We start from the raw sequence: 961,508 nt of genomic DNA, 5'->3' as shown, positions 1-961,508 counted from the left end.
TCTATTCTTATTCTTTTCCTGCTTGTGCATATTGAAAACTAACATGATCTGGGCAGGTGGGTAGAGTGGTCAAACAAGTGACTGTCAATCATGCTATCAAAACATTGTGTGGTCTGCAAAATTGTAAAAGACATAAGAAGCTCATGGTGCCTCCTTGACAAGGTGTAAAAACAATAGAAGAGACTCCAGGGTCATCCATGCTCTTCCTTTTGATACCTTGGCATGTAGTCAGGTGTAGGCTTAATGACCTACAAAACTCTTCGGTATCTGTCAAACTCTGGGAGTTCCAGATCCATTACTGCATGTAACTATGTAACCACCGAACAATAAAACGACCAAAGGCAGGGTTCTGCTGGAGAGAAGTCTACAGTAATAGTATTTCATTTGCCTGAAGTTAGTCAGGAAGTCGCCACTCTTCTGAGAGTTCTAACTCCCCCATGGCTAGGTGCCATGGGGCTATGACCCACCTAAAAGTAGTTTGTCCTGATTAGTGTGCCCCTCAAAGTTTCGAGCTAACTTTGAATCTCAGTGCCTAGTTGAGTTCAGGCCAGCTGCCACAGTACTGGGAGTATGCTGAACCTTTTCCAATATATATCTTCTGGTCACCTTTTACTCAGAGGTCTGCACAACTGTGTAAAGGAAAGTGAGGATCAGTATTCTTGGCTTTCTACCTTTTGAGAATTAACGGCTGTATCCCAGAACCAAGGAAAAAACTTTGCTTCTACATCTGAAGAAGACCAGTTCTGCCTTCCATGTAGAGGAACCTCCTTATTTAACCCCTTCGATGCTGATGACGAGCTCAGCTCGTCATCAGCCACGGGTGACGTGTGCGGATGACTAGCTGAGCTCGTCATGTAACGCGGTAATTAGAAAACAGCCGCACAGCGCAAAAATAACCGCAGCAGCGATGCGGTTAAGCGAGAACCCAAGTCCAGCAATTCAGAGTGCTGCTGTGAGGCCGGAATAATGACCTGAGTGGAATCCTGCAACCCACTGCATGTGGTCTCCCTTGCTTGTGGCACCTCTGAATTTTGCAGCTTATTTTGATAACTATCAATTTGCAGTAGAAGCACTGCCCTTTACATTTCATCTGGGTCACTTATATACCATTTGGTAGTTGATTATATTCTTAGATTTTTGCCTCCTAAGCCAGTGCTGTGCCAGTTTAAATATTTAGAGTCGTGATACAATGTTATAGAAGGGGACAAGCAAGATCTCTGGATTAGTGCTGATAAAAGGCTAATTTCAGAAGGTGAAGACCAATATTGTAGGAGATGTAAAAATTAAACCTGCCGTAGAAATTATAACACACAAGAATATAACGCAACAAACCAAAGGAGAAAATACACAGCTGTTCATGGTTAAAGTTTAGGCCCAAATCTTGCACTAGCATGAGTAAGCTGAAAAGTTCACTTGTGGATATAATGGAATAGGGAACTTGAAAGGGTTTCAGTTAGAGGCCAACTAGTGTTTATTAAGGTTGAAAGCATTTATGAGTTCGAGGCATGTGGGCTGCTGAATTCATATCTGTGCATAGATCGCCGCCTAGTGTTGGGTCCGGATGATTGCACATTGTTGTCCTGGAAGAGTCTTCGAAGTATCACGACATAGGTGGCTCCTCCCCTGGACTACAGTGCGCATGGGCATCGCCTCCATCCCCAGATTGTTTTTTTCCGCCATTGGGTTCGGATGTGTTTCGGTTCCCTCTGTCGGAATCGATAGTTGTTTAACTTTCCTTACGTGAGACCAAAAGGTCTTTAGGTCTCGCGTCGGTATTGTTTATCGTTCGGGTTGGTTTATCCATCGGCTCCGAACACTTGCTGCCCTTCCGCGTGCTGTCGGCGCGAACGGGCCTACACGACGCTCCAGACTACTTCAACATGGAACGAACTCCGTTTAAGAGGTGCCCAGTGTGTGCCTCAAAGTACTCTCCCCTCGACGTGCACCCAGTGTGCAACAGATGCTTCTCGCCGGACCACGACGAGGCCAGGTGTATGGCCTGCTCCAAGTTCCGGTCGAAGAAGACTCTCAAGCTACGTCGGGCCGCAAGACTGCAGGCCCAGTTATCGGCACCCCCTCCAGCCAACATCTTTGAGGAAGATGCTGAAGACGACACCATCCTACATGTTTCGGACTCTAACCCGGCGTCGGAGGACGAGGACTACGACGCGGGAGATGAAGAGTTCGAGGAAGTCGTCGAGGAGGTAGGGGACGACGACGGGGCCATTGCCACCGTGGAGGATAGCTCGGAAGAAGAGCATCCTCATACTGACTCCGGGGCAGAACCCCAGCATAAGGCCCAGGTCGAGGGATCGCCTTCGGGCCTTACCCAAGACCTCAATACTCGTCCCACAGCCCCGCCTCCGGGCCAGGCCACGGACATTGGTGATGCGCCACTCCCGGTACAAAAACCGAAAGTGAAGCCATCGGGGTCAACACCATCGGTATCGAAACCGAAAGTGCAAGTCGCACTGGTGGGATCAAAGGCTACAGAGGCCTCGGCGCCGAAGAAATCCAAAATGGCCACCGAGATCAAAAGCCACGCCAAAATGGTCGACCCGAAGACCCCCATGTCGAAGCCGAAGGCGAAAACGCCCGACGCGGCTGCGTCGGCGACGAAGCTGGTCGATGCTCTGAAGTGCCGCGTCGACGCCAAGAAGGTCGATGACCCTAAGAAAGCCTCCAAGAAGCGTCAGGACGACCCCAAGTCTCTGCCTGCACCGCTCCCGGTCGACAAAGCCAAGGGTGGTGCTGTGTCGGCTCTGAAGACTACGCCTTTAGTCGCCCTCCGGACTCGGAGGACTCACTCGAGCCGGTCCAGCCCTCCCCCTCCTTTACCAAGAAGGTCACGGAGTCCCTTCAGCGTATTCGGAAGGAAGCAGGGGCTCTCGAGCCAAAGGATGTGCCGCCGAAGCCTCCACAGAAACCGGCGAAGGCGCAAACGCCGATTCACTACACGCTGCCGCCCAAGACGGCGCCGAAGGCTTTTGCACCAAAACATGGGGCCGGGGAGCCCTTGAAGCAAGTTTCGACGCCGAAGGCATCCTTGGTAGTGCCGAAGCCACGGCACCAGCCACTGGCAGAGGAGGAGCGTCGAGAAGTTGTCATCGACGCCAACACAGGCAAGCTCTCTCTCCTTAAAAGGAAGATCACCCCGGAGCCTGTGTTGGAGCATTTTCATATTCCACTTAAAAAGAAGTTGGACTCTGCGGGCACTTCTGCCCCTATGGAGCCTACATCTCCACAAGGTTTGGAGCTCTCGCCCGCTCACTCTAACGCTGGGGAGGGTGACGGGGATGAGGAGGAGGAGTACAATTATCCAGCGTACTCGGATCCAGAGGAGGTCAATGAGCCATGGTCTGCTGGAGGCGACCCTGAGGACCCTCAGTCAGGAGACGAGCCGCAGCTTTTTGCTGCAAAAACTTCCCCAACAGAGGACTCTGCAGCCTTCAACGCTCTAATTGAGAGAGCTGCGGCCAATCATGATGTCGACCTCCATGCGGACCCTGTGGATGTCGACTTTCTCGGTGGCTGAAAAGACTGTCAAGACATTGCCAATGCTCAAGGGAGTGATAAAGCATGCTCCTGAGGTTTTCAGGGAGCCCACCCGGGCAAGAGTCATCAATCCTCGTATTGACAAAAAATACAAAGCAGCGCCCACTGATCCAACGTACATCAAGGGACAGTTGCCACTGGACTCTCTGGTTGTCTCCAACGCACGTAAGCGGGCGAACTCACAGACCACGGGTGATGCTCCTCCCCCAGACAAAGAATCGAAGGTCTTTGAAGCCTCAGGGAAGCGTATTGCTGTGCAGGCAGCTAATATTTGGCACATTTCAAACACGCAAGCCCTACTTGCACGCTACGATAGGGCACACTATGACACCCTAGAAACCCTTCTACAGCACTTACCTGATCAGTACAAGGAGGGAGCTGAGATGTTGATTCAGGAGGGGAAGCTTATCACCAATGCTTCCATTAAGTGCGCACTGGACGTGGCTGATACCGCCTCCAGAGCTATAAACACTAGCGTGCTACTGCGGAGGCATGCATGGCTTAGAATATCAGGCTTTAAACCAGACATACAGACTACCATCCTTAACCAAATAGTTAATCCAAACCACCTGTTTGGCCCAGAAGTGGATGCAACCCTTGAAAAGATGAAAAAAGACACTGACACTGCTAAGTCTATGGGTGCCCTACAGTCCCAGCAGTTTCGGAGTGGTTCCTTTCGCCGCTCCAATAACAGAGGCACCTTAAGGGGTCAGGCATCGCAATCCACGCAATACTATAACAGCAACACCCAATCCTCATACACCAACAAGGGTAGAGGTGGTTACCGGGGCAACAACATCAAAGGCAGAGGACGTGGAAATAACAACTCCAGGTCCTCTACCGCCAACAAACAGTGACGCCTTGTCGCTGCCCCCCGACCACTCAACACCGGTCGGGGGGAGACTCCAGCAGTTCCTGCCCGCGTGGAAATCCATCACCACGGACAGGTGGGTCAAATCTCTTATCCAGTACGGTTATTGTCTGGAACTCACTTCCACTCCTCCAAACATACCTCCAAGAAACCGTCCTATGTCCGGCGAGCACTAGCACTTGTTGCAGCAAGAAGTCCAAGTCATGCTGCAAAAAGGGGCAATAGAGCTCGTTCCACTGCAGGAAAGGGGAACAGGGGTTTACTCTCTGTACTTTCTAATCCCCAAAAAAGGACGGATCCCTCAGGCCCATCTTGGACCTTAGGCCCCTCAACTGGTAAATTCTTTCAGAACATTTCCATATGCTCACTTTGCAGCAGGTTCTCCCTCTGCTTCGGCAGGGGGACTTCCTGGCTACTCTGGATCTCAAGGATGCATACTTTCACATTCCCCTGCATCCTTCACACAGGAAGTACCTAAGGTTCACCATCCAAGACCAGCACTACCAGTTCAGGGTTCTGCCTTTCGGTGTCACCACAGCGCCCAGGGTCTTTACGAAGTGCCTGGCGACCGTGGCGGCGCATCTAAGATGTAAAAACATCCACGTCTACCCCTATCTGGACGACTGGCTCATTCAGGCAAAGTCAGAACAACAGTGCGCCGACCACGTGTCCCGCACCATTCATCTCCTGCACGATCTGGGATTCTCACTGAATTACCCAAAATCCCATCTCCAGCCCGCCCACATACGGCAGTATCTGGGCGCGACAATAAACACTCTGGCGGCCACTGCGCAGCCGAATTCAGTGAGAGTCGCCAGTATTCAGACGCTGATCCAACGATTCAGACCTCAGCACTCGCTTCCAGCGAAGGTGTTCATGCAGTTGATAGGCATGATGGCCTCCTGCATCTCCATTGTCCCGCACGCGAGGTTACATATGCGTCCGCTTCAGGAGTGCCTAGCACGTCAGTGGACTCAGGCTCACGGGCAACTAACAGACCTAGTGTTGGTGAGCGGTCGGGCGTACAACTCTCTGCATTGGTGGAATCCACAAAACCTTTGCAAGGGCCGACCGTTCCAAGAGCCTGTGCCACAAATTATCCTGACGACGGACGCTTCTCTCCAGGGATGGGGAGCGCTTATACTCCATTACACAGTGCAGGGACTATGGACACTACAGCAAAGGAAGATGCACATCAATGTATTGGAACTGATGGCAATCTTCATGGCCTTAAAGGCGTTCAAAGTACATCTGTGCAACAAGGTCGTGTTGATCCGGACGGACAACATGACGGCCATGTACTACATTCAGAAACAGGGGGGCACACACTCTCCGCAGCTGTCTCATCTGGCTCAGAGCATGTGGAAGTGGGCCATTCAGAGGAACATTTTCCTAATGGCAGAACATCTCCCAGGCAAGGACAATCAGATGGCGGACCTGCTCAGCAGGCACAGCCACCAAATGCACGAGTGGGAGATACATCCATCAGTACTCCAACCATACTTCCTAAGGTGGGGTCATCCAGAGATAGACCTGTTCGCCACAAGGGAGAACGCAAAATGCCAAAGCTTCGTCGCCAGGTTAAACACAGCAATGCCCCTGCGCTATACAAGTATATAAAACATTTAGAGAAATGACATAAATATAGAAAGCACTTTCATTTGGTATGTATCCACACTTTAGGAATCGTTTTTTTGAGAATCAGTTACTCCAGGTTCAGGTACAAAAGTTCCGAAAAAGAAAGAGAATTGTTCTGTCCTTGAAGTTAAATCATTGGTTTATTGTTCCTTTGTTAATGCCAACACGTGTTTCATCGCAGGGAACATGCTGCGAATCTTCAGGGCTTTGGTGAGGAAAGTATGACTACCAATAACAGAGTATGAAGGAAAGTCCGTATTAGGACCGAAATCATGTAAGTAGGTTCGGGGTATGTTGCACGCTGCCTGCGTGATAGGGAAATCTTTTTTAGTATAGAGAGAATCGAAACCCGGGAGGAGTTATTGTGCGTATCCGAGGTGTCTCGTGTGAGACCAGCAATCCTTTGACAGGCGGGTACACCTTGTCAGTGTCGAACTCCCTCTTGAGGTTCCCGGTGCCGTTCTACGAGTGACGGTCGCCAGGTTCCCACACCCGCAATCGCAGGGCAATGCGATATGGATGAACTGGTCAGGCAGATTTGCGTACGCTTTTCCCCCAGCACCTCGGATACCGCTGGTGGCGCGCAAGCTCAGGCAGCACTCGATGACTCTCATCCTGGTTGCTCCAACGTGGGCTCGCCAACCATGGTACACCACGTTTCTGGAACTTTCCGTGGTACCGCATCAAAGGCTTCATCTCACGCCCAGCCTTCTGACGCAGAGCCATGGCGACATTCAGCACCCAGATCCGCAACAGCTCAACCTGGCGATCTGGCTCCTGAAGTCCTAGAGTTTGGCTACCTCAATCTTCCCCCGGACTGCATGAACATCATTCGGGAGGCAAGAAAGCCCACTACTAGAGCATGTTATGCGGCTAAATGGAAGCGGTTTGTCATTTATTGTGCGAACCACGACATTAACCCGCTGGATGCTTCCATTCAGAACATCATTTGTTACCTGTTCCATCTGTACCAATGCAATTTGGCGTATACTTCCATCCGCATTCACCTGTCTGCAATGGCAGCATACCTCCAGAATAGGCAACACCTTTCACTTTTCAAGGTGCCTGCTATCAAGGCATTTCTGGAAGGACTCAAAAGGGTCATTCCACCACGGACACCACTAGCTCCGGAATGGAACCTCAATGTGGTTCTTACAAGGCTGATGGGTCCTCCTTTCGAGCCACTGCACTCTTGTGAGCTTCAGTTTCTGACTTGGAAAGTGGCTTTCTTAGTAGCAATTACATCGCTACGGAGGGTTAGCGAGTTGCAGGCCCTCACCATCCAAGAGCCTTTTTTTTAAGTCCATGCTAACAGGGTGGTGCTCCGCACTAACCCTAAATTTCTACCCAAGGTTGTGTCTCAATTCCACATAAACCAAACAATCGAGTTGCCGGTGTTCTTTCAAAATCCTGAGTCACTGGCGGAGCGTCTGCTCCACACCCTTGATGTTAAAAGGGCCCTAATGTATTACATTGACAGGACCAAGGATTTCAGAAAGACTAAGCAGCTTTTCGTTGCCTTTGCATCACACCACAAGGGTAACGCTATTTCCAAGGCTGGTATTGCTAGATGGATTGTGAAATGTATCCAGATCTGTTACGCTAAGGCTAAACGCACTCTTACAATTCCACCAAGAGCCCACTCCACCAGAAAGTTGGGGGCCTCTATGGCTTTCCTTGGGAACATTCCCTTAGAGGATATATGTAGAGCAGCCACATGGTCTACCACACATACTTTTACTAAACATTACTGTGTAGACGTGCACTCTAAACAGCAGGCAGCTGTAGGTCAGGCTGTTCTCAAGACACTTTTCCAAACTGCTGCAGCTGGCACGGGCGGCCGCCGATAAGAGGGGGACTGCTATGTATTCTATGCACAGATATGAATTCAGCAGCCCACATGCCTCGAACTGCAAATGCTACTTACCAGTATGCATCTGTTCTTGGCATGTAGGGCTGCTGACATTCATATCGCCCGCCCTCCTCCCCGGCGCCTGTAGCAGCTGCAGTATTCAGGTATATGCTCATAGCATGGTCATCACTCACATAGTTCACTCCATCTCGGCCACAATGGCTAAAAACAATCTGGGGATGGAGGCGATGCCCATGCGCACTGTAGTCCAGGGGAGGAGCCACCTATCTCGTGATACTTCGAAGACTTCCAGGATAACAATGTGCAATCATCCGGACCCAACACTAGGCGGCGATCTATGCACGGAGCCACCTATCTCGTGATACTTCGAAGACTCTTCCAGGATAACAATGTGCAATCATCCGGACCCAACACTAGGCGGCGATCTATGCACAGATATGAATGTCAGCAGCCCTACATGCCAAGAACAGATGCATACTGGTAAGTAGCATTTGCATTGTGACACACAAGCCCACCGGCACGCACTTCATGCCTCCAGATTGTGTCCTGATTAGACAGTGGGTTCAGGAAAATGAATTAGCCCAGAGCACATGGAGGTCTAAGGTGCCTGATTACACAAAGGGTGCAGTAAATAGCGGCCTTTGCATTGCCAAGAAGAGGCGTGTCCATTTATTTTTGAGGTTTGTGTCACCCTACAACCAGCGTTTTTGTTTGTTTTTTATCTAATCACTTAACCTGCTTTGCTGTAGTAGGTTTTCTCACTTCACCTGTGAAAACTAAAAATGCAAATCCCAGACCAAGGGAATTTATTGATAATATACACTTTTCTAAATATTTTGTGAGTACAAGTATTTAATGATTTTGTGTTTTGAGATTCTTTGAGCTTATGTATTGGCGGATTTCAGATGATCAATCTGCAACCTTCAAAATGTCCTCAAGACGAGACCCCATAAGAATGGCCTCAGATGCCATAGCACCTCTTGCAGAATGCGCCCCATAAACAGTAATATCTATGCCCGCTTCAGCCATCACCCATTTGACCCAACGCGCTAGAGTGGCCGCTGAGACTGGGTGAAATTGTTTATAGATAGCTAAGAGTAATGGTCCTAGAGGATCAGACCTGTGAGACAAAGTACGTTCCTCATGAACTTTTAAACATTTTAACACACACAACTTTTCGTTATGAGGAAAAGCAGGATACTAAACCGAATGAGACATCGTTTTTGTCCTTCTAGAGATGATACAAGACACGCCTTGGGGAGAAAAAACTCTTTGACAAATCTAAAGCATGCATATCAGACACTCTGCGACAGGAAATAAGACACAACAACGTAGTGAGTTTTGCTGATAATTGTTTTAACGGCAAACCTTTATTGTCTGGCCAGGCTTGTAACAAAGAAAGAACTTTAGAGACATCCCATAAAGTAGTATATCTGGGTCGTGGAGGCCGCGCTACTCTGATACCTTTTAACAACTTACACACCAACGGGTGTACTCCCACTGGCTTTCCATCAATGTAGTTATGTCATGCCAATAAGGCCGACCTGAAATTATTGACCGATCTGTAAGACAGACCTGACTCAGCACATTCAGACAAAAAAATTTAGAATCTCCTTCAAATCAGATCTCATGGGATCCACCTGTCGTTGAAGGCACCAACCCAACCATCGCTTCCATGATGCAGAATATCGCTTGCGGGTGGATGAAGCCCAAGCTTGCTGTATAAACTCGGCAGGCAGCAATGAAAGGCCCTCAATTCGTTTGTGTTTCAGGAGAGCGTCCAAACCATGAGGGATAACTGATTCTGAAGGACAAGAGGATGCATGGATCTCACTGGTCCTGGAGTAGCATCGGAAACACTGGCAGGTGAAACGACAAGTCCATTGACAATTCCAATAGTGTTGGAAACCATGATTGTGTCTTCCATAACGGTGTGACTACCACTAATGATGTCTCCTGCCGACGGACTTGAGCCGGCACCCTCTGAATTAAGGCGAAGGGGGGGGAACCCATAATTCCTCTGAGACCCCCAATGCTGGAGAAACGCATGTGTTCCCACAGCTATCGGATCCGGTCTCCAGCTGTAAAAGCGGGAAATCTGAGTACTGAGCCGAGAGGCAAAGAGATCTATCATGCAAGGGCCTTGAATACCCATGATCTCTAGAAAAAGCGAGGGATGGAGCCTCCAGTAGCTGAAATCTTTCAGAAACCTGGAATTCCAGTCCGCTATCTGATTGTGCTTGCAGGGAATGTATTCTGCTATTATGCTGATCTTCTGCGCCAGGCAAAAATGCAAAAACTCCCTCGCAATATTTGCCAATAGCCGGGATTTCGTCCTTCCGAGGCGATTTATGTATCGAACCGCCGATACATTGTCCATCCCGAGGAGGATGCAACAATTGCTCTTCAGAGGGGAGATCGACTTTATGGCAAACGAGCCGGCTAACAACTCTAGACAGTTGATGTGTAACTATAGTTCTTCTGCGGACCAACGCCCGCCTGTGGCAAAGTTTCCACATCTTGCTCCCCAACCCCATTGGCTGGCGTCAGACTCTATGATAACATCAGGAGATGTTCCGAAAATGGCCATGCCATTCCATGCTTCCATTTGATCTAACTACCAATGAAGCTTCTCTTGAGCATCTGAAGACTGAGGAATCATACGATTGTACAAATACCTCTTCTGAAGATACTGAATCTTGAGGCGTGGCAACGCCCTGTAATGTAGAGGTCTCGGGAAGATAGCATGAATCGAGGAAGCCAGAAGGCCCACAATCATCACCAAGAACCTCAGAGACCCTCTGGTTTCGACAGGGTCGAACGTATCTTTTTATAGATATGATCTTGGTCATCGGAAGAAGTAACTGAGCGTTCACTGAATCTATTTGGAACCCCAGAAAGTCCACCTGTTGCGACGGAATAATCATAGATTTTTTTAGATTTATCCCAAACCCCAACTCTTGCAACAGAAAGGTTGTCCAACGTAAAAAAGTGAGCAGAAGTTTTTGATCTTGGGCGAGAAGCAGCATGTCGTCGATATGCGATCATGTGAACGCCCATCTCTCGCAGGCGAGTGACAACAGGTTTCAGCAGTTTGGTAAACACCCAAGGGGCCGAGGACAAGCCAAAGGGAAGGGACAAGTATAATTACCATTGCCCTTTCCATGAGAACTGGAGAAACGTCTGATGGGAAGGGCAAATCGGAACTGTTAGGGAAGCGTCCTTTAGATCCAATCGGACCCTCCAATCCTTTTCCTATAATAGATTTCTAAGAAGATGGATGCCTTCCATCTTGAAGTGTCTGTACTCGACAAAAGGACTGAACTCCCTGAGATTTAGGACTAATCTCTGCCCTTCACCCTTCTTTTGCACCAAGAAGACATTGCTGCAAAACCCACCAGGAATGATGGGTCCTACAGCAATAGCTTGCTATGCCAAAAGCTCTCGAAGTTCTGAGTCGATAAAAACTTGCACTTGTGGAGAATAAAGGAGAGGGAAGAAGGGGACTGGCTGAAAAGTGGTCTCCAATAACTATTCGATAACCCTGGACCATGTGTATTATCCACACATCCGTGGTGATCTTTGCCCAATTGTCCACAAAATGCAATGGTCTGCCCCCTAGAGGAATCATCAGAAAGATCGGAGAAATTAACTGAGGATTGGGCATCATAGTTCCTGAAGCCTCTGTTGATGCCCCCGTTATATCGGCCATGGAAGCCTCAGGATCTCGAGGGGTAAAAGCCTGCTTGATCCGGTTCCTGGGTATAGCTTCTACGTTGAGGGGCGAAGCCCCGGTGAGGACTTGGATTGTTGTAGCTGCTGGCCGAGCGTCCCCTGCCACCACCGACCCTGCCAGAGAGGGGATGGGACACCCTCTTGAGTGATGATTGCGACTTGTCCAAAGATGCAAACGTGTTGACAAATTTTGCAGGTCGGTCGGGAGCAAAAGACTGGTGCAGTGGGGCCACAAAAAGGTACCAAAAGCCCTTGAAAAATAGGACTAATGGAGGGTGTTTAAACCCTGCCTGCATAGTCAAGCAAGAGGTTCCAAAAATTAGCTCCTGCTAATGCAGGTTATTAAGGGGTTAAAGGTCTGCCAAAACGCAGAGAAAACTCAATGAAAAGCTTAGCTGAGGCCTGGTACGAGCTCCAAGTACTGCCTGCTGCTTATTCCCACAGTTGTGCTAGCCCGGGGTGAGGCGTCTTCCAGCGTGGTCGAGGAAGGACTGAAGCACGTGCACAGACGCGTGCAGGCGCCTGAGACACATGCAAACAGCCCGATGGAGCTTCAGCTTGCGCCTCGCTCCCTGAGGGGGTGCCAGTCCCAGCCAGAGACGCGCACCTACACGGGCAGAACTCGCAATGCGAGTATAAGGAAACAATGTAATAGCCACAATTTGAAAACAAGAAAACCAACAATAAAAGGCACAATTGGCAACGCAACAACCGCTGAGGGGAAAACGGCAGAAAAAACGTGCGCGGTAAACACGGCGCGGCAATTGTATGCAGATAAATACCTTCATAAACATAAAATACAGATTAATTAATGTACCATAAGTAAATATTCGACAAACATAGGTCAAGCATGAGCAAAATAATGAGGCACTTATCTTGACTGTGGAGCAGTAAAGAAAGAGGTTGTCAAGATGGTGCCTCGTTATTTTGTATGTTAACCTCATGTGCACTCGGTGTTGGAATAACCTCCCGGTTGCATTACGAGCCTGTCAAACCGAATTAGCATTCCGAAAGTCCCTGAAAACACATCTCTTCCCCATATAATGCCCCATTGGTGCCTAGCCTCTAAGTTCCATGATTTATCAGCGCCGGGACGCCCCGTTGGGGCAGCTGTTGCGCTTTACAAAATACACAAATAAATAAAATAAATGTGCGATTGGTTAATGAAGGAGGCGTGGTACAAAGCCTCATGGGATATGTAGTATTTTCCAATGTTTACGGTTTTCTCATTGGCTGCTGTTTGAGTTGTAAAGAAATTGAGAAGCCTAATCTGAACGTCTGGTCCTGCCATAGAATATGCACTTTTCCCCACAGCGCAGCATGCGCGCCGGATGAAGACTGGGCCCGTCTTAGCTTATCATAGACCGGAAAGGGCCAGGCTGGCTACACCCCCCCCCCCTTTCATCTACACCCTGAACATTTGGAGTATTTATAGTTTTTGTTCAAAGGCTATCATCGGGAAGAGAAAAGCCACATCAAATAGGCTGGGTAAGGTATGCACTGGGACTCCAAATATTGTGTAATTTCTAACAGATGCCATGGGGGACATAAAAAAACATTAATGCGGAGGTAAGATTGAAGAAGGCTAAACGACTCACCAGAAAGACTACTTTAAGGGCCTCAAGCCCCAATTTATGTGTGCTGAAGGGCTTCCTTATAATGGAGGAGGGTCTGTTCCCAGATAACAAAAGTCTTCCTCCGGCCAAAAGGCCCTACTCAGAGATCAGACGTTAACCTAAAGTGGTCAAGTATTATGAGCCTAGTGTTTTTACCCAAGAAATCTCCCAGAGAGTTGAAGCATCACTCTCTGGCCCGAGAAGTGTGGGACATAGGTAACCACACACAGGTTACATGTCCTATACCCACTGGAGCACAGGATAAGGGAGGATGCCTGTAGTAGACCGAAGCCCCCAATATTTACATTTACCCCCCCCCCCCCAAGACCCCCCCGCACACCCTATTTGATAATCTTGAAAAGGGTTCCCCGTTTAAACAAAGGGTCAAGATGAAGGATGGGTTGAGTTATTAAATCAGGTGAGATATTGGCTGAGCTCCAGGGTTGTCGGGTGTCAGTATATAATAAGAGGCATCAACATGGTCAGTTGCATCCAATGGGTAGGGAAGGGTCCAAAAATAAATTGCATTGTCAACTTTTGCTCAGCCTTCCTAACAGGGAAGGTGCACAACCTACTCACATCTTCACATTAGCAAAGGGGGTACAATCTCTGTAGTTCCATTGGTGTTCTTTTGTAGTCTCACTGCCTGTGGCATTGCAAGAGAATGGTAATTGTATTGCCTCACAACTCATTTACTTTGCTAGCCCCGGCTTCTACCCAAACACATATAGAGAGAAGAGTACTTATGTCACAACATGTCAGATTCTTTGTCAGCCCCTGCCTTTGCTCAAGCACAAGGTGTGAATGGTAATACCACCAACGATTTTTCTCCCGAGTACATTAGACGGCCAGGAGTGACCGCACCCGCCCAGGGGTTAACCCGGCTTGGGTGAACCTGATTTGAAGACTGTCAGAACACACTTTTAGGGGAGAGGAAAACGCTAAATAATAAAAGTGCAAGAGGAAGGTACTATATTATTGTGTGTTCCCTAGCTTAGGCATCTAAGAAGGGGAGGGCAAAGGGGGATCTGGCTATCCTAGTTTCTTCCAGTATAAAGGGAAATGTAAAATATAAGTCCCGAAAGGCAACTCACTATCAACTATATAGTTATGAACCCAGATTGGGTGATTTGTTTTTATTCTTTCATTTTTTTAACAACATTTACGATTTGTCTTGTATTTAAATCTTTTTAGAATTAGAAAGTGACCTTGACTACTATTTACATTTCTGCAGAAAGGCCCCTTTGTAGGTCTCGTGCCTAGCGTTGCAGTGCGCAGTAGGTGAATAACGGGGTGTACGGGATCGGGACCAGGAGAGGTGGAAGGGAGCGACTCTGACACGTTGAATAAAGTTTTCAAAGAGGGTTTTATTTTTAAGTTTACTCTTCTCCTACTACTAGTTTGTTTAACATGAGCAAACTCGTCGGGATCCGTCCTGACTCCTTTAGGAAACGTTGAGAGTTCTAGGGCATTTCTTCCACGCAGATGCCGATAGTTCTCCAGACCGGAAGTGATTAGGGGTCGTCGGGGCCAAGGTCCTCAACTCAACCATGCAACGGAAGAAAAGAAACAACAAGGAATCAGGCTGACGTCCTCGCAGGATTATAGGGGACCAAGGGGTGAGGGACACCGAGAGAAGGAGTGCAACTAAACGTAAACTCTAGTGCCTATTAGTGCTCGTGAAGGGAGGGGACAATGAGGCTACGCTTTTAGCAGTTTCACTCGTTTACTATACTACTACGATTCACCCAGCCCGCCACTTTGCCCCGTACCTTAGCAAGCCACACTCCTCCCGCGGGAGTGTGGTGGGGCGATTCGCAGGTCCGTTGGCCTCCTGGCTTGTTATCCACTGCTGGGCTCGTCACGGCTTCTTCTCTGCAGGGCTCCGGTTCCGTACTCCGTCTCCAGCCTCGTCCGTCTTCTCCTGGGAGAACGCTGTCCGCCGCTTCTACGATTCCGCCTTCTTTTGAGCGTGTGATGTTGCAGGTGGGTGGAGCCTCGTTGGTAGAGTTAAAGGGGCCGTATTCGATTCCAGCTTCGTGTCCCCAGGTGGCTTCTGCGCCTGCCCGAGTCCACTCGTCCAACCAGGCTGAGTCCGGCTGTTTGTCAGAAACAGAAAGGGGAACAGCTGACCATCAATCTTTTAGGTTATCGGGACTGCATTTTCCGGACACGAGTCCCACCCCGTCACACGGGGTTTTGAAGCTGACCTAGGAATCGCACACGCTCATGCATGTGCTTTTCCTTTTGTGGCCCGCAATTGGCCTTTGCGTGTCTTTTTTAGAAAAGACAGCATGCAATTGGTCAAAAGCGGGCGCAATGCTCCGTCCACGGCCTATTAGTGTCTGTTACGAGCACTGGCCGTCACGTGCTTTCAATTATCATGCCCAGACACGGGCGAGATAATTGAAAGCACATGTCTCGCTGTGACGCACGCGCGCACCACTCGCTGACGTATTTGTTTTACAATAGCGACCGCTTTCACTGCCGTTTGTTGTGTTGTTAATTATTTGGGCTGGAATGGCGTTCTAGATGCCTAGTTCCCCTAGAGTAAGTGTTAAGTAACAACACAAGCCCCAAATCCTCAGGGGGAAAAACTGACTAGTCTAAGGAGTCACGCATGCTCTTTGGAAACCTGGCAGCCATGACTTTCTGCACTCGTAATTACTTTTGCGAATCTACTCGTGCGTGTTTATGGGGTACTAGGAGGTTTGCACTGAGTGACCGTACTGAGGAATAAATGTGCTGGGTGTCTGTTCTAGGATTGATACCCAGCTATGAGTGCTAGGAGGCGCTTCACCCTTGGGATGTCGTCAGCCAGCCCAGTGTGTTCTGGAAATTGTAGTCATACAGGCTGCCATTTAACTAAATAACTAACACACCTGCTGACTGCATAATACTAGTGGAGTGAGCTAATGATGCGTGTCAAAAAAGCCCAGGGCTGGAGAAAGGAAGACTATTCCGTAGCACAGTGAGTGGGGGTCTGGGGCACACAGGGGCATGCTGGGTTTGGAGACAGAAAATACGAGTACTGGCTACGGTGTGGAGACAGAAGTACTTTGGGGACAGACTGGGTGCCATAAAAAACGTATAGGAGCGGGTACACCTTGTTTGGCACCAACTTCAAACCGAGCCCTACTCCCTTGTAAGTGGTTCGATAAAATTCCGATTCGTGTGGTGCGGATGGGTGAGTCCTGCCCCGAGCAAACACCCCACCCTGTCCTCTGCAGCCGGCGCATGCCACTGCCCACCTCACACAGAGGTTGCCACTGTCCCCCTTAGCCGACGTCTGCCACTGCCCACCTCATACAGAGGTTGCCACTGTCCTCCATAGCTGGCGCTTGACATTGTCGCACTAGCGCGTGATTCTGCCAACCACTGTCAAAGACCGTCCTCAAACTTCCGCATGCAGCACTGCCCTCTAGCGCCAACCGCTAACTCTGCCCATCGACATGAGCACCCAACAGCACCAACCAGTGCATCTAACTGCCCACCGAATAGAGTGGCTCGCACTCCCCTGAAGAGCTGGTCCTCGATACTGCCCACCAGTGCCTGACTCTGTCCTACCAGCCAGCACCTGATACTGCCCCCCAGCGCTTGACTGCCCTGCTATGCGAGTGCCTCCCTCTGCCTGGGGTGTAAAATGCAGGGGCTTCAGATAAGACGTAATCATAAATTGGTGACGCAGCTGCGCTGGAGCTAAACCGCTTGGGAGAACCACTCATGCGCTATTCGCATATTCCGCTCCAGGTATGGGCCGAGTAATGCTGCTTGTGACGTGGGTTAAAGTCAACATGGCAAGCACCAGAAATCACTGGCTCAAATAAGCACTGCCTAAACTACATATACATATGTGAGGAGAGTAACGCCTTTTGCACTGTGATAATGTGAGAATGTGCTCTACATAAAGTACTATTGAGCTTCCGTTATTCTCAATGGTGGTGGGCCAGCTGTGCGAGTTTGGGGCACAGGGCCTTGCCGCAGAGCAACCACTGCTGCACCCAGGTGGTTGGCATGGTTAGGTATCATAATAAAATCTCAGTTTATGTTAGAAAATCCTTAGAAATTAATTGAAAAAGAAACAAAGGTTAATGGGATGTTATGGCTGGGTATGTTAATATTATCTTACTTTATATAAAAAGCTGAAAAAAATGAAAGCAATATTATAGTTAGGGGAAAATGTCAGTTAAAACATAACATTTTAAACTTTAAAAAAAACTGAAATTCAACAGTTATAGTGAAGTTAAGTAATTGTGATGTACTCTCTAAGCATGCAGTGATGTCATCATTGAGGTCACTTTAGTTGCCATCGGTGATGTTATCAATAATGTCATAGAACATGTCAAGAGTGTTTAAATATACATGGTTATAAAAAGACTATGATGCACCCAATTGCATGTGATAAAGAAATGATGTAGCCGTCCCACTGTAGTAGCCTTTTACAGTTGAGCTCTGATGTCACAAGTTCTGCTGCCAAAGCCAGCAACCAAGGGGAAAGGCATTGCAGGGACCTTAATTTCAAAAAAGAAACTTACTTTTTACTTCTGCTCTGTTTTTCTAGATAAATAATGTTAAGCAGAAAGGGGGTATTTTTGGCAACATCTTTACTTTTTTATGCCTAAGGTAATTATAAGGAAGGATAAAATCACTGCATCTTTCTACACACTTTGAGCCACAGTGTTTCATTTCTTCAAATTTGACATATTAAAGTGATTCTAATATTTTTTTCAACAAATATCTAACTGCTTTTGGTGTGTTTCATTTTTCCCTAGAGGTTCTAATTGTAGTCTTCCTGTTTACACGTATCCTATCAAGGTCAAGTTCACATGAAAGAGCAACACACCAAGGAATTAAGTGTTTGATGGGAAGAGATACAGGTCTCGCATTACTGAATGTTTGAGCTATTGGTGTTGCATCATTATTAGCAATGCCAATAGCTCAAACTTTAATAATGTGAGACCTATTGCATTGCAAATGCTTGTTTTGTTTGGATTTGTGATTTCAATTTCCAATGTTGTAACTTGAAGGATAGTGTAGTGTGGGGAGCGTTTAATTTTACAGGTGAGGATTTGTCACACTTTTCCCATGCAGAGTATGGTGAGGCCCTTAACATTTTTAAATATGATTTCCTTTTTGCTTCAGACTATATGACAACCCCAGGGGCACTGTGTCCCACTTATGTTAGGACTGGATGCTGTAGTACTATTTATTTCAGTTTGATTTCACATAACCTGGCTCCTTTTATAAGGGATCTTGAAATTCTTTCATCTTGCTTGAGTTATCACAACTCCCTCATAGTAGACCTTGTTTTACCTTTTGAGAAGGATGGGCCAACGTTGTTGGACCACGGGTTAAACTTAGGAAAAAAGAATGGAACCATTGTTGAATAGTATTAATTGTAAGATACATAAATGCATGGTTTCCCCGTTTGTGTAACACGGCGCACCGTTAAATAGGTACGCAGTGCGTAAACAGGGAACGTGCACCCTATTGCAGTGAATGCACTGCCCCCAGAGTAGCTCTGAATTTCTGCTGCCCTGGGGCCAGTGCATTCAAGTGAAATACAGAGTGGGTGCTTCAAAGCAGCTCAGTTATCACTGTGTAGGTAGCAACCCACTTGCACCTCAAACAAAGATTAGAGATCCCTTTGCAGGTGGGTGCAGTGAGTGTCTACACCTGCCTGCAAAGGAACGTCTTTGCACCTGTGTCCATAATATGGCACAGGCGCAGAGGCAAAGAGATTCCCTCATTTGGATGGGGTCACGCCCCCATGAAAATGAGGGAACACCCACTTAATATAGCACTGGTGCTACATGTGCGCCAGCCTCATCTGTATTACAGAAGGTGCTATACAAGCGCCTGCAGCCCCTTCAGCAATACCAAAGTGCCCCAGAGGCGCACAAAACAGGGGGCAAACACATGCCTGTTACACTCCTAGGGCACTTTCTGTAATACAGCCCCCGTTGTCTTGAGCAAACAGAAACCTCAAGTAGATATTTGCTTAGATGAATATGCTCCTGGAAATATAGCTCTACAGCTATTTACTACTCTGTCCTCTTCAATACAGGTAGGTTTAAAGATCCATCTAAGGCCTTCCAATAGCTTTGGATAGTTTGACAGAGCCTGTAGTGAAGTTCTCACGTTTGCTCTCAAATCCCGTCCAAATCGGGAAGGAAGTGTGGGAGGCAATATTAGCAGTTAGTAAACTATCTGATAAGGCTGCATTTTGGAAAGTTGTCAATGCTTCTTACTATTACACACAAGGCTGACAATAGAGACGGTGGTCCCCACTGAAGAATAGACCACACACTTTGCTGCAATTTTCTCTTCGGACAGGGGTATTGGGCTACAGTATGAGGACTAAAATATGTCAAAGTCTAAAGGTTCTGAAGAGGGTGTTTTTACATTCGAGCTAAGGGAAGTCATTATGCGCTCGATAGCAGCCATAAAAGTAAAGCCCCAGGATCGGATGGAGTCCCACTGGACCTCTTTTTAGATAATATTGATTCATGGGCCACATTGCTCTCTAACGTACTAAATGCTGTAGCAAGGGTAAGCCCTCCCAGTTCCTGGAAAAAGTCTATCATTGTGCCCATTTTTAAGAAGGGCAACAAATCTGACCCCTCTTGTTACAGGCCAATCTCTTTATTGGACTCTACTCTCAAGGTGGCTGGTAAGGTTCTTTTAACGTGACTGAAAGAGTGAGCAGAGACCAATCAGATTGTGGGTGATGCCCAGTATGGTTTCAGGAGAGAGCATGGCACAGTTGAACATTGCTTAAATCTTGCCCTTCTCATTAGTAAGTATACCCAGGCAAACTAGCAGTCCCTTCACATGTCACTCATGGACCTCTCTTACGCATTTGACTGAGTCAGTCACTCTGCCCTATGGGATCTCGTAACTGATCTAGGAGTTGACATGTATATTATCAAGTTTTTAGGACTATTTTACACTAATACTGTGGTGTCAGTACGTTATGGACGACTTGGAGAGTATTTTAATGTAGATAGAGGTGTAAGGCAGGCTGAATATTTGTGTCCTTCCTTTTTACTCTTTATGTGAACACCATAGATAATTTTGTGGTCGACAAGGGAATCGATTTGCCCGATATAGGGACATGACCTGTTCTAATCTGATTATACGTAGATGATGCGTGCAAATGACCCGGGCAGGAACCACGTTGCAATGTCTTCTTGGTAATTTTATTTAATTCATGGAAAAAATGGGGCTAAAAGTCAATAAAGGGAAATCTTTTCTAATGGTTGTGGGCCAGGCCAAATTAAAGGCACAACCTTTTTTTAGGTCTTGTCAGAACTTGACCGGTCTCTTTGAGACATGCTGTATTGAGGATATGGGCTTTAAGTGCCGCCCATGTTTTTAATTGGCTCCATTGACTTTTTTGGAAATGCTTTTTCGTAATGACTTCTTCCTCGTAGCTCAAGTTGCAGACACAACAGCCCCTTCCCTCCCCCCAACCGCGCTTCCCCTCATGCCCTTTCTTCGGACTGCGGCTGTTTTCTCCTCCCTCCTGTTCTTTATTTATTTCATAAGGCCGCTGTCTTTATTTTGCTATTTATTTGCTTTTGCAGCATTCGCGGCAAGCCACGCTTTAGCTTCACATGTTTAAAGATGAAACGCACTGTGCCGCGAATGATAGAAAAAAAATATAGAAAACAGAGGTGGGCGGCCGCCATGGTTAAAGGTAAAGTCGGCAAAGTTGTAAAAGTGCCCGCCTGCCTTTTTTTCTGTTTACTTGTCTATCATTTACAGCACGCTTTATTTTTAAATGTGTGAAGCTAAAGTGTGGCGTGCCGCGAATGCTACAAAAGTAAATCAATAGAAAAAGGCACAGCCCATCTGCATTTGTGGCGTGCGGTGCTTTATCATTAAATGTGTGAAGCTAAAACATGGGGTGATGCAAATGCTGATTAAATAAGACTAGTGCTGGATCTTCCCCAAAACTAAAGTTGTTAAAGAACAAGTTACTTACCTTCGGTAACGATATATCTGTAAGAAACAGTAGTTAGTATTAGATTCCTTACCTTAGAATATCCCCAGGCGTCAGACTGGATCTGGAAATTTTTGCGTAGCAGTACCCTTGCTCGTCGGTAGGCGTCGTCTGCGGCTACGCATCCGTCTTCGACGTTGTGGGCGCCGTGATGACGTCGTCTGAGTACTTAGACGCCGCCTCAGTGTGCTGATGTCAGTTCTTATGCAATTAGAAAACAATGTCCTGAAAGGTAAAAGTCAATAGCCAATTATTCATAGCATGCACATAGCATTACTTGGGTGGACAAGAAGGAGATAACTCATAATTTTTGTCAAAAGGTACTTATTCAGCTTTATGTGGAAACATTCATTTCAAGGTTGGATACATACAGTTAGAAAACAGCACTGCATAGAATGTATTGACAACCACATGGGACTTGGTGCAACAAACGTGAATAAATAGTGCAGGTGGCGACGCAAGTGAAAGAAAACAGCGTAGTCGGCGCACTGTGCAAATGGTGCAAGTTATTTACAGTGGGTGGCTAGAACGGCGCATGTGACACTGTGATATTTCACTTGCGTCGCCACCTGCACTATTTATTCACGTTTGTTGCACCAAGTCCCATGTGGTTGTCAATACATTTTATGCAGTGCTGTTTTCTAACTGTATGTATCCGACCTTGAAATTAATGTTTCCACATGAAGCTGAATAAGTACCTTTTGACAAAAATTAGGAGTTATCTCCTTCTGGTCCACCCAAGTAATGCTATGTGCATGCTATGAATAATTGGCTATTGACTTTTACCTTTCAGGACATTGTTTTCTAATTGCACCTTATCGACCCGGTCCTGACTTGGTCTATGGGTTATACTCCTGTCTTGTTTGAAAGATGTCAGTTCTTAGACACCGCTTTTCCGCGCCAGAAACGCAGAGCCATGTTCAAAACCAACACTGATGCCATTGAAACTAGGGCCCTGAAAGGGGATGACCTTAATCCTAGATATCGGTTTGCAGAACGGGGAGGATGGGTGGGGCGGTAAGGAATCTAATACTAACTACTGTTTCTTACAGATATATCGTTACCGCAGGTAAGTAACTTGTTTATCTGAAAGAAACAGGTAAGTATTAAATTCCTTGCCTTAGAATAGATACCCCAGGAATACCAACTCCGGTGGTGGGTCTGCGAACCAATATTCACACCAGAAAGTCCTGGAGGACGGAACGGCCAAAGAAGCCATCCCTCCGGACTTGGCTGTCCAGGCAGTAGTGTCTTGCAAACGTGTGCAGCGATGCCCACGTAGCTGCCTGACAGATGTCCTGCAATGGGACTCCCTGGCCTGGGCAGTGGTAGCCGCCGTGGCCTGAGTGTAATGGGCCCTCAGCCCAACAGGAGGCTCCTTCTTCGCCAAGGAGTAACAAGCTTTGATACACAAGACGACCCACAAGAGATGGTCCGGTGGTGCACTGCCCGTCCCTTCTTAGCGCCCACGTAACCAACAAAGAGTTGGTCATCCACCCAGAACTGGCGAGTGCGATCCAGATAAAACGAGAGCGCACGTTTTGGGTCCAGACGGTGGAGCCGCTCTTCCCCCTTTGAGGGATGCGGAGGCGGAAAGAAGGTGGGCAAGGTGATAGACTGCCCGATGTGGAAGGCCGTGACAACCTTGGGCTGGAAAGAGGGTCTAGTCCGCAACATAACCTTGTCCGGATGGACAGAAAGGAAAGGAGGTTTGGATGAAAGAGCCTTGAGCTCACTCACTCTCCTGGCAGAGGTGATGGCAACCAGGAAAGCAGTCTTCAGAGTAAGAAGGCGGAGAGGACAGTTGTGAAGTGGCTCAAAGGGAGCACACATCAGATAGGTAAGAACCAGGTTTAAGTCCCACTGAGGCATCACAAATGGAACAGGGGGAAACGTGTGTGTGTGTGTGTGTGTGTGTGATGCCTTTCAGAAAACGAGTTACAATAGGGGACTTGAACAAAGATGGTTTATCAGGCAGCCTTAGAAAGGGTGAAAGGTAGCCCTTGATAGTGCCCAGAGAAGAGCCCTGCTGGGCAAGAGAAAGAAGGAAGAGAAGAACCTCAGAAAGAGGGGCAGAGAGGGGAGCCACAGCCTTTGCTGTGCACCATGCCACAAATCTGTTCCACCTGCAGGTGTATACCGACTTTGTGGAGGGATGCCTGGCTGCCAGAATGACATTACAGACTTCAGGAGGCAAGTCAAATGGCCTCAACTTTTGCCGCTCAATCTCCAAGCATGGAGGTGGAGACTGGACAGGTTCGGGTGGAGGCAGACAAACCGGGGGATCGACTGACATACTGAGTAGCTCGGGATACCAGTACCTTCGTGCCCAGTACGGAGCCACAAGGATGACTGGGGCGCGGTCGCGTTTGATCTTCTTCAGCACTCTGGGCAGAAGTGGTATAGGCGGAAAGGCGTACAACAGACCGCAACTCCACTCGCTACGAAAAGTGTCTCCGAGCGAGTGCCGCCTTTGAAATTCCAGCGCTCAGAACTGATGACATTGCGCGTTCTCTTCTGTGGCGAATATATCTAACCAAGGCTCTCCCCACTGTAGAAAGAGACCTTGCGCCACGTCGAAATTCAGACGCCATTCGTGATCCATCATGCACCGGCGGCTGAGTTCGTCCGCCCTGGTGTTCACAGAACCTGCCTGGTGTTGAACCACCAGGGTCATGCCCTGATGCTCCAACCACTGCCAGAGGTGCAGAGCCTCCTGGCAGAGGGTCCACGACCCCACCCCGCCCTGTTTGTTGCAGTACCATATGGCGGTGGTGTTGTCCATGAACACCTGCACTACACTACCCCTGACAGAGGGGAGGAATGACTTCAGTGCTAGACTAATCACCCGCAGCTCCAAAAGATTGATATGGAGCCGGGACTCTGCCGGAGACCAGAGGCCTCTGATCTCCGCCTCTCCCATGTGGCTCCCCCAGCCCTGGAGGGACGCGTCGTCACAACTACGTGCTCCGGTTGGGGAAGGGAGAGGGATCTGCCGCTGACCCAATCGCGGTCCGTGAGCCACCACTGCAGCTGTCTCGCAGTGCCCTCCGAGATCAGGACATGGTCTGACAGGTTGCCCTGATGCTGGGCTACTGAAACTTCAGGTCCCACTGCAGAGCCCGCATCTGCCATCGGGTGTGATGCACCAGAAGGATGCAGGAGGCTATCAGCCCCAGAAGCCGCAACGTCAACCTGACCGAGATTCGGGATAAAGGCTGAAAGATCGGAATCAGAACCTGAATATCCCGAACCCGCTGTTCGGGAGGATAAACCAGAAACTGCGCCGAGTCGAGAACCGCTCGGATGAAGAGGAGCTTCTTGGAGGGGCACAGGTGTGACTTCAGCACATTGATGGAGAACCCCAGCAGGCGCTGGTGGTCTGCCTTCTTCTGGAGGTGGCTGACAACTGTCTGGGGCGAGCCCGCCTTCAACAACCAGTCGTCGAGGTAGGGGAATACTGAAACGTCTAACCTGCGCAGATGAGCTGCAACCACCGCCATCATCTTCGTGAACACCCGTGGGGCGCTGGTAAAGCCGAAGGGGAGCATGGTAAACTGAAAGTGCTCGTGGCCTACCGTGAACCGCAGGTAGCGCCAGTGGGCCGGCAGGACAGGGATGTGGAAATAAGCGTCCTGCAAGTCCAACGCTACCATCCAGTCTCAAGGGTCCAGGGCAGCTAAGACCTGAGCCAAAGTCAGCATTTTGAACTTCTCCTTCAGGAGGAAGCCGTTGACGTTCCGATCCAAGAAAGGGCGTAGGCCCCTTTTGCCCTTCTTGGGTATCAGAAAGTAGTGGGAGTAGCAACCACACCCTACTTCTGGCCCAGGAACGAGCTTGATGGCCCCCTTGGCCAAGAGGGCCGTAACTTCCTCCTGCAGAAGTCGCAAGTGATCCCCCGACACACGGTGGTATTGCGGTGGCATGGCTGGAGGGGTCGCCTCGAAGGGAAGGGAAGGGAGTAGCCCCTTCGGACGATTTGCAGCACCCACGTGTCCGATGTGACAGTGTGCCAGTGGAGGAGGTGATGGCGAACCCTGCCCCCCACTGGCGTCACATGGGCCTGAAAGCACGGACTAGGAGGGTTTTGAGGCGGATGCAGCAGGGGTAGGTATGGACTGGCCTCGCCGTTGTCCCAGACTGCCGCCACTGCGGTTTCCAAGGCCGCCACCGCGTTGGAAATTAGTCTGCGGTGCATGGCTGGCAGCACTTGTGGGGGCACCCCTTCCTTGGCCACGAAAGGAGCGAAAGGCACCCGTTTGCTGGCGTGGGGCCGAGAGGCCCAAGGACTTGGCCGTAGCCCTGGAGTCCTTAAAGTGCTCAAGCGTATGGTCTGCCTTGTCGCCAAAAAGGCGACGGCCATCAAACGGCATGTCCATGAGAGTATTCTGGACATCGGCCGAAAAGTTGTCGGACCTCAACCAGGTGTGGCGAGGAATTGCCACCGTCGTTGCTATCGCTCTGCCAGTGAGTCGGTGGTATCCAGCCCACACCGGATGGAAAAGCGAGCTGCATCTCGACCCTCCGCAAGGGCTTGGGTGAGTTTAACCTTGACTTCCGCCGGGCATTGTGGCAGCACGTCCGCTACCGTGTCCCACAGAGAGTGGGTGTAGCGGCCCAAGAGGCATGCAGTGTTGGAAGACCGCTGTCCCAAACTCAGGGAGGAGAATACCTTCTTGCCGTATTGCTCATACCTCTTGGATTCCCGATCGGGTGGAGCCGACGGGAATGCGGTCTGGGAGTTGGAGGCCTAGATGACCAGGCTCTCGGGGTGGGATGGGTGGACAGGAAACAAGGGTCGCCCGGGGCCTGGCGGTGGCGTCTGGCCACGTTCCTATCTACAGGCGGACCTGTAGCGGGCCTGGACCAAGTGCCCAAAAGAACGTCAGACAAGGCCTCATTAAACAGCAGCAGAGGCTCGGCCGAGCCTGACTGCGGTTTAAGGACCTCAGTGAGGTGTTTAGTCCTCACAGCCGCAACAGGGAGCTCAAGGCCCAAGGCCCTGGCCGCCCGCGTCATCACCACACTGTAGGTTGCCCCCTCCTACGTAGCCACGGTAGGGGGTGAGACAAAACCAGTGTCTGGCGAAGTGTCCAGACCACTGGCATCCCCAAGTTCACCTGTCCAGTCCTGCTGGGACTGACACTCACATGTCAGAGGGTCCTCAGACCCCTCCCAATACTCCTCATCACCCATGTCCTGAAAATCAGGGTTGTCAAAGGATGGGGCCGGTTCATTGAAGTAAAACTCTCCAAGCGGCGCCCAGCGGCGCCGTTCTGACGTCTGAACCGGATCGAGGGAGGCATCGGGGACGGCATCGCCCGAAGGCGGCGCTGGAGGTGACACCCTAGGGACCGGCGCCGGTGACGTCGTTAGGTCAACCAGCGACGACCCGGAAGCGGATCCAGCGGGGCCCTGTGGCACCGGGCCTGACGGTGTCGGCGGCAAAGCACCCGACCCGCTAGGGCCCCAGACGGGTCCGCTGGGCCCGAAGGCGCCGCGGAGCCTGTCGGAGGAGAGAGGGACCTCATAGCTATGAGGAAGCGCTCGATCTCCTCCGGCTTCGCTTGCTGCCCAGGGACCGGAGGTTATGGGGCAGGCCGCGACTCCGATGGAGCCGCGTCGGCGGTGTCACCCGAACCCCCGGCCGCGTCAGACGAGCGTCGGGGGGAGTCGGAAGAGCGATGACGTCTCTTCGACTTCTTGTGCTTACCTGACTACTTCGAGCCTGAAGAGTGGTGTCGACTCCCGGAGCTATGATGGCTCCGACCCCGCGACCGGTCCTTCGACCTCCGTCCGGACCGGGACCTCTCGCGGCGGGGGGCCAACTGCCGGAGCTCGAGCCTCTTGCGGGACCGCTCTTGCCTAGCTTTCGAAGTCAGGGCTCGGCAGTCAGGGCAGGCCTTGTCGTCGTGGTCAACGCTGAGACAGTGAAGGCACCGGCAGCGAGGGTCGGTTACCGACATCAGTCAGTCGCAGTCCTCACAGGGCTTAAAACCTAGCATCCTTACCGGCACCGTTCGGAGTCGAAGACTCGAAAATGATCAAAAGGGATCGTAAAAAAGTTTCGTCAAAAAGTGACTAAGGAACCTCTTTTTCCGGATCTGCGCTGCTGGTGCGGAAAAAAGAAGAACTGACGTCAGCACGCGGAGGCGGCGTCTAAGTACTCCGATGACGTCATCACGGCGCCGACGACTGACGCGGAGCCGCAGACGACGCCTACCGACGCGCAAGGGTACTGCTACGCAAACATTTCCGGATCCAGTCTGACGCCTGGGGATATTCTAAGGTAAGGAATCTAATGCTAACCTTCTTTCAGATAAAACAATTTTCCCTTTCTGTGATTACTGCCTGCATGTGGTTATTACAGTTTAAAATTGTAGTTTTAGCCTGCCTTTGATTGCATATTTTATAACCTGTTGGTGCTTTAAACTTGTGGTTTTCCCTGCCCATGATTGCTTCCATTTAACGTGTTGAATTGTGGGTTTTGCAGACCAAACTCTGAAGTTTATCCCTCTCATTCCTGGTGACAATTCAGTTTTCCTTCCAAATTTCTCCTTTGCTCTGTGCGAAGACCTGTATGTTAAAACAGTGCACCCCCAGTCACCATTTTGTGTTCACAAGCCAGTGAAACCAGCCCCCCCCCCCCCGGCCCACCTCCCCCCCCCACCCCCCCCCAGCAACAGGGATATTCTACATCAGAGGGTGCTTCTGTGTGTACTAGGGACGGTGCACTTCGTTTTTTGGCCAGGAGAGGGAGTAAAGTTTTATTCTAACAGTATTGTTAGATTTCAAGTTAGTGAGGCCTTTACCTGCATAAGTCCAAAGTGCGGATTGAGCCTGTCTGTCTCCTAGGAGATTCAGAACAGGAGAAGCAGCTTCCAACTCCCTGGCCAGCAAACCTTGTCTGAGGTCGCTAGGACCTTATATGGTCTGCTAGTGGTTGGTACATGTGTACACTGATTGGTGGTTGTATCTGGTGTTTCTATTGGATTGGAGTTAGTGTCCTCATTGGTCAGGTATTTGAGGGTTCTGATTGGTTTCTCTGTCTGTGATTCAATCAATGTAGGGTTGCGACTAGGGCTAGGGTTAGGATGTCTATTGGAAGTAGGGACTAGGGGCCTCCTGTGCAATTGGTTGCTTGGACTTGAGTTGGGACTGCTGGTAGGGCTAGGGCCTCTATTGGACGTAGAGATCAGGGGTTTTTAACTGATTGGGTGCTTGGACTAGAGCTAAGATTGGCTGTAATGTCCTGGTCTCCTATTGGTTCTAAATTTTAGGGCTAGTGTTGTGATTGGATAGTGTTAGAGCTAGGGTTCCCATAGGCTGAAGGGGGTCACCTGATTACTAGGGCTATAAAAGGTCAGGGTTAGGGCGTCTCAGCCCGGGCGGAGAGGACAAGGGCTGTTGCCTGTTTGAGCCTGTTAAGGGCGGAGAGGACAAGGGCTGTTCCCTGTTAGAGACTGGCTAGGGCCAGAAATAATGCCCATTAACCCATTCAGCAATACCCAGCCCACACCATCCACAAACTTATGGTACTTATGGATCTATATATTTATCACTTTCTTCTAATTTAGCATTTCCAATGCACTACCCTATTCCTCATCCTATACTTAGCTCAATATATCTTCTAGCCCAACATCCTGACTCATCTCAAACATCTTTCTACTACTCTTTCCAATGCACTACCCTATCTCTCATCCTATATATCTATCAATATATCCTCTACATCCACTCTCATTCATCCCAAACCCCATACCACTACTATGATCCACAAAAGAACCCTTTCTAGACACTCTACTCTACCCCTCCTTGCATCATCTGACACCTCTTTACTATACCGATCCCCTATAACAAACCTTTCTAAACTCTTCCCTCTGACTCCTCCCCTCCAAAACTCCTTTTTACTCCTCCAAAAGCCTCCTCCACTGCAAAAGAAACAAACCTCTTTCACTCTTTTATCCCTCCACTATCCTTTTCAATCAAAATTAACAGACTAACATGTTCACTTCTCAAATTCCATATTGAACTATAATAATTCACCAATAATCCTTTATGGGTTCCGGAGTGGCGTGTTACTAGCCAGAAAAGCACTTCAACACCCATCAAGGGTAACAAGTGCTAGATGAATGCAAACCTTTCGTCCCCTTTTATACCTCCGCTATCCTTCTCACTCCAAATAACTGACTAATATCCACCACTGAAATTACTTCATATTTCACCATATTAATTCACCACTAATCTTTTATGGACGTCCTGAATAGTGTGCGTCAACACCACATCAGGGGTAACCAGCACTATATAAATACAAACCTTTTTTCGTCTTCTATCTTTCTGCTATCATTCCAAATCCAAATAACGGACTAACCTATCCACCACTTAAAATGAACTTGCATGTTTCACTATACTAATTCAACACTAATCCTCTATGGGTCCCGGAGTAGCGTTCTACTCGCAGAAAAAGTGCTTTGACGCCTCATCAGGGGTAGTAAGCGCTATATAAATGCAATTACAATACAATACAATTCAATTTGTGGCACGCTGCACTATAGCTTCAGACGTTTAAAGCTTAAGTCCGGTGTGCCGCAAATGCTACAAAAATAAATAAATAGACCATAAATGCGGGCAGGTGCTGCTTTTCTTTTCGATTATTTTTTACTTTTGTTAAATTTACGGCACGCTGAGCTTTAACTTTGTATGTTTAAAGCTAAAGCATGCCATGCTGCGAAAGCTAGAAAAGTAAATAGAAAACAAATCCAGGTGGCCGCCATGTTTGACCACAGCACCTGCTATGCTTGTTAAACTACAGCACACTGTACAATGCACACGGCCATAGCATCTAGCATCTGTGTTAAACTACAGCATTCTGCACAACGAATACAGCCACAGCACCAGGTATGTGTGTAAAACGACAGCATGAGTTAAGCTCAGTCTCCTTTTAAATAACTTCCGCTTCTTGGACTTCTATGATAAGGTGTCCAAGGTCTCAATGATGAGTGTAGTACCACAGGCTGTTACTAGGTGTCCCTGTGGAGTTGCAAAGGGACCTTTATTAGCCACATAAGGTACTGGACGCTTAATGCAATCATAAAGAGAAAAATTGCAGTTGAGCATATTTTTCCATTTGTATTTATTGGAAGTGAGATTTGTGTTAGCTTATGTTTTAACAAGCATTTGCAATGCAATAGGTCTCGCATTAGGAAAGTTTGAGCTATTGGTATTGTAAATGACACATTTTTGTGTTCGTTTTGAAAACAGCGAAATTAATTGCTTTGTAATTTACAATGCCAATAGTTTTAACTTTCGCAAATGTGACACCTATAGCATTTGTAATGCAATATGTTGTATTTAAGTGACTTGGATGCATTGATATTACAAAGCAATGGTTTTTTAAAAATAATTAATACTTAAATAAAAGTTATCGTAATTTCTAATGGCAATAGCTTAAACGTTTGTAAGTAACTTTTGTGAAGATTATGTTCAGTGTATTTTATTGTGACGATAATCCAAGAACAGAAGTGAAATATTAACATCTTTTTGTGACATTTGTAATAAAGCTTGAAACATTGAGAGAACATATTTGAACCAGTTGTTGTTGAATGTTTGCACAGATTGATGCTGTGGTGGTGACGAGTGATACTGTGGTGAGGCCGATAGAGTGAGTAAGGGCGATAGATAGATAGTGGGGACACGGCCAGTCAGAGGATGAAGTGTGAAGGGGTTGTGAGGGAAAGGGGGACACGTCAGGGGAAAGGGAAATGGAAAAATAGGAATGACCAGCAGGATAGAGGAGGGATGGTGAAGAGGCAAAAATGGATGAGACAGCCTGAAAGGAGAAGGAAACCAGCCTGACCTAGAAAGGGCCAGATTAAAGAAAATGTCCAACAGCGTTCCATATTCTACAGATCCCTTCAGCATTTTGAGCCCCAGTTTAGCATCATATGAATACTGCAACACATTTCACAGATGTACCCGTTTCCAGAAGAAACCGGACCTCTAGAGGTGAGTTCTCTGTACCATGCATGCTACAGATCAGGGCTAAACACCCAGCGCATGTGTACAAATTGACGGTTACATACTCACTTTCAACATATTTATTCTTGTATTTTATTCATGACTATCAAAAAACACCCTGTCACCTCGAACGGTAGCAGGGGTTCTGTGCACTAAAACTCCAGCAGTTGTACGAAAAAGCGTTACATTTGACCACAAATTAAAGTGCAATAAAATTATAATCAAAAGATTAGAAGCAAAATGCAATACAAAAGCCCTAAAAATATCGCTTCGAAAATGTTTGACAAATAGTTGTTACCGGTTAACAAAATTTGAGATGTTCTAGGTCAGAGATTAACAGAATAGGAGAAATACACTGCTAGAAGCCTAGGTCTGGGGATTTCTAATTTAGGCAGCGTCTGACTGCGAGCCAACCTAGACGGATCGTTTGGACAGGTAGTTTTGGGGATAAACAAGCAAGTTGTTTTTTTTTTGTGGGTAAGCACCTTTATGTTATCCATGTACATTTAAATTGGGAAAGGAAGTGCAAAGGCAATGGCGAACAATAATTAAAAAAGAGTGTTGAGATTAAATCTGTGGAGAGCAACAGGGTGAAAAAAGGTTTCTGAGGCTAGAAGGGGGACACAAAAGGGCCTACAAAAAGTGCATTGGCATTTTTCTAGCTAAGAAATAACTGCAGCTGAGACAGCATAAAGTTATTTGTGAAAAGAAAAGGCGCAATACTTGCAGTGTTCTGCAGTTCCCAAGTTCAGATCCCGCCAAGGGGGCCGCAGGCCTCCATCCTTCCAGGGTCTGTAAATTGAATACCATCGTAGCGAGTAAAAGTAGCACCTGTCTTAAACAGCGCATCGAAACGACCGAAGTGTCTAACAAAGCACTATCTAACAAAACAAGGATGGGATTGTTTTTACTACAGAAAAATGTGCAAGTGAAGAGGCAGGAATGTGAGAGTAGAAGCATGGGAAGAGGGGTGAGAGAACAGAGGCAGCAGTAAAAAAGAACTAGCCATGTCTTCATCTTCTTGTTCTACATGAAATTAAAACTACAATCTCAGTACAAGGGAAGGGGGGGGGGGGGGAGAGGGAGGGCGGGGGCATGGCCAGGATGGCTAACATGGCAGACGCCATTTGAACGAGCTCCGACTGAGCCTTATAAAGCCATAAATATTCTGCTGTGAACTCAAGCCTAAAATGACTGCCTCACCATACTGTGTTTGAGGCAAAGCTGCGGCGGCTCCCTGGGGTTCGAGGGTGGCTAGGAGTACGAAAAGTGGCAAAAGACGGAGACTATGAAATGTGGGCCTACCTGTGTTCCTGTGCTCGAACGGCTGCCTTTCCTGAGGCGACCTGGCCAGGGAAGCGACAACAGCGACTGCTGGCGGACATGCTAGGCGCCTCCTGGAGTTGCTGACGCAGAGGTATGTGGCCCCTGCCCGAGAATCCTGAAGGTGAGACATGGCGATTCCTCCTGACCCATGGCAAGACGAAGGATGACTGAGGTGGCGCTGACCGGAGACTGTGCGGCGGATCCCCCTGGCGGGGGTTGTGCCTCTGTTAGAACCCCCACCCCCCCTGGCGGGTGCACGACAGAGAGCTGCAGACGCCGGCTCTGCAACGCTGCTGGCCTGCGGAAAGACTCAGCAGCTGCCCTCCGGCAATAGAAGGTGGTGTACCTGGCCCAGGAGACATGAGGTGAGCAGGGAAGACCGCGAGTGCTGGACTTTACACTGGACCCGACCGGTGTGGGTGCACAGGGGTCACCACACTCGGAGGCACGCCGGAGAGCTAGAAAAAAAATGTGCTTTACAAAGAAGGACTGACTTTCAGGGATTTTAATCATTGATATCAATTATGAAGCTATCTTGCAATTAAGTTACAGATGGTCCGTGCCGACTCCGTCCTTCTTTAAACGAGCAAGCGCTGAAGGGTGCTCAGCCAATGGCGCGCTAGCAGGGCAGAGCCCTGGAGGCTGCAGAAGGGCAGGGGCTACGAATTCTGCGCAGCCGCCGTCCTGCCCTGCCCGTGCACCGCAGCTGCCGTTCCCGCAGAAAGTTACCAGGCTGCAAGTTGTCAGCCTGTCCCTGGTCTGGAGCCCCTGGCCGTGTCGCCCCCCATCCATCGGGAGCCGAGGACCCGGAGCTCCATGAATCATTGTCCCCAACAGCAGCGGTGAGGAGCGTGTGTGTGCCTGCACGCGTGAGTGTGTGTGCATGCGGAGTGTGCCTGCATGCGTGATTGTGCCTGTTGCGCCCATGCATGTGTGCGTGCGTGTGTGTGTATGCGTGAGTGTGGCTGTGTGTGTCCATTTACTTGCCGATTAGTACAAAAAGACAAGGGTAAGCATTTCATTTCTAATTCAGCGCGTTGAGCGAAAGCGAAAGCACGCCCACACAGCAACCAGCCAGCGCACTCCCGAGGACAAATCCGAGTCGGAAAAAGCGCACGTCCGACTCGTGTCCACATTCCCAAAACAGGGCGACTATAGTTGTCGAGCTAGAAGAACAAGTTACTTACCTTCGGTAACGATATATCTGTAAGAGACATTAGTTAGTGTTAGATTCCTTACCTTAGAATATCCCCAGGCGTCAGTCTGGATCCGGAAACTTTTGGTGTAGCAGTACCCCTGCGCGTCGGTAGGAGTCGTCTGCAGGCGTCCCCTGCGGCTCCGCGTCCGTCATCGGCGTCGTGCGCCGTGATGACGTCGCTGGAGTATATAGACGCCGCCTCCGCGCGCTGACGTCAGTTCTTTGTACACAGCTTTTCCGCGCCAGAACACGCAGAGCCATGTGAGAACCAACACTGGTGCCATTTAAAACTAGGGCCCTGAAAGGGATGTCCTTAACCCTAGGTATCAGTTCGCAGAACGGGGAGGATGGGTGGGTTCGGTAAGGAATCTAACACTAACTAATGTCTCTTACAGATATATCGTTACCGAAGGTAAGTAACTTGTTCATCTGAAAGAAACACGTTAGTGTTAGATTCCTTACCTTAGAATAGATACCCCAGCAATACCAACCCCGGTGGTGGGTCTGCGAACCAATACATTCCTACACCAGAAAGTCCTGGAGGACAGAACGGCCAAAGAAGCCATCCCTCCGGACTTGGCTGTCCAGGCACTAGTGCCTTGCAAAGGTGTGCAGCGAGGCCCACGTAGCCGCCTGGCAAATGTCCTGCAAGGGGACTCCCCGGCCCAGGGCAGTAGTAGCCGCCGTGGCCCGAGTGGAATGGGCCCTCAGCCCAACAGGAGGCTCCTTCCGAGCCAAAGAGTAGCACGCTTTGATGCACAGAACGACCCATCGAGAGATGGTCCGTTTATGTACCGCCCGTCCCTTCTTCGCACCCACGTAGCCAACAAACAGTTGGTCATCCACCCGGAACTGGCGTGTGCGATCCACATAAAATGAAAGCGCACGTTTTGGGTCCAGACGATGGAGCCGCTCTTCATCCTTTGAAGGATGCGGAGGCGGGAAGAAGGAAGGGAGGGTGATGGACTGCCCGATGTGAAAATCAGAAACTACTTTGGGCAGGAAAGAAGGTCTAGTCCTTAGAACCACCTTGTCAGGATGAATGGACAGGAAAGGGGGTTGGACAGAAAGAGCCTGGAGCTCACTCACTCTCCTGGCAGAGGTGATGGCAACCAGGAAAGCCGTCTTTAAAGTGAGGAGACTGAGAGGACAAGAATGAAGGGGCTCAAAGGGAGCACACATCAAAAAGGTTAGAACCAGGTTCAAGTCCCACTGAGGCATCACAAACGGAACAGGTGGATACATGTGTGTGATGCCCTTCAAGAATCTCGTTACAATTGGGGACTTGAACAAAGAAGGCTGATCAGGAAGCCTTAGAAAGGCTGAAAGGGCCGAAAAGTAGCCCTTGATAGTGCCCAGAGCAGAGCCCTGCTGGGCAAGAGAGAGAAGAAAAAGAAGAACCTCGGAAAGAGGGGCAGAAAGAGGATCCACAGCCTTTGCTGTGCACCATGCCACAAATCTGTTCCACCGACAGGCGTATACCGACTTTGTGGAGGGACGCCTGGCTGCCAGAATTACATCACAGACTTCAGGAGGCAAGTCAAATGGCCTCAACTGCCGCCGCTCAATCTCCAAGCATGGAGGTGGAGACTGGACAGGTTCGGGTGGAGGACCGTCCCCTGCTGCTGCGACAGAAGGTCCTCCTGAAGGGGCAGGCGGATCGGGGGACCGACTGACATGCTGAGTAGCTCGGGATACCAGTACCTTCGAGCCCAGTCCGGAGCCACAAGGATAACTTGGGCCCGGTCGCGCCTGATCTTCTCCAGCACTCTGGGCAGAAGTGGTATAGGCGGAAAGGCGTATAACAGACCGCAACTCCACTCGCGCCGAAAGGCGTCGCCGTGCGAGTGCCGTCTTGGAAACTCCAACGCGCAGAACTGATGACATTGCGCGTTCTCTTCTGTGGCGAATAGATCTAACCAAGGCTCTCCCCATTGCAGAAAGAGGCCTTGCGCCACGTCCGAGTTCAGACGCCATTCGTGATCCATCGAGCACCGACGGCTGAGTTCGTCCGCCCTGGCGTTCAGAGAACCTGCCAGGTGTTGAACCGTCAAAGTCACACCCTGACGTTCCAGCCACTGCCAGAGACGCAGAGCCTCCTGGCAAAGGGTCCACGACCCCACCCCGCCCTGTTTGTTGCAGTACCACATGGCGGTGGTGTTGTCCGTGAACACCTGCACTACACTCCCGTTGACAAAGGGGAGGAATGCCTTCAGCGCTAGACGAATCGCCCGCAGCTCCAACAGGTTGATATGGAGCCGGGACTCCGCCGGAGACCAGATGCCTCTGATCTCCGCCTCTCCCAAGTGGCCTCCCCAGCCCTGGAGGGACGCGTCCGTCACGACAACGTGCTCCGGTTGGGGAAGGGAGAGGGATCTGCCTCTGACCCAATCGCGGTCCGTAAGCCACCACTGCAGTTGTCTCGCAGTGCCCTCCGAGATCAAGACATGGTCGGACAAGTTGCCCTGATGCTGGGCCCACTGAAACTTCAGGTCCCACTGCAGAGCCCGCATCCGCCACCGGGCGTGAGGCACCAGAAGGATGCAGGAAGCCATCAGCCCCAGCAGCCGCAGCGTCAACCTGACCGAAACCCGGGATAGCGGCTGAAAGATGGGAATCAAAGCCTGTATATCCCGGACCCGCCGTTCCGGAGGATAAACCCGAAACTGCGCCGAGTCCAGAACCGCTCCGATGAAAAGGAGCTTTTGAGAGGGACACAGGTGTGATTTCGGCACATTGATGGAGAACCCCAGGTCGTGCAAGAGGTCTGCCGTCATCTGAAGGTGGTGGACGACTGTCTGGGGCGAGCCCGCCTTCAACAACCAGTCGTCTAGGTAGGGGAAGACCGAAACCCCTAACCTGCGCAGATGGGCTGCGACCACCGCCATCACCTTTGTGAACACCCGTGGGGCGCTGGTAAGGCCGAAGGGGAGCACGATAAACTGAAAGTGCTCCTGGCCTACCGGGAACCGCAGGTAACGCCGGTGGGCCGGCAGGACGGGGATGTGAAAATACGCATCCTGCAAGTCCAACGCTACCATCCAGTCTTGCGGGTCGAGAGCAGCCAAGACCTGAGCCAATGTCAACATCTTGAACTTCTCCGTCCGGAGGAAGCCGTTGACGTTCCGAAGATCCAAGATAGGACGTAGGCCCCCTTTGTCCTTCTTGGGCACCAGAAAGTAGTGGGAATAGCAACCATGCCCTACTTCTGGCCCAGGAACGCGCTCGATGGCCCCCTTGGCCAAGAGGGCCGTAACTTCCTCCTGCAGAAGTGTCAAGTGGTCCCCCGACACACGGTGGTTCTGCGGTGGCATGGCTGGAGGAGTGGTCTCGAAGGGGAGGGAGTAGCCCCTTCGGACGAGTTGCAGCACCCACCTGTCCGATGTGACTGTGCGCCAGCGGGCGTGGTGATGGCGAACCCTGCCACCCACTGGCGTCACATGGGCCTGAAAGCACGGACTAGGAGGATTTGGAGGCAGATGCTGCGGGGGGAGGTGTGGACTGACCCCGCCGTTGACCCCGACCGCCTCCACGGCAGTTTCCACGGCCGCCACCGCGTTGGATGGATTGTTGCGGCGCGTGGCTGGCAGCACGTGTGGGGACGCCCCTTCCTTGGCCACGAAAGGAGCGAAACGAACCCGTTTGCTGGCGCTGGGTCGAGAGACCCAAGGACTTGGCCGTGACCCTGGAGTCCTTGAAGCGTTCCAGCGCGTGGTCCGCCTTGTCACCAAAGAGGCGACAGCCATCAAACGGCATGTCCATCAAGGCATTTTGGACATCTGCCGAAAAGTTGGCGGATCTCAGCCAGGCGTGGCGACGAATCGCCACCGTCGTTGACATAGCTCTGCCCAGCGAGTCGGTCGTATCAAGACCACACCGTATGGAATATTTAGCTGCGTCTCGGCCTTCAGCCACAGCCTTGCCGAGCTTTGCCCGCACCTCCATGGGGCATTCTGGCAGCAGTTCCGCGACCGTGTCCCACACAGAGTGGGTGTAGCGGCCCAAGAGGCATGCGGTGTTGCAAGACCGCAGTCCCAGACTCGGGGACGAGAAGACCTTCTTACCATACTGGTCATACCTCTTAGATTCCCGGTCGGGCGGGGCAGACGGGAATGCGGTCTGGGAAGTTGAGGCCTGGATCACCAGACTCTCAGGGGTGGGATGGGTGGACAGGAACTTGGGGTCCTCCGGACACGGACGGTGGCATCTGGCCACGTTCCGATCAACAGGCGAACCTGAAGAGGGCCTGGACCACGTGCCCAACAGAACGTCTGACAAGGCTTCGTTAAACGGCAGCAGTGGCTCCTGTGGGCATGACTGCGGTTTGAAGACCTCAGTGAGGATGTTAGGCCCCACGGCCGCGACGGGGAGCTCAAGGTGTAAGGCCTTGGCAGCCCTCATCAGCACCACTGAATATGCAGCTCCCTCCTCCGATGCCACGGAAGGAGGAGAGACAAAACCAGGGTTAGGAGAGTTGTCCAGACCACTGGCATCCCCCAAATCACCTGTCCAGTCCACGTCATACTGACACTCACGTGACAGAGGGTCCTCAGACCCCTCCCAACCTTCCCCGCACTCTTCATCATCTCCATATTCGGAGTCAACAATGTAGACCGGCTCCTCGGGGTTCACAGGCCCCATCGGCGTCGAGCGACGTCGGTTCGACTCCGCGTCCGGAGTCGGGGAGGGTATGGGGACGAAGCCGGCCGGAGCCGGCACAGGAGAACCGGCGCCGCGCGAAGGTGGAGTCGGGGGCAACACCGATGGAATCGGCGCCGGAGCGGCCGGCAGACCACCCGGCGTCGACCCCAAAGGCCCTTGCGGCGCCGGGGTCAGAGCCGTCGGCGGCACCGGGGCCGGAGCACCCGATGGCGTCGAGTCAGGGACACCCGAGCCGCCAAGGCCCCCAGACGGGTTCACTGGGCCCGAAGGCGCCGGAAGCCCCGTCGGAGAAGTGAGCGCCCTCATGGCCATGAGGAACGCCTCAATCTCCTCAGGCGTCGCACCTTGCCCAGGGACCGGAGGGTATGGAGCAGGCCGCGCCGGCGACTCTCGCGGAGCCGTGGGGTTGGGGTCACCCGAACCCCCGGCCGCGTCGTGCGAGCGTCGGGGGGAGTCGGGGGTACGATGACGACGCCCCGACTTCTTGTGTTTCTTAACTGAAGAGCCCGACGAATGGTGGCGACTTCCGGCGCGGCTCCGCGACCGCTCCCTCGAACGCTCCCTGGACCTCCGGCCGGACCGGGACCGCTCCCGACGCGGGGCCGACACCCGGAGCTCGAGTAGCTTGCGGGACCGCTCCCGCCTAGCCTTATTAGTCAGAGCCCGGCAATCGACGCAGGCGTCCACGTCGTGGTCGGGGCCCAGGCACCGGAGGCAGAGTCGGTGATGGTCCGTGACCGACATCGTGCGGTCACAACCGTCACAATTCTTGAAACCGGGCATCCTACCAGGCACCAAAAAGAGATATAGAAAGTTAACAAATTAGGTCAAAAGACCGGAGTACTGCTCTTCGGATCTGCGCTAACTGGCGCGGAAAAAAGAAGAACTGACGTCAGCGCGCGGAGGCGGCGTCTATATACTCCAGCGACGTCATCACGGCGCACGACGCCGACGACGGACGCGGAGCCGCAGGGGACGCCTGCAGGCGACGCCTACCGACGCACAGGGGTACTGCTACGCAAAAGTTTCCGGATCCAGACTGACGCCTGGGGATATTCTAAGGTAAGGAATCTAACACTAACGTGTTTCTTTCAGATAGCAGTGCTTCGCACTGCTTTTGTCTAGGCTCGACCTAAAAATGTACCATTATTGTTTATTTAGCTTTATTTCACAAACAAAAATGTATAAACAACAATGGTGCAATTTTAAAATGCAAGCTAACAAAAATCTCCCTTTCAATAAATACAAATGCAAACGTATGCTCAGTCGCAATCTTTCTCTTTATGATTGGATTATGGGGGAAGTACCTTATGTGACTAATATAGGCCCCTTTACAACTTCACAGAGACACCTAGTAACAGCCTGTAGTACTGCACCCTTTCCTTGCTTTGTCAAATTTCTTTTATTACTTATGCTACTGCTGGGATATTTTTTAACACAGAAAAATATAACAAACATTAGCATTTGCAACACCAATAACTAAGTTTCACTAATGTGAGACCTATTGCAATGCAAATGGTTCTCTTAGAGAATGTGAAATTCAACAGGACAAATATTTTTTCCTACCAAGGTGTTTTATTTAACTCCTCCAACAATTGGATTAGCCAGGCTACTAACAAGGCTCTATGTTTTGAAAAATCTTTGGCAGCGAAATTTAGATTCGTGACCAAATTAGGCAGCAAGCCCGTCGGAGAAATGCTTGACATCTACAGGAGCAAGCACTGGTCAGGTGTGTGGGAATTGGACTGCTTCAGAGAGTTGAAAATATGTTTCTGAAAAACGTGCTAGCAGTCCTGAAGAGTTGTGCTAATTATGTATGCCATATTGAGTTGGGGTTGCCCTTTATCGAGGTTCTGATTTCTATTGCTCATTTAGCATGCAGTGTGGACTAAGCCAGCAGCCAAGTTAAATAGAGAATTAATTCGGGAATGTTTAAAGCTGGATGGGGTGAAGTATATTTCATGGTTGACCCACATCAAGGATATTCGTATCAAGCGAGGCAGGGGGCAATTCTTTCATGACCCATCAACATTGTATAGTATATGCAGAAAGGATTTTTAAAAAGTTATTTTTGGAGTCATGAGTGGCTGACCGTGCCACTGCTGAATCTAAGAAACAGTGTTAAGAGTACAATTGTATTTTGACCTAACAAGGTTGGCAGCCATATTGAAGCCAAGTAACCAACACATACCATCACTTTCTCGTGACCAGATTTCGATTCAATACAGTTCACTTGTTGGGGCCTTTAGGGCCCATGACGGTAAAATGTTACATACACCAACATGCCCACGTGCTGATTTTTCTGAGCACTGTACCCTACACCTGTTGTTTTTCTGCAGATTTGATATGCCCCCAGAAGACATTTTATAGTTCCCCTATAAAAAGATTTGAACTTTAAACTATACTATATCCCATACAACTGCACTCACATTGTATAGCCAACTTTTTAATTCAGGTGTTAAAGTTGAGGAAATGTTTGTCCGAGGAGATTCTCAATATATAAAAATTTCCCATCTTTAAATGGCTCACATTTATATAAAGTTGTGTAATCGGCTCATTCTGTTTCTTAACCAGATACATCACATTTCTGCACAAACAGCTGTGAAGGGGTACACATGTTTAAATAGATGGTTTATAAGTACTCCGACTTCAACGTATAACCAAAGTTTAATTATATAGATCTGAGTAGGGGGTCTCCAGTTTCGGCATAGAGTGTAGAGGACCCATTTTTAAGTTTTTGCTCTAGACAGAGACTGAGGTGGTACCTATCTCTAGTCACTTGAATATGGCCTTTCTATGTGCCCCAGTGATACAGGATTGCGTTTCCTCCTTACTAACAATCGAGACTAACCTTCTGTATTATGCACTTTATATAGGCAGTCACATTTAGTCTCCTATTGCTATACGAAATTGTGTCTACATGATTATCGTTTTTAGATTTAATTCTGTGTTAACTTGCATTTTCAAAATGTTTTTGAACATTTTTAATTGTAGTAAGGCACTTGTTTGTGACTTTTGGGCTTGGATGTTTGTTTTATTTATGTGCTTTTACAACCTGCCATTACAACCATACATTAACATAGTTCAGTCCTTTTGCCTGTGTTTCATATCTAAGAATTAGTAATTACAGATTACAGAGTATTCATACATTTCAGTGATATATAACACCTAGTTGTATCGCCACTGTCTAGTCTACCTCTGTGTAGGCATTACTCCCCCCCCCCCCCCTCCCAACGTGCATCCAACAACCTCCCCTCCCCCACGCTGCTGCTGCCTATAATATCACATTACATCTTTCTGGCTTGCACTGTGGTCCCGTATCATCAAACTAGCCTAATGACATCTCAAAAATGAACCGAAGTATCTGACTCAATCTGGAACAGAATCCAGGCAATATAATTCACTTGATGTTCACTCCACTCCAATCCCATCTCATTCCTCCAGTTTTACACCTTCCCTGTCAGGCTGTCGACATGCCTCACTACTCTGGGCCACATGCACTCCCCAGAGTGTACACAACCCCTTAATGTATTCATTACACACCCACTCATTTGAAACAAAGACATTGGACACAGGTACTCTCTGATGCAAAAAAGTGCATTCAATTATAGGAGTGGCACACACCAACATTAAAAAAATCTCCGGTCTGTTCACTGCCAACATGAATTTATACACACATAAATAAAAGGACATTTTGTGCCAGAGAGCATGTGCAAAGTAGATATCAAATGAATAAATTACAATTTTTAAAAATACAATATTTCTCACACACACACATATTCACTGAAGAAAAACAGTTTAAAGTAAAGTTATAGTTAGGTGTAATAAAAAGAAGTTTATAAAAAAAAACAATATATAGAGATTTTCTGAAAAAAAAGGTTAAAGTAACGTTATAATTAGGTGAAATGTCTCTTCTCTCTTGTTCTAGATAAAGAGAAATCCACCTCTGGCCCATTCTTCTGCCTGGTGTTCTCCTGAGTTTGGGGTCACCTCCCGTGTGTTAGCAGAGGTCAGCTGGGTTAACGTCTATTGAGCGGTCGCCACCGACAGGGCCCAGTCCTCATAAGTCCCTGGAGGACCCTTTCTCTTCCATGGTTCCTCCCAGCACCACTAGTCCTCAAGAGGTGAATCAACTATCAAGTACCCCAGACAGGGTTTGGGTCTTTGTCAGGATTTTTAAGTGAACTGGAAGGTTCGTTCCAGAAGGCAGGCACCTCTGTCCAATCTGAAGATACAACATCATCAATCCACCTCTGTCTCAACCCTCCTGTACAGAACATTGGGAAATTCCAAAATGCCGACTTGAAGCGGTCTCTTGAAAGAACTCTCTGACAGCCCCAACCATGCCCCTCACTGCCACAGCTCTCTGGGCCCTCCCCTCCAAAATGTCATAGGAGAGCTCCTAGGAGATCTGGCTACCGTACTCAGGATGAGCCCTCCAAGGCCTAGCGCAGTAGGAAACGTTCATCAGCATTCTGCCATTACCCCTGTCTTTACCATGCCTTCTACCAGGCCCAGGCCTTAGCCTTATCCTAACAAATCACCCTTCTGTGTGGAGCAGAGTCATTAACTTGGACCAGCAGGGGAATTACAAATCAGAACTCTAATTAGGGAGTTGGCTTAGAGAGTTATGAAAAACCTATAGTTCCAGATATGATGGAAACAATATCATATTTACATTTCTGATGCTTGTTCACCCAAATATTGGTCCATTGCACTATCTCCAGGAATTCGAGGGGAAAGCGTACTTTGGTGCAATTCCACCCATAATGTATAATGCAGTAAGCACTCAGTATTTGTAGTTAAGCACCTCAGCCTTACACTATGAATACCCATTCAAATTTTAAGGCCAACACCAGGTCAGCACCAATCCTTGAAGGCTCCCCCCGCCTCAGGCTACTTGTGTGCAGATACCAGGGTGAGCTAGTCAGTAGTCCCACTTGCTGACATGCAGTCATCCCAGTGTCTCATTCTCCTGCTAAGCAGCAGCCTTGTTTTAAAAGGCATACCGTGTCGGCTAGCACTCTCAGTCCATTTCAAGAGAGTTTACAGAGTCTTGATTTCCAGTATTTGGACTCTTAGTAAAGGTCCAAATACTGGATAGTTTACATGCAAAAGTACTCCGGTTTTTAAATAGGTCAGAACCCCTTTTCCTACAGCACCCATGTGTTATTCAGACTCCTGATGACATTTTAGTTTACAGACACACATATGAACTCTCTACTTACTCTGGGCAACAATGTGCCATACATACTTACACGCACTGTATGCAATTATTTACCTGCCTGTCACTCTAGTTCTCCAACATTGGTATCTTTTATATAGTCACACGCTTGAATCATTCAGTCATTAAGCTGGGAAGACCCAGTACCTTAAAATAGCGTTAAACAGTGTGAAAACATATATAGCATACAGCAGTGCTGCCCAAACTGCGGGCAGTGACCCACAGGTGGCCTGTGAGTCAATTTTTGGTGGGTCACGAAAGTCCATACAATAAATAAAGAGGCTGTTCAATTTTGCATTTATCATGTCCCTTTTGCTGCGCTTCAAAGACAGAGGTCAAATGTAGACTATGACTCCTGCTGCTAATTTTTTAACACAGAGACTAGTGTTTACGCACCCCCCATCACTTCGCAGTCGGAGAAACGAAAATAAAGTGAATTATGGGACAATCCTGATGGCGTATGTGAACAGTGAAAGAAAAAATGAAGGATGTCCATATTTCCTAACACAACAAAGTGTAAAAAAAAAACTGTAACTGAACTGTACACACATAGCAGTTACGAAAGCAAAATGAAGCACGTGTTGTAATTCTGAAGTGTGATGGATTTAAGCAGGATCAGAACAAATCAACACACTTTACATGATGATGTAAATACATATTCACCAAAAAAAGGATTTCTCCAGATTATCATTTGTGTGCAATATAGTTTTACCTATAAAACTGTATGTCTGTGCAAATTTAGAGAATATTTCAATGGAAAATATGCAGTCTGCAAATACCAATGTGCTACCACACAATTCCACATAGCCTGCCTCATGATCAATAAAGCTAGGTGGGTCGCGAAAGTTTGTCGTACTAAAAAGTAGGTTGTAGTTTTAAAATGTCTGGGAACCATTGGTATACAGTGTGAAATGGCCATAGGTCTGGGAAAAAAACAGTCCGTTTAAAAGCACCCCCCCCCACCCCCCTCATTTGAAATAATCTAAACTTCTGTTGTGCTAAGGCAAAGCGTCCACTACAAAGAAGACTGAGGACTCATTCTACTGCGAGCATGGCATCTAATGCGGCACTCTACTCTAGGGCATTTGTGTAACCTACATGAATTCTAATTACCCATGTACCATCCACACACCTCTGTACTCACAGTTTGTAGAGAAAACAGCCTTTACAATGAGATTTTTACCACATTGTGCCTTTACCACACATGTATTTACCATGTATATCAATGTAAATAGTTAAGGCATCAATGTTGATAATCAACAAAAGGATACATGACAATCAACTAGGACCAAAAAATTAATTGAAAGCAAAAAACTATTATGTTTTATTAATAGTCAATTCAATAATAAAGAAATTCAATCATACAGTTCCAGTCATGTATATGCCTTTTCCAAGCATTTAAAGTAAATTGGGAATCTCACACCACAAAAATGTTTTAATAGGTGTATATATATATATATATATATATATATATATATATATATATATATATATATATATATATATATATAAATATTACCTACTGGCTATCGCCAGTAGGTATATATAGTTAGGATTTTTTCTCTATGGGACTTTTGAAAATTCTATGTCTAATAACTTTGGCGTTTGCGGACGGAATCGGATGAAATTTTCAGGAAAATGGCACATTTTGTTTCTGAGCAGCCCCTGAAAATTTGGTGGGGTTTCGTCAAGGGGGGGCTGAGAAAAAAGGGGGGTCCCAAAACGCGTTTTTTGCATTGAGTTTTCCATAGGGCGGTTGGACTCACTTTTAGCTCGAACGGCTGAATGGATTTGCACGAAACTTGGCAAAATTGTAGGGACTGTTAGCCCGATGTGCCTTTGCTAGGTCTCAGTATATGTGCTCCAGTAGTTTTTGAGAAATTAACGTTCAAACCAAGATATATATCTGTAACAGCGCTCCGGGCAGCGATCCGGTCCGCTTACTTTTCGCTTATCGGAACTTTGCGCGCAGAAAGCTGATTGGCTCTCCGGTGTCTGTCAACATTCTAAACAGTCCGGAGCGGCCGCCATCTTATCTCTCGGTAGGATCGAGAGAGAAGAAGAGGTGAAAAACTAAGGGGGAATTTAATGAAAGGGGGCAAGGTATCCCCCTCTTGACCCCCTAGGAATGTTGTTGGGGTTATTAAAGGGTCCCGTGGGGAAAAAAAAAAAAAAATGATTTTTCACGGTAGAAGCGCTTCACGGGCCGCGAACTGGGCCGCAAACTGGTAGCGAAACGGGAATTCGCCATTTTGTGCTTCGTTAATTAAAGTACTAGGTATAAGGGGGTGCGGGAGACGTATCCTAATCCCCTATGTTTCCTGAGGGTGGCTGAGGAGGCTGATATATGTTGATACATCTCTTCCAGCGGCTGCGCCATCTTGCCTTTTTTCGAATGCCACAATTTTGTCGTGCACGGCAGCCATTTTAGATGCCAGGCTGGTTCCAGGCTATCACCTAACCCTGCGGATGTAGTTTATGGCCCCAGCTGTAGAGAATTCAGACATGCCAATCCTCTTGATTCAGGCGTGTGAGTACTGATTTCAGTGCTAGTCTCCCGCCTCCCGATTTCTGCAAGCAAAAACCCGGGGGCATATTACGAACAACTAGCGATAATTTTTGTCTCTAACTTGTTTAGAGACAAAAATTATCGCCGCACATCGGCGATTTTTATCGCAGATAAACCTTGCTATTATCGCAGAAAAGTCAGCGATATTCATGTATTATCGACCTAATGCTCTTAGCCATGTTATCCACCTCCCATTGGATAACATGGCTAAGAACTGCTCAGGGCAGGTGTTAGATTTTGGAGATAATCGCGCTTAGCGCGAATATCTCCAAAAGTTGGTAATAGAAGGTAGCGATGTTAGGGACTGTTTCCAGTCGCTAACATCTTGGCACGCCACTTTGCATGTCATTAGTGATAAGTATCACTGACATGCAAAGCGGGGCCCAAGATGGTCGCTATCTCCTTTTAGCTGTCACTAACTGGTGTTAGCGACAGCTTGATAATAGGGAAATAATTTTATCTCCGCTTTCATGGTTTTTAAAGCCAAAAAAGCGGAGATAAACCCCCTTGATAATATGCCCCACGATTCCTTGGGGGTTTCAGCTGACAGGGCTTGGTATTGTGTTACATGGTAATTTTTCCAGGAAACGTCAGAGGGTCGATGCAGGGGTTCTAGAAGAGGTGATAAACCATTTAAGCCTCATGAACAAGCGCATGGTCTTTTAAAGATTTGTGAAGTACTCGGGGCGGCGGTGTGTGTGTGCCCTCTTTCAGGAGCGGGCGGGGGGGCACTGCCAGCAACTTGCCAGGTCAGGTAGTGTTCAACACGTGCATCACCCTTTCTCTGCCTGCTATTGCGCTCCATGCTTCGGAAAGGTAAGAAAAAGAACGTGCATTTGAGTTTGAAATGTCCGATCCTGCAGCAGCACACTTCCAAAGCCCACACATGACAATAACCCGATTCAAGGCCCCATTCACCCGTTTTTAAAAAAATAGATAACACTCCAACAAAGTAAGGTTATAAAACTTTATTAACTACTAACTTTAACAAACGGAACAAAAACTAAAAACATTTAAACATTTCTCAACACAAAAAGCAACAATGGTTAGAAGCTGTCTTTTGTGCGAATAGTCCCAAGGCAGCACAACGTGCAGAGTTCTGGACGGCACCCAGGTGATGTCGCCTGGGTGCCGCACTGGTTTAGGGATCCTACAATGCTGCTCCGAAAATTGGCGTGGGGCGTCCCGGGTGGGGCGGGGGGAGGCCTCGTCAGTGGCGGTCTGTTGTGCGAATAGTCCCAAGGCAGCACAACGTGCAGAGTTCTGGACGGCACCCAGGTGATGTCGCCTGGGTGCCGCACTGGTTTAGGGATCCTACAATGCAGCACAGAAAAACAGCGTGGGGCGTCCCGGGTGGTGCGGGGGGAGGCCTCGTCAGTAGCGGTCTGTGTCCAGTGTCACATGGCTGACACAACATGTACGACAGGCACCCAGGTGATGTCCAGTAAACTGCCGCACTGGTTTTGGTATCCTACAATGCTGCTCCGAAAATTGGCGTGCGGCGGCCCGGGGGGGGGGCGTGGGGGAGCCGGCGTGAACGGGCCTCCCCAGGTGGCGGCCATCTAGCTGAGTTGCGCTCGCTCTTGCGGCCACAGCGTCTCGCTCACCATGTTGTTGAGTTGCTCCCACTCTTGCAGTGCAGCGATAGGCGGCTGCCACATGGCTCTTAAAATGGCGGACAGCTCCTCGGTTTTAGGCCTGGTCCACTGAAATGGTCCTGGGACACTTTGGAACTCGGACGCTTGCCTGCTAGGGCTTGGGTTCCATTCTCGAAAAGCGTCCCCTCAGCCGTGAAGATTGTATAAAAGTCTTGGGGGCCCCCGACTCCCGCAGGCTTCCGGTGGGGAGCGGCTGCCATGATTGCTCGCGGAATGACCACGACGGAGCCACGAGATGGTGGTGCTCTCATGCTGACGCCAGCTTCAGTCTGAATGATCCAGAAACAAGGTGGGGCTTTCATCGTTTGGGAAAAAAAAATGTTCTAAACCAATGAAAAGTGTTATTTTTAGGTCATATGACCAAGCCTTCCATCTTTAGGAAACCAAAAGTAAAATGAACCAATGAAAAGTTTTATAAACAAGTCACATGACCTGTTATGCGACATAGGGCTACAAAAAGCGTAGAAAATCCGTTGGCACGTGAGGCGGCGTCAGTAGCGGACCGATGTGCGAATAGGCCGAAGGCAGCACAACGCGCCGAGATCTGGATGGCACCGAGGTGGTGTCCAGCAAATTGCCGCACTGGTGTGGCCATCCTACAATGCTGCGCCGAAAGACGGCGTGTCCAGCTGAGTTGCGGTCACTGTTGCGGTACAGTGACTCGAACGCGCCGAGATCCAGATGGCACCGAGGTGGTGTCCAGCAAATTGCCGCACTGGTGTGGACATCCTACAATGCTGCGCCGAAAGACGGCGTGTCCAGCTGAGTTGCGGTCACTCTTGCGGTACAGTGACTCGAACGCGCCGAGATCCGGATGGCGCCGAGGTGGTGTCCAGCAAATTGCCGTACTGGTGTGGCCATCCTACAATGCTGCGCCGAAAGACGGCGTGTTCAGCTGAGTTCTGGTCACTCTTCCGGCACAGTGACTCGAACGCGCTGAGATCCGGATGGCACCGAGGTGGTGTCCAGCAAGTGGCTGCACTGGTGTGGCCATCCTACAATGCTGCGCCGAAAGTCGGCGTGGGGTGCCCCGTTGGCTTATGAGGTGATGTCAGTAGTGGACTGATGTGTGAATAGGTCGGAACCAGCACAAGGCGCCAAGATCCGAATGGCAAGTCCTGGATGTTGAGTGCCTCAGTTGAGATTTCTGAGCAGTGCTTGTAGGACTGTCTGAAGCTTATTTGCACCTGTTGCAGCTTCACTAGGTCCGGCGGAACTTTTTGCCTTTTCCTTTCTGCTTCTTTTCCTACAATGCGTTTCATCTGAAGACACGACCAGGTCCCTGAATGTGTGCAGGGGGACGCTATTGATTGAATGAACGCGCCGAGATCTGGATGGCACCGAGGTGGTGTCCAGCAAATTGCCGCACTGGTGTGGCCATCCTACAATGCTGCGCCGAAAGTCGGCGTGGGGTGCCCCGTTGGTTTATGAGGTGATGTCAGTAGTGGACCGATGTGTGAATAGGTCGGAACCAGCACAAGGCGCCCTGCACTGTTGAGCCTTTTTCAATGTCTGTTTTTTGTTGTTTCCCCTCCATCAAAAACAAAACAAAAATACAAGGCGCCAAGATCCGAATGGCAAGTCCTGGATGTTGAGTGCCTCAGTTGAGAGTTCTGAGCAGTGCTTGTAAGACTGTCTGAAGCTTATTTGCACCTGCTGCAGCTTCACTAGGTCCGGCGGAACTTTTTTCCTTTTCCTTTCTGCTTCTTTTCCTACAATGCGTTTCATCTGAAGACACGACCAGGTCCCTGAATGTGTGCAGGGGGACGCTATTGATTGAATGAAAATGGCGGCTTGACACAAAGCTGACTCAAGCGTTACTGTTGGTGCTATACAGACAAAAATTGGTTTTCAGTTTGTACATTCTTCAGGTTTTTTTTTTCCATCCAAGTCTGATTGAGAGTTTGTAGAAAAATGGCTTCAGATTTTCCACATACTACTCTTCAACATTCTTCCTAAATGTAACAATGTGAAACTCACTAGGAGAACGGCTGTTTCTGTTTCCTTTCAAAATGCTGCCACCAATATTTTCTGAATGGAAGACACCATCTTGTAGCATAAAGGGCCGAAAGGGGTTCTGGTCTGGCCGATGGTTGGTGGAGACATTTTGACTATATCTTGGACCTGCCCGGCCTCGCCCAAAATGGCGCCGGTATAAATGGGACTCGTAACTCTTTGCCCGCAAATGTATATCTAGAAAATGTTATTGTAAGTGGCCCTGTCGTATTTTAATTACAAAATGTACGTCCACCGATTCCGCAACTGTTAGACACCTTTGTTCTTGTCACCTAATGGCCCGCTCGTTACGTTCTTCTACAGTGTAAATGTCTCCTCATCATATACGATTTCAGTTTGCTCCGTGGCCGGCCCACGTGGTTATAGGCCCGTATTTGTATACTGACATTTTCACAATAAAGGTTTTTAAAACAGAACACGGTAGTAGTATTTTCATTTGTAAAGTTTTTACTTTTAGTGACTGTTTTCGAATCAGTAAAGGCAAGTGAAATAAAGCAGTCCAATTACATGACGGATAAAAGGTATAATATGTAGGAACGCAGTAAAGATAAATGGTTAAGGGCAGATTTGTTTTTCATGTCTGCAACATAAAGTGATCGATAAGAATCTGATAATCAGGCGTATCGGCGACTAAGACAGCAGGCCGAATCTCTTTTACTCAACGGCTCCGTCATGGAAGGAAGAAACGCCCTCTTTCTCGAAAAAGGAATATATTTTACTTGCAAGACAGTTGTAAATTTTCCGGGAAAGTACATTAGCCTGGAATATTATAACATATGTTTGAAAAAAAAATATTGTTCGAAAATAATAAAAAGCGTAATTTTTAGGTCATATGACCAAGCTTTTCATCATTAAATTAACAAAAGTAAAATGAACCAATGAAAAGTTTTATTAACAAGTCACATGACCTGTTATGCTTACGTTACGCGCTGCGCGCCGCGCCTCGGATCACTTTCGGGTGCGCTAACGCGGCGTGTCATAAAACGCATTACGCGACAACGTAGGTCAAGAATATAGTCTAAATGTCTCCACCAACCAGCGTTCAGAACACAACCCCTTTCAGCAGTCCAAAAAGTTCTGTTAAATGACAACAGAGGGGACAGGCAACAAGAACCATCAGTCAAAGAGGGGAGGGCAAGTTCTTCTCTTCCGGGTCATGTTGGGGCGCTACCGGAACTGATCGAATTGGTAGTCTACAGTGTTTCTGGATGTTTCAGACTAAAGCTGGCGTCAGCATGAGACCACTACCATCTCGTAGCTCCGTCGTGGCCATTCCACGAGCAATCATGGCAGCCGCTCCCCACCGGAAGCCTGCGGGAGTTGGGGGCCCCCAAGACTTTTGTAGAATCTTCACGGCTGAGGGGACGCTTTTCGAGAATGGAGCTCAAGCCCTAGCAGGCAAGCGTCCGAGTTCCAAGGTGTCCCAGGGCCATTTCAGTGGACCAGGCCCAAAACCGAGGAGCCGTCCGCCATTTTAAGAGCCATGTGGCAGCCGCCTATCGCTGCACCGCAAGAGCGGGCGCATCTCAACTACATGGTGAGCGAGACGCTGTAGTCGCAAGAGCGGGCGGAAAACAGCTGAATGGCGGAAGAGGCACAGTGTAGCAAAAGCGGGCGGAATGGCAACTAAAACGATAAAGGGGCGCCCCACTACAGCTTGTCTTCAGGTCAAACGGATTGTGGGACAAGGTCCAGAATTGAAGAGTCATCAAAAGGCAAAAAGTTCCGCCGGACCCCGGGAGCCGGCCGCCTATGTCGGGGGCGATCTCAGGCTACACCAGTGCTATAAGACTTGGGGAGGGTGTCGGAGCCAAGCGTCTTCTCCGAGTCCATGGCCATCACACCGCCCCTCAGGGGCCTCCGTCAAGCTGTTTAGGAAGGTAACATATCACATTGTTTTCTAATGCAGTCAGGTCCACAAACGACACTCACTTACTTTGAGAATAGTGAAGCTGCAGTAGGTGGAAATAAGCTTCAGACAGTGTTACAAGCACTGCTCAGAACTCTTAACTATGGCACCCAACATCCAGAACTTATGCTATTTGAGAATGGTAGTGACATCGAAGCATCTCAGGGACCAAAACCATTAACGTACTTTCACGTATGAAAATCTTACTTGGGGAGGGGGCAGGAGCGAAGCGCCCCCTCCCAGTCAGCGCCACCACACCGTATGTTGAAAATCTGAAGCCATCGTTCTACAAAGTCAACCAAACTTGGATTGAAAAATCTAGAAAAATGTACAAACTGAAAACCAGTTTTGGTCTGCATAGCATCAGTAACAACGTTTGAGTCAGCTTTGTGTCAAGCCGCCATTTTGATTCAACAAAGCACAGGCATTGAAAAAGGCTGAAATTCAGAACTCTAAACTATGGCACCCAACATCCAGGAGCTTGCTATCCGGATCTTGGAGCCTTGTGCTGTTTTCGATCTATTCACACATCGGTCCACTACTGACATCATCTTATAGACCAACGTTATGTAAATAGTTTTTTAATAAAATGTTTTACCCTGTTTCTTTGCTGGTGTGTTGTCTATATTTTTAATATTTGCATAGGGTTTGTCGTTATTTTGTGCGGGATGGGTGATGGAGCCGAGCTGTCTTGCAGCCCTCATGGTGTGGAGCTCAGTTCATCTCACTATTTTCGTATTTCTCAAGAAGGGTTGTTCCTAATATTTCTATTTTAGCGAGGTCAAAAAGAGATCCAATTAGTGGCCTACTGATTTTGTTCGATTACTTTTATTTTTTTACACGATTTTTCACTATCTGCAAAGACTAAACAGAGTATTGCGACTTTGTGCTTGTTTGTAAATAGAGAATGATCCAAAGAGAACCAATTCTAAAACAGTAAATGCTTGGACAACAATCAATCAAATGGAGAGACAAGGAGGCACGACGGATTACAACGGGGGTAAAGGCCTGCGTTAACTACCCTTCAGTATCTGCAAAGAGAGAGTACTACTAAGGCAAAAGAGGGGGGGGGGGCAGCGTTCAAAGCACATCAGCGTGCATAAATACGAAAATGTTTTTATCTATCACGTACTTGACATTTTAAAGCTTTTCATATTTGCTATTAAAAAACCAATGAAATTCACAGAAAAAACCATAGGTTATAGTGGATATATAGTTAGGAATTTGCATTTACAAAACCTTGAAAATTCAATGAAAAAACCATAGGTTATAGGCCATATATAGTTAGGAATTAGCATTTACAAAACCTTATTTTACTCGCATAAAACCATTGAAATTCCATATATAGTTAGCTAACTATAAGCGCTAACTATATATCGCGCACCCGCAATCCACTGCTGATGATGTCACATATTACATCATTCATGACATGGTCAGTGACATCACTGATGACATCTCAAATGACATCACTGATGACAACTCAAATGATATCAATGATGACATCTCAAATGACATCACTGATGACATCACTGATGACAACTCAAATGACATCACTGATGACATCTCATTTGTCATCACTGATCACATCACTCATGTGATAATACAATGAACCTCTTCAGACTCTAATATAACCTTACATACACTCAGTATAAACAGACACTCACAGACTGTCACTCATCCATGGAGTTACTCACACACCTAGTCAGTCATGCAAAGAATCAATCACACCTCCATTTCCTCAACTATACAGTTATACACATCTTACTTATTCAAACATATAATAACACATATTTACTCTCTTATATAATCCCTGATACAAGCTCACAGTGATCGATACAGCCACTCACACATTCACTGGCTCTTATGTTCAGTTATTTATATATCTCAACTCTCACATGTATTGTGTTTTACATACGTACTTACTTGCACATGTAGCAATGAGAAATCCATTCACTCACCAACACACCCATGCACAGTCAACCGCCCATATAGCTGTTTCCACATGCACTCTTGAACTCATACTCCTAGTGAATCAACTGCTTACACATCTATGCACAGAGTCACGCACCTCCCAGCCACCCACACACACACTCAGCCTCCCATTCAAATACTTGGGCAACCAATCAATAACCCATATGGCCACTCTTATAGCTACTGATCAACACATGCAGCAGCTTACACAACAACAAACATACTGATGCACGAATTAAGACAGTTTAGTCACTAACCCATGTACTCAGTGAGACACATTTAATCACTCACTCATACAGTCAGTCATGCACCTACTAAATTCTTCATCCAGACACTTATACATCCACTCATTCTTCAATATGTGAAACATATTTAAACTTTACAGACACATACAATCACTGGATGTTGTGATCAGTGATGTCATCAGTGATGTCATTTGAGATGTCATCAGTGATGTCATCAGTGATGTCACTGACCATGTCATGAATGATGTAATATGTGACATCATCAGCAGTGGATTGCGGGTGCGCGATATATAGTTAGCGCTTATAGTTAGCTAACTATATATGGAATTTCAATGGTTTTATGCGAGTAAAATAAGGTTTTGTAAATGCTAATTCCTAACTATATATGGCCTATAACCTATGTTTTTTTCATTGAATATATATATATATAAAATGCACAGTAATGGCATTCATTGTAAAAGCATAAGCATTCTAAAAAAATGCGGGGTAAAATGTGTTGTAAAGGCTTGTAAAGTATTTCCCTGCGTTGTTCCATCATATAACCGTTTGTAGATGCCTTTCATAAAAATTCCCAGTATCCCCGTCTCCTGCATGCGTATTAAAGCACACACTTCGCCACTGCTTTCCAGACGCAATCCTTGATGAGCTGTCTGTCACATGCAAAGGGCCGTTTTCTGCACCGGTCAGTGGAGGATGCTTCTTTCAAATAACTCAATGACCAATGTTTTAATAAAAACGATTTATTCATTTTCCAGTTACACAATGACGTTGATGTACACAAAGAATATTGCTGGTCTGTAAAAATGTCACAGTCCTAAAATAAATAACCCACCTGAATAAACTGGGAGGGAAAAGCATCATTGTTTTAGTCATATTTAAAATGCGTTCCCTTCCGTATCAATGTTTTTTACAACATTTTTCCCATCACAGTCCCACCTGACCCCCAATAAGCAAACTTAAACAGGGACGCAGAAATATTAGCATATGCCCCTATCGAGAAGAAATGATCCCTCGAACATGATAGCAAATATTGTACACACACAAACATTCAGACACCTAACGAAAATGTTCAGTGTTCCTTCTGCAAACCATGGGTAGCGGGTACCCTTCAACTGCCATATCACAGGGTTCATCAGCTGGGTGATTTAATATAAAGGAACCATCTGATAAAATACCTCTTCAGCGGGCACACGGCTTTGTCCTTACAGAACAAAGGACACCTTTCCAGAGGAATAAAACATTTAAAGCCTGAAGGCCTTATCTTCAGAAGTTAAAATGCAGGGTTTTCTAAGGATGTAAGGCTTCGTATGCAAAGCGCAGAAGAGCTACCGGTCACAGTCTAAAACCCCTATCTTGCCAGGTAAAAGGCCAGTTCATTCGGAGGGCAGAAAGCCTGGTCTTCAGAAGCTAAATGGTTTAGCCTACAAGGACAGAAGGCCTTGCCATCAGGGGACAAAAGATCTCATCATCAAAAGACTCTTCTTTTTAGAGGACAGCAAATTTGGTCTTCAGAAGAAAGAAAGCCTGTTCTTTAAAATGCATCAGGATTTCAAGACCAATGTTCAGATCAATGCCTCACTTTCAGAAAACCAGTTAGGCAAAAAATCTAAATGTGGTACTTGCATTGCATAATGCCTTACATACAGCAGAGAGAATGCCGGTGAAAAGAGATAGTCTTCAAGAGCTCATGACCTTGTCACCGGGTGGCATGGTCAACAGTGGATGAAAGCCTAGAAAGCAGAAGGTCCTTTTCTTTAAAGGAGAAAATACATGATCTTCAGAGGAGACTACATACTGCCTTCAGAGGGCACGCGGTATATTGTTTAGAGGACAGAGGTCCTAGAAAATACAGAATATACCCATCAATTTTACAAGGTTAGGGCTGACTAAAAAGAACTACAAAAAAAGTGTACTGAATGGGACAACTACAAAGGTCACAACCCCCACTGTTAAGTTACATAAAAACAACAATTGTTTTTATAAAATTTTTTCATTGACATCTAGTTTGATGAAATTGCTCTAAAAGTATATTACAATTGTTCAAAAGAACATTACAGGGCAATATTAAAAGAAGTTCAGAGCATTTGGTTTGAGCATGGTCTTTGTTTACAAAGGGCTTATTTAAGGCAGGTAGTGGGAAAAGGAGAAAGGACCTGGGTGGTGTTTCCTTTTTAATTTTCCCCATGCATCTGTGCAAATGAGGAAGATCCTAAAGGGAGGCACCACAGTGTGAAATTAGATGAGAGAGCCTAAGCACCTTGAAGTGTGAAAGTAAGAATCCAAAGTAAATAAATCATTTTGAAAGTAGCAGAAATGTTAAGAAAGTAAATGAGGCATTAATTTAGCATAGATGTACAGGAAAATAAACACTAACAGAGACTAAGGAATTGAAAGGAACTTGGAAAGTATGAGAAGTAAAATAAGAAATGACTGATGTGCAAAATTAAAAATTACAGAAAGAAATAAAATGTGAAATAATTTAACAAAGAAAAATCAAATCCAATTGAAAGCTACAAGTTAAAAATTAGCCAAGTGATTCCAAAGTGAAGGAATAAAATATAAGACAAATAAGAATCTCATAGGAACAGACACATACTTGACTTTGAACTCACTGATAAGTTTTAAAATCTCTTGGCTTAATTTTCTTTCACTAAGAAATATGTTGGTATTCATAGTTTCCTATAATTCTTAGGTGACACTAAATAGAGGAATTGAATTTCTTTTCCAGTCAGATGAACTTCAGTTCACACTCACTCTGAAGCACAATGAATCAACTTGGATAGTCGGAGCAAGATCTTGTACTGATATCCTCTGTGCTCCATAATGGACATTAGCTCACAGTAACACAGTGTCAAAGAAATCTAGAACATCTGCCCCTGTAGAATATCCATTAGCCTGATGGCTACCTCTTACAAGGGGGATGCACATCTTGGTCTTGACCCCTAGTATGCCTCATGGAATGGATATGCTAATCATCTGCCATCTTGAGCCATGGCATTGAAATTTTTCAAGGATCTCTGTTCGCCTATGGACTGGACATCAACCTACACACCTGTTGACTACAAATAACAGAGACTTCCTAGACAAATCTCCCATGACTCTCTGGAATGAGCAGCGGGTCATGGTTCTTGCCCTGTGGTTATGAGGGATACATTCTAAGCATCTTACATGCATATACATACATACATATAAACATACATCTCACATTCGACTATAGGATCCTAAAGTGGTAGATGGTGGAAAGCCAGACTAATCCTCACAGTTTTCAGCAAGTCATTAACAATGAACACCAGCTGAGGTCCAGTCTACGATGCACAACCATGATGGAATTTCACTGCAGATATAGAGGCACAGCAAAACACTTAATTGGTTATTTCATAATAAGATCGCCAGATCCATTTGATGGTGTCCTCCAAGAATAGAGTTAGTGGTCTCACATCAGTACAAAGTTGGCATATCCTACCACATCATTACAAAGTTGGCATATCCTACCACATCATTACAAAGTTGGCAGATCCTACAGGCAATCAAAAACTAAGGTTCTATTTTTACAGACTCTAGATAATGCCTGATAGGGGTTTCCCACAAGACGGTAGTGCTGATAGAATGAATTGCTCTCCCAGTATACACTTCCTCAGACAGGTAAAGGAAACCAAATATCGCACTTCTAAACACTGAAATGGCAAAATGGTTTAGGAATGTTCTTCATCTTCAGTGCCCTTATTGCACCTTTATCATACTATGTTTCTGGTGCCAGGCAGCTTTAGGGATGAGGAAAAAGTCCATCATCAGAGGGGAAACACATATGTTTATCAAACTGTGCAAATTAAAATATATATGTATATATTTGTTAAGGGACTGTAAGGTAACCTTCAGGGAGATAATCTGGTACTTTGTTTCAATTATTATAATCCTCTTGAGAAAACACCCTACCTACTTCAGCAGCATGTTGGGCTCAAAGCTCCACACTCACCTTTCAAAGACATGCCTTTTAAACTACAAACGTTGGCAGCTAAAAGATAGCGGTATAGGGCATGTAGATTTCTTTATCAAACTATCCAGAAATAAATACATTTTTATTGAATAGTGATACTTGTGCAGCAAAGAACAATGGCCACAAGTGTTGCTATTAGGCTCTTCCTAAACACCCTCAGCCACCGTGTCTTCAGTCAATTCAGCAAAGGCCATTGAACTTTATTACTCTTAAGTTCTCAGGTTGAAGATTACTGATCTTAAGGTGCAGTTTTCCACAACGTCCATGTTTTGTTTTCTTCTCCCCCAAGCAGTTCCCTCCCATTGCTAGTAGAAAAGTCAAAGAACCTGCCATCCCCCAACAAACAGGTAGCATTCAAATAAAAATGTAAAATTACAAATTTATACCCAGGAGAATCATAACCAATGTTCACAAGACTTTGAATTCAAGTTTGGGAGGTATCAATGACCCCAATCAGCTGAATGTCTTTCCCTTTGTAACAATGACCTCAACTGCTCTCTTATAGGTGTGCTGATCAATGGGTCTGGGTAACCCAGCAGTGCATCCGGAGGAAGTACAGCTTCCATTGTGGAAACAAATAGCCACTCATCAGCAAAAAAAGGTAAAAAATAAAAATGATAAAGGCGATACTGTCCTTCATCAGCAAAACGGTCCTAAAACTATGTTTTCCATTGGTGATGAGGGCTATTCTCCAGAACATAAAATTGTCTCTATGGCCCCAATTCAGTCGCACCACAGAAGTTTGATGTAACTGGTAATAGCTGGTATTTCATTTGATGAAAGTAGAGAAACATCAAAGGGGAGACGCGCCTGTTGGCTGGTGTGCAGTGACCAACATGCAGGTCCCCAGAAAATGTATTCCTGGAAGTGAACATCTTTCTTATTAGCAGTTTGTAAGGCGTTTGCACTGAGAGCGCACATAAGTCTAACAGCAGCAGAGAATGGCCTCTGTAATCCTCCTGGCATTTTGATGTCCAGTTATGGGGATCTTTGATGATAAACAACTGAAATAGGAAATACTAGATTATGAGTAAATAGTTATGACCTCTGTGCCACCCCCGCGGACCAAAAGGACTCTCTCCAGACCTTCCGTAAGAACTTCCAAGAACTCCATATCTGACAAAGTAGGTGGTTAAGGATAAAAAGTAGATGCAGTAAGTACATTTGTGCCTAATGTAACATTTGCAAGTGCTGTTTATAATGGAACTAACATTCTCAATTACTCACCCTTCCACCACTCCAAACCCCACATTATCAGGCAGCGCAGCTTACAAAAGAAAAAAGAAAAAAAGTACTGTAGTGATGACAGCGCATATCCAAAATTGAAGGTCTCCTCCAATACAACACATACAACTTAAGTCTTTATACTCCAAGATGTAAATGGAAAGTCACCCATGAGGCTTCAGTAGTGAAAAATATCATTTCCTTACCTCTTAGTCTTCACTCTCCAGTTTTGTGTTACAGGTAGGTTTGACATATAAAATAAGCATTGCGAACAGGGGTGGAAGCCATGGAGTAATGAATGCTGACATGCAATGTTATCACTGACGTTGACGTCATGATGTCTCCGTTCCGTCCATTCCCCTGCCAATAACCGCCATAACAAAACTTCAACCCAATAGCCATCGGAGAACCACTCATGTGCGTGCCTTGCCTTCAAGTCGAGATATTGATGTTTGGAAAACGTGTATTGGCCTCCAAGACCCGATTACCTCCTAAAGCCTGGTTGTTGGCCCTTACTTGGCAATACATTTGCCCCAAAAGATACAGACATCTTTTATGTCGGTTTGCAACTGAGTGTAATCACAAGATATCTGATGTAATTTGGGTTCTGAGTGTTTTTCTTTCTCCACCCTTCAAGAAACCAACAAAAAGAGGTATGTTAGCCTTTGGATTTCTCTACCAGGTAGCAGAGAGCCTGCCTCTGGTCAAATCTGTGACACTTCTCCTCCTCCATCACAGTGTGAGGTGGAGTAAAAAGGCTGCCAACAACCTCAATACGTGAAAGTGAGAAACAGCTTTAGGCAAGAACTTAGATCAGACGTATTACATCATCTTATATGGTAGAACCAGATTAAAGGGTTGATTTTAAGACATCACCTGCAACTCACATATTCTCCAGGAAAATGCAATAATCCACCAGAGTTCAAAGGAATACAATTCTACAGAGATCTCCCTTTTACACAGAATAAACAAAGGAGACTGATGCGAGCAGGAACCGGAGCGACGCCAAGCCCCAATAAAATTCCAGAAGAAAATGTGAACCTAAATGAAGGTCTAACGGAAGCCGTCTAAATTTGAAATAGGAATCTTTGCAAAAGCACAATGAATGTCCTTTAATTTAAAAAAGAACAAGAATTATAACCAGTCAGGGTCCTGAGGAGACTCCAAAAGGAAAAAGAGTCTCGAAACGCATCGAAGGACAAACTTGGGGATTGTCTTCATTGTGTTTAAGTCGTACAGTAGACATGCAAAAAAGACTAAGTCTACTGTAACACAACTGGCTTAGAACACCCAAGGAACACTAGTAGCAAGAGGGTTTTCATAATAATCATAGCAACTACTACCTCTGCATTTTGTTCATTATCAAACTGGTCACATGAGTATGTGTCAATACATGTCACTATGGTATAAGTAATGTCAGAGTTTTGTAAAGTGTTGTATAATGTAAAAAAGTGTATTTTTGAAAATCTCAATGTGGTTTAACAGATATGTTTAGATGTAAAGAAAATTGCATAAAGGATCACAAAATAAGTTGTGAATAAACACACAGGTCAAGAAATGCATTTACTTGTCTGGGAGCAAAGTGTTCTTTGAATAATTACATCTAGGGTAACCTTTTTACTATGTGTTTTAAGGAGGCCCAATCCAGATGTTCCATTGGGCCCAATCCCCAAATATGTAACATGAATAAAGAAAAAACAATATATTACAGACAATGTACGGAACTCATAACAGGTTGATGGGAAGAAAGAGGTAGCTCACTTTTACCGATAAAGATGTCTTAGAACCACTTGGCCTACTGCTACATCGCCTTGAGGAATTGAATCCAGGCAGTAGTGTTGCGTAAAGGTATGCATATTCTTCCAGGTAGCTGTTCTGCAAATATCCTGGTTCCCTATATAATAATTGCTGAACAGCCTTTGACAGCGGAGTCCAAGCACTATGTCTGACGCCCGGGGGAGCTGCTTAATTCTGCTATTGAGGAGCTCGGCCATGGTTCTTCCTTGACCGTCACCTACCCAGCTGGACTTTCTCGCCCCGTTTCCTTGTCTCGCCCCGCCCCCATCATATTTCTGTAATTCTGCTTTTTCCTTGCCTCATCATATTTCTGTAATTTCTGCTTTTTCCTAGTCTCCTTTCGATCCATCTGTTCCCACTTAGCCCTCTTTCTTTCTTTTGTCTTACTTCCTTGGCTCCTATCCCCTCTCACCTAAATCATTCCCCTTGCCCGCTAGACCGCCTAGCCCCTATTCCCTTTGTGCCCTTTGACTAAGCACTCATTCTCCCCTTGTTGGGGAGAGATCCAATATTTACACTCTGGAGTCTCAGCGAACCCGCTGAGAGAGTACATAGCACCTTGGGAGCCACTCACAGTTGAGGTATGGTATTGCATCCCTTGCCAAAGCACTCCCTCTCCCCTTTTTGCGGAAAGATCCAGTATGTAGGCCTTGGAGTCTCAGAGACCCCTCAGAGAGACCACTGCATTTAGGGAGCCTCTCGCTACAGAGATGGGGAAATGATACCACTTCCCCTAGGATCACAGCTTCCTGGACTTTGGACGCAGCTCTGAATGGTGTGTGTCCACGTCACCCTCCCCCTCCTCTTTCCATGCTATGTCTCTCACCCTCCCCTCCTCCATTCTCTGTCTACTTCCCCTGCTCTCACCTCCCCCCTCCCCCAAATCTCTTCCCTGACCTGTTATGTCCTTTTAGTCGGTTGCGACTTTATTTGTCACTATGTTGCCAGGCTCAAATAACTGAATAATGTTTGTAACGATGTAACCTGCAATTATGATCTGTTACTCATGTAACCTCAAAGAAGAACAAGGAGAACCCTACTCACATAGGAACCAGGGCATTAAATTATATCATGAAACAACGGCTCCTGTGTTATGGTACTATATAATATATTATTCAATGTATGGCTTAATAGCAGATTCTAAAGACACAAGAGGGCTGGCAGGGATGTCAAAAAGAAATACACCAACAATTTGAGACAATTCTCAATACTCAATAATATTAATAATCAATTATTTTAAGAGACCCGTATTCTTGAGGGTCGAAACGCCGTCAACGCCACAAGGAATTGAACCAACAATTAGTGCCTAGGATTATATATAGACACTAAAATAATTGATTATTAATATTTTGGTCATTTTCCTTCTTATTTGTTATTCTATCCGAAACCATTGTGCTTGTATTTAATGTATGTTGTTTGTATAGTTATTTTTTGGTTTCACATGTACACTTGGGACACTGTGCACCTCCTTTTTCTTGTGTTCGCATGATTATGTGACAAACTGAATACATTTGCATAATTTTGAAACTAATGTTTTGAAGTATATAAACAGTATTGAGAATTATCTTAAATTGTTGGTGTATTTCTTTTGACATCCCTGCCAGCCCTCTTGTGTCTTTAGAATCTGCTATTAAGCTATACATTGAATAATATATTATATAGTACCATACCACAGTAGCCGTTGTTTCATGATATAACTGTTACTCATGTAAAGCGCTCTGATACCTCCGGGTGTGGCCAGCACTATATAAAACCTTTTAGATAAATAAATACAATCCTGGAGAGGCAGACCAGTAAACAGCGCCGTTGAGGTTGAAATACTCCTTGTAGAGTGAGCATGCACAGAAGTATGTAACAGTTGTCCTGCTGCTTGGTGACAGAAGAGAAATGCATCAGATATCCATCTAGCTATGCACTGTTTGGAAAAGGGTTGCCCCTTTCCTGGTGCACTGTAAGCGACAATTGGTTAGACTTAAAAAAGCTCTGGTTCCTGTCTATGTAGAACTTGATGAACCTCTTGATGTCCAAGAGTGAAAAGCCCTTTCAATCGGTGTTAAAGGGTTTGGAAAGAAAGTCTTCAAAATCAGCGGCTCATTGAGGAAGTCCGAAGGGACTTTAGGTATAAACAATGGGGTTGTACGTAGGATTATCCTGTCCGCTCTAAATTGTAGAAAGGGTTCTTGAATAGTGAGGGCTTGGATCTCACTGTGTTGTATGGCGTTTTAGGATCCGAGCAAATTTTCCCCGATTTATGCCCTTATATAGGCACAATTCACATTGCCCTAATATAGGCATATAAATTATACCCATATTTAGACATAGCCCATGCAGTCCAAATACAGGCATGGCTACTTCTACCCGTACCAAAACGTCACAACAATTTCTTGGAAAATCGGTCTAAGCAGTCAGGGACCTCCCCTTGCTTGAATATTGATTTGTCCAAGAACTCATGGAGTTTACAAAGAACTACCATTCCCTTGGGGTTCTTTACTGACGTTATTATACCCAACTTTACGTCAAACTAGGCACCTTCAAGGTATAAATATGCCTTCACTTGCTCTAGCAAGACACGGTGGTTCAGAGCAGTTCGACTATCTACTTGCCCGACGCAGCTCGCTACAGCAAGTGCCGAAGGAAGCCGACCCTCCAGCTGACGCACTGATCGAGAAGCTTTCTCTCGCTGAGAATCCAGCTCCAGTGTTTCTAAGCACTCCTCACGGGGGTTTGGGAAATTGAGTTCTGAGACAGAGATACCAGACCTCCTTCATTCTAAACTAAGGTATGGAGCTGATTAGACCCCAAGAGAAATCTTGGATAGATTCTTGGCAAAGAAACTAAACCTATGCTACACCACACTTGCTTCTTCCCTAGTTTTAAGACTTAGGTTAGGTATGTTGGGGTAGGCGTATTTTAGAAGCACCAGTTGAGTACTTTTAGCCTTCGTTATTTATGTATTTATTTATCTATGGTTTAGAAACCATACAATGCTTTTACAGTATTATTTTATAATACTCTTCTCGCTGTACGCATTATACTTTGCAGCCTGCATTACGATTGTAGAAGTTCACTTTACCTGTATGAGAAAGAAGACTGTTCAATAAATATTTTTAATGAAAACCCCTGCCTCTCTATTTTCTCTGCACCTCTGATGAAATGAAGCATGCACGATTGACTGAGTAAAATATCTATCTATTGTTTCCACGACTCTGAAGATACGTTTATTCTGGGGGAAACAAAGTTGTCATGTTTATGTGGTTGTCAGAAACTAATCCCTTCTTGTGTATTCGAGAAAGTTTCTAGTGACCTCTGAGCTAGCTGGCCCCCACAATTAGGTTTAATATATTCGATAGAGACCTAGTCGACATAAGTCCTACGTCACATCTATAGGATATATTATTCCAATGCGCAGAGCCTATTGGGAATATAGGAACTACACTACAACTGACCCGTCGCAGACATCCGGGCCTTAAGGAGGGCAACCTTCCAGGACAGATAGTTTAAACTCGCTCTGTGAATGGGCTCATGAGCTGTGATAACACCGTGTTTAGATGCCAAGATGACTGGAGGCAAGATCCTAAATAAGCCTTTGAGGAACTGTTTGATTATTCTGGAGGATAATAATAAAGGTGACCTGGGTGATCGTTTGAATCGAGAAATGGCCGCGCGGTGAACTCTGGTGGATGCATGAGCTAAACCTGAATGTGCCAATTGCAATAGGTATGGTTACATCTGTTCAGGTGACTAGGACAGTGGGTGTATCCTCTCCTGTTGACACCATAAACAAAATCGCTTCCACTTGTGAAAATAGGTTTTGTTAATACTGTCCGCTCTGGCCGTGGAAAGTATCTCAATACATTCTGGATGGATGGTCAGATGGGCGAATTCATTGTGCTCCGGAGCCATGCCGATAAGTGAAGAGACTCCGGATCTGGTTGCAGGACTTGACCCTCGCTTATTGATGGGAGATACGGTGAGACTCTCAATCGGATGTGAGATTTCTCCAACAGCAGGAGGAGTTCTGCAGCTCCAATGTGGCGAGGCCACATTGGGGCTATCAGTATCAACATGCAAGGTTCGATCTTCATCTTTGTGAGAAACTTTGGAATCAGGGGAATGGGCGGAAAGGTGCAAGCAAAGATTCTAGACCATGCCATAGAAAATGCATTACCCCACAATTCCGGATGGTGAAGCCAGCTTGCAAAGAATCAGCATTTGGTGTTCTGTGGGTCGGCGCAGCGGTTGAGACTGGGTTATCCCCACTGTGAGAATATGTGGTTGACTTCTTCTTGATCTAGTTCCCACTCATGGCAAGATGAGCTCAATCTGCTGAGAGTGTCTGCTATCTCATTTGCTTTCCTGGGATATGCTCTGCTCTTTCAGATGGCCCAATTCCAGATGACTTGTGACTTTTGAGAGAGGAGAAGTGATCTCACACCCCCTTGTTTGTTTATGTAGTGTATTGTATTGTTGCTGTATTGTCCGTTCTTATGAGAACCTATGTTTTCTTTATCTTGGGGAGGAAAGCTTGCAAGGCCAGATGTACTGCCTTGAGCTCGAGCAGGCTGATGTGAAAACGCAGATGAGGCTTCTGCCACTTGCTGCTGACCTGTAGGTCTTGAAAGTATTCTCCGGTCCCTTCAAGGAAGTACCAGTGCAAATGACCAACAGAGAGGGTTGAGCTAGGAATGAAAGGCCTTCTGAGAGTTGTCTGCAGTGCCCACCAAGCTAGGGCTTTGGCCATGGCTTGAATGACTTTGATGAGATTGTCTAACAAACCTGTCGCTTGTACCCATTGGAGGTCTAGTTTTTCCAGGAGGGGTTGCATCCTTAGCCGGCAGAACGGAACTAGAGGAATGCCTGATGACATCATCCCTAATATTGACTTGTAGACGAGTACTGAAAGAGACTCTTTTTTCTGAATGGACTTTGCTAATGTTGTTAGCTTTACATTTGTTTCTTATGTGGGGCAGGCTTTTTTGGTTACAGCCCTAATGTTGCTCCCAATAAGGTTATAGTTCTTGATGGTTGTGGGCTTGACTTTGTCCAATTCAGAGTGAGACTTAGCTCGATGAACAGACCTATGCAAGCATTTGTTGATTTGTGTGCTGCTTGACTGGAATGCGCATTGAAGAGCCAGTCATCCAAATATGGGAACACCTGGTGTTTTTGTTTCCTTAGAAAAGCTGCTACCGGAGTGAGCCACTGTAAATATACTGGGGGCTGATTTCAGACCTTAAACTGGTAGTGGCTGACAGCTACTGTGAACCTTCGGAATCTACTGTGGGAAAGAAGGATGGAGATGAGAAAATATGCATAATGAAGGTCGAGAGTTGTTTAGAGGTAAAAGAATGTTTTGTTATGTTACCATGCAGAATGATTGTTTTTTGAGATATTCTTAACACGTTTTGCAAATCAGGAAGAAACAGGAATAGAATCCCTTACCTAGTTGGGAAAGAGACCCCCTCTATTGCTCCCTTCCGAAACTTGGTCTTGACCTCCAATTTAAGCAGTTGTAGATGTTTGGGAATGGAAGAGTGCAGTGGGTTTATTAGTGGGTTCTGAACGAATTCTATGGTTTGGCCGAATTGTACAAGGTCTAGGATCCATTGGTCCGATGTTACCTCTTGCCAATGTTGGATGACCTAGGATATTCTTCTAGTCTGAATACTGAGGAGATAGGAATTGCCGGAGCCTGTGACAGGTCATTGGGGGAGGCCAGCGTCCTTTACCTGACTAGTTGCTATTCCTCTAGGTGCAGGTCTGCTGTAGGACGCTTGAGGCGGTTGTCTGTGGGAATAAAGCAGTGGAAACTGCTGGGAGGTAGATGTGTAGGAGGAATATCAGTATTGGTGATAACCTACGCTATATGATGGCATACCTCTTCCTCTGGCCCCACGAAAGAGCATCTTGAACTCAAGAGTCCTCTGCAATTTAGCTGTCTCTGTGTCAGTCTTTATTGCGTGGAGGGGGAAACAACCTTTACAATGCTGTCATTACATCGCACTACCTTTACATAGCAGTCATTACATCGCAACATCCTTTACATCGCATGTCATTACAACGCAGTCATTACATTGCATGTCACTACAACGCATGTCATTACAATGCATGTTACAACACAGGCATTACATCGCAAGTCATTACAAAGCATACCATTACAACGCATAGTACCCTTACACTAACCAACACTTATCCTACTGTTGCAGTCTGCCCTCCTTGTCCAGAGGCGCTGAGATCGGAATTGAGGAGTTCTTTGATCTTCGTTGGGCTGCCTGTGTAATTACTGAGCCTGGCTTTGGATGGCCAGTTAGACAAGCCAGGGCATCCTCTTGGGCTTTATATTTCTAGTCAATGTGTGAAAGAACCGCCATGACTGTGGCTGGATTTTTCATATTTCTAAGCCCTCTTCCCAAATATAGCTGGCAATAGAAAGGCTCCTTAAAATCATAAAAAATTGGCCATCTGCTTGTTGGGAATAGGGAGTGCGAATCTTTTAGCTGCCCCTTTTTTTTGGTTTAAATCTTTTTATTGAAGGTTTAACACAATAGACATAGGATACATCAACATCATGGGCGAGCATGCGGTCGCCCTGCCAAGAGCTGCTACCCCTCTTCTCCCATCGGCTGGGTCCGTGGAGGCTAAATAGTACATGTCAGAGTCGGGAAGGCCCTGCATTCGAAAGCGAGTGGTAATCCAGTCTATCAAACATCCAACTTCCCAACCCCCCCCCCTTACCCTCCCTATTCCCACCCACATTTCCCCCTCTCCGGTGTGATAAGTGCGATGGCATCAGTTTGTCGTTGCTGGCATGACCAGCGGCGCTTAGGTAGGTGAGCAAGGTCCCCCCTGAAAGTCTCTTAGAAGTCTAAGTACTCTAAGGTATTTTGGGCAAGTGATTTCGTGGAACTCCTCCGAGAGGAGGGAGACGAAGGGCTGCCATATGTCCAGAAATGTGTCCCGTGTTTGGGTGAGAGAGGCCTGTATTTTCTCCATACCCATAACGTACCATAGGCGATGAAGCCACCCCGTGTGCGTAGGTTTCCTGGAGGTGCCCCAAAGTGACAGGATATGTTGGGTGGCCGCCCCCATCGCCAGCCCCATCTGCTTGCCCCTGACCGATTTCAGAGGGAACGTGATGGCGTTGGGGAGGCCGAGGAGCGTGTATGCCGGGAATCGGGGAATTTCGGTGTTGAAGTGTTTTTCAAAGCTGTGGAGCACCTCCTCCCAGTACCCTTGAACCTCTGGGCATCCCCATAGGATGTGAGTGAGTGTCCCTTGTTGCCCGCAGCCCCTCCAGCACCCGGGGTCTCTGCGTGGGTTACCCTGATGAAGCCGGGCCGGCGTGAGGTGCCAGTAGTACGCTATTTTCACCGCTGCTTCCTTACTGGCTACATGTGGGCGGTGTGGTGGGCCCTGAAATAGATGTCCTGCCACTCCATATCTGTGAAGGCGCGCCCTAGTTCGTGTTCCCATCTGTTCTGTCCCGCCGAACGAGCAGCAGGGGAAGGTGGGCCGAGCATCGTGTACAAGTCTGTGATTGCGTGTCTGTCATTTTGTTTTGTGTGAAGCCAGCGTTCATAGACTGTCAGGGGTCTGCCTACGTGAGGTTGCACATCTTTCTCCAGAAGCCAGTGTCTAATCTGGAAGTATTGGAATCGTGGTATCTTCGGGAGTGTGTAATAGTCTTGCAGAGTGCAGATTGGCATAAAGCCCTCGGGGTTGAAGAAATCACCAGCCGCTTTGCATTCCGAGTCTCGCCACTGCGGAATGACCGTGGGGCCATACCCGGAGGGAACGCAGGGTTTTCGAACAGGGGGGACATCGGGGATGGGAAAGTGGTAAGGCCTTTTGGTACCGCTACTTTGTCCCAAACCTGCATCACCGTTCTCGTGATGGGGGATTTCTTGAGGTATGAGGGCCTGTCCTTGCGTCTCAGGAATTGGATTTTCCATGGGGACATCTGGCCCATGGCGCGATCCTGAAATAACCACTGTTTTTCGGACTCCGGCCTACTCCACTCTAGGAGGTAGCGGAGCTGCGTCGCTTTGAAAATAGCGAAGGAGGTCAGGCACCCCGAGACCGCCGTCCGCCGTGGCTCTTGTATTGAGGTCTCTGCAGAGGCGAGGACGCTTACCCGCCCACACAAAGTGTGTGATGGAGTCCTGCAGTTGTTTGAGTACTTCGATCGGGGGCGTAACTGGGATCGTCTGAAAGAGGTATAAGATCTTGGGGAGCAGGGTCATTTTTACCGCTGCTACTCGTCCCAGCCAGGAGAGCGGCTGACGACGCCATCTCGCAAGGTCTCCGTTGAGGGCAGTTATTAACGTCGTATAGTTCTCCTCAACCGTCTGGGTGGTGCTCGGGGTCAGAGAGATGCCCAAGTAGGGTATGGACATCTGAACTGTTAAGTCCCCATATGTTTGGTGGTCATGTCGTGCCGCTTTCGCGTTCCGACCCAAGGGCAAGACTAGGGATTTCTCTAAGTTCATCCTGAACCCCGACACCTCCCCGAAGCGCTCCACCTCTGAAAGGAAAGCCGGTACCGACGTCGAGGGGTCCTCAAGGGCCGCTAAGATGTCGTCAGCATACAGGCTTATGGTCTGTTGTTCGCCGCCAAAGTGGACGCCTTTTATGGACCCGTTGTCTCGGATCCGCTGGGCCAAGGGCTCGATGTACAGAGCAAAAAGCAGGGGCGAGAGAGGACACCCCTGCCTGGTTCCCCTTTTAATGTCTAGGAGTTCTGAACGTACCCCGTTAACCGAGATCCTGGCCTGTGGGGTGGCATAACAGCTAGCCACCCACGTGCGGAATCGGTCTCCGAATCCGTAGCGCATCAGGACGACGTCCAAATAACCCCAGTCCACCCTGTCGAACGCCTTCTCGGCATCCACCGACAGGAGGACCGCGTCGGAGTCATTGTAATGAGTTTTATCAATGACATGGAGCAGTCGTTTAGTGTTGTCCGCGCATTGTCTATTGGGAACAAATCCCGCTTTGTCTGGCTCAATAATCCCCGGTAGGCACGGGCCCAATCTAGCAGCCAGCACGCTTGTGAACAATTTTTAGATCGAGGTTGAGAAGGGAGATGGGCCTGTATGCTTTGCACTGGGACGGGTCCTTACCCGGCTTAGGGATAACCACGATGTCCGCGTCCAGCATGTCTTGGGGGATGGAACCTCTACCCTGGAAGGAATTGAACAGTCTGGTCAGCAACGGAGCGATTTGGGGGCAGAAAGCCTTGGAGAAGCTGGCCGAAAAGCCATCCGGGCCTGGGGCTTTCAGAGGCTTGAGACGCGCGATCGCGGAGATGACCTCCTCGGTTCTGATGGGAGCGTCAAGGGAGACCTTGGTGTGTTCGTTCAGGGGCGTTATCTCCGCGTCGGGGAGGTGTCAGTGAGTGCCTGCTCAGGCGGCGGTTCCGCCGTATACAACGAGGCATAGAACCCGCGGAAGGCTTCTGCTATTTGGACATCGTCTTGGGCGATCATCCCATCTTGAGCGTGGACGGGGGTACCTTCGCCTTCAGGGTCTTAGCCTTGAGGCAACTCCCTAGTAGGCGTCCCGTTTTGTTCCTCCCCACATAGTACGTGTGGCGCAGCCTCAGGGCTGCGTACTCTGCTCTGTCCAGGTCTAAACTGGCAAGCTGAGCCCTAACCGCCTTGAGCTGTCTCCATATCCTGGGTGCTCCGGTCCGGCTATGGGCTTGCTCGAGATCGAGCACCTGTGCTGACAAGGAAAGCCTCTTTTCCTTCCGAGTCTTTGCTTCCACCGCGGCCACCGAAATCAGCTCGCCCCTCACCACCGCCTTAAGTGTCCCCCATACCGCGGTCAGGGAAACCTCCGGGGTGTCGTTAGTCTGTAGATAGCCTATGATGCGGTCTTGGAGTCTCTGTGTCACCCCCTCGTGTTGCAGGAGGGCGTCGTTGAGTCGCCATCTACCTCTGTGTCGGTTAAGCGCAGGGGCCTGCATGTGCAGTAGAAGTGCGTCGTGGTCCGATAGCGCCGCTGGGAGCCCCTCTACATCTTCTGTCAAGGAAGACGCGTCTGCGCTGCCAAAAAATGATCAATGCGTGCGTAAGTGCGATGTACGTGGGAATAGAAGGTGTACCCCGGGGAGGTGGGGTGGCGCTTGCGCCACAGATCTGTGAACCCCTCCTCCGACAGCCACCGGCTCCCCTCTCGTGTGATCGCCCCGGCAAACCCTTGTCGGTGGCCAGACCTGTCCATGTCGGGATTCATTACCAGGTTTGCATCTCCTCCCACCAGTACCGCCTTAACATTGGGTTGCAGTGCGTCTGCTAGTGCCCCCTTTAGAAATGGTTCCTGCTTGGAATTTGGAGCGTACAGAGATCCAACAACCATGTCCAGCCCTCCTATGTGAAGTGTGTAAGCCAGGAATCTCCCTTTAATTTCAGCCACCTTGTCTCCCATTGTCCCCTTGAAGTGACGTGCCACCAGAAGAGCCACCCCCGCTTTCTTCTCAAGGGTCGAGGAATAATGTTGAGTCGGGAATGCCCTGGAGCGCATCCTGTGCCAGTCTTTGGAGAGTAAGTGAGTTTCTTGGAGCAGACAGATTTCGGCCCCCGAGTTTTCTAAAAAGGACAGGACGGCTCTGCGCTTTATGGGGTTGTTGAGCCCCTTCACATTTAAGGTGAGGATCTTCAGCGGAGGATTAGCCATTTACAGGAAGATTGTAGGCATGGCAGTGTGTGCAGTGTGCCCAAGGTGCGCCAGGTCCCCGTGCCAACTTGCGTCGATGTAAATGAACCACACCGGGAGGGATCCAGTACCGTTCGCCCCACCCACACCAGACACCGGCCCCCCCCTCCCCCGATCCCCCTCTCCCCCCAACTCCCCCATGTCCCCGTGCCCAACTCCCTGTCCCGCCCCTGCCCACCCTAACCCCAACTTGTGGTACCCGACCCAAAGTCATAGTCCCAGGCCTAACCCAAGTCAAATCAGGCCTGTAGGTAAAAAAGGTGAAGTGGATTGTGGCAGTGGCAGCCATTGCGGCCCCCCGCCCCTCTCCCCCCACCCTACTTCGGAGTAGCAATGTGAGTGTGGCCCCCCACCAGTGCACAGTTCAGGGTTTAGCGGTGGTGTCCTTAACTACCTCCTCAATGGCCGCAGCTTTGTCCTTCGCGATCGTTTCTGGGTCTGGGCGGTGGGTATGTTTAGGGCCTCGACGTCTCCTCACTTGCTGCCATGCTCCCTCAGTTGAGTGGGTTCAGGTTGCCTGCGATAACCCCGGAGAGGAAGCCCCGTCCGAGTTGTCGTCGGGGAGCTCAATACCCAACAGGGCGCAGGTGTCCTGGAGTGAACGGAGTTGGTGCAAGGTGCCTTCCCATTTGAAGACCAGACGGAATGGGTGACCCCAGGAGTAGGGCACCCCCTTGTCTCTCAGGAACGTGGTGACCACTCTGAAATCTTTGCGTTTCTGCAGAGTAATTGCCGAGAGATCTTGATATAGTTCAATGGGATGGCCTCAGAAGCGGATGGGTTGTGCTTTCCGCGCATCTCGTAGGATCCTCTCTTTCAGGGGAAAGTCCGGGAGGAACGCTAAAATGTCTGGTGGGGGGGCGGGAGCTCGGCGAGGCAACCCCACCCGGTGAGCGCGGTCAATGCGAATGGGGAAGTCGGCTGCTTCATTGAGAACCTCTCGGAAGAGGGCTTGGAGATACTCCGTGACGCTGTTCCCCTCCGCTTTCAATGGCACTCCCCGAACCTGTATATTGTTCCGCCGAGAGCGGTTTTCAAGGTCCTCCGCGTGGGCCTGGAGGCCTACCTGTTGCTCTTGAAGACGGATGACTTCTTGCTGGAAGAGCACCAGGTCGTCACAGCGGGTCTGATTCGATTCTTCCACCGCCATCACTCTTTCCCCTAGACCCTCCAGGTCCGGCGCAGCTCCCTCTGCTCACTCACCATGTCCTGCTTCAGAGTCTGGAAGTCCTCACGTAGCGTGCTGAAGAGGGACTCTAGGAACGATTTCGTGATGGGGGCCTCTGCAGGCTCCTTGATCGAGGTGACATTCTGAGCCGCCGGCATTGTGGGCGATTGGGATTTCCCCTGTTTAGAGGAGGATTTCATGAAGAGTTCATTGATCGGACGGCCCCCTCTGCGTGTAGTGCTCGACATAGGTGGGCGAGAAATCGGGCCGTCCACGTCCCAGCGTAGTGGAGGTGCTGTGTCAGGGAGACCCACTGATCCCGGCACCCGCGTGTCCCGTTGGTGTGGCCTGGAACGCTGGGGAGTATGGCGTGCGGCTCACCTCCCCCGGGGGCCCGGCCTCCACCCCTTGGGCAGGAGCCGGCCGTGCAGATGGAGGGTAGCCGGTCCGCTGGGCTCCTAGTGCGGTTTCAGGGTACAGTTCAGGCACAACTCACAACCCTTGTCTTACACCATTGCCAGCTCGGTTTTAGAAGCCATGTGGGCACTGTTGAACAATGCTTGAATTTGAACCTGTTAATGGCAAAGTACACTATTGTAAAAAAATCTCCTCTGTACCTTGGCTTTATGGATTTAAGTTCAGCCTTTGATTTCGTTAATCGTTCTAGTTTGTGGTCACTTTTGCCTATTTATGGTTTGGATGATTCTTTGGTGTATTTTCTTTCTTATTTGCATAGGGACATAAAGGCCAGAGTGTGCATTAACACTGAGGGAGAAGTCTCGAATGATATTTTAATTGGCAGGGGTGTTAGACAGGGCTGCGTACCCGCCCCACTGCTTTTTATCTTGTATATTAATGGGCTGAGCAGCAACTTGTGTGCGATAACTAATGATGTCCCAATTATAAATGGCAACCCCATCCCCGCTTTGCTGTACGCGGATGACGCAGTGCTAATGGGCCGCACACCCAATGCCCTGCGTATTTTAATCTCTGGTTTTGTTGCTTTTATGTCAGATTTGGGCCTCAACACCAATTTTAAAAAATCCTTCATCATGAACTGTGGGCCCAAAAAATACAACATAACCTCAATTAAATCAGGCGAAAACACCTTAAAATGCACAAGCACTTTTCTATACTTGGGATTGCTATTTTCTAATACGGGTTCCTGGCAACCTCACGTTGCCTATGGGAGAAACAAAATTGGCAAATCCATCAACTCGATTCTCTCCCTACGGCAACCTAAACAGGCTGACGCTATCACTTCCTTGTTAAAGATTTACCGTACTCAATGCCAACCTACGGGAACTTACGGCGCAGAAGTGTGGGGATACTCTAATTGTGTGCCCATTCAGACGGAGGAAAACAGATTTTGCAGAAAAGTCTTGGGGGGAGTTTTCTGTGCTCCAACATTCATCTGTCACAATGAGCTTAAGTTATTGTATATTGAGGACTTTATCAGATCAAGGCCCGCTCTCTTCTGGTTAAAAATGTGGCTAAATCCTGCGGCCCACTTAACTCGCAGCATAATATCTGACTGCTTACAAAGTGAAAGGTCTCACCTTGTACCATGGTTGAAAGCAGTCGAGAAAAGCCTGTCCAGTGTGGGCCAGGGCCTTTTATTTAGCTTCCCAAACACTATTGTCCACCTACATAAGAACATAGTTAAAAGGGCACTGTATGCTTTATAAGGGGACACTCCAACCCCTCAGTTACCAAATACATTTCCTATGCTGAGCCCGATAATGGCACTTTAGCTTCACCACAGAGGTATCTGCTCACTACATTAGGAAGATGGAACAGGAGCCTTCTGTTCCGATTTCGGGATGGAAGCGTTGTAAATCTATTCAGCTCTCCCCTTGGTTATAATAAACATCTGGAACAGTTGGATTGTCCTTGTTCCGAGGGCGGTAAACAAAGTTTGACACTATTTTTTCTTCTGTGTTTTTATAAATGTTATACTTCCCAATATCTAATGCCGTATTGTCTTAAACATGATTTAAGGGACTTTACTCAGGCAATGAGAAATGATGACTTCAGATGAAGTGATATTTATTGTGAGCTGTTTCCTTAAAGCCAGTGTGCGTTCACGGGCAACCATGGAACTTGCCTGATGAACATTAGTACTCTGTTTTTCTGCACATTTGCTTTTTGCACATCTGAGTATTGTATATTGGTGTATAGATATGTAGATGTTTGGGTTTACTGGAAACGATTTCTTTGGAACCCCATTTGTAAAACATCCAAACACTGAACTCTTGTATTACTGCCTTTTGCACATCCGATGTTTTTGACATATAGCTGTTCCCTTGTATTTGGAAAAGACCATATTTATGTATATTTTTAACAATATCCTGATGTTTTGCTCAACAGTATAATGAGTTTGTTTTTATCAAAATTTGTATTGTATTTTTTTTACCTGTGTGTACTTTTATGGATGTATTAATTCAGAATAAAGATGAAAAAAAAAAAAACAAAACAACTCACAACCCCTCGTGCACTATAAGCAAGTGTCTCAGGGCCCTGCGCAGGGCGGGTCCCGGGCTCACAGCAACTTTCCTCCCGCCGGGGGCGCGACCACAGGCCCCCCGAGTTCCCCCAACTCCTCACCTTGAGTAGCGTCGGACCGCCCGTGGCCTCCTCAGCTGCTTGTGGGGGTCGGTGGTCCGGCCCGGGCAGGCGGCAGCCGGCGTGCAGGGTCTCAGATAGGGCGTTGTGCGGCGCTAGGGGGGGGCCGGGCAGGCCACCAGGTCTTGCGCGCCCACGGTCTCTCACCGCTGTGAAGGCCCAAGCCGGGGCCCAGCGTGCAGCGTCACCTAGGCACAGTCCGCCTCGGACGTCAGCCGCCCCGCCGTCCGTGACCAAGCAGAGATCCAGGGGCCTCTGATACGGTGTGCTGAAGCCCCCTCCGGCCCGTCGTCAGCTTCACCGCCGGGGCACCTCGGGATGCACACACTTCCGCTGGCAGGTCCGGGGTCCGCACAGGCCCAAGCCGGGGACTAAATTAGAGGCACTCCCGGGCAGCGCCGCGGGCCAGTCCCGGGGCCGCTCGAGCACGCCAGTGACAGCAGCGCAGGTCTTCTGTGCTCCGGGGGGGTCGCGTCACCAGGCAGCAGTCCCTGTCACACCCGCACCGCTCCGCAGCAGCTTCCAGCCACCTCGAGGCCGAGGTAGAGCCGTTGAGCGCGGGGCCTGGATCTCGTCACCTTCCCGCCCTGTGGTGCGACGGCGGCCAAGGCGTGCAGCGGTCGCCCTCCGGGGTTAGTTTCGGGGGTTTCGGGTGCACCCCACAGCGTGCCACGTGGGTAGCGGTGTGTGGGGGGCCAGATGCGCTGGATATCAGGGCTTTAGTGGGGGTTACAAGGGACCCGGGTGAGGAGCTCCGCGGCTACACGTCCGTCCTGGCCGCCATCTTAACCACGCCCCCCTAGCTGCCCCTTTTTAACAAATTATGAAAACTCCCAATATTTTCAGCTGGCGAGCCCATTCAGGTGGGTGATGGAGATGATGGCATAGGGATAAGGTACTCATCCCATTCTGTGTGAGCGTTGCAAAGCTCTACTTCCTTTCGCTCATCTTCAGCGGTATCTAGATCATGGAGTATGGCCGTCTGTGCTGTATGCTTTACTGAGATAGGCAATGTTGTAGTTCTTTGTACTGGAGTGGATGGTTGAGCAGCGCGTGATCTGGTAGGGGTGGATGCCAGTGGCATATTAGCTGTTGTAGTTGGAAATAGCTTCCTATAGTCTGAAAGTAAGAACTTCAAGTCAGAAACCAGAGAGCCAGGTAGAAAAACCATGTCTTCCTGGAATGGCTGCTGATACTGGTCATGGGAAGAAAAATAGTGCTGTTTATATCCTTCACCGCAGGCCTCCTGTTCTTCTTGGCATTTTACATGCAACTCAGAGGGACTGCTTGTGACCCCATATGGCCAGTCATCATCCGAGTTTCCAGCCTCCAAGAGATGAGCTTTAATTAGAATTGTGACTTTCCTTGGAGAGATGTTTTCTGGGGTTAAAACCTGGTTCTTTGATGTTTTGCCATTTTTTCTATTGTTGTGGTGTCGCTAACATCTTATTTGCTGTTGCCGGTGAAGTCGTCGCTGGTATCACAGTCATCGGCAGGGTTATCATAGTTGACAGAGGATCTGTGTACAGTGTCGTCGACAATGAGATCAGGAAAATCTTCAGCATTGACAGTCTAATCATACATAGATGCAGTCGACAACAATGTCGTCATCAAGAAGGAGAAGGTGGTGGACAACGTAGTGATTGTAGTTGTCGCCGTCAATGATGATGCTGCCGTATATGGTTTAGTCGTCAGCGTTTAATCCGCGTGCCCCAATTCTGCGATGCTATCATAGACACAGTGTACCCTAGTTCTAAAGAGTTCGGATTGTTGTTGGCAAGGATAGCTACAAGTCACCCACAGGTCTAACGTTGAGAGCTCACGCCCGATCTTCAGTACAGACCACAGACCATCTCTCATGGACACATGCTTTATACCCATATATCTCCCCACATCAGCGATGTAGCCTACTGAACTGACAGATAGGATGTACACTGGGATGTGGCTATAACTGTCACAATGACATGCCACCAGCATGATGTTTAATTCCTGTGATTGCTGATATATGTGTACTGTATTTTACAATCAAATGCTAATAAAAAAGGTTTTTCAAAAAAATATGTTTTAGTCGTCAGCGCTTGCTGATGATCTGCCGGCAGGCAGAGCTGAAAAAGGCTTTTTGAATGAGTGACTGGTCTTAGGAAGTGGACTAGGCGGCTCGGAGGATGACCTTTTGACCTTTTCCGAAGAGGCAGAAGGTTCTTTTCTCTCCTTTTTGAAGACAACAACTTAGATTTGTGAGGAGATTTTGAAGGACTGTGGACTTTGCAAGACCCATGAGCAGTCTTTTTTGAGGAGGGTCGGGAATGGGGTGATCTCGCCTTCAATCTTCAAGAGGACGAAGAGGAGTCCTCACTATCAGATTCCGAAACTGCCTCTTTTCTAGTTTTGAGATTTTGAAGCCAGATAAGCAACCTTCCTTCTCTATCCTTCAAAGTTTTGGTTGAAAAGGTCCTGGGGAGAATGATTTTGGTAGAGGCAATAAATGCAGTCTTGGAACGGGTCTTCAGAGTCTAATCTCTTTTTACAGCAGGTACTGCAGGCTCTGAAGAGACTTTTCTTCTTCTTGTCTGACATGCTGGTTAAATTAAGTCAGATTTCTATGAAGGAAAACACTGTGGGTAGAAGGTGAATACTTCCATTGTACCAAAATATTGGAAATATTCTCTTGAAAGTATTCAAGTAGGAAATAACTGAGCATAGCTCAGTGGAGACTCCCTAGCACAATGTGTGGTAGAAAATCTGTGGGACTGGAGCTCCTCCAGGAGTGTTCTAGAGAGCAAAGAAGCATGATAGGTTGAAAAATTGAAGGGCATAGGGCCTTCGTGCTCTTTCCTTAACATTGTATTACTATTATATGGTACCAGGGACTCCCTGCTCAATGACGGGGAATGATTCAAGCATGTGAATCAATAAAAGTTCCAGTACTGGACTAACAGTATAATACCTGGCTGCTTCGTCAAGGATCCTGTAGACGGTGTACTTGACAATAGTATTTTTATGCTTTAAAGTACAGCCAAGGTGCCATTTGACATCTGTCGGCAATGGTGCGGTCTGCATCGATGGTATTGCAGTCGATGACGTCATCAAAATCTTTGAAGAACTAAGCTATAGTAGTTGTTGATGTTGAAGATGTCACCTTCTTTGATGGTGGCCCATACAACGGTTTATTTCATGATGTGTCTTGTCGATGAGGAGTCTGTCATGCTTTTTTGAGTCTGATTTAGAAGGTACCTGAAATGAAAGAATGGGAGGCTCGGACATGTAGTTTTGTTGTAGAAGATGACTTTTTCTGCAGAATCTTCTTCGAAGGCAGGAAATCTACCAGAGCGCATTTTCTCCTGGCCCTTAAGGACTTTCCTAACGGGATCACCATAAGAGTCGCTTTCTGAGGGACCATCTCTTTATGGGTTTTTTGAGAGATCTAGATATTCCCTCACATGTATCTCCAGAGGATGGATCCTCTCTAACCTTCATATTTTGGAGACAAATCAGTAATCTGTCCTTTCTGTCTGACATTTTTTGAAGAAAAAGTACAGCGGTGCTTAAGTTCTTGGCCTTCCGCTTTTAATGAAAACTGTACAGGCTCTCCTTATGAGGGTCATTAGAGTGGGTCCTAAGCTTACCACAGCAACAGTAAGACCAAAAACCAAACTTTTGAGAGACTTCAGTCATATTTCTGTCAGAATTAACACTGAATTGATATTAGACTAAAGGTGTTGTCAGTTGAGGTTGAAGTCAAAAGTTGATAAAATCTACTTCAGAGAAAGTTAAAATCAGCAGAGCTCAGGGAAGCACCCGTTCACATGACCTGCAGTAGGAATGGTGGCTCTAGAGGGGACATGTGCATTCTAAGCTGGTTCCTGATTGGCTGGAGTATGGTTGTTTTCAAAGGATGTGAACTGGTTTACAATAGCACTATTTTGAACTGAATGAAGTTATGCTTTTCCATTATACGGCTTGCTAAAACTACAGTGGGACTCCCTCCTCGATGACTGGGAATATTCAAGCATGAGAATCTATGAATGATTAAATACTGGAGAAAAGTACCTTCCCACTAGCATTTTGTAGGTCTGTTAGATAGGATGTACTGGAATGGGGGGGGGGGGGGGGGGGGGGGGGGGAAGGCGGTCACCTTCAAATTTCACTCCCTTCCTTGTATCACCATAGACGTCAACGATCAACGTACCCTCCAGAAGTCAGCTTGGCTGTGGAAAGTACCAGGAGTTGTGTGAGTTGTGGGCTTGTGTCACTGTTAAGCATCTATTTGTTGCATGTAGTGCTTTGGATTCACATGGTGTGCAAAATCTAGCCCTGGGCTTGGATGTTGTAAGTTGTTTTTCTTCAAAGAGGTCTTTCGATTCTCAAGGTATCTGTGACTCCTCCTCTAGGAGTAAATGTGCATGGTCACTGACTCCACTGTTAGATTGTTTTTTTCCGAAAGAGTGAGTTGTAAATAAGGAGTAATATGCATATAACAGAACAATGACCATGCAAGCAGAAGGAAACATATTAGAGACGTAAAATCAAAACTTCTGCGCCAACCACTGGCTACTGGGAGGAGGGTGGGCGCATGTGAATTGACAGCACTACATGCAACTAACATACGCTTGCAGGGTAACATATTCCATTGACGTAATGTGTGGCTGTAGCTACACATTCTGTGCAAAGACTGAAAAACAGTCTTCCTGTAAATGGTGGCTAGCCATTGGATGGGGCAGAGGTTTGAAACATTGTTCTGAGGACAGCTTGACCAACTCTGGTTTGTTCTGTTGATAGCACGTCTACACAATAATGTTTTGTAAAACTGCGGAGTGGGTCAAGTGTAGCTTCACAAATGTCTGCCATGCGAATATTTTCAAGGAAAGCCATAGTATCACCCTGTTTGTGGGTGCAAAGGGGGAGGGAGGGTAGGGTTCTTTTTGCTTGATTAGAACAGGTTTGGATGCACTTGATCATCCACTTGGATATCCCTGCCTTTGAAATGGCATGTCCTTTAAGGGGTTTTAAGAAGGCTACAAATATCTTCTGTGCATTACGAAAAATGTTGGCATTATCAATGTAAAACACAAGAGCACATTTATGGCTTGAGTGTAGAGTGCTCTTTTAGCTACTGAGTCAGGTGTGGGAAGAAGACTGGGAGCTCAATAGACTGGTTGAGGTGGAAGGCAAAGGGCACCTTGGGCACAAAACTTAGCATTGGTTGTAAGAATCACTTTATCCTTATGGACGAAGGGATCTTAAAATGTAAGGACTTGCAACTCACTTATGCGTCTAAGTGAAATAATTGAAAAAGGAAGGCCACCTTCCAGGAGAGAAATTGAAGAGGGCATGGGCTCAAAGGGTGGATCCATCAGTCTTGTAAGGACAATGTTAAAGTTCCAAGAAGGGGCGGGGAGTTCCATGTGTTTAAGGCTTTCCATGAAGGCTTTGATAACTGGGATTTTGAAGAGAGACAAATGTCTCTGGTTTGCATGTATGCTGCAATATGGGCTAGTTGGAATCTGACTGAGGTATAGAGGCTCTTTAAAAATATCAGGAGAAGATTTGACCAACCCTTTTAGCATGGGGAGATATTGTAAAGAGTGCTCTGTCTTGGGTGGATCTTGAAGATGAAATCCTCTTTCTCTGAGGTGGTGTAGAGGTCTACCTAGTGACAGGCGAAGGCACACTACTGAATGACGCTATGTTATGCTGTAGTATCATTGGGGAGTGAGGCCCTGGATAGGGATGTATTCTACATCTGGGTCCACATCGTAGTCCTCCCAAGGGTGACTGCAAGAACCATGGTACATAGGTGTGAAACCTTCGGATGATGAAGAGGGGGGTTTAGCTGCTGGTGTTGGAATAAGACTGGGTGTCATGTGGTGGAGCAGGAGGTGGAGGCTACGATGGAAGAGGTTGAGGTGGTGAGGGAAGAAAAGGAGGAGGAGGAGATGGTGGAGAAGGAATATGAGGAAGCAATTTGTCCTTGGGCCTTTTGTGAAGGCCATGAACCTTCAGTGGTTGAGTGTCCTCAGGAGCAACTTTGCCCTTTGGGGTAGAAGCTTCTCAGAGAATGCAATCTTTCCAGTGAGCTGGTGAAGGATGATTTTGCACTGTCTGACGTAAACTCTTCTTGAAACCTTTTGAGGATGGTATGTTCCTCGACACCAAGGGCATGTGACTTCGATGCTGGAGGTGCCTTAGACACCAAGGATGGTTTCAGTGCGAGGGTGTCTTTGGCATTGAGGAAAGCTTCAACGTTAGTTGAGGCTGGCACCGGGAAGTCTGCGTCTTCGGTGCTGCCTGTGTATGGGTGCAGATGGGTAGTGGCAGATTGAGGCTTGAGTGCTTTGGCATGGTCAGTCCTCGGCTCTGTGGCCTTATTTCAGTGTCGACCAGTGCTGTGGGGCAGTGGTGTTCCTGAAGATAAGGCAGTTTTTGCACTGGGCTTGATGCCCGATCCCCTGAGGGGCGGTGTTCAGCTTGGATTTGCGGCCATTTATGAGGGGTGACTGGAACGGGACATCTATACCACTCACTCGTGCTGTTGTCTTGAGACGTGGACCAGAGCCTACTGAGGTGGATGGTGAATCCTCAGTGTCATCTTCTTCCTCTTTTTGGAGGAGCTTTTCACTAAGCTCTGAGTTGTCGGAGTGGATGTACTCGAGGCTCTGTCTCAGCAGACATGAGTAGGCTTCCCTGAAGATATCGGGCACTTCCGATATAGACCAGGCCACGCTGGTGTGTGCCAACCATCAACTTTGGCTTGGGAAGAGAGTATTTTTGCTTCAGAACGTTGAACAGCAGTCACAGTGGTTTTTGTCATGGTCCGGCGATAGGCATAAGTTTCACACAGCATGCAGGTCGGCCTGGGGATATATAGTGTGACCCTTGGGTCATCTCTTGAAAGGCGTCCGTTCCATAAACTTGAGAGAGTCGTCATTTTCTGAAGGGAGGCTGGAGCATGCAGTGGCCCAAAGTGCCCAGAGGGCCCTGAGGCCTGAACACTGGTGGACGAAGGAACGGCAGATGGAATAGATGTGCAAGTAGAGAATGAGCGTCAAATATTGTTTGTGCGACAGAATGGAAGTCAGCAGACTTAAGGCAATGACAGGAACCAACAAACTCGTTGAGACCGGCAGCTCACTGGACCACGTTCGAATCAGATGGCGGACAAAATCAATCTAACAATGGAGTAGGCGACTGATATAAAAAGTGCACGTGGCCCTATTTGTTTGCTCCAATGATACCCTGACAGCAAGGCATCTGGATTTACTTTGGCACTACTTTGTGCCCACTGCATGGAGAAAGGTTTGCAGGCACATTTTGATATTTCAGTAAGCAGAGAATCTGTGTGAAGGGTACTAATCAAAACCGGCCATTTCAGTTTGGGTGGTGGAATTCTGGAAATTTTCCTGCGTGTCTAGCACTCCAATTTGTTTTCTTATGAGTTTACTTTGTTCTAGAAAGTAAAACAAACCATTATGGGTTTTACTGGGGCGACTGGCAGACAGAATCCAAAAGAAATAAAGTGAATGAAAGAAATAACTAATCTGAAAACTGGAATAAAGACCTGAAAAAGGATACAATTCTCATCACCGTCGGGGTTCTTGGGAGGCCCAGGCATATTCAACAGGACCAGTTTGGCGTCGTGCGACTTATTGACAATAACTTCATTTAATTTGACCGCAGTGTGCATGCGCCTCACATTTGACTGGTCTCTGAACATGAGAGGGAGAAATAAAGGACAGGTTATACAACTTGAAATATACATTGAAATTACCACATCTGTGCAAATTCACTTGTACAATGAATTTGATGAATGTCATTCTTTGCTACTGCATCAAGACTCTACTGTAACAGAATCATTTTTTGTGGGGCACAAAGCCTGCTCTAACTCTCCATTTTAGCTTCACCTTATAGCATGACATCTTTTTCTGATGGTGACTTTTTACATGTTTTACACTTATACTATAATGTACTGAGAAGCTATTCTACATTTAGTTTGTGGTGTAGTAAGCATTATTATCATGTTGTTCGTACACTCTGCCAAGCCTAGGCACATGGAACGTGATGCCCTTGTATTTGTTTGGCGGGTTGGAGACAGCTCTAACGAACAAGTTACTTACCTTCGGTAACGCTTTTTCTGGTAGATACAGTATTTACCTGTGGATTCCTCCCCTTGTGAATATCCCCCTGCGTCAGCAAACGTTCGGAAAACTATTTTGTAGCACGCCGGCGTGGATGACGTCACAGGAGCACGACATCGCGCGCGACTCCGGCTGACGACACAGACTCCTTATTAGACCTACGTCGGCGTGATGACATCAGTTCCGCCCTTTTTTCCGTGCCTTCGAGGCACCCGGACGGACCAATGACAGCAGATATACATACATACAGTGTACATAGTACATACAATTCAAAACTGCACACACGGTGCGTAGCAAAGGTATTAAAAACCCAATATATACATCAAAATACATAAACTCAGGTATAACAGAGTGGACAACGGGGAGGCGGGTGGGTCAGTGAGGAATCCACAGGCAGATACTGTATCTACCAGAAAAAGCGTTACCGAAGGTAAGTAACTTGTTCTTCTGATAGATACATCTGCCAGTGGATTCCTCACCTTGTGAATTGAGTCCTACAGCAGTCCCCACGCCCGGAGGAGGGTGTCCACTCTCTTATACCAAGAAATCTTGAAGGACAGAGCGCGCAAAGTGGCCGTCCCTCCTCACCTCTGTATCCAAGCAGTAATGCTTTGCGAAAGTGTGGAGGGAGCCCCAAGTCGCAACTCTGCAAATATCCTCAACAGGTACACCCCTAGATAATGCAGAAGTAGCAGACTTTGCTCTAGTAGAGTGAGCTCCTATACCCTCAGGAGGGTCCTTACACGCCAGGGAGTAGCAGATATTGATGCATAATATTATCCATCTTGATAGAGTGCGCTTGTGCACAGATCTTCCTTTCCTGCAGCCAGCAAATCCAACGAACAGCTGGTCATCCAAACTGAACTCCCTTGTCCTGTCCAGGTAGAAGCTCACTGCCCTCTTAGGGTCCAAGCGATGAAGCCTCTCCTCCTCCTTGGAACGGTGAGGGAGAGGATAAATGGTAGGGAGGGTAATGGACTGTCCTAAATGGAACAGAGTAATCACCTTAGGCAGAAAAGCAGCCCTGGTCCTAAGAACCATTCTATCAGCATGAATGGTCAAGAACGGGGGCTTTGAGCTAAGAGCTTGAAGCTCACTTACCCTCCTTGCCGAGGTAATTGCGACTAGGAAGACCGTTTTAAAAGATACCAGTCTCAAGGGACATGAGTGTAAAGGTTAAAAAGGAGAACCCATCAAGAATTTAAGAACAAGATTCAAGTCCCATTGAGGTACAATAAAAGGTGTAGGAGGAAATTTATTGGTAAGGCCCTTAATGAAACGTAATACAATTGAAGATTTAAACAAAGAGGGCTGGTCCGGCAAATAAAGGAAAGCCGATAAGGCTGACAAATAACCTTTAATAGTTGCCACTGCAAAACCCTGCTGGGCCAAGAAAAGTGCAAATTGGAGAATACTGGACAAACGAGCCCTTAAAGGGTCAACGGACTTCTCCCCACACCAAGCAACAAATTTAGACCACTTATAAGAATAGATGGACTTGGTGGAATCAAGCCTGGCTGATAAGATGACATCCACCACATCGTGAGGAAGAGAAAATTAACTCCGGTTGCCCCGTTCAATCTCCAGGCATGAAGGTGTAAGGTCTGGAGGTGGGGGTGTAGAACCTGCCCCTCCATCTGGGAGAGGAGGTCTGCCCTGTGAGGGAGACGGAGCGGTGAGCACGAGGAGAGGTGGAGAAGATCTGTGTACCACACCCTTCTTGGCTTATCCGGGGCGATCAATATAACTTGGGCCCGGTCTTGGCGAATTTTCCTCAGAACCCGAGGAATCAAGGGTATGGGATGAAACGCGTAAAGGAGTTGTGAGTCCCAACTCAACTGAAACGCGTCTCCCAGAGCTACTTGCATCGGAAACTGGAGGCTGCAGAATGACGGGCAGTGAGCATTCTCGTGAGTGGCAAACAGGTCCATTTGAGGAGTTCCCCATGTCCGGAAGATGAGACGGACCACCTCACCTCTGGGTGAAGCCTCCACTCGTGGTCGGCCGAGAACTGCCGACTGAGACTGTCTGCAAGTACGTTCAGAACCCCGGCCAGATGACTTGCCATCAAACAAATCTGATGATCCTGAACCCAGGACCAGAGATGCAGAGCCTCTCTACAGAGACACCACGACCCTACTCCTCCTTGCTTGTTGACATACCACATCGCGGTGGTGTTGTCCGTCAGGACTTGAACCGACCAACCGCGAAGGGAAGGGAGGAAGGGCTTGAGTGCCAAACGTATGGCCCGCAATTCCTGAAGGTTGATGTGAAGCAACCTTTCCTTTGGAGACCAAAGACCCTTGACCTCCAGGTCCCCCAGATGAGCTCCCCACCCTAGAGTGGATGCATCCGTTATCACTGTGGCCACCGCTGGAGGAAGTTGGAAAGGCTTTCCTTGAGACAGATTGCCTTCCACGCCCCACCAGGACAGATCCGCCGCAGTCTCTCTGGAGATCCTCACTGACTCCCTGAGATCTCCGTTGTGCTGATACCACTGCCTGCGGAGGCACCACTGGAGTGCCCTCATGTGCCAGCGTGCATGGTTGACCAACAGAATGCAAGAAGCCATCAGACCGAGCAGACGAAGGACCTTCAGACCTGGAACAACCGCTCCATGGTGAAATAAAGGTATCATTTCCTGTATGTCGCGAATCCTTTGAGGAGGAGGGAATGCACAACACACAGTAGTGTCCAGAACCGCACCTATGAACAGGTTGCACTGGGAGGGCAACAGGTGAGATTTGGGTACATTTATCGAAAAACCCAACCTGTGCAACAACTGAGTTGTCTCTTGCAAATGATGGAGCACCTTCTCCGGCGAGTCTGCTTTGATCAGCCAGTCGTCCAGATAGTGTAACACTGGGATCCCCGACCTTCTGAGATGCGCTGCCACCACAGCCATCACCTTGGTGAAGACTCGAGGAGTAGTAGTAAGTCCAAACGGAAGGACCGCAAACTGGTAATGCTGCGATCCCACCGTAAAACGGAGATACTTCCTGTGCGACTTCAGGATCGGAATGTGAAAATACGCATCCTGCAAGTCGATCGACACCATCCAGTCTTCTTCCATCAGCGCCTGAAGAACCTGCGCAAGAGTGAGCATCTTGAACCTCTCCTGTTTGAGATAGTGGTTCAAAACCCTGAGGTCCAGGATCGGACGAAGTCTACCATCCTTATTGGGGATCAGGAAATACCGGGAGTAGCATCCCTGACCCCTTTCCTGCTACGGAACCACCTCTATCGCACCCTTTCTGAAAAGTGCCAGGACTTCTTACTGCAAGAGAAGCAGGTGGTCCTCCGAACAATAACCCTGGCAAGGAGGGTAATTGGGGGGAAATTCCCGAAAGGGAAGAGCAAACCCATTCTCTACGAGATTGAGAACCCAAAGATCTGATGTAACCGATTCCCAATCTCGTAGAAAATAGGTACGCCGACCCCCTACAGGACCCGCATGATCCAGAGTGGTGGATCTAGGGCTGCTTTGCTGTTGTAGGTGGGGGGTGGGTATTAGAGGAGGAAGTTGAGGAAGAGGAGGTTTGACGACCACGGGCACGACCCCTTTGTCTACCTCTATAGGACTTGTACAAAAGATTCTGCTGCTGTTGGCTCTGCTTATAGGCACGAAAAGTGGACCTTCCAAAACCTCTGCATTTATTGGTGGAAGAGCCTCTAATCTGTAAGCCCAAAGACCTTGCAGTCGCCCTGCTATCTTTGAACCTTTCTAAGGCAGCGTCGGCCTTCTTTCCAAAAAGGCCAGTGCCATCAAAAGGCAAATCCAAAAGAGCAGCCTGGACATCAGCTGAGAATTCGGATGATTTTAACCAACGGCCCTTCTAGTGGTGACTGAAGAACCCATTATCCTAGCCACATAGTCCGCCATATCCATGCCACTTTGAATCACATGCCGAGCCGCAGCCTGAGTGTCAGAAACCACCTCATTGAAGTTCTTTCTATCCTCCTCCGGAAGCTTAGATGATAACTGCTTAACTGTGTCCATTAAAGCATGTACATATCTGCCCAGTAGACAAGTAGCATTTGTCGATTTCAGGGCCATGGTACTTGATGAGAACATCTTTGCATTCTGATCCAACCTCTTTGAGTCCTTATCCCCTGGAACCTGGGGAAAGGCACCTGGCGACCTCTTTGAACAAGCCGCCGGAACAACCAGACTCTCTGGCGAAAGATGAGATGTCAAGAACTCAGTTTCACCAGGTGCCACCCTATAATGTCTCCCCACTGTTCTAGACACCGCAGGAGCAGTCAGAGGCTTTTTCAAAACTTCCAATATTGGCTCAGTAAGTTCAAGTTCAATAATTTGTATAGCGCACTACTCACCCAGAGGGTCTCAAGGCGCTTGAGGGAGGGGAGGGTGCTTTACTTATCAAATATCCAAGTTTTTAGTTGCTTTCTGAAGGAGAGGTGGTTCTGTGTAAGGCGGAGGTGGGTGGGGAGAGAGTTCCAGGTTCTGGCCGCTAAGTAGGAGAAGGATCTTCCCCCCATGGTGGATCTATGGAAGCGCGGAATTGCGGCGAGGGCTTGATTGGACGATCGTAGTTGGCAGGTGGGGGTGTAAAAGGACAGGCGCGTGTTGAGGCATTCGGGTCCTAGATCGTAGAGGGCTTTGTGTGCGTGGGTGAGGAGACGGAACATTATTCTCTTGTTGATGGGGAGCCAGTGGAGGTCTTTCAGGTGGTCGGAAATGTGAGCTTGGCGGGGGATGCGCTGGAGTTTTTTCTGTAGTTTGGCTGTAGTTCCGGTGTACAGGGTGTTTCCGTAATCCAGTCGGCTTGTGACCAGTGCGTGGTTGACCGTCTTTCTTGTATCGAAGTCTTTATGATGCTTACTAGATGAAGACCTCTTCTACGAATCCAACTCCTTTCCGGGAAAGATGTCTCGAGCTATGCTTCTTCCTCTTATGTTTTTTCTTTGAGGAACGCGAAGCATGACCCGAAGCCGACTTTGACGCCGACTCCGATCGGGACCTCGACTTCGACCTTGAGCATCTGGATCTTGACCTCGAAGACCTCTTGGCATCCTTTCCCTTTACCTTGACCAGAAGAAGTTTAGCCTCTCGTTCACGCAGAGCCTTCGGGTTCATTTTGGAACAGGATCGACAGCCTCCGACATCATGGTCCGAGCCCAGACACCACAAGCAAACACTATGAGGATCGGTTATAGACATCATATGGCACACGATCCGCACTGCTTAAAGCCTGTCTTCTTCGACGACATCTTCAGCGAAGAACAACAGCTCGAAAAGGATAGGGAAACACACAAATAGCAACAAAGTTACTATCCGCAACTCAAGAGATCCCAAGAAACCGTTAGCGCGACGACGCGGAAAAAAGGGAACTGATGTCATCACGCCGACGTAGGTCTAATAAAGAGTTGGTGATGTCAGCTGGAGTCGCGCACGATGCCGTGCTCCTGTGACGTCGTTCACGCCGGCGTGCTACAAAAGAGTTTTCCGAACGTTTGCTGACGCAGGGGGATATTCCCAAGGTGAGGAATCCACTGGCAGATGTATCTATCAGAAACTCCATACACACAATCGTATCAGCTCTGCCCCTTTGACACAGTGAAATTCGAACAGTGACTATAATATGTAAAACAGCTTCTGTAGCACATTTTGCAGAGCAGCACATCTGCTAAGATTGTCCTGGAAAGCGACGCACTGTGGCTGAGATGCAGTCCTGCTGGCCCTGGCCTCTATTCTGCAAAGGACAAAATGATGTTCTACATAGGCTTAGTTGGCTACCTGATGCATCACACTAGAGAATGGGGGCTAGGCTATCCCAAGTGATCTGGCTGCGGGCACTCTCACTATGCTCCAGTTAGTATAGGCAGTGTTAGGTAGGAGTATAATCTTATAATCATATCATCACATGATAATGTTATCATGGTTGAACTGTTGATTTTTTTCACTATTCTTGTATTGCTGCTTACAATGCTTTGCTTCTCCTGCCTAATAATTGTAGCACACTCTTTTTATACAAGAATAGGATATTTCAATAAATGGTTGAAAAGCCAATTCGTATCGTTTTAAAAAAAATATCTTTGTTTTTTTCTTAAATTGCATAACAGTCCAGGATTATATGAGACATTATACAGACGTATACAAATCGACTAAGAATACTGTGCGTATCTGCGATGTGTTACAGGAGTATAATTACAATACACGGTAATGCATACATGCGCCAATTCGTATCTTTCTTGTGTTTACCTTGGGCATGCAAAAGTAAACAACAAAAAGGTATAACTGTTTTGACGATTTCCCTGGGGAATAAGGAGTAGTCATGCTTGAGGTTGCGGATACCATCTGGTACCCTAGTACGGTTAGGTGTTCAGATAGCTAAGAATTAATCAAACATTTCCTATGTGTGAAGCGAATATCCATATTCTAATGTTCAGGTTGTTCAGATACACTATCTTATTTAATTAGAAGGAACTGTACAACAAATTGCACTGTTGTGTACTATGTGTAGCTCGCTGTGTCCACACATCACCCCAAGTCTCTCTACTTTGTATACACAAACTATGCTTCTTCTATCTCTTCCCTATGTCTCAAAGAGTAGTATACCTGGCAGGGGCTATTAGTTTTCGGTTAACACAGCAATACAGGAAATTGTCTACCTCGAAATGGATTGGTCCATAATTGACAAAGCTGTTTGGACTTTCTATAGTTTGTGTTCTTGAATTAAAGAACAAGTTACTTACTGTCAGTAATGCCTTAGCTGCAGATTCCTCACCTTTGCATTTTTCCCATGCGTCAAACTGGACCTTGAAAATGTTCTTACACAGTACTCCTATGCGCTCATTAGCAGCGCACGGTGTCCGCACGAAAAGTCACTTGTGCAATACCCATATAGGTGCCCACCCCAGCACGCTAAAATCAGTTCCTTTTTGCGACTTTTAACTCCAGGAACGCAAAGCCACGAAGAACACTGACCAATGGTGTGGAAAACAAGGGATTTGAAAGGGGAATAATCCTGACCCTAGAATCAGCTCACAGACTGGGGAGGATGGGTGGGGCTACAAAGAAAGTGTGGCTAGATATAGAGTCTACCAGATAAGGCGTTACCGAAGTTAAGTAACTTGTTCATCTGATCGAGACGTCTAGCAGCAGATTCCTCACTTGGAATAGATGCCCAAGCAATACCACCCCAGAGGTGGGTCTGTGAAATAGATTTTAGATTTAAAAGTTTTGATGACTGAACGGGCAAGGTGCCCATCCGGACGGACCCGATTGTCCAGGCAGTAGTGTTTGATGGACATGTACAACGAGGTCCACGTTGCTGCCTGGCAGATGTACAGGACTGGAACTCCACATGTTAACTTAGTGGTTGTAGCTTTTGCTCTAGTGCAATGAGCTTGCAAACCCTCAGGGGGTTGAGTTTTAGCCAATTTGTTGCAGAGCTTAATGCCGAACATGACTCAACGAGATATGGTCCATTTCTGCATGTCCATTTCCTTCTTCGCTCTGACATATCCCAACAAAGAGTTGGTCATCCACCTGGACATCTTTTGTGCGATCAAGATAGAAAAACAACGCTCTTTTTGGGTCCAGACGGTGAAGTGGCTCCTCTTCTTTGGAGGGATGTGGAGAGGGTAAAAAAGTAGGCAAGGTGATGGGTTGGTTTAAATGAAATAGAGTAACTACTTCAGTAGAATAAAGGCCCTAGTGCGCAGAACCAGTTTGTTTGGATAGATGCTCAGATATGGAGGCTTTGATGGTAAAGCCTGAAATTCACTGACCCTCCGGGCTGATGTTATTGCCACAAGGAAGGTCATTTTGATGGTAAGAAGTGTGACTGTGAGGGGACAATTATTTAGCGCGCACATGAGAAAAGTGAGCACAAGGTTACGGTCAGACTGAGGAATGATGAAGGGTGAAGGAGGAAACATGTGTTGTAACCCTTTCAAGAATCTGTTAACAACAGGGAATTTGAAGAGGGTTGGCTGATCAGGCAGCAACGGGAAGGCTGAAATAGCAGAGAGATAGCCCTTAAGAGTGCCCAGAGTAGAGCCTTGATGGGCGAGAGAGAGAATAAAAAGTAGGACCTGCACGAGGGGAGCAGAAAGGGGATCAATCTGTTTCTCTGCACACCATGCCACAAAATGTTCCAACTGCAGGTGTATACAGTCTTGGCAGAGGGACACCTGGCTTCCAAGATAAAGTTACAGACTTCAGGTGTAAGGTCCAAAGCTGTCAAATGTTGCCACTCAATCTTCACGCATTCAGGTGGAGCGATGGCAGGTTCAGGTGGAGAACACTCCCCTGCTGATACGACACAAGATCCTCCCAATGGGGCAGCCTGATCGGAGGACTGATGGCCATGCACCACAGCTAAGGATACTGCACTCTCCTAGCCCAGTCCGAAGCTACAAGGATGACATGGGCGGTGTTGTTTCCATCTTCTAGAGAACTCTGCAGTGGTATGTGCGGAAAAAGAGTACAGGAGGCCTGAGCTTCACTCGAGACAAAAAAGCATCTCCGAGCAAGAGACGCCTTGGAAACTCGAGTGCGCCGAACTGCAGACATTGCACGTTATCTGCGGTGGCAAACTGATCTAACTAAGGCTCTCCCCACTGCTGAAACAGACCTTGCACCACCTCTGAATGGAGACACCATTCGTGATCCACTAGGCATCTTTGGCTAAATTTATCTGCGTTCAGAGAACCCCGCAGGTGTTGAATCACCAGGGCCTCTTGATAAAGGGTCCACGCCCCACCGCTTTTATTGTTGCAGTACCACATGGAGGTGGTGTTGTCCGTGAACACCTGTACTAGCCTTCCCATGATGGAGGGTAAAAAGGCTTTCAATGCCAGCCGGATTGCTTGACGCTCCAGAAGGTTGATGTGGAGCTCAGATTCCACTGGGGACCAGAGGCATATGATCTCCACCTCTTCCAGATGGCTGCCCCATCCTAGGACTTTCACTACAGTTAGATCTGGTTCGGGAAGGGAGACCCAATCATTGTTTGTTACTCACCACTGAAGGTCTTTTGCAGTTCCCTTCGAGATCTGGACCATTTTGGTTATATTCCCCTGCTGCTGCTCCCACTGGGACTTCAGGTTCCACTGTAGAGCTGGCATGTGCCAGCAGGCATGCGTCACAAGCAGGATACAGTAGGCCATGAGGTCCAGCAGCCTCAAAGTCCGTCTCACCAAAATCCAGCATAGGGATTGAAACATTGGTATCATTGCCTGAATATCCTCTACTTGTCATTTGGGAGGATAAGCCCAAACTGCTCTGTGTCTAGAACATCTCTGATGAAAGGGAGCGTCTGAGAGGGAGCCAGGTGTGACTTCAGCATGTTGATAGTGAACTCCAGCAAGTGCAGGAGGTCAGCTGTAGCCTGGAGGTGGGAGACAACAGGCTGGGGCGAGCCTGCCTTCAACAGCCAGTCGTCGAGCTAGGAGAAGACTGGGATGAGCTGCAACCACCACCATCACCTTGGTGATCATCAGAGGGGGGCTGGTAAGGCCATAGGGAAGCACCGTAAACTGGAAGTGCGCATGGCCTACAGTGAACCGATGGTAACATCTGTTGGCAGACAGGATGGGAATGTGGAAGTAAGCATCCTGCAGGTCCAATGCTACCATGCAGTCTCCTGGGTTCAGGGCAGACTGGACTTGAACGAGCGTGAGCATTTTGAATTTCTCCTTCTTGAGGAAGAGGGTGAGAGGGCGCAGATCTAGTAAATTTAAGGAAAACAAAGGTCCTAAGCATAAAGGAAATTTTGCAATAATATTATATAGACCACAATAGGCTACTATATATTTCTCTCCCTTGTCCAGCCGGACAGGGAATTTATTAATCAAATGAATTATTAAAGGTTAAGATACAATTAGCAACAAGGCGTTTCATTACAGTAAGGAACAGTCCTGTACCGTACAGAAAAAGAATAGGAAAGAAGGTAGTAGAGGGAAAAGTGTTTCAGGCAAGGGAAGTGAGCAATTAGGGCACTGTTTCAAATCAAAATTATCAGTGTTTCCTGGAGTAACACATACATACAGTAATGTACCTTGGTTAAACGTATGTCTACTCAAAGGAGTCGACGTTTCGATCCTGTGGTCAAGTTATATATGGCTCATCTTCAGGACTTTAAGAATTATTTTGCCTGATTTAAAAATTATATACGCCTGTTGGGAAGGAAACAGGGGAGAAGAAAAAGATAACAGCATTTAGGTCAATTTCAGAAAAAGTAATGAGGGACATCAGCTTAGCCGTCTTTAGGATTGTATGACAACCTTTCGGAACCGCATTGGTGAAGTGTTGCTTGCTGGCGTGGTCATTAAATAAAATAAAAACATTTAAATAGCACCTTTCGGAACCGCAGTGGTGAAGTGTTGCCTGCTGGCGTGGACATTAAATAAAATGAAATAAAAACATTTAAATAGCATTGGTGTTCGGTGCACTGGTGGTAATGAAGTGACTAGATGGCTCCTCTGTGAATGTGGCGAGGAGACCAGTGTGCACGTATACCGGGAGTGGGACAAGATTCAATGAGAGGTAAACCGTGCAGCCATGGTGTAAAATTTTCCTTCGAATTACAGGCTTAAGGAGCACGGGATGGAGTAGGGTTGCGCGTTTGGGAGTGGGAATTGCCAAGTGCATACTGTCGGTGGCTTACCTCCGCTGAGGGTGATAAGGCGTAACTGAAGAGAGGATATGCGCTAATTGATGAATTCTAGTAGGAACTTGTGGGCACAGACCTTAGGGCGCGGATGCTGTGGATGAAAAATGGGGTTGTAATACTTGTGCAGGGAAGCTATTAAGAGGGTGATTTGTAGAAGCGAAACATACCGTGGGCTTAGCGAGGTGAAAGCCTTTCAGCGATTTATAGGCTCAGGTGTCAGGACAACCAGGAGCTATGCATCTGTTGGTGTGTCCATTGTGAGTTGCAGACTCGGTTGAGTCTAGGCGCGCGGGATTTGTGGATGCTGTGAGGGAGGAAGCAAGGGTAAATTACAGTGCGGGGACGCTTATGTGGTGGAGGCTAATAAGGCGCGGGAAATTACCGTGGGCTCAATAGATGGGAGGCGCATTCAGGTTGTCCGTTGTGGCTTAGAACGGGATCAATGTGGGCTGGATGACCATCGTTGCAACGCGGTCGGTTCAATCACGGATCTGCTGAGGAAAGGGTTGAACGGTGATTAAAATAGAACATAGGGGAACGCCCATCCGGCAAACCAGTGAATTGGGAACTTACCGGAGGTTTGAGAGATGTCTGGATGCGGGCAGGCAGCTGTGCCTGTCTGATTGCGAGCATCAATGGGAATGGCAGACATCTTGATAAGGAAACCAAGAGGTCACATGACATGAGCCTCGGTGGGGCCCAGTGTGACTTCAGTCTAGTATAGCCGCCATCTTAGATCGGTCCGCAGATAATCTTGCCGTGCAGATACAGAAGTGACACAATAGTGATTTTAAAAAAACATTTGGCGCAAGTGTTAGTGATATTAACATTACTGGCATTTGGGTGCAGATGCTTTTTAGGTCGAGCAGACCTACTCTCAATGCGTGAGCATTGATAGTGTCTGCTTCAGACCTAATGTTACCCGTATTTAGAAATGAAGACACGACTCAGACGCGCGCTTTTGCAGTCAGTTTTGACCGCGGGAGCGCGCTTCTGAGCCGCGCTTGCGCAGACTAACTCGCTTCCCTCGCATGCATTAACGGCACAGACACAGCCAGCCCCCACCCCTCTGCACGCGCACACACACACACACACACAGGGGTGCGCACACATACACACGCTGGCGCCCCCCCCATCCCCCCCTCCACCTGCACACACACAGACATGCACGCATACACACGCCGCCGCAACCCTCTACTTTGCCGATCCTTACCGGGGGCTCTTCTGACGCGCACACATACACACGCCCCCCCCTCCACGCACGCATACACACGCGGCCGCAGCCCTCTACTTTGCCGATCCTTACCGGGGCTCTTCTGACGCGCACACATACACACGCTCCCCCCCCCCCTGACACGCACGCATACACACGCCGCCGCAGCCCTCTACTTAGCCGATCCTTACCGGGGCTCTTCTGATTGTAGCGGGCTTCCATGGCTCCTGGTGCTGCTGCTCTCACGGATGCTCATTACGGCGCGGACATCAGTACGCCCAGGGCGCGTGCACGGGCGCGGCCTAGTATGTTTGTCAATGGCTATAGGCCAGCGTCCTCAGGTCTCTGTAGTCGCAGCTTGTGTCGTCCCTCTTCTATGTCTCCTCTCGTCCTGCCCAGCGCGCGCAGCCCTGGCTCCCTCTTGTCTAGTTTAGCGACTGGCATCACATTGGAACATAATAGAAACTCAGCAGTTCAGACATGTGCTTCCTATTCTCTCGACAGCTACAGCTTTTTCTAGCCAGGCCTAAAAAGGTATTGCAGAAACCTCCCCAAAAGATGAAAAGGAGCAAAGGCGTTGCGTGTTGTTGGCTTACTTCCATCAGTGGTTTAAGTTGCCCATGAGCTAACACTCAACTGAGCATTTGCGGCTGGTGTCTTGTGTGATGGACATGTCTTGCATCCAAATCAATTCAGGGCCGATTCTGAGCATCTTACTTACCAGGTAAATGATTTAAGAACAATGTAATTGGTACATTACGTAGAGCTGCATCGCAAGGAAGCAGCAAGTATTATACGATAAAAATGGCCATTTATTAACTTTCTGTAAAAAAGTAATCGGCCCTTTCCACTTTACTATTTACCTAGTTTTACAGCTTGAGACATTTTTTCTTCTTCTATCTTTACAGTTCATATTGAAAACCATCATTATCCCCTAAAGTTCCTTGACTTTTTCCACATCTTTGTAATAGCCGACCACTTCATCTTTCTTGAGTTGTTTTTATTTTGGTTACGGGACAGCGATTACTTTCATATTAGAAAGCGCTATACATAAAGTTATTAAAATAAGCATGGTCGGTACTTTGAAACATTTTTTAGGATGTTTATTTGCACTGTCAGATCCCAGTCGGGGAGGGGCACAGGACAGGCCGTAGCTACTCGACCCCAAATGTGGTGGTTAAGGTCATTTGCCACTGGGGCCATCTCACTATGCCTCTCTACAAACTGGGCCAAGTACAACCGTTTCTGCAGAAAACTCACACCCTCCTCACCCTCACTCACCCTTACACCCTCACTCACCCTCACACCTCCTCACCCTCACACCCCCTCACACGCCCTCACACACCCTCGCCCTCACACACCCTCACCCCCACACTCTCACCCCCACACCCTCACCCCCACACCCTCACACACCATCACACCCTCACCTCCCCTCACACACCCTCTCTCCCACCCTCACCCACCCTTACCCTCACTCACCCTCGCACACCCTCACACCTCCTCACCTTCACACCCTCACTCAGCCTCACACTCCCTCACCCACCCTCACACCCTCACCCCCTCATCCTCACTCACCCTCACAACCCCCTCACCCCCTCACCCTCACAACCCTCTCACCCTCACATCCCCCCACCCTCTCACATCCTCGCACCCTCACTCCATCACACACTCACCCTCACACCATCAAACCCTCACTCACCCTCACACCATCACACACTCGCCCTCACACAATCAAAGCCTCACTCATCCTCACACACCCTCACACCTCCCCGCCCACACATCCTCACTCACCCCCTACCCTCCCTCACTCACCCTCACACACCCCCTCACCCTCACACACACCCTCACCCTCACACACCCCCTCACCCCCACACACCCCCTCACCCTCACACACACCCTCACCCTCACACACACACACACCCTCACTCACTCTCACCCCCTCTCAACACCTCTCACCCACCCTCACCCTCACACCCCCTCACCCTCACACCCCCTCACCCTCACACATCCTCTCACCCAAACACATCCTCACCCCGCATCACTCATTCGCCACCACAACATCAATCTGTGCAACCATTCAACGACTAATTCAAATATGTTCTCTCAATGTTTCAAGCTTTATTACAAATGTAACAAAAAGATGTTAATATTTCACTTTTGTGTTAGGACTTTTGTAACAATAAAACACACAAAACATAATCTTCACAAGTTATTTACAAAAGTTTAAGCTATTGCCATTATAAATTACAATACCTTTTATTTAAGTATTAATTATGTAAAAAAAATTAAAAGCCAATGTTATTTGTAATATCAATACATGTAAGTCACGTAAATACAACACATATTGCATTACAAGTGCTATATGTGTCACATTTCCGAAAATTATAACTATTGGCATTGTAAATGACAAAACTAGTAATTTTGCTATTTTCAAAAACAAAACCTAACTAAAAAATTTGTCATTTACAATTCCAATAGCTCAAACTTTCCTAATGCGAGACCTATTGCATTGCTAATGCTTGTTGGTTTTTGAACCTAATTAATTGGATTGGAAAGGTGTGGTTCCCTGTTGGTGTAAGCGGCAACCGTAGTCACATAACTTGTGAGGGGGTGCTCAGGGCATCGCAGGTGACAAGGAAAAACGTGTGAGATTACATTAGAGACATTTCAGATGTTATAATGACTCTGAGTCCATTTGTTCGTTGTACTGTTCAGGGGAGCTTTAGTTCAGATTAACCAGTGTCTTTCAGAGGTATCCTGCTACAGAAGTGTTGCCCAGTCCTCACTTCTGTTCAGTCCTGTGTGGATGGTATTAAATTGAATTATGGTCTTCAATTCCTCTCGATTCAGGAGTTGGCCCAGGTTGCCTCCTCTTTGTGGCAGCTTGACCACTTTTAGGATTGTCCATTTGATGTCATCAGCGGTATGGTTCAGTTCTGAGAAATGTTCAACAAGGGGAGCATTTGGCGTCCCGCATCTGATGCGACTCCTGTGTTGGCATATGCAGGTCTTTGCTTTTTGAGTGGTTTGGCCCACATACATTTTAGGGCAAGGGCAAAGTATTGCGTAAATGACATTACTCCTGTTACAGTTGGTAAAGCTTTTCATTTCAACAGTGACACCATTGTGACAAAAATTACGAGCCCCAATCGTGAAATCACATACATTACAGCAGCCACACTTAACGTGCCCCAAGATTGGTGGTAGTCCCCAGTTGGATTCGATGGTTGCATTTGCAGAGGGGACAGGTAGGGCTGGTCTGACCAAGTGGTCGTTTAGGTTCTTGCTTTTCCTGAAAGCAAAAAGCGGTCTTTCTAAGTTTATTGGACCTGCGTTTATCGTTGGCCAATGCTTGAGGATAGATTTTCGAATTTTATTCGACACAGGTGAGAAGGTGGTTACACAGGCTATCCTCTCTGTCTTGTCACGTGTCTTTGGTGTAAGGAGAACCTCGCGTGGGCAGTACCAGGCTCTTTTGGATGCATTTTTTACTAGTCTTCTAGGGTAGCCGCGTGTTTTTAGTTTATTAGCCAGGGTGTTAGCTTCCCTGAAGTAGTCTGCCTTGGATGAGCAATTACGCCTTATCCTCAGAAATTGGGAGTATGGCAGTGAGTCTATCAAAGCCCTGGGGTGGTTGCTATCATAGCTTAGAAGAGTGTTTCGTTCTCTGGGCTTCCTATATGGGCATGTTAGCAGTTCACCTTCATTATGAAAGATCATCAAGTCCAGGAAGGCTATTTGTATTTAATCATGGGCAAGGGTGAAGTTGAGGTCTGCGCAGTTGTTATTTAACCAGTGGAGAAACAAATGCAGAGTAGCAATATCGAGGTTCCAGATCAGGAAAATGTTGTCTATATAGCGACGCCAAAGTGCTATCCCTGGAAGGAATAAATTGCCATCCGACAGGATAGAGCCAGTTTCAAGTGCATCCATGAACAGGATAGCCAGGTTGGGAGCAAAAATTGCCCCCATGGAAGTGCCCTTTATTTGTCGGTAATATACATTATCAAAAATGAAGTAGTTTCTAGAGAGACATAGCTCAAGCAACTGGAGGATGAAGAGTGTTGGGACCCTATGAGGACGGGGACGTGAGTCAAGGGTTTTCTGGATAACCAGAAGAGCCGCTGTCTGGGGGATGTTTGTGTAGAGCGACTCTACGTCCATGGTGCAGAGTGTGTTAACTGCAGGGTCATAGGGATAGTGTTCTACCAAGTTAATCATTGCCATGCTATCCCTTACGTAGCAGGCTGTAGATGGTACGAAGTCTTTTATGAAGAAATCCACATAGGCTCGAAGTGGTTCTAGAATTGAGCCACAGGCGGAGACTATAGGTCTCCCCGGGGGTTTGTCAATATTCTTATGAACCTTCGGGAGGGTGTATATGACTGGAAGGCGGGGACTTTTTACATTGAGGAAGCAATGTTCCTTTTTGCTCAAGTAGCCCTCGGCGCGAGCATCTGTTAGTTTAAGTATGATATCTTGGATATCTTTAGTAGGATTGCCGGGTAATCTTTGGTAATGATCCGTATTACCAAGTTGGCGTTGAATTTCACTTTTATAGGAATTGATGTCCTGGAGGACAATCCCACTGCCCTTGTCTGCACTCTTTATTACAAGTGAAGGGTTAGTTTTTAACGTGCTTATGGCATCTTTCTCATCACGTGAGATGTTGTAAGGAATGTATAGTTTCTTCTTCTTCTTTTAGTCGAATAGATCTTTTTGGACTAGTTTTTCAAATGTTATGATTTCAGATGGAATCATGCTGGCAGTTGGGAGAAATGTGGACGGGGGCGAAATGGTGTGTTGGAATTAATTGAGGTGGATGGGTGCAGTTGAAAGAAGGCCTTGAGGCGGATTAGTCTGAAGAATCTTAATAGTTCAGTCTGCAACTCCATGTAGTTAGGACGGACGGTGGGTACAAAGGATAAGCCTTTTTTGAGGAGTTCTACTTCTGAGTCCTGCAGTATGTGCTTGGATAAGTTGAAAATTGGAATTATTTCAGATGGGGCGGTCCACTGCCAGCCAGGACCGCCCTGTCTCCCACCAACATCTTGGGGCTTCGCACTGGCTCGGCTCCTCAGGGAGCCCTTGAGGCTCTGAAAGTACCTCCTGAGCCCTTCGTGGGCTAAACATAGCCAAATGCCCCCACGAGCCTCAGAGACTCGTCAACGCGGTGGGGCAGACCACTACCATCCGGGGCCGCCCTGACTCAGTGCCTCCAAGCCGGCACCAAAACAATCCACAGGCTCCCTCGTGAAGCCGAACAGCACTGCCCCCCGCACTACCCGGCCCAGCCCTAACTTACCGGGCCTCGGGCGGGGCTTCTCCCCATCGCGGGACTCCTGGGGGGCAGCAGGCGGGGCTCCTCTTCCTTCACAGGAGCCTCGCTGGGACATCGCTGCACTGCCTCTTCTGCCAGCGGCGGTAGCGCATGGCGGGGCTCTCCCTCCTCATGGGAGCCCCGCCTTCACAAAAGCGCCTGCGTCGCCGTTCACCCGGTCCCCCATCTCGGGACCGGGACTCAAGGTGGAGCCTTCGTGGCGCCGAGGCAGCTTGTCTCCTCTCTCGCTGCTGGGCTCCCTCGGCACACGGGAGCCCTGTTCACCGGCCGCCATGCTTCTTCTTCCCCCGGGCTGCGGGGCGGGACTTCCGGCCGGTCGCGCCAGGATTGGCCGGCCGGCCAAGCACTTCCGGGTCACTGCGGGCGGCGCAGCGGCCCCGCTTAGGCAGGCAGGCGGGGAATCACTTCACCGAGGGTTGGGCTCCCTCGAGGTGAATTTAGAAAGTTAAGACTAGCGGCATAGCCGCGGGGCAAATGCCGGGTGGGCACCGGCTTCAACAAATAAAAGCGCTCCCCAAGCGCTTAAAGGAAATTTAAAGCGCTCCATGCGCTAAAATAGCAAGTCAAGCGCTTCTGCAGGAAAATGCAGCTTCTCCATGCTGCAAAGGTCCCAGAGATTCCCAGGGGACAAAGCAAAGTCCCCCCCCCATCAGCCCAGGCAAGGCAGAGGGGTCCCCCAGGAGTCCTACAGGCATCCAGGAGCTGGACAGGGCCCAGGGATTCCCCTGGGCCCAAGCAGCAGCACGCCCCTGGTAGGATTCAAGTCCCAAAAACAAGAACAAATTGGAAGGGGACACAGCCCCTTCTTATACAGAGAAAAGTCTTTGAAGTCTTTGTGCAGGCAGTGTGAGAACCAGCTAGAACTGGTTATAGGGAACTCTCTTCAGTGTCAGGGACAGAGGTGACAGTCGCCCAGCGGGAGGTGGAGCCAGCATTGTGGTCAGGCAGGCACAGCCCTGGTCACTCCCAGGTGCCATCTCCTCCCACTTGCCTGGCAGCAGATGCAGCTTTTCATCCCCGGGCTGACTCGGACAACCTCCTGGGGCTCCCCAGCCCCTGTCACCCTCAAACCAGACAGTTAATCCACAAGCAGGCCCAGGCACTCCTGGACCAGGCTCACCAGCCAATCACACGCCAGACACAAATTACACAAATATGCCAACTTCTAAAAGTGGCACTTCTAGACTAGACACAATCATGCCGCATATACCATTACGCAGCATTCAATCTCACGAGTTCGCACATATCAAACTCGCCCCTGCACTCCCCACACATCAGGAACTACCATGGGCATACATATTCCCCATTCATTCCTATGGAAGGGCAGGTCACTCACCACACATACACAGAGAGCTCAAGCACTTTACACAGTACCACAATGAAAAAGTGCGCAGAGGCCTAAAATCACCAACACCAGGTCACAGAAACAGGCTAGGAAAAAGCAAAAAGTCTCGGGGTGAACCTGCCTAAAGGGCTGGGTCCAACACTGTTGAATTGAAAAGCTTTACCAACTGTAACAGCAGTAATGTCATTTACGCAATACTTTGCCCTTGCCCTAAAATGTATGTGGGCCAAACCACTCAAAAAGCAAAGACCCGCATTTTCCAAAACAGGAGTCGCATCAGATGCGGGACGCTAAATGCTCCCCTTGTTGAACATTTCTCAGAACTGAACCATACAGCTGATGATATCAAATGGACAATCCTAAAAGCGGTCAAGCTGCCACAAAGAGGAGGCAACCAGGGCCAACTCCTGAATCGAAAGGAATTGAAGACCATAATTCAGTTTAATACCATCCACACAGGACTGAACAGAAGTGAGGACTGGACAACACTTCTGTAGCAGGATACCTCTGAAAGACACTGGTTAATCTGAACTAAAGCGCTCCTGAACAGTTCAACGAACAAATGGACTCAGAGTCATTATAACATCTGAAATGTCTCTAATGTAATCTCACATGTTTTTCCTTGTCACCTGCGACGCCCTGAGCACCCCCTCACAAGTTATGTGACTACGGTTGCCGCTTACACCAACAGGGAACCACACCTTCTCAATCCAATTCATTAGGTTCAAAAACCAAAAAGGACATGCACCCAAATGCCAGTAATGTTAATATCACCAACACTTGCGCCGAATGTGTCACTTCTGTATCTGCACGGCAAGATTATCTGCGCACCGTTCTAAGATGGCGGCTATACTAGACTGAAGTCACACTGGGCCCCACCGCGGCTCATGTCATGTGACCTCTTAGTTTCCTTATCAAGATGTCTGCCATTCCCATCGATGCTCGCAATCGGACAGGCACAGCCGCCCGCCCGCATCCAGACATCTCTCAAACCTTCGGTAAGTTCCCAATTCACTGGAATGCCGGATGGACGTTCCCCTGTGCTCTATTTTAATCACCGTTCAACCCTTTCCTCAGCGGATCCGTGATTGAACCGACCGCGTTGCAACGACGGCCATCCAGCCCACGTTGATCCCATTCTAAGCCACAATGGACATCCTGAATGCGCCTCAATATTTTGAGCCCACGGTAATTTCCCACGCCTTATTAGCCTCCACCACAAAAGCGTCCCCGTACTGTAATTAACCCTTGCTTCCTCCCACACAGCATCCGCAAATCCAGCGCGCCAAGACTCAACCGAGTCTGCAACTCACAATGGACACACCAACAGATGCATAGCTCCTGGTTGTCCTGACACCCAAGCCTATAAATCGCCGAAAGGCTTTCACCTCGCTAAGCCTCCGGTATGTTTCGCTTCTCCAAATCACCCTCTTAATAGCTTCCCTGCACAAGTATTACAACCCCATTTTTCATCCACAGCATCCACACCCTAAGGTCTGTGCCCACAAGTTCGAACTGGAATTCATCAATTAACGCATATCCTCTCTTCAGTTACGCCTTATCACCCTCAGCGGAGGTAAGCCACCAACAGTATGCACTTGGCAATTCCCACTCCCAAACGCGCAACTCTACGCCATCGCGTGTTCCTTAAGCCGGTAATTAGAAGGAAAATGTTACACCATGGCTGCACGGTTTAACTTTCATTGAATCTTGTCCCACTCCCGGTACACGTGCACACTGGTCTCCTCGCCACATTCACAGAGGAGCCAGCTAGTCACTTCATTACCACCAGTGCACCGAACACCAATGCTATTTAAATGTTTTTATTTTACTTTATTTAATGTCCACGCCAGCAGGCAACACTTCACCACTGGGGTTCCGAAAGATGCTATTTAAATGTTTTTATTTTATTTAATGTCGACGCCAGCAGGCAACACTTCACCACTGTGGGTCCGAAAGATTGTTTATACAATGCTAAAGACGGCTAAGCTGATGTCCCTCATTACTTTTTCGGAAATTGACCTAAATGCTGTTATCTTTTTCTTCTCCCCTGTTTCCTTCCCAACAGGCGTATATAATTTTTAAATCAGGCAAAATAATTCTTAAAGTCCTGAAGATGATCCCTATATAACTTGAGCACAGGATCGAAACGTCGACTCCTTTGAGTAGACATATGTTTAACCAATGTACATTACTGTATGTATGTGTTACTCCAGGAAACACTGATCATTTTGATTTGAAACAGTGCCCTGATTGCTCACTTCCCTTGCCTGAAACACTTTTCCCTCTACTACCTTCTTTCCGATTCTTTTTCTGTACAGTACAGGACTGTGCTTTACTGTAATGAAATGCCTTGTTGCTAATTGTATCTTAACCTTTAATAATTCATTTGATTAATAAATTCCCTGTCCGGCTGGACAAGGGAGAGAAATATATAGTAGCCTATTGTGGTCTATATAATATTATTGCAAAATGTCCTTTATGCTTAGGACCTTTGTTTTCCTTAAATTTAGTTGATACCCATGGTCCTTAGCTACCTACTGGGTTCCCCTTGTTTTTCTAATACATAGGGCGCAGATCTAGGGCAAGACTTAGGGTTCGGTCTTTCTTGGGTACCAGAAAATAGCAGGAATAGCAACTAAGACCTAATTCTGGCATCAGCACCCTCTCTATGGCTCCCTTGGCCAAGAGAGCCATTACTTCCTTGTGTAGAAAGGAGATGTGGTCCTCTGTCAGTATTGAGCAAGTAGGTGGCATGGGAGGCGTAGAAGTCACAAAGTGAAGGGTGTAGCCCCTTTGGACAATTTGAAGAAACCCCATGTCTGATGTTATAGACCGCCAGTGTGGCATGTGATGCATATCCTGCCTCCCACCAGTTGCCCATGATAGATTAAAGTCAAACTAAAGGGGTTTAGAGGCTGCAGTTGCCAAGGGAGTGGTGGACTGGCCCGACCTCTGGCTACCCGATCCTCGGGTTCTGTGGACCCAATGGGTCTGTGGGTACCCCGTCCTCGGCCACACAGAGGCTGGGAAGCTTGTACATCGTGGTAGCAGGGCCTTAATGATGTGGCTTGAAGCCCCTTCTGCGGTCATGAAAGGAGCGAAAGGCGGACTGGGGTTGGCGAGGGGCCTTAGATAGAACCCAAGGATCTAGTCGTAGCCCTGCTACCCATGAAGCACTCTATTGTGGAGTCTGCCTTTTCTCTGAAGAGATGGGTGCCATCAAAGGGCACATCCATTAGGAATGCCTGGAAATCCCCTGAAAAGCCAGTCATCTTCAGCCAGGTTTGGCGCCGTAAGGTCACCATTGAGGAAACCGCTTTGCCCAGCAAGTCGGTGGTATCTAGTCCACATTGGATGGTGTACAACCCTCCCGTCAGCAACAGCTTGGGAGAATCCGGAACCATTCGCAGCAGGCAGTGTGTGGGAGTAGCAGCCCAAAAGGCACACGGTGTTCACGGACCGCAGTGCCAGGCTGTTGGAAGAAAACATTTTCTTTCCCAAGGTATCCAGCCTCTTGGATTCCCTATCCAGTGGGGTGATAGGAAAGAATCACCCCACTGTCAGTTCTTTTGGAACATACATGTGGGAAGTACCTGAGGTAAAGCAAAAATGTTACATTTACAAATGGCCTGAGCAGGTGCGGCGTGACATGGAAAGGAAAGGGGTTTGAAGGAACACATGGCATTCACAGGTGAAAAGAAAAGAAAAGACACAGGTATAGGTAAAACGCATAGGCATGTGCCAGGTGACCATCTCAAGTACCTTGTGGTCATGAATAATACGTTACACTGTACATCGTAAAAGACTGATGAAGACAAGGCAAGAAACAATGTAACATTTTCGCTTTACCTCCAGGTATTTCCCACATGTATGTTCCAAACGGACTGACAGTATTCTAAATGATATACCAATGTCACTAACATACATAATTGTCACATCACCAATCGGTTTTTAACTTTCCTTTTACACCTACCTCCTTTATTTTAATTTTTTTAAATTTTCTTTCTTAAAAAATTTTCTTTTCTGCTTTTCATTATCGCTTTCTTTTAAAAAAATGACGTGTTCTTTACGTAGTTGCCCTATATGCTTACACCATCTGATATAGGGTCTCCACTGGTACTTGATGTTTCTTTTTACACTACAGTCACATTTATCTTACCTACCGCTCCTAACACCCCCTTTCTTCCTCCATCCCCTTTCCTTCCCAGCCCTGATGAGTCACCACCCGCACACGGTGTGACGAAACACGTGTCGGCTTTTGTGCTCTTGTTTGTACTGATTGTTCACACAGATGAATTAAAAACTTTTCTTCAAAAGACCACTCTATCAAAGTACATTACTTCTTTTTAAGAACCTTTCTCATTTTGTTTCTCACCTGAGAACGACACACCTTTTCGTGTGCACAGGACACTTGTTACACTGGACTTACCCGAGTGGCCTGACTATTTCAAATGCAACAAAGATCTTGGACTCTGTGGCCAAATGCAGAACTTTCCTCTCAAGCGGGATCGAGACAGTCGCGGCATTACAGGTCAAACTTCCCTGAGCTTGAGGGAGCCGCTCCCTCAAGGCCTTCAGGTTCATGGTGCGGCGGTCGACACAGGTCTGTACGCCATGGTTGTGTTTGAGGCACCAAAGGCAAACAGGATGCAGGTACGTCACCGATATCAGTCGGTGACAGGCGCTGCAGGGCTTGAAGTCAGCCTTCCTGGATGACACCTGCCACACCCGGAGACAGAAGTTGCAAAAAGCTTTGTCAAAAAGTGACTGAAGGGCTTGCTCTCTACAGATCTACACTGACTGGCGTGGACGTTCATGGAGTGTTGGTGCCTACATAGGCAACGCGCATGTCATTTTCGGTGTGGATAACTCAACTTTGAGCCGATCACCGCCACCTACTGGCTGACACATGGGGGAAATTCAAAGATGAGAAATCTGGGGCTAGAAGTCCCCATCAGCTAGTCATATGATTCATCTATCATCGCTTGTGTGCAGTGACCCCTCTGTTGCAGTGAAAAGGTTGTGGAAAAATACAGACAAGGGTAAGTTTGCTCAATATAGAATACAAGAACACTTTTGATAAGAAAGCCAGATGTGTTTATCATTAGAAGGCTGTCTTTAATGTTGCCTACTTAATGGAGGAGGAGTTGGGACGAAGGCAGCGTATGTTGAATAATACACTCTTTTCATTCAGATGAAACAGCAACATCACTTCTGAGACAAAGGGGTAAGTCCTGAGATCCACTGTGGAAAACTCAAACGTTCAAAGGAGAAGATTTAGGTGGAATTCCTCAGTTTCAATATAGACAGACATCTTCATCGAAAATGCCTTTCTGCCACAGGACGCCATTGGTGTGCTAACATGCCCAGGACCAGATTTAGCTAACAAAAGTCAGTCTTGTCTGTGAAAAAGATCTCCCTAACCCTGTACTGGTAAGCGCAAAATGAAAGTGGGGTAATCTTCCTAGTTTCCACTTGCACCCACCTCTCATTTAAGTGATCCAACTGAGTGGGTAAATATTTAGGGTCAGCGGCAGAATCGCTGTGATTTTATTTTATTCAAACGTCAACGCAACTATAACTCATTGCATTAGTGGGGAACTATGGATGGAGACTCAGTAAGAGAAAAGAGTTTTTATGATCTTACCAATTAAAAACTAATTGATGCTGGTATTGGATTTCACTGGCGTGGTTCAGAAAACTTGATACTAAAGGCTGGGCAATGATATAAAACAAACAGATATAATTAATGTTAACATGTACCCTTGCACATGATGGTCGATTTACATATGGAAGAGATACAGACATGTCTGTATTATACAGACTGCAAATTATACTGCAATGGATACTTAGTAATGTATATTCACGTTGCCGTTGATGTATAGTATCGGCAAACATCCCTGCCTCCTAGAGGCTATGAAACACGAGCTACAAAGCATCATATCTGCTGGAAATGGAAAATCGTCCACTCAGCCACATAACCTAAATAGTAAGTAGAAAAACGGGAGGGAACGATCACGACGTGTTACGTGACTTTATTAGTTCAGACAAGCATATCTCGTGCAGCCAGCATCATCGTGGAGCTTTGGGTGGAAGGCGGATTGCGTCTCCCAGAGAATACGGAGATGGAAATAATAGAGAGCAAAAAAGTTTGTGGGCATTCATGGAATAGGAGAAAAGATCTACCCAAGGAGTGCACCCCTGGGTGTACACACATTGAGCTCTGTACAGTTGGGGGAACCAACATCTATATAAATAGATTTTTAGATCCAAAAATCCTCATTGCACACATTAATGTATTTAATGCATACAAAACATACCTGCATGTTACAATTCGTTCTCATGTGGCAGGATCAAATAATCTTACTGAGTTTCAAGTTAAAAGTGCAGTTCATAATGTTTTCCTTTTAGTCCATGTAACTTTCCTTTTGTATAGGCACTTTGCTTCTGTGTTCCTTATTAAAACATGAACATCCATAATGGGTGTTCTCTTTTGAATTCTCTTTCACCTATTACAAAAGGTTAATGGTAGAAAGTCACATGCACTTGATTACAACCAATATGTGTTTGTCAGTATGATACTGCTTCTTCAGGGCTGTAAAATACCATTAAAAATATAAAGGTCTAACACCGCGAAACCCAACTGGATTAGAATCACAACCGATAGCTAGTTGAACGGCTAATATCCTAAAAATGACTAACATTTGTAATTATAATTGTATTCATTATATCGTTCTTTCATGACAACAGATAAGATAAAAATGTTAGTTTATTGGCTTATTCATCAACGGTTGCCAATCAATATGGGGGAAATTATTCTGTCACAATTAGCAGATAGTCCTTTAAATGTAATTTGACATATTTTCCTAATTATTATTCCTGCATATTGCTGCCAAAACTCATGGTAATATGAAACCTCAACAATAGGTAGAAACTCGGTTGAGCACATCAGAAAGTGGAAATTGTGCATCATTTAGATCACACCAATATTCCTATGGTCATATACAAATAACCGTGAGTTCCTTATATTCAGCCCACACTGATTCTGTATGAAATGCGTTACTTACCTGTAACAGCAGTTATCCAGTATTGGTGTCTTTCATAGATTCACATGCCTGAATCATTCCCCGTCGTCGAGACGGGAGCCTCCGGTACATAAAAAAGTAATGTCCTATAGACATACATAGAGAAAATAGGCCTAAGGGTCTCCCCTTAGTAGCCTTTCCCTGTCCTTATGCAAAAAGGACCAAACTCTCAGAGTCAGCCAATCAGCTCCGACCTCCCTCTAGAACCTTCCTGGGAGGAGCCTCAGTCCCTCAGATTTTCGTACGCACCCAGCTAGGTAGACGTAATATTGTTAGAGAGGGATGTGAGTCCTTCCAGGGGAGGCGGGAGGGTTGCATGTGAATCTATGAAAGACACCAATACTGGATAACTGCTGTTACAGGTAAGTAACGCATTTCTTATCCAGTATTAGGGGTGTCTTTCATAGATTCACATGCCTGAATCAGAGTAGTTAGCAATAAGATATGCACATTTGTGACGCAAAGTTGCTCTGCAGACAGTATACCTATTCTCATATAACATGGGAATAACAGCATAAGCAGAATATCACAAGAACAAAGAATGTGCATACCTGGATGGCGGGATGTAGGAAGTCTCACCTCACTGAAAGAGATGGCGAAGCACCGCCTGGCCCACTGCTGCATCCTTCTGGAGTTCGAGATCCAGGCAGTAGTTTTTGGAGAAAGTGTGCGGTGACTTCCAGGTCGCCGCCCTGCATATGTCCAAGATCGGCACTCCAGCGAACAGTGCTGCTGATGTTGACGTTGCCCTGGTGGAATGTGCAGTAACATGATCGCTCAACGGCCGTCCGGCCTTGTCATGGCAGAATGCAATCGCTGAGGAGATCCACCTCGAGATGCTTTGTTTTGTGAGAGGCAGACCCATTCTCGGTCTGCTGTATGCCACAAACAGTTGTGAAGATTTTCTGAAAGTCTTAGTTTTATCTAGGTAGAACTTCAGACATCTTTTGAGATCTAAAGAATGTAGCGCTCTTTCTGCTGCGGTGGAAGGGTTCGCAAAGAAAGACCGAAGGACTATCGGTTCATTGAGATGAAAGTCCGATGGCACTTTTGGTATGAATTTAGGGTTCGGTCTCAGCACCACCCTGTCCTGTCTGAACTGCATAAATGGTTCCTGAATGGCCAGAGCTTGCAGCTCGCTCACTCTCCTTGCAGATGTTAAAGCGAGCAAGAGCGCCGTTTTCCATGAAATGTACTTGATGGATGCTCGATGAATGGGCTCAAAAGGATGCCTCATGAGTTGGTTGAGGACTAGATTGAGTTGCCATGTTGGAGGAACCTTCCGAGGCCTCGGGAAGGATCTGTAAAGTCCCTTTAAGAATTGTTTGACTAGTCTACTGGACCACAGAGAGGGTCCTGAGAAAGTTCTGGTGAACCGTGAGATAGCTGCCAGGTGAACCTTTATGGATGCATGTGCCAGTCCTGATTGTGCCAAATGTAGGAGGTATGGTAATATCTGCTCAGGTGTGACTTGCAGTGGTTGCAGGCCTTGTGCTTAACACCAAATGCAGAATCTTTTCCATTTGAGAAGGTAGGTTTTGTTGGTACTGTCTGCTCTCGCTTTTGCCAATACCTCTCTGCATTCCTGCGGGATATTTAGGCTATAGAACTCTCTGTGCTCAGGAGCCAGACGGATAACCTGAGCGATTGTAGGTTCGGGTGTTGGACCTGCCCGTTGGACATCGTCAGGAGGTTCGGATGTTGTCGTAGACGAATCGGTGTCCTGATGGAGTCGAAGCAGATCCGAGAACCAGTGTTGTCTCGGCCAGAACGGGGCAATCAGGATCAGGGTACAGGGCTCCGCCTTCATCTTCCTAAGGAGCCTCGGGATCATCGGAAACGGAGGAAAAGCGTACGCAAACACGCTGAACCACCCGATGGAAAAAGCATTTCCCAGTGACCCTTGTTGGGGATGCCAGCTTGCGTAGTTTGGGCATTTGGCGTTCCCCTTTGTGGCAAACAGGTCGATTCTTGGGGCTCCCCATTGAGAGATGATGTGGGTCAGTGCGTTGTCGCTTAGTTCCCACTCGTGAGAGAGGGATCTTTGCCTGCTCAGGGTGTCCGCGATGGTATTGTCTCTGCCTGGTACATAGTCCGCTTTGAGCGTGATTCCGTGTTGCACTAGCCAGTTCCAGATCTTTTGCGATTCGCGTGATAGTGTGAGCGAACGCGTTCCTCCCTGTTTGTTGAGATAGTGCATCGTCGTGGTGTTGTCCGTTTTGACGAGCACCGGGGAGTTCTGGATGCGTGGTAGAAAAGCCTGCAGTGCCAGATACACGGCTCTCAGCTCCAAAAGGTTTATATGGAGCTGTTTTTCCTGAGTGTCCCACTTGCCGCTGATCCGAAGGTCCTGGAGGACAGCGCCCCATCCTTCCAGGGAGGCGTCCGTGGTGATCACCAGAGGTGTCGCCGGAAGGAGAAATGGCAGCCCTACGGTCATATTTCTTCGATGCCTCCACCAATCTAGACTCCTGGATATTTTCGGAGTTATCCGTACCATGTCCTCGAAAGAGCCAGTACTTTGTGTCCATTGGCTCGCGAGAGCTTCCTGCAACGGGCGCATCCTGAGTCTGCAGTGAGGGATGAGGAGAATACAGGAAGACATCATGCCAAGGAGTGATGTGTAGGTCCTGACTTTTAGGTTTTTCTTTGCTGCCACAGCCGTGGCCAGAGATAATATCTTGTCTGTCCTTTCCTTGGAGGGGAAGGCCGCTGCGCACTCCGTGTCCAAGGTCGCCCCGAGGAAGGTAATCTTTGTCGAAGGGATAATGCAGGATTTCTTGATATTGAGAGTCAATCCTAGCCTCTGAAAAAGATTGGTGCAGGCGCTGGAGGATTCGGCTGCGCCTTTTGCCGAGGGTGCTTTCATCAGCCAGTCGTCCAGGTAGGGGAAGACTTGGTGACCCATTTGACGCAGGAAAGCCGCCACTGGTGCCAGGCACTTCGTGAAAATCCGCGGCGCGGATTTGAGGCCGAACGGCAGGACCTTGAATTGATAATGTTGACCTGCAACCTCGAACCTTAGGAATTTTCTGTGACACTTGAGGATGGGGATGTGGTAGTAGGCATCCTGGAGATCCAAGGATGTCATGAAATCTCCTTTTTCTAGAATGCCCAGTATTTCTTGAATCGTCACCATCCTGAACGATTGGCTCCGTAGGAAAGCGTTGAGTGCTCGGAGATCCAGAATGGGACGCCACTTGTTCTCCTTTTGGCGTACAAGAAAGAAGTGGGAATAAAAGCCCTTCCCTTTCAGGGGCGTTGGAACTCGCTCGATTGCTCCCTTCTTCAGCATTACAGAAATTTCCTGGAGAAGCAGGTGTAGGTGTTTGTGTGTCCGTCTGCGTGGAGGTGTTTTGGAGGGAATGGTGGTGAATTCCAGGGAATGGCCGAATCTTATAATTTGGAGAACCCACCGGTCCGTGGTGATGCGTTGCCAATTGGTGAGGAAATGGGTCATTTTTCCTCCAATTTGTAATGAGGGATAGGGTGGCTGGACTGGCTGGAGTAATGGGTCACTGGCGGCCGCCAGTGCCCCTTTTTTGATTCTTGCCTCTGAAGTTTGATCTTCCGTAAGAAGATTAACACCCTTGTTGTTGTTTGTGTTGGTATTGATTTTTGGTATTGTAGGAATACGAGGACCTGTTCTGATAGGAACCTCGATAAGAGGACTGACCTCTGGATCTGTTGCCTCGAAAGGACTGGTTCCGCGTTTGCAGAGTACCCAGTGCTCTGGCCGTATCGGTGTCCTTCTTTATGGTTTGCAGTGCCTCATCGATCTTGTCCCCAAAAAGGTGCTGGCCGTCGAAGGGCATGTCCAGTACTTTTGATTGTACCTCTTGTCGGAACGACGTCGCTTTAAGCCATCCTTGACGGCGCAGGACTGCTGCTCCCGCAAGTTGACGAAAGCCGGTCATGGCAGCATCAATAGCACAGTCAATTATTTCTGCTGCTGAGATTTGACCCTCCACAAGCAGAGCCTTGACTTCACCTTGGACAGCGTCAGGCAGTTCTGCCAAATATGAGGCTATGTCCTCCCAGAGTTGGCGATTGTAACGCCCCAACAGGGCAATAGAGTTGGACACCTTGATGGTCATGGCCGATGTTGTCGTGAATCGTTTTCCGATTGTGTCCAACTTCCTGCCCTCTTTGTCTGGAGGAGCCGACAGAGGGGAGGAAGGGTTGCGGGAGTTTTTCTGGGCCGCCTGTGTGACCACCGAATCAGGTTTAGGGTGGCCATTGAGCCAAGCTGCCGCCGTAGGCGGGGCTTTGTATTTCTTGTCCAGGCGTGGAACCACCGCAGGTACAGAAGCGGGTGTCAGAATGAGTTTCTTGCCTTGCTCCCATAGGAATTCTATTATCGGAATAGATTTCGTGGACTTCTGCGTCTGCTCCTTGAAATCGTGGAGGAAGCATTCAGTTTCCGTCGATTCCATAACCATATGGAATCGTTTAGCCGCCCTTTCCACAATTTAATGGAGGCCGCCAATGTCCACAGGCGGCGAATCTGCTTGGCGTGGTTGAGGTGAGGCTGGGGAAGATGCGACATATTCATCCTCCTCATCATGGGCAGAGTGTATTTCTTGTACCTCTCCTTCTTCCAATTCATCCTCGTCTTCATCTTCGTCTGACGATACTACCACCTGAGGTTGGATTCTCTCACGGTGGGTTTGAGGAGGAGATCGAGACTGTTTTGGGAGTGACGCTGACGCTGGGTTATTTACTGCAGGCGTCTGATTCCCACCTTCCGTTGCTGGAGGTTCTGGGAAGCGTTGCTTGTAATCCTGTACAAGGTGTTTTAGGTCATTGACAAGAGAAGCCGGCAGGCATATCATTGGGGTGACCTCCGTGCGGACACTAGTGTGGACGGAGTGTTCTTGGTAAGTGAACTCCTCCTGTTCTTCATCAGTGCTTTGGCATTTGACGTGAAGGTCCGATATGGATGTAGCAGGATCCATGTGGTCTTCCTCTTCAGATTCTTCACTTTGAAAGATTTCTGGAGGTGGCTGCATTTCCACTTTGCTCGGAGACGTGGTTTCCGGTGTAATTTTTTGTTTGGCAATATTGCCAGACGCAGAACTGGATGTGGAAGTTCCTGCCGTCGTCGATGGTGTCGTCGACGGTGGTGGCGTGAGGGACGACACCTCTACTAGCTTGGACTTTTTCCATGGTTCAGTAAGGGCCATCGTCGTCGACAAGTCCTCCGTCGATGGTGTCTTCGTCGACGGTAAGGCCTTCGTCGACGGTATCTCCGTAGACGGCACCTTGGTTGTCGACGATGACCTCGACGTCGATGTCGTCGTCGCCGGTGCATTCGTTGACGGCGAGCCCGCCGTCGAGGTCTTCGTCGTCGATGTCTTCGTAGTTGACGTCTTCGCCGTCGACGCCTTCGACGTCGGGATCGTCGACGGTGGGCTTGTCATAGACGTCGTCGTCGACAATGGGCTCTTCAATGACGACGTCGTCGTCGACGGTGTAGTCTTCGTTGTCGACGAGGTCTTCGTCGTCGACGACGATTTCAGCAGTATAACAGAGGAAATAGGTCTACCTGCTGACGACGACGATGGTGTTGTCGTCGTCGACGGTGAAGGCGACGACGCTGTGGTCGTTGACACAGTGGTTGTCATTGAGGTAGTCCTCTGGGCATGTCTGGTAGATGACTGAGCAGGCTTCTTAAAGGTCTGGGAATCTTTGACAGACACTGAAGATGTCGTAGATCTTGCCTCTGAAGACTTCTTGTGTGCCTTCCTAGGAGGAGTGTCTGAGGGGCCCGGGGAAACTACCCTTGGCCTCTTCTGAGAGACTTCTGAGGTTTTAGAGACGCTGCCCTCTGAAGATTCCAGGTTGTCTCTATCCTTAAGCGTGTCAAGCCAGATGAGAAGGCGACCTTCCCTGTCCCTTACGGTCTTTTTAGGGAAAGACCTACATATTCTGCAGTCTGCAGGGACGTGGTCTGGATAAAGGCAGTATAAGCACAGGGCATGCTTATCTTCCACATGGAGCCTTTTCTTCCCACATGAAGCGCAGGCCCTGAAAAGGGCTTTCTTCTGGGAGTCAGACATTGTTGAAAGCAGTGGAAAGAAAACACTTACTGCAGACAAAGTGGATTGAAGTAATCCCTGATGAGATTGTAGAGTAAAGAAATCACTTCCAAAAGTAATTTGATGGTTTTGAAGGAATCCTGAGAAGAGCTCAGGCTGGAGACTCCCTAGCACAACGTGTGGTAGAAAATCTGAGGGACTGAGGCTCCTCCCAGGAAGGTTCTAGAGGGAGGTCGGAGCTGATTGGCTGACTCAGAGTTTGGTCCTTTTTGCATAAGGACAGGGAAAGGCTACTGAGGGGAGACCCTTAGGCCTATTTTCTCTATGTATGTCTATAGGACATTACTTTTTTATGTACCGGAGGCTCCCGTCTCGACGACGGGGAATGATTCAGGCATGTGAATCTATGAAAGACACCCCTAATACTGGATAAATATAATTACCAACTAAAATTCTATTTCTCAACCAATAATATAGTTATCTAAATTCATACTTAAAACGAACAGGTAATAGTCATGCACACCTACAGCAGTTTTGAAAGAGAATAAAGTTATATATGATAGGCAGCAGTGATAAATTTTGTAGAAAATCTGTTATGGCAGATTAGAATTATTCAAAAGTTCCATTGATATACATAATAAAATACATTAAATTATTTAGAGTCTTCATCTGGATGCTGAATTTGTCTGTCACATGTCCTAGCTGCGCTTACCAATTACATCTTCATTCTTCATCTGATTTCATAGTATCTAGGCACACGAGTAATGTGGTTCCAACGTCTACTTGCACACCAGCTACATGTTAGCAACTATACCCAATTGTCCTTGGAAAAATTGATACCATTTCATCTAGAATATGTAAATAAATAATTTTCACCTAAATAAAACTAAGACTTCACTGTGACCTATGATCGAGTTAATAGTCTGCTAACTTTGACACCATCAAACTGCAAACATAAAACAGCAGCAGATGTGAAAAACCCATAATTAATAAAACAATTCAAATAGTGAGGCTGATGAAAACTAGGATACAGTTGTAAAGACCCAGCACTAGTGTATACAATAAAGAGAATTCACAAATCTGGCAACCACTGTGACCGCTGCAACCTGAATTCTTTCCAAACCCTTAGAAGGATATCCCCGTTTGGCTGTTAGTAGCATATGCTCCATGAAACACTCGTAATAAACCATTCTTATCTGTTTATTCTATCTGTATATACACCATAAGAAATCCTAATTAGCAAGTCAAAATCTTATCAAATGTTTTATTAATCCCTTTCTCATTCTTAGCACAACCAATGTTTGATTTATTCCGAGCCAATATTTACTACCACGAGCAATCTATGATGTTCGCCTTCCGCATCAAGCAAACCTGTATTATTGAAAAAAGGTTCCTAAATAAGCCAGGATCAAGTTTGGCAACCAACATCACAAGCAAGACAATAAACCACCAAAGTTTAATTGAATAGTTAGTTAAAAATGGGTTGTTTCAACACAAAGAAGACGTATAAGCACCAGACTTAAGGCTGATTGCCTACATTCTTCTCTATTTCTTGAGGAGAATTATAAAAAAACAAAAAAAAAACAGACGTAACCACCTAAATTAATCCAAGAAAAAGAAAAATCCACAGAACTTTTAGTTAATCTTGAACACTGATCTAACAGCGCCTTGATACCCTCACTGGTGATAACCCTTGATTGCCGCACGCACGCCACATCTGCACCGGGGACGCCATCCCCAAACTCGCGCCAGGAGACACCAACATGGTTTTCCCACACCTGGAGGCGCATCAAGACAGCTCGGGGCTCCCGCTGCAAGGGACGCGCGCCGGCATGCCTGGGCCGTGCCGACAGAGCCCAGAGGAGGCTGGGTTGGGCCACCCCCCTGATATTTGCACTACTGCTCACGCCCTTACAATTGTTTGGCTGTTCTCCAGAGGACTATGGTACTGTTCGATCATTCTTCTTGTTTATATAGTGGTAACCTTGTTATACCATCTGGTTGGGCCTTTCCACAAGCAACATCCCCGAACACTGTGTACTAGTCCCACAATGGGAAAGCGCAAGGCTAATGAGGAGGGCCCGAAGGCTGCAAAAGAAAAGATGGTGCAGAATAGCAAAACGGCCACGAACATTATTGAGGGTGATTAAAATGGGGGACGAGGGTACTGGACCGCATCAATAAGTCTCCTGTCTGAATGCGAAGGCCTCCTTGAACCCAATACATCTTGCACCCCAACACACAGTATACAGACCTCTGAAAGTCCTATATAAAGTATTTTTAATGGCTGCAACTCATTATCTTCCAACAGAGCGAAAGATAGGAAACCTCGAACTGCCGACCCAATCACGGTTGGGTTTGAAAAAATAGTTCCCGAGGGACATCGCCTGTAGTCGACCTTTCTGTCTTCCAGTGCAGTAATAGCTACGCCCCACTCTCGGAAAACCTCTCAGACAATGCAGACAACGCAGATGCATTAGATAAGCCTTCTGAAGTAAGAAGTGAAGTACTAAAAGGGGGTAAAAAGGCGAAAAGACGACAAAAGAAAGGGATATCCACTTACAAGCCCTGTCCCTCGCACTAGGAAAAACAGCAGACTATCTCAGTGAAGCACAAACCCCACATGTAGTGAGAAGCCAGCTCCGAGATCGTTAATAGCTTAAATCATGAATTTAACAGAATAAATCAAAGCACTCAAGGCAGTAGTGGGTCGTCTCTCTTAATCCTTTGTAAGGTACATAACAATGTCCAATTACTAAAGGATAATTTAGGATCGAAGTCCATTTCCATGGTATATGACTTGGGTGGGTCAGATAAAAAGCAACCATTGTCAGTGGGACCTCAGGCCCCAGTGGCAGTTGTGGCAGCAGTACAAACCAAGGGAGTCCATCATGATCCAAGTAGTTTGAGGGGGCACAAACCTAATAGGGCAGTCAATCACAATTTTCCAGTCCCAAAACAGGTGCAGGTCCCCCAAAAATGCATCATATTCCCTCTATTCAATAGGCATTTTCCTCTTCAAGGCTGTGGCACCACCTCAGCGCAGAAGCAGGCAATATACCTGACCAAAGTACCCAAGTCTGAACCCAGACTATACATTGAAGATGAGGCGTCCCTGATTAACAAATCTATTCACTGGATCCGGCAGGTGAGGGGAAGTCGATCCTTAATAAGGGATGATATAGTCAGGGCTAGAAGGCACTCTACCTTGGGGATTGACACAGATGCTATTGCCTTTACCCTAACACACCAAGACTTGGTCGAGAATCTGGTAGCTTATGACCTAAGGACTCAACATCTTTTTAAAACCAATATTTGCCTCAAATATAGTCCCCCTGGCGGGACCAGAGGTTTACTTTTAAAAGTCCTGCTGCTTCTCAACTGTGTCCACACATAGTGAGATAGATTGATGGTCCCCCCCTTCAAAGGTATAGCATGCTGGCAGCTCCGATAGATCATACCAGTGAGCATTACACCCCAATTACAACAGGGAATCCTTTAATAAAGATAAGATCCCCGCTAGCGCCTGGAGCCAGCCAGATCAGGCATCAGGACCTACATCCCGTAGTGTGGCGCCGAATACAAACATTCGTAAAACGTCACACACTATTTCAATACTATCTTGGAGTATTGCGGTGCTGAGGAACAGGGGTGATGTTCCTGACTGAAATTATTTTAAAGGAACATTTGATATATGTGCCTTTCAGGATACATGGTCCATAGAGCCGCTTTTCCCCCTTGGTTACCTAAATTATCACAACCCAGCAACCCAGGGTGCTAAGGGCCGCCCGCTGGGGGGCTCATAATCTGGGTAAGACTGGATATAGGTCTCAAGATCAGGGCACTACCCTCAGTGTGCAGCGACATCCTTGCAATTCAGGCAGCACTTGGCCATATGGAACTAGTGTCATCCTAAATGTATACGCCAGAGGCCTGACTGAGGGGCAGAGATTTGAAACTATTGATGCCTTAGGAGGGCTTTTAGACACCCTCTCAGGGGTAGCCGGAAAATTAAAAGAGTAGCGTTTTGAGTTTCTTTCTGAAAACCTAAGTAATTAGTAGTGAGACGAATCTCAAGGGGCAGTTGGTTTCACAGTTTAGGAGCCAGGTGAGAGAAGGATTTTCCTCCCAACCTGGCTTGCCTTATGCGCGGGACCACGAGCAGGCCCTTCCCTTCGGAACGAAGGGGACGAGGTGGTATGTATTTAGTTAGTTAATCTGCCAGATATGCAGGGGCCATCTGGTTTATGACTTTAAAAACAATACAACAGATTTTAAAATGTATTCTTTTGCTAATAGGCAGCCAGTGAAGCTTGTGCAGTAGGGGAAGTGAAGGGGCCTGGTAGGGAGCACTAGTTACCAGGCATGCGGCTGTATTCTGAACCACCTGAAGGCCTTGCAATGCTGATTCCTTGGCGGCAATCAGCAGAGCGCTGCTGAAATCCAGGCGGCTGAGCACCAGAGCATTAACTAAGGTTTTGCGTGTGGGTGCGGGTAGGAAATGAAAAACCTTGCGAAGGAGGCTAAGTGCATAGAAGCAGGCTCTTTTTGTTGCAGCTCTGTTTTCATCCATGTTAAGATCTTTGTCAATTAGCACCCCCAAGTTTTTGACAACTATCTTTGGCAGAGGCGAAACCTATCACTAGTGATCTTTTGGTCTCAAACAATATGCGCTGAGTTAAATGGCCCATGATTCTAGCATGTCCAGAAACACCATCTACCATTAATAGTAAGTTGGACACCACAGTTAGAGTGATGTAGACATGCACCTTAGCACTTGCATACCCCTCTTGTCACGAATTTAGTCCTGAAGAAAGCCTAGCATTGTCGTTAAAAGGCTGAAACATGTAGACCGTGTCTTCTCTCACAATTTTCACAGTCCAGATGCCCTAGGTCAATCTAACCTACCCATGTGTCTCATCTTGTCTTTTAAACTTGTCTTATTGTTCCAAATTTAAATGTAGGGAACAATAAAGACAATTTTAACTCACTTTTCTATTCAAGCATTTGCACTTTTGTCACCAAATAACCTGCTCTAATGTAATCAGGCGTCAAAGCACACCCTAGTGGCATTCGGCTGGTGGGGTGGGAACCCGATGATGAAGCATGTCACCAACCAGGTTGGTGAGTGAGAGTTCTTCTACAAAAGGAATACCTTTTTACTCTTTTTTCTCCTTTCTTTTGTATCTCGTTTATCCCTTGCTTTGGGGTAACTCCCTAATTTAATTATTGATTAATCTCGCAGGGGACTGTGAGTATTCCCCTAATAAAAACCCTTGCACTCTTGTTGATGATTGACATGCCTCCTTAACTATGAACCGGTCAAAGAATTTACAGTTACACAACGTACTTTTTTTTTTTAAATGCGTGGGTACTTCCAAAAATCGAGTAAGGCTAGGGCGAAAGATATATGCCAAAACATCACTGGTACAACCATGAATGTAGATGTGCCCGTAAAGCCCTTGGTGAAGCAATTAAGTCGGTGTTGTGGCTAGAGTGCGATCTGCCAGGTCTACCTATAAGAATGTTATCCACTGTGCCAAAAAAGCCTGGGATGAGGATAGATGGCAGGAATTAAAATGTGCTTGTGACAGTAACAACTCCAAGTGGTTCTGGATCATGGTTAAATGGGGCAGTGGAGTAGTACCATAGTCCCCAGAAAATCACGTTGACTCTGATGTGTGGGTTACCAACTTTGCCACCCAATATGCTGATGACTAATCAGAAGATAGTTTACCATTTCCGCTCTATTCCTACCGTGCTGGCAGGGTATTTGATGAGGCAGACGTTAGTGATGTGCTCAGCGCACTAGCAGGAGGTAGATCCCAGGGGATAGACTGTATCCCTGCTGATATTTTCCTGCATGATATACCGAAATGGACCAACTATATACTATTACTCGCTAATGCCATAGCCCAAGGAGCACCTATCCCGGCCACTTGACTTGGGGGTGGAGATAATTCCTATATACAAAAAAGGAGATAAAGCCATACCTGTAACTATAGGCCAATAAGCCTTATAGATTCGATACAGAAAGTCATAGCCAGGCTTGTTTTGGCCAAGGTCAAGGCCTGGATTGGTGCGAATACCATTCTTCTGCTCCTCCAGGCAAGCTTCAGGGCTCATGTTAGCACAATCGACCAGGTCTTTCGGTTTGTTCTTATATACTGGTGGATAATCATTCTCAGCAAGGGTAGCATGTATGCTACCTTTGCCGAACTCAAATCCGCTTTCGACGTGGTCGAACAAATTGTGGGCGGTCTTGAAGGAGATGGGGATGCCACTAAACTTACTTTCCTTGATTGCCCGCCTCCTTGAGGAAAACTATGCACAAATACGTTGGGGGCAGTAGGAAATAAGACAGATCCCTTCCCCGTGCAAATGGGTGTCCGTCAAGGATGTGTGCTGGCTCCCACATTGTTCTCTCTCTTCATGAATGGAGTCACAACCTTCCTTGATGCCTCCCACACTGATGGTCCTGTTTTAGCTGGAAGAACAATGCCCATCCTAATGTTTGCAGGTTACAAGCTGATAATCTCCAAATCTCCGAGAGGATTGCAGCGTGCACTCCATCGTTACAAAGAGTTCTGTCTCTTGCGAGGTCTTAAAATTAATGCCTCCATTATTGTGAAATGAGGACTTTTGGATATACAAAAATTGACATAGAATTTTCTCCCCAACACTAAGTATTTTATAAGAAATCAACCATGGTTTGCTGGCATAGAAGGTAGGAGCAGCACATGAGCTTTATTACTGGGGAATCCAATATACGTTGACACTCCAAACTATCTCTCGGAGCAGAAATCACTCGTGGTCGACCAAATTGCATCTGCTGAGCTTATCCGCCCTGCATTTAGGGATCCTATGAGGTGGTAAACAGTCAAAGATATAGCCCAAAGGTACAGACAGTGCCACAACCTAGGCACATCACTTGACCCTACACAACCCTGTTAGCTGTAGTACCACATGAAGGCGGTGTTGTCAGTTAGAACTAGTACAGGGCTGTTCCTGATGGAAGGCAGAAAAGCCTTGAGATCTAGCCAGATGGAGCATAGCTCCATAAGACTGCTGGACCAGAGGCATCACACCAGAGACCAGGGGCCTCTAATCTTCACCATTGCCAGGTAGCCTTCTCATCCCTGAGCTGAACCATTTGTCACCACTACAAGCTCTGGATGAAATAGAGAAAGTGGTATTCATCCACCACTGAAGGCCTTGAATCGCCTTTTCCAACACCTGGATACTGTCTGAGAGGCATCCCCACTGCTGAGCACATTGAAGGCTGAGGGTCCATGGCAGAACCCAACAGGATACACAATGCAGCAGACCATGAAGCCTCACAACTATCTGGGCTGGAACATAGGATTGAGTCCAAAATATCAGGATCATATCCTGAAAGTTACAGACTCGCTGCAGGAGTAGAAATCTTTGAATGCCACTGTTTTCAGAACATGTCCTATAAAGGGATTCCCCTGCCTTAGTGGAAGGTGGGATTTTGGCTAGTTGATAGAGCACTCCAGGAAGGACAGTAGCCAGATGGTCATCCCCATGGGGTCCATGGCAGACTGTGATGAATCTACCTTCAATGGCCAGTTGTCAAGGTACGGGAATACATGCAACCCAAAACCTGAGAAAATGGCCAGCAACCACCACCATCACGTTTGTAAATACTCGGAAACTGATGTGCTGTTGAGGGCAAGGGTGTTTAACGGGAGATGCTCCTTTGCCACAACAGAGCTTAGAAAACCCCTTCAGGACTGCAGAATAGCTACATGAAAGTATGCGACCTGTAGTCCTAAGGATACCATCCACTCCTCAGGAGCTAGGGGTGGAAGGACAGAGGCTAAAGTGAGTATCTTGAACTTTATTTCTGCAGGAAGGTGATTAAGAACCAAAGATCTTAACCGCTTAACTCCGGCGGCATTCCCACCGCGGTGCGGCGATCTGATTAGGTGGGCGGAGCCGCGTCTGCCAACAGATGTGCGCAGCACTCGGGACGGCCGTTGACCGACAGGCGCATGGGAGGGGTTAAATCGGCAAGGGTCCCCTGAATTTTGTGGGTACCAAGGTGTAACAGGAGTAGCACCCTTTATTTCACTCCATCTCTGGGACTCTTTCTCTTCACTATTTGGCAAGCAATGACTAAACTGCTTTGGTAATTATTGATACATGTTCTGCTGAAGTCTGAGTGAAAATAGGAGGAACTGGGCGCATGATGGAGGGTTTGTCAATAAGGAAACAGTGTAACCTGCAAGACTCACTGGTCTTCTTGATAGCCTTGTCCTCATGACGCCCCCTGGCACCACAAAAGAAGGGGAACCGGCTTGCTGAATAGGATGTTAAATCGGCCGTCTCTGACGGTAAGCCAGGCTCTGGGAGTGACCCTTGCGTTTACGGTATTGTTTATGGAACTGGCAGTCTGGGACAGTGAGCCAAAAGAGTAAGCCATAGCAGGACAATCCTTTAAATGGTCTAAATTAGAATCCGCACTGTTGCCACACAGCCTGGAACCATCACAATTCATATCTATAATTTAAGCTTGCATATACACAGAGAAACATACAGTGTTCATCCAGGTGTGATTACGAATCACCACACTAGTGTCGTGTAGTGTCCAGACCGGCCCATAAAATGTACTTAACTGCATCCTGTCCGTTATGGATGCCCTAGGGAAAAGGCACTTTGCAACTCCTCGTGGTGGGCAGGCAATACTTCACTCACATATTCCAGAGGGCATGAGTGTGTCTCCTAAGAAGCAGACAGCTTTGAGAGGCTGCAGAGACGGACTAGTAGACCATATCTCGCTCTTGTTAAGCATATTTGTGCTCCTTGATTCTTTGTCATGTGACACATATGGTAGGCATTTGGGTTGACACTTTTCTGGCTGAAGCCTGTACTATGAGTCTTTCTGGTGTGTGGGGAGCTATGTTAAAAAGGCCTGATCAGTCAGAGCTGGCATATGGCACCTACCAAAGGGGCAACTTACTGGCATGGTTGTCACTATGCTTCCTTCTTTCGGGGCTTCTATGAAAGGTAGCAAAGGCTCTGAAGTTGAACTGCAAGGTTTCTATACATTTTAGTTTCCACTTGGCAACTGTAGTTCCAACACCTCTATACCACTATAAACCACCAACACAAAGGTGGTGCTTTGCTATGTGAGGGACCCCAATAGGGAGTCCATCAGTCACTCGGGTAAGGTATCAAGGCCACTAGCAATCTGACGGTCTACAAACAGGCCAGCTTCAGTACAGCCTCCTCATCATGTGGAAAATTCTGAAGGTGCTGAATTGCATCCAAGTTCGAACTGAACAAGGCCTCAAGATAACTAAAATATTGGTGCCTTGCCAGAGACACAGCTTGAGAATCTTCTAACAATAATAGGCTGTGCTTTAATAATCTTATGAGACACTGGCTGAAATTTAGCTGAACTCAGCTCTGGATCAGAGACTGGCCTTTGGGTAGGATCACGATTTACGGAGCCAGGGCGGGTGCCAAACCTTCTGGAATGAACATGGCCTTGGGCAAAAGAGTAGAAGCGTGGCCTGGAACTGGCAAGGGCTGGGAAGAGACCTAACAATGCCAATCTGCACCAAGGAAGGCACTGATGCAGAAGTCTGTCAGAGTCCTGGTGCTCCAGGGGGACCTGGAATCATTTGAAAAAGCTGCAGCATTGCCTTTTGAAGGTGTTTGCCTGCTGCAGACAAACATGGCCCAGAGAATTTGTAGCGCATCAGCTCCATCTCTGGAATGAGGCTGGATCTGCATGACTGGTGCAGAGTAAGCCCTTTTGCTTGATGACTGCGCAATGTCCCCATAAAGTGGAAGCAGTGAAGGGTAAGCAGCCTCTTGTGTAGACTTCTTGTGCTTGCAATGAGATTTGTCCTTCCACTTTGTAATGGTCTTACACAAAAATGGAGAAAGAGATTTGGAGTTGGGGCAGTCCCACTCCCCGAAGGCTTTTGAATGAATCAGGAAGAATTTGATCCATGACTTCGAATCATGCGTGAATCTGAGAAACCAAAAACAGACACCATGCAGGTCCATAACTGATATTTAGCTCATCCAGCCTGTAGTCTTTAGAAGAGATCTATTCCTACCACATTGTCACTTGAAACAAACAAACAAAAGTTCAGGAGTGTAGCTTTGGATATATATCATATGCTGTGGAAAAAAGGAACTATGCCAGCGCCTAGGTGGTGGCGCCAATAAACATCCCTGCATTGTCAATTTTGAGGCAAGATGATGCATAGGAGCACTTGCTGTAGACGTGTCTGGATCCAGTCTGGCACCTGGGGGTATTCAAATAGTGAGGAATATGTAGTTGGAAGTAGCCAACAGACATATACCTCTATATACTCCTAACATTTCATTGCTTTACCCACACATGCCCTTACTTTATGTACTCCCACCATCAATCTGCAATACCCACACATTTCCATTTGCTATAGGTGCCCACAAACTCTCCTGCAACACATAAAATCACCTTCATGCTAAATGAAAACCTTCATTTCTTTGCCAACCCATACTTCTTTGCAGAGTCAATGCCTTCATTGTGCTATGTACATCTTTTCTTCTTTATATGCTCACTACTCCCACTCTATCTATACCCACATCCAATACCGGAAGTAATCACAGGCCCATTTACAATCCTGATACTCCCATTCAAAGCACACACCTTCAACCTGTTTTCCAAACATCTCCTTCCAACTATGCTTACTGTGTCACTACCATTTACAATCCTGCTGAGTCTACACTCTGCTCTTAAGTGTTAATAAACAACAATGATTTTAAATTCATACGCATGCTCACTCACGGTCGTATGTTAAGTAGATCCTGGAAGCCTTCCAGTGTCTTTGCCCGGCTCTGTGCACGTGCAGCCAGGTACTTTTCCTTTGTCCAGGTCATGTGTACTTTTTCTTGGGTAGTTTCTGTCTCATCTTCCTCATCTGAGCCGATGCTCGTCAAGCGCAACATTGAATTTCTGTCCTTCACAAGCTGAGCCTGAATAGTAGAAAAAAGAACTTCAGTTATCATGAATATCATTTACTGTAATGCAGTCATTACTCATAGTTGAGAACCTTTAAGGGTCTCATTCTGGAAACCTCCACATTTGACAATACCTCATATGTTTGACTGCAAAAACGACTTTAAGTAACCAGCTGTAAAGCAGTACAGTTCGCATTTAATATTCACCCTTTAGATGGAAGAGTTTTGAATCTGCTCCGTTAAGGAATCAGTGTGCTTCAGGGTCTCAGCAAATACAGTGATGTGAGGTCGTTCATTTTTCCAGTCTGCAAAGCAGATATTTCTTAAGTGTATGCTAGTTTTCACGATTTTTCAGGTGATGTCTTCTGATTTATTCAATATTAATTATCAAATTCCGTCTTCTGCGGCGACAGGAGCTCTATTGTTGTATTCCCCGCCTCTCCAGGTGTAGTCACTGCCCTACTCTTCTTCCAGACATAATGAGGTCTCCTCTACATAATTATCTCACGAGTGGAGAAAATAAATCTTGTAAGGACAACTCAGCAGTTGTGCACCCCTCCAGACTTTCACACCACTGAAGTGAGTGACATACGTCAAGTGATGCCTAAAGGCCAAAGTAAGCCTTATGGGGAAGATAAAAGAACAGTCTACCTAAAGGTTTAACTTCAGGAAGGGGCTAAGGAAGGCCTGCACTTGGGATGTGCAAACACATCCTGAAATGATCCCACAGACAAATGGTAGAAAAGCGGTCATTTCTGCTTCTGGACATCTCCAAGTGTTTGATGTCAAGTTATTTAACATCTAGAACACTATCTGCAACACATTCAATGAGGCAATACTTTTCACCTTTGGAGTTTCCCTTGACATTGAGAAATGAATGTGGATTTAGACTTGTCTAGCAAGTGCCTTAACATTCAGACATCCTTGATCATCAGGATCTCGCTCTCCATCAGCTGCCTCGACATCCAGACCGTTTAAGTCAGAATGCGCAGAAAAGGAATAAAGAATAACACTAGCTCATCATCATCTCAGCATGATGACCTACATGCAGAGGTCTCGGATGCAAAAACCACTGCCCGATCAGAAGGATGACACACCTGCACATCAGAATAAGGTGCCTTGCCAAAGCAACACCCCATAGAGGCTATCTTCCAAAAATGTCATCCTAGTGCAGTGTCCCAAATTCCTTAATATATTTTCTTTAATTGGCAGTTCTCCAGCATTGCTGCATTTCAAGGATTACATTGTTGGAATATTCACAGTTGGTAAACATGGTAACAACCTTGGGGCAGGAATATCACACTGAAGCTACTCTGGATTTATGCCTTGCTTTTTTCAGACAGAAATTCCTCAATTTTCATGCAGAGGAGATCCGAAAACATGTAAACTAAAGTGGAGATCCTGAAATGTGGCTGGACTGGAGAAGGGGGAGAAGTCTTCTACAGCTTAATTCTAATAAAAGTCTACCATAGGATTCCACATAAACAATCATAAATCAACAACTAGACCATGTCATTCAGTACTTTAGAGAAGTTCTGAGAGATGACTTCAGCTTGTCTAAATCAGACAGTAATCAGTCAAAGTTTATTTTGGAAAATAAATTCAATAAAACTTACAATCGATAAAACAATCATTAATATACAGTTTTTCAGAATTATTATGGCCAGGTAAAAATCTCTTCCAGCCTATTCCACTGCATCGTAAAATCACTTTAAAAAGAATAAAAACAATTTATGTAGCACAGCAAGAAGTAAAAATGCATTCATGTGCCAAATAGCAACGAGTGGCATCCAACTAATTTCTTCTGGTCTAAAATGTAAGACAATTAATTTTCTTTATAAGCCCTACTATCGATAAGAAATTGCTTACAGCAAAAATAGTAGAATTGGATGTGTCGCCCTTCAAGATTCTCAATGCCTCCAAATACCTCCGAAATGCCATGATACTTGCACAGTGGACATATCCATTTCCCATTACCTAGGCCTTGCATATGATGGACAGAAAAATAGCACAAAATAGCTCTGTTTGCTACCAGAGACCACAGAGTACATACAGACAAGTGGGCAGTGCTCCTGTCAGGGCTGTCAATTACCCCAATTCGAGTGTATCATAACGAAATTTCAGGTGTAAAGAGTTTGCTAATTGCTGCAGCAGGAGATAAAGAAAGGTTTCATAACAGATGATCCTTAGTAATCAAGAATTGGCTATTTCCACGCATCTCCAGCTGGTCTAGCTCACTTATCTACACATTACGCACATGACGCAGCGCCCCCCCACCCACTGTGGCTCCATCGAGCTGGCAGGACCACCTAAGCCAACTGCACCAGACGTTCTCTGCCAGATGCAGATTTCTTTCACAAAGTTTGTTCCTGCCCGGGGCTTGTTCCCTTCTGGGACGGAGGTTTATGCAGTTTTGGAACACATGCTTGTCCTTACCCTTTGTTGTGGTTACTGGGGGACGTGGGTGGGTAGAGGATGGAGCACATTTTATTGGGGTGGCAACGTTGGTTGTCAAGTGAGATAGTACCAATAAATAGGTCTCCCACTCAGCTACGTTGGCACAGTGGGAGAGCAGGGTGGACTAGTGTGCTCAGCAGTAACATCCTATATACGAAGCCCAGGGATGACCCATAAGCATGAGAAGATCTGGAGCAGGTGGAGGGCATACCACGGACTGGATGCGAGAAATGACTGTCATTAGTGCTTTGAATAATATTGTGCAGGCTTAATGGGCGGTGGTCTTGTTTTGTTGTGTGGTATGCAAATCAAAGTTGGTTATACATGTTTTTTGAATAAAACAAAACCCACCTAACCGTTCATGGATCAATTCAATGTTGATATGCCTGGATGAATTACTTCGAGAATATATACAACAATACTGAAATGTGCACAGTCTTCTGTCCTAATGAGGAATATTGAAGCGTTCATTTGATATACATGTTATATAGATGTTCATGTGCTGGAGAAGATAAATCAAAAATGATAGTGTATAAGTAGTGAACATGATAAAGCAATTGAAGTTGAGGGAAAAAGGAAGAGGAAAATCATGAAATCCATTATTCTCGCCTAGAAAAGTATATAATTCACATTAACATAGAACTTTTATGTCATTGTCCTTAGGGTCAACACCGAGACCGCTAAAGACATTTTCCAAGCATAAACAAAACAAATCAGATCAGAATTATCTGTTACCAATGGGGGAACTCATTAGGTGACACACAACTATATGTATTTTAAAATAAGGGAATAATTAACCATTTATAAAAACATACCTTTATTTCAGTAGATAGCTAAATCCTCATAGGCTGGAAAACCCTCCTTTGATTCCTACAAAAAACTGTTTTTATCCAGAAAAATATCATTTTAAGCCCTAACAGAGGCTATGTTAGGAAAGAAACACAAAGAATAGTCTGGACTGGTTGGGGTAATAAGCCAACCCGGTCTCTGCGAAAAAATATTCTTGTGAGGAAATCTATTGTCCAAACATGCTAAGTAGAATCCCTTTTTATTTAGCACCACAAAAACTTTGTAAACAGGCCTATGTTCATCACGAAAATGCCATTCAATCTAAAAGATGGCACGGGAGAAATTAGCTAAGCACAATACACTTGTTCAGAAATTATGTAATAAAATAGCAGCATGCGATATTTAAAATATTCTAATATTTACATTGAAAGAAAAAAATGTTTGAATACCAAAGTGGGTTTATTCAGTTTTTCAAATTATTAATGAAGGCCGTAATAACAACTGTTGTGGTTATTATTTTTGGTGAAATGAAGAATGTTTTGTTTAAATTTTTTAAAAACTATAACAAAGGTTGAAAAGTTCATGTTTTTACTTTACTATGTATCACCACTTGATAGGTATCACAATTTTGAATCCTGGATGACAGAATAATTCAAAGAGAACTGCTGTTGACTTAACCCTAGATAAGGCACATCAAATGAAGAAATGGCATTCTTACCTCTCTTTCCCGGTCGGACTTGGACAGGCGCATCTGTCTCAGCATCTGAGACCTCTGCTCCATCATTAAAGTACGCTCATAGGTGTACGCTGAGATGTCACTGTCGTGCTGTAGGAAATACACAGATGGGTGGGGAGGAGTTTAGTAAACTGACAAATAACAGAAATGTCACAGGACAGTCATATCCAACCTAACATAAAATCAGATTAGGAAGTGCCTACTTACCTGTGGCACTAATTGTCTAGTCCGATTTTTGGTAGATTATATCATCATTTAGAACCTGGATCATCAGGCTGTTGAACCTCACATTCCTTTCTTTATAAACTACTGCATTCTAGAGCACCACTTCTATGTATTCAAAAACCCACATTCGAACATCTTTGTAAAGGAAATGGCTACATATGCTAGTTTTCATTTTTTTTTTTTCAGGATTGGGAGAAAACAAAGGAACTAGTTCCATCCTACAGGATGGAAAATGGTGTGCAACTATAAATCTATCGAATATGTACATGCGTGTTTATTTTTTTATTGATTTTTGTCCTCATTTCACCTCAAAAGAGCACAATCTCATGAGTGTATCTGTTCCAGGTGCTCCATCATCAGTTCAGCGGCAGTCAGTAATATAAATTACAGTTCTGTGTGGTACCTCCAGGCAACAGAACTACAGAGAAAATGTACATCATCCAATGAGAGTGCTCTGTGGAGACATTTAAGAAGCTATCAAAGGATTATAAGGCAAATCACCTTTAACATGGGCTTTTGAAAAGGACCATGGTCAAGCGGAGAGCACAATCTGGAACAATCTATTTGCATAGTTGGGGCTTTATCATGGTAGCCGGTACACAGTCCCGCATTGCACAGGTGCAAGTACAAAGGGGACTGCTGGATCATGCATGTACACAATGCCCAAAGTATGCACAGGGTCATCCACTGCTGTGTGAGCATGTTTGGAATAAATTATTCTTCACCCTTTTCACATGCACGTATTCAGGAGAATTTCTAGGACCCTACCCCTCATCATGGGTAGGGGACATTCAGCATGTCTATCACAGGCCAATTAGCTCCTGCCTTTGCTATCAAAATAGGCAGATACACGAGGAGGCAGGGAATTCCCTCATTAATATTGGGTATACTTTTAACGGTGCCACTGCAAGTCCTTACTGGGCCTATGAAAGAACAAATGGCAAGGAACCTGCAACAGATCCGTATTTCGGAAGTCACACGCTTGTCCCAGCTTCCGGCATGAACAAACTTTATCCAAGGACACCTGGCTGCTAGGACGATATCCAAAACGTTGGAAGGAAAATCAAATACAGTCACCTGCCACCGCTGAATCTCCACTCACAGATGTGTAGAATGTACAGGCCCAGATGAACGACCCTACACTGCTGCTGTGACAGATGAGCCTCCTGAAGCTGCAGCCTGATCGGAGGAGAGATGTTCAAGTCCAGAAGTTCAGGGTACCACAATTTCTCAGCCCAATCAGGGGCCACTAGAATGACTTGGGCCATGTCGTTCTTGAACTTCTTTAGAACTATGGGCAGGTGAGGTAGCGGAAGGCAGAGGGAAGTCCTATCCTCCACTGTAAATGGAATGAGTCTCCTAGCAAGAGCGTTCCTGGGAACTCTGGTGTAACAAAGTGTTGACATGGTACATTCTTGGCAGTGGCAAAGAGATTGGGTAGGGCTCTCCCGATTGCAGGAAGATGTCCTGTGGCACCTTTGGTGCACCTGCCACTCAAGATCAGATAGGCAGTGCCAACTGTGTTCGTTCACCCTGATGTTTAAAAATACCACAAGGTGGTGTGTGATCAAGGAAATGTCTTGACAATTCATCCAGTTCCAGAGGTGCAGCGCCTCCTGGCACAGGGCCCAGGACCCACTTTGCCCTGTTTGTTGTAATGCCACATGGCAGTGGTATTTTTTATGAGAAACTGCACCAGTGTTCCCTTTATGGATGGCAGGAAGGCCTTCAAAACCAAGCGAATTGCTGCGGTGCAGTTAGCTTAGGTGGTGAAGCGTGAGCCTGAAACTCCAACAGGTTGATGTGGAGAAGGGTCTCCACAAGATACGAGAGTCATCTGATCTCCACCTTTCCCAGATGACCCCCTTAACCTAGCAGCAATGGATTTGTCACCACATCAGTTCTGGGTGAGGTAGTAAAAGGGGCCTGCTGATGGTCCAACTACGATCAAGCAGCCACTACTGCAGATTTTAAGCAGTTTCCAAATCTGGAAGGAATCTAATAGGTTCTCTTTGTGCTGGGCACAATGAGACCTTAGATCCCACTGAAGACCCACATATGACATCTGGTCTGGTCGACAAGCAGGATGCAGGAGGCCAAGAGTCCAATAAACCTCAAAACCACCTTCACTGAGACCCAGAACTGAGGCCGAAACACCAGGAACGTAGGGCGAATGCCCTGGACGCTCAGATCCAGAGGAAAGGCCCAGTAGCACATCATATCCAGAATGTCTTCGATTAAAGGGAGCTTCTGTAAAGGAGTCAGGTGTCACTTCAGCACATTGATAGTAAACCCCAACAATGGGAGGAGGTTCGCAGTCATCTGGAGATGATCTACGACTGACTGTGGCAAACCCACCTTCAACAGCCAGTCGTCTGTGTAAGCAAAGCCAGGCACACCAAACCTTTTATGGTAGGCTGGAACCATCAACATCACCTCCGTTAACACCCGAGGGGCACTGGAGATGCTGATTGAGATAGCTCACCTTGAACCACATGTAGCGCGTCTGTGGTCCTGCAGGACAGAAACATAGAATTAGGCCTCCTGCAGGTCCAAAGCTACCATCAAGTCTCCTGGATCCAGGACAAATGCAACCTGTCCCACGGTGAGCATTACAATCTGTCCCTCTGCAGCAAGAAAGTGAGAAATCAGAGATCTAAAATAGTTCAATTTACCAAGACTGGGACTTCCTAGGGCTCCAAAATGCTTGAACGTCCTGGAGCAAAATGGGCAAGCCCTCCTGCAAAAAACGTTCTAATGTGGGCGGAAGATACGGTGTGTCAGAAAGAAATTACAGGACGTAATTGTTTTTGAAATTATATGTGGGGCCCAGTTGTTGGATGCTATGGCCTGCAACCCACTGTGAAAATTGCAGATTCTGCCCCCCTTAGGGTGGGTGTGCGCCCTTATGGACAAACTAAATCAGCTTGGCGGCTGTTGCCATGTAGGTAGGTAACTGAGGTTCACTGTTCTTGTAGGCCTAGACTATGTCTGCTGAATCCCGTACCCTAACTCTGAAAGGACTGAGGTACCTGCTGATGGCATAAAGGACCTTAATGTTGCCTATATGCGGAGCCACTGACAATGCCTCGAAAGGCGAGGAATTGTCGAGAATACGGTCTTGAGGGTGTTGAGAGGCTGAGGGAGCACACTGTGGTTCTGCTTTCTTTAAAGCGCTCTAGGGTGGAACTGGCCATCTTCCCAAACAGGCTAAAATCATAAAAAGAAATTTCCATGAGTGACACCTGGATGTCACCCAAGAAGCGCGTGGAATCCAGACCACCACACCAATCCTGATTGGTCTGCCTAAACAGTTGGTCATATACAGATCTGACCATATGACATATTTTGCTGCATCCTGCGATCCTTAATGGTCTGTGCCAAGCTGGTGTGGAATTCCGCTGGACCTGACGGCAAGATTTCTACAACCATGACTCGTAAAGCATGGGAGTACCTACCTAACAAGCAGCTGGCGTTGACTGACAGAAGGGCACAGCTAGCTGAGGAGAACACATGTTTCCCTAAAGCCTCAAATCTCTTTGACTCTCTATCTTGCAGGTGATAGGTGTCTGAGGAGGGGACATAGGAAACAAATTTGGATTAATCCTGTAAGTGGAAACCTGAACTGACAGGCTTTTTGGAGTAGGATGTTACATAAAAAAAAAAAGAAAAAGGTTGTGGGGGAATAGGTAATGAGTTTGAATAAATTCCCCAAGCCAGAATTACCAGGCTTTCCAGAGTAGGGTGTTGCTTCAAAAAAAGCAAGGTTACTCGGAGCAGGTCTGTGGGGTTGTGCAACCTATCTAATTAAAGGTGGGCAGGACCAAGTTTTAGCCCAAGTGCCTATGAGATTGTCGGTCATGGCTTTGTTGAATGACTGCCAGGGATAGGACGAGGTCTCGGAAACGTCAGTGAGGACATTGGTTTTTACCTCTGCAGACAGTTACTCTTAAGTCCAAGGCTTCAGATGCCTATCTGATGACCACGGAAAATAAAGCGGTCTCTGCCGTCGAACGACCTAGAGGAGAATCCAGACCCATGTCTTAGCACGTGTCCAATCCACTAGCCCCTTGTAGGTCCAAGTAGAAAGTATCATCATTATCTTGGAGGAAGCAATTCATCCCCATCATCGGGGGAGGGGAATTCATCACCAAAGGCTGGTTGGCTCTAGTCCAAATCTGATCCTAAGAATTGTTTTAGTGGTGAAGGAGTGACGCAAAGGTGTCGTTTTGTGTGAAGCAGAGTGAACTAAAGGTGGTTGTGTTGGGCATGTTGCAGGTCCGACCTCTGTTGAAGTTGTGACTGATTTGGATCACAGTCAGACACAATGGGGTCAACGACCTCTGGCTTTGTTTTGGCAGGAACTGATGTGAATTGTGGTGCAGGATATCTAGTCGAATTTGGAGTCAGCTCCGAAGTCTAAGCTGGACCCGAAATGGGTTTGAGAGGTGCAGAGGATGAATCTGTCGGTAGTAACCCAACTGGATGCCTCCGCAAATTCATGGGCCGGAACGTGTGCCAGAGGTAGCTAGAATGGTGGCATAGATGCGCAAACTGGTTTCCATGAAAGCCTTAATCTGTTGTGACATCGCCAATGGAGCTTTGAAATTCAAGGTCAACTGGAATCAGCTGCAGGATTGGCTTCTTGGCGAGGGAGCAGAACTAGGGGCACCTTGGCATCCTCGCAACTTCTCAGCGGGAGAGTGGGAAAAGACCTGGTTGGCCTTCTTATTTTTCTATTTGTAGTTTGACTTACCCACAGACTTGGACAGCAGTTGGTCCGCACTCTTGACTTAGAGCGGGAACATGGCGTGCAAGATTTCCTGAGGGGTTTAGTGATATACAGCTTGGCTTTGCGATAACTTACCTTTGGGTGCATTACGGCACACTCCTCGCACAACTTGAAGTCATGGCCCAACCAAAACATCAAAGACAGACCTCATAGTGATCGGTCACAGACATCTGTTTGTGACAGTTCCTATGATGCTTAAACCCTATAATTTTAGGAAAGGACACTTTCCCTTGCATACCGAAAATGTATTTGAGAAAAAACGTGTCCATTAAAAAGTTAGGAGCAAGCTCCATATCTGCGTACAGAAAGAAAGGAACTGAAGTCTGAGCATTTAGGTGGCACTTATATACGGCTCAAGCCATCTCTTCTGTTGTGGAATGGGATTCATACAGAGCCTCACAACACTACCTCCTTGCACTCAGGTGAATACCTGGGGATATTCTAAAAGTGAGGAATTTGCAGTTAGATGTATCCATCAGAAAATACACACAGTAATGGAGTTCAGCCGTAGGGTTCTACAACAATGGAGGCTAAAACCATTCTTATGGTTCTCCACCACCACCATAGTGTCTTAGCTCATTTGTGGCAGTTCCCACCCCAACTCAGCAGGCTAGCACAGCCACTGAAGTGCGAAACTACTACAGGGACCTCGTAGTTTAGGAAAATATCGGGCAAGAATTGACTTAGGTGCAAGTTGACTATTTGTTTTATGTAAGCAATTGCTAAATGCGGGAGCCTGTGGGTCAGTTTATATTTTGCTATAGCACTCATTACTCCTTTCAAGATGCAGTTCTAGTGCAAGATACAGTCTCTCAACACTGCCTTGTGTTTTACCTTTCTGTGTGAACATATGTTTGTCCTGCGGTGGTTGCAGTGCATGCTTTGCGATCAAACTAGGAAGTCAGCATTGAAGAAAGCACCATAGCAAGCCTGGGTAAGTGGTCATCTGTCCTTGGAAGCTGCAGTTTCCAAGGTCTCTGGCAGGTGTGGGGCTCACTCCAGTATGTCGATGATGACATCTCTGTCCCAGCATGTCAGCATTGACCTCTCCTCCTGTAGGCCAAGCACTCTTCTCCTCTGTGCGAGCAGGAATGCAGGCTTCTAGGTGCTAGTCCGATCCACTGCTTCTCCAGAATATTGCGCTAACATCAATTTGATGTCCCCCTCATCTGTGGGAGACTGGCTGTCATACACTCCCCATCTTGGATCACAGCAGCTCTTTTGAGTATTCGACAAAGAACTACCTCTTTTGGTCAAGAAGAACTTGTAAACTGGAAAAAGTGCAATGGTTTAGATTCCATTTTGATACTTTTTTTTATCCAGCAGGGGGTTGTTAAGCCACAGTTTACAATTCTGAAACTGGTTTCAGGTGGTTCCTTTTCAAATGTACTTTCTGGCTGCAGAATATTGTGCAAGGTGATGCTCTCACAAAAGGCAGCGATCATACTGACTTCAAGCAGGGGTATCCAAAACATAGGTACAATGAAGTGTGAAGACTCACCCTCTCTCCCCTATCCCCCCACCAAATGGCTGTCTTCAAGAAGGACCAATCAGCAATCACTTGTAAAAAGGTCCTCATAGAATTTCTAAGGGTAGCCTTGTCTCTATTCCCCGCCACCTTACTGTCTGGATCTCCTCCCTTCAGCTCCAGAAATGCAGGCAATACACTTCCATTGTCAGTGGAAGATATAAGTCAAACAAGGGGCATCAAAAATGGATCTTGCTGATCCTAGCAACCATACTCTCACCACAACACAGTTGTGTCAACTTCCATACTTTACACACTCGCACTCGGCATGCACACGGGATGTCACATCCAAGCTGAAATTTACATGAGAGGGGATGGTAGGCTGCACACTTGAAACTGAAAAGAGGTCTGCTCTGTACTATCAATCCACCCCTCTAAACCTCATTATGGTCATCCTTGAAAGCCTGGTCTGTGGCAGACTTTGGCAATGCCCTCCACTTCCTTGAAGCCACTTCTTATGAAGATGCGGTCTTACCATTGACTTTCTTCAAAGACTTCTTCAGAGAAGCTCTTTCACCCCTAGCCTTGGCGAGATTCTTCCCTTCCTGAAGAAGCCCACACAAGAAACCGATGACCTGGCCAATTACTGGCCTATCGCTCACCTAACCATCATCAGCAAGATCACTGAAAAGCAGTCTAAAAACAAATCCAAGATCTTGAACTAAGGGGGGCTAGATGAATGGTCCAGAGAGGAGCCACAGGAGGTGGTCTGAAACCTTGGAGTGCGGCCTTTAGGTGGTTCTTTGGCTGCTGGAGGAACCTTGGGCTTTATTAGTCCAAATGAATACAAAGTTCTTGCAGTGGAAGAACCAGACACTTGCATAGAGCAACAGCAAGGAGTAGTTTCTTACCTGTAACTCCAGTTCTGTAGTAGGGGTATCTCTGTTATAGTCATAATCTAGTGAATAGTCCCGCCTATGTGCGTGGACCCCGGAGCAATCAAAAATAATCTCTTAAACTGTCTTCAGTGCAGTCCTGCATAGACACTTTAGAGAAAATTCAAGCCAATAATGCAGCCTATATTCACAAGGCTACACTGTCCAGTACTTCAACTAGAAATGCAAAGGATATTCCACCAATATCACATTTAACACAGTCTGCTAAGTTTCACCAATAGAGAAACTTCCCCTTCACAAAATCCTTGGAATGATAGAGAGGAAGGGATGGACAGACAAGCCCCATAGGCTGCCATTATGTGTCTGGAAAAGGGATACCGTGCCTTTAAGGACCTCTCCAGAGACCCTCGGTATCACAGGATGCACAGCAATAGTCCTTTCACTTTCAGTTCTTTTTTCCAGCTACTGCTAGCAGGACCCTGGAGCATTGAGCTCTCCCTTTTTGGGTTTAATTCGAATTTTGTGACACTTTTCAAGTTTTTAGGGTGTTCACGCGACGTCTACCTACTCCTTCTTCCATTTGCTGGGGTTTTTTGCCAGTTTAGTGCCATTTTTCTGTCGAAAATGCCTGCATTGTTCGACAGGTGCCCTGAATGTGCCTGTAAGAAGGCCAAATCGGACGTCCACAGAGTGTGTATCCTCTGTCTCCCTTCATCCCATGTCCCTGAAGATTGCGAGATCTGTCAGTCCTTTTCCAAGAGGACCCTGAGGGACAGAGAGAGGATCCGGCTCCAAGGCCTGGAGCTGAGGAAACTTCAGGATCAAGGTGGGTCTGGGCATGGGAGGACTGGATCTGAGTCCTCTGCCCGTGCTGTGGCCTCTGGGGGGCTCCCCAGTCAGGAGAAGGCCAGAAAACAGTACAGATCTCCGTCGACGGCCTCGAGATTGTTGACCACCATGTGCTCCCTGTCGACCCAGGGCTAAGCAGTGGGAATTGGGGAATAGGATAGATTCATTAAAGAAGTTGGGGGCCACAGCTCAGTTGAAATTTACTGCCACTCTTAGAGTGATGTATAATAATATGCACAGCTTTAGGTGCTATAAAGAAGTTTATGGTTATATAAAAACTATTACGGGTAACAGTAGTAGTTTGGTCTAGAAGTAATGGTTATAAGTAGCTGAATTTGAGGGCATCCTTTAACTTCCGACCCTTCTCTTTACTCTACTTTTTCTTTTTTCATGTTAGCTGGTTATTCTATATTTTCCTTTGTTTTTTTCCGTCACTAGAGTGCATTTCTGTGGTTGAGCTTCCCAAGGCTATAGGTCATGAGGAAGAATGGGTTGGCTCTCCAGGGGTGGAGGGAGGGGGTTAGAAGTAGGGTCATTGGGTGGGGACCATTTAGGGGAAAAATAAAAAAAATAACCTTAGACGCTTTTTTTAGACACTTTTACTGCTTTACATCTTTCCCATGGGCATTCCCTTTTCTAGTCAAGCGAGGATTGCTGGGGATATGATAGTCCATATACATTTTTTAATCCTCGAACATGAATGGTCTGCGGGTGAAAGGGAGAAGAGAAAAACTATTGATATATTTAAAAGACACCCATGTACACATCATTATTTTGCAAGAGACCCACTTAACTGAGAGAGAGTAGATTTATTTAGATCACGTAAATGGGTACAGCAATTGGTGTGCACAAGTCATTACATCAACATGAAGGGGGTAGCTAGCAAGAAATGTTATCAAATAAATAAAATGCAATAACACTGGGATACCGTTAGGAGATAATTAGGATATAGAGAAGGCAAAATTTCTTTGAAGAGCTATATTATGAAGATTTAATGGGGGTGAAGACCTGGCTGAAACACGAAGATCTAGTCATTTTAAGGATAATAATGTATACCTTAATAGTTATATAAGCCCCCTGAAGATTAGGTAAGCAATTAAATCTGGTAAACTAGGTAAGGCAACAGACCCCAATAGCTTACCACATGAGATATATAGAGCTTTGTCTGATACTTTGTTGCCAATTTTGACAAATTTATTCGGGGAGATATTTGAAAAAGGGTCTGCAATACCTTCATCATTTACATTATTTTTAAACCTGGGAAATGCCCAAGGAGCTGCGATTCATACAGGCCAATATTACTCCTAAACTGCGATTATAAGATTCTCACTAAGATATTAGAGGAGAGGCTTGATTGATTTGGGGGGCTCCTACATGAGGTTGTCAAGGGCTTTCTAAAGAGGGGGGGCACTGCATGAGTTGACTAATAGATTAATTGGTGCAATAGATCTTGCCACCGTATATAAGGTACCCCTAGGTACCTCTAGGTGCAATAACTTTAGATGCCACCTGGTAAATTGGGTTTACCAGGTAAATTGGGTTTGCTTGCAATCCACTCTAATGTTCTATAACTTAGGCAAAACTTTTGCAGGATGCTGGCATTGATCTATCAAAACACTTGTGCCAAAGTTTTAGTAAATGGAAATCTTACTTCCCTGTTTAAAATACCTAGAGGGACGAGACCAGGGTGTCCGTTGTCTCGGCTACTGTTTAATTTATATACTGAACCATTAGCAAGCAAAATTAGAAAGGAAAAAGATATATCCCCCTTTAGGTGTAAAGGTTGGGAAAAAAAGGTTGCCCTCAATGTGGATGATCTTATGGTCTTCACATCCGAGCTTCAGGCTGCATTGCCAATAATCGGGAGACTGACTTGTAAATTTGGTCAGGTGGCTTAATATTCCATCAACAATCTTAAGACAGAAATTATAGCCTGGAATATGATGGGGAATAGTAACTTAGTTAAGAAAGAAATTAGATATTTAGGGGTAGGAATTTCACAGGATATTAAGAAACTCCCTAGGTGTAATGCAAGAGGCATGCAACTTGATGATGAGCTGGGCTCATCTACCTCTATCCATATATGGAAGAGTAAATTTAATCAAGATAATGAAATACAATGATCCAGCACTCCCCACAAAAAATTCAATGGCAAACAAGTATAACAACATTTGGAATCTGTTCAGCACGTCTTTTTTAAATGTTCTTTATTCTTATTCTTCAAAAGATCATTTGAAGAATAAGAATAAAGAACATTTAAAAAAGACCTGCTGAACGGATTCCAAATGTTGTTATACTTGTTTGCCATTGACTTTTTTGTGGGGAGTGCTGGATCATTATATTTCATTGTAAATTTTGGGTATATTCCCTTGGAAGCTTAGAGGTATTGGGCTTCAGGTCCTTAGCACCCAGACTCTATGATTGCATAGACTACATCATTGATAGGTGCAGTCATTATTGCCCTATACCCTGTATTTTCTGTTGTTGTTGTTGTTCTGTAAATTTAATCAAGATGTCTATTTTGCCAAATTGTTCTTTTTTGCAAGACAATCCCTTTATCTTTTAAGACTGAATGGTTAGCTAGACCGCAAGTTAGGACAAACAGCTTCATATGGGCCTCAAAAGGGACATGGATAGCCTGGAAGAAATTCTCCCCCAGTCAAAAGATCTGGGTTAAATTCATCTTTCTTTTGCCCACTACGCCACCCCAGTTTGGACCTAGCCATATGCAAATCAGTCTCGACCCTATGCCCACGGCACCAGTCCAGACCGAACAATGGATTTAACCCTGTTCCCATGGGGCACAGGGTCAAGACGGATTTGCATATGGCTGGGTCCAAACTGTGGTGGTGTAGTGGGCAAAAGAAAAATGGATTTAACCTAGATCTTTTGACGGGGAGAATGTTTGCATTGTCAGCATTCCGTCCATCATTTGTTTGCTGTAACACTTTCGCCCTAAGTGGGAAGGGTATACCCAGACTGGGGTCCCTTGCTCACTGTGCTAGCCTGGCTGATGAAGAGTGACATACCCTGAAAAAGGTCCCAGGATTCTTGTTTGTGGTCCAGGGAGGACCTGGCCTGATAGTTCGGTCTGGACTGTTGCCATGGGGCACAGGGTCAAGACTGATTTGCATACTGCTGGATCCAACTGGGGGGGGGGGGGCTAGTGAGCAAAAGCAAAATGGATTTAACCTAGATCTTTTGACTGGGGGAGAATGTTTGCATTGTCAGCATTCTGTCCATCATTTGTTTGCTGTAACAATATTGAATTTAGGGGCATTAAGGGTAGTAGCAAATGGGCTACTTACCCTTGGGGTCACTACACCACCTATATGACCACTTACTGTGCAGAGGCTTTTTAAGGCATGGGCAAAGTGGGCTTTGGCCCAAGGCCCTCTACTTTCAGGAGGCCCCCTGATAGAGCCAGCTTTGCTTTGCAGAAAGTCTGGTCTTTGTGACCTTGAATACTTTTTAAACTGATTGTTATAAATAATATTTTCCTTTATTTATTTTTAATGTGGGCGTTGTGTGAGTCTGTTACAAACATTTTGCAGAGCAATCTTGTGTTTAGGTTTAATACAACATCCTTAAAAAAGGAAAAAAGGTTTATTTTATATCAAAATAGGACCTCACAAATGAGAAATAGGAGAGTGTCACAGAGATTATTTACAGCAATATTACACGTCACAATCCCTGAATAATAGATGTAAACACATTTAAAATTTGGATGAGTGTGTGCCTGTGCACAGCCAGTGACCTGGCCAAAGAGTGCATGAAAGAGCTGAAATTAGATCATAAATTCAAAGCTATTCCGAGCAGGGGCCCCCAAAATACGTTTGGCCCAGGGCCAAAAAAATCCTTAAGATGTTCCTGTTACTGTGGTGAGTGGGCATAACCCTGTACCAGAGTTCCTAATTCCATCAAAAATAAGATGGTGGAATCCATCATTCGTGGAGCATATCAGGTAGCCCACCTTATGGGTGTGACTAGCCTGGTGGTGCAAACCGTCTACTGCATTGCTAATTTCGCATCTGTCCTGGTGCCAAACAAGCCTCAGGGAAGGGGGTGAAATCTCATAGGTCTGTGGGAAGCCAGGGTTGCATATCAAAGGTGGCAGGGGCTTTGAAGCCCCTCTCCTTGATATGCTAAATCACTAGCCATTCTGATTGAGGAGTTGTTAACACATTCCTCGGGAACAGGCATTGTTTTTGGCCTCAGAGAGCATTGGCTCTCACATGAAGGGGGTCAGACACTTGTCTGTGATGGCAGTCTGAACAATATCAGTCAGCCAGCACATAGAGGACTAGTAAGTTTCTGGGGGCATCGCTAAGGTGCCCTCTAGGTGTAGGTCATAATAAATCCCTACTGATATCAGTATTGGATTTATTAGGACATGATGTTTGATACCAAACACATATGCTTTAGTGAGGCCATCTGTAGCTGGGGAACTTGTAATGACTAGTGCCAAGTAAATATACTTCGGATGGGTTCCCTGTTCACTTGTACCACCAAGAAATTGAAGTAGGCAGCACAGGGGGATATCTGCGCATGCAGATATGTCCTCACATGTAAGATATTGCACCCTGCCTTAGGGCTACAAGGCCTGCTGTAGGGGTGACTTACATATATCACGTGCAGTGACTTTGGCATGGCACAAAGTGAATGTGCCACATTGTGTTTTCACTCATGGTTTGCACTATGACACGGATTCTGCAATGGCAGGCTGCTGGCATAATACAAGCTGCAGCCCTTATGGACTGTCTTTAGTGCCCATGCTCTTATAATACAATAGAATACAATAAAACAGTGGCAGCTGCCCCCTTGCAAATTTGTATTGATAAAAATAATTCTGGATCCAGTTTGAAGAGTAGTAAAATATCCAAGTTGAGTAATCTAAAATATCTAAATTGAGAAATCTCAAAGGATTTAGTATCTATTCGAAATTAAGTATACAATTAAATGTCTTGAGGCACTCAATCATGCAAGGTGATATTCAAATGCCATGATAAAGGTGGCAGCATGAGTATGTAATAGAATAGTGAAACTATACACTAGCAACAACAAACAATCAATGAAAGGAGACATCAGAAAGTGGAGGAGGCGACAAGGAAGACAAGAAAGTAGAATTCCATGAAAAATTATAACCAAGATAAAGAAGCTGGTATATAATGGATAAGTGAGAAGGTAAAAGAAGGACAACTATATACCATGTCTGTTACATTGTGTAAGCATATAAAGACTTCTCAAAGCGTCCTCACCATTTCTACTACTTCGACATCCGCCTCGATACGTAAATGATATAGAAAAGTGGCCAGGTCCTTTTTCATCTGGATGCTGTTATCTTCCATCTGAGCCACAGTGAAGATTCGAATTTTGCACTTACGCCAAACCTTAGACATTTGGGGAGAGGATATTACTTCAAATAAAAGACAGATTATTCCACAGTTCTAGTGAACCAGTCTTTGAAAAGAGCAATACATCACTGTTTATTAGTAAAAGCACATCTCTGGGAAGCTCCGTAACCAAGAGGCATAGAGACAGCAAAAGTAAGTGACAATGTTAAAAAGGAGCACATGAAAAAAATGTGTATTTCTTAGATTTAAACCTTCATCCTCACTAAGTCCTAGGTATAGTGACAGCAAACTATCATTACACAACAAAGAGGATGTGGATCTCATAGTACTCAGCCTAGAGAATGGCTCAAAAAACACTGCTAATGTAGTTACAATGTTGTTGCTGTTGTCATCATGCTCCTCCTTGAATATCATAAGTAAATTGACAAAACAGTAAATCTTTAGAAACTCGTAGTGCTATCAGGTTATTATAGAGCCTGATCTTCCAAGGGAGAAGAGAAGGGCAATGTCACTCATTTTCACCACAAACTGATTCTTTCTCCACGCAACCCTCAATGCATTGGGTAGAACAGCAACATTAAACAGTGACTCGAGTAGTCCAAAAGCATGTGTGCTCACCTTGTGCTGCTTAATCAAGAAGGGAAGCAGCATCAACATGCCACCATCATGCACAATCCACCATACATCTATGTTTCCTTCAGCGAATGGATCTGAATTACAAGGGAAGAAGGAGGTATTCTTGGCCACCAGTAGGGCAAGACGTGCTGCTGTTGTCACTCGCACAGTACCTGTAAAGCACAACAAGGTTACAATCTGCACACAAAAGAAAGAGATGAAAATGTTACCTTTGGTAATACTCTTTCCTGTGGACACTATCTGCCTGCAGATTCCTCACCTTTTGAATTCCTCCCAGATGCCAAAGAATATCTGGAACTTTCAAAGAAAATGTCCCCAGACACAGATGGGTGGCACCACTGGCTCCATGGTAAGCCTCTGGCATTCAATGAAAAGATGACAATAGCCATATAATTTTGCCACCTTTGTGCACGCTTCCATGTCCTTAGACACATGTCAACTGTTCAAGACTGCAGTGTGACAGTGTGTAAAATCTAGGTTGTGACTTTTATAGAGCCTTAAAAGTCCATTCTTCAGAACGTGGAGGAGAAAGGGCAGGGAGGAATCTGCAGCTAAAATAACCACCAGAAAAAATATCACCAAAGGCAACTAACTTGTTATCCTGATGGATATTTCTAACTGAACAATTGTCATCTTTTGAACAGGTACCAAAATAATACTTTCCTAAGGTGAGAAAGGCGATCTGAGGAATGGAATTATACCAGGACGTCCTGCACGACTGAGATGTACTGGGCCACTCCATGGACTTGGTTGTCGACACAGTCATGCCTGATGAAAGTGAGAATGGATGCCAATTTCGCAGCCTGCTAGATGCCCAATCCCGGAAAACCGCTTGCTAATGGAAGAGTGGCGGCCCTGGTGCTGGTGGAATGAACCCGAAGGCCTTAGAGGCTCCATTTCAGCCTGAATGTAGCATGTTTTTAAAAAAATGCACAAGAGACTCCCCTCTACCAATACAACTTTCAAAGTCAGGCTTAGGACCGGGGGGGAAACAACAAAATGAATAGAAGAGTGGTCCTACAATCCTCATTTACTTGTCACACAGGGAAAAATCACACAGTGAACATATCCAGATCAATTTTGAAAATGTATTTCATAAAATTCTAATTTAAAAAAAATGTTTTACCAAACATTTATATCATCATTTTTTCATAACATTATTTGTATACATAATGTAAACAACATTCATTTGTTTAAAAACAAAGATCATATCAATACACAATTCAACAACATGCCCCCATGAGCTCGCCTGTACCATACTCCTGTCTCACATACCATGCATTCCACATTCCATCATACATCAGTCCAGAAAGATTGCCTTCACCATACACCGGTAGGATTTAATTTCTTTTCTCCTTCTGGTGTATAGGCCCAGACTGGACATATCAGCAGTTTTATTTTTCCTGTGACAAGTAATTCAGGGTAGTTGGACAGCTCTTCTATTCATTTATTCATTTTGTAGCATCTTTTAATACACAGGATGATCCACCTGATTTAAGTCTGCTTCTGGACAATCTTCCCTTTCTTAGCCCTGGCAAAGCCAATAAACACGGGAGCATCTATCGGGTGCTCCTTTATGCACTTGATGTAAAAGCTAATAGCTTTTCTATGGTCCAGCCTGTGAAGCCTTTCCTCCTCAGAGGTGTGAGGTAGGTGTAGGAAAAAAGGGAGAAAATGGTGGACTCTCCTATGTGGAAGGTTGATACCACATATCGCAGATAAGAGGTGCGAGTTCACAGAATCAATTTATCCAGAAAGAAGGTGTCATGAGTTTCAAATTAACAGCACCTGCAGCTCATTGACAAGGTGTGCAGAAGTAAGCAATGAGTAATACCAGCATAATGGTCAGCAATCTTAGTGAGCAATTGTGCATAGGCTCGAGGGTGTGCACCTCATCAACACAAGGACCAAGTTAATATCTCATTGTGCCATAATACTGGGTGCAGGAGGAAACATGTGTGTAAGCCCCTTTAAAAATTGCATCACAACTGTTGACTTGAATAATGAAGGTTGGTTAGGCAAACGTACATAGGTCTGATAAGAATCATTTAACGCTGGCCACAAAACCTTGCTGGGCCAAAGACAAAACAAACCTCAAACATCAGCCAGTTTTGCCTGTAGACGGTCAACATAATGGTCTCTGTATCAGGCCACGAAATTTGCCCAACAACCAGTGGATGGCTGCCTAGACACGAGAATACCATCTACTACTTCAGCGGGCAGACCAAACCCATTTAGTTGGTTCCGCTCAAGCTCCACTCATGGAATTTCAAGGTGTGGGGATTTACATGGAGGACCCTGCCCTGTTGCTGAGATGTGGCATTCTCCAGAAGAAGTAGAAGAAACAGAGGGCAGATACTCAGGCTCTCAAGATCAGAGTACAACTCTCTTCTAGGTCAGTCTGGGGCAGAATAGCAGAATCTGCTGATCCAAGTCTATTCTAACCCACCTCACAACGTTGGGAAAGAGAGGTAGGGGTGAAAAGGCGTAAAGTAGACTGGAGTTCCACTTCAGACGGAAAGTGTTTCCTAGGCATTCTCCTGGTGGGAACTCCAACGCACAGTAGTTGTGACACTGTGTTCCCATGGTAGTGAAAATATTCAGCCAGGGTATGCCCCATCGGGTGAAGTCTTGAACCATCTGCATATGAGATCCCATTCGCGACTCACCATATGAGATTGTCCGCCCTGTCATTCAGAGAACTTTCCAAATGGTTGACCTCCTGAGAGCTCCCCTAGTACTTCAACCATTTATTAAGCAGCAGTGCCTCCTGCAACCCTATAATGCCCTACATGGGGGTCGTGTTGTCCATCGACCCCTGAATTGGCTTTCCTCTTGTGGAGGAAAGAAAGGCCTTCAGAGCCAATCAAAAGTCATAAAGCTCCAGAAGTTTGATGTGTGTCTTTGCTCTACTAGGGACCAGAAACCCTCAATCTCTATCTCTCCCAGATGAATGCCCTAAAACCAGGGACAATGCATCCATCACTACTGTGAGCTCTAGGTGAGGTCGGTAGGAAAGTTTGCCGCAAGTCAGGTCGGTCTGCGACAACCACCATTGAAGGTCCCATTACTACCTCTTCTGAAATATGGATGTTGTCCAACAGGCAGCCCTAGCTTTTAGCTTACTCCACACATAGGTTCTACTGCAGGGTCAGCATGTGACACACCAGGCTACATGAAGCCAAGAAGGGACAGCTCCACAGCTTCTTGGCTTCATGTACTCCCAACCCAGTTGCGAGCCTGAAACATAGGATTGCCGGGCATGTTGCAGGGTCAGAAAAGCTTTGCATGACTATGTTCAGGGTGGCCCCTGCAAAAGGGATCTTCGTGTATACTGCAGGTGGAATTTTGGCACATTGCTGGAGAAGGTGGTCCACAAATGACTTGGGCAAGTCCATTTCCAGCAGCTAATCCTCGATGTACAAGAATAGATGCATCCCAGACCTGAAAACTTAGACCACAACCACCATCTTCACCTTCGTAAACACCACAGAGCCTGAGGTGAGGTCAAAGGGCAGGACGGTGAACAATTTTAGCTGAACAATTTTAGCTGAACTAGCTTGAACAAAAACATTATTGAAATACATGAAAGTGAAAGTATGCCTATTGCAAGTTCAAATACACCATACAGTCTCCTGGATCCAGGGTAAAAATAAAAACTGAACCAGAATCAACATTTTGAACATGTCTTACAGAATGAATGTTGAGAAGTCAAAGTCGTGAAATTTGACTGCGATCTCAGTCTTTCTTAAGAACATGTTTCTTACCTTCGGTAAAGCATTATCTGGTAGAGTCAATATAGAACTGCAGATTCCTTACCTTTGAATTTCCCAGGCATTAGATTGGATCCGGAATATTTTGAGTGAGCAATACCCCAGCGCGCCGTTGAGCGGCTTAGTTTGGCTTCAGTTGGACATACGTTGGATTTGATGTTGCGATCACCTATATAGGTGCCACTTCAGCATGCAGACGTCAGTTACTTTTCACACATTTTGCTTGCCAGAAGTGCAGAGCCATGAAGTGAACTGACTAGTAAGTGTCCAAACTAGGACCCTGAGAAGGGAGCAACCATTGCCCTATAAATGTGTCCGCAGAGAGGGGAGGCATGGGTGGGTTTGTAAGGAATCTGCAACTAGATATTGTCTCTACCACATAATGATTTACAGAAGGTAAGCAACTTGTCCTTCTGATAGACACTTCTAGCTGCAGATTTTTTACCATTGAATAGATACCCAAGCCATAGCATCCAGGCAGGGGGGCTGCGGACAGATTGATTAAACTAAGAAGTCATGCTGGACCGAACAGGTGAAATGAATATCCCTGCAGACCTGACTGTCCAGGCAGTAGTATTGGACAAACGTGTGCAGAGATGCCCACGTTGCTGCCTGGAAGATGTACGGGACTGGAACACCATGCGCCAACGCCATGGTTGCATATTTTCCCCTGGTAGAATGGGCACGTACGCCCTCAGCAGGCTGCTTTTTAGCCAAGACGTAGCAGATCTTGATACAGTGAACAACCCCTGCTCCAAATAGTTAGTTTCTGACTGCACCACGTTTTGTAGCCCCTACATAGCCCACAAAAAGTTGGTCATCCACTCTTTTGTGCTGTCAAGGTAGAATGACAACTCTCATTTCGGGTCCAGACGGTCAAGTTGTTTCTCCTCTTTAGAATAGTGTGGAGGAGCATAAAAGGTGGGTAGGATAAAAGATTGTCCCAAATGGAATGGGGTCACCACCTTAGGTAGGAAAGAGGCCCGAGGGCGAAGCACCACCTTGTCCGGGAATATCATCAAATAGGGAGGCTTGGATGATAAAGCCTGCAGCTCACTGACCCTCCAGGCAGATGTTAGCACCACTAGAAAGCCTGTCTTGATGGTAAGCAGCCGGAGGGGACAACTGTGTAACGGCTCAAAGGGAGCACACATAAGGAAAGTGGGAACCAGGTTCAGATCCCACGAGGCATGATGAAGGGTGAAGGGGGAAGCATATGTACAAGGCCTTTCAGAAACCTATTTACAATAGGGAACGTAAATAAAGAGGGTTGGTCAGGCAACTGCAGGAAAGCAGACAGAGCAGAATGAGAACTCCTAAGAGTATCAAGAGCTGAGCCCTGCTGGGCAAGGATTTAGAAGGATTTAGAACGGAGTAGAATATCTGAAAAATAGGCAGAGAGAGGGTCCATTGACTTTTCTGTATAATATTTTAATGCTAGTCAGATCACCTGGAGCTCCGACAGGTTGAGTCCGGATTCCGCTGGAGACCAGAGTCCTCTGATCTCCACCTTTCCCAGATGGCCACCCATCCCAGGAGTGACAGGTCTGTCACTACTGTGAAATTTGGTTGGGGAAGGAATAGGGGTCTGCCTTTGACCCAATTATGGTTCGTTAGCCTACACTACAGGTCCTTTACAGTTGATATCTGGCATGATTTTACTAACAGGATGCAGGAGGCCATGAGGCCCAGCAGCTTCAGAGTCATTCTCACCAAAATCCAGGATAGTGGCTGAAACATCGGTATCATAACCTCAATATCCTGGACTCACTGCTGGGAGGATCAGCCGGAAACTGGATTGTGTCCAGAACATCTCTGATGAAAGGGAGCATCCAAGAAGGAATCAGGTGTGACTTCAGCCCATTTATAGTGAACCCCAGCGAATGAAGAAGGTCCGCCATAGTCAGGAAGTGGAAAACGACAGTCCTCGGTGAGGCCCCCTGCAACAGTCAGTCGTCGAGGTAGAGGAAGACTGACACTCCTCACCTTCTCAGATGAGCTGCCGCCACTGCCATTACCTGGTGAACACCCAAAGGGCACTGGTAAGGTCAAAGGTGAGCACCGTGAACTGAAAGTGCTTGTGGCCTACCTTGAACCACAGTTAATACCTGTGGGCTGGCAAGATGGCGATGTAAATAGACATCTCAAAGTCCAATGCTACCAGCAAGTCTTCTTGGTCTAGGGCAGACAGCACCCCAGCCAATGTGAGCATCTTGAGTTTGGCCTTTTTGAGGAAGAAATTGACAGTTTAGAGGTCTAGAATAGGATGAAGACAGTTGTCCTTCTTGGGTATCAGAAAGTAGCAGGAACAACCACCACCGCCTACTTCTGATATCGGAACCCCTTCTATAGCACCATTGTCCAGAAGAGCTGTAACTTCCTCTTGAAGCAAGAAAAGAAGATCTATCAGCCATTCATGAAATGAAAGTACAGAGAGAGGGAAAGGTTGGAAAGGGAGTGCGTAACCCTGCCAAATGATCTGCACGACCCATTTGTCTAATGCAATGGACTGCCAGTGGAGGAGATGAAGTTGGATTCTCCCTCCAACTGGACTCCCATGGTCTTCCATAACCAAACTAGGAAGAGCGTTAAGGCTGCAGTGGAGTTGGTGGCGGATGACTTCTGGCTACCATTCCCACGTCATTGGATTGCACCGCATCTACGTTCTCGCACAACTTGGGAAGCCTGAGTAGGACGGTGGATTGAGTATGGCTGGCGCAGTTGAAAGCACCTTCCATAGCCTCGAAAGGGGCAAAAGGCAGACTAGAAGAGTGATGTCACTGAGAGGTCCAAGGACATGGCCGTAGCCCGCGAGTCCTTGAAGAAATCCAGCACTGAGTCTACCTTCTCTCTGAAGAGATGAGCCTCATTGAAGCACATGTCCATGAGGTTGGCCTGGACATCCCCCGAAAAGCTAGATGTTCTCAGACAGACATGGTGCCGCAAGGCCACCATCAACAAAACCGCTCTGCCCAGTGAGTCAGTCGTATCCAGACCACACCGAATGGTGAACTTTGCTGCATTTCTACCGTCTTTCACTACTTGGGAGAGGATGACCGCGGGGTCATCCGGGACCTGTGGCAGCAATTCCACAACCGTCTCCCATAGTGTATGGAGGAAATGGCCCAAAAGGTATGCTGTATTCACCGACCGCAATGCCAGGCTGGTGGAAGAAAACATCTTCTTCTTAAGTGTGTCCAGCCTCTTGGAGTCCCTGTCCGGAGGAGCGGCAGGGAACGTGCCATGAGATGTTGAGGTTTGGACCGCCAAGCTCTCAGGGGTGGGGTGCTGGCTGAATAAACTAGGATCATCCAAAGTTGGGTGATGGCGGCGTGCTATTGTCCGATTTACAGGAGCCCCTGTGCTAGGCTTGGACCATGTGCCTAGAAGGACATCCTACAGTGCTTCACTGACGGGCAAAAGGGGTTCAGATGAGGAAGCACCAGGCTGTAGCACTTCGGTCAAGAGGGTAGTCTTGACCTGCACTGAGGACAGCTCCAGGACCTCTGCTGCCCTCTTCGCGACCTTTGCATAAGATGCTCCCTCCTCCATGGCCACAGTAGGTGTAGAGAGCATACTAGTTTATGGAGAGGTATCCAGCCCATTGGCCTCGGCTTGTCCCTTATACCAGTCCAAATTCTCACCAGGGATGTATAAATAGTGTTCTAACGGGTCCAGTGACCCTCTCAGTCCTTCCCCCATGCCTGATTGATGGAGTTCTGACTCCAAGTCGCATTCAATTCTGCCTTCCTCACTGGGGCGCACAGCAGTGGTGTGTCAGCAGTGGTGTGCCAGCAGCGAAGTGCACAGCAGGAGTGTGTCAGCAGCAGTGGTGTGTCAGCAGCAGTGGTGTGTCAGCAGTGAAATGCACAGCAGTGGTTTATCAGCAGTGAAGTGCACAGCAGAGGCGTGTCAGCAGTGAGGTGCAGAATAGTGGCATGTTAGCAGTGGGGTGCACAGAATGGGTCAGCAGTGGTGTGCCAGCAGCGGCGTGCCAGCAGCGGCGTGTCAGCAGCAGCCTGTCGGCAGCAGCGGCCTGTCGGCAGCAGCGGCCTGTCGGCAGCAGCGGCCTGTCGGCTGCAGCGGCCTGTCGGCAGCAGCGGCCTGTCGGCAGCAGCGGCCTGTCGGCAGCAGCGGCCTGTCGGCAGCAGCGGCCTGTCGGCAGCAGCGGTCTGTCAGCAGCGGTCTGTCAGCAGCGGCCTGTCAGCAGCGGTCTGTCAGCAGCGGTCTGTCAGCAGCGGTCTGTCAGCAGCGGTCTGTCAGCAGCGGCATGTCAGCAGCGGCATGTCAGCAGCGGCCTGTCAGCAGCGGCATGTCAGCAGCGGCATGTCAGCAGCGGCATGTCAGCAGCGGCATGTCAGCAGCGGCATGTCAGCAGCGGCATGTCAGCAGCGGCATGTCAGCAGCGGCTTGTCAGGAGTAGCGGCATGTCAGCAGCGGCGATTCAGCAGCGGCATGTCAGCAGTGGGTTGTCAGAAGCTGTATGCCAGCAGCGGTGCATCAGCAGCGCCGGGTCAGCAGCTGTGTGTCAGCAGTGGTGTGTCAGCAGCGGCGTGTCAGCAGCGGCGTGTCAGCAGTGGCGTGTCAGCAGCGGCGTGTCAGCAGCGGCGTGTCAGCAGCGGCGTGTCAGCAGCGGCGTGTCAGCAGCGGCGTGTCAGCAGTGGCGTGTCAGCAGTGGCGTGTCAGCAGTGGCGTGTCAGCAGCGGCGTGAAGCAGTGGCATGTCAGCAGCAGAGTGTCAGCAGCTGCATCGTCAGTGATGCATCAGCATTAGGGCGTCAGCAGCGATTCCAAGAAGCCCTCGCATGGCGAGAGTAGAGCATGCGCCCTGCTAACGCCAGGCGAGACCTATAAAAGAAACATTGGCCCTGTGCGCGCCGCTGCTCAGATGGCCCGGCGGGGTGTATGTGATGGACAAGGTCGGACTGATGGCCACAGCCTGTACAGTAGCGGGGACCAGGGCACTGACGCTGGCAGCAAGCTTGAGCTGCTTTGCATTTAGAGCCCAGACTCGCCAGTCACACTGCCTCCTTGCTCTCAGATCAGAACACAGTGAGACAGTAGGTGTAATAAGCACTCAGCCACTAGGGTTACTTCCCATCATCGCATAACGATGATCAAATTGCATTTGGGAGAGCGCATGATCTCGTAATTTATGGAAGACGATCCAGGGCCACACAGAACTTAAGTCGTCAGCCATACCACAGAGACTTGTGATGGGTTTCCTACAGAGAAAGCATGGTGTGTGTCAGAATGGTTAAATGGAGAGCAGCTTGTCACATAGACACAGCGAGTGAGTTTTCATCCGGCTGGTGAGCAGTGCATGATGAGGAACTGTCCTGCACGCGTGCAGCGCTTTGTCTCATTCCCCCGGCAGTGCCTGCTAGCATGTCCAGCCCATGTCGATTGTAGTGTCCGGGAGTCTGCAGTGCACAGATGCAGGCTTGTAGAGGAGTCTTTCTGCACATGTGCAGCGCATGACGAGAAGCTGCCATGCACGTGTGTAGTGCCTGTTAATGAGCTGAGCATACATAGACAGCGAGTGAAAAAGCACACACAAAAAAGTAAGTTAAAGCACGTTAAGAACACTGATAGAAAAAAAGAATAAAAGTGACAGCTCATTTAAAAAAAAAAAGCACAGAGGGCGTGGCCAAGCAGCATGGCCGACAGGACGTGAGCTTCACCAGCTCCGTCCGAGGACCCACTAATCCTGCCTAAAAGATCCTTGCTGGACCCTCCAAAGGGGAGCTGACGGTCTGGATCCTCTCCTGCCACGTTGGGGACCCCCACATTGCCGAGAGAGCCTCCGGTGCCCCGGCAAACACCGCCGGAGATCGAAGCGGCGCTCTGAGGGCTCCGCCTGGTTCTACGCGAGACCGCGGACTGGGCCTGCGCGTGAGACTAGCGGTGCGTGCGGCCCGCTCGGGGAAGGCGTTTCCCTGCTCCGGGGCTGATCGCGTCCGCTGCTGACCCCCCGATTGTTGGAGATGGTGGCGAGTGTCCAGGGCGACTAGTGGAGGGCTGACCTGGGGTCCGGTGATCCCCGCTGACCCGTGTGAGGGGTTGCAGCACCCGCCCCTCCCCCCTCCGATCCTCTACTGCGCCGGAGCTCCCGGCTGTGGAGCGCAGCCCCGGGTGAGTGCTTCCCTGGTCCCTGGGGCTCTGCAGGACTGTTGGAGGGCTGAGGCGGTGCGGCCACCAAGGGCTCATCACTGATCTTGCCGGAACTGTTGGCCTTTGGAGCCAGTCCCCGCACTGAGTGCCGGTGCGGCCTGCACAGGCTGCCCCTCTTGGTTTCTCTGTAGCTGTGGGGATTGCGGCCTCCGTCCCTTCCCCGGGACAGTGAACTACGGCGGCCCTTCCACGTGGAGCCTGCGGTGGCGCTGGGGCCTGCGGCGGCCTGAGGGGTTGGGCTCCGGGGGACGTGGGCGGCTTGGAGCCCCCCTGGTATACACGGCATTGCCTGGGTGCCGGGGCGGCCTCCTTCCTACGCAGCAGCGGGATACAGACTGTGATACCCCCGGCCCACGTTGCGCCTTGCCCCTGGAGGCTTGAGGATTGTTCTGTTGCTCCTGGATGGTGAGGGGGCTCGTCCCGGGTGCACTGGTTGGCGGGGGAACTGATTGGTTGGCTGCTCTCGATCTGATCACCGGAGACCCTCCCCCGGATTGCCTGGTGCGCCCTGCTGAATTGTCCTCTCCACCGGTCCTCCCGCCTTCGCCCTGCTGTTGGGATCTGTGCCTACCCGGTGGGACTGGGTGAATCCTAGCTGAGGCGCCCCGTGGGGGCTCCCGATCTGCCCCCCAGGATGACGACCCGCAAGGATAGGAATGCGAAATCCTCCCAGCCCAACACCATCGTGCAGTATACCACCCCAAGACTGCCATCGCAGAGGATCACACGGCAGACGGGACCGGACGATGGGGGCGATGGACCGCATGAACCATCCCGGGCAGAGATCCTGAAGGCGATCCAGGGATCCCATTCTGCCTTGGAGAAGCAGATCGAGACGGTGTCGATCGACGTAAATCTCCTCCGGACGGACCTCCGTAAGGTGGCGGACAAGGTCTCAGACGCAGAGGGCAATATTGCCCAATTGCTAACTGAAGTGGCCTCCCTGCAGAAATCGGTCGCGCACCTGACGTCCACTACCCGTGCACTGGAGAGGAGAGCGGAAGATGCGGAAGGCAGGGCCCGTCGGAGCAACATCAGGGTCCTAGGCGTGCCGGAGCGCCTTGAGGCGAGAAACGCTGAACGCTTCTTGGAGACGTGGATCCGTACCCAGCTATGCCCGACCGGACTGTCCAGTGTCTTTGTTATTGAGAGGGCACACAGGGCCCTGGTTCCCCCTCCACGCCCAGGCGAGTCACCTAGAGCCATCATTGCAAAGATTCTAAATTATAAAGATCGTGATTGTATTCTACGGGCCGCGAGAGAAATGGAGTCCATCACCATTGAAAATAGTCGTGTTTCCATCTACCCCGACTATACTCAACAGGTGCAGGAGCAACGGAAGTCCTACCTGGGCGTCAAGCAGAAACTTCTGGACATGAAGCTACAATACATGCTCCTGTACCCGGCCAAACTCAAGGTGCTCTCCCAAGGGCGCGCTCACTTCTTTGAGTCCCCGGCGGAAGTGTGGGAGTGGCTCGAGATACGGGGAGACGACCTACCTCCTGGTGAACGGGGTGGCCCACGCGAGACCTGGGGGACCCGGCCCCAGAGGCGTCGACGAGGCAGAGGGAGACGCAGGTCTGGATCCCGGGGTTCTCCCGAGCCCCGGATTACCGTAGGCGAGGATGGGGCGCTCCACGTGAGACCATCAACGGCGGGGGCCGATCCGGAGTCACCTGAGGCCCCTGCACCTGGTGAGATCCTGGTCCCAGATACCTTGCAGGAAACCTTGCTGGAGGTACACTCTGCTCCCCCGGTGATACCGGAAACCGCCCTCTCCGAAACACGGCCTGAGTGAACTCTGATATGAGGTACTGTCTTGTTAAAATGTTGTTGCCCTGGGAGGTTGGGTGGGTCGCCTCTCCTGGTTTTTGCCTGCCCAGTGCTGTCTCTGCCTGGCGCTGGGAACCCTGGTTGGTGGGCTGAACAGAGGATGGACACCATGTTGGCCGAGGCGTTGTGGTGCGAGGTCCCAGAGTTTATGGCGTACCGTCGCCCAGCATTGGAATTGACTTTCATGAACGTTCCCAGAGACTGTCCTGGAACATTGGGTCCTCGGGGAGTTGGGGGGGAGGGTGGGTGGTTTTGGTTGGTTGTGTGTGAGTGTGGGGTGCGTGTGGTGTATGGGGGGGCTGTGCACGTCTTGGCACTGGCAGGGGAAGGGCAGGGTAGCGTTCTTGGTTGTTGCTGTCCTTTTGCTCGCGGGTGGGGTGGGGGGGGACTGGTTCTGATGGGGTGTTGGGTCCCATTGTTTTTGAATGGCGCTGGTGTGGGATAACCGGGATGGTGTGTTTTCCGGTTGAGTCATTCCTCCTTATGAGCGGGGGGGGGTTGTTTCTGGGGTTGGGTGGTTGCGGGTACTGTGGGGTTGGGGGGAGTTGTGGGGGGTATTTGTTTTTGGCATGGTGTGTACTACTGTTCGTGCCCCTAGGAGGCTGTTTGCAGAAGTTAAACTTGGGTGCCCGGATGGGCAAGACCAACGCTTATGGGATTCAAATTTTTAACTTGGAACGTGCGTGGCCTGGGTACTTGCTCCAAGCGGCATAGGGTGCTATCCTTCCTTCGTCGGCATGGAGTGTCAGTGGCGTGCCTACAGGAGACGCATTTGAATGAGGAGGGTGCTCTTAAATTGGCAAGGAAATGGAGGGGTCAGGTGTTCCATTCCTCCTTCTCTACCTATGCTCGGGGGTCCTGATCTGGGTGGCTCCGGGGGTACCCCTAGCAGTCCAGTATGTTGAGGCTGATGTAGAGGGCAGATATGTTCTTATACGTGTGAAACTGGATGGGAGGGACTTCCTGCTGGTGAACTCTTATGCACCTAACATAGATGACCCGAGTTTCTTTACTGGCCTGCAGGAGCTTATAGCGACGGACCTGGATGCCCCCCTCCTCTGGTTTGGAGATTTTAATTGTGTACTGGATCCACTGCTGGACAGGCATCCCCCCCGGGCGGGTACAAAACCTCGGATGACGGCACGGCTCCGGGAGGTAATGGAGAATCTGGGTGCTGTGGATGTCTGGCGACTCGGCAATCCGGGCCTGAAGCTTTACACTTGCTATACCCCCACACACAACACACATAGCAGGCTCGACAGGGTCCTCGCGGCCAACATTGGCGCATCCCTTGTTTTATCGGTCACACATCAGGCCCGGTTCTTATCCGACCATTCGCCCGTGACGTGCACGGTACAGTGGGTGGACCGCTCCTCCCGCCCACGGACCTGGCGGATGCCAGGGGATCTTCTGCAGGATCCGGTGGGACGGGAACATGTGGAGACGTCCCTGCGTACTTATCTGGACCTGAACTGGGAAGTGGGTGATATCCCTTTTGCGACCAAATGGGATGCCCTTAAGGCAGTCGTGCGGGGCGCTTGCATGGGGCTGACATATGGAGTTCGCAAACAGCTGCTCCGTGACCTCGCGAGTGCTGAGGAGCGCCTCAGCCACTATCAGTCCTTACCGGACCCGGATGGGTCGAACGGGGACTCTGAGCGGACAGCCCGAGTAGGCGTCCATGATATCCTAGACCGGCTAGATAGATTCACTCTCGGTCGATATCGCCAACGCCTTCACCGTGAGGGGGACAAGTCGGGCCGATTGCTGGGCTGGATTCTCCGAAGGGAATCGGCCCGTGCGCGGATTGTTGCGTTGAGAAATCCCGCTGGGGTCCTAGTACACTCGGAACGGGACCTTCTTGCGGTGCTCCGCACACATCTGCAGAAGGTCTATACTGCTGACCCCCTGGTGACAGAGGCGTCCTATCAGTCATACCTCCGGGATTTGCCCCTTCAGACCCTCTCTAAAGAGGATGCTGAGGACATGGATACTCCAGTGACGCTCCAAGAGGTCAGGGTGGCGGTGGCCGCCCTGCCGAAGGCTAAGTCGCCGGGTGGAGACGGTTTTCCCCCCAGAGTTTTACCAAGCGTTTGTTGATACCCTCGCACCCCATCTCTTGCAGGTTTACCATGAAGCGATGGTGCGAGCCGCGCTCCCGCCCACCATGCAGCAGGGTGAGGTCTGCATGCTCCTGAAACCGGGTGGGGATGACTGTGATCCTGCGGCCTACCGGCCGATCACTTTAATCAATACCGACGCCAAAATTCTTACTAAGATTTTGGCCACCCGGCTGGCCCCACATATGACGCACCTGGTTCACCATGATCAGTGCGGGTTCATTCCGGGCCGCAACACCGCCATGAATCTTCGGCGTCTGAACCACGTTCTACATGAGGTGCGTGATAGGGAGGGTCCTCAGGTCCTGGTCTCGATAGACCTGGCTAAAGCCTTCGATACAGTTAGCTGGGGGTACCTATTGGAGGTGCTTCGGTTAGCGGGGATGGGGCCCCTTTTCTGCAATTGGATTCGTATCCTTTACAGTGCGCCTACGGCCAGGGTCAGGCTCGGAGCGGCCCGCTCGGAGGAGTGGCGGTTGGGCAGGGGCACCCGCCAGGGGTGCCCCCTGTCACCGCTCCTGTTCGCTCTGGCGATTGAGCCCCTTGCAGTGACACTACGCACGGAGATGGCACCCTGGGGAATACGAGTGGGGGATGTGGTACACCTGGTTTCGCTTTATGCGGACGATGCGTTGTTCTACCTGACCTCCCCGCGGGAGTCGCTGCCGATCCTGTTACACCACTTGGAACGCTTTGGTGCAGCTTCTGGGCTGCGTCTTAATCCTGAGAAATCCCTGATCTTTCCCCTTGCGGGATGCGGTGAAGACCCTCGTGTGGGTTTCCCGCCCCTGGGGCTGCGGTGGGAGATGGAGGCCTTCCGCTATTTGGGCATTCAGGTGGCTGTCTCTGATGAACAATTGCTGGCCCGCAACGCCGACCGTGTGCTCAGTTCAATACAACAATCTGTATCCTTTTGGAATACGCTGCCACTCTCACTCATGGGACGATTGGCTGTCTCAAAGATGGTGATGCTGCCTAGAATATTGTATATCCTACAGAATACCCTCTGTCCTCTTCCTCCTCGAATTTTCAACAAGCTCAATACGATGCTTACCTCCCTGCTCTGGGCAGGCAGACGCAGCAGAGTTGCGCTGCGTACGATGGTCAGACGATGGGAGGAGGGGGGCTTGGAGGCCCCACGCTTTGATCTCTACTATTACGCGGCCCAACTTATACCGGCTGCGCGCTGGTTCGCGGGCGCAGACAATTGGGAATTGCGACTCTTGGCTGGTAGCGCAGATGAGAGGGCGTTGCAATTGGCTCTGATGCGTGGCAGAGGAGCGGATGGCAACCTGCCGTACATTGTTCGGCATACTGCGGGGATCTGGCAGCGAGTGGTGGAGAGAGTGCTGAGACGGGCCCCTTTTCATAGGGAGCTGCCGATATGGATATTGGCACCGGTCACTCTAATGGAGGAGCACATGTCGTTTCGGGAATGGCGTGAGGGCGGCTGCGACACATTGGCAGACTTATACCCGGACGAGTCCTTTGTGACCCTGGAGAGAGCCATTGAGGCCTTCAGTCTTACTGGGGGCCAATACCTTCACTATGGAGGCCTGCGGGACATGGCGAGAGCGACGTGGCCACAGTTCCCTGAGGCGCCCCAGGTGTCCCATACTTTGAATATCGTGCTATCGTGCGGCGCGGGACGGCGATTGATAACGCTTTTATATACAGCGATGAGATGCGACTCGGCGCCTCCGGTGTCTCCGTCCTGGGCGGCGTGGGAGGCAGACTTAGGGGTTGCCTTGGACCCGGGACAGCGGGGGCGGATAGGGACGCTCACCAAGAAGGTATCGTGTAACGCACGTTTCAAATTAATCCATTTTAATTTCATGCACCGCACTTACGTAACCCCAGTTGCTCTGCGCCGCATTGCGCCGGATAAATCGGATGCTTGTCCTCGGTGTGGTTCAGTAGGAGCCGGATTTCTCCATTTAGCTTGGGAGTGCCCACTAGTCGGGGACTTCTGGAGGGTTGTGGTAGCCTACATCCGGAGAGTCACGGGACTGCGTCTTGACCTGTCCCCGATCCATTGCTTGTTAGCCCTAGTCCCCAAACCTAAGAAGAGGAACCTGTCCTTTAAAATGCTGCAGCTGCTCTTAGTGCTGGCTAGACGGCGGGTGGCTATAACCTGGATGGGACAAAGGGCGCCAGATATGACATTATGGCTTCGGGATGTGGGGGAATGGACATTGGCTGAAGAAACGCACATGCAACATACGCGTAGGGATGAGCGGCTACAGGAGGACTTGCTTGCATGGCGCATGATGTGTGCGGGGGGGTCGACTGCCAGCGACTCTGATGCTACTAGTGCTGCATTGTTCTCGTCCGAGGAATCGGAACCTGAGGAAGGGGTGGCGGGGGATGGGGAGGGTGAGTAGGGGCTGGGGTACTACCCTGATGACTACGCACATGTTCCTTATGTCAGTTTTTCTGTACTTGCACTGTATCCCGTGGATCTGATTCTTGCATCTCCTGTTTTATCTGCAACTGTTGAAGCCGTGCTGGGGGTGTGAACTGTGTACACATGTTTTTTCTATACCTTGATGCCAATGTTGGGGGGGGGGGGGGGGGAAGTATTGTTTATTCTGCTGAAAAAATAAAGTTTTTTATTTTTTTCACCCTTAAAAAAAAAAAAAAGCACAAACAATAAAGTTAGTTAAAGCGCACAACCGTGAAATCTCATTAAAAAAACAAAAAAAACAGATGGCCCAAGTTAGTTAAAGCACATGACAGGGAAAGCTCTTTGAAAAACAAGACGCGCCAAAGAAATGAAAGTCACATCAGCCTTTGTTGAAGATAAACGCGGTAATACCAAAAAAAAGTGCTTATGGCTAATTAAGAGACACTTTCTCCCATTGCAAGTAAAATATCCAATGCTGGTGGGCGGGACCAAAAGCGGACAGGGTGGCAACCCTCAGTGAAATGATTGCCTCCGGTGCAATCATTACACTGTGTTGTGCATAATCCATGACCGAAAAAACGACGCGCATGAATCAAAATTGCTGGCGAAGCGGAGACAGAACTTCTGGAACCGTATGGATTCCAAGAAGTCCTCGCATGGCAAGAGCAGCGCATGCGCTGCTAATGCCAGGGGAGACCTAATAACAAACTGGAGCAACTGGCACAGTTCGTGAAAGTACCAAAAAGTTAGCACCAAATATTTATCTTAAGATTTGGTGCATCAAATTTCATACTGCACAAGTGTGTACATGTGTGTACATGTGTGAACCCATGCTAACAGGTAAACGTCCGAATCAATATTGAAAATAATAGTCATTAGTAAAAACATAACCATGTGCAGTAGTTTCATTTCTCACAAAAACACAAATTGTTCATACAGTACTGAAAAACGTGTGTGCTCGATTAGCCTCACGCTAGGAAAGACAACAAGTAAGTGCTTATCGAGAGAAAAACAAGCCTCCTCAATTCCAAAACATGTTGTGTTCCATTCATTACCTAAATACCTAGATTTCTCTTCTAAAAAGACATGTGTTAAAACTGTGCTCCAAAATCAGCGCCACATCGGAAACGTTTTTTTTACCGCTATCCCATGACCGGTTTTGAAAAATGCTTTCATAAACGTGTTATGTAGAACCAAAGAAATATATGATTACTCCAAGAATCAGAATACCCTCAAACTAACAGCTACCCTTCACTACTAAAAAGCTTTTCGGTTCTCTTTTCACAACAACTCAAACAAGACACCGTTAAGATTGGTCATCAAAATCGGTGACATCTTAAAAAGGTCCATTTCACCCGTCTCCTATGAATTTTGATATTTGAAAGACTTCTTGGAAGTGTTATGAGAAATAAAATCAATGTCTATGTAGTTACTGGGTGATCAGTGTATGCAAAACTACGCATCCGGCAGCTAATATTCTACACATACCTAAACTAATGAATAGACCTAAACAAACAAGGAGAAAAAAGTATGGTAAAATAAAACAATGCCCACACCTTCATTGTGATGATAAATAAATGTAACCCCACCCTCTGGCCAATATCACAAATAACAAAACATTTTCGGCCTTTCATATAGTCCCAAGGGCTGTAAGTGTTCAATAATTTGATCCATACTATCTCCCTTTTGAGAAGTCTTTTGTTATTGTCAACTTCCAACAACAAAGTGACCAATTCCGAAACCTGGAACTTTAGTTGAGAAATACTATGCTTCCATTCTTGCCAATGAGTAGCCACACTTGATTTTTTGTTGAGATTTTGAATATTACTGTTGTATTCTGTAATTTGAGTTTTTATTTTCCGCTCAGTTTTTCCGAAGCAAAGTAAACCATAGGGACATTTCAAGCAATAAATGAAGTTCATGCTATCAGAGGTGGCTGAATGTTGTAAGACAATCTTATGACCTTTTTGAGGGTGTACTACTGTACTTCCTGTAATTACATTATAGCAATGTATGCGACAGTTGCATCTGACTGTTCCACTGTGTTTGGTAATTTCTTATTACAATCCGAGAGAGTATCCTTGATATTTTTAAACTCTTTGGTAAGCAAACATCAGTTTCTCACTGAATAATTTAACAAAATCTTGTTCTGAATGCAAAATTTCCCATTGTTTATAATTCTTTTAATGTCAAAATTAATTGTAGGGAATTTAGACAGGAATGAGAATCTGGTTTTAGCAGTGTTGCTTGTTCTTTTTTAACAAGTAAATTCAATATTCGGAGCCCTTTCCGCTGATTTATTTACAATGCTTTCTCGGGGTACTCCGGCTCTGAATCTGACCTTGTATTCCTCCTGTATATTCAGATATTGTTCAGACGCTGAAGAAATCCTCTTCAGACATATAAACTGAGAGTGAAGGGGATGTATTTTTAAGGAGTCTGGGTGGAAAGTTGAGTAGTGCAAGCCCTTATTTCTACCAGTTGATTTTCTGAAGACACTGGTTGAAAATGTTGCCTCATTAATGCTTACTAAAACATCTAGAAATGCAATTTGGCGATTGTCAAGATCTACAGAATTTCTGTAATAAAACTATGGCATAAGGAAGATGTTGAGTGAGGGCAAACACTTAGGTTTAAAAATTGGTGCGTTGCAGAATCATTCTTTTAGAAGCTGGAAAAATAAGTGGTGCTTTAAGCCTCCTGCCAGTACATGGCATGATGTAACTGGTAAACTCCTTAAGGGAGCATTGCCTTAATTGTTACCCAGAGCACAGAGTTCAGTCCATCGGTCTGTTTTTGGCTTGAATCAGATATTTTATTTTTCCGGGCTCACAGGGCAGTAAGGCTGTAGTTACTCTGCAAGTTCATGTTATGCATTAATGTTTTCAATTAGACCTCATTATAAAATGTTAGAACATTGGAATGTTGGGAGCTCCATTGAAAACAATGGAGTGCTCCGGGCTTATAATGGCTGGTATAAGCCTGGAGCTCCAACATTCCAATGTTTCTTTGTTCACAGCTCTGGCTGTGAACAAAGGCTTCAGGGAGCCTGAGGGCATTCCAATCCCCTCACACTCCCAAAAGGCTTTGGTTTTTTTGTTAGAACATTCTGTCCTCTAGTGACAGAATGTTCTAATAGCCTTATAGCCCTTGGTAGATGGGCTATACCGCTATTAAAGTCCCTCTCCCTTGTTAAAGGCCCTCACCTTCGGCTCGGGGCCTTTAACGCTGGAGAGGGCCTTTAATAGCTGGTATAGCCCTCTACGGCGTGCTATAAGGCTATAATAAAACACCAGAATTGGGTAAAAACATCTTGGATAGGCAGCAGTACATGGTTATGCGCTTACATTTATACAGTTTTTACCATTTATTTTGATTCTTATATTTTTGGTAGAAAGTGTTCTAGTATTAGACAGGTGGGTGGGATAATTCTTTTGTTTATAGCTATCAAACAAGATCCTACAATGCAGAATATCAGCTTGTTCTGCCATGGACCACAGTTCTTGATTGGGTCTAGCTGCTCAAGATCAGCAGGAGAGCTCACAAGAGTCGTGATATAGGTCAAAAGTCATTCAGTGTTATACACACCAATGTCAATATGGAAGAATACCTACTGATAAAGGTTTTGTAGGCTCTGGCATCCTCGCTCTGTCTCCATGCATTGGGCCAGCCCATGAGCACTGTATTGTGCTTCATACCGCCCAGACCGCAGGACTGGATGAGATGCGAAAGGCCTTCTCGCAACTTCTGTGCAACTACCAGCTGGCAGAAGCCCTTTGTTTTTTCCTTCTCCATAACATGCTTGATTGTCTGAAACAAATCATAAAGGATAAAAACACGTTAGGGAAGCCTGAAAGGAATTGGCTACTTGTAACTCCAGTTTTCCTGCATTGCTTGAATCATTCCTCGTTGTCAGCCTGGGAATCCCTAGTAACTTTAAATAGCGACAGTGTTAAAATGGCCATAGGCCTCAACATAGTGTTTTAGTACTGCATCCACTTTATTTAAAACAACCTGAACTGCAGCCAAAGAGCTGAAACTGTGGAGCTCTCCTGCTTCCTCCAGAGACCACTATGGCTCAGATTTTGTGAGGAGTACATACCATAATATTGAGCCTCAAACTAAGTAGGAGGGACGGTTGCATTTGAAGATATAATATGAGCAGCACGCCCCAGTGTTGCCTGGGGGCAATGAGGCTTCAGGGCCAACCGCCCGCCCAGGCCCCCGTCCGCCCCGACATTGTCCGTGCATGCCCATGCACGGACACGGACCAGGCCTCCCTCCCGCCCCGACTCACTCCCGCCCCCCTCCCGCCCCGACTCACTCGCGCTCCTACATTTTCCTTTACTGCTGCCTCTTCCAGCTAATAGCACTGCGAAGGTCCTTCTTGCCTCCCCCTGCATCACACAGTCTCTCACTGAACTTTCCCTTTCCTTACCTGTGCCGCTGCTCACCACTGCTCCTCCTTCGTCATCACGCACGTCGCGGTCATCACGCACGTCGCGTCGCGGCCAGCGCTAGGTCCCGGCCGGCGCTACTTTCAGGGGACTACTTTGTTTTCAAACTTAATTTTTTTTATTTACTTTTTTTTTTAAATTTATATAGCCTATGTCCATCTACACACCCTGACATTTTCATAGATGTATCGGGTGTGTAGATTGGCGCTGTAGTTCCCGAGTTTACCTTGCCAAAAGGTGCAAGTTCTCTCTTTATAATAGTAGTATAGAAGATATAGATATCAACGCTGGAAAACTGTAGTTACAGGTGAGCATTGGATCTTTCATATATTCATATGCTTTGTCAGGATGCACAGACAGGAAGGGAGGTTTGCAAGATAGAGCCTGGAGCTCACTCACCCTTCTGGCAGAGGTGATGGCAACTAGGAAAGCTGTCTTCAAGGTGAGAAGACGGAGAGGACAAGAGTGAAGAGGCTCAAAGGGAGCGCACATCAGGAAAGTAAGAACTAGGTTCAAGTCCCACTGAGGCATCACAAAAGGGACAGGTGGAAACATGTGCGTGATGCCCTTCAGAAAACGAGTTACTATAGGGGACTTAAACAAAGAAGGTTGATCAGGGAGCCTTAGGAAGGTCGAAAGGGCAGAAAGGTAGCCCTTGAGAGTGCCCAGAGCAGAGCCCTGCTGGGCAAGAGAAAGAAGGAAGAGAAGAACTTCAGAAAGAGGGGCAGAAAGGGGATCCACAGACTTTGCTGTGCACCATGCCACAAATTTGTTCCACCGGCAGGCGTATACCGACTTAGTGGAGGGACGCCTGGCTGCCAGAATAACATTACAAACTTCAGGAGGCAAGTCAAATGGCCTCAACTGCCGCCGCTCAATCTCCAAGCATGGAGGTGGAGACTGGACAGGTTCGGGTGGAGGACCGACCCCTGCTGCTGCGACAGAAGGTCCTCCTGAAGAGGCAGACGGATCGGGGGACCGACTGACATGTTGAGTGGCTCGGGATACCAGAACCTTCGAGCCCAGTCCGGAGCCACAAGGATGACCTGGGCCCAGTCGCGCCTGATCTTCTTCAGCACTCTGGGCAGAAGTGGTATAGGCGGAAAGGCGTATAACAGACCGCAACTCCACTCGCGACGAAATGCGTCGCCGAGCGAGTGCCGCCTTGGAAATTCCAACGCGCAGAACTGATGACATTGCACGTTCTCTTTGGTGGCGAATAGATCTAACCAAGGCTCTCCCCACTGCAGAAAGATGCCTTGCGCCACGTCCGAGTTCAGACGCCATCTGTGATCCATCGAGCACCGTCGGCTGAGTTCGTCTGCCCTGGCGTTCAGAGAACCCGCCAGGTGGTGAACCACCAGGGTCACGTTCTGATGTTCCAGCCACTGCCAGAGCCGCAGAGCCTCTTGACAGAGGGTCCAAGACCCCATACCGCCCTGTTTGTTGCAGTACCACATGGCGGTAGTGTTGTCCGTGAACACCTGCACCACACGAATGCTAGACGAATCGCCCTCAGCTCCAGAAGGTTGATATGGAGCTGGGACTCCGCCGGAGACCAGAGGCCTCTGATCTCCGCCTCTCCCATGTGGCCTCCCCAGCCCTGGAGGGACGCGTCCGTCACAACTACGTGCTCCGTTTGGGGAAGGGAGAGGGATCTGCCGTTGACCCAATCGCAGTCCGTGAGCCACCACTGCAACTGTCTCGCAGCGTCCTCCGAGATCAGGACATGGTCGGACAGGTTGCCCTGATGCTGGGCCCACTGAAACTTCAGGTCCCACTGCAGAGCCCGCATCCGCCACCGGGCGTGATGCACCAGAAGGATGCAGGAAGCCATCAGCCCCAGGAGCCGCAGTGTCAACCTGACCGAAACCCGGGATAACGGCTGGAAGATGGGAATAAAAGCCTGAATATCCCGGACTCGCTGCTCGGGAGGATAAACCCGAAACTGCGCCGAGTCCAGAACAGCTCCGATGAAGAGGAGCTTTTGGGAGGGGCACAGGTGTGATTTCGGCACGTTGATGGAAAAACCCCAGCAGGTGCAGGAGATCCGCCGTAATCTGGAGGTGGTTGACGACTGTTTGGGGCGAGCCCGCCTTCAACAACCAGTCGTCGAGGTAGGGAGAAGACTGAAAACCCTAACCTGCGCAGATGAGCTGCGACCACCGCCATCACTTTCGTGAACACCCGTGGGGCGCTGGTAAGGCCAAAGGGGAGCACGGTGAACTGAAAATGCTCGAGGCCTACCGTGAACCGCAGGTAACGTCGGTGGGCCGGCAGGACGGGGATGTTAAAGTAGGCGTCATGCAAGTCCAACGCCACCATCCAGTCTTGCGGGTCTAGGGCAGCCAAGACTTGAGCTAAAGTCAACATTTTGAACTTCTCCTTCCAGAGGAAGCCGTTGACGCTCCGTAGGTCCAAGATAGGGCGGAGGCCCCCTTTGCCCTTCTTGGGTACCAGAAAGTAGTGGGAGTAGCAACCACACCCTACTTCTGGCCCAGGAACGCGCTCGAGGGCCCCCTTGGCCAAGAGGGCCGTAACTTCCTCCTGCAGAAGTTGCAAGTGGTCCCCCCGACACGCGGTGGTACTGCGGTGGCATGGCTGGAGGGGTCGACTCGAAGAGGAGGGAGTAGCCACTTTGGGCGATTTGCAGCACCCACCTGTCCGATGTGACTGTGCGCCAGTGGAAGAGGTGATGGCGGACCCTGCCCCCCACTGGCGTCACATGGGCCTGAAAACTCGGACTAGGAAGGTTTTGAGGCGGGTGCTGCGGGAGCGGGTGCGGACTGGCCTCGCCTTGGACCCCGACCGCCTCCCCGGCGGTTCCCACGGCCGCCACCGTGCTGGACACTCTGCTGCGGCGTGTGGCTGAAGGTCCGTATGGGGGCGCCCCTTCCTTGGCCACGAAAGGAGCAAAAGGCACCCATTTGCTGGCGCGGGGCCGAGAGGCCCAAGGACTTGGCCATAGCCCTGGAGTCCTTAAAGCGCTCAAGCGCATGGTCTGTCTGGTCGCCAAACAGGCGACGGCCATCAAACGGCATGTCCAGAAGCGTGGCCTGGACATCGGCCGAAAAATTGGCGCACCGTAGCCAGGCGTGGCGTCTGACCGCCACTGTCGTGGCCATCGCTCTGCCTAGCGTATCGGTGGTATCCAGTCCGCACCGGATAGAGTACTGTGCCGCATCTCGACCCTCCGCTAGGGTTTGGGCAAGTTTAGTCCTGACCTCCTCAGGGCATTGTGGCAGCACGTCCGCAACCGTGTCCCACAGGGTGTGGGTGTAGCGGCCCAAGAGGCATGCGGTGTTGACTGACCGCAGTCCCAGACTAAGGGACGAGAACACTTTCTTGCCAAAGTGTTCAAACCTCTTGGATTCCCTGTCGGGAGGGGCCGACGGGAAAGCGGTCTGGGAGTTAGAGGCCTGGATAACCAGGCTCTCAGGGGTTGGATGGGTCGACAGGAAGCTTGGGTCACCCGGAGCCGGGCGGTAGCGTCTGGCCACGTTCCTGTCCACAGGCTGTCCTGAGGCGGGCTTGGACCAGGTGCCCAGCAGAACGTCACATAAGGCCTCATTGAACGGCAGCAGAGGCTCGACTGAGCTTGACTGCGGTTTGAGGACCTCGGTGAGGAGATTAGTCCTCATGGCCGCTGAGGGGAGCGTAAGGTTTAAGGCCTTAGCCGCCCGCATCAGAACTACGCTATAGGCTGCCCCCTCCTCCGTAGCCACGGTTGGAGGGGAGACAAAACCAGTGTCCGGAGAGAGATCCAGGCCGCTGGCTTCTCCAAGCTCCTCTGTCCAGTCCGCTTGGTCCTGACACTCCTGTGTCAGAGGGTCCTCAGACCCCTCCCAGTCCTCTTCGTCACCCAATGCCTGGTAGCCAGGATCAACAATTGGGGCCGGTTCATTAAAGTAGAATGTACCCAAAGCCGTCTCGTACGGCGCCCAACGGGGCCGTGTCGACGGCTGAACAGGATTGACAGAAGAACTGGGGCCGGCGTCTGCCGAAGTCGGCGCCGGTGGTGACACCTTTGGGGGCGGTGCCGGTGAGGTCGTAAGGTCGACCGGCGTCGACCCGGATCCGGTCGGGGCCTGCGGCGCCGGGACCGAAGTCGCCGGCGGCGCCGAGGCCGAATCCGTCTGCGGCATCAGTGCCGAAACACGCGACCCACCAGGCCCCGGAGCCGGACCCACTGGGCCCGAAGGTGCCGTGGGGTCCGGTGGAGAAGAGAGCGACCTCATGGCCATGAGGTACCGCTCTTTCTCCTCCGGCGTCGCACCCTGTTCAGGGACCCGAAGGTGTGGGGTAGGATGCGGCGCTAGCGACTGCTGTGGAGCCGCGTGGGTGGTGCCACCCAAAACCCCGGCCACGTCGGGCGAGCGTCGGGGGCGGTTGGAGGAGCGATGACGCCGCTCCGACCTCTCGTGCCTCTTACCTGAGGAGGAACCAGAAGACCGATGCCGACTTCCGGAGCTGCGAGGGCTCCGTCCCTGCGACCGATCCCTCGACCTCCCATGGCACCGGGACCTCGAATGGCGCGGGCCGACTGCCGGAGCTCGAGCCGCTTGCGGGACCGCTCCCGCCTAGCCTTCGACGTCAGAGCTCGACAGAGCCGGAACGATTGTCGTGGTCGAGGGCTAGGCACTGCAGACATCGGCGATGGGGGTCGGTACTCGACATAAGTCGACTACACTTCGAGCAGGGTTTGAACCCGGGCATCCCTACCGGCACCTGAAGAGTCGAGAGCGACTCGAAGAAGATAAAAAATGATCAAAAAAGTTTTAGTCAAAAAGTGACTAAGGGGTAGAGATTCTCCGGATCTGCGCTAGCTGGCGCGGAAAAAAGAAGAACTGACGTCAGCGCGCATGGGCGGCGTCTAAGTACTCCGACGACGTCATTCCGACGCCGACGACGGACGCGGAGCCAGAGACGACGCCTAACGACGCGCAGGGGTATTGCTACGCAAAAAAAATTCGGATCCAGTCTGACGCCTGGGGATATTCTAAGGTAAGGAATCTAATACTAACGTGTTTCTTTCAGAATTCATTAGCATGTCCATCATCATCCAGAACAGATCTCACATGCAATAAGAGACAGATGTGTTTTGTTCCCCTATGTCCCTAGGTTTCGGTGGAATGGGACCTAGAAATGGATCTGGCCCCATGGGAAGAGGCAGGGGCAATGAGAGAGAGTTTACTGGCTGCAGAGAAGATGGGGGTGTTGGCATTCAGGGAGGAGGGGTGGTGGCACAGAGTTATTAAGTAATGATGCTGTCTGTGGTTGAGAATAAGGCTGCGGTGGTGGTAACCTCTGGACTAGGCCAATCGTCTGTAGCAACATAGCCATGAATGGCAAAGGTACCTGTGTATTAATTGCGTTAACTCAGCTACGTCATTTGTAAAGCTGATCATAACCGCTTGAGTGGCCTGCAAAGATCTGAGGGTGATAGTGATACTCCTGTTGGCATTATTCCTCATATGGTTTCTACTAAAAGTCAGGTATGTAGATACAGATAACAGCCCAACAATGTAGGCTAAGTCTGATGTCAGTTAATGATTTCCAGGCTCTGAGTGCAATGGAGGGTGTGTAGAAATCTTCAAAAGCAAGAAAGTTAAGGGCTGAAAGGGAATGGCAGTCGTTTACGGGGTTGCTGTCAACTAAGTGGTTACTTCCATCAACAGTAGATACATAGTCTATGTAGAAGGGGTCACCGATGGTGGTGTTGACAATATCATCGTCAATGAGGGGCCTGTCATTGATGGCAGCTACTTGCTCAGTGTTAACCTGTTATACGGTTCCTACTAATTTGTGAGGCCTGTGTATTTAGAACAATACTTCATAATACAGAAACTGAGTCTTTTTATATAATAAGTAAATGTATGACTACATATTCCCATGATGCTGAGCCCACTGGAACCTTAGGTACCATTGCAGAGCCTGCATATGCCAGCGGGTATGTGTCATGAGCAGGATGCAGGAGGCCATGAGGTCCAGCAGCCTCACAGTCAGTGTCACCGAAATTCAGTATAGAGGCTGAAACATCAGTCTCATAGCCTGGATATATTGGACTCACCGTTCAGGAAGATAAGTTCGGAACTGCACCATGTCCCGAACAGCTCAAATGAAAGGGGGCATCTGAGAGGTAGTCAGGTGAGACTTCTGCATGTTGATAGTGAGCCCCAGTGAATGCAGGAGGTCCGAGACGAAAGCCTGGGGCAAGCTCGCCTTCATCAGCCACTCGCCAAAGACAGGGGAAGACTGGCACCCCTGATCTCCGCAGAGGAGTTGCAACCACCTCCATCCCCTGGGTGAACATCCAAGGGGGGTAAGGCCATAAGGAAGCACAGCGAGCTGAAAGTGCTTGTGGCCCACCGTGAACATCAAGCAAGGCCTATGGGCAGACAGAGCAGGAATGTGGAAATATGCATCCTGGAAGTCCAACGCTACCATCCAGTCTCCTAGTTCCAGGGAAGATGGGACTTGAGCGAGTATGTGCATTGTGAACTTCTCCTTCTTGAGGAAGAAATTGAGAGGGTGCAGGTCTAGGATAGGACAAAGGCCTCAATCCTTCCGGGGCACCAGAAAGTAGCAGGAATAGCAACCAAGACCTACTTCTGGCGTCTGCACCCTTTTGATGGTTCCATTGAACAAGAGAGCCATCTCTTCCTAGTGAAGCAAGGAGAGATGGTCCTTCGTCAGCCTGTCGTAAGCAGCTGGCATTAGTGGAGGGGTAGAGATGAAGGGGAGGGAGTATCCTCGCTCTTAAATTTGGCGAACCCCTTGGTCTGATATTATAGACCTCCAGTGGAGCAGGTGATGGCATATTCTGCAACCCACTGCATGCCCATAATGGTAAGAGGGCAGACTATAAGGGTTTGGAGGCACCTGAGGGGGGTGACTGAATGACCCAACCTCTGGCTGCCCGACCCATGGGAGTCTGTAGGTATCACGTCCTCGGCCACACAGATGCTGGGAAAGCTAACGCGCCATGGTGGGTAGACGCGGCTGGAAGTTCCTTCCATGGGCACAAAAGGAGCGAAAGGTGAATTGGGGGTGGCAAGAGGCCATGGATAGGTCCAAGGACCCTACTGTAGCCCTGCTGTCCTTACAGCGTTCCAGCGCTGAATCCAGCTTGTCTCCGAAGAGGCAGGAGCCAACAAAGGGCATGTTTATAAGTGATGGTTGGGCATCCGGTGAAAAGCCAGGGGTAGTGCTGTAAGGCCAACATTGATGAAACCGCTCTGCCCAGCGAGTCAGTGGTATCCAATTAACATCTGAGCAACAACTTAGCTGCGTTTCTCGCATCAGCAACAGCCTGGAAGAATATGGCCTGGGCCTCTTCCGGGATCATGGGCAATGCCTGCGCAACCGAATCCCATAGAGCATGGGAGGAACGGTCCAAAAGGCACACAGTGTTCACGGACCGCAGTACAAGGCTGGCGGAAGAAAACTTCTTCTCTAAGGTGTTCAACCTCTTGGATTCCTTATCTGGTGGGGTGGTAGGGAATCAACAAGGATTTACATGGAAAGTACAGGTTTGGACCACCAACCTCTCCGAGGTAGGGTGTTGAGTGAGGAAATTGGCATCCCCTAGGGTGGGGCGGTAGTGCCCGGCAATTGGCCTGTTCACAGGAGGCCCTTAGCTGGGTTTGAACCAAGCTGGTTGTCTGTAAGATGTCTAAGGTATTAATTGAATGGGAGAAGCAGTTCTAATGGGGTCACTTCCAGCTTAAGAACCACTGTCAAGACGTTAGTCTTGGCTGTCACAGAGGGCAGGCTAAGGCCCAGGACCTCTGTTGCCCTTCTCCCCTTCATTGGTAAGGATGCTCCTTACTCTGTAGCCAATGTGGGGGGGGGGGGCATGCCAGTATCTGGAGAAGTAGCCAGTCCACTGGCTTCCACCAAGTCCACTGGTGTCCACCAAGTCCTCAAACCATTCCATGTTTGGGTCAAAAAGCTGGTATTCTTCAGGGTCCAGAGATCCCCCCTCCAATACTCCCTGTGTCCCAGGCCATAGAGTAGAGCACAGGCTCTGGCCTGGAAGGCATGGCTCCAGTCGGCACCAGAGTCTGCATTGGAGGACGTCCCTCTGTCTCTGTTTCGGAGTTGGGTATCAGAATGGCGGCAGTGCCGCAGGTGAACATCTGCATCGGCAAAGGGGAAGGTACGATTGGCATCAGTCCAGATCCATCTGTGGATCCAAAGGGCTCAAACAGTGAAGGGGGCGAGCTGCCGGCATTGATCCTGCAAGGACTCCTCCCAAACCAGCGGGCCCAAAGGCGCTCCAGCAGTAGTGGGCCACTCAACCGTGGCCTTATAAAACTCCTGAATGTGAGCGGGGGTAGCTACGGCTTCCAGAAACTCGAGGACGGGCGTAGCCAGCTCAGCACTGGCTCAACCGCAGAGCTAGACCGCGAATGTCGACTCTCCTTCATCTCGTCGGACAAGATGAAGTCGAAGATCTCTTCGACTTCTTACTCTTTTTCTTGCAGTGGGACTTACCAGAGTGACCAGATGACTGAGTGCAATGAAGATATTGGGCTCTGCAACCAAACCAGAGACCTTGCTCTCAGCCGGGATCAAGACTATAGGGCATCACACGATGAACCACCAGGAGATTAAGGGACTTGTCCATCAGGACCTCGGATTAATTGTGCAACAGTCAAAGTAGGTCTTCATGTCATGGTTGAGTTTGCGGAACCTGCAGCAAACAAGGTGGAGTTCCATCACAGACATGATCAGTGACAGGCGCTGCAGTACTTGAAGTCGGAATTCCAAGTTGACATCCATGTCACACCAGGAGAAGATTCTTTCAAAAGAGTTAGACAAAAGTTAAAAAAAGGCTAGTCAAAAAGTGACTGAGGGGGTAGATCTATTTGTAACTGCGCTGACTAGGGCAGAAAGAAAAGAACTGACATCAGCGCGCTGGGGTGTCGCTTATATAAGCACCGCCCATGTCCCTTTCGGTGCACACGACGCCGATGATGCCACACGGAGCCGATCACTGCCACCTACCAGCAGACAGGGGGATTGTGCACCAAAATTTTCCAGAACCAGACTGAGGCCCTGGGATAATTCCAAGGTGAGGAATCTGAGGCTAGAAGTCTCTCTCTATCAGATAACATCTAACAGTCTGATGACAGCATAAATGACAGAAGAAATCTGATTATGGTGGCCTCTAGTGAGAGAGTGAAACCTCAGCACTTCCAACTCATTGGCCAAGTTCAGGTGGGTCAAATGATGTGGATAAGCTACTAAAAACACTGTTGATGAGGCTGAAGGCTGTTTTAACACTGTTTGCTGCTATTTAATATCACTGGGGATTCCCATCCTGACGATGGGGAATGATTCAAGCATGTCAAAATGCATGAAAGATCCAGTACTGGAGAAATATAAGGTATTTATATTAAGAACAACACACCCACAGGTGAACATAGTAAAGCTATTAAGTGTCAGTGAAGTAGTGTTGCACTGTACTAGTAAGGAGAAACAATGCCCCGTATCAAACCATTAACTAGCGGTTGAGGGAGTGATTTTCCACTCACATGTATAGATGGGGAATAAAACTCTATTCTGTGCACTTCCCTCCTGGATGTAACCAAGAAATCCTCTAAACTGACCCTGTCACAAACTAAAACCCATCACATATTTTTCAAAACACTTTTTACATGTTCACTTCTCTTCCGCTATGGTAATTTCTTTCACCTCTCCCTAAAGATCCCTCCTTCTTTACTATTAGTCTACAATCCGTTTAATGAACTTGCTGTTTCCACCCTCCAAGTTACACCATGCTCTTTTCCAGTACCTCTGCCCTTAAACACAGAATGCTGGTTCTGTTGTTGGAAGCTAACTCACGAGGCAAATGTGTGCCCCTCTCAACACATCTTCCCTGTTGATGAGGAGCCAAGCGCTGCATATCTTATCCAATTATTGTAGCAATTCACTAGTATGATCTCAACCGTTGCCTCTTTCTATCCTTATTGACCATCATAGAAGTCAGCGAGACAAAGTTGGTGCCTAACAAGATGTCACATCCACTCAATTTTAAAAGAACTTTAAGTACCACTAATATTGTTGCTTCTTTTGTATATCGCACCCCTATACAAAATAACTTCATAGGAGACATGGGGTCCCCTTGACAACTGACCTGCTCAGCTGCCAGGAACTCTCCATAGTTCTCCAGGAAGTTGCCTACAAGTACAGAGGCGACAATAGTGAGCCCTTTTCCAGCCTTGAGCTGAGAGGCAAAAGTCAGCAGACGAGGATGCTTCACGTGGAGGTCCTCATCCAGCTTCAGCATCACCAGGAGCTGCGGCCTGCAGAGGTAAAGCAGAGTTAGGCAAAGCAGAGATGGGTTGATACAGAACTGATGTAGATAGCTCCTGAAGGTATAAACACATTAAGGAAATGTTGATATGTTGTGCAGATAAATAAACCCCACTAATCACCCGTTTTTCATTGAAAGGTTCACAGCAATAGGAAGGATCTTTAGATCTAAAGCAAGCACCACAAATAAAGCTACTCAAACAGATTATATAGTTCTTGCAATTGACCTGCAAGTGGTCACAAGTGATGATATAATTGTGAGCATGTACATTCAGAGTTTTCTGTCGGCTCCCATCACCCGCCCACTTCAAGGCCAGCTGCATCATAATAGTCAATGATGGTACACCATCTTACCTGGAATCCGAATTCAAGACATCTAGAGAACACCACAAAACATGCAGCACCAGCATCAGTCGATTAAGTAGCAGCAAATGCAGTAAAAAGTAGTATGTCATGCCTCCTTGCACCACACTCAAGGGGTACAAAATGACCTCCTAGTTAAGTATGCCGAGACCCATCCATTCTCTGCTGCAGAAAACAGCTGAAGATCCTTCTCTTTCTAGCATTCCTGAACAATAAGTTCTTGATGGCCAAAGTTTCTGAAGAACTGCCCATCCTGGCCCCTCCCCTATGCCTGCCCACTACTCAACGGACCCCTGCTAATGAAGGTTCTCACCGACCACACCACAGCTATAGTTAGCTTTATGCTCACTAAATTCCCATACATATACAAAGTGCATTTAACTTTACTGAATATTCTCTGCACATATGTGGGGGGAAAGGGGCTACCCATGTGAACAATTCTTTGATACCTGCAGTGACCCTCATTCTATAAAGTTATAATTTGTAATGGTACCTCTAGATCAAACCATTGCAATTCTATGTGAGATCTCTTTCCCTACTATCAATATATCATTTTTTCCTGTAGCAATGCAGGCTGCCCACTGCAAACAGAAGTAAAGGAGGGGCATATAATTGCCCCACGACCCAAAACAATTTATAAAAAGAACATTATATTTCTCTGCTTCAATATGCATTCATAGGCATGATCTTAACATGTGAAATGGATGTTCTCAGAATAGGAATATGTCCAAGGTCAAATTTGATATGATGTCAACTTTCCTTTTGTGGATGTACACCTAGCTGGCCCAACCCACCAGGTTTACACGCACTTGTTCTAATGTATTCTCCTCATACCATTTCCCAATCATCCTCATTCATCATCTAGTATGCGCTTTTTTTTCTCAGTTTTTTTTAGTCTTACTTGTTCATGCTCAACATACAGCTGGCACAAACACAGACGGCTGTCTAGGATCCACTAATGGATGCGGATTATAAAGTAATGCATCCAAAGCGACAATACCCTGCCCTTGGGTCACTGCTTCTCTTCCTCACCCTCTGAAGGGTTTGAAGAACACGTTATTTGCCTTCAGTAAAACCCTTTCTGGTGGATAAATATTTATATGTATTACTTTTCAGGCATTTACCTCACCAGTAGTTCTAACCACATATACCTGATGATGCCACCTAACGGTATACAAAGGCACTGCTGAAAAGTCACCAGATCCCTCTGATGCCTGGGAAATATTCACAAGATAAGTAATCTGTGGTTAGAAGTAACCACCAGAAGTTATATTTATACCCTCTTCTTGTGCAGATCCCGTTGTCAATGACGACCCTCCTGCCACTCTGTGTGTGTAGTCTCATTCCTCTCCCCAGTTGCGGCGCCTGTTTCCCATCTTAACTGCATATATGCTTTATTATTATCCTATTGGCTACGAACACTTTTACCTCCCGGCAGAGCTGCCAGTAACTGTATCCAGGCCTTCCAGCTGTCATCTCAGTGTCTGTGCTTCAGTCTCACTCTCCTAAAAAGGGTGAAAGTGTGTGGCTGGTTCTCAGTTTGGGCTTACATGCTGCATGCCTGATTGGATAGAAAGTAGAATGAGTTCTGTAGCAACTGCTTGTGTTTTTGTGTCTCTTGGCACCAGCACACACCAGGGCGGCTGATGGATATTGGACCATATTTCCGTGACCAAGTCTGCTGGGAGTTTGTTTTTCTGAACCATGCCTGAAGTACATGGCTTACCAAAGGTGCAAGTAAGGTGGAAAAAAAATACTCCTTGGTCACTTCCGACTTGGGGGAACTAGGGTAGGGGCAGAGCACCACCATGCAGGGCAAACAGCTCAGTCACTTCTGGAATGACACACAGCCAGAGGTGCAGCCTGTAACTGCCCATAGTAAGACAAGATGTAGTTCACAGGAAAGCAGTTTAGTGGCGTGACTGGCTGTGCTTAATTTGTGCCAGTGACTGTGGTTGGTAGGTACTGATACACCTTGAGGCTGCTTGATTTGTCACTGTACGTACCATTTGTTATGGGGTGTTCTATCAGATGTATTGGTCTACTGTTTTGGGCAACAGGATGACTTATTGAACTGTCCTAATCCAGGGAAATTAAACACAAAGAATCGTTCCTGCTCTACTGAAGTGCGTACAAATTCAGAAACAAGAATAATTTCTGCTCCACTGAAGTGTATATGAATCCAGAAACAGGGAACAAATCTAGCATACACTGGCTGGCACAGTGACTGTAGAAGAGCAGCAAGGCAGACATGCAAGAAAAGGGAGACAGTAGATTTTGATCATTAACGTTAAGCACCACCATAAAAACTTCTCTCAGGGTGGGATTCAAACTGTTCCTGTGTTTGAGACCTTGGACTACTATTTGGACTTGTGTCGACTTTGGCAACAGGTCTTTGGATCTGACCTTTGTGAATAGCCCTTTTGGGTATGATCTTGGGTCACAGACTTCTAGGGTCAGAGCTTGGTAAAATAACTGATGAAATGCTTTTGAGCACTGGCACTCTCATCTTCAATGGTTCTGTCGCTGCTGCGCATGTGCTCCACGCGCCTACCATCTTACAGCCTGTGAGAATTACTTATGTTCCGGGTAATGTCCATGAACAGTGGGTAGGCTAAATATTACAATATTAAAACTCCCTAATAAGTCTGCCAATAAGTAACTAATTGTATGTAAATTAGAAGCATGGAAACACAATAGAACTGACTGCCAAACAACTGTAGGGAGGAATACGACTGGTAAAGGTCCTTCCAAGTTTCACAACGAACGCCCTCATTCACCTAAAAGGTGGCATGCTTCATCCTCGGGCCCCTCCTAGCACCAGTTCAACGAATCAAGGTGCAAGCTACTATCCACCAAGTAATTGGGAAGCTTACGTGGGTGTACTATTTAAATGATTTTACTGCTATGAAACTTTGATCAGTATAAGTGTGAAGGTAATGTGCAGAGAGGAAGCTTGTGTGTATGTTATATCCACCTCCTAGGTGGACTATCTGTATTCATTGTGTCCTGCAGTGGTAGGATAAATCAAAAGTGGGGGTTAATTCTACCCACTAGCGGAGGTCGATATGTTTCTGCCTAATCAACCATCTAATGAGGTGTCAGTCACATTCTTCAGGATGGAGTGACCCTCTCTGCTTAAATGTGTAGTAAGTTACAATCCACGTCTGATGGATTGCAATGGCAAGGGTGCCACAATGAAAGACTTCTGCAAAGGATTTCGGTCTCTCACCTCCAGTTCTTGGTGTGCGGTGGTCCTTCCTCAAGCCGCAGTAAAGCAAAGCGGGCAGCACTGAGAGACAAGCCCCTTATCCCATCTCCCCACTCTTTCTCGGCTCTGTAGGGTTATGACAAAAGAAACAGTAATGAGAATGAAAATCATTAAACAGTAAGACCATGATTTAAAAAATGTGAGTTTTTCATATACCTTTAAAGGCGTGCAAATAATACCTTAAACACTTTTTTCAGTACTTTCACAGAACAAATATCTTGAGAACTTACTCTAGTATCTTCAGAAGGAAATTATATAATGACTGACCACACAAAGCAACTGAGTATCTGCTGCCATGTGTCAACAAACAAAACAAAGCCCATAAAAAGGAAATTAGATAGCATTCTTTGGTCACATTCAGACTTGTCAGAATTCTTTATTTACTCATAAGTATGTGCTTTCAGTACGTCGGAGCTTAAGTAGTTAATGTTTGAATCAAAATTGCAACATGATTGAGGTCTTAAACAACCATCTCATTCGCTTGTCCAATATATAGACCAGTATATGTGACTCGTGGTTCTAGAAAGTTTTTTGAGTGCGCTCTATCAATGATAATTCTCAATGTTTCAGCTTGCTCTGCTTCTTCTACCTTGAAAATATACGCTCAGAATCACAAATTATAGATACAAAATTCATGCCACTTGGTCAAATGTTATTATGCATGATTTGTCAAAAGTTGCCTCTTGGCCAACATGTGATTAGTAATCTAATTGCTATTTCATGACAAAAATATTTTATCAGTTTAATCAGCAAGTCGTTAATGTAAATGTATGCCTCTCAAATGAATATCCAATGAATGTGCACCATCTTTATAATTTAAATGGCAAAAGGTACGGATTTCTTCAAATAGTGCATTCTCAACATGATTTCTCCCTGTGAGGATAAACACATGTTTTGCAATTCAATATTTCCTGAGGGCACAACTATTTCATTAAAACTTTATAAACAAACAGAAATAAAAGAAAGTTTAGGAACCTCATTATGAAATTAAATCAAACAAAACATCTATCAGTAAAATGCAATTTTGGGATACCATAATTAGTTTATTCTGTCATTTCTGAATACTCTTACTCTTCTCACCGTATTTGTGCTGTGCCAACACCTACACATTTGACAGATATTGATATTTCATATACACGTCACTGTATTGCAATATTCCCTTCGCAATCACAATAGCAGATAAGATGTAGGTGCTGCACTGTCGTCTATTAACTCAATAGCAAATTTAATCAAACAGTAAATGACAGGTCTATTAAATGTATCTTTGTTTATGAATAAGTGAACCTTTATTCATACTTCCTATAGCAGTATGCTGCTCCAACTGATTTCCTGTTACTGTGTACCATCTTCAAAACTATGTGTCAAAAGAAATTACTTTCTCCGGATTTCCTGTTAATGTGTACCATCTTCAAAACTATGTGACAAAAGAAATTACTTTCTCCAATTATTGCAATTTTAATAGTATTCATCCTTGTAGATACTTAAAGTGTTATCATACAGGCAAAAGTAATCTAAAAGATTGACCTCCATGATTTTAGTATAGATGTCTATAAACGTCCAGTAAATATATGTTTGCTGTGGTAGCTCAGTCTCAAGTATCCACATAAACTTACAACAAGGAAGACCACCATATGTTACTTTGGCAGTTTAAAATGGCTTTTCCTGCATGAAAATGGTGCCTTCATATAAACTCTATGGTCCATCCTGACAGAACGGTACTCTCAACACGGTATTTAGTCTGCATATTTCAAAAGAAATTTAGCTCTGGTCTTCCATAGAAACAATCATGATGGAGGAAAATCGATTTCATTACAAGTTATGATAACTTATAAGGGAGTATTGCGAGACCAGTATAATGTATAACAAGCATGATTGTGTTGGAATAAACTCTGCCAACAACTTCAGGGCAGTATTTATGTTAACTAAACTTGGGTCAGACTCAGCATCTCCCAGTGGTATCATAGTTGTTATCCTGGGTTATTTCTATAAATCAGTGTCCCTAGGGTTGTCTTGTCAGGGGTCTCCCCAGGAGACTTATTCAGGGGTCCAACTAGAAGGGACCTTGCGCCCGTTAGGCCATCCATCCGGGAGGTTTCTTCTAGAGACGTCTACAGGGCTCTCCTATTAGAAATGATGTTGCAAACTTTGTAACTCATACTTTACCTAGCCCAATCGTTATGGACCCCTGGCCGGTCTGAATGACCAAGACTGACTGGGGATGGAGCACTCTATAACTGTTATTCATAAGAGTACACCAGGCTATGTCGTAGAATGTAGTGGGCTTGTGGGAGAAGCTTCAAGAACCTAACTGGACCAAGTCCCTTGCCCCATTTGATCTTATAGCCTTTCAAGAGGCATGGGGTGGGATTTGTTATGTAGCATTTTCAATAATTGCCTCCCCCTCACCCAGTGGGGGCCTTGTTTCTTTTGTTAAAGTAGATTTAATTTATAAAGTGGAGGAGATAGAGGGTATCTTTTACCATATTCTTTCTTTTATGAACACCACTAGGATTTTGTGGCTAAATGTTAATGCAATACAGGGGAGGGTATCCGAGAATGTGATGGTCTCTTGGTATTATTTTACATTCTTTCTGCCATGGTCGACTAAGTGTTCATACTGTTATGATAATACTAGGGGATTTTAATGTATACCCCTGTAGTGATTGCTACCTATATGAGGGAGGGGGCTTTGAGGAAGGTGATCATCAGGATTAAAGCAGGGGCGGCTCCTCCATGTGGGTGGAGGAGTGTCGCCCCACTGCTTTCTCGCAGTGAGAGTAGCAGTGCCATAAAATGGTATGTCACTGCTTCTCGCACTGCGAGAAAGCAGAAGGGTTTGAATGGGGAAGGGTGGGTAGGTTGTCCTGAAACAGGGCAGGGGAGGAGTGGCTAGCCCAATGTTGCGGGTCCTGACAGTTTGATCGGTCCTTTGGGGTCGACCAAACCAGTCATGCGCACACTGCCTATTTTCTCCATGTAGGCTGCATGCAGCCTACATGGAGAAAATTTCCTTGCCATAGGCGCCTGGCTGGGCGCCAGTCCCACCACTCACAACGCTGCCATTGCAACATTGTGATTGGCTTAGGGGAGGGGAGGGAGGCGGCTTGCTTCCTGCGGCTGTGAGAACCAGAGAGACAGAGACAACGTGGGACTTGTTTGGGCTGGCTAAGGTACGTTTTCTTTTCATAATTAAAATTAAACCTCCCCATGCCGGCTACGACTGGATTAAAGTCCATCTTAAGCACACCCCTGGGGAATTTAATTAATGAGTTGTCAGCTGAATATAATTTGGTGAATATCTTTGGTTTGTAGAGTTTGCTTTTAAGGGTTCAGGAAACGATTCTCACATTGATCACAACTATGTAACCACTAGTTTCTCATAACTCTTTCTCAGTGAACTGGCAAACTATTCCTTTAAGTCACCAGAAATCTGTTTAAGACAGTCTTTCAGGGGCAGAGACAGAAGTGGTGCGAAGTTAATCCGAAGCATTTGGTTACATCTTGTTTTCGGAAATCAAGACCTGCTTGAACACAGAGTCCTCCTCACAGAGGCCTCCTTTCAGAGTATCACAGAAGCGTCTGACAAGTTTGGCTCTTACATTAACACTGCTCTTTCAAGATTGGTCAGGCCACCAGCCCCCAGCACCTTGCAGCTGGTTTGATAATAATTATACTAGTTCACGAAAGTCACTTCTAGCCTAGTTAAATAAAAAAAACTTGGGATACTAGAAAAGTAAGAGAATGTAAGGCCACTTATGGTGCTGCAGTCAATAGCAGAAGAAGGTACTAACATAGAGATGTGGGAGGATCTTCTGACACATAGTACATCGAAAGTTAGCACCTTTTTTTGGAAGGTGGTCTACCACCCTTTTTTGAAGGAGGACAGAGTGGTAGATCTGGCCGCCTTGGTTCCTGTTAAAATCTGGAAGGGCCATTTCTCTGCTCCATATTAGGGGGGAAAACGTATCTTGTCCACCCGTCCCCCCAGTTCAGGATGCCAAATTGATGTTGCGATGGGGGGAGATCAGAGGTGAAATGATGTCACTTCCACTGGGCTAATGCGATCCCTAGTGACCAGTTAAAGTCTTGTGTTGATTTCTGGGCACCTCTCCTTACAATCTACCTTGGTGCCGCTATTAGCTATTCCCTTCCAGAGTAATGGCGGCATTCAATTATCATACTCGTTTAAGAAGGGGAACAGGAGTGACACCGCTTGTTACAGACCCATTTCTTTAATTGAGATTGAGGTAAAGATTGTTGGTAGGGCCATATTGAAAAGACTAACTTAAACTTTGTTTGGGTTTCGTACAGGGAGTTGTTCGGTAGAGCAGAATCTCAATCTGCACCTTATAATTACTAAATATGTCTGGGCAAAAAAGGCTCGCTCTATCTAGCTTCATGGGCCTCAGCTCTGCATTTGGTCTGGATATCAGAGAGAAGCTTTGGACTGAGATGGGGCCCATGGGTGTGGAAGAGGGATTGGTAAGTTTTCTTAGGGGCCTTCATTTTGAGTTGATGGCTTCTGTCTACTATGTTGCACAAAGTACTTCAGTCTAAGTAAGGGGGTCTGGCAAGGTTGTATTTTGGCCAACTTCCTTTTTATTATGTATATCAATCACCTTGAGAAAGCACTCCTCGTACAGGGTATAGATGTACCAAGGGCCGGGGCAGGTCATTCTTATATGCTGATGATGCTTTCTGAATAGCCCATACTGCTAGAAGTCTACAGCGGCTTTTAGACCTTTTTGTAGGCTTTATTAGCAGCTTGGACCTGCATACCAACTTTAACAAGTCATATGTGATAGTCGTGCGCCCATAAAATGTGAAAAGTGTGACTTTCTGTCAGGAATCAGGCCAAGTGTTCCATGCTGTGGAACATAATCTAGTTCCTCAGTGCATGTCTGGTATAAGGTGTATCTCTTTTTATAGAGATTCCATAACTTATACTCCTGGATACTGGAAGAGGTATTTGTACGCGCTCCCTTAGACTATATCTCTGCGTCATGGGTGAGAGACTTTGCGTGGCTTCCTGTCCTTACTGGTTACCACTCCCGCCGCCCCCCTCACCCCCCTTGAGATAACGTCCTGACTGCTGTGAGTTTCAACTTCGCCCTGTCTCTACAGATTCTGGCCAAGCTTCCTAAATATTTGCGTTAACTTGCTTTGACTCCAGAATCCCCACCCTTTTTTCCTCCATTCTGCCCGGGGCTGACTTAAACCTAACCTTCCCCTTTAGACTCTGTGTCCTTGCTAATTAGTTACCTGCTGGAGCGAGTTAGACTTGAGATACTGGCAACATTGTATCTTGTTGCTTCATTACTAGCAGATGCGGGAAAACAGCTATATTGTTTTTTGCTTTGCGCGAGAAACTTTGCCCCATTGCTTTCTTCCGGGATAATTGATACATTGCATCCAGCCAATTGCAGAACAGGAGACTGCTCCTGGACGTGCACTACCGGCATTCCCTTTCACCACAGTCAGCCCTGCAATTGATCAGAGCAGTTCCCATTCCCGCTACCTTCTAGCTTGTTCCTGATATTGTCTTAGTTCCTGTGGAACCCACCTGTTACCAGGTTAGTGGATCATGTGCGTTACAGAAAGCCAAGCCCACAAACTATTATTCCACCCGAACGAAGATGAATTCCGAAGGGACGAGTTCTCCCAGCAGCCTTTGTAGATTTGCAGTCCGAAGTAGGAAGGCTAAGAACCGAGAACCAATGCCTTCATACGGAGCTGGTTCAGGTTAGAAATTTAGCCTCAGTAGACACCAGAGCATCAGGGCCCATTCATAAGAATAAGAAGAGCTATATTCAGCCTGCACACTTTACGGTTCCATCCCCTACAACTAGCTCTATTACCAAAGATGAAGGGACCCTTCCCCCTGTCCATTTCACAGTTCACACACCTAGCCCAGCCCGCTAGCCATGCCTGAAAGGTTCATTGGTGACCGTGCTAAATACAGTACCTTTATGAATCAATGTAGGAAAGAATTTCTTTGTGAGGCCGCCTCGTTTCCTGATGATGTTGCTAAAGTGGCATTTGTCATTTCGTATTTAACTGGTAATGCAGCAAACTGGGCGGTACCCCTGGTAGAAAGCAATGATCTGTTGCTTTATGACTTTATCCTGTTTCAGGAGAAAATACAAAGGCAAACCTTTAAGCAGGCAAGTGACAATGAGTTGCTGAACTTAAAAACAAGGTTCTAAGGGCTTGCACATGTATATTACGTGTTTCAAAAGAATGGTCACGGAAACACACTGGCCGGAAGAAAAGAGGACCTCTCTATTTTATAGAGGACTTTGTGACTAATTGAAAGACGTCCTTTCTCAGATAGTGGATCCACCAGAGAACTGCCCCGCTTTCATGGATCTGGTGGTAAAATTGGATCATAAGTTGAGTGAAAGGAGAGGGTAGACATCATACCAAACTCCCTCTTGCTTCCTAGTAGTTAAGAGTTACGGTAAGGAGAGCAAAGACACCAAGGATAGTGGTGAACCCATGCAAATGGGGAGTGTGAGAGGTCCCGGGTCAGCGGAGAAGAAAGAGAAAAGACGCAAGCTCAATTTCTGTTTATACTGCGGGAAATGCGGACACTTTGCAAGAAAGTGTCCTGTAAAACCTTGTGCTCCTCTTCAGGCTGTAGCGGGAATAGACTACAGTTTGACACCATCGGAAAACTAAAAAACCTGAAGGTACATGAGACCGACTTTTCAAGTTATTTACTTCCTCAGGTCTCTCAGTTTCTTTCTAATACAGTGGCCACTGTATGAAAACATTTCACCTCATCAGTAACTTTAATAATTGCTTCACAGAGCAGAATGGTTCAGTCTATTTTGTTGGATTCTGGGGCCATATGGAACTTTTCGGACATTAAATTGGCCCAAGAATTGAGGATACCCTTTGTACCTAAACCCCGCTCTGAACCGGTGAAAGTGGTGGAAGCAACAGAATTGTTTTCAGTATTGATTAAATATCATACACCCGATCTCACTATGGTATGTGACAATGGACACTCAAACTCTTTAATTTGATCTAATCGACACGCCTAGATTCGGAGCCATTCTTGGGGTACCATGGCTGCAAACCCACAACCGCCATATAGATTGGGCGTTTATAAAAATAATTCCCTAAAATCAAAACACTGTATGATCCACTGCTACCAAGAAGCCAGTGATTGGAAAAACACACTTTGTTGTGTCCTTGATACGTCTGTGAAAAGTCTCAGTGTACCATCAATATATGAGGAATATAAAGAAGTGTTTGATGAGGTTAAGGCAACTGCCTTACCACAGCCTTGTAGTTACGATTGCCGGATAGATCTGATACTAGGAGCCGAGCTCCCAGTGAGTAGAGTTCATGCTCTAACCGATCCTGAGACTGAATACCTAAAGACATATCTCGCTGAAATTTGGAAAAAGATCAGATATTCCACATCTCTGGTTTCGTCGCCCTTATTTTTTATACCTAAACGCAAAGGGGGATTACGCGCCTGCCTGGACTATCGTGTGTTGAATCGTGTGACAATCAAGAATAAATACCCCCTCCCCCTTATTTCGGTCTTATTAGATGAGATATGTGGAGAGTAAATATTCACAAAACTAGATCTTCGAGGATAATCCGTCTAAAAGAAGGAGACAAATGGAAAACCGCGTTCAGAACCAAATACGCTCTCTACTAGTACTGTGTAATGCCATTCGGTCTCTGTAACGCCCGAGCAGCCTTTCAATTTTTTGTTAATGAGATCTTGAGAAAATACTTGGACATCTTTGTCATCGTCTACATTGACGATGTATTGATCTTCTCCCAATCTGAGCAAAAACATGCGAGTCATGTTAAAAAGATCCTAAAGAAGTTGAAAGAAATTCGGTTGTTCACTGAACTAGATAAAAGTACTAAGCATGGGCGAATTTTTCGAATCTGGCGTTCGCGAATTTGAGTATTTGCGAACTCGCAATCCGTAAAATCCGCGAATTCTCGCGGATTTGGTTTTTTTTGTGTTCGCAAGGGTTTCTGCCAGTTCGCGAGGGTTTTGTACCAGTTCGCAACTGCGAACTTACTTGTCGGCTCGTAACGGTCGCGACTATGTTGTTTCTACGTCTGGTTCATCATCACAGGTTCCCAGCACTCTCTGTTTCACCACTGCCACCCTCTGTTTCACCCATGCCACCCTCTGGTACATCAATGTCACCCTCTGGTTCATCACTGTAGATTATGGGGGGGAAAAGCAAGCACACCTGCCCTGCTTCAACTGACATGAATTAATTTGGGGTTGATTTATTAATGTGTCACTGTTTTAAAATTCCAGTCTGGCACCTGCTTCCTTATCTGTAATTTGCTTTCTGTTGCAGTGCAATTTTTTTTTCCAGGACTTTTGTGGCCTACTTGTAGCTATTCTATGAGCCTGCTGTGAGGGTCAGAGCAGGGTCATAGAATTGTTGCAACTAGCAACTGAACTCTGGAGGGGCCCCAGTCAGGAAGCACTACAGGGAATGGTTACTAATGATGAGTCTGAACTTTTGCACCTGCTAAGTGCTTTCAGTTTTGCAAAACTCGGTTTTCTGCAGAACAGCAACTGTAATGCCCCAATCAAACATAGGCAACTGAACTCTGGAGGGGCCCCTCAGGAAGTACTACAGGGAATGGTTACTATTGATGAGTGAACTTTTGCACCTGCCGAGTGCTTTCAGTTTTGCAAAACTCGTTTTTCTGCCTGCAGAACAGCAACTGTAATGCCCCAAACAGACTTACTTGTGAAAGTTGATTTCTAATCCAAAAGTGATCCAAAGAAAGTCATAAGGCCTCAAATCCAAAAAAGTGCAGGCAAATGTCAACCTGAGGAGTTATTCTGATAAAAATCCTCATTTTCAGAAGGTCTATGCTGCTTGCTAGTGGAATTATTGTACAGAATTGCAAATTTTGTAATTTCGCGAGTGCGAGATTGTTGCTGCCCGCCACACCTACATGTTCGCAATTGCGAACTCTCGCGATGCGTCGCCAAACTCCCGCGGGATCCCGCAGCAAGATCCAAAATGGTGCAGCACTCGCAAAATATCGAGAAAAACAACTTGGCAAACGCTGAATGACGGTAAGTGAACGCCGCACGCCGCAATATTGTATCACCAAGAAAGAAAATCCGCTGGGTGCGAATTTGCGGATTTTCGGTACATTTACCGAAAATCCGCAAAATCCGCGAGCGGAACGGATTTTCCGCCCATGCTTAAAAAGTACTTTTCACCCACCTAGGTAGACTTTCTGGGTTTTATGATCTCTTCAGAAGGCATTCATATGGATCCCATGAAAGTAGACACCTTGTTGCAATGGCCGAGTCCTTGTTCTGTAAAAGAATTACAGTCCTTTATTGGCTTTTCAATTTTTTATAGGAGGTTTATTGATCACTTCTCCGAGATCATCACTCCTATTACAAGTCTGCTCCGCAAGGCGGTTAAATTTGCATAGTCACCAGCCACAGCAGCTTTTGTCAAACTGAAAGAAAGGTTTGCAACCGCCCCCAAAGTAAAACACACAGATATCACGCAGCCCTACTATATTGAGGCAGATGCATCTTAATATGCAGTGGGATGGATATTGTTTCAGATAGACCAAAAGACCGGCTGTTTACATCCAGTTGCTTATTTTTCCAAGACTCTTCTCCCTGCAGAGCAGAACTATACCATTGGGGAACGTGAGTTACTGGCCATTAAACTCTCCTTCCAAGAATGGAGACATTACTTATTGGGCACAGCACACACAATCACTATCTATTCAGATCACAGGAATCTGCAATTCTTCAGATCTGCTAGAGCCCTTACCCCGCGGCAAATGAGATGGATGATTTTTGTGATCACATACTGTCCTGGCACTCAACATGGTAAAGCAGACGCTCTGTCTAGCATATGCATAGAGAAGAAAATACATACTGACAATAGTCCGCCCATCATACCCGGTCACACGATCATTAGAGTAGGCGATAAGGAGATCCCTTCATTCGTAGACTGTTTATTAGAGTCCTGTGCTGCAATACCTCCTCCTGAATGGTTAAAGAAGCCATTAAATACCATTACTAATGGACTTTATTATCATGAAGAGAAACTGTGAGTACCCACTAGGTAGCTGCAATTGCAGATCATTCAGTGGTATCACAGTAGTTTATTGGCAGTGCATCCAGGAGGAGAAAAAACCCTGCAAACTTGTCACAGGTGGTTCTGGTGGGCTGGAATGACTAAAGATATCTTAGCGTTTGTAAATTCATGTCCTGTTTACGCTAGACAAAAAAATTCTCACGCGGCACCTACTAGTTTGTTAAGACCTACCCCGATTCCCTCAATACCTTGGCACTTCATTAGTATGTTTTTTATAACCGACCTTCCCAGATCACAAGGGTACAACACTTGATTCCGGTCCAGGGAAGACATGGCTTGGCAGTTCGGGCTGGACTGTTCCCATGAGTCACAGGGTCAAGGCTGATTTGCATATGGCCAGGTCTGAACTGGGGTGGTGTGGTGAGCAAAAACATGATGGATTTAGGCCCAGATCTCTGTACTGGGGTGAAGGTATGACATTGTTATGCATTCTGACCATCAACTGTTATTTTTGCACTGCAGTGCCTGCAGCAGGCATGTGACAAACAGGAAAGAGCAGCCTCAGAGTCAGTCTCAACAAAACCCTTCGGTATGATAGCTCGAATATCCTGGACTCAACGTTTGGGAGAATAAGTACGAAACTACAATGTATCCAGAAAAAACTCTGATGAAGGGGGAGCATGTGAGAAGTGATCAGGTGTGACTTCAGCACGTTGATAGTGAACTCCAGCAAGTGCAGGAGGTCTGTCGTAGTCTGGAGTTGGGAGACGACAGCCTGGGATGAGCCCACCTTCAATAGCCAGTTGTAGAGCTACGGGAAGACTGCATCCCTGAGCTCCATAGATGAATTGCCAAAACTGCCATCACCTTGGAGAACACTTGAAGGGTGCTGGTAAAGCCAAAGGGTAGCACTGCAAATTGAAAGTGCTCGTGGTCTCCCAGGAACCAAAGCTAACGTCTGTGGGCAGGCTGTTCAGGGATGTGAAAATAATCATCCTGCAAGAGCATCATCCAGTCTCCCGGGTCCAGTGCAGACAAGACCTATGCAAGTGCAAGCATTTTAAATTTCTCCTTTTTCAGGAAGGAATTGTGTGGCCTCCGTGTTTTTTGGACACTATAAAGTAGCGGGAATAGCAACCATGAACCATCAACTACTTCTGATGCAGATTCCCTTGGACAAGAGAGCTACTACTTCCTGGTGGAGCAAGTATAGATGATCCTCTGGTCGTCTGTGATAAATGGGTTGCAAGGGTGGTTGGGTAGACATGAAGGAAGGGGAGTAGCTCTTGTGGACAATCTGGAGAACCAGACTGATTTTATTGACCTCCAGTGGTGCAGGTGATAGCGTATCCCGCTGCCCACTGATGGTACAGCATCTTCAGGCATGCAGGGTCTGGTGGCTGGGTTAGAAACTGCATAATTTTTATGTTCACGTTTCTTAAGTTGCTCTCATTCTGCAAAACGGTGACTTTTGACATACATTTGTGTGCGTGTCAGTGTGTGATAGTATTCCCTGAACCTGCATTTGCTTACATTTCAACTGCGTAGGCACACTATTATTAACTACTTGAACATTCAGTACGATGTAGAGAGTTCACTGCACAAATTTCATGGAATGTTATTGACTGGTAGGTGACAACGCTATCTGACTAATACAAACAGTTACGGCTTGACTGAGACCTTGGCATGACAGCATGGGGCTGTTAATTACATATACAAATCTACTTCCTCTTTTAAATCAGAGGAGCACTCTGCTGACGCTTCAAGGTCACTGCACTCTAAAATCCCACCTCAGTGGATTCCGGTCACTTCCACGAGGGATGCCTTCCTCTACACCAAGACAGCCTGATGACACTTGCAGCAAGTAATGGGGAGTTAGGTCACCAGGCAGGGATTTCTTCAGCAGATGAACCATCCTAGGTCATGCTGGGTAGAAACACAATATTTTACACTACATACATGCCAGCATATATTCATTGTTTTAGCACAATGGTGGAATTATTCATTCTCTCCACTGCACTGCTCCTGTACCACTATTCCTGTATTGCTAATTATGCTAATATGTTTCCTTCTATCTGTAATTCCAGCGCATGCATTTTACTCAAGAATATTGAAACTGCAGTTCGTGTATTTCTTGTGCATTCTCTTTGCATATGCCTGGGAGTATAAACGAAAAAGTTTTAGATCTGTTACCATGATTTCCTTCGGGAATCAGGGTTGTCATGTTCTATAGTTCTGCACAATCCCACTAAATAAGAAGTTAAAGTGAAGTCATTGCTTTAGGGTTAACAATCCCTGGAAAGAAATCATGGGCATCGTGGTAACAGTAAACCTATTTCACTTTTTAACAGTATATCACACACAGCACAAATAAGAGCAGACACATTTCACAAAAAGTGTATTTATTACAACAGGGCAAACCTGTCTCTTTGTACATCTAAAATAATTACAAAGGATATCATAAAAACAGCAAGAAGGCACGCTATAAACAACGAGAATAAAATGAACATTTCTAATACGGTTAAAATGTAATTAAAAAGCCTAACACCCTGAAACCTACATCTATGTGCTACCCTGGGAGAGCATGTAGTAAAGCAACTTGCAATCTTGAGTTGCTTAGGGAGAAGCGGTGCACTGCATACATTATTGGCAGCTCAAGCTGTCATTACTGGAAGAGCTGTGAACTACGGTAGCAGCCTCCCTCTGGAACTTGGCTCTTATCAGTGTAACTTGGCTCTTATCAGTGTAAGGCAAGATGCATCCTCTTCTCGGAGTGCAGGCAATAATCAAGATAGTCTTCAGATGGTATATTGTAGGATAATCTGGGGCGAAGGACCTCTCTACTCAAGTGATCGGGTGGAGGTTCTTAAATACTAACAATCATCAGGGATGAAAACCTTCAACATAATTTCAGGAAGGTAGTAAATAGATTATGGGCACGAAAGAAAGGATCCTAGACATATCGTTAGGAAGATGGGAGCCGAGGGGATGTCATTTTGAACTACACCTCTTTGATGAATTAGCTAAAGATGCCTCTTGATGGCCTGAAATATTGATAAGGGTACACTTGACCCAGACTGGGTATCTGGGCCATTATGGAAAGACTTGACACTCTTGCAGTTCCACGAATGATAGGGGTCCACGAAATTCATGTTAATATTGTTCATAACAGGTGCGACAGAATTCAGGTGGTCCGGGATGGAGTTGGGGGCCAGACCGGAATGGAGTTGGGGGCTTGACCTTAGGGGCTTTAGGTCCGAAATATGCATTAGTACCCTCTTGTAACTACTAGTCTTTTATGATACAATGCAGAGTTTATATGAAGGTGCAGTTTTTAGGCCATTTTAAAAAGGCAATATAAATGTAGTGGTCATATATGTAGTATTTTACATGGACACTGAAGAGATTCTTACCATTCTCAAAGTACATTCAGCGGTACATTAATAGGCATTGATTAAAAGCAATCAAATCAATATTTCAGGTATAATTAAAAAATGCATTATCTCTGGGGTTGAATACTGTTATGATTGTACTAATTAAAGAAATGTTTCATAAATTATGAAGATTCTAGTTTTAAATTAGAAATCAATTTGAGCTGCATGCTCCAATACTGGCAATAATGACAGTCAATGCTACTTATTCATAAACAAATTAGAGTAACTTTTGTGTTAACAGGTTACAGTTCAGCATCTAAATCTAACCCGTCATTGTGAATTTACACTGAGCATTATGCTAATGTAGACTTCATATAAACCATAAATATTGTCAGGATTCAGAAAGGGCTTGTAAAGTTGGATAATGGTGCAAAGGAGACTGAATGCAAAAGTACACAGATTTTACACAAAGTGCACACTAGTTATTGGCAGTTGTTCACTCACTTTGTTACTGTAGCATTTACAGGACAGAGTTGGTTATTTAAAGCCAATTCAACATGAAGCAGATGACAGGGAACATTTGGTTGGTTGCTGTGGCTGTACGCTCTATAGTAGTTCACCCCTGGAGTTTTGTTTGCCACGTTTGTTGTTTTCTCCCTTTTTTCTTCCCCCATGGCTACAGTTCTTCTTTACTTCCTCACATTGATGTTTATGCATATTTTCAGATATCCCATCTACCATTTCCCCATCTCTGGTTCTGTATGTCTTTGTGGCATCTGGGGATACTGGTTGCTACAGTGGCATGTTAGTTGCTCACATTAGCGCCACCTGCAGCAACGCCCAGCAAACCTAATTAAAGCTTACACAGTGCCGTTCTGCTCGCAACAGTATTATATGATCGGTTGTGGCTTACTCCTTACAACTGGTCAAGTGGTTCTGGGTAATCTGCTCCCTCCCTGTTGCAGAGAAGAACACATTACAGCTTTGCAACTGAGATCAATCCATCAAAGGGAACAATGTAGCCCTAAGTTTATCTCATCCTTTCCCAGACTCTACTCCAGTCCTACCAAAGGGATATTGCTGCCATGGAACATCTACATAGGGATTCTGGAGTGGCAGGGCCTTGCAATGGCTCCGCTTTCTGTGAACCTGCCCAAAAATATTTATAATAAATAGGAGGTGGTGTAGCATATAAACAGTGAAAAGAGTAAGAGAATATTCAGAAATACGAGAAAGACTTTACCAAAATTTTGAAATATAATATAGTGGATAAAAATATAACTAATGGAGATATAAAGTACCAGGAAACACATGATCTACAAAAACGGGATGCAATAATTAAATGTTTTTCATAATGCAAATCATGAGATATGTAAATGGACTGTTTTTGTTTGTTTATAGCATTTTATTGAACAAACAAATGAAATGTTTTTGTCTTGAGGAAACAAACTTGTTGAATCAGGATGTAATTGGAACGAACTGTGAGGCACATGCCGATATCAACAGAGAATAATACTGTTGCAATAATTAGAGATATTCTTATTGGTTAGTTATGAGATTGTAAACATTAATTGGAAATCAATTTAGTGCAGCATACTAATAGACTACTGCTGTACTGAACGAAAAAGTAACATGTTTTTGACCGAGGAAGCAATGTTATGTTATGTTATATTTGTCTTTTATAGCGCACGGCTACTCCAAAGAGTGTCCCGGCGCTTTATTGCAAACCTGTAACAGAAAAACATAACAAGGAAAAATAACAGGAAATAAAAGGACCAAGAAACAGAAAGCCAAGACTCATATCTAAAGAGTAAAAAGCCAGGTTTTCAGGCCCTTCCTGAAAGCCAAAAAATTGGAGGTACTGCGCAATGCTACTGGCAGAGTATTCCAAAGCTGTGGTGCCAGCAACCTGAAGGACCGGTCCCCAGTACGTGCTCTTTTTACTCGGGGGACCACGGCGAGGAACAGAGATTCGGATCTCAGGGAACGGGCAGGACGATAGAAAGCTAGCCTCTTTTGGAGATATTTCGCTCCAGAAGCGTGAAGAGCCTTATGGGCCAAGGTGAAGGCCTTAAAAACTATCCGCTTCCGGATGGGCAGCCAATGAAGTGACTGCAGGAGGCCAGAAGTTCTAGCTCGCCCAGGCAGGCCAAAAATGGCCTGTGCTGCCGAATTCTGGACCACCTGCAGCCGTTGCAAAAGATACTCCGGCAAGCCGAGATAAAGGAAGTTAGAGTAGTCCATTCTCGAGCCAATTATGACCTGGACCGTGATATTCCTATGATCCTCCGGGAGCAGAGGAAGAAACTTGCGGAGCATCCTGAGGAGGCCAAAGCAAGTACCAGTTAGGCCCAGGATCTGTGATCTCAACGTTAGGCCATTATCGATCTTGATCCCCAGATTCTTGGCTAACTGGGAAGAGCCTGCTGGAGGAAACATATTGACAGGCCACCATTCCTGCCAATCTGGGTCCGATCGGCAGCCGAAGAAGAGTACCTCAGATTTATCCGAGTTGCACTTGAGGCTGTTAAGCTGGAACTAGTTAAAAACAGCCCCAAGGCACCCACGGATACTCTCTCCGTCAAAATCTGCTCCTTTCCCACACGTAAAGAGGAGCAGGTTTTCATCGGCATAGGAAACGATCGGGTCCCCGAAGGACTCCCCCAGTGCGGCCAGAGGGGTCATGAAGATGTTAAAAAGTGTCGGGCTCAACACTGAGCCCTGCGGAACTCCGAGTCCCAATGGCGGCATCTCGGCAGAGCAAGGAGAGGCCCAGACCGTTTGTCGGCGGCCAGCCAAAAAAGATCTAAACCAGCTGAACACCGTCCCCCTCAGACCGATCTAAAAGTCTGGCGAGGAGACCCTCATGGGGGACGGTGTCGAAAGCCGCCGACAGAGCAAGCATCACAAGCATAGCTTTGCCTCCTGAATCCAGTACCTCCTTAATTGCCTCCGAAACTACCAAGAGCGCCGTTTCTGTGCTCAAGTTGGTACGGAAGCCGGATTGGGTGGAATGTAGCAAATTATGGGATCTAACTGTATTGTAAAACATGTTTTCAAGGAGGCATATTATGACAAATAACAAAGAATAAAAATTGATTTGACCAAGTGGCTTGATTTTGGAACTACAGATTGTGTTTCTGGATTAACATTTTCAAAAAAGAATGGAAGAGAATACAGATACTGTCAATTATCGGTAATGGAATGAATCCCAAAACTGTCTTCAGTTGCAATGCAATGTGAGGCATAGCAGCACTTTCCATACTAAGTAGCACCAAGAGACGAGCTGTGTCACAATTGATAGTTAGAAGTCTAGTGGATCAGGGCTCCTCATATGTATATATAAATACATGAAGATATATATATCAGCAGGATTACGAGCTAGGTCAAATCTACACCTTTGCTCGTGAATAAGATCACCTACGTAAGCAAAGAGGCGCCACAGCAAGTGAACCTCAAACTGTGGCACGGACATTGGAAGTTGCGACGAGTGATTCAAATCACTCAGGATCTGATACTAGCCTGGTCCCCAGTGAAGAAGAATCAGGTGACAGCACCCCAGGTTCAAAGAGCGGGGATTTGGGTCAATTGACATTGGCAGAAGAAATCGAATATGTCCGGTCGCAGAGAAAACAAACACTGCACTCACGGAATCAAAACTCCGCACAAAACAGAGGAGGAACACAAGACGACGGCAACGCCGCAAGTGCACCCAAGCCAAAAGGCAGACAACAAAAGAAGAAGTTCTGGCAGAACAAAAATCAATGAATGAGAATACCATTATTAACTTGACTAATACCCAACTGGATCAAGAAGAGAAACAATTACTTTCGTTGGGCTTGTCATACTGCCCTGAGAGTAATTTCAATTATTGTAACACCAGAATTGACATTTTCAAATTCATCCGCAAAATAGAATTGAAGAAATAGTATGCGATTAAGTCAAGTTTAGCTGCTAAAAAAACTGCTGAAACCAATCAACGTTCCAAAAAAAGCGTTCTACAAGCTGAAGATGCGGGGTTAATGGTGACGATGCATCAATTACGTATGGAGGAAGACAACCCTACCAACTCTCAATCAATAGCTGACATAGAAGGAATTGACCTTGACGGTTCATGCAAGAGTCCCTTTAAATCACCATCCACATTTAATCCTAGCATGCCTCGGGATGCCATAGACATTTATGCGGACAAACTAACAGAAGAATTAAAAAAATTCCACATTTCAACCAATAAAAAGCTTAAACACCCAATGCAAAAATGCGATCTTACAACAATCTGATGAGGAAATTAAAGAATGACCATACCATCGTCATAAACCAATCAGACAAGGGTGGAAACATAGTTTTATGGGGGAAAAATGACTCCTTGGAAGAGGCTAATCGCCACATCAATGACGAACAATACCATGCTAAAATTGATATGAAGATCGCTAAATCAATACAGCAGTCCTATCAAAAAGACCTTTATCAGTGGAAGCGCGACGGACTAATTTCTAAAGATGAACTTAAATTTCTGCACAAAGAGCATCCGACACTACCCAACATATATTTCATTCCGAAAGTGCACAAACAACAGATGCCGGTGCCAGGTCGGCCGATAGTATCGGCAATCAACAGCATTTTCGAGAGTACATCGAAATACATTGACTTTTATCTGCAGGAATTTGTAGTCTCCCTACCAGCCTATATTAAAGACACTACAGAATTTCTATACCTGCTCAATCAATGCACTTGGTCAAATGACTTTTTGCTTATGACAATGGACATAGCCACACTGTATACCAGCATTTCCCAAGCAGATGGAATTAGAGCTATTAAACACTATCTGGGAGAACGCCCCATTGAATTTTACCAACATAACAAAATGCTTGTTACAATGATTGAAAAATGTTTGAATAATAATGTTTTCTTATTCAATAATTCTGTCTACAAGCAGTTGAGGGGGGTAGCCATGGGGGCATGTTTCTCCCCCAGCTACGCGGGGCTCCACGTAGGCTGGTGGGAGGAATATGTCCTCAAGGGGCAACATGCCACCAGCTGGGACAAGAACATCATAAGATACTGGCGATACATCGATGATGTATTTATCATCTGGCGAGGCACTATACAACAGGCTAAAGACTTTGTTAATAACATCAATGCCAATGTACTTAACTTAACATTCACAGCCAGCATTAGTTCTCAGGAGGCAAGCTTTCTCGATGTGCAGATTAATATAGTGGAGAATAGAATAACCACCAGCCTGTTCAGAAAAAAGACTGCAGGCAACACCATTCTGCACGCGAAATGTTTCCATCCGCGACACACTATTGCTGCCATCCCCTATGGGGAATTTCTCAGGATCCACAGGTCATGCAGTACCCCAGAACTTAGAGACAAACACCAACAAGAATCTAAAATGAGACTCATTGCCAGGGGTTATAACGCTGCCAAACTAGATGCCAGCATGGCAAAAGCAAACCGTTTAAATCGTGCAGACCTGTTAGACCCTAGTACAACCAACAAAGCGACAATTAAAGAATAAGGGGAAAAAAATACTATTTGCCTCATTACTGTATATAGTCACCAAGCCAGCCAAATGACCAAGCTGGTTAAACGGCAGTGGCCCATTGTCCTTACAGACCATGTGTTGAAAGAGATAGTGCCCGAAACCCCCACCGTTACATACAGACGCGCCTTTGCAATGCGTAATGACTTGGTGTCCAGTAGCCCTGAAACATCTAAAGAAGACAATTGGTTGTCTCCCCGTAAAGGGTTTTTTAGCTGCAGCTCATGTAGGGCATGTAAATTTGGGGAAAATACAACGACATTTGTAACCCCATTTGATACAAAGGCCATTAAATTAAGAGCTCATTTTACGTTCCGCACAGAACCAGCGGTTTACGTATTGAAATGTAGCTGCGACCTTGTTTATGTAGGCAGCACCAAGTTACCAGTACATCAACGCATATTGCAGCATCTGAGGGCAATAGTAAATGCCGACCAAAGCTACCCTATAGCGAGGCATTTTCAAAATAGCCATGAGAAGAATTTAAATCATCTCAAATATTTTGTAATTGATGCCATTATGCCCAGTAAAAAAGGAGGAGACAATGAGAAACTACTCAGACAACTCGAATCGAGGAATATTGTTCTTCTCAACAGCAAGACCCCGGGGGGGTTAAATATGGGAGAGGACCTTCACAACTTTTTGTAATCTCTAGTAACCATGAAATATTGGAGGGTTCTTTTTCAGGTGAACACTTCTGTAACTAAGAACAGTAGAACGTGAATACGCTTTCACGCACCTGTATTGTACCTACGGCAGGTTATGAAGATTATCCTTTGAGAATTTATACCAATAATTAATTGTTTAAATTATTTTATTATTTTTTCCTTTTATTTTTGTCATCATCTTAGCAGATCACACACACTTACACACTCTCAGGATCTACATGAATCTTAGTTCATCCTGCCTACGCACTAGTCACTTTAGAGTACCACGTTAGGAGCACTATAGATACACACACCCCGCTTAGGCTATTTATTTAGGGTTTCTGGGTAACGGGCTTACAATAACCATTACAGTTTGAATATGGTTATATGTATGATGACAATTCATTCTTTAAGACTAATGTTATTAAATGTCAGTAACGAACAGAGCAGATGTTGATATCTCAGGCGCAATGTATTTGAATTGGGATCGATATACATTAGACAGTTGTATCGTAGTTGAAGGGACGTAGTAACAGCAGGTATGTGAATGTGGTATTTGCACTGTAATAATCTCAACATTCTTTTAACAGTAACAGCATACTTGTGAAAATGGCATTTGCACGGTAATAATTTAAGTATTTTGCATTTATAAATCAGCATCATATTTTGCTTTCCTTAAAATGTAAATAATCCCGAAAGTATTTACAATTGAGTGTGATTATGTGTACAAATGCATTTTTTAATCAGCTGTATATTTTGCTTCCCTTAAAATGTAAATAATACCGATAGTATTTGTAATTGAATGAGATCATGTGAACAATTATATTTAATACTGTTCCTTGAGATTTGCATGTTCCAAAATGACGCCTGTATTGGTATTCCCGTTGTGATCCCTTGTTTAAAGATAGTCCTGTGTCGATGTTAATGACCAGGAAATGGCGCGCCTTTTGCGGGGAGTTGCCCTATATCACAGTGGTAGCTCTTCCACTCTCTATCAGTGAGCAAGGACTTCACGTCCGAAAAGCGTCTGAGGGCTTGAACCACGAATGAAATAAACAACTTTATGGAAATTTGAAAAAGACTGACTTTGGCTACATTTTTTGCAGTTTGCGTACCTGTCAGTGCTACGAGGCACTTCCAAGGCAAGTTTGGAGATCTATATATATATGCGGTATGTGGGTAGCACCAAGCTGCAGGTGCACAAGAGGATACTCCAGCACATAAGGGCCATAAATACCAGCGACCCGGCATATCCGGTGGCCCGCCACTTTAAAGAGTGCCACAATAATGACAGCACCCTTCTGAAATATTATGCTATAGACAGTGTGGGCCCATTGAGAAGAGGAGGAGATAGGGAGGGTGCTCTAAGAAGGTTGGAGACCAGATACATATTGGAAATGGATAGCAGAGCCCCGGGGGGGTTGAACTCAACGGAAGACTTTTACACCTGTCTCTGAATTATTTTACTGTTCTGGGTCTCCCACCATTCCAATGAGCCACTTGTGGTAATTCTGTAGGACTTTTCATTTAGGCCTGCCCATGAATATAACTAGCTTGGTTGTCCAGTTGATCACTTGGACAGGGGAATACGACACTCTCAAAATATCCCATGTCCCGAGCATGTCTAGGGTTGCAATTGACCCAGTTGTGAAGTGTAGCCTAGGCTTAGGCCGCATGGTTGTGCAATGAACACAATTGGTGGACAGTATTCAAAATGAGAAAACTGATAATGAAAAAAACTAAAAAATTAAAATACAAAAAAAGTAAAAAGTTAACTTGTATAATATTATTCACTTTCAATATAATGCCATTTCTGAATGATAAATGACATATGCATATCTCAATATAGGTGTATAGGAGGCGAGGCTGCGATATTGTTGGATATTTCAGAATTTATCTCCTCTCCTCTTTTTTCATGTTATGACTTAGACATACTGTTGGCTTGTGCAATAGAAATATTTAAGTAAGGATGCTGCGATTTCAGGGACTGGTAAATGCATTTATGCATCCATGTTTATAAATTACCCGAAATCTCATCCTGTGTATATAGTGTAAATTATAGGTCATTGTATATATATTAACTATTAATGTATATATATTTTACACTCTGATTTTAACATTGTGTTTTATATGATACAAGGGTTGTTATTTATTGGATACTTCAATTGTATATATGACACTATTTGCACTTTGCACATTGCTTTGTTGCACATTACAAACTCCATAAGGGATTATCCCGGGATGTGAGTTTTCCAAGCTGAAAATATGTTGTCTACATCTATTGTTGATGGCATTTTACATCTGACCATATTCAACCAATGGCGTTACATTTTGAATGGCATTAGCACTTTAAATATTGCCTCCTCCCTTGCATGCGTCATGTGACCAAGGCCTCTGTGAAGGCCGAAACGTTACGCTGAGGTGCGCCTTTTCCACTATTGAATAAAACACTGCTCACCTGCACTTTGGGTCTCCTCTCTTCTTCTGCGCCGATGGTATCCAGGACTGGGCTCCAGGCGAGAGAAAGCTGAGATTGTGTATATATAGATATATATATATTCAACTACGCCGACTATACGCAGTTGATTCTTTCCCTGGAGGGAGATAACTCGACCTCCTTGGAGGAATTTCATAACTGCCTGCGAGACGCGGCCGGGTGGTTGAAAGCCAATTCACTGTAATTTAATGCAGAAAAAACGGAAGTGCTGTACTGGCCTAGGGTGCAGACTTCTTTACCCTGTAACTTCTGGCCTGGGGATTTCTCCTCAGAGGTACAGCCAGTGAAGGTAGTGCGCAACTTAGGTGTCATGTTCAATACGGAGCTTTCTCTGGAGGCGCAGGTATTAAAACTAGTAGCTGGCTGTCTAGCGGTCATCAGACTTCTGAGAAAAATTCTTCCCCTACTTCCTCCCCAGCCCGGGTTGAGGTGGTACGTTTCACTGTGCTCAGCAGGCTAGATTATTGCAACTTCCTGCTGCTGAACTTTCCAAGCTTTCTTATGGATAGACTTCAGAGAGTCCAGTCTGCTGCAGCTAAACTAGCCCTGGGGTGGGCGACGAGAGCCTCCTCCTCTACGGCTTTGGCCCAGTTACACTGGCTCCCGGTCAGACAGAGGGTACAATTTAAGTCTCTCTGTCTGACCTTTAAGGCCCTGCATGATCTTGGTCCTGTGGGCCTACAAAGAAATTTAGATGGTATGTTCCAGCCTGCAGCCTACGCTCTTCCTCTGCCAGGTTGGTGATAATACCTCGGTTTAAGAAAAACAAAGCAGGAGGAAGAGCGTTTGGCGTAGCCGCAGCGAAACTGTGGAATGCTCTCCCGGCTGAGCTCAGACACATGTCCGATCTCCTTCTGTTTTGGAGGAGATTGAAAACATTTCTCTTCCCTAAACTTTAGTCCGCTACCACCCTCCTCTTACTGCTGTCTTGAGTCTGCTAGCGCCAGGATGCCTTTTAGGTGACAGACGCGCTTTATAAATGAAATAAATGAATAAATAAATATGTGCCCAGGCTGCATTGTGGGCGGTTTCAACTTAGGGCCTGATTTAAATCTTGCCAGACGGGTTACTCCGTCACAATGGTGACAAATATCCCGTCCGCCAAAATAGAAATCCCATTATCCATTATATCCTTTGGGATTTATATTTCGGAAGGCGAGACATCCGTCACCGATGTGACGGAGTAACCTATCTGCCAAAATCTAAATCAGGCCCTTGGTGTTCATTCATTCATAAATATTCATCATCATGAATATACTTTTAAAAAACTCAATCATTCTCTATACTATTTCTAATTGATGTGCTTCCTAGGTGTGAGCAGATGCACCGAAAGAGGAGAAATCCACAACAGAGATACTTTGGCACACTGAAAAGCTCAAACACATTCCTGGAAGTGGTTTGGAGACACTAGTCCATACTAATTCCATGTTTGCCTGAAATCTTTGTTTTCTGTGCCAGATACCTTCTCCAATGTTTGCACAAACCTTGTAGGGACATTTCCATTAACAGTTCGGACTCCTGCCCATAACATATATAAAGGTCAGAAAGCAGTCAAAGGGATAGAAGACTCTGCTACTAAAGCTTTTGTAGGCACGTATATGAAAACCTTTACTTGCTGAACTATGATAAATCTTATGAAATTAATGAACAAAACATCGGGACTACAAAGAACATAATCCAATGCATGTCATGAAGAGAAAAGCGACTACTAAGTCCAGTCTCTCAACTTGTTACTTCAAAGTTCATATTCTATTCCTCATAATCAACATGTGGTTGACCTAACACTTAAAAGGCAGTGATGGAAGCTTTTAAATGAGAACTTTGAAAACAAGTCAGTTTGTGTAAGCATCCATGTGTCATATCATACATGGCAAGCACCTCTTCCATGAAAGCATGTGCCTTTGCCACCCTTCTTAAACAAACAAAAAAAGCAAGTGAACAGGTACGTTTTTTGTCACTGACTCGGTTATTGATGTCAGAAAGATGTCGTAGAGTAGAAATAATGAAGTTTACAGGAAGGCAACTGTATCCCAACTACTATATCCTAGCTGTAGTCAATAGACACTTTGAATAATTTCCCTACAAAAAATTCTGTTAAAATGAATGTGGTCTCACAGCAGTAAATGCTCAAAGTGTTATGTCCATCACGTTTTATCTTCAACCAGGAAATTTTAAATACAGCAGATGGCCAAAATACTGAAACAAGGCTAGTCTCTAAATCTTAACGATATACCATCTGGATTACACATGTTAACTTGCCTGGCACTCTAAAATGAACACAATGCCCAATTTACTGATCCCAGCACTCATGTATATACACAGTGCTGAATTCAAAAACTCCACTTTATCCTTGAAAGTGCTTTGCACCTGCGAAAGCCTATCTAGATATGATATTGTGGGAAGTGATGCTCACTCCCCGGAGTATGCATAAAGGAATCATTTCACTCACCCCTGATATTCAATGTATTTGTAGATCATGCCGGCGATCACCATGGCAACAATGGCATAGTACCAAGAGGAGATGAACATCAGTGCCAGGCATATACTCATGCCTAAGAATGAAAGCGTCCTGGAAAAGTGAGAGGTGAGGGCATGAGGAAAAGTAGAAACCCCATATTTTACATACACATTTGCAAACATCTTCTGTTATCTAGAAACAGGTAATGAAAAAGCAACAAAACCCTTTCAACCCAGGGAAGAAAAAAATGACTTACAATAACAGTTCTCCAGTGTTGCAAGTATTTCAACTAAAGATATCAATGCTTGAGAGCTGTAGTTAGTGGTTACGTATTTCCTCTCTAGGACTGGATAGTTCATACATTCACATACATGTATTTAAATAGCATGCATTACGGTAACAGCAAACTGTAAATTGTAAATGCATTTATATAGCACTTACTACCCTACCCCTGACGAGGCGTCAAAGCACTGTTTGGCAAGTCGCAGGCTACCCCGAAACCCAAAAAGGATTACTGGTGAATTAGCATAGGGAAATATGAAATGTATTTGAGCGGTGGACATGTGGGTCTGTTAATTAGTCAAGTTGTTACCAATTTAAACATAATATTCAGCACAAGTGAGAAAGTGGGCTACCTTACTAAAATAAGTTGCAAAGTAAAACTTTCTAAACTGCTGACTGTTCTCAACTTCTGCTTCCAAACAGTAATACCTCAAAGGCATCTCCACTCTTCCATGTGCCCGCTATGCCAATGTCCACAAGAGTAAGCTCTGCATAAAGGATAGGTGTTGTAGCCATGCCTCTAGTTAACCTCAATGCTTCCCTTACCTGATTAGCTCTAGAATGACAGAAAGTGATGGCCACTGGGATATACTTTGCGATCCAATACTATCTGACCTGTGACTCCATGCTTCTGCGATCAACAACAGAAGATGGAACTTTTCTTGCCAGTCGAACAAAAATAAAGAAATAGCTGATCTGTGCCCTTGCTGGTCTATTGTTCTTGCCACACAGAACTTCATATATTGTCTACTGAATGCAGCTGAACTACTTGCAGCAGAAAAAGGATTTAGAAAGAATGCCATCAAAACATCCAGTTCATTCAGATGAAATTCTGAAGTACATTTGTAATTGGGAGTTGGTCAATGTTGGACTTGGCCCGTTTTACAGGGTCATCCCTGAACTTTTTGCCTTCCTGTTGTATTTTGTCCAACCTGTTTTTGTTGGTTTTATTACTCTGGGCACTTTACCACTGCTGATCAGTGCTAAAGTGCATGTGCTCTCCCTATTGTAAATTGATGTATGGATTAGTGATTCCATGATTGGCTGATTTGGTTTACTGGTCAGACCCTAGTACAGTGCACTGAGTGTGCCCAGGGCTTGTAAACCAAGTGCTGCTAATGGGCTTGCAACATGGGTTGTGCCACTCACAAAAGCAACCTGTAAAAGTGTTTCTCAGGTCTGCCATTGCAGAGCCTGTGTGCAGTCTGGTACTGCCATGTTGACTGGGCACATGCACCAACTTGCCAGTCCCTAATCCTTCCCCTTTCATCATGTCAGACACCCCAGGGTGCATTGTAAGTATAAGGTAGGACAAGCCCTGACGTGTGTGGCATGTCCTAATAGTGAATTACTGCCATTTTTGTTTTTCACTATTGCAAGGCTACCTATTCACCATAGGCCAGAATGGGCAGTTAGATTATTACATCTTATAATCCTAACTGACTCAGGGAACTAGGTAGAAATTCGAGTTTAGTATGCGTGAACTCAGAATGATAATATACATCTTTTCGTGAAGTTGGTTTTAACATTCTGTGTTTTAAAATACCACTTTTAGAAAGTAGGTATTTTCTTGCCTAACTATCCAATCCTGTCTCTGCTAGGTTGTGTATTCCTTGTCTGGAGTTTGAGTGACAGGGGCTGGGGGATTCCAGGAGAACGGGTGAGTCAGCCCAGTGGTGAATAGAGAGATATGTATCTAGATGGGAGGAAGGAGTTACACCTGAGACCTGAATAGGGCTATGCTTTCCCTCCACAATGCCGGCTCCACCCCCTGTGGTGCGTCCGATGTCTCTGCCCTGCACTGTGAAAGGAAAGAAAGAGTCATGTAAACAAAGTGCTCCAGGACTAACCAGAACTGGTTTGGACTAGGCAAAGGCCTCTCTGCCTTCAGAGAAGAAAGAGAAAAGTAGTATAACTATTGGGACAGTGATCCCAAGAAATTAGATCACTTTTGGACAACCAGAAAAAGCCTTTGCTGAGGAGAGGAACCTGAAGAAACTGAGGAGAGACTATCCCTAAGCTGAAGTGCTGCTTGGGGGAATGGCCTGCAGTGGTTGCCTGACTGTCAAAGAAAGGAGAAAGGACTTTGTGTGCTTTATTCAACTTATAAGGATCTCCAAGGGCTTGAGAGAAGAGCTTACCTCCTGCTGAAGTCTCAGGGACAACAGACCTCAACCCCCAGCTCCCCAAGAGTTATTTGGAAGTGCCGGCTTCTGTTTCGAGTGGTGTGGCTCACTGGTTAGAGGCAGCATGCCCGGAAGCAGAGGTCGACCCGGGACCAGGGTTCGATTCCCGACGCGGCAGGGTCTTGGGCCATGGTCAGCGGACTCGATAATTCTCGCTTCGGTGCCTACCCCAACCATGGGTCCCACTCAGCAACTCTGGGCAATAGCTTGCTTAATCTCTACTAACGGCCCCCTCAGCGGCGGGGATGCTTGTCTTCACCTTGGAGATTCCCAGGAGGGACCATCTCACAGGGAAAGCCAGGATGGGTTCCCCAGCGGTATACAGCGCCGGGACGCCCCTTTGCTGGGGCAGCTGTGAGCTTTACAAGTATACTGCATTTAACATTTAACATTTTGGGCCTTCTGAGGGACTGTGTCGCAAGGAGCTGGAAGAGCGACTCCAGAGGGAGAAGTGTGTCGCCGTCGCAGCCGCTGCCGTCGCATTGTGGATGTCGCCGCTGTAGTTGTCGCATTGCACGCATGAAGAGAAGCGCCTCGCAACGAAGAAAATTCGTGTCGCCGTCGCAACCGCTACGTCGCATCGTGGATGTCGCCGCTGTAGCGGTCGCATTGCACTGCATCAAGAAAACCACCTTGCATCCACAGAGAAGCGTGCCGCCATCGGAGCTGCTGTCGTCGCATCACGTAACAAGGGTGCTGCAGTTGTCGCATCGAGCGGACCGACTCAGTGTCAGAATTGGTTCAAAATGACTCTGGTTCAATGAGTCAGACCAACCGACTACGATGTTTCTGAACACCGTTGAGACGGACTCCCATTGACTTCGATGGGAGCCTGTATTCTGACCGACAACACAGGCTCTCATCGAAAAAAGGGGTGGTAGCAGAAAACCTTGCACACTGTGGCGGGCACCCCAGGGTGTATACACAAAAGAATCTACCCTGAATGAAATAGGACAGGGGTTTACAAGGTACTCGGTAGAGTAACAGGCATCTCACAAAAAGTGAAGGATGGTCCTCACACACCACCAGGTGTCATGTTTCATCATTGGCAGTCCTAACTCTCTTGAAACTTTGTTTGGTAGAGAAACAATGTATATGCCAAAATACATTTATTTAGACAGACAACTACTTGGTATTAAAAATGAAAAATGGGGAATGGGAGAATTAGTACCCCATCACCACAGTGATTGAAGTCGTCGGCATGTTTCTCCCTAAATGGCCCAAAGGGTCCGCGGCATTCATCGGGACGGGAAAAAATTACCACAGGGTAGGATGACCTGTGTCAGACTCTACCTGAAAGAGTTTCCTTAAACCCTAATGGAGGTTCCATGGTGCCTGCCACACTGTGCATGGTTGTTAAGAGGGGTCCAATGAGTACCCCCACGGGTCCCAACCGGAGGCAAACGGTTGAAGGGTGGGCCTGCCATGGGCACCCAAAGTCAGTTTCCGATAGCCTTTTCGTGTCGAACAGACCGATTCAGAAAGGCTGTCCCAATCAGACATCGTAATACGTCTCCGAATGCCGGTCGGAACAGAGTCAGCAACACAGAACACTTACCTTTCCATCGTAATCCGTTGGTCGGAAATGTTTACAAGTAGGTCGGAAACATGGGTTCCAACACAGGTTAGGAAAATCTGAATGCCAATCGGAGCCTTTCCGACCAACATCGCTATGATACCCTAAGTTGTAAAGAAAGCAGCTTGGTTCATTAAAAAATGACCAGCAAGTTGTATCTCTTAGGGGCAATATCTTTGTTGTATAATCAGAGGGGAGGGGAGGGGGTTGTTGAGGGAGAGTGACCGGCAGTAGTGGTGCGTACTGTGTCAGTACAAGGGCCAGCTGCTACACTGATGGACCACGTTGCTGTGCCAGATTAGGTTTTTTGGGACTAGGTCATAGGTGAGGTCTTCCTGTATCTTTAACATCAGTGCAATTTCGTACCAAAGTCTAACGTGATAATAAGGATCAGAACCTTCCAAATACCTTTGTCTGTCTTAAAATTCAGTGCTGGGTACCCTTTTCCTGTAAGTAGGTGTGATGTGTATGCTTTGGATCGACCTTTCTATGTCCTTGGTACTAGCCAGAATCTCCTTTTAGTCATCATGTATTTGATACACAACACTCCCAGGCTGCAAGCTAGTCCATCGTGACCTCCTTATATCTATCACACTTCGCCTCATCCTCATTCTTGTTATGCAAGATCTTTGCTGGAGGTTCGGCAGTGGCTTTATTGATAATGTTTAACTGTCTAGTAATAGAGAGCACCACTTCCATAGCTTTCAGATGGGAAGAAACTCTGAATTGAAGCTGATGTCTGTGAAGACTATGGCCGTCCTGGAATGCTCATGCAAGGCTCCAAGTCGAATGCCTCCAATGAGAGCTAACAGACTACCAAACAAACATGCTTGCCCTTTTGGTACTGTTTTCTACTGCTAATGACATCTTAAAGCAGACATATAGAAAACGACACCAAACAAAGCCAGAGAAATAGGTTTAAATAGATTATAAACATCAAAGGAATAACATCCTCTAAATATGTTCACTGGGCACAAGCATAATTATGCTCCAAAAGTAGTAAAACAAAGATTTTTTTTTTCTTACACTTGTTTTTATTAAATCACTACTTCCAGCTTATCCATATCAAGGACATGCATGTACATGTTCAACATCTATAGTCATCATACATCCAAAGCTTTGAAAATGACATCCCACTGTTTCACTCAATCTCACTGCCCGTGAGCCGAGTTACTCTCGTTTTGAGCAGCACAAGAAAATTCTTGAAGTAAGCAGGGTCCTGTCTTTAGAGATCCTGTCAGGCAGAAGAATAATTGAACAGAGAATGAAGGACACTGAACAACTTTCTGGGATACTGAAGTGGTCCCGCTATTTGGATTTTAGTCAAAATTATGACTTTGGAGTTACAAGGAATTTATTCATCCTCTTCATTGCTCATTGCTTTCACTTTTTTCTTATGGAATATATCTGGTCATGTATTTTTAGCCTGCTCTGGTGGTTTGTTAATGTGGTTTTATAAATAAGGACAAATGAAAAAGTATATTTGGATGAGAGACAATTATTTCATTGGTCTCCTTTGGGGGTGGAGGTGCAATAAACCTGTTTGTAGACCTTTAGAGTTAGTGATAATATTAAAAAATTCACGATAAAGCAACATTTCGTTAAATTACCTGGCTAGACATGTTTTTTTTAAAAACCTCCTTGATTCAACTATTATGCAGAACAGTAACAGCATAGGGGCATTCCAATTCTACAACTGCCATAAAACAATTCAGATTTTGCACAGCCACCAAACAAAGTTGTTCATTGTCTCCAATACATTTTGACCTAGTGATAGAGGTTATCTGAAGAAATTGCATGTAAATAGTGTGAATGACATAGAAACCGTTATGCTACATAATATCTAGGTTTTTCTACTTTTAATTTCTATTTTTCATGTTATTTCAGGGCTTCAAAACTTGGGAATAAAAAGTGATTAACAGTGTTAATATCTTTGTGTCATACAAATGCATGTGGCAGGGTTTTTCCAGTGTGTGCTTAAATACCCCTGCTTTTATTTCCTTCCTTCCCTCGTTCATGCCTATTGTCAATAATTTGTTCCTGTTTTTCAACCTTTCCTTCTACCTTTTCCTTCAACTTGCTCTTGCATGTACATTTACTTTATTTATCCCACCTCCCTGCCATCTTGTTTTCCAGCACCCAAACTCCTCTTCCGAGCAGGGCAATGCCACCCTATTTAAAAGATGGCACGGCTGGAAAAACGCTCAGTCTCTGATTCTATTCTTCATGCAACCTCAAACCACCCTAGAAAAATAACCGACAACTTGCCCTATGAAGAATTCTAAGGATGAGAAGAAATGGTATGGTTCAGTTACTTTTTTTAAAAATTAAAATGACAGAGATTCATAAAACATGGTTAGAAACCACGATAATGTCGAGCCACGCTATATAAAGTAAAACCTCAGAAAAGGGAAATATTGATGTTTGAAGCTTCATCTAGTCCAAGGGATTAAGATCAATGTATAACTTACTTCATTATAAAGTATAATAGAGATCATGGGGAAATAAGCATAGTGATTAACAAACATTGAAACCTACTGACTCAAGATAAAATATGGAGTGTCCCAAAATATCCATTCATAACATATAAATAAAATGACAAACCTTTAAGTCAAACCTTTTTAACAGTTCTAGGAGAAAAGACATGGCCCAAGGTTCATGGGTACTGCAAAGTATGCAACTATGCACAACGTTTTACCAAGAGTTTTGGAAACAAGAAAATAAGTCTAAGAAATATGAAATGTGTTTATTTATAGATTGTTTAACAACTTGATGCCTAGTGGCCAACAATATATAAGAAGAACAATTGGAAGTTTGAAATTAGGAATTGCATAACATGTTAGACCCATAGAAAATATGGACTTAAGGTATGCTACAGTTGAACACTTTATTGTACTTTTCTTATACAAAAACATGACGGCAAAGCTGACAGAATGTAATTATTTTGTATTTCTAGGGTAGCACAAAATGTTAGGAGAGGTGACACAGAATTGTCCTGACAACAAAAATAAGGCAAGGTGGATGTTTACCCATGAACACGAATGAAATCTCAAACAAGGATTTTGTCCTCTCTCAATTTTAGTTATTAATAATGCTAAAAAAAGATCTGTCATTGTTGCTATTTTAAACATTGTGTGAAATGTTTTGATTGCCTATATCGTTATTAATATGTATAAAAAGATGGGTGTTACTTAATTGTAAAGTATAAAAGTATATTTATCTTTAACCATTTGATGGTGTTAGGAACGGTCATATATTTAGTGAGTCATATAATGCTCCAGAAAGTTTGGGTTGCTCTTTCAAACCAGTTTGTTTTTATATGATGTGACATAATGTGAATGTTTAGGGGAAGGAACAAGACAGGACTGGCAAAAGACACCAGATCGATTGAAAGTTGAGTATTTACTGGATGAGTAATTACTTGACGAGTTCACATGTGATTTGAAGATAATAAATAACTATCCTGTCCTGAAATGATTTAGGATGTGCAGAAATGCAAAGTCCTCATTTAGTATTTGCATTGCCTCGTGAGACCCTGAGGAGGGCCAAGGCAAATCCGAAACACACGTTGATTGTGGAATGATGAGCAAGATTTTGACATGATCCATGTGTTGCTGGAAAAAGTTTTATGGAACAGGAGTCTGGAATAATGTATGTGCCAAGCCTCATTTTGGAATACAATTTATGCAGCAGCCATCTGGGATCCACCTGTGCACCATTATATATGAGAATGAAACTTTTTACAATGCGAATCACGTGGAGGAGTAATAGTTTTTTATTCACGGATGTGTGAATGAACAGAGCGACTTAAGGTAAAAGTCGATTGAGTGAGGGAGTGCAGCTACAGTGCACAGTTCTTTCCCCAACTTACAAAGGTACTGTGCTCAACACCTGGGTTTTTCTGCAATTTATACAACTAGTATTCAGATGCTGGAGATTGTTGGTGTTTGGTCAGCGTCTTATTACTTGAATGCTCACCATCAGATGCCAATTTGAAGCGCAACAATTTTGTAACGAGTATTATTTGACATTTTTGTTTCTCTTTATTCTCACCATCCTGCAATTTTGTTGTGGTGAATTAAGGACTTTGAACTTGTCCAGCTCTCTAGTGAAGTGCAGACACTGAACAATTCTACAACAAAAGTAAACTTGAGCCATTAAACTTTGTCATGGAGTCCTCAAAAGGCATTCAGGTCTCTAGATTCAGAACCGCCAATGCATTTGAGTGAATGAAGGAATATTTCCTGAATTATATAGGTACTGTTGACATAGAAGAGAATATGTCTCCAGAACATAAGAAACATATTCAGCTACATTCGTTGAGCCCACTGGATCTTAAAAATGTTTTGCAGATTTCAAAAAAATCTTAGGCTGTGGGGGATATTTATGTATTTCAGTGGCTCACTGGTTAGAGGCGGCAGACCCGAGAGCAGAGGACGGCCCGGGACCAGGGTTCGATTCCCGGCGCGGCAGGTTTCTGGACCAGGGTCAGCGGACTCGATAATTCTCTCGCCTCGGTGCCCACTCTGATCAGCGATCACACTCGGCAACTCTGGGCATTAGCTTGCCTCATCTTCACTAACGGCCCCACTAAACCGCCGGGGATGCCTGGTCTCACCCTGGAGATACCCATTAAGGGACCATCTCTCAGGGAAGCCAGGAAGGGTTTCGCAGCGGTCGAAGCGCCTTGGGACCCTACGGGTAAGTAGTGCGCTATATAAATGCCAATACATACATTCTGCCACTATACACCTAAAGTATGTATTGATATTACCTGTTCTAAGTTTTTCCACATGAAGCAAAACAAACCTGAATCTATTGATGAGTATGTGAGTAAGATGAAGAAGTGGCCCATGGATTCTAAGTTTGGGAATCTGCTTGAGGATCTTATCAGAGATCAAGTGATGCATGCCAATAATTCAGCAATTTAAGTCAAGTCAAGTCAAGTCATAACATTTGTATAGCGCACTACATACCCAGAGGGTTTCAAGGCGCTTAGGAAGGGGAGGAGGATTATTTGTCAAATATCCACGTTTTAAGCTGCTTTCTGAACGCTAGGTGATTCTGGGTGAGGCGAAGGTAAGCGGGAAGTGAGTTCCATGTTTTGGCAGCCAGGTATGAAAAGGATCTGCCTCCCATGGTGGTCTTGTTGATGCGAGGTACAGTGGCGAAGGCTTGGCTGGAAGAGCGAAGTTGGCGGGAGGGGGTGTAGAAGGACAGTCGAGATTTGAGGCAATCTGGTCCGATGTCGTAGAGTGATTTGTGTGCGTGGGTAAGCAGTCGGAAAGTGATCCTCTTATTGACGGGTAGCCAGTGGAGGTCTTTAAGGTGACCAGAGATGTGTTCGTTGCGTGGGATGTCTAATATGAGCCTGGCTGAGGCGTTTTGGATTCGTTGTAGTTTCTTCTGGAGTTTAGCGGTGGTACCTGCGTAGAGGGTGTTTCCGTAGTCCAGTCGGCTCGTGACTAGAGCGTGGGTGACTGTTTTCCTTGTTTCGGAGGGGATCCAGCGAAATGTTTTTCTGAGCATGCGAAGAATGTTAAAGCAGGAAGAGGATACGGCGCTGACTTGTCTGTTCATTGAGAGTGAAGAATCCAGGATGACGCCAAGGTTCCGTGCGTGGTCTGTCGGGATGGGTGCTTTTCCGAGGGCTTCCGTCCACCAGGAGTCGTCCCATGCAGAGGGGGATGTACCTAAGATGAGGACTTCTGTTTTGTCTGAGTTCAGTTTCAGACGGCTGTGTTTCATCCATTCGGCGACTTCTTTCATTCCTTCGTGTAGGTTAGTTTTGGCGGTGCTGGGGTCCTTGGTGAGAGAAAGGATCAGTTGAGTGTCATTCGCGTAAGAGATGATGTTGAGGTTGTGTTGGCGTGCGATGGCCGCGAGGGGGCTCATGTATACGTTGAAGAGGGTGGGACTGAGTGAGGATCCTTGCGGTACGCCGCAGATGATTTCAGAGGCCTCGGACTTGAATGGTGGGAGGCGGACTCTCTGGGTTCTTCCGGTGAGGAACGAGGTGATCCATTCCAGTGCTTTTCCTTGGATTCCGATGTTTCTGAGGCGTTGTAAAAGGGTGCTGTGGCAGACTGTGTCGAAGGCTGCAGAGAGGTCGAGGAGGATGAGGGCGACTGTGTCTCCATTGTCCAGTAGAGTTCGAATGTCGTCTGTTGCTGCGATGAGGGCGGTCTCAGTGCTGTGTTTGGCTCAGAAGCCAGATTGTGAGGGGTCGAGTGATTTGTTGGCTTCGAGGAAGGCGGCGAGCTGGTTGTTGACGGCTTTCTCGATGACTTTGGCCGGGAATGGAAGAAGCGAGATGGGGCGGTAGTTTTTGAGTTCGGTGGGGTCCGCTGTGGGTTTTTTCAGAAGGGCGGTGAGTTCAGCGTGTTTCCAGTCTTCTGGGAAGGTAGCGGAGTTGAAGGAGCAGTTGATGACGTCTCGGAGGTGCGGAGCTATGACGGAGTCTGCTTTGTTGAAGATGTGGTGAGGGCATGGGTCTGTGGGGGATCCAGAGTGGATGGAATTCATCAGGCGGATGGTGTCCTCAGTGGAGATTGGGTTCCAGGCGTTAAGGGTGTTTACGGGGGGAAGATGGTCAGCAGATGGTAGGGTGGGTTGGCTTCCGGGTTGGTTGTCAAAGCTGTTGTGGATGTCAGCAATCTTGTTGTGGAAAAAAGAGGCTAGGGAGTCGCAGAGGGTTTGAGAGGGGGTGATGTCGTTGGAGTTGGCCGAGGGGTTGGAAAATTCCTTGACGATGTTGAAAAGTTCCTTGCTGTTGTGGGCGTTGTTGTCAAGTCGATCCTTGAATGCTGTTTTCTTGGCTTTTCGGATCAGTTGGTGGTGAGTGCGGGTGGCGCTTTTGAAGGCGTCCTTGTTGCTAGTGGATGGGTCTTTTTTCCAGGCCTTTTCAAGGGAGCGGCACAGTTTCTTGGACTTCTTGAGATCATCGTTGAACCATGAGGCCTTCTTGTTGCCAAGTTTGTGTTGACGTTTTTTCAGTGGTGCTAAGGTGTCGGCGGTGTTGGATAACCAAAGGGTGAGGTTGGAGGCGGCTTCGTTGGCGTTAGAAGAGAGGGCTGGGGAGGTTCGAAGGAGCGATGTGGAGATCTGATCCGTGGTGATTTTGTTCCAGTTTCTTTGTAGAGTTGGTTGGAGGTGGATGATGGGTTTCGGCTTGTTGTAGGTGAAGTGAACGCAGCTGTGGTCAGTCCAGAGGAGATCCGTGGTGTGGCTGAAGGAGACATGATTGCTGGAGGTGAGGATGGGGTCGAGTGTGTGACCTGCGATGTGGGTGGGGGAAGTGACCAGTTGTTTAAGTCCGAGGTTGGCGAGGTTGTCTAAGAGGGTGGCGGTGTTGCGGTCGTTGATCTTTTCAAGGTGGAAGTTGAGGTCTCCCAGAAGGATGTAGTCTTTGGAGGGGAGCGCGTGTGGGGTGATGAAGTCCGTGATGTCTTCACTGAATTTTGCGCGGGGTCCTGGAGGTCTGTAGAGGAGGGTGCCTCTAAGAGTTGTCTTGGGGTCGATGTGGATCTGGAAGTGAAGGTGTTCGGAGTTAGCGAGGTTGGCGTCGGAGCTGGTAGAGATGCGGATGGATTTCTTATGGACGATAGCGATTCCTCCTCCTGTATGGTCGGTGCGGTCCTTGCGTGTGATCTTATAGTCGTCAGGGATAGCGATGGCGATGTCAGGGGCGGAGGAAGCGTTCATCCATGTTTCCGTTAGGAAGGTGACGTCAGGAGAGATGGTGTCTAGTAGGTTCCAAAGGTCAATGGCGTGCCTGTGGACCGAGCGGGTGTTGAGAAGGATGCATTGTAGGTGGTTGGGGTCGGGAATCTGTGGAGTGGTCGTAGCGGAGATGTTGTCGGTGCTGCTGAATTTGCAGGAGTAGCAGGAGAAAGGTCCATGGGTGTGGCCAGGAGCGGCTTGGACGCAGGTGGGGGCGCGGCCGGGGTTAAGGGCTAGGAGGGTGGCGGCATCGTAGGTAATGCGGGGGGGTGGGCGGCGAGAGGGGCAGGGGGTCTGGCGCTGGGCGCGGTCCAGGCGCGGACGGGCGTAGACGGGCTTACCTTTGGCGCACCTTCGGCGAGACCGCTGCGCGAGAAGACATTAGACATATGTGGATAGAAGAGGGGGCGGAGCGAGGGGTTCTCACATGGGAGGCGGGGGCGGGGTGTAGGGACTGGCTCAACACAAAATGGAGACGTAAACAAAGATAAGCAGTACGATATTGGGGCACAGTCGGAGTGACGCTTTTGGAATGGGCAGTGGTAATCAGGCGAGTCAGGCAATAATGCAGTACCAGGCAGCAACAGGCAATGCGAGCAAATGCGAGGGAATTAAAGCAGTTGGCGGTAAAGCGCTACGATCGCAGGCAGCAATCAGCAGTGTAGTGCTACGATACCAGGCAAGAGATTGTGGGCGAACAGGGACAGTTATCTGGATACCATTTTAGCTATTGTGCGCAAGACTGAAATCGCTAGTCGTTGCACCAGTGCGTTAAAAGAAATGAAGTAGTTGAATGTAGTCGGTAAAATTAGATCTGCACAGAGCACAAAAACAAGTACCAGTACTAGTATGAAAGGGAAAGCTAAAGAGCAACCAAGGTGTTACCAGTGTGGAAGTTTGGAACATTTGGTTTTCTTCAAAGGATGCCTGACTAGAAATGTTCAATGTGGTGTGTTAGGAAACTTTGCTAAAGTGTGCCAAACAGTCTAAAAGTGTGACGCGTGTGGCAGTTTCAGATTCAGAAAAGAAGAATTCTGAGGGGGATAAATAATTGAGTAATGAATTAATAAAATTAACGGAGGACAAATTGGTTTTAAATATCAAGGATGGAAGTTTTATGATTGGTAGGGATAAACCAGACTGCCAGGTGACTTTTGGGGTATACAGTTGAGTAAATTTGCTGACGCAGGATCCCCTTTTACTATTATTAAGGAGGACATTTGGAAAGATAAATGTATAGCTAAAGTTGGGAAAAGTTATTTACTTTTGATATTCAACCGGAAAGATACAGGGTTCGGACATTTTACAGTTGTGTTTAAAAATAGAACTGCTTATGAGAAAATGGGTCCCTTGGTCTTAGGATGGTGGGATCAAAATAACATTCACATTGTTCTTGGCTCCAACAGCAAAGAAAAGGTGTTAATCTTGGATGAAGGTGAAAAACCTGGTGAGAAGACGTTGAGTACATTTCCAAATGTATTCAATCAGACCATAGGTTATGTGTAAGGTTTGAACACAAGATTGTCATATAATGCAGCATGTCTAAAAATATCCTATTGATTTCGATGAATGAAGTCACAAGAGAAATAAACAAGTTAGCAGAGGCAGGCATTATTGAACCTGTGGAACAGTGTGTCTGGATTTTTGAATGGAAAATTGAGACTGTGTGTAGGCTTATGTCCTCTTAACAACAACATAGTTATTGACCTATTTCCACTACCAAATAATAAATAAATGTTAAGGCTATTGAATGGAGCAAGGTGGTTTTCTACTGTTGATCTAGCATCAGCATATCGTCAGATACCTTTGACGATTGATTCAAAGGGGCCTTGGCAATCCCAGTTCTCCAGAGACTAATGTTTCAATTGTTAGGTAAAACCGATGGGGCCAAAATCTTTCAGGATGACATGCTTATTTTTGGGAAGATGAAAACTGAACATTATAGGAAGTTCGCAGAATTGAAGAACACTTTAGAGTTAAAGGATTTAATTGTAGAGTTTTCAAAATATGCTTTTGCTTGCTTATCAGCGTGCTTTGTCTGTAAAATATTTATAAAGGTGGGACCCAAAAAATGCCACTTGGTTCCCGTTCCAAATTCATCCAAAGAAGGATGTGCTCTGCAGAGTACTCAATGAACGGATTTGATCTAGGGCTGGTATCTGTGACAGCCAGTCCCCGAGAGGTGCCCTGTAGTCTGCTAAACTTCCTGATGAACTGTGGGTCTCCGTGGCATGTATACGATGGCCCTGCATGGCCAGAGGGGAGGATTTACTTGGGAATCGTAAAAGGAGAAACTGCCCAGTAGAAGAAACCAAGTTGTGTTAGCAAAACCAAAGAAATTGCCAGAAATTGCCAGAAATATTCTGATGGGAGTGGGTATAAAATGACTTTAGACTAGCTTCCTATGCTCTAGCCTGAAGGGGTATACCTACAATTTGTAGACTTTAGTCTTGAAGTCCAAGCTCCGGAAAAGAGGTCTTTTTTATATTCTAAAGAGTGAGGGTACAATGGTTAAAGGCTTCAACACAATAGGGAATGACACTGAACAGGTTCAATCTATCAATTACACGTTATTCTTTTAATCTAAAAAGCCATTACAAACATTAAAATGTTACAGAATACCACAAGAATTTCAGATAAAATCACTTAGTACTATTCGCTTAGAACATAACAACTGCATCACATTGATAAAGAAAATCTTGAGTATTAAAACAATGAAAGATTCAAATACCTACAACTGCTAGACTGTGCACCATCCTCATGCTAGGGACATTTTTGTGCAGCATCAAGATTAGAGTGTTACATTCCAACCACTGTCACAGCAGCATTCTTATTCATATAGTTAGTTATCCATGCAGCCTAGATCTATGAGGCCATGACAAAGTATATTAATTCTACATCAGACCTATAGTGAAAGGCCAAAGCATCTTCATACTATGTCACTCACTATATTTCTTAAAGAGCTGAATCAGCCACTTCTAATGAAATGCAGTTGTTTTGAAGCAGAAAATCATAAAATATGAAATAGTATTTCTACCACCAAAGGCACCCAGTACCCCTTATGATAGATTGATGGATAAGATCTAGACAAATAACCTCGAGTAGGTAATGTAGCTGCAATATTTTTTTAAAATTACGATACTTGGTCATCATGCTAGGTCAGCTGAGGGAGCATAATATATTTAGTGTCAAATATTGCTCCTTGCCCACTTCTATGGAGTAATATTTTAAAGAAGAGGGATCAAGCCAAATATCCTGTACACCCCCTCTCCATTAGTTCGATCTTCACATACCAGGACAATGTTTTTTTGTTTACACCTTCAAGCACTACAATCACAGATATACATTTGTATGGAGCCTCCGCCAATAAGTTACTGGGCATAATGCAAATTCATAAGCAAATTGGATTGACACCAAATTCAAGGCATTGTGGGATTTCTGTGGTACTCGATAACTGCATAAAAACACTCTTTGTGCTAAATCCAAGGTGAGCCTCTCAGGGGAGGAGGGCGGTTGACATGTGAATCTATGAAAGCTTCCAGTACTGGAGAACTACAGTTACAGGTAAGTAACTTGTTTTCTTACTCCAGTATTGGAGCTTTCATAGATTCACATGCCTGAATCAGAATAGCGAGCAGTAGCATAAAGCACATTTTTTAAAAATATAATCACTTAAAACAGCATCATTCTGCACATAGTTATTTTAGAATCCTGCAAATTAATATTGCAATCACTGTAACTAAACATAATAGAAAAAATGTGCATTTGTAACAAAGACAAAAGGACGGAGGGATGCAAAGAGGGCTCACTGTTATTGGATAATGTTTCTCAGCACCGCTTCTCCCACCCCCACATCTCTCTCTGAGTCTGCTTCCAAGCAGTAGTGTCTGGTGAAGGTGTGCGCAGAACTCCAGGTCGCTGCACTGCAGATATCCTAGATCGGCACTCCTGCAAATAACGCAGTGGAAGTGGACACTGCTCTTGTTGAATGGGCACAAACTCGTGCGTTCAGAGGTTTCCCAGCAGCATGGTGACAATATACTATAGCACTGGAAATCCATCTGGCAATCCCACGTTTCGATAAAGGAAAGCCTTTTCTGGGTGCGCTGAAAGCGACAAGCTGTGAAGACTTGCGAAATAGAATTTGAGACATCGCTGGACGTCCAGAGAATGTACAACTCTTTGCGCTGCTGTTGTTGGTTGTGGAAAGGGAAAATGCTACTTACCAGTATGCATCTGTTCTTGGCGTGTAGAGCTGCAGATTTCTACACTTTGCATTAGATCGCCACCTGGTGTTGGGCTCGGATTATTGCATGTTGTCTTTGAAGAAGTCTTTGTAGTCACGAGATAGGTGACTCCTCCCTTGGACAATAATGAGCATGGGCATCGGCTCCATCCTTAGATTGTTCTTCGCCATGATGGAAAATGATGGGGTTAGTAGAAATAAAGAAGGGAAGTCCATGTGTGTATATCTAATTAAGATAAAAACTGGACCAGATACAGGTCCCGGGGAGGTGGGAGGGCGTGTAGAAATCTGCAGCTCTACATGCCAAGAACAGATGCATACTGGTAAGTAGCATTTTCTGTTCGAGGCATATGAGCTGCAGATTCTACACCTTGCATCGATTGTGCAGCACTATCTCCCCTAGCGGTGGTCACCTGTATCCGTTGCAGTAGTTTGAAAGAGTTTTTAGGACAGCTTGGCCTACTGCAGCTTGCACATCAACATAATAGTGTTTAGTGAAGGTGTGTGTTGTAGACCATGTTGCTGCCTTGCAGATGTCTTCTAGGGGAATGTTCCCTAAGCAAGCCATGCAGGCTCCTAGTTTGCATGTGGAGTGCGCTCTAGGAGGAACTGTTAATGTGCGTTTTGCTTTGTGATAGTATATCTGTATACATTTAACAATCCACCTTGCAATTCCTGATTTAGAAATTGGGTTGCCTTTATGTGGTGGAGAGAAAGCTACAAATAGTTGCTTTGTTTTGCGAAAGGATTTGGTCCTATCGATGTAATAGAGAAGAGCTCTTTTGACATCTAGTGTGTGTAGAGCTCTTTCTGCTACAGAGTCTGGGTTTTGAAAAAACACTGGTAACTCTACAGATTGGTTTAGATGAAAAGGAGTAATTACTTTAGGAAGGAATTTAGGATTAGTCCTTAGAACCACTTGGTTATGGTGTAATTCCAAAAATGGTTTGTGTATAGTGAAAGCTTGAATCTCACTAACTCTCCTAAGAGAGGTAATAGCAATGAGGAAAGCTGTTTTCCATGTGAGAAATTGCAGTTCACATTTATGTAAAGGTTCAAAAGGGGGCCCCAGAAGCCTGGTGAGAACAATGTTTAAGTTCCACACTGGAAAGGGTGGTAACCTAGGAGGAATAATTCTTTTTAATCCTTCCATAAAAGCTTTTATTGCTAATACTCTAAACAACAACATATGTTGTCTGCTTTGCAGATATGCCGCAATGGGTGCAAGATTTAAACGTATAGATGAATATGCCACATTACATCTCTGTAAATGGAGAAGGTAACAGATAATATTTTGGATGGAAGCATCTAAAGCATCAATGTGATTATTAGTGCAGTAAATGGCAAATCTTTTCCATTTAGCAGCAAAGCAAACTCTAGTAGTAGGTCTTCTGGCTTCTTTAATACTATTCATACAGTCTGGTGTCAGGTTAAGGTAACCAAACTCTAAGACTTCAGGAGCCAGATCGCCAGATTCAGTTGACCTGGATCTGGATGCCTGATGTCTCCATGGTTCTGCATTAGCATGGATGGTGTCAGACAGTTTTTGGTGTGGAACTAGAGAGAGTTCCAGCTGTGTGGTGAACCACGGTTGGCGTGCCCATGTGGGAGCTACCAGGATTCGTTAGAGAAACTGTTGTCTGAGCTTGCGTACTACTAGTGGTATTAGTGGGATTGGCGGAAAAGCGTACGCAAATCTGCCGGACCAGTTCATTCATATCGCATTGCCCTTGGACAGCGGGTGTGGGAACCTGGCGGCGAAGGTTGGGCATTTTGCGTTTTTGTGTGAGGCAAACAGGTCTATGTCTGGATGACCCCACTTGTGAAAGAATGGTTGAAGAACTTGCAGATGTAGTTCCCATTTGTGTACCTGTTGTGTCTGTCGACTTAACAGATTGGCTATCTGATTGTGAACTCCTGGAAGGTGTTCTGCAAGCAGATATATGTTTTGTGGAATGGCCCATTTCCAAATGTTTTGTGCAAACTGGGACAGCTGCAGGGAATGTGTGCCTCCTTGTTTTTGTATATAGTACATGGCTGTCATGTTGTCCGTCCGGATTAAGACAGCTTTGTTCCGTATGTGCACTTGGAAGGACTTTAGTGCTAGGAAAATTGCCAGCAACTCTAGGTGATTGATGTGAAGCACCTTTTGTTGAGCGGTCCATCTTACCTGAGTTGTGTGGTCGAGCAGATGTGCTCCGTATCCTGTCAGGGATGCGTCCGCTGTCAGTACTATCTGTGGAACTGGCTCGAGGAACGGCCGCCCTTTGGACAAGTTTTTGGTGTTACACCACTGCAGAGAGAGATGTGTGCGGCTGTCTACCAACACCAGGTCTTTCAGTTGTCCTTGTGCCTGATTCCACTGATGTGCTATCAATTCCTGCAATGGGCGCATTTGCAGTCTTGCATATGGTACAATAAAAATGCAAGATGCCATCATGCCTATTAATTGCATGAACACTCTGGCTGGGAGAGAGTGTTGGTTTTGAAACCTTGTAACTAAGGCTTGAATGCTTTGTATCCTGGCTGGACTGGGATAAGCTAGAACTGTATTGGTGTTTATGGGAGCCCCTAGGTATTGATGTACTTGAGAGGGCTGTAAATGTGACTTGGTGTGGTTTATTATAAATCCCAAGTTGGGCAGTGTCTGAATTGTTTGAGATGTTTGTTGAACACACTGGTTGAATGACTTGGCTTTTATGAGCCAATCGTCTAAGTATGGGAAGACATGGATATATTGTCTTCTGAGATGTGCTGCTACTACTGCTAGGCACTTTGTGAACGCTCGTGGTGCGCTTGTGACCCCGTATAGAAGGACTTTGAATTGATAGTGCTGTCCTTCTAGCACAAACCTGAGATACTTCCTGCGAGAAGGATGTATGGGAATGTGAAAGTAGGCGTCTTTGAGGTCTAGTGTAGTGAGGAAATCGCCTTGTTGCAACAATGGGAGCACTTGTTGTAAAGTGATCATGTGAAAATGATCTGAGTGCATATACAGATTGAGAGGCTTTAGTCTAGAATTGGCCTGAGTGTCCCATCCGTTTTGGGTATTAGGAAGTGGAGTGAGTATACCCCTGTTCCTTAATGTTGCAATGGAACTAACTCTATTGCATTTTTTTGCAGCAACGAGAGAACCTCTTGTTGGAGCAGCGTTAGATGTTCTGTGGACATTGGGCGCTGTTTGGGTGGCATATTTGGAGAGGTAGCTGTACGCTCTAGGCAGCAACCATACTGGATAATCTGTCTTACCCACTTGTCTGTTGTGATGAAATTCCAGACAGGTAAGAACTGTGTTAATCTCCTCCCTACAGGAGTGGTATGCTGTTGGGGGAGCTGAAGGAAGTCACTGTTTAGTGGTGGAAGAGGGTCGATTGTTATTATCTTGACCTCTTCCCTTATTGTTATTACCTCTGTAGCCTCCTCTAAAATATCCTCTATTGGAGGATGTTTGTGTATTGTTTTTAAAGGAATTTGAATTGTCTGCTCCAGTTTGTTTGGAGCCTCCTCTGTAAAAAGAGCGACGAAAGGAGCCTCTTGGTTGAGTGGACTGCAGAGCTCCCATAGATTTTGAAGAATCAGTGTCTTTTTTCATTTTCTCAAGTGCTACGTCTACCTCTGGACCAAACAATTGTTGTTGGTTGAATGGTTGATTTAATATGGTTGTTTGCACTTCTTGCTTAAACCCTGAAATGCGTAGCCACGCATGTCTTCTAAGGAGGACACTTGTGTTTATTGCTCTAGATGCAGTGTCTGCTACAACAAGAGCGCACTTGATTGAGACATTTGAAATAAGCTTACCCTCTTGTATAAGGTCATTTGCCTGTACCTTGTATTGGTCAGGTAGATTTTGTAAAAGGGTTTCTGACTGGTCATAATGAGCCCTGTGGTATCTTGCGAGGAGGGCTTGTGTGTTAGCTATATTCCATGTATTGCTAGCTTGTGCAGCTATCCATTTGCCTGAAGCATCTATTATTTTTGATCCCTTATCAGGAGGTGGTGCCTCACCTGATGTGTGTGAATTTGCTCTTTTTCTAGCGTTTGAAACGACTAGGGAATCTGCACCCTTTAATGTAAGCAGGATCCCCAGGAGCGGACCTGTACTTTTTCTATTGTTTGGTTTACGATCCTAGCTCGTACAGGATCTTTAAACACTTCTGGGGCATGCTTAATGACCCCTTTAATCATGGGTAATATTTGAAAAGATTTTTGTGAGTGTTCAAAAGTGTCTTACAAAAAATCTTCCTCTGCCTTATCTGAGTGCATTGTTACATTATGATAGATGGCAGCCAACCCGAAGACCAACCCACCCAACCCCCTGCAGGACCCCCACGCCCCCTGAACATCCTCAATGACTGGAAGCCAATCTCCACTGTGGATACCATCCGTCTGATGAACTCTATCCACTCAGGATCCCCCACAGACCCTTGCCCTCACCACATCTTTGACAAAGCAGACTCCATTATAGCACCGCACCTCCGAGACGTCATCAACTGCTCCCTCAACTCCGCAACCTTCCCGGAAAGCTGGAAACATGCCGAACTCAGCGCCCTCCTGAAGAAACCCACAGCTGACCCCACCGAACTCAAAAACTACCGCCCTATCTCACTCCTTCCATTCCCGGCCAAAGTCATAGAGAAAGCGGTCAACAATCAGCTCGCCGCATTCCTCGAAACCAACAAATCCCTCGACTCCTCACAATCCGGCTTCCGAGCCAAGCACAGCACCGAAACCGCCCTCATCGCAGCAACAGACGACATTCGAACTCTACTGGACAATGGAGACACAGTCGCCCTCATCCTCCTTGACCTCTCCGCAGCCTTCGACACGGTCTGTCATAGCACCCTTTTACAACGCCTCAGAAACGTCGGAATCCAAGGAAAAGCACTGGAATGGATCACCTCGTTCCTCACCGGAAGAACCCAGAGAGTCCGCCTTCCACCATTCAAGTCAGAGGCCACTGAAGTCATCTGCGGCGTACCACAAGGATCTTCACTCAGCCCCACCCTCTTCAACGTATACATGAGCCCCCTCGCGGTCATCGCACGCCAACACAACCTCAACATCATCTCCTACGCCGACGATACTCAACTGATCCTATCACTCACCAGAGACCCGCACACTGCCAAAACCAACCTGCATGAAGGAATGAAAGAAGTAGCCGAATGGATGAAGAACAGCCGTCTGAAACTGAACTCAGACAAAACAGAAGTCCTCATCCTAGGCACCTCCCCCTCCGCCTGGGATGACTCTTGGTGGCCAGAGGCCCTTGGAAAAGCACCCATCCCGACGGACCACGCACGGAACCTGGGCGTCATCCTGGATTCCTCACTCTCGATGAACAGACAAGTCAACGCCGTTTCTTCATCTTGCTTCAACATTCTTCGCATGCTCAAAAAAACATTTCGCTGGATCCCCACCGAAACTAGAAAAACAGTCACCCATGCTCTGGTCACGAGCCGACTGGACTACGGAAACACCCTCTACGCCGGTACCACCGCAAAACTCCAGAAAAAACTCCAACGCATCCAAAACGCTTCAGCCAGGCTCATATTAGACATCCCGCGTAAAGAACACATCTCTGGTCACCTGAAAAACCTCCACTGGCTCCCCGTCAATAAGAGGATTACTTTCCGGCTCCTAACCCACGCACACAAGGCACTCTACGAAATCGGACCCGAATGCCTTAACACACGACTGTCCTTCTACACCCCCTCCCGCCAGCTACGATCCTCCAACCAAGCCCTTGCCACTGTTCCTCGCATCAACAAAACCACCATGGGAGGTAGATCCTTCTCCTACCTGGCAGCTAAAACCTGGAACTCACTTCCCACTCATCTTCGCCTTAATCAGAACCACCTAGCATTCAGAAAGCAACTTAAAACGTGGATATTTGACAAATAATTCCCCACCCTTCTTCTAGCGCCTTGAGACCCTCTGGGTATGTAGCGCGCTATATAAATTTATTGACTTGACTTGACTATGAAGTAGATGTCCAAACCCAATATTATCTTCAGGAGGAGATGGTTTGGATGGATATGTATGTGGGTCAGGGATATCTGGTACATCTTGTGGGTTTGGATATTCCCAGTCTGGTACATCACTAGGGTATGGAAAGGACTCGTCTGGGTCTCCCCATCCCCTATGTTATACTCATCTTCATTTTGAGGTGGTGTCTGTGGAGGTGAAGATTGAAGTGTAGAATTTTGTGGTGAATGAGCAAGTGAACATTGAGGTGAAATGTTAAAAGGAATAGAAGGTGAAAGAGGAGGTACATGAGAAGAAGGGTGCATAGGTGATGTGGCAGTGTCCTTCTTCTTGACAGGCACTGGAGTTGAAGGTGCTGTATCTAGCTTCCTCTTTCTATGTGGCATAGTGGAAACATGTCCTGTTTTTTGATCTATGTATATCCTTTTTTGCAAAGGATCAGGTCGAAAAAGTTCTTCTTGAGAAATCGCTTTCTGCGCCAATTTCTTTGGCTCTGGGCCTGGTTTCTGCTTGTCTTTAGCCTTAGGACTTGTTGTATAGTCCTTTGGTGTAGTTTTCGGCACCGAAGGTATTGTTTTCGGAGTCGAGGCCTGGTTCGAGGGCTTGGAGGCATCGGAAGCAGGCTTTGTAGGTTTCGGCACTGAAGATTTTGGGCTGGAAGCTGTTTTGGTCGGCTTGGAAGCGTCGGAAACAGGCTTCATTGGTTTCGGTGCCGTCTTGTCTTTAAGATTCGACGGTTGAGTGTTTTTCGGAACTGGGACTTCTTTCGGTTTTGGTGCAAAGGGAGCTGGTAGTATTGGCACGTGTGGTTTGCTTGGTATGAAGCTACTGGAAGGCTTTAGTATTTTCTTCAGAGCCGGGCTCAATGGCGGGGCTTTCGAAGCAATGTCTCGGTCTCGGCTGGGCCCCAAAGGCGGAGTTTTGACCTTAGCCTTTGGTTTAGGTGTTGGGGCTGGGGTACGATTTGGAGATCATCGGAATCTTCCTTGGGGACACATGGACCTTCGTAGAAGATATCCACTGGTTCCAGACCTGATCTCTGCATGTCGCGTCGGTGGGCCCTCTGATCTTGAATAGTTTTCTTGGATCGAAAGGACGCACAAGCTGTGCAGCTCAACTCATCGTGTTGAGGTGATAAACACAGGTTACACACCTCATGAAGGTCGCTGCATGGAAATTTTGCTCCACACACGGGGCATTTTTTGAATGGTGTCCTTTCCATGAGTTTTAGGCCTCCCCACGTGGGTAGGCCCAACAGCCCGCGTCAAAGACCGGAATCGCGCTGATGAAGTCGAGTCTATGGAGAAGTTGTTTTTAAAAAGTTTTGCGCGTCAAAGTTCTTGGAAAGTAGATTTCCAACCGGGTGCGGAAAAGTTGCATCCGAACTCAGTGGCGGAAAAAAACAATCTAAGGATGGAGCCGATGCCCATGTGCACTATTGTCCAAGGGAGGAGTCACCTATCTCGTGACTACAAAGACTTTGTCCAAAACGACAATAACATGCAATCCTCCGAGCCCACCAGGTGGCGATCTAATGCAAAGTGTAGAATCTGCAGCTCATAGGCCTTTAACAAACGCATAAGAACTAATGGCTCATTCTAATGAAAGTCAGCTGGTACTTTTGGGATACATTTTGGATTAGTTCTAAGAATCGTCCTGTTCTCTTTAAATTGCAGAAAAGGGTCTTGAATTGTGAGAGCCTGCAATTCCCCCACTCTCCTGGCCGAAGTTAGAGCGATGAGAAGCGCCACTTTCCACAATAGGAATTTGAGATCTGCCCTGTGTATAGGCTCGAAGGGCTGTTTCATTAATTGTAAGAAGGACTATGTTAAAATGCCAAAGAGGTGGAGAAGGCTTTATTGGAGGAAAAACTCTGAATAATCCCTTCATGAATTGTTTAACAATTCTTTCCAATCGTAAGGATATTCCCGAGGCAGTCCTTCTGTAGCGTGATATTGCAGCTAAATGTACTTTTATAGATGCGTGAGCCAAACCCGACTTAGCTAAAAGTAAAATGTATGGAATAATCTCATGAGGTGCCGAATTCAAAGGATGAATGTTACTTCTTTGACACCAGAGACAAAATCTCTTCCACTTCATTCTGTAGGGTTTGTTCGTACTATCCGCCCTGGCGTTTGAGAGGATGTCTTTACATTCTTCTGAGATGTTTAGATGCTGAAATTCACAGTGCTCAGGAGATAGGTCGCCAAGCGCAAGGATTTAGGGTCCGGATGGAGCACTTGTCCCTGGGACATCGCCAGAAGCGATGGTATTGGTTGGAGGCAAATCGGAGGGACCTCCGATAGCAGCAGATGCTCCGTGAACCAGTGTTGTTTGGGCCACCATGGGGCTATCAGGATTAGTCTGCACGGTTCTTTCTTGATCTTCACAAGCACCTGCGGCAGCAGGGGAATTGGAGGAAAGGCGTAGGCAAAGACGCCTGACCATGCCATTGAAAACGCATTCCCCCAAGATCCCCGCTGGGGAAGCCAGCTTGCGAAGAACTGGCATTTCCTGTTCTCCGTGTTTGCCAAGAGGTCTACTGTAGGCTCTCCCCGTCTTTGAAAAATGTCGTTCAGGACTTCTTGGTATAACTCCCTCTCGTGGCAGGAAGACTTGAGCCTGCTGAGAGTATCCGCCTTGATGATTTGATCCCCTCGGAGATGTTCTACTGTTATGGATATCCCGTGTCGTAGTGCCCATTCCCATATGTTCCGGGCTTCCTGAGAGAGGGAGAGTGATCTTGTTCCTCCCTGCTTGTTTAAGTAGTGCATTGCAGTTGTTTTTTCCGTTCTTATCAACACAGATGACCCTTTTATCCTTGGCAGGAAAGCTAGCAATGCGAAGCGGACCGCTCTGAGTTCTATAAGTTTATTTGTAGTTGTTGCTCGTGTAACTTCCAGCGACAGCTGACTTGTAGGTCTTGAAGAAACGCTCCCCATCCTTCTAGGGACGCATCTGTTGCCGTCGTCGAGGATCCCGTTGACGACGTGGTTGTTGTCGTAGTCGTCGATGCCATCGTCGTCGACGCAATCGTCGCCGGTCTCGGTGTCCAACACTGCCGTCGACCGTGTTACTGTCGATGGTCACAAAGCTCTTGAAACAGCTTTTACCTCATGTTTTTTCGACGATGCTCCCATCGACGATGCAGATTTCTCCACTTTCTCCTCAGAAGGTGTGGAGGATGGTTTCTTGACAGAAACCTTGACCTTAGGGGGCGATTTTGAGGGTTCTGAACTAGTTTTCTTGATATGTTTAACCCAAGTAGCATGACCCTTCTTCTTCTCTTTGCCTGAGAAGATTTTGAGGGACTGCGCCCTGAAGACCCTGGGGTGGTCTTTTTAAGGGTCATTCCCCTGAGGTATGAGCCTGAGGAGATCTGCTCCTTTTCTGAGATCTCCTGGAAGAAAAGGACTCCTACTCACTGTCACTGGATATGATCTCCTTCCTAGCTTTCACCTTTTGAAGCCAGAGTAGAAGCCTTTCTTCACAGTCCCTCAAAGTTTTATTGGAAAAGGTACAACATACCTTGCAATCCTTTGCCTGATGGTCTGGATAAAGGCAGTAGATGCAATCTTTATGAGGGTCGTCTGTATAGAGCCTTTTCTTAGAGCAGGTGGCACAAGCTCTAAATAATCCTTTTTTCTCCTTGTCAGCCATGGTAGAAGAAGGAGAAATAGTCTGAAGTATTCCAAATAATTAAATCTGGAAAAGTAAAAACACTCAGGTCAAATCCAACTTGAATATACTGAGGAGTTTGAACAGAGCTCAAAGGAGACTCCCTAGCACAGCGTGCGGTAGAAAATCTGAGGAGCAAAAGGTTCTCTCAGGAGGGTTCTAGAGGGTGAGGAGTTCAGGGAAAAGTTTGGTCTCTTTTACATAACAAGGGTTATGGGTTGCAAAAGGGAAATGGGCCTAGACCTCTTTTCAGTTTGCTTTGCTACTGAGCATTGCTTTTTTATGTGCCGGAGAGTCCCGACTCGACGACGGGGAATGATTCAGGTATGTGAATCTATGAAAGCACCAATACTGGAGTAACACTCCTTCCAGTGCTGCTAGCATATCCATATTATTTGTGTTGTGACCCCATCTGAACATAGACATTTAGTCCACTTTTACCTCCCCCAGCCCAGTTAACCTAATATGCTGTCACTCAAAGAAATTACCTTAACTTTCATTTGCTCTATTATGATATGCAGCTTATAAGAAACCCCTGTAGCACTGCCTGACTGGGCTTAACAGCTGGTACCTGGTAATACGAGAAGGCATCCGAATCTATTTCTGACAGTGCCCAGGTTTCCTGGGAACAGTATGGAATATGCTACTTACCAGTATTCATCTGTTCTTGGCATAGAGGGCTGCAGAGTGGTACATTATGAATAGATCGCCATCTGGTGTTGGGCTCGGATGATTGCACTTTGTTTTTCTCTTGGAGAGTCTTTTGTATCTTGGTGACTCCTCCCTTGGTTGGTAGTGCGCATGGGCATCGGCTCCATCCTTAGATTGTTTTGCCATAGTAGGGTTAGATGGAGTAGTATGATAGAATACAGATAAGAATGCCCATGTAAGTGTATCTAAATAAGATAATGTTGGAACAGACACAGGTTTCCGGGGAGGCTGGGAGGGCATGTACCACTCTGCAGCCCTCTATGCCAAGAACAGATGCATACTGGTAAGTAGCATATTCCGTTCGAGGCATATGGGCTGCAGATGGTACATTATGAATAGACTATACAGCAGTTCTCTCCCTAGCGGTGGTCGCCCGTGTCTGTTGCAACTGTCTGAAATAAGGTTTTTAATACCGCTTGTCCCACTCTAGCTTGTTGTGTTGTGTGCACATCTACACAATAGTGTTTTGTGAATGTGTGCGGTGTAACCCAGGTAGCTGCTTTGCATATGTCATCTAGTGGAATGTTTCCCAAAAAATGCCATAGATGCTCCTAGTTTACGTGTAGAGTGAGCTCTAGGAGGAACAGTTAATGTTCTCTTTGCTTTTAAGTAGCATATCTGAATGCATTTTACAATCCATCTGGCAATGCCCGCTTTAGAGATGGGATTGCCTTTATGTGTTGGAGAAAACGCAACAAATAGCTGTTTTGTCTTTCTGAAAGTTTGTAAGCTCTCTATATAGTACAATATTGCCCTTTTAACATCCAATGTATGTAGGGCTCTTTCTGCTACTGTTTGTGGTTTTGGAAAGAAAACCGGTAATTCCCCTGACTGATTGATATGGAATGCTGAAATTACCTTTGGTAAGAATTTTGGGTTTGTTCTAAGAACCACTTTATTTTGGTGTAACTGCATGAATGGTTCTTGAATCGTAAAAGCCTGCAACTCACTTACTCTTCTAAGTGACGTGATAGCTATGAGGAAGGCCACCTTCCATGTGAGGAATTGTATTTCACACCTATGCATAGGTTCAAAGGGTGGCCCCATTAGTCTGGTAAGTACTATGTTGAGATTCCAGACTGGGGAAGGTGGTCGTCTTGGTGGAATGACTCTTTTGAGTCCCTCCATGAAAGCTTTAATTGCTGGTACTTTAAACAGGGAAAGATGTTGCCTGTTTTGTAGGTACGCCGCTATGGCTGCGAGATGAACTCTGATAGAGGTATATGCTAAGTTACATTGCTGCAAGTGTAGTAAATAGCAAATGATTTGTTTAGTGGATGCGTCCAGAGGGTTGATGTGCTTACTGTTACAGTGTATAGCAAACCTCTTCCATTTTGCTGCATAGCATGCTCTGGTGGTAGGACGTCTTGCTTGTTTAATGATTTCCATACATTCTGGTGGTAAATCTAAATATCCAAACTCTATGACCTCAGGAGCCAGATCGCTAGGTTCAGTTGTTTGGGATCTGGGTGCATTATTTCTCCATGGTTCTGTGTAAGATGCATGGGTAATAATCTTAGTTTTTTATGTGGCACTTGTGAGAGTTGTAGTAGCGTGGTGAACCACGGCTGTCTTGCCCACGTGGGTGCCACTAGTATCATTGTCATTGAGTGTTGCTGCAGTTTCCGAACCAGTAACGGAATTAGTGGGAGAGGAGGGAAAGCGTAAGCAAATTTGTTGGACCAATTTATCCATAGTGCATTGCCCTGGGACCGTTGGTGTGGGTACCTGGATGCGAAGTTTTTGCATTTTGCGTTCTGATGATTGGCAAACAGATCTATCTCTGGTTGCCCCCATCTCTGGAAGAATGGCTGCAGTATTTGGTCGTGCAGCTCCCATTCGTGTACTTGTTCTGACTGTCTGCTTAGGATGTCTGCTATCTGATTTTGAACTCCTGGTAGGTGTTCTGCTAACAGATAGATCTTTTGAGGAATGGCCCATCTCCAAATGTCCTGTGCTAGTTTGGATAGTTGGAGAGAGTGTGTCCCCCCCCTGTTTTTGAATATAATACATTGCAGTCATGTTGTCTGTTCTGATCAGGACTGCCTTGCTTGTTATTTGCATTTGGAAAGCCTTTAGTGCTAGAAATACTGCTAATAGTTCCAGGTAGTTGATGTGCAGTTTCTTTTGCTGCACACTCCACTTCCCCTGCACTGTGTATTTGTCCATATGCGCTCCCCATCCGGAGAGCGATGCGTCCGCTGTTATTATCACTTGTGGAATTGGCTCTAGGAACGACCGTCCCTTGGAAATGTTTTCTGTGTTCCACCACTTCAGAGAGCGATACGTCCGGTCGTTTACCAACACCAGATCTGTAATCTGACCTTGAGCCTGATTCCACTGTGTCGCTAGACACTCCTGTAGTGGACGCATTTGTAGCCTGGCATGTGGTATTAGCAGTATGCAGGAGGACATCATGCCTAACAGTTGCATAAACACTCGTGCTGGTAGTGAGTGTTGTGGTTGAAATCTTTGTATTAACCCGACCATTGTCTGTATCCTGATTGGGTTGGGGTATGCTATTGCCTTTTCTGTGTCTATCGTAGCCCCCAGGTATTGCTGAATCTGGTTTGGTTGCAGGTGTGACTTTTTGTAGTTCACCGTAAACCCTAGGTGGTGCAGCAATTGAATTGTCTTCTGTGTGTTGTGAAGGCATTCTTCTTGTGACCTGGCCTTTATTAGCCAATCGTCCAAGTAGGGGAAGACATATATTTGTTGTCTTCTTAGGTGTGCTGCCACCACAGCTAGGCATTTTGTGAAAACTCTCGGTGCTGTTGTGACACCGAACGGAAGGACTTTGAACTGATAGTGTTGTCCTTCTACTACAAATCTTGGGTATTTTCTGTGGGCTTTGTGAATTGGGATATGAAAGTAAGCGTCTTTTAGATCCAGTGTAGAAAGAAAGTCCCCTTTCTTCAGTAAAGGGAGTACTTGTTGGAGCGTGACCATGTGGAAATGCTCTGAATTTATGTAAGCATTGAGAGGTCTGAGGTCCAATATTGGTCTTAGGGACCCGTCTTTTTTGGGGATTAGGAAGTATAGAGAGTATACTCCTGTCCCTTGTTGATTTTTTGGGACCTTCTCTATTGCATGCTTTTGTAGAAGTGCTAGTACTTCTTCTTTTAACAATGTCAGATGATCCTGACTCATTGGACGCTGTTTGGGGGGGATGTTTGGTGGGGTAGCTGTGAGTTCCAGGCAATAACCATGTTGGATAATCTGTCTCACCCACTTGTCTGATGTGATGTTTTCCCAGACAGGTAGGAACTGTGATAGACGTCCCCCGACCGGTGTTATGTGGTCTGGGGGGAGTTCTATGAAGTCACTGTTTTGGGGTTGAGGCGTTGCGGTTGTTATTATTTCCGCGGCCTCTACCTTTGTTGTTGTTACCCCTGTAATTTCCTCTTGAATTGCCTCTGGGTGATGTAGGTGTGAAAGAGGTGGATTGCTGATGTGTTCCTGTATTTTTTGAGCCCCCTCTATAGGTGGATCTACGAAAGGAACCTCTTTGTGTTGGCTGTTGCAATGCTCCCATTGACTTCGCCGTTTCAGTATCTTTTTTCATTTTTTCTAAGGTCTCATCTGTGTTTGAACCAAAAAGTGTCTTTTGATCAAATGGTTGGTTCAATAAGGACGTTTGTACTTTATTTTTTTTTTTTTTTTTTTTGTAAGACCTTTATTGGTAAATGCGCTCACATACACAGCAATTTGCCTACAACCCATAAAGGGCCGGCTGCTATCGCAACAACAGTGCAGATCTGTAAGCACATAGCAAGGATAACAGGTGGGGACAAGTCAAGTCTGTAGAGAGCAGTAAATGTCCACAGTCCAGATAGAGATGAGCCTCTACAAGCGTTCCCCACTTAAGTCCTGTAGGTCTCGTTTTGCATTATTTTCAAAAACAGTAACAAACCCCCCACCCCCAAACAAACTGTCCCGGTCTCAGATCATGTAAAGTGCTTATTAGTGGTGCAGAAGTAGAAAACAGTGCAAAAAGGCACGCATGTGACTGCTCAGAAGCAGATAGGCGGTGTCATCTCATAGGCACGTGGAATCTCACGCCACCAGGCGGTGTGCAGGACAGGGGAGACTGTAAACCCAAACCGCCCCCCAGAAGCACTTTGAAATCAGATCCAGACATCCCGTTGCAACACTCATCAAACAATCAAGCATACAGGCTAACCTTCAGGCATTCCGTCCACAAGCAAGCATCCCCCATCCCCATCCTCAGAGCTGTCAGTGTCTTCCAATCCAAGCATATAGGCAGAGTACGAGGCCCAGATATCCCGAGGTCGGGACCTCTCCGGTAGCGTTTCTGCATAGCACGTCAACTGGTCCCTGCAATAAGCCATATCTTTCAACCACAATTGTACATCAGGCGCCCTCCTACCTCCCCACCCCATAGCCACTCTCCGCTTAGCGAGTTGTAAAGCCAGCACAATCAGTTTCCGCTCCTTACTCGGCACTCTCGAAGCAATCCCCAGTAAACACAGACGCACATCCATCAGCTCCTCCGTGGCCGTCATTTTAGTGAGGGCATCTGTCACAGCCAGCCAAAATTCATACACCTTGGGACATCCCCACGCTAAGTGCACAAAGTCTGCAGCATCCGCACCGCACCGAACACATGTCGCAGCATCTCGGAGGCCGTACCGAACCAACTGTTTGGGAGTGTAATACCACTGATGGAGAAATTTATAATGAAGCAGGCGAAAATTGCCGTTAGCTACATAACTGCCGGTCATGGAGCAAGATTCGGACCACTCCTCGTCCGTCAGGGGTTCAGGTAAGTCCTGGTCCCATCTGGCCTTAGCCATCAAAGCCCCCCCCCCTTCGTCTTCCTGGGCAGCTTTGTACAGTCTGGAGAGTAACTTTACCCTGTCCGTCGTGGTGTAGAGCAGCTGTAATGCATTCAATGTTGGGGGTTCATCCGGGAATGTGGGGTATATGGCCGCACGGAGCCGAACATAAAGGAAGGTAGCCATGGTCTCGTTGGTGGATTGGTCCGTCAGTGCACGTAGCGGCATGAACTGGGCCCCCGGGAATAGAGTCCCCATAGTGTGGAGTCCGGCTCCCTGGAGTACTTGTAGGCCTCCAATTTCGCTCGTCACCGAGATATCGGAATGATACAGCAGCGGCATGTCAGGGGCATAGAGCGGCAGTCTATCGGCTCTCCTGCCCAGTTCACGCCATGCCTCCGCCGTAGAGCGAACGGTGTCCACCTCCCCTTTCTCAAAGATCGAGTGGGTATTGCCCATCATTGCTCGTAAAGGATAAGGTAGAACAGCACTGGCTTCAAGCGCTACATGAGGGGTGTACGGAGGGGCAGATATCCAATAGGCAGCGAAATGTGCTTGTGCACAGAGGTAGTACAATTTCATATCCGGGACAGCATAACCGCCAAGAGCATAAGGCTTAGTCAACACCTCCCACGCCACCCTAGGCTTCTTTCCCGCCCAGACCAGGGAGATCAGCAACGAGCGCAGTCGTGTAAAAAAGTGAGAGGTCAGCCGAAGGGGAACGTTTACAAAAAGATATAAAAATTTCGGTAGCACAACCATTTTGATTAAAGACACGCGATCCGCTAGCGTAAGAGGGAGCTTGACCCACCGGGCCACTTGGTCCTCCAGCTTAGATACAGCCACCCCGTAGTTGGCTCTGATAACTTCCTGACTGTTTCGGTGGACCTGGATCCCAAGATACCGTACCGAGTCCTCAGCCCACTCCAGAGGAAACTCCAGAGGGAACGGCATAGTGATATCCGTGAGGGGCAGTAGGATAGATTTATCCCAGTTGATGGTTAATCCGGAGTGCCGCCCGAACCGAATAAATTCCCGCAGGAGAGGTTCTAGATGTAGGGCAGGTTCACGCACATACAGCACCATATCGTCTGCATACATAGAGACAGCCAACGAGCGGAGGGGGAATTTCAGGGCAGCAGCAGCATACCTCTGCCTCAAGACGCAAGCCAGTGGCTCCATAACAAGTGCAAATAGTAGAGGGGAGAGAGGGCAGCCCTGTCGGGTGCCCCTCCTCACCGGGAACGCGGCAGAAACATGGCCGTTAACTCGAACCCGCGCCATAGGGTCAGTGTACAGTAGAGTCACCAGTGAAGTGAAAAAAAAGGGAACACCCATTCGATGCAGGATAGCTGTCATGTATCTCCATGCCACCGAGTCAAACGCTTTTGCAGCATCTAATAACACCGCCACGGCAGCCAGGTCCGGTTTGAGGAGATGCAACACAGCGAATAAGGCCCTGAGATTGTGTGTGGTCGAGCGAAGCGGTATAAACCCCGACTGGTCCGGTAAGACCATCACCGGAAGCAGCAGCCGTAGCCGAGTGGCCAGCACCTTAGCTATAATTTTAACGTCAGTATTCATGAGCGAAAGGGGACGATATGACTCACAGCGATCCGGAGGCTTCCCAGGTTTCGGTAACGCCACCAACAAAGCCTCCCTCATTGTGGACGGGAACCGGCCCCGTTCCACAGATTCCTCCAGTACCATCGCCAACTGCGGGAGTAGAGTGTCAACATATGCTTTATAGAATTCAGCCGGCAGACCGTCAGTGCCAGCAGCCTTCCCGTTAGGTAGAGCCGCTATCGCCTCCCGCAATTCCGCCTCAGTGACGTGGTGCATCAAGAATTCCTGCTGCCCCCGCGAGAGTCACACTAAAGCTATGTCAGCAAAGTAGTCAGCAATTTCAGCCTCCGACGCCGTCTCGGCATATCCGTACATGCTTTCATAATACCTGGTAAAGCATTGCAAGATGCCAGGAGTGTCCGTGACGACCTCACCGTCCTCCACAATCTCCTGGACAGAACAGTGCTTGGCCCATGGCTGGCGTATGCGGTCCGCAAGTCCCTTGCCCGGTCGACCCCCCTCGCCATAATAGCGCGCTCTGGTATGCTTAGATAAGAATTTAACCTCTTGGTCAGCTAAGTCATTATATTCAGTCACTTTTGATCGTATATCGGCCAGGAGTGCGTCCTCGGAGCATTCTTCCAAGCGCCTTTCCAACCCATTCAACTCCCTCTCCAATCGGGACATGGAGTCACGCAAAGACTTTAGCACCCCAGAACGCAGTCCTATACACGCCCCTCGAACAGTCACCTTGAAGGCCTCCCATACTGTGCATGCATCATCAACCGAGCCGACATTTTTATCAAAAAACTCCTCAACAATCGTCCTGAGCCGTTCACAGAGCACTGGATCAGTCAGAGTGCCCGGCGACAATCGCCAAGTGAATGGAGCAGGCGTGCACAGCGGCATTTGCAACAGCAGGCGGACCGGAGCATGGTCAGACAGTGTACGCGGTAGATGCGCAACATCCAACACCCATCCACACACATCCCGTGTCACCAGCCAGTAGTCCAAACGCGACCAAGTGTCGTGAGCAGAAGTGTAACAAGTACCCTCTTTCTTCCCGGGGTGTTTCACACGCCACACGTCAACCAGTCCCAATTCACGCATACCCCCCACAATCTCAGCAGCCGCCCTCTTTCGCACACATGGTCTGTCCTGCTTCCTATCCAACTCCCCATCCAGGACCACATTGAAATCACCCCCGCAAATCACAGCCGACTGTGGTAAACTATGCACCTTATTCCAGAGCGCGATATAGAAATCTGGGTCATCAATATTAGGTCCATACACATTTATGAGCGTAATCGGTGAGCCACATAAGGTACCATGCACAACAATATATCTTCCTCCCACATCCACTTCTGCATGTTGAACAAGAAAAGGCACAGATTTTTTAACCAGAATCATTACCCCGCGTGCATATGAGGAATAACTGGATGCAAGTCGAACTCCCGCCCACTTCTTACCCACAGTGTCCGCTGCTGTACCCCACAAGTGCGTTTCTTGTAGAAAGGCAACGTGCGCGCCATGTCTGTTAAGAAAGGCCAACACCTGTCGTGATTTTTGCGGGCGATTCAAGCCCCTGACATTCCACGTAACACAAACGAGTTTACCCCCCCCGTCATTTAACCTTCCCAGGAACCTAAGCTGAAAGATAGCAGTCCACCCTCCAACTGCAGAGCAAGTTCCACGTGCAAAACCCACCAGCACAATCAAAACAGCGTACCCCTTAGGAAGACACCAGGCCTTACCCACCCCCCACCAAGGCCTATGCCACACATACCTCCCAGCACATTGAATGCAATACCATGATCGAACCCAGGACAAAAACTCCCCTTCCATTCCCCCACCACCCACTTCAGCATCCCCAACCTGCCAAAGCCGACCCCCTCCCCCGTCCCCCAACAAGCCCAACTGTGAGTTCAAAACTGTGTGGGGATCTCCCATACTCGGGGACGTAGCGGCGCACTTCTCCCGCCAGAAATCTGACGAGAGAGCGGACCGTACAAGTGATAGGCGCCATCCCCGCCCCCCCCCCCTCCCCCAACAGCAAAGCAATAATCATTCATGTCAGAGATGACCACCCCGTGGTTCCAGTCAAGCAATTGTTCCTCATGGCTAGAGGTTTGCAAGGTCCCACGCAGAGCCTCCGCACTGTGCAGTACAAATATAACTAAGGAAAAAGAGTGCAAACAGTTACCTAGAAGGGCCAAGTCCGCCATCTCAGCAGCAGTGTATGTCACAGTTGGCCCCTCTTCCCATCAAACGCAGGGAGAAAAGCAACAGCCGCTACTATCTCATGAACCTATTTGCCATAACGACTCCAATCAACACAGCCAATCTCCTCGGACTACACACAGCTATTCGACATCTTCCATGACGTCCTCCTCTGGGTCTCGTTGCACATTAGCGTCTCTCTTGCGTTTCTTTTGTTTCTTCGCGTAGTCCATGGCCGCCTTGGGAGTAGCAAAAATTTTGTTATCCACGGGTGGCCCTATCCGCAGGCGTGCCGGGTACAACATGGCGTATGGAATGTTCTCGTCCCGCAGCAGTTGTTTCACCTGAGCGAATTCTTTGCGCGCGGTTTGGACCGCCATAGTAAAGTCGGGGAAGAATTCCAGGCGGTTGCCTTGGTAGTCAATGGTGCCCTTCTCCCTGGCGAGACGCAGCACTAGGTCCCGGTCTCTGTAGTTAAGGAGCCGAGCTATAATCGGGCGCGGGGGAGCGCCCGTTGCCGGTCGCTTAGCCAGCGATCTGTGTGCGCGCTCCACTATGAAAACTTTTGAGAACTTCTCAGCGCCAAAAATGTCCACCAACATCCTCTCCATGAAGTCTTCCATGCGGCCCACGTTCGTGGTCTCCGGAAGGCCCGTAACGCGGATGTTGTTGCGCCTGGACCTCCCCTCCAAGTCCTCGTTCTTAGCCTGGATGACCGCTAGCACCCTCTCCATATTAAATACCTTGGTGGACATAGTGGCCAGTCCATCCTCCGTCGCCGATACCCTCTGCTCCACCTCTCCCATCCGCTCATTCTGGCGATCGAACTGCGAGGCCAGATGGTCGAGTCTGTGATTGACCGCCTCCATGGTGCATTCTATGGATTGCAATGTTTTCTGCATGGCAACCAAAGTATTTTCCAGGGTCGGGACCCCGCCAACGGCCCCCGAAGTCCCGGCGTCCGATGGCGGTTGCGAGAGAGAGGTCGCCGTTTTCTTCGTATCGAAGTTGATCTTGGGTTGGGTGCGATCCTGTCTGCCCATGTTGCGGTTATGCAGCTATAGCAGCCCTCCGGTTGTAGGATCCACCACCCACGTGGCCACGGGTCCCCTCAAACTGCGCACCGGCAGCCGCCGGCTGATAAGCAGGGCACCAGGCGCGATGGAGCTGCCGTGGGGTGAGTCTGCCAGATGCGAAAATGCCGAGTGTTCAACCAGCCAACAGTCACCGCTGCTCACCGTACTCTCGTCTCCCGTCCACCTCCCAGCCGAGGGCAGCTTGCCGGGGAAACCCCGCGAGGCCTAGCACCACTTCCGCAGCCCCGGCCTCGCGTCGGTCTGCTCCCCGCTCACCACCGTTCGCCGGACAGGGGCTACACCTCTTCAGTTCCCAGCACCAGAGAGCCGTCCAGTAGCCGTCGATCTTGTACCCAGACTACAAGCAGCTCCGGGGTCGATACAGAGGCAGGAAGGCAGTGGCAGATGTAGATCGGAGGGCTCCCGCCGGCGCGCAAGCAGCGCCGCCAGTCCGCGCAGCTCCGGACAGCAAACCGCCAGCCGACGGTTAGACCAATATCTCCTCCGCAAAGTCGTCCAGGCGAGTGAAATTTCACCAGTCGTGCCCCCGGGATCTTAGATGTGCCTCGCCGTCGAGTCGGGGGAAGTAGGCAACGGGAAATGCAGGATTTTAGTGCAAATTTTAGACGGTCCCGGCAGAGCCTCACATACGTGCGGCCATCTTGCTCGGCGCCCTCTAGCGCCCCCCAGGACGTTTGTACTTCCTGTTTGAATCCTGAGATTCTAAGCCATGCATGTCTCCTTAACATGACACTGGTGTTGATGGATCTTGCTGCAGTATCTGCTGCGTCTAGGGCGCACTTAATGGAAGTATTAGTTATTATTTTACCTTCCTGTATTAACTGATCTGCCTTTTTCTGATGTTCTTTGGGGAGATGTGTGATGAGTTTTTCTAATTCATCATAATGTGCCCTGTCATAACGTGCAAGTAGTTCCTGTGTATTGGCTATACGCCAGCTATTTGCCGCTTGTGATGCTACTCTCTTGCCTGATGCATCTATTAATTTTGACTCTTTATCAGGTGGAGGAGCCTCTCCTGTAGATAATGAGTTTGCTCTTTTACGAGCGTTTGAGACTACAAGCGAGTCCAGAGGTACATGCCCTTTGATAAATATTGGATCCTTTGGAGCCGCCTTATATTTTTTATCAATTCTTGGGTTTAACACCCTAGCCCTCACTGGGTCTTTGAATATTTCTTCTGTGTGACTGAGAAGACCCTTCAACATAGGAAGAGTACCTGATGTTCTTTGTGCATAAGGTAGCGTCTCTAACAGGAAATCCTCTATTTGAGGTTCTGTATGTATATCTACTTTATGATATTTTGCTGCCCTATTAATGAGCTGTACAAACCCTGTGTTATCATCAGGTGGTGAAGGCTTAGAGGGATATAACTCTGGGTCGTTGTCCTCATCTGACCCTACGTCATAATTTTCCCATGGGTCATCCTCATCTGGGATGGTTTCATCATCCCCTTGAGGTTCTCCCTCCCCTGGATCACTGTCTACATCAGACTGAGGTGTAGATGGTCTTGGTGTGGAAGGTGTAGGAATATTTGGCATAGTGTGAGGAATAGGAGAAGAGGGTGTGACTTTAGGTCGAGGAGAAGCAGGAGGAGTTGTATTTGTCCTCAGTGTTCTCTTTTTTGAAGGAAGAGATTTATCTTCTGTCTGTTCATTCTTTCTCTTCTTCGTCACTACTTTGCCCGTTTGCGGATCGATAAACTAAATCTTTTGTTTGGGATCTGTCTGTTGCTCCTGAATCGGTACCGAAGGTCCTGGTTCCGAAAGGTGCTTATGTTTTCGATCGTCAGTGTTCGGTGTTTTCGGCACCGAGTGTCTACTCGATTCCGACTTCCTAGGTATCGAGTGAGTCTTGGACGACGAATCATGTTTCTGTTTCGACATGGAATGTTTCGATACCGAGACTTCCCTTGTATGGAGCTTCGGTGTCGAAGTCGATGTCGACCTTTTCTCGGATCCGACATGGTGGGAGGCCGAGTGTTTCGGTTTCAGTTTCGGTTTCGTTGCCGGGCCCGAGGGCGGGGCGTCGGAAACTTTTTCCTGCGGTTTGACCGGGCTCGAAGGCGGGGTCGTTACCGCACGGGGTCGGTTTTTCGGTAAGGGGACGTCGTCACTCACGGTTTGTTGCACGTCGAGTTCTTCAACATCCGATTGGTCCCCTTCCGACCCCGACTGATCCTCTTCTTCCTCAATTTGTTCGTCTCCGAACAGCTCCGGGATCGCCTCCGACTGCATTCTGGAAACCTCGTGTCTTCTAGCTCGACGATTTCTAATCGTTAGCTTGGAGGAGAATGCTGCGCAGGCTTCGCAGTCCCTGGATTCGTGTTCAGGCGATAGACAGAGGTTGCACACCTCGTGTAGGTCCTTGTGTGGGAACTTAGCACCACACGTTGGACATTTTTTGAATGGAGTCCTTTCCATGGACCCCGGGCTTGACTGCGTCGAGAAAGGCCTCCTGTTCGTCGACGTAGATCAAAGTTTTTTCTGTTCGATTTTGAATTCGCACGCGTCGGAATGGAAATGAAACGCGTTCGATAACAATACCGTCGAATTGGAAAGGGAATACGCGCCGATAAATCACTTTTCTCTGAAGTTGATCTGGAGCGTCTCGATCCTCATCCGAACCCGATGGCAGAAAAAAACAATCTAAGGATGGAGCCGATGCCCATGCGCACTACCAACCAAGGGAGGAGTCACCAAGATACAAAAGACTCTCCAAGAGAAAAACAAAGTGCAATCATCCGAGCCCAACACCAGATGGTGATCTATTCATAATGTACCATCTGCAGCCCATATGCCTCGAACATAAGGGTTCATCAATGGTGTAAAAAAAAACAGCTTGGGTGCCTGATTGAGCCTTCTACCGGCACAAACATGGAGGTTTTGCCTCAGTCCTTGGTGGGGCTACAATCTAAAGTCCACTGTGGCTCATCGAAAGGGTCAGTGTAATTACAAGTGACAGATTCATTCAAGCTGGCCAGAAAGGCTGAATGCTGTGCTAAACAGGACTCGCCCAAGCAAGAGTCACCAGTCAGGTAGTGCTTAATTCACCTCAGCTTGAGGCTACCATGGAGGATTTATTTTCCACTTTGATCCATATCCTCTGTTAAATATGGAAAAAAACTTCTTTCACTTTCTCTTTCAGAACCCATGTGCGAGTTTCGAGAGGTAGTCCAGTGATCCTTTGAAAAGCACAAACAAAAAGTTAAAGGGATCCCTTGTCTCTAAACTAACATCTGGAATAAAAAAAAACATTGGAATAAATGACCTTTTTTACGCTCCTGCTTATATGTCACGAAATAAAAGCAATAGCCTATTGAACAAATATGTGATATATCGAAAAATAAAAAATATGACATTTGCAGGAAAGCCTGAATGCTGGCCTGTGGTCCCCAACAATGAACAAGGTGCTCACTTTAGGTAACTCTTATTCTGGTGGATAATCTATCTAAACGGAGAGTCCTCACATTTAGAATATCCCACAGGTGCCAGAATGGATTCAGAAGTTTTCAAAGGAGGTGACGCTGTGCGATTCCACGTGGTTTTCTGCCCTGGAGTGACGAAGCAGAGCTGCATTTAAGTGCCATCCCCGAGTGCTGATGTCAGTTTCTTGCTTGACTCTTTCCACACCCTTGGGTGCAGAGCACATAACAATCGGCAGTGCCGGTGTACAGATCTCTAATTTGGGACCTTTTTAGAAAGGTTAAAAAGAAATCAATTCACAGAACAGGGAGGTAGGAAGGCAGTGGGGAATCTACGGTTATTTAGAGTAGCCACCAGAAAGACTGAAACCGAAGGCAAGTAACTTCTGGTGGACACTTCTAATGAACAAGTTAATTACCTTCCGTAACACATTTTCTGGTAACAACTTTATCTAACCGCAGAAATCTCACCGTGTGAATGACCTCAGGCATCAGACTGCATCTGGAGAATTTTCAATAGCAATTCAGTTGTGCATCGGATCCGTCCTGTTACGGATGGAGTAGTTTCTGTCCTGTAACTCCAGTTCTGTAGTAGGGGTATCTCTGTTATAGTCATAATCTAGTGAATAGTCCCGCCCATGTGCGTGGACCCCGGAGCAATCAAAAATAATCTCTTACAGTGTCAAAAAATGCAGAAATGCATAGACACTTAAGAGAGAATTTAAAGACAGATAATGCAGCCTAAAAAGGCTACACTGTCCAGTACTTCAACTAGATATTCCACCATAAAATCCACAAAAACAGCAAAGCCTGAACAGATTTCCCTTGCTTCACCAGCAAGATCCCTCAGGAATGATAGAGAGGAGAACCTGGACAGACAAGCCCCATAGGCTGCCATTATGTGGCTTACACAGGATGCTGTGTCTTTAAGGAAACCTTCCAGAAGCTTCTCCCAGTATCCCAGAATGCATAGCAGGTCCAAATTACTTTCAGTTCTTTTTGAAGGCGTAAAAATGCCAGACCTGTAGCATTGTTTACATGAAGAATTCTCCACCGGGGAGGCGGGAGGGCGCTTATGACTATAACAGAGATACCCCTACTACAGAACTGGAGTTACAGGACAGAAACTACTCCTTCTGTAGTAGGGGATCTCTGTGTATAGTCATAATCTAGTGAATAGAATGGCAAGCCCATCCCCACACCAAAGCGGCGGTGGAGAAACAGAAACAACCACTATAGTGCGAATAAATTCCGCAGCGAAGCCTGCCCAACCTGAGCGTCTGCCCTGGCATCAGTGTCCAGGCAGTAATGCTTAGCAAAGGTATGAACCGACTTCCAAGTGGCCGCCTTGCAAATCTCTGCAATCGGAACATTACGGAGTAAAGCCGTCGTGGCAGCTTTACCCCTGGTGGAATGAGCCTTAGGCTTACCCCCTAAGGTCTTATTAGCTTTTTGGTAACACAGCTGTATGCAGGACACAATCCACCTGGAGATGGACTGCTTAGAGGTAGCAAAACCCGTCCTGACAGATCCATAATTGACAAATAATTGGTCTGACCTACGAATATCCTTGGTTTTATCCAGATAAAATTTCAACACCCTCCTGACATCCAGGGAATGTAAAGACCTTTCCGCTGGAGATGAAGGATTCTGAAAAAACGTAGGTAAAGTTATAGTCTGGTTGATATGAAAATCAGAAATAACCTTGGGAAGAAATTTAGGGTGAGTATGCATAACAACCTTAGCAGCATGAAATACAGTATAAGGTTCTTGGCAACACAACGCCTGAATTTCACTCACCCTGCGGGCCGATGTGATGGCCACGAGGAACGCCGCCTTCCAGGACAGGTGCTGCAACGAAGCCTTATGAATAGGCTCAAAAGGCTCCTTCATCAATCTGGACAGCACCACATTTAAATCCCATGAAGGCGAAGGAAGCCTGACAGGAGGGAATACTTTCTTCAAGCCTTCCAAGAAATCTTTGACCACAGGGATCTGGAAGAAGGAAGTCTGTGAAGGGCATTTCCTGTAGGCAGTCAAGGCAGCGAGATGAACCTTAATGGAATGAACGTTAAGGCCAGACTGCGCCAAATGTAGAAGATAAGGAAGGATGACGTCTTCCTTGCATGTCGTAGGGTCATAGTTCTTAGACTTGCACCAGATACAGAACCTCTTCCACTTGTAAGCATAGGAAGTCCTAGTGGAAGGCCGCTTAGCCTCCTTCAGTATGTCCATGCAATCGTCTGGGAGATTCAAATGGCCATATTGCACTATCTCAGGAGCCATGCCGCCAAACTCAAAGAGGAGAGGTTCGGGTGCAACATCTGCCCCCCGAACTTCGTGAGAAGGTCCGGCCTGCACGGCAGCCGTATGTGCGGAAAGAGAGACCGGTGTAGAAGGTCCGTGAACCACCACTGCCTGGGCCATTCCGGGGCAATCAGGATCATCCGTGCCCTGGATTGGGACAGCTTGATCAGCACCGCTGGAATCAGGGGAATGGGTGGAAAAGCGTACACAAAGCTGTTCGACCAGTTGATCCAGAGTGCATTCCCCAGCGTCCCTTGCTGGTAGTACCTGGAGGCGAAGTCTCGGCATTTGCCGTTTTCGGCGGTGGCGAACAGATCTACGTCTGGAGTCCCCCACCTTTCGAAGACTTCTCCTAGCACGTCGTCGTTTATGACCCATTCGTGGTTTTCCTGAATCAGTCTGCTCAGTGCGTCCGCCTGAACATTCTGCACACCTGGCAGATGGGTGGCCGTTATCGTCAATCCTCTTGCCAGAAGCCAATGCCAGATCGTCTGCGCCGCCCGAGACAGGGTGCGCGATCTCGACCCCCCCTTGCTTGTTGAGGTAATACATCGTGGTAGTATTGTCCGTCTGTACAAGCAGAGAGTTGGTCCGGAAGGACGGATGAAAGGCCTTCAGCGCCAAGTGAACAGCCCTGAGTTCCAGGAAATTGATGTGATAAGTGGACTCCATCGGAGACCACGCACCTTGAATCTGTAAGTCTCCCGAATGCGCTCCCCAGCCGTGGAGAGAAGCATCCGTCACGATCGTCTGAGTAGGAATGTCCTTGTGGAAGGGAACCCCTCTGAGGAGATTCTCCGCTGAACACCACCACTTCAGAGACTGAAGAGCATGCAGAGGCAGTCGTATCTTGTCGTCCCAAGATCCTCTCCTCTGGTCCCACTGGTCCTCCAAGCACTCCTGCAGAGGTCTCATGTGAAGTCTTGCATGGGGAGTGAGGAAGATACACGAGGCCATCGACCCCAGTAGAGAAGACACCGTCCTCACTGTTGTAGATGGAGCGGTCATAAGAGCCTGAGCCTTCCGAAGGATCGATCGCCGTCGCTCCTCCGATGGAGACACGCTTGCTGACAGCGTATCGATTGATGCTCCCAAGTACTGTATGCACTGGACCGGAGTCGGGACAGACTTGGACATGTTGATGTGCAACCCCAGCTTGTTCAAGAGAACGCACGTCTTCTGGAAGTGCGCTTGAGCTTCCGAGAAGGAGGAGGCCTTGATCAACCAATCGTCCAGGTACGGGTAGACAAACACCTTGTTCTTCCGCAGGTGTGCGGCCACCACCGCCATGCACTTCGAGAATGTTCTGGGTGCGGACTTCAGTCCGAACTGCAACACTGTGTATTGATAGTGATTGGAGCCGACTTGGAATCGCAGGAACTTCCGGTGTTTGTGTGCAATGGGCACATGGAAGTAAGCATCCTGTAGGTCTATGGCACACAGCCAGTCTCCCCGTTTCAGCTGAGGATAAATCTGATGCAACGACAGCATGCGGAACTTTTCTCTGCGAATCCACTTGTTTGCCTGTCGCAAATCCAGAATGGGCCTGAACTCGTTCTTGTCCTTTTTTCGGACCAGAAAGAATCGGGAGTACAGACCTCTTCCTCTCTGAGACAGAGGCACGTCTTCTATGGCCCTTTTCCTTAAGAGGACGTCGGCCTCCGCCTGGAGCTCGCGCAGTTGATACTGCGAGCTGACCGGAGGGATCGATGGAGGCGGGCCGGTGAACCGAAGACTGTATCCATTGCAAACAATATTCAGCACCCACTTGTCCTGAGTAATTTTTCTCCACTCTGCCAGAAAAGATTGAATGCTTCCCCCCACCGGAGCGGGTAACGGACGAGGGGGGGAAGTAACAGCTCAGGGACGAGACCCTGCTGCGCCCTTGTTCGCGGTAGAGCGGTGCTGGCCTCCCCTACCCTTCTGGCGCTTTTGGAAGGGCCTGCGGTACTGCTGCTGCTGTTGCTGACCCGCAGCTTGTCCTCGGCCTCTGCCCTGCGCCCCGAACCTCCTCTGGAACGGGCGGTAGCTCTTCTTGTCCTTGGGTTTCTCCAAGCCCACCGCCGTCAAGGTCTCCGCCTCTGCCTTCATGCGGGCTATTTCATCGTCCGCGTGCTTCCCGAAGAGGGTCTCCCCCGAGAAGGGCAGATTAGCAACTCTCTGCTGGGCCTCCGGTTTGAGGGACGTCAGTCGAAGCCAGGCATGGCGTCTCTGGCTAATTCCGTGACAATAACCGTGGGCTGCCAGCAACGAGGCATCAGCAGCCGCGCTGATGACTTGATTGGAGACCAGCATCCCTTCCTTCAGGATTTCCAGGAAATCCTCCCTCCGATCCTTCGGAAGGAGATCCGCAAACTGCTGTAGAGACTCCCACAGTGCCCGATCATAACGCCCCAGCAGGGCCGTGTCGCTAGTGGCCTTCATGGACGTAGAGGCCGTCCCATCTCCCATTGGAGTCGATCCACCGACTTTCCTTATCCGGAGGAACAGTAGAAGATGGGGAGGTCGAGTGCTGCTTCCTGGCTGCCGTCACAATCACGGAGTCTGGCACCGGGTCAGTTCTCAGAAACGCTAGGTCCGAGTCCAGAGCCCTGTACTTCTTAAGAAGGCAGGACGGAGCGGCCCTCGTAGTTGCAGGCGTAAGGAACAGTTCCTTCGCTGGTTCCACCAAACCTGGCACGAGCGGCAGAAGAGGGCGGGACAGGTGCTTCTTGTGAAGCGTCTCAAAGATAACGGACGTCGTCGGTGTTGGAGCCGTCACCGTGATCCCGAGCTTCGCCGCCCCCCTCAAGAGCACGTCCTGAAAGGTACTGATATCATCCACTGGGGACACCCTTGTCCCTGGGGAGTCAGACAATGTTGGGGAGAAAGATCTGGTCCCGGAGGAATCCGTGCGGGACCGCGACTCTCGCCTCCTGTGGCCTCGGTCTCCTCTCGCCTCGATCTCATAGAGGATCGGTGCCGACTGCGCTCTCTCCCTCTCCGCCTGGAGCGGGATCGCGATCTCCTGGGCTTAGGCCGCCCTGCTGGAGCCACCGGTGCAGGAGACTTAGGCTTGGGTGGCGCCCCCGGCCGAGGGGTCCCTTTAGGAGGAGTAGGGAACCTTGGCAACGAATAGGTCCTCGGAGGAACTGGAGGAGGATTCTCCAACGGAGGAGCTTGAGGAGGTGGAAGAGGTGGCAGTGGAGGTGGAGTAGAGGACCGTGGACGAGGCCCCCTTGGTAGGGGAGGAGGAGGAGTAACCGACTTAGACTTAGTAGGGGTGAACACAGCAGAGTGCGTTGAACCCGGTGAAACTCCCCCCTCACTAGGTTGGGACCTAGGAGAGTCATCCACAGCCTCCTGACGCTTTCCAGAGCGACTCCTGGTGTCAGCGCTCCTTCCGCGCCTCTTGGGAGCCGGAGAACGGCGACCAGACGGCGAGCGCCGTTTCCTCGGGGTTGAGTCGCGCTTCCTCGACGTCGAGCGAGACAACCTCGACGTAGAACGTCTCATTCGTCTCGACGTCAAACATCCGTGCCTCGACGTCGACCTTCTGCGTCGTCGATGCCTCGACGGCGATCTTCTGTGCCTCGACGGCGACCTTCTGTGCCTCGACGGCGACCTTCTGTGCCTCGACGCCGAGGAGCCCCTCGACGCCGATCGCCTCCTCTTCGCCGACGGCGGCCGGCGTTGTCGTCTCGACGATGAGCGCCGACGCCGGGCCCCTCGACTGCGATCACTCGACGTCGACACCGACGTTGACGACGATGAAGATGCCACCGGCGACGACGGCAGCCTGTCCACATCCCTCGATGTCGACGGTCGACGTCGCCTCGACCCAGAGCCCTGGGGAGAAGGGGAACAGATAGCAGTCATTCCTCTCGACGTCGTGGTAGGAGCCACCGACCCAGACGGAGATAGATGACGTTTGCTGGACTTCCTGCCCCTGGGGAGCCCCCCAGAGGCCTCAGCATGGGCAGAAGAAGCCCCACCAGACCCACCTTGTGCCTTCTTCTTTCTCTCCTCGAGTCCCTGAAGTCTGATTTTCATCCTGTCCCTCAGGGTCCTGCCAGTGAACCCACGGCAGATTTCACACTCCTCTGGGATGTGGGAAGAAGGAAGGCAGAGGATACAGACCTCATGGGGGTCCGACTTGGCCTTCTTCCTGGAGCACCTCGGGCATTTGTCAAATAATGCAGGCATTATAGACAACTAAAGGGTGCAAAAGACCAAGAAGAAGACACCAAAGTACTTTAAAAGTACACAAAATCGAAATTAGTGCAAAAAACACCAACAAAACCCTTGAAAAAGGGAGAGCTCAATGCTCCAGGTTCCTGCTTGCAGGAGCCGGAAAAAAGAACTGAAAGTAAGTTGGACCTGCTATGCATTCTGGGATACTGGGAGAAGCTTCTGAAAGGTTTCCTTAAAGGCACAGTATCCTGTTTAAGCCACATAATGGCAGCCTATGGGGCTTGTCTGTCCAGGTTCTCCTCTCCATCATTCCTGAGGGATCTTGCTGGTGAAGCAAGGGAAATCTGTACAGGCTTTGCTGTTTTTGTGGATTTTATGGTGGAATTTCTAGTTGAAGTACTGGACAGTGTAGCCTTTTTAGGCTGCATTATCTGTCTTTGAATTCTCTCTTAAGTGTCTATGCATTTCTGCATTTTTTGACACTGTAAGAGATTATTTTTGATTGCTCCGGGGTCCACGCACATGGGCGGGACTATTCACTAGATTATGACTATACACAGAGATCCCCTACTACAGAAGTTATGTTATGCCACTATGTGCACCACCTCCACACACTGATGTCCGTTTCCTTCAGATGTCTGTCCTTACTGCCTGACACTTAGCCCTTGGAAATTAGAATATGCATGTGTGCACATCTCTAGATTAGGATCGTATTAGTAGACTGTACAAGTCCATTCCAAAGAATAGGGGGATGGGTGGGTTTGTGAGGAATCTGCAGGAAGACGGTCACAACCAGAAAAGGTGTTACTAAAGGTAAGTACGTTTTTCTTCTAATAGAGACTTCTAATCACAGAAACTCACACCGTCAACCGATATCAAAGCAGTACCTACAAAGATAGAGGGTCTGTGGAAGGACTCAAACCAGGAAATCTTGCAAAGCAGATGGGGCAAAGTGCCTGTCCCTCCGTACCCGGTTGTTCAGACAATAGTGCTTCGTTCACATGCTATGCACATGTTGCTGCTTGACAGATGTCCAAGACTGGCACATCATGCGCCAGTACAGTGGTAGCTGTCTTTGGTCTTGTGGAATGAGCGTGCTAGCTTTCGGAGGGCTGCTTCTTAGTTAGTCCAAAGCAGATGTTTTGCATAATACAATCGACGTTTATTATCCGATTATGGTTTCTGGTCCAACAGGATCGAAACGTTGGAGCCGCTTCTCTTCCTAGGACGGATTAAGTGGAGCGTAGAAAGATGGCAAGGTGATTCATTGCCAATGTGAAAGGGTGTGACTACCTTTGTCAAGAATGCTACTTTTGTCTGGCGGACACGCTTTTCCGGAAAGAACAATGTGTGTGGCTGCTGGACTCACTGAGCAGAGGTTATGGGAATTATGATTACAGTTTTGATGGTGAGCAGGCATTGAGAATTGCTGTGCACAGGTTCAAAGGTAGAGCACATCAGGTAGATGAGAAGCAGATTAAGATCCCACTCCGGCATTACAAAAGATGCTGGAGGAAACATGTGGATCAGCCCCATCAAGAAACGAATCCCAATAGGTTATTTGAAAAGAGGTGGCTGACCTGGAAAATGTAAACAGGTAACACTTAACTGTTGCCACATCAACACCTTGCTAGACTAAGGAGAGACAAAGTAATAGAATGTCATGCAACTTTGCCTGAAAAGAGTGAATGTCAATGGAAGAACATCATAGTACATTCCTCCCAGCATCTTTCATATATCGTTTTGGTGGAAGTACGCCTGGCTGCTAGAATGACACCAACCACTTCACGAGTGAGACTGAAAATCATCAAATGTTGCCTCTAACGGTCCATGCATGAAAGTGTAAGAAATGCAGGTTTGGTGCTGCTGCGTCACAAGGTCCTCCCTAAGGGGCAGCCAAGCCAAGTGGAGGATAGATGCTCATGGACAGTAGTTGTGAGTACCACACACTCCTGTCCCAGTCCAGGGCACAGGGATGACTTGGACCCGGTCCTTCCTGAACTTTTGCAGCACTCTGGGGAGAAGTTGTAGGGGTGGAAACGCATACAGAGGCCACGAATCCCAGTTGATGCAAAAGGTGTTCCTGAGGAAGAATCACCTTGACAATACCAAAGCGCAAACATTTGTACAATGCATGTTCTCTCCAGTGGCTGACAGATGGAGTCAGGGTTCATCCAATTGTTGGAAGATGCCTTGTGCCATCTCCGTGTGTAACTGCAATTTGTGATCCATTAGGCAACATCTGCTGAGTTTGTCCATCCTGGTGTTTGAAGATCCTGCCAGGTGTTGGGCGATTAGCGAGAAGACCTGAGCATTCAGCCACTTCGAGAGACTCCCGGCACAGGACATTATTCCATGCTGCCCTCTTTGATGCAGTATCACATGGCGGTCATTTTGTCCATTAGAATCTGTACCCGGTCTTCGTTAATGGTTGGGAGAATGCCTTCACTGCAAAGCAAATCGCTCACAGTTCCTTCAAGTTGATGTTGCGTCAAGTCTGCACCAGAGACCAGAATCCGCTGATCTCCACTTCTCACAGATGACAGCCCAACACAGCAACGATCGATCCATTGTGACCATCAACAGAGGGTTCTGCCTTAAGTCCAACTGTTATCTTATCATGCGGCCATCACTGCAGGTCTCTTGCAGTCGCTTCCGAAACCAGAATGGAATCAGATAGGTTCCCTTGGTGCTGAGCCTACTGAGACTACAGATCCCACTGTCGGGCTGGCATTTGCCACCAGGCGTGATCTGCAAGCCAAATGCAGGAGGTCAAAAGACCAAGAAGTCTCACTGCTGCTCTCCCTAATAACCAAGCTAAGAGTTGAAAGTTGGAGCCCGAATGTCTTGACTTCGTTGAGGTGGAGGAAAAGCTCAGAAGAGCACCATATCCAGGAAGGCACCAATGATGGGGTGCCATTCCAAAGGAGTCATGTGTGACTTTGGCATGTTGATGAAAAAGCTCAACGATATCAACAGTCAGTCGTTGTCTCTAGGTGGTTTCTGACCGGTCAAATTTGTCAATAGCAAGTCGTCGATATATGGGAAGACTGGTACTGCCAACGTTCGCAATTGGGCTGCGACTACTACCATCACTTTTGTGAATACACAAGGAGCACTTGTAAAGCCAAAGGGCAACACTAAGAATTTTGCTTGTGATCTACCTAAAACCGATGGTAACGACTTTGGGACTGCAGGACGAGGAATGCAGAAATAGGCATCCTGCAAATCCAATACCACATTCCAACCTCGTGTATCCAAGGTGGACAGAATGTGGGCAACGGTGACCACTTTGACCTTGTACTTCTGAAGGAACAAGTTCTGAGGGTGAAGATTGTGGATGTGGAGAAAGCCTCTATCCTTTTTTAGGTACCAGGAAATTACAGTAATAGCAGATTGTCCCGATCTTTGATACCGGCACTCTCCCTATGGCTCCCTTGACTAAGAGAGCTGGAACTTCTTCATGGCATATGGGTAGTGGTCCTCCTTGAGGTGATGCAGTGGAGGTAGCACATCCTGGGGAAATGCAACAGGAAGGGTAGAGAGTAATCTGGTTACACACTCTAGTGTGATGCTTCTCCTCCATGGGTGGTGGAATGCGGTGCAGCCTCCCACCAGGCAATTGTGTGCTGTTGACGGTGACTTAACAATGTTCTATGGCAGTCTGCGATCTGTGTGGATGATTGTCTCTAGACACTGTTGGCCTGATCCCCTAACTCTACCTCGAAAGGACTGGTATGCTTGTTACTGCATGGGTGTATTTTGGTACTGTCTCTGATGGTATCCCCTACTGAAACCTCGAAAAGGGCGAAGCTGCTGGGGGTACTGCCGACCGGGCAGAGCTAGGCTTAGAGTGCTTGCAGTAGCCTTGCTCTCCATAAATCTTTTCAAAGTGGATTCCATTTTCGATCCAAAGAGATTAGAGCAATCAACGGGCATGTCTAATAAGCCTTGCTGGACACATTGGAAAAGCTAGTGGTGCAAATGCAAACATGGCATCCAAGCATCATGCTGGTCCTGAATGTCCTACACAGACAGTTGGTAGTGTGCCTGAGCATATGGAATACTTTGCCCTGTTTGTACTATCTCTTATGAGAGTATGTAGTGTTGACCATATGTCCCCTGGAATAGCTGGTAATATATCTGACACTCTATCCCTCAACGCATATGAATACCTCCATAGTAGGCAGCTGGTGTTGAAAGACTTAAGTGCAAGGCTGGCAGTCGAAAACATTTGTGTAGAAAATATTTCCATGAGTTTGGACTCCCTATTAGGTTGGGTGATCGGAAACGTGTTTGGATTGATTCTGCTCATTTACACCTGGACCATTCAGATTTACAGTGCTGGATACTGCAGATGATATCCAGATCCCCGGAGGAAGGCCTATGTTGCGTTACTACCTGCCTGGGGGGCTAGATCCGGTCTTTGCCCAGTTGCCCATCAGTACATTAGAAGGAGCCTCACTAAAGGTGAGAAGAGGTTCTTGGAACTTCTGTCCTGAGTTTAGGATATCATTCAAGACATTCGTTATGACCTCTGCTGTGGGTAAGATGAGGTCTAATACTTCTGTCATCTCAAATGATCATGGTTGCAAAGTAGGCCATGGCCGAATTAAGGAGGAAAGGCCAATGTCTAGAGAAGTAACCAGGCCACTGGCATCCTGTAAGTCATGTAAAATGTTCTCATCATCATAATTATTATCAGCATTATAGTCAGAATGTGTTGTTTACGACCTGGGCAGAGAGGGGAGTGCACAAATGATTCTTTCAGTCCAACTAACTGGTAGCGTTGGTCATGGCACAGGAGACACTATATAGCCGAACACAAGGAAAGGACCAGCCTCTGGTTCAGATTGAGTGGCGCAATCCGGGATAAATTTGCAAATGGGAATACAACTGGAGTGGCCGGAGACACTCCAGGGGAATTCTGAGGGGTACCAAAAATCTGGTCCATTACTAGTCTTAACTCATGGAGCTTCTGGGTATCGCTGATAGCGTGGAGAGTCTGCGACCTTCAGGCTCAAGGTCTAAATCGAATTGAATACAGGGAACAACTCAGTAGCTTGGAGGTACCTGGGGCGCCACATGACCCACAACGTAGGAGTGGCAGGACGAAGGAGAGTCATGTTTGGACTTCTTCTGTTCTTGGATTTCTTGGACTTATCTGAGCTTCATGACTTCGATGAATCAATGACGAGATCGGCCTAAGGAGCAGAAGCAAGAATGTGTCTTAGCACCACAGTTACTTGACGTCGAGTTGTACTTGAAGCTCAGGCTACTGGAGATGGCAGTCACTGCCGTGTAGGTTTAGGCAGGGACATGGCCCTTGCACACTTTGAAAATGAGAGGGAAATGGATTCTGTCAAGCTGACAGGATTTGATGGTGCTTTGGATCCACAACTGAAGATACGGAAAGAATGGAACGGACATCAGCACGCCGAAGTGGTGCAGATTTATTGGCACTATTGTCACATCTGGGGCAGGGGATATCCGATGTAGAGTCACATGGCATGATAAAACGTGACGGAATTTCTACTGAAAATGTCCCCAATCCATTCTGATGCCATTCACAAGGTGGGAAATCTATAGTTAGAAGTCTCTATCAGAACGCAGATTGCTTGTCTTTAGAATAGATATCAAAGCATTACCTTCACAGTGGAGGGTCTGTGGAGTGGGCTCAGATCAAAAAGTACAGCAGCACAGAATCACCAAAATGCCTTTCTGTTAGTAACTGACTATCAAGGCAGTAGTGCTTTGTGAAGATATTCACTGGTCATGGCCTAACCGATATCTAAGACAGGCACTTCCCATGCCAACATGGTGGCAGCAGCCTTGGTCCTTGTGGAAAAGGTCCTCAGTCCTTCCGGACACACTCCATGGCTAATGAGTAGCAGATAGTAATCTTGCTAAAATCCTTTTCTACACTGCCTTATTTTTCTTCACCCTAAAGAGCCTACAAAAAGCAAATTGCTCACCTTATGATCTTTGGCATAACTGATTTAAAAGTTTAAGGCCCTTTCCAGCCGATGGAGCCTTTCCTCCTCTTTCAAAGAGTGAGGAGGATCAAAGAACATTCGGAGAGTAATGGATTGTCCTATGTGAAAAGGGGTCACAACTTTTAGCAAAAAGGCCACGTTTGCCCTTCGCACCAGTTTGTCCGGAAGAAAGGTGGTGTAGGAAGGCTGCACCGAAACAGTTTGGAGCACACTCATGCAACAAGCTTAAGGGATTACCCTTGGGAATTTTGAGAGTTGGAAGACACAGCAAGCAGATATAAATTGGCTGGAAGGGCCTGTACATGAAGAGCATCAGAACCGAAATTAGATCCCACTGTGGCATCACAAACAGTTTGTGAGGGAATGCAAGTATCAAATCCTTAGGAAATCTCTTTACAGAAGGATGGCTGGTCCGGCGAATGTAAAAGGTCAGAAAGGACAGACAAATACATTTTCATAGTGCCCACTGCAAGACCTTGCTGGCATACATATAAAACATACAATAAAACATCCAACTATTTGGCTTGCATAAGGCCTGCTTTACAAACTCCACAACATGCCACAAACTTGCCCATTGCCTGGCATAAACTGACTTTCACAACCTCAGGTAGAAGATCAAAGCATGGAGGTGTACTTTGCACAGGTTTGGGTGCAGAACCTTTCCCAGCTTCTGCGACAGGGGATCCTCTAAAAGTGCTAGCCTGATAAGTGGACAGATGCTCATGCCCAGTAGGTGAGGCAACAACCCCTTCCTGGCCCTATCTGGAGGTTTCTTTTTTAAGGTTGTTTCTTCTGGCACTCCGCCTCTACAGGGCATTATTTGCATTGCTGAACACGCATACATGTATCCTGTGTATTATTACAAGTCCATATGTCTTTTATCGTTTAAATGACATCGCCAACTGAAGGGTCTGGGACACAACCATTGAAATGCACTACATGGACTGTTAGAGGGATATGTAATCCTCGAAAGGGGCAGCAGCTACAAGCCTATCTTACCAGACATGCAGTTCAAGTTTAGTTCCTACAAGAAACCCATTGTGCATGGGGGCGTGGCTTGGAAGCCAATGGGAGAAGCTGCATGAGCACAGAGCTCCGCGCCCGATCCCCGAATGTATCCTGTTCGTGGATTCTCTCTGACACCCCCTGGCAATACGGAGGGTGCCCGGGGCGACCAGAAGCCCTGCAGCGCTGAAATCTAGCAGCGGACAGGCTTGTATGAGCACTGCGGCCGATCGCCGGAGCTGCGGGGACGATCGTCTGCCAAAACCAAAATGGCGCTGAGCCAACTCGTCTGACCCGGAAACAGAGGAGTCGAGGCCTGGTCCCGCGATCGGAGACGGGGTGCCGCTGCTGTGAGGGTGCGGGAGATTGGAGTGTGGAGTCCCGAATGTGACCAACGCAACTGAGGAGAGATTGCACTGGGGTAAAGTTACAGCCTGCGGTGTGCCGGCAGCATGGGCACTGCGGGCGCTGGAGGTCCTACGCCGGCGGCTCGGCCCCCCAAGGCTGTGGGGGGCGCCGAGGACTTCCGGAGCGACCCACCTGTGGGAGTGGGCGGCGCTGGCCCCGGGCTGAGCGGGGGCGGAGACGTCGGGGGGAGTGATACTGCCGGTGGGGCAACGGCGGAGGACCTTGCTGGGGGCCGGAGCTCGACGGCTGCTGGAAATGGCTTCCCTTAACACCCTGGCACGCCTGTGACGGCTGAGGGATCTTGAGGGGCAGCATAGGAGCCCAGGACACCTTTAAAGTGGGTCCCGAGAATGCACAGACTGCATAACAGCGTTCGGAATGGCGGCGGGCCCCACCCCCCTAAAGAATGGCTAAGTGGAGATGGGGTGGATAACCGGATGGTGTACTGCTGAGCACTCTGGGGTGTAGCGGCACAAGTGTGGCTGCTGTTATCGGCATTACAGGTGCAGACGGACGGCATTGAGGGCCTACAAACTTACTGTTGATGCATAATTGAGGGCGGCGGCCCCGGCTTCTCTTCTCTAATACAGGGCTGCACTGAACCGGGAGCACCCTAACCTGGGGGCGCAACGGAGGAGTTCCTCGGGGGGCAGCGGCAGACCATGAAAGTTGAGGCCCTGCCTAGACAACACAGTGGACACGGGACATCTATTGGAGGCGCTCCGAACCACGGCCGAGCGCCACACTGAACTTAGTGGGGGAGCGAACTACGGAACCTCAACACTGTTGCCCATGTGGCACTGACATGATACCAGCGGGGCAGCAGCAGAGCCTGTGGTCCAAGAGGTAAGAGGTGGGCCGTTCGACACTACGCAGCGGGAGGGAGGACATCTATCGGAATCCCCGGGCCTGGGTGCTGACCCTGGGAACAACTTGGAGGTCTTTTGAGGGACTCCTTGACACGTACTCAGAGTGCTCTAACAATTACAGCCATGGGGAAACCCCGGGGGAAGAAGGAGGAGGACCCGCAGCCCTCCGAAGCCGAATCCCCACTACAGGTGAATAGGGATGAGCAGGACCTGCCACAATTACTGGGGCTCCAACTCCAACTCGACAAAATTCTGGCAGCCATCACGGACACTCAAGCCGCCCTCCAGCAGGACAATGCGCAAGTGGCAACGGGGCTGGGCTTGTTGCGAGCCGACCATTCGAAACTATCTGATCGCGTGAAACAAGTTGAAACTAAGATTCAAGAGATTGAGACTGTTCAGACTGCGCTATCTGCAACGATGGAGGGCGTCCTGGATCGCCTAACGGTACTAGAACGGCGGGCGGAAGACGCAGAAGGCAGAAATCGACGGAACAACATTCGTGTGGTGGGGCTGCCAGAAAAAATTGAAGGATCGGACATGGTGAGCTACCTGGAAACTTGGATTAGAACGGTGGTGGCCCCTGAGGGGCTGTCGAGTTTCTACACCTTGGAGCGGGCTTATCGCGTGCCCGCTAGACCTCCGCGGCAGGGGCGCCCCCCCGCAGCCGGTGGTGGAGCGGCTCCTACATTTTAATGACAGCGACTTGCTCCTTTGGAAGGCCCGAAGCGATAGTCCCTTTCAGGTTGACAACAGCAATGTTAATCTCTTTCCGGACTATTTGAAGGACACCCAGCGGCGCCGCATGTCCTACCAGGCTGCTAAGAAGGAGTTGCGAGCGGAAGGGATTCAATACTCTTTGTTCTTCCCCGCCAAGTTGCTAATTGTGCTGGATGGAAAGACCTATTTTCACGACACGCCAGAGGAAGCATGGGATTGGCTGGAGTCTTATAGAGCTGGGAAAGATGGCCGGGAAGTGGAGGCACAGGAGTTGGCCGATGGTTCGCAGCCTCGCAGATCGCAACCACTGCGACGCCGACGGCGGGGACTGCGGAAACCATCAACCTCGCAGACGGCGGTAGAATGCAAGGGAGCACTGGCTGCAGTAACGGCACTCTCAGGAGAACTGTTGAGGACCTCGCCCACGGCTTCGGAACTAGGAAGCGACAAGGTTCACTCGGAGGCGGAGTCCTCTGTGTCGGACAATGCACATTTACTGCTGGTTACCCCTAGAACGGCGGACGGACTGTTGGATGAGTAGACACTGTACTATTGTTTGAGGGTGGAGGATGGATATGGCTGAATAGATTATGGTGACTGTCTGTGTTGGGGACTCTGGCGGTAAAGTGGAGGCGCGTAAAGTTGGGTGGCGGAGCTGGACTTGATTAGGGTGGGGAGGCGGTAATGTTGACATTGGTGGGGGGCGCCGGGGGGGGCTCTGCTCGGGTATTATATTTCTGGGGCGAGCTATGATTGTGAGACTAGTTTATCGTAGATTAATCCCTATCCTACCCCCGCCGAAAGGTACTAGTTAGTTTGCATTAGCATAGCCGAGGCACATAGTTGGGTAGTTTGGATGGGATTCACTATGTTGGTGCCTGTTCTTGGGGCGGGGGGTGATGTGATGGGTAGGATGGGAAAGTTTGGGGATCGGATTATTTCGTTTGGGGGATGTTATCTGCTGGCGCAATTAATCGAAAATGTGAAGTTATTGAGTGTTGTACATTGGCATACTAGGTCCACTACCTGGTACCGGGGGGGGGGGGGACTGGGGGGGGGGGGGGGGGACACAGTTTTGTGTGGTTTTTGCATCGATGTTATGGATCCATTACCGGATGTGAAATGTGTGACCTGGAATGTCCGGGGGTTGCACTCCATGCAGCGTAGGTACAAGGTTCACTCTTATTTGGTGCGTAGGGGAGTACAGGTTGCTCTCCTACAGGAGACTCATTTGACCAAGACAGAGGGGCTAGAGCTGCAGCGTAGATGACAAGGGCAGCTTTATTACCCTACTTACTCAGCCTTTGCGCAGGGGCCTTGATTTTGACTAGAGCGGGGGTTCCCTTCCAGGTGATTGATCAGGTGGTAGATCCAGCGGGCCGCTATGTGGCGGTTAGAGATCGCCTATATGAGCGGGAAGTGATCCTCTGCAGCATCTATGCTCCTAATGTAGAACAGGCGCCCTTCCTGGAATCTTTGTTGTCAGCCCTCGCAGATTATTTTACGACCCCAGTGTTGATGGGGGAGACTTTCACTCCGTTACTGATGTGGCTATGGATAGGTCCCATCCCCCACTACCCACAGCCCCGATTAATAGATTGGCCAAGGTTCATACTCAGTGGCAGGATAATTGGGGATTTACTGATTGTGGCAGTTCAGAAGGAGGGACTCGGACACTAGAGCAGGGTAAATGGGGTTTTATTTTTATAAAGGTTTTTTTCTTCATCTTGGTGAGTCTCTCTCGAGCTAGGGCTGCCGGGTCCAAGGTGTCGGCAAGAGCGCGGGGTCTTCGTGGACTGGTCCGCCTTGTCTCCGTCTCTGGGGATTCCCGTTCTCTCTCTCTTCTCGGGTTCCAGCGCCACATGCAGGAGAGGAAAAGAGAGGGCTTTTAGCGCTTTGTGTTCCTGCTGTAACGTTCCCCCAGGGCACCAGGCGAGTGAGGACACCGGTTGTTTGTGCGCTATACAGAGTAATAGTGCGCAGGACTGGTGAAGGATAATACAGTGAGTATAGGAGGTGGGGGGGGGTTCGGGAACAAATGGGTAGGGTAGTGAGTACAATATTTACACTAATTACATGGCGTTGCCACACATCCCCAGCCAACCCGAAATACGTTGACGCACCTGAGTGAGCCACACTCCTCCTTGAGTGTGGCTGGGCGGTGCTTGGTATCGTTGGCCTCCAGGAACAGCTTCTCCCGCTCTCCGCTTCTCCTCAATCTCCTTGCTTGATCCTCCTCCGTCCTTCGTAATCTCCGTTTGCTCTCCTCTCTTCTCCCAGGTGTCGGGACACACCTCTCCTTCCTCTTCCGGCTTCTTGTCCACTCCTCGCGATGCCACGTCATCAGGGGGCGTGTCTTCATTCTTCCAGCTGCTTGCTCTGCACAGCAACACGTCATAGGGGGTTGTCTCTTCTTTTGTATACTCCGCCTCGTTAAAGGAAAAGTCCCCGCTTCGCAGAGGTTGTTGGTGCCACCACGCTTCGGACTCCGTCTCCTAGGTGTCCTGAAGCGGTGAGAGAGAGGAGGTGTAAGGAACGTCAGTCTTCCACCAGTCCACATTGGTGGCGTCCCCCGCCTCCCCGTTACACCGATATATGGCGAGCGCAGCACCCGGTCGATAGAGACTATTCGTAATTCTCGGCCTTGCACGATTTACACGTGCGATTAGACACCATTTTGTGTAGCGCCGGCCTAGTCTCACTGGCGATTGGCAGCGAATATTTATCTGCACCATAACGGATCACAATCCGCTGTTGGTGAGTTTCTGCTGGGTAGCGGAGCACTCTAGGATCCCGACCTGGAGACTGCGTCCAGAGATGTTGGAGGATCAGGCCTTTCGCGCGGAATTGGGGGATGGAGTGGAGCACTATTTTGCTGAGAACGTGGGTTCCGCCACGACAGCGGCCCTGGAATGGGATGCATTCAAAGTGGTAGTAGGAGAGATATGCATTGCAAAGTGGGTGGGAGTAAGGAAGCTGCTATTACAGGAAGTTGAGGCGGGTGAACTGGCTCTACGAGAAGCAGAGAGAGCTCATTCTGAAGGCTCTGGAGCGAGAGAGGAGGTTCAGTCCCGTAAGGAGGCGTTAGCGGTGGTCATGGAGTGCTTACGCCGTTTCGATCATAGAGCTTACCTGGCCCGTGCACATGCGGAAAGGGATAAGGTGGGCACATTACTTGCATGGCTGGCTGATCCTGCCCCTAGATGCGTGCCTATCCTGGCGCTGACTTCAGAGTCGGGGCGCTTGGACTACACACAGCACCGCATTAACGACCGATTTCGATCTTTCTATGCAAGCTTTTACACCAGCCAGTTACAGACTGGAGAAGTCGATACTCAGGCGTTTCTGGAGAATCTAGAGCTGCCTAAAATTGAGGAGGAGGAAGCGAAGGCCCTGGGTCAGGATATATAACGTTGGCTGAAATTCGCTGCGCCATTAAGCAATTGGCATGCAACAAAACACCGGGTAGCGATGGCTTGCCTATCGAATTCTATTTAACATATATCGATCTCTTGGCTCCCAGACTGATGACTAACATCGACAGAGGACGAACATCAATAGGTGACTTCCATTGGCCTTGGGGAGAATAAAGAGGGAAAGGGCTCCCGACATCCATGGCTATCACGATAGTAGGGACTTTCGTTGATGCGATGGCCAGCATACACCCTGAATACTAGGTTAGCCTTTGGTCAACACTCACTCTTTTAAGATAGGAGCGCCAGCAGCAGGGGTCAGGGGTGGGGGGTTAGGGGCAGTTAGACAATGAGGGCAGACCTGCCTTAGGTGCCGTACAATGATCTAGAGTCCAAACTTTCATATGGGCTAGAATGCAGAACCAGTGCGTTTATAACAGCAGGGCAGGCCTAGGCCAGGGGCAGCGCGATCTAAACCGTTATTTTAATGATTGCTTCCTTGTATTGCTGGACCACTGTTGATGTTTACGCTATTATGGAATGTTGGACTCTTTGTATGGATGATGGTCATACCTCATGTCTGTTTGTTTTTCTTTTTGAAATAATAAAGATTTAAAAAAAAAAGAAAAGCATTGTGCACCACATACTACTAACCGATTCGCATCACAATGGGGGGGGATAACTGTTTCTTTGCAAGCTACAGTACTTTTTCCAGGGGGTTATGTATCTTTATCCACATATCGGTTCCGTTCAAGATGTAGAAGGTAATTGAGTACCCTGAGGGTTGATACCTTATTGTGGCCGGAGAACTGGGAACTGTGACCTTTATAATGATCAATGTCTATGCCCAAAACATGGACTCTCCTGAATTTTTTCCTAGCTTAGCTGTGCACATTACTCAACTATCAGCAGATACCATTATAAAGGGGGGTGACTTTAACCTTACACTTGACCCACAATCAGACACGAAATGCACAGGCCAGGTTACTAACCCACACTCAGTACGAGTACTAAAATCCCAGATGCAGTCTTTTCTTCTTGCTGATGCTTGGCGAGCCTGTAACCCCATCAGCAAGAAAAATTATTTTTACTCTGCTCCGCATGGCATTTGGTCACAAATAGATCACTGGCTTCTATCTTCTAAGCTAATGTTAGCAGTTAACACAATTGGACCCTTTGTATACCTGATGCTACGCGCCATCGCGGACTGTTTTTTCCCCAATGAGTCTTTTGCCGCGAGGTCAATGAAGCCATAGTGAAATATTTCCAACTATATACTGGCACAGTGACAAGACTGGCTACCCTCTGGGAGGTCTTTAAGGTCTACATTAGAGGAATTTGTATCGCCGAACAGGCCAGGGTGCTGCGCGACTCGCGAGGTGAACTATCTGGGCAAATATGCCCGGGCTCATGTATACGGAGACAGCGAAAGTCCCGGTCGCACGTTAGCTAGATTGCTTTGCCCCCAATTTCAATCATCCTTTATCACACATTTAGAACTGAATGATGGCGAGACACTTACGCATAGAGAAGACATAACATCGGCTTTTTCGCCTATTATACCCACTTGACACCTTGCAATCACCCCCTATTGACTGCGCACTCAATGACTTTCTGGCTGAGGTGGCTGTAGTGTGGCTGAATGATGGGCAACGTCACTTTCTCGCTTCACCCATTACTGCAGAAGAAATTTCACAAGCAATGGATGATCTGGAGGGCACTCGAGCCCCTGGAATGGACGGCTTAACTGGGACATTTTATAAAATGTATAAAACCCATCTTGTTCCCCACCTTCTGGAGGTATATGCGGAATCGTGGGAGGCGGGTTCACTTCCCCCCACAATGCAAGAGGAGGTGATTACACTCCTGCTGAAAGCTTACAAGCCTCCCAAACGATGTGCCTCCTACAGGCTACTATCCCTCCAAAACCAGGATGACAACATTTTAGCCAAGGTCTTTGCTACTTGTCCCTCCCTAATGGTATATACGATAATTTGCTCATTCCAAACAGGTTTTGTCCCAAAATCGATCCACCTCGGCGAATCTCTGCGCAGTGTTTGCGGTGCCTAATCAAAATTAGCCCAGCTGCAGTGGTATTATTACCTACCGCTGCAGCAGTATTATTAGACGCAGAAAAGGCTTTGATTCATTAGAATGGTCCCCACAGGAATTTTCGAATCTTGTCCAACTTTTCTAAACATGTCCATTAGCCCGAATTAGAGTTAACGGCAACCTCACGTATTGTTAATTTGTCATGGTGCAACAGACAGGGGTGCCCCCTGTCACCACTCTTGTTCATTATTGCCATAGATCCACTTGCGCAGCAGTTACAGGAGAGAAATTTGCAGTGTGGGTTGAGATTCCAGTAAGGCCCACTGCTAGCCTTGTTCTATGTGATAATATATTGCGGTTCATCTGAGACCCCAACACTAACTTTTCTCCCTTGATTCATGAGATTGTACATTTCAGAGTCTACTTTGGACTTGCAATAAATTGGAAGAAATCAGAGATTTTCCATTGACAGAGGCCACAGTCCCATTCGCTTCAGACTTCTCGCTGCGTTGGCTTCGTGACTTAATATAGTGTGACACTACCAGCGACACATATGACACATTACAACCACAAACCAGCTAGACCTACAAATATATGGCAACCACTGCAAACCTATTTATTGACTCACCCAGAGGGGGCTGACTGATCATATCATACCCAAGCAAAGGTTCAATGGACCACACAGATGCGCCCATTACCCGATTACCAGGCGCAATGCTCATACCCCCACATAACAGATTGGAGGCCTATGGATGCCCTACCTGCTCCTTAGATACAGAGACCCTATATAATCCACATAGGCGTGGGTAGATACTGCTGAACCGCACACGTGTCTTGTGATAGATGTTCCAGTGGGTGGCCGATGTCCTAGGATCCTGGTTTTCCTTTATGATATGGATATGTTCTTTAGTCAATGCAGAACGTACTGATCACCGATGCTATGCATGTTGATATCATGATGACAACATTATTATTTTACCTGGTATCTGTTTCTTTGATTGTATTCCTACTTCCTGCCCTTTTGTTTATTGTTATTTGTTTGTAGTACCCTATCTGTCTGAAAATTTGATAAATAACAAAAATAAAAAAAATAAAAAATACGACAATTACAGGATGAATATCTAAAATAGGATGAAGGCCTCCATGCTTCGTTGACATGAAGGAATAGCGAAACAACAACGCAGCCCTATCTCCTATCTCTGATGTTTGCACCTTCTATGGACAGAAGAGCTCACATCTTTTGAAGTGAATTGGATGGGTGCTGCTCTGATGCAGTGGGTCAGAAAGAAACAAGAGTGCATAGACTTGCTGAACTATCTTGGGGGTCCCATCTGTCAGTTGTGATGGACAGTCACTCTGGAAGAAAATGTTGAGCCCTGCCTCCCATGGTGGTGTGCTGCTAAGTACAAACTAAAGTGGTTTGGAGGCTGAGGATCAGGACTGGGAAGATCAGTGCTCCTGGTGACCTGCATGTTGTCAGCTCACTCTCTGTCTCTGGCCACGAAAGGGATGAGGTACCTACAGCTGGGCTGAATGGGGCCTGGCACTTTCTACACACCAAACCTCTGGAGGAGCCCTGAAGACCTGAAATTGTTGAGTGAACTGTCTGGCAGGGGTCAAAAGGCTCAAATAGCCCACTGTAGCCCAGCTTTCATTGAAGTACTCCAGAGGGGAATTAGCTTTTTCGGCAATCAGGAGGGACTAAAAACAAAGGGATATCCATGGGAGAAGCCTGCACATCCCCAGAAAAAGCCTGCGGATCTCACCCATGCGTGGTACCATACCAGTGCCAACTGTTTGCTGCAAACAATCTATAGTGTCCAGGCCAGTCCAAATTATATATTTAATTACATCCTGAATATTTTGCGTCAAAGAGGCTCTAAACACTTAAGGGACGGCCAGCAACATCTCACTGGCCATGTCCCAGCGAGTATACGTATTTCAGCCTAGTAGGCAACTGGCATGGCCTACTTCAAGGCCAGACTGACCGCAAATAACATTTATTTCCCAAACCCCTAAATTGTTTTCGACTTCCTGTCCAGAGAGTGGGATGGGGGGGAAGGGAGTCATAGGGAAAGCATTAGGAATTATTTTGCTAGTGGATGCTTGGCCCACAAAACTCACAGGCAGAGGACGATGCATAAGAAATAAGGGTTGCCAGGCGTCAGTCTGTGGCGCCTGGCCACCTGTATGTTTGCTGCTGTGCAAGGGCAAGCTTTAGAACAAGTGCCCAAAAGTAGGCAGGGGCAAGCTTTAGACGAAGTGCCCAAAAGGGAGTTTGTTAGGGCCTTATTGAGCAGCAGTACGGACTCAAAAGAAGGTGGCCCGGTTTGAAGAATTTCTGTACCCACATTTGTTTTAACCTCAACAGAAGTTAGTTGCCACTCCAGGACCTCATCAGCGTGTTTACTGTAGGAAGGTGGATACCTGACTATGGTTACCCCAGATTTTTTACCAAGTGTTTAGCTGGATTTCGACTTAGTTGGCCTGGGATCCTGCTAATCAGGGCCCCAGGCTATCTGCTTTCACTGTAAAATGGACTCCATGTACTTTAGGTACCTCTCCAATTGGACATTGGGTCACCTTATGGGCCCCTGTAGGTACCCAGGGCATAGGTGCATCCAAGGCCTACCAGGGGCTGGAGCATGTATTATGCCACCCCTGGCTGGCCACTCACATTGACACAACTGGCTGATCACTCAGCTGGGGCAAGGTCGTGTAATCACCCCTTGGTTAGATATAGTACTCCTATATCTAACCTTATATCTAGACACATATACACCTATAAGTCACTCCTATGGCAGGCCTTAACAATCCTGGAGGCAGAGTGCTTGGTTTTATGTGAGATGAGGCTCTAGCATGAGCTGAGCCTGTCTGCAGCTTTCAAAACCAAGTCCTTATAGCTGTTCTAGGATATATTTACAAAAGGGGGTGGTGATGAACAGAGTGTCTGAATTGAGCAGACCACTCTTACCCAGTCCAAAGATCAGGGCTTGATCCATCACCGTTATTTATCTCACTGCCCCATCCCAGCTCAGAACCTGGCTATATGCAAATCAGTCTGTCCCTGGCCCAGTGCATCATGGGAACAGGGCAGACTAAACTACCAAGCCAATTCTTTACCAGAAAGGAGACAAGCTACCGGGGACCGGTTTCTGGCATTTCAGCCTCTTCGGCCCGGCTTGCTTGAATCCTGATGGAGCAGTGAGAAAGGGACTCATGTCTGAGTATACCCTGCCACACCTATAGTGGCCAAAATCGATTTACAAAAGGGGGTGGTGATGAACAGAGTGTCTGAATTGAGCAGACCACTCTTACCCAGTCCAAAGATCAGGGCTTGATCCATCACCGTTATTTATCTCACTGCCCCATCCCAGCTCAGAACCTGGCTATATGCAAATCAGTCTGTCCCTGGCCCAGTGCATCATGGGAACAGGGCAGACTAAACTACCAAGCCAATTCTTTACCAGAAAGGAGACAAGCTACCGGGGACCGGTTTCTGGCATTTCAGCCTCTTCGGCCCGGCTTGCTTGAATCCTGATGGAGCAGTGAGAAAGGGACTCATGTCTGAGTATACCCTGCCACACCTATAGTGGCCAAAATCGATTTACAAAAGGGGGTGGTGATGAACAGAGTGTCTGAATTGAGCAGACCACTCTTACCCAGTCCAAAGATCAGGGCTTGATCCATCACCGTTATTTATCTCACTGCCCCATCCCAGCTCAGAACCTGGCTATATGCAAATCAGTCTGTCCCTGGCCCAGTGCATCATGGGAACAGGGCAGACTAAACTACCAAGCCAATTCTTTACCAGAAAGGAGACAAGCTACCGGGGACCGGTTTCTGGCATTTCAGCCTCTTCGGCCCGGCTTGCTTGAATCCTGATGGAGCAGTGAGAAAGGGACTCATGTCTGAGTATACCCTGCCACACCTATAGTGGCCAAAATCGATTTACAAAAGGGGGTGGTGATGAACAGAGTGTCTGAATTGAGCAGACCACTCTTACCCAGTCCAAAGATCAGGGCTTGATCCATCACCGTTATTTATCTCACTGCCCCATCCCAGCTCAGAACCTGGCTATATGCAAATCAGTCTGTCCCTGGCCCAGTGCATCATGGGAACAGGGCAGACTAAACTACCAAGCCAATTCTTTACCAGAAAGGAGACAAGCTACCGGGGACCGGTTTCTGGCATTTCAGCCTCTTCGGCCCGGCTTGCTTGAATCCTGATGGAGCAGTGAGAAAGGGACTCATGTCTGAGTATACCCTGCCACACCTATAGTGGCCAAAATCGATTTACAAAAGGGGGTGGTGATGAACAGAGTGTCTGAATTGAGCAGACCACTCTTACCCAGTCCAAAGATCAGGGCTTGATCCATCACCGTTATTTATCTCACTGCCCCATCCCAGCTCAGAACCTGGCTATATGCAAATCAGTCTGTCCCTGGCCCAGTGCATCATGGGAACAGGGCAGACTAAACTACCAAGCCAATTCTTTACCAGAAAGGAGACAAGCTACCGGGGACCGGTTTCTGGCATTTCAGCCTCTTCGGCCCGGCTTGCTTGAATCCTGATGGAGCAGTGAGAAAGGGACTCATGTCTGAGTATACCCTGCCACACCTATAGTGGCCAAAATCGATTTACAAAAGGGGGTGGTGATGAACAGAGTGTCTGAATTGAGCAGACCACTCTTACCCAGTCCAAAGATCAGGGCTTGATCCATCACCGTTATTTATCTCACTGCCCCATCCCAGCTCAGAACCTGGCTATATGCAAATCAGTCTGTCCCTGGCCCAGTGCATCATGGGAACAGGGCAGACTAAACTACCAAGCCAATTCTTTACCAGAAAGGAGACAAGCTACCGGGGACCGGTTTCTGGCATTTCAGCCTCTTCGGCCCGGCTTGCTTGAATCCTGATGGAGCAGTGAGAAAGGGACTCATGTCTGAGTATACCCTGCCACACCTATAGTGGCCAAAATCGATTTACAAAAGGGGGTGGTGATGAACACCCTTGACTGGGTGAGAGCTTTCTGCTTAATTCAGAGACTCTGTCCTTCACCACCCCTTGTTGTAAATATTTTTGTCCACCCTAAGCGTGGAAGGGTATTCTCAGATGTGAGACCCTTGCTCATTGCACCATCAGGATTCAAGCAAACCGGGCCGAAGACGGCTGTAATGCCAGAAACCGGTCCCCGGGAGCTTGTTTCCTTCCCAGTGTAAGAATTGGCTTTTGTAGTTTGGTTTGCCCTGTTCCCATCATGCACTGGGACAGGAACAGACTAATTTGCATACAGCCGGGTTCTGAAACTGGGATGGTGCAGTGAGCTAAAAAACGGTGTTGGATCTAGCCCTGATCTCTTGACTGGGTGAGAGCTTTCTGCTTAATTCAGAGACTCTGTCCTTCACCACCCCTTGTTGTAAATATTTTTGTCCACCCTAAGCGTGGAAGGGTATTCTCAGATGTGAGACCCTTGCTCATTGCACCATCAGGATTCAAGCAAACCGGGCCGAAGACGGCTGTAATGCCAGAAACCGGTCCCCGGGAGCTTGTTTCCTTCCCAGTGTAAGAATTGGCTTTTGTAGTTTGGTTTGCCCTGTTCCCATCATGCACTGGGACAGGAACAGACTAATTTGCATACAGCCGGGTTCTGAAACTGGGATGGTGCAGTGAGCTAAAAAACGGTGTTGGATCTAGCCCTGATCTCTTGACTGGGTGAGAGCTTTCTGCTTAATTCAGAGACTCTGTCCTTCACCACCCCTTGTTGTAAATATTTTTGTCCACCCTAAGCGTGGAAGGGTATTCTCAGATGTGAGACCCTTGCTCATTGCACCATCAGGATTCAAGCAAACCGGGCCGAAGACGGCTGTAATGCCAGAAACCGGTCCCCGGGAGCTTGTTTCCTTCCCAGTGTAAGAATTGGCTTTTGTAGTTTGGTTTGCCCTGTTCCCATCATGCACTGGGACAGGAACAGACTAATTTGCATACAGCCGGGTTCTGAAACTGGGATGGTGCAGTGAGCTAAAAAACGGTGTTGGATCTAGCCCTGATCTCTTGACTGGGTGAGAGCTTTCTGCTTAATTCAGAGACTCTGTCCTTCACCACCCCTTGTTGTAAATATTTTTGTCCACCCTAAGCGTGGAAGGGTATTCTCAGATGTGAGACCCTTGCTCATTGCACCATCAGGATTCAAGCAAACCGGGCCGAAGACGGCTGTAATGCCAGAAACCGGTCCCCGGGAGCTTGTTTCCTTCCCAGTGTAAGAATTGGCTTTTGTAGTTTGGTTTGCCCTGTTCCCATCATGCACTGGGACAGGAACAGACTAATTTGCATACAGCCGGGTTCTGAAACTGGGATGGTGCAGTGAGCTAAAAAACGGTGTTGGATCTAGCCCTGATCTCTTGACTGGGTGAGAGCTTTCTGCTTAATTCAGAGACTCTGTCCTTCACCACCCCTTGTTGTAAATATTTTTGTCCACCCTAAGCGTGGAAGGGTATTCTCAGATGTGAGACCCTTGCTCATTGCACCATCAGGATTCAAGCAAACCGGGCCGAAGACGGCTGTAATGCCAGAAACCGGTCCCCGGGAGCTTGTTTCCTTCCCAGTGTAAGAATTGGCTTTTGTAGTTTGGTTTGCCCTGTTCCCATCATGCACTGGGACAGGAACAGACTAATTTGCATACAGCCGGGTTCTGAAACTGGGATGGTGCAGTGAGCTAAAAAACGGTGTTGGATCTAGCCCTGATCTCTTGACTGGGTGAGAGCTTTCTGCTTAATTCAGAGACTCTGTCCTTCACCACCCCTTGTTGTAAATGTTCTAGGATATAGCCATACCATATACTCTGAAGTGCATTATGAACCTCGCGGTTAAATACTAACTCTGGTTTGGCTTTATCAAAACATGTTGTGTAAGGTGTCATACGCTTTGGAATACTAGCCCCTCGCCAGTTCTGGCGACGGGGGTAGTATTCCACCCTTCTAGAGGGAGAAGACATGTTGTTCCTACTAATCCCGGTTAAAGTTAACCAGAGCCTCAGCATCACAAAATGGATGCTGCTGCCACAGACACACGTCTGACCTCCTGCTGCTGGGAGTCCTTCCAGCGAGGGAGGCTTGGAAAAAAGGTTTCCTGTCTTGGGAGGTGCTAGCACCACCCCAGACAGGCTATAGTGTATTGGGGCAGGGAAGGCTGAATGAAATGAGACACTGCCTGGGGCACACAATGTGTCCCATCCATAGTCAAGTTCAAACTGGTGCTGGGGCACTCCAGCCCCAGCTCTGGCGCGAAACTGGACAAAGGGAAAGGGGTGTAACCACCCCCTTCCCTGGTCCCACCCATAGGAGGGACTTAGCAGGTAATCCAGCCCCTAGATTTGGTATGTAGGTAGGAGCTGAGTCCCAAGACTTTAGATTAATCCTGACTGAAACTTGAAACGAAACTCTGGACCTTCGACGTTCTACTTGATGATAGAAGACTGAAGAATCTCCCTTGTGGTCAAGGAGTGACCACCCTGCACAAGCAGGCACCATCAAGTGATCAACGGTTTGCTTTGTCGTCGCTCCCGCCGGAGCCCGAACACAGAGCCTGACAAGACCCGGACTTTTAGACTTCCTTCAGCCCGATCCACAGCCACAGCAAAGCTCAGACCCGTGGAGGCGACATGGGACCGGCCATCTTGGAAAGCCAGCGAATTGCTTTCCGTGCAACTTCCGAGGCACCCTCGAAGTTGTGCATTGGGGATTGAGAAGCCCCAGCCCCGAGCACCAACTGCACCGAAGATCAGCCCTCCACACTCCACGAGTTCTGCGTGGGGCCCTTCTGCATTTTCCTGCTCGACACGTCTGTCCGGTCACTTGCCGGTTGGCTAGTGGCCTCTGTGACGACGAAATCTTGAATCTACACCGCTGGTCTGGTTGCTCCAGACTGGCCCTTGCTCCCCTGAAAAGGAGCAGCCCATCAGACCTTGCTGGTCTGATTAAGAAGCCATCTTCGATTCCTGCGTGGGTTGCCTTAGCCAAGGCTTGTTGACTCCAATCCGGAAGCCGACACCGCCGACATTGAGAGCCTTCGTGGGACAGTCCGTGCCTGGCTCCTGGTCGTCATCGACGCCTCCTGGTCCACGTGGCTGCAGAGACAAGCTTCACAACATCACCTGATTGCTTCGCGACATCGCCTGGTTCCTTCCTGGTCACTGGCTAGTGACCCAGACTCTGTCCCCTCTGCTTTCAGGTACTCTTCATCCTCGATCCTGCCTTGGATCCAACCGGACACTTCTCTCCTGGTCGCCTGCAGCATCTTTCTCCAAGGCTCCATAGGATTCAGCAACTAGTTTCTAATTCTTTTGTTCCTATTCAAACTCTATGGTAACTTGCGTGTGTGTAAAGACACTGCACACGTCTCCCGTGGGCCTCCTACTTCCTATCCTTTGGTAGTACAGTGTAGCACCAGCGATTCCCTAGGCCCTAGGCCTATCCTTTGTTCGTGACATGGTTCTTATACCACTAATTTAGTATATGGTTTGACGTGCCCCTAGGGTGCTACTTTATATTGTGCAACTTACTGTATGATAATTGAGTATCTTGTTATGTGCTTGGGCATCTGATCTCAAAGAGCTCAGAGGGGTTGTTTAGAAATAAATACATATATATTTTATATATATCCTGTGTGGTGTCCTTTCATTTGGTATTCAAGGGGTTACATATGGTAAAACAGCTGGCTTTACATGCCCTCCGAAGTTTTAGCCTAAGACCGCTTTGTCCATGCTACCTCTAGGATAGCTGGTCTATAAGGTTGACTTTACAACCATCACCATAAGGGTTGTTTGGACTGATACAGGGTGCCCACTAGAATATTGGACATCATATATTAGGCCAACTTCTCACATTTACTACAAAGGAAACACTCTTGTCCATTGGCAGCCGAAGGGGGGAAATGATTCCTGTATCAGGGGAAGTTGCCAGGCCACTGGCCTCCTGTAAAGCCATGTATTAACTGTCACCATCATAATGCGGGGATAAATCATAAAATCATCTCCATTGTAATCTCCAACTTGAGGCAGCTGTGGTGAGAATCAAAGCAAAAAAACTGGTGGAGCAACTGAAGACAGTTCTATGACAGCTGAAGAGTTTTGTCTCAATCAGATTTTATGTGACGGGGGACTGGAGTACAGTCAATTTGTGACCTTGCTAGGGGTCGAGAGGGATTTGGGTTTGGGTCGTAACCTGGGCTCGATTGAGGATCCCCCTCCAGTGCCATCGGGAGCGGCGTCCACAAAGAAGGGTGTGACGCAGGTATTGGAGCTGGATTGGAAGTCAGTACCAGAGACTGCGCAAAACACAAGGCAGGGTTCATGGGCTCAGATGGTGCAGCGGATTGACCAACTAGCGGAAATGACTCCTGAGGACTCTTGGGCCATGAAAATACGCCATATGGTGCTGGAAGAAAGCTAAAAATACATAGTATAGCCTTCTTAAATGCCTCGACCTGCTGTGGAATTGGAAATGGCCTGGGAAACTCTGGGTGCACTGATATCAAAGGTGAAACCGGCTCCTCAATCTGGGGTTGGAAGGAAGATCGATTGGCACCTTGAAACTTTCCGAATTTCTCTATGGATAGATAAGAGGCAGGATGGAGTCGAGTCCATCTTTGTCTTCTTGTGTTTCCACTTACCGGATGACCGGTCGCAGGATCAGCTTTGAGAGCTGGAACAGGTCCACACCCTCGACTTAGGATGAACTTGCGTAGCTACTTGTGATGTTGGGTGACATACAGCTGTGCTACATGGTCTTGAATGATCTTTAGGTGCATAAGGGCACATTCCTCAAACAACTTGGAGTCAGGCCCCCAATCCCAATCCCAATCACCTTCGGAACACTCCGTACAGGTCTGTCACGGACATCTGTTTACTACAGTCATGGCATGACTCGAAACCTGTTGTATTAGGTGGGAACATGCACACTAAAAGTCAATGGAAAAACTTGACAACTGATGGGAAAAGGGAACAATGCTCCAGACCTGCAATCAAAGGAACAGAGAGAAAGGAACGGACGTCAGCGAGCAAGAGTGGCACCTATAAGTGGCTCCGCTCTGTTAATTTAAGGGTGGAACAAAGTTAATGCAGAACCACCTGAGGGAGAACTGCTCTGAAAATGTCAGGATTCAAATTAGCACCATTGGATATTTCAAAGGTGAAGAATCTGCAGTTAGTATCAGAAATAAATTACTTGCAGCAGCTTAAAATTTAAAAACAATATCACATAATTTGTATACTTCCATATATTCCTCAAAACACAAGCATGAAGAATTGTCATCTCTGATCAAAGAAAAGGTGCATGACCCTGAGAAAAAACATTTAAGTAGCGAGGGTTGATTTAAGGAAATTGTTGACAGCTTGCTTAATTATTGTTTTGCAAATCAAAGGCAAGAGGCGGACTTTAATTTTGTCTGTCCACAATGCTAATGTACTAAAATATTTCACAAATCAACAACACTTACCAGTGGTAATAATGAAATCGGGGGCGCCAATTTGGAGAACGAAGCAAGGTCTGCAATGCACATGCTAGATTCACAAAGAGGTAACACATCAGAAAAAACCTGAGGACAATGAAAAAGAGAAATACAAAATGTATTAAAATGGCACCAATATTCGTATTTGGCACTCTATCAACAATGCCGGTCTAAGACCATTATCATGAAAACAAGAACAAGATTACTATCAGGAAAAAATAGCGCGGCACCAACTGCTGACAGACTTCAGAGGTAGCTAAAGTTGTCGTAGTCATGCATGCTTAATAGTAACAATAGAATAGGCAAAGGCCATAGCCTTCCATTGATAGCTTGAGGTGATCTTTCCAAAGACTGACCTCATTGATCTAACTCATCTACCCACTTACTGCTACAATTATTCCTGCAGGCGATCCTTCCAGAGACAAGTCAAAGAATCCTTCACAAGTTCACATGGTGTGGTGCCTTTCTTGAGGACACGAAATAACTCATCACAGAATGACAATATTTTTGAAACAGAGGAACATGAATCTAGGAATGAACTTGTTAAGTCAGCAAATTCATCTCTCAGCTTAAGTGTCCATTAAAGACTAAAGCAGAGAGTTATGAATACACTGTGGTTTCGATGAAGTGATATTTAAACCACAGCAAGGCAAGAGCACTTACATGGAGAGGATCGGTGCCACAAGGTCCAGCGAAGCAATGAGGATGCCCAATTCTGCAATAACAGCTGTCAGGAGGAGCGCCCATGTCGGTTCACCATTTGATTTTCCATGTCCAAAGACCTGTTGGGGTGAGAAATAAGTAGCTAAGTAGGACATAAATCAGACATGGAAGAGTGATTATACCTGGTTTGAGTGCTCTTCGAAAGATATAAGGCTTGGACCTCTCAGGTGGTAGTGCTGACCAGGATTCCTCATTCTTCCTAATGAGTATCACTAGTAAGAAGTGTGTGGTGGACATTTTTATTGCTCCAAAGCATGCAAAGGTAGTCATTGAGTCACCTTCGGTGGGGTGAAGGGAAAAAGAGAGGAGTGCATGATTTGGCCCTCACATAATTGGATTATTCTTTTTCGCTTTGTCAGCTGGACTGACATTATTAAGGACTGCATGAGATGAGGGTTTTTTGTTTGGATTTGAGGCTCAGTCAGTGTATCAAGCTTGAAAAAGAGGCCTGGCTTAAAAATACAGACCATGTGCTCCCAGTATTTCAGTCTGAATGCTGAAGGTAAAAAGGGAAAGAGTCACACACATCACTGAAAAACAACATGCTGATGAAGAAATCTTACCAGCAGGAACAGGGGTTTTTCTTTGTTCGTAGGGGGAGTGGTAGGAGGCAATGTGGCAGGTGTCAATAATATAGATACTAACGGAGAATTCTTACCCGCAGGAAAGGAATTATATTGTCCTTGGCTATGGCTTGCAGAAGTCGTGGGGCACCAGTCAGACTCTGGAGACCGGCTCCACAGGTGGAGAAGAAGGATCCAATCACAATCACCCAAGGAGATGGCCATGACAGTGTACCAACAACCAAGTTCCCGTTCACTGCATGGCCAAACCTGAGGAAAGGGAAAATCAGTTTGGTGTTTGCTGGACAGCTTAGAAATGTGTTCTCCAATATAACACTCCACAGACAAAAGAGTATAATTAGTTGCCAGGTGCACAACTAATCTATGGAAAAACCAAAAGGTAGGGGGGATCATCTCCGCCAATTCAAGTGTAAAATAGGCATCAAAAACTGACCTTCTACAAAGCAGTAAGAAGAGGAATACTTCAATGCTCCCTGGATAAAATGGTCTGCAGTTTATCCTAAGCATAGCTTGAAATCAACTAAATTGCCTTCATAAGCCTCAATCTGCTTTTACAATGGATTATTCATTACTTTCTATTACTTAATGTAGCCCACTTTGAACTTACAAAACAAATGACAAAAAACAAATACAACAATTACAGAATAAGGCGGTTAGATTCTGCCTCAATAGTCAGAAGTGTGACCACATAAAACCAGCATTGAAAACACTTATTATAACAATAGTTACCAACACTTGGGCACTCAAGCTACAAAGATAATATTAGGGGGAACTATAATAAGGACTGGAATGCACAACAGAGCACAGGGAACCCATTTTCATTATGTCATAAACATACATTCGCTATTAGTATTATCCATATATAAGGAATCAAGTAACGCAGAGATTAGCAATGTATAACTGAGAAGTCAGCAATTCCATCATACTCGCACTATGTTGAAGTGGAAATCCTGAGTGGGAAGAAGTAGAATGGGGAAATTTAAAGTACCTGATCTGTAGTAAGCTTCTGAGAGAAAGTCTCAAAAATGTATCTAAGTTTCTCCAAAAGTCTATAAGGATGAAGTCTGGACCTCAGATGGGACTCGAACCCAAAATCCCTGGCTTAGAAAGCCAGTGCCTTATCCATTGTGTCACTGATATTCCAATGCTGCTCACTAGAAGCCTTTTATGAAAATGATTTCACCGTAATCACTTTCAGCTAAGTTTTAGCTGTTGGGCAAGTGCTCTCACAATTTCCTCTGAAGGAGATGTTGTAGAAAGGAATTAATCATGGAAACATGACTATGAGGCATCGGGTTCTGCCACTGCAAAGGAGGTCTAAATCATCATGACTCCAGTGCCATGCTTGATTTGGGGTTCTAGTGGTGGTCTGCAGTGCTTGATTTTCGCACAATATGTCCCTATATGTTACGGCCAAACAACTCTACTTTGGCATCATCTGTCCACCACGCACTGTAGTTCATTCAGGTGTTTCTGCAAACATAAGACATGCAGCAATGTATTTTTTGAAGAGAAGGTGTCTTCTCCTGACTATCCTTCCATTAATGTCACACTTATTCAGCCTTTTCCTAAAGGTAGAATCACAAACTCTTATGTTTACTCTATGAACATTGGTTTCTAGATCCCTGAACCATGTCTCTGTGAGATTAATTCAAGCTGATCTTGGGATGATTCTCCTCACACAATGCTCAATTGACAACAATATTTAAATGTATACAGTTCTAAATAATATTTTTCTCCCGGGAATGATGGATTTCATATTGTTTGGGAATGGCCAGACTGATGAGTAGCAACAATTCTCTCTCCAAAACAGCCTTACATATCTTTTGACCTAAGCATGACAAGTTACCAGAATTCTGAATACTCGAGCCCAAACTGAAAATCTTATTTTACATGCCAGTGGCAGTGGCACTTCTTCCTGATCATCACAATCTTGGTTAGCAGCATGTAAACCAAATTATCGTATTTACTGGCATAGAAGCAGCAGAGATATGCTTAGATTTTCATATAAGGCTTTCGTATGTTGGCTGAATTCTGGGTGTGATATTAGTCACAAGAGGTTACATTTATTGATTGTTAAGACTTGGTGAAGACATGAGGAATCTAGGTTATATATATACATATATATATATATAAAAAATGTAGGACATGTAAAGCGTGGCAATATGGCATCAACAAAAAGTGCTATTGCACGGCTTTCTGTAGTAAAGAAATCAAAATCTCCAAGCCCCTACATTGCAAAACGGAATATGCAATCTAAGTACTAGAATGTACATGTCCGTTATAATACGTAGGCAGCACTAAGTTGCCAGCCAGCAAAAGGGTTTTGCAACACATTCGGGCGATTAATAACTGTGACCCTACATACCCTGTCGCCAGACACTTTCGAGAGGTCCATAATAATAACTTGCAGGACCTCACATATTATGTCATCAACACTGTCCCAAAAACTAAAAAGTGTGGCGACAGGGAGCAGATGATGAGAAAATTAGAAACCCGTTACATCCTAAATCTCATTAGCAAAACCCCTGGAGGCCTTAACAACACAGAGGATCTACACACATGCCTATAGGAGTAAAACCACCTTTAGCCCTAACCCGCATATCCTTCTCTGAGCTTTGCCTTCATAGAACTATTTAACAATTCACACCTCTAGATGTAACTTAATAGCAGAGGTTTAGTTCTTGTAGGTTTACTACTATCTTAATCTTTTCCAGGCCGTTATTTCTTCCCCAAATCAATGATCATTATTGATTTTTAAACATTTTATGTTTTCACTTTATGCACTTTGAATCACGAGAACATGTTTATTCACATACAGTTTAAGAAACCTATGGGGGCCATTGAATCATATGCACAATATGAATTAGATGCTATGTATAAGGAGATTATTAAGCATTTATGCAATTATCACAAATAAACTTTTGATAACCAAACTTTAAGTCATAGGATTGATTGTAAGTTTCACATATATTCATGAGATTTTATGCAATGAAATGTGATTGTTTTGATCTATTTAATAATTTCTTATTTGTAGAGATTTTAGATATTTATGACTCTATATATATATATATTTTTTTTGTATTTTTATATTATATAATATATGTATTAATTTATAACATGCCATTTAATTAAAGTGAATCTATTTATTCTGAATCCTATTCATGACTGGTATAGAATTATTTGCAAACTCCTTTTAAACATGATGGCCGGTTAAAAACACCCAGTGTTTCTTTTATGTTTACTATTCACTATCATCACGTGCAATAGGTGCTGCTTTATAATTGGTCTACCAACGATCTAGCGTTGTCATGTGATCAAGCCACTGAGGTGGTGAAACGCGTAATGGCCGACTGAAAATAAACTTGAAAGTACTTGCACTGAATTTGGGTCCGTGTCTGCTTGCTGCAAAGTGGATTGGAGGTGGCGTTAAACCAGCGGTTTGGAGATATATATATATATATATATATGACGAAAATTCTTCCCAAAAAAAGAAGACAGAGGCCGGAGGGGAGTTCTGAAGGAACAGCTAACTTTATTGAGGATGATGCCAGCAGCGGCAAATGCATTTCGGTCAACAGACCTTCCTCAGCGCCCAGTACTGTGTCCTTTCCAAGCAAAGCTCCTCCTGCATGAAATACATGACTGCACTCTTGCTCCTCCCCCTTAAGCTGTAGGCACACCTGAGCAGCTCCACTTCAATACTAGGAACTCCATTTCCCAGCATGCACAGTCTCGGCAGTACCTGGTCGGTGGCGTGGGGGTGAACCTTCAAGACAATGGGTCCGTGCTTGTCACAGGTGAGTTGGCAAGGACTGTTCACACCGCCCCCAATGTTGTAGTCATTTCTCTTTGTCCCCTCGCTCCTGCCATGGCCATTTCCCTAATGCTGTAAATACGAGGGAGCTGCCAAATGCGAGGCGTGTTTGCTTACGGAGATAAAATACCTCCTTCCTCGCATTCCAGCATCACGTTCCTGGCGGGTTCTGACTCTTGTTGATCCCTCAACTTCGATGAACGCTGGAACAGCGGAACGCCAGTTATAGAGCCAAGTCTCTTTGTCTGGCAGGGGCCTTCTTTGCTGCGCCTCTGACCGGCGCAGGAAATGTGACGAAAATTCTTCCCAAAAAAAGAAGACAGAGGCCGGAGGGGAGTTCTGAAGGAACAGCTAACTTTATTGAGGATGATGCCAGCAGCGGCGAATGCATTTCGGTCAACAGACCTTCCCCAGCGCCCAGTACTGTGTCCTTTCCAAGCAAAGCTCCTCCTGCGTGAAATACATGACTGCACTCTTGCTCCTCCCCCTGAAGCTGTAGGCACACCTGAGCAGCTCCACTTCAATACGAGGAACTCCATTTCCCAGCATGCACAGTCTCGGCAGTACCTGGTCGGTGGCGTGGGGGTGAACCTTCAAGACAATGGGTCCGTGCTTGTCACAGGTGAGTTGGCAAGGACTGTTCACACCGCCCCCTATGTTGTAGTCATTCCTCTTTGTCCCCTCGCTCCTGCCATGGCCATTTCCCTAATGCTGTAAATACGAGGGAGCTGCCAAATGCGAGGCGTGTTTGCTTACGGAGATAAAATACCTCCTTCCTCGCATTCCAGCATCACGTTCCTGGCGGTCTCTGACTCTTGTTGATCCCTCAACTTCGATGAACGCTGGAACAGCGGAACGCCAGTTATAGAGCCAAGTCTCTTTGTCTGGCAGGGGCCTTCTGTGCTGAGCCTCTGGCCGGCGCAGGAAATGTGACGAAAATTTTTCCCAAAAACAGAAGACAGAGGCCGGAGGGGAGTTCTGAAGGAACAGCTAACTTTATTGAGGATGATGCCAGCAGCGGCGAATGCATTTCGGTCAACAGACCTTCCTCAGCGCCCAGTACTGTGTCCTTTCCAAGCAAAGCTCCTCCTGCGTGAAATACATGACTGCACTCTTGCTCCTCCCCCTTAAGCTGTAGGCACACCTGAGCAGCTCCACTTCAATACTAGGAACTCCATTTCCCAGCATGCACAGTCTCGGCAGTACCTGGTCGGTGGCGTGGGGGTGAACCTTCAAGACAATGGGTCCGTGCTTGTCACAGGTGAGTTGGCAAGGACTGTTCACACCGCCCCCTATGTTGTAGTCATTCCTCTTTGTCCCCTCGCTCCTGCCATGGCCATTTCCCTAATGCTGTAAATACAAGGGAGCTGCCAAATGCGAGGCGTGTTTGCTTACGGAGATAAAATACCTCCTTCCTCGCATTCCAGCATCACGTTCCTGGCGGTCTGACTCTTGTTGATCCCTCAACTTCGATGAACGCTGGAACAGCGGAACGCCAGTTATAGAGCCAAGTCTCTTTGTCTGGCAGGGGCCTTCTGTGCTGCGCCTCTGGCCGGCGCAGGAAATGTGACGAAAATTCTTCCCAAAAAAAGAAGACAGAGGCCGGAGGGGAGTTCTGAAGGAACAGCTAACTTTATCGAGGATGATGCCAGCAGCGGCGAATGCATTTCGGTCAACAGACCTTCCTCAGCGCCCAGTACAGTGTCCTTTCCATATATATATATAGACTTTTAAGAGGGTGTACTTTATTGATTCATTATGCACTGATAGTGAGAATGTATTATGATTTCCAGCATTTGAGGTTGGCTAAATTGACTTCGGCCTTCTGGGCTGATAAGAGGAAATATTTAAATTCCTTCTCTCTCCTAGGGGAACATGCAGTGTCACATAGAATGTGTTAAACATTCCAATTACATAGAACTGTAGTTAAGTGTTGTCCGTCGGCGAAGCAGTGTAATAAAAAAAATATGGTTCCCGAAAGTCATCTGTCAAACGCTAGCCTGGGTTGGTAAAGCAGGAGTGTTTGTGAAAGTAATGCCTATCTACCAAGTTACTGCTTTGAAGATATCCAGTAGTAGCACTCGCACAAAGTCTGCAACTCTAGGTGGCATGCCTTTGTTGGAATGCTAAGCGCATTTAAGAAAGATACATTCTTCTCACTTGCTATGGCAGAAGGCTATGCAAGCTGCAACCTCCTTATCAATTCTATCATTTTAAAAATGTTATCTCTTTGCTAGAATGGCCAAAGTAGACAAACAGTCCAGAGATGCTCTAAAATTCTTAGCTCTCTCTAGGTAGAACTTAAGGCATATTTTCATTTCAACGTAATAGAGGGACTGGTCTGTTTAAAATTATGGATCTGCAAAGAGTGGAAAAAACTACATAGTGACTGAGGTGAAAATCTGTAAGGCCATATGCAATACACAATTGCTTATTTCTTAGCATTGTCTTGAACAGTAGTTCTTATTCCTCTGACTTCCGTGGGCCCAGACTTAATCCTGGCTGGACCCCAGGGACCCCCGCTGAGGAATTACTGGAAGCGGGTAACCCCAGCCTACATTTTTTAGAATTTGAACAGCAAAACAATACAGAAACAAGCATAGATCCATTTTTTTGATTTAATTCACAAGACTAGGAAGGTTGGAGCTTTTCTAAATTCGATTGATGACACTTATAATACATACAATGTTCTGTTTGATGCACTTGCTTAATTTTTAGCTCCCAATTTTAAATTCCTATACATTTTCAGAATGTTTGAAAATAAACTTTTCAATTGCACATTTACTTCTTTAATTATATACACTTTATTAATCTGTTAATATTATTTAATTTTCCAAGCAGTTTTGGGACCTCTGAGTAGGCTTCACAAATGCCCAAAGGTGCCCTGACCACAGATTAATACCCATTGACCTACAGTACTTTGGTACAGGAAAGATGCTTATTGTGCTAGGATGAACCATATTGAAATCCCATTTACATGCGCTAACACAACCAGTGGAAATGTGCAAAAGAGGTCTTCATGAACTTTTAGCATGAACTGAAATACCAGCAAGTGGGGGTTTGGCTCTATTCTTTTCCTTCAAATAACAGCAATATGCACCCTGATCAACGAGTACTGGAGGCCAAAGTGTGTAAAGGACAGACGTTCTGCTACAGCTGGAGAGCTTGGGCAGAACTGGATGCAGACCTTCACTTTCTCACTGGCGACAGACTGCTTTTAATTTACTATTACAATTCTGGTCTAACTGCCTAGTGGATGTTCCTACAATCTTTAGTGATATGGAGCGTTTTAAACTCCAACTGCTCCTGAGGCTAGCATTTAGCTTTAACGACATTTGTTTGATTGTTGCAAAAATACCTACAAAGCTATCCAGCAATTGGCGAGGGGAAAAACCCAGGGGACCGCTGGATGGCCTCTGGCATATTATGCTTCGTTCAGCACGCCACTGGTCCCTTGCCTATACCGGGTGTACACAGAAGCTTACGAGCAGGTTATACTGCCGCCCTTACTTCGTGAGGCCGTATTAGTGCTGTCCCCAATGCCAGGCAGAGACCTGCTGCAGATGGGATTGTACCTCCCGTGTCCCTCTTGAATACAGATTACAAAATACTAGGTAGGGTACTGGCCAACAGATTACGAGAAGTGACAGCTGCTTGTGCACTCAGACCAAAATGGATCCAGTCCCTTCAGCAACACCAGCATCAATTTACATCGGCTCTTCCTAGAATGGGCACATATGACGTGTGATCGACATGGTTTACCTCTCTAGATACAGAGAAGGCGTTCAATACCCTGGGATAATAGAACCGAAGAGTGGCATTGGCGGGTTATGGTATAGGCCCTCGATTCTTACAATGGATTAAGCTTTTATACATCACACTGCAAGCCGTGTCAAGCATGATCTTGGATTCTTTCAGTTTCGAGCGGGGCACCAGACACTGGTGTCCTCTAGCGCAAATTATTTTTGGCTTAGCGATGGAGCCTTGAGCCTGTGCATTACGCATCAGAGTGATTGACTGGGGCATCAAAGCACACAAACAATGGCACATTGTCTCACTTTACACTGATGATGCACTGATATACCTTCGGGGCCATCGGAAAATGCTGTATGGCCTAATGGAGCTGTTGGAACGGTATGGACGCTTTACTGGCCTCAAAGTGAACTGGAGAAAATCTCTCTTGTTCCCAATGACACCCCAGACTTCGGAACAAAGGGCGGGCCTACCACAGGCCCCAATTATTTGGCCTCATGACTCCTTTAAGTACTTAGGAGTACAAATATATCATTCTCAAGCAGACTCAATAGATGGCAATATGAGAAGGGCGATTACCAATGCACCTCAATGGCGTTCTGGACGGAACTGCCACTCTCCCCCATGGGGCGTATAGCCATATCTAAAATGCTGTTGCTTCCTAGGCTGTTCAATTTATTTTTAGCTCTCCCATTCCTGTTGCCAGGTAAATTGTTTTGAGACCTAAAAATCACTCCTAACGTATCTATCTGGGGTAAGACCAGAATTAGATTTGCCCTTACAAAACTCTAGGCCCCAATCACAGAGGGTGACCTGGGAGCTCCTGATTACCAGCATTATTACGCTGAGACACACATTCAGCAGCCAATGTGGTGGTTGGCAGGCTGCAACACTACGGAACTGGGTCACCGGACCTACACTACTCCACGATCTTGGGAGTTGCTGAATGGCTCTGAGACTGTGATCCAGAAGAGACCAGGTAATATATAATAATGCCCAAGGCGCGAGGTTGCTGGATCGGCTACCCATGAACTAGGCACCCAACCGCAACCTAACCCTCTGACCTGCCGCTCGGGTATACCCCAGCCCCTAAACAAGAGTGAGACGCCCAGAAATGGCAGATTGAACCGCTGCCGGCCTAACAACTTCTCCTCCAGCAAGCACATCTCCTTCAGCCACTCCACCGGACTCCATTGGACTAACCACAGCTGCATCCACTTCAGCTTCAGAAAAACCACGACCTACCACCACCCGCAACAGGGACCTCGCAGGAGCTGGAACAAGATCACCGCCGAGCAGCTCACCACCTCCCTCCGCCAGAACCCTCCCGCCAGCACAACGGACCCCAACGAAGCAGCCAGCAACCTCACACATTGGCTCACCAACTGCGCAGATGACATCGCACCACTGAAGGACCCTCCCAGCAGACCCGGCAGCAAGAAAGCCCCCTGGTTCACCGATGAACTCAAGACCTCCAAGAAGAACTGCCGCACCCTCGAGAAAGCCTGGCGCCACGACCAGACCAGACCACGGACAACATGACGGCCCTCAAGCACGCCACCCGCAAACAACACCAGCTGATCCGCACCACCAAGAAGACAGCATTTAAAGAACGACTGGACAACAACGCCCACAACAGCAAGGAACTCTTCCGCATCGTCAAAGAGCTCTCCAACCCCAGCGCCAGAAACAACGACATCACTCCCTCGCAAGACCTCTGCGACTCACTCGCCTCATTCTTTCACCGCAAGATCGCGGATATACACACCAGCTTCGGCGCACCAATCACACGCACCCAACCACCGAACCCACGCCCCCACCACCACCCTCTGCACCTGGACCCCGATCAGCACTGAAGACACCACCCGCACGATGAACAAAATCCACTCCGGATCACCAACCGACCCCTGCCCCCACCAAGTCTTCAACAAGGCCGACTCCATCATCGCACCCCTACTCCCGGACATCATCAACACCTCCTTCAACACCGCCACCTTCCCGGAGACCTGGAAGCATGCCGAGCTCAGCGCCATCCTGAAGAAACCAACAGCGGACCCCACCGACCTCAAAAACAACCGCCCCATCTTGCTCCTCCCTTTTCATGCCAAAGTCAACAGACAGCTTGCCGCCTTCCTCGAGACGAACGGATCCCTCGACCCTTCGCAATCCAGTTTCCGAGCCAACCATAGCATCGAGACCGCCCTCATCGCAGCCACTGACGACATCAGATTCCTGCTCGACAATGGGGAAACAGCGGCCCTCATCCTCCTGGACCTCTCTGCAGGGTTCGGCACCATGCTCCATCTAATCTGGGGTCTCCATAGAATCAATTCAACATCCAACGGAAGTTGCCACCCTCCTGACGATTTCACTCATGCCGGCGCAATCCCGCTCCCCCTCTCTTTACCTCCCCCCATTACCACCCCCTCCCCTCCCCAACCAGGACAAATGCGTAGCCCAGTCCTATCCATACATCCACGAGGTCAGGCCGTCACCTTCTCACCCCCGCACACAAACATAATTAGTCTGGAAACCACATCTACAAATTGTTAAAACACACGTGAATATGATACCACAAATAGCCCCATTGGTCCATCAAGACACTTCATCTGGTACATGACAGAAGCTAACGTGTAAAAAGTTATGTTAATAGTGTTATATAGTATTACAATAATCTGTAGCAACATATAAAACAGCTTTGTATCTGTGGCAAGTACAGTAGTTGTGACATTGTAATCTGATGTCATAAAACAATATGTATAACTCCTATTACCCTTGGGGTTGGGTAAAGTAAAGTGAAAATCAATTAAACATTATTAAAAAATAAATTTAAAAAAAACTTAAAACTGGTCCACCTCACTTACTGTAGTGCAAACCCAAGCATAAAGGTGAATGGGGAGCGCACACTATTATATTCAATTAATAAGCTTTAATATCACGGAGTATAGCTTTTTTATCAAGAATTCTAAGCCAGACAATGGAGAAAAAGTCAAAACACATGATTTTCTCAAAAAATCCAAAACTGGAGATGGCATTTTCTATTGACTTACCCAGGAAGACAGCACTTCAATAAAAGAGAACAATTCCTAAATTAACTCTTGGTGGATAGTATGTTCTAACACTCATAAAGAAGCAAATTCTTCAATGAAGAATTAACAGTGCTCTTTGAACGTGACCTTTTCATATCAATTAAAGGATAGCATTTAATGAAGGCCTATATGCTATAATCATCTCGTCAACACCAGCATTTCTCGCTGTTGTTGGGATTCAACGTCTCTAAAATGTTATTCCTAAGAGATCTTGGGATGACATCTTACTTACTTGTCTCTGAGAACCACTCCTTCAACGCAAGCCCCAAACAAGACCACATTACTCAGATCTGCAGCATCAGATGATCAAGGAAAAATCATTGGATACAAGCATACTTTAAAGCTGGTCTGAAACCCCTACCTCTCTCCCCACCCAACACAAAGAAATGAAATGGAATGCACATGCTTCCAGGGAAGAATGCACTATCTCTTAATGACTGGATTTTTTCCCCCACCACAAATAAGATCTTTCCACTGGATGCTGGAGGGCAAAGAAGAGAACAACCATTACAAAGTTTCCATTATAGGCAGTAGCAAGGATCATTCTACAGCAGATGGTTTAATCATCTCCTCATTAACGAGGAATTTTGCCATTCTTTTCATGGATCCTCAGAGGAGCAAATGGATACCAGGACAAAAAGATCAGAACATTCCCATAGAAAAACTAACTGGGGAGACAAAACACTTTTAGCTTATTTTCCCCCAAGCAAAAAGCCATTCAGAACAGAGAGATTGTAACATCCTTTTATTCTTTTAAATTGGTCACTTAAATGTTGTACCGTTTCTGTTGCCTGTCTCTGGATTCTGATGTCAATTCAAAAAAGTGGAATAGTATTTTTATAGTTACTCACATCCAAATTTACTTCTGGAGCACATCAAGAATACATTCACACATTATTACTCTCAGAACACACATAGACAATACTTTTAGCCTTTCACGCTCTTAGCAGGCAGTGATAATGTTGGCGGTCTTAATTTGATTACATTTCACCTAATGTTGACTTGTGATCAGGAATACAACAGAGAACATCATTCTAGAACTAGAAAAAGGAGGCATAGGAATGCGGATAAACAGTTGTCAGCTACTATTGACATACCTTTTTTCCAGATTTAAATATTGTAAATGGAAGTGATAATCATAAGGGATCAGAAGAGGCAGTGGAGGGGAGGGGGGCGGGGGGGGCGGGTTTGGGTTGAGAACTCACGGTGGAGACCTGATAATTAGTGCTACAAAATAATGTTTACAGACAGCATCAACATGTGTATTTGTGTTGGACTTCAAAATTATAGCGCCCTGGACTTTTTCCAAGATGCTTAAAAAAATATAGAATGGTACTTAGGTACATAATCAGTACGGCTTGTGAAATAGGTTGTCTCTAAAAATATCCACCCATGTAAATTGACATTTATACCAACATATTACACAATGTTTGTCAGCTTGGGTGGCTGTTACTGTCCTTTTAACATCTTTTGCTTTGCAACAGTGCTTTTATATGTTTCTTTCTATTCTTTTTGTTGTTGTGCTACATTAATTTTGGGCCTTTCTCCCTTCCCTGACAGTAAGTTTTTTGCATTTACAGTTCTGGTGTGTGTCATACCACCTCCCTTCTACCCTGGTGTAGTTACGCTAAGAAAATAATGTTTAGCAATTGTCCTGCTAAATTGTTAGGAACAAACAAGGGAAAAATATACTGATGATTAATGATTTCAATTGTTTTTCAATCTTCCTTGCTAATCTACCTCATTACTAAGAAACATGTTTTAGGACTGATCATCAGTATAGCAACAATAAACATGCTTTAGGAAGAAAGGGTATTCTTCTCCAATAACAGAGCTACTAGTTCAGGTCATGAGGTTCACAATTTGATTCTTTTTTTTTTTATTTTTTATTTGATTTTTTATTGGAGTTCATGGTGCAATGAAAAAGTACATAATTAACCATAAGCAAGGTATGATAACATCTGATACAATTACATGATCACTCGAATAAAGCATCCAGAACACATTATTTGTCGTGGGGATAAAATGAAGATCTATCAATAAATATAACAAAATAACAATACAATACTTTTCAAGTTCTTATTCTGTCCTCCAGCCATTTCTTAACCGGGGCCCATAATCGTCTTCCCATTTCTCGTTTTTTAACACCTTTAAATTCATAGAGACACGACTCAATATTATAAATACCCAAAAATCTGGACACCCACATTTGAAAAGAGGGGGCTGTAACATCCTTCCATCCGGCCGAGATTAAGATTCTAAGCACAGCGACCGACATAAAAACCAAAGCAGCCTCATCCTCTGTTAAAACCAGTTTTGAATCTGAGCCAAATAACATCAGTGTTGGGGATAGATCGATCTTATGACCTAGCAGCCCCTCCCAAAATGTTGTTATTCCATCCAGGACAGGGGCCAATCGCACACATGTAAAAAACATATGTAATAAATCTGCTTGCCCCTTATTGCATCTCGGGCAACAATCATCATTCCTAACACCCCATGCAAATAGTTTGGCCGGTGTATAATACAGATTAAAAACTGTTTTAAAATGTTGTGCCCGTAGGTTGGACGCCCGAAAGATCTTTTTATTTAACGATAATGCTAGGTCCAAATCTACGTCCGGGTTTCCCAGTTTAATTGCCCAGTCGCTTTCTACTTTTCCTACATCATCTTGTAATCTGGATGCCAGCATATTATAAACCTCTTTTATCTTCCTACCTCCTCTTCCAATGCCCTCAACCACAGGGAAGTCTACCAGGGGTTTAAGTTTTGGCCTGCAAGCCTGTATGATACCCGAGATTTGGCCATGTATAAGCCACTGATTTTCAGGTAGACCATATCTTCTTTGCATGTCCTCGAACCCACCTATCTTGTCTCCTACCATTAGGTCTCCAATAATCTTCACCCCCTAAACCCTTCCAAATTTGTAGGTTCCCATCATTCTTTAACCGAGGAAAAAGACTTGAATTTTCCAAAAGAAGAGAAGGATTAATTTTAGGTACATGAAAGAATTTTAAGATTGATTTCCATACTTGCCATGCCCCCAGTAGAGTCTTAAATCGTGCCTTCCTATAGAACCTATATTCCAATTCCGTCAACAATAGGCCTGTTGCTTTCTCCCCCATCAGTAATTTAAAGATTGGAGGGGGACCCTGGCTATCTGCGATAATCGCGCCAGTGTTGCGTTGAAACAGAATTGACATATGGATCAGGAGACAAGCCCAGTGGTACAATCTCAAGTTCGGGAGTGCCATCCCACCCCTTTCCAACGGGAGGGACATGAGGGTCGTTGATCGTCTAACCTTACCATACTGCCATATAAACCTAATAAAGGTAGACTCTAATTTCTTCAAAATTTTCTCCCCAATATATAGGGGAATGGCTCTAAATAAATACAAAACCCTAGGAAACATCGCCATTTTTAATACATTTACCCTCCCAACCAGAGAGAGATGAAGAACGTCCATCCTTTTCAGATCTGTCTCTATGGATTTAATAAGGGGGGGGGGTAATTTTCCTCCGCTATCTTACACACTGCAAAAACAACAAGTGATGGACCGAATGTGGATCAATGTCACACACTCCCCCAGTCAAAAGATCTGGGCCCAAATCCATCGTTTTTTTGCACTCCACACCACCCTGGGTTAGACAATGGCGATATGCAAATCAGCTCTGACCCTGTTGCCCCATGGGAACAGTCCAGTCCGAACTACAAAAGCCATGTCCTTCCCAGAACGGAATCAAGCATCCGAGGACCGGACCGGTTTCGAGGTAACACCTCTCATCAGCCCGGCTAGCTTGACTCCAAGTGGTGTGGAGTGCCTGGGACCCACGTCTGGGCATCCCCAGCGCACTTAGGGCGGCAACTGCAAAAACAACAAGTGATGGACCGAATGTGGATCAATGTCACACACTCCCCCAGTCAAAAGATCTGGGCCCAAATCCATCGTTTTTTTGCACTCCACACCACCCTGGGTTAGACAATGGCGATATGCAAATCAGCTCTGACCCTGTTGCCCCATGGGAACAGTCCAGTCCGAACTACAAAAGCCACGTCCTTCCCAGAACGGAATCAAGCATCCGAGGACCGGACCGGTTTCGAGGTAACACCTCTCATCAGCCCGGCTAGCTTGACTCCAAGTGGTGTGGAGTGCCTGGGACCCACGTCTGGGCATCCCCAGCGCACTTAGGGCGGCAACTGCAAAAACAACAAGTGATGGACCGAATGTGGATCAATGTCACACACTCACCCAGTCAAAAGATCTGGGCCCAAATCCATCGTTTTTTTGCACTCCACACCACCCTGGGTTAGACAATGGCGATATGCAAATCAGCTCTGACCCTGTTGCCCCATGGGAACAGTCCAGTCCGAACTACAAAAGCCATGTCCTTCCCAGAACGGAATCAAGCATCCGAGGACCGGACCGGTTTCGAGGTAACACCTCTCATCAGCCCGGCTAGCTTGACTCCAAGTGGTGTGGAGTGCCTGGGACCCACGTCTGGGCATCCCCAGCGCACTTAGGGCGGCAACTGCAAAAACAACAAGTGATGGACCGAATGTGGATCAATGTCACACACTCCCCCAGTCAAAAGATCTGGGCCCAAATCCATCGTTTTTTTGCACTCCACACCACCCTGGGTTAGACAATGGCGATATGCAAATCAGCTCTGACCCTGTTGCCCCATGGGAACAGTCCAGTCCGAACTACAAAAGCCATGTCCTTCCCAGAACGGAATCAAGCATCCGAGGACCGGACCGGTTTCGAGGTAACACCTCTCATCAGCCCGGCTAGCTTGACTCCAAGTGGTGTGGAGTGCCTGGGACCCACGTCTGGGCATCCCCAGCGCACTTAGGGCGGCAACTGCAAAAACAACAAGTGATGGACCGAATGTGGATCAATGTCACACACTCCCCCAGTCAAAAGATCTGGGCCCAAATCCATCGTTTTTTTGCACTCCACACCACCCTGGGTTAGACAATGGCGATATGCAAATCAGCTCTGACCCTGTTGCCCCATGGGAACAGTCCAGTCCGAACTACAAAAGCCATGTCCTTCCCAGAACGGAATCAAGCATCCGAGGACCGGACCGGTTTCGAGGTAACACCTCTCATCAGCCCGGCTAGCTTGACTCCAAGTGGTGTGGAGTGCCTGGGACCCACGTCTGGGCATCCCCAGCGCACTTAGGGCGGCAACTGCAAAAACAACAAGTGATGGACCGAATGTGGATCAATGTCACACACTCCCCCAGTCAAAAGATCTGGGCCCAAATCCATCGTTTTTTTGCACTCCACACCACCCTGGGTTAGACAATGGCGATATGCAAATCAGCTCTGACCCTGTTGCCCCATGGGAACAGTCCAGTCCGAACTACAAAAGCCATGTCCTTCCCAGAACGGAATCAAGCATCCGAGGACCGGACCGGTTTCGAGGTAACACCTCTCATCAGCCCGGCTAGCTTGACTCCAAGTGGTGTGGAGTGCCTGGGACCCACGTCTGGGCATCCCCAGCGCACTTAGGGCGGCAACTGCAAAAACAACAAGTGATGGACCGAATGTGGATCAATGTCACACACTCCCCCAGTCAAAAGATCTGGGCCCAAATCCATCGTTTTTTTGCACTCCACACCACCCTGGGTTAGACAATGGCGATATGCAAATCAGCTCTGACCCTGTTGCCCCATGGGAACAGTCCAGTCCGAACTACAAAAGCCATGTCCTTCCCAGAACGGAATCAAGCATCCGAGGACCGGACCGGTTTCGAGGTAACACCTCTCATCAGCCCGGCTAGCTTGACTCCAAGTGGTGTGGAGTGCCTGGGACCCACGTCTGGGCATCCCCAGCGCACTTAGGGCGGCAACTGCAAAAACAACAAGTGATGGACCGAATGTGGATCAATGTCACACACTCCCCCAGTCAAAAGATCTGGGCCCAAATCCATCGTTTTTTTGCACTCCACACCACCCTGGGTTAGACAATGGCGATATGCAAATCAGCTCTGACCCTGTTGCCCCATGGGAACAGTCCAGTCCGAACTACAAAAGCCATGTCCTTCCCAGAACAGAATCAAGCATCCGAGGACCGGACCGGTTTCGAGGTAACACCTCTCATCAGCCCGGCTAGCTTGACTCCAAGTGGTGTGGAGTGCCTGGGACCCACGTCTGGGCATCCCCAGCGCACTTAGGGCGGCAACTGCAAAAACAACAAGTGATGGACCGAATGTGGATCAATGTCACACACTCCCCCAGTCAAAAGATCTGGGCCCAAATCCATCGTTTTTTTGCACTCCACACCACCCTGGGTTAGACAATGGCGATATGCAAATCAGCTCTGACCCTGTTGCCCCATGGGAACAGTCCAGTCCGAACTACAAAAGCCATGTCCTTCCCAGAACGGAATCAAGCATCCGAGGACCGGACCGGTTTCGAGGTAACACCTCTCATCAGCCCGGCTAGCTTGACTCCAAGTGGTGTGGAGTGCCTGGGACCCACGTCTGGGCATCCCCAGCGCACTTAGGGCGGCAACTGCAAAAACAACAAGTGATGGACCGAATGTGGATCAATGTCACACACTCCCCCAGTCAAAAGATCTGGGCCCAAATCCATCGTTTTTTTGCACTCCACACCACCCTGGGTTAGACAATGGCGATATGCAAATCAGCTCTGACCCTGTTGCCCCATGGGAACAGTCCAGTCCGAACTACAAAAGCCATGTCCTTCCCAGAACGGAATCAAGCATCCGAGGACCGGACCGGTTTCGAGGTAACACCTCTCATCAGCCCGGCTAGCTTGACTCCAAGTGGTGTGGAGTGCCTGGGACCCACGTCTGGGCATCCCCAGCGCACTTAGGGCGGCAACTGCAAAAACAACAAGTGATGGACCGAATGTGGATCAATGTCACACACTCCCCCAGTCAAAAGATCTGGGCCCAAATCCATCGTTTTTTTGCACTCCACACCACCCTGGGTTAGACAATGGCGATATGCAAATCAGCTCTGACCCTGTTGCCCCATGGGAACAGTCCAGTCCGAACTACAAAAGCCATGTCCTTCCCAGAACGGAATCAAGCATCCGAGGACCGGACCGGTTTCGAGGTAACACCTCTCATCAGCCCGGCTAGCTTGACTCCAAGTGGTGTGGAGTGCCTGGGACCCACGTCTGGGCATCCCCAGCGCACTTAGGGCGGCAACTGCAAAAACAACAAGTGATGGACCGAATGTGGATCAATGTCACACACTCCCCCAGTCAAAAGATCTGGGCCCAAATCCATCGTTTTTTTGCACTCCACACCACCCTGGGTTAGACAATGGCGATATGCAAATCAGCTCTGACCCTGTTGCCCCATGGGAACAGTCCAGTCCGAACTACAAAAGCCATGTCCTTACACACTGCAGCATTAATCTTTACCCCTAGATATATGGCAGAATCGACATACCTTAAGTCGGGTCTTGGTATATTCCTGGAACAGATTATCTGTGTTTTGGATTCATTCAAAAGATATCCAGAGCCTTGACCGAAAACTTTAGCCATCTGTACCAATTCCGGGAGTGCCTGCTGCGGGTTTGTTGTGATAACCGCCAGGGCGTCAGCGTAGGCTAAGATCTTATTTTCGAAGCCATTATAGATCACTGGAGATATTCTAGGGCACTCTAAAATTCTCTGAATAAGAGGGTCAATATACAGAGCGAATAGTATGGGGGAGCAGGGGCAACCCTGCCGTGTCCCTCTACTTATTTTAAACTTATCAGATTTCTCCCCCATAACCGTAATTGTGGCCACTGGATCTATATACATAGCTTTAATAGCCCTGATGATATTCGGACCAAAACCTCTCCCGGCCAAAATGCTCCAGAGGAATCTCCACCCCACCCGATCAAAGGCTTTTTCTGCATTGAGCAGGATCATGGCCATCTCTCCCCCCACGGCTTCCTGGGCATCAAACAAAGTCATCGCTCTACAGGTATGATCTGTCGTACCGCGTCCAGGGACAAAACCGTGTTGCCGTGGCGAGACGAGACCGCCTATGATCCTGCCCAGCCTCTTCGCCCAGATCTTTGAGTATAGTTTAGTATCGGCATTTATTAAGGATATAGGCCGATATGACCCCGGTTTCTCGGCTGGTTTACCTTTCTTATGAAAGACTACAACATTTGTTTCTTTCCACGAATCCGGGACCACCCCCGAATACAGTATCCCGTTAAATAGATCTACTAAAAGAGGAACGATCACTTTTTCCATTACTTTATAGACCTCCAAGGGGAGGCCATCAGGGCCTGATGCTTTCCCTGGTGCTAACTCTCGCAGGGCAGATAAAACTTCATCAAACGTTATATCCTTATCAAGGGCTGTTTTTGTTAAATCATCAAGACAAGGTCCATTATTAATACATCCCTCCTCCTGTTCATTATTGAAGGGATCCTCCTCATATAATTTCTGGTAGTATTTTTTAAACACCAGCAGAATATCCTTTATCTCCGTATATGTTATCCCTTCTTCTTCTATACACACAATCACATTCTTTGATCTTTCCTATCTAATCCGAAGAGCAAGTGCTCTACCAGCTTGCTCTCCCGTTTCATACCTTTGCCCTAGAGGATTGATACTCCCAGATTGCTTTCTGTGTAACCTCCTTCTGCAATGCCGCTTTTACTGCCAGCAGAACACCCTGACTAGCCTCACTATTACTACCGGAGGCGATATCCTTTATATGTTGTTCTTCCGCCTTAACTAGTTTATCCATTAATTTTTCTACTTCGCTCCTATCTTCTCTTCTAAGCCTGGCGGTACAGCTGATTGTTTCTCCTCTCAGTGTAGCTTTGAAAGCCTCCCAGACCCCATTCCGAGATGTGCTGTATCTATTTGCCGCAAAAAATTCACCAGCCCATATATTCAGGTGGTCAACAAATCTACTATCTGCCAACAGCCTTCTTTCAAAAGTCCAATTAGTTTTAGACCGTTCTAACCCTCCCATAGCATAATTTAGCATCAGAGGATTGTGGTCTGAAATAACCCTTGGGAGTCTACATATCTTAACTTTTTCAGATTCTAAAACAGAGACAAAAAAATAATCCAATCTTGAGTATCTCTGGGCTGGATTAGAAAAGTATGTAAAGCCTGCATTTAGGGGTTCTTTAGCTCTCCATAGATCCTGAAGCTCATGAGAAGCTAACATTGCTTGTACCGCCTTAAAAACTCTGGGTTTTCTCCCCTGGTACGATATGCTCCTCCCCCATTCAGATGAGATATTTAAATCTCCTGTAAAAACCAGAGGGGTGGGCCAATTTGCAAGCTCTGTTTCTAGAAAATCGTAAATTTCAGGATCGTCCTCATTAGAGCCATATACCGTACAGATAGTTAGATTCAGTTCCATCTCGATAATCACCCATCTTCCATTACTATCTACTTTCACTTTCCTCGCTTTCCCTAAACTTTCCCTTCCCAGAATGGCGACCCCCCTAATAGTTGATGTTTGAGTTGTACAGGCTAATAATTCAAATCCATTTATGGAAAGCAAATGTCTCTTAGGCCAAGGGAGGTGGGTCTCTTGTAAACAGAGAAGATCTATTCTATTATGTTTTACCACATATGCTAATTTCTGTCTTTTCCTCCAATCATTTAATCCCCCCACGTTCATTGTACAGATATTAATGTGTGCCATCAAATTGAGTATAGCAACCTATATCAAAAATCTTTTCAAAAAACTTTTTCCTTGCTGGCATCTTTTGACCATTACTGATTCTGCACCATTCCCTCCGTTTTCCATTTTTTGCCTTATTCTCACCCACCCTTCCCCCTCCCTTTCCCCCCTCTCCACCCCCACTCTCGCGCCTCCCTCCCCCCTCCAATCCGTGAGGCATCCTGGGGCCAAGGGGCCCCAGGTGTGGGTGACCGTGTGATCCGAGCATCACCGCTTGCTTGATCGCCTGAGATATCAAGAGTCTTTAACCATATATCATTTCGGCTGGTTAACTTTCCCCCTCCTATTTTCTTAGTTCAGAGAGTTCATGCAGATAAGCTTCTGCTTGAATCTCGCTTGTAAAGTTCCTTGATGTTCCTTTGTAGAGTACTCTTAAACGTGCAGGATTTAGCAGATAGACGGTTGCTCCAATCTTCTCAAATGGGGCGAAGAGTTGTCTCAGCCTCCATCGGCGTTCAACCGTTACATGGGCAAAATCCGGGCGGACAAAAAACGTATTTCCTTGGAATTCTTTTCTGCTCGTTTGTCTAGCCAGATCGTAAATTGCTTCTCGTAAAAGAAAATTTCCGAAGCAGACCAGAATGGCTCTTGGGTACTGATTTTCTTTTATAGGTCTCTTAGGGAGTGTCAGAGGAAAGCGGTGAGCACGATGAACTTCTCGTTCCAATTCCCATTTTGAAAGTTCGGGCATGGAGGACTTCAAAAGGTTGACAATATATCCCTTAGCATCGCTTCCCTCTGCCCCTTCTGCAATTCCCAAGAAGCGGAGGTTATTTCGTCTTCCCCGATTCTCAAGGTCCTCCATCTTTGTCATTAGGTCTTCGATAATAGCAGTTTGAGATGTTTTCTCTACCTTGAAGTTTGATGACATCTGCTTCTAGGTTTTCTGTGCGGCTTTCCACCGTGGCCATTCTATCCACTATCTCCATACAGGTGTTATCTACCTTCCGGATAGCACCCTGAAGTTTAGCAATTGTCCTGCTAAATTGTTAGGAACAAACAAGGGAAAAATATACTGATGATTAATGATTTCAATTGTTTTTCAATCTTCCTTGCTAATCTACCTCATTACTAAGAAACGTGTTTTAGGACTGATCATCAGTATAGCAACAATAAACATGCTTTAGGAAGAAAGGGTATTCTTCTCCAATAACAGAGCTACTAGTTCAGTTTATGAGGTTCACAATTTGATTCTAGAGCATTTGTAGGTATTCACTTTTTCCTATCCCAGTTGCAGAGGTCTCAAACATGAAAGCTGTGATATCTGGAGACTGAATGTTTCTGAAATTTTCTGGTTTGATATGGCTCTATTTCACTAATTCAATTTTCAAACACTATCAGGATCAAAACTTCAGTGTTGTGAAGACAGTGGCCCTGATGGATTGGACACTACCCCAGTTTGAATACTTTCACACTATCTAAAATTAAGTGAATCTGATGATTTTGATGAGAGTAGATGAAGGCGTTGCTAGCTTTGTGGGCCTGTAAATGTACACAAACTTGTAACTTTGTTGACCATCTACAACTATTGCCGCACTGTAAATGGTCAGAGATTTGCTTCAATAAAGCTGTGAAGTAAATCTCATTCAAGTGTGGGAAGGAGAACGGAACACTCCCAAATGTTATGGTGGGGTAGAGGAAGTGGGTTTTCCACAAAGAAAATTGTTTTAGAAACAAAAAAAAATTAAAAAAATGCAATCCACAGTTGGTTGCCTTTTCCCAATGCGGAATTGCACTGTGTGCACAATTTCAAGCTAGAGAAATAACTATGTATAAAAATAGCACATGGCACTGCCTGTAGTATACCTTGAAACCTGCAATACACAAATCTTTCCAGGTGAACTACTGGCAAATTTTCTGAACTGCAATAAGGAATTCTGCTGTACATGCTCTCAGAAGCAGGCTTACAAATGAAGATTTACTACTCTTTTATGAATTAGGTCCAGAATCAATATAGCAATGCCTAGCAAAGCTAAGACTATCCTAAAGACAGCAACCTAGCAAATCTCTGGAATCATTAGGAGCAGCTTTATCTGAATTTCTCATGTCTGAAAGCACTTTTGGGTTAGCTGAAAGGAGCCTACTCACCTTCTGATTAGCAGCCTAACAGGTAATAATCCATCACACAAAGGACTTTTTCGATGGAGCAAAGCCAATGCAGACAGGATGTCAACTAAAAGAGTTGTTTTCAATGTCATCTATTTAGTCTTATCTAAATAATAACTCCGAATCATCTGTACATCCAAGTTATGAAGTGATCACTACACTAAAGTGATAATGTTAGGACACACTTAAATGAAAATTATCTTAAGCAGCCTCAAAGTTACATGTGTTGTATTTTTGCCTTTTGCGTTGCTTGACAAGAGCCCCAATTAATCTTGTCAAAACTATATCGAGCTCTCCAGGTAATGTGGTTCACTTGACAAATGAGAAAACGTTCCTGCGATCGTGTAAGAAATCTTTCATCACTTGCATTGTGGAAACAGCCTAAACATATTGATGGAAACTTGAAGACAGACACATAATGTGTCCACCAGCTTCTATAGACACCAAAATGCAGACATTCTTTAACTTAAAGGCTTAGAATAGGCTTGTGAAAAAAAATCGGTATGTGTAACTGCATAACGCAAACCTAGACAAAAAGGCAGCCAAGCACAACGAGTTAGAGAAGAGCATGTTTATTATTACTTTGTGAGTTAGGCTCCAAGTAGGTACTTGACATTCAGGCCTGGATGAGGTGCAGACAGAGTTTGAGATGTTGGATGTCTGAGGCAAAGGAGAGTTAGAGCTGTATGTCATGGGCATACTGGCGAATGCTGACGCCTGCCAATAGATTCCAAAGGAACCCGATGAACAGCGACCTACAATCATTTTAAACTAGACTGCTGCAACGGTACGTAGGAACTCTTCTCCCCTTCTCTTAGCCCAGCAATTGGTTACAGAGTCTAGTGCTGTTCTATTTAGAGAATATTTGTGACTGCTGCTACACTGCTCTCCCACCAGTTTTCGATTTATGGGGCCATGATTGCCGGAAGCCCGTTTTAAATACACTCGTTTTTTTTTTAAACTAAACTGTCTCACCATAATTAGCACTTTGTTTACCTGCTCCGCCATTACTGCTGCTTCCCCGGTCCACCACGGAGTGTTCCGATTGTGTGGAGGGAATTGAGGCAGAATGCGAGGGTAGGCTTCGATCAGCAGGTTAGGAGGCAGAGCCATTGAGTATAGGACTCCCCTGCCAGCAATGACGCGCAGCAGACACGAGCAGCAGGCGCGCCTAAGGCAAGCCAGTCGGAACCAGGAAACCTGTCCCTAACACGAGGAAACCTCGATATACAGGCCCACAGATACTTGCCCTACAAGGGTAATTGCATGGAAATTGCACCCATAGTATAAATATATCACAAGGACATAGATCCTGTCCAAACTGCCCCTTTAAAGCCAAACACCCTCATTGAGGTTCAAAGTGCAACATACCACAGAGCTAAAAATGCTCCTCTTGAACTGTGGGTCCTTGACAAAGCACATGACCGAAATCAATCTACTACTCAGTGAGGAACAGCTAGAGGCACTATTCCTGACTGAAACCTGGCTACATAAAGATGCAGACCCAGATGTGGTGCAGGCACTACCACCAGGCTATTTTATCCTTAGGAGGGACAGGAGAGTAAAGAATGGGGGAGGGATCGCGATGATTTTGAAAAAATGTATGAACAGGCAAATAACCCCTGATGTACTTCAGGATTGCGAACGCCTCAGCTGTACTCTCTTCTTCTCCCCGACCTGCAAACTGTCAGGTATCCTGATATATCGTACCCCTGTGAGATGTTTATTGAATCCCTTATGGACACAGCAGCATCCATGACTTGCTCAGCATCTAACTCCATGATCTTCGGAGATCTTAACCTCCACTTCGGAGACCACTCAAAAGGGGATGAACACAATGTTATACAAAATCTACAGCCCTCCAGTTACATCAAAACGTTACTGGCCCCACACATGAGAAAGGCCATATTTTAGCCCCCAGAATTTCCTAACCTTGTAGACCGGGAAACAGACCGTTCCCACCCCCATTCCTTAGTCAGACCACTTTATAATCCCTATAATCTGGCCCAAAAATCCACCACCAAACTTCAAAACACTGGGACCATATGTGGCCCAAGCTTGACCATGAACGCTGGGCAGATACATTAGTTAAAACGAGCCCAATGGAGAATGTTAACCCCCAGATTGCCTCAAAGAACTTCAACAACTGAATCACGTCCTCCTTAGACACTGTCATCCCACATAAATGGAGAACAGATAAACCAAGAGAAAACCGATCTCCTTGGTTTACCCCGAAAATTATAGAAGTCAAACAAAAATGCAAAAGGGTCGAGTGGGTCTGAAGGAAAGACTACAGTCCCGATAAGAAGATATACAAAGAAACTATTAAACAATATCAAACTGAGATTAAAAAAGCACAGACACTACATTACGAGAAGAAAATTAAGGGGTCCGCTAATGCACCTAAGGAAATCGCCAGGATTGTTCAAAAAAACGTATTAGTCCCCCTCAGCCTGACACTCCATCTGATTCCTCACCACAAAGATGCACAGAACTGGCAGAGTTCTTTAACAATAAGATTTTGAAGATATACAATGCCTTCCCCCGGTCACCGTATCTGATAACTTGTTCTCAGCTCAAGTGACGGTACTCCGCAGTTCTTGAAGAGTTTTCCCTGATAGATCCCTCCACGCTGTCCCAACTTTAGAATTCAATTAAATCAGGTTCCCCCGGTAACCCAGCCCCAGTACATTTGCTGAGCAAAATAAACAATGCAATTTCCCCTCCTCTTTTAGATGTTCTTAATGCCTCCATCCTCACCTCACTAGTGCCCAAAACATGGAAACACGCCATGGTCAAAACAACTTAAACCAAGAGGTATGGAGCAATTATCGCCCAAACTCTCTTCTTCCCATGACGAGCAAATTTCTGGAAAAACATGTCAATAAAATCTTACTGATTTTCTAGAATTCCATTGAATTCTGGACACCTCCCAGACTGGTTTTCATCCCAATCATGGGACGGAAACCACGCTGCTCACAGTGACTGAAGAGGCACGCCAACTGCTTGATCAGGGATGTATGGTGGCAATCATCCAGTTGGACTTAAGAGCCGCTTTTGACACTGTAAATCATAACACCTTAATAGACTGACTCAAAGCGGGGAGGAGTGGCAGGGAATGCTCTCTCCTGGTTTCGAACCTTTCTTACTAGGGAATATTGATAACAGCTCTCCCCAACTGAAATGGCCCAGCAGTTTAAGAGATCTCACCATTCCGCAAGAGAGAATTAAAAACCTGGGAATATGGCTGGACAAATCTCTAAATCTTGAACATCAAACAGTACAGGTTGCAGCCACCTGCCATGGAATTCTTAGGCAACTACGGAAATTCCTGCCTCTGCTCCCAGACTCAGCTCGCAGAACCCTAGTCCAAGCCCTGGTATTGCCACGACTGGATTACTGCAACTCCTTATATCTGGGTACCCCAAGGCTACTACATGGAGATTGCAAGTGGTACAGAATTGTGCAGCTAGACTCCTCCACAATGCCCCAAGGAAACAATCGGCCAAGCCAGCACTTAGAGCTTTGCACTAGTTAAAGATCTTAGATCGAATAAAGTTCAAATCACTATGGATAGCGCACAAAACTCTGTGGGGTGCGGGTCCAAAAACCCTTCAAAATTTACTGTCCTTCTACTTACCAACCCAAAACCTGAGATCTTCTAATCTCTATCTAGCCAGGGTCCCCAAGATCAAGAGGGCAAGAGCGGGCGGCCGCCTGTTCTCAGTTAATGCCGCTGCTCTTTGGAATACGCTCCAAACTCTTTGAACAATCTCCTCGAATTCAGGAAGAAGCTAAAAACCTGGCTCTTCATGAACTTGCAGTGAGTCTCCTGTTTGGGATGAAGGTAGGCGCGGAGCGCTGGGTTGCCTAAGGGTAGCCATGTGGTATATCAAGAATGCATTATTAATAATAATATTAATAACAGGTTGAAGATGACAGATTGGAACTCTGTCGGACTCAGCACGTCATAAGAATCTTTTGGGACCAGGGGGTGCCCATGTAAACAAACTGTTTCAACTAAAAAGTTAGGAGGAGCACCAGTAATGGGCATTGCCTGTGAATCCCATGAAGACAGACTGGTAGTCATGTAGGAGATGGTTAGTTGAACATAAATTGCTTTTTCCGTGATTTTGCTGATAAAGAGTAAGTGAATAATGGCCTGGTGGTTGGAGAGATCATCAGAGTCTAATATAGATTTCTTTAAGATTGTCTTGAGAGCCATTGAAAAGATGCCCTGAATGAGGGAGGCATTGATAATGATGAATAGGGGTAAGAGCTTCCCCTGAGAGACATCATCTTCATAAGAAAAGGCTTTGAGGAAGCTGGGTATGTCAGCAAGATTTGTGAGCGACAGGGATTTGAAGACCACCATTGTTACATTCTAAACTAGGGGGTGGGCGTTAGAGGAGAAGACTTGGTTTTGTCAATGTTCTGTTGGATGTTCCTTATGTTTAACTGAAGAAGAGATTGATGGCATTGATCTTGTCTGTATAGTACGGAATAGGTGTGTCTTGAAGGTAATTAATGCAGTGATTCATTATCTTGAAAAGTGTTCTGCTTCAGTTGGTGGCTTCATTGATGGTGTACTTTCCTTTGAAATGTTTATTCTGTAGTTATAGGGTGTGTGGTAATTAGTGAGATATGTACAAGGTTGGGTCTGCGTGTTTGAGGATAACATGTGGCTGTTTGTCTTGCCTTGGTCTGTTTGTGATGTGGGGATTGGCAGTATGGGGTGCTGGTTGATGGTCATGATTATATCTTACCTTTTAATTTTCAGTGAAAAAGGGGTTCTGGGCTAAGGCCATTCCTGGCACTAACAATACCATTAATGGGGATGCCATAGTGATGGGATGCCCTGAAAAGTTGGCTGAGGTACAGAGAAGGCAAGAAGTGATTTGCAGATGGATGATGTAAAATGGTGGTTTTGGCAGAAAACCAAAGATGTTGTTTTCAGCACATTTGGATAGATTGTTTCCCTTTCTCAAAATTTCAATTTTTAGGTAATTTAGAGAGAGTCAGAAATCTGCAATGCGTAAAGTAAAGATCCAAGCAGTTAAGTTCAGTGACGGAGGGCTTGAGGGAAGCTCTTGCATGAATTTCTGGTAAGGTATTCTGGCTTACTAGGCAGCAGTTTACAAGGAGCCTGGAAAATGAGAAAGACATCTGGGTAACACCAATGATGTGGCTGGTTAGGAGAGATCAGGATTGTTCTTATTTGTGCTGTTTTGTAATCAGAATGGAGTTGCAAATTCAAGAAATTGGCAGGAAAAGCACAGATATATTACCCTGACAAGTCAATGACCAGTGCATTATTCTGGATTTATGATATTAAATTTGGGGTATAAGTTTAAGCATTTATTCGTTTTTTCTGCTACTAATACATTGATGTCCACTATTCTCCACAGAGCTATGGTGTCATCTAGAACATTTAAACCTTAGGCTGATTCATGCTCATCTATTGTGTTGCTCTGTAGAGCTAAAGGTGAAGTGCTGGGATGTTGAGCTTCGGAGGCAGGAATCCGTTCCAGATTATCAACACGATAAGCATCCAAAAAGGAGCAAAGTGCTTTGCCGCTCATCACTTTTACTACTCATTGCCAAAGTTGGACTGATTAGTTATTGATTATTTTAGCGTACCCTGCTGCTCCCCATTCGTTTAGCCCACAAAGAATAAGTTAACTAGGTGGGAATTAGAGTTGATTGAAGCTTAACACCAAGCACTGGAATGTGACCGAATTTGGGAGATGAGTTTAGTTAGGGCTCTTAAAAGAACACTTTGAAAAACCTCACTATTTGAGACGCCAATTTGAAACACCTATTTTGAGACTTCCAATAACCAATCGACTCCCTTTGCTTAAACCCATTTGCTTTTTAAGAACATGGAACAAAACTTATACAAATATAATTGCAATTACTTGATTCAACACAATCTATTACTTTATATATTTAATCAATCAATCAAGGATTTGTAAAGTTCAGCTACTCACCTGTGAAGGTTTCAATGTGCTGAGGTGGGGGTAGGCTGCTGATCCATCTGGGTGTGGAGGTTTAGTCGAAGAGCTAGGTCTTGAGGTCCTTCCTGAACTGGGTCACTAACACAGACTGCCAGAGGTGGAGGGGCAGGGTGTTCCAAGTCTTGGCGGAGAGGTAGGAGAAGGATCTTCCTCAGGTTCTGGTCTTGTTGTCTTGTGGACTAGTGAGATGGAGGGTAGGCCAAGTTGGATGGAGCGGAGTTGTCTGGCGGTGTGTGGAAAGCAAGAAGGTGGTTCAGATATTCTGGCCCTGCGTAGTGTAGGGTCTTGTAGGTATGTGTGAGGAGCTTTAAGATGATTCTTTTGTTCATTGGGAGTCAGTGGAGTTCTTGGAGGAGGTGCGTCATGTGGCTGCGGCGGGTGATGCCAAGGACCAGTCTGGCTGCGGCATTTTGAACGTTCTGTAGTTTCCCAAGCTGTTTATGGGTGATGCTGGTGTAGAGTGCGTTGCCGTAGTCCAGTCTACTGGTGATGAGTGCATGGGTGACTGTCTTTCTGGATTCTATGGTGAGCCATCTGAATGTCTTTCGAAGCAGGCAGAGCGTGTGGAAGCAGGATAAGGATACTGCGTTGACTTGGCAGATCATTGAGAGCGAGGAGTTCATATGATGCCACGGTTGTGTGTGTGGTCCGTAGGGATAGATGGGGTTCCTAGTGCGACTGCCACCAGGAGTCGTCCCATGCTGAGGGGGTGGGTCAAAGGATGAGTACTTCGGTCTTATCAGAGCTGAGCTTGAGGCAGCTGTCTTGTATCCAGGTAGAATCTGCCTTCATTCCGTTGTGAAATTTGATTTTGGTGGCTGTGAGTCCGTTGGTTAGGAAGATGATCAGCATGGTGTCATTGGCATAGGAGACTATGTTGAGTCCGTGGCTTCTGATGAGGTCTGCGAGGGGAGCCATGTAGATGCATAAGAAGATGGGACTTAGGGAGGAGCACTACATTCAGTTCAGTGCCTTGTCGCGGACGCCTGCGTCATGAAGTCTCGCGATTATGGTGTGGTGGGAGAAGCTGCCGAAGATGGCCGAGAGGTCTTGTAGGACGAGGGATGTGGTATCGTCACAGTCGAGAAGGGAGCAGAAGTCGTCAGTAGTGGCAAACTGTGGTCTTGGTGCTGTGGTTGCTTCGGAAACCGGACTGGGAGGTGTACAGGACGTGGTTCTTTTTGATAAACTCGGAGAGTTGGGCATTGATGCCCTTCTAGATGAGCTTAGCTGGAAGGGGAGGAGGAAGATAGGTTGGAAATTCTTGGGGTCTGACGGGTCGGCAGATGGTTTCTTCAGCAGGGGGTTGGCCTTGGTGTGTTTAAGTCATCGGGGAAGGTGGGGGATTTGATGGAGCAGCTGATGGTGCGGCAAAGCTGGTGGGCGATTAAGACACCTGCTCTGTGGAAAATGTGGTATGGGCAAGGACCGATGGGGCTTCTGAGTAGATTCACTTGAGTGCCTTGAGTTTGTTGCCTGTGGTTAGTGGAGTCCAGTTGAGAAGGATGTGTTGGCGTGCGGCATGGTTGCATGTACTAGTGGTGGGCATAGTGGCAGGGTCTTGGGTGTCAAAGCGGTCTGCCTGATATTCTGGTGGAAGAAGGTGCAGAGTTTTTTGCAGAGGTCTTGGGAGGGTGGGATGCCTGTGGTCTCGCTGTTGGGCCTAGCAAACCCTTGTCGAGGGCAAATAGTTCTTTGCTGTTGTGTGCGTTGGCATTTATCCTGTCTAGGAAGGCTGTATTCTTTGTGGTTTTGAGGAGAAGGTGGTGTGCGTTGACAGCGGATTGGAAGGTTGCTTGGGGTTCCGAGGTTTTGTTCTATCTCTTCTCAAGTCGTCAGCAGATGTGTCTGGACTCATGGAGGGCAGGAGTAAAACACCTTTTTTTTTTTTGGAGTGTTGCTTGTCTGGTGTTTTCTTGAGGGGTGTCAGAGTGTTGGTGCAGTTAAAGGTCCATCAGTGAAGAGCTGCGGTATTGGGGTCTGTTAGTGTTGGCAGGGTGGTCGTGCCGAAGAGGTCAAAGAAGCGTTCTTCTGTGGCCTTGTTGCAGCTGCGACAGGGGGTCGATGAGGGTAGTGGTGTACGGTGGGCGTGGCGAAGGCGAGATGTATGGAGTAGTGGTCAGTCCAAAGGAGTTTGTGCTGTGGCTGCAGGTGATGTTCCCATTGGCGGAGAAAATGGGGTCCATCGTGTGTCCGGCTGTATGGGTCGGTGTAGTCACTAGCTGCTTGAGTCTGAAGTTGGCGAGTTTCTCCAGTAGGGTGGTGATGTTCAGGTGACTATAGTTGTCTAGGTGAAAGTTGAGGTCTCCAAGTTGGTTGTACTCTGTGGATCGGAGAGTCTGGGGTGCGATGAGGTCTACGATGGAGTCTGTGAAGGGCAAGCAGGGGTTCGGGGGGCCTCTAGACGAGGGTGCCAAGGAGGGAGGTTTTGGGGCTGGTCTGGATCTGTAAGTTGAGGTGTTCCATGATTGTCATTGAGTCATATGAGTCGTTTGAGTGCGTGGTTAGTGGAACGTGGACGATGGCAATGCCTCCTTTGGTTAGTCAGTGCGGTCCTCGCAGTTTGTTTTGGAGCCTCGGGATGGGGATGTCCGGTCCAGAACTGGGATTGGTCCACGTTCCTGTGAAGAAGTCCATGTTGGGAGAGGCAGCGTCGAGGAGGTTCCAGATTTCTGTGGCATGATTGTGGAGGGATTGCACATGAGGGGGATGCAGTTCAGCCAGTCAGGTGCACTGTTGGTTGGCGGCAAAAGGATCTGGCGTATTGATATGGGTGAAGGTGTGGTTGCAGTTCCAGCAGGCAAAGAGTCCATGGATCCCCTTTGGCGACGCTAGGTGGCAGATGGCGTGGGGTCCTGATTTGAGGGGGGGAAGGTACTTGCGTTGTAGTAATGGAAGGTCCAAGAGCCAGGGTCCCTGGTGCTGGGCACGGTCCAGACGCGGACGGACCGAGCCCAGCACCTTCTGAGCACATCTGCTGCATGGCCCCCATTAAGTAGTGCTGTGGGGGCTGGACAGCTGGGAGGCGCCAAAACGTGGGAGGGGAAGGGTTACTGGAGGGGGTGGGTCATCGCAGCAGCAGGGGCGACAAAGGAGGAAAAACATGAAAAAAAGGAAAGAAAAGCAAAAGCCCAAATGACAGAGGCAGGAAAAAATAAAGAGAGAGAAAAGGAGAGAGGCAGAAGGGCAGTCAAGTAGCAAAGCTGTGACGCTCTACAACTATTATGGATGAGGTGCAGGCAGGAGCCTGCGGTGGAGGAGGGCCTCGAAATCCTGACCAGGGGACGGCAGCCGCAACTGGAACAGATGAAGTGGAGCAGTGAAAGGAGCAAGTCCACTAAAAGGTTAGTGGACTATATTGGTTTATATTCCTAGCGCCTTGTTAATCTCGAGAGGTAACCCCTTTAGTGGTTTGGTAATCTTAGACTTCACCTTATGGTAGTTTTAGAACCAAGGTCAGGAATTGCACCACTATGCCCTACAAGTCCAGTAACGTGGACAGAAACAATTCCACTAATGTTCTGAGAAGTGGCAGATACCCCTAACTTCACAAACCCGAGGATACTCCAGCAGCAGCAATTTAAATCGACGGCATCAGCACAAAAGCCATCAAAGTATGAACAAACCACCTTCCAGGATAAGCAGCAAAGGCCCACAGGCAGCCACCAGATTATCATCAGGTTGTTAAATAAAAACAGGTCACGGGGACATAAGTAGCACAATTGGAAAGGGCAAAAAGAACAAAATGACATTTAAGATGAGTCTTGTGAGAGCCGGCAAGCGATGATCATGAGTATATTACCAAGTTTACAGCACATTAAAGGCTTCCTGCTGTGGATGGGCAATGGTAATTATAGGGGGAGAGGCATCTGCAAACTGTCTAGTCACACCAGTTTCAGATGACCCTTACTGCTTACAGAAACGTTCTGGGGTAAGGATTCCATTCGAAAAGAAAACATCCCAAGGAAAGAAGTTGGCAACAATAGAAAAAAGACAAATCTCCAAGCAGGCACAGACAAAGACAGAAGGGGGTCCAATACTACATGGCCAAAATGGCAGACTATCAGCTGTATTATCCCGCGAGGGTGCCTAAGCTCCAGGCGAAAGCAGTACTTGTGCAGCCCAAACTCCCTTTCAAAGAAAATAAAAAATGAAAGTTCATGTAATTGTTCACAAAGGGACCTGAAGCCAAATGCTCTTTCAAGGACAAGTCCACCATCGTGGGCTAGATGTAGTGTCTCCATTATGCCAAACATCCCAGCATGTAACTAGACCACACTTGCTATCGTAGTTACATGAAATGTTCTATTTACAATTTATTTTCTTTATTTCCATTTTGTGTGTTAAAACATTTTCTTTGTTGCTATCAAACAGGGACAGCTGAGATTTTCTACCTAATGGAGACGATATCTATCAGACTCTGTAATACTGAGAATATCAGAGGAAGGTTAGATATTCTACCTAACCTGCACACTTCTGTTTCTTCCCTAAGCACTAAAAAGCGATGACAAAGTAAATAAAAACGTTGCAGTGGCATATCTACCATACATCTCTTCATAGTGTCTACATGGTTTAAACATCTTGTTTAATGTGAAACAAGAAGCAGCAAACTTTCATTCTAATCTCGATTCATAAAATATTGGTGCACCTCAACAAAATGTAGGTGGAAAAAAGTAATCTGCACACATAGATGTCACAATACAGATGCACAGAACCGGAGTCAGTAAATATCTGTACCTGTACTAGTGGAACTATTTTTGGGGACAGAATGGGAAAGGTGTTACATGGCATGCCAAATGCTATGCATGCCTTTGCATGCACAAACATTTTACAGGCGAATTCCCACCTGGAAACACACACAAAAGCACTCCTTTTAACATCAGCAGTAAGTGATTTTGCAGGGTGGGAAAGGGGATTAAACATCCCTATGTTCCATTTTGTGTAGAAGGGGGTTTCACCAGAGAGAAAATATTTTCTATGTGCCAGAAATACATATCTGTGCACATGTAGATACATAGCAAGCACATTCTAGCAGATTGCTTGCTTTGCAGACAATCTGCAAGTGTGGGCATGAATAGCTATGCTCTGTGCAGAATTGCATGAGTAAGCAAGATAATTCTTAGTGGATCCCGGAAAAATTGTTGATCCAGGCAAATCGTAGACGTAAAGCTATGATGCACAGACTCCCAATTTTTCAAGAATTCTTACTGAAGCACCACAGCATTATTATATGGGCAGTAGATCACATAAATGCATGAAGAGTGAAGAGGACATTATATAATCTGTCCATTTCTGTGAGAGTCGCCTTTTACTCTGGCACAGTGAAATACTTTCTCAGAAAGCAGTGAGGTTAAAGCATTAAGAGCCACCCCTATTTTTAGTGCTGGTTAGTTTTCTTACTGGAGGAGGAGTGCTCTGCATGGAGAGGGAATGCATCTATTTATTGGAGAATATTTCATTTCCATTGGGATTCTCTTCTTGCTATGGACGTCTGAACTCTTGTACAAGATGGAAGGAATCTATGTGGCATATAAAGGACACATGAGAAACTGCCTCTGTATGTGGCGTTCATGTTTTCATTTTCAGCGATTCCGGACTGTTTCTGGAGACTCGAGGATTCAATACAGTTTGAAAAGGACAACAGAGAACGCTTTCATTATACAGAAATGTCCTTATTTCTCAAGCAGAAGTCTGAAAATAATGAAATTGTGAAGCATTTGAGCACCAAAATTCTGGTCCACATTAATTTTCAAGGATACAGACAAAAGACGTAGTAAGAATAGCCAGAATGGTGCCAATGGGAATGGATTTCTGAGCATCTTTAAGATCTCCAGAGCGATTGGATCCAGCCATGATGCCTAGGAGATAGAAGCAAAATGTTAGGACACAGGCAATAGCAAAAACAGGAAAATCCTTTGTGAAGTGATCAGAAGGAAGACTGGGGCAGGCAGTGAGGGAACAACAGCACCTAGTTTATTGCATCTCTAACATTTGATAATTGTTTTATTATCAAACATAACCCATGTTTCAGACTACCTTTTCACTAATGAGCACAAAGAGCCACAACGATCCTCCCACCCCATCATATTTATGGAAAGAGGGGGTGGAGCCACTGCCGGTGTGAACAAAGACAACTGTACACCCTTTGATGCCTTATACACAGCATGCTTTTACTTTTCTGTTTTCACAGACCAAGATAAGTAACAACTTTCACAAATTAAACATTGTACCATGGTTCTCCGGACAAAGTCAAAAAATCTAGGAGTGCTAATATGAAATGATAAAAGCAACCCATCAAAGCAGTCTTTGCAGGTTACACCATTTCATAATGAGCACCATTAACTATTAAGCTTGTCCTGAAATCTAAGCACGACATACCTGTCACAGACGGAAAGAAGATTCCAACTAAAAGAGTAAAGGAGGTGGCGATGTCGGCAAGAACGTAGTCTTGGTTCATGGCGCCCATAGCATCCACAGATGCGGCAGAGGGCTTCTCGATGATATCGCCTTTCTGAAGGTAAAAGCTCCACAGGTTCTCTAGAGAGGTCAGATAAAGAAAGAAGGACCTAACTAAGCAGCAAAACAACTGAGAAAGACAAGACTGTACAGAAAGCCATCGTTCAGGCTGGAAGCCAGGTCAAAGTTGCTCTTACCTGTAAATATACCACTTGCCATGCCGGGAATGCCCTCAATGACTGTGACATTGTTATGAACAAAGTATTCATCACAGGTAGCGTTTAGCTGGTTTTTGGAAGGGCAAAATAGGTTCCAGAGTTGAGTGGGCACGGTGATATTATCCTTCTCCTCCGTCTTGGCACAGACATCTATGTGACGCTGGGAGAGTGTACGGTTTCCAAGCAGGCATACACTAGGAGAAATAGTACAATAAACGACAAATTGAGAACAGTAGGCAGAAGTAAAAGATTGATATCAGATAGCCAACAGTAGGCAGAAAGAGGGACTAAGAACCACGATATTCAATTGGGGCAAGGGGATTTATGCAGAATGTATGTGGGAAACCGAAGAAAGCAGCTCAAAGAGAAATGGGAATTAGGGATATTTGTCTCATCCAAAACTAACAAATTAGCTCCAAATGGCTAAGTAAGACTGATAGTAAAACTACAGATTTGTGCCCTAGCTTCCCCAAAATTGCCATTAGATCACACAGAGTGATTTAAAGAATGAAATGACAGATTTGATCCTGCACCCACTTAAATGGACATTTATTCAGAAGTCAAAGACAGTGAAATCAAAGAGATCGATAGAGCAGGAAAATTTAGCTTAAAATAAGTGTCCTAATTTGTGCAATATATTAACACAAGAACGCCTAAAGCATGAAATAATAAAAAACGTGCCTTTACTTAAACGTGCAAATTAACGCATAGCATGTTTTTGTTTATAGTAAGCACCCATTTCTGTTGTAATTACATTGTCAAGCCAGACTAGGCCTAATTTATTTATCTACTTCTGTCTTGCCTTCTTTTTTACATTTCTTCTCAAATAAATGCCTTTGTAGGTGCTGAACAGTGCTGTATTAAATAAATGGTTCTCATTTGACATGTCATCTTGGTAGAATGTGCAGACTTTAAAAAATGTATTGCTTTCCTTTCTAAGCTACATGTTCTCATCGTATTTAGTTAGATTTTAGTTGTCACATATTCACAATAATGAATACTAAACAGTATATTAAAACCATGGTGTTTGCAGGAAAATGTGAAGCTCATGACTTCATTCTGTAAAAGTTACAACTAGAATGTTTCTGCTTTAGAATAGTTCATTGTCACACAGTGAAGTTCTGAATAGTTAAGTGATTTATACTGAAGGGTTCTTGTGACAATCAGAGTGAATTTAACGCACAGCAATTTTAGTAACTAAGTAGACGTTCTGTAGATAATATCTTGCTGACTTTATACATTTACCATGGACAAGAAGAAAGACGCAGCTGACCATCAGATGATCCTTTTCCATTGTTCAAGATGACCTAAAACCGGCGTGGATGGATACATGTGTCTTTGTATTTAATATATGTGTTCCTAGTTAGATTGGAGAGTGAGGTCTTACACCACCCTTCCCTAGAGCGCGCTTTGAAGGCTTTTATGCTGTCCAAAGTGGCCAAGGCTATTTTCTCTGTGACAGTCAGTTTTTCTTTAGCCTTTTGCTTTATTCCTATAAGCTACCGCTGACGGTCATTTCAAAATTCTTAAATGGTTATAGCTACTAAGGTGACTACTTTTCTAGATTAGCTTTAACCAGTTGCTACTGCGACTGTTTGCTGATGCTGTTTTGAGAGCGGAAACAGAAGAGTTTCCAGAACTACTCTTCATGAGGAGTTCAACTACAATCCGATGCTATTTCAATGCTCCTTTAAAACCCGCAAGGACTTTATGGGTTATGGTAGGTTAGGATCCTATAGGGTAGAGTAGGGACTTAGCTAATATTTTCTTTTCAGAACAAGCAGTAATTTTCAAGCTTGTGTCTAACCATTATTATGTCTTTATATTTCTGTAAACAGAAATATCAAGCTTCTAATCTGAATAAAGATACCAAAAATAAAAAATACTAAACTCTTAACGATCAATAAATGTTTTTGAACTATAATCAAACTAATTTTTGACTGAACATAATAAGTAGAGTTTATTGAGATTCTGTTGACTCCATTCTAAATTCATGGCAAAGATCCAGTCGACCTGAAGAAGAACAAGGCGCGGAGTTGAAGACCACCTTTGTAAGTCATGGGCTGAAGTGATATAAATATAAAGTATTTTGCACCAGCAAACAACATCAATCACATGCATGATGAAGATAGGCAGTGAAATCACAGATATGAATCATGTGCCCCGTGAAACGGAGATTAGCTCCTATTGTAACAAGAAGAACAATGAAATCCTATAAGCAAATTCAAGGCTTTTCTGGAACAGAAATTAGCTCATAGTGCGACAAACTGTGACTGGATATCCTGGTCTGGATTCATGTATCCGTATTGCAATTAACATTAGCTTAACATTAAAATAACAATGAACAAGAAATATTAAACTGAATCCTTGCACCCCTCTACAATGGAAAATAGGTTACACTATTACCCAGGACTATGGCACAGAAATCTCCGATTCTATTCCAGTGCCTAATTCGTACATTTTCTATACATTGTATTATAACCTCAGGACGAGTTGTATACGTACGGAAAGTTGGGTGGTGCAAATGAAGACTTTATAGCTCCAGCATAAATGGCAAGGATGGACACAATCACACAAGCCAGGAACAAGGAGGCAAACTTGTTGACATACTTGACTCCTACAAAAACCACAAGAGCCATTATCACTAGGAAGATGGAGCCATAGATACGCATGTTATTCAACATGGCTGCTGAGCTCTCTCCATCTTCTTTGGTGTCAAAGATTTTAGCCTCTGGAGCAATGTACACCTGCAAAGACCAGCAAATAAGATAGGTTGACACAATAGAATAAAGTAGAAAAGCAAAGGGAAGTGTTAAACAAAGGGAAAAAATGACTTCATTTTCCTGACACAATCATAACACTCTGATATGATGGAAGCAGACAACATATAGTGCGTCATATTTTATCAAATGTAGTACTAACTACAAGCTTGTTCCCTTTGTTTGGAACCAGTATAAAGAGCTGACTTTATTCCATATTGTTGTATTGATGTCTGAACATTACCTCAATCTAAATAGAATATTATGATCAAAGGGAGTAGCAATGTTGTAGTAATAGGGTTGCTAATGTGGAACAATAGTTAATTTGCAATAGTTTATTGATTTTTTTTATAACAACGGCTAAGTATCAATCAAGCACCTTTAAAGTCATCTAGACTAGAAAACATAATGGTCCATACCGAAATCTGCACGTTCTCTTTGAAACAGAAATCAGTACGAATTCTGCTTGTGGTCACATAAGAAGGTTGTGACTCAATACAGCATCCCTGTGCTGGAGGTCTATTAACACAGGTATCTTTTTTTATCAACATGGTATCTTGTAACGCATAAGATAAGACCAGTGAAGTGGTCCTGTTTACTTCTCCTTTGCTACTGTCAGCCAGTGAGGCTGGGGGAACGCTAGGGACATAGGGAGGGAGTGCGTGCTGGGGCTGGAGGTAGACGTGAGGATCCTGATCCTGATGTTTACCCTAGGCTGCTGCGGACATCTGCCACTGCTGGTGTCAGCTTTTCTTCAGCAACCTCAGACGCAGATCACATGACAAACGTTTTTTTGTCTTTTTACTCCCAGATTTCGAATATAACTTCTCTTTATATATACACCAGCTTACATGGATTACTTTTGAGGACTGTCAAATGTATTTTTATTAATAAGGACATAATATTCTACTTAAGGAGATTCTCAATAGTGAGCATATATTCCGATTAAGTTGTAATTAATAGATTTGAGATTGGATATATTTTGAATGCGGCATTCTTCTATTTCAGAATTTGTTTTCCTTTGCTTCGTGACCACATATATAGTATTATGGTACTTGGATTATTTGTTAAGGTAATTTTTAATTATCTTTTTTCTTCTTTTGACTACTTGGGCTCTTTAACAGGCACTATGGGGTGCACTATAACTTAGTCTTTTCTACCATTTCACAACTTTGGGACTATAATCAAACTCTTAGTAGGGTGTGGATTACCATTTCTTCAATCATTTTCGAGTATACTCTCAAGGTGATGCTGAGACTTGTAGAATATTGTGAACTATATATTTTTAGTGAATATTTTTTAATTACTTCTTCTTGGGTTGCAGCCCTGATGAAGTCAATGATGCATTATAACAATGCTTGACGAAACACGTGTTGGCTGCTGAGAATATTATTTGATATGGAGAATTACCAATATAATCTCACATGGATATATTACAAGGATTGAACAATGTACCCCAGTGTCTTTTTACTGCAGGATAGTAATCGAGTGGATTTCAGCTTGATCAGGACAATTTGATGACTAGATTCTTACTACTTGGACTTGTTGATACACTTATGTTATATTCTATGAAACATGTACTTTACTGTGGAGTGCTCAGTGAGACCCTTTGAGGACCAATCCCTGACCACTGATGCAGCCGCTGCTCCAGGCCAAACCGTTTTGTCTCATTGTCGCAGTCCAGTCTTGGCCCAAGGCACCCACTCACTCCTCCATGACTCAACCACTACTGCTGCACTGACACGGCTGTGGACACTGTCAAAGTACTTCACTGGGTCCGGGGAATTGCTCCTCATGTGCACCACATCAGCCGAGCTCCAATCAAGCCATGTGAGCCACTATCTTGTGTTGCTGGACCGGGTCGCATTCGCCCTTGCCATTCTGCCCCAAACCACCACAAACTCAGTTCTGCTACAGGAAATCAATTAGGGTACCACGTTTCTACCAATGGCACGGTATGGAGCGTGTCACGGCCAGGGTGAGGCAAGATAGAAGAGGTGTGGCCGGAGCTCAGGAATTCAGGTATCCACCATTTTTGTGGCTTAGCTACACCCCCAAGATCGCAAGTGAAGAATGCAGTTTGATGGCCCCACTTCATTCCCTGGACTGTGGCATTTCACTTTAGCTCTAGATTACTTATTATGCAACAGTGTCTCTAAAATAGCACTTAAAAGGAATTGCAGGGTGAGAACTGCCATGTTATTAAACAGCTAAATAAACATCAAAGACAGCATGAATAACTGATCCATTATGCCTAATTAATTATTCTTTCCCCAAGACTTTTAGAAGCAAGTTTTCCTGTGCTTCCCTGTGGGTAAACTGTCCATACATTATTAAAACCTCGCCCACATTCCACCAGCAGGAAGTTTCCACAATGACACCAGATTCCATAATTCGCAAAGAGAAACTTACCAAAAAAATTTCAATGGCACCCAGGATGTACATGGAGGCTGCAAAAGTGGTTCCAAGGTAGAAGCAAAGCCCCACTGCTCCTCCGAACTCTGGGCCTAGGGCACGTGAAATCATGAAGTAAGAGCCTCCGGCTGTGAAGGGAAACAAAAGGGACAAGTTGTGAGAGGCTACAAAACTAAGGAGTTGAGACGCTTTGAGAAGATGATCGACATAGATGAAGATTGCTGACATCTACTCAGTGGGAGACAATTGGAAACTGAACATCAGAACTTTCAGAACATTCAGAACATCAGAACTTCAGGTTAGTGTGCGAACACTATTATTGCAATCTATCAAGACAGAGGATTGATTGCTAGGGACGCTGGTCTTAGATTGCAAATGTGTTAACTGGTTACAAAGGACGAGGAATTGCAACTGGTAGGGTCTGGACAGAGTTAAAGGAGGGGATGATCCGCAGAGTATTCCTATCCTCAGGAAGATAGATTTCAGCCATCTCTTGGATGTTTCCCACATCCAAAGACAACTACTCCATGAGGAACTGCATTTTTAAAAAAAATAACTTAACTTACTTCTATGAAAGGTACAATCCTGAAACACTTTTGTTCGAAGAGTTTATCAGCTATTAAAGTAAGAGCAGCATTTCCAAAGAGGCGCATATTTATATCGAGTAATATTAAACTGGCCTGAAAGGGCCAATAATTAGAGCTGTACTTTGAAGCGGTAAAGGTGGTAAAATTCATATCTGGTAATATAGACATGTATATATAGATCAGGCCCCTCCAACAGTAGCTTGTGAGCGACTGGTAGCTCTTCAGCGACCTGCAAGGAGATTTCCTGTGTACAAAAATTGAAAAGACTATATTTGAGACGAAAAATTGTTTAATCACAGAACCCATAATTTCCAAAGTATATTTAAAGAGGATATTGAGTGATAAAACTTGCAGAATTGGCAGAGTTACTACAAATATAATTACCTTAGTGCCAGGATGGCATTGCAGCTGTGGATGTATCACCCCTATAGAGGCATTCTAAATTGATGAAGCCTTTTTTACATTTTTTACATTACTGCTGGCAATCCTACACTGAGGTGCTCGGAGCCTTTAATCGTGCATAGAGTGGCCACTAATGTACTCTTGTCCGAGGTGTACAACTCTAATAATATTAGTAGATCTGGAGGAATTAATTTAAAAAAAAGTAGCCCTTATAATGCAACAGGCTGGAGACCCCTGATATATATCAACATGGTACTAAATATGCTGCAGGCTTTAAAGCAATTACCAGTAATTTCAAAACAAATCTTTTTGAGATTAAATCACTAATTGGGAGGTCACAATTGTGAGACATTTCCTGGGACCTTCCTTGACTAAATTTCCCAAACTGTATTTAAGGGCTCGAGTATTGTTTGGTTGCATGAATGAGATAAGATAGACTCACAAGCCCAGTTTATATGTTTATCCAGGGGAACCGGTTCACTATGCGATTACATATTGGTGCATAGCACAGATTTCTTTTTGTTTAGGAATGTTCCTATAATGACCAGGTTACAAACAAACATTACATCGCCCCCATTTAAAATAATGTTTTTTTGCTAAACACATTTTTATTCATTTTACAAAAGAAATGCACCAGCCAATCCGCACCGTATTGCAATGATCGAGGATTACAATCAAAAGTTATCAATACCCAACATGCAGACATTAATAAAGCAGATTAAAGATGTAAACAGTCAAATCCCTCACAGTTAGACACCCCTCCCAACCATTTCCCCCAAATTCCGCTGTATTTCTTGGGGCAACCACGTGCTGCATACATAACTTTCTCCTGTGTGGCGCACCAGTCCACTCCATTCCGCCAACACCCCACACGTGGGGGTTCGGGGCATTTCCAAGAGGCCACAATGCCTCTTTTAGCTACCACCATAGCTGTAGTAAAGAACAGTTTTTCTTTACATGACCCATCCAGCCCATCAGTGATGTCCAGGAGCATGTTTTTAGGGTTGTGTGGAACCTCCCACCCAAGGACCTCAGAGAGCTCTTCATTGATGCCCTGCCAATATCCCGCCAAGAGGGGACAGGCCAAACCATATGGAGGAAGTCAGCAGGGTCATATCCACACCTGGTACAGGCTGAGGACGGACTAAGCCCTGCGCGATGAAGTCGTGCAGGGGTGAGATATGCAGCATGCAGATAATAGAGCTGCACCAAGCGCAGCCTAGTGGAGGCGGTGACCGTTCTGGGGGCCATAAGGGCATCACACCAGTCTTCTTCCTCCAAGGGGCTCACCCAGTCCACCCATTGCGTCCGCAGTCGGTCCATGTAAGTCGGGGTATTGTTAATCAGTGTACGGTAAATGCGGGAAATGCCACCTTTCCCCAGGTACCCAAACATAATCTGGACTTTAAGCGGGCTATGATCTGGCAACAGCGTGCCTGTTGTGAGTTGTGAACGTAGGGCATGTCGTACCTGGAGGTAACAAAAAGATTTTTCGAGTGGTGCAGTGAGCTCTTCAAAGGAACGCATAAGATCCCCCACCCAAACGTCCCCAAGCTGCCTAATGCCTATGAGATCCCAAGCTTTGAAGCCTGGTCACCTCCTTGAGCAAGGTCCCGTGCCACAAGGGTGCACAGTGGGTCAGTGTGTGTCCAGTTGGTGTGTCGCAATGGTGCCCGCCAGGCCAGTAACACCGAGCGATTCACCTCTGGAAGACGGGATGGAATCGGGGTCCCATATAGAAAGGATTGGATTCTAGCGAGGTCCAGCTCCCCTAGTTCAAGACTATAGGCCGGGTCGGACCACTCCTGTTGAACCATTCATGTATGGAAAGAATTTGTGTGGCTAAGTAGTATAGGTAAAGGTGAGTCATCCCCAAACCCCCGTCAAACAAGGGGATCCTGCAAGTACTGAGCGCTAGCCTGGACCTACCCCTTCCCCACAAGAACATGCTGGCTAAGCCGTCGAGTTCACGGATCCAGGCCCTGGGAAGGCACATGGGGGTGTTCTGAATCATATAAAGAAAGCGGGGAAGCACCATCATCTTAAAAAACGGCCACCCTCCCTATAGGGTTGAGGGGCAACGACTGCCACCGCTGGAGGTCCGCCTTGGCTGGCTTTACCAGTGGAGTGACATAGGGCCCAGCTGAGCTCAGGCAGCAGGGTCACCCAGATCCCCAGGTATTTGAATGATTGACGACGTAGAGGTATTTTGGACTGCCAGTCAAAGCATTCCAGTGAGAGGTGAAGGGAAACTAGGACTGACTTGTTGGGATTCAAACGGAGGCCTGAGGCCTGTTCAAAGGACTGCAATATACGTAAACAGTGGGGACCGGACCGAGCAGGGTCTGCAAGGTAGAGAAGGACGTCGTCCGCGTAGAGGGCGATTTTATCCGGTTCAGCGCTGGGCCATTTCTATTCCCGCACCTGACTGCAAGACCGCATCAAGACCGCCAAGGGCTCCAACACTAAGGCGAAAAGCAGGGGAGAAAGGGGACAGCCCTGCCTTGTCCCTCTACAGACAGATTAGGGCTCCAACAGGACTCCATTTACTAGAACACGAGCCCTCGGGAGGGCATACAGAACCTTGACCATGGCCAGGAAGCGGGGACCAAGTCCCATCATGTGAGGAGAAAGCCCCAGTCCACTGAGTCGAAGGCCTTCTCAAAGTCTACAAGGAGAAGCGCTAGGTATGGGGTGAGGAGGTGGTGATGGGCCATGGCGGAGTGCAGTCTGCAAAGACAGTGCAGAGTGCCACGAGAGGGCATAAACCCACATTGGTCAGGGTGGACTAACGTAGACAGATGGGGTTTGAGGCGCTGGGCAAGGAGGGTGGCGAACTGTTTGACCTCAGTGTTGATGAGGGAAATGGGCGGTAATCTGCGCACTGTAGTGATGGGGGCTGGGATTTCGGAACGACTACAACGGTGGCTATGTCCGCTTCTTGAGGGAAGGAGCCCTTCTCCACTGCTTCGCAAAATAACGCGTACAGGTGGGGGATGAGAACATCCCAGAATTGGGAATAGTATTCTTGAAGAAGGCCATCAGGGTCCGGTGTCTTGCCGGATGACACAAGAACGATTGCGTCCCCAATTTCCTCACGGGAAATGGGGAGATCCAGATCGACTTGTCCACACATGGAAGGCGGCCACCCTCCACGTCCATCAGATCCGTAAAGGACAGGGATGGGGCTCGGGCCTCGTATAGCTTGTGGTAGTAGGCGGCAAAGGCTTGCGCCATTTCCAATGGGGCACGGCACAGTGACCTGCCTGGTGCCGATATTTCAGGGATTATACGGTTCGCCCTTGGGTACGTAGCCAGGCGGTGAAGGAGCGAGCCATTCTTGTTGCCCCATCCATACAACCTGGCCACCGAGAAGCGCCAGAGGAGTTTGGCCGTGTCCAGCGACAGCTGTTGCAGCTGGGCTTGTCGCTGGAGCTTGAGTTGACCTTAGGCGACCCCCTTAATCGTGGCCTTGCCAGCCTCCTACTGGGGGCCTGGGGAGGACACAGAGCCCTCATTAGAAAGAAAATACTGTGTTAGCTCTTGCCTTACCACCTTCCTGAAACCCTTGTCTTGAAGAAACCAGGCATTGAACCTCCAAGTTTGTCGGACAGAGGTGGGGTGGGGACCTGAGGGGATCATCACTGGCGAGTGGTCAGAAATACCTCTCGGAAGAAGCGAGACGTCTTGAATCAGCAGACAGTCCACGGAGGGAATGAAGATGGCATCAATCCGTGCCTGTGTGTGGTTCGCTGCTGAGGTGTGCGTGAATTGTTTAGAGTGAGGGTGCCATATTCGCCAGGCATCGCATAAACCTAGTGACGCGGACCAAGACCTCAGCTGTTTGGCTTGTGCAATTCTACCAGGGGATGGAGGGCCTGCCGTGTCAAGGTTGGGTGATGAGACCGCGTTAAAGTCACCCCCAAGAAATGTGGGACCAGGGGGCAGGGATACAAGGAGGTCAACAGACTGAGCTAGGATTGTCGCATGCATCGAGGGGGGAGAATAAAGGGACACCAGGTTGAGCGGGTTGCCGTTTAGTGTGCCACTCAGGGCCACGAAAGTGCCCTGGGCATCAAGAGTCGTTCGGACTGTCACCAGAGGAAGGGAGCATTTCACCAGGTTCGCCACCCCTCGGGAACCCCTTGTAAAACCTGAGTGCCACACTCTATCATAGCCGTACCGCATTAAGAAGGGACAACGATTACCCAGCAGGTGGGTTTCTTGTAAGAGTAAGATGTCCGCCCCTGAGCGCTGCACGTATCCGAGGACAGCCATGCGTTTATAGCGGTCCAGGAGACCATTAACGTTCCATGACATGATGCGCAGGGGGCATTTATCAATGGTGTGTCGGACATGGTGCTTGGGTTGGCAGTGGGACTACAAGTCTGAAAGAGAAGGCCCAGTCTGTCTGCCCTATCGGGTGTACGTCAGGGTGCTTCGTGAATGCTGGTGTGGCAGAACTAAAAAGCCCAAAACATAAAAACAGGTCAATCTGAGCCTCCTAAGGGAGATCTGTATGTCTCACAGGGTACAAATCCTGGTGCTATAGGAAAGCTGGTGTAGAGAAACTAAAGAAAAGGAAAAGAACCAAAAATACAATTCAAACACAGGACAACGGTCCCACCCCCTCAACCCCTCTGCCACCCCGCACCCTACACTTCAGGAACGGAAGCATCTGTCGCCGTAACAATAAACCAGTGAGTAAAAACCAAACTAAAACGTTTGGGAATAGGAAAGCATGGAGGACCCCTTCTCGTGTCCGGATATGTGTATACGAGTCCATCGGGAAAGTAAGAAATGTTCTGGGTTAGAGCACCCTCTCTGGCCGCGGAGCTAGGCCCGGCGGGCAGAGACCACTTCAAGCAGGATCGTGCAGGAGCATCTGGCTACGGGAGAGGTCTGATTCCGGAAAGTCGATCGCCGAGGGCCCGGGCGAAGCACCCCCGCCATCCAGGCAGCCAGAGGAGCCGGAGGACCTCCTAGTCGAGGGTCCCCCTCAAGAGAGACACCAGTTGCTGTGAGTGTCCTGGCGGGGAGGCCGAGCAGGCCCTTCTCTGCCCAGGGCGCCTGCCGGAGTGATTACGCTGAGGTTAAGGAGAGAAAGGAGCAGGGAAGTCAAGACTGCCCTACGCTCCCCCCCCCCAGAATCCAGCGCCCAATCTCCGACCCGCAGAGGGCCCTCCTCTGTCGCCCAGGTCCAGGCCGCCGTAGGATCGTCAAAGAACAGTGTCTTGTTTGCGAACACCACACGCAGGCGAGCCGGGAAGAGGAGCCGGTATTGAATGTCGAGCGCCCTCAGATTCTGCTTAACCTCCCCAAAGGAGAAGCGCTGGCCCTGGACCTCGCGGGTGTTCCTAGGAAGATCATGATAGCACAATTTTCGTCGCGCAGCCGCTGTTGTTTGCTGGCTTCAGCCAAGTTACTGTCACAGTCTTTGAAGTTGAGAATCCGCATTATGAATGGGCAGGGGGGGGGGAGCACCCGGCGCCGGTCTCAGGGCCAGAGATCGGTTAGCCCGCTCAATTGCAAAGCATGGGGAGAGAGAGCCCTCTGGGACCCAGGACCGCAGCCACTCCTCCAGGAAATGCGCCGCACGGCCCTGCTCCACTCCCTCCGGAAAGCCCACTAGGCAGAGGTTATTGCGTTGAGATCTATTATCTACAACAAGGGGTGGTGAGGGACAGAGTCTCTGAATTAAGCAGAAAGCTCTCACCCAGTCAAGAGATCAGGGCTAGATCCAACACCGTTTTTTAGCTCACTGCACCATCCCAGTTTCAGAACCTGGCTGTATGCAAATTAGTCTGTTCCTGTCCCGGTGCATGATGGGAACAGGGCAAACCAAACTACAAAAGCCAATTCTTACACTGGGAAGGAAACAAGCTCCCGGGGACCGGTTTCTGGCATTACAGCCGTCTTCGGCCCGGTTTGCTTGAATCCTGATGGTGCAATGAGCAAGGGTCTCACATCTGAGAATACCCTTCCACGCTTAGGGTGGACAAAAATATTTACAACAAGGGGTGGTGAGGGACAAAGTCTCTGAATTAAGCAGAAAGCTCTCACCCAGTCAAGAGATCAGGGCTAGATCCAACACCGTTTTTTAGCTCACTGCACCATCCCAGTTTCAGAACCTGGCTGTATGCAAATTAGTCTGTTCCTGTCCCAGTGCATGATGGGAACAGGGCAAACCAAACTACAAAAGCCAATTCTTACACTGGGAAGGAAACAAGCTCCCGGGGACCGGTTTCTGGCATTACAGCCGTCTTCGGCCCGGTTTGCTTGAATCCTGATGGTGCAATGAGCAAGGGTCTCACATCTGAGAATACCCTTCCAAGCTTAGGGTGGACAAAAATATTTACAACAAGGGGTGGTGAGGGACAGAGTCTCTGAATTAAGCAGAAAGCTCTCACCCAGTCAAGAGATCAGGGCTAAATGCCAGAAACCGGTCCCCGGTAGCTTGTCTCCTTTCTGGTAAAGAATTGGCTTGGTAGTTTAGTCTGCCCTGTTCCCATGATGCACTGGGCCAGGGACAGACTGATTTGCATATAGCCAGGTTCTGAGCTGGGATGAGGCAGTGAGATAAATAACGGTGATGGATCAAGCCCAGATCTTTGGACTGGGTAAGAGTGGTCTGCTCAATTCAGACACTCTGTTCATCACCACCCCCTTTTCTGAATCGTTGTTGGCCACTATAGGTGTGGCAGGGTATACTCAGACATGAGTCCCTTTCTCACTGCTCCATCAGGATTCAAGCAAGCCGGGCCGAAGACGGCTGAAATGCCAGAAACCGGTCCCCGGTAGCTTGTCTCCTTTCTGGTAAAGAATTGGCTTGGTAGTTTAGTCTGACCTGTTCCCATGATGCACTGGGCCAGGGACAGACTGATTTGCATATAGCCAGGTTCTGAGCTGGGATGGGGCAGTGAGATAAATAACGGTGATGGATCAAGCCCAGATCTTTGGACTGGGTAAGAGTGGTCTGCTCAATTCAGACACTCTGTTCATCACCACCCCCTTTTCTGAATCGTTGTTGGCCACTATAGGTGTGGCAGGGTATACTCAGACATGAGTCCCTTTCTCACTGGTCCATCAGGATTCAAGCAAGCCGGGCCGAAGACGGCTGAAATGCCAGAAACAGGTCCCCGGTAGCTTGTCTCCTTTCTGGTAAAGAATTGGCTTGGTAGTTTAGTCTGCCCTGTTCCCATGATGCACTGGGCCAGGGACAGACTGATTTGCATATAGCCAGGTTCTGAGCTGGGATGGGGCAGTGAGATAAATAACGGTGATGGATCAAGCCCAGATCTTTGGACTGGGTAAGAGTGGTCTGCTCAATTCAGACACTCTGTTCATCACCACCCCCTTTTCTGAATCGTTGTTGGCCACTATAGGTGTGGCAGGGTACACTCAGACATGAGTCCCTTTCTCACTGCTCCATCAGGATTCAAGCAAGCCGGGCCGAAGACGGCTGAAATGCCAGAAACCGGTCCCCGGTAGCTTGTCTCCTTTCTGGTAAAGAATTGGCTTGGTAGTTTAGTCTGCCCTGTTCCCATGATGCACTGGGCCAGGAACAGACTGATTTGCATATAGCCAGGTTCTGAGCTGGGATGGGGCAGTGAGATAAATAACGGTGATGGATCAAGCCCAGATCTTTGGACTGGGTTAGAGTGGTCTGCTCAATTCAGACACTCTGTTCATCACCACCCCCTTTTCTGAATCGAGATCTATTATCAGCATCCTCTGCCCGACGGTGCAACTCCCGAGTGTGCGACTGAAGGCAGGCCACCTGCCCCTTAAATTGTTGAAAGTCATCTTCGACAGGGGAGATGCGGGTTTCGGTCTCTGTAATTCGGGCAGTGGCGTTACGGAGGTCCTACCGAATGAGAGTCATGTTGACTCGCACTTTGCGATTTTGCCTTCCACCGAGGTCTGGGCTGCATGCATGGCCTGAAGGATGGTGGCCAAGTCCGCGGACGGAGGGGCCTCCTGTTCAGGCACGCCCCTGGTAGCTCCCGCTTCCAAGGTAGTAAAGCGATCCATCTTAGTCTGGGTGGCAAGAGTCTTCGCCGATCTGTCTATTCTGCCCAGTGGGAAGTCAACAAGTTAAAGCAGGCGAGCAGTGGGTCAGCCGAGACAATCAGCTAGCGCAAGGACTCAGTACGGGTCAAAGTGCCGCCTGCCAAAATGTGCGGCCGGAGTCGAGGAGGAGGGAGGGAGGGAGAAGGACCCCGTTCCAGGGCTAAACAGAGATCCCCCATTAGGGCCGAAGAATGTTCCGCAGGGCGGTTATGCACAATGTCCGCAGGGATAGTAGTGGGTCCAGGACTGATGTGGCAGATGACTACGGGAGCGCAGTAATGCTCAGCGCCAGGCCCAGAGAGGAGAGGCCCAGCAGGGTCAGTTCACCTCAGCCGCAGGTCGAAGAGGCACGCTGGGAGTGGGGGAGGAAACTGGGTGGGGGAAGGAAGCCGTGCTAACCAGGGCCCCACGCATCCGCCTGCCGCCCGACCGACGAATCCTCCACCAAAACCCAGATGCCTCAGCACCCCCACTCCTTACCTCCAGTCCAAGGCGCAGGAGCTCGCCGCCTGCTACTGAGCTCCCACTTACCGCCAGCAGTGCCCGCAGCAGTGGCATAGGCCTCAGGTTCAGCAGGAGCAATCAGGAATCGTGCAGACCTCCCCCAGGTGGACTCCGAAGGCTCTCCACTCCCAGAGATGTTGCTTAGGCCCAGGGGGTGGTGGGGGGGTGGGGTGGGGTGGGGAGCTCCGCTCTCAGCAGACTGCCCAATGGCACCGGTGATGTCGCCCTGTGTGAGACTACAGTCCCAGTGGATCATACAGCAGGTGACGAAGTCCGATCAAGCCCGGGGAGGTGAGCGGGGGGTGGGGCAGTGATGGAGCACCGCCTCAGCAGTTCACGCAATGAGCGGAAGCTCGCGGCTCCGTCAGGAATCCGCCCTGCCCAACCTAATCTGCATCTGTGGCGCGATGGAGGCCCGCAGCGCCAATTGTGTTCAGGTAGGCCCCGGGGGACGGCAGGTACCAGCCCAACAAATCCCACAGCTGTGTTGTGAAGGGGGCCTGCAGGGCTAGGTTTCCAGTCCAGGGCCCGAGGGATAGCAGAGTCAGCCCCACAAGTCCAGCACAGTGATGGGGGCCCGCAGGGCCAACGCCCGCAGTCCAGGACAGCGGTTCCCACCGCCTCCAGACGTGCAAACCGCCGGCAGAGGCCCGCAGCTACAGTCCTCACCAAATGTTACCCCAAGAAGGTAATCCGTTGTCTCAGCGCAGCCTTTCCTTACATTGAGGTCAGTGGGAAGTCAAAGTGAAACCAGTGCTGCAAGTGCTTGGACGTCTTCACAGTAAACCACTTGCTTGGTTAAGGGTCTCGCAGAAAAATTCTCTTTGACAAGCGATGGAAAACCCTGAACATGCCTCTGCACCCTGTGCCCTTCCAAGAGGTCCGTGGGAAAAAGTTGGTCGCCAGCCGCCGAGGTAGTGCAGCGACGGGCCTCCGGGCAACAGACCTCCCATCCTGTGGCCGACACCGCTAACCGGCAGCCCACAGCCCCAGACCACCGGAGACAGCAGGCAGCACCACTGCAGCCCCGTCGGGTTTCCAGGGTCCACAGTACTAGCGGGCACAGGCAGAGGGGTGCACAACGCCGGGTGAAGTTGGCAACAGCGATCAGGCAAGGATCCTCCGGCCGTCCGATCAGCAGCCAGACCTCTCCAATCTCCACTGCCTGAGGTGGCGGTCAATGGGTCAGCCGCTCCACGGGGGCACCAGGCAGCGGGAGTCTCCAGCGGGCTGAGGCAGAGGGGGCAGCCCGCGCCGATCATGGCAGACACAGGATCGGCGGGCTAGGCCAGGCCTCCATAGCCACCCACTCCCGAACGCCAGAACCGGAGGACCCCTCCGATCTCGGGGGAGGGGGTACCCTGAGAATGTTCAGGGGACTAAGACCGGGAAACGACCAGCGAGGTCCGAAGGCCACAGGGCGTGCCGATCAGCCTGGAGGAGCCGCCATCTTGAATGCAGGTCCCCGCCGGGTGGCCGAGCGCGGCACAATAGCGTCTCACAAATGGAAATCTTGCAGCCAGGGTGCAGCCAGAGGTGTGACGGCGACCCGGCCACCAGTTTTAGGGTCGGATGGCTCTCTGGATGGGCGGATATGGGTGAATGGCGGAGGGGTCCGGGAGCACACTCAGGGCGCGTCCACCATCTTGGCTCGCCAAGCCACGCCTCCTTAAAATAACGTTAGACATGATGTGTTAGTTTAATACAACCAAATGTGCTCCACTAAACATACTCCTACAAAGGGTATTAAACGGGAATGAGCTACACAGGACAAGGTAAAAGCATGGATACACTACTAGAGTGCCCAGCGATATTGAAACAGGAAGAGAGGTTACCAGTTCTCAAAGTGGAACATTTATCTTGCCAACATTAGAATCTTTAATAAACAATAATTGCACAATGCTCTTCAATGAGGCAGCCTAGGCACAAGAGCAATTCAGCCTTTACTCGATTCAATAACCTGAGGCAAGCTGTGAGAACGTTTTCAGGAGTCCCAGGCCAGGGCAAACACGGCCCACTGAGCAGGTTCATCCGGACTACCTCAGCTGAAGTTACTTGATAAAAGCTGGGTCAGAGACAACAATGGTGAAAAAGAGACTATGCCCGCTTGGTTTGATCTTGGGTCTGATGGATCTTCACTGGTGAATCTTCCTCGGGCCAAACACAAATTCACCACCCAAAGGGAAAAAGCCCATCCCGGATTGCAGCAGTGATAAAGGAATAGAGGCGGAAGCCACCACCCATTGCAATGTGAGATTTGAGCCTAGCACTTCTGGTTCTCTAGAGTTTGGCCACCAAACATGGAGTTGATTTCCTCACCACTAAGTTTTTGTAGGCGTTACATCTTCTGTGAAGGAAACCCACTTGTGGTTTCTGTAAGCACTCCACAATCATGAGTGCTTCGTATCACGCTGTAGGGGCATGGGCCATGTGGTATGAAGGCTTCACTACATGGCCTGGTGGGGCAGATCTTTCACTGGACTGCCCTGTCATTTTTTTTCCTGTCTCAGGGCATCGCAATCCCCCTCTTCTAGAAAGTATTTCTTTGATGGACTCCTCAGCAGTCAGTCAGGCTCCTTCTCTAAAACAAGCATTTGCAATGCAATAGGTCTCGCATTTGCAAGAGTTTAAGCTATTGGCATTGTAAATGACAATGCCTTTTATTTATCTGTTTTGCTACTTAACACATAAATAGAAGGCATTGTCATTTACATTTACAATGCCAATTGCTCAAACACTTGTAAATGCGAGACCTGTTCAAAGAAGCGGCCACCATTAACCCTGCTGCTCCAAAAGTTAAAATGTGCATGGCGCGCTGAATGTTGCAGGAAAGCATGCCGTGCCTGCAGTAGGAGAAACTCATTAAAGAAAACAGTGCTCACAAACAAACAAAAAATGAGGCAAAACCAGGAGAGAGCAATGAAGCAACATGGGAGAGCTGGGTAATCTTAAACTTTACAGCTATTGCAGATTCTGCAACGTTCGGAGTTTGAGAATTATGGTATAGTCCAATCGGAGTTTGAGAATTATGGTATAGTCCAATGAACAAAACATGTACGCAAATGTTAGCAAAGCAATTTGAGTATTGCGATGTATATGAGCGGAAGTGACTGGCTACAAATTAACTATAGTGTCACTGAAGAAGCTGGCAGCCCTCTGCTTGAAAGGTGTTCACACATGCAAGATGTTTTAACCAAAATATATGGGGATGTGTGAGGAAACCACATAGTGAACAAATCATGTTATATCTGGTTTGTTAAATGCTATTTCAGGGAATACATTGATCAAATATAGCACCTTTGCTATCCTCATTAATACAATACTTTAGATGGTGTAATTTTATTGATGAAGTTGCCCAGAATCCGTAAAAAAATATTTGTCCCGTAACGCAGGTCGTTCTGCATGGCCGATCCTCGGCATGTTTCACCTCATGGTGCTGCGCCTTTCTTTTTAAACCTGTCCTGTTTCCTGCTCTCCTACCGTCAGCATAGGCAGGACAGCTGACTGTGCGGGGTATGCAGGGATATCTCTATGCGTGATCATCTACACAAACAGCTTCACATTCACAGGCGCCATGGTGAGCTCGTTCTGTGGTGGGTTACATGTTTACAGCAACAGCATTCTTTCAGAGGAGCATCAAACAATTTTCCGAAGATTACTGTTTGAACGCAGCAGCCTATTCCACCAGAAGCAACATATCTTCACAAAAGCCATTAGATCTGCACCGACTGCAACAGCCCAGGAATAACATGATAAGCAATTTGCAGCATTTAAGGTGGAAGGGGGAAAAGCCACTAATAAAAGCACAGACAAAACGCCTACCATTAATTTAAAAAAAACAGCGTCCCGCAAGTGGTGTGCGCACGCTGTAAGGAAACAAGCTTACTTTAAGTAGAGCTATCCTATTAATGGAACTGTGGGGACAATGATATAGTTAACTTCAGTATTGGGGAACTCAAGATCACTTGCTGGTTGGGAGGCGTTAGAGGGCAAGTCTCACCTAGGAGTGGTTCACTCAGTCCTCGGTATCAATTTTGCTATGCTGGAGGTAGATAATCCTGGTCAAACCATCTATCTGAGGGAAAACCTGCAAGCTGGTGTGCTAGGCATGTGCATGACCCACGGCCGAAAGCGGCAACGTGCTTCTCTCAGTGGGGCTTCCTTTTCAGAATCGGCCCATTGTAGTAAGTCAGAGCGCCAGCGGGTGAGGTTAGGTCCTTGGAGGTATTTGCAGGTGGGGAAAATGTTAGAATCGGAGCCATGACGACGTCATTACAATGCCAGTGTAATCTTGTCATAACGACAGTGATGAATGTCACAACAATGCCTGGCTTTACCACAAAAAAAGCAACAATATTACTCAACCCTCTCGTCTTCTCCATAAAACGTATGTCACTGTAGTGGTGCCCGCCGCGCCTACATAAAACATATGCATGAAGTGGGCGCCATGATAATATTAAGAAACTAGCCCAGAATAACGCGGTGCTGAGTCAGGAAGAGACATTAAGGGGGAGGAGTGTAGCGCAGCAGTACTGTAAAGCTGTCACAGGAGTACACGTCATAGGCCCGCCTCTGTCACCCTATCACGATACACACCAGAGCGCACCCACACTGAATTCACCCAGCGCCCCCTGCAAGCGCCAGGACGTCAGCCTGCAAGGCGCTAGCACGGGAGCTAAGTCACATGCAACCATGGATCACACACGCCCCCCAAAGGTACACGGCTCACAGTAAAGTAACCAGTGTGCATGTCACCAGCATTCTAACACACAAAGTAAATAACCCCAACTTACATTCCAACTATGACATCATGACCTGTCATTTCAATTCACTGGCCAAAACAACTGCACATTAATTCCGTCCACACCCGTGCGCCGTGAGTGTCAGTCCATATCTGTCGTGCGAGCAGCTCACACTGACCGTTACAAAAATGTAACTACACCCGTTGGCGGAGAGTGACCACCACTGGACAGTATAAGCCAGCCCTGCCGTTCAGTAGAATAACCAGGAAGTCAGGCATCCTTGCCCGTGACATGGGCGGGGCCTGTGACGCAGCCGGAAGAGGCCGGTGTTTCTCGTTGATGCGGGGCTCCCATCATGGAGGGAGAGCCCCGCTGTAGCGTGAAAATACAGAGAAGTGCCCCGCGTGTGGAGATGCGCCGGAGAAAAGGAGCGCAGCGAGGCGACGCGACAAACGAGCGCGGTGAGTTGAAGGGGGGATATGTGTGTCTGTGTGTGCGCGTGTGTGTGCGCGTGAGCCCGTGAGTGGTGGTGGTGGTGGTGGTGGTGGGGGGGGAAGAGGGGTGCGTGCGTGTGTGCGCGTGCCTGCCTGCCTGTGTGTGTGTGTGTGTGTGTGTGTGCGCACGGGCGTGCCTGCGTGGATTCGGAGCCAGGGGACGGGCAGCCTGATACAAAAGCGCGAGGCACGCTCACGAGGACAAATCTGAGACAGCAGAGGCGCCTGGCCGAATGCTGTCTCAGATTCCCCCGAAACTAAAAACAATAGGTCCTGACCTAGACAGCGCATGCTCCGCATGCGCAGCTCTACGCTCGACCTAACTAGACAGCGCATGCTACGCATGCGCAGCTCTACGCTCGACCTAAAAAACTATAAAAAAAACATTTTGTCTCCTAGCATGCTGTAGAACTTCAAGGTTTATTTTCCCAAACTTGCCACAGCCTTGAAGCACAGAACAGTTTTGCAGTCTCCAGTGGTGTAAAACCCCAAGCCAGCTGATAGTTTTTGCCCCAAACTGATTATATGCATTTCAACTCTAGGACTAGTTTCAGGCAGTTCCTAACATATGCTAATTTCTCCCACACCGTCCAGTTTTAGAGTTTGCAACATAGTGTGAGCAGGACACTGGGGTGTAATTGTGAGCCCATGTCAGGGAAGACATAAGGTACAAAAGAGTGAAAGGCTTCCCCACTTAACTACCACTTCACATGTTGGTGTAAAACTTCTAAGGAACAATGGAGCAGGGCAGAAGCTTTTCCCTATACTCCCAAATGAACCTTGGTCTCCTGTGCTCCACACCATAGAGTCTGTTCCATGACAAAGAACTACCATGAATGCTTTGGAGGGGTCCTGAAATTCACACTGCTGTTTTGGATTTATCCAACCTCCATCTTATGTACCACTCTAGTTCAGGAAATCAAAAGCGATTCCATGTTGCAACAGACCCAAGTGACAAAATTGCTCTACCCAACATCAACTGGACATGTATACAATACCCACATGCTCTCCATTCCCCAAATGAAAGGAGTGAATTACCAATTTGAAAGACAGGAGAGGCCAACAAGCAACTCTCTACGGAAAGCAACAGGTAAAAAGGACGGTCTTGTCACGATAATTTGTTTCTGGCACCACTGTCAGGCTTTTACAGCCCAAGCGATGGTAGTTACACTCAGCAAATGAGGGCACACATGCATATCACAGAGTCCAGCTCTTGGTCTCAACTGTGTAACACGAGGCACTGGATGCAGCTTGCCAGTCTTACAATAGCCATGCAATTATTCTGAAAAAAAAGTGTGCCTCTGCCAATGTAACATATCTTCTTCCTAGGTGCAAATCCCCCTATATTTAGCATCCACTTGTCTTCTAACATCTTACTGTCATGTCCCCCGTTATCTGTATAAACGGGTGTATACTCCACAGCGACATACTGACTGTGATTGGTGGAAGTTTCATAACATTCTTAAATGCCCATACCTTACCCACTTGCCTAAAAATATAGGAAAAGTGCCTCAGAACATTACCACCCATCGTGAGTAGTGTTAGAAATGGGGGGTCTCTAGTTGCCAATGGTTTGCACCTTTGTCCAAATAGGGACCCTTGCTTCTAGTCAGGGTAAGGAGGAAACCCTCCTAAAATAACCCCTGCTCACCCCCTTGGTAGCTTGGCACAAGCAGACAGGCTTATCTCAGAGGCAGTGTGTAAAGCATTTGTGAACACACACAGTAATACAGAGAAAACACTATAAATGGACACGACACCAGTTTAGAAAATAAGTAATCTTTATCTAAACCAAAACAAGACCAAACAACAATAATCCACAATACAGTATCAGAAATATCCTTAAATATAGGTTATTCACTCTAAATAAAGCGTGTAGTCACAAATAACTCCACCTGGAGTTATAACAACGTCGTGCCAGACGAAAATCCCAAAGCGAGGTGTGCAGCGTCAGGCCCTCAAAGAACATTACCTTGGAAACAATGAAAGCCAAGACAAAGCTGGGCTCCACTTTTTATACACACAAATCCTTTGTTCTCTGAAGGCAGAGAGTGTCTGTGCCTAGCCAAATCAATACTGTCCTGACTGGTGCAGCTTTCTGGCAGGAGGTGTAGACAGCATTGTTAAAGGCAACCCAGGCCCAGTCAGGTGAAAAGGAAATCTCTTCCCCCCCACTCTAAATGCAATCCAGGTCCATTCAGCCCAGCCCTGACTCATCAGACTTCTGGAGCCACAGCCCCTCTCCAGCTCCTGTCATCCAAAAGCCAGACATGCAATACACAAACCAAGCAGAGGCACAATGGATGGTTAGGCTTTCTAAAAGTGGTATTTTCAAACACAAAATGTAAAAATCACCCTCACTAAAAGATGTGTTTTAACACTCTGAGTTCAGGCATACTAAACTTTATTTTTCTACCTTGTTCCTTGGGCCAGATATGTTATAAACAAACTCCCCATTCTGTCCTATGGGAACGGGTAGCCTTTCAATAGTGAAAAACTAAATTGGCAGTATTTCGCTATCAGGACATGCCACACACATCAGGGCATGTTCTACCTTCCACATACAGTGCACCCTGCCCACAGGGGTACCTTGGACATACCTTATGGGTGACTAATATATAGAAAAGGAAAGGTTTAGGGACTGGCAAGTGTGTGTACTTTCCAAGCCAACATGGCAGTCCCAGACTGCACGCAGGCTCTGCAATGGCAGACCAGAGTTACATCTTACACGCCGTTTCTGTGGGTGTCACAATCAGTACTGCAGCCCGCTAGCAGCATTTGATTTACAAGCCCTGGGCACACACAGTGCACTATACTATGACTAGTACATCAAATAACCTATCATGGAAACACCAATCCATAACAGTAATTTACAAAGGGAACACTTGCACTTTGGCACTGAACAGCAGTGGCAAAGTCCCCAAAGTATCTAGACCAGCAAAACTGAGTCCAACACACAGCAAAAACACAGGAGGCAACAGCAAAAAATGGAAGGGAGACCCACGCCAATGGTGCCAGGTCTAACAAGTAGGTCTGGCATTTTCAGGCACTGTCAAGCTAATACACATGTTGCAATGTAACACAATTATATGTCTGAGACGCCCAGCCCACCTTTCCCCCAGGTCAACTTTTTGTTGAACTACTTATTTTTCCTGCTAACACCATGGAATACTAGTAGCAGATCCAATTCTTCAAGTGTTAGGGATTTAGGCCCAAATTTAGAGTTTGGCCAGCAGGTACTTTGGGCCATATGTACGAAGAATATTTCCAGTCGCAAGTGGTCCAAATCTTAAAATCGGGCCGTTTGCGATGACAAAATGTTTTTCCTGATGTACAAACACCAAAACTGCGCTTCTCAAGAATAGCAGTCTGGGGAGAGAAATCACTATTTAGAAGGGATGTGTTTGGAGCGTCCCTTCCAAGCAGCAATATCCAGTGTTATGTCTCAATGTTTTGTGACTGAAATACGGTTGGAAAACCTTGATATTTTACCACCAACTCAAAGTTGTTGGTAATGCATTTGCAAATTTTAAGGGGTTCCCATGGGACCCCTTCCCCTTTGAGAAAGCTTGAAAAACATTTGTTAAGAGCAGGCAGTGGACCCACAGACCATTGCCTGCTCTTAAAAAAAGTGAAAACAAAACGTTTCATTTTTTTATTGCTAAAACGCATTCATTTTCCTTTAAGGAAAGCGGGTTGCATTTTAACAACAACAACAACAAAAAACCTTTTATGCATAAGCAATCACAAACATGGTGGTCTGCTGACCTCCTCAGGCCACCACCCCAGTGATGGCAGGCATTTCGAATGCATTGCAAACTGCGACCAACCTTATTAATATTCATGAGGTAGGTTGATTTGCGACCCACTAGGTATCGCAAGTAGAAAAACAAACATTTTCATACATAAGTAATAGCGATTTCCCAACAGCAATTCGGATAAAATCACGATTTGGAAATCGCTATTTCTACTGTTTGTACACCTGGTCCTCCGTCACATACTTGAGAGATCTCCTGCCTGCCTTATTACAAATGCATTAGACTATAATGTTCTTGTAATAAGGTGAACAAAGCAAACACATGGAAACCATGGACGGAACGCTAAAACTTTTCAGACACTCACCCCCAGTCACAGGTCTGGGTTGAATCCATCATCGTTCTTTAGCTCACTTCGCCACCCCAGTTCAGACCCATCCATATGCAAATCAGTCTTTACCGTATTCCTCATGGGAATAGTCCAGACCGAACTGCCAAGCCAGGTCTTCACTGGACCGGAAACAAGCATCATGCGCCTGTGTGTGTGACCGGAACTGTCTGGCGTGTCCAAAAGCGGTGTGCACCTGATATTGTGCCTCATTTCCAGGGAGGTACGGATTGTACAACTCTTCGTTGTGTGTGTGACCGGAATGGTCAGGTACCACTATAGTTAACCACAAACGGTAGATGATGGCTCTGGTTATTAAGCCTTCTCACAAAAACTCTTAGTTCCTCCCACTACCATGCCAAATCAAAAACAATATAATGTAAATGTACAGGAATTTATATAGCGCAAATCACCAACCGGTCTCTAAGCGCTTGCTTAGGGAACCCGTCCTGGTATTCCCCTGTGAGATAACCCCGGCAGGGTATCCGCAAGGTGAAAGCCAGGCATCAGGCCGCGAGGGGCCGTTGTGGAGATTAAGCAAGCTATTGCCCAGAGTCGCAGAGTGTGAACCCGTGAATCGAGTAGGCATCGGAGCGAGAATTGTCGAGTCCATGGACATTTTAGGACTCAAGACCCCGCCGAGCCGGGAATTGAACCCTGGTCCCGGGCTGACCTCTGCTTCCAGGTCTGCCTCCTCTAATCTATGTAGCGCTTCTACCGACATCTCTTGGAGAAAAAGGAATTGCTGTAGTAGTATGCCACTCTTTTCTCAAGTTTGCCCGCACACAGATTTGGAGCAAAGTAAGCTCCGATAGCCACACCCTTTTCCTGTACATAATACTTTGCATCTGTAGATGAGGAGATGGTATAACAGATGAACCTTCTTTAGCAACACGTTTAGCATGATTGTGGCAAAAGATTACCACTGTAGTTGGTCTTAACTATTGGTGTGTGATCTTCACAATGCGTGTGATGAGGTTTAGATTGTGGAAGGTGACCACACGTGTGATGTTGGTTCATGATATACCTTCATTATCAGCATGACGCACATTTGGGGAGTGCATTAGCAGTGCTCAAAACAGTATCCAGTTTCTTCACGCGCACCCTGCTTCCCAGGCATCCCATATTTTACCCAGTGCCATCAACTGGTTTTCTAAGTGCTACATGAGCAGGTGCTGCATTTTAGTGCAGGTTGTTGCACGGTTTTGAGAATGTGGGGAGCTCAAGGAAACTGGTGCCAAGCGTCCCCCCTTTATGAACCGAATTTGACACACTGTTTAATAATACACAGGATTTAATAAAAAGGAAAATTCAAAAAGCAAAAACCTCAAGGATCTCTATAGGCGACACTCCTCTGCAAATCAACAGACAGTTTCTGCACCAGATGATGTAGAACGACAGATAAATTAAGATGTTGATCAAATCTAACTTGGGACCTTATAGCCTACAAGAAATCCACTCTACTGGAAGGGGAGGTGTATACGCAGTGAGGAATCCGCAGTTATTAATAGAAAGAGTAATACCTAAGTAAGTAACTTCTTTTCATACTGGATACTTCTGAACACAGATTCCTCTCCTTTTGAATCAATAACTAAGCAAACACCACCAGTGGGTGTTACAGTAGTGCCTGTTAAAGGCATGGGTAGACACTAGCCAGCCAAGGTCGTAGCTGCAGCCTTCACCTTGCTGAAATGAGCTCAAGGCCTTCTTTTAGCCAGAGCATACCACAACGCGGTTCAAAGGTCCATTCACCACAGTAAGGTCACCATCTGCAGTGCCTTTCCTTTCTTCAGGCCGGCGAATCTGACAGTCGATAATTAATCAATCCGCGCTTCTCAGTCCTATTAGTGCAGAAACTAAGGGCACACTTAAGACCAACTGGCGGGGTCTCCTCCTCCTTAGGGGGATGCAGGGAAGAAAAGAAAGCAGGGAATGTTATGGACTGCCACAAATAAAAAGGCAGCACTACTTTCTGCAGAAAGAATGAATTAATCCGTAAACACCAACCTGTCAGGAAATATGTGATAGACAGCAGCTGAGCTGATAATGCCTGCAATTTAACGATGTGAGATGCAGAAGTGATGGAAATAAGAAACAAGCAATGGCATACCCAATAGGTCTCGTCTATGGGACCTTGTAAGTGTTTAGCAAGAGCTTTTGGCTTTGCCAATGTCTTTAACCCGTTGACCGCGGCGCAAATTCCGCCGCGGTTAAGGTGAATTCATAAGTGGGCGTGTTTTGGACGGCCCCCGGCCATCCTCCGCACATGCCCTATGTGACATAGGACGCACCGAAAGGTTAAGCTATGTTGTAGAGCAATGTAGCTGCTGTGCAACATGTCGAAAAGTTATAATAAAAAGGTGTTGTAACAATTTTTGTTACCATATATATAGCCAAGAAGACATTATGTACAACTATATGACCCTATTAAAAAAATAATTAACATAAAAAATGTCTTCTAGTTTCTGGTTAATGGTAGCAGGGAGGACATAAATAATGGGAGGGTGGAGGTTGGGAAATAGTACCTGAATTGCAACACGTGCAGCGGATGAACACTAAGGGAGATCCAACAGATGCCCAATTCCGAGGGCAGACTGAGGTGATGCTTAGTGATGCTGATGTACTGCAGAGGTGGTGGTGAGCTGGTGCGGAGATGATGCTGAATGATACTCGGGTGGTGCTGAGTGATGCTGAAGTGGTGGTGTGCTGATGTGCAGGTGATGCTGATTGATAAGGAGGTGGTGCTGAGTGACCCTGAAGTGGTGATGTGCTGTGGTGATGCGCAGATACGGAGGTGATGCTGCACTGATGATGAAGTGGTGCTGTGCTGGTGTTGAGGTGGGGCTAAACGGGTGCTAATGTGGTGCTGCACTGGTGGTGGTGCACTGATAAGGAGGGTGTGCTGTGCTGATATTGTGGTTGTGCTGTGCTGATGCTGAAATGGTGCTGTGCTGTGGTGGTGCTCAGCTGATGCCAAGTGATGCTGCAGTTGTGCTGAGTGATACTGAGGTGGTGCTGAGTGATACTGAGGTGGTGCTGAGTTATACTGAGCTTATGGTGCTGCACAGGTTCTCAGGTGGTGATGAGCTGGTGCTTAGGTGGTGTTGAGGGATGCAGAGTTTTTGCTGTGCTGAGGTGGTGCTGCACTGATGCTGAGAAGGAACTGCACTGGTGGTGGTACACTGATGCGAAAGTGGTGCTGTGCTGATGCTCAGATGGTGTTGTGCTAAGACTGTGCTGAGCGGATGTTGAGGTGGTGCTACGTTGATGCTGATGTGGTGCTGCGCTCGTGCCATGGTGGTACTAAGCTGAAGCTGTTTGGTGCGGTGCTGATCTGAGATGGTGCTGTGCTGATTCTGAGATGGTGGTGCTGAATGATACTGAGGTGGTGCTGTGCTTGTGGGGGGGTGGAGCTGAGTGATGCTTTGGAGGTGCTGAGGTGGTGCTCAGGTGATGCTGCGCTGATGTTGAGGTGGTGCTGTGCTGATGCTGAGGTGGTGCGGACTGATACTGAGGTGGTGCTGTGCTTGTGCGGAGGTGGTGCTGAGTGATGCTTTGGCGGTGCTGTGCTCGTGCTCAGGTGATGCTGCACTGGTGCTGAGGTGGTGCTGTGCTAATGCAAAAGTGGTACTGCGTTGGTGCTGAGGTTACTCAAAAGAGGCATTGCAGCACATTTAGCAGCAAGTCCCCCGGGCCTGGTAGGAATGTAACAAGTTCACCCACTCCAGCATAAAGTAAACGCCTCAGCGGGTTTTCAGACCACAGACACTCACAATGCTCAGGTCCTGCGCTGTCGAGTCGGGCTGCACACAGGATGAAAGGCAGGTCAGGGGCGGCCTTAGGCATGTGCAAGCTGTGCACCTGCACAGGGCCACCAAACCCCAGGGGCCACCACACCAATATATATCCTTAAGATAATAATCCTCTGAGGATGGATACATATTTGAGTGGTGGCCCCTGGCAGGGATTTGGCAGCCTCCGGATCTGATCCACTTCCAAACACCCTGACCCCCCCTCTTCATTGGCCTCCATGCTCCGCCCCGCCTTGACTCCCTCTTCCAGGGCCCCCCACCTACGCTCCCAGCCCAGGGCCACCAGGAGCCTAGAGCCGCCCCTGGGCAGGTGCAGGCTTTCCCTGGGCATGTGCGGCTGGGTTCCAGCAGCTCCAGTCCTTCCACGCCGCGCTTCCAGTCCTCTAGGTGGTGGCCCAAACTTCAAAACTCACTCTCTACTGACAGCCACTCTTGGGAAACAGGGTTAACGTGGTACCAGCAAACAAGGCGCTGTCTTTACTGCACTGCAATCTATACCACAGTGGGCCCTCCTGGTATACAGTGACACTGTGAAGGCCCGTTGAGGTCCTGGAACTTGTCAGCAGCAGTAACATGCACAGCATCCCCTTCTGGCATATGTGGTCACCACAATGATGCGGTATGGGTTTCACTCTCACCGCACCGCATACAGCTCACGGTGGCCCTCTCTTGGCATACAGAGGTCGCCAACCTGATTCTGCACACAAGCAAAAACAACCCATTTGGTGCAGTAGCCATCTCCTCACACCAGGAGTTCTCTAGACAGGGCTCCCCACTGGACCTTGTTCCCTTCAGGGCTCTCGTCTTCCTCATAAAGCACACTGGTATTGGCAAGCAGGCAGATTCTGGTGCTTGAGGCCCCAGTCCTGGTCACAGGCAGACGTCTAGCAAAGCGTTCCCTTCTCACACAGCCCGTCTGGCTGCTTGGCAGATGACAAAGTATGGGGATCAACCTCATTCTTCTTACAGTCCCCTTTTAGACACCAAATGTGATTCAGAATCTGGGTCTTTGCAGTTTTACTTTTGGGGTTCCGCTTCTTTGGAAGTGTACACTTTTCCCCTCCCTCTTCCTCTTGAAAGGCTGTCTGTCACAGCTGGAGAGACTCAGAAGCTGACAGTCTCATAACACAGGCCATCGAGTGACTAGAGTTCACACCTGGATGTCAGTCATAATGATATGTGCATCGAAACGTTAATCCTAGGCTGCCAGCACTACTCTGTATCATTCCCTTATCAGCCCCATCTCCATCCTGAGTGTGTCCAGGCCCCTTTCTTGTGATTTTTCACAGAGTCAAAGAGCACCCTTTGATGTTTACATGGGAAGTAGCTCTCTACAGTCTGCAATGCGTCCCATCCAGCTCACAGGAATGCAGCAATACACAAATCTGTCTGGAGTGGATTCCTCTATTCCTCATGTCTTCACCATGCAGGTCCGAGTTTCCCAAATGTAACCCATGGTCCTACATATAATGTACCATTGCAGGCACACACACAATCAGTGTACATATACAGCACACACACTGTCCAGTACTGTTAACTTCATGTATTGTTTCACCTCAGGTGCACAAACATTGAGCGCAACATTCACTCTGCGCGCACTGCCTAATACTGTAGACTTTCTGTATTGTGCCATGGTGTGCAACATGCAAACACACCCTTTGCTAGCACACACATTCACCATGAATGCTTTGTACAACACTACACCCTTCATGCATTATACTTCTCGCAAGCACACATACACCCAGCACATGCTTTCAATGAGCACACACAGCATTGCATCTCTCATGTAATGTATTCCTCTCTGGTATACATATACACAGTACACGCACTCACCATGCATGCACTGCACAGCACAGCTCTCTCCCTGTACTGTACCCTTTTCAAGGCACACAAACATCCAGTGCATAGTCACTACTCCTGCGCTGCACAGCACTTTTCATCGAACTGATGTAGGCCAAGGGTGAGTTAAGCACACAGTGGTTGGAAAAGGGGAGTGATTTTGAAAGCCTCACTCAATTCGCACATGTTAAAAAAGGACTTGTTCAATTCTACGGATCACAATATGGTATACGGCAACCCCGCGCTCGTCCTGCTTTACTCTTGGTGATGGTAGTAGACTTCAATACTATGAGGGAGTGCTTTGGGCACCTCTCCTGGTTTAACAAGACCTCAATCAATTAAACCGGTCTAGGTCAAGGTGCACACGCATGATCCATGTTCACCTATGACAACAGTTAACCTTGCAAACGTTGTCTCTTAAATATCCAGTCGTTCTCACACAAAGAGCTTTTGGCAAGTTTGGAGGTCACATGCATAAACCTTAGTGGACTCCATTTTATAAGACCCACAAAGTCTTCTGCGTCTTTAGTTTGTAGGTCAATCCCACATGAGATACTGTTCTGGCAAGTCCAGTCATTCGTAACACATTCAGGCCATATTCCCTGCATTAACTAGAGTTTTGTCCGACGTCTTTGTTTACCTGAATAGTGTGATGGCAAAAAATTAAATGCAAAAGGCAGAGGCACTATTAGAAAAAAAATATGGGGCAAGATCTGTGGAGGAGAGTGTTATGGTAAACTGGTCATTAGTCCTCGAAGGAAGTATTCCTCTGTGCATTCACTCTGGAATAAAATTGGAAACCTGGAATCATATCTGTCTGAAGCTGGGATAACACATTTGAAGAATGTGGCTGTCTCGCCTGAGAAAAAGCTAAGACCCACTGAGTAGGAAGTGTGGGCTCGATTTGAAGAAGAGTCCACTTTCTATTTCGAGATGAGAAATAACCTTCAAGAGCAGTGCACTGAATTCACTGCTGCTGAGGCCAGGAACCTCAGAAGACAGGGGTGGCTGACAATAAACGGGGCCAGGAGATGGAGGGCATTTCATATTTAAAGGTGATGTAGAAAGAAAGGGTGTGTATTCCCGTTGTAATATAGTTCCTGTGGACAGAAAATGAAAGTGGCTGTCGGGAGTACACAGGTGCACAATACCTGTGGAATTTTACTGCCTGTCAAAATAACACTACTGGAAGTCCTACTGGAATTCCTTTGCAATCACAACCGTCAAAATCCTACTGCATACAAAGGAGTAAATTTCTGGAAGCAAGCACACTAAGGACTTAATTGTCTGTCAAGGTGAGTCAGCCCAGAGGGCTTGCTCCGAGCCTGCAGAGGCTATGGAAGACTGCCCAGTTTATGGTGACTCTGGGGTCGTTGCGCTGGCCTCTAACCCCAGCCTAAATCTCGCGAGATATCAATGAAACCATCAATTGCATTCTTTACCCATCATTACACCCAGTATTCTGTAATCTGGTCTCTATGTGAGCTCATAAACCGTGTTGTTTCAAGTACAGCTCAACATGTCTAACCCCTGCTACAACAAAATGTCAAAAGTACTGCTGTAATTAATAAAGCTAGGTCTGTGTGTGATCTTAGGAATACAAGTGTGCTCTGTGCTGAACATTAAGAGAAGTACACTGCACGTAGGGGACAGAAGGAGTGACAATACACTGCATGGGGAGCAGAGAAGGTATATAGAGCACCAGAGCAACCATTGAATTGAGACAACACAGACAGGGCTTCTCTTAAAAATTCACTTATGGTCTTGTTGGAAGAGGCTGCTCATTACTGGTTTCCGCTCAGCACTGAAGGCTGGTACGTATTATGAGGGGGTGACTACATTTTATATTATTCATATGAGTAATTTTCTTGGCAGGGCCTTTCCTTTTGTGCGTCTAATTACTGCTACATGAAGGTTGAATAACATCCAGATGCAAAATCTCACACTTCATTGTGCGTATATTCTGAGTGCTACAGGTTTGACACTACCTTGGCGCTCCTGCCCTGAGAAGCATTACTTTACACAAATTCACTCAAACTAAAGTTCTACTTCATCCCACCCTGATCAGAGGGAAATGGGAGGTGCATCTCTAGCACAAACATTAAAAGTACAACATTCCTGTTATGTGTTTTCCTTTCATTGTATTTTATGGGAAAATGAAACAATACTTATTTTAATTCTAGGTATCCACGGGTGATGGTAGCATGAGTAAATACTCCTGCTGTAGGATAAGTACAAGGATATTGCACCACATTCAAATAATGTTATTTCTTTCTACAGGTTTGCATGCTGTCTCAAAAGGTCTCCACAATATTCTTAAAACCTCTGCATGAAAACCTACTTAAAACTTCCAATTGTTGGCTTCTTTTCCTTCAAATAACCCTCTCCTTCCTTTCCATCCTCCGCATGGCTCGTCTTTCTCTGAACATAGCCTTTTCTAAGTCATATGCACGCTTGCCTTAATCCCCATTAATAATCCCCCAAAATACCCAGACCTCATTTCAATAATCACATCATCTCCTTTAAAAGTCATACCCACGCCACCTAAAAATACTTCTCTCCTATAACTCCTCTATTAATATTGCCACCAGTGCATTAATTCACATACCACAGATCACGCCTAACTCCTATTCATTTTATCTACCACATAGAAACTGGAGTACATGCATAGCATGATTTCTTAAAGAGCACAAGACCCTTTACAGTAACCCAAAAAATACTAACCATGGGTTTCGGAGCAGCGTGCTGTCTGGCGTAAAGTGCTACAAAACCTCTTCAGTGCTAGTAAGTGCTATATAAATTCAGTTACAATACAATTACTAACCCTATTGCCTCATAAAAATACTAATTCAATATCACTCAGTGGTTGGGCAGTCGACTAAGTCATACTACAGAATGCATAATATTTTCTTTATACTGTTTGACACTACCACACTCACATAAGCCAAAACTGCTAAGGGTCATGGTCATTGCCCAGTAGCGTCCCAATCCACGGCATTAAACCACCTTTCAGCAACTAAACAGTCAAGGAATAACTGAAGAGATCTGCCACATGACGCTTGGCAATGAAGGACTTTAACACCACCACTGCGGGTCTCAACAGCTCAATACTATGACCTCTGTTGACATCTCACAATGTCAATCAAATATGAGATGATAGTAGGAAATCCATCCTAACAGGTCTCACATCTTTCGCCAACCTATGTCAGAACAGACAACCAAATGCAGTAACTATCCCAGTGGACTATGAAAATAAGAAATACCATAAGGGACCTGCATAGCTACTCAAAGCTGCTAGCTTACTGAAAACCATAAACTGTGCTCCTACCTCTCATACGTCGTCATCCATTACACTGCTAAGATCTGTATCTCATGACACGATAACAGCACCTCGGTGGTCATCAGACAACACAGAAATGCATCCCACACAGGATCCAAACAGAGACAACATCCTTCCACCCACACATCATACACGGTGTAGCTTGCTACCTGTGTAGACAAGTACCTTAGCGTCACACAGAGGTAATAGGTGTTATATAAATGATGTAATACAATACAATGAGTCTAGATCAGTGATCAGAATAGATGGACTTTGTGGATGGATAGTGAGCAAACCAAAATCACATTAATCACCTTCAGAGAAGGTTGCATCCACTTAGTTGATGCTGCTCAATCGCCATTCATAGAGATGTGGACTATGGAGGTTTGGGTGCAGAACTCTGCCTTCTTGTTGGTCCAAGTCCACCTGAAGATGTAGTTGAAGTTGAGGGTAGATGTACAGATCCAGCAGGGGAGGTAAAGTTCGCACAAGACTAATCTGGGACTATCTAAGTGAGCTGAGCCCGATCTTGCCTCAGGATCAGTGGAATCAACAGCAGAGGAGGGCAAGCATAAAGGAGGCTAGAGTCCCACAGAAGCCCAAACATCTCCCAGAAACCCTCGTGGGGAAACAACCAAGGTGCAAAAAGTCAGATACTGAGTGTTCCTGGAGGTAATCTGTTATGGGCACACCCCATTGAGCAGACACCCTGTGCCACTTTCAGAAGCAAACACTACTTGTGGTCTAACAGATAACGCCAGCTGAGCTTGTCTGCCGTGGTGTTCAAAAAGCACATCACATGACTGACCCACAAGGAGATCCCATGGGGACCCAACCACTACAAAGCCTCAGGGCCTCCAGGCAAAGAGCACAGGACCCCACACCGCTGTATTTGCTGCAGAACCACATGGCGGTCATGTTGTTCATTGGAACCTGTACCAACCTGCCCCTATTGGAAGGCAGAGAGAGCTTGAGGGCAAAAAGGAGTGTGCAGGTCAGTACGATGATGAGACCAGAGGCATCCCATTTCCACCTCACCTAGGTTGCTTCCTGAGCCAATAGATGAAACATCCCTAACTACCGAGAGCCCTGGATTGGGCAGTAGCATATCAAGTTGGCATCCGCATCCACCTTCAAACGTCCTGGGCTGCCTCTTCCAATGCTTTGACGCAGACAGAGAGATACCCCCATTATTGGGGGCCACTTAAGGCAAAGGTCTTACTGCTGAGCCCACATATGCCAATGGACATGATGAACCAGCAGTATGCACGAGGCCAGGAGACTAAGAAGTCTCAGACCCATCCGGGCTGGAACCAAGTCACAAGTCTGAAACATCGATTATGATTATGTTGTTTCTTCCTCTTCTTGGTATCTCCCTTTTAGCTTACATATTACATGTGTCACACTGGACACAGAAAACTCAAAAAGCAGTTCACCTGTGCACCTGTAGGTGGCGTAGTGCAACATCGTTCCACTCAGGAAGTGATGAGCAGAGCAGAGCAGCAAATAAGTTCAACCCTTGTGCGCTGACATCAGTTTCTTTCGTAAGCTTGCCCGGTCTCTGAGAGGCGGAGCCAATCAGCAAATTGGAAGATTCCTAAGGTGGGACATTTTTAGATGCAAAAAAGACTACTCCATAGAACAGAGAGGTGGAATGGTGGTGTGGAATCTGCGGCTCCACCCCAACCGCAGATTCCTTGCCTTATGATTAGATACCAAAGTGTACCTTATAAGGTGGTGGGTCTGTGGAATGTCTCAGATTAAAAGGTCCTGCAGATTCTGAACAGGCAAAATGCTCATCCTGGTGGACCCGAGTGTCCCGGAAACAGTCATTTGCGAACATGTGCACTGACACCTTTGTAACTGCCACACTCTTTTGGAAAGAGCCCTCAGATATTCTCGAGGCTGCTTCTTAGCCAATGCGTAGTTGGTCTCAATACAGAGGACTATCCATCATGAGATGGTCAACTTCTGCCCTGCTTTGCCCTAGAAAACCCCTTAGAGACCTGATCGTCTATCCATTGTTCTTTGATGTGATCAAAGTACAAGTTGAGCACTCTCTTGGGGTGTCTCTTCCTCTTTAAAGGGATGAGGCGATGCAAAGAAGGTCAGGAGAGTGAGGGCGTGTGCGACATGAAAAGGCGTCACCACCTTAATCAAGAACACAGCTTCAGTCCTAGACAAGTATGGCCTGGGGAAAAAGGTGGTATAATGTGGTTGGATCAAGAGGGTCTGTAGCTTTAAACAGAGTGCTGATGTTATCACAACTATCATTTTTGATTTGGAGAGGCACAATGGACCACTGTACATCGGTTCAAATGGAGCACACATGAGGTAAATAAGGATTGCATTTTATGCCCACTGTGCCATCTCAAAGGGCTTCAGCAGAAACACATGTTGCAAAACTTTATGAAAATGCATCACAACAGATTATTTGAATGACGGCCGTCTGTTGTAATCCAGCCTTCAACAGCCAGTCATTGAGGTAGGGGAAGACTGGTACACCAGACAATGGGTAGCGACCAACACCATCAACTTTGTGAACAGCCAAGGGGCAGTAGTGAGTTTGAAAGGGAGCACAGCAAACAGAAGAGACGTGAGGCTCCACTTGAACTGGTGGTAGCCTTTGAGACCCTGTAGGACAGGGATGGGAACACAAGTGTCAAATTGGTTCAATGCCACAACCCAGAATCTGGGATCTAGAGCAGAAAGAACCTGGGCCAGTGTGATCATCTTAAATTTGTCCTTGCAAAGGAAGGTACTGAGAGGGGGGAAATCTCAAATTGGACAAAGGCCTCCAATCTTTGGCACATGAAAGTAGCAGGAATAATATCCAGACCCCACTTCTGAGGCCGGTATCCTCTCTATGGTTTCTTTGGCCAAAAGAGGCTGAATCTCCTGGTGTGAAAAGGACGAATGGGCCACCAAAAGCTGCTCTTATGTAGGTGGCAGGCGTGGTGGGGTAAAAAGAAATAGTAGGCTACAGCCCCATTGGACATTTGGAAGAACCAACCGGTCACATGTAATATTCCACCACAACTGGAGGAGTGGCTGACCCTACATCCTACGGGATGGCTTTATGCACCTAAGCAGGGCACTAAAGAGGTTTTGAGGTTACTGCCAAAAGGGCCCTGCGCCTGATGGCCTGTTCCTGCATGGTAGGCCCACATCTCTGACCTTGCAAGGGCTTTGGTGCAGACAGCGGGCTTGATACTGTGGATACACCAAGCCCCTGGCATATCCCCAAATAGGGCAAAACTGTTGAGGGGGGCTGTTTAAATGGCGACTAAAGGGCCCAACAGCGTGCCTTTGCTGGGCTCTTTTCAAACCGATTCACTTCTTGTGTTTTTCTTGGACTTACCAGAAGACCTTGACTGGGGAAAATATCTGATGTAGAATGGCTTTGGGAGCCAGTCTGCCCTCTCGCTTTTGACCTGGTGTGGAACCTGCATGTTGTTTTGCGATGTGGTGCTTAACTTTGTGGTCTGGGATTGCTGTTGGATTGATCTGGGCGCAGTTGCAGGCCATAGAATAGTGCGCCGAACCTAAATTCGGAGGCACGCCTCGTGGGGATCTGTGACGGGCACCTGTTTGGGACAGTCCCTACAAGGTTTAATCCCTGTAGTCTCGTGTAGGGATATGCCCCCTAGCCTACTGTGTGAATTTTGAGAAAATCAGAAGAAAAATGTCTTCACAGAGTGAAGAAGAGCGAAGCTCCAGATCCGCGTCTGAAGCTGTGGAAATAAACTACGTCAGCCTGGTTTATTGGCAATTATATCCGCCACATAGTCACACAGTGCCACCTACTGGTGCTTAGGAGCAGCACTATTTGAGTGTTCTAGACCTAGTGTGGCACTTGAGGACATTTACAAGGTGAGGAATCTGTGGTTATAAGTATTCATCAGAAATGTAGCGCAAGGGGCAGTGAACGTAATTAAAAATCAGGGCTCGAAACACATTGTAACGCTACCACCTTTTCCACACTCTCCCTTTTATAGGCCAAAATTAGAAACTAACCTTAAAGGAAAAGACTATGGAACATCTTGGATAGGTAATTCATGTGATTCCCAAAGGAAAATCACTTTCTTGGACTGCACACTTCTGGTCAAGCTCTGCCTTCCAACAGATCTCGTGGCATCCTTGATGAAACAAAAAAGCCCAAGTTTGACCTTCTATATGCCATGCAATAAAGTGGAGGACCGCCATCACTCCATTCCAACTGATAACATCGAAGTATCCCCTTCGGCTCTCGCGGAGATGCTGGAGTGGCTCTAACCAACAAACAGGCCTGCTTGGCACATGGCATTGTGAACAGTATTGCACTGAACGAGAGAGTGTTCAGCAACCCTGTCTCACTTGAAAGCTGCACAAAGTTCTAGCTCTTTGAATAACTCTGGGCATGAATGTAAGAAAGTAACTCCGATTTGCTCGAATGACACAAACAAGGACTACAAAATCCCGAATGCATTTGGTTGTTGAATTACGGCCCAAAAAATAATGTCACTTTTAGCACAAAGTCATCTGGAACCATTATCTTTCTAGGAAGTACAAAAAATAGCAAAATCCAGCAATTTCTCAGAGAACATCCAAGCCCAGTCCCTGATTCTAGGACTTCGTAATCCAGAGGTGGCATACACTCTACTCCGACACCCACCGACCTCACACGCAACCTAGGGGTCATCCTCGACTCCACCCTCACCATGACTAAGCAGGTTAACGCCGTCTCCTCCTCCTGCTTCAACATCCTCCGAATGTTACGTAGGATCTTCAAATGGATTTCCACTGAAACAAGAAGAACAGTCACCCAGGTCCTCGTCACCAGCAGGCTGGACTAAGGTAACGCCCTCTACGCAGGAGCATCGGCCAAGCTCCTGAGACGGCTGCAACGCATCCAGAACACCTCGGCACGTCTGATCCTCGACGTCCCCCACCGCAGTCACATCACTCCCCACCTGAAAGACCTACACTGGCTCCCCGTCAACAAGAGGATAACCTTCAAGCTCCTCATCCACGCACACAAAGCCCTCCACGACACCGGCCCAGCGTACCTCAACAGACGACTCAGCTTTTACACACCCACCCGCAAGCTCCGCTCTGCCGACCTCGCCCTCGCCACTGTCCCCCGCATCCGAAGAAGGACAGTCGGAGGCAGATCCTTCTCCCACCTCGCCGCCAAGACCTGGAACACCCTCCCCACCAACCTACGGCAGTCCTAAGACCTACTGGCCTGCAGAAGACTACTCAAGACCTGGCTCTTCGATCAGCAGCAGCCCTTCCTGTGCCTTGAGACCCTCACGGGTATGTAGTGCGCTCTACAAATGTCCTGATTGATTGATTGATTGATTAGGAAAAATGTCTTAGAATGCCTTTCAATGACTTGAACCATAAGGTCCAATTGACTACAACAAAGGTTTTTTTTTAAAGATCCACACTTGCATTCTAGAATTAACCTTAGAAACAAGGTATTAAAACTATTATTGTAACTAAGTTGTTCCTGTTTAACAGGTGGAAATTCCCATCAAATGTGCCAGTAGACAGCTGGACAAGAAGGTGTCATCATTAGTGCTCCTAGAAAGAAATACCTTTACATAACAGAAAAGGAAGAGATGTTTAATAATATCTGGATTCTCACAATTGACATCTACACATTAAAAGGATGTCCTCTCTTTTCAATCTGATGGGATAAAATGTTATGCTAACTAGTTCTTTTTTTGCAAATAATAAATATTAATGAGAATCTAGTCTGTCAACCATTTTACATTAATAAGTATTTGATGTTTTTGTTTTACTGGTAATAGGTAGAAAATATTCACACTAAAACCTACATACTTTGTGACTGATGTACTGCCTGATTCTACTGCATCAATGCCTTAATGTTCATTTTGACAATATGGATCACTAAGCTGTATTGCAAATATATATTTTATTTGGCTATAATTCATATCAAAGGAAAAAGACTGTACACAACATCGAGTCTCAGAAGGAGTCTGCACAGTAGCCCCATCACTATGCACAACTCGTTGTCCTTGAAGTCAATGGCATAGCGTCTGTCACACACCTGAAGGGATGACAAAGGGTTCTTGTGTGACCACTTTGAAAGCGTATGGCATGGAGGTTTAAGATGATAGGCAGACCCCAAGTTCTCTTGGACACTGCAGAAATCACAAGCTTCATATTCCAGGAGTACAACAATCTTTGTTCTTTCAAAGTCCAAAAACTCCTGAACAGCCACAAGGGGCTCCAACAAGATCAGGTGCAAGAGAGGATGTGAGAAAATGTGGTGGTAAGACTTAAAAAGCTAGCAAAAGTGGAATGCTGGGTCTGTGGGTGTTTGGTAACTGCCTTCCATTCAGAAAGTTGATCAGAAATCCTTCCACTACCAGGTGCTCCACAATCTGCAGTTTTGATTACTTTGTTCAGTGAAGGGCCACACAGGAGTATTTCTTGGAAGAGTTCTTCCATTTCATCCTGTCCCCTGTGGTAGATATATTCTGACTAGGACAATGGTTTAAATCTTGAAACAACTAGGGGGATTTAGCGATGTCCTTAATCTCCCCCCAAACAGACTATTACATATCAGTTGTTACCAAGGCGGCTGCTCTGAAGTGTGGAGCGCAGTCTAGTATGGCTTTCGCAACAGACAGGTCTCATCAAAGCATCCTGCGAGCCATCATCTTACGATGATTTTCAGAAATCAGCTGTAAAAGCCAGTAGAGACACAGTCACTGGCAGTGTCCGGCAGCTATCTGAACAAGATATGAATGCTGACGTGCAAACAGGACCAATATAAGTGTATTGCTACTGCTGATGATGTGCGTAGAAAGAAGGGAGGCATGTTGAGCCGGCAAATTGCTTTATTACTTAGGGATGCAAGGGTTCTTTGCCCCGAGGTCCTTTGAACTTCATAGTAAACATCAGCAGACACATTGTTACACACCGTGTCAGTAGGTTCTTTGATCAAAATATGAATGCTGTCTTTGAAATAGGATCATTGTACATCTATCGTCTACGGTTACCGTTTTGCCTAATTAGATGGGAGGCATTTTAATAATGTTGCAAGTTGTACACCGCAATCGCATTGACACACCACTTATTTCCCGCTAGTGGAATGAGGATTTACTTATATTGGGCTTATCAATATATTAAAGGTTTACACATATTCCACTGTCATCTTTAATATTGTATAATTGTTGCAGCATACAGAGAAGTGATGGCACTTTATTCAAGATGCAGGTTGTATCTGGACTTGAAAGCAATTTTGAATGTTTTCTTTGGTTGCTCTACTCTGGGCCACAAGGTTGAGATTTAGGCAGCACACATAACAGGTGTGGAATGGTGCGTGTGGATCGCATCATGTCTTAAGTGCACAATATATAAGGCAGATATATATATATTCTCCAATACACATACATTTCTGTGTACGAAGAGCCTATGAACTACAATGTGCTTACTAATATATGCACATTGCCCCATCATTAGGAGAAGTATAAAAAAACTTGCTTTGCGACTATGCAGTGTTGGACGCCACTGATTAGTGATTACTTTAATGTAGGCATCCTTGGTAGAAGCTATAAGCTATAAGGTAATTTGTAAGGAACTTACATCAATGGCACAGGCTCATACTGTTTTATGTTGATTTGAATTTGCAGTGACTTGCCATTTATGATGTCACATTCATTGTGGTATAAGATGCCAATATCTTCTACAAGTGTTTGTGTTGAAATGTTTTATTTGGAGATATGTTTCGTACTATCACTTTCGTCAAGAATAAGAGTTATTCTTTCTTTATTGAATATATCATAAGGGCCTTCTCTGTCCATTCCCTGTGTCGGTTTTAGACAGATGGTTATTGTTCTAATGAAACCCAGAGTATGAGAGCATTGCATTGAAACGTCAACACTTTTTAGGGTTTGAATCATTGAATTATCTGTAATAAGGAGCAGCAGTATATTATTGAACTTTGTTCATCATAGAATTCTGTAACCACCTTGAATGTATAGGTGTATAATTTGTTTGTTTCACATTATCACCAATTTTGAGAACTGCGCTGTCTGCAGTAATTGTACATATGTTTACTACTACTGGCATAACATGAATATATTTCTCTCGTTAGAGAAAGGTTCTTTGGTGTAGTGTCTTAATTACATAATTAAAACACTTGATTCATTAACACAATTGAACACGCAGAGCATACCTGTGCAAATGAAGCCTACTGAACTGTTGTGCATCTCCTTAAAGGAAGAAGCCTGAGTATTGGAAATAGCTTTGATGCAAGATTGCTTAGAAAATTATTGTCAAAGATTTCACAGTAACGGCTACTGATTTACATTTAACAAGCATAAAACAAGCAGTATCTGCAAAAAAAAATCATAACATCTGTGGTAAAGAACGTTTGATTGAGCCTCTTGGAAGAGGTACAAATAACAGAACAGTGACCAGCCTCAAATGCCCTCACTTATTTGGATGCCTACGGCAGCCATGTCCATAAGTCCAAAGGCAGAGAAAACAGCTAAATAATAGGCTTTCCTTCGTCCACCATGACCTGAAACCATTTCCTGAAGACAGGAACACATCATGGTTTGGGAGGTAAACAAGAAAAGAGGTTCTAATAAATGTTCTTGTCAACACAATCAAGGAACTCTAGCTTACAGTGGAATAGGATGGGGGGAGGTGGGAAAACAAGGGGTTCCCCCTTAGACTCTCATTCACGTTGTGAGAAACAGAAGGCAAGGAAACTATTTTACTTGGCAGTTTTCTGGACAAGGGAATATTCTTTCCCTATCCCGGCCCTGCCAGAGGAGAAAGAAAGAAAAGGGCTGGCATAAGGGCAGTGGGACTGGTAGAGAAAAGCCTAAAGTAGCTGCGTCCACAGGAGTGACATCAATATTAGGACCAATCGTAAAGATGTTAAATAAACAGTTTCCACAAACAGATACTTAAAAACTGTTGTGAGTTCTAAAGACTTGACCATAACTGCAATGCCATTCGAACTTCAGGATGCTTCTTTTTTGTTTGAGATAGAAAGATGAATGTCAGGATGGCATGGACCACAGAGCACGAGTTTATAGTGCTAGCATGGGTATTTGTCTGAAAAGCAGAACATCAAAAGAAATACTGACATGTGTGATGCAGGGGGCTCATACAGGGTGACAAGGGCTTGAGGGGGCACATGTAACTTACATTCTATTTAAGTATTGGACTCTTTGCTTGGTAAGAGATGTTCTGATACTTCAGTTTGTGTCCAGGACACCCCAAGCGTTTGGTGAAAAGGGGTGTGAACAGCGACTACTTTGGCAGAAGTAAACAATTGACTGCACTACCTTGTGATCTCTTCATGCCTTTATGGCACTGCATGCGCTGTGCAACACCTATTTCAAACTGGCATAAACCTGACCAGCATCCACTTAAACTATAAATGAGCAAGAATAAGTAGCTTTCTCTCAGATAAAATTAAAGTGCTTGCTGGTCTGCATGTGTGGCACTGAGCAATGGCAAAATGGAGATCAGAGGGGTATGGCCCATCTATTCATGACTCCAGGTATGGTTTACGCAAATGACAACATTTGCAGGCACACACATGAAGCCACACCATAAAAGACAGAACTGGATAAAAGAGAAGGACCACAGGTCCATCAAACCATGCACATGGATGAGTAACCATGAGCAGCTTCAGGCTTCCTCGTTTACAGCAGAAGGACAGAAGGGTGTGTAAACACAGCTCACCTGGCACAACTCCATTGGTTGCTATGGCACTCATGGAAATGGCAGTCAGCAGTGTCTGAAAAAAAAAAAAAAAAAGACAGCATGAATATGAATCAAAAGCAGATGCCTCTGTAATGCCTGTTTTGCAGGAAAATGCCAGCGCACCGGCCTACAGTCACCGATAATTTCTAATATTTAATAACAAGCTGCACAAATGCCTTTTTAAAGTGAAGCCCACTTTTTATTACACTAAAAAATAATACAGTAAAGATGAAAGGTTAGTAATCTCTGAGAACTTTGTTTATTTGTACTTCTCAGTGTTTTTACTTTTTAGTCTTTAATTTACATGCATGCTCAGAACTTTGTTTATTTGTACTTCTCAGTGTTTTTACTTTTTAGTCTTTAATTTACATGCATGCTCAGCGCCAAGATGCTCCTTCCGGAACGAAATTTCGCGCTTTACAAATACCCATAAATATCAAATATCCAATAATTCTTTCCTGACTCTTCCGATAGTTTGTTCCCTCTTTTTTCATCTTTTTCTTTCACTCATTTTATTTGTTTTTCTTTTTACTTATTTGTTTTCTTTTGAGAGTAAACCCCATATTGTTTTTCTTTTTCCCCCCTTATTCTCTTTTTCACCCCACCTCCCTTTTGTTTTCTTTGGTATTTTTCCTTTTGTTCTTATGAGTGAAATATCTCTACCACTTTTTTTGTAATCTTACTTTTAACTGTTTCGTTTCTTGATACTTTCTTACCGTATCTTCCCCAATTTTTGTTTTTAAGCCATTAAAAAAAATATTTTGTATATTGTTTTCGAGAAGTAAACTTTAAAAGTAATGGAATGAGAAGTAAAAAATGTCAAAGGAAAAGTAAAATACTCGCCCCTTTGTGAAACAGCGTCATCAAATTGGTATATGTTAAACTGTCCATGGTTTTATTTTGTATTGTATTTATATCGCACTTACACAACAGCAACAAATGAGGACAATGCTGAAAGCCTGAAGCACACCAGCTGTTCCGACGACCCAAGTCAACCTCAAGAAAAGAATCACTCCAAAAATATTCTGCAAGCAAGGGAGGTAGACGCCCATGAAGGTTCCCATCCTTGGAGACTGCCAGAAAACAAAGATCAAAGTCAGTCTGGAAAACAGATCTAGTAAACGTTGCACTGAAAAGGGTGTTACCAAGTATCTGATATTTTCCGCGGATATATTCACCTTTAAATACATTGTGTAGCAGAAAGGGTTACAACGTTTTTAAGCATGTTATGAATTTGTGAAAGAAAGGATTATGTTGACGAACCACTCAGCTGAACTTTTTCATAATATCCACAGTTAAACTAATGTTCTTACATCATACATTTAATGCAGATTCGGGATTACTTTTGTTCCATCAGAAGTCTCTATGCGCCCATAACTCTTGACTTCAAATATAGATAGCATCTTCCTAAACCATAAGACCTCTATGAAATGCCCACAATGTCATAGCTCGGATAGTTCCCTCTTAAGTAGACAAAACATTTTACACAGTGCAACAATCACACAACTCCGGTCACTGCCATTAGAGTATTCCGTTTCAAATATTGACACAACCGAAGCTGTTGCCAAACAATCTTTCTGTCATGCACATTCCAGTACAAGTTGCTCAACCTGGCAGCTATTCTACTGTTAGCCATGCATTTCCCTTTCCTCCTCAGCTGTGACGTCCAGTTTCCAGTTCCCATGAATTGCAACAATACACTTGCCCTCTATTATTGCATATTGTAAACATATAGCTAGAAAACAATGATATCATGTTGGCTGTAAGTCTACCAGTGGCCCTAGTGTGAAAAATGTAAGCCATTGCAACCTGGCATTATTATTCATAATTAGCAATAACAAGCCACCACACAGTGACTAATTTAAAATAGCATAATATTGAGATGAGAGGAGAATTAAGAGCCGAATAAAAATTATTAACTTGCTAGTAACTTACTGCCTGTTTGGCAGAGGGCTAACTCCGTCACAAACCTGTCGGATATCTAGTCCTCCTTATTACAAGTGCCATAGCCCATAATTCACTTGTAATAAGGCGCGTGTGATATACATCACGTCTGTGACGGAGCCACCCATTGGGCAAACTCTAAATCAGGCCCGATGAGCCTTTAGGCTCGCTCCCATTACACATCGGGTTCTCTGCACCAACACTAGTGGGAACAGAAAGTACCTCCTTGGTATGTTTAGTGGAACCATACAAATGTAGACATTACCTCTGCATTATCATAACCTATAGACACTTTCGGAGCACCAAACATTCCATTGTACAAAAACTCGCACCCACTGTTGCACCTGGCTGGTTTAGAGTTTGCTGCAGAGCACTATTAGGCGGATGAATTCCATCGCTGGATTAGGGGCCGTTCACCAGGTACGCACCAGCACGCACCTTATCTCTTTGCTACATTACACAGCGTTTTGTTTCCGGCTGTCAGTGTGGTCGGAAGGTGCTGATGATATAAGAAACGATTCAGAAAAGGGGGGTGGTGATGAACAGAGTGTCTGAATTAAGCAGTCCACTCTTACCCAGTCCAAAGATCAGGGCTTGATCCATCACCGTTATTTATCTCACTGCACCACCCCAGCTCAGAACCTGGCTATATGCAAATCAGTCTGTCCCTGGCCCAGTGCATCATGGGAACAGGGCAGACTAAACTACCAAGCCAATTCTTCACCAGAAAGGAGACAAGCTACCGGGGACCGGTTTCTGGCATTTCAGCCGTCTTCGGCCCGGCTTGCTTGAATCCTGATGGTGCAGTGAGAATGGGACTCATGTCTGAGTATACCCTGCCACACCTATAGTGGCCAAAAACGATTCAGAAAAGGGGGGTGGTGATGAACAGAGTGTCTGAATTAAGCAGACCACTCTTACCCAGTCCAAAGATCAGGGCTTGATCCATCACTGTTATTTATCTCACTGCACCATCCCAGCTCAGAACCTGGCTATATGCAAATCAGTCTGTCCCTGGCCCAGTGCATCATGGGAACAGGGCAGACTAAACTACCAAGCCAATTCTTCAACAGAAAGGAGACAAGCTACAGGGGACCGGTTTCTGGCATTTCAGCCGTCTTCGGCCCGGCTTGCTTGAATCCTGATGGTGCAGTGAGAAAGGGACTCATGTCTGAGTATACCCTGCCACACCTATAGTGGCCAAAAACTATTCAGAAAAGGGGGGTGGTGATGAACAGAATGTCTGAATTAAGCAGACCACTCTTACCCAGTCCAAAGATCAGGGCTTGATCCATCACCGTTATTTATCTCACTGCACCATCCCAGCTCAGAACCTGGCTATATGCAAATCAGTCTGTCCCTGGCCTAGTGCATCATCGGAACAGGGCAGACTAAACTACCAAGCCAATTCTTCACCAGAAAGGAGACAAGCTACCGGGGACCGGTTTCTGGCATTTCAGCCGTCTTCGGCCCGGCTTGCTTGAATACTGATGGTGCAGTGAGAAATACCCAGTGAGTATACCCTGCCACACCTATAGTGGCCAAAAACGATTCACCACTTGTTGTTAAATATTTTGTCCACACTAAGCGTGGAAGGGTATACTCAGATGTGAGTCCCTTGCTCATTGCACCATCAGGATTCAAGCAAGCCGGGCCGACGACGACTGAAATGCCAGAAACCGGTCCCCGGAAGCTTGTTTCCTTCCCAGTGTAAGAATTGGCTTGGTAGTTTGGTTTGCCCTGTTCCCATCATGCACTGGGACAGGAACAGACTAATTTGCATATAGCCAGGTTCTGAGCTGGGATGGTGCAGTGAGCTAAAAAACGGTGTTGGATCTAGCCCTGATCTCTTGACTGGGTGAGAGTATTCTGCTTAATTCAGAAACTCTGTCCATCACCACCCCTTGTTGTTAAATATTTTGTCCACCCTAAGCGTGGAAGGGTATACTCAGATGTGAGTCCCTTGCTCATTGCACCATCAGGATTCAAGCAAGCCGGGCCGACGACGGCTGAAATGCCAGAAACCGGTCCCCGGAAGCTTGTTTCCTTCCCAGTGTAAGAATTGGCTTGGTAGTTTGGTTTGCCCTGTTCCCATCATGCACTGGGACAGGAACAGACTAATTTGCATATAGCCAGGTTCTGAGCTGGGATGGTGCAGTGAGCTAAAAAACGGTGTTGGATCTAGCCCTGATCTCTTGACTGGGTGAGAATATTCTGCTTAATTCAGAAACTCTGTCCATCACCACCCCTTGTTGTTAAATATTTTGTCCACCCTAAGCGTGGAAGGGTATACTCAGATGTGAGTCCCTTGCTCAATGCACCATCAGGATTCAAGCAAGCCGGGCCGACGACGGCTGAAATGCCAGAAACCGGTCCCCGGAAGCTTGTTTCCTTCCCAGTGTAAGAATTGGCTTGGTAGTTTGGTTTGCCCTGTTCCCATCATGCACTGGGACAGGAACAGACTAATTTGCATATAGCCAGGTTCTGAGCTGGGATGGTGCAGTGAGCTAAAAAACGGTGTTGGATCTAGCCCTGATCTCTTGACTGGGTGAGAGTATTCTGCTTAATTCAGAAACTCTGTCCATCACCACCCCTTGTTGTTAAATATTTTGTCCACCCTAAGCGTGGAAGGGTATACTCAGATGTGAGTCCCTTGCTCATTGCACCATCAGGATTCAAGCAAACCGGGCCGACGACGGCTGAAATGCCAGAAACCGGTCCCCGGAAGCTTGTTTCCTTCCCAGTGTAAGAATTGGCTTGGTAGTTTGGTTTGCCCTGTTCCCATCATGCACTGGGACAGGAACAGACTAATTTGCATATAGCCAGGTTCTGAGCTGGGATGGTGCAGTGAGCTAAACAACGGTGTTGGATCTAGCCCTGATCTCTTGACTGGGTGAGAGTATTCTGCTTAATTCAGAAACTCTGTCCATCACCACCCCTTGTTGTTAAAAGATGATAAAAGAAAGCCAACAGACCGAGTAACAAAGTCACAATAAAGGTAGGGTCCTGGCTTTCTCTCCAGTGCCAACCTGGGGGTAGATTCCAGAGCAAAGAGAACAGGAAGAGAGAGATAGATCGGGCAGAGACTCCTGACCAAATCAAGCATTACTTTTGGTAGGCACTTCAAAGCCAAAACGCCCGTAGACCATTTGAGAACTTGTCCAACATTTAGCCACTTTATTTTATTTAGAATAACTGATTGTATGTCAATTATGTGTTTCGTGTTTTGAGTTTGAATTGTAACACAATGAATGTCACATCTGTCTGTATTTTGATTGATCTATAATCGTGTGTCCAACCAATTTTTGATTTACACAGTTTTTTAACATGAACTTATATCAATAAAAATGGAAATATTTCAATAAGTGTTTAGTGCATTGTAGTCTATAAATACATCAACGAGCCTGTTGTAGGTCGTTTCATGACCAATTAACTGCCTAGGTTTTGTTTCAAAATTACTTTGGTAGGAAACATCCAGTGTACTGATGGCAAAATGTACAGGAGAGATGTAACAGTGCCACCTTACAAATTTTCGCCAAAACAAAACTGCTGGAGAAAAACCAATAAAGCTGTATTAGCTGCATGCAGTGTGCTTGGACCCTGCATGCAGGGTCTGTCCCATGCAGGCGATGTCACTGGGGGATGTATGCAGCAATCAATCTACCAATTGTGGTACAGACCCTAGCTCATGCACCATCACTGCTCCTAAAGTGACCAGAGTTAATCTATTGCAGGCAGAGTCTCGGTTTTATAAGGGTAAAAGCACAGCATGCCAGATCTCAAGTTTCAGCAGTATTTCCAAAAGTGAGGAAAAGTGCAGGCAGACACAAACTAAAGCGGAAAATGCCTTTGTTCGGGGTAAATTCAGGCAGCACCTTGGATAAAAGACGACTTTGCACCAGTGGAACTAAGAGTACCGTTAGTTCAAAGGCACATGAGACTCAAAGCTGGCTAAATGATATGGCAGATGTTATAGCACGAGAGTAGATTTGTTTTGAAGGAGGCCAAGAAAACTCCACGTTTCTCTCATTCAACCTGCATGTCTTTCAACAAGCAAATAAAGTCTTATTTTCATCCATCTATATTTCCGAATTTCCGCATCAAGTCAGCACCATCAGCTACACCCCTTGGACTTTTAGAAGGTGAATCATTTGTACATGGCATTCTCGGAGATCACAAAGGCAGCTTTTGCCATTAAAGACTGAATTAAGCATTAAGAGCATGTGGTTGGTTAAGACACCTCATTAGGTTGTCTGCCCTCTAGTTGTTGAGCTATGGTATGTGGGAGTGCAGCCATAACATGCCCTCGATGATGTGGGGGAGTACCTCCTACTTTCCTTATTCAGAAGTATGGTGTGGCACTGTCCATGTGCACCATCACTAACCTGGAACCGGTCACTTGAAGAAAGGGCTTAGGAGCCAAAAAGACCTTATTGAGTTATCTAGAAATCCTAACGTAATGTGTCTCAGAATGTACTGAAGGAGCGCTACGAAGTGAATCCTTTAGCCAATTTGAGGCCACTGCAGCAGGATAGTGCACACTACCAGAACACTGGCAGTATGGGCTCAGCATAACAGATGGAGACCATTGGCTAGGGAATGGCTTAGACGGAGTGCCCAACATCTGATCCTAAAATCTGCCGGGTGGATCTATAGAGAATGCATGAAGACCATAGCAGGGGGCAACACTAGGATGCGCGGTTCATATAGTCCTAGAAGACTATGGAACTACTGTGCCAACAAAGCATTCTGCAGGAAAACTGCCAGGTCATACTGATAGCTCGTACTGACTGAGGAAGGGAAGGCTTCTGAGACCAGATACAAGAATTCCCCAGATGAGAGCATCAGGAAGGAAATTTGGGAAGAGCACTGAAACTCCACGCTGGAACAGAGATAGGAGGTTGTTTTATTTTTACTACTATACATATTGTAGTGTAGATCCTCCTGCTGTGCAATTGTTTACAAAACTTCAGCAGCAGACCGTTTTTCACAAAAATTATTTTGGCAGAAAAATATTCCCACACCAAGTTTTTGTCCATTTAAAAGTAGATTCTGGATGAGGGGGAGCTGGCTTGTCTGCTGAGTGGATGTACTCTGCTCATGTGGCCTCAGGAAGGGAACTCTATTTGTGTTCTGGCTGGAGGACAACTGCTGTAAGCAGGGGAAGACCTTGAGTATTGATGATGCTCAAAGTGGGGGGAAATACACTGTATGCAACTGCTGAAAAACACATACTCCGGCATTGTTAATATAAGCCAAAATGCCACTGGCTTAAGAGGTGGGAGCTCAGGGTGGTTGTGAAGGTGCAGCAGATCGTACGAGACATTGGAACTCAAGAGTGGGGGCTGCTAATTCCTTCTGGAGGGTACCAGCCCTGTCACCTTCACAGGGTCTGCTTACTGGGGCCTTGTCACAGGAAAAAGAAGGGAGAACCAGCACTGGTGGAAAAGACAAGCTCCGGTGGAATTACTGCAGAAGACAAGTGGCAGCTAATCGAAGGACTCAGATTTTGCCCCTTTTTTAGGTCTCGCGACCTATCAATGCACGCAAGCGCATTGAGCGGAGCAAGAATTCAAGTGCTCAAAATTCTCGTGAAACCAAGGGTTTCGTTCGTGCGGTTTTCTTCGAGTTCACGTGGCCACAGGCACGCTCTTTTGGGCCATAAACTTGCATTTCTCCTCCCCCTTCCCAGCCAGCTTACCCCAGGCTGTAGCAGCACTCCTCCCACACCTTTGAAGTGAAGCTTAGCTTCACTTCAAAGGCCCCTGCTGCTTCACACCGTGCTTCATTTCTCCTCCCCCTCCCCTTCTCTGCCTTCCCTCCGTCTTGTTTTTTTTGCTGTTTGCATTTAACCGGCTCTACATGCTGAGCTGTGCCCGCAATCTTTTACCCAGAGTAGATGCTATGCACTCTGATATAGCAGAAATTCGCTGTGTTGACCCGAACATTCAAAAGAATAAATATGGATTTTAACTTCTTAGCTGCATAAGTGAGTTTGTTTCAAGCGCTATGCAAAACTTCAAAATCAAACCTTTTACATGTAGTGTGTGCCAAGTGCTCTCTTTTACACAGTGTCACTTGGATGTTCCCCATTCCAAAGACTCATGGTTTTCATGTAAACTTTTATTTTTAATGTGCAGAAAAATGTGTAGCTGCACCTAGCATATACATCGGATTACCGTATTCCACAGTGAAGGTGTAGCTGCACCTAGTTTTATCAGTAATATATATTTTGGGTGCTGTACAACGGTGTCAATAACTGTATATAAGAGTGTCCATATTGGCTACTAAATGAAACTAATTCTTCTTGAGTCTGCGAAGTAACATGTCGTTGTAAGCAAACTAGGAATTGGTTGGCAGTTGTGCAAGGGCACTTCCAGACTTTTGGGGTTGTATAGTGTAGCCAACATTGGGTGCTGTGTTTGTGCGGCGACCTTGCAGAATATTTGGCTGACTTTTGAAAGGAGATCTGTGCCGCAAATAGCCAGGCATAAGACAGGACAGTCTTTAAAAGGGGCGTGGTACAACTTTTACTCCGCAGAGACGCGCCAAATCTTTTAACATGCCCGGGACTGCTTTGTAATGTTTTACAGATTTTTTTTCCTTACCTCCTGGCCTGCCAGCCCTGCACCATCTTTGTGGCGACAAACAGATGTACTGTTTGCATGTTTGAGCCACATAGATCCGTGAACTTATTTCTACTTCACGTTCTGAGCGAGGTTTTGAACCTTTTATTCAGTGAGTCACTATGATTAATCACTGTCACGGCATTATGAGGCGAATTTTGACCACCAGAAAATAGTTAAGCAGATCAAAGTTTAACAGTCACTTAAAATATTTAGCCACTTAGAGAGATAATTTGTGACATATATTTGTTAGCTTCTAAAAAAGACGGGCGTTTTTTGTAAATCTAGAAGAAACGCACTTCGAATTGCCGATTATCTGTTTTACTGTCTAGATCCCTGATTGCAGTGTAAAGTGGTAAGGTTCTGTCTAATTGTATATCAGAATTGTTGTTATTTAAATGTATGGTTAAGAAATTCCCAGTTCCGGTAGAAAAGATGCCGTCCACAAGACTGGCTCATATATTATCTGCCCAGCTGCAAACATTTCACAAAAGACTGATCTTAAACCGGTCACCAGTGAAGGTGGAATAAGGTCTGTGCAGAGGGCATCTGATATTACATTGGGACCAAAGAAAATTGCCCTCGCTGCGAATTTGTATTGTAATTGAAATAATAAATCATTTGCATCGTTAATATTTAGCATGTATAATTTCAAGGGCTATTCTTGTTTTTTTTAAAACTGTGTATGAATTACATTTTTAGTCCATGTTTTATGGCCAATTATCCTAATAAACAACACTACTATTAAAATATTGCTCATGGAGGCAGTGCTTCATTCACTTTGTTGTGCTGTGGCAGTTTATGTTATGTTACAATTATTGACATCTTATTTACGGTATGTTATGTTGTGCTATTTTATATTTTGTTATGCTATGTTACAGTAATTTATGTTATGATATATTAATTAGCTTTGTCTAGCACCAGGCACAGCGCTGATGTCATTTCAGTGCAGAAAGGCGCCAGACAAAAGGAAAGTGCAGATACCCGTCGTTGTAGCAAATAAATGGAGAACATAAAGATATGCATAACCCTAGTGCAGTTTCAATTCCAGACCAATGTTGCTCCTGGGCTCCCTCACAGACATTCTGACAGGACGCAGCTCTACAGTGCTGCATTGCACCGTCATGGTGACCGGGGGAAAGGTCAAGGGGCAAAATAGGCGCTTTGTCTGCGCCCTGGCAGAGGGCTCGTCGTCTGGCGCGTGGCCCCGCCACCCCCAGAGACCCCTGATTGGCATGCTAATGCAGGCTAACAACAAGCATTCCCATAGCCAATAGGACTCGCATTAGGAAAGTGTAAGCTATTGGCTTTGTAAATAACAATGTTATTAATTTATATATTTTCAGTGCCAACACATATTAAAAAAATAATTGTCATTTACAATACCAATAGCCCACACTTTCCTAATGCGAGACCTATTGGCAATGCCAGTGCTTGTTCTGGGTTAGCTGGTGGTTCTAGATTGGATCTCTGATGTAGGTGATTTTACACCCTTGAGCATAGACCGCCATAAGCAGTTAAAACTACAGGGAATGGAAGTGCATCCACCTACTGTGTGGAAGATGCATCTGCTGGTGAGTTGCACATTTTGTTGGCACTTCAAGAATTAAAGCACATAGGGAATCCCAGAAAAGGTGGCTTCAATTAAGGCACCACTTTTGAATGTGGATAGAAGTTTAAAAAATGACAAGAGGATGAAAGAAGACCTCACAAAGAGGTTCTCCATACTTGAGCCATCTGGGACACACACAGTGGTACCAGTGCTGCTGCGCCCTAAAGCCTAGATCTAGTCGCTGCTTGCCACACATCCTTTGTGTTCCGTTTGGCTTCTTGGAATCCCTACTTCCTACCATACAGAATTTCTTGATGGAGAAGATTCTCAAAAAGGACTCCTCGCCTGGTAGTGTGGCACGTAGTGCCTTCAAACTAAGGCTGTCTCGGGAACCACAAAGGTATGGTTATTGCAGTAAGGCACTTCACTTGAAAGAAAGTACATTTATCATTGCGTTTTTTCTGAGGTTATTGATACCGGAGTATCACCCCAAGTGTTTACGTGAAGATTAAATGGGGGTTACTGTATTTTCTATGTTACAGACGGAGTTTTCTCTTATTTATGACCTGAATTCTTACTCAATAAAATTTTACTGAATCTAAAGTAGGTATTGCAGGTTTTTACTTGGAAAACTATTTTTGCAAGACCGTTGAAGCATTTTTTTTAGTACTTAGTGTGACGTTATTTAACTAAGGTAATATATCTACAGCAGTTCACATGCTTCTTTTAATGGCCCTCAGCTGTACAATGGAGCAATACATCTTCATTAGTCATAGAACTGAAAGGATGATAAATGTGTTGGTTTCAGAAAGTTCCATCATTACTCCTGAGTACATCTGAGCAAACGGTCCAGAATGAAATGGCTTGTTAACTAACTTCTAAATAAAAAACTAGACTATAGCCGATTTGATAGATAATTGTTCCTTAACAGAGCAGGTTTTAGAAACCACAAACAGGTCTATAAATACCAAGAAAGAGATTGCATTTCTCGTCCAGGCATCAAAGAGTGGCAGCCACTGTGCCCCTAATGAGGTTACAGCTAATGCACTTAGTACAAATAGCTCATAAGAAGCGCATGTTCCTTTCGCCACATCAGCATGCCGGTTTGTGCCACTTATAACTGCATTAGTCATGGAGCACGGTTTGAGCCCTTGCTTGTTGCGGAAACCATGGCAATTAGCACTTTGCTCTTTGCGCCATCCCATGGAGGGCTGCAAGGTATAATTAAAAGGTTGCGGCTGGCAGCCAGAAGCATAGTGGGCCCATGCTCGTCACAGGCTCGGCTGCAGACAATCATCCGGATATGAGGCTGTTTGTTTTAATTATCAGGTTTCTGATGAAGTCTCATTTTAATCTGAAAGTTATTAAGCGACTGGCAGGTGACTGGAGAGCGAGACTGGATGCCCAACTGAGTTTGTTAAATGATTTTCAAACTATTATTTTATTTTGATTGATTTCTGACCTCACTAGGCTTAAGTTGACCTATAAAGCCAAAGCGACAAGTCAAACAGCAAGGTCTAGTAAGAGTCCGTTCTTGTCAAGTTGCACCCAGACTGTGTTGTCAAAAACTCAAAGTCTTTGTAGCTGCACAGAACCAAGACTTGAGCGTGTGTTAAGACAGCAGAATTATAACACGTTTAGTTGAGCACAAGGTTTTATTTTATTCATGGCATTAAGGTGTATATTAAGCATACGTTTTACCACTCTGAAACTGCAGCAACGATATCTATAAAAAAACTTTTCTTCCCAGAAAAACCATAAAAATGTATCACCCATCAGCATCAGGGGTTTTCCTTCATATAGTCCAAAACGCTACACGGGTTTCTCAACATCTCTAGAAAACAAGACAACTGTGTTTCCTTCGAACAGCTAGCTAGCTGTTCGGTCTAGATCAGTTATGCCGATACATCCAACACCAATGTAGTCCTTGCTTGCTATAAATACATATAAATCCATAACATAGTGAGGGGGTGTCCTTTGGGAGTTAGTAATAAGGACTAAGGTTAATATTTCCACATTCTACGCAACATCGGAGGCTTCCACATGTGCCCGTTTCCTAGTGCTGTTCTACCTTCGGTGCTTAGTCAAGAGATAGGAATGCAGATATTTTGAGCGGAAATCTCACCAGCCTGTTGCATTCTCAGTCGTGGGTCTCTCCAGAAGAAGCGGCAGAGGCCTTGGACTATGTCAATGACAGGCTGGCAAAAAAGACGCCAATCTATGCACCCGCCATTAACTTACCTTACTAAAAGAGACAGCACGTGTTTTAAAGTTAATATTTATCATTTTCCATGCTCCCTTCGAAACAAAGTAGACGTGTGCATGAGTATCACAATATGGCTGCCGCCTGTAACGCACCAGATACAGTGACTTTCATCATTTTCTTTTACAGAGAGCATCTTGTGACAGCCTCGTTCACAGTTCCATCATTAACTTTCCAAATAGACACAAGGTGCAGTCAGAGCGTCTCTTCCGTTTCTTTATAAGGTTTAGTCCCGGCAATAGATTAGCATGGTAGCAAAACTGTTGCTCCGTTCATGTGTACTGCTAAGACGGTTAGACAAGAAAACAGTAAGGTGTGCCTCATCTGGAACCAAGAATCCGCTCCAATCACCGGTCAGCCCGTGCAAGCCCAGAAGCAGCGAGGTCCATCCATCTTTTGCAATCTGCAGGAGCCGCTCGTCCGAGGGGATCTTCCAATGCACCACCCAACCCTAACCCGAGAACTAAAGGTGAGAAATCCCCAATGACCTACCGAAGTTTTGAAATTCTAGGCGTGGCAGCAGACAAAGAAGATTGACTATGCTGCCTGCCTCTACCCGAAAAATGACCTCTTAACTAGCGATAAATAAAGGATTTATATGCTGAGGCTGCTCAGCCCATTTTGCAAATATGTGCTTAAAAGCCAAGAGCTTTCCGTATTGGTGGTGCACGCAGCAGGCCCGACTAGTCAACTCCAGATCCCTAGCCAAAAGACTACTGTGTGTAAATCATTTAAGTAATGGGTCTGGTTTTCCCTCAAACAAACACTGGCCACTAAAAGGATGTTCAGCACCTGGGTGTGGACGTTCCCTGTCAAGCCTTTAGATCTCATCTACGCATATCTGCTTCAAGCCAACACAATGGCCCGGTTGCAGCATCAACCACATCCAGATAAGTCTGCATGGCTCTTTCGCCACTTCAATACCAAGAAATCTCAGATGTGACTTTGCAAATAGTCATGTAAACTGAAGACCACCGTGGAGGGTAACTTCCACAACCCTTTGCACTCTAGGTCCTCGGATGCAGAGCATTACATGATCTTAACAACAGACTGCCTCATACAAACACCTTGGTCACCAGAATATCCAGTCTCTTAGCCTACCTGTTAGGAAGAACATAGAAAGAAAAATACTTTGCTTTTACTTGGCAGAAGGTGCCTGACCAACCAAACTTTGTAGTGTAGAACAGAAAGACTGGAACGGCAGATCAGAGGGATTCTGCCAACGTTAATGAGCCACACAAGAAGCCATTGATGGAATTCTCTTGGCTGTACATGATTGTTGTCACCATTGTTGTTTGCATTGGCGCAGGAGCAGGACGGATCCATTAATCGGAGGTATCCTGACTCCAGGGGGATGGGAGGAGCGCATCTCCCTGTACGTGGACGACATCATTCTATATCTTTCACAACCATAATACTCCATAGCGAGCGTCCTACATATCTAGGATTTATTAAGTAGCTACTCGTGTTACACAATAAATTGGGCAAAGTCAGTAGTATTCCAGTTGTCGTGCTCCTCTCCGAAACTACCAGCAAGGTGCAAGGCTCAAATCACGGAAGACGGCTTTAAATACCTGGGCATTCAAATAACCAGAGATCATCATCTGTTCCTCCAGAGAAACCTCACTGCCCCTCCTACCCCCCTCCCCAGTTGGACAGGCTCCACACACATATATACTGCATTGGCACACCTTACCATTGTACCTCATGGGCAGAATCGCCCTATACAAGATGATGGCCCTACACGTAACCTGTACATACTGCAAAACACTCCGTACCCAGTTCCACCAACCTTCTTCAAGCGCGTGGCACAAGAGCTCCGTACACTGCTATGGCAGGGAGGCACGCCTAGGATTGCTTTTCATAAGCTACAGAGAGGTGTCTATGAGGGCGGCTTTGCCGTCCCAGACATCATGCTATATGACTTGGCATCACAACTTCTGGTTATAAACGAATGGGCATATGCGGATAATGGAGAGCCAGCCTACAGAGTAAAAAGAGATGCAATGGCAGATGGAAGTTATGAGCCACTCCTCTACACCACAAGCCATGGCCAGCACACACGACTGCTGTGGCCATATGTTGGACTGAGGCGAACAGGTTTCTAAGATGGTAGGGAAGATTGACTGGCATGACACCCTTGTGGCTGGAGGACCGGCTGCGGGAAGTGGCCACATTCGAGGGATTCAGGGGTTGGCAGACGATAGGAGAAGAACATCACGGAGACGTGTGGAGAAATGGTGCACCTCTCCCCTTTGCCGACCCACAGCAAGAATATAGCCTTGCATCCATCCAGAGATTCCCCTACCTGAGACTCACACACGCCTTGCAACGACACATACAACGAGGTATGGCCATCCCAGACTACTCTCCCTTAGAAGACCGGTTGCTAATCGACCACATCCCCGAAAAAGGAATGTAAACGATATACCCTAAACTCTTAACTGCTTTGCCGCAGCGCACATTCCGCCGCCGGGGGCCGTCTGACGCACTCGCCCACCGTGACCTCGGACTGCGTATGGCCGTCCGATGCATGGGAAAGGCTAAACAATGCACCAGATCCCCTTGTTTCCCTCCGTAACACCTGGGTAGATGACCTGGGTGATATAGAGGAGGACTATTTGCCCTCCAAAGTCCCAGAGAAATCGCAATTAGCACACGATTAAGACTGATACATCTTAAAGTACTCCATTGCTCCTATTACCCATGCACACTCCTCCATAAATGGGGAAAAACAGCGCTAAGTATCAGAGGCTTTTAGCAGGAGGGCTCCTTTTTTCATATCCTAAGGGAATGCACCAAGATCAGTCCATTCTGGCAAAGAGTTATGACAATAACATCAAGGGTAACTGGAATGGAGGTTTCAATGGATGCGAGGTGGCTCCTCCTAATGATTCGGAGAGAGGAAGACTGGCCGAAACACACTAGGCTCTGGGTGGCACTGGCAGCAGGCGTCGCGAAACAGAATATCGCCAGGCGCTGGGGGCACCCCTACTCCATGTCAGCAATAGAATGGGAAAAGGACTTAGACTAGTGCCAGCGAGCGGAAGAAGTGGTATACAAAAGTAGAGGGTGCGTGAAAAAAATTGAAAAAATATGGTCTTAATGGTACAAGTATAGGAATGCATAGTGGAGCCTGTTACCTGTGATATTGTTCCATTTGCTTTGTAATGTATGACAATGTACCCACTGTAAAACATCTCCTGGTTCCTGTTAAGAAGTGTTAATTCAATACCATGTTTACTCCTACGGAGACATCATTTGTCCCACTCCCCCATGTATGTCTTATCCCTACTATCAATCAATCAATCCAATGGAGGGGGCGTGGCTTCAGGCCGATGTAAGCAGCAGCGGACTCCAGAGCTCCTCCGCGGCTGCCCTCCATAATAACTGAGTCTGATATTTAATCTGGGCCCCGGGCACTGCATATCGTGGCGGAAAACCCGGTGCCTGTATTGAGATGAGAGCGGGATACTGGCGAGAGGGCTAAGGGAGAAGAACAAGCTTTTCCCTTTCTTGCCGCAGGCTGCGGAGTTGAGACCCAAAATGGCAGCCCTGTAAAGGGCGGAACGGATGCCTGACTGGGGAGACGGCTGCTGATGCAGGGGGTGCCCCGGGAGTGTCTATGAGCATCGCTGAACCCACAGGAGAGGAGGTTGCAGCTTTCCTGGACACCCGCAGTAAGGAGGCATCGCATAGCAGTGGGATTGGGCAGTTGTTTCCTGGCTGGCCGGCCGCGATTGCCTGACTGTAAGATGGCGGTGCTCGGGACATAGTCGGCGCCATTACCTTAGAGCTCGGCGAGGATTACTGCTCGGATGATAGCGCTTAGTGCCACACATCTGTGCTTGTGGAGCCCTGGGGACTAAACCGGAGTTCAGCGCCTGGCGGGGAAGTGGGCCGGGCGGACTGGACGGGACTGCGGAGTGGCCCTGGGTTGAGGGGGGGGAAGGGGGGAAAGGGTGGGGGCGGAGCCCGCGGCCCAGCCTGCGTTTCGCCTCCTGGACTTCTCTAGGACTGTGAGGTGGGGTTTGTTCTTGGTTCCCGCCTTGCTCCAGCGGCGCTTCGCCCTCGCTGCCTCCTGGACGTCTGGTTGAACCTGGTGGTGCTACTTCCTGCGCCTGCAGAAATTGGTGCTCATTCCCCCTGAGTCTGTCTGCGGCGAAGAAGGATAAAATGTCGGCCATGCTCAGCAGCAGAGATTGCTGCTCCTGAGGTGCGTGAGCTCCCCACAGACTGTTCGGATTGGATGTCGGAGGGGGAGAACAAGGTGGGACTTCCCTGCACAATCCTTGGCGCATGGACTGTGGCTGCGAAGAAGAGATTAGAGAGACTGGCTGGGGGTTCCCTTAGCGGGTGGCACTAGAGGGCGATTGCACGAGGCGTCTGCGATCTGAGAGAAAGTGGAACGGGCATGGTACTGGTGGCGCATCTCGGAGCTGTTGGACCTGCGGTGGAACTGCAGTGAGTCTGGACAAGAGGCGAGCTGGGCCACAACCTTCCAGCCTGCTTGCCAGAGACACTGATTGGTGTTCGGCAACCCCACGGCGCGGGTCCTCTCTGAGGGGTGTCAAAGCAAGGCAGGCAGGAGGTGGCTGGACTACGTCACGGACCTACACAGCTTTATTGAATGCCTTTGTGGTGGGGGAAAGGCACAGACCCGGAAGATCCTGCAGGAGCAAAGATCTTGCCCTAGGAACCCTACATCAGTGATGGGGGGCACAGCACGAAACTGTGAAAGTCAGAGGGATCTGGCTGAAGTGGTTTGGCGACAGACGCATCGACGCAGCACAGGTTCGGAGTGACGTCTGAGGCTGCGGTTTCCAGAGGGATAACAGAGAACTGTGGTGCCTTGCTGGAGAGGAGTGGGACCTTGGACTCCCCTGCAGCAATTAGTCGTGGCTGTGGGCGGTTGTCAAAATGGGCAGGGTGTCAAAGAAAATAGGATTTGAGGTGCTGCGTCTGGACGAGGCGGAGCAACACACAGAGGACAAGGATGGCGACGTTGGGAGGCGGAGACCGGGTCGACCTGGAGAACCTACACTTGGAGAAATTATGCAGGCCATCATGGCCTCGCAGGAGGCACTAGAGAAAAGGATGGACACCATTGGCTCAGATGTCACACTACTGAAGGACAACCACCGGAAGCTCAAGGAGAGAGTGGCGACCCACGAAACCAATATGAAAGACATCCCGGATACTGTGGCTGCCCTGCAACAATCTTCGAATGATGTAACGCATAGATTCAAAGTGCTGGAAGTACAAGCGGAGGACAGTGAAGGGGGCTCGCGGCACAACAATCTCCGCATAGTGTGAGTCCCGGAGCATGAGGAGGGGACGGATGCGGTCCGGTACTTGGAATCATGGCTGAAAACAGAGGTAGCACCGGAGGGGCTATTCCCATTTTACGCACTGGAGCGGACACACAGGGTACCGGCTCAACCGCCTAAACCTGGAGCTCCACCTCGACCAATGGTGGTGAGACGGTTACAATATCGCGACCAGGACTTTATACTACGGAGGGCTCGAGGACAACAGAATCTGCAGAAAGGGAACAGCAAGGTGCCGATATTCCCGGACTTCACCAGGGTAGTCCAGCATCAAAGGTCGTCCGTTCTGGCTGTCAAACGAAAACTGCGTCAGCTCCATCTCCGCTATGCTATTTCCGGTTCGCCTCCGGGTGACGGCAGATGAGGAAACACACTTCTTCATTACACCGCAGGCAGCATGGGACTTGTTGGAGGGTCGCGGTGCCGCGGCTGCGCCAGCCCCTCGGACGACCTCGCCGCGAGAACAGCTGGCGGGCACACCTGCTGAGGCAGAGGCCAACCTCTCCAGTGAATCAGCGCCAGGAGCGAGACTGCGCAGTTCAGGCGGTGGCGGCCATCAGCGGCGGCGTGGTTAGTCCGGCTAGCATCGATACAGACATTGAGAAGAGCGAAACAGACAGCCCGAGATCTGGTAACGCCCACGCACTCTTGGACATGGAAATAACGGACGTCACCCCGCAGACAGCAGATGGGATGTTTGGGTGATGGGGCTGCAGAGGGTATGCGGAAAAGCTGGTTTGATGTCTGTTGTACTTGCTAGGCTCATGGGCCAGTTTGAGGTAGGGCAGCATGGCGGGAAATGACCCACTAAGAATGCCGGGGACCCGGCTGGCTGTATCTGTTCCTAAGGAGGGGGGGTGGGTCGGGAGGGGTTCTGGGGGCATTGTGCGTGATTACAGTGAAGATTACTTTAGTAGTTACAGGACTAGACCCTAGGTTCAGTCTTGGGTTCTAAGCTGAAACCAGATTCGAAAAAACGTTTTTAGTACTGTAGTGAATTTTCATGAATATAAAGCGGTTTTAAAAGTTCACACTTAAAACTTTTCAATGGAAATCTGACAATGTTATTCAATGGGAGAAAGTTCAGGTTGCAGGTAAAGCATGATCGCGTTACTTTTGTAATCCAGCACTGGTCTCCTAGGGCCAGCACTGGGGTCTTAACTTAAAACAGGTAGGTAATTGGGTTTCAGTATTTCGTGTGATTTTTAAAGAATATTTTAAGTTTTCAAAAGTAGACAGAAGAAATTTCATAGAAAAGCATAAACTGGGTTCCTATGGAGAAAATACAGGTTACTTATAAACCCGGTAAGGGTTACTTTTGCGATCCAGTACTGGGCTGAAAGGTACAGCACTGGCTTCTCTCCTGACCACAGGTGAGTTCTTCGGAATTCGGAATTCGGCTGATTTTATATGAATATTTTCAGTTTTTAAAACTTCACACTCAGGGAGGTGCAGAGTGACTTTGTCTACTATGATGGGCCCCAGGCAGAAAGGGGGCTTTGCAGTACCCGATTTTGAGGTTTATCATCATGCGGACCAGTTCCAATGGTTCGCGCAGCGGATGGCAGGGAAGCTGGGAGTAGAGGTGGACCAGAGAGGTAGGGACTTGGAGCTTCGCCATCTGACTAGGATTCTGCTCCAGCTCCCGGTGCGTGAAAGAGAAGTACCCAGAGATTTATGGGTCCTGCGGCAATGCTGGAACAGGGCCCTACGACGAAATAAAGCGGGCCCTGCGTATGCGCCTGAGATTCCAATGTGGCTTTGTGAGGAGTTGCCTCATGGGGGGAGACTGGCAGAGACTGCGGGAGTGGGAAGAGATGGGGATCTCCTCCATTGGAGATCTATACGAGGATGGTACCTTCTTACCATTTCAAGACCTCATGGAAAGACATGAACTCCCTGCTCAGGACTTTCTGTTGCTTGCGGCATTGACGGCTGCTATGCGTAAACACTGGAAAAAAGGAATGGAAGAACCACAGGTCTTCCTCCCTTGCCAATACGTGGTCATATCCGCGGGTAAGATCAAGGCAGTTACGTGCCTATATAGGAGATTGAAACAGGGATTGAGGGCTCCATTAGAGGTGCTGCGCATTAAATGGGAGGCAGACCTGGGGACGCCTATAGCGGCAAAGCCCTGGTAAATGTTGCTGGAGCGAGCATGGAAATGCTCCTGGAATGCGAGATTCCAGCGAATACAATTCTATGTGTTTCACCGGGCGTACCTCACTCCCCACAAAATCAACAACTTTTTTGGCTCCCACACTGCCTGCCCACGATGCAGACTGGAAAATGCAGCATTCATACACATGTTCTGGGATTGTCCACTGCTCCACGGGTTCTGAGGGGAGGTCCTAACCAGGCTGAAGGTGACAGAAAGGGAACTGCAGCTTACTCCAAGTGTCTGCCAGTTACACTGGTTCCCCCACACTGCCCGCAACAAAACCACCAGAAAATTCCTGGATCTGGGTTCAGTCCTAGCTAAAAGGGAAATTACTACCCATTGGAAGGCGGTCACAGGCCCCAACACTGCACGATGGTTCCGGGAGTTTATAAAGTGGGCGGACTGTGAGGGGATCCTCCGGCTACAGATGGCTCGGAGAACTGACAATGACAGATTATGGGACACGGCAAGAGCCTGGGTGGCGATAGTGGATCTTCTTAAAAACCGGACGGATGATGAGGACTGACCTTCCTGGGAGTGGGGGACTCCCTTCACTACATGGAAACAACCAAAGGTGAAAGGGTGGGACGGCAGGTGGGGGAACGACTAACGCAGTGCATCCTCCTAGATGGGACATGGATTACTGCCATAGGGAATCCAACTAACTGATAGGAATGTATATTGTACAACAAGTGCACTGTTAGGGAGAGCGACATGTCTGAGGGGAGGAGGGAGGTGGGCTAAGGGGGTCGGGGAAGTGGGGAGTAGGTTGGGAGGGGGGTTGTGCTCTCAGTTCTCTGGCAAGGCGGATTGGTGAAAACAATGTGCGAATAATCCTGGGGTAGAATGGATCGGCCCCTCAGGACTACGACACAAGTCGGATGGGAAATGATTCCTGCACCTGATGAACAATTACCCTTGTGTAGAAGGAGATGACGGTATGGCTGATCTAGTGGGATGCAGGACTATGTTTTGTTGAAATCTCACGGAGCTGTATAATTACGCGATCATATATGATGCCCGTAAAACCATGGGAATGTTATTTTTGTGAAACATTAGAAAATTTTATAAAATCCTTTTTAAAAAAAAATCAATCAATCCATCCAATGGTTTACATGCCTATATGCTTTATAATGTACCGTCTTAAGAGCATGTTTAACAAACGGAATTCTAAAAATAAAAAACGACTGCCTAGGGGGACAAACAGAATTGAGCCAGCTTTAAAGTGACAAAGCAAGCTTAAAGCAACAAACTTTTGGGATCAGAAAAAAGAGGTATGGTCGATCAGAAACAGCTGATCTGTATTTTCCTGAAGCCTCTCTTGAGACTGTGGGTTTGGAGTGTGGTTTGTCCCAGGCCTGAGAAACCTGTCCAATCAGTGCTCCATTGAATGTAAGTACAAAAAACAATTTGATGGACAGAATGTAGATCAATGTCTTACATTCACCCCAGTACAAGGATCTGGGCCTAAATCCATCGTTTTTTGCACTCCACATCACCCTGGGTCAGATAATGGCTTTATGCAAATCAGCTCTGACCCTGTGCCCCACGGGAACAGTCCAGTCCGAACTACAACAGCCATATCTTTCCCAGACCGGAATCAAGCATCCGAGGACCGGACCGGTTTCGAGGTAACACCTCTCATCAGCCCCCTGAAGTATAATCTAATCCACTAAGGTCCAGTAAGCCCATTAAAATTCAACAAATATAGTGTAGGGTGGAATTAAAAGGTCCACCTCCCACTGAGACGTTTGAACACACTACTTTCTAGACGATAGGTGGAATCTGAGGCAGCTCTTTTGTCTGAGATACTCATTTTGCTCTTGATGTCTCGGCAATGCGGTGGGTTGTCCCTTTCAAATCTTCTTCAATATTAGTGATGCCACATATGGCAAAAGAAGGAGCAGAGAGAATGGCTTTGGAACCAACATGAATTCCCCTTCATGGAAGCTATTAGAAGTTTGGTCTCCCTCTCATTGATATCACAAAATATAATGATGGACGGAGTGTTGAAACACTCACCCCTCTGGGTTTAATCCATCGTTATTTTGCTTTCCACGTCACTCCAGTTTGGAGCCAGCCATATGCAAATCAGTCTTGACCATTCTCCTCATAGGAACAGTCTAGCCCAAACTGCCAGGTCCTCGCTGGACCAGAAACAATCATCCTGGGACCGGTTTTGGGGTATCACCCCATATCAGCCAGGTTAGTTTGAATCCAGAGGCGCAGCAAGCCCGGGACGCACATCTGGGCATTCATTCCCTTAGCAAAGTGGGTGCTTTGGTGCTATTGCTGCAATTTGTCTGGACTTTGCACACAGTACGGGAAATATGCACCCTAGGTGGCTAGGTGCAGTCACCATGTGATCACCACAATTGGACTGCCTGTTCTTTTCTAGAACAATAGCCCTTGGGAGTTTGCTTTTGTATATACATTCATGATTATACTCTGCATACCATTTGATTCATGTGCAAACAAATAGCATAGCAACTATCTATGTTTTTTGTTCATCGACTGGGCCCATTTGAATTAATTCTAGACTGGAGCTTCAATCAAAGTCTGCCTATTCTGGGGTGGAAAAGCATTAGAAATCCTCAGATCTGTGGCATTCACGCAGATTACTCAAAGGTCCACCCTCACATCAGCTGCAAGTAAGCTCATTGCCACTTGCGTTCATCCATGAATCTAAATCCCCTCAATATTCAAACGTCTGTGTCCCCTCAGAAGCTACGTTGCAAAGCTGTTCACGGGGAGCAATTTTTGTAAAGAAACACAAATTGACTTATCAAGACTTAAGTGCAGGCACACTTTATCATTAGAAACTGTTATTTGACATCAGAGGAGAAAAGCAGAGGACCTGCGTGTGACACATCACTGTGAGCCACTGAAGCAAGAACAATCCCAGGACTTTAGAAAGACGGCTTAAGGTTTTAACATCCGCTGGAACATTTGGGGCTATTCTATGCTCCGCAAGTGATTATTGGATTTTAAAGGGGTCTTTGAGACCGATTTACCTCATAAAATAACATCCCGTGAGGAGGGAATGGGAGGCAAAGAAAACTCTCTAGTTTGAAAAATCTCAAAGATGTCTCTGCTACTCACTCGGCTCCTGCTATGTCACTCTAGTCTCTCCTCACCCCTTTCAGGCAGTTCTCGCCAACTGTGCTCATTATTCATTATGGCACACACAGCCACTCTCCACTTCTCACCTTATATGTTTTTTTCTTGCCCTCCCCCAAGCATTCTGCCTCTTCATGCTCCTTTGCTCCCTGTGGCAGGTTGGTGTAGTTGGCCAGGCGGTTGAGGAGCGATGAAACCTTGGGTCTGGTATCCATTTCTTCCTAAAATAAACATCAGAGCAAAAAAACGTGAGGGAGAGGAATGAGAAAATGGAGTAACTATATAAAAGATGAGAGGAAAGTGACAAAAGAAAGACGTGTGAAAGATGAAAGAAAAAAACTATTTAGTGAAAGAGAGGAAGACAGAAAAGGGTAGTTAACAGGAAAAGAACGACGAGCAGAACAAGAAGATGGTAAGTAAAAAAGAAGATTGTTATGTGGAAGCCAAGTATATTGGAATGAGAATGTGAAATAGAAAAAGAACACAAAAAAGAGAAAAAGGAAAATGTATTTAAAAGGTGAGGGCATAGAGAAAACGAGAGACAAGAGAAGGTACGCAATAGAAGAGAAAGGAGAGGACAAAAAAGAGGTTAAGAAAACAGCTATTATGTGAAGTACAAACGGGAAGCAAGAGAGAGAAAAACAATGTTTTCAACAACTGGACTGTGCCCTGTATGTCGATGCTAAATGTAGCTAGCCAAGGCAATTACCATTTTGCATGCAAATTATGCCTGATAATAAAACAGGAGCACCATACAGACTTGTATGTAGAACACACAGAGCAGGACAAAAGTCAAGCCCTTGGTGTAAAACATACAGAGTGCATGCCTTTCACCATACTTGTGAATGAGCATAACAGAAGGCAATGTCACATGTGCACTACCAACTCATCTGGTCCACCACTTGAAGGTGCCTTCCTCTGTTTTCCATTTCTTCCTGCGATACTGAACATAGATACAGAATTTACAACAAAAAAGACTACTTTCTGCTTACCTTGTTTTTTAATACATTTTGAGAAGCGGCAAGACCAGAGAGCAGCAATAGGTTTTGCCTCCGTGGGACGGAAAGCACCCACCCTTAAGGTTATTCTATCTTTTGTTGTGAAGTGTCAGGACGGTGGGCTATGACAAGCTCCCACTGTGGCCGCTGTGTCTATGTGTCCTGCACTAGCTGCACACGACAAACACCTAACATAACAGCGGCCCTGTTGTGCGATTGGGACGAGATGTGGGGCAGTTTATGGGTGAGACACCAGGCAGCAGTCACGGGCCCTTGGCTCGGCCGCAGGGGCGTGGGGCCAGAGGGCCGTAAGGAGTCCGGCATCACGTCGACCCGTGGCCCTTGGCGTCCCTTGCGTTACGCAGCAGCAGAACCTGTGATTTCTTTATTATGCAAGCGGAATTCAGGGGATTATTTAAAAAGAGCCCCCTTTTTTCTCATAGTGTAAAGGAAAGTATCATGCTACATCAATCCTCATGCAGGCTATTAAACTAGAGTAGCACAGGCTTGCAAGGGTGCATTGGTGGGATTTATAAAGGGCAAACGTGGCTTGGCAGCAATTTGAAAATCACAAGGAAATTACATTTCACATATTTAGTACTGCACTATATTCCTTACTCATTTACAATGTTATGCTTCAAGAGATTAAGCAATGTGCCCAGATTCATGCGACGTACTCCCAAATCGTGAATAGAACCAAGAGCCTCAGGCATTTACACATTGCGTCATACAGCAGCCGAGGTCACACACTGCTTTTGTAGAGAGGTAAAACAAATGCTTGGATGAAAGTCAGTCTCTGTAATGTTACTTGTATCGAAAGTTTCGAGGTCATTAATGAGGACAAGAGTCGTGTGTTTTGTCGTTGCACCTTGGCAGTGAGAGATAGGATGCTTATGTAGTGTATAGATGGCTAGAAAGACTATGTGTTGTGAGGCATATGTGGGAAATGTTGAGGTGTGGAGTATTTGTGGAAGAGACGGACTAAAGGGGCTGGAGTTAATATTCAGCGGCCCATAAGTAGTGATGTAGGAGAAAAGTGAGAGAATACTCGGGCATAAACGTGTGAATACCTGATAGCATCTTTGTAATGGGCTGTGTCATACACTGTACAAGAACACTGCAAAATCGCATTCAATATGGAACAGATTAACGAATTAACACGTTTGTAGCACAACACCCGACTCAGTCTCTTGGCATGGACACGAGCAGCGTTTCCTAAACTGTGTGTCGCGAGTCGAATTTTGGTGGGTCGGAAAAATGCATGCAGTAAATAGAATTGCCTTTTAAATTCTGTGTTTAATTTCTCACATTGTTGGTGCTTCACAGACTGAAGTCAAATGTCAGGCTATGTCTTCCGACAAACTGCTTAATCTTTTCTCATGGTGATTGGTGTTTACTTTTCTTACTCTGACTTCAAAGTGAGAGGAGTTTTTACATTTAATTAAATCGTATGACAGCCATATGATGTCATTTTTTGCAACATACAACAAAATGTAAGTACCTGTATGTGACAGTATGTATTCCGAAGTTAGGAAAGCAACGATGAAGGACATTCTATTTTGTAATTTGAAGTGTGTTGGAACCAGATTTTAATAGGATGAAAACAAATCAAGGCACTTTTCTTGATGATGCACAAATAATAAATATTCTCACAAACTCAATTTCCACATTTTAACATTTGTGTGCTATAAAAGTTTATCGTGCAAATTTAGAGGCCATTTTAATGGAAAATGTGCTGCCTGTAAATGACAATGCCCTATCGCACAATGATTTGGTGAAATTAGAAAAATTGCACCGCCTCAAATCCATTAAAGGCTGGTGAGTCGCAAAAGTTTGTCTTTCTAAAAATTGGGTCGTGGCTACTGTATAGAGCGCAGTGATGTCAGTGGTTCTCTAAATATGACAGATGGGACATCCACAACTTTTTGGCGAAGTTCCCAGTCTCACAAACCATAGAGTCTGTTAAGTCCACTTAGGACCTACAAAGAAGCAGCCCAAAAGAACCACCAATAATACAACTAAGCAAGGTAAATTCTCTGAGGAGTCTATCATGAAGTGGTGTCAGAGCGACTCATAGGACTAGGAAATGTACAGCAAGCCATGGTTTCGGCTCTGAGGAGTCCACCCAGGGTTAGTCAGAGATAAAACCCATGGTACTGGGTAGCATACAACTAGCTACTTACTCTATAGGCTCTCAGTGGTTCACACAAGAGTGGCAGAGATTAGATTGATTACAAAAGCGCTTCGGGAGATTATTGTGTGGCCGCCGGTAGTCCCCAGTCAATTTACTTAACCACTCTCTGCGCTCACCAGTGCGGTTTGCCAAGTCTTAATGCTATACACTGTTTCCCGTGCGGCGAGCTGGAATTTTTAAAAAAACAAGTCATCCGGATATGATCTCACAAGTTTTATCTCAAAGGAGGGCGCCACCAGATCCACGTGGGCTCGGCCCAGGGAGCACTTGCCTTCTTTTTCAAGCAACCTGATCCACGTGGGCTCGGCCCAGCAAGTACTTACCTTCTTGTCCAGGAAAACACAAGGAGATGGACAGAGTGCTGAAACTTTTCAGACACTCGCCCCCATTTACAGATCTGGATTGAATCAATCATCGTTCTTTAGCTCATTTCGCCACCCCAGTTCAGACCCAGTCATATGCAAATCAGTCTTGACCCTGTGCCTCATGAGAACAGTCCAGTCTGAACTGCCAAGCCAGATCTTGCCTGGACCGGAAACAAGCATCCCGGGACCGCTTTCAGGGTAACACACCTCATCAGCCAGGCTAGCCTGAATCCAGTGGCAAAGTGAGCAAGGGACCCTATCCTGCCAACTTAGGGCGAACGAAGCAAACACAAGGAGATCGAAACACTGACACTTTTCAGACACTCACCCTCAGTCACAGATATGGGTTGAATCCATCATTGTGCTTTAGCTCACATAGCCACCTCAGTTCAGACCCAGTCATATGCAAATTAGTCTTGACCCGGTGTTTCATGGGAACAGTCCAGCCGAACTGACAAGCCAGGTCTTCCCTACCAGAAACAAGCATCCTGGGGTGGCGAAGTGCTCAAAAGAACGATGATGGATTCAACCCAGATCTGTGACGGGTGAGTGTCTGAAAAGTTTCAGTGCTCTGCCCATCTTCTCCTTGTGTTTGCTTTCTTTTCCAGGCAACACTTGATGGGTCAGGCGGCCGGTCAAACCTGGATTCAACATTTTTTTCCTCACCCTGCCAAAGCGCTGGACTTATGGTGGTTCAAGTGTAGCTCTGTGCACTGAGTGCGTGCAGCACAGCAGGGTCTGCCGGCCCATGATGCAGCCACCTCCAATCAAATGGCTGTACACTCTGGATGGCCCAGCTGCTGCCCCAGTGCACCGTGGTTTGGCTCTGTGTTTTCAGAGGATGGTGGGGGAGACCAAACCGTGCACACTCGACAGCCTAAAGTCAGGTCAGCAGGTGCCGTGCACCGAGTACAGAGGCACCAGACTTACATTCCGGGCACAGTCAATGGGCCTCTCCTCCATTGAGATTGACAAAACTTAAAGAACAGAGGCCCACCGCCCCTCCAGGCGAGAGAGACTACCTTCCAAAGCAACTCCAACAGGAACAGCATTGAGCCGGCTCGGGACTTCAATTAGGCTGAGCCTGGCCTCTCGTTAAAAAGATACCACATGGATTTGTCAGCGTGTGCTTAGCATAGCTGCGAATAACGCCGAATTTGTCCTGAGAAATAAAGTCTGCAGGCAGCAGATTGTATTGTTGTCATGCAGTCCTCAGCGCCGGTTCAGCCCGTTCCCAGAGGGCACGCCACGTCTGTGAGATGTTAGTGTACAGGCTGATTTTGGTTTTGTGTTTTTGTGGGCCTGTCAGCGTATGTGCACTGGGTTTAGCTGTTTATTTTCTTAATGCAACAAACAAAGCTTAAATGGTTGGGAGTCTCACATAGCTTGCAAAACTCATATACATCACATGAGGAGGCAGGTAGTGGCTTTCCCTTGCCCTGCCTGTCGCCAGGACATCCCCTTGTCACTCCCCCCACCACCCCAGCAGAGTGTACGTTTGATACCCAGTCATGTCCTTGAGGGGTACGTTGGATACCTGTGTTCCGTGCGTGTGCTCTTCAGCAGCGCGAGACGGCGGACTAAGCCGCTTCAAACATGCGGCCGAGAGCTACGGGACCGTCGCCAGCACTCCCTGAGCCAGGTGAGACATCATCCGGGTCCTTTGCATGACCGGCAACGTTGCACCCCTCTCTTTGCATCAAGGATATATCTACTCTACCGTGAGGGCCACATCTTTGCTTGTGAACTCGACGCAGCAGGACCCGTCCCTATCAACAATGACGTAGGGATCCACCTGCTAGAAGCACACATTATTATTATATCTTTATCATGGATTCAGCTGGTTTCCGAACTAGTTATACTGTGTTCTCCTTCAGTACATCAGCTTTATTTCCACTGTAGAGGAACTCCCCACATCATATGAGGTCTGTTTATTCTCATGGCTACCTCATGAAGGCATAATGCTGAAATGCGCGTACTACACAAATTTCGTCAGCCATGGCAATTTAAAAAAATGTATTCGATACAATGTATTTCTATTTTGAACAGCAGTGATTTCTGTATGCAGTTCATGCTCTACTTGAAACCTAACTACATACACCATCCGTATCTTCTACTTTTATGTCATTTAAATCAAATGCATATAAACAGTTATAGTAGGAACGAATGAGCGAGCATGCCTGAGAGGTTTAAGTAGTGGCAATACACTTACATCATGCTTGATATCTGTTCAAGTCCTATGAATTACATTGTGCTATCTGTTTTATGATATCTTATTTTTTTTTATTTGTGAAAATAATTCTTCCACAAAAAAACATACAAGAATAAAACATTGTTTAATAAATGAAAAATATATATTTTTGATACTCACCTGGTTGATTATATATTTGTTTTGCATATTCATAAGTCCACTTTATTGTAAATTGTTGGAATCCGGAGTCCCTGTCCCGCACCACTTTCACCAAATGCGAGACCCAGGACTCCCCACTCAACGTTAGGCCAAGTAAGGACACCGTTTGAGATAGCCCTGCTCACCCCCGTAGTAGCTTGGCACGAGCAGCCAGGCCTATCTCCAAGGCACAAGTGTACAGTGTGTGCAACCACTCCCACAGCAACCCACTGGTGACACAACAAATGGACTCCACATGAGTTTGATTAAACAAGTATAAACTTTATCTAAAAAGATATACGATCAGACCACATGATACAAAAGTCAACATATAAGAAAGGGTAATATTCGTTCTGGCTGGCTGGTAGGTTCAAATCCCAACAACCTCTTTCAAAATGCTACGCTGGTCGCAATGCTAGAATCACACAAGTTGCAATGGACAAACAATAATGCACTATGCAACGATACAATCCTGTGCTGGACGAAATAATACAATGCGTAACAATACACCCTAGTACCTTGCAATGGGAGAAATAATGCAATGCATACCGCTAAAATCATGTACTGCGCAATGAAGGAATAATGCAATGCTTCCCACCCCAATCACGTACTTTGCAATAAATAAATAATGCAGTGTGAGCCGCTACAGTCATGTACTTTGGAATTTAAGGAATAATGCAATGTGCAGCTACAATCACGTACTTTGCAATGAAGAAATAATGCAATGCCGGCAGCTGCAATTCCTGTACTTTGCAATTGAGAAATCATGCAATGCATAGCGCTACAGTCGTGTACTTCGTTATGCAGAAATAAAGGTTGGGCGTCATAAGACAGTCCGGCAGTTCGTTAGCAGCAATATTGGCAAAGTGTATTACGACAATCTGCCTCTTAGATAACAGTTGCCCCCCCCACACACTTATCCACGACGACAAAGTGCAGCTTCTCACTCTGGCCCAAGTACTGCCACTTCATTGGCCAGTACGGGCCCCAATCTGAGCCGAAGCAAAGGCTCAAATCGCTAGAAGGACAGAGGCCGAGACTGCATCCCTCCGAGCCCTCACCCCGCCGAGGTAGTGATCCACGTTACCTGGGGGCACAACCCCACTCTCCTCTCCTCCTTTGGCGAACTGGCCCTTCCATGCAGAACTTTCTCAATGGGCCTCAGCGGCTCTGCTCCTCTGGGCTGCCGGTCCAGGCAGCGACTGTTCGGAAGATCTCAGGCGGCCGCAGGGCACACGTACCCCATGCCTCTGAGATTACGTTACTCCAGGAGCACGTTCACCACAGCACCCTCCGGGTCTCCTCTGGCACGAAGCCACAAAGACAATGCTGATGGAACTTCAGGTCGACTCAGAGTGCATGCTCACCAGGCACACCTTCCTGCGGTCTCAGTTGGCACCAAGACACGCACACCGCGCTGCAGAGACTCACTTTCTTCCGGTGCACACGATGATCAGCCTATCACCTCCTCAGTCCCAGGTTGCACCAAAGCACGCACACTGATTAACTGAGACTTACTCCAACTTCGGTGCCCCGATATCCAGGCGCTCTTCACCAACGCCTTCGACTGCACCACAACATGCTCACCATGTCTGAGCCTCACTTCTCCTCCCTCGCACTCAATGACCAGGCGCTCTTCATCAGCGCCTCCAGTGCATCCCGACACGCAGCCTGCGAGTCCGAGACTCACTCCACTTCCGATGCACACGTTGACCAGGCGCTCCTCACCAACGCCTTCCTGTGCACCGCGACTCACACCATGCGTGTCCACGACTCACTTCACTGCTGATGCACACACCGACCAGGCGCTTCTCACCAACGCCTGCGGTGCACCACAACACGCTCCCAGCGCGTCTGAGTCTAACTTCACCATCGATGCACACGTTGACCAGGCGCTCTTCACCAATGTCTCCTGTGCACCACAACACGCTCCCAGCGCGTCCGAGTTTCACTTCTCCTCTGTGTGTCCTAAATCACACGGTGCACTTTCCGGGGGTCTCAAGCTGCCACAACACGGGCCCACCGCATCACTTGAAACTTCTCCGAAACTTTTATGTTCCTGTGTTTCCAAACAGGGAGCCAGCTCACCTCGGGACCTTGGGGTTACAAGACACAGCACAAAGCACAGTCTTCATCAAACAGGGGTACCCAGCACACACAGCACAGTCCTAACAGCCTCTTCCTTGGTTAAAACAGCAAACTGCAGACCAGCTCCAGATCACGAAGCAAGGATAGGTCTTTCCCCAGCAGTCTCTTCAGTTGGTCCTTCCTTAGCAGAGGTTCCTCTTGACCACAAAATAGGTCCAAGCCTTTTCAGTCTCAATCCATTTCTGTTTCATTCCAACGATCCAACTATGAGCCTCAGCACTCATAGTTATACCCCTAAATGTCTTTGAACTTCGTTGTGCTCAGAGGTCCCTGACCCCTGTCTAAATCAGTTCAGGGTGTCTCCCTCCCAGTGTCAACTTTCTCCCTTTGATACTGGGGGTCTGGATCCTTAATCACTCTGCAGGAGATGGATCAATTGGTTTAGAGCACCAGCCCAGTCCTTTTCACCTCCCGGGCTTCTCCTTCCCCTAATCTCCAGATGTGGGGCAGCCTGGTGCCATCTCAATCCCTCCCTGGGTCAAGACCTCTCCCAGCTCCTCTCACCTCTCAAATACAGACAGTAAATCCACATTGAGCAGAGACACACAGAAATGCTCAAAGCACAAATCTCAGCCACTTTCTAAAAGAGGGGTTTCTGAACACACAGTGACAAAACCACTTTCACAGAAAGATGTGTTTTGACACTAAGTTCATGCATACTAAACTTCACCTCTCCATTTTAAACTTATAGGAAACTAGGCTAACAAACACAACACCCAGCCTCCCTCATTCTGTCCTTTGGACAGGATGGCCTTTCAGCAGTGAAAAACAAAATGGAGTGTTTTTCTCTGTCAGGACAGGAAACACACCTTCGTATATGTCCTGCCTTTTACTTACACTGCACCCTGCCTAGGGGTTACCCGGGACCTACCACAGGGGTGCCCACAGTGTATGCAAAATGGAAAGTAATGCCTGACAAATGGTTGCACTTGTCAGGACCACATGCTAACTTAGCAAACTGCAAGCAGGCCCTACACTGCAGGCCTGAGTTCCCTTCTCCGCACACCTTTGCATTACTAGCCCTGGCCCACACAGTGCACATCACTGGGGACTTTACTAGTAAGGCAAACTCACCAATCATGGCCAACCAATTACCATTACACTTTACACAGTAAACACTTGTACTTTGACACTGATCAGCAGTGACAAATTACCCAAAGCATCTACATTGGCAACTATGTCAGGAAAATGGTCTAGGGGGAAAGCAAAAAGTTTAGGGAACTTTAGCTTCCTACATAAATGTATTTCCTAAATGTGTTTTTTTCAAATGGGATTTATACCCTGATTTAGGAAATTAGTCAGTGGTACCCCCTTTCTTTGCAAAAACATGATGGGTACATGTGACAGGTCAGTGTGGGTGCATTGATATGTTTTTGGGCTGTTGGTGGGCCTCTTAAGCTCTAAGGAATCAATTCACAGGCATGATACAGGCATTTTTACTCCCCACTTTGGAAACTGCCAGACAATTTCCCTGAAACGTCAATCAGCGCTGCTCATGTGATACACTTCTTCAATGCTGCTTTGGTGCGGATCTTACAGCAGGTCTGTACTGGCTGATGCAGCAGGGTCACAGAGCACCTGCTGGTGACTGGCCGGCTATCAATCAGAGTTTAGTATGACTGATGTAGCCCTTCCTGTGTGACAACTGTAGAAGTCCCAGCCAGGATCTGGCCCACTGGAGTTAAAGCTAGGGATGCAGCAGGTTTTACTGTGGATTTTCCTAATAAGACAACAACCAATGCATGCAGCATGAGCAAGCTTAATTGCACAGAGTCTCTTATAAATTGCAAAACACTGATACACAGGGGTGTGGAATTTAATAAAATATCTACTTGTCCATGGGGCAGGTTGCTTCGTAAATCTACGTGTCCTGTAACAAAATTCAATTGTCCCTTTTTGTGCCATGTATTGCGGTGATAAATAACGGCAACAATCTCATTAACTGGTTAGAGGCGGCAGACCCAAGAGCAGAGAACGGCCCGGGACCAGGGTTCGATTCCCGACGCGGCAGGGTGTTGGACCAGGATCAGCGGACTCGATAATTCTCGCATCGGTGCCTACTCCAACCAGAGATCACACTCGGCAACTCTGGGCATTAGCTTGCCTCATCTCCACAACGGCCCCTCACAAACGCCGGGGATGCCTGGTTTCACCTTGGAGACTCCCAGGAGGGACTATCTCACAGGGAAAGCCAGGACGGGTTTCCCAGCGGTCTATAGCGCTACGAGGCCTGCGGTGCGGGTAGCAGTGCGCTTTACAAGACACACAATTTATTTATTTATTTATTATATAAGAGTTCTGATATAGCATCTCCAATTATGGCAGGTAATGGGTTGGGAATCTCGTAGAAGCACTCATATTTTTAATCAACTTCTAGGGCTTCCTTCGGGTGCATGACTGGGAAGTGTATTCATTGAAGAATGAAACTAGTGAAGTTTAGAGGCAGGGTAGGAGTGTTACATAGGGCTTCAATGGTTTATAAACCTGCTGGTTGCACAGTGTGAGAGAGATGCCTCAGTGCATGCAGGAACCAATCATTTATACGTTTATATTTTCATATGTACAGATGCTGGTTGATTATGCCTCTATTTACCATGATTAGAGTGACATATCAGGCTGCACGCTTGCCCGACACTGCAATCTGGATATATTGAAAGGTGTTGATTAAGAGCTCTAAGTAAGTGCGATGTTGGGCTACTGAGGCTTGGGCACAATAGGAGTAGCCTAGGTAAGCAAAATCAGTTGTCATTTTCTCATGATCTTGACAGCACTTGTCACATTGTTGAAATGTGTTTGGAGTGAAAGTTTGGAGTCAATGAAACCCCCAATCTCTTTATTTCTGTCAGCCTAGGAGGAGACTCAATCTCTTTAAGTCACAAGTTTTCTTTATTCATCAAGTTATGGTCTCTCTTTTAGTACGATTTAGTTTCAGATGGTTTTGTAGCATCCAAGTTGTTAAATGATTGCAGGCCTTTGCTAAGTACAGATGTTCCAAGATCTGACCGGCTTTCCGGTCTGAGGCAAGCATGGGTAATATTGGCATAGTTATAGCAGTTGAGTTTTAAGGAGTGCACACGCTCAGAGAATAGAGTTTTGAATGCACTGAAAAACAAGAGTGGCCCTAAAGAACATATACCTTTGGAGGGAAGAAGGAACCAGGTTAGAGTTTTCACAGGCTGGTCTATGTCTTATGCAACAACCAGTATAGCAGGAGTATTTGTTAGGGGTGCAAGTGGAAGATCATTAGTCCATGGTTTTCTGTATATGGAATGGTAACGTGTTAGCTGGGGAATGTATTGGGTGAAGGGAATGGATAGGGTATAAGATGAGGTAGGATGGAGGGGATAGGAAAGTTAAGGTAAAGGTAGGGGTATGGATGATAGCTGGGAGTATGCTATTGGAGGGATATTTTAAAAAAGCTGAGTGCGGGTAGGGGCAACAGCAGAATGGGTAGAACTGCAGGCAGGAGTATGCTATGTTACTGGGTTGCTACTTGAGGCTGAGGGCAAAGAAGACCTTGGCTAGTGAGAAGGAAGACAGTAATTGTTTGGTGGTGGTTGTTTCGTTCTGATATTTTGTTGGTATTCTACTCTCTGTGGTTGCTGGCCTTGCCTGTATTTGAGATGCCTATGTCGCAGGGAGAACGGGGGTGGTGGAGGTGTTAGGGAGTTAGCGCAGAATACAGATTTACATTTGGGTACTTCTCCCTTGGAATTATTATAAAAACCTTTTAGTTAATTAAAGTGTACAGCTGGACGCAACTTTTGGAATCATTAACCTTACTGGCAACAGAAACCGTGGTAGTCTATCCAGAGGCAAAAGTATGTCTGCCCTATGGTGTAATTACAAAATCCTCATTTGTACGTCTATGGATTCACAAAGTACCAGTGGTGTTGCTATCGTGAGTATACCCTACAGGAACCCAAAGGCCATAGTTGTAGGCTGGTGAAGGTAGGCCTGTAAGGTCCATCCAGATGAGATGGCAACCTTAGAGCCCAGGATCCCACAGTAGCAGATCTATGAAATCCATCCAGAGGTGAAAGTGTGAGGAGTGCAAAGGGGTTTGGGAGGTCAGGGGGCGCACGATTGCACCAGGCCATGCCATTCACTCATCCCACGCAAACTAAACACGTAAGACTCTTGGCTAGGTGGAGTGCCCAAGTTCTGCACCCAGCCTCAGCCACACCGGCGGCAAAGCTGGATGTAGCGACTTCTGCCTGTTCTGTTGTTCCTACGGAAAAGTTAATAGAGTGGAAGGTTCAAAATAGTTTATTTAGTAATAACTTCGGCCTAATTTTACAAAAATGTGTGAAATTTAGATTATAATGAGCAAGTTAAGTGCAATTCGAGTACCTTACATTTTGTGAAGTTCCCCCAAACCTTGCGGAGTAAAGCTCTAGTATGCAACTTTGATGTAATTCTATAAAGCAGTTTTCACTGTAAACAAGAGCAAATATTCTAATGGAACCCATATGGAAAATACTTTTTTGATCCCTCCTTTAACTTTTCTCCTGATATAAATAAGCGTGAGACTTGGCATTTCACAACGCAGCCTATGGTGCTAATTATGTGCCAAGTGTCACGCAGGTGTGTCAAAAAACAGCAAAGTTAAAAAGGAAAATTCAATGGTAACTGAAAGTTAATAATAACTAGACACACTCTTCAGACTTTAAACTGGACCTTATGGTCTCTCTCTGGGGAGGCAGCTGTGTAATATAGCCCAATAGTGCCCTCGAGGGGTTCTGGTGACAGTGTTTTCATTGAGGTGGCACAAGTTATGCTTTGTGTTGCTAACAGTAACTGTCCATTTACAGTGGGTTTTCTCTTTCAATTCCACGCCATCAATGCACTTTAGCTGTGGTTTTAAAGTGGATTTCTGGGATTTCTTTAAACATTTGTTATTGTGTCATGAGCAGAGGAAACCTTAGCATACATTTATCTTCACTGTGCCCCGCATTTGGTCACGCCCAGCAACAGCTTTTTAACCACCTTGACAGCCACCCCACTGCAGACCGACTCAAGCCACAAGGAACAAAGGATGGTTACAGAGCTGGCCTACAACCATGCCCTGTGTGCAACTTCTCTCGATTCCAACATGTGAGGGCCCAAACCCAGCTGTGTACAGCCTTTGGCCAGGTCATGAACCCATCTTCACAAGACCAACATCATTTGGCAGTACCAGCTCGGGTTAGCCTCAGGTCATGGCCAGCCCCTGTGCACATGGCAGTGTTCCTGTGCACGGTCATATGTGGTGAGTGTTGGCTGCAGGCCACGCCCCAATCTCTTCTGCTCTTGTGTTTGGTAATGCGTACGTAGTGCTCATTTTTTTTGTCTACTGCTGCCATTAAATGTGTCCCCCCTCGACACATCTGCATTAATCTTGTGAGGCCAACACTGCGTTTAACTTGACAAATATCCTCTACACTTCATACAGCTTTGTTAAATGCTGACTATGTTATTTACTTTGTCGTACCACCCCTTCATCTGCCAAAAGCGTGAGACCCCGGCTATGTGCTTAACAAGAAAGCACCGTTAATAGCAATAGAACGCTTTCCATACCTCGGAACCCTGTAAAACTATTGTACATTTCTTTTGCAGCGTATCTGCACAATCTTGAAATACCAAGCGCAGGGTTCAATGTAATAACCACCTTCACAATGTCGGGCATAGTTGACAAAAAGTGGCAACATTTTCAGATCTGCATTAAACTACACGTTCTGAAAAGCAATGTAAACATGCTAAGCGTCTGTCACACTTGATACTGTTTTGTCAAAGGCTGATAAAGTTATACAAGAATCAAGAAACGCATTTAAATTAACTCTCAGATGTCCGCCGTTTAGAACTTAAATATCTAACAAAACGACTTTATAATATATAAATAAACCACAAAAAACACATTTAAAGTTAAAGTCTAGTATTAGGACAACTTTAGTGCAATTCTGAAGAGCACACACTCCTAGAGGACCTACAGTGAAATACGCTTTTGTGTTTTTAATCCCCGCTGCTACCATTATTACCGTATCCTCCCTTGGACAGATATTATGGAAGCCTTACACAACAAGTAGCTGGAAGGCCTAATGGGATGCAAATATTATGCAGATTTCTTAATTATGTCAAAATTATTAGCAAACCAAAATGAGCCTTGTCAACAGAAAGTGAGACTCAATCACAAATATAGAGTTGCTATCGCTGAAGCGAACGTATATCACAACATCACAACATGATGCTATACATCATATTTGTTGGGGATAAGCAGGGGCCATGAATGAGCACAACAAATATCCCAAAACTCTTGGCTAATCTGGATGTAGGATTTAAGGAGCGCTTTGTGTGTGCAGAAGCTACTTAGGTTTGTAGCAGATGTGAGCAGTGTTCCTACACACGGACCATAGGCTCGTAGTAGGGAATGTTTAACAGCAGGTAGAGGAGTCTCGGGGACGGGGGTGCTGAATGGTCTGGTTTGGGGAATCTCTCGGATGGCAAAAGGGGTCCAAAAAAGGGCGCATTACCAGCTACACCTGCGTCCAATCTGCCACACCATATAAACTCATGCTGGCGCTCACCTCAAACAGCGCCAGGTTCCGGTCATAGGACTCCTCTCCATTGTCAAAGTTGTTGAGGTATAACCCAGAATCTTTCCTCGGAGGGTCTCCTGCAAAGGGGACGAAAAAAAGAAAGAATGAGGTCCTGAGAAGGGAAAACACAGTATTTCCAACTGTCGCATTCAGCCATGTCCCCGACTGTTTCCCTGCAGACGTAGTGATTGAGCGATAGCTGGGGCCTTGAAAATGAATAAAGGTCGACCTTCCCATTCTGAAATCTTGGGAAAATATTGATAGATTCTAAAAAGCCATCTTCACCTAAACAAGAATCCTAATTAACACTTATTTCATTTATAGAGGACTTCTACAAACACAACCTTCAAAAAAAGATTGCAGCAAAAATACCAGAGTGGCAATTTCCAAGGGCAGGGGACGCTCAACCCTAATGTGCCACCCGTGACACAACTGACTAGGTTCTGCAAAGATAATTTCCTGTGAAAGTAAGTGAAATGCGGGGCTGTGGGGAAAGCACAGCCAGACAGAAGTGTCGGTGAAAAGGCTTTGTGCAGCAGGTAGGGAGACGATGGCAGGTACTGCACGTGTGGTATGTATGTACTGAGCTTAGTAGTGGGGGGCTGTACCTGGGAATGAGGCATTCCATGTTTTCTTCCAGTTGGTGGGGTGAGAGGCTGTTTATAGGAAGTATGGGGGGAAATGATAGCTGCAGAAGGTAGAGTCATGATGGAACTGGGACTGGTACTGGCTGGTACTGCATGTGTGGTATGTATGTACTGAGCTTAGTAGTGAGGGGCTGTACCTGGGAATGAGGCATTCCATGTATTCTTCCAGTTGGTGGGGTGAGAGGCTGTTTATAGGAAGTATGGGGGGAAATGATAGCTGCAGAAGGTAGAGTCATGATGGAACTGGGACTGGTACTGGCTGACAATTGATACATGGAGGCAGGTAATGGGTTGGGAATCCTGACGGCTTGTTACTAGGAACTAGCGCTTCGGGAGGAGGGAAAAGGATTTTGTTACTAGGTATTAGTACTTTGGAAAAAACAAGGAGACTATGGACGGAACACTGAAACTTTTCAGAGACTCACACCCACCCTCACAGATCTGGGTTGAATCCATCATCCTTCTTTAGCTCACTTCTCCACCCCAGTTCAGATCCAGCCATATGCAAATCAGTCTTGACCCTGTTCCTCATGTGAACAGTCCAGCCTGAACTGCCACGCCAAGTACCTTGCTCACTTTGCCACTAGATTCAAGATAGACTGGCTGATCAGGGGTGATGCTTGTTTCTGGTCAGGGAAGACCTGGCTTGGCAGTTCGGGCTGGACTGTTCCCATGAGAAACAGACTGATAAACATTGGCTGGGTCTGAACTGGGGTGGCAAAGTGAGCTAAAGAATGATGATGGATTCAACCTAGAACTGTGACTGGGGGCGAGTGCCTGAAAAGTTTCAGCGCTCCGGCCGTCATCTCCTTGTGTTTACTAGTACTTGAGAAACATAAAGAGACATACAGCAAATTGTTCTGAAATTGTTTCAAGTTAGGTGCGAGAAACGTAATAAAAAAAAGACATTAATAAACTTGTAATTTTGCTTTCCACATTCTGAATAAGTACCAGAATACAAAAAGAGAATAAACAGGACCAGATGACTTTTCTAAAGGCGTCAACTACAGTGAGTCCCCACCACACTGCTGAAGTCAAAACACCACTTAGGGTACCAAAGAACTCTGCTTTATAATATCCTCTCACCTCTGGGTTAGCAGTTTTGTCTCACGGCCCATCTCTGGACTTGCCCACAACATATTCCACGTAAAACTGGAAGCGGACTTCTTTCTCAGTTAAGATCATGTCTTTTCTCAGGTCCCACCGGCTTCCAAACCCTTTTCCCTCCCTCCAGCAATGCGGCCTCTCCTAGGCCCTTCTGCATGACCCAACAGCGATTTCCAGCTCAGCAGCTCGTTCAATTAGGAGACCATGCCTCAATGTAGCCTCTTGGGTCCCACTTTCCCATCACTTCTCAGAAGGTGCCCACTCCGCATGCTTGCAGCAATGGGGAGAATGAGCAACCAGCACACCAGGAAGGTGGGAACTCTCATAAGCACTTCCACGAGCCTGGCCTTATGAGCCACATGCCAGACAACTGGCATCTTGTTACAATGTAGCGCCAGCCCTCGCAACTAACTTCAGCTCCGGATTCCCAAGGGAAAAGTCCCGCTTTCATCATTGATGTTATGTTATGTTATAGATTATTTGTATAGCGCCTATCACCGCCGGTCTCTAAGCGCTGATGAAGGGTTACAGTGGTGTAGATGCTAGGCAGGCAAGCTAGCCACCAGCTTCAGTGCTGGCTGCTCCAGTAACATGCCATCCAACTTTCGCCTCAGAGCTCCAGGTCAGCTGGGTTCAGCTTGTCTCCAGGCAGGGAAGCAGATAAAGCCAGGAGTCACCAACCCGCAGGGACAGGATAAGAATAGACACCCGTAGCTTAAGCTGCCAAGATCACAACGGTGACATGATGCTAATGGATGATCGGCTATGAGGCTATAGCCACAGTGAAGTGCATCTGCCATAATAGCTATTCAAGCCAATCCCCTTTCTGTCTTTTTGACAATCTTAAATGTGTACTCATACTTTGTTTCCATTTAATCAATTTGACTGACATGCCTGAGAGCACTGAATTTTAGAAGAAAAAACAAGCACTGGAAACAATGTATTCTGACGGCATGGTGCAAAGTAAAAAAACGAATCAGCTAAAATTACATGTGGTCCGTCCCCGGAAGCATGAGCGAATATGGGGAAAATGGTTAAACTGTTATGGGCTGAGGTCTATCAATGTCTCTAATTAAACATGTACTTTTGTATGGGATCATGTGGGTGAGTAGAATTATTTTGGCGACTGACATTGGTAATGTTTTGCAAAATTAAATAAACAAACTTCAGGAGGTCCAACTCAGGTTTTCATCTTTCTAAGGTTGATAAAATAAGTCCCAATGAGGGTAACAAACATCTGTTAATCAAGCCTTGATGTTTTAGTGACTTATACTATATGAATTATTAGTCCTTACTACTGGTTATAGTATCCCTACACCTGTCCGGCACACTTAACTACTACACCACTTGGGTCCTTTTCCAGCTAATTTCATGCCTTGCTGTACTTGGTTCATAATTCCTCTCAAGCCGTCTAGTACACCACTTGGCTCCTTTCCACTGACATACATACATTAGGTTTACATCACTGCTGACTCCTTGCACCGATCTGGAAAATCTCTCCAACACTGGGCTTCCCCGCCACATGCCTAAACCTCCGAATTGCACAACATATCTAATACCAGCCCACACACCAACAGACCTCTTCAGAGAAAAAACAAACCCATACAGCACTTAAGACTCATCAATCCCCACGTTCCAACTAATACCACCTACCTTACACTTTGTTAATGTCATTGCCTGACACCCCAGCTTCTAAACACGTCACAGGCCATATTCCACTAAGTTATGCCATCACAGTTATCTTTTACCCACACACAAGCTTGCTCTTTCTCACACTCGCTCTCTCTCATAATACCTTGGCTCAAAATACACAAACTATTTGAGTGCCACCCTCAAATTAAATAAACCTTCTCCCCATCCGACCAGGAATGCCCAAGATGCTGCCACAAAACGTCACCTGTTACAGAACTTCCATCCCTGCAAAGATACACAGCACAATGCTGCACAGGATCCCCATCAACCACCCCCACGTCATAGATGCCTGTGAAATCCTGATAGAGAACTCCCGTTTGGTGCAGAGGACAGAACACCATAAACTGGATAGAAGGGGGTTAATTATATTTCACAGAAGGGGGAAGGTAGGGCAATGAAACTCCAGGGAGAGGGTAATGCAGGGGTCTGGGAACTAAGGGACATGACGCGTTAAAATAGGTTAACACTGTTCCAGATACAGAGGACCCCGGTAGAAATGATAAAAACAATCCCACAGCATTTAGATTAACATCCAGAAGCGTTCTGGATTTCATCGTTTCGCGTAGGTCTACTCATTATACGGCTCTAAAAACTCTACTGTTCATCTCATGGTCCCCCACCCCAAAGTGAGGACTTTCGCAAACCTGCTCTGTGGACAGATGTCATGATAGACGATTTGCAGATACTGAATTTTGGTGTTTTAGTATATGCTTGATCTCTTTGCATTCAGTAGTTCAGAAACAGAGCCTTATCGTCTTAATTGTCCAGGTGGATTCATTCAGCCCTTTAAAAAGGCTCGTTGTCCCACAGGACATTGATGGATACTCAGTCCTGGGCTGGATCACAGAGTGGTTATCAGTGATTTCTGCATGGAGTCAGTTTCTTCTCAGCTTCTTAACCAGCTTTTCCTTCCAGTCATAAACCACATATACCTGGGTAAACAACTTATAGCGGTCAGTCAATTCGAAAGGGCTCCTGCTTCTCCACCCTACAATTGAGATATGGCCCCATGCCGGTCACTAGGTGAGGTTACTCAGTCATGTTTTAAAATCACTTTTTAATACACGGGTTTTTGCAGATTGTTATTGTTGGTTAGTATGAAGCTCTCAGGTTGTCCTATATCAAGAGTACGTTTTTGTCTTTTAATTTTGGAACTTATAGCTTTGTTTTTGAAATTGGATAACTCCAAGTATCAGAATGCACAGGAAAAAACAGCGGGGGAAAAAATTACAAAAAACAATTTGATGGACAGAATGTAGATCAATGTCTTACATTCACCCCAGTACAAGGATCTGGGCCTAAATCCATCGTTTTTTGCACTCCACACCACCCTGGGTCAGATAATAGCTTTATGCAAATCAGCTCTGACCCTGTGCCCCATGGGAACAGTCCAGTCCGAACTACAACAGCCATATCTTTCCCAGACCGGAATCAAGCATCCGAGGACCGGACCGGTTTCGAGGTAACACCTCTCATCAGCCCGGCTAGCTTGACTCCAGTGGTGTGGAGGCTCTGGGACCCACGTCTGGGCATCCCCAGCTTTGCATATCGCCATTGTCTAACCCAGGGTGGTGTGGAGTGCAAAAAAACAATGGATTTGGGCCCTGATCTTTTGACTGGGGTAGTGTGTGACATTGATCCACATTCAGTCCATCACTTGTTGTTTTTGCAATCAGGAAAAAACAGCAGTGCAGCTTAGACTCCATGAGCTCTCCCAACAAACCTAATCACGTGAGAATATTTCTAGGCCTGGGCAGAGTTCACCGAGTTAGGTGACAAAAAAAACCACTGCACTCCGCGGAGTTCTGTAAGCGGCGCACTGAAATAAGTTATGCTGCTCGCGCAGATTTTTAGCGCCGGGCGTTTGTTCCACGCTGTAAAATCAGCACCAACTGCACCACACGCAGTGCAAGAGGGCACAGCTTCTTTGTGCGGCTCGAGTAGATGTTCTAGTAAAGCGGCAGGTTTCTCATTGCGAGAGGTAGCGACCTGCCACGACCGCCCGCGTTGAGAAATCTCGCCGGGAGGTGGTCTAGCGTTGCATTTTCCTCGCTCGCCAACTTAACCCTGGCAAGTTGCGAGAGGAAAACCTCTGTTCCGCGCCACTACGTAGAGTGTTTTGGAACTCCACGCTCAAAGCAGAGTGGGAAAAACTCTGCAAACTCCATGAGCAGAGTGGATTTATGGCCCAGGCCAAAATATTTCAAATTTTTTCAACCAAAACAAAGAATGAGGGTTCAGAACTAAAACAAGGCATACTTACGGCATGTTTTCGGAATTATAGGTGTGAGTATAGGCGTTGGTCTAGGTAAAGTGAGTAGGGCGTGATTGGTCACTATAAAAAGAGGCACTCAGCTTCAAAATAATGTTCTTCACATGCCCACGTGCAGGTTTGTAAGAAGAGAAAGCAAAGAACTACAAAAATTGCTATAGACGCTCAGCTAGGGTAATTTCATAGTGTGTGGTACACATGATCTGCACTAAAGACAGCTACGGAAGGAATCATAAAATGTGGGCATAGGTAGTGGAACACAAGATGAGATAGTGACAGGTACATAGTGAGAGGGATCAATAGCGATTGCCAGAGGAGATGGAGTTGTGAGAGACAGAGCTGGACAGATTGACAAAAAGAGCGAGAGGATGAAAGTATGAGAAGAAAAAGACATGCCTCATAATGTGGATAGGAGATAATAATAGAGGAAGAAAGCGGAAGTCGCACTAAAGATTACAGTGACAAGGCTTAGTGAAAGGGATGGAAGAAATAATGTGACATTGGAAGAAAGTCAAAGGATCATGGTGAAATGAAGAAAGGGAACAGGCTGTGGATGAAGCACTCAGACCCCCGTTCATTTGAAAACAATGAAGTGAGCCGTTTCAATGTAATTTAATTTCGATGGGGACATACGTTACCAGCTTTTAAACTCGGCTATGGGAAGGGGACCCCCATTTATCATTTAAAAAAAGGTCCCTGGTCTTATCTTTTTAGGTCTTGGCTAGCGTAGGCTGCGCTTGCGCAGTCTCGCTGCCGAGATTTTATGTCTTCTAGTAGTGGGCTGAAGCCAGCCCCTCTTCTCCATTGGCTGGCTTCCTAAACGGCGGCCAGCCATTGGAGAAGAGCTTTGTTAGTCAAGTTAAGCCCCGGCTTTTTCGGATTGGGGTGTGTTTGTTGCGGACTTTTCTCTCCATGACATCATCCCTCCAAAACACGCCCCTCAATCCGAAAAAGCCGGGCCGTTTATTGGGTCTACAGTGAATTGCACGCCTTTTACTTGCCAAACGTATTAGAGTACATTAAAGCATCGTCATCTCTTGGTACCCTCAAATGAGACCGTTCCAACGAGAAGAGGCCGGTAGCACGCAGTAGACAATATTGTTGATCTGAATTGGGCAGCTCGCCGTTTCATTGGACAAGTCTAAGTATGGCCATTTCGGTTGCATTTTGCGTGTGCGTCCCAGCCACTTCGCGGGGCGGACAGCGCTGTATGAAGAGTTGTTTATTTGCCCAGATGAATACTCGAAGGGCAAGTCTCCCAAGAGAGTGAACACAGCCTGAAGAGCAGCACAGCTAATGTTGCTGCGTCACCTGTGGGACAGGTGCATTTATGGAGCTGTGAGCAGTGCTTGACATTGAAAAAGTGCCGGTACTCTCAAATTAAAAGTATTGCGATCCATCTCAATATAAAAAAAGCGTCGGTACTCAGTACTGGCCCACTTAAAGTACTGCCTGTGAGTGGTTGTGTACTGAAGAGGATGAGCCGTGCGCTGTGTTCACGTGCTGCGTAGGTTGGACACAGCTGTCCACCGATAAAGGACAGATTGGGCTGTAACAATGTCTCCTGTGCGCATGTGCTGAAAACTTGCTCCTCTGCCCCACGGCTTCAGTTTTCAGCTCTGCCAATACAGCTTTCAGAGGTTTGAGGTTTATAGTTTAAATGGACTTTGGGGTCGAAGGTCTGTGCGAGCCCCAGCTTTTTCGGATTGGGGGGCATGTTTTTTGCTGTCTTTTCTCTCCGTGACGTCATCCCTCTAAAACAGGCCCCCCAATCCGAAAAAGCCGGGGCCGTTTATTGTGTCTACAGTGAATTGCACACCTTTGTGTGTCTGTTGGGCTCTGTGCGTGCGTGTGTGTGTGTGTGTTGGGCTCTGTGTGAGTGTATGTGTTGGACTCTCTGTGTGTGTGTGTTGGGCTCTGTGTGTGTGTGTTGGGCTCTGTGTGTGTGTGTGTGTGTGTGTGTGTGTGTGTGTGTGTGTGTGTGTGTGTGTGTGTGTTGGGCTCTGTGTGTGTGTGTTGGGCTCAGTGTGTGTGTGTGTGTGTGTGTTAGTGGTGTAATGTAGCACTTCAGAAGACACAACCATTAGTGCGGTTTCCATCCACACTTTTTGGAAAGAAAACCGGTTACGTATCTGCAAGACTATTTATCTGTTGCTTAGAAACTGGGGGAAACAAAGCTCATTGACCACATGTATTGCAGGCTTGCAATGCAGTGTGTGTGTGCTCTGTGTGTGTTTGCGTTGAGCTCTGTGTGTGTGTGCATTGGGCTCTGTGTGTGTGCGTGTGTGTTGGGCTGTGTGTGTGTGTGTTGGGCTCTGTGCGTGTGTGTTGGGCTGTGTGTGTGTGTGTGTGTGTGTTGGGCTCTGTGTGTGTGTGTGTGTTGGGCTCTGTGTGTGTGTGTGTGTTGGGCTCTGTGTGTGTGTGTTGGGCTCTGAGTGTGTGTGTGTGTGTTGGGGTGTGTGTGTGTGTGCGTGTGTCTGTGTGTTGGGCTCTGTGTGTGTTGGGCGCTGTGTGTGGCTCTGTGTGTGTGTGTGTGTGGCTGTGTGTGTGTGTGTGTGGGTCTGTCTGTGTGTGTGTGTGTGGCTCGGTCTGTGTGTGTGTGTGGCTCGGTTTGTGTGTGTGTGTGTGTGGCTCGGTTTGTGTGTGTGTGGCTCGGTTTGTGTGTGTGTGGGTCTGTGTGTGTGTGTGTGGCTCTGTCTGTGTGTTGGGCTCAGTGTGTGTGTGTGTGTTAGTGGTGTAATGTAGCACTTCAGAAGACACAACCATTAGTGCGGTTTCCATCCACACTTTTTGGAAAGAAAACCGGTTACGTATCTGCAAGACTTTTTATCTGTTGCTTAGAAACTGGGGGAAACAAAGCTCATTGACCACATGTATTGCAGGCTTGCAATGCAGTGTGTGTGTGCTCTGTGTGTGTTTGCGTTGAGCTCTGTGTGTGTGTGCATTGGGCTCTGTGTGTGTGTGTTGGGCTGTGTGTGTGTGTGTTGGGCTCTGTGCGTGTGTGTTGGGCTGTGTGTTGGGCTGTGTGTGTGTGTGTGTGTGTGTGTGTGTGTGTGTTGGGCTCTGTGTGTGTGTGTGTGTGTGTGTGTGTGTGTGTGTGTGTGTGTGTGTTGGGCTCTGTGTGTGTGTGTTGGGCTCTGAGTGTGTGTGTGTGTGTGTGTTGGGGTGTGTGTGTGTGTATTGGGGTGTGTGTGTGCGTGTGTCTGTGTGTTGGGCTCTGTGTGTGTTGGCTCTGTGTGTGTGGGGGTCTGTCTGTGTGTGTGTGTGTGGGTCTGTCTGTGTGTGTGTGTGGCTCTGTGTGTGTGTGTGTGGCTCGGTCTGTGTGTGTGTGTGGCTCGGTTTGTGTGTGTGTGGGTCTGTGTGTGTGTGTTGCTCTGTCTGTGTGTGTGGCTGTGTGTGTGTGTGTGTGTGTGGCTGTGTGTGTGTGGCTGTGTGTGTGGCTGTGTGTGTGTGTGGCTCTGTGTCTGTGTGGCTCTGTCTGTGTGTGTGTGCTCTGTGTGTGTGTGGGTCTGTGTGTGTGTGGGTCTGTGTGTGTGTGGGTGCAAATGCAATAGGTCTCGCATTTGCGAGAGATTAAGCTATAGGCATTGTAAATGACAATGCCATTTATTTATATCTTTTAAAAACAAAAATAATGTCATGAGCAATGCCAATAGCTCTAACTTTAACAAAGACGAGACCATTGCATTGTAAATGCTTGTTTAAATGGTCTTGTAAGCCTCACAGACTAAGGAGCTATTAATCCAGTCCCTGTGTTTACAATGCTCTCACATGCTCAGGTGTTGTTAGACGGCGGATATATCCCCATGGTTACACCAATCTTACATGCTCATATGCCATTAGAGGACAGATCTTTCCCTTCTGTTACAATGAAGTCGCATAGTCGAGAGACTCCGTAGGGAGAGGAGAGCTGCATAAATTAAGTCATTCAATCTGGCAACTATCTTCAGATTAGATGCTGTTCACTTGCATGTAGTCAGTTTGGGTGCATTTGTTGGTGCTTTGAAATATATATTTAGATTTGATTTGGTCCAAGGAAGATTTTTAAAGGGTTAGAATTTGTATTTCTACGCCGGTCCTAAAATACCAAACTCGAGAGGATATTTTACCAAAATCGTTAACCTTTTGATCTCATGGGAAGTGCATGTCTCACAAACTTTCTGAAGATGAATCTTATCTTTGTTACATTTATTACTTTTGTTCACTCAGTGAGAAAGAAAGTGTTACTCTACAGAGATGACAACATTACAGTTTGATTACACAAGGGGAACACCCATTCTTGACCTGTAATCAAGCCATGAGCTTTGGCTCCAGGAAGAGATTCTGATACTGCAAGTGAGTTGAGTACGCTTATGTACATCACCATAAATAGGAATGCCACAACAATATCATGAGTAGCCGTCAACACTAATGAGGTCGGCCAGAGCAAGTTGTTGCACCATATTGCCAAATTTGTTGGGTTGAATCTTACTCGGATGGGGATAGACCGTTCTGGCGGACAGTTTTCATGTCACCTGAATTGCTAAGGTCTCAGTTCCCCAATGCGGTCTTCCCCATCCCAAATGGATTTGTGTTAATGAAGACAGCTTCATTGTCTTTTCAAAAGGTACGTGCACAGCAGCCACATGTGCTATAAACAAAGCCAAGTTTAAATAGTTTGTGCTGCGAAACATCTTCAGATTGACCAATCCGTTTGGCTAGGCAATGGTAAAAACATTTTTAATGAACTTGCTTGAGCTCATTTAAATTTTCAAATGTTACATTTGTGAAATGTTCTTCGGAATCTTTCTTCTCACTTAAGGGAATAAAGGAGATGTGCATAGGTACAAATTACACCTTACTAATTAGTATTGGATACAGCATACCAAAATGTAATTATATTTTGGTGGTTAAATAGGTTCGGTTATTGCCGAACTCAAAACATACGTTTAGTGACCATTGTGGAGATTCATAATGAATCTACAGGTGCTCGCTGAACCATTCATCAGGTCCTTAGCTGAACAGTCGTGATGGCTCCAAGTTGGTCTTTCCAAGAACAGCCTGTTTTTGTCAGCAGCTGCGACAGCAGCAAGAGGCAAAGCAGTCCATGATAATCCCTATATCAGTTTTGCCCGCACTCTGCCCAACTGCCTTGTGTAACCACTCATCCACAGCGCTTCACTCCAGCCTCAATCGTCCGGCTTCAAAGGGTGTTGGAACTGCAGCTGTGATCAATCAATCAGGGGCTTATAAAGCACGCTACTCACCCGTGAGGTTTGCAAAGCACTGGGGGGGATGGGTAGCAAGCTCTGGATCAGTTGAAGAGCCAGGTCTTGAGGTTCTTCCTGAACATGTGCAGGGTAGGGGAGCGTCTGATGTTCCAACTGGAGCTTGTTCCAGGTCTTGGCTGCGATGTAGGAGAAAGCTCTCCTGCCTGCTTTGTGTCTGCGGATGCGAGGGCAAGGTCAGCGGAGCGGAGGTTCCTTTTGGCTACATGGAAGGAGACTCTCTCCTTGAGGTATTTGGGTCAGATGTTGTTGAGGGATTTGTAGGTGTGGATGAGGAGCTTGAAGGTGACCCTCTTCTCGATGGGGAGCCAGTGGAGGTCTCCTAGGGGTTGGGTCATGTGCTCTTGACGTGGTGTTCGGAGGATGAATCTGGCTTACGGCGTTCTGGATGATCTGGAGTCTGTGTAGAAGAGGTCTGTTGATTCCGGCCTATAGTGCATGGCCGTAGTCCAGTCTGCTGGTGATGAGTGCGTGGGTGACGGTCCTTCTGCGGTCGGGGGGGGATCCATTTGAAAGTAGTTGAAACTGGTTGAGACGACTGCTTTGATCTGGCGGTTCATGGAGAGGGAGGAGTCAAGGATGATGCCAAGGTTTCGTGCGTGGTCTGTAGGGGTGGGTGGCTTTTCGAGGGCGGAGGGCCACCAGGTGTTGTCCCAGGAGGAGGTGGAGGGGCAGAGGATGAGAAACCTCGGTTTTCTCTGAGTTGAGCTTCAGGCAACTGTCTTCCATCCAAGCTGCGACATCCTTCATTCCTTCGTGGAAGCAGAATCTGGTGTCTTCGGGGTTCTTTGTGAGCGAGAGGATAAGCTGGGTGTCGTCGGCATAGGATACTATGCTGAACCCATGCTGTCTGACTATGGCGGCGGGGGGGGGTCATGTAGATGTTGAAAACCGTCGGGCTGAGCGACGATTCTTGGGGTACTCTGCAGTTGATGTCAGTGGGTTTGGAGAGGAAGGGAAGGATCCAGTAGAGGGGGGCTCCTTGTATTCCCGCGTCCTGAAGTCTGGCTGTGAGCGTGCGATGAGAGACTGTGTAGAAGGCTGCGGAGAGGTCTAGGAGGATGAGGGCCACGGTGTGTCCCTGGTCAAGTAGAATGCAGTTGTCGTCCGTGGCAGCGAGGAGGGCGGTCTCGGTGCTGTGGAATCAAGATTGAGAGACGTTGAGGATGGGGTTCTCTTCAATGAAGGTGGTCAGCTGGGCGTATACGAATCTCTCTGTGACTTTGGCTGCGAAGGGTAGGAAAGAGATGGGCCGGTAGTTTTTCAGGTCTGTTGGGTCGGCCGTTGGCTTCTTGAGGAGGGGTTTAACCTCCGCCTGCTTCCAGTCGTCTGGGAAGATGCCGGATTTGAAGGAGGCGTTGATGGTCTGTCCTAGTTCGGGTGTGATGGTGGGGGCGGCGGCCCTGTGGAATATGTGCGCTGGGCAGGGGTCCGTAGGGGCCTCTGAGTGGGTTTTCGTCATGGTCGTGGTGATGTGTTCGATGGTGATGGGATTCCAGGTCGTGACGGTTGGCTTGTCTGCAGTGGCGGGTCGGGGAGTGGTGTCCGGCATCTGTTGGCTGAAGTAGTCATAGAGGGCCTGTATCTTAAGATGAAAGTAGTAGCAGAGATTGTCGCAGAGTTCCTGGGAGGGTGTGATGTCCGTGGTGAACTGCTGTATGACGTTGAACAGTTCTTTGGTGTTGGCCGAGTTGGCCTGGACTTTGTCTCTTACGAAGGTCCATTTGGGGTCTCTTATGAGCTGGTGGTATTCCTTCAAGGCGCTACTGTGGTTGTTCTGTGCTTCCGTTGCTTTCTGGTTTCGATTTTCCCAATCCACCCACTCAATCCAATTCCCCTCACTGCAATCGAATTCACACCACTGGAATCCAGTCTACTCCACTTCAATCCAAACCACCCCTCCCCAATCCACCCCATTCTATTCCACTCCACTGCAATCCAGTCAAGTCTACTCCAATCCAATCCAATCAACCTCACCCCATGCCAATACACCAACTCCAATTCACCCCATTCCATTACACTCCAATCCACCCCACTCTAATCCACTCCATCCAATCCACTCCGCTCCAATCCACCCCACACCACTGCAGTTCAATCCACCCCACTCTACCCCTATCCTATCCACTTCACCCCAGTTCAATCCACTACACCCCAGATCAATCCATCCAGCCCACCACACTCCAATACACCACACTACAATCCAATCTACCCCACTCCAGTCCAATCCACCCCACTCCAATTCACCTCAAATCAATCCATCCCACTCCAATCTACCCCACTCCAAACCAGTCCAATCCACCCCCACCATTCCACTCTAACTCACCCCCACCATTCCACTCTAACTCACCCCACTTCAAATCACCCCACTTTAATCAATCTACCCCATCCCACCCCAATCCAACCCACCTCACTCCATTTCAATGCAACCCATTCCACTCAATCCAAGCCACTCTACCCCGATCCAATCCACCCCACTACCTTAATACACTCCAACCCACTCCACCCTATCCTGCTTTACGACACAGCACTCTCTAAAACTCTCTGCCACTGAACTACTGAACTCCACTCCCCTCTACTCAACTCTACTCCAACAAACCCAGTCTAAGACACTCTACTTCCCCCACTCCACTGTAGAACACTCCATGCCACTAACTCTTAACCATGGTAAACAGCAGCCACACTGGTGTGCAACATGGCAAAAACAAATTGCCAACAGCTTTGTATATGTGAGACCTATTGGTTTTGCCAATGCATGAATAAAGTAGTTTTAGCCATATTGCAAAGCATTTGCTCTACTGTAATGCATGGCTACAAAACCTTGTCAAAACAAATAGCTCTCACAGGTGAGGCCTACTGGCTTTGCCTATGGTTGTTTTAGTGCAGGAGCTGTGCTTGTATGGTCAATACTGGGTTACTGTTTTTTGTGGGGTTCTTATGGTCCTGGTTAATTTGCAGAACACACCTGAGCACTATTAGTTATGGGTGGCTGTGCTTATTTGTAATCAAATGATCATTGCAATTCTGAATTGAAGTTTTGCTATAGCAGGCCTGATCCTGGAACACCCAGAAATACCCTGTAAAAAGGTAGCGACGCCTCGTGGTGAGCGCTGTTCGTTTGAAGTAGAAACCCGATAGTCAACAGAAACGTGCCCCTGATCTCGCTCGACTTATTTCAGATCGAGGCAGCCTGCCTTTGCCTACTACTCCAGTAAAAAGAGGTACATAGTTCGAGAAAGGTATTTGCAAGAACTACTTTTTGAATGAGCGGCTCCCAGTCTTAGCAGGTGGCAGAAGGAGCTTCTTGTGTAAGAGTGAGTAGCTGGGAGAGGTTAGTCAGGTAGGGTCTAGGCGTGCTGAGGTATGCAGACGAGACAGACAGGCTGTGAAACACCTGGCGTAGCCAATGACACCCAGAATAATGTATGACATGGAGGATAATCAGTGCCCAAGGCACTATGGTTCCTGGTTGCATCCACCAATGCTGGGTCGGTTTTATGCTTGTAAACACGTGGCAGTGTCCCGTCAACACTTCAGCATGCCAGCAGGGATAGAGATTCGCCACGGAGGGGACAAGGTACAGGCAGAGCCAAAGGTCTTGGTTACTGTAGGTGAGTGTGCGTTTTGTTATAGACTAGTTGTGTAGTATGCGTGGAGACCTTTCGTGAGTCTGGGCTAGTACACATTTGAATACTGAAATGAAACAAAAATGCTAATTATAAGATGCTTCAAAACTTCACAAAACGAGCAACCAGGGGGGAAAGCAAATGTTAATGGAGCATAAACAAGCCAGACCCGTACAAGCTCAAATACAGCTTCAATCCGGGTTCTCCAGATCTTATGAGCTTTTGCATTCTTGAACTTGTGGTCGTCCACGTCCCATTAATCAGGCAAACTGGTAGCAAAATGCACCAAAAAACCCTTCTTTCCCCATTATAAAATCATCAGAACCACATCAAGCAAAATGCAAAGGAAATTTCTGGACTAGGAGAATCGTAAGAGCTCCGATTAGTGAGTTATGTGTGGAGAATACTATATGCATACAGTGGTGAATAGCAAAATCAGGCTGTAGTCAGCACGACCCCAGAACACCCAAATGGAAAGCCAGGATCTTTTAAGAAACTGCAGTTTAGCAGCCTCTGTGGTGCTTTCGTGTACCAAATGCCACCCTGTTTGTACTTGTGTCACTGGTTGGCAAATATAGTCCTCCTCAGGATTCCCTGGGACATTAACTCTTTACTGCTCAGGGACCAGAAAGAAAAGAGTTTATTTGTACATCTGGGGCTGTATTACATAAGTGCCTAAGTTTCAAGGTGCGCCGGGTGCAACCAGGTAAAGTGTGCTCTTTACATAATAGGGATCGTGTACCACAAGTGCCATTTAAAAATGAAGAATACATGAAACTTGATAATTTTATGCTTTTCTTACAGCCTGCTAACATGTATGTATTGTAATTTTGTACAGAGGATTATATATGTGTGTATATAACATATATACATAAATACGTATATATATATATATATATATATATATATATATATATACACACACACAAGTTATACACACAGATACAATACTTTGTACAAATGTACTATATAATTATTAACTACTGGCAGTCGCTAGTAGGCAGTTCTGGTTAGGGCCTAGTTTCCATAGTAAAAGCATTTTTTATTTTGCTAATAACTGGCGCCATTTGATCTTCACAAAATGTATAAAACTGGTGTATCAGTCACTTCAGCTGCTGTCTGGAAAGTTTCTGGGTGATTCGTCAAGCAGGGCCCGAGAAAAGAGGGGCAGGGGGTCGCAAAACATGTTTCCTCATTCAATTTGCCATTGAGATTTTAGACATGGAATTGAACCAAATTTGGCAGAGAGCTAGATATTGGTCCAGAAACTGTGCTTTTCGTAATTTGGTGTAAATTTGTTCAGTAGTTTTGGAGTTATTAAAGAAAACAGATTGATGTATACCACTGACCAATGCCCCACTAGCAATTCCTTAATTGGCTGGCCGCAACGGGAGAGAAAAGCTGCGGTAGCCATATTGTCACACGGAACAACAAAGTGAAAATAAAATATAAGAGGTCAGGATAGAGGACAGGCCCCACCATCAGTCTGTGAGGGACCCCTCACAGGGAAGAATTGTGGGAAAATGTGGGGTTTTTTTTGCACGCGCAAGAATCTGTGGATCCAGCTCTGCCCACATGTAGACCCAGATAAAAAATAAAAAACACCCACTCCGAGGTCCACTCACAGGCTCACTCACAGAACCACTCATACACCCACCCACTCACACACCCATACAGTCACTAATACATCCAGAGACCCAGGGAACCACTCACAAACTCAGGACTCACAGAACCACTTGCACACCCACTCACTGACCCTTACAGACACGAGGCTGAACAGACGGCTGCGCTGTCTCCGGGACATTCCCCGCTAGGGAGTGCTGGTGCCAGCCGGACCGAGGGGAGCGGCAGCCGCCATTTTGGGAGCGCAATTGCATGGAGGTGAAGTGTAAAGGAATAGCACACGAAGACTACCCTCAAGAGTCCCAGGCATGGCCTATTTGAATTAAGTTGCAAGACTGTGATCGGGGGGGGGCCTGCTACGGTCGTTGTGACCGGGAACCGGTGCTTTAACCACGACACCGCCATCTTGTATAGTAGCCCCGACCAGGTGTGGATCACTGTGCGCCCAGGGATACAGAATCGGGGGCGAGGGGGGGTGCTGGTGTTTGCGGGGCCCCTGGAGTTCGGTAGCGCACCCTTGGACCTTTGTCACATGTCCGGGCCGAATGGGTGGACATTGAGCGAGGGAAGCTCCTGCCCGATTAAGACTGAGCCCACAATACCCTGGATGGAGCAAGGAGAATACAACGACGACATAGCCCGCAAACGCACAGAGGGTGTGGTGACCTGCCCAGTGGGCGAGAGGACTAGACATCTCCCCAGAGAACAGTGGGACACAGCACGATAGAGATGGGCCGCACGGATGCTAAACAGGCAAAACTATCCTTTGACCCCCGTAGAGGTCAGAGACCGAGCTCGGCTGAGCAAAGTTTTGCAGGCCCAACTGAACAGCAAGATGACGACTGGAAAGCAATCTTGATGGGCATGAAACAAAGCCTTACATCCATTGACGCCAAAATAGACACCATGAATGTCAGGATGGACTCGATGGTGAATAAACTCGAGCAGCATGATCACAGAATCAAGGAGGCGGAAACTAGGGTGTCAGAGCTGGAAGATGGCACAGTGGCGACAATTGTGCACATACTCTAACTAGATAAACTGCTGAAAGTGATAGCAGACAAGAATGAAGATTTGGAGCCGCGCTCTCGACGGAATAACGTCTGAGTCCTAGGCCTGGCGGAATCCACCAACACGGGTTGGATGGAGGATTTCATGGAAAAGCTAGTCTTCGATAAAGAAGCCTTCTCAGCCCATCTGACGGTGGAGAGAGCACACCGTTCATTAGCTGCGCGCCCGCCACCTGGAGCACAGCCCCGACCAGTCATCTTTCGCTTCTTGAACTATCGGGACAGAGACACAGTACTAAGACTCGCCCTGGAAATGAAGCAAGTGCGCTATGAAAACACCACCCTGGCATTCTTCCAGGATTTCACACAGGCGGTCCAAGAAGCGAGACGCAAATATGCAGCAGTTAAGAAAAAACGGCTGGCGCAAAATATCCAATATGCCATGCTGTACCCAACCAAACTCAGGATCACGCATCTAGGAAAGCAGCATCTCTTCACTACCCCCCAACAAGCAGACTACCTTAGGAGGAACCGTAGAGCAACATCCTGGGAGGCAGAAGAACGCAGACGCTCCAGATCACTCACCCACGTCGAACCCGGACTGAGGGATGGGACACGGACAATTAACTGCGGGCTGCAAGTCGGATATGAGCCTTATGAGAATCTCCATGTTGGTGATGTATTACCAGTGTTAATATTACTTTCCTTTGTATTTTGCCCAGACACTCACCTCCGTCCCACTAATGCAGCCAGCTTTGCCAAGCGGTGCTACGGGTGGGTGAAATACAGGAGGGGAGTGGGCGTGCGGTGGGCCCTCGGTGTCCCTCATACGTGGGTATGCCCCCGGACTTCCCTCAGGAGAGGGGGAGGACTCATTGGACTACTGTGTTATTATTTTGGAGGGTTGGACACATGCTCGGCAAGTTGGGGAACCCAGTGTAGGCGGGGGTGGGGGTTGGAATACAGGGATGTTCTTTATTGTAGGACTGGACAATAGACAGGGCAAGCATACTCTGAACATGAGCGAAGTTTGGGATACTGGTTGATGGTACCAGGGCTGTTAGGGGAATCACAGTTTTAACTTGGAATGTGTGTGGACTGAATGACCCAAGGAAGAGGAGACAAGTGTTGGGGTACATGGACAGGCATGTCAAGGTGGCCATTTTGCAAGAAACCCATCTAGGCCCGAAGAGCCAGCCTCAATTCGCGTCTCGATGGGCCTCACATCACTGTTTCGCCTCATACTCAAACTATGCAAGAGGGGTTGCGATTCTGCTTAAGTGGGGGTTGCACTTTGTGCAGGGAGGGATGGAAGTGGATACAAGTGGAAGATACTGCCTGCTCTGGGGGAGGCTGAATAACTATTACGTGATGTTCACAAACTATTATGGACCCAACACGGACGACCCACACACATTACTAGAGGCATGGGGCAAGATTCAGACGATAGGCACCACTTATGTGATCTGGGGTGGCGACTTTAACACTGCAGTATTTCCCGCATCTGACAGATCCCGCGCCTGCCCCATACACTACACCAACACGCAACAGGCGTTTCAAGATGCTATAACTACTAATATGCTAGACACATGGAGGTATAAACATCCACAATAAAAGAAGGGACACATTTCTCAGCGGTGCACGGGTCCTGGGCTTGGCTTGATTAGGTGTCAGTGGGTATGGCGCACTGGGTAGAAAAGGCATCCCACCTGGCCCGTACACACTCGGATCACTCACCAGTTATGTTTACATTGCAACCCCCTGCCATCCACTCCCCATACATCCACTGGAGACTTAATCCCCAACATCTCCAAGATGCAGTATTTAGGACCGAATTAGAACAAGCAATACAAGACTTCTTTGAGCGCAATATGAACTCGGTGGCCAGCTTAACCACACTGTGGGAGGCTTTCAAAATAACGGTACGCGGTTGGTGCATCTCTAAGGGGGGAGGCATCTTAAAAGACCTACGCAGAAGCTTACATAGACTGGAAGGGGAACTTAAGACCCTTGAGAGAGAATTGTCAGGGGGAGGGCGAGGTGGGGGCCACTAGAGTTGCACTGCGCACCAAAATGTATGAAAATGAAGAAACAGCTGAAAGGGAATCTGTTTAGAGGGAAGGCTCATGTGGCGCGTGTATTTGGGGAGGGGGACCGACCAGGGAAATGAAATGAAAAGAAATGAAAAGATAATTTTTAAAGCGCGATTGCTGCCCTGGGGCGTCCAAGCGCTACAAGAGAGTGGCGTCTACTGCTGAACTGTCGTCGTGGAGAACTAGTCACATATATTAAAGAGATACGTTTTTAGTTGCTTACTAAAGGAAAGCAAATTGGGGTTGGCCCTGATCTGGAGCGGAAGCTGATTCCACAATTTGGCGGCATCAGCTTCCGCTCCAGATCAGGGCCAACCCCAATTTGCTTTCCTTTCGTAAGCAACTAAAAACTTTTCTCTTTAATATATGTGACTAGTTCTCCACGACTACGGTTCAGCAGTTGGCGCCACTCTCTTGTAGCGCTTGGACGCCCCAGGGCAGCAATCGCGCTTTATAAATTATCTTTTCATTTCTTTTCATTTCATTTCATTTCCCTGGTCGGTCCCCCTCCCCAAATACACGCGCCGCATGAGCCTCTCCTCTAAACACTGCGTTTGAACTGTGTTTGCCCTCGTACTGTATTTGCCAAGGCATTGGCAAACACAGTGCGACCCCCCAAATTTGCGAACTATATTGTAGAAATACGTGATGAGGCGGGACAAACGCATAGGAACCTGCCGAACAGCTCCATACATTCGTACAGTACTACACATCACTTTATTCTTCACAGAGGGGCTCACCCTTAGACCTATAGCGCTATTTCGAGGACACGGCTCTGGCATGGTTAGGCGAGACTCAGCAAAAATTTCTACATTTGGACCTAGAGGTCGACGAAATCACTGAGGCCATAATGCACATGAAGTCCGGACGGGCGCCGGGAACCGACGGATTGCCGGTAGAATTCTATAAGACATACGTGACGATTCTGGCCCCCATTTTGAAAGCAGTGTACTATGAAGCGCTGGAAGAGGGGATTTTACCAGTGACAAAGAGGGAGGCCCAGATCATCACACTGCTAAAGCCGGCTAAGCCTCCGACCTCATATGATTTCTACCATCCGCTGTCACCTCTAAACTGCAACACTAAAATATTGGCCAAAGTGCTAGCGACGCGACTCAACCTCCTGATGGAGAGACTTGTACTGTCGGATCAGGCGGGCTTTGTCCCCAATAGAGCAATGGCACATAACCTTAGAACCTTGCTGGTAGTCATGCAGGATATAGATCCCAATAGTGCTGCGGTGGCTGTCTTCCTAGACGCACCAAAGCCTTTGACTCGGTTGAATGGGATTACTTATCTGGAACACTGAGTCACATGGGAATGCCGTTTACCTTTCTTAACTGGGTGCAACTCTTATATAGCAGTCCGCGGGCCTCGTTGTTACTGAAAGGAACCAGATTAGATAGCTTCCCCATTTCGAGGGCCACAAGACAAGGATGCTCATTGTCTCCGGTCCTTTTTGAGCTAGCAATAGAACCCTTGGCGGCCAAAATAAGGCAAAACCATCAGCACAGAGCCCTGGTGAACCCTGCGAGGCAATTGTTAATCCCTCTCTACGCTGTACATACACAAGCCCCAAGAAAACTTGAACACGGTACTGAGGGAAATCACGACATTTGGAGCCATATCGGGGGTCCAGATCAACTGGTCAATATCAGCCATCTTCCCTTTGACCTGTAGGACAGAGCAACACCAGCTAGACTACCCCTTGCAGTGGGAGATGGAGGATTTCAAATACTTGGGTATACATGTCACCAGAAACAGAGACGAGCTAATGCGCATGAACTATGGTAAGGCAATTATTGATAAGATTACGGATAGTGTTCCCAAATAGATAAAACTGCCCCTCTCGATGGCAGGGCAGATATCCCTTATAGAAATGACGATTTTACCCACATTTTTATATTTATCTATCAACATACCATACTACCTGGGCAGTTTTTTCTTCCGCACCCTCAAAACACAGCTAATTCGACTCATTTGGAGGGGGGAAGCAGGCAAGGCTGAATTTAGCGACCCTGATGTTGCCATATCACCTAGGCGGATATGATGTTCCCAACTTCAAGCAATACTATTACTGCGCACAAGCACATTTTGCAGTGTACTGGCTGCACCCACCCCCCTTCATGGCGCACTTAGCCATGGAAGACGGTTATATTGCTCCTACTCCCCCGGAGGACTATTTGTTTACACAGGTGAGGGAACGGGAACAGGACACAACCATGGTAGACTGTACTGTGGCAGCTTGGAGATAGATAGCGCGCAAGATGGAAACCCCTCTTATGTATTTCCCCCGATTAGCGTTAATGCGTAAGCCGCTGTTGCAAGTTACATGCGAGGGATTGGGTTGCAGACTGTTGCGAGCTCTGAAGTTCAACACTTGGGGGGACCTATACACGGGGGGCCAATTCCGCACTGCAGTGCAGTTTTTTGGAAGTCAAACGCCCACTAGTATGGACACATTCCTTTACACTCGTCTCCGGCAGAATATAAAGGCACTCACCCAGACATTCCCAGCAGAACCGGATACATTTGCGCCACTGCATGCCCTACTGCATACTGAGGCCCCCACACACGTTATCTCCCTGCTATACAAACAGGTCAGGAGTTGTCCTGCTCCCGAGACCTTGCATGTTCGGGCAGAATGGGACAAGGATTTGGAAGAGCCACTAACTGATGACCAGTGGGAACAGAGCTGTAGGCAGACAGAAATGGTCACAGGCAACAGTCGGTTACGGCTCATACACTTCAAGTTTCTACATCGCTCCTGCTAAACTGTACCGCTTTCAGCTAAGGGAAGATGACAGATGCGAACCGTGTGGAAGGGAAGGGGCATATTTCCTGCATGTGGCATGGCGGTGTCCTAGAGTGGAAGCTTACTAGAGCGAGGTATTTGAAGGATTGTCCACGATGTTGAATATACAGATCCCAATGGCCCCCTGGTGGGTCTCTTGGGTCAGACACATACAATACAGACAATGCATAAGAAATTTTTCGCAATGGAAGTCCTGATAGCCAAAAGGAGGGTGGCATGCAGGTGGGGGCGCGGGCGAGCACCCAAATTTAAGGAGTGAATAACCGACCTATCCACTTGGCAGGAACACTTACATAGAGAAGTGTGGAGAAGTGTGGCTCACCGATTAGAGCGGCAGACACTGATGCAGAGGTCTGGCCCGGGACAAGTGTTCAATTCCCGACGCGGCAGGGTCTTGGGCTCAATGTCCACGGACTCGATAATTCTCGCCTAGGTGCCTACTTTAATCATGGGTCCCACTCTGCAACTCTTGGCAATAGCTTGCTTAATCTCCACAACAGCCCCGAATGCGCTAGGATGCCTGGCCTCACCTTGGAGGTGCCCAGTAGGGGCATCTCACAGGGAAAGCCAGGAAGGGTTCCACAGCGGTATACAGAGTCTAGAAACCTTCTAGGTGATAGTGCGCTTTACAAGTAAACACACATTTACATAAGTATGCAGATTACCTATTAAATCCCGACCCAAATATATCTGGAGTCCCTTGGTGACATATCTTTTAGCACAGAATGTAGGCAGCGAGGAGGGACAGGGAGCGGGTGCAGGAGGTACGGACAGTATAGGGAATCAAGGTAGAGATCCCAACATCAGATGTACTAACTGGGAGGCTGCGGAGCTACATGGAAAGTGGGGGTATTGTGGCGATCGACACTTGTCTGACGGGAAGGGGAGATAAGGGTTCATGCACGATTCATTGCGATATTCCGATAAGATTGCATCCTGTGTAGGGTGGGAGGAGTATACGTCCACGATCCACGGAGTACCAGGAGTTGTTATGCTCCTTAGAAATTCATATGGAGCAGGGGGGGATTCTAAGTTGACACCTGAAGCAACTGTGAACTGAAAGACAGCGGGAGATTGCAAACAGTGATTTACGTACTGTAATGAACACAACTGTTATATGCTAAGCTTCAATAAAGGTTTTTGAAACAAAAAAATAAATAAATTATACAACCACTCACAAACCCAGATACACCCCCACACAGGCACTCACACAACCATGTATCAGTCACAGCTCGTCTCCAGCCAAAGTGGCGGGACCGGCCGGAGGAGGGAGCTAAGTGGGATCGCGGGGAGGCCGCAATATTAAATAAATAAACGTACCTGATCGCAGCCGCCTCCGCCGTCATCCCCATCGCACTCTTCCTGCTTCTGTGGCAGGCTTAGTAAACCCATGGTAAGAGGACTCGCCTTATTCAAATCATTACTCGGCATGGATGCTTACCTCTCTATTTTAAACAGCACCGATGATATATTCTTCATTACTTGTTTAAGACTCAATATGTTCCATCACTTGGTGGCATCCTCTGCAGGCTTTGTTTTACATGTAGAAGTTAGAGAACCCTGTGGCTGCGGCAATAGGTCTCCACAGGAAACCTAACATTTTGTATTTTTATGTAAAAATGTTACTTATCCTATGCGGCTGTATCTTAAAACTTGTTTAAAAGAATTGGGATTTAGGCATACTCGTGTAGCCCTTTTGTATTTGCAATTAATGCCCAATGTTCATACGCTATTTGTGTTTACAATTTTTTAAAGCAGTACTAAGATCAAGAAACCTAAGACATGATTGATGTATCTAGGGACTCTTGTGATTTTGCACATGTTATGATATATTGTTTTTAAATTAATTTGTTACTGTATTTTTTTTATCACAGTGCCTTTTATGGTTGTGATTACAGCCGAAAAAAGATTATTATTATTATTCTGGGACAGTGTCCCAGCACTCTGCGGCCAATCATGATGCTGTAGGAAAGCAGCATCAGGATTAGCCTGAGCACTAGGACTTTGCGGTCCTAGGCAGACAGGGAGCCTGTGCCTGCTTTCTCCAGCCCCAGCAACACAGCTGGGGCTGGTGAAAGCTTCACTGCGCATGAGTTGTTTGGCCTGCCTGAAATAGCCGGCCAAACATCTCATGCACAGTGAAGGGACAAGGGAGTGCACTACCACTCCCCATGTACCCGGCCCCAAGACTCATCAGAGTTTTGGTGGTAGGTCCAGGGAGATTAAAATAAAACAATAATAAAATGGGTTAGAAACCAGTTTTATTATTGTTTTACTTAAGGGTGGTGGCAGGGGGGTGGTGCTCCTCCACCCTAATGGAGGGGCAGCCACTCAGAGACCCAGAAAACCAGGCACACACCCATTTACACTCCTACAGTCACTCACACATCCAGACAACCATTCACATACCCACTCATACCTATAAAGCCACTCACGCCCACTCACAGACCAGCACAGGCTCTCACACACCCAGTCGGAGACCCAGAAAACCATTCACACACACTAACTGCCACTCACATACCCAGTTAAACATCCATGCAGGCACTCACACAACCACTTACAGACCCAGTGAACCACTCACACATCCAATCACAGACTCACTCAGGCACCCACACACCTACTCAAAGACCCACTTACACACTTATGCAGCTTGTGACATCCCCACTTACAGACCTACACAGCCACTTACACACTCAAACACCCAGCACATACTCACACACACAACCACTCACACTCCTCTTCAGAGACTCATAAAACCCAGAGAGGATGTGGCATAACAGCCAGACTCAGGAGCTGGGGAGCTGGGTTCGAGTTTTGGCATTGACAGAACATCCTGTAATTCTGGACAAATCACTTCATCTCCCTGTGCCCATGGACAGCACCTGTATACCCTCATAGGTGATACGCTGAGCTATATAAATCTAAAGATTACAATTACTTGCAGTCCTATTAACATACCCAGAGAACCACTCACACACCCATTCACAGACCCACACAAGCACGTACACGCTCGCTCACACACCTTTACAGCCACTGACAGACCCACACACCCATTCAGACTGACAGAACCACTTACACACACACTTACAGATCTACTCATACACCCATACAGCCACTTATACACCCACTCACAGATCCAGAAAACCACTCACTCACCCACACAGGCACTAGACAGCTACTCACACACCCAAAAAGCCAGTCGCATCCAGTTACACAACCACATACCATTCCACTCACTCACACACCGATAAAGCCCCTAACACACCCACACAGTTATTTACACGGCTACTCACACGGACACTCGCACCCACACCCACATTACACAGGCAGTAATATTTATATAATTTGTAATAGGATATGTTTTTATTAAATGTGTTATTTTGTTTGTATTGAATGTGTGCTTTTGTTTGGGAACGGATCTGCAGATCCGCCTGCAACATAGCCGGTTGACCCCTTATTTGGCAGAGGATCCGTGGTGGATCCAAGTAAGAAATTTGAAAAATAAATTTGAAAACAAAAAGAACCAGGGTTTGGCAAAAGGGTTGGCTCCGAAAAGAGCCTTTGTGTTTATGGCATGTAGCTGATAATTACACATAAAACGGGATGTAGTCTTTTAGGAACACTCTGTTGCCTCTGTCTGTGACATGGACTCCGTCCTTGATATATTCCATCAATGTTGAGGTGTAAGTTGTTATGGTATATAGAGCGCATGTTGTAGTCTCGAAGAAATGTAGAAACAGCTTTATTGACATTTTTCCTGATTTTCTTTATCTGCAGACAAAATTGGGTTGATCACTGCCACTTATGTCTTTGGGAAATGTAGGAGAATGCCAAGGCAGTGTGTGGGAAATGTAACAATACCAAAGGTATCCTTCATTAGGATTTCCAGTCCTACCCCAGTAATTGTGCCAAGGTCATTGCCACCACAGTGCACAATCATGAGGTCTGAAAGTAGGCAGTCTGCAAATCTTTCAACCAAAGGCAGCAACTGATGCTACTTTATCCAACCCAAGTAATGTCTACATTAGGTAAAAATAAGTTCCTGTCAATGCCACTCTTTGTAGCACTCTCTCTGGCCCAAAGCACAACACTATGGCCCACAATTGTGAATCTGACCTTTTTGGAGACAAGCAAGAGTAGCACAAAGGAAAAGGCTGCAGCAGAATTATTCAGTTTTGAAGATGAAAGGCATTTACAATGGAGAACAGCAAATAAAATATAAAACAACATATTTGATTGGAAGGTGCAGATGTGCAGGGAACTAAAATTCGGTAGTAACTAAGAAAAAAATGAATTGACTGCGATTGGCTTTGGAAAAACAAAACAAAAAAGTGATGTTCTTTGGGATTAGCTTGGAATTGCAAACAGTCAAACACATGCTACAGTTAATGTGAAGCTAGCATGCTGCTTAGAGAAATGACGTGAACTATTTGGTTACCTACTGGTAGGCAAAGACTATTGAAAACATGGTTAATATGGAAACAAAGCTAAAAGAGAGTGGGGGAGCAGTGAACAAAATAGACTGCAGTGTGAAACTGAAAAGCAGACTAGTGTACAAAAAGTGCTTGGTAGGGAGTTTATGTCTTGTAATTGGCACTATTTTCAACATCAAATATAGATGAAAAGCATCAACAGCAGATTGTTGAATGCTTTTAAGAGCTTTCATGTGGATCCACAGATTCACTGCAGACCACACATGTGGCCGCACTGAGCCCCACGGTGGATCTGAAGATCTGAGAAAAACCTACCAAATTGAGCTTCTTTACAGGAAACATGGAAATAGTTACAAATAGTGAACAATTAGAAGGGGTATAACAAAAATAAAAGATGAAAGGAAGTCTCCAATTTGCTAAGTACAGGAGTGGGAGTGAAAGCGCAGTGGGAAGGGAAGCTATTATTGGTACTTTTATACTGAGACTGGAGGAGAACTGCCATATTTCTGACTTGAGATTTGCAATGGGAAACAGATGTTAACAGTTAATAAAATACAAGTTGGACAACATCAAAGAGACATTACAGGTATGTTAGTTAGATTGTACTATAAAATATGTATATTTCTTTTTTAAAATATATATATATATATATATATATATATATATATATATATATATATATATATATATATATATATATATATATATTACCTACTGGCTATCGCCAGTAGGTATATATAGTTAGGATTAATTCCCTATGGCATTTCTGAAAATTCTATGTCTAATAACTTTGGCATTTGTGGACGGAATTTTCAGGAAAATGGCACATTTTGTTTCTGAGCAGCCCCTGAAAATTTGGTGGGGTTTCGTCAAGGGGGGGCCGAGAAAAAAGGGGGGTCCCAAAACGCGTTTTTCCCATGTTAATTTCCATAGGGCGGTTGGACTCACTTTTAGCTCGAACGGCTGAATGGATTTGCACGAAACTTGGCAAAATTGTAGGGACTGTTAGCCCGATGTGCCTTTGCTAGGTCTCAATATATGTGCTTCAGTGGATTTTGAGAAATTAACGTTTAAATCAAGATATATATCTGTAACAGCGCTCCGGGCAGCGATCCGGTCCACTTACTTTTCGCGTTTCGGAACTTTGCGCGCAGAAAGCTGATTGGCTCTCCGGTGTCTGTCAACATTCTAAACAGTCCGGAGCGGCCGCCATCTTGTCTCTCGGTAGGATCGAGAGAGAAGAAGAGGTGAAAAACGAAGGGGGAATTTAATGAAAGGGGGCAAGGTATCCCCCTCTTGACCCCCTAGGAATGTTGTTGGGGTTATTAAAGGGTCCCGTGGGGAAAAGAAAAAAAAAATGATTTTTCACGGTAGAAGCGCTTCACGGGCCGCGAACTGGGCCGCAAACTGGTAGCGAAACGGGAATTCGCCATTTTGTGCTTCGTTAATTAAATTACTAGGTATAAGGGGGTGCGGGAGACGTATCCTAATCCCCTATGTTTCCTGAGGGTGGCTGAGGAGGCTGATATATGTTGATACATCTCTTCCAGCGGCTGTGCGTGAGTTTTTTTTTTTTTTTGCTGCGTGACAGTCCGGAGCGGCCGCCATCTTGTCTCTCGGTAGGATCGAGAGAGAAGAAGAGGTGAAAAACGAAGGGGGAATTTAATGAAAGGGGGCAAGGTATCACCCTCTTGACCCCCTAGGAATGTTGTTGGGGTTATTAAAGGGTCCCGTGGGGAAAAAAAAAAAAAAAATGATTTTTCACGGTAGAAGCGCTTCACGGGCCGCGAACTGGGCCGCAAACTGGTAGCGAAACGGGAATTCGCCATTTTGTGCTTCGTTAATTAAATTACTAGGTATAAGGGGGTGCGGGAGACGTATCCTAATCCCCTATGTTTCCTGAGGGTGGCTGAGGAGGCTGATATATGTTGATACATCTCTTCCAGCGGCTGCGCCATCTTGCCTTTTTTCCAATGCCACAATTTTGTCGTGCACGGCAGCCATTTTAGATGCCAGGCTGGTCCCAGGCTATCACCTACCCCTGCGGATGTAGTTTATGGCCCCAGCTGTAGAGAATTCAGACATGCCAACCCTCCCGATTCAGGCGTGTGACTACTGATTTCAGTGCTAGTCTCCCGCCTCCCGATTTCTGCAAGCAAAAACCCGGGGGCATATTACGAACAACTAGCGATAACTTTTGTCTCTAACTTGTTTAGAGACAAAAATTATCGCCGCACATCGGCGATTTTTATCGCAGATAAACCTTGCTATTATCGCAGAAAAGTCAGCGATATTCATGTATTATCGAGCAAATGCTCTTAGCCATGTTATCCACCTCCCATTGGATAACATGGCTAAGAACTGCTCAGGGCAGGTGTTAGATTTTGGAGATATTCGCGCTTAGCGCGAATATCTCCAAAAGTTGGTAATAGGAGATAGCGATGTTAGGGACTGTTTCCAGTCGCTAACATCTTGGCACGCCACTTTGCATGTCATTAGTGATAAGTATCACTGACATGCAAAGCGGGGCCCAAGATGGTCGCTATCTCCTTTTAGCTGTCACTAACTGGTGTTAGCGACAGCTTGGTAATAGGGAGATAATTTTATCTCCGCTTTCATGGCTTTTAAAGCCAAAAAAGCGGAGATAAACCCCCTTGATAATATGCCCCACGATTCCTTGGGGGTTTCAGCTGACAGGGCTTGGTATTGTGTTACATGGTAATTTTTCCAGGAAACGTCAGAGGGTCGATGCAGGAGTTCTAGAAGAGGTGATAAACCATTTAAGCCTCATGAACAAGCGCATGGTCTTTTAAAGATTTGTGAAGTACTCGGGGCGGCGGTGTGTGTGTGCCCTCTTTCAGGAGCGGGCGGGGGGGCACTGCCAGCAACTTGCCAGGTCAGGTAGTGTTCAACACGTGCATCACCCTTTCTCTGCCTGCTATTGCGCTCCATGCTTCGGAAAGGTAAGAAAAAGAACGTGCATTTGAGTTTGAAATGTCCGATCCTGCAGCAGCACACTTCCAAAGCCCACACATGACAATAACCCGATTCAAGGCCCTATTCACCCGTTTTTAAAAAAATAGATAACACTCCAACAAAGTGAGATTATAAAACTTTATTAACTTTTAACTATAATGAACGGAACAAAAACTAAAAACATTTAAACATTTTTCAACTCAAAAAGCAACAATGGTTAGAAGCTGTCTTTTGTGCGAATAGTCCCCAGGCAGCACAACGTGCAGAGTTCTGGACGGCACCCAGGTGATGTCGCCTGGGTGCCGCACTGGTTTTGGGATCCTACAATGCAGCACAGAAAAACAGCATGGGGCGTCCCGGGTGGTGCGGGGGGAGGCCTCGTCAGTAGCGGTCTGTTGTGCGAATAGTCCCAAGGCAGCAGAACGCGTTGAGATGTTGATGGGACTGTGTCCAGTGTCCCATGGCTGACAGAACATGTACGACAGGCACCCAGGTGATGTCCAGTAAACTGCCGCACTGGTTTTGGTATCCTACAATGCTGCTCCGAAAATTGGCGTGCGGCGGCCCGGGGGGGGGGGGGGGGGCGTGGGGAGGCGGCATGAACGGGCCTCCCCAGGTGGCGGCCATCTAGCTGAGTTGCGCCCGCTCTTGCGGCTACAGCGTCTCGCTCACCATGTTGTTCAGTTGCTCCCACTCTTGCAGTGCAGCGATAGGCGGCTGCCACATGGCTCTTAAAATGGCGGACGGCTCCTCGGTTTTGGGCCTGGTCCACTGAAATGGCCCTGGGACACCTTGGAACTCGGACGCTTGCCTGCTAGGGCTTGGGCTCCATTCTCGAAAAGCGTCCCCTCAGCCGTGAAGATTCTACAAAAGTCTTGGGGGCCCCCGACTCCCGCAGGCTTCTGGTGGGGAGCGGCTGCCATGATTGCTCGCGGAATGAGCACGACGGAGCCACGAGATGGTGGTGCTCTCATGCTGACGCCAGCTTCAGTCTGAATGATCCAGAAACAAGGTGGGGCTTTCATCGTTTGGGAAAAAAAAAATGTTCTAAACCAATGAAAAGTGTTATTTTTAGGTCATATGACCAAGCCTTCCATCTTTAGGAAACCAAAAGTAAAATGAACCAATGAAAAGTTTTATAAACAAGTCACATGACCTGTTATGCGGCATAGGGCTACAAAAAGCGTAGAAAATCCGTTGGCACGTGAGGCGGCGTCAGTAGCGGACCGATGTGCGAATAGGCCGAAGGCAGCACAACGCGCCGAGATCCGGATGGCACCGAGGTGGTGTCCAGCAAATTGCCGCACTGGTGTGGCCATCCTACAATGCTGCGCCGAAAGACGGCGTGTCCAGCTGAGTTGCGGTCACTGTTGCGGTACAGTGACTCGAACGCGCCGAGATCCGGATGGCACCGAGGTGGTGTCCAGCAAATTGCCGCACTGGTGTGGCCATCCTACAATGCTGCGCCGAAAGACGGCGTGTCCAGCTGAGTTGCGGTCACTGTTGCGGTACAGTGACTCGAACGCGCCGAGATCCGGATGGCACCGAGGTGGTGTCCAGCAAATTGCCGCACTGGTGTGGCCATCCTACAATGCTGCGCCGAAAGATGGCGTGTCCAGCTGAGTTGCGGTCACTCTTGCGGTACAGTGAGTCGAACGCGCCGAGATCTGGATGGCCCCGATGTTGTGTCCAGCAAGTTGCCGCACTGGTGTGGCCATCCTACAATGCTGCGCCGAAAGTCGGCGTGGGGTGCCCCGTTGGCTTATGAGGTGATGTCAGTAGTGGACCGATGTGTGAATAGGTCGGAACCAGCACAAGGCGCCAAGATCCGAATGGCAAGTCCTGGATGTTGAGTGCCTCAGTTGAGAGTTCTGAGCAGTGCTTGTAAGACTGTCTGAAGGTTATTTGCACCTGCTGCAGCTTCACTATTGCCCTGGTGTGGCCAAAGGTGGCACATGACATAGGCGGCCGGCTCCCGAGGTCCGGCGGAACTTTTTTCCTTTTCCTTTCTGCTTCTTTTCCTACAATCCGTTTCATCTGAAGACACGATCAGGTCCCTGAATGTGTGCAGGGGGACGCTATTGATTGAATGAAAATGGCGGCTTGACACAAAGCTGACTCAAGCGTTACTGTTGATGCTATACAGACAAAAATTGGTTTTCAGTTTGTACATTCTTCAGGTTTTTTTTTTCCATCCAAGTCTGATTGAGAGTTTGTAGAAAAATGGCTTCAGATTTTCCACATACTACTCTTCAACATTCTTCCTAAATGTAACAATGTGAAACTCACTAGGAGAACGGCTGTTTCTGTTTCCTTTCAAAATGCTGCCAACAATATTTTCTGAATGGAAGACACCATCTTGTAGCATAAAGGGCCGAAAGGGGTTCTGGTCTGGCCGATGGTTGGTGGAGACATTTTGACTATATCTTGGACCTGCCCGGCCTCGCCCAAAATGGCGCCGGTATAAATGGGACTCGTAACTCCTTGCCCGCAAATGTATATCTAGAAAATGTTATTGTAAGTGGCCCTGTCGTATTTTAATTACAAAATGTACGTCCACCGATTCCGCAACTGTTAGACACCTTTGTTCTTGCAACCTAATGGCCCGCTCGTTACGTTCTTCTACAGTGTAAATGTCTCCTCATCATATACGATTTCAGTTTGCTCCGTGGCCGGCCCACGTGGTTATAGGCCCGTATTTGTATACTGACATTTTCACAATAAAGGTTTTTAAAACAAAACACGGTAGTAGTATTTACATTGGTAAAGTTTTTACTTTTAGTCACTGTTTTCGAATCAGTAAAGGCAAGTGAAATAAAGCAGTCCAATTACATGACGGATAAAAGGTATAATATGTAGGAACGCAGTAAAGATAAATGCTTAAGGGCAGTTGTGTTTTTCATGTCTGCAATATAAAGTGATCGATAAGAATCTGATAATCAGGCGTATCGGCGACTAAGACAGCAGGCCGAATCTCTTTTACTCAACGGCTCCGTCATGGAAGGAAGAAACGCCCTTTTTCTCGAAAAAGGAATATATTTTACTTACAAGACAGTTGTAAATTTTCCGGGAAAGTACATTAGCCTGGAATATTATAACATATGTTTGAAAAAAAAATATTGTTCGAAAACAATAAAAAGCGTAATTTTTAGGTCATATGACCAAGCTTTTCATCATTAAATTAACAAAAGTAAAATGAACCAATGAAAAGTTTTATTAACAAGTCACATGACTTGTTATGCTTACGTTACGCGCTGCGCGCCGCGCCTCGGATCACTTCCGTGTGCGGTAACGCGGCGTGTCATATAACGCATTACGCAACAACGTAGGTCAAGAATATAGTCAAAATGTCTCCACCAACCAGCGTTCGGAACACAACCCCTTTCAGCAGTCCAAAAAGTTCTGTTAAATGACAACAGAGGGGACAGGCAACAAGAACCATCAGTCAAAGAGGGGAGGGCAAGTTCTTCTCTTCCGGGTCATGTTGGGGCGCTACCGGAACTGATCGAATTGGTAGTCTACAGTGTTTCTGGATGTTTCAGACTAAAGCTGGCGTCAGCATGAGACCACTACCATCTCGTAGCTCCGTCGTGGCCATTCCACGAGCAATCATGGCAGCCGCTCCCCACCAGAAGCCTGCGGGAGTCGGAGGCCCCCAAGACTTTTGTAGAATCTTCACGGCTGAGGGGACGGTTTTCGAGAATGGGACCCAAGCCCTATCAGGGAAGCGTCCGAGTTCAAAGGTGTCCCAGGGCCATTTTAGTGGACCAGGCCCAAAACCGAAGAGCCGGCCGCCATTTTGTGAGTCCTGTGGCAGCCGCCTATCGCTGCACCGCAAGAGTGGGCGCAATTCAGCTGGATGGTGGGCAAGACGCTGTAGCCGCAAGAGTGGGCGCAACTCAGCTGGATGGGACAAGGTTCAGAATTGAAGAGTCATCAAAAGGCAAAAAGTTCCGCCGGACCCCGGGAGCCGGCCGCCTATGTCGGGGGCGATCTCAGGCTACACCAGTGCTATAAGACTTGGGGAGGGTGTCGGAGCCAAGCGTCTTCTCCGAGTCCATGGCCATCACACCGCCCCTCAGGGGCCTCCGTCAAGCTGTTTAGGAAGGTAACATATCACATTGTTTTCTAATGCAGTCAGGTCCACAAACGACACTCACTTACTTTGAGAATAGTGAAGCTGCAGTAGGTGGAAATAAGCTTCAGACAGTGTTACAAGCGCTGCTCAGAACTCTTAACTATGGCACCCAACATCCAGAACTTATGCCATTTGAGAATGGCAGTGACATCGAAGCAACTCAGGGACCAAAACCATTAACGTACTTTCACGTATGAAAATCTTACTTGGGGAGGGGGCAGGAGCGAAGCGCCCCCTCCCAGTCAGCGCCACCACACCGTATGTTGAAAATTTGAAGCCATCGTTCTACAAAGTCAACCAAACTTGGATTGAAAAATCTAGAAAAATTTACAAACTGAAAACCAGTTTTGGTCTGCATAGCATCAGTAGCAACGCTTGAGTCAGCTTTGTGTCAAGCCGCCATTTTGATTCAACAAAGCACAGGCATTGAAAAAGGCTCAAAGTCAGAACTTTGAACTATGGCACCCAACATCCAGGAGCTTGCCATCCGGATCTTGGAGCCTTGTGCTGCTTTCGACCTATTCACACATCGGTCCACTACTGACATCATCTTATAAACCAACGTTATGTAAATAGTTTTTTAATAAAATGTTTTACCCTGTTTCTTTGCTGGTGTGTTCTCTATATTTTTAATATTTGCATAGGGTTTGTCGTTATTTTGTGCGGGATGGGTGATGGAGCCGAGCTGTCTTGCAGCCCTCATGGTGTGGAGCTCAGTTCATCTCACTATTTTCGTATTTCTCATGAAGGGTTGTTCCTAATATTTCTATTTTAGCGAGGTCAAAAAGAGATCCAATTAGTGGCCTACTGATTTTGCTCGATTACTTTTATTTTTTTACACGATTTTTCACTATCTGCAAAGACTAAACAGAGTATTGCGACTTCGTGCTTGTTTGTAAATAGAGAATGATCCAAAGAGAACCAATTCTAAAACAGTAAATGCTTGGACAACAATCAATCAAATGGAGAGACAAGCAGGCACGACGGATTACAACGGGGGTAAAGGCCTGCGTTAACTACCCTTCAGTATCTGCAAAGAGAGAGTACTACTAAGACAAAAGAGGGGAGGGGGGGGGTGCAGCGTTCAAAGCACATCAGCGTGCATAAATACGAAAATGTTTTTATCTATCACGTACTTGACATTTTAAAGCTTTTCATATTTGCTATTAAAAAACCAATGAAATTCACAGAAAAAACCATAGGTTATAGTGGATATATAGTTAGGAATTTGCATTTACAAAACCTTGAAAATTCAATGAAAAAACCATTGGTTTTAGGCCATATATAGTTAGGGATTTGCATTTACAAAACCTTATTTTACTCGCATAAAACCATTGAAATTCCATATATAGTTATAAGCGCTAACTATATATCGCGCACCCGCAATCCACTGCTGATGATGTCACATATTACATCATTCATGACATGGTTAGTGACATCACTGATGACATCACTGATGACATCTCAAATGACATCACTGATGACATCACTGAAAACATCTCATTTGACATGACTGATAACATCACTGATGATATCATTCATGTGATAATACGATGAACCTCTTCAGACTCTAATATAACCTTAGATACAATCAGTGTAAACAGACACTCACAGACTGTCACTCATCCATGGAGTTACTCACACACCTAGTCTGTCATGCAAAGAATCAATCACACCTCCATTTCCTCAACTATACAGTTATACAAACTTTACTTATTCAAACATATACTAACACATATTTACTCTCTTATACAATCCCTGATACAAGTTCACAATGATCCATACAGCCACTCACACATTCACTGGCTCTTATGCACAGTTATTTATATATGTCAACTCTCACATGTACTGTGTTTTACATATGTACTTACTTTGACATGTAGCACTGAGATATCCATTCACTCACCAATACACTCATGCACACAGTCAACCGCCCATACAGCTGTTTCCACATGCACTTTTGAAACCATACATCTAGTGAATCAACTGCTCACACATCTATGCACAGAGTCATACACCTCCCAGCCACCCACACACACACTCAGTCTCCCATACAAATACTTGGGCAACCAATCAATAACCCATATAGTTACTCATATAGCTACTTATCAACACATGCAACAGTTTACAGAACAACAGACATAATGATGCACAAATTAAGACAGTTTAGTCACTAACCCATGCACTCAGTGAGACACATTTAATCACTCACTCATACAGTCAGTCATGCACCTACTAAATCCTTCATCCAGACACTTATACATCCACTCATTCTTCAATATGTAAGACATATTTTAACTTTACAGAAACATACAGTCACTGGATGTTGTCATCAGTGATGTCATCAGTGATGTCATTTGAGATGTCATCAGTGATGTCATCAGTGATGTCACTAACCATGTCATGAATGATGTAATATGTGACATCATCAGCAGTGGATTGCGGGTGCGCGATATATAGTTAGCGCTTATAACTATATATGGAATTTCAATGGTTTTATGCGAGTAAAATAAGGTTTTGTAAATGCAAATCCCTAACTATATATGGCCTAAAACCAATGGTTTTTTCATTGAATTTTCAAGGTTTTGTAAATGCAAATTCCTAACTATATATCCACTATAACCTATGGTTTTTTCTGTGAATATATATATATATATATATATATATATATATATATATATATATATATATATATATATATATATATATATATATATATATATATATATATATATATATATATATATATATATATATATTTGAGACGATTCCCACCACTTCCAAGCAAACGCCAGGCGAAGAAGGAAACTCAGGCCTCAGCAGCAAATGTTTCAGGCAAGAAGTATTTTATTTGTCACCTCTCACGACGATGCGTTTCGGGCTGTGCAGCCCTTGATCACATTCAGCTAAACTGCGCCATTTTTTTCTTTATAAACAATTAGTGAAAGTGCACACCTGAGTTGCATTTCAGTGAGATTCACAAGATTAAAAAGGCATTGAAAAAAGACTGTGTTCTCATATACTGCCTAGTACTTCTTCTATACCTGACATCAATACATGCTTCAGTCGCTATTAAAATAATTTATAAAATATTTCTAAATGTTCATGTATTGCACATACATTAATTTTATAAATTGTAGCGTTCTTTTGCAAAGTCAAGTTATTTAAATACTAAACTATATATATATATATATATATATATATATATATATATATATATATATATATATATATATTTATTTTTTATTTTTATTTTTTTTTTTTCCTGGAAAACTCGAACCACCTCCTGATTTCCGCCACAGCAGACAGGCGAGGAAAGAGACACAGACCTCCGAGGTATTTTCAAGTGGGCAAGATGATTTTATTGCAAGTGACCCAAACACAACGCGTTTCAAGCCCGTAAGCCCTTGTTCACGTGTCATAAGTGAAAACACCATCTACTATTTTAAAGTAAGTGATGCCCCTCCCAAATCTTGACATCACAGGTCATATGATCATAGGCACAGAAAACATACTACTGTGGCTACTCCCATCGTTTTGTAGTTATACATTGAGGCAGATCAATATAATATGACACACCAAGTTTATATATACATGCTTTAAAAATAATTTAGAAACATGTAAAGTGCTAAGTGTCAAAATTAATAAATTAATAAATACAAATCATTTTAAAAGGTCTCATTGGATAAATCCAAGACTGCCTGCATGGTGATAGCCATGATGTTTTCATATTACCGGTTAAATCCGATTAAACAGCCTGTGAGTCACGTGTGCTAGATAATATGTACTCAATATCGTCTCTATTCTAGCATCATTATTTCTATGTACACGTATAAACACCGTATGGAAAGGCATTGTGCAAAAGTGCATATCTTAAAATCTAAAGTGCTAGTGTAGATAGTACAAATTTCTCAATTAATCTAATGTTAATTACAGGTCTAACCATCTGTACACGGGAAAAATATAATTCTAATTCATACAGGGTTAACGGCTAAATTTAGATCCTAAAAACATTTGATTGTATGTAAAAAATATGTAGATACACTTTGAGAAATCAATACGAGAGAAAGACAAAATACATTCAAATTTTGACAGTTAATATATTTACATTATATTTACAAATGGACGTATTTCATAGTATTATTTACAAATGACTCCTCTAGTAAAAAAGGGGAAACCCAATATTGCAGCTATAATTGACTTACAAAAAGCTGCGCATATCTTCAGTCGTGTTCAAACCATTGGGCCATTTACAGTCTAGCTCTAGAATAGGTTTTGTTTCGAGCTGGCGGAGTTGGCGCCTCCTGTTGCCACCTCTCCTTTTCCTAGCCACAGCGTCTATTACATAATAAGATAAGCAGTTGATGTTTTTGGCATGTACTCTCTTAAAATGTCTAGCAACAGGATATGTTGCGTTGCTGTGGAGAATGGCCCTAATATGCTGCAAAATCCTGAGGTTCATCTGTAGCTTCGTGCTACCCAAGTAGCTAAGCCCACAGGTGCACGTCAGGACATATACAGCATATTCGGTTTTACAATTGTAATTTCCCATTATCTGAGTAGGAGTGGTCCTGAAAGGTGTAGAGTATGTTGACGTATTGCAACCAAATTTGCAAGCAAGGCATGACGTGCACTTAGTAAAGCCTTTCTTGGGTGCCAACCAAGTAGTTACCTTTTTGATCTCGGGTGATACTAGATCCAATGTAGTGCCCATGGTGCTACTTCTTCTAAATGTAACCACAGGTTTCGCTGCAATTCTACTTTGAAGAATGTTGTCTGTTAACACCACTGGCCAATGTTTGTTCACTATCGCTCTTATCTGTCGCTCCTCGCTGTTATAGGTAGTAATTAATCTAGGAGTGTCAGTCCTAGTAGAGGTAACAGCAGTATTGGGTGTGGCAGAGCTCTCCTTAAATAGGAGCGTAAAGACTTGTTCTAGATCTAGTTTTAGCCTTCTCGATTGCTTCCTGTAGGATTTGTTGAGAGTACCCCCTGATTTTAAGTCTAGCAACCAGCTCATCTTGGCATTTGTTAAACTCATCCTCATTGCTACAGATTCGTTTTATACGTAGGATTTCTCCATATGGAATACTGGCAATGAGGTGTTTTGGGTGGGAGCTGGTTGCGTGCAAGGTACCAGAAGTAGCTTTCCTATGAAGGATGCTTTCAAATCTGTCATTATGGACTTAGACCTTAACATCAAGGAATTCAATTTCCTTTTTGTGAATATGGGAAGTGAATATAGATATTGTTATTAATCTTGCTTATAAATTGAATAGCTATATGCTGAAAGAAAATGTGTAGCTTCTAGACACTACAGTAAAAGGCAAAATAGAAAGAAGGTTAGATGAGAACATTAACTAAAAATATAGTGAGCAGCAAAGAAGGAAGAGGAATTGCTGTATTGAAAATAGTTATTTTATTAAGCCAGAATGAATGAATGTGTTTGAAATTAGTTGTGGGACTGCGTATCGCCTTAACCGCGGCGGCTTTTCCGCCGCAGTGCGGGCATTCTGAAGAGTGGGCAGGGCTGCTTCGGCCGTTAGCTGACGGCAGCACTAGGGAGGTAGAGCACGCAAGGGGTTAAAGTATGTAATTTAATAGTATGCAATTTGCACCTAATCACATATCAGGCAGTCACTTACTCACCCAGATACACTCTCACAAATGCACTTATGTTCCCAAAACTCATATAGCCATATAGTGACACACACTCAGTCACACTCCCATAGAACCACTGACACACCCATTTAATCACCTATACATCCACTTACAATGTCATTCACACCCCCATACAGGCATTGTCCCACCCACTCACACACCTATATAGCCATTCATATACCCACTAAGTCAGTTACACACGCACTTACACACACATACACCCAGTTATACACCCATTCACCCACCCATATAGCCACTCACATACCTATTTTTAAAATGTTTTTATTCACTGTATTTCTACATGTACACATAACATATATTATAGTCATATATAGAAAGTGCATACTTTGTGTGACGCACAGTGAAGTCAACAATAGGCTTAGAACATACAAGCATTATATGAAAACAAAGTGCAGAAAAAACTGATGAGGATGTGGTTCCCAAATAAGGCATATCAATAATGGGGTCTGTGCCATTGTGTGACAGATAGGGGAGAAGTGGGTTACCCCGGTACAGTGGAACGATTTGTTTAAGAAGCACAATAACAGATTCTATGTTGAGATGTAACTTAATCAGGGTAGAGTGGCAGGTGCCTCAGTCAGTTTTGCAGGGTCTGAGGGGAGGCAGGTGGGGAGACGGGTGACGCGAGTGCAGGAGATGTGAGTGTTGAAGACATGGACATCTCGGTGGTGGGAGGTAAGTGGTGTACCCACCTGGAAGCTATATAGGATAGAGTCTCAGCTGGCAGCAAGTGGGTATCTTTGCGCAATGCAGAGCCCCTACTCCTGCATTCATGGAAAACTCTCAAGCGGGTACCATAGGTGTTGTTACCGATTTCCACCTGTGTGTGATTAAGCAAGAAGAAGTCCCAACTATTTAAACCGCGTGGTCGCTCTGCGCTTCTCATCTCTTTGAGTGAGGCCCAGTATGCAGGTCTCCCACGTATGGGTTACAGACCTCTCCATACAGTCTGCCTATTTTAAGGTTACGCCCAGCCAGAAGTGGTGTAGGAAAACTGTCCCATAACATGGACACTAGGTTATAAGCAGTGTAGTGCGGGGGTGTAAGTAATAGTTATCTCAGGTAACTATAACTAGAGCATTTCTATTGTTTTGTGCGTGTAAAATCTGAGCGTAATTATAACGTCCCTGTAACCTTTGTTTTTGTCAGTAGCCATCCCAAGACCCTTGTTAATAGTATCCCTTATGGGGAACTATTAAGAATAAAAAGAAATAGCTCCATGGAGAAGGACTAAGAGGATGCAGCAGACAAAAGCATTAAACGCTTTAAATCTCGTGATTACCCACAGAGGGTACTCCAACATGCGAAAAGTAAGGTTGACACGACTAACAGAACAACATTACTGGGAGACAGACAAGGTCGTAATCTTAAAAAGGGAACAGGTACTGTAAGGCTCATCACTAATTACTCGGTGGCAGCCAGTAAGGTGAGAGCGATTATGTGCAGGAATTGGAACATCTTAAAGTCAGATGCAGTGATTGGGAAGGAGCTCTCCAATCATCCCCAAATCTCTTTCAGAAAGACGAAGTGCCTGAAGGATAAGCTAGTTCAGAGTCATCTAGCCAAGGAAAAATCTAAAACTGGACTGCATGCAATGCATGGCTCGTATCCCTGCGGGAAATGCAAAGCATGCACTTCAAGTAAGAGAGTCCTGTCCTACCAAGTGCCAGAAAGAAACTCACGCACTAAGATCTCCAAATTCATGACCTGCTCCACGGCCCATGTGGTATACTGCCTAGAATGCCCCTGTAGTTATCGCTACATAGGGAGCACAGTGAATGCGGTTAAACTATGCATAGTAGAGCACCAACGGGCGATTTCTAAACAAGATGAAAACTACCCAGTGGCTAGGCACTTCTCCACACACCACAACAGTGACAGAAATCTCCTAACCTTCTTTTGCCTTGACTGCATCACATTGGATATCAGGGGAGGGGACTACAAGAAAAGACTAGGGGGTTTGGAGTCCAGGTACATCATTTAACTACAATCTAAAATGCCAAAGGGGCTTAATGCGGATGAGGAACTTATCACTCATCTTTAGCCCATTCACCTAAGGAAGAGCAGCACCAGTGTCAGAGTAGGTCCCCCGCCCGGCTATCCGGCTGTTCCTGGTTTCTGAATTGCGGCGAGCCTGCGTGGGTGCCGGACACCCTTTTAAATCTCAATCCAAATCTCTCCCTTTACGAAGAAAACACGCAGGCTGCCTCTGGATGCTTAAGTGTTTTTTATTTAAGGCACAGAATCTGGTAGCTGCCTACTGACGCGTTTCGCCACTAAGGCTATATAAAACAAAGGTGGCTTGCCGTCGAAACGCGTTGTGGCCCTCTTTTTGTTAAATAAACAAGTTTTCTTGTTCTATCCTCACGGAATTGGTGCCAGACGGGATTAATTATATATATCTATATATATGTCTTGACTAGGATCTGTCTTAATAATAATATCTTTACCTTTGCAGGCCAACAGTATTTACAAAAATAGGGTACCGCCATGGGAACGTGCTTCACCCCCAGTTATGCGAACCTTATTGTGGGCTGGTGGGAGAAGCACGTGGCCTGGGCGGGTACCAATGAGAGGTGGATGGACAATGTGGCTCTGTGGACACACTATATTGATGACCTTTACATCATCTGGCGGGATCCACAGAGCGAGGCAGAGAATTACATCAAAGCTTTCAATGAGAATGATTTAAACCTGCAATCCACCAGCTGCACCAGCAAAAAAGAGGTGGTCTATTTGGACCCGAGGGTTTATGTAGAGAATGACACTCTAGGAACGGCACTTTATTGTAAACCCACTGCAGGAAATTCAATACTGCATGCTGGCAGCTATCATCCCAGAAGCATGATTAATAACATCCCCTTGGGGGAGTTTCAGAGGATGAAACAAAATTGTTCCAAGACTTCTAAATACAGGAAAGCAATAGAAACAGCTAAACAGAGATTTCGCAAGAGTGGATACTGCAGGGGGGTTCTAGAGAAAGCAGAATCCAGAAGTGATGAAATACAGCGGAGCCAACTCTTAATTGACAAAGAAGAAGTTAACAAGAACAGAACAAAGTAAGACTGATCACAGATTACACTGAAAAATCATCTGAAGTGTTCCAAACACTGAGAAGGAATTGGCGGATGTTGAAATCTGATCGTATAATAGGGAAATTGATATCAGAGAAACCCTCATTTACCTATAGGAGAGGAACATCTTTAAAAGATCATTTGGTTAGAAGTCATAAATCCAAACGGAAACAATTGAACCTAATTAAGGGGTTCTTTCCTTGCACAAGATGTAAGGCCTGCAGAAACAGTACTAAAGTAAAAGACTACCTTACACCAGGCAAGACATCCAGAACTAGAATAACAAAGTTTCTCAACTGTAACTCAGATCATACAGTTTACTGTTTACAGTGCCCATGTGGCAAACAGTATGTGGGAAGCACGATTCACCCCACAAAGAAAAGAATCCTTGAACATCTTCGGGCAATTAATAACAAGGATCAAAATTATCCTGTTGCTTGACATTTTGAAATGAAGCACAACAGTAACAAGAACCTATTAAAAAAACCTTGTCTGGACCAAGTAGAAAAATCTGAAAGGGGTAGAGATAGAGTAAAGACACTACGCACCCTAGAGTCAAAGTATATAATTAAACTGCAGAGTAAGGCACCAAGGGTATTAAATAATGAAGAGGAGTTGTGGGTTCACATAGGATAATTGCAAAGAGGAATAGATAGGCTGGAAACAAACGAAAGCAACTGAAACAGCAAAGTAAGCTTACCCTGTAGCTCTCTATTTAACTAGATAAGACACACAAGAGGAATTTCTCGTTTTTTTAGCAAGCCCATATAGAGTGTAATGAAAGGTGAGAAAGTGAATGGTACACTGTAGAAAGCAAAAGCAACCTGTTCTCGCAATTGCGTCATAGTCCTTAGAATAGATTAAGGGGAGTGAAAGACATTGTAAAGAATGCCATAGGATTACGTAAAACTTGTCGCTCATCCCCCCTTTATTTATTTTTTCACCAGCTGGCGGCAAAACTGTAAATATTTTTAATATTGTGAGATTACAAGATGTTTATTGTAACAAGACATTTTATAATGAGGTATGGACTAAGGTTGGATGATAACTAAATGGTGTATTGTCACGGGAAGGATACATCTTACTGCCATAAAGCCCATACAGTGCACTATTTAGTTCTAAGGTGTGGCAAACCCATTGGAATGCTCGAATTCTATCAATCATAATTGAGAGACACCCCTGAAAAGCAGGGTTCTATATTAATAAAAAGAACTGAGAAATGGCATATTGTAGCTTGAAATCGCAGCGATGCAGTCTCTCTTCTCTTTTAAGTTATGATTGACTAAGTTGAGAGACAAAATATTTCTGAAATTAGAGAAATGCATTAAAGTCGTATTCATAAAATAACATGAAGGAAGAAAGGTGAACATGTGATCACAACATGAAATTATCACTATGATTAAATGTGTATATATGATAGAATCGACTGTTTTAAGTGTATATAATGACTAGTCCAAATGTCTGCCCCACAAAGAGCAATTTTGTTTTAACACAAAGACACTTTCTATAGCACTGAATTGTAGTTAATTTGTACAGCACATCTTTATTTAAACACTGAATCGAAATGTGTCATTGACACTGAAAAAGGCATCTACACCGAAACGCGTTTGTGAATTTGTTTTCAGACACGAAGAATAAAATAACCAATTATGAAGAATTATGGCTCCAGAGTGCGCTCTTTTGATATAGTGGTTCATAGATTGAGGAATCACTGTTGCGGAATATATATATATATATATATATATATATATATATATATATATATATATATATATATATATATATATATATATATATATATATATATATAGCTAGATAGCAGGGAATGTTATGTCTACTGCCCCTAAAACCACATAAAAATGAGATTAAAGTGGCAGGTGGATAATGTCTACTGTCACAGAACTGCGCTAATTCTTAATGGTAGTGGTATGGGTGGGTATTCCATCCTCCATTACATATCTTGGGCCTAGCAGAAACTCTCTAATGGATTATGCAAACTAGGGGTTCTGACACCCTCTTATCTCGAACTGAGGTGAGAAAGTTACACTGAGATCGGAAGAGTCCTGAAAAAGGCTGGCATGAACCCAGTCGAGGGGCACAGATACACGGCCGAAACATGTCGACTACCTGGCAGGAGGGAGAAGTGTAAGGAGCACATTACAGCTTCCAATCACCACCATCCATCACATTTTTAACCCTGGCGGGGGGGTCCAGGAATAACGTATAGGCACAGCAACACCTCCGAGGTAGTTTTAACCTACACCACACTGCACTTTCACTTCCGGCGTTCCCAGTCACTTTGGAATTATTGTTTCTTTTTTGTGTTGTGTTTGTCTTCCCCCACCCTATTGCTCCACCCCAGGTCTAAGTCCGCCGGGGTGTTTTGTGGCGGCCCTATGATGAAGCATGTCACACAACTGTGTGAGTGAGGGCAGTATAAAGACACACAGCACGTGCCACCACTAGACAAAGATGTTTTTTTTCTCCCTACTCCTTTTGGTGTGTAAAAGTATTGATTGGGGGTTTGTAATAGGTGAGTCCGTTACCCTCACCCCTCCTTTTTGTATGAACTAATTAAGAATGGCAGTCAGGCAAATTGAGTCGTGTGTAGTGAGCAGAACTGAAGTGGTGTTTCAGGTTTCTTGTCGGAAGAAGAATGAATGAAGAAATTAGAAGAAGATAACCAACTTTCACAATGTGAAACAGTATATTAGTGAAGGCTGGTGTGAGGCATATGATCTCGGTATTAAGGGAGCGGTGTATAAATAGATGGCAGGTGAATTGACAGAGGAAAACAACATTGTAAGAGCACTGGTTGTTAGTTTTACCAGAAACAGGAGCTGGGGCTCACTCTTGTGGTGAAAGTATCTATGACAAAATGATTTAGGAACTATTCTTGTAGTCAGCACTGAATTATCAGGTGAAAGGCTACATAGCATGGGGTGCAACTGAAAAAAAACACAGGTTACCATTCTACTATGTGCGAAGCGGACTGATATTCCCAGATGGGCATGGAGCAAGTTGGCTTTGAATATTTCAGTTCCTTTGGTTAAAGGGGGTTAGGAGGAAGCCTCTGCAGTTTGATATAGTAATAATTGGATTGTTATTCAATCTGGCCTTAGATTAGGTTTGTCAAGAGTGCTACACCCATAGTGTAATTGAATATCTGAAGAACATATTTAACAGGAAGAGTTATCCAGGCAAAACTGTGACTGATAATAGGCTCCAAATGATGGGCAATAAGATAGATTAAGAATGGCAGTCAGGCAAATTCTTTTAAGGAAAACTGGAATACCGCACATCAGGACTTTGGTGTAGCATCTTAAAAGGAAAACACTTTGAGAAAAGTTTACTAAGGTGGCAAAATAACATTTCCAGCTGCTTATGGTTTTGTGGATTGGAGGGAAAGAAGGTTTGACCCATGTGAGCACAGGTGGGCATATATTGTGCTCTTAAGAGGGAGAGTAGTAGGTACGACGCTCCTTAAGGAATAGGAAGGCAGAACAAAGATGAACTCCGATAAACTGAAGGGGGTGGTACAGAAGAATAACAAATTAATAAAAGGTGCATTGAGGTGGAAAGAGGTAGCTGGGCAAAGATTAGACAAAATTGGATCGGAGTGGAAGGGGAACATTCTTTCATTACTACATTAGTGGTGAATGCGAAGGATTATGCAAGTCGCGGAATTAGAACAGGGAGTCAGTTGTGCCACAGGGATAAGATGTATGAAAAGTCTGTGATTTGTATAAATTACCTCTGTATTATACTGCAGGTGTTTGAAGTAATGTTTAGATTAATGAAACGGTTGGAAGTGAATACATTGAGCATTGGCAGTGACTGGAAAGCTGAAACATGCACTCGAGTGGCTGAACATCCCGTAAGGAACGTCAAAAGAACTGCTTATTTGGATGAGTACATGAGTAAAACATTGCATACTTTAACAGCCCTTGATTTGCCGGGGTTCTAGTGTGCATTTCTGCCGTTCTGCTTTACAGCAATGTTTTTGCAGGTACTCAATACACCTGTATTTTATTTACCATTTGAAAGTATATTCTGTTAGATAAAGCAGTTGTGGGATGGAAGAGAGGGGGAACTACGGAGGGTGTTGTGGAGCCTGCAGAGTGTAAAGAATGTGGTGAAGCTGTTATTTTTAGGCAGATGGTAAAACCCGGGCTTAAAAATTTCTTCAAAACAGGCAGCACAGTGGCAGCTTATATCACAGCGATTCAATGCAAAGACGGTATAACTAGCCCTCTGTTACCCATGCCTCACAGGTTTTATTCTTTGTACGAGGTGGTTCTGTACTGTGTATAAAGGAAGAACAAAGCGAGGAAACTGTTGCTCAGTAAACCCAAAGCTAAACAAGGCCCATCTGCAATAAACACCTACCCAAGCAACCCACAGAAAAAGGCATTTGTCAAACAGGTGCAAACCGGCACAGCTCATCGCACCCAATGAACTTTCTATATAAAGTATCAGATTATAACGCACAAAATGAATTCATAATTAAAGAGGGCTGGCACTATTAGAGTGACGCCTGTGCAAATTGAAATGCTGGTAAATCCTATAATTGAAGTCCAATCTGTCGTGTGTGAACACATTTTTAGATATGGTGGATAAAATGTGGTGTTGCAAGGCTTGAGGCATGACAATACAGTTAATTTCCATGAAATGGATGGATTGGAGTTGAGTACTGGATTTATTCCGCACAATTGTGCTTAGACCTAAGCTAACATGAGATTCACAGCTTCACTTCTGGCAAGTTAACAAGAGTGTTTTTGTATGTGTTAAATTGGGACGCGTTGTTTCTGCTCACGTTGCAATAGCTGAATGAGGACTTTCTGCAATGTTTGTGGTGGCTGCTGTCTGCTTGCAGCCCAACATCGTGAAAATTTCAATCTGGCGGAATTTGAATTACACACTGTTGATTCCGCTTATTCCTTAAAAGAGCATCAAATTCAGCTCTGTGTTGCAAAATGCAGCATCCAAGTAAGTTTGTCCCACTTGCTCCGCAAGCTCCTTAAGAAAGAAAATGTATAAGAAAAACTTGCAGTTGGGACAAGGCAAGCAGATTGACTGGCTGCTAGGGATCTGTTATCCAAATAGGTTTCCAATTTGAAGCCTTTTGGCATATTGGACTCAGAAGGTTTTTAGGACTCGGTAAATATATACTGATAAATATTTCTGAAAAGCAAACAGGGATATCTGATAAAAGGGCAAGGATGTGTGGTGAACAACGTCTGGGAATATTAGATTTTCTCTCATTTATATTTAATCACTAAAATAGTCAATATTATGGAGATAACAATTACCCAAACAATTTATAGAAGAATAGCACAAGTTCTCAATCATTGTAAACTACCAATGCTTGTGTGCGCACTGATATCAGGGATCCACAACAGGGCTTCTAAATATCACTTTTTAATTTCAAATTTGTTTTATTGATTTTAAGAGCAACAGTAGGCACTATAGTACGAAAGAAATGCATCAGGTATAGAAGGCAGTTGATACTGATAAGTATGTCTTCTCTACAGAGCAAATAGCAAGCTAGGTTCAATTGCCACAACAAAGGTATAGTGCCAAGGCTGCAAATGTCAAGTGTAGTGAGATAACAAAACTGTGGGAACCTAAATCAGAGCTCCCCTCCCGTTCCCAGCCCCCCGACTAAATATCACTTTTTAAAAAAAAATGATTCTGCCTTCGACAAAGTCAACCATACCACGCCACAAATCGAATGAGATTCACCAGCAATGTCCTTCACTGGGTCTCTTCCTAACTTTCCAACCAACTCCAGTTTGTTCATAGGATCCACCTCTAGATCACAAAAGAACCCCATTAACGTTTAGTGTTCCATACGTTTTCCTGTCATCTGCAACCTTTACATGGCACAGCTTGGCACTCTACTCATAGATAATAACATCAAGACTCACCAATATGCCATCAATATTCACCTTTGTTCGAAAGTCTCCTCCGCTTCAGACATCCAGTTCGAAAGTCTCCTCCGGTTCAGACATCCAACGCCTCAAACACTGCTTGCAAATCAACAAGGCTGGGATTTCTAGACCCTGCCTGAAGCTCAACCTAACCAAGACAGAAAACCTGTTTGCCAGTACAACAAATAAGATACAGCACAAAACTGGGTTAATGGCATGAACCATGGCACGTTTGATGGCCTGGTACCAGCACTCTCTTCTAAAGCAAACCATACAATTTCTTCCAGAAAGGGTCTTCTGAACTCTTGTTCAAGCCCCAATAGTCGTGCATCTGGATGGTGCTAATGTCCAACTTCATGGCCTCCCAGACTCCACACGGACACCCTTTAGGGGCATTCTACACGCTGCACATAGCACATCTCATACAGGGCCAGAAGAAACCTCCCCATTTTCATGGATCTCCATTGGTTTCCCTTGATAGCCCACACCATCTTCGAAACCATCAGCATCACTTACAAAGACTTCACAACCAGCACCCTGCTTATCTTGCATACAAGCTACCATCTTTGGTGTTTCTCAGCATACCCGCAGCCAGGACACCATCAGACTGTAGACTAAATAGTGTAAAAAAAGACAAGACAACGGGCATTTTTCATCAATGCACTCAGGACCTGGCACAAAACTCCTATATCCGTCAGGACCGCCTCAAAGCAGCTCCAATTTAAGAACGAGTTGAAGACTCACCTCTTCAATGAACACCACTGCACAATTCATTAACCAGCTGCATCACGGCTTCCTCTCCTATTACTCACTGACTTTAACCTTATCTGTGACCATGTACAGCGATCGGCTGCCTTTTGGCTAGGTTCACAGTACAGAAATACCACATACATAACTACATACATATACTGACCAGTTTGTCCGATTCGAAGCACATGGACTTCACATAAATATTATTCAGTGGGGCCAGTGAACACGCTTGCCAGTTTTTCTATTCTAAGTAAAGGTCCCACTTTCTCTTGGAGGCTCTGGAAATCTACCAGGTGTGACCTTCAAATTACTAGGGTACTTAAATACAGCTCCAAGACCTCAAATTAGCTAAACGCTATATCCAAAAATATTTTCGGAAGTATTGTATAAAACATCCTCTTCGCCTTCGCTACAAATAATTATGATCTCTTTGCTCCTTAAATTAGGCAAAGACTCTTGGATCTGCAGTTCTTAGAGAAACCTCACATTGCTGAATGTAACTGCAAAGAAGTTTACAAAAACGCTGGAACCCTGCGTCGAATCCATAACGCTATCTGCAATTCATCTGAATAAATTCCCACTTATCAAGGATAGATAAACTGTTGCTAACACAATAGTGAGGAAAATACTTTAAGAAAAGGCCAGAGCAGAAATCATGCTGTTGGTCGTGGATACAGAGTGGAGGTTTGTCTGGACGTATTATTTGAAGATAAAGAAGTAATTAGGACAATGATTTGAATGAATGGTTATCGCTGTGGGACAAAACAAATACATCAAGGCACAAGGTGAGGATGTTTATTACCACTATGTCTGCTTTCACCACAGAACATGTAGCACACACAGTATCTTCGTACAGGTTGTCAGAAAAGTACATATTAGAATGACCACATTCAAGTTTTCCACGTTATCCACCCACTCTGGTCCTAGAGCCTTCCGCGAGCATAGAACTGCTGATCATAATAGAGGAACTAGAGCCATACTAAGATTTAGGGGTTTAAGACTTAATCTTAGTCCCAAACAGACTAATCTGGTTTACGTACGTTAGTAACGCTTACCGTGAATGACATCCTATTAAGAAGGGTGCTCCTAAAGTAAAGACACCTCAAATATGTATTTCGTGCTGGAAGGAGTCATAGCTTATCTGAGAAGACAAACTTGCTAAATGTTAAAGAAAGAGAAAAGCTTCTCCTCTAAATTCAAAGGGCATCAATCGCCAAGGGCACTCTCTCATGTGAGACAGGTCTACCAATTATCAGAGATGCCTGCACTCCAAGCATCCAGAAAGAAAACATATTTGTGACCTCTCCAGTGTCCTCCAGCAGGTTTGATTCTTAAAGTAATTTTTCAGGGTAAAATAACGTTTGAAATACAGCTGCGCTATTTTGCCTGAAATTAAACTATTTTTTTGCACCCATCAAAGAAAAGAAAATGTTAACTTCATGTTGGGCTTTAAGAACAGAACAATTCCCAAAGTCTCATGGAAAAAATATTTGTACAAGATTTCACGCCTTCACTTGACATCTTCAGTCATGTAGAAACACGCTGAACAGTGGCTGGGACAATAGTCTGCGGAATGCAAACAAAATCACTGCCAGGCCGCTGTGAATTTCCACTCTGTGCCCTTGGAGTAGGTGGGTACAGGGCATGTCCCGCTGTCCAACAAACACAAAGGACCGCAGCCTTCTCAGATGCTTTGACCAAATGATTGGAAGGTGGACACCAACATGTAATGTCACGTTTTCCTCACCAGACAAACATCCCATGGTGCAGAGTACATGCACTCCATTGATCACAGCAGCACAAAGGACCAAAAGATGCGCCCTCTCACCTGTCAATATGGAGCAGCTCTGACCTCTTAACTACTTGCAGCCCACAAAGACAAAGGTGAGTAGATGAAGGCCTCGCTTGTCAGGACTTCTTAGGTACCCATATCCAATTCCAATACCCACTTGTGGCGCGGAGCTTTCTGCGGACTGAAATGCAGTTTCCTGTGCTGACTGTTCAGAGTATTTGTCACTGAACAGTGCACCACGCAAGTGAACGGATGCCCAGTGCTCTGACAGCAGAGCTATCCTCTAGTAGGGCGATTAGAATAGGCTGCCCTTAAACAGAGCCATCAATAAGAACAATGAGCTTATAGGATCGGGGAACTCAGACAGCACATCTGTCCTCCAGTAGGACAAGTCTTGAGACAGAAGAGTTGTTTTAAGTATAGCGAGCTTACATTTCTTCGATCTTAAACTTTGTCTGCGAGATGATTCTTAGAAATGATTTTATACAGCTCACACTGGTACGGATTTCAGGCCGTTGGGCTACAGCCTCAGTGACATGCTTTTTAAAGACATTATATCTATTCCCCTAGTTTACACAGACCTTAATAATCCATAACCGGTCTTTCAACCGCGGAATCACGCGTGTAACAGGAACACCCATTTGAGGTTCAAACAGCAGAACCATTGAATACGTTAGTGACGGTGCACGCTCGATCATCGGACAGCACAGCAGGATTCCCAAACTTCCCGAGGGTGAGTGCCTTAGACAGAACGCCAATCCCTTCCGAATTTTACAGATTGTGACAGCAGTCACGGAGGGATCCACTGGAAAGCCCAGAATATAAAGGTCCTTCATTTAGGCACGAGAGCCCTCTTGAGGTGCACGTGGCTTTGGCTGCAGAGCCCTGCCTCAGTTTGCGTTGACTACAGTTTAGTTCGGTGTCATGGCAGAGACAGAGCATTCCCTCGCGTCTCCAAGGCTAGACACTGGGAAATTAGAGAGGAGACTTTTCCCTAGGGTTACACCGGGTTGAATCTGCTTAGCTCTGGAAGACGGAGAGCCCATGATATAGCAAGACCTGTAGACAAACGAAACACCAACATCCACTGCAAACATTGGCAATGCCTTGATTACAAATTAAAGTTCCTTTTTAGTCACTTTGAGTTAAGTCATCATCTATTCACTGCGACACTTATGCAAATGGTGTCTCTCGTGATACTTCACGCTACGAAGGCAATTCAGTTTTTGTTTCTTTATTTTATTTATTTTATTTTATTTATGCGATTTTATATAGCGCAAACTTTACCCGAAGGTGTCAGAGCGCTTTACATAAGAACCAGTTGAGAAACATAAGGATTTAGGATTACATGCGTTACATAAAGGATACAAACAGAAAAAATTGCAAATGTACAAGATGTAAAGTCACACAAGTAGGAGATGCAAATGGATATACTCTTAGAGTCACATAGGAATGGTAGATGGTACAAAGGTCTACTGCATATACTATTGATTCGAGTTCTCTATATACATAGGGAAGGGATATGACTGCATATACTCTAAGAGTCACATAGGAATGGTAGATGGTACAAAGGTCTACTGCATATACTATTGATTCGAGTTCTCTATATACATAGGGAAGGGATATGACGGCATATACTCTAAGAGTCACATAGGAATGGTAGATGGTACAAAGGTCTACTGCATATACTAGTGATTAGAGTTATCCCTATATACATAAATATACAAACATAGTGGATTTCCTCAGGCAGAGTTCCATTAAGTGGGGTCGGAGGGGGGACGTAGTCACAACACCAAGGGAGGGTGGGAGGAATTCGAGGGTATGGAGAAAAGGCAAAACAGAGAGGGGAAGAAACATTTGAGGATCCTCAAGGGGGGAAAGAGGGAAAAGGGTAAAAAGACGAGGGAATGGACAAGATGATGGGTCGGGGACCAGGGAAAAAACGGCTGAGAACAGCAGCAAAATGGCGGGCAGGACAAAGGGAAAAGTAAAGAAGTCCATGAGAGACTGTGGTCCACAATTGCAGTGCCTCAGGTGTTCCGTACCAGGAGCTGTAATTATGGTCATACGATTCTCCAAAGCGTCTTATAGGAGTGTCCTGTCCGGCCTGATGCCTGATTGTAAGGGTGCTTGTAAAGGTTCAGCAACCAGCCGCTGGCAAAGTCACAAATTGAAATTTAGGGTAATCCGCAACCAGACAGTTCGGGGCAGTCGCTATCTTGCTCACCGGTGTTTGCAACCGAAAACGCCGAAAATTGCACAGAGAAAGCGCGTGGACCGGGAGCCGAGATGACTCCCGCCTTCCTTGTAGGTCAGGGGTCTCCAAACCGGTCCTGGAGGGCCGGATCCATGCCAGATTTTTAAAATACCCACATGTATCTCAATGGGGATATCCCAAAAATCTGTCATGGATCCGGCCCTCCAGGACTGGTTTGGGGACCCCTGTTGTAGGTCCTTGGTGGCCACATTGGGAGGTGCCTGGCTCCCTTTAATCTTTAATTGCGACGCATTGAAGGTATTTGTGCCATTTTACCCTGTTTATGATTTACTGTTTTCGATCTTATTTTACTTTTTAATTTTTGTCACCAGTATTCAGGTTGCACAGAGGAGCCTGTGTTGCTCGAGGATGGTTGCTGGACCCCAGTTGTCTGTTTATTATTTGCCCTCTCATTTTACCAGCAGCGCTCTAGCGCGTCTCTGCCGTTTGCCATGCCCCCTCAACCATGGCCCTCTTAATGAACCAGAAAGCGTGTCCATGCCGATGGTGCATCGAAGGCACACCAAAGGCAACCCTGACTGCGACCGGACAGCACCAAGCGGCAGAACCCCTGGCCCTTTTGCCGTCCAACAATACTCTAAAGATGAACTTTTGGAAATTGGTACATAAGGTAAGTTTACCTCTCAAACCACTCTTGACCTCAATGTTTCTACTATTCAATTTCCCTGTCATAATTGTAGTTTAATTTCAAAATGGCCTCCGCTCAGTACACAACAAGGAGGCTGACTGTTTGTAAGGTTAGCCACGACTCTCATTTTATGGGCAAACAATGAAATAACTTGTTTGCACCTGAACACAAGTTCATTAATTAAACAAACAGGAATTTGCAGGCTTTTTGGAGGTAGAAATCCCAGAAAGCTTGTTTAATTGAGACATGGGCAAACACTGCCGTTTGAACCAGATTTCAAAATAGTTAGTCCAAAAGGTTTTGATCTAATAAGAGTTGACAGACCACATAAGAGAGGTGGTGGCGTTATCATTTTTCACAACCATATTAAGGCTACCTATAAATCCCTTTCACATATGAATTGTGAAGCTCTTATGTTCAACCTAAAAATTCATAATACTTACTACTTCAATGATCTCCTGATTTATCATCCCCCTGGTCCTAGGGGAAAACTTCATTTAGTCCGTTCTGGGGCTCATGGAATCCGTTGTAGATTTCCAGAATGTTACGATTCTAGGAGATTTTAATTTCTATCTAGAATGCATCGATGACAGAGACAGAGAGCAACTAATGGACAACCTCCAGAGTTTCGATCTTTTACAACAAGTACATTTTTTCAACCCATGAGGCCATTCACATGTTTTACAGCATATTTACAAACAATCCAGACCTAGTGGTAGGTAAAATTATCCCTTTAGCTTGGACTGATCACAGGGCCATTACGTTTAAGCTGATCAGCCCAATTCCAACTGCTTCTACGTTGAAGGCATTGGCAAGGATAAAATGCAGATCTGGGCAGAAAATAGACAATCTTCAGCTAAATAATGTATTGTCTGAATCCCAACCTACTACTGATTACAATATTGAGCAAGCTGCGGCTAACTGTGCTGCATGGGTTAATGCTGCTGTTTCTAATCTTGCTCCTGTTAAAACTAGATCCAGTCACAGATACTCACCATCGGCACCCTGGTATAAGTCGAGGGAACTTAAAAGAAAATGCAGGCACCAAGAACTTTGGAAGATAATTTATGGCTCGAAGGAAAAAGTCAAATACAAATCCATGATAAAGGAATATAAAACATAAATCCATGCCACTAAATCCAATTCTTTTATGGCGAAAATGAAGTCAGCTGTTCACAACGGAGCTCTTTAAAAGTGTAAAGTCGCTATCTAACTTTGGTAATAAAAACGCAGTCACGCCAGATCAATGGCTATGTGATAAAATAGTCAGTTTCTTTTTCACCAAAGTGAACAAAATATATTCGGAGTTCACCGTAACAACTGACATACCATCTTCATCAACAGAAATGGCTGTGGTTTTAGGTCTCGCCTGTCGATGCGCATGCGCATCGAGCTTGCGAGACTATGGGGGCTTAAACACTCTTTAACCAACTTGCAAGGAATCGTGGCGATTCCTTGCAGTGCCCGTGAAATTTAAGCTCAATGCGCATGCGCATTGAGCTTAAAAGCGCGTGCACATGCCCCCAGCCGCCTGCCTTGCCCACTCTCTCTCTCTCACAGCCTCCCCCAGCCAGTGGCGTCACTAGGGGGGTGCGGGGGGTGCGGGCCGCACCGGGTGACACCATCCCCTAGGGTGACACCAATTACGTGCAGTTATTAGTGCACTGCACTGTGCAAGTACACCTGCAGCTTACAACAACAAATACTGCAGTGCATGCCACGCACGCACGCACCACCACCTACTAGCATAGTGGTGATGGTGCGCTGCGTGGCGGCGGCGTACCCAGTGTGTGGGTCCCAGGGCCGTCAATCTTATAGTGCTACCAATGACGGCCCTGGCCCAGCCCCCGCGCTGTGCTTCGCTGACGTGCGCAACCACCACGCGCCTAGACTGAGAGTGGAGAGTCTGTAGGCAGGGGAGTGCTGCTTGGCGATTTGCTAAACCCCCCACGGAAGGGGCCCAGGCCAGCCACCACCACAGTGGAGTGTAAAAAAAAGGTAAAATATGATATCATCACTGTAACAGAATTTGGTCACATGTAAAAATACTTTTGCTTCAAGTTCAGTCGGGATTAAGGAGAGAAAAAGAACTGTGTATCAGGGAAGGGGAGGGGAGGGTTCTCGTACAAGGTCAGGTCCAATCGTAGAAACTGAAGCGCTGCGTAGGTATCTCTCAAGCAATCTATCTATACAAGTCTTTATTGCCGTCCGCCGTTTAAAAGGAAAATCCATTGAATGCCTTCACTTTTTCACCGCTGCCTCGGAGGCTCGTGTGGATTAAATGAGTCATACACCTGCATATTCCGGCTGAGGTTATCTGCCTCCAACAAAGCCCCAGGAGCTGCGAGGCTTCAGATACTCCCTAACAACCATTTTTAACCAATGATTGATCTCTCTCGTCTTCGGGGCCAGTTCACCTGCTTTACTGTGCAGTTTTTTTCCCGTTTTAGTCCTCGTGAATGAGTAGGCATTGCGAGCTGATAGACGTCTGACATTCTCTCCACACCTTATTACTGGACCTATTTGGGACAGAATACCCGCCGAGGCAGATCAGTGTGCTTTGACAACCAGTGCGAAACTGTGCACCCTGGGCATCCCTCAGGCTCTCCCTGCTCATTCCCAAGCACAGTCTGAAAAGACTCACTCTACTGCCATAATCTTGCTTCACTGCATAGTATAAACTCGACACGAGCGTGGATTGGAAGGCCACAACTGTTTTAATAATCAAATAAGTTAATTTTTGGAATAATAACATAAGAACAGGTCAATTATGCAAATATTAGTACCAGACAACATAGCTGAACGTGGATTATTCAAAGTTAAGAAGGCTGTATATTGTGTCAGGGGTGGGAGGCATTACACCAATGGTCCAAAAGATAACCTACAAATGTGAGTGATTTAAATGTGTAATTTATTCTTACACTTTTGAGTAACTTTACTTATTTTACCTATTGATAAAATCAGAGAGAAAAGTTAATCAAAAGTGTAGACTTACATTGAGTGGAGCCAAATTTATGTAAGTTGCTACTTATATTTATTTATTTAGAGTTTTATAGGGCGGGGCCCATGGGTATCAGAGCACTTTACAACATATACACAGGCATAAGAAAAACAGACAGACAAAACAAAATGGACAGCCGTTCGGAAGGCAGGTAATAGAGTAGAGAACTATTCACGCTAATGATGGGATGCCATTTGCAGCATCATTTGAACGCTTTTTCTTCGGTCTGTGAGATAGGGCGCCACTGTATGCGTCTTTCTTTCTGTCTCCGTTCCACCATAGTGACAGTTTACATATATTGAGTGTAACTAGAGATGATTTTCTATTTTGTTTGTCTTTCTAAAACTCTAACTACAAGTTACTTTTCTGGCCCCCATTCCAAATGCTGCGCTACTAAGATAGGGCAATAGCAGGAGTTACCTGCTCCAATGGAAATACCCGACCCGCGGTATCACTGTGGGCCCGGCAGGTCTCGTGCACATCCAGCAGCCGCTGAAAAAAACCGTTGGCCAGGCTGGTTGGAAGTACAGTGCAGCAGAGGTGAGGCTGTATCAGGAGAGACCTCAGTGGTAGTTCTACAGGAGTAGTACTCTTTAACTTACTCCTTCATGCCTTTGTTAGCCAGTCCAGAAATGTTCAACTCCCAAATAGTAAACACACCGTCCTTTCTGTTTGTGCTAATTGTGTTGAATACCCCCATAGTGTTCCCAATTATTTCACTTTTAGATGTTTTGAGGACAATTCAAAATCTCGTGTCATAGTGCCTAAAGAAATTCAACAGGAGCATTACTTAATGCACTCCAAATGCATTTTGTGAATAGGTCTTGTTGAATTCAATTTTTCTTCTATGGCCTTTGTAAATATAGGACTTAAATTTACTAAGGATTCTGTATGGTCCCGTTATTTGCAGACTGTGTCCACTGGCGGACTCGGAGCAGAGGAAGTTCATGCGGTAAGTCGTGAGGGGGTGACGCCACGAGTTACTCGCACCGGGTGACACCAACCCTAGTGACGCCACTGCCCCCAGCTCCGCCCCCTCACTTCTTGGTTGCACGGCCGCTAGGCCGTGCCTCCCCTACTCTCCTCCCCCCTCCTCCTCTCCTCCCCCCTCGTCCTCCTACTCTCCTCCCCTGCCTGCCGTGTCGCACCTCTCCCCGCTCCGCCCCCTCCCCTGCCCGCCGTTTCGCATAACACAGAAGCTTGTTTTTTTTTTTTTACCCGCTCGGCCCCCTCCCCTGCCCACCGCATCGTCCTCCTCCCATCACGCTGTTAAGCGTTGTGCCTTAAAAGAAGCTAGGAGCACCTCTCTGGTCAATCATGCAAGACACCGAAAAACTCTGTACAGAGGATCACAATCAACAAAACACTATGCCAACTACAAGCTCCCCCAAAATGTAACATGCTAAACGTCTGAAAATATGCTTCATAGCCGCACATAAGGGATGAAGCGCTATATAAATGCGACGATAGACTACATGTTAGACACAAGTCCTAGTATCTTCATAAAATGACTGGTGCTGCTCTCTAGTACTGTGGTATTAAATATTTGTGGGTTTTGGATAAACTATCTTTAACAGGACACGCTACTAGTAGAGCTGCCATGGGTCCTCATGTACCGTCTGACACTTTCAGCCTGTCCTGGCTTCTTAGATAACATATTTTTGGCTGCTGGAATGTTTAAGCCCATTTGTACGACATCACCACTTACACTACAAGTCCCAGAATGCAAGGTTGTTAACTAAAAGCAGGACCACTTGAAGGTGTCCAACCGAGCACCTACCTGCCAGCAATGTTACCATTGACTGTTTATACAGCTGTACGACGCACATCACGAAACCGCTTCCCACATCTTTCCAGCAAAGTATAGCTTTCACTATCCGCCCACTATTTCCTAAGCTCTCCACGCGTTTTAGTCAAATCAATTTCAAATATTGAAGAAACTGGTGACGGTTCAGGGGATTCCCGAGTTTGGCTACTCATCAATGGAATGTTACTGAATGTAGAAACCGCAGCCGCCCACCTCGAATTGTGTTAAACCCTTTGCACCTGTTGTGGGGCAATACCACACCAAGATCCCCTTCTGTGCGGTGAGCGCCAGCCCCTCCCCACCTGCTGGTACTCCTCCAGTGATCACCCAAAGCGCCTGACAATCCACTCCTCTGCTTTGCATCTTAGCTGCCACTCTGACCAATTTCTGAATTTTCCTATAACCCTATTTTTTTATATATATTTTTTTATTACATTACATATTCGGCCTGCTGACCTTTGCAGATTAGGGAAAATAAAGTAGTAACTTTTGGATACAGAAAGACTGATAACAGCACAGAATTAAATGCTCAACTAGAACTCACGAATACAGAGAAACAAATGTCAGCTTCCTACACCGTGCAGCCCTTGATTTGAATAGTGTTCCACAAGTAGCACAACAAGGATGCCATAGACCCTGGTGAAAGCAAGGAAAAATGTAGTTGGCTGGCTTTGGGGTAGCAATTACAACAAACATCAGGGTTCAAATGGGCTCTGCGCCCTGGTGCCACTGCACCCGCTACACCAATGGTAGCTGCAGCCCTGTGTTCCACTTGGTCAAAGCTGCTACGTATCACAGGTCAATATGTGACCAGTTACAGCAACACAAGGTTTTCCTTTGAAGTCTGGGATTTGTAGTCATTGCTTTTCAATGGCTAAACAAGACTACAAGTCCTAGAATACTAAGAAAATACCTGGACCAGCACCGAGTCACGCGCGGACTTTGAAAAACTTAGCAGGGCTGCTTGCTACACCTGCCTTACTAGCACCACCCAAGGCTGCATTGCACTACCCCATCCACCACTACATCCACCACCACATCCACCACCCCATCCACCACCACCACCGCATCCACCACCACCACCGCATCCACCACCACATCCACCACCACCGCATCCACCAACACATCCACCATCACCACCACATCCACCATCACCACCACATCCACCATCACCACCACATCCACATCCACCATCACCTCCACCCCGACATCCACCATCACCACCACCACCACATCCACCACCACCATATCCCCCAGATCCACCACCACCACATCTATATGTGTGTGGCTCTGTGTGTGTTTAGGTGCAAATGCAATGTTCTTGGATTTTCGTCACAATAAAATACAATGAACATAATCTTCACAAAAGTTATTTACAAACGTTTAAGCTATTGCCATTATAAATTACAATAACTTTTATTCAAGTATTAATTATTTACAAAATTAAAAGCCATTGTTATTTGTAATATCAATACATCTAAGTCACGTAAATACAACACACATTGCATTACAAATGCTATAGGTGTCACATTTGCAAAAGTTAAAACTATTGACATTGTAACTGACAAAGCTATTAATTTTGCTACTTTCAAAACCAACACATAAATTAAAAAAGTGTCATTTACAATACCAATAGCTCAAACTTTCCTAATGCGAGACCTATTGCATTTCCAATGCTTGTTATCCTTGGTGATGTATGCCATGATTCTTTTGTACTGGCTACGTTCTACACATTCACTGAGAAAAGAGTGGCCACACTTGCTGAAACTATAAAGTCCAGTGACCCCACGAATCTATGTCCTCGGTAGGTGCTTCATCCGATAGCAAAGAGTACTTCAGTTTATATTTCCTTGCTCCTACATAGAATTCTCACCTTTGGCTGTTTTCCAACTGCTTGCTTGGGAAAAAGCATCCATTTTGCCCCTCTTGAAGAAACATTTACTGGACCCTCTTGAGGTGCAGAATTATAGACCTATCTCACAACTTTCCATACCAGCAAAAATTCTTGAAAAGGCTATGAATCGGGCGATTGTATCCTTTTTGGAATCTTCCAACTGCCTTGATCTTGCTCAGCACAGGTTTAGACCAAAACACTGTACAGACTCTGCGCTAGTAGCGCCCACTGAACAGATCAGAGCCTTTGTGGAAAGTGGTGGCAGTGCAGCCCTGACCCTATTGGATTTGTTGGCTGCATTTGATATGGTTGCCCATTCTCTTTTGCTCAACGGTCTTCAAAGACTAGGCCTTAAAAGCTCGGAATTGAAATGAATTCGATTCTTTCCGTCAGATAAAGATAAAGTTGTGGCTCTTGGGGGTTTTACTTCTACCTCTTTTACTCTTCTTTCATGCGGGGTCCCTCAGGGATCTTCCCTTAGGCCAACTTTTTTATTGCATACATCACACTGCTGGTTGAACTTATTTGAGCCTGCAGATTTGCAGTATTCTCCTACGCTGACGGCACCCAAACTGTAGTCTCCTCAGAGTCTGAAAAAGTGGCCAAACAATTCAATGCCTGCATGGCTTGCATTGCAGACTAGATGCAGCAAAACTACTTAAAGCTAAATTTGGACAAAATCGACGTTTTACTGTTTGGTAGGGAAAACCTTAATTAGAACGCTACCTGATGGCCACCTAATTCAGGGCCCCTTCCCATATCAGTCCAGAAACTAAGAAATCTGGGTGTTATGTTTGAATCCAAACTTACATTCATGGACCATACCAAACGGGTTACATCCTCCTGCATCTCAATTCTATGAATACTTAGTAAAGTTTTGCCCTTCCTCCCCTTTGAGTTGAGAAAAACAGTGGTTATACATTTAGTTATTTCCAAATTAAATTACTGTATGCTCTATATCTAGGATCTCAAGAGAGATGTCTCAAACTACAGACCCTGCAAAACTTGGCAGCTCAAGGGTTAAAGAACTTGCCGAAATGTTGTTCAACCTCGCAAACTATTAAAAAAATGAATTGGCTGCATATCAGAGTAAGAGAGTATGAGGCTATGTGTTGGGCTCACAAAGCATTGCATCCATGCAAGCATTTTCAAGTGGTATGTTCCCTCTCAAATTTCCGATCAAGCACAGCCATGCAGGTGATCATCCCTAACATCAAAAAAGCACATTAAGGAGGGAGGGGTTTTTCTTATTCCACTTCTAAAAGCTGGAATTTTCTGCCCGTCCAGCTTACAGCTCAGCCTAATTTGCATCAATTTAGGAAATAACTAAAATCTGGCTCTTTGGTTCCCTTGTTTAATTTTTCTGATTGCCTTTGTACTGCTCGCCATGGTGGATACTAGCACCAAGACACCGAATGGTATTTGCACGCTTTAAAAACCTTTAACATGACCATGCTGGCATGCATCCATTCAACCAAACACTATCTTATTTTTTCTTCCAGTTACTTACCCTGTCACAATAAAAGCACACAAACACCAGACGTAAATGGAAGATAAATTAAATGAACAAAAGTAGAATTAAGAAAACATGCAGCTGTCCTAACATAACTGGAATAAACATGCATTAAAAAAATTAATTTAACAAATCAATGGATGCCACCTGGTAACGACGTTGTACATTGCGTGTTGTTGTTTTAAAGTTCCAACATGAACGTCATGTTTAAAAACAAAATGCTGGCCAACCTGAAGCACTAAAATAATGTCTCGCTATACACAAAACCAAGAAGGCGGTTCAGTAAACATCACACTACGTGGCCCTTTAGAATGGCACTGTGCATAGTCTATCATTGGTTTACAGATCCAAGATGGCCGACAAACTGCTTCTAAACCTAGAAGCCATCTTGGAATGCTTATATAGTGTTACATTACTGACATTGGCACTGCAAGACAACACGCATGGTGAAGGAGCACTGAGTGCATGGAACGCAGTGCACTACAGCTGAAATGAGTGGAAAGCGAGTGGTCTGGTAGAACTGTCTGGGGAGCTGCAGGACACTCTAAAATACAAACAAAATAAGGAGAAGTGAAGAGAAGAATTGAAAGGGGACATGAAAGGAGTAAACTGAAAACTGAAGAACTAGCCTACCATTCCTGATAATGAAGTGTACTCACTTCAGGATACTGTTCAGATGTGATCAGGCAAATTGTCATTATTCACAGTAATAGAGTTTATGGATTAAGTTGGCTGGCCCACTGCCCAATGACTGTATGCTATTATTGACGGGCCCAGAATGTGACGGACACTCTCAAAGACCAGGGGCAGAAGAGTTGACACAAATCACCTTTATGTACGTGTATGAATGTAAAGATATGCAAGCATGTATTTATTCTTTTTTAAGTTGGATTAATTAAAAGAGCCTGGCACACAACTAAAACTGCCAGGTCCTTCTATGAGGGAGAGAACGTTTATCAGAGGCTAACTCTTCAGCCACAATGGTTTCCTCAAAATTAGTAACGAACACCAAAGCCCATGTCTACTTAAATATTTACAGAGATTCCCTTCAATAAATTACTTGTTTGCCGTTTTTCATTATACACAGATCAAACTCATGGCACTGAAAATATGTTTTCCCATTGAACGAATCAATCCTACAGTGTATATTACTGGCTCGTCACCATAACGAACTCAGGCCTAACCTACTATGCACTGGAACATAAGCTTTCATAGAAGGCAGCTGTAAGTCATAATAAAATTACACACGGAAACACAAATACAGTCATTTGTAAGATATCTTGTGAGAAAAATACCTCCCTGATGGATCGCAAGGAGTAGAATAACAATCCATCCTTAAATGCCTTTTGGCTTTAACATGATCTTTCATAATCAATACATCAAATGTACTGCATTCGTCATATTTTTTCATAATAACCAGACCAGACTAGGGTGACCAGATTGTGAAAACCAAACACTGTGAGATTTTGAAAAATAAAAGTGCTACAATTTGGCATCAATCTCAGGGCGCATATTGACAGCGCCCATCATCACAGTAAAGCAGATAACGAGACACAAAGGGAACAAACTAAATGCAACTTTTAAAACAGTATCATACCTGCTAATTACATAGCTTTCTAATAACCGCTGTTACCTATTTCTGCCATGGAACACATACAAACGCCTCTCTGTTTTCAATGGCTCCACTGTGAAACGGGGACATTAACTACATTTGCAGAAATCTGCTGGGGCACTTTGAGGCAAAACTGAGACTGTCCTGACAAATCGGGGACGCTTGGTGACCCTAGGTCAGGCCTATAGCCTTGTTCATTGGCTCGTCACGAAAACCACCTTAGTCCTGGTGCATGGAGCATAAACTTTCAAAAGATGAAACGTGCAATACAAGCACTCTTAGGCAATTTCTTGCCCAATCAAATGCTGTGCTTAAGGTAATCAACATGTGGACAGAGTTAAAACCTCTCAGAGCAGTTCTTCTGGAAGCTTTTTCTGCTGAACTGTCCGGCCAGACCGAACAATGAGACTAAACAGGTTATAATGGAAACAGGTAACAGGCTAGGACAACAAAAGCAACAACAGGAATGACAATGTGATGAGTAACTGGTATGATGCAATTCGGGGCGGCAGACTCTCTTAACACCAGAAGCAGAGTGACGCCGTAAGCCGAAGCAGTACTGCATGTACCAGGTGTACAAAAACAGCGACGCAGCGCAAGTGTCGCCTGCACCAGGAGTACAGACACCATTTGTACCCACAGTACTAATGCCGGCATCATTGCAAGCAGTTTGAAAACTGCAGTGCTACCTGCAATCGGTGTAAATTATCCATATGACAGCAGCAGTATCAATTCTACAATTTACACCAGAAGTAGCAACAAAGTCAGTGTAACAGCAGCAGCAGTACATGCACAAGTACAAGAGCAGTGCGAAAGCAGCATTTCCACCTGCACCAACTGTACACCAAGAGTACGATTGTAACAGTATTGCCCACATGCTGCTACACTCTTAAATCAGCACAGGTGCACACAAAGGACTCAATAGACTGAAAACCAAGTCCTAGAAATTGGTGGCAAGGTGAAATCATCACATTAATGTCATAGGACAATTCTAAAACTTGTTCCTTCAACAAAACCAGGCAGGACAATCCAATGGTGGCGTTCACAGGAAATCAACGTACCTACTAATTCTGACCAATAAAAAGGTGTGGCACTAGGCTATAAGCGGAAGTTAAGACATCCTAAATAGTCTAGTTGTGAATGAGAACTTATCCCGAGTAGTGGTGTTTCTTCTGTGCAAGAAAGTAGATGAGCGGACACGAAGTTTGGCTGCAGCTGGTATAAACTTAGGTTCATGTGACTGATAGTGCCAGAAGGTACTATTACTTTTCGTGGCGAGTTTGAGTTCCTCCCCGAGTCTTGGTAGGTAGGCAAAGGTTTATGTGTATCTATTTTTTTATTGGCATTGCATATTGTGAACTGTGTCTTGTTTTGAACTGCATTGTGATTCGTAACACATATTGTGAAGCTTGGTTGAGATTTGAATATGAGCGATCCTGGAGAATCCAAACATTCCTGCTAATGGAGGAGACTCTACGTTCCCCGCCCATGAAATGCTGGTATGGCTTACATACAAAGGGGTTTGTGGCTTGAAGAATGCATTACGTTACCGCTAATAATAAAAAACTTCAATTTCATGTCAATGGTACGTTTGATGTGAAAAAGATTGAGAATTAAGCCGTTTCATGGTTGAGCAAAAGCCTCAGCCAGGAGCTGCACAGTTCGTAGCACTGAAGGAGTAGGATTATGTGGAAAAAGAGGACGCACATAAGAAAATTCTAAAGGGTCTTATCGGAAAAGCTGTTAACTTCTGGCTGAATGTTAGATTGTGTTTACAGAAGAAGGCGTGGAGAGAGGGGGAATGTGCTGGAGAATGTGGGGGTGTTTCAGACAAAAAGATAACAAAAGACAAAAAATAAAAATAATGAGGAGAACAAGAATGAAAAGAAAGAGGCTGAAGGTGAGAGTAACTCAGAGAGAGGTTGAGCGCATGGATCGATTGTTGATGCTAGACCACCCCCAAATAATGAGGGTCCTGAACAAGAATGAGAAGTGAACACAGGAAAGGTAAGTGTAAGGAGAGAGAGGAACCAGAGCCTGGTCCATCTTCCCAAAGCGAGAGAGAAGTGGTGGAGATTAATATTTTCAAACTTAATGAGGATATGGATCTCATGGCAGAAACAGGTTTGTTTAAGGATTACATTTGAAAAATGTCGAATGAAACTGACAAACAGATATGCAAAAACAAAAGATTGAGGTTTTACGTGGGAATCTGAAATATTTACTTGTTATTACTAGAGAATTTGATGAGATATAAAGATTACTTTACAAAGATCTTGAAAAGTTGGAAAAATCAAAAAAGCTTAAATCAAAAATAAATGTGAGTGTGAGCGATTCAGAATACGAAGTGACAGTTGGAAAAGAATTTCTATTAAGAGAAGTACCTGGATGAGCATATGTGTATGTACCCTGGTTAAGGAATGATTTGTAACTTACAGATATACTTCCTGAAGCTGAGAGAAGCCAGAAAAGTAGTATACTGAGGTAGAGAGCATTTTCACTATTTCAAATGTGCTTTGGGAGGATTTCGATTTGTTATTTTCAGTTGTGGTATCTAAAGATTTGTGGACCAAGTGTAAGACTATATTTTTTCAAGGGCCAGAGGAAGAACCACAGAGTTGGTCTGAGTAATGAGCCTTCTTTAACTATCATGGAGAAATATAAACATATTATTGAGCATCTGAAACAAGAGGTTACACAGAAACAAGATCAATTGGTCAAAAATCACGAGAGGTGCAAAATTCAGATGTGTTAATGCATGCCTATTAGGAGAGCTTGATACAGATTTGAAGGCAGCACAGTTAAGTTTGTGATCAAGCAAAAGGCAGCATGTAGGGATTTGTTTCGGCTTTTGTGTTGGGATTGTGTCCGTAGCTCACTGTGCATATACAGCAGAGTGTAATGTGCTGGCATAGTAAATCATTAGATAAGATCCTTGTCGTGACAGGTGCAGCACACAAAAAACCACAAATGAAAAGGTGACAGCCAATTCCAATTCCAAAAATTCTTTATTTCGGCCACAATGGGCCATAAAAGATACAGTAAAATATAGTACATAAATACACAGTAAAATGGAATGCATATGTTACAGAAGTATTTACATATAAAAGGCTAGAGGATCTGCATGGGGTAAGGAACACAATGGCACCAATTCAGGGGGACATTTTCTTCCTTATTAACCAAGCTGCCATTAGGAATTTTGACACCGCAAAGACAATATGTCCCAGGGTATTGGTTTTCATAACCCTGTATGCTTGTAGGTATTCACGAAAACCCAGGTTCCGACACAGCGGAGCAATCCAACGCTTCCTGGGATTCCGGTATGCGTGGCAAACAAACATTATGTGCAAGTCATCTTCGTTCTTGGTTTTACAGGAAGGACAGAGTTTGTCACCCCCAGGGCGCCATTTGTGAGTGAATGCTTTAGTGGGGAGTGTGCCAAACCTCCATTGCAGGAACAATTTCCTCGCCAAAAGAGGAAAGATAAAATCCATAAAAGGTTCAAAGAGGTAAGAATTTTTGGACTCCATAAAACAACTCGTAAGGGTGCCGGTGCTGTGAGCATTATCCATATCAGCCAAATTTTTATTTTTGTACAGCTGGGCAAGAGTTTTGCGTGTGATCCTTTGACAGCCCTGAACTGGATCATCCCAGAGGTCTGGCAAATTCAAACTGGACAATTCTGATTTAATAAAAGCCAGCCAGGGGATTTTGTTACTGCCATTCAACCTCAGTACATGGATAAGGTCCTGCCTATAATGATGCAGTTCCTCGGTGGACCATATCCGATGCCAGAACTTCACGGGTTTGGATAAAAGATCTTCAGCGATGGAGTGTAGGCCCAAATCCAATCTTAGGGGGAGCAGTGGCGTTCCCTGCGGGAGAGCAAGCAGGCGTCTCAAAAATGTATTTTCCACCGCTAACAATGCCTTCCCTGCTTTGAAACCCCACAGCTCGCTGCCATACATGGCTGCTGCCTTCGCTTGAGTTCTATAGGTTTCGAGAGCCGGGCTTACAGGCTTAAAGGTGGATTTATTTGCCACCTTCAGGAGTGCGCCCGCTAGCTGGGATAGCTTCAACCTTGATCTCGCTATCTGGGAGTCCCAGGCCAGGTTTTCTTGTAGTGTTACCCCCAGATAGACAAAGGTCGAGACCCTCTCAAGGCTAACTTCCCCCAGTTTTGGGTTGGGTCTGGTTCTGGCTGGGGGATTAAAGATCATAAACTTGGTCTTTTCTGTGTTGACCTCCAACCCGTGTTGCTGACAGAAAAGGCCAAAACCATTTACAATCCTCTGGATCCCCATGGGGGATTTGGAAAGCAGGAGGGTATCATCAGCAAACATGATTGCCGGAACCCTCCTGCCTGCCAAAACCGGGGCGTCATTGTCCTCGACAGTGTCAAGATGTTGAATGACACTGTTAATGAACAGGCAGAAAAGGGTTGGCGCCAGGACACAGCCCTGTCTGACTCCTCTGAGGACAGGGAATTTGCCCGAAAGCTTACCATCCCTCCCACACCTTACTTGGGCATAGTTGTTCTCGTGAAGCCTGATGATAGTACTAAGAAGGTGTGGGGGCACTCCTAGCTGATGCAAAACCTCCCAAAGTTTCCCTCTAGGGACTAGGTCGAAGGCTGACCTCAGATCCACGAAGACCATGTACAGTCTTCCACCCTCTATGGTGACAGTCTTCCAATATAGGAGAAGAAGGCGGAAGATCTGATCCATGGTCGACGTGTTCTTTCTGAAGCCAGCCTGAAGGGGGGTCATGATGTCATTTTCCTCCACCCAGTCCAAGAGGTGATTAAGGATGAGGCGCGCAAAAAGCTTCTGGGGGACATCTATTAGGCTAATGGGCCTGTAGTTGGCGGGGAGCAGAGTAGATCCTTTCTTATGGATCGGAACTATCTCTGCCCCCAGCCACGACCCGGGGATTGACATACCTCCTATGATGGCATTAAAAAGAACAAGAAGGTATGGGCCCCAGATGTCCATGTGGTGCCTAAACAAATCCCCAGGTAGCCTGTCTAGACCCGGCGCCTTCCCCGGTGGTAGTTGCTTCAGGGCTGCCTCCACTTCCCCCAGGGATAATTCTAATTCACGGTCCTGCATGCCAGGAGGCGCATCCAGAGCTGTAACAGGACAAGGATTGGTTTCTTTGTAGAGTTCCCCAAAATGGGCCTCCCAGACCTCGGGGGCAATATTGGGTTCTACTGCGTTCTTAAGTTCCCCTGTGCCATTGTTAACAAGAGCCCAGAATTTACGGGAGTCCCTAGCTTTTAGGGCATCACAAAGATCGTGCCAGTGGTTCCAGTCCCACTCGGTCCTGGCAGACGCCATCACTGTTTTATAGTGTTTCCTATGGGCACGCACCTCAGCCTTGTTTGACCCCTCTTTTATTGCAGCAATAAGCTCAGACTTTGCTGCCCTACAAGAGGAGGTATACCAGGTGGGAACACGGGTCTTTTTCTTTCTATTTGGCACCAGCGGGTGGAATACCTCAGCCAAATCTCTTACAAGACCCTGGTGGATGTCACCCAGTTTCTCATTATATTCCGGGGTTCTTGGTGCGTTTAGCAGTGCATCCACCTCCATAAACCTTGGGATTGCCAACCCGTATAATTTGCTGATGGCCTCTTCTGAGCTCACCAGTTTTCCCCACTTAACCCGTCGCCTGCTGGTTTTGAGGACCAAATCCCCCTCCTCTCCCCCTGAGTTTTCTACCACTTTTCCCGCTGCATGGGGAGGCCACTGGATATTTAAGCACAGGGCGTTATGATCGCTATCCGACCTGTTTATTACCCTAAAATCGTGGACTTTAGGCCAAAGTGAGATATCCACCATGATGTAATCTAGCCTCGACTCATGACCCCTCCTATTAAAGGTACACACTGAGGGAGTATCGGAGATGGTGCGCCCATTACAAGCCCTCAGTGCGTAGTTCAGGGTAAGGGACATAAGTTGTATTACAAGGGGGGACCAGGCTTTAGGATAAGGGGAGGACGAAGGTGGGACTCCCCAATAATCGTCTTCAGCCGTGAGGGCACCCTCCGACATGCCCTCCAGGGGTTCAAAGTGGCAATTGAAGTCTCCTCCAAGCACCACCTTGAGGTCTCCCGGCAGCTGCCCCAGGAAGGAGGAGAGGTCGTTTAGGGTGGGGGATTCGTCAGGCGCGGCAACCGGACGAGAGTAGACATTCACAATGGCCCATGATGGTTTACCAGGCCATGTGAGCCGAACACACTGGATGTCCTGCGAGGACGTAAGTACCTGTTCCGCCTGACATCCAGTGTGACTCGCAATCCAGATCGCCAGCCCGCCCGACGGCCTCCCCCTCCCACCCCATTTGGCAGGAATCTCAAATACGTCAAACCCATTCCTGGTTACAGTGTCCCGTGCCCAAGTTTCTTGAAGGAGGAGGATGTCGCTACTGGCCAGTAAATGGTCCCACTCCGGTGTGCCTTCCTTGTTTGCAATACCCGCTACATTCCAAGAAACAATTCTCAGTCCCTGATCTGTGGGTAGTGCGCCTTGACCATCAGTAGGGGATTGCATATAGTCGGTAGGTGGGTGGGTTCCTGGCACGCTGGTAGGTGGGCCAGCCAGCTCGACCCCCCCGGGTTGCAGGATGTGGCCAGTCCCAGCGTTGTGAGAAATCCCCTGTAAGCCCAAACTATCACCGCTGTTAGGTGGTCGATCACTAGCGTTAACCTGCGGGGCGTATTCTGTTGCGGGGGCTGCAGTCATTCCCACCCGACTTTGCTCTTTGCCTTTAACATTGACCAGGGAGCCAGGTTCAGCTACAGGGGTTCTGCTCTCACCCACCCCCCTAAGAACCTCATCTACCATCTTTCCCGAGCCAGACGAGGTGTCACTGATTTGTAGTCAGTCGACCTGGTCTAGGCAGGAGAATCTGTTGTAATGTATGAAACTTGCCTGGGCATGCGAAGGGTGGTGCCTTGGTCTGTAGCGTGAACCATCCACAGCTTAGCCCACCCTAGTCCACCCCTTCTCCCCCCTTGCCTCTGTGCTGCTTGCATTTGGGTAGAAGTACGAGAGGGGGACTAGTTCTATGTTGGATTTGTCAGGCCTAGCAAGCCAATTAGAAATATAGTTGGCTACGTGGGGGCTTTTAAAACTTATGATGATACAGTCCCCAGCCTTGTTCTTTGGGGTGTAACCAATCCAAGGGATCCTCCTAGCCATCAGGACCTCGCCTTTCAGGTTAGGGGGCAGCGGTCTGTTGATGCTAAGCCAGCTTATCACCTTGTTACGTAACGAGTCTTGGGGCTCCCTCATATCACCAGTTAGCTCAGGTACTCCCACCATGATTACCGTATAAGGGACCGCTTCTGGGGGCAGGTTGACCACCCTACGCCTATCACATTGGGGAGCAGGACCATCAGTAGTGCCATTTGTAGGGATCTCGGCTCCCCCAGTCTGTGGCGCTGGGAGTTGCTTTGATCTCCTTGGAACCGGAACAGGGGGCCTGGGCGCCGAGGGCAACAAAGGGGGCGCCTGGGGAACAGGCGCCCCGACCGTGCCCAGCAGTGCCACATTAGCCCCCTGTGACGGTGTACCGGACCGCAGGCTATTCACCAGGGTGGCCCGGGGAACGGGAGTGGGATTGGTCATATTTCTATCTGTCCCGGGGCTTTTCCTTAGGTGACTGCTTTCCAGGGCCTTCAATCTGGACTCTATGGCGTCCAGTTTAGCTGCAATGGGAGTTAACAAATTCCTCATGATGTCAGTGAGTGTGTTGACTAATGAGTCAGTGCTGGTAGAAGTAGAAGTTGCCCCACCAAAGATGAAAGGGCCCGTGTGCATGGGTAGGGAAGCAGGAGCTGGAGAGCCCGTGCGAATCGGCCTGGACCCTGATAAGTTGAGGTCAGGAGAGGCAGAAATGTCTATGCTGTCAGTCTGATTTAGCTCTACTATGTCCACTTTGGCCCTCTTTGCCTTCTTTGCTTTCCTAACCCTTTTCCTTTTGGGGGGGTGCTGTACTATGCTACCTACATCATCTATGGGCAAGTCAGCCTGGCCTGCATCTTGTAGGACTATTCCTCTGCTTTCCGGGATGGGAGTGTGATCAGAGATCCCAGATAGCCGGGAGGAGTTCCTGTCCCTCTGGCTCAAGGGAGTTCTTAAGGGAGTTCTTAACTGCTGAAGGACCGACTCAATCGTCTGATCAATGCTGTCCATTAGTGACATGTGGGTGGCATCCAGTGTGAGCGGTGTACTCGCCTCTGTAGAAAAGGTATCCCCCTGATCCAGAAACACACTTTCCGGGCCCATCTCAAGGTGGGCCTCAGGGATTGACGAGCATTTACTAGCTAGATTACTCGTCTTTGGGAAAAATTTGTCCAGAGTGCTTGTACCTTGTTGGGCAGACTTGCTTCGTGAGGTTCTGGTCGCCATGATGGAATATGTAGGGGGAGGTGAAGAAGACCCAAGGCGTCAGAGGGGTGGCCCGGTCCGGTCTCTGCCGGCCTCTAACGGCCTAGAACGGCCCGCTCTTTGCCCGGTCTTCGCCCCGGTGGCCGCCCCGCGCGCGTCCCGCGATGCGCGTGAGCAGGGTCACCTATATATGACAGGGGGGCGTGGCACTGGGAGGGGGCGCGGCGCGGCGGGAAGAGGAACCAGCTGGCGATGACCACTGGAATGCTGGTCCTCGCAGTCCCGCACGCCTGCGCCTCTCACCTCCGCTGCGGCCGGTCTTCCAAGGATGCTGCTGATACCCCAAGCGTTAGCTCCCAGCCAGGAAAGTGGCGAGCAATCCAAAGGTCAGAGTTCCTCCACTTCTTCACTTCGAGCGGCACCCGCGGAGCGGGGGCCGCGAGGAGTTTTAAGGGATTACAGGCGAGGGGCGCGGCACTGGGAGGGGGCGCGGCGCGGCGGGAAGAGGAACCAGCTGGCGATGACCACTGGAATGCTGGTCCTCGCAGTCCCGCACGCCTGCGCCTCTCACCTCCGCTGCGGCCGGTCTTCCAAGGATGCTGCTGATACCCCAAGCGTTAGCTCCCAGCCAGGAAAGTGGCGAGCAATCCAAAGGTCAGAGTTCCTCCACTTCTTCACTTCGAGCGGCACCCGCGGAGCGGGGGCCGCGAGGAGTTTTAAGGGATTACAGGCGAGGGGCGCGGCACTGGGAGGGGGCGCGGCGCGGCGGGAAGAGGAACCAGCTGGCGATGACCACTGGAATGCTGGTCCTCGCAGTCCCGCACGCCTGCGCCTCTCACCTCCGCTGCGGCCGGTCTTCCAAGGATGCTGCTGATACCCCAAGCGTTAGCTCCCAGCCAGGAAAGTGGCGAGCAATCCAAAGGTCAGAGTTCCTCCACTTCTTCACTTCGAGCGGCACCCGCGGAGCGGGGGCCGCGAGGAGTTTTAAGGGATTACAGGCGAGGGGCGCGGCACTGGGAGGGGGCGCGGCGCGGCGGGAAGAGGAACCAGCTGGCGATGACCACTGGAATGCTGGTCCTCGCAGTCCCGCACGCCTGCGCCTCTCACCTCCGCTGCGGCCGGTCTTCCAAGGATGCTGCTGATACCCCAAGCGTTAGCTCCCAGCCAGGAAAGTGGCGAGCAATCCAAAGGTCAGAGTTCCTCCACTTCTTCACTTCGAGCGGCACCAGACGAAGGTTTTTCATAGAGGTGGTAAAGGGGGTTTTCAGGCACCTTCACCAAATGGTGTATAATCGATGCCAGGTAGAATATTGGTCTTTGTGGTAGAGGCTTTGCTAACAAGGATGGCAATACTGCTAAAACAATTCTGAGTGTTCAAGCAAAATTGGGAGCGTGCCTCATTTATCGTTTGTTTATCCACTTCCATGCTAATGACAAGGTCAACTCGTCATGGGTTTTACCTGCCCTGTGCTTATGACGAGTTGACCTTGTCATGAACAATGGGGAATCTGAGATTGCAGCACAGGAGTGGAAAACCCCTTAGCAGCCAAGGTGTTAAATATCAAGACCACCCGGTCTGCAGTAAATCACACAATTTAACTTTAGCAAAAGATCACAACCCAGCAAATTCCCTGGACTTGCCGCACTAATTATGAACTCATTATTTTTAACACTTGAATCAAGATTAACTTTGGCATTTGCTGACAGCATATTTGTCACTTGTTTAGTTGGAATACTTACAACTTGGACTTCCTTTCTTGTTGCTTTTTTACATAAGCACACTTATGGTTTTGATAGTAAATAATGACTGCCCTTTAAAAAGTGGCACAAACTGTTTTATGTTTTAGTACAGCTTCTTTGCTTAGTGTTATAAATACACGCATTTAAAGGCAAAAAGAAAGGAATGAGGCTTGCTTTTCATATGTGGAAACTTCAAAAGAGTTAGCGATCATTATTTTTTAAAAAATGACTATGAAATAAACATTTTATTAAAAATAATTGCACTAAAATTGTTTTTGCATTTTATAATGTCCAATAATCCTACGGTGACAAATATATAAGCTCCTAGCATCAAAGATGAATTTGAGCAACACTTTTCCACAATGTGGGGAGTGAAATGAGAAATTTCACTTTACCCAGGAGTATAAAAACTTATTTTGTAAGGGTGTACCTTATACATTTCTGATCCCCCACCCCTGGGATATCTAGGGTAGACCCTGGGGGGTCCCTAATATGCCAAAACATTGTTGGATATCCATTTTCTTCTGCCCCACCACCAAAGTCGAGTTTGGGCACAACTTACTGTTTAAAAGCTGTCCTGGCACCCAAAGGCTTTTTTCAAACTGATCCCAGGCTTCAGAAATGCACACATGCACGTGCAGAACAATCAGCTGGCCTCTAAATGTCTAGAAAGCACAACACACACTGCACACGAATAAAAATAAGTATAAAAAACTGCAGAAGTTAGATCCTACCTTTCAAATTCTTAGCACACAGGTACGGAACTGCACTGCCTTTCAGCTGTGATTCTTCAGAGTTACCTTGAATTGGAAAGACCGCATGGAATAGCCTTTCTCGGACAAGGGACAACAGGTTTAAGGGTTAGAGGCCAAGTTCTGTTTTTAGAACTGACCAGCCCTACTGAATGTGAAATTTCCACGCAGGGAGCCACTGTGACAGTATATGATTTCTACATTACACTATGAAAGATTGAAACTACATTTAAGAAATGGTAGAATTTACTTAGTTGTTTCAATACACTTATGGCCCTGATTAAGCCTTCCTGGAACAAGATTGGACACCACAGATCTGTTTTAGGTAACATTAGCTAAAGGAAATATTGCATATTCTGTTAGGAGCACATGGGGATGTCACTGTTTTCTTGCACAATAATACAAGTGTAGGAGATATGCAGGTGGGATTTATGCTATTGAATAACATTATCAAGGGATAGCAGCGTCTGTAGGCCATATGCAGAGAAAAGCTCTGTAATACATACCGAAATACTGTTTAAAATTGTTGTGCTAGGGCCAGATCAGAAGGCTATGAAATAAAGTTTGCATTCATGTGCCCTCGTGTTACACTAGCAAAATTGCTGAAGGAATTGGTAGTTGGTTATTAATGTTTTCTAGCTAGCCCTATGTGCTATTTACCTGCTACAAGTTTGTTTGCGCCCAGCTGCCAAAAATAGGGGTAAATATTATTGTCGACAGGAGGTCACATGTTTCAGGTTACCTACTGTCGCATGGGGGAGGAGATTAGCTCCTGGGAAATTCAAGGGTAACTAAAATTAAGTAACACATTGTCATTTGTCTTGATTTATGTGCGCTCCCTCTCTCTCTCTTTTTTTCTCACTCCCCCTTGAGCCTGTCTAGGCTGTCTAGGAATGGCCATGAGGCGTTTAATTGGCTATTCAGTAATACTGATTTAAAATTGTTAGTATTATTAAAATGAATAAATAAATACGCCATGTTGTTGCCCATCCTGACTGATGGAATTATGAAAGAATAAGTAGTCTAGATTGCTGCTCCCTTATTTGACCTTTAAGGGGAACTATATGTGGGTAGTAAAATTCTCAGGTGATAACACCATTATGGTTTATGTTATTCTCATGATACATATAGTTTTGCGAGTGCTTTGCTAGTCTCTTATTATTCTGTGTAATTGAGCTGAAAGTCCTTATTAGAGCTGGTGAATAGGGTTTTTCCCCTTGAAAAATTAGGTTACATAGTCCAGATCGTGAAAAGTAGAATGCACAAGGGTTCAAAATGTTAGGAAAGATGTCCATGTGATCCTCAGCATGCATTTTGAAGGAAAATATTGCTTTATAGGAGTTTGTTTGCCACAATCGGTTCTGCTGGAGAAATTCATGTACCCACTATGTTCAGGTTTTGTTAGTTATTTATGTAATAAGAATTCCTGTTAAATTAGCAGTGTTAGATTTTCCTGCTGCGCCTAAAACATGAGAGCATGGTCCTAAGCATAAATGTGGGTATTTTTACGTAAGAAAAATCATTTTAGAAGTGTCTGCAGTCATGTACAAGTAGTGAAAGGTTATGCCTTATGAAACACAAGCTTGTTAAGACAAGAAGCACAAAAGAATGCTTGTTCTAAAAATTCCCTTTCTTGAGGTTCTTCAGATGAATTATATAGGAGTACACAAATGTAAGGATTTAGAGTATGTCTGTATTGTTTTTCTTTTTCCCTCAGAATTTAGTAAATAAACAGACATCCATGACTGCTTCAAATAGTTCAATAGGTACAGGTTTTTTACTCTCAGATAAATGAAGTGGTTCTTGGGTGCCTTGCTAATGTATGGGGCGCCCCAAGTCTAAAATAGAGTATCCTCTCTGTTGATAGATTATTTGAAAGCCTTGTCTGAAGATTTTTTGTTCTGACCACCAATAGATATCTGCTGCCCTACAACCATTGCCAGAGGGGCCCGAACATCAGATCCAGCCTGGGGAGTCAGCGCCAGTCCAGCTTGAAGCCAAGGTGAAGGGAATATGCCACAATGATGCTGGCAACTATAACAGCAGTGAAGGTGGAAGATTGGAAGAAGTGTGTACCCCTGCTACTGTCTTGGATGAAAGATGGGGTCACAAATCAGGATGGAAAATTCTCTGCGTGGATCCAGTTTTTGATGCCCAGCTGAGAGAGTCACAGACGGACAAGGACGGCAAGGAGGCTTTTGCTTGAGGTGACCCCCTTTTTAAACAAGGGTTGCTTCAGATATCCCAGCATCAGGCCTCTGAGTCCTGGTCCCCAAGTGAATGCAAGTCTGCACCTCTATTTGTTGACCAAGAGGTGCCTGGGCATACTGGGTACAATCTGAGGCCCGGACAAAAAAGCAGTGCGCCAGCGGAGCAACACAGGAGTTAGGGAAGGACTTGAGTTCAGGGTACAGGTGCTGTGCCCTTGGTTCCTGTTAGATTAAAGTGAAGAATACTGGTGCACTGCCTGAGACACTGGACAGGATTGTGGTTTTCTTCTTCAAACTGGGCCGTGATTGTTTTCTTGAGTTGCAAGTTGTGCAGCTCCACCGTTTCGATGAACGATAGGAGCCTGCCTGTGAGGCTCAGATGGACACAGGGAGAAGACTCCCCTCTGGCTGGTTGTACAGCGGCTTCAATTTTTTCCAAGTACTTTTTAGCAATGTACCCCTTTGGTGGTCCCATTTTTGAGGAGGAGCAGGCCTCTGTGGCTCCTCGTCCTAATTCTTATGGTCCCGTTTGGTCCTCTTGGTCCCCTGGAGTGAAGATTGTTTTTGTAACAATATGTCTAATTGCTTTAATATTTGCATTAGGCATGTTTATTCTGTAAGATTAACGTTTCTTTGAACAATTGACAATATTACTTTGCCCTCCTCCTGAACTTATTAAATTGGTACTCTAGCCCTCATTAAAAGAACACTGGAATGGTCTATTAAATAATTTGTTTTTTAAAGATATTATATTAGACATGTGCTGTTGGCTATACTGAAATTGAAATAGATATTCATTGAAATACATCAGAGCCCTGAAACATAGAACTGGACTGCATGGTTTTGGGATTTGATTTCTGCTTGGCGTTGGGAAATATTGATGGTTCAGTTTGTACTAATAGTCATTATTTCCTCCTGCTATCTGTGTGTTCATTATGACCCAATGCTCTGTTCCCCATGCATTCCTACTTGTATCTCACCAGTTAAACGAAATGTTCAAATGTAAATGCCCACCTAGCAATGGATCAAGATATCAATAGATTATGAGGATAGATGTGCAGGATAACTTCTATGTTTCTATTAATTCATAGCGGATGTCTTCAGGTAATGCTAAAACGGCCATCTGTGGAAACTTGCAATGGCTGTTCGCATCAGCTGAAGCCATTATTTATTTATTTTTCACATTTGTAAAGCGCACTGCTACCAAACGGTGTACTGGCGCTGTATGACCACTGGTGTGCATGACTGAAAGATTAGTGTGTGAAATGCCATGTCTTCAGGGCCCTCCTGAAAGGCAACAGGTCTGAAGTCAGCCGAAGGGCCAGTGGCAGAGCGTTCCAGGCCTTAGCTGCTCCAAGGGAGAAACTCCCTCCCCCCAAACTAGCCTTCCTGACTCTAGGGACTACAATCAGTCCTTGATCAACAGACCTTAATGATCTTGCCGGTTTGTACCACTGGAAGAACGGAGTCATACAGTGGGGGCCCAGCCCTTTTAATGCTTTGAAAACTACATAGAGTGTCTTAAACGCTATTCTTGTGCTACCGAAGCAAATTTGGGTGTGCCCGTGATCAGGCGGGCAGGTGCATTCTGCAAGATTTGAAGTTTAACAGCCCCTGTTGGGCATTTAGCAGCAGGCTATTACAGTAGTCTAATCGGGATATCACTAATCCTGTTACCACTGTCTTTCTATGTTCATCAGGGAGAAAAGGCAGAACTTTTCGTATAGTTTTTAGGACATAGTGAGTTGATGAGGACAGGGCGTTGACTTGAGGTCTGATGGAGAGGGTATCGTCCATTAGTACCCCCAGGTTTTTTACCTTTGAAACTGGAGAGGGGGCTGTTCCCATTTCCTCAGGCCACCATCTTGGGGACCAGAAATTATCTTTAGCCCCGAACAGCAAGACTTCAGTCTTTGATGAGTTCAACTTAAGACATTTTTCTGCCATCCAGTTGCTGGCCTCACACATGCAGTCCTTAAACCTTTCGGCTGTGTCTTCCACTCCACCCGGTAGCAGCATTATGTTTTTTGGCACCCATTGTAGTTAGCCATGTGCTCGCCATGTGCTTTATCCCTCTTTACTATTGCCTGCCCTTGTATTCTGCTCAAGTCATCAGTTACAGTTAACTCCTTCAGTACTGAGTTGGAGCACTGCACATGCTCAGAAAGGCCTAGCTGGTAGAATGCACCTGCTCTTCGTGTATAACTGTCAGGCTATTTTAACTTATGTCAGCAACTCTGTTACTCCTCCTACTTTGGTGACTAAGTTGTTTCTATTAGTCCTTATATGTGTAATAAGCTATTTGTGTGCACACTTGTACCGCCTCTTATTGAGTCTTCATGCTAACTCAGCCATAAACTGGCCATAAATGGCCCTTGGTTTCTGGACTCTTTGGTCTGTCTCATACAGTGACCTGAGGGTACTGTATTGATGCAGTCTCCCTCAAGTGAGGTTAATAAACTTATTTTGATAGTCCAGCTTCTGTGCCAATCTCTTCTTTGTTGTTTTAAGGACCAGGTGCATCAGTGAACCCCTAAAAAGGTTTTTTCTTTCTACAAGTGGGCCCTGGGACCCCTTCCCATTTGTGAATGCATTACCACCTACTTGAAGTAGGTGGTAATTGCAAGTCGCAAAACATTAGTACATTGTTTTGAGACTCGCTATTTGGAAGGGAACGCCCCTTCCAAATCACGAGTAGCAAAACATATTTAACGAGTCCCAAAAAAATTGCGACTTGTAGGCTTTGTACATGGCCCAATATGTTTTTGCATGCGCAAACATGTTTGAAAACCCTTTGTGCATGCAAAAACGGGTCGTACATCTGGCCCATAGTGATTCCATGTTGTCCGTGGAACTAAACCAGCTGTAATTTTGTTTCAAATGACAGCTATTGCAGAATGGATGGGAATAATTGATTTGTGTCAAACATGTATCTATATTCCTTTTCATGAGGCTAGTCAGTATCTTTCTGCGTTCCGATTCCAAAATATAATTGTTGTCTAGTGTAGAATCAAACAAGTTTATACAGAGATACCCTTCTCAATCTATTCACCAATATTTAAGTAGGATTTGGAAAGTTTATATTTGCCTTGTGATTCTGTACTGGTGCAGTATATTGAGGATTTGAAGGCAAAACAGAGGAAGGCTGTAAGCTAGACACTATTGATTTAATAAACCAATTGGCTAAAATAAGTATAAAGTGTCCCCTTTTAAAAACAGTGCTGCCAAAAGGAAGTAATTTATTTGGATACCGAATTGAAAAGAAAGTCAGAAGGTGCCCAAACAATGCATTTCTGCGATTCTGAAAATGAATGTACGACCTACACAGAGAGAAGTGAAGATGTTTCTAGGAATAGTCGACTACTGTTGTAGTGGATTCCAAACTTTTCCTTGATTGCAAAGGCACTACAGAGGCTAACACACAATGATGGCGGTTATATGTTGCCCTGGGTCGATGAACATATGAAAGCATTCTGGAAGCTCTGACAATGTTTGTGTACCAAACCTTCTCTCGAAATACCTAACTAGGAGAATGACTTATTTTTTTGACATAAAAAGAAAGGGTGTGCAATTTCTGATCTTACTCAGCAACACTGACCTGGTAAGAGTCCCATCACATACACTTCTATAACACTAGATTCAGTAGCCACTGCTTTGCCTGGTTGTTTAAAGAACATCCAACTACTTCTTTGGCAACAGTGAAGATTGAGAAAATTATAAATGGTGTATACACTTATTGTGTTGGTTCCACATTGGTTGAGGCACTCCTAATTTGTATGTGCACTCGACATCTCACAAGTAGCCACTTGACTAAGTAGGACCCATTCATACTGTTGGCAGAGAACATTTCAACTTATCTATGTAATACCCTGATTCCTGCCACACTCTTACCTTTGCCAAAGAGAGAAGCCAAAAAAGTTCTAACACCAGCCAGACTCTTTCCTTTGCCAAATAAGGAAGCTGAGGAAGCTGATGGTGCAATTGATGAATTTGAGCAATAGTGTATCGATGTGGCTGAATTATTCATCAGGCAAGACCAGACATTCAAGATGTCCCACTGAAGGTGGCCGATTTTATTTTATTTCTGGGTGGTTCTAGTCTGAGAGACGATCATGGAATTCTTTGAGCAGTATATGCTGTTTGCACACTGACATGTTGTGGAGGTATCATACCTATGTAATGTAACTTAAGCACACGTGGCATAACTGAATGCCATTAAAGGGCATTAAAGGGCATGCTGTGTGGCTGATGAATGGAGTGTTACACAGTTACAATCTACACAGATTGTCAGTGTGGTTTTGGAGTGGTCCATGATTTTGCCCAATTATGATTCCAGAAGTGTTTCACGACTTCCACTGGCACTCCAATAAAAATTGGCCCACAAATTGTGGATTTATAGTAATCATTAACATTTCCAAAGAAAATCGGCGTTGAGGAATGTGCCACACACAAGAGTGGAGATGACAAGGCTTCATTGGGCAATAGCAGTGCAGATGAAATTACAAAATGTTGTGCTCTTGTGTCTGGTACATTAGAACTGTATGGGAATTGAGCAACAGAAGTGAAAAATGTAAATAACTTTTTGTCTATGTCAGTTCATACTTTGGATGAATGCAGAGTCTTGCAAAGTGAGGAGTCAGAGGATGAAAAATATTGGTAAAAAGAGGGATATACTGAAGGTAAAGATGATTTGTGAAAGTCAACTGAAGGAAGATTTGTGTTGCCACTGCAGATGGCAAGACAGGCACAGATCTACATAAGTGGGACGTAATGGAATGTTAGCCACATTCAAGAAGTATTAGTTAATCCACATTTTGGAAACATAGCTGAAAACCTGTATCAAAGGGGTTTAATCTGTCAGCAAATCAATGTTGCCAGAAAAACATGAGTGCCTTCGACTCAAGTGGGAAAATCTGAAGTTTCATTCACAAGGCTACATGTTGATTTTGTAGAAATGCCAGCTTGCAATGACCTTCAATACATCTTAGCAGTCATTTATTATTTCCATAGATGGATTGAAGCATACCCGACAAGGAGTTGCGATGCACTCATTGTAGCCAAGTGATTATCGAGGGAGTTGATCTCTAGATTTGGCCTGCCAAATTCATTAGAATCAGAAAGGGAAACTAATTTAAAAAATAAGGTTATGAGGGCCTTAAGCATGACACTGAAAACAGACCAAAAGTTCCATTGTAGTCACCATCACGAAAAATCCTGTGTAGTGGTGAGCATGACCAGTATATGAAAGCAAAGTTGACTAAAGTATGCTCTATGACGTCACTGAAATGGCCAGATGCTCTTCCTCTGGTTCTACACAGCATGAGAGCATCCCAAATAAAGGCACAGTTGTAATGCCTCATGAGGTATAAACGGGGAGAACCATGATGATTCCTGTTATTAATTGAGCTGCACTTGTGAATATTACTTATGATCTGGTTTTGGATTACAGCAAGGCTTTGGCTGATTTTGAACACTATTTCTCACCTTCAGCAAGCAATTAACCCTGCCATTACCTAGAACCTGTAGATTTTGTTATGGTGAAGAAATAAGCTTGAAGGACTTGCCTTGAGTCGAAGTAGAAGGGGCCCTATGAAGTCACATTGGTGGCGATGAACACTTGCTGTATTGTCCAAGCATGAAAAGAGTATGGACTGCAGATGAAACAGAGATACAAGCTTCTGTTTCAGAATCAGGCTTAAGTTCACTATGTTTTTCGGGGGTTAGGGGCGAAGATTTAAAAAAGAACAGTAAAAACTACAAGAAATTCAAAATCAAGACAATAAAACTTTTAAAGAATACATTTACGCTTTCAAACCTCTGCCGGCACTCAAAACTTGTCAAGAACAAGAAAAAAGAGCAACGCATTCCAGTTGCAAGTTATGCAAATCAAGAAGCAATTGCAGATGAAAACTAGGCCGATGAAGAAAATGAAACTGAAGACGGGCAAGCTGAATGGTCTGAAAACATGAAAAAGAAAGAATGTTTAAAAAGGCTTAACAGCCTAAAGAGAAATAACGACAAATCAGCTTAAGCAGTGACAGATCTAACTGACAAAGCATTTCAAAGGTCTAAAGTCAGAAGATCTGCAAGAGTGCCGTACAAGAAGTAGACAGCTCCTGCATGGGCGAAGAAAATGCGACTCAACACCTACACCCAAACAATGTTTTAGTTAATAACAGTAGTATTGGACAAAAATTGGAGACTCCCAGAATCTTTTACTTGATAAAAAGAGATTAATTCTTTAATTTAAAACATGTAATTTTCTTCTTGGATTCTTGCTGTAGCCTGCTCCTGAATGGGCGTATTGGACAACAAATGAACCAGAGAATGGAGCTATTGATCTGATGGATTATCAGTTTTAGTTTCAAGAACCTCTATGAATTGACACATGAACTGAGGATAAAGGTGATCAACACTGAATTTCCTGACAACTTAATGGAACTGAATTTTTCAGAAGAATCTTTTGAGACTTTTATAAATGCACCTGCATAATTCTCTTAGATAAAGTTTTTGGTTTTGTCTGCATATTAAGAGTATGCCCTCATTTTAGAAGACTAAGGAGCTCAGTCTAAAACTTGGCAGTAAGGATTCTCTCCTGCAACAGTGACTGAGTATCCTTACTGCCAAGATAATGGTCCACATGCCAAATTTAGATGCCAAATTTCGATGCGGTCAGGCCATAGGTGTAACCATGCAGTGACTACTCCGTCTCTACAAGGACTAAATCCCTTCAACAACATGACAAAGTGGGGGCTGTTTGAGGCTGACCTCTATGTCCGCCCACCTAGTTTAGATGGGTGGAAGTAGAGGTCAATTTCCACTGCCTGTCTTCACCAACAGAACCTGGTAGTGAGGGGAGAGTTAAAACTGTCTAACACCACCCTCACCAGTGGAAATATCCCACAGTGAGGCGAGCATTTTTTTATTTAAAAAAACATAACGCTTTTCTGGCATGTTGACAGAACCAAGGGCCAAACTTCAAAAAGCAATGACAGGAACGGCTGTGACTCCAGTTCCCACTAATGCTTTAGATAGGACGGTCGACTTAGCAGTTATTTCTAAAGTTGGCGGGCGGAATTGACTCGGCCTGGCGGATAATAATTACAAGGTCAACAGAGATAACTCTGTCTGCCCAAATTTAAATCTGCTCTTAAATTTGTACCTACTTGATTTCCCAGCTTAAGATAGTGGGGGCAGTTTTGTGCCCACATACACCTTTGCAAACAATTACTGAACTTCATTTCTTGCCTGCATAATCTTTGTGAACATTTTATCAGAATTTTCTGTTACAATAAACTGTTTCCCATGCCTGCATGATTTTTGGGGCTATCTAAGCTGCTGATTTATCTGTATCTGTAACTATTTTATTTCTTGCTTGCATCAATATTTCTGAAGGACTTTTACTAGTGCTCACAGGATTTGCCCACATGTGTTCCTTAGAGGATTATTTTTGGTAAATATCTGCACCATATTGATTCTAACATTTTTGGAGAATTTTGCAACGTTGTACTTTTTATTTTTTAGACTACTATTTTATAAAGACTGCTTTTATAGAAATAAGATGGCCTCATAAAAGAAAAATTTTGCTTGGATCTAAAAATTGTTTTATTTTAATAGTATTATTTGGAATCTTAGTGGGCTTATACTTCTCGGTCAGGCATGCTTCAATTGACATAATAATAATAATAAAGAAAGAAGATTAGATTTTAGGACTGATTCGATGGAGACTTTGCGGAAAATAATTATGCAATCTACTTAATGAGTAACAGAGCGTAATGAACGTTCCTAATTGTTGTAGCTCTACATACTGGTCTACTTCTGTTTCAAAAGGAGTGTCCTATTTCCAGTTACTCTTGTCATGTGGATTATCGGGCAGTGTTGAGTTTACCTTTTTTAATGACTCGGAACATTTTCAAACAATACAAATTAAATTATAATGTTTCAATAGATAAAATGCCTGAAGCTTCAAGATGAGCTTATCCTACTAAAAATAATATTAACATTATGTTTTATATTTGAAGACTAACTGCACAAATTAGTGGGGTGTGAGTAAATTGGCAAATGCAGAAGCTACTTTTATAAAAGAACATAAATGAGAGTCTAAATTAGCATGAGTGGTGTTGAAGGAATGAAGTTTTATCCTAAAGATGAGACTATTAATCAAGGAAGAAAAGGGGCCTCCTAGACTTAGGATTTCGTAAGAGAAGAAAGGAGTTGTGTTATGATGTGTCCGAGACATGATAGATGGGGAATTTCTGTCTGACTTTTATATGCAATCGACAAAGCAAAACCAAGTTTTCCATACTCAACATAACTTGTAACAATTTCTGCTATCTAGTAGAAGTTGTATTTTTTATGCTAATTTACAAAAAAAAAAATCGGGAACGAGAGATAGAATAGTGATCTGCAAAGTCTTACAATATTATTAGGAAATATATTTGCATGCAGATTTTCTCTTTTAATCATTCTAATCATGTTAAACCTCTTCAACCTATTTTTCATGAGACCGGTTTCAAAGGGGGCACACACAGTAGGTCAGTACATGGACACCATTTCTATTCTAGATGTGGCGTTTACTTGCTGGCACCCTGTGAACAACGTAAGGTAGACTGTCGCTAAGAGTGCTTGGATAAATGACTGGATGCACAATATATTTACACTGCAGTTGGCAGAGGGCAAGGCATTTAGGCATATGTGCGTTAAATACATTTTCTTTAAGTGTGTTGACCCCGGCATCAGGAACATCTAACCATTAGAACATAAGGATGATAAACTGCATAGACAGAAGAAACATTTGTCAAGCAAGCGCGCCAGAAAAATACAGACGAAGTATACGAGAAAGGACAGAGAATCGCAGGGTTCAGTGGCAATGGGAGTAGAAAAACACAGGCCCCAGAACAGAGAATCTCAAGGTTCAGAGAGAATAAAAGCAGATTAACACCAAACAGAGGAACAGAGACTCTCCAGGTTCAATTTTGAATACGTGTGGCTAGACATCAGAAACCATGAGTTAGTTAGAGTAAATGAAGGGTAAAAAGAGGTCAGAAGCAACCAAGGAAGCGTTAATCACAGTGATTCTGGTACATGCAAAGACTCCTACACATTATCACCTTGTTGGAATACTTTATCTAGCCAAGGTGAATAAAGTTGTTTCTGCAGCAAATCTCCCATTCAGTGATAGAATAACAATATTACACTGTGAAGAGGCTGATAATGTGAGAAGCATGTCGAGTATGCCTGATGAGAGCCAGTTGTCATTATTACTAGGCCAGCCTCCTCAAATGCCAAGCTTATGGAAACAGTTAATTGAACTAAAAAAGAAATTGGGGATTGTGATCCCATACACCTTTAACAAGCATTAATGCAACAGAAAGAAGATTTGCAGAGCTGATGTGGCATAAGTGAAACAGAAGCCAGAGAGAGCAGGACTCGCGGAATGCCGGTGAAACAGCGCATTGACTTCAAAGTATGTTGTATAATGCACAAATGTATCTACGGATCTGGCCCTCAATATCTAAGAGACATATTTGTCCCCTACTTACCTAGACGTGCTCTACGCTCCAGTAGCACTATGCTGCTTCAGGTCCCTAGGGTGACGAGAGCAAGACAGGGAGGACGGGCCATCTCACTTAAAGGCCCGATGCTTTGGAATTCTCTGCCCCCATTGCTGAGACATACCTCCAACCATCTGTCCTTTAGAAGGAAGTTAAAAACATATCTTTTCCCCCAAGATTAATGTTTTCCCCCGCAATCGCAGCAGTCTTATGTCCTTGGTAGTTCCATGATACCTGCTCAGAAGCTACGCGCGGAGATACCCCTTCGGGGCTGATTCAGGTGCGAAATAAGCATATAAATAAATAAATAAATGCAGGAGGAAAACGATAAATGTAGGCTCTGAAGACCAGGTGGGAGAAGAAGCAAAGAGACAGATAGTTATAAATCATCCAGAACGAGGGAAGATTAGGAGAGAGGGCTTGTCAAGAGTGAAGTCCGAGTGGGTAAGGGACAGCTTGAAGAAGAGGAGTAAGACACAGGAGAGTGGTATTAAAACAGAGAAAATAATCAGAAGAAGAAAAGGGGGAGATGCTGCATGAGGTAAGGAATTTCAACAGAGATCCTCATCTCAGCTATTTTGAAAACCTTCACAAGCAAAGCACTTGTACTTAGCCACACTCTCAAGAAAGCGCCCACAGCATGATTTCACCTTTCATTCTAACAGAAAGGGAGTGCTTGCTTCCCAGTAGCAGGCTACAGTCCCACTGTTCAAAGCCATATTCTTAAACTTAGTGGCAAAGCCCTACTAACCAGTTTTGCCGATTTTACCATAACTCTACACAATGAGCTTCCAGTGCCTACACCTCTCAAAGTACTGAAGGTGTTTCGATCATATAACTTCTCTCTGAATATACATACATCGTGTGCCCCCCCTCCCCCAAGCCGTGATTGTCTTTGAGATATGCTGGACCACATATAAAACAGTAACAAACCTTCACCTCGTCCGTAACAGGCCGAAAAATTAAAGCTATTCCCAAGGCAAGTTTAGGGAGATGAAGGTATAATGCAATATATTCAAATGGATATTATCAGGGGACTAATTATGAACTGCAAAAAGGAACGAATCTTATAGCACACCTACTGTAGGTGCATGCTTAGAATATGGAACATCCCTGAAAACAGAAGGTTTGGCTCTCCAATCCGATCATTCAGAAAATGAAGACGCATCTCTTCAAAGACCATTTAATTCATCATCAACTAGGGCTTCAAGGCTCGATCCGCCAACCGGGCCCCACACAGCTGCAATTTACCCTCTTTCTGCTATCCACCTTTTGTGCTTGATTTGCATCACCAAAAGAGCATGTTATTCAGGCCTCAGCTGACCTCTAGCGAACCTTACTCTATAATCATAAAGATATACATAATATGGGTAGAAAAGAAGAAGGGTAAAAGGGAAAGCGAGAAGATAAGCATCAAAGAGACACACATTAAAAAAGAGGGCTGAGAAAAGAACCCAGGAGGCAAAGACAAGAAGCAGGTGAAAAAACGAGGTGAGAGGGCCGAAAAGCCTGCTGAAAAGCAGGAGGACACTAGAGAAGCAGCTGGACCAAAAAGAAGCAGAATGGGACTGTATCAGCGAGTTTTAAAAAGCAGAGACTGTGCCTGGAAAGCAAAGAAACAGGATGCTGTAGAAAAGATGTGCGTCCTGGAAAGAAAGGCAGCTGTCTCTGGATAAGAGTTAGGAGCTGGTGCTTCCAGAAAAAAGATGAACGGGTAAAGAGGCAGGCATCCCCATAAAATATAGGGTGCCATGCAAAACAGACGGAAGGTAACAAAACCAGCTGGGAGTTCCAGAAAAAAGACAGGTGGCAGAAGAGAGGCGATACGCCCCCGAAGCAGAGGTGTAGCACGTCCCACAAATTAAAGGCAGGTGGAGTGAAAAACCAGGAAAAATGTCCAACAGAAAGTTAACTCCTCTCATCAAAAGAATGCGACAGGGTGTGAAAAAGATGATTAGAAAACGAGTAATATCACAACTGTGGTCGATGCAGTTAAGGCGAGAATACTGTACCCAAGAGTTTGCTGCTCTCTTCGGTGACAGAGGACTGGCTTCGCTCTGCAAAAAACAAATAAATACATTTTAAAACTGGAAAATTAAAATGAAGGGTGAAAAAATAAATTCCAATAGTTAAGGAAACACAACTGATGGAATCACAATCTATTGCCCAGGCGATAGCAAAGGTAGTTACAGCACAACATGTGGAGTCCTGTTTTAGACGTCCGACCATTATTTTGCATGTATGGATACACACAGGGAAGACTCAAACCTTTGTCCTTTTGAGGTCGATAAATAGAGTACAATTGAATTCAGCAATAACATCCATTCGTCTACAAATGGATACAGATCCTGGAGCGGGTGGAGAGAGATGCAAACTCTGGGTCAGGTGGGAAAGAATGGGAAATGGAGACACAGACCATAGTGTGGATGGACTTCCATTCGGAAGCCGTACTTGTTAGGATGGTGAAGATTCCTGCAGCGCAAGAGAACAATTCATCTAAGGAGCCGGGAAGAGAAAGACTGGCTGATTATGTGTGGGGAGAAAATATATTTAAAAGGCCATGGAAAAAAAAAAGATATGCGGGAGTTACAGCCTTGCCAAGTGTCACACATCAGGCGTGACGCGAACACCTGATGATCCACATCACTGCACTGAAATGCAAAGTCACGCATATGTGGCATAGCCTGCCTCGGCTGTCATGAAGACGTAGCGCTGCTAAATAATTCAGTAATGCTGCGTGATTAAAACAAAAAACTAGAGCGGCAGCTGTGCTCTGGAAGGCACACAGCTCCCAGCATGCTTGGGGGTTGACTTTACTGAGCTGCAGTGCTATAAAGTAAATATAGGCTATTTCCAACATGACGGCACGGCATTCCCTCTATGCGTCTGACGTCAGGATAGCCAGTGCCTAACGGCTACCGCAACGTCAGCACTCATAAAGCAGACTTAAAAGTGGCGCGAGGCTATAGGTGGCTCGCGAGGCTATGAGTGGCCCGCAGCCTCCAGAACTATTGAGTTCCTCAATAGTTCTGGAGGCTGTGGTAAAATATTAAAATCAGTGATGATCCTCCCCGCTGCTGCGATCGGACCAAACTCCAAGGATCACGCCGGCCGCTGGAGCCAGGCCAGATCACACCACTGCGCTGCTCTGCTGAGCCGAGCGTGAATGCCCAGGTGGCAGGGCCGTTTGATCCAGGAGTCAGTCGTTGCGGCCACTTGGCAGTCTGTTAAAACGAAATGCCATGGCTCGCAAGGCGAGTCAGACTTGTAATAAAAATGTCCTTAGTGCAATTCACACTTCTAATGTCGTGCCTGGTTCCAAGCTGCATATTAATCACTGCGGCGCCGCTTGGCTTTGACACACTGCTGCCAATTACCAAGGGGGGTGGGGGAATTAATGAGCCTTCCCTCTCAGCAATGATTGCTAGTCACTGTGGCACCCCATGGGGGCTCGGGATTACCGGATTTGACCGTACTAGTGCTGTCACCTTAAGAGGAAGTGAGACAGAAGCTGCGGGGGACTGTCACCTGGCCGATTTGTACTGGGTTTACTTCTGGCTTTTCTGCATTTGACAAATCCTCGGCTCGTAAGTGCAGGTGAGGATTGAGGTGCATTGACAATGCCCTGCTGAGCCCCAGTACTCACAGGATACATCCAGTGGCGGCTTGTCCATTGGGGCGGTGGGCGTTGCCCCACAGCCGCCACCACAAAATACATTATGTCAATAAATAATATAATGTGATGCTCACAAATGTTTAAAGCGTGTGGCGGTGTCACGTCACACCGGCTTGACTTAGCGAATGGCTTGCTTCATAATAATGTACTTGACGTCGCACTTCACTCGATACCGTGGCCCACACATGCGCACTGTGCGGCACAAGCACACTGTACGCATGGCAGGTTGGTTTGGCCGGGCGCTGCCTTTCGCGACCAAGAACCCCCTTATGCACAACAGTGCACTTCAATTAGGATGATAGAGATAACTGGGGGCGTGGCGCAAACCATAGACCCCAATGTTAAAAAATGGGCGGAAACTTTTGCAGCACACCCCAATCCTGGCGCTGCTGTCTTTAAGAGAGAGCCTCTAGCTGTAATAAAGCAGCGCCAGGATTGGCTGCAGTGCTGCAGCATAATGGCAGTGCAGGGCGGCGGTTCCGGTTCTGCGGTTGCCAGTCTAGTCTGCACTCAGTAGTAGCAGGCATGACTTGGCACCACGTGGGAGGTCCTGCCCAGCGTCCACTAGCAATGCCCAATCACTGTATGGCTTTATTGTTAAGCCATGCAATGATTGGGTCATTTTGGCATTGCTAGTCTTCCCTCTTCCTCATTCATCAGTACTGTCAGTCACTCTCAACCGCACCCCGCTGCACGTAATATAAGAGTGTGTGACTCCCCTTCAGGCTAACAGGAAGGCAGGCGTGACTGCTGCATTACACTCGTTTTATTAAATGACCGACGCTTTGTGTATGTATGTGTTTTGTGCGTGGCGGTGGGACGAACATTTCCATGACTGACTGATCTCATCTGGGCCCTGTGGAGTGCGGAGGGCATGCGGCACCTTGAGCCGTCCCACTGTGACTGAGTGAGTCAGATTGGCATCATCATCGCATCGGCCGGGCCATCGTCACCGCAGTCACGGTTGTCCAGTTCCCGAGTTCCGATCTCCAGAAGAGAAGAGTCCAGTAGCAGTCTGGGGATACTGTGCAGCAGGTACTGGTAGTAGTTCGAAGTTCGCTGTTAGTAAAAGTAAAACTAAAACAAAGAGGAAAGCCTCCTTACAAGGCCTTCTCCTGTTAGGTTTTTCCACTGCTTAGTTTACCGTCAAATACATGAGAGTCATCAGTTTATCAGATTGTCATTCATGGATTGTGTTATATATATTTGCCGGGCAGCAAGGCCTCACTGCTTGAAACGATGCTGCAATGGACCATGTCATCTGTTAGTTTCATTGCCTTCTGGCAGTCACGTAGTTGGTTTTAATAAATTAATGCCATATGATAGAGGTTCGTTTATTTGGCCCCTTAAATACATTCCATCATTGCATTTATATAAGTGTATCTGCAGTTTCCTATAATATAATAAGAATATGCATCATTTTGTAGGCATTCACACTAAGCAAATGCACCTCTACAAAATTACACTTTTTTTTAGTTTGCTTTTGTTTACCAATCCGAGTTGGATTGGTAAACAAAAATAAAAGTTACTTGAGCAAGAACATGCAAATATAATGCAATGAATGGAAGAGAAGTGAATGGAAATTTATTTTCCACATGTATGTAATTGTAACCCTTTCTCTCTATTTTTACCGTCATTATGGTTAGTCATTACCCTCCCTATCCGGCAAAGAGTTCTGATGCGGTGCTCGCCTCCCAAGGATGATTCCTTCTTTTGCATTATTCCTTCTTTTGCAGGGTTCTGCAGGGACTCGCAGTGTCCCCTTGTGTTATGTAACCAGGGTTTCTCGTAAAGTGCTTCAGGGTTGAGTTTGTGGCTGTGCTATATAAAAGTGCCCAAAAAAGTACAGCAGATTGTTTTTCCTGAGCGTTTTTATTAGGAAGTCAGAAAAGAAAATACATCCAGTTAAACATCTGAAAGAGTAATATCCCCATGATAAAATGAGTGCCATTGAGTTGGGTAACAATTAACATCTGTTATTCAGTGCTAAGAGACCTATGGGTGAACGTGCGCTTTACAAATACACATTATGTTATGTTACTAAGAAGCCTGTAGGCTGCACAACTTGACACAGATGTCACAGGATGAATCTTTTTTATATATGATCCTAGGCCTGTGGTTCTTTATGATTAACAGTCTATGTGTTTGGTTGACACAACTACATTTTGTTATACTTGCTTTTCAGCATCTGGTAAAGCCTCAAGGCAAAGAAGAACAGCACCAACCTTCTTTGCTGCTTGCTCTACAGAAAGTGAATAATATGTTTTTTAATTCCTGTTTAGTTTAGTTGTTAAATAAAAAACATCTGTGAAGTACTCATAAATACATTGTATCTCGAAGTCTGTTATGAAGCTCTGTGGTTATACTGAATAAGCAGCTACCTAGGTTATATGAAATCTCTTTATTAATGTAATAACTGCACTTTCACAATTGCTTTATTAACCTTCCTTCTTTCTCAAATTTGCTTGAAAATTCACCATTTGTGCACTCTTTTTTCAAAATTTTCTCGGGGGGGGGAGAACCCCCTCGAACCCCCTAGGGTTGGTCGTGCTCGCTCGCTTCACTCACTCGCTGCGCTACACTATGACATCCATTTTACGCCTCACCACTTTGAAATGTCCCCAGCCGCCACTGAACACATCTGAAGATTTAGATGCACTGACAGCTCTTTTTACAGGGGGGACGTCCGAGTGGGGAGCTTTGACAATGACACAACTATGCTTAGTCTCAGTACTTGCATTTAAGGGTCGGATTACATAAAGGTGGCATTTCACACCATGTTACATGCTGTAAAATGCTGTTTTTTTCCCAACTCGGAAGTGCAAGCTACCAGTGCTATATGTAGCAGTGTCCTATGTGATGTGTTAGCACCACATGAGCATTATAAGAGGGAGATAAAGGACAGTGAGGGGTATGGGTAGGCCCCAGTTCTGGAGCAGCAGGTGGCGCTCATGTGTGGACCGAGGTTCACAGAGTTCTGTAGGGGATGTAGCATGTCAAGACGGAAGTATCCCCGCAGAGATGGGTATGGCTTTCAGTACTGGACGAACAGAGAATGTTGCAGAATTATGGTGCACTGAAAAGATCAGAATTATGGTGCACTGAGACGGCGGTGGGGTTCCTAGTGTAGTAGGTCAGCTGGTTAATGTAATCACTGCAGCTGTGTGTTTGTAACATCATTGACACAGAATGGAACCCTGGTTGATGCATTGGAGAGTAGTGCAATATATTTGAAGTGCTAGGAAGTCCCAGTCTCTTGCAGCACTATAAATATGCATGTCATTATTTTCAAATTGTATTACACAAGGTGAAAGATAGGCTGCAATATCAACATGCACTAATATCTATTTAGTGTTTGGCAGGGGCATAACTACACCCCTCTACCCTCGGAGTGCGACTGGAATTCTGGCTCCCAGTATAGCAGATGTATGCATTTACAGTTGTGTCTGGTGAGTTAAATGTTAAGCATTTTCTCTAGTCAGTAAGTTCTCGAACAGAAATGAAAAACAAATTTAGTTTCTCTTTCAGTTTGACCAGTCTCAGAGAAGCCCGATTTACGGTATAATTTCTAAATTGCACTTGCTATGCTATGAACTTTGTTTTTTAGGCTATTGCGCGGTCATGATTGATCAAATCAATGACATCTTCAGAGCAGCATCAGTGCCTGCCTGCCTTTTGTGACTGAGAGCTACAGACACAGTCTGTTAGTGCCCTTCCATTTCTGGTGCTCTATAGTAGTTTTAAGATCTTTTTAGAGGTTCTTGTCACTCAAATGCGTGTAATTACTGACATTTATATGTAGTTTCCTTCATGTTCACTGCATGATTTTGCTCGCGAGAAAGTGTCACTCATAGTTGTTGAAATGTCACTCATAATTGCAATGAAATTATGTAAATGTCACACACAGCAAACTGAAACCTTGGCAGCTATGGGGAGTTGTGTGATTCTCTTTCTTGAAATGAGAAGAGAGACTGCCAGGAAAGGGAGTATCACAAGTGATCCGCAAATAACTGCAGATGCTGGCTGTCAACTCCTCCTGCGGGAGCTGGTAACATTAAAGATGATTTATGAATGTAAATAATGTAACATTTACATAACCTAAGGGTGTTGAAAAAGCTGGAAGCTAAATAACAAGCATTGGCAAAGTCATTAAGGTTGCATGCTTAAATGTACATAAATTGTGTAATGTCACCATGTAACCTGCTACATGGCGCTGAAAACTTGGGGAATCAAAAAAGGGGCACAGAGATAGAATGTACAGAGACAGGTCGCAGATAGTCTATGCACATTTGTACATGCCTCTAATTTTATGTGTTAGCACATTAATGTCAAATCTACTGGTTTGGCGAACGCTTATTTGCTTTATTCAATGAGACACTGTAAAGGGTGTGCTCACTTTTGGTTCAGTACTCGTCGACCCATGACCTGAAGCTGTGCCTTACTGATGAGGGCTAACAAGGCCACATTGGATGTGGACATGTCTGTGGTCCCATCAAGAGGATACACGCTTAGCTGCTTGGGGGAACTGTTACTATAGGTTCAGGACTAAGGCTTATTTGCATAGAGGTAGTTCCTATCTGCAAAGGTACAGTGAACACAAAAATGAGGGGCTGGAATGCTGCACAGAGTAATTACCAGTGGCTGAGATTAATTCAACGATTTCACTCCTCGCTTCCTATTTCTCAGTGGTTACAATTGTGGACACTGCTGTAATACCACCTTACTAGCAGCGGTCTTTGCAGAGGTTGTCCCCGTTGCTGTTGGAGCTATTGTGTCTGCTGTGTTTCTTGCTGTTGTGGAAGCGGTTCATGTTTTTCCTTCTCTGATTACAACGGTGGTCAATGGGGTTGCCCCCTGCATTAGTAGGCGCAGTTGCAGCTTTTGATACCTCTGCTATGATGGTCACTGCTGTTGTTCCTGCTGTTGCCCATGCTGTGATAGAAGCTGTAATTGCATCTCAAGTCACTACAGAGGTCTTATCTCAGGTTACTGATGTGTCAAGGCTGTTGTTACTGTGGTGGTCCCTGTTGTGATGACAGCTGCTGGTGCTGCTGTAGTTCTTGCTGTGATAAGACCTTTAATTGTAATTATTGCCCTGCCATGGAGTTAGCTGTGGACTTACCTGCCACCGTGACAGGAAAAGTTGTGGTTGCAACTGAGCTCCCTGCTTTCATAGAAGTCATCACTGCTGTTGTCCTTGCACTATAATTGATGATGTGCTTGCTAATCCAGTGGTGGCTTGCAGCAACTGCTTACAGCCTTCATCCATGGGTGCCCCACCAACACCTGTGGCAAAGATCTAATCATAGAGTATGAATCCTCATAAGACTCTGTCCTTCACCCGTCATATGTCCTCTGTTGTTAACCCTTGCTTTGGGTTACAGAAGGCACATCGGACAATTTTACCATTCCTTTCAAGTGATCCCTGCACTATGGTAGTAAGTTCTAGCATTATAGCGAGGTTGGATACTGTTCCCCCGAATTTACGATTGCTGGGAACACAAATGTCTAGGTTCCAAAATTAAGTCTAATCTGTAAGCTAAACCAAATGATCATACGACGGCTGTAAGGCATAGGCTTCACTGGCTGTCCTTGGACCAAAGATCCTCTGCCTTACTTATAAAGTGTACTATAATCAACACTCACCTGACTGATAAACAACTAAAGCCCTGCTATCCACACAGATCTGTGAGATCCTCAGGGCATTCTCTTCATCAGGTTCCACCAGACAAATTAAGCTTGACATTGTGGGATGGTAATTTCCCTTTCAGGATCCCAAGCTTTGGAATGAATTTCTAATTTTTGGAAATTAAATCAAAAATGAACTGGCCTTCCAGAAATCAATTAAACCTTTCCTAAGGAACTGGCATTTCCCCTGCTTTTAGTAATGGCTGTTTTGCACAAAAACTTGAGGTTGTGTTAGTGCCAAAAAGATGTTTTTTAAAGTTGGAGCTAGATTGGAAATATTAAGTGAGGTATGTGAGGTTAAAACAAGAAAGATGTGGCAGTACTACTGCTCATAGGCATGAGGTGCAGTGGAGATAGTGAGGCTAGATACCACTGTGCGTGCAGGTAATTATCACCTTTTGCATTAAACAAATGTGCATGTAGAGCAACAAAGTGTCCACCCATTGAAGGTAATGTCAAAACACCCATAAAATGTTGTGCAAAGGGAAATAGCACATTTGCAATAGCAGCTATTTGTGTAGGGAGCTTCTCTTTAAGTACTGGAGACACTTTTTTATATGTTGATATAGGCATGACTGGCATATTTGTGTGTGCGCGTTCACCCAGAGTAAGTCTGTTGGTACCACTCAGATGTAAATTGTTTCCCAAATCAATATTATTCATTTTGTCGTCCTCGGAAGGATGAAAGAATGGGTAAATCTACCTGTAGTTGAACCTGTGACCGTGGCTTTGAACACAGATCTCTTGAGTGGATACATTTGCCCCCTGAGCTACCAAAGCCGGCAGCTGTGGTTCTTGTATTTTAACCTTCAGTTTCATCATTCTTTTGTTTATCACAAATCTATAATACCTTGAGTTGTTCGTATCATTTACTGTGGCGGATGTTGCCACTTTTAGCTCTAGGAATATCAAATTTCCATGAAGTCTGTGATACCTATTTTATCAACCTTAGGAGGAAAGGCTGAGATGCCCACCCTCGGGTTCAGACCTATTCCCAACTGGTTACAAATAGATATCTGCAATAGGCACAAAACCAGCACACAAATCCATGCACTCATATATCATCTGCCTGATTACAACAGTCATGCCTTGTGTTACGACTATCTTTAAAGCACTGTGAACCAGATTTACTATGATTTTGTATTGGAGGTGCATCACTGTTGTGGCCCAGCCCTGAGACAAAATACTTTTTGGCATTTACTAACCATGCAAAGCTACTTTGGTGGTTTAGTGAATGCAGAGTAATGCAAAGTAACGCATAGCGCTGCTTTGCATTACTTTGCAGCGAAAGGCATTACATGGGTGGAGCAAGGGCTTTGTAAGCCAATGTTTGTTATGCCGTTGCTTCGTCATGTTTATCCTGCAGGCCCTGGTTACACCTCGGTACCGCAATGTGAAAAAATTCCTAGACAATCATGTAAGTAATAAGTAAATGCTAAATATGTGTCTAATAATACATGCAAATAATGTCAAGCAAAACAGTCAAAAATGGTCAAAGCAAATTATATAAAAAATATGTTAATGTTTTATTCAATTATTCATACATTTCATTAAAGATCGTGCAAATATCTAGTACATAGTATTATCTAATACCCCTATATTTGAAAACAATCAATGGATCATGTAAATGACAAATATTTCCCATAAAACATAATAAACAACACTGTGGCAGAGCTGTATGTAATTCGACGCGCGTTTCTTAGTGAGTAACTCCTTCGTCAAGAGTAAAAAAAGATAAAGTAAGCACACAGCAAACTAATTTCATCTAAAAAAATATTTAATATTGACTTAATCAAAGAATACAAATCATGGGGATAAAAAAGAAACAAATCCAGTAATCACAGTTATGAATGGATGTACATAAAAATCAACAAATCAATTCATAACATATCAACAACTCCATAGATAAGAGAAGAAGACCAAGTTCAATTATGTACAAAGGTGTCGACAAATATTTCGTGGTATAAATCGCACGAACGTAAGTCTCCTATTCTGGGATCCTTCACTGTAACGGGTACAAGTGTATCGATACACTTGTACCCGTTACAGTGAAGGATCCCAGAATAGGAGACTTACGTTCGTGCAATTTATACCACAAAATATTTGTCGATCCAGAAAAAGCTTCTAGCAGAAGTTTTTAATCCGGCAGTTACAGCTGACATCACGAGCTACTGCAGGGGGCTCTTTTTGAAAAATTAGTCCTGATGATGGTCTTATAGATGTCAACAAGCAAGACCGAAACGTCGACCTAATCACCATCTCCACAGCACAACTGCTTGAAGGACACCTTTGTACATCAGTGAACTTGGTCTTCTTCTCTTATCTATGGAGTTGTTGATATGTTATGAATTGATTTGTTGATTTTTATGTACATCCATTCATAACTGTGATTACTGGATGTGTTTCTTTTTTATCCCCATGATTTGTATTCTTTGACTAAGTCAATACTAAATAATTTTTCTGATGAAATTAGTTTGCTGTGTGCTTACTTTATCTTTCTGTATTCTTTAGTTTACTTTCATTGAATATTTTGGAACAACTTAATAATGATTTAGTTATCCTTTGGATACAATTGGGTTCAATTGCTTAAACAACCCCAGAGTGATATGTGTAAAATCATAGGTACTAAGTTTATGAACAAAATCCCTTGTAGCCATCTCCTACCCTGAACTACTCATTGCCCAAGCCTACAAGGGTGTATTGGTTACCCAAAATTTCTTTACACAATTCGTCAAGAGAGGCCACAATTTCTGTATTGTTAAGGCAAGGGTGCCTGAATTCAAAAGGGGCAGGAGAATTCCTACACGAAGCAGCACCTTAATTCCTGTGGACAAATATTCTTCAAAACGGTAATTGCTAGCGACGATTCCTGATATAAATGTGTCAGATATAATTACACAATCTTTTTTTATTGGTAGATTACCAACACGGAGCACTGAAGAAAACATACAATCGCAGTGATGTAGAGACAGGTAATTGTTCAGCAACTAAGTCTTGCTTTGGTGGCAGACCGTAGTATGGATTAATAATGAGTACGTCGGGGGAGGAGCTTCGCGGGCAACCAAGATGGCCGCGTAAGCTCGGAGCTCCGCGGACCTTCCGATCCTCCGCAACCATCCTGCTCGTAATCCTGATCCACGTGGGTGGATACTTGTTGCCGATGGTCCACTGAGGCGAGAACCGTTTTCAGATCTTGAATCGGTGTCTCCTACGCTGAGCTACGTCGAGTGGGGATCCGTGCCAGTCCAGTGCCATTGTCTCTCCGGACTCCGCCACTACGCACTGCCGATCTGCGGAGTGCCTGCCTGCCTTTACCAGCGGCGAGGTGTACTGGACAGCGGAGCGACCCTGTGACGGCATTCTACGGTCTGTCCCGGACAAATCTCTGACTCCCTGGGCTCGGACTTGCCTGGCAGAGCCCTTTGTTCTCTTGGACCTAATATGGCGGGCAAGGGGGACCCCGATAAGACATCAAACAGAGGCGTCCGCGGCAAATCGCAGCAACAACAGAACAGGATCGAGCGCTATACTCAACCAAAGACGCCGCCTGTTACTGGGCCCTCTGCCATGAACATCCCGCACTCGGGCTCGCCGGACGGCTCTGAGCCCACCTTGAGTGAAATTTTGGGGGCCATTACAAGTTTCCGGGCGGATATGCAGCAACAGCATGAAGTCCTTACGCAAAAGGTGGATGGCATGGCCGTTGATCTGACTCTCATTAGGGCCGACCTGGGCAAAACTAATGATCGAGTCAAGAATTTGGACATCAAGACGTCCAGTCTGACGGGAGACGTCTCAGACTTACAAACTGAAGTCCGGAACCTGCAGCGGACAGTGGAGCAATTTGCAAGGCGGCTGGATGACTTTGAGAGCCGTGCCAGGCGGCAGAACGTCCGCATCGTCGGTGTACCGGAGGGATCGGAGGTGGCGGCGACGAACCTCCTCGTGGAAGACCTGATCAAGACTCATTTGGCGCCGCCTGGCCTCAGCAACTTTTTCTCGGTGGAGCGAGCCCACCGAGTGCCGGGTGGCCCGCCGAAGTCGGGCGTGGCACCCAGACCCATCGTAGCCCGCCTGCTTAACTTCCGTGACAGGGACGCGGTCCTGCAGGCTTCCAGACGACATGGACCGCTTAAATTTCAGAATGCCGATGTCCATTTCTATCCGGACTTCACCAGGGCGGTTCAGCGACAGCGCCAGAGCTACGCAGGGGTGAAGCGAAGACTGCGGGACCTGGGATTCAAGTATTCCATGATGTTCCCTGCCAAGCTCCGGATCGAGCACGAGGGTCGTGCCCTTTTCTTTGACTTCGCGGAAAATGTAAGTGACTGGCTGGACACTTTATCGACGCGCCGAGACGCACAGGAGGACCATGAAGGTGGCGCTGCTGGCGGCCCGGACCTATGAGACTTGGCTCTATAGTGGGTGATTCCTTGTCTGTAATGTTTGCCTCGATTGACTATCGAATGTAGCGTTAAGATGCCGTATTACCTTTCCTGTTAGTACATGGAGGGTGGCGGGGGGTGTTCGCGGAGATTCCTCACTCCTCTGGGTGTCTTCTTGTAGAGTAGTTATGGGGCGACAGGCACACTGCTGGTTGGGGGGGCTTTTTAGTCATATGCAGGGGTGCAGGGTGGGGGGTGCAACTATGCAAGTTTTATTGTTTGTTTGTTTGTTCTATCTCTTTTTCTTTCTTGAGGCAATGGGCTGTGTGTGTTACTATGCAATTGGAAATCGAGTTGGTGGGAGTCGGGTGGGGCGGGTTGTTGGATGATGGGGGGTAGGAAATTGAAAGTGCTTAGCTGGAATGTCAATGGACTAGGTAACCGAGTTAAGAGAGGGGTGGTCATTCAACTGATAAAGAGGCACATGCCTGATGTTGTGCTTTTGCAAGAGACACACTTGGTGGGCAACTCCTGTAAGGCCCTAAGTCGTAAGGGTTACAAAATGGTTGCCCACTCTGGGTTCTCCTCGGGGTCCCGGGGGGTGGGCATCCTTGTGCGTGCGTCCCTTCCTCTTGAAATAGACGTTACATTACTTGATGACAGAGGACGCTACGCAGCTGTGGCGGGAAGATGGGAGGGGCGTTCCCTGGCGTTGCTTTCGGTTTATGTTCCCCCAGGCCTCCAATCTAGCACCTTCCAGGACCTTGGTAGCGCCATCTTGTCCCTGCCTTCGGGCTTGTTGATCCTAGGGGGCGATTTCAACTCGGTCTGCTCTGGCACCCTTGATCGCCAGCCACCGAGGGACCTACTGGGCTCCCAACTGTGGCTGCCGACCTTCCTTGATTCTATGGGTTTGGTGGATTGCTGGCGGCTACTGCATCCTGCGCTCCGCCAGTTTTCTTTTCTTTCCGGTGCCCATGGGAGCCTGTCCCGCATAGATTATGTTCTCACCCTGGCGGCGCAGTCGCCAGCCATCTCCGAGGCCCGTTTTCTGGCGAGGGGCGTGTCCGATCACTCGCCGCTGTGGGTCTCCTTTGATTTCGGTATCGTCCTGTCCAGCCGTCCGGCTGCGGTGAATCCTTGGTATTTCCGTAACCATAAAACGCGAGCACTCCTGGCTAAGGCCATCGACCTATATTTCACTGAAGATGTGGGATCCGTTGGCTCTGCGGTCACCCTGTGGGAGGCATTCAAGACTGTGTTGCGGGGTGAATCCCTGGCTCTCATTGCAGAGGCTAAGCAAGCTCGTGATGCCGACCTTCTGCATGTGGAGGAAGAAGTCTTGGAGCTCGAGTCCCGTTTGGGGCCTGAGCCTGACCCTTCTCTCCTACACGGACTCTCCCTGAAACAGTCGGAGTATCATGATCTCGCTACGAATGCTGCCCTGGTTTTGGCCAAGGAGCAACAGGGCCGCATTTATGATGTCGGTGACAAGGCCGGCAAACTGCTGGCCTGGTTGGACAGACGGGAGATGGCAAGCCGGGTGGTCCCGGAGATCCTGGGCGAGGACGGAGTGGTGGTCACAGATCCGAGTGCCATTGCCGAGTCTTTTGCGGACTATTTTCGGGGTGTATATACAGCCGGCTCGGATCGTTTCGAGGCCGACTCAGCTGATTTCCTCGCGGCGATTGACCTTCCTTGTCTTTCGGAAGAGGACAGTGTCGATATGGACCGGGATATCACCGCGGACGAGATTGCTCTGGCGATCCGCGCCCTGCGAGCGGGTAAAGCTACCGGCCCCAATGGCATACCGGTTGAACTGTACAAGATCCGGCCGGATGTGATCTCTCCTTATTTGAGGGATATGTTCCTCCGGGCCCGTGCGGAGGGTGTCCTTCCCTTGGACCAGCGGTTGGCCACCATAGTGGTCATCCATAAGGAAGGCAAACCGCAGGATGTTTGTAGATCCTACCGTCCCATTTCTCTCCTCAACGCGGAGCCCAAGATCTTGGCTAAGCTACTGGCTAATCGGCTGGTCGGGGTTATCAGCGACTTGGTGCACCCGGACCAGTCCGGTTTTATTCCCCGCCGCAACACTGCCCTCAATCTGAGACGCCTGCACGGGGTCATGGCCAGAGCTCACGCCCTTACGGAACCGGCGGTACTTGCCTCCCTTGATGCCACGATGGCCTTTGATTCCCTGGAGTGGAGCTACTTATGGGCGGTGCTGACAAAGCTTGGGTTTGGGCCGGGCTTCCTGGACTGGGTGCAACTTCTTTATGCTTGCCCCCTGGCTGCTGTCACGGTTAATGGTCGCATGTCTGCTCCTTTTGTGCTCCACCGCGGCACCAGACAGGGTTGCCCCTTGTCTCCACTCCTGTTTGCGTTGGCCTTGGAGCCACTCGCGACTATGCTACGCTCGCACCCTGACTTGCATGGGATCTCCTGGTCCCCGGGCTTCGAGGACAGGGTCTCCCTGTATGCAGACGATATCCTGCTTTACCTCACCTCCCCCTGTAAGTCACTTATTGTGGCGTGTGACGTGCTTAGGTTGTTTGGGCGCTATTCTGGCCTGATTATTAATTGGGCCAAATCCTCCCTTTACATCCTCAAGGGTGACACGCCGCGCCTTCCTAGAGGTTGCAACATACAACTGGCCGGGCAAGGCTTCAAGTATCTAGGGATCTATATCTCGAATAATCCTAAGGCGAGGTATGACCACAACTTACTCCCGCCGCTCCACCGTCTGCGGAGGGATGTGGAGAGCTGGCGCAAGCTCCCTCTCTCTCTCCTGGGCCGGGCGGCATTATTTAAAATGATGTCCCTGCCCAGGTTCTTATATGCCTTGCAAAACACTCAGGACCTTGTTCCGGCTCGTTATTTTCGGGAAGTTGAGAGCCTGCAGCGTGCCCTGCTTTGGGATGGTCGGCCCCGTGTCGCTGTCCAAAAGCTTACGATGCCGTGGCATGATGGGGGCATTGCGTTGCCGGATGTCCGGAGGTACTACTGGTCCTCTCAACTTACAGCTATTAACCATGGCCTTTACGGCCCTGTGGACAGCCTGGGCTATGCTATGGATAGATGGCTCTTGCAAGGCGGCAACTACTACCGCGCCCTCTATTCTAGAGCCTTCGATCGGCGCCTCACAGGCCCGACCAAGGCGGCGGTCCACACGTGGCGAACGATCAATAAGATCCAGGGTTGGCAGGGCAGACTGACGAAATTCACCCCTCTATATGATTCAGATATCTTGGGCAAACTCTGGCATACCAAGGGTTTCGACAAATGGGACCTCATAGGCATTTCAAGGGTGGAGGACATGCTGGTCAGGGGGGAAGTCAAGACTTTTCCGCAACTACAGACGGAATACCGACTGGGTGGGACGGAGTTTTTCCGTTATGCCCAACTCAAGCACGCAATAACTGCCGCTAGACCGGAGGAGGGCGACATCCCCGAGAGCTCCCCCTTGGAGGACAGAGTTCTGGACGGACATATGCCAGATAGCGCCATCTCTCTGTCCTACAAGAAGCTGATTAATGTTAGAATCGACCTCCTCCAGCGCTTGCGGGAACAGTGGATAGCCGATGGCCTGGAACTGGACGACGAGGACTGGCAGAGTGCTCTGTCCTCCCCTAAGGAGGTCGCCATCTCCTCGCGTCTGCGGCTGGTACAGTTTAAGATCCTCCACCGGGTGTATGTCACCGGCCCCCGGCTTATGCGTATGGGCTTCTCGCCTGATGGCTTTTGTCGTCGTGGCTGCGGAGCCCTTGCTACTTTCATGCATATATTATGGGAGTGCCCCGTTATTGCCCCTTACTGGGAGAGAGTACATCGAGTGATGAGGGAGGTGACTGGAGTTGAGTTGGCTGCAGAGGCGCGTAGGTGCCTCCTCAATGTTTGGGAGCCGAATGACTATAACACGGCGCAGACTCGCTGGGCTACACTGGGCAACATGGTCGCCAAAAGGGATATAGCGCAGAAATGGGGATCCAACGCGGCCCCCCTGGTGGTACAATGGAAGGCCAACATGGATTGGTGTATGCTGCGAGAGAAGACTGTGTATACTGCCAGGGGGCGACCTCAGACATGGAATAAGGTGTGGGGGGCATGGAATGCTTACAGAGGTGACTTGTGCTTGCCACCAGAACCGATTCCCCGCGATGAACACCTGTCATTGTAGCCGATGACACCAGCTATGCTACTTGTATCGTAATTCTCCTGTTCCCTCCTCCCCCCCCTTTTTTCTACATCCTACTTACGTTCTTTCTAAATCCTATCTGCCTCTGACGCCTCCTACTGACTCGTAGGCATTTCTCCTTCTCCATTGCCTTTCTTCTGCGCCCTCGGGCGCCTCTGTTTCGGTTTCTGTTTGTATATAAAATAAAAAACAACCTGCATTGTCCTGATATGAATCGTTTTGCACACTACTTCTTCTGACACCATGCTGCCTTGCCTCCGGGATGTTAGGCTGAATAGCTGTGTGCTTTGTTACAATAAAGGTTTTAAAAATTAAAAAAAAAAAAAAATAATGAGTACGTCACTCGAATATATAACCCTCAGTGAATAGATTGTGGGGGGGACTGCTGAGGATGAAGCACAGTCTGTCGGTATCGGGTGGCAAAGCACCTTGGTACCGTACACTAGGGACTCATAAATAAGTTAAATGCCAATCCTGTGTTTACCAGCTTTACCACATTCAATGGAGGAGCAGAATCACTTTGTCATTGGTAGCAGGGGGGGGGGGCACGTGGACAGAGGTATATAGCCTGAAAAAAATTGGGTTCTGCAAAAAGGTATACAACTGGTGGGTTACCCTGCAGAAAGGGCTCATTTACAACAATTGTTAATTGAATAGGTTTGCCTATGGAGAGAAGCACTGTCTTAAAGTCTTGGTGGAAAGTGTATTGGTTGTCCACCAGAGCTTAAATGATTAACATCATAGAAATATACTGACAGTGGTTTAAGGTCAACCTCTTTCACCCCACAGGATCAGTGACAACTGTAAACAGCAGTAACCACAGCTTTATCCACAAGATGCCTTCATAGCAGGGACGTGAGCAGTTAGCAGGAACAACTGTGACAAATAATACTATTAATAATAATGTTTATTTGGATATAAAATAACATCCTTAAAAGACGCGCCGCCAGCAATACACATTGTAAAAGCAAAACTAACGTCATAGGATCAACTTTAAAAAGAAACAGACGGGGAGGAGCCTAACCAGCAACCATGATGGCCGCCTGATCTCTCGGCTCCGCCGACCCTCTCGCTTTTCACCTCATCCTGGTATCTATCCTGCTATTGCGTGGAATCGACGGAAACGGGAAGAGACCCCGGATCTATTGGTGTGCTTTCTTGCTGGGTCCCGGCGGTGCGCCTATCGAAACATCTTCACCCCCGCCTCGCGCTGTGCGGCTACGGCCGGGTCTTTGTTCTCGGACTGGGGCCGGCCTCGCTCACTACAACAGCCGCCGTAGCCGGTGGACCACCCACGGCGGCTCAAGCCTCGTCCTGCTCCCTGTGGCGTGCTTTCTTGTTACAGGGTCTCGCACATCGCCGCTACGGGGAACACATTGTATCGTGTTTTTCACCCGGATACAACTCTACTGGATACTTTGTCTCCCTACGAGCCGGGCTGGGCGCCATCTTACAGGCTAGTCTCCCTTCCTGAAACAGCGGACCCTGGGCTGCTACCGAAGATACAGCTGTCCGCCCACGCCACGCTAATACTCTGCGCCCATGCAGTGCGCCTCCCCTATGCCTCGAGACTGGTTGTGCCATTACTCGGATTTACGCGGTGCTCGGATGGCCATGGATGGTAATGGTGGATGGCTTGATGGGCAGTGCTGCCCTTGTTCGCCCTGTATACGGAGGACTGCTGAATCCTCTCATCCCGGTGCACCAGTGCTGCTCAGTGATGTGATGTGCGCCCTAGCTGCTCTGCGAGCCGCTCTACATTCTGCTGTTCGTGTATTGGGGGACCGGCTGGCTCTGATTTCCCCTGTGGCACCATTGCTTGAACATGGACGCGCCCGGGAGCAGGACACTGTGTCTCATTTTGATACTGCCCTCTGTTGTTCCGCCTCTCCGGCTATCACTGACACACTGCAGGTGCGAGACCCAATTGCAGCCAAGATGCCGGCTGTACTATCCTTGGGGCAGGCTACAGTTTCGGGATGTGTGGTGTGGCTAGAGCAGCGTAGCTGGACGCCAAGTCTAGTTTCTCCTCCTGAGGTCCCTGGCGTATCTCGACTCCTCATCCTGATGCGACTCCTATTGACTGGGCTCGTTAATCCCGGAGGAACTCTATTGTGCATTATCCTTTATTATGCCATGGACTCCTGCATGGCTGTGTATCGGATGGACCTTATGGATCGTCCCCCCACTCGGATCTGGATATTTGGATCGCTTGCCTCCTTCAAGATGTCTACCGTGAGGCCGGACTCTGTCGCTGCCACATATCGCAGGGGGCAGGGTTGAGTGTGCCCCCCCATTATGTCGGGACTGCTTCACTTGTACTGCTGGGACACTGATTGACTGCCGGGGATATCGACTATGGGTATTGTATTGGTCGCGAGGTCTGGGTTCGGGCGGCCGGAATGAAACTTTATGGTGCTTTGGGGATATTTGCTGGCCCTCCTCCGATCTTCTTTGAATTACGTTTTTCTTTCTCTTCTCTTTTTCTCTTTCTGTTCTAAATTTCGGGTTTGGTTTGTGGGCGACAGGCATGCAGCTTGGGGGGGGTAGGCCGTAGCCTCCGCATACGTGCAGGGTGGAGGATGGGGGGTAGGGATTTTGTTTTAGTTTCAGTTTCTATGGGCCTTATTTCTCTTGTCTTTTTCCTTTCTCTTTTTCTTTCCTCCCTTTGGGTTGTCAGGTGCTTCGGGGTAGTATTACCTATTCTCTCCGCTGTCGATGTTGTCATTTTTGTGGATTTGGGTGTTCTGAGTCCGTGGGGCGGGCGATGGCCAGCGTATACTGTTTTATTGTGCTATAATCCTGATGGGCACTATCCTCTGTTGCTTTTAATTTTACTCCTCGTTTTGCTCATGACTCGCTGGTTCGTTGCCTGCCATTGCTTTCGGTGGATTGAATGCACCTGATCCTTCTTCTCTACAAAACTTTTAAAATTAACCTCATTCCTCCTGTGCCCGGTGGTCCCGCTTCGATCTAGTCACGTCTTAGACAATTATCCTTTGTACATTCACTGGGACGGCTGAGTTGAACTATCCATACTTTATGTGCTATTGATTGCTCTCGAGGCCGGCCTGTATGGTTGTAGGCCCGTATTTGTACGCTTGCTATGCACAATAAAGGTTTTCAAAAATTAAAAAAAAAAAAAAAAATGATACAGAATTCCCACATTGCGTTGTGGATCTCCCTGTTAAACAGTCTAGGTAGCATTAAAAATGACTTTAAAAAATACGGAGGTTGTTATACCAGTGATTTACAGTATTGAACTTATAGGCCAACCCACAGTTAATAAATAAGTACAAATGTTTTAAAAATAAGGATTAGATAAATTAGCAACAGCAGATCAATAGCAGCAAGTCGTAATAGTACAGTTGTCAAGTTAAAAATGATACGATTTGATTTAGGCTGATCCCAACGCCAGGGGAGCAAGCAAAAAATTGCGATATGCAAGGCGTATAAACTATGTGAGGCCGATGTTTAAGGCTGTGTTTTCTGGGCATAAGGCCGCAATGATTGCCTGTCTGCAGGACCGAATTCCCAACCTATTCCACTCCGCTTTCAGTTTGCGTCTGCGCTGTGACATGAGTGCTGGGCAAAGACAAACCACGTGCTCCAAAGTTTCAGCCGTCCTGCCGCACCCCCTGCACCATGTTACATCTGACGTGTGACGCCAGCCTGGCAGGTCTTTAAAAAATTCCCAGTCACCGAGTCTGATGGCCATAAAACTGAGTTTTAGATACAAGGAGTAGGTGCAGGACAGATAGGTTGCGGGAGCTAAACGCTCGTACGAGTTCATAATGGCCCATGCGTGTCTACGTTTGGCAAGGTGGTTTTTATCCATAATGAGGGAACTAATTCGGACGCTTTTCTTAATGGTGGATTTAAATACTGTTGTGCTGGGGTTGAGATCCCATAGGTCACCTGCAGAGAGTTCTTGAATGGACTCCTTCTAAAGGCCGCCATACGTGCCCCTGGGTTTTTCTCGAAAATGTCTTGCCAAACTAGTGACTCTAATGAGCCTATGTCTGCTTGTCATAGCAGGGACATGAGCAATTAGCAGGAACAACTGTGACAAATTCCACTACACAAGGGACCACAGCAGCAACAAGAGTAATTACACCAGTGACATGGACTGCCACCAGGTTAGGGACCAGAACAGCAAACCCAACAGACTACAAAACCACCATAGCTGCTATTACTGCAGAATGCACAATAGTTTTAGTGCATCAAAGTCCAAACTTTCTCTACTGAGAAGTAAGATCTCGGATATGTCAGTGTTAAGTTTTAGGAAGTTGGGGTCCACCCATTGCTAGGCAGTGTCCAGGCCATCATGCAAATTGTCTCAGAGATCCACTGCTTTTGGTTTAGGTGCATCATGATCCGTGTCTTATCCATGTATGAAAACGTTTGGCATCCACATGATAAATCATAGCCAAAGTTGAATGCAGAGATTAAATTGCATCAGGGACAAAGAGGAGTCTTGCAGCACACCGCAAATAATTAGGTCATATGGCAACAAAAAAGTAGCGACCCATACCAATTGTGCGAGTCTTTTTAAGAAAGATCCAAACCAACTGCAAAGTAAACCTACGAACCTTCAGTCTGCAAGCTTTCTCAAAAGCACGTTTTAATGTACTGTATCAAAGTCAGCACAGAGATCCAGGAGTATTAATGTAACTACATAATCTTGATCTATTATGGTGCTAATGTCATCTGTCATAGAGACTATCACCATCTTGGTGCTGCTCTGTTAGCGAAAGCCCAGATGCCAGTCACTCATCCAAAGGTTTGCCTCTTCCAGGACCATGGACAGTTATTTAGCTACCAGCTTCTTTAACATTTTTACCTAAGGTTGGTGGAAGTGTTATTTGGAGATAATGATTATACATGTTTCTTTTTTTTCACATCAGATGCATCCAGATGTTTTTTTCCCAGTAAAGCGGTTAATGCATCTTCCTTCCATCAGGCCGGAACCATACCTAACAGAAGTAAGAGTTTCAGCAGTTCAGTGGTCTTCCCATCAGTAAAGGAGCAGGAATTTGGAGCACAGTAGAAGTGTAGGGGGAATCCAACTTAATAGAGGAGAAGAGTGAAGGCACGAATACCTCTATAGCTACCTGAAGCGGTTTTTTAATTTATTTAAATATTTTTCATCATCCATCTGCACAGGAAGGGACATCACTGGATGTCCCCATCATTCATCTGCACAGGAAGTGACATCACTGGATTTCCCATCATCCATCTGCACATGAAGCAACCTCACTACTCTCCCCTCCCAGGACCTACTTAATGGCTGCCACAGCGTGGACACGCAGCAGGCACACCACTGATGTGCCAAAGGCAATGCAGTTAGCGCCCGTCTGCACCTGGACCACGCTCAGTGTCCGGAACCCTGGTCCTCTGCCCTCCTGCCACTACCATGTTGTGACCCCTCCACCCACTAAACCCCAGCCTCTGCTCCACATGCTGCTGCTGCACAGCACCACACAACATTGAGGGAGCATTTTCCTGCGCTTCCTCTAAGTTTTTATTCACTTACCGATTCCAAACACTTACCACATCAGCAGCACCAAACACTCTCCGACACTAAAACAGTCCTGCGATCATCGACACAACAATCCAAACTTGCGTGCAAGATTCTCAACACTCCCTCACTCACCAAACATGTCACAGAGATCTGGGACATGCTGCATGACAATGTTCCTGCCTACTTTTTTTATGGCAACTTGGCTGAACACTGGATTGGCCAGTGACATAGCCACAGCCACCCCCCTGGATACAAAAATTGCAAGGCAAGACAGACTTTACAAGTCTAGAGGCGGAATCACTATCATCCACAAGAACACCATCAGCTGCATTGCATCCATGGACACATTGAAAATCTGTCATTCAAGGTCCATGCCACAACCAACTTAACCCTAAATGACAATTTAATATACAGACCACCGGCACCGCGCACCAACTTCACCGACCCCATCACAGCCTTTGTTGTACCATCACTCTCGATGCTAACAATTACATCCTACTTAAGACCTTAACTTACACCTGGAAAACCAGCCACTTCAAACCCAACTCGAGAGCCCTCATTGAAGACTTTGGAAGTCTGGGACTCACTCAACGAGTAAAGGGACCTACCCACCTATTTTCTCTAACTTCTGCAGCATCCAAGTCGACAAGCCCAGACCAGTCAATAGACAGACCATGCCCTCAGCAAGTTCAGCCTCCAGTCCGAAAGCTCAAGCTCCATCTCCAGACCAACCCGCCAAATGTTGAACAGCATTACTAACAAATACTGGAACACCACTCTCAAAACCAATTAACCAGAACACAGCAACAGTCTCCTCAAAGACAGCAAGAGCTGCTACAGGCGCCGGGGAGGAGGGTGGGCGATATGAATGTCAGCAGCCCTACATGCCAAGAACAGATGCATACTGGTAAGTAGCATTTGCAGTTCGAGGCATGTGGGCTGCTGAATTCATATCTGTGCATAGAATACATAGCAGTCCTCCCATTATTGGCGGCCGCCCGTGCCAGCTGCAGCAGTCTGAAAAAGTGTTTTGAGAACAGCCTGACCAACAGCTGCCTGCTGTTTGGAGTGCACGTCTACACAGTAATGTTTAGTGAAAGTATGTGTGGTAGACCATGTGGCTGCTCTACAGATATCTTCTAAGGGAATGTTACCTAGAAAAGCCATAGAGGCCCCCAACTTTCTGGTGGAGTGGGCTCTTGGTGGAATTGTGAGAGTGCGTTTAGCCTTAGCGTAACAGATCTGAATGCATTTCACGATCCACCTAGCGATCCCAGCTTTGGAGATAGCGTTTCCCTTGTGGTGTGAGGCAAATGCAACGAAAAGTTGCTTAGTCTTACGAAAATCTTTTGTCCTGTCAATATAGTACATCAAGGCTCTTTTAACATCAAGGGTGTGGAGCATCCGCTCCGCCAGCGACTCTGCGTTTTGAAAAAACACTGGCAACTCAATTGTCTGGTTCATGTGGAATTGAGATACAACCTTGGGTAAGAATTTAGGGTTAGTGCGGAGCACCACCCTGTTAGCGTGTACTTGGAAGAAAGGTTCCTGGATGGTGAGTGCCTGCAACTCACTAACCCTCCGTAGCGATGTAATTGCTACTAAGAAAGCAACCTTCCAAGTCAGAAACTGAAGCTCACAAGAGTGCAGTGGCTCAAAGGGAGGACCCATCAGCCTTGTGAGAACCACATTGAGGTTCCATTCCGGAGCTGGTGGCGTCCGTGGTGGAATGACCCTTTTGAGTCCTTCCAGAAAAGCCTTGATAGCAGGGACCTTAAAAAGTGATAGGTGTTGCCTATTCTGGAGGTATGCTGCCATTGCAGACAAGTGAATGCGGATGGAAGAGTACGCCAAATTGCATTGGTACAGGTGGAACAGGTAACAAATGATATTTTGAATGGAAGCATCTAGCGGGTCAATATCGTGGTTTACACAGTAAATGACAAACCACTTCCATTTAGCCGCATAACAAGCTCTAGTAGTGGGCTTCCTTGCCTCCCGAATGATGTCCATGCAATCGGGGGGAAGATTGAGGTAGCCAAACTCTAGGACTTCAGGAGCCAGATCGCCAGGTTGAGCTGTTGCGGATCTGGGTGCTGAATGTCGCCATGGCTCTGCGTCAGAAGGCTGGGTGTGAGATGAAGCCTTTGATGCGGTACCACAGAGAGTTCCAGAAACGTGGTGTACCATGGTTGGCGAGCCCACGTTGGAGCAACCAGGATGAGAGTCATCGAGTGCTGCCTGAGTTTGCGTGCCACCAGCGGTATCAGAGGTGCTGGGGGAAAAGCGTACGCAAATCTGCCTGACCAGTTCATCCACATCGCATTGCCCTGTGATTGCGGGTGTGGGAACCTGGCGGCGAAGCTTTGGCATTTTGCGTTCTCCTTTGAGGCGAACAGGTCTATCTCTGGATGACCCCACCTTTGGAAGTACGGTTGGAGTACCGTTGGATGTATCTCCCACTCGTGCATTTGGTGGCTGTGCCTGCTGAGCAGGTCCGCCATCTGGTTGTCCTTGCCCGGGAGATGCTCTGCCATGAGGAAGATGTTCCTCTGAATGGCCCACTTCCACATGCTCTGAGCCAGATGAGACAGCTGCGGAGAGTGTGTGCCCCCCTGCTTCTGAATGTAGTACATGGCCGTCATGTTGTCCGTCCGGATCAACACGACCTTGTTGCACAGATGTACTTTGAATGCCTTTAAGGCCATGAAGATTGCCATCAGTTCCAAAACGTTGACGTGCATCTTCCTTTGCTGTAGTGTCCATAGTCCCTGCACTGTGTAGTGGAGTACATGCGCTCCCCATCCCTGGAGAGAAGCGTCCGTTGTCAGGATAATCTGTGGCACAGGCTCCTGGAACGGTCGGCCCTTGCAAAGGTTTTGTGGATTCCACCAATGCAGAGAGTTGTATGCCCGACCGCTCACCAACACTAGGTCTGTCAGTTGTCCATGAGCCTGAGTCCACTGACGTGCTAGGCACTCCTGAAGCGGACGCATATGCAGTCTCGCGTGCGGGACTATGGAGATGCAGGAGGCCATCATGCCTATCAACTGCATGAACACCTTCGCTGGAAGCGAGTGCTGAGGTCTGAATCGTTGGATCAGCGTTTGGATACTGGCGATTCTCACTGAATTTGGCTGCGCAGTGGCTGCCAGAGTGTCTATTGTCGCGCCCAGATACTGCCGTATATGGGCGGGTTGGAGATGGGATTTTGGATAGTTCAGCGAGAATCCCAGATCATGCAGGAGATGAATTGTGCGGGACACGTGGTCGGCGCACGGTTGTTCTGTCTGTGCCTGAATGAGCCAGTCGTCCAGGTAGGGATAGACGTGGACGTTCTGGCGTCGTAGATGCGCCGCCACAGTCGCCAAGCACTTTGTAAAGACTCTTGGCGCTGTGGTGACCCCGAAAGGCAGAACCCTGAACTGGTAGTGCTGGTCTTGAATCGTGAATCTGAGGTACTTCCTGTGGGAAGGATGCAGGGGAATATGAAAGTATGCATCTTTCAGATCCAGCGTAGCTAGGAAGTCTCCCTGCCGAAGCAGGGGGAGGACCTGCTGCAACGTGAGCATATGGAAGTGCTCCGATAGAATGTACCAGTTGAGGGGCCTGAGGTCCAGGATGGGCCTTAGGGATCCGTCCTTTTTGGGGATTAGAAAGTACAGAGAGTAAACTCCTGTTCCCCTTTCTTGCAGTGGGACGAGCTCTATTGCCCCTTTTTGCAGCATGACTTGAACTTCCTGCTGCAACAAGTGCAAGTGCTCGCCGGACATAGGACGGCTTCTTGGAGGTATGTTTGGTGGAGTGGAAGTAAGTTCCAGACAGTAACCGTACTGGATAAGAGACTTGACCCACCTGTCCGTGGTGATGGAACTGCTGGAATCTCCCCCCGACTGGTGTTGTGTTTGTCGGGGGGCAGTGACAAGGCGTCACTGTTTGTTGGCGGTGGAGGACCTGGAGCTGTTGTTTCCACGTCCCCTGCCTTTGACGTTGTTGCCCCTGTAACCACCTCTACCTTTGTTGGTGTATGAGGTTTGGGTGTTGCTCTTGTAGTACTGTGTGGATTGTGATGCCTGACCCCTTGAGGTGCCTCTGTTATTGGAGCGGCGAAAGGAACCACCCCGAAACTGCTGAGACTGGAGGGCCCCCATAGACTTAGCAGTGTCCGTGTCTTTCTTCATTTTTTCAAGTGTCGCATCCACCTCGGGGCCAAACAGGTGGTCAGGATTAACTGTTTGGTTCAAGATTGTTGTCTGTATATCTGGTTTGAAGCCTGATATTCTAAGCCATGCATGTCTCCTCAGCAACACGCTAGTGTTGATCGCCCTGGAGGCGGTATCAGCCACGTCCAGCGCACATTTGATGGAAGCGTTGGTGATCAGCTTCCCCTCCTGAATCAACATTTCACCTGCCTCCTTGTACTGATCAGGCAAGTGCTGCAGAAGTGTTTCTAGGGTGTCGTAATGCGCCCTATCGTAGCGTGCAAGTAGGGCCTGCGTGTTTGAAATGCGCCAAATATTAGCTGCCTGCGCAGCAATACGTTTCCCTGAGGCTTCAAATATTTTTGACTCTTTGTCTGGGGGAGGAGCGTCACCCGTGGTCTGCGAGTTCGCCCGCTTACGTGCGTTGGATACAACCAAAGAATCCAGTGGCAAGTGTCCCTTGATGTATGTTGGATCCGAGGGCGCTGCCTTGTATTTTTTATCAATTCGAGGATTGATGACTCGCGCCCGAGTGGGCTGCTTGAAAACCTCAGGCGCGTGCTTCAGCACTCCCTTGAGCATAGGCAATGTCTTGACTGACTTTTCAGCTACTGAGAAAGTGTCAAACAGAAAATCGACATCCACAGGATCTGAATGTAGGTCGACATCATGGTTAGCTGCAGCCCTCTCAATCAGAGCGTTGAAAGCTGCAGAGTCCTCTGTTGGAGAAGTCTTTGCTGCAAAGAGCTGCGGCTCATGACCCGACTGAGGGTCCTCAGGGTCGCCTCCGGCAGACCAAGGTTCATGTACCTCCTCTGGATCCAAGTAAGCTGGATAATTGTACTCGTCCTCTTCATCTCCGTCCCCTTCCCCAGCGTTTGAATGCGTCGGTGAAAGTTCCAAATTACGTGGAGATGCAGGCTCTATAGGGGCAGAAGTACCCGCAGAGTCCTTCTTGTTTTTGAGTGGGATACGATAATGCTCCAACACCGGCTCCGAGGTGATCTTCCGTTTGAGGAGAGGGAGCTTCCCGGTGTTGGCGTCGATGAGAACCTCTCGACGCTCCTCATCCGCGAGGGGCTGGAGCCGAGGCTTCGGCACCACCAAGGACGCCTTGGGCGTCGACACCACCTTCAAAGGCACCCCGGCCCCATGCTTTGAAGCGAAAGCCTTCGGCGTCGTCTTCGGCGGCAGCGTGTAGCGGATAGGCGTCTGCACTTTTGCTGGCTTTGGTGTAGGCTTCGGCACCACATCCTTCGGTTCGGGAGCGATAGTGTCCTTCCGAATCCGCTGCAGGGACTCCACGACCTTTTTTGTTAAGGCTGGGGAGGGCTGTACCGGCTCGAGCGATTTCCCCGAGTCCGGAGTCGGGTCGGCGAAAGGCACGGTCTTCGGCGCCGACACATCACCATCCTTGGCCTTGACGGCCGGAGTCGGCGCAGCCAGAGCTTCGGCGTCGTCCTGACGCTTCTTCTGAGCCTTTTTCGGGTCATCGACCTCGACCACCTTCGGCGCCGACGCGGCCGCGTCGGTCGTCTTCGCCTTCGGCTTCGACACCGGGGCCTTCGGGTCGGCCATCTTGGCGTGGCTCTTGCTGTCGGCCATTTTGAATTTCTTAGACTTCGAGGCCTCTGGAGCCTTCTGTCCCACCAGTGCGACTTTCACTTTCGGTTTCGAAACCGTAGGTGTGGACCCCGATGGCTTCACTTTCGTTTTCTTCAACGGGAGTGGCACATCAGAAATGTCCGTGGCCGGGCCCGGAGGCGAGGCCGTGGGACGATTAACAAGGTCTTGGGTAAGGCCTGAAGGCGATCCCTCGACCTGGGCCGTATAATGGGGGTTGACCCCTGAGTCAGTCTGAGGATGCTCCTCCTCTGAGCTATCCTCCACGGTGGCAATGGCCCCATCGTCGTCCCCTACCTCACCGACGACTTCCTCAAACTCCTCGTCTCCCGCGTCGTAGTTCTCTTCCTCCGACGCCGGGCTAGAGTCCGAAACTTGAAAGACATTGTCGTCTCCAACGTCTTCTTCGAAGATGTTGTCTGGGGGGGCGCTGATAACTGGGCCTGGAGTCTAGCGGCCCGACGAAGCTTGAGAGTCTTCTAACACCGGAACTTTGAACAGGCCATACACCTGGCCTCATCATGGTCCGGCGACAGACATTTGTTGCACACTGGGTGCACGTCGAGGTGTGAATACTTGGAGGTGCACACCGGGCACCTTTTAAACGGGGTCCGTTCCATGTCTGGAGCGTCGAGTAGGCCCGTCCGCGCCGTCAGCACACGGAGGGCAGCAAGAGTTCGGAGCTGAAGAACAGTCAAACCCGAACGAAAAACGATACCGACGCCAAGCCTAAAGACCTTTTGGTCTCAAGTTAGGAAAGTTAAACAACTATCGATTCCGACAGAGGGAACCAAAACACATCCGAACCCAATGGCGGAAAAAATCAATCTGGGGATGGAGGCGATGCCCATGCGCACTGTAGTCCAGGGGAGGAGCCACCTATCTCGTGATACTTCGAAGACTCTTCCAGGACAACAATGTGCAATCATCCGGACCCAACACTAGGCGGCGATCTATGCACAGATATGAATTCAGCAGCCCACATGCCTCGAACATTTTGTAACAATATGCGGAGAATAATCTACCTGCCTATTACATTCACTCATATATGTTAGTGCTGATTTGCATAGCTGTGCTATTTGTTCTCCTTAATAAAAAGAGTTTAAAATAAAAAGGTTTGTGACATTGCTTCTGACTAGCTAGGCAAGAAAGTCTACACAGTAGAAAGATTTACTCAGATACACTCAAATACATAATGGTTTGAGATAGATGGCCATTCTAGACTCCGTCCTTTTTAGGTCGAGGACCGTCGCACTGCGTAGCAGTGGGCGGAGCCCGAGATTTAATGTTTCTTAGAGGGGGCTTGGAACCCGCCCCTCTTCTCCATTGGCTGGCCTAGTAAATGCTGGCCAGCCATTGGAGGAGAGGGGTGTCACTCCCTTTAAGCCCCGTCTTTTTCGGATTCGGGCATGTTTTTTAGGTTCTTTCTATCTGTGGTCATCCGTCACTCACCAAAAAACACGCCCCCGATTCCGAAAATTTCGGAGCTTTGCAGAAGCCATTTCTGCCCGACCATAGGAAGAGAAAAGAACCATGTCTTGCTATATATACGTGCAGCTATTACTGCAAGCCATACAGAATGCAACCAAAGAAAACAAAATTCCGCTTTAAGAGAAAGCTTGATCGTAAAATGAATTGATCACAATGGAGAAACAGGTAACTGAGTGTTGTACACGAGTAATACTGTTGCCTTTAATGGGGTGGGCGTGGCTAGTAAGTGTACAACGTGTATTTCCAAACAATGATCAAGCGTGCATGTTGGTGGGTTTTAAAGGATAACATGGGCAAGTATTCTGATGCCAGGGGGTGCCAAGTAGCCTCTATAGCATCCCTGCCCTGGCTGGAGCGCCTGCACACCTGGCTCTCTGCAGCAGCACTACTACTGCCGCCCGCCTCCTCAACGAAGGTGTGAGGGCTACTGCAAACCAAGAGATCAAGCTGCCGACCGCTGCCTTTACCTGCTCTCTGCTGGCTGCCCGCTCCTACGCTGCTCCTTTCCTTTTCACCGGGGGGAGCGCATGTGTTCAGCCTCGCAGTCTGAAGCCTTGCGCATGATTGCATCCGCCCTGGAGGTTATTGTGCACCGGGAGGCGTCCTCCTTGTCTCCGTCAGCGCTGTGCAGTCCGGTCGGTGAAGCCTCCGCGGCATTGCGCGTCACCCGCCCGCTTCGTCCCTCACATACTCCAGCACAGTTTCTTTAGGTCTCCGCCCTCCTCTATTTTTTTCCCCCTCCCTCGCAGGTTGGCCACCTCTCTGTCCGCGGTCTGGCCGGGGGATGGGAGGCTGACAGAGTGGGCCATCTGCTGCTCCATTAGCCCTGTAGTCCAGAATCTGCCCTCCCCCACCCTTCCTCCGCTTGCATATACAGAGCTACATACGTAGGGCTCCATGCACAGAATTAGGCCTCTGCTTTCACTGTGGTGCCAGACAGTGCACTCTACCTGGCTTACTTGTAGCGAGCGCAGGAGTTACCACCACAGCCTGGTGAGCCTGCCATGTGAAGGACTCTACCCCAGCCCTACCAGCCGGCAGCCTGTCACCGAATCTCCAGCGTTCCCATGGTGGACGAGTGATAGATACTTCCTCGGGCCCTCCCTGTCCTGCAGAGGCAGTTGCCCATCACACAATTTTCAGATTACCATGGCCGAATGTCCTAACCTTACCAACCATCAGCCATTCAATATCTCCAGAGCTCCGTGACTTGGACATATGACTGGCTCAGCCCCAGCCCTAGAAGCCATTCAGAAGGGAACAGTCGCGTAATGTCCAGATTTCCAGCCGGACAGAGGACTGGCTGCGCCTCAATCGTACCCGCTTTCAGGGGTTGCAAGCTGTCTCGAAACCTGCACGCTGCCTCGAACGCTGCATGTGACTGACTTCGTCCCAGAACCACCAGCCTTGCAGAGGCACGATTGATTATGCAGAACCTGACACGTCTTCACAGTGCATTTTTTTCTCGTAGTTGCATAAAACATACAATTTATTGCATCGAATACTTAGAATCCAGGATGATGCCAGGTACAGACTGATCTGATTAACCGGAAGGTGTTGTTGTGTGACTGTGCTTGCGCCCAGCAAGCTTCCGTTTAGAGGCACGAGTCTGGCTCTGTGACGCACTCTTGGGGGTTCTTTACAACCCCCCGTGCCCCACCCCATCTCTGCTGCGTGTACCCTCGCTCAGGCCCAAGTGGAATAATGTCTTTAATCGAACCAGCTCCTTCCACCGGATATGTGGGCGTGGAGAGCTGTGCTTGCTTCCCTGCCCCCTGCCTGTGCTTGCTCTCCTGCCCCCTGGCTGTCCTTGCTTCCCTGCCCTCTGGCTGTGCTTGCTTCCCTGCCCCCTGGCTGTGCTTGCTCCCCTGCCCCCTGGCTGTGCTTGCTCCCCTGCCCCCTGGCTGTGCTTGCTCCCCTGCCCCCTGGCTGTGCTTGCTTCCCTGCCCCCTGGCTGTGCTTGCTCTCCTGCCCCCTGGCTGTGCTTGCTCTCCTCCCCCCTCGCTGTGCTTGCTCTCCTTTGTGTGTGTGTGGCTCTGGGTGTGTGTGTGGCTCTGGGTGGGTGTGTGTGTGGGGCTCTGTGTGTGTGGGGCTCTGTGTGTGGGGGGCTCTGTATGTGTGTGTGGCTTTGTGTGTGGCTCGGTGTGGATGTAAATGCAATAGGTCATGCATTTGCAAGCGATTAAGCTATTGGCATTGTAAATGACAATGCCATTTATTTAACGATTAAGCTAATGGCAATGTAAATGACAATGACATTCATGATAAAAAAAAAGTCATGAGCAATACCAATAGCTCTACCTTTAATAATGCCGAGACCATTGCATTGTAAATGCTTGTTAAACCATATTTTTCTGATATCTGTGAAATTTTAAAGAGGCTTGATGCATCACCATTTTCCCCATAATTAACATGATTCTCTAAGCAGCATCGATTTATGCAGACTACGTCATCCTACAACCTCAAAAATACAGAGGTTGACTATTACCATTGAGAAATAGCAAATGTTTTAAGGTTTAGGAATGAGCCCTGATAAAATATATATATAAGCACTGACTTGGTAACTGTAGACCTTAAGATGCTCCAAGAGCTCAAGTATATATGCCTGAACAAATCATACACACATAAATGAACTACAATGTACAGTAGGGACGAAATGTTTCTAAATGTCACTGATCACATGGGAATGTTTGTCTGCAAAATCTGGCAAAATTGTTATATAGACATGGTTAGCCTAAATGGGGCACACATTTGAGAACGAGGTATAAATAATTTAAATAAAGCAATAATAAACTAGAAAAAAGCGAAAATGATGGAGTGCAGGTGTGAGAAGGATGTATAATGCACTCAAATTTGGTCTACAGAGTGAAGCAATAGAGTTAACATGGTACACTGGAACTAAAGATTTAATGCACTGGGACGCCCCCATGCTGGGGCAGCCATGCGCTTTATAAATACTATAACTTAACATAACACACTGCTTGATAATTGAAGTCACTAATGCCCACATAGTAGACATGGGAGTCTCACAGGCAGTATATCCAGTAATATGGTGAATGGCAAATAAACAAATATCGGTAGCAGCATTACATTTCAACCTAAATGAGCAAATGTGTACATGTCGATAAGCCAAAGGGTTGATATTATGACATGGCTTAATCTAGTTACTGTAGACATAAAAGCCACTTCTTTAGCAAGGACGCAGTTGCTCTGTCAAAACTATCTTTTTAATCAAGCTGCACCACGCCAGAAATATTTACTCTTATAAACTCAAGGACGAGACAGCTTTTTTTAATGAGACAGTTACATGTTTAATTGAAAACCAGGACTGTGACTTTAAATATGAAGAGAAATATTTAACAGTTATCGTTCAATATTTTATGAAATGGTCCCTCACACAACTGGATCTGTGGGTTGTTGTGCAGGTGATTGAATTTGTCGAGACATTTTATCAATATGAGACCTATGAAAGAGTACCAAAAATGGTGGACAGTCAGCACCGTCATGCAGTAACTGTAGAGTTCTTAGATGCTGGTAAGATTCTATGCTTACGTTGTTATTGCTTGCTCACATTGTTATTGCTCGTGCATACTCTTGTGTCACACGCGCATCTCTTGAAGAGTGTTTTCTTTCAAGAGATGCGCTCCTCGTGGCATCTCTCACATGCAACCTTCAACTGTGGGTCTGCGACTTAGACAGTTGAAGGTTTGCCGTGTGTGGACGTGCTCCTGTGGTGCTCTGTTACTTTGGTAATAAACTTACCTTACTTCATTCAACTAAGCCTCCAGCCTGTTCCTGAGTTCTTTTAAAGTGTATCTTCACATTTGGCGACGAGGGACTCCTTTTTCTTCGAAAACAGAGCATCACCAACCTTGCCCCGTTCACTTCCTCATCGTACCCCACCAGAGCATGCTGTTCATCCTTCGCTGTCAAGAAAACCCGGTTTAATTTGGCCTCCTGCATCAAGGTATCGGACATTTTCTTCATTTTCACCGATTTCTCTTCCTTGATGCGCCTCCTCTATGACGTGAGACGTTAGCGAGATCACCCTCTCGTTCCAAGTACACGTCATCACGCGTATACGCGCAATCACGTACCTACGCTACGCAGAGGGGCCATTTTGTTATTCAGGGTTACCATGGATACGATTTCACGATCGGAAGGATCGCAAAGCAAATGAATAATCGCATGTCTCTCAGGCATCAACGGTGAGCGGATTTTCAAGGTTATTTCTCAACGGTGAGCGGATTTTCAAGGTTATCTTACTTTTCCTTGCATTTCAGACATTTTAAAAGTTTTTTATTTTAAAAAGTTATTTCCTTCTGAACATTTTTTACAATTTCAGACTTTTGCTGTTTTAAAATATTTTACATCCGTGTTGTTCATTCAACATGGCTACTAACCAGCAAATTGTCGCTTTAAATTATTTTCTACCAGTTCCTGGTAAACCTAAGGAACCTTGGAGGCATTGGTTTCAGAACTTTGAAAGTTACTTAATTGCTATTGGAGCTGATGAATATACACCAAAGAGAAAAATGGCTATTCTCTATAGCAATATAGGAAAAGAAGGAAGACAAATTTTTAATAATTTGCCAAATCCTCTTCCAGCTTCAGGAAGTGGAGATGAAATTAATGAATATTCTGCTGTAATTCTAAAATTAAATAGAAAATTTCTTGATCAGCCTAGTGTGATCCTTGAACGTTTTAACTTTATGAAAAGGCGTCAAGAACAAGATGAAACTGTTGAAGAGTTTATTTCCGCTTTGAGGAATCTTGCTTCTGAGTGCAGTTTTGGCTCTTATTTGGACACAGCTCTTAGAGATCAATTTGTATATAACTGCTGTCACAAAAAAATTCAAGAGCGTATACTAAGCTGCAGAGATCCATCCTTATCTGAAGTACTTGAAATGGCCAAAGGAATCGAGAGATCAATTGTATCTTCTAAGTGCATCTCTGAAAGTACCTCTTCCTTTATCCCAACTGACTTGAGTGTTAACGCAGTTTATTCTAAGGGCAAGCCTTCTCAAAGACCGTTTCAAAGGAGAACAAATACTTTTTGTTTTCGTTGTGGTTCTAAAACACACTTGAGTAACAACCCTACTTGCCCAGCTCAAGGGAAAAAGTGCACTTTTTGTCAGAAAAATTGTCATTTCCAATCGGTGTGTCGCAACAGAAAGTCTTCTCAAATTAATAACATTTCTTATTTTTCAGGCGAAGATGCAGATGTTCAATCTATTGATTCTGATTTAAAAAATGTTACTATTAGTTCAGTCAATATTGATGCTAATGAGGGAAATTTAGCTGTAAAGGAAATTCTCTCCATTCATTCTGTTTCTATTTGTATGGTTGATTGCATCAATTCAGAACGTGTGAAAGATCCCACTTGCCTAGTAATTGTTGATCAAATAGATATTGACATGATGGCGGATTCTGGTGCCCCAGTGACCATCATATCTGATCATTTGTTCAACACCCACTGGTCTTCAAGAATTACTCTTGAACCTTTAGACATCATACCTAAAGGATATACTGGCAAACACATTGACATGTGGGGTTTCTTCATCACCAGTGTAACTTGTTTGGGGAGGTGCATTTACACAAAAGTATATGTAGCCACTGATGGCAAATGTATTGTAGGGTGGCAAGACCTTGCTAGAATGGGCCTCAAACTTGTTCCTGGTTCAGAATTTCCTGTTCAAATTAATGAACAAAGTACCTTTTCCTTTATCAATTTTATTGATGTTGGCATGGTCAACAAAATTATTGCTGATTTCCCAGAAGTCTTTAATAATTCTGTTGGTATGATAAAAAACTACGAACATCGCATTCGTCTCAAACCCAACGCAATTCCTGTAATTCACAAGTTGAGGAATGTTCCTCTTAGCGTAAGAGACGATTTAAAAAAGGTACTTTTTAAAATGGTTGATGAGAAAATTATTGAAGCTGTGGATTCTTCACTTTGGGTTAGTCCTATTGTTGTCGTGAAGAAAAAGGATTCCAGTATTCGTCTCTGTGCAGATCTTAGATCACTTAATCAAAATATTCTTATCGACTGTTATCCTTTGCCCAGAATTCAAGAACTTCTCACCGGCATTGCTGAATCAAAATTGTTCACTCTCTTGGATTTAAGGAGTGCTTATCATCAAATTCCCCTGACTAAATGCTCTTCTGAACTCACCACTTTCATTACTCCTTTTGGGGCTTTTAAATATTTAAGACTACCTTTTGGATTGGCAAGTGCCGCAAGTGTGTTTCAAAAATTTATGGACAGCGTCTTGTGTGGTGTTAAAGGTGTGCAAGCATACCAAGACGATGTTTTGATTCATTCTAAAAATGTTGATGAACATATTAAGGATTTACGTATTGTTCTGTCACGCTTCAAAAAAGTAGGAATCACCCGGGGCGAAAAAAAGTGTACGTTTTTTGTGGAAGAATTAGACTATTTAGGTCATTCTATCTCCACCTCAGGTTTCAAACCAAAACTTTCTCTTACGCAGGCTATTTCCAATGTACCTATCCCTAACAATAAGGACACTTTGAGATCGTTTCTCGGTCTCACCGAATATTACTCGAGATTTGTCATGAACTATGCCCAGTTAATTCAACCTCTTAGGATGCTAATAAAAAAAGATGTTACCTTCTTATGGAATGATGAGGCAAATTCAGCTTTTAATAACATAAAAGAGGTTATCGTAAATGCTCCAGCCTTATCATCTTTCACACCAGGTCTGAAGTGTGGCATTTATGTAGATGCAAGCCAAAAGGGTCTTGGTGCAATCCTTTGTCAGTGGAAAGGTTCTGTAGAACACACCATTGGTTTTGCCTCAAAGTCACTGAACTATGCCGAATGTAATTATAGCACAATTGAGAAAGAGGCTCTTGGCTGTGCATGGGCTGTAGAAAAATTCAAAGTCTACATTTGGGGTTCCCATTTCTTACTATACACTGATCATAAACCTTTACTACACCTTTTAAACGGAAATGGTACTGGTAAAGCCTCTTCCAGGTTAGTAAGGATTCTTTCTAAACTACATGATTTTAATTTCAGCATTCACCATGTACCTGGAGGTAAAAATATGAGAGCAGATGCACTTTCCAGGTTGCCTTTGGAAAATGACGAAGATGTTCTCAGAGATGACATTGAGTGTGTCGTAGCCTCTTTGGAAGACTTAGTTTTTTCTCCTCTCTCTATTTCTGAGGAAGATTGGTCCAAATGCTATTCCGAAGATGAAATTCTTGTGGCTGTGAAAAACTTAATAGTTTCAGGCTGGCCAAGGATACGTTCCCTTCCTGCCCCCTTGAAGTCCTTTGCACAAGTTTCAGACGATTTGACCATTATCAATGGCATTGTTTTTAGGGGTGATCGATGTATTCCTCCTTTGGCTTTGCGGAAAAAATTATTTTTTGCAGCTCATCAAGGTCACTTAGGTGTAGGTGGAACCTCTCGCAAATTGAAAGAACATTTCTGGTGGCCTGCCATGGAGAGGAACGTCAATGATTGGGTTGATTCTTGCAGTACTTGTCTGGTGTCAGACAAACACTGGAAATTACAAAACCTACCTTTACATAATGTTCCCATTCCTGAGGAATCCTGGGTCAAGCTAGCGGTTGATTTTTCTGGTCCTTTTGAGATTCTTCCTAGATCTCAACGTTACATAGTCTCCCTTGTTGACTATCACTCTAAGTGGTTTGACTTTGATTTTTGCACCAACCCAGATTCTACGTCAGCAATTACATTTTTGGAAAGAATTTTTAGAATGGAAGGTCCCCCTAAGGAAATTGTCAGTGACAATGGTTCGCATTTTTGCTCCCGTGTTATGGACGAATTTTTGAAGAAGTTTGACGTCAAACACTTGAAAGTTGCTCTTTACTCTCCCGCATCCAATGGTTTGGTTGAAAGGATGAATAGATTTTTGAAAGAAGGCATTCAAACTGCTTTCTCCTGCAAAATGAATGTTGAAGTTTTTCTAAGGGAAAAAGTTTGGGCCTACTTAATTACCCCTCACTCCACTACGGGCATTTCACCTTTCAGACTCCTTAAAAAAAGAAACCCACATGGTACTGTCTGCCCTTCATGGATCAAAGATTTGACCCCACAGGTTTCCAAATGCATATCCTGTTCTGACAAGTTGGTTGTAAAAAGTAATGTTGAGAAACGGCAATCTGCACAAAAGCGAAATTTTGATTCTAAAGTCCTTTCCACCCCTGAAATGTTTACTGTAGGTGATTGGGTCATGTTCAAAACCATGGATAGAGTCAAAAAAGGTCTCTCCAAGTTTTCTATGCCCACTCAAGTTCTCAAGGTTTCTAAAGGTTCTCTGTTTTTAGATAAGAGAGGGTGGCGTAACAAACGCTCCCTCGTTAAATTAACCTCTGAGCAAGCCATGATCATTCTCAGAAATAAACATGGGAATGACAACTCTTCCTATGTTGATTATGATTTTCCCACACCGTTAGATACCCCTTCTCTCACCCAGCTGGAATCTTCGTCTCCCAATAATACCACCCTTACTCCCCAAGATTCCCTAGGTGAGATGTCTTCACCCTCTGTTGAGGTTACTCTTCCTCTTCAAGACACTGTGACAACCAGAACTCACAGGAATTGTTCTTTTCCTGCACGTTTTAAAGACTTTTATGTAGACTAAGTTTTATTTCTGTTAGTTAAGTTTCCTTTATTTGTTTTGAGGGAAGGGAGGAGATGTAGAGTTCTTAGATGCTGGTAAGATTCTATGCTTACGTTGTTATTGCTTGCTCACATTGTTATTGCTCGTGCATACTCTTGTGTCACACGCGCATCTCTTGAAGAGTGTTTTCTTTCAAGAGATGCGCTCCTCGTGGCATCTCTCACATACAACCTTCAACTGTGGGTCTGCGACTTAGACAGTTGAAGGTTTGCCGTGTGTGGACGTGCTCCTGTGGTGCTCTGTTACTTTGGTAATAAACTTACCTTACTTCATTCAACTAAGCCTCCAGCCTGTTCCTGAGTTCTTTTAAAGTGTATCTTCACAGTAACCAGATTATAGCTTAAAACAATTCTGACGGATACTTTATGATCAGACTGAGGTTGATGGGTGTAATGTACTGCTAATGCAAGTTAAATATCATCTGCGTTTTTGTCTTTCAGAGTTTCCCTGCTATTTAATCTTCAACTGTGTACAAATGAGTGTGTAATGTAGAAAATACATCAAGTGCTGATCTACACCGCCAAAGACCTTGCATGCGCTGAACAAGGGGACTGACTTCCAGGGATAAAACATTTCCTTCATGGGATCCACTAGCTCACTGTTTAGTACCAAACTGATCAGAAACACGGATCGTCAGACATGCAAGGGAAGTGCGAAGTAACAACACATCAAGCAGTAATACATACCAGAGAGAAGAAACAAGTCCAAACGAAGTTTCAAAATATCTTATTCGCTGGAAATCCCAAGAAGAGTTTTAATGAAAAGGATGAAGGGAACGTGGATGAAAAGGGTACTTCAGTGGGATAACGATACCCTGGCTACTTTCGTGACAAATGGGTTAAATATTACAAAAACTCTGACGTACAGATGTTTTGTCTATTTATCTAACAGTTGAACGACAAGGATGAAAAGAACCAACACTAAAAGTGTCTTAACGCAACTAGAAGCTCACCAAGATTATTCACTAGGGGCCTCAGTATAACAAGAGTTTACAGAGCCCAGTGGCATGGCGTAAAGCCAGGTACCTTTGTAGATGAACCCAGCGTGGCTGTAAAGATGCAGCAAGATTTCCAAACTGTACACTGGAAAGTCAGCCTAAGGTTCATGAGTCCCTCGCTATTGTGACTAATAAACTCAACCCCTGTGACACTCCTGATACACAACACGCCTGGTCCAAACGTCTTTCCCATCCTTAAAAACATCAAGACTGCAGAGACTCTCCTGAATGCTTCATATTTTTCAAATCAAAAGCATTGCTCTGTCACCCCTAGGGGTATCTGAGCACTTGAGGTGTGACGACTCAGTTGAAAAGCCAGGTCTTGAGGTTCTTCCTGAATTCCAGCTGGGAGGGTGCAGAGATGAAGGGGCAGGTAGTTCCAGGTCTTGGCGGCAAAGTAGAAGGCGAGCGGATGCAGGAGGTGAGTGCGCAGGCTTGCTCGGTGGACAGTACGTTTCTTGTGGGGTGATGGAAATTCAGTCGATGGTTAATGTAGGCCAAGCCTAGGTTGTTTGGGGCTTTTTAGGCATGCATGAGGACCTTGAACTAACATCTCTTCTGGATGGGGAGCCAGTGGAGGTGTCTGAGATGGGGGGGGGGGGGGGGGGGGGGGGAGATAAGGGTCCTTTTGTGGAGATCCAGGATGCGTCTGGCTGCTGCGTTCTGTCTGGTCTGGAGTTGTCTGAGGAGATGGGTGGAGACGCTAGCGTAGAGAGAGTTGCCATAGTCGAGGTGGCAGAGGACAATGGCCTGAATGCCATTTTTTCTGGTGTTGGTTGGGATCCATCGGAAGATTCTGCAGAGAGTGAGGTATGTGTAGAAGCAGGCGGAGGTGGCTGATTTGACTTGCTGTTTCATGTTCAGTTGGCTGTCCAGGATGATGCCTAGGTTGCATGCCTGGTCTGTTGGTGTGGGTCCGAGTTCAGTCAGTCACCAGTTATGGTCCCAGATAGTAGTGTTCTTCCCAAAGATCAGTTCTTTGGTTTTGTCGAAGTTGAGTTTGAGGCAGGAACCCCTCATTCAATTGGCTTTGTGGGTCATGGCGTTGCAGTAGTTGGTTCTGGCGGTGGAGGTGTCTGCGGAGAGCGAGATGATGAGTTGAATGTCGTCCGCATATGAGATTATGTTGACGCCCTGGGATCTGACGAGGTCTACAAGGGGGGGGATCATGTAGGAGTTAAAAAGTGTGGGGCTGAGGGATGATCATTCGGATACACCGCATATGATGTCCATGGGTTTGGAGGTGAAGGGAGGCAGACTGATGCTAGGAGTGTGACCTGTCAGGAAGGAGGCGATCCACTTCTGTCATATGCTGATGCTGTAGAGTCTGTTGATGAGGGTGTGGGGAGACACACGCTGGCGAGAGGTCGAGGAGGATCAGGCCTGCAGTCTCAAAAATTTGAGGAGAATCCTGATGTCATCTGTGGCAACGATCAGAGTGGTCTCGGTGCTGTGCTTAACACAGAATCGTGATTGGGAGGCGTCCAGTAGGTGGTTCTGTTTGAGGTACTCTGTGAGCTGTTGGTTGATGGCCTTCTTGAGTACTTGGGCTGGGGAGAGGAGCATGCAGATGGGATGGTAATTTTTGAGGTCACTGGGGTAGGCGGAAGGTTTCTTTAGGAGGGGTCCGACATCTGCGTGTTTCCAACTGTCCGGGAAGGCTGCTGTGGAGAAGGAGGAATTGATAATGCTGGTAAGTTCTGGGCTGATTGGGTGGGATCAGCGGTTGAAGAAGAGGTGGAGGCAGGGGTCATTGAGTGCCCCGGAGTAGACCGGGACGGACTGGGAACCAAAACCAGCCCTGGCACAATGCTCGGCTGGCCCGCCCCCTAGAGAGGAGGAGGGGGGTGTGGCTGAGATGTTTGCAGAGCCAGTTTCTACCATTTTTGTTACAGGGGGGCGATATTGCCAGCCCTCTGTAACAAAAAGGGCCCCCCAGGGGCCTAAAACCGGCCCCCAACCTGGTGGCCCACCGGGGAAATGCCTCGTGCCCGCTACGGTCAGTCCGGCCCTGGGAGTAGATACATGACATGATGGGCGAGGTGGTCTGGGTAGAGAGCGAGGACCAAGTGGTGATCGTTCGGCTGGTTTGCCTTGGTTGGCTGGGGCTGTAGAAGTTGAGCGCTGAGAGTCGAAGCTGTTGTAGATGGTGGTGATCTTTTGTGACAGTAGTCAGAGGGTGTTTCAGAGTTCTTGGGAAGAGTGAATGGTTTTCTCTCTGGCTCCCGGAATTGAGAATTATCGGAGTATCTTGAAGAATTTGTTCATGTGGTTGGCTGCTAAGTTGATGTGGGTAGTAATGGACTCTCTCTTGGCTTCTTTGATGCTCTGGTGGTAGTTGCGGAGGGCTGCCTTTAAGTGACTCTGTTGGCGCGGTTGTTTGAGGCGAGCTATTTCCTCTTGAGTTGGTAGCAATCATGCTTGGAGGCTCTGGGGTGTACCAACTGCCTTGATTTGAGATTTTGTAAGACTTTGCTGGTTTATTAGGGGCAACTGTTAGTGCATTAGGTGATCCAGTCTGAGAAATTCTGAACGGATTGGTTGAGGTCTGCTGAGGATTCAGGAAGGATGGCATTGAGGGCCTGTATCTACTGTGTCTCTTATCTTGCCCAAGTTGCAGTGGGAGGAGCTACGGTGCTTTGTGATGGCGCATTAAGCATTGGAAGTGAAGTGTGCAATGGAGTAGTCAGTCTACCTGAGCTCGGAGATTTGGCTGAATTTGATTTGGCTGCTGGAGGTAAAAATGGCATTTAGGGTGTGTCCGACTTGGAGTGTGAGTTTGGTGACCAGTTGGATGAGGTCGATGTTTATGTTTTCCAGGAAGGTGGCCGAGTTGGCTTCGTTGTGGTCATCGACGAGGAAGTTTAGATCGCCGAGCAGGAGGTAATGGTAGGAGTCGATGGCCAAGGGGTCGATTATATTGGCGATAGCGTTGAGAAGGCCGGTCAGGGTGCGGTTTGGGGGGGGGGGGTGTATACGAGGGTGCCTCTGAATGTAGTATGGCGTGCGTCTGTAGTTGGAAATTGAGGTGTTCAATGAGTGGCGTGGGATTGTCGTCATTGGCAGTGCAAAGGAGGGTCTCCTTGAAGAGGATTGCGATGCCTCCCTAGTGTTTGTTGGCACTGTCACTGTATATCATTTATAGCTATGAGGATTATCAGCAGGCAGAATGTAGTTTTAAACGTGATTTTATAGGCACACACACTTATATAGTAGGTTTTCTTGACTATTGTTAACTAGTCCTCAATTTGGGGCGAGCAGCCGTATTTTCCAAAATGGATGTCTTTCCTATGCACATTTAACTGTTCTTTATTTCTGCAGCACAGAGTCAAGAAGTCATTTTAGTTTATTTCTAAAAACATTGGTCCTGGTGTGCTCCAAGAAATCATCCGATGATGACACAACAATGTAACTTATTTAAAGGTCTTCCAATAGTTCACTGTACCCTATTATTTCACAATAACTTACTGTTGTTCTTGTATTCGTAAGGAAAACAATTGGTACCTAACACAGCTGAATACACTTCGATTAGTAAGTATACTAAGGAGTTAATCCAACTAACACAAGATCTTATAAATATACGTACATTCCACAGATACTTAAATGGTGCCGAAAATCATTTGACAGCAAAAATCAATTTACTCTTCAGAACGTAAACAGAGTACATTGTCCAATTATTCAAAGTATTTTAAGCGAAACCAACGGATGCGATCCATCTCTTAATGACTCCACTAAAGGTAAATTACCTCACTGGTCCAAAACCCGGTGGTGGGTTTGGAGTTTTATAGTCATGGCCTATTTTTGAATATATGCCACTTATTTTACAGATTTCTACAGCCTCGTTTAATCCTGTGTCTACCTCTTGTTAGACGGTCTCGCGCCGCAAGATCTTAGCGGGTGAGTCCATTCCACATCACTTCACCTGTCCATTGTAAGTCCATGTGTGTACCGGTGTTATTATAACGCTCGGGTCTGTGTTTTGTTTTTAGATATTTGGGGTATTTCGTCCCCTTTACATCCACAAATGCATTCAATCTTGACCTATCGTCAGGGTGAGTCCTTCTACCCCGTACTTTTACTAACATATTTGACTCACTGACCTTTGGAGGAGTCTTGCTAGCACATTTAGTTTTGGGTCACCATCTGATTACATGGTTATCTTCCTAGGTCCCCCCTTCTCCCTGTCCTGAGGAACTTTGGCATTAGGGTCGAAACATCCCCACGAGCCCCCTCTGGTAGGTGCAAATGCATGACGTTTCGAGCAGTGGGGCTACCACTGCAGCCTCAAGCTACAGGTTAGGTGGGGTGAGCCGTGGCTTCGACCTCTGAAAGTTATCCAGTCCCCATGCACAGTGCACCAAGAAGCAGCTGCATTGTCAGTCACACAGGAGGGACTGTATGGACTAGGGAGCAGACTTGGGCGACCGGCAGTGGGGTTGCCTTTCAACGACCTCAGTCGATCATGCGGGAAATGTGTGTGTTGCAGGTCTCGGAATGTTTCAGAAGCAGGCCACGCCACCAAGCAGGAGTACACTTACTAGTTTTCCGATGATACCGGAGTCTTGCATGATGAACGGTTGACTGATTTTGGGCCCCACACTGGTCTATGTTAAAGTAGGACTGTTTTATCAATACTGACTTCAGGAAAGAAACAGTTGATGGAAGGACTAACTTATTTCAAATGAATCTGCTAACTAAAGAGCTTGCACACAATACCCAGTTTTAGAAAGGACCAAGCCTACTACTTAAAAACAAAAAAATTGTAGTCGGAGGGTTCATAAAAGAAAAAGAATAATCTCAAAAAGCCAGGGTGAAAGTGCAAAAAGACCACGGTCAGCAAGGTTTACTGAGCCATATGTGTCAGCAGTAACATTTAAGCCAGAATGCTAACCTCATCATGGAGTGTTAACCTCATCAACCCACACTTGCATTTCTTTTTAGTCTGTAACTCGCCATTGTCACAGATGTGAAGTCCACGTACTGTTATTGCATAGCGAAAATAGATCTTTCGCTGTTAAACCAAACTCGTTGGATATGCCTACTTGATACTAGCACCCTCTTAGATAGTAACAGGACATGACAGACAGAGGTCATAGTCCTTGCCCTGGTAGCGCCCTGAATAGGGGGTTGAAAACGCCAACCGTATTTTAGACAGAAATGCCGTAAATAGCAATCGTAACAGTAGATTGCTTGAATAGTTACAAAACATTGCTTTTGCACTCGAACAAATAATTCAGTATTATTGACCTTCGGATGTGTGTCTTCTTTGGCTCTTTCACATTGCTCACTGGATTGAGAACTCATATATGTTTACATTACAGCAAAAGCATAACAATCAGTCAGTTCTTAGCTGCTAGCCCAAAGTCCAATGTGAAGAAATATTTATCACAGGCACTGTGCTCAATGCTAGGTTCCACCATGATATGCTACACACTAAGAAGCAATACACTGGACACGCAGCCAACATGCCCAGATTCGGCTTATGGTTGGCAATCGTGGTACTCAGCAGTGCTCCGTAGAAAAAAAACTCCAGGCAGACTAACACACAGGCTCATCTATCTCCATCCACAGGAACATGGGTATATGTATCAGCCTGCCCTAGAGCATACAAACAAACTGTCAAGAACCTGCGGCCCTCAAACATCCAAATGTTATGCATACAGCTCAAAGAATGTTAACAGAGAATATGGCCAGAACTCAATTTCCATTAGAAATGATCATACGCAGTATCAGAATCCATTCGATGATAACTCCTGAATGGCGTGAATTTCACCAGACGTGTACAGTGCCGAAGTGCGCTACAAAAAATGCACCCAGATAATCGCTGTGGCCCGTGATAATGTTGGCCAGTAACACTGCAGTTAATATTTGTGGACTGTGGCCTCAACAAGTTTGTCACAGTCCGAACAGTGCTTGAGGTGGACACTGTTGAGTACTAAATGTAATGAGGTGTCAGGAAAAGGCGAAATTCAAGGTTCAGAGACAAATTGGGGGACGTAAAAAATAAAGGAAGGGTGGCGTGAACAGAAAGCAGCCGATGGCATAGAAAAGGTACTTAAGATTAAGGAGAAATGACGATGGGCTGACGGCTTAGAAAGGAGGCAGGCAATAAGACTAGGGCTAGGCAGTCGCACCCAGTCTGAAGCAGAGAGCCCAGAGCTGTTGACAAAACACTTTCTCTGTGTTTCCCTAAAGTGCATTCGTTATAACCAGCCTGACTGTTTATTTGCTCCACTCTAAGAAAATGTCACGAGTTTAATCAATGTATTCAATAAAACTCCTCTCCGCCCCGTAAAATAACCAAATAAACTGGCTGGGACAAAGACAAGAGGGCTGTCATGGATGGGATAGTAGTTTCCTGTGCACCGAGGTTGTGTTCAGGAAAAGTAAAACTACGGTACGGGTCGCTGGAAAGATAGCAGCTCGGTGTTATGCACCTCGTGCAAAGATGTGTGTGCGCAATTGTCACCGGTGGAGGGAGAGAACACCGCCAAATTCTTCCGAAATCAATGAAATGCATACCACCGGCAGAACACGTGGGTATTTATGTAGAGCAAAGTGCAAAAAGTACACCTGGGAGTGGCCATGGTCCACTGTCCGCAGGTGGATGGAAGGCTTACAGACCTGCAAACGTCACGTGACGCATGCAGACCGCGAAGTCTTATTACTCACAGAGCGCACAAACCGAAACTCCCGAGCACAGCAAGTGAGCATTGATCCTCCACATAAAGAGGACACCTCAGCACTGGCGCACTCGCCCTCGCCGCCTTCCTGGGCCGCGCACTTTGAGCTCTGGCACAACACACCGCTTCGCCTCAAGCCAGTGAGATCTCCAAGGCAGCCACAACACAGCGACAAAGCGCCTCACCTGAGCCCACAGTTTCGCTGGGGTCCGTGAGGCGGGCTGTCACTCGGGCCAGGCTGGGACCCTCCTCGTCGTCGTCCGGGCGGTCCGTTTCGGACACCTTGGTTACCGTGAAGTGCGGCATGCCTGCCTCGAGGAGACTCGCCGGTAGCCCTTCCTACCTGCTCGGCCTGTGCTCTCCTGGAGCGAGGCAGCGTCCCGATTGAGAAGCACGTGACCGACCCTGGGGAGGAGACGCCACCCAGCCCTGCCCCGTGCTGTTTATCTGTCTCTAAGCAGCTTACAGCTCGCCACCATCCGTACCGCCAGCCAGCGCCTCGACGCGCACCTGGGGACGCCACCACACCAGGTGCAGAAGTGGACACTTTCATTCCCGCGTACGTGCTATCATGTTATATGTGGCGGGCGGCTGAAGAAAAAATCTCAGTGTGTACGTGAAAACAAGTGGAATGCACCTAGCATCCACGGCTCAGCAGCTCAGGTCTGATTCACACCTCGCGATGCATCCACCTGCATTTAACAGAACTGGCACACCCATGGTTACAGGTCCTTTTTGAATAGGTAAATTGGCAGCTGTCGACAAACGCACCACCAGGGGCTTTGCTACAGCACCACAGATAGCAACCATACAGTCATAATGTCAGGCTCAGACACCGACAGCTAGGGTGACCAGATGCCTCGGTTTTCACGCACAGTCCTGGTTTTCAGTGGACTGTTCAGGCGTCCCAAGGTTTTTCTTAATTTTAAATACACTATTCTTTCAGGCAGCACAGAAGGTCAGATGTGTGCTCCTAGCAGAGGGGAGACAGAGTGCGCAGGAGAGCAGGGGTGTTCAAGGTGGTGGTATACATGCATATATACTACCTAGTGGCGGTCTAGGTAGGTATAGTTAGGACCCAGTTTCCATAGGAAAAGTGTTTTTTTGGTTTAGGTAATAACTTTGGTGCTGTTTGATGAATCCTCAAGAAATGTTCACAACTAGTTTACCACTCACAGGAAGAGGTGTGGCGCCACGGCTAGGGCGACTGACTCCGGAATCTGGGGATCACAGTTTGATCCCCCCGGCATCGGCGGTAGATTAGCCCAGCACCATGTGACTCTGGGCAATAGCTTGCTTAATCTTCCCAAAGGTCCCCAGCGCCTAGAGACCCTTACGGGTGATTGTGCGCTTTACAAATGTGGATTATTATTACTCAATTCAGCTGCAGTTTAGAAAGTTTTGGGGTGGTTCGTCAAGCAGGGGCAGAGAAAAAGGGGGAGGGGGGTCCCAAAACAAATTTTCCCAATGCAATTTCCATTAGGGATTTTTAGACACTACTACAACCCGAACCACCGCTAAACGGAATTACACCAAATTTGGTAGAAAGGTAGATATTGGTCCAGAAGGAGTGCTTTTGTAATTTAGTATACATCTGTTCAGCAGTTATTAAAGTAAAAATATTAATGTATATCTAGAGACGTGGATCTATGCGCCAATAGCAATGCCTTCATTGGCTGGCTGCAGTGCTTAATTTGAGCCGTTGCTTTCCGGTGCTCAGCAAACAAAGTTATTTATCAACACAACTGTGCTTTTCATGAGCATCACAAGGAATTTATGGTAGGTACAGGGAGATTAAGTGATTTGGTCAGAATCACAGGACGTTGAGCCGACATCAAGACTCAGAAGTCGACAGCTCTGGCCATTATGCCACATCCCCCCTCCCCCTCCCCCACCCCCACTTTCATGGTTGTTGGTTCTGTTTTAGGCAGCAATAACAGGAGAAATGGGCTGGTGCAAGCGGTCTCCCGACGACAGCTCCAGCACTTATTTTTTTTCTTTACAAATTAACCACTGGCTGGTCGCAACCGGAGAGAAAAGTTGCAGCTGCCGTTTAGTCAAGCGGGGCACAATTTGCAGTCAGCTACCTTGCTCCTTCGGGACAAAGAGCTCCTGTGGGAGCACATGCTCCGATTAGAATGACCACAACATGAAGAGAAATGTTGATATCATATATACGTACTTGGCAATGATTTTACTGGAACCTTTTTATAATTGTCTATTTTAAACTATGACTACGTTTTTATACTGTGCTATTGTTTAACTTTTTCATAGACTAGCCTTGTCTTTTAATTATTTATTTACCTATTATCATGCCTCCCCGGGAAGGCCCAGACCTGTCGAACTTAGGGCACATGACATCATTAAAGTTACCCCCACTATGTGTAAGCGAAGAGTCGGTTTGGAGTAGTATGTCTGTGACCTTCGCAAGGGCACCTTGTTGTAGTCGTGGGGGAGGGGGGTATATACCGTTCTAAGTGTGACATCCTGCCTTCCCCACATGCTCCGCACTACCACAAATTTCCCATCCAGGTTTACTACCCATTGCTTTTGTATTCTGAAGGGGAGTGTTTTTTGACTCAGGATCACTACTCCACCAGAGCTACAAATAAAGCTGGCCTGCGCTTGTGTGGTATAAGCCCCTCCACTTAGGAAGCAACTTCGGGACCCCATCAGATGAGTCTCCTGCAGCACGACAACATACAGTGTTCGCCTCCTTATGTAGGTGGTTACCAAGCCTCTTTATCACTTTACTGCCTAATCCATTTACATTCCTGGACAGTATGAATAGTTCTACCTGATCTAGTCTCCCACTACCTACCATCTATGCCTATAGATTATGTCGGACAACCTTCCCTGGTCACCGCCAGGCTATACCCTCGATGAACATGGCTCGGCACGTGAGAATGAAAAGCAAACAACTCTAAAACCAACACGGCAAACATCCAACAAACTAATTTCCTCCTCCCTTTGTCTGATTTCCCAACCATGGAATGCCTATGCAAACTAGATCTTCTAAATCCTCCTGGACTCTCATCACTTACTTGCCAGGAAAATGGGTGTTACACTTCTAACACATCTACAATTTGGACAAGTTTGAGTTTCCTTCCTATCCAACTGTCCTCATTCCTCACCTATGTTATGTTATGTTAACTGTAGTTTGTATAGCGCGTAATCACCAACAGGTCTCTTAGCGCTTTGAGAAGACCAAGGTCCACCAGCAATCTCCGATAAGCACTAGGTGCATGATTTAGACTCGGCCCATAGCCTCCCTAAACAGAAGAGTCTTTAGTTGCTTCCTAAAAGGGAGGAGTGCAGATTCTTTATGAAGGTTCTCAGGCAGTAGATTCCAAAGTTGGGGAATGATGACAGAGAAAGCTCTCCCATCTTTAGATGTGGTTTTGACCCATGGGTAGGCCAAGAGGCCCTTCCACCTCTTCTGCTATCCAACTGCATTGTGTCCCAGAACATACCCCGATACCCCGCTAGCACAGCTATATCTGCATCAGCGCATGATGCTTGAACAATAACAGACTAAACGTCCACCATCGGATTTCAAACTCAAGGCCTGAGCTACCATTCATCACTGAAACATGGTTAGGAGACAATGCATCACCAGACCTCCATGCTGAAATCTCCCCTGTATATGGAACCCACCTAACAAACTGATAAATGAAGACTGGAGGAGGACTAGGAGACACCTTTAAGAACTTCTTACAGAACTTAAGTTGTCAAGACTTCTTCATGGCTGAATAGTCTGGTCTGTGGCTCATCTTGCTCTTTCCTGATTTTTGACAGTTATCTATTAAACCGAACCTTTGTATAGGTCTTCCGGGATGGCGTCTTGGACATTACCATTAACCACAACAACCTCTACATTCTGAATAACTGCTTTGACTGAGCTAACATTAGCCAACCAAGAACCATCACAACTTATCTAGAGAGTTTCACCTGCTGTAAACTCACTTCAGATCCTATACAAATAGTTGGCCACAACACAGATCCAATCTTCTCTCTGTTTCGACTAGTGACACTAATAGGAAACCTACCTGTCATTCAGGGAAACGACCACCTCATTATCTTTATCATCAACATCTCACAAGAACGTCTGCATATCAGGACTGATCAGCAAGACCTCCTACACACAGTGGAAGAACCTCAACCTCTACACTCAACCAGCATCTATCAGCAATTTCAACTGCAGATCAAAATAAATAGTAGAGCAGCACTAAAATGGAATTTCAAGGGCTTCAACGGACTGATTCCCTTTAAGACATCCATGTAACAAGATCATTGACCTAAACCCCCCTCGTCTCCCTGCTTTGGCTCAACAAAGACAAAGATAAACAAGCACTGGTGTTGCCAATAGGTCTCGCAGTAGGAAAGTTGGAGCTATTGGTTTTGTAAATGACAAAGCTCTTTATGTTTTTAAAATGAAACCAAAAATAAAAGGCATTGTTATTTGCAATTGTAGTAGCTCCAACTTTCCTACTGCGAGACCTATTGGCAACGATGTTCCAGTGTAGGTGGAAATCCCCAAAACAGAGATGGTTTTGGTGTAGGTCAGGTTTAGGCCCATGAATTAGTTCTTGTGCAAGATTGCCTTTTCTGACTGTTTTTGTGATGTGTTTATGGTGCCTTACTTACCTATCAAGAGTACATTCAAGTGATTTGACAGTTTCTGTAATGGACAGCATGCCGTATAGAATGTTAGTTGAGTCCAGCCAGTCTTGAACTTCTATGATGCAAGACTGTGGAGCTATACGTAGAAACTCCAGTTTGTTCTGAATGAATTTTAACTGTTGAGCAATTAGCCAAGATTGATCATTGTCTGACTGAAGCCTGTACGAAGAAATCAAAAGGAGAGAATCTTTCAAATAAAGTAGTTTCATTGGCATATTGGTGATGTAGTATGCCAGACGATTTAGGGAAAAAACCTAAAGGTTTAAGAAAGAGTTTGAAGAGTGCAGAAGCTAGAACAGATACTTGAGTAACTCCTTGTAGTTCAGGAACCGAATTAGAGAAGGAGCTGTTGCAAGCGATTGACAAGATAGGATTGAACTGTAAAGTGAAAAAGTTCACGATGCACACCGTTGGAGTCAACCAAAGGTTTGACCTAGTTAAACATAAAAGTCTTCAAACTTATGTGTGGTAGTGTGCTACACAGTATTTGTGGGCTGCCTGTCCCACATCGAAAAGTGATATGTTAAGAAATCAAGCTGACAAATTGCTTGAAAGACTGTGTGCATTACGAGACAATTATTTAACTGTTTGAGCAATTTAAACAAAATATTCACAATTTTCGTGATGTACACTCAAAAGAACAGTCTAAACAAAATTTTTTGGACACAATGGTTTCATTGTATTGAAATATACATGAATTCAATGGAAAAACAACAATTTCAGTTTGTATTACATAATGCAAATAACATAGTTTTGTTCATAATCCATGTTCATGAATTGAAATACAATAATCTGGATTCACAGCTCAGATGTGTGCTGCCCTATGCATTTCGTGACACATCGTCCCTTCTTCAGAGGGCACTGCGAAGTAAACAAAAATAATCTAAAATTACCGCTACAAAATTGAAAATGATATGTTCATTGCTACCACGAAATTCGACACCCCCAGCCGGGAGAATAACTCAACGAGAATAAGCAAACAGCTCCTACCAGAATGTGTTCATGAAATATAGTGAGTTGTTTTCGGCAGAAAACAAAGTTTTAAGAGTTGCACCCACCAGTGATGATAAAGCGAAAATAGCGTTCACCAAGAGAAAAAATACTAAACCATCATGAAATTCCTGTAGCCAAGTTGTTCTGAAGAAATAAGAACGTATATGTGCCCACAGCATTAATTATTAGTAGTGGTCTCAAAGAGCAAAGCGTAATGCGGTTGTAGCTGCGACTTGCTGCCACACTAGAATATGGTCTTGCCCAGAAGGTAAAATGCAGGTACGTAACTCGACCTGAAGGTAACCATAAACGGGTAGATAGTAAACAAAGTTAATGCGCCTATGCAAAGGTGTAATAGTGTGCCTGCTGCAGGATCGTGAAAACAGTGGTTACCTGGCTGAGTTCGTAGCAAAGGACGGAGCCTGGAAAATAACAAACATAAAAAAACGCAAACCTAAATGCAAAGAAACTAACTTCGGTGTAAAAACAGGCAAAATGCCTGTATGGTAAAAAATGCAACTGGACAACGAGCTTACTGAAGAGAGACTGTGCGGCAAAACCTTATCGTCCAAGCGTACACCGAAAAAGTGGAAGACGCTGAGAGCCGTCTCACGTTTTAAACTGTGCAAAAGAATCCACAAATTCGCATTTCCGACCACATGATTGTGACTCCGTCCACATACAGGAAAACCCGATTGAACAATGTAAACATCACCACCATCTTAACGTGATTGCTAAATAAATTGAAAGTACGCTGTAGCTAAGGCTAATAAGTAAACAGGAAACTAAATACACTGAATGTTTGCTCGAGAATAAATGAAAAACAAAAAATAATAAATCAACCAACGCCGAAAGCGATGCTGAAATGGACTGACACGTCTACCTAAACACAGATTACAGTTTAGACATATTTGCAAAGTAAAGCATACGAATGCTGGAAGCATGGAACTGTTGATATTCATGCATGTATAATCACACTGTAAATATGTGGTGATATTCATGCATGTATATTCACACTGTAAATATGTTTTTGGATTATTTTGAACCCCCCAAAAAACTTCACAGACTTGAAGCACCGGGAAACTGAAAGTACGGCCATCTAAGAATAATTAGGGGAGGAGAAGCCGAGAAGCCGCAGAGCGCACGCTGGGCGAAGCCCTTTGATGTGCTGCGAAGATGAGCGGCCGGGAATCTGAAAGTACGGCCGGCCGGGCAGCCATAAATAATTAAGGGAGGAGAAGCCGAGAAGCCACAGAGCGCACGCTGGGCGAAGCCGTTTGATGTGCTGTGCGGCCGTTAAAAAAAATGCACTGAGGAGGGAGGGAGGCTGATGCGCGTGCTTGTTTGGTCACGTGATTCACGTGTACTTAATGAAAACCGCAGCGCAAGAAGCCCTTGGTTTGACGAGGATTTCGAGCACTTGAATTCTCGCTCCGCTCAATGCGCTTGCGCGCATTGATAGGTCGCGAGACCTAAAAACAGAACTCATTCTACTCAAACACCAGAGAAAGAAACCTAACCAACGTAACCGAACTAGACTCCAGCGACTCAACATTACCTACAAATCATTCAGTCATTCAAGAAACCAAAAAGGATACTGCTCTTCTACCTTGATCTCTATTGTCAAATGTCCTACTAAGGAATTTCAAAGAATCCATTTAGAATTCCGCAGTCAGATTGGTCTTCACAAAGGCTTTCAAACTTAAGATTTCTGTGCCACCATTGCAGACCAACTCAATTCAAAAGCAAAGAGTCCAGAACGACACCTCAAGAACAAAGAGCCCTTGCACAGAGTCACACAAGAGTATAATGAAGAGAACTACACCCACCTTAAGTCTCTAACTTAGAGGTAGAAAGAAAAACGAGAAAAAAAATTGAACGCAGGCAAAGCAGGTAAGAGCGAGAGAGGAAAAGAGGTCGAAGTTGTAGTGGTGGAAATGGACAGTGAGAGGAATTTGGATAAAACTAGTTAAAATGGAATGCACGATTCAACAAATATAAGGGCAGGCCAGAGTTCCCATGATAGGCAGGAGCCTTCCTACCTACTCCATAGCATCTACAGTAAGACCTCTTGTAAGCCTCTTGCAAATATTTTAACTTGGCTGTATGCCCATTGCTGAGGAGGGAGGCAAGGGAGAATTTCAAGGAGGACTACGAGCATAATGGTTAGACATCTCCATTCTTAAAATAAAGCAAAACATTAGTAAATAAGAGAATTTACTTAGCATGATAAACAGTGCTTGAAGTGGAAAATATTATTACTGTCTTTAAGTACAAGTGAGATTGGAATTATGATTACAAGGTCTATCTGTTTTACCCACATCCTTTCATTCTACAACAGAGTAGACACAGTTACGTTTGCAACTCATTCTGTTCCTCACATCATGATTAATTCTGTTGGCTCAAATACTTTTCAGTTCTATTCAGCACATCTGCTAGTAGCCAGTTCCATACATTTGCCATTCATAATGCAAGAACTTGGTTATTTTATTCCTAAGCATGATTCCAAGTCTCATTTCAGGACTACGTTCACCTCGCACAAGAAATTCACTCTTCAAACAATTTGTAAAAAAATCAATACCTAGGATGTAGCCAAGTTAGTCTTCATGCTCTGCTGTCAAATATTTTTATGAAGGGTATTATTATTTAATACTCTTCTGCCGTCAGTATTCAAGGGCATGTTGTAATTAATTTTGGGTAGTGACTCTGCACTTTGGGCACAACTTGGTTAATCAAGCTTTGTACTCAATGGATTTGCTTTAAATGTATTTAAACAGCCACCATATTTCCAAGTATAGGCTGCATGTTAGGCCATGGGAGTGCCAAAGCAGATCACAGCCAATTATGCTTTATTGGAGTTGAAACTCAGGTTTAACATGTGGAATCATGGAGGACAAATTCACCATTCTGTATATTACGAAGGCTGAAAAAGAGACATCTTTCAACAATGGCAATAGAGTTGTCTCCTGTACTAATATTCTCTAGAGCAAATAAGGCGAAGGCCATGTGCGCTGGTAAATACTGCATAGACCGAATAATAACTAAAGAAATGTGCAAAGCAACACAATTTCTTGCCTATTAAGGCAAGGCCAATGCAACTGTGTAGAGGCATTTAAGAATGCAGCATTTACCAATTTGTCCAAAAGATAGAAAACACAAAAGTCCACATCCTACCAGGTCGCTCTGCCCAATGTGTTTCATAATGCAATATTTGCTATTTATTCAGGTAAAATGTCTTGAGAGAGAACCCAAGATCCACGCTATAAGTCTTGTTATACCGACACGATTACTGGACAACTGAGCCATTAATTGGACTGTTATAGAAAAATGGCAACCGATAGTACACATTGTGGTAGAACGTGAATGCAGGCCATCTAACTAATTTTGATTTTGGCTATGAAAATGGATTCCCCCCACCCCCATCCCACCTGTTCAAAGTGTTAGCGTTCCCTTCTCTACAAACCCAAAAGTGTGGGTTTAGTTGTGCCCCTGAACCTCAATAAACACTTTTATCTTAATAGGGTGAAGAATGGTGGAGGTGTCGATCAGGAAGCATTTGCCTTCCAGCTAACCAATTCTACTGGAAAGTAAGCTTGAATAGCTTCGGCATATTGGCACTAAAGTCAGCTAGGAAGAAGGTGAGAATGACCAGAAAGCATCAAAGATCGGTTGGTGCTAGAGGACCTGGATTCTTGCATTAATAAGCGACTACAAAGGCAATGGAACAGTAAGCATCCAGGGCAGACTAAAGTATTGAGGGACTCAAGAAGTCCCCACGAACTACAAAATAATTTTCTGTCTAAGTACGAATGCACCATTTCTATGTCTGGCATGACAGCTTTAATTTTATTAAAAACCTATTATTTGGAGGGAGCGGTCCTTGGTTGGGTACACGGATTGCCAAAAGGGACATTGCCCGGGCTTGGAACTCTGCTAACTCCCTGCCCCCCGCTTGCGAATAACTTGAAGTAGGGCAATGGTCTGATGTGTTAAAATGGAGGAATAATTTAGTTAGCTCAAGGATGCCCCCATAAACACAGAATATATGGGGCATGCGGTGATGCTATTAGGGGTTGGAATTATTTGTATATTAGCATGCAATGTAGGTTTCTCACTGGTGTTTTACTTGATATATATATATATATATATATATATATATATATATATATATATATATATATATATATATATTGTTTCCAGTATGCAGAGTATGGGCTTCAGGACAGGTCCTTTGAGGCACATGTTTGCTTGGGCCTCTCCTCTTTAGCCTTTGAGACATCGTCAGTTACACTGTGGATAAGCCCAGAGAAGTAGTTCTCTTGCATCCTGTTATTGACTATTTAGTGTACTATTCCCCCTGTAAGAGAGTACTTGCAATTCAATGTACGCAGTGCCTTGATGTTATAGCATGCAGCAGGGACGGTTTGGTGAATGTATAAGCCACCTTTAAAAGAAGACATCTCAATCTAAAAGTGGTTCAAGATTAGGGGTTTGCAGCTGCTCCTGGCATTTAGATACATGCATACATACAAACATACACTCCCAACCACACACACAACACACACAGACCACCATTTTCTTGCTGCTGCCTTCTGTATGGGCAGTTTTCTAAGGATACACTCAATGTTAAAATGGGAGGTTGGAGGAGGCTGGTTCTCTATATAGTGTACTAAAACGAAGTACACTGTGCAGAGAATCCAGTGGGCCCCAGACTGGTATACAGAGGCAAAAAGTAGATAATACTAATGCTCTATTTGTGCTTGTGTGGGCAAGAAGTTACGCTTATCGGAGAGTAGTGCTAAGCATTTGTTTTACTCTCAGAGGCAATAAATGAGACACACAATTGAGAATAAATCTGAGGCAAATTTACTAAACTTACACTGATTTGTATGTCATTTTTCAGACCAAGCAATTCATTGGCAAGTAAAAACGTATTTAGTTATGAATTTTCTAAGTTCGGAAAATAACTCACTATTGTGCGCAATTATGCACAATGAAAGTCTACGGAGAAAATAGCAAAAATGTACATAAGTCTGCAAAGTTAGTTCTGGGGGTTCACCTCCTGATTTTAGGGTAGTCGCAAGTCCAGGTCCAATGTTCCACCAGCAGATCGTTGAGAGCGTCCTGGATGTGGCTGGGAGCAGGGTGCTGAGGTCATTGGTAGCAGGCGCTACTTAGAAGGGGGCCACCTCAAAACAGGCTGCCCAAGGGGACTTACAGGTAAATCTGGAGGACTCCAAACACGGGATCAGGCCGCAAAGGTTTCAGGCAAAAACAACAGTTGATGGACAGAATGCAGAACAATGTCATATATTGACCCCAGTACAGAGATCTGGGACTAAATCCATCGTTTTTTTGCACTCCACACCACCCAGCCTTGACCCTGTGCCTCATGGGAACAGTTCAGCACGAACTGCCAAGACATGTCTTTCCTGGACCGGTCCTAGGATGCTTGATTCCAGTCCAGGAAAGACATGGCTTGGCAGTTCGGGCTGGACTGTTCCCATGAGGCACAGGGTCAAGGCTGATTTGCATATGGCCATGTCTGAACTGGGGTGGTGTGGAGTGCAAAAAAACGATGGATTTAGGCCCAGATCTCTGTACTGGGGTGAAGGTAGGACATTGTTCTGCATTCTGTCCATCAACTATTGTTTTCGCAAAGGCTTCAGGACCATGGTAATATAGCTGGTTCATCGGTACCCAGGCCTGGTAGGCCCAGTACAGAGCAGATAGGTCAGCCGGGCTCTGCGCATCAAGATGGTCTTTGCGGTCAGGAGCAGCCAGGTTGCGGGGTCGATTCTGGGGCAGCTGGGCCACTTACGGAGTAGGTCTCAGCGTCTTGACATCCCTCGACGGGTGCTTGCTTCCCTGGCAGCTGCAGTCCGGATTGGACTCTTTGTAGGTTGCAGGGGGTCCGGTACCCTGGGTATTGATCAAGTACAGTTCTGATAGATCCTGGTCTCTTCACACTCTGAGGGGAGACAGATCTGACCCTCTGGAGCTGGTGTATCTTTTCTGGTTTGGTTACATAAAAACCAGGGAGCGACAAGTCAGTAAACCGGACCCTGCGGGTCCTGTGCCTGCAGACGAGCAGTTCATCTACTCCAAGGAAGTTCTCTGGCGATTGTCGAAGGGCTGGAGGTGCTCCAGGGTTCTTGGAGGCCTCACAGTAGCAGGACGAGACAGCACACCACAATGAACAAGTCTTTGAGGCAGCAGGCAGGGGTTTGCACCAAATTTCTGCAGCAGGGACTCCATTCTCGGATCAGCAGCTCTTCTTTCTCCGATTCTTCTTTAGGTCTGTCAAATCTGAAGATGTGGGTTGAGGGATGCCACCTAGATACTAGATTTAGGGGCGTTAAAGGGAGTGACAGCTAGTAGCCAATGGACTACCTCCTTTAGAGTGTCTACACCCTCTATGTGACCAATTCCTGTGAGAAGGGACACAACCCTAACTCTGATAAGCGAATTGCTTCCATCCCAAGATGGAGGAATTGGAAAAGTGGGGTCCACAACACCTGCTCCACCTGAGGGGTGGTGCAGGCTGACTGTGGGCATGTCTCCTCATTATACTCATTTTCCCGCCTGTCCTCTTACCAAAAGTAGGGTCTTGAAAGAGGGGTTGGCTTTCTCCACTAACTAGAGAGGCCTGGACGGCTGACCCTTCTTGGAGAATGTGTGAAACATTCACACCCAGAGCAGGCTTGGTTCCTGGCCTCTGAGTGTGAAGACTCTCACCCTAGGAGGCGAGAAACATGTTAGGTGGTGGCAGGCTGGCTTAGGCCAGTCGGTAACCTCACTAGCTGTTGATAGCCTTTTCATAAGATCCCTCTAAGGTGTCCCCTGTGTGTATTTATGAATAAATCCAACACTGGCAACAATGAGGATTTATTAAGACAAGATGTTTGGTACCAAACATCTGTGGGTACAGTGAAGCCATCTTGGAGCTGGGGAACGCGTGCTGAAAAGTATCCAGCCCATGGTCTCCTTATGGCTTCCCTGTGCACTTACAATTTCCAAGAATGGACTTGGAGATTGTAGGGTCATAGCCACTCAGGCAGATATTTCAATACATGAATATAGTACACCCTGTAAGGCCTGCTGCAGGGGTGGCTTACCTAGAACTCATGCAGTTGTGTAAACATAAGGAGAGGATGGAAAGAGAGCTGAAACGTTTCAGATGCTCACCCCCAGTCACAGATCTGGGTTGAATCAATCATCGTTCTTTAGCTCACTTTGCCACCTCAGTTCAGACCCAGCTATATATATATGCAAATCAGTCTGGATCCTGTGCTCATGGGACAGTCCAGCCCAAAACTGCAATACCAGGTCTTCCCTGAACCAGAAACAAGCATCCTGGGACCGGTTTTGAGGTAACACCCCCTCATCAGCCAGGCTATCTTGAATCCATTGGCAAAGTGAGACCCACGTCTAGGGATGTGTGCCATGTCAACTCTTCCGTTTTTTCTTCTGCACTAAGACACGCAGCATGCGCTGGCACTGTGCATGATCTTGATGAGGGGTCCCTTGGGTGTCACAATACATGCTGCTGCCCTAGAGGAACCTCTTCAGTTCCAATGCCCTAGATGCCATGGGTACCATTTACTAGAGACTTACAAGGGGGCTGAAGTTGTACCAATTGTGGAACAATGGTACAGGTTTAGGGAAGAAAACCTAACAATGGAGACCTAGTTAGCAGGGCCTCAGTGCACTTTCAGTCTCAATCCCATTGTGCACCAGTCAAAAAGTGGGGGAACCATGTCACAAAGAGGTACTTTTCTACGGAGGTCCACAGTTGTTTGCCTTTACAGTCATCTGCCTGGCAGTGACCGTTTTATTGGTCATCTGCTTGCAATATCCCTGCAGGATATGCTCTTTGCTTGACAAGAGCAAGGGCCGAAGGAATATTAAATACTAAATGAGTCTGACTGAACTTTATGATAGGCAAGGTTTTGTCTATGATGTTTTGCCTACAACATATACACATCTTGAATTCCTGACACAATTCCCACCTCTGTTGAGCAGGACAAGGAGAATATACTGTAAACTCTTTAATGTGAAGTTATTTTGGTTTTGTTACTGTTTTTTAGACATTTTGCACAGTGCTGTGCAAAATTGGTTCTGTTGGGAACACAACTGAATTGAAAGACGTATTGAATACATAAAAGGAAACAGTATAGTGCAATTAGAATCGCACTGACGGATTAAGACGTCCCGGTTTCGCAGCACAAGCGCTCGCCACGGCGGCTCCGCCCCACAGGATCTTCCCACCGGCTGGTGTTGAAGATTCAAAAGAAAGATTAAAGAATTTGCGTAATTCACGCTGCTGGAGTTAGTTGGCTGACAATCTCCTCCCCTAAATTGAAGAACTACCGAATGATACACCTACTTGAATTGAGGCTGTCCTACCACATTCCAGTCCTGATGAAGACCCGTTATAGATGCACATAAATCAGCACAGTCCATCTAGGGTCGAAACGTCGACGTTCTGTCTATATATCCGTCTGCACAGCGTCCCAACGCACTAAAGAAATAATTTATCTTCCTGAGACTATTGTGATTTACAGTGGATATGTTGGATGTATTGTTTTGTCTATATGTATGATTTGGTCTGTATTTGTTTAATCATTTGGAACACTCAGTCACGACTCACTCACTCAATGTATTCCTAGTCTGTGTATTGTTTGTTTTGGACAGCTTTACTAATGCATTTTTGAATTAATCTACCAAAAGGCAAAATACTAAAGATTTACCTTTTCTTCCATTGTGGTCAGTGTTTGTTTTCTGATATATCCTTCACTGGATATACGGTTTCCTTTTATGTATTCAATATGTCTTTCAATTTAATTGTGTTCCCAACAGAACCAATTTTGCTGTTTAAATCCCTTACCCAGGTTCTGAGGGATACTGGGTTACCTCATTACTTTTGATGGCACAGTGCTGTGCAACATGCCTAAATAAACATTGACAAAGGCAATAGACCTCACATAGGTGAAACCTTTTGGCTTTGCCAATGCTTGTTTTATTGAAGAAACGGTTAAGTATTCTGTTTTTTACTCTGATGGAAGAAATGTCTTTGGAATCTTTCATAACAATGCAGACTAATCACAAGGCTTCTTATGAGCATGTGCCAATCAGCAATGGCTATGAGAGAATCTATAACAACCTACCCCCTTTTCTGCACAACTAGGCTGGTAACAAAAAACGCCCAGCGTTCATCTGGATTCAGTGTACAGCACTTAGTCCCCTCCAAATTTGTCTGGCATTGGCTACAAGCAGAAAACCTTAAACTCACAAACATGACAACAATCTGATGAAGTGTGGCAACCAGAAGTCTGCAGACATGATTTCGACAATCAACATACGTACACCCACCCTCAAAGCACATGCTGGTGAGAACAATACAGAGGGAATGATGACAGCCCCAAAAGCATGAAATGATGAAGGGAACCTTAGTTTCTTAATGAGGAGACCCCCAGCCCACACCCCACACCCCAGAGAGTCCCCTAAACACATTATGGTGAGACTAATACAGACGAAATTACACGAGTTCCACACAGATAAGAAAGATGCACTGGCACAAGTACACAAGGGACCTACTGGGAGATCACACCATAAAGATGTGTCTAATGAAAAAAAGTCTAATCTGGAATACCTGCAGTTCACAGAAGCATTTTAATTCCTTTCCGCCCAGTGAGTATAACATAACGGGTATTTCTAACGTTCATCCTTGGGTATCCTGGCGCTGAAAAAACAGACGGTTATTCTAACCGGACCCAAGTCAACACTACTCATTTTATTGACCTCAGAAGTATGAAAGGCTGAGTGGATCTGCGAGGATTGGAACCTGTGACCATGAGGTCAAACAAATCCTGGAGCGGATGCATTAGTTCACTAAGCCACTGACTGGGCTTGAACAATAAATAGCAAGCCTACATTTTGTGTACCACCAATGTGCGCCTTCCAAGGCTACTTTGTACCAGGGATGTCCAACACAGGTCCAGGAAGGTCAGTTCAAAGTCTATTTAGACTGCAGGTAAATGTATTTTTCGTGGATATCCAGAAAATCTAGTTTGGGTCTTGACCTTTGTTGGACAACCTTACTTTAAACTATGCTTAGTTATTAGAGAGGTTAGAGCCCTTCTCTATGGGGAGATAGCGCTGCAGATTAATTATGTGCATTCATGGTGGGGGTGATCAAATAGTATCCTTCATTTTGTGGGTTTCATTCTGACAACCTTTACATTTTATGACCAGCCCCATATGCTAGCCAATTCTAGATTAAAATTCAAAGCTTCAGAGTAATTCGAGAGTGGAGAGGAAACCTTTATAAAAGAGTGTCCTCTGTAGTGCTCGATACTTCTTCCCACTTAATTTTTTACAGTATCACTTCCCCAATGCTGCCAAAGCGGTCTGTGCGTTGCAGTACTATCCTGTTTGTTCACGTGTCATGTATGTCCGGGTTGGTGTTTGGAATGCTGGGAGTGAATGAAGTAATAGAAAGTTGGTGTGTGGTATGGAGTGGAAGCTAGGAGACAGTTGGAGAGTCGGCCCAACAAAACCAGCGCCCAGCCAATTTCCAAATATCTGTACAATCCCATCTGATCAACATGCAGATGACATTGAGATTGTGTCCCTCTACCTTCAAGAACATAGTGTACCTCACAAGAATGCGGACGATTGCACAACGCAGATCTTTACCCTAGGTTTGATTATCTAAATTCATACCTAGTACCTTCCATCTCGTACCACCTTCTGACATGACAGAGGAACCCGGTGGCCCCAGCTCCCCACCTTCAAGCCTGTCAGTGTCCGGCACCAATGCTTTCAAGATCCAATACCCCCGAATCTCTCCAAATACACAATGAAAAGCCTATACATAGGACCCTGAGAGAGCATCAGGAAATCCTCTTTGCAGAACAATACCATTGCCAACGCAAAGGCAACCTCAAAACCAACCTTCTCTCTTCACACACAACACTGACCAATGGATGAGGTCCCTATACAATTTTCTCCCATTCTCCTCTCTCACTGACATACCCTTTGGTGGCAAACTCAAATGCTTCTCTTCCTTTGGCCTCTCGGGCAACCTTCCTATCTCCATCTACAACAATGTGAAAATAATTTTCCAAGCCACCCAATACTGGCCACAGTCTACCTTATTCATCCCACCCTCAAGCCCTTCGAAGATTCTCCGAGCTCTCGCTCTCCGTTCATCCCTAACACCCCTCACCCACTCCCCAACCCTTATGGTCCAACCATACAACTCCTCTCTCCCCGGACTCCATTCCAGTCAGATATACCCCCCCCTCAGCCCATTGCTCAAAGCCAACACCAGACCGCGCACAACCCCTCCACAGACGTTCTCCGCACCGCCCATCTCCAACCTCCCACTCACCACTATCTCCCCTTCTGGTCGCCCTCCCCATCCTCTTCTATGCTCCACAGTTGACCCATATGCCTCCCGCCCCTCCCCAACTTCACTGTCCATATCCATAACTTCCCCAACACCAGATACCAACAACCCACATCTCCCCAGTCATAACAAATGAACATAGCTGGCCTCTGCTCAACAAGCTCCTCTTTCCGTTCTCGCACCTCTCTCAAAAAATCAACATCCTCTCATCGGCTCTTTTTCTTCTAAGTGTCTCTTTATTCTACCGTTGCTGATACTTCCTTCATCCCCCATGACCCTCCGCCCACACCCTCCTTCATACCGAGAGACAGCCATCTACCCAGACCCAAACAGACCGAATCTCCTATAGACATCTCAGAACTATCCTATCTCCTAGAAAGTTATATAGCTCAAGTTCCACCCCCAACCCTCTATTCCCACAGTGGGCTACCCGATCTCGACCATTATCTCAGACCGCCGTCAAACTAATAATTACCATTTCGGTGCACGTCCAACCCCTCTTTACTTGATTCAAATCCCAATATCCCTCCCTGAACAGCCTAGCCAGAAAATCAACAGCTTCTCCCTAAACTGCATGCTACACAATTGTTGGTCAAACACGGTCTACATATATCGGCCTCTATCCTGCACCATAATCTAGATATCCTGATCCTCACTGAAACATGGCTCAACGACTCATCTAACCACGCTCTAGACCTTCTACTGCCTCCAATGACTCCATCTTACGTAGAGACCGGGAAGATAAACTAGGCGGAGGTCTCACACTGATTCACAGAAACTCTCTGAATCCTCTAAATGACTCAGTTTCAGTCTTTCAAATGCATGTCAGTGGAAATGCCCACATCCACTACCTCCAACATCAGACTGAATGCGATTTACCATCCACCATGTCATAACAATTCCTTCATTGAGGAATGTAGGAATTTCTTCGCCTCTCAACTGATCAGCTCAGACAACACGAGCTTCCTTGAAAACTACAACATCCACCAGTGAATCGAGGGTAACAGCCTGGTGAACACCTTTACAGCCTTTCTCAAAGACAATGATCTCCAGCAACACTGCCTTAAACCCACACACTATAAAGGCGCCAGCCTTGGCCTGATAATCTCCATTCCCCCAATCTACAGTCATATGACCCCCATTCCAGTCGATTGGTCTGACCACATGCGGATTCCATTCTCCCTTTCTGGCTCTTATACCAAAACCTCCGGTCAATCCAAGAAAGAGAAAATATGGTTCAGGGACACATCCAACCTGGACACAGAATCCATTGCCATCATGGCCCTTACTACCCTAATCTTGATTACACCCCTCCAGGAAATTAATGAGGCCACCGACAAATACAACTCCTGCATCAAAACCCTTATCAACAAATTTGCACCTCTGAAGTGCAAATTATCAAGACCAAAACCTTCCAATTCGTGGTTCTCAAAAGAACCTTACAAAGAAAGAAAGCTTAGCAGAAAGTGTGAGAAAGAATGGAAGTCAGCACCCTCTCACCTGAGTATGAATAAGCTTTGCCTAGTGCGAAAACAGTATAAAGACCGAATCCTTAGAGTCAAACCCTCTCACTTCAGAGCACTCGTGAATTCTGCAAAGAATAGACCAAAGCATCTGTTTGAGGTTGTCGCACAAACTACAAATCCCTTTACCACTTCAGCTCTCAATCCATCAGTGGCCCGCTACAACAACTTTGTGGATTTCTTTGATAGAAAAGTCAGAGACATTCATATCTCGCTACACACCAGTGAACCTCCAGAAGCTGGGATTCCACCATGCAAAGCGCTTTATTCGTGGTTCTCTTTCGGTCCCATTTCCGAATGAGTCCTACAGCGAACAATCTCCAAAGCGAAACCCTCAAACCACCTTCAGGACGCCATTCCAAGGTCTATCAGAAAATCTCTTGCTACACACCTACTCCCCTATGGACCTACATGGTCAACTCCTCTCTTTAACAGGGTCTATTTCCAGAACGCCTAAAAGTGGGTCAAGTATCTCCTCTCTGGAAAAAACAATCTCTCGACCCAGAGAACATGAACAACTACCGCCCAGTCGCCACACTTCCATTGTTAGGCAAAGTCATTGAAAGTTGCATTGCTTCCTTGTTCACTTCTCACATTCAAACAAACAATCTCCTAGACTCTCTCCAATCAGATTTCCACCAGAGCCACAGTACAGAAACTGCGATCCTACAAATAGTCCACAACTCCTGTAGAATCCTCGACTCGGGGAACACCTGCCTCCTGGTCCTCCTGGACTGGTCTGCTGCATTCAACACCGCATATTCGAATCTGGCCTTCGGCCAATGTAAGTTTAAAACATATAGTTGTCGACGTGGCATTTCGGTGGACGATATTCAATAAAACCACCTTCTTGAGGACATTAACTTTGTGACAACAATCATCTGTATAATTGTTATCCAAAGAAGCACCCATGTATCAAAAAAAAACTTCACGGGGTGTGTTCCAATTCTCTGTAATACCTCTTTCTTTACACCCTTCCGAATTTATTCAGGGTTCCTCAAAATCCCACTGTGTGGTAGAGCAAAATACTGTATTAGTTGTTTCTCCTTTTGAACCCCAATGGGTGTTTAGATCCAATTGATTACACCAGTTGGGCTTTACTACTAAACATTAAACTATGTTTAATACGCTTCTGCTATGACTTTTTAATATTACAATCAGTAAGATTGGGTGTTCTGCCTCTTTTGTTCGTTTGCACTCCTCCTCACCCTCATATCTTGAAAATCTCTGTAGCAACTAAGGTGTTCCAGAAATGCCCAACCCTTGCTCCTAGAACGCCCACCTTCAGTCATAAATGGTGTAAGAGCCAGTCATTCTCTGATAGTGCCAAAAGAATCTGGAACGCCTTACCTCCTCCCCTTCGCCTAACAACCTGCAAAGCCTCCTTCAAAAAGGACCTCAAACTCCTCCTATTTGGCAGACACCTGGGTTAGTCACCCTCAAACACACTTAAGTACTTTATCTAGGAGACAAACTACCTTCACTGTGTGTCCCCAACATATTAATCAATGCTTAAACATGTACGTCCCTTGTCCTACATCTGCATTTGTCCTGATTGCAGCTATTGAGTCAATATGTCTGAACGTAATTATTGTAACTAACTTGCAGTACCCTTGTGTCATGATTCTGCTGTAAAGCGCTCGGATGCCTTCAGGCCATGCCCGAGCATTATAAAATTGAAAAAAAGAAAAAAAATAATACAATAGAGCCCTGCCCAGGACCTAAGTGCCTAACATTAAACAAAGTACTTTCCTCTGACTTGAATGGTTCTAGACTCTTGTAACGAAGGCTCTGCCGAATGGGACTGCCTTAGTCGAAGAAGCAGACAACATGTAGGTTCGCTATCCCTCCTCTCAGTGTACATCCTGCCACCTAAGGGAGCGCTGAGATGTCTACTAAAGGAATCCCTAAAGCAGGGCTGCCTTTGTGCAGTGCTATACGCCTTAATCTAATCTAAGAGTCCTAAAGTGGCTGAACATGATCAAGCATCCCTGTAATGGAGTCCGCTGTATTTAAATATGATCCAAGCATGTGGTAGGATGCAGATAAATGGTGAGATGGCCTTAAGAAAATCTAGATTGGTCTGGGTACAAAATGGGGCGTGTGAAGGGTTCATATAAGGGGGAAGTAAGGAGGTGGAAGAGACAAGAATTCTCCTCAGAGAAGCCTGGTGTCCACGAGGTTACACTGAGACGATATGTTACTTGAAGAGATGGGTAGTTACCTTTCTCTGGAAGTGGAGTAGACAGGAAGACTGCTGGGTCTGAGTGCACATGACACCGTAGATCATCGGTACTTATCAGGAGAAGGCATGTTGTCTTCTCCTTCATGCACTCACTGGTCTCAAACTTAATTTGTTTCTGCTATAGTTTAGTAATTAGCGAGTAGGATTTAGACCCGGTTTTAACATGCGTTATTTTTACTGTGTACCGTTTTAAGGTAAATTTGAAATGCAATTGTGAGTACATTCATCTGCCTTGATATTGACCTATTAACTTTACTGGCTAACAAAAAGTCAACTTTGGAACTACTTGCTTTCTATTATCAGTGCAGAATTCGCCTGATAACACGCAATGAAAAGACCTCTACAGACATGCATTAATGCTCACAGACCAGACTGGACCCAAACACAGATTTCAACAGATTTGAAGAGACCTTCCCCCAGTGGATGACAGGCCTACTTACTCGCTCGGTGCCATTGTGTGACAAACTGTTTTCACAGTGAAGAGACAATCAAACAGGGAGCTAGAAACTTGCACAGAAAAGGTTTCCAGCTCAGGTGTGAATACTTTACCCACTGGCACTACATAAGTTCCTTATTGTTGTGGGGGAGAGTAGATGAGGTTGTTTAGGCAAAGCAGAGTATCCATAGTCTCACTCGTGATGGCCCGGTTACCTTCTCCCTATACTCACACGGTAAAAAATACTCTTAGTCTGGCAGATCTACGAATAACAAGAACTTTCTTAGGAAAAAGAGGCTGAAGTAAGATGTGCTTAGTTACCATTGACTTGCCAAATACAGGACATATGCTTAGAAGAAATCCTAAAGATGGAAAGCTGCTTGCATATAAAATCATATCTAATAAGGCATGCGATTACCCTAAAATGTGATAATTCCTATAGGGGCACGCGTGGTAACCCGAGCTCTTCAGGTGTTCACGAGGAAAGCTCTACGAAATAGAAATACTTGGCCCACACATAATGATGGTTAAGCCCCTGAAAACCACAATGACAAACATGCTGATGAGTTCTTGACAGAGTAGACAAGAACCACACCTGTGTGATCTCAATACCTCAAAGTGACAAGCCCTTTACAAAGCGAGGAGGATAACCTTACATGCAAGAGACACCTGATACACATGACGAGAGCATGCAGGCGTAAAAACAAAGTCCTCCCAACATAATTAGGAGACCCATTACATAGGGGATTCAACTCTACATATCTACTGAGAGTTGTACAAGCACAAGACCAAAAATAAGATTAGACTCCTACAGATCGTATGGCTACACCACCCACACAATTACATGAGCCCACAGGTCAACCCAACATATAATAGGACCCTCACATAAGATAGCAAGAGTCAAAGAAAAAGTGATGAGACCCTCACACATGTAACAGAGACCCCCATAGGGCAGGCCGAGAGCTCTGTAGAAACTTAATGACAAAACATGAGGAGTACTGCTGTCACAATGGGAGAAATGGAGGCTTCCCATTCCCTGTGTTTCCTTCCAGACTGCACAACCCCAAAAGGATGCGGCGACCATCATGTGTGCCACTATATTAAAGTGTTACAGCTTCTACCGCTACCATTGGAGCAGTCTGTCATGTGAATGTTTATTTAACTAGCAAGCAGAAACGTGTTGGTAAACAGGAGGGATGTGAGGTACATTGTATCCAATAGCATTTGCTACTATATAGTATTTTATTCATACCCATGTAACCAAATAATAAAGGCATTCTTTGTGGTATACCATATTGTATTCTTATATTAGAGCTAAATCCACGAAATATTGTCCAGATTATAGTACATTCAGTACTACCTCAATAATTGTGAGGTTGAGTCGGCCCTGGTAGAGACGACTACCGTTGTGACTAGGGTCATAATGCGTCAAAGGATAAACATGGGTGTATATCTCCCCCCCCTCTCCTCCCCTTCTTTTCCCCTCCCCTCTGTCCCCCCCCCTTTTTTATCCGTACCCCCCCCCCCTAGCCCGTCCCCTCCTTCCCCCTCTCCCCCACCAGTGGCTCTCCCCGACACCACTCCACCTGCACAAATATGTACCGGACGCACATGGAAGGGTGCAGAAGCAGATACTACAGAGACAGTTAATGCTGGGCTGGGAATAACGATGGTGGGAGGTTTAGGAATTATTACCAAATTGGGTAGTAAACAAGGTACAACACAACACACACGGACCTTAAAAGTGCTAGGGAAGTTGAGGGAGGGGAGATCCTGAGTTAAAAGGGAGGTATGTAAAAATAAAACTGCAATGACATATGTACTGTACATATATATATATACACACATGAGGCCTGCAATGTAATATGGATACTAAGTAACAATGATAGTAAATGTTGGTGACATGCTGCAGTATTAATAAAAATATTTTCAACAAAAAAAAGAGTCTGCCCTGGTAGTACCATCTTACCAGGGTGGGATGAGGTGGCCGATGATGAATGCCACATTACGGGGATGAGACCACCTCATCCAATCTCTCAAAATTCTAAGATGGAGTATTCACCCTGGATAGTCACACTCTGGTAGCCTCTCATGACTCTTTCATGATAAGCCTTGCTGTGTCCTTTTGTGGTAGTGCAAGACATGCAGAGTACCCTACATGCTCCATGAGACCGTCTTACACATCTGAAACTGTGAACAAGCAAAAGACCACAATGATACCAACATTAATCGCAAAGTCAGGGATTTTGAAATAAATATGTTTTTCACAAATTTAAGTGTGAAGGGTGCTGAGAACTCAAGGCGCCTGACACGGAGCGCATCACGTTGTTTCCACGAACGGGCAAGCCCAGCGCGCCAAGGTGAACTTTGTTTGCAGACGCCAGCTTTGGTGCCAGACACCATGGGGACTCATTCCCTCTGGCAGTTTAATCTCTTTACAGTAACATATTAGCTAATATTTGCACTGGCTTCAGTTCCTTTACTTCCCAATCTCCCGGCACTTCTCTCAAAAAGAAACAGCACATTGTAGTGAGGTTGGGAAATCAGACCAGCAAACGCAAGACTAAGTTTGTAAGAACTTTGGAAACCAGAAAGCTCACTAGAGGACGAGTTGGCAAAATTCTGCAAGATATATGACAAGACTCCACGTTTAGGCTGGAGTTCCCCCAATTGTTACCGTTGTCCCTCCTACATAAATGTTTGTTCCCTTTCTTAAAAGTACAACTCCTTTTTAGGTTTCGCCTAGCGGAAGCTGCGCTCTGCGCAGCTTTTCCGCGCAGGCGAAATCCTGTTGAGAACCGTAGGGTGCTTTGGTTCGGCCCTCGTCGTTGATTGGCTGGCTCCGTAAACGGAGCCTTGCCATTGGACGAGGGGCCTGTCCGTCAATGCCGGACCAGACACGGGGGCGTTCCCGACATTCTTTGGCTTTTGCCGACGTCACGCGACGCCGGGAACGCCCCCGAGTCTGTTCCGGCATTGCCGGCACCTCCCTTGCTGCTCGGGTCTCCTTATAATAATCTCCCGCCTCCCTCGTCCTCTCCCGCCCCCCTCCCGACGTCCGTGACCTTTCCCGCCCCCCTCGTCCTCTCCCGTCCGCCCCCCCCCCCCCCCCCCAGAGCGGAGGAGGGAAGCCCGACTTGCCCAGCGTTTGTGTCGTGACTCTCCCGGCTCACTTACCCGGAAGCGGAAGCACGGTTGTCAGACGGGTCAATGTCAGCAGCAGTAGCATGGCGGCTGCGATGCTTTTGCGAGTCTTGCGGTGCGCCTTGCCGAGGGCGGGCGGGAGCCTGAGCCTGCAGACCCGGGGGATGAGGGAAGGTACGTGAAGTATTAGTATAGATATTGTTTTTTATATCTGCAGAGGCCTTCATTAGAATCTGTGGGTTAATTAGCAGATACTGCTGTAAATATAAAATCTAACTTGTTGAAATTCTTATATTATGGCTACAGCTACACAGGGCGAGTGGGCACGGAAATGTCCATCCAGATTTCCCTTCAGAACAATATAGCAATGTCCCTGTTACTGGATCAGCACAGACGGGCCTCCGTGAGACGCTCTTTCGTATGCTGATTGCCTTTTGTGTCTCCTTCACAGAGGTGCACATGTGCTCCTCACAGGCTCCGGTGTCGTGCCCCAGACACACACACACCAGCCCTCCTTTTGACCCTCCAGACGGCGGTGGACGCCGAAGGCTCACTTCCCTGCTTTGTTTACCTGCCTTGTTTGCCTCCCCTGTATGTTTCAAAGGCTAAAATCTACGTTTCTGTCTGTCGGAGGAGGGGGGCATGGGGGATACACATGACTTATTTTAAGACCCCGCATGGTGTCCTTTCAAACAGAAATTCGGCTTCTCTTTCCCCACTGAACACGGATTTGGAGGCCCGAGCCAGTAAAGTAAAATGAATGAGCAAACAGACAGCGAGCCCTCCGAAGAGAGAGAAAGGATGTGGATTGCGAGCATTTGACACGGGGGCGATTATCTATCCCAATTGCAGGATTTGCCGTTCCGTCTTTGTCATGCAAACAGGAAAAAGTCCAGGGACCCGTAATAGCCCCTGGGCGGTTTGTGTATTGGAATCGGCGCGGGCCTTTCAGGCTATCAGACAGGGAATTACAGCGGACTGGGAGAGCTGAAATACGGGCAGCCCAGGGCATTAGCGCAGATTTAGTTAATACACATTTATTGAGGTCGAAAGAGCGGGGTTGGACCAGGAGAAGTGGGATCTCGGAATGTTTAAAAATAAGATAAACATTCACGTTTACATACACGTGTTTGTACTTTTAAACTTTACAACCACGCTTCAAAAATTCGCATTGTCAAGAAAAGCGAAAAACTCTTCGATACTACCAGCTCATTGTTGTTAAATGCTGGTCGCAATGTATTTGTATGCTCGCTTTTGATGTTTCGAATTTTACTGTATAGAGGTTGCAACCTCGGCTGTTTAACACACAAACATTCCATCAAATCTAGAGCTGCATGGCCAAGCGGATGGTGCCCCGCTAGGACCATTACAACATGTTTGAATAGTTGTCTCCAACCAGTTTGGACAGTCCAACTGCCTGTGCGCTCCCAAACACTAACCGCCTTGGTCGCCTAGATGAAGACTCTATGTGTGAGTTGCGCACATGACTGGTATGTGGAGCAGAAGCGCTGCTATTCGGAAAGCACGTTGTAAGACTGCATGTCAGTGGGAAACTGTGTGTTTTAGTAATATATTTATTTAAAGTGAGAAGTTTTTAAACAGAAATTGAAAAATCATTCCTGCCACCGACCTGATGACATTTCAATTAGTGAAGTAAGAGGCGAGTCGGGGGTCATGTGTACCCTGTAGGTGGGCTAGGTACAAATTTTACATGGAACATAATTGTAGTCTATTAAATCAAAGAAAAAAGAGTGCCTCTAATAAGAGAAATTCTGAAAGCACATTGTTTTTATATAATTGTCTTTTATGGTAAACTTTTACCGAAATAAAGATTTTTTTGAATTGAATTGAATTGAAAGCACATATTTGAAGGTGTTCTCATGTGCTATGAAGAACAAGGCGGCTCAGTAAAAATAAGATATTTGCCCAAGATCACACAATTTGAGACCAGTTTATGGACCAAGAGCATTACAGTTAGGTTGAATAGATTATTCATGTAATCAGACCTGCAGGTCTGGTAAGGTTTTTATGATTTTTCAAAGCTTGCTACTGATGGAAAACCCATCTTCTACTGTTGATTACACTATCCTGTGGGCCATTCAATCATTTTCACAAGTTTGGGTGGCTGAACAAGGGATGCCTTTGCAATTGTGTGTCAGTTACTGTTGGTGCTTACTGACCGGGGACTTGTCTTAGGTATCACCCAGAGAGGAGCAAGCACATCAATTGCTACTTGCAACACTTATTTGCAATAACAACTCTAGACATGCCACACAAATGCTCAGTTGTCTGCAAGACCCATTGTTACTCATTCTTTACAAAATACACAAAGTGAGTTTTGACTTTGCTCAGAGCAATATTGGACTTACTTTCATAAGTGTTTTAATTTCAAAGGCCCTTGATTCAGACTGCAGGCTATCAGTTGCTTGGGCACCGACATTACAACTCTTTTCTCTTTATATATCTTTACATAAAAGTATATCTGACCATAGATATGATCATGCGACCTTTATCAAAAAAATCCAGTAATGGATATATGATACGGTGAGAAAGGGCTACCTGTTCTTAATGGTGGTGGAGTAAGACGATTGTTTAACATGTATGCAGAGCATCGATTTTTTTAAAGGGAGAGCTGTGTGGGCTGTGTTGGGCTGAGAGCTGTGTGGGCTGTGTTGGGCTGAGAGCTGTGTGGGCTGTGTTGGGCTGAGAGCTGTGTGGGCTGTGTCGGCTGTGGGCTGTGTGGGCTGAGAGAGCTGTGTGGGCCGTGAGAGCTGTTGGCAATATAAATAACAATGCCATTTATTTATAAGTAAAAAAAAAAGAAATGTCATGAGCAATGCCAATAACTCTAACTTTTCCAAAGGCGAAACCATTGCATTGTAAATGCTTGTTCCACAATGCTCTCTCTATTGGGTTCTCTCTTCATGACTGAATTCCAGCTCCTTCTAACATGAACTTTACCAAATGCTGTGCCCAGAGGGACCATAAACACGAGATGGAATTCAGCACCGTATGGAATGAAAGTATGTCTTACAACAGTAGAAGTGAGAGAGTAGGGCTGTGTGTTCCTTCCAAAGTAGACAACAGACTATGATGTAACTTCTGCACCCCTGGCTTAGGACTACCAGACTGGACTCTCGAGCTCTTCAGGAATTAACAACTTGGGAATAGGAAGGGAAATCCCGAGCCGGGGTTCTGTGCTCTCTAAACAGACACTTTGGCCAGTATATTCCAGTACACAGGCACACTTCAAAACTCTTCCCAGTGATAAATCTGAGCCAACCAAAAAGCAGTTTTGGAAGTGGTACATGAAAACAACACTGGACGATTAACTTTCACCAAACCCTTCATAACACACGCCAGCTGAAGGCTTCCAACAACACATGGCTATTTCAGGCAGTGGCTGTCAACCAACCACAAAAGGGAACGCTAATCACATCTTTCACGTAATTGAGATAAGGATGCTTTAATGAGGCCAGAACACAGCTAATGTTGATGGGCACGAAACAGAAGGTCAGACAGGCAGCCTGTTCCCCTTGAACAATGGCAGGCATCCCAATGTCTGCACACCTTACTATATTGTTGCAATGCCTACCGTACAATGGAAAGTCAAGCCAGAGAGGTGATATGGTGCAACCAATCACCTAGAACAGAGGAACGACACCGGACCCTTTCTCTAAGAAGAAACAACTCCTCGTAACAACAGTTATTTATAGAGCTACCAAATGGAAAACAGTCGGTAGAAAGTATAGTACAGCTAATATCAACATTAAGCTTGACTGAAGGAATTGCCCTTCGTCCTCCCAGTGCCAGACTGGGCATTCTGCCTCTCGGTCATTCCCTGGTGGGCTGCTTCCATTCTAGTCATGGCCTCCTCACTGTGAGGCTGGTTTGAAGAGTTTTGCCGGGACAGATTTCGGTTTCTGGTCCGGCCTCTTGCATCTCCTCTCAGGACGCTGGAATCCCAGCCTTCCAAAAGGCCAGGAGGGAATTCTATTCTGCTTCTATAATGCTTCACAAATAGAAATAGATGGAAACGTCTCCGTGGATGGGGAAAGCGAGGCTGAGGAAAATCGGAGAGAATCAATCACTACAGAAGCAAGCGTGAACGGGGCAGCCATAAATCAACGAAGATGTGTCCATTAACAGCCTGAAAGAGACACCATTAGGCCATCGCCATTGTGGAAACTATCTGTAAGCAAGCACACAAAAAGGTGCGTTGAAATGGGCTCACTTATGTCTAACTGGCTTGTTAGCGCTGTTTTGTTGCATCATCCCCGGGGATACTGGGGGTTTAAAGTCTCCACAGGCCCACCTACATCTAAAACCATTGGCGTCCAGGCTTGAGATTCCTGCCAGGGGGGGCGGCTGCTCATCAAGTTCACATCCTCAGGTTAGGTGTAGGGAATAGCAATGCTGCAATGACGCTACTTGCTTTGTTAGGAGGCGTTTATTTGTTTCTTCATATCTGCCTGCAGATGAAGCTGCTTTGCTGCTGTTTAGATTGCAACTTCGATCAAAATCCAATTTTCGGCAGTTTTAGTGTGTTAGTTTACTAAAAACAAGCATTTGCAATGCAATTGGTTTCGCCATTGGGACCTTATATGAACTTAGCTATGCAGCACATTAGCCTGGGTGCTGAAACATCTACTGTTCTTTAACCAGGAGGAAAAATAAGCATCAAACTGAGTGACATGCCAGGTATGGGAACACCTGGAGAGAAATATTGCCTTTCAGCAGGAAATGGTTTAGTTCAAAGCTCTGTTTTTAATATAAAATCAGGGCCCTCAGTGGTCATATCACTGAAAATACAAGAATTGAAAAAAATATTTTTGTCTACAGGTGCTTGAGGAATGCAATTTCTATGGACTGGAATCTAGAGAATGCTAGAGTGATTATGGTATTTTACACCTCTGCTGGTTGTTTTCTAAAAAGAAAGTTAAATAGAGACAGTTGCCCAAAAAAAAAAAAAAAAGAAAACCTCTCAGCAGAAAGCAATTCTGGTATGTTACTGACCTCTGATGGTCGTTTTCTATCAAGACAGTTAAATAGAGGCAGTTGAACAGAAAAAAATCCCTAAGCGGAAGTAGACAAGTCCTAGGGCTGATTTCCAGAGCCCGCAAAGTACATACACATATAAGTATATAATAAGTATATACTAAAGTATATACAAGTGGTCTCAAATGCTTGTCCTAAAAAGGCACACTGAGAGAGAGTTCTTCCCCAGGTAGGCTGGCCACACAGATTTTGAAAGTAGCATCACGTCTGATTGGAGCTGGAGTCCTGTACAGAGTTCTAAAAACACTGGACACAGTCAATCAGCAGTTGCATTCTGTCTGTCTCCCTCCAGCCAGGAAGAGGTTCTGCACATGGTGACTGTTCACTCTGCCTATTGAAGACCTGCTCAGAACACCAAAGGTATGATTAGCCAGCAGCTACTCTCCAAGCCTGCTCTGGCCCGGAGACCGTGGGGATGGGGAAATGGGTCTTCCCAACTTACTGAAATGGGTAAGCTCGCTATCATAATTCACCGTGGTTGGTAACCCATGGACGGCCTTTCTCCTGCCCAAACTCTGCGAGTCTCCAGGACTTCTACTGTATTTGTATCACTTGATTTGAGATATCTCCTGGGCCTGCAGTTTCTTCTTTATACATGTAGAGTGGAACTAAATAGTGATTTATGAACAAAAATCGGGTCTTTAAATTTGATTCTTGCCAAGACAAAGTCAAAGCACATTTCAAAGAATCTGGGTCATATGGCATCTCGGGGAATAGGGCATCTGCAATTTACAGATCTTACTGTTGAATTATACAGAACCTGCAGCTTGCCAATTTTCTTATAGATTAGTTAGTAGGAAATTATCATTCTTGTTATAGTGCATCTATCTGGTTCACCCAATAAATGAAGAGCCCTACCTCAGGAGATTGATGTAATAACTTGACAAAACATGACAGCATTCATCTGGCTGTCTAAAGTCATAATCTCATTTAATATTATTTCTAGCGTTTCAACATACTCTCTAGAGGGAATCTTCAAAGATTCTATTCTAAAGGCTTGATAAGTGGCTTTGCTTTTTTTGATGGCGTTTTTGTACACACCAGAAGTAAATCTGTTATCCCGTTCAAACTGAGCTGAATTGTGTCCATCCAATCTTGAAACTACTTGAAGATTTCTACAATTTTCAAAGAATCTTTCACAGCATCATATAAAGGAGAAAAGCACCTATATGTCATCCATGTAAGACTGGAAAGCAAACCCTATTGATCCAAGGTGACCCTGTAACAGTTGAATATCCACACGGAGTATTGGGCAGAGACAGTAGTCCAGTGGAATACGAGGCAACACCTGTCTCTCCCATGCCACTACTTCCAACAGATTATTCTATGCATGCTGAACATACTCCCCTTAGTGACACACCTTTAAGGTTAGCCCTATGACCATTGAAGTCCACTTTTTATTCCTGGATACAAGAGGGAGCAGGACCAGTCCGTCAGGTCTCATTTCAGATCATAGACAGCAAGTCCATTTCTCTTCTGAAGGTCAAGGAAGTTTTCTGAAGTGGGTGCCTGGAGATGCCACATTTATGTGTGGCACTCACTAGTGGGTTGGAGTGACTCCTGGGAAAGCCCTAACAAAAGGAATAAAAGTTCCCAAGGACAAACATACACACTTTGGGCATATTTAAGATAGCTAAAGTTTTTATCATGCTAATGTTGGACTGAGGGCTAAGGTGTGTGTGGGGAAGTGTACTATGGAAATCCCAGTGTCCTCCTTCACCCACCACTAAAATCCAGTTTGAGGCAGCCACTGTACCTACACCAAACCTAAAGACAGAATTCTGGTAGGACAAAAGCTGAGTCCTTTGGCAACCAGATAGCAGTTCTACAAAAATTGTCTTAGCATCCTGTTCTCTCCCCTTTCAAGGGTGCCCCAAGGATTCTATGTGAACTCAGCAGACCTGTCAAATTGGATTTGACAATGAAGCAATGTTCGTAGTAAAAAGGATGCCGATAGGCCCTACCCTGCATGTTCAGTGGAGTCATCTCTGCCCATTCAGGGCAGACTATTGTTTGCTCCTGGGAGACATTTCACACCTATTCAAGGCTAATTACTGGCTGGGGGCTGGCACAGGCTTATGTTAATTATCCTGCTGGCAGTTTGGACAGGTGAAAGGTAACTTCATAAAAGTTATCTTTTATTTCATATTTAATACAAATCTGACTTCACCATTGAATTGAATTTTTAATACCTATTAAAAATAGTTTTTTTTTTTTTTTTTGGTTCCTTTACCAACATACAATATTAGGGTTTTAATCTTTACTCTGGTATTTTACACAGGACAGCTAGGCCTGCATTAATTAAAATAGCTTTTGAGTGCTAGTCACTAAGGATGTTACCAATACATTTCTACATGTTCTACTGTTAAATATGATGCATCCCGCCTTCATGGCTACAAGTCCTATTCAGGGTTGACCTATTAATATTTAAAAGGAAGGCTTTTACCTACCAAGAGGGTTTTTTTTTTGACGTGTCAAAATTTTGTTTTTACACTGTTAGTCAACCTATAATGGTAAGTCTGAAGGCATGTTTGCACTGGCACTGTAGTGGATGGCACAACAGGTGCTACAGTCCATGAGTAGCATGTAACTTCCAGGCCCTGGCTACACTGTGTACTATATACTAGTAACTTATAGGCAATTGAATAGGCCAATTCAACCATGTTAACAAGGGGAGCACAGGCACTTTACTACTGGATAGCAAGGGTAAATATTGCAGAGTTCTAGAACAAGTAAACATTTAGGGTCCAACAAACGGCAAAAATTTCGGGTGGCTACGCAAAAAAGGCAGATTTCCTACAAAGACTAACAACCTTGGTATTTGGCATCCAGGCATGCAATAGAGCGGACTTCAGACTTCTGAACAAAACTCTGGGCCCAATACCAATTCTTTAGCAAATTAAGTACTTAAACCTATATAACACATCCACTGAGACCACTAAACTCATGCCCCCAAACAGAATACACCATGTCCAACCATTTTGAACTATGGGCCCAGTATCCGGGAGGCACCAAAAATCATGTCAATTGCAACCAGACAGTTTGAGACTACTATTCGATTTTGTCTCCCTGTTAACTCAGCTGGTAACTAAGAGTCATGTAGTCTTCGGGACACCAAAAACTATAGAAAGAGCCAATGACTTCACCACCTTTCCTACATGTCTCTGTTCTCCAATAAACACTGACTAAACCTTGGAACTGGACTGTGTTTAGAACCTGGCAAAGTTGTGAACTCTTCCTCTTTCTTGACATGAATGGCATTATTTGCTGCTATCCGCTGGCCTTGTCCCATCATCTCACTGGCGCTTTTGTTATGTAGCTTTGCAATTCCTCCTGGTAAGACTCATGAAATAGGAGTTGCTCCACCCAGGCGCGGAATGCCCATTGGGCTGAGACAGCTTCCCGGGAACACACAGCCGCACCGAGTACTTCACAGGTCTTTAAAAGATCATTTACTTGTTAATGAGGCTTTGTTGTTCTTTCACCCCTTCTTAGAGCCCCTAAATCTTTAATTTGCCGATTGTTGGAAGAATTAGCACCCTCCCCCCGAAATTTGTATTAGCTATCCACCCCCCATACCCCCCTCCCCCGAAATGTCACTCTATTGCGCCTCTGGTTCCCCAGTCTACTTACTTATAGCAACCACTATCTTGATCAACCTCTGGGGAATGGATAAGCCTGGCCCTTCCATGCCAAGACCTGCCATGTATTATGCTCTCCTCTTGTGACGTGTTAAGTGTTGTATTAAGAACCAATCTGGAGAGGGGCTTACTTTCTAGATAGCAGCCCAACAATCAAGCACATGCCTAGAAACCCTGAAGGAGAATTAGCTGAAAGTACTGCTAAAACGAATTATGCGTTTAACAAAAGAGTGCATGTCTGTCCATTGACTTCCAGCAGACAATAACTTTCTTACAGTATGGAAATCATGGGAAAACACCCCTCAGTCCCCAATCCATTGAATCTTATATTTGGGATCTTCAAATTGAGAATCCGTCAACCTATTCTCCTGTACCGCAATAATGAAGGCACCACACCTCCTTAGCCAGTGATAAGCTGGGCTCATGCCGAGTAACCTGGCCAGTGAATAACCTTGAACCACACACGCCTCTGAAAATACTTTTTGCTTAATATTTTATAAACCCCTAGAGATATTTAACCAAGATTTTGACATGGTCTTAGTTTTTCATACCTTTATAATCTAATCATTTTTTGTTTCAGAGTAATAGAATTGTCTTTTATATATCACTAGTGTAACTCCTGAGTCATTTATGGTTGAACTATTAACTATTAACTGCTATGAGACAAAGGCACTGTCGCAATGTCATTGGTTTCACTAAAGTTTTTCTGGTTTCAATGCAGAATGTATTATTGTACCCTGCCTGAGGAGCACTTAACTTGTTCATGCAGAGATGTTTGTAGAGCCAATCAGGGCTTCAGGGAGTCTGTGATGTCATCATGGACTGTTGGAACTTGGGGAAAGTTGCAGGTGTGTGAGAGGTCGGGAGAGCCTGAGCAAGAAGACTCCGGTGGCACTTCACTGAGACGTGTATCCCCGGATTAGGTTTTTAGGTTTCGCCTCGCCGAAGGCTGCGCTCTGCGCAGCTTTTCGGCGCAGGCGAAATCTAATGTTAGAAAGAGTGTGGCTTGGAATCCGCCCCTCTGTTCCATTGGCTAGCTCCATAAATGGAGGCTAGCCATTGGAACAGAGATCTGTCCGTCATGGCCAGACCAGATTTGTGGGCGTTCCCGCGATTTCTTCCCTCTCCGATAGTCATCGCGGCCGTGGGCGGGTTTTTTTTTTTTGTTGTCCGTTTGTTTTCTTCCCATTCCGCGGCCGACCGCCGCCGGAAGAAGTCCAGGTGAGTGCCTGTTCCCGCCCCCCCCCTCCCGCTGACCGTGTGCCGTTCCCGCTCCCGCTGTCCGTGTGCCTGTCCGCCCCCCCTCCCGCTGTCCGTGTTTAAGGTAGGCTTTTCTGTTGTTTGCTGAAAGAAATGGCAGCGATGTTGTCCTTTGGCTGATGATGCAAGTTTACCGATAGTTGCCAATTTATGGCAAATGTATCTGATTTTCTGCTCACCGCGAACATGCTTTTGAGATGGAATATGACATTGAAAGACTGCTCAGCAGATAATCTTGTGCTTGAACGTGAATCGTCAGTTATCACTAGATTTTTAATCATGCTTTTTTTGTGAAGTGTGTAGGCTTTTGTATGATTTAATTGTACAACTAACTAAGGGGTATTGTTGACTTTAAAATGTTCTAGATTGTTTCGGTTGTATGATTGACGTATGATGCAGACTTCGTTATTGCCAAATTCAAATTCAGTTCGCTGTCCGTGTGCCTGCCCGCCCCCCTCCCGCTGTCCGTGTACCTGCCCGCCCCCTCCCGCTGTTCGTGTGCCTGCCCGCCCCCCTCCCGCTGTCCGTGTGCCTGCCCGCCCCCCTCCCGCTGTCCGTGTGCCTGCCCGCCCTTCACTAAACACATCACGGGCAAGGAGCGGAGACGGAGTGTGACAGGAAACAGGGAGCGTGGGGGCTGGAGAAGTAACAGGAGAGAGAGTGAGGGCGCGGAGGTAGAGTAGAAGGGGTGTTAGGAGCAGATGACAGGGGGGAGGGGGCAGAAATGATATTCTAGTGGAGATGGGGTCTCGGGCTGGCCGCCTGCAGAGGAGAGGGCGAGGCCTGCTGGGGTCATCGACTCTTGCCAACAGTTGGTAAATACCCCCATGGGAGCCCGGCTGCCCTTCTGTCCACACCACCAGGAGGGCCTCGGGTCGATGGCCTGACAGCCCTGCCTCCTGGAAGAAATGAACTCGGCAGAAGAGATGTCCGGCGAGAGATGAGTCCGGGAAGAGAGGGGAGGGGGTGGGCATCGGCCGAGACGCACCCATTGGCTGGAGCGCTGCCACATCGCTGTGTGCCCTTGGGCCTTCTGTAGTCCTGAAGGGTCCATGGTGTGGGAGACCCCCGATGCATCTTTTTAAAGGGCTCAGTCATGGGACAGGCGGGTACGCGAGCAGGAAGAGGTTTAGAACAGGTACGGGATGCAGGACATTCACAGACAGCGGAGGGAAAAGGGAGAGCGGAAAGAATGACCGAAAGAGAAGGCGGTGATGAACCGAAAGAGAGGGCGGTGATGAACGAGGGAGGAACCATTGACAAGCGGTGGATGGAGAGAAGAGAAGGGAGGGTAGCCAGACAAGAAGGAGGGCAGACAGAGAGAAATGCAAGAAACGCTGCCCGTGTGCCTGCCCGCCCCCCCTCCCGCTGTCCGTGTGCCTGCCCGCCCTTCACTAAACACAGGATATATATGGTGTAGTGTTTACAGGTTGTGTGACTTGTTTGTATTTGTATTTATCCATTTACACCCTTTTACGTTAAAATAGCTATAGCTTTACTGTATAGTTGCTATAAAAGCTTATAATATGGTATAGTGTGCACTTTAAAAAAAAAATCACTCCACTGCAAACAAAAAAGCATGAATAAAAAACATTGCCATTTACAATGCAAGTAGCTCCAACTCCAACAAATGTGAGACCTATTGCAATGTAAATAACAATGCCATTTATTTATAAGTAAAAAAAAAAAAAGAAATGTCATGAGCAATGCCAATAGCTCTAACTTTTCCAAAGGCGAAACCATTGCATTGTAAATGTTTGTTTATTTTACTGGGGCCTCTCTTCCGGCTCATTCGGAGATGCCCTGGGTTGCTGACTGAAAGCATGTAGGCCAGAATGAATGAGGGAACGAGCGTGAGAGACTGTTAAGCAGAGTACCACTGCAAGAATAGGGGAAGTTACAGAATTATTGAGGGTGGGAGGATTAACCATAACAAATAGTTAGCCCTCTTGCAGTCACGTCTGTTTTTAGAAACTTGTGTGAATGCAAGACAAAAACTTTTCAACATTAAGAAAAACAAAATCTACGATTCAATGAAACCTTTTTTCAGTACATTGTCTCTGTAGTGATCAACAATGTTGCAATTTTTTTTCTCACTGGTGAAAGTTACATTTGCATTTGTACCCCGGCTTGGTGTTCTCAGTGGAAATATATTAACCGCATCATTGCTACGGCAATTCCCGTGCTGTGCTGCAATTTTAAAAATCCCTTGTTATGTGACAAGGTCAACTCGTCAAACGCACAGCGCAGGTAACACCCATGACGGTTGACCTTGTCACACGCATCGAAGGGGTTAAAGGGATCATAGCAATAAGCCGGATGGCTGAGGTGGTCACAGTGTGTGCTTAAGACAATGAGCAAAGAGTGACATGCACGGATATGGCATAAGGATGGATGCCTTTGATATGGGGCTGAAAGGACATCTTCCAGAGGTCGCTGTAATGTTAAGTAACACATGATCCCCAGAGAGCCCGGCAACCGATGGAGCCAATGAATAGAGGTCTCCTCGGGGGGTTGGGACCTATTTCATTGGAACCCTCCCCCGAGGAGAATACAGGACGGTGTTCCATTTTAGGTGGAAGGCCACACCACATACAATGAGCCGAAAATGTACATCCAACTTCAGAATGTCTGCCGTCACGACGTATCCTAATCAGATTAATTCGTAGTGTCATAAATAGAATACACAACACCAAAACGCAGGTGGTGGGCAATACTTCTTTATGAACGTGTGCGTATGTCAATCCTGTAGACAGAAAATCATCGGTTTAGTGAAAGTTCTGTATCTAAATAAATGAGCCACTCCCTCCTGTTTTTGAGAGTCTAGGATCAAAATAAATAAGCCACTCACTCCTGTTTTTGAGAGTCTAGGATCTAAATAAATGAGTCACTCCCTCCCGTTTTTGAGAGTCTAGGATCTAAATAAATGAGCCACTCACTCCCGTTTTTGAGAGTCTAGGATCTAAATAAATGAGCCACTCCCTCCCGTTTTTTGAGAGTCTAGGATCTAAATAAATGAGCCACTCACTCCCGTTTTTGAGACTCTAGGATCTAAATAAATGAGTCACTCCCTCCCATTTTTGAGAGTCTAGGATCTAAATAATGAGCCACTCACTCCCGTTTTTGAGAGTCTAGGATCTAAATGAGTCACTCCCTCCCATTTTTGAGAGTCTAGGATCTAAATAAATGAGCCACTCACTCCCGTTTTTGAGAGTCTAGGATCTAAATAAATGAGCCACTCCCTCCCATTTCTGAGAGTCTAGGATCTATATAAATGAGCCACTCCCTCCCATTTCTGAGAGTCTAGGAATTATATAAATGAGCCACTCCCTCCCATTTCTGAGAGTCTAGGATCTATATAAATGAGCCACTTCCTCCCATTTCTGAGAGTCTAGGATCTATATAAATGAGCCACTCCCTCCCATTTCTGAGAACCTAGGATCTAAATAAATGAGCCACTCACTACCTACCGTTTTTGAGAGTCTAGGATCTAAATAAATGAGCCACTCACTCCCGTTTTTGAGAGTCCAGGATCGAAACAAATGAGCTGCTCGCTCTCAAATGAGTAAAGGTATAATTTGCTGAACTCCTTTTGTTGGGAACTTACAAAAGGTCATACATGGTCACACCATCACCTTTCCCACAAAACACTTAAAAAACACGGGGTGCGTAGCTCTTTCATATGAAAGAGAGCATGTATGTAACTATAAAAAATAAAAATAGAACCTCTAGTGCAAAATTAAACACAGCAAAAACCTGTTAGATATTTGTTGCAGAAAGATATTAGAAACAGTTCAATGCAAGACAGTTAAAAAAAGCTACAGAGGCTTAGAATGTATAATAACATGCCGAATGAGTCTAACGTTTCCATAATTAGCTAAGGGGAGCAAAAAATAAACATGATCTTTCTACTGGTCACTGCAAACTAGAAAAATAGAGCAGAAGACAGAAAAGTAATGTTTCATTGTTCTTGCTTTAAACAGCTACTTTGTGGCCTGACCGGCCTTTCACTTCAACAGCTGGCTCTGGCAGTAGGCAATGTGAGGTCAAAACTCAGCTACAATAACTTATTACAGTTGGGTTCTGACGTATTTTATTTATGAACGGCAACTGGGTGAGCCACAAATCACCGGTTAAAAAGAAATTAGAGGCAGACATTGCAGAACTCCATGCACTATAAAGGAATTTGAGACTGCCATTTATCCAGGGATTACAGAATCCCATGTATTATTCTTAGTATATGCGTGGAGCAGGTAGTACTGCTATCAAACTATCAGCATAGTCTGGGCGCAGGTACTGCTACCGCTATCATACTTTTACAGTACACCTCCTGCAGGTAAAGCTGCAGTTACCATAATATTACTACAAGTCTGGTGCAGGTAGCACTGCCGCCATTGTGTAGATTCAATACACCTGAGCAGCTACTATTAGTGCTGTTACATTGTTGCTGTCGGTCTAGGCAGGGCTTTAGGCTTGAAGTAAAAACTTGAGGGGGGTGTCTCAAAGGGGCGTGGCTCATGTAATTAAGGACGTGACTTAAAGATACATAAGCTAAAACAAGGAAGGCTCCTCCTTTTGAGTGGAGGAGTGTTGCTGCACTTAATTGCCCCAGAGATCCCCCAGAGACAAAAAAAATGGTATTTTACGCTAACCTGTCCTGAATAGGTTGGAGCGAGGCCTGCTCAGTGGCAGCAGTGGTGGGCTGCCTGTTCACTAATTTATAGTGTGCATGTCCCTTTGGCCGGCCATCTTGCGACAGCCAGCTTGACATGCGCACTATAAACCTCTCCACCCAGCTGTCTTAGGCAACCGGGTTGAGAGCCTACACAAGCCTTCAGTGTCCTCGGGAGATGCGAGAGAGGCCGCTCTCTCCAATCCTGGTGCTGCTCTCATGCAGCATCCGGACTGGTTAAGCCCAGCTGGACGTGATGTCAGGAGAAGATGATGACTGGAGAGTGGAGGACGTGTCTCCTGAAACCATGGTATGTACCTTTTTGTTTAACTCTTATGTATTTAATTTTTTGTATGTATTTTGTGTTTGTATTAACCCATTGTCCCGCCATGTAATCGCGGTACTTTCAAGCCGCCACTGGCTAAAAAGCGATGCTTTGATGGCACAACTGGTATTTTTTGCTGCTTCTGTCATTGCATCAAGATGTATAACACAACAAGTAACATTGAAATGCTCACGATGAAGTGGCCTCCTGACAACAAGCTCTGCGTTGGTTTAATGTCCAAAACAAATTAATACCATGCCATAGTGCAGCAGAAGATAATACCCGAAATACAGCTTGGAGATGCACTATGAAAAGTTGCCTTGTGATGTAAAATTTTGTACCCAAATGCTTCTTTTTGAAATCATTATAAACACGATGGATGTTGTCTTGCCTAAACTAAATGGACATTATCATGTTTTGCCTTTTCTTTTGTGACAATACTATTCTTTTATTTTGATGGTCACAAATATTCACATATGTTTATCAGTCTCTTATTAGTCGTTATTTTTTTTTATTGTACCACGCACGCAGAGCCTTTCCCCCTTCCCTTCCCTTCGCTAATAACGTTCAATGTTAGCTTCAGTATTTCCACGAGCACTACGCAATAAAAGCGCCTTTTCTTTATAGTTGAAGTAACCATGTTGTGTCATTTTTTATGTCATTGAAATGTGCATAATTATACAAATGCGCTCAACATCTTTATTTATTCCTCAGTCATTTTACGATTTACACAAATGAGTTCCCGGTTGTTGTAACTGAAATAAACCTCTCTCCTCATGATCTCAACATGTATTGTAGCTGCCTGTTTCTCTATTTTCATGTTGATACCAGGAGGCAGCGGTCAGGCCTTCAGACGGGCACTGTCAGCTTTTTATATTAAGAACCCTGAGGATAATGGCAGGGCCGGTCCTAGAACTCATGGGGCCCCGGGCGAAAGAGAAGATGTGAGGCCCCTCTAATTTGCATATATCTTCCAGTCGCAGCCGGCATGACTCGCGGGTGGAGGATCTCGCTGGAGTTCGGAAGCCAATCATAATGCTGCAATGGCAGCGTTGTGATTGATCAGGACGCCGACCAGCCAGGCGCCTATGGGGAGGCCATTTTCCCCATGTAGGCTGCATTGCAGCCTACATAGAGAAAGGCCAGAGTGCGCATGACTGGTTTGGCCGAACAGTCAGCGCCCTTAGCAGTTGGCAAGGCAATCCTCCCCTGCCCTAAAACAGACCCGCCCGCCCCTCTCGCAGTGCTAGAAGCAGAAACATAAAATTCGTTTTAGCATTTTGTGTTTCTACTTTTGCGAGAAAGTAGTGGGGCGTCGCTCCTCCGCCCTAGTGAAGGAGCCACCCTTGGTAACATCACAAGAAGTGACATCATAGAAAGTGGCATCGCAGGACTATTGATCTTATTTGGCATCCCTGAAGAGACCTAACGTGGATATCAGTAACATGGACAAAAAGATAAATATACAAATGAAAAAAGTCCATATATTTTAAAACTGTTAAATGGATTACATTTGTCTCATTAGATGGAAAAGCTAGGTGCAGGTCTCACAAAGATGTATATTATTGATCCCCAGAGTTTCATGACATTTTTGTTGTTGCCGAAAATTCCTGGAGACCAGCAAGGAGGCAGCAAGTGCTTTTAGAAACATAATATATTCGCAAACATGACCGAAAGTCAGCGCTCAATGCGATCTCACCGTTTGCACCGCCCTAGAGCCTCCCTGCTCAAGGGTCCTGTGACCTCAATGACAGAGTCACTGTTGCTCTAGGGTGAGCTGCTTCGTAGGCCTGCCCAAAAGACTTTCGGTGGGCTTCAATAGGGATTGTGGTAGACAGGCCTTCAAGGTTAACCCACACTTGCCACTGCTAGGGTTCACCTGCTGGTGCTAAGACACCAGGGCTTCTAAGGTCGTGCGGGTCCTTCCAAGGTCTAGCATGGAAATGTGCTCCCTTAGGGAGATTGGTCTGGTGGACTGGTCATGAAGGCTGAACCTGGCTCCCCAGTTCCAAATTCGGCAGCTCTGACCATAGTGCCACATCCTCTCTCCACTGAACACCATACTACCCCACTGAGAGAAACTCGCACTGCCTTCAACTACAACCCAATTGTGCCCCGCTACTAACACCTAGAGGCGACTCATTTCAAATTACGCACTAGACAAGAGCAATATGCTGCCTAAAAAAAAAGTGACAACATTCTGGGAAAAGCAAACACTCATAAGGAATGTAAGATTAATTAAAGCATGTGAAATGTAAGCAGGAACAACATGGTTACCTTAACGCTTTAGCACTTATTCAGAAATGAATGAGTGCTTTTGCATGAAAAGTTAAGGCTATGACTACAGAGCCGGAACGGACCTGCTTCAATGCCCATTGAATATATCCTTACAAAACAAAAGCAATATGGTTTAAAAAGACCACATTTGTGAATACAGAGCAGCGGTATGCACTTTATTTTCCAGTCCGCCCATGAAGGAGGTATTGCAGTACATCCAGAAATGGTGCACTTCCCCACCTGGGGAAAACATTGCTGTTTAGAGAAAGACAAGAAAACAAAAGTAGCGCTTCACTGGTAAACTCTGTGTAGTGGCGCTAATGTGATTTGGGTGTGTATAAAATCAATCTGGCCCATTTTCAACCAACTCTAGCTTGCTTTAGTTATTTTTTACAGTTTGAATTTTGTATTTCTCTCTTTCCCAAGGCTGCACTTTGGAAGTGAAAAATGTCACAAAAAAGATGACCTTTCCAGCAAAAAAGTTTTTCTTTTTTGGATTCATTTCACAGGGGAACAAATAAAGGAAAGGAAAAGAAAGAGGGAGTAGTGGCTACAAGGCACCGGGAAGGGGGCCCCCACACCCTGGCCTTGCAGATTTATATAGTGCTTAGAGGCCCAGGGAAAGGGGGCCCCCTCCCCTGGGCCTGAAGCAGTAACAAGGCCTTTCTTAAAACACTGCCCCAGCACCAGTTTCTCTGGCTGCTCCCTCCTCCCCTCACCCACTGCTCCTTACCTGTGTCCGGCTGGTCCTGGAAACAAAGGGGCCTTCTGTCACCTAGCAACAAAATGCAGACTGGGAATGGCTGGTACTTAAGAGAGGTGTTGCCTCGCCCCTGACACTCTGAGCCCTAATTGCTGGCCCTGCCGCTTTGACTTCCCCACTCTGTTTGTCCCTCCCCCCCCCCCCCCCCCCCCCACCCCCAGGAATGCCACCACGCGGTCGTCGACACCAGACATCTCTGATGTGTATTGTAATGTGTGGGGAGGGGGCCCTGGTGGAGCAGGGGGGCCCCCTGCCTCTCACCTGAGCGCGAGGCCCTGGGCGGCTGCCCATACTGCCCATGCCTAGCGCCGGCCCTGGATAAGGGAAAAAATGGAGAGCCCGATAGAAAATTAGAAGATATTTCTGACTGCCCACACATATGTAGTTGAAGAAAATTGTGTTTGTACCACTTTAAAAATGCATAGCGAATTTCCAAAACAAACTAGTAAAAGTTATCCATTTATATCCTTCTCTGAATCCTGCTTGCAATGGAGAGAATTGTTTGCAGTATGTACTCTGCAGACAATCACTTTAAGTTGCCTGCAGGTTTTACGGTGACTCGAGAATCTAGACATTAATTAAGTTACTAGACACGTGAGATTTCAACTCAAACATTAAAAATATCAATAAAAAGGAGCACGTTGTTGGGTTATTGCTATTTCAAAATGCGGCTAATTCATGTTGTCAATACCCCAATCTCGTTAGCCTCTACCCTGTGCAGCTCAGCTCCTTGTTAAGGGGCCCGTGCAAGTTAAGGAGGCTGGCTAGCCACAACCCTACCGGCCTCGCCTGCGGCCAAGCCATGTAGCCTTGTTGGATATATGTTGATACCACGCATACTTTTAGCACGCATACCATTACCATGCATTTTTTACAACGCAGGACCTTTTACAACGAATACCTTTACAACGCAATACACTACAACGCAGGTACAATTACAACGCATACCATTACAACGTATAGGTAAGTAAATAATATTTTAAAATAATGTAATTAATTATTAATTTATTTTTTTAATAATTAATATTTATTTTATTACTAAATATTTAAATTAATTATATTAATTTTTATTTATTAATTTGTAAATATATATGTTAAAAATACCCCTGTACCCCAAAACCCAAACCCAACCCTGAAACCTAAAAATACCCCTGTACCCCAAAACCCGAACCCAGCCCTGAAACCTAAAAATACCCCTGTACCCCAAAACCCAAACCCAGCCCTGAAACCTAAAAATACCCCTGTACCCCAAAACCCAAACCCAACCCTGAAACCTAAAAATACCCCTTTACCCCAAAACCCATACACAGCCCTGAAACCTAAAAATACCCCTGTACCCCAAAACCCAAACCCAAACCCAGCCCTGAAACCTAAAAATACCCCTGTACCCCAAAACCCAAACCCAACCCTGAAACCTAAAAATACCCCTGTACCCCAAAACCCAAACCCAATACCCCTAATAAATGTTTTTAAAAAAAGATAAACTTACCTATACTTACGTTGTAACGGTATGCGTTGTAATAGTATCTGCGTTGTAGTGTAATGCGTTGTAAAGGTATTCGTGGTAAAGGGTCCTGCGTGGTAATAGTTTTGTTGTAAAAGTATTTTGTGCTAAAAGTTGCGTGGTAACAGTTACATACCAGCCTTGTTCGTCAGTTGCTCTTTAGTGAAAGTTTTACACCAGAGGAATGACGACAATTAGTATCACTTCCATGTCATACACAGGACTGGTTCCATCCCTTTTAAACCTGGCACACAGTAGGCTGGGCTCGCAGGAAGCACAATCAGCGGCACTCATGACGTGGAAGAGAGAGACCAGCCGCTGGTTCATGCCATGCACGAGGACAACGGGCACTTCAGAGTCACTGCTCTGCCTATGAACTACGACACTGCCAGTAACTGCGGGCACAATCAGAGGGCAGTCTGACATGGAACCGATTCTGCAGCAGCATCCGACGGATCACAAACTACATCTGCTGCTGGCCTACGCCCTTCTAGTTTTAAACTTCTTGTGCAGTATACTGGAGGATACCTAACTGGCACCATGAATAAAGTGCCACACGATGTACATTAAGTGGCATATGTAGAAAATGTGTCTTTCTGTGCTGGTGTGCAAAGGTTCACTTTTATGAAACCTCGGATCAGATTCTTACTAGCACAAGTTAAACAAGCATTTACAATGCAATAGATCTCACATTTGGGAGAGTTTCAGCTATTAGCATTGCAAATGACAGTGCCTTTCATTTATATGTCTTGATAATTAACACAAATAAAAGGCATTGTCATTTTTTTACAATACCAATAGCTGAAACTCTTGTAAATGCGAGACTTATTTCATTTCAAAGAAACGGCAACCATTGTCCCGGGCTGCTTGGAAAAGGAAGCATGCATGGCGCGCTGAATGTTGCAGGAAAGCATGCAGTGCCTGCAGTAGGAGAAACTCATTAAACAAAATAGTGCTTCCAGACTAAATGAGACGTACTGTGTAACAACAGAAGTGAAAGGGCCAGTCCTCATGGGAGGTTACAAATGAAGACAAGGCAGTACCAAGGAGAGACTAACAAGCCTATTAACGAATCAGAAGCCATCATTTAGAAGGACAATGACACAAGCCAATGAAAAATCTGATCGGAGAGTGGGTGGAGCTTCATACGCTAATACAGCATGCTTCACAGAGCAGCGCATACGCTACCCAGGCTCGACCTAAAATAGAACATACCAAGTGGTAAAATCTAATTGACAGCTGGGGCTTGCTTCAGACAGCCCTGCGGTTCAAAGGAAGAGGCAACCAGCAATTAGAGTACTCACCACCTCTGGCAAGTGAAAAGAACATTCCACTCCAACAATGTAATTAGGACTTGCCCTGGCGAGTAGTGGAGTGGAAGTTGAGGCTTTGCAAAGTAGCACAATGGAAGCTAATGCACCTTCACTATGAGTATCAGTGCGTGCTGACGCCCAACTCAAAGTTGATGACAGCTCGGGCAAAGAGCCCATTTTTTTTCTCATCCTACTCTGCTAGATTGCTAAGAAGAGTTACATGCTACTCACTAGTAAGACATTCTTAACAGCTTGCCAGTTGAAGGCCGTTGCCCCGCAGAAATATGTTATTCTCGCACTTTAAACAGTAGGCTACTATTGATCATATGATCTAAAGGAAATCTTTCACATAATCAAATGTGTGCAGCTCTAACTCCAGCAAAAACGTACCTTAAAAAGGATCCCAGCGTTACATTGTTCAAAGGAAACCAGGTCCAAATCATCCATAATGGCAAGCCAAGTTAATAACCCAGTTTTATAACACACACAAATACTGTAATAGCATTAGAATAATGACTTTCATCCATATTTTCTTTTGTGAGCATTAGGTCTCTTTACTTCATAAATTTAGTTTACATGTGATAACGGCTATGAATGTTGGACAGGCAAGACCAGCTCTGCTAGATTTGCAATCCTTGCCTTCTGTTCATGTTTGTTTTGTAACAGCTATTTTTTACGAGGGGCCATCTGAGCATACATGCGATTTTAAACCTTAAACACCATACTGCTTTTTAATAATTCTAGGAGAATGAATAAAATGTCAAGGTGTCTTATTCATGTAAATTTGTTTGCGATTATGTTTTTTCGATGTATGATTTTACACTGTTATAAAGATACATTTTATTATGTATTTTTATTGTGTATGTAAACTGAAATGAAGAATTTGACTGAATCACATCCTGGGGCGTCGACATTCTCTAACCTCATTCAAGACACTGTACAATATAAAGAAAGCTGCCAGGGTTCTACCAATTGTACATAGCTTGTACGGTAAGAAGGCGCCCTTTGTTCACTGGTGGTAAGCACGTAAGATCATCAAGATATGAAGCTAGCTTGACTGAATCTGTACAGTAAGCCTAAGCATTACTCAACAACTTAATCACAACTTACCCGAGCATTACAAAAAGCCCAAATACCATCTGATCACCATAAGTGAATGCCAAAGAGAGAGTAGGTAACATGCGCTTCCCAAGTTTACAAATTCGGCCATGGGTTACTTGTTCGAACACGTCATGGACTGCACCCTCCTTCAGCCTCAGGACCAACTTGCTATGTTCCATGTGAGGCTTTATAACCAAAAAAAAACAAGACACTAGCCTGACTGTTGCTTCCTTCAGTGGTGAACTCATGGGGACCATCACGCGCTTTATAAGGAAAGTAACCCAGGCGAACAACCATTAATGAATGCTCAATGAACAGGCAGTGCCATTCTTTTAAAAGATTCCAGCAGTCGGGTACAGTTTATTTTATTTAGTTTAGCATCCATCTTCACATTACTGAAATACAACGCAATGGTGAAATGAGATATACCATACAGAATCATAATCATTACTACTGGTTATAAAGACTGCAGATGTTACAATATGAAAAGGATGTCAAAAGAAATAACCATGGGGGGACTGGAAAACAGGATCTACAGAGCTAAGATGTATCAGCACTGCAGAATAGGATGTGCTGGTTAAAGCCCTTCAATACATTGATATACAATAATGCTATTGTGTGTGTCAAACGCGGGAAAAAGGGGGAAAGGCTGGGTCCTGTCTCTGTCCGGCCTGGACCACTCTTATGAAATAAACAAACCAGGGTGCCGGGCAGTATAGATTATTAGAAACAAATGCGCACCTAGTACAATGAATTGCTAGGCTAACAAACCATTTGTGTTTAGTCACTTGTTTTTTTATGAAAAGATTGTAAACAAATATTTTGGCATCAAGGGATACACCACCACATTTACAGAGGTTCACAAATGCATTGAAAAAACCATATACAATACATTCAATCAAATTATACACATATAACAATTGTGATAACAATAAATACAGACAACTGTGCAATGCCTCAAAAAATTACGTCGTTGAGGCACCAATCCTGAATAAACAATGAACAAGTGGACTGGCAAGATGACAAACTAGCCTACTTGTTTCCACCACCACTAGATACATGTTAAATTTGTCATATGGTGCACAAAATAGGAAGACACAAAGACTATACAGCAGTGTAGGATTGTGTGAATTCTATTCCTATTAAGCCCTGCTAGTTCAGTATCTGGGTGGAGCAGGACGCCGACGCGTTTCGAACCCGTTCAATGAGTTAAGGGTTCTCCTCAGGACATGGATTGGGGAGGTCGGTGTCGCTGTGAATTAAGTTAAAAAAATGGTATCAATGACGGGCTGACTAACAACTCACTGAAACTCAAACATCGCAAAAAAACGTGCGGGTACCTTATGCTTGGGATGTCAGGATACTCCCTGTAAATGAGATTACATGAACCCCAGTTATTTTCAGTTTTGTGTGAATTCCTATGAGCCACCATATACAAAATAAATAAATATCACCACATACCTCGATGTGTAAAACACTAAGAAGTGTTTGGGGTGCCGGTGCGCCTAAAGTCAATTTGTATTTTGATGCGCCTGCGGGAAGTAAACAACACTTCTTGTTACAGTCCCGACTTTTGCAACCCCAACTAGGACCTCAACACAATAGTGTTGGTAGGAATGGATTTTTAGATCCTACCTTCGTTTGTAGACTTGTAGTTCTATACGCGAACGCGTGCGGCAGCCGCCGCGGCAGTTCGACAACTGTAAAATCAAAGGGAGTGCAGTTTTAGAGAGGAGCCGAGATCGCGCTCACTCAGTACTAATATTTTGATGTTAGTCTGAAGGGACTTACGTTTAGAACGATGTACTCGAGCTCTGCAACCAGCACCCAAGCGGCAAGAAAATGGCAACGCGAGTCTGGCGGGGGCGTGTCCAATTGTATTTAACAAAAAGAACACTCGTCCAATGATCTAAAATGGACAATTCTAGCGAACATTAAGAACACTCCAGGGGCAGGTGGGGATCCAGATGCACGCCTTGCTCAGAAAGAGGCCTACCTCATTTTGAGATTCAATACCGCTATGGTGGGACTCAATGATCTTAATGAATTCAGCAACTTATAGATAGCTTGCCTGCGGCGATTGCTTGTCTGTGCCGGCTGCCGCTCATGTGTCTGCACAATCTTTTACGGCTGATTTCTTACTGTACATGTACCTTCTACATCTTTCTATAAGGGTCTCCAATTGTGAATTCCCTGTTCTGAGCCACCCGCCGCCAACACAAACATCTTATGTTTCACACCGTCACTGGGGATTGTGCCATGACGCTATTTCTAACTACACACCCCAACATGCATCTCTTTTTTACCTGTGGCAAAACATCCACTGTCAAATAATGTTACTGGGGAGTACGCTTCTTCAAACTACACATCCCAACATGCATCTTTGAAGTTCCTTGTGTTAAATACAATTGGACACGCCCCCGCCAGACTCGCGTTGCCATTTTCTTGCCGCTTGGGTGCTGGTTGCAGAGCTTGAGTACATCGTTCTAAGCGTAAGTCCCTTCAGACTAACATCAAAATATTAGTACTGAGTGAGCGCGATCTCGGCTCCTCTCTAAAACTGCACTCCCTTTGATTTTACAGTTGTCGAACTGCCGCGGCGGCTGCCGCACGCGTTCGCGTATAGAACTACAAGTCTACAAACGAAGGTAGGATCTAAAAATCCATTCCTACCAACACTATTGTGTTGAGATCCTAGTTGGGGTTGCAAAAGTCGGGACTGTAACAAGAAGTGTTGTTTACTTCCCGCAGGCGCATCAAAATACAAATTGACTTTAGGCGCACCGGCACCCCAAACACTTCTTAGTGTTTTACACATCGAGGTATGTGGCGATATTTATTTATTTTGTATATGGTGGCTCATAGGAATTCACACAAAACTGAAAATAACTGGGGTTCATGTAATCTCATTTACAGGGAGTATCCTGACATCCCAAGCATAAGGTACCCGCACGTTTTTTTGCGATGTTTGAGTTTCAGTGAGTTGTTAGTCAGCCCGTCATTGATACCATTTTTTTAACTTAATTCACAGCGACAACGACCTCCCCAATCCATGTCCTGAGGAGAACCCTTAACTCATTGAACGGGTTCGAAACGCGTCGGCGTCCTGCTCCACCCAGATACTGAACTAGCAGGGCTTAATAGGAATAGAATTCACACAATCCTACACTGCTGTATAGTCTTTGTGTCTTCCTATTTTGTGCACCATATGACAAATTTAACGTGTATCTAGTGGTGGTGGAAACAAGTAGGCTAGTTTGTCATCTTGCCAGTCCACTTGTTCATTGTTTATTCAGGATTGGTGCCTCAACGACGTAATTTTTTGAGGCATTGCACAGTTGTCTGTATTTATTGTTATCACAATTGTTATATGTGTATGATTTGATTGAATGTATTGTATATGGTTTTTTCAATGCATTTGTGAACCTCTGTAAATGTGGTGGTGTATCCCTTAATGCCAAAATATTTGTTTACAATCTTTTCATAAAAAAACAAGTGACTAAACACAAATGGTTTGTTAGCCTAGCAATTCATTGTACTAGGTGCGCATTTGTTTCTAATAATCTATATTGTGTGTGTCAAGGCATATCCTCCCTAGCTGTGGGCAATGATCGATGTCACCAATTATCATATAGGCGAGAGTCAAGCAATTATGTATATGTAGCCTGCAGCCCCCAATCAAGAATGTAAATGTATCCTGCGCTAAAAAAAAATGTTTGTTTTTTTCATCGTAGGAAACTAGAGTTGTGCCGATTGTTTGTTCTCCCTTTTCTAATACAATATGTGAAAGGAATTCATTTCCTGTTATATTAAGTGAAACAGACTTCTTTTCTGTAAAGGTAACTTGAACAGAATCGTTTCCTGATACCGCAACCTACTCAGATTCCTTTATTGCAGTGCTTAATTTGGACTGAGGGCTGCAGGAGGTGGCCACTTGCAGTCAGTTTTGGGGAACAGGCAAGACTGCACCTGGGTCCACTAGTTCGACGTTTAGCCTCTCCGGGGAAGGCGGCATCCAGGAACTTAGATACATTAGTCCCACTACCCACAGAATAACAGACCTTACAATGGTGGATGGCTTCAGAGAACCAAAAGAAGGGGTGTCACGGTGTCTCGCACATCCAAAGATTCTTACAACAGATGCAAGTTCCAGGGGCTGAGGAGCAGCTGGGGTGTGCTATAGGACTCGGGATCAGTGACTCCCAATACAGAGCAACCACTCATCCAACTTAAGCGAGTTACTGGTTGTTGTAAGAGCCTTGAAATATTTTAATCCTCATCTATAGGGACATGAGGCACTGGTAAGAAAGGACAACGTCATGACAGAATGGATAAATAGCCAGTTAGGGAGAGGGTCTGCAGCCCTGGCAACTGTGGCTTTCCAAATAGGTTGCTGAGAACCTGTTGTTACTCACAGAACCTTCTGTCTGTTGTATTCAGGTAAAAGGTATTGTCCCTTTCCGACATTCACATCAAAGGGGTGGAGAATGTAGTAGCGTATTGCCAGAACAGAGGCTTCCCATCTTCGCACAACTTTCTGGTTCCTTAGGTGTTCCGGCAGATTTGTGTCAGTCTGGGTGCACCAGTAATGGAATTATTTGTAAAAAACAAATGGTATAGTTCCAATGTTCCAGCTTCCTGAGAAGGAGCCTAGAGTGGGGATGTGTTGACATCTCCTAGACCTCCTCTGGTTCTGTATGCGTTTCCTCCGTTTTCACTCTTAGACAGATTCTTAGAATGACGGCGCGGAGAGAAAGCAGGAGGTTATATTGATAGCCCCTTTTCTGCCTCAAGTGGGCTGTTTGTCGATGCGGAGGACACTGGCAATTTGCCCACAGTGGATTCTTCCAGTCCGTCCTTGTCCTTTAATGAGTTCAGAGTTTGTCACTATTGACTCTCTAGAGACTACATCTGTATGTACTGAAGCTGAAAAAAAGGTGTGGAAAATCTTAAAAACTCTTGCTGCTTTAGCAGCCTCTATACAAAGTTCCTGCACAAGATCTATTAGAAAACCTTAGGATCATCATTGGTGACTTGGACCAATAGCAAGAGACAGGAAGGCAGAAAAGGGAGAAAGAGGGAAGATGGAAAGTATAGCTAAGAAGTTACAAAGGGAGAATGGAAAGGAAAAGCACCCTGCAACAGTGAGATAAAGAGACAGGAATTGTAGGGTGGTAAAAGAAAGAGTCCATGAGGTGGAATCAACACTAAGCAGCCGTGGTACTGAGTAATCCCAGCATTTATTAGTGCCGATGGTGGGATCCTAAGAAAAAACTTTGGGCCCCTGCACTTATTTATTTATCGATTTGCAAATTAACAAGTTTTCTGATATAGCAACAAATATATTCATATTTTAAGTAGCAGAAGGCGAAAAAAGTTACTTTTCTGATATGTTAAAATAAAGAGGATCTTTTTGACATACAGTAATTGAAAAAGATTCCACCCCCTTAGTAGTCCTTTAAACATGTCTCAGGTCTGCCATTGCAGACCCTGTGTGTGCAGTTTTAAACTGCTATGTCGACCTGGCAAGTTAACCTTCTTGCCAGGCCCAAACCATCTTTTTATGGTTACCGCTAAGGTAGGCTCTGGAAAGCCCAAGGGCAGGTAGCAGTGTATTTAAAAAAGTAGGACATGTACTTTTAAGTTTTAGATGTCCTAGTAGGGAAAAACGCTTACATTTGTTTTTTTCCTACTGCAAGGCTTCTCCCATAAGTTAAGGATTACCTTATTACATCTTATACATGTAATTTCCAATTGGGAACAGATCGGACTCCCTCCCAATCTGGTGTCTCTGGAATCACAATTTAAAATCCAAACCTATGGTGAGGTTAGATTTTAAATTCTAATTCTGAAAATGCCACTTTTAGAAAGTTTGCATTTTCTCACGTTAACCATTTGGTGCCTTCTGCCTCTCTCAAAATACATCTGGGGTGGGTGACAGCTGGGTTTGTGCATTCCCTCTAGACAGCCACACACAAAAAAGCTTGGGTGTGACTGATGGGCCATCCTGGGTATCATATGGAGGAGGAGTTGACACTCCTAATAGGCTGTGCCTGTCCCTACACAAAGGTCTACATACTCCTCCCTGTAGTGAGTCTGGAGCCTGGGCAGGGACTCTGTGAACTTCAAAGACCTTTCTTTGAAGTCATCCCCACTTCAAAGGCACAACTGGGTAGAAGTATTGGACTTGAGACACCACCACTTCAATACACTTCTGGACTTGTGGATACTCTGCCAGGAAGAATGACTGCTGTGCTGCTGAAAGGACTGTTACTCGGCTGGACTCCTGCTCTGCTGTGTTGACCAGCTGTTCTCATGCCTAGGAGTGAGAGGGACGGGACCTGCGTCTCTTTAACTCACAAAAAAGTGACTCAAAGGGATTGTCTGCTTGCCTCATATATTGAAGTCTCAGGGACATAAAAGACTTCCAACCGACCACCTACAAAATCTGGGCACTGCCATCTGAGTCTTACATACCAGTGGTGTAGGAATCTGATGAAGATGATGAAGCATGCCACATTACGTGGGTGACATGGGGAACAGGGTCAGGACTGATTTGCATATGGGTAGGTTTGAACTGGAATGGCATGGGGAGTAAAAAGCATGGATTTAGGCCCAAATCTCTGCACTGGGGTGAATGTCTAACATTTTTCAGCATTCTGTCTATCAATTGTTATTTTTACATTACGTGGGTGAGGCTTCTTTATGCGGCAAAACTAGATCTGGTTTCATTGCCTAGGGCAGCCAACACAGAACCACTACTAACCTGGACCACCTTATTCTATCCTCCTCTATCATTAATTCTCACATGCTTCCTTCCAACCAGCTCAATATTGCATGGCTCGAACCACGTAAACTGTCCTTTTCTCACAAGGCTAAGCCACCTCACAAAACCAAATCTACCACATTTAATTTCACATCAACCCTTCTCCTAATTCCATCTTTATATTATTCCATCTTTATATTTTTCCTGACTGTCCTTAATACTTTCCTACACCATCTCCAACTTTGCAAGTTCTTTCATCTGATGCATACCTGCAGGGCATAATTTAGTACCACCCAATCTACCTCTCATATAGGTCTTATTAGTGTTCTATACGCCCACAACCATTTCTTTATCTCATTATACCACTGCAAACAATTCTTCAACGACAACTGCAAATCGTCTATGACCATTCTGTTTACCCCTTTCACAAGTCCATTCAACGTCAAGTTTTAAAGCACTATCCGCCTATGTTCAATGTTGTGTCGTGATAAGAACTCATTAGGCTCCCATGAGCACAGCTACGAACCATCGTCTGTCGCCATAGTCTGAGGATCACCCTACCTCAAGACAACACTCTCCAAAACAGATTTCACCATCCTTAGTGCACACTTTTTGCACTATTTAAACTTTGAACATCTTTAACAGAAAACGTATAAACACTACTGTATTCATGCTTTTCTTTCCTAGACGCTTACGCCCACACCTTAGACAGTTTAGGAACAGGCTCTAAAGGCCTGCTCATCACGTATAGCCCTTTGTCACTCACTGCACACACCACACACCGCTTAAACACATACTTTCCCATCCCATGCCACCAGAACTTTTCCCTCCTGTTGCAAAGTCATCCTGTGACGTGGGCACCCCCAACTTATTGCTGACTGGTTCTGGTAGTAATTAACTCTGACTAACCCTGGGTCTGCCTAACCAGACCCAGGGCCAGTGCTATGCTCAAAACACCTACATACACTAGGTTACACTGTGGGTTAGGGTACCCCTGTGATTGGTATGCCCTCCCCTATAAGGCTCTAGTGCATAATAGGGCAAGAGTATTAAAACTACCTTTAAGACCCTAGCATATATTAGGGAATGGCAGTTTAGAGGCCAGCAGCCCTTTCTGCACTTGCATGTGTGCACTGCTGAGGCCCGAGGTCAGTTTAAAAGAAGCTCTGTGTTGCAGGACTGCTTTTAAAATGCAAATTGGGCCCAAACTCGGCTTTGGTGTTTGGGGCACTTAAAATTAATAAACTACAATGTTTTGGCACATTTGGTACTCCAAGGGTCTCCCCTAGGTATCCCAGGAGTAGGGGTGGGGTCAGGTATTTATAAGAAGGGTCCTTATAAAATGTTTTTATATGCCTTGGGGTTAGCGAACATTTCAATACCCACATTGTTGTAAAGTGCTTCCCAAAAGCAATTTTTCCGCTAGGAGCACTGACAAGTGAGGATCTGCAATATGTTTACATATTCAGAACCCCTAAAGTCTCCCATAGGTGTTCCAGGGGTAGAGGGTGCCATGGATATAGGCAGGGTCCTTATAACATATGTTTTATAAGCCCTGATGATAGAGAAACTGCCCAGTTCATTTTCCCCATTGCAGATCCCCCAGCCATAAAATAATAACTAATGTTAAGGAAGTCATAAAAATACAATTCAAGGACTTCCTAGATTGGTATTGATGAATCCAAGTTATCCTAAAATGTACAGAAAATAAGTTAAGACTTTCATGTCTGTAAGCCAAAATTCAATATTCCAGTGCTCTAACCTGATTGGCCAGATTTAAGTGGATTAGCTAGGTTGCTTTTAAGAGGTGATAAATGACCCTTGGGGTTAGGGAGCACTTCGGGTAAGAGAAGAGTGCTGGGCATGGGAATGCCAGAGCCAGGGGGCGGGGTAGTAAATAATGTTCTTCAAAGGAAGAAGGGAACAGGCTGGAGAAAACAGTTTCATTTACACCTCTGCCCCCAGCCAGATGGCAGGATTAAGGAAGGAATGGGAAGATGTAATGGCAGTGACATTATGGAGATGGACCATCCTGAAGCAGGGCTTAGCCAGCTCTGGCCTCTCTGCTGAAAAATACTCCATGATGAATTTTGGAGGCATTGTGATCTCTGGGAGAAAATAGTGCCACACTTTGGAGGATGTGGCAATGCCCTGGGGTGTTTACCTGCAACCTCATTGGACAGGAGTGCCCTCCTGCTTGACCCGAGAATTTGGAATAAGTATCTGAGAGGGGCAGAGCCTCACAGATTTGCTGCTTGAAACCCAAGAAAGAAAGAAGAAGGTTCCATGCTGAGGAGTTTGATTTGCACGAACCAGGCCCTGCACTCTGAATACTAAGCCTGCTGCACAATCTGAACTACAGCCCTGTGGACCCAACTTGCTTCAAAAGGACTAAAGGGTGGACTTGCTGTAAGCTACAGGTTAACAGAGCTCACACGAAACATAGCCACCAAGAATCCTCAGCCTGGAGTACTACTAGTGGATTTGTAAGGGTTTTGTCCATGTGGATTGCGGGAACTGAAGTCCTAAACTTTCAAGGACCATCTTGGAGCTTCCAGACCCTTGAAGTAAGTGTTGGACCCTTTGGGGAACTACAGGAAAACGTTCCAGAAGTTTGGAGAACTTTGGAAAAAAGCTCTATAAGTGGACCAACTCAAACATGGCCAGCCAAGCCGGCGACCCTTAACCGCGAGCCGTCCTGCCGTTCAGGTTAGTCCTGCTGAAAAGCTCAGGCGGTCCGCGTTTCAGAGTTAACCGGGAGTAAGCTGAAAGCCAAGCCAGTGAACCCTCGCCGAAGCCAGCCTGGTGAAGAGCACAGAGGGATCCCTGAAGAAAAAGATCCATAAAAGTTTCTAAGTCTGAAAGAAGGAGAGATAACTGGGTTCAACAGCGAGATTCAAGCTGCCCACCTTCATTAGTGCACCGGCCTGGATCTCGAGTTTGTCCCGCTGGAAAGCTTCAGACGTCTGACTTCCACAAGTCTGACCAGGAGCTCGACACAAGGAAAGCCAGAGAACCCTCACCGAATCCGGATTGGCTGAAAGCTTTGAGAAACGCCAGGAAGAAAAGCTCTAGGAAAGTTTCTAAGTCAGAAGATAGAAACTTTGACCGAGACCTACCGCAAGGGGGGACTTGCAGGGTTCTATCGCGGTCAGCCTGAAACTTTGACTTTATCCTGGTCTAGTGCGACCGGATGTCCCAATAGGCGATATAGGTTTCTAGGTGCTATATAGTGCTAATTCTTTAAGAATTCATATCTCTGGTTACTTACATTGGATTTTTGGGGGTTTTGGTGTCATTTTAAAGATACAAATATTTCCTATTTTTATAATTTGGTGTTGGATTTTTATTGTGAGTTGTGTCTTACTTATTTACTGAATTGGTGTTTTTAAATGCTTTACATACCGGTCTTTGAAGTTAAGCCTGCCTGCTCGCAGCTAAGCTACCATGGGTTGAGCATGGGAATAATTTTCTAAGACCTATTCTGAGCCCTAGACTGTGTTAGTGGCCTTATTGCCAGATATACATTTACCACTACTAATAACCCACTTTCCAACACCTCCTGTTAGCAATACTTCTGTACATAGAACCCTCTCTTTAATCCAACAAATGGAAAAAATTTACCATTCTTCTAAAGTCCCACCAGGTCAGTATACAGCTCTTACCTCACAATTCCAAAACCTTTATTCTGGCTAAGTTGCGAGGGCCTACCTACCACCACATATCGGTTCACTGCAACCAATTCTTCATCTTCAATCTGAACATCCTCATTTGTTATAGCATTCCAACAACGTCCTGGTATTGCTTTATGTTATCCACAAGAATCTCTAAGGCTCCCACCTTCACAATGTGTGGACTAGTAATCCATTACCACATTCTATCAAAAACTCCCCCGGAAATCCTACTCTTTCACCATCATGATCTATCTCGCAATGTGTGGTGTCACACCAATAGAGCCCTAATTCTCCACAAATTATTCCTGAGTTCGTTTGATGCCCATCAACATGCAAAGGCCACGCCAATTATTACCTTTGTTCTGTATCAGTTAAAGAATGCGAATGAAATACTACATTCACTTTACTACCATCTTGAACTTGTAACATTACCCCCATAACCCTTTACAGTAGCACAGACTTTCAGTATTCTCCACAATTTAATGTCAAAGGTTCTCAGAGTGGTGGCAGTACTTATCAAACCTATAAGTATTTCACAAGCTCTTTAGATCTTGCCTAGGCAGTGCATGTGCTGTTTCTTCGAGACGTGCTGTATCTACTCTGTGGGCTTTGAGCACGCCCATTAATTTTCATTTGTTCTTTTGTGTGTCATTCTGAAAAGCTGGCTTTTTGGTGTTGTATAATTTGTATTTGTCTCTCCTTATGGTGCTTGGTTCCCTCCCATGGCGACTTGTATCTATCCCATGCTGCTTTTGTTTTATCAACACACATGCTTTTGGATTGATCAGCATGTTACTTGGATTGCCTTGTTTTTTTTCCCTGTATTACTGATTTCCCCTCCCACCCACCATTTCTCTGTGGGCTGTCCCCTTCGCCCCACCCTCCTTCTCCGTCCTTGCTTGTTTTAAGAGCTGCAGGTGCTAGTTATTAGCTAGTTTGTGATTGTCAATCACATTAGTGTCCCCGCATTGGGGACCCACGCACACCTCCTGCTTGGAAGTCTGCCCCTGGCTCAAAAGAGTTAGACTCCTTCAAGTGACGTTTGCGCACAGCCCCCTCTCACTCACCCCTGCCGCTCTCCCTCAGTTCCTGTGGTAGCGGTTTCGAAAATTAACACCACACCGAACTGAGAGAGCGACTGCGAGTGGGAAACCAAAATAAAAAATAAAAAAAATTATTATTTACTATATGTTTTGGTGGTTTCCGCTCGCCAGACTGTTTGCAGCCCTCTTTGCATTCTAAGAAGAACCTTTATTAAATAAAAAATGCTAACTGTGATTGGGTGGCAGTGGAAGCATTAAATAATGATGGGGGGGAATGTGTTAGGGATCTGATCGGTTTTACGCCCCCAGCCGCACATTTCAGTGGTCGGGCATTTCCTCATTGCGTCATGCAGACACCCATCCACTCAAGCAGTCGCCGAGAGAAGTCAGTGGCTGTCAGTGGCCTGCAGCAGCCCGTAAACATGCACTTCTTGTATTGTATTGACAGTGGGCAGGGACTGTTCCACAATGTCCAGGTTTCATTAGGCAAAGCAACAGCTGTAACCGTGGGCCAAGGACCGCTTCCTGGGAGAAGCTAAAGCCAGGCACTTTGTAGTGCTTGTGCTTCAGACAAACAGCTAAGACCAGGCATGCTATATTAGAGACTGTACTCTATCTGTAAGTAGCCGAAGCAACCCACATATAAATGAAAACGATTAGTGAAAGTGTTTGGTAGGCAGACATATACTCACAAGAGGGTTCCATCTTATTTTCGTGATCCCTCGGTGCCCCACCATCAGCTGGTGTGTGGTCATTGTCTCTCTGAACATTTGTCTTACTTCAAAGTTAATAAGGTTTGGGAAAAGTAACCAGTCCCTCTCTCGTACGCTCCCTTGCCCCTCTCTCTAGCTCTTTCACACACTTCCCACCTATCTCATGTGGTGGACTATAAGTCTTTGCATAGTTTCTTTCCTGTGCCTTTACGAGGTTTCCATACCTCAATCCCAAGCTCTCTTCCTCTTCTTGGGGTGTTACCTGCGTACACAGGCACTCCGTCTATATGCATCTGTAGCCTGCTCTCCCCTTTATTCTCTCTATCTTTCTGCTCCTCTGTCTGGAGTTCATTCAGCACTTTGTACACAAACTATCTATCCTGCTTTGTCTTCCCATCTGTCTATTCTGTGCAGCTTGCACCCCCATCTTTCCACCAGTGCCCCCTCCTCACGGTGTACACAGGCTGCTCTGAAGCTCCCTTCTCGCTTTAGCAACCACGGGCTATATCTGAGACCCCAGTTCCAAACCCCAAATGCATTGTGGCTGTTCTGGGCATTGCTGTGCTGTTGATCATCACCTTGATGCTCTGATGCTTGAGCATAGTGATGGTTCTGCTCTTGTTTATCATCATCTTACTGCTTCTCCTGACCGATGCCCTGTCTCCCATGGGACTCATTCAGAGCGGAGTCTGCGCGCCCAGCCAGGGCCCCTCTGCAGAGCCAGGACACAGGTGTACGTCTTCCAGCCTGGTCAAGTAAATGTCCTGCATGGCTAAATACTTATAGGCAGAGCTTTAAGTGGGCCGGATCTCACTAGTACTGAGCACCAGCAGTTTTTTAAAGGGGTACTCGAAAACGGGTCTCTATCGGGCTCTGTTTTGTGCCCTGGCACAGGCGGTCCGTTTTTTTTCTGGGCTGCAGTGACAGCAGCCACATCGATGTGTGCGTGCTCATACTGCTCACTTCTTACTAGTAGAGAAGTTACGGCATAACTCATGCCAGGTAAGCGTTGTAGGAGAAGGCAAATCCTTTAAAGAGAGTCTTTTTCTCTCTGGATTTCCCTTCTCTTTTTGAAACTCAGGAGCAGCAACATTGTCGTGGTATCACCATAAGTAGAAGCGTTTTCAATATTATATACAACAAGCCATAGTTGCTGCTTATTTATCTAACAACCATTGGCAAAGTCAATAATCCTGATCTTCTTGAAGGTATGATATTGCTTGTTGTATCATATCTGGATGGAATGACAGAAACAGTCAAATACAAGTAGGGCAACACACACTGTGCTATGCACAGATTTTTAGCTTACATGTTTTACGCCACGCCCTTAATTACATTGGCCATGCCCCTTTGAGAGACCCCCGAGTTTTGTCATCCCACTTAAAGCCAAGCTTAAAGGTTCCCAAAGGTGAGACCTATTGGCTATGCAATGCTGGTTTTATATGCTTCAATCAACTTCCCTTCATTTTTACCATTAAAGAACACAAGCATTTCACTTATTTTTTCTCTATGAAATGCAGAAAAAGTTTCGCGTAATATTCGGTAAGGCCTACAAAAGACCGCCAGCCAGTCTTCCTGGGGTGCCTCAGTACTCAAAATGCAGACAAGAAATCGTCTCTTGGTCTGGTACAGCTCCTTACATACACTCCATGGCATAGAATCCGCCTTCATCTGACGCTTTGATTTTTTCACAGAGAGGCCATGCTCTTTCAGCGCAGCAAGAACATGGTTCAGTAATTCGTCCCATGCACGCCGCTCTCAACAAGATTTCGTCTTGGAAACACGCAGGTCAATTTGTTTTCCCAAAACAAATGGTGCATAAATAGATGGAACATGGAATGCCAGCGATTGTCTGGTGTAGCGACAAACAGATTCCGCTTCTGCAATGGTAACTCACCAGATTCATTTCCGAATCCATTCATTGTAATGGGACACGTTTCAAGAACGGTATTACAAACTGAGCTCGTTTCTGATGCAGTAACCCTACCTGGCCCCTTGTTGCATACAGAGATCACACAGGACTAGGTTCGGGTTCAGACGCAGTAACGTTACAGATTCCTTTTCTGCGACGGTAACCTAACCTGGTTCCAACACGGCTACTCTGGCGGGATGCTTTCGGGTGTAGTTGCTGAACACGCGCGCGTGACAGCCGAGCAGATTTATTTGCGCGTGCGATAGATAACCTCCTGAACGATTCATTTCCTCACGCACTGGATGCAGCCATTTCTCCTGTTCCAGAGAACGAAAATAACACTTCCTAGCAGGAAGACGTAAAGGTAGATTCTTTTTTCCGATGCATACAAAATCGATCTGTTATAAAAATACTGCGAGCCCTGTTTACATCGAAGGGAACAGTGCTTTGTCCAGGAAACAGAGGCTGGCACTGCCATCGTGTGGTCAGTGTCAGTGGTCAAAAATAAACCAAAAAGCTCAGCAAGTGCATATGCAGAGCCATGCAGATTAAACATTCAAATTAGGACGAAAAAGTACTGTTGTTTCAGAGGCAGAAAAAGCAACAACGAAAAGACCCACCACAGGTAAAGTGAGCACCAGGCACCAACACAGGGAGAAGCCATGGATGTCAAAGACCAGAGGGCCAGCTCCCCCAACATTCCCACCTGCTTCCCTCGTCCTGGGAGGAACTTGGTGCTCGCCGCAAGATATGATATGGAGGGACTGAAAATATCTCCCTCATCTTGGTTTTTAAAACATATATATAAAATGCATTGTCATTTACAGTGGCACGCGAAATGGACGACAAGTGCAGCAATTAGCCTTAGCAAAAAAGCGTTCTGAATCAGGTAGTAGGTTATGCCTTTTAGCCATTCCTACCACCATTGCACAAAAAAACCTCTGTGAATCCAATCTAGATTTACTATGCGGTTGGGATGGCTTAAAAGCTGTAGCCTGCTGTCTGAATCTTTAGGGGTGACAAGCATGTATTACATCATGAAGAATAGTGGTAAATGGAATGAAAACAGAGGAAAATAGGCATTTCTCTTCGCTGGCCCTCAAAATAGTTTAGCAGACTTGTCAAAGGTTCGAACGCTTAAACTAAAGGCGGCCTCCTATCATGAGCCATAAATCAGTCTCAGGACTTCACTGTGCTCTGCGTTCACTACAGAATTACAAGATATCACCATGTGTCAAACATATCACTAATTGCCACAGATTCAGAGAAAACCAATTAAAATGGGACAATGCTTTTGGAAGCAGTATGCACATTCGTTCTAATTGAAAATAATGAGAAATGTGTATGAGCATTTATTTATTCAGACGAACATTCAGCACCAAAAGGCACAGTGCTCCAATTTCTGATTACTGGTGGACTGCGCCCACTGATGTGAAATGCAGCAACACTGCCTAGTCCCTACTGTAGGGACACTAGGAAGGACTGACGCACACCAGATACTGCGAGGACTGACAACTGGGTGAGTGAAGTAGCAATGGACAGCGCTGACGGCCAGTGGGAATGGATTGCCCGGTCTGTGGTGCACAGCACAGGCTCTCGCTGAGAGGTGGTGCTCTTTTTAATGGTGGCCACACTCAAGACAGGGCAGGTTAGACTTCAGCAAGTGATGTGAAACCCGAACTGAAGTGCATGCAGAAGGGTACCAAGTATACTAGCAGCACAGCCATGCAATGGCTGCCCATGTAGGTCTTATTGAGTGAACAAATTAACGCTTCCTCACGAGATACAGTTTTAGATGCAGTTAACATATTGAACTGCATCCACTACCAACAAGTAGCCCAGCACGAGAGTCTGGAAAAACAAAGCTTCATCTCAGCACAGCTTGTGTTTTGGGTTAGAATCAGAAGACACATTTATGAAAACTCGGATTGTTGCAAGACAGAAACCCTGTCCGTGTGTAATTTCCTCCTTAGCAGCCAGAAACGTGAGCACCATGAAAAACACAAAAAATAGCACCCAAAATATAATTTTTCCATAATCACACCAATGTTCCAGACAATGAAGGAAACAGGCCACATCCATATAAAAACAACTGGGCCCGGAAATCGAAGGTACACTGCACTCCGGACGTAGAGTGGATGCTGCCTGCACACAAATAATGGACGGTCTGACAAATAACCACAGAGCCCAGGCGGCTATTAAGGTCTTAGTATTACACAGTGGGGTCATTGACTGCGTTTTGTGTAAAACAGTGACTGCACCATAGCTCCGGGCGCAAAACTATCCGAAATGAACGTTTCTGAACTTAGTACACTAGTTGTTACATATGTATGTCCTGAGTTGGAACTTCAACTGCTTGGGAGTACTTTTCTAAATCTTAACTCAGAGGGGTTATGAAAAGTTCCACCAAAATGAAAGCATGATAGTCGTTCACCAAAAGAGATTAATGGTCTCACTAAAGCATAGCGGGCGACCACGGGCTAGGCTGCCTTTCCGATGGGAGGGATGAGGGATCCCATAAAATAAACTAGCGAGAAACTAGAATTTAAATAAATGAAATAATGAAAAACAAGACACACATTCTAGCATAGTATACGATACAACACTATAAAAATACTCTAACTGGAGCAATAACTGCCTCTAGGATAAAGAAATCAAGGCAAATTATTTACAAAAAAAGTGGCATTGGAATCAGTAGATACTGAAAATAATCAGAACATTTTTGAAGAGGTATTGTCTAACTTTAAGAACCAAATTACATCGTCCTTGAAGGACCTCTCAAAGTGATCGGGTCCGCAAGGCAAGAGGATGGGTGTAGGATGGAGGCCAATGTGGGTGAGCCTTGACTGCATTCTGCCGACAATTGCTGCAGCTAAAGCTCCAGTTCTCTCACAACCTCCGCTCACACGTTCTTTTAAGTTTTTGTACACAAGTATGTGGATTTTGAAGACTTCTGCCCAGGCCCTACCATCTCCGTCCCCAACAGGTACAACATCACTGGGATCAGGTAGAAAACATAATCCTTTCAGGCTAGCCTACAAACGGATTAACAGGGAGTCTCTTTGGTCATAGAAGGAAGTTGCAGTACTGATTTTTTGTAACTTCAAACAGTGCTAGGGCTCCCTTCCCCCAACAGATGATGGGCAGAGAATATATCATTCACAAAGACTCGCTATGCAGTGCACTATGGACAATACCATCCCAAGATGGACACACGATTTAGGGGCAGTGCAGGATACAGAGCAGATAGGTCCACCACTTCCAGCATTAAAGTGCACCCAGTTTCATGAGCATGCACACATGACCAAGCAAAATGTTGTCACTCACAGGGCAACAGAGCTAATGTTACTTACCCTGTAAGCATCTGTTTGTAACGTGTAGTGCTGTAGATTTACATATTTCACATCCTCCTGCCATTTAGTGCTAGGTAAGGACATTACTAGTTGTTTTTCTTCAAAGACGTTTCGAGTCACAAGGTGTAGGGTAACTCCTCCCTTATTCCACAATGTCCTCGGCTCCTAGATCATATTCCACACAGCATGGCGAAAGGGAGCATGAGCATGTAGATATATAAATATATGCTGTGCGCATTGTAGTTGGTAAAAGACAAAAAAAACACATATGCTGTCAGTGTCCATGTATGGGAACCTGCAGGGTGAATGTGAATCTACAGCACTATATGCAATGAAAAGATTCCTACAGGGTAAGTAACCTAATCCATTTATAGCATGTGTTACTGTACATACACATGCTTTGCAGCGAGTATAAAGCCGTATCCTCCCCGCAGTGGTATGTGGGCAGCTGAGGCAGATGTTTGAATAAGTTTTCTTAGTACTGTTTCGCCTGTTACTGTGCTAGTATTGTAGTGTAGTTCCTATTTTCCCAATAGGCCCTGCGCATTGGAATAACAAACAGTAGTATCGACGTAGAAGTGAGGATCTTCCAGGCCTCTACTGACTATGCTAAACTTAATTGGGTTTGTTACCAACTAGCTCAGAGGTCACTGGAAACTTTCTTGACTGAATAGGAAGTGACCAGCTTCCCTGGTACAGACAAGAAGGGATTCAATTTTCCAACAACCGTGCAACATGACAACTTTGCTCCTAGAATAAGAGTCAATCTCTAGAGTCGTGTGGAACAATAGACAGTTATTTTACTCAGTCAGTGGTTGTGCAGTTTACTTTTACAATATGTAGAGAATAGAGAGACGGGCGTTTTCAATAAAAGGTAACATTTATTAAACAGTCTTTCTTTTCGTACAAGAGAAATGAATTGCCACAATTGCAAGACTTGTTATTATAAAAAGTACGTACAGTAAGATGAGTATTGCGAAATAATACTGTAAAAGCATTGATGTGGTTTCTTAGCCATACAATGGTTTAAAATGAATAAAACATATATATATTCATATATACATTAGGCTAAAATACTCAACTGGTGCTTCTAACTACGCCTTCCCCAGTGTACCTGACCTAAGCCTAATACTTGGGAGGGGAGTAAGTAAGTAGCTTTAAGTTAAGTTGGTTTTGCCAAGGTTTGCTTCAAGAATTCTCTCTAAGGGTTTAGTCAACACCATACCTCTGGAATAGAATGATGGAGGTCTGGTATCTCCTTCAGGGACTCGATATCCCAGTCACCCGCAAGGGTAGACTAGAAATGCCGGAGTTGGATTTCTCTGCAGGAGAAAAGACAGCGTCTCTCTCAGCGCGTCGAGGAGGAGGGGCAGCGTCCGCGGGCAGCTTGCATCTGCTAGGCTCTTGCAGGGGGCGGCTGTTCAGCTCCTAAGTTCACCACACCATCGTTCGCTAGTTAGCAGCGATAGCAGTAGCGATAGCAGCTATGGTATCATCAGCATACCAGCAACTTCAGCAGCAGCGAGACAGCTAGCGTTTGCTTAAGCCAACGTTGGTAATATTTATACCTGAAAGGTGCCTTGTTTGACGTAAGTTTTTGGACATAAGACGTCAATAAAGATGTCACTAGGAAGTGATCGTCTATCAGTGCTCATTAGAGTTCTATTACTAATCAAAACATAGCAAGCGGGGCTTTCCCAGGGTGCTGAGTTTTTATCTTGTTGAAGAACTCGGAGTGTTAATATAGGAATCTTAGATAGTAACTTCTGCTATGTCATTGCACTAATTGGTTGCAAAGGAAGTGGCAGAGAAAGCGATTCTGAAATGTGGCTCTGTTCGTGTGAGGCCAGAGACGAGTTTCTGAATATTGCACTTGAACGGTTATGCCAATATAGGGAATAAATGGATTTATAGCCGAATAGGGGCATAAGGTCACAGTATCGATCAGGGTCCTAGATTAGAACGCTACACCCACTCCAAGAATTCATGTCCATCAAATTACTAAAACTAGAGCAATAAGATGCATGTGTAACATTGCCCATCCCAAAATACATATATGCATTTGAAATAGGCGTATTTGTAATACATGAAAACTTAGGTACTGTACGTTTTTGAAGCATAGAAATCATTCAAAAATTATAGCATATGAAATCAATGAACGATTATGCAAAAAGAATTACACATGAAATATCTCTGAATACAGAAGAAGGGCGAGATAATTTCATCACATATAAATGCATTGCAGTAAAATGTGCTAGAGGTTGGTGTAAAGTTATTATGTCTCTAGATGTATATAGAAATAGAAGTAGAAGCTTCTGTTCTCTATGAATAGTTTTACTTTAAGCAAATAATTTTTTTGTGCCAGAAAAAGGTTGAATATTAAAAATTGTTCAATTCGAAAGAATTATTGCTTGAACGGGGAAAATAGAGTTCCAACGCTTTTAGCAGTTTTTGTTGTTCAAAACTGAAGGCCGAATTCAGAGTTCATGGGAACGCTGTGTGTCGGAATGCTTCTCTAAAGTTATTGTTTCTGTTCGGGTGAGAACATCATATCAGACAGGCTCTCAAAGAATTGGTCTACAAAATCAGGTGACAGTTCAACCAAATTCGATAGTGCTGTAACTTGGCAGGTGTGAGAATGATTGCTGTCATCAAAGGCTGGATCAGCAATGCTCACAGAAGGTCGTACCTGGGTGATGTTGCTTTTGTCACTCGCTCCACTATTACCACCTAGTCGTAGCACAGGAGTCTCAACGAATGCCGTCATCAGGATTGGTAGCCGCTGGGGACAACACAATGCGTGAGCCGTTATCGGACTTAGCAAAGTATCGATATCCATTGGTACTGCTGATGGAAGTGCAAGACAGATGTCCAACACGCACTCATCTCCGCATAGCATACATCGTAGTACAGGTAAGATGCAATCTTGCCATATCGGTCTGAATGAAAGGAACCAGGTCATGTTTAGATCTCTCAGCCTGGCCAATCCAAGGACTCTAGTTATTCTGTCCCGGTAGCGCACTGCTAGGATTGTTTCTTCCATTCCCATAGGAGTCATGTCTGAGCTGTGGCTTGCTATAAGGAAGCAGGTGGGTCAAAAATAAAATCCCTGCTACAAGTCCCAAAAATAGGGGTATGCCGCCAAAAACAGAGTGGACAAAATTTGGAACGATTCCCAGAATTGCTTGAAATGGTATAAGCAGTCCCGTAAAAATCGTCTTAAATATGCCTGGGATGCCTGTGGCACTAGACATGTTAGGGAGTTGGCTCAACATTTCTACGAAATGCACGGGGCAATTTGTTGATAAAAGGTCATGAACCTCCGTAGCTGTCCTTGCAACTAGGAGATCATACGTCTCTTTTGATGACGTGATGGGCACTGTTGTCTGCAAAAGCACAGACTTCATTTTGCTTAAAGTATCAATTCGTATAGAAGAGAAATGCAGACGAGGCCAGATGGGAGTCTTTATGTCTTCAGGCCCGCTCGGGAACAATGCTTACATACAGCATTTGACCATGGAAGTTACGCTTACGAGATAGGCTTTTCCTGGCACAAGACCACAACATCTGTGATCTGTTCTTAGAATGTAACTCCCATTCGCGAGTTGCATAAAGAAGGGATCTATCTGCGTTGCAGGTGTGACAAGCTGGTGGCATGAAAGGTTGTTAGAATTACCTTCACAGGCTTCGTGTAAATTAATACCCTGGCACAAAAGTATACCACTTAGTGAACGTTTACAGTTTTCACCACTAAGAAATACATTTTTGTCCCTGTCACTGTAGCATGAATGTGTGTATGGTAATTTCCATGCTGACTTAACATATCCTTTACCCAATCGTTCATACTGGCCAGTAGGTATGTATTCAAGGCACTTTTTAAATCGGAAAGTTGTTATCGGAATAGTGATAATTCCGTGTATTATCCATTCAAAGACAGGACTTTCTGACATTGTCAATGGTAATCTCTCAAGTTGTTTGATGCTCAGGATTGTATAGTCTGCTCCTTTCTGTGCCAAGCTGATTTTTTTATCAGTAAGGTTAAAATTGGAAAATAATGACGTTGTGTTGATTAAACGCCAAGGCACATAGCCTGAACGAAGATTTTGCAGCGTCCAGCCTAATTGTACTATAGAACGTAATTGTGACTGGCCATGTTGTAACATTAGCAAGTCTCTGTCTATTATATCAAAGGCAGAGGATAAAATATTGTCCAACGAATATATTCTGGAGGACAGAGTCATTAACCCATTGTCCACTACAGAAAGTGATTTTTCCAAATTAATACGATCAATTTCTCGTATTTTTCTGCTGTTTCAATTTGTGTGACTTTCCAAGCCTCGTTGTACGCAGCATAGATGCTGGCCGCTATGAAACGATTTTGACGCTGTTTGCGTGGTCCCATAATAAAATCGCGCAAGTCAGTACCATCTTTAAGTAAAGATAAGTGTTGCTTCATTTCAGCCAGTGTGGATGATCCTAGCCATTCGAGACAGAGTTTCCCTACACTGTATGTTGTTACTATCCCTGGATGTTGTCTCTGGGAGTATCTAGGGTCTTGTCTGGTCATTTTTAACCCCTGTGTTTTGTTCAGGAATCTATCTTGACAGTTGTTTGTGTCAGTAGGCCAGATTAACCACTTTTTCCAATCAGGATGTGTTCTGTTAAAATGTAAAATTTTAGTTACGTCTATCTCAATATCTGTTGTTGCATTTTCAGGTATTGGCTTTGGAATAGACGGTTTGTTTAGGTCTTTGATCTTAGCTAGGCCAAGACAGGATGTTTGATGAATTGTGTCATTTAAAAACATCATTTGTTCTGGTATCATGCAGGTTCTGAATAGTGCTTCTAGGCCTTGTACCTGCCAATCTTTCGTACCCCAAATGGTTTTTGTTTCAATGTTATTTTTCCAATAATCAAAACCAAATGTCATCATTTTTTCATAAAATGCTTCTGAATATATTAATTTAGTGTTTGTCAGCATAGTTTTCATTCCTGTTTTATCTAACAGTTTGTAATAAAACGTTTCTGCATCACTGGTGTTAAACCCTGAGAAGTACTTGAATTTCTCAAAGAATGTTTTAGAACTGCTTTTAGGTGGTGTAGCACAATGTTCCCATTGATTATACTTAAAACATTTCTAGGCTGTGCAGATTTATGCAAATAATGATCGCCATAATGTGTATAACAGAACAACTGTTCATAACTAGACGAACCTTGTAAATAATCATGATCTGTGAATCTAGCTGACATTACTAAATCAGACATCATGTCATTAATACTGTTAAAGTCCCAATCATCAGAGAATGTACTAGGTTTTACAAAGTCACTTAAGGAAACCTTTAGTTGATGAGGATACTTCAGGATCTCGACCGGACCATAGATCTCATAGTCAGTTTTCTCCCATACTACCCCACCGGGTATTGGAATGGCTGTGACATTTACGGTTGACAGTTCTCTTTTCTTCACGTGGGATGATCTGTGTGGTTTGAGGACTAGGTTGATGTTCTGAATTGCTGTGTCCATTCAATTGTAATAAACTTTCCTAAAATTAGGCATAGTAGGAGTATGAGTACCCCTGATATAATCCAATGCTCAATCAACGGTGTATCCAGATATAATTCTTTGATTTGTTGAAGGAGTCCCGTTGTATTTTCTTTAAAAGTCATTTTTGTTTCTGGCATCACTTCGGGGTTACTTTGATCCTCGGAAAAGTTGTCGAAGTCGATGAAATAACCAGAGGCAGTTCTGTCAATTGTTGGGATTGTTCTTTCAATCTGTCTTTCGGTAGCACTTTCTGATGCCTCATCATTGTAGACTGGTGTTTCTTGACGAACTGTTTCAATCTGTGTCTCAAGAGGCACAAGTTCCATGGCATTATTGCCTAGTCCTTCTCTGTGCACTGCAGGCTGATCGAATGGGATTAGTCTTTCAGTTTGAACCTCTTGGATTGTTGCAAGTTTGGGTATTCTGTTGTTTCTCGGGAGTCCACTGGGCCTACTGTTGATTATAGGCCACATGCTTGTGGTTTTACCAGGTCGATTGATACAACTCTGTTCTCCTTTTTACCAGCAAGGGGCGGTAGTACTACTGATCTTGTTCCGGTGACTGCCAAGACAGGTACTGCTTTTCTGTAAGAAGGCCCAAATTTCTTCTTCACTGCTATTTTTTCTCTGACTAGATCCCCAATCTATGGAATCCAGACAGGCCTTGCTGGGGCTGTTGCTTGTGGTGCCTCATCAGTGGTAACTGGCTGTTGCTTTAACTTTATGTTGCTTAAGGATTTTCTTGTTTCATTCAAGTCCTGTAAAACAGCCAAACGATCTTTTATATCAAAGTCTGTTGTTTTTTCTTGTACCACTGATACTTGACTATCTAAGTCCTGAATTCTCATTCTAATTCCGAACAATAGTTCGTATGGGCTGAAACCTTTTAGAGAATTTCTTGGCAAGTTATTAAGACTCGTTTGGACACTTATTAAATGTTTGACCCACCCAGCGCCTGAACCTAATACCTTCGCTGTTATAGATCGCTTTATGTCTCGGTTTTTTCTTTCTACCACACTGTTCCCTTCGGGGTGTGACGGACAAGAATACCGCAACCCAACTCCCATGCTGGCCATGGCCTCCTTATAAGCTCGAGAGCTAAAATCAGGACCCTGGTCAGAATGGAACATGGCAATTGCGTATGTGCCGATAAAGACTCACAGATCTTTTATAACCGTTCTGGCGTCAGCCGAGCGCTGGGGCCACATTTTTTAAGTGTGTTTAGCCTTAATGATGTACAATGGGACGTGTTTCTCTTTTTTGATAGCGCGGATAGATTGCCTAATGATTTCTATTAGGGCTTCTGACACTACACTTGCCGGTTCTCCACTGCGATCTCTGTTGCAGTCTTCACAGTTTTTTGCAAACTCATGAATACCTTCACTCATTTCCGGCCACCAGTACTCTGATTCTAATTCTCTCAGAGAGTCCCTGATTGTTTGGTGTCTCAGACCCAACCCCATATGTGCTTCCTGTGTGAGGAAGCCCCTCCGGTCCCTGTTTGGAATCACTCTATCCCCCACTCCAGGGATTCGAGCAAAAGGAACGGAGTTTGCATCGATTACGTATGCATAATTGAGTGGATAGTTCACGGGCAGTGCTGCACAGTCGCCTTTTACGGGCGTTTTTACTGCCAGCATGGTTTCCCCGTCTATGTATTTTTCTGCACGCTTTTTTGTGGCTACGGAAGCCGGTTTAGTTGCTTCCGCTGTGGCTCTATTAGCCAATGAATTCCCTGCAACGTGAACGCCATCACGTTGAAGACTCTGTGCGTGTATCACGTGAGTCTTTTGTAGTTCTTTCTGTAAAAGAGCTACCTGGTTCCAGAGCAATTTATGCTTTATTGTGGCACCTGTGTCATCTTTGTAATCGTTTTCAATCCAGCTCTGCAACTTATTATTGTAAGAGTTGACGCAAAAATGAGAATCACACACGATAAGTGTCGGGAATTCACGTTCTGCATTTTCGAGCGCCATCTTTAAACATCTGATTTCAGCTCTCTGAGCCGAAGAGTACTTTACTGATTCAGTTTTTGTTATTTTCGGTCTGAATTTACCGCACAGCCAACGACCTTTAACAATCGCACACGCTGCATCGTAGGATTTGCTCTCTACGTTGAAATGCTGTACAAATCTATCTGTATAGATTATACAGGCGTACTAAGGGAGAGGCAGAAGTTCGATTGGCAGAGGATATTCTTCTTCATATTCTAAATCATTCAGTTCTTCGAATTGCGGGGCGAAATAGTATTTCACATCTTCCGCTCCAAGAAAATCTACACACTGTATCCATTTCGGATCCAGTGACACTGTAGGCAGGTTTACTGGGCTGAATAGCGCCTCAAAGGCGGATTCCGCTGTGAGGATATTAATCCTTTTACCATGTGCTAATTCTCGTTCATTTGTTAATGCAATTTGCACTGCTTTCACAGTTCTTTCTGTGTGACCGAATGTTTTTTCTGCTTGTGTGTACAAGTGAGATTTAATTGAAATTGGTACTTTTTCCCCCTCATTAGAGGTTAGGTACGTGAATCCGCATCCTCCTGGGATGACTCGGATTACAAGATCGCGTGTGTTGTCACGTGTATCTAATTTTGTTTTTGCTAACATGTCTGTTTGCAGAGATCTCAAAATTTCTGTGTGTTTTTGAGTCCAGGTGATTTGTTTAAAATCAGGTTTAATTAGTTTGTAGAGAGGTTTAACCCTCTCTGTGTAATTTAGAATGTATGTTCTTCCGAAATTCAGAAAGCCTAGAATTGATTGTAAATTCTTCAGCGTTTTTGGAGCTTGGAGTGCAGCGCGCTTCTCTAAGAAGTTGTCCGCTAGGCTTTTTCCTTCACTTGATAATTCGTATCCTAAAAATAATACTGTCAGATGGGCAATTCAAGACTTTTTAAAGTTGAATTTGTAACCCTCTGCTGCGAACCCAAGTATAATGGTGTTCACTCTTTTCAAGTGAGTATCCAAGTCGTCATCTGTGAGATAGATATCATCTACGTAAGATAATGCCTCATCATCATATATTTGTAGTAACTCTGTTACCCTAGCTGAGAATAGTCCTGGGCTGTTCTTGAACCCCTGTGGGAGCCTACAGAAATTTTTCTGAGACCCCATTACGGAGAAAGCGGTCAAATACCTGCTTTCTGGTGCAATGTTTTGACAAAAGAAACCATTAGATATGTCTAATGTAGTTTTATATTTTTTCCTAACTATGTTATTCATTAGTGCAGCACTATGTGAATTTTGTACTGCAAATGTTTTGCAACATGCATTAAGGTGTCTGTAGTCCAAAACTAGACGATATGAATTGTCTGGCTTGGAGACAGGAAACAAAGGATTGTTCATTTGAGTGGTGCAGGTTTCAATCACCCCCTGGTATTCAAGTTGATCTAAGATCTCCCTGACTTGTTTCTTAGCTTCTTGCTTAATGGGATACTGCCGTTGGGCAGTTGGTTCACTTTTTAACTGGATTTTGTGAGGAGGTGAGTCCTCATCCCATCCTACATGATTTTTATATAATGCCGGTGCCTGGGCTACTGCCCATTTCCTTGCGTAAGTATATTTTTTGTGAATCGGAATGTGATTCGAGGAGGCAGGCATAATCATTTCTTCGCCACGAGGGCACTCCCTGACAAACTCCGGGGGCCAATCTTTTTCAGCTAACAGAATATCATAGCCTATTGAGAGTTTATCCCAAAATAGACCCTTTATTTTCCTAGTCTTATCACCCTCTATACGCAACGTTATTTCGTATATCTTATGGGGCTCGCTAAGTCTGGTGTCGGCAGTTTCAACCTGAATGTATTCATTCGTGTCCACTGTCTCCAGATGACTCATCAAGATCTTGCTGGCTATAGTGATTTCTGCTGCACTGTCCAACATTGTCTGTGCCCACTCCCCGTTTTTCAACTGTGTCCTCAGTATTCTCGGCATGGTTGATTACTCTAATACTGGCTACCTTCTTTTTTGGAAATTGAGATTTTTTACTCTGAGCAGGTTCCTTGTCTTTGGACTTGGTGTGCTCTCCTGGGTCTGACCGTCCTCTTCTTTCCGATTTCTGCGAAAAAGATCGAGAGGGACGTGTATCAATACTTTGATATCTATCAGGTTTTTTCAAATTATCCCTATTTCTAAGGTTATATCTTTTCTCAGAGGGCTCCCTCTGGGGAGACTGGTGTTCTCGAGTCGGAGTTCTTTCCCTCCGTCGAGGAGACCATCCTCTGGACTGGAAAACTTTTTCATTGGGAGTGGATTGTTTATTTCCATCCCAGCTCTTTTTAGGAGTGTTTGAATTATTTTTAATAAATAAGGTTTCAGGATTTTCGAGCAGTTGGGGCTTTACTGGTTTCCCACCCAAGCTGTCTCTACCTAATTCTTCATAGCGCTTTTCTATGATTCTGGCAAGCTCAACTGGCTGATCTGTTATATCTGTTTCCTTCAACTTCTGGCGGATCGCCACAGATGCTGCTTCTCCCTTTATATTGGCTAATAATATAGCCGAGACCTGCTTGAAGTCTTTCAGTAATTTCATACCAAGAGTTAAAGCAGGTTCAGGACCGTATTCATTTTGAATCTGTCTTAGTACATCTGGTATTACCGCCATAGACGGAACACCATGTGTTTTTGTGTAAATGGAAGCAAAGACTGTATCCCAAGTGTCACAGTCCTCCACGTGTGGTGCGATTCCCATAGGAAGGCAGATTGTCAAGATTCTGTGTTTCTCAATAGGGGTAGTATCCGGAAGTACTGCCTCTATTTGAGTGATTTTTTGTGCTAACCAGAAAGGAATTTGTTCCCGTTTTACGGGTGTTTTACCAAGACATGACTGTATGTTCTGTGGTGTAATTTTATTAGTGTTCCCCTGATGAGGGGTCAGCTGTGGTACATTAACAGCTGGTTGGACTGTTGCAGTCCGCATTACATATTGGACTAATTGCCTATGTATTTTAAATAATGTTTTTAGCTGTACTAACAGCTCTTCCGGTGGATCCTCTACTGTATAGTAGTGGAACTTGTGTGTTGCCGCTGGAAATTTTATCCATGAATAGAATACCTCTGTCTGCCGATATTCATGTGCCTCTATCACGAAAATTACTGTACCACCTTGTGGTGTCAGTCCGTTTTCTATAAGTTTTAACGTTATAGATTTTCTTAAATGTGCCGGGATGATTATTGCACCCGGTTCAGTAGTCCCGTCGGGACCCTGCTGAGTCGCATCTGCTGCGGCCCCAGTGGTTCCGTTTTCTAAGTCTGACATTTTATTGTCAGAAACGTTTTTGCAGAGCAGGTCTCCAAGGAGACAAAGATTAGGTGCACAATATTTTGGAACACTGTATCCTTCAACGTTGAATAAACCAGAGCTTTACATAGGAATCTCTTCCTACTGAGTTCGGGCGGATTTTAACCTTTCACCCACTCCAGACGTCTATTGGAGTATTTACGGGAGAAAGGGGTCTGTGTGAAAAATGCACGACTGAGTTACTCTAACGTCTTGCGTTAGTTTATCGCCTTACCAAACGTTGGGCGCCATGTAGTGTAGTTCCTATTTTCCCAATAGGCCCTGCGCATTGGAATAACATAAACAGTAGTATCGACGTAGAAGTGCGGATCTTCCAGGCCTCTACTGACTATGCTAAACTTAATTGGGTTTGTTACCAACTAGCTCAGAGGTCACTGGAAACTTTCTTGACTGAATAGGAAGTGATCAGCTTCCCTGGTACAGACAAGAAGGGATTCAGTTTTCCAACAACCGTGCAACATGACAACTTTGCTCCTCAGATAAGAGTCAATCTCTAGGGTCGTGTGAAACAATAGACAGTTATTTTACTCAGTCAGTGGTTGTGCAGTTTACTTTCACAATATGTAGAGAATAGAGAGACGGGCGTTTTCAATAAAAGGTAACATTTATTGAACAGTCTTTCTTCTCGTACAAGAGAAATGAATTGCCACAATTGCAAGACTTGTTATTATAAAAAGTACGTACAGTAAGATGAGTATTGCGAAATAATACTGTAAAAGCATTGATATGGTTTCTTAGCCATACAATGGTTTAAAATGAATAAAACATATATACATTCATATATACATTAGGCTAAAATACTCAACTGGTGCTTCTAACTACGCCTACCCCAGTGTACTTGACCTAAGCCTAATACTTGGGAGGGGAGTAAGTAAGTAGCTTTAAGTTAAGTTGGTTTTGCCAAGGTTTGCTTCAAGAATTCTCTCTAAGGGTTTAGTCAACACCATACCTCTGGAATAGAATGATGGAGGTCTGGTATCTCCTTCAGGGACTCGATATCCCAGTCACCCGCAAGGGTAGACTAGAAACGCCGGAGTTGGATTTCTCTGCAGGAGAAAAGACAGCGTCTCTCTCAGCGCATCGAGGAGGAGGAGGGGCAGCGTCCGCGGGCAGCTTGCATCTGCTGGGCTCTTGCAGGGGACGGCTGTTCAGCTCCTAAGTTCACCACACCATCGTTCGCTAGTTAGCAGCGATAGCAGTAGTGATAGCAGCTATAGTATCATCAGCATAACAGCAACTTCAGCAGCAGCGAGACAGCTAGCGTTTGCTTAAGGCAACGTTGGTAATATTTATACCTGAAAGGTGCCTTGTTTGACGTAAGTTTTTGGACATAAGACGTCAATAAAGATGTCACTAGGAAGTGATCGTCTATCAGTGCTCATTAGAGTTCTATTACTAATCAAAACATAGCAAGCGGGGCTTTCCCAGGGTGCTGAGTTTTTATCTTGTTGAAGAACTCGGAGTGTTAATCTAGGAATCTTCAATAGTAACTTCTGCTATGTCATTGCACTAATTGGTTGCAAAGGAAGTGGCAGAGAAAGCGATTCTGAAATGTGGCTCTGTTCGTGTGAGGCCAGAGACGAGTTTCTGAATATTGCACTTGAACGGTTATGCCAATATAGGGAATAAATGGATTTATAGCCGAATAGGGGCATAAGGCCACAGTATCGATCAGGGTCCTAGATTAGAACGCTACAGTATATCTGCACAGTAAATGTTTGAAAAGGTGTGTGGTGTTGACCAAGTGGCTAATATACATGTCAGTTACTTGAAAGTTTCCTAATAAAGCAATGGCAGACCCATTTTTTGTGTAGAATCGTCTGAGTGGAGTGGAGTAGTGTGGCTCAATGGTTAGAGGGGCAGACCCTGATGCAGAGTTCTGGCCTGGGACCAGGGTTCAATTCCCCGCCTCGGCGGGTCTTGGGCTCAAAATTCCACGGACCTGATAATTCTCACCTCGGTGCCTATTCCAATCATGGAGTCCCACTCTGCAACTCTGGGCAATAGCTTGCTTAATCTCCGGTCGTCCCTCTGGTGTACCGACGGAGAGTGCGATGCACCCACTACCTGAGCTGGTGCCAGGTGAGGTGGGGCTGTTCCTTCCCAGCAAGTGGGACGGGAAGACGAGTAGCTATATACACTTATCAGGTGATATGGTTTACTTTTTTATATAGCAGTAGCACTAATGGTCCTGAGGAAGCAGCAGGAGACCCACAGGCTCCAGTGACTGCAGAAACATGTCGACCTTACATCTTTGTTAGTAGTTCTTTGTTATACTACTATTTGCACTGTTTTTATTGATTTAGGAGTGTGAGGGTGCATATTAAAGTTGTTTTCCCCTATCACTACCTAATTTTAGAGCTTTTTCTCTTTTCTTTTTCACTTACACACTTTTTAAGCACTGCTATCCAGTTCCTCACAAGACACACCTTGTTCACATCTGTGGTACTTTGTTTGGGACACCCTTTGACTTGGTTACCTTCATCTGCCAGGTCTACTAATTTTTGTTGGTGTCATTTCTAGTCAGGGGGTTTAGCAGTCAGGGTCTTTAAACACTCCCCTGGGACCTTCCTTTGTGTTTAGTTGTTGTAAAGGATAGTCAATTTCCAAATTTGTTGTGCTAGATTAGACAGCAGAAGATAATGTATGCCCCCTGCTTTTGTATGTAGTTCATTGCCATCACGCTGTCAGTTTTTATTAAGACAATGTTTTTCACCATCGGATAGAAGGCTAGTGAAATGGCTAAAAGCGCGAGGTAGTTGATGTGTTCGGTTTGTAGTAGACCATTGCATATACCCCGGCTAGTGATACTGCCAAGATATGCGCCCCATCCTATGAGCGATGTGTCAGTAGTAATGGGGTCACTTGCAGAAAAGAGTTCAAAAAAGGCCTTCCTATTAGTAGGTTGTTGATGTTCCAGTACTGCAGAGAACGCTGAGTATTGGCTTTTATCAATACTAGACCTTGCAAATGACCCTTGGCTTATGACCATTGATAAGTGAGGCATTCTTGTAGAGGATGCATGTGTAAACTGGCATTGAGCATGATGGCTATATGCCAACATTCCAGTCAGTCTCGTTACAGTTCTTATTGTTACTGGACGAGTAGATTGAAAAAGAGGCAGCAATTAGAGAAATGTGATCACCCTCTATCGGTTTTGCAATTGACAGATTTTAAGACAGGCACTGGGAATGGTTGTATTTGTTGAGGCTGTAGGTGAGACTTGTTACATTGACTGCGAATCCTAGTCGGTGTAGTACATTCAGTGCTATCTGAGTGTGTGCTAGGTATTTTTGTTTGCTACTGTTCTTGATGAGCCAGTTGTCTAGATAAGGGACTACTTTTATGCTCCCTCGTCAGAGGTGAGCGGCAAAAACAGTGAGTCATTTTCTAAAGACTCTTGAGGCTTTTGAGATCTCAAAGGGAAGTACTATGAACTGGTAGTGCTGACCACTTACCACAAATCATAGAAAGCCATCTTGTGTTGGATGGATGTGGATATGAAAATAGGCTTGAGGCTTAACACGGTCATGAAGTTTCCCTGGCAATACTTTGGGTTGACGTTCTGGAAGGTGGCCATAAGGAAAATGCTCCAACAGTAACCACTAAGGGAGTGGCCTGAGGTACACTATGGGCTACAGTGTTCCATCCGCCATGTGGAGTAATGTCCTTTCAGCATGAAAGGAAATCTCATATTCGCCCCAGACTAGTGATCGGTGGGGGATTAGGCGTGAGCAAGTCCGTGCTTAGTGGGTGAGGTTCCATTTGGAGATCTACCTTTGCCCATGCCTCTTTTATTTTTCTCTGTAGCCTCCCCTTGAGTAACAACTGCTGATTGGAGACAATGAAAGGTCTGCTGCTGCTGTTTTTGATGAGTATGTGCATGTGAGCTTTGACCTGACGTTGGTAAGCCTCTTTGGTATGGCCAATGAAAAGTGCCTCTGGAGTTGGAAGTTTGTATTGCTCCCATTTACCTAGCAAATTCTGTGTCCTTTTAGGTATCACCTAAACCTGCGCATGCAACCTCATTGCAAAATCTATAGGGCAAAAAAATTAAGTTTGAAACTGGCTTAGAGCCTGCCCCTTCCTAACCCTTGGTTGGCTTCAACGGCACTCATTTTCTTGCTTCTCATTGATCAGTGCCTCCTGCTCCCACTTTGTCATTGTGTCTTCCTGTCTTCCATGAAACATGAACCAAGTACAGTTTCCTGTCTGCGGCCAGTGTCCGCCCTTCTCGCCCGTTTCCAGAGGAACATTTATTTTATTTTAAATCTAGCACTCCAAAAGAGTCTCTATCTGCGCCTTGCAACCCCCTCTCCCGTTCTTGTTGCTTGCTCCAGTCCCTCCTGCCCCCTGACACTTCATCACTGCTTGCCCCATCCCTTCCATCTGCTCCCGCAACCTTGTTGCTTGCCTTCCTCCCTTTTATCTGATCCTGCAACCTTGTTGCTTGCCACGGCCCTTCCACCCCCTCCTGCGACGTTTTTGCTTGCTTTTGGTTCCCTCCACCCCTTCCTGGGAACTTGTTGCTTTCCCTATCCCTCTCACTACTCCCCACTACATTGTTGCTTGCACCGTCCCTCCCACAAACTTGCTTGCCTAATCCATTCCACCCGCTTCATCCTTGCTCTGGTTCTTCCCACCCCTCCCTCAGCCTTCTGTCTTACCTCCCTCCCCTGGTTAGCAGGAAAAAAGTGCTAAAACAAAGCTGCCGCTGGCTGCATCATGTTGCTTTTTTTCGTTGCTTGCCCCCTTCCCTCCCACTTCCTTCCATCCCCTCCCACGTCCTTCTTTCTTATAACCTCATCTGTTAGAAAAAAAACCTCTTAGATGCAGTCAGTCCTCTATTTTCTTACTTTCAGACATGTTCCAAGGCAGCCCAAGCTACTGTGCAACATGTCTGAAAAACATTGACAAAGCCAATAAACCTCGCATTGGCGAAATCTACTGACTTTACCAATGTGTGTTAATTTTTTCTAACTTTTCGTACAACTGGTTACCAAATAAATGCTCCCTATGGAACAAAATGTTGAGAAGGTTCTGTTGCACATATGGTTTGAGCCGGACACTAAGAGCCAAGCATGTCTACTAAGTAATATGCTTGTGTTTATACCCTGAGGCTGTATCTACAGAGTCTATTGCACAGCAGATGTTGGCATTGGAGATTACTTTACCTTCAGCCACAAGTTCTTCGCCACACTCTTAGGAAGATGTTTTATTAGGGCCTCCATTTCTTCCCAATGGAATTTGTTGTAACTGGAAAATAATGCCACTGACGTGGTTAAGCACCAGGAAGTTGTTACCGCTACAGCAGCTTGTTTGCCTGCAGTGTCTATGCGCTTTCTTTCTTTATTATGGGGGTGGTGCATAATTTATTTATCTGGACGTGGTTTGGGCAGACACACTTTTCCTTAGGGCATACACATTGAGTCTGGTGGGACCTGTAGGCTTATGTAGATGGGATGTTCTGGCAAAGCTTTGGTTTCTTTTCTATGCAGGGTGTGACTATGTAAATGTAAATGTAAATTGATACTTGTATAGCGCACTACTCACGCGCAAGGGTCTCAAGGCGCCTGTACGAATACCGCTGTGGAACTCGTCCTAGCTTTCCCTGTGAGGCGTCCACTCCTGGGCACCCCCAGGGTGAAGGCCAGGCATCCTTAGCGTTGTGGGGGCCGTTGTGGAGATTAAGCAAGCTATTGCCCAGAGTTGCAGAGTGGGACTCTATGATTAGAATAGGCACCGAGGCGAGAATTATCAGGTCCGTGGAATTTTGAGCCCAAGACCCGCCGAGGCGGGGAATTGAACCCTGGTCCCGGGCTAGACCTCTGCATCAGGATCTGCCGCTCTAACCATTGAGCCACACTTCTCCACTAGAAGCTCTATCCTGGCACTAACTGGATATTTAAAGTAATCAGAGGCAGACTTCTTCATACCCTTCAACTTAGGCAAAAACTAAACACTGCGTCCAGTCTTTGAGAGGGTTTCTATGAGGGAATCGTCTTCCTCTTTTACATCATGCATTGTGACACTGTGGTATTGAGCTGCTCTGGATTACACCATCAAATGTTGTTGTATCGTCTCGGGGAGAAGGTTTGCAGGACAAGGCTCTAAGTCATGAACCTCTGTGGGATCAACATTGCAGTCCTCCTCCCATGGGTCATCTCCAGTCCCTGTGATTTTGTCATATGGTTCCCCCTCCCCATATACACTACCTGAGTCTGAGTAGGAGTGAATAGGTTCTTCTAGGAGACTGTAGTGAGGGTGGTAGTGTGTAAGTGCACACCTTAACTGCCTTTCTAGGTAAAATCAGATTCTCCACTTTTAAGGCCCCTTCAGAAGAACAACTCACAAAGTTAATTACATTAATCAAATCTGGCACTCCACATGACCCCGTCCGCCTAAAATAATGCATATGATCCCTGCTCAAATGGCACAATATCTGGGACAAATTCTTGACAACATGTTTGCAGGAGGAACCTTCCCTACTCACTGGAAACTTGCCTCTACTGTTAAAAGAAAAAAGACAACCTGAATGCTCTGGACATGAATAACTATCGCCCTACATCAAGACTTCCCTTCGCCACCACCAAGCTGGCGGAGAAAGTAATGAATCAACTACTTTCAGAGTATCTAGAGGAAAACTCTTTATTGGACGATACACAACGCGGGTTAAAACAAGCTGTGGTACAGAGTCTTCTGTGGTGGTAGCTACGGAGGAGAATATACAGGAATTGGTTGACAGGGGAGGGATGGCGGCCCTGATCTTGCTGGATCTCTCCACAGCATTTGATACAGTCAGCCACGAGATCTTGGCTGACCATATGCATAGTCTGGGGATAGAAGATACATCACTAAATCTCCACCAATCTTTCTTGCCTAATAGACAACATAATGTGACAATGGGCAAGTTTATATTCAGGCCTTTCTCCTTTCCTTGTGGAGTCCCCCAGGGCTCGGCATTGAGCCCAACACTGTTTAACCCCTATGTTACGCCACTCGCAACAATTAAAACAATTCTGTTTTCTTTTCAACGTCTTACGCTGACGACACACAAATTGTGGTGTCACTAGCGAAACCTGAAAACAACTCGGCCATGGCATTCAGAACATGCATAAGCAATGTGAGCAATTGGATGGATCACAACTGCCGTAAGTTGAAAGCTGCTAAAACTGAGGTCATCATTTTTGGCAACAACCCATCATTATGGACACCGGATTGGTGGCTGCCTGAATTGGACTCACTGCCTGAACTCTCAAACAAGGTAAAAAACGTAGGCTTTCTGGTATATAAAGAAAAGAAGTTCAAGGACCAAGTGAATAAAATTACATCAGTCTCATTTTGCTCTTTAAAGCTCATAAAAAAGATCGAAAAATGTTTGCCTCCCAAACATATGTAAACTGTAATCATTGCATTGGTACTCACAAGGATCGATTACTACAATAGTTTCTATCTTAATCTCGCATCGGGTCTTCTGGAGAGGTTTCAGACTTTGCAAAATGCTGCTGCTCGTTTCTTTTTAAAAATTCCCAAATATGAATCAGCTAGAGGAGCCATCAGGAACCTACACTGGCTGCCAGTCAGGTAATGCTGTAGGATCAAGGCTCTCTGTTTGGCTTATAAATAATTGCACAGACCGGGGCCAACCCGCTTACAGGAGAAACTCAAATGGTACGTCCCAGTAAGGACACTTCGTTCATGCTCTGCCATGAGCCTGACTGTACCCTCATTTAGGAGGACCACCTGGGGCGGGAGTAGTTTTTTCACACAGCTGTGCTCTTGAATAGCTTTCCACTGACACTAAAAGCTGCTCCCTCTCTACTCACCTTCAGAAAGACCTAAAGACCTTGCTTTTCTCACATGATTAGCAGGCACTTGATCATCTGCTCGAATCGTATCTGACATTGCTGTAGCTATATCAGTTTTCTATAGCACCAGGACGATGACTGGCAGGAGTTTGCACTTTATAAATTACATTCATTCTAGGAAGCTTTCTTTTCTTTGGGATGGGAGGAAACGGGGATACCGGTGTATCTTTGGAAGCTTTGTCATAGTTCTACTGTATCGAGGTGAATAAAGAGGCATTTTGTTAAGCTTGGGCCTTTTCCGCCAGTCTTTCTATATGGGTACCTCCCAAGTCTCTGTGCTTGACATCGAAAGTCCTCTAGACTTTGATCTCTGTTCTGAACGTGCCTCTGGCATTTTCCCTGCTGAAGCCGGCATTTGGTGTCCCTTTGGGCATGTTGGCACCGGAGTCCGTTGTGGCTGTTCTTTTGGCTCTAATACTTTGTCTCGGCTCAGAACTGGACCGAGGGTGGTGGTGGGCCTACCAGTCTCTGTTTAGCTGGTTTGGGCCTGGTTGGCTGATTCTCTTGGGCGTGGTGCTCCTCCCCACTATACTGTCTTTTTCAATGCATTTTTTCCTCATGCCCCGGATTAGTACTCCCAGACCTCGCTATCTCTAACATAGTCGGTCCCGACTGGATAGACTCTAAAGGACCTCAAACGACAATGTTTTGGGGCTTGAAGTTCTCTGCAACCTAGGGCCCCGCAGGTCCAGGTAACTTCTCTATGAAGTCAAGGGATCTTGTTTCCAGAATATGTCTAGGTGCCCAACGTAGCCTGACACTGGGGTTAGGGTAATTGCTGGGTGTGAAACCAAGTGCTTCTGGCCATATGTCAAAGGCCTGCAGTAGATCTTATAGAATGGAAAACCAGCATGGTGTCTAGTTCAGTGTAGGTGTAATATTCATACAGGCAGGTTAGTAAACAGATGATATAGTGTTGGAGAACCTGTGCTTAATTCATGCACTTTGTCAACCTCTTCCTTCAAACCAGTGGAAAGATTTGACAGTATTGGAATTTCCAAAAGGGCAGGTAACTGACAGACACTTAATTTGAGTTAAAGAGGACATCCGCACTACAAGGTATCTGCTTTGCACATAGCATCTATGGGTGCACCACCCACAATGTATTTTGAGCTAGACTACGAAGGATCAAGCCTAGCTAGAACCAGAGATTTAGCTCCTACTTGGTTCTTTGTTAAATAAACCAAACTGGCGCCAAGCTCAGCATCTCAGACAGAGGCCATTTTGTACTTTTCCAAATGCAATAAAAAATGTCAGCATTTTGTGGAAAACCACTTGCATGTTTGCTATACATGATAATAATTCCAATCAAAAATGTGTGCGTTTTTGCCTCAATTTCCTCCACTGAAAAAATTGTCTGAATTTAGAAAATTAAAGTCAGATATTTTAAAAACTACTATTGCCAAACGGACTAGTCTGTTTTAGATCATTCTTCCTTTACACAAGTCTTTACAGAGTTGATACCTGCCGTCTGGTGCTCTCACAAAAGTCACTCAGGACTTCATTAAATACTACCAAGACCTATCACATCACCCCTTCCCTGAGCGCTCCAAGACGATAATACTTGTCACACAATGGTAGGACTGCACTTCAATACCATAGGCTCCACTGCAGCGCTTGTTCTAACTGCATAAATAACCTTACCAGTCCATAAGGGCTTGTCACACAGCGATCTAAGAAGGATCTCAACTGTGTGTAGTACTTTAAAAGAATCGATATGCAATTGATGGCCAGCGTCTTGGCTTTGCTAATGCTTTTTTTGTAACATTTTTATATATCTTTATTACAGACGGACAGAGTGTTTCCAAAGACAGTCAGTTAGAGAGATAGATAGATTTGCAGAGATAGATACAGCTAAATTGCAAAGATAGATACAGATAGATTTGCAAATAGATAGCTAGGGATGCAAAGATAGATTTGCGAGATAGGGTTGATAAGGCCAAAAAAGATAGGGCTACGAAGATAGATTGATACAGACAGACACATAGGGTTGCAAAGACAGGCAAACAGATAAGACTGGTAGAAGGATAGACAGATATAAATATATATATATATACAGACACACACAAACACAGATATAGATAGGGTCATGAAGATATATATATATATATATATATATATATCTTCAATCAAATACTCTCCCTAATCACAGAGTCAGCAGCAACACACCAGCAGAATCCTACATGAACAGCACAAGACCAGCTGGATGCTTGTAATTCTTAATTTTGTGCAACACCACCAAACACTACGAAGCCAGCGCGTTTTGGGTGACTCCTTCAACTGGGCAACCCTGATTACCGCAACCATAGTGATTTTAAAGTTGTCCTTTGGTCATTGCACTTCCCCCTTTCAACAAGAACTAGACCGTACTATATGCTTGTCCGTAACCCCACAGGGCCATCAAGGCAGTTTAAAAAACAAAACAAAAATAATCGGACAGTACATGAATTCATAGCTTTAAAATGCAGTTTCATATTATTCCAATCATAATTACATTTTATATGTTACAATCCCTCTAAACAAACTATTTTTTATATAATAATACAATAGATAAAATAGTTAATATGTGCAAATACGCTAAGGTGCGATTTCTTTGAAAGAGTAGTTTGCAGCAATTTCAAACATTAGTAATACAATGACCATGCTCTATATGTCCTATATATTTACAGAGCTGTGCAAACTTAGAAATAAAGTGCATAACTCTTCAGGTATTCTACATTACAATTGTTCATATGGGATTGGATTCAATCTGACGACCTTTGTTATTACATCTCACAAGTTTTGATAAATGCATCTAGTATGTCTTATTGTGCTAATACGCTAAAATGCAATGGCAAACTCGAATAAATGGTCACCTGCACTTGTTAATTTCATTCTCAAACTTCCTAAATATAAGTTGACATGTGCAAATTGTGCATAAAGTGCAATGAGATCTATTAAGGAAACACATTTTCCCTTTTTTTACTGAAGGGTTTCTCCTCTAGCTAATCTTTTCACAGAGTCCACTAGAACTCATATGACCCAGATAGAATATTTAAAGGTACCCCAGTGTATTGTTACTTCCGTTGTTCAGAATAAATATGTTATATGGTCACAAATCACATCTAGAGTATAGCATTTTATCATCTGTGTCCTCATAATTATCAAGGCTATACCAAAACCAGTCATGATAAGGTCACTTAACAATACACAATTCATAGTCAGTCAAGTAAAGTGCAGAATGCGGATCAAATTGTTATTGCAAAAAGGAACATCCTCCTAAAAGTGCATATAAACAGTGTGTAAATATATAAAAATCACCAAAAACCTCTTTTAAAACATTTACAATTTCAGAACTCAGCACTATTCCCCATAGAACACCCCTCGTGTTTTCTCACAGGACAGCCTTACTACAAAAGTTTGTCATCCAGTTTTCAGTAAAATTCTGTAATCAATCGGTTAGTCATATAATGTCCTGTGTTGTGAGCACGTGGGTTTATTTTAGCAATGTCCAATGTCCAGATAATTCTCACTGCTGCTTTTCTAAACGTCCCTGTGTTACGGCTGTCATATATGCATGTGTACCCAGCATCCAGATTATGTCCCCATGGTTTTTCTGTTCCCAAAAGGATAATCATCTTGGATTCACATCTCTGGAGCTCGAGTTCTCTACTCTCTTTTCGTGGTTAGGCCTTGATATGTTTAATGCCATAATATTGTAAGCCCCTCACGTTCCCTTGGTGCACCTCCCAAACATGTTTTGTCATGGGATAAGTTCTGTCATGACGTTTAATGGACCTTATGTGTTGTCAAATTCATACTTTTACTTTGTTAACAGTGCTCCACACATCTTGCAACCACAATGGAGTGTATAGACAACATATTGTGTTGCATGTAATTATTTCTTTAGTGGTGCATGCTCTTCCCTCAAACGTGTCAAATGATGTTTAGTGGACTCCAAAATTACAAGCTTTAGTGCTATTGCACTTTTTAAACCCCAGGGTTTTGCTGGTTAACCATTCTTTGTCAAGGACTGAGCTTTTTGATATGGAGCAAGATGGGTCTTAAGAAAAGAAAAATAATATATATAAATATATTTATATATATATACACACACACACACACACACAGATAAAGATACAGTTGTAAGATATAGATATGGTTGCTAAGATGTAGACCAATATAGATAAGGTTGCTAGGATGTAGACAGGTATACATAAGGTTGCTAGGATGTAGACAGATATAGAAAGACAGGCAGGCAGGTAGACAGACAGACAGACTGATAGGTAGGTAGACAGGTAGACCAACAGAGAGACAGTCAGATAAGACTGGAACATAAATAGATGAACAGATAGGCAAACAGAAACGTAGACATACAAACAGACATTTAGGGTTGCAAAGATAGATGGATAGATAGAGATCTCAAGCACCCTTCATTTGTTCCTTTTGCTTTTGTCACCCTAAGTGGGAAGGGTATACCCACACCTGGGTCCTGTGCTCGCTGCACCACTGGATTCAGGCTAGCCTGGCTGATGAGGGGAGATGCCCCACAACGAGTCCCAGGATGCTTGTTTCCGGTCCAAGGAGGACCTGTCTTGGCAGGTCGGGCTGGACTGTTTCCATGAGGAACCGGGTCACAAATGATTTGCATATAGCTGGTACCAAACTGGGGTGGCGTGGTGAGCAAAAGACTGATGAATTAAACCCAGATCTTTGTGACTAGGGGTGAATGTTTGCATTGTTCAGCACTCCGTCTATCATTTGTTTCTTTCACTTTTTAAAAGTTGCATTTTCAAACACGCAATTTAAAAACGAACTTCACCAAAAGACGTATTTTCAAATTGTGAGTTCAGAGACCCAAAATTCCAAATCTCGGTCTACTCCCAATGGGAAATGAAAATTAAAAGATATTTCAAGGCAGTCCCCATGTTACCCTATGGGAGGGATAGTCCTTGTAATAATGAAAAACGAAATTAGCAGCATTTCACTATTAGGACATATAAAACACATCAGTACATGTACTACCTTTTAGATACACTGCGCCCTGTCCATTGGGATGCCTTGGGCCTACCTTAGGGATGACTTATATGTAGTGAAAGGAAAGATCTGGGCCCGACAAGTGGGCGCACTTGCCAGGTCGATTTGGCTTTTTAAAACTACACTAGCAGACACTGTAGAGGCAGATCTGAGACATGTTTGCAGGGCTACTCATGTGGGTGGCACAACCAGTGCTGCAGGCCCTCTAGTAGCATTTGATTTACAGGCCCTTGGCACCTCGGGTGTACTTTACTAGGGACGTACTAGTAAATCAAATATGCCAATCATGGATAACCAATCCCCAATACTCTTTAGAAAGAACATATGCACTTTAGCACTGGTTAGCTGTAATAAAGTGCCCAGAGTCCTAAAGCCAACAAAAAAACAGGTCCGAAAAAATAGGAGGAAAAAGCCAATTAAAGTTTGTGGATAACCCTGCAAAAAGGGCCAGGCCCAACTCCGGAACACCAGTGTGTTTCCGGAGAGGTGTGGCGCTGCGGCCAAGGTGACTGACGCTGGTATCTGGGGATCACGGTTCGATCCCCGGCGCCGGCGGCAGATTAGCCCAGCACCACGTGACTCTGGGCAATAGCTTGCTTAATCTTCCCGACGGTCCCCAGCGCCTGGAGACCCTTAGGGGTGATTGTTCGCGCTTTAAAAATGTGGATTATTATTATTATTATTAACACCCTAGGGGCCATCAAGGAGAGATTAACGTCATGCAATCAAAGGAATTCTGTACCATCTGTTGGAGGATTTACTGTGTTCTCTTCTAGTGGTCCCTTAGTATAGTAGCTGTAAGGGGGCGAGCAAGAGGACTAGCAGCCAGGGGCTTCATAGGCCTTTGATTTCCAGTGCTACCTGAGCAAACAACAGCACTGCCAATACAAGCATGCACTATGTAATGGAGTGCTTAGGACTTTGAATCGTATCTGCCTCAGGTGCCCTTAAAGTGAATTTGTTTGCAACCAGCATTCTCTCAAAAGTGAGTGGCAGTTTCACTTTTAGTGGAAAAGCAAGAATGAAGTAATTATATTTTCAAGAAAGGGACAGGCTGTAAGAAAATCTTTGTCTGCAAGGCAGCACAGCTAGGAACATCCCAGCCTCAGTTTCTTGGGTTCCAGATAATCTGTGGCAACGATCGTCATTCCCCACTACCAACTCCCCCTTCTAACTTTAGACAGCCGTCCAATCCCAAGAGGTATCAATAATGCAAACATGTTTTTGATTGGTCTATCTATAGCTACGATACCTTGCATCCAACCCGGGTAGGTTCAGCAGATGTCCAGGCAATCGGTGCATGCTGTACAAGCCTTTAAAGACATGATGGATACTGACAGACACCTATTGTTTCACTGCTTTTTGGGGTTTACATTGCAATTTTTCTCCAAATAATCGAACGGGGAAGTGTTCTGGTTTTTGAGGTCGATTACTGGTCATCTAAAATCTGAATTCAGGAGAAAGACAACATCAGAAAGGAGTTTGAACTCTTTAGAACTACTGAAGATTCAAAGGCTTCCATTACGTGTTTCATCAGCCAATACAACTTCTATATGTTCTGACTCTTTTACATGTTCACCCACCTTTTGGATAGTCCGTGCTTTACTTTAAAGCAATTTCAATGCGACCACGTGTATCTTCCATTCCTCTAATAGGCCCAAGCAGGGACCCCATCACAAAAGACAAGTCAGTGCTTGCTAAACAACTCTGCCCCAGTGTACTGGATTTAAAAATCTTTATCTGCTCTACTGTCCTTGGAGGGTTCAGAAAAGGCAACACTCCTGTTTCTTGCAGGCAGCAGGTTTGAGTTTTGCAGGGAGAAGCATTCATCTGAACTACGGCATCCCTTGGCGTTCACAGCTGCCAACTTGGAGACTATGTAATGTTGCTGCTGTCTGAGGCCCGTTCCCACGAGCGTCCTTCCGCGTTTCCCAAGCCGTTTTATTCTGAGACATTATAGCACGTCAGTGGTTTGTTGTCTGGTGGAGGCAGGCCTGGCAAGAACTGGGGTTGGACCATTTAAATTCCACCTGGCTAAAATGTGTGCAGAGCAAGAAGGACCAGCGAAGCATGGGGCTCACTTCCACTAGCCGTGGGGCTTCTGTGGCCAGTCAAACGTCCGCCCGACTCGGATGAATAAGAATATACATATCCCTGCACCTGAACATACGGACTGAAACACTGAACATCATTATAACTATTTACAAGGCAGCACGGTGGAACTGACAAAGAATGAAAAGAAATAAACGTGTCCGCCATCACTCCTCTCTATAAGGGGCAGACAGCAAAGCGTTACCGAGGACAGGGCTTTCTTTGCTCCACGTCTGTAGGCCCTAGTCCTACTTCGAGGACGCAATGTGCATTTTTAAGGCTAATCACAAACAAAATGCCATTGGTGAGAACCCTGTGGAGCGAGGTTGACCCATCAAAGGGGTATGATGGCCCGACCAAATCTTCCAGGTATGTTTCTGGGGGGCCATTTCAAAATGTTTCTTTGCCGTGCTCCCCATTTCACACGCACTGTGTGTGCTGTACGTCCTCGATTTGTGTTACCTTCTGTGCAGTTGGGAGGACGCGAGGAAGTGCAGGAATTAGTGAAGGCTTTTAAAGCAGCAGCCCGGATGAGTAAGGTAAGTGCTTGCTGCTGGCATGCGGTATTTGACCTGCTGCAGCAGGTCAAGAGTTGGAGCCCGGCATGGCTACCTCAGCCTTTAATCCTTTTAAGGTCAACATGCCAGGGAACATAAACAGGTTAATACAGACGCCAGTTATTTATAGGGCTTACAAATGCCCCAATACCCTGGCATTAGGTGTTATGTAATGCACACATTATAGTTTTTTTAACTAGGACAAGGACGAGGACATAGCTTAAGACTTGGCTTCTGTCCCAATACTATTGGTATTTATAATTTGATTACCTCTAGTGCCTTAAGATGCCTTAAATGGGTATTTGCCTACTTCATGAAAAAATCCAAAAAGTCACAAAGATATTTGTAACATGAAAATCACAGAAGCAAATAGGTAGAACCAAGTCTTACTTATCACTCCATCTGCATGGCAAAAAGACAATCAGGTTTTTTTTTATTTGAAAGTTACAGCAAACATTAATCTAAATATGTACATGAAAATGCTATAAACTTTATAAGCGGTTAACATCTCAAAAATAAGAGTACTAAATATTTTTTTCAGTCCGGTCTCTAAGGAAGAAGTGTTAATCAAAATAAGTGGCCATAAATCTCCCTTCTAGCTCATCACATGAAGGGAACATATATATGAGAAACAATAGCAAGCACTGGCCAAGCCATTGGGTCTGCCAGCTATTTGGCTTTGCCAATGCTTATTTGTTTCAATATTGGTTTTGTTCAAAGTAATTGTTGGTAGGAGCTGTTGGACCCTTGTCAGTATTAAAAATTATGCCTAAGCACAAACATACGTTTTTGATCTCAAAATGCACACATTTTTAGGTCTCGCCTGAGCCAGCGCATGCGCTGCGTGCGAGACATTTAGTAAGTGGGCTTTTAAAAGTCCTACCACACGCTTTTGCTGGTCTCAAGCTTGCGGTTACGCGCGCGAGCACGCGCACAGCCGCTATCTGGCTTTCCTATCTTGTTCTCATTAAGGGCATTGTTCAAGCGCATCGCTCGCGGGCATCCTTGCGATCACTTTCACTTTCGCAGCGCGGGCGCATCGCTCGCGGGCAATCTCGCTATCACTTTCACTTTTGCGGCGCTCAGTGCCCGTTTACTGTACTCTCTGTATACCGAGACGTTATGAAGCATTATTCTGTAAATTTGCACTGCTTCGCAAGATATAATTTGCATACGCATCTACATATACAAATACGCACAGACCCATCGCGAAAATGTCTGTCCCTAAAATGTACAAACGTTTCTTCTGCTTTACACTCAGTTTGTCAGAATCAGTGTTCTAGAACACTGCTATAAACATCTTTGTAAATGTTCTTGTTTGAACAAAGCTGACCAGCACTACCGCATTTTTGAGAGGCAACACTGAACAGGGTCAGTGCACGCAAGTTACTTCAAAACAGAAATTAAGTATAGAGCCCTGGGTTAAATTCGCTTAATTTCCTTTGCGAAGCCCGAACGCAATCTCGATTATGCAACGGGGTGCAATGGAGTAACAACGTCAGGCATTTCGTGAAACAACCACAACACGAAATACGCGAAATTGTGTGAGATTTCACTAGTGCAAATGGAATTTCTTCGAGCCAGTATTAAAGGAGCTCCAAGCACTGCTGAAATAGGTTTCCTAATCATGTATAAAATGCAGCAAAGACAACTTGAGAAAATACGAAAAGGCAGGACCCAGATACAACTTTACTATATACAGGTATTGGTATGATCATAATTAAAAAAAATTGAGACAGAAAGTGTAGTTGGATGTTACCGAATTCTGGTAACAGAGGGCCTCACCCGACTTTCTGCAGTTGCCCGCTTCCCAATGCCTGGGTGCACACTGAAACATAAAGGAGAGTATACAACGGCATACATTTCTGCATTTTGCGGCAGGAAAATAATGTATTGCAACACATTTGTCTTTTTAGTTACAATTATACTAAATTACAATCGGCAAACGTAGCTATTAAACTTGCCAAATTGCAGTGCAGAATTCATCATTGTAGTCTTCTGCTTGAAAACAAGTTCATACAGAGATATGCGCCTGTAAACTTGGACTATGTATTTATGTATGGTGGCACGTGTGATGTGAACATCTCCTACTGAAAATGATCAGCACTTCGTATTCCAGACTAAAGACAGCTATGGCTTTGTGGGTGTAGATAAATCATGCTTTTTATAAAGGGTATTTGAATTTCGCAGGTTTTTTTTTACATTTAAAAGAAGGCATGCTGAAAGCAAGTAATTTATGACAGATGGTAATTCGCTGTCTGTGCTACGTACATGTTTCACTGTGGTATGCTGGAATGTCATTCACACACTTAAAATAAGCATTGGCATAGCCAATAGGTCTCGCCTTTGGGACCTTATAAGTGCTTAGCCATGCAACAGTTGATGTTGCACCAAGGATATTGTGCTGCATAACTAAATACTTATAAGGTCCCCAAAGGGAGATCAATTGGCTATGCCAATGCTTGTTATAGTAGTCTCTAAAAGTAAGGGAACTACTTTGTGTGCAGATGTGTTTCTTGTGGAAGAGCAGAATGCCATAATTCACAGTGAATTTAGCCAAGGGCTAAAGAGGGCTGACCAACTGCCCCATGCTGTCTGCTCTCGTTTGTGGAAGAGAAATGGGACTGACACAACAGACGAATAGACGAAGAAGACCGGCTGAAAGCCCCGTTAGTAAAAGTATTATATGCATAATGTTTGTAAAATTAGAAGGCAGCTGTCCTTACAAGTTATTTACAATCAACTGTGGATGCCTTTTGCCACCTGTACTGAGAATAGAACAGTAGTCTAATAAAACGATTTTAATTTCACGTACAGCTAAGTATGTTTTTACCGCGGAGGAATGTTATTTAATGCTCTTAGAAAATAAGATATACTCTTTCTTTTGTGAACTATAGCTCCTCTAAAAAGTTTCTCTTTTATGCTGTACTATTCCTGCATATAATCACTTTCATTTGATCCCATCAGTTGTGTCTACTGCTTGCAAAAAGCACCTCACTTGATGTTCGACATTTACATTTTAACGTTCAATTCTATGGCCAAAGGACTTCAAAATGACGTCTATCGCCTGAATTGATCTAATCTGTAAGCCAGTCAAAAAGTAATACATAAAGGAAATAACATTATTTGCAGTGGATTATACCCAGTGGTCACATATTTACCAAGGATCACTATGATCAATTCCAGGGACCAAGGTTAGAACCTAGGTTCAGACCACAGATGCTAACCTAGAACTCTCGCCCAGTAGAAGCCTGTAAACGAAGCCGATAATAACCAGCAGACTGGAATCTCGGAAATGACCTATATGAATGCATACTGGCATAAGAAGTTGCCTACAGATTTTCTTAATGCACAGATTTTACTCTTTCTGCCCAGATTTTCAAATTATTGACCATTCAGGAACAATATATGTAACATCAAAGTGCGCTATAATGCCCTACCTAAAGGTTCAAAGTGACTCAAAGAACCAGCCGAGTGTGAATAAATGAGCCCAAGCTCTAGTGCACTTTTAATGTTATCAGAGTCGACTCTGCACAAACGAATGAAAACTAGAGAATCTCTTCCGATCATGTTCCTTAATTATAATTGTTTCATACTAGTTTGTTATAGACTCGGCAGATTCACATCCATAAACCACACAGAAGTAGGTTATGTTCATTTCAGTGGAGCACATGCAGCAGCTCTGGTAACAGAAACAGAAGTTTTTATTGCATGAACTCAGATTTCTGGGCCAACAATTATCGAATTACAAATGCTTCAAATGTTCACAAATAAAGAACCTCAGTTAAATAGAGTACCCAACAATTACAGCATGTGGTTAAGAAGAGAAGCCATGATAAGAACTCAGGCCAGACCACACAAAGCAAATTCAGTCACCACACTACATCTTCTATCAAAATATGTATCAGGCCATAGAGAAAATAAAGACACTTCCTAATAAGGCAGTACCTTTGAATTACGGGTTTCCTTGGGCCAGGCAGCATATTTTTCCCTGCAATCGTAGCCTTTCTTCATGATTTATTCAACCATTGGCTAAAAGCATGAGGTCCAGTAAGTATTTATTAATTAAGGAGTTTTATATAGCGCAGGCCGGACCTGGGGGTTTCGGAGCGCTTTACAACAGTTATTTGTAAGAGTCATACAATAGAGCAATGTTATACATATTGGTTCGGAAGTCCAAGTGTGCGGTAGTGCATGAGTCTTAAGATAGCCTCATTGAGTGCACGCTGTCTTGGGTTGAACTTCTTAAGGGGAGGGAGGAACAAAAAGGGGTCAGAGGGCAAGGATGAGTTAGGTCTTTGGGATCCAATGTCAGGGAGCAACGGCGAGCAGGGATTTGCGTTAGGACGGCAGCTATCCATTTTGGAGGGAGCGGTTGAGGAAGAGGACTTTTAGGTGTTTTTTGAATTTTGTGAAGAACAAGATAGTTTTGATATCTGCTAGGATGGAGTTCCAGATTTTGGGTGCGTTTCCTGCGAAGGACTATGCGGCGGTTTTTTGTTTGCATGTTTTCATAGGGATGAGAAGTAGGGTATTGGAGCTCCCGATGTTTCTTGTCTAACCAGCCCTCTTGAGTTTGGCGGCAAGGTAGTCAGGTTTTCTAGTGTGCAGGGCTTTGTGCATGAGGCAGGCAGTTCTGCAGCTGGCACGCAGTTTGACTGGGAGCCATTTTAGTTATCGGAGTGCTAGTGAAATGTGATCGTATTTCCTAATTCCAGTGACCATTCTGGCTTTAGCGTTGAGAGTTGTTTTGAGGGGAGCTAGGTGAGATTTTGTTGTACCAGTGAGAGTTGCATTCCCATAGTCGAGTCTGGATAGCACCAGTGATTGGGTGGCTTGTTTGAGTTCTTTGGTTGGGATGAATGGTTTGATTTTGTTGAGTAGCTTCAAATTGAGGAAGGCACTCTTTGCAGAGTTTTTAATGTTTTTGGCCATGTCGAGTTTAGGGTCTAGGGTGATTCCTAATGATTTTATGGATTTGCCAGAGTGAGATTACCGTTGAGAGCATCCATGGCTTTTAGCCATTCTCAAATTTGAGGGTTCTCTTCTTTTTCGGAGATGTGGAGCATCTCAGTTTTGTCTTGATTGAATTGTAAGTGATATAGAGACAGCCAATGTTGGACTTCTTTTAGAGTGTCATTTAGTTTGTGAATGTCCTCTATGGAGGAGGTTTCTAGGTAGATCTGGGTGTCACCTGCACATAGGTGGAAAGGGATGTTGGCATTTTTAAGTATGGTGGTGAGGGATCCATGTATATGTTGAATAGTTGTGATGAGAGCACTGAGCCTTGGGGGACGCCCATGCTGATGGAGTGTACGTCGGAAGTAAAGTTATTTAGGTCCTTGGAGTCAAGGCCTGTTTTTTTTAATAGTGACGTGACTTGGCCAATTTTGAGGCATTCAGGTATGATGCCGGTTCTTAGGGAGCTGTTTATGATCTTGCACCAGAACGGGGGTACGGAGAGCTTCAGTTTTTTGGTCAATTGGGTGGGTATAGGGTCAAGGACGTGAGAGGCGTGTTTGGCGGTGGAGATCAGCTTGAGGATCTCTGCTTCCAGGATGGGTTTGAAGGGCTTTCATGTTTTCGGAGGGGGCTTGCACGTGCTGTCTGTTGCCACTGGGGGCAAGCTTTTGCAGGCAGGGTTGACGTTGACGTCCAGTGAGAGCTCAATCTTGGAGATTTCTTCTTCGAAGAAGTTGGCAACGTTTTCACACAGTTCCTTGGAGGCCTGCATTGTAGATTTAGGGGGCTTAGAGGTTTGTTGCCTGATGATTTTAAACAGTTTGTTGGGTCTGTTTATGTACTGTCCAGGGCGGAGCAGAAAAAGATGGATTTTTCGCTGCTGATGTGTTTTTTATACTTCCTTCGAGCTGCTCGGAGTTGTTCGTGTAGGCTTGTGGAGGGGTTTTTCTTCCATAGTCTTTCTGTAGCTCTAAGTTGTCTCCTTTCGTTGTTAATGTCAGTGTTGAATCAAGATTTGGATGGGATGTTCTTGATTTTTGCTTTAATTTCAGGGAAGTGCTGCTTGGTCTAGGATGGATTTCATGGTTGTTTTGTAATGGGCGATGAGTTCTGTTGTGGATAGGTCATCCGTGGAGGTGGTGAGGAGGGAGTTAACCCTTTCATCTAGGTCAGTCATGCTGATCTAAGTGAGGTTTCTAGTCCATTTGGGAGGGTCTTGGGTGGGGGGTTGGAATGTGAGCGGTAGAGTGAGGTGGAATAGGATTAAGTGGTGGTCAGACCAATCCACTGGCAGGGTGTGGTCTATCGTGACTGTCGGATAGGGTGATAATGGCATCTTGGGTTGCTCTATTGTTGTGAGTTTCCTCTGTGCAGTGTTGGGTAAGGTAGTTGCTGCGTATCTACTCTTTAAGGTTCTGGATTAGCAGGTTTTGTTCTTCATTCCAGTGTAGGTTGAGGTCGCCCAGGATTAGGTTGTTCGCATCTCGAAGAGAGCAGTGGGGAATCAGGTCGGACAGGTGTTCAGTGAATGTGGTGGCGTTGTCTGGGGGGTGGTAGATGAGGTGGCAGATTAGAGTTTTGTTGTTGCTATTGTTAATGTTGACGGTTAGGCATTCAAAGGTGTTGTAGTTGAAGGAGTCTGTTTCCGTCAAGGAAATATTCTGTTGTGGATGAATGCTATGCCTCCACCTTTTATGGTCTTTTCTATCTTTGTTGGTGATTGCAAAGCCTGGGGGGACAAGAGTAACCAAGAGTGGTAGGGAGGAGTCATTTAGCCTAGTCTCAGTGATGAATGTAATGTCTATGTCCTGTGTGAGGATGGATTCTGCTAGCTCTGTGGCATGCTTGGTGGCTGATTTGCTGCTTATGAGCATGCAGTTGGTGGGGGTTGTCCCTGTTTTGGGTTTCCTTCATGTGGGGGGCCGTGGGGATGATAGTGCGGGTGGCTGAGGGTCTGGGGGATTTCGGAAGGATCTGGTCTCCTCCCAGTCCGGTGATCACCTGAATTTTGGATTGGAGGGTGACAGTAATAGGATTGCCGTATGAGGAAGCGAGGTCTGCCGCTTCACTCTCAGACATTGCACCTCTAGTTCTTTTGGATCACTGTGTCTGATTAGGAAGGGGGATAGAGATCCATCTCTGGTAGGGAGCCTTGGGAGGCCTTTGTTGTGTGCGGGTAGGGAAGGAGAGGATGTGGTGAGGCTGATGGGGCGCTGCAAGGTTGGATAGGATTTCGCTAACACCCTGGATTATAGTTGCTATCTGGGTTTCTAGCAGGGTGAGTCGCAACTCAGTCTCTATGTCGGTGTGGGTATTCTGGGCGGGTACGTTAAACCTGGAGGGGCAGAGTCTCAAATTGTTAGGTTGCCTTTTTGTGGGAGTGCTGTCCGTGTGGGTTCTGGGCAGGCCGGGAATGCAGGGCGATGGGGGTCGAATTGGGGTGTCTGTGTTTTATTGTATGTGGGTCTGGGGAGGTGGTTGGGAGTAACAGATTGAGTGTTAAAGTCGTTCGAAGTGGGTGGGGGGATGGAGGGCAGGGAACGGGTAAGGGTGATTACAAGTACCAACATTTCTTGAGTTTTAGACGTTTACTTATGTCGTACAAAGTGCTAGCATGAAGTATCAGGTTGTTTCGCATGAAAGCATCCTAGAAAATGTGGGCTAGGCAGTAGGAATACTCAGTAAAGTTGGGCAACTCTCATAGTTATCTGAAATAACCTGTAAGTCATTACGTTTAATCTAGCTGCCTGGCGTCAGAAGCAGTAGAGCTGCTAGGCGCCCTAGATCTTATCAGCAGCTCCATGGCTGAATTTCGTTGTCAAGGGTTTTTCCTCTAGAAGAATACATTAGAGGATGACCCTTTGACACCACTTGGGGGCTTGGGGGGGAAAGGGGGGGCAATTTGCATTACTGAAAGTCGAGTAAATGTGTCTCAGAGTGAAAAACGCAACAGAAAGGATACTGTAAATACAGTCATGATATGAGAAAGAAAAATAAATGTGAAAGTGTGAGGGATAGTGTGTACTTCTCAAATGAAAACAGTCCCTCATGCATTGCCATGGAACCACTTCCATGGAGGTGGCATGGCGCACGGAACAACCAACAGCATGAGGTTATAGATGTGTACTCACCTGGGCTGATTCCAGATGTAATTGACGCAGTCTAAAGGCAATGGCTTAAGAAAGCTGATACAAACAAGCCAAGAGACCCAAACCTGTTCTCGTTGTTGATTTTAAACAATTCAGTTGTATCCCATGTGTTGCAATTGGGTTCCACCCATTGAGTAAGCCCAGATTTTTTGTATCACCCGTTTTTTTACTTTTCACTGTGGGTGAGTCGCACTACACGTCTCACCCACAGCAATAAGAATAGGTCTAGCTACCAAAAAGAGACAGAAAAAGCCTGAAGGAAACCATCTAAACAACCACGTTTTAAGATTTTTCTGGAATAAAAGCTCGGTTTTGGATAATCACATCGCAAATGGACTGTGTGTGTTTACCCCTAGTGTCTGTGCTGGAGCAAGGGAAAGGGGCATTTGGCTGGTTACACGTGTACACATGTATACGCGAATGTGCACACGTGTGAAGCGTGCATGTGAGACTACTGTTGTGCGTAGCCTGGTAATCGCGCACACGTATCCTGAGGTAGAGAGGACTCTGCAGACTTAGATCTTGACCTGGGGTAGGCTTTATAATGTTAGTGTACACGCACAGAAAAAGCCAGTGTGATTTACTGTTTTGTCTGTAGTGACACTTTATTATACACATAGGGGAAACAACTGCCTAACAGTGGCAGGTGCTTCACTTCCCTCTGGCCTACAAAGTCCAATGACATATCAAAATGGGGTGGACCCTATGCGAGAAAATCACATCTGTGATATCTCTAAGGATATCTGTACAATTTATGGGTCATCCAGGATTGTCATATTTCTCTGGCTCAGCTCAGGATCAGAGCCCAGGCCTTTTGTCACCCTGCTGTTCCAAGTAATTAGATTTCTCTCCAGCAGCTGGAACAAAGGCTGCCCTACACAAAAGGAGTAATTAACAGCGCTTCCCTCAGCTCCTGAGCAAAATGAGGGTGGGATAAAAAAAAATCTGTATCTGTGAATTATCTGTCAAACTAGTCGGGCTCGAGTCAGCCTAAGCCCACTGAACAGAGGAAGCCCAGGCAACTGGAGCCAACGCAGGAGGGAGCTCCTCTTTGAACTTTTGGTGGGAAAAGATCATGGCAGGGATGTCAGAAAGGAGTGCAGAATACTCCAGGAGCAGTTGTGACCAGTGACTCCTGGATGATGCAATCTTGAACTGCCCCTGCAAGCTTGCAGGAGCGCTGGGCCAGGGGTGGAGAGATTATGTGGCACCCTAGGACTGGCCAGGGTGCCTGGCTTCTAGAACATTCCACCCCTCTTTAAAAACTGTTACACAAGGGGAAAGCTCTGTCTTAGCTGGTGTGTTAGTGCTTACTGCTCCTAGACCCTGGGACTGCTACAGCCATTACCAACTGGAAGGACGAACCCCTGATACCCAAAAAGGACTAAGGACTCTGCCTCCTTTGATCCAAGGACCAGTGGATCTTCGCAAGGGCAAGTGAGGCTGGCCTCCTTACACAACCTTAGGACCAGTTTGGGGAAAGCCCTGGACTTCTGCGCCCAGAGACAAATACAAGGAGGAACTCTGAAGCAAGGAATCAGCAGAACCAGCTCCCTGTAGATTACACCACTTTGGAGGTGGGAAAGTCTGCTGAGACTGCCCCTGGTGGCAAGAACTCGCCACCAGGAGAAAAATGAGCAAAGGATTGTCTGAAATGGCCCAACGGAACCAGAGTTATGGCATTTGCAAGATCAGCAAGCTTTCTTCTGATTTCGGAGCACATGGGCTCCGTTGCCGCAGTTCTACATTCCGATGGGTGGGAGAGAGCACAGCGTTTGGGGGATTCACTTAGTTTAACCCTGGAAAGGGGGTGCCCCCTACCTAGAACTGCAAGGGTCCGGGTATCCCAAACGCCAGGCCTGATTTGCATTTAAAAGTGGGCCCTGGACCCCTACTCTGGGTCCCCACCATGAGGACGGGTGAAGGGAGCAACGTTGCGACCCCCGAGGAATACGAGCAGGACCTGGGACCCCCATGTCTGGGACTCTATAGCAAGGAGAAGGACGGGGTAGAATGCCACCACACTCCTCCCCTTCCCCCAGTCACTGGTGGGCCTGCCCTTCTTCCGTGCCTCGGGGAAGTGGAGGCCACAAGTATCCCAGCGCCCTCTCAGCACGAGTGTGCAGGGGGAAAAGAAAGCTGCTGGCTACCACAGCAGCGGAGATAAGACTGTCATGCGGGAGTTGGCGGGGCAGCCAGATGTTTGGCTCCTTAGACTATACTGGGCTGCTCAGGGGGACCGGACACTCCCAGGATAAAAAAGAAGGAAAAGAAAAAGAAAAGCTGTGTGGGGCAAGGCTGCACAGTATACCAGAGGCAAGTGGTCGGAGAAGCAGATTTAATTTGCACGCTTCCAAGGGACTACCCCATAATGCCCTGCGAGTCTTGTAACTGACCCAAGCCTTCTTCACCTGCATGTAGTGGCTCTAGGACGGCGGGCCACCAACAACATCATAAAAAGAGCGCAGAGGAACTGCAGGGGCGCCCCCAAGGAAGTCAAAGAGGATTTTTCCCATAAGAACGGACCACACGTGTCGCGGGTCTAAGCAAACATGGATTTTGTTTTTCAAGCACCCCCCAAGCGAGCAGGAGCTCTACAGCTGGGAGTGCAGAGCCTCTAAGGGGCGGATCTTATGGGTGTATTTTGTGATCAGAAAGTAATGCTCTCTAGAGGCTGTTGTTTTATCATTGCATTGTATATGACTTGAAACTATACAAAAAGTACAGACGCCTATTTTGTTCATTTTAAAATGCTTTATTGACATAATGATGTTGACAGTGATTACGGACCATAGTAAATATGTTTTATTAACATTATTAAGTGCATTTACATTGGTTATTATAGATTATTGCATTTACGTGCAAAATGGTGGTATTTTTGGCATGTGGTTTGTTATCGTTAACCTTTGACCAAGTCAAGAGACTTACCTTATGTGTTTGTATAACCCTTCAAGGCGGGGGGGGGGTGGGTGGGGAGGGGTCAAAAATGAATACGCTTCAAGGCCACGATCCAAGGCCAAATCACATCCCTGGCCATTGCACGGGCCCGAGAAGCATGTCTTTTGGAAATAACCTATCTAAGGTCATTAAGGCCCTCGAACAACAGGACCAGGAGCGCCCTTCCCTTGCGAACTAACGACGATTGGCGAATCTTCGAGGTCAGCTGCGCTCTCTTCATACTAACAAAGCAGAACGGGCTCTCTTGGCACTAAAACAACGTTATTTCGAGGGGGGAGACAAAGTGGGTACGGTCTTAGCTTGACGCTTGCGGGCGCGTGGTGCCAAAGCGCACAGTGCCAATGTTCAGACTGGCGAAGGAGCACGAGCCACCACTGAAGCGTCTAAACGTGAGGCCTTCTATAAGTACTATTCAGCACTATATGCCAGAAATACGCCACCCCCGGACAGGGTGCAAGCCATTTCGGACAACTGCCCCTGGTCGTCAATCAGTCGCTATCATGCTCAGCTGCTGGAGGAGCCTTTGTCCAAAAAGGAACTTGCGGGCGCTCTGAAGGACCTACCTCTTGTGAAAACACCGGACCCGGGCGGTCTTCCCCAGTCTTTTTATCAACTCTTTTTGCCGCAGCTCCAAAAGCATTTATTGCATCTTTTTAATTCATTCACTGACACTGAGGGGCCATCCCTCTCTATGGGAATGGCGGAGATTACCCTCATCCCCAAAACAGGCAAGGACCCCACACTCTGTTTTTCGTTTCGTCCCATCGCCCTCCTGAACTCGGACCTTAAAATATACACGAAAATCTTGGCTAAATGGCTTGACCCTCTCTTACCCGGCTTTATAGAACCGGACTAGGTTGGCTTCATTCACAATCGCCAGGGAGCAGGTAGTGTGCGCCGTGTTGGGCATCTTGTGGGGAAGGCCCATCACTGGAACATACCAGCATGTTTATTGTCCCTTGACGCGGAAAAAGCATTTGATCGAGTGGACTGGGCCTTCCTCCGAGCAGTGCTGTGCAAAATCGGGATGGGTCCGGTCATGATAACCCAGATTATGGCTCCCTATATTTTCCCACACACAGGCACGAGTAAGGGTTAACGGTCATCTCACAAATCCCATATCTATTCATAGAGGCACGCTGCAGGGGTTTCCCCTCTCCCCCCTGTTGTTTGCCCTCGTGGTGGAACCTCTGGCCATAATGATCCGACAGGCCCCCGATGTTCATGGCATCCCACTCTGGGGTCAACAACACAAGGTGGCTCTTTATGCCGACTATGTGATTCTTACGCTGTCCCGTACCCACAAATCTCTCCCGGCATTAATCTCTCTGTTGCGATCCTTCGAACTGGCATCTGGCCTCAAAATCATCCACGAGAAGTCTTAGGCCTTGAACCTTACGATTCAGAGGGAGGAGATTCCCACGCTCTAATCCCTCGTTCCTTACAAGTGGGCTACCAGCTCCATTCGCTACTTGGGACTCCAACTGACCCCTTCGCTTGCCACGTGGTCCCAAGTCAACTGGCGGGAATGCAGGCAGGCGGTTATAGAGGACATACACGCTTGGAAACCTCTCACCCTCTCTTGGCTGGGCCGTCTGAATGCTATCAAAATGTCAGTACTCCTGAAACTATTATGTATCTTCCAATGTCTTCCCACCCCCTTCCTGCAACTCCATATTCAAACGCTTGAGAGTGAAATCACAAACTTGATATGGTGTGGACGCAGGTCGCATTTCTCCAACAAACTCCTCATGCTCCCAAGGGACAGGGGCGGGCTTGCATGCCCCAACCTACTGGAATACTATTGGGCCTCTCATCTACGCTTCTTTTCCGAGTGGACGGCGTGGGAGAGTGAAAAGGTGTGGTTCCATATGGATAGGGCAGTAACTGGGCGGACCTTCTGGGACCTCTCTTGGCTTCCCCGGGCCTCACGCTCCTGCAGTGCCTATGTTGCCCTTCCCACCAGGACGGTACTGGACATATGGGACGAAGTGGCTGTTTCTAAAGGACTCACTACCTTCCCTTCCCCCCACACCCTATCGCTGGAAATCCGTCTTTCCTTCCGGCTGTTAATTCCCAGGCATTTGCTGCCTGGCTGGAGGGTGGGTGCAGAATGATTTGGGATCTGTTTTTAGGCGACGTCTTCAAAACTTTTGCACAATGCAAGGAAGAGTTCCGACTCTCGGAAGGAGCAAGACTCCAGTATGCGCAACTTCATCACTGGATATTCACGTCCTCTCTCGTGCAGGCCGACACCTGTGCGTTCCCTCCTTTTGAGAGCTTAGTGCGCTCCTTTGAGGATTCTAAGGGTCTCACCTCCTGGACATACCAGATTCTACAGAATCCCCCACTTGTGAATCCCCATACATACCAACGTCACTGGCAATCGACAGCTTCCTCTGATATCACCTCAGCCCAATGGAACCGCCTGTGACGAGATATCCTGAACGTGTACCGCAGCGTCTCGCTACGGGAAATGGCATACAAGAAGATGACGCAGTGGTATTACACTCCTCTTCGGCTACACAAGATGTTTCCAACCTCCTCGCCCCTATGCTGGAGGTGCTCGAGTGCCCCGGGAGATTTTATTCATATATGGTGGACCTGCCCGCTCTTGACCTTATTTTGGAAAGAAGTTCTTAGTCATATAAGGGTGGTGCTTGGCTTCCCTCTGCCTGATACTCCAGTCAAAATTCTCCTAGGCATCAAACCTGACAATCTGCGCGCAATCACCCGTAGTGATTGGCATATTGCTCTCCACATTCCCGGTGCTGGGAAACAGCTCATAGCTTCGTACTGAAAAAAATCTGAACCCCCCTTCTATTAACATCTGGTTCACGCGTTTGTGGCATGTAGTAACCATGGAATTACTTACCGCGTGCTTGCAATCTCGCGACACACGCTTCACCAAAATATGGCAGCCATTGATCACTTACCTTGGTAGAATGGGGCACGCACATCTTATGCCCCCGAAACTCCGAGCTCTACACCTCTTTGAAGATGCTGTTTACGCTCCGGACTATGACAGATCTCCCACATAACTAGCATGTTCCACTTGCCTCTGGTGGCTGGTGAACCCCACTCCTGTTATTTTATTTTTATGCAAAGTCAATGCAGTTTCAATTGGCCGTACCCCAAATGCCCTTCAATTAGTCAGATCTTTCACCTAATTTATGGCTGACTTCGATTCAGTCACCCCCCGAGCCATGCTCTGTGGTAGATCTTCACTCTCGAACACCTCAAGGAAGAGTTGTAACAGGAGTGGAGCCAACATGTCCCAGAATTCATGAAAAAACTCCGGTGGGAACCCGTCGCTCCCCGGCGACTTTGCACGCGGCAAGCGGGCTAATGCCATACGAACCTTGGCCAACGTCAGGCCCGCATCCAATTCCTCCCGGTCCGAATCCGAAAGGGTCGGTATAGGCAACCCCTGCAAGTAGGGAGTAAGAGACCTCGGAAATACCTGGGTCCGCTGTGTATACTTGCCATAAATGGGATTGGAGAACCCCAAGGATGGCCTGCTCCGAGTAAACCACGTCCCTGTTCAGGTCCCGCAGGGCAACAATACACTCAGGGGTCTGCTCCCTCCTCAAAATCCAAGCCAGGAGCCGCCCTGACTTATCGCCCTCCCTGTGGAGGCGCTACCTATATTGGCCCAAGGTGTATTTGTCGAGTCTATCAAGGATATCATGTAGCCGAGCTAGGGCAGCCTGTTCCTCTAGCTTCTGTAGAGCACTAGGGTCCGCTAGGTGCTGGACCTGCAGGAGAGTGTCCTCCGCTTTCCGGAGATCTTGGAGGAGCTGTTTCCGGACGCCGTAGGTAAGTCCCATACAAGCGCCCCTTACTACCGCCTTCTGGGCCTCCCACTTGGTGGCCGAGGATATGCCTCCCTCTCCCCAATTGAGGTCCACATAGTCCCCAATGGCCGTTTCTACGTGCGCCTTCCCCACCTGGTCTCGGAGGATATCCACTGGGAGCCTCCAAGTACGAGGGCGGACAACCGGGGACCCCCACTGAACCACGCAAGCTACTGGAGAATGGTCTGATAAAAAACGAGACTGGTGTGTAACATCCACGGGCATTTTAAGCTCAGCATTCGCCACTAAGACTCTATCTAGGCGACTGTACGTGTTGTGTGCGGGGGAGAAGCAGGTGTACACCTTCTGTGCCTGATTCTTTAGGCGACAAACGTCCACCGCCCCTAGGTTTTCCATGAACTCCCGGAGCTGTGCAGTCATACGGGGTTTTGTGCCCTCCCGAGGTGGAGACCTATCCAGGACTGGGTCAATAATACAGTTAAAGTCCCGTAACCAAAGGACCGGAGTCCCCAGGTCGTGAATCAAGACGTCTTGGAAGGCCCTAAAGAAGGTCGGGTCATCGGTATTGGGTGCATAAGAATTCAAAATGACAATTTCCCTGCCATCCAGCTTAGCCCTGAGAAGCAGGTATCTACCATGAATGTCCGCTTCCATATACTGAATAGCGAACAGTACCCCAGGTGCCACCCAGATCAGGACCCCTCTGGCATATGCAGAGAAGGACGCATGAAATATCTGACCACGGAATTTTTCCCCCAACTTCTTTGCCCCTTCATCAACCAGGTGAGTCTCCTGGAGGCAAGCAATGGAGACTCCATGTCTTCGAAGGAAGGAAAGGACTCTGTACCTCTTAGTGCATGTGCCTAGCCCCCTCACGTTCCATCTCAGAAACTTATACCCCATGATTTCCAACGTAATCTACCCCGCCACATCGGTCTGCTCACAGTGTGGATCCCCTCCAGTGCCCGAAATGTAATACAAATGATGCCTGAAACATTCCCCTTCAGCATCCCTTCCAACAGACCCCGCTCCCCCCTCCCATGAGCAATATACCAGCAACAACCAAACATGCCAATATGCCCTTTACCCGCTGGTGCCAGGACGTGCACAGCCACCCCATTCGCCCAACGAGGCTAACTCACTCAAGAAAAGAAAAACTCCACCCCCCCAACCCGACTCCCAGCAAGACCCACCATCAAAGCATTAATACCGGGCTCAAGCTGACCTGCCCAAGTCTATACCACCTCCACCCCCCCAACCTCCCTCCCTCCTTCCCCCCCTCTCATACACTACCTGGAGAGAAGAAGCCCCCTTTATGTATTATGCAGCACACACACTCTCTCCCCACTGGGGACGAACCAACAAGGCCTGAAAGCATGACATATGTCATACACGCAACACACCCAACCACTCAGTCACTTCAAGAAGGATCCGCCGTCCCAGGAGTCCCGACCCCCGCAGTCTCAGGGATCACCGGGGCGGTAAGTGATATGTCCTCCGCCGTGACCTGCAGTGTATCCAGGACCAATATATCATCGGGCACATGAGGCTTCGAAAGCGCCGACCCATCTCTAGCTCCAGATGCAAGGCCCAATCGTCTCCCACCGTAACTCTGCGTCTCTCCTCACTCTCAGCTACCTCGGAGCGTCGTCGTCTTCTGTTGGCGTGTCTTCTCGGTGGTCGAGCTCCTCACGTCCCGCGGGGCCCCCCACGTTCGCCCGGCGGGAGGTCATCCCCCCTGATCTCCAACCATTCCCATACTTCTTCCAGTATATCAAAGAAATGCGCCTTCCCCGGAGACAGTACCTTTAGTTTGGCCGGGTAGAGCAGCATATACTGTAGGTGCATCTCCCGGAGTTTCTGTTTGGCTCTCAGAAAGGACTTCTGCTGCTCCTGGACTTGCTGGGTGTAGTCTGGATAAATGGAGATCCTGCTGTTCTCAAAGGTGAGGTTCGCCGACTTCCTTGCCGCCCTCAGGATACAGTCTCTGTCCCGGTAATTAAGGATTTTGGCAATGAGGGCCCGTGGGGGGGGGGGCTCCCGGCCGCGGAACTTGTGCCCTATGGGCACTTTCAATCACAAAGACCTCCGAAAGACCTCTTGGGCACAGCTCTGTACGAATCTAGCTCTCTAGGAAGCGCTCTGCGTTTCCCGCTTCCGCCCGTTCCGGTACGGCAAGGACCCCGATCTTACTGCGGCGTGCCCTCCTTTCCGCATCCTCCGCTAGCCGCTCCAGGTCCCCCGTCGTGGCCGTGAGTTGTGAGACTGTCTTTTTGAGGGATGCCACTTCCCCTTGCAACTGTACTATGTTACCCTCTGCATCGGAGACTTTATCCGCCACTTTACGTAGGTCTGTCCTCAGCAAATTCACATCAATAGACACAGTTTCTATTTGTCGTTCCAGTGCTGAGTGTGAGCCCTGGATCGCCTTTAGCAGCTCCGCCCGGGAGCTTCCGCCCCCTCGTCCTGGCCCGACTGGCGCGTGATCCGCTCGGATGGCAGCCGCTGGGTGGTATATTGCGTTATTGTGTTCGGCTGCGTGGAACGAGACATCCTATCTTTACGCATAGCAGGCGTCCCCCGTGTTCTGCTAGGCTACCTGAGGGGCAGCGGGGTCTCCAATGTTTATTGCCCAGTCTCCTCCAAGTCAACCTCCGATCACAAGCCCCAGAAAAACGCTCCGCAGACCCAATCGCCAATAGGTCACCACGACACCCCCAGGGGTCTGCAGTTGTCAGGAGATGCTCAGTATCTTAGGGGTGCCTCCCCCTGTCCAATCCGCAGGCCACCGCTCCCGCACCAGAGGGTCGAGATCTATGTCCCACAGCTTCTCCGACCTCCAAGCACATCAACTTCAGTGGGAGGAAGCGTCAACGGGCCACAGACAGGCTACAGGATTCCAGACAAGCCTCCGCCTCCCGGGTCTTGCAAGGTGTCTCATCCGTGGCGGACCATTCCAGCAGTAGTTTGGCTCCCTTGGCCAAGGTCCCCCAGAGCTCCAGCAAACCTAGGTGCCGACAGTCAGACTCCGCCCGCTTGACCGCTACTCCTTTCAATCAGACCCTTAATACTCCTCCTGGTCCACCACGAGGGCGTACCGTCCCTCAGCGTCGTGCCCCGCTCACCAGGGGGCCCGCCAGCCGGCCCCTCCTTAGATACATTCGAGTCTCATCGCCTCAGGGCTTCCCCTCCGGTAATCCTTACTCATTCAGACTGGCATAGGTGGGTCAGGGGACAGCAGCCAGTTCCCTCTCAGTCCGCAAGCGTCGTGGCCCCCACTTCGACAGGTGTCCCCCAGGGCCTCAGCGAAGTTTACAGTCACCGGGAGACGTAGAGCCTGCCCCGCACCATCAATGCCCACACATCGAGAGATGCTCCCTACCAGAACTCGCATCCTGGTGTTAGGTCCCACGCCGCACGGCGAGCCCCGGTGGCGGTCGGCCCCAATTCAATCAAGGCACGTTCCCAGCTGGGCAGAGCAGAGTGTTCAAACCGCACAGGCCGCCTTCTCTTCCTCAGCGCCGGCCGGCGCGAGCACCCGCTTGAGCACCCCCGTGGCCGATGGCCAATCTGTGGCAGTTCTCCGAGGTTCCGGGCCCCAGACGACAGCGGGCCCCCCGCTGGAGTTAATTGGCCTTCGCCGCTGGTCCCGAATGCCGCTCTAACTAGGTTCCGGGGCTCCGCCCCTCCGGAGGTACAGGCCGCAGACCGGGGCCTCTCCCAGCGACAGTACTGCCTCCCCTCCTCCCAGACGGGCCTGTCACGCCCCCACAGTCACTCTCCAGCTCCTGAAGACCCTTGTGGCAGGACAGAGTCCCCGATGGCGGTGCTTCACTCTCGAGCGTAGGTGGGCAGGTCTAGAGGTCCAGCCGCTCCGCCAACCGCACCAGCACCCGCGGCGCAACAGGCAGTGCGGGCCTCCGCTAGCTCAGGCAGGCACCCCCGCAATCCTCCTCAGGTCGGGGCCCCGGCAGGCAGCGGGCTCCATTCACGAAATGGCGTTGTCGCGGACCCAAAGCTCCTGATGTCCGCAGGCCTCAGACCTTGGCCTCGCGTAGACTCAGGTCCGGACCCCCACAGTTCGGGCTAATATCTCGGCTCCACTTTCAGCGGCCCGCCGTATATCGCCATAGGACGTGTCCCCAGGTACCAGGGAGTCATGTAGCTCTCGATTCTACAATGCAGGAACCCGTGTAGGATAATTTAACAGGATTTCTGGGCCACTTTGCCGGGAGCCGGAGGAACTCACGTCCTGTCGGCCATGCTGCTTGGCCACGCCCCGCCGCAGCCTCTACTAAAGTGAAAGTGCGGTATGGAGCACTTTTACCAACAAAAAGTATTTGTTTGTCACGTTGACAAACAAATGCTTTTTTTTGCAAAAGCGCCCAGTGAAAGTGCGCATGGCGCACTGAATGTTGCAGGAAAGCATGTAGTGCCTTCAGTAGGAGAAACTCATTAAACAAAATAGTGCTTTCAGACAAAATAAGATGTACCATGTAACAACCTAAGTAAAAAAGGCCAGTCCTTAAGGGAGGTTACAAATGAAGACAAGGCGGTACTAAGGAGGGACTAACAAGCCTATTAAGGAATCAGAAGCCAGCATTTACGAAGGACAATGACACAAGCCGATGACAAATATGGGCGGAGAGCGGGTGGAGCTTCTCGTCCATACTCTAATAAAGCATGCCTCACAGAGCAGCGCAAGTGCTGCCCAGGCTCGACCTAAAAAACGAGAAAAGTCCTTCCATGCTTGTTATTTTAGTGATTTTTTTCTTATGATAACCTACACTTGGGTTATTTTTTGGATGGTTTTACCTTAAATACACGGATGCTATTATTTGCCACTAAAAACGCGTCAACTTTGATTCATAGATCATTAAAAGTTGTTCCAATTTTGCTTTTTGTGCCTGTGCCGTAATTGGTGCATCTATTTGCCATGGCAGGAGTAGGTTATAAGGACAATGTACTTAAACTCATGCACAGATTCAAAGATATTACAGTAACTGTGCACAACAGAGTGCTCTCATAGCTCAGAGTAGAGAAGTGTGGTGCAGCGGCCAGCTGACCTCGGAGCACATAGCTCACTTAATTTCCACGACGGCCCCAAGCCCCTTGAGACCCGTAAGGGTGGGTATTTCGCGATTTACAAATATGGATTTACATTTACTTTAATTCCACATAAATGTTTGCTTTCTGCACAGCTGCGCGTGCAGGACTAAAATTAATGTTGAGAACACTCAGCAAACGGATAAAACCCTCACCTCTAACCGTGGAAGTACCTATGTTTTATTACATATGTTAACTAATAACACACATTCGTAAGGCACATAGCGTAGAAATCGTGATTCATTTCTTAGGTGACCTCGTTTTTCACACTCAAAAGACTTGGAAGCCACACATTAATTCTGCAATGCGCCCTTCAAAATGAGAAATTTCACACAGTAATACTAACAACATACACGGTCAACAAAATCCTCCACAAAAAGTAGTTACAAAGTGTAGCGACAATTGGCCCCTCCGTGGTGGTGGGTGGGGGGGGGAATACAGAAGTGACATAACTTCCGTGCATCCTTCCTCCACCGGTTGCTTCGTGATATCTACGCCAACATCCGCTTGCACTGTCAGCAGGCTGCCCTGTCCACCTCTCCTGTCGCAGACGCGCACTCGTGCGTTTGCTCTTCGGGCCCCATTTCCTCCTTCAACTCTGTCTCGTCCTCTTTTCCCATTTACCACCTGTTCAGCAGCAGATAAGAGGCGGCGCCTGCGACCGTTCTGCAAACTGAATAACACTCCTAAAAGCGGGTTCGTTATTTTCAGTCGGTCCCAGGCTGCATTAATTTCTTAAGTGACAGCTGCATAATGCTTTCAGCGCCATCTTGGTGCCACCGGAAAACAGATTGTTGTTGGATGTCTGCAAGAGGCGTAATACATGTCTTGCGGGAAAGGGATTTTTAATCCACCTCTGGACACCCCCCTTTCTCAAACCTCAAAGGCAGTGGACTTGTGGAATCATTACTCACGTTTCCTGAAATCGACTTTGTCCCTCAGCAATTCCTTCCATTGTTCCTCTTCCCCTGGTCTCACGCTTCTCTGTTTTAGCCTCTATTGTCATCCTGGATTAGGCCATTTGTCCCAGGTTCGTTCACATAGCTGCCAAGGTTTCATATTGCTATGTGTGACATTTTCACAATTTCAGTGTAATCATGAGTGACATTTCAACAACTATGAGTGACACTTTCTCATGGGCAAAATCACGCAATGAAGAAGGGCGAAACATATAAATATTAGAAATTACACCCATTTGAGCAACGAGAAACTAAGATCTTGAAACTGGTGCAAACTGATCTTTGCAAAATGCATTGTAACCCTCTGCACTACATTTTGGTGAGTCAAAACTGCTACTAGACATGCAACTCTCCAGCAGGAGCTTTTACACCCATAAGTTATGTCTAAGCACACCGCACCCTTCCTCAGCTCAGCTTGTGCGGCTGAACCACAAGTAACTAAAGGATCTCTGTGGCAAAAGCATTGACCTGCTGAGCTATCTACATAAAATACAGTTCGGTGATGTCAAAGTACACCTTCTTTGTTGCACCCTCTGCACTGGCAGGAGCATTTCGCTCTGCACCTGCAGTGTGTTATAGAAAGATCAGAGCTGGCCAGATGAAATCTGAAACTCAGTTCTGCTCAGTGAAGGTACACTGTGTCTTCCATAAAGATAATGCAATGGGACTCCCTGCTTTCCACGCCTGCAATTTCCATCCAAGATTTTTTGGCTTTCCCTTAACACCCCGATAAATTCACACCCATACAAAATAAAACCGTGCGAGAGGCAATTTAGATTATGCATTTTAGCTTTCAGTAATGAATTAAATTAGACTCCGCACACTTAGAGTTCAGCAGTTATGTCTGAAATCACGCCGCACCAAAAACAATTACACCCATTATGCAAGAAGCCATAGCTCTGCCCCGGCAACACAGGCATCAGCCACAAATCGAATGCTTTCTACTCTGAATCATTTTCGATAGCAAATTCCCAAATTATCAGAGAGCAATTTAGCCTCCCTCCCAAACGTGAAGAATACACGTTTTCTTTTGAAAGGCTGCCTCTGATTGGTGGTTGTGTGGAGTGAAGTAGGTACATTGTAAAACCCGTCTTTCAGCAGATATGTTCATGGCGCATTATAAATGAAATATATAGCAATTATATTACCCAAGACAGTAATGTCAGTGGCAGTCTCTCAGGGCGAGGCACCATTGTGCCGCATGACCTTCTTCTGGCACGGTTAGCGGGGATTGGTGTCTCTGCCACTGTGTGGGCTTGGTGAAGTCTTTCTTGGAAGGCTGTACTGAGCAGATCTGGCTTCCCCCTTGTTCTTCCCTTCCCCAACCTGTCACAACCGGGGTTCCACAGGGCTCTGTCCTTAGCCCGCTCCTCTTTAATATCTTTGTTACACCGTTGATAACCGTTGATATACTTGGCGGAGTAACTAGGAGCTAAGGTTATGGCCTATGCTGATGATATTACACAAACAAAAGGAATCCTACTAATAGTGTTTAGGAAAGCGTTTCCCACAATGGTGTGGGAGCACTTAGTGTTTTTTAAAATACCCCTCACACACCAAAAGGCCCCTTGGTGCCATGCTTCATCATAGGGGTCTTCGCACCCCTCTAGCGGGATGCGGCGTGCTACAACCTACGACTACGCGGGAGCACTTGTAGTAATGACTATGTGTGGTGTATGTGATGCAAGTGATAGGGATATTTTATGTGAGTGGTGGGATTAGTGAAGGATTAAAAAGATACCTGGCTCGTGGGTATTATGGAGAAAAAACTTTATTCACAACCCCGGGCTGGTACTACTAAAAGAAGTGAAGTGCGAGGTCGGACCTGTCTTGTTAATGGACAGTACCTCGTGTGTGCGTCAACATGTTTCGGAGCTTACGCTCCTTCTTCAGGACGGGGGCACAACTTCCCCACCTTACTCAAGTTTCACTAGTTTGTAACAAAAATATGTATTATAACAAAAAAGTGAAAAAGTAAATATGTGTATAAAAATACAGGCTATAATGTGCCTATAGCGGTTTAGCTCAAGTTCAATGCAAATTGCAGGACCTGAGATAGGAAAAATAAAAAGATGGTCACCCTGGTCGTGGGTAGCTCATACAGGTGCAGTCACCTGGCCAAACCATTCGCTCAATTAGCCCTGTAAAAGGAAACTGACAAGACATACAACACAGAAAACACACACTCTCAAAGGATGTAAAGGAAGTTGTGGTCATACTTCATAGGTATTGCTTGCTTGCTTCATGAGCATTCAAGAACGTCTGGGGGTGATTGCTATTGTGCAATCTAGGTGGAAAAATAATGTAGGTTTTGATATGGTTCGTTACTTACTTCGTCTTAGGAATGCTTGTATTGCACACTCTATACTCACAAACTCGGGATGAGTTGTCCCCCGTCTTACCCCACACGCTGCTCCGCCAGACTGAGTTGGTAAGCCCGGGGCGTGTGGTATTTATACCTGGTTTTCAATTAGTGGTTCGACCTCGTTAGCCCTATACCGGATGTAATTGTGTGCCCATATAAGGATGATCCGCCTTTGGATGGTAAATTATCAGGTTAATTGTAGATCCTTTTTAGGCAGATCCGGCGAGAACGATCCATTGTCAGCCCCACGGTTCCGTCTAGGAGGTGTGCGCATGCGTGAATAGCATCCACTAAGTTGCGCATGCTCAGATCAGGGTTACAGTATTGCGCATGCGCGAGGGATGGCAGAGTTTCCCTGCGCATGCATGCAGTTTGTTCAGAGCTTTGTTGTACTCTCCGAAGGTGCTCGTGATCCGAGGAATGTCTATTATACCTTTCAATTTGATACTTGACTAAGGGTAAATGTGATTGTATATTAACCGGTTCTTCCCACAAGATTATGTCAACCTTTGCCTAGTATTTCGTAGAACCAAACAAAGATGATGGAAGTAAAAGATCATTGTTATGCCTATGTACATAATGTCAATCAGTTCATCTTGGTAAGATCCTCCATCCTGAGGGTGGTAATGATGTCTGCTAATTAGACAGCTGTCCCCAAGGGACCTCATCATTCAGTCCCATGATGTGGGTGCCCAGACGGAAGAAATGCGTTACTTACCTGTAACAGCAGTTATCCAGTATTGGTGTCTTTCATAGATTCACATGCCTGAATCATTCCCCGTCGTCGAGACGGGAGCCTCCGGTACATAAAAAAGTAATGTCCTATAGACATACATAGAGAAAATAGGCCTAAGGGTCTCCCCTTAGCAGCCTTTACTTGTCCTTATATAAAAAGGACCAAACTCTCAGAGTCAGCCAATCAGCTCCGACCTCCCTCTAGAACCTTCCTGGGAGAAGCCTCAGTTCCTCAGATTTTCGTACGCACCCAGCTAGGTAGACGTAGTATTGTTAGAGAGGGATGCGAGTCCTTCCAGGGGAGGCGGGAGGGTTGCATGTGAATCTATGAGAGACACCAATACTGGATAACTGCTGTTACAGGTAAGTAACGCATTTCTTATCCAGTATTAAGGGTGTCTTTCATAGATTCACATGCCTGAATCAGAGTAGTTAGCAATAAGATATGCACATTAGTGATGCCAAGTTGCTCTGCAGGCATGTTAGACAATATACATATCATCAAATAACATGGAAATAATAGCGTAAGCAGAATCTTACAAGAACAAAGAATGTGCATACCTGGATGGCGGGATGTAGGAAGGCTCACCTCACTGAAAGAGATTGCGAAGCACTGCCTGTCCCACTGCTGCATCCTTCTGGAGTTCGAGATCCAGGCAGTAGTGTTTGGAGAAAGTGTGCGGTGACTTCCATGTCGCCGCTCTGCATATGTCCAAGATTGGCACTCCAGCGAACAGTGCTGCTGATGTTGACACTGCCCTGGTGGAATGTGCAGTAACTTGATCGCTCAATGGCCGTCCGGCCTTGTCATGGCAGAATGTAATCGCTGAGGAGATCCACCTCGAGATGCTTTGTTTTGTGAGAGGCAGACCCATTCTCGGTCTGCTGTATGCCACAAACAGTTGTGAAGATTTTCTGAAGGTCTTAGTTTTATCGAGGTAGAACTTCAGACATCTCTTGAGATCTAAAGAGTGCAGGGCTCTTTCAGCTGCGGTGGAAGGGTTCGCAAAGAAAGACTTAAGGACTATTGGTTCATTGAGATGAAAGTCCGATGGCACTTTTGGTATGAATTTAGGGTTTGGCCTCAGCACCACCCTGTCTTGCCTGAACTGCATAAATGGTTCCTGAATGGACAGAGCCTGTAGCTCGCTCACTCTCCTTGTAGATGTTAAAGCGAGCAAGAGCGCCGTTTTCCACGAGATGTACTTGATGGATGCTCGATGAATAGGCTCAAAAGGATGTCTCATGAGTTGGTTGAGGACCAGATTGAGTTGCCACGTTGGAGGAATCTTCCGAGGTCTGGGGAAAGATCTATACAGACCCTTCAGGAATTGTTTGATTAGTCTACTGGACCACAGAGAGGGTCCTGTGAAAGTTCTGGTGAACCGTGAGATAGCTGCTAGGTGAACCTTAATGGACGCATGTGCCAGTCCTGACTGCGCCAACTGCAGGAGGTATGGCAATATTTGTTCAGGTGTGATTTGTAGTGGTTGCAGGCCCTGTGTTGAACACCAAATGCAGAATCTTTTCCATTTGAGAGAGTAGGTTTTGTTGGTACTGTCTGCTCTTGCCTTTGCCAATACCTCTCTGCATTCCTGTGGGATATTCAGGCTACAGAACTCTCTGTGCTCAGGAGCCAGGCCGATAACTTGAGCGATTGCAGGTTCGGGTGTTGGACTTGCCCGTTGGACATCGTCAGGAGGTCCGGATGTTGTCGTAGACGAATCGGTGTCCTGATGGAGAGTCGAAGCAGATCAGAGAACCAGTGTTGTCTCGGCCAGAACGGGGCAATCAGGATCAGGGTACAGGGCTCCGCCTTCATCTTCCTGAGAAGCCTGGGGATCATCGGAAACGGAGGAAAAGCGTACGCAAACACGCTGGACCAGCCGATGGAAAAAGCATTTCCCAGTGACCCTTGTTGGGGATGCCAGCTTGCGTAGTTTGGGCATTTGGCGTTCCCCTTGGTGGCAAACAGGTCGATTCTCGGGGCTCCCATTGAGAGAAGATGTGGGACAGAGCGTTGTCGCTTAGCTCCCACTCATGAGAGAGTGATTGTTGTCTGCTCAGGGCGTCCACGATGGTATTGTCCCTGCCTGGCACATAATCCGCTTTGAGCGTGATCCCGTGCAGGACAAGCCAGTTCCAGATCTTTTGCGATTCGCGTGATAGAGTGAGCGAACGCGTTCCTCCCTGTTTGTTGAGATAGTGCATCGTCGTGGTGTTGTCCGTATTGACGAGCACCGGGGAGTTCTGGATGCGTGGCAGAAAGGCCTGCAGTGCCAGATACACTGCTCTGAGTTCCAAAAGGTTTATATGGAATTGTTTTTCTTGAGTGTCCCACTTGCCACTGATCCGAAGGTCCTGGAGGACAGCGCCCCATCCTTCCAGGGAGGCGTCCGTGGTGACCACCAGAGGTGTTGCCGGAAGGAGAAACGGCAGTCCCACTGTTAGATTTTTGCGGTGCTGCCACCACTCTAGACTCCTTGATATTTTCGTCGTGATCCGTACCCTGTCCTCGAAAGAGCTAGTACTTTGAGTCCATTGGCTCGCAAGAGCTTCCTGCAACGGGCGCATCCTGAGCCTGCAGTGAGGGATGAGGAGGATACAGGAGGACATCATGCCCAGGAGTGATGAGTAGGTCCTGACTTTTTGGCTCTTCTTTGCCGCCACGGCCGTGGCCAGAGATAATATCTTGTCTGTCCTTTCTTTGGAGGGGAAGGCCCCTGCGGACTCCGTGTCCAAGGTCGCCCCGAGGAAGGTAATTCTTGTGGACGGGATAGTGCAGGATTTCTTGAGATTGAGGGTTAATCCTAGCCTCTGAAAAAGATTTGTGCAGGCGCAGGAGGATTCCGCTGCGCCTTTTGCCGAGGGTGCTTTCACCAGCCAGTCGTCTAGGTAGGGGTAGACTTGGTGACCCATTTGACGCAGGAAAGCTGCCACCGGTGCCAGGCACTTCGTGAAAATCCGCGGCGCGGATTTGAGGCCGAACGGCAGGACCTTGAATTGATAATGTTGTCCTGCAACCTCCAACCTTAGGAATTTTCTGTGGCACTGGAGGATGGGGATGTGGTAGTAGGCATCCTGGAGATCCAAGGATGTCATGAAATCTCCTCTTTCTAGAACGCCCAGTATTTCTTGAATCGTCACCATCTTGAATGATTGGCTCCGTAGGAAAGTGTTGAGTGCCCGGAGATCCAGAATGGGCCGCCATTTGTTCTCCTTCTGGCGTACAAGAAAGAAGTGGGAATAAAAGCCTTTCCCTCTGAGGTGCGTTGGAACTCGCTCGATTGCCCCCTTCGTCAGCATTACAGAAATTTCCCGGATCAGCAGGCGTAGTTGTTTGCGTGTCCGTCTGCGTGGAGGTGTTTGTGGAGGAATGGTGGTGAATTCCAGGGAATGGCCGAATCTTATAATTTGGAGAACCCACCTGTCCGTGGTGATGTGCTGCCAATTGGTGAGGAAATGGGTCAGTTTTCCTCCAATTTGTAATGAGGGACAGGGTGGCTGGACTGGCTGGAGTAATGGGTCACTGGCGGCCGCCAGTGCCCCTCTTTTGATTCTTTCCTCTGAAGTTTGATCTTCCGTATGAAGACTGACGTCCTTGTTGTTGTTTGTGTTGGTATTGATTTTTGTTACCGTAGGAGTACGAGGACCTATTCTGATAGGAACCTCGATAAGAGGACTGACCTCTGGATCAGTTTCCTCGAAAGGACTGGTTCCGCGTTTGCAACGTACCCAGTGCCCTGGCGGTATCGGTGTCCTTCTTTATGGTTTGTAGTGCCTCATCGATCTTGTCCCCAAACAGGTGTTGGCCGTCGAAGGGCATGTCCAGCACCTTTGATTGTACTTCCTGTCGGAACGATGTTGCTTTGAGCCATCCTTGACGCCGCAGGACTGCCGCTCCAGCAAGTTGACGGAAGCCGGTCATGGCAGCGTCAATAGCACAGTCAATTATTTCCGCTGCTGATGTTTGACCCTCCACAAGTAGAGCCTTGACTTCAGCTTGGACAGTGTCAGGCAGTTCCGCCAAATATGGGGCTATGTCCTCCCAGAGTTGGCGATTGTAACGCCCCAACAGGGCAATGGAGTTGGCCACCTTGATGGTCATGGCCGACGTTGTAGTGAAACGTTTTCCGATTGTATCCAACTTCCTGCCCTCTTTGTCCGGGGGAGCCGACAGAGGGGAGGAAGGGTTGCGTGAGTTCTTCTGGGCCGCCTGTGTGACCACCGAGTCAGGTTTAGGGTGTCCATGGAGGCAAGCTGCCGCCGTAAGCGGGGCCTTGTATTTTTTGTCCAGGCGTGGAACTACCGCAGGAACAGAAGCGGGTGTTAGCATGAGTTTCTTGCCTTGCTCCCATAGGAATTCTATGATCGGAATAGATTTCGTTGACTTCTGTGTCTGCTCCTTGAAGTCGTGAAGGAAGCATTCAGTTTCCGTCGATTCCATGACCATATGGAATCGTTTAGCCGCCCTTTCCACAATTTTATGGAAGCCGCCAATGTCCACAGGCGGCGAATCTGCGTGGCGTGGTTGAGGTGAAGCTGGGGAAGATGCGACATACTCATCTTCCTCATCATGGGCAGAGTGTACTTCCTGGACCTCTCCTTCTTCCAATTCATCCTCGTCGTCCGACGACACCACCACCTGAGGTTGGATTCTATCACGGTGGGTTTGAGGAGGAGGTCTAGACTGTTTTGGCAGTGACGATGACGCCGGGTCATTTACTGCAGGCGTCTGATTGCCACCTTCCGTAGTTGACGGTTCTGGAAATCGTTGCTTGTAATCTTGTATAAGGTGTTTCAAGTCATTGACAATAGAGACCGGTAGGCACACCATAGGGGTGACCACCGTGCGGACGCTAGTGTGGACGGAGTGTTCTTGGTAAGTGAACTCCTCCTGTTCTTCGTCTGTGCTTTGGCATTTGACATGAAGGTCCGATATGGAAGTAGCAGGACCCATGTGGTCTTCCTCTTCAGATTCCTCACTTTGAAAGATTTCTGGAGGTGGTTGCATTTCCACTTTGCTCGGAGACGTGGTTTCCGGGGTAATGCGTTGTCTGGCATTCTTACCTGACGCGGAACTTGCCTTGGGGGTTCCTGTCGTCGTCGGTGGCGTCGTCGACGGTGGTAGCGTGAGGGACGACACCTCTACTAGCTTGGATTTTTTCCATGTTTCAGCAATGGTTATCGTCGTCGACGAGTCCTCCGTCGACGGAGCCTTCGTCGACGGGTCCGTTGACGGCGTCTTCGTCAACGGTAAAGCCTTCGTCGACGGTATCTCTGTAGACGGCGCCTTGGTCGTCGACGATGACCTCGACGTCGATGTGGTCGTCGCCGGTGTACTCGTCGACGGCGAGCCCGCCGTCGACGTCTTTGTCGTCGATGACTTCGTAGTCGACGTCTTCGCCGTCGATGCTCTCGTCGACGCCTTCGACGTCGGGATAGTTGACGGTGTCGTCGTCGACGATGTGCTCTTCGAGGACGACGTCGTCGTCGACGGTGTAGTCTTCGTCGTCGACGAGGTCTTCGTCGTCGACGACGGTTTCAGCAGTATAACAGAGGAAATAGGCCTACCTGCTGACGATGACGATGGTGTTGTCGTCGTCGACGGCGAGAGTGACGACGCGGAGGTCGTCGACACGGTGCTAGTCACTGAGGTAGTCCTCTGGGCATGTCTGGTAGAGGCAGGCTTCTTAAAAGTCTGGGAATCTTTTACAGACACTGAAGATGTCGTAGATTTTGCCTCTGAAGACTTCTTATGTGCCTTCCTAGGAGGAGTGTCTGATGGGCCAGGTGAAACTACCCTTGGCCTCTTCTGAGAGACTTCGGAGGTTTTAGAGACACTACCCACTGAAGATTCCAGGTTGTCTCTATCCTTAAGTCTGTCAAGCCAGATGAGAAGGCGACCTTCTCTGTCCCTTACGGTCTTTTTAGGGAAAGACCTACACATTCTGCAGCTTTCAGGGACGTGGTCCGGATAAAGGCAGTATAAGCACAGGTCATGCTTATCATCCACATGGAGCCTTTTCTTCCCACATGAAGAGCAGGCCCTGAAAAGGGCTTTCTTCTGGGAGTCAGACATTGTCAAAGCAGTGAAAAGAAGCACTTACTGCAGACAAAGTGGACCGAAGTATTCCTGAAGAGAATGTAGAGTGAAGAATCACTTCCAAAGGTAATCGGATGATTTTTAAGGAATCCTGAGGAGAGCTCAGGCTGGAGACTCCCTAGCACAACGTGCAGTAGAAAATCTGAGGGACTGAGGCTCCTCCCAGGAAGGTTCTAGAGGTAGGTCGGAGCTGATTGGCTGACTCTGAGAGTTTGGTCCTTTTTACATAAGGACAAGGAAAGGCTGCTAAGGGGAGACCCTTAGGCCTATTTTCTCTATGTATGTCTATAGGACATTACTTTTTTATGTACCGGAGGCTCCAGTCTCGACGACAGGGAATGATTCAGGCATGTGAATCTATGAAAGACACCCTTAATACTGGATAACACCCACATTTGCTCTTTCTGAAATAGACCCACTTCTGATGGCAGTTGTTCGATAATCGTCCATCTAAGGTCGTTTACACAGTGTTTGGCGTCAAGGTAGTGTGTTGCCATCTTAGTTGTGCTCTTTTTGCAACGCACATTACTCTTGTGCTCTTTTATGCATGTTTTCACAGCTCTCTTGGTCATCCCCACGTATTCCAACCCACATGGACATGTAATTAAATAGACCACGTTCTTGGTATTACAATTCGTCATTTTACGCTGTTCCCATGTGGTGCCATTTCTGAATGTTAGTACAGTGCTTTTTTGGGTCAAATGGCAGCTGCTGCAGTTCCCACATGGGAAATGACCTTGTATTCCTATGGTGGTTTGTCTTGTCTCATGAGTAGGTTTGGGTCGTGTATGTACCAAAATGTCTTTAAGGTTTCTACCTCTGCGGTGTGCGTACAGGTCCGACCTCGCACTTCACTTCTTTTAGTAGTACCAGCCCGGGGTTGTGAATAAATTTTTCCTCCATAATACCCACGAGCCAGGTGTCTTTTTAATCCTTCACTAAATCCCACCACTCACATAAAATATCCCTATCACTTGCATCACATACACCACACATAGTCATTACTACAAGTGCTCCCGCCTAGTCGTAGGTTGTAGCACGCCGCATCCCGCTAGAGGGGTGCAAAGACAATATGATGAAGCATGACACCAAGGGGCCTTTTGGTGTGTGAGGGGTATTTTAAAAAACACTAAGTGCTCCCACACCATTGTGGGAAACGCTTTCCTAAACACTATTAGTAGGATTCCTTTTGTCTATGTAATTAAGTCTGTGGAGTAAGAATCCTACTTCGTTACTCTACCTCCCTCCTCTTGTTTATTTGTATTGTCTATGCTGATGATACCCAGCTGCTTTTCACCTGGGACAAGAGCTCGCTCTCTGTCTCAGCTGCCCAGCATTGCCTTGCTACAGTTTTTAGCTGGATGGCGGATGCCCAGTTGAAATGTAATGAACAAAAGTCAGAGATTCTGCTTTTTGGCAGCTTTCCCTCTAACTTTCGCCAACTTTTGTGGCCTCCAGACTCATCACTGCCATCTTCCACTGGTCAGCCAGCTAGAAATTTGGGGGTCTGGTTTGAGGAGTCCCTCTCTTTTTCAACACATATCAACAAACTGACTGGCTGATGTTTCGGCCTCTTTAAAACCTTGAGGTCTTTTTTTCCACTCCTCCCGCAGGCAGCGAAAGAGACAGTCACCTGTGCATTGATATTATCTCGCCTGGATTATGCGAATGCACTTTATGTTGGCATTCCTGCCTACTTGTTGAAGAGACTCCAGGTCATGCAGAATACAGCGGCTAGACTACTGCTGGGTATCTCATCTAGGACTACAGTCTCATCTGCGCTCTCTCCACTGGCTCCCTGTGGCGTGTAGAGTCAGGTTTAAGGCTCTGGTTTTGACCCATCACGCGCTTCACGGTCTTGGCCCTGTCTATTTGCAGAGACGCTTTGCCTTTTATCTGCCCTCACGTCCCCTCCGTTCTCAGGCCCTTCGCTTGGTCCGAGTCCCTCGCTTCAAGCTTCAGCGGCTGGGAGGTAGCTCTTTTACCATGAAGGCCAGTTCGGCCTGGAATGCACTCCCCATAGAGCTACGCTCCATTTAGGATACAGTACTGTTCAAACGGAAACTGAAGACACACTTGTTTGTTTAATTTGGTTTTTCTGTCTCTCTCCTTCTCAGTCTCCATCTTACCTATGGCTACGCGCTGGGACACTCAAGAGTATCCATGCGCGCTATAAATTGTAATAACATAACATAACATAACATTAGAGTCTGCAGGCCCCAAACAACTGCAGCGTCCGGACTCGCGCAGCATCAACAAAGGCTGCAGACACCACTTAACCCAGTACTTGCCAGCACTGCAGCGACCGCGGTCCAACTCCAACTTGACCGGCAGCAGGGCGGCGCGCCATTAATAAAACAATTTGCAGCACAGAGCCATACATCATGACGCACTAAATAACTTTGCGACTTGATTGTTCTTAGGGGCTGCACTTTGCCTAATGACTTCCGCAGCAGCAAACACCGGCCTGGGCATGATGGTGTGGCTCAGCAACTCCAATGGCTGCCCCTGTCTGTGCTGGGGGTCTTAGCTGAGCCGCTGGTCGGGTCCGTTGCCTTTTTGAAATAATAACCATGTTCGTACAACTTTATCATGCTGCGAGCAGCGCTGCCATTGCATGCAGCCTGCCACGAGTTTATTGAACTGTAGCTGCCCGCACTTCTAATTTTGCGCCCGCGGCGATCATCACCACGAAGTTGATGGCGCCTTTGATGATGCGCTGCCGCCGGTGGCCATGAAAGACTCAAGTAAGTGAGTGACTATTCAAGTCACTAGATGCTGGCCGCCTCCCGCCGGTCCAACATGTCTTTTATTGGGCAGACAGTAGTATAGTAGCGAACCACTAACAGGACTCGCCGACTCTTGGATCCCCGCCGTTTCTCTGACCTGCCAACACCTTACCTCACTTCCTCTTCTTACCTCACTTCCTCTTGTCTCCAGGACGTCACAATGAGGCCCAAGCTCACATCCAATCCCAGGACCCCCCACGGTGCCACTTCTGCCAGTAGCAACCACTGCCGAGGGCAGGCCCCAGCAGCCCCCGGGTCTGATGAGAGTGCGAGTCAGTGGTGTCTGAAAACCGCGCCAAGGTGGCAGGAAATGAAATGCCGCCAGGCAGCAGGGGAGGCGGAGTGTAACATTGTAGCTTATTGCAGATTAACTATTAATTTACTGAGGGAGAGCGCTGCTGGCAACGCAAGTCTGTGGGAAGCAGCAGAGCCAGGGCACCACCATGTAGCCAGTTTCAGACTGGCATGATTAAAAATGCGTGACAATGCATTTCAGTGCGGTGATGCGGAACACCACACTGAAATGCGTTAGTGTCACACCCGATGCGTGATACTTGGCAGGCATGCGTTCACTGTCCACAAAGTAGGAAGTAGCATGGTGCCGGTCCATTCAAAGCATTTCGTCACCTCGTCAGGAGTATGACATGCTACTGCAAAACAACGCAAATTCCCTATCACCCACTACATCAACGTGTAACGTGTACATTAACGACTGATGAGTATCTGTACACCCAGAGCTGAGCCTAGCATGGAGTGTGGGATCAACACCAAGGTCAGGAAGATTAGAACTACCATCAAACCACATATTACTATGATTTAATTCTACTATACAGTCAAAAACAGAGATCTTCGACTGAAATTACTTTTTAACAGCTATCCTTGTGCTGCACAGCAATCTACAAGTGCGAACACCACTGGCTGGAATCCTCCCCGCATGCTGCAGCGCTAAGAAACCCCTTCATGCTAGCGTATGTTAAATCCGAGCTCACAGTCGGAAGGTTATGAGGCCTATGAAGTCAGATCTCAGAGTTCTGTTCGGTGGACCTCGGTTTTCAATCTTCAATGAAACCGAGATAATGACAACGCCACTTCTCTCCCATCTATGTTGCAGTCACCAGGACAAGGATGCAAACCGCTATTTTATCTGGCTTTAGGCTCTAAAACAAAGCTTAGTCTTTTACCAGAAGTAAAAAAAGAGGCTACTGAACATCACACAGAAAACATTTTCCACTAAAAGCAGTCATTTATACACCGTTTTCAGCCTGATCTAATTCACCAAATGGACCGAACTCAACAACGTCTAATAAGCGTTGGGGAAACGTGCCTATAATCTGTATATAGTGAGACTGGAACAAGTGAATTCCTACGACCATATAAGAGGTTACAGGAACATCAGCTGTTGTTCAGAGAACTAGGAATGAGGAGTTTCTGCTGATAATCTGCACATCACATTGGCTATGCACTCAAACGTGCTGTAACGCACACCCCATGAATTGGGAATGAAGGTTCAAGTCGTAAATTCCCTCGGTCTGGAAAGGTAAGATATGCAGTTTGGGTGAGGTTTAGGGTAGGCTTTGGTTTGAGAAAGTGGCAGTTGTCATTGTTTTTCACTCCTGGCTCGTAATTGGGCAAGGATCTCTCTTACTTCATTAACAAGTCCATACATTGGCTAAACAGGAAAACTTTGACATAAGATTTGTTGCTCAGATTTTGCTATTACCCAACTGATTTCGTGGGTTGGCTCCCTGGAGAAAAGTATTCCTGGTAATTGTGTACTTTGTACATTCTTCTCCTCCACGGTTGCTCAACTTGTACTGACTCGTATACGTGTCTCAGCAAATCAATATAGCATTAAGACCTAATCTATTGGCCTGTAACTAAGGATCAAACAGGACATGGAGGCGAGGGAGTATTGCTGACAATGGTTTTGAGGTTACAAGTTCTACGAGGGCTGGTTGTAGGACTCCCCCTTTTCTGCTTCCGCAGAAACATGTGGGATCAAGGAGGTTCAACAGCCCAGGAAGAAAGAAAGGTGGTTGCAGAGGCTATCCATCTAATAAGGTTTAATGTATTGGAGTGTTTCAGTTATTATCAAGAGTTTCTGTAGGAGACGGGATATGGCACTGGGGTTGGCTGTACTTTCCCCACTATTGGATAATGAGTTAGCACTGGTGAAAAGGTTTATACCTCTGCCTATGTTGAAAATAAATGATTGACTGCTAATTCAGAATGCAAAGGAGACAATGGTGGACGCTGTTAAAGAACAGGGTTACTAGGGAAATGCATGAGTGGATTCTTCAAATGTCAAAGAAGGAGGGAAAGATTTGTTCATGTTATCTTGGACCACTTCCTATTGGAGTCTAAGATCTACCAATGGAAAAAAAAAACTTACATTACAGTGCTGTTGGACCTGACGACCTTGGCATGGGTTTCCTCCACAACGTTTTGCCTTCCATCCTCTTGTTTCTGTTGACTTAGTTTTTGCTGGCTTTAGGAATCTGCACACTTTACCATGGCTAACCAGTGCACAAGTGCTAGTGCTCTCTCCTTTAAACTTAGGAAAATTAACTTAAACCCAATCAGGACATTTAGTTTACTTGTAAGTCCCCAGTAAAGTGATACAACAGATACTCAGGGCCTGTAAATGAAATGCTACTAGTGGGCCTGCAGCACTGATTGTTCAGCCCACTTAAGTAGACCTTTAAACATGTTTAGGGCCTGACACTGCAACCTATGTGTGCAATTTAAACTGCCATTTCAACTTGGTAAAATAAACCTTTTGCCAGCCCTAAACCTTATTTTTAAAAACATAAGTCACCCTTAGAGTAGACCATAAACAGTCCAGAGGGTAGGGTGCAGTGTATTAAAAAAGTTGGAGATGTACTTTTAACTTTTACATGTCCTAGTAGTAAAAAATGCTTTCATTAGTTTTTCCACTACCGCAAGGCCTACCTCTCCCACAGGATAACATTGGATTACATTATTACATTTAGTAAGTGCTAACTTTCAATTTTCTTGTCCTAACCATTTGGTGCTTGCAGCCTTATCCTGGGTCATGTTACTAGGTTTAGCTGGCAGTTGTCCTTTATTTAAAGCTCCCAGACAAAGGGGGAATAGAAGTAGACAGGATGTGCCATTTCTGACTTGATTAATGGAATGAGCGTCACTTATCAGGCTTGCACACCGCAAAGCCTCTGCCTAAACACACTCACTAAATGTGTGACACTAGTTCTTTGTGACCCCAGACAACATAGGGCAAGGACAGAGAGGCAGGAAAATCCAAGCACCTTTAGGTGTGGAAACCTCCAGAGTCTTCTCTTACTGCAAAGTGGCCATCAGGTATAAATAATGGACCATCAGACCAAACTCTTCAGTACACCTCTGGAATACTCAAAAGGACTGCTGTGCTAGTCTGCAGGAAGGACTGTTACTAATATGTTGCCCTGCTGCCTGAATGAAAAGGACTGGACCTGCATCTTGAACCCAGGACCACCAGAGGGACTCCAAGGGCAAGTTGACTGGTCTCCTGAGCAAAGCCACAGGGACAGAAAAGGCTCCAAACACCTTGAATTCAGCATCAAGACTGTCTGCTGTTAGTCCTACCCCCAAGTGGTGCCATCCCAGTCCTGAACCCTTGTAAGTGATCCTGAAGGTGCTCTGCCAATCCAGCTGTGGTCCAGTGGGCAGAATGGCAGCAGTGCAACGCATATTCTTGCAGCTCCACTTCAGAACTGATGCGATGCATCCCCAACGTCGAACTTCACAGCACAGTCCACAGCTCCCTCAGAAACGCAACCGCACAACACAAGCTTTTGCACTGCAGGCCCCTCGTCTACAGCATCCTCAACGACGACGCAAGACTCTGCATAGCAGCCCCACAGTTTTTCGGAACCGCCGGTGCAGGATGCATCTTCAACACAGGATTTTGCATTGCAAACCTCCTGTTGATAGCATCCTCGACGACACTTGTAGGACTCCTGCAGCTTCCTCGGAACAGTCGCTGCACAACACACCCTTGACCAGGGATCTCGCAACACTCCACAAAGCAGGATTTAAGGTACTTTGTTCAGCAGGCCTAACATACTCCCTGCATCCGGCATGATGCACTTCATCACTGATGTCCTGAACATGTGACTGTATTTATGTTATTTGGAGCTCAAATAATCTATTACATTTTACCCTATTGTTTCTGGTGTGGGATTTTTCTTGTGTTGTGTTTTTACTTTACTACTGTTTGAAGTGCTGCATAAATAATTTACACATTACCTATATTTAAGCACAGGTTAATTTGGGGTTTGACGGTGACTTCGCCTTGACAGAACTTGTGGTTGCTGCTTGAGCAGGGTTTCACTCCCCTCAACCAGTAACCCTATTTCCTACAGGAGTGATAACAATTCACAAATTCAGCTAATCGCTACAATCGATAATTGAATGTATCTTACCATTGACAATGTAGAGCACTTTGCTAACTTTAGGCTAGGTTCATGCTGTACAGATACCACATATATAAGTACTAATATGGCATATATGATGTTTCAAAATCCTTTATCGTGAAACATCATGTAAAACATGAGATTTGAAGTTAACTACATTGGAGTGAATTTCTGAATTTTATTAGCCCGCAGGAATGAGAGAAAAAGAGGACAGCCGTACAGTGGGCTACTTATTTGTATGTCCTTTTCACTACTTGTACAAATTTGAAGAATTTTCTTGCCTTACGTGTACGTTATTCAAATGGTTTCTCAATTTACTTGATTATTATGATAATTATTATTTTCCCTGTTTTTACTGGAGTTTTTTGGGAGTTTCTTGACCCTTAAAAAAAAAATACTAACTTAGAGCCATCCCCTCCCTTAGCCCTTGTTATCACCGGCGATTTTAATGCTAAGAACAGAGTGGGTATTAATTATGTTAATAAAGGTAACTGCGATTTTCTCTTACAAAAAGTAAATTTTAGATAATAATCAATTGCTTAAGAGGGTGGATCTTTTTCCCGTTTAGGTGTTTTTTTTTTTGTAAGTTAAAATGCCTTACTTAATATACTTAGCTGTAAATATCAGAGTGAAAGATGGGATGCTAATAGGCAGGGCACAAGTCCTAAAAAAGAAGTGGGGGGACTCCGACGTCATGACAGGAAGTGACGTCACGAAAGGTGGCTTGTACCATCAGACTCACTACCCCTCTCTCACCCCTTAGATGCGATTGCACAGAGAAGCCAGCTCGTGAGCAGCGTTCTGATGCTCCATTTGTTCAAGTTATCGATCTCCCGGTAAAATAAGTGGGGGGACGTCGTCCACCCGCGTGGTACCCCAACTCGAGCCCTGTTAATAGGTGATGCAACTTCCATGTGTCTATGATTAGGATTAATAAAACCAAAAGTACAGGTACTGTTGTATATGTGGGTGTATTGGAGTATGTAGATTTACATTTATGAAGCAGCAAACTCCCATTTTGCCTGCCACCAACGGATTTGCAGTGTGTATTGTAGAGACAAGATCAGATGGGCCTAGCAACACTTTGGATCTGGGTATTGGCAATCTGCCTTTGACTGGGGAGATTTTCAGAATTGGAGTGGGGGGCTAATCTACAACTTCAACCCAATAGCTCAAATAAAGGCAGCCTTTCACATTGGATGCTCATACTCTATCGATTAAACTAGCAAAATAACCTTGAGCAAGATGTACAAAGAGACACGGACTCTTTGTGACCAGTCTCATTTAGCGATACAACTATGTACTAATAGGTCACCGAATGTTCAGTCGCAGGGGTACACAGAACAGCTTGCCTAATGAATAATAGTTAGGCGAGCTGTGGTCGGCTACCACCTTTGATTATTTAAAAACAGTATCGGGAGGCCTGCAAGGAACAAAAGACCACATTCACTGCGGTTGTATTTCCAAATTGGAAAACAAAATTAAACATATGATGCTGCTTTAACCCCTTGCATGCTGATGACAGAACGGTTCCGTCATCAGCTACGGGTGAGCTGTGCTGATGACGGAACCGTTCCGTCATGACTCCGCCCGCGCAAGGCGGAGTCAGCACAGGCGGAAAATACGCCCCGCACGCAAGGGGTTAAAAAACACTACAGGAGTCAGTAACTTTTAAATGCTTTGTAACTGCAACTGTGGTCACACAACATAGATACCTCTCATTCCGAGACTCATTTAAGACGGACACCCCCTCTCTTTTATGCTCCTTTCTAACTGCATTTTGGTACTTAGACAGGCTTTTATTAGGCTTTAAAATGAACAACTTACTGGTTGGAAAGGAAGCAATCAACCAGTGCATGTTTTTTAAGTCCTGCAATGGCCAAGAACTTTATTTCAAGTGTATTCTAGGATTGTATGAGCAGAACCTTCTGTCTTGGATTAAAATGAGCCTTATGGCAGGAATACCGTTTTCCCAAAGATAAAGGTACTTGACACTCATGCCCACCTCTCCCGTTGCCTGTGAGATTATTTCCTTAATCAATGATGCCTACATTTCTCGTATTTCTGTCAATTTGTCACTTGACCAATACAGAAATGCGAAAGAACAGTCTAAAAATCTGTAGGCAGAAATAATTGCAGAGAAACATTTGTCACCTTAAACAATAGCTAACATTACACTCCCTTATTATGTTTTGGTGTATCTAACTTTCGCAGGACTACTATTACGATTAGAAATAGTCATACTAACAGACGTAGAGGTGTTTTTTACAGTTTGTAAACATATATTTGACTGGATTTTACCTATATTAATTTTAGACGAAAGTACTGATTTTCATTAGGGTGTCGTTTTGCTTTTTATTCAGTTATATCTATAAATTATCTGTATTGTTTTAGTGTTTTTTTCTGCTATGGTCGAACCAAACCCAACTACTGATTGAAATACAAAAGTTTGAGTTCAGCACGTGGCACTGAGAATGCATTGTAATTTTAAGTTGTAACCAAAAAAACGTCCAATGCGCGGAGCGACAGACAGTAAGAATAATGTTACTTACCCAGTAAGCATCTGTTCTTGGCATGTAGAGCTGTAGATTCACATGCTTTGCGTACTCCTGCCATTTAGTGTTCGGGCCAGATGTTTGCAAGTTTTTTTGTTTGAAGAAGTCTTTCCAGTCACGAGATAGGTGACTCCTCCTTTTGGTGATAGTACGCATGGGTATCGACTCCATTGTTAAATTGTTTTCCCACAGAGAGTGAGAATGGGGTTAGTTTGTGTGGAACATAGATGTTTATGAGTATGAATGTGAATTAAGAACTACAACAAGTACAGGACACCAGGGAGGTGGGTGGGCGCATGTGAATCTACAGCTCTAGATGCCAAGAACAGATGCTTACTGGGTAAGTAACATTATCAGTTTGAGGCATGTGAGCTGTAGATCTCATGCTTTGCATAGACTATATAGCAGTAAACTCCCAAAGCCGTGGTTAACCAGTAGTGGTAGTAGTTGTTTGAAACAGTGTTTTAAGTACTGCTTGGCCTACATTTGCCTTTTGTCTTGCTAACACATCTACACAATAGTGTTTCGTGCATGTGTGCAGTGTAGACCATGTTGCTGCCTTACAAATATCAGCTAAGGGAATATTTCCCAAGAAGGCAATAGTAGCCCCTATCTTGCAAGTAGCGTGCGCTCTAGGGGGTACCAACAAAGTTCTCTTTGCTTTAACATAATATGTTTGAATATACTTTACAATCCATCTTGCAATACGTGACTTAGATATAGGATTGCCCCTGTGAGGTGGAGAAAAAGCAACAAATAGTTGCTGTGTTTTCCTAAAATCTATTGTTCTTTCTTTGTAGTAAAGTATAGCACTTCTAACATCAAGTGTGTGTAGGGCTCGTTCTGCTACAGAATCAGGTTGAGGAAAGAACACAGGTAACTCTACTGATTGATTGATATGGAAAGCAGAAACTACTTTAGGGAGAAATGTAGGATTGGTGCGACGAACCACTCTAACTTTGTGAATGTTGAAAGAAAGGCTCTTGTATAGGTAATGCCTGAAGTTCACCAACTCTCCTTAGTGAGGTTATCGCTAGGAGGAAAGCAACTTTCCATGATAGGAATTGTAACTGACATTTGTGCATTGGTTCAAAAGGTAGAACCATTAGCCTTGTAAGGACTATGTTTAAGTTCCACTCTGGAGCAGGGGGAATTCTTGGTGATGTCACCCTTTTTAATCCTTCCATAAAGGCTTTAATCACTGGTACTTTGAACAGAGAAAAGTATTGTCTATTTTGCAAGTATGCAGCTACGGCTGCTAGATGTAAATGAATGGATATGTAAGCTAGTCTACATTGCTGTCAATGCATCAGATAACAAATTATGTTTTCTATAGAAGTTTCAAGTGGATTGATATTGTTATTACAATAGACAACAAGTCGTTTCCATTTTGCTGCATTACATGCTCTTGTAGTAGGCTTTCTAGCCTCTTTGACAATATTCATACAGTCTGGTGGTAGTTGTAAATGAGCACAGGAACAGAGAAGTAATCAACCTGAATAATTCACACTGGAAATCATTAGGTATTTGTTTTAGAAGCCCTCACTCACCACCCTGGGTGGTGACATGCTTCATCATCGGGCCCACCAGGAGAAGCCGAGTGCCTCCCTGGTGTGCTACAACGCCAGAATACTGCGATGGTGGTTTTTTGTGACAATAGTGTGAAAAAATAGTGGTTTAAAAATGTCAAGGAGCTGTACTAGAAGAAAAAGTTTGTATTCAGTGGTCAGCCTGACATGGTTAAAATTGTATGTGTTTGGAAATCTACCAAATATTATTTTGGATATTTCCACTTAAAGTGGGGTCGACATGTTTCTGCCCGTATATGTGTAGTTTTACTGGGCTTTCTTCAGGACCGTTAGATGTGTACCTAGACGGTGTGGGCGCGCTAAGGCCCACCCTTACCAGAGGACGTGAAAGTTAAAAATAGGTGAAAAATAATTATAAGTGCAAAAAACAAACCAACAAGTAGTGGGATTTACCTCAGTATTTGAGGAACCTGTATAGTTTGAAAATTAAAAGATCCACACCCCATAGGTCTCGGGAGGGGGGTGGAGGAGACAATGGCACACCGCCCGCAACGCCTAACACCCGTTTGGCACCTAGCGTATCCTACAACTGGACCTCATGGATGTCGACCCCACTGTAAGTGGAAATATCCAAAATAATATTTGGTAGATTTCCAAACACATACAATTTTAACCATGTCAGGCTGACCACTGAATAAAAAATGTTCTTCTGGTACAGCTCCTTGAAATTTTTAAACCACTATTTTTTCACACTATTGTCACAAAAAACCAGCTCCGCAGTATTCTGGCGTTGTAGCACACCAGGGAGGCACTCGGTTTCTCCTGGTGGGCCCGATGATGAAGCGGGTCACCACCCAGGATGGTGAGTGAGGGCTTCTAAAAAAAATCCCTAATGATTTCCAGTGTGAATTATTCAGGTTGATTCCTTCTCTGTTCCTGTGCTTATATATATATATATATATATATATATATATATATATATATATATATATATATATATATATATATATATATATATATATATATATATATATATATATATATATATATATATATATATATATATATATATATATATATATATATACACACATATATTTCGCTTGACACTCTTTTGTTGTTTAACATAGATTGACCTGGGGGACTGAGAGTGTCCCTGTGTTTCCCTCTCTCTCTAATTGTTACTACTGGTAGTTGTAAATAACCGAATTCTATGACTTCAGGGGCCAAATAGCTAGGTTGAGTTCTCTGGGATTTGGATGCTGGCTTTCTCCATGGCTCTGAGTGAGGAGACAGGGTATGAGATGTAGCTTTTGATGTGAACCACTGAGAGTTCTAACAGGGTGATTGACAAGCCCATGTAGGGGCTACTAAGATCAGTGTGAAGGACTTTTGTCTGAACTTTCGAACCAGTAATGGAATTAGTGGTAGGGGCAGAAAAGCGTAAGCAAATATACCTGACCAATTCATCCATAGCAAAAGACTCACAATAGATGGACAAAATGCAGATCAAATCAAAACATTCACCCCCAGTCAAGAGATCGGAGTTAAATCCATCATTCTTTTGCTCACCATGCCACCCCAGTTTAGACCTGGCCATGTGCAAATCAGTCTTGACCATGTGCTTCATGGGAACAGTCCAGCCCAAACTGCCAAGCCAGGTACTCCTTGGACTGGAAAGAAGCATCCTAGGACCGGTTTCAGGGTTTCGCCCCTCATCAGCCAAGATAGCTTGAATCCAGTGGCACAGTGAGCCCGGGACTCATGGCTGGGCATACGCGGTGCACTTGGGGCGAGAAAGCAAAAGACACTCAATTGATGGACAGAATGCAGAACAAATAAAAACATTCACCCCCAGTCAAGAGATCTGGGTTAAATCCATCATTCTTTTGCTCACCATGCACCCCAGTTTAGACCTGGCCATATGCAAATCAGTCTTGCCCCCTTTAGTCAAGCTATTCTGGCTGATATGGGGTGGTAACCCCGAAAAAGGTCCTAGGATGCTTGTTTCCAGTCCAGAGAGGACCTGGCCTGGCAGTTCGGGCTGGACTGTTCCCAGTGGGCACAGGGTCAAGACTGATTTGCATATGGCTAGGTTCGAATTGGAATGGCATGTGAGCAAGAAACAATGGTTTTATGCCCAGATCTCTGTACTGGGGTGAATGTATGACATTGTTATGTATTCTGTCCATTAATTGTTCTTTTGGCATTCGTCACCCAAGTGGTACAGGTATGCCCAGACGTGGGTCCCGTGCTCTCCATATCACTGGAGTCAAGCTATCCTGGCTGATGAGGGGTGAAACCCCGAAAACGTTCCTAGGATGCTTGTTTCCAGTCCAGGGAGGGCCTGGCCTGGCAGTTTGGGCTGGACTGATCCCATTGGGCGCAGGGTCAAGAATGATTTGCATATGGCTGGGTCCAAACTGGAATGGCATGGTGAGCAAAAAAAAAACGTTTTATGCCCAGATCTCTGTACTGGGGTGAATGAATGACATTGTTCTGCATTCTGTTCATCAATTGTTCATTTTGCAATTCATCCATAGAGCATTGCCCTGGGATACTGGGTGTGGGAACCCAGATGCAAAGCTTAGTCATTTTGTGTTGTGTACTGTGGCAAACGGAGCCATCTGTGGAAAACCTAATTTTTGAAAGTAGGGAAGAAGAACTTGGAGGTGAATTTCCCACTCATGTACTTGCTGTCTGTGTCTGCTGAGCAGGTCTGCAATCTGATTGTCTACTCTTGGAAGGTGTTTTGCTACGAGATAGATTTTGTGGTGAATCGCCCAATTCCAAATGCTTTGTACAAGGCGCGACAGTTGGAGAGAGTGAGTCCTTCCCTGTTTCTGTAGGTAGTACACTGCTGTCATGTCTGTGCAAACTAAGACAGTCTTGCCTTCAAGTTGGGTGAGAAAAGCTTTGAGTGCTAGGAACAATGCTAGAAGTTCCAGGTAGTTGATGTGGAGACTTTTGTGATTGTCCGACCACAGTCCCTGTACTGTGTAATGTTGAAGATGGGCACCCCAACGTGTTAACGATGCGTCTTTTGTCAGTATAAGTCTGTGGAATCGGGTATATGAAAGGCCGCCCTTTTGATATGTTTTGATGGTTCCACTACTGCAGAGAGCGATGAGTGTGGCTGTCTACCAACACTAGATCGGTTGTTCGACCTTGTGACTGATTCTACTGACACGCTAGACATTCTTGCAGAGGACACGTGTGAAGCCTTGCATGAGGTACGATTGCAATGCAGGATGCCATATTTCCCAGCAGTTGCATGAAGACTCTGGCTGGTAAGGATTGGTTGGGTTGGAATTGTAATACTATGGCCTGAATATTGTGAATTCTGGCTACATTGAGAGTGGTTAGAGCTTTGAGAGTGTTGCGCGAAGCTTCCAAATAGATTGCACTTGTGCCAGACACAGATGAGACTTTTGTGCATTTATTGTTAAACCTAACTGGGGAAGTCGGTGCACTGTTGTCTGAGTGGGTAGCATACAGTTCTGGTAAGTGCCCGCTTCGACAAGCCAGTCGTCCAGGTAAAGGAAGACATGTATACATTGTCTTCTGAGATGAGCAGCTACTACTGCAAGACATTTGGTTAACACTCTGGGAGCTGTGGTAACGCCAAATGTAAGTCCCTTGAACTGGTAATGTTTGCCTGCTATCACAAACTTGAGATATTTGCGATGAGCGGGATGAACTTGATTATGAAATAGGCGTCCTTTAGATCTAGACTAGGCATAAAGTTGCCCTGCTGCAAGAGACGAAGTACCTGTTGTAGAGTTATCATGTGAAAGTGTTCTGACAATATGTATTTGTTTAACACTCTGAGATTTAGAATAGGTCTTAATGAGCTGTCCTTTTTGGGAATGAGAAAGTAAAGAGAATAAACCCCTAACCCTTGGTACTGAAGTGGGACTGGTTCTATAGCCCCTTTTAGTAATAAGATTGCACTTCTTGTTCAAGCAAGTGCTGGTGGTCTGGTGATATTTTGTGAGATTGAGGAGGAATGTTTAGAGGAATGTTGATAAGCTCTAGGCAATAACCATGATGGATAATTCCAAGCACCCATTTGTCTGTTATTGAATTCCAAATGGGGAGATAGTGTTGAAGTCTTCCTCCGACAGGTGTGGAATAGTCAAAGGGAAGTGTTGGGAAGTCATGGTTTGCTTGAGGAACATGAAGTGCAAGGTGTGTTGTTTTACCTCTTCCCCTAGGACTATTTCCCCTATAACCTCCTCTCAAAAATCCACTTGTAAAAGAGGATTGGAAACTGCCTTTGTAGGAGGAAGTGTTCTGGTCAGTGCCTGTGGACTTGGACTGGACCCCCCCCCCCCCTATAAAAAGAGCGCCAAAAGGAACCTCTATTTGAGGGAGATTGAAGCGCTTCCATCGATTTTGCTACATCAGTGTCCTTTTTCATTTTTTCGAGCACTAGATCGACTGTATGGCCAAAAATACGTTTTTTATCAAAGGGTATAGCCAGGATGGATGGTTGAACTTCAGGTTTGAACCCTGATATCAGCAACCATGCGAGTCATCGTAATAAGATGCTAGTATTTACTTCTTTAGCTGCAGTGCCAGCTGCATCTAGAGTGCATCTGATAGAGGCATTAGAAATTAGTTAGCCTTCCTGGACTAAATACGGAGCCTTTGTTTTATGTTCCTCTGGGAGAAACAGAAGTAATTGTTCCATTTTGTCCCAGTGGGCTCTATCGTATCTTGCCAGGAAGCCCTATGTATTAGCGATACGCCATTGGTTCTTGCGCAGCCACCCATTTACCCGAAGCATCGATAAGCTTAGATTCTTTATCTGAGAGAGGGGCATCCCCAGATGCTTGAGTTAGCCCTCTTTCTAGCATTTGATACCACTAAAGAGTCAAGTGTTAACTGACCCTTAATAAATACAGGATCTGTGGGGGAACATTTATATTTTTTATCTCTCTAGGAGTAAGGATTCTGGCACGGACATGATCTTTGAAAATATAGTCTGTGTGCGTTAACATACCCAGGAGAATAAGCAGTGTCTGACTGGCCTTATGGGATCCTAGAGTGTCAAACAGAAAATCTTCCTATAAGGACTCCTTTTGTAGCTCCACCCCATGGTATTCGGCTGTTCTAGCAATAAGCTGTTGGCTAGACTTACCATCAGGTGGAGATGACCTGGCAGGATAAAGATCTGGGTCTGTGTCCTGTGGAGGACCAGTTGTGTAGTCCATCCATCCAAGGATCTGGTAACTGTGCATCGTCATCGTCAGTGTCACCTGTGTGAAAATGAGGTAGAGGAGACTGACTAGGTGTAATCTGTAACAGATCAAGCTGTGGTGGAGAGGGAGGAGGAGGAAGGCGAGATGGAAGTGTATGGAAAGGACTAGTGCCAACACTATTTTTCATGAGGAATTTTGCATGGACTATCATCCTCAGAAAGCTTGTGCTTGTTTTTTAGCATGGATATGCCCCGTGTGTAGGTGAATATACAGCTTTTTCTGTGTTTGATCCAGTTTAGGAGGTACAGTGTCTATGTCTGGATCTGGTTGTGTTGCAGGCAAGTCTTTGATTTTCGGCACCAAAGTTTTCGGAGTCAAACCAGAATGTCCTTTCAGTGCCGAAGGTTTCAACTCTGATAGATGTTTTTTGATTTTCGGTGTTGGAGGTTTCGGTTCCAAAGGTTTCGGTTTGGAAACAATCTTGGATTTGGAGCTGGAAGATTTCAGCTTGGAAGTGGGCTTTCGCCGACTCGGTCCTGAGAGAGTTTTGGTGCCGAGCCATGAGGTGGAGTGTTCGAAATCTCGGCTTGGTGCCGACCTTGGCTTCAGTTGGAGGTGGTGCCGAAGTCTTAGAATTCTTAGGGACATAGGAAAGGGGAGAAGGTGTCTTGTGTACTCACGTCCCCTTGTCCTTGCAGCACATCATCGTCCTAGAGGTCGATCTGTAAGTCTGATCCGGAGTCAGGCGCAGCTGATGCCATCTCCGCCTCTGCCACTGATACCTCTTCTTGTTCGGAACCTTCGCCGAAGAGGTCTGGTGTGACATCCAATCGCTGCTGCTGCATCTCTCAACGTCAAGCCCGACGATCACAGAGAGTTATTTTTTACCTGAAAGAGCGGCATGCATCGCAGTCTTGCTCTTTGTGCTTGGGGGACAAGCAAAAATTACACACCGGATGAGAGTCAGTACGCGGATATTTCATGTGGCAAATGGGGCAGAATTTAAATGGAGTTCGTTCCATCGACAAGGAGCCGAACGGACGCGGATTGCCCGGAAGGCTGCCCGCAGATCTTCCGGTCAAAATGTCGAAGTTTCTTGAAATTCAAATTGAACCACGGAAACCCATTCAAAAATAATACTGTTGATGTAGCGAGAGTACGCACCAAGGGGGAACCAGAGGATCGATTCCGAAGTGGAGCACAGCAATATTCGTCCGAACCCAATGGTGGAAAAAAACAATCCAACAATGGAATTGATTCCCAAGCGCACTATCACCGAAAGGAGGAGTACCTACCTAGTGACTGTAAAGACTTCTTCGAACAAAAACAACTTGCAAACATCCGGACACAACACTAGATGGCAGGAGTATGCAAAACATGTGATCTACAGCTCAAATGACTCGAACACAACATTAAGAAAGAAGGATAGGGATCATTTTCCAAACCACTAGTCAGATCCATATGTCCAGCAGGAGATGGGGTTGAGGGAGACTTGTGTGACACCCAATTCCAATCCTTAACCTCCACCCAAACCCAGGTATAGTTTTGAGAGTGATGCAGGAGGGATCAACAGCAGAAGACCGAATTCACAAAGATCTAGCTTATTCATCTTAGTGCTACTATTAGGTTAAACAGGCTGCTTCAGTGCAGTCTATCGTAGTGGCCCATCTATGCATTGCCTCATACTTTATATATACATGCTATTGTACTATCAGTGGGGTACCATGCTGCTGCATTTTTCCCCAGACTATCTGCCTGACGTCGATCAAGCTATTTTTATTTACACCATCCTGCAGACTAAGGTTATCTGCATTACAGAAGATGAAACTGCTCACCCGGACCAGGCAAAAGTGTCACTGGACAGTGCCAAGGATCTACAACTTCAAACATTAAGCGCCACAGTACATTTCTCTCCAGTCAGACAATTCAACTGGTTGAGTACCAGCTATAGGAAAGCTGTAACAAGCAGGTCACCAGAACGAATCCAAATGGGACATACCTAGCATTTCAGCCCTCATGGGTTGATAAAATCAATTGTAGTCAAGTAATGATTTTACCAGGGCATGATTTAAGGTTCGAGGTAACAAACTTCAATTTCTAAAGGAAAAAACTAACTGCCTACTGAATTCCTCCATCATAGGAACAGTACTGAGGACGAAATTAAGACAATTGATTCTACTCTGTATTTAGAACTTTTTCCCAAAATTTTAGTTTTTTCACGTACTATCAGACTCTAAATTAGTCCCTATCTTATTAAGCGCCAAGAGACGAAAAAGTTTGTGGCGTATTATCTCTGAACACAAGATCAAATAAGATCTTAAAAACAGAGGGTAATGTTTGCCGCATCACTCGAGAAACCCTATTTGTTCATAAATAGTTAAAAAAGCATAGCTTTCATTTGACCCCATTGTTCGTAATAATTTCTTGGCGATATTTTTGTCTTTTCTTCCAAGAAGCAATTCAAAAAGTTTACACAGACAAAAACGTGTATTATTTGTTCCGTAATGTGTTAAGGTAGAGAAACATTCCGTCACATACAGAGAAAGATAAATGCAACTCTACTTGCAAGAATTTGTTAAGGGACATTGGCCTACCTGGGAATTAAAAATAAAAAACTCTTTCTCACGTGGCCATCACCTTGACACAGACACGGCACGATAAAGGCATCAAACATATTTACTGTTTATCAATACAGTACACTACACAACATGCATTAAAATGGATATGTTCTTTTAAAAATGCACTCCTGGGAAACAATTTCAACACGCACACTCAAAACTAAAAATATGGAAGCACAAGCCAAACCCTGCTACTTCATTGACCTTTCCAGAACAAACGCTCCATTCACAGACATGAAAATAAAATCAAGAAAATCAGACCGCCAGACGATCTCATGCTCCTGATGTTCTTCACAGCAAAACATATATAACTTATTGCTTCAGACAAAAGCAAGTACTATACCATCACTGACGCTGCCTACAGAAGCAGAATGCTCTTCAAGACTATCAAGCATTGCACCAACCCACTGCCTGACCATCAATCTGACACTTCACAAACAAGTGAATGCCATTGTCTTCTATAATTTTTTTACTGAAGAAGACCCGGCAGCACATCACAACAACAAGATTGCATCTATCCTTACACCCAAGGTACCGAGTGGCATCCCACAATCGTCATCCTTCAGACACACATCTCTCACAGCCCTTGCAGACATGCTCAAGTCATTCAAAGCCACCTCTTATGAAGATGAGATCTTAATCTTGCCCTTCATTTAAGGCCTTTCCAGGGAAGTTAACTCACTCTTATCCACCATTGTCAATACCTTCCTCACTCAAAGCATCTTCCCAAAAACTCCCAACAGAGGCTAAATTCTCCCAGTTCTGAAGAAACCTACACTAGACCTTGATAACCTTGCAAGGTTTCACTCATCTTCAAGATCATCGAAAAAGCAGTCCATTCAAAACTCAAAAACCACATCAATGCCAAACTTCATCCACATGGTTACCTATCCGGCTTCAGATGAGGCTGGAGCATAGAGACAGCTACTTAACAAATTGTAGATGACGCTACCCTGACCACAGTTAAAGAAGATAGCAGCCTTTTAATAATGCTGGACCTTTCAACCACTTACGACAAGTTCATCCTCATCGACACGCTGAAGTATTGAATGCTTTTTGCTGGCAACATCCTACACTGGTTCTTCTATCTCTTTGTAGAGACTTTTTCAAAAGTCTTGGACTAAAAGTTGCAAGGCTAAGATTGAATCATTCACAACTGTTTACAACTGTTATCTTGGGGCTTACCGTACCCTATATAATAATAAAGTAACGGAGAAAGAGGGTCTAAGGGAACATTTAGAGACCTAGCGTGGACCGATTCCCCATTTGTAACATGATAAACACCAAAGGAGTTCACGGGTCTAATAGGTCCAGGCAACCGAACGGAAATACAATGAGCCCACAGACAAAGAAACTAGTGGGAGGAACACATTTTTTGATTGGTAGAAACTATTTATGACAAACCACCTCAAGGAAAATCCTTAATGGAGGACAGATTCCCTTCACTCACCTAGGTGACATGCTTCATCATCTGGGATCTCCTTCTGGTCACCCTCTAAAGTAACCAAGGGCTACAACCTTCCATCTAACAGAAGGGAGCTCGCTAATGTTTTCAAATGAGCTCTCTTTAGATTTTTCTAACCAGTATGATCAGCTAAAATAGTTATTAGAGTGACGGGATGCAGTGCTAAATGATAAATGTGTAAAAAGTGATTGTTTAAATTGAATTCCAAGAGAAAAATTATTTATTAGATATCTCCAAGTCTTCAAACTAAAAACAGTGCAAGAGCAGTTTTAACAAAATAACTGCTGAAAATGGGTCTACATGTTTCAGCCACCTGGACATGTACTCGTCCAACGGCTTTCTTCAGGACCACTGCATAAACTATTGCTACTGCGTATGTGCAAAAACGTGTTACAAAACAAGATGTCAAAAGGGTTGAAACAGATACAACCAGTAAACCTGGACTTCAGGCGTGTTGGTCCTCCCCAAATCACTGGATGCAAAAGTCACCTGTGAAAATATGTATATAGGATTGTTGTACCCTACCATTGGGCCCACAACTAAGCACCAAGTGACCAAGTGACACAGAGTAACTAAGTTGAGCAGTCTATGTTTTACTCATGGAGATGGTATGGTGTTAGAGGCTCGCAACACAATAAGACAACCATGTCAATAATTCAATGTCCATCCATTGCTTGTTCTTTGAAAAAGCGAAGTATTTTATTCAAAGAATGTCAAGCACAATACTATACATAATACTGATTACAGGGCGACAGCCTATTCTGTTCCTGTAGGACATCCTCTTAGGGTACTCTGTAAAGCAGTCCATGACCAGTGAGTGGGAGTCCTCTTGAAGGGATACAGTATCTATTGAGTCCAACTAAAGGCAATCGCTCTGGTTAGCATGCCAATGAACTGTTTTTCAGCAACATGTGACACCCTAAATAGCTCCAGTGGCCCTCCCGATTAGCATGTCCACTCTTTTAAATGCTCAGAACTGAATAAGACAACCAAGTTAATAACTCAATGTCCAGCAACTGCTTCTTTAAACAAGTATTTACAATGCAATAGGTCTCCAGCATTAAAGTTGGAGTTACTGGCATTGTAAATGACAATGCTTTGCATTAATTCATTTTTTTTTATTTGCAATTGGTATATAAACATTGTTTGTGAATGGTTAGCTGTGAGGTGAGGTTAGAGGTGGTTGGCAATGAAACACAACGCCTGTCACTACTTCCTGGATGGGGAGGAGGGAGTATAGAAGCCCATTTGGTAGTAAGATGGAGTGTCATAAAGCTAGGGAGAATATTTTCTCTTTCCAAAGGCCATGACAATTGATTGTGCCAATGTTTGTTTTTAACTAGCCTGTGTGACTACAAAAGTTATCCAAACGTATGCAAACGCGCCAACCCCACTACACTGAGGCATGTTTCCTGTGCATTACACGCAAAAAAAAGCCCAGGCAGATTCCTCGCCCTGCTTATTTCTTATTCATTTTATTTTGTCCATTCTTATATAGTGCAAACTCGATCCGAAGGTATTTATTGGAACGCTTTACGAGAGCACCAGATGCATTGCATAAGGACACATTCCTTTTTTGGTATGCACGGGGAGATTAAGTGGTTTGCCCAGAATCACAGGATGTTGAGCGGACGCCAGCCTCGAACCTTGTTTCCCAACTCCAAAGTTGGCAGTTTCGACCGTTATGCCACATCGTTGAGAGAGACCGAGAGTGAGCCCTGCTGAAAGGGACAAGGCGCTGCACGTACAAAGTGTCATTATGTAGATTGTAGGCACACACTTCTCAGGGACCGGGTGAGCTACGCCACAGTGCCACCCAGCGCTCTTCCATCCCCTGAGCCGGCATCACCGATGCCACCTCACAGCCGGCCTCAGGGCTCCCACCGCTGTCCTTTGATGTTACCCACTGAGCTGGAAATGTAAAGCATCTGCAGCGCACTTTGATGGTGTGTAATTATAGCACCAATGTGTAACCTGCGGGTCAGAGGTCAGCGCGCTCGCACGCTGGCCTGGTTTGTGCTAGAGGGAGCGCGGATTGTAAACGGGAAGAAAAGCCCTGCAGGGCCGGGCTGTAAAACAAGCAACAGAGGATGTGTGACTCGTAAACCTCACTGCGTGCTCCAAGGGTGAGGGCGGGCATCGTCCAGGCATGAAGCTGCAGTCACTGTTAGACCCCACGCCGTGGCTGTGCGTATAGCCCACTGTCCGTTTGCCAACTACCCATGGCACAGTTTGGTATGATGCAGCCATATTATCACAGCAGGGTAGTGTGTCTAACAAAAACAATGTTTGTGTGGCAGAAAATGCCCCCGGAATCCCACCGCGGCCGCACCGGAAGTCAGGCAAGGTCGCCTGTGACGGGGGCGGGGCCACGTCCAGACCGGAAGAGGATGCAGGCGGAGTAAATGCGTCTCGCAGACCCGGGGCTCCTGTGAGCGGTGGAGAGCCCCGGGGCCGCCAGCAGGAGGTTGCGCAAGTGTTGCGGGGCTCCCTTGACTAAGAGGGAGCCCCGGGAAAGGAGCTGGCAAGAGGCGCAGCTCTGCGGAGGGGGCACGAGGCACATGCCAGGTGCCTGCCCCTGCCGCGTGCTGAGAGCGGAGTCCCCCGAGATTGGCCCAGTAAGTTCAAAAGGGCTGGGGGGGTGTTTCGGTGCACTCGTGTTTGTGTGCTCGTGTGTGTATGTATGTATGTATGTGTGCGACAGCGGGAGGGGGGCTCGGTGCACTCGTGTCTGTGTGCACGCGTGTGTGTATGTGTGGGGGGGGTGTGCTTGTGTGTGTGCGCATGCGTTAGCAGGGGGAGGTGTGGCTGTGTGCCTCTGCTTCCCAGGAGAGGAGACAGGAGCTGGCCACAGCGAGCGTGTTCGCGTGCACGTGGCCCGCTCCATTCCCCAGCGCGCGCCCAGCTCCTGTCCCCTCTTCTGGGAAGCAGAGTCGCTCACAATAGGTCTCTGGCGAGACCACGCTTTTGCGCGGTTAACGCCGGAGACCTAAAAAGGAGAAATGTATTATGCAAAACACACAGAATGCAATATTGTACACAAACTCTGGGGAATGATAGCTGGATTGTAGGCCAGCGCGTTGTAATATATAATTCCTGTTGGTGGAGAGATCTTCCCTTCCTCATCCTGAATTCTTCCTGATTTACCTAGTACTGCCAATCTACATGGTGTGCACCATATTGCCCAGGGAGTGAAAGGAGTGGTGACCTTGTCACAGCCATCCTGCCTGGTGCACGAACAAGATCTAAGGCCTGGCTCGAGGCAAATGGAGGTAGAGCCAACATCAATCAAGGAAGCTGAGGTGGAGTCACTGTACTCACAGCTCAACTGATCTTGCCACTTGGCTTTCCCTTTGACCCAAACACAAAACCCACCATTTAAACAAGGTGTGTTATCTCCCTTGTCGTATCAGTGAGTATTTACATCCTGGTCCAAGCTTCTCCGTCAATGTGGTTTTTGCTATGCCACAATTGGTTCTTTATCGGGGAGGGGTTGGGTGGGGGGACAGTAGACTGCCTCCAGAAGGTAAGGCAAGCAACCCCATACCGGATTCAGCCAAGTTGGGCCTAGTCTTTCCTGCAGAGGACGGTCCAGACAGCCTCTCCTGGTTGTCTTAGTCAAAGTCCCAAGGTTTCAGGTCCCGAATCTGCCACAACAAATTCACATTGAATACTTCAATCTTGGACCACAGATTTTTTCAGTCAGCGCTGGTAGAGAAATCTTGGCACACTCGGATGTTTGACCCCTCTTTATACTAGTATTGCATACAGTTGTTGTGTATTCCAACAGCTCAGGCAGCAGCTCTGGGCAATTCTACCCATTTTGGTTATTCCACTCAAACTGGTACAGCCATGGTCTTTGGCAGTTGTATAACATGTCCCCTGAATCTGCCAGTGGGCTATCTCGTCGCAGGATGCCACATCCGAGTGTGCCTGATCCCTCGGGTGGTATGATAATGGGGTCGGGTTGAACTGCTACCCCTCAGTCAGTGTACTACCCTACTTGATGTGTGCAAGCGTCAACTTTTGTGTAATTGAGTCGGACTCCAAACTGCCGACTAGAACTGAACTGGCAACTATGGGAGGGGACTCCTCCCAAGGAAAGAAGAAGAAGGGGGGAGGGGGGGAAGCGCGGCAGGCGGGGGCGAGTGGTATACGCGGTTGGCGCACGGGCTAGCCACCAGCCGGCGGGAGCTGGTGATACGTGTCGCAGGAGGGGTAAAACAAGAGGGGGGAAGGGGAGAGACTCGCAGCATCGGCAGATGATCATTTTAGCAGGATTGACTATCCATGGTGCTCCAGCCTCCCTCCAGGGGCGCTATTCGTTCAGTGGTGGGGCCTGTGGGCTGGGGTTTTGAGGGGGGTCGCAGGGCAGGGGTTGTGTTGGCTCTGGGGCGTCCTCTGCGGTTGTCTCTTGCTTAAATTGTATTAGAAGATGCGCCCATTCCATAGAGATTGGGTGTTTGCGTGTGCCTTTCACCTCTTCCTCCCTCAGGGTCTCTTCCTCCGCTGCTACCCACTTGTTCACGGCTCCTATCCAGGCCGCCTCTTGTGGTCCAGTAGGGGCCCTCCAATGCATGGCTATGTTTCTTTTGGCCAGGAGGATAGCTAGGGATGCAAACCGCCACTGCAGTTTCTCAGACTTCTTTTTCTTGTAGATTTCCAGGGCGCACACCTACCATGTGGCATTGTGTTGCAAGTGTACTAGCGTGTGTAGTGTGTGGTGTACTTTATTCCAGTATAGCTGCAGGGACGGACAGTCCCAGAACATATGTTTGAAATTCGCATTCAATATCTGACATCGGGGACATTTGAATTTCGTGTCCGGATAGTACTTCTGCAACTTGTCGGGTGTAAGATAACCACGATGTAGAACATTAAACTGTATATTTTTTAAGCGGGCGTTCCGGGAGACTTTTTTTGGGTATTCTAGCGCTCGTATCCACTCTTTGTCGTGGAAGACTCGACCTACATAGTCCTCCCAAGATTGGTGCAGCCCGTCCAGGGGAACCCTAGTTAATTCCTGAATGGCTTTATAGTGCCATGTCACTAGGTGCTTGCCTGCCCCCATCCGCAGTACTGGTGCAGCACTGGGTGCGTTGGGAGTTCTCCATCTCACAAGTCCCAATACGCTCGACCGCTGTCCATTAGTTGTCTCTGTGATAGGAATTGCCCTTGCGGGAGGCCGTACCATTCGACCGGCTGTTCAAACGTTTTCAGTTGCCCCTCGTGGAACAGAGCTTCCATCTCTGTCACTCCACTGTCTGTCCACGTCCGCAGGTCCCCTTCGGTGTAATATCCTTCCTTCCGGGGGAGGCCCACCAAGGGGAGCAATTGGGAGTATAAAGGTTGCCCCTTTGACAGTCTATGGATGCGCGTCATGCATTTGCGGGCTATAGTGACCTGCATCGGGTGTGTGTGGACCGGCTTAGAGCCCGGCATTAGAATTTGTCGAATGGCGGGTAGAGGCAGCCCACCGCTGTCAAGTGATCGTTTCTCCCATGTGCCATTTCGGCCGTCCAGTGAGACACCCACTAAAGTTGCACGGCTAGGAAATATGATTCGAATGATGGGGCACCCAGACCTCCATCCGTGGTGGGCATCTGTAGAGTGCGCAGGGCTATTCCATGCCGTCTGTCCCCCCAGATCAATGTTGTGAGGAGCATGTCCATCTCCCGGAAGAAGGACCGAGGCGGGATCACAGGAAGATTTGTGAAGTGATACAGCAGTCTGGGTACCATTATCATTTTAGCTATGGCTACCCGCCCGATAGGCGCCAGGGGGACTGTCTTTCAGAAGCCGATTGCGGAACGAAGGCCCGCCAACACCCTGCGGTGGTTTCCCTCATAAAGGTCCTCCAGGGAATGGTATAACCGTACTCCCAGATATCTGGGGGCCGCTTCACTCTATTTCAAGGTCTGTGTGCCTATCTGCATATCGTGGGGTGCCAGGTCAGGACTGAGTGGATAGATCGTCGACTTCCCAATTAACCTTGAGACCCGACATGCCTCCCAAATCTTGCAAAGTGCGCCAGATCGAGGTGAGATCTCCCGTCACGAGCAAGTCGTCTGCGTATAAGGAGACGCAGTGGACCGTGTCCGCTATCGGGATGCCCCATCCCTCCCCCTCCCGTAGCAACCGAATGGCCAAGGGTTCCACCGCCAGTGCAAATAGGAGGGGGGAGAGGAGACACCCCTGTCTGGTTCCCCTCTCCACCAGAAACGGGGCTGAGATAAGTTTCCCGACTCTCACCGTGGCGGCGAGGCCCCTGTATAGGAGTTGGGTGTACGCCGTCAGCGTGGGGCCTATCTGTATTTTCCGCAGGACAGCGCAAAGGTGGGGCCAGGTCAGGGTATCGAACGCCTTTTCTAGATCGAAGATCAGGCAGGCCGCCCGCGGGAATCGGTCTGATTTCGTGTTGTATATGAAACAGCCTACGCAAATTATGGGAGGTGTTGCGTCGGGGCACAAAGCCGCACTGGTCGGGATGCACCAGTGCCGGGAGGATTTGACTATAACGATCGGCCAGTAGTTTCCCCAGGAGCTTGAAGTCCACATACAGCAGTGTAATCGGCCTGTAAGAGGCCGGGAGTGTGGGGTCTCTATGCGGTTTCGGGAATGTCACGACCAGCGACTCACGGAACAATTCTGGTAGTATACCCCTGGCCAGGGAGTCCTCGTATGTGGACACCAAGTGGGGCGTTTTCCTTGCTAGCGAATGTATGGCGTGTTTTATGTCGGAAGGCGTGATTTTGCAGTCCAAGTCTTTTCTATCCGTCTGAGATATTACAGGCATGCGTAACGGGCTCAGAAATTGAATCAGCTCGCATAGTGTCGTCAGTGCCGGGGCGCGATACACCTCAGCGTAATGGTCATGGAATATGTGCAAGATGTCAAGTCGGGAGTGTTTGAGATGCCTGTGTGCTTCCACGAGCTCTGGAGTGGGATGGGCCATCGTGTCCTGTTTGACCAACCAGGCTAGTAGCCCGCCCGTTCTATTGCCCTCCCTGTGCTTACAGCATACAATGATGAACTCCAGGAAGGAGTGTGCACTCTCCACAGCCTTGCAGATGACCTTTCCCGATCTGATCACTATTCAACCAATACTAGCGTATTCACATGGGCTTTTTTCGGGTATCAAGTGTTCCCTACAGACACAGAGTGCTCAAGTGACTACGCAAGAACAGCATCAGCCAGGGCTTTAGCGCTAGTGGCACCCAGTGCGACAATGTTTGTTGCCTCCCCCAATGACCAACTCTGCCACTGATTCCCTCACCACCACCCTTTAACAGTGCACCTCAAGTCTCCATAACGACTCTCTCTCGGATGCATTTAATTAGTTTTATAGCCCCACTCATATCAGTGTAGGGTGTCCGAGCACCTTACATCACACACACTACACAGCGACAACCAATCATAGGTGTAAAACCAGTGTATAAGAAATGTTATGTAAGACAGAGGAGTGCAAGGTGTAGGAGTCACCTTTCATTCATTGTGGTAGCCAGTATAGTTTAAAAGTGCTTGGTCTGGAGAAGCACAAACTCTGAATTTACATTTAAAACATCACACCATGATTGGGCGTTCTCTTTAATAATCAGAATTGATTTCCATCCAAATGAACACTTTTTCCAACATTAGGATAATGAAAGAATGGGAAAAAAATCATAACGCTCTAATCTATACCTTGTAGTTTTCATGCAGCTCATCGATAACATTTAATAGCTCACTGTTCTATGATAGGATTTTAACTGCAAGGAACTAAAGTAGTAACCCACTAACTATTTACATTTTATGCACTTAGTGATATGCATGGTACACGTTCTTTGCAGCAGGCATATTAACCCACTGCACTACCTTACCAGGAGTCAAAACTTCCACTAGACGAACCTAGGATCTCTCTCTAGGAAGAACATTAATCACCGGAGTTATCTTGACATTTTTATTGGTGACTGAAAATTGCTGTAGGCCAGGAACATAGCAGCAAGTGCTTTTCAAAGGATAATATACTTTCAAACAAGACGCCTCCATCAAAAGTCAGCGCCGGGTGCGATTGCAGCGCCCTACAGCCAGCCCTAGCATCAGCATTTACCAACGATGGAACACAACAACTTGAAAGTCTTCCCTGCTCCAGACATCCAAAGTCTGAAGCACTGCATGCACTTCATGTAGACCTTTATGTCCAGCACCTACCTTAAGCTGCACCCCACTCAAACCGAGTTCCTTGTGTTAAGCAAGAACCGGATGGATTTCAACCCCAACTTTTGATTAATGACAAGTCACACAAATTCATCCGTGACACGGAGCTCAACCTCAAAGAACACATAAAGGAAACCAAGACAGTTTAGTACTAGCGGTCTCTGCTGAAGAAACTGAAAATGTGCCTCTCAGATAGATTATTCAAAAAAGCCATTCAAGCCCTCCTCCATGGCCTCACAGCCTCTGCGTTGGCTCACCGTAACGCATCCTACGAGTCACAGAATTACACCCCTTCAGCCTCACCCCTAATACAACTCTACTGGCCGCCCTTGCTGGAGCGCACCATTTTCTTCACTAGCTGTATTACCTGCAAAGCGATCACTACTGCCACCCCCGCCAGACTGGCTGAGAAGTTCATCTCCAGAGGCTCTCAGCACATCCATGGACAGGACATCATCACATTGGAAACATGAGCAAAATGTTTTTTAAAACAAGGCAACATGCCTTCCCCGTGTATGCAACCAGGATCTCTAACAACGTCCCTGTATCCATCAGCACTACAAGGGCTTTAAGTGGGATGAAAAAACTGGAGTGTTAAACTGGGTCTGAACCCCACACAGGGGACTGGGAGAGGGATGGTGAATTGCACATTGTATGCCAACTATTGTATTTTGCTGTTTTTGTCATTTCATATAGATATGCGATACAACAAGTAACATCATACCTACAACAAGTCATGACTATTTGGTTGTTTGTTGAATAAGATAAGTAAGCAGCATGGCTTGCATATAATATTGAAAAAGCATCCACTTAAAGCCCTGGTGACACCACGACAATGTTGCTGCTCCTGAGTTTCAAAAAGAGAAGGAACCGGTGAGACCCGGCCAACTTAAAGCCCTGAGCACTACTCCAAACTTTCTCCAATATAGGAAAGATCTTAAAACACACTTCTTTAGAGCACTACATCATAAGCCAGTACACATCTCCACCCAGAATCCAATAAATCCTACAGTACCTTGTTGACTGTATATTGAATACCTCCACAATATTTTTGTACTCGATATTCTTGACAGAATATGTTGTACCCCATCACATTTTTGTATACTGCATGAGAAGCAGGAACCAATCTCAAATCAGGCAAAGAAAAAATATACCCGATAATTTAAAAATCACAGAAACAAGTCGTATAATGCTAATAAAAGGATTGCCCGGGGTGTTTGTTTTCAGAAACATTATCGGTTGTCCGTGACATTTCGGCAGAGGAGGGATCCTGTAAGTGGTTAGAAGGTATGCCTGGGTAGGCGAGCAATGCGGGAAGCAGGCCTGAGCATGTACAGTGCATGCTAACTTGAGGGAGAAAGCTGTGGGCGAAGTCTAAGACAATGCCAACAGGGGGGACGGCAGCCTTCATGCGGGCGCAGGATTCATGAACATACGGGTAACATGCAGGTCATTATGAAAGGCCCGTATCATAATAACCCAGCCATTCGCGTCACTACGGAGGAGATGAAGTCAGGCCGAGCCAGGGGTCAGGCTTGGCTCTACAAACCAGTGCACGAGCCGAGCCCTCAAAATATGGCATGTACACCAAGCCGCAAAAGTACTGTAAAAATATCATAAAGACTCTTCAAGGCTTAAATCGGTTCATTTCTTTAATATGCTAAAGCGGTTCAACAGAGTGCATGAGGCTGTATCGCAGCAGTAAGTGACGTTTATCAGGAGTGACAGTTTCAAAACTGAAACCTATAAACTCAAGAACCGCCAAACCCGTCCTAGCAACCTCCCAAAGAGGGAACCAGGCCACAAGCCGGCTGCTCAGCCGTCACGTGCCCTCCTCCGAGGACCAGTAGTAGTATTTGTAAATGGACCGACATTCTAGTCTATTTAGGCATATCCAAGAGAGGTTTATGTAGGGCGCGCATCCAGAACTGAGTTATGTAGGCGCTTTCAAACGCAATTATAAGGGAAAGGAGGCGCACTGAAGTAGTTTAACTGTCTACTCTAGGAAAACAACTACACGCTGTGCAGTGCAGCCACAGGACGGTTATCTCATCCATTCCCCCGTTCAATATCAAAGAACATTGTTTGATTTTTTTGAAACGCTAAATCAGGACAATGTATTAAGTGACACGCATAATTCAAAGCGAACGCACAAAGTCTTTCTAGGAAAAAAAAGATACAAAGTGAAGTTAAGGGAACGCAGGTGACTGAACTTTTAAACTGATGCCACATTTCTACATAGGATACATATGACCGGACAGGTAGTACTCATGGCTCCTTGTTGTCCTGGGGCCGTTCATTACCATGAATCAACGAGGGCTTCATCATAACATTAGAAGGGCTTAACCCATTTCTACTTCTTACTTAAACTACATCAAACCATTTTTCAGCAGTAACGATGCATTGAAGCAATTGAATGGCTTTGCTGTATACAGCAAACGCTCTTTTTTTAAACGAAAGACCTGCAGAAGTAGAAGGGGTTTAGCTGTTTGCAGCTTATTGGGACAGTGAGAAAGGGATCTGCACTGTTTTAGAAGTTATTTCTACACATACATTTCAAAAGAACATAATCGGAGAAAAAATTTCAAAACTGGAAACCTCGAAAGTATATCCCATTGCATAAAGACGAAGGAATAAACTCCATTTTCTTTTGTTTTAAAAAATAGCAGCTGTCCCCATGGTAACCGGGAAGCGATTGCGTTGGGTACCCAAGGAGAATGGATGCAGAACCCCCTTCTCACTGCACTGCTAAAGGATTCCATTCGTTGGAGGCTAACTTTTGAAATGTGTTGTTGTAACACTGTGCTAGATGAACTGGGTACCCGGAATGAAAATGGACAGCAGGTGGAGGGTCGGGATACTAACCTATGCCTTCTGCAGAGACTCAACACAGCAACAACTGCACAAGTGGCAAAATAATGGAGCTTCTGAATAAGTCTGGGGCCGGGCTTCACTTAGGACACTGTTAAAGTGCTTGGAGAGGGACAATGTTGCTTTGAAAATCATTAATTTCAGGGCACTTCCACAGCATTCCATGGCATCCATACAGGAGCTGGTCGTTCTGATGAGTGCCATACAGAAGCTACACTTTGGCTGCACTCGAGCTGAAACAAGCCCAGCCAGTCAGGCATCTGGCTCGAGCCTTGGTTTGCTCTCCCACAAATACTGTAGGGAAATCAAATGACCTCAAAGTATTGTGGCATCACTGCTGTGATGCTGCAATAGATTTCAAGAACAGGAACCTCTAAGCAGTCTCAATTTCACAAAAGCAATGGAGGTCTAGTCACACCTATAGCAAAAACGCACAGCCCCTTAAAGGAAGGCGGCCTTTCTTCCACAAGAGACTACGATACCCAAAGAAAAAGCTACAACCAAACGAAAGATCTACAAAATATCATCACAAAAGAGTAAACTATTAACAACGGAAGGTTGCAATTCGTAACTTTGATAATTAGAATGCAAAACACCCATAAAGAACACAATTGGAGATTGAAAAACATCCAGCTCATTGGCAGATACTCAAAACAACAATATGGGATGTACCAGCCATATACAAGGGTTAGAACTAACACACACTGTTGGAGAATCCAGTGGTTTCTCAGATATATGCAGTAATTAATAGCCCTGCTGAGACTGAAAACGATAACAAGCGAAGCGTGTGGCTGGACACAAACTCAAACTCAAACTCCAAAACAGAACGGGGAGATCTACATAAATCAACACATTCGGTGATCTGATGCTTGAACTTAAGGTTTAAGGTTTGTACATGCTAAAAATAAAAAAGCATGAGCAAAGTCAATTGCTCTGGTGTTCATTGCCAGCCTTTTTGCTTCGTCAATGCTTGTTTTTGTGAGAGCTGCAATGCAATGGTCTCGGCATTATTAAAGGTAGAGCGATTGGCATTGCTCATGACATTTCTTTTTTTAAATCAAAAATAAATGGCATTGCCATTTACATTGCCAATAGCTTAATTCTTCGGACCGAACTGCGCAAGCGCAGCCTACGGTCCTTAGACCTAAAAAAAAAAAAAAAAGATAAATGTTTGAAGAGACTGGGCCAGATTCTCGTAAATCAAACATGCGGTCAAAATAGCACCACACACAATGCACTTGTGACGGCTGGCACTTTACCCACCAGACCTCTCTCGCCTTCTAGTGAATGTCAGCATTGTACCACCCAGGGCACCCTGGGACTCCCCCGCCCCCTCCTCCCACAACTCCCCGGTGGATCACACACACACCAACAACCAAAGGTGACGGGTAAAGGCTGACAAGTGCATTTGTGCAGCTCAAGTAAGTGCAAAATTGCGACAATTGGCCTAATCTTCAATAAGCCCCAACCCAGATGCACCAATAAAGCAGCAGTGCTGGCTATGTTCTGCAAAGAAGAACAGGTCTCCGTGCTAAATGTGCAACTACAAGTTCCAGAATGCATCGTTCTGTTAACTAAAAGCCAGGATTGCTTACAGGGTTCTTATTAACTGGAGCTACAGCCAGATATAAGTAAAACGTATTTGCTTTAGTTCTCTTCATAGGAAGTAGATAGAACTGTGAGCGGTTCCCACGAAAGCTGGAAAAATGAACCAGTATTTAGAAAAATCTGAAAATAACATAAGTATCTGGAAGCACAGTTCTCAAGTTTCCAGATCGAGGCGTGAAAAGCTCATCCAGTCCAGGTTTGGTATTTGTATGCTGGGGGTTGTAGTACGCATTTGTAATATGATAAGGAGAACAACCAGCTCCACGAGACAAAGCGACAAACATGAACTGCATGTACTACCCGTGCACGAACGTGTAAAACTTAAGAGTTCTATGGAAGGTTTCAGCTATAGGTAACAAGTAACAATTGTGCATCCATTTTATTTTTTGACAGAGAAAGTACCTCCAAACTGAATGAGTTATTTGCTGCGTACGTGTGGAAGGAGAAAAATAAATGGCACTGTCATTTACAATGCCAATAGCTTAATCGCTCGCAAACGCAAGACCTATTGCATTTTCACTCACACAGAGCCACACACACAAAGCCACACACACAAAGCCAGCCACCCACACATAGAGAGCGACCCACACATTCATTCACATAGAGCCACCCACCCACACACAGAGCCACCCACCCACACACAGAGCCATCCACACAGAGCCATCCACACACACACACACAGAGCCACCCACACACACAGAGCCACCCACACACACACAGAGCCACCTACAAAAAAAGCTACCCACAGAGCCACACACACACACAGAGCCACAGACACACACACACACACACACACAGAGCCAACCACAAAAAAAGCTACACACAGAGCCACCCACAGACAGAGCCACACACAGACAGAGCCAACCACACACAGACAGAGCCACCCACACACACACACACACACACAGACAGAGCCACCCACACACACACAGCCACACACACACAACCACCCACACACAGAGTCATTCACATAGAGCCACCCACCCACACACAGAGCCACCCACACACACACACAGAGTCACCACCCACACACACAGCCACCCACCCACACAGGTCCCAGCCGATGGAATGAATCGAAGACTAAACTGATAGCAGGACCAATCTACAAACTCTCGAGACACAGCCATAAAACAACCCAACAACTAAACTCCATGTAAAAAAAACCTAAAAATAAAAGTTGCCCCGACAGGAGAACAATGGATTGCAAACATTGCTTTCCCACCAACAAAACATTAAAACTCTGGTATTGCTTCAATGTGGAGGAAAGCAAGGGGCAATCCTTTATAAGCAATGTAATTAACATTGTGCATTGCACGGTCATCAGCACTGGTTGACTTAATTACGCTGCGATCACCTGCATTTGTTTTATTTTTTTGTTTTTAACAGAAGTGCAATCCTGCGAATTAAATTCATTTAATTTACATCTGATCACACACTTTGTCAGTCTGGGCCAGAGAATCAGCATATCCAGCTGAGTCGCAGATCATAATGGGCCCGAACATTTCCACAAACTGTTATGCCAACTCTACCACCGCCAGCACAGCCTCTTCTCCGTTCCCCGCTACTTAATCTCCCTCTGCATACCATCGCTGTTCTGGTGTTTGAATGTTTCCAAGAAAAGCAACTCCACAGCAGCCTCCGCCGCCATGTTCTTATGTTTTAGAACTCAGGTTGTCAATACCGGGTCATATGATAGTACATCCGGAGCACCCAGGTCTGTAGATTCTTGGGAAAGGGAAAGAGTTAGACATAGAAAAAGGACTGCCAATAAGATTTCTGCTTATCGGAAATAGTGGCCATCTTGAAGAATCAATGCTTCGGCCAATCACTGAATAATCCGCCGAATATCGTAATTTAAAATCACTCATTTCATACGACTTTCAGGTTAATAATGACTTTTTAGAAATTACGGTAATTTAATTAAGCAGCAATGCACGTCAAACTATTTATAATTTAGTATTCTGTATTCAGATATAGCTACCTCGATCGTAAAAAAATACTTTAACCGAACTTGACAAATTATGTTCGAGAAATGAAAATTATTTCTTGTCGCTCGCATCAACTCAACCTTAGTTTAAACAAGCTCCAAAATTTTCGGAATCAGGGCCGTGTTTTTTGCTGAGTGACGGATGACGTCACAGATAGAAAGAACGCAAAAAACACGCCCCCGAATCCGAAAAAGACGGGGCTTGAACCGAGTGACGCCCCTCTCTTCCAATGGCTGGCCAGCATTTACTAGGCCAGCCAATGGAGAAGAGGGGCGGGTTCCAAGCCCCCTCTAAGAAACATTAAATCTCGGGCTCCGCCCACTGCTATGCAGTGAGACGGTCCTCTACCTAAAAAGGAATTCAGACAAAAAGTGAAAATATTTTTGTTAGCAAAAAGAACACATTACTATAGCAGTCCCATGCACTGAAAAAAGCTACTTTGTGTGTGGATGTGCTCCTTGTTAAAGATAATCATGGTAAGGTTAGCCAATGGCTAAAGGGAACGGGCCCGTTTCCCCATGCTGTATTCTATAGAGTATGGAAATAAAAAGTAAATGACACAGCAACAGACCAATGGATTAAGAGGGCTGGCTTAAAGCCCCTATACCCAAGCATAACATTGTATATTTTACTAAAACAAAAATACTTTGGCAAACACCAGACGTAAAGAGTACAGAGTACAGGATAATCATTGTTCACAGCCAGCTGGAAGGGTGCATTTGGGACAATATGCTGTGGGTCTATCCTCACTGCAGCACTTTTGGGTACATATTTTGATTGTCGGGAGGTCTAAAACCAATAAGGATGCACATTTAATTTTCCTTGTGTAATCAGTGGTTGACAGCGGCACTCTGGAGGAGGCGGAAGCTCCATCTTTAAGCAACTTCTGGGTCCTATGTGCAAGACTAAACAACAGTAAATAACTATTACACGACATAGGGGCTCAGGCTGTCATTAGCAATACCTCTCCAGGGAACGACAAGTGTCCTCTTGTTTAAAGACACAAGATTATTGCCAGAAACCCTAGACCCGGATTCATCCACAGGAAGGGGCTCTGGGCAAAGCCACGGCCAGGCCCCTGCCCATGTTCTTCTGCTCGAAGCAGATAATAAATGCACGAAGGAAAGGGCCCAGGATTCTGCCTGGCAGGGGAAATGGCATGCTGAAAAGGAATCCTGTATTCCATGTTGTTCCCCATTCCAGGTGGAACAATTTTCAATCGGTTTCTTTTTTTATATTTGCAGTGGGGGACCATTATAACAAATAACGTGATTCATAATGAGGACCGTGGTGCAGGCTTTACCTCCTGATTTAGAGCTTTGAAGAGTTGCTTCAAAGACTAGCATGCACTTGCATTTTTGCTATGTGGGAAAACATCATGAGTTCAATTTACAAAGCCATCTGCATACACGTAAAGCAGTACACTAAGTGTATGGCACCAACACACATGAAATGGCAAATTACAACAGCTTCTTCTGAAACAAACGTTCAGCAAAAGCCTAACCCCTGCAAGCGCATTAATCCACAGTAAATGTGGAAAACCTCCCCACATAAAATGTGTGGTTGTGGAGAAGGTAAGAAACCAAAATAGTTGAGGCAAGTGTAACAAGGAGGTGCACGGAAGGGGCATCAAAAATCTACTGACACCTACAAAAGCATTGAGTCACCCCCAATTCACAAAACACAAACGCACAACTACTAAAGTAGTCCTACGGGGCATCCAGGCATAAGCAACTCACATAGAACACCAAACGATTCACATGAACTACAACAGAATCACACAAAACCCACCAGAGGCCGGTAATAACTACCAGGATTAAAAGATAAAAAAAATCAAACAGTACACACTAACAGTAGGTACAATAATGACTTACACACTGAAGAGTTGGCGGAAAAATAAAATCCCACAACTGAACAGGACAATCACAGGAAACAAATCAAATATATCATCCATGCCCACCCCCCAGCTCCAGCGCTCTATGGTGGACAAGATGGCGACGCCTGTCCCCCTGTATCGTGAGGAAGACGACCCGTCCTCGCCTTGTGACCGCGAGCCCATGAACACACAGGGGGCCAGGTCGCATTCACCCTCCTCCGACTTGGAATTAATGGAACAGCAGCCTGCGTGTTCAATTAGAGATGTTTTGGCCGCCCTGGGTGACCTGAGATCGGCGCTGGACCGTGGATATGCTACACTGGGCGTGAAGCTTGACACCATTGTGCTCGACTTGCGGCGGGGGCGGAAGGTCTATCCCTCACAAAGGCCGGACCCCCCCGAACAGTTGGCTGCCTGCGATACAGTGTCTTCGAGGGTCCGCAATAATGTTGCTACTGTTTCCACTTCAACTTGTAGCACGTTGAGGCCACCGGTCGGACCGGTTGACGATACTTTGTTTCTCTCCCGTCCTCTGACTGACACTCAGCCTTGCCTGATATCGCTACTGTTTTGGGCGCTATGTACGTGGCCTCACACCCATTTGCCTGCTTTGCCTTTTAGGTTTCCATTCTTTCCAATGTGGATCTGTTATCAACTGGATGTGTCGGAGAGTTTCTCAACTGGGGACAGTGAACCTTCTGGAGGCTGGCGACGTCCATCTTGCGTTCGTGTCCCTCCCCCTTTCTCAATGGAGCCATCTTGTTCCTTTGTCTCCGTAGATATTGGATTTTCAGGGGGGGTGGGAATAGGGGGACATCCGCGATCGGGCCAGGGCTAGTCGGCTCTCTTGGGGGACTTGATGTGCCGGCGGGCGGGGACTGGATTGGGACTGCTTATTGCTTGATTTGTATGCCTATTCGAAATGATTCACCCCAGTCGCAATACTGTTTGCTATCCTGATTGTGATTATGATACTTGGGGTGGCGGAGGTTGGTGGGGCTGGCGGAGACCGAGAGTATGAGTAACTGACCTCCTCCCGACTTGCTTTTTTTTTTTTGGGAGTTATAGATTAGAGTGCTCTTTTCTTACTCCCTATATACAGATGTTGTAATTCTTCCTTTTTCTTTCCTCTTTCTCTCCTTTACTCTCTCTTCGTTTCTCTCTCTTCTCTTATTCTTGATCTATATTTCGGGTTTAATGGGCGACAGGCACATTGTCGGGGGGGGGGGTAGGCCGTAGCCTCCGCATTGATGTAGGGTGGGGGGGGTAGATTTAATTTTTCTTATTGGTTCTATGGGCCTTATTTTTCTAAACTTTCCGCGCTTTCTTGTTCTGTCTTTCTGTTCTGGGTCTGTGACAGGGGTTAGTAGGGAGTGGGTGGCGCTGTGGGTGGTACGTAATTACGGACTGATGCTCCTGTGGGTTTATACTGTACTGCCATATTGACGGGGTGTTCATCTCTGCTGTTGTATCTTTTGGATGCTGCCTGCTCATGTTATGAAGCTAATGTGCGGACTCAGTTCTCCTTGATTCTATTTTTTACTGATTTATTTAGATATAAAACATTTTAAAATTTAACCTTCAATGCTCCTTCCCCCTGGCGACATGATTCCACTCAGTGTAACTGATATTAATTGTTGCTATATTACCTGATGCCGCTGGGGAACCGTATTGCTTGCACCAGTGCTTAACAGTATCGTGGCCGGCCTGATGGTTGTAGGCCTGTATTTGTTCCCTTTTTTTCATGCACAATAAAGGTTTTCAAAAATTTAAAAAAAATATATATATATATCAACCATAGATCAGTAGCTTGCCACATAAACATACACATACAAACATCAACATTACACTGCTAAATGCATACACAGTAAACATACATTCATCTAACAAAACATATAAAAACGAAATTGTAAGGAAATGGATTGTTGGTTGACTGGGGTGTGCGCCCCGGTCACGCAACAACCACAATACTTGGGTGAGGCCCAAGTGGACCCTAAAATTTGAATTAATCTGTGCTCAAACCTCTGGCAGCATGGCACAGAACAGTCCGGCTTAACTTAAGAGACCATATGTAAAATGTTTGTGCAACATTTCTAACCGGAATAAAGTGAAAACACGCCACAAAAAGGATCCCACACCACGTTAGAAATATATAACGTATTTACTAAATAAAACAGGACCAAAATGCCAAAAAAGCCAATCAGTAGAACCGAAGGTATGCAATTGTCAAGATTTTAGTAAAAATACCACCAGAAGCACAAAGCGTCAACTGTGGCTATCTGGTCACGCTGGACCAGGATAAAGTCACATGTTAAGGCTAAACCCAGATAGAGCGTGGGCCAGCTACAGACACCCAGTCAGGCCCGCTGAACAAAAGTACCTTAAATCCTGGTTTGCGAGGTGTTGCGAGGATCCGTGTCGAAGATGCATTGCACAGCCAAAGCGATGCATTGTTTCTGAGACTCGACGAGGCTGAGACGTGAGGGCTTGTGTCATCGATCTGGATCCTGTAGACGGGGCTTACGATTACAAGTCAGGCATCGAGGATGCAGTGCCCAGTCGGGGCAATGTGTCAGTTCCGAAGAGCTGCAAGGCTGCAAATGCGGAGTCTGGTCTCATAGTCAAGGTTGCCGTCAATGAGGGATGCGAGGACCAATAGTTCCAATGGCATTGCGGGAGTGATGCGGGTCATTGCAACGGGTCCAATCCATGCAGCAGCGGAGATGCATTGGTTCTGTTTGGGGTTGCGCTGCACAGCAGGGGATATGCGTGTGTTCTGCTGGATCCACAGAGGTTGAAAGAGCACCTTACGGCCATTTTAAAAGGTCCAGGACTTGGGTGGCACCACTTGGCAGGGTAGACTCACAAATGGCAGAGCCCAGGTGCTGGTACAAGGTAGTTGGAAGCCTGTTAAGTTCCTCAGGTTTCAGATCAGGAGGCCGGCCAACTAGCCCTTGTGGTCATGCTGGGTTCATGTTCAAGAGAAGCAGGCCCAGTTCTTCTCACCAAGGCAATAGGGCAACAGGTCAGCACAGCGGGCAGCAATTCCTTTATAGCAGCAGTCCAGGAGAGTGGCAGTCCTTAGAGCAGGACAGCAGTCCTTCCTTCCAGAGTATCCCAAGGTCCAGGAGTGAACTGAAGAGTTGGTGTCTGAGGACCAGTATTTATCCCCAGTTGTACCTCTGAAGTGGGGCCAAAGCTTCTAGTAGAATGCCTTTGAAGTGCACAGGTGCCCTGCCTTACTAGACCTGGTTCCAGACTAACTACATGGGGTATGCAGCTCTTTGTATGGAGACAGGACACAGGCTATTCAAGTGTAAGTGAGGCTGGGTCCATCTCCTCTTTCCTATCCTGCTAGTGATGACCCATCCAGTCACACCTAAGCTCGCCAATGTGTGTGGCCATCTAGAAGGAATACCCTAAACCCAACTGTCACTTAGTCATGTGACCCAGAGACAAGCTTCAGGCACCTAATGGCTAAGGTAAGAAAACATCAACTTTCTAAAAGTGGCCTTTTCAGAATTATAATACAAACATCCGACTTCACCATAAGTAAGGGGTTTAAATTGGGATTCCAGAAAAACATAAAGGGGTTACCTGTCCCCATTTGGAAATGACACTTATAAAATGTAATAAGGTAATTCTAATGTTATCCTATGGGAGAGGTAGGCCTTGCAGTAGTGATAAATTAAGAGTTTTCACTACCAGGACATGAAAAACTTAAAAGTACATGCCCTACTCTTTAAATAAACTACACCCTGCTATCTGGGCTGTCCAAGACCTACCCTAGGGGTGAACAAGATGTAAAAAAAGAAAAGGTTTGGGCCTGGCAAAATTTTTATTTTGCCAGGTTTAAATGGCAATTTTAAAACCGCACACACACAGGCTGCAATAGCAGGCCTAAGACATGTTTAAAGTGCTGCTTGAGAGGGTGGCACATTCAGTGCTGCAGTAAGCAGAGACTTTCAAGTAAATTATATATGGCAATTGGATACAAGCCACTATATCATGGTTTAAGGAGAGAGCAAAAGCACTTTAGCACTGGTTATCAGTGGTAAAGTGTGTGAAGTCCTGAGGCCAGCAAAAACGAGTTCTGAATGAACAGGAGGTCTGAAGGCAAAATGTTAGGGAACAACTACACCAAAAATGCCAGGGCTAACATATATGCTAATCCAAGAGGAGGTGGAACTGATTAGCAACACATCCCTCACTAGCTATGCCTCATCAAACCACCAGCCAATCAGACACAGGTCTGCACCATAAGTAAGACAGCGACAGGCAATCCAACATTTATGGTACAAAATTCATCCTGTGCGACAACTTGAGGTACTGGAGTAGAAGAAAAGGGTTATACCTACAAAGGATCACTGTATTAGGTATGTCTGAGGAATAGGTAGTGGGGAGAAATACATTTTCTCCAGTTGCGATCTTGGACATGGTGGCAGAATATAGAGTGGAAGCAGGTTCTATTTTCATCAACTTTTAATTTCTGGCTATTTCAAGGTACTGGCTACTACAGGTTCTGCACCCTCCATCATGTGTTAGGCCTTTACTGGCATTTTACGGACAAGCAAATGTTGAAGCTTAAACCAGGTACTGTCCTTTATCATAGATGATTTCAGCAGTACACATACACCACAGTCACTGAAGGACAGGCAACGGGTTTCTCAAACGTTTTATTCCATTGCCTATTTTTCACGTGCCAGTAGCCATCAACTGCAAAAGTGACTCTTCAACATATGGAACACTATTATCACAATCAACAACACTGCCACTCCCAACAATGTGCAACTGTCTGCGATCCAAAGGTCTCTTCACGTGCACACTGCCTTCCTTGGGGCCATAAATGACAACTTCATATTCAATCCTTGATGGAATGTCAGTTTGCAAGGGTTCACGTTGATATGTGGCTGCTAGGTAAGTATAACATGCACAAACAGGTACTGCATTTTAACTCGAGGCACAATGTCATGGCGACCAGCACATCTTGCAGCACACTTTCCAACATGAGCCCTGATGGAAGCTGTGGTTATGTTTTTGCTGTTGGTGATGATGTGTATGGCCTCTCCCCACACGGGTTTCAACCATGCACCTCAATCGTGGTACAACAGAGCACAAACACAGAACAGAGGCATCGCAGGGCGCATTTAGCATCCTCAAGAGTGAACTTTGGCTATCTTGATTCTAAGCGGTGGAGAGAGAGCTATTGTACTCTGCAGAAGTGTGAAAAATCACCCTAACCTGTTGCACACTAAACATCTAGCACACCTCAGTCCCACACATGTCCCAAGACTAGCCCAGAGCCAGCTCAAAGATCCACGAGGTCAAAGTATGCTCAGGGGTGGATGGAGAAGGCGTGGTAATCCACCATTGCCGGAGGCCCAATGGTCAAGGTCAGCTGTGGGTAGCTTTTACCTACATTTATAGTGTGCAAGGCCAAGTTACTGCTCTAGCACAACCGAATAGGCTGCAACAGCCCCAAACACACACGGTCTGCCGGGCCATTGCCTTAAACAGAATGGGAATAGAAGGCCCGGGCTATTTACTTCTCAAAGAGAATAATGCAGAGTGTCTGCTTTAAAAGGCCAGCATCTGCTGAAGAGGTGACATGGGCGCAAGGGCTGCCTACAACTCTGAAGGTGTGCTGTAAACGCAGAGTGAGAAAGCTGGTTTCTTCTTTAGAAATACTAATAAGGACTGCAGACACCTTTACTGAAGAGGTCCTAAAACAGCAGGTGGGCCTGTAAAACTGCCAGATTAAATTAATGGCCAGAATGCAAGCTGGACATTATTTTCCTGCATCTATAAATGAAAAATACAATTTTGTAATTTCAAGAATGTTTTAAACCAATAATAACTCACTGCAATCTGCTGTACTTTTCTTTATTTTCACACCTCTATATCTAATCATAAAGTGACAGCAAATTCTAAACCTAAACTAAATCGTGAGATATGGTGTTTTATCAATCAGTGACAGTGGCAGACCGGGCTGGTATTCACTTTTAATTACAGCTGGATATAAATGAAAATAAAATCTTATTGAAGAAAAACTGCTCAAATGTCCTGTCCAGGCTACATATCCACTGGTCTCATTTCATGCAGGGAGGTTTTCACAGAGTATATGGGGAGATAAGACAGCCCATGCATGCATAGGGAGTATAGGATTTGTCAAAGATCAAATAGTTTGGTCAAGTGGAATTGATATTGTAAAGTGGGGTTGGTGGTTCTAAGGTAATATTCCTACCAATGTAATGCCCTTTGTGTGTTAGGTTGCGGTCAAGTTTTCTGGTCACAAATTCTCTATCAGTGTTTCGATTCATACCTTGTACTGCCACTTTTATAAAACAAGCATTATAAAGCCAATAGTTCTAGTCTGTCAATGGTGTTAGCCATGCTGTACAGTATTCTTGACAGTGCCCTACAGCATCATGATTTAGTAATATATTTGCAATAGTGTGCTCCAAAATGCACCACCAGCTACATACTACTTGCTAAATAGACATGGCTGTTATGTACACTTTATCTTTTTGTAGCCTGGGGATTTTCCACAATCCCTTTCACTTCACTGATGTAACATTGATAGCAGCACCCCCACACACTGAAAAGTGTTCCAGATCTGTAGTCTGTAGACTTTTAGGGAATGGATTAATCTCAAGCCCGCTCTGTAGGCAGGTCGTATTTGCACCACTGTGAATACGAATACGTGTTTGAGTGCATCACTCTATGAATGAATGAATAAATTAAAGCTTTATTGTTTGGTTAATTAAAACTAACAATGTTACAGATCTACATACATTAATTAAATATCCATAAAACCTATAATTCATGATATAAAATATAGCTCCTCATAACGTGATTCCATTCAATACGTCTTCATATCTTCTATGATCAAGTTACATAATTTCCTTCGTAAAATTTAGCGAATACAAATTTTCATTTACAATAAAAGTGATCGATCATACCAGATTGTGATTTTAGGAGCCTTCATTAAAGTTAGCAAATAAAACTTTTCATTTACGGTAAAAGTGATTATTCATGCCGGACTATGATTTTTAAGGGCTAGTTCGCATTTTACAATTCAGTTGAGGCTCTGACGGATCAAGACTTTGTATAATAGCTGCCCTGCATGTCATGGTCCCTCTAGCAATAAAATATTTCCTTATTAAGGTAACACTTGCTGTATATAAATAGGGGCATATCCAAATTATGAATAAAATCCTCTTTTTTGCTGCCACAGAGTCTGCAGCACCATTTTGCTTCCAACTGGGTTGATCCGCTATTGATGGTAGAGACCAAAGCGAAGTGCCAGCTTTTTATGGTTGCATACAATCTCCCTACTGTTTTGTTTATTTGCCCGAATTCCAAACACACCTGGGCTGATAATACATTTTGAGATAGTCTAAAGGCTTGTTTTCAAAATTGCAACCTGCAACTTATTCAGGAGCGTGGAGTCTCATCCATGTAAGACGATACTAGCGTAGGATATTGTTGTGAGTGTTTTTGCAGCTATTACTCACAACAGTTTAAAAGATGGACCCTCCAAATATTTGGCTAATGTGCTGAAAGCGAATAGTTACACGGTTGTCTTTTTAACATGTAATTCTTCTGTTTAAGATAATGGAGTGTGTGGTCTATATAAACTCCCAAATACTTGGAGGTGGTTACTTCTTCCAGGAGCTTTCTGTCTAACCAGATTTTCTGTAAAGGACCTAGCCAATTTTGGACCAAGATGGTTTTAGTTTTTGATATATTAATTTCAAATTTATTAGCGATATCCTATTCATACATTTCCGCAAGTGAACTCTGGAGCCCTACTGGTTAGACTTTTTAATAACACGTCGTCTACATATCAGAGATTGGATGAGGTTAATTTACCCAAGCGTGGTTGATGGGAGTTTGTCTGATCAAGCTGTGATATTAGATCTGACATAAACAGGTTGAACAGGTGTGAGTCCAGCACACACCCCTGCTTGAAGCCCTTGTTTGTAGTGCCCAACTTGACTCTTATACAAGTATCGATGTAAAGTAGCATTATTCTTTGCAATATTATTTCAGTAATATTCCAGTCTCTTAGTAGTTTCCTCCACTGGATGTGACAGTCCACGCAGTCAAATGCCGCTTTTAAATATATGAAGCGGAGGTGGAATTTTAGCTTTTTCCACTTACATTTGTCTGCTTTTAGCGAGAGAGCTAGAATATTTGCAGTTGTACCAAACCCTTTCTTAAGCCTGTCTGATTGGCCAGGATCAGGTTATGCTTGTAAGACCACTCGATGAGGTCCGCAAAGATCAGTGACGTGTAGTATTTTGCTTCTATGGGGAGTAAGGCTATGAGCCTGTAATTTGCCAGGTTCAGTTGGTCTCCCCCTTTGTAGACTGGATTGATAATCGAGCCTTGTCAGCTGGGTGTTGTAAAACCTAGTAGTTTTGCTTCTTTAAATAGAATGGATAGATGATTGCCCCAGAAAGCCAAATCCCATTAGAAAATTGCCTGAGGAATACCGTTTGGTCCCAGTGCACCGTCTCTTCTGCCTTTGAAAATTTATTTTAGTTACTACTGCAACTGAATAGGTCAACCAGGTTCCTTTATTTGCAGGAAGAGTGCACTTACTTTGGTTGTACTGATTTTTGCCATCATTTCATTCCCCTCACCATTTTCTCGATGGTTGGTACGTTCTGGTTGTGATGAGATCTATAATTCTGACATTATGCCTCCCTCGAACCTCCTGGCCAAGATTTCAGCCTAGTCTTGCTCCTGGACATTTGAGTTGTTTATTGCTTTTCCTCGTCTGTTCAGACTACTAAGTCTCAAAAGGTGCTTGAGTTCGCTTTGTGCTAGCCACAAATTTTGTCCGGAACATCTCGTTCCGGTTTCTTTTTTCTTCCCATGACAGTTTTTTTTATTCTTTGAAGTACGTTTTCCCATGCGATTTGAGCAGTGTCTGTTGATTTCCAGGCTGCTTTTCTTAATACTCTTTTCAGACCTTGCTTTTTGTGCAAAGTAATGTTATGGGTCCTTCCTGGTTCTTGCCGGCGATTCCCGGAATTAATTATGTCATTTTTGTTGTGAATTCTGTCCAGGAGTCTATTAGATTTGTTTTTTCATTCCAGCTGGATATTGCTTGTTCCTTTACTGTGCTATGCAGGTCCTGTTGTGTATCATTTGTCCATCTCAATCGCTTTCATTTGATTAGTTCATGTGCCCGACCACTGCTGGGGTGAGACTAGGCTTTGGAAGACTTATGCTAAAATGTATATGTTGATAAAAAGGATCACTCAAAGTGGTAAATTCTTTTGAGAACTGTATTAAGAATGTCATCAATGAAAGTGAAAGGATCGTGCGTTTGCTCCATGAGAGGTGAATTTCTTTTTTTTTGGGGGGGGGGTGTACTCTGTCATTCTTTCATTGAATACCCTCATTCCCAAGTACTCTAGAGAAGTTACTAATGACTGACCTGTACGATCTGATCGCATTGTTGATACTTGGTACTGTGGTTGTGCATTCCAGTATATGTTATCTATTGTTCAATTTTCATCCTCGTCTGGTGTGTGGATTAAATTGCTGTTTAAGTCTCCTGTCAGGATTACGTCCCAGGATGGGTGGACAAGCCTTATGTCTGAAATGTTGAGATAATTAAAGAGTTAAGTTCTTTTTACTTTTGTTTTGGGTGAACGTATATCCTGGTCAACAGAACTGGGTTTACTTCATGAGTCCTCCAATGAGTACATTTAATTGGTTGCAGTCTCAGATCGGATTTTAACTGTTCTGATTTAATATTTAAGGCTGGGGACACAAACTGCTAATCCCCATTTGAACACCCATCCTGCTCGTTTTTTGTTTCCCCCCACACTATAATGTATAAAACCCTTAATCCAGTGATGTGTCTCCTGGAGGGCTATTATGTCAGACATATCCCAATTCTGAGGTGGCATACCTTGTAGCAATTATTTGGCTCCCGCTATATTCCATGAGAGCAGATGTAAATAGTTACTCTCTAACTTCCTTACTAAATGCTTCCTAGGTCATTCTCCCTTATATGCGTTTAGGGTGGCTGGAAGCCAACTACTTTTTTTTAAGCTCATATATGTTTTCATATTCTGGTCATAGCTCCTCATTGTTGTACTTAAGCTTCTTCCTCAGACGTTCGGCAGCACAGAGTATACCAAGGTCTTTTCTGGTGTTTTTGTTGATGATTGCTTTGGTTGTGGAAGTGGTTTTGAGATCAAGGGTTGGTTATAACGTTTGTTTAGATACATTTATGCCCCATGCTTCAAATTGTTGTCTGAAGTTCAAAATGAGGAGCATGGTTTCTATTGTTTGTCTTATGGAGAGGGTTTGTTCCATACGTTTTGGGTTTCCAGCTGGAATACATGCCACTGATATGAGATCCGAGGATTCGATATGCTTTAGCCCTGGGATTTCTGCTGTTAAGTTTTAATATTTTCCCCTATTAAAGATATTGTGTCGACCCTGAAAGTCGTATTCTGGCGTTACAATTATTTGTTACATTACCTTTGTGTTTGGATATAAATGCCTGGTGTTCAACAAAAAATTGGGGAGGGTCTAAGGGCAGGTTTACCGACCGACCAGATATAAGCCCCGTACTCAATACACAACAACAAATAATATCTGGGGGTCAAAGAATGGGTCAGTAAGTCAAACAAGAAGGACCACTATACCAAATGCATGCAAAACAGTATCAGTGAGAAACAATAGTTAGTGAACGGTCAAGTCAAGACTCAAGAGTATATGGAGAAAAATGTATTGTTCCCATCAGAAGCCACACTGTACCGCCCTTGTTGTCATCATTTGGGATCTCCTTACCCAGGAGACACGACGGCCGGTAAGTAGTTACCGTGACCGAGATGTGATGTGAGGGCAAAACAGAAGGGTATGGTAGTGGCTAATGGCAAAAGCAGTGTATGGTGATTGGAGTGAAAAAGTGAAGGGTAATAATAAAATTAGGTGAATTGGGTGGAAAAAGGAAATTTATTAATATCCCCCAATCCCTAAGATTAAAAGGCAGGTGTGGGTGCAGGTTTTAAATAATAACCGCACTTAATGGTGGTCGACATGTTTCTGCATTCACAAGAAAGGATTTTCTAATGCATTCTTCAGGACCTAAAAGGTACACTACTGCTTTGTAAATAGAAATAAGATGAATAATAAAAAGATATCACCTGGACATCCAGGCGTACTCAACCGTATACTGTTAGTGCATAGTGGCAAGGGATCCAACATGTAAAACAAACAGACAAACAAACAAAGAAACAAATAGGACACTTCATGTTATTCACATTGTTTCTGTTTGTAATCATAATGGCAATGCAATATGTTCACTCATACTAGGACATAATCTCAAGTATACACTCACCCTTATGTGTAGGTTGAGAGGCTTCACCCCACCTGGCTGCAGCTCAGGTAAAAGGAGCACCGCTCTGGGGATAATCATATTGTATTTACAGAGCGGTTTATCATGTGACACAAGACAAAACAAGGTAAAAGTAAAGTATACTGCGAGACAAGAGGTGGTCTGGACCTCTTATAAAATCAAGTGGTGACAGACTGCTGGGCGTGCCTGCCGTACTCTATCATGGTCAGTGAGGACGAACACCAAATGTTGGTGTGTTCAGGGTCTATCGCATTATGTTTCAGGGCGAGAGAATGGACTCGCTAAGCGCAGACACGGGCATAAAAATGATGATGAGTTGCTCTAATGGTATGCCCCAAGGCTGAGCTCGTTTAGAAAGACAGTGAAGATATTAAAGTACGAAAATGCCCCTGAAGGGTACACGATTATGTGATCACAGATCTAGTCTGCGCTCATTTAGAATCACAGTGAGTATTACAAAATGCCGCTGTATAGTACATAGTCAAGGAGAGCTTTTAAACAGGGAAAACGCCCGGTATAAACGTACGTTGTTAAATGCCAACACTCGGTAATCGTGAGCTTACTATAACGGAGAGCTATTAAACATAGGAAGCGCTCCGTGTAAACCTTGTTTGAAAGCACACAAGTCGTTATGGTACTTAAAAATCAGTGCGATAATCGCAACGCTTTGTATCATGAGAGCGGAGTAGCCATTAGCGGCGTGTATCCGCGTAAGAAAAGGAAAAACGCCACGCGCATCAAGAAAGCAGTGCGCGCAGACAAAGTTCACTCACCTCTCAGTCGGTGTCTCCGGGCAGTCTTCAGTACTGCTCGGGGGGGGGTGGGGTGATCCTTTCCTGGCTCAAATTGAACTATCTCAGCTGTTTAGGAAAATAAGATTGCACTATTTCTTCACTAAATCGACCAACTTGGAAACCATCACCAAAGACAACAACACTGGATTGAAGAGACCCTCCTCGTTCAATCCACCAAGTGCCACCTTACCACCTAAAGTTCTGACTTTTGAAGCAGCTGTGGAGAATGACGTCACAAACCTTTACAGAAGAGAGGTCAAGCCCTTCATGAATCTTTCCAGGGACGAACAGCAAGCCTTGCGCTCACTAACTTCTAACGATAAAATTACCATCAAGCCGGCCGATAAAGGCGGAGCCACCGTTATCTTAGATACCGAGACGTATAGAAATGAATGCCTCCGGCAACTAAGTGACCGCAAATCCTATCTACCGCTGAGATCGGATCCAACAGAAGGGCTACAAACCAAAATAAGCGCTTTGGTAGAGGAAGCCACAAGTGAGGGATGGATAACATCACAAGAAGGACAGTATCTGGTAACCAAACACCCTACGATCCCATATTTCTACTGTCTCCCCAAAGTGCATAAACCACTAAGGCCACCACCGGGTAGGCCTATCATATCAGGCATTGGGTTGGTATTAGAACCCCTCTCGACCTTTGTCGACTACTTTCTTAACCCAATGGTCAAAGCAATGCCTACATTTCTCCAAGACACTAAAGATGTCCTAAGACTCCTTCCAACGATACAATACAACATCGAAACTGACATCTTAGTATCGTTCGATGTAGAGTCCCTTTACACATCGATCCCTCAAACCGAGACCTTAGAAGTAGTGGGCACACTTTTGGAGCAGAACAACCATCAATCCATCACTCCAAAACCCTTCATCATGCACCTAGCAGAAATTGCCATGAAGGAAAACTACTTCCGCTTTGAGGATACATTCTACCTGCAAACGTCCGGGACCAGCATGGGCAGTGTTTTCGCGCCGAGCCTGGCGAACTTGTACGTTCACAACTTTGAGCAACAAGATGTCCTAGTAACCACCAATCCATATCTATCATCGATACATGTATGGAAACGCTATATCGATGACATCCTGGTGGTGTGGCGTGGCACGGAAGAAAACCTTATGTCATTCCACAGGTGGCTGAACGGCAAGAACAGGTATCTCAAGTTCACCATTGAGCACAGCAGAACATCTCTGGCTTTCCTGGACCTAAGGTTGCATGCCACTCCCACTGGCATTGAATCGGAGTTATATCGCAAACCTATGGCCAAGAACGCACTTTTGCGATACGACAGCTGCCATCCGCGAGCCCTGAGAGACAACCTACCTTTTGGTCAGTTTCTCAGGGTGCAGAGGAACTGCTCTAATAAGGAATCTTTTGAGGTCCACTCTAGAAATTTGGAGGCTCAACTAAAGGAGAAACAATACCCCAAGAAAATCATCCGCCGGTCAAAAAAGAGGGCTTCAAATAACAGGGAGGCCTTACTTGAAGTCCACCCTCCAAAAGAGAAAACGGATCGTATTGCTTTCGTTAACACCTTTAACAGTCGATCAAACCAGTTGCAAAAAATCATAAAGAAACACTGGTCTATCCTCAAAACCGGAGGTGACGACATCCCCCAGCCCATGTTTGCCTACAAGAGAGGACCAAACTTAAAAGACCAATTAGTCCATACACGCCCACGTAACAAGGAGGTGAGGCAAGTGGGTACCCTATGGGACCTACCACCTGTGGTGGGACACCATCCGTGTGGGACTTGTACCGTCTGTCCCCAGACCAACAAGTCCACTGAGATCGACATCGGCACTAACCGTCCATGGATACAAAACAAGTTTACGAACTGCAACAGCAGTAACTTGATTTACTTGATCAAATGTCCATGCCAATTACAGTATGTCGGCATGACAACCAGAAAGATACGGACACGCATCCAAGAACACAAAAGCACAGTGCGTTGCCGGAAACAAGCAACCCGTCTCACTGCACACTTTCTGGAGAAGGGTCATGGTCCTGAAGATTTTTACTGGACAGTCCTTGAGCAACCACACATTCCTGACTCATGTGCGGATGTCAGCCGTTTTTTGTTCAAAATTGAACAAAAATGGGTATACCGCCTTAACAGCGACAAGGAGGGCCTCAATGAGCCTATACCCTGGATGTCCCTTTGAATGTTGCCCTGTATAGTGTCATTATATATCATCCGCTAATACCTTGCAGAGAGTTGTCTAGCAGCCACGCTCCTGTATGTGTACATTTTGACACAACTGCCGTAGAGCATGTGATTTTAAATACCACAGAGTGCGTCTTGAGCAACAACATATATACACTCTGTTGTGCAGCCATAGAGCACGTTCCAACAGTCATCGTGAACAATCTTTGCCCTTAATCATAGGCAGAAACGGGTAGCGAACTACATCCCCCAGAATCCCCAGCACCACGTGACTGCCTTTGTCACGTGATGTCTGGGGATGAGTCACGATCATACAAAACATCGTCTTGCTCCGTGATCGGTGCCCCCCCCCCCCCCCCCCCCGAGCAGTACTGAAGACTGCCCGGAGACACCGACGGAGAGGTGAGTGAACTTTGTCTGCGCGCACTGCTTTCTTGATGCGCGTGGCGTTTTTCCTTTTCTTACGCGGATACACGCCGCTAATGGCTACTCCGCTCTCATGATACAAAGCGTTGCGATTATCGCACTGATTTTTAAGTACCATAACGACTTGTGTGCTTTCAAACAAGGTTTACACGGAGCGCTTCCTATGTTTAATAGCTCTCCGTTATAGTAAGCTCACGATTACCGAGTGTTGGCATTTAACAACGTACGTTTATACCGGGCGTTTTCCCTGTTTAAAAGCTCTCCTTGACTATGTACTATACAGCGGCATTTTGTAATACTCACTGTGATTCTAAATGAGCGCAGACTAGATCTGTGATCACATAATCGTGTACCCTTCAGGGGCATTTTCGTACTTTAATATCTTCACTGTCTTTCTAAACGAGCTCAGCCTTGGGGCATACCATTAGAGCAACTCATCATCATTTTTATGCCCGTGTCTGCGCTTAGCGAGTCCATTCTCTCGCCCTGAAACATAATGCGATAGACCCTGAACACACCAACATTTGGTGTTCGTCCTCACTGACCATGATAGAGTACGGCAGGCACGCCCAGCAGTCTGTCACCACTTGATTTTATAAGAGGTCCAGACCACCTCTTGTCTCGCAGTATACTTTACTTTTACCTTGTTTTGTCTTGTGTCACATGATAAACCGCTCTGTAAATACAATATGATTATCCCCAGAGCGGTGCTCCTTTTACCTGAGCTGCAGCCAGGTGGGGTGAAGCCTCTCAACCTACACATAAGGGTGAGTGTATACTTGAGATTATGTCCTAGTATGAGTGAACATATTGCATTGCCATTATGATTACAAACAGAAACAATGTGAATAACATGAAGTGTCCTATTTGTTTCTTTGTTTGTTTGTCTGTTTGTTTTACATGTTGGATCCCTTGCCACTATGCACTAACAGTATACGGTTGAGTACGCCTGGATGTCCAGGTGATATCTTTTTATTATTCATCTTATTTCTATTTACAAAGCAGTAGTGTACCTTTTAGGTCCTGAAGAATGCATTAGAAAATCCTTTCTTGTGAATGCAGAAACATGTCGACCACCATTAAGTGCGGTTATTATTTAAAACCTGCACCCACACCTGCCTTTTAATCTTAGGGATTGGGGGATATTAATAAATTTCCTTTTTCCACCCAATTCACCTAATTTTATTATTACCCTTCACTTTTTCACTCCAATCACCATACACTGCTTTTGCCATTAGCCACTACCATACCCTTCTGTTTTGCCCTCACATCACATCTCGGTCACGGTAACTACTTACCGGCCGTCGTGTCTCCTGGGTAAGGAGATCCCAAATGATGACAACAAGGGCGGTACAGTGTGGCTTCTGATGGGAACAATACATTTTTCTCCATATACTCTTGAGTCTTGACTTGACCGTTCACTAACTATTGTTTCTCACTGATACTGTTTTGCATGCATTTGGTATAGTGGTCCTTCTTGTTTGACTTACTGACCCATTCTTTGACCCCCAGATATTATTTGTTGTTGTGTATAAATGCCTGGTACCTTCTGTAGACGAGTTTGAATTTTTATGGGTTTGTACAATAGCCCTGTGACCTGATTGTGGTGTGGTACCATCCATTACTATGTTGACTGATTACTTACCCTCTTCTGGGTTAGTGAAAAGGAGACACACCTGATGACCATCTATACGGTCATATATTGCTTTCTGTGCCTGTCCCAAAAACTCTATCTCCTGAGCACTGGATTTTTTTTGGGGGGCGCGGGGGGGGAGGGCGCTTTCGTTGGCATAACATTCTGAGTGTATTTGATTTCCAATGTATTGTTTAAACTGTTCCTTTTGGTCTGTTTCGATTTAGTATCTTGATTGTTCTTAGTTTCTGGTTCTTTCTGGTTGGTTGACCTTTGCCCTAGTGCATGGGTATTATTGTCTTTGGGAGATCGACTTTGCTGAATTGTTCCTTTTGCATTTTTATCGGGTTTTTTCCCATTTGTATTGTGTTTTTAATATTATCTGTATTCCACTGGTGACTTCCCCTCTGGCTAATGTGGTTCTTGTATCTCTCGCTGCCATTATGGCGTCTGCGACCCCTGAAGAATTTGCATTATAAATCTTACATATGATGGGTCTTCTGATAGCGGAGTCTTGGGGTTGATTAGCAACATGTTTATAATTTAGCATTACTGTGTACCTGCGACTAGTGGTACCACAGCTACCCGTAACAATTTGAAGCAATCATAAAAGAGGAAACAGCAATCTTAAATGAGGAAAAGGAGACTGGGGTAGTAGGAATTCTAAAAGGTCCACTCACATGCTCTGGGGCTCCAAGGTTGAGCAAGACGGTATGTCTGGCAATATGTCCTCAGGAAGTGCACTGCACATGGAATTCCACCCATGGAGCCAAGGGGGTGCTTATTAACACATCAAGGTCCAGGACATTATAGGGAGATCCTCCTGCTGCCAGACCAAACCTCCCATCAAGAGGCCCGATGGTCACCTGAGGTATCCCATATGTGAGATGCCAGAGAGAAGGGGCCGCTTTCACCCACCAGGGGATTCAATAAAATACCTGGAGGGTAAGTGCTGAGGGCGGGTCAGTCCCAGACTAGCCAAAGTACGGGGCCTGACTCTTAAAATCTCTGATGGTGGGATCAAATTAACAGATGCAAAAGGTTTCCACAGTCAGTCATGAATACCCATTTCCTAGAGCAACAGCAAGTACATGGACTTTATTCTGGTAATAGTATTTTTTATTCTTTATGCGGGTATTCTGCAAGGCAACCCTTCGTAAAACACAACACAACCATGATACATTTTATAAAGCAGAAAAAAATACATTTTTGAATCCGTTTTTTGTGTCTATTTATGTGTGCTCTATTGCTCTTACTCATGTGTGTTCCCCAACTTTAATTTGTACAAACATTATAAACGTATTTTGCTAAACAAAAAACACACTCAAACACCTCATAAGCCCAAGTGTTTGTTAGTAGCATAAAACGTGTGTCCTTTTAGTTAATTTTCGGCAATATACTCCCACTCAATAATAATTAAAAATAAAATGAGGATAACAAACTATGAACTTTGATGCACTTGGGCTGTACAGATTAAGTCCTGTGCAAACTTTCCGTTTATAGAAAAGGATTCCTTCGTTTAATAAGTATTCCTCATTACTATATATTGATGCAGTGCTTTGAGTGCATGGGCATCAGCCTGGTTTTCCTGAGATGGGTGAGACTGCTATATACACGAGACCAATGGCTAGGGTGCGCGTTGGACAGTCTATCTCAACTGAAGTGCTACACTTGACAGAAATGCATTGCTGTGGCTCATAGGCCTCCGGAAGTGGGCCCTAAAGGAACAGATAGCTATACATTTAACAAGTTGAAAAGTCTGGGGCACTGCATTACCATATGGGATGCGCATGTCATCAAACTAGAGGTTCGACTGGACGATAAGCCGTCCTGATTGCTGCCAGTGAGGAATGTGGCCTATTACTAAGGTGTTCCCTTAAATCCCACAGGGGGCTGCAACACAGTGGAGAACGAGAAAGGCGGAGAACTCAAACGCTGAAGGCAGATTTGGGCGAGTAGGCCCAATGACCAGGATGAGCTTAGGGAAGGACATTGATGGCTTATCTTAGCGGGCAGTGAACACATGTGTAAACACTTTAAGGGGTGATGCACAGATGCTTGGTTCTTTGATCTCTAATCAGCGCCCATCTAATGTCATCATCTTTTTTTCCCTGTTGGATCAGTGTCTGAATCCTAGTCTCTTGTCTCAAAGCGGCAGAGGGGGTCATTCCAGCATAGATGGGAGTAACACCGGCCTTGGGCTTGAAACATATTCACACACAAAGTTATTGCCATGGAGAATGGCAGGACCAACTGAGGTCAAGTTTAAACAAATATGGTTTCAAAACATGGGATAGTCATCTTCCTATTTTTAAATCTATGGATGGGCGAATCAGACACAATTTTAGGAGGAGCTGATGAGAGACTAGGAGTCAGAGTCAACACACACTTCCGCCTAAAAGTCTGGTAACAGTTCAGAAAGAATTGAGAATACGAAAAATTAGGAACAGGTTGAATTATGGACTTCGACTGACATTAGACAGCAGAAAATGTATCTAAACCAAAATTTGGGTACAAAAATATTCGTTCTTTATTAAATCATGATAAATTTTAAAAAGAGTTACGTGTGAAGAACTTTCTACATATATTGCATACTGTAAGTTCCAATTTGTGGATTTTTAAAGTGCATTACAGTAAATGTTTAAAACATGGCTATAGGTTACAGTGTACTACGCGCGTTTCGGCTGTGAGCCTTCATCGGGAAGCCATGACTGTTTCCAGTTACCCTATATGGGGAAATATATAAATAAAAAATACAAAAATGCATATCAGTGTCAATTTATACAAATCAGAATGTCAGTCTATTGTCCTATACAGTTAGAATTTATACAGGGTGAAACCGTAGCAGTGTCTATCTATGTACAGTATTTACAAGTGTGTGGTGAGTAGACGTGGGGCACAGTCATACCTCAGTATCTTATATACATTTGTGCAAATCTACAGCTATACAATTATATACACAGAATGTATATCCCCCGCGGCCCCTTCCCGCCCCATGCCCGCCCATCTCCACCTATCTACCTTGAAAACACCATTGTGCCTTTCCCGTTCTCACTCCCAATATGGGCTTATCAAAATGTTTAAATAGCTACAGGAAATGTAATTCTGCGTGACTGTACTATAGCATCCTCTATGTATATGTATAGTTGTAGATTTGTACAAATGTATATAAGATAGTGAGGTATTATTGTGGCCCACTTCTGTATGATTGTATTATAGCATTCTGTGTATATAATTGTATAGCTGTAGATTTGCACAAATGTATATAAGATAGGCTCACAGCCGAAACGCGCGTAGTACACTGTAACCTATAGCCATGTTTTAAACATTTACTGTAATGCACTTTAAAAATCCACAAATTGGAACTTACAGTATGCAATATATGTAGAAAGTTCTTCACATGTAACTCTTTTTAAAATTTATCATGATTTAATAAAGAACGAATATTTTTGTACCCACATTTTGGTTTAGATACATTTTCTGCTGTCTAATGTCAGTCGAAGTCCATAATTCAACCTGTTCCTAATTTTTCGTATTCTCAATTGTTTGATTTATCCCGAATTAGGAACTCTAGTCGGGGATACCCTCTTTTTGTACACACAACAGTTCAGAAAGAGCAATACTAGCTTGTGTATGCTGCAGTACCATAACACACACACACACACACACAGGTAGGTGCTGCAATGTATATAAAGTTAATCGCTAGAGAACAGCTCTTTATTCAGCTCCCTATCCATTTCCTACTCGCTTTCTTGTGGAACCTAATGCTCTTTAAGCTTATTAGCAAAATTACTTTTTAGGAAATAGCCAGACAAGAAGGTCTTTAAAGGTCCTTAACCCCTCCCATGCTGGTGACGGAACCGCTCCGTCACCAGCCTCGGTCGCGCTGTGCTGGTGACGGTCGCTCTGTGCTAGTGACGGAGCGGTTCCGTCACAGCCCGCTTGGCGCGCCTGCCCAGCTCGGATTCCGTGCCTGAACCGCTCCGTCACAAGCACAGCGCTCCCGAGGCTCGTGACGGAGCGGTTCCGTCACCAGCATGGAAGCGCCGCGCGCCCCCCCTAGCGCTGTGGCGGAAATGCCGCCGCAGCGAAGGGGTTATTATGCGCCAGCAGCTGAGACACTTGCGAACCACATCAAATCTCTTTGAGGGCTATACAGAAAGGGAACATCTTTTTGTGTTTCATGCTTTATGATCTTTGATGCTGAAGATCGGTTATTAATATGTTCCCTAAGTATCCTTTGTTCTCTTCAGGAAACGGGACACACACATTGTGGAATCCATGTGAAGGCTAAAATCTTCCCACTCTCACTGTTTTTCTTTAGGGCCATGAGTACTTTTTTTAGGTCGAGCCTGGGAAGCGCATGCACTGCTCTGCGAGGGATGCTGTATTGAGGTAGGTAACTGAAACCCCGCCCACTCTCCGCCCACATTTTTCATTGGCTTGTGTCATTGTCCACTATAAACTGTGACTGTTACTTGGTCAAAAAGCTTAATAGTCCCTCCTTTATACCGCCTTGTCTCATTTTGTAACCTCCCAGGGCGACACCCCCTGTTACATGTGTTGTTACTCAGTAGGCTTTAATTACAGCCTCCGAGCCCTTTTTCTCACATAGCTTTACCCTGCCTGCTTTTGCAGGCAGGATGCGCTCTCCAACGCTTTTTAAAATGTTTATAGCACGCATTTGCAATGCAATTGGTCTCGAATTTGCGAAGGTTTAAGCTATTAGCATTGTAAATGCCAATACCTTTTATTTATCGGTTTTAAAAACAGCACTTAAATAAAAGGCATTGTCGTTTGCAATGCCAATAGCTTAAACTCTCATAAATGCGAGACCTATTGCATTGCAAATGCTTGTTATTTTGTGCTTCTCCTACACCAAGGCCGGAAAGGTGCAGCTGGGCCTAGCATTTGCACACACTGGGCATGGAAGGAGTAAAGGGGACGGCTATGAACGTGTACCTTTGTCTCTATTTTTTTTGTGTGTTGTGCTGTATGTGTTATATATGGCCCGTTGTGATTCATGCATGCTATGTAAGGGAATATTGACATTGGCAAGCGTTTGAATATGTTGCTACATTGAGTCAAGTTTGCAACTTACCTAGCCTGTTGAAGATCTAGAAAGCCATTCAACTGGTGGGGATGCATGGGTTTGAGGATATGTTAATCCATGGGGGGATGGGGCGTGGGAGGGTCAGACAAAACAGCAGCAGCACCTGACCCTGTATGTCTATCTATTTCTCCCATTCTGAACTCACACAGTATAGGTGAAATATACCGTAACAGATGGTATGTAATGTTACGCGGAATCTAATTACATTTGTAGTTTCAGGGGTATGGCTTACACTCACCCTGATCTGCACAGCTGCCAATGCATATTGAAGTACATTTGCAAGTGGACCTATTTCTATGTCTGAATATTGTGTATACAGAATAATAGGCACAGTCATAAAAGTATATATGTGCATGCATAATATTACGAACATGCTTTTCTCCGTGTGAATCAAGCTCCATGGTTTCAGTCAGCAGAATTTAGATATCGTAGGTTTTTCTGTGCAAAACTTTCACCAGGTATTACTTGAACAAATTTGTGTGGGGGCCACTGTAAAATTTTGAGCATGACTTGTCATGTTAAATTAGGTGCAAAAAAATAGATTTAGGCTCGATTCAACATTACTGGACTCACTCAAAATAACTGCCCTACTACGCATTTTTTCCATTGTTCACTAGGTCATCTCGAACAGATCGTATAGTCCTAATGCGGTCACACAGATAGAGAAGTGGCTTAGGTTGAAAGCTCTTGATCTACATTTAAGGTAGTATTTTCACTTGTCTAGGACCATACCTACTGTTGGACTTCTGCTATCGATCAGGTTGCCTGTGCCAGCATGTCCGCTCTGCCTTTGGTGCACTGGGTGACGGAAGTGCTCTGGGCTTTCTCAAGGCTCCTAGGTGTCCCTGCTTATTTGTTTTGTCTCAGCATGAGTAATTGTGGCACTGAAGGTAGGCAGTTGGGTGGACCTCTCCTCAATATCAGGCCTGCCAAGTATCACACATCACGCTAACGCATTTCAGTGCGGTGTTTCCGCATCGAAATGCATTTGTCAAGCATTTTGCCACAGACAGCATGGCTGCCCACTTTGGTGCTAGGGTGCGCCGGCGCCTCTGACACCCGTGTGTGCACCCCGGGCCGTAGCAGACAACTTCACTCAATGCAGGCAGCAGCAGCTCAACGGTTAAAGAAACAACATCTGGCTAAAGATGATTTAAAAAACTATCGACTATAGCCAGCCTTCCATTCTTGGCTAAGGTGGTAGAGAAAGCCATGAATTACCAGCTGTCGGAGTATATTGAAGAACATTGCCTACTGGACAATACCCAGTTTGGGTTCCGCAAATTTCACGGCACTGAAACAGCTCTAATCAAAGCCGCTGATGACATTAGAATCACCAGAGATCAGGGAGGAACGGCAGTGCTTGTTCTGCTAGACCTATCTGCCGCTTTCGACACGGTCGATCATTCCATTCTGATCGACCATGTCGGAAAGATGGGAATCCAACAGGGAGCAAAGAATCTACTGGCTTCTTTTTTATCCGAAGGACTCAGGCAGTCACTCTAGGCCCTTTTAAATCAAGTGAGCTTTCTCTACCTTGTGGGGTGCCTCAAGGCTCATCCCTAAGTCCGACACTTTTTAACATCTATGTGTCGGACCTAGCTAAAGTCATCAAGCAATATGGGATGGGCCTTACCTCCTACGCAGATGACACCCAGCTAGTTCTCGCCATTAACAACGACGGAGAAGAGGTGGCGGAACGCTTTCAGGAGGGCATGCTGGCGATAGGATGTCTTCCAGCTCCCTTAAACTGAATTCCCAAAAGACCGAGGTTGTCATATTCGGGAAACTCTCCCCTTGCTGGTCTCCTGCTTGGTGGCCTTCAGCCTTTGGAACTTTGCCCAACCCCGTTCCAAGGGTTAGGAATTTAGGAGTGGTATTTGATGAAAATGTAAAATTTTCTGCTCATGCTAACCAAATAGCAGCAACAGCTTTCCATAAGCTAAAACTCATTAATAAAATCACTCCATTTCTACCTGACAGTGCTGGTAAAACCCCGGTAAGTACACTTGTACTTTCCTCACTTGATTACTGCAATGGCCAGTTCGCCAATGCTCAAACCTGGGTTATTAACAAAATGCAATCAGTACAGAACGCTGCGGCAAGACTGTTATCCAGGACCCCTAAATTTAAACCTATCGCCCAAACCATTAGGAATCTTCACTGGTTAACAATCAAAAAACGAATAAAATTCAAGACACTGTGCCTTGTATTTAAAGCTCTACATAATTTAGGACCACAGTTTCTCAGGAACCAGATAACTCCATACTGTCCTTCAAGACATCTGAGATCAGTTACTTTGCATCAATTAACTGTTCCTCGCACCAAAACAGTTTCCTGGGGAGACAGACGGTTTACAGTTACCGCAACCAGACTCTGGAACTCTCTACCTCTAGCAATTAGGATGAGTCATACTCTTTTTTCTTTTCGGAAAAGTCTGCAGACTTGGCTCTTTAACCAGTAATCACTCTGGGACCCAATATCAGGAGAGTCATGAATCGAGCTTTTAGCGCCAAGATGCCCTCGGGCATTCGTTCGCGATCTACAAATTTCATAAATAAATAAACGGTTAATGATCTGCACCTCTCAGACTCAGCGTTTGCTGCAATGTAAATTCCCGCCCGCTGAGGTGCGCGGCTGTAAATCACACTGTGAGTCAGTGGGGGGGTGTGGGGCTATGACCTCATTTCCTCCATGAACAGGAGAAGTTGGAGGTGACCAGAAGCGGCGGGGCTGGGGACTCGACTGCTACATTACATTAAAAGTGGCCGCGGCAGTACGCGCAGGCACCGCGACCTCACCTGCTGCGATAGTCACAGACAGGGTCAGTCAGCACAGGCAGCATCATGGCAGCACGGCGGCATGATCACAGGCACCACATTATGACCGGGCGCTGCGCGGGAGACTGCACGCAAATAATACGGTTTTCATGCAGGTCATCTGCTCCCTGTCGAGCAGAATTGTGGTCTGCAACTGAAGCAGTTACAGCACGCATGCCCCCTTGGCCATGGCTCGCTGTCCCAGTTGAAGCTGCACCCCTCTACAGATGGCAGCTTTTAGAGAGCGGCAAGAAGCTGTGCACCCCGGACTAGGGAGAGGCAACACAAAGATGAGACCAAGTCGAGCTCCGCTCCACTGCAAAGCCTTGGTGTCCTGGATCTGTGTGAGGCCGACGGGGCTGGGACAGTCGGGAGCACAGTGGGCGAATAAGCCCCATAAACAGGGCCGTACAATTGCGGGACAGTCGAGCTGTCAGGTCAGGCCTGGTGTTGGAGTGGGGCTCTCCTGGGGCCATCAGCGGAGAAGCGGGAGGCAGTTAAAACAAAGCTGGAGTCTCCTGCCTCAGGCTGGTTGGTCTATTGGTAGGTATAGCAGTGACTGCGACCACCGCACAGTTCGAGGTGGCACAGACCTTTTCAAATCATAATCCGACTCAAAAATAAAATGTACTTTAAGCCTGCCTAGCTGTTACCTAAATGAGTGCCTCCCACTTCCAGCTTTCCAATGCAGCCGTGCTAACAGCTCATGTCAATCACGGAAGTCCAGTAAAGTTGCAAGTCACTCAGCTGATTATAAATAATTTATGAACGTCTTCTAGACCGTTTTATGTATTTTCTGCAATTTTGGCTAGAGTCTGTTAAATAAAAGCTGTTTAACAATTATTTCTTACGCTTTTCAGCAGTTAACTTAGAGTTTCTCGTTGCTCAAATGGGTGCAATTTCTGATATTTATGTTTCCCTCATCTTCATTGCTTGATTTTGCTTGTGAGAAAGTGTCACTCAGTCGTTGAAATGTCACTCATAATTACACTGAAATTATGAAAATGTCACCGGTACAAATCTAAAACCTTGGCAGATATGCAATATCAGGCTGTAAAATACGTTATATTGTTGGGGGCCTGGCCCCAACATGGTCATGGTCATGTTGTAACACTCACATTTTACTCTGCCTGCTCGCGCCTTGGTCTCTGATGTACTTTTTATACTCCATTTGTGGCCTAAAATGACTGGTTATGTAAATGCTGCTTCTCCTAAGGATTTTAACTCATATCGTTGAGAAGCCAGAAGTATTCCGTTATTCCCGACTAATTGCTGCCTAACCGCCTCACCATCTCACCCGCTTCTTCAATAAGCCTGCAACAAGTTCACAAGTAAACCAGATAATACTAAATTTCCAATCTACTAGCTAAGCTGAGCTCACAACCGTACTAAAAGGATACATATCTCTACACTAGGCAAATAAATTACAAATACGGTTCTATATTGAATCATTTGTACATCGGTATACTCCATTTGCTGGTCATAGTTGGTATCAAACACTATTCTCCAAAAAGTCAAAGTTCCAAATGGTCTAAAACAAACTACTATAACTCCTGTGCTAAGTAAGACTCGTGGACCCATTTTCAATTACTCTTTTAGGAAAATGAATGGAAGGTGTGGGCCTACATTCCCTGAAAGAATGCGAAAAGTCAATCATTCATTCATTCTAAAATCTTTATTTCGGCATTACGCCATAAAAGAGTACATAAACAGTAAAAAAAAAACAATAATCACGGATGATAGTTCATTTCATTGTTATATACATATAAGAAAAACCATACGTACTAAAATAGTGCAATGATTTCAATAAAGCAAGTTCTTTGACAGCTGACAGCTAGTCAGTAATCATGCATTGGCAATTAAGTGCCAACGCTTATGCCACATGGCTGCCAGGAAATGTGAAACGGCAAATACAATGTGTCTAGTTGAGTCCGTTTTTAGTACTCTATAAGCGTGCATGCACTGTATAAACCCCAAGTTCTTGCACAGAGGTACGAGCCAGTACCTCCTAGACTTGCAATAAGCTGGGCAAAAGAAGAGAACGTGCAGATCATTTCCTATGTCACAGCTACAACCAGGACAATTTATTGGTGAGGAGGAAGACCATTTGCTGGTAAAGGCTCTTAAAGGTAGAGTGCCATATCTCCATTGTACATATAATTTCCTGATTAAAGTGGGATAGATATCATCCATGAAGTGCTCAAAATGATAAGAAGCTTTGATCGCTAAAAAGGAGTCAGTTAAAGTGCCAACATGGGGATTAGACAAAGCTGCAGCAAGTTTGTTGTCAACATATATGCTGGTGACGGGCTTTCGCTGAACCAGTTTACAGCTCCTCTCAGGATCGTACCATAAATCAGTTACCCCCAACCTTACGCATTCGTTTTTTATGAACATAAGCCAAGGAATTTTACCTGCACTATGAAAAGTTAATAGTTCTTTAAGTTCTAGCCTATAATTTGACAGCTCAGGCGTTGTCCAGAGCCTGCGCCAAAACCTCAAGGGTTTAAGCGCTAGTTCGTTTTCAATGGATCTCAGCCCTAGGTCAAGCCTCAGAGGGAAGAGTGGGGGGGCTAGATGCAAGAGCCAACAATTGTCTTAAAAATGTATTCTCTGTTTTGATGATTTCAGGCCTGCAATAGTATCCCCATAGCTCACCGCCATACATAATTGCACCTCTTGCTAGAGTTTTGTAGATCTCCAGGGGAGGACCGACAGGTTTAAATGTGGACGCGTTAGAGAGCTTGAGGATTCCCCCAGCAAGCTGTGCCAATTTCATTTGTGACTTGATTTGCTGGGGACCCCATGACAAGTTCTCATTGATGGTTACCCCCAGGTAGTCAAATGTCGACACCCTTTCTAGTCTGGTTGCTCCTAAGCTGGGGTTTGGCCGAGTAGTAGCAGGGGGGTTAAAGATCATGTATTTGGTTTTGTGGACATTGATCTCCAAACCCCGACATCTGCAAAATCCCACAAAGACATCCAGTATGCGATGAATCCCCATAGGGGACTTAGACAGGAGAAGGGTATCGTCTGTGAACATGATCGCCGGTACCCTGCTACCTGCCAACTTTTGGGCATCGTTGTTCCGTACTCCATTTAAATGGGCGGTTACCCCGTTGACATAGAGACAGAACAGGGTAGGTGCCAATACGCACCCCAGCCTAACCCCCCTGTCAACGGGGAATCTAGATGACAGTACCCCATTCTTGCCACATCTGACCTGGGCGAAATTTGCCTTGTGTAACCTCATCAGGATGGTTAGTAGTTGGGTCGGTATACCCAGTTCGAGCAACACCGACCATAGTTTCCCCCGGGGAACTAAGTCGAAGGCAGAACGAAGGTCCACAAACACCATATAGAGCCTGCCACCCTCTATCCTGACCGTTTTCCAGAATAGTACTGCTAAACGAAAAATCTGGTCCATTCTGGAGGTGTTCCTCCTAAACCCTGCTTGATACTTGCTAAGGGTTGAGTGCTCGTCTATCCAGTCCTGGAGTCGATCTAGAATGAGTCGTGCAAAACTTTTCTGCGGGACATCGATGAGGCTGATGGGCCTGTAGTTGCTGGGAGCAGGGGCGAACCCTTCTTAAATATAGGGACAATTTCTGCGCCCAGCCAGGTACAGGGAACCGCCATTCCAGTCAGGACTGCATTAAAAAGTATCTGTAGATACGGGCCCCATATCTTAGGTTCATGTCTGAAGAGGTCTCCCGGGAGTTTGTCAAGACCCGGGGCTTTTCCTACAGCAAGTTTAGCAATTGCGTTGCAAACCTCTCCTGTGGTGAACTCTAGCAGTTCAGACTGGGGGAACAGATCTGGGATTACCAACGTACTATCCGTACCATCCTCTGTGGAATACAGGGCCTGGAAGTGGTTTTCCCAGACTTTGGCGTCTATATTAGGTTCGATGGCCGATTTCGGGTCACCGCAACCGGTGTGGACTATGGACCAGAATTTCCGAGAATCCCTGGTGACAAGGGCAGCGGTTAGACTGGTCCACTTTTCATAATCCCATTCTTCCTTTGCATGCTTAATTACCATTTTATAATGTGATCTCCTGGCATGTATTTGAAGATTAATATTACTTAACTTTAGGGCCTGAACTAGCTCTGTCTTGGCCTTTCTACATGCTGCATTATACCATGAGCTTGCAAAACCCCTTTTGCTCCTGGTAGCCGCCCGGGGTTAAATACCTCTGCTAGATTGGGTACTAAATCCATATGGAGGGCCTGCATTTTTAGGTCGAAGTCAGGAGGCGATGGTTGGATATTTAGGGCGTCAACCTACATGAAGAAGGGAACAATTCGGTTGTAAACTTTGCAAAGTTCTGCTGGTTGAGCCACTATTTTATCCCACCTAACTCTGCGTCTGTCATTTGAAAGTGTGATCCTGTCATCAGGGTCCCCGGGCTTTGTAGTGCCATTCTTGCTTGTACCGGGAGAGGCCAGCTCCAGAATTAGAGCATTATGGTCGCTCTCAATTCTTACGTTAGCATTAAGGTCAATGACCTTTGGCCACAACCGCGTTTCAAACAGAATATAGTCGAGACGAGACTCCTGTCCGGGTTTATTAAACGTGCACTTAGTTGGCGTATTCGAAGGCGTGCGGCCATTGCAGGCCCTTATTGAGTGATTTAAAGTTAGGGCAGTGATCTGGATTGCTAGGGGAGACCACATCCTCGGTGATGGGACTTGCTCACTGGTATTGCCCAGTATTCATTCTCTGCCAGTAGGTCGCCATCCTTCATGCCTACTAGAGGCTCGAAGTGGCAGTTCAAATCACCTCCTACCAGGAGATGAGTATCCCTAGTAAGGGTATACAAAAAATGCGACAACTCCTCAATAGTTTTTGGTTCACTGGCTATGCTTACAGGTCGAGAATAAACATTGACAAGAGCGAGCTTGAAAGCATTTGGCCAGGCGAGAACTACGCATTGGACATCTTCGGAGTGGGTGGTCAGAGTCTTGGCTGTGCAACCCAGATGTGAGCCAACCCAGACGGTAAGACCTCCTGCTGGTCGCCCCTTCCCTCCCCAACGGGCAGGAACATGAAATGCAGTATAGCCCCTACGGAGTTCCTCATTTCGGGCCCATGTCTCTTGGAAGAGACAGATGTCATTCTTGTCAACAAAAGCTCCCCACTCCGGGCATGCTATTTTATTAGGTACGCCTGCAACATTCCATGAAAAAATCGTTAGAGAGCCTAGCTTGCAACCCCTGTCTCTGCTATCACTACTGTCCCTTGTGCCTCCTTCACCCAGACTTAATGGCGGGAGAGCCATAGTATTACCTGCCACATTTAAACTTGTTAAAGGATCGTTAGTACCTGTAGTGGTGCCTAAAATAGGCAAGTGCATATCAGGGGATTCCAGGGTTACCTGACTGCTGCCTGCAACCGCAGCTCCACCAAGGAATGCAGTGCTCCCTCTCAATGCTACAATAGGATAACCTCTTTCAGTTCCCTGGCACAACCCCATGGAACTCACCTGATTATGCTGCAGTCAGTCCACCATATCCAGGGGACTATTTTTATTTATTTATTTATACAGGATTTGTAATGCGCATGGCTGCCCCAGCGATGAGACGTCCCAGCGCAACCAGAACCAGACAGAGAGAACAGGGAGACTTACAAGCACGAAAAATTACAGAGTGGGGAACAACCATGTTTTTAATGATTTCCGAAATGTCAGAAGATTAGGGATCGCTCGAATGCTAACTGGAAGAGAATTCCAAAGTTTGGCTGCCATGAAACCAAAAGAGCGACCCCCAGCCCTGGCTTTCCTCACTCGAGGGACACAAACCAAACCGTGGTGTGCGGAGCGCAAGACGCGCCTGGACAAGTAGGGCTTCAGCAGGCCTGATAGCCCAATAGGGGCTTGCTGTCTCAGGATTTTGTGCGCAGTGCACAGCACCTTAAACTGAATACAGGCTTCGATCGGCAACCAATGCAGTTTGAAAAGCACTCGCGCAACAGATTGAGATCTTGGGAGTCCCACTAGCATGTGAGCTGCCGCGATTTGGACACTCTGCAGGCGTTTGATACTTGCCTTGTTGGCACCTAAATATAGGGCGTTGCCATAGTCAAACCTCGCAAGAATGGAGGCTTGCATGATGGTTTGGCGAACGCTGGGCGGAAAGAGACCAAGCAAAGGCATCAGTCCACTCAGGAGTCCAAAGCAGACAGCACCAACAGCTCTGGTCTGCTTCTCAAATGTTAATCCAGAATCAAACCAAACACCCAGGTTCTTTACCGCCTCCTTCGGAAGCGGGGCAGGTTTCAGATGTTCAGGCCACCACTGCTCAGACCAGAGCTCCTGGTCCTTCCCATATAGAAGAATCTCGGACTTGCTGGCATTTAGTTGAAGGCAATTAGCCTTCATCCAGTCTGAGATAATAGCCAGATCCTCTTTGAAGGACTCCAAATTGGCGCAAATTGTTTTAGAAAAAGCAATCACCAGCTGAGTGTCGTCTGCATATGACACTAGGGACAGACCCCTGCCTCTGGCCACCTGCGCTAAGGGTCCCACATACAGATTAAATAAGAGTGGACTTAGGATAGAGCCTTGGAGTACCCCTCTACACAGGGCATGATCCTGCGAATGGAAAGGAGGCACAGATACTTGGAACGATCGCCCTTCCAGAAAGGATTGAATCCAGGCCAGAGCCTCACCTCTGACTCCAATTGTCCAGAGCCATTGGAGAAGGATCGCATGAGACACGGTATCAAAAGCGGCGCTTAGTTCCAACAGGACCAAGGCCGCGGAGTCGCCTTCATCCAACCGACTTCGGATAGTCTCTGTAACAGCGAGAAGAGCTGATTCGGTGCTGTGACTATATCTATTTTGGATGTGAATATGACTGGGAACATAAGGTTGTACAAAACCTACCCCTATCTACCCTGCCCACTCCTCGGGGCTCTACTAACATCCAGTCACGTTCCATGTCTAATGTATGGCAGGGAGGGTAGAAGTATGACAGTGGGAAAGGTTGAATAACTGACCCAGGGTTGTGGCGAATCTACTCGCAAATGTGCACCACAGTCCGTGGGTCCCTAAAATTTACCATGAACACAGTCACCTTTGATAGTCTTTGGCCTGTGCCCCGCCCAGGACACCCTGCGGACCATCAACATTTCACTGCTGGTATGGGCCGGGAGCGGTCTATTTTTGTTGAGCCAGTCAGAGACTTTATTTTTAAGGACATAAAGGTTTCCCTGCTAGCATCACTTAATTATAGGAACCATGTTAAGACCACAAGGTACGGGCTCGATTCTGGAGGCAGGTCAATTCTAGTTTCCTTAATCGGGCCCGTATCGTATTGGTCATGACGGGCCTCCTTTGGCTTTTCACTGGTAGCCACTATCGGTGCATAAACAGGGGACGCTGCTGACACTACCTGGTTATTGCTGGTCACATTAGCAGAGATCGAGTCAACTGGTAATGCAAAATTTGCTGACGGTAGCCTCCCTGACCTTTGGTGGATTGGACATTATTCAAAGTCCCATTGTTTTTCTTTAGACAGTCCACGGTTGCCAATGCTGCTTCTTCAATTTTGGACAGCCTTAGTTCAATGTGTGACAGTCTAGTTTCGAATGATTGACGTGATGTCCTTAAGAGAGCGCCCAATTTTAAAAGAAGTGGGTCCTCTGTTGCGGCTGATAGGGTGATTGGATTTGTCTCTCCTGAAGTACGTACAATTGAAGATGATGTAGCATTTATATCCACAGCTTTTGGAGCCACTGGGGCTGGACAGGGACTAGCAGGATCACTGGTGTTCGTGCACCTTGCAAGCTTGGGCTTCCTGCCACCTGGGGCATCAGCACCTCGCTTCCTTTTGGGTACCGCCCCCTCTCGTCTCCCCCGTAGCTAGCGAGTATTAGGCCTTTCTGGAGTATTGACCGGTATAGACACTGAAATAGTATCTACTACTGGAGATGGCTGGGGCTCGCCTGCTGGAGATATTAATCCCAAGTCCTGTGAGGACTCACAGCTTTGTACAGACAGAGGAGCTTCCGAGGCAACTACTCGCAGTATGGGCTCTGGTGTACGAGCATTCGCGAGGTATCGGAGAGGCGACGCTCCATCAGAATTATTTCATGATCCAGTACTGTATTTGCTCTAATAATAAAATCATCCAGCGTCCCTGTTATATATCCTCCCGATGTCATCGCCTTACTACAAGATTCACGCACCGGTATTTTCCTGGCACAGGTAGTAATTCAAACAGGTACTTACAGGGTGCCGGGTCAGCCTCGATGTAAATGCAGGCCAGATGAAAGAGGGTGGCCAGGTCCGGTCTCCTCCGGGCTGCAACAGGCTTAAACAGGCCCGCCCTTGACGTGGTGGGTCTGTTTGATTATATATCAGCAGGAAGGGGCGGGAAGAGGACACAGCTGAGGGCGATGGCGGGGCTGCTGGTCCTCGCAGTGCCGTCCGGTTAAGTGCAGGCAAGAACAAAGTCCCGGTCCAACTGCTGCGAGCGGCTCCCGTGGAGTGGGGGCCACGAGCAGTTTATGCGGTCCAACTGCTTTGGGCTTACTTGTTCAAAATAATGGCAGGTTGCAGTCACCAAACCCAACCCCACCTCGGAGAGAAGTGTGCGCTGAGAGGTCAGGGCCACTCCTCGTCTCACAGAGCAATATCTTATACCCCCCAGGAGTGGGTGAAGGGCTCGGAGGTGAGGGGCAGCACGTCACACTCACTGTCCTCGTGACGGCACAGCACGTCACGCGCACTGTCCTTGTGGGCGCGCGGCGTACACAAGTGAAACACTGTAAGGCAGACTCACGGGGTCAAATAACATTTTTCACACAAGACAACAGGCTTTCAGACCTGGAAAGGGGACATAAAGTCTAATAACAGATACTTGGAAAGCTCTGCTTGCCTCTCTTGACATTGGCACCCCAGTAACTCTAATCTTACTAGAGTTCTCTGCAGTTTATAAAAGAGCGGACCTCAAACTCTCCTCGAACGTCTGTTAAAAAATGAGCGGAAGTCATTACATAGGCTCTTTATTGGTATACCTCATTCCCGTACAACCAAAGCCAAGAGATCACAAATCAATCATGTACCTCATCAACAAAAAACATTTCTTACTGTTGTCCCTTAAAGATTACCATTCTCACTACTATTTAACATCTACATGACACTCATTCAGGTTATCTTCTCCTACCACAGACATTGTGAGAGATTACATTCAACTCCACATTTACGTGGGTAAGCCTTAGACCAACTGTAGGAAACTGGCTCTGTGGACTTAAGGGACTTAAGGGTTTTAACTATCTTGGTATTTTTGTAACATCAGATAGGGAGGTGTGTTGGCACCGCAATATTGGAAAGGAAATATCCAACTTTATGGAAAATGCAGATAGGTGGAAAGACCTTATCCTCGCCCTATTAGGATGGGCAGACATTTGTAAATTGATTACCTTACCCTAGCTCCTTTACACCCTCCAAAACACATACTACCCACTCACTAGGACAGTGTTCACTGCCATTGCTGGAGAGGTATGATCGTGGGTATTGCAGGGCGGGCACCCCAGGATAGCGCTAAAGACCCTACAGTGAAAACCCTACAACCGGAGAATAGCACTGCATGACTACTGGGCAGCACACTTAATTCCCATCGATGAATGGACACATGCATCGAGACACCACTCTAAATATAGGTTGGAGAGGGAGACACTAGAACCTCACACTCACCTGTATTATCTTTATGGTGGTGAAGGTACTAGTGGGAGCATTCGACAAGATCAATAGAGTGGACCTGCGGAGTCACTTAAGTAAAGCCACTATGGAAAGGAACGTGGCTCAGAGAGATTGGTAAACTGCAGGGTTTTGTGTATGGGATCTGGTGGTAATCTCCACGATAGGAGACATTGCTGGATGGGGAGCTCAAATCCCTAGCTACCTTCTGTAGTGAATACAGTCCCCACATGTCCCAATTCATCAAATATGCACAATTGCGCCATGCGTGGTTGGCGGAGGGAATAGTGGGTGTCGAGCTACCAGAATACGCACTGCTAGAGGGGAGACTACTGCAGGAGGAGCTAACGAGTAAAGCAATGTCCCTCACATATAAGATACTAAACAATAATATTCCTGATAATCTGGGTAGACTTCGGGAGAAATGGGAAAGTACACAGGAGACATGGAAGATATTGATTGAGAGGCGGCCTTAATGCACCCCAGGGAGGTAGCCATCAAAACCCAAATATACCCTGTGTAAGATTTTATATTGAATGAGGCATATTACGATAGACAGATTGCACATGATAGGAAGGGCACAGACGCCGACATGTCTTCGATGTCAGAACGCCAGGGATGATTTCCTATATACATTATGGAGATGCCCAGCCATACAGGCCTAATGGAAGACAATCATTTAAGAACTCAGTGCGATCCTAGAGGTACCCCTGCCAGCAGACACTAAATGTATCCTTCTTATCATCCAAAATGATGTTGATGCTTCTAGATCCGGACTTCTCTTTAGTGCGCTGGGCCTAGTTGTGGCTAAACGCAATGTAGCCAGGCGATGGGGGGGAAGCCGACATTCCCAAAATCCAAGAATGGAGAAAGGGGATGGACCTATATATGGCCGCAGAAAAGGTCACTTATGAAAGCAGTGGCTGCCCTTGAAAATTCCGAAATGTTTGGGGTTGCTAGATGAGTTATTATGAGTTTGACCTGCCGGGAGATAATCAAAATTCCCAATATTGGCAAGATGTGGGCCTAATTATGCCCTCAGGACATGATGGTCGATCATTAGGACTATGAAGCATTGTTGATGTTCTTATGATGGTGTACTGAAATATGAAGCAATGTCTCTTTTAATTGTACTACTGCCCTTATGTGGAATCACTGTTGCCTCTATAACAATATATGGTAGGAATGCCCTCAATGCAACGGCCGTTATTGTTACTGTTACAGTGATATTGTGTTTGCTATGTAAACTGAGGGAAATAAATTCTCCTCTACTTCTGAATCAAGTAGACATATATTGTGTTAACTACCTGAATATTCACAGAATTTCCAAATAAGTGAATATTATTCAAAAGTCCTCAGTATCTAGATAATACTACAAATACAAATACAGACAGTAAAATATATTGGAGCATAGTTATACACAGACCCCGTTTGCACATCACATTTCTGAAGTTGTTAAAAACACTAGTCTAAAGTAACAAAATCTATGCACCAAACAAAGACCTCCAGTAATTGCAGAGATTTTAAAAAACATTAACATCAACTAACTAAACAATAAAGAAATCCAACAAAAGTGTTTACCCAAGTACTCAAAGAGTTTAACTGGTAGCACCAATAGCACAATGAATGAAGTTCACTTCTGTGCTCAGCCTATAAAACTCGTTGGGTACTTGGCCCAATTTACTTACAGAAACGAACACAGAAATACGTACCCCAAAGATACCTTAAATCAAGAATAACAAACTTAGTCACACAATCAAGATTTAAACAGAAAAAGGTAACCTTTGGCACACAGCTTTGTAACTACCTAACCCCAGAACCAAGTAGCCAACCAAACATTTCATTCTTGAAAATTAATCTGAAGATGAGGGTTTTCTCAGACGTCTTTGCCTTCACAACAGAGATCACCACTCCTCCTACGATAAAAAAGGTCACACCAGAAAAGCAGTCCACCTTTGTAGCAGGGCTGCAGAGAAAGGGGATAATCCTTTCCCAGTCAATCTACAGCTAGCAACACGTCGGGACGGGGTTCTCAAGGTGGACTACATTTCTGTAGACACATTAGCACTGAGAAATGACTTTTGCCTGAATTACAGCTCCAGTGTTTACAACAAAAGTAATATAAAATATAATATCCTGCATGCATTTCCTAGAAACCACATGGCTCAAATATGTACAGTAATATCACGAGTGGAATAAAATAAGGTAAAACACCCAAAAGGGATTTAAGTTTAGGCCTTCAGAAGCCTAAGAATGTATCTAAAAGCAGAAAGGTTCACAAAAATGTCATCTAGAACACAGGTTCTCAACATTTTGACTTCTGTGGACCCGCGATGAATCACTACCCAATCCTAAGCAATTAATAAGATTTGAACCTCGAAACATTACACAAAAATACAGAAACAAGTATACATCAAACAAATAACCAAATGACTAATTTGGTTTATTTAATTCACAAACATTAAAATAAGCAAAATCGAAGGTTGGAGATTTTCAAAAGTTAGTTGTAAATAAAGCAATATGCTAGCCTATAGCTTAGCACTTTGATTTTTGGTTCCTCGTGCATATCTTTGTTAGTGCATACTAGTACTGCTTCAATTGAGGCAACCAATCACCAATATTTGATTCAGTTCGCTGCCACTAAACAGGGCAAGTATAGCAACTTAATTTTAAGCAGCCACTTTCAATTCTTTCTCAAATTAACAGACCATTTTAAAACTTACAAATTGAAGTTTTGCTTTACATATGCATACTTTAATAATCTGATAAAAATATTTAATTTTCAAAACAATTGTGAGCCTCCTGAGTAGGCTTAATAGAGCGCCAGGCTTTGTTGACTCCCGGGGGACCACTGATCTATAGAGTTTTGGTAGGACAAGTCTCTGGACTGGACCGGGCCTGCTTGTGAAATTACTTGTGTAAGTCAAAAGTTAGGCTGTAGGAGGCTGGCTTAGTATATTGTGCTTACTTATGTAAGAGTAGCACTCTGCACTAATCAAGACCACCCTTGTGGTGATTTTAGTGATCTTAGACAACCTTAGAAAGGTCTCTAAGTTATAGCTGTGGAGACCAGACTTAGTCCAGAAGGATGGAAAGCAGCTTGTTTTACCAGCACTTAATCTTATGGTATGAGTTAAGTGAAAAAGAACCACACAGGGTAGTTATAAAAAAGAAGTATTTAATATTAACACTCACTAACACATTGCAGTATCTCCTACTCTGATAAAATACATGAATAGCACAGAATACACTGTGGTCTCCATGGGGGCGACCAAACCATATACTAAAATAGCGTAATTCAAATCACGACTTAAGCCAAGAATGGACCTAGAAGACATAGAAGAGTCAGGGACCCAAGGAACCACCCATGGTGAGTATCTAGGAACCCCACCGAGGCTGTGTGCGAACACGACTGCGTACTCAATGGAAGTCTACGGGTACGCTGCAGTTGCAATTTTTAAGAAGGACCCTTCCCAGTGGACCCTGCAGAAACCCAGTGGAAGATGGAAGGTTGGAGAGTCACAATAGAATGTTCCCTTTGATATTTATAAGATCACCCTATACGTACACATTCATTCAATCATATATGAGTAGTGTGGCTCACTGGTTAGAGGCGGCAGACCCGAGAGCAGAGGACGGCCCGGGACCAGGGTTCGATTCCCGGCGCGGCAGGTTTCTGGACCAGGGTCAGCGGACTCGATAATTCTCTCGCCTCGGTGCCCACTCTGATCAGCGATCACACTCGGCAACTCTGGGCATTAGCTTGCCTCATCTTCACTAACGGCCCTACCAGACCGCCGGGGATGCCTGGTCTCACCCTGGAGATACCCATTAAGGGACCATCTCTCAGGGAAGCCAGGAAGGGTTTCGCAGCGGTCGAAGCGCCTTGGGACCCTACGGGTAAGTAGTGCGCTATATAAATGCCTATACATACATACATACATACATACAATATATAGCCAACTAGAGTAAGAAAATTACAGAATAAATGAATTGCCTTCCTAGTAATATAAAAATATCTCTTCCTTTATTGAGAGTTGTTACATACAAATGTATTGTTCTGTTCTCCACAATATTAGAAACACAATACAATTTCATTAACAAACATACCTATTACATAGATAAGAGACACAATTTGATTTCATATACCCTTGTGTCTACAATCTTAGATAGCCAATAGCACATCACATTTCTTTGTATACCTATTCGATTAGTTATCAAATAGTAAATCATACACACCAAGCGCCGTATGTATCAAAAAAGAGTTTTGCGATTTTTAGCAAATCGCAATTAGAGAATCGCAAAATCCAATGTATGTAGGTTTTGCAAAAAAATGTGCGAATCCTACATATTCCTTATTTGCAAATCGCAAATTGGGATTCGCAATTAAGGAATACCTACCCATTCATTCCTATGGGCTAGGAGGCCCATAAGAATGGATGGGAAGACATTATTAATTTTGGATTACCAATTAGAGAATCGCAAATTGAGTATGCAATTTCAAGGTTGCAGGGGTGCTAAAAGGACACCCTGTTGCACCCCTGAAATATGCATGTGTGCACATTTTGTGCACATACATGCCCTAAGGGCATGTATGTGCGACATATGGCACTTTTAAAAAAATCAGAAAAATGCTTTTTTAAAGAAAATTGCACATTACCACCAACTTGAAGTTGGTGGGAATGTGCAATTCTTTAAGGCCAAAGTATCAAATTTCTGGTGCTTCCAAAATTGCATTTAAGAAATCGCAATATGCAATTCTTTAATTGTATTCGCAAAATAGAGAATCGCAAATTTTGCAAATCTCTATTTTGTGATGGCCTTTTGGTATGATACATCCCAAAAGGCTTTTTCCAATTCGCAAACGGGCCGATTCTGAGAATCGGCCAGTTTGCAAACAGGAAAAAGGCTTGATACTTATTGCCCTAAATCTCGAAAATGCACCAAGAGCAACTTACCACACCCTCCCCACTATCCTGCTAAACGGTTGCAGCACATTTGCTGAACTTTTTTTGAGACACTTAGATTTCGTTTTTACAATTTTTATGACTTTAGGGATATAAAATTAATGGTAGCACCCCCACTCTGAAACTTCTTCCAGCACTAATGACACGTGTGCATGCACAATGTGTAATGGAGGCAGATCGTGGTGGATTTGTGTGTATGGAACTGAATAGCAGCCTAACTGGACAACTTTCTGGGGTGTAAACTCTTCATCAGGAAGATGTATCACTATTAAGGAGAGGATGTGGCGTAACGGCCAGGGTTGCAGACTTTAGAACGGAGGAACCAGGTTCGAATCTCGGCTTTGGCTGAACAACCTGTGATTTTCGGCAAATCTCTTAATCTCCCCCTATCAATGTCCTTGAGTAATGTAACGGGTGCGCTACCTTCGGGCCGAGGTCGCAATATCTAAAAACTCGAAAAAAATGAAAAGGAACTAGAGGTAGATTTTGTCAGTTGGTTCTTTTCTTCTCATTTTCTCCAAGTGATACGACAGCCGCCTCTTACTGCAAAACCTTAAGTTCGAGGCAGAAAGGGCTGTAGAAACGCTGCATTTGTGTTTACGGAGTGATAGCCTCGGCAGTTTTGAGTTTACCATGGCCTCGGGGAAGCGGTTTGCTGAGTCACCCCTTCCTCTCCGGGCTGTTTGTTCACAGGTCGGTCTTCAGAAGGAAGTAACGTAGCCAAGAAGCACGCGAGCTCTGACTGGTCGGTGAGACACTTCTTCCCATGCAGGGGTAACAGAGGAGCAAATGTGTGGCCCGTGGCCCTGCTGCTTATTCTGCAGTGAGGCAGTTGGTGTAGAAGAGCAAAAGCGCGGGAGCTCTACCAACGTTCCCTCCAGAAACTGGAGCCAGACCGAATACCCCATCACCTGCCTTCCTGGCGAGGCTGTGAAAAACAGGAACTGAACAGCAGTAAAGTAAACGTCCCAGGCGGCGTCAGCTGCTGTTCAGAAACGCATGGAAATTTACAGATAAGCACATTCACACTCACTCAGCCCGCCCGCCGCAGACTGCTGATGGCCCTACCTACCCCTATTGTTTTATATATCATGGGCTGTTCCTCTCCACTTCTCTGGTGAGCTGCCTGGGCTTTTGATTTTTTGAAGTTTTATGTAGAACAAATGTGGCCCAAGAGCAACAGAGCTCTTTACATAAACACCAGATAGCATTACACATATATTTTCTAGGCTCGGAGATTAAGTGATTTCCTCGAATCATATAGTAGGTTGAGCGGAGGCTGTTCCTCAGTTCCAAGGTTACCCACATCACCTGTTCCAGGATACATCATATTGACTACGCTTTTTCGTGGTAAAAATATTTTGGGAGTCTATCCCGGAAGGAATCTCATCCTTGCCTTCTTCAATGCACCAAGTCATATGATATGAAATATTAACACCAAAGTATGCTCCCTACAGCAGTCTTCTATCCTTTGACTCCTACGCCTCTACATGTAGTCTTTTTCTGTAACCTTTAAAAATATTTTTTTTAATGGCCACCCCTGAAAATAAAACTCCAGCATGGGCAACATTTCATGCAAAATAATGAAAAATAAACAGGTTCTTAAAAACTCCCACAGAACTAAATAGTACTGATTATTGTTCTTGTGGGCACCCACAACAAAGCAACCTTGGCTCCAAACTTCTTGACACCCATATCAATGAACTAGCCAGTTACACTCAAGACTTTCAGTTTGCTGGGGCACCCACAGGACCAGGGTCAGCCGCTAGACCCACAGTTTTCTCCGGATGGAACAGCGGTTTAACTTGAATGGTGAGTTGTAACTTTATAACGTAACTTCAGAACAGCGAGGGATCGTAAGGTCATTCAAACAAACTCAAAACAAGGCTACTGGCTCTGGCTGAGACTATAAGACTAGATTCTAGGACTTGGCATGAAAAGGAAACACTTCTTGGTTCCACGAGGCTGCATCTTGACAGGTATGAGCTCCCTAAGATATCAGGTGTATCTAGGCTTGTGCAGACTAAACAGACTTGTGGCTCCGTCTCCTTTGCTTCAGGCAATGCAGTGGTGTTTTAGGATAATTCCAGCAAGCTTGACTACAAGGTTTAGGATTCAGGATGAAATGACAAAGCAAGCCATTAAATTCAAAGTCTCCAACCAGCCAGTGACACGTTGTCCAGCAGCATACATGAATAAACGTCTCCCCACTTTCAAAGCTGATATCACAAACATAATTAATGCTTCCCTTACAAGCAAACCAAGAGTGGCCAACTGCAGACCATACCCCTACCCTCCATACCAGAGTAAAACTGAACAGAAGTTATGAGACAGGATCATGAGTATATTGGAATCCTAAATGATTACCAGTTAAGATTCAGATGCTCAAAACGAACAAAATCAGCACAGACAAATATATGAAAGTCCTTCTTGTCACATTTAAGGAAAGCCACAAAGCAACCTTACTTCTCCTTTCATTCTTGGCAGCCTATAACTTGGGGGATCACTCCAAGGAGGCTTAAAGAACGGGCGGGAGAATAAAAGGTGGCCCTATATTGGATATAGTCACTACCATACAAGAGAAGTCAGTAAATACGAACACTGTTATCTTCATCCTCCAACAAAGTGCAGTACTGCAGAGTACCTCAGTCTTACTCCCGTTTTTAAAACCTAGATGCTTCCTTTGTCATGAGTCTGTGATTAACAGTTTTAAAAGTATGATGCAATGTCCTAATTCAAACCCATCAGGAGAACAGCGCAGAGAAAAAATCTCACATTGTGGATTGCTTTCATCAAATCAGCCTATGTAAGATGGAGACCTTCGTTTTCCTTGAAAGCAGTCAATCATGGAAGGAGCTGCCCTACAGTCATCCCAATTTAAATTGCCCATCGAAAGGGGCCCTCTCTCTGTATCCACTCAGAATTCAGAGCGAACCTTCAACTTTCACTCCTCTCTAAATTTCCTACTGCTTCTCCAAACTAAACATGCTCTGATGAAGGCCTACCTGGGTGACTGTAACGCTTTTTTTTCCAGAGTTTTATATAGCGCGAACCTGACCAGGATCGGGTATCAGAGCTCTTTACATAGCACCAGTTGCATTACATGAGGACACATTCATTTTTGATAGGCACAGGGAGATTAAGTGATTTGCCCAGAATCACAGGATGTTCAGCGTCATTGCCGAGACTCAAACCCAGTTCCCCAGAATTGAGGTCAACCGCCCTGGTCTCCCCAAAAATCCATTGCCAGGCTACACACAGTCCCAAAGCAGGCTGTCAGCGCATACCTCTACTTATGTAGACATTATCAGGGTAAGCCAGTCCTGAAATAACTCCAATATTTTTCAATGGAATCGAGGATCACAATTTAAAAAACATTCTACATTATGCAGAAAGTTTACAGGGGCAAATGTCTGAGCAACCTTTCTTAACTGACATGCCACTACTTACCAGCCACAAAATTACGTTTGTACTCTTTTCATCTGATCCAACAATACTCCTTCAAAAAGGCTAAATCATGACAGAACATCTTTGATGGTTCTTAGCAAGAGACTTTGGAACATGCTTAGCCTTCAGTTCTGATCTGAATCTAGATATCTTCTATACAAAAAACTCACGAAAATTAAATTATCCGGATCGGTTTTTAGGTGTCACCTAAGGCATCTCATGCAAGGTGTCTTGAGAGACCTTTTATTAGCTTACCATTTGTTGGCTTAATAGTCACCCATTTGCTTGCTTCTTTTTCATCAGCTTCCATAAACTTTCCTTCCTCTTATTGTGTGCGCCCCTTCCCTACGTTCATGGACACATTATTGTGTCCTTCCTCTCCTTCCAAGCTTTTCCAGGCAGTACCTTTTTTTTTGTTTAAGAACTTTACATGAGTGTGGGAGTTTTTCAGCCGCCTGTCTCATGCAGTACTCCCTCTTCATGTTCCTCCCCTATTACCCCACACCCACCCTCCAATATCTCATGTGCCGCCACAGGCCCTCCAGCCCACCCTCTGATGTCCACCTACTTGCCCTAGCCCCTCCCGCTCTCTTCTGTTGCAACCATGGACCCTCGTTGCAGAACTTTAACATTCAACTTTGAATTTGGTCCTTGCTTTCCCTGGAGACAGCGCAGTGCTTTGAAGGCAGGTTTGCTGTGGTCCTGCTGCTCCCGGTGAGGATGTATCTTGCTGCTTGTTTTTTTAATCACTGGAGTTCATCATTGATGTTTTAAGATGGGCTCATGCAGAGGACATTGAAGTATTTTAGTCAAGCTGTTAAAGATCTGGTTAGGTTTACTCTCCGCATTGTTTGCATGAGTGGAGGAAACCTGCGAAGCAAATTTAATTTGAAGCAATTTAGGTTTAATGCCATTTACTAAAGCATATAGACAGGGCCACTGGAATTATGCGCCAGGGGAGAACACAACTATGCTGCTGGGTTTTTTAAATTATGCTGCAAGAAAAAGGCACATTATGCTGCTTAATCAGCATAATTGTTGATAGTATTACTTCATTATTTGTTATTTTTATACATATTAATACTGTTTGGGAAAAGATTTCACCTCATTGGTATCAATTTAATAACAAAATACATATAGAAGCAACTGAAAGATGACGGTTTAACCTTTCCGAAGATTCTTCCAATGCATGCTAACACATATCGCCACGCTTTTAGTAACCTTTGATCCATTTGAGCAAGAAACATTTTTGTTTTGTTAATTTGCAGATTATGGAGCATATGATAGATTATGTGGCAAATGCTGCAATTCCTTAATTATGCAAAAATAGAAGCAGAATCACACAATTCCGGTGGCCTTGCATATAGATAAGAGGTGTATAAAGGTTCTGAATCAAATGTCCCTCACACGTTTTTCACCTTTTAAGCAAGTATCAGAGTTGTTCTCATGGCTGGAGACCATGCAGATGGGACTGAATTTTTTACATTCGCACCCTGTATCAGATAGTGCACCGTGATGCTAACTAGGTACAGAGAGCTTTCGATCACATCTGAATCAAGCATTTTGTGATACAAACTTATTTCCTTGCTCCATTTTTCAAATTTTGAGTGTCATCTGTCTACAGTTGAGATATGGGATTGTAGAGCCAGATACGTTGAGCCAGCTGTAGTGTTGATAAAGAGGACATGTGTGACACATAACATAAAACGCTCTTGCTCATGGACTCTGAAGTCATGGTTTTGATTCGCTGTTTCAATTTCAGAAGGAACCATTGGATCCAGTGCTGCAGTAGTACATGTGCGATACAAGACGGGTATTGGCCTTTTTACTATTAAACCATGGCCTATATCTCCATATGCTTTATACAGATACAAAATGATAATGCTGTGTGTTGCGCTGTGTTATGAATGAAATGGAGAGGTTCATCGATGTCAGCCTCTGTCATTTCCTGGGTGAGAGAACTGGATCTTGTTCCATGTGTTTTTAGTTATTTTTGTGACATCCTTCGAAAGATCTTACTAATATAAGGAATAATATAAATAGCCTATAAATGGCTAGGTTTCTAGGTAGCGTTGGTTTCCTTAAGAGACTGTTTATTGCACCCTGCTGGAAGTGTTCTGGCATTGTTACCACCTTGGCAAAGAAAGTACTGATGAGGTCAAGGCCACATGGGAAAGCATTTAAAAAAACTCTCTGATGTATACAACTGACTATGGCTCATTGTAGGTTTGAGAATTTAATTTAGGGTACCAACGCCCTGATAATTTCGATTTACAAAGGTGTGAGCAAGGGGAAGTGAGTGTTTCGGGAGGGGTCATAAACTGGAATCAAGGGGGACTGTAATGATGGTTATGAAGTTCATGTGCATTTTTGCTGTTTCAGAGTCAAAGGATGAGAATTGGCTTTGCAATATTATGTGAATGTCCATTGGGTGTTTTCATAAACTCTGGAACTGTTAACACAATCAAGATGTGAAATATTTCTCTTGACAGTTTGCCTAGTAAGTATGCTTTTCACAGTACACTTTTTGGGATTATTGCTGTGTTAGGATACTCTCCATCTCTTTCATTGTATTATTGTAATAGTGTTACTATATTTATTGTAGGTCTCTTTCCTTTCTCTTAATGTTGGTCAGTTTTGTGTCCTACCAATTGGGGACTACATTAGGAGCTTGGTTTATTCTTTTATGGTAGGTGAGTTTATAGTATTCTGACTATTTTGCTAGGTTTGTAGGCAGGCAGGCCTCTCTCTGGGTTATAGGTTCCTCTTTGTGGATTATATGTACGTTATCAAACTTACAAGTGTAGAAGCTGCAGATTTTCTGTATCGACTTTGGACATGTACTGCAGTGATAAGAGGGAAAGCAATTAATGCATGATTTGGCCATTCAGCCTGAAAGTCTACCTATATTGGTTATGTGAGTAAATCAGGCACATGTCCATCAGTCTGTCTGAGTCAGCTGCTCCACTGGTTGAAGAAGAAGACTTTCAATGTCTGTCCCAGTCGAGTTCCCAAACAAGAGGGGTATTCCCAGGCTTAACATTAGCATATCTTGCTATATCCAAGTGCACACCAGCTCAAGTATTCCATCCAATAAGATGATGTGGACGGATTTATGTTAGGTGACTGCAGCTCTCAACGATGTGTTCGCATCCACTGCACATGAATTGTATGGTCGTATCTGGAATCGCTCTATTTAACACATTTGGTGATCACAAAAACATTTCCCAGTCTGCTTGACTGATTTATGACCTTGCAGTAGTCATTCGTGCATATTGGTGGCTGGTTCTCTTTCTGGATATTTGTACCAAATCTGTTTTAGGGCATATTCTTCTCCTAAATAAGTCGTAGGTAGAAACAGGATGTTCTGTGATGAGCATATCTGCCGTGAGAAGGTTCACAAGGCAGGCCTAGGTAGAACGTTCATATGAGATTTGGTTTGTTTCCTTATCCATTTCGCAAACATTTCTGATGGGAATCGATCATCAGGGAGTAATCTTAACATACTTTTCCCCTCATTCTGACCCATTTATTGCTCCAACAGTTTTATATTTTTTAGGTCGAGCCTGGACAGCGCATGTGCTGCTCTGCGAAGCATGCCATATTCAAGTATGGACTTGAAGCCCCGCCCACTCACTGCCCATATTTGTTATTGGCTTGTGTCATTGTCCTTTGTAAATGCTGGCTTCTGATTGGTTAATGGGCTTGTTAGTCCCTCCTTAGTACCGCCTTATCTTCATTTGTAACCTCCAAAGAGGACTGGCCCTTGTACTTCTGTTGTTACACGGTATGTCTCATTTAGTCTGTAAGCACTGCTTTCTTCAATGAGTTTCTCCTACTGCAGGCACGACATGATTTCCTGCAACATTCAGCGCGCCATGCGCGCTTTCACTTTCTGAGCAGCCCGGGACAATGGTGACCGCTTCTTTGAAGGGCAATAGGTCTCCCATTTACAGGAGTCTGAGCTATTGGCATTGTAAATGATAATGGATTTTATTTATGTGTTAATCATTAAAACAAATAAAGAAAAGGCTTTGTCATTTACAATGCCAATAGCTTAAACTCTCGCAAATGCAAGATCTATTGCATTGCAAAAGCTTGTTTTATTAGCTCTGGGATCAGAATATATTTTGCGTTTCAAGAGTTGAAGCTTGTATGAAGTCCTCTTGGTCGGTGGTGGTCGTTAGTGTCCCTGTAGTTTATCATTGGTGGCCTGAATGATCTCACTTTGGCTCTGCGGAATTAGCACCAGTGCACAAAAGCATGCTTAGTCATACTAGTACAGCACTGAACGTTTCCCGTTTTCTTTATAGTGAGTCAAGTGCTTATTGAAACACTTCAATTCTTACAAATAGGTATTGTTCTCTTACAACTGTAACAATGTAGACACACAGTACAATATTCTGTGCATTATTTTTATGTGATTGGGTTTCAGGCTTCAGTAAACAATCACTTTTGAGCTTTGAATGATGACCCTAGTGATAAGGCAGAGCTTCTGTCGCCACCAAGAACGAGACTTAATAAGAGAATGCCAAAGAATGACCATCAAAAACAACGAAATACATTACGAGAATGGATCACCAAGTGCTTAAAGGGATGGCAAATACAAATAACAAATAAAAGCTCAAAAATATGTTCAGCAACTGCAAAATGTATCCAAGGTAGCCAGGCAACCACTGAATCAGAGTGCATCTGCTACGCATTAAGAGTCTACCACGTCTGAATGAGCAGGTCTTCACTGCAGGCGGTCTGCGGTATTTTTTTCAGATAACAGCCTTCTCACTGGGAACAGGATGCACAGATCACTTTCGCCCAACACATCCATCTATACAAATTGCCTTATACTGTGGAGACAATTAATTTGCTTGGACATTTTATTGGAATTGAAGCAAAGGAATTAAGCTACATTCCAAGAAAAATGCTAGAAGCGTGTATTTAATCAATGGCCCATTTCTCATCTCCGGCCCTGTACAGAGGAGGACCGATCAGCAGATCTTCATTATAATTTGGTTCATCAAGATTGGCCAGATGAACACAAGCAAGTATAACAGTTATGACGTCGGTCTCCGAATATCTTCTTTTTGCTTCCGAACAAATGTTCATCCATGACTGTACACAAGAACCAATGCTGCAGTAAGAGTCCATCTATACCACATGTCCAGCTATACCAGGAGGTGCTGTACAGTCTCCTTGTCCGTCTGTCCTCAGGATCTATTGGAATGACAGCATGAAAATTGACAGGAGCTGGGAATGATAAGGAGCACATTTTGTGGTACCTGTATGCAATGTGAATCATGTTACTACTTCTTCCAAGAAATAATCCATTCCCTAAACCCCCACCTCGGTTAGAATTCCTCTTTGGATGTCCTTTACGGCTCTGAAACTCATTCAATATGTATAGTTCCTTTACGAAGATATACCAAGATGGTCTGTCTACAGAAGCAAATTAAGTTCCTCCTTATATTACCCTTAGTTTGAAAAGATGAGGTTCGGAGTTTTGGGTTTCTCATATTCCCCTATATCCATCAGGTCCACAGTTTTCAAATGATATTTATCTCATTTTGTTACTTGTTAACTTTGCAGAACTGATGCTGCATGAGCAGGTTACTCTAGTTTCACTTAGGAAACACACACACTCGGGCACAGTCTCTGCAAATGCTTGCTTCAGATACAGCGATAAGTCTACAAGTTCTGGTCAGAGCCTTGGTCAAGTTTCGGATGGGCTGAAACATATAGGTATGTTGCTGTAGCATATACATATATCTATACCACAGCTGATGCAAGTGACACTTTATTTAGGACAAGTAAACTTATAAACACGCTTTCACCAAATTGCATATTATTACCACATGCACAGCAAAAGTCGCATGAGAAAGCCACTCACAGACTGGTCGGTACAATGACCTTACACTGGGAAACCCAAGGAAGCAACTCTGTAAATAGCAGAGCTTTTTAATGTGATTTTAATCACTTCAGAAGAGTAACCCTTTGCATACTGAATCTAGTTAAACACCCATTTTAAAAAGCACAGGAACTACAAATCCACCGACTTGCTGTTGCCCCTTACGCAATCAAGTTAAGTAGGGCAGAGTTCGAAGTCCTATGTCCTTAACGTGTTACTTAACGCAATCTCGATCCTTCATTGCGCACCAAATAAAAGGACAGAGGCTTCTAGGCACACTAGGGTGATGTCTTGATTCTGGAAACAGGATCACAGCCACCCTTATCTCGCGAAGTACCAGCCTGGGACTTTTTTACCCTTTCCAGTGCTCCTCCTGAAACTTGGGTGTCGATCCCTGCCCCATAAGGAGCCTAAGCATCTATAGAAATGATAGAAAAAGTACCTGGTAGCCCACCAACACTAACCTTTTCTTCAATAATGAGCCTTGGGGTAAAAATATCGACTGGAGAAAGGCAACAAAAAGTTGTAACTGTTGGCGTGGGGGAGGCGTTATCTGTTATACCAGAGTCCTCACTGTGGAAAGCATTCTACTGTTTTTCTCTCCTGCCCCTACGATGGTTAAGGTCAGTGGTGGCTCCTCTGCATTGGCGGAGGTGCATCGCCCCGCTGGCGCAGAGCCAGCAGCTAAAAAAAGGAAACAATATCTTACTATTGTTTTATTTTTTAGCTGCTGGCTCTGAGCCAGCGTGTGCAGGGAGGGCCATGGAAGGGGGGAGGAGGAGTGGAATGTGCACTTGTAAGTGTGCATAGCAGTTTGGCCGGCTGTCTCAGACCGGGCAAACTGACATGCACACTTTGCTTTCTCCAACCCGGTTGTATTATACAGCCGGGTTGGGGAAACAGCACAGACTCCCGGTGCCTGAAAAAGAGTCTTTTCAGCCTACACAGGCCAATCCCCACGCTTGGGAGCAGTGCAGGGATTGGATGGGGAGTCTGTGATGCTGCCCCAAGGATTGCTGGTAGGAGAAAAGCAGAGACAAGCAGGGAGAGGCGAGGCAGCTGTCATTATGAGGTACATTTTACATTTTTTATGAATCCCCTGCGCGCTTCCCCCCCCCCGCCCCACCCCCCCCCCCCACAATACACTTAACTTTTAAATTCTATCGGCTGCCACTGGTTAAGGTCCACTCTGCACAAAGCGCTATATATAACTCCATCAAGTGAGATATGAACGTTTAGGAAAAGCTCATTCCAATCACAAGGGTCCCCCGTTACTTCCCCTCTCCTGTCCCCTCTTCTGGTATCTCGTTTGCATCGCTTCCACCCCCTCAAAGTCACATCCTAAAGCTCAGTACAAGAAATCAATATCACATTAAAGTGACAAACACTAGCTGATGAACGGTGCCAAGATGAGAAACTGCATTTGAAAAGAATGGTTTGCATTGTAGTCCCCTCCACAATATCTGCATTGCGCGCGCTTGCTGTGGTATTTGTGCGTAACAGACTGCACAACAAAGTTATCTCCTCGTCAACTCCACATGCAGCAGAAGAAATCATAAATGTAATTCGTATTATTTTTAAATCAGGATACACGACCAAAGATGCTCGACAGAGCTCTGCATTTTAACCGATTTTCACACAAATTTGTGCTTTTATTCTGCTGAATAATGATGCGTCTTTGCTGTAATGTTTTTTCATTTTCCCTTTTGGATTGAGAGAAGTAAAACACACAGCCATACCCATTTTGGTGAAAGGTGTGGGGGAATATATAAGTAATAATACCCATAGACCTAACGGCTTTTTGGGAGATTGCAACATCGGGTCTACAAATATCACAAAGAAAGCGTGCAGCAGCCTTATATACCTGTGCACTATGTTACTTTGATTGGGACGAGTAACTTAAAAGGAACACGGGCATAAGCAACGAGCAATGGCAATAGCAAAGCCAGCAGGTCTCGCCCACAAGAGGTTATTAGCTATGCCAGTGTTTTTTAGCCATGTTGTATAGTAGTGGAGTGGGGCAGAGAGGCAACACAGATAACGGAGGGAGGGCAGCTGGCATAGGCAACAGACAGGGCAACAGGAACAGATGGTCAACACGTACAACATAGGACAATTGCGGGCGAAGGTCAACAAAGACAACAGAGGGAGGGCAGGGATGGTTAACCCCTTAACTGATCGGAACCCCCCCCCCTCCCCAGTGTGAAGCCGCTTTTTTGTCAATTTGGGGTTATGAGGGAACCGAGATATTAGACAAAATACAGCAACATTTTGTTTTTTGGTGAAAAATTGGAAAAAAAGTGTTGAAGAAGAAAGCATCAGTTTTTTCCCCTGCAAATGGTATCATAGAAGGGTATGCTGTGCTAAAATCACCAGCTTCCCAGCTTTCAGGAACAGGCAGACTTTTGTCAGAAAACCAACATTTTCTTCATAGTTTTGGCATTTTAGTAGGACATGGCCTATTTTTCCTATTGTTTGTGCTTTCCACCTACTTCCGGTTAGTGGTAGAACTTGATGTAAAACTAATAATGGATCCCACAAAGCTAAACATTTCTAAAAAGTACACAATTCTGAATTCAGCAAGGGGTCATTAGTGTAGATCCTTCAAGGTTTTTCTATAGAAAGTAACAGTTGAAATAAAGAAAATATTGAAAAAAGTTGACAAAAACAGCCATTTGTGCCTGCGTTTTCACCTGTAACTTCTTATAAGTAGACATGGGAGGGTGGGTGGGCTGCCAACACAGACAAGGGAGGGCGGGTGGGTGGACTGCCAACACAGATAAGGGAGTGCGGGTGGGTGGGCTGCCAACACAGACAAGAGAGGGCGGGTCGGTGGGTGGGCCAAAACTGATGGGAGGGCGGGTCGGTGGGTGGGCCAAAACTGATGGGAGGGCGGGTCGGTGGGTGGGCCAAAACTGATGGGAGGGTGGGCGGGTGGGGGCCAAAACTGATGGGAGGGGGGTTGGTGGGTGGGGGCCAAAACTGATGGGAGGGTGGGTGGGTGGGTGGGGGCCAAAACTGATGGGAGGGTGGGTGGGTGGGTGGGGGCCAAAACTGATGGGAGGGTGGGTGGGTGGGTGGGGGCCAAAACTGATGGGAGGGTGGGTGGGTGGGTGGGGGCCAAAACTGATGGGAGGGTGGGTGGGTGGGTGGGTGGGGGCCAAAACTGATGGGAGGGTGGGTGGGTGGGTGGGGGCCAAAACTGATGGGAGGGTGGGTGGGTGGGGGCCAAAACTGATGGGAGGGTGGGTGGGTGGGTGGGGGCCAAAACTGATGGGAGGGTTGGCCAAAACTGATGGGAGGGTGGGTGGGTGGGGGCCAAAACTGATGGGAGGGTGGGTGGGTGGGTGGGGCCAAAACTGATGGGGATTAGGGGCCAAAACTGATGGGAGGGTGGGTGGGTGGGTGGGGCCAAAACTGATGGGAGGGTGGGTGGGTGGGTGGGGCCAAAACTGATGGGAGGGTGGGTGGGTGGGTGGGGCCAAAACTGATGGGAGGGTGGGTGGGTGGGTGGGTGGGGGCCAAAACTGATGGGAGGGTGGGTGGGGGCCAAAACTGATGGGAGGGTGGGTGGGTGGGGGCCAAAACTGATGGGAGGGTGGGTGGGGGCCAAAACTGATGGGAGGGTGGGTGGGTGGGTGGGGGCCAAAACTGATGGGAGGGTGGGTGGGTGGGTGGGGGCCAAAACTGATGGGAGGGTGGGTGGGTGGGGGCCAAAACTGATGGGAGGGTGGGTGGGTGGGGGCTAAACCTGATGAGAGGGTGGGTGGGTGGGGGGCTAAACCTGATGAGAGGGTGGGGGGCTAAACCTGATGAGAGGGCGGGTGGGTGGGGGCCAAAACTGACGAGAGGGCGGGTGGGTGGGGGCCAAAACTGACAAGAGGGCGGGTGGGTGGGGGCCAATACAAACAAGGGAGGGCGGGTGGGTGGGTGGGTGGGTGGTAGGGGACAAAACAGACAAGAGAGTGTGGGTGGGGGGGCAAAACAGACACGAGAGGGCGGGTGGGTGGGGGGGCAAAACACAAGAGAGGGCGGGTGGGTGGGGGGGCAAAACAGACAAGAGCGGGTGGGTGGGTGGGCAAAACAGACAAATGATTGGGGCAAAACAGACAAATGAGGGCAGATGGGTGGGGGGGGGCAAAACAGACAAGAGGGGGCCGGTGGGTGGGGGTCAAAACAGACAAGAGAGGGTGGGTGGGTGGGGGTCAAAACAGACAAGAGAGGTTGGGTGGGTGGGGTTCCAACACAGACAAGAGTGGGTGGGGTTCCAACACAGACAAGAGAGGGTGGGTGGGTGGGGTTCCAACACAGACCAGAGAGGGTGGGTGGGTGGGGTTCCAACACAGACCAGAGAGGGTGGGTGGTGGGTGGGGTTCCAACACAGACAAGAGAGGGCAGGTGGGGGTTGCCAACACAGACAGGAGAGGGTTACAACACATGGGTGGGTGGGGGCCAACACAGACAGGAGAGGGCGGGTGGGTGGGGGCCAACACAGACAGGAGAGGGCGGGTGGGTGGGGGCCAACACAGACAGGAGAGGGCGGGTGGGTAGGGGTTCAAGACAGACACGAGAGGACGGGTAGGTGGGTGCGTGGGGTTCCAACACAGACACGAGAGGACGGGTAGGTGGGTGCGTGGGGTTCCAACACAGACAAGAGAGGGCGGGTGGGTGGGGTTCCAACACAGACAAGAGAGGGCGGGTGGGTGGGGTTCCAACACAGACAAGGGAGGGCAGGTGGGGGGGCAACACAGACAGGAGAGGGTTGGGGGGGCTAACAGACCAGAGAGGACGGGTAGGTGAAGGGGTCAAAACAGACAAGAGAGGGCGGGTGGGTGGGGGTCAAAACAGACAAGAGAGGGCGGGTGGGTGGGGGTCAAAACAGACAAGAGAGGGCGGGTGGGTGGGGGTCAAAACAGACAAGAGAGGGCGGGTGGGTGGGGGTCAAAACAGACAAGAGAAGGCGGGTGGGTGGGGGTCAAAACAGACAAGAGAGGGCGGGTGGGTGGGGGTCAAAACAGACGAGAGGGCGGGTGGGTGGGGGTCAAAACAGACAAGAGAGGGCGGTGGGTGGGGGTCAAAACAGACAAGAGAGGGCGGGTGGGTGGGGGTCAAAACAGACAAGAGAGGGCGGGTGGGTGGGGGTCAAAACAGACAAGAGAGGGCGGGTGGGTGGGGGTCAAAACAGACAAGAGAGGGTGGTGGGTGGGGGTCAAAACAGACAAGAGAGGGCGGGTGGGTGGGGGTCAAAACAGACAAGAGAGGGCGGGTGGGTGGGGGTCAAAACAGACAAGAGAGGGCGGGTGGGTGGGGGTCAAAACAGACAAGAGAGGGCGGGTGGGTGGGGGTCAAAACAGACAAGAGAGGGCGGGTGGGTGGGCAACACAGACAGGAGAGGGTTGGGGGGGCTAACACAGACCAGAGAGGACGGGTAGGTGAAGGGGTCAAAACAGACAAGAGAGGGCGGGTGGGTGGGGGTCAAAACAGACAAGAGAGGGCGGGTGGGTGGGGGTCAAAACAGACAAGAGAAGGCGGGTGGGTGGGGGTCAAAACAGACAAGAGAGGGCGGGTGGGTGGGGGTCAAAACAGACAAGAGAGGGCGGGTGGGTGGGGGTCAAAACAGACGAGAGGGCGGGTGGGTGGGGGTCAAAACAGACGAGAGGGCGGGTGGGTGGGGGTCAAAACAGACAAGAGAGGGCGGTGGGTGGGGGTCAAAACAGACAAGAGAGGGCGGGTGGGTGGGGGTCAAAACAGACAAGAGAGGGCGGGTGGGTGGGGGGTCAAAACAGACAAGAGAGGGCGGGTGGGTGGGGGTCAAAACAGACAAGAGAGGGCGGGTGGGTGGGGGTCAAAACAGACAAGAGAGGGCGGGTGGGTGGGGGTCAAAACAGAAAAGAGAGGGCGGGTGGGTGGGGGTCAAAACAGACAAGAGAGGGCGGGTGGGTGGGGGGTCAAAACAGACAAGAGAGGGCGGGTGGGTGGGGGGTCAAAACAGACAAGAGAGGGCGGGTGGGTGGGGGGTCAAAACAGACAAGAGAGGGCGGGTGGGTGGGGGGTCAAAACAGACAAGAGAGGGCGGGTGGGTGAGGGGTCAAAACAGACAAGAAAGGCCGGGTGGGTGGGGTTCCAACACAGACAAGAGTGGGCGGGTGGGTGGGCTGCCAACACAGACAAGAGTGGGCGGGTGGGTGGGCTGCCAACACAGGCAAGAGTGGGCGGGTGGGTGGGGTGCCAACACAGACAAGAGAGGGCTAGTGTATGGAGCCAATACGGACAATAGCGAGCGGGTGAGTGGGGAGCGCAAACAGACAAGGGAGGGATGGTGGATGGGGCCAACACAGAGAGTTCTTCTCTAGTCTTTTCGCATACTGGAGAAAGGTTGGAAATTTACTCCTGACAAAGGTTGGAAATTTACTCCAGACAAAAGGTTGGGAAAAAAGTGGTTTCAAAGAAAGAGAACTTGTAAGCTCTTAACAGATTTTGGTATGAGCAAATCTACACATGGATATTTTCTTGTGCCAAAATACAGTTCATAAATAATGTATGCAAGGAACTACTGAGGCAATGTGTGTGTTTTTATTATGATAGTGAGGACCCAGCAGCTCCCACAACAATAAAGGTTTGCAAAAGTCATGTCAAAACAAGACTCCCATTGACAAACCCAAAAGACTAACCACCAATGACAATGTATTGGCTATGCCAATACTGATTGTTTTAGTTTTATATAATGCAAACTTGCACCAGTTGCATTACATTCATTTTGTTAGGCACAGGGAGAGTAAGTGATTGGTCCAGAACCACAGGATGTTGAGCGGCCCTGCCGAGACTCAAACCCACTTCCCCAGCTTCAAGGTTAACGACTCTAACCATTAGGCCATACTCTTGTTGAAAGTGGTTGCACAGACTTTCCATTAGGAATATTTTAGGGATATTTGTTTCAGAGAAATGGTACCTAAAATTTCACAGTAGTTTAGCAAAATGCTTTTTTTCCATTTGCATTTTTTTGTGAACATTTTATTTTGAAGGCAAAGAATCATCAATCCTGCTTTCAATCTTCTGGCAACATTTGCATCTAATCAGAGAGCATTCTGGAAGCATTATGTATAGCTTCATATTGTTAAACTTTGCAAATGTGTGCACACATTTTTTTACTGGAACCACTGTCAGTAGTGCAGTCTGAGCTTAAAACATTTATTTAGAACGCTCACCTGAATAATAAAGGCTTTGCATTAATTAACCAGAAGTACAAGTTTGAACATTAACATAAGGACACAAATATTACCTCAACTGCAGACAATTCCCATCTCTGCTACACAACGTTGTACTGGAAATTGGCAGCCAAAGGGTTTGTGCCTACTTGTCCCAAGGACAAAACAACATTGAAAACGTGCCCCAAATAATATGTCCTGGGCATTTGGCTATAGGAATTCCACACCCTTGTTGATGTAACAAAACGCTGCCACATTGTTTATCTACAAAAGGATACAGGACTGCACCCTGTCTCTGGTCCAACATTTGACTGCAAAGGGACCATCCAACAGCTATAGTCAGTCGATATGGAGGGACTACTCTACGGCGGATCATCTGCAGCCGGTGGTGGTGAACTCTCCACAAAGAGCCCCACAGCCAGGACCACTGGCATCGGACTGATTCACGAGATCTGGCTGTGAGCCGAAAATGGTGCGAACATTCCATGCTTCCATATAAGAGAGCCACCAATCGAGTTCCTCCTTGGCCTCATCTGAGAGGGGAACATATTGGGAGTATGTGAGACTGCAACAAAGGTGAGAAGCCTTGATCCTTTGCAGAGGCTGAAAGTGCAGGGGTCCTTGAAAAATGGCCTGGATAGAGGAAGATAGGAGGACTACTACCCTGGCTATCTGGCGCAGAGAGGTCCATGGCTGCGCCAGCCTCCTCCGCACAGCATGCCGGATCTTCACTATCTTTCTGGAGGGAAGGCGAGCATAGACTCTACTGAGTAGATTACAAACCCAGAAAGGTGACTGAGTGTCAGGGGAGAGAGACTGGACTTCGCTTGGCTGATTAAAAATCCCAGCGACTGAAGAAGATCCAACGTAGTCTGGAGGTAACGAGACAGTGCCTGCAGGCATTGGTCCAGGAACAACATGTCATACAGGTACACAATCATCTGCATGGCAGACACTCTCAAACATTCTACCACTGGCTTCAGAACATTAGTTAAACACCTAAGAGACAGGCCGAAAGGAAGACAAGTGCACTCAAAAGTTTGGCCCTGCCACTGAAACAGAAAAAATAGGTGGTGCGGTGGGAAGATCAGGACTGTGAGGTACGTATCCTTGAGGGTAAGCTGGACCATCCAATTGCTGGGAAGAAGGAGGTCATGGAGGAGGTGGATACCCTCCATCTTGAAGTGGCGGTCCACCAGCCACTCGGTGAACTCCCAGAACAGGTACCTTATGAAACCTGAGGGATGTGGAGTGGTCTGAAAAATTGCCCACTTGGCCAAGAGTTCGAGGACCTCCTGCTGAATAAAGGGTGGCCTCCAGGCCGAAGAAGAGGAGGGGGGGGGGGGGAAAGAAGACCAGTAGAACTCCATGTGGAACACTTGCACTGTTTGAAACACCCAGCCATCAGCCTGCCAATTGTTTATACACTGTGCTAGGCAACCCTCCAAGTGATGGCAAAAAACAAATGAAAAACTCACGAGTTAGAGGTAGCTCTCTACCACAGAATTTGTTGCAATGGCCTCTGTGGCGTGACCAACCTCTGGTGCGGTAGAATTCTCCAAACTGCCGAATCCAGCCACTGGCCTCTCTGGGATGGTTAGCCCCTGCCTGGGGTGGAGGAATAGGAATGGCCAGCGGAGCGCCCCCTACCACGGCTGGCCGCAGTGAAAACACATGGATTAAAATGCACTTGACAGTCGACTGGGCCTTGTCCAGGGAATTCAATGTTGAGACAAATTTGCCAAGCTCCTTGATGAATGGATTTCCATAGAGTCTGCCTTGGGCCACCTAACCTGCCTCTGCCAAGAAGGTGGCCATACAAGAGAGTCTCTCTGGCGTAACCGCCATCTTACCTTCTAAGGTAGGCCTGGGGCATTCCTCCCGTAGGCAGAATTGGACCTCTTGGCCAAGGGGCTTGAGAAGCCTTTCAGCCACATACTTGGCTACCTTATTACAGGGAGTCCACTCCAAGGAGCGGGATGCATGAGCTCCTCGGGCTCTAGGAGGTCAGTCTGGTCACCCTCAGAGCGTCCGCAGCAGGGTGCGATTCAATGGAAGGTTTGGCAGAAGGTCTCCAGGACCGGTCATGGTTATCAGACCCAATAGAGGAACCATCTGAGGGCAAGGGAAAGCATCGGGCCCCGACTTGTCAAGGAGGTGTAGATCGGCCAGGGCCTCCAGCAGAGGAAGGGGGCATTGGCCCCCAGAAAGGGCTTCTTAAATCTAGGACAGGAGTCTAGGTCTACCCTTGTGGGTTGCGAGCGATTGCACAGATTCTTAGAGATGGGGCAGCGGCCGGGTCCGGAGGTTTTTGTGGCAGAGGGTCCTAAAAGGTCTTTACTCAGTATGAGGTGTTGTAGGTATCACTGTGCCATATCCATAAGTCTCTTCTCTAGATGGGCTATTGCGTCCAAGACCGCCGGGACAATGGAGGCGTCTACCGCGTTGCAGAACTCATCCATGACCGGAAAATATTGTACGTCCTACTCTTTATCATAATAGTCCTCAAACTCCTCCATGAGGTAAGTATCTATGTGCCGCATACCAACTGGACAGGCAAATAGAGGACGTTGGCCACTCACCAGGAAAGAGGGAGTAATGGTATGGGGAGGGCCCACCATTAGCAAGGCTTTGCAATAGACCTGGTAGTGTCTCCAATACTACAAATGTTTACAGCCCTTGTAAGGTTGCTAGACAACCAGGGAAAACCAAATACCTTATAAGGTGTGAAGGAACCAGAGAACAGTTCCAGCAAGGCAGGGGCGGAAGTATGCCTGAATCGCAACGGAATAGTAAATGTAGGCCCAAAGGAGTGTTACTGGGCCCAGGCAGACCAATCGCCCTCACACTGTCATAAACGGGCCAAATAGGGGACGCAGCATTCTGTGCTACGTCTGCCCAAACACAGGAGTCAAAGCTCCAGGCTGCGGAGTCACTGGCTCAGCAAACTAATGCAGATAAAGGTAAACATCGAAAACTGTAACTGATGTTCACCCTACTACGCGCCAAGACTGTCAGTGTCATGAAATTGATGCAGGAGCGGAGAGAAAAAGATGAAATTGATTAAAGGAGAGGCCGCGGAGGAGCAACGTGGTGTTCCAGCAGCTGCTTAATGGGAAGCACTTAAAAGACTTCCCCCTCAAGAACCTGCAACCAATTAGTAATAAACAAAGGCAAGGGGACGTTTACAGAGGCTGTTTGACCTTTATTGTTTTTTCCCTGGAACCATGAGAAATTAAGTCCTTTGTTGTATGGCTATTGGTACGATATGGCTGCTAAGCAAATACACGAAGAAAGTATAGCATAATCCTTGCCTCCGGGTCCCGACATAGAATTCCCGCAACCCAGTCCTCTACAGGTTGCCCAAAATTCACAAGAGCCTTATTTCAACCCCAGGCAGACCTTTACCATCAGGGTGTGACTCCATTTTGGAGACCCTTGGTAGATACATTGATTTTTTTAAAATCAAAGTCCTAGTACCTGCAATTACCACCTTTGTAAACGGCACAACACTCTTTATCAATCTGATTGAAGTAGAATATTTTGACTTCACCACAGAGCTCTTGGTTACATTAGTTATAGAATCTCTGTATACCAACATACCACAATAAGGTGGTATTGAGGTAACAAGAAACCACCTTAACTTAAGGCCTGATCCACACTAGGCTCCCACGAATTTAATTCTCTCTCTTTTGGAATTAGCTCTGACGAGAAACGACTTCCTTTTTAAAGGAAAATTCTACAGACAACGAAAGGGCACTTACATAGGTGCAGTTTCTGCCTCAAATTTTGCCATACTCTTTGTGGACAATTTGGAGAAACTAGATAACTTTAGAAACACCAACAACTTTTTGGCCAAAATACATATGTGGAAGAGATACATTGATGATGTTCCCCCGATATGGTCAGGTGACACATCAGAACTTATCTCGTCTGTCACTGGCTGAACAACTGCCAACCAGACCTCAGATTGCAACACCCAAATAGATTACTTAGACGTCACAGTCAAAATATTGGACGATCAACTATACACCACGTTGTTTCGCAAACCCACTGAGAGAAATACGCTGCTTCAATACTCTAGCACTTACCCAAGATCTCTTAGAGATGGCCTCGCGTATGGTCAGTCTCTGCGCATTCAACACAACTGCAGATTTAAGGAAGGTTTCTTCAGAGAAGCTGAAATACTCTTGTAGAAACTCAATACCAGAGGATACCCTAGACGTCTTGTGAAACTTTCACTCAAACGCACAAGGTATTCACACAGGGGTACACTTTTATTATACAAGGACAGAACACCCTTTACAAAGGTTACATGTGTAACTGCCTTTTGCCCTATCCGTCACAAACTGACAAAAGGCACCAGGAAACAATGGAATGTCCGTTCCACTGCAAATATGTCACTATAAACATTGCTATTCTTTTTCAGAAGAGAGCGTAACATCAAATCATTTAGTGAGAGCACACAAACCAAAGCACAGTGACAACACCATTCACCCTCTTGTAGATCTTCCTCCTGTATTAGGGCATTACAAATGCAGCACCTGAATGGCTTGCAGTTCAACCAGCAACACAGAAGTATTTGAATAGGGAAATGTTCAGCAAAACCTCATTTTTTTTTAGAACTGTAATTCTTGTAATGTCATCTACTGCAAATGTTGCCCATGTGATTTGGCGTACATAGGTCAAACAACGCAGAAGATAAAGGCCAAGATATCGCAACATAAAAGCAGGATCTGATGTAAGGACGCCAAGGCACCATTGGCTGCACATTTCCTGAGCACGGGACATACTGAAAACGACTACTCCTGGCAAGTTATTGACATCTTGAAACCCCAACCAAGAGGTGGTAACAACCAAATGTTACTCAATAGGCTGGAATGCAAATGGGATCTTCAAGTGCCAGTCTATTCCCAATGTTCTGAATACACAAGAAGAATGGAATGCAAACTTATAGGACAATATTACAACTTCCAGTATCTACAAATTGACCAATGCCCCATGGCCATTCCTAGATGCAAAATGAAAGACTTTCTTATAATGCATAATTATATGTTGTCTGTCATGCCTTTACCAGATCTTCCTTGTTTTACCCGTCTTGATTCTTTATTCCTACATTCCTTGCTTCAGCTGATGATCAAAACATCCCTCTTAGACATTCCACGATGAAAAACAAGAGACCTTTCAAAATGCATATGCATGTATTGTCAGTCATGTCCTTACTTGATCTATTCTGCATTTCTCGTTTGAATTATTTCTTCATACACTGCTTGTTTTACGTATGGTCCATAATCTCTTTAATTACCAGAAACACGTTTCAATAGTTAATATATGCAATTGCCTGTCGGAAGAGGAATGATACAAATGTCCGTTTTTAAACCAGGGAACTAGGTGCTAATCGTAATTTTTAATACTTTCCTTGCTTACATGCTTCAGGCATAATACACCATTGGATCGCCATATGCCTGCACCAATTGTTGATAGTACACATGCATAATACAGGTTACCGAGGGAGCCACTGAACAGTGTCCCATTCCAAACACAGCAGCAGCGAACAAGCCATTTCGTACTTAAATCATAATGTCGCGCGACGCAGTGCTAGATATGTGCCGTCCACGGCACCCACTGCGTCCTAGTTACAGCTGCTGACGCCGTTTCTCGCAGACCCTGGTCCTCACCATTAACAGGTGTCTTCCAGTAGGCAGCTTGCCATTGGGTAGCAATTAAGTGCATAGAGTCCCGTGCCCCATTTTGGCCGGTATTTTAAAGTTACACGCAACCGATTTGTGTATATTAATTGTTATTAACTTCCCATCCCTCCACTTTTCCTCAGGCAGTCAACCATTTCGCTAGCCTTAAGGGCAGCGCATTGCGATAGGCACCTCTATCTGCGTATGTACCATTAATTGCATATTACCAGTAGCGTGCCTGCCACAATTCAAAAGTAAGTACACTGTACTTCCTTCTTATACATGCACATTGCCCCCTGCTATTTAATTTTCGGCACATTGTGTTCACCTGTCTTTGTTCCAACCGCTTGCTAAGTTCAAATTCATAAATGTATCGGCATACACACCCTTCAGGCCCATACAATCTTTTACTGACCATATATGGCCCCTTCTGAAGTCTGTTGTAAAACCCTTCCATCCTTGCTATATATGCAGTTTGAATCACACAGGTGATTAAAATAATCTGTTATGCTGGTACATGAGAGGACCTACCCCGCACCTAACCTTTCTCCCCTTCCCTTCTCCCCCTCCCCCCGAGCCCCTCCCCATTCAAGGTACCATATGAAATTGGTAATTAACATTCTCTTTTTTATGGCAAATTGATGGCCCTAGCTTTTGCGTTCTCCCGATTGGGATGACCTCAGGCGTCGGATTCTCACCTTTAACTCACCCACCAGGTAAGTCTTTATTACAATAAACTACAATAATATGCAGGCATTGTGCGCTCCATTGCTGATCTAAATGATTTTTCATTTCTTAGACTTGGTGCTCACAAACCTTGTCCTGATAATGACCTTACATCAACAGAGGTCGCAACGCCGTGGATTGTAGACACACAGACTCCTCTCTTACTATATAAAAGTAACAAAAAGGAGTCATATGTCTTGTTATTAGTAGATGCATTTTTTCTTTACCGCCGACTTATCACTACAAGCTCTTCCACTCGTTTGTGAGCACTGGATCTTGTTCTACACTATCAAAAGATTTGATATGCTTCAAATAATATGCAATTAATATATGAATTACATTATAAGTATCATCTTCTTTGCATGCTCCTATATTTGTATTGGTGTATTATTAAATGTCTGGTCTTAAATTCTATGTAGACCTGTTGGTTTATCGCTTATTTGATTAATGATTCTTAGTGAACTACTGCTCTTTACAATATTAGCTCCAACCGAAGCATCTCTTGGCAGATGCTTGAGCCTTGAGCTGTGTTATTGGTAGGGGACACGCGTATGCTTAAAAATAGGCACACATGACCAACAGTCTGTCAATTACTTTTTAATACAAATTTAGCACACAAAAAATAACAGCCATCTATAGTAGGTCGAGACTCAGGCTCTCCTGAGAAGCTATTTTCCTTTTAATTATCCAATTATATTGCTAAATGTGGCGTTCAGAACACTTCTCCCAGCCGCACTACTCCACAGAGTCCTCAGTACAGAAAGCAGACAAGTGGGAGCAGAGACTGTATTACCTATTGTAGGTGATGGAGTAGCTACCATACCATGCCAAGATGGCATATAGAAAATGAACAACCTCTGAATGAATAAACTGACTGGACGCCTCACCATACAGAGCAATCTAGGTACTCCTCTGGCCAATAAAATATGTGATACACCCACAGACTTCCAACTATGTATCCTATTTCTGGCCATTTATCATTCTAATAGTTTTAGCCCAGATGTGCTAATGTGCCACTATACCAAAACATAAGAAAATGGCCATTAAAAAAAAGTCTGTAGATCTGTAGATACCTAGTTTCTTAGTATAAGGTCTGCTGAAAAATGAAAACGTTACTTAACAGTAACCATGTCTGAAACGTACATTCTTGTAAATTCACAAGGTGCGCATACATCTAGCACCTAGTGGGTGGGTCGGAATGACACTTGTTTTGTTACAGTTAATTCCGTGAGAGCTGCGAATGGTAACGTCTAGGTGGCATATGTATGAAAGTTACATTTTGTTATTCTCAAATAGCGATTTTTAGAGAATCGCTATTTGAGAATCGCAAAATGCTAAATATGTAGGATTTGCAAATAATTTTGTGAATCCTACTTATTCCTTAATTGCGAATCGCAAATTGCAATTCGCAATTAAGGAATACCTCCCCATTCATTCCTATGGGCCTAGAGGCCCATAGGAATGAATGGGAAGATTCTCAATTTGCGATTCTCAATTAGAGAATAATGATTGAGAATGCAATTTCAAGGGTGCCAGGGTGTCAAAAGGACACCCTATTGCACCCCTGAAATGTGCATGAGTGCCCATGTGGCACACATACATGCCCTAAGGGCATGTATGTGTGCCACATGGCACTTTGAAAATTGCAAAAAAGTGCATTTTTCAAAGAAATCGCAAATTGCCACCAACTTGAAGTTAGTGATAATTTGCGATTCCTTATGGCACTTTTTCTGGGTTTCATACATCGCATTTAAGGAATCGCAATTTGAGATTCCTTAACTGCAATCGCAAAATAGGGAATTGCACATTTGCTATTTCTTATTTTTTGAGGCTGTTTTGCTTACATACATACCACTTAGCTATTATGCGATCGCAAATGCCGAAATTCGGCGTTTGCGATCGCAAAATTGCCTTTATACAAATGGCCCTAGATCATGAACTCCTCGCAAGGCCAGCTGAGAGAGGCCCTAGCTACTTCTTCTATTGTTAGAAAACTTTTTCTCCTGGCAATGTGTTTCCAGCTGGCTGTGTAGTGCAACACGCTCATTAAATCAATTTTCGATTGTGCAGCTTCCTGCGTTTCCCATGTTGTCTGTGTTTGTCTATCCGTAACTTTCTTTTCTTAAATATCCTGTTATATTAAACATTCGTTTGCCTCTTCTTGAAAGGCGATACAGATTACTTGCATGTGCTTATGCTACATACTGCAATTTATTTAGTAAATGACTTTATATGGTCAATGTGTAAAATAAAAGAAAGAAAATAGGGCGGTAACTACTGAATTCTTTCCATGACTGTTCACTGAGAAAGCTTTGCACGTGTCAGTTCAAGGCTCCCAAGTGTGTGGCATTCAATTCGGGATGACGAGAAGCGAACAATAGTCTCATAATACAGCTCAGCTCCCCTACTGGGGCCAGTAACTGCTAAAGCAACACGGCTCTGGACCAAAACCGAGAAAGACCCTGGAACGAAGGTCGGCTGCTACAGAACACTTAAAACGGAACCAAGGGGCAGGCTTGCTCACAAGAACATCCTTGGAGGACCATGGTTGGGTGGTGTCAGATTAACACGCTATTTATATAAAATGTGTGCCTTTTTGTCCACCATGGTTTAATAGCTTTTTACTTTTTTACTCACTTCATAATCGCTGTAAAAATGGCACTCATGGGTTTAGATCTCCGAGTAGCTCTTTTAACAGTGCCAGACGCGAGGCATCCACAAACACGCAAAACAAAATATACTGCTGAGCCTGGAATTCCCAAGGCAAAATGGAGGACGCTTTAATTTTGTGCCCGGAAGTGTTGAACGTGCTGCATGAAGTCATGCTGCCTTACATATTATGTCCTGGTAGTCTTCTTTCCTTGCGTAGACCCATAGTCAACTTTTGTTGTAGGTTTTGTGTGAAGGAAAAGAGATGTATAGTAATATCCCTTGCTGGCATGATTTTCCTTCCTACTGAATTCGATGTCAGGTCCGGTGGCGAGGATTATGCTATATTCTCTCTTCACTTTATTAACAGCAGCCTGTAGGTGAACAGCAAAAAAAGACATCCCATGAAGCCTAGGGAAAAAGTTAACATTCCAATAATAAAAGAATGTCCAATCAAATAGCGGCAGGTCCCCTTGATGGTCCTCTGTTGCGGTCGGCGCCTTCTCTTTCTTTGCTGCTCCGCAGCGGAGTCAAGTGTGCCTGGCTTTTGGCCTCCCTTTTCACTTATTGCATGCTTAAACTGTATTATTTTGTCAAATTTATTTGCCAAATTACTGCACCGCCGCGGGAACGATAGTTGCTCCTCAGCGCTCGTTGTTTGAGTTTATTTTAGGAGCCATGATGTCTGGGGCCTGGCGGTGTGGCCAGCTGGCCACTAGAGGTGGCCGTAGGCTTTCTAATGCACTGAGTACGTCTCTCTGCCCGCGCCAGCGATCGCGCCTTAATTGCCCAAAGTACAGTAGCGCGGCAGGCCTGGTGTTCAGCCTGCTCTCACAGAGCCCTATACGCCTGGAGCGACGCCCTCAGAGAGGGTCTGTATAATTAGCGGTTTGCTCGCTTTATGCCTATAGTCTCTATGACAATAGCCCAGGTGTGTCCACTACCCCACTGATTGCAAGGGGTGTCCTGCAGGACATAACCTTGTCACTGGCGGCCTGGGCTACAACATTGTACAGGGAGAACTCCATCTATTGACCCCTCATTTCACTAGCTGGAGATCCCAGCTTGTATATCACTAGCAGCCTATTGCCTAGGTATTAATTACCACTCCCCAGTACTGAGTGATATGGTGAAGACCTAACAGGAGAATGATAGTGTGACACACCTCCCCATTGATGACTACTTCTGTGAGGTCGTGGACGCCTGCATATCTAAAGCAGTCCTGTAGACGGTGGCTCCTCTGGAGAGAAATTTGCTGCAATATGAATAACACTTTTTCAAACCCCTCCCTGGGAGGTTAGACCTCCTGGGGATTATGCCCCTTTTAAGTCTAGGAGGACCCACCCCACCAGCACCACACCACAAATGCAAAAGGGACCCCACGCCCGGCATCGATCTTGACGCCTTTGACAAATTGAAGCGGGCCTTTATGGACCAAGCTCATTCCCTGCTGTTGGACCTCAAGGAAAACCTGGGCCTTAGGGGTTGCAGCTTAAGATGTGCCAGTGGACGAATCTCCCCAGCCTATCCCGACATGCTGGATCCAAAGAGTTTAGTATATCCACGCTCCTCTGAATGGACACCTACAGGGAAAGTTGCGACATTAGTCATGGGGTGGCTTAGTAAGCCACTGGATAAGGCGGTGCGTGTCAACTGGAACCTTGCACTCTCACAGCCCTCCAGCCCATCTCAACCAACACCCAGAGGACCACCCTGACCACCGGGTTCAGCATCACCACTCAAGGAGCGCCAACAACCATGCAGTCCATACAATCTAGAGCACCCTCAGACATCTGCTATCACTAGGTCTTCACCAAAGTCAGGATCAGCGAAGGCTGAGCTGATGATGTCCTGCTCTATCAGCCCAGCCACCCAAACGCCTAGAACTACACCACAGTATTCCCCCTCCTCAAGAAACACTTCTGCAGATCCGAAAACCATACCAAACTCTGACCGATCTGCCTGCTACTCTACCAGGCAAAAGTCGTGGAAAATATGATAAACAAACACTAAGCCACACACATCAGTGACAACCAATTCATTGACATCACTCAAACCAAATTCAGGGCAAGCACAGAACAGAGACTGCATTCATTGCCACCACAGATGACATCAACATGATGATGAACAAAGGTGACCAAACAGCCGTCATCCTTCTAGACCATTTTGCAGCATTCAAAACTATCTCCCACTCTATCCTTATCCAAAGACAGAATGAAACCAGCATCCAAGGAGCTGCACTTCGCTGTATTTGCTCCTTCCTGAAAGGCTTCGCCCAGTTGTCAGCCTGGTCCCTTCACGTTGTGTGCCGTCAACCTCATCTGCGAATTTCCACAAGAATCCTCGTACACAATACCACTCCCCAGGATAGTCCACAACCACAGAATCAAAATCCTATCCTATGCTGATTACAACCAGCTTATAATCTCCCTCTCCGACTAGACTCCAACCACCTATACTAATTTCTCCGCCTGCATGACCGAAGTCGCCAGATGGATGTAAAACAACTGCCTCAAGCTCAACACAGACAAAACAGATGTAGTAAACTAGGACAACAACACCTCCCACTAAGACTACACCTGGTTGGTTGCCAAATTTGAACCAACACTGCAACCCAGGCTAAGAGCCTCAGAACACTAACCGACAATCAAATCACCATGACCAGCTAGGTGAACGCAGTCTCTGTCTTTTGCTTCCACACACTCAAAATGCACAAGAATATCTTCAAATAGCTCCCCAAAAACACTCACAGAACCATCACACAAGCCTTCATCAACAGCAATCTGGACTACTGTGATGCACTCTATGCAGGAGTAAACGTTCAACTAATCAGATGACTCCAGACCATACAAAACTCAGCGACCAGGCTCACCTTCAACCTCCCACCCCTCACTCACATCACCATGCAACTCAAAGACCTCCAATGGCTCCCAAACCACAAACAAGCACTCTTCAAACTCCTCATACACACATACAAATCCTTACAAAAACCACAAACTTTCACAAACCTACTAGACACCTCTACTGAGCCTGACCCTACTCACATACACCCTACATATGCGGAACCAGACCTGGTGGTTCTGCCTTCTTCTGCCTCACTCCCAAGGCCTGAAACTACCTGCCCCTGTACATCAGAGTAGCCTCATCGGTTCATAAATTCCACAAGAAGACCTAGCTCTTTTACCAGCCCCAGCCTTGGTCCGGCTCATACAGGTCCTACTTCAGTGCCAGGATACCCTCCTGTGTGAGGCATGTGCTATGCAAATACACATAACATGAATAGGACCAGGTAGGAAAATAAATTAAAATTTGTATTAGTTACTAAAAATTCCATTCAATCGTGAAGACCGATATTTACTCAGTATTAAGAAAGTTACATTTACTAGCTCCCTGGGACTCATTCGCATTAGCTCTCCAGCAGTGCCTAGCCTTTAATGAGGAGTGATATTGCTGAGCTCAGATGGTCATTCAGGGTGGGGGATGTTGTTCCTTCTCTTGACACTTGAGCTTTAGGTGAGCACTCAACAAACTCACAACTAGCAGTCCCTAGCCATCCTTACTTCTAACACTCTCTTACCCGGTCTGGGCTCTGATGGCAATTAAATCAGTTAGCGGAAAACAGCAGGAAGGCCCTGGTACATGCAGCCGTTTGAGGTCGAGGTCTGGGAACCCACCAACTGTGGAAAAGGGAAAACAATGGCAAGAAGTACAAAACTCGCACACTGTGTTGTAGTGATGATATCCTCTGCACCAAAGCACATAAGCCACGGATCACACTGACGAGGGATGCCAAGACCCGGCATCCCTCTGAAGCCCATGTTATTTGGATAACCCAAAAAACCAGCAGACAAAAATCTGCATTAAAAAAAACAACAGAATCACAGGCGATGCTAGATTAGTGCCAAGCTGACGCCATTCAGCTTCAAATAACGTTCATGCTCTGAAAACATGCAAACTCAAAAAACACAATGCAGTAAGTCAGAAATTAACCATGATTACAGTATACAGAATGAGTATGGTTCATCATGCGATGTAAGTGGTGACCTGAGGGCATGTGGAGCGAGGAATAGTCCTTAAAAGAGTACACAAAAGGCACCAGGCCTACCTACCGCTGACCCTTTGCAGTACCTAAAATACAGTCTAGGGAAGGCTTTAGTTTAGACGGATTCACACTCCTACAGCTCTGTTTATTTTTTAATATTTACTTTATTTATGCAGTTATATGTAATGGGAACATGCCCAGGGCTTTAGAGCTCTTCACAATATCATTCACGTAAAACAGATATTCATGTAAAAACCGATATAATTTTTTTTTTTTAAACATACTTTAATTGTTTTTACATAACATAGGTCATCATGTCCTTTCGTTAAATTACATTTGCTCGTATTTGACCGTACTCATCAAAGTGACATACATTTCCAAGTTCTGGTTATCACGCTGTATTATTATTACATTATGTGCTGTAGTAATCACACATTTCCATCAGATCGTAGCGGCTATATTCCAGGAAGGACATAAAAACAAACTTCCCAACAGTACCCCCTCACCCCACCCACCGGTCCTGCGCAAGATTAGATATACAATAAAGTTGGCACATCTAGTCTCTCGTGTTCTTGTGAGGTCTATACACTGGTACGTAAATACAGGAGTATTTGTGAAGACGTGACACTCGGTATATGTGCTCTGCAAGTTATATGGTTTATTGTGTACAAGCAGGGGTAGAATAATGCTCCACCTCTACTGCCTTAAGAGCCTCCAACATAGCATCCCACTCCAGCGCTATAGGGACTCTACGCAGTCCTCTTAGTTCTTCTCGGCGCAGAGCGGCGCTCTCCGCTCTTCCCCATCTAAGCAGTTCAGTATGCCATGCGTGTCCAGTGGGTTGCCTATGCGACTTCCAGCGCATTGTGATGGCACGTATTGCTAAAATAAGCGCCAGATCTACAAAACGGTATTGTACTTTATGTTTCGATACATGTGCATGCAAGCCTAATATACATTATTCTAATGTAGATTGCAGTTCCCGCCGTGCAGTCTCATGAACTATGTGCCGAACCATATCCCAGAACCCTGTTATTTTTGGGGGCAAGCCCATAACATATATTAAAGACCAGCCCCTTCTAAGGAGCATCTCGGGCAGTGGTGTCGTGTCTGTGGAAACATTTCATCCAGTTTATGGGGAGTAAGATATGCCCTATGAAGGACCATGGTGTGAATAAATTAAAATTTTGCATTTCGCAATATCTTTTTCGGGCGTTCCATAATGATCTCCCATTCCTTGTCTGTCAAGGCTCGCCCAGCATCCACTGCCCATGCTGCTCGCAGTGAGTCTAGACTAACCTCTGTAGGAACGGATCCCTACATACAGCCACTTAACTAGGTGTCTACCTCTGCCCATATAGTAAAGCATTTTAACCAGTTTGTGCGTGGGGGGCTCCTGTCTCCATTATATTTTCGCATATTGAAACAGTGCAGCATGCATTAAATATAAGTGCGCTGGCGCTCCAGTTTCATTCACAAAGGTATCAGGGTTCAAGAGCATCCCATCCCCAAACAAATCAGCCACCGCGCTGATCCCCTCCTCCAACCATGGTGTTATCCTACGTTTAGTCACTTGGCTGTCCATCAACTGAATTCCCAGTAATGGGATATTACCAGCATAAGCAATATGGGTACCAGTGTAGTGTACGCCGCTTTCCAGCATCGAAGCGCGGTGCGCAGCAGAGTTGTGGAGACACTTCAGAAGCTTGCTATTGGGCAGCAACCGGATATGCAGAGCACTGCGGTCTATATCATGGTCCGTAAACCCTAGCTCTTGCAGGTTACACCTGGCAGTCCAATAGGACAGCCATTGTAGTTGGCATGCATAATAATATGCTCTCAAGTCGGGACGCCCAGACCCCACCCTACTCGTGCCCAGTTGTAGTTTTTTAAGACGGATGCGATGCCTGCCCTATCCTCACATGAGGTCTGTGAGCAGGGTATTCAACGCTTTGAACGTGGTATGTGGTACCAGAAGAGGTAAATTAGTAAAATAGTAGACTAAACGGGGGACTACCACCATTTTCGCCTGGGCCGCCCTCCCCACAACCGACAATGGCAGAGTAGTCCAGAAAGTCACACTAGAACGCAAGGCCCTAATGGCCCTATTAAAGTTACCATCCAGCATATCTGTATGAGTCCAGTATATCTGGATACCCAGATATTTGAAAGTGTGTTGTGCAACCTGCAGACTGACATCTCCGAACTCAACAGTGTGGATGTCCTCATGTTCTGTGAAATAACTTTGCCGCATTGATGGCAAGGCCTGAGATCACCTCAAACCGTCTAAACACCTCGTATAGCGGGTCTGAGTGGGAGGCGGAGATCCCTAAAATACAGAATAATATTGTCTGCATATGCAGAAAGAAGATGGGTCGTACCCCTTAATGTAATGCTGTGACCGAGAGAGCCAGCTGCCCGTACAAGACCAAGACAGTAAAGATTGGTGGACAACTTCAACCACATTGTCACCTTCTGTACCTTTCCCACAGGACAAGTGGAGCTGGGACACCACGCCGCTCTATTCAGCCAGGCAGGAAGAAAATACAGGCGGTGGCATTTGCTAGGCTTCCCAGTACGAGGAAACCCCACCCCTTCACGATGCCAGTACGATTCTATTGGATAAGAAGGAGGAAGAGGAACCCTCAAGGACGAGAAGCAGAAGACAGCAAGGGGGGAAAGACGACTGGCTCCTGAAGAACCCCCGACAGAGCCTGGAGGCCAACGACACCACGCGCCGCCGAGCCACGTTCTTGGAGGAGCTTGGCTGCACCAGGTACGAGCTAGGTTCTCGTGCTGGGTAGGTAGGCGGGGAAGCCCTGAGGTGTAGTACCGTTTCTAACAGGGCGTCTCACTCTCGCGTATTTCCCCCTTGAAACCTACTCCTTAACCCGTTCTCCCCATTCACCCGCCCTCACCTGTATTCCCTCACACCGCGCACTATTTTCGACAAAGAGCACTATTTGTAAATACACGAGAGAACAGCGGTGGTCTTCGCACTTCCCAGTTCCCTGGGTCTTCAAACTGAGATGGAGGACGGCATTTCTGACACCCTATCTCTTTCTCCTCTACCTATATTCCTGGCTGGAGTCCACTACCACGGAAGTCAAGAACCCTGACGAGGAACTAAAAGGAAAACTCCTGACACCGGGACCCTACTGTAACTACGGATCCGGCTCAGCCCACGAGAGAAAGACTCAGTACCCGCCCTAGAAAAAAGTCTTTAAGAAAATAAAACCTTATTTACCAAGACCTGATCTCCGGTCCCTTACTTGCACCCCGCCACAAATGCCCATATCACTCAGGTCCTTACGTACCGTGATTGAGAGGGGTTCTAGGGCAAATATGAATAGAAGAGGCGACAACGGGCATTCCTGTCTGGTCCCTCTGTATATTGTATATTCTGCTGAGATATTGCCACCAGTATGAGCACGCGCAGTAGGAGCAGAATATAAAAGACACAGCCAGGCTATGTAATCCACTGGGATCCTAAAGGGCTCCAGTGCACGGAACATATAGTCCCAATGAACAGAATCAAACGCCTGACGCAGTTCCTGTCACCAACTGTCGTACTAATTGCCTGTCCTCTTACCACTGCCTTAAAGGCAACCCATTCAATGAATCTATTGGCTGCAGTGTTACTATTTTGAGCAAAATAATGTTCAATGGTGTCTGACATGGTTGCCTTGAACAGTGAATCCTCCAACATCTGCGGCCACAAGCGCCAGGTGGGTACAGGGGTAGGTATTCTTCCCCAGTTGAGAACAATTTCCAGTGGATTATGGCCCGAAAAGGTCTTTGCCAGATATGTCACCTGGGACACCTGCATTGCTATCCGGTTAGAACAATATATTCTGTCTGTTCTTGTGTGCAATACATGAACAGGGGAATAGAATGAGTACTCCCTATGTGTGGGATGCCGCATCCTTCAAACATCACACATCACACATCTCCCATCCCACAGCCCATATACCAAATGCTTCCGCCAGTTTGATCACTCCTGTCCCACGTACAGGCGGGTGAGACCTGTCCAGGGTAACATCCATCACTGTATTACAATCACCTCCTATGATCCATGTGTGGTGTTCCCAGCCTGTCAGTGAAATATTTAATATACCCCAGTATTTATCTTGTTCAGTGTTGGGTGCATATATGTTGCCCAAAACCACATGCTGTCCATCCAACGTCCCCCGTACAAAGATATACCTCCCTTGCTCGTCTATCTGCTGCTCCAGTGATAGAAACGGTACTCCATGCTTAACTAAAATGGTGACCCCCTCGCCAAGCTAGAATATGTGGTGGAGAAGATCTGACCTCTGCACTTCCTGCGTACCTTCATCACTTCACCATCCGCTATATGGGATTCTTGCAAACACACTAGCTGCACTTTACGGCGCTGTAGCTGTGCATGCATCCTGTGGCGCTTCTGCACAGAGCCTAAACCCCGAACGTTCCACGATAATATAGTGTACCAACCAAGTGTATGCATTGCAGTACAATCAGCGCCCGCTTACCTGCAGGCAGTGTGTCTAGACCTTCAAGCCTAACCAAGCCAATCTCTGTAATCGGACCCTGTACCCCCAAAACTCCCCAATACTCGGTCCGGTCGAAGAACTGTACCGGACCACACAAAGTAACTGTACACAAAAGAACAATGTAAATACGAAAAGCGCTTTCGCCAGTGGGGGACAGTGCTAGCACTTCGCATGTGGTGTAATCTCTATCGAGATAATACACGTAAGCTCTATCGGTACCTTGGGCTGTGAGAGTGAACTTACGCCATACTATCGCACTGTAACTGAATCATAACTTACAGAATCATTTTAAATTTCACATATGCAATCCAGTACAGCGTTCAATTTAACCAAATAAGCAGTCAGCTGTCTGCGGGGTCACAGTAGGGAACAGGACCACACTCCCATCCGAGTCTGTTTCCTGCAGTTCTTCTTCAGAGGAGGTCTTATCTCCTAACCTAGTAGAATGCATGAAAGTGGCAGCCGCAAGGATAACCTGTGACTTGTTTTGCTGCATCTGTTGCGAGGTGAGGAACTTCCAAACTGTATTCCTGCGTGAGCGCCTGCTACCACGGGCAGCAGGCACACCAGTACCAGTGGGGCCCTTGGTCGGATCCTGGGACCCAGTGGAAGCAATGTTTGTCAGTTACATCAAGTCAGCCAATCGTCCACATCTCCCGGACTTTCAAAGACGTACGCCTTCTGGTCATGCAGAAGTTTTAGCCTGGCCAGGAAAAGCAGAGCACATTTCAAGTTCAAGTCCCGTAGACGTCACTTAACTGCCATGAAAGAAACATCGCTGCCGTTGCACCAGAACCGAGTAGTCCGGATATAGCATTTTCAAAGTTGATCTGGGGAGGTTCGCAAGCCTTTTGCAGGATTGTATCCCTGAGACGAAAGTTCAGCAATTTCACTATTAGGGGACGCGGCAGGCCCCCGGCCGCGGTCGCCCCGTGGGGATCCTGTGTGCACGGTTGATACAATATTCAATAGGGAGCCTGGTAGCACACAAAAACAAGCGGCTTTACCTGGCACCCCAATGCCTGGCTAGTGTGCCCGCAGCCAGAGGATCCAGCCGCCATCTTATATAAGTCTCCCAGCCACACAATGTTTCAGGGTTCTACGGTCCCTATACGCCCTTCAGTGCTCGGTGTCTCTGCAACCCCAGGCCAGTCCCACAGCCGCATCAAGCGCCAGAGAGGTCGCAGTAGCAGAGTCACACTGTCCCACAGCTCAGCACGGTTACCCCTGGCGCACCGATTACAGCCGATACTTGACTCCGCTTGCCGCCGCGTTGCAATGTCCCTCTGTGCGAGCTAGAGGAAGCTACTAGGCCCCATGCATGGCATGCTCCCTGGCTGTGGATCCTGCCTCATGGTGCTCAGCACTTCAGGGATTCTGCTTTCATGCCGCAGGTATCCCACACGCGGTGACGTATACTGCTGGTCCGCACACCGGGTGTGGGCCGTCCTCCGCTACCTCCGCTAGCCTCTCCGGCGGGCAAGTCCGTCATCGAGGTAGGCCGCATCACATCTACGGGATATCGTACCTGCAGCGCAAAAGTCACACAGTCTCCTCCGATCTCCTCCCGCGATTCCGGCAGACCTCCACAGTATGCTACTGGAGCTCGCCACAGCAGCGTGTTGTCTGCACCCCAGGCCAGGACAGGCTCCAAGCTGCCAGGCACCGTAGTCGTCCGGGTCTTCTCTTACTGCCCACGCTTCCGCACCATCTCTCGGCGCCCCGGCCGTGCGCAGGGCAATCCGTTCTCTCCACTGGCAGATCTCGGCTGAAATGCAGTTCCTATTATCGGCCCAGCCTCAGGCAATCTGCTCTCTCATCCGCAGACCCCAAAGTTCTGTGTGCCACAGGGTAATGTAGCCCAGGTTCGGAGCTCGTCTAAAAGACAACCGCCATGAACGGCCTGTATCCATGTGCCATCAAAACTGATATTAGACATAAGTGAATTAACAAATGAAAACATTAACGAATATAAAAAAAAGAGTCAAATCGAGGGACAGATTAGGTAAGTTAAGGTGAAAAGTAGGACCAGTTAAGGTGAGAAGTAGGACCACTTCAGGAAAAGGGCGAACAACAACCAGTATACAGAGAAAAAGGAAGCTTGGAAATAAGGCAGTGAGTGAAATCTAAGTCACTGGAAACCTCTCAAAGTACAAAAGGAACAAGAAGATTTTTAGCTCCTTTTTGAAACTTGCTACACAGGAGAAGATCAGGTGGAAGTGAACTTCAAATTCTCTGGGCACTACCACAGAATAATTGCTTCATACATCTTTTTTGTTTAAATGTAAGAGGTTCAAGGAAAAGGGACTGGGCATTTCTTCACCCCCACTGGCCACTAGAAGTTACCAGTTTTTCCGCTAAATAGAAGTTAAACGTGTGAAGAACTTTTAAAGCATGCAGGCAGTTTTAAATTGTGCTCTTGCATCAAAAGAAAATGATGTGTTGTTAGGGCCAGTAACGTGGATGAATTTCTTGCAAACTGAAACAAATTAAGCTGACGGGTGCACATTATAAGGCAACAGATAGAAGGAGCAGACATGTAGATCACAGGAAGGCCCTACTTTAAGCTCAACGGGGGTCACAAAGTAAGCCAGGAGGCTGCTATGCCGCGGGTAAGGAGGAGCAACATAATGTGGCCCATTATGGCATTGTGCACTAGACTGGTTCCTGTTGAGAATGGTAGTCTAACAGCTGGCAACTTGGATGGTATAGGGCTACTCATAACGCACAGGGCACGCTACTCTGCCAATCTCTCTTTTTTTTTAATTTCTTTTTATTAACACTGCGACAAAAGCTCATCAAGCAGTTACACGCAGGTTACCACCTTACGACAGTTACATTTCACAGTATACAAATAATATTGCAATCATTACATTAAGCAGATCAAGGGGACCAATCGGCTTCAGGCCCAGACTGACCAGCAGGTGGGTGGCAGATGTCCCCTCTGTACCGGTTCCATGCCCCCCATATCTTTGGCCATTTCGCACGGCATCCCCGAGCTATAAAGACTGACTTCTCCCTAACCATGCATCAGTCCAGGTCCTCCTTCCACTTGCGCACCTGGGGCGGTTGTGCAGCCCCCGACTTCTGCGCGATGTTATGTTTCACAATCATATACGACAAAGTGGCCCGTTGTAGGTATTTAGATCCGTAGGTTGCCAGAAGTTTAATATACATCTTCGAGCCTCTGGCTGCAAGTCCACCCCCAGCACCGATCGCAGTGTGCAATGCACGTCCTTCCAATATTGCTGTATCTGCTGACAGTTCCACAATGTATGAATGAATGTTCTCAGTTCCCCACATCCTCTCCTGCATTCCTCACTCTCCGCCCTTCCCATTCGAACCAAACCTGGGCCCGTTATATATATCCTATGTAGTATTTTGAGCTGGTCTTAGCCTGGCTTGGATTGCCACAACACGTGGGGAGGAGACCGCCTCTCGCCAGTCTTCATCGTCCAGTTCTATCCCATCCCCGGTCCATTGTCCCCTGAGGGCCTGCAGCGGGTCTTCCATGTTGTTTATTAACTTTTAATATATTAAGGATATGTTTTTTTTCTGGGAGATGCCCGTCCAGCACTCTGTCCTCCAGGGGAGAGGCCTCTGGGAGAACCACACCACTAGGGACATGGGCGAGTATGGCATGTTGGATCTGTAGGTAACGCAAGTGCTCCACGTCTGACAAATTATACTGACCTTTAAGCGACTAAAACTACTGTATCGCTCCGCTCCCCCATATGTCTTTGATACGAGTTATCCCTATGAGGTCCCACTTATCAAACTCCTTAAATTTCTAGAGGTTACCCAGTTTTTCTGAACTCCATAACGGTGTGGCCAGGGTGAGTTTGCCCCCCCCCATCCCCCCATCGGAGATGTTTATTGAATGTGTGTCAGACGTGGACGGAATGTGCAGTACGGCCCCTTAAGAGGGTATGGACGGGGTTTTAGCATATATCGCTCTGGTATAATCTCCCCCTGGAAGTTGCCATCTATCCATTGCAAAGCCGGGGTCACTTGGATGCCCGTAGATCCCGTGATTAATGGCCTGTCAATCTCTTATTGCCTCATACATCATGAAGCAAAAGAAGCCGATTTCCGTCTTGCATCCTCAACATGAGCCCCAGCCCTCACTGTGAAAAAGGCAAAATGCTTCACTGAAGCAGCCAGCAAGGCAACATTTATGGTGACTTTGTACATGACTTCCCTATGAGGAAGCTTAGTCGGGTTTTAAGTGACACTCTAGCCTGTGAGCTCTTTACAGTGGAGCTGCTGACAGCACAGGAGGTGTTAGAAACTGAGAAGATAGCATGGCCAAATGAATTCCGACCACATTAAGAAAATTGAGAATGGTAACAGTTTCACGTGAAGGAGATGATTAGGGATTCTGCGGAGAACGGTATGGTGTCAAAATATCTTGCGGAGTCTGCAAATGCAGTAAAGCATCCAAGGAGTAGCGCCTGCAAGAGGTCTATGCCAACATCCTTGATTGCTGTTGAGTCTAAAGTGATGGCCAACACACAGGCTCTTAAATTATGGCGGTGACATCACTAGCGCATCCATCAGTGTAATTACGCCACATAGGTGAACTAGACTTACTATCTGGGACCGTATTATACAAAGTGCCCCGAGGGCACAACGAGCATTTGCGTTTGCTTTGCGGGCCCCTGGGCACTTTGGTATTACAGAAGCTTGTGCGGCTCCTTCTGTAACACAGATAGCGCTGGTGCACACATAGCGCCATCATCAGAGGGCGTTCCTTCATTTGCATGGGGGCATGGCCCCATGCAAATTAGGGATTCTTTGCTTCTGCACCTGCGCCATAATATAGACGGGCACAAAGGCAAAGAAGCCATCAGGAGTCGCACTGTGATGTGCACCCACATGGCAGCCCTCTGGAGAGGGTAAAGGCGGTCCTATGGACCCCCAGACATCTCCTCGCAGGTGGGGGCAGTCACACTGCACCCACCTGCAAGAGAATCTTTCACCCCTCTTAAAAGTGCAGGTGGTTTGCCGTCTGCACAGTGAAACATTGAGCAACTGCTTCAAAGCCACTCCGTATTTCATGTCAATGCGCTGCCCCAAAGGGTAGCATGAGTTCGCGGTTGGCCAGGGGGAAGAGCATTCAATCTAATGAGACGCATTCTCCTTGTTTGCTTGAGGCGCACCTTTTGAAAGGTGAGCCCAGCCCAAACAAAGAAAACGTGCTGCATTGTATAATACAGCCCAGGTGTTTACAAAATGTCCTGGCACTGCCGCTAGTGTAGGAAAGAGAAAGGGCTGTTGACTAAATCTCACGTGTTCTTGAATACCCAATTTATGTGAAATAAGCACTAGTTTGATTATATGGTCTTGGTTATTAATACAATCTAGGTAAAAACCATTTCAACTAGTTAAACACAGCATTGATGACAAGGAGATGCACGTACCAGAGCTATTCAGACTTCATGCATCAAAATTTGGTGCACATTAAAACCAAAACATACATTAGAATGAACAAAACACATGTAATTCTATTTAAGACATTTAATAGTGATTAGAATAAGTCTTGTGTTTGCAGATTCCAGTTGTTCAGCCTACAACTTTTTTCCCCTGTATGCACACAAACCTAGCGCCTTTTCAAGGCTTTCAAAGGTTTGTGACTTTAATTATTAATTGATCTTGGCAGTCATGGAATTAAAAAGGTGATCATATTGGGCCTTGTGATTGTTATAATAACATGGACAGAAGACACTTCACTAGGACTGGTGGGCTTGTCTTAATATTCATTAGTTATATTATTAACCACTCAGCCTAGTAGGCATACCTTGAAATGAGCTAATTGTAGTAATAAACAATTCAGTCTTAAAGAGGGACTAGATTCACCAGGATATCTGTGGCGTCAGATAAATATCAATAAGTGGACGCACTTAGGTGTCATTAGGACCTTGCTGACTAGTCAATCACTAATCTCATGTCACGATGCATTGCCTACGCCTACTGGACTAAATGGTTAGTATGATCACCAATGAAAACTATTCCACTGGTCCTCTCAAGTTTTTTCTATCCAAGTTATAACAACCACAAGGCTCAACAGGCTAGGAGTGTCACGATCAACCAATAATATCACAAACCTTTGAAAGCATTGAAAAAGCCCTAGGTCTACGCGCTACACAGGGCACAACACATGTTGGCTGAACAAATAGAATCTGTAAACAGAAGACTTATGTTTGTCACTATTAAATGTGTTACACAGAGTTCAACTTGTATTGTTCATACTCTTTTCTATTTCTATTTCAGAGCTCCACAAAGGCAGTCGATTGTAAGATGAATAGCTTTGGGATGTGCATCTCCAGGTCATGTTTCCTGGCACTGCTCCATGACTTTGAAGGACTTCTGATACTTGAAGATATTGAGAGTGCATCTTATGGGCTATGTTTTACAGTGTGCATATCTGTCTCTCTATGTAGCTCTGTCCTGCCTGGTAGAAATGTTCATACACTGAATATTCTTGGGACTAATATTTAAACAGTATTATCTACGGGAAAAGATTCCAGTTACTTACTGACAGAGGGAACTAAAGCAGCCAATGTGAAGCCAATGGCCGCCTTGCACACCAGACAATCGTCTCCTAGGAGTCGTCTCTCCCACCCCATGGATCAAATATTAAGATCAGAGCAATATTTCACTTTCTATTTCCATAGCCTATTACCAGCAGAATTCACTGCAAAACGTAACTGTATTCTCCTTAGTACATACCAACAACGAAAATACAATACCAAAATGCTGGATATTGGTATTGTACAGCAGCCCCATTTGAAATATCTGTTGTTTCAGTGCAATCCAATGATAGTAATTTCCTGGCTCTTCAAATTCTGAAAGTGTTGCATTTTTTCCCGCTTTAGCACTTGACTTACGTAGCATTAATTGCCCCAGCCAAACTAAAAGTCTCTTGTGTTTACCAGTGAGAAACTGTGGTTGGATGAGCTGCTGCAGGATTATGGTACTTACCGGCATGTTTAATCAGGGGCGTAACGCATGCCCCTGCAGTGCAAGGGCGGGCTGCAACCTGTCAGAGGCCCCTCAACTTTTCAGGGGCCCCCAATCAGTCTAAACATCAATGAATATCTGTGAGCTATTGGAGCCTAAGGGGCTCCTTATCACAATTTGCCGGGGAGCACCATCATTTTACGTTAAGCCACAGATGTTTATGCAAAAATCAAGGGGGATGCAGTGATTTAAATGCAAACTTTTAGCTCTAAAAATAATGAGGGTCCATCGGAATAGGTGCATAGCTTACATTAAAACGATTGAAAGGGACGTTTTGACTCAAAAACTAGCGAGATCCATTAAAGAAAAGAAGTATGCTCAACCCAAAGTGCCAACAACTATTTACAACCTCCATGATGGTATGCTTAGTAACAAACTAGATGAATCGTAAGGACATAAAAACCGGTCATAGTATCTCATAACTTCGCATCAGCTGTTGCCCCTTGTATGCCTGCCCAGAGTGACAAATGAAAAGGAGAAGTGTACTTGAGCAACAGAACATGCTGGATTAGTCTGAATCACAAGTCATGCTCCTCGCTATTTCCTCAAACTATTATTGTGCATCTTTTCCACTTTACGGACTCGGAGTACAACCGCAGAAAGTTCACTGCTTTGATGTCTCAAGTTAAGAGACCCAACAGACTAAGAAGGTATGAGCCTACCTCTCGCTCAATTTCCTCTCCTTACCACCCATACAATCAGTGCATCTGCCCCATTTGGTGCAGGTACTTTGAAGATCCCACCTGAGAGCATCCTCAACATGAATGTGCCTCCGGCATTACTGTGGAGCACACCTGTTGCTTTCATCGACCATCCTTTGTCGCTGAAACCTTTGCCTGATGGAATGGGGGAATTCTCTTGGAAACAATCCGATATATTATATATCTGCAGTAGAGCTTACTATAACTAACGCCCCTTTCATGAACTGCTTACGACCTCACATATTCTCTCACTATTGACATGTTCTATGACATCATTGATGACATTTCAAATGACCCATCAGCCGGTCCTTTTGCTTTTTTATTGAAGGGTATTGAAGGGGAGCAAAGTGGCCACCCTCCCCAAGGCTATATAGGCCCTGGGGACCTCAACCCCAGGGCCTTATTTTATGAAAGGAGAGGGGGGCCACAGGCCCTTTCTACCTGAGCCTGTAAAGTCCAGGTAGTTCACCCCTGGGGCCGAAATTACTGAAAATGGGGAGGTGGGTGCTTCAAAACCGAAATGTTTTAGGGTGGGCTTCCTGGGCTATAGCATGTGAACCAGCCCCAGAGCAATGAGGTCCTTTTCAGTAATTTGGGCACCGGTAGTGGGCTCCTCATGGTTTACAGAGGCTTGGGGGAGGGGCACATGGCCCCTTTCCTTATTTTTTAGGTCTTGCCTATCCCATTCGGCAAGGAATGGATAGGGGAGAATTATAGTGGGCAAAATAAGTTTTCAAACCATCGGGCGGATTTCAAACAGTTCACATGAACACAAGCAAGCGCTTTTCCCTCGCTCCCGAGCCGCCTGCCTCCTAGAGCTTCACTTCAAAGGGCTCCGCTCCCCCACCCACTGCTTCACACTTCACGGCCGCCAGGCCGTGTCTCCCATTTCTCCTCCCCCGCCCCCTGCTTCACACTTTTTTTCTTTCTGCCTCTTTTGTGTCTATCCCTTTAGCTCCCTGTTGTTTATCCTGCCTTGTTTGTTCAATCTTTTAACTACCGGTCTTTTCATGTATCTGTCTGTCGTTTATTTGTTTGCTGTTTTTCTTTTTCCTCTCAAGTGTCTGTTTACCTGCCAGGTATTTCACCGTTTTCATGTTTATCTTTATGGGTGTTTACTTGTTATTTTTTTGTGCATTTTAGGGCAAAGATTTGCTGGCAGCTATTCAAGGGATGTGGAACCGATGCCGAGGCTCCAACACTGAGCCCCAGCTCCAAAGTCTGCAGAGCTGGCTACTAAGCCTTGTCCTCTCACTGTTCACGCTGATCGCATTAGAAGCAGCTGGCTCTGCAGGCTTTTTGTTTCATTTTCGTCGTGCTTTCCACAAACATCAGTTATATTAAACAATTACAGTTTCATGTGTTTTTGTAGACAGAGGGAGATTAATTGGCAGCTCAGGATATTACTTAAATGTCTTTAACAGAGGTGCCTATTAATCTCCCCATGGCTACAAAAAATATGAAACTAACTGTGTAATGTTATTGGTGCTTGTAGAAAGCACTACGAAAACGTAGGCTTTGGTGTCACTAACTAACGCTGCTTGTTTCCTTTGGGTGAGGGCTTGTTTGTTACGTCACCACAGAGCTTCAAAGTGAGCGCTCTCACCTGACGGATTTGTGTTGAGCCCTCCCCCACCCACCGAGCACGAATGCAACATTTCCCTTCACCCACCCTTTCCCTGTGCTCACTCTATGCACTACTGGTACGTAGGGCAATACACCACACTTTTCCCACTTCTAAGCACTACAGGCTACATTATCGAAAGTGCCACGTTGACGGTGCCAGTGCCTAAAAAGCTACTGTATTGAAGCATGCTAAACAGCACACGTTCTCTTTAGCCTCACCTTGCACTGCCGGATTGCTTCCTCGTGACGCCTTTGCCCTTTCAATGGGAGTTGCTTAGAAACAACACGCCCGGGGCTGCAGGGTTGGGGAATGTGATATGAGAGCTCTCGAGATGCCGCCTGTAGCAGTCCATGGCCCAGGGCAGATTCTCCATTTCCACCTTTCTTGTCCCAGACAGTGGCAGCACTACTGGGACGTAGGGCATTACACCGCACTTATCACATTTCTAAGCACTACAGGCTACATTACTAATACAGACTTTAGTGATACAATTTTCGCCTTTCTCAAATGTCCTCTGCCTTGCTAGGCTTCAAACTCTTGGCCCTCAATTCCCTATATTTGGCCTCTGCCATTTCCCCCCACACAGTCAATGTTAGAACATTATTTTGGAATTACTAGACTTCCATACCACCTAGTTAGTTAAAAAAAAAAACTTCCCAAAAGGCAGTGAGACAGCTCTCTGATCTCTCTGATTTAAAGCATGTTTGTTATTTTTTGTTTTATTTTATTTGTCACATGCTGTGCAGCCGAAATACAATTTGGAAATATACTCATAGTGTGGGAAATGTGTAATACATATTGACGGGCTACTGGCAATGAACATCATAGAACTGTGAGATAGCTCGCCTGATAATGGTAGGGAATAGAGGCAGGCGTGCAACACCCATTAGACTAAAAGGGATTCAGCCCCCCCCCCCCCCCGTCGTGTGTGGCAGCCCGGGCTCAAACAGACAGCTCCCGGGCACGCACACAGCCGCACCCGAGTACTTCACAGGTCTTTTAAAGACCAAATGCATGTTAATGAGGCCTTGCTGTTGTTTCACCCCTTGCAAGAGCCCCTGCAGCTCCACTCTGCCTATTGATTAAAGATTCAGCCCACACTCCAAAATATTTTCTTGGCCCTCCCTCCCACCCCCCCTGAAATTTGGCTCTAGTTGCGCCTCTGAATAGAGGGAACCACTTCCATACAGAAACAACTCCACTGAGCAGACAAGTGCAATATGCACACTGGCATTACTGTATTTATGCACTTTCTTTTACAATTTCTTAATCCTTTGAAGATATTTGTACAGATTGCCCTATCCAGAATCTGATCTCAATACTGGATGAACGGCTATTAACTGTTTGTCCTGTGTGTTTGTCTACGTCCCTTTTTCCACAGGTGCAGTATCCTTAAAGTTAGTAAGCCTCCTAAACCAGGAGTTACCAGGAAGGAGCAAGCTCTTTCCTTTTTTCACCTTTTACTTTCACGTCCCGTGGTTAGGGTGAGCCTTAGGGTTCTCATACCGCCAGGGTTTAGTCCATTTTGTTGTCCTGACGAATGCCTGGTAAAATTACACCGTTTCAAAGGCAGAAACATGTTGACTGATGTAAATATTTATTGGAATTAACCTGACAATTAATTTGGGTTCATCTTCCAACATTAAATTTTATCAATGTCCTAGTGATCATATAATAAATAATTTTTGATACACCCAAGACATTTTTTACTTCACACTACCACTAATTAATTTCACATCACGCCTGAACTCACAAAAAAACCCGCTCCGCAGTAGATCTGGCGTTGCAGCACACTGAAGAGGCATTCGGACTCTTCAGTGGGGCCCGATGATGAAGCATGTCGACCAGGTCGGTGAGTGAGGGCTTTCCTAACTGATCAAAGCAAGGCCAGTGATATTTCTCTTTGCTCCAAGTGTGGTTCTCTATGTACCATTGAACACTCTTTTTTTGCTTGCAAAAATGAATTGGTCATTTGACATGTTAGTATGGCGGCCAAGGATAGAGGATTTGAGCCTGACGGCTCAGCCCTTCCTCCATGTCTACACTCATTTTTTAATGAGGGCGCACCTTTTTGACTTTAAATGAGATTACTGATGGGATGTGCTTTTCATATAAGCAAGCATTAAGAAAGGCAATGAAGCTGAAACGCCTCTGCTTGCAGAAATAAATCATCCGGATATTGACCCTGTGAGTGCCTCTCTTTTCAGAAGGAGTTATTGCATGTTTACGCGAGTCCGCCCTCACGAACGGTGCACCTGTCTCAACAGTGTTCGGCAGGTTGGTGGAACTTTGTGACGGAATATATATATATATATAAATAAATAAAAATAATATCCTGGATTCATGCGGTGAGACGTCGATGGGGGCCAGGGAGAAGAACTTTTACTGCAGAGACACTGTGAAAATTATTTTAACTGCACCACACACGCCTGTTCAGACAACGCAGAACTCACTATGAGTTTCAAGAAGGTCAAAAGAGACGCTTACCTGAGAGCCGAGATGGTACCTTCTGGGAGTAGTGGTCCGCCGATGGGGACTGCGATACGGCGCTCATACAACCAATCACCTTCGCTGGGCTTCCGCCAATGGGAGCGAGATGGTTTACTTGAAAGGCGGCGGTGACAGTGCGCAGCTCACAGGCATTTGATAAAGACAACGTCGAAACGCGTCATGCCTTCTGTGCGGAAATAAAGTTTCTTTGCCTGGACCCCTGTTGTGTCCCTTCGGTTCTTTGGAGCAGTGAGGAGCCTTTCTTTTCATATATATATACACACACACACACACACACACACCCACACACACACCTATATACACACACGATTTCTGGGATAAAAATTACATGGCACTGTCACCACTCTGCCCCATCTATGCCCTCGAGATTTATCCGGCATGCAAATGCTTCCAACTGCAGGGACTAGATAGTAAGTGTGGTTGTTTCTTCCTCTCCTCACACGGGCAGCATATCAAGAAAGAAAGAAAGAAAGACTGTTGTCACCTGCCCATCAGAAGCTAAAAGCAAAGCACTCTCTCGTGCAAACTAGACCCTAGCGGCCAGACATATGTCGAGTCTCAGGTCTAACTCCGACTCGCTGACACCAACGTTGCTTGTAAGTCGCAGGTAATCAGGAGACGACCCGTTCCAGGAACCATCAGCACAGACTGCAGTTTAGACAAGCTATCTGGTTGCTAAGGGTTCCCTGCCTTGTCCGGTCAACCTCTGTCACCTCCTTATCAAAACCACGTTAGCTAACTTATCTTCTATTCCCAGCTTCTTTATTTAGAGGGAGCTCGGAAAAAAACAGATAAAACACAGGCCAAACAACGTCTGCTGTAACAGCCTCACGCCGCCCAACTGAGCTAACTTACATCCCTGGGCCGTGTTTTACGGTTTATTAGAAGCTGTAATACAACATGCTGGTGAAACTAAGTATTCTTTTGAATATGTTGTGTTAGATCAAATGATGGCTACAGATCTAGGCTAAAAACTAGTAATGTAATATGAAAACACAGAGCGTCTGCTACACTTGCTACCACACCTTGACTTTTATGCTAAGTCTAACCAGAAACAGAAAGATGTAGCAGTACATTTTCTTAAATAAATAGTATACTGTACCGTAATACTCGTAATTTTGCAGAAATGTGCCTCAAAGATAACGTGGCATTAATGCTGATTAAGATATCTAACAGCTCCTCTTAGAATCCATCTATAAGGTGCGCCAACTCTGGGACTTGATTGGCATTAAAGAAAATAAATACACTCATGAATAAATAATTTACCAAACAATCAAATGGTAAAAGACTGGGGGGGGTTTGTGGTTGCAGAAAATAGCGTTTCTCCAGGGGCTGTACAGCGTTTTTTTCAAATGTAGCTTTCTGAAAGTTTAAATATTCGAACTGATCGCTTCAAAACATAAGCAAAGCTTACCTAAATTGATACATGCTCACTCTAAGGCACTAAAATAGCGTTACTTCGAAATGAAAGAGTGGATTGCAACTACTCCAAATGCAAGTTTTTGGGATGTCTTTGTAACGGCTGCGAGTCCTTGTTCCCTCCCCAACTGTCCCTTAAATATGCGCCTAAAAGCTCCAGAGCACTACAGGGTCGAGACCTCATTAGGAGATGAGCACGGACAATTAGGCAATGCCGTTCCCTGGTACTGCAGCACTAGATGTTTTCCCATTACTGATGTGAAGTTAGGGACGGACAACCGCATACGGGGCTTGAACTGCTGTTCCATGTGCCCTGCGTACTGTAATTGTTTACCAATGTTTCAGGCTGCTTTATTAGCTTCCATCCATATGTCGTACTGGAACACATGACACTAATGTATAATGAACTCATGGTTGGTTACCTGTGTATATACTTGTAACTGAATAATGGAAATTTAAGAACTCCGTTTAAAAAAACCGAATGTCTCCCTCTTTGCAACACTGCAGCGGATCTTTAAATCACAGAGGAAAAACCACGGTTCATTTAACGAGGAAGTAACCCTCTAGTCTATATCCATCTCTCGCGCTCCCCACCCCCACCCTCTTTGAAAAGTATTTCTTAGCTAATACAATGGGTGAAAGTGGCCCTCCGTCCCACATACACTACCAAGTAACCCACCAAACTGACTCCCAACCTTCTCACTCCTTTGACTCGGCCCTCCACAACAATTCCTTTCATAAATACATATAATGTATAAACAACCCACCCCACAAACTCCTCCACCAATATAAAATCCATGTTTAAAAAAAAAAGTTGAATCAATGCTGTCTGCCACAATGCTCTTTCAATGTATTTGTTTCGATTAAAAAAATGCAATGTTATCACTATAAGATGTACTTTAGTCGAAAGGCAATTTAAAACAGCTAAGGAATTAATTGGAGAACAAATGATATAAAAATTCAGAAGGTCTATCCCCACATAATAATGATTAATATATTATGACTTCGGTGAAGATATTATGACTTGGGTGAAGATATGTGGATTTAAGTTGAGCATTGGACCAAGGGCAAACAAACATCTAGATCAGGGCTCCCTAACATTTCAATATTGAAAGCTACTTATGTTCAGTGAAAACCGTCAAGACCTACTGATTGGTCATACAGCAGTGACCACATCAGGCTAGATTTCATTAGTGTGGCAAGCACATGAAAGATAATTTGCAGTGACCACCCAGGTCAATAGGGCTACCAGCAGCATGATCAAAAAACTGCTGTCAATTTGATTTGCCTCCACCTCAATACTGACTTGGGAGCCATAGACACAATGCCCTCTGCTAAATACAAGGAGATGATGGCCGGAGCGCTGAAACTTTTCAGACACACCCCCAGTCACAGATCTGGGTTGAACCCATCAGCATTCTTTAGCTCATTTCGCCATCCCAGTTCAGACCCAGCCATATTGCAAATTAGTCTTGACCCTGAACTGGAATCAAGCTAGCCTGGCTGATGAGGGATGTTACCCCCAAACCAGCCCCAAGATGCTTGTTTGCGGTCCAGGGAAGACCTGGCTTGGCAGTTTGGGCTGGAATGTTCCCATGAGGAACAGGGTCAATATTGATTTTCTTATGTCTGGGTCTGAACTGGGGTGGGGAAGTGAGATAAACAACGATGATGGATTCAACCCAGATCTGTGTTTGGAGGGGAGTGTCTGAAAAATTTCAGCACTCCGCCCATTATCTCCTTGTGCTTACAATGCCCTTTGCTACCAGGGAAATAAAAATCAATATTAACACTCTACCAATGCACTACAAATAATCATACAAATGTTAACATTTAATACTGTCAAGACTCCGTTCAGAGGGCCTTGGGACAAGTAAGGGATACTGGACCAAACAGTGGGGGTTGAGGCCCTTTACTCTTGATGTCTTTGGGCCCAACCTACCATGAACCCTGAGCAACTGAGCCAAGTAGCCCCTTTGCACCTGGCTCTCAGTAGTAACGTGGTCAAGCAGTTCAAGGACTCCTCGGGGGGCGAAGAGGGGAGGTGGATACAGTGGGGTGAGATGATCGTGGTGCAAATTTTTGTCCCGGTACAGGTGTGGATGAGTCCCCAAGATGGCCTCAGTCTTCTGGCGATGACTCAGACCATGTCGTACGTCTTCCTGGTCTCTGTGACCACCTCTGGCATACAGGGTAACTGTATCTTCACTGTACATGGGCCCTGGCCTGATCGGCACAGTGAAGTCCTCAGCAGCAGCCCTGCACAACACTACATTCTTCATGTATGGTACCATGCATGAGCACACATACACCCAGTGCATGTACGCACTCATGTGCTGAGCAGAACTTCACAACCTGATGTAGGCCAAGGGGTGCGTTAAACACACAATAGATTATCTTTCAATGAGTGAGCCTGTAGGCCTCACTGCAATGACAGAGATTAAAGGGGGCCTGCTCACTCCTACTGATCACTACACTGTATGCTGCCACCACCACATAGCCTTCCACCACTACAAGGATAGCGCATTGGGCCCCCTTAAAGATTCAATAAGACAGCAATCTGTGAGACAGGCGCATGTCATGGAACACATGCATGATCAGTGTTTGCCTATGACAACAAAATCAGTTTTAGGGATCTAGACATCAGTACACTTGGGGCACTCAGGACAGGGCTGCAAGTTAAGTACCATACAGAAAACCTTTCCATCCCCCCAAAAAGAAGAAATTGAAAAATCAACATGTCAGCTTATCAGTTCTGAAATGAAAGGCACACATTTTTCTCTAAAATGCTTACTTTTACATTGTGAAAGCACACTTAATTCAATCAAACCAAAACCTTTAATGTACTAACAAGGCTGCATGCAGGGGGGGGGCTACGTTTAAGTGTGGAGAGCTTTGAGTAGCTTATGAGCTAACAGACGGAGAAGTCAGATCTAATTAACATACATATTCAGAGAGAAAAGTAGACGAAATCGAGAGTATAGTTGCAAAAGGTGGAGCAGTAGGAGGTGGATTTTAAGGGCAGTTTTAAACAAACTGATTGAGAGGTGGCTTGAAGCTCTGGGCCTAAAAGGTCCACGAGGCATTCCAATGTATGTAGGTGGCTCAAGAGGTGGAAAACCTAGAACTCCTGGTGAATCACAGGACATTTTCAGAAATGTTTGGGGATAGCCCAATGCAGAGAGCAATATAGTAGTATGCTTATACTTGGGGAGCAACATGAGATGTAGGGGTGGAGGAGACATTGCGCCGAACTTTGCTGGGAGCTGAACTTGTGGCTCCTTACACCACTCTGGTCCTACCTGTGGCTCCTCACAATACGCTGGTCTCCCTGTTGCCCTGCAGCTCTCCCGCAGTCCTCCCGCCGCCGCGTTTACCATCTACGGGCCGCAGTGAGGAGGACTACTATTCCGAGACATCTTAACCGCTGAAGCAGCCCACAGCAACTCCCGCGCCCGGAGGCGCTTTAAATCGCGCCCAGTCCCCGCGTCGCACGAACAAGCACGGGACGCGCCTGGAGAAGCCCGGGACAGGGGCGGGACCAATTGTGACCGTTCGTGACTGTAAGGGACTGGACTGGGTTATACAATTAACGTCTCCCGGAGCATATGCATGTATTACCTGTGACACTTATTGAATACAATATATTTGTGTTTATGCTATAGGTTATGACCACACGAAATGATATAGGGAGGAAGGGAGGAGTTGGGGGTAGCGTCATGGGAACTTTAGATAATTTCATAATTCGAGCTGCTAGCGTCCTCGAAAAAGAAATTGCTTTAACAGAGAGACGTCTGTCACTGGAACCACTATATCACAGACGCTCATCTATGGGGGCTATAGCAAACTCTAGTACACCTATCCAGGATGGACTAAAAATGGGGTGTAATAACCTGATAATTGAAAAGGAGGGTCCTTCTATTCCTATGCCAAATACACCACTAGCACAGAGTAGCGGCTCTGACGAAGAACTGGTTGAGTCCAGTGACTCAAACGATGACAGCGTAGTCAGCAATAACACTTCATTCCCCCGAACCAGGTCCAAAACCAAAAATATTACTAACCATGGAGGGGAAACCAAAACACGTAAGGAAATCCCAATTAACAAGCCTAAAACACACAGGAAAAGAAGGGCGGATATGGTGAAAAACATAACAGAAAAAGGAGGGAGTAAGTCGCAAGAATCTAGGAGTGCAAGTAGAGCAGCGCAAACTACAATAATTACAGACTATACTCCCCCAATATCTACCCAGGAAACTAAAGTCCCTGACATTGGCACGATAGATAACGTAGGTCAGGCACTGGATAAACCAAAATGCGTAGAGGGTCTTTTGTTAAAAATAGAACAATTGGTCAAGTCGCTTATGCTACCTCTTCTTGAAAGGGTAAAGGGCATGGGGGAAGAAACTGGTAAAAATAGAAGAAGTTTCACGGTTAAATAATGAAATGTTGATGAAGCATGCAGAACCGATACGGAGTCTAAATACTGTGACACCAGCAAACCCGGCAAGAAATATGAGCAGCTCACCTGCTGTATCGAGCATAAGCAAGTCGGTTAAACGCATGCAACTCCCCGTAAGATCTGTCACCGGGCATGTAGACCCAACAAACAAGCCACAAGCAACATCGGGGAAGGAGAGAATAGAGGCAGCAAAAGATGTCCAGCTTGGGGAATTAGAAACTGGAAATACCCATGGGAATACCGGGGTTAAAGGGGCCTTTGAGGGTCCGAGCAAGAAAGAATCTGACAGAGCAAGTCACGAGCATAAACATATATACGCATCGACCTACCGCCTGATTCATTTCCATACACAGTGGTGTTAATAGGGGTTCCAGATTTAGAAGAGGGCAAGTCGGAAAGCTACTTTGATTTAAAGAACAAAGTTAGCCATTGGCTAAATAGAAATAGGCCAATCCCCCCATCGTTGCATGGTGAAATCCTCCATGTTCGCAGACTAAGCTGGGTAGGGCAGAGACCGAAAGATCAAGAAGGGGACTGCATAATAGTGAACTTCAGGGACAGGCGGGTGGTGAAACATATTTGTGGCTGGAGGGCGGGTTATACTGAGAGCAGGATACAAACAGTAGACTTGAGGTATTTTTACCCTCCACCGCCTACGGCCCAACGCAATATGCACTTAGGAGGCGCACAGGGAAAGTGGTATAGGGATTTCTATAATAACCATTTCAAAGTCCCTATTTATAACCGCTTTGACATCCTCCACACACAAGACGATCTTGAGGGAGCTGATTGACGGTGCAAGGGAAAATCTGCTTCTACCACCCAGAATTTTTTTGACTCATGTAGGGGTGTAGTGTCTACAGAAAAAGGTGGAAAATCTTTACCTGTAGTAATGGTAACAACTGTTTTGGAAGATAAACTAGATACTCCTGTACCAAATATTGTACCAGATAGGCAGAGGGCCGAAAAATCCCAAGGTAAATTTGAGGTAGATAATGGGAAACATAATTCTAGTGGCCCAGTTGATGTATCGAACATCGCAAGCCACGTGCCAAAAAGAGCAACTCTAAATCTGCGTGACACTGATTGTAATCTTAAAATACTCAGTTGGAACATTGCAGGTCTTGAAGCCAGATTAGCGGACAAAGACTGGCTACACTTAATTTCTATGTATGACATAGTAATGTTCCAAGAAACATGGGCGCCGCACGACCTGCACATAGATGGGTTCAATTGTTTCAGCATAGTGGCCACCAAGTCTCATTTTGGTCGGGCTGCAGGAGGTCTGTTTGTCGGGTTCAGCATAATGGCCGGTGGAAGTTTCAAGAATATAAATACCGATATCCCCAACATACAAAATTATAGAATATAAGCGCAAAGTTTCTTTCTTTTTAATACATTTCTATAATGATGATTTTATTTCTGTTCTGAATAAGAATTTCGTAGCACTATTTAAATCCATTTCAAAATTAGAGGGTAGCCGGGATAAAGGTCTGGGGATTGTACTGGGCGGGGACTTTAATGCCAAACTTCGAAATGCTACCTAGGACAAAGGGATAGAACAGGGGGATTCAGCGATGCGGAGGGGAATGGAATAGAGAGCCCTGCTCAATGAACATATTTTGAGTAACATAATGGACTCGAGCCCACATTCCACCATTCAGTCGGTACCAACATACATAGAAAGAGCTAGTACTTAAATTATTGATTATATCTTTGTTTCCCCGAGTCTGGCGGACCGCATAATGGCAACTGAGGTAGTGGCAACAGACTTTGGGGACCACAACCCAGTGACGGTCGTTCTACGATTAGCCCAACGGCCTGTATATTGCACTACGCTGGGGGCGAGCGATATAAGCATATCGACGGATAGACTGAGGCTAAAATGGAGAGACATAGATAAAGGTAAGATCACGGAGGCCTTATTAATGGAGGATCAGACATTAATTAATTCATGCTCAATTATAACAGCTAGAGCCCATGAAGTTATTGTATATTTTACCAAAATATGTTCTACGGTTAGAACCTTATTATCAGTTCCGGTACCCTATGGTCAAAAAGACCCGAAATTGTTTGACCATAATTGTTCTGTGGCAAATAGGAACTTGCGTAAGCCTCTTATAGAGACTCCTCGAATTAGGGCAAACGTTAGTATGGCAAGGAAAGCCTATAAAATTGGCACTAGACAGGAGAGAGGTATACTTTTGTGAGAACGTTGGAAAGCCCTGGCAGAAACCGCAGTAGGAAAACTTTGTAATTTATTTTGGTCAGCGGTAAAAGATCTCCGTAATATGGGCCAACAATTAACACCGATGAATTGTACTATTGCCAGTAGCGTGTGGGAACTACATTTTTCAAACATCTATGCCTCTCCACCTAATAATAGTTGGAACAATCACGCACCAGAACAGATTGGAAATTTACAGATAACCATGGGGGAAGTGAATAAGGCAATTCCCAGAGTCTTGGCAACAAGGCTCCAGGACCTGATAGGTTGCCCATAGATCTTATTAAATGGAAACCTGAGCTATGGGCCCCAATTTTAGTGAATGTTTTTAATAGTCTACCTCAAGTACCGTTGCCTGAAACTTGGAGAACTAGCATTATTGTCCCCATATATAAGAAGGGAGACAGGTCGGACCCTGCGAATTATAGACCGATCTCCTTATTAGATAATACCCTAAAGATCCTTGGCCACGTCATTTATAATAGAATAATTGTTTAGACAGAGAAAAGTGGTATTTTATCCCCGTGTCAATTGGGTTTCAGAAGCAGGGTGGGCACTGTGGAACAATGTTTAAATCTTAAACTAATTATTGATAAATAAAATAATCTCGCTCTGCCCCGATTTATTTAGCATTTATGGACCTGTCGTCTGCTTTTGATTTAGTCAACAGGTCCAAGCTCTGGTCTATTTTACTGGATTATGGATTGGATCATACATTAGTCCACTTTTTAGCCTTTTTACATACAGACCTTAAATCAAGGGTCAGAATAGGAATGGGAGGGGAATTAGCCGGGCCAATCAAAATAGGAAGGGGAGTTAGGCAGGGGTGCATTTTAGCACCCCTGCTTTTTATCATTTACAATAATGGCCTGAGTACCTATCTTGAAAATTGTACCCCAGACGTTCCAAAAATAAACAGTAAATTGCTACCCGCACTCCTTTACGCATATGATGCAGTCCTAATGGGCCGCACCCCTAACTCCCTGTGTATTTTAGTGAAAAGTTTCGCAAAATATATGGATGAATTAGATTTGCGGGTAAATTTTAAAAAGTCTTTTATAATGTCATGTGCCCCAGGAAAAAGACAGCTGAACTCAATATCGGTGGGGGACGAAAGACTTATTGCCACACATATTTTCCCATACTTGGGGATGGCCTTTACTGCGAATGGCTCGTGGACTGGGCATTTAGCCCAGTTCACGAGCAAATTCTCAAAGGCCATCAATTCAATCTTAAGTATCCCCAGACCAAAGAAATTGGGTGTTATTAAAGCAGTTACTAAAATGTTTAGACTGCAATGTGTGCCCGTAGCTACCTACGGGGCAGAAGTATGAGGAACTGGGAATAACCACCATATACAGCAAGAAGAAAATCGGTTCTGTAGAAAGTTGCTAAGTGTACCAATTTCAACTTCTAACTATATTCTACACAAAGAACTAAATTTACAGTTTGTATTGGATTACATCAGTGCACGACCGGTGGTATTTTGGCACTCGGTATGGACGAACAATTTAGCTACTCCGACTCAAGAAATCATAACCGATTGTCTTAACTGTGAAAGGGGAATGGAGATTCCATGGCTTTTGTTTGTTCACAAAAGCTTGTGCAAGATAGTATCTTTAATGATCCAAGCAAAGCCAACACAGTGAATAAATCCGACCTGAAGAAAGCACTACACGCACTTTATACAACGGATAGAATCAGGATAAAATCAGAGAAAACTACAGTTGTTAGGTACATGGACAAGGAATTGTATAGATATCCTTTTGCACTGTATCTAACCTTACCGATGACACATTGGGAAAGAAGTCTCCTGTTTCGATTGAGGGCTGGTACTGTCAGATTTATGTTAAACTTCCCTTCGGGTTATAATCCGCATTTAGGTATAATAAGTTGTCCCTGTGATGGGTTAAGTAACCAAAATGATTTGCACTTTCTTTTCATGTAATTTTTCTTTGAAGTATGTAAAATGGCTTTTAATCCCATTTTTAAAAAAACATAGACCGATCACTTTGGAAGAATCTTATCAATTGCTACTCACCCTGAACAATGAGGGGATAATTTTTCGCACTTGCACTTTCCTAAAAATTGCTGTTCGCGGCCGCAAAATGATGGACAATGCCTAAAGTCTCATTTATCTGCGTTTAAAGCTTGATGCTTATTATTTTTAAGGATTTTATGATAATCGTGTAATTTGTAAACATACTTTTTATGGATCTTATGAAAATTGTGTAAATTGTATGTGTACTTTTATGAATTCTATGAAATTCGAATAAAGATTTTGAACTTGAACTGGAGACATTGCATGGGTAGTTGAAGACAATGGTAAGCAATTTGTTGACTGTTTGATGTTTAGCTAAAAGCAATCCAGCTAGAACCTGCTGTTAGGTCAGTGATGACTGCAGCTTGTACAGATACTGAGTAGTTGAAATCTCAAAAAGCAACAAAAAAAAGGGACAAAGCACCAATTCTTACACAACTTTATATGAGTTTAGGTGACTGATCACGACTCGTAATCAAAAAGATCGCATCTTATTTCATTTCGTCTTATATGTTCTACATTAGAACACTCAATTCAATCAGTGTAAAGATGCCTGTCAAAATCAGAGGAACAATACAGAGAACCTGACTGTGACGGGGCGAGTCTGCCTGGCGAGGAACAACACCCTAACTGGTGGTCCACCACCCCTCTGTCACCCACTTCCTTTCCTTCTCAACAGCCGCCTGACCCCTCATGGACCGAAGAGCCGGAATCATGCTGGCCGAGCGAGAATGAGTGCGGATCCTTGAACTATGCAGCTCGGGATGACTTAGCCCCGCCCCTCTACAGACAGGGAGGACCTTCAAAAGGGAATCCAGCCCCGGAAACAGCGGACGGCATTTCCCTGGTGGAGAAAGGTGAATCGATAGCAGAAGACGGAGAAGAGTCGGGAGAAGGAGAGCAGAGTCGAGAGACAGAGCAAGGAGAGACGGACCCTAAGCCAGGAGGCCACCGGTTTCACTCATCGCCCCGCCACGCACCCACCCACGAGAGGGGCGTGGCTTCAACAGGTTCGGGGCCGTGTGGCGGGTTGGGTGGGACGGAGAGTCCAGCCTCCTGATTGATTGTACAGCCGTTGTATATCCCAGACTTAATCCCCCTCCCTGCACGTGCACCTCCTTCACGGCGTGTAGATAGTTTACTACTGCACTGGTTCCCCTCGCTCCCGGTCCCGTGACACTGTGGTTTCGTGTTGTGGTCTGACACGGTCTCTCTCTCTCCCTCTATTTGAGACCCCGTGGAGACGGAGTGGTCCGGAGACGAAGCCTGCCCAGAGTCATCCTGGAAGAAAGCTGGAGTCATCGCGGAAGACGCCCTTTGACCCCGCAGCGTTTGCCAGAGAACTAATAACTAGTCGGCAAAGACTTTGTTACATAAAAATAAAACCTTCACTGAAATCTTTATTGAAAGGCTCAGCCGCTCCCTTATCGTCCACCTCCTCAAATATCACAGTAGATACCGAACCAAACGTAATACAACCCCCTATCCTGGGACACTGACATACATCTTCAAATGCACAACTTGAACAAACAAACATGTCATGACTTAAATCAAAAATAAACATAAAAGAGCAATTCCAGTTCACACATTTTTCAAAATAAGAAGAGCCACAAAAACCTGCAGAATTAGTGTGGGCTCATTAATGGTAAAGCGAAGCACCAGGAGTATTGATAAGTCACTTTTGTTTTACTAAGCTTTTTAGAGGGACCTTACAACAAAGTCAATCAAAATGGCCACAAACGAGGCTCCCTTAAACCTGGATCATCCATAATAATAATAATAATAATAATAATAATAATAGGCCTCTCTGGTGGTTCAAAGCTTATCAAGGCGTTTTGAATTCCAATTTATTTGGGGGTTCTTATCAGGACATCGAGCTGGAGGGTCATTAATATTAGTGTGGCATGGCAGTTGCTTGGAATCTTGACTATGAGGTCCAAGCATCTTTCGTGTGCTTCAAAACTTTTTGGGAAAAGAAGCTTAGGTATATTTCATTTATCCTTGAACCACCACAACGGATCGAGTGACTGCACTCTGATAGACAATAAATGTCATCTTCAAAACGGAGTTATTGACACAATAACGTCCTACCTCATGGCGACGCCAACTGTAAATAGGGAGTAGTTTAAACCTAGTAAAGGTGCCAGCAGAGGAAATGAAGGTTTGGGGCTGAATCTTGCATTCCAAAGTAATTACCAGATTTCTTGTCTTCATCAACAGTAAACATGTGGATATTAAAACAAGAGGCAGCATTGGAAAAAGGTAGCCTGCCTCTACAAAACCCACACAAACAATTAGAAATAAGACAGAGGCATATACTGTACAAGGACATTAAATTATGTGAAGGAAGTGAGCGATCCTCTGCTCTCTGTAAATAAGCCCAATTGTAAAATAATCTATTTCTGCCTAGGCCTTCTCAAAGAATACACCAGAATGTGGAATGCCTTCCCTCCAGACATAAGAAAGGAAGGTGCTGGATTCCTGGGAACACATTCCTGCTGAACCCTCATAACAGCACAGGACAGTAGGGTCTGATGAATGGGTTACTGCCCAGACCTTATGCTCACCTGACACCATTAAGCCCATCAATAGACATGATAGAATCCTACTAAGCCATACTACCACTCTAGTTTTCTTGGTGAGGATGAAGTGCCTAACCTTTATTTTTTAACTTTATGCACCACTCTTCTATGGAAATGATTATTCAGAATGTACCATCTATCTTTATTAAACACTGCCAACATCGATTCTGAAAATGCCAAGTAATCTGTCATGGATAACACAGCAAGAGCCATCTACCTCGAATAATCAAAAATACTGCCAGATCAGGCACTGCTAAGAAAAGTGCTCCAATACCAGGTTGGGCTTTGTTCATGCAATGTACTCAATTTAATAAATATTAATTGAGGGATCAGGATAAGGACTTTGTTTATGTGTATGTATGTGTTGGCATTTATGTTTCAAATCTGGTTCAGGTTCAGTAGGAGTAGATTACTATACACAAATGGGTGTCAGAAACAATTGAGTTTATGTACACCGTGTGCGATTTGAGAAAAATGCATTCTTTTAGATCACACAGATGCCATGTGTAAATCTATGAAGTAGCTCACAGGGAGATACTGTTTGCCCAGGATTAAATTAATTTTGGCAGAGGCCAAAGCTAGGATTTGAAATCAAGTCCCCATGATCCAAATCCAAAAATTTGACCACTACACCACACTTCCACCCTATGTGTAAACCATTTTTTTCAACACTATGGAAAGTGGAGAGCATGGGCACATGGAAAGGGAAACATTACAAAGCACTGGTCAGTTACAGAGCTTCCTACAGAGCTTTGATTTGGTTTTATGTGGGTTGTGTTACAGAGTATTGTTGGACCTCCAGGCATCAGCCAGCTGCTGAAACTGATCAAGTTATCTCCGATTCTGGTAGAAACGCTCATGGGGAATCTATCAGGAAGTGGCAAAAAGTCAATCTGTGGGGGAGGAGCTACGACAGCAAGCAAGATGGCCGCATAGTCTCCCGGCTCCGCTGACCTCCGTCTTTCGCTCGAAGATCCTGTCATCTATCCTGATTTCCCGCCCCATATCCGTGTGTGTGAACTAATCTGCAGTCCGATGGAGCGATCCTGAGATTTTTCCGACATTGTGGAGTGGAGTAATGTCGAGGTTTGATTTGAGGCCTAACCCAGTCTGGAAGCCGGGGTCTCGAGTGCTAGTCCAGCCGGGTCCTAGTTGAACAACAGCGGACCGGTGAGGGCGGCAGGGTCCGGTCCATGGACCTTTCGACATCTTTTGTATTGTTTTGCTGCCGTTCTGCTGCCTGGCACCGTATCGGAAGTGAGGAGACGCGTGACGCCCGAGGCGGTGTGGTGGGGTCCCTGACCCGAAGTAGCGTTCGCATCGCCGGTGCCGTTGGGTTGGAGACTTGGCGCACACTAACGCATGTGGACGATCTGTCCCTCACGGTTCATTCCTGCTTTGACTAATCTTACCCCCGGGAAGGCGACTCTCCGTGGGGATCACTATGCCTGATGTTATGCGGAATCCGGCGGAGCGGGCTAAGTGCGGCCCGTCATTGCGGTCAGTGCTGGCAGCCCTTGAGGCACTTCAGGCGACTATGGAGGCCCAGGTCTGGAATCTGATGTCGGCAGCGGATGGAATTAGAGGATCGGGACCGGACCCTGACTCGCTGCCCGAGACCCGGCGGCCAGCTCACTTCCCGACAGACACCCCAGCGGTGCATTCAGACCCGGTGCTTGGAGCTGTGCCTGCCCCTACAGAAGTGGAACTGTTCGAACATGTGGAGATCGGCGTTTCAACTATATGGTCAGAATCTTTGGTTCTGCAACCGGCGGAACATTTAACTGCTGTTCCCGATCTGGAAACTTTTGGTCGAAACTGAACTGTGTTGGATTGTGTTGCACCCCCTTCCCAGCTGGTCCATCAAGATGGCGGACGGGACAGAGCCTGGCCTTGGAGTCGGGGAGGGGCATCGTTGGAACCGACCGTCTGCTTTGGGACTTGCCATCCTTTATCCATTTAACAGACCATATTTTGGCAACTTCTGTGTTAATTTTGACAATTTGACGATGGGGCTCTACTTATCGGAGGGAATCAGCAAATTTGATCGACTGGGCCAAGGCTGAGACTGTTGCTTGGGGTTTCACACTATGGTTTCATCGGTAATGGGATTGCTTTACCAGGTTAACGGAGACCGGGGCGGGGTTTATAGTCCTCCTCCATTTCTCCTTTCAGGGTAGGGGTTTAGTCCCTTCTTTCTTTCTCTTTGTTCTTCCTATCTTTCAGGTTTCAGTTCTTTGGGGCGACAGGCACGCTGCTAGGGGGGTAGGCCGTAGTCATCTGCAGGGGTGGGGGATGGGGAGGGGAATTTTGTTTTTCCGTATTTATTTTATTTATTTTTATTTAAAGAGTTTTATATAGCGCTGGCTAGACCCGGAGGTTGTTTCTATGGCCTTTTTTTTTTCTCTTTCTTAACTTTCCTTGCCTTTTCTTTCGTTTCTTCTTTCTTCTGGTCAGCGTAGTGGGTCCATTCCTCTGTCAATTGTCGACTTTTTTATCTGTGCCTATACTTTTCACGGTATTTTAGTATCAATGGGCGGGCGCTTAACTGGTGCGAACTGTGATTGTATGCTGGTTTATCCTGAATCTTATGCCTTAGCGCCACTGTCTTAAATGAGATCGAGCTAATTGTGGAAATCCTACTATTTTGCCCACCCTTTATGCGACTTTGTGATATTGTATGGCACCTGATCCTTCTATTTTTATATTGTAAAATGGAGCCTTTAGTATCCTGTCATTCACATGGTATGTTCTATAGCCAGTTTTAATTGAAGTTGTGATACATTCGCTTCCCGGGAGGCCGAGTCTTGTCCTAACTGACTTGCTGTGATGACACTGATTAGCGGCCGGCCCTGGTGGTTGTAGGCCCATATTTGTAACTGGTTGACGTATTAATAAAGGTTTTCCACAAAAAAAAAAAGTCAATCTGTGTAAATGGGCTGGTGAAAGGACTGTTCACAACTCTAACAGGGTAAAGCAAGAGCGCCCTTTCACAGCGGCCAATATAAAGAGACTCCCCCTTCTCCTAAGGTAAGGTTGCCCATCCCGTAGAAGAACCTGCAAAGGAAGAGAAGTGGATTCAAGCTCGCTCTGTAATCACCTGTGATGATAGGCAGTCAACGCCATTTATCAGTTTTCTTTGGGTTAAATATGTCCGTTTGCTTTGGCTATGTAGAGGTGTGAGAGATCAAAGGGCCTGCAGCACAGATGAAAGCTGCTGTACCCCTGTGACAATACACTGTCTTATTGAAAAATTAGGCTACGAGACTATCTGACGTATAAGTAAGTGGTAGTCACTGTAAAACAGTTAAAAGCCAAATGATTTTCCCCCTCAAAATGTAGATAGAGACTAGTAAAAGCAGACTTTGATGAGTGCAAGCACAGAATAATGAATGTATTGTAGATCTTGGTAATTAACTATCGTAATAAAGATCATGTACATAAAACACCACACTAACGCATTTGCAGCGGTGCTGGAACCATTTTTAGAGAGGGGTTGCTGACATCAATGTACCATCACTTAAGTCAAAGGGATTGTCAAAACTTAAATGTTACATAAAAAATAAGTGTAGCAAGTGAGTCATGCCCATTCAGCAGGAGAATGGTGTGTGTGTGTGTGGTATGCAGCTCATAGTTCATTTTAGGGCACATTGTAGCAGATATATTACTAAAGCATGAGTGATTTACCATTAGTGAGAGTGAGGCAAGAGAAATCGCACCTATCACATTTAGATTTAGTGAATCTGGTCAAGCTTATATGGTGCTCTGATCAGGATGAACAGACTCCTAGTCTTCCTCACAGGAGTACTACTCCACAATACTATTGCACAAGAGTGATCAGCACACACAAATGTTCATTTATAAACATGTAATACACATCTTATTAAGACATGGGATGCCCAAACGTCATTCACATGTTCGTGTTCACATGTTCTTTGTTTTTCAAAAAGAATTCCTTTATTCAGATCTTCTTAAAATTTGATTTTTCATGTATCCAACGCATTTTGTCTCTTCGCAAGAGACTTCTTCAGGGCTTGATTTGTTGCTCAGTGCATAAAGGCCTAAAAAAGCATGTTCCTTCATCTAAAACAGATCCATATCCAAGTAGAAGTTCTATCGTCCTCCAAAATACATATATTTGGCTGGCATCATGCACTCATTAGGGACACAATTCTCTTATCTCGGTGTCAACATCTCCCTTATCTTGCTAGAGATTAGTCTCTCAGGGTGCGTGTTCAAAGCCTAAATTGGCATCAGAATCGCGTGAAGGTAAGCAGCGACTTGTATATGCGGCTGATTCGGAAAAAGTACAAAAAATTAAAATATTCGGCCGCGTAAACAAAATCCTTTCACTTTGCAGTCAGGGTAAAGAAAGAAAACACCAATCTCCTTGTTGAAAAAAAATAACGATCAGCAATTTGTCAAATGCCATATCCTGACATTTGCCCTCTACCTTTGGACGCATAAGAATATGTCCAGATAAAAAGAAAACGCAAAGGCCTCCTTTGGAACTCTAGCATAGTTATTTTGGCTGTGCTGCAGCACCGCCATACTCCTACTTCCAGCTCATATGCATATTTGTTTGTTGCCGTTTAATAATTGCTGTTACCTCCTACGCAAAATAATGATTCTCCTTTTTTTTAGCAAAATAAAGCTACAATTCATCCCTGTAGTTATTCAAATTCATGATGCACATATCATATGCTGGTTTGTCTTCTAATATCCTGGAGGTTGCAGTTGGATGCCTATGTAAAATGCATAACCCCCCACAATTATCGTGATTCTATAGTGCACCAATTAGATTAGATACAACTCTGCCACAGACGCATTAATCGCCTGAACCGTTTTACCAATAATGGAAGTTGGAACCTGCTGACTACAAGGAGATGTCGGCAGAGGATTCTTTAACCCACTGAACTCACCCTGGGGCTGATACACTCGGACAGAAAATGTACATCTGTTAAGATAACTCAGAGGGTAAACACTTCTACAGTTGGAACACACAGTATTCACGACTGTGGGTAAATTGATGCAACTCAATTCAGATTTTGTTGTACTAACATTGGTTATCATCCTACTGAGGTTATATGTACTATTGGCCTGGGTAATAAGAACACATTAGTTATAGTGCTTCTTATCAGCAAAACTGGTAACGAATGCATGTAAACAAACAAATACAAATATGCTGTGTTTTTGTAAGTCTAGCTATAATTTTACATTAAAGTAGCCATCCTTTCAGGAACACATCCTAGTACCACAGCCTCTGCCAGCCGTGGACAAATAAACACAATACAGGACATCTAATAAGAGGGAAACCAGGGTACTTACCCAGCAAATGTATTCAAATCTACAGTTTCCCACAATATGATTAATATATTGGGTATTTTTTTTTTGTAATCACCAATACTAGTACCCTTTTACAGGAAATAGCTAGTATAAATCATTGAAATTAAATAAAAGGTGAAATGATGTGTGCCATCATCTTGTTGACAATTTGTAGAAATTTGGTAACCAAACCTTATACATTTTCAAAGTAGCAATCTACAAAGCAAAATGACCAACCTAAAGTGACATTCAATATGCAAATTGTTTATACAAAAAATATCTTCTGAAAGTATTCTGCTAATTAAATTACCCTGACCCCATCAAGGGGGTCGGCCGGACACACACACACACACACAGAGGTGCACACACACACTTATTACGAGAAAGTGGCATTTATCACGACCTAAACAAATCACATCTTAAATTATCACAGCCAGATATTTGGGGTCAGACCATCCAGTATTACAGAGTTTCACTTTTGAATCTATAGCAAAAGGAGATAAGCGCTAAATATTAAAAGTCCTTGTTCGACAATTTGATAATAGAATGACTGATGTAAACTATGAACCAAAAACATGGGATATGGTTTCATCTAAAGTACTGACTCAACAGAGTTTAGCCTCAGGCTTGGCCCCAAGGATGGATGGAACGGATAGCCAGAAAGTAGCACTGTGGGAGTACCGTCTTAGGGGATGATATCATACTGAGTTACTTGGTAGTCATTGTGCCCATGTAATAATCATCTTATCTAATAGGCCATGGTGGAAAGGTGCTGACCAACGGGTGATCAATAGTGGGTAAAATTACCCCTATCTAGGGGAAAAAACTGTTTAATATGCTGGTCTGAAACATTTGGAGATTCTGACAAGTAATTTGCACTAATTTTTATTCAAAAATTCTTACCAGTGACTTGTGGTCTCAAAATAACCCACACTGCAGTGATAAGAACACTTCAAATACACTTCTAAGAAATTCAAAGTCTAGGACAGTCCCTTGACAATGAATATGCTTTCTTGTTTACTGGGTTTTATAGCATTTGCTGTGTTTACTGATCATGTATGCACCTTCTGTTTTGTGACAAGCAAGTGGCAGATTAAATGATTATTAATGGTCCTTCTTAACTTTAATCAGTCTGGCGCCAGTACGCTCAACCTGGTACAGTCCTGTCAACACATTCTAGTTCAACCAGGTACAAAGGAAATCTATTACTAGAAGTTAAAACACCTGCTAAGAGGCAGTCTTCACATGCCTGATGCTAAAGATGCTTCCCACTATGATCAGAAGAGGCACATGCTTGCAGAAATGCAGAGATTTAGGCAGAACTGCATCACAACCATATTACACGAACAGATGGAGAGTACGGGTGGCACTGAATGCTTCATGGTATTCCTGATTAGGAGAGCCCGCAATGGGATGTGCCACCCTTCTTCGTGTGTATATATAGTAACCTCCTGCATCCGAAAATCTTCATGTTAAGGGTCACAGTTTTCGAGAGACTGCACCTTACGGTCGTAAAATGTATGAATGGACTAAATACACACAAACCTTCATATACAATGAATGACTGCACCATGTAGGGCTTTTGACATCCTGAAAATTAAACTCAAATTAAAAAGTAGTCTGTATCACGAAATGTGTATATGTCACCATTTCTCATTAAGTGTGTGTGTGTGTTCTATGAATCAAAAGCACGCAGAACAAGCCATTCTAGGGAAATCAAGATATGGATTTTTAAAGGAATGTAAATATTGTTAATCTGTTGCCTTCACAGACACGTTCCAAGGGTCTACCCAAGCGGCTCACGACACAATAAGACACCTCATTTTGTACCTTTAATTGCCTGAAGAGAATGTTACCCAGGAGGCTATGAGGTGTGGTTACTATACTGTATAACACCGAACTCTGGTATAATGAGTTGAGGACCATTAAGTAGCATAGCCGTCAATTCGTCCCCTTTTAGGTGGTATCATCTGCATTTCAATGATATTCACCGTCCTAAAAGTGAACTTGTTCTCGTTAACCCCAATAGGAAAAAGATTTTTGCAAATCTGTAAAATGAAAAAAATGGCTTATGCTTCATTCAATCTATTAGGGCCACCCTGTTAATTAAAAACGTTACCCTCATTCACAAGCCAGCAGGTTCAGGGATATGAAGCTGGCAAACAGTAGATGTCACTACAGTGCCTAGAAGAAAAATAAAACCACATGTAGCCTTATACAAATAACCTGCAGAAGGGAATCCCGGGGTTCCTTAATTCATACATACCCGCAGCGCTCTCATGGTGGTTGGCTGTCCGCTCGCTGGTCGGTTCCGCTGTAGTGGTACCGGACGCCTCGCTGAAACCCTCGCTGCGGCTGGCCTCTGGCACACTGTCCCGCGAGCTGAAGCGCACCCGGGAGCTCGAGCGGGAGCTCACCTCCGGGCTGGTGTCCGAGAAACCGGGAACGTCGTCGAACTTGGTCGGCGTAACGGTGAACCGGACCGAAGACATCTTAGGAGGCATCTAATGGCCAACTCCTCCTGCTCATATAGGTGCAGCTTTTGAAGGTGACAATTAAAAGCGATTAAAAAAACTAAACCATGGGTCATGAGGAAACAAGCTGATCCTTTCAATGGAGCTAATAAAATGGTTAAATTATCAAGAAGGCAAAAGAAAGAAGCAATCAGACCCTCTGGCGGGGAGGATGAGAGGAGGCTGAAATTGGTCGATTTGCTTCAAATGTAGAAAAAAAACAAGTTGGTTCCTTTGACTTCAAATGTATACCACCAAAAATACTAGGTACATAAACACTTGAAGAAAAAAAATGAAAAAATGTGTCCAAAAGATGTCCGAAATGGATGGCGACAGCAATTTTTTTATAGGATTATCTTTTATATGAACTACCAGAAGGTATAGGAATGAAATGACAGATGTGACCGCATATTTAAAAAGCCACCTATATGTCCTCCTTTTCGCATTAATCTTTTTGGGGAAATGAATGAGACCTGAAGGTAAACTAGATGAAGTCCGGATCCATTCATGCCAAACGTCCGGAGAGAGGCAAGGGTTTTCTCAATAATCTTACCGTCTGCCTCCAAACAGAACTGAAAAATCCTATTATTGCTGCTTTGCTTTCGACTCTACCCGGCTTCGACAGATGAAGGACACTAACGGTAAGTGAAGACAGAACGCAACGAATCGGGGAGCTGGTTTATAGTGATTAACATGTTATGGGGCGGTGATAGGCGGGCTTTGGGATTGTCCTACCCCCTGAATCCTGTGATTGGTTAAGACAATAGTCTGACCCGCCTATCCGTCAGAAAAAAAGCGTCTCTGCAATTGTACCGGAACACGCTGCCCCTTTTGTTCTATTCCGGAAGTGATGGGCCAGTCACGCGTGGGCCGGTCTTTTCCCTCAGTGTCTGCGAAGAGACTCCAAGAGAGCTGCTGTTGGACTTGCTGTATGTATGGTTTGGGGGAGCTCGGACAGTGACCCTAGAGAAAGCCTCGGACTTTGGAGTCCATAGAGGGAGTGAGTGTATATAGGTTGAGCAAGGTGCAGTGCGTGATTACGATCAAGATCGCCGTAGTACTGGAGTCCGAGCACAAAGGAAAGGACACAGAAGTGGACCAGCTATTGTCTAGAAGAGTTATAGCCGAAGAATTTCTGTGCACTTTAAGTGACATTACTATGTTTTAGTGTTACTGTGAGAGAGATTTCAGTTGTGCAGTGTAGTAAACAGTGCTTTAAATGGGGAAATTGAGCTGGGGCATAATTATATAACGACACTACTGCCATCTATCAAGTAATCATTTTGCCCGTAAATTACACTTATTAACAGTCTCAAATTGCCTGCATATGCTAATTATCTCTGCACATGTGGGCATGGCATATGTAGACAATTAATAACCTATCTCCTAATATGCCACTTTCAACTGTGTAAGCCGCTCATTGCATTTAAAGGAGCATGTTAGTTACAGCAGTTTCAGCACACACCAAAAAATTTGCTAAATATATGAACACCAAAGTGGATTAATACCACACAAAAATATTAATGAAAGCCAAACAATGTGTTATGCTTTAGTTTCTGCGTTTTTTCTCTGTCCCTTACACACTCACACACTCACACACAAAAGCAGACATTCACTGGCACAAAAGGCTCACCACAGAATTAAAATCGTTGTTTGCAATTCCTACCTCATACAGCTTTCTCCTTGCAGACTCTCAGCCAGTTGTCTGGACTTTCAGTGCCTGTGCAATTTCACACCTGTGATCTAAAGTGCAGGGTCTGATCGTACCGTGTCACTCACAGCGTGATACTAAGCTTGCTCCTCTGCCACACTAATAAAATGTAATGAGCCGCTCGGCAGCGTCTCGGCACAGGGCTACAGTGGAGCTTTGACTTAGAGTGCCGCTCAGACAGCCACATCCTCAGCAGCACAAGTACCACTGAGCCTACCAGTTATGAGTACCGGTACGCACTGTGGCGATGGAAAAAGTGCCGGTACTCAGGAGGTTAAAAATAAAAAGTGCTGGTACTCAGTACCGGTGAGTACCGGCCCATTTAAAGCACTGGTAGTAAAGGAAGATACACAGTCCAGCTGTATAGTAAGAAAATCCTTTATTGTAGCTCTCTTGTAGGATAGATGAGTAGGAGAAGATAGAAGTACAGATGTAGCCCCACTAGGAGCAAGTTCCAAGACGCTCAGCCTGAGTTGACCAACTGACACTGAGCCAGAGAGACTCCCAGGCATTCTCTGATGTCATGGTACATTCTATTCAGTGGAGAACAGTAGAGAAGTAATTTACTACACATCCTCCTTCCTTAGGGAATGACAGCAGAAATAGAGAGAGATAAGTGAGATACCTCAAATACAACATTTACATGAAAGTACAATAATGAGACACAAATCAAATCAAGTACTACACGAGGTATCAGAAATATCATTAGTATGAGCAGAAATACAATGAGATGCTAAACATTACTACTACACGCCCCATCCCCCTCCCTGAGGGAAACAAAGCATGGTTTAGATGAATAAAAACCAATGCAACAAAGAAGGGTGGTCACGCACACAACCTCCCCATACATGGGTACACCACAGGGTAGGCACCCTGGTAACCAAAGGTGAGTGTAGACACAGTCCCTTGGGAGAAATACAACATACCCAATAAAAAGGTACAACAGGGGTAAAATTCACTCTAGATCAGAGATCTTCAAACTGTGGGGCGCGCCCCCCTGGGGGGGGGGCGCCGATGGGTTCCCGGGGGGGGGGGGCGCGAATGCCTCTGAAAGTACATGTAAATGAAGATGGCCTGGAAGTGCAGCAATGTTAATTTGCTGCATTCCAGACTGTCTTCATTTACTCGGAGACGAGAAGTGTGAACTGTGATCAGTGGTGTGGGGGTGGGGGTCAGGGAGTGTGCTGGCAGGGTCAAAGAATTTGCTAAAAAAAAATAAAAAAGCCCGATCTAGCCTCCAAATGAAAGAGAACGGCTTAAGAGTGACGGCCCAAGGCCCACTCTCTCTACTTCAACTTATTTTAATTTTTGATGATTTGGTGCATGAGGTCTTCTAGATTAAGTCTTAGGGTGACGTGAAAAAAGGCCTGTTTAAAAACAGGAGAAATATTCAACGGTTAGGAGCCCCTCTGCTTTAACTATATATTAGGAGCTGTGCTGCCTTGAATAGATTATTACATCTCTCTGCCCCGAATCTATAAAAAAAAAAATCACTGTAAGCTGCAGCCATGAGTATTCCTTCAGGTGGTGTGAAATAACATGCAGGAGAAGCTTTCCCATTGAGTGTTAGAGCTGCAAGCTGCTCGTACGTGAAAGCACAATCTTTTTAAACTCTATTCAGGCAGACACCAAAGCATGAAACTAGTCAGTCTACTCAAGATCTTGGGGCATCAACAGACTCTTGAAAATTCTGTTGATGCCCTTCATCTATGAAACACCACACCATGTGCTCTAAATGCATGCAGGCACCTATGTAGCTGTGAAATGTCCATTCTGCTGTATATATGAACAGTTTGTGTGCAATTCTGCATTGCTTCAGTGCTTTCTTTATACACCTCTGAAAAAGCAATTATGTATGTAGCTATATTCATGGAATTGTTTCCTTCTTTTTTTTACGTTTATGACCAAAACAGAGCAATATTATAATCAGTGTTCTGTAAAATTAAATACTGCCTTTTATGGGTGCTCTTCTACAACTGTCAATGACACTAGGCCTTTCACAGTGCGCCACATCTCAATGCAGGCTCAGCAAATGTGAATTGTACTTGGTTTTACCACACTCTCCAGTGTATTTCATTGCAACTGACATTGGGTGCACACCAGGGTAACTTCTGCTTGTTTCCTGCTGAGAGTAAGGTAGCAAGGGGGTGGGAGGAGGAGGGGGGGGGAGAGAATTGGTTTAGTAATGTGTGAAATTCAAATCTTTGCAACCATGAATTTTTGAGCAGAGCTGCTGCAATAACTTATCGGGAGAGGACCACATCATGCCGCAGGCTTGACTAAATTATGCAGCAGGAACAGGGAAATTATGCGTAACAATGCGGCACATTATGCGGTTAGCATTACTTCATTATTTTGTCATTTTAACTCATGGCACTACTGTCAAGGGAAATATTTCACCTCATTAGTTCCAGTTTAACACCCCAATTATGGGAATGAGTATGTTTGGGATAATATATGTTTTTGTTTGATGCATTTGCTGTTTTATAAATCTCATAGCTAGTCCGGTTTATACGCTATAGAGAAAGTTCTCTTGAAATCATCTCATAAGCCCTGCCTCCTGCGCACAGCCATGCCCCTCCTGCTCCCCCAATCCTTGCAATAAATTTTGGATTGGGGCCCCACCTCAAAACATTTTGCTTAGGGGGGGCTCTGAGCCAAAAAGTTTGAAGACCTCTGCTCTAGATAATCGGAAGAGTGTAAGCCCCATAACAAAAATTCCCTTCAGAAAAACGATCTGGAAAGAAACCAAAAGTTCCCCTGATCAAGGCATGCTGACACTAAAAAATATGATAAAACTCCTCACTCAAAGTCCTACCAACATGAAACCCTTGGCCACGAGTTCCAAGCAGGTAGACTTTGACGGGAGCATAGTGTCAAAATGAAAGGGTGTCTAAACAGTCTCCCCCAAAAATAGGGAACAACGCGGGGTACTAACCCTGTAGAATAACACAACCTCCCCTAAATAGGGTACACCCAGGATACTGACCCTGAAAAACAGAACCACCAAAAATAGGGTACACCGCAGGATAGTCAACCTGGGAACTGATATGGGCATTGACTAACCACAAACACCACCACCTCCCCAAAGTAGGGTACACCACAGGATATTCACCCTGGGAACTGATATGGGGCATTGACTACCCACAAACACCACCTCACAAAGAAGGGTACAACACAGGATACTCACCCTGGAACTAAGACTACAACATGCCCTACATAGGATATACCATAGGTACGACATCACCTTAGAAAACAAAATTGGGCATTGACTGGCCCGACAACCTCCCCAACGAAGGGTACACCGCAGGGTTAGAAGATGTTGCCCTAGGAAACCAAACTCTACAACATCACCTACATAGGGTACACCATTGGTACAACATCACCCTAGAAAACAAAATTGGGCATTGACTGGCCTCACAACCTCCCCAAAGAAGGTTACACCATAGGGTTCAAAGATGTCACCCTAGGAACTACAGCCATAACAGCTCTCAAAAGTCTTTCCATAATGACCCCAAATACACACAATAGAGCAAACACACCAGAAAGCTCCACAAAGATAAAACAACCAAAAACACAAGACTTTGCCCAAACAAGCGCACACGCAAAACATGCACAGAGATGCAAAGCACTATAAAAATAAATAAATAACTTGAGCTCCGGTGAGCGGTTTCTCACCAGGGAACCTTTCACACAGACGATACACCAAACAGGACATGCATTGTGTCAAGCCGCTCTGTGTCCTGGTAAAAGAGCTGTGTTCTTCATACAGTTGCTCGTGTAGTCATCAGGAGCACAGTGAACTTCAGCAAACAAGTGCAGCCCAATCTCGTCAGCCAGCATGAAGTAGACCCCACGGGAATTGATTTCGTATTTATGCTCTTGGTGCTTGTGAACCAATGCATCGGCGTAGCTAGGGGAGGGGGACGGTGCGCCCCAGGCGGCACATCTTTGGGGCGGCAGCCGCACGGCGCTGGTGGCCCATCGCGGCGGCCTTTATAATTTATTTTGGGACACTGACACTACTGTAGTGACATGTCAATGTCCCCAAATAAATTATAAAGGCCGCCACGATGGGCCACCAGTGCCTCACGCGCTGCCCTGTTTGCAGTGCAAGCGGGCAGCGCACCGCCACCTGCTGCCTGCAGCGCACGCACCCCACCACTATCTACCGTGACGGCGTGACGCTCCTGTGAGGCTCCTTGCGAGCTATTCGCGCCAATAAGTGGACCTGGCATAGCTGCTCAATATAGGAGCACCCGCAGTGGCAGCACTCTTGATCCGACTCACCCGACATCAACAGAGGTGAGAAGCCCCGACCAGCGGTGACGGAGTGAGCAGGCCTGCCTATCTTGGAGGCTGCCAGGTGGGTGACTGCGCTGATCATGCCTCCGGAGCCGGGCGGGATACCCCCCCAATGAATGACTCAGAAAGCTAACATGGGCATAGCCAATAGGTCTCGGGTATCAGTGTGTCTTTCCATACGCTAAGCTTTGTTATTATCTTAGTGCAATTTTCAAAGTATAGCATAAACTCGAAGGTTATTGAAGCACTTTACATGAGCACTGAAGCAACGCATTTTTAAAGTGCTTCAATGCTTTATAAGGGTTGTATCTAAATACAGTAAAAAAATATCACTTTTCAAGTGGCACAGGCCATTCATTATGTGGACATGCAAAGGGAAAGGAAGTTTGCTCATGGTGTGAAAAACTGGAGCCCTCTTCCTTTTTACATAGCATTGTGAAAACCGTGTACCGTAAATAATGAAAATGAGTAAGGAAGTGAAGTGAAAGAAGAGCATAAGGAACCGGAAGGGGGAAGTGGAGTTAGGAAAGAAAGAGAAAGATTAAAACAAAAAGGGAGAAAGAATTTGGGATGAAAGATATACGGAAGGAGCAGCAAAGATATAAATAACTCGAACACAGATGATAAAAAGGCCAACATTTTGTTAAACCAACGTTTTGTTTTTCAAAATTTCTAACTCTGTAATGTGCAGCTTTTCCCTATTCAACTAGAGGTCAACAAAATGCTATTTTGGCCACTCGTGGCACCATCATGGGGCAGTTCAAGGGCTAGTGAAGAGACCCTGGAGTTATGCACTAAGGAAAAGTTTACCGATCTCAATAATGGCACCAGCCAGGGCCAGACTGGCTACCGGGCATTTTGACATTCTACAGAGCTGGAGGCTGATTTCGTTGACCTGCATGTGCAAAACGAAATTCGTTTTTCATTGTTGATTTCGAAGCACACGCAGGTCTCAATCTACGAAATTAGCCCCCACCGCATTGACATCAGCCCCCAGCTTTGCAGAATGCCAAAATGCCCGGTAGCCAGTCCGGCCCTGGCACCAGCTGCAACAAAGCACACACATAAATGGGCAAAAACTTTCAACTCCCCACACAGATTCAGCAGTGCAAGCTTCCCTCATGATTTTAGTGCTTGTGTTATTTATTTGGTGCTGTACTGTTGTGTTTGTTAAGGTAATTATGTGTGTCAAGGCAAATGCTTAGTAGAGTGAGATGGTAAGTGTTTGTAGTAGGTGTCAAATGTGGTGGTAATGAATCTCTGACCTTCTTGGTTTATCCTCTCTTTTAACTCAGGAGGTAAACAAGTAATGCTACGCCTCCTCTCGGATAGGTGACATGTTTTTCAGTTGTAATTACTGTGTAATTACTTTCCTTTTTCCCTTAGGTTTATGTCAGCCGACACAGTACTTAAGAATTAGAGTGCGAAACAATATAAATTAGCCATAAGTTTCAGTACACTATGTCAGCATTATATTCCTCAGATACCCAAAGCCAATGCTGGATGGGGCCCACCAACACTAATGTTTTGGGGGCCAGGGCACCACTTACGTTTCTTCATCATGACTGTTTACTCAGAGCAAGAGAGGGAAACATGCACAAGGAGAAAGAAGAAGGATGATATTTATTTGTTTTCCTCATTTTCATTGCTTGATTTTGCGAAGGTGTCACTCATAGTCACTCAATGTTACTCATAATTACACTGACATTTTGAAAGTGTCACACATAAGCAATCTGAAACCTTGGCAGCTATGACTCAATCTTGAAGAAGCATGGCCTGACGCGACGTGTTTATAGGAAGCAGCTTGTTCTCTTTCATAGTGCAACATGCTCCTGGGGTCAACAAGTATTGTAGGGAAGCCTATTTGTCACAGTGGTAACCTGACAGGAGACTGCAATTGCGCCTACATATATAGAGTATGTGATGCAACTAGACATACGCCATGAGTCTTGAAGGTAGGCGGCAATTGCCTTCGACCTTAAGGTGCGAGTCGCAAAGCAGAAGAAAGATCGTTAGATGGATGTCACATGCTGTTTTGCTGAGTCCCTAGATAGATCATGCAGTCTGTGTTCTCCTTTGTACTGCCGGTCACCGGTGTACTCAACTGTGTAGCCTTGGACCATGTCATGTATGTGCATGTATCTTGCATGATTGAGGTAAATATTAGCGGCGATACTATGCGTCTCTCAGACCTCTTTCAAGTGCTCGCCATCCTTTTTCACCAGCAGACCCTTGCCCCCCTGGGGGCGGCAATCTGAGGGATAGCCCCGGGCGCCACAAGCTCTAGCTACGCCCCTGAACCAATGCCCTGTCTTTTGCCACATAGTCATCTTCTAACCAACTGGTTATCCCGGAAGAGTGCGCAAAATTGTTGGATCCATAGAAATCGTAGGGATCATTGAGGACTGCCATAATAAACGTGATTGGCAAGCAGGTAGCACAAACAACATGTATTGCCAATTCCAAAATGGCGGCACGCTGCCTCACGCCGTGCCGAGTGGCTCACGGCACGTTTGAGCAGTAGAATGTCGTTCAGCAGATCTTAGAACGCGAAGACAACGAAGTGTCACTGGTGACGTCACGAAGAGTCCATGACGAAGGTAAGGGCATGTACTATAGCATGAATGAGGATATTTGGAAAAAGCAGCTAGCGCGGAGATTTAAAGTCAAACTGCTTCGCCGCAATGAAACTCTACATGCACCATGCGCAAAATGAAAATTACCTTATTGACACTGTCCAGGTCACACAGCCACAGTTACTGCCCTTCTAAATATGTGCAAGAACTCACCAGAGAGACTGTTCCTCAATAATAAATGTTCCAGTTGTCCCCACTCGCTGCAAAACAGCCGAACACAGTTCACTGACATAAAATCATGCTCTCCTATGATGCCGGTCCCCGAATGCGCTCACCCAGAATAGCGCTGCCAAGGTACTAAATCAGTTAGAAAGCACTGGGAAAGCATTGAAGATCCACTGATCAATGTCGCTATAAATATGCCAAAGTGACAGAAGCTGCCGCGCTGTTTTCTGCCTCCCACAAACTCGAGGACATGTCACGCCTCTCACCAGACCTGATGCTTTCCTTCAAGGTGCAGGGGCAGTGCGCCGAGTCTAGACAGGATGCCTCTCAAGTAAGCGCCCGTTTCCACACACAAGTCAGACACAGGCAGAGTAGGCAGAGGCTGTTGGAGGGTCTCTTTCCACACAGAAAGCTGATCATCCTGGTAGACACTTTGATCACAAGACTTGCTGTTGAGCCAGGACAATTCCCACACAGGTTGAAGTATGTTGCTGGATTCCTCAGAAATTTTTCAGGTGACAGCAGAGTCTTGAGTGATGGACCCCAAACTCACAGGTTGCAGGCGGTCCAGATAGTACAGGACACTGGTGGGGCTAGCCGGGGCGTTACCTTTGGGTTTCAATTGATGTTTTGAAAGTCCTTAATGTGTTTAGATCCTTGTCCTTTAGTTCTTTGGTTGTCCTTTCTCCTTACTCCACGCGTAGGTTCAAGATCGTCACCAAGTTGTAGTAAAGGAATTGGTGGGTCTACATCTTTACTTCCTATTTCTCATAATCATCTATCCTAGAAGAGAGCTACAATAAAGTATTATCTAACTATAGAGCTGGACTGTGAATCTTCCTTTACTACATGCAGGTGACACTTTGCCTTTTTATTACGATTAGCAAATAACAGTAGGGTCCATGTAATAAAATTACCCTTTTAAATGCACACTTTTTCTTATGGAAAGTAGTCAGAAGTGGAGTATGAAGCCCTCATTATAAAAAAAAATTATACCATATGATTCATTTTCTATGTTAAATGATATTTCGGATTCTGCACCATCAGGGATTTTAGAATCTCCGAAAGAGATGGGGAGATCCGTAGATGAAAGGGTAGCACGTTCCATGTCTTTGTTGCTATGTTGAAGAAGGAGCGACCCTGCATCTGCTACATCAGAGGCGGGGAGGGGATGATGGTGAAGGCGAGAGAAAGGGACTCTGAGTGGAGGTGTCTGGTGGGCTGATAATACTTAAGGCAGTGGTTCAGGTAGTGGGTGTCCTGTTGTGTAGGCCCTTATATGCATGGATCAGGAGCTTGAACTGGCATCTTTTTTGTACAGGGAGCCAGTGGTGTTCCCTGAGTTAGGAGGTGAGGTGGGTTCCTCTATGGAGGTCCAGGATAAGTCTGGCAGCAGCATCCTGTATGGTCTGTAGTGGTCGGAGGAGACCTGCGATCCCTGCATAGAGAGCGTTGCCATAGTCCAGTCAGCTGGAGATGAGGTGATGGTGTGTCTTGAATTTTGGGGTAGCCATTTGAATATCTTACGAAGCATGCAGAGGATAAAGAAGCAGGAGGGGGAGGTGGTATTGAACATGGTTATCATGGTTAGCTTGTTGTCCAGAATGATACCTTGGTTCCTTGCGTGGTCTGCGGGGATGGAGCAGGTCTGAGTTTTGAGGGCCACTAGGATGTGTCTTATGGGGAGCTATTCTTTCAGAAAATCCGTACCTCTGTCCTGTCAGAATTTAGCGTTGTAATATCTTGTAATTACTTAAGTTGTTTGTTTCTATGTTATTATAGAGATGCAGCTTACGTTTAAAGCAGCACCATAGTGACAGAACCTGGTGCAAAGCTGTAGCTGCAGTTGAGTGGTCAGTTGCAGCTGACATCTCCTGCTTGATGGATGGGATCATTTTACTGGAATAAACTTACATTTCTAATTTACCTCTTGGAGCCTTACCATTTTTGACTATTACCAGAATTTTACACTGGCGACGAGGATGAGATGCTCTCACGCAACAGGATTTTGATCTCATCATCAGACTACATTGTATTAATTTTTTTTTCTTTCTTTCAGCTGATGGAACTGGTTCTTGCCAACGTATGTAGGCCCAGTATCCGGTGCTATGTCGTGACGATCTTTATCCAGTGCCTTGTTACCGGCCCTTATCATGGTGGTCCGTGTTCTATTCAGATAACGCGTAGGAACGACAACTTCACGAATTATTGAAATCAACTGTATAGTGATATTATCACTCAAGAAAAAAACCTGCCATGACGAAGTTCTTTCAAGAACGAAACGCGTTGGCTGTTGTTTTACGTTCATGCACTTGGATTTATATGAGTAAAGACTTTTTTCTACGAAGGAACTGATCAAGCTTCATTATTAATTCTTGAACATTCCGGTAGTGCACCACTCCATTGTCTTTGCATTACAGCGTTTTTGAACTCATATCCACAAGACCTCTGTATCCTGACTTTTACTGTGCTGCGACTTCCTAACAGTAACCATTTATTTTTCTTGTGCTTGTGCCACAGTGCCATCTAGTGTTTTGTTTATGTTATGCATTAGCATTAACATTTTCTTTCACAGCACACCGAATGCACAATTTTTGTTATCATTGCACTTAGAATGTTTTATCATTTTTTTTACTACAGGAACAAGATTTTAGCATACTTCATGATTCTGCTAACCTTTTCCTTCACAGCACAACTACTGCACCATTATCATTGATTGTTAGCCTACGCATGTTTATTATTATTTTCGCTACATGGTCAATGTTTTAACAATCTTCTTACTTTAATTTTTGTTTTATTCTTTCATCCACATTAGGAGTATATGGTAAATAGTTGAACATTTAATTTGTTACTTATTGTCCACATTATTGTCACGGGCACGTTTTACTAGAATGTCCTCTACCATGCAGAACGTGCCAACTCCTTCATTTTTTTTATCCACGCCCGGAGATCCTCCGATCAAATGGCAAAAGTGGAAGAAAGTTTTTGAGAGGTACGCAAAGGTTTGTGGTACCAACCTCAGTGCTGAAAGGCAGACAGCCCTTCTTCTCCATTGTCTCGGATCTGAGGGACAAGAGGTGTTTGACCATCTACCTGATGTAGATGATCAGACTCTAAATGAATATGAAATCTGTATTTTGAAATTAGACTGACACTATTTACAAAAGGTGAGCACAATCCTTGAACGGTATCATTTTGGTAGAAGGGCACAAAATGAAGGAGAGTCTGTAGAAATGTATGTAACTGCTCTAAGAAAGCTAGCGTCCTCATCCAAGTTTGGTGGTCTTGTTGAAGAAAAAATAGGGGACCAATTTATGTTAGGATGCAATGTGGAAAAAGTCAGTAGTGAACTATGGCAAAAGACGAACCAACTATTGAAGAAGTGATATCCGTTGCTAAACAAGTTGAACATTCCATGAAATGTGTGGATATTATTACCAAACGTGAGAACAAAGACAATGCTGCTCATGTGGTAAAATTTAACTCAAAGACAAAGGAGTTCAAAAAACATAGTTTGGAAAAGGAACACAGAAAGAATGTGAGAGATACTAAGCTCAAGTATTACAGGTGTGGGAGTGAAAAGTATTTAGCTAATGACAAAAAATGTCCCAGTCTCAAGTCTACCTGTACTATTTGCAAAAACGTGGGACACTTTGCCTCTGCTTGCAATGTCAAGAAGAACAAAGGGAAGGTTCTTACTGTTCGTGCTGACAACAGCAATAGTGATAGTGAGGACGAATCTGTTTGCTATTGTGGTCAAGTTGTTTCCCAAATATAAGATAATAGTAAGAAAGGACCTTTAGATGTAATAAATGTAGAAGGAGAGGGTACAAGAGTTTTGTTTGATTCAGGAGCAAAAATCACCATTATTTCAAGACATTTGTTCATGACTAAACTTAACAACACAATAAACCTACTTAAAGCAGATATAAAACCTTATGCTTATGTGGGTGCGCCAGTAAAACTTTTAGGGTACTTTTCGGGCTCAATAGAGTATGAAGGGAGATATACCACTGGGAAAATTTACATTTCACATAAAGGTGACAGCATACTCAGTTGGTTTCGCCAAAGGGATCTGGGAGTAATTCTGGACCTGAATAATGATCCTCCCATTATTTTGAAAAAAGATTTTAAAAATAATAAAGTCCTGGTTTAGAATTGTGATGATGACTTTACCACTGTCTTAAAGACAGAATATCCAGATGTCTTTAAAGATGAGTTGGGGTGCTTACGGAGGTATACTCGCCAAATAAGGTTGATTCCTGGAGCTATACCTGTAGCTTTTAAAGTTCGCAGTGTACCTTTGCCAAGGAGAAATGAAATGAAAAGAGAATTAGAGAAATTAAAGAAAGATGGCATGATTGAAGCAGTAGAAGGGACTAGATGGTTGGCACCAGTTGTAGCCACGCGGAAATCTAATGGTAGTCTGCGTTTATGCATTGACTTGAGAGAATTGAACAAACAAGTCATTGTAGATAAATATCCCTTACCTAAGATATCTGACATGCTCATGCTTTTACAAGGTGCCAGTGTCTTTTCTGCTGTCGATTTAAAGTCAGCCTATCATTAGATAAAACTGGAAGACCAGGCTTAAGACCTGACTGCAATCATCACACAGTTTGGAATTTACAGATTTGTTAGATTACCATTTGGTCTGGTGTTTGTGGCATCTGTCTTTCAGAGAGCTCTAGAAAAGGTATCGGATGGAGTTCAGGGGGTAAAAATGTATCGGGATGACGTGTTAATTTATGGAAGAAATGATGAAGAACATGATTTAATACACAGGGAAGTATTCAGGAGGTTTAAAGTATACAATTAAACAGTAAGGATTGATAAATGCAATTTTAAAAAGTCATCAATTGACTATCTGGGTCACACAATATCAGGCTTAAAGCTGAACTTGTTAATGCCATCCAAGATCTAGCTTCCCCTTCTAGCAAGGAGGAACTAATGAAATTTCTGGGTATGTCAGAATACTATAGTAAATTTATAAAGAACTTTGCTGAGATGTGTGTGAACATGTGAAAATTGTTATGCAAGGGTGTCAATTTCATATGGTCTGATGAGCGCGAAAAAGGAATTTTTAGAAGTCAAGAAAATGCTTAAGAAAACTCCCAAATTGAAAAGTTTTGATCCTGCAAAAAACAGTGCTCATTACCTATACCAGCATGAAAGGATTTGGTAGTGTGCTACAGCAAAAAGATGGTGACACAGAGAATGTCATCTTATTCTTATGACATAGTCTCAGAGGTGCAGAACTGAGATATTCGGTTATAGAAAGAGAAGCTTTGACTTTCCGCTGGGCTATAAAGAAGCAAAAAAAATTGTTGTGGGGTTTGAAATTTGAGTTTCGGACAGATCATAAACCCCTGTGTCAAGTCTTCAACAAAAAAGGTATAGATGCCATTTCGGGAAGGATTTCCAAATGGGTGGTAGGACTTCAGGGCTACAATTTTAATGTTGAGTACTTACCTGAAGTTAAAAATATTGTTGCTGACACCTTATCTAGATTAGTTGTACAAAGTAATGATAAGGGTGAAGCTGAGGAGGATTACAACAATGATTGGGTTTGTGCCATTGAGGTTGCTGGAGTAAAAGAAAATAAGTGTCGAGAAGAATGCGCAAAAGATAAAGAATTTCTTGAATTAACCAGATTACGCAAGAATGGTTGGGTCAAGAAGGAGAAAGGGCTTTGTGAAAATTACTGGCTTGTAAAAGATGAGTTAGCTGAAAGTGAAGGACTTATGTTTAGAGGAACCAGATTAATTCCGCCAACTTTCCTTCAGGAAGAACTTCTTGAGATGGCTCATGAGGGTCATCTTGGGATGTCTAAGACCAAGGAAAGATTAAGACTTCCCTACTGGTGGCCAAGAATGGACTTGCAGGTTGGGAGATTATTGAGAGATTGCATACTGTGTAGTATGTGTGAAAAATCTCAGAAACCCAGGGTTCAACCCATGTAAATTAGGGAAAGGCCAAAAAAACATGGGAAGAGTTGGCTTTTGATATCCTAGGTCCAATTTGTGGAAATGGATGTGAAAGTTATGTATTTGTTTTAATTGATCTTCTTTCCAGGTGGCCAGAAGTAAAAATCACTAAGTGCATAGATACCAGCATGTGATAGAGTTTCTTAACTACTTGGCTGCTAGGCGTTTCCCCCCCCCTGTGCTGGAAAATGCCATTTTAGTGGCACCATGACGAGCTCAGCTCGTCATCAGCACACGATACCCGTGGGTGATGACAAGCTGAGCTCGTCATCAGCATCGAAGGGGTTAAGGAAGCATTTGGTAGAGAAGGGCTACCTGGTTCCATATTGACTGATAATGGTACACAATTGGTCTCCAGTGAGATAGAAGATTTCTTTTTGAAGTGTTCCATCAAGCACAAGAGGTGTGCCTTATATCACCCAGACAGCAATGGAATGGTGGAGCGCTTCAACCGCGTTCTAAAGGAAACCATTGATTTAGCTAGACAAAATTGTTTAGATTGGAAAAAAGAAGTCATTAGGAAATTTGAAATTTACAGAATTACACCCCATGCCACTACTGGTCGTACTCCCTTTGAACTACTTAAAGGAAGATGCGCCAATACTTTAGTTGCTCCTTTCTGGATTAATGACACAGAATCTAAAAGAGGGGGGAAAGGTTACTGTTTGTGATTGGAAGATCAAAGAAAATGAAAAAAGAAAAGAAAAAGAACTTTGATTGTAGAAAAGCTGTGAGGGTTACTTCTGTCAAAGTGGGAGATTTGGTAATGATCAGAGCTCCTGTTGTTAGGAAAACCTTCACTTTATTTCAGAAACCGCATGGAGTGATCAAAATACTGAGCAATGCTATTAAAACAGAAGATTCACGCATTTGGGATCTCAGCAGAGTGTTAGTCATTAAAAATAGTATGTTGTGTAACAATGAAGAAAGATGTTCACCTGTTGCTTCTCAACCTAAACTCACTGCTAACAGTGAAACTGGAGATGTCATGAGAAACAAGATGTTGTCCAAGCTGCCCTCAAGATTCAATGATTTTCTTATGTAATTTATGTTGGTGTAAATTTGTTTTAGTCAACATTTCTCTTGTCTGTTTTGTATATAGGAGGAAGGTGTGTAATATCTTGTAATTATTTAAGCTGTTTATTTCTCTGTTGTATCTTTCATTATAGAGATGCAGCTTGCTTTTAAAGCAGCACCATGGTGATAGAACCTGGTGAAAAGCTGTAGCTGCAGTTGAGTGGTCAGGTGCAGCTGACATCTGCTTGATGGATGGGATCACTTTACTGGAATAAACTTACATTTCTAATTTACCTCTTGGAGCCTTACCATTTTTGATTTTTACCTGAATTTTACAAGCGTCAAGCAGTTGTCCTTCACCCAGTTGGCGACATCTGTCATGCAGTTGTGGAAGTCGGTCTTGGAGTTGGAGGTGTCTTTAGAGAGGGAAAGGATGAGTTGTGTGTCATCGGCGTAAGATATGATGTTGAGTCCGTAGGTTTGGGCGATGCTGGGAAGAGGTGTCATATAAGTGTTCAAGAGGGTGGGGCTGAGCGAGGATTCTTGAGGTACTCCATAGATGATTTTCCTGGGTTTGGAGGTGAAGGGGGGGAGGCAGACTTTTTACGTCCTACCAGTGAGGAAAGAGGCGATCCATCTGAGAGTGGCTCCTTGGATGCCTATGTTGTGCAACCTTGTGATGAGTGTGCGGTGGGAGACAGTATGAAAGGCTGCCAAGGGGTTTGGGAGATCTGAGCCACAGTCTCTCTCAGTCGAGTAGGGCTTGGATGTCATTGGCAGGGCCGGTTTTAGGACAGTGCGACTGGTGCGGCCGCACTAGGCACTGATTTGTGGGCGGGGTGCTTTTTTAGCAATAACATATGATTGTAGAGATATGGGGTACTTATGCCTGGTGGTAGTGAGGGAATCAAGGAGGCGGTCATGGTGTGTGGGGGCGCCAAAAATGATTTTCGCACCAGCGGCCACCAGCGCTAAAGCTGGCCCTGTTCATTGGTAGCCACAATGAGGGCTGTCTTGGTGCTGTGGTTGCTGTGGATTCTGGATTGGGAGAAGTTGAGGAGGAGGCTCCATTCCAGATGTGAGGAGAGTTCTTGGTTGATAGCTTTTTCTAATACTTTGGCCGGGAACGAGAGCAGAGAGATGGGTCGGTCTGTAGTCGTTGAGTTTGCTGGAGTCTGCTAATGGTTTCTGTAGTAGGGCATTGACTTCTGTGTGTTTTCAGTCCTTGGGGAAGGTGACTGCAGCAATAGAGGTGTTGAACAAGGTGGTGAGTACATTGCTCATTCTGGCTTTGCTTGGTTCAAGATGTGGTGAAGGCATAGGTCGGTTGGGGCCCCTGTGTGGACAGAGTTCATGAAGTAGGCAGTGTCCTTTGGGGCGAGCCGGCTCCAATCTGTTAGTTGGATGTCTGGGGTGGTAGCGGGGTCATGTTGCTTGAGGAAGTTGAGGCTTTGGACTAGGGTTTGAAGTTTCTGTAGATGTTGCTGATTTTGTTGTGGAAGAAGTTTGCAAGTTGTCGCAGAGTTCCTATGATGGGGTAATATTGTGTGTTGCAGCTGAGGGGGTTGGAGATTTTTTTGCCGATGTTGAGGAGTTCTTTGCTGATATTGGAGCTTGATTGGATGCCCGAGGTTAAGGTCTTTTTTTGATTCTCCCAACTGTCTGTGGTAGAGTTCTTGTCGGTAGTGTTCTTGCTGGTGCGCCATCTCGTTTCCAGTTGTTTCCAGTTTTGTTTAGTGGTTCTTAGGCCTCCAGTGTGCTAGCTAGTCTGCTTGGCGGACCTTCTGTGGGTGTTGTTGCCAGTGGGGGCGACACTGTCTGCACAGTTGGTGATCCAATTGTTCAAGTTTCTGACATTCTAGTTGTTGGAGTAGATGGGATGGATAGTGTTGAGGCATTGATCTATTTGCCCTTTGCAGAGGCGCAACTACAGCCAAGGTTTGGGGGGGGGGGGGCTACTGAAAATTTCAGAGGGGGGCTAATTCTTCAAGCAATCGACAGAGTGGAGATGAGGGAATGAAAAAACAACAAAGCCTCGTTAACACGTAAATGGTCTTATAAAGACCTGTGAAGTACTCGGCTGCGATACATTTAAAAACTGTCTCTCTGTGTGCCCGGGACGCTGTCTCAGCCTCGGCTGACACACACTAATGGGGGGGGGGGCGGGGGACTGAAGCCCTTTGAGCCCAATGGCCGTTGCTCTCCTGGTTCTTTGAGACTTTTCTCCGGTTGTGGTGAGGTGCGTTGGCGGAGGTCTGTTAGCTGGTGATGTTGAAGTTGGTCGGTCTAGGTGAGGTCCGTGGTGTGGCTACACCTCCACATCTTGCCTGTAGCCTTACGAGCAAGGCATATGGAGGTGCACCATGAGATGCAAATGGTGTGAGACACTAATCAAGGTGTCAAAGATGGAGGCATAGTAGGCAACCCTGGTTGAATTATTCACATCAGCAGAAGATATGAGAATCCGATTCAATTAAGGGATCCGGTTGACAATTGGTGAATACTGTACATGATCTATGTGCAACTCTAAATGCCCTGACAAAGTTCACGTGTGGTAAATGAAACACATTTGCTGTCTGTTTTAAATCACCAATGAAAAAGTAAAATTAAGACATATTGGATTATGTGCAATTTCGATTGGACTTGTATATGAATAGTCTTAACCTGATGTTCCAAGCTTAAATTTGGGACAAACCACATGCCTAGATTTTTCACCTTCGGTTTTAAATGGTGGAACATACCTAAAGAGTGGTGGACCAAAAATCTGATTTTTTCCCTACTACCATAAAACCAGAACCTCAGATTTTTCCTCCATTGAGCCTGAGGCAATTGAGGCCAACCCATTTGGCAAATTCAGAGATGCTGAGTTTCGCTGTGATACTTGATTACAAGAATCTTTTGAGAGTGATTTAATAGGTTGTGTGTCATCCTTATATGTGAGTAAGGTGAAACCATAAGAGTCAATAATGAAAACAAGCATTTACAATGCAATAGGTCTTGCATTAGGAAAGTTTGAGCTATTGGTATTGTAAATGACAAATCTTTTATTTGTGTGTTGGTTTTGAAAATAGCGAAATTAATAGCTTTGTCATTTACAATGCCAATAGTTATAACTTTCGCCAATGTTACACCTATCGCATATGTAATGCAATATGTGTTATATTTACGTTACTTAGATGTATTAATATTAGAAATAACAATGGCTTTTAATGTTTTTTAATAATTAATACTTAAATAAAAGTTATTGTAATTTATAATGGCAATAGCATAAACTTTTGTAAATAACTTTTGCGAAGATTATGTTCAGTGTACTTTATTGTGACGAAAATCCAAGAACAGAAGTGAAATATTAACATCTTTTTGTGACATTTGTAAAAAAGCTTGAAACATTGAGAGAACATATATAAACCACTTTTTGTTGAATGGGTGCACAGATTGTTGCTGTGGTGGCGCTGAGTGATGTTGTGGTGGCGACGAGTGATGCTGTGGTGTTAAGTGATGCTGTGGTAGGGCATAGTGTTGTTGTGGTGCCACTGAGTGATGCTGTGGTGGTGCAATAGATAGAGGTAGGGCGACAGATAGATAGAGGTAGGGCGATAGATAGAGGGAGGGAGGGCGATAGAGTGAGGGAGATAGATAGAGTGAGGGCGATTGATAGAGTGAGGGCGATTGATAGAGTGAGGGCGATAGACAGGGATAGAGTGAGGGCGATAGATAGATAGAGTGATGGCGATAGAGTGAGTGCGATAGACTGAGTGAGGGCAATAGATAGATAGAGTGAGGGTGATAGATAGAGTGAGGGCGATAGATAGAGTGAGGGCGATAGATAGAGTGAGGGCAATAGAGTGAGGGCGATAGATAGAGTGAGGGCGATAGATAGAGTGAGGGTGATGGATAGAGTGATGGCGATAGATAGAGTGAGGGTGATACATAGATATTGTGAGGGCGATAGATAGAGTGAGGGCGATAGAGTGAGGGCGATAAATAGATAGAGTGAGGGGGATAGAGTGAGTGAGGGGGATAGAGTGAGGGCGGGCGATAGATAGATAGATAGATAGATAGATAGATAGATAGAGTGAGGGCGATAGATAGATAGATTGTGAGGGCTAAGCATGGGCGTAAAATCTGTTCCGCTCGCGGATTTTGCGGATTTTCGGTAAATTCACAATCCGCAAACTCTCGCGAATTTGCCGAAAATCCGCAAATTCGCACGCAGCGGATTTTTTTCCTTGGTGATACAATATTGCGGCGCGCGACGTTCACTTACCGTCATTCAGCGTTTGCCGAGTTGTTTTTCTCGATATTTTGCGAGTGCTGCGCCATTTTGGATCTTGCTGCAGGATCCCGCGGGAGTTTGGCGACTGTGATTACGTAATCGCGTCTTGCCACCTTGCACAGCACGCATCGCGAGAGTTCGCAATTGCGAACACATAGATGCGGCGGGCAGCAACAATCTCGCACTCGCGAAATACAGAATTTGCAATTCTGCACAAGAAATCCACCAGCAAGCAGCATAAACCTTCTGAAAATGATGATTTTTATCAGAATAACTCCTCAGGTTGACATTTGCCTGCACTTTTTTTTTGCAAGGAGTCCCTTTTGGGGGGGGGGAGGAAGTGCCCCACAGTCTCCAACTTCCTGTTCCTGTCCAGCAGGCCCCTCCCAGTGCTTTCTTCATGTGCTGGTCACTTTCATTCGGATCTTGACCTGGAAGGATTACTTTTTGTGGATGCTGCTGGATATTTGGATTTGAGGCCTTTTTGACTTTCTTTGGATCACTTTTGGATTAGAAATTTCACAAGTAAGTTTGTTTGGGGCATTACAGTTGCTGCAACTACAATTTTGGAATTTTCGATTTTTGCGCTGTTGTTGGGGCCTTTTGACCAAGGCTAGTGAGTGGTGCATGGGCCTAATCTTTCTGTGGGGTGTCTTGAATTTAAACATCATGGAGGGCATGGATGGCATGGGATTGTGCTGATTTTTCTGTGTTTTTCGATTTTTGGGCTGTTGTTGAGGCCTTTTGACCAGGGCTAGTGAGTGGTGCATGGACCTAGTCTTTCTGTGGGGTGTCTTGAATTTAAACATCATGGAGGGCATGGATGGTAAGGGATTGTGCTGATTTTTCTGTGTTTTTCGATTTTTTGGGGTGTTCATGGGGACAGGCCATGTGGGTGGGGGCCATTTTGAGTGCTGGTACAGGCAGGCCCTGGGCATGTGCTGGGAGGCAAGGGGCCATTTTGAATGCAGGCAGTGTTCTCAGGCCTGCACCCATTTTGCCTAGCTTCCATCCATTATGCCCAGGGGTAGTGAGTGGTGCATGGGCCTAATCTTTCTGTGGGGTGTCTTGAATTTAAACATCATGGAGGGCATGGATGGCATGGGATTGTGCTGATTTTTCTGTGTTTTTCGATTTTTGGGCTGTTGGGGCCTTTTGACCAAGGCTAGTGAGTGGTGCATGGGCCTAATCTTTCTGTGGGGTGTCTTGAATTTAAACATCATGGAGGGCATGGATGGCATGGGATTGTGCTGATTATTCAGTGTTTTTCGATTTTTGGGCTGTTGTTGAGGCCTTTTGACCAGGGCTAGTGAGTGGTGCATGGACCTAGTCTTTCTGTGGGGTGTCTTGAATTTAAACATCATGGAGGGCATGGATGGTAAGGGATTGTGCTGATTTTTCTGTGTTTTTCGATTTTTTGGGGTGTTCATGGGGACAGGCCATGTGGGTGGGGGCCATTTTGAGTGCTGGTACAGGCAGGCCCTGGGCATGTGCTGGGAGGCAAGGGGCCATTTTGAATGCAGGCAGTGTTCTCAGGCCTGCACCCATTTTGCCTAGCTTCCATCCATTATGCCCAGGGGTAGCGAGTGGTGCATGGGCCTAATCTTTCTGTGGGGTGTCTTGAATTTAAACATCATGGAGGGCATGGATGGCATGGGATTGTGCTGATTTTTCTGTGTTTTTCGATTTTTGGGCTGTTGTTGGGGCCTTTTGACCAGGGGTAGTGAGTGGTGCATGGGCCTAGTCTTTCTGTGGGGTGTCTTGAATTTAAACATCATGGAGGGCATGGGATTGTGCTGATTTCTCTGTGTTTTTCGATTTTTGGGCTGTTGTTGGGGCCTTTTGACCAGGGCTAGTGAGTGGTGCATGGGCCTAGTCTTTCTGTGGGGTGTCTTGAATTTAAACATCATGGAGGGCATGGATGGTATGGGATTGTGCTGATTTTTCTTTGTTTTTTTATTTTTTGGGGTGTTCATGGGGACAGGCCATGTGGGTGGGGGCCATTTTGAGCGCTGGTACAGGCAGGCCCTGGGCATGTGCTGGGAGGCAAGGGGCCATTTTGAATGCAGGCAGTGTTCTCAGGCCTGCACCCATTTTGCCTAGCTTCCATCCATTATGCCCAGGGGTAGTGAGTGGTGCATGGGCCTAATCTTTCTGTGGGGTGTCTTGAATTTAAACATCATGGAGGGCATGGATGGCATGGGATTGTGCTGATTTTTCTGTGTTTTTCGATTTTTGGGCTGTTGGGGCCTTTTGACCAAGGCTAGTGAGTGGTGCATGGGCCTAATCTTTCTGTGGGGTGTCTTGAATTTAAACATCATGGAGGGCATGGATGGCATGGGATTGTGCTGATTATTCAGTGTTTTTCGATTTTTGGGCTGTTGTTGAGGCCTTTTGACCAGGGCTAGTGAGTGGTGCATGGACCTAGTCTTTCTGTGGGGGATCACTGACATAATATAGAATGACAAAATATAGACTTACCAAAATATAGTCACCAAAATATAGAATGCCAAAATATCGAATTCCTATCTACAAACAGGTAAGTACAAAAATATCGAATCCAAAATATAGTCTGTAAAAAATATAGTCAGTCAAAATATCGATTTTTTTTAACTGTCTTAAAAGTAATTTAAAATTAATGAAATAATAAATATAATTAACTAAAACATACTTAAAAATACTCAAATAACCTTAAAATTAAGATATAATTAATTTAAGTTATTAATAAAAAAAGTACAATATTTTACCGTAGGATAGCAGGTGGGTAACATTTAATATTACCACTCCAGTGAGTGCAACAGTAGGGAAAGCGCTGGATAGCGTAGGGGTAAAAAATACTATTCCCACTCCAGTGAGTGCAACAGTAGGGAAAGCGTTGGATAGCGTAAGGGTAAAAATTACTATTCCCACTCCAGAGAGTGCAACAGTAGGGAAAGCGTTGGATAGCGGGAGGGTAAAAAATTACTATTCCCACTCCAGTGAGTGCAACAGTAGGGAAAGCGTTGGATAGCGTAGGGGTAAAAAATACTATTCCCACTCCAGAGAGTGCAACAGTAGGGAAGGCGTTGGATAGCATAAGGGTAAAAATTACTATTCCCACTCCAGAGAGTGCAACAGTAGGGAAAGCGTTGGATAGCGGGAGGGTAAAAATTACTATTCCAACTCCAGAGCGTGCAACAGTAGGGAAAGCGTTGGATAGCGTAGGGATAAGAATTACTATTCCCACTCCAGAGAGTGCAACAGTAGGGAAAGCGTTGGATATTGGAAGGGTATAAATTACTATTTCCACTCCAGAGAGTACAACAGTAGGGAAAGCATTGGATAGCGTAGGGGTAAAAATTACTATTCCCACTCCAGAGAGTGCAACAGTAGGGACAGCGTTGGATAGCGTAGGGATAAAAAATACTATTCCCACTCCAGAGAGTGCAACAGTAGGGAAAGCGTTGGATAGCGGGAGTGTAAAAATTACTATTCCCACTCCAGATAGTGCAACAGTAGGGAAAGCTTTGGATAGCGTAGGGGTAAAAATTACTATTCCCACTCCAGAGAGTGCAACAGTAGGGAAAGCGTTGGATAGCGTAGGGGTAAAAAATACTATTCCCACTCCAGAGAGTGCAACAGTAGGGAAAGCGTTGGATAGCAGGAGGGTGAAAATTACTATTCCCACTCCAGTGAGTTTAACAGTAGGGAAAGTAATGATTTAATATATTATTAAAAATACCAATAAAACATTAATTGAAATTAAGAACCAATTTAATATTATGTAATAATTAATTAGAAATACAACTACATATTAGTTATTAAAAATTAATAACCTATTCATAATTATTCAACAACTAATTAATTTTAAATAACAAAAACTAATTAATAATAAAAATTAATACCAATTAAAAATTAACAGTAAATTAATTATCAATACACAAAAAGTATTTTTAATATGTAATTAATTACAATTACATTACTTCCCACCATATTCCCCTATAAACCCACATCCCACTACAGAAAATACATTAATACAATTATCATAATTATCAAATATTTAATTAATACAAAATAATTACCAATTAATAAAAATTAATTGCCAATTAATAGGAATTAATTACCAATTAAAAATTAATTAACAATAAATTTAAAATCAATGCGAATAAATGAAAAAAAATATTTACTTTATTACAATTAAATTACTTCCCACCCTATTCCCCTATAAACCCACAACCCAATACAGAAAATAAATTTAGAAAATTAACATAATTAACAATTAATCAATTAATACAAATTAATTGGCAATTAATAAAAATTAATTACCAATTACAAAATAACAATAAATTCAAAATGAATACCAATAAATAAATAAAAATATTTAATTAATTACAATTAAATTACTTCCCACCCTATTCCCCTATAAACCCACAACCCGCTACAGAATTAAATTACGCAAAAATTAAATAACATAAAATTCATTACTTAAAATACATTAAACATACATTACAAAAATTAATATACACGTTTCACACATATACTAACATGCAAAACACTTTAAAAAAATGCATATTATTAAAAAATCGATATATTTAATGCCTATATTGTATATTTCGATATTTTGACTTCTATATTTTGAAAATCGATATTACTTACCTTAAAGTCGATATTTTTAACCACTATATTGTGTCCATTCGATATTTTGTCCATTCTATATTTTTACTTCGATATTATGTCCATTCTATATTTTGGAATAGATATTAGGACTGTTTACCTTCTGTGGGGTGTCTTGAATTTAAACATCATGGAGGGCATGGATGGTAAGGGATTGTGCTGATTTTTTGTGTGTTTTTCGATTTTTTGGGGTGTTCATGGGGACAGGCCATGTGGGTGGGGGCCATTTTGAGTGCTGGTACAGGCAGGCCCTGGGCATGTGCTGGGAGGCAAGGGGCCATTTTGAATGCAGGCAGTGTTCTCAGGCCTGCACCCATTTTGCCTAGCTTCCATCCATTATGCCCAGGGGTAGCGAGTGGTGCATGGGCCTAATCTTTCTGTGGGGTGTCTTGAATTTAAACATCATGGAGGGCATGGATGGCATGGGATTGTGCTGATTTTTCTGTGTTTTTCGATTTTTGGGCTGTTGTTGGGGCCTTTTGACCAGGGGTAGTGAGTGGTGCATGGGCCTAGTCTTTCTGTGGGGTGTCTTGAATTTAAACATCATGGAGGGCATGGAGGGCATGGGATTGTGCTGATTTCTCTGTGTTTTTCGATTTTTGGGCTGTTGTTGGGGCCTTTTGACCAGGGCTAGTGAGTGGTGCATGGGCCTAGTCTTTCTGTGGGGTGTCTTGAATTTAAACATCATGGAGGGCATGGATGGTATGGGATTGTGCTGATTTTTCTTTGTTTTTTTATTTTTTGGGGTGTTCATAGGGACAGGCCATGTGGGTGGGGGCCATTTTGAGCGCTGGTACAGGCAGGCCCTGGGCATGTGCTGGGAGGCAAGGGGCCATTTTGAATGCAGGCAGTGTTCTCAGGCCTGCACCCATTTTGCCTAGCTTTCATCCATTATGCCCAGGGGTAGTGAGTGGTGCATGGGCCTAGTCTTTCTGTGGGGTGTCTTGAATTTAAACATCATGGAGGGCATGGATGGCATGGGAATGTGCTGATTTTTCTGTGTTTTTGGATTTTTGGGCTGTTGTTGGGGCCTTTTGACCAGGGGTAGTGAGTGGTGCATGGGCCTAGTCTTTCTGTGGGGTGTCTTGAATTTAAACATCATGGAGGGCATGGATGGCATGGGATTGTGCTGATTTCTCTGTGTTTTTCGATTTTTGGGCTGTTGTTGGGGCCTTTTGACCAGGGCTAGTGAGTGGTGCATGGGCCTAGTCTTTCTGTGGGGTGTCTTGAATTTAAACATCATGGAGGGCATGGATGGCATGGGATTGTGCTGATTTTTCTGAGTTTTTCGATTTTTTGGGGTGTTCATGGGGACAGGCCATGTGGGGGGGGGGCATTTTGAGTGCTGGTACAGGCAGACCCTGGGCATGTGCTGGGAGGCAAGGGGCCATTTTGAATGCAGGCAGTGTTCTCAGGCCTGCACCCATTTTGCCTAACTTTCATACATTATGCCCAGGGGTAGTGAGTGGTGCATGGGCCTAGTCTTTCTGTGGGGTGTCTTGAATTTAAACATCATGGAGGGCATGGATGGCATGGGATTGTGCTAATGTTTCTGTGTTTTCAATTTTTTGGGCTGTTGTTGGGGCCTTTTGACCAGGGCTAGTGAGTGGTGCATGGGCCTAGTCTTTCTGTGGGGTGTCTTGAATTTAAACATCATGGAGGGCATGGATGGCATGGGATTGTGCTGATTTTTCTGTGTTTTTCGATTTTTTGGGGTGTTCATGGGGACAGGCCATGTGGGTGGGGTCAATTTTGAGTGCTGGTACAGGCAGGCCCTGGGCATGTGCTGGGAGGCAAGGGCCCATTTTGAATGCAGGCAGTGTTCTCAGGCCTGCACCCATTTTGCCTAGCTTTCATACATTATGCCCAGGGGTAGTGAGTGGTGCATGGGCCTAGTCTTTCTGTGGGGTGTCTTGAATTTAAACGTCATGGAGGGCATGGATGGCATGGGATTGTGCTTATTTTTCTGTGGTTTTCGATTTTTGGGGTGTTCATGGGGACAGGCCATTTGGGTGGGGGCCATTTTGAGTGCTGGTACAGGCAGGCCCTGGGCATGTGCTGGGAGGCAAGGGGCCATTTTGAATGCAGGCAGTGTTCTCAGGCCTGCACCCATTTTGCCTAGCTTTCATCCATTATGCCCAGGGGTAGTGAGTGGTACATGGGCCTAGTCTTTCTGTGGGGTGGCTTGAATTTAAACATCATTTAGGGCATTAATGGCCTGGGATTGTGCTGATTTTTCTGTGTTTTTCGATTTTTGGGCTGTTGTTGGGGCCTTTTGACCAGGGCTAGTGAGTGGTGCATGGGCCTAGTCTTTCTGTAGGGTGTCTTGAATTTAAACATCATGGAGGGCATGGGATTGTGCTGATTTTTCTGTGTTTTTCGATTTTATGGGGTGTTCATGGTGACAGGCCATGTGGGTGGGGGCCATTTTGAGTGCTGGTACAGGCAGGCCCTGGGCATGTGCTGGGAGGCAAGGGGCCATTTTGAATGCAGGCAGTGTTCTCAGACCTGCACCCATTTTGCCTAGCTTTCATACATTATGCCCAGGGGTAGTGAGTGGGCCTAGTCTTTCTGTGGGGTGTCTTGAATTTACTATTTGAAATGATATGGGATGCACTCGCATTTCGACATATTTAAACCAAGAGTTTTTCTTTAGAAGCGTGCAAGCTTGGTGAGGGTGTCTTGCCCAAGTAACACCCTGGTAAACACGAAGAGGGGGAGATGAGGCGCATGTCGCCCCAACCAAACGCACTGCCAAATGTGCCGCGTTGGCAATCATATTCGTATAGTTAATCTGATTTTTTGTTGTTATATTTTCATACAGTATCCATAGTTTTAATCATATTCTTTCAAGTGGAAGTTCCCATCAGGAAGTGAACGCCAATTTTCGAAATCTTCTATTGTTCAAACTGTGCCTCTATGGCCTCTTGTAGGAACAGGACAAAAAGCGTAGTTCATCAGTGGCAGTGTTTATTCCAATAAAACCCAATGCATTTCAGGCATCACAGTGCCTTTCGTCAGGGGTCACTACAAATGATCAAATAAAAATAATTTTAAAATTTATACTAATCAATAGTGTGCTGACATATCATTCATTTACTAACCCTCCATATTACTACTTTAAGCATTGTCCAGTTAACCAAACAGTTAAAACCCCTACAATGTCCTAATACAACCCGCTGTGTAATCACTCGTATTTAGGTAGTATTCCGTTTCTTCATTTTTGTCAAATTCATCAAATTTAAGCTTTATCTGAAGCGTTCTAAACTATTAAATCTTTCATTCCGGTGCTCCTACCTGCCACAAGTCTTTAGCAACCTTTCCTTCGTCTCACCGTTACAGGAAATGAAAGTGCGGTGCACGTTTGTTTAGACTTTTAAATCCTTCACAGCTGGTGCGTTAATTAACCTCGCCCACCCTTACGTAAACTTTCAAATGCTATGCGTCAGAGTCAGCGCACTACAATTCACATAATGCTCAGTCTCAGCAGTCAACAAAAGTACTATTATTGCGGACCCTTAAACATATGGCAAACATATACAGCAGTATTTTTCCAATGTCATCTCCTCAAACAAATAGAATAAACACGAACTTTTCAAATGAACATGGATGTTTGTTGCAACCTGGTGGGAAAATCGTTATAGTCTTCAACAAGGTAAATGCGTATTATAAGAGGGTGCTATCCCAAGGGCTGGGCAACGGTAAAGTATACTATTTGAAATGATATGGGATGCACTCGCATTTCGACATATTTAAACCAAGAGTTTTTCTTTAGAAGCGTGCAAGCTTGGTGAGGGTGTCTTGCCCAAGTAACACCCTGGTAAACACGAAGAGGGGGAGATGAGGCGCATGTCGCCCCAACCAAACGCACTGCCAAATGTGCCGCGTTGGCAATCATATTCGTATAGTTAATCTGATTTTTTGTTGTTATATTTTCATACAGTATCCATAGTTTTAATCATATTCTTTCAAGTGGAAGTTCCCATCAGGAAGTGAACGCCAATTTTCGAAATCTTCTATTGTTCAAACTGTGCCTCTATGGCCTCTTGTAGGAACAGGACAAAAAGCGTAGTTCATCAGTGGCAGTGTTTATTCCAATAAAACCCAATGCATTTCAGGCATCACAGTGCCTTTCGTCAGGGGTCACTACAAATGATCAAATAAAAATAATTTTAAAATTTATACTAATCAATAGTGTGCTGACATATCATTCATTTACTAACCCTCCATATTACTACTTTAAGCATTGTCCAGTTAACCAAACAGTTAAAACCCCTACAATGTCCTAATACAACCCGCTGTGTAATCACTCGTATTTAGGTAGCTTGCACGCTTCTAAAGAAAAACTCTTGGTTTAAATATGTCGAAATGCGAGTGCATCCCATATCATTTCAAATAGTATACTTTACCGTTGCCCAGCCCTTGGGATAGCACCCTCTTATAATACGCATTTACCTTGTTGAAGACTATAACGATTTTCCCACCAGGTTGCAACAAACATCCATGTTCATTTGAAAAGTTTGTGTTTATTCTATTTGTTTGAGGAGATGACATTGGAAAAATACTGCTGTATATGTTTGCCATATGTTTAAGGGTCCGCAATAATAGTATTTTTGTTGACTGCTGAGACTGAGCATTATGTGAATTGTAGTGCGCTGACTCTGACGCATAGCATTTGAAAGTTTACGTAAGGGTGGGCGAGGTTAATTAACGCACCAGCTGTGAAGGATTTAAAAGTCTAAACAAACGTGCACCGCACTTTCATTTCCTGTAACGGTGAGACGAAGGAAAGGTTGCTAAAGACTTGTGGCAGGTAGGAGCACCGGAATGAAAGATTTAATAGTTTAGAACGCTTCAGATAAAGCTTAAATTTGATGAATTTGACAAAAATGAAGAAACGGAATACTACCTAAATACGAGTGATTACACAGCGGGTTGTATTAGGACATTGTAGGGGTTTTAACTGTTTGGTTAACTGGACAATGCTTAAAGTAGTAATATGGAGGGTTAGTAAATGAATGATATGTCAGCACACTATTGATTAGTATAAATTTTAAAATTATTTTTATTTGATCATTTGTAGTGACCCCTGACGAAAGGCACTGTGATGCCTGAAATGCATTGAGTTTTATTGGAATAAACACTGCCACTGATGAACTACGCTTTTTGTCCTGTTCCTACAAGAGGCCATAGAGGCACAGTTTGAACAATAGAAGATTTCGAAAATTGGCGTTCACTTCCTGATGGGAACTTCCACTTGAAAGAATATGATTAAAACTATGGATACTGTATGAAATATAACAACAAAAAATCAGATTAACTATACGAATATGATTGCCAACGCGGCACATTTGGCAGTGCGTTTGGTTGGGGCGACATGCGCCTCATCTCCCCCTCTTCGTGTCTTGAATTTAAACATAATGGAGGGCATGGACGGCATGGGATTGTGCTGATTTTTATGTGGTTTTCGAGTTTTTGGGGTGTATAACTGAACTGATGTTCCTCTGTCTTCCATTGCTTTTAGGTGCACAAGACTCAGGAGAACCACCAGTGCCAGGAAGAAGTCCTGCAGCGGTGTGTGTGTGCAGCATAACGTCACGCGACGTCACGTCTGGCCACAGACAACTCTGCAACTCGTGCAACTGCGGCCTGCTGTTCTGACCTCTGAAGAAGATGGCCCCAAAAAAGTTCCCCGTAGCTCCTCTAGCAAGAAAGTTGCCAGTAAACAGCAGAAGAAGCAAGTTACCAAGGAGACTGGTGTGCCGCCCGCTACATTTTTTGGGAATAAAAAAAAAGTACGCCTGCAGCAGCAGCGGGATCTGCTGGGGACCAAGCTGGGAGCAGCACCCCTGCTCCATTGGGCTCAGTGCCACCACCACCACGCCAACTTAAGTCCAAGCCCTTGAGTGCTGCAGAGGCACTTAGTCTAGTTGTTCAATCACCATCGAACAGTGATGTTGGCTCATCGCAAGAAAGTAGCAGCAATGTCCCTCAATCAACACAGGTTATTGTAATTCATCTGACGAGGGTTGAACAACCACAGTCGCAACAACAACCACATGTGCAAGTACAAGCCCAAGTACATGTGGAAGGAGAGGCAGCGCAAGGAGATGCGCAAGCAGAGGTGCATGGAGGGGCACAAGTGCCCCCAATAGTTGTTCCTCCCGAAGTAGGGGCACATCAGGAAATCGACAATCAAGCCGAGGTATCATTTGAGGAAGCCACTCCTCCTGATGATCATTCATTGTCTTCCACATTCCTAGCAAGGAAAAGATCAAGGGTGGTGTATACATCTTCTTCAAGCCCCCTTCCTTCTGATGATATGGATGACAATTGGGAACCACCACAGCCGTCTGAGAGTGAGGCACACCATGATCTGACAAAGGTAGCTAAGCGTAAAAGGAAGGTCGTCAAAACTCTCATAGTTATGGAGTGTGATGATGACGCTGAACAAGAAGTAGCGTATACTCCTGCTGATGAAGACTCTCACGACGACGACGCAGTCATCCTAGACGTCACTCGAGCCTCAGCGGGCATGCAGCAAACAGACATTTTGACCCTAGCCCGAAAAGCTGCTGAGCGTGATGATGTTGTCGACGAGGAGGCAATGGGAACACCACAATCATTGGAGTTAACTAGTACACCACCACCTACCGCTTCCGTATTTCTTCCTCGCCAGAAGGGACCTCCATCCACCTCGACCTCAATTAGTGGTGGTGAAAGTGCACAACGTAGTAAAATTCGGCAATACACATCCTCCACTTCATCTGGCATTAGCAGCATGACCACCACCAGTATCGCCTCCTCCGGCCCCCACAGACATTTCAAGTCCACAGTTTGGGACTTCTTTAGTGTTTGCCCAAAAAAGGAAAACATAGCTATTTGTAGCATTTGTAAGCTTGCAGTTAGTCGTGGTAAGTTTGGTACCAACTATGGTACCGGAGGCCAGAGAGGTCATGTTAAGAGACAGCACGCTGTCCAATGGTTTGCGCACCTAAAGGAGATCAAGGAAGCCCGAATTGCAAGTCAAGAAAACGTTGATATTTCATCTGATGATCACGAGGAGGAAGAAGCGTCAAACACTACTTCACTTACACCCAGTACCCCTGTCAGCACACCCCCTGTGAGCCACACTAAGAGTGTGGGAGAGAGTGAGACACCAATGCGAAAAAGTTCATCAGCGAGCGTAACTGGGTCGAAGAAGTCATCATCATCATCCCGTAAAATGGTCCAGGCCAATATTAGAACCATGTTGTTTTCAGAAGCGCCATATGAACGCAACCACCCACTGACGCGTCTGTATAACACTAAGCTGGCTAAAATGCTAGTTCTGGACCTTCTCCCTTTTTCTTTTGTAGAAGGGGTTGGTTTTCTAGAAATAGTGGCAGCGCTCTGCCCTAAATGGAAGGTTCCCAGCCGGTTCTATTTTGCCAGAGTTGCGGTTCCAGCACTACATGAAGATGTGCTGGAGGTGATTGGGGCAGCTTTACAGAAGAGTGCTGTTCACACTATACATCTGACAACAGACATGTAGACCAGTGCCGCAGGCACTGATTACATGTGCATCACTGCACACTGGGTCTCTTTTTCAGGGGTTAAAGCAAAGCTAAACGCAGGTGTTGACCCGGACAAAGTTTTTAAAGCTGGCAACACTAGCCATGTTTGGCTTGGAGAAACGTCATACAGCAGAAAACATTTTGAATGAGTTTAACACAAAGGTCTTTCACTGGCTGTCTCCAAAAAAACGCAAGCATTGTTATGTTTCCACGGATAATGGCGCCAATGTAGTTAAGGCCATGGATCTGGGTAACTATTTCAGAGTGCCGTGTTTGGCGCACTGTATAAACCTGGTTGTTAAAAAATTCTTGAGTGAAGAAGACAGTCCAGCATGCGAGTTAGTGGCCACCTGCCGAAGAATGTGCAACCATTTCAGCCATTCTTTTAAGGCCCGGAAGCATCTGAGGGGCCTGCTACATGAACGTCGAATGCCAGTGAAAGCACTCATCCAGGAGGTGCCAACACATTGGAACTCAACCTTCTACATGCTTGAGCGTCTGCATGAGCAGTTTACGGTACTCGATCAGTATTTCTTAACCCTGGGTACAGCTCAGAAGGACCTGAGGCTAGATGCGGCGCAATGGAAGCTAGTTAAAAGCCTGACAGACATGCTTCGTCCTTTTGAGGTCTTCACGCGTGCAGTCAGCAGGGAGGACTGTAATTTGGGAAAAGCTATCCCATTGTTGCGCATGCTGGAGCACCAGCTGAAGGCGGTGTCTTCTATGTTTCAAAAAGATAAAGAAAAGCAAGACGCTTTTGTTTTGGCAGAGAAATTATTAGAGCGCCTACTTGGCGATGAACGTCTTAAAATGATCCACTCAGAACAGCATTACATTTGTGCTACTATTCTGGATCCACGCTACAAAAAGGGGCTGGCAGGCAGAGCATTCTTTCCTTTTGGTGATGAAGATGTTACAAAGTACAAACGTTGGCTAGCCTTGTCAGCCATGAGGTTTGAAAGAGAACAGCAGAAAATTGAAGGAAAAGGCAGTACATCAGCATCAGCAGGCCATCCCCAGTCAAAAGAATCCACTTCTGCACCTGTGGCAGAAGTTACCTCTCAGCCGTTAAAGACACCGGCAACCGGATCATCTGCACCAGACACAACAGTAACATTGGGTGAAGAAGAAAATTGGCTAACTCAGCTTGGGTTTGGTTCTCAAAAGGTCCCAGCAAAAAGTAAGCAAAGTGGAGGAACCTTGGAGAACCTTCAGTCGATGGTGCAGGACTATCTGAATGACTCAACAGAGGTCTATGTTAATGCTTACCCATTGGCGTATTGGCATGGGAAAAAAGAATTGTGGGCACAGATCTCCAACCTGGCTATAAACTACTTGTCTTGCCCACTCGCAAGCGTGTCTTCTAAACGTGTTTTCAGTGCTGCTGGTGGCATTGTAACTTGCAAACGGACTCGCCTCTCGCCCAAAAATGTGGAGAGGTTAACAATGATCAAGATGAATCAGCACCTCATACCACCAGATTACAAAGTATGAGAATACACGCCGGAAGAAGACGAGGAGGATAGCAACTTAGATGAGGGAATTTCTTCTCTGTTAGGTGACACTGACCTACTCCTGCCTGAATTCGCAGAGTATGAGGACGAACTCTTATTCCCTGACACCGAGCCCTGAAAATGAGCCAATGAATCAATAACTTTCTTTTTCGTCCTTATTCACTTTTATTCCTGTGTGTCTGTCTTTCTTTGTTTTGCACAGTTAATATAATTAAAACTTTAATCACCTAATCACAAAAACAAGCCCATCAGCAGAACTATCTTCACTTATTTGCTTATTGATTTGAAGGTGCCGCAGTCTGCATTCCTCAGGTTCACAAGAACATGTTCCTCTATCCTCCTCCTCCAGACTCCTATTTCCCTCAAAGCAGAGGGCTGGATTACACCCAATGAAGAAAAACTCTGCACTTGTGGGGGTGTTCTACTTCTTTGCGGGTGAGTTGGCGGGTCTTGGGGCATTGCTGGGAAGGTCTAATACTGGATAAAACTGGCTTTGACCAAATCAGACTTGAAAACGTTTTTGACTTTTTGCTCACTATCATGTTTTCTGGGGCCTGTTTGGGGGGCTTCCTGGTGTTTGTGGGTAGGTTTCGGGGTCTGGGAGCACTGCTGGCTATGGAAACTTTTGATTGCAAGAGGTTTGAAGCAAATCGATGGTGGCAGAGGGGAGTTAGGGCTTAGCTGCAGAGCGCGCGCGGAGTGATTTTGGAAATTGCCATGAAAATGACTAAGTCCCCATTTTTGTACTTTTGCTTTTTGCCTGTTTGGGGGTCTTCTACTTGTTTTCGCCTGGGTTGACGGCTCTGGGGCCATTGCTGGGAAGCTCTAATACCGGATAAAAGTGGTTTGGACCAAATCGGAGGCGAAATTATTTTTGCGTTTTTGCTGACTTGCTTGTCTTTGAGGTGCTCTTTGGGGGGGGTCCGGGTATTTGTGGGTGGATTTTGGGGTCTGGGAGCACTGCTGGCACAGTCTAATTTTGATTGCATTTGCTCTTCAGGAAATCCATGGTGGAAAACGGGAGTTATGACCTAGCTGCACAGCGCGTTTGGACCGAAGGCTGATAAATATTGTAAGTATGAGATTTTCCTTTTTGGCTGTTTGGGGGTGTTGTGCTTTTTTGCGGGTGGGTTGGTGGGTCTCTTGGGGCATTGCTGGGAAGGTCTAATACCGGATAAAACTGGTTTGGAGAAAATCCATGCGGAAAAGCCTTTTGGCACTTTTTGTAACTTAGGGTTCGTTAGGGTTAGCCCTAGCAGCAGGATTGCATGTGTTTCCGGGTGTTCTAGATTTTTGCAACTGAGTTCTGGGGTCTTAGAGCACTCATGGGAATGTGTAATTTTGGTTGCAAGTGATTTGAAGAAAATCCATGGTGGGAAAGGGGGGATTTGGCATAATTAAAGAAAGCGTTTGCCACTATTCTTAACTTAGGGCTCGTTGGGGTTAGCAGTATTTGTATTGCATGTGTTTGGGTGGGGGGCTGTTTGTGGGGGAGTTTGCGAGTCTTGGAGCGATGCTGGGTATGGATTCTTTTGCTTGCTTGCAAGTGGTTTGAATACAATCCACGGTGGGTAAGGGGGGATTTGGGCCTACTTTTACTTTCAAAGTACGTTTTGTCACCAGTTTTCTACTAGGCCTCGTTTTTTGAGATCTGATTGGGGGTCTTCTACATTTTTGCGACTGGCTTTAGTAAGGGTCTGGGTGGGAGCACTGCTGGGAAGGTCTAATTTTGTTCTAAAACACAGTTTACAGTACACCTAGCTTGAGGGGAAAGATCCGCTAAATTAATTTGCCCATACTTTTTTATCCTTCAAAAGGAGACTCAGACAGAGGACGCACTTTCAAAAATATTGTACTGTCTATTAGGAAACTCAAAGTGTGACTTTTTGCACTACACAGCGTACATACCTTATATTTATTTGTCAGTGGTGTTCTAATATCACTTCCGGTTTTTCCATCAATAATTACAGGCCGGGTTTCAGTCTGTGCAATGGGAAAAAAAGGATGAAGTCAGGCTTCACATTAGCGAGCCGCAATTCAGCATCCGCCAGGCAGGCAGTGGACAGGGTGTCTTCTGGTCACCAACATTGATGGACGAAGCATCAGCTGGAATGGAGGAGTGCCGCTAATAAGAGGAATGGTTTGATGCGTGCAACTTACTTACCAAATTCAACAGGACAACTACAACAACGTACAGATACAGTATCCATTCTTTTCTAATTATTTTTTTAAGTAATGTTATTGCTGTGAACTTCTATGAGTGTGACTCTGCATTTCTTGGATCTCTCTCTGCTTCTAAATTGATCCCTACAGACATTCTATAGGTTTTACTTCAGCTATTTTTTAAACCTAATTTAATGTAAGAAGTGTTTCTCTGAGTGCAGAGATAGGCAAGTAAAAACGCTGCAGCCCTGTACTGTCGCATTCTGTCATTCACGGTTGTCGAAAGTACTACTTACTTTTGAGTAACAATGCATGCAGTAGTGCAGGCACTTCCTTTATGTCACTTAAAAGATTTATGGTTAGCTTTGTACCCAAAGATTTCTTTATCTTTAATTATTGTTTGTCCATGCTGTGCTTTTTTTTCTTCTCTCAAAAAAACTTTCCCAAAATCCCCCATTCCCATCCATTTTACAAACCCTAACCCTCTTCCCCCGGGCTGTGTGGTTTTGATTGATGTGTGACTAAATGACAGCAATAATTCCACACACTTGCTGGGGAGGATAAGGTCATAGCAACAGGCTGGTGAAGGAATCCGAGGATATATTCTAGACTTACTCAGCTTCACACTCAGTCACTATTGGCAAATGAAAGCAGATTTTCATGTGCGCCATGCCGCCATAAACTTGATAGGTCATCAAGAACATCCTCCACCTAGAAGTGGCAAATTATTACGCTGCTGTGTTTTTTCAGATGCTGCAACTGCCACTGTGTAACACCACTAGTACCAACGCAATGATGACATTACATCCGCCCAGGATTGCCATATCGCCATTTGACGTGCAGCCAGCCCTGTGCCTAGCCCTATTTCCAAACACAAATTACAGGTAAGATAAGCGTTTGGGGGGAGGAAGTATAATGGAGTATTAGGAGAGACGAGAGACTGACGCTAGTACTAGTAAAGTCCTAGGACTATTGAATTCACTTACTCTGTGAGAGGCACTTAGTTTTGAAAACATTTGGGCAATTAATTACACAACTTGAATCAAGATGCCACTTAAGTGTCACCAAAACAAAGTTACTGTTAAACCCCCACCCACTAGCCTCAAAAGCAGTAAAAAAACACGTATGCTAAGATAAAGTTTAAAGTATATTTATATCCCTGACAAAAATAATCTCCCACAAGACCCAACCCACCCCCACTCCCTAACCCGAACGAATGTCCGTGAAAAGTCCAAAAAAGTGAAAACTCCCAATTCCCACCCCCCAGAAGTCTTTAAAAAAGGGGCAAGGGACAGTCTCCTCCTAATGCTGGCTGCTGCTGTTGAATTTCCGGGCCAGGTCGGAATGCTCCTTTTGGAGGGTCTCAAGCAGGGTTTTCGTGTTGAGCAGCTCCTGCTCGAGGTAGGAAACCCTCAGGGAAAGGCGGTGCATGCGTTTCTTGCAACTGCTGTGGGGGGGCAGCTGATTTCTTTGCTCGGCGGTGGCGGGTGGCTGCGGTACCCCAGCTCCGTACCGCTGGAGACCTGCGCCGTCTGGGTGACCCAGGGAGTGCGGAGGAGGATGCAGCGGTCCCGGTAGATGTTGTGGTAGACTGCGTGTCCCCCTCCTCCTGGGCCACCAGCCGGCGATATTCAGCGACAGTGGGCTCCAGCCTCCGTTGCCGGGCCCGTCTAGCCAGCTCCTTCCGGGTTGGTTGGGAAGGAGCATCTATATGAAGAAAGAAAGACATAGTCTGTAACCAATGCTCTTTAAGATTAACAAAAAATGATTCAGCAGAAAGTTGTGTCACAGTAGAACTAGCAACTTGCAAGTGCAGTACATAACTATTGTGGCCAGTATCTATCTAACCTCCCACTTCTTCACCCTTGCTCTAACATTAGTGGGAGTTTAAGGAATCAATTCTACGAGCACTATGGACTCACTCCATTAGAGTCGACTATGACAGTACACCAGTCTTATTCTTCTTCTTCTCTCTTGTTTAGCAAAATTGGTACGTTAACTTCTGCAAGCCAGCATAATGCCAGGGCTGTCAACTTGCACCCGAGGAAAACAGACGCCCGCCATGATGAGTGAGACAGACTTGCATTACTGTACCAGTCCAGTACATGCAGGTGGTGATGCTCTTACTTTTCTATTACGGGTGGCACTGAGAATACTCTGTTACAAGGGCTACATCCTTAATTAATTTAACTTTCACCCTACAGTGCCAATGAATACTAGAAAAGGAAAATGAAGAAGATAAATAATCTGATTATCTATCACTGCACTTGGTATGTATTTACTTACATATGGGATGACTTGAGATGCTTTGCTTTTTTTTGAGTGAACAGTGATATATCCACACATGAATGACCGAGTTCTACTAAACTTATTAACAGAGGTAGTGAGTGGCCATCGTAATAGCCGGATATATGCTGTGCTTGCAATACAAACTACTGCTACTATTCATGGTAGTATTCGGACAAAATTACAACTTCTTTTCCTTGCCTTTCCTACACTGGGACGGACGTGCGGGTGCGGTGTTACATGCTCTTCAAAGTAACACTTAGTTCATCCAGTGACCGTCTACTCTCTCTAGATACACATATGCTATCTAAGAGTCAGATAGTACCATGATCCAGGCATCCATCCATTCAAACTATGGGGCAGATTAGGATTGCGGAATTCCCGCATCCTCCGGGCCGGCGGAATCCACTGCCGGCCCGGAGGATGCGGGAAATCCGCAGCGGACTGAAAAAGACCCCCGCCAGATTAGGATGGCTGGGGATCGTTTTTCAGTCCGCAGCTTTTCCGCCGCGGTCGCCTCCCGTCCGCGGCGGAAAAGCACTAACATGGCTGGCGGTGTCTATCAGACACCGCCAGCCATATTAGGATGTCTGGAGGAACATGCCTTTACACGGCGGCATTTCCGACGTGCAAAGGCATACGGATTTTTGTTTGGGGGCCCGTTGCGGGCCCCCAGAGGTGAAGAAGGGATGGGGGTGCACATGGGGGGTACCTATGGTACCCCCCTGCATTTGCCTGCACAAAGCGGCAGGCACTGCGCGGTGCCTGCCGCTTTGTGCTTGCAAATGCACAACTTACATTTTTATCATTGCGGCGGGTGCTGCTTCAAGCAGCACCCGCCGCAATGATAAAAATACAGGATGTGACCGCCAGGGTGGCGGTCACATCCTAATTACCATGGAGGGACCGTTGCTGCCCCTGCGGACTGTCCCTCCTACTCTATGGTGGCGGACGGACTCAGGTCCGTCCGCCATCATAATAGGCCCCTAAATGTCAATCTTTCTTCGTCATGTCTCTCATCTGGACAAACCTTACGTTTTCTCACGTGGAGCAGCACACTATGCAGTCTGCAATCTCAATAAGTAAGGAATATAAGAGCTTACCACTGCCCGCCACTACCGTGGCAACCCGCACAGCAGTTTGGTCCGGCACTTGCACCGCCTCTTCCCCAGAGCTTCCCTCCACCTCCGCGCTGGGCCCAGCACCAGATGTTCCCCCTACAAAGTACATTTAAGAATGTTAGATGTCATAGACATACACCACTCACTAGTATTTTGTCTAGGAATGAAGAAATGTGAATACAGAAACCAATCTAATAAATTGTGACTGTCTACTCTAAAGTAAACATGTCCCTTTTTCCAGGGAAGGGTGTTGTCTTGCAGCATTATTTGGCACAACTGATGAATGCTTGCTTTTTAACACGTACCATTTTCCTCATAACAGACAGAAGCTTCACTTCTAAGAAGAAATCATTAGGACGAAGGGACCAATGATTCAGCACCAAAAAGAAAAATGAAGGTTAAAACCAGGTGAGGGCTCGGCTCGCCCACAATAAATGTGTGAAATAAAAAATGAGTATAAGCACTTTTCCATTTTTAATCAACCGTTTATGTTTTATGACAAGCTTGATTTTAATAAATATTTTTACTTTTAATAAAGCTTTAAAACTTAAATAGACTCTGTGGTTTTTGGTCATGAGTGAATGAGCAAAAGGTTTTGCAATTTGCAAGCATGAGTCTGTGCCTCTGACACTTCTGGACTCTGACTCCGTACTCTTGTCCTGCGTTGGATAATCATCATTGGACATCAATCATCGATGAATTCGGGAGCTAAATGACTCTGCCACACTATCTAGTCAGTAAGGAGATTGGGGGTTCTTCAAAGTCTGATATCACTGAGGGATGTGGAAAGTCTACCTGCGCCTATTATAATTGATAAACAATGCACTATTTAGTGTCCATAGTTCTGTCTGTGCAGATTTGTCCCTGCAACAGTAGTAGAATGAATTGTCCTCCTATCCAAACCAAGAGTAAAGTAGTATCTTATTCTTTCTTAGTGGTCATTCACCTTTTTATTGTTGGCAATTGTCAAAGCATAAACATTTAGAAGACTTGAAAAGACATTATGGACAATCCCAGAGGACTGCACTCAGTACATAGAGCTATTGCTGACTAGAATGGGAGTCCAATGGAATTGCCAAATGTGCAATCTTAGTTAGCTACACAGACAGACTAATAAGAATAATCTAGTAATACCACAGGGAGTCATAGTCGAGGCAGGATAAGAATTTAGATACAGTCTACAAGAAGATCAAAGACGATTTAGAAAAAATCAAATGAGGAACGCTAGGAAAAAAAAGGTACTCTATATTAAAATTAAAACTTACCGGGGCCAGCAAAGGAGCCCTCGCCTGACCGATCCTGTTCAGCAGCAGCAGCAGCCTCCTCCAATGCCCTCTTGTCCCTGTGGGGAGGCTGATGAACAAACTTGAAAGAAAGAAAGACCAAAAAACATGGATGATATTTGTCAACCAAATCAAACATTTCAAAAGAACAATAACAAAATATTTTGGCGAAATAGCAAATAGACAACTATTCCACGGGATATATTGACCTTTCTCATGTGGTCTACTACGTTATTAGTATTGCTTGATTTGCGGACCGTCGACTTGGAAAGTTCTTATGTAACTCACTAAACAAACTACTAAAAAGGTCGCCTAGGACTGGCAGGCAGCAGTCCGCAGCACGCGAAGTGACAAAGTCCATTGTGATTGCAGATCAGCGACAACACTAAAAAATTTCCTACTACATTAACCAGTCATTAAAATACTCAAACTATCAATCCACCACCACTATTTCTTCTTATTGCCAGGTGTACAAAGGAAGGACTGGACTTGAGTCTGTAGAGGCTGATTTAGAAGACCCTTGCGGCTCTTTTGCTCCATTGTTGCGTGACTTTTGTGACGCAGCGGCAGAACAAAAGAGGCGCCATGATGCGGCGTATATTAACAAAGTGACGCATATGGGAGATGCATCACGTTGTAAAGCCCTGCGCCATCAGGGGGCGTTCCGGCGCAAGGGAGGGCGTCCCTGCGCAGGAACGCATCCTAAAAGTGGCTGAGGGTAATCTACAAGATTTCAATCAGTCACTTTGAGGACAATGATGCGTGACTCAAACCCTGCGCCTGCTTGAAGCAGACGTACGGCTTGACGCAGCATTGGGGAGATAGGGCACCCCAGAGCATTGCTGGAGCTGCGCCATCGTTGCGACGCAACTCCAGCAATGCGCCGCCTTTACGGCACAGAAGCGTAACGCTTCTGTGACGTTTTGGGGCCATGGTGCGCCGCATTGTAAATACGGTGCACCATGGGTGGTGGTGGGGTGGCGCACAATTACTGGCGCATCCCTGCTACTTTGCAGGGATGCGCCGGTAATTAAAAATCTTGCCCTTAGTGTCTAGCATTACGCAGTTCTTTAAACTACACTCATGCATAATTTCACAGGCCAATGAAATGAACACAAAATCGAAAACAAATAAGCATAATAGCAGCGCTACTGAGAAGGAGAGCAGTGCACCTGAAATGCACAGAAGATTTTGAAATATAATTTACCTACAATGTAATCAGCAGCATTATTGCTCTTGGTAAAAAACAAAAATTTGCAAGATAATTACACACAGAGCAGGTAAAAACAGAGTAGTAAAGAAATAGCTAATACTACTCACCAAGCCCGGGGATCTCAAGGCCGAGCAGGTCGAGCAGATCGTGTTCCCGGTCCAGGAGATCCGTCCAACGGTGGGTGGCCTGGTTGTAGGTGTGCTGGACCCGAGAGTGTTGCTACATGGCCCGGCACACCTTCTCCCATAGCTTCCGTAGCTCCTGGATCCCGTACCCGCTAACGATCCTGCCGCCTGCCATGATGGTCCTTGGGAGGCGGCGCTGAACATAAAAGACTAGTGCGGCCACCTCCTCCACGCTAAAGATCTCCCGGGCTGTGACTGTCTCCCCCCTCAAACGCCCGCACGGGAGCCGGGCACGGGGTGCGGGACCCTTCCCCTTCTCAGGATGCTTCCCGGCTCCCTTTACCATGGTCTGGGCAGAAAGGAAGCTAAATAATAAAGAAGAAATAGAATAGGGAAGAAGAAAAGAAAAGAGTTTAAAAAAGTAGTTTAAAATTAACCAAAAGTAGCAGTAAACACAAAAATATAGAGCTAGAAAAATAGAGGGATAGATAATAAGTAAAGTAGATTAAAAAAAACTTCAAACAAGCAAAGGATGGCAGAGATTCAGAGAGGATACAGAAAGCATTACACATCGCGCCCGGAAACGGAAATACGTCATGCAAACAAGATGGCCGCGCCTGTGAACGACCGTCAGGGTAACTTCGCGTCGTTGCGCTATAAGCAGCTCGCTAAAACGCACAAAACCTTGCGAACTAACACGCCGCAAAAAAACAAAGTGCATATTCGCACAAATATGCGGCTTCCGAATTCGATCTTGCGCAAGTTCGCGCCCGCGAATCCCGCGAAATTGCAGAAAAACGAGTTTTGCTAAACTGAAAGCACTCAGCAGGTGCAAAAGTTCAAACTCATCATTAGTAACCATTCCCTGTAGTGCTTCCTGAGGGGCCCCACAAGAGTTCATTTGCCTACTTGCAACTATTCTATGACCCTGCTCTGACCCTCACAGCAGGCTCATAGAATAGCTACAAGTAGGCCACAAAGGTCCTGGGAAAAAAAATTGCACTGCAACAGAAAGAAAATTACAGATAAGGAAGCAGGTGCCAGACTGGAATTTTAAAACAGTGACACATTAATAAATCAACCCCAAATTAATTCATGTCAGTTGAAGCAGGGCAGGTGTGCTTGTCTTCCCCCCATAATCTACAGTAATGAACCAGAGGGTGGCATTGATGTACCAGAGGGTGGCATGGGTGAAACAGAGGGTGGTAGTGGTGAAACAAAGGGTGCTGTGAACCTGTGATGATGAACCAGACGCAGAAACAACATAGTCGCGACCGTTGCGAGCCGACAAGTAAGTTCGCAATTGCGAACTGGTACAAAACCCTCGCGAACTGGCAGAAACCCTTGCGAACACAAAAAAAATCCGCAAATTCGCGAGAGTTCGCAAATTTTGCAGATTGCGAATACGCAAATTCGCGAACGCCAGATTCGCAAAATTCGCCCATGCTTAGTGAGGGCGATAGATAGACAGATAGAGGACGATAGATAGATAGAGTGAGGGCGATAGACAGAGTGAGGGCGAGAGAGTGAGTGAGGGCAATAGATAGATAGACAGATAGATAGAGTGAGGGCGATAGAGTGAGGGCGATAGATAGATAGAGTAAGAGTGATAGATAGAGTGAGGGCAATAGATAGAGTGAGGGCGATATAGATATATAGAGTGAGGGCGATAGAGTGAGGGCGAGAGAGTGAAGGCAATAGGTAGATAGAGTGAGGGCGATAGATAGAGAGATAGAGTGAGGGCGATAGATAGAGTGAGGGCGATAGATAGATAGAGTGAGGGCGATAGATAGATCGAGTGAGGGCGATAGATAGATAGAGTGAGGGCGATAGATAGAGTGAGGGCGATAGATAGAGTGAGGGCGATAGAAAGAGTGAGGGCAATAGAGGACGATAGATAGAGTGAGGGCAATAGAGTGAGGGCAATAGATAGGGTGAGGGCGATAGATAGATGGAGTGAGGGCGATAAATAGATAGAGTGAGGGCGATAGATAGAGTGAGGGAGTTAGATAGATAGAGTGAGGGAAATAGAGTGAGGGTGATAGAGTAAGCGCGATAGAGTGAGGGCGATAGAGAGATAGAGTGAGGGTGATAGAATGAGGGCAATAGATAGAGTGAGGGCAATAGATAGAGTGAGGGCGAAAGATAGAGTGAGGGTGATAGAGTGAGGGCGATAGATAGAGTGAGGGTGATAGATAGAGTGAGGGCAATAGATAGAGTGAGGGCAATAGATCGATAGATAGAGTGAGGGCGATAGAGTGAGGGCGATAGATAGATAGAGTGAGGGCGATAGATAGAGTGAGGGCAATATATAGAGTGAAGGCAATAGAGAGATAGGGTGAGGGCGATAGAGTGAGGGCGATAGATAGAATGAGGGCAATAGATAGAGTGAGGGCGATAGAGTGAGGGCGATAGATAGAGTGAGGGTGATAGAGTGAGGCCGATAGATAGAGTGAGGGTGATAGATAGAGTGAGGGCAATAGATAGAGTGAGGGCAATAGATCGATAGATAGAGTGAGGGCGATAGATAGAGTGAGGGCAATAGAGGACGATAGATAGAGTGAGGGCGATAGATAGAGTGAGGGCAATAGAGTGAGGGCAATAGATAGGGTGAGGGCGATAGATAGATAGAGTGAGGGCGATAAATAGATAGAGTGAGGGCGATAGATAGATAGAGTGAGGGCGATAGATAGAGTGAGGGCGATAGATAGAGTGAGGGCAATAGAGGACGATAGATAGAGTGAGGGCGATAAAGTGAGGGCGACAGATAGATAGAGTGAGGGCGATAGATAGAGTGAGGGCAATAGATAGAGTGAGGGCAATAGAGAGATAGGGTGAGGGCGATAGAGTGAGGGCGATAGATTGAATTAGGGCGATAGATAGAGTGAGGGCGATAAATAGATAGAGTGAGGGCGATAGATAGAGCGAGGGAGTTAGATAGATAGAGTGAGGGAAATAGAGTGAGGGCAATAGATAGAGTGAGGGCAATAGAGAGATAGGGTGAGGGCGATAGAGTGAGGGCAATAGAGTGAGGGCAATAGATAGGGTGAGGGCGATAGATAGATAGAGTGAGGGCGATAAATAGATAGAGTGAGGGCAATAGATAGAGCGAGGGAGTTAGATAGATAGAGTGAGGGTGATAGATAGAGTAAGGGCGATAGAGTAAGCGCGATAGAGTGAGGGCGATAGAGAGATAGAGTGAGGGAGATAGAATGAGGGCAATAGATAGAGTGAGGGCAATAGATAGAGTGAGGGCGATAGAGTGAGGGCGATAGATAGAGTGAGGGTGATAGAGTGAGGGCGATAGATAGAGTGAGGGTGATAGATAGAGTGAGGGCAATAGATAGAGTGAAGGCAATAGATCGATAGATAGAGTGAGGGCGATAGAGTGAGGGCGATAGATAGATAGAGTGAGGGCGATAGATAGAGTGAGGGCAATAGAGAGATAGGGTGAGGGCGATAGAATGAGGGCGATAGATAGAATTAGGGCGATAGATAGAGTGAGGGCGATAGATAGAGTGAGGGCGATAGATAGGGTGAGGGCGATAGATAGATAGAGTGAGGGTGATAGATAGAGTGAGGGAAATAGAGTGAGGGTGATAGATAGAGTAAGGGCGATAGATAGAGTAAGGGCGATAGATAGATAGAGTGAGGGCGATAGATAGATAGAGTTAGGGCGACAGATAGAGGACGATAGATAGATAGATAGATAGAGTGAGGGCGATAGATAGAGTGAGGGCGATAGATAGAGTGAGGGCGATAGATAGATAGAGTGAGGGCGATAGATAGATAGAGTGAGGGTGATAGATAGAGTGAGGGAAATAGAGTGAGGGTGATAGATAGAGTAAGGGCGATAGATAGAGTAAGGGCGATAGATAGATAGAGTGAGGGCGATAGATAGATAGAGTTAGGGCGACAGATAGAGGACGATAGATAGATAGATAGAGTGAGGGCGATAGATAGAGTGAGGGCGATAGATAGAGTGAGGGCGATAGATAGATAGAGTGAGGGCGATAGATAGATAGAGTGAGGGCGATAGATAGAGTGAGGGCAATAGAGAGATAGGGTGAGGGCGATAGAATGAGGGCGATAGATAGAATTAGGGCGATAGATAGATAGAGTGAGGGCGATAGATAGATAGAGTGAGGGCGATAGATAGAGTGAGGGCAATAGAGAGATAGGGTGAGGGCGATAGAATGAGGGCGATAGATAGAATTAGGGCGATAGATAGAGTGAGGGCGATAGATAGAGTGAGGGCGATAGATAGAGTGAGGGCGATAGATAGGGTGAGGGCGATAGATAGATAGAGTGAGGGTGATAGATAGAGTGAGGGAAATAGAGTGAGGGTGATAGATAGAGTAAGGGCGATAGATAGAGTAAGGGCGATAGATAGATAGAGTGAGGGCGATAGATAGATAGAGTTAGGGGGACAGATAGAGGACGATAGATAGATAGATAGAGTGAGGGCGATAGATAGAGTGAGGGCGATAGATAGAGTGAGGGCGATAGATAGATAGAGTGAGGGCGATAGATAGAGTGAGGGTGATAGATAGATAGAGTGAGGGCGATAGATAGAGTGAGGGCAATAGAGAGATAGGGTGAGGGCGATAGAGTGAGGGCGATAGATAGAGTGAGGGCGATAGATAGAGTGAGGGCGATAGATAGAGTGAGGGCGATAGATAGATAGAGTGAGGGAAATAGAGTGAGGGTGATAGATAGAGTAAGGGCGATAGATAGATAGAGTGAGGGCGATAGATAGATAGAGTTAGGGCGACAGATAGAGGACGATAGATAGATGGATAGATAGAGTGAGGGCGATAGATAGAGTGAGGGCGATAGATAGATAGAGTGAGGGCGATAGATAGAGTGAGGGTGATAGATCGATAGATAGAGTGAGGGTGATAGATAGATAGAGTGAGGGCGATAGATAGAGTGAGGGCAATAGAGAGATAGGGTGAGGGCGATAGAGTGAGGGCGATAGATAGAGTGAGGGCGATAGATAGAGTGAGGGCGATAGATAGATAGAGTGAGGGCGATAGATAGAGTAAGGGCGATAGATAGAGTGAGGGCGATAGATAGGGTGAGGGCGATAGATAGGGTGAGGGCGATAGATAGAGTGAGGGCGATAGATAGAGGGAGATAGAGAGAAAGAGTGAGGGCGATAGATAGATAGATAGAGTGAGGGTGATCGATAGAGTGAGGGTGATAGATAGATAGAGAGATAGAGTGAGGGCGATAGATAGAGTGAGGGTGATAGATAGAGTGAGGGTGATAGAATGAGGGCAATAGATAGAGTGAGGGCGATAGATCGAGTGAGGGCGATAGATAGAGTGAGGGTGATAGATAGAGTGAGGGCAATAGATAGAGTAAGGGCGATGGAGTGAGGGCGATTGATAGAGTGAGGGTGATAGATAGATAGAGAGATAGAGTGAGGGCGATAGATAGAGTGAGGGTGATAGATAGAGTGAGGGTGATAGAATGAGGGCAATAGATAGAGTGAGGGCAATAGATAGAGTGCAGGCGATAGAGAGAGTGAGGGTGATAGATAGAGTGAGGGCAATAGATAGAGTGAGGGCGATGGAGTGAGGGCGATAGATAGAATGAGGGCAATAGATAGAGTGAGGGCGATAGAGTGAGGGCGATAGATAGAGTGAGGGTGATAGAGTGAGGGCGATAGATAGAGTGAGGGTGATAGATAGAGTGAGGGCAATAGATAGAGTGAGGGCAATAGATCGATAGATAGAGTGAGGGCGATAGATAGAGTGAGGGCGATAGATAGAGTGAGGGCAATATAGGACGATAGATAGAGTGAGGGCGATAGATAGAGTGAGGGCAATAGAGTGAGGGCAATAGATAGGGTGAGGGCGATAGATAGATAGAGTGAGGGCGATAAATAGATAGAGTGAGGGCGATAGATAGATAGAGTGAGGGCGATAGATAGAGTGAGGGCAATAGATAGAGTGAGGGCAATAGAGGACGATAGATAGAGTGAGGGCGATAGAGTGAGGGCGACAGATAGATAGAGTGAGGGCGATAGATAGAGTGAGGGCAATAGATAGAGTGAGGGCAATAGAGAGATAGGGTGAGGGCGATAGAGTGAGGGCGATAGATAGAATTAGGGCGATAGAGTGAGGGCGATAGATAGAGTGAGGGCGATAAATAGAGTGAGGGCGATAGATAGAGCGAGGGAGTTAGATAGATAGAGTGAGGGAAATAGAGTGAGGGCAATAGATAGAGTGAGGGCAATAGAGAGATAGGGTGAGGGCGATAGAGTGAGGGCAATAGAGTGAGGGCAATAGATAGGGTGAGGGCGATAGATAGATAGAGTGAGGGCGATAAATAGATAGAGTGAGGGCAATAGATAGAGCGAGGGAGTTAGATAGATAGAGTGAGGGTGATAGATAGAGTAAGGGCGATAGAGTAAGCGCGATAGAGTGAGGGCGATAGAGAGATAGAGTGAGGGAGATAGAATGAGGGCAATAGATAGAGTGAGGGCAATAGATAGAGTGAGGGCGATAGAGTGAGGGCGATAGATAGAGTGAGGGTGATAGAGTGAGGGCGATAGATAGAGTGAGGGTGATAGATAGAGTGAGGGCAATAGATAGAGTGAGGGCAATAGATCGATAGATAGAGTGAGGGCGATAGAGTGAGGGCGATAGATAGATAGAGTGAGGGCGATAGATAGAGTGAGGGCAATAGATAGAGTGAGGGCAATAGAGAGATAGGGTGAGGGCGATAGAGTGAGGGCGATAGATAGAATTAGGGCGATAGATAGAGTGAGGGCGATAGATAGAGTGAGGGCGATAGATAGGGTGAGGGCGATAGATAGATAGAGTGAGGGTGATAGATAGAGTGAGGGAAATAGAGTGAGGGTGATACATAGAGTAAGGGCGATAGATAGAGTAAGGGCGATAGATAGATAGAGTGAGGGCGATAGATAGATAGAGTTAGGGTGACAGATAGAGGACGATAGATAGATAGATAGATAGATAGATAGAGTGAGGGCGATAGATAGAGTGAGGGCGATAGATAGAGTGAGGGCGATAGATAGATAGAGTGAGGGCGATAGATAGAGTGAGGGTGATAGATCGATAGATAGAGTGAGGGTGATAGATAGATAGAGTGAGGGCGATAGATAGAGTGAGGGCAATAGAGAGATAGGGTGAGGGCGATAGAGTGAGGGCGATAGATAGAATGAGGGCGATAGATAGAGTGAGGGCGATAGATAGAGTGAGGGTGATAGATAGATAGAGTGATGGCGATAGATAGAGTAAGGGCGATAGATAGAGTGAGGGCGATAGATAGAGTGAGGGCGATAGATAGAGTGAGGGCGATAGATAGGGTGAGGGCGATAGATAGAGTGAGGGCGATAGATAGAGGGAGATAGAGAGAAAGAGTGAGGGCGATAGATAGATAGATAGAGTGAGGGTGATCGATAGAGTGAGGGTGATAGATAGATAGAGAGATAGAGTGAGGGCGATAGATAGAGTGAGGGTGATAGATAGAGTGAGGGTGATAGAATGAGGGCAATAGATAGAGTGAGGGTGATAGATCGAGTGAGGGCGATAGATAGAGTGAGGGTGATAGATAGAGTGAGGGCAATAGATAGAGTAAGGGCGATGGAGTGAGGGTGATCGATAGAGTGAGGGTGATAGATAGATAGAGAGATAGAGTGAGGGCGATAGATAGAGTGAGGGTGATAGATAGAGTGAGGGTGATAGAATGAGGGCAATAGATAGAGTGAGGGCAATAGATAGAGTGAGGGCGATGGAGTGAGGGCGATAGGTAGCTAGAGTGTGGGCGATAGATAGATAGAGTGAGGGTGATAGAGAGAGTGAGGGTGATAGAGAGAGTGAGGTTGTAGAGAGAGTGAGGGCGATAGAGAGAGTGAGGGCGATAGAGAGAGTGAGGGCGATAGATAGAGGGAGGGCGATAGATAAAGTGAGGACGGTTGATAGATAGAGTGAGGGCGATAGATCGATAGAGTGAGGGCGATAGATAGATAGAGTGAGGGCGACAGATAGAGTACGATAGATAGATAGAGTGAGGGTGATAGATAGAGTGAGGGCGATAGATAGATAAAGTGAGGGCAATAGATAGGGTGAGGGCGATAGATAGATAGAGTGAGGGCGATAAATAGTTAGAGTGAGGGCGATAGATAGAGTGAGGGCGATAGATAGATAGGGCGATAGATTGAATGAGGGCGATAGATAGAGTGAGGGCGATAGATAGAGAGAGAGAGAGCAATAGATAGATAGATTGAGGGCAATAGATATAGTGAGGACAATAGATAGATAGAGTGGGGCGATAGATAGATAGAGTGGGGCGATAGATAGATAGAGTGAGGGCGATAGATAGATAGAATGAGGGCGATAGATCGAGTGAGGGCGATAGATAGATAAAGTGGAGAAGTGTGGCTCACTGGTTAGAGCAGGCAGACCCTGAAGCAGAGGTCAGATCCGGGACCAGGGTTCAATTCCCGATGCGGCAGGGTCTTGAGCTCAAATGTCCATGGACTCGATAATTCTCGCTTCGGTGCCTGACCTAATCATGGGTTCACACTCTGCAACTCTGGGCATTAAGCTTGCTTAATCTCCACAACAGCCCCCCGCAGCGGGATGCCTGGCTTTCACCTTGGGGATGCCCTGTAGGGGCTATCTCACAGGGAAAAGCCAGGACGGGTTCCCAAGGCAAGCGCGGAGATACCCCTTCAGGGGTCGATTCAGGCGCTATATAAGAAACATAATAATAATAGATAGATAGACAGATAAAGTTAGGGCGATAGAGTGAGGGAGATAGATAGATAAATGGTTGTGTGTGTGTTTTGTTTGGGGCTGTGTGTGTGGTTGTGTTTGGGGTTGTGGGTGTGGTTGTGGGGTAGATAGATAGAGTGAGTGAGGGTGATAGATAGATAGAGTGAGAGCACAGGCCCACATTCTTGACTAGACTAGTGGTTGTGTGTGTGTGGGGGTTGTGTGTGTGGGGGGGTTGTGTGTGTGGTTGTATGTGTGTGTGGGGGGATGTGAGGGGTGTGTGGGTGGTTGTGTGTTTGGGTGGTTTTGTGTGTGGGGTGGGATGGATTGTGTGTGGGGGGGGTTTGTGTGTGTTGGTGTGTGTGTTGGGTTGTGTGTGTATGGGGTTGTGTGAGTGTGGGGTTGTGCGTGAGGGAGTTGGGTGTGTGAGGGGGTTGTGTGTGGCTATGAGAGTACAGTAAACTTTGTTTAACCTTCAAAAATACTGAGCTGTGAACTGTCACAAGAATGCACTAGTGCACCCTCCCGCCTTCGAGAGGATTAGGTTAAGACCCATGACTTGCAACTAGTCAAGAATGTGGGCCTGTGCTCTCAGTGCAACAAGTCAGTGGCACCTCGCCCAAGATAATTCAGCTCGATCCAATAACGTGCAAGCAGCATGGGACCTCTGTGCCCAGTTGCAATGTGCCACTCGGACCAATAGTACAAGGATGATGCCACCACTGTGAAAAATGAATCTAGCTCAAAGTGTGTAACTGGGGAATGTTGTGCAACCTGCCACATCCATCCTCCCTAAAGTAACTAGAACCACCTATTTAAAACGAGATGACCCCTTGATGTGAACCAGATTATGAGAAAGGACTCACCGGCGTAACTCCTTGGGCAGATCCGCCCTCTGAGACTGCAGTGCCCCACTTGAAGCAATCCACGCAAAATCCAGGAAATTGACAAAATCCATGCCGCTATTCTGTCTCTCCGCAGAGAGCTGTCCGCGTGATCCTGGAAGCTGGAAACAGTTACCCCGGAAGTCTTTGCCATCAGTCAATGAAAGGAGGGGACGTCAAGAAAGAAGGCGGTCATTCCGGTGGTGCGGAAATCGGAGGAAGGAAACAACCTGAAGAGGACGCGGAGCCGACCGAAGGAGACCCAAGGACTTAAGAGATTGCGAAGGAAGAAGAAGTAGAGCCAACCGAAGGAGACCTAAGGTGTGGCAAGACCACGACAGAAGAAGACGCGGGACAAGACGAACGCTGGTACAAGGAGTGGTGGAATCCTCCGGAGGACGCGTATGAGCGGCCGCAAAGCCGGTGAGTGATAGCGTCACAAGGGGAACAGAGGGGGGAACGCGGGAGGTGGGTAAGGTAGTAGGGGTTCCTTGAAGAGAGTACATTGTGGTTTTCTGTTACCTGTTTGATGGAGGGTTTTGTACAAGGACACCAAGTCTAGGTAGAAAAGTGTACAGAATCGGTATTTTCTTTTAACTGTGGGCCCTAGAAGAACAAGTTGTTACAATGTAGCCTCATAAGCAAAAAGTCAATAACTTCAGTTGTACCATTTTTTTTTTTGGTTTAAAGAGAAACGGACCATTAGAGTAAAACCCCTCACTCCTGTTCCCAAACCCTAGGCACTTATTAAAAGTCTTTCCCCTTCACAACTATACCCTGAGGAAACCCATAGATAAGCACTTTTGAAATGTGGTGACGGGTCAACCTGACATACATCATTTACATACTGGTGTGCTGATGGCTTCTTCTTTTCCTCTCTTATGAGCCTCAGGGGAGACACCTTTGACCCAGAAGAAGAAGAACAGGAAAAATCACCTTCTTCATCTTCATTCGGGTCACCGAAGTCACCTACTAAAGAAGAACCGAGAGAACAAGGACTTGAAGCACAAACCCCTGCCCAAACCCCTGTTACTTCTGATAATAAAAAGCTATAATTTGGAAAATACATCCACCCTCCTCGCCTGTATATCAAACCTGCGCTCCCACACAGATGGAAAGAAGAAATAAGTGGCCTTCCAGGGAAACTCCCAGCAGCCAGAATTACAACCTGGGGATTTGCAACCATTTCGGTAGACTGATGTTTGTAAAGCTAAGGTCTTATGTTCCTATCCACATTTGTTCAATTATGTGAAATATGTTCCAAAATAAGCAATGAACAATTTAGAAAAGCTAATAGCTAATGTGTGTCTTGTTTATGTCGCCATGTGCACAGTCTCTGTAAATGTTTCCTTGCAAAATAGGTAATGATTAATGCTGATACTGATGAGAACTATATTACAAATGTGGCATTCAAAACAAGCAATTTGCCAATTATCACACATTTTGGTGAAGACGGTCAGCCGGCACTAGGTACGTCTCCCCTCCAGGAGGGACAGGGGAAGGGAGCAAGCCCTCTTGAAGTGTCATCGGCGGGGCTCACAACGCATCTTCATTAACCACAACATGTGGAAGATTCATTGTGGCAGGAAAGGGAAGCAACAGGTCGTACTGAGCTCCCCGAGGGAGGGGGGGAGAGGGGAGAGAGGAAAGGGAAAGCCAGATGCAGAGAGATCAGTGGGAGAAGTGGGCAGTGTCACGACCACGCTTCCTCAGGATCAGGTGATGCTTAAAAGGGGTCCACCTCCAGATTGCCCTATACTCCGACTGTAATAATTACACAGAGCATGAAGGAAATCAGGCGAGGGAAAAGGTAAGGAAGGGACTGGAACAGGAAGGGAGGCTGAAACGAGAAAAGAAGAACACACATAAAGGTAAGTATATGAAATAACTGACTACGCTCATTCAAATCTCGCTAGAACACCACCTACCACTTTATCTAACTGTAGACTGCTCTCCTCCTCTTTGCGTGGCAGGTATCAGATAAACGTCTCTATACCCTAGCAACCACTTCTGTAATACATAAACCAAAGTAATGATCAACCCAATGGTGTCTCACAACAGGCCCCAGCATTCACCTCTCAACAGAACCATTCATACCTTCCAGCCTTCCTTTTTTTGTAACAGAGAAAATCCCTAAATACTCAATGTTCAAAAAATGGAAACAAAAATAGTTCTGATATAATCCCAAAGCCGAACAACAGTTTTGTTCGACTAATCCAATCCGAAATGAGGAACTAATAAGTCTTTTTCCTATGGCAGTCTATTAATTTTCCTCATGATAGATTCTAAATATTACAAAAGCCAAGTTCATTGACGTAAAATAATTGTATCCGGGATTAAGGCAAATTAAGTTTATAATCCAACTGATCCAATAGCGCTTGTACTCACGAAGCAATGAAGTCCGTCAATCAGACCACAAGATTAACAAATCCCTGGGACTCCGCTTTCTTCCAACTAACAAAGGTCTTGGCCGAGAGCCTTCCGCTTTTTCCTCTTTACTCCGAAGGAAATGAAACAGTTCCAAAAGTTTCATTCGGCAGCCGCCTGAACGCAAGACTCCTTCGCAAGGACTCCCAACAATCACTCTCTCGTGTTTACAGATAAACACCGGCGAGTTAAAAAGACGCTCAGCAGCCGCCTGACGCCAGCACATAAATCAACACAAATGTCACAGCTCCTTTATGTTCCAGCCGGGACACAGCGCTGCCACAGGAACCATAGGCGTTCAGCAGCCGCCGAACAGAAGCATTTAGAATCCTCGAACAAAATCAGAACTGGTTTCACATTCGGGTAGAAAAATCACGTACAACGTGAAACCCGGAAATGGCCACCTAAATCACTGCCCAAACTCCTCCCAATCGCTAGGCAGTATGGAACATGTAGGCCTCTGCGTGTTATGGCAATGTTGCTCACTTTAGAACGTGTGAACCATGTAGGCGCTTTACATGCATCAAGGTGGATCATGACAGAACGTCCCTCTCCCTAGCGCCTCCTAGCACCAGGCTTCTCCGGATGTCTGGCATAAAACCTGCAAACCGCAAGAGGGGCATGGACCCCCGAACTCGGCTCCCACGAGTTGTCCTCCGCAGTATACCCTTTCCACGACACCAGAAACCACAGGCGTCCCTGCCGAAACTGCAAATCCAGAATCCGACGGACCTCATACTTCAGATGCCCATCACGGAGAACCGGAGGCACCGCCTTCCTGCGTGCCGATCGGGCTGGCTTCAACAGGCTACAATGGAACAACGGATGGATCCGCAATGACGCAGGGAGCTTGAGTTTATAAGCCACTGGATTTACCTGGCGCAGAACCACATATGGCCCGATGAACCGAGGATGGAAAATACTCCAAAGACGGAATCGAATGTTCTTGGTTGAAAGCCACACTTGATCTCCCACCTGATACACTGGACCTTCCCTCCTATGCTTGTCTTCCCATGTCTTATACAACACCTTGGCCTTCTCCAGATGGTTCTGGACCTTCCTGTGTATCTTCAGGAGAGCCTTCACTTGACCAGCCACCGTGGGATGGTTCATCACATCACTCAGAATCGACACAGGCAAAACGTTCGCATGAAATCCAGAGTTGGCACGAAAAGGAGACTCACCAGTGGAACAATGCCAAGCATTGTTATATGACAGTTCAGCTAGCCACAACAGGGAAACCCATGAGTCTGCCGCTTCATCAGCGTAGAAACGCAGGTATTTCTTCAAGGTTTGGTTCAACCTCTCAGTCTGACCATCAGACTGTGGATGAAAACTTGTTGAAAGGGCAGCAGATATATTCAATGCCTTACACCAGGTACGCCAAAACCTGGCAATGAACTGCGGGCCCCTGTCCGAGATAATGACCTGAGGGAGACCATGAAGACGAACCACCTGAGATAACAGCAACTGAGCGGTTTGGGAGGCTGTCGGGAGATTTGTACAGGGAATGAAATGACCCATCTTTGTAAAGCTACCCACGACCACCAAGATGGCATTGCTACCTGCTTCCAGAGGCAAACCCAACACAAAGTCCAAGCTGATGACCTGCCATGGCCGGGAGGGAGTAGGAAGTGGCATGAGCATACCCGAAGCCTTAGATTGAACGTTCTTCGCTCTTGCACAAGTCTCACATCGGTTCACCCACAAATGCACTTCTTTGACCATACCTTCCCACCAGAAATGGCGTCTCAACGCATGAACAGTCTTTTGATGTCCCTGATGCCCTGCCACCAAGGCATTGTGGCACCAATTGAAGGACATTAGCCGAAGAGCATGCACGGGAAGAAACAAACGATTCTGCACCATTGGCAATCCATGTTTGGGAGAACGATGCCTGTCAGCAGCAGCCCATTTGTTCCATTGTTGCAGAGTCCGATGCTTAGCCACAACTTCCATAAACTGTTCCACCTGAACAGAGCACAACACCACCTCTGGTGATAGAATGGGACGCGGATCTGTCTTTAGATGTTCCTCTGAGTCCAACTGCCTAGACAGGGAGTCCGCCTTTCGATTTTCTACTCCCGGACGAAAAGTAATAGTGAACTCGTACTCCGCAAAAAAGAGCATCCACCGCATCTGGCGTTGAGACAAATGGCGAGCAGTCTTAAAGAACTGGAGGTTACGATGGTCAGAATATACAGTCACAGGATGGGACCCACCCCATAAATAATGCCTCCATTCCTGAAACGTTTTCTTCACCGCTAAAAGCTCCTTTTCAGCAATGGTGTAATTAGCTTCAGCAGAATTGAGCTTTTTTGACAAAAAGGCAACAGGATGCATTTGACCAGTTTGTTTGTCTCTCTGGGACAGTACCGCTCCTACAGCTACCTCAGACGTATCAGCTTCCACTATGAAGGGCACATCCATCTGTGGATGCGTCAGAATCGGAGCAGTACTGAAAACCATTTTAAGTTTTTCAAAAGCTTCAGAGGCCTCCAGAGTCCATGTAAAGGGAACACCTTTACGTAACAAACTAGTGATCGGAGAAGCAAGTTGCGAAAAATGGGGAATAAACCTCCTGTAATAGTTTGAAAACCCCAGGAAGCACTGGACGTCTCTCACACTCCCGGGCACTGGCCACTCCAGAACCGCCAACACCTTTCTCTCCGCCATTCTGAAACCTTTTGGGTTAAGGATCACTCCCAAGAACTCCAACTCACTCACATCAAACTCACACTTGCTTATTTTACAATACAAGCTGTTGTCCCGTAACTTCTGCAAGATTAAGAGTACATGGCTAACATGTTGTGCGGGGGTCTCAGAATATATCAACAGGTCATCTATATAAATGACAACAAAGCGGTCCAGGTACTCCTTCATGATGTCATTCAAAAAGAATTGAAACGCCGCCGGGGCATTACAAAGCCCAAACGGCGTAACCAAATACTCATAGAGTCCAAAATAAGTCTTAAAAGCCGTCTTCCACTCATCCCCCGCCCTGATACGGACCAGGTGATAGGTGCCTCTTAGATCCAGCTGGGTGTAAATAACCGCCCTCCGGACCTGATCCAACAGAACAGGGATGAGTGGAAGCGGGTAACGATTACGGATGGTAACTTTGTTGAGCTGTCGTTAATCAATGCAAGCCCGCAAATCCCCATTCGCTTTTGATATAAAAAAAAGCGGCGATGCAGCAGGAGAACGTGAGGGGCGTATGAACCCCATGGAACAGAAGTGCTCTAGATACGTCTTCAAATGTGCCGTTTCTGACACAGACCGGGCATATACCCTACAAGAAGGCACCACCGCCCCCTCAATCAAATCAATCCGGCAGTCATATTCCCTATGTGGGGGAAGACTCTCAGCCCTAACCTCACTAAACACATCAAGATGTTCAGCGTATGCCTGAGGCAATTCAACCATCTTTTCTGCGGCCGTAGCTGCAGTGAAAACCTGGGCCAGAGAGAACACATGCGATTTAGAAGGCTCCAAACAATGACCCTTACACCACTCAGACTCTAATGTGATGGATTTGTTCCCCCAATCCATAGAAGGGTTGTGTTGACACAACCATGGCATTCCTAAAATTAATTCATATTGAGGAGCTGCAATGATATTTAACACAATCTTTTCCCTATGATCAGTTGATCCCCCAGGTAATACAAGGTAATACAAGGTCCAGTTCCTCAGTATGAGCTATAATAGGTCCCTGACAAACGCTGACTGTGCCTCTTTGCTGAATCGGACCTCCTGCCCAGAGCTGCGCCTACCTGCCTTGCTTTCCATCCGCTCTCCTCCCGCCGCCGCAGCACGTCTACATCTCCTGTTTGCGGCCACTGTGGGGGGAAGAGTGCAGGCAGCCAGGACCACAGGCTCCAGCCTGCAGTGCGGCCGGAAGCCGCCAACGTGAAAAAAAGCGCCAGGAGGCGCTTTAAATCCAGCCTCTTCCTCGGTGGAGCGGGGGTTCCTGACAAACGCTGACTGTGCCTCTTTGCTGAATCGGACCTCCTGCCCAGAGCTGCGCCTACCTGCCTTGCTTTCCATCCGCTCTCCTCCCGCCGCCGCAGCACGTCTCCATCTCCTGTTTGCGGCCGCTGTGGGGGGAGAGTGCAGGCAGCCAGGACCACAGGCTCCAGCCTGCAGTGCGGCCGGAAGCCGCCAACGTGAAAAAAAGCGCCAGGAGGCGCTTTAAATCCAGCCTCTTCCTCGGTGGAGCGGGGGTTCCTGACAAACGCTGACTGTGCCTCTTTGCTGAATCGGACCTCCTGCCCAGAGCTGCGCCTACCTGCCTTGCTTTCCATCCGCTCTCCTCCCGCCGCCGCAGCACGTCTCCATTTCCTGTTTGCGGCCGCTGTGGGGGGGAGAGTGCAGGCAGCCAGGACCACAGGCTCCAGCCTGCAGTGCGGCCGGAAGCCGCCAACGTGAAAAAAAGCGCCAGGAGGTGCTTTAAATCCAGCCTCTTCCTCGGTGGAGCGGGGGTTCCTGACAAACGCTGACTGTGCCTCTTTGCTGAATTGGACCTCCTGCCCAGAGCTGCGCCTACCTGCCTTGCTTTCCATCCGCTCTCCTCCTGCCGCCGCAGCACGTCTCCATCTCCTGTTTACGGCCGCTGTGGGGGGGAGAGTGCAGGCAGCCAGGACCACAGGCTACAGCCTGCAGTGCGGCCGAAAGCCGCCAACGTGAAAAAAAGCGCCAGGAGGCGCTTTAAATCCAGCCTCTTCCTCCGCGTCGCGGGAGCGCCCGGGGCTAAACCCGGGCAAAGGGCGGGCCCTCTACGGCCCTCATCGGCAGGAAGAGACAGGGACAGGGCCCGGAACTCTGCCCAGAACATCTTTTGTAAGTTATCTTTACTAACATTGTCGCTGCACTTGTAGGAAAGCCATCCTGTGCAATAGTATTGTACGGCATAACTTGGGGGTCATTATCGACGCAGCCTTTTAACATGTCGAAGTCAAAATCGACTCTAGCTGTCAATACCATTGACAATTACATGGTCCAGGTGGTTGCAAAAATAAACAATGACAGGAGATCCTCACTGGGGTTGAGCCTTTCCCTGTATTGCCAACTGATAATACGCCTCTGGTTACACCTGCTTTTGATATTAGCAACAAGGTATTTCAGACACCTGAGAATAATCCGTTAACCCAGCTATTAGTAGCTATAGCAGACTCTGCCTCTGAGAGTATACCTGATGAAGAAATAGTACTGCTAGAAGAGGAGCCTCCAGCACCGGTACCAGCTCCAAGAGCTGCTAAGGGGGGGAGAAGAGTCTTTCAAAACGGGGCGGGCTCCGCTCAAGTAAAAAACGCCCAGATGCATCCCCATCGAAAAGTATTGGAGAAGATACAAGGGGAATCTCTGGAGGGAAGCTACTCTTGGACGAAGACCAATTTAAGAAACTGTTAAACGCCCTAGATAGTAAAATTAATAAGCATGGGCGAATTTTGCGAATCTCGCGTTCGCGAATTTTGCGGATTTGCGAACTCGCAATCCGCAAAATCCGCGAATTCTCGCGAATTTGCGTTTTTTCTTTTTGTGTTCGCGCGGGTTTCTGCCAGTTCGCGAGGGTTTTGTACAATTTCGCAAACGCGAACTTACCTGTCGGGTCGCAAGTTTTGCGAACTTGTTGTTTCTACGTGTCCAGCCTGTTTGGGACACTCTTCTTCATCACTGCCACTCTCTGTCACCACTGCCACTCTCTGACTACTCATGCCACCCTCTGGCCTACCCATGCCACCCTCTGTTTCATCACAGCACCCTCTGGTTGTCCAGTGTACATTATTGTGGCAAAGCAAAGCACACCTTCCCTGCCTCAAGTGACCTGAATTAATTTGGGGCTGATTAATGTGTCACAGAATATTTTTTTAGCTGGCACCTGCTTCCTTAGTGCTTCCTGATTAGTGATCTTTTGCACTTGCTAAGTGCTTTCATTGTTGCAAAATTAGTTACAACACCTGCCCTGCCCCAACTGACAATATTGAATTAGGGGCTGATTAATGTGTCACTGGATTTGAACTTCCAGCCTGGCTCCTGCTTGTCACCCTTAGCTGTAATTCAGGACCTTTGTGTAACTATTTTGAGGGTCAGAGCAGGGTCACATAATAGTTGCAAGTAGGCAACTGAACTCTGGAGGGGCCCCTCAGGAAGCACTACAGGAAATGGCTACTAATGATGAGCTTGAACTTTTGAACCTGGTAAGTAGTTTCAGTTTTGCTAAGATCGTATTTCTGCAATTTAGCGCTTATTCGCGGGGCGCGAAGTTGAACTGGGAAGCCGCGAACTCACGCGAACAGTGCGAGCAAGCCATAAAATCCGCTGCTCGTGGATTTGCGGATTTTGCGGGAAATTCGCGAATCTCGCGGATTGCGAATTTACCAAAAATCCGCAAGCGGAACGGATTTTCCGCCCATACTTAAAAATTAAGACCATAACCAAACCTCTGCTATGTAAAATAGACCACCTCACTGAAGAGGTGAATAGGCTGGGGGGTCTTCTACAAAAATCATTAGAGGGAGCAGCAAATATTGCTAAGCAGGAGACACTTAGAGTCGAATCAAAAAATACACAGACAGCCCCTAGGCCAGAACACTTGGAAAATACTCCCCTTGTCCCTATGCTGTCTAACGATACAGGGGGGGTGGTTCCAGGGGATTGGGTATTAACATTGGTGATTCTGAAGGGCCAAGGCAAAGGGACAGACTGGTAGATTCCAACATAGAGAAGGGACCTGTAGAATTAATTGTGGAGGCATCCCCCCTGGTACTGGTCCTGGCAAATGTTCCCCTTTTAGAAGCTGGGCAAGCAGAGAACACATCGTCCCTAATAAATAAATCACTGCACTGGTTATCAAGGAACATGGCCTTTTCCCCGGGAGGTATGGACCAGCTGGCACAAGAAGTTGTGAAAGCTAGAAGAGTAGAATGGATCGGGGGTGGTAACAAAAAATTTAGAGGGGATTGTGTGGTGTTACATTTCTCTGACCCCGAAGTGCTGCCAAACATCTTAGCAAATATATATCCCCCCAGCGTAGATCCACAGAGATAGTTCCGCTAACGCTAGATTTCTTCTATGCAAAGAAAGGGAATATCCTAAACCCAACAGTACTTAGAACAAAGTGGAACTCTGTGATAAGAAAAGGTAAACCCCTCGGTATAAGAAGTAATTGGGGCATACCGCTGGAGAATAGATTCTCTGCCCTTTCTGGCCTCAATGAGTGTGATTGACTGAATGGGCGGACGAGCATAGTCAAGGGTAATATAGCAGGGATCCAAGAGAGGGGAACAGGCATTGCTAAGAAGCTTATTGATACTAATCTTAGTAATGGTAGGATACTCTGCTCTAATGGGGATCTTTCTTGTATTGTAGGGCACTTGGCTCCCATTCCCCGCATCATCGAAAACAGCAGGGCAACTAGCCCCCCACCTATTCCGATCCAACCCATGCATGTATCACCATTGTATGGGAGGGCCAGTCAGCCGAAGATAGGTCTTAAACTCCTTTCTTGGAATCTGGCGGGAATCTCCCACAAACTAGAGTCCCCTGAATGGTGCGAATTTGTTGACAGCCACGATGTAATTATGTTCCAGGAAACCTGGGCAGTGATCCCCGTTCATCGTCAGGGCTTCTTACATTTTTTTGTCCCTGCGAAAAAGAACCCAAAAGGGCGGCCCTCAGGGGGATTAATCACATGGGTACGCCCTAGTTTGTGCTTGGCCAGGGGGCTGAGGGCTGCAAATGGCCGCACCCCCTCAGACCTCCAGGGTGCTCATACCTTTGACAATACAAGGGCAAGTAGTCGGATAGACTACATCCTTGTAGATGTCAGAGATTGGCACAAGATAATAGATATGAAAGTGACATCTAGATTGGAGAGCGACCACAATCTGTTGTGCTTGCTCTTCAAACTAGACCAGGGAGTAATTTCGCCTGACCAGGAAAGGGGCGTTATGCCACTAGATGTCATTTCAACTAACAAACTTCGCCACATTAAATGGGCAACCCTGATGGATAAGCCAGGGGATATGCAGGACTTACTGGAGGCTGTCTACAAGAATGGTCATACCATCCTCGATTTCTCCGGGGGCAAGTACCCTTTCCCTGATGAGCTTTTTTTAAGAAAAACCCCTGTAAATTAACAAAAAACTTAGGGTGTGACTCTTCAATTAATTTATTAAAATTTGGTTCACTACAATGATCCTGCAATCTGCTAACCTCTTTTGGAATACCGGCAGATGTATTTCTATCTGACCGGGCTAACTGGTGCCAATACTTTGTATGGCTTGCAAATTCCATTGCACAAGGAGCCATGATACCAGCCTCATGGAAGGGCGCGGAGATCATTCCAGTTTTTAAAAAAGGGGACGAGGCTTTACCAAGTAATTATAGGCCCATCATCCTTATTGACTCAGCACAAAAACTGATGGGTAGAATGATTCAAAATAAAATACAAGCCTGGATAGATGATAAGGATATCCTCTCCCCGTACCAAGCTGGCTTCCGACCCCTAACTAGCTCCGTCGACCAGGTATTCCATTTTTTAACTCTTTATTGGAAAAACGTGACCTTGATAAATGGCCCATTATATGCCGTTTTTGTTGACTTAAAGTCAGCATTTGACTTAGTACCTCGCCAAAAACTTTGGATTGTTCTTAGCGACCTTGGAATTAGCCCCGAATTATTGACTTTGCTTGTGCGTATGCACGAAAACAACTACGCAAGGATTAGGTGGGGTGCACAGGGGGATGTCACAGATTCTTTCCCCGTGGAGCGTGGGGTAAGACAGGGATGCGTCCTGGCCCCCGCCTTATTCTCCCTTTATATTAACGGCGTAGTAGACTTTCTAAAGAAATCGCCAACTGATGCCCCTACGCTAGATGGGGAGCGGGTCCCAGTATTAATGTTTGCTGATGACACTTTACTGGTCTCGCGGACCCCTAGCGGACTACAAAAGACAATTGATGCATTTGGAGATTTCTGTCGGATTCGGGGCCTGGAACTAAATACTACAAAGACCAAGTTTATGAACTTGAATCCCGCTAAGCAATTCAAGGGAAAAATACATTTTAATGGGTCTTTTTTGGAAGAAGTGAACGCTTTCACTTACCTTGGCATCTCCTTGCAGGGTAGTATGAATTGGAAATCTCATATTGATTCCGTGGTTTTAAAGTTCCATCAGTTGGCTGGGGCCATAGCACAAAAATATAAATCCTCATTAACAAAACCCATCCAGCCTATAATGGAGATTTATAGTATGAAAGTGCTGGGCGCCTATCTTTATGGATCAGAGCTATGGGGCTTCACCAATCTGAGTGTCTTGGCTATTGCAGAGAACAAATTCCTTCGCCGGTTGGTTGGTGTCCCGCAGAGTACTCCATCGATCCCGCTCCTATATGACCTTGGGAGAAAAAAGATTGAGGATATGGCTCGATTGTGCCCTCTCTTATATTGGAGGCGCATAAAGACTACTCCTGAACTGGGTCATTATGCATCTGCTCTCATGGACATCATTAGCTCTGATCGGTTCCATAAAATAACCTGGCTTAAAGAAATTAGGAACTTGCTACAAAAATTGCATTTAGACCACTTATGGACTACTACTGACCCCTCCGCCTTTCCATCTAAGGCGTTGTTGAAAAAAATGTATTGGGACATGGTAGATCAATCTGTTTTAATTTCCATTCAACCCTCTATGTTGACATCCCAGTATTTGGAGTCTAAATTAACGCCAAAATGTGAACAGTACTGGGATCTGATCACAAAACCCTTGGACAGAAAGCTGTATTTCCAGTTCAGAGTTGGTTGCCTACCTCTAAATGCTTTTACTTTCAAATGGTCTCCAAGCAATGTTAATACATGTTGTTACTGCAAGGTACACGTTGAGGACATTCCACATTTTTTGTTCGTTTGCCCATTGTACGCTGCCCCAAGAAGTAGATGGCTAAAACCAGTTTGGGTGTAAGAAAATATCTAGAAGCACTAAGAATATTAAGATCAAATTGTGCCCCCAATCTTGCAATCGCCCTAGCCAAATATTTGGGTTGGGCCTGGATTATCCGCACTCGCACTTTAACTGCGATTGATCATGTATGACGAAAAGTATCTAGTTTTAAGACTAGTCTCATTTTTCATGAACTAGGCATTGTGATTCTGATTTTTAAATTGTATAAATTCTTTTAAGTCAAGAGAATTCGCCAGCATTTCTGTATCTAATTGTATGTAATGTGTATCTTAAGCTGATCTTAAATTTAGCATAGTATTTATATATGTTTAGAATAGGGATAAAATGCTTTTATGACAATGCTGTCGAATAAAGTATTGAAACTTGTTCCCCCAATCCATAGAAGGGTTGTGTTGACACAACCATGGCATTCCTAAAATTAATTCATATTGAGGAGCTGCAATGATATTTAACACAATCTTTTCCCTATGATCAGTTGATCCCCCAGGTAATACAAGGTCCAGTTCCTCAGTACAAGCTATAATAGGTCCAGACTTCAGCGGGGTGCCATCCACTGCCAAAACTGCCTCAGGTACAAGATTCGGTACTCTCACTAATCCTAATCTGTCCACTAAACCCTGGTCAACAAAGTTCCCAGTGGCACCGGAATCTATCATAGTCGACACCGGATAACAACTCTGTGTAGTGCACAACCACATGGACAACACAATGTGGGTTTCCGACTTCTTACAAGTAGACACCTCCAAAGAAGGGATTTTCCACTCATGCGAAGACGGAAGGACAGTTTGCTCTTTTGTACCGTCTTGTATCAGTAGCCTTCGTTATTGCTATTCTTTTACCAGAAACGAACGAAGTGCTCTTCTTAGGTCTCATAGTACAGTCCCTAACATAATACCCCTTTTTGCCGCAATACATGCAAAGGCCCTGAGCCCTTCTGCTCTCTCTTTCGGCCTTTGTTAAAGGTGGTCTAACGGCCCCTATCTCCATAGGCTCAGGACCCATATCTTTCTGTCCTGCGCGTCCTGCCATATCAAAACCTCCTCCTACTCTTTCACCCTTCCTACGCTCCCCTCCTCTCTCTGATATACGATGATCTAATCTCAGAGTGATATTTATCAAGGCCGTGCAAGTAGTGGGCTGTGGATCTATCTGCGCCAACACATCCTTCATATCATCGTTTAATCCCTGATAATACAAGGCCATTCTCTTTTCTTCGGGCCACGATGTTTCGGCCACCAACCGGTTAAAAGCCGTCATGTATGAAACAAGCTTTTTCCTACCCTGTCGCAACCCCAACAGCTCTCTTTCAGCACTCAGCGTGGTAGCGCGCCTGTCAAACACTCTTTCAAATTCTTTGCGAAAATCATCCCAGTCAGTCAGCAAAGGATCATCGTTACGCACCAAGGGCACCGCCCAACTAGCCGCATCCCCAGTCAGGTAGGATATCGCAAAGGCCACTCTGGATATATTAGTAGGAAAAGATGCTGGCCGGCATGAAAAATGTAACGCTATCTGTGTTAGGAATGTCTGGATCTTACTGGGATCACCAGCATAACGTTCTGGACTCGCTAACGGTACAGGAGGGGACACAGTGACCTGTATAGGGGAACCACTGGCTGTTGCATCAAAAGGATTTCTCCCTTGCCTATCCAGGTGTTCTTTCAGTGCTGCCGTTTCTGCCCTCGACGCCTCTAGCTCTTGTTGCACTAAGCCTAAGGCGTGAAGCACATCATCCATGGACGCCATCTCTTAAACACCCCTGACCGGGAGGAAGTAATACTTGGGTACGTGATTCTGTCACGAACACGCTTCCTCAGGATCAGTTGATGTTTAAAAGGGGTCCACCTTCAGATTGACCTATACTCCGACTGTAATAATTACACAGAGCATAAAGGAAATCAGGCGAGGGAAAAGGTAAGGAAGGGACTGGAACGGGAAGGGAGGCTGAAACGAGAAAAGAAGAACACACATAAAGGTAAGTACATGAAATAACTGACTACGCTCATTCAAATCTCGCTAGAACACCACCTACCACTTTATCTAACTGTAGACTGCTCTCCTCCTCTTTGCGTGGCAGGTATCAGATAAACGTCTCTATACCCTAGCAACCACTTCTGTAATACATAAACCAAAGTAATGATCAACCCAATGGTGTCTCACAACAGGCCCCAGCAATCACCTCTCAACAGAACCATTCATACCTTCCAGCCTTCCTTTTTTTGTAACGGAGAAAATCCCTAAATACTCAATGCTCAAAAAATGGAAACAAAAATAGTTCTGATATAATCCCAAAGCTGAACAACAGTTTTGTTTGACTAATCCAATCCGAAATGAGGAACTAATAAGTCTTTTTCCTATGGCGGTCTATTCATTTTCCTCATGATAGATTCCAAATATTACAAAAGCCAAGTTCATTGACGTGAGATAATTGTATCCGGGATTAAGGCAAATTAAGTTTATAATCCAATTGATCCAATAGCGCCTGTACTCACGAAGCAATGAAGTCCGTCAATCAGACCACAAGATTGATAAATCCCTGGGACTCCGTTTTCCTCCAACTAACAAAGGTCTCGGCCGAGAGCCTTCCTCTTTTTCCTCTTTACTCCGAAGGAAATGAAACAGTTCCAAAAGTTGCAATCGGTAGCCGCCTGAACGCAAGACTCCTTCACAAGGACTCCCAACAATCTCTCTCTCGTGTTCACAGATAAACACCGGCGAGTTACAAAGACGCTCGGCAGCCGCCTGACGCCAGCACATAAATCAACACAAATGTCACAGCTCCTTTATGTTCCAGCCGGGACACAGCGCTGCCACGGGAACCATAGGCGTTCAGCAGCCGCCGAACAGAAGCATTTAGAATCCTCGAACAAAATCAGAACCGGTTTCACATTCGGGTAGCAAAATCACGTACAACGTGAAACCCGGAAATGGCCACCTAAATCACTGCCCAAACTCCTCCCAATCGCTAGGCAGTATGGAACATGTAGGCCTCTGCGTGTTATGGCAATGTTGCTCACTTTAGAATGTGTGAACCATGTAGGCGCTTTACATGCAACAAGGTGGATCATGACAGGCAGAAGGTGAGGCGGGGAAGAGGAGCCAGGAGTGAAGACCTGGCATCCTTGGTGTGGTTTCCCCCTATCTTTTTGCCGCTACCTCCTGCATCTTTGATGCTGTGCTGGATTTCGTTTTTGCTGGTTAGATGCTTTGGACACTCTGCCACTCTGCCACTGCTGATCAGTATCAGAGTGTAAGTGCTCCCTGTGTAAATTGTTATTGTAATTGGATATACCTGTTTGGCATATTTGTATCACCCAGAAGTCCCTAGTAAAGTGCCCTGAGTGTGCCAGGGCTGGTGGTGGCAAATGCTACTAGTGGGCCTGCAGCACTGATTGTGCCACCCATATGAGTAGCCCTAAAACGGTGTCTCTGGCCTGCCACGCAGTGCCTGTGTGCAGTCTGCGACATGCCATGTCCTCCTGGTCAGTGTCCCCACTGACAGGGCCTAACCCTCCCCTTTCTGTGCACATTGGTCACTCCTATGGAAGGCCCAAGGTACCCCCTTGGGCAGGGTGCAGTGTATGTGAAAGGTAGGGCATGTACTTGTGCAGGTGACATGCTCTGGTAGTGAATTACAGCCATTTTCGTTTTTCACTGCTGTAAGGCTATCTTGCTCCATAGGCTATCATGGGGGATGCTGGCTACAGTGGCTACCAGCATATTTTCCCATAGGAACAAGATAGGACGTAAAAGTCTGGTATCACTGAACTCAGAATTTAATAACACATCTTTTAGGTTGTTTTTAAATCCTGTGTTTGAGAACAGCACTTTTAGAAAGTAGCTGTTCTCTTGTCTGATCTTCCTGTGTGCCTTGGCCTGTTTGTGAATTGACTGTCTGGTTTGAGAGTGACAGGGGCTGGGGAGCCCCCAAGAGGCTGGCTGGGTCAGCCCTAAGCTGAATGACAGCATTTGCAACTTGAGTGGTGGGAGGAGATAGCACCTGGGCCTGAATAGGGCTGTGCCTGCCTTCCACAATGCTGGCTCCACCTCCTGCTGGGCGTCTGGCGACTCTGACCCTCACTCTGAAAGGAAAGGAGAAGCCAGGAAAACAAAGTGCTCAAGGAACACCCAGAAATGGTTCAGACCGGGCTCAGGGCCCACTTGCACAAGGAGAACAAAGGCTTTTAGGGGTATAAGTACAGGTCCCCTGACAACAGAAAATTAGATCATCCTGGAATCAAGAAGAACCCCTGCCAAGGAGAAAGCTAAATCTGAAGAAGGAATTTCTGCCAAGGGTATTTGGGGTGACAGGTGAATGGCGCTCTAGCAGGTAACAGTTTAGGGTAAATAGCTAGAAGAGCAAAAGCTTATGGTGCCGCCAGGTTAAAGGGGAAGCCAAACCTCTAAACATGGAATGAGCAAAGGCTCATGACCAAACAAACATGTATAGATCCTGGGCACACATGTATATAAATAACAGCTAATACAAAGCAGTATTTAATTCTGAAGTTGACACCGGTGGTCTTCTAAATGCTCGTTTATGTAGAAATGTTCATGAAAAAAACAAATTTGCCAGCCGACACGTGTTTCGTCAACAGGTAGCCACCTGTGACTCTTCAGGGCTGGGAATGAAATGGTATAACAATAGTCCAATAAGAACAAATCATACTGGTTTCTTATACAAGGTGAAAAAAATATCAAGTGACAACAATAGAGAGACTGATACAAACACCAATCTTATCGTGCAAACCCTATTGAGGCTAATGATGGAAAAGAAAATTAAAAAGTGGGGGAGGAGAAAAACATAAGTAGAGAACGAGCCAAATTGACAAAGCGGAGTAACCTGGCCTAGCTGGATTGTATGCTGAGTAAAACGGAAAGAGGGAAAAGGATAAAAGGACAATTTGCGAGATTCGCTTGGACAGTAAACAAACATTCTACTTCTCAAGGAATAGGTGCGTAAGCCAAGAAGATGCGAGATTCTCTTGGAGAGCATACAAAAGTAGTGCCTCTCGAGGAATGGGTAGAACAAAAGGAAACATTGCTCGTTTATGAGAGACAATGGTAATGTATCACAGAAATATTCTCAAAATAAACATATTGCTCCCGTAACTAGACTGGTGCGGTAGTGAGAGCAAAAGTGCAAAAAATCGTGACATATCTTGTAACAGACAAATGGCTGCGAGAAAAATGCAAGCACCAACAAATGAGGCACTATATCTAGAGAAAGTTCAATACTTAGAACATGTTACCACAGAAAATGTAATAATATTAAGACCGATTAATCAGCAAAATTAAGCCATGTAACAATCTATCGTTTACTAGAGGCAGCTTGTGAAAATTGCATCATAGAAAACTGTTGTGGTGTTGAGAGGAATTCAAAACAGTGCTAGAGCCCGGTTTGTGGCACACTAGTTAGTGGTTTGGAAAGTGAAATAAACATGCTTATTTAGTGTCTAAGGCCCGGTTTGCGGCACACTGGTAGGCGGTTTGAAACGTGACATAAACATGCTAATTCTGTTTCCACGGAAAGTTGCAGTTAAAAAGGGAATTCTGTTACCTTGGGAAGTCGCACTGGGAAGTGGGGATCGCTGAAGAGTAATAAACTCTCAGTATTAAATAGCGGAAGACTCACTGAAGGACCTGTGATGTTTCCAAACCGGTGTCCGGGTGTAGAGAAAGCCGTGGATGTGGCAATCGGGGATAATGGGCCAATACGGGCGAGAGCGGACAGTTCCCACCATGCACGCCAATTGGATTCCATCCCCTATGGTGAACTAGTAGAGCACGCAGAAATTTCAGCGATAATTCAGATTTTCGCATGTGCATATCAGACATGGAAGAGAGATTCTCCAACCGTGGCTACAAACCCAACATCATCAACAAAGCTGTTGCTAGAATCAAGAAATGTGAGAGACCGAACACACTTAGACCCAAGACTTACAAACCATCCACCAACAATCAAATCAGACTTATCACTGACTGTAGTGATCAGAAACATTGACACATCCTCCGAGCAGACAAAACAGTCAGCAACAACATCAGCAAGAAACCTCTCATCACATACAGACATGGGAGGACTCTCAGAAACAGACCCACACCGCAAACGCCAGTTCATGGTTGACACCACACACCAGAGGCTTCCACAAATTTGGTTGCTGTGGGGTCTGCAAATGGATGCGAGGTATCCTATGGCCTTACACATAGCTTCATGTCCCTCATAAGGGCCCCACAAAAGTTTCTCCTTCTATGGCATTGACATTCCCCAAGCGAACGTTAGGGGGGGAAACCGCAAACTTAGGCTCAGACGACTGGAGGCCACTTGGATTATGCGCCTCCATACTGTCGAACACGGCCAAAACACTGACCATGAACTACATTACTTCTTAGGTAGCTAAACCGTGTTCTTCACATCGCTTCACACAGATTCTATTTTAATAATTCCTATCTTGACCTGTTTAATCTGGTGTTACCATGACATCCTTTCCTGATTTTAGTACACCCAGTTCTTTCTGAATTTTGGCCCACTGGGTATTTCCCAAACTTGGTACATCGTTAGTGATGATATTTTACTTAGTCGTTGTTAAACTATTTCCACACCTATCAAAACTAGTCTATCCGATCTAGTTTTTTGTCACGTAATTTCTCTGTATTTGCACGACATACCTTTTTCAAACTCTGTGCGCATTCACTGTGTAGTTTACATTTATGTTGTAGTGTAGTTCCTATATTCCCAATAGGCTCTGCGCATTGGAATAACATAAACAACAGCATAGACATAGGACTGAAGTGGACTAGGTCTGTATTGAATATGTTAGACTTAATTATGAAATGCCAGCTAGCTCGCTCAGAGGTCTCTAGAAACTTTCTCGAGTAAACAAGAAGGTGTTAACTTTCCTGGATAGACAAGAAGGGATTAGTTTCTGACAACTGCATAAACACGACAACTTTGCTCCCCCAGAATAAGGAGTATATCTCCAGAGTCGCGGAAACAATAGATAGCTATTTCACTCAGTCAATCGTGCATGCTTGGTTTCACCAGGAGTGCAGAGAAATAGAGAGACAGGCGTTTTCAATAAAAGTGGTTATTTATTGAGCAGTCTACTTTCTCATGCAAGAGAAGTGAATTGCCACAATTGCAATACTTGTCATAAAGTAAAGTGCGTACAGTAAAATGAGTATTATGAAATAATACTGTAAAATAATTTATATGGTTTCTAAGCCATAAGATACTTAAAATGGATAAAATACATACAATGATAAAATAATGACTAAACGTACTCAACTGGTGTTTCTAAGATATGCCTACCCCGGTTTACCTAACCTAAGCCTAGTACAGGGAAGGAGTAGATGAGTTATAGTTTTTGCCAAGAATCTAAATCAAGAATTCTCTATGGGTCTAATCAGCTCCGTACCTTGGTTATAGAATGAAGGAGGTCTTGTATCTCTTTCTCAGCACTCGATCTCCCAGCAACCCACAAGTGTGACATGGAAACACTGGAGCTGGATTTCTCTGCAGAAGAAAAGACAGCGTCTCTCTCAGTGCGTCAGCAGGGAGGGTCGGCTTCCTTCGGCACTCGCATCAGCAGGGCGTCGGGCAAGTAGATAGCCGATCTGCTCCAAACCACTGTGTGTTGCTTAAGGCAGATGCTGGTATATTTATACCTGGAAGGTGCCGAGTTTGATGTAAGGTTGGACATAAAACGCCACTAAGAACTTGCAGTTCTTTCAGGACTCCAGGAGTTCTAGGACAAATCAATACAGAAGCAGGGGGAATTCCCGGGCTGCTGGAGGCTTGGTTTGTTTAAGAATCCGTTGTGCTTTCTAGGAGTCTATGGAAGTAGCCTTGCCGTATTTGGACTGCATTGGCTATGTCTTAATATGGGTATGATTCTTATGCCTTAATAAGGGTATGATTTGATATAACCACATAAGGGCATGAAATCGGGAATATTTACTAAAGTCCTAGAATCATCTACAACACCCACTCCACGTATAATGTCCATCATTACTAAATACTAAGCAATGTTTAAGCATATCTAAGCATGTCTTTTCCATCCCACCCCAAAATACATAAAATGCATTTGAAATGGTATATACACAAAAAATTAGTATTAAACTGTACGTTTTCAAGCAGTGGTATCATTCAGATAATGCATATATTGTACATTTAGAATGTTGACTGAATGAATCACGAAATGTACATTTATGAAATGGCTCTTAATACAGAAAAGAAGGTTGAGACCATTTCATCACATAGTTATACAAGACTATACATGTGCGAGAGATTAAGTACAAATATTGTCTCTAGAGTTTCTAAAAATAGAAATCTTGTTCTCTAAGAATAGTTCTACTTTAAGCAGAGTATGTGCCAAAAGGATAAATATTTTGGGAACTGGAAAAAATCATTTTCGCTCTCTGGGGAAAAAAATAATAGTTACAAAGTTTTTTATGTTCTGTTTACCAAAACTGAAGGCCGAATTCAGAGTTCAGGGAACGGTGTGTGCTCGTGTTTTCATAAGTTATTCTCGTTCTTAGGAGAGAACATTAACACCATCGCTGCTAGAGATTTTCCCCTGCTGTGCTGGACAGCAATAAAAACGGGTGTGGTCCTGACGAGCTCAGCTCGTCATGAGCACACGAGCACTTTGCTGCATGACGAGCTGAGCTCGTCATGAGCATGGAAGGGGTTAATTCAGATAGGCTGGCAAAAAATATGTCTACAACAGTAAGTGAAAGTTGGGCCACTTCCCAAAAAAGAGAAATAGTGCATATGTGAGATGCATTACCGTCAGCGTTATCTGGAGCAGCAATGTTCACAGAAGGTTGTACCTATGTGCCGCTTTTATCTCGTATCTCACCGCCACCTAATCGTAATGGTGAGGTCTCAATGAATGCCGTCATCAGAATGGGTAGCCGCTGGGGACAACACGTTGCATGAGCCATTACCGAACCAAGCAAAGTATCGATATCCATAGGTACTGCTGATGGAAGTGTGAGACAGATGTCTAACACGCATTCTTCTCCGCATAGCAGGCATCGTAGAACAGGTAAGATGCAATCTTGCCAGATTGGTATGAATGAAAGAAACCAGGTAGTATCCAGATCTCTTAGCCGAGCCAAGCCAAGGACTTTAGTAATTCGCTCTCGGTATCACATTGCTAGGATCGTATCTTCCATTGTAGCCTGAGTTTTGTCTGTGACTTGACTTGCCATATCGGAGCAGAAGGAATAAAAATAAGATTCCTGCTACGAGTCCCAAGATGAGAGGCAGGCCGCCGAACACAGAGTGCACGAAATTCGTGAAGATGCTCAGAACTGCTACAAAGGGTGCTAACAGTCCCGAAAAAATTGTCTTAAATACATGTGCAATGCCACTGGTATCAGACATGTTTAGGATTTGGCTTAACATTTCTACGAAATGTACGGGGCAATTTGTCGATAATAATGTATGTATCTCTGCTGCTGTCCTTGCATCTTGCAGATCATATGTTTCTCTAGACGAGGTTAAAGGCACGGTTGTTTGTAAAAGAATAGACTTCATTCTGCTTAAAGTATCAATTTGAATAGAAGAGATATTCAAAGAAGGCCATATTGCTGCCTCCATGTCTAGCTTTTTGTTTGGATACAATACTTGCATACAACAAGTGACCCTGGAAGTAACGCTCACAAGGTAGGCCGTTCCTGGCACCATGCCACAACAACTGTGGTCACTCATTAGAATGTAGCTGCCGTTGGAATGCTGTCTGAAAAATGTCTCTATCTGTGAAGCAGGGGTGCCGTGCAGGTGGCATGAAAGGTTTTTTGATGAACCTTCGCAGGCTCCGTGTAAGTTAATTCCTTGACACAGAAGTGTACCGCTTAGTGAATTTTTACAGTTGTTACCACTAAGGAATACCTCTTTCTTGCCCCCACTCCAACATCTATGTGTGTAAGGTAAATTCCAGGTTGACTTGATGTACCCTTTACCCAACCTTTCATACAGGCCTGCTAGTATATACTTTTGGCAATATTGAAACTGAAAAGTTGTTATCGGAATTGTAATGGTGCCATGTATTATCCATTCAATGACAGGTTTTTCAGAGACTGTCAATGATTATCTTTCTAGCTTTTCAATGCTCAGTACCGTATAATCTGCCCCTCTTTGTGCCAAAGAGATTTGTTTATCAGTAAGGTTATAGATAGAAAATAATGACGTTGTGTTTATCAGACGCCATGGCACGTAGCCTGAACGCAGATTTTGTAATGCAGCCTAACTGTACAATAGAACGTAATTGGGACTGGCCATGTTGTAACATTAGCATATCCTGTTCTATTATATCAATAGCAGATGATACAATGCTGTCCAGAGAATAAATTCTGGAGGACAGAGTCGTTAACCCATTGTCCACTACAGACAGTGATTTTTCCAAATTAATACAATCAATTTCTCGTATTTTTTCTGCAGTTTCAATTTGCGTTATTTTCTAAGCTTCATTGTAAGCTGCGTATATACCGGCGTATATAAAACGTTTTTGACGCTGTTTGCGAGGTCCCAGTAAGAAATCTCGCAAGTCAGCACCTTCTTTAAGTAAAGTCAAGTGTTGCTTAATTTCAGGTAGTGTGGATTTCTGTAGCCATTCGAGGCATAGTTTTCCTACACTATAGGTTGTTATTATCCCTGGATGTTGTCTCTGGGAATATCTTGGATCTGGCCTATTCTGTTTGAACCCCTGTGTTTTATTCAGGAATCTATCTTGACAGTTATTAGTGTCTGTGGGCCAGATCAACCATCTGTTCCAATTAGGAAGTGTTCTGTTATGTTTTAAAATATGGGATACGTCTATCTCCACTTCTGTAGTGCTATTACTATCAGGTATGGGTTTTGGTATAGACGGTTTGTTTAAGTCCTTTATCCTGGCTAGGCCAAGACAGGTCGTTTTTTGAATGGTGTCATTCAGGAACATTATTTGTTCTGGGATCATGCAGGCTCTGAATAATGATTCTAAACCTTGTACCTGCCAGTCTTTTGTACCCCAGACAGTTTTTGTCTCAATGTTGTTTTTCCAAAATTCAAAACCAAACGTAGACATTTTTTCATAATCAGTTTAGTATTTGTCCACATGTTTTTCATTCCTGTCTTATTCATACTTTTAAAATAAAACGTTTCTGGATCAGTGATATTAAACCCTGAAAAATATGGGAATTTTTCATAAAATGTTTTTGAGCTGCCTTTTGGTGGAGTTGGACAATGTTCCCATTGATTATACATAAAAACATTTCTAGGATTTGCTGATTTATGCAAGTAGTGATGCCCATAATGATTTTATAGCAATACATTTCTTCATAATTTGATGAACCTTGCAAATAATCATGTTCTGTATATTTAGCTGACATTTCTAAATCTGACATCATATTGTTAATATTTTCAAAGTCCCAATCATCAGAGAAAGTACTAGGTGATACAAAGTCACTTAAAGAAATCTTGAACTGATGTGGATATTTCAAGAGTTCAACTGGGCTATAGATTTCGTAATCAGTAAAGTCCCATGCTACACCACCAGGTATAGGAATGGCTGCGATGTTCACTGATGATAGTTCTCATTTTTCAATGTGAGAGGATCTGTGAGGTTTTAAAACCAAGTTGATGTTCTGACTTGCTGTGTCCATTGTACTGTATTTTCCATCAATCATTCTTCCCAAGTTTAGAACCAAAATGAGCCAGAGCAGGAGGAAAAGTACACCTAACACAATCCACAATTCAATCCACGGTGAAATCAGATATGTTTCCCCAAGTTGATGAAAGAGTTCTGTAATTTTGTCTTTGAAAGTTTTGTTTGCTGGCTTGTCTTCATGTTCACGTGGATCATCAGAAAAGTCATCGAAATTGATGAAGTAGCCAGATGCAGTTCTGTCATGCAGTTGCAGATGCAGTTCTGAATGGCATCAGGATTGTTATTAATCTTTGTAGTTGCTTCTTCTTTTTTCACATTGGTATAGTCCGCGGCTACATCATTGTAGGTAGGTATTTCTTGACCAACTGTTGCAATTTGGGTTTCAAGAGGCACAAGTTCCATGGCTTTGTTGCATATTCCTTTTGTATTCACTGCAGGTTTATTGAATGTGATTAGTCTCTCAGTTTGAACCTCTTGGATTGTAGCAAGGTTTGGTCTTCTGCTACTTCTTGGGAGTCCACTGGGCCTACTACTTATTATTGGCCACATGGTTGTGGTTTTACCAGGTCGATTGATACAACTCTGTTTTCCCTTTTACCAGCAAGGGGCTGTAGTACGACTGATCTTGTTCCGCTAATAGCTAAGACAGGTACTGCTTTTCTGTAAGAAGGTTCCAATTCCTTCTTTACCGCGATTTTTTCTCTGACCAGATCCCCAATCTTTGGAATCCAGACAGGTCTTGCTGGGACAGGTGGTTTCTCTTCAGTGGCCGTTGGCTTTAGCTTTGTGTTACTTAGACTTCTTCTTGTTTCATTGAAGTCCTGTAAAACAGCCAAACGATCTTTGATATCAAACGCTTTTTGTTCCACCACTGAAGTCTGACAATCGAGATCTTCGACTATCATTCTTGTACCAAACAAAAGTTCATACGGAGTGATTCCACCCAGAGAATTTCTTGGCAGATTATTAAGACTACGTTGGACACTTATTAGATGTGATGCAAGCGATTTGCCTGCTTTGTTAGCCTCGCATAGGTTGATTTGCTTGTATTTTCTGATCCACAGACCTACCCGTTCACTTAGAACTCAGTTACATTCGTATATTTTGTCCCTGTGAGCTCTACGAGTGTGGCTGCGTTCGAGGTGTTGTTAATGTGTTTCTTCTCTAGTTCTTTGATGTCATGTTCTAGTTGGTTTAGTTGCGCTCTTGCTTCTCTGTCTCTCCTGGCTTTGATTTCCATCAGCGTCCCCCTGATAGTTGCCTTAAGGGCATCCCACAGGCATTTTGGGTCTGTGTCGGGGATATCATTTTCTGCGATGTAGTCTTCTATTGCTTTCTTTATTCTGTCTTTGTCCTCTTTTTTTGCCATGATTATGTTGTTAAACCTCCATCTACGCTCAATGTGTTCGTTGTGAATGCCCGTGAGTTGTAGGCTGATGCATGAGTGATCTGAGATCGTTCTGGCCGCGATGTCTGTGTGTTCAATCAGATGTGTGTGTGAGGCTGAGATCAGGATGTAGTCTATTCTGCTGTATGAGTTGTGAACGTTAGAGTAAAAGGTGTAGTCTCTGGTGTTGGGGTGTTGGAGTCGCCATGGGTCCTCTAGGTTTAACTTGATGCATACATTTTTTAAAGTGTTGAGGGACGTCGGGGTTCGGGTTTGTGATTTTGATTGTCTGCGTAGGGTGTGGTCAAAGGCTAGGTTGAAATTGCCTGCCAGCGCGTTCATATTGCATGGTTGATAAGCCTCTATTTGTCTCGCTACCTCCTCCCAGTAACTAGTGTCTGTGTTCAATCAATCATTCAATCAGTACATTTATAGAGCGCACTACTCACCCGCGAGGGTTTTAAGGCGCTGAGGGTGGGGGGCGGGGGGTGCTGCTACTGCTCGAACAGCCAGGTCCTGAGGTGTCTCCTGAAGGTGAGAAGGTCTTGGGTCAGTCGGAGGTGGGTGGGGAGGGAGTTCCGGGTCTTGGCTGTGAGGTAGGAGAAAGATCTGCCATCTGTTGTTCTTCTTCTGGTTCGTGGTACGGTGCTGAGGGCGAGGCTGGCTGAGTGGAGTTGGCGAGTCGGGCGTAGAACGAGAGGCGTTTGTTGAGGTATTCGGGTCCGGCGTTGTGGAGCGCTTTGTGTGCATGGGTGAGGAGCTTGAACGTGATCCTCTTGTTGACGGGGAGCCAGTGCAGGTCTATCAGGTGGGTGGTGATGAGGCTGTGGCGAGGGATGTCCAGGATGAGGCGTGCAGAGGCATTCTGTATGCGTTGTAGTCTTTTCTGTAGCTTGGCCGTTGTCCCTGCATAGAGTGCGTTGCCATAGTCGATCTGGCTTGTGACGAGGGCTTGGGTGACAGTCCTTCTTGTTTCCGTGGGGGTCCATTTGAAGATCTTTTATAGCATGAGGAGGGTGTTGAAGCTGGAGGAGGAGATGGCGTTGACTTGCTCGGTCATAGTGATCGATGAGTCCAGAACGAACCCAAGGTTGCGTGCGTGGTCGGTGGGAGTTGGTGCTGTGCCCAGGGCGGCGGGCCACCAGGAGTCGTTCCAGGTGGAAGGGGATGTTTCCAAGTAAGAGGACCTCCGTCTTGTCTGTGTTCAGTTTCAGGCGGCTGATCTTCATCCATTCGGCGACGGCCCTCATTCCTTCTTGGAAGTTGGATTTGGCGGCGACTGGGTCTTTGGTCAGGGAGAGGATCAGCTGGGTGTCGTCGGCGTAGGAGATGATGTTGAGGTCGTGTGCGCGGACGATGTCGGCGAGGGGGCTCATATAGATGTTGAAGAGCGTCGGGCTGAGTGAAGAGCCTTGAGTACGCCACAGATGATCTTGGTGGCCTCTGAGTGGAATGGGGGTAGGCGGACTCTCTGGGTTCTGTTGGTGAGGAAGGAGGATATCCAGTCCAGGGCCTTTCCCTGGATCCCTGTGTTGTGAAGACGTGTTTTTAGGGTGCGGTGGCAGACTGTGTCGAAGGCAGCTGAGAGGTCTAGGAGGATGAGTGCTGCGGTTTCTCCGTAGTCGAGCAGGGTTCTGATGTCGTCGGTGGCGACGATGAGAGCGGTCTCGGTGCTGTGGTTGCTGCGGAAGCCAGACTGGGACGGGTCGAGGGAGCCGTTGGTTTCAAGGAAGTTGGTCAGTTGCTTGTTGACTGCTTTCTCGGTGACCTTCGCTGGTTAGGTGAGCGTAGGTGTTGGTTATCAGTATAGTTTCTTCCCCTCTTTTCAGTTGGGTAATCAGTAGTCTCCCCTGGTCGTCACACTGTTCTTTTTCAATAGTTATCTTGGATTACTGTTTATCAGGGTGATGACCCCTATTTTCTTCCCTACCGCTGGGGAGCAGGCTACCTGACCTATCCATCTCGCTCTTAGTTTGCTTGCTTCTTCTCTGGCTAGTTTCATCTCTTGTAAGAGGATGATGTCCCCTTTGGTCCTAGCTAGGTAGTCTAGAACTTTTTTTCTCTTGACTGGGTGATTTAGAACCTTGATATTGAGGGAGACTATCTTCAGGTCTGTTTGCATAATGATGTTGTTAATTGGCGTCATGTTTAGAGGGGCCTTGGCGTGAGTTGGTGTGTGTAGTAGTGGTTTGGTTTGGTTGGTTTGTTAGAGCGTGTGAGCTAACTGAGCAATTGTAGGTGACGAGGACAGGTATGTGGACAAGACTGGACACAGAGACGATACAAAACGGACAGGGCCTATGTACATCGAGGCTCCCCTTCTCCCCTTCCCTTCCCTCCCCACTCCCTTCCCTTCTCCCTTTCCTGCACGCCCCACCCACCCCTCCCTCGCCCTGCATTTTTGTCGTACTGTAGACGTGCGACAGCAAGGTCCCTCCCGCCCGCTACTTCCCAGGTTAGGCAGAGATGGCTGTACGACCTCTTGTTTCTCCGTGGCCTACGACAAGTGAAAGGATATAGTAATTTCACAGTTCAGTCGCGCTTGCGCTTCGGTGTGTAGCTCCGCGCTCTTCTGTGCTTGCTTCTAGCAGTCCTGTCTCTCTGTGGCTTACGATCAGTGAAAGGATATAGTCATTTCAAAGTTCAGTCGCGCTTGTACAGTCGCTTCTTGTGCTTCGATATGTAGGTCCGTGCTCTTCTGTGCTTGATTCTAGCAGTCCCGAGGTAGCTTTGTTTGTGCAAAAGTTTTGGGTGTTTTCTTGAGGTAGATATCTGTTGAGGCTCCGGAGTCTTATCGAGCGTCTGTGCTGTAAGTTCTTCTGTGCGTTCGGGATCTGGTGTTGTCTTAAGGTAAAGAATTTTGGTAGAGTCAAGTGAGTCTGTTCTGCGTTTCTTTGGACACTGGCGATATTCTGCTTATTCCGCGGTGGGGTCTGGAGAGGCACCTCTCGTGCCGGTTGGTGAAGACATCTCCATAACTTGAGTCTTTGGGCCTTTTAGGTACCGGGCTAGTACCATGGGGTCGTCGAAGGACAGTGTAACTCCTTTGCTGGTTATTTTGAATCTCGACGGACCTGCGAATGAAAAGGTGATGTTCTCTTTCTTTAGCCTCTCTCTTTGGTTTAGGAAACTTTTTCTGATATCGGCTGTGGGCTTTGAGTAGTCCTGTGTGAGGATGATTTTGTTCCAGTTCCACTGCAGGTTGTGATTCTTTCTTGCGACTCCGAAAATCGATTCTGTTTGGTGTGACCGTAGAGGTTTAGATATGATTGGTCTCTGTGCTGTTCTGTTTGATTGTCTTATGGCTGGTACTCTGTATGCCTTGTCTATTTGGAAAGGGTTCTCGAACCTGAGGTTGGTTAGCTTGGGAATGAGGTTTTGCAGGAGTGACACGCACGAGCCCACTTTGTCTTCCTCGCCTTTTGGTATTCCCAGAATTCTTATGTTGCCTTTTGTGCTTCTGTCCTCAAACTCTGCAGCTTTCTTCTGAAGGTCTGTGGTAGCTTTGGCTATGCTACCGATCGCCTTTCCAGTGAGCTGAGTCCTTTCTTCCATGTCGCTGACTCTCTGTTCTACTTAGGCGAGCCTGCTGTTAGCTGTGTGAATGTCCGCTCTTACAGCTGCCAGTTCAAGCTGGATCGCGTCTGTGTTTTTTTTTTTAGTCTTTGCTAGGTCGTGTACCTCCGCAAGTTTTTTTGGGATGCTGTCCAGAGTACTGCTTATTTCTGATTTTTGTTTTATTGGCGAGTCGTGGACTCCCTCAGGTTTCGTCTTCTTGGGCAGTTGTCTCCCCTCATTCCCCGCCATTTTGGCTATGCCTCTTTTTTTGTTAGTAGGCAGTCGAATCTCTTGGCCCTGTGTGGGTCGCTGCTTTCTTGTTTGCTTGCTCCTAACTGTGTGGTCGGTTGTTGATGTGGGATCCGTTTTGGAATTCTTGGTGCTTGAGTTCCTGTCCTTTCAGCCTTATTTTGTGCGCTGCTTGCTTCGCTCTCCCGGGTTTCTGTGTTCTTTGTTTGCCTTGTTATGTCCTGCTCAATGTCGGTAGTTCGTTTTGTGGAACCTGCCCCCCTTTTTTTGTTTTTTGCGTAATCTGGTTGTGTGTGGGATAGCTCTCTTCCTTTGCCCACCTTTGGTTGTGATTGTCTTCTTGCTATTATGTGAGGGAACATAGCACCGAGTCGGCCCTCACCATCGTGCTTGATAACATCCGCACGACAGTGGATGGGGGCCAGACCACCCTCTTGGTCCAGTTAGATCTAACTGCAGCCTTCGATACCCTCTCCCCCTCAGTACTTACATCTCGCCTGAGGGATGTGGGGGTGAAGGGCGCAGCTCTAGATCTATTGACCTCTTTCCTTGCTGGGAGGGAACAAAGAGTTAAACTGGGTGAGTTTCTATCTCCATCCCGACCTGTGCTATGTGGGGTCCCCCAAGGGTCGGCTCTTACTCCGACCCTATTCAACATCTACGTGACCCCACTGGCCAGACTAATAAGAACTTTCGGGATGGAGGTAGTTTCCTATGCTGATGACACCCAAATACTCGTCTCTCTTTCCCATTCAGATGTGCAAACTGCCTCCAAGTTTAGATCTTGCATGGAGGCGGTTGGTCACTGGATGATTCAGAACTCTCTTAAACTGAATGGGGAGAAGACTGAGGTGATGGTGTTTGGAGGGAACGAAAACATCTGGTCAGCCAGTTGGTGGCCTGATTCACTTGGAGTGTGCCCTTCCCCCACAACATCTGCTAAAAATCTTGGGGTGATGATAGACCCTGCCCTGGATATGGGCAGACAGGTGAGTAGAACCATCTCCACCTGTTGGGGCTTAATCCATACCCTGCGAAGGATCAGGAAATACCTTTCGCTACAGTCCAGAAAACAAATAGCTGTCGCACTCATTGGCTCACGCCTAGACTACTGTAATGCGCTGTATGCGGGGCTAAACAGGAGCCTCCTGCAGCGCTTACAGGTGGTTCAGAATGCCACAGCCAGATTTGTTCTGGATGTTCCCAGACGTACCTCGGCCACGTTGGCCAGGAAAACATTGCATTGGCTTCCGGTAGAACACCGAGTACGGTTCAAGGTCTTGTGCATGACATACAGAGCCATCACAAAAAACAGTGACTCGGGAGTGGGTACCATCATCTCCCACTACACTCCTGGAAGGAACTTGCGTTCCTCCGGGAAACTGCTTCTGTCAGCCCCTCGCATACGAAGAGCCAAATGGGGTGGCAGGGCCTTCTCCACCCTAGCTCCCAAATGGTGGAATGATCTCCCTTTGGATCTTAGGTCCCTACCCTTGCTACAGACATTTCGTAGTGCCCTTAAAACTCGCCTCTTCCTGCAAGCCTATGTGTAATGGATGAATGGTTCTGCTTTCTGATTTTATTGTTAGGCGCCTTGATACCGCGGGTTATTGTTTTTTGCGCGTTATAAATTTTTATCAATCAATCTATCAATCAATGGTTTGTGGTGCTTTGTCTCAATCGCTGTGTCAACTAAGGCGTTTCTGATCCCTGCTACGGCTTCTTGTTATTTGTGGCTGTGCTGGTTCTATTTTCACTTATAGCGTATCTGTTCACGGCAGTGGTCTCTTTTGATGATTTTGTACTGCCGGTTCCTCCGATTACATACGCTAGGGCTGCTCGAGGTGGCAGGATGGCATTGTCCCGTTTAGCCTGGGCTGTGTGATTTCTTATCGGGTGCTTATTGTAGGCTTTGTTTTGTTTTGACTGCTTCTTTTGTTTTGCTCCACATCGGTGTTAATTTGCAAGATGGCGGCTCCTATAGATAGTTTCGTTTTTACTCCTCTTTTCGCTTGGGCTGATCACTCTTGGTTCTGCCAATAGTTGCTCTTATCTACCTCCTCCCCGATATTTGGAAGAAGTATTCGCTTAGGAGGGTGTTTTTTGCGGCCGGTCGCAACTGCAGACTCGCTGTTTGTTTGGTTAAGTTTTTTGTTTGCTTGTGCGCTATTTAAGATGGCTTCGCCCCTAGTAAGTTTCGGTTTCGCCTTCGCTGTTGCCGGTTGGGCGTCGCCACTGTGTGCCATTGTTTTAATTTCTGCTCTATAGATGATCCGTCTCCTTTTGTGATCTGGGTCTCTGTTGTGGGTCTGCTGGGCTGCAGGTTAGCGTTGTGACCCCCTTCTGGAGTGTCTTGGTTATTTCTCCTCTCAATATGGCTGCTCCCTGTTCCGTTTAGATTTCTGTGCGCTGGTGGCGAACGATGTGCCGGAGCCTGGGCAGCAAGGTATTCTGATCTGCTGCTTGTTGTTCTTATCTACCTCCTCTCCGGTGTAAGGGTGGAGTATTTGTTTAGGAGGGTGTTTTTTGCAGCCAAGCGCAGCTGCAGACTCGTTGTTTGTTAGCTTTTGTTTTTTGTCTGCTCGTGCGCTATTCAAGATGGCGGCGCCTTTAGATGGTTCCGGTTTCGCCTTCGCTTTTGTAGGTTGGGCGTCCCCGCTGTGTGCCGTTGATTTAATTTCTACCCTGTCTCTGCTCTGTCTAATATTGTGATCTGGGGCTCTGTTGTGGGTCTGGTGGGCCCCTGGTTAGCGTTGCGTCCCCCCTCGGGAGTGTCACGATTGTTTCTCTCCCCAATATGACTGCCCCCTGTTTCGTTTCGCTTTCTACGCGTTGATGGAGAACGATGTGTTCAGCACTTGTTGGAGTTTAGGCAGCAAGGTATTCTGTTCCGGTGGGGGGGTGTGAGCACTGACCTCTTGGCGGGTGTTCTTGGATGTAGGCTCCTTGCGCCCGTGCCTCCGTTTCGCCTCCGATTGTTTGCTTTGTTACTCTGCCATTCCCATTTTCTTTTTTCCAGTGCCGGAGATCTTCTGCTTGGAACCGATTTAGTAGGTTGTGCCGTAGTTATTGCCCCACATGAATGGTATCATTTGCTCACCAGAGTTTCCGATATCTCTTGGATTGCTTGGAGTTTCGTTTGGTTAGCTAGAGTTGTGTTTGGGGCTCGTTATTTGTCCTTGGTGTAGCGGAGCTCTGGACTCAGGCAACTCTCCTCATTGCCGTCCAAGCTATGCCCGAGACCCCCAGTTCTAACAGTGATTATGACGGGGAGAAGAGAAAACGGAGGCGGAAACAAAAGACAACTCGGGGGAAGGTGGTGGAACCATTGAAGGGGGAGGAGAACATGAGAACGAAAGAGAAAAAAAAGGGAGCAAGAAAACAAGGAGCAAAAAAGTAAAAGAGAGAAAAAGAAAAGAAGAGCCTAGAAGCACTTATGTTTTTGCAACGCGCTACTGAAAAAACTGTACCAAGCATTCCCGTGGAACGGGGGGGAGGGGAGGAGTATAAAGGGGGTAATAAGCTAAGTGGGGAAGAGAAGCTGAGAAGACAGGTTCAGACAAGTGTGTGAGCGAGAGAAGAAACAGGAAGTAAAATACCTGGGATGTTTCTGTTCTGCCATGTCGGAATAACTGCTGTTTTTACATCGTGCCTTGGATGGGCTATAAATCAGCTTGAAAAGTTTTTATGACGAACAATTATACCCTTTCTTTCTATTCATTTAGAGACGGGACACATGGTATATGCAATACAGTGGGGTTAGGGGGAACCCTGATTAAGTGGACAGCATATTTACCTCTTCTGAACGTATGTATTGCTTACAGCAATCTGTTGACAAGCTCATTTTTGCAGTGTTTTGACAGTCTTGTAATTATGCATGAACAGTAAATTGGTGATTTAATCGGTTTGACACAGAATTTTTTTGGTTGAACTCTGCAAATAAGGCAACAGGCGGTGAAATGTGGTAGGCACTGCAAAACCACAATCATGCAGAAAATGCTGCTGCCAGAAAATGACCATGCCGGAGGTATTTTAGGAGAGAACGGTTAACATGACCTCGTTTTGCAGCAACGCGAAGATGGGCACGACACTGGAGCATAGCACCTAGAAAAGAGTTTACTCTCTGTGCAGCACGGGCCACCGCCTCCCCAGCACCGTGGAGGCCAGAGCTCTGGCACAGCAAGCCACAGAGATGGAAAGCGAAAGCTTTGAGGGGGAGGGGCACTGGGCACAGATGTGGTAGGGGGAGGCAAAAGGCAAGGGGGGTAAACCTTCCCCCACGAAAAGCAAAAGCGGAAGTGAAACAACTTCGAAGTATTATTTAATTTTAAATATTAAAGCAGGCACCGAGCACATAAAAGTTAAGCACTTGGCGACCGTGAAGTGACTATTTGTTTTTCAATGTGAATAGTAAGCCACAGAGATGGAAAGTGAAATCCCAGGGGAGGGGGGGCGGGTGGGCGGGTGTGGCACAGATGTGCTAGGGGCAGGCAAAGGGCGAGAAGGGTAAACCTCCCGCCCATGAAAAGTGATGCGCGCTCTGTGCTTGGGGGGGGGGGGGAGTGCCATTAGCCTGTAAGAACTCGCTGCAGACATCAAAGGAAGGGTGGGAGGGACATTGGCGAGCGAGGGGTGAGGGGGTGTGCAGCCTGGTGAGCTGAAGTGGCAGCAGAGGCAGAGCGCGGCGCGCGCGCACATGGTGTCTGGTAGCAAATGGCAGCTGTTCACAATGCGCATGGTTGTGCTCACAAGCACTGTACCCGATCCGCAGTTTGGGTACACTTTTGAAAGCCTTACTATAATCTCACCAAGCATCCCTAACGGGATGGTTTAGGCTCGACCTAAAGTGTAGGGTTCAGAGAGAAGCCCCAAGGAGCCCCCTGAGAAAGTGGAAACTTTTTTCAAAAGAAAGGCTTTGTTGCAACTTGCAAGGAACAATTTTTGAGAAAGGAAGTGAACCAGAGCAGTGCATTGCCCCAGATTCCGCAGTATCTTGTGAGAATGAATCGAAGGATACACTAAGATCTAATAGGATTACCATAGCGTAGCCCCCTTGGTCTAAAGTTATACTTTTTCAGCTTAAATTTGGGTCTGAGAGAAGAGCTGATTCGGTACTGTATTGGGGCAAAAGCCCGATTGGGAAGGAAGAAGTAGCTAAAGATTCTCAAGAAGGCTTGAAAGTAGCCTAAAAATATGGTTTTCTATAATCTTGGCGAACAGAGGAAGCAAAGAGATGCGCAGTCCTGCCAAGTACCATGCATCAGGCGTTATACTAATGCATTTCGGAATGGTGCTCTGAATCACTGCACTGAAATGCATATTCACGCATAATGCATAGTGTCAGTCTCAGGTGCCATTCACTGAAGCCTGCAAAACTTGTGTGTGGGAGCTAGCTGTAGCGCTCTGCCTGTGCCGCGAGCTGCTCCAATGGTCTTGGAGTGGTGCTCCCAGCCGAGCTAAGGCCGGGCTCTGCTACAATGTATCATTAGATAGTACCTGTGGCGCCATGTGCCCTCCGAGTCAGTCTGGCTGCCTGTCCTGACGTCATGGCTAGGTAGAGCACAGCCCAATAGCTTCTACTGAGGGAGCCGCGAGGGTACTGCACGTCTTGCTGGCTGGCACTGCCAAAGCGGGAAGTTTGATTGTGAGGAAGGCCATCCAGAATCATGCTGAAGCTTGGTCTACAGCGCTACTGCTCCCACGTGACCGGTCAGGCAGTCGGCGCTCTGCAATTATAATTTCCAAGCCGGCCGAGGAAGTTCACGCAGTAGATGGGTCAGTCATTAAGAGTCATGACTGACCGTCACTGCCAGGACTCAGTGAGGACAGCCAGCAACTGAGACCGAAGTCTAAGAAGGCAGATTTCCGCTGGGTGGCTCGCTTGTGGCCTGAGCACCCAGCTGCCTTGTTGCAGTGTGAGTCGCCGACGCACCAGTCGCACACTGCCTGGCTGAAGATGATCCTAGTAAGTATGGGTTTAATCAAAAGAAAAGGACACTTGTAACAATTCTAAACCATTGGTTAGAAAGATGAAACACCCTCAAAAACTCAATGTTGTTCGAATTTAGCGGTATATATGTTTCATCCGCCCCACATTGAAGTTATGGCAGTTATCATTGGATGTTCCAAAACTTGCTCATTGCCCGCCTCATCCAGAGGCACCTCTGGTTATAGAATGTAGTGTCCAGAGATTAAGGGTGTCCCCCCAAAAATAGTGTGAACAAAACAAGAACTAAGATTCTTGAAAAATTTTAAAAAGGAGAAAGTCACCCTTGTGCTTTAATGTGAGGTGAGATTCTACTTAAGTAAAAATAGACTGATACTGCAAAAAGATCGAGTTACTGGATCTTATAGTATTTATAAAGGAAGATTTTTCGACATGTTTCAGCTCCTTTTGGCCCTACAGGGTCTGTGGAGCTTTCGTCAGGACTAACACACAAAAATTAGTTACTCACACGATTGGTGTAGTATTTTAGAGTTCTCACTTTTTGGTACTCTGTTATTTTAACTCTCCGCAATCTGTAATCGAAAGAGAGAAATATACAACAGTATAAAGAATTCAGTCGCCTGTTTATATGAATTGGGGGTAGGAAAAGAGCGAGGAGAATGTACATTGATATCATCCTATTCATGTATCAGCGTTTATTTTGCTGCGGTATTTGATGATTGGAAGGGAAATTGTTGGGCAAAGGATTGAGAGTTACTTCTGGTCATGCGGGTTACATCATTACGTTGCAATTAAATGAAATGAAAAAGTGACAGTGTTAACGATAATCTTAAATAGCGCGTTGTCGGCTATTGTAAGGTTTGTATCTGGGTAGTTGCTGGTGTACTATATGGCAATGTTATTGTCTAGGTGGCTCTGATGGTATCAACCAGGCACTATATTGAAGGAGTCTAGAATGTTATATAGTTCCTTTCTGGATTCTCTATAACGATGTAGATGTAAGAGAGTTAGTGGTTCTGGATGTATGACCCCCAAGTTGTCTTAATCAACTGTCTAAAAAATTAGCAGTCTGCGCACTGAATGATTCTATTTTATTTTGTTTACAGGTTACCGTTACCTCAATTATTCAGGTCTTTAAACCTATCGTGCATAGATAAAGCGTTGCGGAGCCTCGATGTTATGGTTACCTCAATTATTCAGGTCTCGATGTCTATAAACCTCTCACACATCTGTAAGGTGTTAGCGGAGTTTAGATGTTATAGAGTAAATTCGCTCCCGCCTGAATTATCTAGTTCACAGGCAAAAGAACCAACAAAAAACAAACCTGCACTGTTTGTCCTACCTGTTTGGGGAAAGTCGTATTCTCCATCATGTGGGTGCCGCTTCTATGAGCACAGAGCTGGAGACAAGGAAGCGGAACATTAGAAACGCCGCTGGTAGATCTTACCGGTATGCCAGAGAAGTAGAACGCAGCCGCAATTTCCCTTCCAATCATCAAATACCGCAGCGAAATAAACGCTGATACATGAATAGGATGATATCAATGTACATTCTCCTCGCTCTTTTCCTACCCCCAATTCATATAAACAGTCGACTGAATTCTTTATACTGTTGTATATTTCTCTCTTTCTATTACAGATTGCAGAGAGTTAAAATAACAGAGTACCAAAAAGTGAGAACTCTAAAATACTACACCAATCGTGTGAGTAACTAATTTTTGTGTGTTAGTCCTGACGAAAGCTCCACAGACCCTGTAGGGCCAAAAGGAGCTGAAACATGTCGACAAATCTTCCTTTATAAATACTATAAGATCCAGTAACTCGATCTTTTTGCAGTATCAGTCTATTTTTACGTAAGTAGAATCTCACCTCACATTAAAGCACAAGGGTGACTTTCTCCTTTTTTAAATTTTTCAAGAATCTTAGTTCTTGTTTTGTTCACACTATTTTTTGGGGGAAACCCTTATTCTCTGGACACTACATTCTATAACCAGAGGTGCCTCTGGATGAGGCGGGCAATGAGCACGTTTTGGAACATCCAATGATAACTGCCATAACTTCAATGTGGGGCGGATGAAACATATATACCGCTAAATTCGAACAACATTGAGTTTTTGAGGGTGTTTCATCTTTCTAACCAATGGTTTAGAATTGTTACAAGTGTCCTTTTCTTTTGATTAAACCCATACTCACCAGGGAAAATAAAACGGACACAATTGTTTCCTCTTCCCTACCAGTTGATTAATTATTGATCCTAGTAAGTAGACAGTTTTTTACCAGGTGCCACCCTTGAGTTTTTAGGTCGAGCACGAGACCTCTTGTATATACTTTAGTATATACTTACTTGAATGTGGACACGAGTCGGACGCGCGCTTTTGCAGTGTCAGATTTGTCCTTGTGAGCGCGCTTTTGCTGCTGGCTGTTTGCTGTGAATGTGTGCGAGCGCTTTCGGTTATGTCCTTTCCCTCACCCGTAGCTGTTAAAACACTCTGCCCCTGGTTTTATAAGGCCATTGATATAGCGCTTCATTGTGACCCGTAGTTAGGCGCTTGAGCAATCGATGTTATTGGTATAGGTGGGATCTTGGGGCAGAGGAGGCTTGCTGCCGTGCCTCGCGTCATAGGTTGAGGTCAAGAAGAGCGCCTTGTGCGATCTACGGCGGATTCCTTTGTCTGCCTGAGGCGCTGCAAGAATGCAAGGATTGGGACAGCAGTGTCTAGAACTCCCCTGGGGCACCCTAATAAAGCTTGATCACCCCACCCCTGACCCGCCAGGCCCTCCCTGCACAGCGCCTCCCGCCAGATGAATGCTATTCCTGCAGCGAATGTGCCCCTTCCCGGCTCGCCCGTTTTGGAAATGACAGGCGATTGCAGCATGTTCCCGCTTTGTGTTTTTGTTTATTTTGGGACTGCTACCGTTACCTCCTGGGAAGAACATTTCCAAGTCAAGAGAGAGTCAAGTCAAGAGATTTATATAGCGCTCTACATACCCATAGGGTCTCAGGCGCTTGAGGAAGGGTGGGGAATTACTTGTCGAATATCCAAGTTTTAAGTTGTTTTCTGAATGCTAGGTGGTTCTGAGTAAGGCGAAGGTGAGTGGGAAGTGAGTTCCAGGTTTTAGCTGCCACGTAGGAGAAGGATCTACCTCCCATGGTGGTTTTGTTGATGCGAGGTACAGTGGCAAGGGCTTGGTTGGAGGATCGAAGCTGACGGGAGGGGGTGTAGAAGGACAGTCGTGTGTTGAGGCATTCGGGTCCAAGTTCGTAAAGTGCTTTGTGTGCGTGGGTTAGTAGGTGGAAAGTAATCCTCTTATTTACGGGGAGCCAGTGGAGGTTTTTCAGGTGACCAGAGATGTGTTCTTTGCGGGGGATGTCTAGTATGAGCCTGGCTGAAGCGTTCTGGATGCGTTGGAGTTTTTTCTGGAGTTTAGCAGTGGTACCGGCGTATAGGGTGTTTCCGTAGTCCAGGCGGCTCGTGACCAGTGCGTGGGTGACCGTTTTTCTAGTTTCGGTGGGGATCCAGCGAAATGTTTTTTTGAGCATGCGAAGAATGTTGAAGCAGGATGATGAAACGGCGTTGACTTGTCTGGTCATCGAGAGTGAGGAGTCCAGGATGACGCCCAGGTTCCGTGCGTGGTCCGTCGGGATGGGTGCTTTTCCAAGGGCCTCTGGCCACCAAGAGTCATCCCAGGTGGAGGGGGAGGTGCCTAAGATGAGGACTTCTGTTTTGTCTGAGTTCAGTTTCAGACGGCTGTGCTTCATCCACTCGGCTACTTTTTTCATTCCTTCGTGTAAGTTGGTTTTTGCGGTGTTAGGGTCTTTGGTGAGTGAGAGGATCAGTTGAGTGTCGTCAGCGTAGGAGATGATGTTGAGATTGTGTTGGCGAGCGATGGCCGCAAGGGGGCTCATGTAAACGTTGAAGAGGGTGGGGCTGAGTGATGATCCTTGTGGCACGCCGCAGATGACTTCAGAAGCCTCTGACTTGAATGGTGGGAGGCGGACTCTCTGGGTTCTTCCGGTGAGGAAAGAGGTGATCCATTCCAATGCTTTTCCTTGGATTCCGACGTTTCTGAGGCGCTGTAGAAGGTTGCTATGACAGACTGTGTCGAAGGCAGCGGAGAGGTCGAGGAGGATGAGGGCGACTGTGTCTCCATTGTCCAGTAGAGTTCGAATGTCGTCTGTTGCTGCGCTGCCTCACACACACACTGCCCTGCCTCACACACACACACACACACACTGCCCTGCCTCACACACACTGTGCTGCCTCACACACACATACACACTGCGCTGTCTCACACACACACACTGCGCTGCCTAACACACACACACACTGCGCTGCCTCACACACACACACACTGCACTACCACACACACACTGCGCTGCCTCACACACACTGCGCTGCCTCACACACACACACTGCGCTGCCTCACACACACACACAGCACTGCCTCACACACACACACACACACACACACACTGCGCTGCCTCACACACACACACTGCGCTGCCTCACACACACACACTGCGCTACCTCACACACATACTGCGCTGCCTCACACACACACATCGCTGCCTTACACACACACACACACTGCGCTGCCTCACACACATACTGTGCTGCCTCACACACACACTGCGCTGCCTCACACACACACATCGCTGCCTCACACACACACTGCACTTCCTCACACACATACACTGCGCTGCCTCAACACACACACACTGCGCTGCCTCACACACACACACTGCGCTGCCTCACACACACACACTGCGCTGCCTCACACGCACACACTGCGCTGCCTCACACACTGCGCTGCCTCACACACATGCACTGCCACACACACACTGTGCTGCCTCACACACACTGCGCTGCCTCACACACACACTGCGCTGCCTCACACACACACAGCGCTGCCTCACACCCACACATCGCTGCCTCACACATACACTGCGCTGCCTCAGACACACACACTGCGCTGCCTCACACACACACTACGCTGCCTCACACACACACAGCGCTGCCTCACACACACTGCGCTGCCTCACACACACACTGCGCTGCCTCACACACACACATCGCTGCCTCACACACACATACTGCACTGCCTCACACACACACACTGTGCTGCCTCACACACACTGCGCTGCCTCACACACACACACTGCGCTGCCTCACAAACACACACTGTGCTGCCTCACACACACACTGCGCTGCCTCACACACACACTGCGCTGCCTCACACACACACTGCGCAGCCTCACACACACACACTATGCTGCCTCACACACACACACACACTGCGCTGCCTCACACACATACTGCGCTGCCTCACACATACACACTGCGCTGTCACACAGTATGTAGTCACACACTGCTGTGTGTCACTCACACTGTCCTATCCCACACACTGCACTGTTACACACAAACTGCACTGTGAGACACACACTGCACTGCCTCACACACACACTGCGCTGCATCACACACACACTGCCATGATACACACTGCGCTGCCTCACACACTGCCTTGCCTCACACACACACTGCCCTGCCTCACACACACAATGCGCTGTCACACACACACTGCGCTGCCTCACACACACACTGCGCTGCCTCAACACACATACACTGCGATGCCTCACACACACACACACTGCGCTGCCTCACACACACACTGCACTGCCTCACACACACACTGCGCTGCCTCACACACACACACTACGCTGCCTCACACACACACACACACACACTTCGCTGCCTCACACACACACTGCGCTGCCTCACACATACACACTGCGCTGTCACACAGTATGTAGTCACACACTGCTGTGTGTCACTCACACTGTCCTATCACACACACTGCACTGTTACACACAAACTGCACTGAGACACACACTACACTGCCTCACACACACACTGTGCTGCATTACACCCACACTGCCATGATACACACTGTGCTGCCTCACACACTGCCTTGCCTCACACACACACTGCCCTGCCTCGCACACACAATGCGCTGCCACACACTGCGCTGCCTCAACACACACACACTGCGCTGCCTCAACACACACACAATGCGCTGCTTCACACACACACACTGCGCTGCATCACACACACACACTGCGCTGCCTCACACCCACACTGTGCTGCCTCACACCCACTGTGCTGCCTCACACCCACACTGCACTGCCTCACACACACACACTTCGCTGCCTCACACACACACACACACACTGCGCTGCCTCACACACACACTACGTAGTCACACACTGCTGTGTCACTCACACTGCCCTATCACACTCACTGCGCTGTTACACACAAACTGCACTGTGAGACACACACTGCACTGCCTCACACACACACACTGCGCTGCATCACACACACACTGCCCTGCTACACACTGAGCTGCCTCACACACTGCGCTGCCTCACACACACACTGTGCTGCCTCACACAATGCGCTGCCTCACACACACACTGCCCTGCCTCACACACACACACACACACACTGCCCTGCCTCACACACACTGTGCTGCCTCACACACACATACACACTGCGCTGTCTCACACACACACACTGCGCTGCCTAACACACACACACACTGCGCTGCCTCACACACACACACACTGCACTACCACACACACACTGCGCTGCCTCACACACACTGCGCTGCCTCACACACACACTGCGCTGCCTCACACACACACACAGCACTGCCTCACACACACACACACACACACACACACACTGCGCTGCCTCACACACACACACTGCGCTACCTCACACACATACTGCGCTGCCTCACACACACACATCGCTGCCTTACACACACACACACACTGCGCTGCCTCACACACATACTGTGCTGCCTCACACACACACTGCGCTGCCTCACACACACACATCGCTGCCTCACACACACACTGCACTTCCTCACACACATACACTGCGCTGCCTCAACACACACACACTGCGCTGCCTCACACACACACACTGCGCTGCCTCACACACACACACTGCGCTGCCTCACACGCACACACTGCGCTGCCTCACACACTGCGCTGCCTCACACACATGCACTGCCACACACACACTGTGCTGCCTCACACACACTGCGCTGCCTCACACACACACTGCGCTGCCTCACACACACACAGCGCTGCCTCACACCCACACATCGCTGCCTCACACATACACTGCGCTGCCTCAGACACACACACTGCGCTGCCTCACACACACACTACGCTGCCTCACACACACACAGCGCTGCCTCACACACACTGCGCTGCCTCACACACACACTGCGCTGCCTCACACACACACATCGCTGCCTCACACACACATACTGCACTGCCTCACACACACACACTGTGCTGCCTCACACACACTGCGCTGCCTCACACACACACACTGCGCTGCCTCACAAACACACACTGTGCTGCCTCACACACACACTGCGCTGCCTCACACACACACTGCGCTGCCTCACACACACACTGCGCAGCCTCACACACACACACTATGCTGCCTCACACACACACACACACTGCGCTGCCTCACACACATACTGCGCTGCCTCACACATACACACTGCGCTGTCACACAGTATGTAGTCACACACTGCTGTGTGTCACTCACACTGTCCTATCCCACACACTGCACTGTTACACACAAACTGCACTGTGAGACACACACTGCACTGCCTCACACACACACTGCGCTGCATCACACACACACTGCCATGATACACACTGCGCTGCCTCACACACTGCCTTGCCTCACACACACACTGCCCTGCCTCACACACACAATGCGCTGTCACACACACACTGCGCTGCCTCACACACACACTGCGCTGCCTCAACACACATACACTGCGATGCCTCACACACACACACACTGCGCTGCCTCACACACACACTGCACTGCCTCACACACACACTGCGCTGCCTCACACACACACACTACGCTGCCTCACACACACACACACACACACTTCGCTGCCTCACACACACACTGCGCTGCCTCACACATACACACTGCGCTGTCACACAGTATGTAGTCACACACTGCTGTGTGTCACTCACACTGTCCTATCACACACACTGCACTGTTACACACAAACTGCACTGAGACACACACTACACTGCCTCACACACACACTGTGCTGCATTACACCCACACTGCCATGATACACACTGTGCTGCCTCACACACTGCCTTGCCTCACACACACACTGCCCTGCCTCGCACACACAATGCGCTGCCACACACTGCGCTGCCTCAACACACACACACTGCGCTGCCTCAACACACACACAATGCGCTGCTTCACACACACACACTGCGCTGCATCACACACACACACTGCGCTGCCTCACACCCACACTGTGCTGCCTCACACCCACTGTGCTGCCTCACACCCACACTGCACTGCCTCACACACACACACTTCGCTGCCTCACACACACACACACACACTGCGCTGCCTCACACACACACATACAGTGCTGCCTCACACACACACACACACTGCCTCACACTCACACACTGCGCTGCCACACACACCCTGCGCTGCCTCACACACTCACACTGCGCTGCCTCACACACACACACACACTGCGCTGCCTCACACACACACACACACTGCGCTGCCTCACACACACTGCACTGCCACATAATTACACAGCTATCAATGCAACATACACTCCAAATACCACTCAGTGCCACATAGTTATATGCAACATAATTACACTGCACTCAATGCAACATACACTACAAATACCGCTCAGTGCCACATAACTACACACCACGTAATTACACTCTACTGAATGCAACACACACTCCACACAATACCACTCAGTGCCACATAATTATATGCTACATAATTACACTGCACTCAATGCAACATACACTCCAAACAATACCACTCAGTGCCACAAAATTACACGCCACACAATTACACTCTACTGAATACAACATACACTCCACACAATACCACTCAGTGCCACATAATTACATGCTAAATAATTACACTGCGCTCAATGCAACATACACTCCAAATACCACTCAGTGCCACATAATTACACGCCACATAATTACACTGCACTCAATGCAACATACACTCCAAATACTACTCAGTGCCACATAATTACACACCACATATTTACACTGCACTCCATGCAACATACACTCCAAATACCACTGAGTGCTACACAATTACACACCACATAATTACACTGCACTCAATGCAACATTCACACCAAATCCCACTCAGTGCCACATAATTACACACCACATAATTACTCTAATGAATGCAACACACACTCCACACAATACCACTCAGTTCCACATTATGATATGCTACATAATCACACTGCACTCAATGCAACATACACTCCAAACAATACCACTCAGTGCCACATAATTACATGCTACATAATTACACTGCGCTCAATGCAACATACACTCCAAATACCACTCAGTGCCACATAGTTACACACCACATATTTACACTACACTCAATGCAACATACACTCCAAATACTACTCAGTGCCACATAATTACACACCACATATTTACACTGCACTCCATGCAACATACACTCCAAATACCACTGAGTGCCACACAATTACACACCACATAATTACACTGCACTCAATGCAACATTCACACCAAATCCCACTCAGTGCCACATAATTACACACCACATAATTACTCTAATGAATGCAACACACACTCCACACAATACCACTCAGTTCCACATTATGATATGCTACATAATCACACTTCTCAATGCAACATGCACTCCAAACAATACCACTCAGTGCCACATAATTACATGCTACATCATTACACTGCGCTCAATGCAACATACACTCCAGATACCACTCAGTGCCACATATTTACATGCCGCATAATTACACTGCACTCAATGCAACATACACTCCAAATACCACTCAGTTCCACATAGTTACACACCACATATTTACACTGCACTCCATGCAACATACACTCCAAATACCACTGAGTGCCACACAATTACACGCCACATAATTACACTGGACTCAATGCAACATTCACTCCAAATCCCACTCAGTGCCACATAATTACACACCATATAATTACTCTAATGAATATAACACACACTCCACACAATACCACTCAGTTCCACATTATGATATGCTACATAATTACACTGCACTCAATGTAACATACATTCCAAACAATACCACTCAGTGCCATATAATTATATGCCACGTAATTACACTGCACTCAATGCAACATACACTCCAAATACCACTCAGTGCCACATAATTACTCTACTGAATAAAACATACACTCCCCATATTACCATTCAGTGCCATATAATTACACACCTCATACTTACACTACTCAATGCAACATAAATACACTCTATCTATCGCACTCACACTATTTATCGCCATCACTCTATCTGTCATCTATCCTTTGCCCTCCCTCTATCTATCTATCTATCGCCCTCCCTCTATCTATCCATCTATCTATCTATCTATCTATCTATCTATCTATCTATCTATCTATCTATCTATCTATCTATCTATCTATCTCTTTACCACAGCATCACTCATGGGAAATACAACATCACTAGGTGCTACCACAGCATTACTGAACGCCACAGCATCACTGAATGCCACAGCATCTCTCGTCGCCACCACAACATCACTCAGAGCCTCCACACAATCAATCTGAGCAACCATTCAACAACTGGTTCAAATATGTTCTCTCAATGTTTCAAGCTTTATTACAAATGTCATAAAAAGATGTTAATATTTCACTTCTGTTCTTGGATTTTCGTCACAATAAAATACAATTAACATAATCTTCACAAAAATGATTTACAAAAGTTTAAGCTATTGCCATTATAAATTACAAAAACTTTTATTTAAGTATTAATTATTAGAAAATGTAAAAGCCATTGTTGTTTGTAATATCAATACATCTAAATCACATAAATACAACACATATTGCATTGTAAATGCTATAGGTGTCACATTTGCGAAAGTTAAAACTATTTGCATTGTAAATGACAAAGCTATTAGGTTCGCTATTTTCAAAACCAACACATAAATAAAAAATGTGTCATTTACAATACCAATAGCTCAAACTTTCCTAATGCGAGACCTATTGCCTTGCAAATGCTTGTCGTCAGTGTTAATAGAAATATGGTGCCAGGAGAGCAGGATCTGAAGTCTGAGGTCCTCGTGCCCGTGCTGGGTCCCTCACCATTATCTTTGCCTTCAGTGTCGGCCAGGGTCCAACAGCAACTACTTTACTTTCAGCATTGAGCCGGAGGTCACTGCCAGCAGAGCCTGTAGCTCTGTGACAGGCTGCCTGCAGCAGCTGTTGTGATCTGGTGCCTGCTGTGGGGCTGGGCAGGTAGGGGCACCACTCACCAACTGGGGTAGACCACTCAGTTTGGGTTATGTTTTGTATTAGGATTGAGGCTCCTAAACAAGTCTTTACATAATGAAATACAGCCTAGCTCATACCTATGCGTGCCTCAGACCCACTCTCCGGTGTAATATCTAATATTTATATGTTTCCCATGTCTTTGCTTGTTTTTCTTCACAAGAAAGTGTCACTCATAGTCCTTGAAATGTCACTCATAATTGCACTGAAATTATGAAAATGTCACACATGGCATTCTGAAACCTTGCAAGCTATTTATGGGGTGATAATTTTCTGCTCTGGAGGGGTTCAGGAAAAGTTTTTTCAGAATGGGACAGATGACAGTGTGCTTCCACAAAGAGTAAACTGACGCAGTGGTGATAGATGGGTTCACAGCGCACGCCAGATAGGGTTTGATGGTTTTTTTTTTGGAAAACCGTTTTTATTGCATAACCAATCACATAGTATATCAATCAGGATAACTATCATTAATGCGAGATCCCCCTTCTCGTTATCGAGTACCCACCTATTGTACACAGCCATTCAGCCCACAACACGGGGGTCGGGCGGCAAAAATCACATATCGGTGAAGTTCGCACAATCAGCAGTCACTGTGTGGTGCATTTGGGGGGATCCACTGTCTGCTTTTAATTTTTACCCTATCCACCCCCCTCCCTGTAGTGCCTATAAATGATCTTCCCAACTACACTACTGGTAAAAGATTCCCCCCGCTCCCTTCAGATCTCCCCCCCCCCCCCAAGTGTCATCAAGCGCTCCCGGTCTAGTATGTGGGTCTGTATAACTGTAGGCAGGAGGTCTCAATTGTTTACTGTGTGAATGTGACTGGTGGTGTTGCTGTCATCCCCTGTACATCGGTGGCATCAGCCGCCGCGTCTCATTCCTCCTCCTCTTCTTCTAATGTGCTGTCTTGCAGTGCTTGTACTAAGAGTTCCCATTCCATAGCCGCATCCAAGGCCCGCTCGTCTGCTCTTCTACGTGCTAATTGGTATCTAATCGTGCTCTCGCTCGCCGCTCACTTCAGGAACTCAGCGAGCCATCTACGATGTGTCGGGCCTGTTTTCGATTTCCACCCCCTTGTCAATTCCCGTTTGGCCAAGAGGAGGCCCATATCGATGAACCTGCTCGACATCTTATTTTTGGGTGTGTGCGGGAACCAGTGTAGGATGCTGACGGCCGTATTATATTGAAGGTCCCTGTCTGTAGCCTCGTTCAAGGTTTCGCCTATGTCCCTCCAGTATTCATGTAGGTGGGGGCAACCCCTGAGCATGTGTGTGAGATCCGCTCCCAATGTATTACAGTTTGGGCAAGCAGCCTCCTCCGCTCCAAAGTATTTCTGTATCTTACCCGGAGTAAGGTAGGCCCTGTGAAGAATATAAAAGTGGATCAGCTGGAAGCGTGCGTTCCTTGTGCTCTTCCTAGCACGTCCCATCAGTTGCTTCCACGTGGTGTCAGGGATCTCTGTCTGCAGGTCTGATTCCCATTTGGCCTTCAGGGCAGTCAGCGGCTGCAGTGTTTCCCTCCGCATTCTCGAGTATAGGCACGTGACTGCCTTATAGGTGCCTGCCGACATCATAGTGTACTGGCAGGCTTGGGCTGTCGGCGGCTCCTCGAGCCCCTTACCCCAATGCCCCTGTATGGCTCGCACCACTGCCGCATGCAATAAGTAATCGCCTCGTGGGAGGTCAAAACGTTCCTGCAGCGTCTGATATGGGACCAGTGCCCCATCCTCGAACAAGTCCCCCACCACTTGCAAACCTGCCTCCTCCCAGCCCTGCAGGTGCGACCAATCTCCCCCGTGTGGGAGTGCCGTCAACATGCCCAGAGGGTTCTCGGGCGTGTATGGGTGTTTAATCCCTGCACGCTTCGATGATCGATTCCAGCATAGGCGGAGAGTTCTCTCCTCTAAGGACAGGTCTCTGAGTGGTAATTTCTGTCGCAGGGCTATGAAGGCTAGCACATGTCGGGGAATGCCGGTGTCTTGGTCTTGCTCTGGGCCGCGATACACTCTCACGATTTCTTGCGTGAGGGTCTGGAGCTGGGCCGCTAGGTAGAAGAGTTCAAAATCTGGGACAGCCAGGCCACCCTCGTCCTTCGGGCGGGTCAGTGTGGACAATGCAATTCTTCGCCTGCCCGTGCCCCACAAAAAGGAGATAATCATTGAACGCAGTTGTCGAAAAATCGCAGCTGGGACCCAAACAGGCAGGGTCCACAAATAATACAGCAGTCGAGGTAAGGCTATCATCTTGAGCAGGGATATGTGGCCCGTTACTGATAACGGGAGGGTGGCCCAGAAGGACAGATTGCCTTTTAAAGCACGCATACAGCGTCCGACGTTTCCCCCCAGCATATCTGCCTCTTCATGGTGAATATGTACTCCTAGGTACTCCAAGCAGTCAGGCTCCCATCTAAGTAACGGCCGGAGAGAGGGCTGGAACTCGTGCTTACGTAGGGGGAACAGGCAGGTCTTGGCCCAATTAACCCTCAGGCCAGATATCTCACCGAAGCGCGCAAGGAGTCATAGGGTAGATGTTTTGACAACCCCTTGTTAATAACTGCGTTATCATATCCAATCCAGTTTTTTTCATTGCATTCTAGGACTAGTAACCTTGTATGTCTCATTGGAAAGCCTGGGGTACAAGTCCCAGAATGCAAAGGAAAATCATAAATCAGAGGAGATAGTCACACATGGATCCTGGAAATATGACATCTATGCACATGTCTCTATTTCCACCAGTGTGCATTATTCCTCTCCTCTTCCAGGACTGCTCTTCTTGACAAACCACATTTAGCTTCTCCACTACTGAGTGGGTTTCACAGCTTCCTCTCTCCCAGGACTGTTCTTCACCATTCCAGTCTCAGACTGGCTTAGATTGGTTTCTTGACGGAGTTTCCATCACCAGCCTCTGCCCTATTGCTGAATCAGGATTTTCAGGTGTGTGAAACTTTAGGCTCTTGTTAAGGATTCACACAGCTGGGCACAGAATCGCACATTTACAGGTTGCGACTGGGGCTCTGGAAGATTGTCCTATGTCACAAAGCTTCTATTTAACCCCATCCGTGCTCATGACGGCTCCATGCCGTCATGAGTCAAGGGCGGCGTGTGCTCATGACGGCGTGGAGACGTCATGCCTCTCCACCCACGCTGCACTAATTCACCGCCTGTGCGGGCGAATTAATGAGCGGGCGAGGTCATGATGGCACCACGCAGTCATGAGCACATGCCGCCCATGACTCATGATGGCGTGGAGCCGTTATGAGCCCCGAAGCGCCACGCCCACCCGCTAGCCTGCGGCGCAGGGAAAGGGTTAAAAAATTGTCAATAATCCACAGGGGTCTTGTGATGATATCAAGTGCTCTGTGTGATGTTCATGTTCCAAACTAGACGTGTATATAGCTAAAAGAAAAGCACACCACATCGAACAAACTAGGACTAAGGAGCCAGGTTAAATATTGTGTGTTTTAGCAAGGTGAAATGTTTCACGTTGCGACCCTAGATTCACTGGTGGAAATACCTTAGATTTTTAAATCGGAACCTTACATGCTATATTTAGGTCTCTTTCACCAGCTGCACAACCATTGATGGACAAGCATACCTGAAGCCCCGCCTCTCATTCCTTGCACCCACCAGACACTTCCACACTGCCCACTCAGGACGAGGTGTGGCGCCGCGGCCAGGGCGACTGACTCCGGAATCTGGGGATCACGGTTCGATCCCTGGTGCTGGTGGCAGATTAGCCCAGAACCATGTGACTCTGGGCAATAGCTTGCTTAATCTGCCTGACGGCCCCCAGCACCTAGAGACCCTCACAGGTGATTGTTTGCGCTTTACAAATGTGGATTATTATTAACTGGCCCTCGCCACCATCCCTCGGATCAGCAAGCTCAGGGCCGGGGGAACATCCTTTTCCTTTTCCTATTTGACTGCCAAATCCTGGAACTCCATGCCTCTTCAGCTCAGACTTTCCCCATCTCTGACACAATTCAGGAAGGATCTCAAGACCTGGCTTTTCAAAATAACCAACAGCGCCCAGTCGGACCTGCACCCCCTCCAACAGGTTCAGACCCTCATGGTTGAGTAGCTGCTCTTAACAAGCACTGATTGATTGGTGATGCAGTGTTTTTTATACTGGGAAGGGTGGGATTTGGCCCCAAACACACTGCATTGTTGGTTTCATATGATAGGGTGTTGTGCTTAACTACAATTTCAAGTACACCTTGGCTCTGATACTGAAGTTTGGCGAGGGGTATTTTTTAGCTGCACAGAACTGCTGGGCAAAAAACATGAAATTAAAGTCCATGGATCAGGACTGGAAGAGAGCCAGCCTCTGACAAAAGGAAGTGTTGGAATTAAGGGCTCGAAGCAAGCCTCTCAACTCAGCCATAGGTCACTAATAGGCATGCTACAAGAAAATCTATTACCGAGCCCCAGCACACTTTTTCTACATCTGGCAAAAAAATATAGGCTTGGGCACACAAAAAGTGGCCAACATTCACTGATGTTAACTTGTGCGAAACTTTGGTTGTATCAGGGTGGTAACATTTATAGAAATGTGTGCTAAATTAAGCATTTTAAACACTAAAGGGTGAGTAGCATTGATGACGCCTGGAAACACAATTGTTCCACTGCAGTTTACCCTCAGGTGTATGGATGCTCATCTTTAGGTTCATGTTAATAAATCTTAGATTCACCCTCAAGTTCCTGAATCTGCTGCTCACTCTTAGGTCCCTCAGCCAGTGCTCACATTGAGGTCCCTAAATGCCCTTTTCCCATCGAATGAATACATGAATGTCCACAAAAAGCGGAATGTAAATATGTGAAGTTTAGTTGCAGAGCAAAGAACACATCTGGAGCTGGCCAAGGCCGAGCTCAACTGACAAATGGTAAAACAAAGAGCATCTATGCTCTTCCTCAAGGATCCTAACCTTCCATTGACCGGCAGGCTTTCTAGGGGTCACGTTTACCCTTGGGTCTAGAGCCTTCTGTGCACCCTTACAGACCCATGGGCCTTGTTCACACTAATCTCTTGAGGCTCTGTGTTCGTCATCAGTTCCGCCAAACTATACAGTTCGGCTTCAGGACCCTTAACCTAATTTCCACTCTTTGGTCCTCAGAGGCTCCTGCTCACTCTTGGAATTCTTCTCACCCTCAGACCCAGTAGCTCTTGCTTACCTAGCATCTCTAGGATCCACTCAGGCCTTAAATGACAATGGTGAACATGGGAATCCCTGAAGTTTCTGTTTATCCTAAGCTCCACTAGCTCTCTGCTCAATCTGGGGCTCCTTACGACACCCAGAACTGCAAAGCTACTGCTCTCTTCCAATGCATCAAAGCCATATACAGATGTCCGATTTATTTTTAGGGCCTGAGGCTCCATGCAGAGCCTTGTTTACAGACTCAAGAAGAAAAGAAGAACAGAAAATATTCTAGCTATTAATTGACTGTCCCACATATAATAGAGTCGGATGTATGCTTTTACTGGAACCCAATGTGTCAAATGACCATCTGACCCTATCTTGCCCCACCAGACTTTAGGCGCTGAGCAGTTTTTTTATGTCTTGCCAAACATGCTGATCAAGCTGTCTAGTTTGCAAAAGACCTGTGTTTGCCAAACACGTACAGTGACCTTAGATCCCACCCATTGCTTACCATTGGTTGGCTTTATTTTCAATCTTATTTGCTTGCTTCTTATTTAATCCTTTCCTACCTGCTCTTGTTTTTGTCCCTCCTCTCTAGCATGGCCTTCTGACCATCCTTTTAATTGGCTGAAATGTGTCTTTCTACTGCTCCCTTGCAGTTAACTATTTTTCCCTTATGGTAAAGCACCATGAGAGTGCATAGCTTTGCCAGCTCTGTCCCCTTTGTGCCTGTCCCCACCACATACTCTCCCCCATTCTCCATGTTGCCCTCTCCCTCATGTGCAGCTTTTCCCACTTCCTGTTGTTGCTCCTCATATCCTGTTGCACCCCCATCTTGCTGTTTCACCCATTTCCTGTTACTTCTTCAACAGTTTTTTTTTATTAAAAATGGGGGGGAAGTGCTGTAGAAAAAAGTGTCTGTTTTTTTCTTTTGTGAATGGCATCAATTAATGGTTTGCGGTGCTAAAATCACCATCTTACCAGTTTTGTTGAACACAGTTATGGCATTTTACTGGGAGATAGTACATTTTTCCTATTTTTTGTGCTTTCAACCTCCTTCCAGTTTGTGGTGAAAATCGGTGTGAAAACGATAGAGGATCCTTGACAGCTATATATTTCAGAACACTAAACAAAATTCTGAATTCAGCAAGGGGTCATTTGTGTAGATCCCTCAAGCTTTCCCAAAGAACCTAAGTATTGAAATAAAAAATATTGAAAATTAGTAGGAAAATATGTCCATTTGTAACTTTTTGTCATGATGGCCGATTTACAAAAGCAATATACCATTACATCTGCTACACCCTTCTGATGGCCGAGATATATAGGGTTTATGGGATTTCCATGTACTTGAGATACCCAGAGCCAATAACTGAGCTTAACCTTGCAATGTTTTTCTTTTATTGTGTACCGGGCATAGAGCCATTCATATGGTAAAATATAAAGAGTGAAAATAGGTATCAAAGAAACCTATGTATTTACAAAATCGGCATACGATATGGAGTGTAGAAGCAGTGGTTAATTGCACATCTCTGAATTTGTCGGTACCCATACCAGCATGTGAATTAGAGGGCATTTCTCAACATTTCTTATTTCTTACCCACTGACTTACGTTTGTGAAGCTCAAATGCAGAGAAATACAATTGGAGATAACATTTGTTCTACTATTTTATGTTCCCCTAAGTCTCCCAATAGAAATGGTACCACACTTGTGTGGGTAGGCCAAGTGCCCTTGATAAGAAAGTGCCCAAAACGCAGCATAGACATATCACATTTGTTCACTGAAAACAGACCCTTTTTAGGTCTCGCCTAGAGAAGCAGCGCATGGGTTGCTCGCCTTGACGAGACCTATTGTTGACTTTTTTTGTCCAAAGGGAGACAGGAGATGTGCACTCCCGGACAACAGATTGTGCACGCGCACGTCGTCTCGCCGCATCTCTTCTTCCTTGTTACTTTCTCTAGTGACCAGATTTGCGCATTAGCCTGAATGGACACCGCTTGACAACAGTGCTGATACCATGCACGCTGTGCCTATTAGCGTCCGTATAAAAATGCCCTCCCAACATCAATATTCAGGACAGGGAGGACACCATATGCAGAGCATGGGCCATCGATAGATCTAGTAAGTGAAACCGAACGCATTTTCCCATGACTAAGTCATGTTATTTTTAACAACATTGAATCATTAGATAACTTTGTTTAAATGAAGTGCTGCATTGGTAAATCACCCTCCTCTTCCCCGCGACCTATGGTGCTCTTCCAAACCCTCATTAAGGTATGCCTGCATTCATTATGAACTTATAGTGTAGTAGTCCTCTCCACTGGAGCAAAAGCCATTTACCTTTATTGTACTTTCACAAATGTGTACCCTTAACACAATCTTTTCTCTCCCAGACCAGCTACAGGGCCATTGTTTGACTGTGAGGTGTACTACAACGTATAACGCTGACGCCGTTTCTCTTTCTCACAAGTGACTTAACTTTCACTTCTAAAGACACCCAGGCTAGGGAGGCGCCTCGCAGCTCCTCTGGGACTGAATGTGCATCCTCTCCCCTCCTCGCCCACTTACCGTTCGTAGGCCGGGAGATTCAGAGAGAGAGGGGGGAGAACTGTAGCCGCAGAGTATTGCACCACCCTGGTTCTGTATCTCTGCCCACCAAACTCTTCCTATGCCAAAATGGAGCCTCTGTGTGCCAAGCCACCAGTGGGGGACCTATGGGCAATGATACGCCTTGTACAGCCGACCAGCACAGGAGCACAGAGTAAAGTAAATATATGCTTACAGCAGTTCTTTCATGTTCAGTATGTATGTTGCCGATCACAACGCCTTTTGTCGTCACTAGCTTATGGGATAAGCTCTGCCTTTTTTAATTTCCTTTTGAGCGCTTGAATTCCTGTATGTATGATGTGCAAAAACTACAAGTGCCTGAATGCCACCAGATTGAATAGCTCACTCATACTGTGCACGAGGCAGGTCGAGAGCTCCCAAAGTACTATGGTGTGCTGCTAAATAGTTTACATTGGTCTCCAGTGAAACGTTTATTAGCGTTTTTTAAATATTGAATGGTTGCTCTCCAATGCTAAACGGCGTGTTCTTAAAAGTGTTATTTTTTGGGTTATGTCACCATTACAGCAGCGTTTAAGCTTTGATCCAGTTAGAGAATTCAGGGGTAGTGGGGGTACTGTTATATTTTCAAAACTGCTTAGGCGGCAGAGATGAGGCTGTAACTTGCTTGAAATATTGGACCTACGTGCCAGCCTGGCATGGCCGACAACTAGTATGAGCCAGGTGTGATACATGCATGGGCCTTCTGTGAGATGGACGCAAAATTTACGAAAAGTGTAACTGATTTAAAAGGTGTCACTGTTTTGGGCTATTTTAAAATGGGGTTGTTTCGTGTCCATACACTCCAAGAAAGCGCCTTGAAGTTGGACTTCTCAAAGCGGATCAATCATGGAAGGAAGGTGGCTGAGCGGGTGTTCTATAGTGGGATCTGTGGATTGTGGTAAATAAAATATTACCCTGTCGGAATTTCTATACTTAAACAATGGGTCATGCATATAATGAGAGGCAGAGTCCGTGGTGTCCGATTCAAAAGGGCTTTATTTCAGTAACTCGAGTTAAGGGAGAATCGGGTTCCATCACCACTCAGGTTCAGGAAGGGTCTTCTAAACTTTATTCACAGAGTATAATATTTATACATGGGATATACATTGCATTTCATAGAGAAGGAGGAGCGCTCCAGGCAGAGCAAGAGAAAGAGAGAGATAAGAGCATATGGGCGTGCAAGAGGCGTGTAAGAAGGCGTACACGTGGGCGTTCACTTGAGGAGTCATAGGTGAGTCATAGGTGGGTGGATTCATGGAGGGGGTCTGCATGGTCAGCTGGAACCTTTACCCTACTTGTGTGCGTAACTTGGTCATGACATGCAATTAACGTGTAACTGGGGGAAGCTGGAGGGAGCTGACTTTCGATCTGGTAGAGAAGCCTTGAGTGTCAAGGCGACCTGCACGTCTGGTTTTATCTGATATCTTGGGTTTGGAGGATGTATTATCTGAAGTAAAGGTCGCTCGAGCAAAGGTTGCTCATCACCAAGAACCAGTGTGTGCATATATTTCTTCGTGCATTGCGTGGGGGCCATGGGCTTTCTATGGATGCGAGCTCTGCAAATCACTTAAACGGAGACAGAAAGGCTGGGCTCTATCTCTGCAGACGGGTTCTGTTTACCTTCTTCACTAAGCAGGAATGTGTTTCTGTGGAGCAAGTAGATAACTGTGTGCAAAATACTGTCTTGGCAGGCCGGGCTGGGCCAGAAGTATGCAAAAGGTCAGGGATACGTAGCTAAGCTGCAGCTTTCAGAGTGTCAGGAGGCATGGAGCCTGAATTCGGGTCCTGGCTCGGCTGAGCCACAAAACGGGTTCATCTCGACGTTTATTAAACGTGCACAATGCAAATATATTGGCAACATGGGCAACATAGGCCTCAGTGCAGAATTAACATTTCTTTCATGGAGGGCTTGGTAACTGACATTCTAATGTGGGACGGAAATACAGGGGCATTATTATTACAGGCATTACAGGCATGAGAGGGGAAAATGCATGGGTGACATGCACATGTACTAAACGTGGGGTACACGCAGGGGACACATTGGCCACGTAAAATTTCTATTTCCTCATTCCCTCCTTGTCCCCTACTGTGCCCTTCAGGAAACATCTATATTCATGAGACCGTATATCTGATCATACAGCATCATTTGTTCGTCTTTTTTCTTTTGTATACGTGGATGGGCAATACAGGTAGTGGCACACAAGCCGCAAATCGCCGGGCCACACTGCAGACAGAGACAGCAGCTGAATATTATAAGCAGTATCATTCCTAGGAACGACAACACTTTCCATCCCCATGCTGATATTACACCCCAGAGCCAACCGAACCAAGTCCATGTGCCTGGGTCTTGATGTATCTCGTGAGCTATCTTGTGGAGTCTTGTTATTGCTGCGTACACAGATGGTGCGTTATTAGGAATAAACACGCAACAACTGGAGCCGATCACTCTACAAGCCCCGCCCCTATCTGCCAGGATGACGTAGAGAACAAGGCGGTTCTGAAGAACAACAAGTCGCATGGCAGACTGCTCCTGGGTCAAGTTCGCCAGGGCTGCTGTAGTCTCATTCACTACTGCTTCTAGAGTTCTTGTTAACCTGCGTATGAGTTTACTGTTTTGGACGGGACCTATGAAGAAAAAGAATCCTCTATTGAAATCTGTATATTGCTCCCAAGCTGTCTCAGTCTGATCAATCACTGGGGAATTGGTCTCCCTCCTGTGTCTAACATGTGCTAGTCGTGAATCTCAATGATAATGGGATGGGGCTAGAAAGACAGGGGGCAGAAGGAACGATATATAGCATGTTCCACCCCAGTCTAAGGGCAGATGTACATAGGCTGTCTGACCGCAAATGAAATAGGAATGGCGAGATGTATTGAAGGAAGACTTTCCTTGATCATTAAACTCAACTACAATATTATATTCACTGTGTCCCAAATGTACCGATCCTTTCTTTCTGACGCACAAATCACCTTTTACTGGTAGGACTCTAATAAACGGTGGACCTACATTTTGCTTGGGCTGAACATTCAAAATCATAAAGTTAAGGGAAGCATTTCCTTGCTCGTACTCTTAAGTTTCTAAATCGGTCCCCTTCCTTTGGGGAAGTCCGTCTTCGTCTGGAAAACATGCCTCATTCATTACTTTATTCAAATCTCCCCATATCCAATCGTCTTTGGAAACTGTGGACTTTCTGTCTAGTGATGTCATTAAGGCAAACCATGCTCCGCACGAACCATTGTGCGAGAACGGAAAAGGGAAGAAGGGCAGTACTCCCTTCGTCTTCTGGAAAGGTGGAAGTTGGCCACATACCCAACAATCTGTCGCATTGCTGGTCTGATGAGAACGGTGCAACATTCGAATTAAAGTGTTGTTGCGCAGGGCTAGTCGATATGACAATTCATGAGGTGGCAGATCACTAAATGTATGTTCTGCGGTGTTATTAATGGGGAAGTGTATACGTGAAGAAAGAGGAGGAAAGAAAACATGTAGCGTCAAGCTGATACATATAAGTGGAGAAGTGTGGCTCAGGGGTTAGAGACGGCAGACCCGGAAGCTGAGATCGGCCCTGGACCAGGGTTCAATTCCCCGCCTCGGCGGGTCTTGGGCTCAAAAATTCCATGGACTCGATAATTCTCGCTCTGGTGCCTTCTCAACTCACGGGTTCACACTCTGCGACTCTGGGCAATAGCTTGCTTAATCTCCACAATGGCCCCTCGCGGCGTGATGCCTGGCTTTCACCTTGTGGATACCCTGCCGGGGTTATCTCACAGGGGAATACCAGGACGGGTTCCCTAAGCAAGCGCCGGGAAACCCTTTGTGGGTAGCTGTGCGCTATATAAGCTCAAATACATTTACATAATAGTGATGCACAAAAGTGACATAAAAATCAGAGTTACTATACATCTACTGCGTAATATCTTACAGTATTTCTCTCTCATCTTGCTCTTTTTACTATTCGGGTCTACGATCTTATACATGTCAGGAACCTGTCTAACCGATTCACCACCTAGTGGACTTAAACAATTAAACGCTGTCTGACTTACTAGATAGTAACTTGGACCTATATTCTTGTTGCAGAGTCTTTTCTAGCAAAGGGGGCTTAGAGTCTGTGCTATCTTTAGTACCCTCTGTACTGTCCTTAGTCTTTGTCAAAGTTCCAGGATCTCCAAAGAATTTCTTGCAGTGTTGAGCGTGAAGCCAGCCTTTACGTCCCTCGACCTTGACGGCAGTCCTCGTGGTGAGCAGTACTAATTTCGGTGTTTTCCAGCGTGGCTCAAGGGGGCTTGATCGATCAAAGTTCTGAATATAGACATAATTCCCTGGGACGATGGCGTGCTCTTTGACTTGGGTGTTTTCAGGGAAGGCGGCGGCTACCTGTGAACGACAAGAGAGTAGTGCAGACATCAAGGAAGCCAGGTAATCTGTCAGCATGTTACTGTCAACATCAGTTATTTTCTTAGGCATAGGCGTACCCCACATATTCGGTGGTCTACCGAAAACCACTTCGTAAGGAGATAGGCCTGTTCTGGAATGAGCTACCATACGCATGTAAAAGAGGGCAACCGGCAAGGCTACCATCCAATCCACACCTTTTTCTGCACAGACTTTTGCTAATTTCGTCTTAAGTGTCTGATTATGGCGCTCGACAAGTCCAGCTGCTTCAGGGTGTCGTACACAATGAAACTTCCATTGATAACCTAACAGAAGGGACACTTGTTTCATTAATTCAGAAGAAAAGGGCTGACCATTATCTGAGTACACGACACGAGGCAATCCATATCTAGGAAAAAACTCACGCACCAATTGCCTGGCGGTGGTCACAGCTGTATAATCTGGGACTGGGTACGCTTCTGTCCATCTAGATAGTGCACACACAACTACCAGGACATACTTGTAACCTCTACATCTGTCCATTTGGATATAATCCATCTGGAGGACTTCAAAAGGATGGTCAGGAGGATGAAATCCGCCTTGTTCCACCGGGATGCCTTTGCCTGGATTGAACTGGCAACAGATCATACAGGTACGTACTTTCTGTTTCGCTGCTGCACGTAGGTGCTTGTTAAACCAGATATTCTGTAAGCTGTCTAGCATTGCCTTTTCTCCTAAGTGTGCTGGACTATGTGCTGTGTTTATAATCACTTGTACCATAGAGTCTGGGAGAAACCATGTAGCTCTGCTTTTAGTCATCCAACCTTGGTCAGTCTGGACCCCTCCTTGTTCAGTCCATTTCTTTATTTCGTCTGGAGTGGCATGTGTCTGTATGTCAAGTACATCTTGTGAAGGATCCCTGACTGTCATGCTTTTTGTCAGTGATGGTACCTCTGTCTTTGTTGTGTCTGTTGGTGTCTGAGCTGTCAGTTTAGCAGTGCGGTCTGCCAGGTCATTACCCTGGGAAATGGTGTCTGTAACTTTGGTATGTGCTTTGCATTTCAGGACAGCTATGGCTGTAGGCAAATGTATTGCTTCTAACAGAGCCTGAATGAGTGGACCGTGCTGAATTTTAGCCCCATGGGAGGTTAAGAAACCTCTCTCCTTCCATAACACTCCGAAATCATGAACAACACCGAATGCATACTGTGAATCTGTATAAATGTTCCCTTTCAAGTTCTTGGCTCTTTTGCAAGCTTGTGTCAGAGCGATGAGCTCTGCTGCTTGTGCTGACAATGTGTCTATTCTCTGTGTCTCTATGATTTCAGTATCAGTGGTCACGGCATATGCGGCCACTAACTCTCCTGTGCTTGTTCTCATGCATGAACCATCAACATAAAGTGTCAGGTCAGGGTCTGGCAGTGCAATGTCTGTCAGGTCTTGTCTTGGTTTCGTCACTGTATTAATTACTTCCACACAGTCATGTGGTGCAGTGTCTACTGTACTTGAGGGCAAAAGTGTAGCAGGGTTGAGAATATTGCATCGTCTGATCTCTATGTGTGGCTGAAATAACTTCAGTTCATATCCTGTCAGTCTCGCTACAGTCAAGTGTTGTGTCTGAGTCCTGTTCAAGAGAACTTCCACTGCGTGTGGTACCTGTACTGTCAGGGGGTGTCCCAGCACTATGGAGTCACTCTGTCTTATGGCTAGGGCTGTTGCTGCAACTGATTTCAGGCACGCAGGCAGAGCCTGGGCCACTGGATCCAGTGTACTAGAAAAATAAGCGCAAGGCCTGTGTTTTCCTGCTTGATCTTGTGTGAGGACAGATAATGCTGTTCCATCTCGTTCAGTGACAAAAAGCGTAAAAGGTTTGCTGTAACAAGGAGTCGCTAAAACTGGTGCTTGACATAAGGCTCTTTTTAATTCTTCAAATGCCAAAGTATGTTCTTGTGTCCAAGGGAGGACAGTCGAAGACGCTGCCTCCTGTGATGTCAGCTGTATGAGTGGTTTGGCTAGATAGGCATACTGGGGAATCCATTGTCTGCAGTATGAAGTGAGGCCAATGAAGGCCCATACTTCCTTTTGTGTCTTGGGCTGTGAAAGGTTAGCAATTAACTGAATGCGTTCTTGTGTCAGCTGCCTACCCCTCTTGGACAGCAAGTGTCCAAGGTATACCACTTGCTGTGCACAGAATTGTAACTTTGAAGGGGACACTTTGTGCCCCTTGTCTGCCAGAAAGTGTAAAACTGTCAGTGATGCATTTTCGCAGTCTGGTTCTGATCGTGCTGTAATTAAGATGTCGTCTACGTACTGGAGCAGTGCAGTGTTGGTAGGCATATGAATACTGTCCAGCTGTCTTTTTTGTGCTTGGCTGTAAATGCTAGGACTCTCTGTAAAACCTTGAGGAGCTCTCATAATTTAAAGCTGCGTCCATTTAAACTGAATCCGAAGAGATACTGACTATCTGGATGAATGGGAACACTGAAAAAGGCATTCTTTAAGTCAATTACAGTAAAGAACGTTGCCTTAGAATCAATAGCAGTCAGTAATGAAGAAATGTCGGGGACCACTGGGTATTGAGGGACTATACATTTGTTCAATTCTCGAAGGTCAATAACTAGTCTGTAAACAGGTGGTGCATTAGGGTCTGTTCGTTTAAGAATAGGGATGACAGGTGAATTACATACATTCGAGTCAGTCTCCACTACCACCCCTTGTGCAATGAGTTCGTCAACAATTTTCAATAAGGCTACTACGGCATCAGGTGGTAACTTTTATTGTCGGATACGTGGTAATACTACTCCTGTCTTGAGAGTGACACGGTGTGGTGTGATGTGCATGTAACCTACGTCAGTCGGACCTTGTGCCCATAGATGCTGTGGTACATTCTGGAGTCTGTGGTCAAAATCCTTCAACACATAATGTCCCTTAAAATCACGTAAGAACAGTCGTACTCCTTCTGGAGAACAACATATAACTGCTCCTAGTTCTTTCAATGTCTTTATACCAAGCAAGTTTTCTGGACATGACTTAGTAAGTAGCAAGTCTGTGGTACGTGACAATGGACCAACTCCTAGGGAAACTGGTTCCGATACTTTGTTAACAATAGGCTTTCCTGAAAATCCCAGGGAAACATTCTGTGAGCCTGAAAGGGGTGCCCCTGGAACCTCGTCATGGCTGATTGTAGTTCTGCTCGCCCCTGTGTCAATCAGAAATTTTCTGTCCTTTCCCAATACACGACTATGTACATAGGGACCCTCTTGGTCTACAGGAACCTCAATAAGGGGCAAGCCAACTTCCCTCTATAGGCTGTTTCATGAGAACTGTTGGTATTCTGGATAGTCTGACTGCGTGTACTGATACATTTGTGTCGGGGCAGTAACAGGTGGCGGTGGGGGTGGTAAGGTCGCTACTGTCTGGTTTGTGTTCTGTGGGGTGCTATTCTGCCTAGGAACGTGTGGTCGTTCTTTTGTCTTGCCTGTAGCTATATTGTGTTTCAGGACTGCGCAATCTTTTACAAAGTGACCTGGCTGTTTGCAATAATTACAGTTCCCATTAACAAGTGTCTTGCCCTTTTTGTTCGCATTGGCTGGTACCGTTTGGGCAACCAGCACTTTCATTTTCGTATCTTTCATACGTCTCCTTTCATGATCCTGTTCTTCTCTAATTCTGTTCTGGTGATATTGTAACATTTGCAACATTTGCGAAGGACTATTTGCTTGCCAAGTACTCTCAACCTTCAGTACTCTATTCTTGATCTGGGGCAAGGAATTCTCTACTAATTTGCTCACGAAAAGATGAGGATATGACTCGCTACTGGGCTTAAGGCCACTATTAATAGAAAAACATTTCTCGAATCTAGAATAGAAATCACTCGTGTCCTCGTCTTGTTTCTGTTTACAGGCTGAAATAGCATCCCAGTCTTCCTTTTTAGTAATCAATAGTCTCGGCAAAACCTGTATCAGGAGTTCAGGTAGTTCTTTAGCTTTTTCCCCAAGACCAACACCCGGGTGCCGGCCTTTATCCTCTGTTTCCAATACTGCCCAACTTATCTATCTCTCTCCCACCTCCCAGTCTTTTTCCTTAAGCTTTTCATAAATACCAGCAGGCAACAGTACTTTCAATAATGTTATAATATCAGCGTACGTGTAGTCTCCGATGCAGAGAATGTCTTTTAGTTCTCGATGAAACCCCCCCGGGTCTTTATCATGGCAGGGCAACATCTTTTTCATTTCTAGTATTTCTATTTTCGTCAAGGGTGTGTAAACATACACTCGTTGAAGCTCACCCGCTTCATTTTTGACGGGATGCACCTCTCGTAGGGGGTTCTGTCTGTCTATGTTCAAGTTCTTTCTGTCGTGGTGTGGGGCGGGAAGCATGCATGTGGTCAGAGTAGTTAAGTACTTATGTCGTTGATCCAGAATGACATTAATTAAATCAGTACCCAGGCCTGTCCATCTGTCTAGTAGTATGTCGTCCAGTAATTTATACAATGGACCGGGATCAGAATATTGACTCTCTTATAACGTTATCAAATGTTGAACCATGTAAATACCGGCCAAACGCTGTTCGTTCGGCGGAAGGCTCAAGAAAGTCTGGGCCACTATATCACTGCTATATATGTTAGAATTGGACACCCATTGGACGGCTGACCGGACCAATTCCTTTTCGTGTGGAGTGTGGGGTCTCTCGCTCTCTACCCGTCGCTTCAGAGCTTTTTCAGTAGCTTGGAATAGATTTTCAAGGGAATATCTTTCCTTTATAGCCTGTCCCTGTTTGCGGTAGTTGAGGCACTTGGGCTTGTCAAACTGTCGTGCTTTGCCTACGTAATTCATTTTGTCCCTTTCCTCAGTTTCTGGGTCAAGATCTTCCGATGATGACTCATACTTCCCGTCAGACTCTTCACGGTGTATTTCTAAGATCTCCTTTCGTATTTTCTTCTACATACTTTCCATCTGTCCCTGTCTATCATGCCGACCGGCAGCTATGTTGTCACTCCAATCCATCAGACCCTTCTTTACTTCTTTGTCTGGTTGGTCTTGTTCCCTGATCAGACAATTAATCATAAAACGTAGAATAATGTTCTTAACCTCCACCTTTCTGTGTTCCATGGCCTTTTCTATACTCTCGGGTCCCTCCCCCGTTCTAATGAAACGGTATATGTTATCTAGGTGTTCCTTCATGTCTGGTACTGTGATCAAATAGTCGACGGCATGTCTTAATCTTAGTGAAAACACGAGCATCGTATATACAACGTGGGATTGTTACACCTACAGAATACTTATATGGCGTTGATGTCGATTGTGGCGTTCGTTGTGGCCCTAGCGGTGTTCGTGTTTTGGCGGAGTTCGTGGCGTTTGCGGTGGCCCCATCGGTGTTCGTGGCGGTGGCGGTGACCCCCCTCCCACTGCCCCGGGCCCTACGTCGTCTTTCACGATCTGCTGGAGCGGAAGCTGTTGGAGCTGGGCCGCTGGTGGGGGTGGAGGGAACTCTGCGTTCACATAGTCCGGTGCGGGCTTCTCTAGATAGGAGGAAATAAAAGCCTCAGCTGCTGTCGGCTTCCTTCTACGTACTCTAAAGGGTACTGGTGGTGGTGGCAACCTACTGGGTACTTCTGAGGGGGTCGCTCTAGCTAGTTCTTCGGAGAGGACGGGATAAATACCAGCAACGAGGGCATTTCTTTCTCTTTCAGCCTGTTCTGCCTTGACCCGTTCCCCCTCCTCCCGCAGTTCTTTCTCTTTGGCTTTTTCCGCTGCTTGTTTACTTCTCTCTGCTTGGTGGAATTCTTTTTCTGCCCTCCTATGTGACTCTTTACGCCATAACTCAATGGCATCTTTCTGAGACGGTCTTACTTTCCTTTTCCACAGCGCTTCCTCTACTTTCATAATGCATTCAGAATCCCATGTTCCTGAGGCAGGCCATCTGTACTTCTCCTCTAAATCCTTCGTGTAATCTACCCATAAGTCTAAAAACAATATGGCATCTAGCCCATGTTTATTATACATGAAATGTCCAGGTGTGTCTCTAGGCGGGACGGGAACTGACTCTTCAAGTATTCCTTTCCTGGTCCCTATCTGACGTAATTTCGAAAACAGTGGCATGTTGAAACTAATTTAACAAAAACACAATATACACCAAAATCGACTGACTGAAACAATCATTCACACTACAACACTAAAACACTAAAACAGATACATTCTAACTAATACATGAAAAAAACATGAACTTGAAAACAGTTAACTTTATGCACTGGGATACAGTACAGCCATACCGGTCTCGTAAAGAGACACGTCTTTACCGTGCCTGTGTGAACGGACACGTCTTTACCGAGCTCAAATAAATGAACCTGTCTTGAACTTTATGCGTTCCCTATAACGGTACTCACCGGGAAGCAGAACTTGAAGGCCTCGGAAACTCGATACTGCGTGAACTCGATACTGCGATACTGCGGTGCTGCGCATGCGCCTCGGAACAGGTGGGCCTCTGGATACCTCGGACCTTGCTCTCTCACGGCTTGGGCTCTGGTCGGGATGATCCGCAATCCTCACCGCCTCGTGTGGATGCCTGGTCGCAGTCCGTCCTCCTCGTGGGCCTGAGGGAGTAAGCAGGAAGACCCGCTGGCGTGTACACCTTGAAGTCCGTAACTGCTGTAAAAGGGGGCAAGGGCTGGACCTACATCACCGGCGCGTGGGGAAGGTGACTAGTCCCTATTCGGGCGCCATAATTATGTGGTAAATAAAATATTACCCTGTCGGAATTTCTATACTTAAACAATGGGTCATGCATATAATGAGAGGCAGAGTCCGTGGTGTCCGATTCAAAAGGGCTTTATTTCAGTAACTCGAGTTAAGGGAGAATCGGGTTCCATCACCACTCAGGTTCAGGAAGGGTCTTCTAAACTTTATTCACAGAGTATAATATTTATACATGGGATATACATTGCATTTCATAGAGAAGGAGGAGCGCTCCAGGCAGAGCAAGAGAAAGAGAGAGATAAGAGCATATGGGCGTGCAAGAGGCGTGTAAGAAGGCGTACACGTGGGCGTTCACTTGAGGAGTCATAGGTGAGTCATAGGTGGGTGGATTCATGGAGGGGGTCTGCATGGTCAGCTGGAATCTTTACCCTACTTGTGTGCGTAACTTGGTCATGACGTGCAATTAACGTGTAACTGGGGGAAGCTGGAGGGAGCTGACTTTCGATCTGGTAGAGAAGCCTTGAGTGTCAGGACGACCTGCACGTCTGGTTTTATCTGATATCTTGGGTTTGGAGGATGTATTATCTGTAGTAAAGGTCGCTCGAGCAAAGGTTGCTCATCACCAAGAGCCAGTGTGTGCATATATTTCTTCGTGCATTGCGTGGGGGCCATGGGCTTTCTATGGATGCGAGCTCTGCAAATCACTTAAACGGAGACAGAAAGGCAGGGCTCTATCTCTGCAGACGGGTTCTGTTTACCTTCTTCACTAAGCAGGAATGTGTTTCTGTGGAGCAAGTAGATAACTGTGTGCAAAATACTGTCTTGGCAGGCCGGGCTGGGCCAGAAGTATGCGAAAGGTCAGGGATACGTAGCTAAGCTGCAGCTTTCAGAGTGTCAGGAGGCATGGAGCCTGAATTCGGGTCCTGGCTCGGCTGAGCCACAAAACGGGTTCATCTCGACTTTTATTAAACGTGCACAATGCAAATATATTGGCAACATGGGCAACATAGGCCTCAGTGCAGAATTAACATTTCTTTCATGGAGGGCTTGGTAACTGACATTCTAATGTGGGACGGAAATACAGGGGCATTATTATTACAGGCATTACAGGCATGAGAGGGGAAAACGCATGGGTGACATGCACATGTACTAAACGTGGGGTACACGCAGGGGACACATTGGCCACGTAAAATTTCTATTTCCTCACCCGGCATCTTTCTTTGCAACTGCCTGTCCCGCATTTTTGCATTTCTCCTAAGTAGCCCTCTCCGAGCAGCCACCAACTGCCACCGCACTCCAGAAAACCTTGAATGTTTACCTCCTGTATGGTTGAAGTTGGAGGAAAGGAAGTGCTTTAACAGACAGAGATGCATAATGTGGATTTGGGGGGCCAGCTTTGAGTTTTGGCTTCGGCTCAATATTCTGGGGTTTGAACACATGATTTAATCTACCTCTTTAAAAAAAAAATGAGCGTGACCTTGTGTAATGTACCCTGGTGCTCAGATAAAGTGTTCCAATGTCTTTGGTTCGAGTTGCTCCATATAAGTAAAGCAATGCAATAGATCTCAGATTAAACACACGTTTAAGCTATTGGCATTGTAAATGGCTATGCCTTTTAATTATGTTTTAAAAACAAAAACATAAATAAAAGGCATTGTCATTTGCAATGTCAATTGCTCGCCCGCGTTACCGTAAGTGCCATCCCGCTATGTTTCAAGCCCTTAAATGGAAAGGGCACCAACACAGACACATTACCTTAAGGGCAAGTGGCGATGCCTGGTGTTAATTTGGTCCACTGCAGATGTATTCAACTCTATACGATTATTCTCAGAAGTTTAATGCCATATGAACGGAATTAGGTGACAAGAATATTACGTCAACAGGCACAGTACATACCTATTCAGTCAAGCGAGAGCTAGTAAAACAAAGGGGAAAAACTGTAATTACTGAAAATACTCTCTACAACAGGTAAAGTTCAATAGACGTATTTATTTAAAAAAAATCATCCATACATAAAAAAACAAAATAATAAAAACAAATAATACCAATTCATTAATGGGAAAAACAAAAATAAATGGGTACAGATCTCTCTCTATATATATTTATTTATACTTACTAGAGGAATGAAAAATAAATACATATATTAAGATCATTAATAAATTAAATAGATGCAATATTATATATATATATTATATGTATATAAAAGAAATCTTTATGATTTTTTATATATATATATATATATATATATATATGCAAGCTCCAGGATGTGTCCATCAGTTTAGGTTTGCACTCGACCAACAGCAACAGAGAGTTGGACTCTCTTAAGGCACAGGCGGCTGCCGCTTGAATCACTCCGTGCAGGTGAACCGAAAGAAGGGGACCACTCGAGGAGGAGACACCTCAACGAACATGTGGGGTAACAGCAGGGAATCAAGACGGTACCCCCTGCCTGAGTCCATATCTGTATTCATAAGAACTACCGCTCCCACAATGCTCAGCCAACATCATCATCCCATTGGAGGGCGTGCATTGTGAAATTGGGAGCGCGAATCTCCGTGAAAGCCTCTGAAGAGAAAGCTGAGGAGCTTTCGAAACGCGTCAGGCACACCTGCACGGAGTGATTCAAGCGGCAACCGCCTGTGCCTTAAGAGAGTCCAACTCTCTGTTGCTGTTGGTCGAGTGCAAACCTAAACTGATGGACACATCCTGGAGCTTGCATATTAACGCGGCCGTCCTGCCGCGGGGTTCTGCACCTCCCCGAAAGAAGGGGACCACTCGAGGAGGAGACACCTCAACGAACTTGTGGGGTAACAGCAGGGAATCAAGACGGTACCCCCTGCCTGAGTCCATATCTGTATTCATAAGAACTACCGCTCCCACAATGCTCAGCCAACATCATCATCCCATTGGAGGGCGTGCATTGTGAAATTGGGAGCGCGAATCTCCGTGAAAGCCTCTGAAGAGAAAGCTGAGGAGCTTTCGAAACGCGTCAGGCACACCTGCACGGAGTGATTCAAGCGGCAACCGCCTGTGCCTTAAGAGAGTCCAACTCTCTGTTGCTGTTGGTCGAGTGCAAACCTAAACTGATGGACACATCCTGGAGCTTGCATATTAACGCGGCCGTCCTGCCGCGGGGTTCTGCACCTCCCCGAAAGAAGGGGACCACTTAAGGAGGAGACACCTCAACGAACATGTGGGGTAACAGCAGGGAATCAAGACGGTACCCCCTGCCTGAGTCCATATCTGTATTCATAAGAACTACCGCTCCCACAATGCTCAGCCAACATCATCATCCCATTGGAGGGCGTGCATTGTGAAATTGGGAGCGCGAATCTCCGTGAAAGCCTCTGAAGAGAAAGCTGAGGAGCTTTCGAAACGCGTCAGGCACACCTGCACGGAGTGATTCAAGCGGCAACCGCCTGTGCCTTAAGAGAGTCCAACTCTCTGTTGCTGTTGGTCGAGTGCAAACCTAAACTGATGGACACATCCTGGAGCTTGCATATTAACGCGGCCGTCCTGCCGCGGGGTTCTGCACCTCCCCGAAAGAAGGGGACCACTCGAGGAGGAGACACCTCAACGAACATGTGGGGTAACAGCAGGGAATCAAGACGGTACCCCCTGCCTGAGTCCATATCTGTATTCATAAGAACTACTGCTCCCACAATGCTCAGCCAACATCATCATCCCATTGGAGGGCGTGCATTGTGAAATTGGGAGCGCGAATCTCCGTGAAAGCCTCTGAAGAGAAAGCTGAGGAGCTTTCGAAACGCGTCAGGCACACCTGCACGGAGTGATTCAAGCGGCAACCGCCTGTGCCTTAAGAGAGTCCAACTCTCTGTTGCTGTTGGTCGAGTGCAAACCTAAACTGATGGACACATCCTGGAGCTTGCATATTAACGCGGCCGTCCTGCCGCGGGGTTCTGCACCTCCCCGAAAGAAGGGGACCACTCGAGGAGGAGACACCTCAACGAACATGTGGGGTAACAGCAGGGAATCAAGACGGTACCCCCTGCCTGAGTCCATATCTGTATTCATAAGAACTACCGCTCCCACAATGCTCAGCCAACATCATCATCCCATTGGAGGGCGTGCATTGTGAAATTGGGAGCGCGAATCTCCGTGAAAGCCTCTGAAGAGAAAGCTGAGGAGCTTTCGAAACGCGTCAGGCACACCTGCACGGAGTGATTCAAGCGGCAACCGCCTGTGCCTTAAGAGAGTCCAACTCTCTGTTGCTGATGGTCGAGTGCAAACCTAAACTGATGGACACATCCTGGAGCTTGCATATTAACGCGGCCGTCCTGCCGCGGGGTTCTGCACCTCCCCGAAAGAAGGGGACCACTCGAGGAGGAGACACCTCAACGAACATGTGGGGTAACAGCAGGGAATCAAGACGGTACCCCCTGCCTGAGTCCATATCTGTATTCATAAGAACTACCGCTCCCACAATGCTCAGCCAACATCATCATCCCATTGGAGGGCGTGCATTGTGAAATTGGGAGCGCGAATCTCCGTGAAAGCCTCTGAAGAGAAAGCTGAGGAGCTTTCGAAACGCGTCAGGCACACCTGCACGGAGTGATTCAAGCGGCAACCGCCTGTGCCTTAAGAGAGTCCAACTCTCTGTTGCTGTTGGTCGAGTGCAAACCTAAACTGATGGACACATCCTGGAGCTTGCATATTAACGCGGCCATCCTGCCGCGGGGTTCTGCACCTCCCCGAAAGAAGGGGACCACTCGAGGAGGAGACACCTCAACGAACATGTGGGGTAACAGCAGGGAATCAAGACGGTACCCCCTGCCTGAGTCCATATCTGTATTCATAAGAACTACCGCTCCCACAATGCTCAGCCAACATCATCATCCCATTGGAGGGCGTGCATTGTGAAATTGGGAGCGCGAATCTCCGTGAAAGCCTCTGAAGAGAAAGCTGAGGAGCTTTCGAAACGCGTCAGGCACACCTGCACGGAGTGATTCAAGCGGCAACCGCCTGTGCCTTAAGAGAGTCCAACTCTCTGTTGCTGTTGGTCGAGTGCAAACCTAAACTGATGGACACATCCTGGAGCTTGCATATTAACGCGGCCGTCCTGCCGCGGGGTTCTGCACCTCCCCGAAAGAAGGGGACCACTCGAGGAGGAGACACCTCAACGAACATGTGGGGTAACAGCAGGGAATCAAGACGGTACCCCCTGCCTGAGTCCATATCTGTATTCATAGGAACTACCGCTCCCACAATGCTCAGCCAACATCATCATCCCATTGGAGGGCGTGCATTGTGAAATTGGGAGCGCGAATCTCCGTGAAAGCCTCTGAAGAGAAAGCTGAGGAGCTTTCGAAACGCGTCAGGCACACCTGCACGGAGTGATTCAAGCGGCAACCGCCTGTGCCTTAAGAGAGTCCAACTCTCTGTTGCTGTTGGTCGAGTGCAAACCTAAACTGATGGACACATCCTGGAGCTTGCATATTAACGCGGCCGTCCTGCCGCGGGGTTCTGCACCTCCCCGAAAGAAGGGGACCACTCGAGGAGGAGACACCTCAACGAACATGTGGGGTAACAGCAGGGAATCAAGACGGTACCCCCTGCCTGAGTCCATATCTGTATTCATAAGAACTACCGCTCCCACAATGCTCAGCCAACATCATCATCCCATTGGAGGGCGTGCATTGTGAAATTGGGAGCGCGAATCTCCGTGAAAGCCTCTGAAGAGAAAGCTGAGGAGCTTTCGAAACGCGTCAGGCACACCTGCACGGAGTGATTCAAGCGGCAACCGCCTGTGCCTTAAGAGAGTCCAACTCTCTGTTGCTGTTGGTCGAGTGCAAACCTAAACTGATGGACACATCCTGGAGCTTGCATATTAACGCGGCCGTCCTGCCGCGGGGTTCTGCACCTCCCCGAAAGAAGGGGACCACTCGAGGAGGAGACACCTCAACGAACATGTGGGGTAACAGCAGGGAATCAAGACGGTACCCCCTGCCTGAGTCCATATCTGTATTCATAAGAACTACCGCTCCCACAATGCTCAGCCAACATCATCATCCCATTGGAGGGCGTGCATTGTGAAATTGGGAGCGCGAATCTCCGTGAAAGCCTCTGAAGAGAAAGCTGAGGAGCTTTCGAAACGCGTCAGGCACACCTGCACGGAGTGATTCAAGCGGCAACCGCCTGTGCCTTAAGAGAGTCCAACTCTCTGTTGCTGTTGGTCGAGTGCAAACCTAAGCTGATGGACACATCCTGGAGCTTGCATATTAACGCGGCCGTCCTGCCGCGGGGTTCTGCACCTCCCCGAAAGAAGGGGACCACTCGAGGAGGAGACACCTCAACGAACTTGTGGGGTAACAGCAGGGAATCAAGACGGTACCCCCTGCCTGAGTCCATATCTGTATTCATAAGAACTACCGCTCCCACAATGCTCAGCCAACATCATCATCCCATTGGAGGGCGTGCATTGTGAAATTGGGAGCGCGAATCTCCGTGAAAGCCTCTGAAGAGAAAGCTGAGGAGCTTTCGAAACGCGTCAGGCACACCTGCACGGAGTGATTCAAGCGGCAACCGCCTGTGCCTTAAGAGAGTCCAACTCTCTGTTGCTGTTGGTCGAGTGCAAACCTAAACTGATGGACACATCCTGGAGCTTGCATATTAACGCGGCCGTCCTGCCGCGGGGTTCTGCACCTCCCCGAAAGAAGGGGACCACTCGAGGAGGAGACACCTCAATGAACATGTGGGGTAACAGCAGGGAATCAAGATGGTACCCCCTGCCTGAGTCCATATCTGTATTCATAAGAACTACCGCTCCCACAATGCTCAGCCAACATCATCATCCCATTGGAGGGCGTGCATTGTGAAATTGGGAGCGCGAATCTCCGTGAAAGCCTCTGAAGAGAAAGCTGAGGAGCTTTCGAAACGCGTCAGGCACACCTGCACGGAGTGATTCAAGCGGCAACCGCCTGTGCCTTAAGAGAGTCCAACTCTCTGTTGCTGTTGGTCGAGTGCAAACCTAAACTGATGGACACATCCTGGAGCTTGCATATTAACGCGGCCGTCCTGCCGCGGGGTTCTGCACCTCCACGAAAGAAGGGGACCACTCGAGGAGGAGACACCTCAACGAACATGTGGGGTAACAGCAGGTAATCAAGACGGTACCCCCTGCCTGAGTCCATATCTGTATTCATAAGAACTACCGCTCCCACAATGCTCAGCCAACATCATCATCCCATTGGAGGGCGTGCATTGTGAAATTGGGAGCGCGAATCTCCGTGAAAGCCTCTGAAGAGAAAGCTGAGGAGCTTTCGAAACGCGTCAGGCACACCTGCATGGAGTGATTCAAGCGGCAACCGCCTGTGCCTTAAGAGAGTCCAACTCTCTGTTGCTGTTGGTCGAGTGCAAACCTAAACTGATGGACACATCCTGGAGCTTGCATATTAACGCGGCCGTCTTGCCGCGGGGTTCTGCACCTCCCCGAAAGAAGGGGACCACTCGAGGAGGAGACACCTCAACGAACATGTGGGGTAACAGCAGGGAATCAAGACGGTACCCCCTGCCTGAGTCCATATCTGTATTCATAAGAACTACCGCTCCCACAATGCTCAGCCAACATCATCATCCCATTGGAGGGCGTGCATTGTGAAATTGGGAGCGCCAATCTCCGTGAAAGCCTCTGAAGAGAAAGCTGAGGAGCTTTCGAAACGCGTCAGGCACACCTGCACGGAGTGATTCAAGCGGCAACCGCCTGTGCCTTAAGAGAGTCCAACTCTCTGTTGCTGTTGGTCGAGTGCAAACCTAAACTGATGGACACATCCTGGAGCTTGCATATTAACGCGGCCGTCCTGCTGCGGGGTTCTGCACCTCCCCGAAAGAAGGGGACCACTCGAGGAGGAGACACCTCAACGAACATGTGGGGTAACAGCAGGGAATCAAGACGGTACCCCCTGCCTGAGTCCATATCTGTATTCATAAGAACTACCGCTCCCACAATGCTCAGCCAACATCATCATCCCATTGGAGGGCGTGCATTGTGAAATTGGGAGCGCGAATCTCCGTGAAAGCCTCTGAAGAGAAAGCTGAGGAGCTTTCGAAACGCGTCAGGCACACCTGCACGGAGTGATTCAAGCGGCAACCGCCTGTGCCTTAAGAGAGTCCAACTCTCTGTTGCTGTTGGTCGAGTGCAAACCTAAACTGATGGACACATCCTGGAGCTTGCATATTAACGCGGCCGTCCTGCAGCGGGGTTCTGCACCTCCCCGAAAGAAGGGGACCACTCGAGGAGGAGACACCTCAACGAACATGTGGGGTAACAGCAGGGAATCAAGACGGTACCCCCTGCCTGAGTCCATATCTGTATTCATAAGAACTACCGCTCCCACAATGCTCAGCCAACATCATCATCCCATTGGAGGGCGTGCATTGTGAAATTGGGAGCGCGAATCTCCGTGAAAGCCTCTGAAGAGAAAGCTGAGGAGCTTTCGAAACGCGTCAGGCATACCTGCACGGAGTGATTCAAGCGGCAACCGCCTGTGCCTTAAGAGAGTCCAACTCTCTGTTGCTGTTGGTCGAGTGCAAACCTAAACTGATGGACACATCCTGGAGCTTGCATATTAACGCGGCCGTCCTGCCGCGGGGTTCTGCACCTCCCCGAAAGAAGGGGACCACTCGAGGAGGAGACACCTCAACGAACATGTGGGGTAACAGCAGGGAATCAAGACGGTACCCCCTGCCTGAGTCCATATCTGTATTCATAAGAACTACCGCTCCCACAATGCTCAGCCAACATCATCATCCCATTGGAGGGCGTGCATTGTGAAATTGGGAGCGCGAATCTCCGTGAAAGCCTCTGAAGAGAAAGCTGAGGAGCTTTCGAAACGCGTCAGGCACACCTGCACGGAGTGATTCAAGCGGCAACCGCCTGTGCCTTAAGAGAGTCCAACTCTCTGTTGCTGTTGGTCGAGTGCAAACCTAAACTGATGGACACATCCTGGAGCTTGCATATTAACGCGGCCGTCCTGCCGCGGGGTTCTGCACCTCCCCGAAAGAAGGGGACCACTCGAGGAGGAGACACCTCAACGAACATGTGGGGTAACAGCAGGGAATCAAGACGGTACCCCCTGCCTGAGTCCATATCTGTATTCATAAGAACTACCGCTCCCACAATGCTCAGCCAACATCATCATCCCATTGGAGGGCGTGCATTGTGAAATTGGGAGCGCGAATCTCCGTGAAAGCCTCTGAAGAGAAAGCTGAGGAGCTTTCGAAACGCGTCAGGCACACCTGCACGGAGTGATTCAAGCGGCAACCGCCTGTGCCTTAAGAGAGTCCAACTCTCTGTTGCTGTTGGTCGAGTGCAAACCTAAACTGATGGACACATCCTGGAGCTTGCATATTAACGCGGCCGTCCTGCCGCGGGGTTCTGCACCTCCCCGAAAGAAGGGGACCACTCGAGGAGGAGACACCTCAATGAACATGTGGGGTAACAGCAGGGAATCAAGACGGTACCCCCTGCCTGAGTCCATATCTGTATTCATAAGAACTACCGCTCCCACAATGCTCAGCCAACATCATCATCCCATTGGAGGGCGTGCATTGTGAAATTGGGAGCGCGAATCTCCGTGAAAGCCTCTGAAGAGAAAGCTGAGGAGCTTTCGAAACGCGTCAGGCACACCTGCACGGAGTGATTCAAGCGGCAACCGCCTGTGCCTTAAGAGAGTCCAACTCTCTGTTGCTGTTGGTCGAGTGCAAACCTAAACTGATGGACACATCCTGGAGCTTGCATATTAACGCGGCCGTCCTGCCGCGGGGTTCTGCACCTCCCCGAAAGAAGGGGACCACTCGAGGAGGAGACACCTCAACGAACATGTGCGGTAACAGCAGGGAATCAAGACGGTACCCCCTGCCTGAGTCCATATCTGTATTCATAAGAACTACCGCTCCCACAATGCTCAGCCAACATCATCATCCCATTGGAGGGCGTGCATTGTGAAATTGGGAGCGCGAATCTCCGTGAAAGCCTCTGAAGAGAAAGCTGAGGAGCTTTCGAAACGCGTCAGGCACACCTGCACGGAGTGATTCAAGCGGCAACCGCCTGTGCCTTAAGAGAGTCCAACTCTCTGTTGCTGTTGGTCGAGTGCAAACCTAAACTGATGGACACATCCTGGAGCTTGCATATTAACGCGGCCGTCCTGCCGCGGGGTTCTGCACCTCCCCGAAAGAAGGGGACCACTCGAGGAGGAGACACCTCAACGAACATGTGGGGTAACAGCAGGGAATCAAGACGGTACCCCCTGCCTGAGTCCATATCTGTATTCATAAGAACTACCGCTCCCACAATGCTCAGCCAACATCATCATCCCATTGGAGGGCGTGCATTGTGAAATTGGGAGCGCGAATCTCCGTGAAAGCCTCTGAAGAGAAAGCTGAGGAGCTTTCGAAACGCGTCAGGCACACCTGCACGGAGTGATTCAAGCGGCAACCGCCTGTGCCTTAAGAGAGTCCAACTCTCTGTTGCTGTTGGTCGAGTGCAAACCTAAACTGATGGACACATCCTGGAGCTTGCATATTAACGCGGCCGTCCTGCCGCGGGGTTCTGCACCTCCCCGAAAGAAGGGGACCACTCGAGGAGGAGACACCTCAACGAACATGTGGGGTAACAGCAGGGAATCAAGACGGTACCCCCTGCCTGAGTCCATATCTGTATTCATAAGAACTACCGCTCCCACAATGCTCAGCCAACATCATCATCCCATTGGAGGGCGTGCATTGTGAAATTGGGAGCGCGAATCTCCGTGAAAGCCTCTGAAGAGAAAGCTGAGGAGCTTTCGAAACGCGTCAGGCACACCTGCACGGAGTGATTCAAGCGGCAACCGCCTGTGCCTTAAGAGAGTCCAACTCTCTGTTGCTGTTGGTCGAGTGCAAACCTAAACTGATGGACACATCCTGGAGCTTGCATATTAACGCGGCCGTCCTGCCGCGGGGTTCTGCACCTCCCCGAAAGAAGGGGACCACTCGAGGAGGAGACACCTCAACGAACATGTGGGGTAACAGCAGGGAATCAAGACGGTACCCCCTGCCTGAGTCCATATCTGTATTCATAAGAACTACCGCTCCCACAATGCTCAGCCAACATCATCATCCCATTGGAGGGCGTGCATTGTGAAATTGGGAGCGCGAATCTCCGTGAAAGCCTCTGAAGAGAAAGCTGAGGAGCTTTCGAAACGCGTCAGGCACACCTGCACGGAGTGATTCAAGCGGCAACCGCCTGTGCCTTAAGAGAGTCCAACTCTCTGTTGCTGTTGGTCGAGTGCAAACCTAAACTGATGGACACATCCTGGAGCTTGCATATTAACGCGGCCGTCCTGCCGCGGGGTTCTGCACCTCCCCGAAAGAAGGGGACCACTCGAGGAGGAGACACCTCAACGAACATGTGGGGTAACAGCAGGGAATCAAGACGGTACCCCCTGCCTGAGTCCATATCTGTATTCATAAGAACTACCGCTCCCACAATGCTCAGCCAACATCATCATCCCATTGGAGGGCGTGCATTGTGAAATTGGGAGCGCGAATCTCCGTGAAAGCCTCTGAAGAGAAAGCTGAGGAGCTTTCGAAACACGTCAGGCACACCTGCACGGAGTGATTCAAGCGGCAACCGCCTGTGCCTTAAGAGAGTCCAACTCTCTGTTGCTGTTGGTCGAGTGCAAACCTAAACTGATGGACACATCCTGGAGCTTGCATATTAACGCGGCCGTCCTGCCGCGGGGTTCTGCACCTCCCCGAAAGAAGGGGACCACTCGAGGAGGAGACACCTCAACGAACATGTGGGGTAACAGCAGGGAATCAAGACGGTACCCCCTGCCTGAGTCCATATCTGTATTCATAAGAACTACCGCTCCCACAATGCTCAGCCAACATCATCATCCCATGGGAGGGCGTGCATTGTGAAATTGGGAGCGCGAATCTCCGTGAAAGCCTCTGAAGAGAAAGCTGAGGAGCTTTCGAAACGCGTCAGGCACACCTGCACGGAGTGATTCAAGCGGCAACCGCCTGTGCCTTAAGAGAGTCCAACTCTCTGTTGCTGTTGGTCGAGTGCAAACCTAAACTGATGGACACATCCTGGAGCTTGCATATTAACGCGGCCGTCCTGCCGCGGGGTTCTGCACCTTCCCGAAAGAAGGGGACCACTCGAGGAGGAGACACCTCAACGAACATGTGGGGTAACAGCAGGGAATCAAGACGGTACCCCCTGCCTGAGTCCATATCTGTATTCATAAGAACTACCGCTCCCACAATGCTCAGCCAACATCATCATCCCATTGGAGGGCGTGCATTGTGAAATTGGGAGCGCGAATCTCCGTGAAAGCCTCTGAAGAGAAAGCTGAGGAGCTTTCGAAACGCGTCAGGCACACCTGCACGGAGTGATTCAAGCGGCAACCGCCTGTGCCTTAAGAGAGTCCAACTCTCTGTTGCTGTTGGTCGAGTGCAAACCTAAACTGATGGACACATCCTGGAGCTTGTATATATATATATATATATATATATATATATATATATATATATATATATATATATATATATATATATATATATATATATATATATATATACATAAAGATATATAATTCAAACAAATGCCCTTCACTTCCCGAAGCGAACAAATGGGCACAAACTTCTCTTAGTATGCAGTGCGATTTTATTTCCTCTCATATCTACATGTCATAACGCGTTTCGGTCAACAAGTGACCTTGATCACATAAGGAAACGGCTTGCAGTGAATTCTTTTAAACAAACCCAACTGTGTCACGTGACAACATTCACAGAGGACATAGTAAACAGACTTGATGACTTTGCTGTTGCTCATAGTTTCTACAAACGTGTTTAAAAGACTTTGTCATTATCGAGTGCATATTCAAATCAGTATCTTGCAATTTAAAGCATGGGTTTAAATAAATATATTGGATACATAATTTAAAAATATCTAAGAATATTAAGGCACATGGTTATACACATAATATATGGACAAAGGGAAATAATGTATCACAATTCTAGCTGCTTGAAATGCATTATTACAATACACTCCCATGTTGATTTGATACAGTAATCATGATACCATCGATGTTAAAATATCTTAAAACTTCTAAAAAGTCTAAAATATGAACATCCGCGTCATAAGATGTGCAAAATGAGCCTGATTATCCTTCATAAAGTGCTTGACGTGCTAACATAATCCCATATTAGTGCATAGTGCTTAAAAGTGCTTGGTGCGCCTCTGTGCAAAAATAGTAAATGTGCAAAATATTGCTAGTGTTAATAATTATGATGTCTCACATCTATAAAAGATGTATTTGTTTGTTTTTGTTACATAAAATAATCTTATTAGTGGTCGGTCGTCGGAGTATTATTTACAAAAGTTAATATCAAGCGTGTGCATATCCTAATCTTGAAATAATTGCACATCTAACCTGCTCGAGCGCAATACCGTTTAGGCACTTAGTCACATTCTGATTGAATTTAAGATGATTCTATGCACAAAAGTCTTGATGGGTATTAGGCAGAATAATAACTCAGTATTTAGTATATTATATACCTGAGTCTAAACTCAAAGGGTAATGCTGACTGCCCATGGCAACTCAATATATACTCTCAGTGATGCAGAGATATTTACAAGAAGTTGTGATGGTCCTCATTATTAATGAGCCTTGATGGTGTTTTGCAGTCAAGTTCTAATATTATTCATGACTCAAGCTTCCAGACCATGCGTTCCCTGTTACCCCCTCGCCGGAGAGTCGGTATGGCATTGGTTACATAGTATTTGAGGCAATTTAAGTCATTCTGATGTACAGATTTAAAATGACGTGCCACAGGGTACGAAGCATCACTATTGACTATTGTCCACAAGTGCTGGAGAATTCTAACATGTACCTGCAGCTTGGTACTCCCAACATATCTCAAGCCGCAGGTACATTCCAGGAAATATACCGCAAATTCTGTCTGGCAGTTTAAAATTACCACTGATTGCTACCATAGTGGGACTGAAAGGTGTTGAGTAGTGTGTTGTATTTCAGCCAAACATACACACATAAAATTTGGCTCATCAAACAAGCTCCTTCTCCAATTCGACTGCTTCCTGGTCCGGGTAACAAACGGCACTACTCAGAGATTTTCCAAGAATCCCTTTTATTTTATCTCTTTCACCATTTTAAACAAACAACGTGCATAGTGCTGTCTAGCCTACTCGTTTCAGCCGAAGCCTTCCACAGGGCCATACAGTTGTGTATCTAGAGTGTTCTTTTAAAGGGGCTAACTCCTACTGCCACCACCCAATCAATAACATACATTTGTTTGATTTATAGACCAATACAATTATTCATCTATTATGTTGCCTTAGACTATGTTGCTTTCTCACCCTTTGGTGTTGTGTTATAAACAATTCATATTATTGTTGCATCTAAACACCATTTGAAGTTTCAGTTAAGTACTTCAACAATCACAGTATCCCAAAATTAATTCTAATTTTCTTAACTCATTTTTGCCTCATTTTCATATACATTGGTAAAGTAATTAAATGTTTTCTAAAGTACATACAACACTACATATAAACCTTTGCATCCAGATGCAAGGTTTCCCTATCTTCAACCCATAATGCTTTCATAGTCTTTACATAAACAACTAACAAGAGTTTACTCTTCCATCCTTAGTGATTTTCTCAAAAAACACATCTCTGTTTGATATGTTTCACACAAGAGAATAACCATCTAAGTGATCTCCTAATGAGCCTCCATGAATTGAGTTATCTAAACTTGTTCATTGTTAGACAGTGATATCCAAGTAAAGTTTTAACCATTTCAGAACCACAAAATATTGACAAATTGTACATTAACACACTCTCGTGTCTGCTCTGTTTACTTAAAATAGTACTTCTTAACCGCTATTCTAATCCTATCTAGATTTTCCTTGGTTTTCCACACATGATAATCTTGGCAAGTAACAGTCCATACTAAAGTGCAATCCGTGCTCACTCACTGTAAACAAATTCTAAAGTGTAAATATTCGATTATATATACTGCACGAAACCATGTGCAGTTCTTCTTGATATGTCTGTCTATACTAAAGTGCAATCTGTGCTTATTGTAAACAAATCCTAAAATGTAAACATTGAAATGTAAATATTGCACACAATCTGTTAATTTCTTCTTAACATGATATGTCTGTTTGAGTATTAAAGTGCAATCTGTGCTTCTGTAAAAATTAAAAACATTCAATTGAACAGATTGTACAGTTCTTAGTGACATAATATGTCTGTGAGAGTCCTTACTGAAGTGCATTTAGAATGCATTTACCACAATTTATCAATATAATACATATTTTACCTAGATCTCCTTTGCTTATGTTTGACTATTAAACACCTTTACTAGTTTGAAAAATACTTTTCACGAATTACATTCTTAACAGTACATATTATACAAATATAAACATTCATAATAAATTGCTTATCAGACTCAAGGATGTCCAAATTTGCAAATACTATCTGATTCGTCATTTAAACATTTCTTGCTGAATAGTAAAAATTAAATTCAAGAGCAATATATCAAGAATAACTTTATTCGGTTACAATTAACCATAAAAGTATAACATACATAAATCACACATGGAAAGTTTATATAAATAAAAGACCAATAAAACCATATAGCTCACATATATTAAAAATTCCGGACAGGTTTAAAAAAAAATCCTAAATGGAGATGGCAAAATTTAATTACATGTAATATTGTTTCCTTATTGATAGTGCCATCCTGATAAAATTTAAAACAGCCATACCAGTTTCTTCAGTAGACAAAGATAACAAAAAATTAAAATCCTCCTGAAAATTACATGGTCTGATGTCTTTTAAGAGTGGTATAAGAAACGAGATCTTGGGACCTTGTAAAGTGCACAAAAAAGGGTAAAGTGCAGGGTGCTTTGTTAGGACAGGTTGTCACAGGGGCAGGATGGAAGGTTATTGCACCATCTGGCCTGCTTAGGAAAGGCCCCTAAAAAGTGCAATGTGGAAATCCTAAATCTGGTCAACAGAAATCTAAATTGTACGTTCCTGGTAAAAGACAAGTAAAATTGCTGATATAAAAAGATCTGATCGGTGTGAGGTAATCGCCTTGCTGGCCAGCGGCGATTATCAAGCTCAGCGCGATATGCATTTTTTATAATCAATTTTGTTTCTGTCTATACTGTTAGGGTTGTCAAAAAAATTACATTCATTTATTTCTATTGCAAAATTCACAATCTAAAAGGTTATACTAGATCACAAGTTAAAAAAAGAAAACAAATCGACCTTGTAGGACTCACATTCAATTGTAGACGTTCCTACAATGATGTTTCAACCAAAAACAGAAAAATAATCTACCCATTGATTTCTTTTGAAAGACAACCAAGTATCTCAAAAAGAGTTTAAACCATTTGGACGAATTTCAGACCTTTTTCGAAATATATTTCATCTTACAGATGAACATAAAGCTCAGCATCTGTGTTCAGACTCCATGGGTTTTCACTTCCAACCATGATGATTAATTTGGATTCTGCTTTCCTCAGAGCCAACTCAGGATCCCCACCTCTGGGATTCTCCGGTTTCTTTTGAAATCCATAAAAACATAGCCCACTCCTATCAGCTCCATGTTCATCTCATATATCCTTGCCAATCACATAGGAGAAATCTTTGTTGGAGATTGCACAGACATGTTGGAGTATCCGAAGCTCTAGTTTGTTTATCGTGCTACCTATTTATTTTTTACCACAGTTATATTCTTGCACTTAGACTACATATGTAGATGTTGCTGTTCCTTTATTTCTTTAGTCCGTCCATCTGAAAGTCAGTTTGTAGTTCTGTTATTACCCAAAGTACAGGCTCTACATATTTGACATTTGTAGAAACCAAGTTTTGTGGATGGTAGCCAGTTTGATGTATTTCTTGGACTAGACATAAAGCTCTTAACCTAAATGTCACATAATGATGATGTTTTTCTGTATGTAATGTTTAGATAATTTCATACATATGGTTTTAAATCTTCATCTTTTTCCAACATGCTCCAACTATTTTTTATCAATGTGCTTATTTATTTTTCTGAGTTATTGTAATCCATGACATTTCTTATTGTTGTCTCTTCTTGGAGATCTTTCACATTCTTGGGGATCAACAGATTCTGCCTGTTCCACTTTTTTGCTCTCTCAAGCGCATCCTCTAGACATGAGACAGGATATCCTCGTCTTCTGAACCTCTGAAACATTTCAATTGCTTGACTTCCAAAGTCCTTCTCTTCTGAGCAATTTCTTTTTAATCCTAAAAATTGTCCATATGGTACACTTCACTTTAAAACATTCGGATGTGCACCGTTCACAAAGAGGATGCTGTTACAGCTAGTTGGCTTCCTGTATACTTTGGTGCTGATTTTACAATGTTGAATATTACAGGTTAATGTCCAAGAAATTGATTTTGTTGGTATTCATTTCATAAGTAAACTTTAGATCTTGAGGATTATTATTTAGTGATTTTTAAAATATCTCTAGCTTGTCTTGCTTGCCTTCTCAAATTAAAAGCAGGTCGTCAATAAAATCTGGAGAGTTGTGGCTCGGTTGTTTAAGAAATATATATATATAAAAATATATTTCTTCTTTTGTATCGAACAGCATACTAGGCAAGACAAAGGGGCTAAGAAGTTCTTAATGCACAAAGTATAAGCGCAATCAACAAAATGGATGGCGCTATGATTAACGAAGCGTCACGGCATGAAGCCGTCAAAGGAATGTTCAAAAAGCACAAGGAAGGGACACCACCCTCCAAATCAAGCCCGCCAAGTAAAATGACTGATTTACTAACCACTTTGGAAAAACTGTACGAAAGAGAGGTCAGAAAATGGTGGGAGGCAACCAGTCTTCAACATTATTTGGATGAACAGATGGTACCGCGGGGGTTGAGAGTGTATACGGTTCCGTCATATGAGAACCCCGACCCACAATTGTTGACGGATTGGGAGGAACTGACATCTAACTACTACAAAGGTACCTTGGGTCTCCTGATAAAGTACGCCTGGAGTGATCGTGAAAAGGCGCTGATGGAGATAAAAGCCATGGAAGAAGAATTGGCGAAAATGGAGGAGAGCAAGGAAGTGATAGAAACTACGAGGACACAGATGAAAATAAGACTTGGCAAATACGAACAGAAAATCAAAACGCGGAAACAAGAAAAATTTGACCGCGATGAAAGAGACTATTCCCAAGGTAGGATTCTAACGTTTGCACGAAAATTCGATGCCCCTAGGAAAGAGCTAAGTAAGAAAAGCGGGCAGGGACCTGCACAGAGAGCAGAAACTTCGGAGTCTAGTGCAACAGAAAATGAATCCGCAGATGAGACAACGTTAAGGGATAGAAGCCAAGCAAGTACAGCTACGATGACACCTTTTCAGGGCGAATTTCAGGTTATCCAACAGGCATGGCTTCGGGGAGGGAAGAACAAACCCCCAGAACGAGAAGAAGAAAAACGAGAAGAGGAGGCGGGGGCCACAGGCGGAAGAGGACGCGGAAGACCCAAGAGAACGAATTGGGTGAACCGGAAGAAATAAACGAATACCAGGATACAACAGAGGACATCACAGTTATAAATCTAACACCTAGAGTCCTCACTGACACCGAAAACAAAGTCCTAAGCCTAGGGCTCAGCTTCTGCCCAACCAGCCATCTAGAATATACGCAAACGCGTATAGACCTGTTTAATTATGTCCGGAAATTAAAACTGCACAAATACTTTAAAACGAGACCAAATTTGAAAAGCCCTATCAGGACACACACGAGGGCTATTGCCACTGATGCACAGAGAGGATATGATTTACCAGCCGTTGAGACTTTACAAGGTCTAGCTCTCGAGGAACACATGAGCCAGCTCGCTTTATCCACAGAAGAGGCAGCAACGAGAGCTGCAACTCTAGGAATTGAACAACAGAGAGAGGAGAGAGGTTACAAACTCAGATCTCATTTCAATCGACAACTAAACATTGGATGCGATTGATGTGTTCTCGGAAGCAATGACGAATGACTTGTTGAAATACAGAGCTAAGAACTGTAAAAATGGAAGGAAAAGTGAAAATAATATCAATCCAGATGAGAGGAAAGCGATTCTCGATCTAATGCAAGATGGTAGTGTGATAATAAAGCCTTCTGATAAAGGTGGGAATGTCGTCTTACAAACCAGGGACAACTACTGTAAGGAAGCTATGAAACAACTATCCAAGACAGAGAACTACGAACCGTCAACGAAGGAGAAATATGTTGCCAGCATACAAAAATATGACGAACTGATCTACAGCTGGTATCGTAAAGATATGCTGGGCAAAGAGGAATATCTATTCCTGAGAAGCAACAATCCGGTAACAACAACATTTTATCACATTCCAAAGGTACATAAGAACAGCATTGATCCCCCTGGCAGACCAATAATCTCATCACAAAACAGCCTAACTGAACATCTTTCCACTTTCATTGATCACTTTCTCAGCCCGTTGGTACAAGAACTGGACTCATACATAAAAGACACAAAGGATTTCTTGTCTAAAATTGAAAAAATCAAATGGGATCCAAGTTACAGATTATTGGTATTAGACATAACTAGTCTATATACAGGCATCAGTCACGATAAGGGCATTGAAGCAGTGGAACATTATCTCAAGAAGAGGCAACTGAGGTTTTTGGAACATAATCAGATGCTGGCAACTTTTGTGGAATTTTGTTTGAAAAACAATTTTTTTTATTTGAGGACGTCTATTATAGACAAATGTCTGGAACAGCGATGGGCACCTGCTTTGCCCCCAGTTACGCAAATTTATTCGTGGGCTGGTGGGAGGAGCAGGTGCCCAGGTCGCTGGAAGTGGATGGTGAGATGGGCCGTGTGATCAAGTGGTGTCGCTATATAGACGACTTGTTCATAATCTGGCAAGGATCGGAACATACTGCCAAAGCCTACATTGACGTCCTCAATAGTAATGAAAGAAATCTGAAGTTCAGCGGATCCATAAGCCACACTTGTGTGGAATATCTTGATTTAAAGGTGTTCAACAAGATAGAGACATCGCTTTTCCGCAAAAGTACAGCGGGAAACTCTGTATTGTATGCAACCAGCAATCTTCCAACTGCATTAATACAGAGCATCCCTTATGGAGAGCTTCTCAGGCTCAAAAGAAACAGCACCAGAGACTCAGATTTCAAAATTGCAGCATCACAATGTATCAGTAGATTCAAGAAGAGAGGGTATGCTGCAGCCACCTTACAAAGTGCATTACACAAAGTTAATGCATTACAAAGACAAAGTCTACTAATAGATAAGCAGCAACCCTCTCCTGATGACAGCACCGAAATGGGTAAATTCCGGCTGGTAACCCCATACTCGGCTGAATCAAATTTTTTGAAAGATATGCTTAGAAAAAATTGGCATATATTAAAGACCGACAGTTGCATCAAAGATGACATTCCTGCTTTTCCTTTGGTAACCTTTAAGAAATCCAGATCTTTGAAAGACATGTTGGTGAAAAGCCACCTGAAGAAAATAGAAAGGAAGCCGAATACGCTTGCTGACTTGAAGGGTTTTCATCCATGTCATCACTGCAAAGCCTGCGCACACAGTAAAAGAGTAAAGAATTATGAGATACACAACACCGGGATAACAAAAACAATCAACAAATACCTTACCTGCAATACCCCGTATGCAGTATATTGTCTCAAGTGTTCGTGTGGACTGTTGTACATCGGGAGCACGATCAAGCCTTTAAAACTAAGGATCTTGGAACATTTAAGGGCAATTGACAAAAACGATCAATCATATCCTGTTGCCCGACATTTCCAAGAGAAACATTCCAGCAACAGACATCAATTACAATATTTTGGTCTGGATCACATACCCGAGAACCCCAGAGGGGGAGACAGACTGCACCGCTTAAGAAGACTTGAGTCTCGATATATTATAGAACTTATGACAAAATATCCCAATGGATTGAATGCGGGAGAAGAACTGGCATCTCATATTGGATTCTGAATGATAGCCATCTAAACCCAGAGAATTGGGTACACATTGAGAGACAAAACTATATAAATGAATTAACATTACTGTGTGACACCAACAGGGCAGCAATGAAACTAACGAACATACGAATTTTGGATTAGATATCCAATTAATTGTCTGTAAAGCCATATACGAAGATTCTTGAAAAAATGCACTAACTTTGGAATTGTGCAGTCTCATAGTATCCTCAATACTTTGAGATTTATGATAAATAATAGTAGGATGTATGAGTGACCTTTCAACGTTGCCATTTTTGAACTAATGAAATATGAAATAAGAAAAAGAGTAATTGTAAATAAGATTTTGGTAAAACAATTATACGTCAAGGGAGGCTTGCCGATCCACGGCCTTATAATCGACAACGTCACATATCATGTTTAGGTACAGTGATCATGCTGTTACATGGTAAAACGGTATATTGTAATCTGGGTACGAAATTCCAAGATGGCTCAGTCTGTAGCGGATACTGCCGTTAGATAATATGAGAGCAGTCCGGACTGGTGATATGAACATTACATGCCGAAATAGCGAACTATAACATGATTGCATGGGAGAATAGGTAACCCGGGTACTACTGAGTAATTTGGCCGATATACGGCGTGTTAGCATGACCGCAGAAATATGCATATAATTTAAACTTACATTGTGCGCGAAAAAAGTTTTGATTTTGCTTAGGATATAATTTAAGCAATTTTGTAGCGTAATTGAATAGATGAGCTACTATGTAATCATTTGTGCATTTGAACAGAATGTGACGTACAATGTTAACAACATCCAATATGGCGCACGATCGTAGTCCCTTGTTTGTTTTTACCACCAATGCACGCAGAGCTTGTCGTTAAAACATGGCGCCGACCATCAATGTTTGTAACATTGAGGAAGGCGGAGCACCGAAACGCGTCTGTTGCAAATCTTTTTTTTAAAATTTTTGAAAACCTTTATTGTGCATGAATAAAAGAACAAATACGGGCCTACAACTGTCAGGCCGGCCACGTTACTTTGTCAGCACAGGTGCAAGCATTACAGTTCCCCAGCAGCAACAGGTGAAATATCAACAATCAATGAGCGTTACACTGGGAAGAATCATGTCGCCGGGGAGAAGGAGAATTGAAGGTTAATTTTTAAAGTTTTTTATGTGTTTTCATCATAAGATAAATCAGTGAAGAATAAGAACTAAGAAGATTCGAGTCCGCACAATAGCTTCACGACATGGGCAAGCGGCGTCATAGCTGAAAACAACAGTGGAAGTTAACACCACGGGCAATATGGCGGTGCAAAACAAACAGCAAAATCATCATCCAGCATTTACGCACCCCATTCAGCGCCGCCCCCTCCCTACCAACCCCAAACCCGGACCCAGAATCGAACCAGATTAAGAAAGCGCAGAAAACAGAAAAAATAAGGCCCATAGAAACTAATAAGAAAACTAAATTACCCCCCCACCCTACACCAATGCGGAGGCTACGGCCTACCCCCCCCCCCCAGCAGAGTGCCTGTCGCCCTTTAAAGAACCCGAAATATAGACAAGAAAGAAGAAGAAAGAGGAGAATGAGAAGAGGAAGAAAGAAAAACCTTAACACTTGTAATATAGGGAGTGAGAAAAGAATAAACTAATCTAAACTCCCAAAAAAGGGGAGAAGGTGGGGAGGAGCCCACTCGGTATCAAGTCACCCGGAGTCCCCGGCTATGCACAACTTCCACACCATGTCCAATAGTAAAGTCGGAAGACACAGAACCAAGGATAGGAACGAAATCAGTCACACCCAGGTCCCCGGGACAGCACCGGGTACGCATCCCCATCAGGTGAAGTAAAAACCAGAGCATAGCAAGTACAATTTTAAGTGGGGAGAATCAGTATAGTAAACAATCAGCATAGCAAAAATACGGGTCTGCCCATGTCAGAAAGTATCCGATACCCGATGATGACACATTTGTAAGTCTCCCGAACTCCTCGGCCATGGAATACCCCCCATCCCCATCATAACACCAGACTCAGGACTTTCATGCACGATGTGGAATAGGGAGAGACATCATGGATCATTGCAGTACACGTTAAGGAAGCGCCTCCCCCCGGGTCACCGCCCGCCCAACATTCACGTTTCGTAGGAATAAGGACTTTCCTAGCCCTGGCCAGATTTCAAGCGTCCCCCTGAACCCGGTCCCGGAAAGGGACCCACCCCAGACAGAACAAAGAAGTAAGATGGCCGCGGACAAAGCCCGAGTCCACCGGGCACCCAGCCATTAAACACACCCACACCCCATGTGGTAGAGAAACCCCCACAATAATCAGCAGACACAGGAAAGATTGGGGAGAATAATCCCGTAGAGCGATAGAACATAATAGAGAAGAGCTCCGTCTCAGGACCCCACCCGCCACACCAGCGATTTCCAGTAACGAAGAATTGTCTTAGCCCTGGCCAGTTCGCAGAGCTGTCCCAGCACACGGGTACCTCGGAAGATCCGCCCTCACTAGGACACAAAGACAAAATGGCTGCACTCGGTGAAGAAGAAGTGTCCAAAGATAAGATGGACGTCGCCAGTCCCAATCAAAGCCGACAACCAACAAGAGCTGCATTGTCAAAGCGGCAGTATGATGAAAAACACAGTTTAACAGTGTCACTACGGGATAGGGGCAGTCAGCCAAACTAATCCGGTCTTGTATCAGCAGCTCCATGGATGCCGTGGGCGAGGTCGTAGTCTGCACCAGGGAGGGAGACATTGTAACAGCACTGGTGTGGTCGAATCTCAGTCCACACATAGTATCACCGCCAGGAAGCTGTTGCATCACACATTGTCGCGGCAACAAAGTTTCACAACCAGGGATCAGCAGAGGCTGATCAACGCGGCGAAAAAGGTGGACTGGCAAAGAATAGCCCGATCCTGCTGCAAGTCCGTCCAGTTTCTCCCCCAGCAATTTTGAACCCTCACACCACTCTGTCCTCAGTTGAGCAAGAACAATAAGGACTGAGGCGCAGATTAATGGCGATTGCTCTTCCACCACTTCCGCTGTGCGAGGCGCGGCAGACTGGCCAGCATCACACTCGGGTTCGCGCTGGGCACACCGGCCAAGAGTCGAGGCGCCATCCGCCATCACCACTGAGGAGCCGGCCGCCATAGTCCTGTCTTCAGGGGGTAGCAGGGGCTGCCAGGCGAGGGTAGCGCTATATTGCAGGGGTCAAGTACCCAGGGACAGTACGGAACCGTGATAGCAAACTTCCACAGCGAGAGACCCCCTTACGTTCGGCCAAGTCAGAGATGAGCTAGCAGAGGGGCTCCGGCAGCCGGTGCACCTCCGAGTTGGAGGAAACAAAGCGTCCCTTCGACGGAAAGCAGTAAATCAGACTCACTGCCGGCCAAAATTCACCCTCCACGCAGGTGTCCGATGCAAACGGCCACACAGCCCATTGCCGGTCATTCGCTCCGCTACGCTCAGCACAGGCGACCCCCGCAGCTTCAGTAATCACAGGCGGTGCGTGGTAGCGCAGGTCTCGGTTCCAGGGCCAGGGCAGACGCCGGCGGGTCATTTCGATAAATGCTCAGGGTATCAGGCAGGTAGTAACACCGGAGGAACACCCACAGCATCGGCACACGTTCCCCAGCATCCCGTTGGTACGAGACGGCAGGATATTAGTCAGGATAATCATGCGGGAAACAAAGGCTCGGGGAGCCGGGCGACTACACGACCGTCTCCGCAGCTATCTTGGCTCCTCCCCTCTGTTGCAAATCTTGAATTAAACATCTAAGAATTACCCCCGGAGTGCGTGGTTTCTTTGGTAAACCTGGTGGAAACCTTGAGCAGAATATAAAAATATATATATATTTATTTATTTATCTCTTGAACAATCGAATCTGGAGAGTTGTGTTCAGGAAATATATATATATATATATATATATATATATATATATATATATATATATATATATATATATATATATATATATATATATATATATATATATATATATATATATATATATATATATATATATATATATATATATATATATATATATATATATATATATATATATATTATATTTCTTGAACAACAACCGAGCCACAACTCTCCAGATTCGATTCCAAGCTCAAGCAACCGAAAATAGCATTTTCTACACCCTCTGGCTTGTATAATTTTAAAGTCATGCCCTTTGGCCTGCATGGTGCCCCTGCGACCTTTCAGAGGTTAATGGACTTACGGTTATGAGCTCATCAACAATATGTAGTAGCTTATCTTGACGATATTGTTGTATACAGACCTGATTGGGAGACACACAAACAACACTAGCTGCAGACTGGACTTACACTGAACCCTAAAAAAAAATGATAACATAGAGTACTTGGGGTATTCCATACAAGCGGGGACAGTACAACCGTAGCATTACAAGCTAGAGGTTATACAGGAGATACCAAGGCCAACAACTAAAAAAGGACATACAAGCATTTCTTAGTCTGGTAGGCTACTACAGGCGATTTATCCCTCCATTCTCTGACATTTCCTATCACCTCACAGACTTACTGACGATCCGACAACCCAACAACAGAATAGAATGGACTACTGCTCACAAGGCCAGCTTCCAAATGCTGAAGTCACTGTTGTGTCAGGCCCTTGTCCTAATGTGTCCCAATTTTGATAAATCTTTTGTGTTACAAACGGATGCATCTGATCGAGGCTTAGGGTCTGTTTTGTCTCAGCCTGACCCACAGGGAGATCTTCAACCTATCCTTTACCTTGTTGTAAATTGTTACTGCAGAAAGTGCACTACGAGACCATGAAAAAGGAATGTTTAGCCATTAAGTGGGCCATGGAAGCATTGCAGTACTATTTGTTTGGAGGTACTTTTTTCCTGGTAACTGACCATGCCCCTCTTACCTGGCTTGGAACCCGTAAGGACACAAACCCAAAGGTGCTTCGTTGGTTTCTATCTTAACAGCCTTTCTCTTATCAGGCCCTCCATGCCTCAGAACGGTCCCAGGGGAACTAGTACTTTTTGTCACGGTGTCCGGTATCAGTATCCCTCGATCGTCCACACTTAGAGCAAAGGCAGTGTAATCCTGCACCGTTCATGGGTGGGATTTCCAACATGGCGCCGGGGGTTGAGGCGCCAGGAGAGAGTGCCGGGTGTGGAGAGGAGCAGGAAGACCAGAGACTTGAGTGGAAGAGCGACAAGCCACATGGAGCCAACAACGCCCGTCAGGTCGGGAGGAGAGATGCCTCCACTCCAGGTAGGAGAAAGAGTCCACGAGGAGCAGACAGGAAACATTGAGGAGGAGGGAGCTGCGGAGCAGAAAGACATTACGCCGAGAGGCACTGCCTGACAGTCAAGCCATCCCCTAGAGGAAGAGGGTGGTGCTACTCCTTCTGCCAAGACCCTGGAGGACACAGGCTTACGGCAAGTACCTTTTCTTTCAGTTGGGGCAAACATAGGTTTCCCCCACACGCTGTTGTCCTGAACACGCCTCACAGGTTACAAGTGATAGAGCGAGACGTTGTTTAAAACTCGCAAAGTTAAACTTCCATAATGTAACTGTATTAATAGCATGTGTTGAAAAATTAACCAACCTAGATTAAAAATTGCACACACTACACGCGGGACTAATGTGCTTTCATGTTGCACTTGCAAGTTTGTTAAAAATAATAAACTAACCTTGTCTATCGTTGTCAGTATTAAATGCGGCTGTTTTATTAATGGCATGTGCTATTTTCGTGTGCATATGTTTTGTCGTGTCTTTTCTGTGGCAAAAGCTCGTGGAAAATCCTGGTGGCCTAAAAGAAGAAGGTTTTTATATACGCCGCATATTTGTGCCTTGCTAGGTAACATAATTAACTGGGTTAATATTTAGCAAAGGGGAGGGAAACAGAATGGGTTTCAATTCTTTAATTAATTACTATCTTGTGTTTGTTTGAATACTAGTTCTCGAGTGGGCCTAAAGAAAATGGTTGACTGGCAGTGCTGGAAAATGCAAAAACTTGACCAGAGTGAAGCCTTCACTCACATGCAGAAAAAAAAGAGTGTTCTTGCTAAACAATGGAATAATAAACGGAACTGTTTCGGTCGAGTTACACGTGTTCTTGGAGAAGAGCACCAAGGACAAAAAAGCCTGAATTGCCTGCCAAGATTAGGAAGTTAAAAGTTTCGTGTTCGGTAAAATGTTTCTTTTCCGAGGAAGCTAGATGGATGGAATCTAAGAACAATAAGGGCTTATGATGTGCCCCGGACTTGGTCAGGAAAGTATGACATGAAGATGGTCTGACATCTGTCAACCAATGGGAACCCTGATGGCAAGGAAAAGTGTACTTTTTGAGAAGATTAGCTAGTAAGAAAGGTATAAAAACTAGCCCTACAGGCAGAAGGGGGTTCTTGCTTTCCGATTCCTGAATGACGTGCTGACGGACTCTTGGCGCACGTAAGAATAGCAGACTTTTTCATTTTATTAGGTGAAGAGAGTTTTAGACAGGGAAATAGAATTTAGGGAATGGAAACTATATTTTGCTTTAATTCATGCTAATGATTTTCTTTGAAATGTCAGACTAATGAGCCATCCTTGAATGATGATTTCAATTTGCTAATAAAATAATGATTTTAGAATAAACATGCCCTACTATCAAAGAGAGCGTGGAGTTACATTAGCAACTACACACTTCATCACGGTCAATAGCCGGGGCTCATAATAGGTATGTTATGTTGTGTGTATGTCTGTCTGTCTCACACCCACCAACAAGACCGGCCAGACAACTACTGAAGGCCGACTGCCTCCCAGTTTCACCTAAGGCGGGTGTGTGGCTGTATTTGTGCTTCTGTTGCCTAGTGACGATTTTCAGACCAAACATTGAACAATAAATGGCGTAATGCCTTTTTAGCTATTTTCACTCTAGTAGGCAGCGTTCTTATGAAAGAGCAACAACACCAAACACACAATTATCATCCTTCTACAATCTCTATAATTTCTTAATGATTTAACCTGAAATGATTAAATACGACAAATATATTGGTGTAAGCTTGATTATCATATTTGTTAAAATAATATGAAAATAATGTCTATTTGACTTCATCATACATATTCAGTTTTGATTCATTAATTTGCACATGTTGGGGCATATTACCAAGCAATAGCGATAATTATCGCTATTGCTTGGTTAGAGACAAAAATTTACGGCAGCGCTGCGGCGATTTTTACAGCAAATAAACCTTGGTATTACCAAGGTTTAACGCAAATGCGGTAAAAATCGCCGCAAAGCATGAATATCGCTGAAAAGTCAGCGATATTCATGCATTAGCGAGCTAATGCTCTTAGCCATGTTATCTACCTCCCATTGGATAACATGGCTAAGAACTGCTCAGGGCAGGTGTTAGCTTTTGGAGATATTCCCGCTTAGCGCGAATATCTCCAAAAGTTGGTAATAGGAGATAGCGATGTTAGCGACTGTTTTCAGTCTCTAACACCTTGGCACGCCCACTTTGCATCTCATTAGTGATAAATATCACTGACATGCAAAGTGGGGCCCAAGATGGTCGCTATCTCCTACTAGCTGTTGTTAACTGGTGTTAGCGGCAGCTAGGTAATAGGGAGATAATTTTATCTATTGTTCACAAGATGGAAATCAGGGCCTCAAAGAGTAAAAACACACACTATGCACACACTCCCAAGGGCGTGTAGCAAAAAAAAAACAGTAAAGAAAAGATAAAGGACTCAGAGCAGTTTAAGTGAGAGACACAATATCTGAGATACGCTCTTCGAATGTGTGGTAAGATAAATAAATAAATAAAAATGCAAAACTTTTTTTACGGTTGTTCAGTGACTTCTGCTCAAGAACATCCAAATAAAATGCTGTCACACTCAATGGCCGACGATGCAAAATCAAGTCAATATTATGCCCTTTGGCTCCCTCCAGCGGCTTGCTGTATAATTGCACAATTTTGTATTAAAACGTCAGGGCATGGCACTGCTTAGAATTAATGTTGAGTGTGTAACCCCCAGGATGTTAGGCCCCTGCCCTACCAGCCACTCTTGACGTGTCAGGAACGAAGGAGAGGAAACAAATGGTGTTCGGTTGGAGTTGCTGACGCCACTGAATGCGGACGTCACCAGGTTTTAGGTTGTAGCAACGAGGCAAAACGAACAACTAAATGATCTTTAGTCTTAAAAGTGCGCCAACAACTCACAGATTCCCACACAAGGAAGGAAGACTTATGAAACAATGATGAAGAATGAGACTTTACATAGTAAAATTGATCCACAACTTGAATAAATCTATAATAAACATACTACAGTACAGTCGCTCGTCCGGTGATGCAGACAATTGGGTTTTGAAGAGATACAGTTCTTATCCACAGAAGGCCAATGGAATTCATGAGAGTAGATAGATTCATGTTTTGTTCTTTTTTTAAAAAGAATTTATTCGTCAAATAGCACATTTGTGTCAGAGTTCTGTAACCCAGAGACTCATGTATAATAAACGGAATGCATTATGACTTTAACATTTTCATAAGAAGATCAAGGAAAAGTGAAGAGCAATGCAGGTGAAAAAGGAGAAAGCTATATAACCCCCCCCCCCCAGCAACTCCCCCTCCCCCCCCCATCCCCACCCATCGCACTAACTGCCTCCCAGGAGCAACACAGTAATAAAACATTCCTCACAGTGAGCAATTTCAGCACAAGAAAACACAATAATTCACCATTTGCACCAACAAAGGGAAACCTAAACTGGATTGAGTGGCCCAGTTGCAGACAACGGCTCCAGCATCAAGCCTCGATAGTCCGCCCATCGCTTCCAAATTTTAAAATGTTTATGCGGGCACCCTCTTGCAGTGAAAATCGGAAGCTCTAAGCCCATGCAAAAGTCTAGGCCATTCTTCCATGCGGAAAATGGAGGTGCCACCGGAGCCTTCCAGGCCCCAGCGATGTCTCTCTTTGCCAGAACAAACCCAAGCAACATGAGATGGCGTTCGTATATGTTGACCCCAATCCCGTCCATAACATGTAGGAGCACCAGCTTCGGCCAGTGGGGAAGGTCCCAACCCAATACCTCAGAGAGGCAGACCATTACTCCCCTCCAGAATCGTGTCATGGAAGAACAGTGCCAAATTGTATGCATCAGGGTACCCCCTCCTCAAGTTCACACCCGAGACACGCCGGGGAGGCTATTAGTCCCCTGCCCACAACTGAGACCTTGTGAAATATACCTCTTGTAGATATTTAAACTGGACCAGGTGCAAAAGTAGATAGATTCATGGTTTTAAGCCAAACAGCACAAGCTATCTGAAGTGGCCGCTGGTGACATTTGAAATTGGTAGACAGTAAAAGTTGAATATGACATTGATGTAGCGAGCAAGCTTAATGGGCCAACGTGGGGCCTGGGTGGTCGATGCAAGGGGGGGTCTTCCTCCCGAGAAACAGTTAAAAAAGATTGGCAAACAGTACATTTCAAAGCAAATTATTTAGTGAGAAAGCAAGGTTTATAAAGCAGTAGGAATGTATAGTCTTGAAATATTAAACATTAAAAACTACCCCATATCTTACTGCATTAATATGTTCAACAGTTACTGTAATGTGCAAATTGTACAACACAACAACTTCAGGCCCTTAATAGTGTGTGCTTGCCCAGAGTCTTGTACTGCATGTGGCATCAAGTTTGGAAGAGAATGTTCTAACCAGACTACGGAAATGCACCCAAAGCTGTTGGCTGCAATCAGTCATATAGAAATATGTGCAGACAGGCCTTTAAGTATGATGAGAAAAGTGGCGGCTCTCTTAAAGGGAACATGTAAAATACATTTCTGTGATTCCTAGAGTGTGCCACTCAACGGGTATTTTGGTTTCTCTCTGAGATGTTATTACATCCAGATATATAACAAAAAACTACTGACATTTGTGAGAAGTTGGCCTGGTATATGATGTTCACTATTCTAGTGAGTACCTTGCACCAGTCCAAATAACCATTATGGTGATGGTTGTAAAGTCAACCTTATGGACCAGCTATCCTAGAGGTAGCATGGACAGAGCAGTCTTATGCTAAACTCAAGAGGGCATGTGAAGCCATCTGTTTTACCATATGCAACCCCTTTAATACCAAATGAAAGGACACCACACAGGATATATATTCAAAATATATATGTATTTATTTCTAAACAAACCCCTGAACTATTTATGAGCACAGAAGCACAAGCGCAAAACAAGTAACTTAATATAACATACAAAAGTTGCACAATTATGGATAGGGCCGGGTGGCCCACTAAAATATATAATGAAAAAAGTGGTATAAGTACCACGTCACGAACAATGGTAAGGCCTAGGGCCTTGGGAATCGCTGGGGCTACACTGGACTAACAATGGTTAGGGAGCAGGAGGCCCACGGATTGCATGTGCAGTGTCTAAAGGCACATACCTTCACACATAGAAGTCAATGGGTGCGTAAAAGTTACAAAGTTAAAGGTTTGGGAGTCTTCTGACTGGACTAGAACTTGACCACTTGAAACTAGGACACTAGGAGTGTAAAACTCTACAGGAGCACCGTAGTACTCGCATTACCTAACCCATAGGGTGCATAGGTCCAAAAGTGTGTCGGGTTTCGTCGTGGAGATCTATGGAGCCTTGGAGAAAAGATGCTGCAGGCGACCAGAAGAGAAGAGTCCGGGTGGATCCAAGGGTGGATCGAAGATGTAGAGGACCTGAAAACAGAGGGGACAAAGTCTGAGTCACTAGCCAGTGAACAAGATGGAACCAGGAAGGACCCAGGCGATGTCGGGATGTGATCAGGTGCTGATGGGAAGTTTGTCTCTGCAGTCACGTGGACCAGGAGTCATCGACGACGACCAGGAGTCAGGCACGGACTGTCCCACGAAGGCTCTCGCTGTTGGCGGTGTCGGCTTCAAGATTGGAGGCAACAAGCCTTGGCAAAGGCAACCCATGCAGGATACGATGTCGGCTTCTTACTCAAACCAGCAAGGTCTGAGGCGCTGCTTCTTTTGAGGGAAGCAAGGGCCAGTCTGTAGCAACCAGAACAGCAGTGTAGTTTCACAGATTCGTCGCCAATATGGCTACTAGCCAACGGGCAAGTGACCGGGCAGACGCGTCGAGCAGGAAAATGCAAAAGAGCCTCACGCAGAACTCGTGGAGGGTGCATGGCTGATCTTTGGTGCAGATGCTGCTCGGGGCTGGGGCTTCTCAATCCCCGATGCACAGTTTCGAGGAGGCCTCGGGGGCTGCACAGTTAGCAGGTCGCAGACTTTTCAAGATGGCCGGTCCCACGTCTCTCGTCGCCTCCACGGGTCTCAGCTTTGCAGGGACTGTGGATCGGGCTGTTGGATGTCTGGGAATCCGGTTCTTGTCAGGCTCTGGGCTCAGGCTCCTTTCAGCCCTCCCTGTCCCAATACACAAAATCCTGTCTGGGGTGGTGCTAGCACGTCCCAAGGCAGGAAACCTATTGTCCAAGCCTCCCTCGCTGGAAGGACTCCCAGCAGCAGGAGGTCAGACTTGTGTCTGTGGCAGCAGCATCCATTTTGTGATGCTGAGGCTCTGGTTAACTTTAACTGGGAATAGTAGGAACAACATTTCTTCTCCCTCTAGAAGGCACATGTTTTGATAAAGCCAAACCATAGTTAGCATCTGCCCACGAGGTTCATAATGCACTTAAGAGTATATGGTATGGCTCACTGGTTAGAGGCGGCAGACCCGAGAGCAGAGGACAGCCCGGGACCAGGGTTCAATTCCCGACGCGGCAGGGTCGTGGACCAGGGTCAGCAGACTCGATAATTCTCACCTCGGTGCCTACTCTAACCAGGGATCACACTCGGCAACTCTGGGCATTAGCTTGCCTCATCTCCACAACGGCCCCCCACATACGCCGGGGATGCCTGGTTTCACCTTGGAGATACCCAGTAGGGACCATCTCACAGGGAAAGCCAGGACGGGTTCCCCAGCGGTCTACTGCGCAGAGATACTCCTTCAGGAGTCGATTCTAGCGCATTACAAACCCACAATTAATTTAATTAATTAAAATATCCTAGAACAGCTATAAGGAAATGGTTCCGAAAGCTGCAGACAGGCTCAGCTCATGCTAGAGCACCATCTCACATAAAACCAAGCACTTTGCCTCCAGGATTGTTAAGGCCTGCCATAGGAGTGACTTATCAGTGTATATGTGTCTAGATATAAGGTTAGATATAGGAATACTATATCTAAACAAGCATTAGAAATGCAATCGGGCTAGGATTTATTTGAGTTTGAGCTAATGGCATTGTAAATGCCAATGTATTGTTGCTATGTGTTATGGAGTGTGTTCATGTGGTGTGTACTGCCAGTGATCTCCTTGTGAGTGTGAGAATATTGCACCGTTACTGCCTGTGATGTCCTTCTTGTGAGTGTGAGAAGCTTGCACCTCTGCTGCCTGTGGTCTCCTTGTGAGTGTAAGAAGCTTGCACTGCTGCTGCCTGTGATGTCGTTCTTGTGAGTGGGAGAAGATTGCACCTCAGCTGCCTGTGGTCTCCTTGTGAGTGTAAGAAGCTTGCACAGCTGCTGCCTGTGATGTCCTACTCACTACTCTACTTACTACTCTGCACTCACTACTCTACTCACTACTCTACTCACTACTCTACTCACTACTCACTACTCTACTCACTACTCTACTCACTACTCTGCACTCACTACTCTACTCACTACTCACTACTCTACTCACTACTCTACTCACTACTCTACTCACTACTCACTACTCTACTCACTACTCTGCACTCAATACTCACTACTCTACTCACTACTCTACTCACTACTCTACTCACTACTCACTACTCTACTCACTACTCTACTCACTACTCTGCACTCACTACTCTACTCACTACTCACTACTCTACTCACTACTCTGCACTCACTACTCACTACTCTACTCACTACTCTGCACTCACTACTCTACTCACTACTCTGCACTCACTACTCTACTCACTACTCTACTCACTACTCACTACTCTACTCACTACTCTGCACTCACTACTCTACTCACTACTCACTACTCTACTCACTACTCTGCACTCACTACTCACTACTCTACTCACTACTCTACTCACTACTCTACTCACTACTCTGCACTCACTACTCTACTCACTACTCTACTCACTACTCTGCACTCACTACTCACTACTCTACTCACTACTCACTACTCTGCACTCACTACTCTGCACTCACTACTCACTACTCTACTCACTACTCTGCACTCACTACTCACTACTCTACTCACTACTCTACTCACTACTCTGCACTCACTACTCTACTCACTACTCACTACTCTATTCACTACTCTGCACTCACTACTCTACTCACTACTCTACTCACTACTCCATTCACTACTCACTACTCTACTCACTACTCTACTCACTACTCTACTCACTACTCTACTCACTACTCTGCACTCACTACTCAGCACTCACTACTCTGCACTCACTACTCACTACTCTGCACTCACTACTCACTACTCTGCACTCACTACTCACTAATCTGCACTCACTACTCTACTCACTACTCACTACTCTACTCACTACTCTACTCACAACTCTACTCACTACTCTACTCACTACTCTACTCGCTACTCTACTCACTACTCTACTCACTACTCTGGTGGTGTTAGTACTGTTAGTACTGATGGTGGTAGTACTGGTAGTAGTGGTGGTGGTTGTGGTACTGCTAGTACTGGTAGTGGTAGTACTGGTAGTGGTAGTACTGGTAGTGGTAGTACTGGTGGTGGTGGTACTGGTAGTACTGGTGGTGGTGGTAGTACTGGTGGCTGTAGTAGTGGTAGTACTGGTAGTATTGATGGTGGTAGTACTGGTAATACTGGTGGTAGTGGTAGTGGTAGTACTGGTGGTGGTAGTGGTAGTACTGGTGGCTGTAGTGGTGGTAGTACTGGTGGTGGTAGAAATGGTAGTACTGATGGTGGTAGTACTGGAAGTACTGGTGGTGGTGGTGGTACTGGTAGTGGTAGTACTGGTGGTGGTGTTACTGGTAGTACTGGTGGTGGTGGTGGTGGTACTGGTAGTGGTAGTAGTGGTAGTACTGGAGGTGGTGGTACTGGTAGTGGTAGTACTGTTGGTGGTAGTTCTGTTGGTGGTAGTACTGCTGGTGGTGGTACTGGTGTTGGTGGTACTGGTGGTGGTGGTACTGGTGGTGGTGGTACTGGTGGTGGTAGTACTGGTGGTGGTACCGGTAGTGGTAATGCTAGTGGTGGTAGTGGTAGTACTGGTAGTGGTAGTACTGGTAGTGGTAGTACTGGTGGTGGTGGTACTGGTAGTACTGGTGGTGGTGGTAGTACTGGTGGCTGTAGTAGTGGTAGTACTGGTAGTATTGATGGTGGTAGTACTGGTATTACTGGTGGTAGTGGTAGTGGTAGTACTGGTGGTGGTGGTAGTGGTAGTACTGGTGGCTGTAGTAGTGGTAGTACTGGTGGCTGTAGTGGTGGTAGTACTGGTGGTGGTAGAAATGGTAGTACTGATGGTGGTAGTACTGGAAGTACTGGTGGTGGTGGTGGTACTGGTAGTGGTAGTACTGGTGGTGGTGTTACTGGTAGTACTGGTGGTGGTGGTGGTGGTACTGGTAGTGGTAGTAGTGGTAGTACTGGAGGTGGTGGTACTGGTAGTGGTAGTACTGTTGGTGGTAGTTCTGTTGGTGGTAGTACTGCTGGTGGTGGTACTGGTGTTGGTGGTACTGGTGGTGGTGGTACTGGTGGTGGTGGTACTGGTGGTGGTAGTACTGGTGGTGGTACCGGTAGTGGTAGTGCTAGTGGTGGTGGTACTGCTGCCCGTAGTACTGGTAGTGGTAGTACTGTTGGTGGTGGTACTGGTGGTGGTAGTACTGGTGGTGTTAGTGGTACTGGTATTGGTAGTACTGGTAGTGGTAGTACTGGTGGTCGTGGTAGTGGTAGTACTGGTGGTGGTGGTAGTAGTGGTAGTACTGGTGGCTGTAGTAGTGGTAGTACTGCTGGCTGTAGTAGTGGTAGTACTGGTGGTGGTAGAAATGGTAGTACCGATGGTGGTAGTACTGGAAGTACTGGTGGTGGTACTGGTAGTACTGGTAGTGGTGTTACTGGTAGTACTGGTGGTGGTGGTGGTACTGGTAGTGGTAGTACTGGAGGTGGTGGTACTGGTAGTGGTAGTACTGTTGGTGGTAGTACTGCTGGTGGTAGTACTGGTAGTGGTGGTACTGGTGGTGGTGGTACTGGTGGTGTTGGTAGTGGTAGTACTGGTGGTGGTACCGGTAGTGGTAGTGCTAGTGGTGGTGGTACTGCTGCCCATAGTACTGGTAGTGGTAGTACTGGTGGTGGTGGGTCTAGTGGTGGTAGTACTGGTGGTGGTAGTGGTACTGGTATTGGTAGTACTGGTAGTGGTAGTACTGGTGGTCGTGGTACTGTTAGTACTGGTGGTGGTGGTAGTTGTAGTACTGGTGGCTGTAGTACTGGTACTACTGGCGGTGTTGGTGATACTGGTAGTGGTAGTACTGGTGGTGGTGGTACTGGTGCTGGTGGTGGTACTGGTAGTGGTAGTACTGATGGTGGTACCGGTAGTGGTAGTGCTAGTGGTGGTGGTACTGCTGCCCGTAGTACTGGTAGTGGTGGTGGTGGTACTGGTGGTGGTGGTACTGGTGGTGGTGGTACTGGTGGTGGTGGTACTGGTGGTGGTAGTACTGGTGGTGGTAGTGGTACTGGTATTGGTAGTACTGGTAGTGGTAGTGGTAGTACTGGTGGTCGTGGTAGTGGTAGTACTGGTGGTGGTGGTAGTGGTAGTACTGGTGGCTGTAGTAGTGGTAGTACTGGTGGCTGTAGTAGTGGTAGTACTGGTAGTGGTAGAAATGGTAGTACTTATGGTGGTAGTACTGGAAGTACTTGTGGTGGTGGTGGTACTAGTAGTACTGGTGGTGGTGGTGTTACTGGTAGTACTGGTGGTGGTGGTGGTACTGGTAGTGGTAGTAGTGGTAGTAGTGGTAGTACTGGAGGTGGTGGTACTGGTAGTGGTAGTACTGCTGGTGGTAGTACTGCTGGTGGTAGTACTGGTAGTGGTGGTACTGGTGGTGGTGGTACTGGTGGTGGTGGTAGTGGTAGTACTGGTGGTGGTACCGCTAGTGGTAGTGCTAGTGGTGGTGGTACTGCTGCCCGTAGTACTGGTAGTGGTAGTACTGGTGGTGGTGGTACTAGTGGTGGTAGTACTGGTGGTCGTGGTACTGTTAGTACTGGTGGTGGTGGTGGCTGTAGTACTGGTAGTACTGGCGGTGTTGGTGGTACTGGTAGTGGTAGTACTGGTGGTGGTGGTACTGGTGCTGGTGGTGGTACTGGTAGTGGTAGTACTGGTGGTGGTACCGGTAGTGGTAGTGCTAGTGGTGGTGGTACTGCTGCCCGTAGTACTGGTAGTGGTAGTACTGGTGGTGGTGGTGGTACTGGTGGTGGTAGTACTGGTGGTGGTCGTGGTACTGGTATTGGTAGTACTGGTAGTGGTAGTACTGGTGGTCGTGATACTGTTAGTACTGGTGGTGGTGGTAGTTGTAGTACTGGTGGCTGTAGTACTGGTAGTACTGGGGGTGGTGGTAGTACTGGTGGTGGTGGTACTGGTGGTGGTGGTAGTGGTAATGGTAATGGTAGTACTGGTAGTGGTGGTACTGGTGGTGGTGGTACTGGTAGTACTGGTGGTGGTGTTAGTGGTAGTACTGGTGGTCGTGGTACTGTTAGTACTGGTGGTGGTGGTAGTGGTAGTACTGGTGGCTGTAGTACTGGTAGTACTGCTGGTGGTGGTGCATGTATCAATGAGTCTAATTTTTCCTAATGAAATAGCCATTGGCATTACGTGAGACACACAACACATTTGTGAATTCCCATTGTATCAGCGGGAAGGCTCTGTTTTCCATGATTATTGCATATTCACGTTTTTTCCACAAACTTTACAATAATGATGACTGCATGTTAACTCTGCGAGTCAGGCTCGACAGCACGTGTCACGAAGGTCACTTTTAACCCTCATCATTTATTCAACCAGTAGTCTGCATGTCAGCACTTATTAAAATTCGAAAAACAAAGCTTACAGAACCAGAATCCAAATGTTTTATAATAAAACGCCTTTAAACACCGTTTTTTAAACCACAGACAAAAATAGTGCAGCGCAGCGTGCAAGGAAAAGAAGCCCTTTGGAAATGAGAGTATTCAGGAAACACAAGAACTACAGTGTGGACGAGCATGTATGAGTCATCTTCTGTGAGCCTCGCCTGCTGCCTCTCGTCATTTTACATTGAACGCACTCACCGCTCAGATCATCTGGATTGCATTACACGGGCACTCTGACAGGAGCTCCTAATTAAGATTAATCACTCTGCTGTGCTCGTTCGCGCACAGAAAATGCCATACAACTGCAATAAATGACGGACGAAAAGTAAATATAGCCTCTCACGTCAAGGCTTACTAAATAGACACCACAGCGAAGACAAATCACTAGGCAGATGCCATTAAAAACGCGGCGCGCACTAAAGAATGCGGAAGCCGGACCCCTTTCAGAATCGTACACTAAAGAGCTCGGAAGCTCCGCCCCCCACTTCGTGGGTTGACGGAGGCCCGAGCCCTAAAAAGGGGTGATTACACCACCTTGCCCCAGCTGAGTGATCAGCCAGTTGTGTCAATTTGGATGGCCAGCCAGGGGTGGCAAAAGATATGCTGCAGCCCACTTCGCTGGGTACCTATAGTACACTGTACAGGGGCTCATAAGGTGACCCAATATCCAATTGGAGATGTACCTAAGGTACATGGAGTCTATTTTACAGATAGCCTGGGGTCCTGATTAGCAGGATCCAAGTCGAAAACCAGCTAAACACTAGGCAAAAAATCTGGGGTAACCATAGTCAGGTATCCACCTTCCTACAACATTCTCCTAAAAACTACCAGTACTCCTGGCTTTGTCAATGGTAGTTAGTTATTTAAGATAAATTACAATGATTTGTTATAAATAATTTGCATTGGATATGTTTAACTCTAAAATTGTGAGACTGTGAAATACATATTATTGAGACCTTTGGAAGTATTGGCATTCAGTTATGTGCACTTTATGTTAGATATGTCGGCCCTTTTCTCAGCATATCTCGTCCATCGGCACATCTTGAGCCTCATCTCTTACCTTCTTAGCACCCTCCTTTCACTCTCCGCCCAAAATGCACATCCTTGCATCTCCCTCACTTCCCCACCCCCAAGCATACACTGCACTCACTCACAATTAAGCACTTTATTTGCTTTTACTTTTGGCTTGTATATATATTGACATCTGTGTATGCCCTTCACACACATTTACACAGAATTTTAATGCAGCTGGAATACATGACCTTTGTTCTGTGTGCTCTGCATAGAGGCCAACCTATTGACAGGTGCTTTGCCTTCAGCCTCGGCGCCAGAGCTCTCATAAACACCTGGCTAAACTCACGGTATGCATTATACAAGAGTAAGAAAATGCACACAGAAAACAAAAAAACACAACATGATGAAATAGCTAAGACTAATTAGGGAATGCAAGATTAAGTAAAACGTGAAATAAAAGAATAACTAAATCGCTGACAAGCCTTACCTTAACTTTTTTAATATTCAGTGTTCGTAAATCAATTCATGTTTTTGGCAGTGAGATTAAGGTCCAGTTTAAACGCCATCCAGCATGTAACTGCCTTTAATATAAGCACATATTTCTCCCTTTGCGCTTGACTCTTATATTTGGGGCAACTTGGCAAGGGTAAAAAAACACTGCTTGTCTTTTGGATCAATTTTTCAGGGGATCAAATACAGCAGCTCCACTTCTAAAGGGGACAGCGACCTGCAGCCAGGATCTACGGTGTCACAATGGGGGAGGTTAGCATGAGCAGGAGTCTCAGCACAATATACATAACACATACTATTACAAAGGACAAGGTGCCAAATCACATGCTTGCATTCAGTCCTGCTGTGTGATGAATGATAAAGGGAGGGATCTATGCCTGTGATTGAAGGACGTCTGGCCTCATGCAGGGGTGCAGGCTGCAATTCCAGAAACAGTGACGCTGACAATGTCAGTGGCCTACAGTGGATACCACCATAGACTACTATGGCAATGAATAGCTTTAGAAAGGAAACCCTGTTTTGAGCGTCACAATGCAGAACGTTGATTTACCGCCTGGCTTCCATCTCCTGCTTTAGAGCGAGGAGGGGAAGGCAGCCTGGGACAGACAGCACAGTTTAAATACACTGATTTATTTAGAGATCCAATCATATATACAAATAAATAACTCAATTTAATATTTTTTTAGGTAAGCGGGTAAGAATTTCAGAGGGGCGCAGCCCAAGAGCTATAATGGGGAAATCGCCCGTAAAGCTCTTTTTGGTTAGTCTTAGAAAGACAATTGTAGTAGTCGACTCTATATATGATTATGGCTTGCCCAATTGTTTTCCAGTGTCCCTAGCAATAAGAAGCAGATCTTTCCATAGAACTTTAACCCCATTTCTGTTAAGGCATTTCCCCTCTCAGTGCGGAGCCCTTTTTAGGTCTTGACAGTGTATCTGTCGCCCAACCTTATGTGATCAACCAAAAAAAGAGCTTTTAGGAGTACTTCAGAGTAGGGACTAGGTTCCGCCCACATATTAGTAGCCATGTTTACACAAATTTATATGGGCAGAAATTAGTTCGTACAAATTCTTCTATTGCAATCCTCTTGGCCTTAGGACATTTACCCCTCACTTAACATGCGTGCTGCGTTGCAATATAATGACGTGGTGGCGGGCAAGAGGAAACCCTTAATAATGCAGCAATGGGATTGGCTGAGAGGAAGATCCCCTCAGCTAACATAGTCACTTTATTGACAAGCTATTGAACAAAGGCTACGGTAGGTTCCTGACTTATTTATGAAGCTGCCATTGCCTTTGTTTTATCACTTCACTCTCATATGCACATAGTGGAGGGGCTGAAGGACAGCGTGGAGGCAAGGTCAATGCAGCCACTTCCTATGGTCCACACATGTGGGAGCAGTGCGCCTTTGTTCCCTGCAGTCATGCCAGAGGAGGAGCAGGTGTGGCCACAGACAGGGCCCAGAAGTGCCCTTGTGGCCCGCATCCCACCCAGCCGCACTACACAAAGAGCAAGGACCCAGCAGCAGATCTGTGCTTGTCCCCAAGTTTAACAACAATAACAGCCTCTTGAGAAGAGTCAACACAACCGCTCCCTCTGAAGCTTGTGCATGCTTGCCATGAGCGGGAGCAGCACTGCCCTGCTCCATAGAGCAGGCCAGAGCGGTACTGCCCTGCTCCATAGGGCAGGCCAGAGCGGACTACGTGAGATTGGCTGAGTTACAACCATGTGCAGGCTGCGGGAGGGTAAAAGTCAGTTTGCTTCTCATTTCTCCTCTGAGAGATCTTCCTCAGCAGATATAGCAACTCAGCACTCAATTTGAGCCAGTGGGGGTCCCCAGCACTCATTTTAGGGGACTGATACTTATTTTTCCTAATCAGTTATTTCCCCAAGAGGAAAAGGGGGGGGGAACACGCAAACAGGAAAGAAGGAGGAAGAGAAAGACTGAAAAAACACCAAGGAAAGAAAGAAGAACCTGCAAGAGTGAGCTAAAGGGCCAGGAAATGTCTGGTAGTAGATTAAAGAGACCTGAGGTGGATTGTGGACTTTGCAGCTTTGTTGTTCGGCATGCTGACATTTAATAGCGCTGTCCATGTGCTTCTGATCAACACTTTGGGCACTGGTCCTCATTCTTTCACAAATTAAGCGCTGCAGCTGCCCACAGAGGTACCTTGGCAATGATGCACTTGGGTGGATAGGGGGACAAGGGACGAGGGAGATCAATGTAAAAAAATGTTTTGACTGTGTGAGAAAGTGGCTCTATATATACTGGACTATAATGCAGTACAGTGTGTATAGGTATCCAACACGTTAAGAGGCAAGTGTAGTATCGACAAATTACCCCGGGTACTCTACGACCATACCCCTCTCCTGCTAAGCCTTGAAATCGAATCCTCCACAGGAATTAGGAAATTTTAGACATTCGAAAGGGCACTACTAACTAATGGGCAGTATTGTGACTACATGCGAAAATGGATTCCCCGATTCCAAGAAGAGAACTTATGGAGCGCATCTATCAAAACAGTTTGGGATGCACTAAAAGCAGGTATAAGAGGCAAGACTCTGTGTTTTTCTTTAAATGCTAATAAAAAAGCAAAAGAAGAGATGAAGGCCCTTCAAAACAATGTAATCAAGGCAGAAGAAAGTTTAACTAAATCTATTACAGAAGGTAGAGCACTGGAAAAAGATTTGAGTAATATAATTATTGCTAAGAATCATATCATAAATATCTTAATAGCAAAGGCAATTGATAAATCAACTTTATATAAGGAAAAAATGTATGAACTAAATGAACAGGTCGGACATCAGCTGGCGGTCCGGACTCGTGAGGAAAGCATCGCTAACATTATAAGGTCTATTCGGGATCCAGAGGTAGGGTTGACAACTGAGTCAGAGGCAATCAAAACTTCATTTCAAAAATACTATCAGATGTTGTATAACGATATCAACATCTCACAAGTCTCTATTAATGAGTATATAGATCACAATAACTACACTAGATTAGAGAGTGACAAGGCAGATGCCATGGATACTATCCCACACTGGGAAGAAATTGTTCTCGCAATAAATAGCTTGGCAGCTGGTAAAGCAGCAGGACTAGATGAGATTCCAACGGAATTTTACATCAAATTCGCCGCCCAAGAAAAAGAGATATTACTAGCCTTATTCATACACATATTCCAAGGAGGCAGACCACCAAGATCATGGGCTAAGGCTAAAATTATAGTGTTTCCTAAAAAATATAAGGACCCTACCGAGCTGGGATCATACCGTCCGATAACCTTAATAACATGTGACGCAAATATATTCTAAGCTACTCGCTATGCGATTAGCCCCTAATATTGATAAAGTAGTATCAACTAAACAGCACAGGTTTATACCTGGAAGAGAAACCACTGATCACATACAGAGGGTCATCGCATTATTTGACTGGAGAGAGGTTTCAGGAGACCCTATGGCCCTTATATTGCTAGATGCTGAAAAGGCTTTCGATAGGGTCTCCTGGAACTATCTCTGGGCAGTAATGGTCAAAATAGGGATTGGGGCATCATTCGTGATTATCTTTTGAAGAAAGGTGGGGGAGGGAAAGGATTTCAAACAGTTGAATTAATGGAAAGCACTATTAATAATAAGAATGTTAAAATTGGGACGATATATGAACAAATGCTCTGCTGTCTCCCGGATGATCTAGAGAATCATACGAGTACATGGCAGTCTAAACTTGGAGTCCCGACTGAAGCCGTTAACTATTCTTTTACTTTATATCAATCTAGTTTAATGTCCACTAAATTACAGGCTCAATATTTTAAGACTTTTTTTCACTTGTACTATACACCAGATAAAATAACTAAATGGGGGACCGGGAAGGTAACTATATGCCCAAGATGCGCTTCCACTGAAGCAGATAGTATACATATGTTTGCCTCTTGCCCGGTACTTAGGAAAGACCTGAATAATATCTCAGACTATTTGTCAGAATTACTTAAAACAACTGTAACAATCTCCGCTGAGGAGATTATGCTAGGAATAGCTAATCCCCCACGACCGCAAAGTATGTGTGGCCTGATATTTGTTGCAATGGCAGTTTTCAGATTATGTGTGGCATCAGCATGGCTCGATGCAAATGCTCCAGCTTTTCAACAATGGAGATCGAGATTGCTGGCCACTTGCAGTTTGGAAGTAGCCATATACAAAAGAAAAGGCTTTAGTAAAAGCAAAAAGGGGATGGTAATATGGGATCCTATATTACAGTTGGGCCTAGAAATATCTCTGTATATAAAAGCTATATGAGTTTTTTTGATTTATTATATAACCATGTTAACATTTTGTTTTCCGTTTATATATCTACCTGAAATGTAATGTGTATACCGAAGATATGTTGTATCTAGGTCTGGTCTGAGCATCGAGGAGGGGGGCGTTGGACAAGGGGCGAAAATGAGAAAAACAGGACAGATGTGATGTATGGTGTTAATACGAGACATTTTATCATAGTGATTTGCACTGTTCAATAATAAAAAAAAGTGTATAGTGTCCACAAACCCCAGAGGTATAACAGAGGTTAAAGTCAGGACTGACCTTACTCTCAAAAGTGGTAGCTTGGTCGAGCAGTAAGGAAGTACCAGAGGACAGTGCAAAGCATTTGTTGTACACACTCAGTCAGCAAAAGGTTTCACACACCCAAGGACTGAACTCCAGGCCAACTGTTTTGATATCGAAAGATATAGTTGTTTTATTTTTAGAACCAACAGGCACAAAAATATACTTTTCTCGATATGAGTACTCTCATGTAATTACTTTGCAAGGAAGCAATAAAGTTTGTGAACACAATAGATACAGGGGTTGCTGAAGGCAACACAAGTCTAGACACACTTTAGCATTGAGCTCAATGGGTTTTCAGCATATAAGTACAGTTAATTACCACACAGATTACTTTAGTAGTTCCAGGACTAGATCCTAGATTCAGTCCTGGGGTCTAAACTGAAACCAATTTAGTACAACCGTTTTAGTTACTGTTGTGAATTTTCATGAATATAAAGCTATTTTAAAAGTTCACACTTAGAAACTTTTCAATGTAAATCTGACAATGTTATCCAATGGGAGAAAATTCAGGTTGCAGGTAAAGTTTACTTTTGTAATCCAGTACTGGGCTCCTAGGGCCAGCACGGGGGCCTTAACTTAAAACAGGTAGGTAATTGGGTTCCAGTATTTCGTATGATTTTTAAAGAATATTTCACGTTTTCAAAAGTAGACACTTAGATGAAATTTCATAGAAAAGCAGACAATGGAGAAAATACAGATTACTAATAAACCCGGTAAGGATTACTTTTGTGGTTCAGGACTGGGCTACAAGGTACAGTACTGGTTTCTCCCCTGCTCACAGGTGAGTACTTCGGAATTCGGCTGATTTTATATGAATATTTTCAGTTCCCAAAACTTCACACTTTTTCGAGTCAAAATTAGTCAATGTTATCTAATGGCAGGTAAGTGAGTTACCGGTTTCCAGGTGAGTACTTGGCTGGTGAAGTTACGGTTCTGGGCATAGACTCAGGGGTCCCCCAGGGTCAGAGAAGTACCGCTGGTTCACCCCCAGCGGCACAGGGTCGGCCAGGTGCAGAGGTAGTTAGGCCCAATGTTATCCAATGAGGGAAAGGGGGCCTCCGGTTGGTGGCTGCTGGCTAGCAGGCCACACGGCTGTGGGAGATGGGCTCCTGGTCATTTGCTATGGGCAAATGGGGAAGTAGGATAGGGTACAGGTTGCACTGCCAGGGGCACTCAGGCGGCTGGGTGCAGGGTACTTTTGAGCCTTCTGGCGCTCAATGTTATTCAATGAGGATCTTGAAAAGGGAACAAAGACTGCAGGCTCGGGGACGTAGGATCTTCTGGAGCAACCAACAGTTTGAGGGGTAAGTTGGGATCTTGGAGGATAGGTAGGCACCCAGGAGTGGGGCACAGGGGGCCGTGGGGCGCCGGTTGCTGGGGTGTCTTTTAAGGTCGGGAAATCTTACCCCCTGCTTGTCCGGTTGGAGGGGTCCTCTGTCCTGAGGCTGCAGGCATCGTCGGGGTCGTCGAGGAGGGTCTTTGGGCACTGGATTTTGGATCTCAGTCACCAGGGGGACGTCCTCGTGGTCCTGGATCACTCGGGCACGTGCCGGGCTTGGCAGGTGCAGAGTGGGTTGGTACGGAGCTTTCTGACTGGCACCAGGGGTGTTTTTTCAGCAGAGCCTCTGCTGATGGGAGTCCCAGGCTTTAAGAGGGTCAAGACAGGCAGGTCCTTTGGGTGTCCCAAGGTTGCTGTCCGCAGGAGTCGCCGGGATTAGGCAGGAGCAAGTTCCAGGATCGACAGGCCGGTAGGGCTGGGGCCAAGTCAGTTGTTGTCGTCCTGTTGTTAGCAGCTACACGGCGGGTCTTCTTCTTCTTGATCTTATTTCTTCTTTTCTTAACAGGATGTGAGGAAGGAAGGTTCAGGGAGCCCCTAAATACTGAATTTAGGGGCGTTACAGGTACGGCTAGGACAGGGACCAACTGGTCCCTGTCCTGGGGTGGGTACACCCCCTAGCCTTCTCTCCTGTGGGAAGGGGGCAGGAGCCTAGCTGTGATTGGGCAGGGCTCGCCATCTACAAGATGGCTGGAGCCCGGGGTCGTGCTTCACCTCGTCTCCCCCACCCGAGGGTGGGGGTTGGCACAGGCTGGCACACCCCCCTTCCTGACGTAGTTTTTCCCGCCAATCTTCCTGCCAGAGTGGGGGTCAGGACTGGTGATGGCCAGTTGCTGGGTACTGCAAATGTTCTGGAGAAGCTCCCAGAGGCGGCATGCCTTTGAAGCTTCCCCCTGCCCATCCTGGGGGAGGAGACCTAGCACCTCGCCCAGGATGTGCATTGTTGCAGGCCCAGGGGAGCGGGGTGCTCGCCACCCAGGGGTCCAGCAGCATGTCTGCTGTGTGGCAGCCTCTGCAGCCACTCAGCCCAGATGTGGGTTGTAGGTTAGGTTTTCAGAGGGCATCTCTAAGATGCTCTCTGGTGCATTTTACATTAAATCCCACACTGGCATCAGTGTGGATTTAATGTGCTGAGAAGTTTGATGCCAAACTTGTCAGTTTTCAGTGTAGCCATTATGGTGCTGTGGAGTTTGTAATGACAACCTCCCAGCACCATATACTCTTAATAGCATCACTGCACTAACAGTGCCCAGGAATGGCCCTGGGTACTGTAGGGGCTCAGGGCTCATGTACCTGTGCCCACACCTCTGGCATAGGGCACCCAGCTAGAGGGTTGACTGAAGTATGCCAGGGCAGTGGGTTCTGCGGGCATGGCACACAGGGATGTGTGCCATGTCGACTTTTTGTTTAGTCCTGCAATTAGACACTCAGCCTGCAAAGGCAGTGTGTGGGTGTCAGGGTACAGGGCCCCTGAGGGTGGCTCAATAAGTGCTGCAGCCCTCGAGGGTTTTTCTGGTCACCATGCCCTGGGTACTTAGGATGCCATTTACTAGGGGCTGACAAGTGGCCAGAGATGCCAATTGGGTTATAGTTTCAACACAGTTTTAGGGAAGGAACGCAGGCCCTGGGTACCTGGTCGGCAGGAACCCAGGGCACACTCAGTCAAAGCACATCAGCAGTTCAAAAAACAGTGGGGGCATACCAATGCAAGAAAGATGGCACTTTCTCACAGACTGTTTTTGAACTGTTCCCATTGGGTGCAGGGTCAAGACTGATTTGCACATGGCTGGGTCCAAACTGGAATGGCATGCTGAGCAATGAAACAATGGATTTAGACGCCGGTTCTCTGTACTGGGGTGAATGTATGACATAGTTCTGCATTCTGTCCATCAATTGTTCTTTTTGCATTTGTCATCCCGAGTTGGATGGGTATGCCCAGACGTGGGTCCAGTGCTCTCCATGTCACTGGAGTCAAGCAATCCTGGCTGATGAGGGTCCTAGGATGCTTGTTTCCAGTCCAGGGAGGACCTGACCTGGCAGTTCGGGCTGGTCTGTTCCCATTGGGCGCAGGGTCAAGACTAATTTGCATATGGCTGGGTCCAAACTGGAATGTCATGGTGAGCAAAATAAACGATGGATTTAGGCCCAGATCTCTGTACTGGGGTGACTGAATGACATTATTCTGCATTCTGTCAATCAATTGTTCTTTTTGCATTTAGCCTGGCTGTGAGCACTATTTTGTTTAATGATTTGCCCCTATACCACCCACTATGTTGCAGCACTGTGCCCGCTTTTAATTTATTTACTAATGGCGGTCTACTTTAACTATAGGGGCCGAGTTTCGTTCTTTATTAATTTTAGCACTGCGGTCCGCTTTAAGTATAGCGGCCGCGCGTACTTATTTTTTCTTTTGTTTACTATCGCCCATGTGGTGCTTTCACATTCATGGAGGTCGCACCCCTTTCTTTCTTTTCTTTCTCAGTGGCATTGTTTAGGGTTTTCTTGTTCTTGTCTGGACAGAATGTGTAGTATTTTACACTTTTATTTCTTTAAACCTTTCTCTCCTGCTGGTGGCATTTAGGTTGGGGTTGATGCAAGTCTGAGGTAATGTATGTCTTAGAAGACGTAACGGTGGGTTCACATTTGATGCTAGTCTGTTCTCTCATGGTGGTTCAAAACTAAAAGCATATCGATGTCAGATTAATAGCCTTGTCATTAAGTTGACCAGAGCCTTAATATTTCTCTTGTGAGGTCTGCATTTGAGCTGAACCACATTTTGACTCGAGGTTAGAGCCTGTTTACTAAGACATCGGCCAGATAATCTGACCTTAGCTACTGATGAAGGACTTGATTTGGAATTAGTAGAACTCAATATCACTGTCCCGGGAACAATGTAGGTGGTAAAAACGTTAACCATGTGGGAATTTCCCTCTTTTCTCATGATGCTTTTATGTGCTAGTTTTTACTTCAAGCCTGGGCAGTGCATGTGCTGCTCTGCGAGGCATACTGTATTCAGACATGGACTTGAAGTACCGCCCATTTTCTGCTCATCTTTTCAATTGGCTCCTGTTACTATCCTTTCTAAATCGTTGCTTTTAATTCATGAATAGGCATAGTAGTATCTCTTTAGTACTACTTTGTCTGCATTTGTAACCTCCAATGAGGACTGAACTTTTTAGTTGTGTTGTTACACGGTCTGTTTTATCTACAGTCTGTGAGCACTATTTTCTTTAATGATTGTCCCCTATTCCACCCACGACGTGCTTTCCTACAACGCAACATGCTGCCCGCTTTTATATGTTTATTGGTATGGTGGCCGGTCTGCCTTAACTATAGCAGCAACGCTTCTTTATTTATTTTATTTGCCAGCGCAGTCCGCTTTAACTATAGCGGCTGCGCTCTGAACCTTTTTTGGGGGGGGGGGGGTGGGGGGGGTGGAAGTGTCCCATATGGTGCTTTCACTTTAATGGCAGCTGCGCCCCTTTCTTTAGACGAGGCTCGCTGTAAGTTGAATACAGTGAGCAGTGTCTACATAAAGGGGTGCAGCCACCATTAAAGTGGTCTCGCAATTGAGATAGTTTGAGCTATTGCCATTATAAATTACAATGCCTTTTATTTATGTGTTGGTTTTCAAAACACATACATAAAAGGCATTGTCATTTACAATGTCAATAGCTGAAACTCTCGCACATGCAAGACCCATTACATTGCAAATGCTTGTTCAGTAGTTAAATCACTCATTCCCCTTTTTAGAGCTCTCTATCAGTGGCCTATAAACATTGTCAAATTCACTAAAACATGCCTGTTGTAATTGTATTGGGTATGAGAACATATATATATACATTGATATATATATATAGAAACCATATACTTACTATTACCCTTGAGCTCATAAATCATAGTATTAATTACATGATTCAAACAGAGAATACAGCCTCGTAATGAGAAATGTTAAAGAATGGCAATTGGTGATGTATATTCATCTATTTACAGCCCTGATGAAGTCTTATGGAAATGCACTCCATTGACGAAACACGCGTGTTGGCTGTTTCTGGATTGTGATATTGGCTGTAATCTTTATATGTGGATCTATGTGATGAACAAGTCTTCATGGGAATTGAAGAATAAGAAAATAAACACTACAGATTACCCCTTCTTGGTATCTCGAGACAAAAAAAACAGGGCAGTGTGATACTGGCTTGCATTACCCTGTGCGCCTAACAATAGATATGCCATGTCCCAAGTTAAAATTCTTTATTACGCTGATCACTGCCATTTGTCTGGAGAATAGCTCAGCAAGAATGTGTGTTGTAAGCCCACTATTAACATTGTCTTTGGTGCAACCAAATCTTAGTGAGATGCAAACATATCTCCATCCATACACATGCTTCACGGGTAAGACTGGAATGCTGGAAAGAGGAGGTTGAGTACTGGGATATGAGTCAGGCATTGAGGCGAGAGAAAAAATTAAATGTTACTTTAAAAAACAAATTCAGGACGGCGGAGCTTGCTCGAGACCAAGATGGACGCTTGAGTCTCGAGCTCCGTAATGCCGGCACAAAACCCTTAAAAATCCTGAGCCCTGGAGACGCTGGGGGCATCCCTTCTCAGCTGTGGTTGCTGAGTAAAGATCCTAGACCCCTCTGGTTGCGCTGAGAAGAGGAATGCGGGTGAGTGTGTCCCACTTGGGAGGAGCAGTCCCGGAGTGCGACTAGGCCGACAAGCACCGGCGTTGATTTGACGCCCCTTTCCCGCAACGTCGCCCTGCGTGCGGCCGGGGCACGGGCAGGGCGCCCAGGGCTGCGGAGATCATCGGAGGCACAGAGCGGGGCGAGCGACCCTCCCATTGCGGCAGTATCCGTCATTGTGACTGCTCTCCGCCAGCCCAGCACGACCTTCGGACTGCTGCGGTTGGCGGCGGGGCCTTGCTAAGAACTGGCAGCGTAATTGAGGTGTGCCGAGGTCCTCCGCGGCGAAACCCGGGTGCCTCCATAGAAGTGTACCTGTGCCATTTTTGAGGCCCCACCAGCCCCCCAGGAGACGACGTGGCTAAGCTGGGGCCCCCCGATCCTGAACAGGGGCGGATCTGTCGGCCCTGGGTCCCCTGCGGTGCGGCATACCACTGGGAGTTATTCACGTTCCACCCACGGAGAGCCCAATACCGGGAAGGCAGTGGATGCTGAGTGCCTACGCGTGCGAGACTGGGAGCCTGGCCCTGAACGTGGCGCTAGTGGTGAAGGACTGGGTTTTTCTAAGACCCAGCGGTGCCAGGGGACAACACCTGAAACCTTCATGGGTTACCTGTTCCGGCGTACAAATGACAGAGACACGGGACACTTCCTTCGGCGTCAAAGATCGAGGTTTATTTACTGCAGGGAACACAGAAGTCACAAGAAGTACAACGCATGTAGGTTCTAGGAGACTGTTTCAAATTGCATCTGTGGATCGCTCCTTTTATACAGTTTTTCATCATAGAACAACATGGCAAACAAAAGGTTACAACCCAGTTCCCACAGTAAATGTCATAGGGGGTCGCTTTCATGTATTCAGAGTCCCGGAACATAATTGCAGTAACATCACCAGTTCCCAACTTTAAAAGTACATCTTCCCACCATTAGTACATTCCAATCCGGCTGTAAACGAATTAAGGAAGACTCAGAAACAGGTGCAGAGGAAGACAAAGATAGTCAACAGATTGAAAAGAGTGTAAGGGGGTGATATCGGAAACACGATTGCAGGATCAAAGGAGACATGCCTAATGAATGCACGGCTGAAACAATAGACCGGCACGGCAAGATGAGCCTCAAGCGGGGCCATCTGCCTTTGCTGTGTCATCCCCCTCGTCATAAAGACACCCGCAAAGGAACACGTGTCTTCCGCAAGAGTTTGGGAATCCCAGGGTCACGAAGCGGACAGTGTCCGTTTGCTGGCTACTTGAGGGCAAGAGACAAAATGGATGCCGTATCTAAAATGGAACCCGTGGGTTCAGATGAAGAAACCCACGAAACGGACGAACGGTTTAGGTCAGCATAGCGAAATCGCGTACACCCACTAAACTCGTCATTTGCGGTTCATAGATACCAAACTCGTCCATATTCGAGCGAGTCAAAAACACCACTGACAATTGTCACAGAACCTCAGACGCTCCTTTTGCCCTCATGTAGGCAAGCACTAGTCGATATCAGAATCAATCTCGATATTCATCAGACCATTCCAGGTGTTGCTGCAACATCATTCTATCCATCAGTGCTTCCTTGGTAACAGGTGGCCGTCTTATACACGTCGTAGCACAGAGGCCACATAAGGCAGGACCACACTGTACACAAAGACAACATGTGAATAGAAATGCTACAACAACCCCAATGATCATCAGAATCTTCCAACCCCACGTCGACATCAGGCCCCAAAACCATCCTAGTAGCGTCCAATCACCTACGTCCACGTGTATGGACTCGGAGATCTCATGCAACTTCGAGATGGCTTGATAGACAGTTGGAGCGTTATCAGGAATGAAAATGCAGCAACTCGAATGGATCACCTTACATGCTCCACCTCTATCTGCAAGGACAACGTCTAAAACCATACGGTTTTGTAACGTCATAAGCCTGTCAGCCTGAAGCTCTGCTGTAAGATTACCAAGGGCACTTGCTGTGATATTAGCAGTCGATTCCACCACTCGAGTCAACTGTCTCAGGTTCCTACTATTGATCATAGGTCCCCAAAACGGCAAGAAACCCTTAAAGAAGTCTCCTGCTTCTTGACCGGCAGTGTCTTCTTCGCTAATCACGCCTCTCACAACTCTGGTCTTGTGATAATCCGACCCAACAGTAAAGGTCGGCGGCAACAAGTTCGCAATATAACAGGTGCCTGAAAAGTCACGAGGCAACCATGTATATGCGCGGTCGTAACATACAAAATATGTACCCTTGGCAGTCAAAAGAACAGGGGAAGAGGTCGTCGGTAAAACATACGTTTCAGTACAGGCACTCCTCCCAAGCTGAGCTTGCGGGCTTCGGCCAAGACTTTTCAAACAGAAATTACCGAGATGGGGTACGATCCAGATCGGAGACGAGCTTTTAAGCTGCCGATCACCCACTGACATGCTATACTCAATTTAGAAAAGGGGGTGGTGATGAACAGAGTGTCTGAGTTAAACAGACCACTCTTACCCAGTCCAAAGATCAGGGCTTGATCCATCACCGTTATTTATCTCACTGCCCCATCCCAGCTCAGAACCTGGCTATATGCAAATCAGTCTGTCCCTGGCCCAGTACATCATGGGAACAGGGCAGACTAAACTACCAAGCCAATTCTTCACCAGAAAGGAGACAAGCTACCGGGGACCGGTTTCTGGCATTTCAGCCTTCTTCGGCCCGGCTTGCTTGAATCCTGATGGAGCAGTGAGAAAGGGACTCATGTCTGAGTATACCCTGCCACACCTATAGTGGCCAAAAACGATTTAGAAAAGGGGGTGGTGATGAACAGAGTGTCTGAGTTAAACAGACCACTCTTACCCAGTCCAAAGATCAGGGCTTGATCCATCACCGTTATTTATCTCACTGCCCCATCCCAGCTCAGAACCTGGCTATATGCAAATCAGTCTGTCCCTGGCCCAGTACATCATGGGAACAGGGCAGACTAAACTACCAAGCCAATTCTTCACCAGAAAGGAGACAAGCTACCGGGGACCGGTTTCTGGCATTTCAGCCTTCTTCGGCCCGGCTTGCTTGAATCCTGATGGAGCAGTGAGAAAGGGACTCATGTCTGAGTATACCCTGCCACACCTATAGTGGCCAAAAACGATTTAGAAAAGGGGGTGGTGATGAACAGAGTGTCTGAGTTAAACAGACCACTCTTACCCAGTCCAAAGATCAGGGCTTGATCCATCACCGTTATTTATCTCACTGCCCCATCCCAGCTCAGAACCTGGCTATATGCAAATCAGTCTGTCCCTGGCCCAGTACATCATGGGAACAGGGCAGACTAAACTACCAAGCCAATTCTTCACCAGAAAGGAGACAAGCTACCGGGGACCGGTTTCTGGCATTTCAGCCTTCTTCGGCCCGGCTTGCTTGAATCCTGATGGAGCAGTGAGAAAGGGACTCATGTCTGAGTATACCCTGCCACACCTATAGTGGCCAAAACGATTTAGAAAAGGGGGTGGTGATGAACAGAGTGTCTGAGTTAAACAGACCACTCTTACCCAGTCCAAAGATCAGGGCTTGAGCCATCACCGTTATTTATCTCACTGCCCCATCCCAGCTCAGAACCTGGCTATATGCAAATCAGTCTGTCCCTGGCCCAGTACATCATGGGAACAGGGCAGACTAAACTACCAAGCCAATTCTTCACCAGAAAGGAGACAAGCTACCGGGGACCGGTTTCTGGCATTTCAGCCTTCTTCGGCCCGGCTTGCTTGAATCCTGATGGAGCAGTGAGAAAGGGACTCATGTTTGAGTATACCCTGCCACACCTATAGTGGCCAAAAACGATTTAGAAAAGGGGGTGGTGATGAACAGAGTGTCTGAGTTAAACAGACCACTCTTACCCAGTCCAAAGATCAGGGCTTGATCCATCACCGTTATTTATCTCACTGCCCCATCCCAGCTCAGAACCTGGCTATATGCAAATCAGTCTGTCCCTGGCCCAGTACATCATGGGAACAGGGCAGACTAAACTACCAAGCCAATTCTTCACCAGAAAGGAGACAAGCTACCGGGGACCGGTTTCTGGCATTTCAGCCTTCTTCGGCCCGGCTTGCTTGAATCCTGATGGAGCAGTGAGAAAGGGACTCATGTCTGAGTATACCCTGCCACACCTATAGTGGCCAAAAACGATTTAGAAAAGGGGGTGGTGATGAACAGAGTGTCTGAGTTAAACAGACCACTCTTACCCAGTCCAAAGATCAGGGCTTGATCCATCACCGTTATTTATCTCACTGCCCCATCCCAGCTCAGAACCTGGCTATATGCAAATCAGTCTGTCCCTGGCCTTGTCCACCCTAAGCGTGGAAGGGTATTCTCAGATGTGAGACCCTTGCTCATTGCACCATCAGGATTCAAGCAAACCGGGCCGAAGACGGCTGTAATGCCAGAAACCGGTCCCCGGGAGCTTGTTTCCTTCCCAGTGTAAGAATTGGCTTTTGTAGTTTGGTTTGCCCTGTTCCCATCATGCACTGGGACAGGAACAGACTAATTTGCATACAGCCAGGTTCTGAAACTGGGATGGTGCAGTGAGCTAAAAAACGGTTTTGGATCTAGCCCTGATCTCTTGACTGGGTGAGAGCTTTCTGCTTAATTCAGAGACTCTGTCCCTCACCACCCCTTGTTGTAAATATTTTTGTCCACCCTAAGCGTGGAAGGGTATTCTCAGATGTGAGACCCTTGCTCATTGCACCATCAGGATTCAAGCAAACCGGGCCGAAGACGGCTGTAATGCCAGAAACCGGTCCCCGGGAGCTTGTTTCCTTCCCAGTGTAAGAATTGGCTTTTGTAGTTTGGTTTGCCCTGTTCCCATCATGCACTGGGACAGGAACAGACTAATTTGCATACAGCCAGGTTCTGAAACTGGGATGGTGCAGTGAGCTAAAAAACGGTGTTGGATCTAGCCCTGATCTCTTGACTGGGTGAGAGCTTTCTGCTTAATTCAGAGACTCTGTCCCTCACCACCCCTTGTTGTAAATATTTTTGTCCACCCTAAGCGTGGAAGGGTATTCTCAGATGTGAGACCCTTGCTCATTGCACCATCAGGATTCAAGCAAACCGGGCCGAAGACGGCTGTAATGCCAGAAACCGGTCCCCGGGAGCTTGTTTCCTTCCCAGTGTAAGAATTGGCTTTTGTAGTTTGGTTTGCCCTGTTCCCATCATGCACTGGGACAGGAACAGACTAATTTGCATACAGCCAGGTTCTGAAACTGGGATGGTGCAGTGAGCTAAAAAACGGTGTTGGATCTAGCCCTGATCTCTTGACTGGGTGAGAGCTTTCTGCTTAATTCAGAGACTCTGTCCCTCACCACCCCTTGTTGTAAATATTTTTGTCCACCCTAAGCGTGGAAGGGTATTCTCAGATGTGAGACCCTTGCTCATTGCACCATCAGGATTCAAGCAAACCGGGCCGAAGACGGCTGTAATGCCAGAAACCGGTCCCCGGGAGCTTGTTTCCTTCCCAGTGTAAGAATTGGCTTTTGTAGTTTGGTTTGCCCTGTTCCCATCATGCACTGGGACAGGAACAGACTAATTTGCATACAGCCAGGTTCTGAAACTGGGATGGTGCAGTGAGCTAAAAAACGGTGTTGGATCTAGCCCTGATCTCTTGACTGGGTGAGAGCTTTCTGCTTAATTCAGAGACTCTGTCCCTCACCACCCCTTGTTGTAAATATTTTTGTCCACCCTAAGCGTGGAA

At 45.9% G+C, this 961,508-nt stretch overlaps 1 protein-coding gene across 4 annotated transcripts; it reads right to left on the bottom strand.

Annotated features, from left to right (window-relative positions):
- Positions 1-54,812: 54,812 nt before the first annotated feature.
- Positions 54,813-789,073, bottom strand: SLC12A6 (solute carrier family 12 member 6). 4 transcript variants are annotated; one of them, XM_086923612.1, is made up of 25 exons: positions 788,184-789,073; positions 480,151-480,195; positions 391,815-391,903; positions 377,247-377,378; positions 355,088-355,234; positions 354,141-354,195; positions 316,500-316,630; positions 313,834-314,075; positions 311,308-311,522; positions 311,033-311,191; positions 310,414-310,512; positions 287,070-287,127; positions 276,253-276,427; positions 275,535-275,653; positions 274,860-274,958; positions 203,927-204,046; positions 179,294-179,398; positions 175,520-175,688; positions 164,533-164,728; positions 144,595-144,764; positions 143,881-144,012; positions 130,375-130,482; positions 126,238-126,425; positions 83,188-83,321; positions 54,813-59,198 (listed from the first exon to the last, which is right to left on the bottom strand). In XM_086923612.1, the coding sequence occupies exons 1-25, from the start codon at positions 788,419-788,421 to the stop codon at positions 59,107-59,109; spliced, it is 3,417 nt and encodes a 1,138-aa protein (XP_086779738.1). In that variant the 5' UTR covers positions 788,422-789,073; the 3' UTR covers positions 54,813-59,106. The 4 variants fall into 4 exon arrangements, with proteins under 4 accessions (XP_086779738.1, XP_086779740.1, XP_086779739.1 ...); XM_086923614.1 differs by lacking the exon at positions 788,184-789,073 and adding an exon at positions 525,475-525,677; XM_086923613.1 differs by lacking the exon at positions 480,151-480,195 and having other exon boundaries at positions 58,150-59,198; positions 788,184-788,558.
- Positions 789,074-961,508: the final 172,435 nt, after the last annotated feature.

The sequence above is a fragment of the Lissotriton vulgaris genome, chromosome 5 (genome assembly GCF_964263255.1).
Source record: "Lissotriton vulgaris chromosome 5, aLisVul1.2, whole genome shotgun sequence".
Taxonomy (NCBI): domain Eukaryota; kingdom Metazoa; phylum Chordata; class Amphibia; order Caudata; family Salamandridae; genus Lissotriton; species Lissotriton vulgaris.
This window is presented reverse-complemented; position numbering and strand designations above follow the sequence as displayed.

Excerpts from the sequence above, each read along its gene's own strand:
- SLC12A6 (XM_086923612.1), bottom strand. The coding sequence starts at position 788,421 with ATGCCTCCTAAGATGTCTTCGGTCCGGTTCACCGTTACGCCGACCAAG. Across the intron at positions 377,379-391,814 it reads GGAACCTGGCGCTGTTTGAG|GAAGAAATGGATACCAGACC; the intron begins GTGAGCGCCAGC and ends TGTTTATTTTAG. Across the intron at positions 276,428-287,069 it reads GGAGTGGTTCTCAGAGACAA|GTTTGGCCATGCAGTGAACG; the intron begins GTAAGTAAGATG and ends CCCTTTCCTCAG.